The 1,029,323-nt window shown below is 39.4% G+C and overlaps 3 protein-coding genes and 1 long non-coding RNA gene across 17 annotated transcripts; 3 read left to right on the plus strand and 1 right to left on the minus strand.

Annotated features, from left to right (window-relative positions):
- The first annotated feature begins 62,041 nt into the window (after positions 1-62,041).
- Positions 62,042-220,979, plus strand: ENAH (ENAH actin regulator). 11 transcript variants are annotated; one of them, XM_073011479.1, is made up of 16 exons: positions 62,042-62,533; positions 148,475-148,640; positions 158,934-159,111; positions 178,898-178,954; positions 183,791-183,875; positions 194,709-195,040; positions 196,257-197,051; positions 199,069-199,373; positions 200,951-201,096; positions 201,253-201,310; positions 202,083-202,131; positions 205,928-205,994; positions 208,884-208,946; positions 212,875-212,953; positions 215,428-215,485; positions 216,020-220,979. In XM_073011479.1, the coding sequence occupies exons 1-16, from the start codon at positions 62,529-62,531 to the stop codon at positions 216,055-216,057; spliced, it is 2,481 nt and encodes an 826-aa protein (XP_072867580.1). In that variant the 5' UTR covers positions 62,042-62,528; the 3' UTR covers positions 216,058-220,979. The 11 variants fall into 11 exon arrangements, with proteins under 11 accessions (XP_072867580.1, XP_072867581.1, XP_072867582.1 ...); XM_073011482.1 differs by having other exon boundaries at positions 62,068-62,533; positions 196,941-197,051; XM_073011480.1 differs by lacking the exon at positions 178,898-178,954 and having other exon boundaries at positions 62,047-62,533.
- LOC140710231 (uncharacterized) lies at positions 62,540-77,110 on the plus strand. Its single transcript, XR_012091175.1, has 2 exons — positions 62,540-62,901; positions 63,436-77,110. It is a non-coding gene; the product is annotated as an uncharacterized lncRNA (long non-coding RNA).
- Positions 220,980-283,836: 62,857 nt separating the features above from the next.
- Positions 283,837-310,924, plus strand: LBR (lamin B receptor). The gene is made up of 14 exons (XM_037985506.2): positions 283,837-283,964; positions 287,809-287,987; positions 289,624-289,824; positions 291,802-291,885; positions 292,139-292,328; positions 293,680-293,876; positions 296,541-296,595; positions 299,543-299,734; positions 300,743-300,846; positions 301,726-301,851; positions 305,605-305,773; positions 307,716-307,796; positions 307,890-308,012; positions 308,959-310,924. Exons 2-14 carry the CDS (start codon positions 287,823-287,825, stop codon positions 309,117-309,119), a joined length of 1,848 nt encoding a protein of 615 aa, XP_037841434.2. The 5' UTR covers positions 283,837-283,964; positions 287,809-287,822; the 3' UTR covers positions 309,120-310,924.
- Positions 310,925-312,579: 1,655 nt separating this feature from the next.
- Positions 312,580-841,541, minus strand: DNAH14 (dynein axonemal heavy chain 14). 4 transcript variants are annotated; one of them, XM_073011492.1, is made up of 86 exons: positions 841,307-841,541; positions 820,653-820,762; positions 818,051-818,190; positions 806,640-806,789; positions 802,344-802,474; positions 799,365-799,517; positions 797,936-798,051; positions 793,979-794,041; positions 773,502-773,646; positions 768,862-768,993; positions 747,030-747,280; positions 732,791-732,920; positions 729,195-729,474; positions 728,535-728,580; positions 728,341-728,438; positions 715,630-715,796; positions 714,214-714,558; positions 700,607-700,948; positions 699,071-699,440; positions 697,081-697,271; positions 693,752-693,997; positions 675,585-675,706; positions 671,530-671,701; positions 653,183-653,287; positions 652,972-653,090; positions 651,679-651,753; positions 647,448-647,535; positions 634,275-634,528; positions 630,687-630,918; positions 629,935-629,988; positions 628,057-628,202; positions 623,182-623,250; positions 622,363-622,549; positions 621,411-621,487; positions 616,075-616,246; positions 607,297-607,386; positions 587,111-587,245; positions 579,700-579,915; positions 545,305-545,395; positions 543,535-543,743; positions 542,600-542,852; positions 518,743-518,821; positions 509,384-509,613; positions 501,698-501,814; positions 490,347-490,505; positions 489,211-489,343; positions 472,054-472,118; positions 470,946-471,133; positions 469,481-469,609; positions 464,771-464,902; positions 463,571-463,738; positions 462,522-462,692; positions 459,914-460,081; positions 458,442-458,534; positions 443,717-443,914; positions 432,750-432,911; positions 430,515-430,706; positions 428,442-428,623; positions 425,957-426,065; positions 425,121-425,246; positions 414,971-415,065; positions 411,751-411,910; positions 410,206-410,337; positions 409,722-409,817; positions 395,996-396,136; positions 394,083-394,298; positions 389,684-389,914; positions 389,001-389,122; positions 386,430-386,674; positions 373,966-374,384; positions 373,692-373,890; positions 368,468-368,704; positions 366,472-366,557; positions 360,959-361,115; positions 351,920-352,130; positions 347,749-347,851; positions 344,614-344,841; positions 337,335-337,532; positions 334,794-334,993; positions 331,918-332,081; positions 330,649-330,845; positions 323,707-323,819; positions 322,278-322,417; positions 319,697-319,857; positions 313,761-313,907; positions 312,580-313,370 (listed from the first exon to the last, which is right to left on the minus strand). In XM_073011492.1, exons 2-86 carry the CDS (start codon positions 820,727-820,729, stop codon positions 313,155-313,157), a joined length of 13,854 nt encoding a protein of 4,617 aa, XP_072867593.1. In that variant the 5' UTR covers positions 820,730-820,762; positions 841,307-841,541; the 3' UTR covers positions 312,580-313,154. The 4 variants fall into 4 exon arrangements, with proteins under 4 accessions (XP_072867593.1, XP_072867590.1, XP_072867592.1 ...); XM_073011489.1 differs by lacking the exons at positions 312,580-313,370; positions 313,761-313,907; positions 319,697-319,857; ... (65 more) ...; positions 714,214-714,558; positions 715,630-715,796 and having other exon boundaries at positions 700,809-700,948; positions 841,307-841,536; XM_073011490.1 differs by lacking the exons at positions 312,580-313,370; positions 313,761-313,907; positions 319,697-319,857; ... (70 more) ...; positions 729,195-729,474; positions 732,791-732,920 and having other exon boundaries at positions 747,036-747,139; positions 747,255-747,280; positions 841,307-841,530.
- Between the last annotated feature and the right edge of the window lie 187,782 nt (positions 841,542-1,029,323).

Consider the following 1,029,323-nt stretch of genomic DNA (forward strand, 5'->3'; position numbering starts at 1 on the left):
CATGAGTTCAAGATCAGTCTGGCCAATATGGTGAAACCCTGTATCTACTAAAAATACAAAAATTAGCCTGGTGTGGTAGCGCACGCCTATTCTCCCAGTTACTCGGAAGGCTGAGCCAGGAGAATGGCTTGAACCAGGAATGCGGAGGTTGCAGTGAGCCGAGATTGCACCACTGCATTCCAGCCTGGGGGATAGATCAGGTCTCCATCTCAAAAGAAAAAAAAAAAGTGTTGGGGAGGATATAGAGAAATCAGAAACCTCATACATTGCTGGTGGGAACGTAAAACAGGGCAACTGCTTTGGAACACAATTTGGTAGTTCCTCAAAAAATTAAATAAAATTACCATATGACCCAGAAATTTCACTCCTATATATATCCAAGGGAATTAAAAACCTATGTTGATGCAGAACCTTGTACACAAATGTTCGTAGCAGTGTTATCCCTAACAGCCAAAAGGTAGAAACAACCAAAATATCTATCAACTGATGGATGAATAAACCAAATCCATACAATGGAGGATTATTGAGCCACCAAAAGGAATGAAGTACTGATGCATATGACATGGTTGAACTTCGAAAACATGCTAATAAGTAAAAGAAGCCAGATGGCTGGGCACGGTGGCTCACGCCTGTAATCCCAGCACTTTGGGAGGCCGAGGCGGGCGGATCACGAGGTCGGGAGATCAAGACCATTCTGGCTAACATGGTGAAACTCTGTCTCACTAAAAATACAAAAAATTAGACAGGCATGGTGGCGGGTGCCTGTAGTCGCAGCTACTCGGGAGGGTGAGGCAGGAGAATGGCTTGAACCCAGGAGGCAGAGGTTGCAGTGAGTCAAGATTGCTCCACTGCACTCCAACCTGGGCTACAGAGCAAGACCCTGTCTCAAAAAAAAAAAAAAAAAAAAAAAAAAAAAAAAAAAAAGGAGGGGCTATATATTGTATCATTCTATTTACATGAAATATCCAGAATAGTCAAATTTATAGAGATAGAAAGAAGATTGGTGGTTGCTAGGGGATGGGGATGAGGTGGGGAAATGAAAAGTGACTTGATAGGTGCCGGTTTCTTTTTGCAGTGATGAAATGTTCTAAAATTAAATAGTAGTTATGGTTGCACAATTCTGTGAATATACTAAAAATCACTTAATTGTATGCTTTAAAAGGGTGAATTTTATGGCACGTAAAGTACATCTAAGTAAAGCTGTTATTAGAAAAAGAAAAGGGGCCGGATGTGTTGGTCTGTGCCTGCAATCCCAGCTACTTGGGAAGCTGAGGCAGGAGGATTGCTTGAGCCCAGAAGTTGGGAGACCAGCCTGGGCAACATAATGAGACACCATCTCTAAAAAATAAAAAAAGGAAAGGAAAAGAAAATAAAAAGATAGGGGGCAAGGGGACGGACAGCATCCGAACAAATACCTAATGCATGCGGGGCTTAAAACCTAGATGACGGTTTGATAGGTGCAGCAAACCACCATGGCACATGTATAACTATGTAACAAACCTGCAGGTTCTGCACCTGTATCCCAGAACTTAAAGTATTGGAAAAGAAAAAAGACAAAAAGGCTGGGTGTGGCGGCTCATGCCTATAATCCCAGCACTTTGGGAGGCCAAGACAGGAAGATTGCTTGAGCTCAGGAGTTTGAGACCAGCCTGGGCTACACGGTAAAAACCCGTATCTACAAAAAAATGCAAAAATGTGTGGTGGTGCATGCTTGTGGTCCCGGCTACTCGAGAGGTTGAGGTGGGAGGATAGCTTGAGCCTGGGAGGTCAAGGCTGCAGTGAACTGTGATCACACCCTGCTCTACAGCCTGGGCAACAGTGCAAGACCATCTCAAAAAAAAAAAAAAAAAAAAAAAAAAGAAAGAAAGAAAAGGCAAATGACACAAGGAGGTCTCTTAAATCAGAGCATTGGAAGTTGGACTAGTGCAAAGCTTTCAGGGGACCAAAGTCCCTGCAAGGTCACAGGGGCAGCCTGAACCTTTTCCTTCCTGCCCTACAGTGCAGGCATTCTTGCCCCTTTCCCCAATGTGAAACACAGCCAGCTCTGTGGTCTCTATGAGGTTGCTAAATGATTTCTAGAACCCGAGTTAGCCAGTGGCCCTGTGAGCTGCCAGTCATGCTAAGTGACTGTCCTAAAAAGGCCTGACCTCCTTCAAACAGCCCATCTAGAAGGTTCTTGCTCCCCTTGCCTGGAAGGTCTCCTCTGCCCACCTGTGCCTTAGCCCCTCCTTACTCTGCCTCTTCCATAGGGCATTCTGCAGCCCCCTGTGGGCTTTTTAAATCTACCCCTTCCTGCCTTGGGCCCTCTCCCCAAAATCACAAGTCATTCACTTCACCAAATTTGGTGGCTCAAAAACCCACCAGGCATGCTTTTCTTTTTTAAGAGACAGATTCCTGAAATTCACCCCACTGAAATTCTGAGTCAGTAGGTTGGGGACAGGCCTGGGACTCTCAAAGCTCCCCCAGGTGATTCTGATGCTCAGCCAGGTTTGGGAACTTTTGATCCAGTTCACCCTCCCACCCAGTGCTCCAGCATTCCTGCCAAGAGGTTGACTCAGCTTTTCCAAGAAGCATTCCCTGACTTGCCTTGCCGAGGTGGGAGCTCCACCCAAGTGCTTCGAAAATGCTGTGCTTATCGTCACCCCCAATCTTAATGTGAATCATGGATTGTCATCGCCTGTTTAAATGTCTCACTCCCCCACTAGACTCTTTGAAGAAGGGGACTGTGTCTTAGTTAATGTATTACCCCCAATACCTGACTTGTAGTAAGAACTTCGTGTATTTATCAAATGAGTGAATGAATGAATGAACACCACTAGAAATCTACTAGTATAATACAGTCATTAGCTAAGGTATAATGATTTTGCTTGTACAGCATTTGGTGTGAATAATTTGCCAGTGAAAATATTTATTTAGTTATTCTGTAAAAGGAATTAGATTTTGATATATCAGCTCTGAAAATCTGGCTGGAAGCTAGCTGTCCTTTAGACAGGTAGGTCCAGCTGTTCTCACAAGTGTGTCATTTAGGAAGATATACCATTCACTGGAAGGATTTGACACATTATTAGGCTCTGTAGTGTGTAAATGTGAGAGAAAATAAAGTATGAGCTGATTTAGATTTATCCATATCTAGTCAAGGGCAGATTCACATTTTGGGGGGCTTGAAGCTTGGACAATTTTGGAGGCCTTCTTTTTAAAAAACTCTTGTTTCTCTACCACCCCCAAACTTCTATTGCCAGGAGCCCAGGACAGGCTCATTTTGTGACATCACATCTGACCCTGTACCTTTATGATATGCCACGTGGGTCTTTACAGTGAGTAAAGGAGTATTCCTGGATGTCATCCCTGTACTGATATAGCTAGCAATAACTTCATATCTACTTAAGTGACAGCATACCACATATGTCTCCCACATCCCATAAATATGTCTCCAACATCCCATACTAAATGTAGTCCCAATGCAACTTCCTCTTAGCTGGATCTCCAGGATGCCCATGGCCTCTCCAATGTCATTGACATCAGCAGAAAGTGGTGGAGGGGAAGTTAGGGTAGAGACAGAGAACTAGTTAACTTATCTTAACTTTGAAATTTTTATAAAAACAGATTACCATGAGAGCACACAGTAGTCCCCTCCCAGAGCCATGAAAGAGGACAGTGCAGTTGAGGGGCCATGAAGCTTAAACTCCGTTTAGTTTCATGATAAATGCACCTTTGCAAACGAACATTTATTGAGCATCCCTTACATGCCAAGCACTGTTTCAGGCACTCAGAATGAAGCGGTGAATAAAATAATCAAAGCCCATGACCTCATGGGACGCACATCTAGACTAGTTAAAATAGGTGTGTTTTCTTCGTTTGTGAGGACAGGAACATTGGATGTATTGACCACTATGGCCTGACTCTCAATAAATATTTGTGCAATGAATAAATGAAAGATGGAATGAATGAAACATTTCAGAGCTAAAAAGTATTGTGCTGTTGAGATTTGGTATGTCAATGAAATTCTGCACAAATTACAAAGTTGCTACAAAGCCTGTGAAAAATTATAAGGACGATAATGACATGGGTGTTGTACCACAGTTTTCCAGGACCCAAGCAGGACTATTGTTCTGACATGTATTAACATTGGCAGGTAACCAGAGATTCCTCTTCCTTTCTGGAACTAAATTGGCACTCCAGTTAGTACACCTCCAAGGCAGGCCCTCCCTCAGGTTTGGAAGGTTAAAAACAGGGAGAGACAAGTGAGAACCAGTCCTAGTCCTGTGTCACCGACTCCTCCTGCTTCTGCCCGCTGGCTGCAGGAGCTACTGGAGATATGGCTCTCACAGCTGCTCATCTGTCACAGCATTCACTACAGCTGATTGGGTAACCTCTCCCTCCCATTGGCCCCTCCCACCACCACCACCACCACCACCACCACCTTCTACTTCAAAGGAGATAGAGGTAATCAGAGGACAATGCCCACTGTCACCAAACCTGCAACGTTACTGCACCTGAGTCCATCTTCCCCTTTATTCCTCTGTTAAGGATGGAACGAGCCCCAGCTGCATCATTTATTAGCTCTGTGACATGGAGCAATTGTGAGGGCTTCAGTTAAAGATTGCCCCCACCTCTTTTTTTTTTTTTTTTTTTTTTTTTTTGAGACGGAGTCTCGCTCTGTCTCTAGGATGGAGTGCAGTGGCACGATCTCGGCTCACTGCAACCTCTGCCTCCCAGGTTCAAGCAATTCTCCTGCCTCAGCCTCCCGAGTAGCTGGGACTACAGGCATGTACCACCATGCCCAGCTAATTTTTTATATTTTAGTGGAGACAGGGTTTCACCATGTGGGTCAGGATGGTCTCGATCTCCTGACCTCGTAATCTGCCCGCCTCAGCCTTCCAAAGTGCTGGCATGGTCCCCACTTTTTTTATTTTTTATTTTTTATTTTTTTGAGATGGAGTCTCGCTCTGTCTCCCAGGCTGGAGTGCAGTGGCGCGATCTCGGCTCACTGCAAGCTCTGCCTCCTGGGTTCACGCCATTCTCCTGCCTCAGCTTCCCAACTAGCTGGGACTACAGGCGCCCGCTACCATGCCTGGCTAATTTTTTTGTGTTTTTAGTAGAGACAGGTTTCACCATGTTAGTCAGGATGGTCTCAATCTCCTGACCTTGTGATCCGCCCGCCTCGGCCTCCCAAAGTGCTAGGATTACAGATGGGAGTCACTGCGCCTGGCCAAGGATGGTACCCACTTTTAAATGAGAAGAATAGTACCTACTCTCTAGGGTGGTTGTGGTCATTAAATGAGATGATAGAGCCAAATGCAGTGGCTCATGCATGTAATCCCAGCACTTTGGGAGGTTGAGGCGGAAGGATTGCTTGAACCCAGGAGTCTGAGACCATCCTGGGTAACATGGTGAGACTTCATCTCTAAAAGAAATTTTAAAAATTAGCTGGGCATGGTGGCACATATCTGTAGTCTCCGCTACTTGGGAGACTAAGGTGGGAGGACTGCTTGAGCCCAGGAGGTCGAGGCTGCAGTGAGCCGTGATTGTACCACTGCACTCCAACCTGGACAACTGAGCAAGGCCTTGTCTCAAACAAACAAACAAACAAACAAAAAGACATAATGGAAAAGGTACATGGTGCCTGGCACGAGAAACTTTCTTTAATTATTAATATTGCTGTTACTATTCTTATCATTTCTGTCCAAGGCCAATGCCTTCCATGGTGTCTTGCCTTTTCAGAAACTCCGCTTCTATCAGTAATTCACTCTCCCTGTTCCTTTAGCCTTTCTTCTACAGCCTCCTACCCATCACCATATAAACAAATACAATTTACTTCAATTTTTTAAAATGACAATGTAATTAAGAACTTTCCTTGACCTCACCTGCCCCTCCATCTGTCATTCTTTCTCAACTGCAATCTTTGAAGAGTAGCTCGCATTCATGGTCTCTGTGACGCTGTTTTCCTCCGTTCCTTTCTGCATCCACCCAGCACTTGTTGGAGTCAGACTTAGCAAGGTCACTAAAACCTTCCTGTGGCTTGATCCAGTGACTGCCTTGAGTCTTTTCTTCCTTGACCTCTCAGTAGCTTCCCAAGTTGCTTATTGTTCCTCCTTTGATGTGCTTTTCATCCCTTGACTTCAGGACGTCCTGCTCTTTAACTCCTTTCACTCCTACTTTCCCAGTGTCCTGTGTGGGCTCCTCTCCCTTTGTGAGTTCTTCAGCTTCTGCTCATCCCTAAGTGGCTGTATTCTCTCCTGGTCTAGCCCTCATTTTGTTCTCTTCTTACTCTTCCCTCTCCTCTGGTTCATCCCAATGATTCTGAGGCTTCCATTATCATCTAAAACTGGAAATCAATCATCCAGTGCCGCCAGTCCAGACCTCTCTCCCAGGCTCCAGACACATAAATCCAGCTGTCTGCTGCCATTCCCCATTTACATTCCCCATTGGCCCCTCAACATCCACATGCTCAAAATAAGCTCTTCATCTTCCCCCATAAACTAGTCCTTCCTCCTGTTTCCTATTTCAGTGAACGGCATCTCCCTTGACCCAGTTGCCCATGCTAGAAACTTGAGAGTCTCCCTTTACTTCTTCTTTATCCAATCAATTAACAAGGCCTGTCCATTATCCCGCCTATAAATCTCTCAACTCCATTTGCTTCTTTTCACTTACACAGTCACTACTCTCTTGTAACTGGCCTTCTTGTTTCCAACTCCCTCCCTTCTCCAGGATAAAACACAGAATCTAGGCAGGTTGGGTGAGACTGGAGGGGCAGGCTCTGCTCCCTGTGATCGGCCCTTGCTTACCTCTCCAACCTCAGGTCTTTTCTCTTCTTCGCCACCTCCCTTCGCTCCAGCCACACAGCTCCATTTTTACTTTCCAAAAAGCCAGGCTCCTTGTTGTCTTTGGGCCTTTGATTCTGCCACTCACTCTAAATAGATTAATCTTTGCAGCCTTAAGTTTTTGTTACCACTGGGGCCATCCCCCCGACAGCTCCCCTTATTTACCCTACTGTAACATTCCCCGCACTGTGCTCCAACTGCCCGTTTGCCTGTTTTCTCATCTAGTCTACAAACTCCTTGAGGAAGGGACTCAGCCTCTTTTGTTCACTGCTGAACAAGGCTCTAAGTAGCACCTGGCTCGAGGTAGGTGCTGGACATGTGACTGTTGGGTGAATGAATGGAGGACATGTGACTGCTGGGTGAATAAATGGAGGACATGTGATTGTTGGGTGAATAAACGGAGGACATGTGATTGCGGGGTGAATAAACGGAGGACAGGTGATTGTGGGGTGAATAAACGGAGGACAGGTGATTGTGGGGTGAATAAATGGAGGACAGGTGATTGTGGGGTGAATAAACGGAGGACAGGTGATTGCGGGGTGAATAAACGGAGGACACGTGATTGCGGGGTGAATAAACGGAGGACACGTGATTGTTGAGTGAATGAACGGAGGACACGTGATTGTTGAGTGAATGAACGGAGGACACGTGATTGCTGGGTGAATGAACGGAGGACACGTGATTGTTGAGTGAATGAACGGAGGACACGTGATTGTTGAGTGAATGAACGGAGGACACGTGATTGTTGGTGAATGAATGGAGGACACATGATTGTTGAGTGAATGAACGGAGGACACGTGATTGTTGAGTGAATGAACGGAGGACACGTGATTGTTGGTGAATGAATGGAGGACACGTGATTGCTGGGTGAATGAATGGGCCACTGGTTCTTCTACATATCCATGCAGCCAGTAGAAACCTGGTCCTCAGAGGTTACCGTGTAAGCTTTTTAAGCACCTCTTTTCTGACAGCTCAACACTGACCCACACATTCTTTCCACTGCCAAGCCTCAAACTCTGAGCCAGGGGGTGGAGGAGAAAAGAGGTGGGGTGACCTTCCTTTGGAACAGAACGTGGATTCTGTCTTTTCTGAGGTCAAGTCTACCAGCTCCCTCCGTCATTCATTTCTTCTCCACCCCTTAGCATCAATGTATCATCACTTACCCACCTCGCCTTCCTTTCTGTGTCAGAAGAGGAGGGGTCCCTCCTTCCAGCCAAGGTTAGCCCTTCTATGAGAGCCCTTGGTTCTATGCCTCTTAGGAATCATCATGAACCCATTGTCCCCTTGTCTTCCCATTTAACAGCATCCTCTCTGTGGTCTCCTTCCTTTCTACAGATACACAAACTGAATGAAGTTTCTTGTCTTGAAAACATCGTGACTTTTTCTTTTCTTTTTCTTTTGATACAGGGTCTTACTCCTGTCACCCAGGCTGGAGTGCAGCAGTGCGATCAAAGCTCACTGCAATCTCTACCTCCTGGGCCCAAGTGATCCTCCTGCTTCAGCCTCCCAAGTAGCTGGGACCACAGGGATGTGCCACCATGCCTGGATAATTTTTGTACTTTTTGTAGAGACAGGGTTTCACTATGTTGCCCAGTCTGGTCTCGAACTCCTGGGTTTGAGTGATCCGCCCACCCTCGCCTCCCCAAGTGCTGGGATTACAGGTGTGAGCCACTGCGCCTGGCCAACAAATTATTTTAAAAAGGATTTTCCACTATACTTTCTGCCTCCATTGTTTTCACCCTCTCGCTCTTTCCTCCCGGCTCCCTCTCCTTCCCATCTATATTGAACACGCTTTCTTTAAGGTCACAAATGACTTAGTCCAGCTCATGTTCGAGGCTTGCCCCTACTCTCTACTGACACATATGCCCCAGGTTTCTGCCTCACCTTCCCCATCGTCCAACAATGGTTTATTGAGCACCTGTTCTGTGTGCAGCCCGGTGGTGGGGAAGGAAGAGTTATCAAAAAGTGGCCTCTGAACTCAGAGGTGTGACTAAGACACACACATGGAACTCTACTGAACAGTGGATGGCAGAATATTAGGCCAAGTTATGTGGCACAGACTGTGCTTCCCGTCAGGGAAGAGAGAGAATAGCCAGGCTGGAACATGCAAAGAAATCTTGAAGCTTAAGGTACAAGCTAAGATAAACTCTATGATGGGTGGGATTTTAGGGAGTGGGAGTGGAGTTGGAAAGCAAGTGCCAGGTTACAGTAAGACAGGGGCAAGGCCTCTACCCTCTAAGATTCCTTCAGAGATTTTCTTCACATTAAAATGTAAATGACTGAGAAGGACTAAAAATGTAACCTATTTACACTGTACTTGCATTTTACATTAAAGACTTCAACTAAGAAGATGCGGTCTTTTTTTTTTTTTTTTTTGAGATGGAGTTTCGCTCTTGTTGCCCAGGCTGGAGTGTAGTGGAGTGATCCTGGCTCACTGCAACCTCCGCCTCCCGGGTTCAAGTGATTCTCCTGCCTCAGCCTCCCAAGTAGCTGGGATTACAGGCATGCACCACCATGCCCAGCTAATTTTGTATTTTCAGTAGAGACCACCATGTTGGCCTGGCTGGTTTCCAACTCCTGACCTCAGGTGATCCACCTGCCTCGGCCTCCCAAAAGTGCTGGGATGGTGTGAGCCACTGCACAGGGCCTGCAGTCTTAATGATAGAATTTCAGCCATTTCCTGAGTTAGAAAAGAATATAATAGTAACGAAAAACCAAAAGAAGAGTCATCCCTCTCTCTGTTCAGTTTGCAAGTTTTCCCCTATAAGAATCATGCATGAGGCTGGGCTCGGTGGCTTATGCCTGTAATCCCAGCACTTTGGGAGGGCAAGGAGGGTGGATCACCGGAGGTCAGGAGTTCGAAATCAGTCTGGCCAACAAGATGAAACCACGTCTCTACTGAAAACACAAAAAATTAGCCGGGCATGGTGGTGCGTGCCTGTAATCCCAGCTACTCCAGAGGCTAAGACAGGAGACTCACTTGAACCTGGGAGGCGGAGGTTGCAGTCAGCCAAGGTCGTGCCATTGCACTCCAGCCTGGGCAACAAAAGCGAAATTCCACCTCAAAAAAAAAAAAAAAAAGAAAGAAAAGAAAAGGAAAAAAGAATCATGCATGAATATAACAGCTCTGCCATGCAAATATTTTCCTTGATATGAGGTCAGAGCCAGGCCTCGGGCACACACAACCGCATATCCTCCCAGTAGGCACTTTGCTCTCAGTGTAGGCTTGATACCATCTCTGTTCAGTGTGCTGTTATATTTGAGGTGTTATTTTAATCAAAACTATGTTTTTTTAAAAAAAAGATCCTCTTTTATTTTTTGCAAAATGATTTGCAAGTAATAATAATAGCAGACGCTTAGCTAGTGTATACTGGAGACAGATTCTGCACTAAATGCTTTGCATATAGTTGCCCCCACGTAATCTTTCAAAATAACACTGTGAAGAAGGTTCTTTTATAATCCCCATTTACACATGAGGAAACTGAGGCAGCTGGGTTAAATAACTTGCTGGGAAGTTAAGGAGTTAGGATTCCACTCAGGAAGTGGGGGCGGGGGGGCAGTTATATGGCTTCCCTCTTGCAGGAAGTTCTCATTGACCTGCCGGCTTCCCATGCTACTGACAGTGGCTTCTGAGCTCCTGAAGCTTCAGAAATGTTTACATTCTATTAATGTAATGATAGTTTGTGGTATCTAACCCATAGCAGTGTTTCTCAAACTGTGCGAAGGACTGATTTGATTTTTTTTTTTTTTTTTGAGACAGAATCTCACTCTGTGACCCAGACTGGAGTGCAGTGGCGTGATCTCGGCTCACTGCAGGCTCTACCTCCTGGGTTCACGCCATTCTCCTGCCTCAGCCTCCCGAGTAACTGGGACCACAGGTGCCCGCCACCATGCCCTGCTAATTTTTTGTGTTTTTAGTAGAGACGGGGTTTCATCGTGTTAGTCAGGATGGTCTCAACCTCCTGACCTTGTGATCCGCCCACCTTGGCCTCCCAAAGTGCTGGGATTACAGGTATGAGCCACCGCGCCCAGCCAATTTGATTTTATTTTTAAAAATTTCTGGGGGCCGGGCACGGTTGTTCATGCCTGTAATCCCAGCACTTTGAGAGGCCTAAGTGGGTAAATCACCTGAGGTCAGGAGTCCAAGACCAGCCTGGCCAACATGGTGAAACTCCATCTCTACTAAAATACAAAAATTATCTGGGTGCGGTGGCAGGCGTCTGTAATCCCAGCTACTCAGGAGGCTGAGGCAGGAGAATTGCTTGAACCCAGGAGGTGGAGGTTGCAGTGAGCTCAGATCGTGCTATTGCACTCCAGCCTGGGCAACAAGGGCAAAACTCCGTCTAAAAAAAAAAAAATTTTTTTTGGCTAGGCATAAAGGCTTACACTTGTAAATCCAGCATTTTGGGAGGCTGAGATGGGAGGATCCCTTTAGCCCAGGAGTTCAAGACTAGCCTGGGAAACATGAGACCCCCATCTCTTAAAAAAAAGAAAAAAGAATTAGCTGGGTGTGGTGGCTCACACCTATAGTCCCAGCTGCTATTCAGAAGGCTGAGGCAAGAGGATCACTTGAGCCCAGGAATTCAAGGTTGCAGTGAGCTTTGATCGTGCCACTGCACCCCAGCCTGGGTGACAGAGCAGGACGCTGTCTAAAAAAAGAAAAAAAATGTCCTAATCATTGCATACAAACAATTTGATAATTGTTATGAGTTTCTAAATCCTTTCAATTTCTGTACTTATCTTGTTCCACATGAATAGTGAACAGTTTGCAGGCCAACACCAGTTCAAGGATAGTATTTTGATGGGCACCAATATGTGGTATCAACAAAGCAAATTCATACTTTTAAAATTTCATTTCATTCATTCAATATACATTTTTTAAGTGCTTACTACATAGCAGACACCCAACTAGGTGCTACAAATCAAGTAGGAAAAAAGAACAAAGGGGCCTTCATGAAGTTAACATTCTAGCAGGAAAAGCAGAGTTGAAACAATTAACTGAAAATTAATTAATTTTTATAATTAATTATAAAAACAAATACCACTGGGAGTGGTGGCTCACCCCTGTAATCCCAGCACTTTGGGAGGCCAAGGGAGGTGGATCACCTGACGTCAGGAGTTCAAGACCATACTGGCCAACATAGTGAACCCCATCTCTACTAAAAATACAAAAAAATTAGCCGGGCGTGGTGGTGGGTGCCTGTAATCCCAGCTACTGGGGAGGCTGAGGTAGAGAATTGCTTGAACCCAGGAGGCAGAGGTTGCAGTGAGCCGAGATCGTGCCACTGCACTCCAGCCTGGGCAACAAAAGCGAAACTCCATCTCAAAAATAAAATCAAATAAATAAAAAGTAAAAATTAATGCTAAGGAGAAGATCAGAATACTCAGCGCTCCTATTGGGGTCCCTAAAGCTAGGCTGATGGGTAAGGGAATGCTTCTCTAAGGAATCCTTCATCTTAGAGCTGAAGATTGAGCAGGGGCTGCAAGGCCCCAAATGGGGAAAGAGGGTTCTAGGGAGAAGGAGGGACAGAGAGAGAGCCCTGGAGCAGAGAGGCACCACAGGAGGCTGCTGAAATAGTGTCCTGCAGGTCTCTAGAGCCCATGCCAAGGACGGTGCATTTTATCTCAAGAGCCATGGAAATCTCCTGAAGGGTTTTAAGCTGGGGCTGGGCAAAATGGTCAGATTTGCCTTTTAAAAGTCACACTTACACTTTCCCAGTAATTTAAACACAACAGATTTTCATAATAATTGTAACAGGGAACTAACAATTCATTACAGAGATTTTCACATACGAACAAAAAGTTTGGGACTGCTATCCTATCGAAAGAGTTATTTGTGATTCCCATGGCTCTACAAACACATGATGTAGACAGTCACTTACGTCTCCAAAGAGGTCGCTATGCTTCTTCTGCCTCCTCCTCTCAGTCCCTACCATCCTCTAAGTAACATCTTAAGAAGAGTGGCTGTGTGAGGTATGTGACCAAACTCCACCCACTCCTCTTCTTTTGCACTAACAGAACCACAATTTAGTTCAAGCAGCAATATTCCCAGGAAAAACTCATTTTTAGCCCTATTAAAAATGACCATGTGACACAGTTCTGGCCAATGGGAAGACAACAGAAATCTGCTGAGGATTCAGGGAAACCTTTTGCTTTCCAGATGAAAGGAGGCCGTCTGACTAATACAGTTCTGTCCCCTTCTTCCTACCTTAAAAATCAATCGTGAGTCCCAGAGGTGCTGCAGCCATCTTACCACCATAAGGCAACAAGCACAAAGATGAAAATCCAACATGGTAAGGTTGATGGGACAGAAAGAAACTGAGTCCTTGAGGATTAGGCCTGGACTGTCCACTTCTGTTCTTCTTGTTACATGAGAAAAATGAACCCCTATAGGCTGAAGCTGCTGTAAGTCTGGTTTTCTGATGCTTCAAGTTGAAAGTAAGTGAGCTTCCCAATTGGAAATGGATGGTCCACAAAATCAGATCAACTTGCATAGCACAGTCTTCTCCCCGCTGTGGCCATTCCCATCTTTGAACATCTAGATATTTCAAAGAAAAAGACTTTTCTATTATTTCTGACATCGCTTCGCCCTTCTCACCAGGAGCTGTAATGGGATAAGCAGGCTCTGTCATGTGTCCTTTGTTTCCTAAAAGGGGAAGGCCGGCGACGAGCCTTCATGGAAAATGCTGATATACTACACCACATCAGAATGTGCTGTTCTCATTTATTTTTTAATACAAACCCATCTTTGCATGTGGGCACTGGCAAAGAGTTGATGGTTACGAAATGTTGGGCGACAGTGGTAATATGGGAGGTGACACACAGCAAAGGAATCTCATCTTCAAATTACACAGAACACAAAACCATTGTGGTTCATGACATATCTCCCACATTCTTTCCATATTTATCCAGTGGAGCTCCAGTGAATTGGATGGTGCCTTCTGTTTGTTTAGTGAGTGTGTAAAACTCCTGGACAGGGTTGTGTGAAGCAATGTGTAAAAGCCATGGTCGCCAGCCTGGTACTGCTACCTGATGTCCATTTTCCTCTGTGCCAGGAGCTCTGTGGAGAACCAATCCGCAGCTCTGTCACACAGGCTGGAGTGCAGTGGTGCGATCTCAGCTCACTGGAGGCTCCACTTCCCGGGTTCACGCCATTCTCCTGCCTTAGCCTCCCAAGTAAGTGGGACTACAGGCGTTCACCACCACACCCGGCTAATCTTTTGTACTTTTTAGTAGAGATGGGGTTTCACATTTCACACAACATTCAGGAAAGAAGTTCAGGAAGTAGCTGTCAGAAATGATGCACGCTACAGTTACTATATTCAGTGCCAAAGCAATTCATTTATTTTTACAGACACACACAAGCAGAAAGGGTGAATTCAAAGGTAGTCCTCTGGGCAGAGAAAACATTGCAATTCTAGACACACACTGTCAAGAAGCCCATATGTCTGCAATGTAAAGGGCTTTTTTAAGATTATAAGCTGTCTTTCAGACACAGCAGCTTCTTCTAAAAATAATTCCATTTGATCAGACAAAGTGGGAAGAATGCTACTGGTTGGTATCTCAGGGGCAAAGATAGAATCCAAACAGAGTATAATCTCTCATGCCTACAAAAGGGCCCTAGGAAGGACTATTCATCAAATAGGAGATGTTTTAAAGGAACACATACGCTATGAGAGTGGCCAAAGGAAAATAGAAAATACTGAAATATATGCAAAATGAAGCCTCTGTGGTGTATAATGGGGCTGAAATCTCACTGATGGGGTCTGGCTTAACTCTGAATTAAGAGAATGAAGCTGAAATCCCCCTGACCTTGAGGCAGCAGCTGAAGACTTGAATGTATGTACATTTTCAGTCACTCAACTTTTGTAACATCTGGAGCATGATTAATGCTGTAAGGGGTTTAAGAATTTTATTGGCACTAATAGTCATTGGTTGCCACTAAAAAGTGGTCCTGCTGCCAGCAAAACAAATGGTCAGGCATTTAACGCCCTTATCAGGGTGGAAAAGGGCATTTTGCCAATTTTAATTTCCTCTTGGAAACCGTGTGGTTAATTTTCCAAAGTATGTTTGAACTTCAAAAGTCCATACTTGCTTCACTGGGTTAGATGGGCTTTCTGGTATTTCAAAGAAGTTTAAAAAATCTTTGGAAAATCTAAAAGTTTTAAGATAACAATTTGGAGAAAAAAGAAATATTATCAATATATGTGCAGAAAAATACCTTAGGAAAATTTAAAATACTAACAGCAGTTACGTGTGGAGTAGTAGAATTACTACTTCTTTACACATTTTGCATTTTCCAAAATTTCTGTTATAAGCATACATTATTTTTATAATCAAAAGACTTTATAAAATACTTTTAAGAGAAAAAAAATATTTCAAGACTTCCTTCGAAAACCAGGCAGCTTTCTATAAAGAAAAAGGTGAGTTAGGCCAGGCACGGTGGCTCACACCTGTAATCCCAGAATTTTGAGAAGCTGAGGCAGGAGGATCCCTTGAGGTCAGTAGTTCAAGACCAGCCTGGCCAACATGGTGAAACCTCATCTCTACTAAAAATACAAAAATTAGCGGGGCCTGGTGGCACACACCTGTAATCCCAGCTACTCGGGAGGCTGAAGCAAGAGAGTCGCTTGAACCCAGGAGGCGAATGTTGCAGCGACCCAAACTCGTACCACTGCACTCCAGCCTGGGTGGCAGAGTGAGACCATCGCAAAAAAAAAAAAAAAAAAAAAAAAAAAAAGAAAGAAAAGAAAAGAAAAGAAAAAGGTGAGTTGGATTCCACCTTTGGCACTCACTAGTATGTAACCTTGGTATTAGAGATAAGCTTTATAAGATTAAATTAAATAGATATAAAGTGCCTGTAGGGGTGCAAGATATATTGTAAATGCTTAATAAATGTGAGTTAGCATCATTATTTCACCTCAAATGATGTTCAACATTCAAAGCAGTATTCAGAGGGCCCCAGGTATAGAATGCAATTCTGATGAGAAATTTATATGAATTTTTTTCTTTTTTTTGAGATGGAGTCTCGCTTTTTCACCCAGACTGGAGTGCAGTGGCGTGATCTCGGCTCACTGCAAGCTCTGCTTCCTGGGTTCAAGCAATTCTCTGCCTCAGCTGGGATTACAGGCGCCCACCACCATGCCCAGCTAATTTTTTTGTATTTTTAGTAGAGACAGGGTTTCTCCATCTTGGCCAGGTTGGCCCTGAACTCCTGACCTCATGATCCACCCGCCTCAGCCTCCCAGAGTGATGGGATTACAGGAGGAATTTTTTTTTTTTTTTTTTTTTTTTTTTGAGATGGAGTCTCACTCTGTCACCCAGGCAGTGGTACGATCTCAGCTCACTGCAGGCTGTGCTTCCCGGGTTCACACCATTCTTCTGCCTCAGCCTCCCGAGTAGCTGGGACTACAGGTGTTCACCACCATGCCCAGCTAATTTTTTGTATTTTTAAGTACAGATGGGGTTTCACAGTGTTAGCCAGTATGGTTTTGATCTCCTGACCTCGTGATCTGCCCACCTCGGCCTCCCAAAGTGCTGGGATTACAGGCGTGAGTTACCAACCTGAATTTTTAAAAGGAAGGAAAACTGTCCTGAAAATAGGATTACAGAATAGTCCTTTCATATTGCCAAAGTGTGGGAATTCTCCCTTTCTCTCCACTCCATGGTAAGGAGGAAGGGATCACGATGAGAAATTTACGCACATTGATTGGATGCCACTGTTTGGGATCAGAATCTGGCTTCCTTACACTTCTCATTGGCTTCCAGACAGATTAAAAACGTGAGACTCTCATGACCACTTGTCAGGGATCCCCATGCCTGGGTCAGGTGCAGTGACGTGGGTCACAGCAGCTGCCATTCCCACAGCTGTTGGCCGTCGGCCCTGGCAGGGGCTATTTCAGGTTTTACTGAGTATTTCTTGCCCCACTAGCAAAGCTTTGAGAAATTCTTTGAACCATCCAAAGACCAAAAGGCCCTCCCAGCTGCCATTCTTAAGAGACCAGCATTCTGCTAAGTTAGCCTCAGTGAGGGTAGGGTTTCTCTCCTGCTGGGCAGAGACTGTCCCCTGCTAGGCCATAGCTTTCAGGGAACAGAACCATAAACCTCCTTTCTCCAAGTCAAAACTTTTTGGAAAGATTTTCTGCTCAATTTTTCTAGTCGTTCCAGCTAAATATGGCTAAAATTAACTCTTTCCCTGCAGTGAGGGTCTGAAGAGTTGAGGAAGAATAATACTAGCTAGCATTGATTACCACTTACTCTGTGCCTGACATTATGCTAAGCAACTTCTGTATTGCTGTAGATATGTCTCACAACAACCTTATGAGGTAGTACAGTTATTATTACTATTTTATAGAGTACTGGCCCCAAATTACTGTGACTCCACAGCCAACTTGTTGTATGTACAGGCCTAGGAGCATCCTCTGCTTTCTCTCTCTCTCTCTCATAAAATTTCTCAAATGATTACCAGTTAAAAATGAGCAAGTTTGAGCCAGACAGGTGCAGTGGTTCAGGGTTATAATCCCAGTACTTTGGGAGGCCAAGATGGGGGGATCACTTGAGCTCAGGAGTTCAAGAGCAGCCCAAGCACCTATTGGGACCCTGCCTCTAAAAAAAAAATTTTTTTTTAATTAGCTAGGCCTGGTGGCACGCACTTGTAGTTCCAGCTATTTTAGAAGCTGAGGCAGGAAGATCTCTTGAGCCCAGGAATTTGAGGCTATCATTATCGTGCCACTGCACTCCAACCTGGGTAACAGTGAGACTCTTATCTCAAAAAATAAATAAGACAAAAAAGTAAGTTTGGGTCTTTACGTATTCAAGGGAGCAATCTTTGTTAAATTATTTTCCTTTATTTCCACTCTCCCAACCCATTGATCCTGGGTACTTTTCTAGATGATCTTGCATCCAGGTTTCACGTATGATTTCTTTATGTCATGTCCCTAAAGACTGATGCTCTGAATTGTTGACCTCAATTCTCTCTTAAAACCTATAATATTCTTTTTTATGGCCCAGGGAACAAATGTACTTCCAGAGTGACCGAAAGATAGGATGGATAGAAAACTGGCCAGAACCACATGTGCTGAATTTTTTAGTGTAAGGGGAGCCCTGTGGAGCCCATTATTCATTTATCACACAGGCATCCCTGGGCAACAGCTGACAAGTGCAAAACAATGCGCTGCACATTACCAGACTGTCAGGACACTTGATGCGGGCCAGCCATGGCAGCCCCTTCCTCCTTTCTCCCTTCCACCCCCATCCCTCGAAGCCTACTTGCGGCAAACATATGGGAGCCATTCAGGCTTACTCCCTCCTTCCCAGTGTCCGAATTATGTTGACAACAGGGGATTTACAACTCCCCAAAATGGAGCATTGTGTTTCTTTTGGATTATTCCAAGTTTGGGGCCCGTTAAAAGTTTTGTAACTACATAAATATTTATCCAGAGTTTTTGGTTACTATATAAACATAACAAACATGACATTGGACCTAAATGCTGTAAGTCACTTAAAAATCTTCCAGTTAAGAAAGGGGGCAAACTAATAAAGGGCTAATAAAAGAAATGATTATTTTTATTGTGAAATATTTGTACTGCTATTTTTATGCTGGGTTTTAAAAAAACCAAAATATGTTTATCCTTGACTCTATGTAACTCTTCAGACCATCAGCCAACTCGCTGAAGCATGCTCCTGGCCTGCAGAGACAGGGGAGAGAATGTGGATGGTGTAGTACGAGGCTTCACCTTTGTGAATATGCTCAGGCCAACAGCTGGAAGCTTAGGATGAGAAATGCTACTCTGAGTTTTGTCACCTTTGAAGGCCAGAGATATTACTTTATGTTCAAATGTTGTATGTTCACATTTGTTAGTAGGTTCTGGTTGACACTTACAGATGCTAGGTGGAAAGAGCTGAAACTTTTAATGCCCAGATATTAATTATTAAGGATAGACACTAAAGTACTCAGACCTAGGAAGACTCATGTTGTTAATGAAAAACTTGGGGGGAGATATTTTGGTGTGCTGTTTTTGTAACCCCTATGTTTGCCATGAAGTTAACCCTCCAGATCTAAGGGGTGAAATTCATGAAGAGTGTGTGTGTGTGTATGTGTGTGTGTGTTTGAAGTTTGTGTCCTTCAGAGTTATTGGGGTAGTCATTTTTTTTTCTTTCTTTTTTAAGACGGGATCTCGCTCTGTTACCCAGGCTGGAGTGCAGTGACACGGTCATGGCTCCCCACAGCGTCAAACTCCTGGGCTCAAGCAATCCTCCAACCTTAGCCTCCTGAGTAGCTGGGACTACAGGCACATGCCACCACACCTGGTGATATGGTTCGGCTGTGTCCCCACCCAAATCTCATCTTGAATTCCCATGTGTTGTAGGAGAGACCCGTTGGGAGGTAATTGAATCATGGGGGCAGGTCTTTCCCATGCTGTTCTCATGATACTGAGTCAGTCTCACGAGATCTGGTGGTTATTATCAGGGGGAGTTTTCCTTTGCAAGTTCTTTCTTTGCCTGCTGCCATCTATGTAAGATGTGACTTGCTTCTCCTTGCCTTCTGCCATGATTGTTAGACTTCCCTAGCCACATGGAACTGTAAGTCCAATTAAATGTCTTTATTTTGTAAATTGCCCAGTCTCAGGTATGTCTTTTATCAGCAGCGTGAAAATGAACTAATATACTGGCTTTTTTTTTTTTTTTTTTTTTTTTTTTGTAGTTATAAGGTCTCACTATGTCACCCAAGCAGGTCTTGAATTTCTGGCCTCAAGTGATCCTCATACCTTGGCGTTCCAAAGTACTGGACTTATAGGTGTGAGCTGCTGTGTCTGGCCTGTTTTTCTAATTAAGGAGGCACACACATAACCTTGGTCTTGGAGGAGGTTTCTGGCCGAACTCTCTGACCCTCTGTAGAAAGCAGTAGGTCCAGGGAGAAAGCAAATTCCTGGGTTCTGTCCTGTTTCCTCAACCCTGGCCTGGCATCGTCTCCTACATCATTTTTTGGCTCCCTGTTCCCTTTATCCAGTGGATAAAGGCGGGCCCTTCTTTGTTCTTTGCAGCAGATCAGACTGGAACCAGGAAACTGATTGTTTTTCTATGTATGCTGGTACTTGGTAAAAGGAAGCAAACCCTATAGTGTTGACTTAAGGTTAAATGGGGCGAGTGCTGACTTCATGTGCTCTGGCATGATCTTATCTGTTGGAGATAACAGAGGCAAGCCCTGGAGTCTAGTAGAACACAGCGGCGGCTGAAGCTCATACAGCTCTGCAGGGCCTTGACGCAACAAATGTTGGAGACTTCATTTCTTTAAAGGACTTAGCTAATGGTCAATTACTATTGTTAGAATATTATTAATCCCATTCTGTATATAAGTAAATGTTGACAAAAAATGGTTTAATGACTTGTTCCAAGTTTCATAGCACACCGAGATTATAGTTACAGGAAAAAATAACTAGAATTTCTCATTTTCTTTTCTTTTCTTTTTTTTTTTTTTTTTTTGAGATGGAATGTCACTCTTGTTGACTAGTTGGAATGCAGTGATGTAATCTCGGCTCACTGCAACCTCCGCCTCCTGGGTTCAAGCGATTCTCCTGCCTCAGCCTCCTGAGTAGCTGGGATTACAGGTGCCCACCACCACGCCCGGCTAATTTTGTATTTTTTTAGTAGAGACGGGGTTTCACCATGTTGGCCAGGCTGGTCTCAAATTCCTGACCTCAGATGATCCACCCACCTCAACCTCCCAAAGTGCTGGGATTACAGGTGTAAGCCACCACACCCAGCCTAGAATTTCTCATTTTCAAACCCATGCTTTAGCAGGGAGACTCAGCTGTAAATAAACATGCTTTACACACACGGTAGGAAAATCAGAGAAAATAACATTACAGAATCTAGCATCTTTTAGAACCTCTGGATGGAAGTTTCTTTTTTTCTCCCCACTCGTACTGTTTGACAGTTTCATTGCTAACATTTTAACTCCTCCACTTCTGTATGCACCCTCTAAGAGTTGATGAGTCATTGTTTTCTTTCCCTAAGGACCTGAGGGGCAGAGAGGTTAACATTTTAGCCCAAGACACATTTTTAGAGGTAGAACTATGACCAGAAGTCCTAGATATCCTGACTTTAGATCAGGACTTTTCTCACAATGCTGGAAACTGAATGAGCTCTGAGCAACTAGTACATACCTGCACGGATTTTGGACTGTGCTGGGTTGACTTGCTTTAACTGGAATGGTTTTCTCAAGTTCCTTTCTTTGTATGCCTCTGGGTGAGAGTTGGTCAAAAGAGAAATTTGTGCAAGATTAGGAAGGTGGAAGTAAAGCAACAGCCACTACTCTCTGAAGGTCATTGTGGTTTGATGCTACGGCTGGTAGGTGCAGGGGTGCTGGTGGGTTCCAGCTTGCTCAGTTTCCCGTTCCACATCCAGCAACTCTTCCTAAGACTATTAGTGGGGCCAGGCTCACCATCAGAAACACAGACTTTTCTACCAGCTCTACTTTCACGGTCCCACTTCAGCAACTGGATGTGCCTAGCTACCTATATTCCTTGGCAAACTTTGTTCCATCCACACCAGTGCTTCAGGAAGGCTGGCTTGTGACTGATCCTTTAACTCCTTGTCATGCACCCTTCCTCAGCTTCTCCCACCATTGCCTAATATATCCTTCAAAACTTACACATGGTTCTGCTTCCCTGGTTGGGTCCTGACAGAGAGAACAACAACATGGGCTGGGCATGGTGTCGCACGCCTGTACAACACTTTGGGAAGCCAAGGTGGGAGGATGTCTTGAGGCCAGGAGTTCGAGACCAGCTTGGGCAACATAGCAGGACCCCATCTCTAAAAATAAATAAATTTAAAAAGAATTTTAAAAAAATAATAAAAAAAAAAAGAATAAGCAACATGGTGCACCATGAGAGCTGCAGAAGAAATGTGAAAGAGTTCCTGCCTTCAAGGGACACATGGCTGTTGGGAAGATGGAGCATTTTAACACAGCCAGCTGGGGACTCATGCAGCTTATGGTAAAGTGACAAACACACAATGCAGTCATTGCAGCCCAAGGTGTCCAGTGTCTCTTAGTGCCAAGCATGAGAAGCTGATTGGGAATAGTCATAGTCAGCATTTTCCATGACTGATGATCACATTTAGACCAAAGTGGAGACCAACTTTTCCTTTCTTTGTTACAGGCTTTTAGGCTCCTTATCAACACAAGAATGGAAAGCAAGTTACTTACATATTGGGCCAAAATATTGAGTGCAGATGAAAATAAATGCTGACTTTAAAGATTTCCCATCCAGCCAGTAGAAATTCCCCTGGCCTGCCACACTTGGGTAACTTGAGTTCTGGAATTCCAGACTTGGTTAACCCTAATCCACAAATTTGCTGGAGTTATGAAGCTGAGTGAGAGTACGGTTTTTCTATTATGCATTCCCAATATGTTCTGTTCTGAGTTGATACCACAGAATTTATTTCCCCTACAAGTTTAACCCACTGCATGGAGTAATCATGGCAGTGATCATGGCAATACTGTTTTTTGGCAGTATTTACCAAAAAACAGATAAAAGTTTTTCACAGTACAAATTTTATATCTGACTTGGCTGGAAACTTCCCCAGTCACTCAGCCTAGTCACCTCATTTTGTTGGGCCTCAGTTTCCTTCAGTTTCCTACTAAAATTTACCTCTTTGGGGAGGTGTGAGTATCAATGCTTGGCTACCAATCCAGGTAAGACCTCTGAATGAAAGGTGATCTGGAAGGGCACAAACTATATGGATACCTATCCCCTGGGAAAGTCCAGGCCTCAGGCCACAGCAATGCAACAGCTTCTGGAAGTTGCCTAGGAACTGAGGTTTTATTCTCCTGTGTGTTTCTACATGCCTGGAGTGTTGACTCTGGAGACCTAAGAATACAGTAAATGACATCATAGGTAGCTCAGTACAATGAAGATTTATTTTTAGCTATGACCCTTGTCTGTTAAATGATCTGAATTTAAAAAAGAGGACAGGGAAGAAGGAAAAGAAATGTAGAAGGCAATGAAAGAATATAAGATTCCTGCTTGATCTTAAAAAGCACTAGAGCGAAAGTCAAGCGCAGCTTTCTTTTTTCTTTTCAATCAGAAAGGTATTATAGGAGAAATGTATGAAGAGCGGAGGTTATGCCCTCTTGTGAGAATTCTGTCTTTTCCCTGTAGTTACTCATTTTGAGAATGTGGCTCCCAGTGTCTACAGTGGAGGTGGGTTCATTTGTCCCTGGGCTTCTATTTTATTTTATTTTATTTTATTTTATTTTTTGAGATAGAGTCTCGCTCTGTTGCCCAGGCTAGAGTGCAGTGGCGCAATCTCGGCTCACTGAAACCTCCACTTCCCGGGTTCAAGTAATTCTCCTGCCTCAGCCTCCTGAGTAGCTGGGATTACAGACGCCTGCCACCACACCCAGATAATTTTTGTATTTTAGTAGAGATGGGGTTTCACCATGTTGGCCAGGCTGGTCTCAAACTCCCGACCTCAAGTGATCCACCTGGGATTACAGGTATGAGCCACCGCGATCCCAGTGATCCTGCTGGTATTACAGGCATGAGCCACCATGCCCGGCCTGGACTTCTTTAGATTGTACTTTTCAGTAATCTGTCCCTATTTGTCTTGGTGTCTTACGGGCTGACGTCTGAGGGATCCCTGGTCACTCCCCATTTTTATGCTGTACTGAGATAGGAGAAAGAGAGAAAAGAAGCGTGGAACTTTGGGAGGCCAACGCAGGAGGATTGCTTGAGCACAGGAGTGCAAGGCCAGCCTGGGCAACATAGTGAGACCCTGTCTCTACAAAAAAATTCTAAGCATTAGCCAGGCGTGGTGGTGTGTACCTGTAGTCCCAGTTACTCAGGGAACTAAGTGGGGAGGATTGCTTGAGCCTGGCAGATTGAGGCTGCCGTGAGCTGTGATCGCTCCACTGCACCCTGGCCTGAATGACAGTGAGACCCTGTCTCAAAAGAAAAAATATACATATAAAAAGCAAGAGGCCAGGGAGTAGGATCAATCAGAAAGCTGGGTCTGCTAAGTCAAGGGAGGGAATGCAGAGAGTGCCAAAAGATGGAGAAAGGGGCCACCCAGCTAAGGGCAGGGCTCTAGGGAAGAAACTCCAGAAGGATTACAAAATGTGATCAAACATTTTGTCGTGGCTTGTTGATATAGCTTATACTTCAGGGCTGGGGCCCAGAAGCATCAGCCTAGCTGTCTTGAAAGCAATGGGGAACTTCTGGGGCCAGTCAGGACAACTGCAAAAGTAGCATGCTGTCATAGCTTCAGATAGTCAGGATACCTGGGTTCTAGTCCCAATTTTGCCATTAAATCACCATGTGACCTTTGACAAGAAACTTGGGCTCAATTTCTTTCTCTATAAACAGAGAAGGTTGGACCAGGATAGGAGTCTCCAAAGGTCCCAAATGCTTGCCAGAGGACCAAAGCTAGTGGTGTTGCCGCAAGCCAAGCCTGGCCTGGGCCCCTCCTGCTGCCCTTCCTATACCCCGTACAGTCAGCTACATATCCAGGCAGGGAGGGAAGTACTCTTAGCAGCCCTCTGCCTTCCCAGGCTCTGGGTAAAACATGTTTCTACTTCAAACCCCAAATCTCAATGATCTCAAGACCTCAGAAATCCAAAAGTAGCTTATCAACCCAAAAAGGATGCAAATTCTAGAGCTCATTTCAATGACCCTGAGATTTCTCTCAGTTCTAAAGTTCTTGGACTTGCTAATTCCATTAGAAACTAGGGTTGCAGACCACTTATGTGGCAAATGACTACAGAACCTTATTACAATCTAGAGGCGAGCTGTTCCAGCTGTGTGGACCACCTGAGCTTCGCACAGCCTTCGGGACTCAGCCTTTTCTGTCTTGTTTCCCCACCATCCTCCAGGGTTGTCCTTGTCTGCGCGGCAGCGGGGTAAAGGTGTGTGTGTGCAGCATAAGCACCATGTCAATGCTCAACTTGTGGGAAGATGGAAAAGTGAAAGAAGAGTCCTAAATAAGCAGTTTTCTTTTTTTCTTTTTCTTCTCTTTTTTTTTTTTTTGAGATGGAGTCCTACTCTGTTGCCCAGGCTAGAGTGCGGTGGCACGATCTTGGTTCACTGCAACCTCAACCTCCCAGGTTCAAGCGATTCTCATGCCTCGGCCTCCCAAGTAGCTGGGATTACAGTCCGCCCATCATGCCTGATTAATTTTCATATTTTTAGTAGAGACAGGGTTTTGCCATGTTGGTCAGGCTGGTCTTGAACTCCTGACCTCAGGTGATCTGCCTGCCTCGGCCTTCCAAAGTGCTGGGATTATAGGCATGAGCCACAGCTCCTGGGCTCCTAGGTAAGCAATTTTCTTTTAAGCAAATGATGTGGGAATTATGCACATCCCTTGTGCTGGCCATTGGTGAGAACATAGTCACCTTGAACCATAAGGGAGGCTGGAAAATGAAGCTCCTGGCTGGGCAGTGATGTGTGGGCTGAAACTCTATTATTATGGAAGAAGGGAACATAGATTTTGGGAGACAGCCCAAAGTCAGCCACAGTAATGAACCAGAAGACTCTACCAACTGGGACAGGCGGAAGCATGTATGGACCCTTGACCAGGCATCAAAAATGTCGTGGGAGCAGGAAAGAAAAAACGGTCTAATTTTCAGAAACTGTATGTCTATTTGAAGGAAGACAACCCATCAGCAAACATCAGCCTGCTTTTCCTCTTCAGCTACAGCCCCAGCTATTTTAAAGACCTCGGCCTCAAGATGAGCTGCTCCAGGGATGTTCACACTTTCTAAACTGAAGGTGCATTTATAAAAATTAACTATTACATGGGATTCTCTGTGTTTGCGTGTGTGTTTGTGTGTGTGCACGCGTATGTGTGTATTTTTAAAGACTGCTCTGGTTGAAACAGAGAGGGCCCAAGGCTCTGGCCACCCATGTGTCCTCCTTGCTTTCATTGTCTTGGTGTCTTACGGAATGACACTGAGGGACTGGATGTCAACTCAAAAGTTTTCCTCCAGAAGAGTTGGGTTCCAATGAACCCAATCTGAGATATGGGAAGTAGGGCCCAATGCTAACACCAAGGATGATGTCATCAAAGCAAAACTAGGGCCACTATGAACGCTACAATGATGAAATAATGCTCCAGATCATACCAGTGTCAGATATGAACTGTACTCCTAATGTGGGTCATAATTATTACAGAGGTTTGTGTGTCACTTGATTTTTATTTTTATGATATTGGATTGGCTTTATATTATGATTGATTTAGTTAATAACACAAACCCTAATTATAACACGGCTACCCTGGAAAAATATCATCTGCTTTATGAAGCGGTTGCATGGAATGCGTTGCTACCAAAAGCACTGGTGGAAAAAGGCCCACCCTGGCCCAGAGACAACTACAGAACAGAACTGCAGGGACCTGGGCAAAAGGCATGAACAGGGACTCCCTGGTCAGAGCGTGGCTACCACCAGCACCCAGTGACCAGCATTTTTCTCTCTACTTATAGTGAAATATGCAGGAAGAATGAAGTGTGTGAACCAAAAGACCAAGAACTGTAGCTCAAGATTTAATTATGAATGACATTAAAAGGAGCTCTGGAGCATTCAGGAGCCCATAATCCCAGTGCTAGACGGCAAAGGAGTAAGATACTCAGTTGAGGTCAAAGAGAGACGAGGCAGGAAATGGGGAGCGGGGCTGCTGTCCATACTGAAGCAGCAACAGTGAAGAATGGTTGACACCCTCCTTGCTACTGTCTTCAGCAGCTATTATACCCTCAAAAAAGAGAAAAAAAGAGGTGCCAGGCCTAGCTAAGAGAGGGGAGTATTCCTGACACAGCTTGATTCCTGGCAAGAGGAAATACAAGGCTAAAACAAAAAACGCGGCCATAGTTTTCCTCCTACACCCTGTCAGACCAAATCAAGTTTCTTGACTCCTAATCCTTCCCCAAAGGAATAATCTTCCAATTTAAGCCTGGATTAAATACACAAAATGCCACAGAATGTGATGCAAATTCTCCAACAGGTGCCTTGTAAAAATTCCAACAAAGCCAGGCACGGTGGCTCATGCCTATAATCCCAGCACTTTGAAAGGCAGAGGTGGGCGGATAACTTGAGGTCAGGAGATTGAGACCAGCCTGGCCAACGTGGTGAAACCCGGTCTCTACTAAAAATACAAAAATTAGTCAGTTGTGGTAGTGGGTGTCTGTAATCCCAGCTACTCAGGAGGCTGAGGCAGGAGAATCGCTTGAACCTGGGAGGCGTAGGTCGCAGTAAGCCAAGATCGCACCACTGCACTCCAGCCTGGGCAACAGAATGAGACTCCATCTAAAAAAAAAAAAAAAATTCAAACAGAAAAAGTGAGCAAAAAACATGAATAGGCATTTCACAAAGGGGGTGAGTAGATCCAAAAGATATTCAAGCTGGCTGGGCATAGTGGTTCACACCTCTAATCCCAGCACTTTGAGAGGTCAAGACCAGAGGATTGCTTGAGGCCAGGAGTTTGACTCCAGCCAAGAAACACAGCAAGACCCTGTCTCTATAAAGAATTTTAAAAAATAGCCAGGTGCAGTGGCATGCACCTGTAGTCCCAGCTACTGGGGAAGCTGAAGTAGGAGGATCTCTTGGGCTCAGGAAGTCAAGGTTGCAGTGAGCTGAGAAGGAAGTCAAGGCTGAGTGAGCCACTGCACTCCAGCTGGGTGACAGAGTGAGACCTGTTTCAAACAGGGAAAAAAAAAAATCTCCCAGCTAATTATTCCTCAGGTAATTGCAAATGCAGATGCAGTGAGATATTCTTTTACATCTACCAGATTAGCAAAAATTAAGAACACTGATGATACCAAGTGTGGGAGAGGGTGTGAAACTACAGGAATTATTTCACATTCGTAATGGGCATGTATATTGTTACAAACGGTTTGGTATAAACGATGTGTCGTTTTGTTGTAAAGGCAAACATGCATATAACCAGGAGCTAGCAGTTTCACTGTTGGGTATAGTATTCCAGATCTGGATTTTTTCAAACATCTACAATTGGGTGGTCGAAACAACCTTTTTTTTTTTTTTTTTTCTCTTCAGAGACAAGGTCTTGCTCTATCACCCGGACTGGAGTACAGTGGTGCAATCATAGCTCACTGCAGCTTCCAACTCCTGGGCTCAAGCAATCCTCATACCTCAGCCTCCTGAGTAGCTGGAACTACAGGCACACACCATTAAGCTGAGCCTAGCTAACTTTTTTTATTTTTGTGGAGATGGGGGTCTCACTATGTTGCCCAGGCTGGTCTTGAACATCTGGCCTCAAGTGATCCTCCTGCCTCAGCCTCCCAAAGCACTAGGATTATAGATGTGAACTACTGCTTCTGGCCTCAACCAACTTTTTTTTTTTTAAACAAACAAAATAAAATTCAATAGAGTGGAAAAACTTAGTATAGTAAGAGTGAATTCTATCAGCCTGGGCAACGTGGTGAAACCTTGTCTCTACAAAAAATCCAAAAATTAGCTGGGCATGGTGGTGCATGCCTGTAGTTCCAGCTACTTGGGAAGCTGAGATGGGAGGATCACTTAAGTCTGGGAGGTGGAGGCTGCTGTGAGCCTTGTGATTGCACCACTGTGCTCCAACCTGAGTGCTAGAGTGAAAAAAAAAAAAAAGAGTAAGTTTTGTTTCATAAATTGTTGGTTTCACATATATGTGCACCAGGTGTGTACAATTTGTGATGTAAAGTATTTATGGTACTTGTAAAATATATGTGTATAAAACACATTACAATTTTTTAAAGTCTGGAAACCAATGCCCTATAATGTAACTCTTTGACACATGTACCTGGAGAAATGTAGAATGTTCATTATTCACAAGACCAGAAAACTGCAGACAACTCAAATGTCCATTGCCAGGAATATGGATAAATAAATTGTGGAACATTGACACAATTGTCTATTACACAACAATGAAAAGGAATGAACTATTGCTACGTGCAACAATGTGAGTGAATCCCAGAAACACAATGTTGAGAGAAAAGAGTTGGTCACAGAAGACTAAAATAGTATGTTATTTTTATAAAACCCCCAATCAGCAAAACAAAACAAAACAACATAAATCCATATGTGGCAAAACTTTTTTTTTTTTTTTTTTTTTGAGACAGAGTTTTGCTCTTGTTGCTCAGGCTGGAGTACAATGGTGTGGTCTCGGCTCTGCAACCTCCGCCTCCCAGGTACAAGCGATTCTCCTGCCTCAGCCTCCTGAGTAGCTGGAATTACAGGCACCTGCCACCACACCCAGCTAATTTTTTTTGTATTTTTAATAGAGATGGGGTTTCACCATGTTGGCCAGGCTGGCTTCGAACTCTTGACCTCAGGTGATCCGCCTGCCTCAGCCTCCCAAAGTGCTGGTATTACAGGCATTAGTCCCTGTGCCCGGCCAACTTTTTTATACCACATTTACTCCAAAAATATGTACAACTATGATATGTCGATTAAAAAAGATAAAGAAAACTTTTTAAAGGCAAAGAAGTCACAAATTTAGGAGAGTGATTACCCCTGGAGGAAAGAAGAAAGTTACTGGTTTTGTTTGAACATAGAACATAGAACATAGCTATGAGAGTTATATTCTGATTCTTAAGTTGTCGAAAGTGGTTTTCCCATATGTTTATTCTATTATTAGTTTATAATTTACAGATAGATTTCGTGTGTATATATACATTTATGTAATACTTAAATATATTCGATATTATATAAAACTAAAATTGATATAACCATAAAAACATCTAATGCACTGGCTCAAAAAACATCAGAGTACGGTAAGCAAATATATTTCTTTCCCTCAAAATAGAGATTTCCATCAAAATCAACAAAAAAGGACTAAAAAGGAGAGGAAGAAAAAGAACAGCCCGTCTAGGCTGTCATCACTGGTTTTTTTAAAGCGTTGACTAAATGGATCAGTACTTACTGTTATAGTTGGTAAATGAATCAGGCAAGACCCATGTCGAGGAGTAGAATGTTTTCTCCTGGGATCAACCTTTGAATGTTAAAGCAGAAAAGGTTTCAGAATAAATTCACCCAAGTTAGTAACAGACCATGTTCTCCATCTACTTTTGTAGACTAAAACAGATCATTTTCTTCAAGCTATATTTTTACACAAACCCATCTTTACCAGTAGGAGTGTAGCATGTAGCATGCACCAGACTGGACCAAGTTATTTTGTGGACACAATTTTTTTTTTGAGACAGGATCTTGTTCTGTTACCCAGGCTGGAGTGCAATGGTGCGATCTCAGCTCATTGCAGCCTTGACCTCTTGAGCTCAAGTGATCCTCCCATTTTGGCTTCCTGAATAGCTGGGACTACAGGTGTGTGCTGCCATACCCAGCTAATTTTTATATTTTTTGTAGAGATGGGATCTTGCTATATTACCCAGGCTGGTATAGAACTCCTGACCTCAAGTGATCCTCCTGCCTCAGCCTCCCAAAGTGCTGGGATTATAGGTATGAGCCACCAGTGGACACAATTTATTTACTGCTATCACTCAAAATTCAGTTCAAATGGACCTATTCTTTAAACTGAATACAAACAGTGGCTTTCAGACCTGCATTTTGCTCAATAATTCATGAAGTATTCATGATTACTTATTAGTGAGAATAAAATAAAATTAGCCACATAGCAGCCCAGGAAATCTATCTGCCTAAGGTAATAAGCATTACTGCACTAAAGCAAATTTCCCTGTCTTAAAAGCCATCCCTAGTCCCAAGGATTTACTGGAATACAAGGATCAATTATGAACTGCTGGGCTTGCAGAGGTGGACCAAACTTTCATTATCTTTGAGCTGTGGGTTGAATTGCATGTTCCCCCCCACTCCAGCTCACATGTTGAAGTCCTAAGCCCAGTACCTTAGATTTCCTTATTTGAAAATAGGGTCATTGTGTAATGCTTAGCATCTGGGCTCTGAAAATAGGGTCATTGCAGATGTAATTAGTTAAAGTATGATGAGGTCATACTAGTGTAGGCTGGGCCCTGAATCCAATATAACTGGTGTCTTTACATAAAGGGGAAATGTGGCTGAGTGCAGTGGCTCATGCGTATCATCCCAGCACTTTGAAAGGTGGAGGCAGGAGCATCACTTGAGCCTAAGAGTTTGAGACCACCCTGGGCAACAAAATGAGACCCTGCTTATAAAAAAAATAAGAAATTAGCCATGTATAGTGATGCATGCCTGTAGTCCCGGCTATTCAAGAGGCTGATGCAGGAGGATCACTTGAGTCTGGGGGGTCAAGCCTCCAGAGAGCTATCGTTGTGCCACTGCACTCCAACCTGGGTGACAGAGGGAGACGTAGTCTCAAAAAAAAATATATTGGGGGAACACAGACACACAAGCAGAATACCATGTGACAATGGAGGCAGAGACCGGGTGATGCAACAGAAGCCAAAGAGCACCAAAGATGGCCAGCAAACCAGCAAACCACCAGAAGTGAGAAGAGAGACCTGGAACAGATTCTCCTTCTCAGCCCTCAGAAAGACCCAACCCTGCCAACACCCTCATCTTAGACTTCTCGTCTCCAGAACTGTGAGACAACAAATTTTGGTTCTTCTAATGTCACCAGTCAGGTCCAGGTCCATTCTGACTGTGCACAGTAAATCAATCACTGTGACACGGGTTTTGCAAAAGAGAAAAGATCTGTGAGGCTGCCAAGCAAGGAGGTGGGAGAACAGTTCTCAGATCTGCCTCCCCGAAGATAAAGCTTAGGGATATTGATGGGTTAGGGGAGTGGGGTGGTCTAAGGTGCAGGGAGAGGTGATTGGCGGTGGAGAAAAATGAAGATATGGGTTCATGCTGTGCAAGCATAGTTGGGGTTTGTGGCATTTTATAGGACACATGCACAGAAAATGGTGCTGTTAGCATGATCAGGAGGGTGGAATTTTGGGCCCTCCAATATCAAAAGGCCACTTCCCAGGCACTTGTGCGGGCCCAGTGCCTGCATCCTTCAATCTGAATTGAAGACTCCTCAAAATAAAACAGCTCTATTTGGAGGCATGAGGAATCTGTGATGAGGAGGAAAAATGAGGTTTTAGATGAGGACAAGAGACAGTTTTGGCACAGAGAGCAAGTTAGAATGAGGAGAGGACTGGCCGGGTGCGGTGGCTCACGCCTGCAATCCCAGCACTTTCGGAGGCTGAGGTGGGTGGAAGGGTCAGTTGGTGGTCTCAACTAGTTTGAACTGAATAGGAGCTGGCCCGAGTTCCTGAAAAACAACCGAAGCAGCCATTACCATAGTAATGTATGAATGTTATATATAAAGTGGCCAGTGAAGGTTAAGTTTCAGAATTCAGTGGCAAGACCTTCAACTACCACGGCCTTCTACTTCATGGAAAAAGGAAAAAAGAAAAAAACTAGTGAGCAAAGGCAAGCAGGGCAGGCAGACCTGATCAAATTAACCCCTTGGTGCCAAAAAGTCACTCTGTTTGTGGGACTTTGTTCAGAAGCCCTAGCAAATGAATACACTGGCTCTTTAAGATTTAAGAAAATGCTTAATCTCTTAATGTAAATACTAAATATTGTCATTAGGACTTCTGTAGGTTAATAGTCAATATTTAAAATCGGGAGACCTAGAATAAAGATTCTACCCTGCCTTTTAATTGATCCATTCAGCCTCAGATAAGTCACGTCCCGTCTTTGGGCTGTGTTCTCATGTGTGACTTGGTCATGATACTAATATTTACCCCACTCACCTCTCACAGTGCACTGTAAATGAGCCCAGTGAAATCACCCATGGGAAAGCCTTCTGTAAATTGTAAAGCCCTATAATACTATGTTAAATATTCTATTTTTCATCTATTGAAGTGCCGGCAATGATTATCAATTAACCTTCTAATGTACTGTGCATATTTGGATGTCGAATGCTGGATCTGCAAATATCACCAGCACAGCCCGTTGATAAGACATAGCTGAGTTCATTGCTTACTGTGGGTAGGGAGAACACCTCGTCCATAGAGCTTTGATAGGGTCTTGGAGGGGAAAAGATAAGGTTGGAATTTGTCGAGAATTTGAAATTTGGTTTAGAGCAGGTCTTTCGATGTGGCTTTGGTAGGATTGGGTAAGAATTGCCCAATTCTTAATTTTTTGAAAGGATGGTTTAGTGTTGGTGGCAATAGTTGGCTGAGGATTTTGAGACAAGGTTTCAAAGAATCTTAGGATACAAACTGTTGATGCTTTCTATGAAAACAGTTGGAAGTTTCTGTAATGAACAATAAAGTTATTTGCCCGGGAAATCTCCTGAAATAGAAAAGCAATTCTGATAAACACAATTTAATCATAAAGTTGGGCCGGGCACAGTGGCTCACGCCTGTAATCCCAGCACTTTGGGAGTCCAAGGCAGGTGGATCACCTGAGGTCGGGAGTTCAAGACCAGCCTGACCAACATGGAGAAACCCCTTCTCTACTAAAAATTCAAAATTAGCTGGGCGTGGTGGCACATGCCTATAATCCCAGCTACTAGGGAGGCTGAGGCAGGAGAATTGCTTGAACCTGGGAGGCGGAGGTTGCGGTGAACCGAGATCGTGCCATTGCACTCCAGCCTGGGCAACAAGAGTGAAACTCCGTCTCAAAAAAAACAAAAACAAAAACAAAAACAAAAAACTGGGTTAATGTAGATAGCATGAGGTTTCGGTCCTCATGTCCAAACTGTATGGGTGGGAATGGAGGGAGATGGTTTCTGTTCTCATGTATAAAATGTGGGTACAGTGCTTGAGTTATTGGCTGGTGCCTGCCCATTCCTTCTCTTGTGAGCAGGCTCAGCTTGAGATGGAGTCTCACTCTGTTACCCAGGCTTGAGCGCAGTGTCACAATCTTGGCTCACTGCAACCTCTGCCTCTTGGGCTCAACCGATTCTCCTGTTTCAGCTTCTCGAGTAGCTGGGATTACAGGTGCAGGCCACCATACCAAGCTAATTTTTGTATTTTTAGTAGAGATGGGGTTTCACCATGTTGGCCAAGCTGGTCTCGAACTCCTGACCTCAAGAGATCCGCCTGCCTCGGCCCCCCAAAATGCTGGGATTACAGGTGTGAGCCATCGCACCCAGCCAGTCCTCTCCTCATTCTAACTGGCTCTCTGTGCCAGAACTGTCTCTTGTCCTCATCCAAAACCTCATTTTTCGTCATCATTACAAATTCCTCATGCCCCCAAATACAGACGTTTTACTTTGAGGAGTCTTCAGTTCAGATGAAGGACGCTATGTAGACAATTCTGGAGGAACAACGGTCCTCTGAAGAGGATGAGAAAGTGTTCTCCTTCTTTCATCACCTCCACGCCTGTCCCCACCATGGCTTCGAGACAGAGGGGCAGAATGTTACTTGGCCCCCTTAGCTTTTGCTTCTTCTGCTGGGGAGACCAGCTAAAGTGTTCATGAGTGTCAGTTGTGTTCAGTGTGATAGAGGTTTATTTACATTAAAAACAGGAATAGGTCTGGGTGCAGTGGTATACGCCTGTAATCCTAGTGCTTTTGGAGGCTGAAGTGGGAGGATTGCTTGAGCCCAGAAGGTCAAGGCTGCAATGAGTCATGATCATGCCTGTCTGGGTGACAGAGTGAGAAAACAACAACAACAGTGAAACACAGGAATAGGGTCCCTAGTTTAGAATTCAGATAATTTGAGTTTGGGAACTGGCTTCCAAGTCCCAGGTGGCCTAGATCCGATTTCCTAACCCTTACCTGTTTCTAGCCTTCCTCACTCCAAAAGGTTAATTTCTTGCTTTAAAAAGAGATTTTAAAGAACCAATAATTCTCTCCTTCTGGTGCTATCACAAGAGAATGAATGGCTCATTGTTAAAGAAGTCATTCCACTGAAAAAGGCAATCTCTCCTTTAAACCAGGCTAGGAGTATTGGACCAAACATTATAATTAAATCAAGTATTTGTCTGCATTCCTTGTTATACAGCCCAGTGTATTCAGACCTTTAAAGTACTGAATTTTGGGGATTCCATCAACATTATTTGCCTTTAATACAAATGAATTTATAAATGAGCAGGTAGTAAAGTACCACAATACTATCTTAATTTTTTGAAAGGGTACAAAGACACCTGAGATTTTTGAAAACATTTTACAGGGAAAAGTAGCTAGCAGTTCCTGTATTGCTAAGAGTATTTGCTAGAGTTTAGGTTACCAGCGCAATTATACTTTCAGTATATGCCTAAATCCTACTTATCCACTTATAATTCCTGCTGATTGGTGAATGAGAAATAAAGATATAATTTACTGGCTAAGCCAGTCCTATAATAAGTGGAACAAAGCAAGATATTCTAGAGAAGTAATAGGCACTTAACTTTGATTTCTAACACTTTGATCAGGGAACTTGAACTGGTCCTGAGTTTATCTTTTGGTGGGAGAAAAAAGGCACGTCACTAGGTGTCCTTAAATTTTCTGTTAGGAGATGTTACGTTAAAAAAAACTATGGTAAAATATACCTAACATAAAATTTACCATATTAACCATTTTTAAGTGTACAATTCAGTGGCATTAAGTTTATTCATATGGTCATGCAACCATCACTACCATTCATCTTGCGAAAACTGCAACTGTACTCCTTAGACAGTAACTTCCCATCCCCCTCTCCCCCAGCTTCTAGCAAAAATCACTCTACTTTCTGTCTCTATGAATTTGACTAAGTGGAAAGTGGAATCATGCAATATTGTTCTTTTGTATCTGGCTGATTTCACTTAGCATAGTGTCTTCACGGTTCATCTGTGTGGTGACGTGTGTCAGAATTTAGTTCCTTTTTAAGACTGAAGAATATTCCATTGCATGTGTAGATCACATTGTGTTTATCCGTTAATCCATTAATAGACACAGGTTGTTTCCACCTAAGATGTTACTTTCTATACCTTTCCATTTTCTGACGTCTCCCATCTCCAGATCACTAGACAGAGCTGGACACAACTGGGGAGTCGGAGTAGGGGGCGGGTTGGAGGTGAGGAGGGTGAGGAGAGAAAGAGGAGGCAGTGTGCGCAACCACATGTCTATGCTATGCAGAGTGAGGCAGAGAGGACCAAGCTCGATTCAGGCTCCGCTCCCCTGAGAAGCCAGGTAGGCAGCAGCAAGATCTGCCAGAAAAGTTCTACCAGCAGCAGTTTATCATAGGTATCCTTTACCCCCATGTTTAGAACCCACGGTTTAAAGAGATTCAGGGCCAGACATGGTGGCTTACATCTGTATTCCCAGCACTTTGGGAGACTGAGGCTAGAGGTTGCTTGAGCCCAGGAGTTCAAGATTAGCCTGGGCAACATAGTGAGACCCTGTATCTTAAAAAAAAAAAAAAAAAAAATAGCTGAGCATGAGTACTTGTAGTCCCAGCTACTCAAAAGGCTGAAGTAGGAGGATTGCTTGAGGCTGCAATGGGTGGCGATTGCATCACCACACTCCAGCCTCAGCAACAGAGTGATACACTGTCAAAATAAATAAACAAATAAATAAATAAATAAAGAGAGAGATTTAGGTATCTTTAGAATTACATTAATATTTCTGGCTGGACACAGTGGCTCATACCTGTAATCTTAGCACTTTGGGAGGCTGAGGCGGGCAGATCAGCTGTGGTAGGAGTTCGAGACCAGCCTGACCAACATGGAGAAACCTCATCTCTACTAAAAATACAAAATTAGCCAGGCATGGTGGCGTATGCCTGTAATCCCAGCTACTCGGGAGGCTGAGGCAAGAGAATCACTTGAAACCAGGAGGCACAGGTTGCAGTGAGCCGAGATCATGCCACTGCACTCCAGCCTGGGCAACAAGAGCGAAACTCCATCTCAAAAAAAAAAAAGAATTATGTTAATATTTCTAACTAATAAAATTCCACTGAAGCCTACCAGAAAAACCTTTAACAGAAATAATAAAGCCAGTGTGACCATTTTAAAGTGAAAGATTTATATGATTTGAAGAGAAACCAGAGTATAGTGTGACCATTTTAATCCTGTCCAGATGAGCAATTAGGGAATACAAGTTCCAATCCCCCATTACCTCTGAACAGCAATGTTTTAAACCTGAGTTTTCAATTTGACTGAAATAGGATTATGTTACAAGTTCTTCATGAATTAAAAAGAAAAAAGGAGGCAGTTCATAACATCAGGCCTTGGGCAAATTACGCTGTAAGACATTTTGTAAGTAAAAATGTTGACAATTTCAGTACATTAACACATTCAACATGAATATTTTTACATCAATTTAAACATGAAAGCTTAAGTGTTGCTTTATTTGGTTTTCACAATAAACCTATGGGGAGGATAAGGCAGGTATTAACAAACATTTTACAAGTGAGGAAACTACATTTAAGAAGAGCTAGATGACACGTCTAAGATTATGTATCTAATATATGGCAGCATTGGGGCTGGGCGTGGTGGCTCTTGCCTGTAATCCCAGCACTTTGGGAGGCTGAGGCAGGCGGATCACTTGAGGTCAGGAGTTGGAGACCAGCAAGGCTGGTTGTTTTTAATCCTGGGAGAAGTGACAGAGGTAGGCTGAATAGCACTATGGACTGGGTGAAATATTACTAACTTGCAAGCTGTTTTCATGTTACCTCATGTGAGACAAATAGCATGATTTCCACCTCTCATCCTTGGAAACTAGGGCTCAAGCAGTTGACTTGCCTGGGGACTAGTGAGCATAGAATGTAACCCAAACTTCCAACTGAAGTGTCCTCAACCTTTACCTGCATTCTAGAAGCAGAAACTTTTTTTTTTAAGTTTTGTTTATGGGTTTTTTTTTCTTCTTTTTTGAGATGGAGTCTCGCTCTGTAGCCCAGACTGGAGTGCAGTGGCCCGATCTTGGCTCACTGCAAGCTCCGCCTCCCGGGTTCACACGATTCTCCTGCCTCTGTCTCCCGAATAGCTGGGACTACAGGCACCCGCCACCACCACGCCTGGCTAATTTGTTGTATTTTTAGTAGAGACGGGGTTTCACCGTGTTAGCCAGGATGTTCTCGATCTCCTGACCTCGTGATCCGCCCGCATCGGCCTCCCAAAGTGCTGGGATTACAGGCGTGAGCCACTGCGCCCGGCCTGTTTATGGTTTTTCGAAGGCAAGTGTATTCAGAATTTAAAACTAACAAAGGCAAAGCTGCTCTGATCCAAGGGGCTAACGACTCCTGAAACTTCCCCTAGTGGGGTGCTTTCCACAGCTTGACCTAAGGGATCCTAGGTGGAATCAACTGCTTGTTAGTTTGACTGGAACTTCCCAAGCCTTTATGAGCCTTATGGAAGCTCACTTTGGCGCCCTCTCTCCCCTCAAGCCATCAGGGTGGTATTTACCTGTTGTGTGGCAAAGCTGGTTATTTCCCACCTCCCGGCTCCACGACCCCCCGCAAATCCTTCAAAACTGCTTTCTCTAAGAAAGTCACCCAACTCCAAATGGGGTTGTAGCTCTCTGTTTCTGGTGATTGCCCTGGGACCAGCCTTAAGTGGTCGTCGAGCACTTAAAATGCTACGCGCTACACATATTAAACGGTCTGTGACCTAGAGGGAAAGAAAGGAGAAACAGGGGATTCCCTTTCGATGAGCGGATGGAGTGGCAAGTAACGTGTGCAACACGTGATTTCAACGTGTCCATCAATTCTCTCCCTAAGCCAGGGCTGGCGGCGGCTCCCGGGAAGGCCGCAGAGTCCGAGGAACCAACCCTTGGAGCGCGGCTGTGGCTGCGCCTGCCCCTTCAGCCTTCCGGAGAGGCTGGGCTGCTGCGGGGATCAGTCCTGGGCGGAGTCTGGAGGGCCGAAGCACCCGCTCGGGAGAAGGCAGCGCCCCCCGACCCGGCGCCACTGAATGAAGCCTTGCGGGAAGGGCTGTAACCGAGGCGCTTGCGAGGCTCGCCTCCGTGTGGGGTGGCTCAAACGGCTGCGAGCGAAGGACAAATCACACCTCCTTTGTCTAGCACTGGGGGAGGAGAAAAACTCCTCGGTATTGATGAATTTTGGTGAATCTTCCGGGTACAGCAACTTCTTTCTTTAAGAACCCAAGCTGCAAATTTTTAAAACATTTTTGTTTTTGAAGCATGTATTCGTTTCATTGACCCTGATGTGGCAGGCTCTTGGTCCTCGTTGCTGAGGCTCTTTCGCTGTTTCAGCTCAGGACCTCTAAGGTGTGCGGGACTCCTCGGCTACCCTCATCTGCCCGCCTCTCCGCCCCACCCCACCACCTGTTTGTCAGCTCAGGCTCGCTCTGCTATCGCACCCATCGCTATCTCTTGAGGCCTTTTTCTCTATTTTACTGTCTTTAATTGTATAGGGCCAGGGAGCCAGTGTCAAACTTCTCAGAATTGATTAGAAATAACACTAATAAATAGCCCAAGAAGGCCGGGAACGGTGGCTTACACCTGTAATCCCAGCTCTTTGGGAGGCTAAGGCGAGTGGATCACCTGAGGTCAGGAGTTCAAGACCAGCCTGGCCAACATGGTGAAACCCCGTCTCTACTAAAAATACAAAAATTAGCGGGGCATGGTGGCAGGTGCCTGTAATCCCAGCTACTCGGGAGGCTGAGGCAGGAGAATCGCTTGAACCTGGGAGGCGGAGGTAGCAGTGAGCGGAGATCGTACCACTGCGCTCCAGCCTGGGTGACAAAGTGTGACTCTATCTCAAATAAATAAATAGCCCAAGAAATCCTCATATGAATATGTCAAGGCTGAGCTCTTGTACATTGATTTTTAAAACCATTCAAATACCTTTTTAAAATTATCATTCTTTAAATTGTGGCAAAATACACATAACATAAAATTTACCACCTTGATTTTTTTTTTTTTTTTTTTTTTTTTTTTTTTTTTTTTTTTGAGACAGAGTGCCTCCTGGGCTGGAGTACAGTGGCATGATCTCTGCAATCTTGGTTCACTGCAACCTCCACCTCCCAGGTTCAAGTGATTCTCCTGCCTCAGCCTCCCAAGTAGCTGGGACTACAGGTGCATGCTACCACAGCCAGCTAATTTTTGTATTTTTTTAGTAGAGACAGGGTTTCACCATGTTGACCAGGCTGGTCTCGAACTCCTGACCTCAAGTGGTCCACCCACCTCGGCCTCCCAAAGTGCTGGGATTACAGTCATGAGCCACCGCACCTGGACAATCTTGACCATTTTTAACTATACAGTTCAGAGGCATTAAGACAGTTCACATTGTTGTGCAATCGTCACCACCATCCATCTCTGGAACTTTCATCTTGCAAAACTGAAACCCCATGCCCATCAAACACTTTTCTATTCTCTTCTCCCCACAGTCCCTGCCAACCACCATTCTGCTTTATGTCTCTATGAATATGACAACTGTATGTACCTCATGCAGGTAGAATCATACAGTTTTTGACTTTTCGTGACTGGCTTACTTCATTTAACATACTGTTCTAATATGCTACATGCATATTGTAGCACATGTCAGTATTTCCTTCTGTTTTAAGACTGAAGAATATTCCATTATATTCTGTATTCTGTGTTAAGACTGAAGAATGTTCTGTTGTATTAATAGACCACATTTACTTTGTCCATTCATCCATCAACGGACACTTGGGTTTTAGCTTTTGTGAATAATGCTGCTATGAAAATGAGTGTGCAGATATCTCTTTAAGACCCTGCTTTCATTCCTTTTGGGTATACACTCAGAAGTGGAATTGCAGAATCACATGGTAATTCTATTTATACTTTTTTTTTGGAGCGGCCATACTGTTTTCTGTAGTGGCTGCGCTGTTTTATACTCCCACCAACAGTGCACAAAGTCTCCAATTTCTCCAAATCCTCACCCACACTTGTTATTTTTCTGACAGATGCCTTTTTTGCTAATTTATTGGTTCTCAGTTGTCTTTTAGAGAGTGAAAATTACTGGCTTTCAGATCTCTAGATTGGTGGGGGTGTTTCCAACATGAATCAATAAGTTATGTAGACATGTCTAGCTTTGCATATTAGTTGTAATAATAAAAATCATATATATGATATATATGAGAGAGAGAGATATATATATATATAGAGAGAGAGACTTGCTCTGTCGCCCAGTCTGGAGTGCAGTGGTGCCATCTTGGCTCACTGCAACCCCCGCCTCCCGAGTAGCTGGGATTACAGCCACCCACCATCGTGCCCAGCTAATTTTTGTATTTTTTGTAGAGACAGGGTTTCACCATGTTGGCCAGGCTGGTCTTGAACTCCTGACCTCAGATCATCCACCCGCCTCGGCCTCCCAAAGAGCTGGAATTACAGGTGTGAGCCACCACGCCTGGCCAAAAATCATATTTTAAATGTACAGAGTAGCTATTTAAAAGAAGCCTATAATGGACTCTTTAAAAATATATTTTGAAAATTAACTTATTACAAACAATAGGTGTTCATTGTAGAAAATTTGGGAATTATAGAAAAGTAAATAAAAGAAGAGTCACCAATAATCCCACTGTTCAGAGATCATTTTAATGAACATGTTGGTGCATCCCCTCCGTTCTATATATGTATATATACACACATACATTCACACACACATCCATCTACGTGTGCACACACCGTGGTTTCTAAAAATTGTCATCATTCCATTCTTACAGTTTGGTAGTCTGGTTTTCTCATTTCATAATACGTTAAGAGCATTTCCCATGTCATCATATCTTCACATAATCTTTAGATACATACCATTTAATAGCTGTCTAGTAAGAATCCTTAAAAATATAATCACTCATCATCTTTTGGGAGGTTTTCACGTACTTGACTTTCTTGGGGATACTACAGGGTTAAAAAAAATTAAGACAGGTGCTGTGGCTCCTGCCTATAATCCAGGTAGGAGGCTGAGATGGGAGGATCGCTTGAGGTCAAGAGTTTGAGACCAGCTTAGACAACATAATAAGACCACCTGGCTCAAAAAAAAAAAAAAAAGTAAATTAATAAACCTGTTTTTAGTTTTTACAGGAGCGTGGCCAGGTAGACTCTTTTTCAAGAGTGTTACCCCCATTTCACAGATGTGAAAGACACCTACAGAGGATCTCTAGATCCTGGATTGTAAATGGCAGGACTATTGGGCAACAATATTCATATGGGAAAGAGACATGCAGAATAGGTTAATTCAATGCAGCATTCAAACTGTCAGAGGAGGAAGAAAATCCATAATTTGGACAAAAACTCTTTAAATATATGAAGGAGACATGGAGGTTTATTAATTGTTCTACAATTCCATGAACAGCTTTTGCTTCAGAATTAAATGACAGTTAACAGTAATCCCAGTGACGTTTTGACATTGTCAGACCTTTTGGGGCTCATGCCTTCATGTGTGTCTTTTTATAGAGCAATTAATAAATGCTGGCAGTGTGCTTGTGATCCTTCTGAAATGCTTGGGGAGGATATTGTCACTGCTGCAGCTTTGTGTGTCTTGGGTCTTACAAATGATTTACCACTTACTGAATCTGAAATCCAAATTGTGGATTTGGCTCTGGTTGTTGCCAGCTAATGAAAGCTGTAATACTGGAAAGAAGTTAAGACGCTATCATAGACTGCCTCAATGTCTACAGGATAATCATGTAGAAAATATAATATTTCTACAGGATAATATTTCTACAGATAATATTTCTACAAGATAATCATGTAGAAAAGAAACTCCTGGGTTTATAGGACAAAAAATATGATGGAATATTTGCATTATTTAAAAATAAAATGCAATATTTGTTATATTCTATATGAAAACAAGTCTTCATCATATATTTTATTTTTTATTTTTTTTGAGATGGAGTCTCGCTCTGTCACCTAGGCTGGAGTGCAGTGGTGAGATTTCAGCCCACTACAACCTCCGCTTCCTGGGTTCAAGTGATTCTCCTGCCTCATCCTCCTGAGTAGTTGGGACTACAGGTGCCCACCACCACACCTGGCTAATCTTTGCATTTTTAATAGAGACGGGGTTTCACCATGTTGGCCAGGCTGGTCTTGAACTTCTGACCTCATGTGATCCATCTGCCTTGGCCTCCCAAAATGCTGGGATTACAGGCGTGAGCCACCGTGCCCAGCCTTCATAATATATTTTAAACTTGATATACTTGTGTAAACAACTTTTTTCCATTATAAATACTATAAATTACAATTTAAGTAATAATTCCTAATAAAACTAAATGGTAGATTACAGCTTCCTAAGTATTATCATTCTTCTTCCTTTTGTCTTTCCCCAGACCATAAAAGAAGAAAAAACCCACAATATGTAGACATACATAAAGGCATAAATTTATAGGAATGTGCAAGAATGTACTGTTGCTGCTGCATTGTAGATTCAGACTAAATATAGTGACAAATCATAATTCTTCATGATCACATCTGCCAGCAAAGTTAACCGAGGAAGGTCCCACTATTTTCATCTTATAATTCACAGGGAATAGGATGTGGCCCCTCAAAGTGTCACTGATAATCCAGCATTATCTAATTAGCACATCTGATCCATCATCCAGTTTTGGGATATATTCAAATATACTATTTTACTGGATTTGAAAATATTAACATAGAATTTAAAATACATTAGAAACAAAATAAAATAAATCAAATATATTAGAAGTGGAAAGAGGCTGGGTATGGTGGCTCACACCCATAATCCCAGCACTTTGAGTGGCTGAGGCAGGAGAATCACTTGAGGCTAAGAGTTCAAGTCCAGGGTAGTCAACAAAGCAGAGACCCTGTCTCTACCAAAAAAAAAAAAAAAAATTAAAAATTAGCTGGATGTGGTGGTGCACACTTGTAGTCCCAGCTACTTGGAGGCTGAGGTGGGAAGATTGCTTGAGCCAGGCTGAGCTGAAGTCTGCAGAGCTATGATCACAGCCTGGGTGACAGAGCAAGATCCTGTCTCAAAAAAAGAAAAGAAAAGAACTGGAAAGGTATTATAAATCAATGATTTTAGCTCTCTCAATTTACGGATAAGGGAATGGAGGTCTAGAGAGGGTAAACAACTTGCTTAAAGGCAGAGTTTGTTCGTTCTTTCTTTCTTTCTTTCTTTTTTTTTTTTTGAGATGGAGTCTTGCTCTGCCGCCCAAGCTGGAGTGCAGTGGGAAAATCTCGGCTCACTGCAACCTCTGCCTCCCAGGTTCCAGCAATTCTCCTGCCTCAACCTCCCAAGTAGCTAGGATCACAAGCATATGCCACCACACCCAGCTAATTTTGCATTTTTAGTAGAGATGGGGTTTTACCATGTTGGCCAGGCTGGTCTCGAACTACTGACCTCAGGTGACCCACCCGCCATGGCCTCCCAAAGTGTTGTGATTATAGGCATGAGCCACCATACCCAGCCAAGGCAGATTTCTTTTCATTTATTTCCTCAGTTATTCATCCGCACATTCAGTCAACCATGTTACCAAGCAGGAGTTAATATGAGGCCCTCAGGATGTAAAAAGAGTAAGATACCACCGCTGTTCTTAAGGAGTTAAGCTCCAGCAAAGAGATAGGAGTCCCTCAACCGACTAATACAGTAAGTAGTCTGTGGTGAGGAGCTTGTGAGAATTATGGACTAAGAGCTACCAAAGAGCACAAATAGCTGTCGATTCTACTTCATGAGGCTGAGACGGCTTCACAGAAGAGCAGACTTTTGAGCTGGGCCTTAAAGTATCAACATGCCTTCATGTAGAAAAGAGCAAGCTGGGCGCGGTGGCTCACGCCTGTAATCCCAGCACTTTGGGAGGCCGAGGCAGGCAGATCACGAGGTCAGGAGATCGAGACCATCCTGGCCAACATAGTGAAACCCTGTCTCTACTAAAAATACAAAAAATTAGCCAGGCGTGGTGGTGGGCGCCTGTAGTCCCAGCTACTTGGGAGGCTGAGGCAGGAGAATGGCGTGAACCCAGGAGGCAAAGCCTACAGTGAGCCGAGATCGGGCCACTGCACTCCAGCCTGGGCAACAGAGCCAGACTCCGTCTCAAAAAAAAAAAAAAAAAGAAAAGAAAAGAAAAGAAAAGAGCAAAGGGCAACCAGGTAGGATAAACAGCATGAGCAAAGCCACAACCCCATGATCATGTGTGAGAAAATTAGGGAATAGTCAACAGTCCAATGTGCAAGTGTGGAGGGTGTGGGGTCAAGCAGAAAAGGTGGGGAAGAAAAATTACCCTACACAAATTACCCCAGTTAAAGGAAATTGGTCTTTTAGTCTTTTGTGGCTAATTTGGTAAAAGCCTTAAATGTCATTCTAAGAAGTGTGGACTTTATTCTGAGAAAATAGGGCTCCAGGGAAGGCTTATAAATAGGGTTAGGACACAATCAAACCTTGATTTATGCTGGAGATGAATTAGAATTTTATATTTTAGAAAGGAGATGATGAGAGCCTTGTATTAGTCAGGGTTCTCTAAAGGGACAGAACTAATAGGATAGATGAATGTATGAATGGGGAGTTTATTAGGAGAATTGACTCACAGGATCACAAGGTGAAGTCCCACAATAGGCTGTCTGCAAGCTAAAGAGCCAGGAAGCCAGTCCAAGTCCCAAAACCTCAAAAGTAGGGAAGCTGATAGCGCAGCTTTCAGTCTTTGGCGGAAGGCCCAATAGCCCCTGGCAAATCACTGGTGTAAGTCCAAGAGTCTAAAAGCTGGAGAACTTGGAGTCTGATGTTAGAGGGCAGGAAGCATCCAGCACGGGAGAAAGATGGAGTCCAGAAGACTCAGGAAATCTGCTCTTTCCATGCCTGCTTTTATGCTGGCAGCTGATCAGATGGTGCCCACTCAGACTGAGGGTGGGTCTGCCTCTCCCAGTCCACTGACTCAAATGTTTATCTCCTTTGGCAACATCCTCACAGGAACACCCAGGAACAATACTTTACATCCTTCAATCCAATCAAGTTGACACCCGATATTAACCATCACAAGCCTAAATGTGGAAGAGTGGCAATAATGAGGAACAGAAAAGGTATATGGATGGCCAGTAAGCACATCAAAAGATGTTCAACACAATACCATTAGTCATCAGAAAAATGCAAATTAAAACCACAATAAGGGCTGGCATGGTGGCTCACACCTGTAATCCCAGCACTTTGGGAGGCCAAGACGGGTGGATCACATGAAGTTAGGAGTTTGAAACCAGCCTGACCAACATGGTAAAACCCCATCTCGACTAAAAATAGAAAAATTAGCCAGCCATGATGGCGTGCACCTGTTATTCCAGCTACTTGGTTGGCTGAGACATGAGAATTGCTTGAGCCTGGGAGGTGGAGGTTGTAGTGAGCTGAGACAGTACCACTGAACTCCAGCCTGGGTGACAGAAGGAGACTCTGTTTCAAAAAAAAAAAAAAAAAACCAAAACAAATAAACAAACAAAAAACCAAATAAATACAAATAAATAAACAGGCCAGGCACCGTGGCTCACGCCTGTGATCCCAGCACTTTGGGAGGCTGAGGCAGGTGGATCAGGAGATCAAGAGATGGAGATCATCTTGGCAAACACGGTGAAATCTCATCTCTACTAAAAATACACAAATCAGCTGGGCATGGTGGCATGCACCTGTAGTCCCAGCTACTTGGGAGGCTGAGGCAGGAGAATCACTTGAACCCAGGAGGTGGAGGTTGCAGTGAGCCGAGATCGCACCACTGCACTCCAGCCTGGTGACAGAGTGAGATTCTATCTCAAAACAATAAATAAATAAATAAATAAATAAATAAATAAATAAATAAAAAATAAACCACAATGAGATACCACTACATATCCACTAGAATGGTCAAAATTTTAAAAACTGATCATACCAAGTGTTGGCCAGGATGTGATGCAAATGAAACTCATATATTGCTGGTGGGAATGTAAAATGACACAACAATTTTGGAAAACAACTTGGCAGTTTTCTTTAAATATACACTTACCACGTGATCTGGCCATTCCAATCCTAATTATTTACCCAAGATAAATGAAAATATATGCCCAAAGACTTGTATATGTATGTACATACCAACTGTATACATAATAGTCCCCAAACTGGAAACAAGCCAAATGTCCAATAATACATAAATGGATCAACAAATTTAAACAAATTGTGGTATATCCATACAATGGAATATTACTTAGCAGTAAAGAGGAATGATCTGCTGATACCATAAATCCATTATGCTGTGAGAAAGAAACTGACACAAGAGTACATACTACATGATTACATTTGTATGGAACTCTAGAAAAGACAAATCTAATCTATAGTAACAGAGAGCAGACCAGGCTGAGGTTGAGAGCAAGATTAACTTGGAAGGATTACAGGAAATTTTGGGGGGTAACAGGGTTGTTCTCTACCTTGATTGTGATGGTGGTCACATGATCATATACATTTGTCAAAACTGATAATATAGATTTAACAGGAGCCTTTTATAAGTTATATCACAATATATTTCATTAAAAATAATTGAATTTAGATGGTTAATGGAATAAACTAACAACACGATAGTTGATCTGATTTTATAGGCTTTTCCCTTGGTTCGATGTAATCATGAATTGATGTCTTAATGCAGTCCAGACAGAAACAAACTTAGAAAGGATTCTCACTCCCTTCAGCTAATCGAGGGGAGGGATTTATGCAGTAAAACTCAGTAGCCAATACAATACAGAGCTCCAGTTCCAATGTTAGCAAAAAACAACTCAACTAAATGTTAATGTGATATTAATAAACTCCCCTGAAACTGGAAAGAATTTATTTTAAGGGCTTCTTGTAACCCCTTCCATTCCTTAGAAGAATTTTTTAAAAATATTTTTCTACATTTATTTATTTTTTCCCTCAATGTTGATGATGTCATTTTTTCTACATTCAAGTGCATCTCTGCTGCTTTATTTATGTATTTAGGCCTAATACGATGACTGGGTTATCTTTAATACTGCTGGTTTCAAAAAATTATTTATTCCTTTTTATTTTCATTCTTCTTTTCACAATTTTTATTACACACCTAGGGAAAAAGTAAAATACAGAGGGTGATAAAGTGAAAAAAAAGAGAAAGACATTGCTCAGAGCTTGTTATTATGCCATTATTTTAGGTTTTTCTCTATTATTTTCCATCTTACTCCTTAAATGTGTGATCCATTGGAAAGCAGCAGAACTTGGTAAGAAAATCAGAACTTAGCATTGTTTCATGTCTGTCTTCAGGGAGTAATCCCTCCCTTCTTTGAAGGACAGTCTCTCTTCCCTGCCTCCAAGGATTTTAGGAGGGCTCTGAAGCTGGGCATGTGATCTGAGAAGAATCAATGAAAGTACTTTACCTCCTGACCAGTGTTTGGGTGGGATATGGGCACATGACCCAAGTAAGTCAATCAGAGCCTTTCCCCAGTTTCCCCCCACCTATAGTTTATTGGGGGAAGAGTCCGTCCTTCTCTGGTGTCCAAGGAAGAGGCGAGCCAGGAGCTGCTGGCTGTTGTGGTTACAGCTTTGTGAAGAAGCCAACCTGAAAGAAAGAAGCTAATACTCACAGAGAAGTAAAAAATGGAAGACAGAAAGAGTTCTGACCTGTTTGAGATGCTGTTCATCCCTGCCTTTCCTGAGATTTCATTACATGAGAAACAATTCTCTTAGTTCAAGCTAGATGTCTTTGAAATCTTTTGTAAAAGGAGTAATTAATATAGGTTTCTTGGGCTGGGTACAGTTGCTCATGCCTGTAATCCCAGCACTTTGGGAAGCTGAGGTGGACAAGATATATATATATGTCCTCTGGCATCGATCATAATATAGTTAATCTTTCCAAAGCAGCAGGGACTGGCTTGGGTCCCTAGTGAAAAAAACTGAGGGTTCCTCCTGTGAGGCCGGGTTTATATTGATATGCAATATAGTTGGTTCCCAGGACCCCTTCCAGACGGCTACATTGCAGGTATTTGTAAAGAATTTCCCTCCCCCTCCTATTAGCCTTGATTCTTTCCTCTTCCTGACCCAGATGTCAGCTTCTATTGAGATCTAAGTGTCTTGAGCTCTCCGTTCCCTTATTACAGCCTTCTTGGACCTCATATAATCTAACTTCACTGCAGTTACTCCACTGGACTGCTGCCTAGTAAGTCTGGAGGCCACGATCTAAAATACTGTTCTGAGACCTCCAGGAATATCAGCTTCCTTCCTTCTTCCCCCGTTCGACAGAAATGGCCTCACTGAACTCTTCTGAGGGATGACCTCAGTGTCTTTTTCAAATTGGAAAGAAACATGAGTTTTATCCCAACTCATGCCCACCTCCTTAGCCATGACATATGGACAATGGCCTCTCACTGAGAACTCTGCCAAGCGTATCTGAGTAGAAGCTGATTCCTAAGTGTTTATTCCTAAGGAATTTATTAGGTGGACTAAAGAGAGTATCTTCCTCTGCCATCAACCTGATAGCATGAGAGGGGTGCTGTTCTCCTTAGAAACTTGAACTTGAGCATGGACAAAGACTCTTCCTTTACTAACTTGTGGATCAGCTGAGAGCAATTTGGAACATTCCAACAAGACTTTTCCAACAAGACTTTACCCCAAGATTTCTGGAAAACAAAAGGAAAATAAGCAGAGGGGGAAATAAGAATCTAGATCATCTGACATCAAGTTACAGCTCTTGTCATGGCCTCAAGAACGCCTGCCTTCAACCTGGGCAACAGAGTGAGACCCTGTCTCAAAAATAAATAAATAGGGCCAGGCGTGGTGGCTCAGTCCTGTAATCCCAGCATTTTGGGAGGCTGAGGCGGGCGGATCACGAGGTCAGGAATTCAAGACCAGCCTGGCCAAGGTGGTGAAACCCTGTCTCTACTGAAAATGCAAAAATTAGCTGGGCATGGTAGAGCACCTGTAATTTCAGCTACTTGGGAGGCTAAGGCATGAGAATCTCTTGAACCAGGGAGATGGAGGTTGTGTTGAGCTGAGATCGCACCACTGCACTCCAGCCTGGGTGACTGAGTGGGACTCTGTCTCGACAAAAATAAAATAATAAATAAATAAATAAATAAATAGGGCCAGGCACAGTGGCTCCCGCCTGTAATCCCAGCAATTTGGGAGGCGGAGGGGGTGGATCACCTGAGGTCAGGCGTTCGAGACCATCCTGGCCAACGTGGTGAAACCCTGTCTCTACTGAAAATACAAAAATTAGCTGGGCGTGGTGGCGCATGCCTGTAGTCCCAGCAACTCAGGAGGCTGAAGCAGGAGAATCGCCTGAACCCAGGAGGCAGAGGTTGCAGTGGCCTGAGATCGCACCACTGAATGATGCCTGGGTGACAGAGTGAGATTCTGTCTCAAAATAAATAAAATAAAGGCCAGGCACTGTGACTCATGCCTGTAATCCCAGCACTTTGGGAGGCCGAGGCGGGCAGATCTCGAGGTCAGTAGATCGAGACCATCCTGACTAACACGGTGAAACCCCATCTCTACTAAAAATACAAAAAATTAGCCGGGTGTGGTGGCGGGCACCTGTAGTCCCAGCTACTGGGGAGGCTGAGGCAGGAGAATGGCGTGAACCCGGGAGGCGGAGCTTGCAGTGAGCTGAGATCGCACCACTGCACTCCAGCCTGGGCAACAGAGCAAGACTCTGTGTCAAAAAAAATTAATTAAATAAATAAATAAATACATACATACATACATAAATACATAAAATAAATAAATAATAACTCCTGCCTTAACTGTATGTAATCTGGTGCCCTCAGAGTTTCCACCTTTTTATTATTCTCATCCTTCCCATCTTGGATTTTCTGCTCCCTTCTGGAGGAAGAACTCCAAAGAATATCAGTCAACGAACCAGTGGTGAGTAGTTGTGGTACATCAAGGCTCATGGTCTCTGCAAAGTCTTAAGAATATGCCTGGATATGAGATCTTGAGCAAAAGTGAACATCTTTCTTTTTTTCTTTTCTTTTTGAGACAGAGTTTCGTTCCTGTTGCCCAGGCTGGAGTACAATGGAGTGATCTTGGCTCACTGCAACCTCCGCCTCCCAGGTTCAAGCGATTCTCCTGCCTCAGCCTCCCAAGTAGCTGGGATTACAGGCATGCGCCACCACACCCAGCTAATTTTGTATTTTTGTAGAGACGGTGTTTCTTCATGTTGGTCAGGCTAGTCTCGAACTCCTGACCTCAGGTGATCTGCCTGCCTTAGCCTCCCAAAGTGCTGTGATTACAGGTGTGAGCCACTGCGCCCGGCTGAAAGTGAACATCTTTCAGCTGGAGCAAGAGCTTCAACCACGAATACTCTTTTCGGTGCAGGAGTCATTATTCTATTAAAGGACTTATGGGAAGTTGTTGAAGAAAAGAATGGATCTATCAGTTAGCTTCTATTTTATTTTATTTTTTTTTTTTTTGAGATGGAGTCTCGCTCTGTTGCCCAGGCTGGAGTGCAGTGTCACGATCTCGGCTCACTGAAAGCTCTGCCTCCCGGGCCCACACCATTCTCCTGCCTTAGCCTCCCGAGTAGCTGGGACTATAGGCATGTGCCACTACACTCAGCTAATTTTAGTATTTTTAGTAGAGACGGGGTTTCACCATGTTGGCTATGCTGGTCTTGAACTCCTGACCTCAGGAGATCTGCCCGCCTTGGCCTCCCAAAAAGTTGGGATTACACAGGCGTGAGCCACCTGGTCTGTTCTTTGTAAATTGACTCCCACCACCAAAGAAAAATTATTCCCTTACCCATTCCTCCTACCTCACTCAAGAATGTTGTTCTTGTTTACTTAAACCCATGCTCCCTAGCTGGAGGCCCTTTGAGTAGTTTTGGATTTGGTTGCCCAGTATATTATTTTATGACCCATCCCTTCCGGTAAGAGAGCTGTCTTCCTGACCAAGGGTGGGCCCATGATTTGGTTCTGGCCAATAAGAGAACCTCTTCACTCAGGTTGCAAACAGTGGTTCAGGATGACCATGTGACTCCTGCTGGTCCAATCAGAGAGACCTTGCTACTTGGACAGATTATCTAGCTTTGGGATCACAGAACTGGTAGAAAGTGCGGTTGGGACTATATATAGGAGGAGAAAATAGGTCAAAACACAAAGAAAGGCAAAGATAGGCAGAACTAAAAGATGGAGAGGATGCCATTGTTTGAGCCCCTGATCTAGCTAGCCGGAAGAGCATACTGAAAATATGCAGTAACATTAAGCTACTTTGAATTGGATTTCTATCACCGGCAACCAGAATCCTAACAAAAAGACCAGATAGAAGGTAAAAGCAGAAAAGCTCCTTTTCTTTAATGGGGGTGATGGTAATGGTGGGAGTAGTTAAGGGCATCAGGACCCCTCGTTATTATACTCCATTGACTGTTCTCTCTTGGAGCCCCATCATTGAGAGCCAGTTAAGGGCCTTATATTCTTTTTTTTTTTTTTTTTTGAGACAGAGTCTAGCTCTGTCACCCAGACTGGAGTGTAGCGGCTGATCTCGGCTCACTGCAACCTCTGCTTCCCGGGTTCAAGCAATTCTTCTGCCTCAGCCTCCTGGGTAGCTGGCATTACAGGTACCTGCTACCACGAAGGGCCTTATATTCTGTTGGTTGATGCCAAGTGGATAGGACTTAACCAAGAGAGCAAACTGCCTCACTAACTTTATTTATTTATTTATTGAGACAGGATCTGGCTCTGTGGCTCAGGTTGGAGTACAGTGGCATGATATCAGCTCACTGAAACCTCTGCCTCCTGGGCTCAAGCCATCCTCCCACCTCAGCCTCCTAAGTAGCTGGATCTACAAGGCATGCATCACCAAGCCCGGCTAATTTTTGTATTTTTGGTAGAGACAAAGTTTTTCCATGTTGCCCAGGCTGGTCTTGAACTCTTGGACTCAAGCAATTGCCCGCCTTGGCCTCCCAAAGTGCTGGGATTACAGGTGTGAGCCACCTCTACCTAGACTGCTTTAATTCTTTCTTCCCTACTCTATCTCCTCATCTCGTTTTGGAACAGAGTTACTCTGGAAAGCAACTCTTGAATCAAACCTGACATAAACTATTAACTTAGCTAGTTACATCAACTTTCAAAATTAAACAGACTGTCCAGTGCTTGGGATACCAGAAGACCATGAAGAATCACAGGCCAGCTTTCTTAGGAATTGGTTCTTAACTTAATTTGGGCATCATTCAGTAGGAAAAGAATGCCAAGCCAGACTTGATATTAAACAGAGGCCGGGAGATATAAATAACTCAAATAAAGCAAATCAAGAATCACCATCTCACTAGGAGGAGGAGAGAAAATAAAATGAAAAATTAGAAGGAAAAGACCAGACTGTGAACTTTTGAAGGGAAATATTATTTGCAAGTGAGACACACTGAAAAAAATCAAGTACAATGAGATGCTCAGTGAACATTACAAAAAACCACACAAAACAGGAGCTATTCAAAGACTAATTGTGAGATGTTGACAGATATAAAATGCCACCTGAGTTAGACAAGAAAACCTCAATGGGAAGCTAGGATAGCAGTTTTCTATTCAGGACCTTTCCCTGAAATATAAGCACCCTCACTGGTGATAAATTTTAAATGAGCAAGTCCTAAAAAAAAGTTTTTCACAAGAATATAAATGAAGAGGCCGGGCGCGGTGGCTCAAGCCTGTAATCCCAGCACTTTGGGAGGCCGAGACGGGCGGATCACGAGCTCAGGAGATCGAGACCATCCTGGCTAACCTGGTGAAACCCCGTCTCTACTAAAAAAATACAAAAAACTAGCCGGGCGAGGTGGCGGGCGCCTGTAGTCCCAGCTACTCGGGAGGCTGAGGCAGGAGAATGGCGTGAATCCGGCAGGCGGAGCTTGCAGTGAGCAGAGATCCGGCCACTGCACTCCAGCCTGGGTAACAGAGCGAGACTCCGTCTCAAAAAAAAAAAAAAAAAAAAAAAAAAGAATATAAATGAAGAAATAGATGAGTTATTGTGAAAGATTTTGGTACATCTCATCCTAGAGTAAGACTTTTACGCCAAATTGCTTTGCAGACAACCAAAGCTAAATATAGCGTGAGGTTACTTTTGGGGTTCAGTATCCCTTAGTTACTCTCTGATTCTAATTAGAACGTTAATAAAGAGAATGTTAGACATTCTCAGAACACCTTTAAAAACACACTGGCTTACAGATATATGCATATATCCAAACTCAGCAAATTCTATACATTAAATATAGGCAGTCATTTTTTTAAAAAACTACAAAAACACAAGAGACAACACACACACATTCACTGGCTTGGCTTTATTTTGTTTATCACTCTGTGTTCAACAAAAAATGTTAGCATTTCTATGAGTTTTTTGTTTACTGAGTTGGTTTAAGTAACTCTACCCCTATAAGCTTTATAAAACCTCCACTAGTTGTATGCCTGAAGTATCCAAGTTGAAGGAGTGCTGAATGAATGAATGGCTATGGGCTACTTCTCAGTAGCATTACTGTTTTGGAAATGAAGTCCTAACGTTAATTTGGAGGCTCATTTAACTCATCTATTGAGCCCCTAAAGTGCACAAAGCCACAAGCCTAGGCACTGGGAATCAAATCTGTGCTTAAGGGAAGACCTTATTTATTGCTTGGGAGATAGAAGTGTCATGATTTACCAGATGGGATATCTCTGTAGTTTCTAGCAGCAGAATGAGCAAGTTAAGGAATTGAGAGTATTTTGTTTGTTTTATTTTTACCTTCCATTTCCTAAGTGGGATTTGAGGCTTTTTTTTCTTTCTTTTCTTTTCTTTTTTCTCTCTTTTTTTAATCAGAGGAAGTAAAGTGAAATAGAAGAGATCCTGTGGTGCAGAGGTTAGGAGTATGGGCTATGAAACTGGCCTTTCTTTCTCATTTACTAGCTATGTGACTTTGGGCAAATCTCTTAACCTTTCTGTGCCTCACTTTCATGAGTTGTATAGCAGGCATGACTATAATGATATCCACTTCACAGGAATATTGTGATGATTAATGGAGTTAACATAAGTAAGTGCCTAGCAGGTGAGTAAATATCACTATTGGTCAACCAATCACTTAGCTACATTCATCTCTTACATTCCTGCCACTCAAATAACATTATTTTTCTCAAATAGAAAGCTTGTTCGTGTCAGATTCCATCTAAGGTAGGTATTCCCACAGAGAGGTACAGAGGGGCCTGAAATAAGAGGTTAAATTTAAATTCTTCCCTCAATGGCTTTAATTTTTGATTTGCAGTTCAATTCATTTACTACCAAATAGAGTATTCAATCACTGCCTACTTTGATCAAAGAACCCAACAGCTTCATATACAAAATGAGTACAATATCAACATTTTACTTCATTAAAAGTTGGTACTCATGATAAATGAGTTAAGGGTATTAGAATATTTGGAGGCCAAATGAAAGTATTATAAGAAATGACACATAATGACATTATTTTTTTGAATATTTCCTTCCTTTCAATTTTAGAAAGACTTGACTAGAGGTTGAATTTGGACATTAAACCCAAGAAAATGAACATTTGAAGATAATTTCTCAAAGTAGAATTTGGCTAGGTCATTATGCTTAGCAATAGTTTCAAAGAGAAAGAGAATTGAGATTTTTAATAAGCTTTGAAACTTACCTGAAAGGTAGGATAAAAGTGTGGTGTTAAGCAGTGTGAATTAATTTTTTTTTTTTTTTTTTGAGGCAGAGTCTCACTCTGTTGCCCAGGCTGGAGTGCAATGGCACAATCTCGGCTCACTGCAACCTCTGCCACCCACGTTTAAGTGATTCTCCTGCCTCAGCCTCCCAAGTAGCTGGGACTACAGGCGTACACCACTATGCTCAGCTAATTTTTGTATTTTTAGTAGAGATGGGGTTTCACCACTTTGGCCAGGATGGTCTCGATCTCCTGACCTCGTGATTTGCCCACCTCAGCCTCCCAAAGTCCTGGGATTACAAGTGTGAGCCACAGCGCCCGGCCTGTGAATTAATTTTAGACAGCTTGCTTAGGACACATCCTAGTGGTAATATTTTTCTTCTGTACTGTGATTAGTCAGAAAATAATCTTTAATAACTTTTTTTCTGATCTCCTTTGAGGAAATACTCTAAGGTTAGTTGTCACCTGATTGTATTGTCTGTGAAAATTAAGTGGTATTCTCTAGTTTTGTTACAATGAATCACTTCAATGCAAGAAAGAGGGTACTAATCTTTTTTTTTTCCTAGCTACCAGCTAGATTTTATAACATAGGAGCTAAGAGTTCAGAATTATATTATGATGATAGTTCATTTCTCCCTCTCTTTCTGTCTTTCTTTCTTGACGGACTTTTGCTCTTGTTGCCCAGGCTGGATTGCAATGGCGCGATCTTGGCTCACCGCAACCTCCATCTCCTGGGTTAAAGAGATTCTCCTGCCTCAGCCTCCTGAGTAGCTGGGATTACAGGCATGCGCCACCACTCCCAGCTAATATTTTTGTATTTTTAGTAGATATGGGGTTTCTCCATGTTGGTCAGGCTGGTCTCGAACTCCCGACGTCAGGTGGTCCGACTGCCTCGGCCTCCTAAAGTGCTGGGATTATAGGCGTGAGCTACCGCGTCTGGCTGATGATAGTTCTTTTCTATTTTCTTTTTATTTTTTAGGACAGGGTTTTGCTCTGTCACCCAGGCTGGAGTGCAGTGGTGTGATTATGGCTCACTGCAGCCTTAACCTCCTGGCTCGAGCCATCCTCTACCCTCAGCCTCCTATGTAGTTGGGTCTACAGCTGCATGTCACCATGCCTAGCTAGAACTTTATTTTTTATAGAGATGGAGTCTCACTATATTACCCAGCCTGGTCTCGAACTTCTGGGCTCAAGTGATTCTCCTGCCTCACCCTTCCAAAGGGTCAAGATTACAAGCATGAGACACTGCACCAGGCTTGATACATTTTTTCAATCCAATTTCTTTTTTTTTTTTTTGATACGGAGTCTTGCTCTGTCGCCCGGGCTGGAGTGCAGTGGCTGGATCTCAGCTCACTGCAAGCTCCGCCTCCCAGGTTTACACCATTCTCCTGCCTCAGCCTCCCGAGTAGCTGGGACTACAGGCGGTTGCCACCTCACCTGGCTAGTTTTTTGTATTTTTTAGTAGAGACAGGGTTTCACCGTGTTAGCCAGGATGGTCTCGATCTCCTGACCTTGTGATCCGCCCGTCTCGGCCTCCCAAAGTGCTGGGATTACAGGCTTGAGCCACCGCGCCCGGCCATCAATCCAATTTCTAACGCACTATGATTTGACTGTTATCTAGATATGGGGCCCACTTGCCATATTCTTTAAATCGCAGCCATAGCTGAATTTTGTGGGGAAAAAATGCATTGCATTTTATAGAATATGGCCTCTATAGACTAATGTTACTCCAAAACCATTCAGACTATGGGAATCTTCTGCCAAATCTAAACACTGTAGAGCTAAGAAAAGAAAGAGACTCTGGGGAAGATGAAATGAAAGTAACTGAATAAATCCTAATTTGGAAGGCAGAAAAATGACAAATGGAAGAAAAATGCAAAAGGCAGAGAGGCAAATAGTTTCCTCTAATGTCTGTGTCTCCTGATAATATTTTAGAGCCAAGATTATATATGGGCAGCTAAAGCTGAAAGATGAGAAATAAAAATATCTTGAATCCTACCAGAATATCATGTTCTACCTTATTTTTTTTTCCATTCTTGGGGACACAAACAAAAATTACACTGTGAACTAACTGCCACAAAAGAAAACACAATACTGTTAGGTGTAAGCAGAAAGTGTACAATCAAATTCACTTCAAACTACCTTCTCTTCCTCACCCATCCGTAAAGTAACTCTTAATTTTTCGAGGGAGAGCCTTTTTTTCTGGGTGATGGGGAGACTGTGCCTACAATCCTTAGCATTGATTTCCTGACTGCTGAGTAGCATTAGTCATGCATCCTCCTCATGCCCATACATGGAGGACAAGCCTACACTGATGCTATCAGATGAATTTAAACAAGGCATGTTCCAAGTGAACCCTCAGAGCCAGACTGACAACACTCCTGCAGCAAACTCATCTTCAACAGAAGCAAGTTTTATTTCCTTTTCTGAGTACGCACTGCTAACAAATATATAGGCCAATGTGATGGCTCTGTACTGTACACCTAGGGCTTGGAGCAGGCCTCCTACTGTGACATTAGGCAGGGGTGGCTGGGCGCGGTGGCCCATGCCTGTAATTCCAGCACTTTGGGAGGCTGTAGTGGGTAGATCACCTGAGGTAAGGAGTTAGAGACCTGCCTGGCCAACATGGTAAAACCTGTCTCTACTAAAAATATGAAAATTAGCTGGGTGTGGTGGCAGGCGCCTGTAATCCCAGTTACTGGGGAGGCTGAGGCAGGAGAATCGCTCGAACCTGGGAGGCAGAGGCTACAGTTAGCAGAGCTCTCACTACTGCCCTCCAGCCTGGGCAACAGAGCAAGAGTCCATCTAAAAAAACAAAACAAAAAAAAGCATGGGTGAAAGTTTATCTGAGGGAAAGTTGAGGTCTATATACTTGATGTTAAGAACAGAGTATATTTCTTTTGATGAATAGTTTTCTCTTTAATTAGAGAAGTCATTCACTCATTTATTCATTCACCTTTTAAATACCTAGGTGCCTACATGATGGGCCAGCCACTGGGCCTTGGGCTGGCAACCCTTATGAGAGAAGAGTTCAAATGATTTCCACGATTCAGCCAAGCCAACACAACCTCAGCTAATTTTTGGTTTTTGATTTTAATCGTTTAGAGACAGAGTCTGTCTCTCAGGCTGGAGTGCAGTGGCCAGATCATAGCTCACTGCAGCCTTGAAGCCTCGAATCCCTGGGCTCAAACAATCTTCTTGCCTCAGCCTCCTGAGTAGCTGGGACCATAGGAGTGTGCTGCGATACCTGGCTCTTTGGCTTTTTTTTTTTTTTTTCCTGAGATGGAGTCTTGCTCTGTCGCCCAGGCTGGAGTACAGTGGCACAATCTTGGCTCACTGCAACCTCTGCCTCCCGGGTTCAAGTGATTCTCCTGCCTCAGCCTCCCGAGTAGCTGGGATTACAGGCTCCCACCACCATACTTGGCTAATTTTTTGTATTTTTAATAGAGACTGGGTTTCACCATGTTGGCTAGGCTGGTCTCCAACTCCTGACCTAGTGATCCACCCGCCTCGGCCTCCCAAAGTGCTGGGATTACAGGTATGAGCCACCGTGCCCAGCTACCTGGCTTATCTGTAAAAAATTTTGTAGAAACGGTGTCTTGTCATGTTGATCAGGCTGGTGTCGAACTCCTATGATCTGCCTGCCTCAGCCTCCCAAAGTTCTGGGTTTACCAGCATGAGCCATCATGCCAGGCCCAGACCTAATTTTTAAGCAGAGTTTATGAGAAGATAATTAGCTTTAATTTTTATTGCCTTAATGCACTCTCATCCCATAGGAAGGTAGTTTGATGCAGTAGAAGGAACAGTGGACCAAGAATTGGAAATCCTGAATTTAAGTTGTGGGCAAGTTACTTAACCTCTCTGGGTCTCACATTTCTTTTCTGAAAAATGAGTGGGCTGGACTGAAGATTCCTTCCATCTCTAAAATTCTTTTATTCTATATGGTAACACATTCCACAGCATTTCCTTTGTGACCAGAATTAGCCTGTGACTTCCTACCTCAAGTATCCCTTTTGCCCTCTTTGAATGTTAAACCAAATATGAACAAGAAGCAATAACATTTTGTCACAGCCAACAAATTGCCCTTCCACAGAATGACCTTTGGAGGTCAGGCCACCCATTGCAATATCTAAATCCAAAAGGCAATGCTATGACCAATTTGTGAACTGGCAGGCTGCCATCCAAAAGGATGGAAATGGTTGTAGGCAGCCAAAATTCTTGGCTGGTACATTTTTAATAAACATAGAAAATAAGAACAGCATTTTCCACTTGGATTGCTTAATTTGGTGCCCATACCATTGGAACATTTGCTGTTAGAATAAAGATGATGTGATATATCACTTATTTAGCGCAGGATGGATTAACTTTCACAAATGAGAAGTAGGTTATGGAGTCATCTGTAAGGAATTTTTATCCTTGTTTCTTGTGTCTGGCAGGAGATAGCTTGAGTCATTACAGCACTCTCTCCACCCCTTTTGGCCCTTTGTAAGTTTTCCCTGAAACATAAGCTCTGTCGGATTTACTGTATTGCTATGAATGGACTAAGGCAAATTGGTGTGACTTCTTTTTGGTCAAATATGTTTTATTAATACTTTTCCAAGATGGTTCAATATGTCTTAATTTTTCCAAGAAAAAAGTCTCTACAGCACATGTTCAAATACTTGAGGTATGTGTTTCAAACTACAGGGAGAAACTTTTGTAAGACAATGACCCTCATAGTTGGTAGCTATGATTTTTAATCATGCCTGTTGCACTGATTGATTCAGTTACTTGAGCTCTGTGTTTCCCTGTCTCTACTTGCAATATGGCAACTAGGACATTTGACTGGCAAGTTTGTTTTCTCTCCAGTGCTTGGAGATCCTTGAATAAAATGTCCTCTGTAATGGTAAGCTGTAATTAGATACGTGGGTGGAAATTAGCGTTCTTCAAGTACACCATGTTTAAGGCAGAGGCATCATGCTTTCTGCTACCTGAGGCCACCCTGATCCTGTGCCATAGCTCTAGGTCACTGCTTCTATAGGACTGTTGGTCTAAGGCTGCCAGTTCCAAAAAGAAAGAAACTCGGTATTGAGCTCTGAAACCAGGAAGCTTTTTTTATTTTTTATTTTTGAGATGGAGTCTTGCTCTGTCACCTAGGCTGCAGTGCAGTGGTGTGATCTGAGCTCACTACAACCTCCTTTTCCCGGGTTCAAGTGATTCTCTTGACTCAGCCTCCCCAGTAGCTGGGATTACAGGCGTGCACCACCACACTCAGCTATTTCTTTTTTTTTTTTTTTTGTATTTTTAGTAGAGACAGGGTTTTGCCATGTTGGTCAGGGTGGTCTGGAACTCCTGACCTCAGATGATTCGCCTGCCTCAGCCTCCCAAAGTGCTGGGATTACAGGTGTGAGCCACCGCACCCGACTGAAACCAGGAAGCTTTTTTATGGTTAAAAATGGGCTACACAGTTCTATTACAGGCAAGTCAGGCATTGACCGTGGATCACTATAACTTGTCTTTTCATTTGGAAGTGTACATTATCCCAACCTTTATAACTATCTTTTGAATGGTACCTGCATCTTAAAACAAAACACCAAAACTTTTGAACGGATTCCTGGAGTCATGGCAGGTCCTCCATTTTGGATGAGATCCTTCAGCAATAGGATCCCTGTAGCAACAATCCTTTCTCATCCTCATCTTTTATACAGAAAGTACATTCCTGTCTTCGGGACTAAAAGGGGGCTGTAATTCGTACAGTTAAAATTTTTATTATTGGATTTTTTAGATTTAAAAAAAAAAACCAAAAACAAAACCTCAACAACAACTATCAATTTTGGCTTCCTGGATGCCCTCCTCCCCGACTTGACTTGAAATTGCCTTGCTAGTATTTTATATCTACTTTTTAAGGGAGGTGACTTCAAGACCATTGGGAATGACGGAAGATTTAAAATTATCATTAGTTCCTCTCTCTCCCCGCCCCTGCCCGGGATTCCCTCTACTAATGACGCTGGAAAGCGGTTCCACTGGCTGCGTTTCTCTTCTTCCACTCTTACGGCAACACACGGTTCCGCGCGCGTCTCCGGCGACTGCGTTTCCCCCAGAGTCGGCTGCGTTCGTTTGGGGATGAAGTCATCCCTATACCTAGTGTGCACATCAGCTTGTTCCATCGGCGCAGCACGCTGGGATTCCTCGGGAAGGAGCGAAGGGAACAATGATGACCATATTTTCCATTTATATGCCCCTCCTCAACTCCGCAGGAATCGCTGGGCGCAGCAGCGGCGGGGTCGGGCGGTTGGGCTGACCGGGATGCCCTCCGATTCCCTCGTCCCAGTCCTGAGACCGCAACAGGGCGGGCTGAGCACTCGCCCCGCACGAGGCACTCGGCCGCGAGCCGACCCGGAGTCTCCTGGCCCGGCCCTGTACCCAGTCAGTCACGCGTCCCAGCTCCCCACGCCAGTGCCTGCGGGTCCGGCGCCCAGGAGGTCTCGGCGCCTAGGTCTCCGCACCGCGGCCGTGGGGGAGGCCCCGGAGCTCCCCCAGCCTCTGGGGAGCGGGAGGCGACGGGGAGGGGGCCGACAGTCAAGGACAACCCCGGGCAAGGAACCCCCCGGCGAGGAACCCCGGCCGATAGCGGACGGGACGTTTTGGGTGGGGGGGGGGGGGGCCGGCCCGAATCCCAGGGGGTTGCAGGGGGCGGGGTAGGGAGGCAACAAAGAGCCTCTCTTCGCCGCCGCCGCCGCCGCCGCCGCCGCGCTCGCTCCCGCCCAGTCAGCTCTCCGCAGTCCGGCGGGGGCCCGGCCGCCGGCGCGGGGGAGCGCGCCCGGCCCCCCGCCTCCCCTTCCCTCCCCTCCCCCCGCACCGCCCCCTCGCCCCCGGGGGAAGGAGGCGAGGAGGGCGGCGCCTGCGTGTTCCTCCGCCGCGCGCCCCGCCTCCTCCCGGGCTCCTCGCGGCGATCCCGACTCTCCTCCCGCGGCTGCAGCAGCTGCCGGTTGCACACGGCCTCGGCGGCGGCGCGGCGGGCGCGGGCCTGTGGAGCGGCGGCCGGGCGCGCGGCCCCGGCGGGCACCCCTCCGAGGGCGGCCGAGGAAGCTCCGGGAGGAGGAGCAGGACCACGAGGAGGTGGGAGGCGGCGGCCGCCTGGGGACCCGCTCCGCGCCTCGTCCTCTCCGCCCCCTCCCCAGCCTTTCTCTCACCCTCTTCTCCCACACTCCGGGCCGGCGCCTCGGCTTTGTGCGAGGAGATGGTGTAGCCCCCTGGCTGCCGAAGGAGGAGCCGAACACTTGTCTCCCGTCTCCGAGCTGCTCCCCACCCCTGGAGGAGAGACCCCCTCGGCTCGGCGCCTTCCGCGTCTCCCAGCTGGTGGGGAAGCCTCTACGCCGCCGGCACCATGAGGTGAGGGGCGCGCGGGGCGGGGGCCGGGCGGGCCATTGTGCCGCGGGAGCCGCGACCCTCGTTCTCCTTGGACCCCGCCTTCCCTCTCCCGGCCCGGCGCGTCTCCCCTGGTCTCCGGTCTGTTTCTCCCCCCTCCCCCTTTTGTCCCTTCCAATTTCTCTTTCTTTCTTGGAAACCTCCCCAACCCCTGTGGTTTGGGGGTCTCCCTTCATCGTTCTCTCATTTTTCCTCAAATGCTCTTCTTTCACCCAGGATTTCCCTTCCTAAATTTAATTTGCGCCTGGCTCCCTCCCCCCAGCCTTTGCAAGCGAAACCCGGGAGATGGGGAGGGGTTCGAGAATCGAAGCGTGCATGTTGCTGGGAAACAGGTATTTTTTCGTATATATGTAAAAATTTCATGCACTTTTGCCTCCGAACTCTCGTGTTTAATTAAAAAAGGAGGAAAAGTTTGAAAGGTCTGAAATCTCTGCGGGTAATAAAGTGCCTCTGGTAGGGGTAGGTAAAGGAGCTGTAAAAGGTGAAATTTCACGATGGTGGGGGAAGGGAAAGAATTGATTAGGTTCACGTGGTGGGGGCAGTAAAAGACTGGGATAAGTTGGTAGGGGTGTGTAAGCGGGGGCGGGGAACGGATCTGTTTGGAAAAGCCTTTTCTCCCCTTCCTCTGTAGCAGCCTGTGTTGCATTGCAGCAGCTGCTTTTGCCCTTTGCTCTGTAATCAGTAAAACAGGAGCTAAATTATTTTTGCGGCCCCGAAGAAGAGAATTGAATGTACTGTCGTAAAATATTTTTTTAATTGATACGTTGAAACATATGGTGTGATATTTTTCTTTATTGTTTCTCAAATTGTGTAGGAGAATAAACCATGATGTGGTGTGTCATTCATTGGAGATTTTTTTCTTCCAGCCTTTCCTAAGCCTGTTTTGTGTCCATAACCTTCTCTTTTCGGATTGGTGCAAGACTTCGTGAGAAATGGGACTTGGTAGACTGAAGGCTGATCCATTCTGCGTTATCATCCTTAAAGGCCTTCCTTTTGGGTTAAACAATTGTGGATAAAGTAAATTACTCCATTTCTCTCTCCTGGAAGAGATAGTCTTACAGTTCATTTGGATTTGAATCTCCTTTGTGTTAAAGATTAATGGTCAACCGTTGCCAAGACCTTTATAATGTAATACAATGAGATTTGAATGATATAATCTACAAATTCCTTCGCTTTGGCAAGAAAATGTCATGTCATTGGAATTCTTTCTCAATTTCGGTGGTCTCCATTTTAAACTTTGCTTTTCATTTTTTTTCTATCAAGGTTGAGCGTGTTTCCATTTGGCTTTTGTATGTATATATTTTGTGATATATCTGTGTTGAATTTTCACTTTCGCTTACTGTGAATTTGAATTTTTTTTCTCTGATTCCAAGTTACCTGTATTTATGATAGCCTTAAAGAGTGAGTTTAATGTTGTGTCTCTAGGTGACTGACCCCTTTTCCCTTGATGATTTCGCACAAGTTATTTTCAAATATAAGCGATCAGTTTAAATAGTAGTTATAGCATACAAACCAAAAAACACAGTCTTTGTAAAATATGGCTTGAAAACTTTCAGTCATATGTTTGAGCATGACTTTTTTTACTGATGTCCTTGAAAACTCAGGAACTATAATATACATATTGTTGTATCTTGTAATATTATATGTTGTTGGTTTCTGTTTTAGAGATCTAATGCCGTAGGGATCTTACAGACCAGAAGTTATCAGTTGTTTCAGACTTTGGGTAAACTTAGCTTAACATTGAGAAATATAAAACAGTGGAAGTTTTTTTTTTTTTTTTTTTTTTTTTTTTTTTTTTTTTTTAAGATGTAGTCTTGCTCTGTCGCCCATGGAGTGCAGTGGTGCGATCTTGGCTCATTGCAACCTCCGCCTCCGGGTTCAAGCGATTCTCCTGCCTCAGCCTCCCAAGTAGCTGGGATTACAGGCGCGTATCACCATGCCCGGCTGATTTTTTGTATTTTTAGTAGAGACAGGGTTTCACCTTGTTAGCCAGGATGGTCTCCATCTCCGGACCTCGTGATCCACCCGCTTCGGCCTCCCAAAGTGCTGGGATTACAGGCGTGAGCCACGGTGCCTGGCCAAAAGTGGGTTATTTTTAAATAAAAACAGGCATAGTTGTGTAATTCAAAGATTGTGAACTAAAAAAAGTTGCCGTTTTGGGTATTCGGTAAAGTTTAATCACTGTCATGTATAGATGTCAGTCTGTCACAGGTAAATTATGTCTTCACTTGAAAATTCCTTTTCTAATAAAAAGTAACTTCTGTTTTTTAAGCTCTTTTCTTGCTCTGTTCCTTGTGAAGTGTAGAGAGAGAGGAACCACACTGATGTTTTCCAGTAACGTAAATATAGAACTTGGTACACAGGTCTGAAAAGTTTATTTAAGCAGTCTACAGTAATTCTTTATACACTAATTTTGAATAAGAGCAGGAAAGAGGGTCAGCTTTTCACTTTGGAAGGAACTGGATTATTTGGTAGGTGGTGAGGTAGTGCTTAGAATGCTTAGATACCTGTAAAAGTGAGATTGGTATGAGATAGAACGTTCTTGTGCTGCTTGCAAAAAAATCTTTGAAATATTCTTTGGATTATTTTGGTGCTTAAGAAAGTGCTTTTCAGGTTGTATTAATATATGCTTAGTCTTCATGTTTTCAAGGCCTGTGGGACATAAATGTTAGTCTTTTAAGTTGAGTCCTTTTTGGTTATATTAAGTATTTCTGATGTTTCAAAGGCCACCTAGAAATAGGAATGCGTGAAAAGGAATTTCCAATTAAGTCAGTCAGAATCTCGAACAGAGGATATGATAAATACATTACGGTATAAATATTAGTGATATCTCTCAGATGACTTTAATTTTAGGAATAGCATGCTCACTGTGTATAATGTAATCTTACACAGAAGAGAACTGAATAATAGTTTATGTTCCTGAAACAGTCATAGGCATTTTACATTAGTAAAATGCAGTATGTAGATTTACTTGTTAATAATTTGTTTAAAGATGAATATTTAAAAAATGAAAAAGCATATTACTTATACAGGACAGTGGATAGGTTGAGACCAAAAAGCTGGTACTTTTAGTGTCCTATCTGACTGTTTAGTTCTATTCTTATTTTTCATTTATGCAATGTTTCAAAAGTGTAAGATGCTTTGTGATTGAAGTGTGTGTGTATGTATGTGAATGCGTGTGTATGCATGTACATTGTGTGCCTTTTAAGTGCATTTTTAAAATTAGTTGGTTCGTTACTTAAGATATATATATATATTTTTTACTGAAAGAGGAGCTTGTCTCATCTAAAATAGTTGCATGTAGCCTAGTGGCTAAGGAGAGCTCAGAAGATTTTGTATTTACATTCTTGGATCCGTATTAAATAGTCCAGGCTTCCACTAGCTACTCTGACTTTCTCATATAAAAAGGTGTAATAGGGTTATGAGGATTTGTCCAAGCCATTTACTAACTGGGTGACCTTGAACTAATTACATTATTCCACTGATGCATTTTTTAAAAATATGTAAAAATAGAGATAATTCTTAACTGAGTAGTGAGGATCAAATGATAATAGAAGATGCTTTATATACTGGTAAACCTTAAATTTATGTTACTCCTCCAGTTTCCAGGCCTATTTCTATGTTAGACTAGTTGGGTAAAACTTCTGGGCAGTGGGCTCCACCTTGCGACCTTATTTAGCTCAAAGATGTCAAAAAGGCCACATTTTGCTTATTTTATAGGTGAGGAAGCTGTTTCCTTCTTGTGTGTTTCCTTCCTTAGGGTTTTTGAAGTATCTTCATTTGTGGTAACGATAAATTTTATATACATTTTAGAGTGTGGTACAATCAAGGGTCAGAAGATCCAGGTTTTATATGCTGACCTGTTAATTGAGCAAACTGGTTTAAAAAAAAAAAAAAAGATAATCTTATATTTCACAGGATTGTTTTGTGAAGTGTCAAGTGAGATATCCATGAAAGGATACAAATAGTAGTCTCTTTGTTCCCATGGGTCTTCATTTATACTCTAGCTGTTGGATGTGTGACTTTCCCACAGAGGTTTATTTTAGGAGCAAGAGCCAAATCTTCATTTTTTGAATGTCAGTATTGTATTGTAGGAATTTACTAATTGAATAAATCTTGAATAAGAGTGTGGATTAATGGAGAAAATTTACTAAAGTTTATTCAGTATTCAAGGTGTTAGATACCTTGTTGGCCCAGTTGGATTAAGCAAAATAACTATGGAGGCACCATTTGGCTTGTATAGAAGAAATTACATACTGAATAGGTTTTGGTGATTTATCTTACAGAAGGCTTAAAACAGGGGTGATTGTATAACTTGTAAAACATCTAGTCTTTATCGTGAGTGTAAGAAAGATTTGAAAAAATGTGATTTCAATTTTTACCTGGTTGTCAGGGAGTAAAAGGGTACTTAAACCCTACTTGTGCCAACTTAAAGTTGTCTTTTCCTCTCTTCTCACCCTTGTTTGAAATTGATGAATGGAATTGAGCGGAAGTAAAAGTTAGAGAATATGAGCTGAGGCTGTACTTCAGTGGATACTTCTTCAGATGAGGGTTTATGAAATTATCCCGACTAGAAACAAGAAGGGGATTCCTTGTCAGACTTGGAGTATAGTCCTTGACTTGCTCCTAACATGCTCCCCCAACCCCCTTGTCCCCCACTATTCCTGTGTGTTCCAGTGCACTTTCCATGTTTTTTCCTATTGCATTTATTCTGTTGTTTTATAATTATGTGGTTTGTTTTGTCCCTCTTCCTTTTAAGTTCCTTGAAGACAGGGACTGCATTTTTATATTTATGGTACTAGCAAAATACTTGGCAAATAGTGGGTGGCCTGTGTAAGTGTTTGACTTTGACTTCGTTGTCCTTTTATAGAATCTATTCACTAACAATCCCGTTTTTGGAATACCTGTAGTGTTCTAGAAGCTATACTGGATATTGTAGGGTGTAGTGTAGTGTTTGGTGGATACTAAATGTTAATATTTAATTAAGCAAGCAAAAACTCACATCCTGACTACAGGAATAGGTGTAGAATTTGGTTTTCTTTCTTTCTTTTTTAAATTTTAATTTAATTTTTATTTTGTAGAGGCGAGGTCTTGCCGTGTTGACCAGGCAGGTTTTGAATTCACCTGGCCAGAATTTATTTCTTACTCTTAACATAGAGCTCAGAAGTGGCTACAAGTGTCAGGATTGTCTAAATCCTAAGCCCTTTGGAGGATACCATATTTCCTTGACTTCATGATTAAGTTCTCAATTACTAAAAGGGCCATCAATCTGTTTTTAAGTCTCATTGACCAAAGAACTTGTAAGTATTTTCGAGTTACAAGCATATGCATCTCTTAATTTATTTTTACCCCATTTAGTACTTGCTTTGTTTTGATTCTTATCAGTGCTTCAAATACTAATCATTGGGTAGTGCATGATACTCTTGAAGTATTAGTGTGGGCTGCCATAACAAAATACCATAGGCTGGGTGGCTTAAACAACAGAAATTTATTTTTTATTTTTATTTTTATATATTTTTTGAGACAGAGTCTCTCTCTGTCGCCCGGGTGATCTCGGCTCATTGTAAGCTCTGCCTCCCGGGTTCACGCCATTCTCCTGCCTCAGCCTTCTGAGCAGCTGGGACCACAGGCATCTGCCGGCATGCCCGGCTAATTTTTTTTTTTTTTGAGATGAGTCTCTCTCTGTCTCCCAGGCTGAAGTGCAATGGCGCGATCTCGGCTCACTGCAAGCTCCACCTCCTGGGTTCACGCCATTCTCCTGCCTCAGCCTCCCTAGTAGCTGGTACTACAGGCGCCCGCTGCCACGTCCGGCCAAATTTTTGTATTGTTTAGTAGAGACGGGGTTTCACAGTGTTAGCCAGGATGGTCTCGATCTCCTGACCTTGTGATCCGCTCGCCTTGACCTCCCAAAGTGCTGGGATTACAGGCGTGAGCCACCACGCCCGGCCATTTTTTTGTACTTTTTACTAGAGATGGGGTTTCGCTGTGTTAGCCAGGATGGTCTCGATTTCCTGACCTCGTGGGATTAGAGGCGGGAGCCACGGCGCCCGGCCTAGAAATTTATTTTATGGTTCTGGAGGCTGGAGGTCAGAGAACAGATTGCCAGTGTGGATGGGTTTTGGTGAGGGTTCTCTTCCTGGCTTGCAGAGGATATCCTCCTCTCTGTGTCCTCGCTTGGTAGGGCGGGTATGGGAATCCTGGGGTTGGGGAGATGGGGGGGAATTTCTCTTCTCATTTCATAAGGCCACTAATCCTATTGAATTAGGGCCCTACCCTTATAACTTAATTTAACATTAGTTACCTCCTAAAAGCCCTTTTTCCAAATATTGAGGGTTAGGGTATTAACATATAAATTTTAGGGGAACACAGTTCATTCTATAGCAGAAGATAACTACATTTTTTTTTTTTTTTTGTCAGCGCATACAACTTTGGAAGAAAATAATTTGTTTAATATTTAGATGAATTTTAGATAAGTTTTGTTTTAAGTAACCAGAAATTGTTTGCTAAAGAAGATAAATTGGGGGGGGGGTTAATTGATTTATGCAAGGTTATCTGTTAAATTTTCTAGAAATATCTTTACATTGGGAACCTTCTATTTTACAATTATTTAAGTTAAAGTTTTATTAACAGGCAACTTTTCCAAAGACTCCTTTGGGTATGAGGCACTGTACATATATCTAAGTGTAGAGATTGAATGGTGTAGGATAAAGCGGACAGGCTTTGAAGTCAACTCTGGGTTTGACTCTAGTTTGACATTTACTAAATAATTTATTTTTGAGTGGGTTATAAACATTTTTTGGGATCGAATTTCTTACGTAAAATAGAGATACTTTGTGAATTATAGAGTTGTTGGGAAAATTAAATAAAATTCTGGCATAACACTTGGCACACAAAATGAGCTTGATAAGAGTAAATCCCCTATTTCTATGAAAGTCTGACATCTCTTAAGTTTATGTTAAGAATGTGAAAAACCATGTAAAATGGTGCAGCTGCTTTAGAAAACAGTTTGGCAGTTCCTCAAAAAGTTAAACATAGAGTTGTCATATGACCCAGCAATTCCATTCCTAGAAATGAAAACATTTGTCCACAGGAAAACTTGTACACAAATGTTTATAGTATCATTATTTGTAACAGCCAAAAAGCAGAAATAATCCAGATGTGTCTCAGTTCATGAATAGATCATCAAAATGTGGTATGTCCATACAACAGAATAATATTTGGCCATCAAAAGGAATGGAGTTCTGATACATGCCACAGCATAGATGGAAGCATTATGCTAAGTGAAAGAAGCCAGACACAAAAGGCGATATATGCCATGATTCCATTTATATGAAATGTCCAGAATAGGCAGATCTATATAATAACACGAGAAGAAGATCTCATTAAGTTGTTTCTGACATATTTATTACTTTGGATTAATATTTTAAATTGTCATCTTCATCCTTTTTAAAGAAGAGAGATTGAAGATAGAACCACTGGACATTTCTCTGTAGGGAAACAAGCAGGTGGGAGTGCTGAGGTGGAAACCTTGATAGTGGCGCCATTGAAAGGCCTGAACAAATTTTGGAGCTGTATATTCGTGCTGAGGAGACAGCCATCTCTTTGGTAGGCCTGTTGTAAGTAAGATGACTAAGGTCACCAGTAAAATGTGATGAAGCAAATCCATCAGAATCTTCAGCAAACTTAAATCTGGGTGGTGATTTTCTGGGGTTTGTTTACAGTAGTCTCAAATACCAAAAGTTTTGTCTTTGGGGAATGAGGTAATCATGATATTTTTAAATAAACTGAGCCCTTTTCCAGTGGTAAAGGCCTTAAGGAACATCTGGTCTTGGTAAGAATACATCTGATGATATGAAATCAAATGACTACCTTTGACTGTGCTTTAGAGGTCCTCAGTCTTCTGTCCTTTTTGGTATCTGTTATATTTGCAATTTGGCAGGAGGGGAACTTTATAAAGAACCAAGAACATAAGTAAAATAAAATGAGTGGCTCTTTAGGTCAGATCTCAAGGGAGTCCAAATTGTTCCTTTACAGTTCAGTGAAGGGATCTTTCTATGCAGGTTTAATAATTATTAAATACTGGTTATTTGAATATCTGCTTTGTTCTGCAGTCTTTCTTCTCCTCCCCCGAATTCTCATGTTAGACTGATATTGCAAGCAAAATTGTGACTGTTCAGTTTTTAACAATTTAAGAGTTATGTGTCTTGAGTTTTCATTTAAAACTTTTACTTACAGTCTACTTAATTGTGGTCTTTGCAGTATTTTTAGAAAAATAAATCAATGACTGTTGTCCATATGTCTGGTATTTTTTAAAATTACGTTTTCCCTTCTATTATAAAGTAGTACAGATTTTGAACAGATTTTAGAAGGCATGGGAAGTATAAAACATTTATGAAATGTTAAATGCAAGCCATCTAGAATTTTAATATTTTAATGTGTAGATTTCTGAACTTTTTGTAGTGCATTTGCAGCCATCATTGTGCGTGTGCATATGATTATATATAAAAGTAAGATACTATTTGAAAATGGACTTATACTATATTTGTATTGTGTATTCTGTAGCTGGTCCCTTTCCATATATATAATATCTATATTTCTTTACATTTTATTATTTTTGTTTTTTAAATAGGGTCTTGAACCATCACCCAGGCTGGAGTGCAGTGGTGCAATCATAGCTTACTGCAGCCTTGAACTCCTGGGCTCCAGCGATCCTCCCATCTCAGCCTCCTGAGTAGCTGAGACTACAGATGTGTGCCACCACACACTCTAATTTTTAGTTTTTTTTTGTAGAGACAAGGTCTTGCTATGTTGCCCAGGCTGGTCTTGAACTCCTGGCCTCAAGTCATCCTCCCATTTCAGCCTCCCAAAGCACTAGGATTACAGGCATGAGCTGCTGTGCCCAGCTAGTAATTCTTGTTCCTAACTATATAGCTACATAACTTTAAGTGACCGCATAATATTCCATTGCTTTGGCTGGATGACTGTCTACTTAAATCTTAAAGATGGACTTTTAGATTTGTTCCATTGTTTTTATTATTATAAAAAACACTGCTATGAACATCTTTGGTTATATGTCTTTGAGTACATATCTGATTTGGTTTTAGGATACATTCCTAGAATTAAAATCAAGAAGTAGTGCTTTTTTAAAAAATTTTTTATTGCTCTACTTTTCTGTATCCAGTCTATCATTGTCCTACCAGGTTACCTTCACTTACTTCTGTCCATCTCACTGCCTCAAGTTCAGGCCACTGTTATCTCTTACCTGAACTATTAGTGTTTCCTCATTTCCATTCATGTCCCCTGTTCTCCATGCATCACTCGGAATACTCTTAAAGTGGAAATCAGATATTGTTATTTCCCACCTAAAGCCTTCAGTGGCATCTTAGACTAAAACCCAAATTAGTCATAAAACCAAAATTATTAAGGTCTTGCATGACCTGGCTCTGCATTCCAGGTTCCCCATACAGGCCTGTGTGAGTATGCAGTAAGTATTTGAGTGAATAATAAAATGACTGAAAGGAATTGTATCAGTTTTTGATACACATTACCAAATAAGCAAGAGTAGATGAGAGTTCTGGTTATCCCACATTCTGGCCAGCTCAGGCCATTATCAGTCTTTTAATCTTTGCCAATGTGATAGGCCAAAGGTGTTATCGTTTTAATTTGTATTTCTTTGATTACTTGTAGGGTCTCTTTGTTTATTGGACATCTTTATTTTTGTGTGGATGTCTATTCATGTGCTTTTTCTATTTTCCCAATGAGATGTTTAGTTTTTCTTCTAATGATTTATAATAATGAGGATATTAACTCTTCATAGTGCATATACATTTATCGTATCCGATATCTACCGCTGTTTAACAAAGCATCTCAAATCCTAGTAAAACTGTCACCCAGGCTGGATCGCAGTGGTTCAGTCATAGCTTACTGCAGCCTTGAACTCCTGGGCACAAGTGATCCTCCCACCTCAACCTCCTGAGTAACTGAGACTACAGATGTGCTATATGGGTCGGCTGGGCAGCTCTTCTTACCTGGACTCATTCGTGTGTTTTCATTCACTTAGGTTCATCTGGTGTGTGTGTCCCATCCCTCTGCCTCATCGCTCACTTAACAGTAGCAGCCTCCTCATGACAGCATGCCCTAGTATGAAAGCTCTTATCAAACTTCAGCTTGCATCCTGTTTGCTTATGTTTCTTTGGCCAAAACAAGTCATATGGTCAAGCCCAAAGCCAGTGGGGGAGGCGATTACACAAGGACAGATCAAGAGGTGTGATTCATTGGTGGTCATAATATAAAATTTACTATATGTATCTTCTTTTTTTTTTTTTTTTTTTGAGATGAAGTCTCGCTGTCTGTCACCCAGGCTGGAGTGTGTGCAGTCGTGCAATCACAGCTCACTGCAACCTCTGCCTCCTGGGTTCAAACAGTCCTACCACCTCAGTCTCCTGAGTAGGATTACAGGCGTGCATCACCATGCCTGGCTAATTTTTTTTGTATTTATTTTTATTTTTATTTTTGAGATGGTGTTTCGCTGTGTCGCCCAGGCCGGAGTGCAGTGCTGCAGTCTCAGCTTACTGCAACCTCTGCTTCCCAGGTTCAAGTGATTCTCCTGCCTCAGCCTCTGAGTAGATGGACGAGACCACGCCCAGGTGATTTTCGTATTTTTAGTAGAGACAGGGTTTCACCATGTTGGCCAGGCTGGTCTTGAACTCCTGACCTTAAGTGATCTGCCTGCCTCGGCCTCCCAAAGTGCTGGGATTACAGATGTGAGCCACGCCGCCCAGCTTTTTTTGTGTTTTTAGTACAGACGGGGTTTCATGTTGGCCAGGTTGGTTTCAAACTCCTGACCTCACGTGATCTGCCTGCCTCGGCCTCCCGAAGTGCTGGGATTACAAATGTGAGCCACTGCGCTCAGCCTTGTATCTTCTGTAATACCAAGTTTTCCATTCTTTTTTTCCTCCATATATTAAGATTTAAAATTTTGTCTTAAGTGTGCAGCAACTCATTTGTTTCTTTTTTTAAATTAAAGATGGGGTCTTGCTGTGTTGCTCAAGTTAGTCTTCAACTCTTGGCCTACAGTGGTCTGCTTGCCTTCACCTCCGAAAGTGCTGGAATTACTGAACCACAGTGCTTGGCTTAGTTTCTAGTTTAATAGGTTTAACATGGTACCTTTAAAAACAATTCGTACATGTTTAGTAGTAAAATGCATAATTTTTTACTATATAGACATAAAAGCATATATGATATACTTTTAGCTTTTTTTTTTTTTTAGAAGTACATTTGTTCTCACTTTTCTTTGTCTTAATTTTATCTAAAATGTATGTACTTGTATTTGGCCGGACGCGGTGGCTCATGCCTGTAATCCCAGCACTTTGGGAGGCTGAGGCGGGTGGATCACGAGGTTAGGAGATCGAGACCATCCTGGCTAACATGGTGAAACTCCGTCTGTACTAAAAATACAAAAATTAGTCAGGCGTGGTGGCCGGTGCCTATAGTCCCAGCTACTTGGGAGGCTGAGGCAGGAGAATGGTGTGAACCCAGGAGGCGGAGCTTGCAGTGAGCCCAGATGGTGCCACTGTACTCCAGCCTGGGCGACAGAGCGAGAGACTGTCTCAAAAAAAAAAAAAAAAAAAAAAAGTTTGTACTTGTATTTAAACAGTAAAGCTTGTGTTTTTAAGAAATGTTTTTTCTTTGCTAATTAACTTAATTTCATTGTTGGCATTTATATTCTTCAGTTTTCTTAGAGTTTAAAAAAATGTAATAGCTAACTGTTATTGAGTACTTACTGTTTGAAACCTTTATGTATTAACTCATTTAACACTGATGGAACTGTTGTCTCCATTTTATAGATGAGGAAATCGAGCCACAGAGAGTTAAGTGATTTGTCCAGGGTCACCCAGTTAGTAGACAGTGGAACTGGGATTCCATCTCAGGCAGTCTGGTTCCAGAGCCCATGGTTTTTAACCAGTAAGCTCTTTTTAACCACATAACTCTTTGTAATGGTTACCTTTTGAACTGAAGCATATATTTGAATTTTCCAAATGTTAATGTGTGAGTGAGTAATTTATTTCTCCTTGTGATTTCATTGTTTAGGGGGTCTTTATTCTCTGAAAATAATTGGCATAAGAACAAGATCTTGTAGGATGAATTGACCTAGAACATTTCAGAGATAATAGTACATAGTTGGGGTGGGGAGAAAAGCCTTTATTTGGGTTTAATCTTGAAAAATGAAACAAAATTATGAAAACATTCATGTTACAGTTGCAATTATGTGTTAAATTCTTAAAATGAAAGAAGAATGGATCAAGTGTTGGTTGCTTAAAAAGTTTTACATAATTTTTCTGAGAAAATTGCAAGATCACGTGAAACTATCCATGTTATGATGGACTTTTGCAGTATGATCATAAAGACAGTCCTTTTTGCCAAAATATTCAAGGGCTTCATTAGTTTTCCTGACTTTACTTTGATTTTCAGATTTTCTTTTGACCTCCTGGTAATCTCATCTTTGTTAGTTCTGCAGTTATTAACTACAATCTGTTAAAATGCTTTCAGCTGCAAGTAACTGTTTACAACTTAAAGTGCTTAAATATTGAGAAAATTTATCTCTCATAATTGAGGTCCAGAGGTAGCGTAGGCTCCACACATACTACAGTCAGTGGGTCACTGATATCTTTGAGGACACAGGTCCATTTTGCCATCTTTGGTATTCACTCATCTTTATATTGGTAACAAGTAGACCATAGGGCTTCCAGGATTCAAATTCAGACCCAGTAATTCTTGGAGGAAGTAGGACCATCCTTCTTGTGTGTCTTTTAGTCCCGCCATAGTCCATTTTATGCTGCTATAATAGATACCACAGACTGGGTAATTTATGAAGGAAAGAGATTTATGTGGTTCACAGTTCTGGAGGCTGAGAAGTCCAAGATCAAGGGGCTGCATCTGGTGAGGGCCTTCTTGCTGTCTCATAACATGGTGGAAGGCGTCACACAGTGAGATGGTATATGCTCAAAACAGAAGAAAAGGGTTGAATTCCTGTGGTAACTAACCCACTCCCATCATAACGGTATTAATCGATTGATGGGTGTGGATGCCCATGGCTGAATCATTTCTTAGTACTGTTACAGTTAAATTTCAAAATGAGTTTCAAGATTCAAACCATAGCAACTCTAAGGTATCATTTATATACAGCTAAATGCATAAATCATGTATACATATAGCTTGGTACATTTTTACTATGTATACATACCTATGTAGCCACCAACCAGGTCTGGATACAGAAGACACTTAGGCCATTAAGTTCCCTAATGCCCCTTTCCAGTCAGTATCTTTCCAAATACTCATTTTTTTCATTTGCTTTGTAAAGAGTTTTCATCATTTTCATTGACTTCATAAAGGCCTACATATTTTGGAATGTTTGCAGTTTCACTTTGTAGATGGTATGCATTGTGTTGCTTTGTAATTGAAATAACCTGTCAGTCCTTGAGAGCCTGACAGGGCAAAGGTGAAATGGCCTGACATAGAGGCTAATGCTGCTTTGGGAGGGATATTTAATGGGGACTGATATTATAAATGTTTAGTTCATTAGTGGATATTTTTGTGTTAAGGCTGATTTTGCTTCCCTGGCAACTTCTGTGAATCTGATAATGAACTTTCATTGTAAGACCCTTGTACCTATTTTGTTCTGTATTACATTTTTACATATATGTTGTTCTAGATTTTCTAATTTATTGCATTGGTCTATTACTCCCATGCAGTCTGTTAGCTGTGAGCTGTTAGATCTTTATGAAATTTAGATTTGATCAGCTCAACCTTGAGTCTGAACTACTTCAGTGCCTTCCCATTGCTCTTGGAATTAAGACCAAGCTCCACCAGGCTCCTCCTCATTGTGGCTTGAGTCCTGCATGATTTTCCTTTCTCAGTGATTCCGAAGTAAGTAAAATGACTCAATAAGAAAAATCCTCAACAATAACTTACAAAAAAGTAAAAGTGTGCCTAGGTATGACCCATTGCCTTAGGCTTACAGTTTGGTGGGGGAGGAGGCATTAATTTTCAAGAGCTGGCAGAGCACAGTGTCTAATGGCCATAATCCCGGCAGTCTGGGAGGCCGAGGTGGGTGGATTCAGTTGAAGTTCAAGACCAGCTTCGGCAACATGGCAAAACCCTATCTCTACGAAAAATAGTATTAGCTGGGTGTGGTGGCACACACCTGTAGTCCCAGCTATGCAGGAGGTTGAGGTAGGAGAATCACTTGAGCCTGGAAGGTTGAGGCAGTTTTTTTTCCAAGGTTTTTGCATTTTGGGGTTAGTCAAGTTTAATAGAATCAGCATTGACTTCAAAGCCATTCTGCTATTTACTGGCTGTGAGACCTTGACTTTCCCAAACCTTAATTTCTTTTTCTGTAAAATGGAATTAATAATTCATTGCCTTGTTTTAAGATTTGCCATAATGTAGTTAGAGGTTTTATGGATTGGGCATATTCTATTTATTGTTTTCTTTGTGTTGTACCATGAGATTAAAACAAAAAATAAAGTTCAAGCTTCTGAATGTTGTTTTGCCTTTTTTCTTGCTTGCTTGCTTTTTCTTGTTTTGAGACAGGGCCTCACTTTGTTACACAGGCTGGAATGCAGTGGCGCGATCATAGCTCACTGCAACCTGTAACTCCTGGGCTCAAGCCATCCTTGCATCTCGGCTTCCTGAGGAGCTGGGACTATAGGCACCTGCTACCATACCCAGTGTGCCTTTTTTAACTTTTAATATGAAAGTTTCTGTTTTTTAGGCACTTTGAAAGCAAATGGCCAGTTAAATTCTTAGAGTTCCTGTATTTTAAAATGATGTTTATAATTTAAGATGAGTATTTAAATTAAAAACCAGCACCCAGACATGGAATGGTTATTTGCATTACTTAGAACAAGTTCTTCCCCTAGATCTGTCACCCTCCCTTCCCTTCATAATGTGTGGTTCCCGTGTGGTCAGCCATCCTATTTAAACTTTCCTCTGAAAAAAAGGCCATGCACGGTGACTCATGTCTGTAATCCTAGCACTTTGGGAGGCTGAGGTGGGTGGATCATTTGAGGCCAGGAGTTCTAGACCAGCCTGGCTAACTGGTGAAACCCCGTCTCTACTAAAAATACAAAAATTAGCTGGGCATGATGGCGCATGCCTATAATCCCAGCTACTCGGGAGGCTGAGGCATGAGAATAGTTAGAACCCTGGAGACAGAGGTTGCAGTGAGCAGAGACCGCACCACTTCACTCCAGCCTGGGTGACAGAGTGAGATCCTGTTTCACAACAAAACTACAACAATAACAGAAAACAAAAAACAACAATTTACTGAAAAAACCTTCCCCTGCACCTTGAGGCACATGGAAGAGATGTCTTAACCTGGCCTTCAGGGCCCTCGAAAAACAGTTCAGTGGTGCCTTTCAGAACTCCCTATGTGAATTCACTTCCTAACGGTCGTTTATTGTTTTCCAAAGGTACCAGTGAAGTTTTGGTTTCATTACTTTTATTCTCTCTGTCTTCTGGAAAGCTGCCTTCTCTGTGCTCACCTCAATCTCATTCTTGCTTTAGTTTCCTCTTCTGGTTTGTCTTTAGTGATTGTTACAGGCTGAGTCTCTCTCTTTTCATAGTTTCTGTTGACTAGCTCTTTTCGTATGTCATACATACATTTTTCCCTTAAAAAAATGGAGTAAGAGCTCATGACACATTTCTCTGAACACTTTATATCATGCTGGGTTCATTGAGATACTTTTAATAACCTTTTTGAACAAATTAAAAAACTAAACTCATGACTATTGATTGTTTTAGGCCTTCTCATTTTTTTTTTTTTTTTTTTTTGAGATGGAGTCTCGCTCTGTCGCCCGGCTGGAGTGCAGTGGCACAATCTCAGCTAACTGCAAGCTCCGCCTCCCAGGTTCATGCCATTCTCCTGCCTCAGCCTCCTGAGTAGCTGGGACTACAGGCGCCCGCCACCATGCCTGGCTAATTTTTTTTGTATTTTTAGTAGAGACAGGGTTTCACCGTGTTAGCCAGGATGATCTCCATCTCCTGACTTTGTGATCCACCCGTCTCGGCCTCCCAAAGTGCTGTGATTACAGGCGTGAGCCACTGCGCCCGGCCTATTCTTTATTTCTTATAGAGATGAGAGTTTTGCTTTGTTGCCCAGGTTGGTCTCAAATTCCTGGCTTCTAGTGATCCTCCCACCTCAGTCTTCCAAAGTGCTGGAATTATGGCTGTGAGCCACTGCACCCTCATTTTATTCTTTAGCTAAATCATCTGATTTTTAATAAAGGTATTGGGACAGTCCTTTAAACAATTTTATATTGTACATAGTATGTTTTGGTAAGTGACAAAGTGAAGATGTCATGGTATAACATTTTAACAAAAATTTTCAATATGCACTTGAAAATGTAAAGACAAGACATCAAATATATTTGGTTTTATTTTTCCTGCCTGGAAATGTTATACAAAATAAGAATCTTGTCACCCAATCAGCAATTGTTTCCCTGTAGCATATTGACTGTTAGTTTTTTCTGAGTTTGTAAAAAGTTACTAAAATTAAAAACTAATAAAGTAAGGACTTTATAAAAACTTTATAAGTACATAAATTTATGCAGATCTTGGGTACACTTCCAAGGTAGCAGTTTATTTTTGTGACCTCCACATCTACTCTTCCCCTGTTTCCATAAATGCTCCCATCATTATCAGCCAGGGTTCTCCAGAGAAACAGAACCAGTATTTGTTTATTTAAAGGAATTGGCTTACATGATTATGGGAGTCTGAAATTTGTAAGGCCAACAGGCAGGCTGGAAACTCAGGCAAGATAATTGACGGTGCATCTTGAGTCTGAAATTTGCAGAGCAGGTCAGTAACTGGAAACTGAAACAGGAGGATTTCTGTGTTAGTTTTGAGGCAGAATTGCTTTCTCTGGCTTGAGTTTGCTGGCAGTCTTTGGCATTCCTGGGCTTGTAGGTCCAACCATCACTTCAGTCTCATGCTTCTACAGTCACATGGCTGTCTTTTCCGTGTCTGTCTTCAGTTGACGTTTTCCTCCTCTTATAAAGGCACCAGCCATATTGGATTAAGAGGTCCACTCTACTCTGGTATGACCTCATCTTAACTAATTACACAAAGACCCTGCTTGTAAATGAGGTCACATTGTGATGTACTGAGGTTTAGGACTTCAACATCAACCTCTTGTCTGAGTTTCCTCTTTGGGTATGGACCACAATGATCTCATTCATCTCTCTCATTAGTCAGATGAACTAATTGTCTCAGATGACAGATACAGAGGGAGACATGCATGCACACATTAAAAATCTATGCAGAGATTCCACAGTAAAGCAGCTAGAGCTAATGAACAAATTCAGCAAAGTGGAAGGGTACAAAATTGTTACACAAAAATCAGTTATTTCTATACACCTGCAATGAACAATTAAAAAAAAAACAATTTCAGGCTTGTGTCTGTAATTCCCAGCACTTTGGGAGGCTATGATGGGAGGATCACTTGAGGCCAGGAATTTGAGACCAGCCTGGGCAACATAGACTATCTCTTTAAAAATAAGTTTTATATAAAAACAATTTCATTTACAGTAGCATCTAAAGAAATAAACACCTAGGAATAAATTTAACCAAGAAAGTAAAAGACTTGTACACTGAAACTATAAAATATTACTGAAAGAAAATACGTCAATAAATGAAAAGACTTTGTCTTCATGAATTTAAAGACTTGATATTGTTAAGGTGACAGTACTACCCAAATTGATATGCAGACACAATGTAATCCCTATCAAAATCCCAATGGCGTTTTTTGCAAAAATAATTCATACAGAATTTCAAGGGACCCCGAATAGCCAAAATAATTTTGAGAAAGAACAAAGTTGGAGGAGACACTTCCCGATTTCAAAACTTAACTTTGTAGTTAACAGTAATCAAAACAGATAAAGGTATAGTAAGGACAGATCTATAGACCATTGAATAGAATAACCCAATAAACCCTCACATTCGATAGATTTTTGATGACTGTGACAAGAACTTTCTCCTGGGAGAAAGGATAATCTTTTCAAATGATGCTAGGGAAATTATATTCCCAGGTCTTTTCAAAGAGAGTTTGGTGTTTTTTTTCTTAAAACATCAGTACCTACTTTCAGAGTTTCTCAGCCTCAACACTATTGATGTTTGGGGCCAGATAATTCCCTGTTACAGGGTTGTACTGTGAATTGTGGGATGTTTAGCAGTATCCCTAGTTTGTACCCACCATATACCAGTAGCACACACCCCTTAACCTTTCTCCCCCGAGAAGAGACAACCAGAATGTCTCTGCACACTGCCAGATGTTTATGAGGGCTAAAATCACTCTTGGAGAAACTCTTTAAATTCCGTAAAATGTCAGCAACTACTATATAAGTTACACATTTTAAAAATATGTTCAACATATTTTAAACTCAAATGCTTTATGTTTAAGTGAAATGAGGGGGCATTCATGCCGTTTCTTACTTTCATTACAAAATGGACATATCTGTTTGGTTGCCTCGACTTTAATAGGCTATCTTAGTACCCCAGCCACAATTATAAGCAGTTTCAAGTTTGTATCCTAAAAATCAGTTTGTATCCTAAAAATCATAAGCTCATTTATAAATTGGAACTGCCTGAAGAAAAAAAATCAGCTTTTGAATTTTAATGTAAGTGAAATGGAAAAAATAAAACACTTTCAAAGAAGTTTAGGTACTTCATTGTTAATTTATTGCAAATACTTAAACTTATTTTTAAAGATTAGCTTTTGAGTTCCAAAGACCTGATATTAAATGTCCTTACTGATCCAGAGGCCTGATAGCTGAATATCCAAAACATGCCTGCCACAGGGTATAAGTCCTTTGCCACAAGCCAGAGCATCTCTGAGGCTAACCTTTGGGTAATGTTTGTTCACCTCTAGTGCAAATTAAGTGGTCTAACCAATTACATATGATAACTTTGATAAGTAATATTAATAGGTATTATTTGTTGAATATTTAAAGATAGGCCAGGCAACTTCACATAGATAATTTCATTCAATGGATTCAAATAAGCCACGAGATTCATGTCTTCATTGCTGTTTTACAGTGTAGGAAACCAAGGCTTAGTATACTTAACTGACTTGGCTGAAGTCATACAGTAGATAAATGACAGCTGAAATTCAGATCTAAGTCCTGCATAACTCCAAAGCCCTTGCTCTTAATACCTTCTATAGCCTCTTATTATTTTTCAATGCTGTTTCTCAGGTTTCATTTTTCATCTTTAAGATCACATCCAATGCTGTCTCAAGTCTCATGTTGGAGTTTGTGTTGGAAGCAGTAGAAAATATGGCAGTTGGGCTGGGTTGTTTAAGACTTTTGAGTGATAGTTGGCTGGGTGCGGTGGCTCGTGCCTGTAATCCCAGCACTTTGGGAGGCTGAGGCGGGCGGATCACGAGGTCAGGAGATCAAGACCATCCTGGCTAACACGTTGAAACCCCGTCTCTACTAAAAATACATGAAAAAAAAAATTAGCCCAGCATGGTGGCGGGTACCTGTAGTCCCAGCTACTCGGGAGACTGAGGCAGGAGAATGGCGTGAACCCGAGAGGCGGAGCTTGCAGTGAGCCGAGATTGCGCCACTGCACTCCAGCCTGGGCGCTGGGTGACAGAGAGAGACTCTGTCTAAAAACAGACTTTGAATGACAGTTTAAGGAACAAAACATGCCGCGTACTTCCTGTACATTATGTCTTCCAGTCCATAAGCCACCATGCAGGGAACATTTCATTAATGCCAAACCTGCATGGGTAGTAAGTAGTGGCACCGAGACCTGAACCCACCTTTGTCTCATTTCCAAGCTTATATGCTTCTTACCCTAAGTGTTTTATTCAAAATAATTTGAACTTTTCCAGTGGATTAATGACTTCCAGTTTGTGAGCGCTGGGGGGCATCTGCGCCATTCCTTTAAAGAATAGTTGAACCCCTAGGTATAGCGAGATTTGTCTGTAATCCAAAGATGCCAGCCATTGTATTTCAAGTATATGTGCTTTTCTGATAATGTTCTGATTCATTTAAAATCTTGCAAATTTAATGTGCTTTTAAATCACATTTTTTCAGTCAACATATGCAGTATTAAAAGTAGAACAATTATTCATGAAGTTAAAGGGTCTTTTCATCTTTGGAAATGTTGAGAACTATTTTTTTTTTGAAACGGAGTCTTGCTCTGTCACCCAGGTTGGAGTGCAGTGGCTCAATCTCGGCCCTCTGCTGCCTCTGCCTCCTGGGTTCAAGCGATTCTCCTGCCTCAATCTCCCGAGTAGCTGGGATTATAGGCGCCCGCCACCACGCCCAACTAATTTTTGTATTTTCAGTAGAGATGGGGTTTCTCCACTTGGCCAGACTGGTCTTGAATTCCAGACCTCAGGTGATCTGCCCACTTCGGCCTCCCAAAGTGCTGGGATTACAGGTGTGAGCCACTCACTGCACCCAACTGAGAACCACTGTTTTACATAGATTTTTTCTATATTTAATCTGTCTCTTGATTGGCAGCCATTTAACATTCTCAAAATAGAGGAGGAAACTCTAAACAATGAAAGTATTTAAACTACGGCAAGAATAAATGCAATCTTGTTTTTTGTTGTCTAGGTGAAGTAGAATTTTGGGAAAAAAACAAAACTTTTTGTCGATTGTTACTGAGTTACCTACAAAGGCAATCCATAAAAATAGTACAAACAAATTATGAGTAGGAGAAAAACTTAAACTGTTAGGACATTATAGTCCTTTTTTATAAATTATAATTTTTAGAAAATAAACTGAAAGGGTCAAATGATGTCTTTAAAATTATGAAACAAAATCTGTGGGTATGCTGTTACCTAGGATTAAAAAAATAAAACCGCTAACTCTTGCAGATGATGCTTTCAAAAGAAATGTAGTCCAAAAATGAGCATTGGCACTTTTTGCTGGTACATGGAGAAGTTTTCAGAGTGAAGGCATATTAATACTTTCAAGTTGTAAATAGGCTGGAATTTGGGCTTGTAATTTTATAGGTTTAGAATTTATATCATTAGACTTTTAATATTGGTAGTAGTTTATGCAAAATTTTTTTGAGAGACGGCGTCTTGCTCTGTCACCCAGATTGGAGTGTAGTGGTACGATCTCGACTCACTGCAACCTCCGTCTCCCAAGTTCAAGTGATTCTCCTGCCTCAGCTTCCCAAGTAGCTGGGACTACAGGCGTGTGTCACTACGCCCAGCTACTTTTTTTTTTTTTTTTTCCCAGTAGAGACAGAGTTTCACTATGTGTTGTTGGTCAGGCTGGTCTCAAACTCCTGACCTCAGGTGATCCACACGCCTCCCAAAGTGCTGGGAACAGGCATGAGCCACAGTGCCTGGCCCTTATACAAATTTGTTTTGAATACTTCTCAGCATTGATGGGGTTAATTGTGGCTTGGCAAATCAAGAAAAGGAGTTCTGTGCTGTTTTCAGACTGCAGAATCTTGTTGCTATGCAACAAAAATTGTCAGTCAGTATAGGGTATAGTAAATTGGTATTCTCTGTCCCTTTTCACCACATGCTCATTTTGTAATCTGAGAGAAGTGGTTTGGGGCTAGTTTGCAAGGTTTTATTTTAAAACAAGCACTTAAAAATTTTTGTTGCTATCTGTAATTGGTTATATTTAAGGTCTGTGAAGCCTCTCTGTACTTATTAGAAGATACAATAAAATGCTAGTGTTCAAAGGGTTTATAGATCTGTTTCCAAGTTGTTTCAGGTTAGAGCAGTGTATTTTTGTTTTGTTACTGTAACAGGGGTAATATTGCCAACTTCCAAAGAGTAAATTTTAGCTTGAGAATTCAAGTTGTGTAATTTGAACATCAGAAGTTTGTTGTAAGCACATCATATTATTTTTAAATTTAGTTTTGAAAAACAACCCAAAAAAACCCTTTTATTGATAAAATTTTAAAAATACGAGCCCTAAACTTGTATGGAGTCTCATGTATGATAATTTATTTTCTGCCAGGAGAAATTAAAATGCCTTTATAGCAAATGGGTGATGGCTAATAGCCTTTTAAAAATTGCGATAAAATATATATAACACAAAATTTACCGTTTTAACCATTTCGAGTGTTTCACATAGTTGTGCAAACATCACCTCTTCATCTCCTGGAACAACCTTTTGCATCCCATTTAGTAACTTAGTCCAGGCTGTCTTCTAAATCCTTTAATTCATTTAATCTTCATAAGAGCCCTGTATGATAAGTACTTTTGTTCCAAATGAGAAAAGTGAGGCCCAAAAAGGAACACAAAAGTAGTAATTAGTGGAGCCGGAATTCAGTCACCAACAGTCCAACTCTTCTGTGCTCTCAACTATTATGCTATGTTACCCTCTTTTGGAATTACTTTCTTTTTTGTTTAGTGGTAAGATCTTTGATTAAAAAAAAAAAAATACTTTCTGTAGCTTTTCCAAGTAAAGTTAATGCAGTTTAACAGCATTTTGGACTGTTAATGAATTTAGTTTGGCTATAAATCCCTGCAATCTTCTAGACTTTTTTTCTAAATACTTCAAAAGGATGCAGTTTATGTTATTATATATTATGTTATTTGTATATGAAATTATACATATTATGGTTAATTATATAGAAAGGATATACTTTCCTTTTTCAGTTTGTTTCTGGACCATTTTTCATGCCATTCCTTCCAATATAGAATGCAAATTATTTTCTGGTCATTTAATATAAATAGGAAGGTACACTGTTGTTAGAGAATTTTAATATGATGCCATCCAAAGACTAAAGCCAGTTGGCATTGGATCATCCACTTAGTGTTCTCTAAATTTATGATCTTTTTTTTTTCATGAATAATCTGGAGTTAATTGTAGTATTGGCAGTTTAGAATAAAGAGCAATAGGGAGGAGTAAAAAGGGAGAAAAGCATTGCAAGGAGTCATTTAACTTCCAGCTGATGAACAGGGATGAGTTTTTGCAGACTGCTTTTTTTTCTGCCATGTAATATCTCTACTACCATTCTTTAAGGAGCTTACCTTTCCTTCTTTGATTTTTTTTCCCCACCTTCTACTTTTTTTTTGGAACAGGGTCTCACTCTGTTGCCCAGACTGGAGTGCAGTGGCGTGATCTCGGCTCACTGCAACCTCCGCTTTCCGGATTCAAGTGATTCTCCTGGCTCAGCCTCCTGAGTAGCTGAGATTACAGGCACACTCCACTACCACCTGGCTAATTTTTGCGTTTTTAGTAGAGACGGAGTTTCACCATGTTGGCCAGGCTGGTTACGAATTCCCAACCTCAAATGATCCACCTGCCTCAGCCTCCCAAAGTATTGGGGTTACAGGCGTGAGCCACAGTGCCCGGCCTTTCCCTGCCATCTTTTTTTTTCTTCCGAGACGGAGTCTCGCTCTGTCACCCAGGCTGAAGTGCAGTGGCATGATCTCGGCTCACTGCAACCTCTGCCTCCTGGATTCAAGTGATTCTCCTGCCTCAGCCTCCTGAGTAGGTGGTATTACAGGCACGGTCCACCATGCCCGTCTAATTTTTGTATTCTTAGTAGAGATGGGGTTTCACCATGTTGACCAGGCTGGTCTCGAACTCTTGACCTCGTTATCTGCCCACCTTGGCTTCCTAAAGTCTTAGGATTACAGTGGTGAGCCACTGCGCCTGGCCCATATTTCTGTCTTGCTCAACCAGACTTACTCTATAGTCAGTTTGCTTTTCATATCTGTTCATAGTTGCACCATCTTTTAAAAAAGTTTTCTTCTTTTATTTTTGTGCATTTATATATGTATGATTATACTTGATATATTTTTTTGCCTTGTTCATTTGATATGTTTTGCATTTTCTATGTTTTTTAAAAACTTAGAATTTTATTAGTTACATATTTCACTGTAATTTACCTATTTCCTTTAAAACGGCTATTTATGTGGTTTACAGTGATTTTGTATAATGAATAATGCTTTCATAAACCCAAAGGTTTTTTTTCCCCTCCTAATTGCAGACTAATTTCTTAAGATGGATTTCCAGAAATAGTATTAGATCCCTGAAGGAATAGAAACGGTTTTAAAAGCTCTTGAATCCTGTTGCCAAAATGCTTTCCAAAAGTGTACCAGTTTTCATGCCAGCCAGCAAATATATGGAGTGTCCATTTCACCTCAGCCAGCAATAGGAGGGAATGTTTTGATGCTGACCTTTAAATCTAAGAAGAATTGATTTACAGCTCTGCTAGGCTTCTATCCTGAATTACACCCAGAATTATAATCGTGGTTGAGATTGGATTAGAAAGAAGGAAAGCCAGGTTTACCAGTTTCTCCTCCTTCAACTGCTTATATTCTGTTTTGCCCAGTTAAGGTGCATCCTTTTGGAAACATGAAGTAACTGCCTTTTTCTGCTTTTCAGCCCCCTTAATTATTTTGATAAGTTGGTAGGGGACAAAACAGTGTATGTTTATAAGTTGATAGGGGACAAAACAGTGTATGTTTCACATGACATTTCCCTTGAGAGCTGGGATAGGTTTGGCTCTCTTCTCCACTCCACCACTGGACTTGGTGTGTCTGGAGGCGTCTAAAAGTCACATTCAGTAGCCACCTTGTCCAGGGGTGCTACTTAGATGTAGCCTGAGTCACTGCTACTTCTTTAGCTAGAAAATCATTAACAACTCTGGAGGTAAAGTAGCTTTTCCCTAAGAACTTGTTAGATAATTTAGTGTTAAGTATGGATGGAAATTTTTCTCCCTGAATAGAAGGAGGATCAGGGGACACCATTCCTACTGAAAGTTGATAACAGGGAGGTCTTATCTGGTCCCCTCTGGCCTCATAACATTCAGCACAGTTGACCATTCTGGCCTCGAGCCACTTTGCAGTGATTTTAAGCTCCCTTGGTTCTCTCCTTATCTCATTGGCTGTATCTCTTGTTCCTTTCCTCCTCTTTCATTTTCTTCTCATCAGACTTCCCCTCCTCCACAGTGTTACTCACTCCGTGGGCTTTTACAACCTGTGTGCTGCTGATTCCCAGATTTATTTTTTACCTAGCTCTTGCTCCTGAGCCCTGCTGGCACCTTAATTCTCTTTGTGTAACTAATAGGCACCTTAAATACCATGTGTCCAAATCAGAGTGTTGTGATAGTTTCATACAAGTTTATACTTAGGTGTTTCGGTAACGTTTTTCCCAAAGTTTCAACCATAAAAATAACGTAGGGGGCTACATTATAAATAATATCAGTTTAAGACATATTGTATTAAAACCGTCTTTCTCATTTTATAAACTGTAGAGCCCATAATTTTCCTTCTGATAGGCCAGAAGAAAGTTTACCTATTTCCTTCCCAATGACTAAGAACAAAAATTCTCACTAGAGGATTTTATTTTTGTGGTTTTTCATATGATATGACTTGTGTTATGAAAAACCATTCCTATTTCTCAGTTTAGCATTTCATATGTCAGCTGACAATGATTTGAACTGTATTGCATGGTGATGGTGATACAACTTGCCCACTCAGCTCATTTTCACTAGTATCAATGCCTTTGTAGTGTATTTATTTAAACGTTATTGTGGTTTTGCCTTTATAAAAATGAGTAGAGAATAGAAGAAAGGAAATGTTAATGCTAACACAATTGAGATAAAGATGGAAGTCACTTGGTTTTCCGAAAGTGGTAATTCTTTGGTGTTTTAGTCTGTTCTTGGTGCTGTAACAAAACATCTTAGACTGGGTAATTTATAAACACAAATTTATTTCTCACAGTTTTGGAGCCTGGGAAGCCCAATATTAAGGTGCCAGGAGATTCGGTGTTTGGTTGAATGCTGCTCTCTGCTTCATAGATGGCGCCTTGTTGCTGCATTCTCACATGGTAGAAGGCGCTTAGGCAGGAGGGCCTAGCTCTTTTTTAAGGGCATAAATGCCATTCACGAGATTGGAGGCCTTGTGACCTATTCACCTCCCAAAGGCCCCACCTTGTAGTGTCATCACCTTGGTGATTAGTTTCAATGTAGGGATTTTGGAGAGACACATACATTCAAACCATAGCTTTTAACCTCAGTAGAACGATAACCCAGTTTGTACTTAAGCTGACTGTTTATCAGACAAGATTTTTTTGTTGGCACTGATAGAAACTCAAGTTAGCTCTCCTGGTAGAGTCAAAGTGAGAGTTGCTGGAGCTAGGGGCAGCTTGAGGACCTCAAGGATGAGAACAGAGCTGACCATTTTGGTTAAATGGGAGTTACTCTCTTATATTTGCTTAGCTTTGTTTTTTTTCCCTGAAGTCTTTCTTCATGGTTTTTCTAGATTCCCATTCTTCCAGCTTTCATAAATGGAGAGTCAAAGGATGTTTCCTGTAATCTTCAGGGAGGAAAATCCTGAAAAAGACTGGTAAAGTCCGACTTGGATCTTTGTCCCTTTTTTATTGGGGGATGAGGTACTGTGGTGGGCACTAGTAGGTAGAAGGAACAGAGTTCTAAAATGGAAGAAGGAATGCTGGCAATGGATATCTACTATGATATTCAACTAAAGCGGACAATAGCAAAATTAAGTTATATTTAAAAAATACAGGAGGCTAGGTGTGGTGGATCATGCCTGTAATCCCAGCACTTTGGGAGGCTGAGGTGGGTGGATCACCTGGGGTCAGGAGTTTGAGACTAGCCTGACCAACATGGTGAAACTGTGTCTCTACTAAAAATACAAACAATTAGCCGGGCATGTTGGCACATGCCTATAATCCTAGCTAATTGGGAGGCTGAGAATTGCTTGAACCCAGGAGGTGGAGGTTGGGGTGAGCTAAGATCATGCCATTACACTGCAGCCTGGGCAACAATAGCGAAATTCCGTCTCAAAAAATAAACAAAAATACAGGAAACGTGTTGTTTTAGTAATCTGTTATATTGACAGGACCATAGAGTTTGTGGAGGAATGTAACTTGCAAGACTTCTTTTTTAAAAAAAGAAGAAAAGACAGGAGTTCAACGGTATCTTAAGATATTTTTTAAAGAAAATTGGTAAGACATCTCATTTCTTGCAAAGTCTCTGAGCAGTTTTTTTTTTAAAATTACTTTTGTCTACTAAATATTGCTTTAGGTGTGCCAAGAAGACTAGAATTTGAGCTAAGAATTTAAGAAAATTAATTTTATCTGCATTTCATATTTACTTTATCTTGTTTTAAGTGATTGCTTATACCCTTTTAAAACTAAACATTCATAGCCTAACTAAGGATTTTTCGTATCTTTTGACTCCTGGAATGAAAACCCATTTTGAAATTTAGCCGATCGCTCAGCTCTTCTGCTTTCACACGCTTTTCAGGAACGGGTTATGTGTGAGAATAGGGACACTGGAATTCCGAACATCCAACATCCCCATTGTTGACCACAATTCTCCACCATCAGCTATGAGTCACATCGAGGGGTGAGTCATTTCACATCCCACCAGGTTAGATGAGCACTTAGTTCCTTAGCTTTCCCACTTATTTGGTGATGCAGTGATGTAGAAACCATGTTAGATTGTGACCTGGGAAGAATCAACCCTGTGACAAATAACACAAGCCAAATCCTGGGGTATTTTCCTTTTAGGGGACCTTAATTTCGGCTTCTTCATCCATGGTAGATAGAGTCCAGTGTTGAGATCAGAGCATCTTTTCATTGTCTAGGACAGGTTGTAGCTAAGATTACAGACCTGCACCACCACACCCGGGGAATTTTTATTTATTTTTAAAATATTGATTTATTTATTTGTTAATTGATTTAGTGGCAGGGTCTTATTCTGTCGCCCAGGCTGGAGTGCAGTGGTGCGATCTCGGCTCACTGCAACTTCTACCTCCCAGGTTCAAGCGATTCTCCTTTCTCAGCCTCCCAAGTATATGGTATTACAGGCGCCCACCACCTGCCCAGCTAATTTTTGTATTTTTAGTAGAGACGGGGTTTCACCATGTTGGCCAGGCTGGTCTCAAACTTCTGACCTCAAGTGATCTGCCTGCCTCAGCCTCCCAAAATGCTGGGATTAGAGGTGTGAGGCACCATGCCTGGACATATTTATTTTTTAAATATTTCTTTGTCCTTTTCTTCCTCTACCAGCTAATCTTAATTTTTTTTTTCTAAAGACAGGGTCTTGCTGTGTTCCCCAGGCTGGTCTCGAACTCCTGGACTTAAGCAATCCTCCTGCCTTGGCCTCCCAAAGTGGTGGAATTATAGGTATGAGCCACAGTGCTCAGCCTATGAAGCTTTTAGTATTTAAAGTTTTTATGTTTTTCAAGAGATTTGTTGCAGCCATAAAAAAGAACAAAATCATGTTCTTTGCAGCTGGAGGCCATTAGCCTAAGCAAATTAATATAGAAACAAAAAACCAAATACCGCATGTTCTCACTTATAAGTAGGAGCTAAACACTGGGTACACACAGACACAAAGATGGGAACAATAAACACTGGGGATTCCAAAAGCAGGGGAGGAAGTCAAGAGTGAAAAACTACTTATCGGGTACTATGTTCACAACTTGGGGAGCAGGAAACCCAAACCTCAGCATCATGCAGTGTACCTGTGTAACAAACCTGCATACCCCTGAATCTAAAAAAAAAGAAATATTTGTTAATGGAAGTTATTATCGTATTTTTGAATATACAGGTGAAATTATGAGTCTTTGCTGATAAAGACTTAATTTCCTTTTTTCTTTTCTCAGTCACCAGGTTAATACTGGTGAGCTCAACAACATAAATGAGATAACCTATAATCTAACAGCCTTAGGGGAAGCATTTTTACCAATATTAAGCCAAACAGAAAAATTGGGAAATGTAATTTAGAAAAACAAAGAAATGAATTTACTTTGCTAATTATAGACAAAACCACCTTTGTTTTATTTTTCTCAAGCTTATTTTTTCAGAGATCTCTTAAATCCATGGTAAGAACTCTAGTGTCTTGAAAAATTCTAACTGCCTTTCTTTTGCATTTTAGCATAATCCAGAACCTTTTCTGTAAGAAAAAAAGTTCCCCTACTTTTAAAACCTTAACTTGCAAGTTTTTGTGCTTCAAGTTGAGAAGGTTCTGTAAACTGGGCCATGGTGGGGGTGGTGGGGTGGAGGATTTCTCTTTATGTCTTACCCTGTGCCCCTCACTGTTGCTAGTTTTTTCCTTTTGAAATCCATCCTTTGAGTTACTTTCTGGAGCAAATTACTCTCTGTGATCCTCTATCTCCCAGCTCTTATAAGCTGCGCTTACATGCTTAAGGCTTGTGGTTATGTCATTCTGCCATAGTGCTATGGTCTGAATATGTGTATCCTCCCAAGATTCTTAGGTTGAAACCTAAACGCCAAGGTGATGGTATTAAGAGGGTGGGGACTTTGGGAGGTGATTAGGTCGGGGGAGCTTGCCCCTTTTGCCCTTCTGCCATGTGAGGACAAATAGAAGGTGCCATCCCTGAACAGCATGCCCTCACCAAACACCATATCTGTTGGCAATTTGATCTTGGACTTCCCCAGCCTCCAGAGCTGTGAGCAATACATTGATGTTGTTTATAAATTACTCAGTCTAAGGTATTTTGTTGTAGCAGCAGGAACAACTAAGACACATGGCTTATCAAATATTTGATACAATTTATAACATTTAACAGCTTTAAAAAAATAGAGATGGAGTCTTGTCATGTTGCCCAGACTGATCTCGAACTCCTGCACTCAAGGGATCCTCCTGCCTCAGCCTCCCAAAGTGCTGGATTATAGGCTTGAGTCACAGTACCTGGCCAACAGCTTTATTGAGGTATAATTGACATACAATAAATGTCACATATTTAAGTACAATCAAGATAGCAAACATATCCACTCCTAATATGTAAACATATGAACACAAATTTGAAGGGACATCACCCCATAAGCTCTAACACTCAATATGTATAATAACCTTTGGTGTCCTTTTTCAGTGAACGTGACCATGAACGCTTTTCCATGTCGTTACATGATCTTAATAGTATGACTTTTTAAAGAGTTGAGCAATGGCATGTTAAAAACACGTTCTTTACACATCTAACATGATAGTACATAGATTGTTTCATGTTATAAGTAGAAACATTTTTAGCTTCTTTTAAAGTGAGAGATACGAAGAGGGAGGCTATGAGAGAATCAAAGAGAGCACAGGTAGTTCTGAATGGTCTCCCCTCTTCCAAGGCAAATACTCCTGTCTCCAAGGACTGAATAGAGCTTTGAGAAGGAGGATAGGTATGTCACAGAGAACAGCTAATTTCTGATTAGGTGAAACTGAAGCTGCGTGCTAAGGTAAATGGTAAATTTAAGAGTGACTGCTTGGGATTTATTCAGTTAGAGGTCCATGTAGCATGTGGGAGATATTTATATTTGATGATGTATGCAGTTAAAGAAAAGCCAGTGAAGGATTTGGAAGATTGAGTGACTGGGCCCTTATGGTGTATGTGTAAAATAATCTTTGTGGTTGATTAACAGATAGGTTTAAGGAAGTAATTCCCATGGCCATACTGAGTCAAAAGGGTGATAAGTATAATGAGAATGGTTGGTGTGAAAGGTCACACCAGGGTTCTGGTATTTGGTAATAGGATGATAGCATTGTCACTCCTAAAAAGATGATTTTAGGCAAGTGGACATGGGCAAGGATTTTCCCAAGATTTATTTTAATTCAGGACACATTTTATCAAACGATAATATATCACTATGGAAGGAGGCTTTCAAAGAGTACAAAGGACTATCTCCACAATTTTTTTTTTTTTTTGAGATGGAGTCTTGCTGTGTCACCCAGGCTGGAGTGCAGTGACGAGATGACAGCTCACTGCAATCTCTGCCTCTGAGGTTCGAGCAATTCTCCTGCCTCAGCCTCCTGAGTAGCTAGGACTACAGGTACCCGCCACCACGCCCGGCTAATTTTTGTGTTTTTAGTAGAGACGGGGTTTCACCATGTTGGCCAGGCTGGTCTTGAACTCTTGACCTCAGGTGATCTGCCCACCTTGGCATCCCAAAGTGCTGAGATTACAGGTGTGAGCCACTGCGCCTGGCCCTATCTCCACATTAAGGAGCTTATGATCTGATTGAAGTGAACATACTTTCAGAAAATAAGATAGATCTGATAGAAAGTAGCAGGCTGAGATTGAGGCTCCAGATTTAGTAATTGTGTGAAAACAAGAATGAATCAAGTATCCCAAGTTTCATGGAAAAGTAGTGGGTTCACATTAGAGGCCTGGGACTTTTTTTTTCTTTCTGAGACAGAGTTTCACTCTTGTCACCCACCTAGGCTGGAGTGCGGTGACTGATCTTGGCTCACTGCAACTTCTGGCCCCCGGTACAAGCGATTCTCCTGCCTCAGCTTCCTAAGTAGCTGGGACTGCAGGCACGTGGCACCACGCCCGGCTAATTTTTGTATTTTTGGTAGAGACGGGGTTTCACCATGTTGTCCAGGCTGGTCTTGATCTCCTGACCTCGTGATCTACCTGCCTCAGCCTCCGACAGTGCTGGGATTACAGATGTGAACCACTGCGCAAGGCCTGGGACTCTTCTGGTGATCAAGTGTTGAAACCAGTAGTGGTCACACTGAAAAGCATTCAGAGATACTAGATCATATTACGTCTTAGTTGCAGATAGTTCCAGCTTTCAAATCAGATTTTTGGTAGGAGCTTAGCACGTATCTTTCTGTGGGAACTATGTTATAATGAGGGATAGTAGGTTCTCAGGTGGTACACACAAGACCATTTAATGCATCGTATCTTTGAAGTATGTGTTACACTATTAGGCTAAACTATAAGAAATTACTGTTTTTGGAAATCAGAAATCACCAGATGTTGGCAATTTCATATGGTTCAATCCAGTACATTTAATTATCACCAGACATTTTTTTAGGTTAGTGAATTTTTTAAATTTATTATCATTTATGTACTTTTTATTTCAGTACTTTTAGGGTACAAGTAGTTTTTGGTATCACCAGACATTTGATGTCTATAATTCGTTTATTTGACAAAACACTGAGACTGCAGAATTGACCTGATAGCTGTGTTTTAAAAGCATTTCTCTGAGACCATTCAGGGTTTTACATTGGGATGTCTGAGATTGAAGGCCCTTCTGCCCCAGGGATTCTCCTTTATCCCAAGGTTCTGATGGTTTTTTTCTCTATAGTCATCCTCCTTTCCCCCATCCCCAAAATAAGACTAGGGAGGTGGGAGTATTTTAGGGTGGTGGTTTTCTTTTTTTCTTTTTTTGAGATGGGGTCTCACTCTGTTGCCCAGGCAGGAGTGCAGTGGCAGGATCTCGGCTCACTGCAACCTCTGCCTCACGGGTTCAAGTGATTCTCCTGCCTCAGCCTCCTGAGTACCTGGGACTACAGGTGCTTGCCACCATGCCCAGCTAATTTTAGTATTTTTTAGTAGAGACAGGGTTTTACCATGTTGGCCAGGCTGGTCTCGAACTCCTAATCTCAAGTGATCTGCCCACCTTGGCCTCTCAAAGTGCTGGGATTACAGGCGTCAGCCACTGCGCCTGGCAAGGATGGTGTTTTTCTAACTGTGGGTTATTAGCAGGAGTTATCACAAATGAGAATAGAAAATATTCAAGAAACATTGCACATGGTAATGGCAAGTGTTGTTTCATGAAACATTTAGTCTCTGTGCATTTGTGTGTGTGTGTGTGTGTTTGTACTGGGTTGTATATGCAGTGTATTTATCACAGGCCTTAAAAATTTGAGTAATACTGATTTGGGAGATGAATTGATGTAGGTTGGGCATCTTGGGGATTGAAGGTAAGCCATTGTAGGGGTCCTGGGACCTTCCTATCGTGGGCCAGAAAGTAGACCTTCTCTCTCTCCACTGGTGCCATCAAACTCCTCTGAACTCTGCCTCATGTCTTTCCTTTACTACCTGCATGTAATGTAATGTAGTTTAGTATAGAGTAGAATCCTTTGGAATTTTTTTAAAGGTGATTCCTGGTAGTTGCTGGTATAGGTGGTTAAAAACAGCCTGAAGCACAGAGATAGTGTTCTCATTTCACTTTGTAAGTAGAACGTGAAACTTTATAAGTTTTTGTAGAGTGATCACTGAGAATTCATCTGTATTTCAGGGGAAAACAAGAAAGACTAATTCCTGGTAGGTAGGCACTTGATAGATTTGTGGAGTGGGTGGAGACAGTCCTGAGCACCTGTCTAGGGTCAGTGAACTACTTATTAGTGAATGATGAAGCAGAAGTGATAGTAGGAACAGAGAGGTGATTATCTTCCCCCCCTTTTTTTTTCTGTGCTGTGCTGTTTTGGAGAGGTGAGGAGAAAAAGGTTCCAAATTGGCCGCTGGATGATTGAAAGAAGTCCCTGTGTCCAATTTTGTATCTGGATGACCATTCTTTTTTAAGAGACATGGATAAGCCTTTCATATAAAGAGCTGCTGGCAGGATATTGTTTTATTAGGTTTTAGGGATATTGGCCCATGGTTCACTTTTTCTTTCTCCCCAGTTATTGGAAAAGTTGATTGCTAGTAAGGCTGATTGCTTTCAGGGAATTGTCATTTTCCTCCAGGGAAATGTTTGGATGAGAATGGAGACCACTTTGGCAAGGGCAACAGCTGCTGAACAATCTGTTTGGGATTAGGTGCAAGTTGGTATGTAGTGGAAATCTGCCTCCTGGTTCCTGAAATTATGTTCTTTTGCCTCAAGGATAAATGTTTTTCTGCTCATTCCAGTTACATTCACTTAGCTTTGGCTGGTAATGCTTCTAACTGATAAAACCTTTCTCTTTTAAGAGAGCTTCCTTGAAAGAATAATTGATAGCTACGATGAGCAATTAAAAATGTTATGCCTTCCCTTAAGATTTTGCTCAGGATTTAATCATAGGTTGGTGGTAACAGAACGTTTCAGTTCAAAATTAACTGTATATTATCTAACCATTTTGGTAATGGGAGAGACTTAAGGTGCTTTCTGATCATTTAGATGGCAGTATCACACGAGATTTATTCATATTGTGTGTTGGAATGTAAATTCTAATAACCTTTGGAAGCATTAGTAGTAAAATTTACTTAGCTGGCTGTTCGTAAGCTTACTAGTGGGTTGGAGTTGCATGTGTGAATCATACCTCTGACCTATTGTGATGATACAAATTAAGTCGAGTTTAAGGAAGCTACTAAATTAATTGCCATCCTGTGACCACACTGTCCACTTGGCACTGTACAGCTAAGATCCTTTCAGTTTTTTAAGTTTTAAGTTTTTAAAAAAATACTTTTTTAATACCACAGATATAAGAACCTTCAATGGGTGCTTTTAATTTGGGTCTATGCTGACCTTTATATATCAGATAATGTATCTAAAATCCTGAGCCAGGATCCTAATAACCCCAATCTCTATCTAAGCATAACCTTTTAAAAGCTGTCATTCAGTACTAGAACATCTTTTGTGGTATGGAAGGATAACGTACAGGGCCTGGAAGTACATTTACATGTTTGCTTATTTGGTTTGGTTGTTACTTTGTGAGTAGAATTTAAATTCACTTTTAGAAATGATGTCATAGTTGTCAGTGGACATGTGTATTTCAACTAACTACAAGAATGACAGATGGAAATGTTCCTTTCTTTTTCATGTCTGATAATGCATTTGCATTTGTTGGTCTGAGGTCAGCATTTAAGTTGGACATCTTCAAATCTTTTTTTTATTTTTATTCTTTATTTTTATTATTGAGATGGAGCCCTGCTCTGTTGCCCAGGCTGGAGTGCAGTGACACGATCTCAGCTCACTGCAACCTCCGCCTCCCGGGTTCAAGCAATTCTCCTGCCTCAGCCTCCCAAGTAGCTGGAATTATAGGTGCCTGCCACCGTGTCTAGCTAATTTTTGTATTTTTAGTAGAGATGGGATTTCTCCACCTGGCTAGGCTGGTCTTGAACTCCTGACTCCAGGTGATCTGCCTGCCTCGGCCTCCCAAAGTGTTGGGATTACAGGCCTGAGCCACCATGCCTGGCTTCAAATCTTAATTTAATGGATGGAGTCAGTTTTCCAATCACTAGTAGAAACTCAGTAACCATAAATTTTGAATGCTTGTATTTTATTGGAGTCTGGAATTACCACCTCCAGAGATGCTTAGATTGACTTTGGAGTTCTGATTGGTGGTATCACTTTTGATTTTTGAGCATCTCAATTAGCTTATCTTTTCATAGAAGGATATTTTCTCTTCAATTTTTATATATAGATGCAATATATAATTATAAATACTATATATAACATGTACTTGTGAATCTGCATTTCAACCATACATCAACATAGAAGATTAGTTGTAGTTAGGCTCCTTTTTAAATGTATTTTAATTTGAAATTTACTTGTATGAATAAACTCAAATTCATTAAAATTTTTTCTCAACATTATTTAATATTGGCATATTGTCACCAATGAGTCTGAAATAATTCTCATGCCTTAAGTGTGACTATTTTAAAGTATTACTCTTAAGGATTTATTTGTGTAGGGGGAAGGGTATTGGGGTTGTGGAATAGAAGTAGGATTGGTGTTGGGAGAAGGGTTACTAAGTACCTTATGGAATAGGAAATTTGAGACAGGTTTCTGAGTGCTGAAAATAGGTAAATGTGGAATTGTAATATAATAAGAAATATATATTTGGTTTCTGTTCCTGGTTCCTGGCACACAGCTCTTAAAACCCTCAGACTGACCAAAGTACTGTAATAAATGGCTTTTTGTATGCTAATGAGATGACTGGTGGCTGGGGCTCCTGAATAGCTTCAGGGTAGGGGAGCTGGTTGCTAGGGAAACCAACCAACCAATCTCATGGGAGGGGAAAGAGGAGGAGCCTGAAGGATGAGTTCATAACCAGTGGCCAGTGATGTCTACCTAATGAAGCCTCTATACAAACCCAAAGGATAGAGTCTGGAGAGCTTCCAGATGGATGAGCAAGAACACATCCAAGTGCAGGGATTGGGGGTACATCCCAACTACAGGAGGTCAGAAGTTCTTGCTCTTAGGACCCTTCCAGACCTTACCCCATGTATCTCTTCGTCTGGCTATTCATTTGTATCCTTTTAAATAATTAGTATTGGCTGGGCACAGTGGCTCACACCTGTAATCCCAGCACTTTGGGAGGCCGAGGTGGGTGGATCACCTGAAGTTAGGAGTTCGAGATCATCCTCCCCAACATGGTGAAACCCCATCTCTACTAAAAATACAAAAATTAACCATGCATGGTGGTGGGCGCCTGTAATCCCAGCTACTTAGGAGGCTGAGGCAGGAGAATCGCTTGAACCCAGGAGGTGGAGGTTCCAGTGAGCAGAGATCGCGCCATTGCACTCCATCCTGGGCGACAGAATGAGACTACGTCTCAAAAAAAAAAAAAAAAAAAAAAAAAAAAAATCTTTGTAGTAAATGCATAAACATAAGTAAAGTGTTTTCCTGAGTTCTGTGAGCTGCGCTAGCAAATTAAACTCTGGGGAGAGCTTATGGGAACCCTGATTTAGAGCTATTGGGCCAGAAGCACAGGACACAACCCGGGGCATGAGATTGGCATTAGAAGTTGGCGTGGTCTTCTGGAACTGATCCCTTAACCTATGGGATGTGATGCTATTTCCACATAGTGTCAGAATTGAATTAAATCATAAGTCACTTGGTGTCTGCCAGAGAATCTGGTGTCAGAAGTATGTTGTGTCAGAGTAGAAAAAACAGTTTTTTTCCACCCATCTTTATAATAAAATATGCTATAAGGTGTAGTAGAGCATTATCCCTTATTAGGAAGGGTTTATAATTAGTTATTTTTGTTGTTATGACTGAACCAGACCTTTGCTTTGTTCTTAGAAAATATCTAGCAAAGTTACACATTTTCTTTGGTTCAGTAAGTGGTGTTTGTTGACCTAGTTGTATATTTAAAAAATAGTATTAAAAAAGAAAACGTGTTTATTACACACAAAATTGACAAACTGAAAAAGTAGAAGGAACAAGTTAATCAACAAATATTTATTATCTTGACAGATACTTATTATTACCGCCAGGCACTGTTCTCTGCCCTGGGGAAATGGAGTTAAGTCATGTACCCAGGGGGCTTACATTCTGGTAGCTGAATGGAGAAGGATGTACCAATAAGTCAGTTATTCTCAGTAAGTGTGAAGAAGATAAAATGTGTAGTGAGAAAAGATGGGTGGTGAAGGCAAGGCCTAACTTGGTTGGGGTGGTCATGGAAGGCTTCTTAGGGAGGGACATTTGAGTTGATCTGAAAGATGAGGAGGCAGTCATTGGAGAGCAGGAGAAGAGTACTCTAAAGCAGAAGAGGTCCAAAGGCCTTGCATTGAAAATGAGCTTGCTTTGTTCAAGGGACAGAAAGTAGGAAGAAAATGGTGTCCATAGGGAACATACTTTTTGAGTCTTTGTAGATGCATACTTTGGCTTGTATTTATAGAATTTGTATTCTGTTTTAATATTTGCTTTATAATATGAATATTCTTCATTTCATACCTTAGTAAACATTTTTAGTGTCGACACAATTAATTTTGTAAATGTATCGTGGTTGACTTATCCATTCCCCAATAGTTTGGCATTTAGATCCCTCCCCATTTTGTGTATTATTATAAGTGTTACAGTGAGCACTTTGGATATAAAACTTTTTTGCTTCTTGGCCGGGCGCGGTGGCTCAAGCCTGTAATCCCAGCACTTTGGGAGGCCGAGACGGGTGGATCACAAGGTCAGGAGATCGAGACCATCCTGGCTAACCTGGTGAAACCTCGTCTCTACTAAAAAATACAAAAAACTAGCCGGGCGAGGTGGCGGGCGCCTGTAGTCCCAGCTACTCAGGAGGCTGAGGCAGGAGAATAGCATAAACCCGGGAGGCGGAGGTTGCAGTGAGCTGAGATCTGGCCACTGCACTCCAGTCTGGGCGACAGAGCGAGACTCCGTCTCAAAAAAACCAAAACAAAACAAAACAAAACAACAACAAAAAAAACTTTTTTGCTTCTTATGGTTGGTCCTCAGAAGGCAAAATATAAACTGGGGCAAAGATATGAATTATTTAGTATTTATTACCAGAATATTTGGCAAAAGCTTTAGTTTATGTTCCAATTACCAAAGTGTAGAGAGTGTTTACTGTATCCTGGCCAGCATAAGTATTATTTTTGTTTTGAATTTTTTTTTTTTTTTTTGCTGTGGAAAAATACAGATAACATAAAATTTACCATGGTAACCATTTAAAGTGTACAATTCTGTGGCATTAAATAAATCCACAGTGTTGTGCAACCATTGCCACTGTCTACTTCCAGAACTTTTTCATCGCCCTAAGTGGAAAACCCTGTACCCGTTAAGCAGTCATTTCCCAATCCCTGTTCCCCACCAACCCCTGGCAGCCATGAATCTGCTTTCTGTCTCCTTTGCCTATTCTGGACGTTCCATGTAAATGGAATTATATAGTACATGGCCTTTTGTGTCTGCCTTCTGTGACTAAGCATAAAGTTTTCAGGGTTCATCCATGTCATAGCAGTGTCAGTACATCTTCCCTTTTTATGACTAATATTCCATTGTTTGGATATACCACATTTTTATCATTCATCTCTTGATGGACATTGGGCCATTTCCACTATTTGGCTATTGTGAATAGAGCTGCTATGAAGATTTATGTACAGGTATTTGAATACCTGGTTTCAGTTTTTTTGGACATATATCTAGGAATGGAATTGGCCGGGTCACATGACAGGTAATTTTCCATTTAGCTCATTGAGGACTGGCCAAACTGGTTTCCCCCTTGGCTGCCTGATTTTACATTCTCACCAGCAGTGTATGAGGGTTCTCATTTCTCCATATCCTCATGATACGTTATTTTTAATTTTTTGTGTGTTTTGTTTTTTATCATGGCCATCCTAGTGACTGTGAAGTAGTACCTCATTGTGGTTTTTTATTTTCATTTCCCTAATGACTAAAAATATTCAGCATCTCTTCATGTGCTTGTTGGCCATTGAGTACTATCTTTTTGTCACTCTGTCACCTGTGCTGGAGTGCAGTGGTGTGAACATAGCTCACTGCAGCCTTGACCTCCTGAGCTCAACTGATCCTCCCACCTCAGCCTCCTGAGTAGCTAGGACCAAAGGTATGTGCCACCACACCTGGCTAATTAAAACATTTTTTTTTGTCTGGGCATGGTAGCTCACGCCTATAATCCCAGCACTTTGGGAGGCTCGAGGCAGGTGGATCACCCGAGGTCAGGAGTTCAAGACCAGCCTGGCTAACATAGTGAAACCCCATCTCTACAAATTATATAAAAATGACACGTGCTTGTAGTCCCAGCTACTTGGGAGGCTGAGGGAGGAGAATCACTTGAATCTGGGAGGCAGAGGTTGCAGTGACCCGAGATTACGCCACTGCACCCCAGCCTGGGCAACAGAGCAAGACTCTGTCTCAATAAATAAATAAATACAATGTTTTTTTTTTTTTTTTTTAATAGAGACAAGGTTGCTTAGGCTGGTCTAGAACTCCTAGGCTCATGCAGTCCTTCCACCTTTGGCTCCCAAAGTGCTGGGATTACAGGGACTATTATCTTTTTTCAACTTGAAATTTTTATTGAAGTATAAGATGTACAAAAAAGGGCACATAGCACCAATTCAATACACCCGTGTAACTGTCACTTTATGCCCTCTTCCAGTTACAGTTACTCTTTCACCAAAGAGTAACCCCATCTGACCCAGAACAGCGTAGATTAGTTTTGCCTGCTTTTGTATTCATGTGAATAGAATCACATGGTACATATTCTGTATCTGGTTTTTACGTTTTATTGCATTGTGTGAAATACTAGTTTATTCATTCTAAGGCTGATGGACATTTGGATTGGTTGCAGTTTTTGGATCTTATAATGTCTAAGTTATAAGACATTATAATTTATTGTTATATTCTGCATTTGTTTTTTCTTGAGCTATTTCTGCTATTTGTTTTTTCTGGAGCGTGTGTGTGGGCCAAATACAGCTTTTGGAGTGGTTGTACTAGCGTTAAAATGTCGCCATTGGTATAAATAATTCCTCTACTTTGTTGGCTGTTTCTTTTTTTTTTTCTTTTAATTTTAGTTCTGTTTAGGCATGGAGAAGTTGTAAGTGGTTTTCTTTTGTTCATTTATTTGGTTAGTTTTAAGTTTGGATTGTAACCTCTTCATCCAGAGTTTTAAAATTGGAAGTCAGCTCTCTGAGTCTCATAATCTTGGTATGAAGTTTAAGATGAATGAAATGCAAGCATACTTGAAAAAAAGAGAATATTTTCTTACTGGGGACCTATCATTCTTTTCTTTTTTACCAAATGTTGAGTATCCCCCAATATTTTTATAGTAATTATAAAATCACAAATTTATTATAACCCCACAGTAGGTCCTAGAGACTAATTGGAACAGAAAGCAATATTGTTTTAATTGTTTGGTTTTTGAGCTCTAGTAACCTTCTATATCTTTTCTTACTTTCTTTTAAAATTACAAAATAATGCATATACATTATAACAAATTTGAAAATTACATAAGAAAATCAAAAAAATGCCACTACTTGAGAGAAAACCACTTTAGTATGTACACTTACTGTTTGTTTTTAGGCAATACTAGTTTTTTTTTAATTGAACATAATGTTCTTTAATGTGATTTCCCCTAAATATACTGTGAATACTTTCCTCTGTAATTAAATATTATTCTAAAGCATGGTTTAAAAAAATTTGGGCATGATTTAAAAATTTAATTTTTATCAAAATGGTGTACATGTACATATTAATAATTTATAAAGTCATGTAGTTTTACAAGGCTAATAATAATAAAAGTAGGCTGGGCGAGGTGGCTCATGCCTGTAATCCCAGCACTTTGGGAGGCCGAGGCAGGCAGATCACTTGAGGCAAGGAGTTCAAGACCAGCCTGGCCAACATAGCAGAACCTTGTCTCTACTAAAAATATAAAAAATTAGCTGGGCCTGGTGGCGCATGGCTATACTGCCAGATACTCGGGAGGCTGAGGCAGGAGGATCACTTGAACCTGGGAGGTGGAGCTTGCAGTGAGCCGAGATCGCGCCACTGCACTCCAGCCTCGGCGACAGAGAGACTCCATCTTAAAAGAAAAAAAAAAAGTCCATTCCCTTTCCTGCTAGAATCCAGCTCTCAAGAGGAAACACTATCAACATTGACTTGTTTCTTTGGTAGTTTTTTATTTCCAGATAACATGTTTAAACTAACCTTTTCTGACTCTTTCAATTTTAGGTTTATCTTTTGACTTGCCATGATGGAAGATAGTGGTTTAGCTGTTTTACATTTTCTTCTCCCCACGATGCGTACTTTCCGTCTTCTATATGTGGTTATATAACCAATTTTGGTTAATAAAAGTTTATATAACTATTCACATTGGAGCCATGCTGTGTACTATTTTAATATGGTTACTTTTTTTTTTTTTTTGAAACAGCTTTTTGGTTTAGCTGGATTTAATGAATCTTTGTGTTTATTTGTTTTCCATGCGTTCATCACTTACTCAGCTCAGACTGTCCTACTAAAGTTTAACTCCTTTTAGTACAATAAACACATCAGGTAATCTTTCAGTTTCTTTTTATTTTTTATTTTGGATACTTCTAACTTTCTGTTCCAGTTGAACTGATTGCCTTCTTGGCTTGCTTCCTGTAGTGAGATTTTTACCATCTTCATGGGAATTCTTCCAGCCTTATTCTGTTGCTTTTCGTTGTAGCTCCCTTAGAAATGAAGCATGGGAAGCAAATTCTTTGAGACCTAGAATATTTAAGAATATCTGTTAGAGCCTACTCTTGATAGATAACTTGGCTATATTTACAAGTCAAGGTTGGAAATTATTTTTCTTCAAAATTTTGAAGGCATAACTCAAGTGACTTGTTTCTAGAGTTGCTCTGAAAAGTCTGAAAAGTCTGATGTCATTTTGATTCCAAGACTCGCTGCGCCCGACTTTTTTTTTTTTTTTGTTTTGAGATGGAGTCTCACTCTGATATCCAGGCTGGAGTGCAATGGCATGCTCTCAGTTCACTGCAACCTCCACCTCCGGGGTTCAAGCAATTTTCCTGCCTCAGCCTCCGGAGTAGTTGGGATTACAGGCGCCTGCCACCACACCAGGCTAATTTTTGTATTTTTAGTAGAGACAGAGTTTCGCCATGTTGGTCAGGCTGTTCTCGAGCTCCTGACCTCAGTTAATCCATCCGCCTCTGCCTCCCAAAGTGCTGGGATTACAGGCGTGAGCCAGGGCGCCCGGCCTCCAAGACCTTTATAAGAAACCTGTTTTTTTCTTTCTGGAAACCTTTAGGATCTTCTCTTATTCCTGGTGTTCTGAAATTTTACAGTGATATTTCTTAATGTGAGTCTTTGTTTAAAAAAAAAAAAAAAGTCCATTGTGCTGTGCCTTTGATGGATCTTTTTATATGCCCTTCAATGCTTAGAAAGTTGTTTCTTTGGTAATGGACTCTGAAAAGGGAGAACTCCTTATTAGGGGGTTTTTGGGTCTTCTGAATTCTTTTATCTTCTCTTTGCTGTCTGATTTTGTCTCTTTTTTTTTGCTGTTCTTTATATTCCAACTCCTTTATTGGATTTAAAGTTTCTACTGTCTTTAATTTCAAAAGCTTTTCTTTCATGAATGTTTCTTTTAATCATTCTTATTTCACGGATACGTGTCTTTTTTTTTGACCCTTTGAGGATATTATGATTCTGTTCTTTGCGTTTTTTTTTTTTTTTTGCTCTGTTTTGATTCCTACCTTTCAAATTAAAGGTTTTCTTAAATGGTCAATGTTCCTTGCCTATCTGTTCAGACTTAAGCATGAAGCTTTAAAAAATTTTTTTTATTTTTAAAGCAAATTGGGAAGTCTTTCCATGGCATGGGCCTGTGACATGATCTTCCTCTCTTAGGGATGAACTGGTGAGTCTGGCTTTCCGTGGGACCCTCAGCTGTCAGTATCTCCAGGCCTCTCTTTTTTAGGCTGTTTTGTTTTCCTGTCTAAGCTTGACTGCCAGAATTCTGTGGTGAATTGGGGAAAAGTAGGGTGGTGGGTGGGTGGTTAGTTATCATTCAGTATTTAGACTTGCATTTAATTCCCCTAATACCTCCCTCAGAATGCCTTTGTTTAGAGTCTCTCCTGTGTAAACTTCCCAGAGTAATGGGCTGAGTGTCTGATGGCATTGTTTGGGTTGTGGTATCTGGGATTTTGATGAATGGCTCCTTATCTAGAGTGTCAACCAGTTCCCCTCAACCCCGCCACGGCCCCACCCAGCCCTGCTCTGGATTCCTGAACTTTTCTAGGCTTTATTCTTGGTGCATTCCCTCAGTAATTCTGCTAGACAGTTTCTGTTGTCTTCAGTCTAAGTCAGTTACCTCTAATCTAACTGCTTTCCAGCTTTCAAAATTATGCTTATATCTAGAGCAAGCTTGTCCAACCCACGGCCTCTGGGCCACATATGACCCAGGATGGCTTTGAATGTGGCCCAGCACAAATTCATAAACTTTCTTAAAACATGAGATTTTTGTTGAACGATTTTTTTTTTTTTTTAAGCTCATCAGCTGTCGTTGGTGTTAGTGTATTTTATGTGTGGCCCAAGACACTTCTTCCAGTATGGTCCAGGGAAGCCAAAAGATGGCACACTCCTGATCTAGAGTCTGCTGTAGTGTCCTCTTTTTTTTTTGTTTGTGGTCTCTGCATTTATAAATTATTTATTATTTAGTGTTGGACTTGTAAGAAACACTCTTCTCCACTCTGCCGAGGAAAGGGTGAGCTGTTATGGTGAGGCCTTCCCAGGTCTGTGTGCCTGGCACTCTCAGCTACATTATTTAGGACCTTGGGGTGTGTGTAGTTATTTTATTGGATTTATGTGAGAAGGGCTAGTTTTGTGATTGGTTAAGTTTATTGAAAATTGACCTTGTTTTTTTTTGAGACAGAGTCTTGTTCTGTCGCCCAGGATGGAGTGCAGTGGTGCTATGGTGGCTCACTGCAATCCCTGCCTCCTGGGTTGAAGGGATTCTGCTGCCTCAGCCTCCCTAGTAGCTGGGACTACAGGTGAGCACCACCACGTCCATCTAGTTTTTGTATTTTTAGTAGAGACGAGGTTTTGCCATGTTGGCTAGGCTGGTCTCCTGGCCTCAACTAATTCGCCTGCCTTGGCCTCCCAAAGTGTTAGAATTACAGGCGTGAGCCACTGCATCTGGCCAAAAGTTGACTGACTTTGAATGGGCTACATTATAGCTTACTACGAGTGCTTATCAACTAATACATTAAAATATGGTAATTCTTTTTTTTTTTTTGAGATAGAGTCTTGCTCTGGGTTGCCCAGGCTGGAGTGCAGTGGTGTGTTCTCAGCTCGCTGCAACCTGTGCCTCCTGGGTTCAGGCAGTTCTCCTGCCTCAGCGTCCCGAGTACCTGGGTTTAGAGGTGCCTGCCACCACTCATGGCTAATTTTTATGTTTTTAGTAGAGATGGGGTTTTGTTGTGTTCGCCATACTGGTCTCGAACTCCTGAACCCAGATGATCCACCTGCCTTGGCCTTCCAAAGTGCTGGGATTACAAGCATGAGCCACTGCATCTGGCCAAAATATGATAATTCTAATAGGTCACATTCAGGTATATTTTTTAAATGGTCTAATATAACATTAAAAGTATTTGTGAAAAATTCCATTTTGGTATTTTAAGCATAATCTATCCAAAAGGAACATTAAAAAATAATAATAAAAGGGGAATGTGAGGTTTAGGTTTTTAAGATGTTCAATATTTTTAGGTAAGAGTGTTGTAGTAGTTTGTTAGGGCTACCATAACAAAATACCACAGACCGGGTGGCTTAAACAATACTTTCCTCACAATTCTGGAGGCTAGAACGTCAAGGTGTTGGCAGGGTTGGTTCCTTCTGAGGCCTCTTTCTTGGCTTGCAGATGGCTCTCCTCTCTGTCCAGTGATCTGTCCTAATCTTGTCTTCTTATAAGGGCACCATTCGTATTGGATTAGGGCCCACCTGTTATACTCAGTTTGCCTCAGTTATCTCTTTAAGGCCCTGTCTTCAAATACAGTCACATTCTGAGGTAATGGGGGTTAGGATTTTAACATGTGAATTTGGTGGATGTTGGAGGGGCGCAGTTCAGCACATAACAAATATTTTTATTATCTCATGTATTTAAAGGAGTATCATTTCCGATACACTTCAGAAAGGAATGTATTAGTGTGATGAAGTGGAAATAGCTCGGACATTGTAGTCAGATAGGTAGGCCTGGTTTGAACTCCAGCCTTGCCTCTTAATAGTTCCTTAAATTTTTGTAACTTCTCTGAGACTTCTTTCTGAATCTATGAACTGGGAGTAACTGTACATCACAGAGTGATGGTAAGAAATCTAAGGACAATGTATGTTAAAAGTGCCTGACATTGAGTTGACTTCTAAATATTACATTCTTACTTGTCTTTTCTCTCCTCCACTCCCCAAAGTAGTGTTTTGTATCTTTCACCCTTATTTAATATCAGAAGGTGTCAATTTCAAATGTACATATGTATCATTTTAAAATTGCTTAGTCTTTCTATTCACAAGTGGTTGAGTATCAGCAGTTTCTTAAGATTCAATCTACAAATGTATTTACCCAGTGGCTTGTCAGAATTTCCAACCATCATGTAGTTCAGTTTAACATTTTACATACTTTAAGTGAAACCTACAGAAGTGTAATCTGCTGAGTCAGTGGATATTTACATTTCAAAGGCTCTTGATGCATAAGGACAAGAGCCTTTGCTTTTTTATCAGCAATATATGAGGATGCCTTTTTCCCACTCTACTGTTTTCTCCTAATTATCAAAGTCTAAAAGGATATCTTGTTTTATTTAACTTGCATTTCTTTACTAGCCAACATTAATGTTTTTCATATCTTTATCAGCCCTCTCTAAATCTTTTATCAATTGTCCTTTTTTTGTTTGTTTGTTTTTGTTTTTGTTGAGCAAGACCCAACACAGGGTCTTGCTGTGTTGCCCAGGCTGGAGTGCAGTGGTGCAGTCTCAGCTTACTGCTTAAGCGATTCTCCGCCTCAGCTCCCAAGTAGATGGGACTACAGGTGCCCAACACCATGCCTGGCTAATTTTTTTTTTTTTTTTTTTTTTGTATTTTTAGTAGAGATGGGGTTTTATCATGTTGGCCAGGCTGGTCTTGAACTCCTGACCTCAAGTGATCTGCCCGCCTCGGCCTCCCAAAGTGCTGGGATTATAGGTGTGAGCCACTGTCCCTGGCCGCCCTTGTACAATTTTAAAATATTGTTGTTTTTGTAGTGGATAAGGCACACAATATGTAGTCTCCCTTTTTATAATAGCTGTCTGGGGCATATTTTCCCACCTATTTACCCCCCCCCATTTATATTAAACCCTTATTTTCCTCCTTTAGCTCTGCCTGCCTGTTCTTCCTCAGCAAGTCTTTGACATTTTCCAAAGTTAAGAGAACAGTAATAACTTCACTGAATAAAAATGGTGAGAGAGCCTGGACTTTAATTATGCCTAGAATACCTCCTAAGAGTGTTATTTTCAAAATCAATGTGGAATTTTGGTTTTTATGTCTGCCACTGAAAGTAGCTTGTTTAAATTTGAGTTTAATTAGTAGAATGACAGGGTTATTACTCATAGTGTGTACTGTTATTAAAGATTCTTTGGCATACATGCAAGTTTTTGCTTATTAGAAGTTTCTAGTTGAAATTATAGCACTCACAAAAAGTTTTGAATAAGTAAGATTTAGAATGAGTGACCTCCTGAAAACCTGGTATGCAAAAGGCTACTGGCTAATAATTTCATTAATTTTATATAACACATGTGTGATTTCACCATATTCTTTTTGTTCCTTATGGTTGATTCTAAGTGATCAGCAATTTTTATTTTGACCATTTAAACCCATAGCTATTAGCTACTTAAATTTGTGAAATTCTGTGTAGTGATTTCAGTTTTACAAGTTTGTATCTTGGCCGATGCTGTAATTTTGAAAACTTTACATTTGGTAAATACCAATGTTTTTCTTAATGTACTTTTTCACAGTCCTTCTGATTGATTTCAAAGTGTTGTCTTTGAAAATAAACATGACTCATAGCACTTGGGTAGCCAGAGCATGCCTGTAATAAATGCCTTTGTACATTTTGAGGCTGTGGTAGAATAAACATAGCAGTTCCTTTCCTTTTGAAATGGAAGTTTGATACTAGTGCTGAATTTAAAGATGAACAGAGCTGTAGGTTTGGAGAAAGAGAAAAGCACGGTTATATTTGCAGGTACATTTTTTTCTAACTTTCATTGACTATTTTTGAGTGTTAATGTGTAATTATTAATAAAAGTAATTTTATAGAAGCTGCAAATTACCATATTTCAATGTATTTCGGGGTTATTCCTTTAATAATTTAGGAGCTTTAAAATATGTATCTCAGATTCTATATAATAAAGAGCCATCTGTGTAGTTAAACTTTTGAGCTTTTAAGAAGTTATAATTCTAAATATTTGCTTAATTATTTATTTTTACTTAGGGAGAATGACTGTTTAAAGGTTGAGTCTTCACTTTTTGGATAGCCAAGAACCATTAACTAATTTCTGTTGTTTTTGCCATTGATTTGTGGGGACCTTTTAATCTTTTATTATCATTTAGTTCTTTGTGTCCCAGAGTAAGTTTTCATTTGGTTCTATTTGGGCATTTGTTTTTGTGCTTATATCTCTCACTGTTGGCTATACTTCATAGTATGTTTTAATATCTGGTCAAGCAAGTTTATTATTATTATTATTTTTTGAGGTTGATTTAGCTGTTGGTTAACCTTTATTTTAGCATGAACATTTTAGGCTGCTTATTGAATTCCTTAAAGAATCAAACTGGCAATTTGAGATTGCATTACATTTATAGATTAATTTTGGTGGAGAAATGTTATTCTATTTGTGGATTGTTTTGGTACTTCTAGATAGATGATGATGTCATTGGCAGCAGTGACAGTTTTCTCTCTTTCTTTTCAAATGTTACACTCTTTATTTTTTACAGCGTTGGCCAGTCTGGCACTGTGCTAGACAGCATGGTCATATTTGTCGACTTAGGGAAAGGCTTCTGAAGTTTCTGTGTTATTTTATATTTGTTACAGGTTTATATATGTGTGTGTGTGTGTGTGTGTGTGTATTTTATATATATATCCTTTGCTAAATTAAGGAAACTCCTTTCTATTCCAGGTTTGCATAGATTAAAAAACTTATTAATTAGGTACTTATTTTGTCCAGTTATTTTCCTGCTTCTATCAAGATAACCACCTGAGTTTTTCTTTGAGCCTTTAATAATTGACAACAAAAAAACACTGTTGGATTTGATTAGTCAGTATTTTATTTAGGCTCTAACTTTATAGTGTTGTTATTTGATTTTAGATTCAATTTACTAGCCTGATAGAAACGACCTAGGTAGTTTTTGTTCTTTTTAACTTTCTGAAAAAACTTGTATAAGATAAGAATAGAATGTTTCTTAAAAGCTTAGTAGAATCCACCTATTAAAAAAAGTCTCATCGCGGAGTTGGTTTTGTTTTACTTTGTTTGGGGAGGTGCATTGCCATTTCAATTCCTTTAATCTTTTGATCTATTTTTCAACCTATTTTCTTTCAATCCATTCAAATCCTCTTTATTTCTTGTGATAATTTTGTTATTCCTCTTCTTTTGGATCTTCTTTGTCTTTTTCTTGATGAATCTTACTAGAATTTTATCTAGGCTATTAATATTTACCAAGATACAGCTTTTGGTTTTGTTACCTTCCTAATTGTTCATTTGGACTAGATTTTCATTGATTTCTGTCCTTCATTATTTCTTTCCTTTTTATTTCTTTGGCTTTTCTCTGTTAGGTTTTTCTTCTCTTTTTTTTTCATCTTTTTATTTCTGGTAAATGTTTAAAGCTATATGTTTTCCTCTTAAGTTCTTCGTTGGCTCTAACATATATTTTCTAAATGTTTCCTGATTTTTATTGATTTCCTTTTTAACATAAAGGTTATTAAGTTATATTTTTTTAGTTTCCAAATTTGAAGATTTAAAAATATTACTGATTCCTGAGTTCATTGTATTATATTAGAACATAATCTGTATGCCCTTATGCCTTCTACATGGTTTAGTAATATAAATGTTTAGGGTCTGTGAGAAAAAGAATATATCCCCTGCCCATTGGAATGTAATATTTCTTTGACCTAAGGAAGCGTAGGTCATTGCTATTAGACCTTCCTTTTTTAATATAAGTATTTTGTAATTGAAACTTTTTTTTTTTTTTTTTTTTTTTTTTTTTTTTTTTTTTTAAGGAGACGGAGTCTCGCTCTGTCGCCCAGGCTGGAGTGCAGTGGCAGCATCTTGGCTCACAGCAAGCTCTGCCTCCCAGGTTCACGCCATTCTCCTGCCTCAGCCTCCCAAGTAGCTGGGACTACAGGCGTCCGCCACCATGCCCGGCTAATTTTTTGTACTTTCAGTAGAGACGGGGTTTCACTGTGTTAGCCAGGATGGTCTTGATCATGTTAGCCAGGATGGTCCCAATCTCCTGACCTCCATGATCCGCCCACTTCGGCCTCCCAAAGTGCTGGGATTACAGTCGTGAGCCACCGCGCCTGGCCATAATTGGAACCTTCTGTTAGTACTGTTGAGGACTTGAATTTTTTTGCTTATATTTTGTCTGCTTAATCTGTCAGTAGTTCTGAACAGAGTTGATTAAGAGTAATTGTTGATTTTTCTCTGACAGTTCTGTTAATTGTTGAATATATTTTAAGGCCTGTTGTTTGAAGTGAGTGTGTTTGTGGTGGGTAGATATATTCTCTTGTCATTTTCACCAGTATATAGCCTCTTCTTTATGTATTTTTAAATCCCTTTTAATTTGCTGTTTTTGGGAGAAATTTCAGACTTTTAAGAATATTGTAAGAATGTTACAAAGAAAATTATTTTGCTCATCATATAGATTTACCAATTAATATTCTTTCTTTTTCTTTTTTTTTTTTTTTTAGCCTTTTTTATTTCCTAGTAAATGTTTAAAGCTATTTATTTTCCTCTTAAGTCTCCCAGGTTGCAGTGCAGTGTTGTGATCATAGCTTACTGCAGTCTTGAGCCCAAATGATCCTCCCACCTCATTTCCCCCAGTAGCTGGGACTACAGGCACACACCACATGCCTGGCTAATTTTTAAATTTTTTTGTAGAAATAGAGTCTTACCTTGTTGCCCAGGCTGGTCTTGAACCCTTGGGCTCAAGCAGCCCTCCCACCTCAGCTTCTCAGAGTGCTCAGATCACAGGCATGAGCGACTATGCTCAGCCTTTTCTAACTTAAGAAGGACGCTTACTTAAGTCGTTGCTTTTAGGCCTGTTAGGTTGGTGCAAAAGTAATTGTGGTTTTGCCACTTTTAATGGCAAAATGCACAATTACTTTTGCACCAACCTAACATAAGGATTTAAAACTATAAATTTCCCATTAAACACTACTGTACTTGCATCTAATTTTTTTTTCTTATTTATTATTTTTTAGACAGGGTCTGTCACCCAGGCTAGAGTGCGGTGGCACCAACATGGCTCACTGCAGCCTTGACCTCCTGGGCTCAAGTGATCCTCCCGCCTCAGTCTCCTGAATAGCAGTCTTACTCATTTTCTACGTGTGTGTTGACTGCACCATTTGAGTTAGTCACAGTGTTAGTCCATTTTGTGTTGCTCTAAAGAAATAGCTGAGACTGGGTAATTTATAAAGAGAAGAGGTTTAATTGGCTCATGGTTCTGCAGGCTTTACAGGAAGTGTGGTGCCTGTATCTGGTTGGTTTCTTGTGAGGCCTCAGGGAGCTTTTACTCATGGCAGAAAGTGAAGTGGCATGTCACATGGGGAGAGAGAAGAGGAGAACCCAGACTCTGTTAAATAACCAGCATTCCCGCTGGGCGCGGTGGCTCACACCTGTAATCCCAGCACTCTGGGAGGCCGAGGTGGGCGGATCACGAGGTCAGGAGATTGAGATCATCCTGGGCTAATACAGTGAAACCCCGTCTCTACCAAAAACTACAAAAAATAAGCCGGGCGTAGTGGCGGGCGCCTGTAGTCCCAGCTACTCAGGAGGCTGAGGCAGGAGAATGGCATGAGCCTGGGAGGCAGAGCTTGCAGTGAGCCGAGATCGCGTCACTGCACTCCAGCCTGCCTGGGGGGCAAAGCAAGACTCTGTCTCAACAAAAAACAAAAACAAAAAACAGCATTCCCAGCTCTCAAGTGAGCTGACAGAACAAGAACTTACTTTATTACTACAAGGAGGGCACCAAGCCATTCCTAGGGATCCTCCCCCATGATCCAGACAGCTTCCTCCACGCCCCACCTCCAATAACGGGGGTCACTGTTTTTTTTTTGTTTGTTTTTTTTTTTTGAGACGGAGTCTCGACCCTGTTGCCCAGATTAGAGTATAGTGGTGCAATCTGGGCTCACCGCAACCTCTGCCTCCAGGGTTCAAACGATTCTCTTGCCTCAGCCATCCGAGTAGCTGGGATTACAGGTGCGTGGCTAATTGTTTTGTATTTTTAGTAGAGGTGGGGTTTCACCATGTTGGTCAGGCTAGTCTCAAACTCCCGACCTCAGGTGATCTCCCCGCCGCGGCCTCCCAAAGTGCAAGGATTCCGGGCGTGAGCCACCAAGCCCAGCCGGGAATCACATTTTAACTTGAAAGTTGGAGGGTACAAACATCCAAACCATTTAAGTCACTTACAGCACTTTTCTCCGCAGTGTAAATAACACAGGCATGCTCCTACATAATCACAATACAGTTATCATACTCTGGAAATTTAATATCATCTAATATACCTTCCATACCCAGATTTTCTTGGATTTCCCAATGATATTTCTTACTGCCCTTCTCCCTTTAGCCTTCCTCCTTCTCCATTCAGGATTCTACTATGACATTTCATTTTCATGTCTCTTCAGTCTCTCTTTAGCTTTGTTTTTCTTTCTTGATGTTGCCACTTTCAGGAGGCCAGGCCAGTTGTTTTGTAAAGATCTATTCTCTTTGATATGTTTCATTTTGGATTTGTTTCATTGTTTTTTTCATGAATGGATTCAGGCTAAACATGTTTGGGCAGGACTATTTATTGTATTACCTAGTGATGTGTTCTTTTCAGTCCATCATCTGGAGGCCCCTGATGGCAGTTTTCCCATTATTGGGAAATCAAGTTTTGCCCTTAAAACATAGACATGTTTATTCCTGTTGATTTTAAAAATTTAATAATGTTACTATCTTTTCTTTAATAAGATAGGTACTTTATTTCATTCTGTGTTCTTGGGCAAGGTCTCTCCTCACCCAGCCAAGTTGATGTTAATCTAGAATTTTTAGTTTTTTAAATTATGGATATACTTTTTGTCTTTTCCCTTTTCTTTCACTCTGTCTGTATTTGTGCCTCCCCCCTTTACTCTCTTTCCCTTCTTTCTTTCTTTCTCACTGTCCTGTTCTATTTTTCACTCTTGTGTAGATTCTCTTTTAGAAAACAGCAGGATATTATATAATTTACTTTATATTCTCTGTCCAAATGAGAATAATTAAAAATTTTTGATATATATGTGTGCAAGGATAGGAATCCTCTTGTAAGTGGAAGAACTCTACCACATACATGAGTCATTAGTGTGTTAAACACTGGGAAGTGGCTTTAGGTCCAGCCGGGTGCTCTGAAGAAGGTAGGTTTCTTCAGTTCTTTACATTAACTGTCTCCTTATCTTAAGAAAGGAGTGAAGAATACTGACCTTGCAGAGGTTTTGTGAGGATTCAGGTAGCATAGAAGCATGGAACTAGAAAAGAATATTAATATTTGCAAAAAAAAGTTAAGCAGAGAGAAACTCTTAAAATGTCATTGATTAGAAAGTAAGGATTTAAATAAAAAGTTAAACAGGTTGATTTCAGATCTAGCTCTCAGTAGAATATGATCTTAGAATGGACCTTCGATAAGCCTTATGCATCATCTGTTAATATTTTGTTCAGTTTCAGTGTAGCAAAAGAAGAAAAATACTATTTTTTGTTTTTCTGGCCCAGGATTCAATTCACATGGCACATTGGGTTTCACTGTCACATCTCTTTAGTGCCTTTTTTTTTTTTTTTTTTTTTGAGATGCTCTCGCACTGTCGCCCAGGCTGGAGGGCAGTGGCACAGTCATGGCTCACTGCAGCCTGTACCTCCCAGGGGTCAAGTGATCCTCCTGTCTCGGGCTCCTGAGTAGCTGGGACTACAGGTGTGCACCACCATGCCCAGCTAACTTTTAAATTTGTAGAAACAGGGTCTTTCTATATTACCCAAGCTGGTCTTGAACTCCTGGGCTCAAGAGATCCTCTTGCCTCAGCCTTTCAAGGTGTTGAGATTATAGGTGTGAGCCACCGTGCCTGGCCTTCTTTAGTGTCTTTTGATATAAAACAGTTCCTCAGTCTTTCTTAACATAGATATTTTTGATGAATAACAACTATTTATTTTGTCTAACATCTCCCACTTTGGGTTATATTTTATTTCAGTATTGACCTTGTTCCAAGGCACTACTATTATGAAACATGGAGACTCATGATTTAATATGGTGTTAATGTTTAAATTCTTATATTTTACCATGGGTAGAATACTTGGTTCATGGCGGAATGGAAACATAAATAATCGGCTATTTTGGGTATATGTCCTACATGTAGGATTGATGTTCAGTATTTGAATTGAAGGCTTTTATTAAGAAGGGGAGAGGTGGGAAGGAGATTTAGAAGTCTTCTAGATCTCATCAGAATGACAGAAACAGTACTCCTCACAGCTGTGGCCACATGTTCAATTTATTTGCCATTTTTATCCCACCGGTCAGATGTTTTAATTTTCATTTGAATATTTAAAGAAAGGTTGAAGTCTTAAGATGTCAGTTGTGTGTAAGGAGTAGACTGTCCAACTGCAGATAAACAGTAATTTTTAACCCTTCACTGCCCAAGTTGTACCTGTATCACCTGATTATGATGTTTTTATTTTGTGACTATCTGTAAAATCAAGTTTTCAAAGTGTATTTCTGGAATAAATGAAACTTCATAGAAACATTACAACGGATTTAGAGCAATGTATATAAATCTGAACTTGAGCATTTTTTCTTATTATTATTTCCCTACTATTAAAGAGGATACCCTTTTGGTTAAAAATTGAGAAACTATAGTTTTCTCAGCATTTTCTAGTCTTTTATTGTTGTCGCATAATTTAAATGCTATTTGAGGAGTATAGTTAAACTTGTTGAGCAAGAGTACTTTGGAAGCCAGTTTTTTTAGCTTCCTCCTTCTTAATCTGAAGCTGTTTAGTTTTACTATGGCTATATGTGGTCCTCCTGGTTTTGTAATAAGGCCGGTGTGATTTCAGGAACCTTTTGTTTTAGAGATCAGGACATTAAAAACCAGAGAGGGCTAAACTCAACTTGAGTCCTGACTCTTTGCTGATTAAGTGTTAGTTCTGACTTGTAGAGGGATCAGTCAGGTGGGTTTGCCTGGCAGGCTTACCCTAAGTAAAATATAAGTTCCTGGTTATCACTAAGGGGGGAAAATATCTGAAAATTGGGTTTTTCAATGAAGAGTACTTTCTGTTAGACATAGCTGTCTGTCTCACTAGCAATGGGATTTCCAGGGTAGAGTATTAAAAGATATCATGAGTCTTTTGCAGCTAAGCGGCTTATGAGGTCAGTCAAGGAACAAAAAAGTAAGCCAGCTTCAGAAGAGTCTTTCTTATAAGAAAAATTGTGGGAGGGCGTAGAATTATGTCAAGACGCTGAGAAAACTATAGTTTCTATAAATTTTTAACCAGGGTATCCTCTTTAGTAGTAGGGAAATAATAATGAGAAAAAATGCTTAAGTTCAGTTGCAGACATTGCGTATCTTGAGGAAAAAAGAGGACACTTCTAAAATTAAAATATAGCCCATAACATTTTTATTTTTTATGAATTGGATTACTCATCATTTTGAATGTTGCCTTCTGCTAAATTACTCCTTTAGCATGAATTAACTGTATTCTTTTTCAGTCATATTCCTAAATGTTAGATGAAATTCATTTAATGTTTTGAACTTTGTATTTTTAGCCGTACTATAAAGATTACACAGCTGTTGCTTGGAGATGTATGTGAATTACTTGGAGCAGTAGGATCATGATTTGGGTCCTATGCCAGCTGATATAAATGAAGAGATCCTAACACATGGGAATAAAAATTCTTAAAGGGTGTGAATATCATATTTTAAAATGTTCTGGGTAGTGCCTGCCCTTGTTTTAGGCACCTAACTATTTGTCATGACATACCACATTTCATGATTAGGAGACTGACTTTAGGTTTTCTGCTGGAGAGCTGAGAGTATTCTCCCCTCATTTTGACAGCAATTAGAGTAACTGTGACCAGCTACTCCTGTCAAAATAAATTGCATTACCAACTTCAGCTTTTGTATTTCATTTGATAATTTTTTTTCTTTTTTGAGACGGAGTCTCGCTCTGTTGCCCAGGCTAGAGTGCAATGGCATGATCTTAGCTCACTGCAACCTCCGCCTCCCGGGTTCTCTTGCCTCAACCTCCTGAGTAGCCGGGATTACAGGTGTGTGCCACCACGCCTGGCTAATTTTTGTATTTTTAGTAGAGACGAGGTTTCACCATGTTGGTCAGGCTGGTCTCGAACTCCTAACCTCGTGAACCACCTGCCTTGGCCTCCCAAAGTGCTGGGATTACAGGCTTGAGCCACCGTGCCTGGCCTGATTAAAATTTACCTAAATACTTAGTTTGATTCTTTGTGCTATGGTTGATTTAGTAGTTTTAAGATTGAGTTGCTCCCAAGCTACAATTAAATAGCTCTGATACTGTATGTGTTTTCTGTATACCTATTTTTTCTTGACTGTATTAATTCTCTGTTTATTGAGAGCATATGTAGTTTCTAACCTTCATTGATTGTGCTCTTAGCAAAGCTGTCTATGAAATATTTTGTGCTTATAGCAAAGATGTCTATAAAGAGAAACTTCAGATACAGAATTGCGTATTATTTTCATTGAAAGTGATCTCTAATAAAGCTTAAAAAGATTAAAATAGTGGTTATCCATGGTTCCTGCTGGGCATTGTGTTCCATTTATTAATTTGACATTTAGCAAATGCTTGAATATGCTTCAGATATTAATATTGTAGATAGAGGTGATGCAGTTCTCTACACTGGGAAGTGTATAATCAACAAATCATCATAATAGAGTGAGGATCATGCTGTGATAGGAGTATCCCTGCAGTTCTGTGGTGCTTGGAGACCTGCCTCCCAGAGGGATGTTTTTGGAAGAGGGCAGTCTGAGTAGACTACTTGGATGTGAACTGGGAGATACAATTGAGTAGTAACAATTAAGAAGGTGGTGGAGGAAAGGAAGGATTTTCTTATTTGACAATCAGGAATAGCATGATTGAACGAGTAGAGAGAAGTGAGACTGTTGTCCCAGTGGGAATGATAGGATTTAATAGATTGTTGTAATGATGTAATTTCATTGAAATTTCCCCAAAACGGAGACTTTGAGCAGTGTTTGAAGATGTCCTCACTCAAATTAGAAGTAAAATATATTGCATGTGCCTGTTACTTTCACATCCATTTAAGAACAGTTTGGCCTTAAACTTTGAATCTAGCAGTATGCCAGAGAAGCAATGTGATTGGTTCTCAAGATAACAAGATCATCTCTGAATTTCTAGCTTCACGCCAATATTTATGGCAGGCTCACTCATTTTACCTTCTGCCTAAGGAGACTGAAAAGGGAATTTTTATAACTGAAAACCATGTAAGAATACTAAGTGTAATCTCAAGGCACATCAATTTGGTGACTTCTTCAGTAGGTTCCAGTAGTCTTTGCAAGCAACTGTTGATTGTTAATAACTACACCTTATTGATATTATCAGAAAAGCACAACATTAAGGCCTTCTTCTAGTCAAGCAGCTTAAAAAAAATTGTAATAATTACTATTCTACCTTGTTTTAACCTTTTGTGGAAGCACAGAACAAGAAATTCCAGAATCTTTTGAATGTCATGCAGTTCGTAATGAGCTGAAGACGAATGATAAAAGTGGGCTGCTGTTTTTTCAGATTACGGCCAGTAATTCTCTTTGATTATGCCTGTGCTAAAATTACTTTCTGAACACACTGCCAAAGTGTGTGAACAAAACATCATACGCTAGTGATTCCCAAATCACTCTTAGCTTTCATATTTGTTCTGTTGGTAGTGTCAACTGTGTGACACTGCATTCTATACTTACTCTTCCACCTCTCAAAGCATGCATAAAGTTTTGGTATTTGCCTTAACATTCAGTCTTCCTCTTGTCACAAACATTCTTTGGTACTTCTGGGTTCTCATACTAGGGTACTTGGACCTGCCCCACAGGGGCATGCTGCGGTGTGCAAGCATATGGAGCACACTGTAGATGACAAAAGTGACATATCTACCTGGAAGATCAATTCTACTGAAAGATTTATGGAGAGAACATTATACTGAGATAGGCAGTGTAATGGGGTGAATTATAAAATACTCATTCAATTTTAATATGAACTACAAAACTCCTGAGAAATCTGTTTGCTCTTCAGGCTGACTAGACATCTTTAGTCTGTGTGTGTGTGGAAGTTCTACTATGTGCCATCTCTTATCAAATAATCTTTTCTGGCATTTTTGTTATATGGTAGTTACAGCTAGTCTAGTCCTTGGAACTAAAGTATTTTGAACTTCGTTTGATATAGCAAATTTGTGCTGGGGTGATCTGGCATGTCATGTTTAGGGGCTGTATTCCTCGTCTATGTGGAAGAACTAGATGTGGAGAGAGCAAGAGATATGCTTCCCCAGCTGTAGTGGACAGGCTGTTTTTCAGGACGGAATTTTACAACTTTTATAAAGTAGTTGTGAGCAGGAGTTGGCAGCTGGCAAATGTTGTATGTATTTGCCAAACTATAAATATCTAGTCTGCGGCCACAAATGTCCAAGAAAGGCTCTTGGAAAATTAAGGGTTTCCTTAGGATAATAGTAAAACCAGGCTTTCCTCAAGTGATTATATTTAAGCATAAGAAGCAGCAGTTCATAATTGATTTAGTTGTATTCATTTATGTTTTATTTCAAGTTGACTTTTAATCCAAATATTAAAACACAAAAAAAGACAATTTCTTAGGACTTGAAAAGTACATAAACCTTAAGTCACATACAGTAGCAGTTAACTTAAACTGAAACAAGAAGTTAGAATTGTATTTCAGTCCATAGAGATGTGCTAAACATCGCGAATTCCCATATTGACAGATAACCACTGTAGCTTAGAATACCCACCACATAAAATGAGTGTCCAGGGAAGAGTAAAAATGAATAGAGCCTCATTGGGATGCACTTCATAGGAAGTTCACCAAGCTCACTTGCTGCATAGGGAATTGGTCACGTTCACTCCCCACATATCAGACTGGCAGAATGGGAAGTTTAGATTCTTGTATTGGTCAGAGGATGGCTGGAGGCATGTGGGTCTTTGGGTTTGTTTGTCAACACATCGTATCTTAAAGGTGTACTGTTTGGTAGTGTTGAGCTCACTTGCGGTTCTAGCAAATAGCAGAATCACAAGTGAGCTCAACACTACCATTTATTTGTGATCTCCATTTACCAAAATACTGTTGCTGCTGATAGTAATAGTAATGAGTAACATCACTGAGTACCTAACATGTGCCAGATACTTGAAGCGCTTCATGTACGTGGTTTTATTCTCACAACAGATGCATGAGGTATTACTATTACTATTATACTTTAGAAATCAGGGAACAGAGGCTTAAGGAGGCTAAATAAAAACTTGTTTAAGGTCACGCAACTAGGAAATGACAGAGCTGGAATTTAAATTCACTTAGGTTTAACTCCGATTGCCTCCTCTTAATCCCCATGCTCTGATGCTTCTAAAGAGACCAACACTCTGCCCTGAAGAATTTAGTACTGATGTTAAACATTTCAGAAAGACGTTTAAAGCCTTTTTTTTTTTTTTTTTGAGATGGAGTCTTGCTCTGTCGCCCAGGCTGGAGTGCAGTGACGCGATCTCAGCTCACCGCAGCCTTCACCTCCTGGGTTCAGGCAGTTCTCCTGCCTCAGCCTCCCGAGTAGCTGGGACTAGGGACTACAGATGCCTGCCACCATGCCGGCTAATTTTTGTGTTTTTAGTAGAGACAGTGTTTCACCATGTTGGCCAGGCTGGTCTTGATCTCCTGACTTCCTGATCGGTCCACCTCGGCCTCCCAAAGTGCTGAGATTACAGGTGTGAGCCACTGTACCCACCTTTTTTTTTTTTTTTTTTTTTTAAACGGGGTTTCACTCTTGTCACCCAGGCTGGAGTGCAATGGCACAGTCTCAGTTCACTGCAACCTCCACCTCCAGGGTTTAAGTGATTCTCCTGCCTCAGCCTCCTAAGTAGCTGGGATTATAGGCATCACCACCACAACCTTCTAATTTTTTGTATTTTTAGTAAAGAGACAGGGTTTCACCATGTTAGCCAGACTGGTCTCGAACTCCTGACCTCAGGTGATCCACCAGCCTTGGCCTCCCAAAGGGCTGGGATTATAGGCATGAGCCACCGCACCTGGTCTGAAGCTTTGTTGAGGTATAGAATGTGTGAGAAAAAAACGTATAGTCCATGTGCCAGTGATTCCGATAACACAAAATATGCTTAGCAACAATTCTATAATAAAATCATCATTGTCGTCTGGTCTTAACTTAAAAAGTGGTAGAGCGTTAATAAACTGTCTTTAATAGTTTACCTGAAAATAAGACCAGTGAAACCAACGGAAATGTAAATGTATTTTGTAAAAGGTCCTAACTGAACTATTCTTAACCAGATTCTCGTATGTAGAAATTGTAGGATGTTATTTTCTAGGTAATATTTAGAGGCTTATTCTTGCTCAGGAAGTAGATTATGGGGCTTCTAGCAGGAGAGGCTGACGGTAGAAAGGCTGTTTTGGAGGCTGTTGTAATCTAGGAAAGAAAGAATGCTTTAATATAGTGGTGTAGTGGAACAGAGTGGAGGAGGTGTTAGTAGAGATGTTTGGGTGGTAGAATTGACAGGCCTGGAGACTGACATAGGGATGTTGGCAGAGGAGTCATCTAGGGCATTCCAGTTTCTAGCTCTGGCCAGACAGTAGGGTTTTGGTATCCTTCATCTGGGAAAGGGAATAGGGAGGAAGAAAAATAGGTTGTATTTTGCAGTATGTATGATATCTAAGTAGAAACACATAATAGGCAGCTGTTTATGTGAGTTTGTTGCTCTGGAGAGAAGTATGGACTGTAAATACCTATTTGGCTTTCTTTTATTTTCTTTCCCTTCTCCTTCCCCTTCCCCTTCCCCTTCCCCTCCTCTTCCCCTCCTCTTCCCCTCCTCTTCCCCTTCCCCCTCCTCTTCCCCTTCCCCTTCCCCCTCCCCTTCCCCTTCCCCTTCTCCTTCCCCTCCTCTTCCCCTCCTCTTCCCCTCCTCTTCCCCTCCTCTTCCCCTTCCCCCTCCTCTTCTCCTTCCCCCTCCTCTTCCCCTTCCCCTTCCCCTTCCCCTACCCTTCCCCTTCCCCTCCTCTTCCCCTTTCCCTTCCCCTCCTCTTCCCCTTCCCCTTCCCCCTCCTCTTCCCCTTCCCCTTCCCCTACCCTTCCCCTTCCCCTCCTCTTCCCCTTCCCCTTCCCCTACCCTTCCCCTACCCTTCCCCTTCCCCTTCCCCTTCCCCTCCTCTTCCCCTTCCCCTTCCCCTTCCCCTCCTCTTCCCCTTCCCCTTCCCCTTCCCCTCCTCTTCCCCTTCCCCCCCCCTTCCCCTTCTCCTTCCTCTTCCCCTTCCCTTCCCTTCCCTTCTCAGGCTACAGTGCAGTGGTGAGATCTCAGCTCACTGGAACTCCACCTCCCAGGCTCAAGTGATTCTTGAGCCTCAGCCTCCTGAGTAGGTGTGCGCCACCATACCCGGGTAATTTTTGTATTTTTTAGTTGAGACAGTGTCTCACCATGTTGGCCAAGCAGGTCTCGAACTCCTGGCCTCAAGTGATTTGGCATTCTAAAGTGCTGGGATTACAGGTGTGAACCACCACGCCTGGCCCCTGTTTGGCACTTTTTAACAGGTATTAGTTGAAATGGTGAGTATGGACTCTGTTTAAACCTTGGCACTGTGTGTGTGTTTGTGTGTGTGTGTATGTGTTGAGTGATGAGGGGAGGAGATTAGTCACCACAGCATCTACCAAATTTTATTTTCGTTTATATGTTGTTTCTCAACCCATTTGATTTAAAATTCTTAGAGTACTTAGTTGAATGAATATGGAGAAATAAAACATGCCACTCTTTTCCCCTCTAATGAAGTCTGTGCATAATTAGTTCTTTTATTAGAAAAAGCTGCATGGGAAGTGCACACATGGTTAATTTTCCCCTCAACATTTTATTATGAAAAGTTTCAAGAATACAGAATGGTTGACTTTTTCTGTTAACATATGTATACCCACAATCTAGAGCCTACTGTTAATATTAACATTTTACTATATTTGCTTTATCACACATGTGTCTCTCCATCCTTCTCCCTATACAGTTGGCCCTCTATGGGTTTCATATCCACGAATCAAAAATATTAAAAAACAATGCAACAATAATACACATAAAAATACAATGCAGTATAACAACTATTTACAGTGTATTAAGTATTATAAGTAATCCAGAGATTTAAAGTATACCAGAGGATGTGTATAGGTTATATGTAAATATTATACCATTTTATATAAGGGACTTGAGTATTTGCAGATTTTAGTATCTGCGGGAGTCCTGCAGCCAATTCCTCCGAGGATACTGAGGGCTGACTGTAATTTATTTATTTATTTAGATGCATTTCTAAATACAAAGTAAGTTGTAGTCATCAGCACACTATTGCCTAAGTATGTCAGTATTTATATCATTACCTAGGGTTCAATAATGCTTATTTTTTTTCCTTTTGTAATAAAAATACATATATATCGCGGAATGCAAGATTATTGAGCAAGTTTTGACAGATGCAAACGTGTAACTCAAACTCCTTTCAAGATTACAGAATGTTCTGGGGGTGATGCCAAAATTCACTGAAGCCCCTTCCCATGTCACTCCTCGCTTTACCTCCCTTGCTGCCCATAGAGTTTTATTCTACTATAGATTAGCTTTTTTATCCCGTTCCAGAATTTCATCTAGGAACCGTAAAATATATACTCTTGTGTAAGGCTTTCTTCACAGTGTGATGTTTTTGCAGTTTATCATGTCATATATCAGTTGTTTGTTTTTCTTGTTTTCTGATGAATCTTTGTGTGAATACACCACAGTTTATCCATCAAGATCTTGTTGATGGATACCTGGGCTGTTTCCAGTTTTGGGCAATACTTAACATTGAAATTGACTTGTCAGAGGGTAGGTGTTTGTTTAATTCTGTAAGAAACTGCCAACTTTTTTTTTTTTCATATGGACTCTTGCTCTGTCGCCAGGCTGGAGTGCAGTGTCGCGATCTCGGCTCACTGCAATCTCTGCCTCCCGTGTTCAGGTGATTCTGCCTCAGCCTCCTGAGTAGCTGGGACTACAGGCATGCACTGCCAAGCCCGGCTAATTTTTCTATTTTTAGTAGAGACAGGGTTTCAGCATGTTGGTCAGGATGGTCTCGGTCTCCTGACTTCATGATCTGCCCACCTTGGCCTCCCAAAGTGTTGGGATTATAGGCGTGAGCCACTATGTCTGGCCCCAACTTTTCTTTCAAAGTTTGTTGAACCATTTTATACTCTCACCATTGCTGTGTGGGAGTTAAGGTTAAACCATGTTTTAGCCATCCTGCTGGTTATGTAGTGGCATCTTATTATGACTTTAACTGGCGTGTCTCTGATGATTAATGATTTAACACAAATTTACTGAGCATTTATATATCGTGTTTTGTGATATCTGTTCGACTTATTTGCCCAATGTTTTATTGGTTGGTGGAGTTTCAGAAATGTTGGATTCATATCAGATTTATGTTTTTTAGATTTTTTCCTCATCTGTGCCTTGCCTAGGTATGCATTCTCTCCCTTTTTCCCTCTTCCCTCTCTTTCTTCCTGTAACAACTTTATTGAGAGAAAATTTTTATACTCTATGCATTTTCTTAAAGGTGTCTTTTTATGGGAGAAAATTTTAATTTGCCTTTTTTTCCTATGATGATTGAGAAGAACTTTTGCCTACCCACGATGATTTTTCTCCTAGGTTTCCTTCTCCAAGTTTATTGGTCTAGCTTTTAGGTTTAAATCAATATATCTTGAATAATTTTTTTGTATGGTGTGATGTATGCATTGAGATTTTTTTTCTGCATATATATCCACTTGTTCCAGCATCACTTACTGAAAAGACTATCTTTTCTCCACTGATGTCTTTTTAAAAAATTAGTTGTCTCTATATGTGTTGATTTCTGGACTCTGTCCTGCTTCATTGATATATTTGTCTATTTTTGAGGCCACTACCATACCCTCTTAATTGCTGTAGCTTTGTAATCTTGAAATCAGATACTGTTAGACTTCTATCATTATTCTTTTTTTTAAAGTTGTTTTAGATATTCATTTCCATATGAATTTTATAATTAGTCAATTTCTACAAAAATGTCTTGATGGGATTTTTCATTGTGATTGCATTCAACCTATAGATTAATTTAGGAGAGACTTGACATCTTAACAATATTGAGCCTTCCAATCCATGAACATTGTGTCTGTTTTTTTTTTTTTTTTTTTTTTTTTTTTTTGAGACGGAGTCTCGCTCTGTCACCCAGGCTGGAGTGCAGTGGCGCGATCTCGGCTCACTGCAAGCTTCGCCTCCCGGGTTCACGCCATTCTCCTGCCTCAGCCTCCCAAGTAGCTGGGACTACAGGCGCCCGCCACCTCGCCCGGCTAATTTTTTGTATTTTTAGTAGAGACGGGGTTTCACCGTGTTAGCCAGGATGGTCTCGATCTCCCGACCTCGTGATCCACCCGCCTCGGCCTCCCAAAGTGCTGGGATTACAGGCGTGAGCCACCGCGCCCGGCCTCATTGTGTCTGTTTATATTTAAGTTTTTAAAAATTTCTCTTACCAGTGTGTTTTAGTTTTTAGCATAGAGATTTTACACATGATATTATTAAGATTTTCTTTTTTGGGTGCTATTGCAAATGTAGTTTTTAAAACTTTATTTTTCTAGTTTGTTGTTGCTACTATATAAAAAATGCAACTGATTTTTTAAATTAAACTTGAATCTTGTGACCGTGCTAAATTCACTTACTAATTTGCTGCTTTGTAGATTCCTTAGGATTTTCTATAACCAACAATTCGTCATCTGCAAGTGGAGGCTATTTTCCCTTTCTGTCTTTCTGTCCTTTTTTTTTTTTTTTTCTTTGCTTTAGTGCAAAGGCTAGGACCACCAATACAATGTTGAACAGAAGTGGTTAGAAAGAACATTCTTGCCTTCTACCTGATCTTAGGGGGAAAGGAGTTCAGTATTTCAAAATTAAGTATGATGTTCTAGATATTTTTGCATATGATCTTTATCACATTAGGGAAAATCACTTCTCTTCCTACTTTTCTGAGAGTTTTTGTCAAGACAGACGTTGCATTTTATCCTGCTTTTTCTGCCCCCCACCCCGCCCTTTTTGAGATTTTCAGCCTCCCGAGTAGCTGGGTCTACAGGCATGTGCCACCATGCCCGGCTAATTTTTGTATTTTTAGTAGAGACAGGGTTTCACCATGTTGGCCAGGCTGGTCTTGAACTCCTGACCTCAAGTGGTCCGCCTGCCTCGACTTCCCAAAGTGCTGGGATAACAGGTGAGCCACTGGGCCTGGCCTTTTTCTGCCTCTTTTGCATTACATTGTTTTTCTCCTTTATTCTGTTATGGTGAATTACCTTGATTTTCAGCTGTTAAACCAATCTTGCCTTCCTGGAATAAACCCTACGTTGTCATGATGTGTTAGTATTTTAATATTGCCAACTTTGATACTATTTTGTTAAGAAATTTCGTATATTATTGAAGGATAATATAATTTTCTTTATTTGTGATATCTTTGTGTGGCTTTGATGTTGGGATCACACTGGTCTCATAAATCAAGCTGGAAATATTTTCTTTATTTTTTTGAGAGTTTATGTAATATCAGGGCTGTTTTTTCCTAAGCTATTTCACACAATTCAGTAGTGAAACCATGTGCCTGGAGTTTTATTTGTGAGGAGCTCAATATATCAATTTATTTCTTCCTTTTCCCTCTCCTCTTCCTTCTTTTCTTCCCCCTCCTTCCCTCCCTCCCTCCCTCCCTCCCTCCCTCCCTTCCTCCCTGCCTCCTTTCTTTCTCTCTCTCTCTCTTTCTCTTTCTTTTCTTTTCTTTTCTTTTCTTTTCTTTTCTTTCTTTCTTTCTTTCTTTCTTTCTTTCTTTCTTTCTTTCTTTCTTTCTTTCTTTCTTTCTTTTTCTTTCTTTCTCTCTCTCTCTTTTTCTTTCTGTCTTTCTGTCTTTCGTCTTTCTTTCATCTTTCTTTCTTTCTTTTTCTTTTTCTTTCTTTCTCTTTCTTTCTCTCTTTCTTTCTGTCTTTCTTTCTGTCTTTCTGTATTTCTGTCTTTTTCTTTCTGTCTTTGTCTCTCTCTTTCTTTCTTTCTTTCTTTCTTTCTTTCTTTCTTTCTTTCTTTCTTTCTTTCTTTCTTTCTTTCTTTTCTGTCTTTCTTTCTGTCTTTCTTTCTGTCTTTCTTTCTGTCTTTCTTTCGTCTGTCTGTCTTTTGAGATGGTCTCACTCTGTCTCCCAGGCTGGAGTGCAGTGGTGCGACCTCGGCTCACTGCAGCCTCCGCCTTCCGGGTTCAAGCAATTCTTATGCCTCAACCTTGAGTTCCTTGGCTCAGGTGATCCTCCCGCCTCATCCTCCCAAGTAGCTGGGACTGCAGGTGCACACAACCATGCCTGGACAATTCTTAATTTTTTTGATAGAGATAGAGTCTGACCTTGTTGCCCGGGCTGGTCTCAAGCTCCTGGGCTCAGTTCTTCCACCTTGACCTCCTTTGACCTCCCAAGGTGCTGAGATTTACAGGCATGAGCCACCATGCCCATTCCTTTCTAACTTAAGAACGAAGCTTAAATCTTTGCCTTTAGGTCTTTCTTTTCTCATATATGCATTTACAACTATAAATTTCCCATTCGTCACTGCTTTAGCTGCATCTCATGATTTTTTTTCTTATTTATTTATTATTATTTCTTACACAGGGTCTCACTCTGTCTCCCAGGCTAGAGTGCAGTGGTACAGACATGCCTCACTGCAGCCTCAGCCTCCTGGGCTCAAGCAATTCTTCCACCTCAGCTTTCTGGGTAGCAGGGACTACAGGTGCACGTCACCATACCCAGCTAGTTTTTAAATTTTTTTGTAGAGACGGCATCTCACTGTGTTGCCCAGGCTGGTCTTGAACTCTTGGCCTCAAGTGATGCTCACACCTTGTCCTCCCAAAGTATTGGGATTACAGGCATGAGCCACTGCACCTGGATGTAGCTCATGATTTTTATTTGCCGAATTTTCTTAATGATTTAGTTAGAAATATTTCCTAATTTCCCAATTTATGTATGTATAAGTGAATGAATGAATGAATGAATGACAGGGTCTCACTCTGTCACCCAGGCTGAAGTGCTCATAGCTCACTGCAGCCTCCATCTCCTGGGTTCAAATGATTCCCCCACCTCAGCCTCCAAAGTTGTTGGGACTGCAGGCATGCATCCCCATGCCTGGCTAATTTTTACTTTTTTTTGGTGCTGATAGGCTCTCATATGATACTCAGGCTGGTCTTGAACTCCCCAGCTCAAGTGATCCACCTTGACCTCTCAAAGTGCTGAGACTGCAGGCATGAACTACTATGCTTGGTCCTAATTTTCTTTGTTTTCTTCTTTCACCCATGGATTTCTTAGGCATGCATTTAAAATTTTCCAAATATCATACATGTATTCTGAGGTATCTTATGATTAATTTTGATTTTGAATTTAATTCCTATTTGGTCAGAGAGCATACTCTCTATGCTTGCAGTTATTTAAAATTTGTTGAATTTTTTTTTTTTTTTTTTTTTTTTTTAGACAGAGTTTCACTCTTGTTGCCCAGGCTGGAGTGCAGTGGCGTGATCCTAGCTCACTGCAACCTCTGCCTCCCGGGTTCAAGCAATTCTCCTGCCTCGGCCTCCCGAGTAGCTGGGATTACAGGCACCCGCCACCACACCCGACTAATTTTGTATTTTTTTTAGTAGAGATGGGATTTCTCCATGTTGGTCAGGTTGGTCTCGAACTCCCGACCTGAGGTGATTCACCTGCCTCGGCCTCCCAAAGTGCTGGGATTATAGGCATGAGCCCCTGCACCTGGCCAATTTATTGAATATTTTTTTATGGCCCAGCATATCATCTATCTTGGTGATTATAGGTGTACTCGAAATGATTGTGTGTTCTGTAGTTGTTATGTATAGTGTCTTTAAAATATCAAATGAGTCAAAGTGATTAATAACCTTCATTTATGTGCTTGCAAATTTTTTGTGTACTTCTGTTGTCTAGTTTCATCAGTTTAAGGGGGTGTTAAAATTTGCAACTAATACTGTGAAAATGTCTTTTTCTCTTTCTCGCTCTCTTTTTTTTTTTTTTTTTTTTTTTTTTTTTTGTGACAGGGTATCACTCTGTCGCCCGGACTGGAGTGCAGTGGCGTGATCTCAGCTCACTGCAACCTCTGCCTCTCGGGCTCAAGTGATTCTCCTGCCTCAGCCTCCCAAGTAGCTGGGATTATAGGCGCACGCCACTACTGCCTGGATAATTTTTGTATTTTTAGTACAGGTATGATTTCACCATGTTGGCCGGGATGGTCTTGAACTCCTGACCTCAGATGTCAGGAACTCCGCCTCAGCCTCTCAAAGTACTGAGATTTTTCCCTTTAATGCTGTCAATTTTTGCTTTATGTATTTAGAGTCGGTGATTAGGTGGCTGCACATTCAGGATTGTTACTTATTTCTGATGAATTGACTGTTTTATAATTTTGAAAAGTTCCTCTGCTTAAAAGTCTACTTTATCTGATACTCATGTATCAATTCTGATATTACTATATGCATACTGTTTTCATGGCATATAATGTTTTATTTACTTTTTTCCTTTTTTTAATGTTACTTTGAAGATTCTGTTGCTTACCAATGTTTATTTACTTTGAACCTACCTGCTTTCTGTATATTTAAAGTACATCTCTGTGGGCAGCATGTAATTGATTCTTTATTATCTAACGTCTGCCTTTTAATTAGAGTGTTTAGTCATTAACATTTAATGTAATTATGAAGAGGTTGGACTTCAGTCTACCATTTTAATATTTGTATTCTGTTTGTCCCTTCTGTTTTCACTCCTTTGTTACTCCTTTTCTGCCTTTTTGGGGGATAAATTAAAAACCTTTAGAATTCTATTTTAATTTTTCTACTGACTTTTTTGCTATACCTCTTTGCATTTTCTTTCCCCTGTTAGCTGTTGCTTTCACTTTTACCATTTACTTAGAGTTAATGTTGTAGCACTTCACATAAAACGTATAAACCTTGCAACTCTCTAGGTTTGTTCCCCCCCGTTTATTTTGCTGTATTTGTCTGATATATCCTGTCTGCATAATTTGAAACTTCTTAAGATAACATTACAAGTTTTGCCTTAAAAGAACACAGTCTAATTTTATATTTACCCTGTATTTACCTTTTTTGTTTTTGAAACACGGTCTTGCCCTGTCACCCAGGCTTGTGTGCAGTGGCACAATCTTGGCTCACTGCAACCCCCACCTCCCGGGTTCAAGCGATACTTGTGTCTCAGCCTCCCAAATAGCTGGGATTATAGGTATGCACCACCATGCCTCACTAATTTTTGTATTTTTAGTAGAGATGGGGTTTTGCCTTGTTTGCCAGGCTGGTCTTGAACCCCTGGCCTGAAGTGATCTCTGCCTGCCTCAGCCTCCCAAAGTGCTGGGATTACAGGTGTGAGCCACTGTGCCCGGCCTATATTTACCATTTTTGATGCTCTTCATTTATTTTCTTTTCTTTTTTCTTTTTTTTTTTTTTGAGATGGAGTTTCACTCTTGTTGCCCAGGCTGGAGTGCAATGGCGCAATCTCAGCTCATTGCAGCCTCCACCTCCCAGGTACAAGTGTTTCTCCTATTTCAGCCTCCCAGGTAGCTCAGATTACAGGCATGCGCCACCATGCCTGGCTAATTTTTTTGTATTTAGTAGAGACAGGGTTTCACCATGTAAAGCTGGCCTGCCTCTGCCTCCCAAAGTGCTGGGATTACAGGTGTGTGCCACCGCACCCAGACTAATGCTCTTCATTTCTTACAGATTATTCGAGTGTCTGTCTGATACCATTTTCTTTCAGCCTGAATAATTCACTTTTCTTTTTTCTCTTTTCTTTTTCTTTTCTTTTCTTTTCTTTTTTTTTTTTGAGACAGGGTCTTGCTCTGTTGCCCAGGCTGGAGTACAATGGCACGATCTTGGCTCACTGCAGCTCCACCTCCTGGGTTCAAGCGATATATCCACCTCAGCCTCCCAAGTAGCTGGGATTACAGGCACCCACCATCATGCCAGGCTAATTTTTGTATTTTTGTAGAGACGAGGTTTCACCATGTTGGCCAGGCTAGTCTTGAATTCCTGACCTCAGGTGATCTGCCCGCTGCAGCCTCCCAGAGTGCTGAGATTACAGGCATGAGCCACCTCGCCTGGCGTCTTTTTTTCTTAATATATCTTTATTTGCCTTCATTTTTAAAGAATATTTTCTCTGGATGTAGAATTCTGGATTGGCAGCTTTGTATTTGAGCTCTTTAAAGACGTCGTTTTACTGTGTCCACTCTCTTTTGTTTCTGCAGTACAATATGAAGATGTCTGTGGTCATCCAATTTAATGTTCTTTTGTATGTAAAGTTTCATTTTTCTCTAGCCATTTCAAGTATCTTCATCTTCAACTGTGATATACCTACTTGTGGTTGTTTTTAGATGCTTTTTAGATGTTTTAGATGGTTTGCTCTTTTTTGTGGAGAGTGGGGAGTTGTCCCAGAGTCTTGCACATATTAATATGTTAGCCCCGACGATACTGTCCCACAGATCTGTATAACTTGGTTGGACTCAAACAGCAAATTCTGTCTTTTAGGCAGTGGGTCATATTTTGGTTCAGCTCTTTGAGTTACTTGGAAACGGCCCACACATGAGTAGATCAGGGATCGTCCAGAAATTTAGGCAGAGTTTATATACAGAATTTGGGGTTCCTTCCTGCCCACTAGGTCATTTTCCACCCAGGAATATCCTCTCATTTTGCAGCAGCTATAGATTGCCCTGAATTCTATCCTTTTATCTTTAAGCTAGAAAGTCTATGGGGGTTTCTGTTGGAGTTTTAGCTCTCCCATGTAGCACAGACCAGGAGTTGTCAGGCTAAAAGCTGTAAACATCAGAGAACTCTCCCCATATTATTCCTTTCTGAAAAGAGTTGACTCCCTTCTTCTCGTTCTCCAGTGCTTTCCTGCATTAGTCCATTCTTTCATTGCTATAAATAAATACCTGAGCCTGGGTAATTTATAAAGAACAGATGTTTAATTGGCTTATGGTTTTACAGGAATCATGATGCTTTACAGGAATCATGATGCTGGCTTCTGAGGAGGCCTCAGGAAACTTACAATCATGGCAGAAGGCAAAGGGGGAGCTGGCACGTCCTGTGGCTGGAACAGGAGCAAGAGAGAGAGGAGGAAGACAACCAGATCTCATGAGAACTTACTATCAAAGGAATAGCACCAAGGGGATGTTGCTAAACCATTCATGAAAGGACCACCCTCATTATCCTATCACCTCGCACCAGGCCCCATCTCTAACATTGGGGATTACAATGACATGACATTTGGGCAGGGACACAGATCCAAATCATATCATTTCATGTAGTTGTTCTATAAATTTTATGCAGAGGTGAGGATTGCTTGAGCTCAGGAGTTTGAGACCAGCCTGGGCAAGATAGGGAGATCCCATCTCTACTAAAAATTAAAAAAAACCCCAAAAACTGGGTGTGGTGGTGCGTGCCTGTGGTCCCAGCTGCTTGGGAGGCTGAGGTGGGAGGATTGCTTGGGCCTGGGAGGTAGAGGCTGCAGTGAGCGCCACTGCACTCTAGCCTGGGTGACAGAGTGAAACCGTGTCTCAAAAAAAAAATTGTTTTTAAATTTTAATCCAGAGTTTATAGTTTTATCTATGGGAGGGTCATTTGGAAGGGTGGCCGTTACTTGGCCAGAAGCAGAACCCTCCCTGCTTACATTTTGAGAAAAACAGATTGAGATTCTATAGTATTCTGCTTCAGGTTTTCTTTCTTGGTCTCATACGGTACTTGTTTTTTGCTGACACCATTCATTGAAAGTAATAACTTTGCAAAGTAAAAATATAAAAACAATGTGGCTCACCCTCCACCCTCCACCCCCACCCCATCTTTCATCCCCCATTTTTATTTCCACATCTGTCCTAACTTGGCTCTGTCTGGTGCCTTTATTATAGCTAAAATTAGCCACACTTGGTATTTTTAACTCTATGGTGCTTGGAAAGTATTTTGAGAGGCTTTGCCATATAACTTCATGAAAATAATGTGAGGAAAAGAAGAACTACAGGAAACAGGTGAAATAATCTATTCAGTTACTGAGAAAAGTTTCTTGTTAATGGGAGAATTTGCTAAGATAGGGAAGTATGTGTTGCCAAGTGAAGTGTTTTCCCACATTTTTTTTTTTTTTTTCTGTGACTATTTCTAGGTGTCTATACTTTTTGTGAACTCTAATGCTGTGAATGATGGTTTAGGTTTGCTGATGCACTGGGAATTGATCTTTGAAAATTACAAGTCCAATTAAAAAAAGATGGGTGGCCAGACAAAGAATCTGAGCCCTGTGTGCCTATATGTGTGCTAAAAGTCATGGAGCTTATGAAATCTCAGGTAGTCTTGGCTCTTTTTTTTTTTTTTGAGAAGGAGTCTCGCTCTGTTGCCCAGGCTGGAGTATAGTGAAGCCATCTTGGCTCACTGCAACTTCCACCTCCCAGGCTTAAGCAGTTCTCCTGCTTCAGCCTCCCAAGTAGCTGGGATTACAGGCACAAGACACCATGCCTGGCTAATTTTTGTATTTTTAGTAGAGACAGGGTTTCACCATGTTGACCAGGCTGGTCTCGAAGTCCTGACCTCAAATGATCCACCCACCTTGGCCTCCCAAAGTGCTGGGATTACAGGAGTGAACCGCACCCGGCCCAACCTTGGCTTTTAAGTAGTTTAAAGTCTTGGGTTCAGGCAAGAGGGAGTGAAGAGGTGGTGTATTATTTATAGCTACACAATAAATTACACCAAAAGTTTTAGTGGCTGAAAACGTCACATATGTATTACACGGTTTCTGAGGGTCAGGATTCTGGGTTTGGCTTAGGTAGATCCTCTAACTCAGGGTCTTTCACAAATGCAGTCAAGATGTTGGCGAGGGCTGCAGTCTCAACTGAAGTCATCACGGGGGGAGGAGGATCTGCTTCTAAGCTCATTCACATTAATGGGTTGGATTTAGTTGCATGCCAGCTGTTAGACTGAGGGCTTCATTTTATTCCTGATAATTGTCTTTGTTGTGTGGGCCTCTTCATAAGGTGGCAATCTAGATGGAAGCCAGAGTCATTTTGTAAATTAACCTTGGAAGTGACATTCCTTATATGTATGTACACACATACATATATGTATGTGTATGTATTATTATTATTATTTATTATTTATTATTTTGCCATACTCTGTTCAGTAGGGGCAAGTCTCTGGGCATGAATACCAGGAGGTGTGCAGATCATTAATAGCTGTTTTTTTTTGTTGGTGAGTTGAGGGTGTGTGGAAGAAGAAGGTATAAATTTTTATTTCTTACAGTGTATACTTAGAGTAGGAGCCAGAATCACACAGCAGGGTGAGAAATTTTAAAAGCAAAGTTTATCATTAGGAAGCTATGTGATGTCTTACATAAGAACAGCAAAGCATCTCAAAGGAACATAACAAAACTTTAAACATTGAAAGGGTCTTTTTCTGTAGTTTTAGGTTGAAGTTTTATCTTAATTTTCTAGTCAATATTTTTCTACACTGACTTGGATGAAAATATTTATAACTGAAAGTATATTATTTCTTTTTACCTATTCTTTTTGAAAGATGGAAAGAAATATTCTTCTAATTGTCTAATAGATTTCAAAGTTCATGTGCTTCCTGTAATGTGCTAAACTCATACATTGTGCAGTAACAAAATTGGAGTAGTTTAAAATCATGGAACAGTAGCTGCTATTTTATTCTTCATGTTTCTGTGTGCATGCCTGTGTGAATCTCTATCTGTATCTATAGTTTGATGTCTAAAATGTTTCCCACAGATTTTGTCTTTCATGTAATTCTTGAAGAAAGTTGAGATTCTATTTGAAGGAAACTTTCCCTGGAGTATTAATTTTATAAATAAGTTTCTTCTTTCTACCTTGAAAAATCTGATATTCTAGACATGTTTTTGTTATAGGTTGATATTATATCTTCAGTAATGAAATCTTTAAAAATAAACCTGGGTTATTTCTGAAAAGAACATAAATTTCAGCAAATAAATTCTTTCCTCTTAGCTTCAAATTAAATATAACATGAAGTACAATGTGGAAATAATAGAAAATATATGAAGAAGTAATTTTGTGGAACTAATATAGTTGATAGAATCTTTCTTTCTTTTTTTTTTTTTTGAGACAGAGTCTCGCTCTGTCGCCCAGGCTGGAGTGCAGTGGTGCAATCTCAGCTCACTGCAAGCTCTGCTGCCTCCCGGGTTCACGCCATTCTTCTGCCTCAGCCTCCCTGGAAGCTGGGACTACAGGTGCCTGCCACCACGCCCGGCTAATTTTTTTGTATTTTCAGTAGAGACGGGGTTTCACTGTGTTCACCAGAATGGTCTCCATCTCCTGACCTCATGATCCTCCTGCCTCAGCCTTCCAAAGTGCTGGGGTTACAGGCCTGAGCCACCGCACCCGGCCAGAATCTTTCTTTTTTCAGTAGAGTGGTTGCAAGTCCAGTCCTAGAAGCAGACTGGCTGCTTTGAGTCCCATTTCTGCCTCTCCCTACAGTATGTCTTTAGTCAAGTTAATTCACTTCTTGGGTCTCAATTTCCTATCTGTAAAATGGGGATATTAACGTTACCTACTAAATAAGGTTGTTGAAGAGATAAGTGAATTAATAAAGGCAAAGCACATAGAACCATATATAGCACTTAGTAAGTACTATATAAATATCCTTATTTTTTACTATTATTATTAGTATTATTAGTATCAACACTGGCTCAGTAATTATTTATGTCACTTAATTGTCTCTGGGGTTTAGGTCTTTCATAATGTAAACCAAGAGATTTAGATTCTTTATGACTGACTAACTGGGGAGCAGTTAGTCTCTATTAGACAGTAATTAACTGATACATTTTTCCTAATTGATAGGATTTTTTGTGCCTACAGTTAATACTCTGAAATATAGCCTCTGAAGTATTTATAGACAGTTGTAGAATGCATTCTTCTGAAACAGTTGGTTTTATTTTATTTTGTTTTGTTTTGAGACGGTGTCTCGCTCTGTCGCCCAGGCTGGAGTGCAGTGGCCGGATCTCAGCTTACTGCAAGCTCTGCCTTCCAGGTTCATGCCATTCTCCTGCCTCAGCCTCCTGAGTAGCTGGGACTACAGGCACCTGCCACCACACCCGGCTGATTTTTTTGTATTTTTTAGTAGAGACGGGGTTTCACCATGTTAGCCAGGATGGTCTTGATCTCCTGACCTCGTGATCCGTCTGCCTCGGCCTCCCAAAGTGCTAGGATTACAGACATGAGCCACCGCGCCCAGCGGGTTTTAATTTTTACATTTGCTTTATCTTTGTTAATTAGTCTTTCATATTACAAGAAAGAGAGGATTGTTTGAATTTTTTCTGTGCTGCTTAGCAGCAGGCCAAGTCTTCATCATTATGTAGATGTGCAGCTAGAGTTGCACACACAAAGCAGGTTCCCATCCTAGATACTCAATCTTACTAGTTTGTTAATATTTCTTTCTTTTCTTCTTTTTTTAGGAGATAGTGTCTCACTCAGTTGTCCAAGCTAAAATTTAGTGGCTCAATAATAGCTCACTGTAACCTTGAACTCCTGGGCTGAAGTGATCCTTCTACCTCAGCCTCCCAAGTAGCTGGGACTACAGGTGCACACCATTGTGCTGGCTAATTTATTTTATTTTTTATTTCTTGTGGAGACAGAGTCTCACTTTATTTTGTCCAGGCTGTTCGCTAACTCCTGGGCTCAAGTGATCTTCCTGCCTTGGCTTCTCAAAGTGCTGGGATTATAGGCCTGAGCCACTGTACCCAGCCTGTTAATGTTTCTTTTTATTTTTTTCTGTCTCCAGAGCTTTTATAAGTTTTACAAGTTTCTCTGTCTCTCTTGTGGTTCTAAGAATATGGAAATTGTGCATTCTCATTGTCTTTATTATTCTCTGTCTCCAGGTATGTTGCAGATAGGGACAGGTTCTTTTTATCGCCTGAGTCACTTAAGTAAGAGGAACTCATGATTGAAGTCAAATAGTACCATAAAAATTATTGAGAAAAGATTACTCCCTGAAAGATTACTCCCTATTGAAAAAAGATTACTCCTAAGCACACATGACTACATGTGGTAGGTACATTCTCTAAAGTACTTTTTCTACATATTATTGTATTTAACCTTAACATTTTTCCCAACTTTAAGAGATTTTTTTTCATCCTGCAGAATGATCCAATAGATTTGCTGAAATGTTTTCTTTTAAATCACGCCATCTTGCTTTCGATGATCATTTAGACTGATCATTTTCTTTGGTGAATCTGGATCCATTATACTAGACTGCATTTGTACTTTGCACATGTTGTAGGACAAAGAGTTTAATAGTGCCATATTGATATTTTTACCTTTTATTTATTCTGTTTCTCAGAAAGATGAGTGAAATATTAATGTGGTCTTTAAGGAAGTTTTGCCTTTCTGCATATTTGGTACTGCTGCATTCCAGATGGTTTTCTTGCCTTGCAGAAAATAACTTTGTAGGCTGCTGTTATTTGCATGTGCTGATTGTCAGTGGCATTCACAGTGTTTTTGTTGTATTCCTCAATCTCTCAGCCATTGTGGCAGAACCTAATTGTAACTAGCAAGCAGATTTTTTCCCCTGATTCTTAGCAAGATTTTTTTTCTTTCTTTTTTTAATGGAATGGCAAAGGAGATAAGTCTCTAATTTGGTCTAATAGTGATAGTGGTTGGTTAATTGAAATAAAGTTTGGTATCCTTAAAAATGACATATAACTTTAAATATTTATTTTTCATTTATTTTTGGAAGCTTAAGCAGATTTTTAAATTTTTAAAAAAATTTTTTTGAGATAGGGTCTTAATGCTGTCATCCAGGTTGGAGTACAGTGGCACAATCTTGGCTCAAGGCTTCAGTGATCCTCCCACCTCAGCCTCCATAGCTGGGACCACAGGTGCCTGCCACCCTGCTCGGCTAAGTTTTGTATTTTTTGTAGAGAATGGGGTTTTGCTATGTTGCCCAGCCTGGTCTTGAACTCCTGGGCTTAAGCAGTCCACCTGCCTTAGCCTCCCAAAGTGCTGGGATTACAGGCGTGAGGCACTGCACCTGGCCCGGAAATTTATTTTCTCACAACTCTGAAGGCTGGAAGTCTGAGATTGATGTGCTGGTAGGGCTGGTTTCCTCTGAGGCCTCTCTCTTTGGCTTGCAGATGGCCGCCTTCTTGCTGCCTCTTCGTATGGCTGTCCCTCTGTGTGCTTGCTCCTGTTGTGTCTCTCATTTTTTAAGTACTCTAGTCTCTGTTATATCGTATGTATTAATTAATTCTTTAGTCTTTTGCTGTAAAGCTTTTTCTTTAGTGTTAGTCTGGTGATGAGAACTCTATATTGTTTTTCTTCCTAAAACATGTCCCAGCAGATAATGATGTTTCAGCTTTGGTTTCTTTGAAGTAGAGAGACAACTTAGACATATGCAAAGCATTCTGAATACAGAATTCTGCTAGACTTGTATGATCCTTTTAGTGACCTACCTTGATAAAGACTTTTCAAAACATTTAACTTAATTTTTATAGTATTTCTGTATACTCACATCATATCAATTTATATAATATTTAGATTGCAGACTTACAAGTATAATTACAATGAATACATTTGGTCACAAACACAGCTGATTCTTTTTGTTTGTTTTTTGGGTTTTTTTGTTTTGTTTTGTTTTGTTTTGTTTTGAGACAGTCTCGCTCTGTCACCCAGGCTAGAGTGCAGTGACATGATCATGACTCACTGTGGTCTTGAACTCCTGGCTCAAGTGATCTTCCCACCTCAACCTCCCAAGTAGCTAAAACTACAGGCATGTGCCACTGTGCCCAGCTGATGTTTTAAATTTTTCATTTCTGTAGAGGTGGGAGTCTTGCTGTGTTGCCCAGGCTGCACAGCTGATTCTCAAGCACAGTTTAACCTCTGGGAGCAGAACAGTGCAGAGTGATGAGTTGAGCTCTGAGCATTTAGAGTGCTAGTGGTATGGTTTGTGGATGGGAAGGGGAGGAGTGGAGAGATTGTCCATTTGGGCATTGGAGGTCAGAAAAGGAAACTTTCACTGTCGTATTTCAGGGCTCTTACTCCAAGTTTACAGATTTTTGCTTTTTATACTTAGTATCTCTCACCACTTTTCAGGCCACTTCTCTCACAAATCTTTAATTAGGAGAAATACAGTGCTAGTCCTTCATGGGTTTAACATCTGATACTAGTAGAGATGATGTGCACAATATATTGTGAGAGCACAGGAAATAAGTTCTTGTTTTGGGGGAGTGTAAAAGCTTTCAAGAAGAGGTGATTTTCTGAATTCTCAAGGACAAGTCAGAATTAGAAGGTATCTGGGAAGATGAAAATGGGGCAGATAGGTCAGGAAGAGGGGAAGGCGTGTTACTGCTGTAGGGTTGAACTATTTTGAACACCAATGTGCTCCCAGCACTAGGATGGTAGAATAATGTCTGGCACACATTACATGCTTAATAAGTATTTTAAAGAAAGAATAAATGTTGAGGAAGACAGAGGCCCAATTATAGTGGACCCTGTATGTGATGCTGTGAAGCCAGAGTTTATCCTGAAATGAATCTTTGAGGTATCTTAATCAGAAGAGTGGCATGATCAGATTTTATTTGTAAAAATTTCCCTCTGGAAGCATTGGGAGGGGAGAATAAGATTGCAGTGAGAGATACAGGTAAGGAGATTACTGAAATAATCTAGTTGAGGAACTAGGGAGGGCCCAAATTAAAGCTTTTGAGCATTGTGAACAAAGGATACTGATGCATTGTAGGAGTCTTTTGGAAATATAATTGACAGGCCTTGGTGACTGTGTGTGTGGAGCAGTGAGGGTCATGGAGGATTCTGGAGTGATCCCTCCATTTATTTGTAGGATGGTGAGTTCAGAGTGGTGGTGTTGGTGCTATGGACTAGGAAAAGGCTAATCTAGTGCTTAACACAATATATAGCACATGCTATTTATTGTTCACTTTCCTATTTGGGGAAACTGTTTTTTATTCCTATCTGAATGCACAATCTTTATTTTTTTATTTATTTTTATTTATTATTTTTTTTTTGAGACTGAGTCTTGCTCTGTCGCCCAGCCTGGAGTGCAGTGGCCGGATCTCAGCTCACTGCAAGCTCCGCCTCCCGGGTTTACGCCATTCTCCTGCCTCAGCCTCCCGAGTAGCTGGGATTACAGGCGCCGCCACCACGCCCGGCTAGTTTTTTGTATTTTTAGTAGAGACAGGGTTTCACCGTATTAGCCAGGATGATCTCGATCTCCTGACCTCGTGATCCACCCGTCTCGGCCTCCCAAAGTGCTGGGATTACAGGCTTGAGCCACCGCGCCCGGCCTATTTATTTATTTATTTATTTATTTATTTGGAGACAGAGTCTCACTCTGTCACCCAGGCTGGAGTGCAGTGGCGCACTGTCGGCTCACTGCAGCCTCTGCCTCCCGGGTTCAAGCAAATCTCATGTCTCAGCCTCCCATGTAGCTGGGACTGCAGGCACAAGGCACCACGCCTGGCTAATTTTTTATGTTTTTAGTAGAGACGGGGTTTTGCCATGTTGGCCAGGCTGGTCTGGAAATCTTGACCTCAGGTGATCCACCCGCCTCAGCCTCCCAATGTGCTGGGATTACAGGTGTGAGCCACTGCACCCGGCCCACAATCTTTTCTAACTGAGATGGTCTTACTCGCTTTTCCTGTATGCCAGGACCTGTGTTATAAATGTGAACAATATTTGTGGAATTGAGTTGAAACCTAACACAGTTGTGTTTACTCTGAGCCTCTTTAATGTTTGAAATGTCCTAATATTGTAGACTTACCCCAATAAATTGACATCAGATAATAAGATGGAAATCCTGTCTTTAAAATTCCAAAGTTTTTAGTGTCATTTCTTAGTATTTTATTTTCTGAATAAATGACATCTTAGTTCATAGAATGACTCAGTATCATAACAGACGTGATGCTAGTTCTCTTTCTTTAGGATACATTCTTTTAAGAGGCTGATAGAGCTTATTGTGCACATGTTGATAACTCACTACAGACTAGACTCTGTGCTGCACATAGGGGATTCAAGAAAGAATGACATTTTCCATTTTCAAAGGTGATGAAGACATGTTTCTAAATAAATGAGTTGGGTCATGACTTTCAGTGGTGGTACATTTTAATACTTTACAGCTTATCACATACTAACTGGGAGTATCATTCAAATACTAGGTGCATCCATAATTTTTTTCCTCCTTTTGATTGCCTCCTCCTTTGCATCCTATCTATCTACAGATCCTTTCTGTTGTACCTACAACATACATCCCCGGTGCTTTCCTGTTCCTCCTTTTTTTCTAGTCTGGTATTTGTGCTTCTGTTTTGATTTTGCTGCCACTTTCTTGAATTCTTTCTCTACATAGTAGGTACAGTTATCTTTAAAATGTAGGTCATGTTCTGCTTAAAGCCCTTCAGTGGCTTCCCAGTATACACTTGGAGTAAAACTCAAGTCCTTTCCATGGCTTAAATATTGCCTCCTCAGAGAGTCTTGGTTGTTGAGAGATTAATGAATATTCTGATAACTCAGAGGAAGGAGCAGTTAGTTCTGGCTTTGGGAACCCCAGAAAGAATTAATAAGAGGAATAGTATTTGATCTAGGTCTTGATGAGTCGGATTTTGTTAGATTACAGTATGTGCTGAAAAAGCATTTGAAGAGTGCCTACTATGTGCTACGTACTGTCATATTCATGCTTTCTTTGACAAGTAATGATTAATAAGTGATATCTTTGAAAATTGATATTTGTTAACAGCTTGTTTTTACTGTGATCTCAGTAAATAGTATATACAAGACTAGCCTAGCAATCCTTAGTCTGCTTAAGTACCAGGAACTGTTTCATTCACTGGTACCTATGAGAATAGAACTTGGCAAGCATTCTCATCACATATACCTGCTCAGTCAACTTAACTATATTCAGAAATGAACCACCTGACAAAATCACAGAATTGTAATTTGGTGTCTTGGTTTTTAGACCTTTTTTCCCCCTCTGTTAAACGAGCTGTTTCTAGCCTTTTAATGCCATATTTTATTTTAAAATACCAAAATTAACATCAGAAGATGAAGTATAATTAACTATATATACCAATTGCATTGGGTCACAAAAGTGAAGTTTTTGTTTATAACTAATTTAGTGCCTAATCTTCACAAAAGTACTGCTTGGTAATTTACTAATTTAATCTTTTGCGTAGTTGCTTCACTGACTCAGAATCTTGAAGACTTTGACCGGGTATTCATTTTGAGGCTTGTCATGATGCAGATAGGATGGTAGTACAATGATGCATTGCTCTATTATTTGTTCACCAGTGTCCATGCAGCAATACTGTCCCTTGTGGCTAAGGCCAGCCATATTTTAAAGCAGGCCCTTGGCTAAGCATTTCACTGGTCCAGGGAGAAATGGGGGGAAAAAAATCTACAGATAATAGAGGGAATTGTCTAGAAAGCTCATGTTATTGCATTTAATGATTTGTCTTTGTTTTGAAATATTCCTATTTTTAGATTCCAAAAATATCATTTTAAATAAGTTATGTTGGTCCCCACCACTGCCCCATCGCATACCTGGCAAGTAGGGCAAAATATTGGCAGCCAGTTCTGTATTGATTTATCTACTCTGCTTTTGATGTTCATGGCTCCATGAAGTCTAAAACTGCTTACCGCTAATTTTGTGCATCACACCTATAATCGGAGTTAGTATGTGAGTGGCTTTTTTCCTTACTTCAACAGTCTCTTCTCCTTCACCAGCTGGGTGTCCAACAATTCAGTTCACTCTGACACTATGCAGAGTTAACATAGACCCCACAGGTTAAGGGCTTAGTTCCATAAGGCTGCTCCTGCTTCAGATACCAGCTGCAAATGGAGTGCCCAGGCTACCCACATCTGCTTAGCCAACTGCAAATACTGAGGTTCCTGAAACCACCCAACCCACATTTGGTAATTTGCTAGAATGATTCCCAGAACTCAGGAAAGCACTTCACTATTACCATTTATTATAAAGGATATAATTTAGGAGTAGCCAAATGGAAGAGAGGCATAGGGCAAGGTGTGAGGGTGTGGGGGTTGAGTCTTTTCCTACCCTTTCCAAGTGTGACTCTCACAGCACCGTCATATGTTGATCAACCCGGAAGCCCTCTGACCCTGTCATTCAGGGTTTTTATGGAAGTTTCATTACATAGACATGATCGATGAAATCATTGTCCATTGTGATTGAACTCCATCTCTAGTCCATCTCCCTTCCCCAGTTGTTGGCAGGGGGAGGTAATGGGGTGGGAAGTGTGGGCCTGAGTTCCAGCTTTCCAATCATGCCATGATATTTCTGGCTACTTGGCCCCATCTGAGGCCACCTAGAAGCCCCTCAGCCAAGAATCATCTCATTAGTATACCAAAGGCACTTTAAGGAGCCCTGTACTAGGAACTGAGGACCCCAGACCAAATACAGTTGACCTTGAACAGTAGAGTTAAAAAAGGCGAGTAGAGGGGTGGAGGAGGTTAGGGACTCTGGCACCCAAGTGCAACCTTTTTTTTTTTTTTTTTTTTTTTTGAGACAGAGTCTCACTCTGTCACCCAGGCTGGAGTTTAGCAGCGCTATCTTGGCTCATTGCAACCTCCCCCTCCCAGGTTCAAGCGATTCTTATGCTTCAGCCACCCGAGTAGCTGGGACCACAGATGCATGCCACCATGCCAGGCTAATTTTTGTATTTTTAGTAGAGATGCAGTTACACCATGTTGGCCAGGCTGGTCTCCTGACTTCAAATGATCTGCCCGCCTTGGCCTCCCAAAGTGCTGGGATTACAGGCATGAGCCACTGTGCCCGGCCCAAGTGCAACTTTTGAATCCTCAAAAACTTAACTACCAATAGCTTACTGTTGAGTAGAAGCTTTATAGATATCCATAAACAGTTGATCAACACATATTTTGTTATGTTATATGTGTTTTATACCATATTCTTTTTGAGACAGAGTTTCACTCTTGTTGCCTAGGCTGGAGTGCAATGGCGTGATCTTAGCTCACCGTAACCTCTGCCTCCCAGGTTCAAGCGATTCTCCTGCCTCAGCCTCCCGAGTAGCTGGGGTTACAGGCTCCTGCCACCACACCTGACTAATGTTGTTTTTTTGCATTTTTAGTAGAGACGGGGTTTCTCCATGTTGGTCAGGCTGGTCTCCAACTCCTCACTTCAGGTGGTCTGCCCGCCTCGGACTCCCAAAGTGCTAGGATTACAGGCGTGAGCCTGTAAAGTAATCTCTAGATTACTTTTCTCTGGTGATCTAGAGAAAAGAACATGTTATTTAAAAAAAGATTAAAAAATCACAAGAAGGAGAAAATATATGTACTTTTCATGAGGTGGACATGAATCATTATAGAGATCTTCATCCTTGTCTTCATGTTGAGCAGGCTGAGGAGGGGCAGGAAGAGGAGGGCTTGGCCTTGCTGTCTTGGGAAGGGTAAGTGGGAGAGGTGAAGGAGCTGGAAGGGAAGGCAGGCACGGGTTTTCCAGTGTAACACTGGAAAAAATACTGAAAAACACACTGGAAAAAAAAGTCTGCGTATAAGTGGACCTGTGCAGTTCCCATGTTGTTCAATGGTCAGCTGTATTTTTATTACACGACAGGATGTCTCTAGTGAGAAGAGGTCCTCAGATGTTGTGGAAAGGAATAAGAGGACTGAGTTGCATTTGTCACTAAACCCCAGCAGGCAGTGCCATCTCTTCCTGGCTGGGCCTTGATGTGGCTTCTCTGAGTGCCTAATGTCTTTTTTTTTGAAATGGAGACTTGCTCTGTCGCCCAGGCTAGAGTGCAGTGGTGTGATCATGATTCTCCTGCTTCAGCCTCCCAAGTAACTGGGATTACAGGTGCCTGCCACCACACCCAGCTAATTTTTGTATTTTTAGTAGAGACGGGGTTTCCCCATGTTGGCCAGGCTGGTCTCAAATTCCTGAACTCAGATGATCCACCTGCCTTGGCCTCCCAGAGTGCTGGGATTACAGGTGTGAACCACTGTGCCCTGCCAGTGCCTGATATCTTCTAGGACTACACAGTTATTTGGGTTTAGCCAATCCCTTCACAGTGTGCCACATACCCACATGGCTATTACTACCTCTCCAGTAACACCTCGGCTCTTACCCATAGCTTATTTTTTCTTCTCTTATTCTCAGCTTTGTTCAGAATTGGAAATGTTTAACATTTCATTTTGAAGACTTCTTTTCATCTTCATCGGAAAACCAATTACTTTTTTGCATTTTTGACTTTTCTTTGCTACTTGGATAGGTTCATTTGGAGAAAAAAAGTAGAGGAAAACTTTGGGCCATTAAAGCTAACTTTTCTTGTTTTAGATTTCTTATACTTAAAAATGTTTTTTGAAGCATGAAGTGACCTATTTACAAAACGAGGTATTCCTTTAGCTTATGTGATCTTACTGACACTTCTTAAAGAGACATTTTATTTTACTTTTTTTTATTATTATACTTTAAGTTCTAGGGTACATGTGCACAACGTGCAGGTTTGTTACATAGGTATACATGTGCCATGTTGGTTTGCTGCACCCATCAGCTCGTCATTTACATTAGGTATTTCTCCTAATGCTGTCCCTCCCCCAGCCCCCCACACCCCAAGACATTATTTCTTGGGAATCTTGGGAATCTTGGAAACAATGTAACTGCAAAAATATTATTTGAAAACTGGAAAATAGTATCCTGTATTATTCTAGATTTGTTTATTGAATTGTTATTTACATTTAGCAGTAAATTTGGTGCTTGAATTGTAAGGTATAAGAGGCACTTTGCCTTAGCTTGTTTCATGTAATCTTTCCATAGGATTATGTAAATGTCATCACATAAAAAATATTTCTGTTGTGAATGATGGGAAAGATTTTTCAACTGCTACTGACAAATGCCCTTTAATCCATCTTTTAAAAATAATTCAAGTTTTAGTCATTGGCTTGTTTTTATTCCCATAAGTATTTTACCAAAAATGTCAGTGCAGCATAAAAATTTAGACATTACTGTGGGTTTGCTGCACAAATACTGTTACAAGTTAGTTTTTGTAAACATTTTTCTAATGGAAAATTACAAATAATTATAACTCTGTTGTTCTGAAGCAATTTTATTACTCGGTGCTGTGACCTCTTTAGGCCTTCAGTGATCTTCTGTCACCAAGGACAAGAATAAAACACATGCTATCTCCTGCAAAGTTGCATTTCATTATCTCTCTTGGATGGGTTAACAGGTGGGGCAGATGCATGAGTAAGAGGGGAGAGTGTGAGGAAGACTTTCTGTTTCTGACAATTTTTAGGAAAGAACTCACATGATTTATTGTTTAAAATTTTTGAGATAAAATTGGTAGAATAAGCAGTGCTTTTGTGAAGGATATGGTTGCATGAGCTGCTTCAGAGGATTTCCATTAACGACTGTTAAGTCATCAGGAGTTATCAGAAGGTTTGTCTGTATTGAGGTTGAGTTATTTTAATTGGGTTAATAGCATAGAGTTGATGTACCTATTCTAATACCCTAGAATATTTGAAAGATGAACCCATTGCTTAAGATCAAATTGAGATTATCTTTATATTTTATTTTAAATATAGATATGGGGTCTTGATATATTGCCCAGGCTGGTTTTGAACTCCTAGCCTCAGGTTATTCTCCCACCTTGACTTCCCAAAGTGCTGGGATTACAGGCATTGAGCCACCGTGCCCGGCGTCTCTGTTTTATTTATTTGTGCATCTCAGTCTCACTTGGTAACAAATAATTGAGATAGATGAAGCTAATGTTTAAGAATTGACCTTTTCCCCTTTAATATTTATCCATGGAGGCTAGAATTTAAAATATAGTGGGGTCTTTAGAAATTATCTCATTTTACATTTTCATTTTTAAATGAAGAAATTGGAAGCATAGGATGTTATCTTGCCCAAGGGGAATGAGGAATTTAGTTACACTGCCATCCATTGGTTGTTAATGGCCACTCTGTGTCTCAAGGGGCAGATGGTTGATTATCAGACTTTTTGTTACAGACTTTAAAGCAAGCCCGGAATAAAAATAATTTTCTTAGTAAAGAAGGTGTTATCACAGACAGGTCATCAATATACTAAACATGTATGCAATTAAGCAGATGATTAATTTACACTTGTATTAGGTTGATGCAAAAGTAATTGCAGTTTTTGCCATTAAAATAGCAAAAAGTGCAATTATTTTTGAACCAACATAATAGTTGTATTCAGTTTAGTGAATGAATTAGATACTCAAATTTAGAAGAAACCATTTGTTGTGTTGCTTATCTAAGTGTTCTTCATGGATCCTACTCTCCTTTTGGTCTTTTAATCATACTTTTTTTTTTTTTTGGTTTGTCTTCACCATTAGACTCTACGCATAAAGGTAGGAAGCCTCTGTCTTGTCCATTGTTGTTTCTAGCACCCAGTAACAGCACGGATTGTTGACTGCCTTCTAGGTTTATGTGGCTATGTGGAACACTTAGCATATTTAATATTGTAAGTTTGAATATTTTATTTTATTTTTACAGTGAACAGAGTATCTGTCAGGCAAGAGCTGCTGTGATGGTTTATGATGATGCCAATAAGAAGTGGGTGCCAGCTGGTGGCTCAACTGGGTTCAGCAGAGTTCATATCTATCACCATACAGGCAACAACACATTCAGAGTGGTGGGCAGGAAGATTCAGGACCATCAGGTAAGGCTTTACTACAATTCTTGTTAAAAATGATTTAGTATTACAAAAGGACTTGGTATATTCCGTAAAATAAAGTAGTTTTAAAACTCTAAGCAAAATAGTCTCTCTGGGAAAAACTGAATAAAAAATTGTCTCTCCACCCTTTCTACCTTTTATGAAGCCTGAACTTAAACAACGATTTAGAAAAAATTGTACAAAAGTAGAAGTATAAGTTCTTTTATGATGAATTTTCATTAGATTTTCTGGCCTTCAATTAGTTAGTTTTTGAAATCTAAAGCAAAATAAGGACAAACAGAAACAAAACTCTACTTAAGTGGCAGATTGTATGTTGATGGAATTCGTTTCCTGCAAAGTTTGGGGCATGGGGTTAGAGGAGGGAGTTGAAAGTATAAATAGTTTCAGAAAATACTGTTAAATTCACATATGATAGAAAAATAGTAGGTATTGAGGTTGCTGGAATAGTTCGACTTTTGCAGTTCATGTCTGGGGCGACAGCTAAGCTTTTACTAATTCCTTGCTTCGAATTTCCTAGAAAGTAGCTGGATTATCTGATTACTTGATTTCTTGGGCCTTAACAGATCAAGAGCAGTAGATAGAGGAAAAGGCGGATAAGGTCTTACTAGCATTAACTATATAATAATAGTAAGAACTTTTATAAAGAGTAGATTTACAAAATACTTTGGGAAAAAATATTTACCAAAGAAGTTGGAATCAACTGACTTTAAAAATCATCCTGCTACACATGCAGAAAGAATGTAACAAATTTTCTTCTTCATTGCCCAGCTGAGCTCTTATAAAGAAAGGTAGGTTCCTAGGTTTCCCCTACATTGCGTGGTAGCATGGTGTAAACAGATGCTGCATTAGCCTTGGGTTTTAGGATGGTGATTATGGATTGGTAAGATTTGTCATGTATGCATATAGGGACTGTGGGCCTATGAGAGTTTGGGCTGTGAAACTGGTATTTTGGCAAAAACAAACAAACAAATAAACAAAAATATGGCAGTCTTAGAGGGACTACACCCCATAGAAAGAGGGCTAAGAGAAATCCTCCTATCAGCACAGGGAAGCAAAGGAGTTTGTTGCTTTCTTAGCTGACTTAGAAGCTCCCCCGAGAAATGAGAAACTCCTTCACTTAAGCAACTTCAGCCAAGACATTAGGAAAACACTGGTTGTAGAGCACTGAAACTGTTGGGGCACATGGTAAAAACAAATGCAGTGCCGGCGTGGAGATGAACTTTCACAGTTCTGAGTCAGTCTGTAGAAAGAGCAATTCACTGAATTTACCACATTTATCCATTTATACAAATGGTTTCGGCCTGCCCCTCTTTCTGCCCTCTCTGGCTGCCTTCTCCCTATCTCTCCCCTGTGCCCTGCCCTCTTACTCTCTTCTTTCCCCTCCTTAGTCTTCCTGCCTTTTCCCTTGGGCTCCAGTTTCCTTGTTGTGTTGCACAGCCTTTTTCTGGTCTCCCAGGCTTTTTACCAAGAGCCCCCTCTGTCCCATTTGTAGTCCAGGTTCTGCTGAGCACTCTTTCATCTTTGTCTTTGTTCCAGCAGTGACTTAGGCCAGAGATAAATCAAATATGCCCCAAGATGTTAATTATGGGGGGAAAAAAAGAAAACTGGACAATTAAGATTTTGTAGAAATTGTTGAACCTTCTTAATACAACATTGCAAACTAATAGCTGTAAAGTAACTACATTTTTGGTAAATTTAGTGAATTGGTTATTTGAAAATTACTGATGAATAATCCTATATTTACAAAAATGAAAAAGAATATTTGAAGATAATCAGAAAGAAATTTTTTTTTTTTTTTTTTTTTTCCTGAGACGGAGGTTTGCTCTTGTTGCCCAGGCTGGGTTACAGTGGCGTGATCTTGGCTCACTGCAGCCTCCATCTCCCGGGTTCAAGCGAGTCTCCTGCCTCAGCCTCCTGAATAGCTGGGATTACAGGCATGTACCACCACGCCTGGCTAATTTTGTATTTTTAGTAGAGATGGGATTTCTCCATGTTGGTCAGGCTCGTCTCGAACTCCCGGCCTCAGGTGATCCGCCTGCCTCAGCCTCCCAAAGTGCTGGAATTACAGGCGTGAGCCATTGTGCCCGGCCTGGAAAGAAGATTAAGCTAGGAAATTTGCATATGAAATACTAAAATTTTTATTTCTAGGAGAAGTAAACTATCTTATGACTCTTAGATTTTGGCAAGTAGAATGTTTCTTAAAACATTACAAAATTAAGCCGGGCGCGGTGGCTCACGCCTGTAATCCCAGCACTTTGGGAGGCCGAGGCGGGCGGATCACGAGGTCAGGAGATCGAGACCATCCTGGCTAACACGGTGAAACCCCGTCTCTACTGAAAATGCAAAAAATTAGCCGGGCGAGGTGGCGGGCGCCTGTAGTCCCGGCTACCCGGGAGGCTGAGGCAGGAGAATGGCGTGAACCCGGGAGGCGGAGCTTGCAGTGAGCCGAGATCGCGCCACTGCACTCCAGCCTGGGCGACTGAGCCAGACTCCGTCTCAAAAAAAAAAAAAAAAAAAAAAAACATTACAAAATTAAAACTGTGCTAAATTGTGACATTAAGAGGAAATTATTATGAATATTAGAAAATAAGAAAACACAGGCCTGAGTGATATTACATATAGAAACCTGTAGGACATCTAATTGTGTCCTTAGATGTGCAAGTCTTAATTGTATGTAGTAGGAAAAAAAGGGAAACTAAAAAACAATGAGCTTAACCCAAAGAAAGCAGAATAAAATATTAGAAAGATATTAATTAAATAAAAATAAATAGTATTTGTTAATACAAAAGCTGCTTCATTGAAAAGACAAACTAGCTGGCATGGTGGCTCACACCTATAATCCCAGCTGTTTGAGAGGCCAAGGCAGAAAGATTGCCTGCCCAAGAGTTCAAGACCAGTCTGGTCAACATAATGAGACACTGTCTCTACAAAACTATTTTTTAAAACCCAAACAGGCCAGGCGCGGTGGCGCATGTCTGTAATCCCAGCACTTTGGAGACCAAGGCGGGTGGATCACCTGAGGTCAGGAGTTCGCAACCAGCCTGACTAACATGGTGAAACCCTGTCTCTACTAGAAAAAGAAATTAGCTGGGTGTGGTGGCGCCTGTAATTTGAGCTACTTGGGAGGCTGAGATAGGAGAATCACTTGTACCTGGGAGGCAGAGGTTGCAATGAGCTGAGATTGTGCCATTGCACTCCAGCCTGGGCAACAAGAGTGAAACTCCATCTCAAAGAGAAAACAAAAACAAAAAACAAACAAACAAAAAACCCAAACAACTAGCCAGGTGCAATGTGTGTGCCTGTAGTCCCAGCTACTTGAGAGGCTGACATGGAAGAATCACTTAAGCCTGGAAGGTGGAGACTGTAGTGAGTGTGATTGTGCCACTGCACTCCAACCTGGGAGACAGAACAAGACCATGTCAAAAAAAAAAACAAAACAAAAACAAAAACTTGCAGAATCAAACGAAAAAAAGGAACAGTACAAATAACCAATTTTAGGAATGAAATAAAGAATACCACTATAGTTACCTAAGGAAATAAAATATTATGAAAAACTTTATGCCAATAAATGGGCCATTTTGTAGAAAAACATAACTTTCTAAAACTGAAGAGTAGGAAAACATGATAGACCTACAATCATGAAATAAATCAGTAGTAAATAATCTGCCCCCCAAATTTTAAAAAGCTGCAGGAGAGTACAGAGCATTTACAAATGAGATCTAAAATGTCACTGTGTTTTCTGTTTTATGTAACCATTGTAGAGAATGATATTTTATAAGGCTTGTATAATTTTGATATCCAAAACATAGAACAAGTTTGGGAGAGGAGCCAGTCTTCAGTTATGAATGTATACCTAGATATAATAGTCCTCAATAAGATATTAGCAGACCAAATGTAGTAATGAGTAAAAAACAAAACAAAACCACTTCTGGATCAAATAGGGCTTATCGCTGTTTGCCTCAGTAATATAAGGATGGTTAACATTAGATAACTTACTAATGTTATTTCCCAGGAGAAAACCTACAAAAGCAAGAGGTTCTGGAAAAAGCATTTGATAAAATTTGAATCAATACATAACAGTTCTCATCACATTAGGCATAAAATTAATGTTCTTAAGCTGATATGGGTGGATAATAGAAGCATACAGCAGGTATCTTACAGGATTGTACAGTGTCGAGAGCCTTTCCATTAACCTTGTGAATAAATTGAGCATTTCAGCTCTAACTGTTTTCATTTAGTGTTAAAGATGAGGTACTAGATAACCTAGCCATACAAAGTTTAAGAAATAGAAGCTGTAAGAATTGATAAGAAAGAAACAGCTGGTTACTCACCAATGATGTAATTGTCTGCATAAAAATCTCCCAGGAGTATCTGCAGATAAACTATTAGAACCAACAAGATTGTTCAGTGAGGTTGCTGGTTACATGATCAGTATATAAAAAACACTCGCATTTTTGTATAAGTAGTAAACAATTAGAAAATATAATTTTATTAATATAATGATACTTAAAAAAACACCATCCCTAAGAATAAATCTGATTAATAATTGGTTTTCTTTCTTCCATTCTTGCATTTCTTTTTTTTTTTTTTTTTTTTTTTTTTTGAGACGGAGTCTTGCCCAGTCATCCAGACGGAGTGCAGTGGCACGATCTCGGCTCACTGCAAGCTCCACCTCCCGGGTTCACACCATTGTCCTGCCTCAGCCTCCTGAGTAGCTGGGACTACAGGTGCCCACCACCACACCCAGCTAATTTTGTGTGTATTTTTAGTAGAGATGGGGTTTCACCGTGTTAGCCAGGATGGTCTTGATCTCCTGACCTTGTGATTCACTCGCCTTGGGCTCCCAAAATGCTGGAATTACAGGCGTGAGCCACTGTGCCCGGCCTCTTTTGAGACAGAGTCTTGCTCTGTTGCCAAGGCTGAAGTGCAGTGGTTTGACCATAGCTCACTGCAGCTTTGACCTCCTGGGATCAAGTGATCCTTCTGCCTCAGTCTCCCGAGTAGCTGGGATTATAGGCATGAGCCACTGTGGCTGGCCATCATTCTTACATATCTTAATGGTTATCAGTCTGTTGTAAGTGGGCACATGTTGTTATAATTTACTAAACATCTAAACTTTCTATAGTAAGAGCTGTTAAAACCACCCACCATTTACTTGTAAAATTGAATATGTACAATTATATAAATATATTATATAAGCATATTAAAATACTTCATTTTCCAACCTAACATTTATTAAGTGCTTATGGCTACTATGCTTGGGTTTTATATTAGAATATCGTTCCTGACCTTGAATGAAAGATGCAGTAAAGAATGGGGATGTTGTCTGGGTGCCGTGGCTTATGCCTATAATCCCAGCACTTTGGGAGGCCAAGACAAGCGGATCACGAGGTCAGTAGTTTGAGAAGAGCCTGACCAACATGGTGAAACCCTGTCTCTACTAAAATACAAAAATTAGCCAGGCGTGGTGGCGCGCGCCTGTAATCCCCAGCTACTCAGGAGGCTGAGGCAGGATAGGGATGTTAAGCACATAAGCAAAGAACCCCAGTTAAATGTTTCAGTTATGATAAGTACAGTGAGTAGAGCACAGTGAGGGCATAAAAGCATCATCAGTTTGTTGAGAAGATAGAAGAAAGGGTCATGGATGACCTCACAGACAGGATAAGATGTTGAGCCAGGTCACAAGGAAGTGTGGGTGTTTACTGCAGTGTTTACTCTGTTATGGTCAGGCTAAAAATGGATAGGCATGTGTAAGATGGAACATCACCTCCAGGCTAGACTCAAGCTCACTGGATCTGAAGCACAGAATTTAGGATTATGATGTAGTCCAAACCTGACAGTATGCTCAGTGGACAGCCAATAAGTAGTTATTAAGTGAAAATACTTACTTATTTAATTTTTTTTTTTGAGACGGAATCTCACTCTGTTGCCAGGCTGGAGTGCAGTGGCGCCATCTCAGCTCACTGCAACCTCCACCTTCCTGGTTCAAGCGATTCTCCTGCCTCAGCCTCCCGAGCAGCTGGGATTACAGGAATGTGCCACCACACCTGGCTAATTTTTATATTTTTAGTAGAGACAGGGTTTTACCATGTTGGCCGGGTTGGTTTTGATCTCCTGACCTCACGATCCACTCGCCTCCGCCTCCCAGAGTGCTGGGGTTACAGGCGTAAGCCCTTGCGCCCAGCCTGAAAGTATTTAATTTTAATACTTTTAAAGATTATTTGTAGTACTGTCTATCCACTCCCATTTAAGTTGTGGGATATTGCTGGTGATAATTTTGGTGCTGTGTACTTGATTTTGTTTTGTTGGTGGGGGGCGGGGAGAGTAGAGAACTGTTAGGTTGATGCAAAAGTAATTGTGATTTTTGCCATAGCTTGCTTCTGCGCTGCCATTTTGGAACCAGAGGTGTCAAAGTTTCTCTTGTTCTGGTTACAAATTTACGAATCACAGCAGGAGACTTTAACTTACTTCTGTTAGTAACTGATGGAACAGGCAGTCAGAAAAAAAGGCCTGTAAGAATATATAGAAGATTTGAACAATACAATTACTTCCCTACCCTAATTGGCATATATACCACATACCTTTCAAATGTACATGTCACAATTTCAAAATTGTATGTATGCTTGGCCCTAAAGAAAGTGTCAACAAATTTCAAAGGATTAAAATCATACAAAGTGTGTGGTCACGGCAGAATTAATCTAGAAGTAAGATAATAGAGAATCCCATAGGTGTAGGTGTTAAGAAATACCTTTCTGAATAGTCCATGAGTCAGAGAAGAAATCACAATGAAATAAGAAAAATTAGTTGAGCTAAATAATGATGAAAAATTAGTTGAGCTAAATAATGATGAAACTTCTGATTAAAGTGAAATTTAGAGGCTGAAATGTTATCTTGGAAAATAAGTATTGTTGACTTTTCAGCCAGACTCAGGATGCGTTTCAAGAAATTAAAGAATAGACCATTAAAGCCATATAAAATATTAATAGAAAGAGGGTAACAATAAAGATAAGAGCCAAAATTAATGCAGTAGAAAGGAAACACACTAAGGAGAGGTTTGTCTCTAAAGTCCTTGTGAGGGACAGCTCTTGAAAAAAAAAGAGAATGGTTTAAATAGCCATTATGAAGAGAGAAGTGACATCACTATGACTCTTAGAGACATTTAAGTGATTAAGGGGGGTATTTTGAGCAACTTTATTTTAGTAATTTTGAAAATGTAGATGTAGAAATTCTTAGGAAAACACTTTAAAGAAATTAAGACTATGATTAAAAGAAGTAAAAGGAAGAAAAACTTCATTTAGCTGGCTCTACTGGTGGTGTCCTTTTCAACCAAACCTTTAACAACTAAAGAACACCAATATTACATACTTTTTTCCAGAGAATACACAAAGAGGATGCCTATCTTTTTGCCAACTCTACAGTGCCAGTTCATTTTAAGTCTAGCATTACTTTGCTGTCAAAACCTGGCATTAATACAATGAATACATGAATACAATAGTGAGGTTAATCTCATTCATAAAAGTAGATGTAAAAATTTCAAACAGAGCACTATCAAACAAATCTAGAGATTTATAAAAATTGATATGTGAGGACCAATGTTGTTTATCCTAGGAATGTAAGGTTGGTTGGTTGAGTACTAGAAAATAATCAGTGTAATTAACTGCATAAAAAACAGAAGAGCCAGTCACCTCAAGGTATGTTGGGGAGCACTCGATAAAATGCAGTATTCAATCATGATGGAAACCCTTAGCTGTCAAGTAATAGGAGGGTTTCTCCCCAGATAAAAGGTATCAATAAGATTATTACATGAAAGGTCATTTATTTATGTATTTATTTATTTTTTGAGACAGAGTGTCACTCTGTTGCCCAGATTGGAGTGCAGTGGCAGACTCTCAGCTCACTGCAACCTCTGTTTCCCAGGTTCAAGTGATTCTTCTGCCTCAGCCTCCCAAGTAGCTGGGATTACAGGCACATGCCACCACGCCTGGCTAATTTTTGTATTTTTAGTAGAGACTGGAGTTTCACCATGTTGGCCAGGCCGGTCTTGAATTCTTGACGTCAAGTGATCCACCTGCCTCGGCCTCCCAAAATGCTGGAATTACAGGCGTGATCCACCTTGCCTGGTGTGAAAGATCATACTTTTAACAGTTTAATTGAGAAATCTTTCCTTCTAAAATCAGGAAATAAAGATACTTGTTATGAACACTTTTTTCCAGCATTGTAGTGTAATTTCTAGTAGGTGTATGAAGATAAATACATCGTGCATGGATTGGAAAGGAAGAAATAAAGCTGTCAGTTGCAGATTACATGGTTGTGTATTTAGAGGAAAAAACCTTAATATAAATTATTAGGAATAATAGAAGATTCTAATACTTAGAACTCAATTAATAATAGAAAATAATAAATCTAATGAAGGATACTCAAGACCCCCATAAAGATACTTAAGAACCTCCTCAGATTGATATGTTCGCTGTCATGCAACCTCAATGTCCCCAAAATTTCTTTGATAGAAACTGATAATCAGAATGTAAAACTAGCTGCACACAAAGGACTAAGAAGAGCCAAAGCAATTTGGAAGAATGAAACAGGAAGACACACTCTAATGGTCGTCTAGATTTTGTATAAAGCTACAACAATTAAGACATTGTAGAGTTGGCAAAAAGGCATATTGATCTGTAGGAGAAAATAGAGCCACATAGACACTTGATTTATGTTCTGCAGGCAAACCTGTAGCACATTGATAGTGCTGGATCATTTTTACAGCCATATTGAAACAAATAGCAAACTTGATCCCTACCTCACACCATAGGCACATACCAATTCCAGCTGGATTGGGGATAGAAATGTGAAAAGTAAAATAATAAAGCTTTTGCAAGATAATATAGGACAATATTTTCATGACCTTGTGATTGAGAAACATTTCTTAAACAGCACTAAAGCAGTAACTATAAAGAAAAAGATTGCTAATTTGAACAGAATCAAAGTGAAGAACTTATATCCATCAAGAAACCGTTAAGAGTGAAAAGGTGATTCATAGAATAGCATAAGATATATGCAACATAGATAACCAACAATGATATCATATCTAGAATATATAAAGGGCTTAGAAATCAAAGAAGAAAAAAATTGACAACTCGGGAGAAAAATGGGCAAGAGACTTAATTCAAGCAGATATTCACAAAAAGAGACATCTAGATAGCTAATAAAAATCAGAGAAATGCAAACTAAAACTGCAGTGATAAAGCATTCATACCCACCAGAATTGCTAAAATAAAGACTGATAGTACCAGTTGTTATGTTGCATAGTTATGTGGAAGTAGCACAAGCTCTTGTATACTCTTGTGGAAGTGTAAATTACTAGAACCAATTTGGAAAGCTACTTGGAATTTTCTACTAAAGCTGAACATACACATGTCCTGTGATATTTCCACTCCTGGATATATGCCCAACAAAAATGAATGCTTGTTTGTACCAAAAGACATGCAGTAGAAAGTTCATAACATCACAATTTTTAATAACCTAAACTGCAAATAATCTAAATGTTCATTAGGGAGAATGCTTAAATAAGCATGATTTATACAAAGGACTACCATACAGCAATGAAAATGAACAAACCACAGCTGCATGCAACAAGTGGATGGCTCTTACAAACAATTTTGAGGATAAGAGAGCAGATACGTTATAATACATGTTGTATAACTCCATTTTTATAAAATCTAAAAACCTACAAAACTTGATTAATAATAGAAAATAAATCTAATTAAAGATACTTAAGACCCCTATAGATACTCAAGACCCTCCTCAGATTGATACATTGGTTTTGGATTTCATATAAATGTAGTAATTTATGATGTTAGAAGTGTGGCTAGTACCTTTTGGGAGGTGGGAGGAATTAAGAAGATGGGCTTCTGGTGTTGCTGTTTGATTTCTTAATTAGGGTACTGACTTCATGTGAACATTCACAGATACACTTTTATGTTGTGTATACTTTTTTGTATTTGTAAAACTTCAGCAAACAAGTTAAAATATATTTAATGAGGAAAATAGATTTTGTTTTGTTTTGCCAATTTACTGTTTCATGGCAGACCTTTGTAATCAGCAAAAAGCTTAACTTCTATCAGACTGATATTTCTGTAGATTTTACCCTGGATAATTGTTTAAACCATTTTTGTCAAGGTCTATTAGGAACACATTTGAATGAATATATACAGTCAGCAATTGTTGACATCCTTGACTTTGCCAATTACTGGTTTGACTTTATAAAGACTTACTATTTTTTAGGTTGTGATAAATTGTGCCATTCCTAAAGGATTGAAGTACAATCAAGCTACACAGACCTTCCACCAGTGGCGAGATGCTAGACAGGTGTATGGTCTCAACTTTGGCAGCAAAGAGGATGCCAATGTCTTCGCAAGTGCCATGATGCATGCCTTAGAAGTGTTAAATTCACAGGAAACAGGTAAGGTGCCCATGGTTTACTTGTATTTTCTTTCTTTTTCCAGAGACAAAGCAAAACTGAAGGTTTACTTGTATTCTTGATCTGAAGTGCCATGTATATGTTAAAGAGCAAATCTTTTTGTTAACTTTTAGATCTTGTATATATTTGAAGTAGTTCTTGAATTTTTGTTTTCTATAGAAATATCAACTTTTTACTGATGATAAAAGTATAATCTAGAAAGACAGTCCTGTGAGTTTAGTTCTCTTTAATTTGTAACTCTTTTATTTGAAGTATTTAGATGTGTTTCATCCTGCTTTAGAAACACTTTTGTTGAGAGTACATGAAGCCCAGAGACTATGCAGTGGATAGGAATTATGCTTATTTATCATCTTTGTGTAAAGAAACACATGTTTTCTGAAAGTTGTTTTTCAAACCATGAACTTGAAGTAGGACTGGGTCTTTTTCCTAGTAGGTAAAAATGTGATTCTTGGTTTTTTTAAAGATTTTAGGAGTGCCCTCAGGTGGTACAAGTCATGAATTGCATCTCCCCTGATAGTGCATATTGGTTAGAAAGATATGTAGAAATCACTTTTTTAGAAAATCCCAGTTTTTAAAAACTATATATATGTCAAGGATAAGCTTAGTTTTATCTTGGTTTAAAAAAATAGAAAAATGTACCAGTGTGTGGTTATTTCTTTGAAGAGATAGATTTTATAATCAGAAAATAATTGTTACATATAAAAACACAAATATGATTACTCTTGCCTATATTGTATATTTAGTAATGATTTTAATGATATAAATGTACTGTAATCAATATATATTTTAAGAGGAAGGAGTTGCAGTCAGATGAAAATTTGATACTTTGTTGAAAGTATAGAATATCAAAATCTGTTATAAATACATTAAAATTTATATGTTGCCTTATACTAAAAAGGATTCAAGCATCTAGCTCATGTGTTAGTCTGTCAAATACTAGTTTCAGAGCAAGAAGACATTTTGGGATCTTGCAAAAACTTAAAGTTGTTATGGCTTTAGATGTTTTGTATCAGATCTTCTTTTGAGGAAATTAATATCAATACATAACTTATACGTAGTTTGCATATTGTGTCTAGTTTGAGAAAAACCACTAGAACTTGGCCTGGTTTTTCTCTAAGCCCAGAAAATAGCATAGGAAAGTCTGTACGGTCTTGTATGTAGGTCATTTCTCTAAGTCTCTGTACTTCTTTTGCAGGTGTCAGTATTTTATTGGCATACTATCATAGGTATAGAATTGCTTTTCATTTACCGTAGTTTTACCATAGAGAAGAAACTAGAATTGTGATTCTTAATATCTTGTTGGATGGGTCAGTTACATGATAAATAATTAAGGTACCAAAGTTTGGAGAGTAGATGTATGACATTTGAATTTCCCATGTTTTAGAACAAACTAGCATTGTTTTTATTTCTGAACTTTCAAAAGAGTATCCATTGATATTAGGAACTAAATGTTACTGATATTAGGAACTTATGTTAAGAACTAAATGTTCCTTTTTTAAAAGTAGTTAACATTATTATTATTGTCATTGACTTTTGATTTTTAGTTTTTAGCCAAATGGAAAGGATTGTTTCTATCAATGAGTATTCATATGGTTTGATTTCAAAATGCAAATGCCAGTTAATGTAGGTTTTTTTTTTTTTTTTTTTCCTGATTTTTGTTTGTTTTGTTTTTTTTGAGACAAGAGCCTAGCTCTGTTGCCCAGGCTGGAGTGCAGTGGCGCGATCTTGGCTCACTGCAACCTCTGTCTCCCGGGTTCAAGTGATTCTCCCTCCTTAACCTCCTAAGTAGCCGGGATTGCAGGCACTCACCACCGCGCACAGCTAATTTTTGTATTTTTAATAGAGATGGCGTTTCACCATATTGGCCAGGCTGGTTTCAAACTTATGACCTCAAGTGATCTGCCCACCTTGGCCTCCCCAGGTGCTGGGATTACAGGCGTGAGCCACCCTGCACAGCCTTTTTTTTTTTTTATCTTGATCTTTTCAAATTAATGAATCAATGTGGAGAGACGCAATTACATTCTCTATTGTAAAGTAATAAGCTTTAAGAAACAATGTTCCACATTATAGAAAGTTTGGCAAATAGGAAAATCGACCATCATTTCATAAGCTACACAAGCATTTTAGTGTGGGAAAAAAATAGGATTATTTTTAGATGATTTTGGTACTTTATTCTCTTCTCAGTCACAATCTCAACCACTCATACTAGGGGCTGAGGAAAGAGAGATAATGGAAGAAATGAGTCTGTCACAGCTTCCTCCTGGTATTGTGGATCAGGTCACTGGCAAGGAAGCTTTTCTGCAGTTTTTTCATCATGGAAAACAAAGCATATAGAATGGCTGAGTTCTAAATAGTCTGATTTACTTAGAAAATGACTTTTCATAAATTACTGTAGTTAAGTACTATTTCTTATTTTTGATGGCCTTAATTAGCATGGAAGTAGAAGCATAGGAGAGAGTAAGATGTTAAGAATCAGGAGTGTTCTTGGGAATAGATATTTCTTATGCAGATTCTCCAATGTAGAAAAGGTATGTACCCTACCCCAACATTATATGGGCCACCTCCCCTTTATCTAAACAAACATACCCACTAATGTCGCCTCTCAGCTTGGTCATACCCTGCCAAAAATCTTTGCTTTGGGTTCACAGCCAGTTCGCTGCTGAAATCATCTACTGTCTTTCTTCCACAAGCAAGTTGAAAAAGCTTAACTTACATGTCCCTTCCCTTTACAAACTGTAGCCTGATAAAACTGATGAGAAGCAGAATAAACTTATTGATAAAGTAAATACAAATACTAGTCTTGCCTGTTTCTTAATGTTTTTACCACTTTGTAAAACATTTTTCCATATAAAACATTTCTGTTTGTATTTTTATTTATTAGGTGCTAATATCAATATTATCCACGGTTGTCATCGGCTAATCCTTCTCAGTGATTTTTCAGACTTTTTAAAGTTATGGAGATTTTTGTGCAAATGAGATATTTGGTAGTTCAGTCTATAAATGGACAAAAAATATGGAGCTTCTCTAATTGATGTGGGGTTCAGGATCTGCAACCTCTGAGACACCTCCATGGTTCTCTAGAACTGAATTTGAAAATTACTAGCTCACGTTTTGTGTTAAAACCAATAATCACATAATTCTCATTTCCTCTTCTCCCATGTCCCCTAAATCCTCAAATTTTTAAAATTTATAAACAACAGTTTTCTGGGGGGCTAGTCATACCAACCTTTACGAGGTGCTCTGTGTGTTTGTGTAATACTTCCATTTTTTTAATGAAAATGGTGGGTGGCAGAAATGTTTTCCTTTATTTTGTTTTTAACTTGGTATGCAATTATCTAATATACTGGAAAGTACAGAAGGTGCTAAATACAGTGAGTTATATTTGGAAGTTAAAAAAACACAAATCACATGTTCTAACATTTTTGAAAAAGAGCTGAATTAGTGCTCTTCCTTTTATACCAAATGCTACTGTGTATTTTTTCCTTTCTCCATGGAAATGGATTCAATTTTAAATGGGTGTATTACCTAAAGTCATATTTTTGATTTCTCTATTACTCAGTATTTATAGATTTTTGTAGGTAATAGTTATGGATTATATAAACTACAAAGTTAATTTTTGTGATAGTTGGTGGAGGCAAATTTGCCCAACTGTTTTATTTTTGTAAAAGGTTTAAATCATTTGAAAATAGGAAATAATTTTTTAAATCCAAAAAAAAGAAAATTATATGCATATCCCGTAAGATAATCCCACTGCTTTTGTTCTCAGCCAAGATGAAACATGCCTTTTCAAAAAGAACACCCCAAAATAAGTATTTTACCATTATCTAAAAGACTACTTTTGCTGGGTTTTATTTTTTAATCTATTGAACATGAGAACATAGTCAAAAGTCATACCTTCCTTATGGTTGAAATTTTCTTCAGGTTTTATAATACTGAGATTTCATTTTTTAATGATAATTTGGCCTGACGTACCTTCCAATATGTACATTTGTATGAGTTTTATCACAGCATTTAAAAATCTCTTTATGTTTGGAATTAATAGGATTAAAAAAAATCTCAATAGTTTCTAGAAATACTTTATAGTGACAGTTTTGTTTTTTAGTCTTTCAGATTGTTGATATTAATGCAAACAATATTAAACTTATCACAAAAATATTTTCAATAAAATGTATTTTTTACAAACTGTGTTAGGCACTGGGAATAATACGAAAATGATAGATAACGCCTGTCCCTTGCCTGATGTCACAGTTGGGCTAGAGCTGCCCGAAACAAGGCCAGCAAAATTAGGATACGGCTTGCGAATGTAGTATGAAGAAAGGCCTTCGGAATACCAAAGAAAATTCTAGGGTCAGGGAAAGCTTTGAAGAGAAGGTGATGTTTCAGCTATGTTTTTAAGAATGGAGAGGGCTCATCAGTGATAGAACATTCTAGATAGGTTTGGAAGCATGAGAGCATGGAGCGATTGGGAAATAACAAATACACTATGATGTGGCTTGGACATGAGAATTTATGTGGTGGGGGTCAGGAGTAGGGCATCCCAAGAGATAAGGTTGGGAAGGGCCTGGTGCTGATGAGTATGCATTTTATCATGGAGGTGGTGAAGAGTCATCGAAGGATGCTAAATAAAGGATTGATATGATCAAGTTTGTGCTTTAGGACAAGTGTGGTGAGCATGCAAGTTACATGCATGAAGATCACTTCAGGACACTGTTGTGATAATACCGGTGAGAAAGATGAGGCCTGAACTGACAAAGTAGAGGAGAGGAGCAGAATGAAGAGGAGGCGACCAGCTTTCATTTAGTGCTGGCTACACCTGCCATGGCAGTGTTCTAGCTTTCTACCTTTGTCCTCACATAGAAATTAAAGCCATTCTGAGGCAGGAATAGTGATCTATTTATTGGTCACCTTCTGTGTGCCTGGTCTTAATCTGGCATATACATAACCAATCATCTTTATAACAACCCTACAAGGTTGGTGGTATTATCCTTGTTTTAGAAATGAGATTGGCACTTACAGAAGGTCACTGTAGTGGTGCAAGGACCCACAGCTAGATAGTGGCATTAGTGGCTTTTGTACCGAGATCTTAGAACTCAACCTCTTTTCTCTTTGTCAGTAAGATGTAATGGGCGGCCAGGAAGGAGAGAACGGTGTTTTAAAATGATGACCAGGTGTGTCAGTTTGGGACCCCGGTAAAGATGGTACTGTTAACCAGAGACAGAGTGGAAGAGGGTAGAAGAGGAAATACTGTGCTGTAGATAACACATTTGGTTCTGGATATACTGCATTTGGGGTTCTTTATTAATGCTTTCATGAAATCTTAAAAATTTGGACATGAAAAGAATCCCAAAGATAATCTTGGACAAAGTTTTTTAGTTTAGCTTTGTGAAACAACTAATCTTATTGGAGGATTAACATTTTGAACCCTATAAAACCTATCTGTATGACCGGGTATGACATTTTGAACCCTATAAAATCTATCTGTTTGGCCGGGTTCAGCATGCTCACGCCTGTAATCCCAGCACTATCGGAGGCCAAGGCAGGCGGATCACCTGAGACCCGGAGTTCGAGACCAGCCTGGCCAATATGGTGAAACCCCATCTCTACTAAAAATACAAAAATTAGCTGGGCGTGGTGGCGGGCGCCTGTAGTCCCAGTTACTCGGGAGGCTGAGGCAGGAGAATTGCTTGAATCCGGGAGGTGGAGGTTGCAGTGAGCTGAGATCGCACCACTGCACTCCAGCCTGGGTGACAAGAGCAAAAACTCTGTCTCAAAAAAAAAAAAAAAAAAAATCTGTTCATTAAGTATTAAATGACTAACAGGTTTGGGGATTGGGTAGATGGAGACAGTCTTTTTGTATGTCTGCCTGCTCTCCTTTATTCTCATACTTACCTCTCATAGTTGTCCCCTTTTGTGAATCACAGTAATGTGAGGTTAATATGTCTGTTGTTACTCCCAATTTCCAATTAGGAGGATTGACCTGGAGAGATGGGATTTCCCCAGGCTGTCCATACCTAGAAAGGGAGGCACAAAGAGGATTGGGTTTTCGAGCCTTTAGGCCATTTCTTTTTATTGAGTTTGGCCTTCAATTCAAGATCTTTGAAGCATTTTTAAAAATGCCTTTGAGGGAAGTTAGTTTAGAATGAGAAATTAGGAAAGAGAAAACTTGAATTTACTTTTAGTTTTGTGTTTTTAAGTAAAATGTTACTTTATTGTGATTTAGTAGAAAGAACTTGAGTTTAGAGTCAAAAGACTAGTTCTGTCTCTTCCTCCGGTGGCAGGTTGCCTTCTCTAAAGCTATTTCCTAATTTATAAAATGTGAATCATGAGAATATTTATGTCAGGATATCATGGGAATTAAACAAGGCAATGGCATAGTATTAAACTATAAAATGTTATTTTGAATGCTAATGTCCAAAAAAAAATTGAAAATTCTATGTGGATTAACTTAGAGGGGGATAAAAAAAAGGTAGACTTACAAATTTTCTCCAACATCTGCTTTGTCTTAACTGTCCAGTAAAGACATATCTTTTGGGTGTTTTTTTTTTTTTTTTCCCTATAGAAAAATTAATTCATCCATCATTTGAGTGCATCTGTATACCAGGGCAAACTAGACATAAGTCTTGTCCTCGTGGATCTTCTTTCTCCTCTCACAGGGGAGATAAGACACAACCGTAACATACAAGAGAAACCCAGTCTGAGGACAGATAACATACTGTATTGGGTGTGTGAAGGGGATGAGCCTTCTTTTCACTGGAGCAGCTGGGAACATGTTAGTGACGAGCTGACTTTCAGGTCTGGATTTTGAAAGTTGGGCATACTGTAGGCATGGGAAGACAAGGGGGAAAGCCATATCAGGCCTGAGGAATAGCATACATGTACAAAAAGTGGGAAGAATAAGCTGTGTTTGTAGAGCAGGGAATTCTTTGGCCTGGTGGGAATAAATTCAGAAAGGTAGGTGATCAAGGAGGGCCTTTGGGTGATAGAGATTCAGTGTAAGTTGTCAAGCAAGAGTGATAATGTGAGCAAAGCTACACTCCAGAAAGCTAGCTGTGGTTTGAAAAGGGAGCTGCTGAAGGCTGTAAGTTAAGCATTCAGTTCCTGAGTAGAGGCAGAAATAGAGAAGAAAATTCAAACAATGGTAGAATGAGGTGAATTTAAACAGGAAACCAATGTGGTTCTGATTGTACTTCACTTACGTAACTTTTTCATTAAGAAAGAATTCTGGCTACCCATTCTCACATGTTAATAATAGAGGTCTCGGCCAGGTGCAATGGCTCACGTCTGTAATCCCAGCATTTTGGGAGGCTGAGGCCGTTGGATCATGAGGTCAGGAGTTCGAGACCAGCCTGACCAACATGGTGAAACCCTGTCTCTACTAAAAATAAGAAAATTAGCTGGGCATGGTCGTGAATGCCTGTAATCCCAGCTACTCAGGAGGCTGAGGCAGGAGAATCACTTGAACCCAGGAGGTGGAGGTTACAGTGAGCTGAGATCGCGCCACTGCACTCTAGCCTGGGCGGCAGAGCAAGAGTCCATCTTAAAAAAAAAAAAAAAGAGACCTCTGGGAGAGTATCATATATGTTTGAATGTAATGTGTGTGACACCTAAAATTATTTCTACTATATGAAGAAAATCAGTACTTTGGGAGAAACAGGTGAAAATGAAAATGTAATTCAGCTTGAGTTTTTCTGTGAGCCTTAGTCCAGGTTTTAGAAAGAAAGGTACATAGACACAATTCTGGCTTTAAATAGTTCACAATGTGACAAAAGAAACTTCATTAATTTCTTAAGATTAATGGTAAATATACTTTATTTGGGCAGATTCACTCTTAATATTGAGTTCAAGGGGGTTAATTACAGTATAAAAGGGTTTCTAGCTGTTGAAAAGGTTGGGAGCTACTGAATTAGGCCTCCAGATCCTGTAGCCTACCTGTTATACCTCAAAGCCTCAATTTTCAGCCCCTTCCTTAGCCTTTCTCAACCAGGGTTGTGAAACAGTTAAACTCTAAGGAAAATTGTTTGAGTAACTAATATCAGTTCTCCCAAGGACTGTATTTAGGTATTCTTTACCTACCGTGGATGTGTTAGGGCCAGACTCTCTTGGAAGGATGTTTCTCTTCTGTTCTCTTTCGTTGCCCTCCCCTTATGCTTCTGTTTTCTGATCCTCCATTTACATACAAGAACAACCTTGAAGTTCTGGGTTGGAATTGGGACCAGAAAATGACTATAGCTTTATCTTCTAATATTTTTGTTGATTAATGCTTGAAATTATATCTAATAATTCATATTCACTATAAGGAAAGTTTGAGTGAATATTTGATAGTAGCTTATCCTCTTAAAGTTTACAGACCTCAGGCCAGGCTGATTCTCTTCTCCCTGGGGTCAGGCATGGTGGCTCAGGCCTGTAACCTCAGTGTTTTGAAAAGATCTCTTGAGGCCAGGAGTTTCAGACCAACCTGGGCAACACAGTGAGATCCTGTCTTTAAATATATATATATATTAAAAATTATGGCCGGGCACAGTGGCTCACTCTTGTAATCCCAGCACTTTGGGAGGCCGAGATGGGCGGATCACGAGGTCAGGAGATGGAGACCATCCTGGCTAACATGGTGAAACTCCGTCCCTACTAAAAAATAAAAAAAAAAAAAACTAGCCAGGCGAGGTGGCGGGTGCCTGTAGTCCCAGCTACTCGGGAGGCTGAGGCAGGAGAATGGCAGGAACCCGGGAGGCGGAGCTTGCAGTGAGCTGAGATCTGGCCACTGCACTCCAGCCTGGGAGATAGAGCGAGACTCCTTCTCAAAAAAAATAAAATGAAATAAAAATAAAAAAATAAAAAAAATTAGCCAGGTGTGGTGGCCGGGCGTGGTGGTCCCAAGCTACTCGGGAGGCTGAGGTAGGAGAATGGGTGAACCCAGGAGGCAGAGCTTGCAGTGAGGCGAGATTGCGCCACTGCACTCCAGCCTGGGCGACAGAGCAAGACTCCGTCAAAAAAATAAATAAATAGGCCGGGCGCGGTGGCTCAAGCCTGTAATCCCAGCACTTTGGGAGGCCGAGACGGGCGGATCACGAGGTCAGGAGATCGAGACCATCCTGACTAACACGGTGAAACCCCATCTCTACTAAAAAATACAAAAAACTAGCCGGGCGCGGTGGCGGGCGCCTGTAGTCCCAGCTACTCGGGAGGCTGAGGCAGGAGAATGGCGGGAACCCGGGAGGCGGAGCTTGCAGTGAGCCGAGAGAGCGCCACTGCACTCCAGCCTGGGGCACAGAGCCGAGACTCCGTCTCAAAAAAAAAAAAAAAAAAATTAAAATAAATAAATAAATAAATAAAAAATAGGTGGGCATGATGGTGTACACCTATAGCCCTAGCTTCTTGGGAGGCTGAGGCAGGAGGATCACTTGAGCCTGGGAGTTTGAGGTTACAGTGAGCTATGATTGTGCCACTGCACTCCAACCTGGGCTACAGTGAGGCCCTATGTCTTTAAAAAAAAAAAAAAAAAAAAAAAAGTTTACAGATGTCCTAATCATTAGAGCTAATAAGGCCTAGATTATTTTGTTCTTGGTGGTTCTCCATGTTTTAAATTCCTTTGGGTTAAATCAGGTGTAAAATTGGGAATCTTGAATTTAAACCTCTAACTCAGGGATTCAAAAAGTGTGGTCCATGGCAACTCTTGAGGGTCCCCCTCTGGACCCTTTCAAGAGATCTTCTTCATTATACTTCAGCCAGAACATCATGCCACAGCATACTGAATACAAAAGCAAATGAAAAAATCTAGCTGTCTGGATTATTATTTAATATTTAGTATTAAATGCTAAAGAGATTTGTAAAACCATGGCATTCTAATCACTTAATATTTTTTGTTCTGGGAAATAGTTATTTTTCATTAAAATGTTATTTTTTTATGTAACTGCTTTTTAGTTATTTAAAAACTGAATTCCTAAAAGTTGAAACATGTAATTTAGTTATTTAATATAGTAAATAATGATAGCTACAACCCACATAAGCAAAAGCTCTTTAGTGTCTTTAATAATTGTTAGGAGTATAAGTGGATCCTAGGAATAAGACCTTTGAAAACTACAGTCACAACTTAGCAGGGACAGCTATTGACTAAGAATGGAATTTTTATAGTCTTTTTATCTTTTGCAAACAGCCTAGCAAAGCAAAGAAATCTTAGAGGTTGTCTGTCAGATGGGCTTGATTATTCCATATTTTCTGTCCCTTCAGTGTTGGTGGACATGCCTAGCTTTGACTGTAACAGAGAAGTCTTTCTTCCTGTCTTTTTCCTTTCTGTATTTCATCTTCTCTCCTCCTCCACGAAGACATCATGGAGGGCTGGCCAGAAGTGGGACTTTACAAGTCACAGAAGTGGCAAAAATTATTCCTAATTGCTCTCATCATCTGTCAACGAAAGGGAAAATGTAGGTCTGATGGCCTTTTTGATGCTTAATATATAAAAATTGCCCAGCAATTAGCTTTGTAACCACCATCTATTTAATAGCACTAACTGTTGTTACTAGCTGTTTCTAGCTCTTAGTACATTTGTGATTTTTATTTTTGTGATTTTTTGGTGATTTTTCATAATTATATATGAATTACATATTCATATATGTGGATTTGTAAATTGTTTATAATAAATTACAGTAAATGCATTTTAATATATTAACTTCTGTGACCTTTAAGTTCTTGTTCACTAACTGTCTGGGAAAGCTGCTTTAGCGTAATCATACCTGAAGCCTCATTTTTCATGAGCACAGCATTTAGTCTTATGTGGAACTTAAGATATCTTGTCCTGCTTCAAGGTGGGAATGATTAAATGGCTAAAAAGAGGCAGATACTATTTTTGTGATAAATATGGGTTTCATGTCTTATAGAAAGTTATTTTAGCCTGGAGTTTGTTGTCATACAGACACTATATTCTGTCTGCCTTTCATTCCCTTTTCTTTGCGTCCTTGTGTCTCTGGCAGTTAGTCACCTTATAATCTATTGTCTGATGCATATCCAGCTAGTGACTTCAGTTCTTCCAGGCTTATTTTACAATAGGCTTGATCTTTATTCAGTGGTGCTACAATGACCTGAGGATGTCATCTCTGGTTATTTGCATGCTTTCCTACATGAGGATAGTAATTTGCATGTAATTACTTTATCTTTATTCATGAATTTTTATCCTTTATTGCTCATAAATTGAAGAAGCATTTGCTGGATGTTAAATAGTCAAAAATTTTGATACCTCTGTGTGGAACATTTTCCTCCTAAAACAAAAATAAAGAGAAGCTTTAATAATCTGTCTTGTTTTCCATTGATGATAAGAGATGAATTGCAGGAACCACTTCCAGTCTGATGAGACCATTCACAACACACAGCAGCAGCAGCCAAACCTGTTCCACGATTTTTACAGCTTAATCTTGGCTGTGCTTTTGTGCATTTGGAAGCGTGATAGTGTCCTATCAGGTTGCCCATGTACATATTTTGGGGCATTGCCTCTCAGTTAACATTGGGCATTCCTGCTTTCATAATCTAGGCAAGGTAGAAAAATTCTAAGGAGTCTTTTGAAGATGGTGTCAAATAGCAGTATTTTTGAAGTCAGTTGGTATTTCATATATGAAAAATATTGTGGCATTATTTCATTAATACATGAATTTCTAAGAGGTAGATGCTGTTCTAAGAGAAGAAATGCTATAGTTAACTGGAATTATCTGTACTCCTGTTAAGGTACTATGTTACGTGATATGAGAGAAACAAATAATTAAAAATTTTTGGTCTTAATGGGGCTGTTAATTGTGTAGAGAGGATAAGTCATGGTCAAAAATATCCACAAGGCAGTGTAAGTACTATGAATGGTGCAGAATGGTAGTTAGGAAACAAATATAGAATGCTACTCATGTAAAGGTACCAAAAATAATTCTTACAAGGTAGACCTGATATTTCTGTGAGCTTTTGTAATTTCTGAAATGATTCACATGAGAAAACAAATGACTTCTATTTTCTGGAAAATTTCAAGAGTATTTGGTTATGACATTGTCATTCATGTAGGAAGAAATACATTTTTTATGAAGGAGTTTATTTTGCAAACACTATCCTGCTCTTTGCTGTGGTAATATTGTAACAGAGAATTACTTTTTCTTATTCAGAAATAGTCTCTGGTTTCCTATTGATTTAAAGTTTTCCTCAAGCCTTTCCAGTCTCTTTTGCAGGTAACTAATTTAATTGGCCTTATATTGCTAGGAAGATGGTAGAGTGAGTTTTTGCTTAACTATTGTAGTATGCTCTGATAACCCTGCCATGGCTTCCTGTCAATCTTGAATAAAGTACAGAATATTTTTTTTTTAAGAGAGAGTCTTGCTTTGTTGCCCAATCTGGAGTGCAGTGGTGCGATCATAACTCACTGTAACCTCGAATTCCTGGGCTTAAAGGATCCTTCTGCCTCAACCTCCTAAGTAGCTGGGACTACAGGTGCATGCCACCGCACCCAGCTAATTTTTAATTTTTTTGTAGAGATGAGGCCTCGCTACGTTGCTCAGGCTGCGCTTGAACTCCTGGCCTCAATGTCCTGCCTCAGTCTCCCAAAGTGTTGGGATTACAGACATGAGCCACCGCTCCTGGCCATCTTTAATTCTATTTAGTAAATCCCATGTGAGACAAACCCAGTTTATTTGATTTTTATGTATTCAAACTATTTTAATAGAATTTTACATATTTTTGAATTTCAAAAAGTAAATGTGGACAATTTTGTCATTTAAATATTAGCTGTCCTGTGTTGTTTTAGATAGAGATTGCTTCTTGGTAAGCAGCTTGTTGAAATACCAGAAATTATTGTGCAGAGAGATAGAGAAGGGCAAGGGCAATATGATTCCATGGAAAAGGAGATAGCTGTCTTTGTTTAACTAGGACAGTCCTGGTTTTTGATGAACCATCCTGAATGGATATGTACTGAGAGAGTCATGACCTAAAAAATGCCTTTGGGTTTAATTCCTCCTGGAAAGTAGTGTTGTGGCAGAACAGCCACTGTATGCCCTCTCTCAACCAGCTCTGGTGTTTGGAAAGGGTATTCAGGTCCTGGCTTTGCAGTCTTTCTAAACATTTGGGGTCATGTTGGCGTTATTCATAGAGTCACTTCATTCTTTATGTCCAGTTCTCTTGTTAGAAACTAGAGCTAGGCCAGGTGCAGTGACTCATCCTGTAATCCCAGCAGTTTGGGAGGCCAAGGTGTAAGGATCACTTGAGGCCAAGATTTTAAGACCAGCTTGGGCAACATAGTGAGGCCTTGTCTCTTCAAAAAAATTAAAAAATTAGCTGGTTGTGGTGGCATGCACCTATAGTCCCAACTACTCAAGAGATTGAGGTGGGAGGGTCATTTAAGCCTGGGAGTTTGAGGTTCCACTGCACTGGAACTCACCACTTCACTTCAGTCTGGGCAATTGAAGTAAGACCCTGCCTCAAAACAAAATAAAAAACAAACTAGAGCCAGTTAGAGCTCCGTCCATCTAGAACCACTCTTGTTAACAGAACTGTAATTTCCATAGCATTTTGTTTTTCAAATGAGAATAAGTTCTTTTTTTCTGATGATAAAGTCATGTGCTATTTATAAAAATTTAAGCAGTATAGAAAAGCATGAAGAAGAAAATAAAAATACCGAAAATTCCACCAATCACCTCTTAATATTTTTCAAAATGGAAAAAGCAGTAGGCATTGGCATATTTTTAAACTTTGTGTTATAAACAATTGTGAGATGAAGAACAGATGCACAGCATGGCACTTGTTATTTTCCGTAACAGCTTTATTGAGCTTTACTTCACATACCATACGGTTTACCCGTTTAAAGGGTACCATTCAGTGGTTTTAGTATATTCACAGGGTTGTGCAACCTTTGCCACAATTTTAGAACATTTTGTGTTTTTTTGAGACTGAGTCTCACTCTGTCGCCCAGGCTGGAGTGCAGTGGCACTATCTCGGCTCACTGCAACCTCTGGCTCCCGGGTTTAAGCAGTTCTCCTGCCTCAGCCTCCAGTAGCTGGGACTACAGGTGCCCGCCACCACACCTGGCTACTTTTTGTATTTTTAGTAGAGATGGGGTTTCACCATGTTAGTCAGGATGCTCTCGATCTCCTGACCTCGTGATCGGCACGCGTTGGCCTCCCAAAGTGCTGGGATTACAGGCCTGAGCTACCGTGCCTGGCCAATTTTAGAACGTTTTTAATCACAGCAGAAAGAAACCCTCTACCCTTAAGTCATTGTCCCTTTACCCCCAATTCCTCCATACCTCCCAGCATCTGGCAACTACTAATATAATTTCTGTCACTGAAGATTCGCCAGTTCTGGATGTTTGATATAAATGGAATCATAAAATATGTGAGTTTTTTTGTGACTGGCTTTCAATTAGTGTACTGTTTTCAGGGCTCATACATCTTGTAGCATTTATCATGCATGGCATTTTGAAAAGCAAATCTTAGTTAAAAAGCATGTATTCATGTATCTAGACATGCTTTCTTAGTTTTAGTTATTGGCTCATTTTAATTGTGTGAGTGTGGTGTATAGTGAAAAGTAATGGCTAAATCTTAAGAATTTTTAAAGTGATTAAAATCAAAGCAAGAAGCCTTCTTCAGATTCTTTAGTTGTTTTCTTTTTAATAAACATTTTAAAACTTGGTAAATTATGTAAAGGAGAATTGTGTAGCATTTTCAGTACCAGATTGAATGTAAACAGGGATGAATTCTTGACCAAATTGTAGAAATGTCTGAGGTTTATTCTCTTGGTCCAGGCTCAGTTTTCTTGCCCAAAATTGCCCTACCTCCACTGCCTTCATTTTTTCCCACCCCTAAGTATGTTAGTTGAGTTATCAGAAACCTCGTGCCTTTGTATTTCTCTTAATTCTTTTTTTCTCCTATAAAAGTGGGAGAAAACAGACATGGTCTTTGAAAGTCTTTTAAAATACTTTTAAAGAATAAAAACCCCTATCTTGGTTAAAGGAGATTCAGTTTTTTACATGTGGATAAACACATGTGGATACATGTGTTTCCTTAAAATGATGTGAGGTGTTGTCTTACCTTGAATGTCCCCACCTTTACCTATGGAATTGGGCGCCTTTATCATTTTCCCCTGAAACTTCAGCCTTTTAGGCTATTCCAGGTTTATTTTCTCTCTGTTGCCCACATCCAGAGTGAAAGAAACCAAAACAAACCCTCTTTCTTTTGTACCCAAATATAAGTTTGAAGCTTTTTGCATAGTTTTAATATCATTCTAAAATTTTTCTCCTGAGAGTCTTTAGACAGATTCCTCATATTTCTTAGGAAATTGGATATTATCTAATTTTATATTTATGCTTCTCTCCTTTCAAATCTCTTGAAGTGGCTAATCAGAAAAAAACATGTACAGTAAAACCTGAATTAGGAAGTGAGATTCCTAATGAAAGAAGAACTAATTATTTTAGTTTTCTGAGGGCTAATAGTAACTCTGAGTGTTAACTGCCAGAAAGTTCTAGTTGGTACAAAAAGAGGCGTACCAGTTGACCAAGAAAAGAATATCAGAAGTAGAAGGCACAGCATGTATCAGGAAGGCTCTGCAGAAGAAAGGTGATACAGCATGTTTGAGAAATTGAGAGAACAGTGTACCTAGAGCCTAGAGAGCAATACAGTAGGAATTGAATGAGATATGTGGCAATCACATGGGGGACAAGCACTGGATTTTGGTATTTATCTTAAGAGCAGTGGGCAGCAGTTGAAGAGTTTTTACTAAGAGCGATGATTTGATCTGGTTAATTATTAAAGTATCACTGGCTACTGTGGGGAGGGGGACAGATACCAAGATTGGAATGGGCAACTTAATTAGATGATGCTAATGTAATTGTCTAGGTCAGTGGTCTCTCAGTTTTTGAGCTTATCCCCTGGTAAATATCATTTATATGTATGTACTTATCATTTATATGTATGTACTTTGTTGTTGACATGTTGAGTACATTATAAGACTTTCAAAACAGTAAAATGGATGAGAAAAATTATTGAAGTGCTACTATTTTCTTCCCTGCCCCAACTGATGTATGTTAAGCTTCTGGGATACAAGTTGCCCCACCCTGAACATGACTAAGCAAGGGATCGTCAAACAAGAACAGTGGCAATGGAGATAATTTGGAGAGAGAAATTACGAGGTTGCATTAACAGGACTTGAAAATTGGTTAAATAGGAGTAAAAGAAAAGGTAGTGGATTTCTGGTTTGTGTAAGTGAATAGATAAGAGCACTGATTAAAGAGTCAACAAACACTCTGATAGAAGCTAATTGTGTTAAAGTAGCATTCTACCAGAATGTGGTGGTTTTTCTGAGCACGTGCTTAATAATGCCCTTAGTAACAAATGGTAGGAGGGCATTTGATGGGCAAGTCTTGATCTGTGTTCAGGAAGAGGAAGCAGAGCAGTGAACCTGAGGACACAGGTTACTCTTGCCTTTGGAGGCATTAGGATATGACAGGATTGGTAAATGATAGGCCTTTCAACTTCTTGTTGCCTCTTCAAGTGTCTTTAGCTAGAGGCAGGGCCATTCATTTCACAACTAAAAATAAATGGCTTACGAAACGTGGTGGACTGAGGAACATATTAAGACTATTGCCAGTGCAGATGAATAATTTGTCAGCAAGTTATCAACTGTTAGCAGTCATTTTCATATTGGCTTAAAAGGGAATAAAATACATTTGAGTCATAATTTGAGAGAGGATTACAAGAAATAAAGGATGGGAAAAAACTCAATCATATATACAGTTTTGCCTTAAGGTTGAGTTAAAAAAAAAAAAAAAGGGGGAAGATGTTTATGATGGTACATTTTCTTGTATAGCCATATATGCACGATGCTCCATTTCCTGATATATATAAAAGTTTATCAAATTTTAAAACTTGAAATAATATTTTTGAAAATGTTTCAAAATGCCACTTTAAAAATACATTGCTTTGAATAAAATTTACTGTTGGTAATCCTTATGCCTCCTAGCACAGTGCCCTGCAATGTGGTAACTTTTTTTTTTTTAGTGCAGCAACTATACCACAGCAGTATCTACCTCCCTTCTATTCTAGATACCTTTGAGCAAACATAAACACATTTGCTTTCACTGTCTCAAAAATGTATTGCATAGAACTTTGTAATCATGTGAGAAATACCTGGGGGCATTATTGATGGTCTGAAGTGTGAACACCACTAATTTAGATGCTGATGTTGTGCTCACTCACCCACTCAACTGACCAGCCTTCCAGAGAATGCAAGTCAGATTCAAGCCAGTCTTTAAGCAAACATTATCTCAGTTAATCGTAAGAAACAATGCTAGGATGGGTCATATCCCCATTATCAATTGCCTTGGGACTAATTGCTAATAGGAGAAACTGCTGGTTGTAAAAATCATGAATGCAGAGTTTACTATAGTAATTATATATAACAAAATACAGTCATGCCAATCAAATCTAAACAGCCTGTCATTTTCCACTACTGGTAACTCACCCAACCATTTCTGCATTTCCCGGCTCATACAAAACACCTAATGGTAAAGTATGTTAAAGTTAGGGGTAAGCCTGAAGGATGGCTGTTTGAAAACTGCATTAGCGATAAAGGGACAGCCATGCAAAAAAAAAAAAAAAAAAAGTTAATATGGCTAACTTAAAGATAAATGTCCTTTCATAGGTAAAATGTAAGGTCTATGTAACATCAGTGCTAGTGTTAAAAACTATGTTGAAAACATCGTATTACTGAATTTACTCAACCTGGACAATAAGTGTTCTTTCCCTTATTCTGCTCTGCTCCCCTGACTGAATGAAGAAAGAGTTAATGGCATCAGTATTAAGCAGGAAGTTCTGTTAGGCTTATGCATATAATGGAATGAATAATTTAGTATCTTCAGGAAATGCAAATGCAGTAGAATTTAAGCAACCTATCAGAATTTAGATCAATATTGTACATGATAGTATGAAATTAAAGTCTGGAAAGAAGATACTTAAAGATACGAAGTGCAAGAATGTTAATAGTTTAAACTGTGAGAAAGACTGGGAATTCTTGGTTGGAAATATTTTGTCTTACGCAACAATAATGATTTACCTGCATTCTGACACTTGTCAGACGACTTTTTGCCAACATGATTGGTAATGGGATGTGGCAGCTTCTTTGCTGTCAAAGAAGAGATAATTTCTCAGGTTTTTCTTGTAAGTTTTTAAAATTGTCCTTATGGGGCTTTTTTTCCTCTTTAAATATGGAATAAAGGAACTGAAGGGTAAAACCTGAAGACTAGGCATGTTTCTTTAATAAAGGTTTTATAGAAGTAGCCATTTGCAAACATCGGTAAGACAGATCTTTAAAAAACAGTTTAAACTTAAAATATAGTGACTGAAAATATTCTAAATTGTTTATCTCCTGTGGAATGATCTCATTAGCTTGGTAGACATTTTATATGTACGCCTGTGGTCTTTCTATATCTTATGTCATTACTGTAAATAAATATTGTGCATGCAACTTTAATAATAGATTGGGTGGTTGGAAGTACTTAGCAAAGGTGACATTTATCAATCTTATTTTGTGTTTGCAAAAAAAATATACAGTATATGTAATATTTTCAAAGCAAGACTTAATTGGATTATGTTAAATCTAATTTCTAAAAATGATGAAAAATTATCTTATTTAAGACATTACAATTTTTAGATGTGTGTTATTTAAATTATATTGGTTTGGTTCTGATTTTTCTAAAACTTTTAGTTAGCACGAGTTGTATGTTTTAAATAATACAGTCTTAGAGGAGATCTAAAGCACTGTCTTGTTTGCCTTTATGTGGGCTTTCTTAAGCCCCAGTGCATTTTAACCACTAATTGTTTCTTGGTGAATACCAACGGAAAAAGAAAATCTTGCTCATGCTGAAAAGAATTTCTTTAAGATTTTACAGAAAATTATTGATGTAAAGTTTTGGATGTCACTAAAGTAACAGTTAAAAAAAGTATTGTTTTTCTCATCCCAATTTTGAGTGTCACTTTGATTTTAGATAAATCCTTCCCCTTTTCATAGATTATCACCTTCTCATTGAGTTTTTTCTCCTAAAAAGAATTTACTTCATTGACACTTAAGCTAAAATTTAATGTAAATAGCCTAAATAAATGGCTGTTTGATCTGGCCACACTTTTTTAATAAGACATTTTGTCAAGTATGTATATATATTGAGAAAAAAATAGTAAATTGTGGCTTGGTAAAAAATGAATAGCTGATTTTTAGCAAACCAAAGATACTCTTATTTTGTATCAATGAATATAAAACTCTTTATTGCAGTGGGCCGCTTATAATGGCTTTGGTCTTTTTCCAGCTAGTAGGAATGAGTTAATCTTAAGCACTTCCAAGCCTAAATTTTTTTCGGATTCAGTTCTCCTAAATGAGAGGATAGATCTTGTGAAATTAACACTAATGGCCATAGATCTTGACTTCCTCTACCTTATCTTCATTGACTTAAAAAATATATAACCCTAAAATGCTGGTTGTGCTCTTTGACCATATAACTTAGGAAATAACTAAGTTGTACGTGCATCATTTGATCTATGGCTGCTTATAGGGTTTTTCCACGAAAAAAAGATTGCATAAATTTTTTTTAAGAGCCTATGTTAAAGAGGATGCGTTTTTATTAAATTACAGAGCTTCCAGGATGAGGATCTAGATAGGACGTATGTATAAATACATTTTGAACATTTCAAAGCACCTTTTAGTTTATGTGAAGTTCTTCAGATGGCCCCGTTGTCCTTCGAAGCTTCTAACACCAAGGTGTCTGTTGCAGCCCAGAGCAAGGTTACTGCTACCCAGGACAGCACTAATTTGCGATGTATTTTCTGTGGTAAGCAACATTATGTTTACATTACTTTTTCAAGCTGTGGTACATGCTACTTGCGCATTTCCATAACTTTTGTTTTTTTAGGCCATAGTCTGGTTTGTGACATTTGGGATATATAGCAAGCTATTGTTTTTATGTTGTGATATTTGTTGTGGTTCATGTAGGTGATTTGGTCAGCTCTGAGTTGGCTTGTTAGTGAGGATTAGAATTAGTTAGAATTAGGTTCTTAAAACTATTCTTGTCCACCTTTTCCAACACAAATGAGAGGGGTTTTTGTTTGTTTGTACATTTTTGTTTTTAGTTATTTTGTTTGGGAGCAAATTTTTGATTTATAATTTAAAGAAAAAATTTATGTCCATCTTAATATGTTTTGAGGAATGTAAATGTGCCTTAGCAAAGGGAACTTTTGCTTAACTTGAATTAATTTTAGATATGCATGTTGTGAGGCAGATGTAAGCTATTACTTGCTTTAATAGGTTGATTTCTGATTGACAGCCTCCTTTATTCAGTAGGTTAGAGATCTGTGACTTAAGAGTGAATTTAGGCTTACTGATTGTTTTCTTTCACTCTCATGCACACGTGTGCACATATTTGTATTGTTTGCATGGACAAACCAGGTATGTCACTTAGCCACCCCAAATTAGAGATAAGAAGATACATGCCTAAGGATACGTATCTATCTGTGTATACACAGATAGATACATATCCTTGTCTAAATTCTTTTTATTTCCATTTGTTTCTGAAACTTTGTTTTAAAAACCCAAGTTCCAAAGAGTTATTTTTAATTACTTGAGCTTTGAAAAGAAACCTCATATATACCTTTTTGACTCATGTGTACCTTGCTAGCCAGATTATTTTATGAGAGATAGTTATTAAATGATATACAGTATTGCTCCAATTTTACATAAAGTGTTCAGCTCTGTGTATGTACTTTATGTGACTCAGAATTTTTAATGTGACTCCTCAATACTAATGATACTTTTTTTTTAACCTATGAAGAGAATTATTTTAAAATGTATGTACTTTCTGGTTTAGGCAAAGAAGTACGTGTTGCAAATTTCTTAAAAAAAAAAAAAAAAGGAAAGAAAAGAAAAGGCTAATGTATTTGTTAGTCACTTAAAGTTATATTTTAGGATTGTTCCAGAGGTCACAGTTACAGTAGTGAACCTATTGTGTGGCTGTTCGTAAATCCCTCCTCTCTCTCCGAGATCCCACAATTAAACACTGCAGATTAAGTGTGTAATCAGTAACTTTTTCTCCTCATTTTTCTGCCTCCTCCTGGGGGTTTTTCCGGGCTATCTTTTGAACTGGCCATGAGTGATTATTGATATTTGTGTTATTAGAACTCTCTTTAGCTCATTTTGAAAACCCACCCAGTGTTGTATACCTTTCTACTTAATATGTTGAGGTCCATACGCAGAATAATGGATACTTTACCCAATTGCAGAGAAAGTATTGATTTGACCTAAGTGAAGGTGAATCTTTAAAGTTGTAAAATAATGTGTTAAAAAGCAGATTCCCCCCATTATTACCTTTAATTTAACTGTGTGCAAACAATATAATTACCACGTTGCTAAGTTTAAACTTGATTGTATTGTGTATATAATAACACCGATTTGTCTTTTAGTCCTGTGTTTTTAAATAGTCTGTGGCTAATTGTGAAAATTAAAATGTGACATTAAGTGAAATGTGTTTTAACCAAAATTCAATATTGAAGGCAAGACTGACATGTAGCTCCTATTACAGAGTCTCCTGATCTGATTTTCATCATTTATAGGATACTGTATCAGTGACATTGCCACATTTCTCTGTTACAAACAGTAACTCACAAACTTTGCTATATATCTTCTTCTTGTAGTGAGGACAAATTACGATCAGCCACTATCTTTGGCTGTGAGGGAGAGAACAAACTCTCAAACAGCTGCTATTCTTTATGATAACATAGAAAGAGCAAAGCAGGTTCACTGATTTCTTAACCTTGGTTGTTCTTCCCTCTTTTTCCCCTCCCCAAAGGGCTGTTAACCACCACATGATGCTCATAAAATATTGTCATTTGCCCACTGAAATGGTTATGAAAGTCCTATTTTGCATTTTATGAGAACACAGATACTCATTTAGGAATGTGACCTGTGTAAAGTAATGTTTATATTCCTGAACATACAGCAGCAGCTGACAGACTTTGCCTTATCCTAGTTGCTGCTTCATGTCATGTGGGGTGCCTTTGGTATTACTTAACAATTTTATAGCCCATTAGAATGTTTGACAAGAAGGAAAAATGTAATTGTGTACCTTAAGTTTATATTTACCTGGAACTTCTAATGTTTATGGTATGTTTGTATTAATTTTTAAATGCACATAAATTTCAATGTGCTAGTTACTGCAACCTGACGATTTGAAGAAGAAACAAACAGAACAACCAGATTAAATGTACATGTGAAAAGGTGCCAAGGGGAGTGATTCCGTGCACACACACACACACACACCCCATTTAAAGGATATCTGGAAAGACAAAAAGCCCAAAAATCCATTATCATCACAAAGAACCATGTAGAAAAGAATTGTTAAAGAGTTGTTCTAGGATCAGAATTCTCCCCACTTTAAAAGGATCTTCCTTGAAGCTTTTCATCGCAGCTGCAGTAATAAACTGTAGTAAATTTTTTTTATATGATAACAGCCACAAAATACTACCCACATCTAAAATATCTCCTTTCTGAACAGATTTGCTTAGTAACCTTTTAAAAAGCTTAAAAAGAAATATTCCAAAGCAGGTTCTGTAAATTGCTAAAAGATGTTCTTTTCTCAGCTTTTGTGAGTTACATTAAACTTGTGTTAGTTTTTTAAAAACCTGTTAAATAAAATAAATAGGATTGAGTTGAAATTTTGACGTTTTTTGAATCTATAAGTTTGAATTAAAGCTGAGATTTTAATTGGCAAATTTAATTCATTAATACTACTTTTGATATATAACACCTGTCCTAGATGTGAATCGTACAATTGCATTCTTCTTTGAGGTAGATGCTAAACAAGTCTAACCTACTCACATTCAGCTGTTTCATTATTTAAGCAGCCTGAGGCTTTCAACCTAAATACTCAAGTAAACATTATTTTTAAAAATAGTTAAAACATAATAGTCATGTGTGTTGCCCATGCTAAATGCTCACATTTAGTACTTTGGATATATAAAGTACATTCCCCAAATAATTTCATGCTACCTCAGATTTACCCCCCACCTCCTGCACTTTGTATGTCCCCAGAAGAGAGGTCTTTTCCCTGTAAAGTATTAAACATTCGTGTATAGCCTAATGGGAGAGTCTGTTTTTACATCATTATTTTAATTTCCCAAGAAAAGAACTCTAGTCTGTTTGCTAGACAGCAATCATGTATTTTCATTTATACAAACATTTACGTGTGTATTTAATTTCAAAAGTTTTGGATTTTTTTTTTTTTTTGGTTATTGATTACATAGGATTAATTTTTTTTATATTTCCTTTATTTGGTTCTCAAAATAGCAGAGTCTTAGGAAATCTAATATATCACTGCAGTTGTCATCAGTTTGTCTTTAGAGGACAAATGAAATGATTAATCTAAAAACATTTGTAAAGAGGTGAGAAAAAAAGTTAGGTAAGTTCAGATCAAGTTAATTCTGTTTTTCCACACTTGTGATACACCAGTACTGCATTACATCCTAGTAAATCTTCTGGTTGTGAAATCTACTCCACTACTATAAAATACTTTGCATGATTAGCCCATAGATTACAAGAATTTAGTACACAGAAGCATTTATTTCGTAACTTTTAAATACCAGTTGTCTACAAATCTTTCAAAATATCTGTTAGGAGCATTTGCTGGTACACTAGAATTCACAAATACATGTAGTATGGCATTACTCATATATTCTTCTCCAAGAGTGGAAGATAACTACTGTTTCTTTACTTTCTTGTTTACTGGATTAGACTTTAAGATTGTTCTATTTTAACGCTAGGTATTATATATTAGCTCTAGTATTTATCTCATTTTGTGACAGATTTAATTTTTATATCCAATGACATTAAGATGTCCCATAATTCAGTGGCATTCTATCTAAGATGCAAAAAGCAGGTCTGCATTGTACATGGTATGTGGGAATGGATGGTCATTAGTGTCTCATGACAGAACCATGTTGTATGAATGCAAGTTTTTTTTTTTCCTTCTTACCCTAAATGAAAACTTGAAATTACCTGTTACATTAAAAAATTCAGTTTAGTAGGTTAATTACTATATGGAAGTTTAGCAAATGTTTGTTTTCACCAGTGCTGGAAATGCTAGGCCATTAGACAAAAATGGCAGCTTAAATTGGGCAAATTTGATAAATGCTTTAGCATACTGGAGTCTAGTAATAAGGTTCTCATGCTCTCTCTCTCTCCTGTTTTTCATTTCCAGTGTTCTATTTAGGTGAGTTTTTGAATTCTGATTTTTCATTTAAGTTTTCCCTCTCCACTTCATGAATAATTACCCCAAAGAGAATGTCTCATTGTCTTAGAAAATGTCAAGCTTAGGTGCCTCTTCAGATGCTCATCGAACACTTGTTTTACTCAAGCTCTTCATATATAAATGTTTCTTTTTCCTTATTGTTGATGTTTTCCATTTGTTTCAAGTAAGCCTTCTGGAGATGATGACAGTATTATGTTGCAGTCTTTCATTTGCTCTGTGTTATGTAAAGCTTATATTTTATTTTGCTAGACAAAAAGAAGACACGTTTGTAAATATGTGATGATTTTATGTTATTCTTATGATTTTATCTCCTCTATCCAGCTAGATATGAAGATAATGTTCATCTGTAATGTTTTTTTCCCTCTGTAGGGCCAACATTGCCTAGACAAAACTCACAACTACCTGCTCAAGTTCAAAATGGCCCATCCCAAGAAGAATTGGAAATTCAAAGAAGGTAAATTTGCAAGTTATTGTTTGTTCTTTTTCTTCATGCTTCAGAAGACAAAACTGAATATCCTGTGTTTAAGTCTTGTCAGCTGTTTAAGAGTCACAACTTTTATTCTTATATTAGTAAGTTTTGCAACTATCATTAATAAGTTACCAGATACTTGTTATGCTGGACATGAGATGTTATAAAATTTCATACCTGTTTTGTTTTTTTTTGTTTTTTGTTTTTTGTAAAAATTCTACTCAAGGTACGTTGAAAATATTGTAAATACACTTAACAGAATTCAAAATGTTTTATGGTTCAAGAAGTCTTACTTTTGTAATTATAAAGTGATCTGTGACTACTGTGGTTTTCATGTGACGAATTTAACTAAAAAGTTGAGAATAGTGTTGGCTGTTTCTGTAACACATTTATCTTCAGATATTACTATAGGGTTTTGTAGTAGAATACAAAATCATTCTCTGCTGGGCAGCATTCTTCCATGACTGGGAGTTCTCTGAAAGTGGGCAGAGTAGGTAGGCTGACAGGCTAACCTTTGGAGTACCAGGATGGGGAGCAGGCAGGCCTCAGAACCGCACAAATGCTGAGCTACTTAAAGCTGCACCGGAAGCCCCAATTCATCTGAGGCATCTTCTTCAGTTTCTTTAAAGAATAGTCTTCTGTGGTAAATGCCATTCCATCCATTGAGCTGGGGTTGGGGAGGACAGGGGAGGAGCTGGTACATACAGCTGTTCTGCGGACAGTGTATATACTTATTAATCAGCTTGATTATTGTGGCACTGCTCATTCCCGTTCTCTCTACTTGTTAATCTCAAGTTAGGTCTTCCCCAGGTTCCTCTTCTCATGTCTGCTTTGACCGTCTTCAGTATGTGTTCTGGGTTATGGATGCCTCCACTGCTCCATTTATTTATGTCACAGGCATTGTTTGTTCTAAGTGCTTAAGTTATATTGGGAAGGGGGAGGGAGTGGAGGGAACAAAAAGCCTTAAACTCATCAGACAATAAACATGACATGATATGCTAGAAGATGGTAAATGCTATGGGGAAAAATGGAACAGAGTAAAGAGGATTGTATGTTGTGGAGGGGCAGAGGGAAGTGCTGGTTGTAATTTTATTTTATTTTTCCATCCATTACTTATTAGTCTCAGTACTTGTGAGTTTAAATAGATTGGTCAGGGTAGTAGATCTCATTGAGATGAAAAGAAGGAATTAACCAAGCAGATATCTATGTAAATGCATTCTATGCAGAGGCCTTAAGGAAGGATGGCGCTTGTGTGTACAAGGGAAAACAAGGAGGCCGTGGAGGCTGGAGCAGAAGAGAGTATTAGGAGATGAGGTCAAAGGCGTAATAGAGGTCAGGTCATGCAGGACCTTGCAGGCTACTGTGAAGAATTTAACCTTTACTCTGAGAGAAAGGAGACTCACCATACAGTTTTGAACATAGGCATGATCTGACTTAAAATTTTAGCAGAATCAGTCAGGCTGCTCTGTTGAGCCTACACTATTGAGAGACGACTTGAGGCAGGTACAGGGTTGTGACAGCAGCTCAACAAGAAAGCCAGTTAAGAGACTTTTGCGGTGAACTAGGCAGGAGATAATGGTGGCTTCCACCAGGTAATAGAAGTGGGTGTTGAGAAGTCAGATCCTTATATGTCTTGGTGGATTGTATGGTGGGGTATGAGGGAAGGAAAGGGGTTGAGGTTTTTAGGCTAAACTAGTGGGAAGGATGGAGTTGCCATTAATAGTTGAGAAAGACTGTGGAGCAGGCCTTGTTGGGGGATGTCAGAGATGAATTTTGAGGATGTTAGGTTCAGGTTTTTACTGGACATATTCAAGTAGAGATGTTGAATATTAATCTCTAGGAGACTAGGGAAGAATTCTAAACATATAACTCTTTCCTACCCTTTCTGTCTTCCAGAAATCTCATGAGAAATTTGTCCTACTAATGACCACCACCTTCAGTTTTCTACTTGGTCATGGGTTTATTTAAATGCATTTTAATGATGTTTCTGGAATTTTAGTAGAATTTTGGGGAAGATTACAGGACTGCTCAATCTACCAACCTGAATAAGAGTCCAGACACTCCTGTCTTCTCATCTCCCTGCTCAGCATTCCTTATGGCCGCCTCTCCTCGCATCCAGTTTACTTCTTTGGCCTGGCATTTAGGAACTCACCCCGTGTTTGTGTTTCACCCCTCATGACTGTCTCTGTGTACACCATACTCATCTTTCCCTCTGTATTTGTGTGTGGCATTCACCTCTTCTGATATGTTCTTCTCATATCCTTTCTACATTGTCATTTTCTGTAAACTCTTTTCCAGGCACACTGATGTTCTTCTTTTCTGAATTCCTGTAACTTAATCACACAATATTTTGTATTTTCTTCCTAATTGTTTATTTTACATTTGAGTATTACCTCTGCAGTGAACATTATGGGCTAATTTGAGAGTTGAAATCTCAATAAAATTTCTAATAAAAAGTCAAGAAATTTCTGGTACTGAATTAATTCATATGCAGGTTTTGGGGTATAAGACAGAAAATATATGTTTGACCTTTAATGTAGTAATTTTCTTCACTTTTGCCTAATTTTTCCCCCACTCTAAACCATAGTTTGGAGGAGAAATTATTGACATTTAGCTGGTAAACGGCCTTTTAGAGACTTCCCAGGTGCTAGGGAAGGCATTACCTAGGAAGGTTGTTGAGTTGATTAAGATAACATACTCTTTTCTTGCTGCCTAGGATTTTCTGTGTTTTTTGGGAGTTGGTGGGAGGTTCATGGAGGAGGTGCTCTTTGAGCTGTGCCTAAAGAGGCAATAAAGTAGGAGTTTCCAGTCATAGAAGGGAAAAGCATTCCAGGAAGAAAGAGTAGGCGTGTAAAGACAAGGAGATGCAAACACACATGCAATGTGAGTACGCTTCCTCCTTTCCCTTCCAGGACCAATGGTATGGTTAGATGAGGTTGTGTCCACCTTGTAAGGGCCTTATATACTGTGCTAAGAAATTGCTTTTTAAAACTCTTTTCCTGAATTTGTGATATACTAAAAAAGCATCTTGCTTTCTATCACTTTAGTAAATTTCAAATTATAAGAAAGGTATTTGTCATTTTTCTTTGACATATATCCCATACAATCTGTTTTTGCCTGTGGTTAAACTATACTTGAAAAAAGATACTACAAAACTCTAAAATATATACTAAATATTTATATAGACGCTTAGTACTGGTTTTCATTTTCTTTCAGCTGATAGTAGTGCATGACTGGATCCGGTTGTGTAGACTAGCAAATGGGAAGGATGTATAGCACAATCTAGTGTGAAGTTTGGTTCCCAGTAGAAATTATATTTCCAAAATTTATTTCATGTGGTTATTTATATAAAAATCATTTTTTAAAACTTGATTTATCTTCAGAGGCACAATAAAATACCCTCAGGCCAACTTTATACTTCATAAACTGAGTGAAATTGTCCGTTAACTTTGGCTGTTTAACTGGCCTTTTTCTATACTATTACTGGAATGTGTAATGAGAAACATCAGTTTGCATTATAAATTCACAGCTGTGAGGATGTGGGTGAGGTGCCAAATGAAAAGAGGAATTAGGTGAAAGTTGGCCAACTTGGTTTCTTTCCCTTGCTCAGCTCCTAGATACTGGCAGCCAGACTTGTAGAGCCCAGCAAGAAACTAAGATTCCTCTTTGGGAAAATTGCCATGGCCAAGAGAAGACAGAGATGTTGACACTCATCCTTGCCAGTGGAGCTCATTTACTTAAGGGCCTCTGATAATTTTGGTGCTACTTATAAATATGAACAGATAGTCAAGGATCATCAAACCTTTCAGGCCAACTTCTATAAAAGAAAGACCAAAACAAAGAGTTGAAATTGTATGAAACAGATGCAATTCAGGGAGCAGAAGAAAACCTAAAAATATACTGCATGCAATAGCTTCAGAGAACCAGGAGAGTATATTTCATTGATGAAATAAAAATTGATAGTTATTTTAAATGGATCACTCAGAGAACAAGAAAGTAAACCTGGAAACATTTTTTAAAAACTATCTTACCTTTTTTTTTTTTTTTTTTTTTTTTTTTTTGAGAAATAGAAGAGCCGGCGCACTGTGGCTCACGCCTATAATCCCAGCACTTTGGGAGGCTGAGGCGGGCAGATAATGAGGTCAGGAGTTCCAAAGACCAACCTGGCCAATATGGTCAAACCCGGTCTCTACTAAAAATGCAAAAATTAGCCAGGCCTGGTGGCACGCGCCTATAGTTCCAGCCACTTGAGAGGCTGAGACAGAAGAATTGCTTGAACCTGGGAGGTGGAAGTTGAATTTAGCTGAGTTCGTGCCATTGCACCTTAGCCTGGCGACAGAGTGAAATTCCGTCTCAAAAAAAAAAAAAAAGAAAGAAATGTAAGTTTTGAGAACTAAGGTTGAGGAATTTATTCTCTGAAAATAGTCCTAAAACTAAGAGGTGGCATATGAGAAAGAAAGTAAAGTAAGAAGAACAGATTAGAAGGTTCAGCATCCAAATAATAGAAGTTCTGTTATTATTTGGGGAGTGGGGAGGAGAACAAAAACATGAAGAAATTGAATTTGCAAATAAATAACAAGAAAATTTGCTGGAACTCATTGATCGTCTAGATCAAAGGTCCGCAAACTTTTTCTGGGAAGGGCCAGGTAGTAAACATTTTAGGCTTTGTGGCCCATCTGTGTCATTTCCTAGACTCTTCCTTTGTAGCTCACCATAGACAACATGGAAATAAATGAGTGTAGCCAGATTTGACCCTAGGGCTGTATACAGTTTGCTAGCTTCTGGTCTAGGTCAAAAAAGCCTGCCAAAAATCCAGCCCAGTAACTGGGAAAAATACAAAGACCTCCCACCAAGGCTGGTCTCCCAGCTGTGAAATTTTAGAATGTCCTGGAATAAGTAAGATTTCAAATGCTTGGTAAGGGGTGGTGGGAGTGACTAAGGTGTGGGGGAGCTTCAAAATCCTGAGAGAATCTCTATCCTGAGAGGAGATCTCTTCTGCACAACTTCCTAAGAAGCTATTGGAAGATGTGTTTTGTTAAGATGAAAGAGTGAAGCAAGAATGATGAACCCATGACAGCATCGAGGAGATAAGAAATCCACCTTAGGAAAGAGATGGGCAATTCCCAGCTCGACTAAGGTGAAATCAAAACCTAGGGAGCAGTTGCCGGTTGGTGCCAGGAGGGCTGAAGGCTCCGGACGGGGTGTTTCTGAGGGAAAGCAAAACAAAAGAATACAAAAACCTGACTATGGTTCTGCTATGTTGGACTATGTTGATTGGGATTACAGTTCTAATGGAGAGTCTGGGGTGAAGTAGGGATAGGTATATAGAAAAAGAATGAAATAAAAAAAGTACTACTTGGTAGCACTAGAGTAAGAAAGAAATTGTTCTAGAAAGTAAGTGTGATCAGCAGCGAATTATGTGATACGTGAATATTGGTGTATCCAAAGTGGTGTTATGAGTTTATTGGAAAAATGGAGAAGAAAAAGTTTTGGGGGGCTAGGGATGTAGGAATTAAATCATTTGTATAGTAGGAAGTCAGTAGATAACATCTAAATATGAAAAATCTGGAAATAATAGTTCTAAATGAATTACTGTATTTAGAAACGAGGTAAGTACCAGAGTATTGAAAATAATTGCTTCTGGGAAGCAAAATTAGAAGTGGTGAGCGTTAGTAAGATTACTGTTTTGTTGTAAGTCTTATAATTTGGCTCTGTAAGTTATATATTACTATTGTTATGTTTAAGTTTTATTTTTAATAGAGTCAGTAGAGTAAATGTCTAAGTGTTAATTCTTTTTAGTCCAATACCCTTTATTATTATATCATTATTAAATAGTTTTTGGTTCCTGCTCATATAATTAATATTTGACTTGGCCATGATGAGAAAACATATTCTAAGAAACATGAGTCAGTCCTATGTTAGTCTCCACATAGAACCTTAATATAGTTAATATCTATAAATAGTTCACAAATCACCAGTACTACCTGAAAGTTATAAAAGGGGAATAATAATTGTGGCACAGAACTGAGCAGTGGGAGCAATGAGAGTGTATAGCCCTCCTATTGGCCTTCAGAGGCAGGATGGACCGAAAGTTGACCGCCTTCTCTTGTGAGTATCAGCTCTTGCCTCAGCAGCTTTGTAATTTTAAAACTTAGCTATCTGATTACATTTTATCCATTTTTTATTTGTTTACTGATAGTGAAGTGAAATGCCCATGTTATACAATCAAACCATATCTGTGTAATTTTATTTTCTGAGAAATGTCAATAATAACAGTGTTACTAAATGTTAACAACTCAGAACATTTTTCCTAGACTGTTCCTACTTCATTTTGTTAAAATTGAAATCACTCTTATTTACCTAGTAACACTATTCATTACAGGTAAAGCTAGGTGAAATGTATTTTGAACTGATGTTACTTGCATTTTACTTATTTCAAGAAATGTCTTTGAGTCAACATAAACGAAATAATGAATATATATTTAAATCTCAGTGTGGGCTGGTGCTTTGTGCATCTATTTACATTTGGGGATAGCTGTTTTGGAGAGAAATAGGTATTTGGGTGGTGGGAGGAACTGTGATATTTTTTAAATGCTTAAAAATAATACTGGTCATTTGCACTATAATTGTTTCTGAATAAAATTTGTATTCTCAGAAACTTTCAAATTGTAGAATATACAGGCCTAGCTTAAAAGAAAAATTAAAGTAGTCTGTCAGGATTTTTCCTTGGTTCAGAATTAAGGCACTCGTTCTTTGAAAAAAGTCCTCAGACGATTCTATTAATGACTGAAGAAAACAGTTGGAGAGAGGACTCTAGGAAGAGGAGCCATGAGCATTTCCAGTGTGTGAATTGGCAGCAGTAATTCTGAGGAAAAGCAAAGTTTATAAATTTGGAAACTCCTCCTAGAAAGCTACACAAATGTCTTGCTTTAGAGGTCAAAACATGAGAGTCAAATTTATAAACCATCCAATTTAGGTGGGAATTATTCATGCCACACAAGATTGGGAAGCCAGAGATATTCTGCTTGAATCACTATTTTGGGAAATCCATTTAGATGGGCATCTTTTCAGCAAGCAGGCTAAAAATTAGCTTAAAGTGTTCAACACTTTCTTTTCTTACCTTCAGAACAAGAAAATAGTAAGAATCTCCTGCAGCTATGTGAATTGCCTGCTTGAATCATCTGTCTGTGAACTTAGAAATATTCTCCAGCATTGTGCCCTTTTCCTGTATCAGTAGACACTCCTTATCTTTTATAGCCTGAAAACCCTGGAATATGATGACATGTGGAACAAACTTCTTAAGTCAATACACCCTAGCTGGAAACACTGTTATTCAATAATTCTTTCAGATTCATCTCACTCATGCCTGGCCTTCTGCCTGTGACTTAAGCTTACTTTTTGTATGTGTTGAAAGCATTGTGTTGCTTAGAGAAACAGCCATTAACTTGGTAGTTAAAACCTACAACTAAGAACTTGAATGAGAAATGAAATGTAGTCATAGACTACTGTTTGGTTCAGCTGGGAGCAGTATTTACATTATCATGTTAATAAGCCCTAAATATTGATTTTCCATACTGGGAGAAGCATGAGTGTAGTGAGGGAGTTGTAGAAGGCCTCTTCCTGTTAGAAAGTAGATAGCGAAAGCTAAAATGTAAGAAACAGCTACAAAAGTAGGAAATGGGTGGGAGGGTTGGGGCAGTGAACTACTGATTTTTGTTATAAATTTTAAAAACTATGTATTTGTGTTATTTTGGTAAAATAGAAGAAGTAACAAATGTTCAAAGATCTAAATCTTAGATTTTTTCATCATAGATTTCTTGGGACAGCTACTGTGCTCTTATTTTTCTTTAGCTTCTTTATTTAAATTTGTTCTAATTAGAATAATACATGTATATCTTTTGCCCTTTGGACCCAACAGATTGCTTAGAGCATTATATTTAAAATGGCCAATCGTTTTTGATACGTGTCGAATGTTTGAAATTTAATACAAGCTCCAGCTGAGTTTATTAGCTGCAGGTTACTGGAAAAACAACAACAACCAACCCTGACTTTTCTCTGTTTATTATTAAAAACATTCTTTTGAATACATCTGATTTCTTCCCCTCATCCCCTGCAGGAATATTGTTATCCCTCAAAAACTTTGGCAGCTAGTGATTTATCAAATAGCATAATGAAGTCAGTACTAGATCCTGAAAATCTCATTTTATTGGTAGCCAATATCTCAAACAACTACTCATAAATACATAACTACTCATAAACTCAGTTTCCTGTGTTTTTCTCTTGCAGTCATTGTTAAGTGTGGTGGTATGTCCAGGAGAGGCTCTGTGTTTTGTGAGAGCAGTGGGGTTGATGCATTTGTCAAATGGGCCTTTTCTTTTGTTCTGTAGCCAGCTTAGGAAACATGAAGGAGAGAGCTTTTTGGAAAGATCTTACTGGTGTGTTGGTACCTCTGGAAGGAACAAAGGATAGCATGTATGTGCTGTCATTTAGCTCTGTCTCTAACTAGAACCCACACAGTTTCTTAGCCAGTCCAGAAAGTCCCAATTTGAAATTTCCAAATAATAATTATTGTTGTAGCCCACATTGAGCGTTCTTATGTTCCAAGTACTTAAAGAGCTTTTTAGGTATTCATTTAATCTTCCCCACAGTGCTATGAAATATATATGTGTAAGATGAAGATACCTTTTTGGGGGTGAGGGGAGACAGGGTCTTACTCTGTCACCCAGGCTGGGGTACAGGGGCACACTGTTAGCTCTTGACACTGTCACAGCCACCTCCATCCCCAGGGTTCAAGTGATCCTCCTGCCTCAGCCTCCCAAGTAGCTGGGATTACAGGCACATACCACCAGGCCTGGCTAATTTTTGTAATTTTAGTAGAGACAGAGTTCCACCATGTTGGCCAGGCTAGTCTCGAACTCCTGACCTCAGGTGATCCGCTGGCCTCGGCCTCCCAAAGTGCTGGGATTATAGGCATGAGCCACCATGCCTGGCAAAGATAACTTTTTTTTAGGGAAAGTTAATAGACACTTTTCCTAAAGACAATTTGGAACCATGTGTCAAAAATCTTAAATTCATACCTTTTCACCTAGCAAAATTTGTGTCCTTAATGATCCTATAGAAACAGAAAAAGATTCAAAGATGAAGACAGATGTTGTTGCAGTATTGCCAGTAGGATAACTTAATATCCTACTGTAGGAGATTGCTTAGACTCTGGACAGCTAAACAATCGAATATTATTATGCACTCATGGCAAATAAAGATGCTGAACTAAGTGCCTTAGGATCTCTCTCTCTCTCTCTCTCTCTCTCTCTCTGTGTGTGTGTGTGTGTGTGTGTGTGTGTGTGTGTGTGTGAGTGTGAGTGAGATTCCAGTCAAGAGTTGTACACACAGGCACGTCCTCATCCTAGATAGCCTCAATTTTACTAGCTTATGTCTCCTTCCTTCCTTCCCTTCTTTTTTTCCTTCTTCCCTTCCTCCTTTTCTTTCATTGTTTTTTGAGACAAGGTCTCGTTCTGTTGCCTGGGGCTGATGAGTGGTGATGCAATCTTAGCTTACTATAGCCTCAGACTCCTAGGCCCAAGCAATCCTTCTCCCTCAGCTTCCCAAGTAGCTGGGAACACAGGTGCATGCCACCATGCCTGTCTGATTTTAAATTTTTTTGTAGAGATGGGTCTTGCTTCATTGCCCAGGCCCATCTTGAACTCTTGGCCTCAAACAGTCCTCCCACCTCAGCCTCCCAAAGTGCTAGGATTACTGGCCTGAGCCACTTCACCCAGACCAACTTTCACAATATATTAAGTGAGAGAAAGGAAAGCAGATTTCACAGTAGCGGGAAATGATCACATTTTATTACGTTTTTAAAGTTTATGTGTGTATTTTTTCACGAGGGAAAGTCTATCGGGGGAGGGTATGTGTGTGTGTGTGTATGTATATGTGTATATATAGACGTGTGTATCTTTATATACATATGTTGATGATAGTTGCCTCTGGATATGAGATTTTAATCATTTAAAGTTTATTTCTTCTTTCTTGACTCTTTTTCATTCAGTAAACTTTATTTTTTTTTTTTTGAGATGGAGTCTCACTCTGTCACCCAGGCGGGAGTGCAGTGGCACAATCTCAGCTCACTGCAGCCTCTGCCTCCTAGGTTCAAGCGATTCTTCTACCTCAGCCTCCCAAGTAGCTGGGATTATAGGTGCACGCCACCACGCCTGGCTAATTTTTTATATTTTTGGTAGAGATGGGGTTTCCCCATATTGGCCAGGACATCCTGATCTTGAACTCCTGACCTCAGGTCATCCACCCGTCTCGGCCTCCCAAAGTGCTGGGATTAGAGGTGTGAGTCACCGCACCCGACCCATTCAGTAAATATTTATTGAGCTACTGCTGTGGCCAACCATTGTATTTTCTGAAATGATAATTATTATTTGTACAGTTAAATTTGATGTTAAGAAGGATATTACAATTTTACAAAGTTTTTCATTAAATAATTAAAATAATGACTTGGTTATTAAAGTGGTATGTTATTTGGAAAATTAATTTACTTGCAACAGTACTCATGAAAAGTACAGAATAAAATGAAATGTTAGTGTAATGTGCTGAAGCATTCAGCCAGTATGATGCTAATAGGAGAAATGATTTTTATTTGTATGCAACAGTCTGTATCCAAGATAGTCTTCATGTGGGAGGAGAGATGTTTGCATGCTCTACATTGCTTTTATTTGACTCAGAAATAAAGTTTACATAGGTGAAAAGAATCACTTTTTCATGATGAGTAGCTGTAGATGCATGTTTTTACCTTTTTTTTTTTTTTCCCAGACAACTGCAAGAACAGCAACGGCAAAAGGAGCTGGAGCGGGAAAGGCTGGAGCGAGAAAGAATGGAAAGAGAAAGGTTGGAGAGAGAGAGGTTAGAAAGGGAAAGGCTGGAGAGGGAGCGACTGGAACAAGAACAGCTGGAGAGAGAGAGACAAGAACGGGAACGGCAGGAACGCCTGGAGCGGCAGGAACGCCTAGATCGGGAGAGGCAAGAAAGACAAGAACGAGAGAGGTTGGAGAGACTGGAACGGGAGCGGCAAGAAAGGGAGCGACAAGAACAGTTAGAAAGGGAACAGCTGGAATGGGAGAGAGAGCGCAGAATATCAAGTGCTGGTAAGAAGTTTACAAACTCTTCTGTGTTCTTGTATCTGAGCTTGGATGATGTCTCTTGTGCAGTCATGTGTTAAAATATTTCACATTTGAGATGTTTGGGATTAAGCCATACAATTTGAAATTATGAAAAATATGCAGCAATTACTACTTTAACATTTTCTTTTTATTTCTCTCTGTATTGCTTTTATTGCTTGGAGACTTAAAGAAAGCTCTTGGAAATTTTTATTCTGCCATTCTAATTCTTCTGACTCCCTATAAATTGGCTATAAAGTGTAAGTGTGTTTTTATGGGAAATTTTTTATACTGGATGAACTTCAAATATATTTCCCTCATGAGATCACTTAAATTGTCTCAAATACTATAGTACTATAGTACCATTCAGCAAGAAATTTGCTTGGTTACATTCTAAAGATTTTGGAGGAAGAATTATTTTAGAGAAATATTCTCTAAAACTGACTAGTTATTTAAATATACTTTCTAGTATTATGAAAAATTAGTGAAAATTATGAAATCTGATGGAATTTACTGAAAGACATAAGGGTTAATATATGGCTGAAAGTTTGAGATATTTTAACATTTATTAAAATTAACATTCATTATAGGATTTAAGAATACTCCTTATGGCCTATATAAAAACTCTCAGTGTGGTTTGATTAAATAGTGGTTGGTTGGTTGGTTGGTTTATTAAGTTAATTTATGTATTTTTAGCTACCTAATTATTTTCTGGAGTTATGACCAACAAAACAAAACTTTTCCACAAGTAAGCATTGAGTAGTAGGAGGTTTCTCACCCTTCATATTAAATGTTTTACCAACTTTACTAGTTTTGCTATTTGTTGTTTTTTTAAAAAACACTAAATTTATTCTTCTGTTTATGGTCCTATTGTGATTTTAATGTCCTTTTTCTTGTCTAAATAAAAATTAAGACTAATACTAGCTTTTTCTTGTAAAAGAAATTAGTCAATTAAATTTGTTAATCCACTTATTAGATAAAAAGGAAACTTATTTCATCCCCTTCTGAATCTCAAAATGTATTTACAAGTTAAAATACTCTTGGGTGAAAATAGTTATTTGCATTTGTGCCTAATTCTCTGATACTAACTGTAGTCTACATTTATACATTGTGTCTGAATGCTGGTTTTGTGGCTTCACTAGCTCCCTTTTTCTCTCTCCTTTTTTATCCTGTCTTTTGCTGCTGCTTTCCACCTTCTGTCCAGCTCCATCTTCAGACAGCTCCCTGTATAACGCTCCACTTCCTGAGTATTCCAGTTGCCAGCCTCCTTCAGCACCTCCTCCATCATACGCTAAAGTCATCTCAGCTCCAGTGTCAGATGCCACTCCTGATTATGCTGTAGTGACTGCTTTGCCACCTACTTCCACACCCCCTACACCACCACTGCGACACTCAGCGACACGTTTTGCAACATCTTTAGGTTCAGCCTTCCACCCTGTTCTTCCCCATTACGCTACAGTTCCTCGTCCTCTGAACAAAAACTCTCGACCTTCTTCTCCTGTGAACACACCCTCTTCTCAGCCTCCAGCTACGAAGCCCTGTGCCTGGTCTACTTCCAATTTTTCGCCCCTCCCTCCATCTCCTCCAATAATGATTAGCAGCCCCCCAGGCAAAGCTACTGGTCCAAGGCCTGTCCTCCCTGTTTGTGTTTCTTCTCCTGTGCCCCAAATGCCTCCATCACCGACAGCACCCAATGGGCTGGTTGACTCTGTAACATATCCAGTGTCTCCACCGCCTACCTCAGGGCCAGCAGCTCCTCCGCCGCCGCCTCCACTGCCTTCCCTCGCTTCACTCTCACACTGTGGATCTCAAGCTTCTCCTCCTCCAAGCACCCCTATTGCCTCAACTCCCTCATCCAAGCCTAGTGTTCTCCCTTCTCCCTCTGCAGCTGCCCCTGCCTCTGTTGAGACTCCTCTAAACTCTGTGCTGGGAGACTCTTCTGCTTCTGAGCCAGGCTTGCAGGCAGCCTCTCAGCCGGCCGAGACTCCAGCCCAACAGGGTAAGGCTTTCGTTATTGCTACTAACAGCTAATCACTTGAAAATGTTATATAGCAGCAACTTTAATTACCTGAATGGATGGGTAGGATGGTTTTGATCCTTGAACATTTATATGCCAATGCCATGTTGTTTTTTTTTTTATTAAAAAAATTAAAGTAGAAAAATGTTTTTCCTGTTGGATTAATTGCATTTGGATGAACTTCCATATTGAATTAGGTTTTGATATCTTTTATAGTATCACAGTTAAAGATGTTTTCTGGTATTTTAAGAGCCCTCATAATACATTTCTTTATTTTTTTCTTTTTTCTATTCTTTTTTTTTTTCTTTGAGACACAGTCTTGTGTTGCCCAGGCTGGGGTAGAGTGGCATGATCTCAGCTCACTGCAACCTCTGCCTCCTGGGTTGCAGCAATTCTCCTGCCTCAGCCAACTGAGTAGCTGGGGTTACAGGCACATGCCACCACGCCCAGGTGATTTTTGTATTTTTAGTAGAGACAGGGTTTTGTCATGTTGGCCAGGCTGGTCTTGAACTCCTGACCTCATGTGATATGCCCCCTTTGGCCTCCCAAAGTTGCTGGCATTATGGGTGTGAGCCACCGCACCCAGCCAATACATTCTTTCACTGGGAAAACTTTGCTTGACACATTGATCTACCACACAATAAATACATGATCAAAATTTTTTTCCTTTATTTTCTGGGACACTTAGAGATATATATTTAGTGCCCAACTGTAGTCGTTAGGTACATCATCCCAGAGTTTCCTTTGGAGCATTTCTGATCTTGGGCCCTGTTTCCTTCTTGCCTTTCCTATATTAGATGCTCCATGTTGGACTTTCAGGATAGGTGTCACCCTAACCCTTGCAACATTATGACTTTGCAGGAGGAGTAGAGAGGATGGCAGGCTTGGCATATGCCCTAAAGAGTTCCAAGGTCCAAAATTACAATAAGTAGTGGCTTGAAGGGGTAATTGTTGACTTATCAAATTTGTTTACAAGGTTAGTCAGAATTCTAAGATGTTCAGTTTGGTTTCACCGTGACAAAAAGTGGGCACAGCCAGCCTGACAAAGTGACCTGCTGTACCCTCAGAACTCTTAACAACCCCTACAGAAGGGACAGACTATTTCTAGATGCTTCTTTCAACAATTTATGTTTTCTGCTTGTGTAACGGCTCAAGCTGAAAAAGTTAGCAATTATCACCCAGTGTGCAAAATAGCATTTTATTCATTCTGAAAACACCCCTCTTAAACCTTAACTAAAGAAGCATCTACTATTTCAGTATTCTGTTATTAAATAAATTTTTGTTCACTCCTTTTGTGATTTTATAACATTTGAATATTTCTCTTCTTGGCCCCCATTTTGTGGGATAAAACAGCTCTGCTTCAAATCCTATGGTATTTATTTCCGAGCGTTATTTTGAGGTTTTACTTTGTACTAGTAAATTCCTTTACTTCAGTGAATCTTAACCTTGGCTATCCATTGAATTTAAAAGTTAAGTATTTTTAAAATACTGAAGCCTGGGACTTACTCCTCCTTCATGTTTTTAATTCAGCCACTTTGACTGTAAACAACTAAATATATGTGTTCACTGTTACTGAATTTACTGTCTCAACACTTAAGGTTAATGTGGATTATTTTGGGTCTGTTATTTCAAGTAGTACTAACTGCTATTGTATATACTAGTTAGTGTTTTCAGGGATGCTTACCTCTCTTCCAAATTTTATAAGTATTTATTTTGCTTATTTACCAAATCCCCATGAACAAAAAATCTTAATTAGATGATCTGTTGCATAGTTCTATTACTAAAGCTCTAACATAAAGTAAGTAGTTATATATACTTGGACCTTACATTTCAGTATCTTTCAAAACTGACTGGAATTTTACAAGTATGATAAATTGAACTCATTAAGTAAATACATGAGTCAGTGTAATTTAGCATGGCATTCTGCGTACCTTCCCACATAAAATAATATCACTCAGCTCTATTGTTGATGGTCTTACTTAACATTTCTCTCTCTCAGGCATTGTCTTGGGACCACTTGCACCTCCGCCTCCTCCACCACTCCCACCAGGGCCTGCACAGGCTTCAGTAGCACTCCCTCCTCCCCCAGGGCCCCCTCCACCTCCTCCACTCCCATCCACTGGGCCTCCACCGCCCCCTCCTCCCCCTCCTCTCCCTAATCAAGTACCCCCTCCTCCTCCACCACCTCCTGCCCCACCCCTCCCTGCATCTGGATTCTTTTTGGCATCTGTGTCAGAAGACAATCGCCCTTTAACTGGACTTGCAGCTGCAATTGCTGGAGCAAAACTTAGGAAAGTGTCACGGGTAAGTAGCTTTCTGAATTTTTTTTTTTAATATGTCTTATTCTTCCTAAATATCTAAAATGTTGAATTTATTGTATTCTAATTTTATAACTGTTACGAACCTCATTTTTTTAACAAACTGAAATAATTTAACTGGGTGCAATGGCTTACACCTGTATAATCCCTGCATTTTCAGAGGCTGAGGTGGGTGGATCACCTGAGGTCAGGAGTTAGAGACCAGGCTGGCCAACATGGTTGAAACCCTATCTCACTAAAAATACAAAACTTAGCCAGGTGCGTGACATGTGCCTATAATCCCAGCTGTTCAGGAGGCTGAGGCAGGAGAATCACTGGAACCCAGGAGGTAGAGGTTGCAGTGAACCGAGATCGTGCCACTGCACTCCAGCCTGGGTGACAGAGTGAGACTTCATTTCAAAAAATAAAATAAATAAAAAATTAAGAATTGATATAATTAAAATTTTTATAGTATAGTTGTAAAAATAGTATAATTTCTATAAATTAATCACGTAGGTTCACCCATTAACATTTTACCAGTATTTGCTTTTTTATTCCTTCTTCGGGTATGTTTCCTTCTTTACACATGCATTTTTTTTTCTTTCTTTTGAGACAGAGTTTCACTCTTGTTATCCAGACTGGAGTGCAGTGGCACGATCTCAGCTCACTGCAATCTCCACCTCCCAGGTTCAAGCGATTCTGCCTCAGCCTCCTGAGTAGCTGGGATTACAGGTGCCAACCACCATGCCCAGCTAATTTTTGTATTCTTAGTAGAGATAGGGTTTGGTGATGTTGACCAGGCTGGTCTTGAAATCCTGACCTCAGGTGATCCACCTGCCTCAGCCTCCCAAAATGCTGGGATTACAGTTGTGAGCCATCGCACCTGGCCTACACATGCACTTTTGTTTGAATGATTTGAGAGTAACTCAGAGACACAAGCTTCTATTTTCCTAAGTACCTCAGTGTGAATTTTATAAGAACAAGGACATTTACCTGCATAACCAGTAATATAATTATCAAATTCAGGAAAGTTAACATTGATAGAATACTGTAATCTACAAATGTATTAATATTCAAATTTCATCTATAGTCCAATGACATCTTTAGTGACAGTTTTTTTCATAGTGCAAGATCATTATTGCATTTAGTTCTAATGTCTCTTTGATCTACTTTATGATAATTCCTCAATCTTTCACAATACTAGCATTTTTGAAGACTGTAGGCAGTTATTTTGCCTGGTATCCTTCAGTTTGGCTTATCTGATTTTTCCTCAAGATTAGATTCAAGTTATGCAGAGGTTGTTTTAGCAGGAATATTATCAAAGCAAAGTTATGCCCTTCTCAGGGCCACACAGGAAGAGACACATGATACTGTTTCATTGCATTCTTGTTGATAGTAGTTTTGATAAACTCTTGTTGGTATATAAAATCAATGCTAAGAATCTATTGGTTCTTAAAGCTTACAAATAATATTTAGGTTTTTAAAAATTAATGCTGATGTTTCCTTCTGTTTTAGATGTAATATATTAATAAAAATATGGTTGTCTAACATAGGAGTTGATTTTGTCTGTGTATTCTCATTAAGATGGAGGATGCCTCTTTCCCAAGTGGAGGGAATGCTATTGGTGTGAACTCGGCCTCATCTAAAGCAGATACAGGCCGTGGAAATGGACCCCTTCCTTTAGGGGGTAGTGGTTTAATGGAAGAAATGAGTGCCCTGCTGGCCAGGAGGTAAGGAATTTCATTATAATGGACATGCCCAGAATTGAGAGGATTTTAATTTTATTCCGAATACAACTAACTAGATGCACTTCTTTCCTCATAGAGAAGTGGTTTTTATACTGAATCAGATAATATTTTTAAAAACTGGATTTGCCTTCTTTGTAGGAGAAGAATTGCTGAAAAGGGATCAACAGTAGAAACAGAACAGAAAGAGGACAAAGGTGTAAGTTAATAAAGATAGTCTATCTTAAAATATGGTATTCAAGCACAGCCCATTCAGGAAATAGTGTCAGCATTTATTTAATTTGAACTTAATTAGCTTGAACTTATATTTGCTAATTTTTAACTATTTATGCATGTGAAGTGGCTTGTTTTGACTGTTATTTATAAATTTTAAATGGCAGTCTTAGTAAAATGAGTTGAGTATTTGGAGTTGTGGGAAAAGCATTGAAGTTCAAACCTGTGGAGTTTAATTCTGTTCCTTAAATGAGTGAATGACATTTTATTTCCCTTGCATTAATTTAAAAGGAAGGAATTAGCCTAAATTCGTATGTTTCCCCTAGGAGCTCGATGGTTATTGGCTGTGCCCCTTAAGAGTGTATCCTTCATGCCCTCCTCCCTGATTCAGCTGGGCACACTCTGCTTTGTCTATGCTATATATTGGTGTGCAACAAATTATATGTTTCCTTTGCTCCATTTGGCTGCCTTTGATACCATTCCTCAAATCTGTCTCTTGTGTCTGGCTTTGTAGCATCGGCTAGTGAAAGTTCTCAGGGAGAACACATGAGGAAAGGAACTGTGGGGAGGATTGAAGGGGAGGTGATTGAAAACAGGAGAAGAAAGAAGTCTAAGCTGAAATGAAAGGGAGAGAAGACCAATGAAAGAGAAAGTGGGGAGTGGCAGAAAGAATATTAGAAGTACACGTGTAAAACACTAAATGTATATAGCAGCAGGGGACTGGTAGATGTGATATTAATATGTATCTGTACATTTAGGAAGATTCAGAGCCTGTAACTTCTAAGGCCTCTTCAACAAGTACACCTGGTAAGTTCGAGATAAATATTTTAACCTTTATAAACTTTCTCTGAAAGTATTAATACTCCCCAGTTAAAAATTCCGCCTTTCCCCATGTTTGGACCAAGTGACTAGACACCAAAATGCCAGTGTTCTTTGTTCACACCTGAAAGCATTAATTAACTTTTTTCCTCCTGGAAGCTGCTGTTACTTTCTTGAGGTTACTTACTAAAACAAGGAAAATATTAATGTACTATTAGATGACGAGAAGTATTTTTCATAATTGTTTTCCTAAAGGTAAAAATAAAGTAAGCATGTTAGTTAGTACTGCAGTCTCCCTCAGAACATTCTCAAATTGAGAAGGGTATCCTACCCATTCATTTGGGTGATATTGATAATTAAGGGAATAAAGTTTCTGATTTGTAAACTTAAAAAGTCTCCTTAAAATTTTGGGGAAGTGTTCTTGAATTCAGTGAAATTTCTGACATTGAGAATTCTTGAGCATCCAGTAAATCACCTAGATTATTAACAAAGTATATTTCACTAGAGGTACTTGATGAGTGCTGTATCCAAGATGAGAATATGAACTCATTACATATTCACAAGTTATTTCTTCATATTTGATTAAAGACTAAGGGCTGGACTATCCAACTTCTTATCTATTCTGGAATGAAACAACATAAATAAACTTGATGAGTTAATATCTAGAGTGGTCCATAGGAAACCAGTATAGAGAAATGCTTATATTCCTACAGTTTTGGTTTAAAGACAACCAACTGCATCTACAGTTACCTTTTTAATTTTCATTGTTTTATTTTTTCGAGATGGGATCTCACTGTGTTGCCCAGGCTGGAGTGCAATGGTGCGATCTTGGCTCACTGCATCCTCCACTTCCTAGGCTCAAGTGATCCTCCCACCTTAGCCCCCCAACCCCCCAAGTAGCTGAGGCCCCAGGCGCATAGCACCACTCCTGGCTAATTGTTTGCATTTTTGATAGAGACAGGGTTTCACCATGTTGCCCAGGCTGGTCTCAAACTCCTGAACTCAAGTGATCCAGCTGTTTCAGTCTCCCAAAGTGCTGGGATTACAGGCATGAGCCACAATGTGCCACCTAGAATTCCCTTTTTTTTTTTTTTAAAGTACTTCTGTTTTTGTTTTTTGTGATTGTAATCCATCTTTTCACACCCCCATCCCCCATTCCTCATTCTCATTATTAAATAGTGACTCTTCAGTAGACTGATTGCTGTACCATAATTAACATCATGGCTTTGTTTTCCCTCTGAATAGGACTCAATTTATGTTACTTTAATTAAAAATTCACTGCTTTGTGACCCACTTATTTTAGCTTTATCCTTCTTTCTGTAAGCCAAAATTAATTATATATGCTGTCATTAGTACCGCATAGATGTTGTAAATCTGAACCATACTTCAGGGTCACAGAACCTTTAGAATATGATGAGAACTATAGATCCTTTTTCCAGGGGGGAAAATTGTATTTTTATTCAGATTTGTTCATAATTTCAGAATGTTCATGAATTTCTTGAAGGTTATCCGTGGACTCCAAGTTAAAAATTCCTTATAATGTATAACCCCTTATATAAAATATGAAAAACTAATGTGCAGGTTTTGTGTGTGTGTCATATATATATATATATGCAAAAAGGGCAGGGCCTCTTTTGTCACTTGTTTCATTCCGTTTTTAAATTGACATTGTGTCAGGCACCTGAAGTGAAAGGTACAGGTTCTAAGCACGAAAAAACTCTTGGTCCAGCTGGGAAGATGAGACACACAGGTGTAAAGTTAACCTTTTACAACCACATGTTGAATACTAAGTAATGTCTGTCAAAGAGGGAGGAGATGACACATACGAGTCACCTGAGTCACCTTTGTAGAGAAAAGTGATATCTTAGTATGCCTTGAAGAGTATTTAGTTTGGCTGAAAGTGAGGGAAGGTGTGATATTTCAGAATGTAAGTATAGCTTGAGCAAAGGTATGGAGTTGGAGATGAGCAAGAAGAGATTAAGAAATAGGAAATAGACTAGAACAGGGAATTCTTTTTGAGGAGTATTGTGGGGGAAAGTTTGGAAATACGAGTTAGAAGCAAAAATGTTGAGAGCCTTTTATAAAATTATCAAGAGTTTAGACTTTATCCTGCAAGTACTGAGTTCAGTGGACATTTAATCCACTGAAACTGAGGCCCATTAAAATGGCACTTGTGGTTTTCCCATTAAAACTAGGGAGGATTAAGATAGACAGACCAATTAGGAAGCTCTATACGCATGCCAGTAAAGATCCTCTGAAGGGAACCCAGCCCTTGCCCCTCCTGAAACACAGCTGAGCTCCTTAGAGAGAAGAGGTCCTTGCTTCTCAGCTTCCGCAGAGCCAGCTGAACAGCTCTTTCTCACAACCAGATGACCTTTAAGACTAAAAGATGGTTCTGGTTTGGCTGACTGGGAAAGGACCTCAGCCAGCTGTTAAAAGGTAGCACTTGCTATTTCTTATCCACTTTGGAATTACTCCCTCATCCTTCCACCTGCCACCTCTTTAGTGACAGTGTCCGATGACCGTTCCCCTCCCTGTCCAGGTGTCCCTCAGTTTCATTCAGGACTTCCCTCTTTTCACCTGCTTGGACTGGTGTCAGTTGGATATGTTTCTGATTCTGCCTGTCCCAAACCCCATCCAATTTGATCTTCCTGGTCATGTGTGGAACTTGCTACCACTGTGGCAGTCGTTGAGAGACTGTGTTAGCTGTTAGAATACAAAAGAAGGAATATAAAAAAGAAGGAATTTGGTTGATGAGGAGTAAAGCAAGATCAATAATGACTTTAAGGTTTCACACCTAATGCCTGCATGCAACAGAAATCCAGAACCAAAAGCAGGGCTTCATGGAAGAGTGTGAGTTTATTTTTGCGTAAGTGTACTTTGAAGAGACCATAAGCTACCTGAGAATGTGCAGAAGCCAGTTGAGGAGCTGAATTGGAACTCAGAGCAGTTTTAGTTAAAACTACACAATGAGATCACAACTCATGAATAGACTTCATTCTCATGTGGCCCAAATTCTTTCCTCCATGACAAGATTCCACTTCTGATTTTACCCAGTCATGTAGTGAGGCCAGTGACAGCATCAGTGAGTCAGCCCAGATTAGAAAAACAATTCAAGCACAATAGACAGCCAGCTAGTGAGTCACTGACTACATAGTGTCTTTTGTAATAAGAGCTTAGAGCGAACTTGTTTATATTTAACTGGAATTATCGGCTAAGTCCCAATAATTCATTGTTTAAGAATCAAGGAAGTATAGTAGAATTTCAGGATTCTGGAATTTAATTTGAGTTGCTTCTGTTTTTTTTTTCCTAAGAGGGACTATTTGGATTTAGATTAATTGTTGAAATACATGAACATATTATAAGTTATACTTATTGTTTTTATCATTGGCGCTAAAAGTAATTTAAAACAATGTCAATAATACTACTCCATTTTAATTAATTGAACTATCCTAATTTTAAAATTATCCTACTTTATTCTTACTATCCTTTCTTTATTAGAGAAACTCCTTACCATCCAGTTTATAGAATTATAATATTTTAGACTTAACAATGTAAGTTTTTCCTTGGAAACTTCCCGTACTGGTTTATAATTTCTTCTCATTTTGAGGTCTGGCATTGTGCAAATTAGAATCCTTACAGATTTCAACTAAAGTTTAGAATTTAAATTTTTATTTATATTACTGCTATGTAAACAGGTATAATGAAATTTAGTATTTTGTTTTTTGTTTTATAATAACTCTGGAAACGTATATTTAATAACTTCTGTTCTTTGTTTTTAAAGAACCAACAAGAAAACCTTGGGAAAGAACAAATACAATGAATGGCAGCAAGTCACCTGTTATCTCCAGGTATCAACTTTTTTCTCTTAAGTTTTATATTTTATTCGTATAAAAAAAGAAATTAGTGCATTCTTAGTGTAGAAAAAAATTGAATGGTAAGAAATTATACAAGGAGTCCATAAAACTCTCATGATCCTCCTAGTATTGGACAACCACCAAGCCTCATTATATATTACTCATCTACATTACTAGTGATTGATAAATTCTACCCTACATTTATTAACCAGATGATCTGAGATTTTAAGATAGCTTTGTCTTTCCCTGTTTGTATTTTGAAAAATTCAAAACTACAGAAAAATTAAAAGGATAGTACAGTGAATATGTGTATACCCATTTCCTAGGTTTAACAGTTGTCAACATTTTGCCCCACTTGTCTTAACTATCTACATATCCACACTTTTTTCCTCTCTGATTAGTTTGAAAGCAGTTCACAAATAAGAAGTGTTTCACCCTAAATACTTCAGTGTTTTTTGGAAGAACCAGGACATCTGCTTTGTAACCAGAACACCATTATTACTCTCAAGAAATTTAACATTGAACAATTATATTATCTAATATAGTATATAGTCACATTTCCCCATTAGTCCCAATGACATAGTGTATATATATATAACTTTTGGAGCCTTTTTTAAACCTGAAAATCAGCTGGAGAGAAAAGAGCAAAATGAAACCTACATCTTTGAATTTGTAAAATAGAAACATGTGTTTCCCTATCTCATTTGAAACGTGTAAGTGTAATCAAGTTAGAAAAGATAGTGTCCAGAAACAAGGCTAGCTAATACTTGTTTCTACAAGTACATGTGGGCATGTTTAGGCAAATTTGTTCTTCCTTTAGCTAGGCATACTTTATTTTCATGACTAAATTTATATCACAGCTCCTGAACACAGATGAAACCTTTTCTTGGTTTATGAGACTTGTATAAAGTTTAAAGGACTTGTATTTTTCCCAGAAAAAAAAAAAAAAAGTATGTATTTAGAAACTAAAAGGTATTTTGTCTTTTCTTTCTGAGCTATTTGCCTTATTTTTGTCTTGTAAAAAGCAACTTGACTCTAATTATAGAAATCTAATAAAGAGAAGTACAAGGATAGACTTGTAGACCTGTTCTGTGTTAGTCTAAGTCTGAATTTGGATTTGGCTTTCTATGTGGTGCTTTCTGCTAGTCGGAAAGAAGATTTGGTAATGACACAATTGTTTAAGCTCCACAAAGAAACTAGACTTTTTGGAATGTATAAAAGCTTTTAGTTTCTAAGTGATTGAAAGATGATCATATTTTACTTCAGAAGAAAGAGGGGAATTGCGTTTGGTGTACATATGTTTTCAGTAGAGTAGAAAAATTGCACATTTGTGTTTCTCAGACTCCTAACTGAGATGGCCTTCTAACATATCTCTACCGGTTATGGATTTTCTTCAGTACCACATTATGAAGTGCTGATTTATCAAGCCCATAACAAGGGGCTGGCCAGGCGTGGTGGCTCATGCCTGTAATCCCAGCACTTTGGGAGGCTGAGGTGGGTGGATCACTTGAGGTCACGAATTCGAGACCAGCTTGGCTAACATGATAAAACCCCATCTCTACTAAAAATACCAAAATTAACTGGGCGTGGTGGCACACGCCTGCAATCCCAGCTACTTGGGAGGCTGAGACACGAGAATCACTTGAACCTGGGAGACGGAGGTTGCAGTGAGCTGATATCGCGCTATTGCACTCCAGTCTGCAGACCTGTCACGTGTCATTTGTCCTTTCTCTTCATCTTGCTTCGTTGATCTGCATTCCATAGTGAACTAAATAAAGCTAAGCCTATGTTGATGGCAGAAGTCATGTCTTAGAATGGACATGGATGAGGTTCTCCAAATGGAATACGTTCTTTGATGTATTTGGTCCATTTAGTAAAGGAAAAGTTGTTCTTTGAAAGATTTTTTTATTTTTCCTAATTCCAGAGTAGGGAAAAAAAAGACTTTTTTTTTTTTTTCCAGACTTGGAAATTTAGTAAGTGCTCTAAAGGTCACCATTTTGAGAATAATTTTATATAAATGAGTTGAATCTTGATTCTTAGTATCTATTGGTGCACCATAATCATGTTCCAATTCTGTTAGGTGGTTTTCCTCCCGTTTCCCAAAATAGAAATTCTGAAACCCTGATTATTTCCTGACCACTCATATATCTTTTGATAGATTTGATCCAACTACTGGTATGTAGGTTTTAAAATTTCACAAAAGCTGTTTTAAACCATAAAGGATTTTAAAAATACGTTGAAAAGAGTAAGAACTATATTGCTTTTCTTCCTAAGTTATCTCCCCATTTCTTCGGAAAGCAGGTATATTAGCTGCTTTAAGTATGTCTTATCCTTGCATTGTAGTGAAGGTGCCCATTTATCTTTGGAATAACTTTGTCAAAATTATGTTAGTGGTAAGATGGATTAATATCCCATAATATACATGAGATATTGCATATTGCTGTATTTGTTAAGAGTAAAAGCAAGAATGTTTGGTTAAAAATGCTTCAAACTATGACTGGATTATAACATTTGGAAGGTTGGTGCATTCATCTGTGATTATTAAGACCTGACAGATCTTGTATTCAAGATGGGAAAACTAGTCCTTTACATGCCTCCTGAGAAGAGTTAGTTTTTTATACTTTTATATACTTACTGTGCCTAACAACCTATAAAAAGTAGCCATTGTGTAATGATTTTTAAAATTTTCTGTAACTGGTATCTTCACATAACTAAAAGTAGTTTTAAAATATCTTTTTTATTGGGGAAAAATTGGTTATTTTAAGGTTAATAGACTCAATTATTGTTTGGTTTGCTATTAACAACCTATAAAACAGTAACATAATGAGAATTATTTTTTAAAGTTCTATTGTGTATCCCTTTCAATGGTTTTCCCCTTCATAGACGGGATTCTCCAAGGAAAAATCAGATTGTTTTTGACAACAGGTCCTATGATTCATTACACAGGTATCATCCTGCTGTGACGTTGTGATTTGAGACTTTTAAATAACATGTTCAGGATAGGGCTGAGCTTTTTCTACCTGGATTGGTAATCACCACAAGGGAGATTTTTTTTTCTTTATTTTGAATACCTTTTAAAAATTCTGCCATCACTTCACAGTTGGATTAGGATAAATACAAATGGTAAACATATTCAAAATACTAGACTGGGAATCTAAGGCCACATATATTATCTAGGCCATTTGTAGCTTAAGCATTTTCTTTTAAAGGCTGTTTGCCTTATGATTATAAGACAAGGTTTCAAAAAAGTAGATAGAAGATCCTTTTCCATCTGTTACTAGAACATGGGCTAATATTAAAGCCACGGTTGTGGTTTCTTTGAGGAAAATCTCTGTTTCCTAGATACTTTGTAGTAAATTATCTTGGACAATTTAACATCTAACACCCTGAGTAGATTGTTTTCTAGATGAGCCCTATTATACCATTTTTTAATTAAGAACACTTAAGATATGAACTAGTTTTTTCTTAATTAAAAAAATTGACAGCTAAAAAAAAATCCTCAAATGCTTTTCAGTTACTTACACAATTAATGTGGCAGAATAGGGACTTAAATATAGTAGTACATTTTATAGGCAGATGTTTAAAGGCAACACTCTCATCATAAAATAATAAAAACTGGCCCAGCACGGTGGTTCACACCTATAGTTTTGGCACCTTGGGAAGCCAAGGCTGGATGATCATTTGGGGCCAGGAGTTCAAGACCAGCCTGGGAAACTTAGCGAGACCCCATCTTTACAAAAAATGAAAAAACTAGCTGGGCCTGGTGGCTTGTGCCTATAGTCCCAGCTACTCAGGAGGCTAAGACAGGAAGATATCTTGTGCATAGGAGTTAAGAGGCTGCAGTGAGGCATGATCACAGCACTGCACCCTAGCCTGGGTGACAAAATGAGACCCTCTCTTTAAAAAAAAAAAAAAAAAAGGTAAAATAAAAACCTGAGAAACCCTCATTTTGTGATCAATTATGATGAAAACCCATAGGTTAGAAATAACTGAAATATATTTATGTTATTTTATACATCTTTTTTTTTTTTTTTAAATATACATCAGGTCCACTGGGAATATTAATTAAATGCTGTTCATAGTGGATGTGTATCACAGTGAGTTGGGAGTTCAGTAAGCAGACTCTGGCCAAATTCTTACTTGCTAAAATTATTTTTATGCTATTAATGATCGAACTACTTAACAAGTTAATTTTGTCAGCCTGTTAAATCTTCACAAAATGTTTATATTCCACTAGTGAAATAGTTTTTTCTGCTTTTTTTTTTTTTTTTTTTTTTGCGGTGGTTTGTTTTGGCCAAAAGATTTCTTTAGAAAATTTGCTAGTACATAGAAAAATAGCATTTAACAATGAAATTTTTAAGGCTGGGTACCATAGCTCATGCCTATAATCCCAGCTCTTTGGGAGGCCTAGGCAGGAGGATCACTTGAGTCCAGGAGCTTGAGACTAGCCTAGGCAATGTGGTTAAACCCTGTCTCTATAAAACATACAAAAATTAGCTGGGCATGGTTGCATGTGCCTGTGGGAGGCTGAGGTGGGAAGAAGGCTTGAGCCCAGGAGGTCAAGGCTGCAGTGAGCTGAGATCATGCCACTGCACTGCAGCCTGGTGACAGAATGAGACCCTGTGTTCAAAAATATATATATTTTTTTAATGTAGTAAATCTGCTCAGTTATCTTGCCGCTTTCACACATAGTACCCCCTGGGATAATGTTACTGATAAACTTTTTTGGTAAAAGTTAAGAAAAAAAGTGGTGATTACATCTTTCCTTCAGTATGAAAAGTTCCCCCCTTTAGTTAATTATCATGGTGGTGGTGGTGATGGATTGCATGTTAGCATGAATTAAATTTTTAAAAATTTGCATGTCTCCACAATTGTTTTTATTACATGACAATAATTTTTTACATTGCCTAGTAAATATGGATATATTCGTAACATACTTGCCCGATTAAATAGCAGACTGTAGTTGTTCATGTGAATTTCAGAGGTATTCATTATATAACTTGAGAAAATAACTAGCTAAATGGACCACTTAAATGAGAAATGTAAAAGAAAAGCAGAGTATGAATTATAGTTTAATTCTAGAGAACAGGAATAGGTAGCATGAGTGAGTATATGAAATGATGGTGTCCTAAACTGTAAGACTGTTTGTCACACGTGACTCTGCATAGGGCACCATGACTTGCATTTTATGGATCTCAGTAAATCTTAAGTGACCTTGGAATTTAGTAGTCTTCCCTAGCAAAGTAAGAAGGTGTAGCCTCACAAGGGGAAAGGAAATATTTCATATAAATCTTATTCCCTACAGTGCCTAGCTCAGTGCGTATTGAATGAAGTTTTCTGAAAGTTATTATTTCCCCCCATTCATATAAGCAGATACCTAATAAGGTAAAATTGGACGACTTGCTTCCTAACAGTCTTTTAAGCAGTAATATATTTTGATAGTAGAGCAGATTAATAGGCCGGGCATGGTGGCTCACACCTACACCCAGCAATTTGGGAGGCTGAAGCAGACAAATTATGAAGTCAGGAGTTCGAGACCAGCCTGGCCAACATGGTGAAACCCCGTCTCTACTCAAAATACAAAAAAAAATTAGCCAGTCCTTGTGGCGCACCTGTAATCCCAGCTACTCCGGAGGCTGAGGCAGGAGAATCACTTGAACCCAGGAGGCAGAGGCTGCAGTGAGCCGAGATCGCACCACTGCACTCCAGCCTGGGAGACAGAGCAAGACTGCATCTCATAAACAGCAGCAACAACAACAACAAAAAGATTAACTCAGTGTTTAATCTTCAGGAACCATGCCTATGGGTTTAAAGTATTTTATGTCTTATAAGAGTTATAAAATTATAACTTGGAAAAATTTGTTACGCCTTTTGGGTCTTGCTTCAGATTGCTAACGTTGGTACTCTGCAAAATTGGGAATATATGATTTGCCTGATGGTTTTAAGTTGCATTTATTCGTGGCTCGTACTAGACTAAACCAGAACCCAGAGGCGTGCCCAATTAAAACTCTAGGTTTTCCGCTGAGGATTCTTTTATTGCCACAATTGGAGAGGGCACCATGACTGGTTTATTTGGTGCTGAAACTTGTTTAAAATATACCTAATCATTGACTTATTAAGAATTATAATAGAAACTAAACTTTTGAAAGTGCAGTAATAATTGACAATCTGCTTGTGTTTGGCATTTCCTTTTTATTTAATAAAATAAATGTGTGGAAGTAGTTAGCCTGAAACACAACATTCAAATGACGTCTCCATAAAATTTTCACAAGGAAATAGTCACATAGTCTAATCTAATAAACATTTTTAAAACATTTTTTTGATGCTTGAAATGGAATAATATGTGTAAAGCAAATCATGCTCACTAAAAATGTTTTCTTCCTGCAATCCAAGGCATCAACTTTGTAAGCTGATTTATGTTAGTGTAAAACATTCAAGTCTTTATGTTTCTCCTTTCACTGGTTTGCCCAGGTATTTAAGTAGATAATGTAAAAGTTCAAAAGAAAGACAAAACAAGATTGTGTTATTTGAGCCTCAGATGTTCCAGCTGGCCTCTTCATCACTGTCTTGGTCAACATGCCACGTTATCTGGTTACCTCATGCCCAAAGAATACCATCGTCTACTCTTTTCTGAAGAAGTCTTACCATCTTGTCACCTTTTTTAGTTCCTTTATAAATAAGAAATACTGAGAAAAGTGAAAAAATTTTGTTTTATGTCCTAATCAGCCCTACAATTTTGATAATTTTTAACAAAATGGCTATTTTAAAGAAATGTATTTAAATCTGGTGTTGGGTTGGCAAATTTGCAATTATTTATGAACTCATTAAGTGTTAAGAATGTTGTTTACCTGTCCTGGAAATTTCATTTATGCAGACCAAAATCCACACCCTTATCACAGCCCAGTGCCAATGGAGTCCAGACGGAAGGACTTGACTATGACAGGCTGAAGCAGGTGGGCGCTCAGTGGCAGCTTTATTTGTACTTGTTTCTTTTTAAAAAATATCTCATATGCATATCTTTGACATGGATCCTGAATGTACTTAGAAAAACCATAGAGCTATTGTTATACAAATTAAACAATGGCATTAGTAGTACTGTATTTTTTCAAATCTACACTTCCAGTTCATTGAGTTTGCATGAAGTTCCAGAGGTAGTGGAGGGTGGGGCTGTGGTTCAGTGATAACAGCATAAGGTTTAAATGTAAGTGCATGGTATGCAGTTGTAAAGAAAACAATGGGGCTTTTGCTTTTCAGTTACTGTATTGGCAAAATCGAACGCAACAAATCTGATTTTGGCAAGAGTGCGAGGAAATAGGCACTCTTCTATACGTCAGCTTTCTAAAAAGCAGTTTGGAAAAACAAAATCAAAAGCCTGAAAAATAAATGTCTTACCTTGAACTCAGTGATATGAATTCCAGGAATTTATTCAAAGAAAATATTGTGGAAGTATGCAAAGCTATAGTGGGTAGAGTAGAGGCTCTGTAGGCTTCAAGGGATCATAATTTAGTATGCTTAATAGTAAATTGTGAATACTTGCCTATGTTAGGTAACAAAACAGATGTGTACAGTTATCTCAATTTTATATAAAAAAAGATACTGTCCACATTTGGGTACATATGCATTATATTTAATACCTGTGTACTCAGGAAGAAGTAGTAAGTGATAGGCTTGTGATTTAAAATACCTTAGTCACAGAAGAGGTGAAATACATTTTTTAGATAAACTGAATTTTCATACTGCAAAGCTATTTGAAAAGTTAAATTCAGTTATATGATCTTAAAGGGGAACGTGTGGTCATTGAAAATCAAGCCCTTGTTTTGCTCTGTATTGAATGTGGCTTTCTTGAAAAATATTTTAAAATAGAGCACTTCCACACACTTCAAAACATGGTCAATTCTTGGTTTTCTGAAGAATTGGAGGATAACAGAGGAATAGATTTGATTTGGGGGATGAGATGTAAAGAGTAATTTGGATCAGGATATCTGTGAGTTTATTTAATAACTTCTGTGTCTCCAGTCTTTTCCATTGTTAAAATGAAGACTTTAATTGATAGTTTTATTTTAAACATGAGAAGCTTTTCAAAAGGTAAACTTTAACAGAGCAATTTAATTTTTCCTGGGGTATTCAGTGTTAAAGTCACACAATTCAAAACTAATCCTTCCAAAGGACAGCTGTTACTTTTCACCCACTAAAATTGTGTCACTTTGTCATAGGACCTCTAGTCTTGAATCTGCAGGGGGGGTTTTGTTTGTTTTTTGTTTTTGAGACAGAGTCCCACTCTACCGCCCAGGCTGAAGTGCAGTGGTGCGATCCTGGCTCACTGCAGCCTCTGCCTCCCGGGTTCAAGCGATTCTCCTGCCTCAGCCTCCCAAGTAGCTGGGATTACAGGTGTGCACCACCACGCCCGGCTAACTTTTGTAGTTTTTGTAGAGACAGGGTTTTACCATGTTGGCCAGGCTGGTCTCAAATTTCCCAGCCTCAAGTGATCCGTCTGCCTCAGCCTCCCAAAGTGCTGGGATTACAGGCGTGAGCCACCGCACCCGGCCAAATCTGCAGTTCTTGAAGGAGGGCCCAGAGCACCACAGTTAATAGAAGTATAATGTGGGCTATGTATATATTTTAAATTTTTTCTAGTAGCCGCATTTTAAAAATACAAAACAAAAGGACAACATTAATTTAAAAACGTAATAATGTATTTAAAGTATGTTTTAATATGTAGTCAATTTTTATAAATTACTAACGAGTTATTTTACATTATTTTCATCATATTAAATCTGAGAAATCTGGTGTGTGTTTTACACTTACAGCACATCTCATTTCACATTAGCCTCATTTCAGCAGCTGCACATGGCTGGTGCCTGCCGTATTGAACAGCATGGGTCAACCAGGGCCTCGCCCACCTTCCTGCCTACCCATTAGGGCAATCTCTGAGTTCCCTTCAGAGAAATCCTAGACTCCTTGAAATATGGTTTGGCAGCTATGGTGATTCCTAAGAAATCTCCATACTTCAAACAAAAGAACAGATTTGCCAAGAGCCGATTGTCCAGTTTATTGTGATATCTTCATCCTCTAAACTTCCTTTGCATCACCTCTGAGATTGTTCCCAGAGGACTAGATTGAAAGCACAGCTGTTATCATTTCTAGAAACTATCTGAATCATACCTTTCACTGGATGACAGAGTAATTATCTTAATTTTAGGAAGCATTCTATTTCACATATTGCTAGGCTAGAATAAGCCAGGATTGGGAAGGGAAGAATATTAAAACAAAATTTACCAAGGCTTCCAAGAAATAGAATTGTGGCTCTGGAAACAAAAAAAAAACTACACATCATACTTCATGACATTCTTAAAATTTTATATGAGTAAGAATCTTTTTAGCAGTATTTTTTTTCCTGTATTTCTGATATTTTTCTCTAATATTTTAGGACATTTTAGATGAAATGAGAAAGGAGTTAACAAAGCTAAAAGAAGAGCTCATTGATGGTAAGTATCTGGACAAATTTACTATTCCTATTCCTATAAACAATGTTTAAGATTCACCATTTTTAAGTAAATGCAAATAAGGAAATGCCCAGTTGATTACTTGAGGGCAATGACTTCCATAGTCCTGCCCTTTTAGGATTAGGGTTTTGGGGAGGAGGTTTCTCCTTCATATAATGGAAATTATTTTTATAAATAGGGATTAAACAAAATCCCTCAATTCAGATGTTGTCTTGTCTTAGATGGAAATCCACATGAACAGATCTTTCTCTAGGTTACCCCTGCTCACCTATCCCAGTGCCCTCTTCTTTTTGAGCCCACATACTCAGTGTTTTCATTTTGTATACAAAAGGAGAAAATATATAGAAATTAGTATCATCTTTCTAATATTAAAGATGTGTGCAATGAAAGATGCAAAGTTAATCTTTTTATTACTGTGAGTTTGAGCACAATCCTTAAAGTTTCTTAAGAATGAGCCACTCATTTATCTTACTTTACCATTATATTTATTTTCAATACTTCTTCTTTTCCATCCAGCAATCAGGCAGGAACTGAGCAAGTCAAATACTGCATAGAGGAACAGACTAAGGAGAGATAGGACTTTAATCTGAAGGAAAAAAAATCCTACAAACAACAACTGTTCACAACAGCAAACCCCTACATTTTATGAGCTGTAAGAAGAAAATGGAGACAAACAGAAGGAGGGAAAAACCAACCTACTCTGAAAGCCTTCAAACATTATGACTCTGGCGATAAGCTCTTTCCCTCTCCGTTTGCTGCTTTTTTCTGGCCTTTACAACAGAATGGAAGAGAATCATATAAGAGTTCCTGTAACAGTTATGCAGAAAATACTAAAACCCATCAGGCAAAATCACCGTGCATTGAAATATTTTCATGTCAAGATAAAATTGCACATTTTCCACAATACATTGCTAAAATAAAGAGGAGAAAGGCTTAGGAAGTTTTTTTGCAGAGAGTGCTGGTAAAGAATTGAGCAAGTTTGCTATTGTATTGTAATGTTTCTCTCAGGTTTGTTCTTCCTATCATGTTTGATATTCCATGAATAATTGAGATCAGGCCTATGTAAGTTAAGATCATAATAAGTGGAACAAATGGAATTGTAAGTGCTTTCAAAGGGTAATATTTATAAGAAAGTGTCCGAAAAATGATATCTTCAGCTTGAGGAATTTTAGAATGATAGGAAGTCTCTCAAGTTAGCCTTCATGCAATTTTGTAGATTAAAACATAAAATTTGTCCAGAATTTAAAGATTTAGATGCCTTCCTAAATTGTTACAATGCTTTACCAAATCTATGACTTCTACATAACACAAACCAGTGGTCAAATGTAAACACTATATTGTAGATTTACTGTAGGTTTTCAACCTTTTTTAGATTTATGCATGTGGACATTTTTATAATGTAATTACAATCACCACAAAGTTAGCTTTTTTAATTGCAGACAGTAATGCATGTCACACTAATATGTAGTGGCCTTTTCAAGGCCTAGTCCCAGGGAAAACATTTTGTAGAGTATAGGGGAGTGGGAGGAAGGGGAGGAATAATTTTTTATTTGAACTTGATTTCTGCACTATCTTTTTCTCAGTTACCTGCATGAATAATAATGAGGAATATTTTGTGACTTTAATTGGTAAATATGTTACAAAACCAAGTACTTAATCTTTTACATCATGTCTTCAGCTATTTGTATTTTAACCAGTAATTTCAATGGTCTGAAACATGATTCAGAGCTTCACATAATATCTTACTGTGGAACTCAAAAGTTTGATCACTGAATTTGGCAGTTATTATTACCTAGGTCCCCTGCTGTTACACAGGTGTTTAGATACATGCTCCTGAATGAAGCTGCTTTTGAATTTTGTTATGTTGAAATGCAAGAAATAACAATGATGGCAGCAATTAAGGTCACAGAAATCATTAGGTAAAGGAAAACCAACAAGGAGTTCTGCAGTTTTCTTTTAATAAGTAAAGTGAGACTTGAGGGTGGTGGGAAGAAGGAATTAGACTCTCTGCCTGCCACCCTGTGTGTGTGTGCCCTCGCGCACATGCTGTCCATATGGAAGCCACTTTTCTTTCCTTTGAAACTGGCAAGGTTAAAATAAGGGAGAAATCCTGTATGTTGCAATGATAGCTTTTTGGAAAATTTAAGAAATCAAACTCTCCAGGCTCTCCATCTTGATTTATGCTTGAGTTGTTATGTGCCATATTTGCTTTGAACTCTGATTATCAGAAGTTTTACTAAAATTTTGAAATAATTCACTTTCATCTGCTTTCTAGATTTTGTACATCTCTGTCCATAAAGCAGAGCTTGTTGATAGTGTAGTTTTCTAAATGCTGCAAATTTGCAGCATTTACCACTACAAAGAAGTTTGGATGAGGGGTTTTTTTTCTTTGTTAAAATAGTTCCTATTTCTGTAGAAATTTCACTTTTAGATTAAACTGTGATGGATGAGCTATCATAATTCAAGTATACATTTCTTTTTTCTATCAGATATTCATTGTCATGCAGTAGTAGTAAAAACATCAAAGATGCAGCAAGCTTATGACGTATTTTCTAAAAGAAATAGGAGGCATTTTCATCTTTATTATTGTACTTTTGGTTATGCAAACACTTTGATAATATAAACAGTTATGTCCCCTATAAATCTGGTCAGAAACCTCTTTTGATTTTGTTGGGTAAGTTAAATAGTCTATAGTAGGTAGAGTACTGGGTACAAGTGGTCCAAACTAAGATAAGAGACTAAAATAAAATGCTAAATCTTAAAAGAAACTGGGTTTATGCACTAAACGTTTTGTGCCTTGGTCTAATATTAACATGATGTCTGTGTAAAATGACAAAAGAAAAAAAAAACCAGTGTTGAATCACACTATATTTTCCATCATCCCAGATTGCTAAATGTGTTCTTTCCAAGAAGTCTGAATGAATTATTATATAATTTGCTGTCACATACATGACAGTTGTGTCATTATTAGAGATTTCAGTAATTACAGTGGGAAACAGAAGCCTAAGTTCTTTACCTTATCAAAACTATGTTCCTGGAACCACATTATTATGATGGTTTTTGTGCTCTTGTACATTGGATGTCTTAAGCTGAGTACAGTTTAGGGGATCCTTTCTCATGACAGGAAGGTACTGCTTTCCTCAACACTGTGATCTGACCTGTGACAAATCTGTACTATCCACTATGTAAATGGCTCACAAGTCAATTGCAAACAAACTGAATGTACAAATCTTAGTGCTGGTGCTGAAATCTCTTCAGAATAGTCATCATGATTTAAAAGTTTGTTTAAAAATTTGCAAGCATCAAGTGTCAATCAAAACTGAAGATGAAACACTAATGAATGTTGAATTCTCATGCTTTTTAGGTGTACTTCCTGCTTAGAATTTTCAGTTTTCTATTTTTACCGTAACTATTTCGTTTAAATTTGTTTCACTTCAATTTCCTACACGCTAACTTCGTTTGTGCGATTGAAATAAAATTGCAGTATATATGTGTTGCTTGTTTGTGACACTTAGATAATCTTCTGAAATAATTTGTTTTAAAGTAAGTTACATTGGATGTGAAAAACACCTTTTAAAGTCCAAGACTTTACTACTTAAAAGTTTACATGTCACGTTACTACTCTTTAAAGATTTCATAGAAGTCGTGAATACTAAGTAATGTATACAAAAGAAATACGTGATGATGTGTCTACTTTTTGTTTGAAATGACTGTTGGGCATTCCCTGTTCTTATTTTCTCTTTGCCCACCTTGACACAGTAACTTCTTCTTACAGTCAAGTTGATAGTAAGTGTTTAATTTTTATTCCATTTTGTTCTGCAACACATTCAGATACTTAAAACTCATTCGTGCAGTTAGAATTTTCCTTTATATAGTTTGCATGGTAAAGGACATTGTGTGGTAAAGGGCATTATCGAGTATTGAACTTTATAGCAAAATGTGTATGATGTTTATACATGATGCTGATTTCTTAAAACCTACATATAAACAGTAGTACTTTTTCTCTATTATAAAGTATTAATTTTGAGTTCCATTTTATAATTCTGATGTCTTCTTTAGAAATACAAAATTACAGTCCTTGTATTATTTTCTTTGACCAGACCCAAATTTTCCCCCTTTCAGCCGCCTCCATTCTCTTCTCCACTTATCATGGACCACATGTTCCCAACATTCATTAACATTTGCAGCCATTACAGAGTTGACAGTTGTTAAATTTTCAGCTGATTTTTTTTTTCTTTTTTGCTCTATCCTGTCTCATGTTCTTGTTCTCTTCGTATGTAAGTCAGAATTTTTGTCTACAAATTAAAAGTCACTTCTCATTCAAAAATGAGTTAAGTAACATGCTGACCTTTTAGATTTGCCTAGCTACAACTTTTATGTCTCTTGTAAATTTATATATACTTTCAGTGCCATTATGAAGAATTGGCCTTTTAATTCTAAGAAGTGTTACCCTATGAAGCACAGTGTGCAAAGGTATGCTACAGGGTCTCTTTAATTCCTGTGTAGCCATTGTAACTTTTTAACACCATTACCCTTTAAATTATACCGATTATAAGCAGCGTAAAAGTAACTGTATAAAGCAAACATCGCAAAGGAACTCTGTAGGAGCTCTTAATTCCTCTATGTAGCCATCATAAAATTCACTTTCCTGAAGACATTATCATTCACTTCCAAACTCCAAACATTTTTCTGGTAGCACCACTTTTGTTTTTAATAGAAAGGTGAGTTCATATCTGTACATCTCTCCAAAGCTCTAAGGAATGAGAAAAGCATCCTAGTATATTGAAATTACTGATGTTTAATACCTCTGTCTTTTCACTGAAAGCCATTTAATATTTATAAGTTAGATGCTTTTTAAAGTCAAAACTTGACATACAGGTATTTATAAGGAACCTCCATGACGCTGAAAGAATGAAATTGACGTAGATAGCTTTGGCTATGTAAAGACATGGTAGAGGACATTTACTTTTAAGAAGAGTTTTCTTCTGAGGATGTGTAGATTTAACTAAGCAGCTGAAGTCAGTAATCCCTCAAGAAAGGCCGTTTATAGGAGCCAAGAACTGCTGGAAGTCTGTGATGCAGGTTTTTCTGTTCCCAACATCAAAAGCTGTAGATTATTAGGTGTGTTCCCCTTTATGTTATGTCTAGGTAATTTTTGAGTCATCAAAACTTTTTAAAATATCAATACTGGAAAGATGAAACCTTCAAATTAAAGCCTAAAAGTGATTAGAAAGTAAAATATTAATGCAGTAAATTTAGGATGGTTACAGATATTCACCATCAACATAAATGAGTTCCAGGATAAATTGTTTGTGGAATGCTAATGGTCAAGTCACATAAGAGGAAAATTAAATCTTCTGGTGAAGAGACATTTGAAAACTAAAGAATTAACTATATAAATTTGTCTTTCTAAATAGTTTTCTTTATAAAGTAACAGAAGCATTGTAAAAGGGTAAATAAACGACCGTCATAATGACTTAGGGTGTTGTGAGAATGTCTGCCACATTTATTGGTTATCTCTGTTGAAATCTGAAGGAATCAATACATGTGAAGATTGAGAAAGGGGAAAAGGACTGTCTCCGTTACAGATATTCTGTAATGCACAGAACCTTCTAAACGGAAATGTTAGTATCATTTAAAGCACATAGTAGACCTTGAGTATTTGCTGACTAGTTTAACATACAGAAAAAATCAAGGATGAAGCACCAATTAAGTGTTTGAACCAAAGAATCACAGTCACTGAGCTGCACCCCAGTTCCGTAAAGCATGTTAAATACTCAAAAGAGCAGAGAGCAGGGCCCGTAGACGCTTCTAGTGCAGGACGCAGGAATTCTAGGCAGTGGGAGAAAAGGACCCTGATTGGTGGCTGAGAGTAAAAAGAATACACCATTTGAATAGTGCTGTTCTTTTTCCTCACTTTATTTAAAGGTATATAATTCCTAGTAGTTAGGACATCTAAATAGCTCAGTAAACTGGTCAGAGGCGGAAGGATCGCTTGAGGCCACAGTTTTGAGATCAACCTGGGTAATGAAGACTCGTCTCTACAAAAAAAAAAATTTAAAAATTTGGGCCAGGCGTGGTGGTGCACACCTGTAATCCCAGCTACTCAGGAGACTGAGGCAGGAGGATCACCTGAGCCCAGGGAGGACAAGGCTGCAGTGAGCTGTGATCACACCACTGTACTCCAGCCTGGGTGACAGAGCGAGAACCTGTCTCTCAAAAAAAAAAAAAAATTCTAAGAGAATATAGCTTTTCATTTTAATAGAAATTATTAGAAAAGCTTACATATTTCATTAGAGCCCAGTTAGACTACATTTATTCTGTAAAAGATCTATATAAAAATGGCAACCTCATAGTTTATCATGTTGTAAATCTGATTTAACTGTTTCCCTTCAATTCCAATAAAGATTTCTTCAGCAGTAGATGACAATTCTAAGAGCATATTATAAAGAAATAACTAATAAAGGAGATGGATGATGTTATAGGTTGGTTGGGTTTTAGTAAATAGTTGTTCTATGAAGGCTTAGAAAATAGGGAAAATTGAATAGTTGGTACTTTGAATTCGATAGGAAAAAGCACTCAGAAGAAAAGAAAGTCTACATTCACTGGTGTTTAGATTGAGAGAGATTTAATTTTCCCATCAAGTCCAAAAGTTTCCAAGTCTACAGAAACAGAAAGAAAGGGTCTTGGCTTACACTTAAAATATGCATTGTTGTAACCATACAAGTGAAATACATTATAGAAAGCTTTTAAAAATTTGGTCTTGAAGCACCTAACATTCCATGCTTTAGTCACATCTGTGAAACCTCTTTTTCTTTTTTTTAAGATTAAAGGCATTTTAAAAATAAATGTTTTACAGCCGGGCGTGGTGGCTCACACCTGTAATCCCAGCACTTTGGGAGGCTAAGGTGGGCAGATCACCTGAGGGCAGGAGTTCGAGACCAGCCTGGCCAACATGATGAAACCCCATCTCTACTAAAAATACAAAAAAAATTGGCCGGGCATAGTGGCGGGCACCTGTAATCCCAGCTATTCGGGAGACTGAGACAGAAGAGTCACTTGAATCTGGGAGGTGGAGGTTGCAGTGAGCTGAGACCATGCCACCGTACTACAGCCAGGGTGACAGAGTGAGATTCCATCTCTAAATAAATAAATGTTTTTCAACTTGTTGTATGTGAGAAATACCAGCTTTTCATTGTTACCACCAGTTTATCTCAGGTGTCACTCAGGTGGTTCTGCTGACCGAGGCACTGGGCATTTTAAATATGGAGTTTCCCTCCACCCTTTGATCAAGTCTGAAGTTTGTCCATCCTTGGCGGTGGGCTAACTTAAGTATGGATTCACAAACTTCATTTGATATCGTAAGTCATGAGGCCACCCCAGTGCCAGTGGTTGGGCATCACAGTGAGTCTGAGGTGATAGAATTCGAGTTAGCTGTAGGCTAGTTCTGCACCTCAACAACAGCCCATGGATGGGGTAATAGCCATTGACTTTGCCACTTAAATTTCCAGGGAGAAGAATAGCTTATAATTTATCTGAGGAAAGTAATTGGGAAGGCTTAGATACTGAGAAGAAAGCCCTGTTAAAATCTAGGTAGCATTTCCTTTCTACTTATTTATTACTAGAGGGATGGGAGGTTCAGGCCTGAGTCAGGACTTTACAATTTGGTGTCCTTCCCCAGAGGTACTTTAGGCCTCATCATTTTAAGTTTCAATTACAAAAAAAAATTTTTGATGGAGTCTTGCTCTGTCACTCAGGTCGGAGTGCAGTGATGCAATCTCGGCTCACTGCAACCTCCGCCCCTTGAGTTCAAAGGGATTTTCCTGCCTCAGCCTCCCGAGTAGCTGGGACTACAGGCGCGTGCTACCACGTCTGACTAGTTTTTGTATTTTTAGTAGAGACGGGATTTCACCATGTTGGCCAGGCTGTTCTTGAACTCCTGAGCTCGGGTGATCTGCCTGCCTCGGCCTCCCAAAGTGCTGGGATTACAGGCATGAGCCACAGCACCCAGCCTTCAATTGCAGAAATTTTTGAAGGGAGAATATTTGATCCTCACATAAAATGTCCTTGTTTCTGAAAGAAAACATGGTAGAAAGATTGTCATTGAGTCCGTGTCTTTGCCACCTTGTTGGACTTGATTTCCCTTTCTCTGTGTTCCTCGTGCCCTCAGTCTCTCTCATTCTGTCCTTTTTGCGTGTGGAGTTGTGGGCAGGTCATTGGACTGGGACTGACTTTACCAGTTTTGAGGCTGCGGGGCTAATCAGTCATTCTCTCTGAGCCTTCTACCTCTAAAGTTTAGTTCTTTTTAAAAATTCTTCTTCTTTTGTTTTAATTTTTCCTCACCACTATACAAGCGAGGGTAGATAAAGCTTGTTATTATTATTGTTGTTATTATTTTGAGACAGTCTCGCTCTGTCATCCAGGCTAGAATGCAGTGGCACGATTTCAGCTTACTGCAACCTCTGCCTCCTGAGTTCAAGCGATTCTTCTACCTCAGCCTCCTTAGTAGCTGGGACTACAGGCACGCGCCACCACACCCGGCTAATTTTTGTATTTTTAGTAGAGACAGGTTTTCACCATGTTGGCCAGGCTGGTCTCGAACTCCTGACGTCAGGTGATCCACCCACCTTGGCCTCCCAAAGTGTTGGGATTACAGACGTGAGCCACCGTGCCCGTCCCCGATAAAGCTTAGTTCTGAATTTCCTCTTTCAGTGTATCCTCAGCAGCTACTGGTTGGTTTATTCTTTTTTAATCTTTTTTGGTTTGTTCTTTTGATTTTTGAAGAGAAAGAGAAAAAATATCTGAGTTTGGCTCTCCCATCTTAAGTGCAGCTTTTAGTTGTTTTATAGTCATAGACGCTATTGCACTGGACAATATGCATCCTGGATGTAAACAATGTGGAAAAATCAATGGCGTGACCATTTTGAGGTCAGTGGTGTTGCATAAAGCACCAGTGCTATGCTGTTCTGTGCCAGTTTCCTCTGCGTCACGTGCTTTCACAGTTTGAATTTCAGGCATCTGTGTGGTGGCTTCAGTGCATTCTCCACTGTGCTTCAACCTGGAAGCACATTCTGCCATTCAGAAAGACCGATTCCAATCATGTAATGGGACCACATGAGATCCATGCTCGAATTATATGAATAACAGAAAATCCATTTAACTCTTCTCATTCAAGAACTTTTTTAAGTAAACAGACTTTCCAGAGCTCGACGAAGTGAAGAAGCCCTTCTTTCAATTCCTGGGCAGATTTCAGTGGTTTTCATATCATCTGAACCTGCTGTGCTGCTGTTTATTCTATCACTGTCATCCTTGAAAGGAAAAAAGGAATAATCTTACCCTCCTGCCCTTCTTATTTTATATCTTCCATCTTACCCATCTATATCCATGTAGTCATTCCTTCCGAGTTCCCCGGTTTTAATCCAAAAGACTCTGTTAACAGCAATGTCTTGGCAGACCGGGTACCGCTTCCGTGCCATTTGAGGGCTCTGAGTCTTTGCTTCATCTTAGGAAGATAAAGATAATTTGGCAGAAAGTCAGAGATGGAAATAGAAGGTTTGGGATGATAAAAGATGGGTCCTGTTTTGCTGACATTCTTTTACTCTGGTTCTTGGTGCGTGTCTTTTGGGATTCATTTCTTGTTAGCATGAATAGCACATGCTTTTTGTTAGGTGCTTTTCTTTTTTGGAGAACATGAAGTGTTTCTAACAAAACTGAATGAACTAGAAAGAATTCTATTTTGAGACATCTGTAGTTGATGCGAAGGATTTCTGTAATCCTCAATTACAGTACTTACATATTTGCACAGAATTTTTTTTAATTTTTGAGGAAGCCTCTCTGGAGTCTGTATTTACAGGAGCATCCTGAAAGCCCCTATTATGTAGCTAGTTGGGAGAGAGAGGGACAGCCACGCCCATCCTGTGAGCAGAGCACTTCAGGCAGAGTGAACCCCTTCTGAGTTCTCATTGGAAGCTTTCTGTTGCTCAGCCTCTGGCAGATTTCAAAATCTTCTGCTTAAGCCAGGTGTGGGGGCGTGAGCTCCTAGACACTGACTCGCGGGGCTGAGGCAGGAGGATCACTTGAGCCCAAAGTTGGAGACCAGCCTGGGCAACATAGCTAGGCCTGTCTCCTTTAAATAAATAAATAAATAAATACCCTTTTCCTTGACCATTGTGCTTTCTGCTGCCCCTTTGTAGGGATGGGGTGGGGTCAGAATAAGCATGTGCATGAATGGCGGAAAGCTTTGGTGGTGTTTTTTTGTTTCTTCCTTTGTGTTTTGAGGGGTGGGGGAGTCAGCAGTGAACCTTTCTGGCTAAAGAACAACACATAATTTCTATTATGAGATTTAGAAGGTTAAATACATTTTTTTTTCAGGCCTACTAAGTTGATAGACCAAAAGTATATAGTAGAACAGCACAGTAGAAAAAATTTAAAGGTGAATTTCTTATGGTCCAAAAGGATGGATAGTCACAGTCCACAGCCTTTCGTAGTGTACGCTGGAATTGGAATCTCTTGCTTTGCTCTGAATTTTAGAACTAGAAGTGTGCATGTATGTCAAAAGATTATGCAGAGCTATTTTCTTTGCTAATGATGTAAACATTTGCACCCCATGAATGGGACTTTATAATCTGGAAGTGAGCCTAAGGTTGCATATACTGAAATCATGTTTTAAAAGTTAAGGTTGACTTAAGCATATACAAGGCTGTATTTTAATTGTAACTAGAAATCATTTAATATGCATACAGAACCTCAAGTATCTTATCATGGAATTTGTGAAGTATGGGCCTTGCTGAATTCAAGGGTAAGGGAAACTGGTAACAACTTGTTTTAAATCAACATAAGTTCCTGCTTGCTTGACTAAAGTTGTTTGAAAATCTGAATTAAACAGGATCTCACTGTCAGGAAACATCTTCTAAGCTTGACATCTACATTTAAGAAGGGAATGTGGAAGAGAGGGCGAGACATGAAACTAAAATAACTGGCAGGGTAGGATCAGACTGCACCTGATTTTTGCACCAAAGTTTCATATAGGAATAAATAAAAAGGAGGACCACTTGTGAGCCAACCTAGGAAGGACTTGCCAGAAAGTAGCAGCTCCTGCTGCAAAATACAGTGCCTTCAAAATGATTCTCTGTGTGAATTGCATGCAATTTCATGTAACCATAAAGTGTAACCTGTATGTGCATGACATGTGTCTAGAATGTGTAAAGTTAGGATTCAGCAGGAAGGGGCCTAGCCTTGTCACTGTGGTGGATCAGTGGACCTGCTGAAGTCACTGGAGTTATGTGACTTAGGTTTGCAGCATCAGACCCCTGTGTTTGCATTAAGTGGCCATATCGTTGAAATTGGATCCATCTCTCCCTCAGCTTTCTTTCCTACTTTGCAGCTTTGCTGGTTTTAACTGCATTCTTCTGCTTCTTGGTATCCTTTATTCTTTTGAAATAAAAAGATGAAATACTTAATTCAAAGAAGACTTGTATTTATTTTACCAGTTGCTCTTAATTTACTAAAGGTATATGACATGAAAAGACTTGCATTCCGTTGCCTTGGTTGTGACTCTGACCTTAAAATATGCTCAGTTCTGAAAGCTTGAGGAGCATTCTATACTGGTCCTTCTGCATTTCAACCTGTCACCAAGGGGAGTGTTTTGCAATCCGCCATCCTTTCCCTGAATGCTGCTGCTGCTCTATGACGGAAAGCTTGGCGACCTCTTCACTGGACGCATCCAAGGCCAGTGAAAAAAGCAGCCTATTGGTAAATGAACAAGCTGTATGCACATGCTATTTTCCTTCAGGACCAAATGCCCTGTGCATTTTAATATTAAGCATACTTACTGCAGGAACCAGTACTGGTACCACTGCCAAATTACACAATGATGCGAGTGCTTTGGGGTTTGGAAGAGCTGAAGGCATACATAAGATTTAGTGTTCTCAGGCCGGGCACGGTGGCTCACGTCTGTAATCCCAGCATTTTGAGAGGGGTGAGTGGATTGCTTGAGTCCAGGAGTTCAAGACCAGCCTGGGTGACATGATGAAATCCTGTCTCTACAAAACAAAACAAAAAAAAGGACTTAGTGTTCTCACTTTGTGACCATCCTGCTCCCCACTGGAGGTCCCTAGAGGAGGTGCCTTTCAGCTAAGAACATCTGGGAGTCTGTGGTTTGTGAGGAGCTTGCTGGCACATTAATGTAAAGGGTGTGATCTTTTTAATGGCCACACTTTTCGGTATAATGTCTTTGTTTTCATTCTCTGATGTCAGGGAGGTGAAAAGAAGGCTCAGGCACTTTTATCAACTGAACCAGAGCAACTTGTCACCTCCTTTTTTGCTAGCCTCATTTCTAAATAGACTGAATGTCTGTTTCCTCTCCTTTTCAACTGAGAAGCCCTTGGCGTACAGCGGAAAGGGGCTGTGTGGGAATGCGTTTTGCCACTGCAGTCATGAGCTGACCCAGCCTTCTGTATTCTTGGATGTTTTCATTCTAGGCTGAATCCCATTGTGTTAATAGCAAACAGGCCAGACCCTAAGAGACTATGTGCTGAAAAGATTTGTGAAGCCCCTCAGTTCCCAGTGACTTTTAGAGCTTATTGTCATGAGATTCCTACCCTAGCCCTGGGCAGTGTGGGCAAGGACACCGTAGCGCCTGGGCACTGAGTCCGGGAGTTGTATTTTAGCCTTCTCTCCTCTCAGCTGTAGAGTGAGGTGTTTGGGTCTTCAAAAGTCATTTCAGCTCCAGCTTCTGTGGTTTCAATATGCTGGGGGTACCTGGCTGAGGCTCCCCACCCAGGTGGCCTGGCTGACAGTGACAGTATCATAGAGTGCAAGATAGCCTCTGTCACCGCACTGCCAGCTGCAGACACCAGTATGGAGGGGTTATGTGGGTGAAGTTCAAGGCTTCTCTCTGTGAACCAGCTAAAAAGAACCACTCATTTGTCATTTCTCCTTGGCCACAGGCTATCATGGCAAAGGCCTCTTGCTGAGGAGTAACACAGCATTGAACCGATTTTAATATTGTAAAGCCACTCCTGTGGATAAAGGCATTGAAGATGTATGCTTCAAAGCAGCATTTTTAAAAGTCACCTGGGATATGACAGTGATGTCTATCCTTCTTGGATGATTATAGCTCTAAATCATCACTCCCAACCCCCAAGACAAAAACGAGCCTGAGAAACCAGGAAGCTGGTTTGCAATGTGTTGCATTGAGTTGGGCCTTTCCTGCCGCAGTTCCTGCCGCTGGGTGAAGTGTTGGAACCCTGCATACGGGTCCTGTCGCAGCCAGCTGGGAAGCCGAAGTGAGCAGACCTCCTGGGACAGATGGAGCCCCAATGATGAGGCCACTCAGACCCACAAAAGGGCACTGTCAGGGGCCTCCACAGCTGGGATTGCCCCCCATGTTTTGGCTTTTTAAAAAAAAAAATACCTTTTTTTAATTTTAGAGATGGGGTCTGGCCATGTTCCCCAGGCTGATCTCGAACTCTTGGGCTCAGTCCTCCCACCTCAGCCTCCCGAAATGCAGGGATTACAGGTATGAGCCACCATGCTCGGCCTTAAGAAAAAAACTTTATTGAAGTAAAACATATGGACAGAAAAGTGTACGTATGCATACAGCTCACTGTCTTAACAAACTACACCCATTTGCACAGCACCCAAAGTGAGAAACGACATTGTCAGGACCCCAGAAGCCCCCTCGTGTTTCCTTCCAGACATTCCCTCCCAGCATCACCCCTCTCCTCACTTCTGACCCCCAGGGTTGCTGTGTCTGTGCTTGATGTAAAGGAATCCTGCTATTTTGTGCTTGATTCCTTTCTCCCAACATTGCATGTGAGATCATCCGTAGTGTGTATAGTGGTGGATCGTCTGTCCTCGTGATATCGTAGTTCCCAGCTTAGGGCTATTATGGGTAGTCCTGCTATGAATATTCTACCATGTGTCTTTGGTGAACATATGGACGTGTTTCTTCTGGGTGTGTGACTAGGAATAGCGTTGGTGGGTCACAGCGTATGCCTGTGTTCAGCTTCAGTAGATCCTGACCCACTTCTAAACGTGCCTAGCAGTGCTGGAGCCATTTATGGGCATGTCAGCTGGCAGGGCTGCGAGCCTCCCTCCATCGTAGCTCGCTTCTGTGAATGGCCCCACCGGCAGCACAGGGAACAATCCAATGAAAGAACTGAACCTGCCTTGGACGGCTAACTAACTGTGGTCTCATTCTGTTTCCCTGAAACATGGAATTAAGTTTCTAATACAACGTTCTTTCCCTCTTAACAACAATACTATTCATGTCTACATTTATTGTAAGCATTTACTTAGAAGATAAGGCCTATTTTCCTCCAATAAGGTGAATTTATACTCAATGAAATTAATTTATTTAGTTCATTTAAAATTGCTACCTAACAAGTTGCAGATTTATGGATTTATTTCTTCCTGACCTGCAGATTATAAAATGGTCTCACTCTCAGGGCACAAGAAGCAAGAGCACGTACCCAAAGGCCAAGGAAGTGGCTGCCTTTTTTGTTTTTCCTTAAAAGATGTCCTCTAGAGAAATTCCCACAGCCCCATTATGAGATGGGAATTTGCTTGATTTAAGGAGATGATTCCACTTTCTTTCTAGTAATCTAGGGCATGAAGTGGATGGTTAGATACAAATCTCCAGTGTTAAGTGCCAATAATTTTTGGCAGTATGAAAAAGTGGCCGGGTTCAGTGGCTCACACCTATAATCCCAGCACTTTGGGAGGCCGAGGTGGATGGATCACCTGAGCTCAGGAGTTTGAGACCAGCCTGGCCAACATGGTGAAACCCCATCTCTGCTAAAAATACAAAAATTAGCAGGGCGTGGTGATGGGCACCTGTAATCCCAGCTACTCAGGAGGCTGAGGCAGGAGAATCACTTGAGCCCGGGAGGCAGAGGTTCCAATGAGCTGAGATCACGCCACTGCACTCCAACCTGGTCAACAGAGCGAGATTCCATCTCAAAAAAAAAAAAAAAAAAAAAAAAGGTGCTTTTCTTTTTAAAAATGTAATTAGAGACATAGTCTTGCTATGTTGTCCAGGCTGGTCTCAAGCAATCCTCTTGTTCTGGCTTCCCAAAGTGTTGGGATTACAGGCATGAGCCACTGCCAAAGATTATTCATTACTATTATTACTTTACTGGGAGCTGGTCAAGTCCCAAAGCCCTCTAGCTCTCCTAAGTTTTCAAAAAAAGGGAAAAGAGTTTTTCCACATAATGTCAATCCCATGTGTCAGATTCTCTTGTGAACACTGAGACGTGTTGGTCAGGAAGGGTCCAGAAGCTGTGAGTGCACAGCGGGTGGAACCAGAAGGGGAATTCGTTTTTGCCTTGCAGATCTCCTGTCCTGACTCAACATTTAATGGCACAGTGTCGCGGGTGCTTTCTTGAAACCTGGTGATGTGAACAAAGAATAAAAATAGCTGCTTGAAATGCCTCCAAATGAGCAAATGCAGGCATTGTTGGAATTCCAAATTTCAGAGCTGCTTTCCGGAGTCCTCGTGGATTAACGTAGCAGGAGTGGGTACTGAACAGCAAGGATGGGGCTGGAACTGTAAATGCAAAAAGCACGGTTATAAAAGGGGCATGTCAAAGGGCCAAGGATTGGAGAACGATCAGAGTTCCTAATTTGGGGTAACCATAGAAATCGTTAGCTTCAGCCCTGCTAGACAGCGATGGCTCAAAGAGGCAGCTTGTCAGAGTTGGTGCCTCAGTCCCCCGCCAGTGCCCCCGCCCTGCCAAATCTCACTTAGAGGAAGCTCTAAGTGTGGGGAGGAGGGAGGGTAATTGGAATTCAGACAGGAGCCAGTTCCAAGTGATATGTAAAGTATGTGAATGAGCTTGAAAAGATGATTTTATCCAAGATGGTAGCTCAGCTTAACGTTTTCTTCCCATAATAACCCCCATCACAAATACACAAGGGCCTCAACACCCAGATACGAATGGAATGATACACTTCCTTCCCTAGAATTCTAAGGCAAGGGAGAGGGAGAAGCATTTACTTGCCTCTAAAATATAGCCCTGGTCCCTAAGTCCATGTGTATTTAGGGGGAGGCAGACAAGGAGATCAGTGAACAATTTGGCTTAAATTGGTTTACAAAACAAAAATTACAATGTGAGCGTAATCAATTATACAGAATGATATAGAAACAGATGGAGAGATAATGTCAGCTGCTTGGTGGAGAAGTCAATTCATCTGGAATTAACAGATGAACTGTTAAGAATGAGCAGGTGTCCTTGGGCATCAAAGGAGCAAGGGTATTTCTGGCAGAGCAACCAGCAGTGTTTGCAGGTGTGAGAGTGCATGGGCTGTTCTGCAACAGGCCCTGTAAATGGGCGAGGGTGGAGATAAGCTGTGGGGTGGAGGCAAGGCGGGAGGTGAGCTGGAGAGGTTGGGAAAGAATTGGAAACATTTTGCTCTGTCCTCTGAAATCCCGACACATCCCACATTAGATTGCATGGTTTCTAGGGAGCTTCAGAGGTCCTAATGAGCATTTTAGTCTGATTTTTAAAAGAAAACGATTTTAAGGTTCTGACACAGAAGATATAAAAATGTGTGACATACCCCCTGTCTGCCAGAAAGCACGTTCTTCTGCACATTTAGAATGTATGTAGAAAATATAACTCTTTAAAAAAATCACAAATACAAATTGTCTTCAAGTATTCCAGAGGGAAAATAAAAATAATATATTGGCCCCTTTAGGAAACAGACCGGCCTCTCATTTCCTGGACAGTGGTTGAGAGCAGCCATGCCAGTGCTACCTGGATTCATGGATGTGCCACACGGTGATCAGGTTCTGTGATCTGTCACGCTATGGGCACAGGAAATAAACCCACTGGCTTGATGCTTTCCTGAGTCTGTGTCAAGCAAGGGCAAGTGGGAGACATTCAGAGTAGGAGTAATTGGTATTATGGGAGCACCTGGGCTTAGATGACAGGTTGCGTCCAGCTATAAATAACACCTGACTTAAAGCAGCTTATGTAAATAACAGTTTTAATTTCCTCCTTTTCACCTGTTAATGAGGGAGGGATTCCTGCCCTGGGATTGTAGCAATGGCCAAACACACAGCACCTGATACTGGACAGGTAAGCTTGACAGCAGGTTATTAGTAACCTGAACTCACAGCTCAGGGGAGGAGGACACTGCCCCACACAGGGCTCCATGGGAACTGCACTCAGGAACAGAGGGAACCAGCCGGGGCTGTGGGAGGCAGGCTTTGTGGTAGCAAGAGGGTGTGGTGACCCCTGGTTTCCACCTGAGAATATGATTGACTTGTTTAAGTAATTCCACAGGCTGGTAAGGAAGTGAAACCCACAACTCGTGGGTGAGCAGGAGCCCTGCCTGGTCTCCTGGGTAAGGAGGGATGTTTGCTGGGGGGCCTCATCTTCCAGAACGGAGTGAGGAGGGGAACTTGCAGCTCGGTCACACCGGGCCCTTCCAATTGGAGCAGAGATCAAGGCAGCACATAGTGTTGGGTTTCAATTTTAGGTCTTACCCTACAGGTTTATGAGCACACGTGACACTCAACCCTGAGGTAGGAGGGCTTAATTCCACAGCTTTGGATGCCACGGCTAGGTTCCTGCCTTTCCTCAGTGCCGCTGTCACTGCCTCAGCCCCCAGCAGGTGGTTTCCTCCTTGTGCATCCCTTCCATTTTTCTCAGGCAGGAAACTTTTCTGTGGCCCCTGTGACTTTCAGATCTCAGGCAGAGCTGGTCCCATCCCACTACTCTCCATCTGCAGAGAGGAGAGATCCCCTTAATCCGTTCAGATGAATTACCATGCATCTCTCAGGACCCAATCTGCTTTCCTGAGCTCCTCGCTGCCCAGCAAGGAGCAGTGGACGTGGCCATCAGACAGGCACCCCAGGGCCTCATCTTCACCCCAAAGCCAGCCTAGGGAAAGTGGAGTTCTGGAAAGTCACACTGATGTGTGTCACACCTCTGTGCTAAAAATTGGATCCATGGTCTGGTAGGCAGTAATATATCTATTATATAGATATATTAATATAAATCTAATATATTATATGATTTATATTTATATATCTAACATATTATATGATTTATATTTATATATAATTAAATATAATATATATTTATGCCCCCCCTTTTTTTTTTTGACAGAGGAGTTTTGCTCTTGTTGCCCAGGCTGGAGTGCAATGGAGCGATCTCAGCTCACCACAACCTCCGCCTCCCGGGTTCAAGTGATTCTCCCGCCTCAGCCTCCCGAGTACCTGGGATTACAGGCATGCGCTACCATGCCCAGCTAATTTTGTATTTTTAGTAGAGATGTGGTTTCTCCATGTTGGCCAGGGTGGTCTCGAACTCCCGACCTCAGGTGATCCGCCTGCCTCAGCCTCCCAAAGTGCTGGGATTACAGGCATGAGCCACCACACCCGGCCACCTTTCTTTTTTTTTTTTTTTTTTTTTTTGAGACAGAGTCTTACTCTGTCACCCAGGCTGGAGTGCAGTGGCACAATCCTGGCTCACTGCAACCCCCACCTCCCAGGTTCAAGCGATTCTCCTGCCTCACCCTCCTGAGTAGCTGGGATTATAGGCACACACCACCACACTTGGTTAATTTTTGTATGTGTAGAGACAGGGTTTCACCATGTTGGCCAGGCTGGTCTTGAACTCTTGACCTCAAGTGATCTGCCCTCCTCAGCCTCCCAAAGTGCTGGGATTACAGGCATGAACCATCACGCCCAGCTATACATTTATACTTCTGAGACAGGGTCTTGCTCTGTCTCCCAGGCTGGCGTACAGTGGTGCAATCTCAGATCACTGCAGCCTCAACCTCCCAGGCTCAAGCGATCCTCCTGCCTTAGCCTTTTGAATAGCTGGGACTCCAGGTGCACGCCACCATGCCTGGCTAATTTATCTTTACTTTGTAGAAATGGGTTCTCACTCTGTTGTCCCAGCTAGTCTCAAACTCCTGGGCTCAAGCGATCCTCGTCTTAGCCTCCCAGAGTGCTGGGATTACAGGCGTGCGCCAACACGCCTGGCTGGCAGAATATATTAATATTTGCATGTACCACAAATCAAAATGTTTTAATACAAAAACTGATTAGCTGTGTCTGTTGGCTTGTGCATATAAAAGATTTGTGAAATAGTCTCAGGTGAGGAACCTAAGGAACTGAGGATGTTTCTTACAACACTGAAAGAAGGTAGATATCGAGATTAGTTGCTTCTCTCCAAAGACTGACAGTTTGTTTAAAAGTTTCAAGCGTGCACCACACTGACTACTGTGGTTCAGCAGAGAAACAGCTGAAATATATCCTTTTAGAGCTAAGTTCTATCCATAGGGCTGAACTTACAGTGAAGTTCAGTAAATTTTGGATTTACTCTAGGTTCTTGGAGACCAGAATTAGAGGAATGAGAACCCTATGAGTTATAAAGTCCAAGCTGTGTCGCTGTGTCAGCCCTTTTCCTGGGAGCTGTCCTGCCCTGTCCTGCCGTCTCCTCTCTTTTTTGGGGGGCCTCCTTCTTAGTCTCCTATTGGTGCCCCCCCCCCTCTTTTTTGTTTTTTGAGATGGAGTCTCACTCTGTCGCCCAGGCTGGAGTGCAGTGGCACGATCTCAGCTCACTGCAGCCTCCACCTCCTGGGTTCAAGTGATTCTCTTGCCTCAGCCACCCAAGTAGCTGGGATTACAGGTGCCCACCACCATGCCCAAATAATTTTTGTATTTTTAGTACATACGGGGGTTTCACCATGTTGGCCAGACTGGTCTCGAACTCCTGACCTCAATGATCCACCTGCCTTGGCCTCCCAAAGTGCTGGGATTACAGGCGTGAGCCACTGCGCCCAGCTGCTATTGGTGCTTTTGAAGGCTTTGTTCCTTATCCACCTCTCAGCCTCCGGAGAAGAGCCCGTTCTCTCCCGTGTCTTCTCTTGCCTTTTCTCCATCAACACACCAGTAACTCCAAGGAGTGTCTCAGCCCTGTCCTATCTCTTGAGGACCAGAGCCACTGTCCTACCCACTGGGGACAAGACCCCAGGACAGCCCTGCAGCATCTCAAATCCAAGATGACCCAAACCAAACTCTTCACACTCCTCCTCCCTTCTGATCCCCAAGCAGTTTTTACTTTCTCCTGGGCTCCCCTGCCCATAAGTGAGTGGGCCCCATGGATCTGCCTCCCGCATGATCCTCCTGGAGCTCCACTTGTTTCCAGCCTTGCTGCCAAGTCCTGTCAACCTCCCTCCACCTCTCACTGGACCTCCACAGCAGCCTCCCGCTTCCTCCTCTCTCGCCCTGCACACAGCCCACTGTGGCTGGAGGGAGCCGTATGAACTGCATGTCAGAACACGCCTCTTCCTGCTCAAGGCCTTTTGAGGCTCCCTGACTGTAATCAAAATGAAGTCTGAATGTTTTAAGTGCCTTTTATGGTCAGCCCTGTGATCTACAGCAGGAGGTAGGAAAGGGACAGCTGGCAATGTGGGAGAAGCTGCCTCCTCAAAAGCTTCCCCCTCCCTTTTTCCCTGCTGCCAGAACCCCGTTTTGTGTAGGCCTCAGTGGAGCTCCCTTGATCTCAGGAATGCAGGTCCATCCTCAGTCTGTGAAGGGGGCCTTGTGGCCTAGTTCTGGACACATCTGTTGGAAGCTCCTGGGAAGGTTTTTTTTTCTCCCAAATAAAAGGAAGGCAAATGAAAAAGCTCTCCCCTGCTCTACCCCCTCACTTCTCTTCCTTGAACTTGATGGGAGTGTATGATGCTCTGGGCAACTGCAGCCATCTTGTAATCATGAGGGGAAGGTCAAGAATCTCAGAGAGCCAGACTGGGCATCTCTGAGCCACCACACTCATGTCGGCAACCACCTACCCCTATACTTATTTAAGGAAAAATAAACCACTCTTTGTTTAAGTCACTGCTAGTCAGAGGATCTGTTGCGTGCAGCCGAAAGGATTCCTAATAGACACAAGCAGCGTGTGTGGGAGTGCAGAGGAAGACTTCATGCGGGAGGTGGCATCAGAGTGCAACCTTGGGGGTGAACCGTGAAGGGTGCCCCAGGCAGAGAGTACTATAGGAGTACAGAAATTAGGGAATGGGAATGGAAAATTCCCGTTTAGTTGGAACATAGGAGGGATAGAGAACAATACAAGACATTTTGCCATAAACACTTCGACACAGTCATTTCAACCTCAGGGATAATTTTAAGTAGCCTTCCTTCCTTCCTTCCTTCCTTCCTTCCTTCCTTCCTTCCTTCCTTCCTTCCTTCCTTCCTCCTTCCTTCCTTCCTTCCATCCCTCCCTGCCTCCCTCCCTCTTTCTCTTTCTTTCTTTTTCTTTTTTCAGGGTCTCACTCTGTCACCTAGGCTGGAGTGCACTGGTGCAATCTCAGCTCACTGCAACCTCTGCCTCTCGGGTTCAAGCAATTCTTGTGCCTCAGCCTCCAGAGTAGCTGGGATTACAGGTGCAAGCCACCATGCCCAGTTAATTTTTTGTATTTTGGTAGAAACAGGGTTTCATTATGTTGCCCAGGCTGGTCTTCAACTCCCAGGCTCAAGCAATCCACCTGGCTCAGCTGCCCGAGGTGCTGGGATTACAGGCATGAGCCACCACACCTGACACTCGTGTTGCTCTTTTGGTTTGGATGTTTAGTCCGGGCTTTCCAGAGAAGCAGAATGAAGAGGATGTGGTGTGCATATGTCTTTTGTAACAGCACTAATCCCATTCATGTGAGCTTTACCCTCACCACCTCACCTCCTAGAGGCCCCACTTCCGGATACCATCACCTTGGGAGTTAGGATTTCAACATGTGAACTTTGGGGGAAAATAAACATTCAGACATATACATACAAGTATATTCACACACACACACACACACACACTCTTGTGAAAAGGAATTGACTCACTTGATGATGGAGGCTGCAGTGCAAGTTGCCAAGCTGGAGACCTAGACAGCCAATGGTGTAGCTCCATTCCAAAACCGAGCAGGCTCAAGATGTAAGATGAGCTGAGGTCTCAGTGCAAGTCTGAAGGCAAGAAAAAAATGATGTCCCAGCGCAAGTAGTCAGGCAGGTAATGTCCTTTTACCTGTGGGAGCCTCAGCCTTTTTGCTCTAGCAAGCCTTCAACTGATTGGATGAGGCCTACCCACACTAGGGAGGAGGATCTGCTGTACTCTGTCTGCCCATTCAAATGCAAATTGCATCCAGAAACACCCTCACAGCCACAACAGAATCATGTCTGACCAAATGCCTGGGCATCCCATGGTCAAGTCGACACTGAAAATGAATCTTCATGGACATGTGATGGTCTTCCCTTGGCTGACAAGGACCCAGCAAGCCGTTTGGAAACAGGAGTTTTCTCGACTTTAGGCCCAATTAAAATGCTTCCTTGGCCACCAAGAGGAAGGGGAACTGTGACCATTCACTGCCATTTCCCATCTGGCCAGAAAGAGGTGTCATCTCCATTTCCTCACCAAGTGGAAGGAGAATTATTTTTGTTTTTATTTTTTAAGATGGAGTTTTGCTCTTGTCACCCAGGCTGACAATGAGTGCAATGACCCGATCTCAGTTCACTGCAACCTCTGCCTCCAGAGTTCAAGCGATTCTCCTACCTCATCTCCTGAATAGCTGGGATTACAGGTGTGCACCACCATGCCTGGCTAATTTTTGTATTTTTAGTAGAGATGAGATTTCGCCATGTTGGCCAGACTGGTCTCGAACTCCTGACCCCAAGTGATTCTCCCGCCTCGGCCTCCCCAAGTGCTGGGATTACAGGCGTGAGCCACTGTGCCGGCCGGGAAGGAGAATTCTAACATCAGCTCTGGATCCCGTCTGTTGTTCTGCAGTACCCGCTAAAGCCAGCCTGCTTCCTTGGCCCTGGGGACCTCCACGGAGGAGCAGTCCTGGGAGTTCGCAGGCTCTCAGGCGGGGCATCTAATGGAGCAGAGGGCACCCCGGGCAAGGGTGGATGGTACAGGCACCTGGCCAGGAGGAGCACATGAGGTCCTGGGCCAGGACAGGCCTCAGGAGCAGGTGACGAAAAGACACTGCTAGGGAGAGGAGCTGGCCTCGACCTCATCGAGTCCTTGGAGGTGGTGGGTCTGCTGTACTCCGTGCGGTGTCATTTCCATCCTTTCCAAGGCTGGCATCACTGCCTACACCATCCCGCCAATCTCACCCAGCCTGCCCACCTGCCCTCGGCCACCGCATCCGGGCTGGTGTGGGGATTTGCAGGGAACCACTAGGAGCCTATCAGGGGCGCGGGGAGAGTGAGGAGCAGGGAAGGGCGGCACGTACCAAGGCCCCAGGGGTGCAGGTCCGCTGGGCGCCGAAGGCCAGCCAGGCTCTGCCGGAGCCCGGGGCCTGGACGGCAGCGCTCGGGCGACCCCTGGCGGTCATGCTCGGCAGCTAGCTCCGTCCAACACGGGTGCGCAGCGCCCTCTGCCGGCCGATAGGCGTCCTTGCCTTTTCCCAGCCTCTCGGTTTGCGATTGGAGGGTACTGGTAGGATCCTACTTCACAGCTGAGAGACGGAGGCACAGACATGAAGTAATGCATCCGAGGTGAAGCTGACTGAGAAGATATATGAACGCAGGTATTCGGACTGAAGAGTCTGCATGAAGTCCAAGGTAACGAATATGACCTTTGGTTATGTCAACAAATGTGTCCACAGAGCCTTTTTTCTCCGCTCAGCCGATCGGCTCGTTCCAGGGAGCTGTGTTGAGCCCTGGGTATCCCACTTTTGAAGTTCATCAGCAAACTACAACATGTTCAGGTTGCGTGGGCACAGTGGTGGGGGACTGGATTTGGAAATCCAGTCGTGTGAGGAATAATGGGAAGAATGGGGTGGTAGGTTTCTACAATCCAGAACATTCCACTGGCCAGGGCTGTCCTCCGGAGGAGGGAGCATCCTCATGAAGTGGACATCCCACTCACCGGGGGCCTAGAGAGTGCCGGGCTGGCCACTTGCTGACTGGTCTGGAAGAATTAGAATAAATATGGGAAGGCCCTTTAAGGTGCTCATAGCATCTTTAGGAGACACAGATACTAATCATTAGGAACGATGCAGGAGGCATGGCCAGTGCTGTGGGGTGGGCACGAGGCTGTCTCGTTTCTTCACTGGGCAGTAGGGGAATCATGAGGTCAGAGTGCTTCGGGAAGGTGGGCACAGCACAGGGTTCTGGCTCAGTCCTGCTGCAGTGTTGGGTTAGAGCCATGGATACCACCTGTGAGGTGGAAACGGAGGCATAGGAATATAGAAGAGGGTGCCACAGGTGGGATTCTCCAGGAGGCCAACCCTGAGTCAGAGTTAGGGGAGCAAAAGATTTATTAGGAGCCGGGCACAGTGGCTCACACCTGTAATCCCAACACTTGGGGAGGCCAAGGTGAGTGGATTGCTTAAGACCAGGAGTTTGAGACCAGACTGGGCAATATGGCAAGACCTTGTCGCTACAAAAAATACAAAAATTAGCCAGGCGTGGTGGCACATGCCCATTGTCCCAGTTACTCAGGAGGCTGGAGTAGGAGAATCACATGAGCCCGGGAGGTGGAGGCTGCAGCGAGATGTGATTGTGCCACTGAACTCCAGCCTGGGTGACAGAGCAAGACCCAGGCTCAAAAAAAAAAAAAAAAAAAAAAAAAAAAAAGAGAGAGAGAGAGATTTATGAGGGAGCAACACCCATGAAGAAAAGAGAGAGTGTGCAGGAGGGGTCAGTAGGCTGCAGTGTGGATCTGTCACACTCACTTCTGGCAGCCCAGTGGGCATGCAGAGCCAGTGCTGCCCATCAGAGGAGCCCTTGAGGCGCGGAATAGTCAGGCCCTTGTATCCTCACCTAGCTCAGACTCCTCCAGAGCAGAGAAGATGCCGACCCTGAGGAAGCCAACAGCTGGAGGCCAACCACCCTCCTCACAGCTGGGCAGTGCGCCTTCCTTGGAAAGCCAGTGGTGGCCTGGTCTGCCTCCACCTGGAGTGGAGCCTCAGGAAGTTGGATCTCATGCTCCAAGTCCTGGGACTGCCCTGCTAGGTCTGCCCATGCTGGGAGGGGTGGTCCCCTGCTTGACTGTCTTAGGGTGGCCCTCCCAGTGACTCCATAACAAGGGGTGGTCCCCCAACTATCTGGGCCCCTGGACCCCTGCTGAAGACAGGGGATGTTTTTAGGGGAGTCCTGCCCCTCAAGGCTCAGCTCTATCAGGGATGGTTTGGATAGGGCCTCAGGCGGTGGCAGTGCGGGGCGGGGGTTCCCCTTGCAGTTTGGTGTGATCAGCAGGCAAAGCTCAGAGTGGAAGTGGCTGGAACAAGGCCACCTGCATCTTTCTGGGTGACAGTGTCAAACCTGAGCTTCTTGCTCACCTCCAGACCGGGTTCTTGGCCCCCACCTGGGCCCAGCGTGCTGTTGCCTGTGGGTTGGAAGGTCCCTTCCCCTTCTGGTGGCGGTCCACACGTCTCCCTTCACACCCATGACACCCAGCAGTAGGGGCCAACTGGAGGCGCTGGCTCCCAGGCTCTGCCTCCTGTGGAGATGTTCACCCCTGCCACCTGCTCTCATTCCCATCTGCCTCAGGCCCAGGGGTCTTGTCCTGCCCAGGGAGGGGCCCGCCCACTTACTGGTGTTGACAGGAGGACTGGGTGCGGGATGACCACCTGTGCACTCTCAGTTCAGTCAGGGGTTACCCTGGAGCCCCCTTTTGTCTCCACGCCTTCCTCCTACCGCTCACTACGGTCTCCTGAGGCAGGTGCAAGGCAGTCACTCAATCTATTCATCTCCTCTTAACACTAAAGAGAAGCCTGGGCGGTCCACGTGTGATCTGCACCCGCAGGAACCCTGATGGGGTTGGTGGGGGCGTCATCCTTGTCACTCTTCCCTGCAGCCTCTGAGAGCTCGGACCTCCCACAGTGGGGCTCTGAGCAACGGAGATGGCTAGAAGGTCTTGGGGGAGTGCCCCGCAGTGGCTGGCAGGTGGGAGCCAAGGGGCTTCCTTCTAGCTTCGCACCAGGCTCCGTTCACCAAGCCCGAAACCGGGAAGGACTCTGCCCCCTTAGGGATGGAGGCTCTTGCATTTCACAGAGAACAAGAGACACAGAGTACGGGACGAAACGTCGTCCGAGGTCAGCCGGCATGGTTGTCTGCTCCAGAATCTGGGTCCCTGATGCCTGGTCTGGGTCCTGAAGACAGCGGCTCAAATTTCCCACCACCAGAGGACAGCTCATGAGTGCCCAGTGATCTCCGTTCCCTGCTGCATGGGTTAGGATGTGTATGTTTGAATTTAAGAAGTCCTTAGCACTTTCTGAGCACCTACCATGTGCCAGGTGCTGGGAACATGAAAAGAAAGAAAAACACTGCCCCACTGGTTCACATGCTGCCCCACCAAGGCCTGTCCTGAGAGCACAGGCAGGCTCTGGAGAGCAGAAACTCTGTCTTCCTTACCTTGCTGGTCTGAGTTTCTTTCATTCAGCCACAAGATCTGACAATTCTATTTTTGACTTCCAGTGAGGTTTTGGCAGCCAGTGGGGGCCAAATTTCCCCAGCAAGGCTGTTACAAAAGTGTGTGTGTTCTCTGCGGGGTGGTCTGCCTCCGGGAGCTAGGCTCTCAAGCTGGTTGGCACCGAGTGGCTTTCCTGAGCCAAGCCTGTTGCTCAGATGAGAGTTTATAGATCCAGGAAGCCAGGTGACCTGAGGCTTCATCTCAAACTTGTCCTTGTGGAGACCCCCACCTGGGAATGGCTGCAGGTCCCCACCCGATGGGAGGTGCCGGGAGAGAGAGGGTGGAGCCAGCCTGAGCACGGAGGCTAAGTACAGTGAATCAGATTTCTAGGGCAGCTGTCACAAAGTTCCCCAAACTGGGCAGCTTCAACAACCCCCATTTATGATCTCGAAATTCTGGACGCTGGAGTCCAAAACCAATGCATTTGTGTCCAAGTTTCTTTCTTTTTTCTTTTCCTTTCCTTTTTTTTTTTTTTTTTTTTTTGAGATGGAGTCTCGCTCTGTTGCCCAGGCTGGAGTGCAGTGGCACAATCTCAGCTCACTGCAAGCTCCACCTCCCGGGTTCAAGCGATTCTCCTGCCTCAGCCTCCTGAGTAGCTGGGATTACAAGTGCACACCACCATGCCTGGTGAATTTTTTGTATTTAGTGGAGACGGGGTTTTGCCATATTGGTCAGACTGGTCTTGAACTCCTGACCTCAGGTGATCCACCCACTTAGCCTCCCAAAGTGCTGGGATTACAGGTGTGAGCCACCGTGCCTGGCCCCAGGTTTCTTTGTGTAAAAGAACACCAGTCATATTGGATTAGGGCCCACTCTAATGACCTCATGTCCTCTTGATTTACCTTTGTAAAGACCCTATCTCCCAACAGGGTTACATTTTGAGGTCCTGGGGGTTAGGACTTCAGCATATGAATTTTCGGGGAACACACCATTTAACCTATAACACACCCCAATTCCAGGTTGCCATGCTTACTGGCAGGAGCCTCACCTTCTATTTCTATGTCCGGCCCATGGTGCCTGTTGCCTATGGCAGGGGCTCTCACATGCAGCAGTTGCCTAATTGTAGTGTGTCTGTACTGATATGTACAGCTGGCTAGAGTGTGTGATCGTCTGGGGACTCAAGGCACCTTAAACATGTGGGGTAGGAGGTAGGGAGGGGAGAACGGGAGGAGAAAGCCCTTAGGTCTTGTTCTTGGCCCAGAAACTCCTGTGCACACCTCTGCAGGTACACTCCTCTGCAGGTACACACCTCTGCAGGTACACTCCTCTGCAGGTGCACTCCTCTGCAGGTGCACACCTCTGCAGGTGCACACCTCTGCAGGTACACTCCTCTGCAGGTACACACCTCTGCAGGTACACTCCTCTGCAGGTACACACCTCTGCAGGTACACTCCTCTGCAGGTACACTCCTCTGCAGGTACACTCCTCTGCAGGTGCACACCTCTGCAGGTACACTCCTCTGCAGGTACACACCTCTGCAGGTACACTCCTCTGCAGGTGCACTCCTCTGCAGGTACACTCCTCTGCAGGTGCACTCCTCTGCAGGTACACACCTCTGCAGGTACACTCCTCTGCAGGTACACACCTCTGCAGGTACACTCCTCTGCAGGTGCACTCCTCTGCAGGTACACTCCTCTGCAGGTACACACCTCTGCAGGTACACTCCTCTGCAGGTACACACCTCTGCAGGTGCACTCCTCTGCAGGTACACACCTCTGCAGGTACACTCCTCTGCAGGTACACTCCTCTGCAGGTGCACACCTCTGCAGGTACACTCCTCTGCAGGTACACTCCTCTGCAGGTACACTCCTCTGCAGGTACACTCCTCTGCAGGTATGCAGGACTGCCCAGAAGACAATTTGCCTTAATTGCCTAGGCCATCCTGGGCATTTATGCATCTTTCTTGGAGGGGAGCAGAGGGGAAGGGCTGGGCAGGGGTAGCAGCTGCAGCCCTGTCTGCTGCCCCTGGAGACTCAAGCTCACAAATGGCCTATAGTCTGGGGGCTGGGGTGCAGAGTCCTTGTTGCTTAGGGTTGCTGGATGTAGCAAATAAAAATACCAGATGTCCAGTTACATTTCAATTTCAGATCAATTACAAATAATTTTTTTAGTATCGGTATTTTCCAAACATTGTGTGGGACATACCTACGTTAAAAAATTACTTGTTTATCTGTTAGAGGAGGCAGTCGAGAAAGACCTCTCTGAAGAGGACAATGGGCAGTGATCTGAGTGAAATCAGGGACACAGTAGTGCAGATCTAGGGGAAATAATGGAGACAGAACAGCAGATGCAAAAACATGGCTGAGGAGCCCCACAAAGGCCAGCGTGGCACGGTCTCGCATTTTAGCATGAGCTTGTTGAAGTGTGGATTCCGGGCCCTGCTTCTAGTACAGTAGCTATGGGGCAGGTACGGGACCCCATCAAGAATAGGACATTTCACATCTGTCCTATTCCCTACTCCTTCTCAAGTTTTCGCACACAGTCCGGGGGTGAAATGCACCATCATGGGCTCAGAGCTGGGGAGCCCCTCAAGGACCACCTGGTGCAAACCTCTCCAGTTACTGATGAGAAAACTGAGCTCCAGGGGGTCTTTAAGGACCTCATCCAAGGGATCTGGTCTGAGGACAGCATGGTGTTTTGTGTACAGCCAGGTCCTGGTCTTCTGGGGCGCTTCTAAAAGGAGTTTGGGGAGCAGTGTGTGGTTTTTGGGGAGCCCCACCCACTCCCTGGTGCCTGTGGCTTTGAAGTTAGGGCTTCCTGCGTGGCCCTGTCAGGCTCTGCTGATCCTAGAGGTCTCACAGCTCATGGCCCAGGGTCCCTAAGATTGTGTCCACCTTCTGGCTTTCTGGCCCCTTAACCTTTGGCAAATACCTGCAGGTCTAACTTGAGTCCCTTGCTAGAGCTTGTTTCTTTCTTTATGTTTGAAAGAACATGAAAGAGAGAGAAGGAACAGTTAGAGCTATTTATGGAGCCACAGCCCTAGAAAAGTCCTCCTCTGTTCCTTCTCCAAGCAGCAAAACCAATTGTAGGCCTCTGACCTCCTCGCTCTCCAGCTCCCAGTGGCCTCCGAGAGCCCCTTGAGCTGCGGAGAGATGCGGACTCTGCAAGTCCCTCACTGCTGGCACCTTCATCACCGAGAGTCTCCACCCGGGCCAGTGGTGGGGGTGGGGAGAATCGAGGAGCAGGAAGAGAGGTGAAGGGACACTGCCGAGGAGTCCCCTGCTGTGTTCTTTGTCCTAGACCCGGGGAGCGCCGGCTTCTTCGCAGCCTTGCCTGGCGCTGCCCTGCAGCCGCCCACCCCGCTTCTGAAGGATGCACCCGGTACAGAGAGACGGAAGTGAGACAGGAAGTGACCTCAATTTCCCCAGCCACAGAAAGGGCGGCTCCCCCTGCCTCTGCAGCTGGGTGTGAGTCCCCGGAGCTGAGAGCCTTGCCCGCTGCTCCATCCTCCTCTGTTGGGGGTCTCCTCAGTGTCAGGACTTGGAGAGCCTGGGCACAGGACTTTATCAGACAGGCCTTGAGTGCAGTGGGTACTTATCTGGTGTCTGCGGCCCTGAGGTCTGGGACAGACACTGCCAGTCTTTCTGGGCCACACCCACGGGGCCTGCCAGCTCCCCCTGGGCTTGGCACAGTGGAGGGGAGCCTGTACCACAGTGGAGGAGAGACACACCCAAGGCCCTGGATGTGCCCGGCTCCCTGCAGCTACGGGTGCCTCAGGCCGGCCGCTGGTGGGTCTCAGTTTCTGAGGGGGTGGCAGTCACGTTGAAGAGAAGAAACCTACGAAGGTGCCCTGTCAACTGCCACACACCCACATGCACATCGACAGCCCATCACTGCCTCTTGCCTGTCCTCCCTGGGGACGGGCAGATCATGGGAGGTGACTTGTCAAGGGGAGACACGTTTGGGTGACACCAAGCTGAGCTTCCTGTCTTGAGGCTCTTTCTGCTTTCTCATCTTCCTGCGAATGAGTTGCCTTTTGTGTGTGTAAGTTCAAAGGGCCTCTGTCACTGGTGTAACCACCCCATCGCACTTGAACATGAAACAAACATCATTTCCCTAAATTAAATTAAATCCCAGCCGCACCTCCTGAGAGGAATCATCCACTGGGTTCCTGGCCGGGGAGGGGTCCTCACTGCATGTGTCAGAGGCGTGTGAACCAGAGCAACTCCATCTTGTATAGGGGCTGGGGAAAATGAGGCTGAGAACTACTGGGCTGCATTCCCAGGTGGTTAAGGAAGTTACAGGATGAGATAGGAGGTCAGCACAAGATACAGGTCATAAAGACCTTGCTGATAAAACAGGTTGCAGTAAAGAAACCAGCCAAAGCCCTCCAAAACCAGGATGGCCATGAGAGTGACCTCTAGTCGTGCTCGCTGCTACACTCCCACCGGCGCCATGACTTCTGGTCATCCTCACTGCTGCACTCCCACTGCGGCTCCTCTGTTCCCTGAACAGTCTCCCTACCTCCAGGGGCTCAGAGATGTCCCCACGGGGTCCTCCTGGGTGCCCAGGGACCCCTTCAGGGCTCTTGAGACTGGGGAGCTCTGTGGCTCTTCCAGGGCCCATGCCACAGCCCATGGACAGTCTGGCCGCCTGGGCAGGAGGCAGGCCTTTCCTACCGGAGGACCCCAAGCCCAAGGCCCTCTTCTTGCTGGGCCTCAGGCAACTCAAGTGATTCCTCTCTGGTCTGGCTATGGGAGGTGGTTCCTTCTTGCCTGGGCAGCCCCTGAAGCACAGATAATCAGCTCCCAAGCCCATCCTTCCTTCCCACTCTGGGAGCCTGGAGGAGGGGCATGAAGTCCTGTTTGTCCTTCCAGGGTGGGCGAAGGTGCATTCCTGTCACCTCGTTTCTTGTGCACATACAGCTCATTTCATAGCCGTCTGGCAGGCGCTCAACCGAAGACGTCTCATGGCACTGTGGTTCAGGTAAAGATATCTGATGCTGGAGTCCTGCGTTGTTCATAGCCCCAGGCCTCAGCCCATGGCCCTGCCTGCATCTCCAGGCTCTCAATGGGACAGGAGCACACTGCTGTGCCCATTTTGCTCACCCAGAAAAAACTTTGTAAAAGGCTTTGTATTTCCTTCCCTAGCTAACTGGGCATGGTCACACTGTTTTTTCAGATCCCACTTCCTGTCCCACCCAACCCCAAATGTCCATGGAACCAGCCCCACTAAACTGCATCCGGCTGCCTCTTCCACCTGGGCCCTGCTCTCAGATGGAAGTGTCACCAAACACCCAGATCGCCCCGGGAGCCATGATCCTGCTTCTCTGGGTAAGCACTTCCAGAGCAGACGCAGGCACTCGCCAGGTTCCTTGGGCTTGTGCCTTCTTTCCCTGAGGCCCATGCACAGGCCTCTGGCCTGCTCTGCCCAGGTGGCAGCTCTCCTGGGGTCTGGCAAGCTTCCACTGCTCTGACTCTACCAGTCAAAGCCCAGCCCTGGCTCCTGGAGTCTGCAGCAGCACAAGTGGCCTGAAAACCCCAGCCTCCTTCTGCAGCTGAACGCTGCAGCCCTTGGGTGAGGTCGGACCCCGGCGCCCCTCATTTCCTTCTTTGGAATGCAGGACTGACTTGCAGGCAGAGGCTTTGGTCTGCGTATAAGCCCAGACAAGCCTCCCAGGTTCTGCCATTAAGAGTCTCAGGGAATTCTAGAGATTTCAAACGTGAGCACATCCCAAGATGAATTTTTAAAGTATCTTTCAGCAGAGGAGAAATCCCAGTGGCCAAGCTTTAGTTTTCAACACAACGGAAATAGATATTTTAAATTGGGGAAAAATTACGTGGTCCTGTGCTACCCCGTCCCGGCCCCTTTTCCTGTGATGTTAACAATGCTGTGAACTCTCGCTGAGCCAAGCTGCACGCTTGGGGTTTTTCTCAACCCAGCACTTCAGGTGGCCAGCGCTAACCAAAGTTTGCTTATTTATTTATTTATTTAGTTATTTATTGAGACAGAGTCTTGCTCTTGCCACCTAGGCTGGAGTGTAGTGGCGTGATCTTGGCTTACTGTAACCTCCGCCTCCTGGGTTCAAGCTGTTCGCCTGCCTCAGCCTCCTGAGTCGCTGGAATTACAGGTGTCCGCCACCGTGCCTGGCTGATTTTTGTATTTTTAGTAGAGACAGGGTTTCACCATGTTGAACAGGCTGGTCTCGAACTCCTGACCTCAGGTGATCCGCCTGCCTCGGCCTCCCAAAGTGCTGGGATTATAGGCATCAGCCTCCACACCTGGCCTAAACAAAGGATTTTATTTGCCCTCCCTGGAACGTCAAGTGCCCTCAATCCTGACTCCGTGAATTCAGATCGGCATCAGCTGTCACCAGGATGACAGCCATGCCAGGTCCCTGGCCCCCTGCCTCCAGCCTCCTGCCCTCCAGCGCTGCCTCCACTGCAGCCAGTGAGGCCTGATCCTCTCGATCATCTCTCAGAGTGGCTCAGTGGGGAAACGTCTACAGCAGGGGCGGGCAAACCTTCTCTTTAAAGGGCCACTTATAAATGTTTTCAGGCTGTAAGGTCATGTGGGGTGAAAAGAGTCACAGGCAGTATGCAAATGAACAGGCAGGTCTGTGTGTGTTCCGATAAAACTTTATTCACAAAAACAGGTATCAGGCCAGATTTGGCCCCAGGGCTACAGTTCCGTTCTACAGAATAAGGCGTGCTCGGCTCAGCAGTGCAGTGAGCATTTTGGGTGTGGTTCTTTTCTACTTCTGTTCAGTGTCTCACCTCCCACACCCACTACCACTCCCCACCACCACACCCTGTGTCAACTCCTTGTCCCTGGAAGTTGCCCAGAGGCATTCTGCTTCCTCGGGGTCTTTCCACAGGATGTATTCTCATCCTTCAGACCTGGCTGCCTGATTCTCCACCTGAGAATCTCCCACTCGCTTCTCCAGATTCAGCCCACCCCTCTCAGGGGCCCTTCCGAGAACCGCTCCTCCAGCCCTGTCCCCTCACAGGCTTTATCCTGCCTGGCCTCTGAGCAGCACCAGGCCCTGTGCACCTCTCCCCTCCCCTCCCTCCTCTTCCCTGGAAGACTGTTTTGCCTGTTTTCCTCCCGCCTCCCTAACTGCTCCTGCTCTGCCCCCTTCCACTGTGTTCTCAGCTGCTGATGCTTCTTTCTGCCTCTTCTTCAGCCCCTTCATCTCTCTTCCTGCACCCCCATGACCTCACTCCCCACCTGGTTACTGGAGGCTCCCAGATCTGTGCCTCCAAGTGGGCCTCTGCAGACCATGATCCCACCAGACTCTCCACGCGGTAGGGGCTGTTCAGACTCACCACTTTTCTCCCCACACCTGCGCCTCCTCCCGAAATCCCCCTCCGTAAGATGGCATTGCTCTAGGAACGACAGGTTTGCACGCCCGCTGTGCAGTAACAGGTCAATTACATCGAGACAGCAGGGAAATGATAGCAGGGCACCAAGCCAGGAGACGGGAGAAAGTCCTGAAATTCATCTCCTTCTGGGCTGGGATTTTTAAGGGGATCATGGAGGGTGAGGGGTTGGGAGACTGGGGTCTTTAATTGGTTGGAGTGAGGGGAATGAAGCCACCAGGAGGTGGAAACTCCATTCTTTGTAAGTCTGTTTCCATGGGGTCCTTGAGACTAGCTGACATCAGTAGTGTCACTGATATGCAAGGACCTGAAAGAATATCTCAAATGGAAAACTTACCATTTTATAGTGTTCAAGTTGTTATCTATAGAACAGTGACGGGGAACTTTACTCTTGTCACAGGGTCTACGTGATTCTGGGGCAATAGGCAAGCAAGCACCTCTGAGAAAGCGGGTCTGGGAGTGGGCTGGCCTCGTGCTGCATGTTGGATGTGCTGCCAGCTGGGTTTATTCTCCTTTTCCCCTTCCCTACTTCCCAGGTTCATTTCATAAAGCTTATAGGGATGGTTGCAGCATCTGAGGTGAACACATTTTGAGAGCATCTTTCTAGTCCACAGCAAACCCCTTAGCCAGAGCGGTCCTCCACCCTTGCCCAACGAGACCCTCCCTCACTGGTCTCTGTCACTGCCGCAGGTTCAGTGACATCCTCCAGCCTAAGCACGAGCCCAGCCAGGGTGGGCCGTTCAGTCTCTTCCCTGGGAATCTGGAGCTGGATTGAGCTGATCTGCAGGTAACTGGGCTTTTATTGCATCAGGGGGATATGGGAGAGGCCATTCCTACCGCCACGGAGCCTGGGGCAGCATTGGCTGTGGGTTGGAGAGAGCGGGGAAGGCGAGCTGTGCAGGCAGGGTCAGAAGAGAGGTGGCCCCTGGCTCCAGTTCCACTGAGGCGGGCCATGGGCGGCAGGGCAGGGCAGTGCTCCTGCTGTGCGGATGCTGAAGGAGGTCCTGGGAGACGAGGGATGTGGCTCCATGGCCAGCCATCCAGGATCTCCAGCCCCAGCCACCTTGACCTCCCTCAACACCTTCTCGTGCCCTTGAGCTGCTGCTCCCGACAAGTAGGTGGGTCCCCAAATCACCAGATATTCTGTCATGCTTTGGGTGACTGGACCCCTACATCCCAGCAGCTGTGCTCCTTGACTGCTCCTGAAGAGTTGCCACCCGCCTTCCTGGCCCACACCAGTCCTGACAAAGGGGCTGAGGGGAGAGGGGCAGGACTGGCCTGCTGGGTCCAGGGTGGCTTGGGGCCAGGCCATTCTGTATCCTGGTTTTATAAAATGAAGCTGTGTTGCTCCTTCAGGCAATGGGGTGGGGCAGAGGGGGCACAGACTCCTCCTGACATCTCTGGCTTTGGGACAAAACAATTTACCGGGTAGGTTCTTCTAGCCTGGTCTGAGAACCCAGCAGGCTCAAGGCACTGCAACCTGGCCTGGCCGTGGGCAGGCAGGGAGTGGAGATTGCTGCATCATCTGGGCAGAGGCGCTGGGGCGTTTGCCAGAAGTCTCCAACAGGCCATCTGGTCCCAGAGAGCAGAGCACACAGCCTCAAGAAATACGAGAAAGGCGGCAGGGGCAGGTGAGCTACAAAGAGGGCTCCCCTGGGCAGTTTCATTTTTAGGGGATTGTTTCATACATCTTCGAACCTTCAGGGTTTTAATGTGTTTGGAGCTGTGCAGCGAAGCCCAAGGTCCTCTATGTGACCTTGCAACCCCTTTGGGCCTTGGCCGGCTGCCGCTCTGCCCCTTGCCTGCCCTCCAGACTCCGGTAAACATCAGCAAACCTGGATGGAGAGGAACCTTTGATGATGATGAAGTGGGGAGTAGGTCCTCCAAGTCCTTCCAAAGCCACCTCATCCTTCTAGCTAGCTCCAGGCAAGAGCAGCAAGCTCCTGTGCTGTCCCGCATCAAACAGGCAAGGATAGCTGGACGCAGAGAAAAGAGGCTGCAGGAGAAGTGAAATCACCTCCACAGCCCAGGCAAGGCAGCAGCCAGGGGTGCCTGTATGTCAGCTGTGCAGGAAAGGCACCTCCCCGCCCCGCCCCGCCCCGCCCCGATCCGCTGGTCAGGGAGAGCCTCGCTCGCTTTTAACTTATACTCAGTAGGTGTGATTAGCAATGCGGGTCTGGGAGGTTTTGTTTCTTGAACTAGAAACCTTGGGTGGCACCCTTGTTGGGGTAACAGTGAGAGGTGTGGGTGACAGAGGGGAGGGGCCTTGCTGCCTCCTTGCTCTTGGCAGGGGGAGCTGGCTGGTGGATGATTCATTCATTCAGCAATTGTTTATCTTGAGGAAATGGCGGCAAAGGCCCTGTGGGGTGGGCAGTGTCATATGAGGTGTCGGGAGGTGGCTGCAAAGGAGAGGAGCTTGCAGGGGTTAAGGCAGCTGAGGGACCTTAACCCCAGGTGGCACCTGGCTTAGCTCTCATAGTTGTGGTTGCTGCTTTTACGGTAGATTAGATTTTCCTGAGGCATGGCAAGAAAGAATAATTGGAACAGGCTAGGTTTCTGAGCAGAATGCAACCTTTGGCAAAACTCTGTAAAATACTCTGTAGCTTAAAACATCCCCATACCTCAGCCAACTATAGTTTATGCTCCTAAACCAGTTCAACAGAAGCCGTCGACACGGCTGCTGCTCTGGGTGGCAGGTGGTGGCTGTCCGTACCCTAGGCTGCAGGGAGAATAGCCCTGGGAGCCCCCAGACCACAGACACAGACACGCCGGGAGTGGGGTGGGCGGTACTACCAGAGGCAGCTGCAAAGGACTTTTGGAGATGCTCCCTCTGTTCCTCCTTTCACCACCAGGGGCCTGAAAAGCGATTTCCTTCAGTGGGAAAATCCAGATCGGCCTCCCTGTCGCCTCTTCTTTACCCTCATTCATTCCTCCCCCGGGATAATCTGACTGTGCCTGTTTAGCTCTGTGGCTAAACAGAGTGGTTCCTGTCAGTCCTCATCTTACGGATCGCTGAGGTCCTGCACCCTTCCCTTGGCCATGCTCAGCTCCGGGGCTCCCTCCCGCCTTGCCTTTACCCTGGGACTGCTGTCCGCCTCTGCGGCTGGGTCCTCTCCTCGGCTCCCTTCTTCAGTAGCAAGAACCTTAGGTCCTCATCCTTGAGCCTCTTCTCTCCCAACCATACCCCTGTACCTGAGGTTGTCCACTCTGGAGGAGAACAGACATGTGCCCAGGCTTCGGAAATCTGTTGTTTCTAGGCTTCCTCTCTGTAAAGTTCCTGATTCAGATAACTCATTGTAGGAATCGCGACTGGACATCCAGAGGCATCTCAACTCCATTGTGTCCCAAACTGAACTGGTCCCCTTTCCCCCACATCCTTGCCCCTCCTTCAGTGTCCTCTACTCGGAGAGTTATGTCACCTCCTAAATACCCAGCCCAGAAGCCCTGGGGTCAGAGGAATGCAGGCTTTGGAGTCAACCACCATACTCAAATCCTGGCTCTACCACCTCCTGTGTGATCCTACCAAGTTCCTGAGCCTTTCTGTGCCTCAGTTTCCCAGATAGCATCAGTGCTCCTCTTATAGACTTCTAGTAAGGAAACAATGAGATATTCCATTAGAAGTAGCCATACAGATAGTGCTCAGTAAAAATGAGCTATTAATCCCCTTCCCCCAACACACACACACACACACACACACACACGCACACACACACACACACACTCAGCCAGTGACTCAGTCCTGTGGGCTCTGCCTCATTTCCAGATCCAGGTCCCATTCACTGCCACAGTGGTGGCTCCGACATTCCCCATTCCCACCCTCAGCAGCTGTAGTTGCCTCCTTACTGCCTTACTGGTATTTCTTCCTCCATGGTCTTCCTATTCCCATCTCAGTGAATAATTCCTTTATAACAATAACAAAAAAAGCTTTATTGAGATGTAATTCACATACCATACAAGTCACTGATTTAAAGTGTAGAATTCAATGGCTTTTAGCGCATTCATTGAGTTATGTGACCACCTCCACAACCGACTTTTTTTTTTTTTTTTTTTTTTTGAGACAGAGCCTCACTCTGTTCCCCAGGCTGGAGTGCAGTGGCGCAATCTTGGCTCACTGCAACCTCCGCCTTCTGGGTTCAAGCGATTCTCCTGCCTCAGCCTCCTGAGTAGCTGGGACGACAGGCGCGCACCATCATGTCCAGCTAATTTTTGTGTTTTTAGTAGAGACGGGGTTTCACCATGTTGGCCAGGATGGTCTCAATCTCTTGACCTCGTGATCCACCCGCTTCGACCTCCCAAAGTGCTGGGATTACAGGTGTGAGCCACCACCTTACAACCAATTTTATAGCACATTTTCATCACTCCAAAAAGAAACCCTGTGCGCATTACCACTCACTCCTTATTCCTGCCTCCTGACCCCCTCCCAGCCCTAGGCAGCCACTAATCTACTGTCTGCCTCTATAGATTTGCCTATTCTGGACATTTCATACTAAGGGAACCCTATTCTATGCAGTCTTTTGTGACTAGCTTCTTTCACTTAGCATGTTTCAAGGCTCATCCTTGTTGTAACAAGTAGCATTCCTTCTTATGGCCAGATAATATTCCATTGTGTGGATATACTAGACCACATTTTGTGTATCCATTCACCAGCTGGTCAACCAAATAATACATGGGTTGTTTTCATCTCTTGACTATTACACACAGTCCATACAAAATGCTGCTATGAAATTCCTATACAGGTTTCTGTGTGGACATATGTTTTTGTTGCTGTATATACCTAGCAGTCATATTATTCATATGGTAACTCTATGTCACTTTTGGAGGAACTGGCAAACTGTTTTACAAAGTGGCTGTGCTATTTCACAGTCCCCTCTGTAAAGTATGAGGGTTCCACTTCTCCACATCCTCACCCACACTCATTACTATCTGTCTTTTTGACTGTGGCCATCCTAATGCCTGTGAAGTGGTATCTCATGGTTTTGATTTGCATTTGCCTGATGGCTAATGGTGTTAAGCAGCTTTTCATGTACTCATTGACCATTTGTATATCTTCCTTGAGAAATGTCTATTCAGATCCTTTGCTTGTTTTAAATTAGAATGTTTATCTTTTTATAATTGGTTTGTGAGAATTCTTCATATATGCTAGAGACAAGTCTCTTAGGCATGTGATTTGCAAAACTTTTCTCCATTCTGTAGGTTGTTTTTTCACTGGCTTGATAGTGTCTTTTAAAACACAAAATTTTTAAATTTGAATGAAGCCCAGTTTATCCATGTTTTTCCTTTGGTTGCTTGTATTTTTGGTGTCATATTTTAAAAACCATTGCCTACTTTGGTGTCAAAATTTATGTCTATAATGTGGAGAAAGGAGAACTCTTAGATGTTATTGGTGGGAAAATAAATTATTTTAGCCATTCCGGAAAACAGTATGGGAGTTTCTCAACAACTAAAAATAGAATTACTGTACAATCCAGCAATCTCACTAATGGGTATTTTCAAAGGAAAGGAAATCAATATATTACAGGAATACCTGCACCACCCTTGTCTATTCACAATAGCCAAGATACGGAATCAAACTAAATGTCCATCAACAGATGAATGAATTAAAAACTGTGGTAGATATACACAATGGAATACTATTTAGCCATAAAAAAGAATAAAATTCTGTTATTTGCAGCAACATGGAGGGACCAAGAGGTCATTATGTTGGTGAAATAAACCAGACACAGAACCACAAATGTCCTGTCACTCATGTGGGAGCTAAAGAAGTTGATCTCATGTCTCATGGAGGTAGAGAGTAGAATGATAGTTACCAGAGGCTGGGAAAGGGAGTGGGATGAAGAGAGGTTGAACTACTGGGTACAGACGTACAGTTAGACAGAAGGAATAAGTTCTAGTGTTCTATAGCACAGCAGGGTGACTATAGTTAATAATTTATTGTACATTTCAAAACAGACAGGGATATGTGAAAAGTTCCCAACACAAAGAATCGATGAACCTTTGAGGTGATGGATATTCCAGTTACTGTGATTTGATCATTACACATTGTAGGCATGTGTGAAAATATCACATGTACTCCATAAATATGTACAATTATTATGTGTCAGTAAAAAATGTATGACTATAGACTATATTTTCTGCAAAGAAGTTGTATTCGTCAGAGTTCTCTAGAGGGACAGAACTAACAGGATATATGTGTGTGTGTGTGTGTACGTGTGTGTGTGTGTGTATATATATATATATATAGGAGTTTATTAAGTATTAATTCACATGATCGCAAGCTCCCACAATAGGCCATCTGCAAGCTGAGGAGCAAGGAGAACTGGTCCATGTCCCAAAAGTGAAGAACTTGGAGTTCGATGTTCAAGGGCAGGAAGCATCCAGCATGGGAGAAAGATGTAGGCTGGGAGGCTAGGCCTGTCTAGTCTTTTCACGTTTTTCTGCCTCCTTTTTATCCTAGCCACACTGGCAGCTGACTAGATGGTGCCCACTCAGATTAAGGGTGGGTCTGCCTCTCCCAGTCCACTGACTCAAATGTTAATCTCCTTTGGCAACACCCTCACAGACACACCCAAGAGCAATACTTTGCATCCTTTAATCCAATCAAATTGACAATCAGTATTAACCATCACAGAAGTGTATAATTTTACTTCTTATATTTAAGTCTTTGATCCATTTTAGGCTAATTTTTGTGTGTAAGGTGAGGCAGTGTTCCAACTTCATTCTTTTACATGTGGATGTCTAAGTTGTCCCAGCACCATTTATTGAAAATTGTCTTGGCATCCTTGTCAAGAATTAATTGGCTGTAAATGTGAGAATGTGAATGTGAGAATGGAACTGAACTCTCAGTTCCATTCCATTGATCTATATCTCTATCCTAATGCTAGTATCACACAGTCTTGATTACTGTAGCTTTGTAGTAAGTTTTGAAATCAGAAAATGTGAGTTCTCCAACTTCGTTCTTTTTCAGGATTGTTCTGGCTATCCTGTTGCCTTGAACATCTACATGAATGGGCAATTCCTTTTAAGATGCTTTATTTATTTATTATTTATTTATTTATTTAAGATAGAGTCTTGCTCTGTCTCCTAGGCTGGAGTGCAGTGATGTGACCATGACTCCCTGCAGCCTCAACCTTCCAGGCTCAAGTGTTCCTCCCACCTCAGCCTTCTGAGTAGCTAGGACTCTAGATGTGCTAATTTTTATTTTTCTATTTTTTTGTACATACGAGGTCTCATTATGTTACCTAGGCTGGTCTTGAACTCCTGGGCTTAAGCCATCCTCCCGTCTTAGCCTCCCAAAGTGCTGGGATTTATGGTTTTTTTTTTTGAGACGGAGTCTCACTCTTGTTGCCTAGGCTGGAGCGCAATGGCGCAATCTCAGCTCACCACCTCTGTCTCCTGGGTTCAAGTGATTCTCCTGCCTCAGCCTCCCAAGTGGCTGGGATTACAGGCATGCACCATGATGCCTGGCCAATTTTGTATTTTTAGTAGAGACGGGGTTTCTCCATGTTGGTCAGGCTGGTCTTGAACTCCCAACCTCAGGTGACCCGCCCGCCTCAGCCTCCCAAAATGCTTGGATTACAGGCGTGAGCCACAGTGCCCAGCCTCCAAAGTGCTGGGATTACAGGTGTGGGCCACTGCTCCTGACCCTTTTAAGATACTTTAACTCCTCCTCCCTTCCCCTGTCATCAATCTATCTACAAATGGATTGATTACCTTTAATGGGAAACATATATCTTCCCTTTCTTGTGTTTTAGAACAACACTCAAAATTAACAATCATTCTGAGTCATTCTTTTGTTTAAAGAGCTATTCTGATTCCCTGTGGACTCTGGGGGCAATTGTCACCCTGGTTCTGGTTTTCTGAGACTAGATGTAAGGGGTGGGTGGCGTGGGAGAGGTGACAGGAGCAGCCAGCCTGTGTTGAACAACAGTCCTGGCATTTCTCTGACTTCTCCATCACCCTGACCGAATGGGCGGCTGAGTCACCAGTGTGTGAATCACAAGTGGAGAAATGTCAGGTAGTTGACTGGTCTTTGAAGGCAATGGAACCTGAATGCAAGCGCCTTTCTGAATCTCTGTGCACACTTATTAAATGCAGATTCCTGGAGCTCATCATTCAGGCACCTTGAGCTCCTATGAGAGGCTAAGTCCTCTCTCTGTAGAGTTTTCACTCTAGTGGGGAAAAGGCCATTAATAAACAAACAAACGTCAGATATCAATGTTAATAGCAGAAAACAACGGTAATGTCCAGAGAGTACCAGGAGGGCTACTTCAGGTCAGGTGCCAAGGGAAGACCTCTTAGGAGATAACATTTCAGCTCAGATCTGAATGACCAGAGGGAGCTTCCACTGAGAAGGCTTTTGTGGCCATGAGAGTTCCCTGCCTGGCCAACCTCAGGATGGCCTGCAGCAAAGGTATCTGTGCTAAGCTGACTTGAGCCACATTCTCTTCCAGGAATGACCGTCTTTATGTTTTAGTTGTGTTCTTGTCACATTCTCTCCTGTTTGTGGATATTTTTGTGATGCAACCTTGTTTTCTTATTACTCACTAATGGGAGGGGGTGAAGAGTTGTTCACTTTTTGTTTGATCTCTGTTCTCTCCCACGAGAACACACGTTCCTGGAGGGCAGGGGTGCTCTGTCTTTTTCCATCTGTGTTCTCATACCCAGCACAGGTTCCCAGTAAATATATGTTGAATCAACTAATGGCACAGCATCAACTGCTACCATATTTAGCTACTGACTGATTCCTGGCACCTGTTATAACAAATAAACATGACTGTGTGTGATGGAGCATTGCCAGCTTCTGATGGATGTTCTGTTTAATCCAAATGTTAGACTGTGAGGCACATTTGCAAGAGTGCAGGTTTTAGTAACTGCTCTTCCTGTAGAGTGCTATGTTCTTTTGTGCATAATATATAATAGTTAGTTAGCATTAAAATATGCTGAGAGATTTGCTACATGTCAGAAGTCATGCCCAGTGCTTAATGCATTATTCCTATTTACCTCTAACAAGTCATATTCATGAAGGTGCTATCATTATTCTCATTTCATGGATGAGGACACTGTGGCAGGTAGAAGCACTCACTTGCCCAAAGTTGCACCGCTGCCGGATGAGAATCTGGGATTCTCAATCCAGGAAATATGTCTCTGATATGGTTTGGCTGTGTCCCTACCCGAATCTCACCTTGAATTGTAATAATCCCCACGTGTCAAGGGCAGGGCCAGGTGGAGATAATCGAATCATAGGGGCAATTTCCCCCATGCTGTTCTCATGGTAGTGAACAAGGCTTATGAGATCTGATGGTTTTATAAATGGGAGTTCCCCTACACAAGCTCTCTCTTGCCTGCCACCATGTAAGACGTGACTTTGCTCCTCATTCACCTTCCACCGTGATTGTGAGGGCTCCCTTGCCATGTGGAACTGTGAGTCAATTAAACCCTCTTCCTTTATAAATTATCCAGTCTCAGGTATGTCTTTATTAGCAGCATGAGAACAGATTCATACAGTCTCTAAAACTGATGCTTTTGACCATGATGCTATGCCCCTTCCTCCAAATGAATATCTAGAAGTGTCCAGCCCAAAGGATTATTCTGCAGATGAGATGCACCCAAACACATATTTTCCTAAGCACCTGAAATTAGTTTTTTTCATTTTTATTGTGGTAAACATACACAAAATTGATCATTTTAACAATTTTTAAGTGTACAGTTCAGTGGCATTAAGTACCTTCACACTGTTGTGTAACCATCGTCACCGTCCTTCTCCAGAACATTTTCATCTTCACAAACAGAAACTCTATGTCTGTTAAATAGTAACGCCCCATTCCCTTCCCCTAGGCCCTGGCAACTCCCATTTTACTTTCTGTCTTGCTGATTTTGACCAGTCTAGGAACCTCGTTTAAGTGGAATTCTACAATATTTGTCTTTTGTGCCTGATTTCTTTTACTTAATTATGCTCTCGAAGTTCGTGCATGTTGTGGCAGGTGGGGGCATGGTCTTCCTTTAATGGCTGAGTGATACTACGTTGCATGAAAATACAACGTTTTATTCATCCATTCATCCACTGAGGGACGCGTGGGTGGCTTCCCCCTTTTGGCTATTGCCAATAACGCTGCTATGAACATGGGTGTAAGACGCATGTTCTGTGTACTGATTAAGGAAATCAAAGCCTCACCCAGAATGTGTCCTGGGGCTCGAAGGGCAGTTGGGGTCCTGAGGGTGACGTGTCTCCCCGAGCTGGTGGGGAGAAGGTGCCATAATTTTCATGTCCTGCGCTCTCCTCACCCACCACCGCCCTTAGCCATAGTTACACCGCTGCCTTTCCCATCAGACGGTGAGGCCCCGAGGACAGACTGGGTTTTTTTTTGTTGTTGTTGCTGCTTCACCGCCCCCGCTGCTGGCCCCTGCAAGCTCCAGTTCCTGTGGTGCACGAGTTCGGCAGGAGAGGGGCCGCCGCACCACTGCCGAACGGAGCCCAGCCCAGGTACACAGCGCCAAGATTTGGGGAGAGCACCCTGAAGCGGGGACCTGGAGGTGCGCGCGGGCATGGGCAGCCGGCAGACACTTGCAGCCCGCTTGGCACTGGGAAGCACCCACTCCCAGTCTGCTTTAGGGGGCGCTGCTGCTCTTGGACACCAGAATGGCTGGACTGAGCGTCCCTAACCCAGCTGGGTGCCAGTCTCAGAAGGCGCTATGGCGCTGACACGCAGGAATCCAGGTAGGCCCCCGCGCTGCCCCCGCAGCCTGACCTTGTTTCCTTTCGCAGCGTCTTTTTTTGTCTTCTTCCCAAACCATCTCTGACACGTGGGGACAAAGTGAGGATCAGTCTGAAGGTCGGAAGACCTTCAGTCGGAAGGCCTGGTTCTTCGAAACTTTTTTTTTTTTTAATTTAAATAAAGGTTCCAGGAGATCCTGTTCTGTCCTAACAAAGGAGTCTCTCAAGGTGTGTCTCCAAAAGGCCACCAGGTCAAAGACTCAGTCCTCCAGAGCAGGGAGCTGAACCACAGGGGCTTGCGGATGGCTATCACCAAACACAGGGAGATGCTGTTTACCCACATTTGCTGTTCAGAGGGTATCTTACCAAACCACAACCGCCTCTGTCTGTGTGGAGGAAGGACAGCAAGCTGCCCAGGGCCACTCTGTGGCATAGCCTATGAGTCAACTCCACTCTCGGCCAGTCCATGAGCACTTAGTGAGAACCTGCTAGGCCCCACAAGCTTTGTTCTAGGACTGGGCATGCAGTTGCGAACAAAACAGACACAAACCCCTGTCCTGCAGGAGCTGTTCTTCCAGCACAGACAGACGGATGGGCGTACAAGGAGTGACATATGTGTGTGGTGGAAAGTGCTCTGCGGGGAAGGAAAGGGACTGGGTCTGGTAATGGGTTGCAATTTTCAGCAGAGTGGTCAGGAAAGGCCTCACTGAAAAGGTAAGACCTGAAGAAGAGAGGGAGAGAGCCTCAGGAGTGTTGGGGAAGTGTTCCAGTCATGAGGGCAGCATGTGCAAAGGCCCTGAGGTGGAATCCAACAGCACAGAGGCCACTGTGACTAGAGCTGAGTGAGCAGAAGGAAGAGCGTCAGAGGAGGCCAGAGAAGGGAAGGAGGATTCTGAAGGGCTGTGTGCACGTTGGTAAAAGATGGTGATATAGTTTGGCTGTGTCCCCACCCAAATCTCACCTTGAATTGTAATAATCCCCATGTGTCAAGGGCGGGGCCAGGTGGAGCTAATTGAATCATAGGGGCAGTTTCCCCCATACTGTTTCCGTTGTAGTGAATAAGTCTCACGAGATCTGATGGTTTTATAAATGGGAGTTCCCCTGCACAAGCTCTCTCTTGCCTGCTGCCATTTAAGATGTTACTTGCTGCTCCTTGTCTTCCGCCATGATTGTGAGGCCTCCCCAGCCATGTGGAACTGTGAGTCAATTAAAATTCTTTCCTTTACAAATTACCCAGTCTCAGGTATGTCTTTATTAGCAATGTGAGAACAGGCTAATACAGACAGGAAGCCACTGGAATATTTTAAGTGGACAAATGTCATGACCTTTAACAAGAGAAAGAATCTGTTAAGAAAAAGAATCCCAGGCTGGCATGGTGGCTCACACCTGTAATCCCAGGAATTTGGGAGGTGGAGGTGGGAGGATCACTTGAAACCAGGAGTTCAAGACCCCATTTGGTGGGCTTTGCCTCGCAGGGCAAGAGCAGAGCAGGGGACCAGTAGAGAGCTGTTGCAATAATTCAGGCAAGGGATGGTGGCCGTGGGATTGAGAAGTGGTCACGTTCTTCATATGTAGCATTTTGGAGGTACAGCCAACACAATTTCCTGATAGTTAGATATTTCTTTTCTAACACAGAGTGTGGAAGAATAAAAACTGGACCAGGTGTCAGCAAGCCTGGCTCTGGCTCTGGCTCTGGCTCTGGCTCTGGCTCTGCCTCCTACTAGCCCTGAGACATGAATAAGCAAATCAACCTCTCAGAGCCCGTTTTCCTTATTTATAAAAAGGAGGTGAAAATTATCTGCCCCTTTATTCCTTAGGTAGTTTGTGAGGATAAAAGGAGAAACTGCTGGTGAATGTTCATTGAAAGCCACAGAGTACTGTGAAAACAGGGATTATCCATTCACCCACAGCTGAGCTTTCATCAAATAAAGAAACCAGATGAGGCTGGGAGCGGTGGCTCACACTTGTAATCCCAGCACTTTGGGAGGCCGAGGCAGGTGGATCACTTGAGGTCAGGAGTTCAAGACCAGCCTGGCCAACATGGTGCAACCCTGTCTCCACTAAAAATACAAAAATGTGCTGGGTGTGGTAGTAGGCACCTGTAATCCCAGCTACTTGGGAGGCTGAGACAGGAGAATTGTTAGAACCCGGGAGGTGGAGGTTGCAGTGAGCCGAGACTGTGCCACTGCACGCCAGCCTGGCCAACAGAGTAAGATTCCATCTCAAAAGAAAAAAAAAAGAAAAGAAAGAAATCAGATGATTTGGTTCAGCGACAATTGTATTTTTGCCCACCAGTGGGCGAAAACCTTGGGGAGGAGTTGCTGGGGGTATTGGCCCCTTTCTTTCTGCCTGCCCTACAGGGTGCTGGTGTGCTGGGGTGGGGACTCACCTCTTGCTTCCCCATAGTCCTGCCAGAGGCATCAGGAACGACTGTGCCGGTTATGCCCACTCAGGGCACCTGGGTGAGAGGCCATGGGATGCTGAGATTCAGCCTCGTGCCCCACTTCAGGCCGTGTGCCCCGGTGTGGGCTGCTTCTGCCCCAGGAAGGGTTTGGTTTTGTTTGATTTTGTTTTTCTCCCTAATTTGCATAAGACAGAGGCTTAGGCAGCCCCAGTCGTTTGGGCAGAGAAGGAAAGATGTAGGTAGGGAATGATGTAGTGACCACATCTCTCTCCCTTGAGTGTTTGCTTTAGCCATAGTTTGACAGGGAAAAAAATTATCAGGAGAAATCTTTTCAACCTGGATGGATGAGGGTGGGAAATGTAAAGGTGGGGCTCCAGGACCATTTGATGCTAGAGAAGGGGCAGGCATGAGCTCCTCCCCCAGCCCCTTTGGAAGCGGCAGCACTTCAGGGAGAGGCGTTTTGGGCTGAGGTGTCACCCTGGGTTCCACCCAGGAGAGGGCTGAGGACTGGCCTCCACCTTGGCCTGAACTCCTGCCTTCTTCCTCCATTGCCCGGCTCCTTCCTGACCCTTTGACCTCTCATCTCCTGACTCCATACGTCTTGGGTGGTGCCTATGGTTTCACTTGTCCCCTGACTCTCCTTCAGTGGTGGTGTGTGGTCTGTGCCCACCCCCTGGCTTGGTCAGAGGCCGGCAGGTAGGCCTGGTAACCTGGTTCTGGCCACAGGCCACCCCCACTGGCCTCAAACTACAGTGAGGGGGCTGCACGTTTCCAAAGTCACCATCTCTCCCCCATGTTCCTGAGCCAGGTGGCAGCCAGCTTTGGTACAGTGGGTTCAGCCCTGAGTTTGGTGTGGTACGAGCCCGTTTGTTGCCCTCTCACATCTGTGAAACCCTCCACTTTACCCACCAGGGAAGCAGGGAATCACCCCTCCCTCACCCCTAGCTCCTGAACCTCTGATGGGGTCAAATCCAGCTCAGCAACAGTCTGGCGCACGAGTCACGGGCTTCTCTCTTATCCTTTGTCCCTGGCTGGGACAAGGGGCAAATGTCCTAGCCAGAGTAGCACAGTGAGATGAGACTCTGAAGGGTCTCTGAGTCTGAGGATTTCCCCGGGCCTGGCAGCAGGAAGGATGCAGGGCGTCTCAAGCTGCTGCGGCCTGACAATGAAACCAATCTTCCAGCAGAAGTAGAGGCAAGGGCTGGGAGACTCTGGCTCCAGTGATACCATATGAGTCCCTGGGTCAAGCTGAGCCGGAAGCACCAGATCTCTCCCTAGACTTTTTGGTTACGTGCCAATAAAGCAGTTTCCTTTTTTCCTTTTTCTCTTTGCAGTTTACTGATTGTTATATACATTGCAGTTCGGAGAGTGCCCCTGCTCACAGCTGTGAGCACAGGCTTTGCACAGGCTGTCTGGAAACCGGCACAGCTACGTTCATCAGAAGAAACAGTTGCAGCCGGACGCGGTGGCTCATGCCTGTAATCCCAGCCCTTTGGGAGGCTGAGGTGGGCAGATCACTTAAGGTCAGGACTTCAAGACCAGCCTGGCCAACATGGTGAAACCCCATCTTTACTAAAAATACAAAAAAATTAGCTGGGTGTGGTAGTGCTCGCCTGTAGTCCCAGCTACTTGGGAGGCCAAGGCAGGAGGATTGCTTGAACCTGGGAGGCGGAGGTTGCAGTGAGCTGAGATCGTGCAATTGCACTCCAGCCTGGGCGAAAGAGTGAGACTCCGTCTCAAAAAAAAAAAAAAAAAAAAAAAAAAAGAAGAAACAGTGGCTTATGCTTGTACATATTTTATTTATCTCACAGTGTGGTACAATGTCATAGCCCTAGATAACTGGAAAAGACGCCCCCTGGAATTCTGGAGAATCATGAGAAATGTGTCAGGAGCTTGTTCTGCCTTGGAGGGGGCCTGGAGGTGTGAGGCATCATAGATGATCCTGAGTAACCTGGATCATCAGCTTCTGCAGGGCATGGCCTGCACTGTCCTGCCTCCCCGACTTGGTTCTCTCTGTGCCCCCTGCCAGGTCAACCTTCCCATCTTTTCTACTGTCTTCTAAAATCCTGCCCAAACTCCAAGGCCCTTCTGGAATGCCACCTCCTCCTGTCACCCTTGCTTGCTAGTCCCTGACATGTGAACTCTCTTGCTCCTTTGCCATAAGAGCTTGGCAGTGGTTGAGGGAGGCAGTGCTGCCCAGTGAGCAGAGCACAGTCTTCCCTTCCAGGCGACAGAGACCTAGCTCTGCCACCTTCCCACTGTGTGACTATGGGCATGTCACCTAACCTATTTGAGTCTGATTGTCCGCATCTGTAAAATGGGAATAACACTCTCTACCTTGACGTTGCAGGGTTCAGAGAGAAGCAGGGGCCAGGTAGAGTAGACCAAATCAACTGCTTGCAGACTCCTGTGCTGTGTCATGGAAGGTTTCTAGGGGATCCTCCTCTGCCCCAGGTGCTCCTCAGGGGCCAGGAGGACAGGGCGGAGGCAGGTCTGGGTGAGAAGGGTGTGCCTGTGCACTGAGATATGCACCCCTATGGTTGGCGGTCGGTGCCTGCCTTTCCTTGTTCCCAATCCACTCTAGAGTTCAGGCTCCAAGAGAGCAAGGATGAGTTCTGACTCATCCTTAAGCTCAACGGGTGAATGCCCAGCCTAGGAGGTGGCATACAGGATACAGGTGGTCCTATGATTGAATTGAGGTAGTGAAGAGTGGGTTTTTTTTTTTTTTTAAATAACAAATTGTGGCTGGGTGTGGTGGCTCATGCCTGTAATACCAGAACTTTGGGAGGCTGAGGTGGGCGGATCACTTGAGGTCAGGAGTTTGAGGCCAGCCTGACCAACACGGCAAAACCCCATCTCTACTAAAAATACAAAAAGTAGCCAGGTGTGGTGGTGCACGTCTGTAGTCCCAGCTACTTGGGAGGCTGAGGCAGGAGAATCGCCTGAACTCGGAAGGCAGAGGTTGCAGTGAACCGAGATGGCACCACTGCCCTTCAGCCTGGGCAGCAGAGCAAGACTCCATCTCAGAAACAAACAAACAAACAAACAAAAACTCCAAAAAGTTATGTTGAGTTAAGCTGAGATCCAAGCAAACAGAGAGGCTGAAAAGAACAAAGTTATGTGGAGTTTTCCCCAAGCACAGCTCCTCAGTCTCAGCTTTCCACCCTTTGCTGGGTCCTTCCCTCATTCAGCTTTATGGGAAAGTCTTTATAGAATTCCCACTCTGAAGGTGGCACCTGGGTCACCAAGTAAGACAGAATTTGCCCTTGGGGTACAGAAAGAGTGGGCACCCAAGGCAGGATGCCCCAGGCACCATGAGGATATCCAGACAGGGGGGTCAGCAGCCTGGGACTCAATTAGAGGGAGGCGCTGGAACCAAGAGGCCATCCCAGGTTCAGACCCTGAGAGGGTTAACCCTTGCCCACTCCCACCAAGCCTGACTCTTTTCCCACCAGAGTGGACACAACTTGAAAACCAACTGGACTGATCATCCTTCTCCTAAAATCTCAGCCAGAAGCCAGGATGGAGGGTCCTGGGAAGGGAAGAGATGAGATTTCTGTGATTTTTTTTTTTTTTTTTTTTTTTTTGAGACAGAGTCTCGCTCTGTCGCCCAGGCTGGAGTGCAGTGGCCGGATCTCGGCTCACTGCAAGCTCCGCCTCCCGGGTTTACGCCATTCTCCTGCCTGAGCCTCCCGAGTAGCTGGGACTACAGGCGCCCGCCACCTCGCCTGGCTAGTTTTTTTGTATTTTTTAGTAGAGACGGGGTTTCACCTTGTTAGCCAGGATGGTCTGGATCTCCTGACCTCGTGATCCGCCCGTCTCGGCCTCCCAAAGTGCTGGGATTACAGATTTCTGTGATTCTAAAACCTTGGGTCTGCCTGCAAACTTCTCTCTGACCCCAGCCGAGAGCTGTGCACATGCTAGCTAGCCCTGTCAGACAATAGCCCAGTGTTCCCGTCACAGCGCCTGGGAATGAGAGGCTTCTGAGGCCACAGAATGATGACAAGTCCCCGGGTTGAATTTACTCTGGGAGGACAAAATTCTGAGAGATTCACAGGTCCTTATCCAGGACAACCTCACAAAGAGCCCTGAAGCTTAGCTTCCTCTGCTTCGTGTGTAGTTTGAGGCATAAACTTTCCTTGTATGTCAGTCAGATGAAGCGAAGGATGAATATTATCCCAGGCTAAAGTAACGAAAAGTCCAGAAGCCAGCGATGACAGAGATGTGTGTGGAAGAAGGCTGTGAGCATTTCCATCAAACCCTGTGGGTTTCCGAAGATCTTATCCCGAAGATATGTGTTTGGCCAATAAAACAGTGAGTAAAAATCCATCATATTTCCAGAGCCAAGTCGAATTCTGTGGGGCTGGGGTGAGGCAGAGGCAGAATCAGACCTTATAAAGATGTTTTGAATAGCTGCTGTTCTGGGATCGCAGCCCGGTGACAGTGAATGCTTTCCGAGTCCTCGGATGAGAAGGAACAGAGGGACAGACTGACCATAACTGGCCACTGTGGTGTGTGCTCAGTTCCAGACCAGCACCTAATTTGGGGAGGGAGAGGGTTCAAGGCTCCAGTGAGACAGTGAGTCCTGGGAGGGAAGGAACTCTGGCCAAGCTGAAGGCAGTGCAGTGGAGTGGGTTAGGAGGGACCCTCGGGGAGGGAAGAACAAGGAGAGAGGGAAGTGAGAGGAAAGGAGGTTTCTTCCTCGTCTAAATCCCAAGTATATATCCTTCTAAGGTCTGTTCTGGCCCTTCCCTAGGGAGTGCCTTCCCCTCTACCTGCCGGTCCCATAGAAAAGGACGTCCTCCCCTGCAGACCCTGGCCTCCGTCACAGCACGCCCACTCTGTGCCCGCTGCAACCTCCTCTGACTCTCCCACTAGACCAGTGCCTGGCACACATGCTCCTGAATGCATGAATGTCAGTCAGCTCTGGGTCCTCGAGATGGCAAAACCCCCTGCTCCTGCGTCCTTATGGGGATCTGCACCAGCACTGGGCTGAACCTCTCCCTGCAATCCCTCAGTCACGTCTCCTGTAGCATTTTCTTTCTGGCAACAACATTTGGGGTCATTAAAAGTGTTTCTGAAACGCAACCTTTTAATTACAGGAGGAATACTGCCGCTGGGAAGGGGCCTTTCCTCAAATGCTCCAAGAATTCCTTGGCCAGATATGCTCCAGGGGGAACACAGCCCAAAACGGGCCTGTGGCTGTGATCAGACTCAAGCATCCTGTCAAAACAGGAGCCTGGGAAGGGGGAGCTCAGGGAAGGAAGGGGGGCCCCTCTTGGGAAGAGCAGGGGTGCTGGAGGAAGAAACCCGCCCAGTCCCCTTTGGGCCTAACTTAATGATAGGCTCACTGGCTCTCTAGCATTCACTTTTCCCTAGGAGGTCCCTTGGCCATGACCCAGAGTTAGGAACTAAGGGTCTGTGGACGCCTTCCTCTCCTCCCATATCAGAATATGCTCTCTACCGCAATACATGGTGGCATTGTCTTCCCGGAGCTTTAAGGGCAGCAGGGGCAGCAACTGCCTTCCCACGTGTCTCAGGCTGACTGCATACAGCTCCTCTCTTTGTTTTCAGAAGCCAAAAAGAGCCAGGCAGGCCAAAGTGGGGAAAGGGGGGTTCTAGGAAACACCTGGGGTGGCTGGGCAGAGGTGAGGTGTGACCCTGGCTAGCCTAAGGGCTCCCTGTGGCCTTCGATGGTCAGCCTGTGATAAAGCCCTGAGAACTCCATCTCCTGTGATTTTCCTGGGGTACTGATTTCCCCTGCCCTGGGAGTCTAGGTGTTTATTTTTAAAATCCCAAGAATGCTAATTGAGATCAAAGTGACTCTGAAGTTCACCCTGGGGGTGCTGCAATCTGAAAAGGTGTTTTGCAAAGACAGTCTTGGTTAGCCCTTCCCTGGCGCTAGGCTGCAGGAAACTTCTCACAGGGAATAACCCACATTGTAATCTACCTCGGGCAGGTGTGCTGCTGGGAAACTCAGTTAATGATGTCTAATCTTTAAGAGCCATGAGAAACTCAGGAGGACCTAGCTGAGATACTTCTCAGACATTTTCTCAAATAAGTGTGGCAGAGCCACTCCTCATCTTGTTCTTCCCAGTCTTAGTTACCTGCTGAGCCAGCTGTGGCAGGTGGCAGGGATCTGGGAGCTCAGAGAGCTGTAGCAGGACCTTTAGGCTTCAGTTTTTTTCTCCCACTTGATGGCCCCAGACGCCTTGAATAAATTCTCCCTGCCTGGGGCCCCAGGATGCCTTCGATGTGACTGTCTTAAGGTTATTATTGTGTCTTCTTGTGGCTATGCCAGGATGTTCTGCTTCACCAAGCATTTCTATCCTCAACTGCCATGTCCCTACTGAAACTCTGTGTTCTCTTCTCAAGCAATTTTCTGGTAAAAACATTTTCCTAGCTAACCTGTAAGCATTGCTGTCTAGCTTTTGTGTGAGCACTGATTCAGATGGCCACTACCCACTCTGTGCAGCAGGCTTTCAAGAACAAGCAGACTGATAGGCAGGCAGGAGAGCAGAGCTCTCTACCTGCTGGAATGCCCTGAGGTCCAGAGAAAGGACGGACAGGGCATCAGTGTCTCTCCCGTGTCTCTCTTGCCTTCAACCACTGACTCACCCATGTTGTTCCTCACTCAGGTTAAAACACATAGAGGGGCTGTTCTTAGAGAAAGTCTAACTCGGCTGGGCATGGTGGCTCACGCTTGTAATCCCAGCACTTTGGGAGGCCGAGGCAGGCAGGTCACCTGTGTTAGCACTGATTCAGATGGCCACTACACACTCTGTGCAGCAGACTTTGAGGTCAGGAGTTCGAGACCAGCCTGGCCAACATGGTGAAACCCGGTCTCTACTAAAAATACAAAAATTAGCCGGGCATGGTGGCGCACACCTGTAGTCCCAGCTATTTGGGACGCTGAGGCAGAGAATCGCTTGAACCTGGCAGGCGGAGGTTGCAGTGAGCAGAGATCACCGTTGTACTCTAGCTTGGGTAACAAGATCGAAACTCCATCTCAAAAAAAAAAAAAGTCTAAGTCTACTTTTGATCAAATTGTATTCTTGCAAACAATTTTTCAAGAAATTGGCTGTCTCACTTTGATGGCATGATGACATTTTGGGAAATATTTCCAAGATGTTATAGTTTTCTAGCTGCCAGGACCTGGGTGCTTCCTGTGGCAGACAAAGGGTGACTCCCTGCCCTGGGTGCCAAGAGGGAGGGCTCCACTCTGTTCTGAACTTTTACACATCAGCCTCCTGCAAGATAAGCTTCCTGGTTTTCATATTACAACATAAACCAAACCACAGAGGTTATGACTTTTCTGTGTTTCTTCTTTCATGAACCACCAGGCAGTGCAGCAAGCCCTGCCCACTTCCTGCTCACGTGCCTAGTCTGCAACGACCATTTACTTCAGGATGTGAAGTCAACAGCAGAGCCCAAACAATAGTGAAGTGGCTCCCAGAGCCAAGCTCGCTGGCCTGCTTATCCACTCAGAATTGCCCCATCTTCAACACGAACAAGTGCTTCTGGAACAAATACCAGCCAATTGCACACAGTCCAGGGCTTTGACATGAAATATGAATCAACTCTACATTTATACACGACAGTGTCAATTTTTTATCTATTGGAGTTACTATATTCCTTTGGTGGCAGAACGGAGGTTCCCAGGGGAGCTATTAAGAAAAAGCTTTTCTGGCCCAGGTGCAGTGGCTCACGCCTGTAATCCCAGCACTTTGGGAGGCCAAGGCTGGTAGATCACCTGAGGAGTTTAAGACCAGCCTGGCCAACGTGGTGAAACCCCATCTCTACTAAAAGTACAAAGATTAGTCGGGCATGATGGTGCATGCCTGTAATCCCAGCTACTTGGGAGGGTAAGGCAGGAGAATCGCTTGAATCTGAGAGGCAGAGGTTACAGTGAGCCAAGATTGTGCCACTGCACTCCGGACTGGGTGACAGAGCAAGACTCTGTCTCAAAAAAAAAAAAAAAAAAGAAAAAAAGAAAGAAAGAAAAGAAAGAAAGAAAGAAAGAAAGAGCTTTTCTGGCTGGGTATGGTGGCTTATGCCTGTAGTCTCAGCTACTTGGGAGGCTGAGGTGGAAGGATTGCTTGAGCTGTGAAGTTTGAGGCTGCGGTGAGCTGAGATCACACCATTGCACTCCAGCATGGGTGACAGAGCAAGACCCTGTAATTAGGGGGAAAAAAAAAGGAAAAAAAAGCAATTGCTTTCCTGATAGAACTAAGAGAGTTTGGAACTAGGATTCTATAAAGTCAGCCCTGGAGTGGAACTTCTGTTATTACAGAGAGTACAGAAAGTGTCCTAAAAGGACAGCTGGGTGGCTGGGCACGGTGGCTCACACCTGTAATCCCAGCACTTTGGGAGGCAGAGGCGGGTGGATCACCTGAGGTCAGGAGTTCGAGATCAGCTTGGCCAACATGGTGAAACCCAATCTCTACTAAAAATATAAAATTAGCCTGGCATGGTGGTGCATGCCTGTAATCCCAGCTACTTGGGAGGCTGAGGCAGGAGAATCATTTGAACCCAGGAGGCGGAGGTTGCAGTGAGCTGAGATCATGCCATGGCACTCCAACCTGGTCAACAAGAGCGAAACTCCGTCTCAAACAAACAAACAAACAAAAGACAGCTGGCCAAACAGCAATATGTGTATTTAGCACACATGGGCATAGCCCATGGCGCCAAGGTGGACATCCAGGTCACAGATGACGAGACTTGCTCTCATAGTGCTTACAGTTTATGAGCCAACAGCCATGTTAAGCAACCACCATCACTGGGTATATAATTAGGGATGGGGTAGATACTTTCCACACCAAAGACAACTCTTTGGGCTCCAGATGGGATTCCAGCTGCTCCTGGCTGGTCTCTCTTAGTCCTTCATACATCACACACAGTGGGCTCGCAGTTCCATGCCCTTTGATTTCTCTTCCCAGCTCAGCCACTCACTCCCTGTGTCAACCGGAGCAGGTCATTCAACCATTCTTTCAGTTTCTTCACCTGCAGAATGGCGATGAATGGCTCAGAGGAACGTCAGGATAAAGTGCCTCCTGATCCTGTCATGCCTGGAATGATTCCCATACAAATCAGTATTTTTGTTGTTGCTGTTCTTTCTGTTTAGCAATTTGAAACAGAAAAAAAAAAATGGCCCAGATATTGTTTTATTCTCTCTGAACTCCTTCAGGTGCAGAACAAACGGAAAGGGTTCCAGCCCCTTTGCTTTCGGTTTTATCTGCACACAGTAATGACATTTTAGAAGGGTTCCTGAGCTGTGCACCATCTGCCCAGGCCAAGAGCAGGACACACAACCCAGGTTTCTGCCTCGGAAGTGTAAATCCTGTCTGGGAGTGTCCACCAACTTCCAGCTACTTAAAAAAATCCTCCATTCTTTATGTCTTTGCCTTATCATCCCTGCTTGTGGATTATAAATCACTCTTTTCTTGAAAGAAATGTAAACAGAAATACCCCCTGCTGTAGCTGGCTGAGGCAGAGCCAGTAGAGGGAGCTCAGGGACATTATCAATTATTAATTCACGGTATTCAGAGTTTCTAACGTTTGCAAACGTTTAAAAACGACCCAGGTCTTACCAACAGGGAGCGAAATTGTCATGAAACATGCCTGAGCCAATGGCCTGACAAAGCAAGATGATTTCAACATGGGCATGGGTGGCAATGTGACCCTTAGGAGCCATAAGTCCAATTGCTGAACGTGGATGCACCCATCTCCCATTCCCTCACCATCTGAAGTGAGCACTTTCTTCCCACAGCCTCGGATCCATCCTTAGTTGTTACTGACCTGTGGGTGAGGTCTTAGAGGCCCTGGTGTGAATTCGGTGAGTTCTTACTGCAAACTGTATTTAAAAGCTGGGACAGAGAGGAGGCCACGGTGTGTTCATGGAGGGGCAAAGAGCATGTTCATGTAGTCTAAGAGACTTCCTGCCAACTGGTCCCTTGTATTTTACAGTAACATGTGGCTCCAGCACTAGAAATAGATTTAGGGAAAATGGTTGTTTTGGTTTTGAGCTACTTCCGAACTCTAGCAAAGACATTTTTCCAATTTAGGGATGTCAAAGAACTCATCTAGTTATGACTATATACTCAGTCCATTGCTCCAGGGATCCGGCATAGTGTGGTGATTTTCCAGCCAAAGTACCAATTCAGAGAACTGGGAAATGGTCTCCTGCTGTGGGAGGCCGTGTTCTGAGCAACACTCAGCTGGCTTACTGGACTGGCCTTTCCAGGCATCTAAATGTCCTACGGCCACATGGATCCTCTTGGAAAAGCCTTTTAAGTAATTCCTCAAAAGCAGTGCACTTCATTTCTTCACTCTCCCTCATTAACCTGAATGCCATTTGATAGACATCAAAATCCCAGGCACTCCTGGAATTTGTTTTACATTTCTTCCACTGTAAGAGTTTGACACACATGTTTGCTGAATGAATGAATGGTTAAAGCAATGAATCAGAGCTATTCATTGATTGCTTATTGTTAAATTTAAGTCCCACAATAGCCCTGTGAAAGGCAGGTATTATTAGTTTTCTCATTTTACAGATAAGGAAACAGTCTGAAAATAAAATGTAAGTACCTTGCCTAAGATTTCAAGTGCAGACGCAGAAGCCAGGATTCAAAGACAGCCGTTTCTGACTCCAAAGTCCACGTGCTTTCTGTTACTCAGTTCTGCTGGTTAGGATTCCTCCAACTCTTTCAATCATGGGCTCTCCGAATTGGAAAACAGCCATCCTCCACCTGAGTTATTTTCCTGGCAGATGTAGCATTATACTTTTAAAAATGCAGTTCCAGTTACTCCAGAGGCTGAGGCGGGACCATCCCCTGAGCCCAGGAGTTCAAGGCTGCAGTGAGCTATAACTGCCACTGCACTCCAGCCTGAGTAACAGAGCAAGACCCTTAAAAAAAAAAAAAAAAAAGCTTATGTGTCCAAAATACTTGCCCTGAAAAGCTGTGTACAGTAAACATGGTTTGAAACTTCACTTTCCTTCTTGGAAACCCAGATTACTTAACTATAGCTTCACTGGCATTTACTAACACGTTCACCATTGGAAAAATGTTTTCTTGCTTTGCAAAGGACAATCCACGTAAGAGAAAAGATTCTGAAGTTCAATTCTCTTCCACCTTAAAATTATGCTGAGATGAAAGCAACTTGAGGGAACAGCTTGCTTCTATGTTAATTAACTCCCATTAATATTTTATGTTTAAGCCATCCTCAAGCCATATTTTCCCTAGGAAATCGCCAGAGTTCTTCATTTGCTTGCATGTTTCTTGGCCTGAAGAAATTAACAACATTTTGAACTATATTATATATGAAGCCATTTTATGTTGTACTGAAAAAAATGCATGATGCAAATACCACTTAGACTCCTAGAGCAATAATTCTTAATCTAATGGACACATGCTAAATCAAAATTTCAGTGGGGTTCTACATGCTTTGGCTAAGCATATCTGATATAACTCAGTTGATTAAAAAATGTAGAAATCATAGTATTTATTTTAGTAAAAGAAGATTGGTAGTATCAAAGATAAACAAGGCTGGATACTCAGTAAAGTGGAAGGACAGACTTTAGTCAGTAATATACTATTGCTATTGCAATAGGGAAAAAAGTGCAAACTCAACTTCAATGTGTACAGAGGTGATGGCATTTTAAAGGGAGGATGGGCCAGGTGCAGTGGCTCACACCTGTAATCTCAGCACTTTGGGAGGACGAGGCAGGCAGATCATGAGGTCATGAGGTCACTATGGCCAACATAGTGAAACCCTGTCTCTACTAAAAATACAAAAATCAGCCGGGTGTGGTGGCATGCACCTGTAGTCCTAGCTACTTGGGAGGCTGAGGCAGGAGAATTGCTTGAACCCTGGAGGCAGAAGTTGCAGTGAGCTGAGATGGCGCTATTGCACCCCAGCCTGGGTGACAGAGTAAGATTCTGTCTCAGAAAAAAAAAAAAAAAAAAAGGGAGAATGAGGGAATAGGGAGTGGGTAAGCAAGGGCTCAAGAGGGTCTGTGAAAAAAATTACAAAATGCAGGAAGTGGGGGTTGGTCCATGTGCAACCCATCTGTGTTTATGGAAGTTAGGCTCCTACCCTCCCACAGAAGCAGGGAGATGGGGGCCTTGTCTTTAGGTGTTGGCTGGAACCAACAGTAAATTCCCTGGGCAGCCTCAAGTTTTCTCAGGCAGGCAATCTAAGAGGGGCTAGGGCCATCCTAAGGAAGGGTCCTTGAGCTGTTAGAAACTATGCTAACATTTAATCAAGTCCTTTTTCTGAGACAGAGTCTCACTGTGGTAGTCATCCAGGCTGGAGTGCAGTGGCATGATCTCAGCTCACTACAACCTCTGCCTCCCAGGTTCAAGCAATTCTTCTGCCTTAGCCTCCAAGTAGCCAGGAATACAGGCATGCTCCACAACGCCTGGCTCATTTTTGTATTTTTAGTAGAGACAATATTTCACCATGTTGACCAGGCTGGTCTCGAACTCCGGACTTCAGGTGATCCACCTACCTCAGCCTCCCAAAGTACTGGGAATTATAGGCGTGAGCCACTGCACTCAGCCTGATCAAGTCTTTATAGACCAAGGATAACACTTAGTTGAGAAGAGGGCTGAGAGGAGGCTGGGTGGAGTTTGGTTAAGGAAAGAATTTTTGTCAGTAGTAGTTATCATTGGGTTGAGTAGATATTAATGAGCAAAGTATTTTCAAAGTAACTGACAGGAATTTATGTTGTCCTTTTGAATGTAATAAAGACATAATGTAATAATTGTTAATGGGAATCCCTAATCTGAATTATGATTTGAAAACCTTAAGAAGGGAGCGATATCCTGTTAAATTCACGGTCAGTGCTACAGATTCTTTTTCCAGAAGCTCATACATTATCCAGCAGGCACAAGGACAGCCGAAGTGTGTTTAAGGATATGGCACTTCTTTTTAAAAATGAACACAAATGGATCTGAGTAGCCTGCCTTGGCCAGGGAGAGGAGCCCCCTTCTGGCAGGCCTAGCAAAAGGAGATGTGGGAACTGGGCATCTTTCCTTCTGGTCAGGATGGGAGTTCTGGCCTTGACTTATGGAGCAATAGGAGTTCTCTATAGGATGAGGAAGATGAACACACAAAACATCAGAAAAAGTAAAATAGAAAAAAGTAGAACTTTTTTTTTTTTTTAAAAGGGGAGGAATTATATATTTGCAGAAATGACATTTTTGAATAACAGACTAACACAGACCAGGTAATTTATAATGAACAGCACTAAACTGGCTTACAGTTCTGGAGGCTGGGAAGTTCAATATCTAGGTGCCTGCCTCCAGTGAGGGCCTTCTTGCTGTGTCACTCCATGGCCAGAAAGTGGAAGGACCAAGAGATGAAAGGGGGCTGACCTTGTGCTTTTATAATGGCAGTAATCCCACCCACGAGGGTGCAGCCCTCGTGGCCCAATCACATCTTTAAGGTCCCACCTCTCAACACTGTTATGATGCCAACTAAATTTCAAATGAATTTTGGCGAAGACAAATATTCAAACCATAGGACTAAGTGTATAAAAAACAGACCCGTAGAGTCAAATAGGATTAAAGTAGACCTAAAAATGGCATTGTGTTTGGCAATATGACTTACCCTGGAGAATGGGAACTGCCAATTCAGAGTAACATGACTTGCTTTGCGATAGCAGTGAAATTTCTGGGATCCTAGCCTTTTGTATTTAAAGTAAGCAAGCAAAATATCTTCAGCAACTTAGTATGAATATATAGTTTTTTTCTGCTGAAATACTCATGCCAGTTAATCGTTAGAGTTGTTGAATAATTATCAAGCCAACTCTGTACAACTTTCAAATAAATCTACATTGCAATTATATGTCGTCTGTTTAAAAGGATATAATATTGATATTTTTAGTCATTTATGTAGGTGTGTGTTATGACTAAAATGATTCAATACACTACTGTGCTCCAAATAGGTTTTATGTTGTACCATCAATTAGGATCCTCTTGCTCAAGTAAAATGAAAAAAAATTAAAACAATTATGCAAATTTGGTTTAAAATATTCATCTCAAATATTTTATGTTTTATCCCCCTTAAATGTGTTTTAAACAGATTTAATTGCATTGGGTACTGTGCTAAGTGTAGCACAAAGATTACAGTGATCCTCCCTTGATATAATACGTACAAGTGAATATTCTAAGACAGTCCCTGGAAAGGAAGACACATAGACAGTCCTACAGAATCCAGAATAGGTATCAGGATTAAAATAGACCAGCCATGGAAGAAAGAATCAAAGGGTGAGAGACAATGGTAAGTTCACATGCATGGTGCTTTTAGAGAGAGCAGGGATGGGTGTTCTTTGCCCCAGAAATGTAGACAAAACTTCCACAAGCTATATTCTCATCAGCCTGGGATGTCTCCAGCTGACAATGACAGTGGGATTACATAATATGAATTGTGTGTGGTGACCAGAAGTCAATGGCTAAGAGAACCAAGAGGCTGCTTGGGGACCCTAATGGGTTTGGAGGGTGGAAAGAACATATGCTTTGGAATCCAGAGACCTGGGTTAGAATTTCTGTTCCAGCCCCTGTTTGGTGGGTGTGTCATACTGCAAGTTTGCTGACACAAGTCTCAGTTTCCTCATCCTGAAAGAGGGGGTGATGCCTATTTTGTTGAGTTGATTTGAGCCATAAATAAGGTAAGGACTGGTAAGTGACATATAACAGGGCCTCATTAGAAATGAGTCCCCTGCCCTCTCCTTCTTCTTCTCCACCTCTATGATGCCAACCGTAGTTGCTACACACTTTTCCTAAAGGGTAGGGTGTAGTTTTGTTGATAGAGTGGGAGCAATTGCTGGACAGACATGAAGTGCTAAACATTAACACTGATGGGCTGAGCCTTGTCTTATCCAGAAGGGAAGCAACATGGTAATTACATATTACCTAGATGGTACTTTCTGTTCCACAATTGAGCCCCCTGTCTGCCTCTGAGTGTAGACTTTGGGTGGGAGGTGGGGAAGAAGGCTGCCCTCTGGGACTGGCAGTTTTAGCAACCATGCCAAAATAAGCCACGCACCTGTGTTCCCTGCGGGCTTTAAAAAGAAACATTTAGTTACATATTCTGAATTAAGAGAGATGGTGGCAACCCAGGTGGAGAGAAGGGTATTTAAGTACAGTAGAGTCCCCACCATGGGGCTGTGAGCCTGCGGCAGACAGCAAGAGAGACACGGAAGATAGGCTTCCGCACCCCTCCAGCCGATGGGAACAGTCAGTGCCAGCAGAGGCCTCAGTCCGGCCTGTGGCAATTCAGTAACTGGAACAAGAGAGTTTACTACCTTCTGACCTTTAGGAGAATATATACGACACAGTTTCATGATTAACACATTCATTTACTTAATGGGGAGAGATACAAGGAGAAGTTAAATACATTTCCTGCCTTCAGGAGTGCAGATGCCCGTAACATGGGAACACAATGACAGATGTATGTGGGGACTGCCCTAGGAAGTTTTGCTGGGGATGAGCAAGAACAGGCCACTCTCAAAAGAAGGGGGAGGCATTCCAAGCAACAGGAGAGGAAAAGGCTTATCTGAGGACTCATCAGAAATTTAGTAGAACTGAGGGTGGAGGGGGTGGGAAAGAGAATGCAGGTGCAGGAAAGAGAAAAGGGCGTTGAGCCTACCAGAAATCCCTTAGGGTGAGTTTTTGAAGGCCTTGTCTGTGACATGTTACGAAGTTTGGTTTTTTTCCTGTAGATAAATATTTCAGGACTCCCTACATATCCAAACGCATTTTAGGCTAATTTTTAAAGACAGTTATTCATTAGCAAACATTAAAATAAATGTGAATAATCATCACGTCCTGAATAGTCCAAGGACCTTTAAGTTTTAGGGTTAATCCAGCAGGTTAGATTTTTCAGTTAGAATAGCATGGATGAAAAGACGGAGATACGTCTTTTATGTTTAAATGTGCACTATAGGATGATTCAAAGGATTTAGGTGGTTAGAGAAAAAACAACAAATGCATTAAAAAATTATTGACACATCTACTACTGAAAACACTCTTTCATCTATTTATAGTTGACTAAAAATGGTGACTTAATGAACTTGAAATAAAATGATTACACTAAGGGTTATGATTGCCTGATATGTTCTAACATGTATTTAATCCTCATAATTAATTAATGTACCTTGTGCGGAATGGGTACACTTTTTTTTTTTTTTTTTTTTTTTGAGACAGAGTTTCACTCTTGTTGCCCAGGCTGGAGTGCAGTGGCAGGATCTTGGTTCACTGCAACCTCTGCTTCCTGGGTTCAAGCAATTCTTCTGCCTCAGTCTCCCGAGTAGCTGGGATTACACGCACATGCCACCATGCCTGGCTAATTTTTGTATTTTTAGTAGAGATGGGTTTCGCCATGTTAGCCAGGCTGGCCAAACTCCTGACCTCAAGTGATCTGCCTGCTTTGGCCTCCCAAAGTGCTGGGATTACAGGTGTGAGCCACCGCGCCTGGCCAGAATGGGTACTTTTTATCCCCATTTTACAGATGAGGAAATCAGGATCTAGAGAACTTGCTGGATAAGGGCTGAGTGGCAGCACTGGAGCTTCAGACCCTGCATTCCTGGCCCATTGTCACTTCCATGGTCACTTTATGCCCTTTAGTTAAAGCAGGAGGATCTTTTGATAGATCAAATGATATTAACACCATTCTGATAGTTTTTTCCTATTATGAGCTGTTACTCCACCCCAGCCGGGCTGGTCTTCTCACTAATTTCTCGTTTTACTGAGTGTTGGAACAATCTTAGAATTGTCTCCCTCCCTCTCTCCACCTAATCAATCAATCACCAAATCAATCAATTAATTCAACAAATAATCACCTGTTATGTGCCAAGAACTATCAACAAAAGCAACATAGACCTGGTTTTGCTAGAATTATAACCTAGTAAATTCTAGTACTGAATTCTGTTCCTCTTTCCGGCTGGCAATAAGTACTGTAAATCAAGGTTGCATGTGCTTATGCATCTGACCTTGCTAATGCAGGTGCCTGCTCTAGAACCTATGATGGGAACATATGCTTTGGAGTCCAGAAGAACTTGGTTTGAAGCACAGCTTGCCACACACTGTGTGACCTTTCTGATTCTCAGTGTCCTCATTCAGTTTAAATGTCCTTTACCTTTAGTTTTCTTTATTATTATGTTTTAAAAAGTAAATTTCCGTAGAAGTTTTCAGAATACATTAATTCTACAGCCAGTAAAGGAATAGTTTTCCAAAACAAGAAAACAGTTAATCTCATGATGCTCTGGCCCGAGTGGAGGAGAGGGCTGCATGGTAGCAGCCACTCCCATGCCTGACAGCCCCCTTTCCCTACCCTCCTGCCTCTTGGCAAGTATCTTCAGCCTGGCCAGCAGGTATGAACCGTTAATCTAAGGCTCAACGTATTGTCGGTCCTTTGGGAAGACAGTCGGGTGCTGCACAAGCTTCAAAACAGCTTTCTAGTAATTCTCTCTATAAATCAAGTAAGTGGTTTAAAGCCTCAGATAGGAAACCGTGAAGGAAAAGAAATCATTAAGGTCACCATGACCTGTCTTTTTGCCAGAGGTTCTCCAACTGGAGCCTGCTTCTATCAGAATCCTCTGGATAGCTGGATGGCTGAGCCCACTCCAAGCTTCAAGCTTCAGGAGCGGACCTGAGAAGCTGCATTCATTTCTTTCTCTCTCTCTTTCTCTCTTTCTTTCTTTTGTTTTGGTGGAGTTTTGCTCTATCGCCCAGGCTGGAGTGCAGTGGGACAATCTCGGCTCACTGCAACCTCTGCCTCCTAGGTTTAAGCGATTCTTCTGTCTCAGCCTCCTGAGTAGTTGGGATTACAGGCGTGCACTACCATGCCCGGCTAATTTTTGTATTTTTATTAGAGATAGGGTTTTGTCATGTTGGTCAGGCTGGTCTCGAACTCCTGACCTTAAGTGATCTGCCCGCCTCGGCCTCCCAAAGTACTGGGATTACAGGCGTGAGCCACTGTGCCCAGCCAGAAGCTGCATTTCTAAGAAGCTCCCAGGGGAAGCCGTGCTGCTGAGCAAGGACCATACCTTGAGAACTCCTGCACTTTGCTAATTGGTTTGGGAGGCAATGGAACCAGACTGCCTTGGGTAACTCTGGGGAAGTATTAACCTCCTCAGTTTCTTCAACTATAAGATCACCTACCTGGGACAGTTTTTATGAGGGTAAATCAGTTAGAACACAGGGAGCACTTTGAGCAGCAACTGGGTGAGGTAAAAACTGAATAAATAAAGGTTATTTATCATTTTTATTACATCGTATCCTACTGCTGCTTTTTTCCCTCTATCATCGTCATTAAAGCACACATATCCCACGTCTTCTAAGTTCCTCCACTGAAGCAGTATACTTAGCTTCATCTATTCAAATAGTTTCCCCTTCTAATTTACGTATTAAATAAATAAATATTTAATATTGAAAATGTTTAACTAGGCTGGATGTGGTGGTGCATACCTGTAATCCCAGCTACTTGCGACTGAGGTGAGAGGATTGCTTGAATCCCGGAGGTGGAGGCTGTAGTGAGCCAAGATCGTGCCACTGTGCACCAGCCTGGGTGACAGAGGGAGACACCATCTCAAGAAAAAAAAAAAAAAAAAAAAGAAAAAGAAAAGAAGAAGAGAGGATAAGTGCTGCAAATATACATACAGTATGCAGAAGTTTCAAATAATGTTAAAATTGCTATTGAGATGGACATAATTAATGCATCATGTTAATTGCGAGCTCCATTTCTGTGTGAATAGAAACCATACCAAACACCATCAATCGAAATGTGTTTTTATCAGACAACTTTTGAGGTACCTCTACCTTGTGAATAAAGGCTTTCTGCAGTTTGCAGCATACAGAAGTTTGTTCCTTATGTAACAGTACCAAAGGAATCCAGCTGGATCTCATGCCACGTGAAATTTTACCTACACCTCTTTCCTGAAAGAGATGTTTTAATCCTGGGAGCCAAGATCCTCTGGAGACCAGGGCCAAATAACTGCCACATTGGAATGCATTCCACTGGGGGTTCTTGTATTTCATATATGAAAGCTTCCTGGCCGCATGTGTGTTTTGGTTGGCTTTAGTCGCAGTACTGAAGGGTTTTGCTTTGCTTTCATCATGTAAATGACGAAAGGGAAAGGGACTTTGCCACTCATGGCCTCATTAACAACCATGGTGCCAAGATGTGGACCTTTAAGTGACTTTTAGTTTATAGATTCTGAAAACCCACAACTTGCTAGTTGTGAGTGACAAGCATCTTTCTGAGAACTTTCTGAGAATTCCCCACTTCCAAGTTTACACAGCCTTTCGTAGTCTTAAAAAAGAAGAGAAAAATACCAAACAGTTCCTTTGTTGAGAAAGCAGCCTACACATAGATCTGATTTTTCATGGTATGTTTGAGTCCACGAAGTAGAAATGAACAAAAATTATTGCTTAGTTTGCCTGATGTCAAATCAGTTTTGTTTTAAAAATGTCTTTAGTAATTAGGTAAAATGTTAGCTAAGCTGACTTTAGTTAATTTACAAAGTTTTGACTTCATTTTGTTATGATGAGACTTTATAAACCTGATCTTTAAAATAAGCCTTTTACAATTTTTAAAAATTTATTTTTTGAGACAGTTTCACTCTTCTTGCCCAGGCTGGGTGGAAGTGGCGTGATCTCAGCTCATTGCAACCTTCGCCTCCCTGGTTCAAGCAATTCTTCTGCTTCAGCCTCCCGAGTAGCTGGGACTACAGGTGCTCGCCACCATGCCCAGCTAATTTTTGTATTTTTAGTAGAGACGGGATTTCACCATGTTGGCCAAGTTGGTCTCGAACTCCTGACCTCAGGTGATCCAACCACCTCGGCCTCCCAAAGTGCTGGGATTATAGGCATGAGCCACCACGCCTGGCCAGGTGTTTTTTTTTGTTTTTTGGAAACGAATCTTCTTTTATTTCACAAGTGGAAATCTTCCAGGAAATGTCTACCTCAAGGGAAATCCAATGACACCTTGACTCTGGGTAGAACATATGAGAAACGAATAGTGTAGCACTGCTTGGCTATTTGGGATAGGATCTGTCTTAGGTCCCCATAAGCGCTTTTATTTCTGTGTAATTTACTGCAAAACTCTATGAGGTAGGACCAATATTATCTTACGTTAAGAGTTAAGACAACTGAGACTTGAGGATTTGTCAAAAATAAGATTTTCTGACTTTGGAGTGCAATGTGCATTTCTGTTGCACAGATCTCCACCAAGGGCAAATTCGATGACAATGACAATTCGATGTCAGAACTTGTTCTCAGGAAAGGCTCTTATGAACTCATTCACACTGCATGTGAATGACTGAGAAAACTCGATGTATTAATTTTTTTTTTTTTTTTTAATTTAAAGAAGTAAACCTGGGTGTTTTGTAGTTCTGAGTATGAGAGAACGAAAGTTGAAGCTTGGCTATAGATGAAAACTTCTATTCATTATTCCAATTTAACAGACAGTGCTTCCAAAATAGCAATTCACCTAAATATACCTAGTTAGGGTGTTAAGAAATACTTTGATTAAAACCACACTGCAAAATAGGGAACTTCAATGGACTGCTTTAAACTCTAGACCTCAGAGGAAGGAAATCAACTAACTGATAATGAAAACTAGCAGGAAAAAAAAAAAGTTTAGGATCCGTAACAGATTCGGAGTCAACAATGACATGATTCAGCATTTTGGGGTTCAATTAAAACCAGGCTTGTGGGTTGCCAGTCAAGTTGTGTTTCAGTGTGTAACGCATAAAACTTCTTGTTCCACGCTCCGCGGTGTTGGGGATTTTCTACTGCATCTCGACAGCACCTCGGGTAACAACCGAGCCCCTCCTCGCAGCGCGGGTCGTAGGAGTCCTCGGCCATTCTTCCTCCTCCCTCCCGCCGCCGGCCCCAGCATCGGTCCGGGTCCGCTTCTACGCAGGTTCAGCGGCCGCGGAGACAAAAGCGCCCCTGCTCGTTTTCGGTGCCGCTGCTTGGTCCAGGGGCTTCTGTGGGATTTTAAAACGCTGAGGAGGACACTCACAGTGTTTTACCGAGAAACGCTTTCGAGCTCGGATCTTTGGTGATCACTTTAAGAACGTATTAGTTTTCTTTGTAGCTTAAAAAGAAAAAATCTCGTTCGCCAAGCCACCTGGCACCCCAAACACTCTGCTGCGAGCGCCGGGAGGGAAAGGGCGGGAGCGCGCAGGCTCCGTGGGCCGCGAAGGCGCCTGGGCAGCCTAGATAAGGCAGCAGCAAACGCCGGGCTCCGTACCGCCCCACCAGGCTGAGTTTCCCGGCTTACAGGCCTCCGCGCGGGGCGGGGCGGGGCGGGGCGGACGGGCCACTGCGCGCGACCAATCGACAGCGCCAGGGATGATTCAAAAGGCCGAGGAGCCAATGGGAGCCCCGGGCGGCCTCGCCGGAGGGAAGGGAAGGCGAGGGGAGGGGAGAAGCGAGGCGAGGCGGGGCCGGTGAAGCGCGCGCCCGGCTTGCGGGACCGCGGGGCGCGAGAGCGCGGCCGGGCAGCGTCGCGCGCGCGGAACTGCAGCCGGGTTGCTGTGCGACTGTTCTCCCGGAGCCGTCCGTGTTGCCGCCGGAGCCTGGCGCAGGTGAGCGCTTCCACCCCCGTCCTGCTCCCAGCTCCCCGCGGCACGGCTTTCGAGGGGCCCCTGCGGGAGGAGGCCTGAGGCGGGCGCAGCGGCAGGGCCGGGGTCCCTGGGCGCGGGGCCTGGCGCGGCGGCCTTCCCGTCCTCTCCTCGCTCCCTCGCCTCTCCTGGCCCAGGCGGGTGGTCAGGGCGGCGGCGGGCAAGGCTGGAACTCGCCCAAGCCGGGCGCACTGCGGAAATGCAGCTGCGGGTTTTAAACTGCGGACGTTTCCCTCCATGTTGGCGGCGCGGCGCGGCGGCGGTGGGGAGGGTTCGTGGGCGCCTTTGTCCCGCCCCGCCGCAGCCTGGTTCCCGGCCCCTCCGAGCGCCCGTCTGACAGATGAGCGGGCGGCCCCGCGGTCCTGCAGTAGCGAGGCTGACGGGGCACGGCGGCCTGGCAGGACGAGGAAGGGGCAGCGGCCGAGGTGGGCTTAGATTCGCGCTGCTTGTCACTGGTTTTGAGGGTCGTGGTCTTCGCGGTTTGGTGGTTCTCCAGGCGCACTGCAGGGCTGCTCGCTCTAATGCGTTGAATTCTTTCGCCCGGACAGTCTCAGAAAAACGGGTATTTAGGCGGGTGTGCGTGCTCCTGCTAAAGCACGGTCCTGCTTTTTCACCTTTTTGAAGGTTCAGAAAAATGTTCTCCTAATGACAGCCAGCCTCGCACTGCCAGCAGCCTCAAGGGGCACTTGCTTGCGGAGGGCTTTGTTGCAGGCGCTTTCCCCGAGTGATTACGGGGCCCGGTCGGGTGTTCGGACGAGGGCGCGGTAGATACCGTGGGGCGCGCGTGGACACCTGCAGCAAGAGGCGCGGCGCCTGGGCAGTGCCCGGATGGACAGACCCCCGGGGACCTTGCACATAAACACGTGTAGATCTGTAGTTATGCATTGTAGTAACTGCTGTGTAGGAGAAGATGGAGCTACGGAGAAGAGCAGAGGGATCCTAATTTAGACTAGGCAACAAGTCTAGTTTAAGTTTAGTTTCTCAGGGCTGCCTGGGAAGAGGGAGAACAGCGAGCAGGAGGGGAATGATGAGCTGCCCAAGGGTGTTTATAGGGAAGAAGGCGCTTCTGCCTTTACAGCCAGGAAGGTGGCCTTTCTATTGCTTCATGAAGCAAAGGGCGTGGAACAAGGCCCAGGGTTCCTGTTTGCCTTTTGCCTAGTAGGGCTACCGGTGCTCAGGTGTGAAAAGGAAGCTGTCAAACTTCATTCAAGCGTCTTGCTCTATGTCTCGTTTATATGAATTTGGAGAAGTGAAGGAAAGATAGCCGGAGACCTCTGTAATGCTAATGAGTAGAGAACAGCAGCAAAAAATGGTTGTGTTCATAAACAGTAACATACCGGAGCTAGAATATGTGAGGATTGCAGTGCCAGTTGACTCTGAAGTTAGCGGGCATCTGGTTTAATAGAGTAAAGCCTGAGGGTCTCCGTGTTTTTCCTGTTTATCGCAATGAGGACATTGTGTTCAGTGAACAAGATTTTTCTTTACAAACACACTTGTCTAAAACATCTCTTGTAAGAAAAGCCTGTGTGTATCTTGACTCCTGTAGGTGAGTGCATAGTGACATGCACAAATGTGGGACTTTTGTGTGCCATCTTGGCTATTTCAGTCCTGTGGGGGAGTATATTAGGATGTGATTGCACTGTATCCTCACGTTTGACAATGGTGTGTGGATCTTGTGTAAAGTGGGGGTGCACATCATATTGCTGGCTTCATCTTTTGGAACATTTACGTTTAAGATAATGATCTTCTAAGAAGAATGCTGGTTCATTTTGTTTTTCAAGCAAATCCTAATTCTTCTTTTAAAAAATTAAGCTTTAGAGACCTAGCAGGTATCCACCATATGCGTTAATTTGTTTAACCCAAAATATTTAATTGATAACAAGAATCTTTTTGGCACTGGCCTGCGTTTATATTACGCAGACACTGTGTATGTGGTGGGTAAGTGCAATGGAAAGATGCCTGTAAATAAGTTTTTAAGAACACGCAAAAACTGTTCAAGGGTCTTTTAAAACCTCAAGTAGCCCCTGCGTCCTGAAGGGCTTGTATTTCAAAAGTTTATAAAGCGTTGTTTGCAACTTGAGCATCTTCCTGTAGGAAGACATAATTGCCTTCTTTTAACCCTGGCTGACCAGTGTAGGAGAGCTAGTAGTAAGAGTGGTTTGATTTTGGGGGGTCTAAGGAGGGGAAGGGGGCTCAAGAGAAGAGAGAGGGAGGGTACATTTCCTTCCTCTTTCTTTGTACTTGAAGGCTCTGAGTTAAATGTTGAAATAGGCAAAGTTGGATGTTGTCACCTTCCGTTTTTATGCCCCTCCTCATGCAGAGGTGTTCACTGCCCCCCTGCTCCCTAAGTGCCCCTCAGGTGACTCAGCCAGGCCTGACTTCATCCAGAAAACTTGTGGGCTCCGCCCCACTACTCCAAGCCCAAACCCATTCATTACCCCAGTGATGCCGTCTCTGGTAGGTGTAGGGAAGAAAGCTGGCCCTCTTACCTGAGGTGTTAATTGACTGATATCCTCTAATCACCGGATAACTACTTGTGTTTTCTTTCATCTACCAACCTAGCGGCCATCTCTGTAAACTAGTAGAGCTTGTTAAGTTTTTTCTCAGACGATTAACAGTGAAAAAAGGTGATGCTTAGGAAAGGCCTCCCCCACCCTGCCTTCCCCACCACCCTCCCACTACTCCCTTGGAGTAGGTAATTCAACTTTCTCCTTAATTCCAGAGTCTTCAAAGGTTCATAAATGTTGCTTTTATTGTATCATCAGCTCTTACCAGGAGCTAGTGAGGAATGTACATTGATATGCTCAGACAATACATCAGGAAGTGCTTAGTTGGTGAAATGAAGGTGCTTTGGGGGAGAGCTCCTATCTGTGCTACTGGCTGCCCCTTGAACTTGGCCCCAGCTAGTTTATGCGGTACTGGGGAAGGTCGGCAGCCCTGGTTTTGTTGTGTGGAAATATGAATCCGCTGGTCAGCGGATGGAGTGCATTACTGTCTGGCAGCTGGAAGTACCCAGCTATCAATTGATATTTCAAAAAGGGTGGCAGACAGGCCTCACGTAAGTGGCAGTTCTTGCAGATAGATTGTGGATTCTTGGAGTATTGTGGGACTTTGTGGGCCATGTTTTGAATCAGAGGAAAAGAATCTTATAATTGGGGGTTGATGTCTGCTGTAGACTTGAGAGAGGTGAGCTTGGATGAAGGCAAGGTACACCCTGACTTAGGTGGGTGGTTGGCAGAGTTACTTGGTATGCATTTGTACTTTAGCTGCAAGAGATGAAAGCGAAATAACCCCCAAATTTATTCATTACAGACTTGGAATTATTTTTCTTACTGTTGGTGGGTTATAGTCATGTTAATTGTACATCCTTGATTTTCCCAGTCTGTTTTATAGTTTACTGTTTTTAATAAAGTCAATTTGTTAAAAATACAATTAAATGCATTTTTAAAGCCATTGTAAGTTGTTATGCAAATTTGCAAATGAGAAAATGTGTCCTTTGTGAGATTGTGCCTCATTTTTTGATTAACAAGAACTATGATCATGTAGGTGGGTAACATTTTACGTAGTGCAAACTTATGGCGCCTATATACATTGTTATAATTAATCTTTAGTGTCACTTACATAGATACCGCGGTGGCTAAATCATCTTCTAAAATGATTCCAAATGAGATTGAATGTAGCCTTTCTGGCCCTAAATCCTGACCAGTCAATTCTGGAAACTTGCATTTTAGTCATCAGCCTATGGAAAAAGACAAATACATAAATGTATATGTATTGACTCAAATTTTTTTTCTTTAAAACTATTCAGGCTAATTATAGAAAATGCCAAGTAGGAAATTTGCCGATGGTGAAGTGGTAAGAGGTCGATGGCCTGGGAGTTCACTTTATTATGAAGTAGAAATTCTGAGCCACGACAGCACCTCCCAGCTTTACACTGTAAAGTATAAAGATGGAACAGAGCTTGAATTGAAAGAGAATGATATTAAGGTAAGTGTTCCTTTGGCTTGTCAGAGTATGTTTACCATAAGTGGGAAATAACTCTTAAGTATAGTTTCTAAGCTTAGGATAGTCAGTTCAGCTTGGTTTGGAGGCAGAGGGTTGAGCTCTTGCTTTGGGTCACATACTGTTTTTGACTCTTGGAATGTATGAATGAGGCATAGTGCCTTGTTCTCAAGAAGCTCACACTTATTGGGAAAGACAGCCATTTGCATCTGTTGGTCCCCTGGGTTTACTGCTTTCTGTGCCTGGAGTTTGTTGTGGGTGGTGTTGAGTATATCAAGGGTTAGAGAAGATCCCTGGGCTTCAGGGGAGGCTTTCAGAGGCAGTGACACCTGAGCCAAGTGCTGAGAACAAATAGGAGAAACTCAGCTGATAATGGGGCTGCTTCTGCAGAGAGTGCAGTATGCCAAAGTTGGGGGTCTGGGGACACAGTCAGCTAAGTGCTGGAAGGGAGTGGTAGGGGAGGGCTAAGCAGGAGCCAGGCTGGAGAGGCTTTTATATTCCATGCCCAAGGGTTTGGGCTTCATCCTGAACACCAAGGATTTAATCAGGAGAGTGACATTAATTAGATTCGAGTCTAGCCCAGGGCTTTTCAACTTGTCAGGTGAGTGTCTGGGTTTTAAGATATCTGATCCATAGTATACAAGCATTTATGTAAAATGCCATAAAAATGAATTACTAGAAAAATAAAGACATGCAAAATAAAAGCCTCACAGTTTTACTGTCAGATTCGATAGATGTGAGATTACTTTGTCAAAATGCCGTAAACATTTCCATATGCCTATTTCTTGATTTTGGTACTTGCGCAGATTAGTAACAAGCATTTCTAGGACCCTTGGCCGAGGACGACACTTTGCGTGCTCTACACCAGGAATAAAGCGACAGATAGTAAATATTTTAGGCTTTATGGGAGTAACTCCAGGCAGTATGGAAGGGAGCAGACATTGCAGTGTTCCAATACAACTATGGATACTGAAATTAGAATTTTGGATAATTTTCACGTCAGGAAATACTATTCTTTTGATTTTGTTTGTAATTATTTAAGGATGTAAAAGCCATTCTTAGTAGGAAGGCCACACAAAAATTGGGGTGAGGGACTTAGCCTGGGGCATAATTTGTCTACATCCCTAGAAGCAACATAAGGAGATTTAGAGTAGGTGGGGACACGGTGAAACAGTTCCCAATCATCCAAGCTCATGTTTTATTTTCAAGATCTGCTTATGTGTTTTGTTCAGAGTGAAACTGTGGTACTATTTTTTTTTTTTTTTATCTGTGTGCTAATTTCTTTTGTCTTATCCTCTTAGTTTTAATCCATGTTAATTATTACCCTTTTTGCATATGGTGTTGGAAATAAGTACAGCTAATTGGTTTAGATTCATTCATTTCATGGAAATACCTTCAAAGAACAAGAATGGAAAGGCTGCATTTGTCTCATGAAAGGTGGATCATTATGAAAGCATTTTCTGCTGGCTTCATCTGATCCATTCTTAGATCCTAAGATTTCCCATGATGATTTTAGAGTTAATGGTAGCAGTTCTTGCCTTTGTTATCCTCTTCTAGTTTGGGTCTGTCTGTATGTGTTATGATTTGTGGTAAAACTCTTTGCCTTCTTCTCGCTTTCTAGCCTTTAACTTCCTTTAGGCAAAGGAAAGGTGGCTCAACTTCCAGTTCCCCTTCCAGACGCCGAGGGAGTCGATCAAGGTCACGCTCCAGATCCCCTGGTCGACCACCTAAAAGTGCCCGCCGATCTGCTTCTGCTTCCCACCAGGCCAACATTAAGGAAGCAAGGAGGGAAGTGGAAGTTAAATTGACTCCGCTGATTCTGGTAGTTGTGTTTATCCTTATACAGCCTTTTGTCTTCCCCTTTATGTATGTATTTACTCGAATTACTTGCAGTTAATAATATTAAAATGTCAGTGAAATATCAAATCTAAGGCGATGACTTTGGAAGATTTCATAAAAAATAAATGTTTGGAATAGAAAGTTTTAAATATCAGTGGAAAAGAATGTCCTTGAGTTACCAGAAATGCTGTTTAATATTTTAGTTTTTAAAAAAGCAGTGTTCAAATTTGAAATAGATGGAGCTTGTAGATTGAACTGAGTAAGGTTTTTACAATGTATGAAAGTTCATATCATGTATGAAGTGGTGAGACAAAACCCGTATTACAGAAACATTCTTACTCTCAGCATCATTATACTTGATCACTTTACCTAGTCAAAGATGATGATTTTAGTGGAATTACTTTCAAGGTGTAAGCTTTGAAATATCAGGGTGCATGGAGCCTGTAAATCTTGTCCAAAGAGTATTTAGATAGTAGACGAAAGAGAAAGTATTTTAAGTAAAAAGAATAAAAGTAATCTTCTATTCACTTAATGTTAACCTCTTTTCTGGATAGAATGCACACAGACTTTTAATAAACTTTAAAAGCTGGATTATGTACATACTGTTCTGTAGTCAACTTTAAGAGATTTTAAAATATTGGGGATAACCTTTCAGAGCGTATTTTTCTACATCATTTTTGTTGTTGTATTCTATAGTTATGGATATATGGTAAATTGTATAGATGTAACTTAATCGTTAAAGTCAGCTCCCTCATTGATAGACATTTAGTGTTTTTCCTTCCATATTTTCACTATTACAAACAAGTATTTTTATATAACATCTGATTATTTCCTCAGGTACAAGTGGAACTGCTAGGTCAGCTATATGGTGCAGATCTGAGGCTTTTAATACATATTGCCAGATTGCATCAAGAACATTTATAGTAGTATCAGTGTATGAATGCCCAGTTTCTCATTCTGAGTATTATAATTTTTTTTTTTTTTTTTGAGCGAATGTGGCTATCAGACATTTTCAACTTACTGTTCTAACTTACATTTTGAATTTGAACATTTTAACTATTAGTGGCTCTCTTTACTACCCAGGGACTCCAGGAACAGATGCTGTTAATATTTAAAATATTAAAATGACTGCTGTATTTTTATAGTGTAATCTTATGGTCCTGGTGTCACAAGAACAACAGACTGGCTTTGCTTCTTACTAGTAGAGCCTTGAGCCTACTGTGTATTGCACAAGTACCCACTATTTCTTAATTTTCCATTGTTGGCTGTTTTGGAGCAGTGAATGTCTTTTTGAATGTCTTTTGTTTTTTATCCAGTTAATGAACTAATTTGCCAATTTTTACATTATCTGCCTTTCGTAGTAAATACCCATATAGTCTATCAATGAAATTATAACATTCAGTCTAATTACATGAAAGATGAAAGATTCTTTTATTTTTTTGAGGCAAAGTTTCATTCTTGTTGCCCAGGCTGGAGTGCAATGGTGCAGTCTTGGCTCACTGCAACCTCTGTCTCTGGGTTCCAGAGATTTTCCTGCCTCAGCCTCCCTAGTAGCTGGAATTATAGGTGCCTGCCACCATGCGTGGCTAATGTTTTTATATTTTTATTAGAGACGGTTTCACCATGTTGGCCAGGTTGGTCTTGAACTCCTGACCTCAGGTGATCTACCCGCCTGGGCCTCCCAAAGTGCTTGGGATTACAGGTGTGAGCCACTGTGCCGGCCAGATAAAATATTTTATGTAGAAATCTACATTATAAGATCCAGTATTTCAGAGACTGGGGAATTCTAGTCAGTTTTATTCCTCTTCATTTTTAACAAAATGAAGGTTAAATTCTTCAGAATTAAGGCTGTGAAAAATCAGTTTTATTGCTTGATTTCAAAATAGTAAGTTTTTACCATCATGTTTCTTTTTAATAAGTTACAGTTCTTTTGATTAAATGTTTATATTCTTCAATTTAGAAGCCATTTGGAAATAGTATCAGCAGATATAATGGGGAGCCCGAGCACACTGAAAGAAATGACGTACCTCATAAAAATACACAGGTGGGAAAGTGTTCACTTTCATCTTGGTTGATTTTTTTTTGGGTTAAAAGTTACTCTCCCTCGAGAAGCACATTGAAAATTATAATATTTTATAACTTGTTCTAAAATTCTGTCCTTAAATTAAGACTGAATATAATTTCACAAATTTATTCTAATTAGTATACAGCTGTACTGAGATGCTGAAATAGTTAATGCAGTAGCATTAGTGGTAATTGTTCACTACAGATATTTAATTTTGAAATTTTTCATTTAGGAAAAATTCAATTTGTCACAAGAAAGCAGTTACATATCTACACAGTATAGCCTTCGTCCAAGAAGAGAAGAAGTCAAATTAAAAGAAATAGATTCTAAGGAAGAAAAATTCATTGCAAAAGAACTGGCAGTGAGAACTTTTGAAGTGACCCCCATCCGGGCAAAGGATTTGGAGTTTGGAGGAGTACCTGGTAGGCCTCAGAGCTGGGCCCAGAGAGGGCAGGTGGGGTGGGCTAGGGGTGGTTGCCACAAGGTGAATTGGAAAGGCCTCTCTGAAGACATCTGAGGCAGGCAAGGTGGGAATTTGTGGAAGAGTCTTCCAGAGAAGGAGCAGTGGGTGCAAAGGCCTGAGGTGGGGGTATTTTGGGGGGATTATGGAGTAGAAAGGATGCCACTGTAGCTGTGTTTAAAAGTTTTAGCAGTCTGTTCAGAGGATTTGGGCACAGAAGTACAAAGAAGTGATGAAGGTTGATCTGGGAGTTTGTATAGCATAGATGGTTACCTATCAGGGACTGAGAGCTCTGCTGATAATCAGACCTGAGGCGGCAGGGCCTAGCAGCCTGGAAGTCAGCTGCCTGCATAAAATGGGATCCCAAGGCTGCCCTACCTGCTAGGCAGGTTGATTGTAAGGGTCAAAGATCTGAAGTGTGCAGAGTTTTGGAGTTATTAAGTGGGTGGAACTGATGAAATTTTATGAGCTAGTAAAAGAAAAGACTTCTTGTCTGAATGGCTCAAAATCCTGCATGGCTTAATTGCTTTGTATTTTGTTATAACCTTTGGCTAGCTGGTCTATTACAGATGCTGTCCAGCATCACTTAAAATCTGCACACATTACATGAACGTGACACTATTTTAATTGTTAGAAACTTAGGAATATAAAGCTTTTTGTTACGATTAGGCTGATAATTTTTAGATATTCTGATCTTCAGTTTGCTGGAGTTTCAACACATTTGCTCCTTAGTGGTTGGAGGTCAAATGTTTTAGAGTTTGGTTTCTGAGGTGGGTGTAGCTATTCAGTGTTGGACCCCCGTTTGTTTGTTTGTTCTTTTCTTTTCTTTTTTTAAACTACTTTGATGCCCATGGTTGCCTGGCCACCAGAGCTGACAGGTAGAGATGGGAGTTTTTGATGGTACATTAGAAATTGGTTTCAGACAGCTAGCCATATATGAGTTCTGATCTTAAAAAAACTAACATGACAGCACTTTGGGAGGCCAAGATGGGCGGATCACGAGGTCAGGAGATTGAGACCATCCTGGCTAACACGGTGAAACCCTGTCTCTACTAAAAAAAAATACAAAAAACTAGCCGAGCGAGGTGGCAGGCACCTGTAGTCCCAGCTACTCGGGAGCTGAGGCAGGAGAATGGCGTAAACCCAGGAGGTGGAGCTTGCAGTGAGCTGAGATCGGCCACTGCACTCCAGCCTGGGCAACAGAGCGAGATTCCGTCTCAAAAAAAAAAAAAACAACCAAAAAACTAACATGATTCTTAAATGAATAAACCAGATTGAAATTTGAGCCTCAAATGTTCATGAATTGTTTGCAGGTGTGTTTCTCATCATGTTTGGCCTGCCTGTGTTCCTCTTCCTGTTGCTGTTGATATGTAAACAGAAAGATCCCAGTCTTCTGAATTTCCCTCCTCCTTTGCCAGCTTTGTATGAGTTATGGGAAACCAGAGTATTTGGGGTCTACCTCCTGTGGTTTTTGATTCAAGTCCTGTTCTACCTACTGCCAATTGGAAAGGTACGTTTATGGTAATTCTGTTTTGTTTTAATAGGATGAGGTCTCGCTATATTGCCCAGGTGGGTCTCCAACTTCTGGGCTCAAGTGATCCTCTTGCCACAGCCTCCTGAGTCACTGGGACCACAGGCGTGTGCCATGCTGCCCAGCCTTACAGTAGTTCAGAGGTTAGAGGCTGTTGTTGGTCAAAACTCCCAAAACTTAGTTCATGAAGCCATTTCTCTTGTGCTGTCTATATAACACTTGCTTATTAAGAGGAGCTTAAAAAAAATCTGATTGAGATTTCTTGTGTAACTTTTCAAACCAAATAGAAAAGAATAGGCTGTTTTGCAAAGCAGCCTGACTCTCAGTGGAGATCGCTATGGAAAAAAAATTCACTCTCAGTATGCGTTATTTCAGATGCAGCCTTTTAAATGGTTAATTGATAGGCTGCTGGGCTCGATGGACTTTAGTCTACATCTTTTACTTTAAAAAAGTAAGAAAAGTTTCTAATTTTCATTTCTTGTCAAATGTTTCAAATGGTTTCAAATGTTGTCAAATGGTTTCAAATGTTTTTGTTGTCAAGAACATTTTATGTTGTTTTCAGATTCCTGCAATATCTTTAAAATTTGTCTCTCCATTGCTAAGTGTAGTTTTTTCTTCTTTCAGTAGAATCCTTTACTTGGATATATTTAAAGAAACATGAGATTACCTAAGTAATAAATCATTTATTTAAAGATCTTATTCTTAGGGCTTTGCAAGTTTGCCAATTGTCTGTAAACCAAAGGATCACTTTTACTGGTGAATGCCAGTAATAGGAGGGTAGAGCTGCAGGCTTAATACTGTGGAGTGAGACCATAACTTTAGTGGCCCTAGCAAGGGTTTTTGTGATAAAGACCTTCAGTCATTTTTACGTTAAGGCTCTACAGTTAATTTCAGATTCATTCAGGGTAAGGTGATTTCAGAGTATCAAGGAAAGCAGTTTTGTGTTTAAAGTCATATATCTATATACTCATAGACTAAAGTGACTAAAAGCATGTATATTAAAATATATTAGTATTATACTGTCATCCCTTGATATCCTTGGGGAGTGGTTCCAGGACCTCCTGTACATACCAAAATCTGAGGATGCTCAAGTCCCTGATAAGAAATAGTGTAGTATTTGCATATAACCTGTGTACATCCTCCTTGTATACTTTCTTACCTCTAGGTTACTTACAATACCTAATACAACGTAGGTGCCACGTAAATAGTTACTATACTGTATTAGGGAATAATGACAAGAAAAAGAAGTCTGTACATATTCAGTGCAGATGCAATTTTTTCCCAAATATTTTGGATCTGTGGTTGGTTGAATCCATAGATGTGGATCTCACGGATACGGAGGGCTGACTGTATATTTGGATCTGTATATTCACAGATTAAAGCCCAACACAGCATTTACTAGACACCTTTAATAGATAAGGATCATCTGAAATTAGCATGTGGGATTTTACTAATCCTGCGATCTCAAACAGCTTTTACATTTCTCCTGGGAGAGGAGGAATACTAGCTAGTGAAATCTGTAGCTAATGATAGGATAAAGTAGGTTAGCCCAGAGCAAATGATACTATATTTATATTTTACAGTTTGAAATGAATTGCTACATTTCTGAATAGTTATTTTGTGGGGTAAAATGTGACTACATTGAGCAAGTGGACTTTTTACTCAGCCAGTTCAGTTGGGTACCATGCTGAATGCTGTGGGTGATGCCGAATGAAGAGAGGAGATGGTTCTGATGCATGATGCATGCTCACAGTCTCTCTCTCTCTTTTTTTTTTCTTGAGACAGTGTCTTGCTCTATCGCCCAGGCTGGCATGCAGTGGCACAATCTGCAACCTCCTCCTCCTGGGCTGAAGTCATCTTCCCACCTCAGACTCCCAAGTGGCTGGGACCACAGGCGCGTGCCACCAGGCTGGGCTCATTTTTGTATTTTGTATTTTGGTAGAGAGAGGATTTCACCATGTTGCCCAGGCTTGTCTTCAACTCCTGGACTCAAGTGATCCTCCCACCTTGACCTCTGAAAGTGCTGGGATTACAGGCACGAGTCACCACACCTGGCCTCTCACAATCTCTTATTGCAGATAAAAGAATCACATGAAATGGTTAAATAACTGGCTGGGCAATATATGTATAATATATAGCAGAGCAAGTAAGCATATGAGTACGTGCCATCAAATAGCACTTGGGTCAGAGTAGAGTGGGTCAACAGGGTAGAGCCCAGTTGAAAAGGACCCCACGAATGGAAGACAGTGGAATCGTACTGTTACTTTGTAAGTGTTGGGCAGCCTTGGTAGGTGTTTGAGCTAGGGGTCCACTAGATACAAAGGTATTTAAGCCCATTTAGTCTTGAGGTGGTACACAGGAGTGTTGCGGGGAGCGTGGCTGTTGCAGTTGCTGGGTCCTACACTAGGAAGTCATTACTGAATTTGTATTTAAGATAAATTCCTGAAGGTGGAATTGCATCATTAAAAGGCTTGCCACTGGGGTTTTTGAAATGTATTACAAAATTTCCCTATTACAAGATATCTTCCTTCTTGGGCGTGTTGAAAATTAAGTGATATTAGAAGATATATATGTATGTGTGTATATATATGTATATATGATGGTGATGTGCTTTGTAAATTTGTAAATTTTTTTTCTTTTAAGGTTGTAGAAGGAACGCCTCTTATTGATGGAAGAAGACTCAAGTATAGATTAAATGGTGATTTTCTTTTTTTAAGACTCAAATTGATAATTTGATAGCTTAAACTTCTAAGTGTTAAACTGTTAAAGCTGATTAGACCAGAGTAGTAAGTGGTAAATTATCTCTTAGTAGTCGGAAGGGCAACTGTTTATACCTGTAGCCAACATGTATAAATTATGCCATGTAAAGTAACATAGCCTCTTAGTCACTCTTGTCCACTCTCCAGTTTTATTTTCTTAATAGTGTTCATCACTGTTAGAAATCATTGCACTTGTCTAGGATTTTATCACCCGGAGGTGTTACACGGATGCGGGCATCCAGGCCACTCCTGCTGTGTGAGCTGCTCTTGCCCTTGCTCATATCCTCTGGGCTGTCCCTTGAATATTCGTCACACACTCTTCCTGGGCCTTTGCCTGGAAAACTTATCCCCAAATGTCTGACACCTGCATCTTCACCTCCATCTCGTCTCTGCTGAGAGAAACCTTCAGGTCCCTTTCTCTCCCCTTCTCTGTTTTATTTTTCTGTCTGACATTTGTGCCTCCACATATCAGTGTATTTGTCTCTTCATTAGGATCTCTCCACTAGAATGTGGCTTCATGGGCTAGGACTTGGCTGTGTTCATTGTGACGTGCTTCGTGCCAGGAAAATGGGCACGTAGTGGGTGCTCATTCATATGTGAGGGCTGGATGGATGAGTTGTGAGCTCACTGAGCAGCTCAATAAATTGATAGACCTTGCTCCCTCTGGGTCCAGCACCTGGCACTATAAGAGCATATGCTGAGTGCATCAGTCCAGCTTTGCCGTTTGAAGACTTTGGCAAAGTACAGATCTATTTTGTAGTCATCCTTGAATGATTTTCCATTTGATGAGATGGAGTAGAGTGTTTTCCTTTTCTTGAGAAGTACATTATATATTTTAATGGTTGAACTTTTTATCCTTTCAATTCTTCATTTTCTAACTTTGGATCTTTGTTTAGAGACTTACCCAGCATCTACTCTGTCTGCAATCACTCTCCTGGGTTCTAAAAGGGAAGCCAAAGATAGTTTAGACACCTTCTGCCGTTTAGTGCCAGTCACGTGACAAGGCATCTGACCTAGCTCCAGCATCTGACCCCTGGTGGATGCTTAATACTTGTCATTGGTATTAGACTTTTTGTTGCTTTTACCAAATTCTTTGCTGATGGAGCGATATTTAGAAACTTTGGCACCCTCCCTCCCTCTGGTGGTTCACTTGCCACACCAGGGAAGGTGAGTCTGGGGCGAGGTGGGTTGCTGACTTTGCTGCCAGGTCCTTTGATTTCAGTGTTTTGTGTGTTTCTCTGCAGGCACCGATTCTTTTCTGAGTAGTCTTGTGTTACATATTCACTTCCCTCTGAGGGGTGTGGTACATACAGAGACTGAGCACAGTGCTTGGACATGGAGCTCTTGTAGCCAGTGGGAGAGTGGCTGGCCAAGTTGCTTGATCCTTTTTAAAAATGTCCTCATCTAATTACTCGGGTTCAAGTATTGAGGTTTCTTTTCATGAATTTTACCATTATTAACTAAGGAGATTTCTAAGACATTTTGGATGATTATTTTTAATCCACGTGGACTAGAGAGCAAAAGACTGCTTCATCTAACCATTCTTTTTTAAAATACACATTTTATGAAAGGTAAATGAATATCTTTAAAAGTCAGAATTTAAAATTAGAAGTTATTATTTGGAGTATTTGTGGAAAATGTGGATTCAGATCAGCTGAGACAACCATTTTATTTTACAAAAGGTTTGGTTTTAGAATTCTCAAATAAATAACAGCTGCTACTTTTTTGCGTTTGACCATTTATCCTAATGTGATTTGATGACTTTTTAGGAGCACAGCTCTTTCAGGCACTCAGCTCCCTTGAAAGCAAAACTATTTCTTTCTTTTTTTTTTTTTTTTGAGACAGAGTCTTGCTCTGTTGCCCAGGCTGGAGTGCAGTGGTGTGATCTCGGCTCACTGCAACCTCTTCCTCCTGGGTTCATGCCATTCTCATGATCAGCCTCCCGAGTAGCTGGGACTACAGGCGCCTGCCACCATGCCTGGCTAATTTTTTTTGTATTTTTAGTAAAGACGGGGTTTGACCGTGTTAGCTAGGATGGTCTCGATCTCCTGACCTCGTGATCCGCCTGCCTCGGCCTCCCAAAGTGCTGGGATTACAGGCGTGAGCCACCGCGCCCAGCCACAAAACTGTTTCTTTAGCCAAAAGGAAAAATTGGATCTCCCAGTGAGCCTTTCTGCGTGGCAGCAGGACTAGCCTGGAACGAGAGTTCTTTGGAGCCTCACAGGGTGGGTGCTTTTTAACTTCGCATTGCCCGTGAATGTGCCCACCTGCTGTCCCTACCCCATGGGTACTCACAGTCCCCTGCCTGGCCTTCAGCATTTGTGTTGTGGCGTCTTCTCTGCAGGTGGCATCTTAAGAACTCTGTTCTGGATGATAGAGTTTTACTAGAATCTTTTGAAACCATTATTGACAAGTTGGTTAAGTATAAATATTTATAATTTTGTAACTACTAACCTAGCTCAGTGCCTGGCCCCTGGTGAGTGCATAATACCCTCCCCTTAGGTAATGGCATTAGACTTTAAAATGTGTGTTTGGCTCAGCTGTGTTAATAATTAGCCATTTGACTTTGTGCCTGAGAGTTTGGATTGTGAGAATTTTCAGGTTGCACTTCTTGTCAGTTTTCCCTTAATTAAAAGCAAATAATGACCATTTGAACTGAAGAAGAATCAATATGTTAAACTATTTGGAAAGTTCTACAAGAGATAATGGTATGTATATTGAAGATTATACCTCAGGACATTGCTTATTTGCATATTTGTGTGTATTTAGTCTGAATAATGATATTAAGACTTTAAAAATGAACATTGTATTGTTTCATAATGGCGTACGTCTCATGTGAGCCTTGGGTTAACATAAATTTTCCCCTTCCTTTTTTTTTTTTTAAAGGATTCTATGCTTTTATCCTGACATCTGCAGTCATCGGAGCATCTCTCTTCCAGGGCGTAGAGTTTCATTATGTGTACAGTCATTTTCTTCAGTTTGCACTTGGGGCCACTGTTTTTTGTGTGGTCTTGAGTGTGTATCTCTACATGCGCTCTTTGAAAGCACCCCGGAATGACCTGTCGCCTGCCAGCTCTGGTGAGCAGTGATGAATCGCGTGTTGGATGAATGCGTCCCAGAGCCCTCTAGCAGCCATTTCCAGATTTGAGTAGATTGCTTTTTTTCTAACTTCATTTTTTGGGAAATGAAGAGAAGAAAAAATGAAAAGATGAAGAAAAAAGTTAAAGAGATATGAATTTAAAAGAAGAAAATGTTTTTGTTTTTCCTTCATACTTTCTTATTCATTTCTTTTTTTTGCAATTGCTTGATGACAGTAAGACGTTAAGTAAACTTACAGGCGTTTTGACTTATGACAAATATTATTTCTTTGTCCAAAATAGTAAATACTCTTTAAAAAGCAAAAACAAAACAACAGAGGTTGCTGGCTGGGCGAGGTGGCTCACACCTGTAATCCCAGCACTTTGGGAGGCCAAGGCAGGCAGGTCACTTGAGATCAGGAGTTTGAGACCAGCCTGGCCAATATGGTGAAACCGCGTCTCTACTAAAAATACAAAAATCAGCTGGGCGTGGTGGCACATGCCTGTAATGCCAGCTACTTGGGAGGCTTAGGCAGGAGAATCTCTTGAGCGTGGGAGGCGGACGTTGCAGTGAGCTGAGACTGTGGCACTGCACTCTAGCCTGGGCCACAGAGCGAGGCTCCATCTCAAAACAAAAACAAGACAAAAGAAACGAGAGGTTACAAATTGGTTGATGCTGAGCTAAAGTATTTAAATGTAAAAAAATGTCGCCTATCTAAAAAAATTGTGAGTGTAAAGTCCTTTGGGGGGCCCCCATGATTTTGGTTGTTTTTAAAGAAACCTGGGGTATCTGGGTCCCCGGCTCCCCAAAGGCTGTAGTAACTGCCCTTTCAGTTGGGCAGGCGTTTCCCCTAGTCTGTGCTGTCCTATCTACCTGTCATCACCAGAGCTCTGCTCAGGCACTTGCAGGCAGTTGAATTGTGAGCCTGGATAGTGGGCAGCAGTGCAGTTTTAAAGCCTCCTGACTGGGTTTGGAACACTGTTTGGGTAAACACTTTTCCCTTCTCAGGAAATGCTGTCTATGATTTCTTCATTGGCCGTGAATTAAACCCTCGAATTGGTACTTTTGATCTCAAATACTTTTGTGAATTGCGCCCCGGATTGATTGGATGGGTATGTCTTTTTTTTTTTTCTTTCTGAATTTCAATTCAATAGGTCTAATTAATTGCTAGAAAGAAATGTAGACCATTTAAAAATAAGCAGTGGGTGGTATATTTTTAGGGATAATTATGGCTTTCCATAATCTATCAAAATATTTTCTTGTAAATATTTTCCAGAAGTTTAAGATATGACAAGTATCTTTTCTTTGCTTTATTATCAGTTGATATTTATATAGGAAAATGATAGTGTGGATGCATTTTCCTCTTTTTTAAAACCTTATTTTTACCTAGTTTTAGGCTTGGAGTTGCAGATATATAGCAAAGAGTTCCCTTCCACCCTTCACTCTATTTCTCACAACGTTAACCTCGGAGGAAACCAGTGTGTAATGGTGAAGAACTGCAGATTAACATAGCGACAGCAATAGTTACCGAGTCCACAGGCCTCAGTCGAGTTCAACAGTCTTTCCCCTGTTGTCCTTTTTCTGTTCCAGGAACCTCGACAGGACTCCACGATGCATTTGGTTGTTATTTCTTCTTAGTCTTCTCTAGTCTAATAGTTGTTTAGGCTTTCCTTGTCTCTCATGACCTTGATACTTTTTGGAAAGTACTGGTTGGTTATTTTGTAAGAGTGTCCCTCAGTTTGGGTCATTCCAGTGTTCTCTTTGTTTGGGGTGAAGTTATGCACTGTGACAGGAACACAGAAATGATAACTGTGTCCTCAGTGCATTGGGTCCAGGGGCCCATGGTGCTGAGATGTCTTATTCCCGGTGGCGGGTAGGTGTTAAGGTGGCGTCTGCCAGGTTTCTCAGCTGTGAAGCTCACTCATGCCTTTGTAGTGCTAAGATCCCTGGGGAGGTGCTTTGAGGCTATATACTTTCCCCTTTTATTTCAGGTGGTTATTAACTTGGTGATGCTTTTGGCTGAAATGAAAATACAAGACCGTGCTATTCCATCCTTGGCCATGATTTTGGTTAATAGTTTCCAGCTTCTCTATGTGGTGGACGCTCTCTGGAATGAGGTAATTAATTTTAAGAGCCGAGGCCTTGGAGTCAGATGGCTTTGAGTGGGTGAGTGACCTGTCAGAGCCTCGGCTTCTTGCACACAAAGTGAGGGGAGCACGGCCTGCCTCCAAGGCTGCTTGTGAGGACGGTGAGGCCATCCATGCGAAGCTGAGGAGGGAGCACTGACAGGTGGGAAGTTTCTAGGCATTTGGGAGTGCTTTGGTGTTTATCAGCTGATCTTGTGTTTAAAAGTAATATTCTCAATATAAGATTGGTGGATCTTGGGTTTGTTTTTGTGGGCGGTGGTAATTATGGTATCACGTGAAAATGGATGGATTATTACCAAATTAGAATGGTGTTTCTTGGATTGTCAAGAGTCACCTAGTTTTTAAATAATGGGGGAGGTGTTTTATTGTTAGTATTTTAAAATACAAAGACTAGCTCTAATTAGATGAAAGTAAAATCAGAAATCAAGATGCATTGAGGAAACCAGTTGAAATAAGGCTAAGTTTTCATCTCGTGTCTTTTTTCGTACATTGATTAGTCTTTCTGCTAGTTGAAGACTGGTAAATGTTTTGTTTGTTTTCTCTGTCTCAACCAGCATATTCCTTTAAAAAATTTTTTCTTCCTCAGGCTTATTTTACAAGTATTTTATCATATTTACTGTTACCTTTGTAATCATCTCCAAATTCCACGTCTAGTTTTCTTTCCATATTAAAAACAAATCTGGCAGCTGTACATCATAAAGTTCCAAAACAAGTTTTAATGACAATGTGTTGAGACAGTCTGCTGACATTTTGAGAGAAGACCTTTTCTCTTTGAGCCTGGAACATTAAAAAAAAGTGTATTATTTGGCCATCATTACTATATATCTCCCCCACCCCTGCCGGCTGGTCTTTAATTGAGGCCTTCTAAGCAAAATTGCAGAGAATATTGAGTCAGAACAACTTTGCAAGTTTGATATTGGTGTTTGATGATCTTCTTGTTATTTAGGAAGATTAGGGCCACTTTGAGGTAAACCTCAATTACAAGTTGTGGGATTAGTGCTATCCGCTAATTACGGGTTCCTGTTGCCCTCCTACCACTTCACAGACCCTGGCTCAGAGCCTGGGAAGCTGTGAAGGTGGTGATAGCACTTCAAATTGACTTTAAAAATTCCAAGTCAATCCAAAATTAAACATGTTTTTGAAATTAAAAAACAACTCTTTTGTAAATGCACTTACTATTACCAGTGTAGCTTTGTTTGCTGTTATAGAATGAATCGCCAAAAGCGTATAGGTAACAGTTTGCAAATCAAATGATATTTCACTGTTTTGCTCACCTCAGGCTTCTTTAAACCTTCCTTTCTAGTAGTTTTCCATTGATAAGTGATCATTTCGTCTGGTTTCGTCTGTTAATAACTTTCTGCCATGTTGTGGTCTTCACTTTTTAATTGGCTTAGAAGTTCATATTTTCTATAGATTTAGCCAAACACTGACCTCTGTTAAAAGAAATTTTTTTGCATTTTAAGACAAAATTAACATAGCCTAGGGGTAGAAAACTAGAGTTAGGAAATTGTTTTCTGTCTGTTCTCAGTATCTCAGCCAGATGATGATAATCTTCTTGAGGAAGTATTGTATTTTATGATTTCTGTAGCATTCTGGCATGCCACTGGGCAATTAGCAGATGCTTAATAACTTTTTTGTTAGGTCACTTGATAGAAATCCCTCGTATTCATGAATGTGCTATACCTTAAGAAAATGGAGACTACCAGTTTAAATATGTATGACCCTTCCTCTGAGTCCAGCCTGTGAAAACCTTGGGGCTTAGGAGCTGGTGGGGCTAAGGTCCTCCCCCCGACCTGGCACTGGGTGCTTACCCTTTGCCCTCTCACTGCTACTCACCACACCTGCTTTTATCTGCTCCCTCCATTTTGTCACCTTTATCCTCTTTTGGACCAGGAATCAGATCACAGGCCTTGAGAGATATATAAGACACACTCGGGGACAGAAAGTTAAAACACCATGTGTCCTCACTTATATGTGGGAGCTAAAAAAGTTGATGTCACAGAAGTACAAAGTAGAACAGAGGATGTGGGAAGGTGGGAAGGGTAGGGAGAAGGGAAAGATAGGGAGAGGTTTGTTAAAGGATATAAAATTATCACTTGATAAGAGGAGTAAGTTCTAAGTTCTGGTATTCTGTACTGCTGTAGGATGACTATAGTTAACAGTGATACATAGTTGCAAATAGCTAGAAGGATATTGAATATTCCTAACACAAAGAAATAGTGTGTTTGAGATGATGGATATGCTAATTATCCGGATTGGATTACTATATATTACATGTGTGGCAGCATCACTGTGTACCCCATAAATATGTACAATTATTACATGTCAATTTTTTTTTAAAGAGAATAAAGAACTCCGGTAACTAAAGAGTATAAGCCTAAGGAGCTAGATTTTGTGAGATTGGTTTTTCTGTTCCATATGACATCTGTTTTTCTGTTCCATGGCCTATTTGCTTTGTTTTCTGGAAAAAATCCTATTTGGAGGTACCACTCTTTTTCTTTAACCTAGAACTTTGATTCTCCAACAGAGCTTATACTGGCTAATTTTTCTTTTTCTTTTCTTTCTTTTTTTTTTTTTTGAGACAGAGTCTTGCTCTGTTGTCCAGGCTGAAGTGCAGTGATGTAATCTCAGCTCACCACAACCTCCGCCTCCTGGGTTCAAGTGATTCTCCTGCCTCAGCCTCCTGAGCTGGGACTACATGCGCCCGCCACCATGCTTGGCTAATTTTTTTTTTTTTTGTATTTTTAGTAGAGACAGGGTTTCACTATGTTGGCCAGTTTGGTCTCGAACTCTTGACCTTGTGATCCACCCGCCTCAGCCTCCCAAAGTGCTGGGATAACAGGTGTGAGCCACCGTGCCCGGCCTATACTGGCTAATTTTTCAACATCAGTGGTGTGTACTGAGGTTCCAGGTAGTTTGGAGATTCCCTCAGGCCAGACCTTCGGAGTGTTGACCTTGGCGGTATGTCTCTATTCTAGAGTCTGGCCTGCCCCTTATCCTGGTCCAGAGGCGAACTGGCTCATGCCAAGCAAATCACCAGGGAGTAATGCACTTTTATTAATTTGCATGAGAAGTGAAGCTGTCAGTTCACCATGTTGCCAGGCAGCTTAATTTCTTCTGTGGAAAATCTACATGAAAAGCCAGATTATGATCAGAAATTAGATTGGTGCATGTGGAATTGAAACAAAAAGAGTTGGTGATCATATTCCTTCAGCAAACATATTTTGAACACTTCTCTCCATGGCGGACACTGTGCTAGTTACTGGGGTGGCAAAGGTAAAAACACACAGCCTCTGTCTTTTAGAGGCTTTTAGTATAGTGGAGAGTGACTAGACAAGTACAGTAACCCAATTGCTGTAGGCTACTGGTGGGTGGTGACATCTGAGAAATGCCCAGGTCTGAGCCCTACTGGTGGGTGGTGACATCTGAGAAGTGCCCAGGTTGGAGGAGGGGTTGCCAGCAGAGGGGAGGGCCTGGGCATGGGAAATGCTTTAGAGATCTGTTATCTCGGGAACATGAGCGAGAGGCTAGCGTGACAGGAGAATGTGACGGCAGAAAGACCTAGCGGGCCAGGGGAACCAAATCTCTCTCCCCTTTAACAAAAAAATGTTGGCTGTGGACCTGCCCATAGCACTTTATACATTTGCCTGTAAACTAGTACTTTATTTGAATACTTTAAACATAGAAGCTCTTTCTCCCTTTCCTCTGTCTGTATCCTTATAGGAAGCGTTGTTGACGACCATGGACATCATCCATGATGGATTTGGATTCATGCTGGCTTTTGGAGATTTGGTGTGGGTTCCGTTTATTTACAGCTTCCAAGCCTTTTACTTAGTCAGTCATCCAAATGAAGTGTCTTGGCCAATGGCTTCTCTAATTATTGTTCTGAAACGTGAGTATTAATTTTAGTCTCAGTTTAGTTTATTAAATATTATGTACTGAGGCTTTTATGCTCTGATGTCTACATATTTGAAACATGCCATTTTGAATGGTCAGCATTAGCTCAATTCAAAGCCATTTATGATGAGTAATAAAAAGTCTGCATTTTGCAAAGAGAATGGATGGTTCGTACCTGGGTTCTCAGTAGTACTTGAAACAGATTATTTTAAACGAACCACCTTGCTTTTAGATTTAATAAATTAAGTTGGTTAAATTTGTTTTTAGTAACCTTACGTTTTTTCTCTTGAGTGCCTGCTTTTTCTGGTAGGCATCTTATAAAGAAGATTCATCTTGCCTTCATAGAGCTCGCGTTCTAGCAGGAGAAATAAGACATGAGTGAGCACCAAGAGGGGCTTAGATGACGGGTGTTTAAGGTAGAGAACTTCTCTCTGGGGAGCTTTAGTGTGAACTTATTGGAGGATATGGTGTTTGATTTGAGTTTTAGAGGGTAAAATGGGATGGAGAGATCCAAAAGTCAGGCACTGGAACAGCTCAGCAAGGGTGTATGGTGGGGAAGTGTGAGATGAGGTTGGGAAAGACGGAGAAGTCCAGTTTGGCTGCAGCTGCAGTTCACCAGGGTCAGTCATGTATTTTACTTCAGGATGAATTTTCTTTGTCCTTACCCTGTTCATTAAACCCTTAAACACTTCTACTAGAGGTTGGGCAGGGAAAATTAGCAGTGAACTTCAAATATAGATAGTTTTGCTACACTAGTTAGTATCTGTGGTAGAAGAAGAAATTCCAACCATTGGTTAAAATTAAGATTTATTTTCACCAGTGATTTGGTTGTCCATGTCCATTTTATGATTCAAGACAGTATATTTTATAGTTCAGCTAAAAATGGGGGATGTCTTAGTCTGTTTTGTGCTGCTCAAACAGAATTGCTGAGACTGGGTAATTTGTCATGAAATTTATTTGGCTCATGGTTCTGGAGGCCAGGAAGTCAGAGAGCATGGTGCTGGAATCTGGCAAGACCCCTTCTGCTGCAGCATCCCAGGGTGGAAGGTGGAAGGACAAGAGAGAGGGAGGGAGGGCAGGAGAGAGTGAGGAAGAGCAAGAGAGGCTGAACATACTTTTATAACAAACCCACTCGAGATACTGAGCCCACTCCTGTGATAGCAACATTAATCTGTCCATAAGGGCAGAACCCTCATGACCTAACCATCTCTTGAAGGTGCTACTGTCAACTCTGTTGCATTGAGGATTAAGTTTCCAACACGTGTACTTTGGAGGACGCATTCAAACCAAAGCAGGAAGTGAGGTTATTCTCTTACTAGTTTATTGAGGATCGACTAGATAATAGTTAAATGTCATTGATACATTGATTTTTGACATTCTGAAATTTGGATAAAATTAGGAACTTGTAGACTTAATATGGGTTTCAGCATGTATTTAAAGTTCAGAATGTTCTGGTGCTGATTCTAAGCTAGTGTTTGATTAATAAAATGTTTGTGCCATGGCCAGTAGGTATCATAACTAACAGATGATATAGCCTGTAATTTTGATTATACCGAACTCTAGTATTGATTTTATTGTAATGTAGGCTGTCTTAGATTTTATCTCTTTCATGGATATAACTATATTTGTTTTGACTTCAGAGTGTTCCCTAGGTGGATGATTAAAGTAGTGTGATAGATTTCGGAAGGGTTACCATCTTTTTACATAGTGAGATTTAGAGTTTTTGAGTTGTTCTTAAGAATCAGGCCAGGTGTGGTGGCTCATGCCTGTAATCCCAGCATTTTGGAAGGCTGAAGCAGGAGGATCTCTTGAGCCTAGGAGTCTGCTTTGGAAATTTCCTCAGAGCATAGAAATAATTTTTAAGAGAAATTACAGATGCTATTAAGCATTAGAGTATAACTAAGTTATTAACATAGGAAAATATTTTAAAATTGCAGTTTGTGGTTATGTAATCTTCCGTGGTGCAAATTCTCAGAAAAATGCATTCCGGAAAAATCCCAGTGATCCAAAGCTTGCACGTAAGTATTGATTTATGTTTATATTATATATATTACGTGAAGGTTTTCTTTTTGTCTCGACATCATTAAAAATGTACTTTTGTTTTTATATAGATTTAAAAACCATTCATACTTCAACGGGAAAAAATCTTCTAGTTTCTGGATGGTGGGGCTTTGTTCGCCACCCCAATTACTTGGGTGATCTCATCATGGCCTTGGCGTGGTCCCTCCCATGTGGTAAGCATTTCAGAAGAGTGCTAGTTTGACCCTTCTTTTAGCTGCTGGAAAGATGTGTGTGTGTGTCCTTTGTGTGGGACAGTGTGGCCAAGGTGGGTGTGAGTCTTTTTGTCGCCCTTTTCTACTGTGAGGTTGGCCTCTGTAGAAGCTCTTCTGGCTTCTGAGGGGAATTGGGAATTCACAGAGCCTGAAGTTTTACTTTAAGCCTAAAAGCAACATTTTAAGTTTTCAATTGTGCCTGATAGCTTTCTTCTAAGTAGAATATGTAGAAATTAATTCAGCTTCTTAGTTCATGATTCAGTGTACATAGATTGGGAAAAACTGGTTTTTAAGAAGAGAAGGAGATTCTGTTTTTCTTTTTGTGTGTCTGGCCGCATGGGGAGCTGGGGGAGCTGGAGGTGCTTGGGGAGCTGGGGCATCAGGGGGAGCTGGAGGTACTGGTGGAGCCAGGGGATTTGGGGGAACTGAGGGAACAGGGGGATCTTGGGAAGCTGGGGGACCTCGGGGAGTTGGTGGAGCTGGGGGAGTTGGTGGAGCTGGGGGAGCTCGGGGAGCAGGGGAATCCAGGGGAGCTGGTGGAGGTTGGGGAGCTGGCCCATGCCTGCTACCTGTTCGGTGGCCTGGTCTGTAGTGGAGGACAGCAGTTTTTCTCTTCGCTGGGGGAAGAAGGGTGAGAAATGGAGAGATTTGTATTAACTATGAGGACAGATGTTTTGATTGTGATGGATTGTTAGAATGGATTCACGAGTCTTTGAGTAGCTTCTAATTTAGATACGACCTTCTGCCACTTCCCAGGGGGATTTTATAGACTGGTTTAATTGTTCTCATTATTAGAGAAAATGAAGTACCTTGTGGTTCATTTTTAGAGAATTTGGGGAAAAGCAGGAAAAAATACGTTGTAGTGATAATAAAAATATCTAATACTATGTACCGTTATTATCCACAGGTTTTAACCACATTCTGCCTTATTTCTATGTGATTTATTTCACCATGTTGCTTGTCCACCGAGAAGCTCGTGACGAGTACCACTGTAAAAAGAAATACGGCGTGGCTTGGGAAAAGTACTGTCAGCGTGTGCCCTACCGTATATTTCCATATATCTACTAATGCCCTTCTGGCTTATCTACAAAATACTCCTGCAATTCCAGCTGCCATTTGCAAAAACGAGGAAAAAATCCCAAACTTTCTTTTGTTGCACTGACAGGATCTGTAAATTTTTTTTTTCTTTTTGAACCAGGACTATAGAGCCAAGTAGTTGATCTTTTAATATAGCTGTGTTTACTTTTATTAAATTATAATTAACATAGGAAAAATACAAGTAAGGATGTGAGAATTTGCATTTTAATGGGAAATTTTCAACCCTTAAAAATCTGAAAACAGAAGACAGTCTTAATATAAATGTACTGTGAAGAATACTATTGATGTTTATGGTTTCTGATTACTTTTCAAATTTGGATGTTTTTTGGCCAGTTGGCTTTTCTTAAATGAAAACACTGTTCCATTTAAAGTACATTTATGTTTTATTCAGTAAGCAAATAGAATTTTCATTTGTTTTTCTTTAAATCCTTTACTAGTTATATAATTTGAAAGCAAAAAGAAGGGCCTATATTAAATGCTGAAAGTGCAGAGCAATGAGATTATTAGCAGACACTGTTTAAGGGAGACCATTTGTAGCAGTTGGCTTAACCTCAGCTTCTAAAACTACATTTGAAAATGTAAATACATAGCTTAGTTTTGTGTAATATATGGTGACTTCAGATTTTTTTGTACAGTATTTTGAATGTGAGATGATTGTCAGGACTGTCTTTTTAACAAAACATTTTCAGTATTTTAAATAAAGTTTTGTAAAGTAATGTGAATTAAAAATTTTGGAACAATTAGAATTCATTCACTATTGTGTAGAAGATGCTGTTAAAACATAGGAAGGGTATTTTTCTTGATCCAAAGTTTGTGAATTTGGCTTTGCTACCTCAATTGCAGGTGTTTGTTTGCCTTTATAAACTGTTGCAAATAGAAAAAAAAAATAGAATAAGTATATATTTTTGGAGTAACATCAATATTTAAACATTTTTACACAGATTGGTGTTTGAAAATTTGCCATGTCAGGCTAATATTTTTATATATTTTTGACTTTTTAAAAGTTCATCAGTGTTTTTGCTACTGTTAAGCTCATGCAGTTTATACTGTATTTTTTATATATCCTTTATATTTACAAAACTTTACTCCCTGTAAAGGAGTGCTATCTTAAAAACAACTTAAGGGGTTAAAGTCGTTTCTTTTAGTTTAACAGATGTGCATAAGGTAGCTTTAGCAATTAAATTCTAGTGAAGTTGATATAGTCTCATTTTTAATTGTCCTATAATGGAACAGGAGCAAATTCACTCAACTTTTGTGTTCAAAGTTAAATTGTTCTTAGTACTTTAAATGTAGGGGAATGTAATAAACATAGTGTGTATGTTTGGGTTTTAATTACACATTTTATATATGAGCCATTTAGATATGCAGTGTTAATTCTACACTGCATTTGAAGTGTATGTAACTTAGCTTATGTTAATGCAATCATGAAGTTGGTTTGCTCTAGCATCCTGTAGTCTTTAAACATTCTTTTAGCGAAATTGTCATTGTTTTATCAGTGCTAATGTGTGCAAGCAGTTTTTTTATTTTGCTTTTATCCTGGCATCAGAAAGTGGTGTCCCAGCGTTTTCTGTACTAGATTGCACCAAGGAAGCTTTTGGGGAGGAAGGAAGGACATTAAATTCTTTCCCTGGTAATGAAAAGAGTCCATTATCAATACAGTGCTGCAATTTCTGGATATCAGCTACAATTTGTTTTTAATTTTGTTTTTAACATGTTTATTTGGCAAATTTTATAATGAAGTTTTAAGTTGAAAATAAAATGTAGCAACATTTTGATCACTTTGGAGCCTTTTTTCCCGCCCCCCCTTCTTGCTTGAAACTCTGGGATTTTTGGGACCAAGATAGGAGCCCTTAGATTCCCACCCCCACCCAGCCTTCTGTTTTCCTAGGATCATCTGTTTGGGACCCTGGCCAACTGCTGTTTATTTTAAGACTCAGAATGTTGGAACTCAAAGGGGTTAGTTGGGAGTCCTAACTCCCAGAAAATGGTCATCTATTTAGTATTTGCTGTTTGAGAAAATACAGAAATGCTAAAACTATTGTAGATTCAGTCATACTTTCAAATGCATTTGTATGAATCACAGAAGCATCTGTGCATCTGAAAGACAGTACATGTGTGAGAGACACGCACATGTACTATGCCTGCTGACCATGCTTTAGTGCTCGTTTGGATTTCCAGTTGACTCTAAGCCTGAATTGTGAGATGAGATCAGACAGCTTCGTGTCTCCGTTCTTCCTGCTGGGACATTACATTGCGACATTACATTGCAAAATGTAGGTATGTCAGAATATGCACCAATACCAAGCATATGATATATATTTTGGTCTTTAGTTTTGCACTGTTTGGAGCAAATGATGAAGTATAGGATTTTAACAAAAGATACAAGGTGGAGTGTTTCTAGGTGCAATTTACTTAAAGGTAGATGGTACAGTTTCCTGGACACAATTAAATACATGTTTTGTTCATGGCTGTTAAAGAGTCTAGTGCTGGGGACAAGTCCCACCTTTTCTACTCCCCTTACTATGGAGAGAAGGATCTTCATTTGTGTACACGTGGGTTATGCTTTCTGCCCATGGACCATTGCCATGATAAAGTGACAGTGAGATGTGGCTTCAAATGCTAGCTCTGCCCCCTCTTAGCAATGTGTGTGTGGGCAATTAATCTCTGAGCACTGGTTTCCTCATGTATAAAATCTGGCTGATACGTCCACATAGTATAGAGCGGCCTGAGGATGGTACAGGAATTATTAGTGCTCAACATAGTGCTCAGTTATGATAGCCATTATTAGTAGAGTAACATTCTTCCTATAGAAACGTTGAACTTACAAAATTCTCAGGATTTGGCTTTTAGTAGGCAAAGAGGTCTAGTGAAGTCAGAACCATATTGCACTTTTTTTTTTTTTTTTTTTTTTTTTTAAAAGAGGCGGGGTCTGGCTCTGTTTCCCAGGCTGGAGTACAGTGGCATGATCATAGCTCAATGCAGCCTCAACCTCCTGGGCTCAAGCCATCCTCCTACCTCAGACTCTGAGTAGCTGGGACTAAAGGTGCCTCATCATGCCTGGCTAATTTTTTAAACAGTTTTTGTAAAGAGGGTCTCATGTTGTCAAGGTTGGTCTTGAATTCCTGGCCTTAAGTGATCATCTTGCCTTGGCCTCCCAAAGTGCTGGGATTACAGACACGAGCCACTGTACCCAGCCAGACTGCAATTTTTTTTTCCTTTTTTTTTTGAGACAAGTCTTGCTCTGTCACCTAGGCTGGAGTGCACAGTCTCAGCTCACAGCAACCTCTGTCTCCCAGGCTCAAGTGATTCTCATGCCTCGGCCTCCTGAGCTGGGATTGCAGACCTGCACCACCATGTCTGGCCAATTTGTGTATCTTTAGTAGAGATGGGTTTCGTCGTGGTGGTGTAGGCTGGTTTTGAAGTACTGACCTCAGGTGATCCACCCGCCTTGGCCTCCCAAAGTGCTGGGATTACAGGTGTGAGTCACCATGCCTGGCCCAGACTGCATTTCTTTAAAGAAGAAGGCCCTTCTCTAGTTTCAGAAGTCTGCAGCTAGGTCAGCAGTGGAGTATTCTGTGTTTACTTAGAGAAGCCAGGGGAAGCATTCCAAAGATCTCTTCTACATGTGTGTATTTATTTTATTGTATATAATTTTATAAATCATTTTTGCCAAAAAGTTCATAAAGGCATGCCCTGATATCCTGTCAGGTGCTGTGCTTTTTACTGTTAGGAGAGTCAAATTTGCTGTATTGCGGGTTGTGCTGACCTGTACTAGAGCCCAACCACAGGGACATTGCACGGTCAGGTCTTAGGTACTTAGGATAAAACGCAGCTGCAAGATTCCCCTCTGGGTTGAAGTTTTCATGTACAAATGAAATAAAGACTGCACCTGTTCAGTCTGGCTAAACACACAAATACTTTATAAAGGGTGTTGACTACACGTGAATGTCTTGAAACATGTAAGTCTGGTTAGAGTCAAAAATTAAAATGGTTTGGTATGGACATTTATTTTTCATTCTTCTCACAAAGCAATGCAACCCGCATTGTGATCCAGTGACTAGGAGGTTTCTTCGTTGATAAATACACTGATGTTAAAAAGTTTGTTGGTAAACCAGTAGTTGCTAAAATTCTTGACCTCTCAGGTGTCTGGTAAACTGGGCATTCAAAAGTATAGCATTCTGAATCTGTCTGGTTGGAAGCATTTGGTGTTTCGGTAGAAATCTTAAAAAAAAAAAAAAAATCCAGTAGTCAAATTGCGTAGTTCAAGTGAATCAGTAGCTCACATTTTTGTATGCTCTAGGCTTGGGGGATTTGTTATGAATTAGATACATTTAAGGTTAAATGGTTAATGTAACAGCCTGTGGAAATTATACCTGGAGAATTTAAAGAGTATTATGACTTTATAGTACATATTATTGAGAACATGGGATGTAAGTATAGCATCTACTTTAGATTTTAGTAACATTTTGGGGGATTTAAAAATCTTTGTTGTCTGAGTATATTATCACATCTCCCTTGTGAAATTGTAGGGAATGGGAATAAGAGTAGTTTGTGTATTACTGAAGGAACGCTCAGAGGTTTAGGATTTCAGGATAATAGCAGGATGGTTACCTTTGTTGGCAAAAAGTGTATGTCGGGAAAATCACAGCACATCTCCAGAGGCAGCGAGTCTTCCAGTATCTTTTGTTCGCGATTCCATCTTGCCCCCTCGATGAATAAACCAAAAATGTAAACTCCAGTGTGAAAGGAATCCAAGCCCTAAGATGGAAGAGAGGTGGTGTCAGGGGTCCCCAGGAGAAGCAGCGACCAACCAGAGGCTCCGTCCAGAACTGAGCCGGTGCATCCAGAGGGGCTCGTCCTGCCTAAGGCATGTTGCCCCAAGTTCTAAGGTGAATGCTTCATTTTTTTTCCTATTCTGAGTGCTTTAAAAACGTTATAGGCTTAGGTGTATCTATATAATCATCCTGAACTGAAATATATGTATTTTTTCCATGACGCCCTTCTTCAGCATGAAGACAAATACCTTCAAACACAATAAAGATGCAAATTCCTACAGCTGTAATTGTGTAGCCTAGCTTTTTAGGAGACAGCAAGAACAGTTACAAAAGGTGACAGAGTACACTGTGTTCAAACGTCACTTACCTTTACCATAGTGGCCACAACTACTGTCAAGGCTCTAGAAATGTAAAAAAGGCAGAAGAGGGTTTTTTTTTTTTTTTTTTTTTTTTTTTTTTTTTTGATATGGAGTCTCGCTCTGTTGCCCAGGCGGGAGTGCAATGGTGCGATCTTGGCTCACTGCAACCTCTGCCTCCCTGGTTTTGGTGGTTCTCCTCAGCCTCCCGAGTAGCTGGGATTACAGGAGCACACCACCAAACCCACCTAATTTTTTGTATTTTTAGTAGAGATGGGTTTCACCATGTTGGCCAGGCTGGTCTCGAACTCCTGACCTCAAGTGATCCGTCCCCCTTGGCCTCCCAAAGTGCTGGGATTACAGGTGTGAGCCACCATGCCTGGCCAGGTTCCATATATTTTTGAATGATACAGGTTAAATAGATGATTACATTTTAATGATAAAGGGTTAAGTAAAATGAGTTTCTGATGAGGTCTGCGAAGTAGAAAATTTAGTTGCCTGCAGCTCCAATTCCAGGTGACTCCAGGTGTGCCTAAGGTGGGCCTGTGAAGCCACATGCTCTCCTACAGGTGTGCTGGAGGGATGCCCAGCCTGGAGGAGCTGGCGGCCAAGTACCTGGCCACCCTGGAGGGCTCTGCCATCTCCTCTGATGGGGCAGGTCTCTGAAGAGAAGGGGTGGGCACTGCTGTCCTGAGCTCCCCCTTGATGCAGCCTGGGCCAGCTTGTTGACACAGGGGCGGTAGTGTGGAAGAGCCTGTGCTGTGCCTGGTGACACCTTCTGTGTTGTTCACTCTGGAATGTGACTACCTGGAGGTGCAAGCTGAACTCATATTAAGCACTTCCTATTTTGGCTTATTCTATAAAAGAATTTTGGCTGGGCGCGGTGGCTCATGCCTGTAATCCCAGCACTTTGGGAGGCTGAGGCGGGCAGATCACGAGGTCAGGAGATCGCGACCATCCTGGCTAACACAGTGAAACACCGTCTCTACTAAAAATACAAAAAATTGGCCAGGCATGGTGGTGGACACCTGTAGTCCCAGCTACTCGGGAGGCTGAAGCAGGAGAATGGTGTGAACCCGGGAGGTGGAGGTTGCAGTGAGCTGAGATCACACCACTGCACTCCAGCCTGGGCAACAGAGCGAGACTCCGTCTCAAAGGAAAAAAAAAAGAATTTTACTGGGAATTGCTTTGTATAATGATTTTTACTTCTCTTCCCCTTAACTTATATAAATGCAGATTTTCCTGTGCTGCACTTGTTCTAGTGTTGTCCTTTCCTAACAATCTTGGAAGAAGTTAATCTAACGCATTTGACAACGTCACTTCCATTTATACTTGGCGTAACTTGGTCATAGCTTACATGGGTTTTTCCTCTGAAAAACCTAAAACTGTAGGTAATTTGTAAATAGCCCCTTTTGGAGTGATTTAACTCTTCAAAGAGCCACTCAGAATAAATGGAAGTAATCTTACTTCAACTCAGTGGAAGCTGGTTCTTTGTATAAAGCAGAGATAACTGAGAACATCTGATTAGATGGATAGAGGCAAAAAGTAAAGTTAGGCGGGCAGTCCATACTCCTGCACTCCCCCTGTGAGTCAAGTAAAGGCCCTGGTGCACATCTGCCTCTTGTAGCCTTTTCATGTCTAATGGGTTATGTAGGAAGAGGTTAGGCTATGGGTGTAGAGTCAGCTAGACTTGGGTTCAAAGCTTACGATCTGCCTCTTGGAACCTTAGTTTCCTGACCTACAGAATGAGGATAATTTGTGAGGATTAAATAATGCAGGTAAAGAACTTAGCACATAGTACTCAGTCATTGTGGGCTAGTAAGCATCAGTGCCATCATTATCAGGCAGATTGGGATCTTCTGGAGGGCAGGAGCTTTCTTTTGTTCATCTCAGTATTTCCAACAGTCAGAGCAGTTTTGGACCCATACTTTCAAGTGAGTGAATTAATAAACAGTTGGGTAAACCTCAAGTCGAAAATACATCTGAACCTGAGCTTTCTTCCACGTCAGTACTCTTGCCAAGCGGTCACCTGATTTCTCCTAAAGCTCCAGTGACAGGCCACTCCCTGTCTATAAAAGGACACTCCACCATCATCATCAATTTAGATCAACTGCATGTGTCTTCTCCTTGGGGCTCCCCCTGGTTGGAGTTCTAGCAGAATTAGAGTCTAGTTCTTCATGTATCACCCTTTTCAATATTTCTTTTTCTCCTCAATCTTTTGCCTTGTAGGACAAACTCTCCCAGTTCCATCCTTCTTCTGACATGTTTCTAACATTCACTAATTCTGGGTAGTCTCAGAATCATCTTCAGTGCAGTCTGATGAGTGCTGAGGAGAGGAAGACCAGGACTGGACCAAGAGGCCAAACAGCATGAGTGTCCACCACCTCCTCCCACCCCAAATCCCGGAATGCATCTATAAAAGCACTGGAAAACAAGAAGTATCCCCAGTGGACCAGAAACTGTGAGATCCCTAAAGACAGAAGGCAGACAGGATTAGAATAAGGAAACCACCATTAATAATATGCACAATAAAAACTAAAAACATCACCCTCTTCAAGCCCCCCCACCCCAATCCTATAGAATAATATCACATAAAATATTGATACAAAAATCTTGAAAAAATATTACAATTAAGATGATTCAACCTTAGGATCTTCCAATAAATCATATTGATAAAAGTGATAAATTATGTGATAATCTCCATAAACCCTGAAAAGCTCTCTCATCACATTTAGCTTCCATTCTTCATTAAAAAAATTCCTAATATAGGAATCATAGCTTATAACAAAGTACACTCCAGATAGTTCTATGTAATCCGCTATGTTAATGAGATAAAGGATAAAAATGATCTGATTATTTCAATAGAAACAGGCCCAGGCATATAGAATTATTTGATCTATGACAAAGTTGAAGTAGGGAAAGGGCCATTTCAATGAAAAATAAATGGTGCTGAGTCAGTTGGGTACCCATATGGAACCAAAAGAACTTTGATCTCACCTCACACCATACACAACTCAATTCTACTTTTTTTTTTTTTTTTTTTTTTTTTGAGACAGAGTCTCACTCTGTCACCCACGCTGGAGTACAGTGGCACAATCTTGGCTCACTGCAACATCCGCCTCCCAAGTTCAAGTGATACTCCTGCGTCAGCCTCCCAAGTAGCTGGGATTACACGTGCATACCACCAAACCCGGCTAATGTTTTGTATTTTTAGTAGAGATGAGGTTTCGCCATGTTGGCCAGGCTGGTCTCGAACTCCTGACCTCAGGTGATCTGCCTGCCTCGACCTCCCAAAGTGCTGTGATTACAGGTGTGAGCCACCATGCCTGGCCTTCAATTATACATAGATCATAGAAAATAAGAGGTAAAGCAATATAGTATCTAGAAGGTAACAGGAGAATATTTTCATGAACTTAGTTTAGGGTAGGCAAAGATTTCTTAAACAGAACATAAAAAAGCATTAATCCTAAATAAAAGATGGAGACACTGGACTTCGTTACAACACAAAAGTTTTGTTAATCAAAAGACACCATTAAGAAAGTGATTTGGACAGTCACATAGTGGGAGAAGATGCTTTCAACACATTCAACACATGTATCTGATAGCATATGTTCAGAATATACAAGAATTTCTATAAATCAATAAGACAAAAGCAGTTCACAGTCTTGAACAGAAACTTCACAAAAGAGGAGATCCAAATATCAATAGTCATTTTAAAAGGTGCCCAACTTCATTAATCATCAAGGAAATGCAAATTAAAATCATAAAGATACATCACTGCAGCTGGGCGCGGTGACTCACGCCTGTAATCCCAGCACTTTGGGAGGCTGAGGTGGGCGGATCATGAGGTCAGGAGATCGAGACCATCTTGGCTAACACGGTGAAACCCCGTCTCCACTAAAAATACAAAAAAATTAGCCGGGTTTGGTGGTGGGCACCTGTAGTACCAGCTCCGCAGGAGGCTGAGGCAGGAGAATGGCATGAACCCAGGAGGTGGAGCTCGCCAGCCTGGGCAACAGAGCGAGACTCCATCTCAAAAAAAAAAAAGATATATCACCACACGTCCACTAAAAATACCAAGTAAATGTTGGCAGGGCTGTGGAGCAATCTTTTGCATTACTGGTGGGCTTGTGGATTGGTACAACCACGTTGAAAAACCATTTGGCAGTATCTACACCAAAGCTAAACATAAACATACGGCTATGTATGACCCTCAATTTATTTAATCATGAGCTCCATAACAACATTTGTGTCAGTGACAGACCACATATACCAAGCTGGTCCTATAAGATTATGATGGAGCTGAAAAATTCCTATTGCCTAGTGATGATGTAGAGCATTGCATCTATGAATTTCCATGTGTAGAAGTGTTTGGGTACACAAATTACTTACCATTGTGTTACACTGCCTGTAGTGTTCAATACAGTAACATGCTGTACAGGTCTGTAGCCTGGCAGCAACAGGCTATCCCATCTAGCCTAGGTAAGCAGTAGGCTATGCCATGTAGGTTTGTGGAAATACATTCTTAACAATGCATTTCTCAGAACATATCCCCATCGTTAAGTGGTACATGATTGTATTTATTTATTTATTTATTATTATTTTTTTCAATTCTTTTGGTTATAGCCAACCTACTGGGTGTAAAATGGTATTTCATCATTATTTTGATTTGCATTTCTCTGACTAAAAATATTGAGCATTCTTTCACATTCTTTTTTTTTTTTTTTTTTTTTTTTTTAAATCTTTAAACCAACCTCTCCCAACCCTGTCCCCTCTTCCTCTCCAGCATTAGTCCTGGAGCAGAAAAATAGATGCCCAGAATAAATTGGAATTTAGAAAATGACAACCGTGGCCCTTCAAATCAGTGGGGACAGTGGCATGAGTGGCAGGGCTGGGATGTGTGGTGCACCTGGCTCACTGGTGCTGTGTACTCTGCTCCAGCCCAAGCCGCCTCCATGGGTCCCACTTGCTGCACTGCTGAGGGCCGGGTAGGTGCAGGTTTCCACTTGGCACCTGCCTGAGCTCTGGAATAAGCCAGCTGGTGGGGGCATGCATTTCAGCCAAGAGCAGCTAGGACAGGTTTGCCCCCTGATTTAAAATATCACCTTTTAATCCTGACCTCAGCAGCATTCTGTCTTCATTTATAATAGGGGATACTTAGAAAGTCTGTTGATTATATTAACTTAAATCTTTTATTCACGATTTATCATCTTTTTTTCCTCCCGCCTCAAGGAAGAGAGTGGGAGACATGAAGTCTGAGGGCATTTGGACTTGAAGCAGGGCTGTACCTTGTCGATCTGCCTCTCTTGTGCCTGGAACATGGTAAGTGCTGAATAAAGGTTTGTAGAGGGCATAATTGATTGAATAAATGAATGAATGAATGATTACCCTTTCTAATCTTTGAATATTTCAGTACCTTAAATGCTCTCCTGACTATATTGAGTTTCTTTGGCATAAATACGGAGAACTTCTCATCCTTATCCGTGGTGTCGGAAATCACATGGTGGGTGAAGGTGAGGGTATCCACAGAGATTCCTCGGGACCTCCCATAGTCTTGAAGCACAGCAGCAAGAAAGGCTTTGGAGAAGAACACACACCATCAAGTTCCTTGTGAGTCTCAGGGCCTCCTGCTGGGGTTAGCAACAATGATGTCTCAAGGCGAAGGAAGGGAAGAGTGGAGGAAAAAGAGAGAACAAAAGAGATGGGCTGGGCGGGAGCAGAGGGCCAGTTCACCCACCCTCTTAGGCCTTGTTGACTTTGGTCTGGCCAGCTGCAGGAGCCTCCTGGTGAACGGGGGCTGTTTTTCAAGGCCAGCACCCCTCCTGTATTCATTGTGGGGATAGACAGGCTGTAAATTCTGAGACCCTCTCCATTTCTGAGCCAATCTTGGCTGATGATCCAACCTCATCCTCTCAGCAACAAAGATGGGACCCGGGGCAACTACAAGACCAAGTGTGTCAGAGTCTTCCTCAAGAAATGACATACGAACACTGGGAAAAGGGAGGTTCTGTTGCCTCTAGGGTTGCTGAGGTGCTTGTGGCCATGATTCCCCCTGGGTGCATGGAGAAAGGCTACCTGCAGTAGGAAAAAAATGAGAACATCTCGAACTCACCATGCCTGTCACTACAATCCCCATCAGCCTGCTGCTCTCCCTGTGCTCTGTATTTCAGTGAATGATGCCAGCAGCCACCCAGCTTTCCAAGCCAGAGACTTACGAGTCATGCTTAACCTCCTTCTCCCCCCTACCCCTGTCCTTCCAAACACAGAGTCCAGTTGGTTCTGCTTCCTAAATGCCCCCTACTCCCCGCTTCTGCTCACTACCACTACCCTACTCTGATCACCACCAGCTCTTGCCTGGAGAATAAAGCAGACTCCTTATTTTATTTATTTTTTGACGAGACAGGGTCTTGCACTGTTGCCCAGGCTGGAGTACAGTGGCAGGATCATGGCTCACTGCAGCCTCGACCTCCTGAGCTCAAGCAATCCTCCTGTCTCAGCCTCCTGAGTAGCCGGGATTACAGGTGTGCACTACCACACCTGGCTAATTTGCAGACTCCTTAAATGACCAGGACCCAGTCTTGTTCTTCTCCAAAGTACCCCTGCCCTTCTTCCTTTCTGTAGCTGCTGGATCATAACCTCTCTGGCCTGAAACACTTCAGGCCATCCTGTGGATGGAGTCAACTCTCTCAGTGTGTCTTACACAGCCCTGGGGGCCAGCCGTGCCCAACTTTGCAGCTGCACCATTCTCCCTTTTGTGGTCTTTTGCTTTGGCCATAATGAACATTTGGTTTCTCCTAGTGCAAATGGTGTTTTCTCTAGTAAGAATGCTGTCCCTGCTTAGTCCAGTCATTGAAAGACTCAACTTTTTAAGTCAGGCTGAGTTCAAATCTTGACTCTTAGTTTCCCCCCTTCCCCTCCAGAATCATTCCACTCAGTAGTGGAGTGACCTTGGATGAGACTCTCAACTTTTTGCTAGTGATATGACTTGGGGCAAATTTCTTAACTTCTCTGTGCTAAGGTTTTCTCTCTGAAAACAGGGATAGTTACAGTAACAACCTCATAAGATTGCCATGAGAATTAAATGTCTTATCCCTTTTATACAAAATCCTCAGAACAGTGCATGGCACCCAGTAAATACCATGTAAGCTCCACGAATTATTCTCTTCTTCCTCTGTTCGCACCTGGATAATACTTAATTGGTAGCAAGCTTCAAGACTCATCCTAGACGTTATTTCCTTAGTGGGCTTCCCTGGTTCTTAGTGAAGGTTCCCCTGTTTTATGCTCCACAAGTACTGATCCATTCATATATTCTATTCAGAATGCCATTCATTCATTCTTCAAATATTTATTGAGAGCTTTGTGTGTGTGTGTGTGCGCGCACTGGGGACTGTATCAGGTGCTAGGGACACCACAGAACTGAAAACAGACCTGGTTTTGCCTTCCTGGAGCTCACAGCCCAGTGTTGCCCCTTTACAACTCTCTTTCCATCCCCCAACCACACATCGTTGGAATGCACTCCGGTTCATGTCTGCCTTCCCTGCTGGACGTTTGTGCTGAGCAGGTAGGGCCTAGGTCCCAGCAAACATTCAGTCATCAAATCTTGTTACAGAAATAAATAAATGAATGGCTGAAGCTCAGAGTCAATCTTGTGAAGCTGCCCATCTCCGCCCCTTTGTCATGGCCTTTGGAGGGGCTGAGTGCTAGTGTTGACCTTTGACATCACAGGAGCAGTGGCCAAGAATGAGACAGTGACCTGTCAAGGCGCAGGTGAAATCTGATAGGGGTGGGTGGATTTGGCATGTGAGGAGGTTGGGGTGAGGGAAGGAAGTGGGTGGGGAGGGAGAAGAGACTGCTCTAGTCCACACTAGAGACCCAGACACCTGTGGAGGCGCAGGTGTTGTCATCCTAAAGGGGAGGGTGAAAGGGTGAGTGACAGAGGGGCTGAGTGCAGACTTGTCTGGGCCAGGTGTGGAGCTGACCTTGGTTCTAATGCTCACCTTGTGGAAAGAAGAAAGCTGGGAGCCAGTATCTTGAAGGAAATCCCTCAAGGAAATTGTTCTCTGACTCCTCAGGGTGTTTGCGTTTTTGGCTAGATGATGGAATAGACTGCTTCCAAATTGTGACAAATCTCATATACCTAGTGGAAGGCAGACCACAGGTTGTGGGGTTAAGGTCATAATAATTGCACAGCTTTGGGTGATGTGGGCCATTTCCTCCAGTCCCTCCCCTCCCAGGGCCCTTCTTTTACTTTTCATTTCAACTCCCCCAATGCAGGACTTTTATCAGGTCCTTGAATGGAAGCCAGCTATGATTTTAAGCTCATGAGGGAAAAGGGGGACCACAAAGGCTGCAAGGCCACAGATTTGGGTAACAAGAGATGTCATTATTATAGTGGGAATCCTGCCTGTGCCTTGCAGAATCTCGTTCGTTGTTTTTGAGGCACAGACTTCTCTCAAAGGATATAAAGAAATGTGGGTCAGATGTCTGCAGTGCTGCTGCTACACTTATAGTTAAACGGTATAGGAGGCAGCCTGGTACAGACTTTGGAACCAGTTCTAGGTTTGAATCTCAATACTTTCATGTTCTAGTTGTGAAGCCTTGGGCATTTCATGTCCTTGGACTCAGTTTCCTCATCTCTAAAATGGGGATGATGATAATGATAGCACCTACTTCACATCACAGGGCTGCTGTGAGAACTGAGTGGGCTGCTGTGAGTAAAGCTCCTAGAGAAATGCTCCATATCCTGTGAGGCACTTGCTAGATGTCACTACTCTAATGCTTCTCCAGCTATTTTTATTGTAACTACAAACACATTTAAAAATTACATGTGGCTAGGCGTGGTGGCTCATGCCCGTAATCCCTGCACTTTGGGAGGCCAAGGCAGATGGATCACTTGAGGTCAGGAGTTCAAAACCAGCCTGGCCAACATGGTGAAACCCCGTCACTACTAAAAATACAAAAAATGAGCTGGGCATGGTGGCAGGTGCCTGTAATCCCAGCTACTAGGGAGGCTGAGGTAGGAGAATCGTTTGAACCCAGGAGGCGGAGGTTGCAGTGAGCCGAGATTGTGCCACTGCATTCCAGCCTGGGTGATAGAGTGAGACTCTTGTCTCAAAAAAAAAAAGAAAAAAAATTACATGTAACTAATTATTTCCTTTCACATTTCACCCTGTGCATTTCTTAGGAAAGAGAAATGTACTATGTTGTAGTCATAACTCTGTCTCTTGGAGTGGAGGCAGTTTACTCAAGACTCAACATTATTAGGTCCCCACTTTCTCAGCTCAAACAGAAGACAAGAATCCCGCCCTTGCTTAATTCACATGTAACTGTGACAACCCAAGGAGACCAGGCACGGGAAATGATGTTATAAACCTTTGGGCTTTAAGCAAAAATGAGGAAGAAATGTAAAGCAGCTTTCATCCATACCGACGCTGTATTGCAGTATAAGCCACTTTAGCCCAAGTATTGAAGAAATTCAGTCGCTGGATGAGATCATCAATCCAGGAACTCAGTGGCTTACATGATCTGTAGGCGTGTTTCTGTTGGGATGTAAAGACAGTCACATCATTTTTTTTCTTTGTCTTTGGGGTCATTAGGAACATTTCTGCAAACCTTGGTAATAGACTCAAGTGCCAGGCAGAAATAACTTCGCAGGAGAATGTCATTTTCCAACTGAAAGCACATAATGAAAAGTCTAAACCTTATCACCAGGGCAAAACAACATTATCTTAACAGTGTTTTGGATAAAACGCTTGGAAGCTTCCATCCTGGCTGAAGGCTTTTATCACTCTTCTCAAATCTTTTCATTTTCTCACCTTCTTTCCTCCTCTCTGGGGAGATGACCTTCACATGCTATTAGGTATGAGCAATTTCAGCTTCCTGGCCTTCCCCTATACAAAGTTCTATAAATCCCACCCACCGTCTACTCCCTTACCTACCTTTGCCTTCCAGTTCTGAGCCTAGCTGCCCCTGCCCTTGCCCCTGCGGATTCAGCTTTCCATTCTCTAGCCCTGTTTATTAACGCTCCCTTCCATCTTAACTACACAAACCACCCAACACTCAATCCTACCTGTTTGTTGCAAGTGGGGAGGAGGAGACCCTTGCAGCCCTCTAGCCTATTTCTCCCTTTGTTTACTGTCCCCTCTTCTGGAGTCTTCATTAGAAATCACAAGCGACCTTCATTTTCCATCTTCAAGCCTCACTCCCCGCACTATATCCTCTGCAGCTTTTGACGGACCTCATTGCTTCCTCCTGCTCTCTCCCCTAGGCTTCTGTGACTAGACTCCATCCTGGCTTTCTCTTGAATTCTCCAACTACTTCTTTTTAGGTCCCATTCATTGGCACCTCTTCTTCCCTCCCTCGAGGCTGGTGTTGCCTGGAATCCTTTCGGCCCTCTTCTCTTGCTACTTTATTTTCCCTCTCCCAGATTGAATCCATGGCTCTGTCTAGGTTAGCGACACCAAGCGCTCGCTTTGCAGCCCGTGCTCTTGTACCATTGCTTTTCTTATTTATTTATTTATTACTATACTTTGAGTTCTAGGGTACATGTGCACAACGTGCAGGTTTGTTACATATGTATACATGTGCCATGTTGGTGTGCTGCACCCGTTAACTCGTCATTTACATTAGGTATGTTTTCTAATGCTATCCCTCCCCGCTCCGGTCTCCCGACAATAGGCCCCAGTGTGTGATGTTCCCCTTCCTGTGTCCAAGTGTTCTCATCGCTCAATTCCTGCCTATGAGTGAGAACATGCGGTGTTTGGTTTTCTGTCCTTGTGATAGTTTGCTCAGAATGATGGTTTCCAGCTTCATCCATGTCCCTACAAAGGACATGAACTCATCCTTTTTTTTATGGCTGCATAGTATTCCATGGTGAATGTGTGCCACATTTTTAAATCCAGTCTATCACTGATGGACATTTGGGTTGGTTCTAAGACTTTGCTATTGTGAATAGTGCCACAATAAACATATGTGTGCATGTGTCTTTGTATTACAGCAGCATGCTTTATAATCCTTTGGGTATATGCCCAGTAATGGGATGGCTGGGTCAAATGGTATTTCCAGTTCTAGATCCTTGAGGAATCACCATACTGTCTTCCACAATGGTTGAACTAGTTTACAGTCCCACCAACAGTGTAAAAGCGTTCCTATTTCTCCACATCCTCTCCAGCACCTGCTGTTTCCTGACTTTTTAATGATTGCCATTCTAACTGGTGTGAGATGGTATCTCATTGTGGTTTTGATTTGCATTTCTCTGATGGCCAGTGATGATGAGCATTTTTTCATGTGTCTGTTGGCTGCATAAATGTCTTCTTTTGAGAAGCGTCTGTTCATATCCTTTGCTCACTGTTTGATGGGGTTTTTGATTTTTTCTTGTAAATTTGTTTAAGTTCTTCGTAGATTCTGGATATTAGCCCTTTGTCAGATGGGTAGATTGTAAAAATTTTCTCCCACTCTGTAGGTTGCCTGTTCACTCTGATGGTAGTTTCTTTTGCTGTGCAGAAGCTCTTTAGTTTAATTAGATCCCATTTGTCAATTTTGGCTTCTGTTGCCATTGCATTTGGTGTTTTAGTCATGAAGTCCTTGCCATGCCTATGTCCTGAATGGTATTGCCTAGGTTTTCTTCTAGGGTTTTTATGGTTTTAGGTCTAACATTTAAGTCTTTAATCGATCTTGAATTAATTTTTATATAAGGTGTAAGGAAGGGATCCAGTTTCAGCTTTCTACATATGGCTAGCCAGTTTTCCCAGCACCATTTATTAAATAGGGAATCCTTTCCCCATTTCTTGTTTTTGTCAGGTTTGTCAAAGATCAGATGGTTGTGGATGTGTGGTATTACTTCTGGGGGCTCTATACTGTTCCATTGGTCTATATCTCTGTTTTGGTTCCCGTACCATGCTGTTTTGGTTACTGTAGCCTTGTAGTATACTTTGAAGTTAGGTAGCATAATGCTTCCAGCTTTGTTCTTTTGGCTATGATTGTCTTGGCAATGCGTGTTCTTTTTTGGTTCCATGTGAACTTTAAAGTGGTTTTTTCCAGTTCTGTGAAGAAAGTCATTGGTAGCTTGATGGGGATGGCATTGAATCTGTAAATTACCTTGGGCAGTATGGTCATTTTCACAATATTGATTCTTTCTATCCATGAGCATGGAATGTTCTTCCATTTGTGTCCTCTTTTATTTCATTGAGCAGTGGTTTGTAGTTCTCCTTGAAGAGGTCCTTCACATTCCTTGTAAGTTGGATTCCTAGGTATTTTATTCTCTTTGAAGCAATTGTGAATGGGAGTTCACTCATGATTTGGCTCTCTGTTTGTCTGTTATTGGTGTATAAGAATGCTTGTGATTTTTGCACATTGATTTTGTATGCTGAGACTTTGCTGAAGTTGCTTACGAGCTTAAGAAAATTTTGGGCTGAGATGATGGGGTTTTCTAAATATACAATTGTGTCATCTGCAAACAGGGACAATTTGACTTGCTCTTTTCCTAACTGAATACCCTTTATTTCTTTCTCTTGCTTGATTGCCCTGGCCAGAACTTCCAAGACTATGTTGAATAGTAGTGGTGAGAGGGGGCATCCCTGTCTTGTGCCAGTTTTCAAAAGGAATGCTTCCAGTTTTTGCCCATTCAGTATGATATTGGCTGTGGGTTTGTCATAAATAGCTCTTATTATTTTGAGATACGTCCCATCAATACCAAGTTTATTGAGTGTTTTTAGCATGAAGGGCTGTTGAATTTTTTGAAGGACTTTTCTGCATATATTGAGATAATCATGTGGTTTTTGTCTTTGGTTCTGTTTACATGATGGATTACATTTATTGATTTGTGTATGTTGAACCAGTCTTTCATCCCAGGGATGAAGCCAACTTGATCATGGTAGGTAAGCTTTTTGATGTGCTACTGGATTCGGTTTGCCAGTATTTTACTGAGGATTTTTGCATCGATGTTCATCGGGGATATTGGTCTAAAATTCTCTTTTTTCGTTGTATCTCTGCCAGGCTTCAGTATTAGGATGATGTTGGCCTCATAAAATGAATTAGGGAGCATTCCCTCTTTTTCTATTGATTGGAATAGTTTCAGAAGGAATGGTACCAGCTCCTCCTTGTACCTCTGGTAGGATTCGGCTGTGAATCTGTCTGGTCCTGGACTTTTTTTGGTTGGAAGGCTATTAATTATTGACTCAATTTCAGAACCAGTTATTGGTCTATTCAGGGATTCAACTTCTTCTTGGTTTAGTCTTGGGAGGGTATATGTGTCCAGGAATTTATCCGTTTCTTCTAGATTTTCTAGTTTATTTGCATAGAGGTGTTTATAGTATTCTCTGATGGTAGTTTGTATTTCTGTGGGATCAGTGGTGATGTCCCCTTTATTATTTTTTATTGTGTGTATTTGATTCTTCTCTCTTTTCTTCTTTATTAGTCTTGCTAGTAGTCTATCGATTTGTTGATCTTTTCAAAAAACCAGCTCCTGGATTCATTGATTTTTTGAAGGGTTTTTTGTGTCTCTATCTCCTTCAGTTCTGCTCTGATCTTAGTTCCCACACAATAGTAATAGGAGACTTTAACACCCCACTGTCCACATTAGACAGGTCAATGAGACAGAAAGTTAACAAGGACACCCAGGAGTTGACCTCAGCGCTGCACCAAGCAGACCTAATAGACATCTACAGAACTCTCCACCCCAAATCAACAGAATATACATTCTTCTCGGCACCACATCGCACTTATTCCAAAATTGACCACGTAGTTGGAAGTAAAGCACTCCTCAGCAAATGTAAAAGAACAGAAATTTTAACAAACTGTCTCTCAGACCACAGTGCAATCAAACTAGAACTCAGGATTAAGAAACTCACTCAAAACAGCTCAACTATATGGAAACTGAACAACCTGCTCCTGAATGACTACTGGGTACATAACGAAATGAAGGCAGAAATAAAGATGTTCTTCGAAACCAATGAGAACAAAGACACAACATACCAGAATCTCTGGGACACATTTAAAGCAGTGTGTAGAGGGAAATTTATAGCACTAAATGTCCGCAAGAGAAAACAGGAAAGATCTAAAATTGGCACCCTAACATCACAATTAAAAGAACTAGAGAAGCAAGAGCAAACACATTCAAAAGCTAGCAGAAGGCAAGAAATAACTAAGATCAGTCCTGTTGCTTTTCAATAGCTCCACTTGAGAGCCCCTCTAGCTCCTCACACTTTCCGTGTCCAAAATAGGATTTCTTCATCTGTTCCTTACATAGCACATCTTTCTGCTTACCCTGTTTCTGAATGCACTAGTTCCTACCCATTTATCCAAGCCGGACATTTCTAACTGACTCATCTTATCTCTTGTCACTCTGTCAAGTGAGCAATGGTCTCAGCCACATGTGACTGTACTTACAGTGTACCAACTCAGCCGTGTTCTTTCAGCCTTACTTTGCACTTGTAGAGTCCTAGCTGTTTCACCATGGGGCTTGCTAAGAATGTAATAAGGCCTCTCTGCTTTTTAGTTTCCATATCTGTAAAATAAGGTCATTGGAGTGGGCGTTCCCTAAGAGCCTTTCAAGCTCTGAAGTCCTATGATTCTGGATGTGTTTCTACATCTCAATTTTTCATCACAGCTTATATTCAGTTTTAAGGAGTTATAATTGTTATTATTTCCTCTTGTCTGTCTTCAAGTTTTCTCATAGGTTTTAAAATAACTTCATTGAGACGTAACTCATATGCCATACAACTTACTTATTTAAAGGGTACAACAGTGTACAAGTTAATGGTTTTTCATATAGTCACTGAGTTGTGCAACTACCACTGTAGTCAATTGTAGAACGTTTTCATGACTCCAAAAGAAAACCCTCTCAGCATCCATTCTCCAATTCTCTGTCACCTGCAAACCAAGGCAACCAATAATCTACTTTCTGTCACTATGGATTTGTCTACTCTGGACATTTCCTGTAAATGAAATAATATAATATATGGTTTTTTTGTGATGGTCTTCTTACACTTAGCACAGAAGAACTACTGTTTTCAAGGTTTATCCATATGGTAGCCTGTGTCAGTACTTCATTCGTTTTGCTGGCTGAATAATATTTCATTATAGGGACATATCACATTTTATCCATTCATCAGACAATGGACATTTGAATTGTCTTCACCTTTTGGGTATTATAAATAATGCTGCCATGAACATTCATGTGCAAGTTTTTGTGTGGACTTTATTTATTTATTTATTTATTTTTTGAGACGGAGTCTCCCTCTGTTGCCCAGGCTGGAGTGCAACCTGGAGAAGTTGGTTCACTCCAACCTCTGCCTTCTGGGTTCAAGCTATTCTCCTCCCTTAGCCTCACAAGTAGCTGAGATTACAGGCACCCACCACCATGCCTGGCCATTTATTATTATTATTATTATTATTATTATTATTTTTAGTAGAGACAGGTTTCACCATGTTGGCCAGGCTGGTCTCGAACTCTTGACCTCAGGTGATCCACTGCCTTGGCCTTCCAGAGTGCTGGGATTACAAGCATGAGGCCCCATGCCCGACCTGGATTTATATTTTAATTTTTCTTGAGTATATTCCTAGGAGTGAAATTGCTGGGCTAAATGGTAAATCTGCTTAACTTTTTGAGGAACTACTGGACTATTTCCAAAGTAGCTGCACCATTTTTCATTCCCATGAGTGATGCAAGAGGGTTCCAATTTCTCTCAATGCTTGTTTTTGTGTATTTTTAATTATCTCCATCTTAGTAGGTGTGAAGTCGTATCTCATTGCGGCTTTGATTTGCATTTCCCCAAAAGCAAATGATGTTGAACATCTTTTCACATGTCTACACAGGTTTTTAATCTGGTATAGGATTCAGGGTTCTGGAAAAGGCCAGTGCTAATCCTAAGGGGAGAAGTTCATTTCTGGAGAAAGAGTGTTTGTGTCCAACATCAAGCTTGTTAATTTCCTACTCTGTGCTGCCAGATCTTCTATGGCTTATAATTCCTGGTCTAATAAATTTTGTGTTTTTACAATTTGGTCTTCTGTTTAAGACCACAACCCAGCAATTTCTTCATCATTTTGTTTAGCTTTGTTTCTATTTTAAAAGCAATGAAACCTAACACTTATAGTAATACCAAGAGTGCACCTACTTCGACATGAACTGCCATGATACATAGTTCACACACATAGAGAGTGAGAACTACATGACGGTGTCACCTGTGGCTAACGGTGACTGTTAAGAGGCACTCCAACTTCAGAGATGTGAAAATATGATAAAGTATGTCAGCATCTTTTAAGAGTTACATATTTCATCACATAGATGCACCATTTACCTTCACCATTCCCTTGAGCTTGGACATTTATTTTAAGCAAGCAAGAAAATAGGAAATAATAATAATTGCTTACCTGCCACAATGTAGGTACTCTCATATTAAGTAAAGAGTTAAATATTTCCTCCAATTCTTGGGTGAGGATGATCTCTCCTTTTATAGCAAGTTGAAGATCTTTTAAGGATTTATGTATGACAAATAATAACTTATCAAATCGTTTAATTTCTTGCTTCAAAAAGGTTAGCAAGACACAATGGATAAGGGGGTCATGATCTGGATTTTAAAAAGAGATAAAATTTTGATATTTTATAGATTAAAAAGAGGCTTTACATGGAGAGACTTAGGCTTTGAAAGTTAAGGGAATTTCATGTATCTTGACCAGGGGTTGATAAACGTTTTCTGTAGAAGGTCAGATAGCAAACATTTTAGGGTATGGGGACCATACCACCTCTGAAAGCTACTCGCCTCTCCCCTTGCGGTGTGGGTGCAGCCACACTATATACTGGTATAACAACGCTATCTACTATGTGTGGATGCATAGACAATATGTCATGAGTAAGTGTGGCTGTGTTCCAGTAAGTTTTATTTATGGGCACTCAAATTTGAATTTCACATAACATTTATGTGTCACAAACTATATTTCTTCTTTTGATTTTTTTCAACCATTAAAAAAAATGCAAAAGCCATTTTAGTTCACAGGCTGTACAAAAACAAATGCTGGGCTGGACTTGGCCTGTGAGTCCTAATTTGCCGACCTTTGATTGAGACTCAACAATAATACTGTTTTGATAGACTATTGCTCAATATTTGGTTCCCAAATAAACTTCTGCAAAGGGATAAAATACGGGTATTAAAATTTAACTGGGAAAATTATCATAGTCCAGCAATTTAGCCCCTTAGAACTGGGTTTGGAGCCATCTCTTTGCAACCAGGCTTCCTCTGTCTTCCTGGGCCTGCCCTGATTCCCCTTAGCTTCTGAGTCAAGTGGTCTTTCAGCAGAAGGTCCATCTAAACCTCTGCTGTTCCAGAAGGCAGATAGGCAGAGAGACCAGGCACCTAAGAGCTCTTGAGAATCTCCCAAGCAGAGTTGCTGCTTTCTGGTTTGCTACACTTATTATTTCTTCACTTTTGATTTCAGTGCCACACGCTACCCACCCCCAAACTAAAGCATGATTTTCTTCTGTGCTCTCTGTTTTTCAACTTGGAGAGAGGAGGCAGAGACTGAATTTTCCATCTTATCTCAGTCTTTTCATTTCTATGGAATTTTTGTCCTATCTTTACCTTACTCCTGATGCCAGAGTAAGTTTACCTTACTCCTGATGCCTTACTCCTGTCCCATGCTCACCTTCGAGATTTTTAGAGAGAGACTCCCAAATGGAGCTTGACATCATGCTTTTCAATGTGCTTGGAGTTCCAACAGCACTTTCTTCTTTCTCCACTGTCAGTGGCAGCCGCTTTAGCAAGTCGGATAGAATTTCCATCACCAGTTCATCCTTACTCTGCTCAGGTCTGCAAAAGAAACCAAGAAAAGAATGAGACACAGAACAGGAAGGGGGAGATGGGGAGAGATTTGTTAAAGGATTCAAGATTACTGGTAGACAGGAGGGATAAGTTTAGTGTTCTATACCACTGTAGGATGACTATAGTTAACAAAAATAGATTATACATCTTCAACTAGCTAGAAGAGAGGATACTGAAAGTTCCCAACACAAAGGATAAATGTTTGAGATGATGGACATGTGGATTGCCCTGATCTGATCACTATACATTGTATGTATTGAAACATCACTATGTACCCCAGAAATATGTATAATTATTATGTCAATTAAAAAAATAAAAATTGGCCGGGCGCAGTGGCTCATGCCTGTAATACCTGCATTTTGGGAGGCCGAGGCAGGCAGATCACTTGAGGTCAGGAGTTTGAGACCAGCCTGGCCAACATGGTAAAACCCTGTCTGTACTAAAAATACAAAAATTAGCCAGGCAGGGTGGGCACCTGTAGTCCGAGCTACTCAGGATGCTGAGGCGTAAGAATCACTTGAACCCAGGAGGCGGAGGTTGCAATGAGCCGAGGTCGTGCCACTGCACTCCAGCCTGCGTGACAGAGCAAGACTCTATCTCAAAAAAAAAAAAAAAAAAAAAAAAGAAAAGGAAAGAAAAATAAAAGAAATCAAGAGAATGACAAGCTACAGATCTATCTAATGTTAGAGGGCCCTCTGCTTAAATTCCATCTGAAGATAAACGTATCTTCACAGAACCGCAAAACTATACTATGGTATAGTTACAGAGACCATGGAATTCATTTTACAGATGAGAAACTGTCCAATGTATTTTAGACATTTGCAAGGAAATATGTATTATAAAAGCTTTTTTAGGATTTCTTTGTAAAATAATCATCTGAATGCATCTGCAAGACAATGAAAAAGAGGAGGCAACTAAACAGAGCATGCTGAAGCAACTGCATGGAGGATTCCACTGCTTGCCTCATTCCTGTGTTGACATGAAGGGCTTCTTAATCACACAGTCCGTGGGTGGTGACAGGTGGAGTGTGTGTCCAGGCCTAGGTGAGGCTGCAATGCTACACAAAACCACTAAACACTAGAGCTGGAAGAGCTCTTTGGAATCCTTTTAAAGATGATGAAACCAGGGCCCAGGAAAGAGGGGGGACCTCCTTAGTGTATGAGTAGGAAATGGGACACATCTCTTTTGAGTTCCCTCTCTCTGTTGTTCTGTTTACTAGTAGGGACTGATTTTTCTTTTTCTTTTCTTTTTTTTTGAGATGGAGTTTTGCTCTATCGCCCCGGCTGGAGTGCAGTGGTTCAATCTCGGCTCACAGCAACCTCTGCCTCCCGGGTTCAAGCAATTCTCTGCCTCAGCCCCCGAGTAGCTGGGATTATAGGTGGCCACCACCATGCCGGCTAATTTTTTGTATTTTTAGTAGGGACGGGGTTTCACCATCTTGGCCAGGCTTATCTTGAACTCCTGACCTCATGATCCACCTGTCTCGGCCTCGCAATGTGCTGGCATTACAGGTGTGAGCTACCGTGCCCGGCCAGGACTAATTTTTTAACAAACACTCCAGGTTTTAGAGTCAAATGAATGTCATCCTTCAAGATAAGCAATAACTTTAAAGCTGCCATGAAGTATTTAGTCTAACAGTGCTGCTTTGGTACCAGTTTACGGAACACCTGAGGTCACATGGCTCCTTACTTTGTCATCATACTGTTTTGACTTTAAAGTTGATTTTCTCCATAGAATTCAATCCAGGAGGCTTCAAATAATTCAAAAGGTCAAAAGGTGTCAAAAATCAAACTTACCTTCAGAAGGCAAAGATTTGCTACCACTAAGGAAATTACATTGAATATCATAGATTTTTGAATTAAGTCCCACAGACAAGTCTCTAATAAGCAAAGGCAGCAAGATTGGGATAATTGTAGCCTCTCAAAGTGACCAAAGGAACATTAATAAACATATCTAGTATGTTTATTAAAAGCATTTCCTTATAATATGTTGGTATCTTAAATATTTGTAATGTTTAAGAGAATTGGGCCTCGTAATACCTTGTGTTAGATTGGGGTCAGTCTTGTGACCCCGATTAAAAGAGATAATTGAGAAACTGATTTATGATTTTAGGTTGAAACCTCATTAGATTGATATATAATATTAGGGAATAAGAGAATTTAAGATTCACCACATTTATTTGATTATTAGATTTATAAAAGTTACTCAAAGATTTGAGAAGGTCTGGCAGACAAATTGAAGTACATTAACTTTATAATGAATATTAATATATTTGAAAATGTTTGATTAAGTTTATAAATGGGAGCAAACATTCAAATATCTTTTAAAAGTGTTAAAATTTGTTAGACGTACAAATTGAAAAATTAGAACTTAAATACATAAGGAACTAATTGAAGTAGAATTCAGTTTCTTTACCATGTAGACTATACTTTTCTACATATCTCTTCAAATGAATTTTTTTTTTTGAGACAGGGTCTCAGCCTCCCAAGTTCTGGCACTACAGGTGCTCACCACTACACTCGGCTAATTTTTGTATTATTTGTAGAGACGGGGTTTCACCATGTTGCTCAGGCTGGTCTGGAACTCCTGAGCTCAAGCAATCTTTCCCCCTCAGCCTCCCAAGGTGCTGGGATATAGGCGTGAACCGCCAGACCCAGCCTGATAATTTTTGACCAACAGTTTTTCTTAGCGAGTTCTTACCTGATCCTGAGGTTGGCAGTGGTAGTTTTCGGTTGCATGGCAATCAGATTTTCAATAAACTCTTCACCTTGGGTCTCCCAGCAGCTCCTGATGGCCTCTGGGTGTATTCCTAAGACCTCGGGAGGGTCGTCATCAGGTAAGGACTGGATAATGTGTATGTAGTCCTTTATGCTTGCAGATCCTGGAACTGGCTGACATATCTGAAAATTTAACCATTTTGCTAGCTTTTTCCTTCAATCCTGCTACTTCTGAACACTTTGTTAGTTTTTGCCAGAATAAGATATCTACTTTCAGTAATGCTTGAAGACAATATTTTCCCGTGAAATTTTATACCGAAGGCTTTTTTATTGCATGTTGTATATTCTAGACACTGTAAACAGCAACATCTGGGACTACTGTATTGTAATGAGCATATGATATGCATGTATAACTTTCTTGTTGGGAAAAGAGAGAAAGAAAAAGAAAAACACTTTAAAGGTGAGGGTGATTCTGACCACTCATAGATAATGAATGCATTAAGGCTTGAACAAATCATTTTACTTTAGTAAAACCTGTAGAAGGAATGTGAGAATGCTCTTAAGAATAACTGATCACTGACCAAGAAGAGAAATGCATTGTTCATATAGTCAGGAAAGTGGGTGATGGTGGCTTTCTTGATATCATTAAGGAAAATGTTGAAGAATTAATAAAGGTCAGAGGGAAAAATCAAATAACAGTCACTGATAAAAAAAATTACCTGCAGAAGAAGCAAGATTATGGCAAAAAACAGGAAGAGTTGGCAAGCTGAAACTGTCATAAAATTCCCAATGTTTTAAAGCAACTGAACAGTTGAAATATAAATTTCAGAATACATTTCTATCATGTGATATAATTCTGCCAATGCAATTGTATACTGTATGTTACAGTATACTTTATTCTCTTAGTGCATACTTAATGTAATAGTGTGTATGAAACCATGCACATTGTATTCTTTGGGCAATTTAAAGAACCCTAAACTTTTTTTTTTTTTTTTTGAGATGGAGTCTTACTCTATCACCCAGGCTGGAGTGCAGTGGCATGATCTCGGTTCTCTTCAACCTCTGCTTCACAAATTCAAGTGATTCTCATGCCTCAGCCTCCCGAGTAGCTGGGATTACAGGCATGAGTCACCATGCCTGGCTAATTTTTGTATTTTTAGTATAGATGGGGTCTCGCCATGTTGGCCAGGCTGGTCTCGAATTCCTGACTTCAAGTGATCTACTCTCCTCGGCCTCCCAAAGTGCTAGGATTATAGGTATGAGCCACCACACTTGGCCAAAGAACCCTAAATTTAACTAAAATGTTATTTGAAACAGTTTTTTTTTCTTTTTTTTCAGACAGGATCTTGCTCTGTTGCCCAGGATGGAATGCAGTGGTGTGATCATGGCTCACTGCAATCTCCACCTCCTGGGTTCAGGTGATTCTCAGGCCTCAGTCTCTTAAGTAGCTGGGACTACAGGTGCACACCATCACACCTGGCTAATTTTTGTATTTTTAGTAGAGATGAGGGTTTCACCATGTTGACCAGGCTGCTCTCGAACTCTTGGCTTCAAGTGGTCCACCTGCCTCAGCTTCCCAAAGTGCTGGGATTACAGGCATGAGCCACCGCACCCGGCCTTAAGACGTTTGTTTGTTTGTTTAGATGGAAATCTTAAAAAAAAAAAAGCTCTCATAGATTTTTCTTCCTTAGCAAATAGTGCATAAACGACCTAATTTAATGCCTTCTTGTTGACTCAGGGTCATCAACATAGACCATTGCTATCCATTCTATAGATGCCTTACGAATGAATCTCCCTAAAATATTTTTACTATTTTCTTTATCTGTCCATATCCTCAAGACCCCAGACAGACAACCTGGATATGACCTCTCTTTCTCTTGATTATACCAGCTCACAATGATCACCCACAGCTGTCGTCTTCCTTTTCATCTTCCATTCACCTCTCTTATCCAAATTCCCACCCATCAAAGTTTATGTCAAGTCCCACCCTCCACAGTCTAAGGTCAGAGGTCTGTAGGATTCTTTCCTCTGCTAGCAGCCACTCAACAGGCACACACAGTTGCTGGTGTCTAATATGGAGTTTTCTGCTCCACAAATGTGAAGGTTTGGATAGAGGATAAAAACTGAGGGGGAGAAGACGGGATAAAGAACAAGAGATGTGGGATTTCTGTAAACTGACAACAGCATCTATTCCCTATGGTTATTTTGAGCATTAAATGGGAAACATATATCAAGTGACTGGCATGGAATCGTTGATTTATAAATGTTAGCTCTCTTGTGCTTTGTATCTTACACTTCGGGTTCTCAGAGGACATGAACTATTTTTAAATCATTCTTTTTGTTTACTGCCCTGCACAATGTTATATTTAATACAGTCATGGGTAAATTACTTTTATAATACTGAAAGCTAATAAAAACCTTTAAAAATGAACATCAAAATTCATTTAAATATGTATTTTAAATAATGCAACAATGTTTACTTTAAAATTATTGAGAAATGCAAGAAGATTAATTCTTTTCCTACCCCATCACTGGAGAAACTGAAGTCATCTTTCAGCACTTCAGGATTACAAAATTTGTAGAGCAGGGTCTTCAAGCATCGCTTGTCCCAATTATCAATTACCCGGCCACCATAAATCACTTCTCCAATCAGGTAGCGCAGTGCTTGCCATGAAATACTGGGCTGTCCTCTCAGGGAATTTTCCAACACCTTAATGGCAACCTTTAGAAAACCCATGAGTCTTTATTATTTCGATATGTGTTTCCAGCTTACTCACTCTGACTTTTTAACATAAAATCAACTCTCAAACAGCTACATATATTTTCTTTTTAAAAAATTTATAGAAATAGGCTAGGCACAGTGGCTCACGCCTGTAATCCCAGCACTTTGGGAGGCCAAGGCAGGCGCATCATTTGAGGTCAGGAGTTTGAGACCAGCCTGACCAACATGGTGAAACCCCATCTCTACTAAAAATACAAAAATTAGCTGGGTGTGGTGGCGGGTGCCTGTAATCCTAGCTACTTGGGAGGCTGAGGCAGGAGAATAACTTGAACCCAGGACATAGGGGGTCACAGTCAGCTGAGATCATGCTACTGCACTCCAGCCTGGGTGACAGAGCGAGACTCCATCTCAGAAGAAGAAGAAGAAGAAGAAGAAGAAGAAGAAGAAGAAGAAGAAGAAGAAGAAGAAGAAGAAAAAAAAATATATAGACAAATATTATATTTTATTATATATATTTCATTTGTCTTACTAGAATAGTTTATACTTACTAGAATAGTGTGTGTGTGTATATATATATAAATATATATATATAGTAAGACACAAATATTGAGACATACACCTTTTTTTTGAGACAGGGTCTCACTTTGTTGCCCAGGCTGGAGGGCAGTGGCCTGATCTTGGCTCACTGCATCCTTGACCTCTCCAGCTAAAGCGAACCTCCCACCTCAGATTTTTTCCTCAGCCTCCCTGCCTGGCTAATTTTTGTATTTTTTTGTAGAGACGGGCTTTCGCCATGTTGCCCAGGCTGGTCTTGAATTCCTGGGCTCAAGCGATCCGTCTGCCTTGGCCTCCCAAAGTGCTGAGATTACAGGCCTGAGGCACGTGCCTGCGCTGGTACATTCACATTTATCCACTAGTTCTTTTTGGTTATTGTTGAATAGGCATTGAGCTATTTAATTGCTGTTATTTGTTTGAATAGGCAAAGCAGGCAGGTGGTACTGAATTCAAAAAGCGCAAAAAGGTAAACAAGATAAAGTAAGATTTCTTCCACTCCCGACTTTAGCCGTCAGATCCTCTCCCTTGAGGGCACCATTGACAGAATTCTTGTGTATTCTTACAGAGACGTTCTATTTGCACATAGGTTGACTTCTCTTCTCTCTCCGTCCTTCGCTTCCCCTCTCCCTTCTTTCTATCCTCCTTGTGCTCTTCAACTAGTTCTCATCTCCGCCTCCCTTTCCTCTCCCCTTTCCTTCCTTTCCTCCGTCCCTCCCTCCCTTCCTTCCTCCCTTCCTTTTTCCCTTCCTCCCTCCCTTCTTTTCTTTCTTGACGGAGTCTCGCTCTGTCGCCCAGGTTGGAGTACAGTGGCGCGATCTCAGCTCACGGCAACCTCCACCTCCCGGGTTCAAGCGGTTCTCCTGCCTCAGCCTCCCGAGTAGCTGGGACTACAGGCGCCCGCCACCTCGCCCGGACGGGGTTTCGCCGTGTTAGCCAGGATGGTCTCGATCTCCTGAACTTGTGATCCGGCGGCCTTGGCCTCCCAAAGTGCTGGGATTACAGGCGTGAGCCACTGCGCCCGGCCCTCCTCTCCCCCTTTCTTTCTGTTTTCCTGTCTTTTCCCCGCCACAAATACTAGTTTAGCATACACACTGTGCCGCAATTGGACAATATATTTCGGTTATCAATGTTCAGTGGCTGTAACAATTCATATTTACACTAACAGTGTGTGAAGGAATTTCTTTGTCACTGTTTTCTCATCCCTGCCACTAACAGGAAATGCTGATTTATTTAATTTTTGCCAGTCTCATGGGCGGTACATTTGCTGTTAGTTTAATTTGTATTTCACCTAGTACTGGTTATTTTGAGCATCTTATGTCCGTTGGTCATTTAAATACAATTCTCTGTACACTGCCTATTTTTCCTTTGGCTTGTTTGTCTTTTTCTTGTTAATAGATAAGAGCTCTTTGTATATCACAGATATTAACTCTCTGTCAGTCATTTTCGTTATCCTAAATCTGGCGTTTGTCCATTGACTTTATTTTGCCACCATTTGCCATATAAAAGTTTTTTGTAATTAAGTATGCCTCTCTCTTCTTTTATGGTTCTGGGTTTTCAATTAGGGTTACTTGTTCCCAACTCCAAGATTGTACATGTAATCTCCTAGATTTATTTTGGTTATTTATATTGTTATACATTTAAATTTTATTCCATTCTGGAATTTATTTTTATATAGGATATAAGATAAAGGAACCAGTAATTTTCTTCCAGCTAGATGGCCAGTCATGCCAGTATCATTTACTTTTTGAAAATTCCTTTTTCCTGAGCTGAAATATTACCTGTGTCAAATGTTAAAATCTCATGAAAACCGATTTCTGCACTCTCAACTATGTCTCACCGATTTATTGTCTACTTCTCTGCCAAACAATCTTGATTTTAGTATAGTGGATTTTTACCATGTTTTCTTATCTGGTGAAGGAAAACCCCTTCAGGATTTTTCTTTTTTGTACATTTCTAGCTTATTCTTCAGCATCTGTTCTTCCATATGAATTTTATTAATTCCAAAACTTCTCTAATAGGATTTTAATTGGAACTGCAGTATATTTGATTATTAATTTTGGAAGAATTGATAGTTAGGATATGGGAAGTCTTCCCACAAAGAACATTGATGCATTTATTTAGGGGAGGCAGGATTAAAAAATGAACTGTGGAATCAGACTTCCAGTTATTACCTATGTAACTTGGGCAGGTTTCTTAGGTGGTCTGTGCCTCTATATCCCTATCTGTAAAATGAGGATAATTAGTGTTCTTACCTCATAATGTTGTTGTGGGAATTAAATAATTCGGATAAAGCAATCCAAATATTTTAAGCTCTCAACAAATGTTATGCCTCTCTTTTCTCTTTAATTTATGCTATTCCTTATTTAGGACCCATACGTTTCATGTTAAATTTATTCCTCAGTATTTAAATATTTTCATCACTGCTGTGAAAGTAACGTTTTGCCTACTTCCATTCCTGGGTGTTTATTACCAGGGAGGCTGTACTGATCTTTACATCTTTACATTTTTATCCAGTTACTTTACAAAATTCTCTAATTACTAGATTTTGTTTTACTAGTATCTTAGGTTTTCCAGATGTACAATTATATAATCAATAAAAAGATAGTTTTTTCTCTTTTTACAATGTTAATATGAATTATTATAATTTTCTTATCTCATTGCATTTACTAGAAATTCTAAGACACTGTTGAATTACAGTGGTAATAACGGGCATCCTTATCTAATTCTTGATTTTATTTGAAACAATTTCAGTGTTTGACTATGTGGAACATGTGGACATTGTTGTTTTCAGATAGTCTTTTTCATATTTAAGTGGCTTCTTTTAATCCTATTACTTTAGGTTTTTACTGGAAATGGCTCCAAAATTCATAACAAATGCCTCTTCTACATCTATTGAGATGATCATATAAATTAGGATTATAAATTTCCAGTTACTGGGTCATTCTTGCATTAGTGGAATAAAACCAACTTGGTTATAGTGTATTACTCTTTTGTTTCATTGCTGAAATCAACTTATATTTTATGTAGAATCTTTACATCTCAAGTCCTGAGTGAAATTAATCTACAGTTCTTATGTATATTATTAATATCTTTATCAGGTATTCATATTAACATTATGTTGTTTCATAAAATAAACTGGGGAGATTGTGATCTTTTACTAAGATCTAGAATATATAATATTAATACTATCTATTTCTTAACGTTCAGAGTGAATTCAGCTGTAAAACCATCTCATTCTGGTGTCATTTGCAATGTCTTTTGTGGCAATTGGCCTAACCAAAATTTCAGTTTCTCTTTGAGTCAATTTTGATGAATCGTATTTTCTAGGAAATCATTGGCTTCATCTAGATTTTCAAATTTTATGTCTTATCAAAATCCAATTTTTTATAGCTGTAAGCTTTAAAAAATATATGAAAAGAATTTAAAAAATCCAATTTCAAAATTTATAAAGAATTCTTTATTAGCTTTTATTTTCTTTTGTTTTCTAATTTCTTAAGATGGATATTTATTTCCTGTATGTTTTCTTTAATAGTGGAGACATTTAAGGCCGAACATTTTTTTCCCCTAACTACAGCTTTTGTTCTGTCATGTAATTTTTGGTCTGAAGTAGTCTCATTTCCATTGTGTTTGAGATACTTGTGATTTTATTTATTTTTATTTTTTGAGACAGGGTGTCGCTCTGTCACCCAGGCTGGAGTGCAGTGGCCCAAACACGGCTTACTGCAGCCTCAACCTCCTGGGCTCAAGTGGTCCTCCTGCCTCAGCCTCCCAAGTAGCTGGGAGTACAGGCGTGCCACCGGGCTTTTTTTTTTTTTTTTTTTTCCAGACGGGGCTTTCTATGTTGCACAGCCTGTGATTTCCCTTGTTTTTGTTTGTTTGTTTGTTTTTTGTTTTTGAGACAGAGTTTCATTCTGTCGCCCAGGCTGGAGTGCAGTGCTGCGATCTCAGCTCACCGCAACCTCCACCTCCTGGGTTCAAGCGATTCTCCTGCCTCCTGAGTAGCTGGGATTACAGGCATGTGCCACCATGCCCGGCTAATTTTTATTTTTAGTAGAGATGGGGTTACTCTACGTTGGTCAGGCTGGTTTTGAACTCCCAACCTTAGGTGATCCAACCGCCTCGGCCTCCCAAAGCTCTGGGATTACAGGCATGAGCCACCGCGCAGGTTTCATCATGTTGACCAGGCTGGTCTTGAACTCCTGACCTCAGGTGATCCACCCACCTTACCCTCCCAAAGTGCTGAGATTACAGCTGTGAGCCACCGAGCCTGGCTGATTTCTCTTTTAATATCCTATTTGATAAAAGGTTATCTGGAGTTATGTTTCTTAATATCTAAGTTGTTAAGATTTTTAGGGGTCAAATTTTTATTGTATTAAATTGTGTTCAGATAATGTGGCCCATAAAATCATTAAAGGTTTTTCTTCGTGGCCATGCTCATGATTGAGTTGTGTAACAGTTCCTTGGATACCTGAAAAAATATGTACTCTTTATTAGAGGGATGGTAGTCTCTTGATCCATCTGTTAATCAAATTTATTGACTACATTATTCTATTCTTTGTCCTATTTTTGTTTATTAGAGCTGTACAATCCTGATGGTGGTTTTTTGAAATTTCCCACAATAATTGCATATACATATATACATATATATGTACATGTATACCTGTGTATATATATGTATGTGTGTGTATATATATATGCTACAATATGCTGTTGTCTGAAGAATATAGCACTCTCAGTCATTACATTCTGACTGATATTAATATTGCCATTTCTGCTTTCTTCTGTTATTTTCTTGATAGTTTCAAAATTTCATTAATTTCACTTTTTCTTATAAATTGCATATTCCTGGGTTTTGTTTTGTAACCCGATTTAATAGTCTTGCCTTTTATTGAGAGAATGCAGTCCATTTACACTCAATATAATGACGGATAACATTCCTTCCATATTGCTTTATGTTATTATTTATTTTGCTTTGTTTTTCACTCCCTTTTATTTTGATATCTTGATCAAATTGTTATTTATTTTCCTTTTTTTCTTTGTTAATTTAGACATTATACTGTTTCTATTAAAGGTGACTTTTCTTTTCTTTGAATTCATTTTCTTATTTAAATAAAAATATCAATTATTTACAGTAGACACCAACATGTCTAATATATGGTTCAAATATTTCCCCCTAATATATTATTTGCCTTTTGATTGAGCTTTGAATAAGGCCTTGACAGAAGGGTGCTTGAGCTTATACTTTTAAATCAATATCCCAAATGCAGTGTTTTATGTTGTATTCCTGGTTAGGTACAGAAGTATTATGTCTGACAGGCAGTTGAACTTGCAGTAAATATGAAAGCTTCTTTTCAAAACTGAAAAGCCTAATAGAAACATATAGAAGACAAAGAAGGCTACCCATCTAGAGTGGGTTTAGGTTCTAAATATCCAGAGGCAGAATCAAGATTTTCCTCAGAAAGTTTTTTTTTTTTTAAATTGTTGTAATATATAAATGAATGGGTAATCAAGGGTGTAATGTAGTACGCTGGAAGCACAATTACAAGAAAGTTAACCTGGGAAAAATTCAAGCAGATGCTACCACGTGTTTATTTTAGCAATAAAGAAAACACCCTGCAATAAACAACAAACAGAAGGTTCTATATAGAGAATAGTAAAGAAAGACGATCGAGCTAAATTTTTCCCCAAACAATGGGTCAATGGAATCTCTCTTGCTTTAAATGAGTAAGTCATACTAACAAACAAACATTTTTATAGTAAATTATGTCTGTCAGGCACTCTTCTATGTGCCTGACATGTCTAATATATGGTTCAAATGTTTCCCTCTAATATATTATTTGCCTTTTGATTGAGCTTTGTACTTACATTAACAAGTTTGCCTATAATTATATAATGATCCCCTGGAGTCAGTACTGACATTTGGTCTCCCCCAGTTTGCTTTCTTTGGCCAAGGAAACTAAGACTCTGAGAGGTTAGTTTGCCCAATAGATTACATACTTGTACAGCTGTAAGTTGTGGAGCTGCAATTTAATTCAGAAAAACTGGCATCAAAGACCGTGTTTCTTTTTTTTTTTTTTTTTTTTGAGGTGGAGTCTCGCTCTGTCGCCCAGGCTGGAGTGCAGTGGCGCGATCTCGGCTCACTGCAAGTTCCACCTCCCAGGTTCAGGCCATTCTCCTGCCTCAGCCTCCCGAGTAGCTGGGACTACAGGTGCCCGCCACCACGTCCGGCTAATTTTTTGTATTTTTAGTAGAGACGGGGTTTCACCATGTTAGCCAGGATGGTCTCGATCTCCTGACCTCGTGATCTGCCCGCCTCGGCCTCCCAAAGTGTTGGGATTACAGGCGTGAGTCACCGCGCCCGGCCCACAGACCATGTTTCTAAACGTTAGCCCTTATTGCCTACTTATAGAGTTCATTTTCTTACCACCATGTAAAACACTTAGTATTTGTGTAGGCACATAGTAGGCTCTCAATTTGTATCTTATTGTTATTTTTTTGTTGTTTGTTTTGAAGAGACTACACTTACCCCCAAGTCTGAAGAATTAAATTTATAAGCAATATTCCAGCCCAATATTCCATAACTTTTTCTTTCATTGATCACAGCATTGAAAAAACATAGGCTAAATAAAAGTTTTTTCCACCATTGTCCACAGTCAGGATTTTCAAATATCTCTTCTGTTACTTCTCCACTCCCAGTACATCCAAATGTCTGAAGTAAATTACTTTTCAATCCCTGGGGAGATTCCATGGCAATCTTGAAAACAGATGTGAGTAAAATGGCATGTGAGGACAGATGCAGGCACTGGTCTATAGGGCACTTGTCTTTCTACAACACTGGTAAAAGAACTGGGCAAGAATGTAACTATTTTCAAGACTCACTGGCAAATCCAAAATCTCGTGTTATTCTTTTGCCATGTAAAAACGTCTCTAAAAGGATTGTCCCAGATTTTCTATTGCTCCAATTCGTATTTTGAAATGGGAAGTATAATGTTGTGATTAAAAGCACTCTTATTTGCTCAGAGCATAGGGCTTGGGATTTTAGGAACTTTGACAATGAAGAGTTATGGGAGCCTAAACTTATGTGTCAATGGCAGTTATGAGGCTGTAACAGGACGCAGGCTGCATGGCCTATGCAAGGCAGCAGATACAGGGGGTCCCAAATCATGGGAAACAACACGAACTGAATCACAGCAGCATCAGCACTAACTGAACCATCAGGACAACAATTAACTGGGTATGTTACTAATTTCTTTGGTTGCACTGAAAGTCCATTTGGTTGACTTCTTAACTAGAATAATGGAAATGATGCGAGACTGAGGGTGAGGTGGGGAGGGAATCAATTGGAGGGCTTTTTTGAGAGTGTGGCTGTTAAGTCTGAAATTGTGAAGGGTCTGAAATGTTACCCTCCTTGCACAGTTTATATATAAACACACACATACACACATAAGTTGTATGGATATTTATATATGATATATAAATGTATGTATATATGGCATAGAGCTGTGTGTGTGTGTGTGTGTGTGTGTGTGTGTGTGAGAACATGAGATTTCTGGATCAGGGATCAGATTCCCATGTCCTATGTGTGCATAGTGGGATTTGTACCATAAAAGGGGGACTCAAATTATGAAACTTGGAGCTTACAGAATGGCTGGCAAAGCAGCCTTTCCTCTTCTCAGAGATAGAGAAAGAGAGACAGACTTTTGCTTTGGAATGTAAACAAATCTTCTCCGGGAAAGAGGAGGTCTCTAGGTTTTTATAACCCCTGGAGTGTAAGCAAATGGCTCTGTTTTATCACCCTGAGAGGGTAAGTGGCTCCAGGAGGCAGAAGACAAGCTTCTCTGACTCTGTCACCCTTAGAATGAGAGCAAATGGCTCTGTGCACAGTAGAGGAGATATTCTCTATTTTCCAAGGCATGTCTGCCTTTCAAACATCCTTTAATTCAGGTTGCCAGCAATTGTTGCTTAGAAAGCCCTAATTGTGCAGAAATGAGAAAATATTTATAGAGCACCGTTTCCCGATTGCTATGATTGATTCTTTAAAGAACTCATTCTCATATATCTAAAAGTAGGTGTCTGTCCACTCCCTTAAGGAACTATATCTGAAGGGGAAAGTGAGTGGAAGGAGGGCAGAGAGAGAGAGCAGAGAGAGAGAGAGAGAGAGAGAGAGAGAACGAGAGTTAGTTTTGATTTTTAGTGACAGCATACTATTTTATCACACAAATGCATCATAATTTATTTGGCCTTTTCCTAGAAGTGGGGTATGATTAAATTGTATGAAATTTATAAACACTATCTATATACTGTGAAATTACCATCCTTTCTGGATTAATATCTCCTAGATATTACCTTGTCAGCATTATGTGAGAGTAGTTATTTCATCATATCCTTAATAACACTAACTATATCATAGTTATAATCTTAGCCAATTTAATGCAATTTTTGATTTGTATTTTTCTGATACCTAGGGGCTGAACTTTTATTTTTAAAATATGTTTATTGACCTTTTGTGTCCTTTGCCCATTTTGTATGGAATGTTAATGTTTTTCTGACTTATTTGTAGGTGCTTTTTTAATATATCAAGAAAATTATCATCTCGTATAAATAATGGCATATGAAAAACTCCCATAAAGTTTTATGTATGCACTAATTATAGCCACATTTGAAATGCTGATGGAAACTTAAAGTGGAAGTGGACCGATGGACTACTTGGGATGAAATATTCCCTGAAGCGCTATCTCTGTTCCTCTCTGACACCCTTCATTCCCCTACCTCCACCCCCTAATCCCCCTCTCCTGACCAAAGATACAAGGCTGTCTGAGAGCTCGATCTGCTGGTCTCTGGGAGATAAGTGGAATCTTTCGAGTCTCAGACTAAGAGCTGTGGGTTTCTCCAGTCCCTGTTCTGTCTGCCCCGGGAACTGGGTTGTTGGGAAGTGGTTCAGTACTGTCAGTTTGGGTAGGTACATACAGGAGATGGGCAGAGCTGGGAAGCAGTGTGGCAGGAAGTTTCTTAGGCTGGATTGGGGCTGTATCTGGAAAGTGCCTCATCCACCGGACTTTCTCCATGCCTACCCACTTCTGTGAAAGCTGGTAGTGTGCACGTGCCCGGGAGTCTGGGTATCCCCTTCTGCCTATGCCATCGGTCAGTTTTCTCTGCTATTAGGACTCCGCCTGCTGGTCAACTGGACCCTGGTCTAACAGAAATGACTTTCTTACTATTTATTCAACCTCAATAGTGGATATGAGAAGTCCCAGATAATCTTTAATAAGGACTTTTTAGTAAACAGTTTTAGCCTGCTTTCTGTCAGACCCTTTCTAGAGAATTAATGATAATATGGTTAAGGAGGGCAGAAATAAGAAATGCTAGAGAAGTGAAGGGCAGGAAGGCAACGCAAATTGTAAATTTCGCTTTATAGTAATTGGAGGTCTAACATCCTTGTTTGAGAAAATAACATACAAATTGTGAATTCCTTGCAAGCAGGAATCTACTTTAGTGTTCTTCCTGATCCCCAGTATGGGGCTGAGCACAAAGCAGAAATTTAGCATTTCAGAATTTATCATAATTAGCTCTCTCTTTTAAACTCAGAGTTCTGAATGTAAGATAACTTACATTCAAACAGGGCTCCTCAGTCAATATTAAATCTGTTATACTTTGTTCTTACCTTTAAACCCTTTTTAAGAATAGGAATTGGAAAAGAACTGTATGATTTTGAGCTTAACCATAGCCGAAACTCAGGATCTATTGTCATGTCTGGACTATTAAAGCTGCAAAATAAAAAATTATAAATATTTAATGTGAAAAATGTAAACCAACATGTTTTTAGAATCATAGCATTTCATTGTTTGAAGTGGCCTTATGAATCATTTTAATAATGAAGATCTTACTATATTACCAAAAGAGCTTCCATGTTGTGCAAGAATTTACACGCGACTCATCAGTTAACATTTTAAGAGTAGCTTTCTTTCCCCTAAGTACAAAAAGTGATCATATACTCATTGCCAAAAATCTAGAAACAATTACAAATTAAGAACACAATGAAGAGTTCCACTGATCTAATTTGGGACAACTGAATGTCAAAATAAATGATGATGGTAACCAATTATAATCCTTGAATAAAATAGAAATCCATGAGGCCATACTGATATAAATAAACAAAGGGAAGAGAAAGAAAAGCTCTTCCTTTATAGGATAACATCATTAAATAAATTTAGAAGAAGTTGTGGAGTTAGTAAGCTACCTTTTGGTAAACAGTATAGTAGTAATTCAGTCAAAAATTATCAATGAACTTTAGAAACCAGTAGGTGAAAGTTTAATGTATGTATATGGTCTGAAAGTTCCCACAAGTGGCAGAAACCACTTTAACCAAGTGACCAAAGTTAATATCACCACTAATGAGACAGATTGATATCACAGGCCTCTTGATATGAGGTATCAAGAATGATGTAACATTACTTCTGTGATACTACTACAATACTGCATAGCCTTAATCTAACCATAAGAAAATATCAGCTAAATCCCAACTGAGGGACACTTTACAAAATACAGTCAGCTCTCTATATCCATGGGTTCCACATCCATGGATTCAACCAGACTCACATTGAAAATATTCAGGAAAAAAAATTTCAGAAAATGTTAAGGTATTGCTGACCTGTACCATGTAGTTAGGCCTACAATGTCTGCATCTGTACTGAAACTATACAGACTTTTTTTCCTTGTCATTATTTCCTAAACAATACAGATTAATAACTATTTATACAGCATTTACTGTGTATTAGGTACTATAAGTAATCTAGACATGATTTAAATTATACAGCAGGATGTGTGTAGATTATAGGCAAATACTACATCATTTGATATAAGGGACTTGAATATCCAAGAATTCCAGTATCCACAGGGGCTCCTGAAACCAATTCCCTGTGGATAGTCAGTGACCACTATAACTAGCTTGTACTTATACTTTTCAAAAACATCAAAGTTATGAAAGACAAAGGCAGACTGAGGAACTATTATAGATTAAAGGAGATTTAGGGTATGGTGGCACGCACCCATAGTTCCAGCTACCTGGGTGGTTAGGGCAAGGGCATCACTTGAGCCCAGGAATTCAGGTTCAGCTGGGGCAACATAGCGAGACCTCACCTCTAAATAAACAGACAAACAAACAAATAAAATACTTATTAGGAGACTTAAGAGACATGAAAACTTAATACAATGAGAAATCATGAATTGAAATTTTGACCAAAACTTATATTCTATTTTGCAGTAAAAGATATTATTGGGACAATAAACTAAACATGAGTAAATAATGAACAATGCACACTGAACTATTTAGAGGTCAAGTGGCAACATGTCTGCAATTTACTTCCAAATGATTCAGAAAAACATTATATATATATATGAGAGAAATGAGAGGGTAAATTTTAAGAATTTGGAAATAGAGATGAAGGGTATAAGGGAGTTTTTGTATTGTTCTTGCAACTTCCCTGCAAGTGTGAAATTATTTTTAAAAAATTTGCAAAGCAAACCAAATCATTACAAGGAAAAAAAAAAAACACACACACAACACAAAATGAAACAGAAAACAAATATGGCCTGTAATCTCACTAAATGAGTTTAGGTACACTTTTCTCCTTTTTTTCCTCCTTTTGCCTCTCTCTGTCTCTCATTTTAAGGCCGGGCGCGGTGGCTCAAGCCTGTAATCCCAGCACTTTGGGAGGCCGAGGCGGGTGGATCACGAGGTCAGGAGATCGAGACCATCCTGGCTAACATGGTGAAACCCCGTCTCTACTAAAAATACAAAAAACTAGCCGGGCGTGGTGGCGGGCGCCTGCAGTCCCAGCTACTCGGAGGCTGAGGCAGGAGAATGGCGTAAACCCGGGAGGCGGAGCTTGCAGTGAGCCGAGATCGCCCCACTGCACTCCAGCCTGGGTGACACAGCGAGACTCCGTCTCAAAAAAAAAAAAAAAAAAAATTGGAATAGTGCATATTTTGTTTGTAGCTTTTTATTTTTTCTCCTACCAATATGTTGTCAACGTATTTCTCTAACTCTGAAATTTAAGAAATATTTTTTTCTTCACATTTTTCCTCTCCTACTGTGGGCTGGTAGAGTGATCATCTTAAATATCTAAAGGCTTGATTTAATAAAGAAGTATGAATTTCTTTTTCTTTTTTTATTTTTTTCCGAGATGGAGTCTCACTCTGTCGCCCAGGCTGGAGTGCACTGGCGTGATCTCAGCTCACTGCAACCTCTGCCCCCTGGGCTCAAGCGATTCTCCTGCCTCAGCCTCCCGAGTAGCTGGGACTACAGGCTTGTGCCACCACAGCCGGCTAATTTTTGTATTTTTAGTAGAGATGGGGTTTCACCATGTTGGCTAGGCTGGTTTCAGACTCTTGACTTCAGGTGATCTGCCTACCTTGGCCTCCCAAAGTACTGGGATTACAGGCATGAGCCATTGTGCCTGGCCTGGAAGTATGAATTTCTTTTAATAATACTCTGATTATGTTGAATATGTTTAATGTATCATTAATTACTCTTATTAAGATAGAAATTCTGTTCTGAGGAACGTTTCTCTAATTTCCTTTTTTTTTTTTTTATTAGCACAGTGCTACCTGCCATACTATTGTACTATTGTCTCTTTGCACCTTAGTATCCTCTTGAAAGCTGCTACAGTGTTTGCCTGGTCCATGCTGTGTCCTTGTGCCTAGCACAATACTTGACAAATAGCAGATGCCCTATAAATAGTTTTTGGATGAATAATGAATGAAAGACATGGTAGAAAGTAATTTCAAAGTTTATATCTATTAAAGTCATGTAACTAAGCAATCTTTGCCTTCTGATTCTCTTAAGTCATGAAATAAATGTGAAAAAGAGAAATTATTTAATAGTATTTATTTATTTATCTATTTATTGTTGTACAGATGGGGTTCGCTATGTTGCCCAGGCTGGTCTTGAACTCCTGGCCCCAAACAATGATCTTGCCTCGGCTTCCCAAAGCATTGGAAGTATAGGCGTGAGCCACCGTGCCCCACTGATACAGTTTTGAAACTGCTAAAAGAATTAACAATCTGGTAACTCATGAATGATATTAGGAAAGTTTTTAGAAATTTAAGTCATGCAGTTGCATTTTGGTTTTATAGTTTCCTCGTGCATGCTCAAAGCATACAAATAAAAATAACAATAGGATATTGGCCATGCAAAAAAAGGGGAAAGAAAACCAAGGCTGGATAAAAACTATAGAATGTAATTAGTTGAAATATTACTGATTCAAAACATTGCTAATTCTTCACTCAAAGTTATAGCAATAAACTTTCAAATACTTCCACTGCAAACAAGAAGGCTGAACGTATAAAAATTTCTGTATGAGTGACTAAGTGCTTTGGGAGGTACAGCCTAGAAAAGTATTTTGAGCTAGAGAAAGTCAGAATAGATACTAAGTAAAGGCTATAAAAATGAATCATCACCGAAAGGATAGATACAAGGTATTATGCTCTGCTATTTGGAACATCACATAGAATATTAAAAACTATGTATCCATCAGTACATATAATGTGTGTGTATGCTTGTGTATCTATTGAGAGTAAGAATTTGAGGAAAGAAACTGATATACAAGACTGAGAACAAAAACTAAAGAGGCCTTAAAAAAATTTAAAAACTGATGTATTCTTAGTGTAGTTTTCAAGTTCCTGGAGAAAAGAAAACCAATAGCTTAAATTTCATCTGAGTGGCTCAACACATTTTGTTATTGTTTACACACAGTATACATTGCCATTTCCAGTTTTACTTTATAGTTTTGGTAACCAATCTGATCCCTTACAAACAAATGTAAAACTCTTACGATTCTACAATTGTGCAAAGCCTTGGCATAAATGAGGCTGCAAGATGGCAGTTCTGGAGGAAGACCCATTGTTGTGTTTTCGTTAGTGCCTTTAAAATGAGGTCTTCCGCTTTTGCTGCCTGGTCACGGCCCAGAGAAATTATGGTCACATGATGTGTTGTTCCTTTTAACTCTTGTGCAAATCTCAGGAGGATATTGGTAAGGTCGATCCCTGTATAATGAACTGGAGAGGTATATACAACTGTAAGCTCATTTAATTCCCTCTTAAAAATCACAATCCAGCATTTATTGAGTAGTGGTGGGAAAAGGTATAGCCATAGCGGAAAGACTACAGGTTTTGAAATTAGAGCCCAGAGTTTAAATTTTGGCCCTGCCAATTACTAGCTTAACACACGAGGATGATAATAATATCTAACGACAGCAGCACCTGCTGGTTGTCTTCTCCGGCATTTACCTGTCCTTTCCTCCTCGGTAGCTGTACCCCAGTGTTGTTTGAGATGGCCGTGTGCCCAGCTAAAATACTACATTTTTAACTTCTGTGGGCATCTAGGTTTTGTGATAGATTTTGGCAGGAAATTTTGTTAGCAAAAGTGTTGTGTAATACTCAATAGCAAAGACATGGAATCAACCCAAATGCCCATCAATGATAGACTGGATAAAGAAAATATGGTGCATATATACCATTGAATACTATGCAGTCATAGAAAGGAACAAGATAATTTCCTTTGCAGAGACATGGATGGAGATGGAAGCCATTATCTCAGCAAACTAACGAACACAGGAACAGAAAACCAAACACTACGTGTTCTCACCCATAAGTGGGAACTGAGCAATGAGAACACATGGACAAATGTGGGGGGAACAACACATACTAGGACCTGTTGGAGGTTGTAGGGAGGAAGAACATCAGGATAAATGCTAAGGTATGTGAGGCTTAATACCTCGGTGATGGGTGGATAGGTGCAGCGAATCACCATGACATACGTTTACCTATGTAACAAACCTGCACGTCCTGCACATGTATCCCGGAACTTAAAATGAAACAAAATTAAATTAAAATAAAAGTGTTGTGTAATACTTTGGGTATCTCCTTAAAGGGAGGATGTGTGCCTTTCTTCCTTGCTTCCATTCTGTTGTTTGGAACATGAATATCAGGTGTCTAGAGCCCTAGCCACCATCATGGGCTAAGTCTTTAAGAAACGGATAGTACCTCCTATGAGTGTGTCAAGTGTCTAGCCAAGTGCTTTACATGGAAACGTTCCAGGTGAGAACCTGGAATGATGGAGGCACTCCAGACAAGGTTTTATGTAATAAAATCAAAGTTTGAAATGATGAATTCTAAAGACACATTTAATTTTTGGAACAGAAGATAAATGAAGAAAATATTTTGCTAGTTTATTTCTCATAGTTTATTTTGTAACACATATTTTTGCACATGTCAATATTTATTAAACACACGCATAGACATAAGGGCGATTCCAACCTCCAGAGCAACAGTATGTGTTTGCAAGGTATTTTCTTTTTCTTTTTTGCAATATATCATTTAAATGTTTTATTACATTTATTTAAAAGGATGTAATTAAATGATTAAATGTAATATTTGAGATGCTGATCAATAGTTGCTTCTTTTTTCAATTTGTAATGTTTTATTTCATTCTTTTCTTTTTTTTTATTATACTTTATGTTCTAGGGTACATGTGAACAACATGCAGTTTTGTTACATATGTATACATGTGTCATGTTGGTGTGCTGTACCCATCAACTCATCATTTACATTAGGTATATCTCCTAATGCTATCCCCTCCCCACTACTCCCACCTCCCCCCCCCCCAGTGTGTGATGTTCCCCTTTCCATGTCCAAGTGATCTCAATGTTCAATTCCCACCTATGAGTGAGAACATGCGGTGTTTGGTTTTCTGTTCTTGTAATAGTTTGCTGAGAATGATGGTTTCTAGCTGCATCCATGTCCCTACAAAGGACACGAACTCGTCCTTTTTTATGGCTGCATAGTATTCCATGGTGTATATGTGCCACATTTTCTTAATCCAGTCTGTCACTGATGGACATTTGGGTTGATTCCAAGTCTTTGTTATTGTGAATAGTGCCGCATGTGTCTTTATAGCAGCATGATTTCTAATCCTTTGGGTATATCCCCAGTAATGGGATGGCTGGGTTGTATGGTATTTCTAGTTCTAGATCCTTGAGGAATCGCCATACTGTTTTCCATAATGGTTGAACTAGTTTACAATCCCACCAACAGTGTAAAAGTGTTCCTATTTCTCCACAAACTCTCCAGCACCTGTTGTTTCCTGACTTTTTAATGATTGCAATTCTAACTGGTGTGAGATGGTATCTCATTGTGGTTTTGATTGGCATTTCTCTGATGGCCAGTGATGATGAGCATTTTTTCATGTGTCTGTTGGCTGTATGCATGTCTTCTTTTGAGAAATGTCTGTTCATATACTTTGCCCATTTTTTTGATGGGGTTGTTTGTTTTTTTCTTGTAAATTTGTTTGGGTTCTTTGTAGGTTCTGGATATTAGCCCTTTGTCAGATGAGTAGATTGCAAAAATTTTCCCCCATTCTGTAGGTTGCCTGTTCACTCTGATGGTAGTTTCTTTTGCTGTGGAGAAGCTCTTTAGTTTAATTAAATCCCATTTGTCAATTTTGGCTTTTGTTGCCATTGCTTTTGGTGTTTTAGACATGAAGTCCTTGCCCATGCCTATGTTCTGAATGGTATTACTTAGGTTTTCTTCTAGGGTTGTTATGGTATTAGGTCTAACATTTAAGTCTCTAATCCATCTTGAATTAATTTTTGTATAAGGAGTAAGGAAGGGATCCAGTTTCAGCTTTCTACTTATGGCTAGTCAATTTTCCCAGCACCATTTATTAAATAGGGAATCCTTTCCCCATTTCTTGTTTTTGTCAGGTTTGTCAAAGATCAGATGGTTGTAGATGTGTGGTACTATTTCTGAGGGCTCTGTTCTGTTCCATTGGTCGATATCTCTGTTTTGGTACCAGTACCACACTGTTTTGGTTACTGTAGCCTTGTAGTATAGTTTGAAGTCAGGTAGCGTGATGCCTCCAGCTTTGTTCTTTTGACTTAGGATTGTCTTGGCAATGCGGGCTCTTTTTTGGTTCCATATGAACTTTAAAGCAGTTTTTTCCAATCCTGTGAAGAAAGTCATTGGAAGCTTGATGGGGATGGCATTGAATCTATAAATTACCTTGGGCAGTATGGCCATTTTCACAATATTGATTCTTCCTATCCATGAGCATGGTATGTTCTTCCATTTGTTTGTGTCCTCTTTTACTTCACTGAGCAGTGGTTTGTAGTTCTCCTTGAAGAGGTCCTTTACATCCCTTGTAAGTTGGATTCCTAGGTATTGTGCCACATTTTCTTAATCCAGTCTGTCACTGATGGACATTTGGGTTGGTTCCAAGTCTTTGCTATTGTGAATAGTGCTGCAGTAAACATATGTGTGCATAAGTCTTTATAGCAGCATGATTTATAATCCTTGAGGTATATACCCAGTAATGGAATGGCTGAGTCAAATGGTACTTCTAGTTGTAGATCCTTGAGGAATCACCATACTGTCTTCCACAATGGTTGAACTAGTATACAGTCCCACCAACAGTGTAGAAGTGTTCCTATTTCTCCACATCCTCTCCAGCACCTGTTGTTTCCTGACTTTTTAATGATTGCAATCCTAACTGGTGTGAGATGGTATCTCATTGTGGTTTTGATTGGCATTTCTCTGATGGCCAGTGATGATGAGCATTTTTTCATGTGTCTATTGGCTGCATAAATGTCTTCTTTTGAGAAGTGTCTGTTCATATCCTTTGCTCACTTTTTGATGGGGTTGTTTGTTTTTTTCTTGTAAATTTGTTTGAGTTCTTTGTAGATTCTGGATATTAGCCTTTGTCAGATGAGTAGATTCTAAAAATTTTCTCCCATTCTGTAGGTTGCCTGTTCACTCTGATGGTAGCTTCTTTTGCTGTGCAGAAGCTCTTTAGTTTAATGAGATCCCATTTGTCAATTTTGGCTTTTGTTGCCATTGTTTTTGGTGTTTTAGACATGAAGTCCTTGCCCGTGCCTATGTCCTGAATGGTATTGCCTAGGTTTTCTTCTAGGGTTTTTATGGTTTTAGATGTAATGTTTAAGTCTCTAATCCATCTTGAATTAATTTTTGTATAAGGAGTAAGGAAGGGATCCAGTTTCAGCTTTCTACTTATGGCTAGCCAATTTTCCCAGCACCATTTATTAAATAGGGAATCCTTTCCCCATTTCTTGTTTTCGTCAGGTTTGTCAAAGATCAGATGGTTGTAGATGTGTGGTACTATTTCTGAGGGCTCCGTTCTGTTCCATTGGTCTATATATCTGTTTTGGTACCAGTACCACACTGTTTTGGTTACTGTAGCCTTGTAGTATAGTTTGAAGTCAGGTAGCGTGATGCCTCCAGCTTTGTTCTTTTGACTTGGGATTGTCTTGGCAATGAGGGCTCTTTTTTGGTTCCATATGAACTTTAAAGCAGTTTTTTCCAATCCTGTGAAGAAAGTCATTGGTAGCTTAATGAGGATGGCATTGAATCTATAAATTACCTTAGGCAGCATGGCCATTTTCATGATATTGATTCTTCCTATCCATGAGCATGGTATGTTCTTCCATTTGTTTGTGTCCTCTTTTATTTCACTGAGCAGTGGTTTGTAGTTCTCCTTGAAGAGGTCCTTCACATCCCTTGTAAGTTGGATTCCTAGGTATTTTATTCTCTTTGAAGCAATTGTGAATGGGAGTTCATTCATGATTTGGCTCTCTGTTTGTCTGTTATTGCTATGTATAAGAATGCTTGTGATTTTTGCACATTGATTTTTTATCCTGAGACTTTGCTGAGGTTGCTTATCAGCTTAAGGAGATTTTGAGCTGAGATGATGGGGTTTTCTAAATATACAATCATGTCATCTGCAAACAGGGACAATTTGACTTCCTCTTTTCCTAATTGAATACCCTTTATTTCTTTCTCTTGCCTGATCGCCCTGGCCAGAACTTCCAACACTGTGTTGAATAGGAGTGGTGAGAGAGGGCATCCCTATCTTGTGCCAGTTTTTAAGGGGAATGCTTCCAGTTTTTGCCCATTCAGTATGATATTGGCTGTGGGTTTGTCATAAATATCTTTTTTATTTTGAGATACGTTCCCTCAATACTGACTTTATTGAGAGTTTTTAGCATGAAGGGCTGTTGAATTTTGTTGAAGGCCTTATCTGCATCGATTGAGATAATCATGTGGTTTTTGTCTTTGATTCTGTTTATATGCTGGATTACATTTATTGATTTGCATATGTTGAACCAGTCTTGCATCCCAGGGATGAAGCCCACTTGATCATGGTGGATAAGCTTTTTGATGTGCTGCTGGATTCGGTTTGCCAGTATTTTATTGAGGATTTTTGCATCGATGTTCATCAGGGATATTGTTCTAAAATTCTTTTTTTTTGTTGTGTCTCTGCCAGGCTTTAGTATTAGGATGATGTTGGCCTCATAAAATGAGTTAGGGAGGATTCCCTCTTTTTCTATTGATTGAAATAGTTTCAGAAGGAATGGTACCAGCTCCTCCTTGTACCTCTGGTAGAATTCGGCCATGAATCCGTCTGGTCCTGGACTTGTTTTGGTTGGTAGGCTATTAATTATTGCCTCAATTTCAGAGCCTGCTATTGGTCTATTCAGGGATTCAACTTCTTCCTGGTTTAGTTTTGGGAGAGTGTATGTGTCCAGGAATTTATCCATTTCATCTAGGTTTTCTAGTTTATTTGCGTAGAGGAGTTTGTAGTATTCTCTGATGGTAGTTTGTATTTCTGTGGGGTTGGTGGTGATATCCCCTTTATCATTTTTTATTGCATCTATTTGATTCTTCTCTCTTTTCTTCTTTATTAGTCTTGCTAGCAGTCTATCAATTTTGTTGATCTCTTCAAAAAACCAGCTCCTGGAATCATTGATTTTTTGAAGGGTTTTTGTGTCTCTATCTCCTTCAGTTTTGCTCTGATCTTAGTTATTTCTTGCCTTCTGCTAGCTTTTGAATGTGTTTGCTCTTGCTTCTCTAGTTCTTTTAATTGTTATGTAAGGGTGTCAATTTTAGATCTTTCCTGCTTTCTCTTGTGGGCATTTAGTGCTATAAATTTCCCTCTACACACTTCTTTAAATGTGTCCCAGAGATTCTGGTATGTTGTATCTTTGTTCTCATTGGTTTCAAAGAACATCTTTATTTCTGCCTTCATTTCGTTATGTTCCCAGTAGTCATTCAGGAGCAGGTTGTTCAGTTTCCATGTAGTTGAGCAGTTTTGATTGAGTGTCTTAGTCCTGAGTTCTAGTTTGAGTGCACTGTGGTCTGAGAGACAGTTTGTTATAATTTCTGTTCTTTTACATTTGTTGAGGAATGCTTTACTTCCAAGTATGTGGTCAATTTTGGAATAAGTGCGATGTGGTGTTGAGAAGAATGTATATTCTGTTGATTTGGGGTGGAGAGTTCTGTAGATGTCTATTAGGTTTGCTTGGTGCAGAGTTGAGTTCAATTCCTGGATATCCTTGTTAACTTTTTGTCTTGTTGATCTGTCTAATGTTGACAGTGGGATGTTAAAGTCTCTCATTATTATTGTGTGGGAGTCTAAGTCTCTTTGTAAGTCTCTAAGGACTTGCTTTAAGAATCTGGGTGCTCCTGTATTGGGTGCATATAGATTTAAGACAGTTAGCTCCTCTTGTTGAACTGATCCCTTTACCATTATGTAATGGCCTTGTGTCTTTTGATCTTTGATGGTTTAAAGTCTGTTTTATCAGAGACTAGGATTGCAACCCCTGCCTTTTTTTGTTTTCCATTTGCTTGGTAGATCTTCCTCCATCCCTTTATTTTGAGCCTATGTGTGTCTCTACACGTGAGATGGGTCTCCTGAATACAGCAAACTGATAGGTCTTGACTCTTTATCCAATTTGCCAGTCTGTGTCTTTTAATTGGACCATTTGTCAATTTACATTTAAGATTAATATTGTTGTGTGTGTGCTTGATCCTGTCTTTATGATGTTAGCTGGTTATTTTGCTCGTTAGTTGATGCAGTTTCTTCCTAGCATCGATGGTCTTTATATTTTGGCATGTTTTTGCAATGGCTGGTACCAGTTGTTCCTTTCCATGTTTAGTTCTTCCTTCAGGAGCTCTTGTAGGGCAGGCCTGATGGTGACAAAATCTCTCAGCATTTGCTTGTCTGTAAAGGATTTTATTTCTCCTTCACTTATGAAACTTAGTTTGGCTGGATATGAAATTCTGGGTTGAAAATTCTCTTCTTAAAGAATGTTGAATATTGGTCCCCACTCTCTTCTTGCTTGTAGAGTTTCTGCCGAGAGATCTGCTGTTAGTCTGATGGGCTTCCCTTTGTGGGTAACCCGACCTTTCTCTCTGGCTGCCCTTAACATTTTTTCCTTCATTTCAACTTTGGTGAATCTGACAATTATGTGTCTTGGAGTTGCTATTCTCGAGGAGTATCTTTGTGGTGTTCTCTTATTTCCTGAATTTGAATGTTGGCCTGCCTTGCTAGGTTGGGGAAGTTCTCCTGGATAATATCCTGCAGAGTGTTTTCCAACTTGGTTCCATTCTCCCTGTCACTTTCAGGTACACCAATCAGATGTAGATTTGGTCTTTTCACATAATCCCATATTTCTTGGAGGCTTTGTTCATTTTTTTTACTCTTTTTTCTCTAAACTTCTCTTCTCACTTCATTTCATTCATTTGATCTTCAGTCACTGATACTCTCTCTTCCAGTTGATTGAGTTTGTTACTGAAACTTGTGCATTTGTCACATAGTTCTCGTGTCATGGTTTTCATATCTATCAGGTCATTTATGGACTTCTCTGCATTGGTTATTCTAGTTATCCATTTGTCAAATCTTTTTTCAAGGTTTTTAGTTTCTTTGCACTGGGTTCGTAGTTCCTCCTTTAGTTCTAAGAAGTTTGATCAACTGAAGCCTTCTTCTCTCAACTTGTCATTCTCCATCCAGCTTTGTTCTGTTGCTGGGGAGGAGCTGTGTTCCTTTGGAGGGAGAGATGCGCTCTGATTTTTTGAATTTTCAGCTTTTCTGCACTGCTTTTCCCCATCTTTGTGGTTTTATCTACTTTTGGTCTTTGATGATGGTGATGTACAGATGGAGTTTTGGTGTGGACGTCCTTTCTCTTTGTCAGTTTTCCTTCTAACAGTCAGGACCCTCAGCTGCAAGTCTGTTGGAGTTTGCTTGAGGTCCACTCCAGACCCTGTTTGCCTGGGTATCAGCAGCGGAGGCTCAGTTGGAAATGCAGAAATCACCTGTCTTCTGTGTCTCTCACGTTGGGAGCTGGAGGCTGGAGCTGTTCCTATTTGGCCATCTTGGTGACCAGTAAGGTATTTTCTGTGCAGAAAATCACCATTGATAAATTTTTCCATATTTGTGAATCTGAGAGGTTTTATTCCTCTGTTATATTTTTAGAGAGATTTATTCTTAGTCAAAACTTGTAATTAACTCCTTTCCCAAAAATTTTAAATAGGGCTAGGAAAATATTGTAAACACAGAATAATCTGACACAGAACCTACTTCTCCATATCTCTTGGGTGATATTGTATCATCATTGTATTAGTCTGTTCTGACACTGCTATGAAGAATTACCTGAGACTGAGTAATTTATAAAGTAAGTAGGTTTAATTCACTCACAGTTCTGCATGGCTGGGGAGGCCTTAGGAAACTTACAATTATGGCAGAAGGCAAAGGAGAAGCAGGCACCTTCTTCACAGGGTGGCCAGACGGAATGAGTGCCAGGAGGGGAAATACCAGGTTCTTATAAAACCATTGGATCTCAAGAGACTCACTTACTATCACGAGAACAGCATGGGGGGAACCACCCCCATGATCCAATTACCTCCACCTGCTCTTGCCCTTGACACATGAGGATTATGGGGATTACAATTAAAGGTGAGATTTGGGTGAGGACACACAGCCAAACCATATTGATCATCTTAACTATTCACAAATAGCTTACCATGAGACTGAATAAGTATCAGCGGAGTTCTGGCATTGGATTCTTTATATGCATCTTTCAAATTAACTCCAGTTCTTTGAAGATATTCATTTCCCATTTTTTCAGTTATAAACTTTCTCACTGAATTATTTAAACTTTCTGGTCTAAGAATTTTTATCTAAAAAAGAAAATATGGAAGATAAGGTAAAATTAAAAACCGCCAGGGAGATATTCCCTATGGTAAAATGAAATAAAAATAAGAAGTATTCATTTTTTAGCTTTACAGTTAGAGTTTTCCTGTTGGGGAAGCTTAATGGGAGAGTCTATGCATGGAGGGGAAGCTGACACCATGTTCCTGTGGCCATAATGCGGCCCTTCTTAGATACCATGGCTACCTTGTGTCCTTGTGTCTCTATCTCTTTCATGCTCTGAGTGAGCTCTTGCTTTGTTTGTAAAGATCCAAGTTATACTCCCTAATTCTGCAAAAAGGAATTTTTTTCCCCTCGGTTTTCTTCCTGTTCTGCTATACATGTCTAGAGCAAGAAAACCCCATGGTGTTGGAGGGAAGAAAATCCAGGATAACACAACTGGAAGAGTATTAATTCTTCCATTAATAAAATGAAAACATAACATGAAGGGCTGTTGAATTTTGTCAAAAGCCTTTTCTGCATCTATTGAGATAATGATGTGGTTCTTGTCTTTGGTTCTGTTTATATGCTGGATTATGTTTATTGATTTGTGAATGTTGAACCAGCCTTGCATCCCAGGGATGAAGCCCACTTGATCATGGTGGATAAGCTTTTTGATGTGTTGCTGAATCCGGTTTGCCAGTATTTTATTGAGGATTTTTGCATCGATGTTCATCAGGGATATTGGTCTAAAATTCTCTTTTTTTGTTGTGTCTCTGCCAGGCTTTGGTATCAGGATGATGTTGGCCTCATAAAATGAGTTAGGGAGGATTCTATGCAGCCATAAAAAAGGATGAGTTTGTGTCCTTTGTAGGGACTTGGATGCAGCTGGAAACCATCATTCTTAGCAAACTATCACAAGAACAGAAAACCAAACACCGCATGTTCTCACTCATAGGCGGGAACTGAACAATGAGATCACTTGGACTCGGGAAGGGGAACATCACACACCGGGGCCTATCATGGGGAGGGGGGAGGGGGGAGGGATTGCATTGGGAGTTATACCTGATGTAAATGACGAGTTGATGGGTGCAGCACACCAACATGGCACAAGTATACATATGTAACAAACCTGCACGTTATGCACATGTACCCTACAACTTAAAGTATAATAATAATAAATAAATAAATAAAAATGAAAACAAATGGCACAATCTTTATATGTTTAAGCAATTAGAATACAAATCTGAGAAGAATGCTAGGTGGACTAAAAGATTTTGGAAACTGTAAATGTGTAGTAAACAGAGGTTCAGGGTATACTGGAAATCATTGCAAACTTCAGAGGAAAGACCTTTCTCATAAAAACTGTCTTACACAAATCACTTACATGATATTTCTCTACATAATGACCATAAAATATGTCCTGAACATGTTCAACATCTGGGACTCCATCATTTAAAGCAAAACTGAAGCTACACATGTCTGTGTGTCTGTGTGATGTACCAGGTTGGACCATGGGAAGTTGCCATTTTTACCTTTCAATAACTGTCAAATATTGGCAATTTTATATGTTTAACACAGCACATTTAATCATTATGCTGAATTCTGCTCTTTTCTGTTATGTTTTGGAAAAATTATTCTTAAAATTTTCTTTTAATTATATGTATCATATATTTTAAAAAATGAAAATAGGCAGCACACAAAGACTCTAGGTCTAATAGCAGAGTTCACTCAGAATATCCAGTTAGTGAGACCGTGTTAGAATCATTGAGTGAAACAAATGATTAGGTGTTTCACCGATATCATCACTGTCGAGAATCTATGCTCCCAAATGGTCATCATAATTTTTTGTCACCAACATGCCACTAGCTCCTCTTTTTATTCTATTGATTAATCAAGATTTTGTTACATTTCTCCACTGTTGTAAATTTTAACCTTGAGGCTTTTTTTTTTTTTTTTTTTTTTTTTTTTTTAGAGGTAGGCGAGAAAGGGAAGGTAGAAGAAACAGAGTTCTGTTGAATTCAATTTCACTAGCTCCTAAGCAACCACAAATCGTTCTGAAAATTTTCTACATGTCTATATCCCCTCATTGTCCTCTTTCACACCCTCTTTTCAGTCCAACAGGCTATAGCAGTGGCGAGGGGTGAAAAGCTAGGCAAAGTCCTTGTCCTCATGGAACTCTGAGAAATTCTCCTTCTCCAGGGCAAGCTTCTTTCTAATATATTTTAACTTAATCTTTTATGTGACAATCTCAATTTCTAACTCTTACAGGTCAGGCTCAGTTTTAAATATCTAACTTAGTTTTCCTATGCATACACTCAACACTTGATCAGACCATGACTTCTAACTTCTGGTTTGGAAGATAGGATCACTATACTCATAAAATTTCTAGTTCATAAACTAAAATCACTGGGAACTTACTGGGAGAAGGTAACGTGGCACAGGTTTAAAATCTAGTTATTTTTGTTGTTCAGGTAATTCATCCTTGCTACATAAAATTCAAGCAATGCAAAAAGGTAAAAATGAAAAAGTGAAGGTCTTACTCCCCAGATACATTGTTTCTTGTATTGTTACTCCCCAGATATATCCCCAGATATGTTGTTTCTTATGGCTCCTCCTAGATATTTTCAACACATATACAGGCATCTCTCCACCTCCCTCCCTTTCTCCACAAATGAAGTTGTTCTGTACAGATTGTTCAATATTTTGTATTTGTCAATTAATATAGCTTAAATATATTTTCATGTCACAACTATGTCAATAATCCACATGTAGAGTAGAGGTATCAATCTGTCTAAAGTAGTCAGGTAGATAACAAAAATTAGAGAAGTGGGTTGGATAGAAGAAGAAAATCCTCTTCTAAAAGAAAAATAAACATGCAAATATCATCATATTTGCAAATGGCAACTAACATTCAACTGCAGTGTCAGGAAGTAGCAGGGAGCAGTGAAGACTGTAGTGCACTGGGCCAAAGGGACAGACACTACTCAGCTCTAGCTATTGCTGCCATTGAGGAATGTGGGCTCAGTGTTGCCTAAGGCCAGAAATCTGGATTTTTATTTGAAATCTCTCAACTTTCAAATTTTGACTCAAAAATAAAAACAATCCAAACTCAAACCAAAACAAAAAACAAATGTGTGTATCAATGTTCATAGCAGCATTGTTCACAATAGCCAAAAGGCAGAAACAAACCTTTGTTGTCTATCAATGGATTAATGGCTAAATGAAACATGATATGTACACACAATGGGATATTACTCAGCCTTAAAATGGGAGGAAATTCTGACACATGGTACAACATGGATGAACTCTGAAAACATCATGCTATGTGAAATAAGCCAGACATAAGCATGATGGGAGGCAGAAGGCAGAATGGTGGTTGCCAGCCACTGTCAGGAGGAGAGACTGGGGAGTTATTATTTAACAGGTACAGAATTTCTATTTAAGACGATGACAAAGTTTTGGAAAGGTATGAGGATGATAGTTATGCAACATTGTAGATATACTAAATGTCACCGAATTGCATGCTTAAAGGGTTAAAATGGATTATTACGAAGATTAAATGAAATAATGTGTCTATATTTTATCACAATAAACCCAGAAAACAACTCACTTCAAGATATGTATACATATAATTAAAAAAAATATATGATATTTATTTTAGTTATTTTTGCTTAAAAACTTGGAAGTTGCTATGGTCTGAATGCTGGTGTCTCCTCCAAATTTATATGGTGAAACCTAATCTCCAATATGTCAGTATTAAGAGGTGGAAACTTATGAGAGGATTAGGTCATGAGGGTGAGATTAGTTCCCTTATAAAGATAGCTCCCTTATAAATAAGTCTTGAGGAACCTGGGCAACATAGTGAGATCTCATCTCTTAAAAAATTAGCCTGTCATGGTGATGCACACCTGTAGTCTCAGCTACTCAGGTGGCTGAGGCAGGAGTTTCAGGCTGCAGTGAGCTATGATCACATCACTGCACTACAGCCCTACAGCCTGGATGACAGAGTGAGACCTAATTTAAAAAAAGAAAAGAAAAGAAAAAGACTTTCTTGTTGTGAGGACACAGCAAGATGATGCCACCCATGAAGCAAGCCCTCACCAGACACTGAATCTGCTGGGTCCTTGATGTTGGACTCCCAGCCTCCAGCGTGGTGAGCAGTACATTTCCGTTGTTTATAAATTACCCAATCTATTGGGTTTTAGCAATCTATTTTGTTACAGCAACCCAAATGAATTAAGACAGAAATCTTCTAAGTAAGATCACAGGTTCAAATCCATTTGATTAGTAATAAATTGCACCTGAAAAGTTACAAAAAATCAAACAAAACTTCAGGCCAAATAAAACATGTTTATAAGCCAGATGCAGTCATATTTTGCAATCTTTACATAGAGAGAATTTTTAAAGTGTTGCAAAAATAAAGTTTAAGGCAGAAATCAAAAGGATTACTCGTTGTCCAGGTTAGCATTTTCAAGAATTTCAGGAAATTAAGAATTTAAGGAATTTAAATGAGGTGAGAGATTTTCCCTTCACTAAATTAGGGAATAAATGTCAAAATAAAGATTTTTTTAAGGCAATAAGGATGAATTTAGGATAATCCACCCTGGAAAGTATAATATAGTATGACTACCAAGAACACAGATATGAGAGCCAAGCTGTCTGAGATTCAACCTGGCTCTATTAGGCAATTTATAAACCTTGGTTTCCTAATCTGTAAAATGAGGGAAATAATTGTGCCTACCTTCCAAGACTATTACAAGTATTAACTGGAATAATATATGTAAAGTGCTTAACACATACTAAATTCTTAATGTGTTAGGGGTGCTAATAAATGACACCCATGCATACCCATAATCCACCCACCTCTACCCTCAGCCAGGTTCTGAAACAATTGAGAAATAGAGGCGTTGGGCAAAAATATCATTTTATTAATAATAAAGGTCATGCTGGTGGATGTGGCTTAGGTATGAGGCAACAATGTGCTTCCTGATACAGAATCTAGAATTAGACAGACTTACCTGTCACAAGTAGTGCTGGTCAGCCACTGGCCTCTCCCTACAGGACCAAGGTCTGTTCCTGTACGGTTTATAGCATGGAGAAGCAGCCAGAAAGTATGCTCATTATAGGCAGACAAATCCCAAAAGGGACAGGGCTATGAGTCCTCCTCTCTAGGGAAGAACAAATGAGGGGACAGAGGGACTCCAGGAATGTTCCTCACATTGGACTCTCCATATGAAAGAAGCATTAAGGGGAGGTGTAGGTGTTTCCCTCTCACATTAACGTTCACAAAATGTACTTTAAAAATACATTTTACTTGTAAAATTTTAATTTTGAAGGGCTTAAGTTACTAATAAAGCACTCAAAATATTTAGAATATTAATATTTCCTCATAAGATATCTTACCAAAATAAGTCTTTGAAATGAAGTGAGTTTCTCCCAGGGAAAATTTATAGGATTACATGTTTCTTTATTTTCATTCAAAAGTTCAGCTAGATATAATTTAGAGAAAGAAACTGGGATTAACAGTCAAATACTTTTTATCATTAAAAGATATCACAATGAACATTTCTGTCATAAAATTATGAAGTTTTTTTTTTTTTTTCTCAACATGGCTGACTTAAAGTGCGCTTTATTTCCGTAAGCTTTACGGCATCACTAGCTGCGCTTCACACCTCAAAAGAGGGAGACATTAAGACAGATTTAAGTTTCAACTTGGACCAACTAAAGTGGTGAATGAATAGTAATATAAGAAGATGATGGACAGATGAAGAAATAAAATGAGAAGCCAAAGGCACACCCAGTCAACACATTATAACCTGTTCCTGTATATGTGGTGTTTTTCTGATGAATATAAACTAATAGGAGTAGAGGTTGGAGATTTCTATTCATCCAGCTATAACAGATATGGGAAATGAGAATCAAATGGAAATGCAACCAGATTATCAAATTTTTGAAAAATTAAATATTATATCTATCTACATATATTTAATACTGACCCCTCTTACCACCACAATAGAGTCCTACTGGATTACAATTTTTTGCAAGGTGGGAAGTCTTCTAGTCTTCATTTCCAGCTGTCCTGGATACGGTTATCATTTCTACTTACCTCTTATTTCTGTGGTATTTTCCCAATGTCTAACTTTAAATACAAATTAGGTTATAGAAATGGCTTTTTTGAATGCAGATAATATTGATGTATTGATCTTAAGAAAAGTTCATGATACATGAAGGTATAGTTATAAATGGATAATTTGGGGTTATTTGCAAAATAAAAAGATCTTCACTTTACAAAAAGGGTCAATAAAGAATTCTTTTAAATAAAAGTTACTGACTCTTACAGTATAATAAATTACGGGTCCCACATATATTAGAGATAAATGCAACAAAATAAAATGATAACAACTCAAAGAGAAAACTCTACAGGAGGAGGAGACCTTAATAAGAACTTGAAATCAAGAATGTATAAAAGAAAAAAATAGACATAATTGACTATACAAACATTTAAACACATATAGCATAGGTACTATAAAAACAAATTCAATAGACAATAAAAAATTCAGAAAAATATTTGAATATAGATGTTAATACATATAATAAGACAAAAGCGAATTATCTATAACACTAATGGGAGTTTAAGATTTTCAGATGGGCAAAATTAAAAAAAATCAATACTCCTATGGAAAATGGGCATTCATATTGCTGGTGGAAATATAAATTATCATAGACTTTTAAAGAAAGCAACTTGGCAGCAACTGTTAACATAAAAATAATTTCCTTTTGTTCCAGCAATTCCACTTCTGATTATTTATCTTATAGAAATAAAAGCAAAGGAAAAATGTATAAGGATGTTTATGTTATTGCATAATATAATTGTTTATTTTGGCAAAAATCAGGAAGTGAAATAGAGAAAAATGTGGAAGGAAACAAATTAGGTTGTATTCTGAGTGGGGGTGTTATGAGTGAAGGTAGTAGGGAAAAACGAAGGAGAGTTCGAAGTCGAAAAAGAAAAAGAAAAAGATGTGCTAAAAATAGTAAGTCATTTGAATTTAAGGTAAGATCCTTTCCCATGTAATTTTAAAAATACACATTTGTTAAAATGAACAATATATGTAGGTTTGTTCAGATTCAAGATTCCAAACTAGCATGGTGTAATGAAACTAGTGTAGTATATTTAATCTCTCTGAAATTCTGATTTCTAATCAGATTTTCTCATGAAGTTCTTTATAATCCTTTCATGGATGGTTATGAGGATTATATTGAATAACATGTGCATGCTTAAAATGTAGTTATATTCCTCCCTTCAATTTTTTCATAATGTAAGATATTGTATGACATTTACAAATTGAAAATCCATACACATACACACGTACTTAGGTTAAAACATTGAATGCTTTCTTACTCTCTTCTGGTGGTTTTGTATTTTCCTCCAATGAAGCATTTTCTGAAGAGAAAGGTGTGCTGATCAGAGAATAAACTGCTTTACTGTTCTTAAAAGTATCCCATTGTGATACATTTGATAAAAGGGATTTGCACAGAAGTGAAAATGGTTCCAAGTGAGCGCTGACATATTGGCACTGCCTCCACCTAGAATCTGACAGCCACTGAAGATGCTGACTTTCATCTATTTCAAATGTGCCTAATAAAAAAAGAAAAATGATCACATTAGAAGAGATAAGCCCTTTACCTTTTAGTTATTTATTACAAAGTAGATACTTGACAAAGATGTGCTGCTAGGCTATTTCATATAAAAACTATTTTATAGAAATAAAAATATATTTTACATAAATAAAACAGAAAGCTACTTTATATAAAAATTACATAAGAGGTAATTGTTTTTATTGTGGTAAAAATATAACTAAATTTATCATCTAAACCTTTTTTTGTTTTTGTTTTTTGAGACAGAGTCTCATTCTCACCCAGGCTGGAGTGCAGTGGTGTGATCTCTGCTCACTGCAACCTTTGCTTCCTGGTTTCAAGCGATTATTGTGCCTCAGCCTCACAAGTAGCTGGGATTACAGGTGTGTGCCACAATGCCTGGCTAATTTTTGTATTTTTTGCCATGTTGGCCAGGCTGATCTCAAACTCCTGGCCTAAAGTGATCTACCTCCCACCTTGACCTCCCAAAGTGTTGGGACTACAGGCATGAGCCACTGCACCCAGTCCATCTTAACCATTCTGAAGTGTACACTTTGGTAGTGTTAAAGATATTAATACTGTTGTGAAACTGAGAATAAATCCCAGTTGGTTATGGTGTACAATCTTCTTAATATGCTGTTGAATTTGGTTTGTTAGTATTTTGCTGAGGATTTTTGCATCAATGTTATTCAGAAATATTGGTCTGTAGTTTACTTGTAGTATGTTTGTCTGGCTTTGGTATCAGAATAATACTGGCCTCACAGAATGAGTTAGGAAGTGTTTCTGTCTCTTCAATTTTTGAAAGAGCTTCAGGAAAATTTATGTTAATTTTTAAATGTTTGGTAGAATTCAATGAAGCCAACTGGTCCTAAAATTTGCTTTTTTTTTTTTGGCGGTTTTTGATTACCTCTTCAATCTCCTTGTTATTGGTGTGTTCAGATTTTCTGTTTCTTCATGATTCAGTCTCAGTAGACTACAAGGAATTTATCCACTACTTCTAGGTTATCCAGTTCATTGGCATACAATCGTTCATGGTAGTCTCTTAGAAATCTTTTTATTTCTCTGCATCTACTTTAATGTTGTCCCTTTCTTTCCTGATTTTTATTATTTGCATCTTCCCTCTTTTTTTCTTAGTTAACTGAGCTCAAGGTTTGCAAATTTTGTTGATCTTTTCAAAACACCAACCGTTAGTTTTGTTTATTTTTTTTCTGTTCTCTATTTTGTTTATCACTGCTTTAGTCTTTATTATTTCATTCCTTTTGCTAGCTTTGGGTTTAATATGTTGTTTTTCTAGTTTCTTGAGGTAAGTTATGTACACTTTCTTCTTTTTTAATGTAGGTATTTACAGTTATAAACTTTCATCTTAGCACTGCTTTCAATGTATCCCCTAAGTTTTAATATGTTGCATTTTCATTTGTCCCTAAGTATTTTCTAATTTTCCTTGTGATTTAGTCTTTGACCTACTGGGTGTTTAAGAGTGTGTTAATTTCTACATCTTTGTGGATTTTTCAGTTTTCATTCTGTTGATTTCTAGTATCATTTCATTGTGTTTGGCAAATACACTTGATATGACTTCTTGAATTTGTTAAGATTTGTTTTATGGTCTAACATGTGGTCTATCCTGGGGAATGTTTATGTGCACTTAATAAGAATGTACATCCTGCTGTTATTGGGAAGACAGTTCTGTGTATGTCTGTTTGATCCAGTTGATCTACTATGTTGTTCAATTTTCTTATGACCTTCTGTTTCATTGTTTTATTCAGTACTGAAAATGGAGTACTGAAGTCTCCTACTATTATTGGGTCGCTGTCTTATTTCTCCCTTTAATTTGTCACATGTATTTGGGAGCTCTGAGGTTTAGTGCATAAGCATTTATTACTACATATCTTCTTGGTGAATTGACCCTTTTATCATTATCTCACATCTGTCTTTGTCTTTTGTAACAGTTTTGATTTCAAGTCTACTTCATCTGATATTAGTATAACCACTCCTACTCTCTTTGGTTACCATTTGCATGGAATATTTTTCTCCATTCTTTCATTTTCAGCCTATGTGTTTCTTTAGATATGAGTCTCCTGTAGACAGCATATAGTTAGATACTGTTTTTTAAATTAATTCAGCCAATCTGTGCCTTTTTATTGGAGAGTTAAATCCATTTAAATTTAAAGTAATTATTCATAGGGAAGGAATTACTATTGCCATTTGTTGTTTTCTGTATGTCTTGTAACTTTCTTCCTTCCTGTCCTCTTTTATTGCCTTTTTCGGTATTTTGTTGATTTTTGTAGTGATATACTTTGATTCCCTTCTCATTTTGTTTTGTGCATATTCTATAGATATTTTCTTTGTGGTTACTATTGCAATTACATAGTTTAATCTTAATTTTATAGCATTCTATTTTAAACTGACAACAACTTAACCTCAGTCTCATACAAAAATTCTACTCCCATCCTGGCAACATAATGAGATCTCATCTCTACAAAAAATTTTTAAAAATTAGCTGGGTATGGTGGCATGTGCCTGCAGTCCCAGCTACTTGGGAGGTGAGGTGAGGTGAGAGGACCACTTGAGCCCAGAAGTTGGAGGCTACAGTGAGCTATGATCCCATCACTGTATTCTAGCCTGGGTGACAGTGAAACTATGCCTTCAAAAAAACCAAAATCTACTAATTTAGGGCTTTAGCACCCCCCCTCATGTTATTGATGTCACAAGTTACATTTTTATATATTGCATCCCCATTAACATAATTATAGATCAAAAATGTTTTTGTAACTTGTTACATTTACCAACATTACAATAGTACAGGTTACTATCTTTCTCCACATATTTACCTTTACTGAAGAACCTTATATTTTTCATATAGTTTCATGTTGCTGTGTATTATCCTTTTGCTTCAACTTAAAGGAGTTTCTTTAGCATTTCTTGGAGAGCATTTCTAGTGGTAATAAACTCCCTCGATGTTTGTTTATCTGAGAAATCTTAATTTTTCTTTCATTTTTGAAGGACAGTTTTGACACATACAGTATTATTGGTTGAGAGTTTTTTTTCTTTTAGCACTTTGAATATATATCTCACTCCCTCTAGTTTGCAAAGGTTTTCCTGAGAAATCACTGGTAATCATATAGAAGCTCCCTTGTATATACAAATAACTTTTTCTCTTGCTGCTTTCAAGATTCTGTCATTGTCTTTGACTTCAGACAGTTTGATAATAATGTGTCTGCTGTGTTTCTTTTTGAATTCATCCTAGTGGAGTTCTTTGAATTTTTTGAACCTGTATGTTTTTTTCTTTCCTTAGATTTGGGAAGTTTTTAGCGACTGTTTCTTCAGAGAATTTCTCTACCCCTTTCTCTCTTTTTTTCTTCTTCTGGGAGTGCCATAATGCATATATTGGTCAACTTAATAGCATCCTATAGGTCCCTTAGGCTCTTTTTGCTTTTTAAATTTTTAGCTTTTTTTTTTTTTTGCTTTTCTGACTTGATAATTTCAAATGATCTGTCTTCAAGTTTGTTGATTCTTTGTTCTGTCTGATTAAGTCTGCTGTTTAATCCCTGTAATAATTTTTCAGTTCAGTTTTCGCATTTTTCACCTTCAGAATTTGTTTCATTCTTTTTTATAGTTTTTATGTCTTTGCTGATATTCTCATTTTGTTCATGCATCATTTAACTGACTTTATTTAGTTCTCTGTTATTTATTTATTTATTTTAGCTCATTGAGCAACTTTATGACAGTTATTTTAAATTCCTTGTCAGGCAGCTCATAGATCTGCATTTCTGTGGGACTGGTTTCTGGAGCTTCATTTTGTTCCTTTGATTGGACCATTTCCCCTTGTTTCTTTGTTTGCCTTAATATCTTTTTTTCCGGGGTTGGCATCTGAAAAAACAACCACCTTTCCCAGTCTTTGGTACTGGCTTTGTGCAGGGGAAAACCCTCACCAACCAGCCTAGTTGGAGGTTCTAAGACCTTTTTAACCTTTTCTAATCCCTTGCTCCCCCTAATTTCTCCCTGTGAAACTGTAGGTCTAATGTGCTGCTTGCATCTGGATTTTAGTGGCTTCCAAACTCCAGTGCCAGTCTTGCCAATATTCTGAGTCAGGCAAGACAAAAACCAGTCCCTTGGGAGGCCCCTAGACAAGCCAGAACACTGGATGCACTGTCTACTCTTTTGTTTCTATCTGAGGGAAGAGCTCTGATATGGGGTATTTCCTGTCAGTTTTTCCACATTATACCACAAAGAGGGAGGGGCATGAATAGGCATGTGTCAAATGATGCAAAATTTCCTACCCCTTTCACTGGAGTCTCTTCTTGGTTTTACAATAGCCTGGATGCTGTAGCTTCTCAACTGATCTCTAGAGTTCTCGCAGAGGTATTCTGATCTGTATATTGTTGTTACCTTGGTATCTCTGTGAAGGAAGGGAGCCTATAGCATCCTACTCTGCCATTTTGCAGACTTAAAATTTACAAATTACAGCACAACAACGTGAATGTATTTAATATCACTTAAAAATTGAGATGATAAATTCTATGTTATATGTATTTGACCACAGCTTAGATAATAAACATAATAAAAATACAACATAGAAACATTTAAAAGATTCAATAATTAAATAATTGTGTCTAACGTTTTTGGATAAACATGACTTTTGCGTTTCAAATTTTCAACCAGGTTTTCATAAGAAAGTGAGGGCAACTGTAATTAGGGGTGGGGGAAGTTTTAACTCCTGAAGGTATCCAATCAGTGTTTATGTTTGGGTGTGCTCCTGTTGACTACCATCAGATATTCTGCTTTGTAGATTAGGATTATAATAATCATAGCAATTATCATTTATGTATTCATTTATTCATTAAAAAATTATTGAGTAACAGTGGAGGTGCTTGACCTCAAGCTACTTTTACTTTAATCAATTATAGAGGCATTGACTTGGAGCACCTTAGTGGAAGGAAACACACTTTTAATGGACTTTTACGGAATCCAGAATAATAACTTTTACTTACTAGTAAGTCTAGACTGGGATAATGCAGTTTTAATATTTATCAATATGCCAGAATATAAAAAGATGTTCCATTCTTCTTCTGGTAGGAATCCAATGTCATCCTGTATTAGATTTCCATTAGCATTATTTTGCATGATTGCAGTGCAAAGCCGAAAAGAGAAGCAAAGTTTATCTTCATTAAATAGAGCTGAAGAAACCACCTATAGGGAAAATATAACATATTAATCCAGTGAGATTAAATAAACAAGTAAAATCCACACTAAAGAATGTCTCACCTTAAAAATACTTTTTGTCAACACATCTATTGCACTTTTAATATGCTTATCTAAGAGATTTTTCTCATTTTCCAAGTTGGGTTCTTTTGAAATATTTATAATCTCATGAACTTCTTTTGGAGACACTTTCTCCCTTTTAAAACTATGTTCTTGTTCTTTGCTTTTGGAAACTACTGACAAAACAAAAACCTGATGAAACCAGTCTAGGGAGAACTGGTACATGTAGTTGATTTGCGTGAGACCAGCTACTAGAAAGTAGAGCAGGGCACCTCGGGTTGCAATAGGGAGATAGTTTTTACGTATTGCTTCGATTTCACTTTCAGCTTTTTTTGTTGCTTCGATGCGCTTTGAAATTTCATTTGATGTCATTTTGGATTTTCTTAAGGTATCTATAATTTCTTCATCATCTAATGCGTATCCTAAAGATAAACAAAAAGTGAAGTTAAATAAAGACTACTGTAACAGTAAATGGCTATTTCCTCACTCTGCACTCTTTGTGTAAGGGTTTTTACTGTTGGCTTCTTACGGGCTTTATGTCGGACATGTGCTCTTAAATGAAGTTAGGTAATATTTCTAATAAGAATTTGAGGTGGGGCGCGGTGGCTCAAGCCTGTAATCCCAGTACTTTGGGAGGCCGAGACAGGCGGATCACGAGGTCAGGAGATTGAGACCATCTTGGCTAACACGGTGAAACCCCGTTTCTAGTAAAAAAATACAAAAAACTAGCCGGGCGTGGTGGCGGGCGCCTGTAGTCCCAGCTACTCGGGAGGCTGAGGCAGGAGAATGGCGTGAACCCGGGAGGCGGAGCTTGCAGTGAGCTGAGATCCGGCCACTGCACTCCAGCCTGGGCGACAGTGTGAGACTCCATCTCAAAAAAAATAAAAAAGAATTTGATTAATAGTATGTACACCTCACTTCCCACTCCCTCATCTCTTCTTTATATTACTTTAGTATTGGTGGATCCTATTTTTATTACAGGCATATAATAAGTAACCATTCCATGATAAGGAATACATTTACAGTATGACCCACTATACACACAGAATATTAAAATCAATTTTCAAAAAATAACAAGTATGCCATTATTTCACGTGATGTGTTCTGATATTTTGTATTCTATTTTATTAAACATATGAAACTGATCATGGCCAATGACATTTATTTCTCAACCCACTAACAGATTGCAACTCACCTTTTGAAAAAGCACTTCTCTAGAAAGTACAAATAATAAATCTATTCCCTTCACATATTTAAGGGAGCTCTCAGGTTTTCATTATAAACTCTTTTGTTTCATGGGCTAAACATCCACATTTTCCTCAACTGCTTTTTTCTTTTTTTTTTTTTTTGAGGCGGAGTCTTGCTCTGTCACCCAGGCTGGAGTGCAGTGGCACTATCTCGGCTCACTGCAAGCTCCGCCTCCTGGGTTCACGCCATTCTCCTGCCTCAGCCTCCCGAGTAGCTGGGACTACAGGCGCCCGCCACCACGCCCGGCTAATTTTTTTGTATTTTTAGTAGAGATGGGGTTTCACCGTGTTAGCCAGGATGGTCTCGATCTCCTGACCTCGTGATCCACCCATCTCGGCCTCCCAAAGGGCTGGAATTACAGGCTTGAGCCACCGCGCCCGGCCCTGCTTTTTTCTTATGATATGATTTTTAGAGCCCTCTTTGATTCTTGCCCTTGGACATATTTTAGTTTGAAATGAGCCTTTTAAAAATGTGGCATCCAGAACTAAACACAGTATTTCAGCTTGATATGACTATTGCTGGGAATAATGAAATTAGTATATTCCACAATCTGTGTACCATATTCTTATTGATGCAGGTGAAGCTTTTACAGGAATGTCTGGACCTAAGTCATGGACCACCTCTCACAGTACTCACCCTATCACACCATTTCCCACAGAGTTTGGGCAGTCACACCAAAGAGAAAATAAGAGGCAATAAGAATGGCTAGTTTTCCGCCAGGCGCAGTGGGTAGCTTACAACTGTAATCTCAGCACTTTGGGAAGCTGAGAAGGGCGGATCACGAGGTGAAGAGATCGAGACCATCCTGGCCAACATGGTGAAACCCCTTCTCTACTAAAAATACCAAAATTAGCTGGGTGTGGTGGTGCGTGCCTGTAGTCCCAGCTACTTGGGAGGCTGAGGCAGGAGAATCGCTGGAACCTGGGAGGTGGAGGTTGCAGTGAGCCGAGATTGTGCCACTGTACTCCAGCCTGGCAATGGAGCGAAACACTGTCTCAATAAATAAATAAATAAACATAAGAATGGCTAGTTTTCACTATTCACAATAGCAAAGGCATGTAATCAACCTAAATGCCCATCAGTGATAGACTGGATGAAGAAAATGTGGTACATACGATGCAGCCATGAAAAAGAACAAGATCATGTCCTTGGCAGGGACATGGATGGAACTGGAGGCCATTATCCTCAGCAAACTAACACAGAAACAGAAAACTAAACACTCCATGTTTTCACTTGTAAGTGGGAGCTAAATGATGAGAACACATGGACACATACAGGGGAACAACATATACAGGAACCTATTAGAGGGTGATGAGTAGTAGGAGGGAGAGAATCAGGAAAAATAACTAATGGGTCCTAGGCTTAATACCTGAGTGATGAAATAATCTGTACAACAAACCCCCATGACACAAGTTTACCTATGTAACAAACCTGCACTTGTAGCCCTGAACTTAAAAGTTAAAAAACAAACAAACAAAAAGCCTAGTTTTACTAAATCCTAGAAAGGAGGAGGAAAAATTATGCATATAATCAAGGTGTCTCTTAATTTAGTTTTCTTCCAGAACAATTTTTACTGAAACCACTATTACTCAAAGATCACAGTCTTTAAAAAATACCCAGACTCTACTACAAGGAACAAACGGTAGAGAATAAACAGCAAAGGCACAATAAAAGCATATAGTGCCCTAATGAGTGTTATCTTAAACACCTTTTCACTTAGCTCATGAAATCCATCTTTTGTTCAATTCTGGTGAAGTTTATAGCAAAATATGACTTGTTATATGAGTGGTTCATAAAATGGGAGTGGCTGTGCTTCTGAATCTTGATGGTCACCTTCTATATATATTATATAATACTTAGATGTTTTGCTCCCTAAGGAGTTACCAGCCAATGGCTCCAGTCTTACAAGAAAACCAAAAACCAAAAACCAAAGAACAAAACAAAAAAAACCAGATACAGAAGCCTTGTCCATGTAGTTAGCCTTATTACTAGAAGCACAATTTATTCATGTGTTATAAAGAAACATCTTATTAGGTATAATTAACATTGAAAAGGAATAAAGTCAGGTCCTCCAGGCATAAATGTGTATTTAACATTTCATAATAAAAATATGCTTCTATGCACATGTACCCTAGAACTCAAAGTATAATAATAATAATAATTAAAAAAAAATGCTTCTAAATGAGGATTTGCCTGTATTTCTAATATAAGATATAATTAAATTTGAGCTCTTTTTTGTAAACATGGTTGCAAAAATTGAGTTACAGACTTTATTTGTCTTAAAAATTCTCTATTTAACACATATCTCTTTTTGGAATTGGGTTAAGACAATGGCATGCTAAGGCAGCAACACTCAGGAGGATCCTAGGAGGAAAGGCATGCCCTCCCCACTACTCTCCCTACTGAAGCTTTTGTTTGTTTGAGGTTTTAAACAAAATGTAAAGTCTCCTAAGGTCTTTTTTTTAATTTTAATTTTTAATTAATTAATTATTATTATTATACTTTAAGTTCTAGGGTACATGTGCATAACGTGCAGGTTTGTTACATATGTATACTTGTGACATGTTGGTGTGCTGCACCCATCAACTCGTCATTTACATCAGGTATAACTCCCAATGCAATCCCTCCCCCCCTCCCCCCTCCCCATGATAGGCCCCAGTGTGTGATGTTCCCCTTCCCAAGTCCAAGTGATCTCATTGTTCAGTTCCCACCTATGAGTGAGAACATGCGCTGCTTGGTTTTCTGTTCTTGTGATAGTTTGCTAAGAATGATGGTTTCCAGCTGCATCCATGTCCCTACAAAGGACACAAACTCATCCTTTTTTATGGCTGCATAGTATTCCATGGTGTATATGTGCCACATTTTCTTAATCCAGTCTGTCACTGATGGACATTTGGGTTGATTCCAAGTCTTTGCTATTGTGAATAGTGCTGCAATAAACATACGTGTGCATGTGTCTTTATAGCAGCATGATTATAATGCTTTGGGTATATACCCAGTAATGGGATGGCTGGGTCATATGGTACATCTAGTTCTAGATCCCTGAGGAATCGCCATACTGTTTTCCATAATGGTTGAACTAGTTTACAATCCCACCAACAGTGTAAAAGTGTTCCTATTTCTCCACATCCTCTCCAGCACCTGTTGTTTCCTGACTTTTTAATGATTGCCATTCTAACTGGTGTGAGATGGTATCTCATTGTGGTTTTGATTGGCATTTCTCTGATGGCCAGTGATGATGAGCATTTTTTCATGTGTCTGTTGGCTGTATGCATGTCTTCTTTTGAGAAATGTCTGTTCATATACTTTGCCCATTTTTTGATGGGGTTGTTTGTTTTTTTCTTGTAAATTTGTTTGAGTTCTTTATAGGTTCTGGATATTAGCCCTTTGTCAGATGAGTAGATTGCAAAAATTTTCTCCCATTCTGTAAGTTGCCTGTTCACTCTGATGGTAGCTCTTTTGCTGTGCAGAAGCTCTTTAGTTTAATTAGATCCCATTTGTCAATTTTGGCTTTTGTTGCTGTTGCTTTTGGTGTTTAGACATGAAGTCTTTGCCCATGCCTATGTCCTAAATGGTACTACCTAGGTTTTCTTCTAGGGTTTTTATGGTATTAGGTCTAACATTTAAGTCTCTAATCCATCTTGAATTAATTTTCGTATAAGGAGTAAGGAAAGGATCCAGTTTCAGCTTTCTACTTATGGCTAGCCAATTTTCCCAGCACCATTTATTAAATAGGGAATCCTTTCCCCATTTCTTGTTTCTCTCAGGTTTGTCAAAGATCAGATGGCTGTAGATGTGTGGTATTATTTCTGAGGACTCTGTTCTGTTCCATTGGTCTATATCTCTGTTTTGGTACCAGTACCATGCTGTTTTGGTTACTGTAGCCTTGTAGTATAGTTTGAAGTCAGGTAGTGTGATGCCTCCAGCTTTGTTCTTTTGACTTAGGATTGTCTTGGCAATGCGGGGTCTTTTTTGCTTCCATATGAACTTTAAAGCAGTTTTTTCCAATTCTGTGAAGAAACTCATTGGTAGCTTGATGGGGATGGCGTTGAATCTATAAATAACCTTAGGCAGTATGGCCATTTTCACGATATTGATTCTTCCTATCCATGAGCATGGTATGGTCTTCCATTTGTTTGTGTCCTCTTTGATTTCACTGAGCAGTGGTTTGTAGTTCTCCTTGAAGAGGTCCTTTACATCCCTTGTAAATTGGATTCCTAGTATTTTATTCTCTTTGAAGCAATTGTGAATGGAAGTTCATTCATGATTTGGCTGTCTGTCTGTCTGTTACTGGTATATAAGAATGCTTGTGATTTTTGCGCATTAATTTTGTATCCTGAGACTTTGCTGAAGTTGCTGATCAGCTTAAGGAGATTTTGGGCTGAGACAATGGGGTTTTCTAAATATACAATCATGTCATCTGCAAACAGGGACAATTTGACTTCTTCTTTTCCTAACTGAATCCCCTTGATTTCTTTCTCTTGCCTGATTGCCCTAGCCAGAACTTCCAACACTATGTTGAATAGGAGTGGTGAGAGAGGGCATCCCTGTCTTGTGCCAGTTTTCAAAGGGAATTTTTCCAGTTTTTGCCCATTCAGTATGATATTGGCTGTGGGTTTGTCATAAATAGCTCTTATTATTTTGAAGTACGTTCCATCAATACCGAATTTATTGAGTGTTTTTAGCATGAAGGGCTGTTGAATTTTGTCAAAAGCCTTATCTGCATCTATTGAGATAATCATGTGGTTCTTGTCTTTGGTTCTGTTTATATGCTGGATTATGTTTATTGATTTGCGAATGTTGAACCAGCCTTGCATCCCAGGGATGAAGCCCACTTGATCATGGTGGATAAGCTTTTCGATGTGTTGCTGAATCTGGTTTGCCAGTATTTTATTGAGGATTTTTGCATCGATGTTCATCAAGGATATTGGTCTAAAATTCTCTTTTTTAGTTGTGTCTCTGCCAGGCTTTGGTATCAGGATGATGTTGGCCTCATAAAATGAGTTAGGGAGGATTCCCTCTTTTTCTATTGATTGGAATAGTTTCAGAAGGAATGGTACCAGCTCCTCCTTGTACCTCTGGTAGAATTCAGCTGTGAATCCATCTGGTCCTGGACTTTTTTTGGTTGGTAGGCTATTAATTATTGCCTCAATTTCAGAGCCTGTTATTGGTCTACTCAGGGATTCAACTTCTTCCTGGTTTAGTCTTGGAAGACTGTAAGTGTCCAGGAAATTATCCATTTCTTCTAGATTTTCTAGTTTATTTGTGTAGAGGTGTTTATAGAATTCTCTGATGGTAGTTTGTATTTCTGTGGGGTCGGTGGTGATATCCCCTTTATCATTTTTAATTGCGTCTATTTGATTCTTCTCTCTTTTCTTCTTTATTAGTCTTGCTAGCGGTCTGTCAATTTTGTTGATCTTTTCAAAAAACCAACTCCTGGAATCATTGATTTTTTGGAGGGTTTTTTTGCGTCTCTTATCTCCTTCAGTTCTGCTCTGATCTTAGTTACTTCTTGCCTTCTGCTAGCTTTTGAATGTGTTTGCTCTTGCTTCTCTAGTTCTTTTAATTGTGATGTTAGAGTGTCAATTTTAGATCTTTCCTGTTTTCTCTTGTGGGCATTTAGTGCTATAAATTTCCCTCTACACACTTCTTTAAATGTGTCCCAGAGATTCTGGTATGTTGTATCTTTGTTCTCATTGGTTTCAAAGAACATCTTTATTTCTGCCTTCATTTCATTATGTTCCCAGTAGTCATTCAGGAGCAGGTTGTTCAGTTTCCATGTAGTTGAGCAGTTTGGATTGAGTTTCTTAGTCCTGAGTTCCAGTTTGAGTGCACTGTGGTCTGAGAGACAGTTTGTTATAATTTCTGTTCTTGTACATTTGCTGAGGAGTGCTTTACTTCCAATTATGTGGTCAATTTTGGAATAAGTGTGATGTGGTGCTGAGAAGAATGTATATTCTGTTGATTTGGGGTGGAGAGTTCTATAGATGTCTATTAGGTCTGCTTGCTGTAGAGATGAGTTCAATTCCTGGATATCCTTATTAACTTTCTGTCTCGTTGATCTGTCTAATGTTGACAGTGGAGTGTTGAAGTCTCCCACTATTATTGTATGGGAGTCTAAGTCTCTTTGTAAGTCTCTAAGGACTTGCTTTATGAATATGGGTGTTCCTGTATTGGGTGCATATATATTTAGGATAGTTAGCTCTTCTTGGTGAATCGATCCCTTTACCATTATGTAATGGCCTTCTTTGTCTCTTTTGATCTTTGATGGTTTAAAGTCTGTTTTATCAGAGACTAGTATTGCAACCCCTGCGTTTTTTTGTTCTCCATTTGCTTGGTAGATCTTCCTCCATCCCTTTATTTTGAGCCTATGTATGTCTCTGCATGTGAGATGGGTCTCCTGAATACAGCAGACTGATGGGTCTTGACTCTTTATCCAGTTTGCCAGTCTGTGTCTTTTAATTGGAGCATTTAGTCCATTTACATTAAGGCTAATATTGTTATGTGTGAACTTGATCCTGCCATTATGATATTAAGTGGTTATTTTGCTCGTTAGTTGATGCAGTTTCTTCCTAGCCTCGATGGTCTTTACATTTTGGCATGTTTTTGCAACGGCTGGTACCGGTTGTTTCTTTCTATGTTTAGTGCTTCCTTCAGGGTCTCTTGTAAGGCAGGCCTGGTGGTGACAAAATCTCTAAGCATTTGCTTATCTGTAAAGGATTTTATTTCTCCTTCACTTATGAAACTTAGTTTGGCTGGATATGAAATTCTGGGTTTAAAATTCTTTTCTTTAAGAATGTTGAATATTGGCCCCCACTCTCTTCTGGCTTGTAGAGTTTCTGCCGAGAGATCTGCTGTTAGTCTGATGGGCTTCCCTTTGTGGGTAACCCGACCTTTCTCTCTGGCTGCCGTTAGGATTTTTTCCTTCATTTCAACTCTGGTGAATCTGGCAATTATGTGTCTTGGAGTTGCTCTTCTCGAGGAGTATTTGTGGCATTCTCTGTATTTCCTGAATTTGAATGTTGGCCTGCCCTACTAGGTTGGGGAAGTTCTCCTGGATGATATCCTGCAGAGTTTTTCCAACTTGGTTCCATTTTCCCCCTCACTTTCAGGCACCCCAATCAGACGTAGATTTGGTCTTTTTACATAATCCCATACTTCTTGCAGGCTTTGTTCATTTATTTTTCTTCTTTTTTCTTTTGGTTTCTCTTCTTGCTTCATTTCATTCATTTGATCCTCAATCGCTGATACTCTTTCTTCCAGTTGATCGAGTCGGTTACTGAAGCTTGTTCATTTGTCACGTATTTCTCATGTCATGGTTTTCATCTCTGTCATTTCGTTTATGACCTTCTCTCCATTAATTACTCTAGCCATCAATTCTTCCACTCTTTTTTCAAGATTTTTAGTTTCTTTGTGCTGGGTATGTAATTCCTCCTTAAGCTCTGAGAAGTTTGATGGACTGAAGCCTTCTTCTCTCCTCTCGTCAAAGTCATTCTCCGTCCAGCTTTGATCCGTTGCTGGCGATGAGCTGCGCTCCTTTGCAGGGGGAGATGCACTCTTATTTTTTGAATTTCCAGCTTTTCTGCCCTGCTTTTTCCCCATCTTTGTGGTTTTATCTGCCTCTGGTCTTTGATGATGGTGACGTACTGATGGGGTTTTGGTGTAGGTGTCCTTCCTGTTTGACAGTTTTCCTTCTACCAGTCAGGACCCTCAGCTGTAGGTCTGTTGGAGATTGCTTGAGGTCCACTCCAGACCCTGTTTGCCTGGGTATCAGCAGCAGAGGCTGCAGAAGACAGAATATTGCTGAACAGCGAGTCTACCTGTCTGATTCTTGCTTTGGAAGCTTCCTCTCAGAGGTGTACTCCACCCTGTGAGTTGTGGGGTGTCAGACTGCCCCTAGTGGGGGATGTCTCCCAGTTAGGCTACTCTGGGGTCAGGGACCCACTTGAGCAGGCAGTCTGTCCCTTCTCAGATCTCAACCTCCCAGTGTTGGGAGATCCACTGCTCTCTTCAAAGCTGTCAGACAGAGTTGTTTGCGTCTGCAGAGGTTTCTGCTGCTTTTTGTTGTTGTTGTTTAGCTGTGCCCTGTCCCCATAGGTGGAGTCTACAGAGACAGGCAGGTTTCCTTGAGGTGCTGTGAGCTCCACCCAGTTCGAGCTTCCCAGTGGCTTTGTTTACCTACTTAAGCCTCAGCAATGGCGGGCGCCCCTCCCCCAGCCTCGTTGCTGCCTTGCCGTTAGATCGCAGACTGCTGTGCTAGCAATGAGGGAGGCTCCGTGGGCATGGGACCCTCCCGGCCAGGTGTGGGATACAATCTCTTGGTGTGCCTGTTTGCTTAAAGCGCAGTATTGGGGTGGGAGTTACCCGATTTTTCAGGTGTTGTGTGTCTCAGTTCCCCTGGCTAGGAAAAGGGATTCCCTTCCCCCTTGCACTTCCCAGGTGAGGAGATGCCTTGCCCTGCTTCAGCTCTAGCTGGTCAGGCTGCAGCAGTTGACCAGCACCGATTGTCCGGCACTCCCTAGTGAGATGAACCCAGTACCTCAGTTCAAAATGCAGAAATCACCGGTCTTCTGTGTCGCTGGCGCTGGGAGTTGGAGACTGGAGCTGTTCCTATTCGGCCATCTTGCTCCGCCCCTTAAGGTCTTAATCATTTCCCCAAACTAAGGCAGTTGTATGCCATAAAAATGTAAGTTCTTTGTTAAAGGTTAAGAACATGCTGAACAAGTCAGTGTTTTCTGAACATCTTAGCAGACCTTACGGAGGCCAACACTGGAACTCCTCATCAAAGTTGTTATTGTTTCGGCCACAGGTCTCAGCAAGGTGCTGTTACTTGCAGCAATTTGTTAGGGAAGAAATGTCAATATTAAGGTAAATGTCTAACAGTGGGGAGCCACATCCTTTCAGTGAAGAAAGGTTTGTAACCACAATGTGGGAACCGCTCAAATTCATCACTGCACTGATACAAGGCATTGCACTGACACAAGACAGGCAGCTCTGTCTTGCTTCCGGGAAGTCCAAGGCAGCACGGTGAATGTGGTTCCAGCTCTGGATGATAAAGCATGGGCTACCATGTAGTAGCACCTGTGAGCGCTGGCCAAGAGGAGGGGCAAGTGGGCAAATGTGGACCCAGGCTGTGAGGGGTGGGGGTGGGACCCATGGCATCACTGCCCCCAAAAGTTCCAGTGTTAACACATAGGTAAGATCATCCAAAGTATCTCTCTCTATACATATGTGCAGATAGAAGGGTAAATAAATGGATTGATAAACAGACAGAATATGCGTGTGTGTGTGTGTTTATGAGAAATGGATCCTACTATAAATACTGTGTTTTAAGTAACTAGTAAATTTACCTTTACTGGAATTAAGAAAAAGAATAAATAGAATTGCTGAATCTCAGGTAAACATTTCTTGAATATAATATATATTAGTTTCTAAAACATTATTCTAAGATTATAAGAAAAGATGATGAAAGCAATGAAAGAATTCAATCTCTATTTAAAAAAATAAAAATACATTTTGAATTTCAAACAGGATGGATTGGCTTCTCTGCATGAACGGTGAGGTGACTGCACTCAGGTTTCCTTCCACTTTCTGATTCTGATTGCTCAGTCGGTGAGACTTCATCATCAAGTAGTTTTTGTTTGTTTTGTTTTTAATTCCCTGGGTTCTTTTATGTTTGAAATAGTCAATATTGCTTCCAAGGTATGGGTGCTTCATGCCCTATCAAACTTGGTTTCCTCATCTTTCAAAAATTATATTCTTAATTATTACTATTGGTAAAATTTTGCCTTTAAAAAAAAAACCTAGCTTTTAATTTGTTTTAGTACAGTATCTGGTAACAATGGACTTGCATTTCAGACCATGGGCTTTAGATTAGACAAATAATATGCAATCAGAAGCAGACATAATAATTGTGTAGAGAGCTTCAAAAATAAACATAAGCCAGGGCCCAATGTGTGGAAGTTCAGATTCAGTAAGTCTGTGGTGGTAGCCACTGGCCATTTGTATTTTTCAAAAAGAAAGAAAAGTAATAAATTCTACAGATGATTTCTATACATACTCTTGAGGACTAAAGTGTTTGAGAAACCTTCAAGTTCCAATGAGTCACAGGTTAAAACAGAAAGGCAGTCCATTGTTAGATAAACTGTATTTTATCACAGTTGAGTTAGGGGCCTACATCAGTGTGACTCAGGAATTTATGTTTCTTTAAGTTTAGATGCAGTAAAGATTTTTTTGTGCTGGAGAGGAAAATAATTTCTACTGCTACTTTAATTAACAGTCTCTTTTTTTTTTTTCTTTTTTTCCTTTTTTTTTTTTAGACGGAGTTTCGTTCTTCTTAACCCAGGCTGGAATGCATTGGCGCCATCTTGACTCACCACAGCCTCCACCTCCTGGGTTCAAGCGATTCTCCTGTCTCAGCCTCCTGAGTAGCTGGGATTACAGGCATGCACCACCAAGCCCAGCTAATTTTGCATTTTTAGTAGAGATGGGGTTTCTCCACGTTGGTCAGGCTGGTCTCCAACTCCTGACCTCAGGTGATCTGCCTGCTTCAGCCTCCCAAAGTGTTGGGATTACAGGTGTGAGCCACCGTGCCCGGCCAACAGCATGTTTTAATGGGATATATAAAAGTCACTGGATTATTTGCTTTTAAAATATCTTTTAGTTATTAAGTCGGGTGTGGTGGCATGCGCTGGTAATCCCAGGTACTCAGGAAGTTGAGGCAGGAGAATCGCTGGAACCCAGGAGGCGGAGGTTGCAGTGAACCGAGATTGCGCCACTGCACTCCAGCCTGGGTGATGGAGTGAGACTGTCTGAAAAAAAAATAATAAAAAATAAAATATCTTTTCATTATTAATACTTGGGGAAAGTTCAATCATTCAGTCTCTGTAATCTAACTTGAGACCTATAACAGATGTCTGTACCTGAAGTACAGACATGGGGGGAACTAACTAGACTCTGTAAAATTTGTCTTACAACTTATACCAGTTACAGGGTGGCAAACGTTCTACAACACAATGAGCTAAAGTAAAAGTGGAACTGAGGGACACCAAAATTCACAATGTTTAAGTTTAGAAATGGGGTGATTCACCTACCTTTATCAATTATCTGGTGGAAATGGAGATTTGGTATTTTTGGCTCAAATTCAAAATTTGGTTCTCATAACTTTTTATTCTATCCGTTGCAAAGATCTCTTACTATCACTAAATATCTTGACTTACCTTGTGCTTTCTGCAGTAAACTTAATGTTTTTTCCTCTAGTTCTTCAAGAGTTACGGCATCAAGGGAAATACTCTCCAGTAACTTGGAACGTTGATCTTCTAAATGAGGAACTTCATGAGTTACCACAGTAGACAAGAGTTGATCTTGCAAACCTTGGAATGTTACAGTGAAGTTGATCATAGTAACAAAGTTATAAACTGATGGAAGAAAATGGGGGTTGTCTATTTCTGTAGATAAGTATAACCTAAACATGAGAAAGGCACCAGTTATTCAAAGAACATATAGAAAAAAAAATGAACAATTTATTTAAAAATACATAAAGCATTTTTCCAGGAACTACACAAGATTTTTAGTGTTTTTCAGTTTTTTATACAAAGTACACTTTCAATGTATACTATGTGAATACATTTGCATTGAAGTCTTAAAAAAATACAACCACAGACTGTGTACATGCTATGTTTAGTTTACACATAAGGACAGAGTATAGAAAATGTTAAACAGTAGAAGTTTTGACTTGCCACTAGATCATTGTGAAAACCATGGTTTTTACCCTTAGTGAGTTGAGAAGCCAATGGAGGGATTGGAGGAGTGACAAGGTCTTTTTAAATCAGACTTCTCTAGCAGCTATCATTTAAAAAAAAAAAATTTCAATAGCTTTAGGGGTAAAGCTACATGGATGAATTGTATGGTGGTGAAGTCTGAAATTTCGGTGCATCCATCACCTGAGCAGTGTACCTTGTACCCAAGATGTAGCAGCCATCTTGAGAATAGCCTGGGAGGAGAAGCAGAGGAGCAAGAGGGAAGCTGGGAGACTGGGTAACATGTGAGAAATGATGGTGGCGTGGAGCAGGGTGGTGTCAGTGGCAGTCATACTGAAGAGTGGGCAGATTAATAAAGCAGAGACAATTCTTCATTCCACTTTATGAAGAGTGAAATTGAAGCTTAATGATATTAAATAAATTGCCCATATCACATGGCCAGAAAGTGACAGAGTGAGGTCCATCACTGAAGCCTGCCCTCTACAACAGTGCCCTCCAGCACCTTCTCAACACACATTCCTAACACAGGGACCGGGTTATCTACTCAGGAAAATTAGCATTTTTAGCACTGTTACTTCATTAGCATTTTTAGTGCTGTTACTTAATCAAACAAATTATATCCAGTAAGAAAAAACAATGGGTTAATGCAGTGTTTTCCAAAGTGTAGTCTATACAACACTATTTTCTGGAGAGGGTTTGGTGAATAAAGGGGTTTTAAGTCCTGTAGGACTGTTACCTTTAGCCCACTTTAAGAAGCCTTGGGATCTCTTTTTTGAGTGACACCTATTACAGCATGGAAATGTTTTGAGGAACGTACTTTGGAAACTGTTTTATTAACAGAAGAGAGAATTATTATTATCATTATTATTATTTCAGACAGAGTTTTGCTCTTGTTGCCCAGGCTGGAGTGCAATGGTGCGATCTTGGCTCTCAGGTGCAACCTTCGCCTCCCAGGTTCAAGCGATTCTCCTGCCTCAGCCTCCCAAGTAGCTGGGATTACAGGCATGCGCCACCACATCTGAGTAATTTTTTTTTTTTTTTTGTATTTAGTAGAGACAGGGGTTTCACCATATTGGTCAGGCTGGTCTTGAACTCCTGACCTCAAGTGATCCACCTGCCTCAGCTTCCCAAAGTGCTGGGATTACAGGCATGCACCACCACGCCTGGCCACAGAAGAGAGAATTCCAAGGAGTAATAATTTCATGAGAGACTGCAGCCCTGCACAGGGGAGAGGACACACTGACCAATAGGTTTGAGTCAGCACCGCTTGGTAAGGAGTCAGTACGTCAGAATTCCTGGGAATAAGTTAAAAGCACCAGGCTGATGATGGCTAAAGTCTTCTAGTTTCCTTTGCCAATTACTTGCTTACCCAGCAAGGCTCTTATTATAAATGGCCTTTCCTGTGGCTTTGCCTACAAGGAGAGAATGCCCATGAACAATTCAAACATCTTATTTCTTGGGAGTCACATTTTTATGGTAATCAAATCTATGTAACAGTGCTGTGTGAAATTGGCTAGTGCGAGTCCATTTCCTGGAGTCCCTTTACTGCTGGGAACATGGATATAATGCTTTTTATCTTCCTAGGCAAAAATCTCTTTTTGCTCTAGATATTAAATATAGATTTTGTGTGTGTGTGTGTGTGTGTGTGTGTGTGTGTTTTAAAAAGGCAGAAACTTTTCTCGCCCAAATAAAATGTTAGGCAAACAGAACAAACAGAGCTTCTTCAGATGAAGCAGAGCCAGGCTTCTCGCTTGCTCCTCTCTGCATAGCTTCTGAAGACTCCTCATAAAACCCACAGGTTTCATCATGCACAGTTTGAAAAGTGTTAGTTTGGAGTGACTTGATACAAATCGGTTATCTTTTCTGTATACTGATGAATACTTCTGCCAACACAAAAACAAAAAGAATATTCCAAAGACAATCTTACTTTTTCCTCCATGTAGAAGCTTAACAGGACTGAATACAAGGCATTCAATATTATTTATCTTAAAAAGCATACACATTTGACTCAATTTAGCGGTGGCACATTACCTAAAATTTGAATTGTATTCGATCTCAGCGTCACCAACCCTTATGAAATAGTGTCCTTTTTTCTGATAGATATCCTTTTTCAGAATTGCCTTTAAGCCTGGAGCTAATGTCTCAAGGAGATTCTGAAAAACCCAATAGACAAAAATAAGAAAAATCATCTTAAAACAAATTGGTTGAAAAAAAAAAAAGCAGCATTAAAACATTTAAATGTTGAGTTAGAAAGAATGAATAAGACCTAGTATTTCATAGCACAACAGGGTGACTACAGTCAATAATAATTTAATTGTACATTTAAAAATAACTAAGAGTATAATTGGATTGTTTGTAACAAAAGATAATGCTCAAGGGAATGGATACTCCGTTCTGCATGATGTGATTACACATTGTATGCCTGTTTCAAAAACATCTCATATACCCCATAACTATATACACCTACTATGTACCCACAAAAATGAAAATTAAAAAATTTAAGTTTTATTAAATATCTGGACTCCAGTGAAAGACAGCTGTAAGAGAACTGAGCATTGAAAACTCACTCTCTGTCTCTAAGTATATATGTGTGTATGTCTGTTGTTATTTTTTCCCTGACAGTTATGTGTCACTGAAAACTTTTAGCCTTTATGCTCAGTGCATACAACATATGTATCAGCTGCAAGGGAAATTGGGCCATACTGCCCACTTACCTGCAGGAGGACACTCCCTCCTGTCTTCATAGCATTTTCAATTTTTTTGGTGTAATTGTTGTCTTCAATGGAGAGCTTCTGCAGCCTGGATCCTTCCATCTGACGGATCCAGTTGTGAGCTTGCCTATGTGGGTCAATCAGCAGTGGCCACTGCTGGCCATTCTTGATCAAGATGGCATTCTCTACTGAATACTGACCATGAGGTAGTCCCTGATTATGCCATCGGCTGATCTGCAACGAAATAATTAGTTCTTTCACTATTTTGTAAATGTCTTCACATCTTTAGTATCCTACAGGGTACTAAAAGATCCTACAGAATCACTGCCTTTAGAAAAAGAAATACTGTTTAAGAATGCTATGGAAATGAACAGTTTAAAGAAACAGATATGAAATTTTTGGGAAGCTGAGTAATTATGCACTAAATTACATTTTTGTGTTCAACAATAAGGACATTATAATGCCCATCACAACAAAGATGCCATGGGGGACACAAAGGAAATAAGATACAGCACCTGCTTCTAAGGCTCTTAGACTCTAATGCATATATGAAATATGCAATAATAGAATTATACAAATATAATAATAGCTACTCTATTTTGCCCCTACCAACTGCCAACCACACATACATATATACTAGGTAGTGAAATTACTATAATAACCCTTATTTCTAAGATGGAGGTACTGAGGCTAAAAGACGTTAGATACTTGTCTAAGGTTATACTGTCAGAATAAGAAGCAGAGCTACCATTTGACTCAGAAGCTGACTTCAAGCCGGGTGAGCTTTGACTCTTTACATGGCCTCTCTTTTTCTGCCACTCCAATTTCATGGCAGTATCAGCAGGTTGGGAGAAAAAGGCCAAGAAGCCTATGGAGGTAAGAGTAGAAACAGGACACCAAGGAAACCCTCCAGCAAAAGGTAGCAGGGGTCTCCCCAGGAGAAGCCTAACATACTTTTTAGTTTGGGAACAGAGGAAAGTTTTTTCATTTATGCCTGTGAAGAACTGCATGCTCTCAAATTCTATGTAAAAGGAAATAGGACAGATGATGAAGAATCCTGAAAAATACAAGTATTGCTATTGATTGGAGTGTAGATTGCATCTGAATACAGGCAAAGAAGACAGGAGTAAACATGATTGTGGTGAGAGAAACATGCCCTGAGCCCAATAGCAAAGAAGAGTTTCTATTTTCAAAAATGAATCGTTCTCCAGACTTTTATGCTTTTCTTTATTAAACACGATAGTTTAGTTTTGCTTATTTTTGAACTGTAGATAAGTGAAATCTTCCATCTTTTTCTGTGTCTGGCTTTAATTCATGTTGTTGTGTTGCTTGAGGTCTCTCTACATATATACATATATATGTATAGTCTTATACATATAAGTATATGTGTGTATATATAAGTATATATGTGTGTATATATATGAGATTACACTGAATCTATAGGTCAGTCTAGTAACTTTAGAATATTGAGTTTTCCAATTCATGAACTTGGTATAACTCTTCATTTATTTAAGTTTCTTAAAACGCATCTTAGTATTTTATAGTTTTCTTTCTATAAATTTTTCACATTTTTGAGATTCATTCTGATGTGCAAAAGATGTGTTTTAGATACCATTTTAGGTCACATTGGTATCTAAAAACATTGTACACTACTGTTGCTGAAGAGAAATGCAATTTGACTTTGTTAATTTCAGAAAGTTTGCTAAATGTTTATTAATTATCATGATATATCTATAGGTTCTCTTGGATTTTATAAGTACATAATATATCACCTCCAAAAATTTATGTTTTTATTCAATGCTAATATCTTTTTTCCCCTTGCCTTACTTCACTGCCCAGACTCTCCAGTAAACACAAGTGGAGATAGTGAACATCCCTTTGTCATCTTCCCAATCTCAAAAGAAAATCTTTCACCAGTGTATCATTTTAAAGTTTCTGATTTCAATTTTGTTCTGCGGTTATCTTAGGAGTATATTTCCTAATTTCAAAAATATGGGGATTTTCAAAGTATCTTTTAATTATTGACTTCTAGCTTAACTGCACTTTGATCAGATGCCATATTCTGTAGGAGTTCAGTCCTCTGACATTTGGTCAAACTTGATTTGTGGCCTGTTATATGGTCAATTTGGCAGTTCTATATGTGTTTGCATATAATGTGTCAGCTGCAGGTATAGGCTACGGTGCTCTATTCCCATTCAGTCCATTTGCTGATCATGTTGTTCAAAGCTTCTCTATTCTTACCGATTTTGTGTGCTTGTTCTGAGTTACAGAAAGAAGGGTATTAAAATCCTTCACTATGATTGTAGATTTGTCTATTTTTTCCCTATAGTTCTTTTAATATTTGCTTTATATTATTTGAGATCATGCTATTAGGTTAACAATTTAGAATTGTTAACATTTGCTTGGAGAATTAAACCAATTCCTATTGTAAAGTGAGCTTAAGTCTAGTAATCCTTTTATGCCTTAACATCTATTTTGTCCTTTTGTTTTTGTAATCTATGGTAAACGCTCTCCTATTTCTGACTCTCAACTTTTCTTTATGTTTTAGATGTGTCTTTTATAAATAATGTATGTTTTATTTTATAAATAATGTATGTTTTCTATTTTGTGCTTTGGTTTATACTGTTACATAGTCTTATAACTTTATATATGAGGATTGCTTGAGGTCTCTGTACATATATACATATATAGTCATATACATATATGTATAAGTATGAATATATGTATGTATATATGTATGTATACATATAGGTATACGCATATATGTATGTACACACATAACACATACATACATGTACATATGTATATATGTGTATATATGTATATACATTATGTATGTACATATGTATATATGTATGCACATATGTATATATGTGTATATACATATAAGTGTATATATACATATAAGTATGTATGTGTGTGTGTATATATAAGTTTATATGTGTATATATAGTATATATGTATAGTCATAACTTTATGAGGATTTCTTGAGGTCTCTCTACATATGTAGTATACACATATGCTATATGTATACATATATATATAATATATACACACACACACACATATATATGTAGAGAGAGAGAGACAGAGACTTGGGCTGTCTCCCATGCTGGAGTGCAATGGCATGATCATGCCTCACTGCAGCGTTGACCTCCTGTACTCAAGTGATCCTTCCACCTCAGCCTCATAAGTAGTTAGGACTATAGGCATGTGCCAACATTGTGCACGTGCAATCATTGCAATGATTGTGATCTATCATTACAATTACTACTGCCGTTCTCAAGCTGTGGTTGTACAAAAGTTAATAATGGATAATATTGAAAAATGTTTTCTGAGAGGAAAATTAATCTTATTCTTGGGTTTGCTAATAGTGTCATATTTGCTAAGATAAATAAAATCCTTTGTGTAACAAAGCAAGACAATTGTTTTTTCTTTTAGAGACAGGGTCTTCTCTCAGTAGCCTAGGCTGGAATGCAAGGGCACCATCATAGCTCACTGCAGCCTTGATCTCTTGGGCTCATGTGATCCTCCCACCTCAGCCTTCCAAGTGGCTTAGGCTTAGGATGACAGGCATGTGGCACCATGCTCAGTAATTTTTTTTTTAGACAGGGTCTTGCTACATTGCCCAGGTTGGCTATTTTTTAATTTTTTTGTAGAGACAGGCTGGTCTTGAATTCCTACACTCAAGAGTTCCTCCTATCTGGGCGTCCCAAAGTTCTGGCATAACAGGCATGAGCCACCGCACCTGGCCACAATCTTAGACTTGTTACTGGAACATTTAGTCCATTTACACCTAATGTAATAACTGTTATATTTGAGTTTAAATTGGTTATTAGCATTATAAAAAAGTGAAGACAGTATTTGTTTCTAAGATTTTGTAGGTTGCATGGTCAATTTAAGGGAAATTATCAGTGGGGATCCAATCTAAAATTATTCTTGGAGGATTAACAAAAGGTAGGTGCATTTCTCTTTTATCCTTTAAACATCAGCATATGATTTACATAAACAGACAATAAGTATCTAAGTTAATAAATGTAGTTCTACATTTTTGGCTGTGTCTAAGAACACTCCCTGTGGTTCAATAAGTTCAATTGTATTAAATGAAAGAGGTTTCAGAGAGAGAAACTGCCTATATTGATTGAGACAGGGTAATAGGATTACGGTGGGAAAAGAGATATTTTGTGACTTTTGCTCAGTATGAGAAACAGGAGAGATACAACTTATTGAGGCATTAGGGCTATAAATAAAAAAAATTAAGACCTGAAACAAACTATTAACAAAATATTTTCATTTATCAAAATAATTTTGGGACAACATCCACGCCCAAAACTACACATACAGCTAAAACCCAAATCAACAATAATAGCCACTTAACTGGATAATAGAAATATGTTATTACCTCATATTTTTGTGCCATAACTTTAATTAAAGAGAAGTTGGAAGACAAAGAAATGCCATTTTCGGTGCAGAAAGTCTCCCATTTATTCACAATCAACTGGCGAAATTCTGGTGTTAAAATTCCACTGTATACAATGCATGCTGCTGAAAGAAGTATGTCACCCAAAATTCCTTCTAATTTGTTATCTATTTGATTGATTATTTCTTGCCATCGAGTCTAAATGTTAAAATAGAAATGAGTTATTCTATATAAAATATATTATCATAAGGTATTTTAAAATTAATCTCCAAGTTGGATCTATCATTGCAATTACTACTGCTGTTCTCAAGCTGTGGCTGTATCAAAGTTAACAATGGATAATATTGAAAAATAAACTGTTTTCTGAGGGAAAAATCAGTCTTATTCTTGAGTTTGCTAATAGTGTCTTATTTGCTAAGATAGATACACAGCCATTTAAAATCCTTTGTGTAATAAAACAGGACAATTTTTTTTTTTCTTTTAGAGACAAAGTCTGCTCTTAGTAGCCTAGGCTGGACAGCCTTGATCTCTTGGGCTCATGTGATCCTCCTCCCACCTCAGCCTTCCGAGTGGCTTAGGATGACAGGCATGTGCCACCAGGCTCAGTTATTTATTTATTTATTTTTTTTTAGAGACAGGGTCTTGCTACATTGCCCAGGTTGGTCTTAAACTCTTGATCTCAAGCAATCCTCCAGCCCTGGCCTCCCAAAGAGCTGGGATTACAGACATGAGCCACCATGCCCAGCCAAAGCAGGACAGTTTATAAAGTATCAATTTATTATAATATACTATTAATAGTATTCAACAACAACAATAATAATAACAACAACAACCCATATTTACTGAATCTTTACTTATCTACCAGGCATTTTACTTTGAAAACTTCATTTGATACCGCATTTGAAGTTGAGTTTAGAGAAGTTAAACTACTTGGTCAAGATCACTAAGCTTCTAAGGGGTGCAGCTGGGCTCTGAACCCATATTCTCTGGCTGTATATGGCTTCTTTGATCATGCATGTGCTTGACTGGTTGATAAATAAAGCATGTTAAGCAAGAGCCCTCTTTTCTGGTGCTCACCATCTGGGACATGCTGATGTTCCACTGCCTCTCAATCTATACACTTGACTCTCAGGGACATCCAACTGCTTCTGAGAGCTATCATCTCCCTTTGATTGGTCTGTTTTCATAAAATCCTTCCTCTTGACCTTCTATGATATGTATTTATTTAAAAAATTAAACTAAATTAAAATTATCTTGAGAATTTTATAGCATCCATCCCTTAAGATAGCTGAGGTGTAACTAAACTGAGATTCTAGTTGGCTTACTAGAGATTCAACCATAGAGAAGCCAGATGAGCTAGAGGAGAAGTAAAAAGATGAGCTAAAATGGGTTCAGAAGGCTGACAGAACAAAAGAAAATTTTCTTTTTCGGCTGCTCTGCCTATGGAGTAACCATTCTTTATTCCTTTACTTTCTTAATAAACCTACTTTCACTTAAAAAAAAAAAAGAATTTTCTTTTTCTTTCCTAATGACATCTTCTCCTTTGTGGTTCCACCATGTTTTATATGTTCAGCTTGGGTTGTCCCAGTGCTAGAAAAGGAAAACTAATGACATTTTCATTGAAAGGTTTACTTTGGGCCTCATCAGACAAAAGTGTGCTGATGTCTTCAGATCAGGAAATAACGTCAGATACTTGTAGTCTGTTACTTCTGTTTTGAGACGACTCAAACAGGATTTCTTTATGTGAATAGGATGTCTACTGATCCCAATGAGAAACTGGATAGTAAGATAGCTTTAGAAGGTATATGATACAGCCTGCAGTGAAAATAACATCTTGGGGGTTGTTGGGCCCAGTAGAAATTATGGAGGAGATATAAGACCAAAGAAAGTCCTGCCTTCTCATCTTCCAGGACAGTTAGTAAGACTGACGCGCACTGAAAGCGCCTGCTGGCCATTTTTTTCCGATTTGCTAATAGTTGTTTTTCAGCAACGGTATCTTTGTAAGCTGCCTGTAAAAACAGCAAATGTTCTTCAACCTGAAAGATAATTAATTCACTATTGAGAAAAATATCTTACTCTCATTTTGCTTCAAGACTTTATCTGTCATTTATATAAATATAGTGTTACCATTTCATTTTCACATCGTGGAAAATCTTTCTGGAGGGATTATATTACCAATGAAAATGGACATTGTAGAAATGAAATGATTCATTGATATTGAAATTTGTATATTTTTAAATGCCATCTTGCTTCTTTAATAGGCTTTTTTTTTTTTTTTTTTTTTTTTTTTTTTTACAATTCTAGCATTTGTAGATTCATCAATCTCTGATTTATTTTTCACGAATAAAAATTTGTATCTTATTTAGATTCTTTTTCTAAGAAAATGGTTGAACTTTTTTTCACCTCAGATGTACTGAACAGACCAGGGGATCGAATGAATTTTTTAATTTAAGCTGTATGATGAATCAACTGTTAAACCATCCTTACAGTGTTAGTGGAAAACATATTTTCATGAATAGCTGACAAAATAATTTTTATTTTTATTTGTGGGTACATAGTATGTATATATATATTTAGAGGGTACATGAGATGTTTTGATACAGGCATGCAATGTGTAATCATCACATCATGGAGAAGGAGGTATCTATCCCCTCGAGCATTTATCCTTTGTGTTACAAACAATCCAATTATACTCTTTAAGTTATTTTAAGTGTACAATTAAATTATTATTGACTACAACCACCCTGTTGCTCTATCACACACTAGGTCTTATTCATTCTTTCTATTTTTCGTATCCATTAACCATCCTTACCTCCCTCATACCTTCCCAGCCTCTGGTAATCATCTTTCTGCCCTCTATCTCCATGAGTTCAATTGTTTTGATTTTTAGATCTCACAAGTAAGTGAGAACATGCCATGTTTGTCTTTCTGCGCCTGGCTTATTTCACTTGCATAATGACCTCCAGTTCCACCAATGTTGTTGCAAATGACAGGATCTCATTCTTTTTAATGGTTGAATAATACTCCATTGTGTATAAGCACAATATTTTCATTATCCATTCATCTGTTGATGGACACTTGGGTTACTTCCAAATTTTGACTACTGTGAACAGTGCTGCAACAAACATGGAAGTGCAATTATCTCTTCAATATACTGAGTTCCTTTCTTTTGGGTATATACCTAGTAGCAGAATTGCTGGTTCATATGATAGCTCTAATTTTAGTTTTTTGAGGAACCTCCAAACCGTTCTCCATAGTGGTTGTCCTAATTTACGTTCCCACCAGCAGTGTATAAGGGTTCCCTTTTCTCCACATCCTTATCAGCATTTGGTTATTGCCTGTCTTTTGGATAAAAGCCATTTTAATTAGGGTGAGATGATATCTCGTTGTAGTTTTTATTTGCATTTCTCTGATGATCAGTGATATGAGCACCTTTTTATATGCCTGTTTGCCATTGGTATGTCTTGAATCAACCCAAATGTCCATCAGTGACAGACTGGATTAAGAAAATGTGGCACATATACACCATGGAATACTATGCAGCCATAAAAAAGGACGAGTTTGTGTCCTTTGTAGGGACATGGATGCAGCTGGAAACCATCATTCTCAGCAAACTATCGCAAGAACAGAAAACCAAACACTGCATGTTCTCACTCATAGGTGGGAACTGAACAATGAGATCACTTGGATGCTGGAAGGGGAACATCACACACCAGGGCCTATCATGGGGAGGGGGGAGGGGGGGAGGGGGGAGGGATTGCATTGGGAGTTATACCTGATGTAAATGACGAGTTGATGGGTGCTGACGAGTTGATGGGTGCAGCACACCAACATGGCACAAGTATATATATGTAACAAACCTGCACGTTATGCACATGTACCCTAGAACTTAAAGTATAATGAAAAAAAAAAAAAAAAGAGAAGTATCCATTCAAGCCTTTTACTCATTTTCAAATTGGATTATTTGATTTTTTTCTAGAGATGTTTGAGCTCCTTGTATATTCTGGTTTTTCACCCCTTGTCAGATGGGTAGTTTGCAAATAATTTCTCCTATTCTGTGGGCTGTCTCTTCACTTTGTTGAGTGTTTCCTTTACTGTGCAAAAGCTTTTTAACTCAATGTGATCCCATTAGCCCGTGTTTGCTTTGGTTACCTGTGCTTGTGGGGTGTTACTCAAGAAATTTTTGCCCAGACCAATGTCCTGGAGATTTTCCCCAATGTTTTATCATAGAAGTTTCATAGTTTGAGGTATTAGATTTAAATATGTAATTCATTTTGATGTAATTTTTGTGTACGGTGAGAGATAGGGGTCTAGTTTCATTCTTCTGGATATAGATATCCAGCACCATTTATTGAAGAGATGGTCTTTTCCCCAAAATAATTTTCTTAAATTATCACTTACCTTGATTACACCACTGCTCAAAAGCGTTTGGTGAATTCTTATGGAAATAATGGATTAAGAATATAGTCCAGAGTTTTGACTGTCAACCAAATGCTTCCACAACCTGACCCCAACCTTCCTTCCCGATTTCATTTCCTTTATTACTCCTTTCCAATTATATTACTCTTTATCCAAATTGGTTTATTCCTTATCTCCCCAACATTCCTTAAGCTTCTTGTCTCTGGGATTTGGCTCACATCCTTTATAACCTGGCCCATCCCTTAAAGGGGTATAAATCCTAGGCAAATATTCTGTAATATCCTGATCAACTTCCAGCTGTCATGAAGTCTCAACCTTGTCAAATCTACACTGATGTTTGTTTATAACAGTAGTTTGAGAAGTAATTTTAAGTTTCCTGATATCATCTCTTGGATTGTGGTCTTACAGTCTTACCTTTATGCTGAGGGTTTAGCGTGGAGACTTGAACATGGTATGTACAACACAATTATAAAGACAAAATTGTGCTTATTATGATTTGTAATTTCTCTTTAAGACGCTATCCTGGTGAAAATATATACCTAATTTATGTGTGTGTGTGTGTGTATTTTATATATATATATTATATATATATAATATATATATACACACACACACACATATATATGCTACTTTTGGCATGTTTAATGATTTAGAATTTATTTCTGGCTCACCCATAACAATTATGGGTTGTTTGCGCTTTCATATGTCATGTTTTTTTTTTTTTTTTTTTTTTTTTAAATTTATTTATTATTATTAAACTTCAAGTTGTAGGGTACATGTGCACAACGTGCAGGTTTGCTACATATGTATACTTGTGCCATGTTGGTGTGCTGCACCCATCAACTCGTCATTTACATCAGGTATAACTCCCAGTGCAATCCCTCCCCCCTCCCCCCTCCCCATGATAGGCCGCGGTGTGTGATGTTCCCCTTCCCGAGTCCAAGTGATCTCATTGTTCAGTTCCCGCCTATGAGTGAGAACATGCGGTGTTTGGTTTTCTGTTCTTGTGATAGTTTGCTGAGAATGATGGTTTCCAGCTGCATCCATGTCCCTACAAAGGACACAAACTCATCCTTTTTTATGGCTGCATAGTATTCCATGGTGTATATGTGCCACATTTTCTTAATCCAATCTGTCACTGATGGACATTTGGGTTGATTCCAAGTCTTTGCTATTGTGAATAGTGCTGCAATAAACATACGTGTGTATGTGTCTTTATAGCAGCATAATTTATAATCCTTTGGGTATATACCCAGTAATGGGATGGCTGGGTCATATGGTACATCTAGTTCCAGATCCTTGAGGAATCACCATACTGTTTTCCATAATGGTTGAACTAGTTTACACTCCCACCAACAGTGTAAAAGTGTTCCTGTTTCTCCACATCCTCTCCAGCACCTGTTGTTTCCTGACTTTTGAATGATTGCCATTCTAACTGGTGTGAGATGGTATCTCATTGTGGTTTTGATTTGCATTTCTCTGATGGCCAGTGATGATGAGCATTTTTTCATGTGTCTGTTGGCTGTATGAATGTCTTCTTTTGAGAAATGTCTGTTCATATCCTTTGCCCACTTTTTGATGGGGTTGTTTGTTTTTTTCTTGTAAATTTGTTTGAGTTCTTTGTAGGTTCTGGATATTAGCCCTTTGTCAGATGAGTAGATTGCAAAAATTTTCTCCCATTCTGTAGGTTGCCTGTTCACTCTGATGGTAGTTTCTTTTGCTGTGCAGAAGCTCTTTAGTTTAATGAGATCCCATTTGTCAATTTTGGCTTTTGCTGCCGTTGCTTTTGGTGTTTAGACATGAAGTCTTTGCCCATGCCTATGTCCTGAATGGTACTACCTAGGTTTTCCTCTAGGATTTTTATGGTATTAGGTCTAACATTTAAGTCTCTAATCCATCTTGAATTAATTTTCGTATAAGGAGTAAGGAAAGGATCCAGTTTCAGCTTTCTACTTATGGCTAGCCAATTTTCCCAGCACCATTTATTAAATAGGGAATCCTTTCCCCATTTCTTGTTTCTCTCAGGTTTGTCAAAGATCAGATGGCTGTAGATGTGTGGTATTATTTCTGAGGACTCTGTTCTGTTCCATTGGTCTATATCTCTGTTTTGGTACCAGTACCATGCTGTTTTGGTTACTGTAGCCTTGTAGTATAGTTTGAAGTCAGGTAGCGTGATGCCTCCAGCTTTGTTCTTTTGACTTAGGATTGTCTTGGAGATGCGGGCTCTTTTTTGGTTCCATATGAACTTTAAAGCAGTTTTTTCCAATTCTGTGAAGAAGCTCATTGGTAGCTTGATGGGGATGGCATTGAATCTATAAATTACCTTGGGCAGTATGGCCATTTTCACGATATTGATTCTTCCTATCCATGAGCATGGTATGTTCTTCCATTTGTTTGTGTCCTCTTTGATTTCACTGAGCAGTGGTTTGTAGTTCTCCTTGAAGAGGTCCTTGACATCCCTTGTAAGTTGGATTCCTAGGTATTTTATTCTCTTTGAAGCAATTGTGAATGGAAGTTCATTCCTGATTTGGCTCTCTGTTTGACTGTCACTGGTGTATAAGAATGCTTGTGATTTTTGCACATTAATTTTGTATCCTGAGACTTTGCTGAAGTTGCTGATCAGCTTAAGGAGATTTTGGGCTGAGACAATGGGGTTTTCTAAATATACAATCATGTCGTCTGCAAACAGGGACAATTTGACTTCTTCTTTTCCTAACTGAATCCCCTTGATTTCTTTCTCTTGCCTGATTGCCCTAGCCAGAACTTCCAACACTATGTTGAATAGGAGTGGTGAGAGAGGGCATCCCTGTCTTGTGCCAGTTTTCAAAGGGAATTTTTCCAGTTTTTGCCCATTCAGTATGATATTGGCTGTGGGTTTGTCATAAATAGCTCTTATTATTTTGAGGTACGTTCCATCAATACCGAATTTATTGAGCATTTTTAGCATGAAGGGCTGTTGAATTTTGTCAAAAGCCTTTTCTGCATCTATTGAGATAATGATGTGGTTCTTGTCTTTGGTTCTGTTTATATACTGGATTATGTTTATTGATTTGCGAATGTTGAACCAGCCTTGCATCCCAGGGATGAAGCCCACTTGATCATGGTGGATAAGCTTTTTGATGTGCTGCTGAATCCGGTTTGCCAGTATTTTATTGAGGATTTTTGCATCGATGTTCATCAGGGATATTGGTCTAAAATTCTCTTTTTTTGTTGTGTCTCTGCCAGGCTTTGGTATCAGGATGATGTTGGCCTCATAAAATGAGTTAGGGAGGATTCCCTCTTTTTGTATTGATTGGAATAGTTTCAGAAGGAATGGTACCAGCTCCTCCTTGTACCTCTGGTAGAATTCAGCTGTGAATCCATCTGGTCCTGGACTTGTTTTGGTTGGTAGGCTATTAATTATTGCCTCAATTTCAGAGCCTACTATTGGTCTATTCAGGGATTCAACATCTTCCTGGTTTAGTCTTGGAAGAGTGTAAGTGTCCAGGAAATTATCCATTTCTTCTAGATTTTCCAGTTTATTTGCGTAGAGGTGTTTATAGTATTCTCTGATGGTAGTTTGTATTTCTGTGGGGTCGGTGGTGATATCCCCTTTATCATTTTTTATTGCGTCGATTTGATTCTTCTCTCTTTTCTTCTTTATTAGTCTTGCTAGTGGTCTGTCAATTTTGTTGATCTTTTCAAAAAACCAACTCCTGGATTCATTGATTTTTTGGAGGGTTTGTTGTGTCTCTATCTCCTTCAGTTCTGCTCTGATCTTAGTTATTTCTTGCCTTCTGCTAGCTTTCGACTGTGTTTGCTCTTGCTTCTCTAGTTCTTTTAATTGCGATGTTAGAGTGTCAATTTTAGATCTTTCCTGCTTTCTCTTGTGGGCATTTAGTGCTAAATTTCCCTCTACACACTTCTTTAAATGTGTCCCAGAGATTCTGGTATGTTGTATCTTTGTTCTCATTGGTTTCAAAGAACATCTTTATTTCTGCCTTCATTTCGTTATGTACCCAGTAGTCATTCAGGAGCAGGTTGTTCAGTTTCCATGTAGTTGAGCAGTTTTGATTGAGTTTCTTAGTACTGAGTTCTAATTTGATTGCACTGTGGTCTGAGAGACAGTTTGTTATAATTTCTGTTCTTGTACATTTGCTGAGGAGTGCTTTACTTCCAATTACGTGGTCAATTTTGGAGTAAGTACGATGTGGTGCTGGGAAGAATGTATATTCTGTTGATTTGGGGTGGAGAGTTCTATAGATGTCTATTAGGTCTGCTTGCTGCAGAGATGAGTTCAATTCCTGGATATCCTTGCTAACTTTCTGTCTCGTTGATCTGTCTAATATTGACAGTGGAGTGTTGAAGTCTCCCATTATTATTGTATGGGAGTCTAAGTCTCTTTGTAAGTCTCTAAGGACTTGCTTTATGAATCTGGGTGCTCCTGTATTGGGTGCATATATATTTAGGATAGTTAGCTCTTCCTGTTGAATTGATCCCTTTACCATTATGTAATGGCCTTCTTTGTCTCTTTTGATCTTTGATGGTTTAAAGTCTGTTTTATCAGAGACTAGGATTGCAACCCCCACTTTTTTTTGTTCTGCATTTGCTTGGTAAATCTTCCTCCATCCCTTTATTTTGAGCCTATGTATGTCTCTGCATGTGAGATGGGTCTCCTGAATACAGCAGACTGATGGGTCTTGACTCTTTATCCAGTTTGCCAGTCTGTGTCTTTTAATTGGAGCATTTAGTCCATTTACATTTAAGGTTAAGATTGTTATGTGTGAACTTGATCCTGCCATTATGATATTAACTGGTTATTTTGCTCGTTAGTTGATGCAGTTTCTTCCTAGCATCAATGGTCTTTACATTTTGGCATGTTTTTGCAATGGCTGGTACCGCTTTTTCCTTTCCATGTTTAGTGCTTCCTTCAGGGTCTCTTGTAAGGCAGGCCTAGTGGTGACAAAATCTCTAAGCATTTGCTTATCTGTAAAGGATTTTATTTCTCCTTCACTTATGAAACTTAGTTTGGCTGGATATGAAATTCTGGGTTTAAAATTCTTTTCTTTAAGAATGTTGAATATTGGCCCCCACTCTCTTCTGGCTTGAAGAGTTTCTGCCGAGAGATCTGCTGTTAGTCTGATGGGCTTCCCTTTGTGGGTAACCCGACCTTTCTCTCTGGCTGCCCTTAAGATTTTTTCCTTCATTTCAACTTTGGTGAATCTGGCAATTATGTGTCTTGGAGTTGCTCTTCTCGAGGAGTATCTTTGTGGCATTCTCTGTATTTCCTGGATTTGAATGTTGGCCTGCCCTACTAGGTTGGGGAAGTTCTCCTGGATGATATCCTGAAGAGTGTTTTCCAACTTGTTTCCATTTTCCCCCTCACTTTCAGGTACCCCAATCAGACGTAGATTTGGTCTTTTTACATAATCCCATACTTCTTGCAGGCTTTGTTCATTTCTTTTTCTTCTTTTTTCTTTTGGTTTCTCTTCTCGCTTCATTTCATTCATTTGATCTTCCATCGCTGACATTCTTTCTTCCAGTTGATCGAGTCGGTTACTGAAGCTTGTGCATTTGTCACGTATTTCTTGTGCCATGGTTTTCGTCTCTTTCATTTCGTTTGTGAGCTTCTCTGCATTAATTACTCTAGCCATCAATTCTTCCACTTTTTTTTCAAGATTTTTAGTTTCTTTGCGCTGGGTACGTAATTCCTCCTTTAGCTCTGAGAAATTTGATGGACTGAAGCCTTCTTCTCTCATCTCGTTGAAGTCATTCTCCGTCCAGCTTTGATCCGTTGCTGGCGATGAGCTGCGCTCCTTTGCCGGGGGAGATGCGCTCTTATTTTTTGAATTTCCAGCTTTTCTGCCCTGCTTTTTCCCCATCTTTGTGGTTTTATCTGCCTCTGGTCTTTGATGATGGTGATGTACTGATGGGGTTTTGGTGTAGGTGTCCTTCCTGTTTGATAGCTTTCCTTCTAACAGTCAGGATCCTCAGCTGTAGGTTGTAGCTGTAGGAGATTGCTTGAGGTCCACTCCAGACCCTGTTTGCCTGGGTATCAGCAGCAGAGGCTGCAGAAGATAGTATATTTCTGAACAGCGAGTGTACCTGTCTGATTCTTGCTTTGGAAGCTTCCTCTCGGGGTGTACTCCACCCTGTGAGGTGTGGGGTGTCAGACTGCCCCTAGTGGGGGATGTCTCCCAGTTAGGCTACTCAGGGGTCAGGGACCCACTTGAGCAGGGAGTCTGTCCCTTCTCAGATCTCAACCTCCGTGTTGGGAGATCCACTGCTCTCTTCAAAGCTGTCAGACAGAGTCGTTTGCGTCTGCAGAGCTGCTGCGTTTGTTATTGTTTACTGTGCCCTGTCCCCAGAGGTGGAGTCTACAGAGACAGGCAGGTTTCCTTGAGGTGCTGTGAGCTCCACCCAGTTCGAGCTTCCCAGCAGCTTTGTTTACCTACTTAAGCCTCAGCAATGGCGGGCGCCCCTCCCCCAGCCTCGCTGCTGCCTTGCTGGTAGATCACAGACTGCTGTGCTAGCAATGAGGGAGGCTCCTTGGGTGTGGGACCCTTCTGGCCAGGTGTGGGATATGATCTCCTGGTGTGCCGGTTTGCTTAAAGCGCAGTATTGGGGTGGGAGTTACCCAATTTTCCAGGTATTGTGTGTCTCAGTTCCCCTGGCTAGGAAAAGGGATTCCCTTCCCCCTTGCACTTTCCAGGTGAGGCAATGCCTCGCCCTGCTTCAGCTCTGGCTGGTCGGGCTGCAGCAGCTGACCAGCACCGATCGTCTGGCACTCCCCAGTGAGATGAACCCAGTACCTCAGTTGAAAATGCAGAAATCACAGGTCTTCTGTGTCGCTGGCGCTGGGAGTTGGAGACTGGAGCTGTTCCTATTTGGCCATGTTGCTCCGCCCCTCCGTCATGTTGTTTTTGTCTGCTTGCTCAATCACCCATTTCGATTCCTTTGAGAAAACTCCTCTCATGTTACTTACAACCCAGTGAGTTATTTAAATATTAACGTATGGGGCCTATTGATTAACTTAAACATATGAAATATTCTATTATATGATGAGCATTGCAGTCCCCAAAGGTAATGTTTTTGATGAATGCTCATGTGATTTAATAAGTTCTGGCATTGTTTTTTTCCCCAAAGTTCCTTAGATTTTCCCGAAATATTTTTTTTATATTAGGATCCAGGGAAACAAAAGACCTATTTTTAAGTGGAAGAAAGTATGCACCTGAGTGAGGAGAAAATTTCCGTGAAGGGCTTAAAACTGATGGAGGTAACTACTAAGCTAAATTTTAAAATATTAAGTGTAAAACATTTTAAGTATATTGATTGGATTTTAATGAGTTCAAATACTAGAAACTTCTCATGAAGGTGTGGTTGAGAGATGGAAAGTAATGTGGCTCTGGCTGGAATGTACAGTTTGTCTTTTTCTCCCTACGATTTAAAAATATTGCAATTAAAAACAAATGACAGTGTTATAAATACGCATTCTCCACTGGCCTTTTGTTTCTGCTAAGAAATCTGCTGTTGTTCTGATGGAGGTTCCCTTACGTGTAACATGATGCTTTTGTTGTTTTTGGAATTTTCTCTTTGCCTTTGCCTTTTGACAGTTTGACTATAATGTATCTCAGAGAGAAACTGTTTGGGCTAAATCTCTTTGGAGATTTACGAGCTTCCTGATCTGAATGTCTATATGTCTCTGAAGACTTGGGAAGTTTTCAGAAATTATTTTATTAAATAGGTTTCGATGCCGTTTCTCATCTCTTCTCTTGGAACTCCCAAAATCTGAATATTTTTTCACTTGATAGTGTCCCATATGTGAGGAAGCCTTTTTTCGTTCTTTTAAATTATTTCTTCTTTCTCTTTTTTATCTGACTGGGTCATTTAAAAAGACCTGTCTTGAAGTCTAGAAATTCTTTCTTCTTTCTCTCTCTCTCTTTTTGTTTCCCCTAGAGATTTGTTCATTTTGATGATCTTTTCAAAGAACCAACTTTTGGTTTCATTGATTTTTGCTTTTTTTTTCTATTCTCTGTTTTGTTTATCTCTGCTCTAATCTTTATTATTTCTTTTCTTTTGCCAGCTTTGGGTTTGGTTCGTTCTTCTTTGTTTAGTTCCTTCCGGTGTGAAGTTAGGTTACTGATTTTATATTTTTCTTTTTAAATGCAGGCATTTACAACTATAAATTTCTCTCTGAGCATTTCTTTTGCTGTATCCCATTTGTTTTGGTTGTTGCATTTGATTTGTCTCCAAGTATTTTCTAATTTCCCTTGTGATTTCTTCTGTGAGTCACTGGTTGTTTAAAAATGAGTTAGTCAACTACTTGTAAATTTTCCATTTTTCCTCTGTTACTAATTTCCACCTTCATGTTATTATTGCCAGACAAGGTGCTTTTGTGGCATATGTCTTTTAAAATCTCTTGAGACTTATTTTGTGGCCTAACATATGGTCTACCCTGGAGAATATCTCAGGTGCAATTGAGAAGAATGTGTATTCTGTTGTTGTTGGGTGGAGTATTCTGAAAATGTCTGTTAGGTCTAGTTGGTTTACTGAGTTGTCCAGGTTCTCTATTTCCTTGTCTTCATTCTGGTTGTTCTATCTATGATTTCTTTTATAATCCATGCTTTTTGGATTGTTTAAGCTTTCAAGTTTTTTTTTTTTTTTTTTTTTTTTTTTTTTTTTTAATGGACTCTCAGTGACTAAAAATGTCCCAGAAAACAGGGCATATCATTCAGGTTTTTAAATCTATTTACATAGAGTTTCTAGTAATTGTTGCAAAAAAGGAACAAATACTTTCATTAAACTAAAAATTATTTCTTCTTGAATGCTCTTTTTTCCAAATTGTATAATGTTTAAATATATTATTCTTAAAGTTTTGAAGAAAAATTTTTTTCCTTTCTTGGGTTTCTTCCATTCTGAGACAGAAATGGGGCTGATATTCAGTGGTATAAACTACACAGGCATCAACAACTGCGAAAATGTTGACATATTTCTGTAGTGATTGCTAACGGGTCCTGCTGCATATCCCAGGGAGCACCTCTATGGCCACACATTGCCTATCCTGGCCCCATACCTTCTCTTCAAACTCAGCTGTAGGCTCCAAGACTCTGCTTCTACCTGCACGACAAATGTCCATTCTGATCAGTTGGTGCCTATGCCACACTGGTTGCTAAATATTTTGGATATCACTTCTGGATATAAATATTTTAAAATGTAGCAGTTTAAAAGGCCAATAAGTGCATGGGCTTTAGAGTTAGAGAGACCTAGGTTAGAACATGGGCACCATCACTTATTAGCTTAAGATCTTGAACAAATTTACTAAATCTTTAAAATTTAGTTTTATCATTTATAAACATCTACTTTGAAATGTTGTGGTGAGGATTAAATGAAGATTAAATGAGCACAGTGCTTGGAACACAGTAAGTGCTAAATAAACATTAACTGTTATCAGCACCCATCAAAACAAAACTCTATAGACTATAAGCTACAATAAAATATTAGCAAGAAATGATATATCTATATAAAGTAAATTCAGTTCAAATTTGTTTATTTCCTTCAAAAATATCCAATCCTTTTTTCTTGTAAATATTTTATTTATTTATTTATTTATTTATTTATTTATTATTATACTTTAAGTTCTAGGGTACATGTGCATAACGTGCAGGTTTGTTACATATATATACTTGTGCCATGTTGGTGTGCTGCACCCATCAACTCATCAGCACCCATCAACTCGTCATTTACATCAGGTATAACTCCCAATGCAATCCCTCCCCCTTCCCCCCCTCCCCATGATAGGCCCCGGTGTGTGATGTTCCCCTTCCCGAGTCCAAGTGACCTCTTCAAGGAGAACTACAAACCACTGCTCAGTGAAATAAAAGAGGACACAAACAAATGGAAGAACATACCATGCTCATGGATAGGAAGAATCAATATTGTGAAAATGGCCATACTGCCCAAGGTAATTTATAGATTCAATGCCATCCCCATCAATCTACCAATGAATTTCTTCACAGAATTGGAAAAAACTGCTTTAAAGTTCATATGGAACCAAAAAAGAGCCTGCATTTCCAAGACAATCCTAAGCCAATCCTTTTTAATATATCTCAGTTTGCCCGAAATGCCTATGGGACCAAGCAGGTAGCAGAAATGCTTGAAGTGAGTGGGGGCTGCCTACAGCCAAGTGGGAATGCTAGCCCAGAGTTGCCAGCTATCTGAGTTTTCAGGAAAAGACAGAAAATCAGATATTAAGTAAAATTCCCAGATTTCAAAATGTGGATTATATCAAAATGAGGTGAGGGGTGGGAAGACTGTAATAGGTTGAAAGATGTCAATGGACTGAATTTGCCTGTTTGCCATCTCTGAAATGTATTACTTTGCCTACTCTCAAAACGTATGTGAGCTAAATAGGTAACAGGGATAGCAATTCTAGTTCCAGTTCTCATAATGATAATGATACTGTATTTTAATTTAAAATCAAGACATTTAAGGAATGATCATGCCTTTACAAAGCAACAGGGTAATGATATAAACAGGTTGAGCACAGTTGGATTTTTTTTTTTTTTTTGAGATGGAATTTTGCTCTTGTTGCCCAGGCTGGAGTGTAATGGTGCAGTCTTGGCTCACTGCAACCTCCTTCTCCCGGGTTCAAGAGATTCTCCTGCCTCAGCCTCTGAAGTAGCTGGGATTACAGGTGCCTGCCACCACGCCTGGCTAATTTTTGTATTTTTAGTAGAGATGGGGTTTCACCATATTGGCCAGGCTGGTCTTGAACTCCTGACCTCAGGTGATCCACCTGCCTCAGCCTCCCAAAGTGCTGGGATTACAGGCGTAAGCCACGGCGCCCTGCAAAGTACAGTTTTTCAAAGAACACAGATTGAAAATAAAAAAACCCCACAGATTGATACTGTTTAAGGCTTTGGTAAACTGAAGTTGTAGAGATCTCTTGAGAGAAATTTGGTGAAATAGTAAATTAAAATATTATAAAGACAATAATAATGAACTCTATAGAGTGTTTTATTATGTGGTAGGCACTAAAAGTTTTATATATATTATTAATATTATTACCAATAATATTATTTACTTAATCCTCACAATTAATCTTTTCACTACGTATATTATTATTTCCATTTTATCTGAAACTGATAAGCTCTCCTGAGATAATTACATTGTCCTGGTGTTTTGTCTTATTTTGAGAACTGAACAAGTAAAAGTATTTCTTACCAGCTGTAAACCTCTTTGTTTCTCAGCCAGTCTTTGTCGCGCAATTTTAAGGACGTTTTGAGCTTCAGCTACTTGGATTTGTTTAGGGCCCACAACCTTAAAGAGAATGTCAGAACATTTAAGTGTCAAAAAAAAGTCATGCGTACCATTAAAAATGTCATTTATATTTGAAAGACATTTACAGATGTCCATTGTTACAATTAAACTTTCCTAGAACTATGTGTATATGTGGTGTACAAAGTAGCCTATTATGGTGAAACAATAAAATGAAATAAACAAATACTAGCATAGTTGTCAATAAATAACAAATTTAATGGGAGCACTTGACATCTGTGTGAGTTAGAATAATATATTTGATTAAAGTGTTTCTCCTCAGGTATCCTTTCCACTCAAGTTCACTTGAGTATTGTTAAATAAAAACTATTTCTGGGACATTGACATGCCACTTTCAAATCATGACAGATGTTTAGGAGGAAAAGCATACCTTTTGTACTTCATGGTAGTTATTCAAAGCTATAACCCACTGGCACAGGGAGCAACAAGCAACAGAAACCAGCGCAATCTTGTTTGGGTTGAAATCAGGTAAGGTTAAAATGTTTTTTAGCTTCATGAAAACCTAGAGAGTACACAGTTAATGTATTACATTAGAAAGAAATATTATTCACCTGAAGTTTTCCCCAGTCTATACTAGATTGAAATTTTATTTCATATTAAAATATTCAGGTGGGGCACGGTGGCTCATGCCTGTAAACCGAGCACTTTGGGAGGCCAAGGTGGGTGGGTCACCAGAGGTCAGGAGTTTGAGACCAGCCTGGCCAACATGGTGAAATCCTGTCTCTACTAAAAATACAAAAATTAGCTGGGCATGATGGCACAAGCCTGTAATCCTAGCTACTGGGGAACCTGAGGCACGAGAATCACTTGAACCCGGGAGGCAGAGGTTGCAGTGAGCCAAGATCATACCACTGTACTCCAGCGAGTGCATAGAGTGAGACTCTGTCTAAAAAAAAAAAAACAAAAAAACTTATCTTTAATAGTAGAATCAAAGACACATGCCTGGCTACAAAAATGACCCTAGTGGCTGGGCAAGGTGGTTCCCGCCTGTAATCCCAGCACTTTGGGAGGCCAAGGGGAGCAGATCACAAGCTCAGGAGTTCAAGACCAGCCTGGCCAACGTGGTGAAACCCTGTCTCCACTAAAAATACAAAATTAGCTGGGCATAGTGGCGGGCACCTGTAGTCTCAGCTACTCAGGAGGCTAAGGCAGGAGAATTGCTTGAACCCCGGGGGGTGGAGGTTGCAGTGAGCTGAGATCTCCAGCCTGGGCAACAGAGCGAGACTCCGTCTCAAAACAAAAAACAAAAAACAAACAAAAAACAAAACAAAGCAACAACAACAAAACCTAGTACCAGGAGAGAAAAAGTCTTTGTTATAAATATCCTGCTATTGCTACTGTTGTTGCAGTAGCTTTGCTATACTTTTTAAAAAGAAACTTTTAAAACAAAAACAAAACAGATTAACTTTCTCCAGCTTTAGGAATTTGATGTCTAAAAATTCTGAAGTCTCCTTGTGCACTTCAGGTGTGAGGTGACTAGGAATACCATCCTCTTCCTTCTGTCCCTCAGGCGGCATAATGGCAAGGCACAGTCCCTATTCAAAGGTCTGTCCGGTCAGTAATGGTGATGTGACCTGGGGCACACTGGGGCTCTCTGAGGATGTTCTCTACCTTAGCTGTGTCACATACCCACAGGTCCACCTCTATTTCTAAATGGTATCACACATAGTTTGGAGTCAGATATACTGTATTTCTCATCTACTTTTGGGAGCCATAATCAGAATGAAATTTTTCTCAGACTGGGATTTCTTTTCCCTATCCAACTAGGCATCTCCTCTCTTGCCTGGAAGAATAGAGCTATTTTCCTAGAGAATAGTTTCTCCATCTAAGAATAGAACAATTTAGATGGCAGGTGGTCTGTTTGATCCTACAGACTGTAAATATGAGATGCATCAATTACAGATCAACTTTTTACCTTATCAGGTATGCTGTCCTTGTCAAGGTTAATCAATTTTTTCAGGAAACCAGTTTCTGAAAGAAGTAACTTTGCCGTTGCCCAGTTAGGTTTCTTTTGCAGAAGTATACACACTGCATTCATGACAGTCAGTACGAGGAAGGGAGGCCGTGTGTATACTCTGTAATAGATGATGAAAATCTCATCAACTTCACAATTAAAAATGAAATGCACCCTGTAAATATCTCAGAAGACAATATACACAGATTTTTTAACACACATTTGGACAAGGAAAACTATTTGTCAACATACAGCTATTTAATTATTTAGGTATTTTTTAAAGATTGGGTGTCTTAAATATAAGGATATCATAGTTTTAGGAAGATGAAATGCATAAAACTTAAATAAGTACTACATCTGAGTTAGAGGCTAATTTTATTATAAAAAGTCTTGGGCTGGGCATGGTGGCTCATGCCTGTAATCCCTGCACTTTGGGAGGCCGAGGTGGGCAGATCACTTGAGGTCAGGAGTTTGAGACCAGCCTGGCCAACTTGGCGAAACCCTGTCTGTACAAAAATAAAAAAATTAGCTAGGTATGGTGGCGGGTGCCTATAGTCCCAGCTACTTGGTGACTGAAGCAGGAGAATCGCTGGAACCCAGGAGGCGGAGGCTGGAGTGAGCCAAGATCATGCCACTGTTCTTCAGCCTGGGTGACAAAGCTAGACACACTGTCTCAAAAAAAAAAAAAAAAAAAAAAAGAAAAGTCTTCACTGCAGAGTTATTTAAAAATAGAAACTCCTCTCTTATTTCATTCAGCCCAGGGTTGATTTACTGATGCCTACTTCACAGAGACACTGTACATGTGTATGTGCTCGGAGTCAGCCCTATTCTCGTGACTTAAGAAGTAGTGTAACAGCCAACTCCCCTTAAACACATGCTGTCGTTTCTTCTTCCTGATCTAAAATTCCCACTGTAAAAATCACAGATAAAACAGTCAGGGGAGGAAGGGTGGATGCAAATTTGTCCTTCAAGTCATTAATAATGTATTTATTATTGGAACATTGGAAGCTGCCTCTTCACTATGTCTTAATCAGTTGACAGGCCACTGGACTGTTAGGTAAGATGTTGATGCTTTGGAAAGTCAGGGTCAGAATAACATTTATAAGAAGCAAGTTTCAAAGAGAAATCACAAGGGGGTGATGGTTGCTGTGCACCAGCATTTGGAACTTGGAACAAGGCAGGGTAGGTCCACACAGGGTAATGAGCCTCCCCAAGTGAAAATCGCACAGACTTCCCAAAGAAGGAAGAAAACCAAGCCAACTTTACATGCATGACATTATCCAAAGGGCTTACCAAGAAGGTCCCCTGCCTTGAATTTCACAACTAGAATTTTTTTTCAACTTTTATTTTAGTTTCAGGAGTACATGTGCAGATTGGTTATACAGGTAAACTTGTGTCATGGGAGTTTGTTGTACAGGTTATTTCATCACCCTGGTACTAAGCCCAGTACGTAATAGTTACATTTTCTGACTGTCTCCCTCCTTCCATCCCTCAGCCTTAGGTAGGTCCCAGTGTCTGTACAACTAGAAATTCTAACATATGTGTTCATTTGATTTAATGTTTAGTCTCTTTAACAGTCTAATTTTAAAATGAAGATCATTTTCAAGTGGATTGAATAACTCAGTCATTAGCACCTTATTCTGAAATAATTTTTCAGGTTGCTTTTCTGAGATTATCAGCTTGGCCTTTTTGAAATAATGAGAAAGATAACCAAGGAACTAGGAAAAGAGAAAAGGTCCACAAAGGAGAAGTGAGTGCTCCAATAAGGAACCTTTCCTCAATTTTACCCAGGTTTGATGCTATTTAAAACAAATACCATGTGAATATAATACTAGGATAAAATGTATTACCTAGGAAATTTAATTTAAATTAAAGGGGAAATAGGCTTAAATTGACTGTAGTTCAATCTTTGTGCCACTTTCCAGGAATAAATATTTGATTCAAAGTGAGACTTGTCTACTGGAAATTTGCTTTGAAATTCTTTATTACTTCACAGAAGTAGTCTGTCTTGGATCTTTCCTGATTTTCTCCAATCTGCATTTTCTACTGTCTATTTCCTGCTTCTAGTGGTTCATGTTGCAAAGTGGCAAAGGATGAAACTATCATGGGGCAATCATTGGCATTTTGATGATAGAAATAGCAGCTTGGAAAGAGAATGGACTAAGCTGTGCATCTGCTAGATGCCTCTGCTGCATGTCCAAGAATAGCAATGGAGATCACGTTATAAGGCATCCTCATTTGTGTGGCATTTTGGAGTGAGCAAAGTAAAATACACATTAGCAATATAACAAAAGAGGATCTTTAAAAACAAACAACAAACAAACAAGACATACTCAAGGAGTTCAAAGACAAGGCTAGTTTTCTTAGCTTTTGTAGTACTACTAGGGCAGGGAAAAGTGCCTACTTCATCAGAGGAAACCTCTTATCATGAAAGTAGCCTTTATTGAGCAGTTGTCTTATTCCAGCCTCTGTTACAAGTACTTTACCTGTATTAACTCATTCAGTCCTTTCAACATCTGCAATCACTGTTGCACAAAAGGAAAGCTCAGGCACAGAGAGCTTATATAGCTAGAAAGTGGCAGTGCCAGGATTCCAAGCCAGGAAGCTTGGTATCAGAGCCCATGTGCTTAACCACTATGACACACTGGCCCTCAGAAATTAGGCTAAAGGGAATTTGAACTGATCACTCTCTATGGAATATCTGCTAGAAAAAAAAGCTAAGAGAATAGAACTTTCTGGAACAAAGTCATGAGGTACATGAGGGGCTGTGCTGGGGAAGAACTGGCCCCTGTTACTTCTCTAATGTCATCTCCTGATACTCCCTCTTGCTCACTGTATATTGTATTTTGTCAATTTTAAGATGCACATTTTTACATCAAAGAGATTGAGATTCAGTTTATAACAAACAGCACGTCATAGTTTAATTGGCAGCATTTTTTCTTAAGGATACAAAAAATACTGATAAGCTTTACAATTGAAGGCATCATAAAATTGACAAGATACAGTATATACCATACAGAATGAACACTTAACCAAGATGGGTAAAAAATCTTAAACCAAGATTAAAAAATGGAATATAGGCTTAGTATATAAGCTAAAAATGGAATATAGGCTTAGTAAACATGAATTTATGTTTTTTTTTCTGAGCTTTTCCAATTCAAAAGAAACTTAGGAGAGTTACCTTAATTCAGCGACATCAGCTTTATCCAGGGCATTCAGAGCCACAATTGCCTTGTCTAAGGCTGGCAGCACACTTTTTAGTTCATTGGCAGTTTTCTGCAATAAAAATATAGGTCCCCAAATATATATGAATCAATATAGTTGCATATTTAAAATTTTTGTATGCTGAACTTGGAAAATATAATTTGAAATTTTTACAATGCCCATAAGTTATGCATCTTGTATGACTTAGATATGCACACACATGCTTGTACTGTTGGAAAGGTGTATCATAGTCCTAAAATGTATATGATTCAGTCCTTGATGAGAAGGTATACATGGGAAGCAAAAATACAGTGATTTCTGCCTTACCTCTTAGACTCAGTGTAGAGTTAACAATGCCCTTTTGAGGAATGGTCTGGTTAAGAGTAGAATTAGTGTGAAGCTACGAAGCTTAAACTTCAGCCTCTCACTTGCACACATTCCTTCCAAGGTTGTGCAAGCTGCCCTACTATTATGTTTGCAGGGTCATATGTTTTCATTTTGCAAAAGTAAGACATTTGAACTGCAATCAATTAGGAACGATTTCTCTTTGCATTTTGTCTCACTCTTTGTCAGGTTTCCTGTCACATCAGGTGCTGGAGTGGCTGTGGACATTTTGGGATCTGGCTAAAATGTTGAGTTGGGAATTATATTTATATTGCGCACAGTTACTTCCCTATATAATAAAGCTATGTAAGCTGTCTGAAATAGAAATGACTTCCAGAAATACTTCTGTTTTCTGCTGGTCTAACTTTCCCAGTGGGGTGACATTAAGTCCAGAGGTCATATTGTAATAGAAACTTGTCCTATAGGGTCTGGCGCCAGAAGTAACCCACAGGTTAGTATAGGAGAGACGAGATTTACAATGTCTGGGTCTAGAAGCTACTCTGTGGAAATAGTTCCACTTATTAGATGTATAAAATTGTAAGTGGAGGGTTAGATTTTCATTGACACCTTTGCAAAATGAAGCTTCATTTTGAGTATACTTGATAAGCCATATATACTATTCTAAATCTGCTGTACTTCTTTTCCCCTTTTTTAGTGGGAATTGTATAATATCAAATTCATCAGAATTCCTGGGTTTTGAAGAAATACTGCATTTGGCAAGATGTTTTGGAGTGTTTCAATGACGTAAGTGAGAAATTACAGATTTCTTATATAGATATGTGAGAGGTGCCTTATTTTAGAATTAAAAAATTTTAGTTACATGTATATAATTAAGATAAAAACATGTGAAATATGAAATAAAGGTGAGTGGTAAAATCAGTAGACATTATTCTGATATTGAGGAGCAAATCATAATGAAAAATTTCAGGTCATACCAAAAGCAAAAATTTATTAAAATGAAAAAATAAATTTAGAACGTAAGTAATGAAGTGGCTCTTGTATTGTCTAATTATCCAAGTAATGAAGAAGAATGAATCATATGATCACATTGGAATAATTTAAAGTTCTTGCTGCGTTTTCAAGAAATATTGACATTAATGATATTTATTGACATAAATATCAGAAAACACTGCTATAATGGGAGCATTGATGGAAAACTGGTTAATGAATGTCATTGATTCAAACAGTATTTGAAATTAATCACTGCACAAGAACTCTTGAAAAGTCATTGCTGCTTACACCAAATGCAATAGCAGTCCTATAAATATTCATGTCATCGTCAATAATAACTTATAAAGTTAGAAGAAACTTCTAAACTATCAAAAATGAAAAATACATTTGATCAATTATGCTAAAGATTTTTTATGAAATGATATTACAAAATCACTATAATATGAAGAAATGATCACAGAGTATGTGGTGAGAAAATGTACAAAATTATAGGAGTATGGCATGATTAGGCCAAGATGGCCAAATAGGAACAGCTCCGGTCTGCAGCTCCCAGTGAGACCAACGCAGAAGGTGGGTGATTTCTGCATTTCCAACTGAGGTACCTAGTTCATCTCATTGGGACTGGTTAGACAGTAGGTGCAGCCCACGGAGGGAGAACTGAAGCAGGGTGGGGCATCACCTCACCCGGAAAGCACAAGGGGTCAGGGAACTCCCTCCCATAGCCAAGGGAAGCCATGAGGGACTGTGCCATGAAGGACAGTGCATTCTGGCCCAGATACTATACTTTTCCCAGCCTTCACAACCCACAGACCAGGAGATTCCTTTGGGTGCCTATATCACAAGGGCCCCGGTTTCAAGCACAAAACTGGGCGGCTGTTTGGGCAGACACCAAGCTAGCTGCAGGAGTTTTTTTTCATACCCCAGTGGTGCCTGGAATGCCAGCAAGACAGAACCATTCACTCCCCTGGAAATGGAACTGAAGCCAGAAATCCAAGTGGTCTTGCTCAGTGGATCCCACCCCAATGGAGCCCAGCAAGCTAAGATCCACTCGCTTGAAATTCTCGCTGCCAGCACAGCAGTCTGAAGATGACCTGGGACTCAAGCTTGGTGGGGGGAGGGGCATCCACCATTTCTGAGGCTTGAGTAGGCAGTTTTCCCCTTACAGTGTAAACAAAGCTGCCCTGAAGTTTGGATTGGGCAGAGCCAACCTCAGTGCTGCAAAGCCGCTGTGGCCAGACTCTCTCTCCAGATACCTCCTGTCTGGGCAGGACATCTCTGAAAGAAAGGCAGCAGCCCCATCAGGGGCTTATAGATAAAACTCCCATCTCCCTGGGACAGAGCACTTGAAGGAAGGGGTGGCTGTGGCCACAGCTTCAGCAGACTTGAATGTTCCTGCCTACCAGCTCTGAAGAGAGCAGTGGATCTCCCAGCACAGCATTCGAGCTCTGCTAAGAGACAGGCTGCCTCAAGTGGGTCCCTGAGCTGCATGCCTCCTGATGGGGAGACACTTCCCAGCAGGGGCCGACAGACAGGAGAGCTCCAGCTGTCATCTGGTGGGTGCCCCTCTGGGATGAAGCTTCCAGAGGAAGGAGCATGCAGCAATCTTTACTGTTCTGCAGCCTCCATTGGTGATACCCAGGCAAACAGGGTCTGGAGTGGACCCCCAGCAAATTCCAGCAGACCTGCAGAAGAGGGGCCTGACTGTTAAAAGAAAAACCAACAAACAGAAAGCAATAGCATCAACATCAACAAAAAGGACAACCACACAAAAACTCCATCTGAAGGTCATCAAGAACAAAGACTATAGGTAGATAAATCCATAAAGATGAGGAAAAACCAGCACAAAAATGCTGAAAATTCCAAAACCCAGAATGCCTCTTCTCCTCCGAAGGATCACAACTCCTTGCCAGCAAGGGAACAAAACTGGATGGAGAATGAGTTTGACAAATTGACAAAAGTAGGCTTCTGAAGGTGGGTAATAACAAACTCCTCTGAGCTAAAGGAGCATGTTCTAACCCAATGCAAGGAAGCTAAGAACCTTGATAAAAGATTAGAGTAATTGCTAACTAAAATAACTAGTTTAGAGAAGAACATAAATGACCTGATGGAGCTGAAAAACACAGCATGAGAACTTCGTGAAGCATACCCAAGTATCAATAGCTGCACCAATCAAGCGGAAGAAAGGCTATTAGATATTGAAAATCAGCTTAATGAAATAAAGCATGAAGGCAATTTAAGAGAAAAAAGAATGAAAAAGAATGAACAAAGCCTCCAAGAAATATGGGACTATGTGAAAAGATTAAACCAACATTTGATTGGCGTACTTGAAAGTGATGGAGAGAATGGAACCAAGCTGGAAAACGCACTTCAGGATATCATCCAGGAGAACTCACCCAACCTAGCAAGACAGGCCAACATTCAAATTCAGGAAATACAGAGCAAACCATAAAGATACTCCTCAAGAAGAGCAACCCCAAGACACGTAATCCTCAGATTCACCAAGGTTGAAATGAAGGAAAAAATGTTAAAGGCAGCCAGAGAGAAAGGTCGGGTTACCCACAAAGGGAAGCCCATCAGACCAACAGTGGATCTCTCTGCAGAAATCCTACAAACTAGAAGAGAGTAGGGGCCAATATTCAACCTTCTTAAAGAAAAAATTTTCAACCAAGAATTTCATATCCAGCCGAACTAATCTTCATAACTTAAGGAGAAATAAAATCCTTTACAGACAAGCAAATGCTGAGGGATTCTGTCACCATCAGGCCTACCTTATAAGAGCTCCTGAAGGAAGCACTAAATATGGAAAGGAAAAACTGGTACCAGCCACTGCAAAAACATACCAAAATGTAAAGATCATCAACACTATGAAAAAACTGCATCAACTATTGGGCAAAATAACCAGCTAGCATCATAATGACAGGATCAAATTCACACACAACTATATTAACCTTAAATGTAAATAGGCTAAATGCCCCAATTAAAAGACACAGACTGGCAAATTGGATAAAGAATCAAGATCCATCAGTGTGCTGTATTCAAGAGACCCATCTCACGTGCAAAGACACACACAGGGTCAAGATAAAGGGCTGGAGGAAGATTTACCAAGCAAATGGAAAGCAAAAAAGCAGGGACTGCAATCCTAGTCTCTGATAAAACAGACTTTAAACCAATAAAGATCAAAAGAGATAAAGAAGGGCATTACATAATGGCAAAGGAATCAATGCAACAAGAAGAGTTAACTATCCTAAATACATATGCACCCAATACAGGAGCACCCAGATTCATAAAGCAAGTTCTTAGAGATCTACAAAGAGACTTAGACTCCCATATAATAATAGTGGAAGATTTTAACATCCCACTGTCAATATTAGACAGATCAATGGGACAGAAAATTAACAAGAATATTCAGGACTTGAACTCAGCTCAGGACCAAGCAGACCTAATAGACATCTACAGAACTCTCCACCTCAAATCAACAGAAAATACATTCTTCTCAGCAACACATAGCACTTATTCTAAAATTGATCACATAATTGGAAGTAAAACACTTGTCAGCAAATGCAAAAGAATGGAAATCATAACAAACAGTCTCTCAGACCACAGTGCCATCAAATTAGAACTCAAGATTAAGAAACTCACTCAAAACCACACAACTACATGGAAACTGAACAACTTGCTCCTGAATGACTACTGGGTAAATAATGAAATTAAGGCAGAAATAAATAAGTTATTTGAAACCAATGAGAACAAAGACACAACATACCAGAATCTCTGGGACACAGCTATAGCAGTGTTTAGAGGGAAATTTATGGCACTGAATGCCCACAGGAGAAAGTGAGAAAGATCTAAAATGACACCCTGACATCACAATTAAAAGAAGTAGAGAAGCAAGAGCAAACACATTCAAAAGCTAGCAGAAGGCAAGAAATAACAAAGATCAGAGCAGAACTGAAGGATACAGAGACAGGAAAAACCCTTCAAAACATCTATGAATCCATGAGCTGGGTTATTGAAAAGATTAACAAAATAGACCACTAGCCAGACTAATAAAGAAGAAAAGACAGAAGAATCAAAGAGACACAATAAAAAATGATAAAGGGGAGATCACCATTCATCCCACAGAAATACAAACTACCATCAGAGAATACTATAAACACCTCTACGCAAATAAACTAGAAAATCTAGAAGAAATGGATAAATTCCTGGACACGTACATCTTCCCAAGACTAAACCAGGAAGAAGTTGAATCCCTGAATAGACAAATAGCAAGTTCTGAAATTGAGGGAGTAATTAATAGCTTACCAACCAAAAAAAATAGCCCAGGACCAGACAGATTAACAGCCGAATTCTACAGAGGTACAAAGAGGAGCTAGTACCATTCTTTCTGAAACTACTTCAAACAATAGAAACAGAAGGATTCCTCCCTAACTCATTTTTATGAGGCCAGCATCATCCTGATACCAAAACCTGGCAAAGACACCACAAAAAAAGAAAATCTCAGGCCAATATCCCTGATGAACATTGATGTGAAAATCCTCAAAAAAATACTGGCAAACCAAATCCAGCAGCACATTAAAAAGCTTATCCACCATGATGAAGTCGGCTTCATCCCTGGATGCAAGGTTGGTTGAACACATGCAAATCAATAAACGTAATCCATCACATTAACAGAACCAATAACAAAAACCATATGATTATCTCATTATACGCAGAAAAGGCCTTTGATAAAATTCAACACCCCTTCATGTTAAAAACACTGAATAAACTAGGTATTGATGGAACATACCTCAAAATAATAAGAGATATTTATGAAAAACCTACAGCCAATATCATACTGAATGGGCAAAAGCTGGAAGCATTCCCTTTGAAAACCAGCACAAGACAAGGATGCCCTCGCTCACCACTCCTATTCGATATAATATTGGAAGTTCTGCCCAGCATAATCAGGCGAGAGAAATAAATAAAAGCTATTCAAATAGGAAGAGAGGAAGTCAAATTGTATCTGTTTGCAGATGACATTTAGAATACCCCGTCGTCTCAGCCCCAGAACTCCTTAAGCTGATAAGCAATTTCAGCAAAGTCTCAGGATACAAAATTGATGTGCAAAAATCACAAGCATTCGTATATACCAATAATAGACAAACAGAGAGCCAAATCATGAGCAAATTCCCATTCACAATTGCTACAAAGAGAATAAAATACCTAGGAATACAACTTACAAGGGATGTGAAGGACCTCTTCAAGGAGAACTACTAATCACAGCTCAAGGAAATAAGAGAGGACACAAACAAATGGAAAAACATTCCATGCTCATGGATAGGAGGAATCACTGTCATGAAAATGGCCATACTGCTCAAAGTAATTTATAGATTCAATGCTATTCCCATTAAGTTACTATTGACTTGTTTTTCACAGAATTAGAAAAAACTACTTTAAATTTCATATGGAACCAAAAAGAGCCTGTATATACAAGACAATCCTAAGCAAAAAGAACAAAGCTAGAGGCATCATGCTACCTGACTTCAAAGTATACTACAAGGCTACAGTAACCAAAACAGCATGATACTGGTACCAAAAGAGATATACAGACCAATGGAACAGAACAGAGGCCTCAGAAATAACCCTACACGTCTACAACTATCTGATCTTTGACAAACTGGACAAAACCAGCAATGGGGAAAGGTTTCCCTATTTAATAATGTTGGGAAAATTGGCTAGCTATATGCAGAAAACTGAAACTGGATCCCTTCCTTACACTTTATATAAAAATTAACTCAAGATGGATTAAAGATTTAAATATAAGACCCAAAACCATAAAAACCCTAGAAGAAAACCTAGGCAATACCATTCAGGACATAGGCATGGGCAAAGACTTCATGACTAAAACACCAAAAGCGATTGTAACAAAAGCCAAAATTGACAAATGGATCTAATTAAAGAGCTTCTGCACAGCAAAAGAAACAATCATCAGAGTGAACAGGCAACCTACAGAATGGGGAAAATTTTTGCAATCTATCCATTTGACAAAGAGCTAATATCCAGAATCTGGAAGGAACTTAAAGAAATGTACAAGAAAAAAACAAATGACCTCATCAAAAAGTGGGCAAAGGATATGAACAGACACTTTTCAAAAGAAGACATTTATGTGGTCAACAAACATATAAAAAAAAGCTCATCATCACCGGTCATTAGAGAAATGCAAATCAAAACCACAATGAGATACCATCTCAAGCCAGTTAGAATGGTGATCATTAATAAGTCAGGAAATAATAGATGCTGGAGAGGATGTGGAGAAATAGGAACACTTTCACACTGTTGGTGGGAATGTAAATTAGTTCAACCATTGTGGAAGACAGTGTGGCGATTTCTCAAAGATCTAGAACCAGAAATACCATTTGACTCAGCAATCCCATTACTGGGTATATATGGAAAGGATTATAAATCATTCTACTATAAAGACACATGCACACGTATGTTTATTGCGGGAGTATTCACAATAGCAAAGACTTGGAACCAACCCAAATGTCCATCACTGATAGACTGGATAAAGAAAATGTGGCACATATACACCGTGGAATACCATGCAGCCATAAAAAGGATGAGTTCATGTCCTTTGCAGGGACATGGATAAAGCTGGAAACCATCACTCTCTGCAAACTAACACAAGAACAGAAAACCAAACACCACATATTCTTACTCATAAGTGGGAGCTGAACAATGAGAACATATGGGCACAGGGAGGAGACATCACACACTGGGGCCTGTTGTGGGGTGAGGGGCGAGGGGAGGGATAGCATTAGGAGAAATGCCTAATATGGATGACATGTTAATGGGTGCAGCAAACCATGGCACACATATACCTAGGTAACAAACTTGCACATTCTGCACATGTATCCCAGAACTTAAAGTATAATAAAAAATTTAAACGAAGTATTATAGGAGTGTGTGAGGTAATTTTCTAGATTTTGTGATGTTTGTGATAATTGTCAGCTTTAAAAATTTTATTATCTTGTTGTAATTTCTTTACTTATTCTAAGTACATATTTACTTTCATACCTAATTGTGTACTAGTAATTTTGTATTCTTTTTAAAAATATGGCCCCAGGCCCTAATGTATCTGGCTTTGTGCCGAAGCCAGGGAGAAAAAAAGATTACCCTTTGTGGTATGGCAAAAAACAAAACAAAACAAAGCAAAACAAAAACCAACAACGAACCCCATGAATTTCTCTATACTAATTTTTATTTGGTATAAAATATTAAATACCAAAATTAAGCCATACTCTTATTTATTTATTTATTTATTTAGACAGAGTCTTGCTCTCACCAGGCTGGAGTGCAGTGGTGTGATCTTGGCTCACTGCAATCTCTGCTTTCTAGGTTCAAGCGATTCTCCTGCCTCAGCCTTCCGAGTAGCTGGGATTACAGGCATGCACCACCACACTCAGCTGATTTTTGTATTTTTAGTAGAGACGGGGTTTCACCATGTTGGCCAGGATGGTCTTGATCTCCTGACCTCGTGATCTGCCTGCCTTGGCCTCCCAAAGTGCTGAGATTACAGGCATGAGCCACCCCGCTTGGCCCCATACTCATATTTAATATATTGATCAACAGTGGCACCTTCAGATGGTTGGCATCACAGAAGTTCTGGATCACCCAGTGAGACAGGTGGCATCTTAATGGAAGAGGGGAAGCTCCCCATCTGAGAAGGCTCAGGAGTGGGGCCTCCCCTATTTGCTTAATACTCAGGATGCTAGGAAGCCTTGCAGCTTACTTGTATCCAAGTGAGGGATTTGTCTATTCTGTAATCTAGTTTGCCTATTCTGTAACCTAGCTCCTAAAACATGGGCAGGTAGCTTAAAAAGATGTCTGAAAGAAACACTGGATTGAAGGCAATGCTAAAAGTGGAAGCACAAATGAAAAACAAGCAAAAGGCAGGCTGACACTTCTTTTATTCTTGATATAAATTTTTCTTCAACCACGTTACAAGGTAAAAAGCAATGATGAGCTAATCAGGTATGACAAGAGACCAAAAAGAAAATTTTGAAATGACCGAAAGGACTATTTGCAATCTGTATTTATATTCACTGTTATTCATAATAAACCTTGCCCTAGATATTTGTTGAGCTTTTGGCTATTAGCTAATGGTGGTAGCCCATGGATATAATTTATCTATAAATAATTTACACACATACTAGAGTATAGGCTCACATATGTATTTTAATTGATGGAATTGCTTGATTAAAAGCCTTTGTACATGGAAGACAAGCTCTACTCTCGACTTGCTCTGAGCAGGAACAGCTACTGATCAGACCAGAGTTGAGCATTCAGTGATTTGCTAAACCACACTGGCTCCTGCTGAGATCCCGACTGGAGTGTATGGAGGAGAATGATCAATTTAAAAAGAGAGAATTATTCAGTCAGCAACACAAGAGACACACACCAAATACCCAGTCTCTTGAGCTGCCTTGTTTCTTGCAGATGTTACACTTGAAGGCCAAATGTACTTTTGGTATGGCCTGCATGAGTTTCTTTTCATTGTAATCAGAAAAGCGTCCTAAGATTGTGGGTTCCTCAAGGACAGGGAACACGCATGTTTGGACTTCATATTTTCATTTAATGCTATCCTGTGTGTAGTAGGGACTCAATAAATAGTTGTTGGAATTACAGTGAAAAGTAACCACAGTTGAGGCACTATATATTTAAGACCAGTCAGTCTGACTTTTAAACTTGAAGGTTAGGGAATACTTTTTCAAATCTCCAAATTATTTGTATTGACTATATTTTAATTTTACCTGAGCATAATCTTCCACAATTCTTACTTCTTCTGCCACAATTTCTTCATCCTGTTTAACAAGCATCTGAACTTTCTCAACTACTTGTGAATCTTTCCGTAGTTTTTCCATTAGAGTTTCTGTTTCCTAATGAAGCACATAATTGTTCTTAGAATGAATTTTAAGAGACGTGATCTCTTTTCTAAAAGAGTAATTCAAATATCTCATTTCACTATGGTAAAGTTTATTAAAATCAGCCTGAAATATATTTAATAGATGCATAAAATGAGAGAGAGAGCAAGAGACAAATAAAATGGAGAGAGCAAGAGCTCTCACCATTTGGCCAGCTCTCAGCTGTGCCCCCTCTTAGAAGCTCTGTCATCCACCATGCTTGATGGTAGCTCTCTGCCATTAGTGCTCTCTTCCATTGGTCTGCCATTGGGATATTGCCTAGGATGACTACAGTAAATATTTCATGCATTACACACAAAGAGTGATGATGAATGATGGTTTTTAGAATAGTTGATAGACTGCAAGTTATCACAGCATATTTCAGATGGATTTAACTAACTGACTAGGGAATCTTTCTACATAAGCTTCTACAGTTAGCTATATACCTATTACCCTTAATTATCAAAATGTAATAATGTTACTATTTTGCTGTTATTGCTTTTTTGTTCTCATTTTACAGATAAACTGAGACAAAAAAACAAGTTATTTCTTTCATATGTACACAACTATAGGGTAACAAAGCTGGAATTCTAGCCTATCTTTGTCAGGTATCAGAGCCTTTGCTTTCAAACACTGTTCTATATTAGACTATAAAATCTTTAAAAGAGATTTCAAAGCAAACATACCTTTGTTTTTTGTTCTACTTGAGGGCCAAGAATCAAGAGCTCTTCTTGCATTTCTGTAACTAGTGTGGTTGCTTCCAGGATTGTGGATAGACCCATATGGAAGCGATCCCTGAAGAAGAAAAAGTATTAAGAAGGTGTAAGATATAACACAATTTGGCAAATACAATTTGATAATACATAAAAAGAACTACTCAAATTATGGCCAAATGGAGTTTATTCTAGAGATGCAAGACTGGCTCACTATTTGAAAGTCAATCAATATAATCCACTATATTAACAAGCTATAAAGAAGAAAATTCACTGCTGCATCAGCATCCATTGATGCAGAAAAAAATTTTTTATAAAATTAATGATGACTAGGAAGAGAGGGGAAATTTCTCAACTTGATGAAGAACAGATGTTGTTAAAAATAAAATGGACTCAAAGGAAAAACTAATAATGAGAACTGGGCATCTGAGGCTCAGCTCCCACTGGAGCACACTTAAGACAGGCAAATTGGGCTTTAAATGTACTAATTCTCCATAAGGGTACCTTTCATTTAAACAGAATATTTAATTGTAAGTTTTGGGGTGGGAAAGAGGACCAGATAGGCTGTAAGAGACCCAAACCATATAATTAACTCTTCTCGCTTTTTCTCCCCCAACATCTACCCCTGGGAAACTGGACTACTGAAATTTCCAAGTAGCAAAGAAGAGTTGAGCAATGGGAGACTATAACCTGTCTTTTGCCACTGAGATATGCTTGCTGGATATAACCAGTTATGGATGTTGATAATAATGATTATGCATATAAGGTGATAGCTCTTAAGACTGTCCTTGCATGGCCCACGCATTAGGGGGTGGAAGATGTCCTAGGATAGTACAAGGTACATACGGAAGAAACTGCTGAGTGATCTAGAGTTGTGTTGTGGGTAAGACATGAGGAGGACTGGAAAAGGGTGAATGACTGTGATAGGGACTGGTTATACTGATTACACAGCTGTGAATGGAGAGCTACAACCCTGGGTGATAGGGAGGGGGACACCTTAGATCCCAGGAGGTTAGGAGTGAGAGGAAGGTTCATTAAACTCTCTTGACTCTTGCCTGTAGGGCATCTGGCCAATTTTCTCAGACCGTTGACATTATCCTTAATTTAACTGCTGACCAACAAAAATCTTAATCTAAGGACTCTCAGAAACCTCTTAGGATCTGCTGATCCCAGGAGTGAACAACTTTTCCTTGAAACAGAACAAGATTAGCTTTCTGAGCACTGATGTGATTCTCTTTAGCCTCATTATTATATTCACAGACTACCTCAACTGCTCTAAAATGAACTGTTATTGGATCTATCATGCCCTACCTGACCTTGTTAACAAAAACTTAATAAAATTAGACCCCGACCCCACATTAGCAAAAAGCTGCTATTGAGGTTGCTACTTCTTATGTAAATATCAGGCCTATACTTACCTGCGGCACACAAATTAGTTCACACTCTCCAGCACGAGCGCTGATGAAAAATCACATTGCACTGGACTTCCTGCTGGCTAGTTGAGACAGAGAATGTGCAATGGCCAATACCTCTTGATGCACTTGGATTAATAACATTTTTAACTGGCTTAGCTCCAGACAGGGAGCTTGGCTGTGGTCTATCCTCCAAGTGGGAGTCACAGTCATAACCACTCTCATACAGTGCTCCCTATGGCAAATGGAATGAATCTGGCCCAGGCCCCAATCAGAGTAATTAGTTAGGGTATCTGATGGAGTGGGCTATTTTAAAAAAAGAATTATTAGCTAGATACATGAAAGGTTTAGGAGATGGACTTGGAGGGGAATAGTTCCACCATGGTGCCTCGGCAGCCTTTCATGTCTCCGTATAGGTTATATAGACAAGGCTTGGCTGCAGTTGATCTAAGTGTTGGCAGGACACCCCTGATCTTTCTGGAACACAAAAATGTGGGGCGCTTGTGAGTAGATGCTACAAGGCCATTTCCTACTAATTTCCCCATCTTCCTGGAAGATTGTCATAAGACAGTTTTCCAATGTCTCCTGTATTCTGATTAGCAGTGAGGTCTGCTGCTTCATGTTTCTTCCCATGCCTCCTCAGGTACCAATGCTGGCTATAAAACTGCTTAGCAGGTGTTCCACTATCAGTGTTGTAGTCATCTGAAGCCTTTTATTTTGCTGTCATCCCATGAGACAAAGGACATGGGGACTGGTACTGTTAGTTACTCTTGCTTTCATTGCCCATGTAAGAAATAAACTGTCGGAATGCAACAGGGGCTAATTGTTTATTTACTGGCCAAGTCTGTCAGCCTTGCCTTGACAGGGGCAGCCTTTGAAGCACACAGGGGGAATATCAACCTTATCTCCTTTAAGATCTTCTGCAGCTTCTGGCTTTTTGTCCCACCAAAAAGGCAGGTTTGGCTCACCATTTTGCATTTGTGTCTCTTTTTGCAAACAAAAACACCAATATAAAATATATTTCTGATTTGTTCTCAAAGTCTTACCTCTTTGTTTGCATCTCTTCCTCTCGTGCCCTCAAAATGTGTGCAAATGTTTCCATAAATTGCAAGTAGCTACTGGGAGTGGTATAATAAAATCTTCCAGTTTCTTCAAAGTATTTTCTGTTCAAGTCTTTCATGCTTTTGTGGATTTGGACACAGGTTGGGGCAAGTTTTTCTTTCAAGTTCTGAAGAATAATAATTTTTAAGAATTAAGAGAAAGCAATCCAAATATACATAAAAAGAGAAAGTTGAACACTTGGAATTAATTAAAATAGCTTATTATTTCTGAGATCTGGAGATGTAGAGAGAGCTCCTGGATGAGCAGGACAAAGAAAATATGAATTTTTGTTGTTGTTGTTGAGACAGAGTCTCGCTTTGTCGCCCAGGCTGGAGTGCAGTGGCCAGATCTCAGCTCACTGCAAGCTCTGCCTCCCGGGTTTACGCCATTCTCCTGCCTCAGCCTCCCGAGTAGCTGGGACTACAGGCACCTGCCACCTCCCCCGGCTAGGTTTTTGTATTTTTTTTTTTTTTTAGTAGAGACGGGGTTTCACTGTGTTAGCCAGGATGGTCTCGATCTCCTGACCTCATGATCCTCCCATCTTGGCCTCCCAAAGTGCTGGGATTACAGGCTTGAGCCACCATGCCCGGCCGAAAATATGAGTTTTAATGGTTGGGATGGTGGTGGGGCAACAGTAGAGCTAACTATGAATGGCATGCCACACTCATCCTTCTAGGCTTTACCCGTACGTTACTCTCACTTTTACTATAGTCATCCAAAGATTTAGGGCATTGGTATCAATGGCCAAGGGTTATAATGTTTTCTTTGTCTTAACATTTTTAATTTATTTTTTATTTTGAGACTAGGTCTTGCTTTTTTGCCCAGGCCAAAGTACAGTGTTGTAATAATAGCTCACTATAGTCTCAAACTCTTGGGCTCAAGAGATCCTCCTGCCTCATCCTCCCACCTCATCCTCCCATGTAACTAGGACTACAGATGTGTGCCACCACAACTGGCTAATTTTCTAAATTTTTTGTAGAAACAGAGTTTCACCATGTTGCCCAGGCTGGTCTTGAACTCCTGACCTCAAGCAATCCTCCTGCCTTGCCTCCCAAAATGCTGGGATTATAGGTGTGAGTCACCATGCCCAGCCTTCTTTATCTTTTATATTTCTTTCTTAAAGTGGTTTTCAATAGCAGGATACTCAAGGAAATTTCCTTGAGTAAAATAAAGCTACAAAAATGCAAAGACCCAAAGGATGTGCCGATGAGCAAAACCAGACTGCGAAGAATATTCTCTTTGCCTGGATTGGGAGATAATTCTGATTTAGAAATAAGCTAGTCCTGGTGACTCATCTCCAGTCCAAGTCTAACCAGTCACTGGTCACTTTTAACTCAGCTGCATTTTTTTTTTTTCTTCTGGTTCTACCCTGTCTCTGTCCTCCTTGGCCTTTGCTTTCCTTGATCACTTAGACAAGTAAGGATGCAATCCCATTGGTCCCATAGGACCTAGAAATGTCCTGCGTTGAATTTCAGTTCTCTATGCATTTACAGCTCCTTTGGTCAACACTTCTTACCCCCTTTGCTGTCAGCTAGGTCCTATGGGATCTTCAGTTTAGTCACTCCAGAATAGGTTCTTTCTTACTGTTGGCTCATAAATTCTGAGTTAATTTTGTGTTGTGGCTTGTGCTGTCACTGCTTTGCTGACTTGCTGTTGTAGCCAAGCCAGAACAATTTACAAGGAAGGTTGCAGTATCCTTACCATAGAATCTGGTATGCAGAATGGAGACTGTTTTCCTTCATGGAAATCTGCTGTTCCACCATGTGGACAGCATAGTGAAGAGACCCAGGCATTGCAGAATCTGAATCTGGGCATCTTCGAAATAGGGTGAATTCAGGGGTACAAGAGATGGGGAATTAATAGGGAATCAATGTAAACACTTGATCCATTTTATTATAAACTGGCTTAGAACTGCCTGTTTTTGTCCTTCTAGGGTTCCTTGCTCTATTATGCTCAGAGGCATAATACTATCAGATGCTGTCAATAAACTGAAACCTTCACTTGTATTAAATATTTACCTCTCTGTTCTCAAAATTGACTTTTTCTTTTAAGAATGAGTTAGCTACAATAAGGAGAGCTTCTTCTGGCCACCTCTCGTACCAATCGATCGTGCAGGAGCTAATCATAGAAGGATATACTCTACAATTTTGGCGGAAGCTAGGTCCTTCAGGACTCATGATCACAAAAATATGAAGATTTTTATATATTCTCTGAAAATTAATGAAAATATAAATTGTTAAAATGTAATCCACTGTTTTGAAAAAATATTACATTAAAAATTTCATGGAAAACATATTTCAGATCTTTCCTTCGTGGATAGACCAGAGACTGATCATTTGTGCATGGAGTGCCTGCCATAAACAGAGCCCTTCCAAGGGAAACTAACAGTAGGGGAGGCACTGGACCCAGAACACCCCTTGCATAAACCAACTCTTATGACAGGGGCTGGTGCTAGAGTTCTGTTCAGTACGGGACTTTATATCACATGGTGCTGGGTCTGACTATTTAACTCTTTCCTCTGGGGTGGTGTGCATTTAAGACCCACAGAAACTCAAAGTGAGAAAATTGTCAGATGAATTAGAGCTGAAAGAAACAACCTGACAATAAGAGTAGAGCACCAGAGGTAGTAATAAAACTCCTATAGCTAAAGGATTACAGCTAAGCAATATGAGACCTACACAGTTTTACAGGCCCTAGGCTAAGTGCTAGTTTCTTTGCAATTTGCCTTCAGCCCTTTTCCTTATAAGACCTGGCTGTGCTGCTGCTGTTGCTGGATTCTTGGCAAGACTGGCAACAGGGCACAGATTCCTTCTTCCTTATTTCCAGATACCACTTTGCAATAAGTCCGCATTACTGAAAACAGCCTCAGTGAGTTAGTGTTCCTTTTAACTCAGAGTCTAACTGTACAAAATGATATTAAGTATTAAGCAACTTATTTTGTCAAATAAATATGGTAAAGCTGAAAGAAGACTAAAAGGTAAGTTTTTTTTCCTCTTTTTTGTCTTTAACAAATTTATAAAGGCAAATAAAACTGCTCAGTGCAAAATTCATACAATGTGGAAATGTTTAAAGTAAAAATGAAAATACCTCTCTTTGTTTTATACATTCCCAAAACTTCTACCTAGAGATATCAAATGTTAGCAGTTTAAAGTGTGCCTTTATTATTTGTTATTATTGTAGGACATGTCAAATTAGTTTTGGAAGCATAGTATTATATATATTATACATATATCATGTATATAATTAAAATTGATTTCTAACTGAGATTCTTTATTTATTCATTTTCTGGAGTACTATTCTCTGCACTCCAAACTGAAATTTCTTTTTTCTTCCTTATTATTTAAATCTAATGAATAAACCAAATATAGTAACAAGGCACAAGAGTGCCACAAATGTCAGGATAAATGCTATCCTTCTTTCTATGATGTTATTAAAAAATCTAACTAAATCTAAGGATATCCACTCATATTACCTTGTTCTCTATCAACTGTGGAGTCATTTTTGGAATTTTTAAAACATCTTCTTGTGACAGATTATTAAGTATCTGTTTGATACTTAGCAATGTTGTTACTAAGGTGAGAAATGGTGGATGGCCAGATTCAATTTTTAAATTGCCCTATGATAGACAAAAACTAGCACCAGAAATAAATCCACCTGTGGTCCTTCCCTAGTGAGTATTCTAGTTTGAGTAATCATGTCCATATATTCGCTAAGCCACTGGTCAGTCATCATGTCTCAGAGACACAGAAAGTTGAGTTCATTTTGACTAATCTATATCTCTCATCAAACCAGTTTGTTCACAGCTCCTCTGCTGCTGAGTTCATTCTGAATAGCACCTGCTGTATCCAGTCAATTTCTTTTTGTATCCATCACCTCCTGGTCAATTACAGGACTATTCCAAAGGATGAAATGTTTCTTGTTTCTTGCCTTTCCAGACTTGTTACCAAAAAGATGAAATAAGAACATCATTATCTGAGAAAGAATCTTTGTGTGGGATTTTATTTTTCATTTTATTGCCTCCTGCTGGTATTATTTTTTAAAATCGTTGATAGCCAGACAGGCTCAGATTCATGTAAGTTTTTGACCTACCTAAGGATATGGTTTGTCTGTGGGTAGGGTACTCATTATTTTACCTTAAAAACTCATATAAAGATCTAAAGAAATTATATCCAACTTAAAAATCATGTACAGAATTATAAACATGGTCTACTTTTAACATGACAATTTGATAAAGCCAAGTCACAAAAAAGTACCTTTTGAAAGAGTGAAAGTAAAGATTGCCTATTATCCATATGACCAGACTGTTCAGTAAGAGATCTGATTTTCATCGCAATAGAATCCAGCTCATCATTTTCAAACAGGTCAGGTATTCTTCCTGAATTGATGATGTAGTTCAAATCTTCTAAAAATAAATCCTTAGGCAAAACACATATTTAATCAGGAATGAGTAAATTATTCATATATTCTACCCTAACGACATCAATTTGAGAAAGGAAGAAAGCAATAGTGATTAAGGAGAACTGAGGCTAAGTGTTTTTTTTTTTTAAAGCTAATATCCCCCACCTGCCACCTTTTTTTTTTTTTTTTTTTTGAGACAAAAGTCTCACCCTGTTGCTCAGTCTGGAGTACTGTGGCATAGTCATGACTCACTGCAGCCTTGAACTACTGGGCTTAAGCCATCCTCCCACCTCAGCCTCCCAAATAGGTAGGATGAAAGGTGCATGTCACCATGCTTGGCTAATTTTTAAAATATTCTTGTAGTGACTCGGTCTCTCTATGATGTCCAGGCTGGTCCATCTTCCCACCTTGGCCTCCCAAAGTGCTGGGATTACAGGCATGAGCCACTGTGCCTGTCCTAAGACTAACGTTTTCATTCAAACCCATCAGAATATTTTTTCTGAGTCAAAATAAGCTTCATTCATCCATTCATTCATTCAAACATTAGAGAAACATATACTTGGTATGGAGAGTATGCCAAATAGCTGTGACAGGCACTGAGAAAAGAGGTATGGAGGAGTGGGTACAATAATGAATTAGGCAGGAACCCGGTTCAGGCAGTTCACAGAAGCCCTCAATACATCTACATTTGCGATTGAATAGTAGTAGACAAACTAGAAATAACACTGCGGAAGGATTATTTTAATTTAACTGAATTCATATCTATATAGGACCTCAAACACAATGGAAAAGGTAACAGATGAGAAAAAGTAGGAAAACAAACTCTGCCAGAAGAGTTATTATAAACATAAGGACATTTTGCTTTTGAGAATAAATCCAAGATTTCTTTAAAAAAAAAAGCATTTAAAAAAGTAGGTAGCATTAGTGACTCTCTTCAGGAGACTCAGACACTCATAGGTTCATGGTATTTCAGTTCAGGTGGGGAAGGGCAGAGAGCTTGTGGGGAGCTCTCCAGTAGAGGCCAACAGAGGTAACACAGGGCTAACTTATTTCCTGTCTCACCTCATATGTGATGGAGAACTGCCAAAGCTTGTTACACACTGATAGTTACGCACTCTTTTTGGGTCACATGAAAAGCAATGATATGGCCAGAAGAAGCCTGGAAAGTGTGGGAAACAGATCCAATGATCTCGAAGTCCTGAGTAACATGAGAGTAGAGGAGCCATGTTCATTTCAGCTTTAGCCTGAAATGATTTTCTGAAACTGATCTATTAAATTAGAACAATGGGCTCCTGGCATGGGAGAAACTACATCTAAAATCCAGAAAGAAATTGTGTGGCAGAAACCTCAACTGGATCAACAGAGCTGGATATTTAAGTTTGGTGAAGGGAGAGTATATAGATATAGCAGAAATCCTGGAGTAGTATAGTAGATATGATATGGCACTTGGATTTGCTCTCAAAAATATGACATGAAAAAAATAACTCAATGGAGAAAGGCCCAGCACTAAGAGAAAAAACAGGATGAGGGGTTGAAACAATACTCAATAACTACATATGTCTGGATCAAAAACAATAAACAATGTTCCCTTGAAATTTTGTCACAAGAGTAAATACAATCTGAGGTGGCATTCCTAATTTTGTCTTGGACATGGAAGAGTATAGTTTGTGAAAAATAACAGAACTGAAAAAAAGTGAGTGATTAGCAATTTTTGCTTGTACATAAATATAGTATATTCTGGGCCTTGCGACTGGCCAGATGGCTGGCTAGAAGTACTTGGAAGTAGTCTTCCCCATAAGAATGGACCAGTGTAACAAATAAACAGTTAAGATTTGACTAGAATGTCAGTGGGAGAGTGCATGAGTACAGTGAGAGGATGGAGAGGTACCTGTGGTGACTGGAAGCCCAGGAGGACAATGTGGAGGCATCCTGCCTCTGCAGCCCTGTCTCCCCTGTCCAGATCAGCTGGGAGTCAAGAGGGACTTCTCCTGGTGAAGACAAGGTAAGCAGAAGAACCCCACCAGCCCCATTGCCATTGAAACACCTACAGTCATTATACAGGACAATCTCAGAGTCCTTCCTAGTCCTGGGCCCATTTTAGGGAGCTGCTGGAAATTCTTGCAGCTGCATTGCTCTGGATCGGGAGCACAAGGTGTGTACTTCCCACCCACCCTCACTCCCCCTGTGAGCCAAGCTACAGCAGCATGGCACCATCTTGAGACCAGAGCTACCTCTGGAGTGGGCCCTGCTCTAGGGGCCAGTAGCCATGCAACTCTCCAGCACTGGGACTTCATCTTCATTCTTCCACCAAGTCCCCATGGGTGGCTCTATGCCACAACCCGAGCTGTGCAGAGCCTGGGCCCAGGATTGGCTTTGATTGTGGTCCTGCCAGCAGAGAAACCAATCCCCAATGCCTGCACTTTTAGCCAGAGGAACAATCTGGCAGTCCCACTTAGGATGACCATACCCTTGAGCTGGCCAAACTGCTGTGTACTCTTCTTGAAGTAGGAGGGGTCCCAGAGCCACTGAACAGCTGACACATTCTTGGGCTGGCAGAGTGCTACATGCCCATGCCCAGGACCTGAGAAATAGCCCCACAAGTGCCTCCACCAAGGACATGTCCTTGGCCTGCCCAACAGCTCTGTGCCCACAATCAGGTCCTGAGAAACAGCCTTACAGGTTACCCCTGAAACACACACCCCCAGGCTAGCCAAGCAAACCTTTGCCTGCATCCTAGGCCTGAAAAATAGCTCCGTGGGTTGCCCCTGGCAGACACAACCCCTTCAGGCCAGCTGAACAGCCATGCACCCATATCTCAGGCTTGAGAAACAGCCTTATGGGTCACTGCTGGTGGGCACACTCCCAGGCTGGCCAAGAAGCATTGTGCTTACCTCATGGACCTAAGAAACTGCCCTGTGGTGCATCCCCCATGCTGCAGACATGCCCCAGGCCTGCCTAATGACTCTGTGCCTGTGCTAAGGGCCTAAGAAACAATCTCATGGGCAACCCTGGCAGACACACAACCAGGCCAGCCAAGTAACTGTATGCCTATGCCCCCAGCTAGAGTAGTAGCCCTATGGCTCCAAATCAAGTGAGCCAGATCCCAAGTTGGCTGATTCACTGCATGCATGCACATGCCCCTGACATGAGAAACAGCCTGGTGAGCCCACCTCCAGCAAAGTTGCACCATTGCCTTCACAAACTCTCACAGCCTAGGCTGCTGAGACATTTGCAAATGTCACCAGCACGGATTACAACTGAAGAAACTACATGGAGACTACACTACTGTATCCATCTAGAATCAAGTCCATGCACCCAATGACTGACACTGTAAAACCCATACCTATGAATAAGTCTTTCCTTATAAAAGCTACTCCATAAAGTTGGAAAGGTGATTGTTTTTCGAGATGCATATAAATCAATGAAGGGACACATCAAACATGAAAAAGTAAGCAAACATGAAACCTCCAAAGGAACACAGTAACTCACCAGTAACAGGTCGCAATCATAAGAAAATATATAAAATGCCAGAAAAAGAATGTAAAATAATAATCTTAAAGAAATGCAGTAAGATACAAGATAAAGATTGACAATTCAACAAAATCAGGAAGACAGTTCATGGTTTGAATGAGAAATTCAATAGGGAGATATATATCATAAAAAAGGATCAAAAACACATCCCAGAGCTACAGATTTCAATGAAAAATATATATAATTGAGAGCTTCTATGACAGATAAGACCAAGCAGAAGAAAGAATTTCTGAACTTAAGGGCATTCCAGAAGAAGAAGAGAAGGGGAAAGGTGTAGAGAGCATTTAATTAAATAATAACTGAAAACAATCCCAAGTCTTCAGATAGAGTTAGTCATACAGATCCAGAAAGCTCCAATATCCCCAAATAGATTCAACCCCAAAAAAGTCTATCTGAGGAACATTACAGTCAAACTGTCAAAATTCAAAGACTAAGAGAAATTTCCAAAAATGGCAAGAGAAAAATGTCATCATATAAATGGGAAACCCCAGCAGAAGAACATCAGAATTCTCAGCAGAAACCTTATAGGATAGGAGAGAACAGGATGAGATATTCAAAGAACTGAAGGAAAGAAACTGCCAGCCAAGAAAATTATATCCAAATGCTATCCTTCAGAAATGAATGAGAAATAAAATCTTCCCAAGACAAGCAAAAACCTGAGGGAATTCATCATGCCTAGCATAGCCTTACAAGAAATGCTCAAGGGAGTCTTACAAGTGGAAGTGAAAAGATGATAACCACCATTATGAAAACATGCAAAACTATAACACTCACTGGTAGAGCCAATACACAAAGGGGAAAAAAGAAAGGAATCGAACCCTATCACTCAAAAAAAAAAAAAAACAAAAAAAAAAAAAACACCAAAAAAACAAACCAAAAAACAACAACAACAAAAAACCACCCACCACAAAAATCAATGATAAGAAAGGAAGGATATACAAAACAACCAGAAAACAATCAACAAAATGAGATAAATAGGTCCTCATCAATCTATTATAACCTTGAATTTAAATGGATTAAATTCCCCATACTATTAGAACCTTCATACTATTTGCTATAATGGCTGTACTAGATTACATTCCCATGTACTAGATATACATGTAGCCAACAATTATACTTTAAAATGCTCAACATCACTGATAGTTAGAGAAATGCAAATCAAAACCACAATGAGATACCATCTAACACCAGTCAGAATGGCAACTATTAAAAAGTCAAAAAATAGCAAATGCTGATGAGGTTGTGGAGAAAAAGGAATGCTTATACACGGTTGGTGGGTGTGTAAATTGGTTCAGCCATTGTGGAAGACAGTGTGTCAGTTCCTGAAAGACCTAAAGACAGAAATATCATTCAACCCAGCAATCCCATTAGTGGGTATATACCAAGCGGAATATAAATAATTCTATTATAAAGACACATGCATGTGTATGTCACTGCAGCACTATTCACAATAGCAAATACATGAAATCAACCTAAATGTTCATCAGTGATAGGCTGGATAAAGAATATGTGGACATATACACCATAGAATACTATGCAGCCATAAAAAAAAAAAAGAAAACAAGACCATATCTTTTGCTGGGACATGGATGGAGCCGAAGGTCATTATCCTTAGCAAACTAGCACAGGAACAGAAAACCACATACTGCATGTTTTCACTTATAAGTGGGAGTTAAATGATGAGAACATATGGACACAGAGGAGAACCATACATACTGGGGCCTTTCAGAGTGTGAAGGATGGGAGGAGGGAGAGAATCAGGAAAAAAACTAATGAGTACTAGGCTTTATACCTGGCTGATGAAATAATCTGTACAACAAACCCCCATGACACGTTTACCTATGTAAAAAATTCACACTTGTACTTCTGAACTTAAAATAAAAGTTTTTTAAAAAAAGAGGTTTTGGTAGAATCTTTACATATTTATAAGACCATGTCATCTGGAAACAGGCAATTTTACTTCCTCCTTTTAAACTTGGATACCCTTAATTTCTTTCCTTTATCTAATTGCTCTGGCTAGAATTTCCAGTGCTATGTTGAATAAGAGTGATGAGAATGGGCACTCTTTTCTTGTTTTAGCTCACAGAGGAAAAGCTTTGAGCTTTTCCCTATTCACTATGATGTTAGCTGTGGGTTTGTCACATATGGCCTTTATTGTGTTGAGGTACTTTCCTTCTATAGCTAATTTATTGAGAGGTTTTTTTTTTTTTTATCATGAAGGGATGTTGGATTTTATTTAATGCCTTTTCAGCATCTATTGAGATGATCGTGGTTTTTTCTCTGTATTCTGTTTATGCAGTGTATCATGTTTATTGATTTGCATATGTTGAACCATCCTTGCATTCCTGACATAAATCCCAGTTGATAATGGTGTATTATCTTTTTGATGTGTTGTTTGATTCAGTTTGCTAGTATTTTGTTGAGGATTTTTATATCTAGATTCATCAGGAATATTGGCTGGTAGTTTTCCTTTTTCATCATGTCCTTGTCTGGTTTTGGTAACAGTGTTAAGCTGACCTCATAGAACGAGTAAGGAATAATTTCCTCTTTAATATTCTGGAATAGCTTGAGAATAATTAATATTAATTTGTCTTTAATAGTTTGGTAGAGACCGGGAGCAGTGGCTAATGCCTGTAATCCCAGCACTTTGGGAGGCCAAGGCAGGCAGGTTACCTGAGGTCAAAAGTTCAAGACCAGCCTGGCCAACATAGTGAAACCCAATCTCTACTAAAAGTACAAAAAAAATTAGCCAGGTGTGGTAGCAGGTGCCTGTAATCCCAGCTACTTAGAATACTGAGGCAGGAGAATTGCTTGAACCCAGGAGTCAGAGGTTGCCATGAGCTGAGATGGCACCACTGCACTCCAGCCTGACTCCATCTTAAAAAAAAATAGTTGGTAGAATTTAGCAGTGAGGCCATCCAGTAGTGGAATTTTTGTTGTTGTTTGTTTGTTTGTTTTTGGGAGAGCTTTTATTACTGATCAATCTTGTTACTTATTATAAGTCTGCTCAGGTTTTCTATTTCTTCTTGACTCAATCTTGATAGATTATATATGAATTTATTCATTCCCTCTAGGTTTTTAAATTTATTGATGTGTAGTTATTCATAATAGTCTCTAATAATCCTGTGTATTTCTATGGTATCCATTGTAATGTATTCTTTCTCACTTCTGTTTTTATTTATTTGGATCTTTTCTGTTGTTAGTTTGTCTAACTAATAGTTGTTCGGTTTTGTTTTTCTTTGCAAAAAAAACTTTTGGTTGTGTTGATCTTTGGTATTGTTTTTTATTATCAATTTCATTTATTTTTGCTGTGATTTTTATTATTTATTTCCCTCTACTAATTTTGGGTTCATTTGTTCTTGCTTTTTCTAGTTCCCTGAGATGCATTGTTGGGTTATTTATTTGAAATCTTTCTTTTTTTATGTAGGCATTTATTATTATAAACTTGCCTCTTAATACTGCTTTTCCTGGACCCCTAGGTTTTGTTATGTTGTGTTTCCATTATCATTTGTTTTGAGGAATTCTTAAATTTCATTCTTAATTTCTTCCTTCATCCATTTGTTATTCAGGAGCATACTGTCTAATGTCCATGAATGTTACAGTTTTGAATGTTGCTCTTGTTATTGATTTCTAGTCATATTCTATTGTATTCAGATAAGATACTTGATATGATTTTGATTTTTAAAAATTTATTGAGACTTGTTTGTGTTCTAACATATAATCAGTCGTGCAGAATGTTCCATGTGCTAATGAAAAGAATGTGTATTCTGTGGCTGTTGAGTGAAATGTTCATTAAGTGTCTGTTAGGTCCACTTGGTCTATGGTGCAGTTTAAATCTGATGCTTGCTGATTTTCTGTCTAGATGAACTATTTAATGCTGAGAGTGCGGTGTTGAAATCCCCAACTATTATTGTATTGGGGTCCATCTCTTCCTTTAGCTATAATATTTGATTTATATATCTGGGTGCTCCAGTGTTGGGTACACATACATTTACAATAGTTATATTCTCTTGCTGAATTGATTACTTTATTATTATATAATGTCCTTTGTCTCTTTTTACAATTTGACTAGAAATCTGTTTTATCTGATAGAAATATAGCTACTCCTGCTTGTGTTTGGTTTCTGTTTGCATGGAATATCTTTTTCTATCCCTTTACTGTCACTCTATGTCTGTCTTTACAAGTGTGTTGAATTTCTTGTAGGCAGCATATAGTTGGGTCTTGTTTTTCATCCATTCAGCCAGTCTATATCTTTTCTTAAAAATAGAGACAAGGTTTCACTATGTTGCCCAGGCTGGTCTGGAACTCCCGGGCTCAAGAGATCCTCCTGCCTTGGCTTCCCAAAGTGCTGGGATTATAGGGGTTAAACACTGCACCTGGCCAAATGTCTTCTTTTGAAAAGTATCTGTTCATGTCCTTTGCCCACTTTTTTATGGGGTTGACAAAAATCTCTTAGAACTGATAAATGAATTCAGCAAAGTTGCAGGATACAAAAATCAGTAATGTTTCTATATACAAACAGCAAACTAGGTGAAAAAGAAATTAAAAAGGCAATCCCATTTAGAATAGTTAAAATAAATAAAATCAAATACCTGGAAATAAGTTTGAACCAAGGAGATGAAAGAACTCTACAAGGAAAGCTGCAAAACACTGATAGAAGAAACTGAAAAGGGTACAAACAAATGGAAAGACACCCCATGTTCATGAATCAAAAAAACTAATATTTTTAAGATGACCATACTACCCAAAGCAATCTACAGATTTGTTGCAATCTCTGAAAAAATGCCAATGATATTCTTCACAGAAATAGGAAAAATTTCTAAAATTCAAATGGAACCACAAAATATCTCAGAAATCCAAAGCAATTCTGAGCACAAAGAACAAAGTTGGAGGCATCACACTACCAGACTTCAAAACACATTATAAAGCTATAGTAACCAAAACAGCATGGTATGGGAACAAAAACAGACACATAGACCAATGGAATAGAATAGAGAACCCAGAAATTAATTCATGTATCAATGGCCAACTCATTTTTGACAAATGCACTGAGAACATACAATGGAAAAAAGTCAGTCTTCAATAAATGGTGCTGGGAAAGTTGAATATCCATATACAGAAGAATGAAAGTAGACCCCCACCTCTCACCCTATACAAGAGTCAACTCAAAATTAATTAAAGAGCTAAATGTAAGACCTGAAACTAAAACTACTGGAAGAAAACAAGGGAAATGCTTCAGGACATTGGTCTTGGAAAAGAATTTATAAATAAGACCTCAAAAGCACAGGCAACAAAAGCAAAAATAAACAAATGGAATTATATCAAACTCAAAAGGATGGTAAATTTCCTTCTGTACAGCAAAGGAAACAATAGAATGAAAAGACAAACTACAGAATAGGAGAAAATATTTGCAAATGATTCATCCAATAGAGGATTCATATCCAGAACTCAAACTTAACAGCAAAAACAAAAAATAAAGAACAAAAAACAAACAAAACATGATTAAAAAATGGGCAAATGATATGAACAGATATTTCTCAAAAGAAGACATACAAATGGCCAAAAAAATGAATAAATGCGGAAAAAAAAAAAGAATAAATGCTCAATATCACTAATTGTTAGGGAAATGCAAATCAGAACCACAATGAGTTATCATCTCTCCCCAGTCAGGATGGCTATCATCAAATAGACAAAAAATAGCAAATGATGGTGAAGATGTGGAGAAAGGGAACTCTTATACACTGTTGGTGGGAATGTAATCTAGTACAGCCATTATCGCAAATAGTACGGAGGTTCCTCAAATAACTACACATGAGTCTGGGCAACACAGTGAGACCCCACCTCAATAAAAAAAATTAGCTGGGTGTGGTGGTGCAGTCTTGTAGTCTCAGCTACTTGGGAGGCTAAGGTGGGAGGATCACTTGAGCCTTGGAGGTTGGGGCTTCAGTGAACCATGATCGCACCACTGCACTCCAGCCTGGGTGACAGAGGAAGACCTTGTCTCAAAACAAAACAAAACAAAAATGATGATGATGATGATGATGATACAAATACAATGATCATAAGATCCAGCAATCCCACTTCTGGGCATTTATCCAAAGAAAAGGAAATCAGTGTATCGAGGAAACATCTGCACCCTCATGTTTATAACAGCTCTTTTCACAATAGCCAAGATACAGAATCTACCTAAGTGTCCACCAATGAATGAATGACTAAAGAAAATATGGTACATAAAATTCATAGAATATGATTCAGCCATAAAAGAGAATGAAATCCTGTCACTTTGGCAACATGATTATGTTAAGTGTAGTAAGCCAGGAACAGAAAGTTAAACACCACATCCTCTCACTCGTATATAAAAGTTAAAAACAAGTGGATCTCATGGGAGTAAAAAGTGGAACAGAAGATACTAGAGGCTGAGAAAGGTAGGGGAAAGGGAGAGAAGGATAGTGAGGGATTTTTTTAAGGGATACAAAATTACAGCTGGAGAAGAGGAATAAGTTCTACTATCCTACAGCATTGTAGGATGACTATACATAATGATAATATATTATATAATGTCAAAGGGCTAGAAGGAGGATATTGAATGCTCCTAACACAAAAACGATAAGCGTTTGAGATGAATATACTAATTATGGTAATATGCTCTTACATATATTGAAACATCACTCTACCCCATAAACACATGTACAATTATCATGTCAATTTAAAACATTTAATTGAATTTAATCTGAAAAGAAAATAAACAGACGAGCCACAGACTTGGAGGAAATATATATATACATGCCAAAAATAACATATTCTGTAAGGAAAGTCCTACATCTGACAGTGAAATTAGAGCAGAAAAAGAGTAATGGAGAGAAACAGAAGCTTGGATGCTGTAAGAGCAGATTGTAGATTACATACCTAACTGTAGATTACAGATACTGGATATAGATGAAAGGGTTTTAAAATACAGATCATAAAGCTAGTTCTGATATAAGACAGATGACTTTAGCTACATAGATAAATTACTTCCAATCTGTCAATTAAAATGAACAAGATAATGACATAGAAAATACCTTTATTGAAATGTTTATTCATAACTACCTGTGGCATCATTACAAATATATAAACTCTGTGGGCTATAACTGGATAAGAACAGAGAATACTGCAAGCAAACTGATATTGTAGGCTAATAGAACCATTGACAAATATTTTCTTGTTTTCTTTTCAAATATTAAATTTCTGGGGAGGGGGTAGCCACGAAGATATCAAACTTCAGCAAATAACAAAGACAAAAAGTACTTACTTGCTTTGTGTTTAAATTGGGAACCATCAGAACAGTGGGTTTCCCTTTTAATCCTGCGTGAATAAACACCTTTTTAAAAACTTCTTTGAATTCGATGTAGGCACATTTGTGAGATATAGGCACTCGGTATAGTTTGTTATCTGTCAGATAACAGGCCAAGGTTGCACATGTTTTTTTCCCACATCCATCTATTCCAATCTTTGGGAGAAAAGAAATCCAACATATGACATATATTTTCTGGGAATCTTTCAATGTATAGTTTTCTGTTTATTATTTGTGCTAGAAATTTTGACAGTAAAAATACCCCAGACTATTTTTATTTGTAACCTTTTGGAAGGCATATTAAACGTAATTTAAATATTTTATCAAAATTTTTATAACGCACTCATCCACATTCAATATTTTCATCTTTCCATAGCCTCTTGAATATACGAGAAAATTTCACTGGAAAGAGAACATGACCTTGAAAAATAGCACAGACAGGCTTATAAACCATCTTTATATCACTGTCAATATTTGATTCTTCATTTATAAGTAACTAGATAGATCTTTTCCTTTTTATTTTGAGCAATAGGTACTTAATAAATGCTTTTGGGGAATAATGGCAAAGTAATTATTGTTTTAAAAACAGCTTTATTTAGGTGTAATTTACAGATTATACCAGTTTTAAGTGTATAATTCAATGTTTTTTAGTACATTTACAGACTTATGCAACCCTTGTCACAATTCAGTTTTGGAACAATTTCCTTCACCCCAGAAAGATCTTTCAAGCCCACTGACAGTCAATCCCCATCCAGCTCTCAGGCCCAATCACTAATACGTTTTCATCTCTATTGATTTACCTATTTTTGGCATTTCATATAAGTGAAATTATATACCATGAAGTCTAATGTATTCGATTTATTTTACTTAGCACAATAAGTTCCTTCGTGTTGTATGTGCATCAGTAGTTTGTTCCTTTTTATTGCTGAATGGTATTCTATTGTATGGACATATCACATTTTATTTATCCATTGATGAACATTTGGATTGTTTCTGCTTCTTGATTATGAATAATGCTGCTATGAACATTTCCATACAAGTCTTTGAGTGGACACTGGTTTTATTTTCCCTTGTGTAGAGATAGAGAAATGGAATTGCTCAATTATGTGGTAAATCTATGTTAAACTTTATAATAAATAGCCAAACCATTTTCCAAAGTAGTTGTACTATTTTAGATTCCCACAAGCCGTGTATGAAAGTTCAGTTTATACACAGTCTTGTCAATGCTTGTTATTAGCTATCTTTTTAATTATAGACAGTCAAGTGGGTGTTTAGTGTTATTGTGGTTTTAATTTGTATTTCCCTAATGACTAATGAAGCTGAACATCTTTTCATGGGCTGATTAACCATTCATGTATTGTCTTTGGTGAAACACCTATTCAAATCTTGTGTCTATTTTAAAAAATAAACTTATTTTAGAAGAGTTTTAGACTTACAGAAAAATTGCCAAGATAGTATGGGGAACTGTCATATATCCCACATCCAATTTCCCCTATTAGCATCTAACATTAGTATATTACATTTGTTACCATTAATGAACCAATATTGATATGTTATTATTAACTGAAGTCCATACTTTTTTCAGATCTCCTTAGTTTTTAACCTAATGTTTTTTTTTTTTTCTCCTCCTTCGGAATTTCTTCCAGGATACTATATCACATTTAGTAGCCAAATCTCCTTAAGCTACTCTTGGCTGTGACAGTTTTTCACACTTTCCTTATTTTTGATGGCCTTAAAGAGCTTCAAGGAGTTCTGATCAGGTATTTTATGGAATGTCACTCAACTGGGATTTTCCTGCGTGTTTCTCATGATTATACTCACTGCGACTTATCTTGATGGTGAACTTGATCACCTAGATAAGATGGTGTTTGTCAGGTTTCTCCACTGTGAAGTTACTCTTTTCTCCCCCTTTCTGTACTGTACTCTTTGGGAGAAAGTCAATATGTGCAGTCCTTAGTGAATGAGTGAGGAGTTATGCTCCAGTTTCTTGAGGGTAGACTACCTACGTACATTACGTGGATTTCTTCTGAATGGCAGATTTGTCTATGCTCCCTTATTTACTTATTTATTTAGTCATTTATTTATATAAGTATGGGCCCATGGATATTTATTACACAATTTGGATTTTAATTTAATACCACTTTATTTCTTTGTTTTCTTGCTCCAGCTTTGGGTACTGTGAACTCTTTTAGTCGGCTCTCGTGTCCCTCTGGCATAACCCCATGATTATTGTAGCACTTCACTTGTAGCACTGCAGGATTCTCCAGGCTCATATTGTTTATTTCCTGTCCCAGTCCTATAATCAACAATTTTTCCAAGGAGTCCTGGTTCCTTTTATTGGAGAATAGTATTAGAAACCAAGATCTGGGAGCTAGGTGTACTCATTGCTACTGGAGATCACTGCCCGTAAGCCCTCCCAGCTGACACAGCAAATAAACAAATATTTGTATATTAACCCTTATAGACACACATTCCTATAAAATTTCTATATCCAATCACCTATATTAAGCTAAACATAAGTTCAACTTATGTCTCCAACTCTGTTACTACATGATCATTCTAGCCTCTTTCCCTTGTTTAGCTCTGCCCTCCAATAGTGAGAAAACTGGTTTCCAACATCTGCCATCCATTTACTTCATTATTCAATTCCAGTATATGTGTATTGTGGTATTAGAATGGTTAACTTTACCCACAAACCACTTTTTATATTGGCTCCTTTTCCCCTAATTCTCTTCAGTGAGTTTGTGTCACACACTTGCAACATGGTTTGATTGTTCTTTCATTCTGAATGCCATCCTGGGATTACCAGAATTCCAAAGTGATTTTTTTCTAAATTTGTATATGTTAAGGCTCATTCTTTGTGTTGTCAAGTTCTATGGGCTTTGACAAATATATAGTGTCATGTGTTCACCATTATAGTATACAGAACTTTTACCATCCTAAAAAATCTTGTGTTTCACTTTCCTTTCTTTCCACCAAACCCTTAGGCAACAAATATTTTTACCATTTCCATAGTTTTGCCTTTTCCAGAATGTCATATAATTGGAATCTATAATATGTTGCCTTTCCAGACTGACTTCTTTCACTTAGCAATATACCTTTGAAATTCACTCATGTCTTTTTGTGGCTTGAGAGCTCATTTCTTTTTATTTCTGAATAGTATTCCATTGTATCAATGTACTACTACAGTGTGTTTATTCATATGCTTTATTGAAGGAATCTTGGTTGCTTCCAGTTTTTGGTGATTATGAATAAAGTTGCTATAATCATTCCTGTGCAGGTTTTTATGTGGGCGTAAGTTTTCAAATCAGTTAGGTAGGAGCATGGTTACTGGCTCATATGGGAAGACTATGTTTAGCTTTGTAGGGAACTGCTAAACTGTCTTCCAAAGTAGCTGTGCTATTTTCATTTCCCATCGGCTATGAATGAGAGTTCCTATTGCTTTGTATTCTTGTCAGTAATTGCTATTATCAGTTCTTTGGATTTTGGTCATTTTAATAGGGATGTTGTGGTATCTCATTATTGTTTCCCCTAATGACAATTGATATTGAGCACCTTTTCATATGCTTTTGTAAGGTATTTATTTTTTCCTTTTATTTTTTAGTTGACATGTGATAATTGTACATATTTATGGGATACAGAGTGATAGTTCCGTATGAACATATAATGTATAATGATCAAATTGGAGAAAATACATTCATCACCTCAAACATTGTCCTTTGTGTTGTGAATATTCAAAATCCTCTCCTCTAGCATTTTGAAAACATTCAATAAATTATAGTAAACCATATTCAGCCTACACTGCTGCAAAACACCGGAACTCATTCCTCCTATGTAGTAATAATTTTGTATTAATTAACTAAACTCTCCCATTCTCCCCTCTTGTCCCCTTCCTGGCCTCTAATACCCATAATTCTACTCTCTACTTCTACGAGTTTGAAATTTTTTTTCTCAGTTTTCACACGAGTGAGAACATGCAGTAGTTCTCTTTCTTTGCCTAACTTATTTTGCTTAACATGAGGCCTTCCAGGCTCTCCCATGTTGCCACTTTTTGCAGCACTATTCACAAGAGCTAATAAGCCAAATGTCCATCAACAGAAGAACGGATAGACAAAATGTGGTATACATGTACAATAAAATGCCATTCAGCCATAACAAGGTATCTGTTTCTTCATTTATTTACTTAATTTATTTTTTTGAGATAGGGTCTCACTTTGTCACCCAGGCTGGAGTGCAGTGGTGCGATCACAGCTTACAGAAGCCTTGAACTCCTGGGCTTAAGTATCCCCCTGCCTCAGCCTCCTCAGTAGCTGGGACTACAGGTACATGCCACCATATCTGGCTAACTTTTTATTTTTATTTATTTATTTTGTAAGAAGGGGTCTTATTATTTGGCCCAGGCTGGTCTTGAACTCCTGACCTCAAGCAATCCCCCTGTGTTGCCCTTCCAAAGTGCCCTTCCAAAGTGCATGAGCTACCACATTGGGCCAGCATCTGTTTATTTTTATTTTTTGAGACAGAGTCTCGCTCTATCACCCAGGCTGGAGTGCAGTGGCACGATCTTGGCTCATTATAACCTCTGCCTCCTGGGTTCAAGCGATTCTCCTGTGTCATAGCTGAGATAACAGGTGCGCCACCATGCCCAGCTAATTTTTGTATTTTTATAGAGATGGAGTCTTACCCTGTTGGCCAGGCTGGTCTCAAACTCCTGGCCTCAAGTTATCCACCCACCTAGGGCTCCAAAACTTCTGGGATTACAGGTGTGAGCCACTGCACCTGGCCTGTTTATTTTTAATTGGGTTGTTTGTCCTTAGGATTTTCCACAAACAGGATCATGTGGAATGTGAATAAGGATGGGTTTGCTCCCTTTGTTTTTTCCAATCTGGATGCCCCTTCCCCACTTTTTCTTATTTAATTGCACTAGCTAGAACCTATAGTATAGTGTTGAATAGAAATTGTAAGGCAAAACATTTTTTTTTTCTTTTTTTAACAGTGAGTTTTTTTTTTGTTTTTTCTTTTTTAATACTTTAAGTTCTAGGGTACATGTGCACAATGTGCAGGTTTGTTACATATGTATACATGTGCCATGTTGGTGTGCTGCACCCATTAACTCATCATTTACATTAGGTATATCTCCTAATGCTATCCCTCCCCCTGACCCCCTCCTCACAATAGGACCTGGTGTGTGATGTTCCCCTTCCTGTGTCCAAGTGATCTCATTGTTCAGTTCCCACCTATGAGTGAGAATATGCAGTGTTTGGTTTTCTGTTCTTGCGACAGTTTGCTGAGAATGATGGTTTCCAGCTGCATCCATGTCCCTACAAAGGACATGAACTCATCCTTTCTTATGGCTGCATAGTATTCCACGGTATGTATGTGCCACATTTTCTTAATCCAGTCTGTCACTGATGGACATTTGAGTTGTTTCCAAGTCTTGCTATTGTGAATAGTGCTGCAATAAACATATGTGCACATGTGTCTTCGTAGTAGCATGATTTATAATCCTTTGGGTATATCCCCAGTAATGGGATGGCTGGGTCAAATGGTACTTCTAGCTCTAGATCCTTGAGGAATCGCCACACTGTTTTCCACAATGGTTGAACTAGTTTCCAGTCCCACCAACAGTGTAAAAGCATTCCTATTTCTCCACATCCTCTCCAGCACCTGTTGTTTCCTGACTTTTTAATGATTGCCATTCTAACTGGTGTGAGATGGTATCTCATTGTGGTTTTGATTTGCATTTCTCTGATGGTGAGTGATGATGAGCACTTTTTTCATGTGTTTGTTGGCTGCATAAATGTCTTCTTTTGAGAAATGACTGTTCATATTCTTTGCCCACTTTTTGATGGGGTTGTTTGTTTTTTTTTTGTAAATTCATTTGAGTTCTTTGTAGGTTCTGGATATTAGCTCTTTGTCAGATGAGTAGATTGCAAAAATTTTCTCCCATTCTGTAGGTTGCCTGCTCACTCTGATGGTAGTTTCATTTGCTGTGCAGAAGCTCGTTAGTTTAATTACATCCCATTTGTCAATTTTGGCTTTTGTGGCCATTGCTTTTGGTGTTTTAGACATGAAGTCCTTGCCCATGCCTATGTCCTGAATGGTATTACCTAGGTTTTCTTCTAGGATTTTTATGGCTTTAGGTCTAACATTTAAGTCTCTAATCCATCTTGAATTAATTTTCGTATAAGGAGTAAGGAAAGGACCCGGTTTCAGCTTTCTACTTATGGCTAGCCAATTTTCCCAGCACCATTTATTAAATAGGGAATCCTTTCCCATTTCTTGTTTTTGTCAGGTTTGTCAAAGATCAGATGGCTGTAGATGTGTGGTATTATTTCTGAGGACTCTGTTCTGTTCCATTGGTCTATATCTCTTTTGGTACCAGTATCATGCTGTTTTGGTTACTATAGGCTTGTAGTATAGTTTGAAGTCAGGTAGCATGATGCCTCCAGCTTTATTCTTTTGGCTTAGGATTGCCTTGGCAATGCGGGCTCTTTTTTTGGTTCCATATGAACTTTAAAGCAGTTTTTTCCAATTCTGTGAAGAAACTCATTGGTATCTTAATGGGGATGGCATTGAATCTATAAATAACTTTGGGTAGTATGGCCATTTTCATAATACTGATTCTTCCTATCCATGAGCATGGAATGTTCTTCCATTTGTTTGTGTCCTCTTTTATTTCACTGAGCAGTGGTTTGTAGTTCTCCTTGAAGAGGTCCTTTACATCCCTTGTAAGCTGGATTCCTAGGTATTTTATTCTCTTTGAAGCAATTGTGAATGGGAGTTCAGTCATGACTTGGCTCTCTGTTTGTCTGTTATTGGTGTATAGGAATGCTTGTGATTTTTGCACATTGATTTTGTATCCTGAGACTTTGTTGAAGTTGCTTATCAGCTTAAGGAGATTTTGGGCTGAGACGATGGGGTTTTCTAAGTATACAATCATGTCATCTGCAAACAGGGACAAACTGACTTCTTCTTTTCCTAACTGATTACCCTTTATTTCTTTCTCTTGCCTGATTGCCCTAGCTGGAAGGAACTTCCAACACTATGTTGAATAGGAGTGGTGAGAGAGGGCATCCCTGTCCTGTGTCAGTTTTCAAAGGGAATGCTTCCAGTTTTTAAGGCAAAACATTCTTTCTTTGCTCTCGATCTTAGGGGAAAAGCATTTCGTCTTTCACTGTTAAGCATAAGGTTAGCTGTAAGTTTTTCATAGAAGCTCTTTATTGGGTTGATGAAGCATCCTTCTTTTCCTTTTGGCTGAGAGTAAAAAAATGGTTTTGGATTTTGTTGTGCTTTTCTGCATCTCCTGAGATTATTGTGTGGTTTTTACTTTTAATTCCATTAATAGGTATATTGCATTATTGATTTTTAGAAAACATGAAACCAAATATGCATTCCTGCAATAAATCTCACTTGCTTATGGTGCATACTACTTGCTATATGTTGCTGGTTTTGGTTTGTTAAGATTTTGTTCAGATTTTTTTCCACTATATTCATAGGGGATATTAGTCTGTAATTTTCTCGTGATGACTTTGTCTAGTTTTGGTATTAGGATGTTACTGACCTTATAGATGAATTGGGAAGTATTCCCTCTTCTATTTTCTGGAAGAGTTTGGGAAGGAATGGTGTTAATTCTTCCTTAGATGTTTGGTAGAAATCTCTGGTGAATCCATTTGGCTCTGGGCTTTTCTTGTGGGAAGTTTTAAAATTTTTAATTAAATCTCCTTATTTGCTATTGGTCCATTAGATTTTCTAATTCTTCAGTTTCAGTAAGTTATGTATTTCTGGGAAAGATATTTTATCCAAGTGATCTAATATGTTGGCATACAATTGTTCATAGTATTCTCTGATAATCTTTTTTTATTTCTGTAATACTGATATTCCCTCTTTAATTCCTGATTTTAATATATTTAATATTCCCTCTTTAATTCCTGATTTTAATAATTTGAGTTTTTTCTTCCTTTTTTCTTGGTCAGTCTAGCAAAAAACTTGTCAATTTTGTTGATCTTTTCAAAGAACCAACTTTTGGTTTTATTGATATTTCCTACTGGTTTTATATTCTCTACTTTCTTCTCTAATCTTTATTATTTTCTTCCATCTGCTTGCTTTGGGTTTGGTTTTCTTTCCTTTTGGTATTTTCCTAAGGTGGAAGGTTAGGCTATTGATTTCAGGTTGTTCTTTTTAAATATAAGTATTTATAGCTATAGATTTCTCTTAAAGAACAGCTTTATATTATGTTTTTGTTTGTTTTCATGTATCTCAAAGTATTTTCTAATTTCTCTGCAATTTCTTCTTTCACCCATTTAGGAGTATGTTGTAAAAGTTCCACATAGTTGTTAATATCCCAACTTTCCTTTTGTTGGAAACTTTCTAATTTAGTTCTACTGTGGTCAAAGAACATACTTCGTATGATTTCAATCCTTTGAAATTTACTGAGGCTTGTTTTATGGCTTGGCATTTGGTCTCTCCTCAAGAATGTTATATGTTTGCTTCAAAAGAATATGTATTTTGCTGTTGTTGGATGAAGTCTTCTATCATGTCGATTAGTTCAAGTTGTTTTACAATACTGTTGAAGTCTTTGTATCCTTGCTGATTTTATGTCTAGTTTCTCTATCAATTATTAAGAGTGAAGGTATTGAAGTATCCAACTATTATTGTTAAATCGATTATTTCTCCCCTAAATTCTGTCAGGTTTGGTTCCAGGTATTTGGCACTAAGTTTTTAGGTGTGTATTTGTTTATAACTCTTATGATCCTTTCATCATTATAGCATGTCTTTTTTTTTTTTTTTTTTTTTTTTTGGTCTCAGAACACTTAATTTTTTCCTGAAAGTCTACTTTGTCAGATATTAGTATACTCACCCCAACTTTCTTGTGGTAATTGTTTGCATGGATTATTTTTCTCCATCCTTTCATTTTCAGCCATTTTGGATCTTTGAATCTAAAGTGTGACTTTTGTTGATAGCATATAGTTGGATTTTGTTCTTTAAAAAAATCTAGTTTTATAATCTCTGTATTTTTACTGGAGTTTTTAATGCATTTATATTTATGTTATTATCAGTGTGGGGCTTGTCTGCCACACTGTTATTTTCCATATGTCTCATGTACTTTTTCCCTTTGTTTCTCCATTCTTTTGTGTTAAATATTTTCCAGAGCTCTATCTTCGTTTTCTTGGCTTTTTTATTATATATATTTTTAGTTCTCTTCTTTTTTTACATTAAAAATAACTATTTATTGAATGATACCATAAGGTAAAAAGATGAACCATAATCTGGAAAATTATATTTGCCACACATATAATGAAGAAAATATTAGTATCTGAATATATTACTCCCACAAATCAATAAGAAAAAGATAACCTAATAGAAAAATGGGCAAAGCACATGAATGGACGATTCACTGAAGATCCAAATGACCAATAAACAAATGAAAAGTTGATCAACCAGTATCTGCATCTCTATGTTTGCCCCTGCAGTAACTATCACTCTCCCTTAGCAACCCTCAATAATGACTGAATGAAATTGCTGCATAGATATGCCAAATACTTCAGCCCTCTCACCTTTCTGAGGCACATTTCCTACAGCATTTCCTAGAGATTCCCTTACGTAATTAACTTCCAGTTGCTAACAATTAACTGGTCTGATAATGTACACTGAAAAGAGATTACCATCTCTTTTGTGTTTCACTTTCTCACTCCTCTACCTAATTTCTGGGACCATGTCTCAAGTTAACATTGAATACTTGCCTCAGGGTCTTCTTCTGGGGGAACTTAAACTAAGATAAAATTGTTCAAGCTTCCTTGCCAGCACTGGACAGGTTCTAAGCTCTGACCACTCTATGGGAACTTTACACAGAAAAGAAGCTAAAGATTCCCTTAAAATGCATATAGGAGAAGGGGCCCGATGGCTTTGAATCAGGCCTGATGGCTGGGGGGCCCAGACCACAGCCTGGCACAAAACTTCATAGCTGTCCCAAGCCTGGAACTCTGGCTCATGGACCTCCTGCAGGTCTGCTTTCCTTCTGTTCTTTATGAAACTTGTCTGCCATCAGTGTGTTTGGCCCTGACTTGCTTGGGTTCACAGTTAAACTATCCCTTTTCCTTGAGCATTTTTAGCAATTTTATTGAGATGATAGTGACATAAAAACTATACATATATTTCGGGTGTATAGCTTGATGTTTTGATATATGTGTACATTGTTAAATGATCATCACAATCACACTATTTAAAATATCCACTACCTCTACATAGTTACCATTGTGTGTGTGTATGAATATTAAGACCTACCCTTTTAACAAATTTCAAGTATATAATACAGTGTTGTTAACTATGATTACCATACTGTACATTAGTTCTCCAGAACTTGTTCATCTTGCATAACTGAATTACATTATGTATCTTATCACAATCTATTTTATTTTTATTTTTAATCATAATCTATTTTAGATTAATACTAATAATTCCAGTAAATTATAGACAGTTTTCTTCAACATAACCCCATTTCCCCCTCCTCTTCTGTGCTATTCATTGTTATATATATTACATCTTTATATATAATAAACCTGACAATAGTTTTAGAATTATCATTCCATCTGATTATCTTTTAAAGTAGTTAAGAGTAAAGAAGAAAATATATTTACATAGTCTGTGGTAGGCAGAATAATGCATTTGCCACCCCTATTCTCCACAAATATGTCCCCATCATGATCTCTGGAACCTATGAATATGTTATATTACATGGCAAGAGACTTTGCAGACATGATTAAGATTAAAGACCTTAAAATGGTGAGATCATCCTAGATTATCTGGCTGGGCCCAGTCTAAATCACATGAGTCCTTGAAAGCAGAGAACACTTCCTGGCTTTGATCAGAGAGAGAGAGAGATGTTATGACTGATGAAGGGTCAAAGAGATGTGATGTTGCTGGTTTTACAGATGGATAAACGCAGTTATGAGCCAAGGGATAAAGAAAGCCTCTGGAAGCTAGTAAAAGAAAAGGAACAGATTCTCCCTTAGAGCCTCCGGAAAGTAATGCAGTCATACCTATACCTTAATTTTGGCCCACTGTGTTCCATGTCATACTTCTGACCTGCAAAACTGTAAGATAATAAATTTGTTTAAGCTGCCAAATTTGCTATAATGTGTTTCTTAGTCAGTAAAAAACTAACACACGGCCCTATATTTACCTATATAATTGCTCTTACTAGTGCTTATTATTCTTCACATGGATTTAAGTTACCATTTGGTGTCTTTCACCCTCACCCTAAAAATTTACTTTAGTATTTTCTGTAACAAATTATCAGAGCTGTTTATCTGGAAATGTCTTTATTTCATTTTTAAAATAGTTTTATTAACATAAAAATTTTGAGGTTTTTCCTCCTTTTATCTTTGAATATGCTGCTCCAATGTCTTCTGGTCTCCATTGTGTCTGATAAGAAGTCAGCTGTAAATCTTATTGAGAATTCCTAGTACACAAGAAGTTGTTTTTCTCTTGCTGCCTTCATGATTTTCTCTTTGTCTTTGAATAGTAGACTATGATGTGTCTAGGTGTTAACCTATTTTAATCTACTTGTGCTTACTCTTCTTAGACTTTCCTGAGCTGTGATTGAACTTTTTCTTTTTTTTTTTTTTTGAGATGGAGTCTCACTCTGTCACCCAGGCTGGAGTGCTGTGGTGCGATCTTGGTTCACTGCAAGCTCCACCTTCCAGGTTCACGCCATTCTCCTGACTCAGCCTCCCGAGTAACTGGGACTACAGGCACCCGCCACCACGCCTGGCTAATTTTTTACATTTTTAGTAGAGATGGGGTTTCACCATGTTAGCCAGGATGGTCTCGATTTCCTGACCTCATGATCCACCTGCCTCAGCCTCCCAAAGTGCTGAGATTACAGGGGTAAGCCACCATGCCTGGCTGTGATTGAACTTAGATGTGAAGATTAATGTATTGGGGCATTATTTCTATGAAATCTTTTCTGCCCCTTCTGTTTCTTCTCTTTCTGGGAGTCCCATTAAGCATATTTTGATACACTTGGTAGTGTCTCTTAGGTCTTTGATGTTCTTTTTTTTTCTTCATTTTTTTTCTTTCTCTTCTTCAGTGTGGATACATTTTATAGATCTATTTTTAAGTTTATAGATTCTCTTTTCTGCCATGTTAAATCTGCTGTTGAGTCTCTCTAGTGCAGTTTTCATGTCACTTATTTTAATTTTCAACCCCAGACATTCCAATTTGTAAAATAATTTATATCCCTTTATTGGTATTCTCTATTTGAAGAGTCATTTTTGTATGCTTTCCTTTAATTAAAAAAAATATATATATTTTTCCTTTAGGCTTTTTGAGTATATTTACAAGAGCTATATTTCAGATATCTGTCAAGTCCAACATCTGGATCCTCTTCAAGACAGTTCGTATTACCTATTTTTTCTCTCCATGCATAGCTCACACTTTCCTATCTGTTTCATGTCTTTTAATTTTTGTTGAAAACCAAACATTTATGTGATAGATTGTATGCAATAATCTTTTAAACCAATGCCTTAAATTGAAATACTAATTAATAATAGTTTTCTTGTTTTTCTTTGGTAGTTCTGGTAGTTCAACAATGTAATCCAGTTGAACTATGTAATATTTACTTTTAAAATTCATGTATGATTTCTTCTTTTACTTGTTTACCAAATTAAACTGATCTCATTTGAACTGTCCAATCTAGGTAACCATTATTTTATTATTTATTCTCTGTCTTAAATATTCTTAACAAAGTTGTTACACTCCCTCCAGTTGCTTCTCCCTGCAGAAGCCCACATGCTAGACTAGCATTCAGTTAAATTACTGTTTTGCAAAATTGAACCCTAGTGTCAGCTTGACCCATGAAAAAGATCTATTTATAATGTTTAATTGGGCAAACATAGTAATAGGGGGCCGGGTGCGGTGGTTCATGCCTGTAATTCCAGCACTTTGGGAGGCCAACGTGGGAGGATCACCTGAGGTCAGGAATTCAAGACCAGTCTGCCCAACATGGTGAAACCCCGTCTCTACTAAAAATACAAATTATTAGTTGTGCGTGGTGGCAGGCACCTGTAATCCTTATTCAGGAGGCTACTCAGGAGGCTGAGGTAGGAGAATTGCTTGAACCCGAGAGGTGGAGGTTGCAGTGAGCTGAGATGGTGCCATTGTACTCTAGCCTGAGTAACAAGAGTGAAACTTCATCTCAAAAAACAAACAAACAAACAACAACAAAAAACACCAAAAAACCAACAGTAATAGGATCAGAGGAATCAGGAATTTGCCATGTTTTACCTTGTATTTTTAATAGGGGCTCTGAAAGGGAAGATAGGTTCATGAGAACACATCTATAGAGAAACTATTAAGGCCAGGTTCCAATTGAGTGTAGGCTTTTGAAAACTGCTCTGAATACATTCTCAGGCATTTTAGAATTGAGAACTTGTAAATGTACCTATTGCTAGAAAAAACACGCTAAAGAAAAGAGTCACTTTGTGATAAAATAATTAAACTGAGAGCATATACACTTTAGGAATATAAAAATAATCTGTTAATAATTGAAATAAGACAAAAATTATAGCCCTTGTACAGCTTATGTTCTAAATGTGGAGACGGATGATTATAAATGAAAAATTAATGTGTAATATGATATAAGATAATGCTAAGGACCAGGAAGAAAAGTAAAGCAGAATAAGGAGACAGAGTAATAGGGACTGAGGGGAAGAAAAGAGGTGCATTAGGGAACACAGAAAACCACAGTGGTCCAGGTGAAGATAACGGCGGCTTAAATAGGGTGGTGGCTGTGTAGATGCAGAGAAGTATGCAGGTTTGAAATACATTTTGCAAGTTGTATCACTGGGACTTCTTGATGAATTGAATGTGACAAGTGATGAAAAAGTGACAAAACTGAGTGACTAGGAGGTTCTGGCTAGACGAGTGGATATATGGTGATACCGTTTATGAGTTGGACAGGTTAGTAAAAGAATAGTTTTGGTGGTAGAAAGATTTGCTTCATAATTTTTTCTTAATTCTATTTTCCAATTTTTAATTCCTTTTAATTAATCTTGTTGCAGATGTCTGTTTAAATAAAAGAGTGTTTAAATAAAGCTCTAGCTGTTCTGGGTATAAAAAAGTTATTTTTGAGAAAAGGGCACAAATTAAATAACCAAACAGTTATAAATAAAGTATAAAATAAATAACTAGTCATAAATAATAAATTAAATAAAAGTCATTAATATGTTTTATGTAATTGGCTAAATATGTTAAATTTTAGTTAGTTTTCCAAAAGATTTTCTCTATTCAAAGGATATTTGGGAATTTTTCAAGATTTTAACTCCCACTTGTTCTCATGAGAAGCAAAACATTGTGCAAAAACTCACATTTCTAAATCAACAATCAAGTAAGTGCACTATTTTTGAAGTCAGGATCCACCTGCACAGCTACTGTATTAATGCTGCGAACACTAGAAATGGTGCAGTTTTATTCACATCAAATGCCTTCTAAAAACAAATACCATTTTTATTTCTGACAAATTTCATATACAAAGGTAGAGAGGACAAGAGTCCTGTCCTAAGACTCAGTTATTGTGATTTTTCACAAAGTGTGACTAAATAAAACTTCTGTAAGTAAAGTAGATTTTATTGGGATTTATTTTATTTTGCAAACTTAAAACCACTTGAAAACTTTAAATTCCTACCAGTAACATGTGGCTCCCTGGTTGTCGAAGAACCCTTGTTGCTCTTGTGATGTGTTCTATGGCTTCCCTGAAGAACACCATGGAATGAGAAAGCTAGCAGAGGAAATGTGACAAATAAACGGATTATAGGTACAGAAAAATCAAATGTGCACTGTGGTTTTACATACAATTTATTTACAGAAAGGAGAATAACTAGTAATCCAGAGATCTAGATCAGTAAGCTGGTTTTCATTAACATTCAGGGAAAGTAAATTTGTGCAATAAGGATTGTCCCTGTGCTAATATTCTTGTGAGTGGATTAGAAGGGTGGTGGTAGAATTGAGAGAAGAGAATGAAGAGGTGAACAATAGTATTTAGACTTCCTACCCACATTCCCTACCCCTCCCCATTCCCCTGCCCCCTTCTCTCTTCCTCCTACTTCCTTTCCCTTCCCCCTTCGCTTCCTTCTTTCCTTCCTTTCCTTCCTCTGTACCCTTCCCTTCCCTTCCCTTCCCTTCCTTCCTTCCTTCCTTCCTTCCTTCCTTCCTTCCTTCCTTCCTTCCTTCCTTCCTTCCTTCCTTCCTTCCTTCCTTCCTTCCTTCCTTCCTCCTCTCCTCTCCTCTCCTTTCCTTTCCCTTCCTTTTTCTTTTTTTTTTTAGACAAGGTCTTGCTCTGTCATCCAGGTGCAGTGCAGTGGCACAATCATGGCTTACTGCAGCCTCGACCTCCTGGGATCAAGCGATCCTCTTGCATCAGCCCTGTGTAGCTGGGACTTACAAGCAGGCACTGGCACCACAATGCCAGATTAATTAAATTTGTGTGTGTGTGTGTGTGTCTGTGTGTGTGTGTGTGTGTAGACAGGGTTTCATTATGTTGACCAGGCTGGTCTCAAACTCTGGGGTTCAATTGATCCTCCTGCCTCAGCCTCCCAAAGTGCTAGGATTACAGGCACAAGCCACCACACCTGGCCTAGGCTGCTTTTCTATTGTTCTATCTTGGCAAGTAGGATAAGTGGTAGGAGGAGGAGATGCAGAAAGTTGGTTTACAGTGTGTGTGATTTTGTTGGTATCTCTGTTCCAACACATCATTGCCCACAACAATGGGAAAGATGTAAAGAGCCACAACCACTTTGCTGTCCTTTGTTGCTACTTTGGACCCTGTTGCCACACTCTGGTTTGCATTTATCTTCATGAACTCTATTCATTCAACTTCCTATAGCCTCAGTTGTGTACCTTGTCTTTAAAATTATACCCTTTCAAATGAGACAAAATAAGATGAAATAACATAAAACTGTACTTCTAATGGTCTGGTTTAAAATACAAAGGTAAACATTTTTCCCTGATCTCTTCCCCTCTCTCTCTTTTTCTCTCTCGCTTTCTCTCTCACACATACACCCCTCTTAAAAATACTGATTTGACATACGTATTTGTTTGTATATAAAAATAAATACATATATAGCACTCCTCAGATTTTTATATAGTATATGTGTTTACCTCCAAAGAAATTGAACCCAACTTCATTTGGAATTCATTAAGTACACTGGCAAGTTTATTATAGTCATTGGTATTCTGATAGATCTTTCTTCTATGAGTCTTGTTTATATCCAAGAAGTCCAAAAATACAGTTGAGTGATTCATCAGGTTTTCTTGGGTCCACTGAATCTATTGCAAGATAAGAATTTAACACTATCATTAATAGCACAATTCTATTTGTTATCAACACTAATAGTATATATCTGTGTTGAAGAAGCTCCTGGCACAGTGGATCTAGGACTAACCTGTTCTTAACTTATTTGTGTGCTATAAACTCCTTTTGGCAGTGAAGCCTGCGGATCCTTTCTCAGAATAATATTTTAAAATGTATATAGCAAAATATAAGGGTTATAAAAAAACCCAAATATATTATATTAGAATATAGTTTTATTTAAGAACCCTTTGAGGGTCTGTGGATCCCAGGTTAAGAACTCCTGTTCCTAGAAATATCTTGTGGTTCCAGCAACAATCTGAGAAAAAGAATCTTCCCTTAGTTTACCACTACCGTTCTGCAAGTTTCTACATGTCCTTTCTTTGTTTATTTGGCAAATTCTTGCTGATCTTTCACACCAAGGTCATGGGTTACTTCTTATTTGAAGTCTGACCATCTCCCTCTCTCCTAAAATCAGGCGGAATAAATTACTGTTTCCTCCTTTGTTCCACCACTATATTGTGTGCATAGGTCTGTCATAGCACTTACAGAAATGTATTGCACTTTTTAGGTTGTAATGTGCGTGGAGGCAGGGTCCGTGCTAGTCCTAGGTAGTCCTCAGCACTTATCCCACTTGCTATCTGGCACTGAGAATTCTTGATAGGCATTCAGAAGATGTTTGTTTGGCAAATGGCTAACTGAAGATTGCGGGGTGGTATGGTATGATAATTTGAAAATATATGTCATTAGATATCCTAGGTTTGAATAATGACTCTGCCACTTAACTAGCAGGGTAACCTTAGGTGAGATCTTAATCTTACTCTGCTCAGTTTCTTCATCTGTAAAATGAGCGTAATAACGGGACCTATATCATAGGGTGTTATGAATTAAGATTAAAGTGAGTAATGATATGTAAAGCTCTTAACACCATGCTTGGCACATTGTATTAATTATTAGAGTTTTATTTTTTTTTAAGTCAACCAACTGACCAATTAAGTGATACTGTATAAACTGAAATTCTCACAGGAATAATTTACATCCTTACATCCTTAAGAAAGATTTGGTCAATATGGTCTTGAATTTGGGGTACTGTAGTCGCTTTTGCTGTCCACAGGACTGACCCCTGCTAGGGCAGGATCCAATTCCCTAACTATTTGCATGCTCATTTTCTACTGCCTCTGTATCTATTCCTTAGTCTGGTAAAGTCTCAAAACTGAATTATGGTTGGCATTTATAGGGAGTTTAGGAACTTCTCCCAAGATAGTAATAAGCTGTCTTTAAGAAATGCAAATCAAAACCACAATTAGATACCATCAAACACCAGTCAGAATGGCTAATATTAAACAGTCAAAAATAACAGATGCTAGTGAGGATGCAGAGAAAAAGGAATACTTATACACTGTTGGTGGGAACTGAAATTAGTTTAACCATTGTGGAAGACAGTGTGGTGATTCCTAAAAGTTCTAGAAACAGAACTACCATTTGACCCAGCAATCCCATTAGTGGGTATATCTCCAAAGGAATATAAATTGTTTTATCATAAAGACACACTCACACATATGTTCATATTTCCTGGGCTTTGTTAATGAGAAGAATGAAGCTGGCACCACCAGAGAAGACAGAAAAAGAAAAGAGTCCACCTTTGGGAAGGAAATGTTCTCCTTAATTCTCTTGAAAGGAGATGGCAAAAAATTCTAGTAATGGAGCCTAGATCACTGCTCCATTGAGTCACATTCTTTTAGTGTGATCAGTTTATTGAAACACATTCCTTTGTGACCTAGATTAAAAGACAGGCAGTAAGAAAACTAAAGTTCAAAGGGATGGAGGAGGATGAGGAATCTTGCTGAGGTATCAAGAGAGTGGAGAGTTCTGTGAGTCCTGGAGAAAAATGAATAGTTTTGAGGTTGCTAAGGGGCCAAAAGCATGCGCAAAGGCATCAATGATTTTATCCTCTCCAGCATATCTATAGTTTTAGACATTTTCAAGTGGAAATGGAATTGTTAATACAATTACATTTCTTTCAGTATTATATAAATTTTTGAGGACTTTCATGAAGCAACATATTTTGCCCAATAATCCACTTAAAACAATTTTTGTTGTTGTTGTTTTGAGATGGAGTTGCTCTGTTGCCCAGGATGGAGTGCAGTGCCCTGATGTTGGCTCACTGCAAGCTCCTCCTCCCGGGTTCACGCCGTTCTGCCTCAGCCTCCCGAGTAGCGGGGACTACAGATGCCCGCCACCACGCCCGGCTAATTTTTTGTGTTTTTAGTAGAGACGGGGTTTCACGTGTTAGCCAGGATGGTCTCAATCTCCTGACTTCATGATCCGCCCGCCTCGGCCTCCCAAAGTGCTGGGATTACAGGCATGAGCCACTTCGCCCGGCCAGTAATTTTTAAAATTTTTAAAATGTAAATTTACCTGAAAATAGTTCTCAAGTTCCTTTGAAAGCAACCGATAGAAAAGGCTTTTATCAGTGAAATCAATTAAGCGATCATGAAATACTCGGGTGACTTCATGAACAAAGAGCAGAGCAGCCATCTCTTTGGAGTTAATAACAGTCCTGTCAGCTTGCAGCAATCCCAGGAGAAGCTGTTAGGGATTTAAAAATAACATTAAAAAAAATTAGCAGGGTAGTATGTGAAGCGAAGGCTCAATTTTTGCAGGTTTATGATCCATAAAAATAGAAGCAATTATCCAAGGTAAGAATTGTGAATTTCTGCAAGTGATAATCTGAAGTTTTGATGAGATGGGAAAGTGATAAGATAGGGAAAATTGGTTTGGAATCACTCTTAGAGGGAGGGGGACTCGGGGACTCCTCAGCGACATCTAATGGAGGCCTTGCTAGGATGGGAGTCTCCACTACAGTGCTGACATGGAGGCAGGGTGTTGCAGGTGATATCGAGGTACTTCCTAATGTTAATATGTTTTAGCATTCTAAATGTGGATTAAAAATGTTACAGCCCATTTGACAGATTATGTGTGCTATTTAGGGCTAAAGTCCCACAGTCAGGGGAGAAAGATATCAAATTCAAGAATTGATTTTCTTAACATTTCAATTTTGAAAATTCTTTGGCCATGGCTGATAACTAAGTCAGCACTGTTGGCAAAATCTGTGAAAATTCAAGCATGTTTATGAAATGCATACATGCTTTCGTTTTCTGACAGCCACAATAAAATCTCAGAAATAAAGCAAACCCCAAATCTGTGTTATAACCTTGTCACTTCTTTCTCTGCTGAGGATCTTAGCCAATATTCTAACACTCTTAGGGATTTCATCATTGAATTATTTGCTCGGAATTGTTTTAACAATTTTCTTCAACAAACTCATGGGATAAGCTACTAATAAATAGCAAAACTAACCAACATTCATTTCCCTTTTTTCCCCTTCTAACAATCTAATGTTGACAGTATGAGAGAGAGCAACTTATATTTAAAAAACAAACTAGAGAATGAACATTAAAACAAACCTTAAACATATCTCGAAGATTAAACATGTAGTGACATTTTGTTGGAGTTGGTAACATATTCTGACGTACTTGATGGTATATAGCTAGGGAACAAGATATTATCTGATCCTTACTTTTCTGAACTTCAGGTATGAAGTTATTGATGGAGAAATAAATTCCCAAATGAGCCTTTAAAAAGAAATGTTATAATTTAGTTTGCCAAAAATTTTAGGTATTGACTACTTCCACTAAAAAGCAGACTTGTGTACTATAATGGAGGATTAATTTCATTAAATGTTAAAATTAAAATCCATTTAACATAGCACAGTAGATTAGTGAAAACAAAACAAAACACTCTAGGGGTTGCAAACTAGAGAAAATTCCAATTGGTTCTAGTATGTTGAATGGTCTGAAAGGATGTGATACGTTTTCTCTGGGGACAATTTATGCTTCCCCTCCATATACACCAGGTGTGCTGGGAATTCTTCCATCTCCTTGCTCTCCATGAGATGTTACGGGACGTGTAAACTGACAAAACTATTACCTCAGTCTGGATTGATTATACAGGTATACATTCTTCGAAAAATTCTGAAATATCTTACTGGAAAGATGACTCAACTTGAAATCTAGTGTAACTAGAAAAATAAATTTTAAGCAAGATTATGAAATTCTTCAACACGAATCTTTCTTTCTTCTTTAATATAAAATTTAAAGATTCATTTTTAAATTCAAGTTTTCAAAAAGCACTTGGTAATTCTGATACAGTTGGTAAATAGTTCACACCTGAGAAAAATCCTGTTTTAGAAGAAAGTCTACCTGTATGCCAATTCAGACCGAGGTAATAGTTTGTGTAGCATTTTTTTATTCCATAAGAAAATGAAAAGAGCAAATCAATTCTGGCAAAAACCAGGGTATGTGTGTTAAAAATGCAGATTTCTGCATGCCATGCCAGATATACTGGATCAGAATCTCTGAGGATAAAGTCCTAAAATCTACATTTTAACGTGCATTGCACATACACCACAAGTGTTTATTTTACACATAATAATTTATGCTTTTGATATGTAGAACCAAATTATAATAGTACAGAAAACATAGGGGGAAATAAAATCTGTCCCCTTAAAGTAATTTTCTTTCAATATTAGTGGATTTAAGTTCTCGTATTTTTCCTTATTCTGGGAAATTAATTTTTTTCAGTAGAAAATGAACTAGATGTGTTACCTGGAAAATAGTACATAAGATGTCTTGTGAAGGATGAGGTAATACCAGCATGGAAAAGTGTTTGAGAAGACGTGGGCTGATATCATTCACAACTGGAACACAAGCTGCAACTATAGACAGATCTTGAATATTCTGTGATAAGGATAACAAGGAAGAGTAACTGAATGCATCTATAGGAAGTGAAGTATGTACCTACGTCATTGTTCCAAATTAAACAAAACATTTAAAAACATTTAGACAAAAATATTTAATTACTATTTATTGCAAAAACAAAGATTACAGTGGTAATAGAAATCTATCTTAGAAATAACACAACCTAAAATATAATTTCAAGATATGTTATTTCTTGAAGGCTTTCTAAATGTCATCAGGAAATGGTCCTTTCTAAAAAAATTATTATACTTTAAGTTCTAGGGTACATGTGCACAAGGTGCAGGTTTGTTACCTACGTATACATGTGCCATTTTGGTGTGCTGCACCCACGGTTACTGTAGCCTTGTAGTATACTTTGAAGTCAGGTAGCGTGATGCCTCCAGCTTTGTTCTTTTGGCTTAGGATTCTCTTGGCAATGCGGGCTCTTTTTTGGCTCTGTATAAACTTTAAAGTAGTTTTTTCCAATTCTATGAAGAAAGTCATTGGTAGCTTGATGGGGATGGCATTGAATCTATAAATTACCTTGGGTAGTATGGCCATTTTCATGACATTGATTCTTTCTAACCATGAGCATGGGATGTCCTTCCATTTGTTTATGTCCTCTTTTATTTTAAAGAGCAGTGGTTTGTAATTCTCCTTGAAGAGGTCCTTCACATCCCTTGTAAGTTGGATTTCTAGGTATTTTATTCTCTTTGAAGCAATTGTGAATGGGATTTCACTCATGATTTGGCTCTCTGTTTGTTATTGGTGTATAGGAATGCTTGTGATTTTTGCACATTGATTTTGTATCCTGAGACTTTGCTGAAGTTACTTATCAGTTTAAGGAGATTTTGGGCTGAGACAATGGGTTTTTTTTTTCCTCTTGTAAATTATGCTTTTTATTATTTTTTTAAAATTATACTTTGTGTTCTAGGATACATGTGTACAACGTGCAGGTTTGTTACATATGTATACATGTGCCGTGTTGGTGTGCTGCACCCATTAACTCGTGATTTGCATTAGGTGTATCTCCTAATGCTATCCCTTCCCCCTATGCCTACTCAACAACAGGCCCCGGTGTGTGATGATCCCCTTCCTGTGTCCAAGTGATCTCATTGTTCAATTCCCCCCTATGAGTGAGAACACGCGGTGTTTGGTTTTCTGTTCTTGCGATAAGTTTGCTCAGAATGATGGTTTCCAGCTGCATCCATGTCCCTACAAAGGACATGAACTCATCCTTCTATATGGCTGCATAGTATTCCATAGTGTATATGTGCCACATTTTCTTAATCCAGTCTTTGATGGACATTTGGGTTGGTTCCAAGTCTTTGCTATTGTGAATAGTGCCACAATAAACATACATGTGCCTGTGTCTTTATAGCAGCATGACTTATAATCCTTTGGGTATATACCCAGTAATGGGATGACTGGGTCAAATGGTATTTCTAGTTCTAGATCCTTGAAGAATTGCCACACTGTCTTCCACAATGGTTGAACAAGTTTACAATCCCACCAACAGTGTAAAAGTGTTCCTATTTTTCCACATTAAATGATTGCCATTCTAACTGGTGTGAGATGGTATCTCATTGTGGTTTTGATTTGCATTTCTCTGATGGCTAGTGATTATGAGCATTTTTTCATGTGTCTATTGGCTGCATAAATGTCTTCTTTTGAGAAGCGTCTGTTCATATCCTTTGCCCGCATTTTGATGGGGTTGCTTTTTTCTCATAAATTTGTTTAAGTTATTTGTAGGTTCTGGATATTAGCCCTTTGTCAGATGAGTAGATTGCAAAAATTTTTTCCCATTCTGTAGGTTGCCTGTTCACTCTGATGGTAGTTTCTTTTGCTGTGGAGAAGCTCTTTAGTTTAATTAGATCCTATTTGTCAATTTTGGCTTTTGTTGCCATGGCTTTTGGTGTTTTAGACATGAAGTCCCTGTCCATGCCTATGTCCTGAATGGTATTACCTAGGTTTTCTTCTAGGGTTTTTATGGCTTTAGGTCTAACATTTAAGTCTCTAATCCATCTTGAATTAATTTTTGTATAAGGAGTAAGGAAGGGATCCAGTTTCAACTTTCTACTTATGGCTACCCAGTTTTCCCAGCACCATTTATTAAATAGGGACTCCTTTCCCCATTTCTTGTTTTTGTCAGGTTTGTCAAAGATCAGATGGTTGTAGATGTGTGGTATTATTTCTGAGGGCTCTGTTCTGTTCCATTGGTCTATATCTCTGTTTTGGTAACAATATCATGCTGTTTTGGTTACTGTAGCCTTGTAGTATAGTTTGAAGTCAGGTAGCGTGATGCCTCCAGCTTTGTTCTTTTGGCATAGGATTGTCTTGGCAATGCGGCCTCTTTTTTGGTTCCATATGAACTTTAAAGTAGTTTTTTCCAATTCTGTGAAGAAAGTCCTTGGTAGCTTAATGGGGATGGCATTGAATCTATAAATTACCTTGGGCAGTATGGCCATTTTCACAATATTGATTCTTCCTATCCATGAGCATGGAATGTTCTTCCATTTGTTTGTGTCCTCTTTTATTTCATTGAGCAGTGGTTTGTAGTTCTCCTTGAAGAGGTCCTTCACATCCCTTGTAAGTTGGATTCCTGGGTATTTTATTCTCTTTGAAGCAATTGTGAATGGGAGTTCAGTCATGACTTGGCTCTCTGTTTGTCTGTTATTGGTATATAGGAATGCTTGTGATTTTTGCACACTGATTTTGTATCCTGAGACTTTGTTGAAGTTGCTTATCAGCTTAAGGAGATTTTGGGCTGAGACAATGGGGTTTTCTAAATATATAATCATGTCATCTCCAAACAGGGACAATTTGACTTGCTCTTTTCCTAATTGAATACCCTTTATTTATTTCTCTTGCCTGATTGCCCTGGCCAGAACTTCCAACACTATGTTGAATATGAGTGGTGAGAGAGGGCATCCCTGTCTTGTGCCAGTTTTCAAGGGGAATGTTTCCAGTTTTTGCCCATTTAGTATGATATTGGCTGTGGGTCTGTCATAAATAACTCTTATTATTTTGAGATATGTCCCATCGACACCTAATTTATTGAGAGTTTTTAGCATGAAGGGCTGTTGAATTTTGTCAAAGGCCTTTTCCGCATCTATTGAGATAATCATGTGGTTTTTGTGTTTCGTTGTGTTTATATCATGGATTTCGCTTATTGATTTAAAACAAAACAAAACAAAACACAAAAATAGCAATATGTTATTGAGGTTAGCAAAGAGGCTTCTGGTGATAAGTGAGAAATCAGAAGAGCCAATTGAGTGTGCCTCTAGAATGGCCAGGCTTTTTTCCTGCTTATATCCAGGCTCAAGGCCACAGCAATCCCATAAAAGGCCTGCTGTGACTATTTTTGGTCAGTTCAGGGAACTTGTTCTGGCTGGGCATTCTAGACCCTATTTCTTGCCTTCTCTTTTTTCTAGTCTCCTGGATTCTCCCTGGTGGGCTGCACCTGGATTCTTCCCCTCTGCCTTGGCTTGTGGGTTGTTTCAGTCTGACTGACATCTGACCTGATAGCCCTCACATGCTAGATTGCCTTATTCAGGATCCTGGGCCCAAGTTTGTCTGAGACATGAAACCATTTGTAATGCAACTGCTGTATTTTATAGATGAGGAATCTGAGGCCTAGAAAGTTTAAGTAAAGTTAAAGAGGTCTGAAATATAGGGCTTATGATTTCCAGATAAAGACCCAAACAGGGAGAAAAGTGCATTTGAATTTCTATATTTTTTTTAAAAAGTAAGCCACTCTGGCCAGGTGTGGTGGCTTACGCCTATAATCTCAGCATTTTGGGAGGCCAAGGCAGGTGGATCACGAGGTCAGGAGATCGAGACCATGCTGGCTAACACGGTGAAACCCCCTCTCCACTAAAATTACAAAAAATTAGCTGGGCGTGGTGGCGGGTGCCTGTAGTCCCAGCCACTCGGGAGGCTGAGGCAGGAGAATGGCATGAACCTGGGAGGTGGAGTTTGCAGTGAGTGGAGATAGCGCCACCTCACTCCAACCTGGTGACAGAGCAAGACATTATCTCGGAAAAAAAAAAAAAAAAAGCCATTCTGATTTAGTTTGAATGTAACAAAAATAATTGCACAGAAATATCTCGTTGGGAATTTTTTTTTGACTGTGATATTTCTGAAAATGCTGTATCTGTGGTCTTAAGATAAAGATATAGACTAGCCTTATACAGACATTACGGATGTATATGGTGGGCCACATTTTTACTGGCTTTTCTCACAACTAACTAAAATTTGATGCCTTGAAAAATTTGATTAACTACTGATACAGTTAACAATAATGAGCATTATTTGACTCAGAAACCAAATCTCGAGGACATACATGCAATTTTTACTAAGATTTAAACCTATTAAAATTAAGATTTCTATAAACCCATGGACCTAATTGCAAATATATGATTAATATAGTTAGTTTAGGGTCTCAACTTTGCTTAACATGTCCATATGGCCAGAATTTCTAACTTTCTCAAGTAATTCACTCAACATTGTTATAAACGTTTAATTTAGTGTAAGAAACAATATTTAATGTGAACAAAATCTTAGTATATACTATACCTTCCATGTATTTTTTGCAGTATCATAAACCCCTCCCAAATCTAACAATTGTCTTATCAATTCCAGGGGTGGTTGTGCTCCATACGTATCCGATACTGGCATATTCATATCATCAATAAATACTATAATCTTAAGAAAGACAAAAAGTTTTAAAATATACATTAGTATACCTTTCTTTAAATTATGAATTTGGAATATTACGGTTGGGGTAAGCACAAATTAGGAATATTATGCTATAGAGTAAACACAAAATCAGGTGTAATAACATGTCTAATTTTCTATTTAAAAACAGCAGACCTAATTCTATTTGGAAGATATGATTTTTAAAAACAATAGGTTTTCAAAATAGCAAACATTTTATTCACCTTCTATAGATCTATAAAAATAAAAATTATATCTGACAATAGTTATAAATATATTTGATAATGGATAAAGCAATATAATTATGGTTATTACACAGGAACATGACTATTATTCATTCAAGATTTACTTACTGAGTGCCTACTATTGGCCAGGCACTATCGTAGTATTTAGCTATTTATTCCATATGCACCCTGGTTTAGGAGGAATAAGGCTATCATCTGGAACCAGACTTAAAAAATTCTGCTGCAAGTGCTGTTGTCATGATCAATAAGCAGAAAATTCAGATACATTTCCAAATTTTAAACCTGTGTTAATGTCTACCTTTGAAAATATTGTGCACTGAGGTGTACTGATTGTAATCTCTGTGTGCACTAGTTCCTTTAGACTGTATTTATTTTTGCAAAACAAGCAAGGTAAAAAACCCACAAATAGACATATGATTGGAATTACCTAATTACCTAATTCGTAACTGTAAAATATAAGATTGGAATTACCTAATTACCTAATTTGTAACTGTAAAATATAATTTTATATATAAAATATATATTTTTTAGTAAGACACTCAGTTTTTCCCCTTTTGTATCACAAACTGACTGAAATTTCTCTTGCTTGCATTTTCTATTGGTGAGATTAGGTTGCTCAGTTATTCACCTTTTCAAAATCCCTAAAGTTTACCCATGTAGGCAAAGACCAAGTTTATCTGTATCTTCATTTAAAATCAAGGAAATCTGAAGCAAATCCTTAAGCTCCTGAAATTGAATTGAAACTCTTAGAGTCCCAACCCATGGTCACAGGAAGAAAGTGTGGTAGAATATATAGTAACAAAGCAGTTGGCATCTAACACATTTTCCAGTCTACTTATCTTTAGCAAGATTTCAGTAGCTTCTTTTGACCTTAATAATTCTAAATCAGTGTAATTCAATATACTGGAAATCAAATAATATTGATTTGAAAATCAAAGTTTCTGTTATACATTGCATCTTCTAGGATGCTCAAAAGTGTGTGTTATACAAATATTTTCCTTCTGATTAGTATTAATTAAAATAAACTATCACTTGAATAGCCTAAGCAGATTATTGAACAGGTATGAGACATATTTTACCCTGTTGTTTTTTGGTGCTCCAAGAGTATCTTTAGTTCTTCTTATTAACTTCTTAAGAATCATCTCCTTGGTTTTGGCGGCTGTCATATTGGTGCTAAAATTTATTGTAGAGACTACAACTCCTTTATGACCATGATTTTTAAGTAACTTTTTATCAGTTCTAACGTCTGACTTTTTAGTGGGATTACCTGTGATGCCAAATATGGAAAGAAAACAAATTCAAGACACTTTAAGAATATTTTTGCTTTATTTTAATGTGTCATGAAATTTGAAAATTACATAATTTTACTATTTTGTTGTCATTTTCAAGAAATTACTCCAGTAGAACTTTGGAATATTTCTTTGCTGTTTTATGGTAAATAGCGTCTCTTTGCAACCAAATGCAACAGTACAAAAGCTCAAAAGTCCTCCATACATTTATGCATGATAGACACATATAACTTTTTAAGATCTAAAAGCAGCATGCAGTTGTCTGCACCAATGGCATTAAAATTAGGGTATATTCCCTGAGTGAGGATCATCCAGAGGGTAGGCTATAGCTATAGCAACTTAAAAGTGAAAACAAAACCAAAACCTCTTCTGGCAAGATTTGGTGGTCTGGCATCCTTCCCCTTTCTAGTTATCTCTAGGCCATCCCGTCTTTTCCACTTGAGAATTGGAGTTGCTGTTCCCAAAACTACTGAGTCAGAATTTTCAAGAATGAGGCTCCTGAAACTCCACATGCATTTATTGCATGGCCTGACTTGAGAAGTCCTACAGAATCATACCTTTTCTATTGCAGTGTATGTAAAAGCATCAAAGAGTAGAATAGACAGATATTGCCTTTAGTTACTTCTAGACTTAGTCTACTGTTCCACTGATATATCCACCAGGTATCAGGTAATATATCTATTATATCAGCAGATGTAATACTCCTCTACCAGAACCATTCTAACTTTTGAGTAGGACAGAACAGTTTGAGAGGGTGTGGGATATTTTTTGAGACTTTTTATTTTAAATTACCAATTGAAACTATTATTGCAAGATTCATGAATGTAAGAAATAATATACACATGGTTGTGAAGTTTTGAAACATAGCATAGCTTTGAAACTGTACTACAATACATACTTGAACTTCCAGTTGCTGTCTTATGAGTTTCAGGAATCAAGATGCTGATATTCTGTTTCAGGCTACTGGAATGAAATATTTTAAGGATTCAAAATTAGTTTATTTACCATAATAGGTGTATTAAACAACAACAAAAAAGTAACAGCATATTGTGAATTTTACTTCTCTCACAAGAAATTTTTTTTCTGTTTCCACTTTTACAGATGAAATTAGTGTCACCATTAGAACTTATACCAAACTGAACAAAAAATAAGCTAACTTTATAAAACAAACTGGGCAAATTCCTAGGATGCCAGATGGTTGGATATGTTCTCTGAATAGTAAGCCATTATCTCACATGTCCCTTTATAAATGTGTTTTGACTTATGGATCACTCAGCAAAGACCCATTCATCTTATTTTGGTCTTGTTTCTATGTGTTTGTTTTTCTTAAGTTTGATAGAAAATAGTTGTCTTTCTTTATTGTTAAAACTCACTTCAGCTTAAATATTGGGTATACAGTAAAACTTACTTTTTTCCAGTCTCCATTATTTATGATACTTAAAGAAAGATTGTTATGGTATTAAATATTTCAAAATTATTTCTCAGATGTTTAAGGCCTTATTTAAGTGTAGTAGGATTCTATTCCAAAATCATTAGTGTAAGACATAGATGATGGTGGCTGGGACTAAAAGAGGCATTGGAAAAGAAATAGAGGAAATAAAGATATATGTGAAGATAGAACAGACATTACTAGTAGAATATTAGATGTAGTGCAGGGCAAAAATGGGGACCTAGGGATAATCAGATGGGCTATAAGAGATAGGTTGGTGAGAGGAAAGGGGGAAATTAAAAGATGATTCCCAGGTCTCAGGCTTGAATAACTGGGTCCCATTTATTGAGATAAGTAGTACTAGAGGAAGGATAGGTTTGGAAGAGAAATCAATAGTTATGTTTTGGTTATGTTAACGTTGACATGTTTCTATATACATATATCTTGCATAGGAGGATATATGCAAGGCTTCTCTAATATTTTAACAGACTTAGGTACTCAAAAATTTTTTCATTTTATTTGCATAAGGTAGATTTATTTTTTGTTCTTTTTTTTCTTCAGGAAGAAACAAATAGAATGACAGAGACAAAGTTATTTGTCAAGAGCATTTTAACATTTGATGACCATACTGCCCAAAGCAATCTACAGATTTAATGCAATTCTTACAAAAAGATCAGTGTCATTTTTCACAGGATTAAAAAAATACTAAGATTTATATGGAATCAAAGACACACTGAATAGCAAAAGCAATCCTAAGCAAAAAGAAAAAACTTAGAGTCATCACATTACCCAACTTCAGATTATACTACAAGGCTATAGTAATCAAAACAGGATGTACTGGTATAAAAGTAGACACATAGATTGATGGAACAAAACAGAGAACCCAGAAATAAAGCCAAATACTTACAACCAACTGATTTTTGACAAATCAGACAAAAACATACACTGGGGAAATACACTCTATTCAAAAATGGTGCTGGGAAAATTGGATAGCCACATATAGAAGAATGAAACTGGATTCCTGTCTCTTACTGTGTGCAGAAATTATCTCAAGATGGATTAAAGACTTGAAAGTAAGACCTGAAACCATAGAATTCTAGAAAAAAACCTAGCAAAAACTCTTCTGGACATTGGTCTACACAAAGAATTTATGACTAAGACACTAAATGCAAATGCAACAAAAACTAAAATAAATAAATGGAACCTAATTAAACTAAGAAGCTTCTGCACCGCAAAAGAAATAATAAACAGAGTACACAGACAACCTGTGAAAACAGAACGGGAGAAAACATTTGCAAACTATGCATCTGACAAAGGACTAATATCCATAATCTACAAGGAACTCAAATAAATTAGCAAGAAAAAACCAAAACCAAAACATTAAAAGGTGGGCAAGTGACATCAACAGCCACTTCACAAAAGAAGAATAGAGTATTTTTACATTTGATAAGGACACATATTTCTAAGGCAACAAAAATCAATATTATGCAAAGCTTTATTTGTATGTTTTAGGTGCATTTTTCAAGAAGAAAATAGTTTATAGCTGCCCTTTATATCAAGAAAAGACTTAAAATTTGATTATTTTAAAAATAAATATAAGAATTTCTCATTTAGACAAGATTGGGCACTTTCAGGGTGGTATGGCCATGGGCAGAATTTCTCATTTAAAAAAATGAATCTAGTTGTCAATACTTTTGAAAAGTAAATATTTTCTTCTAAATAGAAAATAGGAATGGCTGATCATAGTAAAGAGATTGAATCAGTAATAAAGTGTCCCATTAAAGAAAAGCCCAAAATTGGAAGGTTTATGCTGAATTCTACCAATCATTTAAAAGAGAACTAACACCCCTCCTTCTCAAACTCTTCCAAAACATTGAAACGGAGGGAATACTGCCAAACTCATTTCACAAGGCCAGCATTATCCTAATACCAAAGCCAGAAAAGAACATTACAAGAACAGACAATTACACACCAATATCCATGATGAACATAGATGCAAAAATCCTCAAAAGACTAATAAAACCAAATTAAATAGTACATTAAAAGGATTATTCATGTCGGGAGCAAGATGGCTGAATAGGAACAGCTCCAGCCTCCAGCTCTCAGAGCAAGTGACACAGAAGGCGGGTGATTTCTGCATTTTCAACTGAGGTACCGGGTTCATCTCACTGGGGAGTGCCAGACAATCGGTGCTGGTCAGCTGGTGCAGCCCGACCAGCGAGAGCTGAAGCAGGGCGAGGCACTGCTTCACCTGGGAAGTGCAAGGGGGAAAGGAATCCCTTTTCCTAGCCAAGGGAAACTGAGAAACACAACACCTGGACAATCGAGGAACTCCCACCCTACTACTGTGCTTTACCAAGGGTCTTAGCAAACGGCACAACAGGAGATTACATCCCACACCTGGCCCGGAGGGTCCCATACCCACGGAGCCTCCCTCATTGCCAGCACAGCAGTCTGAGATCTAACTGCAAGGCGGCAGTGAGGCTGGGGGAGGGGCACCCACCATTGCTGAGGCTTAAGTAGGTAAACAAAACCTCCTGGAAGCTCGAACTGGGTGGAGACCACCACAGCTCAAGGAGGCCTGCTTGACTCTGTAGACTCCACCTCCAGGTGGAGTCTGACAGCTGTCTGACAGCTTTGAAGAGAGCAGTGGATCTCCCAGCACCGAGGTTGAGATCTGAGAATGCACAGACTGCCTGCTCAAGTGGGTCCCTGACCCCTGAGTAGCCTAACTGTGAGACATCGCCCACTAGGTGCAGACCGACACCACACACCTCACATGGCAGGGTACACCCCTGAGAGGAAGCTTCTGGAGCAAGTATCAGACAGCAGCACTCGCTGTTCAGCAATATTTATCTTCTGCAGCCTCTGCTGCTGATACCCAGGCAAACAGGGTCTGGAGTGGACCTCAAGCAATCTCCAACAGACCTACAGCTGAGGGTCCTGACTGTTAGAAGGAAAACTGACAAACAGAAAGGACACCCACACCAAAACCCCATCAGCACATCACCAGCATCAAAGACTAAAGGCAGATAAAACCACAAAGATGGGGAAAAAGCAGGGCAGAAAAGCTGGAAATTTAAAAAATCAGAGTGCATCTTCCCCTCCAAAGGAACACAGCTCATCGCCAGCAATGGATCAAAGCTGGACAGAGAATGACTTTGACAAGTTGAGAGGAGGAGGCTTCAGTCAATCAAACTTCTCAGAGCTAAAGAAGGAACTACGTAACCAGCGCAAAGAAACTAAAAATCTTGAAAAAAGAATGGAAGAATGAATAACTAGAATAATCAATGCAGAGAAGGCCATAAACGACCTACAGAGATAAAAATCATGACACGAGAAATACATGACAAATGCACAAGCTTCAGTAACAGACTCAATCAACTGGAAGAGTATCAATGATTGATGATCAAATGAATGAAATGAAGTGAGAAGAGAAGTCTAGAGAAAAAAAATGGAAAAAGAAATGAACAAAGCCTCTAAGAAATATGGGATTATGTGAAAAGACCAAATCTAAGTCTGATTGGGGTGCCTGAAAGTGAGGGGGAAAATGGAACCAAGTTGGAAAACACTCTTCAGGATATCATCCAGGAGAACTTCCCCAACCTAGTAAGGCAGGCCAACATTCAAATTCAGGAAATACATACACCACAAAGATACTCCTCGAGAAGAGCAACTCCAAGACACATAATTGTCAGATTCACCAAAGTTGAAATGAAGGAAAAAATGTTAAGGGCAGCCAGAGAGAAAGCTCGGGTTACCCACAAAGGGAAGCCCATCAGACTAATAGCAGATCTCTTGGCAGAAACTCTACAAGCCAGAAGACAGTGGGGGCCAACATTCAACATTCTTAAAAGAATTTTCAACCCAGAATTTCATATCCAGCCAAACTAAGTTTCATAAGTGAAGGAGAAATAAAACCCTTTACAGAGAAGCATATGCTTAGAGATTTTGCCACCACCAGGCCTGCCCTACAAGAGATCCTGAAGGAAGCACTAAACATGGAAAGGAACAATCGGTACCAGCCATTGCAAAAACATGCCAAAATGTAAAGACCATCAATGCTAGGAAGAAACTGCATCAACTAATGAGCAAAATAACCAGCTAATATCACAATGACAGGATCAAGTTCACACATAACAATATTAACCTTAAATGTAAATGCACTAAATGCTCCAATTAAAAGACACAGACTGGCAAATTGGATAAAGAGTCAAGACCCATCAGTTTGCTGTATTCAGAAGACCCATCTCACATGCAGAGACACACATAGGCTCAAAATAAAGGGATGGAGGAAGATTTACCAAGCAAATGGAAAACAAAACAAAACAAAACAAAAAGCAGGGGTTGCAATCCTAGTATCTGATAAAACAGACTTTAAACCATCAAAGATCAAAAGAGAAAAGGCCATTACATAATGGTAAAGGGATCAATTCATCAGGAAGAGCTAACTATCCTAAATATATATGCACCCAATACAGGAGCACCCAGATTCATAAAGCATGTCCTTAGAGACTTACAAAGAGACTTAGACTCCCACACAATAATAATAGGAGACTTTAAAACCCCACTGTCAACATTAGACAGATCAACGAGACGAAAGTTAACAATGATATCCAGGAATTGAACTCAACTCTGTACCAACAGAACCTAATAGAAATCTACAGAACTCTCCACCCCAAATCAACAGAATATACATTCTTCTCAGCACCACATCACACGTATTCCAAAATTGACCACATAGTTGGAAGTAAAGCACTCCTCAGCAAATGTAAAAGAACAGAAATTATAACAAACTGTCTCTCAGACCACAGTGCAATCAAACCATAACTCAGGACTAAGAAAATCAATCAAAACCGCTCAATGACATGGAAACTGAACAACCTGCTCCTTAATGACTACTGGGTATATAATGAAATGAAGACAGAAATAAAGATGTTCTTTGAAACCAATGAGAACAAAGATACAACATACCAGAAACTCTGGGACACATTTAAAGCAATGTGTAGAGGGAAATTTATAGCACTAAATGCCCACAAGAGAAAGCTGGAAAGATCTAAAATTGACAACCTAATATCACAATTAAAAGAACTAGAGAAGCAAGAGCAAACATGTTCAAAAGCTAGCAGAAGGCAAGAAATAACTAAGATCAGAGCAGACCTGAAGGAGATAAGAGACACAAAAAACCCTCCAAAAAATCAATGAATCCAGGAGTTGTTTTTTTGAAGAGATCAACAAAATTGATAGACCACTAGCAAGAATAATAAAGAAGAAAAGAGAGAAGAATCAAATAGACATAATAAACAATGATAAAGGGGATATCACCACTGACCCCACAGAAATACAAACTACCATCAGAGAATACTATAAACGGCTCTATGCAAATAAACTAGAAAACTTAGAAGAAATGGATAATTTCCTGGACAAATACACCCTCCAAGACTAAACCAGGAAGAAGTTGAATCCCTGAATAGACCAATAGTAGGCTCTGAAATTGAGGCAATAATTAATAGCCTACCAACCAAAACAAGTCCAGGACCAGATGGATTCACAGCCGAATTCTACCGGAGGTACAAGGAAGAGCTGGTACCATTCCTTCTGAAACTATTCCAATCAATAGAAAAAGAGGGAATCCTCCCTAACTCATTTTACGAGGCCAACATCATATTGACACCAAAGCCTGGCAGAGACACAACAAAAAAAGAGAATTTTAGACCAATATCCTTGATGAACATCGATGCAAAAATCCTCAATAAAATACGGGCAAACCGAATCCAGCAGCACATCAAAAAGCTTATCCACCATGATCAAGTGGGCTTCATCCCTGGGATGCAAGGCTGGTTCAACATATGCAAATCAATAAACATAATCCAGCATATAAACAGAACCAACGACAAAAACCACATCATTATCTCAATAGATGCAGAAAAGGCCTTTGACAAAATTCAACAGCCCTTCATGCTAAAAACTCTCAATAAATTCGGTATTGATGGAACATATCTCAAAATAATAAGAGCTATTTATGACAAACCCACAGCCAATATCATACTGAATGGGCAAAAACTGGAAGCATTCCCTTTGAAAACTGGCACAGGACAGGGATGCCCTCTCTCACCACTCCTATTCAACATAGTGTTGGAAGTTCTGGCTAGGGCAATCAGGCAAGAGAAAGAAATCAAGGGGATTCAGTAAGGAAAAGAAGAAGTCAAATTGTCCCTGTTTGCAGATGACATGATTCTATATTTAGAAAACCCCATTGTCTCAGCCCCAAATGTCCTTAAGCTGATAAGCAACTTCAGCAAAGTCTCAGGATACAAAATTAATGTGCAAAAATCACAAGCATTCTTATACACCAGTAACAGACAAACAGAGAGTCAAATCATGAATGAACTTCCATTCATAATAGCTTCAAAGAGAATAAAATACCTAGGAATCCAACTTAAAAGGGATGTAAAGGACCTCTTCAAGGAGAACTACAAACCACTGCACAGTGAAATAAAAGAGGACACGATCAAATAAAAGATCCATGCTCATGGATAGGAAGAATCAAAATCGTGAAAATGGTCATACTGCCCAAGGTAATTTATAGATTCAATGCCATTCCCATTAAGCTACCAATGACTTTCTTCACAGAATTGGAAAAAACTACTTTAAAGTTCATATGGAACCAAAAAAGAGGCCGCATTGCCAAGACAATCCTATGCCAAAAGAACAAAGCTGGAGGCATCACGCTACCTGACTTCAAACTATACTACAAGGCTACAGTAACCAAAACAGCATGATATTGTTACCAAAACAGAGATATAGACCAATAGGACAGAACAGAGTCCTCAGAAATAATACCACACATCTACAGCCATCTGATCTTTGACAAACCTGAGAGAAACAAGAAATGGGGAAAGGATTCCCTATTTAATAAATGGTGCTGGGAAAATTGGCTAGCCATAAGTAGAAAGCTGAAACTGGATCCTTTCCTTACTCCTTATATGAAAATTAATTCAAGATGGATTGGAGACTTAAATGTTAGACCTAATACCATAAAAACCCTAGAAGAAAACCTAGGTAATACCATGCAGGACATAGGCATGTGCAAGGACTTCATGTCTAAAACACCAAAAGCAACAGCAACAAAAGCCAAAATTGACAAATGGGATCTAATTAAACTAACGAGCTTCTGCACAGCAAATGAAACTACCATCAGAGTGAACAGGCAACCTACAGAATGGGAGAAAGTTTTTGCAATCTACTCATCTGACAAAGGGCTAATATCCAGAACCTACATAGTACTCATACAAATTTATGAGAAAAATACAAACTACCCCATCAAAAAGTGGGCAAAGAATATGAACAGACATTTCTCAAAAGAAGACATGCATACAGCCAACAGATACATGAGAAAATGCTCATCATCACTGGCCATCAGAGAAATGCAAATCAAAACCACAATGAGATACCATCTCACACCAGTTAGAATGGCAATCATTCAAAAGTCAGGAAACAACAGGTGCTGGAGAGGATGTGGAGAAATAGGAACACTTTTACACTGTTGATGGGATTGTAAACTGGTTCAACCATTGTGGAAAACAGTGTGGCGATTCTTCAAGGATCTAGAACTAGAAATACCATTTGACTCAGCCATCCCATTACTGGGTATATACCCAAACGATTATAAATCATGCTGCTATAAAGACACATGCACACGTATGTTTATTGCAGCACTATTCACAATAGCAAAGACTTGGAATCAACCCAAATGTTCATCAGTGACAGATTGGATTAAGAAAATGTGGCACATATACACCATGGAATACTATGCAGCCATAAAAAAGGATGAGTTTGTGTCCTTTGTAGGGACATGGATGCAGCTGGAAACCATCATTCTCAGGAAACTATTGCAAGAACAGAAAACCAAATACCACATGTTCTCACTCATAGGTGGGAATTGAACAATGAGATTAGTTGGACTCCTGAAGGGTAACATCACACACTATTATGGGGAGGGGGTAGGGGGTAGGGATGGCATTGGGAGTTATACGTGATGTAAATGACGAGTTGATGGTACTGATGAGTTGATGGGTGCAGCACACCAACATGACACATGTATACATATGTAACAAATCTGCACATTGTGCACATGTACCCTAGAACTTAAAGTATAATAATAAAAAAAAGGGATTATTCATCATGATCCAGCGGGTTTTATCCCTAAGATAATTTCATGTATGATTCAACATGCACAAATCAATAAATGTGATATTCCATATTAACAGAATGAAAGACAAAAACTATAAGGTCATCTTAATAAATACAGATGAAGCATTTGACAAAATTGAATACCTTTTCATAAAAAATTCTCAACAGCTTAGGTAAGTATAGAAGGAATGTACTTAAACACAATAAAGGGCCAAGTATGATATATCACAGCTAACATCATACTCAGTGGTCCAAAGCTGAAATCTATTCCTCTATGATCAGGAACGAGACAAGGATACCCACTCTCACTACTTCTTTTCAACATAGAACTGGAAGTCCCAGCCAAAGCGATTAGGCAAGGAAAGAAATAAAAGGCATCAGAATAGGAAAAGAAGAAGTGAAATTGTCTATTTGCTGATGACATGATCTTATTAATAGAGACCCTAAAGATGCCACCAAAAGACTGTTAGAACTAATGACTGAATGCAATAAAGTTGTAAGATACAAACTCAATATACAAAAATTAGTCACATTTCTATAAGCCAACAATGAACTACCTCAAAAAGAAAGAAACAAAACAATACCATTTACAATACTGCTAAAAAAGACCATTAAAAGAGTACTTAAGGGTAAATATGGGGGCGGAGCAAGATGGCCAAATAGGAACAGCTCCAGTCTCCAACTCCCAGCGCCAGCGACACAGAAGACTGGTGATTTCTGCATTTTCAACTGAGGTACTGGGTTCATCTCACTGGGGAGTGCCAGACGATCAGTGCTGGTCAGCTGCTGCAGCCCGACCAGCGAGAGCTGAAGCAGGGCGAGGCATTGCCTCACCTGGAAAGCGCAAGGGGGAAGGGAATCCCTTTTCCTAGCCAGGGGAACTGAGACACACAACACCTGGAAAATCCGGTAACTCCCACCCCAATACTGCGCTTTAAGCAAACAGGCACACCAGGAGATCATATCCCATGCCTGGCCAGGAGGGTCCCACACCCACAGAGCCTCCCTCATTGCTAGCACAGCAGTCTGTGATCTACCAGCAAGGCAGCAGTGAGGCTGGGGGAGGGGTGCCCGCCATTGCTGAGGCTTAAGTAGGTAAACAAAGCTGCTGGGAAGCTCGAACTGGGTGGAGCTCACAGCAGCTCAAGGAAACCTGCCTGTCTCTGTAGACTCCACCTCTGGGGACAGGGCACAGTAAACAATAACAAACGCAGCAGCTCTGCAGACGCAAACGACTCTGTCTGACAGCTTTGAAGAGAGCAGTGGATCTCCCAACACGGAGGTTGAGATCTGAGAAGGGACAGACTCCCTGCTCAAGTGGGTCCCTGACCCCTGAGTAGCCTAACTGGGAGACATCCCCCACTAGGGGCAGTCTGACACCCCACACCTCACAGGGTGGAGTACACCCCTGAGAGGAAGCTTCCAAAGCAAGAATCAGACAGGTACAATCGCTGTTCAGAAATATTCTATCTTCTGCAGCCTCTGCTGCTGATACCCAGGCAAACAGGGTCTGGAGTGGACCTCAAGCAATCTCCAACAGACCTACAGCTGAGGGTCCTGACTGGTAGAAGGAAAACTATCAAACAGGAAGGACACCTACACCAAAACCCCATCAGTACATCACCATCATCAAAGACCAGAGGCAGATAAAACCACAAAGATGGGGAAAAAGCAGGGCAGAAAAGCTGGAAATTCAAAAAATAAGAGCGCATCTCCCCCGGCAAAGGAGCGCAGCTCATCGCCAGCAACGGATCAAAGCTGGACGGAGAATGACTTTGACAAGAGGAGAGAAGAAGGCTTCAGTCCATCAAATTTCTCAGAGCTAAAGGAGGAATTACGTACCCAGTGCAAAGAAACTAAAAATCTTGAAAAAAAAGTGGAAGAATTGATGGCTAGAGTAATTAATGCAGAGAAGGTCATAAACAAAATGAAAGAGACGAAAACCATGACACGAGAAATACGTGACAAATGCACAAGCTTCAGTAACCGACTCGATCAACTGGAAGAAAGAATGTCAGCAATTGAGGATCAAATGAATGAAATGAAGCGAGAAGAGAAACCAAAAGAAAAAAGAAGAAAAAGAAATGAACAAAGCCTGCAAGAAGTATGGGATTATGTAAAAAGACCAAATCTACGTCTGATTGGGGTGCCTGAAAGTGAGGGGGAAAATGGAAACAAGTTGGAAAACACTCTTCAGGATATCATCCAGGAGAACTTCCCCAACCTAGTAGGGCAGGCCAACATTCAGATCCAGGAAATACAGAGAACGCCACAAAGATACTCCTCGAGAAGAGCAACTCCAAGACACATAATTGCCAGATTCACCAAAGTTGAAATGAAGGAAAAAATCTTAAGGGCAGCCAGAGAGAAAGGTCGGGTTACCCACAAAGGGAAGCCCATCAGACTAACAGCAGATCTCTCGGCAGAAACTCTTCAAGCCAGAAGAGAGTGGGGGCCAATATTCAACATTCTTAAAGAAAAGAATTTTAAACCCAGAATTTCATATCCAGCCAAACTAAGTTTCATAAGTGAAGGAGAAATAAAATCCTTTACAGATAAGCAAATGCTTAGAGATTTTGTCACCACTAGGCCTGCCTTACAAGAGACCCTGAAGGAAGCACTAAACATGGAAAGGAAAAACCGGTACCAGCCATTGCAAAAACATGCCAAAATGTAAAGACCATCAAGGCTAGGAAGAAACTGCATCAACTAACGAGCAAAATAACCAGTTAATATCATAATGGCAGGATCAAGTTCACACATAACAATCTTAACCTTAAATGTAAATGGACTAAATGCTCCAATTAAAAGACACAGACTGGCAAACTGGATAAAGAGTCAAGACCCATCAGTCTGCTGTATTCAGGAGACCCATCTCACACGCAGAGACATACATAGGCTCAAAATAAAGGGATGGAGGAAGATTTACCAAGCAAATGGAGAACAAAAAAAAGCAGGGGTTGCAATACTAGTCTCTGATAAAACAGACTTTAAACCATCAAAGATCAAAAGAGACAAAGAAGGCCATTACATAATGGTAAAGGGATCAATTCAACAGGAAGAGCTAACTATCCTAGATATATATGCACCCAATACAGGATCACCCAGATTCATAAAGCAAGTCCTTAGAGACTTACAAAGAGACTTAGACTCCCATACAATAATAATGGGAGACTTCAACACTCCACTGTCAACATTAGACAGATCAACGAGACAGAAAGTTAACAAGGATATCCAGGAATTGAACTCATCTCTGCAGCAAGCAGACCTAATAGACAGCTATAGAACTCTCCACCCCAAATCAACAGAATATACATTCTTCTCAGCACCACATCATTCTTACTCCAAAATTGACCACGTAATTGGAAGTAAAGCACTCCTCAGCAAATGTACAAGAACAGAAATTAGAACAAACTGTCTCTCAGACCACAGTGCAATCAAACTAGAACTCAGGACTAAGAAACTCAATCCAAACCGCTCAACTACATGGAAACTGAACAACCTGCTCCTGAATGACTACTGGGTACATAACGAAATGAAGGCAGAAATAAAGATGTTCTTTGAAACCAATGAGAACAAAGATACAACATACCAGAATCTCTGGGACACATTTAAAGCAGTGTGTAGAGGGAAATTTATAGCACTAAATGCCCACAAGAGAAAGCAGGAAAGATCTAAAATTGACACTCTAACATCGCAATTAAAAGAACTAGAGAAGCAAGAGCAAACACATTCGAAAGCTAGCAGAAGGCAAGAAATAACTAAGATCAGAGCAGAACTGAAGGAGATAGAGACACAAAAAACCCTCCAAAAAATCAATGAATCCAGGAGTTGGTTTTTTGAAAAGATCAACAAAATTGATAGACCACTAGCAAGAATAATAAAGAAGAAAAGAGAGAAGAATCAAATCGATGCAATTAAAAATGATAAAGGGGATATCACCACCGACCCCACAGAAATACAAACTACCATCAGAGAATACTATAAACACCTCTATGCAAAAAAACTGGAAAATCTAGAAGAAATGGATAATTTCCTGGACACTTACACTCTTCCAAGACTAAACCAGGAAGAAGTTGAATCCCTGAATAGACCAATAGCAGGCTCTGAAATTGAGGCAATAATTAATAGCCTACCAACCAAAAAGAGTCCAGGACCAGATGGATTCACAGCTGAATTCTACCAGAGGTACAAGGAGGAGCTGGTACCATTCCTTCTGAAACTATTCCAATCAATAGAAAAAGAGGGAATCCTCCCTAACTCATTTTATGAGGCCAACATCATCCTGATACCAAAGCCTGGCAGAGACACAACAAAAAAAGAGAATTTTAGACCAATATCCCTGATGAACATCGATGCAAAAATCCTCAATAAAATACTGGCAAACTGGATTCAGCAACACATCAAAAAGCTTATCCACCATGATCAAGTGGGCTTCATCCCTGGGATGCAAGGCTGGTTCAACATTCGCAAATCAATAAACATAATCCAGCATATAAACAGAACCAAAGAGAAGAACCACATCATTATCTCAATAGATGCAGAAAAGGCTTTTGACAAAATTCAACAGCCCTTCATGCTAAAAACGCTCAATAAATTCGGTATTGATGGAACGTACCTCAAAATAATAAGAGCTATTTATGACAAACCCACAGCCAATATGATACTGAATGGGCAAAAACTGGAAAAATTCCCTTTGAAAACTGGCACAAGACAGGGATGCCCTCTCTCACCACTCCTATTCAACATAGTGTTGGAAGTTCTGGCTAGGGCAATCAGGCAAGAGAAAGAAATCAAGGGGATTCAGTTAGGAAAAGAAGAAGTCAAATTGTCCCTGTTTGCAGATGACATGATTCTATATTTAGAAAACCCCATTGTCTCAGCCCAAAATCTCCTTAAGCTGATAAGCAACTTCAGCAAAGTCTCAGGATACAAAATTAATGTGCAAAAATCACAAGCATTCTTATACACCAGTAACAGTCAAATAGAGAGCCAAATCAGGAATGAACTTCCATTCACAATTGCTTCAAAGAGAATAAAATACCTAGGAATCCAACTTACAAGGGATGTAAAGGACCTCTTCGAGGAGAACTACAAACCACTGCTCAGTGAAATAAAAGAGGACACAAACAAATGGAAGAACATACCATGCTCATGGATAGGAAGAATCAATATCGTGAAAATGGCCATACTGCCCAAGGTAATTTATAGATTCAATGCCATCCCCATCAAGCTACCAATGAGCTTCTTCACAGAATTGGAAAAAACTGCTTTAAAGTTCATATGGAACCAAAAAAGAGCCCGCATCTCCAAGACAATCCTAAGTCAAAAGAACAAAGCTGGAGGCATCACGCTACCTGACTTCAAACTATACTACAAGGCTACAGTAACCAAAACAGCATGGTACTGGTACCAAAACAGAGATATAGACCAATGGAACAGAACAGAGTCCTCAGAAATAATACCACACATCTACAACCATCTGATCTTTGACAAACCTGAGAGAAACAAGAAATGGGGAAAGGATTCCCTATTTAATAAATGGTGCTGGGAAAATTGGCTAGCCATAAGTAGAAAGCTGAAACTGGATCCTTTCCTTACTCCTCATACGAAAATTAATTCAAGATGGATTAGAGGCTTAAATGTTAGACCTAATACCATAAAAATCCTAGAGGAAAACCTAGGTAGCACCATTCAGGACATAGGCATTGGCAAAGACTTCATGTCTAAAACACCAAAACAACGGCAGCAAAAGCCAAAATTGACAAATGGGATCTCATTAAACTAAAGAGCTTCTGCACAGCAAAACAAACTACCATCACAGTGAAGAGGCAGCCTACAGAATGGGAGAAAATTTTTGCAATCTACTCATCTGACAAAGGGCTAATATCCAGAACCTTCAAAGAACTCAAACAAATTTACAAGAAAAAAACAAACAACCCCATCAAAAAGTGGGCAAAGGATATGAACAGACATTTCTCAAAAGAAGACATTCATACAGCCAACAGACACATGAAAAAATGCTCATCATCACTGGCCATCAGAGAAATGCAAATCAAAACCACAATGAGATACCATCTCACACCAGTTAGAATGGCAATCATTCAAACGTCAGGAAACAACAGGTGCTGGAGAGGATGTGGAGAAATAGGAACACTTTTACACTGTTGGTGGGATTGTAAACTAGTTCAACCATTATGGAAAACAGTATGGCGATTCCTCAAGGATCTAGAACTAGATGTACCATATGACCCAGCCATCCCATTACTGGGTATATACCCAAAGGATTATAAATTATGCTGCTATAAAGACACATGCACACGTATGTTTATTGCAGCACTATTCACAATAGCAAAGACTTGGAATCAACCCAAATGTCCATCAGTGACAGATTGGATTAAGAAAATGTGGCACATATACACCATGGAATACTATGCAGCCATAAAAAAGGATGAGTTTGTGTCCTTTGTGGGGACATGGATGCAGCTGGAAACCATCATTCTTAGCAAACTATCACAAGAACAGAAAACCAAACACCGCATGTTCTCACTCATAGGCGGGAACTGAACAATGAGATCACTTGGACTCGGGAAGGGGAACATCACACACCGGGGCCTATCATGGGGAGGGGGGAGGGGGGAGGGATTGCATTGGGAGTTATACCTGATGTAAATGACGAGTTGATGGGTGCAGCACACCAACATGGCACAAGTATACATATGTAGCAAACCTGCATGTTGTGCACATGTACCCTACAACTTAAAGTTTAATAATAATAAATAAATTAAAAAAAAAAGAGTAAATACAACCAAAAGGTGATAATTTTGTATATTGAAAACTATAAAACATTGAGGAAATAAATTTAACAAAACACAAATAAGTGGAAAGATATCCTGTGTTCATGGATTGAAAGAATTAGTATTGTTAAAATGTCCATACTACCCAAAGTGAGCTACAGATTCAATGTAATCTCTACCAAAATTCCAACATATTTTTCATTTTGCCAGTGGAACCACAAAAGATCCTGAATAGCTAAAGCAATCTTGAGGGAAAAAAATAAAAGAAGCTGTGGCATCACACTACCTGATTTCAAAATATACTACAAAGCTATAGTAATCAAAACAACATGGCATTGGCATAATAACCAACACACTGACCAATGAAACAGGATAGAGGTCCCAGAAATAAACCCATACATTTACAATAAATTGCTTTGGCTATTCTGCAGTCCTGTGTTCATTGCAGGATTATTCACAACAGACAAGATATGGGCTCACCCTGTGTTCAGTGACTGAACGGAATTTTTTTTTTTTTTTGAGATGGAGTCTTGCTCTGTTGCCCAGGCTGGAGTGCAATGGTGCAGTCTTGGCTCACGGCAACCTCCACCTCCTGGGTTCAAGTGATTCTCCTGCCTCAGCCTCCCTAGTAGCTGGGATTACAGGTGCCCGCCACCACGCCCAGTTAATCTTTTGTATTTTTAGTGGAGATGGAGTTTCGCCATGTTGGCCAGGCTGGTCTCAAACTCCTGACCTCAGGTGATCCACCTGCCTTTGCCTCCTAAAGTGCTGGGATTACCGGCGTGAAACACTGTGCCCAGCCTGAATGGATTTTTAAAATGTGGTGTGTATGTGTGTGTGTGTGTATATATATATATAGAATGGAACACTATTCAGTCTTTTCAAAGAAGGAAATCCTGTCATTTAAATGGATTTTTAAAAATGTGGTGCATATATATACATATTCCATTATATATAGAATGAAATACTATTCAGTGTCTAAAAAGAAGGAAATTCTGTCATTTGTAACAACGTGGATGAACCTGAAGGACATTATGCTAGTGAAATAAGCCAGGCACAGAAAGACAAATACTATATAATCTCACTTATATGTGGATTCTAAACAAGTCTAACTCTTAGAAGCAGAGAGTAGACTAGTGGTTGCCAGGGGCTACAGGTGAGGTGGGAAGGAATGGGGAGATGTTGGTCAAAGGGTACAAAATTTCAGTTAGACAGGCGGAATAAGAATTTGACATTTATTGCACAGCATGGTGACCATAGTTAATAATGTGTTGGATATTTCAAAATTCCTAAAAAAATAGATTTGAATTGTTCTCACTAAAAAACCGTAAGTATGTGAGGTAATGGTATGCTAATTACATGATATAATCATTCCTCAATATGTATACACATCAAAACATCACATTGTACCCCCTAAATACATACAATTATCATTTGTCAATGAAAAATAAAAGTTTAAACTGAAAAAATAAAAGATAAATCAGGAAAAAAAGGATTTTCTTCTTATCTCCTCTTTTGAATGATTTCACGTTGTTACATAACAGATTTGCTTTTTTTGTAAAAATAGGCACATTTATATATTAAAGCACGCTTTTTAAAATCAGACAAATCAAATTTAGAAGTTAATATATACAACCTTGATTTTTTAATTTCACTATACAATAGGGTATCTCCTAAAATTGAACCATGTTTTATGTCAAATGCTCCTGGACCCTCTAACTTTTCAAGCATTTGATTAATGGCAGCAGTTTTCCCAACACCAGATTCTCCTAAGGGAAAAAATACATAAGGTTAGACGTATATGCAAGAAAATGATACATGTTAACACATTAAAATGAACCAATAACATTCTCCCTCAATTGAAAATTACATAAAAACTGTGTTTTTGTTCTTGCTTTTTAAAAAAATGTGGTTGAGTGGTTAAATGAGGAAGCTAATATAAAACCTTCTCAAATTGTTTGAATTATTTACATTTCTTACAAAGAATAGACTGAGTTAATTATTATTTTTATCTAATGTTCACACTAATCCTTTTGCACAGAACTACAACATGAAACATAATTCTTTAAAAATTTCTGCCAACACAATTTGAGGAAGAAATTTGATGATAAACTTTTTGTTGAATCAGAGTAGGGACTGTAATGATTTTACAATTCATTAAGTATTAAAGTAAAGATAAGTATTTTCTTAGACAAAATTAGAGGCAAGGTATGTGTTATCTGAGAGTTACATCGCCTGAATTCTTTGAATACGGAACTGGGAAAATGATACTATTGCCTCTGGTGCTATGCAACACAAGTTAGAGAACTAGAGAATTGGAAAAGGTAATTGATGGGTTGGCATACGCATTAAAAGAGAGTAGGAGCTGTATTGAATTACTCTCTTGATAATGGTAAAAGATAGAAAAATCTTAATATTGGATTGGGGAATCCCATTGAGTGAGTACATGTAAGTGTACCAATCAATGTTACCAATAAGAACCTCAGCCCACAGGCTACAGAGGCCAAACATATATTATTAATACAATAGCTGTACTTCTGGAATTTCTCCTGCAGGTAATGAAAAGATGAAAAAGATTTATAATGTCCTATTTTGGAAAATATGTGGAAAAATGGGTGCTCATACACTGCTGGTAAGAATATAAATTAATATAGTAACCAGAACTTTTCAGGGTATATATTTTTCCCACTTACAAAATAAGATAGTTAGACCAAATATCTGTAAACCTTTTTCTAACTCTGAAATTCTCTTTCTATTAAATATTTGTAATACCTGTGAGAAGTACAGGGCAGGAATTCTTTAAAAGAAGGCTCATGAGAAAAGAAAGGCATGTTGTGTCTCTGGTAGCAGTATAATTAATCCATTCTCCACATTCTGTTATCTTCAAGAAGTTTTCGCCAGATCTTTGAAGATTAGTTAGTAATGAAGTACCTAAGTTAAAATTTAAAAAAAAGTTTCAAATGACCTAGAAAGCACTATTCACCTAATCTTTTTTTTTAAATCGTTAGAATTATTTTATTTTCATTAATTGTACATATGAAAAGTACATGGCTGGCTGGATGCGGTGGCTCACGCCTGTAATCCCAACACTTTGGGAGGCGAAGGCTGGCGGATCACGAGGTCAGGAGAAACCCCGGGGGTCAGGTGAAACCCTGTCTCTACTAAAAATACAAAAAATTAGAGGGGCGAGGTGGCGGGCGCCTGTAGTTAGTCCCAGCTACTCGGGAGGCTGAGGCAGGTGAATGGCCTGAGCCCAGGAGGCGGAGCTTGCAGTGAGCCGAGATTGTGCCACTGCACTCCAGCCTGGACGACAGAGTGAGACTCTGTCTGAAAAAAAAAAAAAAAAAAAGAAAGAAAGGAAGAAAGAAAAGTACATGGCTATGCAGAAATAAAATATGTTAAGATTTGTTTCAGGAAAATGTAATCATGTCACAATATAGTCAATCATAAAAATTCATTAGTTCATTACTCTTAAAGGTCTTCTTATTCTGAGAAAACTCCAATGATTATGTCCAGGAGTTCCAAAATATCATATGTATTGAAGAAACAGTCATTTCCACTAAGTTAAAGTCATTCTGCAAGTCACTTTCATCACCACTTTCATCACCACAGAGGACACTAGAGGCAATTTTAGCTGCTCGACAGAAATTCATGGATTTCCACATTATGGCAGTTTTCCAGTGGTGGATGCCCTAACCCTGGAGAGGTCAAAGCAGTGACACAGTCTATGGTGGACTGGATGTATTCACCTAATCTTTCAGGTCCTCAAAACATAATAATTTCTGGAAAAGTCTGCACATTACAAAACAATTTAAACATACACAAATAAGCCAAAATTTTACAAGTGCCTGGGGATCTCTGCTGATCTCAGAAATTATCCCTCACTCATACTCTTTCTGACTTTTTGATGTGGACAGTTATTGCTATCAACTTTCCTCTGAAAATGCGCTAGTTGTGTCCCAGAGATTCTGTCTTTACCTATTTTTTTTTTTTTTTTAATAGCAAATGGGCTCCTTTACTTTGATTTGTAAAGGCCCTTTATATATCAAGGAAATTAGCTCTTGTAATTTGCTTGGTGTTTTATGTAAGTACTCTATTATATTTGACTGAGCTATTCTGTCCTCATTATTTCCTGGCTACTGTTATTCTCTTACTTAATATTTCTGTATGGAATTTGGAATCAGCTTCTTTAGTCCTCACCACACCTATAGTGTGGTATGTTTATTGGAATTATCTTTACTTCATGGATTAATTTAGGAAGAATTAACTCATTTAGGATGATAGCTTTTGTCCAAGAACATGGCATGCTTTTTTATTTCTATGTCTCAGGAATGTTTCCAAGTTTACTTCATACTGATTTTGCATTTTTCTCATTAAACTTAGTTTTCTGTATTTCATCTTTCAAAAAATTTTGTTTTTGCCATTTTATTTTATTTTTTTATGCTTTTAAAATTTTCTTATTTTATTTATTTATTTTCTTACCCAATCCTGCTGCAGTTGAGCCCAAATCCATCCCACAGAAGCAATGCCAATCTTGTAATGTTCACTTCAGGCTGTCTACCTTACTCCAGCAGCCACTGCGGTAACTTCTGGATTACCAACACATGCGCACTAATTCTCTCTGTTTTTGACACTTTAAATAAGATCTTTTCTTTAATTGTTTACTTTGTAACTGGTTGTTGTTTGTATATATGTGGAATCATTATTTTTATGTATTGTTTTGTAATTAGACTAAAACTAAATTCTCTTATTGCTTATAGTAGTTTTAAGTTGATCCTTTGGTTTTCCAGATATTTTATTATAACTTCTGCAAATAATTAAAATTTAACCACTTATTTTCCAAATTTCTATCTCTAATTCCTCTTTTTAATTGCATTGGCTCATATATACAAAACAGCATTGAGTTAAAAATTGGATTTTAATGGTAATGCTTCAAGTATTTCCCCTTAAGTAGACTCTGCTGTTGTTATCAAACTTTTAACTTCTGTTGTATTTTTCATTTCTAGAAGGTCTCCTTGGTTCTTTTTCAAATTGTGTCAGTTTTTAATAGTTTCTCATGCATTTCTGGTATTTTCTATCTTTCTTTTTAATTCTTTAAAAATGGTAAGCGTGGCTGTCTGAGAATATATACCTTTGTTCTAGTCATCCAAGTCTCATTAATTTGTGGCTGCAATCTTGTTTCTGCTAATTATCCTTAAAGGGGCATTACATTTGAAAATATTATTTGTAGGAATAATATAAATTGTAGTATAATAGTTCCACTCTATAGAAAGTATGTTCATTGGCTTCTAACTGGATGCTGGGAGACTACTCAGGGATTCCCTTAATCCCAATTCAAGACTGGAGGTTCCTTAGATGTAGGATAACATATCTGGCCTCAGATTATGGGTACCTGGATATGTAAGGGCTGGTTTAATCCAGTTCACCTTCACATAGAGAGTCTAGCTCTTCATTAACCCATATTAAATTATATGTGTTTGTGTACGTGAGAAAGAGTGGAGGGAAGGAAGCTTTGATTTCTGTCATGTTTAATCCTTGAATAGCAAACCTAATGGCACAATGACTTGATTGATTCAATCAAAATCACATGTAATTCTTTAAATGGATATTGTAGCCTCAATAATTTCTATAAAGGACAATTTTCAGCACTCCTAGTTGTGGATTGAACGTTACTACAAAATTCACATTTAAACTCCTCAAACATTAGTAGAAATCAAAATAAAACACACAAATCTTAATCTGCAAGCAAATGTTTCCTTCCAATAACTACCACCCCATGATAGCAAGAAAGAGAATTCTGTGTCATGGTCTGTCACGTCAGTACTCAATACTGGTATTTATATATCAACATCCTATAAACCCTTAGAGTACAGATTCCAGAAGAGAGAGCCTGAATTTTTTCCCCTTTCAGTTAGTTCCCAGGGCAAACAACTACACCAAAAGATCTTGTCTAAACATAGTTCTGACCACTTTATTCTTTGTTTTCTATACTCAGTAGTCGTTACCACGAGGCCATTTGAAATGATAGGTTTGGGTGGGTAGGCAATACCTCAATTTGCCCTTTGTTGTTGAGTTGGCTACCTAGTAGACAGCATCCAATGTGAGGCTCTGGAGAAAAACTTAGGTCCACAGTCTTCCTTTTGATGTTTGGGGGATAGAAACAGTTAACATTTTTGAAACTATGAGAGCTCAGTATGCCAGACTCTCAGTTTTAGATTGTAGGCTTCAGGTAGAGAGAGTCTCCCTTGCCTGAGCTCTATTATCTTTCATTTTTGCTTAAAAACTAGTTAGCTTTTATCTAAATTCATCCCTCTCTTATTGAAATTCAGTAAAAGTGACAAAAAGTAGCCAATTCACACCAACATTTTGATCTTCCAGCCATTTTCCCTAGAGTTACAGCACATGGTCTGTCTCCCAGATATCACAGCTAACAATGTTGCCAATTTTTTGGCCATGGCATATAAAGGATCACCTGTATTCATCTGCAACACTGTGTCTTCATTGCCCAGCATCTGACTTTTAAGTCAATGTCAGGTATTTCAGGATTTTTTATGTGATTGTGTCATTTCTAGCTACTGAAATGTGTGTGTGTGTGTGTGTGTGTGTATATATATTATACTTTAAGTTCGAGGGTACATGTGCCCAACGTGCAGGTTTGTTAAATATGTATACATGTGCCATGTTGGTGTGCTGCACCCATTAACTCATCACTTACATTAGGTATATCTCCTAATGCTATCCCTTCCCCCTACCCTCTCCCCACAATAGGACCCAGTGTGTGATGCTCCTCTTCTGTATCCAAGTGATCTCATTGTTCAATTCGCACCTATGAGTGAGAACATGCGGTATTTGGTTTTCTGTTCTTGCGATAGTTTCCTGAGAATGATGGTTTCCAGCTGCATCCATGTCCCTACAAAGAACACAAACGCATCCTTTTTTATGGCTGCATAGTATTCCATGGTGTATATGTGCCACATTTTCTTAATCCAGTCTGTCACTGATGGACATTTGGGTTGATTCCAAGTCTTTGCTATTGTGACTAGTGCCGCAATAAACATACGTGTGCATGTGTCTTTATAGCAGCATGACTTACAATCCTTTGGGTATATCCACAGTAATGGGATGGCTGAGTCAAATGGTATTTCTAGTTCAAGATCCTTGAGGAATCGTCACACTGTTTTCCACAATGGTTGACCTAGTTTACAGTTCCACCAACAGTGTAAAAGTGTTCCTATTTCTCCACGTCCTCTCCAGCACCTGTTGTTTCCTGATTTTTTAATGATTGCCATTCTAACTGGTGTTAGATGGTATCTCATTGTGGTTTTGATTTGCATTTCTCTGATGGCCAGTGACGATGAGCATTTTTTCATGTGTCTGTTGGCTGTATGAATGTCTTCTTTTGAGAAATGTCTGTTCATATACTTTGCCCACTTTTTGATGGGGTTGTTTGTTTTTTTCTTGTAAATTTGATTGAGTTCCTTATAGGTTCTGATATTAGCCCTTTGTCAGATGAGTAGATTGCAAAAATTTTCTCCCATTCTGTAGGTTGCCTGTTCACTCTGATGGTAGTTTCTTTTGCTGTGTGGAAGCTCGTTAGTTTAATTAGATCCCATTTGTCAATTTTGGCTTTTGTTGCTGTTGCTTTTGGTGTTTTAGACATGAAGTCCTTGCCCATGCCTATGTCCTGCATGGTATTACCTAGGTTTTCTTCTAGGATTTTTATGGTTTTAGGTCTAACATTTAAGTCTCTGATTCATCTTGAACTAATTTTCGTATAAGGAGTAAGGAAAGGATCCAGTTTCAGCTTTCTACTTATGGATAGCCATTTTCCCAGCACCATTTATTAAATAGGGAATCCTTTCCCCATTTCTTGTTTTTTGTCAGGTTTGTCAAAGATCAGATGGCTGTAGATGTGTGGTATTATTTCTGAGGGCTCTGTTCTGTTCCATTGGTCTGTATCTCTGTTTTGGTACCAGTACCATGCTGTTTTGGTTACTGTAGCCTTGTAGTATAGTTTGAAGTCAGGTAGCGTGATGCCACCAGCTTTGTTCTTTTGGCTTAGGATTGTCTTGGCAATGCAGCCTCTTTTTTGGTTCCATATGAACTTTAAAGCAGTTTTTTCCAATTCTGTGAAGAAAGTCATTGGTAGCTTAATGGGAATGGCATTGAATCTATAAATTACCTTGGGCAGTATGGCCATTTTCACAGTATTGATTCTTCCTATCCATGAGCATGGTATGTTCTTCCATTTGATCGTGTCCTCTTTTATTTCACTGAGCAGTGGTTTGTAGTTCTCCTTGAAGAGGTCCTTTACATCCCTTTTAAGTTGGATTCCTAGGTGTTTTATTCTCTTTGGAGCTATTGTGAATGGCAGTTCATTCATGATTGGCTCTCTGTTTGTCTATTACTGGTGTATAAGAATGCTTGTGATATTCGCACATTGATTTTTGTATCCTGAGACTTTGCTGAAGTTGCTTATCAGCTTAAGGAGATTTTGGGCTGAGACAATGGGGTTTTCTAAATATACAATCTTGTAATCTGTAAACAGGGACAATTTGACTTCTTCTTTTCCTAACTGAATCCCCTTGATTTCTTTCTCTTGCCTGATTGCCCTAGCCAGAACTTCCAACACTATGTTGAATAGGAGTGGTGAGGGCACCCAAGCTTGTGCCAGTTTTCAAAGGGAATGCTTCCAGTTTTTGCCCATTCAGTATGATATTGGCTGTGGGTTTGTCATAAATAGCACTTATTATTTTGAGATATGTTCCATCAATACCGAATTTATTGAGAGTTTTTAGCATGAAGGGCTTTTGAATTTTGTCAAAGGCCTTTTCTGCATCTATTGAGATAATCATGTGGTTTTTGTCTTTGGTTCTGTTTATATGTTGGATTGCATTTATTGATTTGCGTATGTTGAACCAGCCTTGTATCCCAGGGATGAAGCCCACTTGATCATGGTGGATAAGCTTTTTGATGTGCTGCTGGAATCGGTTTGCCAGGATTTTATGGAGAATTTTTGCATTGATGTTCATCACGGATATTGGTCTAAAATTCTCTTTTATGGTTGTATCCTTGTCAGGCTTTGGTATCAGGATGATGTTGGCCTCATAAAATGAGTTAGGGAGGATTCCCTCTTTTTCTCTTGATTGGAATAGTTTCAGAAGGAATGGTACCAACTCCACCTTGTACCTCCGGTAGAATTCGGCTGTGAATCTGTCTGGTCCTGGACTTTTTTTGGTTGGTAGGCTATTAATTATTGCCTCAATTTCAGAGCCTGCTATTGGTCTATTCAGGGATTCAACTTCTTCCTGGTTTAGTCTTGGGAGAGTGTAAGTGTCCAGGAAATTATCCATTTCTTCTAGGTTTTCTAGTTTATTTGGGTAGAGGTGTTTATAGTATTCTCTGATGGTAGTTTGTATTTCTGTGGGGTTGGTGATGATATCCCCTTTATCATTTTTTTTTTGCATCTATTGGATTCATCTCTCTTTTCTTCTTTATTAGTCTTGCCAGCGGTCTATCAATTTTATTGATCTTTTCAAAAAACCAGCTCCTGGATTCATTGATTTTTTGGAGGGTTTTTTGTGTCTCTATCTCCTTCAGTTCTGCTCTGATCTTAGTTATTTCTTGCCTTCTGCTAGCTTTTGAATGTGTTTGCTCTTGCTTCTCTAGTTCTTTTAATTGTGATGTTAGAGTGTCAATTTTAGATCTTCCCAGCTTTCTCTTGTGGACATTTAGTGCTATAAATTTCCCTCTACACACTGCTTTAAATGTGTCCCAGAGATTCTGGTATGTTGTATCTTTGTTCTCATTGGTTTCAAAGAACATCTTTATTTCTGCCTTCATTTCATTATGTACCCAGTAGTCATTCAGGAGCAGGTTGTTCAGTTTTCGTGTAGTTGAGCAGTTTTGATTGAGTTTCTTCGTCCTGAGTTCTAGTTTAATTGCACTGTGGTCTGAGAGACAGTTTGTTCTAATTTCTGTTCTTTTACATTTGCTGAGGAGTGCTTTACTTCCAACTATGTGGTCAATTTTGGAATACGTGTGATGCGGTGCTCAGAAGAATGTATATTCTGTTGATTTGGGGTGGAGAGTTCTAATAGTTCTCTATTAGAACCTAATAGAGATGTCTATTAGGTTCACTTGGTGCAGAGTTGAGTTCAATTCCTGGATGTCCTTGCTAACTTTCTGTCTCACTGATCTGTCTAATGTTGACAGTGGGGTGTTAAAGTCTCCCATTATTATTGTATGGGAGTCTAAGTCTCTTTGTAAGCCTCTAAGGACTTGCTTTATGAATCTGGGTGCTACTGTATTGGGTGCATATATATTTAGGATAGTTAGCTCTTGCTGATGAATTGATCCCGTTACCATTGTGTAATGGCCTTCTTTGTCTCTTTTGATCTTTGATGGTTTAAAGTCTGTTTTATCAGATACTAGGATTGCAACCCCTGCTTTTTTTTGGTTTCTATTTGCTTGGTAGATATTCCTCCATCCCTTTATTTTGAGTCTATGTGTGTCTCTGCATGTGAGATGAGTCTCCTGAATACAGCAGACTAATGGGTCTTAACTCTTTATCCAATTTACCATTCTGTGTCTTTTAATTGGAGCATTTAGTGCATTTACATTTAAGGTTAATATTGTTATGTGTGAACTTGATCCTGTCATTATGATATTAGTTGGTTATTTTGCTCACTAGTTGATGCAGTTTCTTGCTAGCAACAGTGGACTTTACATTTGACATGTTTTTGCAATGGCTGGTACTGGTTGTTCCTTTCCATGTTTAGTGCTTCCTTCAGGATCTCTTGTAGGGCAGGTCTGGTGGTGACAAAATCTCTAAGCATATGCTTGTCTGTAAAGGATTTTATTTCTCCTTCACTTATGAAACTTAGTTTGGCTGGATATGAAATTCTGGGTTAAAATTCTTTTCTTTAAGAATGTTGAATGTTGGCCCCCACTCTCTTCTGGCTTGTAGAGTTTCTGCCGAGAGATCTGCTGTTAGTCTGATGGGCTTCCCTTTGTGGGTAACCCGACCTTTCTCTCTGGCTGCCCTTAACATTTTTTCTTTCATTTCAACTTTGGTGAATCTGACAATTATGTGTCTTGGAGTTGCTCTTCTTGAGGAGTATCTTTGTGGCGTTCTCTGTGTTTCCTGAATTTGGATGTTGGCCTGCCTTACTAGGTTGGAGAAGTTCTCCTGGATAATATCCTGCAGAGTGTTTTCCAACTTGGTTCCATTTTCCCCATCACTTTCAGGCACACCAATCAGACCTAGATTTGGATTTTTTCACATAATCCCATACTTCTTGGAGGCTTTGTTAATTTCTTTTTACTCTTTTTTCTCCACACTTCTCTTCTCACTTCATTTCATTCATTTGATCTTCAACCATTGACACTCTTTCTTCCAGTTGATTGAGTTGGTTACTGAAGCTTGTGCATTTGTCACGTATTTCTCGTGTTATGGTTTTTATCTCTATCAGTTCTTTTGAGGTCTTCTCTGCATTGATTATTCTAGTTATCCATCCATCCATTCTTTTTTCAAGGTTTTTAGTTTCTTTGCGCTGGTTACATAGTTCCTCTTTAGCTCTGAGAAGTTTGATTGATTGAAGCCTTCTCCTCTCAACTCATCAAAGTCATTCTGCGTCCAGTTTTGTTCCGTTGCTGGTGATGAGCTGCATTCCTTTGGAGGGAGAGATGCACTCTGATTTTTTGAATTTCCAGCTTTTCTGCACTGCTTTTTCCCCATCTTTTTGGTTTTATCTGCCTTTGGTTTTTGATGATGGTGACGTTCTGATGGGGTTTTGGTGTGGGTGTCCTTTCTATTTGTTAGTTTTCCTTCTAACAGCCAGGACCCTCAGCTGTAGGTCTGTTGCAGTTTGCTTGAGGTCCACTCCAGACCCTGTTTGCCTGGGTATCAGGAGTGGAGGCTGCAGAATATAGAGTATTGCTGCATGGCGAGTGTTGCTGTCTGATTCTTGCTCTGGAAGCTTCGTCTCAGGGGTGTACCCCACCGTGTGAGGTGTGAGGTGTGAGGTGTGAGGTGTCGGTCTGCACCTAGTGGGGGATGTCTCCCAGTTAGGCTACTCAGGGGTCAGGGACCCAGTTGAGCAGGCAGTCTGTCCATTCTCAGATCTCAACCTCAGTGCTGGGAGATCCACTGCTCTCTTCAAAGCTGTCAGACAGGAGCATTTACCTCTACTGAGGTTTCTGCTGCTTTTTGTTTAGGTATGCCCTGTCCCCAGAGCTGAAATGTATATTAATTATGATATAAGTTCTGTCTGCTTTAACAAATATCCAAATATAACCATAGCTTTTAAAGGTGGAATTTGATTCCTCTCTTATGTAACAGCCCATGGTCTATATGTCAGCTCCACAGTGTTAGAAATCCAGGATTCTTTTATCTTTTTTTCCTGCCATCCTTAGCCTGCACTTTCCATATCTAGGTTCTTGGTGGTTGCTTTAGGTCTCACCACCACATCTCAGGAGCAAGAAGGGGGAGAAAAAATTGGATAATATGTGTACATTCCTTTCTTTTTGATTGTACAATCTGGAATTTGCATGATTCACCTCTAGTCACATCCTGCTGTCTACAATCTGGTCACATAACCACACCTCTCTACAAGGGAGGTTTAGCTGAATGATGAAGTGGCTAGATGAATCTTCCAATGATAGAGAAACAGGAAAGAATAGAGATGGGAGTGACAAGCAGCAGTGAATGCCACACAGGGTATTGATGCAAGAGGTAACATTAATATTTAACTTTTTCATCATTTTCCTTTATATTTTCCTACCTTGCTATTAAAGAAAGAACCACTTACATGTTTCTCTATAATCCCACACAACAAACAGGGTAAGCACATTAGAAAATAGATTGATTAATATGTCTGGAATGAATAAAGAAATTAATGAATGTTGGGTGACCTTCAAAACACATCTTCTGATAATAATAGATTAGGATTACTCTTTATAAGTAAAGAAGTATAAGAAAAAAAATCCTACTCAACCAGAAAAGGAGACTTTTGAAGCACATCAAGGATGTGCAAACAATTTATCATATTGTGGTTTACCATTAAAAAAATTACATGGTGACATTTAAATTCTTGTTACACGTTTGGGTTTGAAAGCCAGGGAATGTTTTAGCTGCTTTTAAGCTCTTTGCCTGCAATTAAAGTAAGTGGCAACCAGAGGAAGTAATGTTTTAGATTTGGAGAAAACAGCTCTGGTTTCCCATGTGAGTGGTATACAAAGATGTGGAGTCACATGCTAATGATATTCAGTTATACTTTTCTATATAGTGGTAAAAAGCTAACGCTCTGAGTCAGTATCAGCACTAACATATGAAATACAATTCACAGCTTGTAAACAAATATGATTGCCCATGAATATTTATTGTAACAAAATATTGAATAAAATAGTCTTGGCATTTCCAACGAAAATAAATATAGAGTTAAAACTCTCTGGATGCTTTAGCATTCTGATAGCTCTGGTTGTTTGTTGTCAAAAGTTCTTATAACCAACTCTGAAATTCTTTTATGAGAGAAATCTGACTTCAATGCAATTTGATTTGTATTTATTAAATTTCTGATATTTGCAAGAACTCTAAAGAGGCTTGATTATTAGATTCCTGCCTCTGCTTCAAATGTCTACCAAACTCTAAAAGTGCAACAAGTTTCTTTTTTCTGACATCTGTAGATGCAGAAGATTGGGAATAAAAACAATTTAGCATATATGGATATTTGTGAAACTATGATTATTCTTTTCTAATTAGCATTTTCATTTATAATGAAGTGTAAGTTTTCACATAAATGTTTTTCACATTTTACAAGTAGTCCTTTCCATTTTCTTGTCTCAATAATTACAGCTAATTGAAATAGATAGTGCTCCTAGGAAGACTTTCAATGTGCTACAGTTTTACAATGTGCATTTGATTCAATAAAATATATTCTAAATTTCTCAGAAAGTAATATTGAAAGGTTATATTTTTAAAGATGTATTTTATAAACATAGATCTAAACTAGTCTCTACACAAACTTATATTAATCCTCAAAGTTGCTGATATAATTACTTTTATAAATAGAGTATTCCCTATTTTCTAAAGTTACAAGTATGATTCTTGTAATTATTCTTACCTCTTTGAATTAGTGTCTGATCATTAGGAACTAACTCTGACCAAGGTATGAATTCACATTGCTCTATATCCACAAAATATCCAAAGATAGAACATTCACCAGTTGGTAGGTTGATGCCTACAACCGAAAATGATAAATTCAACTAAGAAAGGGGTTCAGTTATGGAATGTTTCACTAATGATGAAAACTCTCTCTGAAAGATTTGATTATTGAACCAGAAATAATAATCATTCATGAAGGTTATATCCAACTATATAAAATAGGCCTGTTTCCCCCCAATCTTCAATGTATAAAAGTGAAGTTTTATTAACTTCTTGTCCTCTTTATACCCAGAAAGCAAGGTGAAATATGATCTGATATTCCTTGAAATCTTACCCCAAAGTTTTGATTATTACCATGTGTTTGGATGCAGTTAAATGCCAGTAACATACTGATTGTGGTCAAACCAATATATCAGAGAACTTTGTTATTTGTAAATCACACTTATCTTTCTATTATAAAAGTAATACATTTTCTTAGAAAATTCTTAAAATATAGAATAATAAAAGTAAACTAATTTAGCCATGGATTCACTATAAGGTAATAACAATATTAATATTTCACATATTCTTACTTACCACTTGAATGGTAAATAAATCTTTGAAAAAGTGTGTCTGTAAATTTTTTTACCATTCTAAAAATAAATTGTGTTTTCTTATTATTGTGCTTTAAGAGTTCTTTATCTATTCTGGATATATCTTTGTTTGATATGTAATTTATATATGTTCTGTGAATCTGTGGCTTATCTTTCTATTACTTATTGTTATTCTCTTAATGGTATGTTCTTCAGAGCAAATGTTTTAATTAAATTTTTTTCTCTTATGGATTATGCTTTCAGTGTTGTACATAAGAACTCCTTGTCTACCTGAAGGACATAAAGGATTTTTTCTTGTCCTTCTTAAGAATTTTATAATTTAGACCAGGCATGGTGGCTTATGCCTGTAATCCCTGCCCTTTGGTAGGCCGAGGTGGGCAGATCATTTGAGGTCAGGAGTTTGAGACCAGCCTGGCCAACATGGTGGAACCCTGTCTCTACTGAAAATACAAAAATTAGCCAGGTGTGGTAACAGTTGCCTGTAATCCCAGCTACTTGGGAAGCTAAGGCAGGAAAATCACTTGAACCTGGGAGGTGGAAGTTGCAGTGAGCTGAGATCACTATAGCCTGGGCAACAAGAGTAAGACTCCATCTCAAAAAAAAGTTTATATTTTTACAATTTATATTTAGGCCTATCATCCATTTTAGTGTATAATATTAGTCTGTCAAATTCCTTTTTTTAAACATATAAATGTTCAGTTGATCCAGTACTATTTACTGAAAAGACTATTCTATTAGTTAGCCTGGCCTGCCATAACAAAATACCATAGACTGGGTGGCTTGAACAACAGAAATATATCACCCCAAGGCAAGGTATCAGATAGCCAGGGATGGTCCTGTTCCAGAACTTGCTGAAATTATTCAAACTAGGCAATCCCAAGCCCATTTACACTGCCTCATTCCTTCCTGCAGAAATCACAATAAAGGTACTTCCCCACAGTTCCCCTTTCTCCCTCTGCCTTGGGACTGACCCCAGTGCTTCCTTCCTGAGTTGCCCAATGTGTCATGTTCTTTCTCTTCAGGAACCTGTGAGTATAACAAAACTGTAAAACCCTTTCCAGTTCCCTTTTCTTGAACTGAGTCTGGCCTCACCATACCTCACCCAAAGGAATATGGTAAAAACAGCATGCCACATACAATCTCTGTTGTACATTCTCCTTTATTTTCCTTTACAAATCCCTTAAAAATATAAAAATCATTCTTAGCTTACAGGCTGTACAGAAGTAGGCTGCAAGCTGGAATTGCCTTACAGACTGTAGTATGCTAATCCCTGGTTTAACTAAGTGTCCATGCCTTTATTATATATCATTAGTCATTAGAGAAATGCAGATTAAAGACACAGTGAGATACATTTCATACCCACTGGAATGGCTATACTAAATGAGAAAGACAATGACAAATTGCCTCCAAATGTTGGGGAAGATTTGGAGAACAGGAACCCTAATATATTGTTGGTGGGTATGTAGACTAGTGCTGTCATTTTGGAAAAAAGTTTGGTTAAAAAATTAAACCTAAAACTACCACAGTATGACCCAGCAATTCTTGTCTTAGGCATCTATCCAAGAGAAATGAAAACATATGTCCATAGAAGGACTTGCATATGATGCATAAAAGCATTATCCATAATAGCTCAAAACTTTAAACAATCTAAATGTTCACCAACTCGTAAATGGATAGACAAGATGTGATATATTCACAGAATGGAATACTATTCAGCAAATTAACTACTGATAAATGATACATCATGGATGAGCCTCAAAAACATTAGGATATATGAAATAAACCAGACCCAAGAGACCATATATTGTAGGAGTTGATTTCTTAAAATGCTTATTAGGGCTTAATTTACTAAGACAGCAAATTCATTGCCTACAGATGGGGACGGGAATAAGGATTAACTGTAAATGGGCATGGAGATCATAATGGAAAGATGAAAATATGCTAAAACTGATGTTTGGAGATGGGTGCATTACTCAGTAAACTTACTAAAAAATCACTGATATATATACTTGAAGTGGGTGAATTTGATGGTATGTAAAATATACCTCAATCAAGCTCTGTCTTCTCAGTTCAGTAAGGCCATTATGCTCTGCTTAGGTTCCCTTCCCTGGGCCATCATTTGGAATGCTCCTCCAGGTAGACAGCTGGGGCAATCATAGGGCTCATTTCATTTACTACCTGGGGCAAGGCCATGATTTATTACTGCCCATCCCAAATAAATGAGGATACTTCTTGTTTTCCTTCTTGATAGGGACTGAAAATGTATTCACCAGGTCAAGAACACATACCAAATGCCAGAGATTGAGATGACCTGCTCTGGTAAAAATAGTTGCCAACGTGACTGGGATTACTATTTGTTTAAGATTATTATAGTCCACCATCACCCACCTTGATCCATCTTTTTTATTTCAAAAGATCAGGTTAGTGAATTAATTAGGAATATAATGGATAACTCACACCTGCATCTTTGAAGACCTGAGGATGTCATTGATATCTGCCATTTCTTCCAGGATGAAGTATTGGTTTGAGGTCTGTGGACTGAGAATTGACTGTGGGAGGGGCTTTCATTTGGCTTCTCATGTCATTATAAATCTTATTCCACAGGTCATGAAATTAAGGTGAAGCTGTTTGCCAGTGCTAAGTATATCTATTCTGATTACACACCCAGGTGCGTAATTACAGACCACAGTGCCATCAAATTAGAACTCAAGATTAAGAAACTCACTCAAAACCACACAACTACATGGAAACTGAACAACCTGCTCTGGAATGACTACTGGGTAAATAATAAAATTAACGCAGAAATAAATAAATTTTTTGAAACTAATGAGAACAAAGGCACACGTACCAGAATCTCTGGGTCAGAGCTAAAGCAGTGTTAAGAGGGAAATTTATAGCACTAAATGCCCACATCAGAAAGCAGGAAATATCTAAAATCGACACCCTAACATCACAATTAAAAGAACTAGAGAGGCAAGAGCAAACAAATTGAAAAGCTAGCAGAAGACAAGAAATAACTAAGATCAGAGGAGGACTGAAGGAGACAGAGACACGAAAAACCCTTCATAAGATCAACCATCCAGGAGCTGATTTTTGGAAAAGATTAACAAAATAGATAGACCACTAGCCAGACTAATAAAGAAGAAAATAAATGAATCAAATAGATACAATAAAAAATGATAAAGGGGATATCATCACTGGTCCCACAGAAATACAAACTACCATCAGAGATTACTATAAAAACCTCTATGCAAATAAACTAGAAAACCTATAGGAAATGGATAAATTCCTAGACACATATACTCTCCCAAGACTAAACCAGGAAGAAGATGAATCCCTGAATAAACCAGTAACAAGTTCTGAAATGGAGGCAGTAATTAATAACCTACCAACCAAAAAAAGCCTAGGACCAGACAGATTCACATCTGAATTCTACCAGAGGTACAAAGAGGAGATGGTACTATTCCTTCTGAAATTATTCCAAACACTAGAAAAAGAGGGACTCCTCCCTAGCTCATTTTATGAAGCCAGCATCATCCTAATGCCAAAACCTGGCAGAGACACAACAGAAAAAGAAAATTTCAGGCCAGTATCCCTGATGAACATCGATGAAAAATCCTCAATAAAATACTGGCAAAATGAATTCAGCAGCACATTAAAAAGCTTATCCACGACAATCAAGTTGGCTTCATCCCTGGGATGCAAGGCTGGTTCAACATACGCAAATCAATAAACGTGATCCATCACATAAACAGAACCAGTAACAAAAACCATATGATTATCTCAATAGATGCAGAAAAGGCCTTTGATGAATTCAACACTCCTTCATGCTAAAAAACACTCAATAAACTAGGTATTGATTGAACACATCTCGAAATAGTAAGAGCTATTTATGACAAACCCATAGCCAATATCATACTGAATGGGCAAAAGCTGGAAACATTCCCTTTGAAAACCAGCACAAGGCAAGAATATCCTCTTCACCACTCTTATTTCACATAATATTGGAAATTCTGGCCAGGGCAATCAGGCAAGAGAAAGAAATAAAGGGTATGCAGATAGGAAGAGAGGATGTCAAATTGTCTCTGTTTGCAGATAACATGATTGTATATTTAGAAAACCCCATTGTCTCAGCCCCAAAACTCCTTAAGCTGATAAGACTTTCTCTTTGTAAATGACTAAAATTTTCATTTCCAGATGTCTATTTCATTCTTTTTCATAGCTATATGTTCTTTTAAAATTTCTACTTGTTGTTCCATAATTCCTCATTTATTAAAATGGATGCCATTCATTTATCTTTTTAGAACCCTAAACACTTACATTAAAATCTGTGTTAGGTCATAATAATTTTCCCCGAGATGAATTAATATGAGGGGCCATTTTGGTGGTATACTTCCTTAATAGATTAGGTTTTCTTTATGTGTTTTACAATTTTTTCTTGCAGTGTAATTATAATTTTTTTTTTTGCTCTCCCTCCTTTTTTTCTTTTTCCTTATTTCTACTTTGGTGGTTTTATAGTTCTATAATTGCCTCTGCTTGTCTTTCCTTCCCTTTTTACCCTCCTATTCTAACCTAGTTTTATACTGATGTTTCAGATGATAGAGCAAAATTTCATATTCATTGTTTTAAGAAGCATTCAAATATAATGAATAATTTATTAAGTTGCCTTTTAGTTTACAGGGAGAGCAAACAGAGTTTTAGGTATTTCTGCCTAACAAATAAATTAAGGCAATTTATTTATCTATAGGAGTTAGAGGCATGAAGTTGAATCATTCATTTCAACAAGTTAACATGCAATGCTTTTGGATTAAAGGTTAATTTCCACAGGAAATAACATAGAATATTTGCCTTCCAGATGTCTTAAACAGAACTTTTAACAAATACAGTAATGTGCCACATAATGATGTTTTAGTCAATCGTGGACTGGATATATAATGATGTTACCATAAGATTACAATGGAGCTGAAAAATTCCTATCACCTAGTGACATCATAGTCATCATAACATTATAGCTGTCATAATGTCATAGCACAATGCACTAATTATGTTTGTGGTGATGCTGGTTCCAGTTGCATATACAATTATCTACAGTACATAACATGTGATAATGATTATAAATGACTATGTTACTGGTTTATGTATTTACAATACACTTTTTATCATTATTTTAGAGTGTACTCCTTTTATTTATATATAAAGTTAACTGTAAAACAGCTTCAGGCAGGTCCTTCATGCAGTATTCCAGAAGAAGGCATTGTTATCATAGGAGATGACAGCTCTGTGTGTATTATTGCCCTGAAGACCTTCCAGTGGGACAATATATGGAGGTGGAAGACAGCGATATTGATGAACTTGACCCCACGTAGGCCTAGGCTAATGTGTGTGTTTGTGTCTTAGCTTTTAACAAAAAAGTTCAAAAAGTAAAGAAATAAAATGAAACATAAAAACAGAATAAAGATATCAAGAAAATATTTTTACACAATGTGTTTTTGCTTTAAGCTAAGTGTTGTTTCAAAGGAGTCAAAAGTGAAAAAAGGTTAAAATCTTATAGAGTGAAAAAAATTATAGTAAGCTAAGGTTATTATTGAAGCAAGTTCTTTTTTGTGTTTGTTTTTGTTTTTGTTTTTTTTTTTTTGAGGCTGTCTTAATCTGTTGCCCAGGCTGGAGTACAGGAGCATGATCATGGCTCACTGCAGCCTCCAACTCTTGGGCTCAAGCGATCCTCTCACCACAGCCTTCCAAGTAGCTGAAACTATGGGAGAATACCACTACGTCTGGCTTTTTATTTATTCACTTATTTGCTTTTAGAGATGGGTGGGTCTTACTATGTTGCCCAAGCTAGTCTTGAACTCCTGGCTCAAGCAATCCTCCTGCCTTGGCCTCCCAAAATGCTGGGATTACAGGCATGGGCTACTGCACCCAGCCTGAAGAAAGAAAAAATTTACAAATAAATTTAGTGTAGCCTAAGTGTACAGAGTTTATAACGTCTACAGTAGTGTACAGTAATGTCTGAGGCCTTCACAGTCACTCACCAGTCACTCACTAACTCAGAACAACTTCCAGTCCCACAAGTTCCATTCATGCTAAGTGCCCTATTCAGGTGTACCATATTTTAAATTTTTTATACTAAATATTTACTGTACCTTTTCTATGGTTAGATATGTTTAGATGCACAAATACTAGGTTGTTACAATTGTCTACAGTATTCAAATATGTACAGTAACATGCTGTACATATTTGTAGCCTTAGAGCAATAGGTTATGCCATATAGCCTAGGTGTGTAGTAGGCTACACTATCTAGGTTTGTGTAAGTTCACTCTTTGACATTCACACAATGAAAAAAGTCCCCCAACAGCACATTTCTCAGAACATATCACAGTTGTTCAGCAATGTATGACTGTAACCTCAAACAGATACATCAGACAAATCAGTAGGATTTGTATTTTTGGTATAATGTTGTTAGCATTCATCTTTAACAAAGTTCTTCTAAATATATTTATGCTTAACATTTTGTCTCTTTTTGGTACCTGCATCAACAATCACTTTATCTACTCAAAGTTCCTTTAGTCAACAACAGCTAATTGCAAAGGTTTACTGTTTCAAAGTAATAGGATAGATTCCATTTGTTAGAACTGATTAAAAAACACAAGTACTAAAGAAATCTAAGGCTTTATAAAATAACTTGCTTTTTTTTAAAAAAAGAAATATAAGACTATAATATTATGATCCTACAGAATTTCTTGCTACATGGTGGTATGGATAATACAGATCCAGATACACAGCAGATGAGCTCAGAGTAACTGAGTTCATAGTTTTACAGCTTTATCTTCTGCCTTACTAGCATTATAGGTTTTTGTAGCATCGAAAATCAAACAGGAATGTAATTTTCTTCAGCTTATTTCACTACAAGGAGGGTATTGGGTGTATTGTAAACCTTCTTTTTCCTTTAATCTTAACATTTTAAAAGATGAACCTAATCATTATAAACCAAGCATTGCTTTAAATTAATATTTTAAAATAAGTATAGTTATGATTATCCCCCCAGAACTTACCTACTTGTGAATTGCTTCCAAATAATTCATGAATAAGTTTGTCAAAATCGTATGTTACTTTTGCAAGAGAATCAGGTTCAAAACTGGGACAAAATGGTATATTTTCTCTGTGTTCATCTTCACGGTTTAAAGCTCCTCCAAATGCCCAAGTAAAGGCAAACACAAAAAGCTTTTGAATAATTTTTGTTAATTTATCAGGATATTTCTCTGGATACCATGTATTTTCATCCCTGGGGTAGACAGGTATGGAAGGATGAAGGTTAACATTTTTAGAAAGCAGTTTAGGAATAGAAATTTATTTTAATATAATGTTAAAGTTTCATTATTAAAAATTGTAAGGCAGTTAGGTGTTAATATAAAAGTTTCAGTTTCCTTTGATAACTGTCATGTAAATTATATAATTACTATTTTTATTTTTAAAGTACCATATGTATAAAACTTGTATAGTCAAACTTTATTTCAAATATACATTTAATATGTTTTTATTTAACATATGTATATATACTTTTATTTATAATATACTTTATTTAATATACCTTTAGTATGTTATTTAATATACATATGTTTAAAATATGTATATATTTTAATTTATGTAAAAATGTTTCATTTTTATTTTAGGTCAGTTTATTACTGACAGTTTGTCTGTATTTTGGAAGAGGAAATTATAATTCTTAATTTTATGTGGAAAGACATAAGTGAATAGTCATTCACCCTGTATTCCTCTCAGCCAAGTCCTAGAGGCTGATTTAGTTCAACCTGGCTAAAGCCAGGCAGTCTGAATCTGGAAAGAGTCTTCTCCACTCTGGATTAACCCAGATCATCCATGGTTGGTGGGATCATGAAATTCTATGGTGATGGTGATGGGGCTGAACATGACACTTGAGCCTGATTTAAAGACATTTCATATAGTTCAGAATTTAGTACTATCATAAAACTATTTATAAATTGTGAAAAACCTAAAATATGTCACTAAACTGGAATTTATTAGCAATCATTAATGTACAGGTCATTTGTACAATTCCATCTGAAATTTCTAGCCATATGTAATAGTTCACTTAGCAAATATTTGAGTAATTATTATGTATTGGTTTTTCTGAACAAAACAGATACAATCCCTTTTTTACAGAACAGGAGAATTAATGCTAAACCATGATAAGTGTAAAGAAAAAAGTTGGTCAAGGAGCCAAGATGGCCGATTAGAAGCAGCGGCTGCCCTTGGCACTCATGAGCAGGAATGAAAGTAGCGAGAGAATTCAGCACCTTCAACTGAAATATCCAGGTTCTCTCACTGGGACTGACTAGGCAAACAACTCAACCCATGGAGAATGAAGAAAAGCAGAGTGGGGTAATGGTCCACCTGTGAGCGTCACATAGCCAAAGGAATCCCCTTCTACCCCCAGCCAAGGGAAGCAGTGAGAGAGTGTGCAACACCACCAAGGAAACCATGCTTCTCCCATGGATCTTCGCAACCCACAGATCAGGAGATCCCCTGTGAGCCAATGCCACCAGGGGCTTGGGTCCCATACACGGAGCTGTGGGGAATCTTGGCAGAGCAGCCACTCAGGTACACACAGAGACCTAAGAGTTTTATGTACTCTGGCCCCAGGAATCCCAGAAAGGCAGGAAATCTATCCATAATTTCTGATAGGAAAAGGGCTGGATCCAGGGAGTCAAGCAGCATCGTTCTCTGGGCCCCACTTCCAAGGCACCTCACGAGTTAAGACCCACTGCCTTGGAATTCCAGCCACCCAATGGCAGTAGGCTGGAGGCTGAGTGAGATGGGACCAAATTCCCAGGGGGCAGGGAAGCTGCCATCTCTTGGTTGACTCAGCTGTTCCAGCCTGATGGCTCTGGAGAGTCCAGGTGGTCAGGAGAAGAAGGGGTTCCCCACAACACAGTACAGCTACTTTGCCAAATTGTGGCCAGACTGCTTCTTTTGGAAGGACCCCAATCTATTCCTCCTCACTGGGTGGGGCCTCCCTGCAGAGGTTTCAGCCACTCCACCCAGGGTTATATGGACAGAACTCTGATCTCTCCCTGGGATGGAGCTCCTGGAGGTAGGGTTGGCTGCTGTCTCTGCGGTTTGGTTGACTCAGCTGTTTCAGCCTTCCAGCTATGGAGAGTCTGGGTGGTCTGGGCAAGGAGGGGCCACCCCCCACGCAGCACACCTGCTCTACCAAGAAGCAGCCAGACTGCTTCTTTAAGGGAGTTTCTGATCCTGTTCCTCTTGACTGGGTGAGACCTCCCAACAGGGGTTTCCAGACACTTCCTATAGTAGCGTTCAGGCCAGAAACAGGTCAGCACCCCTTGGGACACAGTTTCCAGAGGAAGGAATAGGCTGCCATCTTTGCTGTTTCAAAGCCTTCACTGGTAATACCTCCAGGTAAGGAAAAACCTGAGGCAAGTAGGGGCTGAAGTGGACCTCCAATAAGCTGCAGCTGCCCTATGGAAAAGTGGTCTGACTCCAAGAAAAACAGACAGAAGACGACAATAACAACATCAACAAAAATATCTCACAAAAACCCCACTCGAAGGTCAGCAAGATCAAAGATTTAAGGTAGATAAGCACACAAAGATGAGAAAGAATCAATGCAAAATCGCTGAAAACTCAAAAAGCCAGAGTGCCTATTCTCCAAATGACTGAAACATCTCTCCAGCAAAGGCGCAAAACTAGGCTGAGGATGAGATGGCTGAATTAACAGAAGTAAGCTTCAGAATGTGGGTAATAGTGACTTAAAGGAGCATGTTGTAACCCCAGAAAACACAATACTAGAATTTCACAATAAAATTACAAGTATCAATAGCAGAATAGACCAAGTGGAGGAGACAATCTCAGAGCTTGAAGACTATCTTTCTGAAATAAGACAGGCAGACAAGAATAGAGAAAAAACAATAAAAAGAAATGAAATGAAATGAACAAAAACCACTGAGATTTATGGGATTATGTAAAGATACCAAAGCTATGACTGATTGGGGTTCTTGAAAGAGATGGGGAGAATGGAACCAAATTGGAAAATATATTTCAGGATATCATCCAGGAGAAGTTCCCCAACCTAGCAAGACAGGCCAACCTTCAGATTCAGGAAATGCAGAGAAACCCAGTAAGGTGCTCCATGAAAAAAAATCAACCCCAAGACATATAAACATCAGATTCTCCAAGGTTGAAATGAAAGAAAAAATGTTAAGGGCAGCCAGAGAGAAAGGCCAGGTCACCTACAAAGTGAAGCACATCAGACTAACAGTGGACTTCTCAGAGAAAGCCCTATAAGCCAGAAGACATTGGGTGGCCAATATCCAACATTCCTAGACTTTACAACCTAGACTTTCATATCCAGTCAAACTAAGATTCATAGGGAAAGGAGAAATAATATCGTTTTCAGATACACAAATGCTGAGGGTATTCATCACCACCAGGCCTGCCTTGCAAGAGCTCCTGAAGGAAGCACTAAATATGGGGAAAAAAATCCATTATGAGCCACCACAAAAATGCAGTGAAGTACACAGACCAGTGACACTATGAAGCAACCACATAAAGAAGTCTGCAAAATAACCAGATAGCATCATGATGACAGGATTAATTTCACACAAGACCCATTGGTATGCTGTCTTCAAGAAACTCATCTCATGTGCAAAGACATACATGGGCAGAAAATAAAGGGATGGGGGAAAATTTACCAACCAAATGGAAAGGAAACAAACACAAAAAGCAGGGTAGCAATCCTAGTTTCTGACAAAACAGTTTTTAAACCAACAAAGATAAAGAAAGACAAGGGCATTACATATGATTATGTATATGATTACATATGATTATGAAATCACAAAAGGGAAGTGAAGGACCTCTTCAACAGGAACTACAAAACACTGCTCAAGGAAATCAGAGCGGACACAAACAAATGAAAAAACATTCTATGCTCATGGATAAGAAGAATCAATATCATGAAAATGACCATGCTGCCCAAAGCAATTTATAGATTCAATGCTATTCCTATTAAACTACCATTGACATTCTTCACAGGTATAGCGTTCAATTTGACAAGAAGAACTAACTGTCCTAAATATATGTGCACCCAATACAGGAGCACCCAGATAACACCCCCACTGACAATACTAGACAGATCATTGAGACAGAAAATTAACGCAGATATTCAGGACCTGAACTCAGCTCTGGATTAAGTGGACCTGGTAGATATCTTCAGAACTCTTCACCCAAAAACAACACAATATACGTTCTTCTCATTGCCACATGGTGCTTACTCTAAAATTGATCACATAATCAGAAGTAAAACACTCCTCAGCAAATGTGAGAGAACTGAAATCATAACATCTCTCAGATGACAGCACAAACAAATTAGAGCTCAAGATTAAGAAATTCATTCAAAACCACACAACTACCTGTAAATTGAACAACCTGCTCCTGAATGACTCTTGGGTAAATAATGAAATTAAGGCAGAAATCAAGGTCTTTGAAACTAATGCGAACAAACAGATAATGTACAGAATCTCTGGGATGCAGCTAAAGTGGTGTTAAGAGGGATGTTTATAGCACTAAATGCCCACATCAAAAAGCTAGAAAGATCTCAACACACTACCATCACTACTAAAAGAACTGGAGAATCAAGAGCAAACAAACTCTAAAGCTAGAAGAAAAGAAATAACCAAGATCAGACCTGAACTGAAGGAGATAGAGACATGAAAAATCCTTCAAAAATCAATGAACGCAGTAACTGATTTTTTGAAAAAATTAATAAAATCGACTGCTTAGACTAATAAAGAAGAAAAGATAAGAATCAAATAACCACAATCAGAAATGATAAGGGGAGTATCACCAATGACTCCATAGAAATACAACCAACCATTGGAGAATACTATAAACACCTCTATGAATATAAACTAGAAAATCTAAAAGAAATGGAGAAATTCCTGGACACATACAGCCTCCCAAGACTGAACCAGGAAGAAATCAAATCCTTGAATAGGCCAATAATGAGTTCTGAAATTGAGGCATTAATAAATAACCTACCAACCAAAAAAAGCCCAGGATCAGGTGGATTCACAGCTGAATTCTACTAGAGGTACAAAGAAGATCATGTCTAATGAAACTATTACAAACAATTGAAAATGAGGGATTCCTCCCTAACGCCTTTCCTGAGGCCATCATTATCCTGATACCAAAACTTGGCAAAGATGCAACAAAAAAGAAAACTTCAGGCCATTCCTAATGAACATCAGTGCAAAAATCCCTTAAAAAAAAAAAAAAAAAAAGTACTGGCAAACGAAATCCAGCAGTACTTCGAAAAGCTTATCCACGACAATCAAGTTGGCTACATCCCCGGGATGTAAGGTTGGTTCAAAATATGCAAATCAATAAACGTAATTCATCACATAAACAGAACTAAAGACAAAAACCACATGATTATCTCAATAGATGCAGAAAAGGCTTTTGATATAATTCAACACCCTTTCATGTTTAAAACTCTCAATAAATTAGGTATTGAAGGAGCATACCTCAAAAATAATAAAAGCCATATATAACATACCTACAGCCAATATCATACTGAATGGGCAAAAGCTGGAGGGATTCTTCTTGAAAACTGGCACAAGACAAGGATGCCCTCTTTCACCACTCCTATTCAACATAGTATTGGAAATTCAGGCCAGGGCAATTAGGCAAGAGAAAGAAATAAAGTGTATTCATGTAGGAAGAGAAGAAGTCAACTTATCTTTTTTGTAGATGACATGATCCTGTATCTAGAAAACCCCATCATCTCAGCCCCAAAGCTTCTTAAGCTGATAAGTAACTTCAGCAAGGTCTGAGAATACAAAATCAATGTGCAAAAGTCACTAGCATTCTTGTACACCAACAACAGGCAAGCAGAGAGTCAAATCATGAATAAACTCCCATTCACAATAGCTACAAAAAGAACAAAATACCTAGGAATACAGCTAACAAGGGAAGCAAAGGACCTCTTCAAAGGGAACTACAAACCTCTGCTCAAGGAAATCAGAGAGGATACAAACAAATGGAAAAGCATTCTACGCTCATGGATAAGAAGAACCAATATCATGAAAATGACCATATTGCCCAAAGCAATTTATAGATTCAATACTATTCCTATTAAACTACCACTGACATTCTTCACAGAACTAGAAAAAAATTACTTTAAAATTCATATGGAACCAAAAAAGAGCCTGAATAGCCAAACCAATCCTATGCAAAAAGAACAAAGCTGGAGGCATCACACTACCCAACTTCAAACTATACTACAAGGCTAGAGTAACCAAAACAACTGGCACAAAAACAGACACAGAGAACAATGGAATAGAATAGAGAACTCAGAAACAGGATTATACATCTACAACCATCTGATCTTTGACCAATGTGACAAAAACAAGCAATGGGGAAAGGATTCTCTATTTAATAAATGGTGCTGGAAGAACTGGCTAGCCATATACAGAAAACCGAAACTGGACCCCTTCCTTAAACCTTATACAAAACTTAACGCAAGATAGATTAAAGACTTAAATGTAAAACCCAAAACTCCAAAAACCCTAGAAGAAAATCTAGGCAAATACCATTTAGAATATAGGCACCGGCAAAAATTTTATGACAAAACTTCGAAAAGCAATTGCAACAAAAGCAAAAATTGACAAATGAGATCTAATCAAACTAAAAAGCATCTGCACAGCAAAAGAAACTATCATCAGAGTGAACAGACAACTTACAGAATGGGAGAAAATTTCTGCAGTCTATCCATCCAGAGGTCTAATATCCAGACAAAGGTCTAATATCCAGAATCTATAAGGAAGTTAGGCTGATTTATGAGAAAAATAGACCATTAAAAAATGGGCAAAAGACATGGACAGATACTTCTTAAAAGAGACATACATGTGGCCAACAAACATGAAAGCTCAACATCACTGATCATTAGGGAAATATAAATCAAAACCACAATGAGATACCATCTCATGCCAGTCAGAATGGTGATAATTAAAAAGTCAAAAACAAGAGATGCTGACAAGGTTGCAAAGAAAAAGGAATGCTTTTACACTTGTTGGTGGGAGTGTAAATGAGTTCAACCATTGTGGAAGACAGTATAGTGATTCCTCAAAGACCTAGAGGCAGAAATACCATTTGACCCAGCAATCCCATTACTGGGTATATACCCAAAGGAATATAAATCATTCTGTTATAAAGATACATGCACACATATGTTCATTGCAGCATAATTCACAGTAGCAAAGCTATGGAATCAAACTAAATGCCCATCAATGATAGACTGGATAGAGAAAACGTGGTACATATACACCATGGAAGACTATGCAGCCATAAAAAGGAATGAGATCATGTCCTTTGCAGGGACATGGTTGGAGCTGGATGCCATTATCCTCAGCAAACTAATGCAGGAACAGAAAACCAAACACTATATGCTCTCACGTATAAGTTGGAGCTGAAGGATGAGAACACATGGACACATAGGCAGGGGAACAACACACTCTGGGGCCTGTTGGGATGGTGGTCAGGGGAGGAAGGGCATCAGGAAAAATAGCTAATGAATACCTAGGTGATGGTATGATTTGTGCAGCAAACCACCACGGCACACATTTACCTATGTAACAAACCTGCATGTCCTGGACATGTACCCCTGAACTTAAAATAAGAGTCAAGCACTGCATGAATAATAACAGTAGGGATAACTAGTTTAGATGTGGGAGTCAGGGAAGGTCTCTTTGAAGAAGTAACTATTCAATTGAGACCAAAGAATGGGTGATATTTGGCAAAATATAGGAGGAAGAACATCTTGGACAGAAGGAATACATGTGCCAAGACTGTAAGGTCAAAGGATCATGGCTCGACAAACTGAAGAAAAAGCAAGTGTCACTGAAGCACAATCAGAGCAAGAGATTAGGAGATGAATCTGGAAAGGTAGGCAGAACCTTTTTAGGCTGTGCCAAGATTTTTTTTCTTCCACTTTGAAAGTAACGGGAAATCTTAAATCCCTACAAAAGAGAAAAGAAATATTTTAAATTATGTTTTAAAAAGATCAACTCTTGCATATAAGAGACATGTACTCTTATATGAGGCATAAGACTCTTCTTCTATAAGAGACATATACAAGCATATTAATCATAATACTATTGCTAATAACAAAAATTGAAAATCTAAATGCTTACCAATGGATAAATAACCTGTGATACATATGTGTGTGTGTGTATACATATATGTATATCATAGTTTATATATATAATGACAATGGACTAGTTGGTAGCAGTGAAAAGAAATAAGAATAGCTATATGCACAATGGACTAAACAGATGTAATGTTGAACAAAAGATGCAAGTGACAGAAGATCATACAGGATGATTTCATCTATTTAAAGTTAAAAACACACAAAGCTAAAATATACTATTTTGAAATACATTAATAAGTACAAAATCCAGAATAGTAGTTATCTCAGATGATGGGATACCCTGAGATCTAGGAGAGAATACAGAGGACTTCAAAAATAAAATAATATGCTTTTTCTATGGCTGAGTGGTATATATATGGGTGATTACGGTATTGTTATTTATATCTTATATATGTTTTATAAATGCCCTTTTTGGCTACTCACTATTTAATAAAAATTTAATTCCTTGTTGTTACACTGAGAATGAGCAGGAAAAATTGGGGAAACCAATTAGGAAGCTATTGCAAACAGTATAGGCAAGAAATGATGGAGGTTTGGGTTAGAATGCCATAATCAAGATGTAGATAAGTGAGTGGATTTTAAGGCAGAACTGACAGGCAGAGTAGAAATCACAAGTGAATGTTTTATCATTCAAAAGCAAATGTGACATGAATGTCTTAAGGACTCATAATAAGATGCCCAACAGTGACTCTTTTATCCTACAAAATGGCTGAAGAAATGTAGAACTAATAATTTACATTGCTATAATTTATTGAGCTCTTACTATGTACTAGGTTCTATTCTGGATACATAACATATCACATTATTATTCCAGTTTAATAAATGAAAAAAAATTAAAGCTTAAAAACATTTAGCAACTAATTCAACATTTCATAGCTCATAAATGGCAGATTCATGAAATAAATTCATGTCAATTTTATTCCTTTCTCAAATATGTATAGAGGCTGGACAAATGCATTCCTATAAGGCATATTACTTCAAAATGTAGCATAAAATCTGGTATCTTATATTAGCTATACAAAGAACTTTAAGTTGGAATAAAATGAATTTAAGTGGATTCTGATACTATGAAAACACAGAAGTATTGGTTTATCAAGTAATCCTGTGCATATTTGAGGGTTTGGCACCTAATGGTTATTAAAACATGTTTTCTGAAGGAATGTAACTGACCTCTTTTCTATATCCTTGAATGTGACAGAATCTCTTCGAGAATTTGCCTCCTTAGATGACGTGTCACTCAAATCACTACCTTAAAAAGAAAACAGTATTTTTCCATAATTAACAACTGACGTAAAATTTATCTGGTAAACTAATGAGGTTTAACCTTTAACATTGTTTAATTAGTGAATTATCATAGAAGAACATCTTTATTTCACATACGGTATCTGAGAATTAACTTATCAGAACAAAGTGGGAATTACAAGAGCAGAGAATGTTCTTACATTGTCAGAACTGATTTTTATTTGAAGCATAAAGCTGCACACATTTGTTCTTTATTCTATTCTATCCTTTTTTTATAAGATTGATTGTTGCAAAATGTAAACTTTGAAACAATGAAGTGACTACGACCAAATATGGTACACAATACAAGCTAAACAATAAATGGGCCCTGATAAAGTAGGGCAATAAAAAAAGAAGCTGCATATTTTCAAGTAACAAATTTATTAAAACAAACATTCAACTGGGGCATGTTAGGCAGATTGTAGTCATCCCCCTCTCATTCCCATTACCCACCTTTTTTGTCCAACTAATCCATTCCACAGAGAAACACAAAGAGCAATTATTCATTCTTCCTTGTAACTTATTTTTATTTTATAATATTTGTTTTCTTAATATTAAAAAATGCTTCTTTTGGGACATTTACAAAATACACAAAAGTGTACAGAAGGAAAAAATCACCCATAATTCCACCACCTAAAGATAACAACTAGTAATATATTGATGCATTTCTTTATGGGATTTTATATAAAGACATAAATTATATAAAAACATAATATTTTAAAATGTAAACCTAAATAGAAAACTAAAAACAGAGTTGGGTGCTTATCCTGCTTTTTAGACCTGTCTTGATTTTGTTGCATCATAATTTATTGTCATTCATCCATTGTTGGAATTCAAATAATTGTTTTATGATTATAAATAATTCTGCTATGAATAAATCTCCTTGTGCATAAATCTTTCTATGCTTCCCTGATTATTTATTTATAATAATTTCCTAGAATAAAAGATAGTAGAGCAGAGTATATGGATATTTTTAGCATATAGTGTCAAATAGTTCACCAAGAAAAGTTCAATCAATTTTTTATCACCCACTTCAGCATCCCTTATTCCACAGATCCTTTAAGTGTTCTTCCCCTTCTGCTACTACCAAAGATGAAAAAATATATATATTTATTATACTTTAAGTCCTGGGATACATGTGCAGAACGTGCAGGTTTGTTACACAGGCATACATGTGCCATGGTGGTTTGCTGCATTAATCAACCCATCATTGACAGGTATTTCTCCTAATGCTATCTCTCCCCTTGCCCCCACCCCTGACAGGCCCCAGTGTATGATGTTCCCTGCTTGTGCCCATATGTTCTCATTGTTCAACTCCAACTTATGAGTGAGAATATGTGGTATTTGGTTTTCTGTTCTTGTGTTAGTTTGCTGAGAATGGTTTCCAGCTTCATCCATGTCACTGCAAAGGACATGAACTCATTCTTTTTTATGGCCGCATAGTATTCCATGGTGTATATGTGCCACATTTTCCTTATCCAGTCTATCATTGATGGGCATTTGGGTTGGTTCCAAGTCTTTGCTATTGTGATTAGTGCTACAATAAACATACATGTGCATGTTTGTTTATAGTAGAATGGTTTATAATCCTTTGGGTATATACCCAGTAATGGGATTGCTGAGTCAAATGGTATTTCTGGTTTCAGATCCTTGAGGAATCACCACACTGTCTTCCACAGTGGTTGAACTGATTTACACTCCCACCAACAGTGTAAAAGCATTCCTATTTCTCCACATCCTCTCCAGCATTGCTGAGTCTGTCCTACAGACTCTGACTGAGCAACGGATGAAAGAAGTATGTGGACACAGGTATTTTGCCTGACGGCACAGCTAGGGAACCACATGGCTCAGCACTGCTGACCAGAATCCAGCAGCCAAGAGAGTGCAGCCCCAATAAGCTGGCAATGCTCACATTTATTTAGTACAGATTTAATGACAAAGGCTTGGAGCAAACATGGTCTGTGGCAATAAACTTTGTCAACCCCCTGAGTAGACAGAAGTCCCTGCATGCGAATGATTAAAGGCTGGTTTTAGGACAACATGAATAAAATACTGTTTAGATAAACTCCTCTACATTCCTTTGTACCTACGCCCTCTGCCCCTGGGTAAGAACAGCTGCCTTCAGCTCATTCTTCCCTGAAGCTTTGCAAACCCCCCTGACCTTCCAAGAAGGTTTGAATCTTTCCCTATAATTTCTCCCACCACCATGACCAATCTCCTACATCTCCCCCTTTTCTGTTTTTTGCATCAGGTTTTGTGCAGAAACAGGTTTGTCAGGCACAGCAGTTATAATTTGCATTACGGCTTTGCATCCTAGAATTAGTAAATAACATAAGACAAAAATGAATATAATCAGTATCATTCTTTTCCAATCAAGGAGTGACCCCTAGGAGTTGGGGTCTATCCAGAAGAGATGTCCTTGCACATCCTTCCATATGGCTGTTTGTTGGGCATGTAGATCTATGGCGTTTAGGGATTCTAGAATTTTAAATTGCCTTATGTGTGCTATTAAATTATCATGTAAGTTTCCCCAGAGGTGTTGTTTCACCTCATCCCAACTATTTATTGTTTGATTCCAAGATAGAGAGGTGACACAGATATGCTAATGCTCCCAGTCACAGTTTAATTGCTGTCAGAATGCCAGTGCATCTTGTCGCTCCTCTACATATTCCAAGGCAGCCTCAAGGCTTGCAGGCGTGCAAGAATCTTTTGATCTATACCCTGCTGTAAGAGAAGTTCATTAGACACATTTTTTGCCAAGTTATCTACAGAGGTAGCTGTTTGTACTGATTCAGTAATAGAGGCCACAACAACAATAGCAGTTGCCAAGATGACTATGGCTGAGATTTTAAAGGCTATAAGTGTGCCTATGAGTCTTTTGGGTCTGACCTGGGACAGGGTATGTTCTAAGGTGGCAAGGGCAGAGGAACCTTGTCAATCACGTGTCAAATTGACTGGTAGGAATGCCTCAGATTTTCTCCTTAATACCATGACACTAGTAATATTTTAATTAGATATATTGTAATTAGTGATACATGAGGTGAACCAAGCCTGTCCCTGCACTCAGGTCACAAACTTGGAGTTTTGGGGTGTAATGGAAATATTAGTTCCCATAAGGAAAACATATGGATGGGTAGTGCAAATCAGGCACTGATCTGTGTGATTATGAATAACAGTCATAGTATAATTGTTACTGGAATTATGATATGTCCCATGCCAGATATTAAGGGAGGTGCTAAGATGTCCCAAGTGCCATAAAGTGACTTGGGGTAGCATCTACTTTACTTGGAGTCTGGGATATCTCATCTCCCCATTGGCCCAAATCATAGGGGAATGGGATGTGACTACAAAACTGTGATTGATGCCACAATGGATGTGGACATCAGTATGGTCACCCTGCAAATGTGTGGGGGAAAGAGAGATCAGACTGTTACTGTGTCTATGTAGAAAAAGGAAGACATAAGAAACTCCATTTTGACCTGTACTAAGAAAAATTCTGCCTTGGGATGCTGTTAATCTGTAACCCTAGCCCCAACCCTGTGCTTGCAGAAACATGCGCTGTATTGACTCAAGGTTTAATGGATTTAGGGCTGTGCAGGATGTGCTTTGTCAAAATCATGTTTGCAGGCAGTATGCTTGGAAAAACTCATCGCCATTCTCCATTCTCGAGTACCCAGGGACACAATGCACTGTGGAAGGCCGCAGGGACCTTTACTCAAGAAAGCCTGGGTATTGTCCAAAGTTTCCCCCTACTGAGACAGCCTAATATATGGCCTTGTGAGAAGGGAAAGACCTGACCATACCCCAGCCCAACACCCGTAAAGGGTCGGTGCTGAGGAGGATTAGTGAAAGTGGAAGGCCGCTTTGCAGTTGAGATAAGAGGAAGGCATCTGTCTCCTGCTCATCCCTGGGAATGGAATGTCTCAGTGTAAAACCTGATCATACATTCTGTTTACTGAGATAGGAGAAAACTGCCTTATGGCTGGAGGTGAGACATGCTGGGAGCAATACTGCTCTTTACTGCATTGAGATGTTCGTGTAAAGTCAAACATAAATCTGGCCTACATGCACGAGGGACAGCACCTTTCCTTAAACTTATTTATGACACAGGGTCCTTTGCTCATATGTTTTCCTGCTGACCCTCTCCCCGTCAATACCCTATAGTTCTGCCACATCCCCCTTGCCAGAATAGTAGAGATAGTGATCAATAAATACTGAGGGAACTCAGAGACCGGTGCCGGTGCAGGTCCTCACTTTCTGAGCACCGGTCCCCTGGGCCCACTTTTCTTCCTCTATACTTTGTCTCTCTGTCTTATTTCTTTTCTCAGTCTCTTGTCTCCACCTTGTGAGAAATACCCACAGGTGTGGAGGGGCAGGCCCCCTTCAAAATGGCCATGGGAGCTCCAGTCTAAGATGTTATAATTGCCTAACTGGAAGCTACGGGCTTGACCCCTGTGACAGACCTCCCAGCTAAAGTGGAATCCATTACTTTTCCGGCTTTGTTCTTCAGCACAGGGAGGAATGTTTGGGAAAGTGGCATTGGTTGTGTTGCATGGTTTGAGATTACCTGCAACCAACAATGTTAAGGCATTTCCTTTGCCATGATGTAGTCATAATTGTGTTTGGGCAGGTACACAGTAAGGGTTAGATCTTTTATAACTTACACACAGTGGGAAGATAGTGGAGTGATATATAGTGTTAACTGGCACCTTAGTCCAATGTGTGCCATTAATAAGAGACCCCACTGGAGGTAAGTCAATCCCTCCTAGCCAAGCAGTTATGTTATTAGAGACTGGGAAGGAGGTGTCTGCCCAAGTAACAGAGCAGAAGAAAGGTGGATCTAAGAGATGAGCCCAATAGAGAGTAGCAGGTGCAGATTGCAGGCAGAGTGAGAGAACAAGAAGGGTTAATACCCTATGAGAGTTGCAAGGTACAATAGAAAGCATATCAAGGAATAAATTATCTGGAGTGAATTGTGTCTGTGTCTGGAGCAGGATTCACTCAGCCTCCCGAGTTGTCTTCTTCAGCATCCCCCAGGTAATGTCGGGGGCTTGTGTTGTCCGAGGAAGCCACATCGTCTGGGACTGCGGGTCCTGCAGGGACATTTCCTCCATTTCTGGTACCTGGTTGGGTCCTAGCACGCCATGGTATGGTTTGATGCATTGTGCTGGAATCCAAAGAGGACCTGAGGGGGTGTGAACACAAGCATAACCTCTTCCCCATGTTAGCAATTCATCTGGACCACACCATACATTAATATTTACATCTTTCCACAAAACCACAAGTTTTAATGTTTTGAGGGGATTTAGTAAAATGTTTTCTTGTGGCTGATTGAAATTTATCATCTGAATTTTAAAAATTAAGGATAAATAAGGTTTGTGCTAGCAGTATTGAAGGGTTTTTACTCATACTCCCCCCCTTTTTTTTCTGAGCATATTTTTTAGGAGTGGAATGGACATGTTCTACTATGGCCTGTCCTTGGGGATTATATGGGATGCATGTGGAGTGTTGGATGTTCTACGTGGGACACAATTGTTGAAATTGTGAGCTGGCATAAGCTGGACCATTATCAGTTTTAATTTTTGTGGGACACCCCATAAACACAAAAGTTAAAAGAAGATGTTTAATAACATATTGGGTGGACTCTCCAGGAAGAGCATGAGCACTCATTGAGAACTGGTATCAACAGATACATGTACATGTACATGTACATGTACATGTACATCTTAGTTTTCCAAATTCAGGGATGTGTTTAATATCTGTTTGCCATAACTGATTAGGTTCTATTCCTCTAGGGTTAACACCTGTTGAAGGAGGGGACATGTCTGTGAGCTGGCAAACTGGGAATTGCAGGATAATTTGGTTAGCGAGTCTCTGGGTAAGTTGAAATTGTTTAGATAAGTTTCTCCAATTTTGGTGGAAAAATAGATGCATTTGGGTGGTTTGGTCAAGCAGTGACGTCATAACTTGCAGGTCTCCTTGATCATTGCCATAAGCCAATGGAGCAAACAGTGAGCTGTGGGGTCGAATATGTGTGATAAAAATAGGATGTGTACGTTGATCCAGCAATTGCTGAAGTCGAATAAAAAGTGCATACAGGGTGGGCTTGAGTGTGGACTTAATGAGGGCTGTTTCAAGGTTCTGCAATAAATAGAGTAAGCAGAGTCACTAACAATACTGATGGGCTAAGCAGACTAGGTCTCCAGGGACGATATTAAGGCTCCAACCTCAGCTTTCTGAGTGCCAGTAAATCCAAGATGAATGAGGAAATCATGCAATCTCCACCAAATAGCTCCTTTTCTATATTTACCAGAGCCATAAGTAAAAAGCCTTAAAGCATTAGGTATGGGGGAGTGAACTACTTTTGTAGGCACAACTAAAGGAGTATGAGATAAGAACTGAATTAGTTTCTCAGCAGGAAAGGCATGCCCTATATGGCCTACATAATCAGAGAGTGCTATCTAAAGATCTAGAGACAGGGGAAATAAGATTTGAATTGCCTTTTACTCAAAGGAATTCTGATGACATCAGGGTTATAACCTAGCAACTGACTGCATCATCTGTGGCCTGTATAGATGACTTTACTAACTAGCTGGATATAGGGGGATAATGTTTTAGTCATGGTATGTGAGTTAAAAAACCCATTCTAGAAAGTGCAGCCCTGGGGCTATCTGTCCTACTAATCCTGTTGGGGAATGTTTAGTAGGGAAAACAAACAATTGAATTGAATATTGTGGGTCTATGCAATCTAGTTGCCTCTGAGAAATAGCTTGCTCTATTTCCTCAATTTCTCATTTTGCTGCAGGAGTTAAATACGTGGGAAAGTCTAGGGCTGTATTGCCCTTTAGGATACGAAATAGGATTTGTAACTTATCAGTAGTTATGCCCAAGGTGGGGTAAAGCCAATTAATATCACCCAGTAATTTTTTATAATCATTTAACGTGTGTAAGTTGCTAGTATTTAATTTAACCTTTTGAGGTCTCACTGACTGGGAAGTTAGTATGTATCCAAGATATTTCCAAGGAGAGGAAAATTTTACTTTTTCAGGTGCTATGATTAAACCTCTTAACTGTGTATTCTTTATGATGGAGGCATATAAACTTAAAACTATTGGCTCTATTGGGGCTGCTAGTAAAATATCATCCATAAAATGAATAATCTTGCAATTAGGAAATTCTTTTCTACTGGGGAGCAAAGCCTGATTTACATGATACTGACACATAGTAGGACTGTTCAATATCCCTTGAGGAGCACTTTCCAATGAAGTTGGTGAGCTGGTCTTTCATTATTGATAGCTGGTATGGTAAAGGCAAATTTTTCTCTGTCCTGTTCTGCAAGGGGGATAGTATAGAAGTCTTCCTTTAAGTCAGTAACAACTAGAGGCCAATCTTCAGGAATTGCCACGAGGGAAGGAAGGCCCTGTTGAAGAGGCCCCATAGATTGCAAATTAGCATTGATATCCTGTAAATCATGCAAAAGTCTCCATTTGCCAGATCTTTTGGGAATGATGAAAATGGGTGAATTCCACGGGGTGTTTGATGGTTCTATATGGCCAACTTTTAATTGCTCCTCAACTAATCCATGGGCTCTTTGTAACTTCTCTTCCTTTAAAGGTCACTGTTCTACCCAAATAAGATTTTGAGAGAGCTACATCAGGGGTAGAGGAGGAATAACAATGGCCATTACTAGAAAGAGGTCTGCTTAAGTGATCTCAATTAACCCTTTTGTAAATGGACTGGTGGTTCCATTTTCTTAAATGCTTTTTCTTATCTCTTTATAACTGTCAAAAGAAATGGGTTCATATGCCTGATTGTCTTGTTGATCTTGCATTACCGGGCAGGCTAAGAGCTCCCCTTCTAATGCTGCTTGCCTAAGACAGGGTACCAAAGCTGTAGTGTATCCCTTGTCTTTTTTTCCAATTTACAGGAGGGGGCTCAGGCAAAACCTCTGCTTTCTTTTTGTTATTTTTGCCTGGTAATGGCTGGGCTGAACGAGAAGGAGGAGGTGGTAAGGTAGGTGATGGTTCCTCCCCCCTTCCCTTTTTAGGCTCTTCTGTGTAGAGTGGACCAAAGCAGCCCTAACTAAAGCCCATAATATTAGAGATGTTACTGGGATCCATTGCCCTTGTGCATGATGTTTTTTAAAATTTCTCCCCACTTGTTCCCAGAGCTCTATGTCTAGCTTACCCTCTTCCAGGAACCATGGGTTATGGGACACAACAGTTTGCATTAGGTTCCTTAATTGAGCCTGTGAAACCGAGGCTCTGCCAGCTTTAAGCAGCTGTGAGAGGCAAAGCCAGCTGGACTTCTGGGTCGGGTGGGGACTTGAAGAACTTTTCTGTGGCTAGCTAGAGGTTTGTAAAATGCACCAGTGTTCTGTAAAAATACACCCATCAGTGCTCTGTGGTCAGCTACAGGTATGTAAAGTGGACCAATCAGCACTCTGTAAAAATGCACCAATCAGTGCTCTGTGGCTAGCTAGAGGTTTGTAAAATGGACCAATCAGCATACTGTAAAATGGACCAACCAGTGCTCTGTAAAATGGACCAATCAGCACTCTGTAAAATGGATCAATCCGCAGGACATGCACAGGGACAAATAAGGGAACAAAAGCTGGCCACCCCAGCCAGCAGCAGCAACCCGCTTGGGTCCCCTTCCATGTTGTGGAAGCTTTGTTCTTTCACTCTTCACAATAAATCTTGGTGGTGTTCACTCTTTGGGTCTGTGCCACCTTTAAGGGCTGTAACACTCACTGCGAAGGTCTGTGGCTTCATTCTTGAAGTCAGCGAGACCACGAACCCACCAGAAGGAACCAACTCCAGGCACAGCTGTTTCAATACTTTTATATATTTTTGCTGTTGAGCTGATAACTGTTGTCCCATGATGAAACCCTAGCCTGAACAATTCCCTCAAACTTGGAAATCCCGAGCAGGCAGCAATGACTTACTGATTTACTGACAGCACAGTCTCTTTACGTTCATTTTTGAGGGTTCCAATGTGATCCATTGCAGCACTCCTCGCACAAGGCACCACCCACTGAATCTGTCCTGCAGACTCTGGCTGACTGACAGATGAAAGAAGTATGCTGACACAGGTTGCCTGACAGTGTGGCTAGGGGACCACACAGCAAGAGTCCAGTAGCCGAGAGAGTGCAGCCCTGATAAGCTGGCAATAATCGCATTTATTTAGTACAGATTTAATGACAAAGGCTTGGAACAAACACAATTTGTGGGTAATGAACGTTGTTGACCCCCTGAATTGAGAGCAGTCCTGTGTGTGAATGATCAAAGGTCTGTTTTAGGACAACATGAGTAAACAAGATATTTAGATAAACTCCTCTACGTTCCTTTGTACCTATGCCCTTTGACCCTGGGTAAGAAAAGCTGCCTTCAGTTCATTCTTCCCGGAAGCTTTGCAAAACCTCCTGGCTTCAAGAAACACAGTACCTGTTGTTTCCTGACTTTTTAATGGTAACCATTCTAACTGGCATGAGATGGTAGGTATCTCTTTGTGGCTTTGATTTGCATTTCTCTGATGACCAGTGATGATGAGCTTTTTTTCATGTTTGATGGCTGTATAAATGTCTTCTTTTAAGAAGTGTCTGTTCATATCTTTTACCCAGTTTTTGATGGGGTTTTTTGTTCTTGTAAATTTAAGTTCCTTGTGGATTCTGGATATTAGCCCTTTGTCAGAAGCACAGATTGCAAATTTTTTCTCCCAATCTGTAGGTTGTTTGTTCACTCTGATGATAGCTTCTTTTGCTGTGCAGAAACTCTTTGGTTTGATTAGATACTACTTGTCAATTTTGGCTTTTGTTGCCACTGCTTTTGGTGTCTTAGTTGTGAAGTCTTTGCCCATGCCTGTGTCCTGAACGGTATTGCCTAGGTTTTCTTCTAGGGTTTTTATGGTTTTTAGGTCTGACATTTAAGTTTTTAATCCACCTTGAGTTAATTTTTGTATACAGTGTAAGGAAGGAGTCCAGTTTCTGTTTTCTGCATATGGGTAGCCAGTTTTTGTGACATCATTTATTAAATAGAGAATCCCTTCCCAATTGCTTGTTTTTGTCAGGTTTGCCAAAGATCTGTTGGTTGTAGATGTATGGTGTTATTTCTGAGGCTTCTGTTCTGTTCCACTGGTCTATATATCTATTTCGGTACCAGTACCATGCTGTTTTGGTTACTGTAAGCCTTGTAGTACAGTTTGAAGTCAGGTAGTGTGATGCCTCCAGCTTTTTCTTTTTGCTTAGGACTGTCTTAGCTATAAAGGTTCTTTTTTGGTTTCACATGAAATTTAAAAAGTAGTTTTTTTCTAATTCTGTGAAGAAAGTCAATGGTAGCTTGATAGGAATAGCATTGAATCTATAAATTACTTTGGGCAGTATGGTCATTTTCAAGATATTGATTCTTCCTATCCATGAGCAGGGAATATTTTTCCATTTGCTTATGTCCTCTCTTATTTCCTTGAACAGTGGTTTGTAGTTTTCCTTGAAGAGGTCCATCACATCCCATGTAAGTTGTATTCCTAGATATTTTATTTTCTTTGTAGCAATTGTCAATGAGAGTTCACTCATGATTTGGCTGTTTGTCTATTATTGGTGTATAAGAATGTTTGTGATATTTTGCACATTGTTTTGTATCCTGAGACTTTGCTGAAGTTCCTTATCAGCTTAAGGAGTTTTAGAGCTGAGACAATGGGTTTTCTAAGTGTACAATCCTGTCATTTGCAAACAGAGGCAATTCGACATCCTTTCTTCCTATTTGAATAGAGTTTATTTCTTTCTCTTGACTGATTGCCCTGGCCAGAACTTCCAATACTATGTTGAATAGGAGTGGTGAGAGAGGGCATTCTTGTCTTGTGCCAGTTTTCAAGGGGAATACTTCCAGCTTTTGCTCATTCAGTATGACATTGGCTGTGGGTTTGTCATAAATAGCTCTTATTATTTTGAGATATGTTCCATCAATACCTAGTTTATTGAGTGTTTTTAGCATGAAGGTGTGTTGAATTATACTGAAGGCCTTTTCTGCATCTATTGAGATAATCACATGATTTTTGACATTGATTCTGTTTATGTGATGGGTTATGTTTATTCATTTGCATATGTTGGACCAGCCTTGCATTGTAGGGATGAAGCTGACTTGATCATTGTGGATAAGCTTTCTGGTGTGCTGCTGGATTCAGTTTGCCAGTATTTTATCGAGGATTTTTGCATTGATGTTCATCAGGGATATTGGCCTGAAACTTTCTTTTTTTGTTGCATCTCTGCCAGATTTTGGTATCAGGATGATGTTGGCTTCATAAAATGAGTTAAAGAAGAGTCTCTATTTTCTATTGTTTGGAACAATTTCAGAAAAAGTGGTACCAGCTCCTCTTTGTACCTCTGGTAGAATTCAGATGTCAATCTGTCTGGTCCTGGGCTTTTTTTGGTTAATAGGTTATTGATTACTGTCTCAATTTCAGAACTTTTATTGGTCTATTCAGGGATTCAACTTCTTCCTGGTTTAGTCTTGGGAGAGTGTATGTCTCCAGGAATGTATTCATTTCTTTTAGATTTTCTAGTTTATTTTCATAGAGATGTTTATAGTGTTCTCTGATGGTAGTTTGTATTCCTGTGGGATCAGTGATGATATCCCCTTTTTAATTTTTTTGTTGCATCTATTTGATTCTTCTCTCTTTTCTTCTATCAGAATATAGCTGTCTACCTATTTTGCTTTTTTTTTTTTTTTTGAAAGACCAGCTCCTGGATTCACTGATTTTTTGAAGGGTTTTCATGTCTCTATTTCCTTCAGTTTGGCTCTGATTTTAGTTACTTCTTGATTTCTGCTAGCTTTTGAATGTGTTTGTTTGCTCTTGCTTCTCTAGTTCTTTTAATTGTGATGTTAGGGTGTTGATTTTAGATCTTTCCTGCTTTCTGTCTTGGGCATTTAGTGCTACACATTTTCCTCTAAACACTGCTTTAGCTGTGTCCCAGTGATTCTGGAAGGTTGTGTCTTTGTTCTCATTCATTTTAAAAAACTTAGTCATTTCTGTATTTACCCAGCTAACAATTTCATTATTTACCCAGTAGTCATTCAGAGGCAGGTTGGTCAGTTTCCATGTAGTTGTGTGGATTTGAGTCAGTTTGTTAATGCTGAGTTCTACCTTGATTGCACTGTGGTCCGAGAGACTGTTACAATTTCCATTATTTTGCATTTGCTGAGGAGTGTTTTACTTCCAATTATGTGGTCGATTTTAGAATAAGTGTGATATGGTGCTGAGAAGAATGCATAATTTGTTGATTTGGGATGGAGAGTTCTGCAGATGTGTACTAGGCCCACTTGGTCCAGAGCTGAGTTCAAGCCCTGAATATCCTTGTGAATTTTCTGTCTTGTTGATCTAATATGGACTGTGGGGTGTTAAAGTCACCCACTATTATTGTGTGGGAGTCTAAGTCTCTTTGTAGGTCTCTAAGAACTTGCTTTATGAATCTGCATGCTCCTGTATTGGATGCATATATATTTAGGATAGTTAGCTCTTCTTGTTGCATTGATCCCTTTAACATGATGTAATGCCCTTTTTTGTCTCTTTTGATCTTTGTTGGTTTAAAGTCTGTTTTATCAGAGACGAGGGTTAAAACCACCGCTTTTCTTTCTTTTTTTTTTTTCCTTTCCATTTGCTTTGTAGATCTCCCTCCATTCCTTTATTTTGAGCCTATGTGTGTCTTTGCACATGAGATGGGTCTCCTGAATACAGCACACCAATGGGTCTTGGCTCTTTATCCAATGTTCCAGTCTGTATCTTTTAATTGGGGCATTTAGCCCATTTATATTTAAGATTAATATTGTTATGTGTGAATTTGATCATATCAATATAATGCTAGCTGGTTATTTTGCCCACTAGTTGGTGTAGTTTCTTCATAGTGTCGACAGTCTTTATAATTTGGTATGTTTTTGGAGCGACTGGTACTAGTTTTCCCTTTCCACATTTAGCGCTTCCTTCAGGAGCTCTTGTAAGGCAGGCCTGGTGGTGACCAAATCTCTCAGTATATGCTTATCTGTAAAGGATTTTATTTCTCCTTCGCTTATGAAGCTTAGTTTGGCTGGATATTAAATTCTGTGTTGGGACTAGGAGGTTCCAAGATGGCCGAATAGGAACAGCTCCAGTCTGCAGCTCCCAGCATAAGCAATGCAGAAGATGGGTGATTTCTGCATATCCAACTGAGGTACTGGGTTCATCTCACTGGGGCTTGTCAGACAGTGGGTGCAGCCCAAGGAGCAGGGTGGGGCATTGCCTCACCCAGGAAGCACAAGGGGTCAGGGAATTCCCTTTCCTAGCAAAGGGAGGCCGTGACAGATGGTAGCTGGAAAATCGGGACACTCCCACCCTAATACTGCACTTTTCCAATAGCCTTAGCAAACGGCACACCAGGAGATTATATCCTGTGCCTGGCTCGGAGGGTCCCACACCCATGGGACTCATTCACTGCTAGCACAGCAGTCTGAGATCGAACTGCAAGGTAGCAGCGAGGCTGAGAGAGGGGTGTCCACCATTGCTAAGGCTTGAGTAGGTAAATAAAGTGGCCAGGAAGCTCAAATTGGTTGGAGCCCAACGCAGTTCAAGGAGGCCTGCCTGCCTCTGTAGACTCCACCTCTGTCAGCAGGGCATAGCTGAAAAAAAGGCAGTAGAAACTTCTGCAGACTTAAACGTCCCTGTCTGACAGCTTTGAAGAGACTAGTGCTTCTCCCAGCATGGAGTTTGAGATCTGAGAACGGACAGACTGCCTCCTCAACTGAGTCCCTGACCCCTGAGAAGCCTAACTGGGAGACACTTCCCAGTAGGGGCTGACTGACACTTCATAGGGCCAGGTGCCCCTCTGAGACAAAGCTTCCAGAAGAAGGATCAGACAGCAACATTTGCTGTTCTGCATTATTTGCTGTTCTGCAGCCTCCACTGGTTATATCCAGGCAAACAGGGTCTGCAGTGGACCTCTAGCAAATTTCAACAGACCTGCAGCTGAGGGTCCTGACTGTTCAAAGGAAAACTAACAAACAGAAAGGACATCCACACCAAAACCCCATCTGTAAATCACCATCATCAAAGACCAAAGGTAGATAAAACCACAAAGATGGGGAGAAACCAGAGCAGAAAAGCTGAAAATTCTAAAAATGAGAGTGCCTCTTCTCCTTCAAAGGAATGCAGCTCCTCGCCAGCAACAGAAAAAAGCTGGACAGAGAATGACTTTGATGAGTTGATAGAAGAAGGCTTCAGAAGATTGGTCATAACAAACTTCTCCAAGCTAAAGGAGGATGTTTGAACCCATTGCAAAGAAGCTAAAAACCTTGAAAAAAGATTAGACAAATGGCTAACTAGAATAAATAGTGTAGAGAAGTCCTTAAATGACCTGACGGAACTGCAAACAATGGCACAATAACTATGTGATGCATGCACAAGCTTCAGTAGCCAATTTGATCAAGTGGAAGAAAGGGTATCAGTGACTGAAGATCAAATGAATGAAATGAAGTGAGAAGTTTAGAGAAAAGAGTAAAAAGAAATGAATAAAGCCTCCAAGAAATATGGGACTATGTGAAAACACCAAATCCACATCTGATTGGTGCACCTGAAAGTGACAGGGAGAATGGAACCAAGTCGGAAAACACTCTTTGGGATATTATCCAGGAGAACTTCCCCAACCTAGTGAAGCAGGCCAACATTCAAATTAAGAATATACAGAGAACGTCACAAAGATACTCCTCGAGAGGAGCAATTCCAAGACACATAATTGTCAGATTCATCAAAGTTGAAATGAAGGAAAAATTGTAAAGGGCAGCCAGAGAGAAAGGTCGGGCTACACACAAAGGGAAGCCCATCAGACTAACAGTGGACCTCTTGACAGAAACTCTACAAGCCAGAAGAGAGTGGGGGCCAATATTCAACATTCTTAAAGAATTTTCAACCCAGAATTTCATATCCAGCCAAACTAAGCTTCCTAAGTGAAGGAGAAATAAAATCCTTTACAGACAAGCATATGCTGAGAGATTTGGTCACCATCAGGCCTGCCTTACAAGAGCTGCTGAAAGAAGCATTAAACATGGAAAGGAACAACTGGTACCAGCCACTGCAAAAACATGCCAAATTGTAAAGACCGTCAATGCTACGAAGAAACTACATCAACTAAGTAGCAAAATAACCAGCTAAATTCATAATGACATGATCAAATTCACACATAGGCTAAATGCTCCAATTAAAAGACACAACTGGCAAACTGGATAAAGAGTCAAGACCCATCAGTGTGCTGTATTCAGGAGACCTATCCCACATGCAGAGACACACAGAGGCTCAAAATAGAGGGATGGAGGAAGATCTACCAAGCAAATGGAAAACAAAAAAAAGGCAAGGGTTGCAATCCTAGTCTCTGATAAAACAGACATTAAACAAACAAAGATCAAAAGAGACAAGGACATTACATAATGATAAAGGGATCAATTCAACCAGAAGAGCTAACTATCCTAAATATATATGCACCCATTACAACAGAGCCCAGATTCATCAAGCAAGTCCTTAGAGACCTACAAAGGGACTCAGACTCCCACACAATAATAATGGGAGACTTTAACACCCCACTGTCAACATTAGACAGATCACTGAGACAGAAAGTGAACAAGGATATCCAGGAATTGAACTCAGCTCTGCACCAAGCAGACCTGACAGACATCTACAGAACTCTTCACCCTAAATCAACAGAATATACATTCTTCTCAGCACCACATTGCACTCATTCCAAAATTGACCACATAGTTGGAAGTAAAGCACTCCTCAGCAAATATAAAAGAACAGAAATTATAACAAACTGTCTCTCAGACCACAATGCAATCAAACTAGAACTCAAGATTAAGAAACTCACTCAAAACCGCTCAACTACATGGAAACTCAACAATCTGCTCCTGAATGACTACTGGGTACATAACGAAATGAAGGCAGAAATGAAGACATTCTTTGAAACCAGAAAGATACAACACATCAGAATCTCTGGGATACATTTAAAGCAGTGTGTAGAGGGAAATTTATAGCACTAAATGTCCACAAGAGAAAGCAGAAAAGATCTAAAACTGACACCCTAACATCACAATTAAAAGAACTAGAGAAGCAAGAGCAAACACATTCAAAAGCTAGCAGAAGGCAAGAAATAACTAAGATCAGAGCAGAACTGAAGGAGATAAAGACACAAAGAACTCTTCAAAAAATGAATCCAGGAGCTAGTTTATTGAAAACATCAACAAAATTGATAGACTGCTAGCAATACTTATAAAGAAGAAAAGAGAGGACAATCAAGTAGATGCAATAAAAAATGGTAAAGGGGATATCACCACCAATCCTGTAGAAATAAAACTACCATCAGAGAATACTATAAACACCCCTATGCAAATGAACTAGAAAATCTAGAAGAAATGGATAAATTCCTGGACACATACACCCTCCCATGACTAAACCAGGAAGAAGTTGAATCCCTGAATAGACCAATAACAGGTTCTGAAATTGAGGCAATAATTAATAGTCTACCAACAAAAAAAAGTCTGGGACCAGATGGATAAACAGCCAAATTCTCCCAGAGATATACAGAGGATCTGGTACCATCCCTTCTGAAACTATTCCAATCAATAGAAAAAGAGGGAGTTCTCCCCAATTCATTTTATGAGGCCAACATCATCCTGATACCAAAGCCTGGCAGAGACACAACAAAAAAGGAGAATTTTAGACCAATATCCCTGATGAACATCGATGCAAAAATCCTCAATAAAATACAGGCAAACCGAATCCAGCAGCACATCAATAAACTTATTCACTATAATCAGGTTGGTTTCATCCCCGGGATGCAAGGTTCGTTCAACATATGCAAATCAATAAATATAATCCATCATATAAACAGAACCAAAGACAAAAGCAACATGATTATCTCAATAGATGCGGAAAAGGCCTTTGACAAAATTCAGCAGTACTTCATGCTAAAAACTCTCAATAAACTAGGTATTGATGGGACAGAACTCAAAATAGTAAGAGCTATTTATGACAAACTCAGTCAATATCATACTGAATGGGCAAAAACTGGAAGCATTCCCTTTGAAAACTGGCACAAGACAGGAATGCCCTCTCTCACCACTCCTATTCAACATAGTGTTGGAAGTTCTGGCCAGGGCAATCAGGAAAGAGAAAGAAATAAAGTGTACTCAATTAGAAAAAGAGGAAGTCAAATTGTCCCTGTTTGCAGATGACCTGACTGTATGTTTAGAAAACCCCATCATCTCAGTCCAAAATCTCCTTAAACTGATAAGCAACTTCAGCAATGTCTCAGGGAACAAAATCAGTGTGCAAAAATCACAAGCATTCCTATACACCGATAACAGACAAACAGAGAGCCAAGTCATGAATGAACTCCCATTCACAATTGCTTCAAAGAGAATAAAATACCTAGGAATCCAACCTACAAGGGATGTGAAGGACCTCTTCAAGGAGAACTACAAACCACTGCTCAATGAAATAAAAGAGAACACAAACAAATGGAAGAACATTCCATGCTCATGGATAGGAAGAATCAATATTGTGAAAATGGCCATACTACTCAAGGTAATTTACAGATTCAATGCCATCCTCATCAAGCTACCAGTGACTTTCTTCACAGAATTGGAAAAAACTACTTTAAGGTTCACATGAAACCAAAAAAGGGCCCGTATTGTGAAGACAATCCTAAGCCAAAAGAACAAAGCTGGAGGCATCAGGCAATCTGACTTCAAACTACACTACAAGGCTACAGTAACCCAAACAGCATGGTACTGGTACTGAAACAGAGATATGGGCAAATGGAACAGAATAGAGCCTGGAAATAATACCACACATCTACAACCATCTTTGAGAAACCTGACAAAAATAAGATATGGGGAAAGGATTTCCTATTTAATAAATGGTGCTGGGAAAACTGGCTAGCCATATGTAGGAAGCTGAAACTGGATCCCTTCCTTACATCTTATACAAAAGCTAATTCAAGATGCATTAAATACTTAAATGTTAGACCTAAAACCTTAAAAACCCTAGAAGAAAACCTAGGCAAATACCATTCAGGACATAGGCATGGGCAAGGACTTCATGTCTAAAACACCTAAAGCAATGGCAACAGAAGCCAAAATTGACAAATGGGATCTAATTAAACTAAAGAGCTTCTGCACAGCAAAAGAAACTACCATCAGAGTGAACAGGCAACCTACAGAATGGGAGAAAATTTTTGCAATCTACCCATCTGACAAAGGTGTAATATCCAGAATCTACAAATAACTTAAACAAATTTACAAGAAAAAAAGCAAACAACCCCATCAAAAAGTGGGCGAAGGATATGAACAAACACTTCTCAAAAGAAGACATTTATGCAGCCAACAGACACATGAAAAAATGCTTATCATCACTGGCCATCAGAGAAATGCAAATCAAACCCACAATGAGATACTATCTCACACCAGTTAGAAGGATGATCATTAAAAAGTCAGGAAACAACAGTTGCTGCAGAGGATGTGGAGAAACAGGAACACTTTTACACTGTTGGTGGGACTTTAAACTAGTTCAACCATTGTGGAAGACAGCATATACCCAAAGGATTATAAATCATGCTGCTATAAAGACACATGCACACGTATGTTTATTGGGGCAGTATTCACAATAGCAAAGATTTGGAACCAACCCAAATGTCTATCAATGACAGACTTGGTTAAGAAAATGTGGCACATATACACCGTGGAATACTATGCAGCCATAAAAAAGGATGAGTTCATCTTCTTTGTAGGGACATGGATGAAGTTGGAAACCATCATTCTGAGCAAACTATTGCAAGGACAGTAAACTAAACACCACATGTTCTCACTTATAGGTGGGAATTGAACAATGAAAACACTTGGACACAGGAAGGGGAACATCACACACTGGGGCCTGTCGTGGGGTCGGGGGGAGGGAGGAGGGATAGCATTAGGAGATATACCTAATGTAAATGACGAGTTAATGGGTGCAGCACACCAACACGGCACAGGTATACATATTTAACAAACCTGCACGTTGTGCACATGTACCCTGGAACTTAAAGTATAATAAAAATAAATAAATAAATTCTGGGTTGAAAATTATTTTCTTTAAGAAGGTTGAATATTGGCCCCCACTCTCTTCTGGCTTGTAGGGTTTCTGCAGAGAGATCCACTGTTAGTCTGATGGGCTTCCCTTTGTGGATAACCCAACCTTTCTCTCTGGTTGCCCTTAACATTTTTTTCTTCATTTCAACCTTGGTGAATCTGACAATTATGTGTCTTGGGGTTTCTCTTCTCGAGGAATATCTTTTTATTGTTCTCTGTATTTCCTGAATTTGAATTTTGGCCTGTGTTGCTAGGTTGGGGAAGTTCTTCTGGATAATATCTTGAAGACTGTTTTCCAACTTGGTTCCATTCTCCCCCCCACTTTCAGGTACACCAATCAAACCTAGGTTTGGTCTTTTCACATAGTTCCATATTTCTTGGAGGCTTTGTTTGTTCCTTTTCATTCTTTTTTCTCTAATCTTAATGCATTATTTCATCAAATTGTTCTTTAATCTCTGATATCCTTTCTTCCATTTGATCTATTCAGTTATTGATACTTGTGTATGCTTCATGAAGTTCTCTTGCTGTGTTTTTTAGCCCATGAGGTCATTTATGTCCTCCTCTAAACTGGTTAGTCTACTTATCAATTCCTCTAACCATTTTTCAAGGTTCTTAGCTTACTTTCATTGGGTTGGAACATGCTCCTTTAGCTCAGAGGAGTTTGTTATTACCCACCTTCTGAAGCCTACTTCTGTCAGTTCAAACTCATTCTCCTTCCAGTTTTGTTGCCTTCCTGGCAAGGAATTGTAATCTTTTGGAGGAGAAGAGGTATTCTGGTTTTTGGAATTTTCAGCCTTGGTGTGCTGGTTTTTCCTCATCTTCATGGACTTATCTACCTTTGGTCTTTGATGCTGGTGACCTTCAGACGAGGTTTCTGTGTGGACTTCCTTTTGTTGACGTTGAGGCTCTTCCTTTCTGTTTGTTAGTTTTCCGTCTAACAGTCAGGACTCTTGGCTGCAGGTCTGTTAGAGTTTGCTGGAGGTCCACTCCAGACCCTGTTTGCCAGGGTATCAGCAGCGGAGGTTGCAGAACAGTGAAGATTGCTGCCTGCTGCTTCCTCTGTAAGCTTCATCCCAGAGGGGCACCCACCAGATGCCAGCTGGGGCTCTCTTCTATAAGGTGTTTGTTGGCCCCTGCTGGGAAGTTTATCCCAGTCAGGATGCTTGGGGGTCAGACACCCACTTGAGGAGGCAGTCTGTCCTTTAGTAGAGCTCGAGCATTGTGCTGGGAGATCTACTGCTCTCTTCTGAGCCAGGAGGAAGGAATGTTTAAGTCTGCTGAAGCAGCAGCCACCCCTTCCCCCAGCTGCTCTGTCCCAGGCAGATGGGAGTTTTATCTATAAGCCCCTCACTTGGGGTGCTGTCTTTCTTTCAGAAATGCACTGCCCAGAGAGGAGGAATCTTGAGAGGCAGTCTGGCTACAGCGGCTTTGCGGTGCTGTGGTGGGCTCCGCCTAGTTTGAACTTCCCAGTTCCTTTGTTTACACAGCAAGGGGAAAACCACCTATTCAAGCCTCTGTAATGGTGGATGCTCCTTCCCATACCAAGCTCGAGAGTCCCAGGTCAACTTCAGACTGATGTGCTGGCAGCAAGAATTTCAAGTCAGTGAATCTTAACCTGCTGGGCTCCCTGGGGGTGGGATCTGCTGAACTAGATCATGTGGCTTTCTGGTTTCAGCCTCCTTTCCAGGGGAGTGAATGATTCTGTCTTACTGGCGTTCCAGGCTAGTAAGTACCCTACTGGGGTATGAAGAAAAACTGCAGCTAGCTCGGTGTCTCCTGTAACAGCCACCCAGTTTCGTGCTTGAAACCCAAGGTCCTTGTAGTGTAGGCACCCAAGGGAATCTCCTGGTCTGCAGGTTGCAAAGACCATGGGAAAAGTGTAGTATCTGGGCCAGAATGCACTGTTCCTCATGGCACTGTCCCTCACAACTTCCCTTGGCTAGGGGAGGGAGTTCCCTGACCCTTTGTACTTCCCTTGTGAGGTGATGCCCCACCCTGCTTCTGCTCACCCTTTGTGGGCTGTACTCACTGTCTAACCAGTCCCAATGAGATGAGCTGGGTACCTCAGTTGGAAATGCAGAAATCACCCACCTTCTGTGTTGATCTCACTGGGACCTGCAGACTGGCACTTTTCATGCTTAAATCATATGTTACCTAAACATAAAACACTTTAAAAACACTACTTCATTTCTTCTTGAACTATATTGATATTAACAAATCTTGTGTTCATCTCCTCTTGTTATTGTCTTTCTCACTCTGAAATTTCTGAGAATTTTTCTTTAATCTTAGGTATTATTCATAAATTGATATTGAACTTAGATATTCACAATAAATTGTTTCTTTGCTGAGAAATGCCACGCCTGAGGCTCAGGTGCACAGACCCTGCCTTAAAATGAGGCTATAACATGAGAATCTGTAAATCTCCCCTGTTTCCACCATGAGCCTTGAACCAAGTAACAAACAGCAATCTATTGCCAGGAAAGGTACAGGAGCATGGAAAATTTAAAGTCTGTGTTGCACTGAAGGTAACTATAGTAACACTAAAAGCCAAAGCTAGGTCAGTATTGACTCAACCCACCATGCCACTACCTGAACAATGTGGCAGAAGAAAAAGTATGTCCATTTCCAGGTATAACTACTGTATACCTCAGTCTCTAATTTCTTTTATACACAATATCTGGTATTCAATTAAAAATTATGAGACATAAAAATAAGCAAGATTAAGAAAAGTCATGTTGCCAAGAGAAAAAGCAGTCAAGGGAACAGACCCAGAGATGGCCCAGATGTTGAAATTATCAGACAGGAATTATTTTTTTAAAAACATGCTTAAAATGTAAAAGATCTAATGTTGAAGGAAAAAATCATTCATGAATAGAGAGGGAATTCCAGCAGAGAGATGAAAACTATAGGAAAGGTCAAGGGAAATGCTGGAAATAAAATCCATAATATCAAATATGAGAATTGTTTCAACGGGCTTATAGCAGACTCCATGCAGCAGAGCAAGGAATCAGTAAACTGGAAGACAAGTCAACAGAAATCAACCAAACACAAACACAAAGAGAAAAAAGAAAACAAACAAAAAAGAACAGAACATCCAAGAGGTGTAGGAAAATATATCTATATAACATTTCTAGGTGTGGGATTTTACATGTTGTCATGTTTAATACTCCAGGATCCTATTCAATCTTAGGTCTCACATTTTCTCTAATTCTCTGAACTCCTAGGCAATTATTCCCTGAAACATTTCTTCCCTTCTACTTATTTTACTATATCTTTCTGGAGGTTCTGTTATATGAATAATATAACAGAATAACCTTTCAATTTTTATTAATCTTTCAACTATATACACATTATTTCTGTATTATAGAAACATATTTGTTGTATATTTAAAATACATAATATTTAACCTCTTTAGCTCTTCCTGATGCATTCTGAGAGTTCCTTGGCTGTTGTTATAGCCCTCACTAATCTGCTATACAGCTAACCAATCCAGCATTCAACTCATTTATTATGTTATTTTAACTAATACATATCCTCCAGTTGCTGTTTTTTTTTTTAACTGATTCTTTTTGCTTTGTTTCCAGTACTGTAACTTTCCTGGGTTGTACTTCTGATGAATTTAGAAGTGTGAATCTAGGGAGGGAGTGGTCACTCTTCAAAGCAGGTCACTTGTGTGTTAACAATCTGTATCTACTCTGGCACTGTTCTTTTTCTAAGTGTGGTTTCTCTTTTTTAATAATCTTGGCTTTAAGATTTGAAGAGGGGTGGCAGTAGGAGAAAATATGTTTTTACCTACTCCCTAAACCTAGGTAGGCTTCCCTGCCAATGAGATATTTTGTTGCTGCCCCTAGCTGTGCTGTGGTATGCTAACTGGCAAACAATGGACAATAGCCCATTCAGAGTTGAGTTGATGGGGAAAGTACACACCTAAATATTTTCTTCCACTTTATCTCCTATTCATGGCATCCATGGTTGTTCAGGGTTGCCACTTCCTCTTGTTGGGATCTAACCATATTACATCATCTCAGGGATTTATAATGATTTATATATTGGTTTGATGAATCCAAAATTGGTTTGGGAGAAAGAATTGGGAGCCTGTGCTAATCTGCCATCTTACCAAAAACTGCATAAAACCAGCATTTAGATTTAGGGATTCTGACTTCAAAGACAATACCAATACCTTATCTATAATACTATATGATTTTCTGAATCTGTTTATCCTTCCTTACATATGTTTTACTACTTTTCATGATTATGCCTTTGTGTGATTACAACTTACACCTGGAATTCTGAACAGGTTTTTTTCACTATTTCTAACTCTAAAAATCTTTAAAATCCAGTGAAAACATTCTCCTTTAACAGAGACCCTCTAGTGGTTCTTTACAATCATTTTTCCTGTGATCCTTCAACACTTGTATGATACTAATTTACTTTTGATATGTTCCTCCATAAATGGTTTTTAGTTTGCTCCATGTGCATATCTGCTGTTGGTCCAAATAGACTAAAAATGCTTGCTCTTTGAGAAATTTTCTAAAATCTAATATAAGGTGATAAATTGGCATTGACTAGTTAAGATGTATCATTGACATGACTTAGAGAGAAAAACTCACTTTGTTCAAATCTTCCATTTTTACCCATGAAGTCAAAGAAAGCATCAAGAATTCTGCAGAGGGTTATGATGATTGTTATGTCCTCCATAGGATATGGCTGAAATTTCTGATGATTCTTTATAAATTGTAGTCCGTCTGTGACACTATTTTTAATCATGAATTCAAGACAATCCACTCCTGATTGACTTATAATTTTAGAAGTTTTCAGAAGCCATGACTTAACATAAGGCTCCCATCCCAGATCAACAGGATCCTAATAATAAAAAGCAAAATATAATCTTACGTAAATAAATAAAAATATGGTACATCCTCTGGAATGATTTGTGATTTCTAACTATGGTCTTACAAGAAAACAAGCAATTGGGGGATTATGTATAGGAAGGTGTATTGAGGCTCTGTGTATGTGGTGAGGGGAACTGCTTACCCAGAAGTCAGCCCTATATTTAGATTTATTTATAACATTCAGTTAAGTAGATTAGAGCATAGGGCTACTTATAGCTAATAACTTCATGTATAGAGAATAGAGAATATAGCTAATAACTTCACGTTATATTTTGTACTTCCTTCCCACTGTCTTCATAATGTGTTTTCCAAGTTCTTAGAGTCAGAGTGGGTATGAAAAGGTCTCAGGAACATCTTCCTCTATTAAAAAAATAATTCATATCAGCAGCCTAATTTGTCTATTTGTTTACTCATAGTTGTGGAAAATACTGACACTCCAATTACTAAGAGTAGTATTAGAACAGTAATAATTAAATTCACATTCAATTCTGGATTATGAGGCTTTGGGAGACACAAAGATTTGGAACTATGGGGTTCATGCTGCTGGATACAAAGGCAAAAATAAAATAAACATAAAATACTGTAAATAATAAATAGTTACTATCATAAACAACATTTTTGCTTTGTTAAAACATTTGTTTTTGAAAGCTTACCATATAGACCATGGCACATCGGCTGACAGTAGCAGGACTGGCCTGAGAGAGACTGTCCACTTCAAAAATCACTCTTATTTTATTAGTTAAAGCTATTCTCTCACTGTTTGCTAGGCATAATGTTCTAGTATCATCTAGCACAGAGTTCAGATTTTCTACCCAAAAGGTGTCCACTGGGCCATCTAAGATAATCCACTGCCAATCAAAATCTGGAGAGAAAAATATTTTTAATGTAACTGAGAATAATGTCAGTCTTCTTTCATTACAATCTTGCAAATTTTCTATTTTACTTAGAAAATATTAGATAATTAACCCTTACAATTTGCTTAGGAGAAACAGCAATAATTTAACTTCTGCATAATAATATGATTTGTAAGTTTGCCCTCCTACCCCAGAATATTTTTTAGATATGTTGCCCCTGGGGAATAGCAAAGGGAACTAGATGTTCTTTGAAGAAAGAATCAAACAGAGTTTAAAATATACCACACTTGGAACCCATTTACTCCTCTTTCCACAGGGTGTTAGTCCATTTGGGCTGCTGTAACAAAAAGCCTTAGACTGGATAGCTTATAAACTATAGACATTTATTTCTCACAGTTCTGGAGATTTGGAAGTCCAAGATCACGACACTAGCAGATTCCTTATCTGGGGGGGCTATCTTAATGGTTCACAGAAGGGCACATTCTTTGTCCTCAGATGGTGGAAGGGGTGAGGAATTTCTCTTGAGCTCCTTTTTCAGGGCACTAATGCCTCAATGAGGGCTCTACCCTCATGATCTAATCAACTGCCCAAGGCCCCCTGCCTTCTAATACCATCACCTTAGGAGTTGGAATTTCAACACATGGATTTTGGAGGGACACAAACCTTTAGACCATAGCACACATGCTATACCCACCACTGTGCTCCACAGTTTTAGAAAATCCATTGGTCAGGATAGGGGAGGTATGAATAGGTCGCTATGCAGACAGAAAACAGATAACCACCAAAAAGATATTAAAATATCCCAGAGGAATCCAAGAGCAGAGCTGGGATCCATATAGCCACCACTGCTAAGAGGGGCTCTAATACCTGCCCTAGGAACTGCCTTAAAGTCCCATGAAGGAAACTAATGGTGCCTAATCACTGTACTCTCCCAAAAATAACACACAAAAATTCAGTAAAATAGAAGCAGAAGCAGAAATCTCTTTTAAAGTCTGGATTATATATGTACTAATGGTGGATGTGTTGATAAGAAGTTCAACCTGGGTGGGGAAAGCAATGGTCAGTGCTCCTCCAGTAGACTGACAAGGTCATATACATATTTTGTCCCACTGGCACATAGTAAAGTGTCTGGCATATTACAGGTATGTAGTTCATTTTAGATAAATCTACTTGGGTTGTATGCTTTGGCCTGGAAATGTACAAATTATTTGGGGTCCCATTTCAGAGGCAATACCAGTGGCAAATTGTAGATTGCTGCTGCTGCTTATCACATCATAATTTATTTCTATCTTTAATATCCACTTGGTTCTTTTGTAAACTGAAGGACTATTGAAGCCATAGTGCTTATATAATGTAATTACATACACACACACACACACACACACAAAGAGTAATATAATATGTGGTAATACTACACAAATTTTAAATAAACATATGAACAAATAAATGGTACAGGAACAAAATATTACCAGTCAAAAACATGTTTAAACATATAAATATAGCTCATACTGGTTCAGAGTTTGTCTTCTATATCAGTTAACCATCTTTCTTGAATTTAGTAACACTTACTGTGATTTTCTGGAATTTTAACAACTTTCTCTATCTCCTCAAAAATATTATCATCAGTATCTGTCATATCAGAGGCATCAAGTTTGAAAACCTAAAATGTGTAATCAATAATGTTTAAATTTTTATTTAATAACACTTTTCAACCACAATGGATTTATATGTCAATATGCTTTCTTGAGTGATAAAAATATAAAAGGCAGAGAGTTCTGTAACTGTAAAGACCAACATATAACCAGTATAGCCTAATGTAACTGACTTGTGACTATAGCTTATTTATTTTGGAAAAAAGCTTATTTATTTTACTTTGGTTTCTTTTTTCCCCCTGCAAAGACAGTACATGCTTATTGTAGGATGTCAAATAAAACAGAAAAACACAAAGAAGAAAGCAAAAGTTCTTTGAATTTCCATTACCCACAGACAATCACCATATATATTTTGGTGTATTTTTTTTCTAGACTTTCCGTCATATCAGTTCTCAAGTTTTAGAATATGTAGAATTACCTGCAGTTTGTTAAATTACAGATTGTAACACCTCATCCTTGGAGATTCTAATTGAATAGGTTTGGGATGAAGCCCAGAATTTTTCACTTTTAATGAACATTAAATCATCTCGAGTTATTCTAATACATGTTATTTTTACACCAACCTTTGATACATTCTGATGTATGTATATTAACATATTAACTCCTTATTATGTTGAGATGGGGAGGTTTAATTATTCATCTCTCTAAAAGAGCTGAGTAATATATCATCAGCTTATTGGCACTGGTTTCCTTAACCATCAACAGTAGTCGGAGAGAAAACCAAACAATACAGTTATGCTGGGGGCACAGTGTAGGTTCTAATGAGAGACAAAGGTGCTCGTGTTTCAACCCGGTCCTAGGAATACAGCAAATAGTAATCAGTTCCTACTAATTTCCAGCCTCATCACAAAGTAAGCAAGTCCTAGACTATTTCCAATTATTATTCCTATTACAAAAGTAATTATTATGCTTGGATATACATCATTATGCTCTAGTGCATTTCTTTCTCTAAATAGATTGTTTTGACTTGCAGAGATCATGGCAGATGGAGGCAGGACTAGATTGCAGCTCCTGCTTGGATGGACAAAGAAGTATGTGGAGGCTCACATCATGAACTTTTGCTCCAGAATGACTGCAAGAATAAATCAGGAAAGCCGAGAGAACCCACAGACCCTCAAAAGAAAGTGGATTGCTCCTGCAGGACTGGGGAGACAGCCAAAATACTGAGAGTACCCAAACTGTGGAAGTGTTGCAAAGGGGGATTGTCCACCCCCAAACACACACCCTCACTAGGGAACCTGAAGGTCTAGATCATGAAAAAAGATCTGCATGAGTTGTGTGAACCTTACCTGGAACTTAGTCAACTTAGAGAGCTGAGCAAAATACAGGGGTAGAGGAAGCAGCAGGAAAAGCCCTGTGGGCTCACTGGGTTCCCTAGCAAGCAATTTCTGCCTTGCCTCACAGGGGTCCTTGTGGGGGGGCTGACAGAGGCATTGGGAAAAGGCCACAGGGAGAACACCTCTAGCTGAACTCTGTAACAATTTGAACTGATCGAGAAGTCTCTGGGTCAGAACTCAGGGAAAGGCGTGAATCCAGTGTGCAGACTCCATAGGCGGAGGAAGCGTGAAAACCCTACTTGCCTTTGCAGCTGGGAGATGGGCAGCCAGGACAAGTTCTCAGTCCTGCTCACCCACTGCCTGGAAACAGACCCGGTGCTATTGGGGGGACACAGTGGGAGTGAGACTAGCCTTTTGGGTTGTGTGGGAGCTGGGTGAGGCCTGTGACTGCTGGCTTTCCCCTACTTCCCTGACAACCTGCATGACACAGTAGAGGCAGCCACAATCCTCCTAGGAACATAACTCCATTGACCTGGGAACCATACCCCTATCCCCCACAGAAGCCACAGCGAGACCTGCCCAAGGAGAGTCTGAGCTCAGACACGCCTAGCCTTGTCCCCACCTAATGGTCCTTCCCTACCCACCCTGGTAGCTGAAGATGAAGGGTATATACTCTCGGGAGTTCTAGGGCCTGCCCACTGCCTGTTCCTCCCCATACTACCACAATTGATGCTTTCTTGAAAGTGCCACCCCCTAGGCCAGGCACAGTGGCTCACACCTATAATCCCAGCACTTTGGGAGGCCGAGGCAGGCGGATCACCTGAGGCCAGGAGTTTGAGACCAGCTTGGCCAACATGGTGAAACCCCATCTCTACTAAAAATACAAAAATTAGCCAAGGGTCGTGGCAGGCACCTGTAATCCCAGCTACTCGGGAGGCCGAGGCAGGAGAATCGCTTGAACCTGGGAGGCGGAGGTTGCAGTGAGCCAAGATTGCACCATTGCACTCCAGCCTGGGGGATGAGAGCAAGACTTAGTCTGAAAAACAAGAAAGAAAAGAAAAGAAAAGGAAGGAAGGAAGGAAGGGAGAAAGAAAGAAAGAAAGAAAGAGAGATAGAGAGGGAAAGAAAGAAAAGAAAGAAAGAAAGAAAGGAACGAAGGAAGGGCAGGCCACCTCCTGGCAGGAGGCCAACAAGCACAAAAATAATGCATTAAATAGACTCCATTTTATCCCCCTGCCACTTCCACTGAAGCAGGTGCTGGTATGCATGGCTGAGAGACCCATAGATGGTTCACATCACAGGACTCTATGCAGACAACCCCCAGTACCAGCCTGGACCCTGGTAGACTTGCTGGGTGTCTAGACTCAGAAAAGAGATAACAATCTCTGCAGCTCGGCTTTCAGCAAGCCACATACCTAGGAAAAGGGGGAGAGTCCTACATCAAGGGAACACCCTGTGGAACAAAAGAATATGAATAACAGGCTTGAGTCCTAGACCTTCCCTCTGACAGAGCCTACCCAAACTAGAAGGAACCACAAAACCAACTCTGTTAGTATGAGAAAACAAGGTTCTTTAGCAGCCCCCAAAAACCACACTAGCTCACCAGCAATGAATCTAAACCAAGAAGAAATCCCTGATTTACCTGAAAAAGAATTCAGCAGGTTAGTTGTTAAGCTAATCAGGGAGGTACCAGAGAAAGGTGAAGCCCAATTTAAGGAAGTCAAATAATAATATAAGAAATGAGGGGATACATTTTTAATGAAATAGATAGCATAAATAAAAAACAATCAAAACTTCAGGAAACAGTGGATGCCCTTATAGAAATGCAAAATTCTCTAAAAAGTCTCAGCAACAGAATTGAACAAGCAGAAGGGAGAATTTCAGACCTCGAAGACAAGGTTTTCAAATTAACCCAATCCAACAAAGACAAAATTATAATAATAATAAGAAAATATAAACAAAGCCTGCAAGAAGTCTGAGATTATGTTAAATGACCAAACCTAAGAATAATTGGCATTCTTGAGGAAGAAGAGAAATCTTAAAGTTTGGATATTTGGGGGAATAACTGAGAAAAACTTCACCAGCCTTGCTAGAGACCTAGACATCTAAATACAAGAAGCTCAATGAACACCTGGGAAATTCATTGCAAAAAGATCATCGCCTAGGCACACTGTCATCAGGATATCTAAAGTTAAGACAAAGGAAAGGATCTTAAGAGCTGTGAGGCAAAAGAATCAGGTAACCTATAAAGGAAAACCTATCAGATTAACAGCAGATTTCTCAGCAGAAACCCTGCAAGCTAGAAGGAATTGGGGCCCTATTTTCAGACTCCTTAAACAAAACAATTATCAGCCAAGAATTTTGTATCCAGTGAAACTAAGCTTCATAAATGAAGGAAACATACAGTCTTTTTCAGACAAACAAATACTGAGAGAATTCACCACTACCAAGCCAGCACTACAAGAACTGCTAAAAGGAGCTCTAAATCTTGAAACAAATCCTGGAAACACATCAAAACAGAACCTCTTTAAAGCATAAATCTCACAGAACCTATTAAAAAATACAATTGAAAAAACCAAAAAAATGAAAAACCAAGTATACAGGCAACAAATAGCATGATGACTGGAATGGTACCTCATAACTCAATACTAACATTGAATGTAAATGGCCTAAATGCTCCACTTAAAAGATACAGAATTGCAGAATGGGTAAGAATTCACCAACAATCTGCTGCCTTCCAGAGACTCACCTAACACACAATGACTCACATAAACTTAAGGTAAAGGGATGGAAAAAGACATTCCATGGAAATGGACATACAAAATGAGCAGGAGTAGCTATTCTTATATCAGACAAAACAAACTTTAAAGCAACAGCAGTTAAAAAAGACAGAGAGACATTATATAACGATAAAAGGCCTTGTCCAACAGGAAAATATTACAATCCTAAGTATATATGTGCCTAAAAGTGGAGCTCCCAAATTTATAAAATAATTACTAATAGACCTAAGAAATGAGATAGACAACAACACAATGATAGTGGGGGACTTCAATACTCCACTGACAGCACTAGAGAGGTCATCAGACAGAAAGTCAACAAAGAAACAATGAACTTAAACTATACCCTGTAATAAATGGACTTAACAGATATTTACAGCACATTCTACTCAACAACCACAGAACATACATTCTATTCATCAGTGCATGGAAATTTCTGCAAGATAGGCGATATGATAGGCCACAAAACAAGTCTCAACAAATTTAAGAAAATGAAATTATATCAAGCACTCTCTCAGACCACAGTGGAATAAAACTGGAAATCAACTCCAAAAGGAACCTCCAAAACTATGCAAATATATGGAAACTAACCTGTTCCTGAATGATAACTGGGTCAAAATGAAACCAAGATGGAAATTTAAAAATTCTTTGAACTGAACGACAATAGTGACACAACCTATCAGAACCTCTGGGATACAGCAAAGGCAGTGCTAAGAGGAAAGTTCATGCCCTAAACACTTACATCATAAAGACTGAAAGAGCACAAACTGACATTCTAAGGTCACACTTCAAAAACTAGAGAAACAAGTACAAACCAAACCCAAACCTAGCAGAAGAAAGAAAATAACCAAGATCAGAGCAGAACTAAATGAAATTGAAACAAAAAAATATACAAAAGATAAGTAAAACAAAAAGCTGGCTCTCTGAAAAAATAAAATTGATAGACCATTAGAAAGATTAACCCAGAAAAGAAGACAGAAAATCCAAATAAGCTCAATTGGAAATGTAACAGTAGATATTAAAACTGACACCACAGAAACACAAAAGATCATTTAAGGCTACTATGAACACTTTTATGTGCATAAACTAGAAAACCTAGAGGAGATGGATAAATTCCTGGAAAGATACAACCCTCTTAGCTTAAATAAGGAAGAATTAGATACCCTGTACAGACCAATAACAAATAGTGAGAATAAAATGGTAATAGAAAAAATAACCAACAAAAAAAGTCCAGGACCAGACAGATTCATGGCAGAATTCTACCAGATGTTCAAAGAAGAGTTGGTACCAATTTTATTGACACTATTCCACAAGATAGAGAAAGAGGGAATCCTCCCTAAATCATTCTATGAAGCCAGTATCACCCTAATACCAAAACCAGGAAAGGACATAACCAAAAAAGAAAACTACAGACCAATATCCCTGATGAACATAGATGCAAAAATCATTAACAAAATACTAGCTAACTGAATCCAAACATATCCAAAAGGTAATCTACCATGATCAGTGGGTTTCAGGGATGCAGGGATGATTTAACATATGCAAGTCAATAAATATGATACACCACATAAACAGAATTTTTAAAAAAATCACACGATCATCTCAATAGATGCAGAAAAAGCATTAAACAAAATCCAGCATTGCTTTATGGTTAAAACTCTCAGCAAAATTGGCATACAGAGGGCCGGCCACAGTGGCTCATGTCTGTAATCCCAGCACTTTGGGAGGCTGAGGCAGGTGGATCATGAGGTCAGGAGATTGAGACCATCCTGGCTAACATAGTGAAAACTTGTCACTATTAAAAAATACAAAAAATTAGCCAGGCATGGTGGTGGGTGCCTGTAGTCCTAGCTACTCAGAAGGCTGAGGCAGGAGAATGGTGTGAACCTGGGAGGTGGAGCTTGCAGTGAGCCAAGATCGCACCACTGCACTCCAGCCTGGGCAACAGAGTGAGACTCCATCTCAAAAAAAAAAAAAAAAAAAAAAAAAAAAAAAAAAAAGGCACACAAGGGACATATCTCAATGTAATAAAAGTCATCTAAGAAAAACCCACAGCCAATATAATACTGAATGGGAAAAAGTTGAAAGCATTCCTTCTGAGAACTGCAACTAGACAAGGATGCCCACTGTCACCACTTCTCTTCAATATAGTACTGGAAATCCTAGCCAGAGCAATCAGACAAGAGAAAGAAATAGAAGGCATCCAAATCAGTAAAGTGTAAGTCAAACTGTCACTGTTCGCTGATGACAGGATTGTTTACCTAGAAAACCCTAAAGACTCCTCCAGAATGCTCCTAGAAATGATAAAAGTATTCAGCAAAGTTTCTAAATACAGAATTAATGCACACAAATCAGTAGATCTTCTATACACCAACAGTGACCAAGCTGAGACTCAAATCAAGAACTCAACACCTTTTACAATAGCTGCAAAAAAAATAAAATACTTAGGAATATACCTAACCAAGGAGGTGAAAGACAAGGAAAACTACAAAACACTGCAGAAAGAAATCACAGACAACACAAACAAATGGAAACACATTCCATGCTCATGGATGGGAAGAATCAATATTGTAAAAATGACCATACTGCCAAAAAAAGCAATCTACAAATTCAACACCATTTCCATCAAAATGCCACCATCATTCTTCACAGAACTAGAAAGAACAATCCTCAAATTCATAAGGAACCAAAAAAGAGCCTGCATAGCCAAAGTAAGACTAAGCAAAAAGAACAAATCTGGAGGCATCATATTACTTGATTTCAGACTATACTATAAGGCCATAGTCACCAAAACAGCATGGTACTGGTATAAAACTATGCACATAGACCAATAGAAAAGAATAGAGAACCCAGAAATAAAGCCAAATACTTAGAGTCAACTGATATTTGACAAAACAAATAGAAACATAAAGTGGGAAACCTTACTCAACAAATGGTGCTGGGACAATTGGCAAGCCACATGTAGGAGAATTAAACTGGATTCTCATATCTCAACTTATATAAAAATCAACTCAAGATGAATCAAGGACTTCAATCTAAGACCTGAAACTATAAAAATTCTAGAAAATATCATTGGAAAAACCCTTCTAGACATTGGCTTAGGCAAGGATTTCATGACCAAGAACCCCAAAGCAAATGCAACAAAAACAAAGATAAATAGCTGGGACTTAATTAAACTAAAGAACTTTGCACAGAAAAAGGAACAGTCAGCACATTAAACAGACAACACACAGAGTGGGAGAAAATCTTCACGCTCTATACATTTGATGAAGGACCAATATCCAGAATCTACAACAAATTCAAGTGAATTAGCAAGAAAAAACAAACAATACTGTTAAATTAGCAAGAAGAAAACAAGCAATCCCATCAAAAAGTGGGCTAAAGACATGAATAGACAATTCTCAAAAGAAGATATACAAACAGCCAACAAACATGAAAAAATGCTGAACATCACTAATTATCAGGGAAATGCAAATAAAAACCACAATACAATATCACTGTACTCCTGCAAGAATGGCCATCATCAAAAAATCAAAAAATCAAAAAATAGACGTTGGTGTGGATGTGGTGAACAGGGAACATTTCTACACCGCTGGTGGGAATGTAAACTAGTACAACCACTATGGAAAACACTGTGGAGATTTCTTAGAGAACTAAAAGTAGAACTACCATTTGATCCAACAATCCCACTACTGGGTATTTACCCAGAGGAAAAGAAGTCATTACATGAAAAAGGTACTTGCACACATATGTTCATGGCAGCCCAATTCACAACTGCAAAAACATGAAACCAACCCAAATGCCCATCAATCAACGAGTGGATAACTAAACTGTTGTATATGTATACTATGGAATACTACAGCCATAAAAATGAATTAATGGCATTCGCAGAGGTCTGCATGAGATTGGAGACTATTATTCTAAGTGAAGTAACTCAGTAATGGAAAACCAAACATCATATGCTCTCACTTATAAGGGGAGCTAAGCTATGAGGTTGCAAAGGTATAAGAGTGACACAATGGACTTTGGGGACCCAGGGGAAAGGGTAGGAAGGGGGTGAGGGGTAAAACACTACAAATTGTGTGCAGTGTACACTGCTCAGGTGATGGGTTCAGCAAAATCTCACAAATCACCACTAAGGAACTTACTCATGTAACCAAACACCACCTGTTCCCCAATAACCTATGGAAATAAAAATAAATAAATAAATAAATAAATAAATAAATAAATAAATAAGTTTTAAAAAAATGTTAGACTGTGGGTCAAAAGTTATACATATTTTATTTTTTAATAAATTCCATTAGATTACTTTACAAAAGTGTGTGGCAATAACACTCCCACCAACAAGGTGTAAGAATGCATCATTCTCCATATCCTTGCTAACACTGAAAGTATTCATTATTAATATTATTAAGGCTTGAAAACCTGATGAGAAGAAAAAGTGCCTATCATTGTTATAATTTTTTTTTGAATAATAGCTGGGTTGAGCATCTTTTCACATATTCACATATTTAATGACAACTGTAATTTTTCTATCAATTTTCTATTTATAGCTTTTCCTTATTTACTTAGTTGATAGCTCCTTATTGATTTTTACTAACTTTTATTTTAGATTCAGGGGTACATGTGCAGGTTCGTTATATAGATAAATTGTGTGCCTCGGGGGTTTGGTATACAGATTTTTACCCAGATAATAAGCATAGTATCCAATAGGTAGTTTTTTGATCCTCTCCATCCTGCCATCCTCCACCCTCAAGTAAGCCCCAGTGTCTATTGTTCCCATCTTTGTGTCCATGTGTAGTCAATGTTTAACTTTCACTTATTAGCAATAACATGTAGAATTTGATTTTCTGTTCCTCAGTTAGTTCGCTTAGGATAATGGCCTCCAGCTCCATCCATATAGCTGCAAAGATCATGATCTCATTCTTACAACTTTATAGTATTCTATGCTGTATATGTACCACATTTTCTTTATCCAGTCTACCATTGATGGGCATCTAGGTTAATTCAATGTCTTTGCTATTCTGTATAGTGCTGTAATGAACATATGTATGCACGTGTCTTTATGGTAGAATAATTTATGTTAATTTGGGTATATATGCCCAAAAATAGGATTGCTGGGTTGAATGGTAGTTCTAAGTTCTTTGAGAAATCACCAAATCACTGTGCTTTCCACAGTGGCTGAACTAATTTACATTCCCACCAGCAGTGTATAAATGTTCCCTTTTCTCCATAACCTCGCTAGCATTATTTTTTAACTTCTTGTAATAGCCATTCTGACTGGTGTGAGATGGTATCTCATTGTGATTTTCATTTGCATTTTTCTAATCATTAGTGATGATGAGCATTTTTTCATATGCTTATTGGCTCAATGTATATCTTCTTTGGAGAATTGTCTGTTCATATCCTTTGCCCACTTGTTAGTGGGGATGTTTTCTTCTTGCCAATTTGTTTAAGTTTCTTATGGATTCCAGATATTAGACCTTTATCAGATACACAGTTTGCAAATATTTTCTCACATTCTATAGGTTATCTGTTTACTCTATTGATAGCCCTTTTCTTTCTGTGCAGAAGCTCTTTAATTAGGTTGCATTTGTCAATTTTTCACTGCAATTACTTTTGGTGTCTTCATCATGAAATCTTTGCCCAGGCACATGCACAGAATGGTTTTCCTAGGTTTCTTCTATAGTTTCAGGTTTTACATGTAAATCATTAATCTATCTTGAGTTGATTTTTGTATATCGTGAAAGGAAGGGGTCCAGTTTCAATCTTCTGCATACGTCTAGCCAGGTATTCCAACATCATGTATTGAACAGGAAGTCCTTACCCCACTACTTATTTTTTCAAACATTGGCAACTTTTTGTCAACTTGTCAAAGATCAGAGATTGTAGGTGTGCATTATTTCTGGGCTATTCTGCTCTATTTGTCTATGTGTCTGCATTTGTATAAGTATCATGTTGTTTTAGTTACTGTAGCCTTGTAGTATAGTTTGAAATTGGGTAACATGATGCCTTCAGCTTCATTCTTTTTGCTTAGGATTGCTATGGCTATTCAGCTCTTTTTTGTTTCCTAAGCGTTTTATAATAAGTTTTTCTAATTCTGTGGAAAATGTCACTGGTAATTGATAGGAATAGCATTAAGTCTGTAATTGCTTTGGGCAGTATGGCCATTTTAACAATATCGAATCTTCCAATACACGACCATGGAATGTTTTTCCATTTGTTTGTGTCATCTCTGATATCTTTCAGTACTGTTTTGTTATTCTCATTATAGACATCTTTCACCTTCTTGGTTAGATGTATTCCTGGGTATTTTACTTTTTTGTGGCTATAGTGAATGAGACTGTGTTCTTGATTTGGCTCTCAGCTTGGACATTATTGGTGTATACAAATGCTACTAATTTTTGTACCTTGATTTTATACCCTGAAACTTTGCTGAAGTTGTTTATGAGATTTAGGAGCTTTTGGGCAGAGACTATGGGGTTTTCTAGGTATAGAATCATACTATCTGCAAATAGAGATAGTTTAACTTCCTCTCTTCTTATCTGGATGTCATTTATTTCCTTCTATTGCCTGATTGCTCTGGATAGGAATTGCAATACTATGCTGAATAGGCATGGTGATAGTGGGCATCATTATGTTCTTCTAGTTCCGAAGAGGAATGCTTCCAACTTTTCCCCATTCAGTATGATGTTGGCTGTGGGTATGTCATAGATGGCTCTTATTATTTTAAGGTACGTTCCTTCAGTGCCTAGCTTGTTAAAGGTGTTTAGCATGAAGGGATATTGAATTTTCTCAAAAGCCTTTTCTGCATTTATTGAAATAATCATGTGGTATTTGTTTTAAATTTGGTTTATGCGATAAATCACATTTTTTAATTTGTGTATTTTGAACAAGCCTTGCATGCCAGGGATAAAGCCTACTTGATCAAGGTGGATTAGCTTTCTGATGTGCTGCTGAATTTAATTTGCTATTATTTTATTGATAATTTCTGCATCTATGGTCATCAAGAATATTGGCCTTAAGTTTTCCATCTTCTGTGCTTCTGCTAGATTTTGATATTGGAATGATGCTGGCCTCACGGAATGAGTTAGGAAGGAGTCTCTCTTCCTCAAATTTCTGAAATAGTTTCAGTAGTATTGGTACCAGCTCATCTTCATACAGCTAATAGAATTCAACTGTGAATCCATCTGGTCCACAGCCTTTTCTGGTTGGTAGGCTTTTTATTACTGATTCAATTTTGGTACTCATTATTGGTCTCTTGAGGGATTCAGTTTCTTCCTGGGTCAGTCTTGGGAGGTTGTATGTTTCCAGGATGTATTCATTTCTTTTTTTTCTTTTTATTTTATTTTATTTTTATTTTTTATTTTTTATTATTATTCTTTTATTTATTTTCTATTATTATTATACTTTAAGTTCTAGGGTACATGTGCATAATGTGCAGGTTTGTTACATATGTATACTTGTGCTACGTTGGTGTGCTGCACCCATCAACTCGTCAGCACCCATCAACTCGTCATTTACATCAGGTATAATTCCCAATGCAATCCCTCCCCCCTCCCCCCTTCCCATGATAGGCCCCAGTGTGTGATGTTCCCCTTCCCGAGTCCAAGTGATCTCATTGTTCAGTTGCCGCCTATGAGTGAGAACATGCGGTGTTTGGTTTTCTGTTCTTGTGATAGTTTGCTGAGAATGATGGTTTCCAGCTGCATCCATGTCCCTACAAAGGACACAAACTCATCCTTTTTTATGGCTGCATAGTATTCCATGGTGTATATGTGCCACATTTTCTTAATCCAGTATGTCACTGATGGACATTTGGGTTGATTCCAAGTCTTTGCTATTGTGAATAGTGCTGCAATAAACATACGTGTGCATGTGTCTTTATAGCAGCATGATTTATAATCCTTTGGGTATATACCCAGTAATGGGATGGCTGGGTCATATGGTACATCTAGTTCTAGATCCTTGAGGAATCGCCATACTGTTTTCCATAATGGTTGAACTAGTTTACGATCCCACCAACAGTGTAAAAGCGTTCCTATTTCTCCACATCCTCTCCAGCACCTGTTGTTTCCTGACTTTTGAATGATTGCCATTCTAACTGGTGTAAGACAGTATCTCATTGTGGTTTTGATTTGCATTTCTCTGATGGCCAGTGATGATGAGCATTTTTTCATGTGTCTGTCAGCTGTATGAATGTCTTCTTTTGAGAAATGTCTGTTCATGTCCTTTGCCCACTTTTTGATGAGGTTGTTTGCTTTTTTCTTGTAAATTTGTTTCAGTCCTTTGTAGGTTCTGGATATTAGCCCTTTGTCAGATGAATAGATTGCAAAAATTTTCTCCCATTCTGTAGGTTGCCTGTTCACTCTGATGGTAGTTTCTTTTGCTGTGCAGAAGCTCTTTAGTTTAATGAGATCCCATTTGTCAATTTTGGCTTTCACTGCTGTTGCTTTTGGTGTTTTAGACATGAAGTCCTTGCCCATGCCTATATCCTGAATGGTACTACCTAGGTTTTCTTCCAGGGTTTTTATGGTATTAGGTCTAACATTTAAGTCTCTAATCCATCTTGAATTAATTTTCGTATAAGGAGTAAGGAAAGGATCCAGTTTCAGCTTTCTACTTATGGCTAGCCAATTTTCCCAGCACCATTTATTAAATAGGGAATCCTTTCCCCATTTCTTGTTTTTCTCAGGTTTGTCAAAGATCAGATGGCTGTAGATGTGTGGTATTATTTCTGAGGACTCTGTACTGTTCCATTGGTCTATATCTCTGTTTTGGTACCAGTACCATGCTGTTTTGGTTACTGTAGCTTGGTAGTATAGTTTGAAGTCAGGTAGCGTGATGCCTCCAGCTTTGGCCTTTTGACTTAGGATTGTCTTGGAGATGCAGGCTCTTTTTTGGTTCCATATGAACTTTAAAGCAGTTTTTTCCAATTCTGTGAAGAAACTCATTGGTAGCTTGATGGGGATGGCATTGAATCTATAAATAACCTTGGGCAGTATGGCCATTTTCACAATATTGATTCTTCCTATCCATGAGCATGGAATGTTCTTCCATTTGTTTGTGTCATCTTTCATTTCACTGAGCAGTGGTTTGTAGTTCTCCTTGAAGAAGTCCTTTACATCCCTTGTAAGTTGGATTCCTAGGTATTTTATTCTCTTTGAAGCAATTGTGAATGGAAGTTCATTCATGATTTGGCTCTCTGTTTGTCTGTTACTGGTGTATAAGAATGCTTGTGATTTTTGCACATTAATTTTGTATCCTGAGACTTTGCTGAAGTTGCTTATCAGCTTAAGGAGATTTTGGGCTGAGACAATGGGGTTTTCTAAATATACAATCATGTCATCTGCAAAGAGGGACAATTTGACTTCTTCTTTTCCTAACTGAATCCCCTTGATTTCTTTCTCTTGCCTGATTGTCCTAGCCAGAACTTCCAACACTATGTTGAATAGGAGCAGTGAGAGAGGGCATCCCTGTCTTGTGCCAGTTTTCAAAGGGAATTTTTCCAGTTTTTGCCCATTCAGTATGATATTGACTGTGGGTGTGACATAAATAGCTCTTATTACTTTGAGGTACGTTCCATCAATACCGAATTTATTGAGCGTTTTTAGCATGAAGGGCTGTTGAATTTTGTCAAAAGCCTTTTCTGCATCTATTGAGATAATCGTGTGGTTCTTGTCTTTGGTTCTGTTTATATGCTGGATTATGTTTATTGATTTGCAAATGTTGAACCAGGCTTGCATCCCAGGGATGAAGCCCACTTGATCATGGTGGATAAGCTTTTTGATGTGCTGCTGAATCCGGTTTGCCAGTATTTTATTGAGGATTTTTGCATCAATGTTCATCAGGGATATTGGTCTAAAATTCTCTTTTTTTGTTGTGTCTCTGTCAGGCTTTGGTATCAGGATGATATTGGCCTCATAAAATGAGTTAGGGAGGATTCCCTCTTTTTCTATTGATTGGAATAGTTTCAGAGGGAATGGTACCAGCTCCTCCTTGTACCTCTGGTAGAATTCAGCTGTGAATCCATCTCTTCCTGGACTTGTTTTGGTTGGTAGGCTATTAATTATTGCCTCAATTTCAGAGCCTGCTATTGGTCTATTCAGGGATTCAACTTCTTCCTGGTTTAGTCTTGGAAGAGTGTAAGTGTCCAGGAAATTATCCATTTCTTCTAGATTTTCTAGTTTATTTGTGTAGAAGTGTTTATAGTATTCTCTGATGGTAGTTTGTATTTCTGTGGGGTCGGTGGTGATATCCCCTTTATCATTTTTTATTGCGTCGATTTGATTCTTCTCTCTTTTCTTCTTTATTAGTCTTGCTAGCGGTCTGTCAATTTTGTTGATCTTTTCAAAAAACCAACTCCTGGATTCATTGATTTTTTGGAGGTTTTTTTGTGTCTCTATCTCCTTCAGTTCTGCTCTGATCTTAGTTAATTTTTGCCTTCTGCTAGCTTTCGAATGTATTTGCTCTTGCTTCTCCAGTTCTTTTAATTGTGATGTCAGAGTGTCAATTTTAGATCTTTCCTGCTTTATCTTGTGGGCATTTAGTGCTATAAATTTCTCTCTACACACTGCTTTAAATGTGTCCCAGAGATTCTGGTATGTTGTATCTTTGTTCCTATTGGTTTCAAAGAACATCTTTATTTCTGCCTTCATTTTGTTATGTACCCAGTAGTCATTCAGGAGCAAGTTGTTCAGTTTCCATGTAGTTGAGCGGTTTGGATTGAGTTTCTTAGTCCTGAGTTCTAGTTTGATTGCACTGTGGTCTGAGAGACAGTTTGTTCTAATTTCTGTTCTTGTACATTTGCTGAGGAGTGCTTTACTTCCAATTACGTGGTCAATTTTGGAATAAGTGCGATGTGGTGCTGACAAGAATGTATATTCTGTTGATTTGGGGTGGAGAGTTCTATAGATGTCTATTAGGTCTGCTTGGTGCAGAGATGAGTTCAATTCCTGGATATCCTTGTTAACTTTCTGTCTCGTTGATCTGTCTAATGTTGACAGTGGAGTGTTGAAGTCTCCCACTATTATTGTCTGGGAGTCTAAGTCTCTTTGTAAGTCTCTAAGGACTTGCTTTATGAATCTGGGTGCTCCTGTATTTGATGCATATATTTTTATGATAGTTAGTTCTTCCTGTTGAATTGATCCCTTTACCATTATGTAATGGCCTTCTTTGTCTCTTTTGATCTTTGATGGTTTAAAGTCTGTTTTATCAGAGACTAGGATTGCAACCCCTGCTTTTTATTGTTCTCCATTTGCTTGGTAGATCTTCCTCCATCCCTTTATTTTGAGCCTATGTATGTCTCTGCATGTGAGATGGGTCTCCTGAATACAGCAGACTGATGGGTCTTGACTCTTTATCCAGTTTGCCAGTCTGTGTCTTTTAATCGGAGCATTTAGTCCATTTACATTTAAGGTTAATATTGTTATGTGTGAACTTGATCCTGCCATTATGATATTAAGTGGCTATTTTGCTCGTTAGTTGATGCAGTTTCTTCCTAGCCTCGATGGTCTTTACATTTTGGCATGTTTTTGCAATGGCTGGTACCAGTTGTTCCTTTCCATGCTTAGTGCTTCCTTCAGGGTCTCTTGTAAGGCAGGCCTGGTGGTGACAAAATCTCTAAGCATTTGCTTATCTGTAAAGGATTTTATTTCTCCTTCACTGATGAAAGTTAGTTTGGCTGGATATGAAATTCTGGGTTGAAAATTCTTTTCTTTAAGAATATTGAATATTGGCCCCCACTCTCTTCTGGCTTGTAGAGTTTCTGCTGAGAGATCTGCTGTTAGTCTGATGGGCTTCCCTTTGTGGGTAACCCGACCTTTCTCTCTGGCTGCCCTTAAGATCTTTTCCTTCATTTCAACTTTGGTGAATCTGGCAATTATGTGTCTTGGAGTTGCTCTTCTCGAGGAGTATCTTTGTGGCGTTCTCTGTATTTCCTGGATTTGAATGTTGGCCTGCCCTACTAGGTTGGGGAAGTTCTCCTGGATGATATCCTGAAGAGTGTTTTCCAACTTGGTTCCATTTTCCCCCTCACTTTCAGGCACCCCAATCAGACTTAGATTTGGTCTTTTTACATAATCCCATACTTCTTGCAGGCTTTGTTCATTTCTTTTTCTTCTTTTTTCTTTTGGTTTCTCTTCTCGCTTCATTTCATTCATTTGATCCTGAATCGCTGATACTCTTTCTTCCAGTTGATCGAGTCGGTTACTGAAGCTTGTGCATTTGTCACGTATTTCTCGTGTCATGGTTTTCATCTCTGTCATTTCGTTTATGACCTTCTCTGCATTAATTACTCTAGCCATCAATTCTTCCACTCTTTTTTCAAGATTTTTAGTTTCTTTTTGCTGGGTATGTAATTCCTCCTTTAGCTCTGAGAAGTTTGATGGACTGAAGCCTTCTTCTCTCATCTCGTCAAAGTCATTCTCCGTCCAGCTTTGATCCGTTGCTGGCGATGAGCTGCGCTCCTTTGCAGGGGGAGATGTGCTCTTATTTTTTGAATTTCCAGCTTTTCTGCCCTGCTTTTCCCCCATCTTTGTGGTTTTATCTGCCTCTGGTCTTTGATGATGGTGACGTACTGATGGGGTTTTGGTGTAGGTGTCCTTCCTGTTTGATAGTTTTCCTTCTAACAGTCAGGAACCTCAGCTGTAGGTCTGTTGGAGATTGCTTGAGGTCCACTCCAGACCCTGTTTGCCTGGGTATCATCGGCAGAGGCTGCAGAAGATGGAATATTGCTGAACAGTGAGTGTACCTGTCTGATTCTTGCTTTGGAAGCTTCCTCTCAGGGGTGTACTCCACCGTGTGAGGTGTGGGGTGTCAGACTGCCCCTAGTGGGGGATGTCTCCCATTTGGCTACTCAGGGGTCAGGGACCCACTTGAGCAGGCAGTCTGTCCCTTCTCAGATCTCAACCTCCGTGTTGGGAGATCCACTGCTCTCTTCAAAGCTGTGAGACAGAGTCGTTTGCGTCTGCAGAGGTTTCTGCTGCTTTTGTTGTTGTTTAGCTGTGTCCTGTCCCCAGAGGTGGAGTCTACAGAGACAGGCAGGTTTCCTTGAGCTGCTGTGAGCTCTACCCTGTTTGAGCTTCCCATTGGCTTTGTTTAGCTACTTAAGCCTCAGCAATGGCGGGCGCCCCTCCCCCAGCCTCGTTGCTGCTTTGCGGTTAGATTGCAGACTGCTGTGCTAGCAATGAGGGAGGCTCCGTGGGCATGGGACCCTCCTGGCCAGGTGTGGGATATAATCTCCTGGTGTGCCCATTTGCTTAAAGCGCAGTATTGGGGTTGGAGTTACCCAATTTTCCAGGTGTTGTGTGTCCCAGTTCCCCTGGCTAGGAAAAGGGATTCCCTTTCCCCTTGCGCTTCCCAGGTGAGGTGATGCCTCGCCCTCCTTCAGCTCTCGCTGGTCGGGCTGCAGCAGCTGACCAGCACCGATTGTCCAGCACTCCCTAATGAGATGAACCCAGTACCTCAGTTGAAAATGCAGAAATCACTGGTCTTCTGTGTTGCTTGCGCTGGGAGTTGGAGACTGGAGCTGTTCCTATTTGGCCATCTTTCTCTGCCCCCCTTCAGATGTAGTCATTTCTTCTAGGTTTTCTAGTTTGTGTGCATAGAAGTGTTCATAATAGTCTCTGATGGCTTTTTGCATTTCTGAGTGGTGAGGTATAATGTCTCTGTTGTCATTTCTGATTGTGTTTACTTGGATCTACTCTCTTTCTTCTTTATTAGTCTAGCTAGTGGTCTATCAATCTTATTTATTGTTTCAAAGAATCAGCTCCTGGTTTTATTGCTTTTTTTTTTTTTTCTTCTCATCTCTATTTCCTTCAGCTCAGCTCTGATGTTGGTTATCTCTTTTCTTCTGCTGGCCTTGGGGTTGGTTTGTTCTTGTGTTTCTAGTTCCTCTAGGAATGATGTTAGTTTGTTAATTTGAGAGCTTTCTGACTTTTTATGTTGGTGTTCAGTGCTATAAACTTTCCTCTTAACATGCTTTATCTGTGTTTCAGAGATTTTGGTGTGTCTTATCTTTGTTCTCATTAGTTTAAAAAATGTATTGATTTCTGCCTTAGTTTAATTGTCATTTTGGAGCAGGTTGTTTAATTTCCATGTAATTGTATAGTTTGGAGGAATCCTTTTAGTATTGGTTTCTGTTTTTATTGTGCTGTGGTCCAAGAGTGTGGTTATTATTTCAGTTTTGTTGAATTTGCAGAGAATAATTTTATGGTTGATTTTGTGTTTGATTTTAGCTTTTTGTGGCACAAGCATATGAGAATAATGTACACTCTGTTCTGAGTGGAGAGTTCTGCAGATATCCATTAGATGTATTTGGTCAAGTGTCAAGTTCCAGCTCCAAATATCTTTGTTAGTTTTCTGCATGAATAATCTAATACTGTCAGTGCGTTGTTGAAGTCTCCCACTATTATTGTGTGGTTATCTAACTCTCCTCATAGGTCTCTAAGAACTTGTTTTAGAAATCTGGGTGCTCCTGTGTTAGGGGCATATGTATTTAGGATACTTAAGTCTTCTTGTTGAATTGAACCCTTTACCATTATGTAATATTTTTCTTTCTTTTTTTGATCATTGTTGTTTTAAAGTTGGTTTTGTCTGAAATTAGAATAGCAATCGCTGGTTTTTCTTGTTTTCCATTTCTTGGTAGACTTCTCTCCACCTCTTTACTTTCGCCATATGGGTGTCATTGCTTGTGAGATGGGTCTCTTGAAGACAGCCTGTTCAACTCACCCCTTACACAGTGGACACTAAGGCCAGTCTCAGTGCTCAGCTGCCCCATGCAGGGTTTCCAGCTTCCTCTCCCTTCAGCCCGCAGTCTGTGCCCTTCCCCTGTCCACCCTCAATGTCTTCTCTCTGAAGAGCTGCTCAGAGTGTACTCTATGTTCTCTTCTCTCAGTGGGAGATGTTCTTCCTTGCTGCATCTAGTCATCCATCTTGGCTCTCTCCCCCTTATTGATTTTTGAAGTTCTTTTTTCATGTTAGGGACATTAACTCATGGTCTGCCAGTTTTGTAAATATTTTATTCTTGATTGTGGTTTGCTTTAACTTTGTTTGTTGTAACTATTGCAAAAAAATTCATATATATTTATAGTCAAATACTTTTATTTTTTATTTATGATTTCTGGGTGTCCAGTCTTAGATAAGGACTTCCTAACTGAGAACATGCCCTTAAATATTATGGTATGTCTATAATTTTATTTGTACATTTAGATTGTTCACTAATCTGGAATTTTATTTCTGCCTAAGGAAGAGATAGGAGTCTATGTTTTCACATAGGAAAATAGCAAACTTTACAGAGGATTAAATATGCAAAGTTTTCCTTACTGATTAGAAATATTACTTTAGTTGTATTATCAAATTTCTTTTTATATTTGCATATGTTTCTGGACTCTATTCTGTGGCAGTGCTTGTTGTGATTACAATTTAGATTTGTTCTAAAGTTTACTTACAATATTTTAGAACTCTAAAGCACTATGATTTTCTGCCCAGATTCTCTCAAACCCTTGGACACTTACACTTACAAATAAATCTTAAAATAAAATCACCCAATTAAAAAGAAAAAAAAAACCCCTTTATTTGGCCGGGCGCGGTGGCTCACGCCTGTAATCCCAGCACTTTGGGAGGCCGAGGCGGGCGGATCACGAGGTCAGGAGATTGAGACCATCCTGGCTAACACGGTGAAACCCCGTCTCTACTAAAAATGCAAAAAATTAGCCGGGCGAGGTGGCGGGCGCCTGTAGTCCCGGCTACCCGGGAGGCTGAGGCAGGAGAATGGCGTGAACCCGGGAGGCAGAGCTTGCAGTGAGCCGAGATCGCGCCACTGCACTCCAGCCTGGGCGACTGAGCCAGACTCCGTCTCAAAAAAAAAAAAAAAAAAAAAAAACAAAAAAAACAAACCCACACATTAATAGTCAATTGGTCTTCAACAAAGGTGCCAAGAATACACAATGGGGAAAGGATAGCAACTTCAATAAATGACATGGGAAAACTGTATACATGCAGAATAATGAAATTGAATTCAATTTTCATCTACACAAAAACCATCTGAAAAGAGATTAAAGACTTAAATGTAATTCCTGACTCTATAAAACTGCCAGAAGAAAACATACAGGAAAAGCTCCATGACATTTGTCTGGGCAATTTTTTCGATGTGACCTCAAAAGCATAGGCAACAAAACCAAAAATAGACAAATGGGATTACATAATTAAAAAGCTTCTGCATAGCAAACATCAGAGTGAAGAGGCAACCCATGAAATGGGAAAAAGTATTTCCAAACCATATGTCTAATAAGGAGTTAGTATTCAAAATCTATAAGGAACCCAAACAACTTGACAGCAAGAAAACAAATACCCCAATTAAAAATTGGACAAAGGGGCCGGGTGCAGTGGCTCACGCCTGTAATCCCAGCACTTTGGGAGGCTGAGGTGGGTGGTCCGAGGTCAGGAGATCGAGACCGTCCTGGCTAACACAGTGAAACCCCATCTCTACTAAAAAGACAAAAAATTAGCCAGGCGTGGTGGCGGGCGTCTGTGGTCCCAGCTACTTGGGAGGCTGAGGCAGGAGAATGGCATGAACCCGGGAGGTGGAGCTTGCAGTGAGCTGAGATTGTGCCACTGCAAACCAGCCTGGGTGACAGAGCCAGACTCTGTCTCGAAAAAAAAAAAAATTTTGGACAAAAGATCTGAATAAATATTTCTCATAGAATACATATAGATAGCCAACAGGTACATGATAAAATGCTCATTAAGGAAACTAAATTAAAACTACAATGAGCTACCATCTCACAGCTTTCAGAATGGCTATTATCAAAAAGACAAAAGATAACAAATGTTGGTGAGAATGTGGCGACAGGGAACGTTTGTTATGATGTTGGTGGGAATGTAAATTAGATGTTATAAAAAACAATTTGGAAGTTCCATGAGAAATTAAAAATAGAAATGCCAAATACCTGGTAATCCATTTACTGGCTATATACCCAAAGGAATAAAAATAGTACGTCAAAGAAAACTCTATACTCCCATGTTCATTGAAGCACTTTTCACAATAGCCAAGATGTGGAATCAACCTACACGTCCATCCGTGGATGAATGGATAGGAAATGTGGCATAGATATATGAAAATCCTGTGAATTGTGACAGCATGGATGAATCTGGAGGTCATTACGTTAAGTGAAATAAGCCAAGCACAGAAAGACAAACAGTGCATAATTTTGCTTATATGTGGAATCTAAGAAAATTGAATTAATTGAAGCAGACAGTAGAATGGTGGTTGCCAGGAGCTGGGGGTAAGGTGAGAGGAAATGGGGGATGTTGGTCAAAGAATATAAATTTTCATTTAGACAGCCTAAATAAGTTCTGGAAATCTAGAGCATAGTGACTACAGTTAACAATAAAGTATTACATACTTGAAAATTGCTAAGAGTAGATCTTAAATATTCTCACTAAAAAAGGTAACTATGTAAGGTGATGGATATGTTAATTTTGCAAATGTGGTAATCACTCCACAATGTAAACATACATCAAAACATCATGTTGTATACTGTAAATATATACTTTTTTATTATACTTTATGTTCTAGGGTACATGTGCACAACATACAGGTTTGTTACATATGTATATATGTGCCATATTGGTATGCTGCACCCATTAACTCGTCATTTACATTAGGTATATCTTCTAATGCTATCCCTCCCACTACCCCCACCCCACAACAGGCCCCAGTGTGTGATGTTCTCCTTCCTGTGTCCAAGTGTTCTCACTGTTCAATTACCACCTATGAGTGAAAACATGCAGTGTTTGGTTTTCTGTTCTTGGGATAGTTTGCTCAGAATGATGGTTTCCAGCTGCATCCACGTCCCTACAAAGGACATGAACTCATCCTTTTTTATGGCTGCATAGTATTCCATGGTGTATATGTGCCACACTTTTTTAATCCAGTCTGGCATTGACTGACATTTGGGTTGGTTCCAAGTCTTTGCTATTGTGAATAGTGCTGCAATAAACATACATGTGCATGTGTCTTTACAGCAGCATGATTTATAATCCTTTGGGTATATACCCAGTAATGGGATGGATGGGTCAAATGGTATTTCTAGTTCTAGATCCTTGAGGAATCGTCACACTGTCTTCCACAATGGTTGAACGAGTTTAAAGTCCCACAAACAGTGTAGAAATGTTCCTGCTTCTCCGCATCCTCTCCAGCACCTGTTGTTTCCTGACTTTTTAATGATTGCCATTCTAACTGGTGTGAGATGGTATCTCATTGTGGTTTTGATTTGCATTTCTCTGATGGCCAGTGATGATGAGCATTTTTTCATGTGCCTGTTGGCTGCATAAATGTCTTCTTTTGAGAAGTGTCTGTTCATATCCTTTGCCCACTTTTTGACGGTTTTTTTTTTTCTTGTAAATTTGTTTGAGTTCTTTGTAGGTTCTGGATATTAGCCCTTTGTCAGATGAGTAGATTGCAAAAATTTTCTCCCATTCTATAGGTTGCCTGTTCACTCCGATGGTAGTTTCTTTTGCTGTGCAGAAGCTCTTTAGTTTAATTAGATCCCATTCATCAATTTTGGCTTTTGTTGCCATTGCTTTTGGTGTTTTAGACATGAAGTCCTTGCCCATGCCTATGTCCTGAATGGTGTTTGCCTAGGTTTTCTTCTAGGGTTATTATGGTTTTAGGTCTAACATTCAAGTCTCTAATCCATCTTGAATTAATTTTTGTATCAGGTGTAAGGAAGGGATCCAGTTTCAGCTTTCTACTTATGGCTAGCCAATTTTTCCAGCACCATTTATAAAATAGGGACTCTTTTCTCCATTTCTTGTTTTTGTCAGGTTTGTCAAAGATCAGATGGTTGTAGATGTGTGGTAGTATTTCTGAGGGCTCTGTTCTGTTCCATTGGTCTATATCTCCATTTTGGTACCAGGATCATGCTGTTTTGGTTACTGTAGCCTTGTAGTATAGTTTGAAGTCAGGTAGCGTGATGCCTCCAGTTTTGTTCTTTTGGCTTAGGATTGTCTTCGCAATGCGGGGTCTTTTTTGGTTCCATATGAACTTTAAAGCAGTTTTTTCCAATTCTGTGAAGAAACTCATTGGTAGCTTAATGGGGATGGCACTGAATCTATAAATTACCTTGGGCAGTATGGCCATTGCCATGATATTGATTCTTCCTATCCATGAGCATGGAACGTTCTTCCATTTGTTTGTGTCCTTTTTTATTTCACTGAGCAGTGGTTTGTAGTTCTCCTTGAAGAGGTACTTCACATCCCTTGTAAGTTGGATTCCTAGGTATTTTATTCTCTTTGAAGCAATTGTGAATGGGAGTTCATTCATGATTTGGCTCTCTGTTTGTTATTGCTGTGTAAGAATGCTTGTGATTTTTGCACACTGATTTTGTATCCTGAGACTTTGCTGAAGTTGCGTATCAGCTTAAGGAGATTTGGGGCTGAGATGATAGGGTTTTTCATGTCATCTGCAAACAGGAAAAATTTGACTTCCTCTTTTCCTAATTGAATATCCTTTATTTCTTTCTCTTGCCCGATTGCCCTAGCCAGAACTTCCAATACTATGTTGAATAGGAGTGGTAAGAGAGGGCATCCCTGTCTTGTGCCAGTTTTCAAGGGGGAACGCTTCCAGTTTTTGCCCATTCAGTATGATATTGGCTGTGAGTTTGTCATAAATAGCTCTTATTATTTTGAGATACATTCCATCAATACCAAATTTATTGAGAGTTTTTAGCATGAAGGGCTGTTGAATTTCATCAAAGGCCTTTGTGCATCTACTGAGATAATCGTGTGGTTTTTGTCTTTGGTTCTGTTTATATGCTGGATTACATTTATTGATTTGCGTATGTTGAACCAGCCTTGCATCCCAGGGATGATCATGGTGGATAAGCTTTTTGATGTGCTGCTGGATTTGGTTTCCCCGTATTTTATTGAGGATTTTTGCGTCAATGTTCATCAGGGATATTGGTCTAAAATTCTCTTTTTTTGTTGTGTCTCTGTCAGGCTTTGGTATCAGGATGATGTTGGCTTCATAAAATGAGTTAGGGAGGATTCCGTCTTTTTCTATTGATTGGAAAAGTTTCAGAAGGAATGGTACCAGCTCCTCCTTGTACCTCTGGTAGAATTCAGCTGTGAAACAGTCTGGTCGTGGACTTTTTTTTGGTTGGAAGGCTATTAATTATTGCCTCAATTTCAGAGCCTGTTATTGGTCTATTCAGGGATTCAACTTCTTCCTGGTTTAGACTTGGGAGAGTGTATATGTCCAGGAATTCATCCATTTTTTCTAGGTTTTCTAGTTTATTTTCACAGAGGTGTTTGTAGTATTCTCTGATGGTAGTTTGTATTTCTGTGAGGTCGGTGGTGATATCCCCTTTATCATTTTTTATTGCATCCATTTGATCCTTCTCTCTTTTCTTCTTTATTAGTCTTGCTAGCAGTCTATCAATTTTGTTGATCTTTTCAAAAAAAACCAACTCCTAGATTCATTGATTTTTTTGGAGGGTTTTTGTGTCTCTATTTCCTTCAGTTCTGCTGTGATCTTAGTTATTTCTTGCCTTCTGCTAGCTTTTGAATGTGTTTGCTCTTGCTTCTCTAGTTCTTTTAATTGTGATATTAGGGTGTCAGTTTTAGATCTTTCCTGCTTTCTCTTGTGGGCATTTAGTGCTATAAATTTCCCTCTACACACTGCTTTCAATGTGTCCCAGAGATTCTGGTGTGTTGTGTCTTTCTGGTTTCAAAGAATGTCTTCATTTCTGCCTTCATTTCGTTATGTACCCAGTAGTCATTAAGGAGCAGATTGTTCAGTTTCCATGTAATTGAGCGCTTTTGAGTGAGTTTCTTAATCCTGAGTTCTAGTTTGATTGCATTGTGGTCTGAGAGACAGTTTGTTATAATTTCTGTTCTTTTATATTTGCTGAGGAGTGCTTTACTTCCAACTATGTGGTCAATTTTGGAATGAGTGCAATGTGGTGTTGAGAAGAATGTATATTCTATTGATTTGTGGTGGGGAGTTCTGTAGATGTCTGTCAGGTCTGCTTGGTGCAGAGCTGAGTTCAATTCCTGGATATCGTTGTTCACTCTCTGTCTCAGTGATCTGTCTAATGTTGACAGTGGGGTGTTAAAGTCTCCCATTACTATTGTGTGGGAGTCTAAGTCTCTTTGTAGGTCTCTAAGGACTTGCTTGATGAATCTGGGCTCTGCTGTAATGGGTGCATATATATTTAGGATAGTTAGCTCTTCTGGTTGAATTGATCCCTTTATCATTATGTAATGTCCTTGTCTCTTTTGATCTTTGTTTGTTTAAAGTCTGTTTTATCAGAGACTAGGATTGCAACCCCTGCCTTTTTTTGTTTTCCATTTGCTTGGTAGATCTTCCTCCATCCCTCTATTTTGAGCCTTTGTATGTCTCTGCATGTGAGATGGGTCTCCTGAATACAGCACACTGATGGGTTTTGACTCTTTATCCAATTTGCCAGTTGTGTATTTTAATTGGAGCATTTAGCCCATTTACATTTAAGGTTAGTATTGTTATATGTGAATTTGATCATGCCATTATGAATTTAGCTGGTTATTTTACTACTTAGTTGATGTAGTTTCTTCCTAGCATTGACGGTCTTTACAATTTGGCATGTTTTTGCAGTGGCTGGTACCAGTTGTTCCTTTCCATGTTTAATGCTTCTTTCAGCAGCTCTTGTAAGGCAGGCCTGATGGTGACCAAATCTCTCAGCATATGCTTGTCTGTAAAGGATTTTATTTCTCCTTCACTTATGAAACTTAGTTTGGCTGGATATGAAATTCTGGGTTGAAAATTCTTTAAGAATGTTGAATATTGGCCCCCACTCTCTTCTGGCTTGTAGAGTTTCTGCCAAGAGATCTGGTGTTAGTCTGATAGTAGTAGGTGTATATATTTATCAGATGCATGAGATATTTGGATACAGGTATACAATGTGTAATAATCACATCAAGGTAAATGGGACTTCCATCACCTCATGGATTTATCCCTTGTGTTACAAACAATGCAATTATACTCTTAGTTACTAAAAATGTACAATTAATTATTATCAACTATAGTAACCCTACCATGCTAGTAAATAGTGGGTCTTATTCATTGTATCCCACTATATTTTTGTATGCACTAGCCAATTCCCCAGCCCACCACACTACCCTTCCCAGCCTGCGGTAACCCTCATTCTACTCCCTACCTCCATGAATTCAATTTCTTGATTTTTAGTTCCTACAAATAATTGAGAACATACAAAGTTTGTCTTTCTGTGCCTGGCTTTTTTAACCTAACGTAATGACCTCCAGTTCCATCCATGTCGTTGGAAAGGACAGGATCTCATTTCTGTTTTGGCTGGTTGGTATGCCCTTGCGTATGAGTACCATATTGTCTTTATCCATTCATCTGTTGATGGATACTTAGGTTGTTTCAATTCATGGCTATTGTGAATAGTGCTGCAATAAACATAAAAGTTCAGATATCTCTTGATTATACTGATTTCCTTTCTTTTGTGTATATACCCAGCAGTGGGATTGCTGGGTCATATTGTAGCTCTATTTGTAGTTTTTTAGGGAACCTCCACAATGTTTTCCATAGTGGTTGTACTAATTTACATTCCCAGCACCAATATACAAGCCTTCCTCTTTCTCCACATCCTCACCAGCATTTGTTATTGCCTCTCTAGATAAACACCATTTTAACTGCAGTGAGATCATCTCTCATTGTAGTTTTGATTTGTATTTCTCTGATGATCAACGATGTTGAGCACCTTTTAAAATACCTATTTGCCGTTTGTATGTCTTCTTTTGAGAAACATCTATTCAGATCGTTTGCCCATTTTTAAATTAGATAATTAGATTTTTTTCCTACAGAGTTGTTTGAGCTCCTTATATATCTTGGTTACTAATTCCATGTCAGATGGATAGTTTGCAAATATTTTCTCCCATTCAGTGGGTTGTTTCTTTACTTTGTTAATTGTTTCCTTTGCTGTGCAAAAGCTTTTTAACTTGATGTGATCTAATTTTTTTCTTTGGTTTTCTGTGCTTGTGGAATATTCAAGAAATCTTTGCCAGTCCAATGTTCTGGAGAGTTTCCCAATGTTTTATTTTACTAGTTTCATAGGTTGAGAGCTTAGATTTAAGTCTTTAATCCCTTTTTATTTGATTTTTGTGTATGGCAAGTATACAAATGTATAGTTTCATTTTTCTGCATATAGATATCTAGTTTTCTCAGCAAAATTTATGGAAGTGAATGTCTATTCCCAAGTATGCTGTTGGTGCCTTTATCAAAATGAGTTCACTATAGATCTATATGAATTTGTTTTTAGGTTTTCTATTCTATTGCACTAGTCAATGTCTGTTTCTATGCCAGTACCATGCTGTTTCGGCTACTATAGCTCTGTGGTATAATTTAAGTGAGGTAATGTGACTCTTCCAGTTTTGTTCTTTTTGCTCAGGATAGCTTTGGCTATTCTGGGTCTTTTGTAGTTCCATATAAATTTTAGAATTGTTTTTTCTATTTCTGTATATAATGTCATTGCTATTTTAATAGAGACTGCAATGAATGTGTAGATTGCTTTGGGTAGTACTGACATTGTAAGAATATTGGTTCCTGCAATCCATAAACATGGAATATCTTTCCATTTTTGTGTCCTATTTGACTCTTTCATCAATGTTTCATTGGCTTCATTGTAAAAATCTTTCACTCCTTTGGTTAAATTAATTCCTAGGTATTTAATTTCATGTGTGGCTATTACAAATGGTATTAACTTTTGAATTTTTTTTCAGATTATTCACTGTTGGCATGTAGAGATGCTACTGATTTTAGTGTACTGATCTTATTCCACAACTTTCGTGAGATTGTTTATCAGTTTTCATAGTTTTTGATGGAGTCTTTAAGTTTTTCCAAGTATAAGATAATATCATCTACAAACAAAAATAACTTCTTTCTTTCCAAGTTGGAGGGGCTTTATTTCCTTCATTTGTCTGATTGCTCTAGATAGGAGCTGAATAACAGTGAATAACAGTGGTTGAATAACAGTGGTAGAAAAGGGCATCTTTTTCTTATTCCAGATCTTAGAGAAAAAGCTTTCAGTTTTTCCCCATTCAGTGTGATACTAGCTGTGGGTCTGTCATATGTGGCTTTTATTGTGTTGGAGTATGTTCCAGTATTTAGACAGTTTTTATGATAAAGTGATATTGAATGGTATCAAATCCTTTTTCAGCATCAATTGAAATGATCATATGTTTTTTGTCTTTCATTCTGTTGATGTGATGTATCAGAATCAATCAGTATCACACTGATTGATTTGCATATGTAGAACCGTTCTTGCATCCCTGGGATAAATTCCACTTGGTCATGATGAGTGATCTTCTTTATGTGTTGTTGAGTTAGTTTTGCAAATATTTTATTGAGGGTTTTTGCATCAATTTTCACGAGGGATATGGGCCTGTACTCTTCTTTTTTGATGTGTCTTTGTCTGCTTTTAGTATTAGGGTGATACTGGCCTTAGAGTTTGGAAGCATTCCTTCTTCCTTTATTTTTTGGAATAGTTTGAGTAGGACTGGTATTAGTTCTTTAAATGTTTGATAAAACTCAGCAGTGAAGTAATCAGTTCTTGGGGTTCTCTTTGCTAGGAGACTTTATATTATGGCGTTGATAATTTTACTTGTTTTTGGTCTGTTCAGGTTTTGTCATGATCCAGTTTTGGTAGATTGTCTGTGTATAGGAATTTATCCATTTCTTCTAGGGTTTCCAACTGACTGGCATATAGTTGCACATGGTAGCCTCTAATGGTCCTTTGAATTTCTGCAGTATTGATTGTTGTGTCTTCTTTTTCATCTCTGATTTTAAATATTTGGGTCTTCTTTTTTTCTTAGAGTAAATGTCCATTCTCTTTTCAAAAAATCAACTTTTCATTTTGTTGATCTTTTTTATAGTTTCCTTCAGTCCAATTTTATTTATTTCTGCTCTGATCTTTATTATTTCTATCAATTTTGGGTTTGGTTCACTCTTGCCTTACTAGTTCTTTAAGATGTATCACTAGGTTATTTATTTGGTATTTTAATATATTTTTAAAAAATTTTTAGCTTCTTTTTTCTACTGCTGTTCTTTATTTAGGGTCCAAGGGATCTTTAGTCAGTAAGTAATGAATCCTGCCAGGACTGGGTCTTGCCTTCAAGGCAGTGGGTTCTCTTCTGTCCCAGGGTGTGCCTACATATGTCATCCAGGAGTTAGGGCCTCACAACTCTGCCTGGTGCCCTATCCTACTGTGACTGAGCTGGTATACAAGTTGCAAGACCAAGCTCTCCTTACTCTTCCCACTCTTCTCAAGCACGATGAAGGAATCACATTTGGAGCTGTGAGTTTCACAGCCTGGGGTTGGGGAAGGTGTGGTGCAGGCACTCCCTTTGCCACCCCAGTTGGTGTCTCACTAGGTTTCATGCCCCCCAAGTCCACTGGCTCTAAGCCCATCATAGCACTAGGTCTTGCCTAGGAGTTGCAGTCCTTTACGGCCTACACTGCCTGTCGAGTTAATTTAGGACATCAGAGTCCTTTAGCCTACAGTGACAAGGCTTGCTGAAATTCAAGTCCTGACCACTGGGATGGGCTATTCCCCTCTGGCTAGGACAAGTCTCAGTACTCCTTTCATGGGCATTGGCTGAATTCTGTCTGGTGCTGGCAGCACTGAGTTCCAATGCAAAATCCCATAGTCAGTATGCTCTCCCTCTCCCAAGTGCACAGATTTTTTTCTCCATACCACACGGCTGCTGCCAGGGGATGGCAGACCAATGACACTGGCAATTCAAGACTGTCTCTCTTACCCTCTTCAGTGCCTTTTTCAGTGATACGAAATTAAAGCCAGGTACTACAATCACATACCTCATTTTTGGTTCTTATGAAGGTGAATTTTTGTGTAGATATTTCTTAAATTTTGTGTTCCTGTGGGCAAGTAGGGATGATCTATGGAGGCTTCTATTTGGCCATGTTGCTCTGCCTCCCTTATTTGTCAGTTTTTTTTTTTAAAAAAAAACACTGAGATTTTGGTTAGAAAGATATTATTGTATACATTAATTTGGTAGGGATTGGTATTTTTATGATGGAAGTCTTCCATATGGGAACGTGATGCATCTTTCATTTATTCAAGTTTTCTCAATTATATAGGTTTCCCTGCCCCACTCTCCATAGGACAAGCTCCTTTCTTCTACATTTATCGAACTGTATTTTATAGATTTGTACCACTTTTAGTATAATTTTTTCTATTTCAATTTCTAACTCAAAATTATTAGTACAAAGAATTTTATCACAGCCACTGTGCCATATTGCTTCTCAGTTGCTGAGAAAGATGTAATAAAATCTATGATTGCACAGTTGTCAATTTCTCCATTAAATTCTGTCAACTTTTTCTCTGCATATTTTCACATTATGTCATAGGCACATATTATTTTATAATTGCCATCTTTTTCTACAACAATATCACATTGCTTTATTCTAATTTTATAATACTTTTTGATATGTGGTATGTCTTAGCACCCTAATCCTTTCTCTTATTCAGGAGTGTCATGGACCATGTATGTTCCACATAAATTTTGGAAACAGTTTGTCAAGGTCTTAAAAAAAAATCATCTCACTTCCCTATTTCAAAACTTACCACAAAGCTATAGCAATCAAGCGTAGTATTTACAGAAACACAGACATAGATCAATGGTACAGAACAGAAAATCCAGAAATAAATCCTTACATTTATGATCAACTGATTTTTTTACAGAACAGAAAATCCAGAAATAAATCCTTACATTTATGGTCAACTGATTTTTTTTACAAGGGTGTCAAGATAATTTGATGGAGGGAAAGAACAGTCTTTTCAACAAATATTGCTGGAACACCTGGATATCCACATACAAAAGAATGAGGGGGTCCCTGATTTACACCCCACAGAAAAATTGACTCAAAATGGACCAAAGACCTACATATTAGTTGAAACAATAAAACTCCTAAAATAAAACATAGAAATAAATTTTTGTGACGGTCAGTTATGCAAGCTTTTTAATGATATGATATTAAGACAAATGATAAAAAAAGAAAAAAGTTAAAGACTTTTGTCCTGTAAAAAATTCCATCAAAGAAAGTAATGATGACCTACAAAATGAGAGAAAATATTTGCAAATCATATATCTGAATAGGGATGTGTATTGAAAAATAACTCTTAAAACTCAATAATTAAGGGGTAAGTAAGCAATTGAAAATAGGCAAGGCTCTGAACAGACATTCTCCAAAGGAAATATACAAATGGCCAACAGCAACATAAAAATACACTCAACATCATTAGCCATCAGGAAAATGCAAATCAAACACACACTAAAGGATATGACTTACCACTGCACAACCACTAACTGGCTATAATTAAAAAGTAGACAGTCACAATTGTTTTGAGGCTGTAGAGAAATGGGAGAAGGCAGCCTCTATAAAAAATAGTTTGGCAATTCCTCAAAATGTTAAGCATAAGGTGACCATGTGACCCAGTAATTCTACTCTAATCTGTATATATATAAGAAATGAAAGCCTACATTCACACAAGAACTGGTATGCAAATGATCATAACAACACTATTTATAATGGCAAAAAATAAAAACCACTCATGTGTCCATCAACTGAAGGATAAACAAAATGTTAGTTGTATCAGCACAATGGAATATTATTCGGCAATAAAAAGGAATGAAGCACTGTTATATGATGTACCATAGACCCACCCTGAAAACACTTGCTATGTCAAAGAAGCTAATCGCAAAGACTACATATTATATAACTTAATTTATATGAAATGTCCAGAATAAAAAATCTATACAGATAGAAAGTATATTAATGGTTTCCTAAGGCTGGTGTTGGGGAGGCGGGAGAAGATGGTGATTTGGGAATGGGCAGAGAATGTCAGTGATTAGAATGTTTACTTTTGAGTTAATGAGAATGTTCTAAAATTAGGTCATGGTGATGGTTGTTCAGCTCTGGGAATATACTAAAAATCTGTTGAATGTGTATTTTGAATGTGTGAATTTTGTAACATGTGAATTGTATCTTAACAAGGCTGTTTTGACAAAACCTGAAAATTTTGATTAAAACTGCATTGCATTTATAGCTCAATACATGAAGAATTATCATTTCTATATTAATGAGTCTTTATTTCCAAAAACATGGCTATTGTGAAGAATGCAGATATAATCTGTCACAATGATACAACAGTGTAACTAGTAAAAGTCAGATGTGAAAAAAAGGTGAGAAGTCATTTGCTTATGTCAATATTTTCATCTAAAAGCAGGGTGCTGGTGATTTCAAGTAATTATTTAAAACTGAAAAGTGAAATAATATAATCATAAGCCAATTTATAGTTAAAACAATGAGCAAAAGTAAGAATAAAGTAATAACAATATAATTTGCCCAAATCATGTGGTAGAAAAATCAAAAAGGAAGTGGGAACAAGGAAAAGTATACTAATTTCATGATTACATACATGATAAAAGTGTCATAGATACCATCTAAATGGAAAATTAATGGTATTATAAAACCATAGCTATAAAAGTAACACCAAGGAGAATAAAATAGACTATGGATCTTCCAAATTATCAGAGGGAATAAAGAAATCAAAGCAAAGAAAATACACACTGGATAATTAAAAAGAATCATAATATAAAACAAATGACAACAATAAGCCCAAACATATGTTACAACCAATAATGTAAATGGAATAAACCTGCCTATAAAAATGCAAATATTATTTCATATTATTAAGCAAATGCTAAACTATCCTAAAAATAAGACAAATATCAGAGACAATATTCTCTAATTACAATGCAATAAAAGACAATAAAATAATAAAATCAGCAACAACATAAAGATTTCACTACCTGAGAACTTAAAAAAAACTCAAGCATTTCTTGCAAAGGGGAAACAAACATAAGTTGCAGAACAACTATGAAATAAATCTTGAAAAAGAAGACTGATAAAGACAGACTATTATTCTAGATAGTAAAACCTATAATAAAGTCAGTATAATTAAAATTGTTTTTTTTTTTTGCTGGCCACAGACAGGTAGAGTAAAGAATGCAGACACAGACCCAAATATAAGTATCTAGTATCATTTTATGTTAGTGGGAAAAAGATGAGTTACTCAATTGTGTCAGAAAAATTTTCCATTTGGGAAAAAATCACTTACACTAAAATAAATTACACACAGATCAAAGGTTTAAATAGGTTTACTATATGTTTGTTATTATGCAACTATCAATTTACCATAATAATCTTAGACTAAGAATAACCTTTTCAGGGTGTGATTGAAAAGTTATAATCTATCAAAGAATATACTGATAAACATTTTCATAGATTGGAGAAAATATGTGTAGCACATATGACAGATAAATGATTACTTTTTAATGTAGAAAGGATTCTCATACCAATATAAAAATAGCAACAACCCAATACAATTTTATTTCCTTCATATTAAGGAATGTCTGTTTTTAAATCTCAATACATATTCCCAATATTATCTCCAGACACATATGAATTTCTACTTCACAATCTAGTAAATGTGAAATATTGTTTTCCCATTTTAAAAATCTTTATTAATCTATTTAGTTTTAATATTTATTCTTATTCTTTGAGATGGAGTCTTGTGATATCGACCAGGCTGGTCTTGAACTGCCAGGCTTAAGTGACCCTACTGCCTCAGCCTCCAGAGGAACTGGGATTACAGGTTTATGCCACCACACCTGGCTTCTCTGTTTGGTTTTAAACATCATCTCTTTGTTAATGTGTTTTATCTAATGAAATTGACCAGTAATCTCTAGTTAATGCTAATGAGAATAAAAATTTTCCTTTTTGCCATTTGTATTTATTCTGTGATGAATTTTCTATCAAATACTTCATTCGCTTTTCTAACAAAGGGTTTTTTAGTCTCGTTAGTTTGTAAGGTATTTTGGAGGTGCTGGAATCACTAGATCATTTTCCATTCAAACTTAATTCACTTTGTGCTCCTTTAAAAGAAAATTTCTTTAACTTCATTCTTTCATTTACTGACCATTTTAAAATTCAATGGGAGATTTTCCATTTTTTAATAACTTACAATTTTTCTCTTTATAAAAACTATTCATAACATTTTAAAATTTACTTTTACACTACTAGATATCTAACGTTTTAACATCAGTCTTTGGATAAGCAATTAAATAATCCACATTCGTTAAATAAAAATATTAATTCAACACTAAACTTACATTGGATAAATCTGAGATTCTTGACTTTAGTCTGAGATCAATGTCTTTCTTTGAGTTCATTGGTGTGTTAAAATATACATAACTTCGAATTGTTGCTGATAATAATCCATCAGTCCATTCCATAGTATTAGGATCCAGTTGTCCATATAGTTCACTGAGAGTGATACACTTTGGATTTAAAACACAAATGTCTACTTTTCCTTTTCTTCCTGAAATCTGAGAAAAATCCAGTGTAGTTTTTAAAGACACTACCTATAGAACACTTATTTAGTTTATTTGCATTCTAATAAGAATTAAAAGGTTACAGGAGAAATCCTTCACACCAAAAAAAAAAAAAAAAAAAAAAAAAAAGACTTTATATAAAGGTAGCAATTTGCAAGGAACAGTAAATATTGACTTGTTAAAATTAGCCATAATATACAAATCATTCTTTTAAAAAAAACTAATACTACAAACAGTACCCCCAGAAAAAATGGGAAAAAATCTGTGTCTAATCCAGGAACACAGTATATAAACTGGCATGTAACGTGCCTGGGAACTGGGTTGAGTATAGAAGTGAAAGACAGTAGAAAACACTTTTAAGCTTAAGGTCAGAATTGGCCCTGAAATAAACCTTATTTGCAATATTTTAACCTGTCTTGCCAGAATATCTGGTCTCGTTTTCTGTATCTCAGATGTCAGGCAGAAAAATTGGCAGGCACTTCTTCAGAGAGATTACAGACTTGTGGAAGCTTAGGGCAAGAGATGACAGCTAGAAACATATGACAGACCATATAAGGCCTCAGGGAGAAGCCTGGGTAAAATCTTTGGGAAATTTAGATATTCATATAGGGGAATTCTGAAAGCCATATGCATCAAGATGTATGCAGAAAGACCTGAGATGAATTGAAACTTTCATCTTAGCTTGATCACTAGGCTCAGAGCAGGCACAGCTAATCAGTCAAAAACTACCCCAGCACAGAGCAAGTGTGAGGAAACTGGAAAGCAGTGTAAGAACAAGTAGGAACTACCATTAAGGAGATAGAAATAATAAAAGGGAACCAAATAGAGTTTATAGAGCTGAAAAATAAAATAGTTGAAATAAAAAATCAACAGTGGCATTCAATAGCAGATTTGAGCAGATAGAAAAAAGAATGAGCAAACCTGAAGATAAGGAAGCTGAAATTACCCATTTCAAGAGAAGAAAAATAAATAAAATAGAGTCCAAGAGACCTATGGAAAACCATAAAACATATCAATCTATACATTATGGGAATTCCAGAAGAAGAAAAGAGAGAAAAAGTAGAAAAAATGTTGGTAGAAATACTGGCCCAAAATTTTTCAATTAATGAAAGATATAAAATACAAATCCAAGAACTCATGAAACACCAAGAAAAATAAACACAAAGATATCCACACATTATAATCAAACTATTAATGTCCAAAGGCAAAATTTTTCAAGTAGCAGGAGAGAGGCAATACAAGGGATCCTCAGCAAAATTAAAAGTCAATTCTCATCAGAAAGTACAAAGGCCAGAAGGCATGGGATGATATAAAGTGCTAAAACAAACAAACCAAAAACCAAAACTGTCAACCAAGAATTCTGTATGCAGCTAAACCATCCTATGAAAGTGAGGGACAAACTAAGGCATTCTCAGATAAACAGAAGCTAAATAAATAATCCCTGGGAAACCTGCCCTACTGAAAATGCTGAAGGAATGGATAAAGGGATAAATGCTCCAGGCTCAAATGAAAAAAACAATAAACAAAAACTCAGACTCACAGGAAGAAATAAAAATCTATGGTTAAGGTAAATATAAAAACCACTATTATTTAATTTTTAATTTGTAACTCCTCTTTTTTCCTATATAATTAAAAAATGCATAAATAATAATGATGAATCTATATTAATGGGTACACAATATATAAAGATACAGTTTGTAACAACATAAAGCAGGGAACAGAGCTGGGAAGGAGCAGAATTAATGTCTGCTATTGAAGTTAAGTTGGTATCAGTTCTACCAGATTGGTAGTTAAGTGTTTCCTAGGGCTGCCACAACAAAATACCACAGCCTGGGTAACTTAAACAACAAATTTATTTTCTCACAATTCTGAAGAGTAAAAGTCTAAGATCAAGTTGACAGCAGGTTTGATTTCTTCAAAGGCCTCACTCCTTGACTTGCCGATAACTGCCTTCTCACTGTGTCTTCATGTGGTCTTTTCTCTGTGCATACACACACCTCTGATGTCTCTTTGTGTTTGTAAATTTCCTTTTCTTATAAGTACACAAGTCAAATTGGATTAGGGCCTGCTGTAATAACCTCATTTTAACTTAATCACCTCCTCCCTTTTCTATAGTTTCACATTCTGCAGTTGCATTTACCTGTGGTTAACTGCAGTCCAAAAATATTAAATGCAAAATTCTAGAAATAAACAATTTGTAAGTTTTAAATTTCATGCTATTTTGAGTAGTTTCATGAAATCTTGCATCATCTTGCTCTGTCCCACCTGGGACTTAAATCTACCTGCTAATTAGTCACTCAGTAACAACTCAGTTATCAGATTGACAGAATACAAGAAGGGTGAGTACAGTACAATAAGATATTTTGAGAGATAGAGACCACATTCACATAATTTTTATTACATCATATTTTAAAATATTCTTCTATTATTAGTATTCATTGTTCATCTTTTACTGTGTCAAATTTATAAATTAAACTTCGTCATAGATATTTATGGGAAAAAACAAAGTATATATAGGGTTCAGTACTATCTGGTCCCAGGCATCCACTGGGGGTCATGAAATGTATTCCCCATGAATAAGGGAGACACAAACTGAGGTACTGTGGGTTGGAGATTTAACACATGAATTTTGGGTAGGGGAACACAATTCAGACCCTAACAGATGTTAACTGCAATCTCCCAGGTAACTATTTAAAAATGAGTAAGAAATGAAAAGGAAATGAAGAAGGAATCCAAATGTTACATTAGAAAAAAATCAAACACAAAAGGCAATTTTGGAGGAATTGAGAAACAAAAAAGATACAAGACATAGAACAAAATCACAAAAAGGCAAAAGTCCATCATCAATAATCAAAATAAAATAGATTAACTTTGCCAATTAAAAGAAGAAATTGGCATAATGGAGAGACAAAAACATGACCCAAATGTATGTTGCATACAAGAGACTGACTTTAGACCCAAAGACAATAGTTCAAATATACAGTTCGAAAGTAAAACAAAGTTTTTTCAAGCAAGATGAAATGGAAAAATTCCTAAAAACACACAAATTACCAAAACTGACTGAAGAAATAGAAAATCTCAAAAGACCCATAACAAATAGTTTGATTCAATAATCGAAAGCTTCCAACAAAGAATAGTCCAACTACAAATGGTAGGTAAATTCCACCAAACACTTAAAGAAGAATTAACACCAATCCTACTCAAACTCTTGCAAAAAGAAAAGAAAACTAGGAAACACTAATACATTCTATGAGGTCAGCATTACTATGATACCATATCCAAAGATGGCACAAGAAAAGGAAACTACAGACCAATAGCCCTTAAGAATATATATGCAAAAATCCTCAAAAAGATGCTAGCAAACTGAATCCAACAGCACATTTAAAGGATTATGCACCCTGACCAAGTGGGATTCATCCCAGGAATGCAAGGGTAGTTCAACACAAGAAAATCAATCAATGTAACCCACTATCATAGTAAAACGAAGGAAAGAAACCACACGATCATATCAAAAGGCAAAGAAAATGCATTTGACAAAATTTCACACCTTTTCATGGTAAAAAAAACACTCAGAAAACTGGGAAGAGAAGTAAACTTCCTTAACATGATAAGGGGTATTTATGAAACTCAACAGTTAGCACTGTACTCAATTGGTGAAAGACTGAAATCAGGAATAAGACAAGGATTCCAAAAAATAAAATGCCTAGGAATAAACTTAATGATAGGAGAAAGATTCATATACTGAAAACTAGAAAACTTTGCAGAAGAAATCAAAGATACAAAAATGGAAAGACATCTGTGTTCATCAATTGGAAAACTTTATTGTTAAGATGGTAGTGTTCACCAAAATGATCTGCAGGATCAACACAATTCGTATCAAAATTCCAATGGCCTTTTCTGCAGAAATGGAAAAGCCAATCCTTAAATTCATATGGAATTGCACAGAACCCCAAATAACCAAATAGCCAAAAAAACAAAAAACAAAGTTGGAGAACTTGCACTTCTCAGTTTCAAAACTTACTACAGTAATCCCTCTTTATCCACAGGGGATACATTCCAAGGCACCTAGTGGATGCCTGAAACCACAGATATTACAGAACCATTTATATATTATGTTTTTCCCTATAGATACATACTTGTGATAAAGTTTTATAAATTAGGCACAGTAAGATGTTAACAATAATTAATAGAACAATTAAAACAATATGATGTAATAACTTAAAACTGATATGAATGTCATCTTTGTTTCCCTCAAAATGTCTTATTGTACTGTACTCACTCTTCTTGTGACAATGATATGATAAAATGCCAGTATAAAGAGATGAACTAAGGTGAATGATGTGGGCATTGTAATGTAGTGTTTAAAGCTTATTAATTGTTTATTTCTGAAATTTTCCATTTAATGCTTTTGGACCACAGTTGACCATGAGTAACTGAAACTGTGCAAAGTAAAACCATGGATACAGGGAGACTACTATATAAAACCATATAGCAATCACAACATATATATTCAGGTATAAGGAAAGACATACAGAAAAATGTAATAGAACTGTGAGACCAGAAACAAACCCAAACATCTGTGGCCAACTGACTTTCAACAAAAAATGCCAAGACCATTTAGTGGGGGAAAATAATAGACTTTAACAAATGGTACAGGAAGAGCTGGATATCCCTACATAAAAGAATGAAGTTGGACCCCTACACTTCACATCAAGAAAGGGAAAAGACATCTCACAAAACAGGAAAAAAATATTTGCAGATCACAATCTGATAAGAGTTTTGTGTCCAGAACATATAAAGAACTCTCACAACTGAACAACAAAAAGACAACGATATAATCTAAAAATGGACAAAGACATGAACAGACATGTCTCCAGAGAAGATATACAAATGGCCAATAAGCATATGAAAAGGTATTCAACACCAAAACTACGATGAGATAGTGCTTCACATCCACTAGAATGGAAAATAACATGGGAAATAATAAATGTTGGTGAGGATATGGAGAAATAAAAAGCCTCACACATTGCTAATGGCAATTTAAAATGATGTAGTTACCGTGGAAAACACTTTGGTGGTTCCTCAAAAAGCTAAACACAGAATTACCATATGACCCAACAATTCTACTCCAAGGTATACATCCAAGGGAAATCAAAGCATACGTCTACTCAACTTGTACACAAATGTTTACAACAGTAATATTCATTACAACCAAAAGACAGAAACAACCTAGATATATATATCTATACATACACCTCTGCCAAAATAGGCAAACCTATAGAAACAGAAAACCAATTAGTGGCTTCCAGGGAATGGGAAGATAGGAGAATAGGGGGTGATTTCTTAATGAGAAAGGGATGTTTTCCTGGGGTGATAAAAATATTTGGAAATTAGAGAGAGGTAGTAATTGCATAACACTGTGAATGCATTAAATGTCACCAAAATGTACACTTTAAAATGGTTTATCTAATGTGTGTGAATTTTACCTGGCAGTACATGGTGAAGTTATACCCTGCCAACCAGCAATTACATTACTGGGTATCAAATTTTTAAGGACACACACATATCTAAAGGCATATAGCAAGGAGGGTTCCTATGATAAGGAGGAAAAAGAAAGATAAGGAAATAAGGTAAATAAATTAAACAAAACTACACTAAAATAAAGAGAAGGTCTTGAACAGACCAATAAGAAGAAAGTCATAAAGTAAGGATGACCAAAATAATTCCATTACCTCAGGTCCTACCACCATTCTTAAGTATGTTTATTACAATTATATCTTTAAAAAACAAAAATTTAAAACTATTAAACGTGAGAATCATTAAATAAATTATAGTATAGTCATATATACAGAATACAGTAATTGGGATACTTGTCAGAAATGTTTAATGTCATGAGGTTAATTCTCAGCATATAACATTAGGTGAAAATTCCAAGGTTGGAAAAACTAAGATTTATTATACATGGTACTATCTCAGTTATTTCAAAATACATTTAGTGTAGAATAAATAATCAAAGCTAATACAGTAATATGTTTTCACGTTACCGTTTTCACATTTTACTGTATTATTATTCTAGGTGATTATTCCTTCACATTTTATATTCCAAATTTCTTACAATAATACATACTACTTTTGGAATTAAAAAACTGTTTTAAATAAAGCGAATTACTGTCTTCACTGTTGTGAGAATTAAAGATAATTCAAGCAAAAGTGTTTTAGCACTCTGCTTGGACCTTTTTAGGTAGTCCATACGTATTAGTTATCATTATTATTGCTGTGATAATTCGCCTCTTATTAGTTATAACTGTGTAAGAACTAATTGAGATCTTTCAGGAAGGAAAATTTGCATGAAGGGAAAAGAGAAAAGAGTATGAACTACTACGTGTATCATATTGAAGCAGGGTATTTCCCACTAACTGAAAAAAAACCCACATAACCAATCATCTGAATTTCTAAATTTTTGGAATATGTTACCAACAATAAATCACTAACTAAGTAATTGAAGTACATACTATTTAGTGGAGTCTGACTTTATATTGAATAAAAATATATCATGACTAAGTAGGCACTATGCAAGGAATTCAAAGACAAGTTAACATTAATAAATCAACATAGTTTATTACATTAATCAGTTAAAAGATTTAAGAAATAGATGCTGAAAATAATTTAATAAATTGTAACAGCCAAATAAACCAAAGTGTAATGGGAAAAGAAAGTTCCCAAGTGTGAAAAGGAATATTTATCAGTGACCAAGGTCAAATATCATATTAAATACACAAATATTAAATATATTCCAGATAAAGTAAGGAACAAATATTATAGTTAACATTGTCTTGGAAAGTTAATTCATTAAGATGAGAATAGAAGTTATATAAATATTCAAGAAGAGACAAAATTATTTTCATTTGGAGATAATTCAATTGATACCTAAACACAATAAGAAATTAAAAGTTCATTTATTAAGGTGCCTAGATACAAAATAAATATACAATAATTTCTTTAAACTAGTAACGATCAGTTTGAGATTTAAGTTAAAAACCCCACTCACTATGGTTCTTAACTACAAAATTCCTAGCAATAAGTTTAATAAGTAATGAAAATACCAATATAAAGAGAACATAAAATATTAATTAAAGGTAAAATAAGATATGAACAAATACAGAAACATTTTATTTAACAGAACATTTACCTTTGAAGCAGATTTGCTTTCTGCAACTGATAAGAAGTCTGCAATTGGTAATAGTGTTAATGCTTTTTCCAAAATTCTTCTGACTGTTGTCTTTCCTCCACCTGTTGGGCCCACTAACATCACACCAACACAAACCTAAAACAAAATTTACAGATTTATTCATTCATTAATGATTTTAAGTTTATTTACAAATATATCTCTACATCCAATACCTATTTTATTTTTTTGTGGCTATAATAAATGAATCTGTATTCTTTATTTGGCTCTCAGCATGAATGTTATTTGTGTATAGAAATGCTACTTTTACATTGATTTTGTGTCCTGAAACTTTGCTGAAGTTGTTCACCAGATTTAGGAGTCTCTTGGCTATGTTTATTTTTATTTTTATTTTATTTTAATAATAGGTACAGAGTCATACCATCAGCGAAGAGGCATAATTTAACTTCCTCTTTTCCTATTTGGGTGTTTTTTATTTCTTTCTTTTATCTGGTTGTTCCGCCTAGGACTTCCCATACTGTGTTGCATAAGAGTGGTGTGAGTGGGCATTCTTGTCGTATTCTAATTCTTAAGGGGAATGCTTTTAGTTTCCACCTATTCAATATGGCTCTGTTTTTATTTTTTTAAGGTATGTTCCTTTGATGCCTAGTTTGTTGAGAGTTTTTATCAAAAAAGGGATGTTGGATTTTATCAAATGCTTTTTCTGCATCTACTGAGACAATCATATGTTTTGCTTTTTTTTTTTTTCTTTGAGACAGAGTCTTGCTCTGTTGCCCAAGCTGGTGTGCAGTGGTATGATCTGGGTTCACTGCTACCTCTGCTTTCCAGGTTCAAGCGATTCTCATGCCTCAGCTTCCTGAGTATGTGGAACTACAGGTGCATGCCACCACAGCTGGCTAATTATAGTATTTTTAGTAGAGATGGGGTTTCCCCATGTTGGCCAGGTTAGTCTTGAACTCCTAGGCTCCAGCGATCCACTCAACTCTGCCTCCCAAAGTCTTGGAATTGCAGGTGTGAGCCACTGTGCCCAGTCAATCATATGGTTTTTAATTCTGTTTATGTGGTGAATCACATTCATTGATTTGCATATGTTGAACCAACTTTGCATCCCAGGAATCAAGGCTCCTTGATCATGGTGAATTCACGTTTTTTGATGTCCTGCTGGATTTAGTTTGCTAGTATTTTGTTGAGGATTTTTGCATCTATGTTCATCAAAGATATTGGTCTGTAGTTTTCTTTTGTCATTGTCATATTATACTGATTTTATATAATGACTTTGGGAGTAATCCCTACTTGATTTTTTATTTGAATAATTTCATTAAGATTGGTATTAGCTCTTCTTTGCACATCTGGTAGAATTTGACTGTGAATCTTTCTGGTCCAGGGCTTTTTTTGGTTAGTAGGTTATTTATTACAGACTCAATTTTGGAACGTGTTGTTGACCTTTTCACGTTTCAGTTTCTTCCTGATTGAATCTTGGGAGGTTGTTTGTTTCTAGAAATTCAACCATTTCCTCTAGATTTTCTATTTTGTGTAAATAGAAGTGTTCATAATAGTCTTTGAGGATCTTTTGTATTTCTGTAGGGTAGCTTATAACATCACTTTTGTTATTTCTGATTGTACTTACTTGGATCTTCCTATTTTTTTTTGTTAATCTAGCTAGTGGTCTATTGATCTTGTTTGTCCTTTCAAAAAACCAACTTTTGGTTTCATTGATCCTTTGTGTAGATGTTTGGGTTTCAATCTCTCAATTTTCTTCAGTTCTGCTCTGATTTTAGTTATTTCTTTTCTTCTTCTAGCTTTGGGATTAGTTTGTTCTTGTTTTTATAGTTCAATTGGATGCAATGCTAGATTGGGAATTTGAGATCTTTCTAACTTCTTAATGTAGGCATTCAGCGCTATAAATTTCCTCTTAATACCTTTTTTGTCACATCCTAGAGCTGGTACCACACTACCCGTGGCTTCTAGACCTTTGCAGCACTGGGGCTTGCCCAAGGCCTGCAGCCACCACTGCCTACCTGCCACTGATATTTATTCATTGCCTGAGGCCACTTTAGTTAGCCAGTAATGATGCTGGCCAGGACTTTGATCCATCCTACCAAGGCAGGTGATTCCCTTCTGGCCTAGATTGGGTCTAGAAATACTGTTCAGGAGTATCTGCCTGGAATCAGGGTCCACAAGGCTCTTCTGGTACTCTAGTTTACAGTGGCAGAGCTAGTACTAGGTTCCAAGGCAAAGTCCCCTGCATCCTTTCCTCTCCTTCTAAGTGGAAGGAGTCTCCCTTCACACTGTACTGCCTGGAGCTGGGAAAAGAGTGACATGGGCTCTGCATAGCTGCTGCAGTTGATATCATGCAGGGCCACACCCAAAGCCCCCAGCCTCACAGATCAGCACAGCATTGACATCACCCAAGGACTGTTGTACTATGGCCTGCCTATGATAGAATTTTATTCGGGACCTGAGCCCACTTCAGTCAGCCAAGGGTGAATTGGGTCAGGACTTGAGTTTCTCCCACTGGGATGACAGATTCCTTTCTGGTCCACAGTGAGTCTAAATACTCTCTTCGTGGTCACCAGCCTGGAATCAGGGGTCATGGTGTTATGCCTAGTGTTGTCTTTTATTGTGGCAGGGCCAGTACTAAATGCAAAGTCTCACACACTTTCCTCTCTCTCTCTCTCAAGTGGACAGAATCTTTCCCTGGGCTCTGTGCTGCCTAGGGTTGGGGTAGGGCTGGTGTAGGCAGTGTGAGACTGTTCTTTCTACTTTTTTCAATGTGTCTTTTCTGTTTTTATGGTAAAATTAGGTACTCTGATCTCTTACCTAATTACTTAGCTCTTGTGAAGGCATTTTCTTGTGTGGATAGTTGTTCAATTTGATGTTATTTCAAGGGTATGAGTCCTTGAAGGTTCTATTCTACCATCTGGCTCTACCTTATCCTCCCTAAAAGTTTTAGATATTCACATTTCCCATTTTTAAATTGTCTGGAATTTTTTTTAAATTTATTTATTATTATTAAACTTCAAGTTGTAGGGTACATGTGCACAACGTGCAGGTTTGCTACATATGTATACTTGTGCCATGTTGGTGTGCTGCACCCATCAACTCGTCATTTACATCAGGTATAACTCCCAATGCAATCCCTCCCCCCTCCCCCCTCCCCATGATAGGCCCCGGTGTGTGATGTTCCCCTTCCCGAGTCCAAGTGATCTCATTGTTCAGTTCCCGCCTATGAGTGAGAACATGCGGTGTTTGGTTTTCTGTTCTTGTGATAGTTTGCTGAGAATGATGGTTTCCAGCTGCATCCATGTCCCTACAAAGGACACAAACTCATCCTTTTTTATGGCTGCATAGTATTCCATGGTGTATATGTGCCACATTTTCTTAATCCAGTCTGTCACTGATGGACATTTGGGTTGATTCCAAGTCTTTGCTATTGTGAATAGTGCTGCAATAAACATACGTGTGCATGTGTCTTTATAGCAGCATAATTTATAATCCTTTGGGTATATACCTAGTAATGGGATGGCTGGGTCATATGGTACATCTAGTTCTAGATCCTTGAGGAATCGCCATACTGTTTTCCATAATGGTTGAACTAGTTTACAATCCCACCAACAGTGTAAAAGTGTTCCTATTTCTCCACATCCTCTCCAGCATCTGTTGTTTCCTGACTTTTGAATGATCGCCATTCTAACTGGTGTGAGACGGTATCTCATTGTGGTTTTGATTTGCATTTCTCTGATGGCCAGTGATGATGAGCATTTTTTCATGTGTCTGTTGGCTGTATGAATGTCTTCTTTTGAGAAATGTCTGTTCATATCCTTTGCCCACTTTTTGATGGGGTTGTTTGTTTTTTTCTTGTAAATTTGTTTGAGTTCTTTGTAGGTTCTGGATATTAGCCCTTTGTCAGATGAGTAGATTGCAAAAATTTTCTCCCATTCTGTAGGTTGCCTGTTCACTCTGATGGTAGTTTCTTTTGCTGTGCAGAAGCTCTTTAGTTTAATGAGATCCCATTTGTCAATTTTGGCTTTTGCTGCCGTTGCTTTTGGTGTTTTAGACATGAAGTCTTTGCCCATGCCTATGTCCTGAATGGTACTACCTAGGTTTTCCTCTAGGATTTTTATGGTATTAGGTCTAACATTTAAGTCTCTAATCCATCTTGAATTAATTTTCGTATAAGGAGTAAGGAAAGGATCCAGTTTCAGCTTTCTACTTATGGCTAGCCAATTTTCCCAGCACCATTTATTAAATAGGGAATCCTTTCCCCATTTCTTGTTTCTCTCAGGTTTGTCAAAGATCAGATGGCTGTAGATGTGTGGTATTATTTCTGAGGACTCTGTTCTGTTCCATTGGTCTATATCTCTGTTTTGGTACCAGTACCATGCTGTTTTGGTTAAATTGTCTGGAATTTTTTTAAGATGCCAGTTGATGATCTATTTTTCCCCATGTGAATAACCATTTTTCCAAGACTCTTCCTTACTGGTTTGCTACTTCTATCATGTATGAAGTGTCCACATTTAATAAGGTTAATTTCTTAATTAATTTCTTTTTATTTTATTTTATGAGATGAAATCTCACCCTGTTGCCCAGGCTGGAGTGCAATGGTGCGATCTTGGTTGACTGCAACCTCTGCCTCCAGGGTTCAAGCGATTCTCCTACCTCAGCTCTCAGATAGCTGGGATTACAGGCATATGCTGTCATTCCTAGCTAATTCTTTTTGTATTTTTATCTTTTTTTAGTAGAGACAGGGTTTCACCATGTTGGCCAGGGTGGTCTCAAACCACTGACCTCAAGTCATCCACCTGCCTCGGCCTCCCAAAGTGCTGGAGTTTCAGGCATGCGCCACCACACCCAGCGATTTCTTCTATATTTTGTTCTTTTGGTTTATTTATCTGAATGACAGGACAGAATAGAAAATCGAGAAATAAAGCCACGTATCTACAACCATCTGATCTTCAACAAAACTGACAAAAATAAGCAGTGGGAGGAGATAACTGTAAACTATGCATCTGACAAAGGTCCAGTATCCAAAATCTATAAGCAACTTAAAGAATTCAACAAGCAAACAAACAAACAAATAAATAAATAAATAACTCCATTAAAAAGTGGGCAACGGAGATGAACAGACACTTCTCAAAAGAAGACATGTAAGAGGCTAATAAACATATGAAAAAATGCTCATATCACTAATTATCAGAGAAAGGAAATCAAAACCACAATGAATTGGTTTCACATTAATTAGAATGGCTGCTACTGCTACTAAAAAGCAAAATAAAAACATATGCTGGTGATGCTGTAGAGAAAAGGGTATACTTATACACTGTTGGAGAGAATGTAAATTAGTTCAGTCACTGTGGAAAGCAGTTTGGAGATGTCTCAAAGAACTAACAATAGAACTACCATTTGCCCCAGCAATCTTATTACAGGGTATGTACCCAAAGAAAAATTAATCATTATTCCAAAAAGGTATCTACATTCATATGTTCACTGCAGCACGATTCATAGTAGCAAAGACACGAAATCAACCTAGGTGCCCATTACCAGTGGATTGGATCAAGAAAATGTCACAAATATACACCATAAAATACTATGCATCCATAAAAAAGAATGAAATCAAGTCCTTTGTAGCAACATGGATGCAGTTGGAGGCTACTATCTTATACAAATTAGCACTGAAATGGAAAACCAAATATCACAAGTTCTCACTTATAAGTAACAGGTAAATCTTAAGTACACATGGGCAGAAAGTTGGTAACAACAGACATTAGGGACTCCAGAAGGAGGGAGGAAGGGAAGGGAGCAAGGGTTGAAAAAATTCCTATTGTGTACTATGTTCACTATCTGGATAATGGAATAAATAGAAGCCCAAACCTCAGCATCACACAATATAACCATGTAACAAACCTGTATATGTACCCTGTAGGTCTAGAATAAAAACTTAATTTAAAATAATGCATTAGAGGGTTCTTAACAGTAGAACAGATCCATCAGAACAAACAGTGAGCTCAAAGACAGGCTATTTGAAAGTACTCAGTGGTACAGTTTGAATATTTGTCACCTTCATAACTCATGTTGAAATTTGATGTCTGATGGAGATGGGGCCTAATAAGAAGTATTTATATCTTGTAGGGGATCCTTTATGAATAGATTAATGCCTTCCCTATTACAGTTCCTTCAAGAGTTGGTTATTTAAAAAAGCCTGGCATCTTGCCCATCTCTCTCTTGTTTCCTGTCTTACCATGTTATATCTACACATGGCAGCTCCCTTTCACTTTCTGCCATGCGTGGAAGCAGCCAGAGGCCCTCACCAGGTACCAAATCTTGAACTTTTCAGTCATCAGAATTATGAACCAAATGAACCTCTTTTCTTTATAATTTACTCAGCCTCAGATATTTCTTTACAGCAACACAAAACAGACTAAGACACACAGTGAGAGTAGAGTAACAGACAAGAATGAAATTGAAGGATGCTCATGACATCTGTGGAATAGCATCAAAAGAGCATATATAAAAGTCACTAGCCTTTGAGAGAGAGAGTGAGAAAGAAAAAGGGGTAGAATGCTTATATCAAGAAATAATAACAGAAAACTTTACAAATGTAGAGAATGATATAAATATCCAGATACAGAAAGATCAAAGATCACCAAGCAGATTTAACTCAAATAAGACTACTCCAAGGCATATAATAAACTCTGAAAGATCAAGGACAGGAGAGGATCCTAAAAGCAGAAAGAGAAAGAAGCAAATAACACTTAAAGGGGTCCTGATACATCTGGCAGCAGACTTTTCATTTGAAACCTTAGAGGTCAGAGATAGTGGGATCATATATTTGAAGTCTTGACAGAAAAAAACTGCCAACTGAGAATACTTTAGCCAGAAAACCCATTCTTCTAACATGAAGGAGAGTTAGAAAACTTTCTCAGACATGCAACAGCTGAGGGGATTCATCACCATAAGACCTGTCTCACAAGAAATGCTAAAAGGAGCTCTTCAATCTGAAGGAAAATTATGATAACATGTAACAAGAGAAACTTGAAAGTGTAAAGCTCACTGATAAAAGCAGGTATGCCAAAATTCACATTACCTAATACTGTAATTGTGGTGTGTAAAATATTCATGTCTTTAATATGAAGACTAAAAGAGAAAAATGCCAAAAACAATAACTAAAACAATTTATTGTGAGATAGACAGTATAAAAAGATGTAAATGGAGATATCCACAAGTTGAAAGGTGGGGAAGATGGAATTATAATATGGAGATTTTTAGTTTAGTTTGTTTCTTTTCATTGTAAGAAAAGAAGAAAGGAAAAGAGGAGTTACAAAAACAACGAGAAAATAAGTAACAAAATGGCAGTAGCAAGTTCTTACACATCAATAATAACCCTGAATGTAAATGAACTAAATTCTCCAATTAAAAGACAGAGGGGCTAAATAGATTAAATAAAACAAGACTCAACTATAAGCTGCCTGCAGGAAACTCATGTCCCTTATAAAGACACATATAGACTGAAAGTCAATGCATAGAAAAAGATATTCCATGCAAATGGAAACCAAAAACAGCAGGAATAGCAATACTTATACAGATAAAATAGATTTTAAGTCAAAAACTGTAAAAAGAGAAAAAGGACATTATATAATGATAAAAGTGTCAACACAACAAGATAATATAATAATTGTAAATATCTATGCACTCAACACTGGATCATCTAATTATATAAAGCAAATATTAACAGATCTAAAGGGAGAGATTGACTGCAATATGATGTATTAGTCTGTTATCACACTGTTAATTAGGACATATCCAAGACTGGATAATTTACAAAAGGAAGAGGTTCAATTGGACTTTACAGTTCCATGTGGCTGGGGAAGCCTCACAATCATGGCAGAAGGCAAGGAGAAGCAAGTCACACCTTATATGGATGGCAGCAAGCAAAAAGAGCTTGAGCAGGAAAACTTCCCCTTGTAATAACCATCAGATCTCACGAGACTTACTATAATAAGAACAGCATGGGAAAGACTTGATCCATAATTCAATTACCTCCTACTGGGTCCCTCCCACAACACATGGGAATTCAAGATGAGATATGGGTGGGGACACAGCCAAACCACATCATTCCACCCCTGGTCCCTCCCAAATCTCATGTCCTCAAATTTCAAAACCAATCGTGCCTTCCCAAAGGTCCCCAAAGTCTTAACTCATTTCAGCATTAACTCAAAAGTTCACAGTCCAAAGTCTCATCTGAGACAAGGCAAGTCTCTTCTTCCTCTTCCTATGGGCTTGTAAAATCAAAAGCAAGTTAGTTACTCCCTAGATACAAACGGGGGTACAGGCATTGGATAAACATAGCCTGATATAATTTGGCTGTGTCCCACCCAAATCTCAACTTGAATTATATCTCCCAGAAATCCCATGTGTTGTGGGAGGGACCCAGAGGAGGCAATTGAATCATGGGGGCTGGTCTTTCCCCTGCTATTCCTGTGATAGTGAATTAAGTCTCATGAGATCTGATGGGTTTATCAGGTGTTTCCGCTTTTTCTTCCTCATTTTGCTCTTGCCACCACCATGTAAGAAGTGCCTTTTGCCTTCCCCCATGGTTCTGAGGCCACCCCAGCCATGTGGAACTGTAAATCCAATGAAACCTCTTTTTCTTCCCAGTCTTGGGTCTGTCTTTATCAGCAGCATGAAAACAGACTAATACACAGCCATTCCAAATGAGAGACATTGGCCAAAACAAAGGAGCTACAGGCCTCATGTAAGTACAAAATGCAGCAGGGCAATCAAATCTTAAAGCTCCAAAATGATCTCCTTTGACTTCACATCTCACATCCAGATCATGTTGATGCAAGAGGTGGGTTCTGCTCGTCTTAGACAGCTCTGCCCCTGTGGCTTTGCAGGGTACAGCCTCTTTCCTGGCTGTTTTCATTGGCTGACATTGAGCATCTATGGCTTTTCCAGGTGCACAGTGCAAGCTGTCAGTGGATCTATCATTCTGGGTTCTGGAGGATGGTGGCCCTTTTCTAACAGCTCCACTAGATGGTGCCCCAGTAGACTCTGTGTGGGGGCTTTGACACCACATTTCCCTTCTGTACCACCCTAGCAGAGGTTCTCCATGAGAGCCCCACCACTGCAGAAAACTTCTGCCTGGACATCCAGGCATTTCCATACATCCTCTGAAATCTAAGCAGAGGTTCCCAAACCCCAGTTCTGGACTCAACACCTCATGGAAGCTGCTAAGGCTTGAGGCTTGCACCCTCTGAAGCCATGGCTGGAGCTCTACGTTTTCCTCTTTCAGGCTGCACACAGCACAGGGACCCCGGGTCTGGCCCATGAAACCATTTTTTCTTCCTAGGCCTCCAGGACTGTGATGGGAAGTGCTGCCGTGAAGACCTCTGACATGCCCTGGAGACATTTTCCCCAGTGTCTTGGGGATTAACATGTGGATCCCCATACTTATGCAAATTTCTGCAGCTGGCTTGGATTTCTCCTCAGAAAATGAGATTTTCTTTTCTATTGTATTGTCAGGCTGTAAATTTTCCAAACTTTTATGCTCTGCTTCCCTTATGAAATGGAATACCTTTAAACAGCACCCAAATCAGCTCTTGAATGCTTTGCTGCTTAGAAATTTCTTCCGCCAGATACCCTAAATAATTTTTCTCAAGTTCAAAGTTCCACAAATCTCAAGGGCAGGGGCATATGCTGCCAGTCTCTTTGTTAAAACATAACAAGAGTCATCTTTACTCCAGTTCCCAACAAGTTCCTCATCTCTATTTGAAACCACCTCAGTTTGGACCTTATTTTTCATATTGCTATCAGGCTTTTGGTCAAAGCCATTCAACAAGTCTCTAGGAAGTTCCAAACTTTCCCACATTTTCCTGTCTTCTTCTGAGCCCTCCAAACTGTTCCAATCTCTGCCTGTTACCCAGTTCCAAAGTCGCTTCCGCATTTTCAGGTATCTTTTCAACAACACCCCACTCTACTGGTACCAATTTACTGCATTAGCTGTTTTCATGCTGCTGTTAAAGACACACCCAAGACTGGGCAATTTATAAAAGAAAGAGGTTTAATTGAACTTACAGTTCCACATGGCTGGGGAAGCCTCACAACAATGGCAGATGGCAAGGAAGAGCAAGTTACCTCTTACATGGGATGGCAGTAAGCAAAAAGAGCTTGTGCAAGAAAACTCCCCATTATAATAACCATCAGATCCCGTGAGACTTACTAACTATCATGAGAACAGCACGGGAAAGACCTGCCCCCATAATTCATTTACCTCCCACAACACGTGGGAATTCAAGATGAGATTTGGGTTGGGACACAGCCAAACCATATTATACAATAATAGTAGGAGATTTCAACACCCAACTGTCATCAATGGATAACTCATATAGACAGAAAATAAATAAACATAGGAGTTAAACTGCACTCTAGATCAAATGAACCTAATAGAATATTTCACCCAACAGATATAACATAGACATTATTTTTAACAGCACATGGAACATTTTCAAAGACAAACCATATATTAAGCCACAAAACAAGTCTTCACAATTTTTAAAAAATGGAGATCCTATCAAGTATCTTTTCTGAGAACAATGAATTAAAACTAACAATCAGTAACAGGACGAACTTTGGAAACTACAAATATGTGGAAATTAACGTGCTCATGTACAACCAATGGGTCAATGAAAAAAATTAAAAAATAATTTAAAAAATTCCTTGAGACAAATGAAAATGGAAACACCACATACCCAAACCAACAGGATATAGCAAAAGCAGGGAAGGAAGGAAGTTGGATAAACATAGTGCATCCCTTCCTTTCAGAAGGAAGTTTGGTTGGGTGTGGTGGCTCACATCTGTAATCCCAGCACTTCAGGAGTCTGAGGTGGGTGGATCACGAAGTCAGGAGTTCAAGACCAGTCTAGGCAACATAATAAAGCCCTGTCTGTACTAAAAATACAAAAATTAGCTGGGCACGGTGGGTGCCTGTAGTTCCAGCTACTCAGGAGGCTGAGGCAGGAGAATCGCTTGAACCCTGGAGGTACACAGCTTGTGCAGGAAAATAATAACCATCACATCCTGTGAGTCTTACTAACTAAGTCTCAGAAGTGAGCTGAGATTGCACCACTGCACTCTAGCTTGGGGGACAGAGCAAGACTTCATCTCAAAAAAAAAAAAAAAAAAAAAAAAAAAAAGAAGAAGGAAGTTTATAGCAATAAACATCTACATCAAAAAAGTAAAAAGATCCAAAATCAACACTTACACCTCAAGAAACTAGAAAAATAAGAACAATCAAAACCCAAATGAGAAGGAAAAAAAATAAAGATGAGAGAATAGGGAGGAAAAAATACAAAAGATCAATAAAACAAACACCTTGTTTATTGAAAAGATTTTAAAAAATCAACAAATCTTTCACTAGACTAACAATAAAAGACTCAAATAAATAAAATCAGAGAAGAAAAAGGAGACATTATAGCTGATAACACAGAAATACAAAGGATCATAAAAGACTACTATGAACAACTACATCCCAACAAATTAGAAAACCTAGAAGAAATGGATATATTCCTGGACACATATAACTTATCAAGATTGAATTATGAAGGAAAGAAAATCTACGCAGGTCAATAATGAGTAATAAAGAGTTTTCCATCAAAGAAAAGCCCAGGATGTGATGGCTTCACTGCTGAATTCTACCAAACATTTAAAGAAGAACTAATACCAATTCTACTCAGACTCTTCAAGAAAGTGATTCCCAATGTGTTCTATGAAGCTGGCATTACTCTGATATCAACACCAGACAAGAACACAACAAAAAAGGAAACCACTGACTAATATCCTCGATGAACATAGATGTAAAAATTCTGAATGTAATACTAGCAAACTGAATTTAACAAGACATTAAAAAGATCATTCATCATGATCAAGTGGGATTCATCCCAGCAATGCAAGTATTGTTCAACATATGCAAAACAGTAAACATGATATATCTCATTAACAAAATCAGGGACAAATACTACATTATCATTACTACAGATGCTTAAAAAGCATTTGTAAAAATCAGCATACCTTTATAATAAAAAAAAAAACCTTAAACAAACCGGGCATAGAAGGAACATACATCAACACAATAAAGCCAATATATGACAAACCCACAGCTAACATCATACTGAACAGGGAAACGTTGAAAGCCTTTCTTCTAAGATCTGGGACAAGATGAGGATGCTCACTTTCACCGCTTTTCCTCAAAATATTACCTGAAGTTCTAGCCAGAGCAATTAGGCACGAGAAAGGATAAAAAGGATCCAAATTAGAAAGGAGGAATTTAAGCTGTCCTATTTACAGATGACATGATCATCTATACAGAAAGTACTACAGACTCCACCAAAGAGCGTTTAAAACTAATAAATGAATTTAATAAAGTTGCAGAATACAAAATCAACATACAAAAATCAGTAGCATTTCTATATGCCAGTAGCAACACTGACTGAGAAAGAAACCAAGAGAGCATTCTATTTATAATAGCTACAAAAATATGCAATACCTACAACATGAAAGATCTCTACAAAACATCTATCATTATCTATAAAACACTTATTAAAGAAAGTAAAGAGGACACAAATAAATGGAAAGGTATCCTGTGTTCATGGATTGGAAGAATTAATATTGTTAAAATGTCCACATCCACATTGCCCAAAGTGATCTTTAGGTTCAGTGCAATCAATCCCTGTCAAAATAACAATAACTTTATTCACAGAAATAGAAAAAAATCCTAAAATTCATCTGTAAGTGCAAAGTACCCCAAACTCATGCAATCTTGAACAAAAAGAACATGGCTGAAAGCATCACATCACCTGACTTCAAAATATAATACTAAGCTATAATAACACAAATGGCAAAGTATGGGCAGAAAAACAGACATCTGCATCTATAAGTGCATTGAATAAGCAATTCTGGGAAAATTGGATAGCCACAAAGAAAAGAAAAAAACTAGACCCCTATCTCTCACCATATTAAACAAAAATCAACTCTAAACAGATTGAAGACTTACAACTCTAAACAGACTGAAGACTTCTAGTAGTGCAACTACTAGAAGAAAACATAGGAGAAATGCTTCCTGAAATTGGAGTGGGCAAGAATTTTAAAAATAAGGCCTCAGAAGCACATGCAACAAAAGCGAAAATAGACAAATGGGATTACATGAAACCAAAAAGCTTATGCACAGCTAAGAAAACAATGAATTGAAAAGACAAGTTACTGAATGGAAAAAAGTATTTGCAAACTATGTATCTTATAAAGGGTTAATATCCATAATATATAAGGAACTCAACTCAGTAGCAAAAAAACTAATCTGATTTTAAAATGGGCAAAAAACCTGAATAGACATTTCTCAAACGAAGCCACACAAATGATGAACAGATATATGAAAAAATATTCACAACACTAATCATCAGGGAAATGCAAATCAAAACCACAATGAGATATCACCTCACTCTAGTAGAATGACTACTATCAGAAAAACAAAAAATAACATGTTGGTGAAGATGTGGAGAAAAGGGAACTCTTATACAATGTTGGTGAAAATGTAATTTAGTACAAACATTATGAAAAACAGTATGAAGGTTCCTCACAAAAGCAAAAATAGAACTACCATATGATCCAGCAGTCCTATTACTGTGTATATATCCAAAAGAAATGGGATCAGTATGTTGAAGAGACATCTGCATTCCCATGTTTACTGCAACACTATTTATAATAGACAAGATATGGAATCAGCCTAAATGTTCTTCTACAGATGAATAAAGAAAAAATATATATACACACAAACATACACACATATATATGTGTACATATATGTAACATATACATACATAAATACACACACAGGAATATTGTTTAGCCATAAAAATGAAATCCTGACATCTGCAGCAACATGGATGATTATGTTAAGTGAAATCAGCCAGGCACAGAAGAACAAACACTGCATGATCTCATCGTATGTAGAATCTTATAAAGTTCATTTCATAGAAGAAGAAATAATAGTGGTTATTAGAGGCTGAGGAGGGTTGGGGTTGGGTACCAGGAGACATTTGTCAATATGCACATATTTAGGAATAATATGTTCTGGTGTTTTACCACACAGTAAGATGACTATAGAAAACAACAAAGTAGTGTATATTTCACAATAGCTAGAAGATAAGATTTTGGATGTTGTCACCACAAATAGATAATAAGCATTTAAAGCAATCGATATGGGTAATTACCCTGATTTAACCATTATACAAAGTATGCATGCATTGAGACATTACACTGTACCCCGTAAATATGTAAAATTATTATATATCAATTATAAATGAAAAACTAAAAAAACTTTTAGAAAAAATATATGGGAAATATCTTTTCAAAGATAGAGTTAAAATATTTCTAAAAATAGGACTAAAAATACAAATCATAAATTAAAAGACTGATAGTTCTTACTGCATTAAAAATGTCTTCTGCATTAAAAATGTCTTCTTAAAGTCCATTGATGCTAGGAAGAAACTGTATCAACTAGCGAGCAAAATAACCAGCTAATATCATAATGACAGGATCAAGTTCACACATAACAATATTAACCTTAAATGTAAATGGACAAAACGATCAAATTAAAAGACAGACTGGCAAATTGGATAAAGAGTCAAGACCTATCAGTTTGCTGTATTCACAAGACCCATCTCACATGCAGAGACACACACAGGCTCAAAATAAAGGGATGGAGGAAGATCTACTAAGCAAATGGAAAACAAAAACAAAAGCAGGGGTTGCAATACTAGTCTCTGATAAAACAGACTTTAAACCATCAAAGATCAAAAGAGACAAAGAAGGCCATAATGGTAAAGGGATCAATTCATCAAGAAGAGTTAACTATCCTAAATATATATGCACCCAATACAGGAGCACCCAGATTCATAAAGCAAGTCCTTAGAGACTTACAAAGAGACTTAGATTCCCACACAATAATAATGGGAGACTGGAACACCCCACTGTCAATATTAGACAGATCAACGAGACAGAAAGTTAACAATGATATCCAGGAATTGAACTCAACTCTGCACCAAGTGGACCTAATAGACATCTACAGAACTCTCCACCCCAAATCAACAGAATATACATTCTTCTCAGGACCACATCACACTTATTCCAAAATTGACCACATAGTTGGAAGTAAAGCACTCCTCAGCAAATGTACAAGAACAGAAATTATAACAAACTGTCTCTCAGACCACAGTGCAATTAAACTAGAACTCAGGACTAAGAAACTCAATCAAAACCACTCAACTACATGGAAACTGAACAACCTGCTCCTGAATGACTACTGGGTACATAATGAAATGAAGGCAGAAATAAAGATGTTCTTTGAAACCAATGAGAACAAAGATACAACATACCAGAATCTCTGGGACACATTTAAAGCAGTGTGTAGAGGGAAATTTATAGCACTAAATGCCCACAAGAGAAAGATGGGAAGATCTAAAACTGACACCCTAACATCACAATTAAAAGAACTAGAGAAGCAAGAGCAAACATGTTCAAAAGCTAGCAGAAGGCAAGAAATAACTAAGATCAGAGCAGAACTGAAGGAGATAGAGACACAAAAAACCCTCCAAAAAATCAATGAATCCAGGAGTTGGTTTTTTGAAAAGATCAACAAAATTGATAGACTGCTAGCAAGACTAATAAAGAAGAAAAGAAAGAATCAAATAGACGCAATAAAAAATGATGAAGGGGATATTACCACCGACCCCACAGAAATGCAATCTACCATCAGAGAATACGATAAACATCTCTACGCAAATAAACTAGAAAACCTAAAAGAAATGGATAATTTCATGGACACTTACACTCTTCCAAGACTAAACCAGGAAGAAGTTGAATCCCTGAATAGACCAATAGCAGGCTCTGAAATTGAGGCAATAATTAATAGCCTACCAACCAAAACAAGTCCAGGACCAGATGGATTCACAGCCGAATTCTACCAGAGGTACAAGGAGGAGTTGGTACCATTCCCTCTGAAACTATTCCAATCAATAGAAAAAGAGGGAATCCTCCCTAACTCATTTTATGAGGCCAACATCATCCTGATACCAAAGCCTGACAGAGATACAACAAAAAAAGAGAATTTTAGACCAATATCCCTGATGAACATTGATGCAAAAATCCTCAATAAAATACTGGGAAACCAAATCCAGCAGCACATCAAAAAGCTTATCCACCATGATCAAGTGGGCTTCATCCCTGGGATGCAAGGCTGGTTCAACATATGCAAATTAATAAATGTAATCCAGCATATAAACAGAACCAAAAACAAAAACCACATGATTATCTCAATAGATGTAGAAAAGGCCTTTCACAAAATTCAACAGCCCTTCATGCTAAAAACTCTCAATAAATTTGGTATTGATGGAACGTATCTCAAAATCATAAGACCTATTTATGACAAACCCACAGCCAATATCATACTGAATGGGCAAAAACTGGAAAAATTCCCTTTGAAAACTGGCACAAGACAGGGATGCCCTCTCTCACCACTCCTATTCAACATAGTGTTGGAAGCTCTGGCTAGGGCAATCAGGCAAGAGAAAGAAATCAAGGGTATTCAGTTAGGAAAAGAAGAAGTCAAATTGTCCCTGTTTGCAAATGACATGATTATATATTTAGAAAACCCCATTGTCTCAGCCCAAAATCTACTTAAGCTGATAAGCAACTTCAGCAAAGTCTCAGGATACAAAATCAATGTGCAAAAATCACAAGCATTCTTATACACCAGTAACAGACAAACAGAGAGTCAAATCATGAATGAACTTCCATTCACAATAGCTTCAAAGAGAATAAAATACCTAGGAATCCAACTTACAAGGGATGTAAAGGACTTCTTCAAGGAGAACTACAAACCACTGCTCAGTGAAATAAAAGAGGACACAAACAAATGGAAGAACATACCATGCTCATGGATAGGAAGAATCAAGATTGTGAAAATGGCCACACTGCCCAAGGTTATTTATAGATTCAATGCCATCCCCATTAAGCTACCAATGACTTTATTCACAGAATTGGAAAAAACTGCTTTAAAGTTCATACGGAACCAAAAAAGAGCCCGCATTGTCAAGACAATCCTAAGCCAAAAGAACAAAGCTGGTGGCATCATCCTATCTGACTTCAAACTATAGTACAAGGCTACAGTAACCAAAACAGCATGGTACTGGTACCAAAACAGAGATATAGACCAATGGAACAGTACAGAGTCCTCAGAAATAATACCACACATCTACAGCCATCTGATCTTTGACAAACCTGACAAAAACAAGAAATGGGGAAAGGATTCCCTATTTAATGAATCGTGCTGGGAAAATTGGCTAGCCATAAGTAGAAAGCTGAAACTGGATCCGTTCCTTACTCCTAATACGAAAATTAATTCAAGATGGATTAGAGACTTAAGTGTTAGACCTAAAACCATAAAATCCCTACAAGAAAACCTAGGTAATATCATTCAGGACATAGGCATGGGCAAGGACTTCACGTCTAAAACACCAAAAGCAATGGCAACAGAAGCCAAAATTGACAAATGGGATCTAATTAAACTAACGGGCTTCTGCACAGCAAAATAAACTACCATCAGAGTGAACAGGCAACCTACAGAATGGGAGAAAATTTTTGCAATCTACTCATCTGACAAAGGGCTAATATCCAGAACCTATAAAAGACTCAAACAAATTTACAAGACAAAAACAAACAACCCCATCAAAAAGTGGGCAAAAGATATGAACAGACACTTCTCAAAAGAAGACATTCATATGGCCAACAGACACATGAAAAAACGCTCATCATCACTCGCCATCAGAGAAATGCAAATCAAAACCACAATGAGATACCATCTCACACTAGTTAGAATGTCAATCATTAAAAAATCCGGAAACAAAAGGTGCAGGAGAGGATGTGGAGAAATAGGAACACTTTTACAGTGTTGCTTGGACTGTAAACTAGTTCAACCATTATGGAAAACAGTGTGGCGATTCCTCAAGGCTCTACAACTAGAAGTACCATTTGAACCAGGCATCCCATTACTGGGTATACACCCAAAGGATTATAAGTCATGCAGCTATAAAGACACATGCACATGTATGTTTATTGCGGCACTATTCACAATAGCAAAGTCTTGGAATCAACCCAAATGTCCATCAGCGACAGACTGGATTAAGAAAATGTGGCACATATACACCATGGAATACTATGCAGCCATAACAAAGGATGAGTTCGTGTCCTTTGTAGGGACGTGGATGCAGCTGGAAACCATCATTCTCAGCAAACTATTGCAAGAACAGAAAACCAAATACCACATGTGGTATAATACTCATAGGTGGGAATTGAGCAATGAGATCACTTGGACACAGGAAGGGGAACATCACACACTGGGTCCTATTGTGGGGAGCGGGGCGGGGAGGGATAGCATTAGGAAATATACCTAATGTAAATGACGAGTTAATGGGTGCAGCAAACCAACATGGCACATGTATACATATGTAACAAACCTGCACGTTGTGTACATGTACCCTAGAACTTACTGGGTATATACCCAAAGGATTATAAATCATGCTGCTATAAAGACACATGCACACGTATGTTTATTGTGGCACTATTCACAATAGCAAAGACCTGGAATCAACCCAAATGTCCATCAGTGACAGACTGGATTAAGAAAATGTGGCACATATACACCATGGAATACTATGCAGCCATAAAAAAGGATGAGTTTGTGTCCTTTGTAGGGACATGGATGCAGCTGGAAACCATCATTCTTAGCAAACTATCACAAGAACAGAAAACCAAACACCGCATGTTCTCACTCATAGGTGAGAGCTGAACAATGAGATCACTTGGACTCGGGAAGGGGAACATCACACACCGGGGCCTATCATGGGGAGGGGGGAGGGGGGAGGGATTGCATTGGGAGTTATACCTGATGTAAATGACGAGTTGATGGGTGCTGACGAGTTGATGAGTGCAGCACACCAACATGGCACAAGTATACATATGTAACAAACCTGCACGTTATGCACATGTACCCTAGAACTTAAAGTATAAAAAAAAAAAAAAAGTCTTCTGTAAAACTGAGCACCATAGACATTTCTAAAAAGCAAAGACTCAGAGAATTTACTTGCAATGCACATAACCAATAAATAATTATGATATAGGCTGGACATGGTGGTTCATGCCTGTGATCCCAGCACTTTGAGAAGTCGAGGCAGGAAGGTTGCTCAAGGCCAGGAATTTGAGACCAGCCTGGGCAACACAGCAAGACCCTGCCTCTACAAAAACTAAAGGAATTAGTCGTGCATAGTGTCATGTGCCTGCACCCCTAGATATTCAGATCACTTGAGCCCAGGAGTTGGAGGCTGCAGTGAGCTATGATTGTATCACTCCACTCCAGACTGGGTGACAGAGTGAGACTCTATTGAAGGACAAGAAAGAAGAATGAAGAAAAAAGAAAGAAGAAAGAAGAAGAAAAAGAAGAAGAAGAAGAAGAAGAAGAAGAAGAAGAAGAAGAAGAAGAAGAAGAAGAAGAAGAAGAAGAAGAAGAAGAAGAAGAAGAACAAGAGGAGGAGGAGGAGGGACAAAGAGAAGAAGAAGAAAGGAGAAAGGAGGAGGAGGAGAAGAAAAAAAAGAAAAATTATGATATATAAATGCATAATGAAAAATCTATACGTTTGCTAAGAAAAAGACAAACAACCCAATTAAAAAATGAGTACATAACATAATCTGGCAATTCACAGAAAACTCAAATGGCTAATAAGTATAAAAAAGGATATACAATCTTACTAGCAGTCAGGGAAATGCATATTCTGATGTTTATCCAAATGGTTCAGTCATGGAAAATAGGAAATTCAAAGAAGGTATAGCAATGGAATGCAGGATATTTTACATTACATTTGCAGGGTTTTTATGTATATGTATTAAGGAGATGAAGGTGAAAAGATCCATTTGTTGAGTTATGTGAAAGTCAAATAATAAAGTCTTGACTAACAATTAATAAATCACTGAATTCAAAAAATATTATACCTGTAACATCTCTCTTTTATTATTATTTTTGCCCTTTATTTTGTTAATTCCTATTGAAACACAGGCAAAGGATTGCTAACATGTCATTTTATACTTACCTGAAGTTGATTATAAAACTGTATAATCTTCTCTTTCTGAGATGACCAGTTTTGTAAACCCAATTGCTGAGTTGCAATACATATTACTTTCTAAAAGGAAATAAACACATAAATTTAAAATGCATTGCAAATTGAACCCTTAAATTTTTGTCTTCCAAAATCTCTCTTAACTAGGTACCAATTACTGCTCTTTAAGACAGTAGTTCTTGATTTTTTAGTTCACCAACCTCTGTCTCTGAGAATAATGAAAACTATTACTACTGTCTCCAGAAAAATACAGGGAACACAAAATTTTATGTTCACAGACACCTGATAGCAAATTCATAGATCCTCTCCCAGATTAAGAATCCATGGTTTAACATTGAAAAACCAGAGGTTACCAGAGGTTACCAGTGTATAACCATCTAATTATCCTACACTAAAAGAAAACATAAAAGGTTCTAGACCTTTTTGTAATTCTAATCACTATTAAGAGAGGTTTTCAATTTTGTAATGACTATTTTAGTGTTTCAATATTAAGAATATTTTAAGACAGTAAATAAAATTTACAAGATTAAAGACATGATGTTATAAATTAAAATATTCCAAAGAGCAGCTGCAGCTTGGAAAGATACTTAATATTTTAACTAAGGTATTATAAGGGAAACCCTTCTAAAGGAGGGTTTATTTCACTGTAGATAGAATGGTAACTATGTCTACAGAAAAAAGTGGGATTTATCTTTTCTTTTGCACCGATCTCTTCCATTCCAGTTTTCATTCCTTGCATCCCTACAATGAGACAAAGCAGGTGAAGGAAATACCCAGTAGGACTGTACAATGGAGAAAAAGGCAGCTTCTATGGCAAGAACTGCAGGTAGGCAATCAGCTGGCAGAATTTTTTAAAAGATTAAATGGAATTGATCTCTTAAGTGGAATTTATGAGACTGCCCACTTCAGGCCGGAACTTATGAATCCTCTGCAGTTAATAACATAAGCCTAGACACCTACCTGAATATAAGCAAGAAGTCACACAGGTATAGAATAAGAATAGCATTGTATGCACAGATCATAGGGTGGGGATAATTAAAGAGATACTCAGATAGGTTATCCCACCTGGCTAATGAGTTTCACAAATTTCTTACTTTGGAATGTTTTGAAATAAAATCATAATCCTACTATAAAATATTCATGACTATATATGATGTTCCTTAGAATCAGCTGGATGGCAAACTATATGTAGTTCTTATTCAATGATGTGGTTTCAATAATTCTCAGTGAATCTTTTAGTTACTTGGAGATAATGACTCACTTCGGATATGTAAGAGACAGATATGTAAATAAGTCAGACAGATCACAATTGCCTATTAAATGTGATTCAGATTCTTGTACCTCAAGTGAGCAAATAGTATAAAGAGCACAACTACAGAATATTTTTAAATAAGATATATTACTATGTGGATGTGTTACACATGGCTGGTCACTGTGTAAGCCATCAAAAATACAACATTAAATAAAAAACTGAATTACTCCAAATTTAATATTAAAATCATTATAATTTTAAATTTTGATCTTTGTGACATTTCTATATTTCTATGAATCACATAATTTGGTGAGTAACAATTTATTAAACAGTTGACAGCTTGCATAGTTATTAATGTAAAAATTATACAAATGTGGGTATAATACAAATGGGGTAGCTGAATAAACTGGTGTGTTTATATAGAAAACTTTTCCATAAGCTCAGACTGCCACATATACTGACCTGTAAAGCTGATGAAAAGATGAATATATAATAAGGCTCAAAAGTAAAACCATTGATGTGCATGTGGAAATTCTTGAAAAATGTTAAAACTAACACAAGAGGCACCCAAAACTTATAACTGGAGAAGAGTGGAAAGTTTGTAGGCCCTGCTAGAGGGAGATGAAAGAATGCTTATAAAAGGGAGAGAGAGCAAAACCTGCCAACTGATATTTTTATTTTCTTAAAAAAAAAAAACTAAATGAAAATTCTCAAAATATAAATATAAATCAAAATCTTCAAAATCTTGGCACCAGTTTAAAGACAGGTATCTATTGTACTTCTGAAAATCTCACAGAGCAACAAGGAAAAAAAATATCAAATTGTATTTTCATTAAAATAAAAAAAAAACGAGGCCATGCGTAGTGTCTCACTACCGTAACCCCAGCACTTTGGGAGGCTGAGGCAAATGGACGGCTTGAACCTAGGAGTTCAAGACCAGCCTGAGCAACATGGCAAAACCTTGTCTCTACAAAAAATATAAAAAACTAGCTGGCATGGTGGTGGGTGCCTGTAGTCCTAGCTACTTGGGGGGCTGAGGCAGGAGGATTGCTTTAGCCTAAGAGGTCGAGGCTGCAGTGAGCTGAGATCAGGACACTGCACTCAAGTCTAGGTGACAGACTGAAACCCTGTCTCAAAAACCAACCAAACAAACAAATAAACATTAAAAATACCAAAGAAAATCTATAAAATCCAGAACACATGTAAGTACTAAGAAAATAGCTTAGTTTTATTAGAGCTTGGATGCTGCAAACTCTTGAACCAGAAAAGTCCAACTCATTCAATCATGTGAAACAAAGAATCTCACAGTTTAAGACTCCTGTTAATTTAGAGTACTAAAAATAAGAGTATATATTAAAAGGGCTAATAGAGTACCAAAACTCATAACTAGAGAATTTATAGTGATATTATGAACATAAAGGTAAAGTGAAAATTTTAAGAGCATACGAAGAGAAAAAGTAGATACACTATAAAAGAATAAATATTGAAGTGACATTGACCTTCTTCAGAGTGACCCTGGAGCAACAGGAAAATGGAATAATATTTTTAAGGAATTAGAGATTTTAATATATTAAAGGAAAATAACTTTGAAGTTAGACTTTTATAACGAATTTGCCATTCAGATATGAGGGCATATCAAACACAGTCTTGAATATTAAAGTTCTCAGAAGGTTTGCTACACAAAAACCTACTCTGAAAACTCTCTTGGAAGAAGTACTCTAAAAGAGGAATAAATTGAAGATAAGCCTATAACAGATATAAAAAGTAAGTTTGAAACAATTTCTTATTAGCTTACTATTTTCTAAAAGAGAGAGAGCACAAGCATGAGTATGCAGAAGTCCAAGGAAAAAAGAGAGAGAAAACATTTCTGTAATAACCAGAAATTATAATTCTACATAGCATTAACATAATGAGAGTGGAAGTGTGGGGAAGACCAAAGAGTGTACTAAAGTACTTATCTTGAAAGGGACAAATATAGATATGAAAACATTTTGATCATAGGGGAAAATAATGATGAATGTCAGTCTTTAGCTAAAAGAGGCATGAATGTCAGTCTTCAGCTAAAAGAGAATAAACGTAACAAACAAAGAAGAAAACTCGATCTACCCCATAGTGAGCAGGAAAAGAGAGAAAATACTGAAGCAAAAATAAATTCAATAATAACAGTAATGTATCTTAAGACAACAGGATACACTGTACAAAAAAAGTTAAAAATCAGTAAATACAGGACAGATAATCACAGATTTGATTATAAGAAAACAAAGGCCACCAATATATGTCCTATAAGACAGACAGTTCAGGCCGGGCGCGGTGGCTCAAGCCTGTAATCCCAGCACTTTGGGAGGCCGAGACGGGCGGATCATGAGGTCAGGAGATCGAGACCATCCTGGCTAACACGGCGAAACCCCGTCTCTACTAAAAAAAAATACAAAAAACTAGCGGGGCGAGGTGGCGGGCGCCTGTAGTCCCAGCTACTCGGGAGGCTGAGGCAGGAGAATGGCGTAAACCCGGGAGGCGGAGCTTGCAGTGAGCTGAGATCCGGCCACTGCACTCCAGCCTGGGCGACAGAGCGAGACTCCATCTCAAAAAAAAAAAAAGAAAGTTTGAAAAACAAAAGGATGGAAAAAGAACTTCTAAAGATAAACCTTGCATCAAAAAGTTGGATAAAATTTTAATATCTGACTGAATATATATTAAAGCAAGAAATCACCAGTGGGCCAAAGAGGGATATAGGATGCTGGTAAAAGAGAATATAGGAATACATATACAACTTACAACTTTAAAGTATATACAACAACAATTGACAGATGTGCAAAAGAAATAGCTATCTCAGTGATTTAAAATCTTAATATACCTCCTGCAGAAACAGATGGATAAATAAAGAATTAGAGACATCAAAACTCTGAAAAATACAATTAATAGGCTATATATACTTGTTTATAACTTTATAGCCCATAGGCACAGAACATATAATTTTTTAGCATAAACACTAAAAAAAGATCATTTATTAGATAATGTAGGAAACACTGATACATGCAAAAGGCTAAATATATAAACTGCAGGATATAGAGGAGGAGGTAATACTTCCAAACTAATTCCACAAGGCCAGTGTTACCCTGATACCCAAACCAGACAAAGACACATCAAAAAAAGAAGACTATAGGCCAATATCCCAGATGGGCATTGACATGAAAATTCTCAATGAAATACTAGCAAACCAAATTCAACAACACATTTAAAAATCATTCATTACGACCAAGTCAGATTTATCCCAGGGATACAAAAATGGTTCAACATATTACAAATCAATCAATGGGATACATCATGTCAAAAGAATGAAGGACAAAAACCATGTAATGATTTCAATCGATGCTGAAAATGCACTTGATAAAATCCAACATCCTTCTGGATAAAAACTCTCAAATAACTGTGTATAGAAGGAACATACCTCAACACAATAAAACCACATATGACAGACCCACAGCTAGTATCACACTAAATTGGGAAAAACAGAAAGCCTTTTCTCTGAGATCTGGCACACAACAAGTGTGCCCATTTTCAGCACTGTTATTCAACATAGCATTGGAAGTCCTAGCTGCAGCAAAGCAGACAAGAGAAAGAAATAAACAGCATCCAAACTGGAAAGGAAGAAATCAAATTATCATTGTTTGCAGATGATATGACCTTATATTTGGAAAAACCTAAAGATTCTACCAAAAAACAATTGGAACTGATAAATTCAGTAAAGTTGCAGGATACAAAAGCAACACAAATAAATAAAAAATCAGTAGCATTTCTTTTCCTTTTTTTTTTTTTTTTTTTTTTTTTTTTTTTGAGATAGGGTCTCATTCTGTCTCCCAGGCTGGAGTGCAGTGGCACAATCTCAACTCACTGCAACCTCTGACCCCGGGTTCAAGTGATTCTCCTGCCTCATCCTCCCCAGTACCTGGGATTACAGGCATGTGCCACCATGCCCCACTAATTTTTTGTATTTTTAGTATAGATAAGGTTTCACCATGTTGACCAGGCTTGTCTCAAACTCCTGACCTCAAGTGATCCATTAGGCTCGGCCTCCCAAAGTGCTGGGATTACAGGCATGAGCCACCGCACCTGGCCAATCAGTAGCATTTTTATATGCAAACAGAGAATAACCTGAAAAAGAAATAAAAGTAATCCCATTTATAGTGGCTACACATAAAATTAAATACCTAGGAATTAACTCAAGAAGTGAAACATCTCTATAACGAAAACTATAAAACAGTTTGAAGAAGACAACAAAAAATGGAAAGATATTCTATGTTCATGGACTGCAAGAATCAATATTGTTAAAATGTTCATACTACCCAAAACAATCTACAGATTCAATGCAGTCCTATCAAAATACCAATGACATTCTTCACAGAAATAGAAAAAACAATTCTAAAATTTACATGGAATCACAAACAACCCAGAATAGCCAAAGCTATCCTGAACAAAAAGAACAAACTGGAGGAGTCACATTACCTGACTTCAAATTATACCTCAGAGCTATAGCAACCCAAATAGCATGGTCTTGGCAGAGAAAGAGACACACAGACCAATGGAAAAGACCAGAAAATAGACACAAAGACCAATATCCACATAGACCAATGGAACAAAACAGAAAACCCAGGAACAAATACACACACCTGTGGTGAACTCATTTTCAACAAAGGTGTCAGGAACGTACTTCAATAAATGGTGCTGGGAAAACTGGATATCCATATGCAGAAGAATGAAACTAGATCCCTATCCCTTGTCATATATAAAAATCAAATAAAAATGGATTAAAGTCTTAAATCTAAGACCTCAAATTATGAAACTATTAACAAGAAAACATTGGGGAAAATGTCTAGGACATTGGTCTGGGCAAAAATTTCTTGAGTAATACCCCACAAGCACAGGCAACCAAAGCAAAAATGGGTAAATGGAAACACATCAAGTTAAAAAGCTTCTGCACAGCAAAGGATGCAATCAACAAAGTGAAGAGACAACCCACAGAATGGGAGAAAATATTTACAAACTACCCATCTGACATGGAATTGGTAACCAGAATATATAAGGAGCTCAAACAACTCTATAGGAGCAAATCTAATAATCCAATAAAAAGTAGATAAAAGATTTGAATAGACATTCCTCAAAAGAAGACAGAAGACTTAGAAATGGCAAATGGGTAATGAAAAGATGCTCAAAATTATTGATCATCAGAGAAATACAATGAGATATCCTCTCACCCCAGTTAAGACGGCTTATATCCAAAAGAGAGGCAATATCAAATGCTGGTGAGGACGTGGAGAAAAGGGAACCCTCATACATTGTGGTTGGAAATGTAAATTAATACAATCACTACGGAGAACAGTTTGGAGGTTGGTCAAAAAAACTAAAAATAAGGCTACCATATTATCCAGCAATCCCACTGCTGGGTATATACCCCAAAGAAAGAAAATCAGATATCAAAGACATATCCGCATTCCATGTTTTTTGCAGTACTGTTCACAATAGCCAAGATTTGGGGGCAACCTAAGTGTTCATCAACAAATGACTGGATAAAGAAAATGTGGTACTTACACACAAAAACACTATTCACCCACACAAAACAATGAGATCCTGTCATTTGCAACAACATGGATGGAATTGGTCATTATGTTAACTGAAATAAGCCAGGCACAGAAAGACAAACATTGCATGTTCTCACTTACCTGTGCAACTTAAAAATAAAAACAATTAAACTTATGGAGATACGGAGTAGAAGGACGGTTACCAGAGGCTGGGCAGGGTAGTGGGGAAGTGGGAGGAAAGTGGGGATGGTTAATGTGCACGAAAAAAAATAGAATGAATAAGACCTAGTATTTGATATCACAACAGGATGAATATGAATATGAAAAATGACTATGAAATTCCTACATATCTGAACTTATGGTATATATAACTAAAGCAGCACTTAGAGGGAATTTGAAAATCTTACAAGCTTATATTAGTAAAAAGAAGAAGAAAACAAATGAATTAGACTTCTTACTAAAAAAGCTGGAAACAGAATAAAAACACAAAACCCAGAAGAATAAGGATATTTTAAAAGTTTAAAACAGATACCAAAGAGTTTGGAAACAGAAAAAAGATATATTAAATGAATAGAAAGAAGGCTAGTTTTTTGAGAAAAAATAATATATCAGATAAACTGTTAGATGATATAATCAAGGAAGAAAACACAAATTAGGAAAATAAGAAATGATTGAGCAAATAATCTCAGAAACATGAAACTGAAAGAATCTTAAGATAGTGGTTTGTTCAACTCTATATTCATATTTTAAAACTTGAATGAAATGGGAGTATCTGTCTTATTTAACAAAATTGATACTAGAAGAGACATAAATTTTGAATTCATAAATTTTAGATTTAATTTTACAGATTAGAACCATGAAAGAGCTTTCCTCTCATAACTCCTGGTCCAGATGGTTTTCAAGGGAGTCTTTCAAACTTTCCTACATCACCTAATGAATGGTCTTTGTGTGTGTGTAAGTTTTTCATGTGTGCTCAGAAATAATATGAATTCTGTGCTTGTTGTGTATAAAGTTACGTACATGCCCTATTAGTTACATTTAAAGAACAAATAATTATGAAGTGGTTTATTTTCTAAATAAATTTTAAAAATATTTTTTTGAAGACAGGTTGGGTTTCAGGGAAAGGAATCAACATGTTTAATGGCCTGAGACCTGATAAAATCCTGGAAAAGTTAGAGAACAGAAGCTCAAGGTAGAAAGAACAGGGAAGAAAGGAAGAGATGGAGGAAGGAAGAACAGGATATACTGAAAAGACAACCTGGTCCAGCAGATTGTGAAGGGCATTATATGCCAAAATACTTAATTTAAATTTTGTACTGCAGGCAACATTAATCCAACAGTTGCTTTGCTAACGTGATCAAATGTATATTTTAGGAAAACAACTCTGGTGGCCATATGGGAAAATATTGGAATGCAGGGTGTGGCAGGAAGCTATGTAAAAATATTAACAAGAGACATTGAGTTCTCACCTAGACTAAGGCAATGACTGTGAGGCTATAGACATAAAAGAAACAACAAAGGTCTTTATCATTATAATATGTAATTTTAATAATTACAAAATATTTACAATTTAAGTTTTTTCATAACGCTGATCTAATTTGATTCTCTAGGCACCCTTTCAAAGTGGGAAGAACAGAAACTATTATCCTCATTTCAAAAGATGAAAAAATTGAGAAACAAAATATATAATGATCATCCTTGCCTAAAGGTACACAGTTCATTCTTATTTCCATTAGGACATAATATACTGAAAGCTTTTTTTTCCCCCAAGGGGCACTATATATCTCCAAGTGTTTTTATCCCCTCAATTACCACATGAATACGTAATTTAGGAAGAACTGTAATATTTTTAATCCACATCTAGTTTCGTAATTGATATTCCACATCCAAATAAGCGGTGATGATTTTCAAAGGTCTTTTTACCTCCAAGGCAAGTTGATTTACTTTTAAAACTGTCACTTCTGGAAAAATATCTCCTATAATATTTTCAAAAAGTGGGACATCTTCAGGAGGACATTTTGGCAAACTAGCTTCTCTTATAGCCTCGATAACAATCAAGGTTTCATCTGCTTCAGAAAGATTGTCACTGGTATCACTTTAATGGCAGAAGAAAACAAACATAGAGAACAAATTAGCGAGTCTGCTTTGCAGACATTAAAGACCACTAACATTCTTTTTTAGGGGTGGCTATTCCAATGTCCTTCCCTCCTCTCTCTCACTGGATAGCAGCCATATGGTTTGGGTGGAATTAATAAGATACCCAGCTCCAGAAATAGGCTCTGACTGGTCTAGAACAATAAGAGCAACACCAATCCCCAGACACCGAATCAGGGAAAGTTACTATATCAGTAAGGGTTTTTAGTTGCAAATAACAGAAACGAATTTAGGCTAATGTAAAATAAAAAAATAACACACTGATTTATTTAAAAATCTCTAGGAGAGCCAGAACTAGGCTTGCAAGCTATCCAGCTGAGAACAATGGCCAAAATCATCTACGGAACTGGTCTTATGAAAACATGTCTGTCATCATCAATGGATCCCGATAGCAGTGACTGTCATACCAATACATGACTGATGCTGGCACTAGAACTGTTCACTGCCTCTGCTATTTCTGGTAAATGGCTATAGCTACTGCCACTGCTGTCACCATCAACAGAATGGACTCTGTGTGTATCCATTTCTTTTTTCACTAGCTTCAGGTTCAGATTCTAATGCAGCTGTGTCTGACTTGCCAAGGTTGTATGTCAAAGCCACAGTTACAAGAGAGTTTGGAAAATCAAGTATATGGCATAACAAATATTCACTAAAGTAACATAACCTCAGCTCTAGTCAATCAGTCTATCGCAGTCACTTGGACACAGTGACTCAAGGGTAGACAAGTGACGAGTCCACTCAGAGTAAATTTCAGGCCTTTAGTTCAGTAATATGGACAGCCCCAGTTATTATTAGAAGGTATCATGCCACCAAAAACGAAGCCAGCCTGAAAGCAAGCCAGTGTATGGAGGACTGCAGTACTGAGAATATCTCAGACAAATTAAACTGAAACCTTAGTCAAAGTGATCATACCCTGCTCCATCTCTGGATTTTCTGATTGGATAAAAACAACAGTTCCCTCTACTATTTAAGCCAGATTGAGTTTTCTGTTAATCATAACAAAAGCTTACTGATATAAGTTATACTATATATGTTACTCTATAATAACAATATTTCACATACTAAACACTTCAGCATATATTGTATAAACATGTAATCAGAAGAAAAATAACTATACATGCTATGATACCATACTAGAGATAGAAAGGAAGAGATAGAAACTGCTCCCTGCAAAGGTGTCCAAACATTTATCATTTCTTTGTGAGAACATTCAAAATCTTCTTTTCAGGTTATTTTGAAATACATAATACTGTTAACTACATATAGTCACCTTACACTGCAATATAACTGAAAACATTCCTCCTATCTGTAATTTTGTACTCATTGTATTCCTATAACCACTCCATTATTACAATGGGAGAGTTATATTGGGTTGGAATTGACTTTAGTCATTTACATTTCCCTGAGAATACCTCACTGAGTCTTCTGAATGTATTTTGGCAAAGAGAGGGCAAGAGTCCACTTGAAGTCAAAGGGAGGGGGCCACATCAGAATGGAAAAGGGTTCCAGACTTTATTGCTGGGGTCCTAGGGAATGACAATGGCCTTTTAATATTTGTTTTCAAGACAGATCTTGCTTTATCTTAAAGGAAAATGAAAAAAAAAGGGAAGACCAATATGTCTGGCAGTAGGGCAAGTGTTAAATATACATATGGAGAGAAAATAGCTTAAATAAAATATTATAATATTGTTACAATATTCTGTTACTGGACAAAGGTAGCACCTCATTAAAATATTACAAAAAAGAGTAATTTTGGAAACGGCATGTGAAATTACCAATGGGTCTATCTGTCATAGCTTAAGAATAAATAATGAAAGCTTTAGATTAATGTTAACATCTAACTAAAATTTAAGAATAAGATACCTAACGTAACTTTGTTGCACCCATTATGATTGTCTTCATGATACCACTTTTTTGGAATTAGTTGAGGCCCACTTTGTGGCCCAATATTGTGGTAAGGACCATAAATCTTTTAAGTGGATACTTGAAGAGATGTTAATTCTCTAGATGTTGCCAAGAAAATCTTTCCTACCACAAGGGTCTTGGATTTAAGCTGTTGTATAATTAGTTTGTTTTCTAAACAAAAAGATTTGGAAAATTATTTTAAAGGAAAGAGGGAGAAAACTGCTTCTTTCCCTTAAAAGAAAAAAAATGCCCCCTACAAAGGCACATTCACTTTTTAATCCCCAGAATCTGAATATTATTTAATATGGCAAAAGAGGTGATTGAGAATTTTAAGAGGAGCTTATCCTAGAGTATCCAGATGTAAATAAAATCACATGTATCCTAACAAGAGACAAAGAGATGCAGGGACACACAGAGGAGTGGGTGATGTGACGATGTGTTTACCTTTGAGTCACTGTGTCCAAGTAACTGCCATACACTGATTGACTAGAGCTAAGGTTATGTAACTTTAGTGACTATTGGAAAACGTTAGGTTTCCTGTAATTTGAAGGAACAATAACAGATTAGAGTGCTGTGGTCATAAGCCAGGAAATGCAGGCAACCACCAGAAGCTGGAAGAGGCAAGAAATGGAATCTGCCCAAGAGTCTCTGGAGAGAAAGCAGCCCTACCCACAACCTGGATATCAGACTTCTGGCCGCAGGTCTTGTGAGGAAATACTTTTCTGTTATTTTAAGACACAACTTTGTCATAATTTTATAAGGCAGCCCAAGGATATTAATATACTGCTTTCTGTTTTAATTTAAACACCCTGAAAGTATATTTGAGAATTAACATTAAGTTCTTCCAACATGATCTAGAAAGAAAAAGTAGAAATAAAAGGGAGGGATGAATTACTATGCTAGGGAAATGAGACAAATTTGTAGTATTCTTGGGTGGCTAAGAAATATGGTCAGAGGCCTTAGGAAGAATAGGGTGGGACAGAAGGAAAGGAAGGGACAGGGAAGGGAAGAGGAAACAGGTAAGAACAATACTTATTATTTTGGTGTCCAGAAGGGCGAAGAAACTTTCAAAAAGTAAAATTGTCTAATATTAATTTTTTGGTTGTTCACTGTGCTTTACTCTGATAACAAAAAATTCATCAACCCTCTTAAAATATAGTCATCTTCATACAATCACATGGCTTCTGTGGTGCTTTAAAGGAATCAAAGAAATGGAGCTGTCACATTTAGGGCAGCACAGACTAGAGAGAAGGGAGCTGCTTTCAGTGGCAGGAGACAGTTTCCTGTATACTGGAAATGGAAACTCTAATTGAAGGGTGCCCATGAGAACTTTAGATTTCCTGTCATTTGAAGACAATCAAGTGCTTTGAATGGAGAGCAGTACTACTTTCACTGGAATACTTATGTAAAGAACTAGGTGACTACAGGACTATAAAATCCAGAGGACTTGAGGACATTAGGGAGCTATACTTGAGTTTCATATATGAGTGCTATTTATCTTTATTAAAAAATCATAAAACATTTAACAACAGACACCTATTTACATGCCATCAATATTATACAGGCCATTTTGCAGTATATGCCTCAGTTCTTTTATTTTTAAGAAATAAATTATTACAGCTTTATCCCCTATCCTTTGCTCTCTTTTTTTTTTTTATTATATGTGTATGTATCTGTAAGCAATCCATATTATTATGTTTTAAAAGGGAAACAGTTAACATGTTGATATATCCTTTTGCAACGTATTTATCTTTTTATTTCATTTTAAATAGGCAGTACAAGAATATAGCCCCAATCATACCAATATGAAAAGGTATATCTTGTCCCTTTCTACCCAGAAAGGAAAAAGCATGTCCGCTTCCCTATAGTTTCACCAAGGTTTTGCCCAACTTTGTATTTTTGCCCATCTGTTAAGGGAAAAACAGAATTTCAGTGTCATTTTAATTTGCATTCTTTCATTATGAGTGGGGTTGAGTGTACTTTCATATACTTAAGGCACTTTTATATTTCTTTTTCCAAGAACTATCTGTTGATGTCCTTTGCCCATTTTCCTATTGATTTTTTCCCCAAATGTTTAGAAAATCTTTATATATTAAGAGGATAAGCTATGTGTAATATGAGTTACAATTTTTTCACTAGTTTATCAATTGTCTTTTGACTTCAAAAAACGTACTTTTGACCATTTATAAATATTTTCTGTTGTGGATTCTAGATTTAGAGTCTTAGTTTTAAAGATCTTCCATACTCCAAGAACAAAGGACATTTGTTTCTTCAAATACATTTAAATTTTTTACATTTAAATTATTTTATCCTTTTAGAGTTTATCCTAGTAAATGATGTGGACAATTGTTCCAACTTGATCTTTATCCTGATGGCTGTGTAGTTTTCCCAAAAGCATTCATTAAAAAGTCTATTCTTCCCCATGGATTTATGATATAATAAATGCCCAAAGCATATAGTTCTATTTTTGGACTTTCTATACTGTTCCAATGGTTTGCTTTTCTACTCATGAGCCAGTACCACAGTGTTTTAATTACTGAAGCTTTGTTATATGTCTTAATACATAAAGGGATATCTCCCCTTCATTGCTCTTGCTTTTTAATATTTTTCTAACTAGTCTCATTTTTCCATGTGAACTTTAGGACCAGCTTGCCTAAAAACAAGCAAATTAACAAACTAAATATCCTTTTAATATTTTACTGAGATTGCATTTCCATTTGTAAATTAATGTTTAGAGTATTTAAATCATTATGATGTTAAGTCCTTTAAGATGTTATGATTTTATTAATGTGGTATATTATTTCATTTAAATACATTTTCATTTTTTTTCAATCCTGTTTTAAAGTTTTCCTCATTTGGGTTTTACACATTTGTCACATAGGTATATTCATATAGGCTTTACATTTCTCATTGAGTTATTGTTCTTCTAAATGAGGTCTTTTGTTCTAGTGTATCTTTTATTATGTAAAACACTTTTTTTTTTTTTTTAAAGAATAGGCTCTCTATTGGGAAAAAGTACTCTGATTTTGTGCATTTTTTCTTACTCTTCTTTCATATTCTTAAATAATCTCTGCCTTACTTTACTATGACAGTCTGGGGGCTCCTTGTTTTAACTTGGCATCATCACCTGTAATTCTACAAATTATTTTCCCAGCAATATATAACTGCCCTTTGACCTAACAATTCAAAATTCAACTGACCATTTAAACTCCCGTTTCTTCGTTCCAGCCATTATTAAAACTATCTTCAGAGATCTCAAGCCAAAATTATAATGATCCTATCAAACATTAAAATATTTGAATTATTAAAGTTTCTAAAGAAAAAATGTGAAAACAAATGCATACAGTATATAGGTAAATTATAGGTAATCTATGCTTTGCAGGGAAACAGTGATATAAATCCAAAAAACCCTTGGTTATATTGCTAATGCTCTCATTTATCTCCCAGAGTGATGCTCCTAAAGTCTCACTCTTAAAGATTAACAAATATTAAAGGTGTTAAGAAATGTCAGTATCTGAATTAAGTTTTCTTTGAACTAGAATGAGATAAATTGAAAGAAAATTAAAAGAGGAGGACTTTTGGAGAAAATGTGGTTAGCTGTCCAAACCATTTTGCATTAGCAACAAATACTCTGGCATATGCTAGAACAATAATTGTCAAAGTGTAGAACCTAGATCAGCAGCATCAGTAACAGTTTAGAACTTGTCTGAAATACAAATTCTTGAATCCCACACCAGATGTACAGAATTAGAAACTCAGGAGTAAGGCCCAGCATTTTGTGTTTTAACAAATCCTCCAAATGATTCTGGTATAGAATAAAGTTTGAGAATAATTGCTCTAGATATTAACTTCCTTGTATGGAGAAAAATAGTCCATAATTTAAAAATAACAAATGCTCAATTACTCTTTCCGGATCTTGGAGGAAAGACTTAGAATCTTGAATGATTTTACAGTTTGCCTTATACAAAGCTCATACATGGACTTTACATGTTGACGGAAATTCTAGTTCCATTATTTTGATGTGTTGATAGGAATTCTAGCTCCCTTCTTTGGTATAGTCCCAGGTCATCCCTGGACCGATACCAGAAAGTATTACTTAAAGTTATTTTTATATAATCACCTTTAAATATTTTGAGAAAAGTAGCTATTTACCTGTTGTGAGAGCTGTTTGCACGCTAATTCATAAAGGTTAGTTAACTTTTCAGAGAGTGACTTTGCAGATTTGAAACCAAATGAAAACAATATTATTTCAGCAATCATTTGATAATGGGGCACCATCATTGCCACTGGGCGAAACAGAGATTTTAAGTTATCTGGGAGCTCTACTCCACCTTTGTATCTGAAGAGGAAAAGAAAAACAAACAATAAAAACACCACTTTTCAATTTTTCAAATGAGGAATCACATACTTTTCCCCAAAATAATCATATTGGTGTTCTATGTGACCTTTATCTGAAAATTAGTTTATAAGATAGTTTTTATTGTAACCTTTCATCTTACAGAGCTTCTTGGTTTATCATATTTTCTTCCTGTTCCTCCTCCTACAATTTACCTCATATTAGTTCCCTCTGATTCTCTGGACTATTACAGCATTCAATCAGATATTTACTGAATCTGCCCAACCTCCACTCCCTGCAACCACTATTGTCTTATTCCTCCTGCCACTCTCATCAGTTTTTCTGCCTGTGTCCTCTTTGTGAAAAACTGCTGACCCTTTTTCCTTTCTCTCTGGGTATGCATGAAGTAAAAATATGTCTTCATCTGTAGCTTAATGAATGTGAGATTATCCTTATCCATATGAACAGGTGCAGAGAACAGCTGTTCATAAATGGTGTGGGGAATGGAAGTGTTCAGAGGATGATGGAGGCAGATGCATGGACAGATGCAAATGTCAAGCAACTCCATCTGTAGATAAGATTTAAGAAAATGATTTTTGTCTGTGTCTGTTCCCACTATATTCAATGATACTCACCTGGGATTCATGGTGATAAATACTGCACAAGACATATTGATACGAATTTCTTTTCCTTCCAGTACAAATCTAAAAGATATTATAGTATTCATCACTAGCACTGTTTTCTCTAGTCCAAAGTATGTTAAAACTATAAGTGAGTTTGGAAACTTTATTAAGGCTGTGTTACATTTAAATGCAAACAGAGCACACTGGAAAAAACAATGGTGAGAGAAAAAAGAAGAAATAGGAGGCTCATGCTGAGCCAAAGTTGTCACCCCTGCTGGGATTCAGATGTATTTGATCATGTCCAAAGATGTTTCTGGGACCTGAGGCTGGAAAATACCTAGCTGAATGAGTTGACTTACATAGTAAAAGGAACCTGGGGAGACTCTTAGGGAAGAAAAGAGCTCTGCCTGGAAGATATAGTAGAACACAGAATGGGGCACAGCACAGACATCCTGCTTCAGCATGGAACACAGCCTGTCTCCCAAGTGTCCCTAGCCTGTTTAAAAACCCTGGGACCACTATGAGATAGAATGCTTGGCATGAACATCAGTGTCCTACAATCAGCACCAGTGGTAGAGACAATAGGAGAAATCCTATAGTGATTTCTTGGACAGCTGATACCAAAGAGGGTGGTCAAAACAGGAAAACAATTGGGACAAAACATAGGGGAACTCACTGGACATAAATGGGGGAAACTTTGCAGAGGCTGAGGTGTAGCAAAGAGTCTGTGAAATGTTACTGTGACTGCCCCCCGGCAACTGTATCCACAGATTTATGAGTCCTGTAATACTAGCTTTAACAGTTTGAACAAAATCCATGAGAGAAAAGCCACAAGTTAGTATCCATTAGCTTGTATTAGAAATATTAGATTATAATACAATTTTATATGTTCATAAATCATATGAGTACTAAAATTACCTAAAGAGAAAAATTTTTTGCTTTTATTACTGAACATTAGCATTACTAACAAATACTGTTATTACAGAGCTTTTCAATAAAAGCACATTAATTCAGAGTAATAAGACAAGAGGGCTCTTCAGGTGTGTGGCCAGTATACCCACTTTGATTTTTTTCTCGCTGGGCATGGTGGCTCATGCCTGTAATTCCAGCACTTCGGGAGGCCGAAGTGGGTAGATCACACTGAGGTCAAGAATTCGAGACCAGCCTGGCCAACATGGTAAAACCCCACCTCTACTAAAAATACAAAAATTAGCCGGGCATGGTGGTGCCACCTGTAATACCAGCATAAGAATTGTTTGAACCTGGGAGGCAGAGGTTGCAGTAAGCCGAGATCATGCCACTGGACTCCAGCTTGGGCAACAGAGTGAGACGTCTGCCTTAAAAAAAAAAAATGTATGTGGAAACAAATACAAATAACCATGAGGTAATATTAGGAACACCTCTAGGCACACAAACTAGAAAATCTGGAAGAAATGGATATGTTCCTAAACATACATACTCTCCCAAGGCTGAACCAGAAAGAAGTTGAAGCCCTGAACAGACCAATAATGGACTCCAAAATGTAATCAGTAATAAATAGCCTACCAACCAAAAAAAGCCCAGGACCGAACACATTCACAGCCAAATTCTATCAGATATACAAAGAAAAGCTGACTGGTACCATTCCTACTGAAAATATTCTAAAAAATCAAGGAGGAGGGATTCCTCTGTAACTCATTCTATGGGAAGAGCATCACCCTAACACTAAAACCTGGCAAAGACACAACAACAACAAAAAACTTCAGGCCAATATCCTTCATGAACACCAATGAAAGAATCTTCAACAAAATACTGGCAAATCGAATCCAGCAGCATATCAAAAAGCTTATCCACCACTATTAACTAGGCTTTATGCCTGGGGTGCAAGGTTGGTTCAATATATGCAAATCAATAAATATATTCATTACATAAACAAAACTAAAGACAAAAAAACCACATGATAATCTCAATAGATGCAGAAAAGGCTTTTGATATAATTCAACATCCTTCATGTTAAAAACTCTCAATAAACTAGGTATTGAAGGAACATACCTCAAAATAATGAGTCATTTATGACAAACTCACAGCCAACACCAGTAATGAGTCATTTATGACAAACTCACAGCCAACACCATACTGAATGGGTAAAAACTGGAAGCATTTCCCTTGAAAACTGACACAAGACAAGTATGCCCTCTCTCACCACTCCTATTCAACATAGTCTTGGAAGTCCTGGCCAGAGCAATCAGGCAAGAGAAAGAAAGGGCATCCAAATAGGAAGACAGGAAGTCAAACTATCCCTGTTTGCAGGTGCCATGATTCTATATCTAGAAAAACCCATCGTCATGGCCCAAAAACTTCTTTCAGTGAAGTCTCAGGATACAAAATCAATGCAAAAAAATCACTAGCATTCCTACACACCAACAACAGCCATGCCAAGAGCCAAATCAGGAACACAATCCCATTCACTGTTGCCACAAAAACAATAAAATACCTAGGAATACAGCTAACCAGGGAGGTGAAAGATCTCCTCCAAGGAAAACTACAAAACACTGATCAAATGGAAAATGGAAAAACATTCCATTCTTATGGACAAGAAGAATCAATATTGCTAAAATGACCATAATGTCCGGTGTAATTTATAGATTCAATGCTATTCCTATCAAACTACCAATGACATTTTAATTCATAGAATTAGAAAAAACTATTTTACAATTCATATGAAACCAAAATGAGTCTGAAAAGCCAAGGCAATCCTAACCAAAAAGAATAAGGCTGGAAGCATCACATTACCCAACTTCAAACTATATTACAAGGCTACAGTTACCAAAAGAGCATGGTACTGGTACAAAAAACAGGCACATAGACCAATGGAACAGAGTTGAGAGCCCCAAAATAAGGCTGCACACATACAACCATCTGATCTTTGACAAACATGACAAAAGCAATGGAGAAAAGACTCCCTATTCAACAAATGATGCAGAAGATTGAAACTGGGCCCCTTCCTTTCACCATATACAAAAATCAACTCAAGATGGATTAATAAATGTAAAACCCAAAACTATAAAAACCCTGGAAGACAACCTAGGCAGTACCATTTTGGACATAGGAACAGGCAAAGATTTCATGATGAACTCTTTCAATTGACAAAAGCAATTGCAACAAAAGCAAAGATTGACAAATGGGATCCAGTTAAACTAAGGAGCTTCTGCAAAGCAAAAGAAACTATCAACAGAGTAAACAGACAACCCATAGAATGGAAGAAAATTTTTGCAAACTATGCATCTGACAAAGGCCTAATATCTAGAATCTATAAGCAACTTTAACAAATTTACAAGCAAAAAACAAACAACTCTCTTAAAAAGTGGGCAAAGGACATGAAGGGAGACTTTTCAAAAGAAGACATATATGCAGGCAACAAATATACGAAAAGAAAGCTCAGGCTGGGTGCAGTGGCTCACGCCTGTAATCCCAGCACTTTGGGAGGCCAAAGAGGGTGGATCACAAGGTCAGGAGTTTGAGACCAGCCTGACCAACATGGTAAAACCCCATCTCTACTAAAAATACAAAAATTAGCCAGGCATGGTGGCGCATGCCTATAATCCCAGCCACTCAGGAGGCTGAGGCAGGAGAATTGCTTGAACCCGGGAGGCGGATGCTGCAGTGAGTTGAGATTGTGCCATTGCACTCCAGCCTGGGCAACAGAGTGAGACTCCGTTTAAAAAAAAAAAAAAAAAAAAAAGCTCAATGTCACTGATCATTAGAGAAAAGCAAACCAAAACCAAAATGAGACACCATCTCACATGAGTCAGAATGGCTATCACTAAAAAGTCAAAAAATAACAGGTGCTCGCAAGGTTGTGGAGAAAAAGGAACACTTATACACTGTTGGTGGGAGTATAAATTAGTTCAATTATTGTGAGAGACAGTGGGGCGATTCCTCAAAGACCTAAAAACAGAACTACCATTTGACCCAGCAATCCCATTACTGGCTATATACCCAAAGGAATAGAAATTGTTCCATCATAATGACACATGCCCGAGTATGTTCATTGCAGCATTATTCACAATAGCAAAGACATGGATTCAACACAAATGCCCATCCATGGTAGACTGGATAAAGAAAATGTGGTATATATATACCACGGAATACTATGCAGCCATAAAAAAGAATGAGATCATGTCCTTTGCAGGAACATGGATGGAACTGGAGGCCATTATCAAAAGCAAATTAATGCAGGAGTAGAAAACCAAATACCTCATGTTCTCACTTGTATGTGGGAGCTAAGTGATGAGAACACATGGACTTACAGTGAGCAACAACTGATACTGGGGCCTACTGGAGGGTGGAAGGTAGGAGGAGGGAGACAATCAGAAAACTTTACTAGTGGGTACTAGTTCATACCTGGGTGATGAAATAATCTGTATAACAAATCCCCATGATACCAGTTTACCTATATAACAAATCTGCACATGTGGCCCTGAACTTAAAATAAAGGTTTAACAAATGTGGAAATTTAAAAAAGCAGCATTTGTTTGGGTTCTTCAAATGCAATATTCTAAGATAAAAAGATAATATGAGAATTTAAGCTGAAAATATAATTAAAATATAGTTGCATCAGTGTCCTGGTAGCTCAGGAGACTGTTCCAAAGCTTGGGCAAGAATTTGGAAACCTCTAAGTTGGCCTGAAAATTAGAGTTATAAATATATTCACATTATTTGCCAAGTAATGGAAACATTCAAGATAACTGCCATTCCCTTTGATGTGTGCTTTAAAAACACACACACACACACACACCCCTGAAAGACCTAAACACTTATTGGGGAAAAATATTTAACAATAATTAACTAAACAGTAAGTGTGGATCAGATTTCAATTCAAAAGGCATAAACACATTCAACAAGTACCTGGCAGAATAGTTGTCTTTTGCAGCCTTAATTGTTAAGATCTGTGAAGCAATGACAGAGAGAACTTCCAAATCAATTAGATTGAATTCATCGAAACAACTCCAAGCTCCTGACTGAACTAGTCCAAAGAAGAATTTTCTCACTATCTTTAAAAAAAAAAAAAAAGATTGATTAGTAAAATTATTATAATGGTGAGAAAATTTACTGAGATGTTAATTTGTACATGTTCTTCCCATGCTATCCAAACCAAGCAAAGGCCTTTTGCGTTTCCCCCTTCTAGGCATTTTTATAGGGTTGAAAGCAGTAGCTGCTTAGATGCTAGACAAGTCAACTACTCTGCTTTTCCCTTCTAAAAGCCCAAACACTCAGCAGAGCAAACTCTGATGCTCACAGGAACCGTGAAGACAGGGCCACAGCTTCTTACGGATTGTAGAGAGATGCACTAGACCCCTCCCTGGACAGCCATTTCCCTCACAGAGCTGCACCCTGGGGCAGAGTCTTCAGAACAACTTTCTGGCAGATGGGCGTAAAGTGTGTGAATCTGGGGCTGCCGTTTCTGGATCAGGCAAAGATGCTTTATGGCTTAGTGGCAGGCAGCCGGTGGGCAATGCAAAACACTGAACCACAGGCCCAGATAAGGCAAGACTGCAGGGGGCCCAGCTAAAGCACGCAGCTGCTGCTGGGCTTCTGCCACTTGCCAGAGTGCAGGCCCAGGCTGACCAGGTGCACCCAGTGCTCTGTGAGAGGCTGAAAGTCTGGGATTGAAATCTATTGGTTTGTAAATGTTAGCAACTAAAACAAAGCAACAAAACAAACAAAAATATTGACAGGTCTAACTTCTGTGGGCTGTATGCAAGTTGAGGGATGCCTGAACTCTATTGCTAGGTATGGCAAAGAGGAAAGGAAGTGGGAATGGGAACGAGTAAGAGAGAGCCTCATACCGAGAAGGATATAGAAGATGGTTCCTTCCACTGAGCAGCAGGAATCAGATCTTGTCTTAATTTAAAATTTTGGTATTTTGTTCATGGGACGTTTGGGGGCATTAATTTTGACTTTTAAAATATTGCATTAAATATTATTTATCTTAATTAGCAGGCTTTTTGGGCTCACTCATGTGGAGCCCTCATAGGCCCCACTGCTAGTTTCCAGGAAGGAGGCAAGAGTCTATTTGGTAAGTATCTTAAAAATAATAATTGATCAGCTTATTTATGTTGATATTTTTCATGTACTAAATGAGCACAAATTGGAAATGCAGGATCTCAGAGGTAACGTGCTTCGAACACAAATAAAATGACAGCAATAAAATGTATAATGTTTGAACTTAACATGCAAAACAAATTGCGGTATTTTGAAACTTTGAGTAGACTTGTAAGAGACATATTTCAGAATGTTATGAGATATGTCAGATAATGTGCAAACAAAACAAGACTGACAGGAACTTGTAATCATCATCTATATAAACTCTCAAATATTTGTGTTAATCATAATCTTGTCTTAATTACCTTTTCAGTAAATAAATGTATGGGGTTAGGACTTAAAATAAATGTATGTTAATAAAGCAGTACTCTTAATTGTTTTATATATTCATGTTCCATGTAAGATTTTTTTATTGAAAAGAATCCAACTGTTGAAAAGTTTGAAAACCACTGTCTTAAGGAGTAGTTCACCTGAATAAAAGCAACGTATATAATGTTTTAAATTTCTATTATATTCTAGGTTTCTAGTCCATTAGTTTAAAAAGAAATAATAGCATTTAAAATTCTGTTAATACTTGATGTTTGTCTCAGATAAATATTTTTCTTGTTCTTTTATTCTTCAATGAATTGTTTTACGTTTTATGTGTACAATATTTCTTCCTGACACATGTTTAAGCTTTACCTTATAATCCAGATCCTCAAAACAGTTGAAGACCACACAATGTTTGCCTAAGGACTGGGAAACAAAAATATTTTAATATCTTTCTTGAATTATGACACAAAGTACTAATGTTAAAACTGCAAGAGTAATAAAATGTCTATGTTTTTGAGAAAACTTTTGCAAGATGGAGATGAATTAAAAATCAAATTTAGAGATTCACAAAACTCAGTATAATAGTATAAATGTACATATACTGTTACAGTTCAGTTGATTAGTTTATAGAGCATTAAGGTCTTGTTTTTACATAAATCTATGAATTAAAAACTATGAAAAAATTCTAGGTTACAAACTATATCCTTTGCTTTCATCAGTAACTACTACTGCTTTTATCTCTCTGTCTCTCTCTCTCTCTCTCTCTTTCTGTCTCTGTCCCTCTCAGTCTCACTTTCTCTCTCTCTCTCTCTCTCTCTCTCACACACACACACACACACACACACACACACACACAACAATATTAATCATTCACATGTTAGTAAAGTAGTATTCCAGCTAAATAAAAAGCATATGTTGGCTTATTGAGATTCTAAGCTGCAGCACACAACAGGCATTCAAAACGTCATTGATGAATTAATTATATGTGAATTAATGAATGTGCTTGTTAATGCAATGAACATCTTAATAGCAGGAATGGTGTAAATTTAAGATACCATCAAAATTTGTGTGACAGAAAAAGAAAAAAGGAAGTTTTTATTCTGGATAGAGAAACCACTTACTTTTGCCAGATCTTTGACAGTCTCAGTTTTTCCTGTACCAGCTGGACCAGCAGGACAGCCTCCTAGATTCAAGTGTAGTGCTTCCATGAGAGTTAGCCAGCATCGGTCTGTGAGAGGTGTAATAACCAATCTTGAGGTACAGCCCAAGTACTCATAGCCATAAGTAAAGCTGGCATTTCCTTGAGATACATAGCACAATTTTTGTTTTTCATTCCATTTATATTGCAAATGTCTGAAAACAAAATTTTAAATGTTCATATTATTTGGTTAAATTATTTTTATTTTTTTCACATGCAGAAACAGAATCAGGATTTAAAATGGAGCATTGATTAAAAAAACAAATAGAAGTAAAAAAATTAAAATCAAATGAGAAGTGTGATATAAAACTCATCAATGACTGATCATATTAGGTATGAAATAGAACTGAGGAATACAAACATGTGAACACACTTCCCTCTGAGACTAATGGCCTTGCTGATTATGCTGCTTTGGTGTGATGTCAACCCAAATGGGGGATTTATATAAGAATCATCCCTCTGAAGTTTATTATGGTTTTCAATAAGACTGTGATTGAAGATGATGTTTATCATAATCTGGATCCTTATTATGAGGGTACTTAAGAGAAATGCTATTTGTTCTACATATCAAAACAAATTGAACTTTGTAGAAAATGATTTGCATTTATATCATGAGCACTGTGAATTGTGAATTGTGTAGCTAACCATAAATGTTCACCTCTAGAAGGTTTTGAGTTACAAAACCTTTGTGGTATGAAACCTTTGTGGTATGAATTCTTGACTCTATTTTATATCCCAATTAGTGCTAACTCGATTCTCAAAATAAACACATTTGGGCACTATCAATGAAAAACTATCAAACAACATTTTGTATATAATTTTACTTTTTTTAATATTAAAACATTGTCAGTGAAAACTCATTCCTACACATTTTTAATTGTTTAGTGCTGTTTTGATTTTGAATTACAAGTGGAGGCAGGTACAATATCTTCGCAGAATTTATTCATTAAAGCTCTTACACAGGCACTAGTTTTTGCCTTTGTTTGCCTTTCTTCACTCATTCCACTCACTCTCAACGTATGCTATCATGTAGTAGTGTGCATATCCTTGTAAGCCCTTTTAAATCTTTTCTGGAACAACAGGGAATATTATAAAGAAATCTGGAAAAGTGAGTAAATTTTAAAAATAAATTTAAATTTAAAAGAAAAGAAAAATTTAAAATTATAAGCAACTACCTTGTAAAGTCTCAGATGGGAGAGCATATATCCATAAGAAAGAGAAAAGTATAATACTTGTGGAAGAAAATGTTTTTTAAAGAAGAAATTCTGTTATCCTAAGGACGAGTATTTGTTTTATGATTCAAGTAAAGTGCTAAATCATTATTTTGATAGCAAATCAATTTCCAGAGCCTTTGCCTTTCTATTAGTATTCCCTTAGAACAGAGCTTCTCAAACTTTCTCAGTTCACTGCACTCTTAGTAACCCAGTAATATTTTCATGATGACCCTAGACCAAAAGGAATATCTAACAGTTTCTTTTATAATTTTAGGTCCAAAACAGTTTAATAAGTATTTTTGTCTTAATGATTTAGTAGGTTGCTTGAAACAAGGTACACAAATGAATTGACAAAAAAATTATTTCATTAAATGTTTTAAAAATTAAATTAATTAATTTATTTGAGATGGAGTCTCGCTCTGTCACCCAGGTTGGAGTGCAGTGGCACGATCTCAGCTCACTGGAATCTCCACCTCCTGGGTTCAAGTGATTCTCCTGCCTTAGCCTTTTAGTAGCTGGGATTACAGATGTGCACCATCACGCTCAGCTAATTTTTATTTTTAGTAGAGACAGGGTTTCACCATGTTGGCCAGACTGGTCTCCAACTCTGGACTTCAAGTGATCCACCGGCCTCAGCCTCCCAAAGTGCTGGGATTACAGGTGTGAGCCACCATGCCTGGCCTTATTTCATTTTTAAATAACCAGTTACTTAGATATGCCTATTGTGTACTGCACCACTTATCAAACCTTGGGATCAGACTGGATACTGCCAATCTCGTTTGCTACACTGATTTTCATGGGATACTTGCTTTTTATGAGAGCAACTGCCAAAACCTAGCTTTGCAGGGATAAGAAGTCACTGAAAGGTATGTAGCATGATCTGATGTTAAAACAGAACTATTTTGAGCTGCTAGTATGTTTGGTGTCTGATAGATGTTGTACATTGCTGTGATTCCCTCAAAAGGTTAAAATATCTTGCAGTGCCCTTGTGAATTGTCTATGGTGGCTTGGGATACCTTGACACACAGTTTGGGAACTGTAGCCCTAAACTCAGACACTTACAAAGTCTTATCAGGATCTTCTCTTTTCCAGTTTACCTTTCTATATATGCTCTTCCTCTTTTCATTTTCATTTTTAAAAAGAGTTAATAAAAAGTAATAATGACACACTAGACTTTTTTTCCAGAGTAATGGTTCATTAACACAGTATATCCTCTTTGGCAATTAAGAAAGTATACATTTATGCTTTAATGAACATGTAAATATATATCAGATATAATGTATTCAGATAAAATATAGTCAACAGTGGCCTCAGTTATATACTTAAGCCTCTGTCTACTTCTTTTTCTAAAGTTTAAACGAAACTGTCATACCTAAAATCAGGACTTTTATGCTAACTGCAGAATTTATGCTAACCGTACATTTATTATCGGAGCTTGATGCTCAATCTCTTCCCACCAAAAGTGAGAATGGCTCTATTTTTCTGTACTTTCATATTTTATTAATTGACTCCAGGTAGGAAGAAGGCAGTTTTGAGTTAGGGAGCTGGCTGGAAATGTTCTTCAGTTTGTTTCTCCTCATCTGTTCCAGAATTAACAGCACAGTGGAAAGAAGAGGCTTGAAGTAGAGCTCTGACTGCCCATGGAAAGATACTGCCCTCTGTCTAGATGGAAATGGGAGAATGTAACTATCAAAAGGGCCTAATCAGGTCGGGAAGACAAAGAAGAAAGAAGTAAAAATTAGGTGGAGGGACAGTAGAAAAGAGAAAGAAGGAAAAGCAGTAGTAGGGTACAGTAATCTCCCCTTATCTGCATGGGATACATTTCAGGACCCCCCTCCTGCTGCTGCCCAAACAGAGGATACCTATAGTTCAAACCACATATAGTTCCAGACCCTCTATATACCATACTATGACTTTTCCTATACATAAATAACTATAATAAAGCTTAATTTATAAATGAGGCACAGTAAGAGATGAACAACGATGACATAATAAAATAGAACAGTAGAAAAATATACTCACATTCACATGTCATGTGAATGTGATCTGCCTCTCTAAATATCTTATTGTAAAATACTCACTTATTTTTGGGCCACAATTGACCACAGTAACTGAAACTGGAAAGTGAAACTGCAGATAAAGGGGGACTAATGTACTCAGATTGGTTTGCTTAGAATTTTGGTAAAGTTCCCAAAATTAAAACTCGAGTTTGACAAAGTGTGAGGTAGAGAATCAATTTACCTAAAGATATATTTGTGAGAAGTTATTGTATGTAGTTATAATTTAGATCCACCTACCTTGTCCACTCAAAATCCTCTGCATTGAAGATATTTTTAAGTAGTAAATTTATCACTATATCTCTGCAGTGAACATAAAGGGTAAGCAGTGCCCCTAGTACAGCTTTTGTTCGAGAGTTACTAGTATCCAGCACTACCAGCTCTGCAACCTCTTCTAGATGACATATCAGACCAGCGTGGACTTTTTCCAATTTTTCTCTTGAATAAGAACTCACAAAACTTTTAATACAATCATTATAAAACATGATCTGGCTCTGAAAAAGTAAGATAATGTTATATATATATATGTATATATAATTGAAGCATACATTTTATTTGAAATTAAAATGGATGTTTTCATAAAGTTCATGTGGTGTGCATGTGAGTGTTTGTGTAAGAGACCTTACACATTTGTATGTATTTGAGGGCTAAAGATTGAATTCTGATTGATGCTTATGGGGGCCTTATCAATTTGTACTTCCTAAATCTTATATTCTGAAATCTTCCTAAATCTTATACCAGCAACCTTAAGTAATAACGTGGGGACAGTAAAAATGGTGGAAAACTCCAAGATGAAATTAGTGCTGCTTTTCTCTGTTGAACTCAGAAGTAATATACCTAGAACACAGTAAGTATGTAGTCATAGTTTTCAGAAAGTTTATAGACCTCTCTTATTCAGCCCATCTTTTGACACTCACTCTTGTCATACATAATGGAGCTGTTTTAAGAAGTCTACTGGATTAAGGTCAGATTGACTCTGGAAGTTAAAAGAGGGGGCTACATCAGGACAGCTTATAGGTTTCTGGGCTTTACATTGGGTAAATTGTGATTCCAGTAACTCACTACAACAGTACCTATTGCAGGAAAAGTATGCTGTGGGCAAGGTGGCACAGTGAATTCATTCACGGATATATTAAATTTGAAGTGTTCAAGAAACATAAGAAGAGCTATCAAGATATGAATATGGGAATAATTAGCATAAAGTTAATAGAGTGAGATTTTTCCAGATTGAGATAGCAGCATTCAGGATGAGAAACTTGTTATATCAACAGCATTATTGGTTACATGCAACAGAAATGAACTGGCTTTCTTAAAGGATGTTGCAAGCTCATAATGAGCAGATCAAAAGGAGGCTAGAGACTGAGGGTTAGAAAGTGGGCAGGACCAAGAGTCTGGGAAGACAAGAGGAATCACAGTCAAGGCCATGTCATGGCAGAGTCTGGTCAGATGCCAGTACTGCTGTCCTTGAGACATTTATTCAAGATTTGTAGCCTCAGGAGAGAACATCCAACAGGTGGAGACCCCTCCCTAGGCTGCATCAGTGTAGGGTAAAGGAGGACTTGGTTCTGGTGAGGGAGATTGTGAACCAGTTTTTAATTCTTATTTGTTATTTATTTATAAAGGAATTTTAATTACTATATCTTGTTTGTTATTTATTCATAAAGGAATTTTAATTACTATATCTTCAAATTCTCTCAGTGGCCAGTGCATGCAGACATCTAATTATTCCCATTCCCCCATAGGTGTCTTTTTACATCCATTCAGAAGCAACTCCTAGTCATGTGACATATGTAGAAGTGCAAGAGAAAGGGCAGTTGTAAATTACATCCTGCAATGGAAAAGGAGCAGTAGGTAAGGCAGACATGGAAAAAATTTGGCAAAAGAACATTCAATGATTGAAGTTGAAGTCTATCATAAAGTATTTCTAGAAATAGGATACAGGCTGCTTATCAATGTTAAGCATGTTTGGAAGACGAGGGATCCAAGAAACATCTTTTCTTAGGAGAGTAGATTTGATTATTTGAATTTCTGTTAAACTACAGAAGTGTGCACATTGATTCATTATAATTTTGTCACCTTTGTAAAGAACAGTTTAGGTAAGTTCCTCAGCTTAAGATCTGTGAATATTTTCTTTTTTTTTTTTTTTTTTTTTTTGAGACGGAGTCTCGCTGTGTCGCCCAGGCTGGAGTGCAGTGGCCGGATCTCAGCTCACTGCAAGCTCCGCCTCCCAGGTTCACACCATTCTCCTGCCTCAGCCTCCCAAGTAGCTGGGACTACAGGCGCCTGCCACCTCGCCCGGCTAGTTTTTTGTATTTTTAGTAGAGACGGGGTTTCACCATGTTAGCCAGGATGGTCTCGATCTCCTGACCTCGTGATCCTCCCGTCTCGGCCTCCCAAAGTGCTGGGATTACAGGCTTGAGCCACCGCGCCCGGCCGAATATTTTCAATATTCAGTCAAGTGGAGAACAAAAGGGACAAAGAAGATTTGATAATAATAACTTGCGTACACAATCCAAAGTTATTTTAACAAAGACTTGAAAATTGTGAGTCAAGGCAAAGTAAAAGGATATGATGTTAATTTTAAATTGAATAGAGAACTACAAGTCAAGTACGCTTTAAAAATACTTGATTATGGAGGGCTAAGATGATCGATTAGAAGTAGCTGCAGTCCACGACACTCCTGGAGAAGAATGAAAAGGGGCGAGTGAATTCAACACCTTTAACTGAAATATCCGGGTTCTCGCATTGGGAATGAATAGGCAAGCAGCTCGGATTCTAGGAGAGTGAGGAGAAACAGTGGGGTTGGGGAGAGGGGGACAACAGCCCAACAGTAAACAGCATGGAGCCAAAGGAATCCCCCAGCCCCAGCCAGGGAAGGCAGTGAATGACTGCGAAACCCCACCTGGGAAACCATGCTTCTCCCACGAATCTTTGCAACCTGTGGAGCAGGAGATCCCCTCCTAAGCCCACGCCACCAGGGCTGTGGGTCCAGTACACAGAGCTGTGTGGAGTCTGCAAAACAGCCACTCAGGTGCACACAGAGACCCAGGAGTTTTGCATGCTCCAGCCCCAGGATCCCCACCAAGGTGGAAAATCTGCCCATACACATCCATAGGAAGGGGGCTGAATATAGGGCACCAAGCAGCGTCCTTCTGTAGGCCTCACTTCCACAGCATCTCACAGGTTAAGACCCATTGGCTTGGAATCCCAGCCAGCCAATGGCAGAGGGCTGAAGTCCACCAGGGACAGGACGGAGATCCGTTGGGGAGAGTGGCTGCCATCTCTGCGGTTTGGGGGAAACAGCTGTTCCAGTTTGCAGACTGTGAAGAGTGCAGATGGTCCAGACAAGGAGGGGACCCCCACAGTGCAATGCTGTGGCCTTGCCAGATTGGGGCCAGACTGCTTCTTTAACCAGGGCCCTGACATAGTACTCCTCAATGGGCAGGTCCTTGGGTCCACGGACAGAGCTCTGATCTCTGCCTAGCAGAGAACTCCCAGGGGAGGGGCGGCTGCCCTATCCGCAGTTCCCTAGTCTCAGCTGTGGAGATGAAGAGGGGCCCTCCCACAGTGCAGTGCAGCTGCCTTGCCAGATTATGGCCAGACTGCATCTTTAACTGGGGCCCGACTCACTCCTCCTCACTGGGGGGGGGTCTTCGGTTCTGTGGACAGAGATCTCTTCCTGGGAGGGAGATCCCTGGGTGAGGGGCAGAGCTATCTCTGAGGTTCCCTAAACTCAGCCATTCTACCTGGCTGGCTAAGGAAAATACAGACGGTCTACAAAGAAGGGTCACCCCCCAGTGAAACATGCCTGCTCTACCAAGAAGCAACCAGACTGCTTCACTGGGTGGGTTCCTGATCCTCTTTCTCCTGACTGGGTGACATCTTCCACTGGGGGGCCCTAGCCTCTACAGCAGCCCTATGGTAGAGTGGCCTGTTAAAAGAAAGACAAACAGAGGCTAGGCAGTGGCTCATGCCTGTAATCCCAGCACTCTGGGAGGCTGAGGTGGGAGGATCGCCTGAGGTCAGGAGTTCAAGACCAGCCTGGCCAACATGGTGAAATGCTGTCTCTACTAAAAATATAAAAATTAGCTGGGTGTAGTGGTGCATGCCTGTAACCTCAGCTACTCAGGAGGCTGAGGCAGGAGAATGACTTCCACCTGAGAGATGGAGGTTGCAGTGAGCTGAGATTGTGCCACTGCACTCCAGCCTGGGTGTCAGAGGAAGACTCTGTCTTAAAACAAAACAAAACAAACAAAAAACAAACAGAAAACAACAACATCAACAAAAAAGACCCCACAAAAACCCCACTCAAAGGTCAGCAACCTCAAAGATCAAAGGCAGATAAACCCACAAAGATGAGAAGGAATAAATGCAAAAACACTGAAAACTCAAAAAGCCAGCATGCCTCTCCTTCAAACGATTTCAACAGAACTAGGCTGAGGCTGAGATGGATGAATTGGCAGAAATAAGGCTTCAGAAGGTGGGTAATAACTAACTTTGCTGAGTTAAAGGAGTATGTGCTAACCCAATATAAAGAAGCTAAAATAATAATAACACAATGCAGGAGCTGATAGCCAGAATAACCAATTTAGAGAGGAACATAACTGACCTAATGGAGCTGAAAAATACAACAAGAGAAATTCACAATGCAATCACAAGTATCAACAGCAGAATAGACCAAGTGGAGGAAAGAATCTCAGAGCCTGAAGACTATCTTTCTGAAATAAGAGAGGTAGAAAATAATGAAAAAAGAATAAGGAATGAACAAAACCTCTGAGAATTATGGGATTATGGAAAGAGAACAAACCTACAACTGAATGGGGTACCTGAAACAGATGGGAAGAATGGAACCAAGTTGGAAAACATACTTCAGTATATCATCCAGGAGAACTTCCCCAACCTAGCAAGACAGGCTAACATTCAAATTCAGAAAACACAGAGAACCCCAGTAAGATATTCCATGAGAAGATCAACTCTGAGATACATAATCATGAGATTCTCCATGGTCAAAATGAAAGAAAAAATGTTAAAGGCAACCAGAGAGAAAAGCTAGGTCACCTACAAGGTAAAACCCATTAGACTAATAGTGAACCTCTCATTGGAAACCCTGCAAGCCAGAAGAGATTGGGGGCCAATATTCAACTTCTTAAAGAAAAGAATTTCCAGTCCAGAATTTCATATCTGGCCAAACTAAGCTTATCATAAGCAAAGGAGAAAGAAGATCTTTTTCAGAAAAGCAAATGCTCAGGGAATTCATCCTCACCAGATCTGCCTTGCAAGAGCTCCTGAAGGAAGCACTAAATATTAAAAGAAGAAACCATCATCAGCCACTACAAAACACACTGATGTACACAGACTAGTGACACTATGAAGTAACCACAAAAACAAGTCTGCAAAATAACTAGCTAGCATCATGATGTCAGGATACAATTTACACATAACAATACTAACCTTAAATATAAACGGGCTAAATGCCCGAATTAAAAGACACAGAATGACAAGCTGGATAAAGAGTCAAGTCTCATCAGTATACTGTCTTCAAGAGCCCCATCTCACGTGCAAAGACACACATAGGCTCAAAATAAAGGGATAAGGGAAAATTTACCAAGGAAATGGAAAACAGTAAAAAGCAGGAGTAGCAACCCTAGTTTCTAAAAAGCAGACTTTAAACCAACAAAGATAAAAAAAGACAAAGAAGAGCATTACATAATGGGGAAGGGCTCAATTCAACAAGTGATAACTACCCTAAATATATATGCACCCGATACAGGAGCACCCAGCTTCAGAAAGCAAGTTCTTACAGACCTACAAAGAGATTTAGTCACCCACACAATAATAGTGGGAGACTTTAACACCCCTCTGACAATATTAGACAGATCATTGAGACAGAAAATAAACAAAGATGTTTAGAACCTGAACTTGACCAAATGGACCTAATAGACATATACAGAACTCTTTACCCCAAAACAACAGAATATAGACTCTTCTCACAGCCACACAACACTTACTTTAAAATTGGTCACATCATAGGATCACATAGTAGAAAGTGATCACACTCCTCTGCAAATGCAGAAGACCTGAAATCATAATGGTCTCTCAGACCACAGTACAATCAAATTAGAACTCAAGATTAAGAAATCCACTCAAAACCATACAACTACATAGAAATTGAACAACCTGCTCCTGAATGACTCTTGGGTAAATAAAATAAAGGCAAACATTAAGAAGTTCTTTGAAACTAATGAGAATGAAGAGACAACATACCAGAATCTCTGGGACACAGCTAAAGCAGTGTTAAGAGGGAAATTTATAGCACTAAATGCCCACATCAAAAAGCTAGAAAGACCTCAAGTTAACAGCCTAACATCTCAACTAAAAGGACTAGAGAACCAAGAGCAAACAAACCCCAAACCTAGCAGAAGACAAGAAATAACCAAGATCAGAGTTGAGTTGAAAGAGATAGAGACACAGGAAACCTTTTAAAAAATTAACAAATCCAGTAGCTTTTAAAAAAGAAATAGATACACCATTTGCTAGGCTAATAAAGATGAAAAAAGAGAACAATTAAATAAACACAATAAGAAATGATTAGGGGGATATCGTCACTGATCCGACAGAAATAAAACAGGAAATAGATAATTTCCTGGACAAATACACCCTCCCAAGACTGAACCAGGAAAAAATCAAGTCCCTGAATAGACCAATAACGAGTTGTGAAATTGAAGCAGTAATAAATAGGCTACCAACCAAAAAAATCCCAAGACCAGATGGATTCACATCTGAATACTATCAGAAGTATGAAGAGAAGCTGGTACTATTTCTACTGAAACTATTCCAAAAAATTGAAGAGGAAGGACTCTTTCCTAACTCATTCTATGATACTAGCATCATCCTGATACCAAAATCTGGCAGAGATACAACAAAAAAAGAAAACTTCAGGTCAAAATCCCTGATGAACATTGATGCAAAAATCCTCAATAAAATATTGGCAAATCCAAATCCAGCAGCACATCAAAAAGCTTATTCACCAAGAACAAGTTGGCTTTATACCCAGAATGCAAGGTTGGTTCAACATATGCAAATCAATAAATGTCATTCATTACATAAAGAGAACTAAAGACAAAAACCACATGATTATCTCAATAGATACAGAAAAGGCCTTTGAAAAAATTCAACATCTCTTCATGTTAAAAACTCTCAATACACTAGGTATTGGAGGAACATTCCTCAAAATAATAAGAGCTATATATGACAAACCCACAGCCAATATCATACTAAATGGGCAAAAGCTGGAAGCATTCCCTTTGAAAACTGGCACAAAACAAGGATGCCCTCTCTCACCATTCCTATTCAACATTGTATTGGAAGTTCCAGCCAGGGCAATCAGGCAAGAGGAAGAAATAAAGGGTATTCAAATAGGAAGAGAGGAGGTTAAATGATCTTTGTTTGCAGATGACATGATCCTGTATCTAGAAAACCCCATCATCTCAGCCCAAAAGCTTCTTAAGCTGATAAGCAACTTCAGCAAAGTCTCAGGACATAAAATCAATGTGCCAAAATTGCTAGCATTCCTATATATACCATCAAGCAAGCAGAGAGCCAAATCATGAATAAACTCCCATTCACAATTGCTACAAAAAGAATAAAATGCCTAGGAATTACAACTAACAAGGGAAATGAAGTACCTCTTCAAGAAGAACTACAAACCACTGCTCAGGGAAATCGGAGAGGATACAAACAAATGGAGAACCATTCCATGTTCATGGATAGGAAGAATCAGTATCACAAAAATAGCCATACTACCCAAAGTAATTTATAGATTCAATGCTATTCCCATTAAACTACCACTGACATTCTTCATAGAATTAGAAAAACTATTTTAAAATTCATATGGAACCAAAAAAGAGCCCAAATAGCCAAGTCAATACTAAGCAAAAAGAACACATATGGAGGCATTACACTACCTGACTTCAAACTGTACTACAAGGTTACAGTGACCAAAACAGCATGGTACTGGTACAAAAACAGACACATAGACCAATGTAACAGAATAGAGAACCCAGAAATAGAACCTCACACCTACAGCCATTTGATCTTCCACAAACATGATCAAAACAAGCAATGGGGAAAGGATTTCCTATTTAATAAATGGTGCTGGGAGAATGGCTAGCCATATGTAGAAAATTGAAAGTGGAACCCTTCCTTACACCATATACAAAAATTAACTCAAGGTGGAATAAAGGCTTAAATCTAAAAACCAAAACTATCAACATCCTAGAAAAAAATCTAGGCAATGCCAGTCAGGATATAGGCATAGGCAAAGACTTCATGACAAAAATTCCAAAAGCAATTGCAACAAAAGCGAAAACTGGCAAATGAGATTGAACTCACCTAAAGAGCTTCTGCACAGGACAGCAAAAGAAACTATCATCAGAGTGAACAGACAACCTACAGAATGGGAGAAAATTTTTGCAATCTCTCCATCTGACAAAGGGCTAATCTCCAGAATTTACAAGGAACTTAAACACATTTACCAGAGAAAGAAAACTCCATTAAAAAGTGGGCAAAGGACATGAACAGATACTTCTAAAAAAAAAGACATACGTGTGCCCAACAAACATTTGAAAAAAACCTCAACATTACTAATCATTAGAGAAATGCAAATCAAAACTACAATGAGATACCATCTCACACTAATCAGAATGGCTATTGTTAAAAAGTCAAAAAATAGATGCTGGTGAGGTTGTGGAGAAAAGGGAACATTTATGCACTGCTACACTGCTGGTGGGAGTGTAAATCAGTTTAACATTGTGGAAGATAGTGTGGTGATTCCTCAAAGACCTAGAGGCAGAAATACCATTTGATCCAGCAATCCCATTGCTGGGTACATACTCAAAAAATATAAATCATTCTATTATAAAGATACATGCACACATGTATATTCATTGCAGTACTATTCATAATAGCAAAGACATGAAATCAACACAAATGCCCATCAATAATAGAGTGGATAAAGAAAATGTGGTATGCATACATCATGGAATACTATGAAGCCATAAAAAGAATGAGATCATGTCCTTTGCAGGGACACAGATGGATCTGGAAGCCGTCACCCTCAGCAAACTAATGCAGGAACAAAAAACCAAACACCACATGTTCTCACTTATAAATGGGAGCTGAATGATGAGAACACACACACACATGGGATGGAAGGGTGGCAGGAACAACAAACACTGGGGCCTGTTGCATGGGTGGAGGCAGGGAGAGCATCAGGAAGAATAGCTAATGGGTTCTGGGCTTAATACCTAGGTGATGGGATGATCTGTGCAGCAAAGCAGCATGGCACACCTTTACCTATGTAACAAACCTGCACATCCTGCACATGTACCCTTGAACTTAAAATAAAAGCTGATGAAAAAAAAAAAAAACTTGATAATGATACCTCCTGGCAATATGACTTCTATCTTCATCACTCCAGAAAATGACTGTTGACAGATATAATATAGTTTACAGATCTTTTAAAATGATGGCCACTCACTTTTAAAAATGATTACTCAGTTTTTCTAGAGAAAAATCAAAGAAATAAACAAAAACACACCTTTCTTCCTCTTTAGCTTCCATGACAACTCTAATTTTTTTTTTCTTTTTTGGCCACTCTTTTTCAGTCCTTTTCTTTTGCCTATTTCTTAGCTGTTCATGTTGCTTGAGGTCTTTTCTTGTCCCTCTTCTCTTATTCTACACATGCTGATAGGGGAAATTTTATCACTCCCCTGGCTCCAACCACACTTCTCAAAATAACTGCCAATTTTTGTTTTATTGACATCACAACTTCCTAGTTTTCCCTCTCTCTTATGAGACCCAGAAAAACAATAATTAGCTCTAGCAAATATACATGTAGTAGGCAGAATAATGGTTCTCTACAAAGTCATTTCCTAATTCCCAGAACCTGTGAATATGTCACCTTAAATGGCAAAAGGGACTTTTCAGATAGAATTGAATTAAGAAAATTGAGCTAGAGAGATTATTCTGGATTATCTGGGTGGGTCAAATGTGTATCCATAAAACACAGGTAATCATAAAACTGGGTAACTTTTTCTACCTGTGAACAGAGGGAGCTAGGACTACTGAAGAAAAGTCAGAGAGATGCACATTGCTGACTTTGAAAATGGAGGAATGGGCTGTCAGCCAAGGAATGCCAGTGGCCTCTGGAAGCTGAAAAGGCAAAGAAACAGATTTTCCCCAAGAGCCTCTAGAAAGGAACACAGCTTTGTTGACACCTTGATCTTAGCCCACGGAGACCTGTCAGTTGGCCTTCTAACCGATTGAACTATAAGATAATAAAGCTGTGTTGTTTTAAGCCACCAAGTTTTTTGTAACTTTTTAATAACAACAGTAGAAAACTAATGCAATACAATATAGTGGCATCCTTAAGAAAATAGTTCTACTTTCATTTAAAATTATAAAGATTTTCAAAACTATAGTGAAGTTGAAGGAATTATACAATGAATACTTATATATTCACCACCTACATTCTACAATTAACTTTTTGCTATATTTGTCATGAATCTACTCATCTTATGCATTTCAAAGCAAGCTACAGATACCAGTACGCTTTATAATGATTTATTTTCCAAATCGTTGCTTTCTTGGCAATGTAGCCACAAACTAAATACTTATACAGGCATACCTTTTTGTATTGTGCTTCATTTTATTGCACTTTACACATGCTGCATTTTTTTTTCAAATTGAAGATTTCTGGCAACCCTGCATTGAGCAAGTCTATCAGTGTCATTTTTCCAATAGTATGTGTTCACTTCATGTCTCTGCATCACATTTTGGTAATTCTCAGAATATTTCCAACCTTTTCATTATTATATCTGTTATGGTGATCTGTGATTAATGATCTTGGATGTTACTATTGTAATTGTTTGGAAGGACCACAAATGATGCCCATATAAGACAGCAAACTTAATCGATAAATGCTCTTTGTGTCTTATCTTCTTCACCAAATAGCCATTCCCCCATCTCTCTCCTTCTTCTTGGGTTTCCCTAATCCCTGAGACACAATAATATTGAATTTAGGCCAACTAATAATCTTACAACGGCCTCTAAGTGTTCAAGTAAAAAGAAGTGTCACACATCCTTCTCTTCTCTTAAAATTAAGAGTTAGAGATGATTAAGCTTAATGAGGAAGGCATGCCAAAAGCCAAAACAGGCTGAAAGCTAGACCTCTTCCGTCAAACAGTCAAGTTGTGGATGCAAAGGAAAAAATTCTTGAAGAAAATTAAAAGTGCTACTCCTGTGAACACACTAATGATAAGAAAGCAAAACAGCCTTATTGCTGATATGGAGAAAATTTTAGTTGTCTGAATAGAAGATCAAACCAGCCATAATATTTCCTTAAGACAAAGCCTAATCCAGAGCAAGGCTCTAACTCTTTTGAATTCTGTGAAGACTGAGAGAGATAAGGAACACTGCAGAAGAAAAGTTTGAAGCTAGCAGAAGTTGGCTCATGAAGTTTACAGAAAGAAGCTGTCTCAGTAACATAAAAGTGCAAAGGTAAGTAGCAAGTGCTGATGTGGAAGCTGCAGTAAGTTATCCAGAAGACCTAGGTTAACATAACTGATGAAAGTGGATACACTGAACAACAGATTTTCAAGGTAGATGAGATAGCCTTCTGTTGGAAGAAGAGGCCATCCAAGACTTTTGTAGTTGGAGAGCAGTCTATACCTGGCTTCAAAGCTTCAAATGACAGGCTGATTCTCTTGTTAGAGGCTAATGCAGCCTGTGACTCTAAATTGAAGCCAACGCTCATTTACTGTTTTGAAAATCCTAGGCCCCTTAAGAATTATGCTCAATCTACTCTGCCCGTGCTCTATAAATGGAACAACAAGGCCTGTACGATGGCATATCTGTTTTCAGCATGGTTTATTGAATATTTTAAGCTCACTGTTGGGACCTACTTTTCAAAAAAAAAAGATTTCTTTCAAAATATTACTGCTCACTAACAACACATCCAGTCGCCCAAGAGTTCTGATGGAGATGTACAAGGAGATTAATGTTGTTTTCATGCCTGATAACAAAATATCCATTCTATAGCCCATGGGTCAAGTAGTACTTTTGACTTTCAAGTCATTATTTAAGAAATACATTTAATAAGGCTATAGCTTCCATAGATAGTGATTCCTCGATGGGTCTAGGCAAAGTAAATAGAAAACCTTCTGGAAAGCATTCACTATCCTAGATGCCATTAAGAACATTCATGATTCATAGAAGGTCAAAATAGCCACATTAGTGGGACTTTGAAAGAAGTTGATTCCCACTCTCATGGATGACTTTAAGGGGTTCAACACTTCAGCGGAAGTAACTGTAGATGTGGTGGAAATAGCAAGAGAACTAGAATTAAAAGTGGAGACTGAAGATAATGATGGAATTGCTGCAATCTCATGACAAAACTTGAATGGAAGACAAGTTGCCTCTTATGGATAAGCAAAGAAAGTTGTTTCTTGAGACAGAATCTACTCCTAATGAAGTTGCTGTGAACATTATTGAAATGACAAAAAAGGATTTAGTATAGTATGTAAACTTAGTTGATAAAGCAGTGGCAGAGTCTGAGAGAACTGACTCCAATTTCGAAAGAATTTCCATTGTGGGTAAAGTGCTAGCAGAAAGCATCACACGCTACAAAGAAATCTTTTGGGAAAGGAAGAGTCAAGCCATGTGGCAAACTTCATTATTATCTAATTTTAAGAAATTGCCACAGTCATCCTAACCTTTAGCAACCACCACCCTGATCAGTCAGCAACCATCAAAATCTAGGTAATACCCTCCAACAGCAAAAAAATTATGACTTGTTGAAGGCTCAGATGATTGTTAGCATCTTTTAGTAACAAAGCATTTTTAATTAAGGCATGCACATTTTTTAGACATAACGTTATTGTACAGTTAACAGACTACAGGAGGCCAGGCATGGTGGCTCACTCCTGTAATCCTAGCACTTTGGGAGGCTGAGGTGGGCAAGTCATCTGAGGTCAGGAGTTCAAGACCAGCCTGGCCACCATTGTAAAACCCCATCTCTACTAAAAATACAAAAATTAGCTAGGCATGGCGGTGCACACCTGTAGTCCCAGCTAATCAGGAGGCTGAGGCAGCAGAATCACTTGAACCTGGGAGGCGGAGGTTGCAGTGAGCTGAGATTGTACCACTGCATTCCAGCCTGGGTGACAGGAGAAAAAAAAAACAAAAAAACACAGACTACAAGATAGTGTAAACATAACTTTTATATGCCCTAGGGAAAAAAAATCATGTGACTCACTTTATTGGAATAGCCTCTTTATTACAATGGTCTGAAATTGAACCTGCAATATCTCCAAGGTGTCCCTGTATACATACATCAAGGCAGCATTAACTTACCACAGTAAGTACCACTTGTCCTGGATGAGATAACACCCATTGGGAAAACGTCCGGCAGTTCCAGTCTTCAATCCCTTGACTTAAAAATCTATAAATTAAAAAATTTATTTATGTTATTTATACCTAACCATTGATCGTGGTCATTTAATGACCAAGCATAACAAGGTCACAGGGGAGTTTTCCTTTAAGATCTTTGATTTCTTTGTTCTAATGTAGAAATCAGACCAAATAAAGGTAACAGAGACTTAATTCAAGCATAATCCATATTCCTTAAATTCCTTTTTGAGTTTATCTGCACTTTTCTAATAAGGCCACTGAGTTTCTGAGATGGTAAAAATGTACACAAAGAGATGACACATATTAGCTCTGAATTGCTAGTAGTATTTATGACAAAATCTATATTTGAAATAATTTCTACAAAATGGAATACTTGGCTGAAACTACCAGATGAGTTTTAACAGTAAAGCCCTGTATTTAGTTTTTAAAATTAATTATAATGGACAGAATAGGATTCATGAAAAATATCCAGACAATTTTATTTAAGACAACAGTATATGCACCAACAGTATATAGGTTTCAATGTTGTCATTTTTTTCCATGTGGAGTTTTAAGTTTCCTTATAGTCAAATCGGTCAATGATATATATATATATTTAAATCATTGATACTATATCTCTTAGAAATTCTCAACACTAAATTTCATTTTATTTTCTTCTAATTTGGCTTTCTTTTTTATGTATCACTCTAAAATTCATTTAGAATATATATGAATATTTGAAATGAGGTACTGAACCTTTTAATTTTTGTTATGCTTGCAAATGCTATTTTTGTTTTCTTATTTATCATTACTGATGAGGAGAAATATGTCTATAACAACTTTTTATACATTTCAAAGCAGTATCAGTGGGAAATGTCTCTTCCATCAATTACAAATGATTTTTTATTTTATTTAATACCTTTGGCACTTAATTTTATTTTTAAACACTTTTTGTTGGCAGTTCCATGAAAAATCCTTATGACTTTTATTCATAACTTTTTTTGTCACACCGTTATATATATCTCAAACAACATATAGTTACATTTCTCTTTTGACAAAATATTTTAATGAAGATCTTACTACACACTTGCACTGATATAAGTATATGGAATATTTAAAACGTGCTGACCTAGAGGCACAGTACAGTGTCACAAGTAGTTTGTGACCTCGAGGAGAAATGGGAAGGAACTTCATGCACTGAAAGGCAAGTTACTCACAGACTAGGTCCTTCCACATGCCCTGCTTGTCATCTGCAACCACAGCATATAGGTTGTTGTAGACAGAAACTAGTATTTGCTTTTAGAAGAGGGACTCACCAGTACAAATATGAAAAGATAACTAAGAATGACCAGATATTTTAGAAAAACTAGTACCATCAAAAAGAACACAAGTCCCTAGCCCCAAACTAAAGTAAAGCAGTACTAACTTTAAAATAAAAGGAGAGGGAAGAAAACTTTAAAATAATTACTTCATCAATTCTAAGACAGAAATTTTTTTCTACATTTTAATCTTTATGAAATCAGAAAACATCTTACAGTTAATGTCTGACAATCACTCAGCCAGGTGAGAACTATGACTTAGGAGTATAAAAATCTTCTATTGATGTTTTCTGGTAAGATAAAGTACTGCTAGTGATCTGTTACATTTGATGAATGTACCTGTACATTCTCTTTAGAAAAAAAATATTTATTTATTATTTATTTATTTATTTGAGATGGAGTCTTGCTCTGTCACCCAGGCTGGAGTGCAGTGGCACAATCTCAGCTCACTGCAACCTCCACCTCCTGAGTTTAAGGGATTCTCCTGCCTCAGCCTCCTAAGTAGCTGGGACTACAGGTGTGCATCACCGTGCCAGGCTAAATTTTGTATTTTTAGTAGAGACAGGGTTTCACCATGTTGGCCAGACTCATCTCAAACTCCTGACCTCAGGGGATCCACCCATCTCGGCCTCCCAAAGAAAGAGGTAAATTCTATCACTTGTGACAACATAGATAACCCTGGAGGACATTATGCATGCTAAGTGAAATAAGCCAGGCCAAGAAAGATGAATATTGTATGATCTCATTTACATGTAGAATCTAAAAAACATTCTCTATTCACAGAAGTAGAGAGTAGAATGGTGTTAATCAGAGGGTTAAAGTGGGGAGGGGTGAAGAAAGGGGAGAAGTTAGTCTAAGGATACAAAGTTTCAGTTAGACTAGGAATAAATTTTAGTGATCTACTGCACAGCAGGTCACTATAGTTAATAATAATGTATGTTTTGCAATAGCTAAAAGTAAACTTGAAATGTTTTCATCACAAAAAATAAGGATGTGAGGTGATGAGTATATTAATTAGCTTGAATCAATCATTTTACATTGTATATATGTATCAAAACAACATGTATCAAAACAGCACAATGTATGCCATAATAGATACAATTGTTATTTCTCAATACAAATTAAAAGTACATTAAATCTCTTTAAAACTCCGCAAACTATGAATAGAATGAAATATCTTTAGTTTGATGAGGTGTACATTCCAGAAACCTATGCATTATGGTCAAACACTAGAAGCTTTTCCAATAAATTAAGGAAAAAAAAAAGGAATATGTCAGTTGTACTTTTCCAATGTTAAATAAAATTTGCATCTAAAATAACATGAAAAATGGCATTTTAAAAAGAATTGCAAAGGAAGAGATAGGACTATCATTATCAGGAAATGATGTAATTGTCTAACCAGAAAAATCCTAGGACAATTGAAAAACTGCTTGTCTTTTTTACTTAAATGCCTAGATTCATTTTTTCAGGGTTTCTTGCCTACAGAAGTCTCTCTTTACATACAAGATAACTCTGGTTGTTATCACATCACCCCAGGGATAAGTTTGAAACTGCATATGCAAAAATTGTAACTTAGGAAATTATGACAGTGAAAGAGATCAGACGCAACTAACTTCATCTTGCTGCTAACCCTTAAACTGTCCTTGTTCATTCCTGGGTGTAGGCCGAACCAATCTTGGGAAGGAATTTAGTTGACAATTTGACTCAAACAAAACCGGCAATAGCCCTTTCCTGAAGACTCCTGTCTTGCCTAGGGACCAGTCTGCCTTCGTAGGACTAACAAATTATCTACAAGATTAGAAATTATGGTTTAGGGGTCATGCAGCCTCGTGCTGCAAGAGTCTGAACCTCCCAAAATTGTTCCCGAGAATAATATCACTATTGTAAAACCTAAGATCAGTGCTTGAGATATTTTGCAGACCTTGCACTTGATGGATCAGCTGACACTACCCAGTCCAGTAATCTGGCTCAACCAGTTCTGGGCTCCCATCCAGGAACAGAAGACAGCAAGAAAAGCTCACTTTGACCCCCCTAGGACTCCATCTTCAACCTGACCAATCAGCACTCCCCACTTCCGGAGCCCCTACCTGCCAAATTATCCTTAAAAACTCTGATCCCCGAATTCTCTGGAAGACTGATTTGATTAATAATAAGACTCCGGTCTCCTACACAGCTGGCTCTGTGTGAATTACTCTTTCTCCATTGCAGTTCCCCTGACTTGATAAATTGGCTCCGTCCAGGCAGCAAGCAAGGTGAACCCACTGGGTGGTTACAAGAGTTGAGGAAAAGGAGAGCCAGAATGGTTATTTATGTAAGTAAATAATAATCTTCTCTGCTTCTAGAAACCTTGTATTGGCCTTCAGAATAATATTAACAACTATAGATATGAAAACCTAAAAGTCAATAGCCTTTCTACAACCAACAATGAATAATTAGAAATACAATATAACAGTTCTAGTCAAGTTAGTTTTAAAAGTTCACACTCTGAGGTTTTTTCCTTCATTCTAAACAGATGCAATGATAGACTTAAATATGAAAAGGAAAATGTTAGAAAGACTAAACCAAGTAAACAAAGGAAAATGTTAGAAAGACTAAACCAAGCAAACAATCCTAGGAAGTAAAAGTAGAACCAAAATGCAAAGTGGAGAGGTGTGCTGAAATGGGAGCCCTACTGAACAGAGTTCAGATCCTGAACAGTTTCCTGATACAGCTGAATCACAATGTACACAACAGCCATCTGAAGGATGTCCATGTAAACACTCTCAAACTGACAGTTACACTGTAAAAGCGATTATTTTCCATTTAGTCATCATGTGCCATCATCATTATATAGATATATATAATATATAATTTTAGGATTTGAAAATTGTACTTACTTTTTTAGCACATCAAACATGCTTTTTTCTACATTTACCAGCCACTGTTCTACAGCGCTTCTTACACGAATTTTCCTAAAATTAGTTTCAAAAGTAATATCATGAAGAATTATTTTTTAATTCATGTTTCAGTCCTTTGACAAGCCTATAGACTAAATTTTGTATATACTTTAATAATATTCATGGGCCAAAGGACTACTACTGCCTTTTGGTTTTTCTAGATCTTAATTTAGAAAACTATGCAGAAAACATATGAACGTGCTTTAGGAAATTCTGATATCAAAATCATGAATTTACACAATAAATAAGTTTCATGTAAAATGGTATTTACAAGATAAACAAACTGTGTTATAAAACAGTTTTGGATTCCTCACTGGAATTTGTTTTTGTTTTTGTTTTTTTTTTTTGAGAGAGAGAGTCTTGTTCTGTCGCCCAGGCTGGAGTGCAATGGTGCCATCTTGGGTCACTGTAACCTCCGCCTCCTGGGTTCAAATGATTCTCCTGCCTCATCCCCCCAAGTAGCTGGGATTACAGGCTCCTGCCACCATGCTCAGCTAATTTTTGTATTTTTAGTAGAGATGGGGTTTCACCATGTTAGTCAGGCTGGTCTCAAATTCCTGACCTCAGGTAATTCACCTGCCTCAGCCTCCCAAAGTGTTGGGATTACAGGCGTGAGCCACCGCACCCGGCCTTCCTCACTGGATCTTTTAAACAGCAGGGTTGGAATAGGGATTTTGGTAGATCAGAAGGGTTGGGCACAGCATTTTTTAAAAAAATCAACTTACATCAGGACCACTTGCCAAAGGTTAGAGAGCCCTTGCTGGGGCTGGCAAATTGAATTAGTGTAATGGATGGACCTAGTTTGTCTTTATTGCCTGGGAGCAGACCATAATGAAACCAGAGATCAGCAGAAGCAGTAGTGGGAGTTGCATCAACAACTCCAAATAGCAAATTTTCTTCATATCTATATTCATATAATAAAACCAAAAAGGGGGAAAGCACTAAAAAGAGAGTAGGAAACTTAAGGCAGAATTTAATGATAGAATCAAACGTAAGCACAAATTAGAATGCACCCGGGAGTTTGAAGACTACTTTCTCAACCTTTAATTAGAGCAAAGGTGAGATTATGTATTGTAGGGAATATGGAAAGGCAAAAGTATATTTACATAAGGATATAATCCTTGAAGAAATAGTTTGCTTAGCGAACTTTTATAATATATCAAAAATTTCAAAGCAGAGATTTTAAATAATGAGGTTGTATAGAATCTAAACAGTTTGTAACATTTATCATACTTTGGCAGCACGAGACCTTCCCCTTCAGCAGATATTAGCATTTTTACAGCAGGAGGGCCAATGTCTTGTTTCCATATCAATAATTGTTTTACATTTCCAAAACATTTCACAAGATGAGGCTGTGAACCAGAAACAAATGTCAGTAATATTATTGAATTGTGATCTGAATATTGCTAATATAATATTGCTGAGCAGAGAAATACATTATTACCTGTACAGACTCAGGATTTCTGCTATCAGCTAGAATATCAAGAAGTTCAGCATTGCTAAGAAAGTAAAATCTTGGGAAAATTAATCTTTTAACTTCAAGGTAATCCTGTCCAGAATCAAAAGAAATGCAATTCAGAATATATATTTAATCATGATATGAATTACATCCTCATTTTGACCTATACTTATAAACAAAAGTCACAATATTAGTTATAGTATATATGGTAGTATCAGTCAAAGTAACATTCCATGCTTAACGAAAGTGATACTTAAATTGCTAAAAAAAAAAAAAAGTTTAATAAAGCTAAACTAAAACAAATGAAGCTACAACCCAAATAAACAAGAAAACCCCACCCTTAGACACACATATACCATTTTATTCTTGATCAATAATAAAGTATTGTATTTTGGTTTTATCAACATTGCTTTCCCATACTTCTGACTTTCTGCTCTTATTTCCCTATAGGTGGAGTTATCACTTTATAGACTAAGTTACCATATCACAGATTACATTCACTGTACAGAGAATTTCTACATTTCTCACTCCTTTCTACAACTCAGAGGCATTAACACCAGTCTCAATCTTTCCCTTCTTTTCAGAGGAAGAGATACCCATTAACTTATGCCAGACTAAGATACTCTTGATTTATTTATTACTCTCTTGTAACTTCAATCTCTCCCTTGCAATAGGCCTCCCCCTAAATTTCTCTCATTATAACAATATAAGAAACCCTCCATCTCCTTTTGTTCTCCTATAGCTACTGTCTACTTGCTTGTCTTCTCTCCACGAAGTTCTTGAAAAGAACTTGTGAAGTCAGATTGTTTGTATCTCTGAGTCATCTTGTGTTCTGCCACCTGGCCCTGACTATTACCAAATTTACTGGGAACTTTTCAGTCTTTGTGTTACGTGGTATTTCCATAGCATTTGATTCTGTTGACTCTGTCCTTCATTTTGACTTCTGAAATTTCACTCTCTTTCACCCCTCAGCTACATCTTATTATTTTCCATCAAAAGTCCCTCTTTGACCCATACATCTTAATGCTGACATCTGTTGAGTTCCAACCCCATCACTTTTCCTACTCATTATGCTCTTCTTGAGCTATTTGATACAGACATACTTGCTCTTCAGCTCAGATTACTTCTCTCTGCCCTGGATCTACATACCCAATTGCTAATTGAAGATGTTCACTTGAATGTTCCATAAGTAATAGATTTTCAATATGAACCAAACATATCTAGGCATAACCCGGGACCTTTTTCTTTTATTCTCTACTTCCTATCTGATGTTCCAAACTCTACCTTCTTTCATCTTCCTCATTGCCTTACTTTAGCCTCCAGTATTTCTAGTCTTTTAACTGATTTTTAAACATCTATTCTCATTGTCCCCAATCCACTCTATGCTTCTTTCCAGAGAGATATTTCTGATTTAATTATTTCACTCTCTTATTTAAAATTCTTCAGTGGCTATCATAAAAGTAAAAACTCATTGTGATATTCAAGGCCCTTCACCCTCTGTCCTCTGCTTGACTGGAGAATCTCATCTTTCACCACTTTCCCATTTGCAACCTGTTTTATCTGTACCATTCTGCTTACAAATCCAGAATGTGCCATACCTGCTCATGGCTCCATGTCTTTGTACTTTTTACCTTTGCCTAAAATACTCTTCCCAGCTACCCATCCTCCTCTAATCTAACTCTTTTACCTATCTAACACCTACATTTCTTTCAAGACCAAGGCCAGTTATCATTGCTCCCAGGCTGGGTTAATTTGTACTCTTTGATATGGCTATACCATCCAACCCATCATAGCATACATCACATTGTAATATCTCCTTACTTTTTTTGTCTCCTAAAATAGATTTTGAGTTCTATAATAGTAGGGAATACTTCTTTCATCTTTGTAGTACCAGCACATAGCAGCAGTGCCTGATACAAAATGGTGCTCAATACATGAATAAATGGAAAGCTATTGGTTTGTAATGATCCTCAGTAATAGTCTAAAGATGTGCTAGAAATATCTGGAAGGCTTATCTCAATGATGATTTGGTAAACCGGCTTTTATTAACCAGAATCAATCTGGCTGCAGCCCCTTATGCTTGTTCCAGAGTGCAGATTTCAATAAAAGAGGGCCTATATGGGCAGAAAATTTTGTATAGGCTGTGATTGCCTATAGTTGTTTAAGAGGGCTCATCACAACCAGTGTTACTTGTGTTCAGTAAGCAAAACCAATTAATGCCTGAATAAAAATCTTGGCTCATGAAGTAAAGTGAATATACACACCACAAATCTCAAAAATTAAAATCTAGTATTTTAGGATACACGTCTAGCTTATACTTTAATGTTCTGACAATGTATAAATATATGGAATCAGTAATTTAATTTATAGACTCATAAAAACATTCTGTTTCAACTTTTGCAGAATTTATCAACTTAATAGTGCTAATAAAAATAGTTAACCTACACAAGACTCAGTGCTGTGCTGGCTTCAGGTCTGACCCACCACAGTTCCAGCGATGGTGGCCACAGGGGGCTTGTGTCACCCCTCCGCCAGCGCTAGGCAGCTTAGCACACAGAGAGAGACTCCATTGTTAGGGAAAAAGCAATTATTTTTGCCAGCACTTGTGCTTTAAATGCATCATCTCAGTGAGCACAAAACCCTTCAAGGTAGCACTATCATTATTCTCAACTTAAAGATAAGGAAGGCAAGACGGCTGAATAGACTCCTCCACTGATTGTGCTCCCCACAGATACACCACATTTAACAACTATCTCTATGAAAAAAGCATCTTCATAAAAAGGTGAGCATTCATAGTTCCCGGTTTTAACTTTATATTGCTGAAAGAGACACTTAAGAGAGTAGGAAAAACAGTCTTGAATTGCTGAAGCCACCCTTCCCCCACTCCCTGTGGTGGACACGTAGCAGAGAGAGAGAATGTGTGTGCTTGGGGGAGAGAGAGCACAATGACTGTTGAATTTTGCATTGAAACTCAGTGCTGCCAACACTGCACATAACTCAGCTGAAGCCCACAGAGGGAACATTCAGACCAGCCCTAGCCAGAGGGTAATCACCCATTCTAGCAGTCAGAACTTGAGTTTTGGTAAGCCTTGCTTCTGTGGGCTAAAGTACTCTGGGGTTCTAAACAAACTTGAAAGGCAGCAGAGGCCATAAAGACTGCAAGTCCTAGGCAAGTCCTAGGGCCATGTTGGGCTCAGAGCCAGGGGACTAGGGGGACACATGACCTATTGAGACTCCAGCTGAAGCAGCTAAAGGAGAGCTTACATCACCTCTCCCTCAACCCCAGGCAGCACAGCTCCCAGCTCCAAAAGAGACTCCTTACCTCCACTTTAGGACAGGAGAGGGAAGACTAAAGAGGACTTTTCTTACAACTTGGATACTGGCTCAGCCATAGTAGGATAGGGCACCTGGCAGAGTCATGAGTCCCCCATTCTAGGCCCTAGATCCTGGATGACATTTCTAGACACACTCTCGGTCAGAAGGGAACCTGCTGCCTTGAAGAGAAGGATCCAGTCCTAGCAGGATTCATCACCTGCTAACTAAACAGCTCTTGGGCTCTGAATAATCAGCAACAGTAGCCAGGTAGTACATGCCATGGGCCTTGGGTGAGACTCTGAGAGTCTTGGCTTCACATGTGACCCAACATGTTCCCAGCTGTTTTGGCTAGGAGGGAAGACTTCTGCTTGAGAAAAGCACAGGAAAGAGTAAAGTGGACTTTGCCTTACAGCTTGTACCAGCTTGGCTACAAGCAGGCGCTTGGGGTCTTTGATTTTAGGCCTTGCCTCTTGGATGGCATTTCTGGACCTGCCCTGGGCTAGAATGGAGTCCACTACCCTGAAGGGTGAGTCCAAAGCCTGGCAGCATTTACTATAAGCTACCTAAAGAGTCCTTGGGCTTAACTGAACATCAGCTGTACCCTTGCAGTACTCCCTATGGACCTGTGGTGGTGACGGCCATGGAGAAAGACTCCTCTGCCTGTGGAAAGGGAAAGGAACAGTGGGAAGGACTGTGTCTTGTGGTTTGAGTGCCAGCTCAGGTGTAGTAGAATAGAGAAGTATATTTCTAAGGTTTCTGACTATAGGTACTAGTTCCCAGATGGCATCTCTGGACCACCCAGGGCCCAGGGGGAACTCATTACTCTTAAGGGAACAACACAAGCGTGGCTGGCTTCACCACCTGCTGATTATAGAGTTCTAGGGCCTTGAGCAAACATAGGCAGTAGCCAAGCAGTGATTACAGTGGGCCTTGCATAAGACTTAAGTGCAGTGCTGGCTTCAGGTCTGACCCACCACAGCTCCAGTGATGGTGGCCGCGTGCATGCCTGTGTCACCCCTCCACCAGTTCCAGGCAGCTCAGCACACAGAGAGTGACTCCATTGTTTGGGAAAAAGTAAGGGAAGAGAATAAGAATCTCTGCTTGGTAATCTGGAGAATTCTTCTGAATCTTTTCCAAGACCACGAAGGTGGCGCCTCTATATGTCTGCAAGAATCACAGCATTACTGAGCTTTGGGTACCCCCTAATGAAAATACAGCTGCAGTGAGCAATAACATAGAAAGTAACAACCAAGTTTCTTAAAATACCTGGAAGACCTGCCCAAGAACAGTAAGTTCAAACAAGCCCAGACTGTAAAACTATGATAACTACATAACTCTTCAATGCCAACACCGACAAAGCTGCAAGACCACCCAGGAAAACAAAATCTTACCAAATAAACTAAATAAGGCTCCAGGGACCAACCCCAAAGTGACAGAGATATGTGACTTTTCAGGTAGAGAATTCAAAATACCTATGTTAAGGAAACTCAAAGAAATTAAAGATAACAAAGAAAAGGAATTCAGAATCCTTCCAGATAAATTTAACAAAGAAGTTGATATAACTGAAAAGAATAAAGCAGAAATTCTGGATTAGAAAAATGCAACTGACATACTGAAGACTGCATCAGAGTCTCTTAGCAGCAGAATTGATCAAGCAGAAGAGAATTAGTGAGCTTGAAGACAGGCTATTTGAAAAATACAGATGAGGCATCAGAAAAAAGAATAAAAAAGAATAAAGCATGCCTACAAGATCTAGAAAATAGCAGCTAGAAAAATAAAACATAGTCTAAAAATAGGAAAGCTAACAGCTACTGGCCTTAAAGAGAAGGTAGAGATGAAGATAGGGGTTGAAATGGATAATAACAGAAAACTTCTCAAACCTAGAGAAAGATATCAGTATTGAAGTACAAGAAGGTTATAGAACACCAAACAGATGTAACCCAAAGAAGAGGGGTTCTTCTCAAGGCATTTGATATGCAAACTTCCAAAATTCAAGGATAAAGAAAGGACCCTAAAAGCAGCAAGAGGAAAGAAACAAATAAAACACAATGGAACTCCAATATATCCGGCAGTAGACTTTTCAGTGGAAACCTTACAGGCCAAGAGAGAGTGGCATGAATTATTTGATCTGCAGAAGGAAAAAAAGCTTTTACCCTAGTATAGTATATCTGTCCAAAATATCTTTCAAACAGAAAGGGGACATTTTCAAAACAAACAAAAGCTGAGGGATTTCAACAAGATGACACCTGTTATACAAGAACTGTTGAAGAGAGTCCATCAATCAGAAAAACATAAAATATTATAATGCTGTAATTGTGGTGTGTAAACTACTATATCTTAAGTAGAAAGGCTAAAAGACAAAGTAATAAAAAATAACTAGAACAACCTTTCAAGACATAGATCATACAATATGGTATAAATGGAAAGAAACAAAAAGTTAAAAAGGGGGACAAAGTTAAAGTGTAGAGTTTTTATTAGCTTTGTTTTTGCTCATTTGTTTGTTTATGCAATCAGTGTTATGTTGTCACCAATTTAAAATAACAGTTAAATGATATTATTTGCAATCCTCGTGGTAACCTCAAATCCAAAAAGATAAAATGGATATATAAAAAAGAAAAAGCAATAAATTACAAAATGTCACCAAAGAAAGTCACCTTCACTAAAAAGAAGCCAAGAGGGAAGGAAAGAAGGAAGAGAAGACCACAAAACAACCAGAAAACAAATTTAAAAAATGACAAGTGTAAGTTCTTACTTATCAATGATAACACTGAATGTAAGTGGAACAAACTCTCCAATAGGACATAGAGTGGCGGAATAGATTTTAAAAAAGACTCAATAATCTCCTCCCTATAAGAAACACACTTCACCTATAAAGGCACACATAGACTGAAAAGGGTGGAAAAAGATAGTCCATGCAAATAGAAACCAAAAAAGAGCAATAATAGCTTTATTTATATCGCACGAATTAGATTTCATGACAAAACCATAAAAAGACAAAGAAAGTCATTATATAGTGATAAAAGGGTCAATTCAGCAAGAGGATATAACAATAATAAATATAAATGCACCCAACCCTGAAGGGTCCAGATATATAAAGCAAATATTATTCAAGCTAAAGAGAGAGAGACACCACATTCCATTAGCTGGAGACTTCAGTACTCTACTTTCAGCATTGGACAGATCATCCAGACAGAAAATCAACAAAGAAACATTGGAATTAATCTGCACAAGAGACCAAATGGACCTAATAGATATTTACAGAACATTTCATCCAATGGTTGCAGGAGGCACATTCTACTCAGTCCATGGATCATTTTCAAGGAATGATATGTTAGGCCATAAAATAAGTCTTAAAACATTCAAAAACATTGAAATAATACCAAGTATCTTTTCTGACCACAATGGAATAAAACTAGAATTCAATTAAAAGAATAATTAAGGAAATTTTACAAACACATGGAATTTAAACCATATGCTCCTGAATGATTATGTCAGTGTCAATGAAGACATTAAGTAGAAAATTGGAAAATTTATTGAAACAAATAATAACAGAAACACAACATACCAAAACCTATGGGATATACCAAAAGGGGAGTTTATAGATGTGTTTATGTCAAAAAAGTAGAAAAACTTCAAATAACCTAACATCGCATCTTAAAGAATTAGAAAACAGCAAACTAAACTCAAAATTAGTAGAAGAAAATAAATAAAGATCAGAACTGAAATAAATGAAATTAAACTATAGAAAAGATGAATAAAATGAAAAGTTGTTTTTTAAAAAAAATAAAGAAAACTGACAAACCTTTAGCCAGACTAAGAAAAAAAAAAAGAAAGAAGATCCAAATAAATACAATCAGAGATTTAAAAAAGGAGATATGACAACCAGTACCACAGAAATTCAAAGGACCACTAGAGACTACAATGAGCAACTATATGCCAACAAATTGGTAGATCTAGGAGGAATGGATAAATTCCTAAACACATACGACCTACCAAGATTGAATCATGAAGAAATATAAAACCTGAACAGACTAATAACAGGTAATGAAATTAAAGCTGTAATAAAAAGTCTCCCAGCAAAGAAAAGCTCAGGACCTGATGCTTCACTGCTGAATTTTGCCAAATATTTAGAGAAGAACTAATACCAATCCTCACAAAGTCTTCCAAAAAAAAGAGAAGGGAATACTTCCAAACTCATTCTGTGATATCAGTATTACCCTGATACTAAAAGCAGACAAAGACATATTAAAAAAGAAAACTACAGGCCCACATCCCTGGTGGAAATTGATGCAAAAATCCTCAACAAAATGCATGCAAACCAAAGTCAACAACACATTTAAAAGGTCATTTATCATGACCAAGTGGGATTCATCCCAGTTATGCAATGATGGTTCAAAATATGCAAATAAATCAGTGTGAAACATCATATCAACAGAATAAAGAACAAAAACCATATCATTTCAATTGATGCTGAAAAAGCATTTGATTAAATTCAACACTGAATATAGAAGAAACATATCCAACATAATAAAAGCCACATATAACAGACTCACAGCTAGTGTCACACTAAATGGGGAGAAAATGAAAGACTTTTCTCTAAATCTGGAAGGTCATAGAGGACAAGGCGGCCCAGTTTCCCCACCGTTATTCAAAGTAATACTGGAAGTCCTAGCTAGAGCAATCAGAAAAAAGAAAGAAACAAAGGGCATCCAAGTTGGAAAAGAAGTCAAACTCTCCTTGTTTGCAGATTATATGATCTTATATTAGGAAAAACCTAAAGACTCCACCAAAAAACTATTAGAACTGATAAACAAGTAAAGTTACAGGATACAAAAATCAACATACAAAAATCAGTACCTTTTCTATATGCCAAGAGTGAATAATTTGAAAAAAAAATCAAGAAAGTAATCTCATTTACAATAGCTACACATAAAATTAAGTACCTAGGAATCAACATAAGAAGTGAAAGATCTCTATAATAAAAAATATAAAACATTGGGGGACAGAGCAAGATGGCCGAATAGGAACAGCTCCAGTCTCCAACTCCCAGCGCCAGCGACACAGAAGACCGGTGATTTCTGCATTTTCAACTGAGGTACTGGGGTCATCTCACTAGGGAGTGCCGGACAATTGGTGCTGGTCAGCTGCTGCAGCCCGACCAGCGAGAGTTGAAGCAGGGCGAGGCATCACTTCACCTGGGAAGCACAAGGGGAAACGGAATCCCTTTTCCTAGCCAGGGGAACTGAGACACACAACACCTGGAAAATCGGGTAACTCCCACCCCAATACTGAGCGTTAAGCAAACGGGCGCACCAGGAGATTATACCCCACACCTGGTCGGGAGGGTCCCATGCCCACGGATCCTCCCTCCTTGCTAGCACAGCAGTCTGCGATCTAACCGCAAGGCAGCAGCAAGGCTGGGGGAGGGGTCCCCGCCATTGATGAGGCTTAAGTAGGTAAACAAAGCCACTAGGAAGCTCGAACTGGGTGGAGCTCACAGCAGCTCAAGGAAACCTGCCTGTCTCTGTAGACTCCACCTCTGGGGACAGGGCACAGCTAAACAACAATAACAATGAAAAAAGCAGCAGAAACCTCTGCAGATGCAAACGACTCTGTCTGACAGCTTTGAAGAGAGCAGTGGATCTCCCATCATGGAGGTTGAGATCTGAGAAGGGACAGACTGCCTGCTCAAGTGGGTTCCTGACCCCTGAGTAGCCTAACTGGGAGACATCCCCCACTAGGGGCAGTCTGACACCCCACACCTCACGGGGTGGAGTACACCCCTGAGAGGAAGCTTCCAAAGCAAGAATCAGACAGGTACACTCGCTGTTCAGCAATATTCTATCTTCTGCAGCCTCTGCTGCTGATACCCAGGCAAACAGGGTCTGGAGTGGACCTCAAGCAATCTCCAACAGACCTACAGCTGAGGGTCCTGACTGTTAGAAGGAAAACTATCAAACAGGAAGGACACCTACACCAAAACCCCATCAAAACCCCATCAGTACGTCACCATCATCAAAGACCAGAGGAAGATAAAACCACAAAGATGGGGAAAAAGCAGGGCAGAAAAGCTGGAAATTCAAAAAATAAGAGCACATCTCCCCCGACAAGGAGCGCAGCTCATCACCAGCAACAGATCAAAGCTGGACAGAGAATGACTTTGACGAGATGACAGAAGAAGGCTTCAGTCCATCAGACTTCTCAGAGCTAAAGGAGGAATTACGTACCCAGCGCAAAGAAACTAAAAATCTTGAAAAAAGAGTGGAAGAATTGATAGCTAGAGTAATTAATGCAGAGAAGTTCATAAACAAAATGAAAGAGATGAAAACCATGACACGAGAAATACGTGACAAATGCACAAGCTTCAGTAACCGACTCGATCAACTGGAAGAAAGAGTATCAGCGATTCAGGATCAAATGAATGAAATGAAGTGAGAAGAGAAACCAAAAGAAAAAAGAAGAAAAAGAAATGAACAAAGCCTGCAAGAAGTATGGGATTATGTAAAAAGAGCAAACCTAAGTCTGATTGGGGTGCCTGAAAGTGAGGGGGAAAATGGAACCAAGTTGGAAAACACTTTTCATGATATCATCCAGGAGAACTTCCCCAACCTAGTAGGGCAGGCCAACATTCAAATCCAGGAAATACAGAAAACGCCACAAAGATACTCCTCGAGAAGAGCAACTCCAAGACACATAATTGCCAGATTCACCAAAGTTGAAATGAAGGAAAAGATCTTAAGGGAAGCCAGAGAAAAAGGTCGGGTTACCCACAAAGGGAAGCCCATCAGACTAACAGCAGATCTCTCGGCAGAAACTCTACAAGCCAGAAGAGAGTGGGGGCCAATATTCAACATTCTTAAAGAAAAGAATTTTAAACCCAGAATTTCATATCCAGCCAAACTAAGTTTCATAAGTGAAGGAGAAATAAAATCCTTTACAGATAAGCAAATGCTTAGAGATTTTGTCACCACCAGGCCTGCCTTACAAGAGACCCTGAAGGAAGCACTAAACATGGAAAGGAACAACCGGTACCAGCCATTGCAAAAACATGCCAAAATGTAAAGACCATCGAGGCTAGGAAGAAACTGCATCAACTAACGAGCAAAATAACCACTTAATATCATAATGGCAGGATCAAGTTCACACATAACAATCTTAACCTTAAATGTAAATGGACTAAATGCTCCGATTAAAAGACACAGACTGGCAAACTGGATAAAGAGTCAAGACCCATCAGTCTGCTGTATTCAGGAGACCCATCTCACATGCAGAGACATACGTAGGCTCAATATAAAGGGATGGAGGAAGATTTACCAAGCAAATGGAGAACAAAAAAAAGCGGGGGTTGCAATCCTAGTCTCTGATAAAACAGACTTTAAACCATCAAAGATCAAAAGAGACAAAGAAGGCCATTACATAATGGTAAAGGGATCAATTCAACAGGAAGAGCTAACTATCCTAAATATATATGCACCCAATACAGGAGCACCCAGATTCATAAAGCAAGTCCTTAGAGACTTACAAAGAGACTTAGACTCCCACACAATAATAATGGGAGACTTCAACGCTCCACTGTCAACATTAGACAGATCAACGAGACAGAAAGTTAACAAGGATATCCAGGAATTGAACTCATCTCTGCAGCAAGCAGACCTAATAGACATCTATAGAACTCTCCACCCCAAATCAACAGAATATACATTCTTCTCAGAAACACATCGCACTTATTCCAAAATTGACCACGTAATTGGAAGTAAAGCACTCCTCAGCAAATGTACAAGAACAGAAATTAGAACAAACTGTCTCTCAGACCACAGTGCAATCAAACTAGAACTCAGGACTAACAAACTCAATCAAAACCCGCTCAACTACATGGAAACTGAACAACCTGCTCCTGAATGACTACTGGGTACATAACGAAATGAAGGCAGAAATAAAGATGTTCTTTGAAACCAATGAGAACAAAGATACAACATACCAGAATCTCTGGGACACATTTAAAGCAGTGTGTAGAGGGAAATCTATAGCACTAAATGCCCACAAGAGAAAGCAGGAAAGATCTAAAATTGACACTCTAACATCGCAATTAAAAGAACTAGAGAAGCAAGAGCAAACACATTCGAAAGCTAGCAGAAGGCAAGAAATAACTAAGATCAGAGCAGAACTGAAGGAGATAGAGACACAAAAAACCCTCCAAAAAATCAATGAATCCAGGCGTTGGTTTTTTGAAAAGATCAACAAAATTGACAGACCACTAGCAAGACTAATAAAGAAGAAAAGAGAGAAGAATCAAATTGACGCAATTAAAAATGATAAAGGGGATATCACCACCAACCCCACAGAAATACAAACTACCATCAGAGAATACTATAAACACCTCTACGCAAATAAACTGGAAAATCTAGAAGAAATGGATAATTTCCTGGACACTTACACTCTTCCAAGACTAAACCAGGAAGAACTTGAATCCCTGAATAGACCAATAGCGGGCTCTGAAATTGAGGCAATAATTAATAGCCTGCCAACCAAAACAAGTCCAGGAAGAGATGGATTCACAGCTGAATTCTACCAGAGGTACAAGGAGGAGCTGGTACCATTCCTTCTGAAACTATTCCAATCAATAGAAAAAGAGGGAATCCTCCCTAATTCATTTTATGAGGCCAACATCATCCTGATACCAAAGCCTGGCAGAGACACAACAAAAAAAGAGAATTTTAGACCAATATCCCTGATGAACATCGATGCAAAAATCCTCAATAAAATACTGGCAAACCGGATTCAGCAACACATCAAAAAGCTTATCCACCATGATCAAGTGGGCTTCATCCCTGGGATGCAAGGCTGGTTCAACATTCGCAAATCAATAAACGTAATCCAGCATATAAACAGAACCAAAGACAAGAACCACATCATTATCTCAATAGATGCAGAAAAGGATTTTGACAAAATTCAACAGGCCTTCATGCTAAAAACGCTCAATAAATTCGGTATTGATGGAACGTACCTCAAAATAATAAGAGCTATTTATGACAAACCCACAGCCAATATCATACTGAATGGGCAAAAACTGGAAAAATTCCCTTTGAAAACTGGCACAAGACAGGGATGCCCTCTCTCACCACTCCTATTCAACATAGTGTTGGAAGTTCTGGCTAGGGCAATCAGGCAAGAGAAAGAAATCAAAGGGATTCAGTTAGGAAAAGAAGAAGTCAAATTGTCCCTGTTTGCAGATGACATGATTGTATATTTAGAAAACCCCATTGTCTCAGCCCAAAATCTCCTTAAGCTGATAAGCATCTTCAGCAAAGTCTCAGGATACAAAATTAATGTGCAAAAATCACAAGCATTCTTATACACCAGTAACAGTCAAACAGAGAGCCAAATCAGGAATGAACTTCCATTCACAATTGCTTCAAAGAGAATAAAATACCTAGGAATCCAACTTACAAGGGATGTAAAGGACTTCTTCAAGGAGAACTACAAACCACTGCTCAGTGAAATAAAAGAGGACACAAACAAATGGAAGAACATACCATGCTGATGGATAGGAAGAATGAATATCGTGAAAATGGCCATACTGCCCAAGGTAATTTATAGATTCAATGCCATCCCCATCAAGCTACCAATGAGCTTCTTCACAGAATTGGAAAAAACTGCTTTAAAGTTCATATGGAACCAAAAAAGAGCCTACATCTCCAAGACAATCCTAAGTCAAAAGAACAAAGCTGGAGGCATCACGCTACCTGACTTCAAACTATACTACAAGGCTACAGTAACCAAAACAGCATGGTACTGGTACCAAAACAGAGATATAGACCAATGGAACAGAACAGAGTCCTCAGAAATAATAACACACATCTACAGCCATCTGATCTTTGACAAACCTGAGAGAAACAAGAAATGGGGAAAGGGTTCCCTATTTAATAAATGGTGCTGGGAAAATTGGCTAGCCATAAGTAGAAAGCTGAAAACTGGATCCTTTCCTTACTCCTTATACGAAAATTAACTCAAGATGGATTAGAGACTTAAATGTTATACCTAATACCATAAAAATCCTAGAGGAAAACCTAGGTAGTACCATTCAGGACATAGGCATGGGCAAAGATTTCATGTCTAAAACACCAAAAGCAACAGCAGCAAAAGCAAAAATTGACAAATGGGATCTCATTAAACTAAAGAGCTTCTGCACAGCAAAAGAAACTACCGTCAGAGTGAACAGGCAACCTACAGAATGGGAGAAAATTTTTGCAATCTACTCATCTGACAAAGGGCTAATATCCAGAACCTACAAAGAACTCAAACAAATTTACAAGAAAAAAACAAACAACCCCATCAAAAAGTGGGCAAAGGATATGAACAGACATTTCTCAAAAGAAGACATTCATACAGCCAACAGACACATGAAAAAATGCTCATCATCACTGGCCATCAGAGAAATGCAAATCAAAACCACAATGAGATACCATCTCACAACAGTTAGAATGGCAATCATTCAAAAGTCAGGAAACAACAGGTGCTGGAGAGGATGTGGAGAAATAGGAACACTTTTACACTGTTGGTGGGATTGTAAACTAGTTCAACCATTATGGAAAACAGTATGGCGATTCCTCAAGGATCTAGAACTAGATGTACCATATGACCCAGCCATCCCATTACTGGGTATATACCCAAAGGATTATAAATTATGCTGCTATAAAGACACATGCACACGTATGTTTATTGCAGCACTATTCACAATAGCAAAGACTTGGAATCAACCCAAATGTCCATCAGTGACAGATTGGATTAAGAAAATGTGGCACATATACACCATGGATTACTATGCAGCCATAAAAAAGGATGAGTTTTTGTTCTTTGTAGGGACATGGATGCAGCTGGAAACCATCATTCTTAGCAAACTATCACAAGAACAGAAAACCAAACACCGCATGTTCTCACTTATAGGCGGGAACTGAACAATAAGATCACTTGGACTCGGGAAGGGGAACATCACACACCGGGGCCTATCATGGGGAGGGGGGACGGGGGAGGGATTGCACTGGGAGTTATACCTGATGTAAATGATGAGTTGATGGGTGCAGCACACCAACATGGCACAAGTATACATATGTAGCAAACCTGCACGTTGTGCACATGTACCCTACAACTTAAAGTTTAATAATAATAAATAAATTAAAAAAAAAAAAAAGAAAAGAAAATGTGGCACATATACACCATGGAATACTATGCAGCCATAAAAAAAGGATGAGTTTGTGTCCTTTGTAGGGACATGGATGCAGCTGGAAACCATCATTCTTAGCAAACTATTGCAAGATCAGAAAACCAAACACCGCATGTTCTCACTCATAGGTGGGAACTGAACAATGAGATCACTTGGACTCGGGAAGGGGAACATCACACACTGGGGCCTATCATGGGGAGGGGGGAGGGATGCGGGATTGCATTGGGAGTTACAGCTGATGTAAATGACGAGTTGATGGGTGCTGACGAGTTGATGGGTGCAGCACACCAACATGGCACAAGTATACATATGTAACAAACCTGCACATTATGCACATGTACCCTAGAACTTAAAGTATAATAATAATTAAAAATATATATATATATAAAACATTGATGCAAGAAATTGATGAGGTCACCAAAAAATGGAAAGATATTCTATATTCTTAAATTGCAAGAACCAATATTGTTAAAATGTCCCCACTACTCAAAGCAATGTACAGATTCAATGCACTCCCTATCAGAGTATCAATTACATTTTCACAGAAATAGAAAAACTATCGTAAAATTTATATCAAGCCACAAAAGACCCAGAATATCCAAAGCTATCCTGGGCAAAAAGAACAAAGCTGGAAGAATCACATTACCTGACTTTAAACTGTATCACAGAACTACAGTAACCAAAATAGCACAGTAGTCACATAAAAAAAGACACATAGACCAGTGGAACAGAATGAGAAATCCAGAAACAAATCCATACGTCTACAGTGAACTCATTTTTGACCAAGGTGCCAAGAACATACATTGGAAAAAGGGCAGTTTCGTCAACAAAAGGTGCAGGAAAAATTGGATATCCATATGCAGAAGAATAAAACTAGACTCCTGTCTTTTGTCATATACAAAAATCAAATTAAAATGGATTTACCACTTAAATCTGAGACCTCAAATTATTAAACTACTAAAAGAAAATGCTGTGGAAATTCTGCAGGATATTAGACTGGGCAAAGATTTCTTGAGTAGTACCTCATGAGCAGAGACCACCACAGGAAAAATGGACAAATGGGATCATATCAAGTTAAAAAGCTTTTGCACAACAAAGGAAACAATCAACAAAATAATGAAGAGGCAATCCACAGAATGGGAGAAAATACTTTTAAACTATCCATCTGACAAGGGATTAATAACTATTAATAGAATATACATGGAGTTCAAACAGCTCTATAGGAAAAAAAAGTAATAGTAATTTAATAATCTCATTTTAAAATGGGCAAAATATCTGAACAGACATTTCTCAAAAGAAGACATACAAATGCCTACCAGGGTTGTATTAGGGTTCTCTAGAGGGAAGGGACTAATAGGATAGAAGTATATATGAAAGGGAGTTTATTAAGGAGTATTGACTTACACAAATCACAAGGTGAAGTCCCACAATAGGTTGTCTGCAAGCTGAGAAGCAAGAAAGTCAGTTAGAGTCCCAAAACCTCAAAGGTAGGGAAGCCAACCTTCTCAGGCCTTCAGTCTGTGACTGAAGGCCTGAGAGCCCCTGGCAAACCACTGGTGTAAATCCAATAGTCCAAAAGCTGAAGAACTTGGAGTCTGATGTTCAAGGACAGGAAGCATCCAGCAAGGGAAAAAGATAAAGGCCAGAAGACTTAGCCAGTCTAGTCCTTCCACATTCCTCTCCCTGTTTTTATCCTAGCTGCACTGGCAGCTGATTAGATGGTGTCCACCCAGACTGAGGGTGGGTCTGGCTCTCCCAGTCCACTGACTCAAATGTTAATCTCCTTTGACAACACCCTCACAGACACACCCAGGAACAATACTTTGCATCCTTTAATACAGTAAAGTTGACACAAAACTAACCATCACACAGGTATACGAAAAAGTGTTTATTATCACTGATCATCAGGGAAATGCAAATCAAAGTGACAATGAGATATCATCTCACTTTAGTTAAAATGGCTTTTATCTAAAAGACAGGCAATAACAAATGTTGGCAAGGATACGGAGAAAAGGGAACCCTTGTACACTGTGGGAATGTAAATTAGTACAACCACTATGGAGAATAGTTTGGAGGTTCCTCAAAAAACCAAAAATAGAGCTACCATAAGATTCAGCAACTCCACTGTTAGGTATATACCCAAAAGGAAGGAAATCAGTATATTGAAGATGTATCTGCACTCTGTGTTTACTGCAGCACTATTCACAATAACCAAAATTTGGAAGCAACCCAAGTGTCTGTCAACAGATGAATGGATAAAGAAAATGTGGTATATATACAAAATGGAGTATTATTCGGCCATAAAAAAGAATGAGATCTTGTCATCTGCAACAACATGGATGGAACTGGAGGTCATTATGTTAAGCAAAAAAAAGCCAGGCACAAAAACACAAACTTCATATGTTCTCATTTATTTGTGGGAACTGAAATTCCCACAAATAAATTTCAAACTGAAATTTGAAGCTACTGAAATCATGGAGACAGACAGTAGAAGGATAATTACCAGAGGATAGGAGGAGTAGTGGAGAGAATGGGAGAGAGAGAAGAAGAAATAGTTAATGGGTACAAAAAACAGAATGAATAAGGTCTAGTATTTGATAGCTGAACGGGGTGACCATACTCAACAATAATTTAATTTTACATTTAAAAATAACTAAAAGATTATCATTGGATTATTTTTAACACAAAGGGTAAGTGCTTGAGGCTATGGATACCCCATTTACCTTGATGTGATTATTTTATATTGTATGCCTACATTAAAATATCTCATGTACCCCATAAATATATACACCTACTATGTATCTACAAAAATTAAAAACTAACAATATTTTTTAAAAGCATTAACCTTCTGAAGGAAGTCATGTCTTATATTTAAAAAAAGATAGGATATCTCTCTTGAAAAATAAAACGTGGCCGGGTGCGGTGGCTCAAGCCTGTAATCCCAGCACTTTGGGAGGCCGAGACGGGAGGATCACGAGGTCAGGAGATGGAGACCATCCTGGCTAACATGGTGAAATGCCGTCTCTACTAAAAATACAAAAAACTAGCCAGGCGAGGTGGCGGGCACCTGTAGTCCCAGCTACGTGGGAGGCTGAGGCAGGAGAATGGCGTAAACCTGGGAGGTGGAGCTTGCAGTGAGCTGAGATCCGGCCACTGCACTCTAGCCTGGGTGACAAAGCGAGACTCCGTCTCAAAAAAAAAAAAAAAAAAGAAAAAGAAAAAAAGAGAAATAAAACGTAAGGCCGGGCGCGGTGGCTCATGCCTGTAATCCCAGCACTTTGGGAGGCCGAGACAGGCGGATCACGAGGTCAGGAGATCGAGACCATCCGGGCCAACACAGTGAAACCCTGTCTCTACTAAAAATACAAAAAATTAGCTGGGTGTGGTGGCGGGGTCCAGCTGCTCAGGAGGCTGAGGCAGGAGAATGGTGTGAACCTGGCAGGCGGAGCTTGCAGTAAGCCGAGTCTGCGCCACTGTACTCTAGCCTGGGCAACAGAGCAAGACTCCATGTCAAAAATAAATAAATAAATAAATAAATAAATAAATAATAAAAGGTAAGGGAACCTGGGCATTCAAAAGTTTGATAATTTCCCAATGGTCATTTAGATTAGTCCATACACTTTTCCTTTTGATAATATTTTTATTAACTCTATAGGTACTGAGAGTTTAAAAAATTGTTGGCAGCTAAAATAAAGAAAATCTGCACTGGAATTAGCTTCTGCAGTAGATTACATTATATAACTTTTACTTTACTTTTGTTAAATGATTCAGTGCTTTAGAATTGCTATAGTTTTACCTCAAGGCTTTTCTTTATATGTTCAAGATGTATATTACAATTTTGCAGAATTTCAAGGACTCCTGCAGAAGTGGTTATTTGCAAAGCATTCTGTTTGTTTTGTATTTTTGACATTATTTTTTTCCACATGGAAATCACTTGAGAGAAAAGTTCTGTTTCTGCTGGGAGTTGCCTTTAGAAACAAAATTAGATGTCATTTTATTTTTTTGAAGGCACTATAATTAAAATCTATAATGTAATGCATTACCATGGAATACTGTTTGTTACAAAACATTTGATGTTAAATTTTATTGACAAATCATCAAAGATAGGTTTTAAGTGCCTATTATGTACAAGTGATGTACATGGTAAGAAATGGATAAATTAGACACAACAACCATCATTTAACAAGATTATACTTAGTATACAGTGGAAGACAGATATATAGAAATTCTACATAAGGTAAGTAGAAATAATTTGTGTCCTAAGAAATGTAATAAAACAAAGGGTTACTGACATTCTGGAGCAGAAATGGTATCTGCCAAGAGCTTCTTGGAGAAGACACTATTTAATCCGTGTTTTAAAGAAGTAGAGCTTTGATGTGAATAGAAGACACAGACGGCATTCAGCTTAGAAGCAAGAGTATAGAGGTATGTATAAAAACACTGAAGTTCTATTAATGGTTATCTCATCTTAGAGGATAAGAAAATGTAAGGGCCATGTCAGCCTTGGTATATAAATTTTCCTTTACAGAATATTATCATTATTTTCTCCCTTTGGAAAAGGGAAGCAAAACACACATGTGAGGTGATAAACCATTAATATATTTAGTTTTGTTTCTGCTGTTATTGGAATTGAATGAGGGAGATATTTTCTACAGTTATATAGTTGCATTCTTTCACTTTTTTTCTCTTCACCTATATTTCCTACCCCTCTCCCACCCTAGCCTCAACCTGATTCAAACTCCTCTTGGCTCTGAAGTTGAAGAGGGGAGGAATTTAGAGGGACTTTTTTTTTCTTAACTCAGCTAGTGTTACTGTGAATCCTCTTTTGCCTCTTGCATGCCCTCTGTCATGGCAGATATCCATAAGCTACATTGCTGGAGATTTCAGAGCACCCCAACAGGAACCTCTATATCGCAACCTCTTGGCGCTTGCCAGCTGACCTCTTACAACCATTCCTCAAGCTCCTGCTCTAAGTAATACACTTCTGGGACTCCCTTGTTCTGCCATTTTGGGGTGGAGATCTTCCAAGGTGGCTCTAGCTTGGAAACTCCTACTATGTCTGTCAGGATTTCTCAGTTTCTGCACTGTTGACATTTTGGACTACATAATTCTTTGTTTGGTGTGGGGGGTTGGGGGTAGGGAGAGGTTCTGGTGCATTGTAGAATGTTCAACAATATCCTGACCTATACCCATGAGATGCCAGTAGTATCCCCTCAGTTGTGACAAGTAAAAATGTTTCCAGACTGTGAAATGTCCCCTAGAGGTCAAAAAATCACCTCTGGTTGAAAACCACTGGTCTAAGATAACCATGTATTCTTGTACTTCTTCCTTGCCCTGTTATTAAAGGCTGCTTTAAAATTCAGAGAAGAGGCAAGCGCTAGTTTCTAATGTCCCTACACTCTAGGGAAATACATGTCAAAATCTCCCAAGAACCCTTCCACTATTATCCCATTCCCTATCTTGCATGATGGACCTAGAAGTTTTCTGTAGCTCAGCAAAAATCCTATCAAGGAGGAGACTTCAGTCTCACCTTCTCTTAAGTATCCTTCCAATGTCTCTGGGATGTCCTAGCACAGCCCTCATAGTTAGTTTGGAGCTCTGGTAAATGGCACTGCATTCTATACTCTCATATATTCCCTTTAGATAGTCTGCCCCTGTAATGCATCTCTTGTCCCATTCTTCTTCTTCATGCTTTTTCCCTGGTATCAGGGCTCATCATCCTGCTCCATTACTCAAAGGCAGATCCATTATAGACCCACTTTTTCTTTTCTTTAGATCTATTATATAGATGCCTTAAGAATCCTATAGTTGAAAATATCTTTTTCAACTTCAGAAAATCCTATAAAGGAACCATTTAGTGACACTTTAAACGCTCTTGCCAAGGATTCTGATCTTTAGTAAAAGGTAGTATTAAAGTTTAAACTTAAGGCTCAACGTTGTTGCATCCATAAGGACATACACCTTAGATACGTGGTTTCACCTTTGAGAACTTTCAGAACTACAGATCAATCAAATAAAAGAATCCCAAGCATTCATATAAGAAATATACATGTGTAACACATATAAGAAATATACATGTGTAACACAAATGGATATTGTTCCCCACAAAGCAAACTTATATTTAAACTGTTCCCTTTTGTAATCTAATGGCTTCACTTTGCCTCCAAAATAAAATACAAAATACTTGACATAATATTTTGCATTTATGTAAGCCTTATTACTTGACTTATTTTCTAAGCCTTATTACTTGACTATTGGTATAAAAATATAAAGAGCTAAGAAAGAATTGCTAATACATCATTATTGGCTGGGCACATTCACTCATGCCTGTAATCCCAGCACTTTGGGAGGCCGAGGCAGGTGGATCACTTGAGGTCAGGAGTTCAAGACCAGCCTGACCAACATGGTGAAACCCTGTCTCTACTAAACATACAAAAATTAGGTGGGCATGGTGGTGGGCACCTGCAATCCCAGCTAAAATGATATAATATTTTACACTTGTGTATTTATGTAGCAACTCTGGCTGTATTTTTTTTAAGATGTGGGGTTTCCCTACGTTGCCCAGGATGGCCTCAATATTATGACATAAGATTTTCCAGATTTTCCATTGCTATAATAGGCCTTTCAAATACACACCCAATGTTTTCCTACCTTATTTCAGAATGGCTGCTAAACTAGCTTGTATGATTTGCTATCAATAGTTTAAATTCTGCCTAATTTATTTGTCTCAACTTGGGCACCCTTAAGACCAATCACTTTAAAAAGTCAGAGGTCAATTAATTGGAATGGTATGGTGTTTTTTAAAGGTAGAATTTTTAACAATTGCCCAGGCCCTCTATTCTTCCATCTGGCACAAAGTAATAGTAATAAATTTATTTATTTATTATTTTTTTTTTCTTGAAACAGTGTCTCTCTGTGGTATGGATCAGGCTGGGGTGCCATCGTGCAGTCACAGCTCATTGCAGCCATGGCCTTCTGGGTCCAAGCCATCCTCTCACCTCAACCTCCCAAGTTGCTGGGTGGGACCACAGGCATGTGATACCAACCCTGGCTGGGTTTTTTTGTGTTTTTTTTAGACACGGGGTTTCCCTATGTTGCCCAGGATGATCTCAAACTCCTGTGCTCAGGTGATCTTGGCCTCTCAAAGTGTTGAGATTACAGGCATGAGCCATCACACTCAGCCTAAGAAATTCTTATTAATGTATGAATGCTACTAATAACATGTTTATGATTCACATCAAAACCACACTAGTATTCCAGAATGAAAGAGACACATAATATTGTAGTTTTGGGATTATAATGATGTATCTGATACTTTTTTTAAAATACAGAGCAATGCTCTGTCGCCCAGGCTGGAGCAGTGGCACAATCTTGGCTCACTGCAACCTCCACTTCCCAGGTTCAAGTGATTCTCCTGCCTCAGCCCCCCGAGTAGCTGGGATTGCAGGTGCCCACCACCATGCCCACCTAATTTTTGTATGTTTCGTAGAGACAGGGTTTCACCATGTTGGTCAGGCTGGTCTTGAACTCCTGACCTCAAGTGATCCACCTGCCTCGGCCTCCCAAAGTGCTGGGATTACAGGCGTGAGTGAATGTGCCCAGCCAATAATGATGTATTAACACTTCTTTCTTAGTTCTTTATATTTTTATACCAATAGTCAAGTAATAAGGTTTACAAAAATGTGCTTATAATCTTTTATGAAAGAAAAATAATAATGATTCAGCAAATTATACTCCTGTGTCTATAAGTAGGATAGGATAGCTTGACTGTTCATTGAAGAAATGATTTCTCAAGAATTAAAGAAAATAAATTACTCACAATGCATTTTTAACCCGTATATGGTATTTTACCTTCTTATTTCTGAAGAATGAAAGATTGGTTCAAGATAAAGCCAATTTCTTTGACAATTCATCCATTCCTCAAGGGTGTAAGAGAAGAGAGTCAAGTTTTGATCCCATTCATTCACAAGATCCTACAATGATAGAAACATATATACAAACACATCTAAATATATAAAATTCTTCTTTAAGAGTTACATAACAGAAACAGATCAAAGGTGATTATCAGTCATTGACATACAGAAAATAATTAATAGAAGGTCACATAAATGAATACAGATCTAATTATATTTAGTTGTAGGAGAGGTTTAAGATGTCCTGTTCATCCATTTGCTGTCATATTTATTATACAACAAGCAAATATTTTTGTAAAAGATTTGAGTAACACACATATACATGTAGAAATTAACATGTATGTCTAGCACTCAACACTTATTTCCTACTTCTTATCACAGAGGAAACATAACCAGAAATGTTATATGCATATTATTTCAGTCCTTTCTTTAAGCATAATTTCACATATAGATACACACACAATATCCCTAATGTATTATATAAATATAAATACAACCATATTATATATATTGTTTTATAACTTGCATTTCATAACAAATAATGTCTTCTAGAGAGGTTTTATGTCAGTACTTACACGTTTTCTTCACTATTTTAATGATTTCAGAAAATTCCATTGTATGGCTATAGTGTCTTTTTTCCAACTGCTATGTTTATTAAAATAATAGGAAAATAGTTAAAAATAAATTAATACTAAAAGGCTTATTTGGAAACCAGTGGACTTGCCCATCGCCTAACTCTCTGGCTCCTCATGGGGAACCATTTATAACTCATTTATATTTGACTTCTGGTACTTACCTCCATATTTCTTACTTTTTAACTTTATTTTATATTTCAATAGCTTTATTAAGGTATCACTGATACACAAGAAAGTGCACATACTTAAAGTATACAATTTTGTCCGTGCACGGTGGCTCACACCTGTAATCCCAGCACTTTGGGAAGATGAGGCGCGCAGATCACTTGAGGTCGGGAGTTTCAGACCAGCCTGGCCAACATGGTGAAACCCCATCTTCACTAAAAATACAACAACAACAACAACAACAACAACAACAACAAATTAGCCAGGCATGGTGGCAGGTGCCGGTAATCCCAGATACTCAGTAGGCAGAGACTGTGCCACTGCACTCCAGCCTGGGTGACAAAGCAAGACTCCATATCAAAAATAAATACATTAATTATACAATTCTATGAATTTTAACATGTTCTTCTACCTGTCAAATGATCACTACAATCAAGATAACAAACATATCCGTTACCCTGAAAGCGTTCTTTGTGTCCTGTTGGAATTCCTTCCTCCTATCCCTTCCTACCCCTACCACCAGGCAACCACTGATCTACTTTCTGAAACTATAGTTTGTATTTTCCAGAATTTTATATAAACAGAATCATACAACATGTATTCCCTTTGCTCTGACTTCTTTCACTTAGCATAATTATTTTGAGACTGATCCATATTGTTACCTATATCAATAGTTCATTCCCTTTTTCTGTATAACTTTTAGGTTCACGAGTATATGTGCAGATTATACAAGTAAATTGCACATCACAGGGATTTGGTATACAGGTTATTTTGTTACCCAGGTAATAACATAGCACACAGTAGGTAGCTTTTTTATCCTCACCCTTCTCCAACCCTCCACCCTCAAGTAGGCCCCAGTCTCTGTTGTTCCATTCTTTGTGTCCATGTGTACTCAATGTTTAGCTCCCATTTATGAGTGAGAACATGCAGTATTTGGTTTACTGTTCCTGTCTTAGTTTGCTTAGGAAAATGACCTCCATCTCCATCCAAGATGCTACAAAGAACATGATCTCATTCTTCTGGCTGCATAGTATCCCTTGGGGTATATATACCACATTTTCTTTATCCAGTTTACTGTTGATGGGCATTTAGGTTGATTCCACATCTTTGCTATTGTGAATAGTACTGTGATGAACATAAGTGTGCATGTGTCTTTATGATAGAACAATTTTATATTCCTTTGGGTATATACCCAATAATGGGATTACTAGGTTGAATGGTAGTTCTGTTTTAGGTACTTTGAGAAATCACCACACTAATTTACATTCCCATCAGCAATGTATAAGCATTCCCTTTTCTCTGCAACCTCACCAGCATCTGTTATTTTTTGACCTTTTAATAATAGCCATTCTGACTGGTGTGAGATGGTATCTTATTGTGGTTTTGATTGGTATTTCTCTCATGATTAGTGATGAGAAATGTTTCATATGCTTGTTGGCCATGTGTATGTCTTCTTTTGAAAAGTGTCTGTTCATGTCCTTTACCCACTTTTTAATGGAGTTGTTTGTTTTTTACCTGTAAATGTGTTTAAGTTCCTTATAGATTCCGGATATTATACCTTCATCAGATGCATAGTTTGCAAAAATTTTCTCCCATGCTATAGGTTGTCTGTTTACTCTGTTGATAGGTTTTTTGTTTTTTTTTTTTTTTCCTGTGCAGAAGCTCTCTAGTTTAATTAGGTCCCATTTGTCAATTTTTGTTTGTATTGCAGTGGCTTTTGGTGACTTTGTTATGAAATCTTTGCCTTGGCTCCTAGAATGGTATTTCCTAGGTTATTTTCCAGGGCTTTTACAGATTTAGGTTTTACAGTTAAGTATTTAATCCATGTTTAATTGATTTTTGTATATGTTGAAAGGAAGGGTTCCAGTTTCAATCTTCTGCATATGGCTAGCCAGTTATTCCATAGAATATAAAATTTTTCCCTGTGTCTTGTTTTCATCAACTTTGTCAAAGATCAGATTGTCATAGGTGTGTGGCTTTATTTCTGGGTTCTCTATTCTGTTCCACTGTTCTATGTGTCTGCTTTTGTACCAGTACCATGCTGTTTTGGTTACTGTAGCCTTGAAGTATAGTTTGAAGTTAGGTGATGTAATGCCTCCAGCTTTATTCTTTTGCTTAGTATTGACTTGGCTATTTGAGCTCTTTTTGGTTTCATATGAATTTTAAAACATTTTTCTAATTCTGTGAAGAATCTCATTGGTAGCATGATAAGAACAGCACTGAATCTGTAAAATGCTTTGGGCAGTATGGCCATTTTAGTAATATTGATTCTTCCTATCCATGAGCGTGGGATGGTTTTTTCTTTTGTTTGTGTCATCTCTGATTTCTTTGAGCAAGCTTTGTAATTCTTGTAAAGATGTTTCACTTTCCTGGTTTGCTGTATTCCTAGTATCATATTCTTTTTGTGGCTATTGTGAATGGGACTGATTCTTGATTTGGCTCTCAGGCTGGATGTTGTTGGTGTACAGAAATGCTACTGATTTTTGTACATTAACTTTGTATCCTGAAACTTTGCTGAAGTTGTTTATCAGATCTAGGAGCTTTTGTGCAGAAATATGTGGCATTTTCTAGGTAGAGAATCATATGGTCTACAAACTGAGACAGTTAGACTTCCTTTCTTCCTATTTGGATGCCTTTCATTTCTTTCTCTTCCCTAATTGCTCTGGCTAGAACTTCTAGCACTATGGTGAATAGGAGTGATGAGAGATAGAATCTTGGCTTCTTCTGATCTTCAAGGGGAATGCTTCCAGCTTTTGCTTATACAGTATGATGTTGGCTGTGGGTATGTCATATATGGCTTTTATTATTTTGAAGTATGTTCCTTGAAAGCCTAGTTTGTTGAGGGTTTTTAACATAAAGGAACATTGAATTTTATCAAAAGCTTTTTCTGCATCTATTGAGATAATCATGTGATTTTTGTTTTTAGTTCTGTCTATATGATAAATCACATTTATTCATTTGTGTATGTTGAGCCAGCTTTACATCCTAGGATAAAGTCTGCTTCATCAGAATGGCTTAGATTTTTTGATGTGCTGCTGGATTCAGTTTGCTAGTATTTTTATGTCCATGTTCGTCAAGGATATTGGCCTGAAGTTTTTTTTCATTGTGTTCTGCCAGGTTTTGGTATCAGGATGATTCTGGCATCACAGAATGAGTCACGGAGGAGTCCCTCCTCCTGAACTTTATGGAATCATTTCAGTAGGAATGGTACCAGCTCCTTTATACATCTGGTGGAATTTGGCTGTGATCTATTCTTGAGCTTTTTATTACATATTCAATTTTTGAACTCATTACTGGTCTGTTCAATGATTCAATTTCTTCCTGGTTCAGTCTTTGGAGGTTGTATGTGCCCAGAAATTCATCTCTTTCTTCTAGTGTTTCTAGTTTGTGTGCACAGTGGTGTTCATAGTAGTCACTGAAGGTTTCTTGTATTTCTGTCAGATCAGTGGTAATGTCCCCTTTGTCATTTATAATTGCGTTTATTTGGATCTTCTCTATTTTTTTCTTATGATTGTAGCTAGAAGTCTGTGTATCCTAATTTTTTCAAATTACCAACTCCTCAACTCAGTCTTTTGGATGGCTTTCCACACCTCAATTTCTTTCAGTTCAGCTCTGATTTGGATTATTTATTATCTTCTCCTAGCTTTGGGGTTGGTTTGCTCTTGTTTCTCTAATTCCTCTGGTTGTATTGTTAGGTTGTTAATTTGAGCTCTTTCTTTTTCATGTGGGAGTTTTAGATTGTTAATTTGAGCTCTTTCTTTTTCATGCGGGAGTTTAGTGCTATAAATTTCCCTGTTAACACTGCATTAGCTGTACCCCAGAGATCTGGTATGTTGTATATTTGTTCTCATTAGTTTCAAAGAATTTCTTAATTTCTCTCTGAATTTCATTATTTACCCAATAGTCATTCAGGATCAGGTTATTCAATTTCCATGTAATTGTATGGTTTTGAGAAATTTTCTTAGTATTGATTTCTATTTTTATTGCACTGTGGACTGAGAGTGTGGTTGGTATAATTTAACTATTTTAAGTTTGCTGAGAATTGTTTTCTGTGCCATGTACATAGGAGAAGAATGTACATTCTGTTGTTTTGGGGTGAAGAGTTCTGTAGATTTCTATTAGGTCCATTTGATCAAGTGCAAAGTTCAGGTCCTGAATATCTTTGTTAATTTTCTGCCTCAATAATCTGTCTAATACTGTTAGCAGGGCATTGAATTCTCTCACTATTATTGTGTCATTATCTAAGTCTCTTCCTAGGTCTTTAAGAACTTGCTTTATATATCTGTGTGCTCCTGTGTTGGGTGCATATATATTTAGAAGAGTTAGGTCTTCTTGTTGAATTGAACCTTTTACCATTATGTAAAGCCCTTCTTTGTCTTTTTTGATCTTTGTTGGTTTCTAAAGTCGCTTTTGTCTGAAATTAGAATAGCAACTCCTGCTTTTTTCTGTTTACTGTTTTCTTGGTAGATTTTTCTCCATGCTTTTCTTTGACCCTATGATGTCATTGCAGTTAAGATGGGTCTCTTGAAGACAGTACGTTATTGGGTCTTATTTATCCCACTTGCCACTCTTTGCCTTTTAATAGGGGTACACTGTTTACATTCAGGGTTAGTAGTGATATGTGTATATTTTATTCTGTCACTGTGTTGTTCGCTGGGTATTATTCAGACTTGATTGTGTAGTTGCTTTATAGTGTCAATTGTCTATGTATTTAAATGTGTATTTTAATGACCAGTAGCAGTCTTTCCTTTTCTTATTTAGTGCTCCCTTCAGGACCTCTTTTAAGGCAGGTTTGGTGGTAACAAATTCCCTCAGCATTTGCTTGTCCGAAAAGGATCTTATTTCTCCTTTGCTTATGAAATCTAATTTGGCTGGATATGAAAATCTTGGTCGGAATTTCTATTTTGTAAGAATTCTGAATGTAGGCCCCAATCTCTTTTGGTTTGTAGGGTTTCTACGGAGACGTCTGCTCTTAACCTCATAGGGTTTTCTTTGTAGAGCTGCCCCTTCTCTCTAGCTGACTTTAACATTTTTTCTCTTATTTCCAACTTGGAGAATCTGACGACTATGTGTCTTGGGGATGGTCATCTTGTACTGTATCTCACAGGGGTTCTCTGTGTTTCCTGAATTTGCGTGTTGGCCTCTAGTAAAGCTGAAGAAATTTTCATAAACAATATCCTGAAATATGTTTTCTAAGTTGTTTTCTTTCTCTGCCTCTCTTTCAGGAACACCAATGAGTCATAGATTTGATCTCTTTACATAATCCTATATTTCTTGAAGGTTTTGTTCACTCTTAATCTTTTTCCTTTATTTTTAATTTCCTTTTTAATGCCAAGTAGTATTCCAAAGTATATGTATACATGTATGATAATGCTTATCACTTACCTGTTGTACACTTGGGCTGTTTCCAGTTTTTACTGTTACAAATAAATCTGCTATGAACATTCCATTTACAAGTCTTTATATAAACCTAGCTTTCCTTTCTCTTGGGTAAATACCTAGGAGTGAAATAGCTGGATCATATGATAGATGTATTTTTAACTTTTTAAGTGCTTGTAACATTTTACATTCTGCACAGCAGTGTGTGAGAGTTCTAATTCCTGAATATCCACACCAACACTTGGGATGATCTTTTATTAGTCATTTCTTAAGGTGTGTAGTGGTATCTCATGATAGTACCATCTCCCTAAAGTAGTTAAACATCTTTTAATGTGTTCTTTTCCATTCATATATCCACTTTGGTAAAGTCTCTATTTTAATATTTTGCCCATTTCTTTACAGGATTATTTTGTTTTCTTATCATTGAATTTTGATAGTTCTTTATATATTCTGGATACAAGTCCTTTATCAGATGTATGCTTTACAAATATTTTCTCCCAGTCTCTGGTTTGTATTTTTGTTCACTTAAAAGTGTCTTTCTAGGAGCAAACATTTTTAATTTTGATGAAATCTAATACACAAATTTTCCTTCTACGGATAGTGTTTTGGTGCCATATTGAAGAAATCTGCATAAAGCAAGGTCACAAAAATATCTCTTATGTTTTTTTCTCATAGTTTCATAGTTTTAGGTTTTGCATTTAAGTCCATAATCCTTTTTTTGTGTTAAATGTTGTGTATGTTGTAAGATGTGGCTTAAGGGTTTTTTGTTTGTTTTGCATATGATTGTTTGATTATGTTAGCCCCATTTCTTTAAAAATTGGCTGGTTTAAGATGGCCGAATAGGAACAGCTCCAGTCTCCAAGTCCCAGCGCAAGCGACACAGAAGACCAGTGATTTCTGCATTTTCAACTGAGGTACTGGGTTCATCTCACTAGGGAGTGCCGGACAATCGGTGCTGGTCAGCTGCTGCAGCCCGACCAGTGAGAGCTGAAGCAGGGCGAGGCATCACTTCACCTGGGAAGTGCAAGGGGAAACGGAATCCCTTTTCCTAGCCAGGGGAACTGAGACACACAACACCTGGAAAATTGGGTAACTCCCACCCCAATACTGCGCTTTAAGCAAACAGGCACACCAGGAGATTATATCCAACACCTGGCAGGGAGGGTCCGACGCCCACGGAGCCTCCCTCCTTGCTAGCACAGCAGTCTGCGATCTAACTGCAAGGCAGCAGCGAGGCTGGGGGAGGGGTGCCCGCCATTGCTGAGGCTTAAGTAGGTAAACTAAGCCACTGGGAAGCTCGATCTGGGTGGGGCTCACAGCAGCTCAAGGAAACCTGCCTGTCTCTGTAGACTCCACCTCTGGGGACAGGGCACAGCTAAACAACCACCACCAAAAAAAAAAAAAAAGCAGTAGAAACCTCTGCAGACACAAAGGACTCTGTCTGACAGCTTTGAAGAGAGCAGTGGATCTCCCAACACGGAGGTTGAGATCTGAGAAGGGACAGACTGCCTGCTCAAGTGGGTCCCTGACCCCTGAGTAGCCTAACTGGGAGACATACCCCACTAGGGGCAGTCTGACACCCCACACCTCACAGGGCGGAGTACACCCCTGAGAGGAAGGCTCCAAAGAAGAATCAGACAAGTACACTCGCTCTTCAGCAATTTTCTATCTTCTGCAGCCTCTGCTGCTGACACCCAGGCAAACAGGGTCTGGAGTGGACCTCAAGCAATCTCCAACAGACCTACAGCTGAGGGTCCTGACTGTTAGAAGGAAAACTATCAAACAGGAAGGACACCTACACCAAAACCCCATCAGTACGTAACCATCATCATCAAAGACCAGAGGCAGATAAAACCACAAAGATGGGGAAAAAGCAGGGCAGAAAAGCTGGAAATTCAAAAAATAAGAGCACATCTCCCCCGACAAGGAGCGCAGCTCATCGCCAGCAACGGATCAAAGCTTGACGGAGAATGACTTTGACGAGATGAGAGAAGAAGGCTTCAGTCCATCAAACTTCTCAGAGCTAAAGGAGGAATTACGTACCCAGCACAAAGAAACTAAAAATCTTGAAAAAAAAGTGGAAGAATTGATGGCTAGAGTAATTAATGCAGAGAAGGTCATAAACAAAATGAAAGAGATGAAAACCATGACACGAGAAATACGTGACAAATGCACAAGCTTCAGTAATCGACTCGATCAACTGGAAGAAAAAGTATCAGCGATTCAGGATCAAATGAACGAAATTAAGCAAGAAGAGAAACCAAAAGAAAAAAGAAGAAAAAGAAATGAACAAAGCCTGCAAGAAGTATGGGATTATGTAAAAAGACCAAATCTACATATGATTGGGGTGCCTGAAAGTGAGGGGGAAAATGGAACCAAGTTGGAAAACACTCTTCAGGATATCATCCAGGAGAACTTCCCCAACCTAGTAGGGCAGGCCGACATTCAAATCCAGGAAATACAGAGAATGCCACAAAGATACTCCTCGAGAAGAGCAACTCCAAGACACATAATTGCCAGATTCACCAAAGTTGAAATGAAGGAAAAGATCTTAAGGGCAGCCAGAGAGAAAGGTCGGGTTACCCACAAAAGGAAGCCCATCAGACTAACAGCAGATCTCTCGGTAGAAACTCTACAAGCCAGAAGAGAGTGGGGGCCAATATTCAACATTCTTAAAGAAAAGAATTTTCAACCCAGAATTTCATATCCAACCAAACTAAGTTTCATAAGTGAAGGAGAAATAAAATCCTTTACAGATAAGCAAATGCTTAGAGATTTTGTCACCACTAGGCCTGCCTTACAAGAGACCCTGAAGGAAGCACTAAACATGGAAAGGAACAACCGGTACCAGCCATTGCAAAAACATGCCAAAATGTAAAGACCATCGAGGCTAGGAAGAAACTGCATCAACTAACGAGCAAAATAACCAGTTAATATCATAATGGCAGGATCAAGTTCACACATAACAATATTAACCTTAAATGTAAATGGACTAAATGCTCCCATTAAAAGACACAGACTGGCAAACTGGATAAAGAGTCAAGACCCATCAGTCTGCTGTATTCAGGAGACCCATCTCACACGCAGAGACATACATAGGCTCAAAATAAAGGGATGGAGGAAGATTTACCAAGCAAATGGAGAACAAAAAAAAAGCAGGGGTTGCAATCCTAGTCTCTGATAAAACAGACTTTAAACCATCAAAGATCAAAAGAGACAAAGAAGGCCATTACATAATGGTAAAGGGATCAATTCAACAGGAAGAGATAACTATCCTAAATATATATGCACCCAATACAGGAGCACCCAGATTCATAAAGCAAGTCCTTAGAGAATTACAAAGAGACTTAGACTCCCAGACAATAATAATGGGAGACTTCAACACTCCACTGTCAACATTAGACAGATCAACGAGACAGAAAGTTAACAAGGATATCCAGGAATTGAACTCATCTCTGCAGCAAGCAGACCTAATAGACATCTATAGAACTCTCCACCCCAAATCAACAGAATATACATTCTTCTCAGCACCACATCACACTTATTACAAAATTGACCACATAATTGGAAGTAAAGCACTTCTCAGCAAATGTACAAGAACAGAAATTAGAACAAACTGTCTCTCAGACCACAGTGCAATCAAACTAGAACTCAGGACTAAGAAACTCAATCAAATCCGCTCAACTACATGGAAACTGAACAACCTGCTCCTGAATGACTACTGGGTACATAATGAAATGAACGCAGAAATAAAGATGTTCTTTGAAACCAATGAGAACAAAGATACAACATACCAGAATCTCTGGGACACATTTAAAGCAGGTAGTAGAGGGAAATTTATAGCACTAAATGCCCACAAGAGAAAGCTGGAAAGATCTAAAATTGACACTCTAACATCACAATTAAAAGAACTAGAGAAGAAAGAGCAAACACATTCAAAAGCTAGCAGAAGGCAAGAAATAACTAAGATCAGAGCAGAACTGAAGGAGATAGAGACACAAAAAACCCTCCAAAAAATCAATGAATCCAGGAGTTGGTTTTTTGAAAAGATCAACAAAATTGACAGACCGCTAGCAAGACTAATAAAGAAGAAAAGAGAGAAGAATCAAATAGATGCAATAAAAAATGATAAAGGGGATATCACCACCGACCCCACAGAAATACAAACTACCATCAGAGAATACTATAAACACCTCTACACAAATAAACTAGAAAATCTAGAAGAAATGGATAATTTCCTGGACACTTACACTCTTCCAAGACTAAACCAGGAAGAACTTGAATCCCTGAATAGACCAATAGCAGGCTCTGAAATTGAGGCAATAATTAATAGCCTACCAACGATAAAAAGTCCAGGACCAGATGGATTCACAGCCGAATTCTACCAGAGGTACAAGGAGGAGTTGGTAGCATTCCTTCTGAAACTATTCCAATCAATAGAAAAAGAGGGAATCCTCCCTAACTCATTTTATGAGGCCAACATCATCCTGATACCAAAGCCTGGCAGAGACACAACAAAAAAAGAGAATTTTAGACCAATATCCCTGATGAACATCGATGCAAAAATCCTCAATAAAATACTTGCAAACCGGATTCAGCAACACATCAAAAAGCTTATCCACCATGATCAAGTGGGCTTCATCCCTGGGATGCAAGGCTGGTTCAACATTCACAAATCAATAAACATAATCCGGCATATAAACAGAACCAAAGACAAGAACCACATCATTATCTCAATAGATGCAGAAAAGGCTTTTGACTAAATTCAACGGGCCTTCATGCTAAAAACGCTCAATAAATTCGGTATTGATGAAACATACTTCAAAATAATAAGAGCTATTTATGACAAACCCATAGCCAATATTATACTGAATGGGCAAAAACTGGAAAAATTCCCTTTGAAAACTGGCACAAGACAGGGATGCCCTCTCTCACCACTCCTATCCAACATAGTGTTGGAAGCTCTGGCTAGGGCAATCAGGCAAGAGAAAGAAATCAAGGGGATTCAGTTAGGAAAAGAAGAAGTCAAATTGTCCCTGTTTGCAGATAACATGATTGTATATTTAGAAAACCCCATTATCTTAGCCCAAAATCTCCTTAAGCTGGTAGGCAACTTCAGCAAAGTCTCAGGATACAAAATTAATGTGCAAAAATCACAGGCATTCTTATACACCAGTAACAGACAAACAGAGAGCCAAATCAGGAATGAACTTCCATTCACAATTGCTTCAAAGAGAATAAAATACCTAGGAATCCAACTTACAAGGGATGTAAAGGACCTCTTCAAGGAGAACTACAAACCACTGCTCAGTGAAATAAAAGAGGACACAAACAAATGGAAGAACATACCATGCTCATGGATAGGAAGAATCAATATCGTGAAAATGGCCATACTGCCCAAGGTTATTTATAGATTCAATGCCATCCCCATCAAGCTACCAATGAGTTTCTTCACAGAATTGGAAAAAACTGCTTTAAAGTTCATATGGAACCAAAAAAGAGCTCGCATCTCCAAGACAATCCTAAGTCAAAAGAACAAAGCTAGAGGCATCACGCTACCTGACTTCAAACTATACTACAAGGCTACAGTAACCAAAACAGCATGGTACTGGTACCAAAACAGAGATCTAGACCAATGGAACAGAACAGAGTCCTCAGAAATAATACCACACATCTACAGCCATCCGATCTTTGACAAACCTGAGAGAAACAAGAAATGGGGAAAGGATTCTCTATTTAATAAATGGTGCTGGGAAAATTGGCTAGCCATAAGTAGAAAGCTGAAACTGGATCCTTTCCTTACTCCTTATACGAAAATTAATTCAAGATGGATTAGAGACTTAAATGTTAGACCTAATACCATAAAAACCCTAGAGGAAAACCTAGGTAGTACCATTCAGGACATAGGCATGGGCAAAGACTTCATGTCTAAAACACCAAAAGCAACGGCAACCAAAGCCAAAATTGACAAATGGGATCTAATTAAACTAAAGAGCTTCTGCACAGCAAAAGAAACTACCATCAGAGTGAACAGGCAACCTACAGAATGGGAGAAAATTTTTGCAATCTACTCATCTAACAAAGGGCTAATATCCAGAACTTACAAAGAACTCAAACAAATTTACAAGAAAAAAACAAACAACCCCATCAAAAAGTGGGCAAAGGATAGAAACAGACATTTCTCAAAAGAAGACATTCATACAGCCAACAGACACATGAAAAAATGCTCATCATCACTGGCCATCAGAGAAATGCAAATCAAAACCACAATGAGATACCATCTCACACCAGTTAGAATGGCGATCATTAAAAAGTCAGGAAACAACAGGTGCTGGAGAGGATGCGGAGAAATAGGAACACTTTTACACTGTTGGTGGGATTGTAAACTAGTTCAACCATTATGGAAAACAGTATGGCGATTCCTCAAGGATCTAGAACTAGATGTACCATATGACCCAGCCATCCCATTACTAGGTATATACCCAAAGGATTACAAATTATGCTGCTATAAAGACACATGCACACGTATGTTTATTGCGGCACTATTCACAATAGCAAAGACTTGGAATCAACCCCAATGTCCTTCAGTGACAGATTGGATTAAGAAAATGTGGCACATATACACCATGGAATACTATGCAGCCATAAAAAAGGATGAGTTTGTGTCCTTTGTAGGGACATGGATGCAGCTGGAAACCATCACTCTTAGCAAACTATCACAAGAACAGAAAACCAAACACCGCATGTTCTCACTCATAGGTGGGAACTGAACAATGAGATCACTTGGACTCGGGAAGGGGAACATCACACACGGGGGCCTATCATGCAGAGGGGGAAGGGGGGAGGGATTGCATTGGGAGTTATACCTGATGTAAATGATGAGTTGATGGGTGCAGCACACCAACATGGCACAAGTATACATATGTAACAAACCTGCACGTTATGCACAGGTACCCTACAACTTAAAGTATAATAATAAGAAGTAAATTAAAAAAAAAAAAAAAGAAAAAAAAAGAAAATGTGGCACATATACACCATGGAATACTATGCAACCATAAAAAAGGATGAGTTTGTGTCCTTTGTAGGGACATGGATGCAGCTGGAAACCATCATTCTTAGCAAACTATCACAAGAACAGAAAACCAAACACTGCATGTTCTCACTCATAGGTGGGAACTGAACAATGAGATCACTTGGACTCGGGAAGGGGGACATCACACACTGGGGCCTATCATGGGGAGGGGGGAGGTGGGAGGGATTGCACTGGGAGTTATACCTGATGTAAATGACGAGTTGATGGGTGCTGACGAGTTGATGGGTGCAGCACACCAACATGGCAGAAGTATATATATGTAACAAACCTGCACATTATGCACATGTACCCTAGAACTTAAAGTATAATAATAAAAAAATAAAAAATAAAAAATAAATAAATATTCTCATATAAAAAAAATTGGCTAGTTTTTCTCTGAATTATCTTTGCATATTTGTTGAAAATCAGTTGTCCATATATATGTGGGTCTATTTCTGTATTCTGTCTTTCTTGTCTATTTTTAAACCAAAAAAAAAAAAACTGTTTGGATATCTGGCCTTATAATGAGCCTCTGAATAAGTAGTTTTAATACTCCAACTTTGTTCTTCTTTTGTAAAATTGTTTATACTATTTTAGGACCTTTAGATTTCCATAAGAATTGTAGAATCAGCTTGTCAATTTCTACAAGTAGTCTACTAGGATTCTGATTAGGATTGTATTGAATCTAGAGATTCATTTGGTGATATTTGACATGTTTATTAGGTCTTTCAATGGATGAACACAATGTATGTTCCATTTTTTAAGCCTTCTTTAATTTTTCTCTGCAGGGTTTTGAAGTTTTTTGTGTACAGATCTTATATATTTTTCTCGGGTTTATATATCTTATTTTAATGCTATTTCTCAATGCCAGTATATATAATGAATTTGACTTTGTATACTAATCATGTATCCTGCAAACTTGCTAAAATAAGTTTAGTTTGTTTGTAAATTTTGTTTGATTTTGTTACATAGGTAATCATGGCATCTGAATATAAATAATATTTTACTTCTTCTTTTTCAATCGGATATCTTTTATTTCTCTTTCTTACTTCAGTATACTGGCTGGAAACTCCAGTAAAACACTGAATAGAATTGGTAAGGGAGAACATCCTTATTCTTGATCTTAGGGGAAAAGTGTTCAGTCTTTCACCATTAAGGACAATATGTTTTTCATGATATTCTTTATTCAGAATGTTATCTTCTATTCTTAATTTGTTGAGAGATATTTTAATCAGGAATGAATGTTGAAATTCTGTAAAATTTTTTAACATGTACTGAGCATATCATCTGGTTTTTCTTTTTATGTTTAATATGGCAAATTATAGATTGATTTTTGAATGTTAAACCAACCTTGCATTTCTCAAGTTAATCTCTCTTGGTAATAATACAACATTCTCTATATATTGATGGACTTGATTTGGACATTTTTCTTTACAATGTTTGCATCTATATTTAAGAGGGCTATTGATTTCTAGGTTTTTTTTATTTTATTAATATCTCCTTTCTAAATCTGTTGTTTTCTTTCTTTTTTCTTCTTTTCTTTTTTTTTTTGATTCGCTCTTGTTGCCCAGGCTGGAGTGCAATGGTACAGTTTTGGCTCACTGCAACCTCTGCCTTCCAGGTTCAAGCGATTCTCCCGCCTCAGCCTCCCTAGTAGCTAGGATTACAGGCACCCGCTGCCACACCCAGCTAATTTTTGTATTTTTAGTAGAGACGAGGTTTCACCATGTTGGCCAGGTTGGTCTCAAACTCCTGACCTCAGGTGATCCACCTGCCTCGGCCTCCCAAAGTGCTGGGATTATAGGCGTGAGTCACCACACCCAGCCTGTTTTCTTATAATATCTTGGTCTTGCTTTAGTGTCAGGGTAATACTGGCCTCACAGAATGTGTTATGGAGGATTCCTTTTTCCACACTTTTCTGAAAAAGTTGGTGCGTAACTGATATTATTTTTTCCATAAAAGTTTTGCACAAGCCATCTGGGTCAAGACTATTCCTTGTAGGAAAGTTTTAAACCATTTTTAACTATCAATTCTATATCTTTAGTACGTATTATAGTTATTCCAGTTATCCATTTCTCCTTGAACAAGCTTTATTAATTTGCATATTTTAAGGAATTTGCCCATTTAAGTACTTAAATTTATTAACTTAAAGTTGTTTGTAATATTTCAGTTTACCTTTTAATATCTACAGAATCTGTAGTAATGTCACCTCTTCTATTCCTAGTATTGGTCATTTGTCTATTTTCCCCACTGGTTTTGAGAAATGATGATGTTTCTTGTGCTTAAGAATGTAATGAGTGTAAATCTATGGCTTTATGGTTTTCAATACACTTGGAAAATTTCTGGTCATTATTTTCTCAGTAATTTTTTCTGTTTCTCCGTCTCACTCCTCCTCTTGGGGAATGTCAACTATTTATCTAGTAGGTTGCCTGAAGCTTTCCCACAGCTCACTGATGCTCTTTTCATTTTTAATGTTTCTCTTTCTCCCTATGTTTCATGTGGAATCATTTCCAATGTTATATTTTTAAATTCACCAACCTTTTCTTCTGCACTGTTTAATCTGTGTTAATTTCCTCCAATGTATTTTTCACTTTAGACATTGTAAATGTTTTCATCTCTAGAGGTTTAATTTTGGTATTTTTTATATTTGTACCTCTCTCTACTTAACTTTTTTAACATATGGAATAAATGTATAATCATTTTAATGTCCTTTTCTCTAATTTTAATAACTGTGTCACTTCAGATTCAATTTCCATTGGTTAAGTTTTCATCATGAGTTCTATTTTTGGTTCTTTTTTGCATGTCTACTAATCTTTGATGGCATTCTAGAAATTGTACATTTTATCTTATTGGGTACTGGATATTATTATATTTCTATAGTCTTGAGCTTTGATCTGGGTGCAGTTAAATTACTTACAGTTTCATCATTTTAGGTCTTGCTTTTAAGATCTATTAGGGAGGACAAGAGCAACATTTAATTCAGGACTAGTTATTCCATATTACTGTGGCAAGACTCTTTGAGTGCTTATGAATTATGAGGTTTTCTGTTCTGACCATGCATGCAGGCACTATTCCCAGCCCTATGTGAGCACCAGGCATTGTTCCCTCTAATTTTCTCAAGTAGTTGCTTCCCTGACCTCTGGCAGTTTCACGTGTCATTGATTGGGTCTACTGAATGCTTGTGTAGGGACCCGCCACAAATCTATGAAGATCTCTGTCTCTGCAGCTTTATCTTCCCTGGTAGTTTATCCTAAATACTGTAGCCTACCTTGGTTCTCCAGACCTTCAACAGCATCTCCTCATATCAGAAGTCTGCCAGGCTCTGCCTATATTCCTCCCTATCTCTCCTCTCCAAGGTCTGGAAACTCAAGAAGATAAGTTGGTAGAATCGTAGGGCTTACTTTGTGTGTTTCTCATCTCTCAGGGATCCTTGTCTTTCATTGCCTGATGTCCAGTGTCCCAAAAACCATTGTTCCATATATTTTGTCTAGTCTGATTCGGCTATTTCAGGCAAGCTGGTGCTATGGCTTGAATGTCCCCTCCAAAACCCATATTGAAATTCAATTGCCATTGTAACAGTGGTGACATCTGGAGTCTTTAAGAGGTTATTAGATAATGAGGGCTCTGCCCTAATGAATAGATTACTGCCATTATCACAGGGATGGATTAGTTATTGTGGGAATTCAGCCCCTTTTCTCTCTCCATCTTGTGCTTTCACTTGCTCTTCTGCCTCCACCATAGGATAATAATGCAGCACAAAGGCCCTGGCAAGATGCCAGCCCCATGATCTTGGACGTCCCAGCCTCCAGAACCGTAAGCCAAATAAATTTCTTTTTGTTATAAATCATCTAGTGTGTGGTATTGTTAAGGCCACACTAAGTAGACTAAGACAGATGGTAAATCTCGTCCCTATACTCCATCTTGCTTAGAAGTAGAAGGCTGTGTGTGTGCGTGTATGTGTGTGTGTGTGTTGTTGTTCTTTTCAGTTTCTTGAATGTGCTTATTTATCATTTATTAAATTCACTTTTCATTTTTAATTGAGGCATTTAATGCTTAAACATTCATTTTCGTAGGGCTCTAGCCAATTGTGACAGGTTTGAAACGTGATTTTCTCCTGTTCCTTACTTTTAAATTTAAAAAAATTAGATTACATTTCCTGTATATTCTTATGGTTGCTTTTAAATTTCTATTGTTTTGGGTGTTTTGTTTTGTCTGCCGTTTTTGCTGTTTTTCTGCTTTTCATTTTTTTTGTACTGCATGTGATTAAAGAATAAAGTGTATTGGGTTTATTTTATTCTGTAATTTATTGAGTTTTTTCCCTCAAAGTTTCAGTTAACTGACATTTTCACTAAATCCTACAAATAATGTGAGTTCCCTTTGTTGTGTATATACTTTCTCTCTCTCCCCATCTATTTATATAGATGCACATACATATATGTGTGTATATGATTATGTTAATTTTGCTACTTACTATCTCTATTTTATTACATGTCATGTTGAGTTTCTTTACATCTGAAAATAATTATTAGGTATATTACCAGATGTGGGGTTGCACAGTGAGGGACTATCAGGGAACACTGTACACTGGTGATAAAAGTCACGGTAATAAGGTCATATTTTTCTATGATCTAAATTTATCTTTTCTGCCAAAATTAAACTTTGACATTTCCTCATGAACAATTAAGGCTTCCACAAAAAGTTATTTTTGGCATTCAAACTAGTAAATATTCAATGTAATTTTTATATAAGTACATGAATGATTTATACAATTCAAAGGCAAACTGTAGACTGCAAAAGGTTAAAATAATAAAACTATGGAAAAAGAAAACATTTTTCCTTTGCCATAATACTTACCTTAATGGGCCCAATGTGGGGAGATCCTTTAATTGTTGCAAGTATGACTTGAGACTCTTCTAACTGAGCTGCTATATCATCTATAGATGGTATTATGAAGATAGAGTAAATCTCTGTGTGGTGAAGAACTAAATGCAAAGGAGTAATGTTCCAAAAATCAATAATCTTAAATAGCATTTTTTCAAGAGCAGCTTCATTAGTTGCTGAAGTTGACATATCATTTATTTCATTTTCATACTGAAACATCTAAAATGAACAAATTATTCTTTAGTATCCAGTATAGCAAATAATTCCTGATATGTCTAAAATGGAAATTTTAAATGCATGTTTTGAAAGACACATCAAAAATATTGAAGATCTAATTCCAGTTAGGTTTACATCCTTACCAGCAACTTTATGGTCTAACCTTCACGACATATCCCTTTGCACTTTAAAATCATCCTATTTCACGTTTTTCATCATCAGTAAAAATTTCCAACTTTCCTCTGATTCTAGCCAGTTATAAAGAGTATATACCTTCTGTATATGTGTAGGTGGTATTATTTCCTTCAGCATTCTTTCCTCTGCCCTAATGCCAACTGCTGAATTACTTTGTGACATGCTTTTACTCTCTACAATATTCTTGGGATATATTCATGTAAGAGAATGCAACTCTGATGGATCCCAATTTCCATGGCTTCCATTTCTTTGCCTCATTTCTTTCAGGATACATGTTTCTTAAAATACATTAGTGGAGTATATACAGACCTTCTTACCATGTGCACTGACCTGCAATTCCTATAGGACAAGATCCTGATATAAGATCTCCAGAGTCACTCACTATAATAGAGATACTCAGAGACCTTCTCATCTACACATCTTAGAATTAACTAGTTGGGCTTATTGTTTTATAGCTGGTAGGTAAGACTCTGCCACCATTCCTGTATGTCATCTCTATGGTGTTAAAGAATGATGCCCAATCCCAATGTTTTAGTAACGCAACTCAGTGGGGATTATGAATAGATATGACTAGTTTTCATCATTTCTCTTATATGCTTGCCAAAGATGAATTATAAGGATGGTGGGATCAGTTACTTCTTATGGTCTTAAGTAACAGTTTTGGAAAAGAAGCCTACCTTTTGACATAGATTATTCAGTCAAAGGCAGATAAAGAACTATAGAACCATCAAAGTTCGTGCCTAATGCTAACATTCTGAGATTGTTAAAAACTAAATCCAGACACTGATAATGTGTAAAGCAAAATTTCAGTGAAGTGAATCTAGCCTTGTCAAGTCTTTATGGTCAAAGTATGGGACCTGACTGACAAATAGTCAGATCTTCCAACTGACTTGATATAGCAGGGTGGTTTCAGCTGAATCTTGACGGTTGTAATTAATTATCTAACTTCATTATAAAGCATATGGCTTTCCAAAGTGAAAATTATCAACCATAAAATGATTGATAAGTGTTCATCACATGCATACCATTGAGCTCTTGCTCTTAATTTACTTCATGAAATGCTTTTCATGTGGTAGGTTTTTCAGAGCCTGCACAACATCTTGGACAAAATGGTTGTCATATAACTGCAAGCCATCATACTTTATTCATTTAATAGAACTTCAAATATGACCTATCTTGGAAGGTCTTGCAGCATGACCACCACTTCTGGGTCAATCCTCCAAAATGCAAGTTTTAATAAATGAAGACTGAGTTTCTGGGCCAAATCCTGTCCATTTTGGCATCTACATTATACTGGATACATTGTCAAATTTCTACAGGATGACCAAAATCATCCAGGAACTCTTAGAGTTCACTTGAAATTACCAGCTGATTGCCTTCTTATCCCTTCTATTATTACAATTATCTTCAAGAAGAAGAAGGAGTTCCTCTAACTCCTCACTGCAGTATTTCAAAGGCTGAAGACCTCGCTCACTTTTGTTCACATGTCAAACTGTCCTAATTGGGGCCCTCTAAAAAATGCATGGGACTTCCTTTTTAAACTATCTATTAATGTTAGACATGTAATAGCTGATTGGAGGCCTTTGAGTTATTACAGGCCACCATCCCCATGTAGGCCACCAGTTGCTATCATATGTACCTATCTACCCTAACTTTTATAGCTTGCTGCTACATTTAGTCTGAAAAATTCTCACCCTTTATCTAACTTTACCCAAGAATAGTTCCAATAACCCAAGACTGGAAATAAAAATACCACTAAAATTGTGCTAGATTTTATGCACGCTGATTTGAAATAAATTCATCTGTTGGTATTTGCTCTTATGCTCTGACATCATCTAGCTATCTTGCTGAATTCCACTTGGCATGTATATCAGTTGGGCATGTATATCAGTTAGGAGGCTCTAAAATGAGATATTTAGATACGATGAATATTATGAAGAAGATTCAGAATTATTTCATGATTTTTAGTGTAAACAATTGGAAGAATGGAGCTACCATCAACTGAGATAAGAAACACAGAGGAAGAGTAGAATTTGGAGATGGAGAATGAAAGGTGAATGTTTTTGACATGTTTTGATATGTTTTTGACATATCTCAACTTAGACATATAAGTTAAGATATTGAATAGGAAATTGCATATGTGAATTTGGAGTTCAGGAGAAAGTCGAGACTAGGGCTGGTGATAAAAAATAATCTAATTTTTAAAAATGAAAGTTGTTTTTAAAAAAATTCTTCTTTTTAAATTCTTAAAAAAAGTGCCCATGTTCCTCATTACAACAGATTATTTAGTAGAGAATTACAGGAATAAAATACGTGTTTTGATTACATTATATGTTGTCAGCCATGAAACATTAAACATAAATGAAGCTTATTGCAAATTAGGCATGAAAATAGAAAATTTTTAATCATGGAAAAATTGAAAAAAGTATTTTTTATAATAAAACTTACATGGAAAGTCAAATAGTTGTTTATTATGCATTTTAAATATAATGTCAAGTTATATACATGTTAAGGTAGGACAATTCTTACATATCTTAACATATTTTCATTTTACATATAATGAATACAGTGGTTTTGATATTTCCATTCCTATAAAATGTGGTCTGTATTAGTAGTACTGTTAAATAAAGCAGCACTAATTTCATTTGTCATACATGAAAACCAGTATTACTGTTTTTTAATCACCTAAATAATGGAATAATTAATAGCTTACACAATATCTCCAATTAAATAATTTCCTATCACCTATTATTCTACAAACGTACTATTATTTTCCCAGGCACTCATAAACTTCCTTTCCTAATTCCTATTCGTTGTATATTTACTTGCCTATTTAAAATTGGCCCATCTGGTATTTCAACCTATTTTTTTAAAAAACCATTTTTATTTACCTTGAGAGCTAGAAGATTCTCTACTTTACAGTTTTTATCAAGGGGAACTGACTTCCCAATAGTCTCCTGGAGAGCCTCCCAATGCCTTGGCTTGAGACAGGGATTTCCCAGAGCTATAATGATAGGCAGCTCTTGTTTAAACTCTGTTACCACTTGCTTAAGATGTGTCAGCATATCACTTTTAGGTAAACCTATAAATGACAATGGGTCAGTAGGCTTACAATATGTTCATTATATTTTTTAAACAAAAAAATTGAGAAAAGATTTTTTTTTCTTTAAAATTTGTTAAACACTACTTTATCAATTATTAAACTACATTAAAATAACATGAAGCAGTGAGCTTTATTAACATCACCCTTCCATGAGAATCAACTATGCATTAAAATAAAGAGAAATAGTTATAAGGACTGGTGACTAAAGCCCAACTATCACAACCAAATTATCTTAGAAAATTTGATACCAGGAGTGGCCAGCTACCACAGGTTTCCCAGATTTTCCCTGACATGATAAATATACAGACGAATGGGTACACATGCACATGCACACACACGTGAGCACACACACACACACACACAGCACAAACATTCAGAAGACTGTCATAGATTCTGGGTATTTATTTATTTAAATAACAACTTAACATAGCAAGATGAGGTCTTGCTATGTTGCCCAGACTGGTCTCAAACTCCTGGCCTTGAATGATCCGCCCACCTCAGCCTCCCCAAGTGCTGTGATTACAGGCATGAGCCACTGTACTCAGCTGGTTTGGGTTTTTTAAAGTTTTGGTAAGTAGGGAAGAACATCAAGGGAAAAAATATACCATCACTATGATTTCATTAAAAAACACTTTAACACCAAAATGTAGGAAATGTAGGTGACAGCTTTGCCACAGACTAGCACTAGTCTGTCCTCTGCCACTGACAAACCACTGAAGTACAGGATTCAAAACCTATGGAGTGGAAGATTCAACTCTTACAACCTTTTTACTCAACTTGTAAAAGAAAGAGGAGGGGGCCAAAGTTAGAGACTCAGGAGAACTGAAAACTTCACTCATACACTCAAAAAACCAATTTGTATACATGCGGCTTCTTTTATAAAGCCATATTAACTAGTAATATGTTTTTAAGACCTGATTAAATAGAAGATCAAGAGTGTAACTTTAGTTTTGCCAGTCTAGACTTTGGCAAACAGCAAGATTTTGTCTGGGGAACCATGGGTAAAAGAAGGTATCATCTAGTTGTTATTTTACTGTTCTCCGAAGCATGTATATAACAAAATATTAAGAGGGGATGCATGCAATGAGTGTTATGTTAAAGAGACTGCGATTTGCCCCCAATTGTTCTCTTTTCTAAACTTCTGTGCTATTGTTATATTTCTTACATAATTTTAAAACAACTGAAATAAAGTGTTTTTCTGGCTTTTCTGGAGAAGAAATTTTAGTTTAAGGTATAGCTGAGTGATAGGGGAGAAGTCTTTAAAAAAAATACAAAGATATTCTCTTGGCCAGGTGAAACAACATCTCCCTTTTGGAAAGGGATATGATCTTACAGAAATGCTCTCACAAAAAGCAGTATCTTTGCATTGGCAAGATTTCAAATTTGATAATTAAAATAAAATAAGCCTCTAAAAATTACACTGTTTACCCACTGCCCTAAAGATAATGATTATGCAGATGGTCCTTTATCATCAAAACATCTCTGACTAGTGCCCTAAGAAGGGCCATACTCAGGGTGAGGTAGCTGGGGTTCTATGCAGGGAACCAACTTTTAAAGGACATAAAAATTGTTAATTACTTAATAAAACTTTATTGACAAGACTTAATCTCTTTTTTGCTTCAATAAAATTCCTACCTATACTCTTGTACTGTAGCTCTAGCCATAATGGTCAACCCCTGAGAACAGGTAAAGAAACAAGCCAAGGACAATGCTCTTGATGTCCAAAGGCCATTTGGTACATAGATCTAGGTGGGAAAATTTGAGAAACACATTTTTACCTTTTTCTAATACCGAGATTATGTGCATCAGTTTTGAAACATTTTTCTGTACTGATTCAACATCAATACTTTGAAGAGAACAATTCCTCCATTCCCAAGAGGCTTGCCTCCACTCCTCTTGTGCTTCCCATAATTTTTTCCTCAAAGTCAAGTCACATTCAATGTCAGAGATCTCTGAAAGCACAATCTGTGTAATTTCTTCCACATTAATAGAATGCATATGAGATTGAGAATCACTGAAACAATCCTGATAGCTTGAATATGCTTTAGCTTTGTTAGTTAAACTTGCAGCTTCCCCTGAGAGAGTCTGGATCATTTCCATTGCCGTTGACACTTGAGTACCAGCACATAACAAAAGAGGAGTTCTTATCTAAAAAATAAGAGTAGGACTTTCTAAGAGAAATCAGTATGTCTAGAACATACCTGTTTTACTGGCAGTGAAAGCATTTTAGTACATAATCTAGGCTTTTACCTGATAAGTGAGTGAAATTGGAACTATCATTACCATTTTGCCTAGACAAAGATAAAGACTGGCCCAGAAAGATTTCGGGGGGTTTTAGTCCTTTTTTTTTTTTTTAAGCTTAGTTCAATTTAATAACATTTTTTGATGTTTTTGTAATTATAATTTGAAAGCTACAAATTCTATTTCATTATAATTATCTGTATATATTAACACAATATTTACATCATTAGAATTCAATTGAATTTAAACATGTTTATTAACACATATAGTATAGGCTTTTCAATACAACTTCTAGTGCAATGTTTCCTAGAAAGGATTACAACTGTCTTTAGATTATTATTTATACATATGCTGAGTACAAATAGCTGACTGAAACATGAGTGTTATGCATCTAATTTTGAACATGTCAACTTAAATTTCCTCATAATTTATCCTTTTATGTTATCCTAAAGCATGTTTTATTCATGGATTCACATAGCACTGTATTAGTTCACAATAATTAATAGAATATTTATAACAATCTGGAAAACTTACAAAATGTAATGTGCTTGCAAATTCTGTTTCTGCATGAAAAATGTTAATAATGCTATCAGGAAAATAAATCATGGAAGCAAAAACACTGCATTTGTTATCTGATAAAGACTCAAGTTATTAGTATAGAGATATTGTTTCGGAGTGACTCTCATCAACCAGTTAAGAGACGGTCCTGAGGTTGTATTTGTAAATATGATAATAACTTGAGTTTTAGTCCTTTTTATGCCATGAGCCCATTTGGCAGTCTCTTGAAGCCTATGGTAAAAGTCACCAGCCATGCTGCTGTTTGTTCCCTACATTCACTCATAGTTGAGAAAATGCTAAGTTCCAGTTAGAAATGAGTGAAAATGGAGATGTAATTTTACTTCCCATTCAAATTCACAAATCACCAAAATTCTGTCTGTGAATCCCAGTTTAAGAATACTTGTATTAAATTGTTTAGCCAAAATTCCACTGAAAGCAAATACCCAAATGCCTGGACTTATGAGACTAAGGTCAAGTTTTTAATTAAAAAAATCCGAAAAAACCTAAAAACTTACCTTGGCTTTCAAATTGCTAACATCAACACGTAGACCACTGATACATGCTTCCAAGTTATCTCTGAATTTAGTTAAAGCAGTGTCTTTATTTACTATACTTAACTTCATAGATGATTTTAGTTGACTAAACTTAATATGAAGAACTTGGAATATGGCAATTTGCTCTTCTGAAATATGGATCTGGTGATGGGTTACAACAGAATATAGCTGAGAAATTGTTAAGTACTCTTTTTCTAATTTAGATATTTTTGAGGAAATTGTATTCAAAAAAATAAAATGCTCCACGAATTCTTCTATTTCAGTGGGATCACATTCCAGCTGCTGCAATGATGATTCCACAACCTGAAATCAACATGTCAATTATAATTGTGTAATGACTTTTCACCATTTTGGAAGAGTAATTATTCTTTTTAATTTCTCTTACTTATATAAGTCTAATTTCAAACAATAATAAAAACATCATATATTAGTCTGTTCTCACACTGCTATAAAGAACTGCTTGAGACTGGGTAATTTGTGAAGAAAAGAGGTTTAATTGACTCACAGTTCCATAAGCAATACAAGAAGCATGGCTGGGAGGCCTCAGGAAATCTACAATCATGGCAGAAGGTGAAGGGGAAGCAAGCACATCTTACCAAGGAAGAAAAGAGGAGAGAAAGAGAGAGACAGAGAGAGAGAGAGAGAGAGAGAGAGAGACAGAGAGAGAATGAATGTGGGAGTGCTACACACTCTCAAACAACCAGACCTCCTGAGAGCTCCATTGCAAGAACAGCAAACAACCAGACCTCCTGAGAACTCCACTGCGAGAACAGCAAACAACCAGACCTCCTGAGAACTCCATTGCGAGAACAGCAAGGGGGAAGTCCACCCCCATGATTCAACCACCTCTCACCAGTGCCCCCATTTCAACATGTGGGGATTACAATTTGACATGAGATTTGGTTGGGGACACAGAGCCAAACCATATCACATAATCTAGACATAAATCTAAGTATTATTTAAGTACTGGGGTATTAATATGACCAAATCCTTCTACTGTTAACAAAAGGCACTTGAATGTATCCCACATATAAAATAAATGCTATTAAGACATAAAATAAGTAAATTGTGAATAACAATTTTTAAGAAATGTAATATAAATGGCAAATTATGACTGAAATGTGAACGGTGCATAATAATTGCTACAACTTTTTGAGCATGTATGTGATAGGTTCTTTAGGTACATGATCATACTTTATTCAGATAGCATATTTCCTAATTAAGTATTTTTTTCTAATTTGCACAGGAGGAAACTCAGTCTTAGAGGGATTTATTGTACCAAGATCAGAAATGTAGTAAGTTACAGAACTGTGATTCAAACCCAAATTGATTCCAGATCTCATTATTTTCCACCATACTTATATCTATTATATTTATAACCTCCATACTTTTCAAAGGTGTATATAAATTACTCCATAAAATGCCTGAAGTAATTGCATTTCTGTGCTGGAATTACAATTTTGTCATATTTTTTCATGTTTCAAGAGCTCTTAAGGAGTATGCCTGCATAATTTTATATAATTTTGGTATGAAAGTCAGTTCAATTTATCTTCACAGCCTTGAATTAATTTCATATATGTGTGTGTCTAATGTGATATTAAAATAAATGTTCATGCAAAAATCACAATACACAAAAGTTTATAAGATGGAAAAGTTTATCAGATGGTCAACTATTATTCCATTACCGAGAGATTACCATTGTTAATCCATCAGAAATTTTATTATGGGGCATGTGTGTATCTCTTTGCCACAGAGTTTATATTAAGAGGCCTTAAAATCAGAGAAACTTATTTTTGATCCCAGCCTCAGTATTTACTAACTGCATGAACCTCAGCAAATAGTTTTATTCTAATAAACTTATTGTCCTCATCTGTACTTTGGAGATCAAATAAAATAATTTAGTAATGGACTTATAATGTACCTGGCACATGGAAGGTGCACCAAGAATGATCATGTCAGTAGACTGAGTAAACATAACTATTTAGACTCGAATACAGATACTAATCAAATGCCCCCCAAATTTTAAAATACATATTTATATCACAAACAACGAAATAATTCCAATCTCATATAAACCAAGAGAATATAAAAAGGTAAAATATACCCAAATTTCATTTATGACACTAGCAACATATTGATACCAAAACCAGATAAGGATGGTAAAAGAAAATTATAGATAACTTTCACTTATAAATACAAAAACCTTAAAAATAATATGTATGAATGTGTATGCACATGCTGGTAAGGTAAATGTATCAATTTGGATGTGAGATTACCCTTAGAAAGTCAATTAATATAACTCCCCACAGAAAAAGGTTAAAGGAAAACTGCAAGATTATCTCAATAGATGTAATGAATAAGCATTTGATAAAATTCACTTACAATAAAAACTCTTACAAACTAAAAATAGAAAGTACTTTCTTATTGTTCAATTCCCACCTATGAGTGAGAACATGTGGTGTTTGGTTTTCTGTCCTTGTGACAGTTTGCTGAGAATGATGATTTCCAACTTGGACACAGGGCGGGGAACATCACACACTGGGGCCTTTGTGGGGGTGAGGGGCTGGGGGAGGGATAGCATTAGGAAAAATACTTAATGTAAGTGATGAGTTGATGGGTACAGCAAACCAACATGGCACATGTATACCTATGTATCAAACCTGCACGTTGTGCACACGTACCCTAGAACTTAAAGCACAATAATTTAAAAAAAGTATTTTATTTAACCATATAAAGGGAAGCTACCAAAACCCTCAGGAAATATAAATACACCCAGGATAAGCAGCAGCCAGAAAGAGGATGAATAAACAGAACTTTCAGAACACATTCTTTGAAAAATAGCTCAGAAACAACCTTCTGGTACTGGTACAAGAAAAGGCACGTAGACCAAGGGAACAGAATGGAAAACCCAGAAATAGGACCACACACCTACAACTATCTGATCTTCGACAAACCTGACAAAGAGAAGCAATGGGGAAAGGATTCCCTCTTCAATAAATGGTGCTGGGATAACTGGTTAGCCACATGCTGAAGATTGAAATTGAACCCCTTCCTTATGCCATATACAAAATTTAACTCAAGATGAATTAAAGACTTAAATGTAAAACCCCAAACTACAAAAACCCTGGAAGATGACCTAGGCAATACCATTCATGACAGAGGCACGGGCAAAGATTTCATGATGACGATGCCAAAAGCAATTGCAATAAAAGCAAAAATTGACAAATGGAATCTAATTAAACTAAAGAGCTTCTGCACAGCAAGAGACTATGAACAGAGTAAACAGCCCACAGAATGGGAGACAATTTTTGCAAACTAGTCATCCAACAGAGATCTAATATCCAGCCTCTATAAGGAATGTAAACAAATTTACAAGAAAAAATCAAACAACTCAATAAAAAAGTGGGTAAAGGACATGAACAGTCACTACATGCAGCCAACAATTACATGAAAAAAAAGCTCAACATAACTGATCATTAGAGAAATGCAAATCAAAACCACAATGAGCTACCATCTAATACCAGTCAGAATGGCGATTACTAAAAAGTCAAAAAATAACTGATGGCTGTGAGGTTGTGGAGAAAAAGGAATACTTACACACTTGATGAGAGTGTAAATTAGTTCAGCCATTGTGGAAGACAGTGTGGCGATTCCTCAAGGACCTAAAGATGGAACTACCATTTAACCCAGCAATGCCATTACTGGGTATATACGCAAAGGAATATAAATCATTCTGTTATAAAGACACATGCATGCATATATCCATTGCAGCACTGTTCACAATAGTAAAGACATGGAATCAACCTAAATGCCCATCAATGATAGACTAGCTGAAGAAAACATGGTATGTATACACTAATATTATGCAGCCATAAAAAGAATGAGATCATATTCTGTGCAGGGACATGGATGAAACTGGAGGCCATTATCCTTAGCAAACTAATGCAGGAATAGAAAACCAAATACCACATGTTCTCACTTATAAGTAGGAGCTAAATGATGACAGCACATGGACACATAGAGGGGAACAACACACACTGGGGCCTATTGGAGGGTGGAAAGTGGGAGGAGGGAGAGAGTAAGGAAAAATAAGTAATGGATTAATACATGGCTGATTAAATAATCTGTATAACAAACTCCTTTGACACATGTTTACCTATGTAACAAATCTGCACGTTCTGCACATTCCCCTGAACTTAAAAGTTAAAAAAAGACACATGTACACACGTTTATAGCACCACATTTTACAATTGCAGAAATACGGAAACAATCTAAGTGCCCATCAACCAATAAGTGGGTAAATTAAATGCGGTATATACACATCATGGAATACTACTCAACTATAAAAAAGGAACAAAACAATGTCTTTTGCAGAAACTTGGATGGAGCTGGAGGCCATTATTCTAAGTGAAGTAACCCAGGAATGGAAAACCAAGTATCATATGTTCTTACTTATACGTGGGAGCTAAGCTATAAGGATGCAAAGGCATAACAACAATATAATAAACTTTGGGGACTCAGGTGGGAAGGGTGGGAGGGGGGTGTGAGATAAAAGACTACATATTGGGTACAGTGTATACTGCTCAGTTGATAGGTGCACCAAAATTTCAGAAATCGCCACTAAAGAACTTATCCATGTAACCAATAATCACTTGTACCCCAAAACTATTGAAATAAAAATATATAATAAAAATAAATTAAAAATTAAAAAATGAAGACTGAAAACTGTAAAACTTCTAGAAGAAGACAGGGGCAAAGCTCCATGATGTTGGTCTAAGCAATGATTTCTTGGATATGATCCTGAAAGCACAAGCAACAAAAGCAAAATGAGATGAATAGGATTACATCAAACTAAAAATCTTCTGCAAACCAAAGGAAACAATTCATAGACTGAAGGGACAGCCTATGAATTTGGAGAAAATATTTTGCAAGCTATACATCTGATAAGGGGATAATTTATAAGCAACTCAAATACCTTTACAGAAAGAAAATAAACAATCCAATAAAAAGTAGATATGTCTCAAGACATACAAATGGCCAACAGATATATGAAAAAAAAAATGCTCAATACCACTAATCACTAGGGAAATTCAAGTTAAAATCACAATGAGTCATCACCTTACACCTATCAGAATAGCTATTATCAAAATGATGAAAGTACATGTGGCAAGGATTTGGAGAAAAGAGGACAGTTGAACACTGTTGTTTGGAATATAATTTCATACTGCCCTTTTGGAAAACTGTATGGAGGTTCCTCAAAAAACTAAAAATAGAATTACCACATGATCCAACAATCTCACTTCTGGGTATTTACCCAAAAGATCTGAAACAAGTATGTCAGAGATGTCTGCACTTGCATGTTCCTTTTAGCACTATTCACTTATGGACACTTATGGACACTACCTGTCTATCAAGAGATGAATGGACAAATAAAATGTATTATATGTACACAATAAAATATTATTCAGCTTTAAAGAAGAAATTCAATCTGTCATTTGTGTCAATATGGATGGAACTGGAAGACACACTAAATAAAATAAGCTAGGCACAGCAAGGCACTGAAAGACAAATATCACATGTTCTCAATTATATGTGGAATCTCAAACAGTGGAACTCATAAAAGAAGAGAGGAGAATGGTGTTTACTAAAGGCTATGAGTGGGGGAAATGGAATGATGGTCAAAGGGTACAAAGCCTCAGATGGAAGGAGTAAGATTTGTGTGTGTGTGTGTGTGTGTTTTTTTTTTGAGATGCATTGCACAGCAAGGTGAATATATTTAATAATAGTGTATTGCACATTTCAAAATCACCAAGAGAATAAATTTCAAATGTCTTTATCATAAAAATGATAAGTATTTGAGATGATGGTTATGTTAATTAGCTTAATTATTCCTTATGTTCATAAATCATTATATCACTTTGTACCCTATAAATATATACAACAATATAAATATACACAACAATGTAAAATCCTAAACTGTAAAAACTCTGGAAGATAACCTAGGTAATACCATTCAGGATATAGGCATGGGCAAAGATTTCATGATGCATTTGTTCATTTGCAATAAAACTTTTCAAAAAGACAAAAAATAAAATTAAGAAACAGCTTTGCAATGATTAACTTAATTCCACAACCATTCTAGGTAGGGTAATAATATTATCCCTAATTTACCTTTGAGGAAACTATGGTACAGACAGGATATCTCTATTAATACCTTCCTTCAAATAGTAAACAGAACAGCTAGGTTTTTAAAAAAATCATTTGCATTGAAACATAATTTTTATATAGAAAAATGCTAATTGTTCATTTTGATGAGTTTTAAACACTCATATATATTTGTAACTACCTCCATAAACAAAATATAGAAAACTTCACCGTCCTAGAAAGATGCCTTGTGACCCATCCCAATCTCCTCCCATCCCTGGCTTCAGAAAATAATCTGTCTAGTTATTGTTGCTATAGATCAAATTTGTCTTGTCAAGTTTCATATATGAGTACATGGAATCACATAGTAGGTACTCCTTTGTGTCTGGCTTCTTTTGTTCAACATGTTTTTGATATTTATCCAAGTTGTTGCATGTAGTAGTGTTTTGTTGTTGTTGTTTTTGTTTTTTTACTGCTGCATGCTATTCTAATACATGAATATATCAAATATATATCAAATTTTTCTTATCTGTTCACCTATTTATATACACTTGGATTGTTTTCAGGTTTTGGCCATTGCAAATAAAGCTTCTCTGACCACTTGGGTGCAAGTCTTTGTATGGACTTGTTTTCATTTTTCATGGGTGAACAATGTGGAATGGAACTGATGGATTAAATGGTGAGTATTTAACTTTAAAAGTAATTGCCAGTTTTCCAAAGTGACTGTACCATTTTGCATTATCACCTGCAATGTATGAAACTTCTAGTTTCTCCATGCCTTTTTTAACATCTGATATTGTCAGTATTTTAATTTTAGCCATTCCAATGGCTATATAGTGAATTGCCATTGGAGTTTTAATGTACATTTCCCTGAAGACTGTGATGTTTAGCACAGATTGTATCTATTTGTCATCTTCTTTCATTAAATGTCTGATCAAATACTTTGCACACTTTTTATTGGGTTGTCTTGTATTTTTATTGGTACTTTGTCTTGTAAGAGGTCTTCCTTATGTATGATGGATACAAGTCCTTTGTTAGATACACAAAATTCAAAGAGATTTTTCTCTCTCTAAAAATGTTACTCCATTGCCTTCTTTCTTACATAATTTCTCACCAGAAGTCTGTGAAATTTCTTATTTTTCTGTTTCTCATTCTTTATCTTTTTTTGGGGAGGAGGTCTTGCTGCATTTACAATTTTCTCCTTTTCACTGGTTTTCAGTAATTTTATTATGTTTTGGGCATTGTTTTCTTTTTTGTTTTCATTGAATTTCATTGAGCTCCTCAAATCTATTGGTTTATACTTTTCATCAAATTTGGAAACTATTTCATCATTTTTCAGATATCTTTTGTCCATCCACCTTCTCTTTTCCCATAGAACTATAATTACACATATGATAGGTCACTTGGTATTATCCCACAGGCAACTGAGGCTCTGCTTTTGTTTGATTTCTTAGTCTTCTTTCCTCTCTGTGCTTCCTTTGTAATTGATTCTATTTCTATTTTTTCAAGTTCAGATTTTTTTCTGCAGTGTCTAATCTCCTATTAATCTCATCAAGTTAAATTTTCATTTAGGATACAGTCAGCCATCCATGTCTGTGGGTTTCGCACCCATGGATTCAACCAACCACAAATGGAAAGTGTTTTTAAAAAACAATTAAAAAATTAAAACAATAAAAAATATGCAATACCATATAAAAATTACATAGCATTTACATTGTATTTGGCATTAAAAGTAATCTAGAGGTGATTTAAAGTATACAGGAGGATGTGGGTAGGTTATATGTAAATACATGATTTACATAAGGGACTTGAGTATCTGTGGGTTATGGTATCCTTGGAGCCCTGAAACCAATCCTCCACAAATACAAAGGGATGACTGTATTGTATTTTTCATCTCTTTAAGTTTTGCTATTTTGCTCTTTTTAAATATCTTTCATTTGTCTATTTGTTATGTTCATGTTTTCATTTAAATACTTGTACATAAATATATAATCTGTTTTAGTGTTCTTTTCTGATAGCCCCATTTTGTCATTTCTGTTTCCATTGATTTTTTTTCTCTTAGTTGTAGGTCACATTTTACTGCTTCTGGGCATGTTTAATAATTTCTGGTTGAAAATCAGGCATTGTCAATGTTGCATGTTATATATCTGATTTTTGCTGTTTTCATTTAAAGAGTGTTGTCTTTCATTTTTTCAGGTAATTAAATGCAGATCAATTTGATCTCTTTGAGGTCTATCTTTAATCTTTGGAAAGGTAGGTATAAAACAGACTTTCCTTTAGGGATAGTTGGCTCTATTGCTAAGGTTTACCTATTCGGGGTCCACACTGAATGCCCTGTACAATCACTGAGATCCTCCACTCTGGGCAGTCAGAACTTGGTGATTTCTAAAGATTGTTCTGCTTACAAGTACTGGTTCCAATTCATCTTTGTGAACTTTCACCCTACGAACATTCTGCCTACTGAGCAGAGTCACAGGACCCCAGGGCAGATTTCTGGGGCTTTTTATTTTCTTATAGCTTCCTTCTTTATAGGACTCTGCCCTAAAAATTTCAGCCATTTCCTCAACTTATTGAGGCCAGTTCCCCCTCCCTGTACATATTTGTAGTCCAAAAACTATCCCCAGGCAGAAATCCTCTCTCTCACTTGTTTCCCTTATTTCCAGAATCATAATCCTGTACTACCTGTTAATCAGTGTCTGAAGGTATTTCTTTCTTTCTCTCTCTCTCTCTCTCTCTCTCTCTCTCTCTCTCTCTCTTTTTGAGAAATAGTCTTACTCTGTTGACCATGCTAGAGTGCAGTGGCATGATCAACTCACTGCAGCCTCAACTTCCTGGGATCAAGCCATCCTCCCACCTCAGCCTCCTGAGTAGCTGGGACCACAGGTGTGCACCACCATGCCTGACTAGTTTTCTTGCACTTTTTGTAGAGATGGGTTTTCACTACATTGTCCAGGCTAGTCTTGAACTCTTCAGCTGAAGCACTCCACCCGCCTTGGCCTCCCAAATTGCTGGCATTACAGAGGCATGAACCAATGTACCCCACCAGTATTTCTTTCCTTTATTTTATTTAGTTGTTTATGGAAGGAGGTTAAGTTCAGTCTTTGTTTCTCCAGCATGGCTAGATCACAGATTTTGAACTTAGGCAGTCTCACATCATAATCAATGTTGTAAACATTATATTCTCATTCCTGTCTACATAGCTAAATGGATGAAGATGAACTTTCTGGGAGTATGTAATTTATGTGCTATATAAGGACTTTCAAAACAGAAAATACAACCAGGTGTGGTGGCTTATGCCTATAATCCCAGCTATTCAGGAGGCTGAAAGGATCACTTGAGGCCAGGAGTTAGAGATCAGCCTGGGCAACATAACAAGATCCCATCTTAAAAAAAAAAAAATCTAGCTATAGTGGCACATGCCCATAGTCCCAGCTACTCTGGAGGCCCAGGTGGGAGGATCACTTGAGTTTGAGGTTGCAGTAAGCTATGATCACCATTGCACTATAGCCCCCAACACTGAAAATAAAGAAAAGACATACTTCTATTTCAGTAATAGTCTAGAACTGAAAGTACTAAGCTATCTCAGTGAAGACTAACTGTTGAGTAGGGAGTGGGAGTTCGGTTGTTCCAACATCTCATTTCTGGAGAAGGGGAGAATTAGAAAGCAACACCATTCTTGAGATCTCATTTTATTGGCCTGAGGAAATGCTATGGAGGAATATGGCATCTTAGAGGATAAACATTTTGTTTTCTCTTAATAGCAGATAAATACATTTTATTGTGAGAATCAGGAGAGGGAAGATTATCATTAAAGAAATTTAAGAGTAGAATAAAACTCCCAAAATCAACATAGTGAAAAAAAAAAAAGAGGGAGGTCACTGAAGATCAGCCAATCAATAGAGCAAAAATAAGGACAAAAACTTTAAGGAAAAAGTAAAATATAAGGTGAAATGGAAAAAAAGTGCATTAATTGTTATAAGTTAACAACTGATTTTTCTTTTTAGAAGATAATTATTAACCGAGTTATAAAACAAAATTCAGAATTACGCTATTTATAAGAAGCACACTTGAAGAGAATATAAAAAATAAAGCAATGGGCAAAAATTAACTTGGCAAATATACATACACAAAAGAAACAGAAGTAATTTTTATCAGGCAAGTTAAAAGTACTTTAAAGATTTTTATAACATTTTGATAAACGACATGCTTTGTGAAGATGATTTAACAGTCATAAACTGGCTGGGTGTGGTGACTCATGCCTGTAATCTCAGCACTTTGGGAGGTAGAGGTGGGTGGATCACGAGGTCAGGAGTTCAAGACCAGCCTGGCCAAGATGGTAAAACCCTGTCTCTACTAAAAATACAAAAAAATTAGCCGGGCCGGTGGCACGCGCCTGTAATCCCAGTTACTCTGGAGGCTGAGGTAGAGAATTGCTTAAACCTGGAGGGGCAGAGGTTGCAGATCGTGCCACTGCACTCCAGCCTAGGCGACAGAGTGAGACTCTGTCTCAAAAATAAATAAATAAATAAACAAACAAATAAATAGTCATAAACCATACAGTATAGAAGCTACTATATATAGGAAAAACCACCAAAAATGCAAGAAGAAATTTATTTAAAGCATAATTATAATTAAAAGTTTTAAACAGATTTTCAGGATTTGTATATGTCTGATACACAAAAAATAAATAAGGATATAGAAGAAATATGCAATATCCTAAAAGTATTAATTTGTAAGAGTAGAACTTTATAGACAGTATTATAATGACATAACTTAATTTTTCCTCCCACTTTTTGGGGTTTAAATGAAGAAAAGACCTTCGGATAAAATATACATCAATACCCAAGACTTTTCTGGTCACAAAGAGATAATAAAGTCCTCTGGTCACTTTTAATTTTAAAAATCCATAAATTAAAAATCAAGTCCCTATGTATTAATAGTCAAGGCTCCAAAATTTATTTAAAATTAATGTCTGTAGTAGAGAAGGTGGGTGTGTAATTAGCTGCTTTTGTATTTCTATGCCTTTTATTTATTCAATTACTTCCAGTTCCTAGCCACATCTTCTGACCCCTCCAGGGGTATAGTAGGAGACAGGAGGAGAGAGAAGAGGCAGAAAATGTCTTTACTGCCTGCCACTGTCTGACCTGGCATTAACGTCTCTGAGCTGGGCAGATGTTTAGAGCTGACTCTGTCTCATGGGGAGCACTCACAGATTCCTCAGTGATTCTCCACCGGGAACCCTACAACTGTAATTTCCTGGTTCTTTAGGTTTTTGTTGTAGGTTCTCTTCTAGTCTCCCTATACACATAAACAAGGGCATTGTCATTCACTCTGTTGATTTCAACAACCACTTGTTTCTGATCATTTAAATATATATATTTCCAGTGTAGATACTTTCTTGATACCCAGATATGTATATCTGGTTATCCCTACTTGAATATTATTATGCAATTTAACAAGTACTATGTTCCTCCTCCCAATAATCTGCATCACTGCCCACCCTGTTGCCCAACCTAAAACCTGAAAACATAATTAATCTTATTCCTTATATTCAGTCAATACCATATCCTCTTGATTCATCTCCTAGATGTATCTCATATCTATATATTGCTCAGAGTTCTCATTGTTACTACACTCAATCAGGCTATCGTCACCTCTCCCCTAGATTATGGAAACAGCTTTCCTCCTGTTTTGCCCAACTTCAATCTATTCTTCACACTGCACACCAGAGGGTCCACACAAAAATGCAAATTACATCATGTCACTTCTCGGCTTAAAACCTCTCAATAATTCCCACAGTCTTAAGAATAATGTTCCAAGTCCCTGACATGGCTTACAAGGTCCTCTTCTACATTTCTTAGCTACACCTCTTGCCAGTCCCTTTTCACAGACTATATTCCCACCTAACTGGCTTCATTCAGGTCTTCTTTAGGTATGCCTTGTTCTCTTTTGACATTTCACTTGCTGTCCCCATTTTCTGATGTCAGTTTCTGCTTGACGCCTACCCCAAACTTCATTTTCCTTCACCACTTTAGTAACAAATCCTGAGTTTGTTTGGGGTACCATGCTCCCAGTTAAAAGACTACCATTCTCAGTCAGTCCTGCAGCTAGGCGAGGGCACATAACTAAGTTCTAGTAAATAAAATAAAAGTAAAAGTGTGGGGGAACCTCTGGGAAATATCAAGTGGAATTGAGAGATTTTCTTTGCTGCCTTCTTCCATCCTGCTGCCTGGAATGAAGATATGACAACCAGTGCATGAGTATTAAGCTAGGCAGAGTGGTAAGCTAGAAGCATCCTATGTCCCTGATGGCTTCGTGAAGCCAGCCATACTAGCCCTATGTGGTCTGTTTCTCCACTAATTTTACCTGAGAGATAAATTCATTTCATACTTGTGTAACCCACTGTTATCTTTTGTTTTCTGTCATATGCAACTGAATCTAAATTAAATCAACCTACTCCTGCAATATTCTGACCTTTCTTTCCAGTGTTTCCACACCAGCTCCCATTGACTAGGCAACTCCCACTCCTCCTTTAGATGGTAAGACTTTTTCTAGCAAATTGTCTATGATTGTTCACCTGGGTTATGTTAGGTATTTCAGCTAGCATATTCTAGATTAGACTCTATTGAATCTATCCCTCTCACCATTATATTTCAGGGGCTTAGCACAATGCCTGGCACACGATCAATGCTCAACAAGTATTTGTGGTCTGACTTAACAAATGAACAAATAGTAGGTATTATTATAAATTCATATCCTTAAACAGGTCTGAAGTACAGCTGTGGTTGCTCGTATGGACAATGGCTGGTCTATTAGGATCTAAGCTGTCCTACAAACTTATATGGATGATAGGTAGGAATAATTAATGAAGGGGCAGGTTATTTTGCTCCCAGATCTTCATACTTTCTCAGCTTGGGAATCTCCATAGAGTCTCCAAACTACTGTGGTCCCACAGGAGATCTGCCCACCCAGAATACTTCCTTAAAGAGGTCAGCCCTAATATACAGTGAAACTCCAATATTCATCTGTATTCAAAGATTTATCTTAGATACTCCATAGTATGATGATGCTTACATTCTAATGGAATAGATGATCAACAAACAAACAAATACATAACATAATCAGGTAGTAATGTATGTCATAAAGATAAAACAGGGAAAGAAGCAGGAAAGTGATATGGAATGCAATAGAAGTGGTGATCAGAGGTTTTTTGAGGAAGTGATATTTTATCAAAGACACAAACAAATGTAATACACATTAAAATTTTCTGAGGATAATATTTATCATGCATATCTTCATTTTTTCAATTTTATCATACTCTGCATGTGACATCTGATATCATATATTCTCTAAGTATATATTTTAAATTTAAAATTTACTAATCTGAAACATTATTACACAATAAGAATTTTCAAAATACTTACTTCCAATAAATTTTTGTTCTTTTTTTCAATTACAGATCGCATGAGGGTGTGACTCATATGGATGACGTTGTCAATATATGGTAAGCATTCTGATTGATAATCAAGACTTACAACCTTGAAAATACCAATACGCTTCTCAATGGCCATATTCACAATATGTCTAAAATAATTTCTGAATCTATTTAGAATAGCTTCAAATTCTTTTGAAGTTAATTCTCCCATAGATGATATTTTCATACTCATGATTTTGGCCTTTTCTACCATGGTACAATACTTTATAAACTTGCAGCTGTAAGCATTAACTAGGCCCATTGAATTACCAACAATAGTCAGGAGATTCACAATCTGTAAATAAGAATGTTAAGATGTTAGAATTTTTATTTTTAGAGTGAAAAATGGTTTGACATGCTAATAGTTTCTGAGAAAATAAAATAATAGTGCCATGTGGAGTTTAAGAACTGCTACTAAAAATCTAAATATATTGGAAACATAAGACTTTAAGAAATTTAGATGGCTTTCTAATATTTGGCTTTTACCTAAAGGCTTATTAGGCTACTTAACTTTATAATTAACATGTTATTTTGAGCCATGTACTAGAGACACCAATCATTTATCCCCTTGCTTGTTACCCCGTTTTAGAGTACACTATGCTTAGCCCGAGAAAAGGCCAGGCCCCAACCCCCAGGCCGGAGAGCAGTGCCAGTCCATGATCCGTTAGGAACTATGCCACACAGCAGGAGGTGAGCAGTGGGTGAGCGAGCACTACTGCCTCAGGTCCACCTCCTGCCAGATCAGCCGTGGCATTAGATTCTCATAGGAGCTCGAACCCTATTGTGAACTGCACATGTGAGGGATCTAGGTTGTGCGTCCTTTATGACAATCTAACTAATCCCTGGTGATCTGAGGTGGAACAGTTTCATCCTGAAACCACCCCTCAGCTGCTGTCCATGGACAAACTGTATTCCACAAAACCAGCCCCTGGTGCCAAAAAGGTTAAGGGCAGCTGGTATATAGTATGTGACCTCACCCAATTCACCAAAGACATAACTATTTAGATAGGGTAGAATCCTAAATCAAGCTAAGCCAATTAGATTCTCTTGTAAATTTGGACAAAAATACCCAGTTGATGCTAATGGAAAGAGTTAAGGCATGGCAAGTCAACAACTGATGAGTCTACATTATGAGGGAGCCATAAAAGAGAAAGCTTATTTTCACAGAAGTTGGAAAAATCACACAGAGGTGAGCAGTGATGACAGATCATGGGGAAAACAAATGGGGAGATAAGCTGGGAATGATTTTCCAATTGCTATGAATAGGATACCCTAATTTTTCAATAAATTCATTTCATGTAAGAATTCAGTGGGTCTCTGCTCCTTAAAGTAAATATTCCCTAAAATGAACTGTTTTAAAACTTACTATATTTTGGTAGGCAGGATCCATTTCAAAAAGGATGTGACAATCTGGCCATCTGGTCTGCTCTGTATAATGTATTATGCTTCCCATCTTATTAGGTAAATCCATTGTTGAAACCAAATCAATGAAGATAGACAGGTGAGGATCTTGGCAAAGAGGAGTAATTGTGGCTAAAATACATAATTTAAAAGTCAGTACTTCAGATATGCCATTGAAAGCAACACCTCAAAATTATCCATGACATCTAGAACTATTGAAATTGGGGGCTGATTTATTATGAGGGCTAGACAACATTCTATACTTATAACTGGAATTTAAAAACAGGTGTAAAGATTTAGATTTAATATTATAGAAACAAAAGAGCCACTCACACATAACTGAGTGGAGGTGATGGGAGGCATGATTGAAACACAAACCGAAAATAAGTCATTCAGTTTACAAATATTTGACATGTATCTATTATGTGGAGAGTATTATACCATTACAAGGATACAAAAATCAGGAGACACGGCCTGAAGAGTTCACAGTCTAGATGAACAACGGGATGTCCATAGGCCTAGATAGACAGACAGACAGACAGATAGATAGATAAACAAACCTCAACCTATACCTCACACTTTATAAACAATTTCAACTCAAGATGAGTCATATACCTAAATATAAAACACAAATCCATAAATCATCAAGGAGAAAATATAGGAGAGAAAATCTATGTGATTTGAGTAAGGCAAAAAGTTTTTAGAAACAAAACCAAAAGTATAACCCATAAAAGAAAAAAACCGGTGAGCTGTACTTTATCAAAAGTAAGTAGTTAAGCTCTGTGAAAGATAATGAACTAATAAGACACAGATTGGGAGAAAATCTCACACAGATTGTTTGCAAGTCATATATATGATAAAAGAATTATATTCAGAGTATGTATAAAGACCTCTCACAAACCAACAATAAGAAAACAAAAATCTCAATTAAAAAAAAATAGGTGCTGGGTGTGGTGGCTCATGCCTGTAATCCCAGCACTTTGGGAGGCTGAGGCGGGTAGATCACAAGGTCAGGAGTTTAAGACCAACCTGGCCAAGATGGTGAAATCCTGTCTCTACTAAAAATACAAAAAAAAATTAGCTGGGCATGATGGTAGGCACCTGTAATCTCAGCTGCTCAAGAGGTTGAGGCAGAGAATTGTTTGAACCTGGGAGGCGGAGGATGCAGTGAGCTGAGATTGTGCCACTGCACTCCAGCCTGGGTGACAGAGCGAGACTCCATCTCAAAAGAAAAAAAAAAAAAAAAAAAGCAGGGGAAGTTCCAAGATGGCCAAATAGGAACAGCTCCAGTTTACAGTCCCCAGCGTGAGTGATGCAGACGATGGGTGATTTCTGCATTTCCAACTGAGGTACTGGGTTCATCTCACTGGGGCTTGTCGGACAGTGGGTGCAGCCCATGGAGCATGAGCTGAAGCAGGGCGGGGCATTGTCTCACCTGGGAAGCGCAAGGGGTAAGGGAATTCCCTTTCCTAGCCAAGGGAAGCTGTAACAGATGGTACCCGGAAAATCAGGGCACTCCTACCCTAATACTGCGCTTTTCCAATGGTCTTAGCAAATGGAACACCAGGAGACTATATCCCACTCCTGGCTCGGAGGGTCCCATGCCCACAAAGCCTTGCTCACTGCTAGCACAGCAGTCTGAAATCGAACTGCAAGGTGGCAGCGAGGCTGGGGGAGGGGCGTCCGCCCTTGCTGAGGCTTGAGTAGGTAAACAAAGCAGTCTGGAGACTCAAACTGGGTAGAGCCCATGACAGCTCAAGGAGGCCTGACTGTCTCTGTAGACTTCACCTCTGGGGGCAGGGCATAGCTGAACAAAAGGCAGTAGAAACTTCTGCAGACTTAAACGTCCCTGTCTGACAACTTTGAAGACAGTAGTGGTTCTCCCAAGGAGTTTGAGATCTGAGAACGGACAGACTGCCTCCTCAAGTGGGTCCCTGACCCCCAAGTAGCCTAACTGGGAGGCATCTCCCAGTAGCAGCTGACTGAAACCTCATACGGCCGGGTGACTCTCTGAGATGAAGCTTCCAGAGGAAGGATCAGGTAGCAACATTTGCCATTCTGCCTTATTTGCTGTTCTGCAGATTTCGCTGGTGATACCCAGGCAAACAGGGTCTAGAGTGGACCTCCAACAAACTCCAACAGACCTGCAGCTGAGGGTCCTGACTGTTAGAAGGAAAACTAACAAAGAGAAAGGACATCCACACCAAAATCCCATCTGTATGTCACCATCATCAAAGACCAAAGGTAGATAAAACCACAAAGATGGGGAGAAACCAGAGCAGAAAAGCTGAAAATTCTAAAAGTCAGAGCGCCTCTTCTCCTCCAAAGGAACACAGCTCGCCAGCAGTGGAACAAACCTGGACAGAGAATGACTTTGACGAGTTGATAGAAGAAGGCTTCAGACAATTGGTAATAACAAACTTCTCTGAACCAAGGGAAGATGTTCGAACCCATCACAAAGAAGCTAAAAACCTTGACAAAAGATTAGACGAATGGCTAACTGGAATAAACAGCATAGAGAAGACCTTAAATGACCTAATGGAGCTGAAAACCATAGCATGAGAACTACGTGACACATGAACAAACTTCAGAAGTCGATTCAATCAAGTGGAAGAAAGGGTATCAGTAATTGCAGATCAAATGAATGAAATGAAATGAGAAGAGAAGTTTAGAGAAAAAACAACAAAAAGAAATGAACAAAGCCTCCAGGAAATATGGGACTATGTGAAAAGACCAAATCTACGTCTGATTGGTGTACCTGAAAGTGACGGGGAGAATGGAACCAAGTTGGAAAACACTCTTCAGGATATTATCTAGCAGAACTTCCCCAACCTAGCAAGGCAGGCCAACATTCAAATTCAGGAAATACAGAGAATGCCACAAAGATACTCCTCGAGAAGAGCAACTCCAAGACACATAGTTGTCAGATTCACCAAAGTTGAAATGAAGGAAAAATTGTTAAGGGCAGCCAGAGAGAAAGGTCGGGTTACCCACAAAGGGAAGCCCATCAGACTAACAGCGGATCTCCTGGCAGAAACTCTATAAGCCAAAAGAGAGTGGGGACCAATATTCAACATTCTTAAAGAAAAGAATTTTCAACCCAGAATTTCATATCCAGCCAAACTAAGCTTCCTAAGTGAAGGAGAAATAAAAGCTACAGACAAGTAAATGCTGAGAGATTTTGTCACCACCAGGCCTGCCTTATGAGAGCTGCTGAAGGAAGTACTAAACATGGAAAGGAACAACCGGTACCAGCCATTGCAAAAGCATGCCAAATTGTAAAGACCATTGATGCTAGGAAGAAACTGCATCAACTAACGAGCAAAATAACCAGCTAACATCATAATGACAGGATCAAATTCATACATACCAATATTAACATTAAACGTAAATGGGCTAAATGCTCCAACTAAAAGACACAGACTGGCAAATTGGATAAAAAGTCAAGACCCATCAGTGTGCTGTATTCAGGAGACCCATCTCACATGCAGAGACACACATAGGCTCAAAATAAAGGGATGGAGGAAGATCTACCAAGCAAATGGAAAACAAAAAATGCAGGGGTTGCACTCCTAGTCCCTGATAAAACAGACTTTAAACCATCAAAGATCAAAAGAGACAAAGAAGGCCATTACATAATGATAAAGGGATCAATTCAACAAGGAGAGCTAATGATGTTAAATATATATGGACCCAACACAGGAGCACGCAGATTCATAAAGCAAGTCCTGAGAGACCTACAAAGAGACTTAAGACTTCCACACAATAATAATGGGAGACTTCAACACCCCACTATCAATATTAGACAGATCAACGAGATAGAAAGTTAACAACGATATCCAGGAATTGAACTCAACTCTGCACCAAGCAGACCTAATAGACATCTACAGAACTCTGCACCCCAAATCAACAGAATATATATTCTTCTCAGCAGCACATCACACTTTTTCCAAAATTGACCACATAGTTGGAAGTAAAGCACTCTTCAGCAAATGTAAAAGAATGGAAATTATAACAAACTGTCTCTCAGACCACAGTGCAATCAAACTAGAACTCAGGATTAAGAAACTCACTCAAAACCACTCAACTACATGGCAATTGAACAACCTGCTCCTAAATGACTATGGGGTACATAAGAAAATGAGGCAGAAATAAAGATGTCCTTGGAAACCAGTGAGAACAAAGACACAACATACCAGAATCTCTGGGACACATTTAAAGCAGTATGTAGAGGGAAATTTATAGCACTAAATGCCCACAAGAGAAAGCAGGAAAGATCTAAAATTGACACCCTAACATCACAATTAAAGAACTAGAGAATCAAGAGCAAACACATTCAAAACCTAGCAGAAAGCAAGAAGTAACTAAGATTAGAGCAGAAGTAAGGAGATAGAGACACAAAAAACCCGTCAAAAAAATCAATGAATCCAGGAGTTGGGTTTTTGAAAAGATCAACAAAATTGATAGACCGCTAGCAAGACTAATAAAGAAGAAAAGAGAGAAGAATCAAATAGATGCAATAAAAATTGATAAAGGGGATATCACCACCAATACCACAGAAATACAAACTACCATCAGAGAATACTATAAACACCTCTACACAAATAAACTAGAAAATCTAGAAGAAATGGATAAATTCCTGGACACATACACCCTCCCAAGACTAAACCAGGAAGAAGTTGAATCCCTGAATAGACTAATAACAGTTTCTGAAATTGAGGTAATAATTAATAGCCTACCAACCAAAAAAAGTTCAGGACCAGATAGATTCACAGCCAAATTCTACCAGAGGTACAAAGAGGAGATGGTACCATTCCTTCTGAAACTATTCCAATCAAGAGAAAAAGAGGGAATCTTTCCTAACTCATTTTATGAGGCCAACATCATCCTGATACCAAAGCCTGGCAGAGACACAACAAAAAAAGAGAATTTTAGACCAATATCCCTGATGAACATCGATGCCAAAATTCTCAATAAAATACTGGCAAACCGAATCCAACAGCACATCAAAAAGCTTATCCACCATGATCAAGTTGGCTTCATCCCTGGGATGCAAGGCTGGTTCAACATATGCAAATCAATAAATGTAATCCAGCATATAAACAGAACCAAAGAAAAGAACCACATCATTATCTCAATAGATGCAGAAAAGGCTTTTGACAAAATTCAACAGCCCTTCATGCTAAAAACACTCAATAAATTCGGTATTGATGGAACGTATCTCAAAATAATAAGAGCTATTTATGACAAACTCACAGTCAGCATCATACTGAACAGGCAAAAACTGGAAGCATTCCCTTTGAAAACTGGCACAAGACAGGGATGCCCTCTCTCACCACTCCTATTCAACATAGTGTTGGAAGTTCTGGCTAGGGCAATCAGGCAAGAGAAAGAAATAAAAGGTATTCAGTTAGGAAAAGAAGAAGTCGAATTGTCCCTGTTTGCAGATGACATAATTGTATATTTAGAAAATCCCATCGTCTCAGTCCAAAATCTCCTTAAGTTGATAAGCAACTTCAGTAAAGTCTTAGGATACAATATCAAAGTGCAAAAATCACAAGCATTCCTATACACCAATAACAGACAAAGAGAGAGCCAAATCATGAGTGAACTCCCATTCACAATTGCTTCAAACAGAATAAAATACCTAGGAATCCAACTTACAAGGGATGTGAGGAAACTCTTCAAGGAGAACTACAAACCACTGCTCAGCGAAATAAAAGAGGATGCAAACAAATGGAAGAACATTTCATGCTCATGGATAGGAAGAATCAATATTGTGAAAATGGCCATACTGCCCAAGGTAATTTATAGATTCAACGCCATCCCCATCAAGCTACCAATGAGTTTCTTCACAGAATTGGAAAAAACTACTTTAAACTTCATATGGAACCAAAAAAGAGTCTGCATTGCCAAGACAATCGTAAGCCAAAAAAACAAAGCTGGAGGCATCATGCTACCTGACTTCAAACTATACTACCAGGTTACTGTAACCAAAACAGCACGGTACTGGTACCAAAACAGAGATATAGACCAATGGAACAGAACAGAGCCCTCAGAAATAATACCACACATCTACAGCCATCTGACCTTTGACAAACCTGACAAAAACAAGAAATGGGGAAAGGATTCCCTATTTAATAAATGGTGCTGGGAAAACTGGCTAGCCATATGTAGAAAGCCGAAGCTGGATCCCTTTCTTACTCCTTATACAAAAATTAATTCAAGATGGATTAAAGACTTAAATGTTAGACCTAATACCATAAAAACCCTAGAAGAAAACCTAAGCAATACCATTCAGGATATAGGCATGGTCAAGGACTTCATGACTAAAACACCAAAAGCAATGGCAACAAAAGCCAAAATTGACAAAGAGGATTTAATTAAACTAAACAGCTTCTGCACAGCAAAAGAAACTACCATCAGAATGAATAGCCAACCTACAGAATGGGAGAAAATTTTTACAATCTACCCATCTGACAAAGGGCTAATATCCAGAATCTATAAAGAACTTAAACAAATTTAGAAGAAAAAATCAAACCACCCCATCAAAAAGTGGGCAAAGGATATGAATAGACACTTCTCAAAAGAAGACATTTATGAGCCAACAGACACATGAAAAACTGCTCATTGTCACTGGCCATCAGAGAAAAGCAAATCAAAACCACAATGAGATACCATCTCATGCCAGTTAGAATGGCGATCATTAAAAAGTCAGGAAACAACAGGTGCTGCAGAGGATGTGGAGAAATAGGAACACTTTTATACTGTTGGTGGGACTGTAAACTAGTTCAACCATTGTGGAAGACAGTGTGGCGATTCCTCAAGGATCTAGAACTAGAAATACCATATGACCCAGCCATCCCATTACTGGGTATATACCCAAAGGATTATAAATCATGCTGCTATAAAGACACGTGCACACGTAAGTTTATTGCGGCACTATTCACAATAGCAAAGACTTGGAACCAACCCAAATGTCCATCAATGACAGACTGGATTAAGAAAATATGGCACATATACACACCATGGAATACTATGCAGCCATAAAACAGATGAGTTCATGTCCTTTGTAGGGACATGGATGAAACTGGAAACCATCATTCTGAGCAAACTATCAGAAGGACAGAAAACCAAACACCACATGTTCTCACTCAGAGGTGGGAATTGAACAATGAGAACACTTGGACACAGGGTGGGGAACATCACACACTGGGGCCTGTCATGGGGTGGGGGGAGAGGGGAGGGACAGCATTAGGAGATGTACCTAATGTAAATGAGAAGTTAATGGGTGCAGCACCCAACATGGCACATGTATATGTATGTAACAAACCTGCGCGTTGTGCACATGTACCCTAGAACTTAAAGTATAATAAAAAAAATAGGCAAAAGATCTAAAAAGACATATGGCAAAATAAGATATGCAGATGGAAAACTAGCATAATAAAAGATGAAAAATATCATTTGTTACTAGTGATGAAAATTAGCACAAAGAGATATCACTACACAGGTATTAGAAGGCTAAAAGTTTTTTGTTTTTGTTTTTACTCTGGCAATACCAAGTGCTGGCAAAGATATGGAGCAACTGTAACTCATACAACCACTTTGCAAAACAGTTTGGCCATTCTCATAAAGTTAAATATATAACTACCATATGACCCAGCAATCCTACCCCTAGATATTTGTCCAAGAAAAAGGAAAGCTTGTATTAATCCAAAAGCCTATATGTGAATGTGTATAGCAATTTTGCTTATAATTTCCCCAAACTGGAGACAACCCAGATGTGAATGGATAAGCAATCTGTGATACATCCAGACAATTGAATATAGCACAGCAATTTTTAAAAAGACTATTGAATCATGTAACAACATGGATACTTTTTTTATTTTTTATTTTTTGAGACAGGGTCTTGCACTGTCACTCAGGCTGGAGTACAGTGGTACAATTTTGGCTCACTGCACCTTGACCTCCTGGGATCAGGCCATCCTCCTGCCTCACCCTCCCAAGTAGCTGGGATTACAGGTGCGTGTCGCAATGCCTGGCTAATTTTTTGTATATTTTGTAGAGACAGGGTTTCACCATCTTGCCTAGGCTGGTCTTGAACTCCTGGGCTCAAGTGATCCACCCACCTGGGCCTCCCAAAGTGCTGGGTTTACAGGTGTGAACCACTGTACATGGCCAACAAAGCTGAATTTTAAATGCCTTTTTCTATGTGAAAGAAGCCAGATCCAAAAAGCTACATATGCATTTATATGACGTTCTGGAAATGACATAACAATAGGGACAGAAAACAGATAAGTGGTTGCCACAGATAAGGGAATGGGGAGAGTGTGACTACAAAAGGGCTGCACAAGGGAACTGGGGGATGATGAAACTGTTTTATATGGATCTGTGATGGTGGACATGTACCTGTGCACTTGTCAAAACCCTTAACACCACCCACGAAGAGAAAACTGTACTTTATATAAGTTATAAAAAGTTAACCAGGTTACTGAGAGAATCCAAGTTGGAATGCAGCCTGAAACAAATTAATGTAACTGTATTACAAACAAACTACATAACCTCACTGAAAAGGGTGGGAAAGAAAGGAGTTAACATGAGCAACTTCAGAAAACAAGTTTGGACTGGAAACTCTAAGGTTATATTTTTTTAAAACTGTACATAAACACACTGTATTTTAGTTGATACATTTGTTTTTCACAGAAGTATGGAGTAGCAATTCTGAAATTACATGTACAGCCATGCAATTAATGACAGGGATACATTCTGAGAAGTGTGTCCTTAGGCAATTTCATCATTGTGTGACTATCACAGAGTACTTACACAAACCTACTGCACACCTAGGCTATATGGCATACCCTGTTGCCCTAGCTACAAACTTGTACCGCATATTACTATACAGAATATTGTAGGCAATTGTAAAAGGGTAGTAAGGATTAAATATTGAAACATAGAAAAGACACAGCAAAAGCATGTTATTATAATCTTATGGGACTACCATGTGGTCTGTCATTGATTGAACCATCTTTATGCAGTGCATGACTGCATAACAAACAAGTTATTAGTTGATTAGTTGATTATGTCACCCGGATTTCTCATAGCCAGAGAAAAAAGTTACATAAAAAGAAAAGGCTAGAATGAATCCTGAGGAGTTGGATTGGGGTCTGAGGTATCAGTATGAATTCATACTTTAAAATGGACAAACAAAAAGATCTAGGAATAAGTATAGTTGTGTGTGTATGCCTGAGCTAGTATACACACATACATTTTCTAGGTATTTTCTCTGATAGGCTAGGAAGTAGTGACACTCCTGTAGCAATGAGTACATCTAGTGTGTAGTTCTTAATTCCTAAATTTCCTTCTTTAATCCAGGGTTCCTTGGAGAAACAGTTGATTCCAGGGCTGGGCAGAGAAAACACAAGATGAGCCTGAAGCATCTTGAGGTGACAGAAACTAAGGAAGTAGTCACAAGAAAAGGATAGAGGTACACTGAAGGGCACAGGAGCCAACTGGGGAGAATCACTCTTTCAAAACCAAGCCAGAACAACTTGAGCAAGAAAATAGATAACAGTAATACTGTATTATAGTCTAAAGACTAAAATAAATATCAATGAACCCAGGAAATTTCCAGGGGGAAAAAAGTGAAAAAGGAGACGGCTAATAGATGCTAGACATAGTACAACACTACATAATAACTAAAACAGTATAATACTGGTACATAAGTTACAGACATGTCATCTGCATAGCCCAGAAATAAAATGGAAAACATTTGCGAATATAAAAAATTATAAATGTGGCATTTCAAATCAGTGGGGATAAGGAATGGATTAGTCAATACATGATGTTGGGACAGGCAGATTAGTCATGCGAGAAAAAATTAAAAGTAAAGTCCTACTTCACAACATATGCCAAATAAATCTCAGAGTGAACAAATATTTAAATATAAAAATGAAATCATAATAGAATTAGAAAATAAGTGAGAGAATGATTTTATAATATGATCATTTTGAAGGCCTCTCTAACTATGATACCATACACTGAAGCCTTCTAGAAGAGGTTCTAAATGCCTTTGTAATATCTGTGATATAACACTAAGTGATCATATAACATTTAAAATATACATTTGACTAATGTATGAATATAAATGTAAATTGCAAAACAAAATAGTTATCATATATGCGTAGTTGAAATGGGGTGATTTAAATGATTATTTCTAAGGTAAATATATATACACACACATATACATACATATATACATGTATATACATATATGCATATTATCATATGTATATATGTATGTATATGCAATTATCATATATGTATGTATATATGCAAATATTAGTGAGTCCATATTCATATAAATAAATGACTGAAAAATTAAATAAATGGAAAAGGAACAGCTACTCCTTACAGAAGAATTCTAATTTATGAACGTATATGGGATAAAATCAACAGAAAATCACCATTAAGAACACCACAGTAATAACTGCCACAGGCAAGGAAAGGTCCACTGATAAATGTTAGAATTAGTAGGTAAAATTTTCAGGAGAAATAAGATATGCGTATAATCTCAAAACTTTTCCTCCCACCCCAAGTTTACTAATTACAGGAGGAAATGTGGTAACTTCACCATGGAGAAACCTGGCAGACATGATTTTAACCAAGTCGTCAGGGTGAGCATCACCAGTAAAAAGGTTCATCAATGTCATGTACTACCAGGTTGATATATACTTAAAAGGGCACACACTCAGTATGGTATTGTCCCCCAAGATGTGTATCTCAAACTCATCATGAAACAACATCAGACAATCCAAAATTGATGGACAATCTGTAGAGTAAGTTACCAGTACTCTTCAAAGATCTCAAAGTCATAAAAGACAAGGAAAGACTGAGCAACTGGTACAGATTGGAAAGATTTAACAGACATAACAACTATTAATATATGCAACATGTGATCTGGGATTAGATCCTGGCACAGAAAATGAACATTAAGGAAACAACTGGGAAAATCCAAATAAAATCTATCATTTCATTAATACTATTATACTAATAGTAATTTCTTCACTTTCATAACTATACTGTCGTTAGATTAAAACATATAAAGAGTATACAGAAGCTCTGTAGTATGTTTGCAACTTACAGAAGTCTCAAATTATCTCATAATAGAAACTTAAATAAAATAGTAGAAACATTTCATAACAAAGAAAAAAGAAATAGAAATAATCGGATGTTTAGACCCAGGAAATCTAAAGATGAAAAACAAAAAATCCAAATGGAAAAAAGGAACATATGGAAAGACCGATAAAAACTTAGTTCTTCAGACTGAAGAGCCTCACTGGATTTTAAGAAAGTTTAACATAGAATTATATATATGACTTTATTATAGAAAAGTTCCTAACTTCAAATGATAAATTACTAGACAGAAATCACAAGTATACAAAGGAAGGAAAATCACAGTAGCATCAGACTTCTTATTTACATTATTAAAAGCTAGAAGGCAGTAAAACAAATTTTGGGCTACTGAAGAAAATGAGTATGGGAGGGGTCATCCTATCAAGACAGCACAGTTGTTTATAATGTCCATAAGTGTATAATGTTGCAAAATACTAACATCTCTGGATTTTACTCAGCAAGAAACCCTTACCAAGCTGATTCAAAATGGACTGGGTAAAAAATTATAACAACTTTGTGATAATTCTTGATTTTAGAACAAGCCCATGTTCTTATGCACATTTCATCTTCATAATACAATGCAAACTTTAAAATAAATATGAGATGTCAAGGGACATACTGACTATATTTTGGCCAGTTTGGGGAAATGGAGTAACTTAATATGTGGTGGTAGTTACAAAGCATAGTGAAAAAGACTGAATTATTGAGACTTGCATAAACAAAATCAAACAATGCATGAGATACCAGATACCAGCTTAGCTTGGAAATAGGAGCCCTCTGAACTCAGCAAACTATGGTGACATGACTGGAGAATGATGCAACATTTAAGAAGTTGCCAAAAGTCCTGCTGTTTAAAGATCTTTGTAAAACTTACTGTGAGAAAAGAATAAATTCTTTGGTCAGGCTAGTAATTGCCTGCAATTTCAGATTGTGTACACATAGCTGCAAAATAATTAAAAGCTCTTTAAGGTAGAAACAGTATCTTTGTTACACTATGACATAAAAGATCTTGCTCATTTGTATTAAGTGTCATAACATTCTATAGAACATAACTGAAAAAATCCAAACCTTGAATATTTTCCTAATTCCCATCTTTTATGCTCTCTAAGGCTACGTGTAAAATTCACACATCATCAAATAATTCGAAATTCACAGTGCCTGATCCCAAGGACTGTGAATTTATGATAGACTAACATTCTGTAACATCTGTCACATCCCTGGGTAAAAGCATCAGATGCCTAAATTTAAGAAAATATTGCCAAAGAAGACAATGCACTTCACTAAGCTTTAAAAACACTTACTCATCATTTACATCAATGACGAGTTGATGGGTGCTGACGAGTTGATGGGTGCAGCACACCAACATGGCACAAGTATACATATGTAACAAACCTGCACGTTATGCACATGTACCCTAGAACTCAAAGTATAATAATAATAAAAAAAAAAGCTAAAAAATTTTTAAAAAAAATAAATAAATAAAAATTAAAAAAAAAACACTTACTTATACATTTTTCCATATTAGTCAACATATTTTGAATTTTTACTGAAAACTCCAATCTGCTGGGATCTATAAAGAGATTTGTAGAAAATTCTGGAAATCTAACAGAGAAAACAATAAAAGCATGTTTCAGAGAAATATAGTAACTACTATATAAAATATAATGACTTGTAATTTTTAAAATGTCTAATACTTACTCATAATACATGTATTTATTCTCAAACTCAGTCTCACTTTCTGTGCCTATTAGAATCCATTGAAAGAAAGAGAGAATACAAAATTGATTGATATTTATGTCAGGTAAATGACAAATTAATATATGCCAGTGCTTTACACATATCCTAAGAATAAACTCAAGAGGTCATTTGAAAGGCAATACTGAAGCAATACACCCCATCCCAAGGCTCTGATTAAAGAGATCTGAGAACAAACATCCTAGATGTTGTTCCTCTTGATGAACGGGGCCCTCAGCTCTGCTTCAGTGAGAAACTGTGTTTGGGTTTTGAGATGAAAATGAATAATGGTGTCATTACTTACATGCACAATAATGATCTGTAAGTTTATCCTTACTTTTAGCAGTATTTACCTTAAGATTTATAAAATCATAATCTACAAATTATAATACACAGACTAGTAAAATGATCTCTCATTTGTTTTTTTCCAGTTGTTAAGATATTTCCCTTCATTCCTTTTTTTTTTTTCCTCCAAGACACAAGGACTCACTGTGTTGCCCAGGCTGGTCTCAAACTTCTGGCCTCAAGTGATCCTCCCACCTTAGCCTCCCAGAGTGCCAGGATTGCAGGCATGAGCCACCACACCTGGCAACCCTTCATTGTTTATAGTCTCAATTGTCTTACCTGAAAGAATATCTTCAAGATTGTAACTAATTTCTTTTGGTTTCTTGGCTTTTGGGAGCAATTCTTCACTTGAGTGTTTTTTGACACATTTGTCTTTGTTTTCTGACATTTCATCTTCAAACATTACACACTCTTCAGGGCACAGGTCAGATTCGTGAAAGTTCTCTTTAGGATTTTCTGAAGAATCACTCTCAGCAGGAATTCTCAAGCATAGATTTACTTCAAATATTGGTGCATATGTTTTTCTCAAATCCTTCCCCACTTCAACACTATTCAAAATCTAATTTAACAGATAATGTGAGGGTGCCAGTGACAACATATAAATTACAGAACATTTAATTTAGACTAATACAGACCAAAATTTTAAATGAGAAATCATAACTCCAGTATAACTGAGTAACACTGTATTATCAAATACCTGAAACTTGCATGTTAGAATAAGTCAATTACATGCGAAATAAATGACATTGTAATGAAGGAGTTCCCCCCAAAATACTGTAAATTGATGACAGAGTTAGTATATCATAGTCCTAGTCACTGAGCGCTTATTTAAAATACAAATTCTTAGGTCCTATCCCCAGAGATTTTGAGTTAAAAAGTCAGAGGCAGGGCCCAGGACTCTTAATCATCTACAAGCTGAACAGGTGACTCTATTGTGAACCTGGGTTTAAGAACTACAAATCAAGAAAACACACTTTAAACTCACTACACTAAGTCCTAGCTCTTCACTTTAATATATATATATATATATACTAATATGGACATCTCCAGTGAAAAACACTAGGGGATAAATATCTCATTTATGTAACATAATTGTTCTTAGGCTCTGTCTGGGCTTGGGTTCTCAATCTACTGCTCCTTCCTACCTTATAAATAATCAGTTATGCTTAAGTTACCTACTGCATATGACTCCTCTGTGTTTCTCAGGGTGATCACTTGAATAATCTGCTGAAACCTTAACCTCTGATTCCAGTCATTAACAAATTAAGGCAGTTAACATTATAAATAAACCTCATAGCACCTTGTTAAGCTGCCGGGGAAAGAGCATGAGTAGATATTGAAGGTGACTTGTAAATCTTAAATGTTCACACAAATGGGTATAGTGTTTGTTCAGGATGATGAAAAAGCTGTAGAAATGGAAAGTGGTGATGGTTGCCTAACACTGAATGTACCTAATACCACCAAACTGTACACCTAAAAGTGGTTAAATGGAAAATTTTATGTTATGTATGTTTTATCACAATAAAAGAAAGTCTACCCAGACAATTCTTAATAAATATATAATGTGCTGCTTAGCTTATTCTGGAAAATAACCTCTAATTAACTCTGGGAATACTGGACCTTAAGCTATATACACCTTCTAATACTACTGCATATAAATATTGTGCATTAAATCATTCTTTAAGTGTAATTATGGTTACAGTGAATCACTATAGTAAACAAGTTACTACCTTCACCTAATCCTCATAAAAACCCCGAGAGACAGAAATTATTAATTTCATTGCACATACCAAAAATTCTGGAAGCTTAATTTGTCAAAGGCTATATTGCTAGCATGTGGTAAGGCTGAAGCTCACTCATGGGTCTGTGTGATCATTATAATATGAACTACCTGGGGCCTGAAAATATTTTTGTAGTGAAGAAATCTCTTAGCTGTTACACTTTTTGCGCCAAGAAGAATCAACCAATAAATAGTTTTATTCCTCTAGATTGTAAACTACAAGAGAAGAATAGCCACAGCTAAATCAAACTATAAATTGTACAGATTACAATGGGGATTAGGAAAGGAAGGAGGAGACAGCACCAATGATTACCAGATCCACAACTTTAGCTCTTATCTCTCGCTTGAGATTCACACCTATGTTTTCAACATTTTGAGTTCTGTACAGAAAAAAAGAGGAGCAAACCAAGGTCAGATACTAGAGGGCAAAGTAGGTGCAAGATGCCCAAACTTGGGCTACGGGACAAAAGTGGACATAAATTTAGGCCACCTTAGTGGCAGTCTGCTCGTTCATGCAGCCTGTGTCCAAATCTCCACTCTGTCAGCCTGCATTGAACACATACATGTGTGTGTGTGTGTGTGTATATATATATATATAAAATAGATGTGTGAATCTTATTGGTTCTGTCCCTCAGGAGAACCCTGACTAATACAAGTTACATGAAAAAATGCTCAACCAAACCAGTAATAAGGGAAATTCAAATTAAAACTTTGGCAAAATGCCATTTCACACCTATTTGATTGACATTAAATATTGATGAGGATTAGTAAGCTTATGGAGCAATAAAAATTTATGAATTGCTAAAGGTCACTGAAACTGGTACAAGCATTTTAGAAAAACAATTTTATGTCACTCAACACAGTTGAAAATAACATGTTTTTACCCAGAAATTTCACACCTTAGCAATAAAGAAAGAAATAGTAACTCTTGTTCATGTATACCAAAGGAGAAATATACAGGAATGTGCAAGGTAGAATTATATGTAATAGCAAAAACAAAAACTGAATATAACCCAGATGTCTATCAACAGTAGAATGGCAAGTGAACTGTTTCATCAGTAAAGGATGAATAGGAGACATGAATACTTTTAAGTTGGGTGAAGCCTACATGAGTGTTTGCTTGTATTTGCAGGTATCATACACTTAATACAAAACATTATAAACATAATACATATGCATTGTACAAAATTTAGACTACCTAGAAATATATATATATGTAAAATTATTCAAGGTTCCTACCACCCACAGATAACTATTGTTAATATTTCGATGCAAATATTTTCAGACTTCAAACTACATAGTGTGTATATGTGTATGTTTGTTTTACTAATACATGTGAATATTTTCCCTTGTCATCAAATTTACCTAAATAGTTTAAAAAGAAAAGATATATATAAAGGCCATATTATAGAAGGCTACTTTTACCAAATAGGATAAGCACGTAACATATAAACTTTAAATCTCAACAAAGTAATAACAACGGAGAGGAAAACAATTCTGGCAAGAAAAGATTTCTTAATGAAAGTTTTTCTAGGATTCTTTCAAGGTTTGCTATTTTGCTTCTCCCATTTTTAAGATAAGAACACAACAAAAATCCATTGAACAAAAGCACAGACAGAGTAGTGTAGCAGTGGGAGGAGGGGGTAGATGCTACTTTAGATAGGGTGGCCTTTCCTTATCATTCCTATGTAAAATAGCATACAACATCACTCCTGCATTCCCTTCTTTTCCATCGTTTTTCTTCACAGTACTCATCACTTTGTTTATCTGTCTCCTCTGGTAAAATATAAGCTCCAAGAGGTCAGAGAATTTGTTATGCCCACTGCTGTTATTTCAGTGCCTACCTAGTTCAGTGCCTCGGACATAGTAAGTACTCAATAAACCACATGGTGAATGAATGAACGAATGAACTAAATGAGATAAGTGCCATTATGGCTTTTTACAGTGGGAACAGGTAAGAGTGTGTATGTGTGTTGGGGAGGGTATGTTGGGCAAGGGGTTGTGGGTATTAACCATAAATCACATTTTAAATTTCAAAATGTATTCATTTTATAGCAAAAAAATCTATGTTTATATTTTTCAAAGATCATTTTACCTCACTAATATCAGAGTCTGTTTTTACTTCTGACTTTTGAACAGAAATAGCATGTGTCTTTGAATTATCAACAAGTTCTTCACAATCATTTGTTGTCTTTCCAGTAGGAAAAGAGTTGTCCTTGAATGTTCTGGATTAAGAAATGGGAAGAAAAAAATCATTTAAAAATCACTTATATCTACATATATAAAGAACATGTACAACTCAACAACAAAAAGCAACCAAATTAAAAAGCAGGCAAAGGACCTGACTAGACCTTTCTCCAAAGAAGATACACAAATGGACAATAAGCACAAGAAAAGATGCTTAATATTACTAATCATTAGGGAAATGCAATCCATAACACACTGAGATATTGTATCACCTCATACCCATTAGGATGGCTATTAAAAAAAAAAAAAACAGAAAATAATAAATATTGGCTAGGCTTGGAAGTACAAGGAGAGTATAGACCACCAAGAAGATTTAACCTAAAGAAGACTACCCCAAAGCATTTAATAATCAAACTCCCAAATATCAAGACAGAGTGATACCCTGTCTCAAATACATAAATAAATAAATAAAGTACAGAGGACAAAAAACAAAACAAAACATTCAACCCTAGAATGGTACACCTGGCAAAAATATCTTTCAAACACAAAGGAAAAATAAAAATCTTCCCAAACAAAACCTAAGGGTTTTGCCAGACACTTATCATCAATACCAGATCTATCCTATAAGAAATGCTAAAGGAAGTGCTTCAATCTGAAAGAAAAGGACACTAATGAGCAATAAGAAATCATCTGAAGGCACAAAACTCACTGGTAACAGTAAGTACACATAAAAACACAGAATATTGGCCTGGTACGGTGGCTCATGCCTGTAATCCCAGCACTTTGGGAGGCCGAGGTGGGCAGATCACCTGAGGTTGGGAGTTCAAGACCAGCCTGACCAACATAGAGAAACCCTGTCTCTACTAAAAATACAAAATCAGCCAGGCATGGTGGCACATGCCTGTGATCTCAGCTGCTCGGGAGGCTGAGGCAGGAGAATTCTTGAACCCAGGAGGCGGAGGTTGTGGTGAGCCAAGATTGTGTCATTGCACTCCAGCCTGGGCAATAAGAGCGAAACTCTGTCTCAAAAAACAAACAAACAAACACAGAATATTATAACTCTGTAACTGTGATGTGTAAACTACTCATATTTTAAGTACAAAGATAAAGAACTGATCAAAATAACTATAAGTTTTCAAGACACAGATTATACAATAAGATATAAAAAGAAACAATAAAAGTTAAGAAGCAAGGAGATTACATATAGAGATTTTATAACTCTCCTTATCTTGTTTGTATGTTCATTTATACAATCAACATTAAGTTGTCATGAGGTTAAAATAATGGGTTATATTAATTGCAAGACTCATGGTAACCTAAAATCTATAAACATACAACAGATACACAAAAAAGAAGCAAGAAATTAAAACATATCACCAGGGAAAATCACCTTCACTAAAAGGAAGGCAGGAAGGAAGAAAAGAAGGAAGGGGACACCACAAAAGAACCAAAAAAACAAATGACAAACTGGCAGGAGTAAGTCCTTACTTAATAATAAGAATAGATGTAAATGGACTCAATTCTCTAATCAAAAGATACAGAGTAGCAGAATGAATGAAAAACCAAGAATCAACCTTCTGCTGCCTACAAGAAACACTCTCCACCTTGACAAACATAGACTGAAAATAAAGCTGCGAAAAAAGATATTCCACACAAATGGAAACCATAAAAGAGGAGTAGTTATACATTCATCAGACAACATAGATTATACAACAAAAAGTGTAAAAAGACACAAAGAGGGTCATTATATAATGATAAAGTGGTCAATTCAGCAAGAAGATAGAACACTTGTAAATATACATGTACCCAACACTGGAGCACACAGATACAAAAAGCAAGTATTATTGACAGAGCAGGAGCACTGTCATCTTCGACAAACACTGCCACTTTAAGTTCCAGCTCCCTTTCTAGCCTTACGCATTTCAAGGAAATCACTTCTCTTCTAATTACATGCAGCCAGAAAGAGCAGATAGTAGAACACAGATAAGACAGCTCAGGCACAGAGGGAGCTGAGGGGAAGGTCTCTTGGGTAACTGCCAAACTTCACCCTCGGACCCCAATAAAACAGTAGGCCTTAATAAGCATATTCCTTTCCCTTCATGCGCACTAAGATAGGGAAGATAAAAGCAGACTCGGGGGGTATGCTTGCAGCTTCTGAAAGATGTATGGGAACAGACAAATGACTCTCTCTCCCAGATAAGCACAACAAAGAGACACAGAAGCAGTCCAAGCCTCTGATAAACTCTCCCACCCTGAATCCTTAAAAACTGTTAGTCTGGGCGGGGCACAGTGGCTCAGGCCTATAATCCCAGCACTTTGGGAGGCTGAGGTGGGTGGATCATAAGGTCAGGAGTTTGAGACCAGTCTGGCCAACAAAGTGAAACCCTGTGCCTAGTAAAAATATAAAAAATTAGCTGGGTGTGGTGGTGTGCACCTGTAATCCCAGCTACTTGGGAGACTGAGGCAGGAGAATCACGTGAACCTGGGAGGCAGAGGTTGCAGTAAGCCAAGATCTCACCATTGCACTCCAGCCTGGGTGGCAGTGTAGGACTCTGTCTCAAAAACACAAAAAAAACCTCTTAGTCTTTAAGAGAGTGGGTCTCTGACCTAACTTAGCCAGAAGGCTCCTCTCAGGTTCGTTTTCCTTGAAATAAATCTGTCTTGACTGGCAAGCCACCCTTCATGTTTCTTTCCTCTTTCTTTAATTCTTACAATTATTAGACCTAAAGGGAAAGATAAACCCAATACAATAATAGCTAGAGACTTCAACACCACACTTTCAGCCTTGGACAGATCATCCAGACAGAAAATCAACAAAGAAACATCAGACTTAAAATGCAGGAAAAACCAAATGGACCTAATAGATATTTACAGAACATTTCATCCAATGACTACAGAATACACATTCTTCTCAGCACACAGATAATTCTCAAGGATAGACCATATGTCAGGTCAAAACACAAGTCTTAAAACATTCAATAACATCAAAATAATACCAAGCATCTTCTCTGACCACAAACAAAACAAAACAAAAACCCTACAAATCAATCAGAGGAGGAATTCTGGGAACTACACAAACACATGGAATTTAACCAACATAACATACCCAAACCTATGGGATACAGCAAAAGCAGTACTAAGAGGGAAGTATATAGGCATAAGTTTCTACCTCAAAAAAACAAAACAAAAAAACTTTCAAATAAACAGCCTAAAGAGAAAAGCAAGAGGAAACCAAATCCAAAGTTAGTAGAAGAAAAGAAACAATAAAGATCAAAGCAAGAAAACTACAGAAAAGATCAATGAAACAAAAAGCTGGTTTTTGAAAAGATAAAGGAAACTGACAAACCTTTAGTCACACTAACTAAAAAAACAAAGAGAGCAAAGACCCAAATAAATAAAATCAGAGATTAAAAAGGAGACATTACAACTTATACTGCAGAAATTCAAAGGATCACTAGAGGCTACTATGAGCAACTACATGCCACAAATTGGAAACCCTAAAAAAAAGGGATCAATTGTTAGACACATACAACCTACCTGCCACTAAGCTAGCAGAAGACAAGAAATAACCAAAATCAGAGCCAAACAGAAGGAAATTGAGACACACACACACAAAAAAAAAACATTTAAAAGATCAAAGAATCCAGGAGCTGTTTTTGAAAAAATTAATAAAAGAGAGGCCACTAGCTACACTAATTAAGAAGAAAAGAGAGAAGATGCAAATAAACACAATTAGAAACAATGAAGGGAATGTTACTACTGACCCCACAGAAATAAAAAAAAAAAAAATCACAAACTACTAGAAACACCTCTGTACACAAACTAGAAAATCTAGAAGAGATGGATAAATTCTTGGACACATACACCCTCACAAGACTGAGCTGGGAAGAAATTGATTCCCTGAACAGACCTTTAATGAGCTCTAAAATTGAATCAGTAATAACAGCCTACCAAGCAAAAAAGCCCAGGACCTGATGCCCACTCTCACCACTCCTATTCAACATAGTGCTGGAAGTCCTGGCCAGAGCAATCAGGCAAGAGAAAGAAATAAAGTGCATCAAAATAGGAAGACAGAAGTCAAACTATCTGTTTGCATACAACTTGATTCTTGATCTATAGTTTCAGCCCCAAAGCTGCTCCTTCAGCTGATAAACAGCTTCAGCAAAGGATACAAAATCAACATACAAAAATCGCTAGCATTCCTATATACTAACAACAATCAAGCCAAGAGCCACATTGTGAATGAATTCGCATTCACAATTACCACAAAAAGAATAAAATACTTGGAAATACAGCTAACCAGGGAGGTGAAAGATCTCTACAATGAGAATTACAAAACACCGCTCAAAAAATCAGAGAAGACACAGAAATAGAAAAACATCCCATGTTCATAGGTAGAATCAATATCATTAAAATGGCTATACTGACCAAAGCAATTTACAGATTCAATGCTATTCCTATCAAACTATCAATGACATTCTTCACAGAATTAGAAAAAATTATTTTAAAATTTATGTGGATCCAAAAAAGAGCCCAAATAGCCAATGCAATCCTAAGCAAAAAGAACAAAGCTGGAAGAATCACATTACCCAACTTCAAACTACACTACAAGGCTACAGTGACCAAAAGAGAATGGTACTGCTGCAAAAACAGGCACATAGAACGATGCAACAGAATAGAGAGCCCAGAAATAAGGCCCCATATCTATGACCATCTGATCTTTGACAAAGCTGACAAAAACAAGCAATGAAGGAAACACTCCCTATTCAATAAACGGTGCTGAGATAACTGGCTAGCCATATGCAGAAGATTGAAGCTGGACTCCTTTACACCGTATGTAAACATCAATTCAAGATGGATTAAAGACTTAAATGTAAAACCCAAAACTATAAAAACCCTGGAAGAAAACCTAAGCAGTACCATTTTGGACATAGGAATGGACAAAGATTTAATGACGAAGACACAAAAATCCATTGCAACAAAAGCAAAAATTGACAAACAGGATCTAATTAAACTTAAGAGCATCTGCACAGGAAAAGAAACTATCGACAGAGTAAACAGACAACCTACATAATGGGGGAAAATATTTGCAAACTTTGTATCTGACAAAGGTCTAATATCCAGCATCTATAAGGAACTTAAATTTACAAGAAAAACACAACCCCACTAAAAAGTGGGCAAAGGACATGAACAAACACTTCTCAAAAGAATACATACAGCAGCCAATAAGCATATGAAAAAGAGCACAATATCACTTATCATTAGAAAAATGCAAATCAAAACCACAATAAGATACCATCTCACACCAGTCAGAATGGTTATTATTAAAAAGTAAAAAAATAACGGATGCTGGTGAGGTTGCAGAGAAAAGGAACCCTTATATGCTGCTGGTGGGAGTGTAAATTAGTTCAACCATTGTGAAAAACTATGGCGATTACTCAAAGAGCTAAAAGGAAAATTACTATTCGACCCAGCAGTCCCGTTAGTGGGTACATACCCAAAGGTATACAAAGCATTCTACCATAAAGACACATGAACACCAATGTTCACTGCAGCACTGTTCACAATAGCAAAGAAATGGAATCAACCTATATGCCTATCAATGACACACTGGATAAAGAAAATGTGGTATATATACACCACGGAATATGATGCAGCCATATAAAACAACGAGATCATGTGTTTTACAGGAACATGGATGGAGCTAGAGGTGACCATCCTTAGCAAACTAATGCAATAATACAACCAAATACTGTATGTTCTCACTTATAAGGGGGAGCTAAATGATAAGAACTTATGAACACAAAGAAGGAAACACAACAGACACTAGGGTCTACTTGAGCCAGGAAGGTGGAAGGAGGGAGAGGGGCAGAAAAGATCATTATTGGGTATTGAGCTTAATACCTGAGTAATGTAATAATATGTACAACAAACCCCCACGACACGTTTATTTATGTAAAAACCTTCACATGTACCCCCAAACCTAAAATAAAAATTAAAAAAAAATTAAACTGAGAAGTCTTTCAAAAGAGTCTCACATTACCTAGAACTCTACACCCAGTGAAAATATCCTTTATAAATGATGGTGACATAAAGTTCTTTTTCAACAATTAAAAACCAAGGGAACTCTTTCCCAGCATTACCGCACTGGAAGAAATACTAGATTGTTTTTCAGGAAGAAGGAAAATGACCCCACTCAAACAGACACAAGCAAAAGGAAAAAACACAAGAAATGGTAATTACATGGATAAACATAAATGGATATTGACCATTCAAAACAATACTTTTAATGTCTTCTGGAGTTAAAATATATGAACAACTAAAAATGTATTTATAATATAGTAAAAGAATGCTGTAAAAGGCAAGAGGAAAATAAATGGAGTTGAAGAGTTCTAAAGTTTTAGCAGTATCATGGAAGTGATAAAAGTAACAAAAATAATTTGTATTAGCCTGTAAGAAGAGCTGCTTTTAATCAGTTTTTTCATTCTTTTAATATTTTTCCTTCTCTTAGCTTTTTAGACATCCTATCACTATCTTTTAGTGGTTACTCGAGAGCATGGGTCAGCAAAGCTTTTCTGTAAGGGACCAGATAGAAAATATTTTACGTTTTGTGGACCATATGTGGTGGTCTGTCACAACAACTGAATTTTGCCTTTGTAGTGCAAAAGTAGCTGCAGACAATGGGTAAACAAATGGGCGTGGCTATAGTCCAACAAAACTAATTTATAAAAACTGACTGCCACAGGATTTGGTCTATGGGCTATATTTTGTTGACACTTGGTCTAAGTAGAAATTCTTAAATTGTCTACCAAAGAAAAGTTATTACAACTGATAAGTGAGTTTAGTAAGGTTACAGATATAAGGTCAATATGCAAAATCAATTGTATTTCTTTATACTAGCAATGAATAATTAGAAACCGTATTTAAAATAGGGTACCATTTTTAATACTATCAAAATATGAAACAGGTAGTTTAAAACAAAAATGTGCAATATTTGCACACTGAGTTCTATAAAACACTGATGAGATAAATCAAAGAATATCTAAATAAAGGAAAAAGTATACCATATTCAGGGCTTAAAAGACTGAATATTGTCGATTCTCCCCAAATTGATCTATATATTCAATGCAATCTCAATCAAAATCTCAGTAGGCCTTTTGAATAAATCTGCTAGTTAATTATAAGACACATATGAAAAAGTCAATGAATTAAATAGTTAAAACAATTTTGAAAAAGAAGAACAAAGCTGAAGAATACACACTACCTGATTTCAAGACTTAATATAAAATTATAGTTATGAAGACTGTGAGATATTGGTGAAAGGACAGATTCACAGATCACTGGACTAGAAAAAAGCATTCAGAAATAGACTCACGAATATATTTAATTAATCAATTTTCTACAGTATGTTAAGGTAATTGTCTGGAGGAAGACTAGTCTTTTCAACAAACTACTGGAGGGATTAAATACCTACATATAACAATATATACCTCAAACCACACCTGACACTATTTGCAAAAATTAACCAAAAAAGGATCACAGATACAATATAATATTCAGAAGTATAAAATTTCTAAAAGAAAATATTGGAAAAATTCATCCTGCTGTTGCATTAGGAAACAATGCTTTAGATCAGATATCAAAAGCCCAAACCTTTGAAAGAAAAAATAGTTAAACTGGACTTCATAAAAATTAAAAACTCTTGTTTATCAAAAGACACTTAAGAAAATTAAGACAATTTATGAACTGGGATAAAACATTTGTAGAACACAGATATCATGTAATTTTTACATGTATAAATTCCCTCTAAGCACTGCCTTTGCTGCCTATAGTAAGGTTTGGTATGTTGTGCTTTCATTTTCATTCATTTATAAAACCGGATTTTATTCTAATTTGCCTTGTGATTTCTGCTTTGACTCACTGGTTATTTAGGAGTATGTTATTTAATTTCCATGTATTTGTGATCTTTCTCAAACTTTCTTCTGTTATTGATCTCTAATTCTAATTTATGTTCTAATTTATGTTGGTCAGAGAACATACTTTGTATGATTTTAATCATTTTAAGTTTATTTTGTTTTATCACCTAACATATGAAGACTTTTACTTTTTGAAACACTCTCCACTTGGTATCCACGGGTTGCAATGATGATTTAGGATTAGTTTATTTTATAACAAATTCTTCAGAAACTTTTAGGATGGTAGAAAAGACATTTATTATTTATAGGTTTGATCAATCACATTATGTCTTATGCTATTTTCTTATCATTTTACTGTTGTCATACTCTCCTCACTTTTTCAAATATGTTTCTTGTTCTGTAGGGTATATGATATACTTTTTAGGGATCACTTGACCACCCTTTCTTCTTGATTTCCTCATTAACTCCTATCAATGAATCTTCTCCCAGACCAGATTCAGTCTCACAATACCCCAAACATCTTCTTTGTGGCATTTATTGCAATGTTAAATATATTTGTGTTGTCAGTAGATTAAGCTCTCTCCCTTCCTCTAGACTGTAAACTACATTAGAGCAAAAACCGTCTATTTTGCTCAGCATTGTGTGTCCAGGATCTAACAAAGTATCTGACAAGTGATATGTGCTAAATAAATAATACTTTATTTTTAATGTCAGGTTTATTGAGGTATAATTTATATCCAGTAAAATTCATGCTTCTCAGATATGCAGTTCTAATGAATTTTGTCAATCATACACAGTTAACCACTACAATCACAATGACTAAATGTAGTACATTTCTGTCATCTAAAAAGTTGTATCAGGCACCCTTATAGAAGGTACCTCTCACCCCCACCTAGCCCATGGCAATCACTGATTTGATTTCTGCCCTTCCAGTTTTGGTTTGTCGAAATTTTATATAAATGGAATCATCTAATATATAGTGTTTTGAGTCTGGCTTCCTTCACTTAACATTAGAGATTCATTCGTGTTGCATAAGTATAATATTTCACTCATTTTTATTGCTGAGAAGTACTCCACTTCATGACTATCCACTCACAGATATTTAGATTATTTCCAGATTTGAACAATTATGAATAAAGCCATTATAAATATTTACATATGTTTTTTTTCCGTAGAAAAGTGTTTTCTGTTTTTTAGGGTAAATGGCTAGGAGGAGGCTTGCTAGATTATAGGGTAAACTTATGTTTATAAGAAATTGCCCAACTGTTTTCCAGAGCATCTGTATCCTTTTGCATTCCCAGCAGCCATGTATTAGAGTTCCAGTTGCTCCTCATCCTCATGAGCACTTTGTATTGTTGGTATTGTTTTAGCCATTCTAGCAGGTATGTGAAAGTGTCTCATTGTGATTTTAATTTGCATTTCTCTAATGTCTAATGATTTACAGCATCTTTAAAACACAAAAAGTTTGCAATCTGTTTCTTCTTAGATGAAATGTCTGCTTACATCTTTCACCCATTTTAAAATTAACTTGTTTGGGATTTTTTTTTAATTGACAAGAAAATCAATAAAACCAAAAGTTGGTTTTTAAAAAGATCAACAAAATAAACAAACGTTTAACTAGACTGACTAAAAAAATAAGAGAAAAGCCTCAAATTACTAAAATCTGTAATGAAAGAGAAGATATCACTATTGACCTTACAGAAATCAAAACAATTATAAGTGAATACTATAAACAACTGTATACCAACAGTTTAAATAAGTTAGATAAAATGGACAAAATCCTAGAAAGACATAAATTACCAAAATTTTATCAAGAATAGAAAACCTAAACAAATCTATAACAAGTAAAGAGATTTAATTAGTAATTTTAATACATCCCACACACACAAAAGCTGAGGCCCAGACTTCACAGATGAATCTTTTAAGTATTTCAGGAAGAATTAACACCAATCCTTCATAAAATTTTCAGAAGACAAGTGGTAATAACGCTACCCAATTCACTCTATGAGGTGAGTCTTATCCTGAATCCAAAACCAGACAAACACATCACAAGAAAACTACCGACCAATGTCCTCTACGAATATAGATGTGAACATTTTCAACAAAATAATAAACTGAATCCAGCAGCATATACGAAGGATAATAAACTAAAATTAAGTGGGATTTATCCCAAGAATGCAAGATTGGTTCCATTTATGAAAATGTATGTATGTAATATAATATGCTATATTAATAGAATAAAGTAAAAGACACATGGTCATCTCAACAGACACAGAAAACAAAAAGCATTTGACAAAATCCAACACTATTTCATGACAAAAACATTCAAGTAAGACAGGTGGTGATATGGTTTGGATTGCGTCCTCAACCAAATCTCATGCCAAATTGTAATCCCCAGTGTTGAAGGAAGGGTCTGGTGGAAGGTGACTGGATTAAGGGGAAAGATTTCCTCTGTGCTGTTTTCATGATAATAAGTTCTCAAGAGACCTGGTTGTTTTAAGGAGTGTGTCGCACTTCCCCCTACATCTCTTCCTCCTGATCCAGCCATGTAAAACATGCCTGCTTCCCCCTTCACCTTCTGCCATGATTATAAGTTTCCTGAGGCCTCCCAGACATGTTTCCTGTACAGACTGTGGAACCATGAGCCAATTAGACTTCTTCTAATTACAAATTACCTAGTCTCAGGTAGTTTTTTATAACAATGTGACAACAAACTAATACAGATGAGAAATTCCTCAACCTGATAGGAAGTATCTGTGAAAAACCCCCGGGCACATCACACTTAATGATGAAAGACTGTATGTTTTCCTCCTGAGCTCTGGAACAAGATAGGGATGTTCGCTTTCACCATTTCTATTCAACACTGTAAAGTACTTACTAGACAGGGGAATTAGGCAATAAAAAGAAATAAAAGGTATCAGATCGGTAAAGAAGTAAAATTATCTCTATTTGCAGATGACATGATTTTGCATATAGAAAACTCTAAACAATTAATTTTAAAAACCTATCAGGGATAATAAAAAAAGTTCAACAAAGTAGCAGGATATGAGATCAATATACAAAAATCATTTGCATTTCAATATGCTGGCAATGAACAACCAAAAAAGAAAATTTAAAAATAACTCCATTCACAACAGCATACAAAATGATAAAATATTTACAAATAATTTTAACAAAAAAATGCATGACTCATACACTGAAAACCACAAAATATTGAAAGAAATTAAAGAATGCCTACATAAATGGAAAGACAGCCCATGTTCATGGATTAGAAGACTATACTATTAGAATGAAAATACTCCCCATATTTATCTCCAGTTTTGATGCTGTCTCTATCAAAATTCTAGCTGAATATTTGCAGAAATTGTCAAGGTGATTCTAAAATTCATATGAAAATGCAAGGGACCCAGAACAGCCAAAACAATGTTGAAAAAGAAGAGCAATGTCAGAAAATTCCCAATTCCCAATTTCAAAACTTACTACAAAGCTATAGTAATCAAGACAGTATGGTACTGACATAAGGACAGACATGGAGCAATGAAATGAAATAGAGTGTCTGAAAATAAACCCATACACTTTTAGTCAGCTGATTGTCAACTCAGGTGCCAAGACAATTCAATAGAGAAAGAAATAGTGTTATTCTTTTCAACAAATAGTACTGGGACAACTGGATATTCATATACAAAAGAATAAATTTGGACCCCATCTCAAACCATATACAAAAATTAACTCAAAATGCATCAAAGCCTAAATGCAAGAGCTAAAGTTATAAGATCTTAGATAAAAACAAGAGTAAATCTTCAAGACTTTGGATTATGCAATGATTTCTTAGATACACTTAAAGCACAATCAAAGTTAAATTAAATAAAAATAAAATTAAAAATTAAATAAAAATTAAAAATTAAAAACTTTTTTACTCCAAAGGATACTATTAAGAAAAGATGACCCGCAGAATCTAATAAAGAAAGAACTCTTAGAACTCAGCAATCAAAAGACAAATAACTCAGCTGGGCATGATGGCATGAACCTGTAGTCCCGGCTATGAGGGAGGCTGAGGTGAGAGTATCACTTGAGCCCAGGAGTTCAAGACAAGTCTGAGAAACACAAGACCCCAACTAAATAAATTAATTAATTAACTAATACAATTTTAAAATGAACAAAGATTTTGAACAGATATTTCCTCAAAGAATGTATATAAATGGCCAAAAAGCACATGCAAAGATGTTCAACATCATTAGTCATTATGGAACTATTATACCAACCAATATTGTTAAGAGGTCAATGGAAACAGATTCAACAATGATTGATGCTTTTTATCAGACATTTACTGTGTTTATTCTCAAACAACATTATGGCATAGGTATTACTGTTACCTTCATTTTATAGATTAGAAAATTGAAGTCTAAATTATTTATTTATTTATTTATTTATTTAGTGATCATGGCTCACTGCAGTCTCAACCTCCTGGGCTCAAGCGATCCTCCCACCTCAGTCTCCCGAGTAGCTGGGACTACAGGCATGCAGTATCACGCCTGGCTAATTTTCTTAGGTTTTTTTTTGTTGTTGTTGTTGTTGTTGTTTTTTGTAGAGACAGGGTTTCACTTTGTTGCCCAGACTGGTCTTGAACTCCTGGACTCAAGTGATCCTCTCACCTCAGCCTCCCAAAGTGTTGGGATTACAGGTGTGAACCACTATGCCCAGCCAAATTTATTCAATCTCTGTTGGGTTAATAGCTCAACTAAGTAAAACTAGCAAGAGTCAAATCAGAGATTAAAACCGAGGTGGTCTGACTCCACAAAAAGATGTGCTTAAACCTATATATATATATTTGAGATAAGATCTCTGTTGCCCAGGCTGGAGTAGAGTGGCATGATTACAGCTCACTGAAGTCTCAACCTCCCAGGCTGAAGTGATCCTCCCACATCAGCCTCCCAAGTAGCTGGGACCACAGGTGTGTGCCAGTGCCACTGTGCACAGCTAATTTTTGTATTTTTTGTGGAGACAGGGTCTCGCCATGTTGCCTAGGCTGATCTTGAACTCCTGAACTCAAGTAATTCATCCTCATTGGTCTCCCAAAGTGTTGTGATTACAGGCGTGAGCCACTGGGCCTGACCTATATATATTCTTCCTGTAACATAAAAAATGCATACAGGAGACACTGTGTTTGAAAAACGCGCTATAAAATAGTACACTAGGATTACAACAATGGAAAACCATATAGGAAAAGACTATAAAAATAATATAAAATGATAAGATGTTGTAATTAAGTGATAGAATGAAGGGTGATACTTGTTTTCTAAATTTGCTATAATATGATGAATTAATTATAATAATATCTTTCAAAAACTATGTTAAGAATATAAAGACCTCTCCTAAACACACACACATATTGTTTTAAAGGAAATAAAATTATAATGCACTAAATAGTTGTGTTCTTACATAAGTTAAAATCCTGGCACTGACTCAAACCAGTTAGAAGTCCTTAGATAAGTGATGTTAGCTCTGTAGATTCAGTAATAATTAGAAAAACAAAATATTATCTTGAATAATCTTTAAAATTTTTTGAATTGATATATTTTCAGCTATCTAGTTATAAAACTTTAATTAGCCTAAAATGACATTATTAAATTTTGATAAATAAAAATTAAAGCATGCCATCATTTCAATTCATAGTCCTGTTTCACCAGCTACAAAGTATGCCATCATTTCAATTAATATTCCTGTTTCACCAGTTATGGTAGATATATCTAGTTGTTGAAAATAAGAAAATACTTTGTTTTTAACAGTAGTGTTTAGTTCCAATTGGACTTTGTAGCTCCTTCCAGAATTCTCACATTATCTTTAAAAACTAACTCTGACCTTGGAAGACAGAGTATACTTAGATGCAGAATTGCCAGATATAACAAATAAAACATATATTTGCTAAATTATCAGAGAAATCTGAATTCCAGATAAAAAATAATTTTTAACATAGGTAATACTTAAAGTATACTAAAAATTATGTATCGTTTATGTGAAATTAAAATTCTACTGGGCATCCTATAGCACCAATATTAAGTAAGGTATTACTAAATAATAATTTCTGTTAATAGCAAAAATGAGTACACGTACTCTGCCACCAGGAGAATTTTCAAACTCTAGCTTAAATTATTGAATATTTCCTCCATATGTGGCAATATGTTAAAATATTATAATTGTAAGTTACTTTTTGAGTTCAAAAAAATAATTTACCTGATGAGATTTTCATTCTTTTTTTCCACTGAAAATGGCATTCCAGCAGAACCATTAAATAATTCCAAAAGTAGTGTGACTGCAGTGTTCATAAGTTGACGAATGAGTTCCTGAAATATGTAGTCAATCAGCATTACAAACTTGAAAAATGTTTCTAATAAACGTCTATATTTAGGCAACTTGAAATGTGTTGTGTCATCTTCAGAGAGTTTTGACTCAAAATACCTTTTGATTTCATTCTTTTCTGCAACCTACAATTAAAAAAACAATTGAGAAACAAGTATTGATTTTCTTTGTTTATATGATTTCTAGTTTACAACAATTTTTACCAATATTAACTTTAATTAGATGTAAATGTTAAGAATTGATAGTTTAATACCTCAAGCAAAAAATGATTTAAAGGGTAGGCCCAAAAAAGCAACATATGAATTAAAATAGAATTCTAAAAATTCTTTAAATAATACTAAAGAAGCCAAAAGAGGAAGGACAGTGGAAAAAAAAAAAAAAGACAGAGGAGACTAACCAAAAACAAATAATAAAATAGCAAATCTAAATTTAACAACATGAAAATCACATCGTGTTTTTACTTGTTTGTTTTGTTTTTATTTGTTTCTTTGTTTTTTCTTCTACTTTTATTTTGGGTTCTGAGGGTACATATGTATGTTTGTTACATGGTTAAATTGTGTATTGCTGAGGCTTGGGGTATGAATTATCCCATCACATGGGTAGTGAGCATAGTCAACAATAGTTTGCCTTCTAACCCATACCTTCCCCTCACCCTCCTCCCTCAAGCAGTCACCAGTGTCTATTATTCCCATCTTCCTGCCCATGTGTAACAAAGTGTATCTCCCACTAATATGTGAAGATATATGGTATTTGGTTTCTGTTCCTGTGTCAGTTTGCTTAAAATAATATCCTCCAGCTGTACCATGCTGCTGCAAAGGACATGATATCATTCTTTTCACGGCTGGGTGGTATTCCATAGTGTATATGTACCACATTTTCTTTATCCAGTCCACCAATGATGGGCGTCTAGGTTGATTCCATGTCTTTGCTATTGTGAATAGTGCTGAAACAAACATAAGCATGCATGTGTCTTATTGGTAGAACGATTTATTTTCCATTGGGTATACACCCAGTAGAGGGATTGCTGGGTTGAATGGTAGTTCTCTCTTAAGTTCTTTAAGAAATCTCCACACTGCTTTCCACAGGGGCTGAACTAATTAACACTGCTACCAGCAGGGTGTTTCCTTTTTGCCACATTCTCACCAGCAGCTATTGTTTTTTGACTTTTTAATAATGGCCATTCTCATTGGTGTAAGATGTTATCTCATTGTCGTTTTAATTTGGATTTCTCTAGTGATCGGCGATCATGAGTATATTTTTAATATATTTGTTGGTTACATGTATGTCTTCTTTTGAGAAGTATCTGTTCATATCCTTTGCCCATGTTTTAGTGGAGTTACTTCGTTTTTTGTTTGTTGGGGTGTTTAAGATCCTTATAGACTCTGGATGTTAGAACTTTGTCAGATGCACAGATTGTGAATATTTTCTCTCACTCTGTAAGTTATCTGTTTACTCTGTTGATAATTTCGCTTGCTATGCAGAAGCTCTTTAGTTTCATTAGGTCCCACTTGTCACTTTTGTTTTTGTTGCAATTGCATTTAGGGACTAGGTCATAAATTCTTTGTCAAGGCTGATGTCCAGAATGGTATTTCCTAGGTTTTCTTCTAGGGTTTCTATTGTTTAAGGTCTTACATTTAAGTCTTTAATCCATCTGGTGTTAATTTTTGTATATAGTGACAGAAGGGGGTCCAGTTTCAATCTTCTGAATATGGATAGCCAGTTATCCCAGAACCATTTACTGAAAAGGGAGTTCTTTCCCCATTGTTGTCATTGTAGACAGTGTGGCTTTATTTCTGGGTTCTCTACTTTGTTCCATTGGTCTACCTGTCTGTTTTTGTACCCTTACCATGCTGTTTGGTTACTGTAGCCTTGTATAGTTTGAAGTTGGGTAGCGTGATGCCTCCAGCTTTGCTCTTTTTGCTTTGGATTGCTTTAGCAATTCAGGTTCTTCGGTTCAACATGAATTTTAGAATAGTTTTTTTTTTTTGAATTGTGAAAAATGATGTTGGTAATTTGATAGGAATAAGATTAAATCTGTAAATTGTTTTGGGCAGTATGGCCATTCTAACAATATTGATTCTTTCTATTCACGAGCATGGAATGTTTTTCCATTTGTTTGTGTCATCTCTAATTTCTATCAACAGTGCTTTGTAATTCTCATTGTAGATATCTATCATCACCTTGGTTAAATGTTAGATATTTTATTCTTATTGTGGCTATTGTGAATGGCATTTATTTGGCTCTCAGTTTGGATGTTTTTGGTGTATAGAAATGCTACTGATTTTTGTACATTGATTTTATATCCTGAAACTTTCCTAAAGTTGTTTTATCAGATGTAGGAGCTCTTGGACAGAAACTATGTAAGATTTCCTAGATAGAGAATCATATAGTCTACAAACAGATAGTTTGACCTCTTCCTATCTGAATGTGTTATGTTTCTTTCTCTTGCATAATTGCTCTGGCTAGAATTTCCAATACTGTGTTTAACAGGAGTGGTAAGAATTGGCATCCTTTTCTTGTTCCAGTTATCAGTGGGAATGGTTCCAGTTTTTGCCTGTTCAGTATGGTGTTCACTGTGTGCTTGCCATATATGGCTCTGATTATTCTGAGGTTTGTGGCTTCAATGCCTAGCTTGTTGAGAGTTTTTAACATGCAGGGATGTTGAATTTTATCAAAAGTATTTCCTGCATCTGTTGAGATGATCATGTGGCATTTGTTTTTAATTCTGATTACATAATAAATCACACTTATTGATTTGCATATGTTAAACCAACCTTGCATTCCAGGAATAAAGACTGCTTCTCCATGGTGAATTAACTTTTTGAGGTGCTGCTCGCTCAATTCAGTTTGCTGTACTAAGTTGATAATTTGTGCATCTATGTTCATTAGGGATATTGGCCTGAATTTTTCTTTTCTTGTTGTGTCTCTGCCAGGTTTTGGTATCAGAATGATGCCAGCCTTATAAAATAAGTAACAGAGGAGTCCTTCCTCCTTGATTTTTGGAAATAATTTCAGTAGGATTGGTACTAGCTCTTATTTGCACCTTTGGTAGAATCAAATCTATCTGGTACAGGGCTGTTATGGTTTTCAGGTGTTTTATTACTGATTCAATTGGTCTATTATTACTCTTTATTGGTCTGTTCAGGATTTCAATTTCTTCCTGGTTTAACCTCAGGAGACTATGTGTTTCCAGGAATTTACTCATTTCTTCTAGGTTTTCTAGTTTGTATGTAGAGAGGTGTTCATAGCAGTCTTTGAGAATTTTTTTTTTTTTTTGAGACAGAGCCTTGCTCACGCAGGCTGGATTCCAGGGGTGTGATCTTGGCTCACGGCAATCTCCACCTCCTGGTTTCAAGCGATTCTCCTGCCTCAGCCTCCTGAGCAGCTGAAACTACAGACACGTGCCACCACACCTGGCTAATTTTTGTATTTTTACTAGAGATGAGGTTTCACCATGTTGGCCAGTCTGGTCTCAAACCCCTGACCTCAGGTGATCTGCCTGCCTCGCCCTCCCAAAGTGTTGGGATTACAGGCATGAGCCAACTTGCCCAGTTGAAATTTTTTTTGTATTTCTCTGGGGTCAGTTATGATGCCACCTTTGTCATTTCTGATTGGGTGTATTCGGGTCTTCTCTATTTTTTTCTTTATAAATCTAGCCACCAGGCTATCAAACTTGTTTAATCTTCTGAAGAACCAACTTTCGGTTTTGTTGATCTTTTGTATGGATTTTCATGCCTCAATTTTGTTCAGTTCTGCTCTGATTTTTGTAATTTCTTTTCTTCTCCTAGCTTTGGCGTTGGTTTTCTCTTGTTTTTCTGGTTCCTTGAGGTGCAATCATTAGAGTCGTAATTTGAGATCTTTCTAACTTTTTGATGTAGGTGTACAGCACTATAAACTTTCCTCTTAATCCTTCTTTAGTTGTTTCCTGAGTATTCTGGTATGTTGTGTCTGTTTTTAGTTTCAAAGAATTTTTTAAAATTTTTACCTTAATTTCATTCTTTAACCAAAAGTCACACAGAAGCTTGTGCTTGAGCTGTGGTCCAACAGTGTGGTTGTTATGGTTTTGATTTTTGTGATTTTGTTGTGACTTGCTTTATGGACAAATATGTGGTCAGTCTTAGACTATGTGCCATGTGCTGATGAGAAGAATGTATATTCTGTTGTTAGGCGTAGTGTTCTGTAGGTGACTGTTAGATCTAATTGGTCAACTACCAAGTTTAAGTCCTGAATAGTTTTGTAGTTTGCTGCCTCAACAATCTGTCTAACGCTGTCATTGGGGTGTCGAAGTCCTCCACTATTATTATGTGGTTGTCTAAAACTCTTCGTAGGACTCTCAGTACTTGTTTAATGAATCTAGGTGCTCCAATATTGGGTGTGCATATATTTAGAATAGTTAGGTCTTTTAGTACTGAACTTTTTATTGTTATGTAATGGCCTTCTTTGTCCTTCTTGATCATTGTTTGTTTAAAGTCTGTTTTAGCTGATATAAGAATAGCAACCTCTGCTCTTTTTTTGTTTTCCATTTGCCTGATAGGTCTTTCTCTAACCCTCTACTTTGAGTCTATGGGTGTCGTTACTTGTGAGATAGGTCTCTTGAAGACAGCAGACAGTTGGGTCTTGCTTCTTTATCCAATTTGCCACAGTCGGCCTTTAAAGTGGGGCATTTAGCCCATTTACATTCAAGGTCAATATTAACATGTGAGGATTAGATCTTGTTACTGTATTATTAGCTGGTTGTTATGCAGACCTAATTATACAGTTGTGTTATAATGTCAATGGCCTATGTACTTAAGTGTGTTTTTGTGGTTGCAGGGAATGTTCTTTCATTTCCATGTTTAGCACTCCCTTTAGGACCTCTTGTAAGGTAGGTCTAGTGGCAACACATTTCCTTACCATTTGCTTCTCTGACAAGGATTTCACTTCTCCTTTGCTTATGAAGCTTAGTTTCATGGGATATGACATTTTTGGTTGGAATTTCTTTTCTTTAAGGATGTTGAAAATAGGCCTCCAATCTCTGTAGACTTGTAAGGTTTCTGCTAAAAGGACTGCTGTTAGCCTGAAGGGGTTCACTTTGCAAGTGATCTGCCCCTTCTCTCTAACTGCCTTTAAGATTTTTTCTTTCATGCTGACTTTGGGGAATCTGATGATTATGTGTCTTGGGGATGATGAACTTGGGGATGATCAACTCCTTCATACAGTAGTTCTCTGAATTTCTTGAATTTGCATCTTGACCTCTCTAGCAAGATTTCTAAATTGTCATGGACTATATCCTCAAATATGTTTTCCAAGTGGCTTGCTCTCCTCTTTCAGGAAAGTCAATCTGGTTAAGAACCTTTGCTGTTTGAGCTCTTTACAGAATCCCATATTTCTCAAATGTTTTGTTCATTTTTAAACTTCTTTTTTCTTTATTTTTCATTGCTTCAAGTGAGCAATCTTCCAGTTCTGAGATTCTTTCTATTTTTAATTTTTTTTTTTTTTTTGAGACGGAGTCTGGCTCTGTCGCCCAGGCTGGAGTGCAGTGGCCGGATCTCAGCTCACTGCACGCTCCGCCTCCCGGGTTTACGCCATTCTCCTGCCTCAGCCTCCCGAGTAGCTGGGACTACAGGCGCCCGCCACCTCGCCTGGCTAGTTTTTTGTATTTTTTAGTAGAGACGAGGTTTCACCATGTTAGCCAGGATGGTCTCGATCTCCTGACCTCGTGATTCGCCCGTCTCGGCCTCCCAAAGTGCTGGGATTACAGGCTTGAGCCACCGCACCCGGCCCCAGTTCTGAGATTCTTTCTTCAGCTTGGTCTAATGCCTCCAATTATATTTTGAAATTCTTGTAGTGAATTTTTCATATCCCTAAGTTCATTTTGGTTCTTTCTTAAAATGGTTAGGTTGTCCTTCAACTCTTGGATTGTTTTACTGTTTTCCTTGGATGCGGTTTTGACCTTCTCTTGTACCTCGATGAGCTTCCTTGCCATCCAGATTCTGAATTAAACACGTGACATTTCAGCAATTTCAACGTGTTTAAGAACCTTTCTTGGAGAGCCAGTGTGATTGTTTGGAGGTAAGAAGACACTCTGGCTTTTAGAGTTGCAGATTCCTTACACTGTCTGTTTCTGATCTGTGAAGGCTGATATTCCTTTTTCCTTTGAAGTTGTTCTTTGGACTGGGCTTTGTTTTTGTGTTCTTTATTGCTCTCAAGGATTTGGCTGTGGTGCAAGTTGGGTAAAGTTGAAAGGCTTTGTTTCTGAATGCGTTCAGCAGGTCAACTCTCATTTCGACACTCCTGGGCAGCACACTTTAACCCTGGGTGGCTGGGACTGGGCCCATAGCTTTGTGCTCTGATCACTCAAGGGCAAGCCCCAGCTGGGCTGGAGAGGCCAAGGTGCTCCCAGACTGCAGGCAATAGCACTACACTAGGGGTTTCAGGGTAGCCATGGGTGGGAAACACTCCAATGTGGCAGTGGTGGAGTCATTAGTAACCATGCTCTGGTGGGAGGCAGTCAGCAAAAGTGTTCCAGTGGGGGAAGGATGGGCAACCCAGGTGGGAAGTTCTCTGGTAGGGGCACCAGGGGTGCCATGAGTGAACACATTCTGGCAGGAGGCTGCCAGCAAAAGTGCACCAGTGGGGTAGCAGGGACCTCATGAGAGCACAATGGCAGTGGCTGCTGGCAACAGCAGCCCAGCAAAGTCTACAGTATTTTTATTAGCCTGATGAACATATATTGGAATTTAACTTTATCAACAACTTTCATTACAACTTTTACTACATGCTCACACTGTATTTAAACATTAGACAAAAATAAGACTATTTACATGTGCTGAAGCCTGTAAAGTTTGGTGTCTCACTTATAAGCACATGACTTAAGTTTTAGAAATCAAACAAGGAAGTATATACTAATAAATATCTGTGTGTTCCTCCATAAAAGGATCATCCTCCAACATAGTGAATGTCATCTTGAAAAACAAGAACTATGTCACCTCAAAATGAAAACAATAATACTCTAGTAACAGGCCCCAGTCATAAAGAAATGTATAAGATGCCAGAAAAATAATTCAAAATAATAATCTTAGGAAAATTCAGTGAAATACATGAGAATACAGATAGACAATTCAATGAGAACAGGAAAACAATTCATAAATTGAATGAAAAATTAAATAAAGACATCATAGAAAAGAACCAAACAGAAATCCTAGAGCTGAAGAATTTAATGAAGGAAATTTAAAAATGCAACTGAAACCTTCAGCAACAAACTAGACCAAGCAGAAGAAAATTTCTGAACCTGAAGACCAGGTGTTTGAAATAACATAGGCAGACAAAAAAGAAAAGAAAAAGAAAAAAGAATGAAGAAAACTCACAGGATTTAGGGAACACCATTAAGTGACAAATATTCAGATTATGGTTGTTGCAGAAAGAGAAGAGAGGAGAAAAGCAAGGAAAATATGTTTAATGAAATAATAGCTGAAAATTTCCCATGTCTTGGAAGACAAATGAACATACAGGTCTAAAAAGCTAAACAAACCCAAAGAGATTAAACTTAAACATGTCCTCTCTGGGGCACATTATAGTCAAATTGACAAAGTCAAAGAGAAAGAAAGAATTTTAAAAGCATCAAGAATGTCAAGTCACATATAAGGGAATTTCCATTAGATAAGCAGATTTCTCAGCAGAAAGTTTACAGGCCAGGAGATATTGCAATGATATATACAAAATATTGAAAGAAATAAACTATCAGCCAAGAATATTACTCCCAGTAGAGAAATTCTTCTGAAATGAAGAATAAATAGAATCTTTTACAGACAAGCAAAAACTGAGGGAATTCTGAGGAGGAAAAGTTAAATACTAAAGTTGAACTCAATTGAACATGGACACCAAGGGACAATGGTCACCAAGTCCCAGAAGAGGTTGTGTGAGCTGCTTGAGGCGTTCATCCAGCAGTTTCAGAGCCTATACATTAGCTATTGAAAAACAATAGACAATCACAAAAAAAAGTGGACCTTTTTGTGTTCCTTGAGCCCAGTCATAAAAAGCCCTCCTGACTGGACCTCATGCCAAAAAACTTGTTACAATAAGAGCTACAGTCCCAGACTGCACCAAAGCTACATGAGACCTCTCCTTGCCTGTGCACAGATGAGTGGCCAACTCTAGAGCCCAGGCTGTTGCTTCCCACTCTGGTGGTAAATACTCCATTGTATGGTGAGTACAGTATCCAACTCTGGAGGCCAGGTTGTTGCTTCCCAGTCTGGTGGTAAATTCTCCATAGTCTGGTGAGTGTAAATATCTTTTCCTTCTCCTTTTCCCATTGCAATTTGCTAATTATACCAATCTGCTTATTATATCATTTGCTTATTATTATATCACTTGCTTACTATATAATTTGTTTATTACATCTACATTGCCATTTACATGGGGTAAAGGTTGTTTACCCTTAAAGGTATTGTGTGTGTGTCTTTTGTTCTCCCCTCACACATTTCCCAAACAGAATAAATTCTTCATCTCTAAAATGGACTTACAAGAAATGCTCAGGAGAGTCTTAAAAGTAGAAGTGAAAAGATTATAACCACCATTGTGCAGACATGCGAAACTATAAAACTCACTAGTAGAGCTGATACACAAAGGAGAGAGGCAAATGAATCAAACCTTATCACTATAGAAAACCACCTAACTGCAAAAATAACAGTAAGAGGGGAAGAAACAAAGGATATTAAAAAACAACCAGAAAACAATCTAAAATTACAGGAGTAAGTCCTCATCTATCAAGAATAACCTTACAAGTAAATGGATTACATTTCTCATTTAAAAGATATGGACTGGTTGAGTGATTAAAAAACAAGACTCAACTATACACTGCCTACAGGAAACCTACCACACCTGTAAAGATATGCATAGACTGAAAGTGAAGGGATAAAAAAGATAGTCCATGCAAACGAAAACCAAAATCAAGCAGAAGTGTCTATGGTTATATCAACAAAACAGATTTAAAGTGAAAACCTATAATAATAGACAATGGGGGGGGGCGGAGCAAGATGGCTGAATAGGAACAGCTCCAGTCTCCAACTCCCAGCGCGAGCGGTGATTTCTGCATTTTCAACTGAAGTACTGGGTTCATCTCACTAGGGAGTGCCGGACAATCAGTGCTGGTCAGCTGCTGCAGCCTGACCAGCGAGAGCTGAAGCAGGGCAAGGCATCGCCTCACCTGGGAAGCGCAAGGGGAAAGGGAATCCCTTTTCCTAGCCAGGGGAACTGAGACACACAACACCTGGAAAATCGGGTAACTCCCACCCCAATACTGCGCTTTAAGCAAACAGGCACACCAGGAGATTATATCCCACACCTGGTCGGGAGAGTCCCATACCCACGGAGCCTCCCTCATTGCTAGCACAGCAGTTTGCTATCTCGCGGCAAGGCAGCAGCCAGGCTGGGGGAGGGGCGCCCGCCATTCCTGAGGCTTAAGTAGGTAAACAAAGCCACTGGGAAGCTCGAACTGGGTGGAGCTAACAGCAGCTCAAGGAAACCTGCCTGTCTCTGTAGACTCCACCTCTGGGGACAGGGCACAGTAAACAAAAGCAGCAGAAACCTCTGCAGACGCAAACAACTCTGTCTGACAGCTTTGAAGAGAGCAGTGGATCTCCCAACACTGGGAGGTTGAGATCTGAGAAGGGACAGACTGCCTGCTCAAGTGGGTCCCTGACCCCAGAGTAGCCTAACTGGGAGACATCCGCCACTAGGGGCAGTCTGACACTCCACACCTCACAGGGTGGAGTATACCCCTGAGAGGAAGCCCCCAAAGCAAGAATCAGACAGGTACACTCGCTGTTCAGCAATATTCTATCTTCTGCAGCCTCTGCTGCTGACACCCAGGCAAACAGGGTCTGGAGTGGACCTCAAGCAATCTCCAACAGACCTACAGCTGAGGGTCCTGACTGTTAGAAAGAAAACTATCAAACAGGAAGGACACCTACACCAAAACCCCATCAGTACGTCACCATCATCATCAAAGACCAGAGGCAGATAAACCACAAAGATGGGGAAAAAGCAGGGCAGAAAAGCTGGAAATTCAAAAACTAAGAGCGCATCACCCCCGGCAAAGGAGCGCAGCTCATCGCCAGCAACGGATCAAAGCTTGACGGATAATGACTTTGATGAGATGGGAGAAGACGACTTCAGTCCATCAAACTTTTCAGAGCTAAAGGAGGAATTACGTACCCAGCACAAAGAAACTAAAAATCTTGAAAAAAAGTGGAAGAATTGATGGCTAGAGTAATTAATGCAGAGAAGGTCATAAACGAAATGAAAGAGATGAAAACCATGACACGAGAAATACGTGACAAATGCACAAGCTTCAGTAACCCACTCGATCAACTGGAAGAAAGAGTATCAGCGATTGAGGATCAAATGAATGAAATGAAGCGAGAAGAGAAACCAAAAGAAAAAAGAAGAAAAAGAAATAAACAAAGCCTGCAAGAAGTATGGGATTATGTAAAAAGACCAAATCTACGTCTGATTGGGGTGCCCGAAAGTGACGGGTAAATGGAACCAAGTTGGAAAACACTCTTCAGGATATCATCCAGGATAACTTCCCCAACCTAGCAGGGCAGGCCAACATTCAAATCCAGGAAATACAGAGAACGCCACAAAGATACTCCTCGAGAAGAGCAACTCCAAGACACATAATTGCCAGATTCACCAAAGTTGAAATGAAGGAAAAAATCTTAAGGGCAGCCGGAGAGAAAGGTGGGGTTACCCACAAAGGGAAGCCCATCAGACTAACAGCAGATCTCTCGGCAGAAACTCTACAAGCCTGAAGAGAGTGGGGACCAATATTCAACATTCTTAAAGAAAAGAATTTTCAACCCAGAATTTCATATCCAGCCAAACTAAGTTTCATCAGTGAAGGAGAAATAAAATCCTTTACAGATAAGCGAATGCTTAGAGATTTTGTCACCACTAGGCCTGACTTACAAGAGACCCTGAAGGAAGCACTAAACATGGAAAGGAACAACCGGTACCAGCCATTGCAAAAGCATGCCAAAATGTAAAGACCATTTAGGCTAGGAAGAAACTGCATCAACTAATGAGCAAAATAACCAGTTAATATCAAAATGGCAGGATCAAGTTCACACATAACAATATTAACCTTAAATGTAAATGGACTAAATGCTCCAGTTAAAAGACACAGACTGGCAAACTGGATAAAGAGTCAAGACCCATCAGTCTGCTGTATTCAGGAGACCCATCTCACATGCAGAGACATACATAGGCTCAAAATAAAGGGATGGAGGAAGATCTACCAAGCAAATGGAGAACAAAAAAAAGCAGGGGTTGCAATCCTAGTCTCTGATAAAACAGACTTTAAACCATCAAAGATCAAAAGAGACAAAGAAGGCCATTACATAATGGTAAAAGGATCAATTCAACAGGAAGAGCTAACTATCCTAAATATATATGCACCCAATACAGGAGCACCCAGATTCATAAAGCAAGTCCTTAGAGACTTACAAAGAGACTTAGACTCCCATACAATAATAATGGGAGACTTCAACACTCCACTGTCAACATTAGACAGATCAACGAGACAGAAAGTTAACAAGGATATCCAGGAATTGAACTCATCTCTGCACCAAGCAGACCTAATAGACATCTACAGAACTATCCACCCCAAATCAACAGAATATACATTCTTCTCAGCACCACATCGCACTTATTCCAAAATTGACCACATAATTAGAAGTAAAGTACTCCTCAGCAAATGTACAAGAACAGAAATTAGAACAAACTGTCTCTCAGACCACAGTGCAATCAAACTAGAACTCAGGACTAAGAAAATCAATCAAAACTGCTCAACTACATGGAAACTGAACAACCTGCTCCTGAATGACTACTGGGTACATAACGAAATGAAGGCAGAAATAAAGATGTTCTTTGAAACCAATGAGAACAAAGATACAACATACCAGAATCTCTGGGACACATTTAAAGCAGTGTGTAGAGGGAAATTTATAGCACTAAATGCCCACAAGACAAAGCAGGAAAGATCTAAAATTGACACTCTAACATCACAATTAAAAGAACTAGAGAAGCAAGAGCAAACGCATTCAAAAGCTAGCAGAAGGCAAGAAATAACTAAGATCAAGCAGAACTGAAGGAGATAGAGACACAAAAAACCCTCCAAAAAATCAATGAATCCAGGAGTTGGTTTTTTGAAAACATCAACAAAATTGACAGACCACTAGCAAGACTAATAAAGAAGAAAAGAGAGAAGAATCAAATAGACGCAATAAAAAATGATAAAGGGGATACCACCACCGACCCCACAGAAATATAAACTACCATCAGAGAATACTATAAACACCTCTACGCAAATAAACTAGAAAATCTAGAAGAAATGGATAATTTCCTGGACACTTACACTCTCCCAAGACTAAACCAGGAAGAAGCTGAATCCCTGAATAGACCAATAGCAGGCTCTGAAATTGAGGCAATAATTAATAGCCTACCAACCAAATAAAGTCCAGGAAGAGATGGATTCACAGCTGAATTCTACCAGAGGTACAAGGAGGAGCTGGTACCATTCCTTCTGAAACTATTCCAATCAATAGAAAAAGAGGGAATCCTCCCTAACTCATTTTATGAGGCCAACATCATCCTGATACCAAAGCCTGGCAGAGACACAACAAAAAAAGAGAATTTTAGACCTATATCCCTGATGAACATCATGCAAAAATCCTCAATAAAATATTGGCAAACCAGATTCAGCAGCACATCAAAAAGCTTATCCACCATGATCAAGTGCGCTTCATACCTAGGATGCAAGGCTGGTTCAACATACGCAAATCAATAAACATAATCCAGCATATAAACAGAACCAAAGACAAAAACCACATGATTATCTCAATAGATGCAGAAAAGGCTTTTGACAAAATTCAACAGGCCTTCATGCTAAAAACGCTCAATAAATTCGGTATTGATGGAATGTACCTCAAAATAATAAGAGCTATTTATGACAAACCCACAGCCAATATCATACTGAATGGGCAAAAACTGGAAAAATTCCCTTTGAAAACTGGCACAAGACAGGGATGCCCTCTCTCACCACTCCTATTCAACATAGTGTTGGAAGTTCTGGCTAGGGCAATCAGGCAAGAGAAAGAAATCAAGGGTATTCAGTTAGGAAAAGAAGAAGTCAAATTGTCCCTCTTTGCAGATGACATGACTGTATATTTAGAAAATCCCGTTGTCTCAGCCCAAAATCTCCTTAAGGTGATAAGCAACTTCAGCAAAGTCTCAGGATACAAAATTAATGTGCAAAAATCATAAGCATTCTTATACACCAGTAACAGACAAACAGAGAGCCAAATCATGAATGAACTTCCATTCACAATTGTTTCAAAGAGAATAAAATACCTAGGAATCCAACTTACAAGGGATGTAAAGGACCTCTTCAAGGAGAACTACAAACCACTGCTCAGTGAAATAAAAGAGGACATAAACAAATGGAAGAACATACCATGCTCATGGATAGGAAGAATCAATATCGTGAAAATGGCCATACTGCCCAAGGTTATTTATAGATGCAATGCCATCCCCATCAAGGTACCAACGACTTTCTTCACAGAATTGGAAAAAACTGCTTTAAAGTTCATATGGAACCAAAAAAGAGCCCGCATCTCCAAGACAATCCTAAGTCAAAAGAACAAAGCTGGAGACATCACGCTACCTGACTTCAAACTATACTACAAGGCTACAGTAACCAAAACAGCATGGTACTGGTACCAAAACAGAGATATAGACCAATGGAACAGAACAGAGTCCTCAGAAATAATACCACACATCTACAGCCATCTGATCTTTGACAAACCTGAGAGAAACAAGAAATGGGGAAAGGATTCCCTATTTAATAAATGGTGCTGGGAAAATTGGCTAGCCATAAGTAGAAAGCTGAAACTGGATCCTTTCCTTACTCCTTATATGAAAATTAATTCAAGATGGATTAGAGACTTAAATGTTAGACCTAATACCATAAAAACCCTAGAGGAAAACCTAGGTAGTACCATTCAGGACATAGGCATGGGCAAAGACTTCATGTCTAAAACACCTAAAGCAACGGCAGCAAAAGCCAAAATTGACAAACAGGATCTCATTAAACTAAAGAGCTTCTGCACAGCAAAAGAAACTACCATCAGAGTGAGCAGGCAACCTACAGAATGGGAGAAAATTTTTGCAATCTACTCATCTGACAAAGGGCTACTGTCCAGAACCTACAAAGAACTCAAACAAATTTACAAGAAAAAAAACAAACAACCCCATCAAAAAGTGGGCAAATGATATGAACAGACATTTCTCAAAAGAAGATATTCACACAGCCAACAGACACATGAAAAAATGCTCATCATCACTGGCCATCAGAGAAATGCAAATCAAAACCACAATGAGATACCATCTCACACCAGTTAGAATGGCAATCATTAAAAAGTCAGGAAACAACTGGTGCTGGAGAGGATGTGGAGAAATAGGAACACTTTTACACTGTTGGTGGGATTGTAAACTAGTTCAACCATTATGGAAAACAGTATGGCGATTCCTCAAGGATCTAGAACTGGATGTACCATATGACCCAGCCATCCCATTACTGGGTATATACCCAAAGGATTATAAATCATGCTGCTATAAAGACACATGCACACGTATGTTTATTGCAGCACTATTCACAATAGCAAAGACTTGGAATCAACCCAAATGTCCATCAGTGACAGATTGGATTAAGAAAATGTGGCACATATACACCATGGAATACTATGCAGCCATAAAAAAGGATGAGTTTGTGTCCTTTGTAGGGACATGGATGCAGCTGGAAACCATCATTCTTAGCAAACTATCACAAGAACAGAAAACCAAACACTGCATGTTCTCACTCATAGGTGGGAACTGAACAATGAGATCACTTGGACTCAGGAAGAGGAACATCACACACTGGGGCCTATCATGGGGAGGGGGGAGGGGGGAGGGATTGCATTGGGAGTTATACCTGATGTAAATGACGAGTTGATGGGTGCTGACGAGTTGATGGGTGCAGCACAGAAACATGGCACAAGTATACATATGTAACAAACATGCACATTATGCACATATATCCTAGAACTTAAAGTATAATAATAATAAAAAATAAAAATAAAAAATAATAGACAATGGAGGACATTATATAATAATAAAGGGATCAGCTCAGCAAGAGAATATTACAATTGTAAATATATATGCACCCAGCACTGGACTATCCAGATATTCAATCTTTTAATATCCAGATATTAAAAAGGAAATATTGTCAGATCTAAAGGAAGAGATAGACCCTAATATAATAATACTTTGGGACTTCAACATTCCACTCTCAGCATCAAATAGATAATCTAGACCGAAAACCAACAAGGAAACATCAGATTTGAACTGAACAATAGGCTAAATGGACCTCACAAACATTTACAGAACATTTTGCCCAACAGCTGCAGAACACTCATTATTTTCACCAGCACATGGAACATTCTCCATGATTGATCATATTTTAGAATACAAATCTCAACACATTTCAGAAATTAAAATCATATCAAGTGTCTTATCTGAGCACAAGGGAATGGAGCTAGACATCAATAACAAGAGAAACAGTTGAAGCTATACAAATACATGAAAATTAAACAGTTCCTGAACAACAAATGGGTGAAGAAACTAAGAATGAAATTTTAAAATTCTTTCACCAAATGAAAATTGAAACATAATATATCAAAACCTATAAGACACAGCAAAAGCAATAATGACAGGCAAATTTATAGCAATAAGTGCCTACTTAAAAAAAAAAAAAAAAAAAACTAGGGAGGCAAGATGGCCAAATAGAAACAGCTCCAGTCTGCAGCTCCCAGTGAGACCAACGCAGGAAGTGAGTGATTTCTGCACTTCCAACTGAGGTACCTGGTTCATCTCACTGGGACTGGTTAGACAGTGGATGCAGCCCACAGAGGGCAAGCCAAAGCAGGGTGAGGCGTTGTCTCACCAAGGAAGTGCAAGGGGTCAAGGAACTCCCTCCCCTAGCCAAGGGAAGCCATGAGAGACTGTGCCATGAAGGACAAGGCTATCCAGCCCAGATACTACATTTTTCCCACGGTCTTGGCAACACACAGACCAGGAAATTCTCTCAGATGCCTACACCACAAGGGCTGTGGGTTTCAAACACAAAACTGGATGGCTGGTACAGCAAACACCAAGCTAGCTGCAGGAGTTTTTTTCATACTTCAGTGGCACCTGGAACACCAGTGAGACAGAACCATTCACTCCCCTAGAAAGGTGGATGAAGCCAAGGAGCCAAGTGGTCTTGCTCAACAGATCCTACCCCCAAGGAGCCCAGCAAGCTAAGATCCACTGGCTTGAAATTCTCACTACCAGCACGGCAGTCTGGAGTCGATCTGGGATGCTCAAGCTTGGTGGGGTAAGGGGTATCTGCCATTACTGAGGCTTGAGTAGGCAATTTTCCCCTCACAGTGTAAACAAAGCCCCTGGGAAGTTTGGACTGGGCAGAGCCCACCACAGCACCTGAAAGCCACTGTAGCTAGACTGCCTCTCTAGATTCCTCCTCTCTGGGTATGGCATCTCTGAAAGAAAGGCAGCAACCCCAGTCAGGGGCTTATAGATAAAACTCCCATCTCCTTGGCACAGAGCATCGGGGGGACAGGGTGGCTGTGGGCAAGCTTCAGCAGACTTAAACGTCCCTGCCCGCCAGGTCTGAAGAGAGCAACGGATGTTCCAGTATAGTGCTCAAGCTCCGCTAAGGGACAGACTGCCTCCTCAAGTGGGTCCCTGATCCCTGTGCCTCCTGACTGGGATACATTTCCCAGCAGGGGTTGAAAGACACCTCATACAGGAGAGCTCCAGCTGGTATCTGGTGGGTGACCCCTGAGACAAAGCTTCCAGAGGAAGGAGGAGGAAGCAATCTTTGCTGTTCTGCAGCCTCCATTAGTGACACCCAGGCAAACAGGGTCTGGAGTGGACCCCCAGCAAACTCCAGCAGACCTACAGATGAGGGGCCTGACTGGTAGAAGAAAAACTAACAAACAGAAAGCAATAGCATCAACATCAACAACAAAAAAATGATCATGCAAAAACTCCATCTGAAGGTCACCAACAGCAAAGACCAAAGGTAGATAAATCCACGAAGATGAGGAAAAGCCAGTGCACCAAAGCTGAAAACTCCAAAAACTAGAATGCCTCTCCTCCAAAGGATCACAACTCCTCACCAGCAATGGAACAAAACTGGATGAAGAATGAGTTTGACGAACTGACAGAAGTAGGCTTCAGAAAGTGGGTAACAACAAACTCCTCCAAGCTGAAGGAGCATGTTCTAACCCAATGCAAGGAAGGTAAGTACCTTGATAAAAGGTTAGAAGAACTGCTAATGAGAATAACCAGTTTACAGAAGAACATAAATGACCTGATGGAGCTGAAAAACTCAGCACAACAACTTTGTGAAGCATACACAAGCATCAATAGCCAAAGCAATCAAGTGGAAAAAGGATATCAGAGATTGAAGATCAACTTAATGAAATAAAGCTTGAAGACAAGCCTAGAGAAAAAACAATGAAAAGGAATGAACAAAGCCTCAAAGAAATATGAGACCATGTGAAAAGACCAAAGCTACGTTTGACTGGTGTACCTGAAAGTGATGGGGAGAATGGAACCCAGTGAGAAAACACTCTTCAGGATATTATCTAGGAGAACTTCCCCAACCTAGCAAGACAGGCCAATATTCAAATTCAGGAAATACAGAGAATACCACAAAGATACTCCTTGAGAAGAGCAACTGCAAGACATATAATCATCAGACTCACTAAGGCTGAAATGAAAGAAAAAATGTAAAGGTCAGGCAGAGAGAAAGGTTGAGTTACCTACAAAGGGAAGTCCATCAGACTAACAGCAGATCTCACTGCAGAAACTCTACATGACAGAATAGACTGGGGGCCAATATTCAACATTCTTAAAGAAAAGAATTTTCAACCAAGAATTTCATATCCAGCCAAATTAAGCTTCACAAGTGAAGGAGAAATAATATCCTTTAAAGACAAGCAAATGCTGAGGGATTTTGTCACCACCAGGCCAGCCTTACAAGAGGTCCTGAAAGAACCACTAAATACGGAAAGGAAAAACCAGTACCAGCCACTGCAAAAACATGCCAAATTGTAAAGGCCATCGATACTATGAAGAAACTGCATCAACTAATGGGCAAAATAATCAGCTAGCATCATAATGACAGGATCAGATTCACACGTAACAATATTAACCTTAAATGTACACAGGCTAAATGCACCAATTAAAAGACACAGATTGGCAAATTGGATAAAGAGTCAAGATCCATCAGGTGCTGTATTCAGGAGACACATCTCATGTGGAAAGACACACATAGGCTCAAAATAAAGAGATGCAGGAAGATTTACCAAGCAAATGGAAAGAAAAAAACAAATAAACAAACAAACAAAAAAACAAAAAAAAAAAGGCAGAGGTTGCATTCCTAGCATCTGATAAAACAGATCTTAAACCAACAAAGATTAAAAAAAGACAAAGAAGGGTATTACATAATGGTAAAGGGATCAATGCAACAAGAAGGGCTAACTATCCTAAATATACATGCACCTAATACAGGAGCACCCAGATTCATAAAGCAAGTTCTTAGAGACCTACAAAGAGGCTTAGACTCACACACAATAATAGTGGGAGACTTAAACATCCCACTGTCAATATTAGATAGATCAATGAGACAGAAAATTAACAAGGATATTAAGGACTTGAACTCAGCTCTGGACCAAGCAAACCTAATAGACATCTACACAACACTCCACCCCAAATCAACAAAATACACATTCTTCTCACCACCATATAGTACTTGCTTCTGAATGACTACTGGGTAAATGACAAAGTTAAGGCAGAAATGATTAAGTTCTTTGAAACCAATAAGAACAAAGACAGAGAACAAACACATAACGTACCAGAATTACTGAGACACAGCTAAAGCAGTGTTTAGAGGGAAACTTATAGCAATCAATGCCCACAGGAGAAAGCAGGAAATATCTAAAATCGACACCCTAACATCAAAATTAAAAGAACTAGAGAAGCAAAAGCAAATAAATTCAAAAGTTAGCAGAAGACAAGAAATAACTAAGATCAGAGCAAAACTGAAGGAGATAGAGACAAAAAAATCTTCGGCACAAGACAAGGTTGCCTTCTCTCACCACTCCTATTCAACATAATATTGGAAGTTCTGGCCAGGGCAATCAGGCAAGAGAAAGAAAGAAAGGGTATTCAAACAGGAAGAGAGGAAGTCAAAGTATCTCTCTTTGCAGATGATATGATCGTATATTAAGAAAACCCCATCGTCTCAGCCCAAAAACTCCTTACGCTGGTAAGAAATTTCAGCAAAGCCTCAGGATACAAAATCAATATGCAAAAATCACAAGCATTCCTATACACCAGTAATAGAGAGCCTAATCATGAGCAAACTCCCATTCACAATTGCTTCAAAGAAAATAAAATACAACTTACAAGAGATGTGAAGGACCTCTTCAAGGAGAACTACAAACAACTGTTCAAGGAAATAAGAGAGGACACGAACAAATGGAAAAACATTCCATGCTCATGGATAGGAAGAATCAATATTGTGAAAATGGTCATATTTCCCAAAGTAATTTACAGATTCAATGCTATTCCCATCAAGCTACCATTGACTTTCTTCACATAATTAGAAAAAAACTACTTTAAATTTAATATGGAACCAAACAAGAGCCTTTATAGCCAAGACAATCCTAAGCAAAAAGAACAGAGCTGGAGGCATCATGCTACCTGACTTCAATATATTACAAGGCTACAGTAACCAAAACAGCATGGTACTGGTACCAAAACAGAGATATAGACCAATAAAATAGAACAGAGGCCTCAGAAATAACACCACACATCTACAACCATCTGATCTTTGAAAAACCTGACAAAACAAGCAATGGGCAAAGGATTCCCTATTTAATTAAAAGTGTTGGGAAAACTGGCTAGCCATATGCAGAAAACTGAAACTGGACCCCTTCTTTATACTTTATACAAAAATTAACTCAAGACAGATTAAAGACTTAAATGTAAGACCTAAAACCATAAAAACCCTAGAAGAAAACCTAGGCAATACCATTCAGAATAGAGGCATGGGCAAAGACTTCATGACTAAAACACGAAAAGCAATTGCAACAAAAGCCAAAATTGACAAATGGGATCTAATTAAACTAAAGAGCTTCTGTAGAGCAAAAGAAATTATCATCAGAGTGAACAGACAACCTACAGAATGGGAGAAAACTTTTGCAATCTATCCATCTGACAAAGGGCTAATCTCCAGAACCTACAAAGAACTCAAACAAATTTACAAGAAAAAATCAAAAACCTTTGTCAGATGGAATCTACAAAGAACTTGAACAAATATAAAAGAAAAAAATAACCCCATTAAAAGATGGGCAAAGGATATGAACAGACACTTTTCAAAAGAAGACATTCATGCAGCAAACAAACATATGAAAAAAAAAGCTCATCATCACTGGTCATTAAAGAAATGCAAATAAAAACAACAAGATACCATCTCACGCCAGTTAGAATGGCGATCATTAAAAAGTCAGGAAACAACAGATGCTGTGGAGAAATAGGAATGCTTCTACACTGTTGGTGGGGGTGTAAGTTAGTTTGACCATTGTGGAAGACAGTGATTCCTCAAGGATCTAGAACTAGAAATACCATTTGACCCAACAATCTCATTACTGTGTATATACTCAAAGGATTATAAATCATTCTATTCTAGACACATGCACACGTATGTTTACTGCAGCACTACTCACAATAGCAAAGACTTGGAAGCAACCCAAATGCCCATCAATGTTAGCATGGATAAAGGAAAATATGGCACATATACACCATGGAAAACTACACAACCATAAAAAAGAATGAGTTCACGTCCTTTGCAGGGATGCCGATGAAGCTGGAAACCATCATTCTCAGTAAACTAACACAGGAACAGAAAAACAAACACTGCATGTTCTCACTCATAAGTTGGAGTTGAACAATGAGAACATATAGGCACAGGGAGGGGAACATCATACACTGGGGCTGTCGGGGAGTAGGGGGTAAGGGGAGGGATAGCATTAGGAGAAATAACTAATGTAGATGATAGGTTGATGGGTGCAGCAAACCACCATGGCACATGTATACCTATGTAACAAATCTGCACATTCTGCACATGTATCCCAGAACTTAAAGTATTAAAATAAAAAAAAAAGAAAGAAAGAAAGAAAAGAAATGTATATCCTCAGACTGTGCCTACCAAAACAGAAATCTCTTGTTTTATGAAGCCTTTGAGGTGATTCTCTTGGCCACTAAAGTTTGAGAATCATCATCCTTTTCATTTAAATATATTAAATTTCATAAGTTGTATATAGATATACACATATATGCATTCATATATATAAAAATATATATTTCTTTGCATTTTACATCATACCTGGAAAAATTATGGTATATAGTAAATACACAGTACCAGTTAGTTGTTAATTAACCACCTTTGTTCCTTACTTTCCCATTTCAGATACTTTTTCCAGGGACAATTTGGATCAATTGCTATAGCCAGTAAATTGCAACTTTGATAAATATGATATAATTAAAGAATTACCTTTAGAAAAGTACTTTTCATCTCTGAAATTGCCTTATCCCTGATGTCCTCAAGTTGTTTCAATGCCTGGGTAGCTTGCTGTAACTGCTCTTCACAAAATTCATCTAGAGAATATGTTCGAGAACTATCCAGCTAATTAGATGATAGTATATGTTCAGTGTTAGAAAGTCAAAATTCATATTTAAAAAAGATAAAACATTTGGTCTTTTCATGTCATAAGGAAGACCCCATATTTTACATTTTGTTCTGTATATCCCATATGACTTACACATTTCTCAAATTTAAACACTTGTTAAATCTAACTAAATCTTGATTAAAATACAGAAAAATATATTATTGTTTTAAATAATAACTAAGATTAAACCGAAGCAGAAAATTCAAGAGTTGATGTGTTTTTGAAACATTTATGCATGCAGAAAATCCACCAATCCCAGAAACTACTTTTACTTTTGAAGCCACAATTATCTGTAACAATTTAAAACACAAAGATAAAATACAGCATTATCAGGGGAACCAGTCCCCAGTATTTCAATGTAGGTTCTTTTCTATTTTCCCTAAGTGTTGGTCGGTCTGAGAAATAAAGATAAAGAGTACAAAGAGAGAAATTTTACAGCTGGGCCTCTGCGGGTGACATCACATATTGGCAGGTTCCATGATGCCCCCTGAGCTGCAAAACCAGCAAGTTTTTATTAGGGATTTCAAAAGCGGAAGGAGTGTATGAATAGGAAGTCGGTCACAGAAATCACATGCTTCAAAAGGCAATAAAATATCACAAGACAAATGGCAGAGCAAGATCACAAGGCCAGGGCAAAATTAGAATTACTGATGAGGCTCCGTGTCCCGCTGGACATGCATTCTCATTGATAAACATCTTAACAGGAAACAGGGTTTGAAAGCAGACAACCGGTCTGACTAGAATTCGCCAGGCTGGAATTTCCTAATCCTAGCAAGCCTGAGGGCGCTGCAGGAGACCAGGGCATATTTCATCCCTTATCTTGAATTGCATAAGACAGACACTCCCAGAGCGGCCATTTTAGAGACCTCCCCCTGGAAATGCATTCCCTTCCCAGGATTATTCCTTGCTGGGAAAAAAATTCAGTAATATTTCTCCTATTTGCTTTCTGCAAGAAGAGAAATATGACCCTATTCTGCCAGGCCCCGCAGGCAGTCAGACCTTATGGTTATCTCCCTTGTTCCCTCTGTTATCCTGTGCTTTTTCAAGGTGACCAGATTTCATATTGTTCAAACACACATGTTTTACAAACAATTTGTACAGATAATGCAATCACCACAGGGTCCTGAGGCGACATACATCCTTAGCTTACGAAGATGATAGGATTAAGAGATTAAAGTAAAGACAGGCATAGGAAATTATAAGAGTATTGATTGGGGAAGTGATAAATGCCCATGAAAGCTTCACAATTTATGTTCAGAGACTGCAGTAAAGACAGGCATAATAAATTATAAAAGTATTAATTTGGGGAACTAATAAATGTCCATGAAATCTTCACAATTCATGTTTTTCTGCTGTGGCTTCAACCGGTCCCTTCATTCGGGGTCCCTGACTTCCCACAACACAGCAAAAAGAGGGTAAAATTACATGATTCAAACAAAGTTAATTTTATTCACAATTCAGTCAGAATCTATATGGAGGAAATCACCATCAACTATGCTATGAATTAATCTCTGATAATACAAAAACATAATGTTCCATCCATGCATGTATATTCCATCATTCTTCCTTCTTTCAGTATTATTTTTCCACTACTGTGTTAATTCTCTGAACAAAATATATTTTCATTAATAAATATGCAGATATCTTTATTTTTTATCATATAGTTATACTATAAAAATTAATAAATGTATCTTCCCACAACAAAAAAGATTGAAAAGTACTGCTCTGGCTTAAAATTTTGGATTTACTCTTTAAGTTTCCATTCTCCTGGTTCCATATCTGACTACCAGGTCTGAATTTTTCAAAACCTCCCTGCCATTCTGGTCTTACTGACAACATCCTAATTAAAGTCTTTATTGCTTATACCTGCATTTATCCAGTACCATAATAACTGATCTCTATCACCCAAGTATCTCTCCACTTCCAATTTTTCCCAAAGACCAATATTACAATAATTTCCTAAAATACTATGTTCAAAAACTTTGAATAGTTGTTCTTTAAGAGTAGTTCTCAAAATTTATCCTGCATAAGAGTTAACTGAGGAACCTATTTAAAATGTAGATTACCAGTACCACTCACTGCCCTCTCTTGCAAAAGGAATGGGACACAAATATTTACATTTTTATTAAGCACCCAAATACAGCACAATAAAACAAATTTCATTCGAATGTGAAACATGATCCAAAGTCTCAACTCTACACGATTCTGTCAACTTGGATAAGTGACAATCTCTCTAGAACTAAGTTTTGTTCAAATAGGTGAATTTTATTCAAAATTCATTCAGAATCTAGCCAGGAGAAATCTCCATCAACTAAGCTAAGAATTCATCTCTGGTAATACAAAAACATAATGTTCCATCCATTTGAAAGTAAAGATTTGAACAAACAACATATGTTCTTTACCTTCTGGTTCAAGAAATTCCGAATTCCGCCCTCTTTAAAGGTATGCTTTCATCCCAGCAGAGTACACGTATGACCACCATTAATGGCATTAACTTCTGAACAATCCCATTCCTCACATTCATAACCTTGCTTCATACTCCTTACGTCCTCATTGTCAGTCTTCATTGGTGTCTGCATCCCTGGGCTATGCATAACCTTCCGATTCTAATGCACAACTGGCCACCTTTGACTCCTGACCCCAGCTTGGTTCTCCAGGATATGAATCTCTGCTCTTCCTCCATCGAAACCTGGCTTTTCCACATACAGTATCAGAAATTCCCATTCTTGTAAATTGCCCTCGTAACAATCACCACTAGGAGTTCCCCTGCCCTATGGGCAGGTTGAAATCCTACTTTTCCCTTACTGTGTTATTCTTGGCCTGACATTCATGAGCCAATCTAATTTTCAAATCAAATATATATTGAATGCCTTACTCACATTAATATTCTTTATTTAAAAGCCTCATCTCCTCCCCTATGGCTATTCAAATCCAGTACAGCCTAGCTCAAAATATGAGGCATGACCTAACTTTAATTCCAAATAAGGCTAATCTCTGCCTTCTCTGGATTTCTGTAACATGACTGTTTTACAAGTATTGTTTGCACGTAAACATTTCTTACCTTATACTTTGCTAATGATTAGGTAGAATGATTAGCACAACAAAGAAACTATCTCTCAAATTAGTTTTCATTTTTATATGTAAAGAATTATTTCTTCCCATGAACTGTAAGCAGATTGAAAACAGCAAAGCTTTGCTTTTCACTTTGTATTCATTTCCTTTGCACAGCACTTTGCATATAATAGATAATAAATACTTACATATTGTCTGGAAAAGTTTGTTCTCTTCCTCCTGATGTTCCATATTAAAGCTGACATGGCCTAAGGTCTCTAGGAAAGAGTCCTAACATTTCTTCTCTATCACTGGTCATGTTCTCTATCATTTGTTAGCATTTAAGGTGCAGACTTCAAAGGTATTTTAAAGTGTTTTATGCCTTCCCACCCATCACTAAAAATTAATAAATGTTGTCACTCAGCCATTTACAAAACAATCTAATATCACAGAGTATTTTATTTCCTTCTATATGAAAACCATATCCTATTTCCTTCTACATAAAAACCAAATCAAAAAGATTCCTCTGTGAAACGTCTCCCACTTAAGGTGAATTTAATCCTTTTGAAACATAAACATTCTCAATATACGTATAAAAAATAAAACAATACAGGTATAAAAATACATCTATGTAATAATTCCTCTTCCTTCATTAATTTATTCTTTTATTCAAAGACTAGTGTTGAGCACCTACTATGTATCAATCACTACACATAATCAATTCTAAACATCAGATGTTGATTTACAAGTATTGATCCTGTTACATGTAGTCAATACAACTGATTTTCGAGCTAATTATCAAATATTTAACTTGTCCAAGCCCCTTAAGAATTCCTCTTTCTTAGTCTAGATAACTCTACCAATTTTGCTTTTCTCCCTCATACATTGACTGAGTGAAGTAAAAACTGCTAGAATCTTGTTCAATTGTAGACTAGTTCTAGATACTTAACCACTCAAAAGAGCTATCTTATAGAAATTAAATTATTCCATTAAGAGGCTCACTTTTTCTAGAATATTGAAATAGGAGAATTCATAAATTTAACCAAAACTTCTGAGTTGAAGCTTATGATAATATCTTGACAGCTATACAGGAGGAAGAATAGTTGCTAACTATCAATTATGTATAAGAAGTAACTGATTATTTTAAATAATATTACACATTTGGAAATACATTTGAAAATAAAGGGTCTTATGGACTTAGGTTACTCATAAGGAAGAAACTACAAGAAATGTTAACTATTAAAATTTATTGCAAGGAACTCATGTTCTTTGCAGATATTTTAGAACAGTAGTAATCGAAAGAGATGGTTTATTTATGAATTTAGAAATCTGTATATTTTTTAATTCAAATGCTATATGTTCTTCCTAGTTTCTATATACCAATATTAGCTTATAGTAGTATACTTCTACTCACCTTTACAAGGCATATGGCAGATAGATTATTTTCATGGTCATTATAATTTTTGAGATTAATTGCATCTTCACAAAGTCCTCTTATATAAAGCAAACAGGCTTGAAATAAGTCATCAGCCAAAAAAAGATGGTGGTACAAAAATGACCTGAAAGTTAAAAAATTTCTAAAGATTTATCTCTCATTCAAAATGAATAAAATTAGTTTAGAGGTAAGTAGTATGTTTAGTTAATATCCTTATAGTCAAAATGTTTTACATCTACCCCATTTTAAATGATAATGATTAGTAAGCATTAGGGGTTGTGTTTGGATGATAATGTTGTAGGCAAGGCTTTGGGGACTAGGTGTGTTGAATAAGAACAAAATAGGAGGGGGAACAAGTAATGACATTCTATTATGCCACTGTGTTCTAATTTTGAAATATGAGGAAGTATTATCTAAAATGAATTATATGTCCTCAATGTATTAAATTCACTAAATCAAAATAAATTCCTTCAATGTACTTTTCTCCCAATTATAGGAAAAAATACCAACTGGATTACAGACCATTGGGAGAATGTTTCTTAAAATTTCCAACTACTTATATCCTAAAATAAAGAAGATGAGCCCTTTTCTTTTCTGTCTTTTTCTACTAGTCTAAATAATGATCACAAAGGTGAGACAAATCACTACTAACTACACTGGAAATAATAGAAAGACAGAACTTGGGGAGAAAAGGGCAGAGTAGAAGAGATGAGGTTCCTTAAAAACTGGATCAAGTAAAGCAAACTTCCCTGTGCAACAGTGTGTGGAGAAGAGGGGTCTGCCCTGAATCATCCCTTTGGAGTGGCTGATTTTTAAGGGTTATCAAGCTCATAATATACAGAAAATATAATAATCAGAAATTATCTCTTCCCTCTTTCTATTTTATAGTTGAGGGCTTTATATATTATAAAGCTAGTGAATTTTAAGCTTCATGGGTTCATCATTTACACTGCCTATTCCAAAGTCCTGTACTATTTATCTTAAAGAACCCTCCCAATTAGATAAGCCTCACATAACATAAAACTACTCCTAGACACAGAAGAACTTGATGACATCCCTTTAAGTATCTGATACAGAAAAGGAGATTATGCTAAAGACATGTGGCACATCATGGAAAGTAAAATATCACAAAAAGCAAACACAATCTCAGTATTTATTAACAAGAGGTTGACTATCAAAATTTAGGTAATAATAGACTCACATTATTCAGTGTTTGTTTAAAGTTTTCTTTTTTTCCTTTAAAAATGTACTAAATTTTGGTTTGCATATTTCAACATAGATATGAAATTAGGGAGGGTGCACATAAAAGTAATTATAAGAATGGAAAACACGAAAAAATTTATAGCTGTAATGCATTATCTGACAGGAGAAAAATAGCACATCGACTAATGACTGTCTTCAAGCATAAGTATTATAAGGAACTCACCATAAATTTCTATTTTATTACCAAAGAAAACAAAATACATTCTACACAACATAACTCACAAACAAACTAGAACTGCTTAGTATTAGGGAACATACCACAAAAGACTATTACTACTCAGGTACTGGATTCCAGGAAAAATGAAATAGACACACTTTTCACTGTTCTTCCTGCTCAGCACAACTAAAAACTCTGGATATTAAATTAAAGCCGACATAACAAAACATTGAAGGGTGGGGAAGAAAAGGCAAAGGTGTCTAGAAATGACATGGCGGTAAGTTCCCTGGGTTTTCTTTTTGCCCAATATATCCCAGACTTGAAGCTGAAGAAACCAGTAACCTAGAAATGCCAATGGGTGCAGATTAAGAAAAAAAAAGTCCATTGTCTAGGTAAAGGACCAGGACAGGGGCAGCCTACCATGACAGAAACTTTTATTCAGTAACTATTCTATTCCAGCCAAATACCATAGGGAAAAAAGGGTGAGTGGGAAGCCTAGAGTTCCACTCTTGAAGAATTGTTATAAAGCACCCTTAATGCCTCCACGGAGGGTGTTCAGGGAAAGCGAAGTAGGGAGCTTGGACACTTGTCCCCAGTGGGTGGTAATATATAAAGAAATAGAAGACATAAAGAAGAACTAAATGGAAATTTTAGAATTAAAAAATACAATGACAGAAATACAAAAAACTCAATGGATGAACTCAATGATAGAATGAAGTAGACAGAGAAACAAATCAGTGAACTGACAGAAAAACAGAAATTATCCAATTCAAACAACAGCAAAAAAAAATGAGGGAAGTGAATCGCTTGAACCCAGGAGGTAGAGGTTGCAGTGAGCTGAGATCATGCCACTGCACTCCATCCAGCCTGGGCAACAGAGTGACCATCTCAGAAAAAAGAAAAAAAAAAAAAAAAAAAAAAGAACAAATCTTCATTCACCTGTGGAATTACAAAACTGATCTAGCATTTGTGTCTGAAGTCCCAGAAGGAGAGGTTAAAGAAGACAGGGCTTAAAAAAAATAAAAAATACTTGAAATAATGGCTGAAACATTCTAAATTTGTCAAAAGAAACACAAACCTAGAGATTCAAGAAGCTAAGGGAACTCAAAACAGGATAAAGACAAAGAAATCCACAACCAAGGCACATCAAAGTCAAACTTCTGAAAACTAAACACAAAGAAAAAAACCTTGAAATCAGCAAGAGGAAAAACACTTTATCTATAGGAGAAAAACAATTCAAATGACCATGGAGGTTAGAAGAAAGTGACACAATGTTTTTCAAGTGCTGAAAGAAAGGAACTGTCAACCCAGAATCCTATATCTAGCAAAAATGTTCATGAATTAAGAGGAAATTAAGACATTCTAAGACAAAGGAAAAGTAAAAGAACTTGTGTACTAACAGACCTACACAAAAAATATGTCTACAGAAAGTTCTTTAAACAGAAATCAAACAACCAAACAATAAAAGAAGGAACACTACAACATTAAAAAGGAAGAAAAAACATGATAAACAAAAATATAAGCAAACAGAATATTCCTCTCATGAGTTCTCTAAATTCTATTTGATGATAGAAGCAAAAATAATAACATTGTTTGATAAAGTTTCAAATGTATGCATAAAAGCTAAGACAATATATTACAAACAGGAAGGTAAAGAAACATGAAGGTTGCTACATGTTCAAACTGATAAAATTATAACACCACTAGACTGTAATGTATGTATAATCTTATACTACAGCAGCCATTAAAAAAGCTACACAAAGAGATACATTGAAAAATACTATAGATAAATCGAAATGGAATTCTTAAAAATGTTCAAGGCAGGAAACATAAAACATAGAAACAAACAGCAGAGAGAACTAACAGAATAAAAAAAAAATGGCTTATAACTTAAAGCCCATATAAATAATCAGATTAAATTTAAATAGTCTAAATATGGCAATTAAAAGACAGAGATTGGTAGAATGGGTTTTAAAATATGGCATAGGTTAGGCACAGTGGCTCACGCCTGTAATCTCAGCATTCTGGGAGGCCGAGGCAGGCAGATCACCTGAGGTTGGGAGTTCGAGACCAGCCTGACCAACATGGAGAAACCCTGTCTCTACTAAAAATACAAAATTAGCTGGGCATGGTGGTGGGCGCCTGTGATGCCAGCTACTTGGGAAGCTGAGGCAGGAGAATGGCTTGAACCCAGGAGACCAAAGTTGTGGTGAGTTGAGATCTTGCCATTGCACTCTAGCCTGGGCAACAAGAGTAAAACTCCATCTCAAAAAAAAAAAAAAAAAAAATGCATGGCACAACTCTATGCTGTCTATAAGAAACTCACTTCAAATATAGGCATATCAAAAGTAAAAGGATGGAAAAGATATATTGTGTAAACACTAATCAAAAGAAAACATAGTAGCTATATTAAAACCAAATAAAGAAAACTACCAGTACAAAGAACAAATAAAACTACCAGAAATACTGAGCGACACTATACAATGTTAAAAGCATCAATCCACCAAGAAGATAGAGTAATTCTAAGCATGTATGCACCAAACAATAGGGTTGCAAAATGTCCAACAAAAACTGAACTGAAAGGAAAAGGAGACAAATCCACAATTATAGCTGGAGACTTCAGCACTCTCTCAACAACTGACAGAACAACTAGGCAGAAGACCAGCAAAGATATAGAAAGCTAAACAACTTTATCAACCAAGTGGGTCTAAGCAGTGTTCTACAGAATACTCTATCCAACAACAGAAGAATACACAATCTTTTCAAGTTCCCATGGAACATATATCAATAAAGACCATATCCTGGAAACAACAAAAACAACTCAACAAATTTTTAAAAAATCATACAGACTGATTTCTCACCACAATGAAATCAAACTAGAAATTAGTAATAGGAAAAAAAATCTCTAAACACTGGAAATTGAACAAAACACTGCTAAATGAGTCAAAGAGAAAGACTTGAGGAAAATTAAAAATTCAGTGAACTGAATGAAAATACAACATATCAAAATATGTGGTATACAGCTAAACCAGTGCTGACAGAAATTTATAGCACTGAATGCTTACATTAAAGAGGTATTGCAAAATCAATAATCTAGGCTCTCACTTTAAGAACTTACAAAACGCCGGGCGCGGTGGCTCAAGCCTGTAATCCCAGCACTTTGGGAGGCCGAGACGGGCGGATCACGAGGTCAGGAGATCGAGACCATCCTGGCAAACACGGTGAAACCCTGTCTCTACTAAAAAAATACAAAAAACTAGCCGGGCGAGGTGGCGGGCGCCTGTAGTCCCAGCTACTCGGGAGGCTGAGGCGGGAGAATGGCGTAAACCCGGGAGGCGGAGCTTGCAGTGAGCTGAGATCCGGCCACTGCACTCCAGCCTGGGAGACAGAGCCAGACTCCATCTCAAAAAAAAAAAAAAAAAAAAAAAAAAAAAAAAAAAGAACTTACAAAACAAAGAACAAATGAAACTCAAAGCAAACAGAGGAAAGAAATTATAATGATAGGAGCAGAAATCAATGAAATGGAGAAAAGAAAAACAATCGAGAAAAATTAATGAAACAAAGAGCTGATTCTTTGAAAGCATCATAAAGCAAACCAAATAAAATTGAAAAAAAGTGAAAAGACACAAAGTATCAGGAACAGGAATGAAACAGGATATCAAGATTGATTCTGTAGACATCAAAGGTATCATAAGGGAATATTATGAATAGTTCTATACATAAAACTGACAACTTAGATGAAATGTACCAATTCCTCAAAAAACACAAACTACAACTCACCCAATGTAAAACAGATAATCTCAGTAGCCCTATACCTACCAAGAAACCTGAATTCATAATTTAAAAACTTCCAAAGAAGCAATCTCCAGGCCCAGTTTACTTCACCGGACATTTCTACCAAATGCTTAAAGAAGAATTAACACAGGTCAAAATACAGGGTCTCAGGACTTTATTACCTCCCACAGAAAGTTAAACTAGCAACTATTCACAAACAAGAACACCTTTGTGTTCCCAAAACTTGGGAAGGCCTGAGAAAGCTGCATGGACCACAGAACACAGAACCAAAAAAAGAAAAAGAAAAAGAACTGCCTTTGAAGGATAAGAGAACTTATCTCACTTTGATCCCACTGCCCTTCCTTTCCCCAAGATGGCTCACTGCAACAAAGAAAAAATTTCCCAGGGCCCACAGTTTCTACAGCAGGAAAACAGAAAGCAGACATCTCATTTCCCTGGCATTCTGATATGCTTCCCAAGAAGTCTACTTCAGTCTCACTTCTTAAGGAACACAGAGGTTAACAGCATGGCTAGACCACCTGGGGTCAGGTAGAGATAAAGCAAGGAGACAGAGCCCATGGTAATTAGCCTGCAGATCTTGATGGCAGCTCTGTGTACCTGCCAGAGGTAATACGCAATCTGAGATACCAGCTAACAGCGTAGCTCCCTCACAAATCCTAGCTGGTCACTCTCAGAAGTGTTGGGAAATTCTACCTGGCTTATATCCCTAGATGGCTCAGCCTCCAGTCCAGCCTCAGACCCTGCCCCAACGCCCCATACAGGGAGAGAAATACCCACCACAGTGCAATGTAACAAAGCACAGAAGCTAGTTCTTCCACACCCAGAAGGTTAAATAGCACTCAGTTCAGGCTCAAAGCCCACCCCAAGGCCCTGCATAAGCCGGAAGGCAAACCTTGTCTGTGTATTATGTACTAGGCATAGCAGCTGGTCCCCTCCATCCTAAGCAGTGACTCCACCTAACGGTTGGAGTTCCTCTCACAACTCCACCCAACTGCAGTGGTACCATCAGGCCAGGGAATATATGTTGTGGCTCAGCCAGATAAAAGACAATTGCAGTGTCCAGCCAGCACTTCTGCTTGATTGCAGAGGTCAGTCGGGGTCTCACCAGAGAGTAGAGTCCAGCCAGCTTCCCTACCCTAATCAAAGACAGCAGCTCAGCCGGGTGTGGTGGCACATGCCTGTAGTCCCTGCTACTCAGGAGGCTGAGGCAGGAGAACTGCTTGAACCTGAGAGGCAGAGGTCGCAGAGAGCTGAAATCGCGCCAGTGCACTCCAGCCTGGGCAACAGAGGAAGACTCCGTTTCAAAAAACAAAAAAAAAAACACAATGAAGTATCACCTCCGAAAGGCTACTATCAAAAAAATGAAAAATAAACGAGTGTTGGCAAGGATTTGGAGAAAAGGGAAGGTTAATACAATGTTATGAGAATATAAATTAGTACAGCCATATGGAAAACTGTATGGAGGTTCCTCAAAAAACTAAAAATAAAGTCACCATACGATTCAACAATCCTACTTCTAAATATTTACCCAAAAGATTTGAAATAAGTATGTCAAAGAGATATCTGCACTTCCACATTCACTGCAGCACTATTCACAGTAGCCAGGTTATGGAATCAACCCAAGTGCCCATTAACAGATGGACAGATAAAGAAAATGTGGTATCTATATGCAACGGAATACTATTCAGAAAGAAATTCTGTCATATGACACAACATGGATAGAATCGAAGAACATTATGTTAAGTTAAATAAGCCAGGCACAAAAAAACAAATGACGCATGTTCTCATAAGCAGAATCTCAGGCAATCAAACTGAAAAAAGCAGGGAGTAGGATGGTGTTTACCACAGGCTGAGGGTAGGGGAAATGGGGGAGATTATGGTCAAAAGATACAAAGCCTCAGATGGGAAGAATAAGTTGTTGTTTTGAGATCTATAGCACGGTGTGGTGAATATAGTTAATAATGGTGTGTACTGTATATTTTGAAAGTGCTAAGAGTAAATTTCAAATGTTTTCACCACAAAAATATAAGAGTTTGAGGTGATAAATATGTTAACTAGCTTGATTTAATTATTCCACATTGTATTCATAAACTTTAACATCATTTTGTACCCTAAATATATACAACTATAATCTGTCAATGTAAAATAAAAGTAAATAAATATATAATACCATTTAAGACAGAAAAAAAGAAAAATTAATACCAATTCTGCACAATCTCTCCTGGAAAACAGGAGGAAGAAGAAACACTTCCTAGTTCATTTTATGAAGCTAGTAACATCCTGGTATCAAAACCAGGCAAAGTTAAAAAAAAAAAAAAAAACACTACAGACCATCAGTCCTCATGCAAAGATCCGTAGCAAAATATTATCCAAGAAAATTCTCTAAAATATGTAAAAAGAATTATGCATCATGACCAATAGGGATTTATTCCAGGGATGCAAAGTTGGTTTTGTATCCAAAAATCTATCAATGTACTTTACCATATTAATAGACAAAAGAAAAAAATCACATGATCAAATAAATTTATACAGAAAAAAGCATGTGACAAAATTTAGCACACTTTTAGGATAAAAACTCTCAGAAAAATAGGAATAGAGAGAAACCGCCTCAACTTGACAAAGAGCATTTATTAAAAATCTATAGCTAACATTTTAATAGTGAAAGACTCAATCCTTTCCTTTAAGATAGGGAAAAAGTCAACAATGTCTATTCTTCACCACTCTTATTCGACATAATGCTGGAAGTTCCATCCATTATATAAGGCAAGAAGAGAAAATAAAGCCGTATAGATCAGAAAGGAAGAAATAAATTGTTCCAATTTACAGATAACCAATATTCTATATAGAATATCCCAAAAAAAATACAAAAAACTCCTAGAACTATTAAGTGACTTCAACAAGGTTATAGCATATAAGATCAATATATGAAAATCAATTTGTTTCTACATACTAGCAATGAATGCATGAACATGTAAATTAAATACTCAATCCCATTTATAATTACTTGACATAAAATGATATAGTTACAAATCTAACAAAACATTTCTGGTGACTAAATTTATGTGTGAACTTGAGTGAGCCAGCAGTTGCCCAGATTTTTATTTAAACATTATTTTGGGTCTTTCTCTGAGGTATTTCTGGATGAGATTAGTATTTGAGTAGGTAAACTGAGTAAAACAGATTGCCCTCTCCAGAGGGGTTGGGCCTTGCTATGGTTTGAATGTTCCCTCTAAAATTCATGTTGTAATTTAATTACCACCGTGATGATATTAAAAGGTAGGACTATGAAGAGTGATAAGGTCATTAGGGCTCTGCACTCATGAATGGATTAATGCCATTATTGAGGGAATGCATTATTACTGCTGGAGTAGGCTCCTGATAAAAAAGAAGAGTTCAGGCTGGGCACAGTGGATCACATCTCTAATCCCAATAATGGAAGACTGAGGCAGAAGGATAAGGAATTTCAGACCAGCCTGTGAAACATAGTGAGACTGTATCTCTAAAAATGCTTTTAAAAATCAGCCAGGCATGGTGGTACAGGCATGGTGGCACTCCAGCCTGGCTGACAGGCTAAAAATATGTATTTGTAATAGAATGATTTATATTCCTTTGGGTATATACCCAATAATGGAATTGCTGGGTCGAATGGTATTTCTGGTTCTAGAGCTTTGAGGACTCACCACACCATCTCCCACAATGGTTGAACTAATTCACATTCCCACCAACAGTATAAAAGTGTTCTTATTTCCCCACAGCCTTTCCAGCATCCATCGTTTCTTGACTTTTTAATAATCGCCATTCTAACTGGCGTGAGATGTGGTTTTGATTTGCATTTCTCTAATGTTCAGTGATGTTGAGCTTTTTCATGTATGTTCACTGCAGCACTATTCACAATAGCAAAGACCCAAATATCCCTTAATGATAGACTGGATAAAGGAAATGTGGTACATATATACCATGGAATACTTTGCAGCCATTAAAAGGAACAAGATCATATCTTTTGCAGGGATATAGATGGAGCTGGAAACCATTATCCTCAGCAAACTAACGCAGGAAAAACAACCAAACACCGCATGTCCTCACTTATAAGTGGGAGTTGAACAATGAGAACGCATGGACACAGAGAGGGAAACAACACACACTGGGGCCTGCTTAGAGGTGGAGTTGGGGGAGGGAGAGCATTAGGAAAAATAGCTAATGCATGCTGGGCTTAATACCTAGGTGGTGGGTTCATAGGTGCAGCAAACCACCATGGCACACATTTACCTATGTAACAAACCTGCACATCCTGCACATGTACCCCAGAACTTAGCTCACATCTGTAATCCTACCACTTTGGGAAGCTGAGGGAGGTGGATCACAAGGTCGGGAGTTCAAGACCAGCCTGGCCAACATAGTGAAACCCCATCTCTACTAAAAATACAAAAAATTAGCTGAGTGTAGTGGTGGAAGCCTGTAATCCTAGCTATTCAGGAAGCTGAGGCAGGAGAATCACTTAATCCCAGGAGGCGGGGGTTGCAGCAAGCCAAGATTGCACCACTACATACCAGCCTGGGTGACAGTGCAAGACTCCATCTCAAAAAAAAAAAAAAATTTAAATAACTAAAATAAAATAAAATAATTCAACATGATTTCCTCTGTCTCACAAGCTTGCTTGCTTGCCCTTCTGCCTTCCACCTTCTTCCATGGAATGACCCAGTACAAAGGCCCTAACCAGATGCCAGTTGTCAAGTTCTTGAACTTCCCAGCCCTCCAGACCCATAAGACAAATACGCTTCTTTTTCTCCACAAATGATCCAGTCTGTAGTATTTGCTATAGCAATACAAAATGAACTGAGACAGGCCTCATCCAATTCATTGAGGCCTGAATAAAACAAAAATACTGAGTAAGAGACAATTCTGTCTCTCTCTTCCTGTCCTCAAGCTGACACAATGGCTTTCTCCTGTTGTTGGATTTGAACCTGGACTGGAACTTAAATCACTGTCTCTGTTGGGTTTTAGGCCTTTGGAGTCAGACTAGAAGGGGAATTATACTATACCATCAGATCTCCTGGGACTCTAGTTTACCAACTACAGGTCTCAGGTCTCTCTCTCTCTCTCCCCCACTCCCCACCCACCGCCTTTTCTCTCTCTCCCTCTCCTCATATATTTGTAGCTATTGTAAATGGGACTACTTTCTTGATTTCTTTTTCAGATTATTTGCTGTTGGCATATAGAAATACTACTGATTTTTGTATGTTCATTTTGTATCCCGTAACATTACTGAATTTGTTTATCAATTCAAATAGATTTTTAGTGGAGTCCTTAGGTTTTTCCAAATACAAGATCCTATCATCTGCAAACAAGGATCATTTGATTTTTTACTTTCCAATTTGGATGGCCTTTATTTCTTTCTCTTGTCTGAGTACTCCAGCTAGGACTTCCAGTACTAGTTTGATGGGCATCTTTGTTGTACTCCATATCTTAGAGGAAAGAATTCCAATTTTTCCACATTCAGTACAACAATGCTAGCTGTGAATCTGTCATATATGGCTTTTATTATGTTGAGGTATGTTCCCTTTTATAGCCAGTTTTTAGGAATTTTTGTCATGAAAGGATGTTGGATTTTATCAAATGCTTTTTCAGCATCAATTGAAATGATCATATGGTTTTTGTCCTTCATTCTGCTGATATAATGTTTCACATTGATTGCATATCAATCAATATGCAAATGTTGCAAATGCAAATGTTGATATGTTCAACTATCCTTGCATCCCTGGGATAAATTCCATTTGGTCATGATGAACAAACTTTTTAACATGCTGTTGAATTTAGTTTGCTAGTACTTTGTTGACGATTTTTGCATCTTTTTTTTAGGGATATTGGTCTGTAGTTTTCTCTCTCTCTCTTTTTTTTTTTTTTAATAAGCCTTTGTCTGGTTTTGGTATGAGGATAATACTGTCCTCATACAATGAGTCTGGAAATATTCCCAACTACTCTTTTTCAGAACAGTTTGAGTAGGATTGCTATAGTTCTTCTTTAAATGTTTGCAAAATTCAGAAGCCACCAGGTCCTAAGGTTTTCTTTGCCGGAAGACTTTTTTTGTTACAGCTTTGATCTTGTTACTTGTTACTGGTATTTTCAGGTGTGCTTTGGGTTATATCTCCTTGGTGTTCTATAACCTTCTTGTACTTGAATATTAATATCCTTCCCTAGGTTTGGGAAGTTCTCTGTTATTATTCCTTTGAATAAACTTTATACCCCTAACTCTTTTTTAACCTCTTTTTTAAGGTCAATAACTCTCAGATTCACCCTTTTGAGGCTATTTTCTAGATTTTGTAGGCAAGCTTCATTCTTTTTTGTCGTCTCTGTGTATTTTCAAATAGCCTGTCTTCAAGCTCACCAACTCTTTCTTCTGCCTGATTAATTCTGCTATTAAGAGACTCATGCATTCTTCAGTAGATCAACTGCATTTTTCATCTCCAGAATTTCTGCTTCTTTTTGATTATTTCAATTTGTTGATTATCTGATTGCTTAATTCCTTCTCTGTGTTATCTTGAATTTCTTTGAGCTTACTCAATACAGCTATTTTTTTTAATTCTATTTTTCGATGTTATTGGGGTACAGGTGGTATCTGGTTAAACGAGTAAATTATTTAGTGGAGATCTGTGAGAACCTGGTGCACCCATTGCCTGAGCAGTATACACTGCACCATATTTGTTGTCTTTTACCCCTCACCCCCACCCAGCTGTTCCCCCCAAGTCCCCAAAGTCCACTGTATCATTCTTATGCTTTTGTGTCCTCATAGCTTAGCTTCCACATATCAGTGAGAACATACCATGTTTAGTTTTCCATTCCTGAGTTACTTCACTTAGAATAATAGTCTCTAATCTCATCCAGGTCATTGCAAATGCTGTTAATTCATTCCTTTCTATGGCTGAGTAGTATTCCATCATATATATACCAGAGTTTCTTTATATACTTACTGTTTGATGGGCATTTGGGTTGGTTCCACGATTTTGCTATTATGAATTGTGCTGCTATAAATGTGCATGTGAAAGTATCTTTTTTGAACAATAACTTCTTCTCCTCTGGGTAGATACCCAATAGTGGGATTGCTGGATCAAATTGATAGTTCTACTTTTAGTTCTTTAAGGAATCTCCACACTGCTTTCTATAGCAGCCGTACTAGTTTACATTCCCACCAGCAGTGTAGAAGTGTTCCCTGATTGGTGCATCCACACCAACATCTATTATTTTTCGAATTTTTGATTGTGGCCATTCTTACAGGAGTAAGGTGGTATTGCATTGTGGTTTTGATTCGCATTTCCCTGATCATTAGTGATATTGAGCATTTTTTCATATATTTGTTAGCCATTTGTATATCTTATTTTGAGAATTTTCTATGTATGTCCTTAGCCCACTTTTTGATGGGATTGTTTTTTCTCTTACTGATTTGTTGGAATTCATTGTAGATTCTGGATATTAGTCCTTTGTCAGCCCACTTTTTGATGGGACTGTTTTTTTCTTACTGATTAGTTTGAGTTCATTGTAGATTCTGGATATTAGTTCTTTGTCAGATGTATATATTGTAAAGATTTTCTCCCACTCTGTGGATTGTCTGTTTGCTGACTATTCCTTTTGCTGTGCAAAAGCTCTTTAGTTTAATTAAGTCCCACCTATTTATCTTTGTTTTTATTGCAGTTGCTTTTGTGTTTTTGGTCATGAAATCCTTGCCTAAGCCAGTAGCTAGAAAGGTTTTTCCAGTGTTATCTTCTAGAATTTTTATAGTTTCAGGTATTAGGTTTAAGTCCTTAATCCATCTTGAGCCAATTTTTGTATAAGGTAAGAGATGAGGAACCAGTTTCATTCTCCTACATGTGGCTAGCCAATTATCCCAGCACCATTTGTTGAAAAGGGAGTCCTTTCCCCATTTTATGTTTTTGTTTGCTTTGTCAAAGATCAGTTGGTGTAAGTATTTGGGTTTATTTCTAGGTTCTCTTTTCTGTTTCATTGGTCTATGTGCCTATTTTTTTTTTACCAGTACCATGCTGTTTTGGCCTTATGGTATAGTTTGAAATCAGGTAGTGTGATGCCTCCAGATTTGTTCTTTTTGCTTAGTCTTGCTTTGGCTATGCAGGCTCTTTTTTGGTTCCATATGAATTTTAGAATTGTTTTTCCTAACTCTGTGAAGAATGATGGTGGTGATATTTTGATGGGTATTGTGTTGAATTTGTAGATTGCTTTCGGCAGTATGGTCATTTTCACAATATTGATTCTACCCATCCATAAGCATGGGATGTGTTTCCAATTGTTTGTGTCATCTGTGACTTCTTTTAGCAGTGTTTTGTAGTTTTCCTTGTAGGGGTCTTTCTACTCCTTTGTTAGGTATATTCATAAGTTTTTTTTTTTTCAGCTATTGTAAAAGGGGTTGAGATCTCCATTTGATTCTTTGCTTGGTCACTGCTAGTGTACAGAAGAGCTACTGATTTGTGTATATTAATATTGTATCTGGAAACTTTGCTGAATACTTTTATCAGTTCTAGGAGCTTTCTGGAGGAGTACTCAGAGTTTTCAAGGTAAACAGTCATACTGTCAGCAAATAGGGACAGTTTGACTTCCTCTTTACAAATTTGGATGCGCTTTATCTCTTTCTCTTGTTGGACTGCTCTGGCTAAGACCTCCAGTACTAAGTTGGAGAGGAGTGATGAGAGTGGGCATCCTTGTCTTGTTCTCGTTCTCAGGGGGAATGCTTTCAACTTTTCCCCATTCAGTATTATGTTGGCTGCAAGTTTGTCATAGATGGCTTTTATTACACTAAGGTATATCCCTGTATGCCAATTTTGCTGATGGTTTTGATCATAACCTCACCTAACACATAAGGAATCACATAAACTTAAAGGGGTGGAAAAAGGCATTTCATGCAAATTGTCACCAAAAGTGAGCAGGGGTAGTTATTCTTATACCAGACAAAACAAACTTAAAAGCAACAGCAGTTAAAAGAGACAAAGAGGGACATTATATAATGGTAAAAGGCCTCATCTAACAGGAAAACATCACAATCCTAAACATACATGTGCCTAACACTAGAGCTTGCAAGTTTATAAAACAATTACTAATAGACCTAAGAAATGAGATAGACAGCAACACAATAATAGTGGAGGACTTCAATATCCCACTGACAGCACTAGACAGGCAATCAAAACAGAAAGTCAACAAAGAAATAATGGATTTAAACTATACCTTGGAACAAACAGACTTAACAGATATATACAGAATATTTCATTCAACAACCACAGAAAACACATTCTATTCAACAGCCCATGAAACTTTCTCCAAGATAGACCACATGATAGGCCATAAAACAAGACTCAATAAATTTAGGAAAACTGAAATTCTATCAACCACTTTCTCAGACCACGGTGTAATAAAACTGGAAATCAACTCCAAAAGGAACCCTCAAAATCATGCGAATACATGGAAATTAAATAACCTGGTCTTGAATGAGCATTGGGTCAAAAATGAAATCAAAATGGAAATTTAAAAATTCTTCAAACTGAATGACAATAATAACACAACCTATCAAAACCTCTGTGATATAGCTAAGGTGGTGCTAAGAGGAACATTTGTAGCTCTAAACGACTACATGAAAAAGTATGAAAGAGCACAAATAGACCATCTAAGGTCACGCCACAAAGAACTAGAGAAACAAGAACAAACCAAACCCAAACCCAGCATGTTGTATTTTTCCTTACACGGGGCACCAGTTGGGTATTGCTCCTCACAAGAGTGCATTAGCAGACCCTGACCCAAATGCCAGATGGACAAAACGTACACTGACACACAGATATTCTGCTTTGCCAGTCCAGTTGAGTGTCCGATCGCCTGCACACCAAGAGAGGTTTATCACTAAGCAGCTTGCACTCCAGGCATTTATTTAGTATACAATTAACAATAGAAGCACTGAGTCAACACACTTGTGGATAATTAACATGATTAACAGAGTAGTTCTACAAATGATTAAAGCTCAGGTACTGGCGGTCTAAAGTAAATACCATTAGGGGGCAATACCCCTAGTTGACCTCACTCCTGAGAGGGCCATTTGGCTCAAAGGTTAGTTAATGGAGGTAGGGTAAACAGACTTAACTGGGGAAGCCTCTATTGTCCCTAGTATTTACCCTATGACCTAATGCTCTAAGGTAAAAACTGGCTGCCTTCAGCCTGTTCAATAATTACAAGCTATGTAAGCTTTCAGCCTTCCAAAAGGTTTGTGACTATTTCCTATAACTTTCCCTAATATTTCCCTTTAATATTTCTGCCACAATCCTGCGTGAATCCCAACACCAGCAGAACAAAGGAAAAACCAAGATCAGAGCAGAACTAAATGACACTGAAACAAACAAACCAAAAATACAAATGATAAATGAAACAAAAAGCTGGTTCTTCGAAAAGATAAATAAGATTGATAGACCATTAGCAAGTTTAACCAAGAAAAGAAGAGAGAAAATCCTTTATCCATATAATCTAGAAAACCTAGAAGAGATGGGTAAATTCCTGGAAAAATACAACCCCCCTAGCTTAAAACAGGAAGAATTAGATACCCTAAACAGACCAATAACAAGCAGCGAGACTGAAACGGTAATTTAAAAATTACCAACAAAAAAAAGTCCAGGACCAGAGAGATTCACAGCAGAATGCTACCAGACATTCAAAGAAGAATTGATACCAATCCTTTTGACACTATTCCACAAGATAGGGAAAGAAGGAACCCTCCCTAATTCATGCTATGAAGCCAGCATCACCCTAATTCCAAAACCAAGAAAAGACACAACCAAAAGAGAAAACTACAGACAGATATCCTTGATGAACATAGATGCTAACATCCTTAACAATATACTAGCTAACTGAATCCAACAATATATCAAACAGATGATCCACCATGATCAAGTGGGTTTCATACCAGGGATGCAAGGAAAGTTTAACATACACAAGTCAATAAATGCGATTCACCACATAAATGGAATTAAAAACAAAAATCACATGATCATCTCAATAGATGCAGAAAAAGCATTCAACAATATCCAATACAGCTATTTTATTTTTTAATTTATACTTTTAAGTTCTGGGATACATGTGCAGAACATGTAGGTTTGTTACATAGGTATACACGTGCCATGGTGGTTTGCTGCACCCATTAACCTGTCATCTACATGAGGCATTTCTCCTAATGCTATCCCTCCCCTAGCCCTCCACATGGAGCTGGGGGTGGGGTGACACAAGCCCCACTGTGGCCACCACCACTGGGATTGCACTGGGTCAGATGTATGTTCACTCAAGGACCTAAGACTCTTTAATCAGTAGCTGGCAAATCCAGCCAGGCTTGTGTCCTTCTGGTTAAACCTGAAGCCAACAGTCCTGGGTCTCACCAAAGCCTTGTAACCACTACCTGGCTACTGCCTATGTTTACACAAGAACCTAGGGCTCTACAATCAGCAGGTGTCAAAGCCCACCAGGCTTGCGTCCTTCCCTTAATGGCAGTGAGTTCCCCCAAGCCCTGGATAGGTCCAGAGATGCTGTCTGGGAGCCAAGGACTGGAGTCCAAACCCTTAGAAATTGACGTGATGCTCTATACTACCGCAACTGAGCTGGCTCTCAAACCACAAGACAAAGTCCTTCCTATTCTTCCCTCCTCTTTCCACAAGCAGAGGAAATCTCCGTGGCCACCACCACCATAGGCCCATAGGGAGTACTTCCAGGCTACCACTCATGTTTCTCAAGGGCTTTTCAGTCAGCTTGTGGTGAACGTGCCAGGCTTGGGACTCACCCTTCAGGGCAGTGTGCTCTCCTCTGCCCCACTACAGGTCCAGAAATGCCATCCAAGAATCAAGGCCTGGAATCGGGGACACCAAGAGTCCACTTGGTATTCCATCCCACTGTGGCCAAGATAGTACTTAAGGTACAAGAAAAAATCCCCTTTACTTTTCCCTCTGCTTTTCTTAAGAAAGAGTCTCACTATAGCCACCACAGCTGTGAATGTGCTAGGTCTCACCTGAAGCCAGCATGCCACAGAGTCTCACCCAAGGCCACTGTGTACTACCTGGTTAACACTGCTGGTCATTCAGGGGCCGAGGGCTCTTTAGTCAGCAGATTATGAATCTTGCCAGAACTGGGTTCTTCCCTTCACAGCAGTGGGTTCACTTCTAGCCCAGGGTATGTCTATAAATGTGTGGGATCTAGGACCTGGAATGGGGACCTGATGACTGCCTGGTACCCTCTCCTACTGTGGCTGAGCTGGTCTCCAAGATGCAAGACAAAGTCAAAGTCCTCTTTAGTCTTACCTCTCCTCTCCTCAACAAAAGAAAGGAGTGACTTTCTTTGCTGTGAGGTGTGCTGCCTGGGGTTAGGGGACGTAAGTGCAAGCACTCCTTAGTCTTTCCAGCTGATGTCTCACTAGGTTGGGGCCCCCCACATCCATTGGCTCAAAGTCCAAAACAGCAGTAGGACTTGTTCAAGAATTGTGGTCCTTGTGGCCTACACTGCCTCTCAAGTTTATTGAGGACCACATAGCACTTTGGTCTGCAATGGCGAGGCTTGGTGGAACTCAAGTTCCAACCACTGGGATGGGCGATTCCAATCTGGCTAGAACTGGTCTAAATTCTCCCTCTGTGGGTGGCTGTCAGTTGAGTTCAGCTGGGTTTTGATTTCTGCTGTGACAGGGCAGCAATGAGTTCAATTAACAGTTTCACAAGCATTGCACTCTCCCTCCTCTAAGTGCTCAGATTATCTCTCCCCACCACACAGCCACTGCCATGGGTTGGGGGAAGGATGCAATCAGTGATTCAAGACTGTTCCCTTCCCTCTTGAGTGCCTCTTTCAGCAATATGAAGTTAAAACCAGGTATTGTGGTTGCTCACCTGAGTTTTGGTTATGAAGATGGTTTTTTTGTGTAGATAGCCGTCACATTTGGTGTTCCTGCATGAGATATAATCAGTGGAGGATTCTATTCTGCCATCTTGCCCCACCCTTAATCCAAATAATTGTGATATTTTAATAAATATACACAATGTGTTAGTAAATCAGGATAATTAGCATATTCATCACCTCAAACCTTTGTCATTTCTTTGACTTGATAACATTCAATATCCTCTTTTTTAAGGGCCAGCCACAGTGACTAATGCCTGTAATCCCAGTACTTCGGGAGGTCAAAGTGGGAGGACTACTTGAAGCCAGGAGTTGGTGACCAGCCTGGGCAACATAGTGAGTCCCCATCTCTACAAAATAAAAATAAAAAATAGCTGGGCATGGTGGTGCATGCCTGTAGCCCCAGGTATTCGGGAGGCTGAGGTAAGAGGACTGCTTGAGCCCAGGAGTTTGAGGCTGTAGTGAGCTATGATCACATGACTGTACTGCAGCCTGGGCAAGAGTTGAGACTCTGTCTCTAAAAAAAGGAAATAACAATAAAATGCAAAATCTTCTAACTATTTGAAAAAATTTAATGAATTATTGTTTGCCATAGTTACCCTACAAAGCTATAGAACACTAGAACTTATTCTTCCCATCTAGCTGTTAACCAACCTCTCTCTATCCTCCCCTCCACAACACCCTTCTCATCATCTAATAACCACAATTCTACTCTCTACTTCTATGAGCTCAAATATTTTAGCTCCCACATATGAGTGAGAACAAGAGATATTTATCCTTCCATGTCTGACTTATTTAACTTAACATAATGTCCTCCAAGCTCATCCATGTTGCCATAAATGACATAAATGACAGAATTTTATTCTTTTTTTTCTGGCTGGTTTTCTATTTTGTGTATATATACATTGTCTTCATTCATCTGTTGATGGACTTTTAGATTGATTCCTATCTTGGCTGTTGTGAACAGTGCTGCAGTAAACATGGGGATGTAGGTGTCTCTTCAATATACGTACGGATTTCCCTCCTTCACATAAATACCCAGTAGTGGGATTGTTGGCTTGTATGGTAGTTCTATTTTCAGTTTTCTGAGAAACCTCCATACTGTTTTTTCATTTGGTTGTGCTAATTTACGTTCCCACCAATACTGTATAAGAGCTAACTTTTCTCCATATCCTCATCAGCATTTATTTTTTGTCTTTTTGATGACAGTCATTCTATCTGGGGTGAGGTGATATCTCATTGTGGTTTTGATTTGCATTGCCCTGATGATTGGGGATGTTGAGCATCTTTTCATATACCTATTGGCCATTTGTATTCCTTCTTTTGAGAAATGTCTATTCTGATCCTTTGCCCATTTTTAAATCAGATGATTTATTTTTTACTGCTGACTTCCCTGTATATTCTGCATATTAATCCCTTAGAGAATGAACAGTTGCCAAATATGTTCGCCCATTCTGCAGGCTGTCTCTTCACCCTGTGGATTATCTCCTTTGCTGTGCAGATACAGCATTCTTTTCTTGAAAACCATTTAATTGAGGTATGATTGACATGCAAAAAGCTGTACCTATTTAATATATACAATTGGTGCATGTGGAGATAAGTATACATCTGTGAACAATCTATGCCATAAACTGTCACCTCCAAAAGTTTCCTTCCCTCCTCTTGATTTATTGTTATTTACCATAAGAACATTCTTGAAAAGATAAAATTACAGAAATAGCTAACAGATTAGTGGTTGCCACAGGTCAAGGAGGGAGCAGGAATAGGAGGGAGGGGGGTATAGCTATAAAAGGCCAACACAGGGGATCCTGTGGTGATAGAAGTGTTCTATATATTGATTATACATCATTGTCAATGCCCTGGCTGTCAAAATAGACTGTAGTTTTGCAACATTTGGGAGGGAAACTGGGTAAAAGGTACATGGGATATCTCTATTATTTCTTATAACTGCATCTCAATCCACAACTATCTCAAAATAAAAAGTTTAATAAAAGCAATTTTAAAAAACATTTGGCTGTTGGAGATCTCACAAAGTAAGATTACTGTTGTCTACTTTAAATGACTTAATTATTCTTCTTCCTGGAAACAAGAAGTTAGATAAAGTGACCAAGGGAACTCATCAAGATTTTCCATAGCTCTATGACCATAGAATGGTATACTGCAAAATACAGTGTTTAATAGTCTTTAAAAAACAAAAATGGGTTAAGTTTCATCATAAAGCAATGGAATGTGACTTTCTAATCACTGAATGAAAATGAAATTATATCTGCTTCCACACTACATGTAAAACATATAGCTTCCTTTTGAAATTTTTATAAACATATTGCATATCAAAACTTACCTGCTCTTCTCTGTCTTAATTCTTTTAACATTCAATTTCCAGGTGACAAATGCTTTATTCATTCTGAAAGGAAAAATGCTTCTTATATTCCATATCCATAAACCATTTATATGGAATAAATTTAGTAAAAGCTTAGTAATATCAGAATATTCTCTAGAACATGTTTCATTCATCCTGAGTTACCTAAAGTAAATGCTAAACCATATAAATTTTCTCCCAAACTATCAGCAGAATATAGAGCAAAAGGTAAATGTAAATGAAAGTCCTTATAATTCTCACAGATGCAGGATTCACTTAGCTGCAGCATTCCAATAAATATTAAAAATGATTTTTAAAATATTGTTTTCCTTTATATGTTTATTGGCTTACTTTGAAAAGAGACTTCATACTTCAAGAAAAGTCAAGATTCAATTTTCAGTAATAATGAAAAGGTACATTGATAAAAAGTCTCTATAGTGGTAAGTAGAAAATTAAGGTAATATATGTCATTTTGATATTATTTAATACTTATATAAAAAATGCACTTGTAATTTTTAAAACTCAAAGAACCTACATGAGAAGGAATTGGAAAGTTTCCCTGGTTATGATTCATCATCAATAATTGTCATGCATTCTGAAAAAGACATGCCAACTGTTTCTGCAAATCTCTTTCTCACGCCTGTAATCCCAGCACTTTGGGAGGCCGAGGCGGGCGGACCACAAGGTCAGGAGATCGAGACCATGGTGAAACACCGTCTCTACTAAAAAATAGAAAAAAAATAGCCGGGCGCAGTGGCGGGCGCCTGTAGTCCCAGCTCCTCGCGGGAGGCTGAGGCAGGAGAATGGCGTGAACCTGGGAGGCGGAGCTTGCAGTGAGCCGAGATTGCGCCACTGCACTCCAGCCTGGGCGACAGAGCGAGACTCCGTCTCAAAAAAAAAAAAAAAAAAAAAATCTCTTTCAATTCTAAATGACTATTGCCACCTACATTATGCACGTGTGGGACTAGTCTAATGCAGTATCACAATTGCTTCCTTGGTAGCCTTTGCATCTAGAGGAAAACAACCACCTTTAAATAAACACTGAGATGTGATACTTGTTTGCCAATGTGAGATTACTTATGTAGCTGGTAAGAGCTAGTGGGTAGCAGAAAATCGTGGGGATAGGGGTGTGTCTGAGAAGCCAAACAGCCAATGTTAGTGATGACGTTGGCTAATTTTGAATCAAAGAAGGCTGAAAGGGGCCTGGAGCCATCCAAGCAGTTCAAAGAGAATCCCATGATATCCTTCAAACAGGCTCACCTGAGGCCTTGAAAATCAGGACTGCCTCAATCAAAATCTAGTACCTTGACCTTAAATCCAGTTCCAAAGAAGCACTCCACATAAGTTACTATTTCACTTTAATCCAAATCCATAGAGTCATGGTATCTCAGAACCCTAGAAGATCCCTGAAAATCCTTAGGAATCAGGGGGGAACCCAACGGTGTAAGGCGTATCTGCACCAGGTCACAAAAACTAATATACCAGAAAAGTTTCATGAGGTAAAACAATGATGCTGATGGTCTAATCACCCCTGTACTGGCATCACCAGCTTAAGTTGTTAACACTTCATCTTATCTCATTTTTCTATTTGAAATATTACCTTTTACAATATCGTGATCTAAGAAAAACTATGAAAATATTAAAAATAAAATTTAAAATTAAGTATATTAAGTATATATAAAATTAAGTACAAATTAAGTAAATATAAATTTTAATTTATTTTTTTCTTTACATGAATAAAGAAAATGAATCATTTTGACTATAGACTTTGATACCAAATGTCATGTAAAAAGATGATTCTTGTCCCAGTTGCAGTTGAATTTAAAAAGTTTAATAAATGATAACTATTTAGAGCAGAGCAGACCCTGAGGATGTATCAGAAGGCAAGCATAACAGTGGAAAGTCTGACACTGACAGAGTTTCAAATAAAAAGATACAGAAAATATTACTTTGGATAATATCTTAAATTGATAACCCAGAATCAAAAACCTATCTAGCCCCAATTCTAGCTCCTAAATTACAGGGATGCAACTATCACCTCTCTTTGACGAGAAACTTAGAACTGTTACTCAGTCACCTACACTACATGTGACAGGTCCCAGAAAATAACAGAACCAGCTTCATTTCCTACCAACTTCATTCCAGGAACACCACTTCTACTGTCAAATCCATACTAAACTAGTTCCTGCTTCATAACTTTGAAACTTGCATCTTCTGGAGCTCCCACAGGGCAGCCTAGTTTTAATCATTTAGGTCTCTGCTTCAATGCCACATCTCTGACCATCCTATCTAAAGAACCAATGCACACACACATCTCTAATTCTCTGTTTTATTATATTTCTAGGCCTCATCACGATCTGAAATTATTTATTTACCTATTATTATCTATCTCCTTCCATTAGAATATAAGTTCTATAGGAACAGAAACCTTGTATATTTTTTCGTAGTTCTGTCTCCAGTTCTTAACACAGGTGAAACAAAATAGGTACACAATAACATTTATTCAATAATTAATTTCTCTGTCACAAAATCCTTCTTCTCTTACCAAAAAAAAAAATTTCTCAGGTCCTTAGTTATTCAAGCTATTTACATATTAAATAAACAATTTAAAATATTATTTACCTGTTTTCCTAGTCCCCAGCAGACAAGAACATATCACAAGAAAAAGCAGACATTAGAGAAGAAACAAGAAAATTATAGAACTAGATATAAACACTAAAAGAACAATAACCTGGAACTACTCTGTGAAGAATCAGTCTTGGGAATCCTAATGTGATGTGATATAACATAATGTAACATAATGTACCTTAAAACTAGATAAATTTTTAATCATGAACTTGAATCAACAAGCTGCCTCCAGCTCCCTTACTCTGTTTTATTTTCCTTCAACCACATTTAGTCTCCACTCAATATTTCACATATTTGCATGTTTTCTATTATCTCTCACCCACTATGATATACATATTTGAGTGCAGGACAATTGTTTGGTTTGTTCAATACAATATCCTTGGCATCTAGAATATGCCTGGTTCTTAACAGACTCTCAATAAATATTCATATAAATAAATATATGCACGGAAAAAAAGGCAAACCCAAGTCAACATAGCTGACTCTTGAACAACATGGGTTTGAATGGCACAAGTCCATTTACATGTACATTTTCTTCCACATCTGCCACCCCTGAGACAGCAAAACCAATCTCTACTTTTCCTCCTCCTCCTCAGCCTACTCAATGTGACAATGACAAGGATGAAGAACTTTATTATGATCTACTTCCATTTAATGAGTAGTAAATTTATTTTCTCTCCCTTATGATTTTCCTTTTTCTTTCTTCTAACTTACTTTATTGTAAGAATACAGTATACATGTACCAGACAAAATATGTTAATGATTGTTTATGTTACTGATAAAGCTTCTTGTCAACAGTAGACTATTAGTATTAATAGCAAAGTTTGGGTAGAGTCAAAAGTTATACTCAAATTTTGAACTGTGTAGGGGGTCAGGGCCCCTAACCCTTGCATTGTGGCAGAGTCAACTGTAGGGTGTATTTAAGTTTGCTTGACTATAAAATATTTTTACAATATTTATCCAAAAAGACTAAAATTAAGAGTTGTAATACTGAAAAGGGTAAACTTCCTTCACCTAAAAAATTTTTATGGAACATCCCATTCCTCTATAACTTATGGCATTTCCTCATAAGTTACAGGTAACAAATGCTTTATTAATTCTGAAAGGAAAAATGCTTCTTAAATGCCAAAATTATTGGCATTTCTTCATAAGTTACAGAGGAAATGGGGTGTTCCATAAAAATTTTTAGATAAAGGAATTAGTACTATTTTCTACTGGTATTACTGTAGTAGAACCCAGATGTCAATCGGGCAACTGCTCCTTCAACAGGATCAAACTACAAAGAACTGGTTTCATTTTTTTTCACCTCACCGGAAATCAGAAAATATCTTGAATTGACGTAATAAATAGTAATGTTTTCTTTCTGATAGCCATTCCAAAGTAGGTATGAGTTCTACTTCCTCCATACTACCAACGATATTAGTGACCTACAAAATAAAGCACAAAAGCATTATTTTATTTATTTTAAAAATATGTACCATTTTCAAGAAATTAAGAAAGCCTGTATTTGGCTGATAACTTCTTGCCTTTATAACTAAGTTTTTTCCATGTATGAATCCTCAGCTATTTTATCTATACCCAAATTTGATTTCCCTCAACACACTGCTTCTACACTTGCTATTTTCTTTTTTTTTTTTTGTATTCTTTTTATTTTTTATTTTTTTATTTTTATTTATTTATTTATTATTATTATTATACTTTAAGTTCTAGGGTACATGTGCATAACGTGCAGGTTTGTTACATATGTATACTTGTGCCACTTGCTATTTTCTAACGCTATTTCTCGTGCTCCGACAGAGAGAAACTTCCTCCTCACCCTGAGATACTTTTCACAAATAGCTGTTCAAATTTGAGTCTCACAATTTTTACATTTTCTATAAAAGTAGTATTTATGAACTTAATTTTAGCTACAGAGATGCGGTAGTCCAAAGTGGCTTATAATCTCACTACCCACATATCCTATATTGACATTCAAAAACTACATGCCCTTCATCAAGGAGTTCTCTCTCCTCCCATGAGTGGCCCTCCCCTATCTGAATGTCACCATTTAAAAAATAATTTTATTCCAGAGATAAAAGTATGCATATTTTTATCAGCACATATGTATCTATGTGTATATTCATATATATGTAGAAGTTTTTCCTCCATTCTCACTTGATACTATTAGAGGTATTTCTGTATCTGCACATACAGATCTACCTCATACAAAGATGTGGTCTTGCCCATGCATAAAGTTCATTTTAGTTGGGAGGCTGGGAGGGCAGAAAAAGGCAGACAGACATTAAACAAATCATTAAAACAAGTAATTGTATATTTTCAACTTGTGATAAATATCAAAATGCTATATAAGAGTGTAAAAGGGGGATTTCTACACCTGGCAATAAAGTTTCTGACAAAAGTGCCAATAAAGAATATTCTTTTCTTTATTATTATAGTTCCCATTATGTTAGCAAATGCTTGTTCTGTAGTCCTTCCTTTAAAAATTTACTCCAAGTATTAACAAAGTATTTGATAGATGAAAAAATTTATTAAAGTTGAATCTCCAAACCTAAATCTCTACACAAAAGGAAAAACTTCACTATTAAATAACATTCTCCCAAGGAGATTCTTATATACAAACTGCTCCACAAATGACCAAGTATCTCTGAAACAGAAAGATAAATGTACGCAATTAAATTCTACATTGGATAATATTTTTGTATTGTAATTCCGAAAGCTTAAAACATCCATTAAACATTACCTTTGAGATAAATGAAGCAGTAATAACCCAAAATTCTTTGCAATGTTTAGCGGTATGAGCCGATACTGCCTGAAGATCATACGGATTGTAAAGGGCTTTAGGACTTTTCCGAGGAAGGCAATATACAAATTCTCCATCATCTTCCAAAGGTTTCTGAGATTTAAAAAAAATAAAAATAAAGAAATTTAATTATTTTGACTAAATTAACAAAATTAATACAATGGCTGAACTGATTATCCACTAAATTGAAACAATTTAAACACAGATTAAAAATAAGAATACTATATCTGGAGAAAGTTAACATCAAATTGTGTCTAAACAATGTTCAACAAGATCACTCTTATGAAAGATTTAACATATTTAATTTTCATCCTTAAAAAAGGATCCTTAATTCAGAAAAAAATATCTATATGCTTAATAATACATGCTTACTAATCCAAAGAACTCGACGACATACCTTTTACATAATACGCCATCTTCCAGTATTTGTCTGCCAACACCAGAAATCTTTGGGCATATTAAATTTGTCATTTATTTTGATAATGATAGCGATTTAGTATAAGATAAAAATAGCTATTATTTGTTAAGTAATAAATAATGAGTAATAACTCTTTCATATACATTATCTTTACAACCATAAGAGTTTAATCTATTAACATTCACCTCTCAAATTTAAAAAAACTAAGGCTTGATATTTTTAATCGCACTAAACAATTGCAGAAATTAATACTTTGAGGGAACTGAGTGAGGTGGCTCACGTCTGTAATCCCAGCTACTCAGGAGGCTGAGGTGAGATCACTTGAGCCCAAGAGTTTGAAGCTGCAGGGAGCTTTACTCACACCATTGTGGCTTCAGCCTAGGTGACAGAGAAAGACCCTGTTTTTCAAATTTAAAAAAATGAATATTTTGATAAGTTAGATAATTTGAGAAAAGTCACAAATTCAGGAAATGGTGAACTAGGGATGTGAATCCAAGTCTGACTCTAAACCCATATTCTAAGCTATTGCAATAAATTATAATGCCTCTCCCATACTTGGCATTGAAAAATCAGCCATTACACATTAAGGAAAATTTTAAGTAAAATGTATTTATTTTAGCTTTAAAATAAAAGTTTCCTGAAACTTTTAACTTTTATTGACAAAAAATTCTAAAATCATAAGAAAACTTTAGTCTTTTCTGGATAAATTTTACCATAAAAAAGCATTTAGTATTTAGTGATGTCCTTAGAAGCTATTTAATTGTGTAACTAAACGGTTTCCAATCATTGTAGTTTTAAATTTTGGATCCAGTTTTACACTTTTTAAAATTCTGTCTTCCTTGAAGATTACTTGTTTCTTCTCAATTATTTTAGCTGTTTCACTTTCTTACTTCAGCTTCTAATATAATCAATATTAAACCCTCAAAAACAAGTTTAAAAACTGCAAATAACAGGAAATAAATGAGCTCTAAATGATGACTCGTATAATGTATGACCTTTTTAATTGTTATTTGGTTATTTGAGTCATTTATGTTCTAAATTAGGTTTCAAAACATTACTAAGAAACAAGATAGATACAAATCTTCCAAATGGATTATATATATAATTAAAAAATCAAATCATAAAAGCATAAAAATATGTTCCAATTAAATTATTTTTTCAATTAAAAACAAGTGTTTAATCATATTCTCAATCCTTTCTTCACACACAAATGAAATTCACTTTATTTGAGAGTCCAAGGAACCCATGTACAGCTATGGTTTTGTTTTGTTTTTAAACTACTGTGCCCACCACCTGCCAGGAACCATGGCATATATTTAATTTTCACAGTCCTCCATGGTAACTATTATTATCTCCATTTCAAGGTCAAAAAACTAAAGCTCAAGAGGTTAGGAACTTGATAACATGGTGAGTGTACAGGTTCAAAACTAGATAAAACTGATTCAATTATACATGTACTTTTCTTCACATTGTTGCCTCTGAAAAATGATCAAAAGATGATGATTTATCTTCATGGTACAGTGTAGAGCAGGGCAAGGTGCCTGCTTTTGTAAATAAAGTTTTATTGGAACACAGTCACATCCATTTATGTATGTATTATCTATCAATGCTTTGGTACTACAGTGACAGAGTTGAGTAGTTGCAAAATCTAAAGTATTTATTACCTGGTCCTCTTCAGAAAAAAATCTGCTGATCCTTGGTTGGGAGCAGTAGTTCTTAATTGTGCATTAGAATCGTGGAGAACTGAATAAAATACAGATTGCAAAGCTCTGCCTCCAAAGGTTTCTGATTCAGTGGGTCTAGGGTGCAGATAAGAATATGTATGTCTAATAAGTTCTAAGGTGATTCCAGTGTTGCTTGTCTGGGGACCACATTTTGAGAGTCCCCTTTCTAACAGTAGGGAGAGATGATCCTGTTCAATCTTAGAGCACCTGTAATAAATGAGGTCTCAGGACACAAACCTTAGTTCTTACCACAGCTTCTACCCTCTGGTCATGTGACCTTGGACAAGCTAAAATTTCTCTGAAGACAGAGGCTAATGGGTAAGAAAAAAATGAACAGCATAAGGAAACACAGACCAGATGAGATAGAAAATCAGGTACCAGGGAGTTAGAGTGTGAGAAGAATAGAATGTTACATTACCTAACAATTTCTTCTTAAATCACAGAAAAAGTGATATCCAGAAACCAAACAGTAGATTCAAGTTTCAGGCAGATGATACACCTTTGCTGGGGACTCACTCAAAGAAAGTGATAAGAGGGGACAAACACAAATATTTTGATGTGTCATAGACTTAAAGTTTATATGCTTGATCTATTCTCCATTTCTTAAATAAGTAAAATGAAATGATGTCAAATACTTTTGCATTTACCATGAAATAATTGTAACTTGATATTAATGTAATGTTTGACTTTGACATAATATTTGAAATGAAATAAAAATAAAAATATAATTTCAACATTGATTTTTAAAGATCAAAATTAAATAAAATAGAATAATACCTTTAAAGTAATCTTCTGAACTGCAATTTTGGAACTTCCATATTTCAAACTGTGCTGCGGTAATACAGTTTGCCAACCAAGCTTTTCTCGTAACCTAATAATATTTCTTATCACATCATCATCTTTTGGTTCTGGTATAGAACAATTTAAAAATCCAATATAAGTGCAAATGTGGGCATCACTTAAGGATAATGCAAAATATTCCAAATATTTCTATATAGAGAAAAAAATCTAAATGGTAACTTAAACGATTATATTATTAGAGGAGAAAATATAGCTTAAAATTTAGTTTTAACAGAAGTTGGAAAGAGGGAATAATATTTATCAATTTAAGAAAGACGTCACGAAAGACCTAATTCATAATTACACAGGTAGTAATAAGAGAAGAGACTAGGAACAGGAACCGGTTATAAGGCTTTTCTTAATAAATGCCTAAGCTGGGGGAGGGGCAGTTGGATCAGAAAAGCAGGGATGACAGGGTGGGATGGAAATATTTTTCCTAAGGATACTCATCCCACAGACACCTTTCAGATCATCTCTCACTTAATCTCTTAGCCAACAGTTGACAATCCTCTCGTTCTTGAAAGAGTCTCTTTTCTTGGCTTTTATTCACTATGCTATACAGGTTGTCCTGTTGGCCCTTAAACTTATTTTCTTGATAGAACAAATCTTGGAAAGAGAAGCATACAGAAAGCCATGCTAAGAAGTTATATTTCTGGCCCTCTAGAAATTACAAACAACATTGGACTAAAACAACTTCTTTTCTAAGGATTAAATGAGACTTGAGCTCTTGTATAAGACAGTATGATAACTAGGATGAGGCACTTGCATGACTCTAAGAGTGAGTCCCTCTTTACATTTTGTGCCCTAGGTGAGGTATTGAAAATTAGTATTAAGGATATGGTACAACTGTGTATGTCTGACAAGAGGATAATTAACATTATAGACCCAGATATAAAAATATATACCTTCTAGAAATCAAAATAGTGTGGTATTGACAGAAAAGCAAAGAAGTAGAACAAATTAGAGTTTTGAAATATAACTACGTATACAAGCCAATCTAATAAGTGAAAAAGATAATTCAAATCAACAGAAGAACGATTAACTATTCAATAAATCATAATGCAAAAGTGGTTAGTCATTTGAAATAAATATGCAGTTATATGCAAGCATAAATTATAGATGGATTACAGCTGTAAATGTCAAAAAACAAATTATAGAAATACTAGAAGAAAATATGGCAGAATATGTTTATAAAACTGGGGTAGTAAAGGCTTCTTGAAAAAGAGTCAAAGCATGTTAAAAGGAAAACAATCATACATTTGACTTGCTCAAACTTAGCAACTTATATACAAGAAAAACCACCATACACAAAGTTAAAATGTAATTAACACATTTTAAAAAGATGTTTATAATCTATATAACAGGCTAGAGATTACTATACCAAATATCTCAAGAATTCTTAACGATTAAAAAATAAACATTTTGATAAAAAGATGAACAAAAAATTTACAGGAAAAGATAAACAGCCCATAAACATATGGAAAAGTATTCAACCTCATTAGTAATCAGGGAATTGCAAATAAAATAAAAATTAAAACACATATCTCACTCAGACTGGCAAAAAATTTAAAATTGGAAAATATCAGCTATTGGCAAGGGTATTCCCCTTGTGTAATATCATGAAAGTATCATAAATTAGCATTTTCATTTTTGAGTGTGATTTGGCAGATTCAACAGATCTGACAAAGACTGTTCAAAAATGGAGGCAGTTTCAGCAAATAAAGAACCCTTTTTCAGAATAAATAGTAAAATATAAGGAAGGCATAACTTTCAAAAAGCTGGAAAGAAAACATCTTTCTAAAAAAGAGTTAGGTTAGTTCATGACAGAATCAAGAATGCTTACTAAAAAGAAACAAGGTCAGGAGTCTGGCAAATTTTGGCTGGGTCCTCTGCTCAGGGTCTTACAGGGCTGAAACCAAAGTGTCAGCTGACCATGCCCTTATCTGGAGGCTGGGCTAGCGAAAGACTTGCCTCTAAGCTCCTCAGGTTTGAGGTGGAATTCGTTTCCTTATGGCTGTATTACTAAGGTCCCCATTTCCTTGGTAGTTGGCTGGGTACAGTTCTCAGCGAACTTTAGGGTTCTTGCCATGTGGCCCTCTCTACAACATGGCAGTTTGCTCCTTCAAAGGCAGTGGCAGGGCCTCTGCTACTACTTGCGGTCTCTTAAGGGTTTATCTGATTAGGTCAGGCTTGCCTCTAATAGTCTCCTTTGATAAATTTAAAGTCAACTGATTAAGGGTCTTAAATACATCTGAAAATCCCTTTGCCATATAAATAATATAAAAGCATGGGAGTGACAGTCTATCATATTCACAGGTTCTGTTTCCACTTAGGAGTAGGCAATTATACAAAGCATGTACACCAGAGGGTAGGAATACTGGAGGGCATATTAGAATTCTGTCTACAACTTCCTTTTTAAAAAAAATGACTAAATGTTGTTAAATCCTGGTAATGAGTACATGAATACTAAATTATTTTCTCTATATTGTATATTTGAAATATTTAATAATTGTTTTAAAATCTAAACAAAATGCTACTTAGGTCTTTACCAGTTTACGTATTCATGAATTTATAGAAGCTAAATGAGGGAAGCAAATTAAAGAAATGCAATCAGTAAAGAATTAGAATTTTATTTATCTGGCAACCATTAAATCTAAATTACTGGCCTTTCTTACACTAGATACCAATTTCAAAACACTAAAGGACAATGCAACTAAATACTAAGAATTCTTAATGTACAGCAACATTTGTGGCAATAAAGCCACTGTATCAGTTTCCTGGATGCATGATATGGTGTGGCTCTGTGTCCTCACCCAAATCTCTCACCTTGAATTGTAATCCCCATAATCCCCATGTGTCAAGCGTGGGACTAGGTGGAGTAAGTGGATCATGGGGGTGGTTTCCCCCATTTTGTTCTCATGATAATGAGTGAGTTTCACGAGATCTGATTGTTTTATAAGCATCTGGCATTTCCCCTGTTTGCACTCACTCCATCCTGCCACACTGTGAAAAAGGTGCCTGCTTCTCCTTTACCTTCCACTATGATTCTAAGTTTTCTGAGGCCTCCCCAGGAATGCAGAACTGTGAGTGAATTAAACCCCTTCCCTTTATAAAATACCCTGTCTCAGGTATTTCTGCATAGCAGTGTGAGAATGGACTAAAACAATGCATAACAAATTACTGCAAATTTAGTGGCTTCAAACAACATGTATTTACTATCTCACAGTTTCTGTGCGTCAGGAGTCTAGATACAGCTTAACTGCATCCTCTGCTTAAAGTCTCAAAGGCTGTAATCATGGTGTTGGTTGGTAACGGATTCTCATTTGGAGGCTCTATTGGGAAAAGATCTGCTTCCAAGCTCCCTGAGGTTGTAAGAACTCGTTTCCTTGTGATTTGAGTCATAGTAGCTTGCTTCTTCAAAGCCAGCAAAGGGGAGAGACTCTAGAACAAGTCCACCAGCAAGGTGGAGTCTTGGATAATGTAATATAATCACAGCATTGACAGTCCATCACCTATTAGTTAGAAGCATTCACAGGTCCTTTCCACATTTAAGGGGAGAGAATTATACGAGGGCATGAACAACACCACGTCTGTGCAAGTTTTGTGCTGTATGAGGTACTTATAATTTTGAGGATATTTATTTAAAGAAAGGGCGAAGCCTGTGTGAGTCAGGGGCCCTGAAGCTTAGGCTTCAATAGCTTTATAATAAATCCACCTCTGTATCATGGTGTTTCTATGAAAATAGAAAAGTTTTCTTTCTCTTATAAAATTTAAAATATTAATACTAAGAAGAATTTCAGGCATAGAGAAAACACAAACTAGAAGATGTTAGTGGAAGAAAATCTATTTAAATAAACTATTTATTTGGAGATTTAAACTCTTTATCAGACAAAGGTATAAAATTGTTAAATAAAATGAAATCATCAAGTTTTACTACAGTTATATGTAAAACACTATACAGTTTATATTATAGTTCTAAAATCATAGCCTTCAGAGATTGTTCTTAATTAAGAACAGTGATTAAACAATCTCTGTCAATTATTCAATGTAATATTTTAGATTTTCAAAAAGAACTTAAAAAGCATTTTAATAATCCTTTAAGCAACCAAACACATAAAATTAGGTAATACTGTTTTTTTCTAAAGTCAGTGTCCAATATAAGCAAACAAACCACAGAATAATTTGAAAAAGTATAGTGATTTCTAAGCAATCTGGTTCAATGATACCACATACCTGTTCTATCATATGACACAGGCCTGGCTTTCCTAACTTTTGGACAAGCATGAGTTTGATCCTTTTTTCTCCATGACTTCCCTTTCTCCCTAAGCGAAGCTGGTTCTGGAGAAACCATATGTTGTTGAGTTATATTTTCTTTAAGGTAATCTGAAAATAAAACCATTATTAACTGAATAACTAGTGTGAGATATAAATAATACCATAGTAATTCCACATACCCAGCAATACAGTTAATGATTATATAAGGCAGTATAGCATAGTAGTTAAGAGCACAGGCTGCCTGGGTTCTAAGCTCATATACAAGCTTTAACACTCATAGTCATGTGATTTACTTTGTAAGTTACCTATCTGCCTTGCTTTCCTCACCTTTGAAATGAGAATTATCATAGTAAGAACCTCATAGGTTGTTACAAGAATTAAATTAGATAATACATTTAAAGCACACAGTAAGTGCTTACTAAGGTAAATGTTAGTTAACTTTATTATTAGGTTGACACAAAAGTAATTGTGATTTTTGAATATTATACTAAATCTTTAAAGTGTGAATCCTCACATGAAATAAATACAGAAATGACCCTTTTTATTAACTGTAATTTGATAACTAAGCAGAGAAAATATTTAGATACAAATACAGAAAAGTAACAAAAGGTCTATTTCTTATTTTGTCTATGGCTTGCCTAATTGGTAGACTTAACACATAGAAGAATGGGGAAAATAGTAAAAACAGAGCTTTGAAGAAAGAAATACATTGTCTTGTTCTCATTCATTTAACAAATACTTCTGTAGTGCAAGGCACTGTGCTACAATTTAGTAAGGCAAAAGACAGGATAATTACAAACAAAACAAAGGGGTACAAATGAAATAAACAATAAGTTTTATTTCAACAAATAGTCCTAATTCAGAAGAGAGAGAGATAATTTCCCACTTGTATAATCAGAGGAAACCACAGACCTCTCCTGTTCCAAAGACCAAATGTTGAATGATGGTAAGGCTTTCAATTGTGGGGTAGAGGAGAAGGGTAGCTGGGGATGAGAGAAAGATAAGAAAACAAGAGAATTGTTCAGGAGATCACAATGAAAAAAAAAATGTGGCATTAGTGGAAAGATTCATGAGGTAGTTGTGAAAACTTTCTTCTATCTTTAAACTGTATTCCTCTCTACCTTAGTTGAAATCTAGTTATTCCCTATGGCACTACTGACATGCGACCCTCTGGTTAGTGGCTGTATATTCCCACACTCCATTTACCTCAAGATTGGAAAGTGAGCTTGTTTCAACACTCCTCACTCTCCATTCACCACTTCCAAATCATTACAACTTGCCCTCTTTCTTTAATAAATAACATAAAAATCTATTCCTTTGAAGCTCATGCTTTTTGATTACACTATATTCTTCCACTGTTTATTGATAAGTACCAATTGCCTGGTCACTCAATCTGGAACTCTGGGTAAAGGGAGAGCCAACTTTCAACATACTAAATCTGCCATCACATGGATGACTTCAGTGTTCATGAATTAAGACCTGTCTAAAGCTGTGCTCTACTCCCCTCTTTTCTGGATGTCCTCCTATCACTAACTCTACATCAACCAACCACATTGCCAATTACATAATAGTGCTTGTCATCACTTGCCCTCCATCGTCTCAGCTTGTTTAATTCTCCCAACATGACCATTCTTTAAGCTCATCAGGAACTCCAGTCCATTGCTCTATTGCTTTCTTACAATCCATCATCCCTCTATTTTATTTCATCTTTCTCTTTATCCAGCTTAGATTATGTCTTTCTGCAGCACTCTTGCCAATATCCTAAACTCCCTCTTTCTGTTGGCCTCACCTGTATGGCAAAACACTGACCCTGGATAAAACCAACTCTAGGGGGCGGAGCAAGATGGCCAAATAGGAATAGCTCCAGTCTCCATCTCCCAGCACGAGCGACACAGAAGACAGGTGATTTCTGCATTTTCAACTGAGGTACTGGGTTCATCTCACTAGGGATTGCCGGACAATCGGTGCTGGTCAGCTGCTGCAGCCCGACCAGCGAGAGCTGAAGCAGGGCGAGGCATCGCCTCACCTAGGAAGCACAAGGGGGAAGGGAATCCCTTTTCCTAGCCAGGGGAACTGAGCCACACAACACCTGGAAAATCGGGTAACTCCCACCCCAATACTGCGCTTTACCAAGGGTCTTAGCAAACCGGCACACCAGGAGACTATATACCACACCTGGCCGAGAGGGTCCCATGCCCAGGGAGCCTCCCTCATTGCCAGTACAGCAGTCTGCCATCTAACTGCAAGGCAGCAGCGAGGCTGGGGGAGGGATGCCCACCATTGCTGAGGCTTAAGTAGGTAAACAAAGCCGCTGGGAAGCTCGAACTGGGTGGAGCTCACAGCAGCTCAAGGAAACCTGCCTGTCTTTGTAGACTCCACCTCTGGGGACAGGGCACAGCTAAACAACAACAACAACAACAAAAGCAGCAGAAACCACTGCAGACGCAAACGACTCTGTCTGACAGCTTTGAAGAGAGCAGTGGATCTCCCAACACAGAGGCTGAGATCTGAGAACGGACAGACTGCCTGCTCAAGTGGGTCCCTGACCCCTGAGTAGCCTAACTGGGAGACATCCCCCACTAGGGGCAGACCGACACCCCACACCTCACACAGTGGAGTACACCCCTGAGAGGAAGCTTCCAAAGCAAGAATCAGACAGGTACACTCGCTGTTCAGCAATACACAAGAATCAGACAGGTACACTCTTCTGCAGCCTCTGCTGCTGATACCCAGGTAAACAGGGTCTGAAGTGGACCTCAAGCAACCTCCAACAGACCTACAGCTGAGGGTCCTGACTGTTAGAAGGAAAACTAACAAACAGGAAGGATACACACACCAAAACCCAATCAGTATGTCACCATCATCAAAGACCAGAGGCAGATAAAACCACAAAGATGGGGGAAAAGCTGGGCAGAAAAGCTGGAAATTCAAAAAATAAGAGCGCATCTCCCCCTGCAAAGGAACGCAGCTCATCGCCAGCAACGGATCAAAGCTGGACAGAGAATGACTTTGACGAGAGGAGAGAAGAAGGCTTCAGTCCATCAAACTTCTCAGAGCTAAAGGAAGAATTACGTATCCAGTGCAAAGAAACTAGAAATCTTGAAAAAAGAGTGGAAGAACTGATAATTAGAATAATTAATGCAGAGAAGGCCATAAACGAACTGACAGAGATGAAAACCATGACACGAGAAATACGTGACAAATGCACAAGCTTCAGTAACCGACTTGATCAACTGGAGGAAAGAGTATCAGCAATTGAGGGTCAAATGAATGAAATGAAGCGAGAAGAGAAACCAAAAGAAAAAAGAAGAAAAAGAAATGAACAAAGCCTGCAAGAAGTATGGGATTATGTAAAAAGACCAAATCTACATCTGATTGGGGTGCCTGAAAGTGAGGGGGAAAAATGGAACCAAGTTGGAAAACACTCTTCAGGATATCATCCAGGAGAACTTCCCCAACCTAGTAGGGCAGGCCGACATTCAAATTCAGGAAATATAGAGAATGCCACAAAGATACTCCTCGAGAAGAGCAACTCCAAGACACATAATTGCCAGATTCACCAAAGTTGAAATGAAGGAAAAAATCTGAACAGCAGCCAGAGAGAAAGGTCAGGTTACCCACAAAGGGAAGCCCATCAGACTAACAGCAGATCTCTCGGCAGAAACTACAAGCCAGAAGAGAGTGGGGGCCAATATTCAACATTCTTAAAGAAAAGAATTTTAAACCCAGAATTTCATATCCAGCCAAACTAAGTTTCATAAGTGAAGGAGAAATAAAATCCTTTACAGATAAGCAAATGCTTAGAGATTTCGTCACCACCAGGCCTGCCTTACAAGAGACCCTGAAGGAAGCACTAAACATGGAAAGGAACAACCGGTACCAGCCATTGCAAAAACATGCCAAAATGTAAAGACCATCGAGGCTAGGAAGAAACTGCATCAACTAACGAGCAAAATAACCAGTTAATATCATAATGGCAGGATCAAGTTCACACATAACAATATTAACCTTAAATGTAAATGGACTAAATGCTCCAATTAAAAGACACAGACTGGCAAACTGGATAAAGAGTCAAGACCCATCAGTTTACTGTATTCAGGAGACCCATCTCACATGCAGAGACACACATAGGCTCAAAATAAAGGGATGGAGGAAGATCTACCAAGCAAATGGAGAACAAAAAAAAGCAGGGGTTGCAATCCTAGTCTCTGATAAAACAGACTTTAAACCATCAAAGATCAAAAGAGACAAAGAAGGCCATTACATAATGGTAAAGGGATCAATTCAACAGGAAGAGCTAACTATTCTAAATATATATGCACCTAATACTGGAGCACCAAGATTCATAAAGCATGTCCTTAGAGACTTACAAAGAGACTTAGACTCCCACACAATAATAATGGGAGACTTCAACACTCCACTGTCAACATTAGACAGATCAACGAGACAGAAAGTTAACAAGGATATCCAGGAATTGAACTCATCTCTGCAGCAAGCAGACCTAATAGATATCTACAGAACTATCCACCCCAAATCAACAGAATATACATTCTTCTCAGCACCACATCATACTTATTCCAAAATAGACCACATAATTGGAAGTAAAGCACTCCTCAGCAAATGTACAAGAACGGAAATTATAACAAACTGTCTTTCAGACCACATTGCAATCAAACTAGAACTCAGGACTAAGAAACTGAATCAAAACTGCTCAACTACATGGAAACTGAATAACCTGCTCCTGAGTGACTACTGGGTACATAACGAAATGAAGGCAGAAATAAAGATGTTCTTTGAAACCAATGAGAACAAAGATACAACATACCAGAATCCCTGGAACACATTAAAAGCAGTGTGTAGAGGGAAATTTATAGCACTAAATGCCCACAAGAGAAAGCAGGAAAGATCTAAAATTGACACTCTAACATCACAATTAAAAGAACTAGAGAAGCAAGAGCAAACACATTCAAAAGCTAGCAGAAGGCAAGAAATAACTAAGATCAGAGCCGAACTGAAGGAGATAGAGACACAAAAAACCCTCCAAAAAATCAATGAATCCAGGAGTTGGTTTTTTGAAAAGATCAACAAAATTGATAGACTGCTAGCAAGACTAATAAAGAAGAAAAGAGAGAAGAATCAAATAGACGCAATAAAAAATGATAAAGGGGATATTACCACCGACCCCACAGAAATACAAACTACCATCAGAGAATACTATAAACACCCCTACACAAATAAACTAGAAATTCTAGAAGAAATGGATAATTTCCTGGACACTTACACTCTCCCAAGACTAAACCAGGAAGAAGCTGGATCCCTGAATAGACCAATAGCAGGCTCTGAAATTGAGGCAATAATTACTAGCCTACCAACCAAAAAAAGTCCAGGACCAGATGGATTCACAGCTGAATTCTACCGGAGGTACAAGGAGGAGCTGGTATCATTCCTTCTGAAACTATTCCAATCAAGAGAAAAAGAGGGAATCTTTCCTAACTCATTTTACGAGGCCAACATCATCCTGATACCAAAGCCTGGCAGAGACACAATAAAAAAAGAGAATTTTAGACCAATATCCCTGATGAATAACGATGCAAAAATCCTCAATAAAATACTGGCAAACCGGATCCAGCAGCACATCAAAAAGCTTATCCACCATGATCAAGTGGGCTTCATCCCTGGGATCCAAAGCTGGTTCAACATACACAAATCAATAAACGTAATCCAGCATATAAAGAGAACCAAAGAGAAAAATCACATGATTATCTCAATAGATGCAGAAACGGCCTTCGACAAAATTCAACAGGCCTTCATGCTAAAAACTCTTAATAAATTCAGTATTGATGGAACGTATCTCAAAATCATAAGGCCTATTTATGACAAAACCACAGCCAATATCATACTGAATGGGCAAAAACTGGAAAAATTCCCTTTGAAAACTGGCACAAGACAGGGATGCCCTCTCTCACCACTCCTATTCAACATAGTGTTGGAAGTTCTGGCAAGGGCAATCAGGCAAGAGAAAGAAATCAAGGGGATTCAGTTAGGAAAAGAAGAAGTGAAATTGTCCCTGTTTGCAGATGACATGACTGTATATTTAGAAAACCCCATTGTCTCAGCCCAAAATCTCCTTAAGCTGATAAGAAACTTCAGCAAAGTCTCAGGATACAAAATTAATGCGCAAAAATCACAAGCATTCTTATACACCAGTAACAGACAAACAGAGAGTCAAATCATGAATGAACTTCCATTCACAATTGCTTCAAAGAGAATAAAATACCTAGGAATCCAACTTACAAGGGATGTAAAGGACCTCTTCAAGGAGAACTACAAACCACTGCTCAGTGAAATAAAAGAGGACACAAACAAATGGAAGAACATACCATGCTCATGGATAGGGAGAATCAATATCGTGAAAATGGCCATACTGCCCAAGGTAATTTATAGATTCAATGCCATCCCCATCAAGCTACCAACGACTTTCTTCACAGAATTGGAAAAAACTGCTTTAAAGTTCATATGGAACCAAAAAAGAGCCCGCATCTCCAAGACAATCCTAAGTCAAAAGAACAAAGCTGGAGGCATCACGCTACCTGACTTCAAACTATACTACAAGGCTACAGTAACCAAAATAGCATGGTACTGGTACCAAAACAGATATACACCAATGGAACAGAACAGAGCCCTCAGAAATAATACCACACATCTACAGCCATCTGATCTTTGACAAACCTGAGAGAAACAAGAAATGGGGAAAGGATTCCCTATTTAATAAATGGTGCTGGGAAAATTGGCTAGCCATAAGTAGAAAGCTGAAACTGGATCCTTTCCTTACTCCTTATACGAAAATTAATTCAAGATGGATTAGAGACTTAAATGTTAGACCTAATACCATAAAAACCCTAGAAGAAAACTTAGGTAATACCATTCAGGACATAGGCATAGGCAAGGACTTCATGTCTAAAACACCAAAAGCAACGGCAACAAAAGCCAAAATTGACAAATGGGATCTAATTAAACTAAAGAGCTTCTGCACAGCAAAACAAACTACCATCAGAGTGAACAGGCAACCTACAGAATGGGAGAAAATTTTTGCAATCTACTCATCTGACAAAGGGCCGATATCCAGAATCTACAAAGAACTCAAACAAATTTACAAGAAAAACAAACAACCCCATCAAAAAGTGGGCAAAGGATATGAACAGACATTTCTCAAAAGAAGACATTCATACAGCCAACAGACACATGAAAAAATGCTCATCATCACTGGCCATCAGAGAAATGCAAATCAAAACCACAATGAGATATCATCTCACACCAGTTAGAATGGCAATCATTAAAAAGTCAGGAAACAACAGGTGCTGCAGAGGATGTGGAGAAATAGGAACACTTTTACACTGTTGGTGGGATTGTAAACTAGTTCAACCATTATGGAAAACAGTATAGCGATTCCTCAAGGATCTAGATCTAGAAGTACCATATGACCCAGCCATCCCATTACTGGGTATATACCCAAAGGATTATAAATCATGCTGCTATAAAGACACATGCACACGTATGTTTACTGCAGCACTATTCACAATAGCAAAGACTTGGAATCAACCCAAATCCAGTGACAGACTGGATTAAGAAAATGTGGCACATATACACTACGGAATACTATGCAGCCATAAAAAAGGATGAGTTTGTGTCCTTTGTAGGGACATGGATGCAGCTGGAAACCATCATTCTCAGCAAACCATCACAAGTAGAGAAAACCAAACACCACATGTTCTCACTCATAGGTGGGAACTGAACAATGAGATCACTTGGACTCGGGAAGGGGAACATCATACACCTGGGCCTATCATGGCGGGGGGGAGGGATTGCATTGGGAGTTATACCTGATGTAAATGACGAGTTGATGGGTGCAGCACACCAACATGGCACAAGTATATATATGTAACAAACCTGCACGTTATGCACATATACCCTAGAACTTAAAGTATAATAATAGTAAAGAAAAAAAAACAACTCTATGTGCTCTTTGCATACATTTGTACATTCCAGTGCTCTTAGAAAGAGGCCCTATGTGGATTGGTAACCCCCAAAATTTATTTTAATTAACCACAAATGGACCCTGAATGCAAACCAAAAATCCTATTGTCTAACTTGCTCTTCTTCCTTTTCAATGACTATTTCAGATTTTCTCCATGCTCCTCAAATCTCTAAACCTTTACCTTTCAGTCTTTCTCCTCCAAATGATCTCAATGCCTACTTCCCAGGGAACAAAAAAGCATCAGTGGGAATTCCTTCAACTTGCCATTTTCAAGCAAATGAAGCAACCCACTTGTGCACCCATCTTTCCCTCCTGTCCTCCTGACTTAGTAAAAAGGTATCTGGTTTTCCTCTCATCCAAGACCAATCCTTTCCACATTTTGTTTAGATCCTGTCTCTTCATGCCTACATTATTAACTACTCCTTTTTTCTTTTGCATATCCAAGCAGCTCCTATCTCAAATAAAATCACAGCTCCCTCTGGTTATCAGTCTATATTCTGCCTTTCTTCACAGCTAAACTTCTCTGAAGAGTTGCATATAGTCACTAACTCTATTTTCTCATTTACTATCCATTTCTTAATCCAATCTGGTCTGGCTTTGGAACGTCACAAAAACAGCACTCGAGTCCCATATTCTCGAGGTCAGTAAATTCAATGGACATTTTCTAGTCCTCATTTTACTTACCAGTGTTATTTGATACTTTAGACCACTTCTCCTTTTGGATACAATTGTTTCCTTTGACTGCTGTGACACTTCCCACTCTCTCTTTCTTGTCATCCTATTCAGCTTAACTCTGACCAATCCCATGTTCTTTGCCACTGTCCTTTACCTGGCTCGTAACTGCTACATTTCCTTGGCCCTGTTTTAGTCTCACTTTATACATTCTCCCTGGTCAATCTCATCAATGGCTATGGCTTAAACATCCACACACATGATTACTCCCAAATACATCACCTCACCCCTAACTTCTCTGAGCTCCTGACACATATATTCAACTGCCTCCTAGACATCACTGGCATGTGTCAAAGGTACTCCAAATTCAACATGTCCAAAATTGAACTCATGATCCTTCCTCTAAACTCCTGACCTTTTTTTAAGGACTTCCAGTCTTAGTGAATGGGACCACTATTGGTTATTTTAAGCAAGCCCAAGGTGTAGGTATCATCTTCGACACCTCCTTCTCTCTCACCAACCCATCACCATAACTGATAACTGTACCTTCAGAATATCTACAGCCTCCTAAATAGTCCCCCTGTATCGATTCTTGTTCTCTTTCAATCTGTTCTTCAATATACAGCCAGAGTGATCTTTGCAAAACAGAAATCCTCATATTAACTCCTTGCTTAAAACCTTTCCATGGCTCTTATCTTCAAAGCATAATGACAAAATTCCTTAACGTGGCCAAATCCTTGCTTTACCCAACATTTGTATCCCTATCTAGCCTTATATTTCTTTCCTCTTTTCTAAGAAAAATAGCAAAAGTCTCAGAGTACTCCTTCTACTTTTCACTCTGTTGGAGGGAAAGCTTTGACAAGCCTGCAAACACAGCTATCTGTAAGGTCTAGGCACTCCACAGATTAAAACATTCTGGTCCAATGAAGGCCAGAATTCTGGAAGCTCAGGCCCCTTCCAGAAATCAAATACACCCATCTTCAGGCAGAGGATGAAGAAAACTAAAAGTATACCTAAATATTGTTTGTGGTATGCATTTATTAGGTAAAATAGGAAGAAATACAGTCATGTATTGCTTAATGACAGGGATACATTCTGAAAAATGCATCATTAGGCAATTTTGTCACACAAACATCAAAGGGTGCACTTACACAAACCTAGGTGGTACAGCCTAGTACACACCAAGGCTATATGGAATAAACTATTACTCCTAGGCTACAAATCTGTACAGCACATTTCTGTACTGAATACTGTTGGCAACTGTAACACTATACTATGTATTTGTGTATCTAAACACATCTCAATGTAGAAAAGGTACAGTGAAAATACAGTATTATTATCTTATGGGACCATCATCATATATTCAGTCCATCATTGACCAAAATGTCATATGCAGAACATGACTATATATTATTACTAAAAACAAAGTATGGTCTAGTCCATAGAGAAGAGGAAACACTAATTTTGGCAGACCCTAAAACACCTGAGAAACAATAACATTTAAAGGCAACACAGAGAAGTAAAAAATCCATAAAAGAGACTGAAAATGAGCAGATAGACAAGTATAAAGAAAGCCAGGTGAGTATTTCCTTAAAAGTCAAGGGGGAAATAATGGAAATAAGTGGTCAAATAATAAAATATTGCAGAATGATGCAGTGAAATACAAATTATTTTATTTACAAATTAATTATTTTATAAAGATTAGCAACGAGGAGGTATCTGGTGACCTTGAAAGAGTCTTACCAATAGAAGGAAAGAGGTGGAATCCAGGTTGAGGAATGAATTAGAGGTAAGGAAGTCTAGGCTACTCTTTCAAGAATCCTGATAACTGTGAGAAGCCAATACAGAACCAAAGATGTTTCTGGGTTGTTTTGTTTAAGGTGTTTAAGCATGTAGCTTGTTTATATGCTGACAGAAAAAGAGCCAGGAGAAAAAAAGACATCAGAGAACATATCTGATGGACCCCAATTTCCTGAGGAAATGGCAGAAGCAGAGCTCCAAAATGAGCTGGTGGGATTTACTTCAAAGGAGAGGAGGTACAGTTTTCCCCACACAAGCACCATAAATGGGGCTGAAAGCTTATAAAAGTGAGGACATAAAAGTGTTGGATGAGAAAGGAAGTTGTGGTAAAAAATAAAATCAAATCCTGGAAATGGTAGAATTTGAGTGAAGAATGAAAGAAGACTTAAAAAATGGAAATATGTGAGGGAGTAATTAGATACTAGTAGGTAAGAGCAATAAAGGAGGTCACAACACAGTCAGAGGCACTGGGGACTTAGGAGAACCGTGACCCACCTGTAAGGTCTGTACCTCAAAAAAATGACATGATATGCATGAAAAAGTGATGGAAACTGTAAAGTGCTATAGACATATCAGATATTCTGACATTTCACTGGTATTAGTAATATTCCTGTTACTTTTATTACTATTATGAATAGTTAGATTATGTTCCCGTTGAAGAGCAAGCTTTGTATTTGAAGACACTGCTAACTGCTATGACTAATGAAGTGAGTAAAATACCCAACTTTATATTTTGAAAGTAGACACTAATATTTCAATATGTTTCACTTGTTTCCTTAATTTAATGCTATGAAAAATTTATTTCAATTTCCATAAACTAAAATATAAACCAACATGCCTAAATAGTAATCTTGATAAATACCTTCTGTTTTCTCTGACTTCAAAGATTCAGTGAATGCTTTAACTGTTTTATATTCCAATGTTTCCTTTTCTGCTATTTCAGTTGGTTGAGTCTCTAATGGTTTTATATCTTCGTATTTTTTCTCTTCATATTTTAAAAGTCTAAATGACAAAGAAAACAATTCTAAGAAAATAAATGGAAAAATCACACCAACAAAATACTGAGCTATTAGCATATTACCTACAATTTCACATTTATAATTAAAACAGCTTCTTAGGTTTAATAAATACTATGATTAACATTCTCCATAACTGAAAGATTAAATATTTATTCTGACTTTACAATACAATATAATATCTATTCACTCAAATATTTTTGATAGGCACTTTGAAAAAGATCTGTAACATTTACATGGAGAGTCTAGTTAGATTTTAAATAGGTCTAACTGGTGTTAGGGCCTTGTGAATCTTGATCTCACTTTAGAAGATAAGAACTGCTACCCAATTAAACAGAGTGAAGTCAGAACACAATTTTCTGAAATTTCATACCCATATATTGCCTTCCTTTTTTTTCACAGGACATTGGCCAACTCTCTACTGTTGGAAAAACCTTTTCATAAGAACAGAATCCAAAATTACTGCCTACAATCGACTTATATTATAGATCACAGTTTTATAAAGCAGAGAAAATTCTAGGTTCTGTAAAGGCTTATATGTACTGTTAAGGAAAAAAAGTACTTTATCTATTGGTATATTAAAGAAAAATACTTAATCAAATCATTAGGAAGGTAATATTTCTTTTCTATGACAAAGAAAGCACAATGTCTTTGAACTTATTTATAGATCGCTTATTAGGTATTATTCTTAACTTAAATCCTTTTCCTTTGAGCGTTTTGAGTTCCCACTTTGTTTATAAACATCTTGAAAATTTTCCTCTTCATTAAAATGTCTATCTGTATCTGTTGTCCTCCCCACCTTTTTTTTTTTTTTTTTTGGTACTGAATTTTTTGCCATTTTGTAAACAATGTGTAGTAGTTATTTACACATTTTGAGCAGCAATCTTTTGTCACTTTATATCTCTCATTTGGAATTATCTTTTCACTTTCTTGATGTCTTTATAAACAGAAGTTACTAATTTTAATATAATTTATCTGCATTTTCCTTTATGGTTTGTATTGTTTATGACTTCTTAAGAAATCTTTCAGGCCGGGAGCGGTGGCTCAAGCCTGTAATCCCAGCACTTTGGGAGGCCGAGACGGGCGGATCACGAGGTCAGGAGATCGAGACCATCCTGGCTAACACGGTGAAACCCCATCTCTACTAAAAAATACAAAAAACTAGCCGGGTGAGGTGGCGGGCGCCTGTAATCCCAGCTACTGGGGAGGCTAAGGCAGGAGAATGGCGTAAACCAGGGAGGCAGAGCTTGCAGTGAGCTGAGATCTGGCCACTGAACTCCAGCCTGGGCGACAGAATGAGACTCCATCTCAAAAAAAAAGAAAGCAAAAAAAAAAAGAAATCTTTCCTCAGTCCAAGGTAATGACAAAATGAGCTTATATGTTTTCCTAACATAAAGTTTTACCTTTTACAAGTCTTTTAATTAACACATAAGTCCTTAAATCCTTGACTTTTGGGTATATTGTAAGAGGCTCCATTTCTTCCCTTGTCCCCAGCCAATAAGGTTATACAATTGTCACAGCACCATTATTGAACATGCCCGCTTAATCTTCACTAACCTATAACGCCAAGTCTATGTTCACTTAAAATGAATACAATGGTCTGTTCTTGGGTTCTTTATTCTTTATTTGTGTATCCTTGTTTCTACAGCACACTCCTTAATTATGATAGCTTTATAATAAGTTTTAAGAGTTGTAGGTCAAGACTATCAGATTTTCTTTTAAGGAGTGTTTTACATATTCTTGACCCTTTGCTTTTCTATATAAATTTTGTTGAATTCTCAATTAAAGTTTATAATTTTTTCATAAAGGGCATAATTACATCATTTAAAAAAATAGTATTTATTTGGGAGGCCGAGGTGGGTGGATCATGAGGTCAGCAGTTCAAGACCAGCCTGGTCAAAATGGTGAAACCCCTTCTCTACTAAAACTACAAAAAAAGTTAGCCAGGTGTGGTGGTGGGTGCCTGTAATCCTAGCTACTAGGGAGGCTGAGGTTGGAGAATCGCTTGAACCTGGGAGGCAGAGGTTACAGTGAGCCAAGATCATGCCACTGCATTCCAGTCTAGGTGACAGAGCAAGACTCTGTCTCAAAAAACAAAAAAGTATTTATGTATCCAATGTACCTATTTTTCAATACTGTTACAAATGATGCCTTTTGCTTTCCTAGGATTTCTCAGTTGTTGGTTAATTTGTCATATCCAACAACCTCCTTCTCACTGTTTTGGCATATCCAAGGTTGGTCTGGGGGAAGGAGCCAACAACCAGTGTTAACTTGCCTATCTTGTTAGAAAATACTCCCTGAGAAACTAAGATTTTTCTAAACTCTAGAATCATCAGTAAATTCTGATATATTTTAAGTCCTTCACTGTCAGAATGACTTAACACCAGCCATATACTGCTGAAATCTTACTTTAGAAAAAACTCTCATTTTATTTTATCTTATTTTTACCTTGGTTTTGTGTTGGTTTCCTCCTTGTCCATCTCTTGATTTTCAGTTGTAAAATCAATGGGTATAAATGTTTCCATATGTTTTTCTGAGTGAAACTACAAAGTAACTGGCTGTAAAAAAAATTCACATTATTATCTTTAATATACAATACAATCTGACAACTATGACTATTGGTATTCAAAATGGCATATATAGTTCCCAGCTTCTCAATAGGCTTAATATAATATCCTGACTGCTTTTGTTTCTTACAGTATAATTTCCAAACCCTTCACAAAGCTAGTTAGCTTTCTCAGGGCAATCTCTATATTGTCTAACTTCCTTTCTACGGCAATTTTTTTCCATCTTACATGCATTGGTTTATGTACATACAATTTTAGTTTACATTAAATAGCATGTTAAAGATAATGGTAAGTTTTAAGATTATTTTCCTAGGGGAAATTATCAAAAAGAACTTACGAAAGTCATCAGAAGTGGTAGCTGAAGTTGATAAACTAATTTCACCATTCACTAAGCACTAAAAGGCCACATCCATATATTACCACCATTCTTCAGATAGAATAGAACAAAAGGGAGTCAGTAATGAAATATAAAAAGGTGAGTTTCTTTCTGATTACCGAGGGAAATCTAACAAGATACAGAAAGTCTTTAAATAAAGTTGATGTGCTACATGGCCATGCACCATAACAGAAGAATTAAAGGTAAAAATTTAAGACTGGAAAAAAATTCAACAGCCCTTCATGCTAAAAACTCTCAATAAATTTGGTATTGACGGAACATATCTCAAAATCATAAAAGCCATTTATGACAAACCCACAGCCAATATCATACTGAATGGGCAAAAACTGGAAAAATTCCCTTTGAAAACTGGCACAAGACAGGGATGCCCTCTCTCACCACTCCTACTCAATATAGTGTTGGAAGTACTGGCTAGGGCAATCAGGCAAGAGAAAGAAATCAAGGGGATTCAGTTAGGAAAACAAGAAGTCAAATTGTCCCTGTTTGCAGATGACATGATTGTATATTTAGAAAACCCCATTGTCTCAGCCCAAAATCTCCTTAAGCTGGTAAGAAACTTCAGCAAAGTCTCAGGATACAAAATTAATGCGCAAAAATCACAAGCATTCTTATACACCAGTAACAGACAAACAGAGAGCCAAATCATGAATGAACTTCCATTCACAATTGCGTCAAAGAGAATAAAATACCTAGGAATCCAACTTAAAAGGGATGTAAAGGACCTCTTCAAGGAGAACTACAAATCACTGCTCAGTGAAATAAAAGAGGACATAAACAAATGGAAGAACATACCGTGCTCATGGATAGGAAGAATCAATATTGTGAAAATGGCCATACTGCCCAAGGTAATTTATAGATTCAATGCCATCCCCATCAAGCTACCAATGACTTTCTTCACAGAATTAGAAAAAACTGCTTTAAAGTTCATATGGAACCAAAAAAGAGCCCGCATCTCCAAGACAATCCTAAGTCAAAAGAACAAAGCTGGAGGCATCACGCTACCTGACTTCAAACTATACTACAAGGCTACAGTAACCAAAACAGCATGGTACTGGTACCAAAACAGAGATATAGACCAATGGAACAGAACAGAGTCCTCAGAAATAATACCACACATCTACAGCTATCTGATCTTTGACAAACCTGAGAAAAACAAGAAATGGGGAAAGGATTCCCTATTTAATAAATGGTGCTGGGAAAATTGGCTAGCCATAAGTAGAAAGCTGAAACTGGATCCTTTCCTTATTCCTTATACGAAAATTAATTCAAGATGGATTAGAGACTTAAATGTTAGACCTAATACCATAAAAACCCTAGAAGAAAACTTAGGTAATACCATTCAGGGCATAGGCATGGGCAAGGACTTCATGTCTAAAACACCAAAAGCAACGGCAACAAAAGCCAAAATTGACAAAGGGGATCTAATTAAACTAAAGAGCTTCTGCACAGCAAAAGAAACTACCATCAGAGTGAACAGGCAACCTATAGAATGGGAGAAAATTTTTGCAATCTACTCATCTGACAAAGGGCTAATATCCAGAACCTACAAAGAACTCAAACAAATTTACAAGAAAAAAACAAACAACCTCATCAAAAAGTGGGCAAAGGATATGACAGACATTTCTCAAAAGAGGACATTCATACAGCCAACAGACACATGAAAAAATGCTCATCATCACTGGCCATCAGAGAAATGCAAATCAAAACCACAATGAGATACCATCTCACACCAGTTAGAATGGCAATCATTAAAAAGTCAGGAAACAACAGGTGCTGCAGAGGATGTGGAGAAATAGGAACACTTTTACACTGTTGGTGGGATTGTAAACTAGTTCAACCATTATGGAAAACAGTATGGCGATTCCTCAAGGACCTAGAACTAGAAGTACCACATGACCCAGCCATCCCATTACTGGGTATATACCCAAAGGATTATAAATCATGCTGCTATAAAGACACAAGCACATGTATGTTTATTGTGGCACTATTCACAATAACAAAGACTTGGAATCAACTCAGATGTCCATCAGTGACAGACTGGATTAAGAAAATGTGGCACATATACACCAGGGAATACTATGCAGCCATAAAAAAGGATGAGTTTGTGTCCTTTGTGGGGACATGGATGCAGCTGGAAACCATCATTCTCAGCAAACTATGGCAAGAACAGAAAACCAAACACCGCATGTTCTCACTCATAGGTGGGAACTGAACAATGAGATCACTTGGACTCGGGAAGGGGAACATCACACACTGGGGCCTATCACGGGGAGGGGGGTGGCGGGAGGGATTGCACTGGGAGTTATACCTGATGTAAATGACGAGTTGATGGGTGCAGCACACCAACATGGCACAAGTATACATATGTAACAAATCTGCACGTTATGCACATGTACCCTAGATCTTAAAGAATAATTTTTTTAAAAATGTATAGTAAAGTAATAATAAAGAGCTGACATTAAAAAAAAAAAAAAAGACTGGAATCAATGGAGAATAGAAAACGTTTTAGCTGGCAAATGAATATGCTTCAGATAGATCAACTAAGATAGACTGAAATAAGCCAGGGGTAAGAGTCGTTCTTACTAGCCGGGCACGGTGGCTCAAGCCTGTAATCCCAGCACTTTGGGAGGCCGAGACAGGCGGATCACGAGGTCAGGAAATCGAGACCATCCTGGCTAACACGGTGAAACCCCGTCTCTACTAAAAATACAAAAAACTAGCCGGGCGAGGTGGCTGGCGCCTGTAGTCCCAGCTACTCGGGAGGCTGAGGCAGAATGGCGTGAACCCGGTAGGCGGAGCTTGCAGTGAGCTGAGATCCGGCCACTGTACTCCAGCCTGGGCGGCAGAGCGAGACTCCGTCATTTAAAAAAAAAAAAAAAAAAAAAAAAAAAAAAAAAAAAAAAAGGCCGGGCGCGGTGGCTCAAGCCTGTAATCCGAGCACTTTGGGAGGCCGAGACGGGCGGATCACGAGGTCAGGAGATCAAGACCATCCTGGCTAACACGGTGAAACCCCGTCTCTACTAAAAATACAAAAAACTAGCCGGGCGAGGTGGCGGGCGCCTGTAGTCCCAGCTACTCCGGAGGCTGAGGCAGGAGAATGGCGTAAACCCGGGAGGCGGAGCTTGCAGTGCGCTGAGATCCGGCCACTGCAGTCCAGCCAGGGATACAGAGCGAGACTCGTCTCAAAAAAAAAAAAAAAAAAAAAAAAAGAATAGTCTTACTAGAATAGAAATGCGGCCGGGCGCGGTGGCTCACGCCTGTAATCCCAGCATTTTGGGAGGCCGAGGTGGGTGGATCAGGAGTCAGGAGATTGAGCCCACGGTGAAACCCCGTCTCTACTAAAAATACAAAATATTAGCCAGGCCTGGTGGCAGGCACCCGTAGTCCCAGCTACTCGGGAGGCTGAGGCAGGAGAATGTCGTGAACATGGGAGGCGGAGCTTGCAGTGAGCGGACATTGCGCCACTGCACTCCAGCCTGGGTGACAGAGGGAGACTCTGTCTCATAAAAAAAAAAAAAAAAAAAAAAAAAAATCTACACAGTAGGTATGAAGCTGACAACTATAACATCAATGTAGGACAGTCTACCTATTGACAAGACTCAAGGTGCACAAAGAGTCCTACTCATGACCCAAAGAATATCAAGAAAGGCCACAGAAGGATCATTCACTGCAGCCAACAACTGAAGGATACAACTGTGACCATAACTGGAGATAAGACGAAGAAACATATCCTAAGGGAAGTAGATTGCACTGGATTTAAAAAAAAAAAAAAAAAAAAAAATCCCTAAATCAAATCCATTCTGAACTTGCAATAAAGCAAGAGTCAATAAACTTTTTTTGAAAAAGAACCAAAGTGGCCAGGTGCAGTGGCTAAGGTCTGTAATCCCAGCACTTTGGGAGGCCAAGGTGGGCGGATCATATGATGCCAGGAGTTCGAGACCAGCTTGGGCAACATGGCAAAACCCCGCCTCTACTAAAAATACAAAAATTAGCCAGGAGTGGTGGTGCATGCCTGTAATCCCAGCTATTTGAGAGGCTGAGGCAGGCGAATCGCTGGAACCTGGGAGGCAGAGGTTGCCATGAGCTGAGATCGCACCATTGCACTCCAGCCTGGGCAACTGAGTGAGACTCTGTCTCAAAAAAATAAAATAAAATAAAAAGAGCCAAAGAATAAATATTTTAGACTTTGTGAGTCAAAAGGCAAAATTGAGGCTATTACATAGGTACCATATAACAAAAGAGAAAACAAATTGCCACAAATGTTTTATTGATGAAATTCAATAAGTGATAACAATAATTATGTATGTTTTTTTGTAATACAGGCCTATAAGAAAAATAGTGTTCTTTGGGGAAGATAACATCTCACTTAACTGGGATTCGAAGTTAGTGTTACCTATCACTAAAGTGGTTGTGAATTTTCATGTGTAAAAACCATTCTTAGCTTATAAACATACAAAAACAGGTGGCAGGCCAGATTTGGCTGACAGGCCATCATTTGCCAACTCCTTCAAGAGAGTATATGCTAACCCCAACCTCAGCATTGACTTTGGAGTGACTTACATATTCATGCTCTAATCATTACCAACAAATATCCAACAAACAAGAAAGATTGCTCAAACTCATTACTAACCAAACTGTAAAAAAAATTAAATGAGCTACTTTTTTCATATCAGACAAGTAAAAAACATCAAGTTAACCTCATACTTCTCCACGGCAACATTCAAATGCCAGAATATTTCCTAAGAGAAATAAAAAGAATAGCTTAAGAATTTTATACAGAGCCAAGTTTTCATTTAAGCATGAAGATAACAACCATTTCAAAACATGAAAAATTCAATAAAAATATCACCCATAATACTTTCTTGTAAAAGGCACATGACAATAGATCCCACCAACACAGACATTTAAAAAGGACAACTTATAAATAAAGAAAATAATAATAACAGCATTAAACTCATTTAAATACAGAACTAAGTCAAAACAATGAAGGGACTTATGAACACAGAACAAAATTTTATTTCTATACTTATATTTAGATAGTAAATAAAATCTAAACATGAGTATTGAAGTAATAGTACAAGTAAAACAAAATCAAGATGGGAGGAAAGGGAGGTAGATGGAATGTAGGTAGCATAAGTGATTTGTTTTCCTCATCTTTCAGAAACAGAGGTCAACAGACACTGACTGGTTAAGGCTGATAAATAAAATAACGGAAGTTTAAATATGTTATTAAAAAGTGTAAAATTATCCATAAGAAGAACAAAAATTATAACATAAACAATGGAAATGTGGGAGTAGGAGACATTGGATAAAAGGTAAATTCATGAATTACATTCTAATATCTTCATTTTGCAGTGGGCAGTCAATAGATGCTATCTAAAATACATAGCTCACAAAATACAGGTTGAAATATAATGTATTATATTACAAGTCTTGATAAAAAATAATAATGCATGAACCTTCCAAAGTATCAGAGGCAAAACAAACTATGTGTTTATATAAGAGAGGGATTAAAAACATGAGAAAAAGTTTAAAATAAAGGATAGTTGTGGTTGACTTTAATCGGTTGCCCATACAATATTCATTTCCTCCTTCACTTTCCCAAACAGTAATCTTATTTTTGTTCAGGTAGATCTAAAAAAATAAAAGACAGGTTAACTACTACAGAGAATAAAGTAATAAATCAGACAAAACGAATCAAGAGTCTGGAAGGAGACAGAAATGGGGACCATAATGACTGAGAATAATCTTCCAGACATAAATCTTCAGTTTCATAAAGTCCAACAAATTCTAAGCAGAATGAACATATGTTCATACATATATACACATGAGCACCCACATGTGGATACACACACACACACACACACACTCCCCCAACATAGTGAAACTGCAGAATGCCAAAGACAAGGAGGAGATCCTAATGGTACTAGAGATAGATTACTTAAGCTGGAAAATCACTGGACTAAGAATGGGCTTCTTGACGGTAAAATCTAAACCAAGAAAATGATACAATATTTTCAATGTGCTAAGGAAAAATAACCATCAACTTGGAATTCTATAACTGGTAAAAATATGTTTCAAGAATAAAGGCAAGATAAAGACATTTCTAGGCAAATAAAATAAACATACATAAAAATTATCCTAAAGGACTTCAAAAAAGAAGTACTATGATCCCAAGTGGAAGGACTCAGATGAAAGAAAAAATTATGAGCAAAAAAAGTAATACATCAGTAAAGCTAAACAAATACTGCATAAAACAATAATTATTATGGGATTAAAAGTGAGATAGAACGAAATTATCCAACAATAACAGTGCAGAGGTCAGGAGGGGGAATGATCAGAACTAAAATGTTTTCAGATACTTGCATTTTCTGGGGGAAGAAAAACAGATGGATTAAACTTATGCTTTGATAAGTATGCATCTTAAAATTTTTATGGTAATGACTAAAGGATATATAGAATGCATAAATTTCAAGCTAACAGTTGGGGGTGGGGGGTGAAATAAAAATAAATATATAAGCAACCAGTCTAAGAGGAGACAGAAAGATAAACAGAAAAGTCAGAACAAAAGAGAAACTACAAAATAAAGTGGCAGAAATAAATAGAAACATATTACTAATTATAATCAATATAAATGAACTAAATTATCTAAAAGGACAATGATATCAAAATTGAGAAGAAAGTTCAGTTATACCCTATTCAAAAGACAAATTTCTGAAACATAAGGATACAACAAGGATGCAAGTACAGGAAAGAGATATACCAGGCAACTATTAAAGAAAATAAAAATATTATAGCTATATTTATATCAGAAAAAAAGATATTCAAGCAGAAAGAGTCACTAGATAGAAAGAGGATCACTACATAGTGACTAAATGTTCATTTTGCCCGGAAAATAAAACAGAAGAGTTTGGAACTTGGACTTAACAACATGGCTTCTAAATATGGAATGCAAATGTGTAAACATATAATACATATTGCAAAAACTGAAAGAACCATAGGGAGAAAAAATAAATCTAGTATGATAATGAGGCATTTTAACAAACTTATTTCAGTTAATCAGGCCAACCTTTTCCTGCCAAAACTAACAAACAAACAAAAACATTAAGGATACAGATTTTAACAACCCAATTTAAAAGTTTGATTTAACATATATATTATATAAAACTCAAGAAGTGAGGAATACATATAATTTTAAGCGCATATGGCATAGTTTGAAAATCAACCACCTACTGGATCATAATGTAAGTCAACACATTTGAAATGATTTATCATCATATAGCCCAAATTCTATGACTACGATACAATTAGAGTAGAAATAGATGAATCATGAAACCCCATAAATGTGGAAATCAATAAACACATGTCTAAATAACTCACATTTCAAAAAAAGAAATGATAGAAAATTTAAAATATTAAGAAATAAATGCTACAATATTAAAATTAAAACTTGTGAGATGCAGCTAAAGAGGTACTCATAGGTAAATATACAGCCATAAAATGCTTATACTAGAAAACAAGAAATATTATCTAAATTAAGTATCCAAATTAAGAAGTTAGAAAAAGTAAAACTTTATAAATCCAAAGTAGAATAATACTAAAGATTAGAGCAGAAATGTTTAAAAATAGAAAATAAACCTACAATCGAGAGGATCAAAAGAGCAAATTACTGAGTAGAAAAACTTACAAAGACATCAATTCTTTACAGTCAATATAACTCCAATCAGAATCTCAACAGTTTTTTTGTTTGTTTGTTTGATAGACCTTGTCAAGATGATTAAATGTATATAGAAGAATAAAAGCTCAGGAATAGCCAAGACATTTCTGGGAAAAAAATAACATGAAGGAGAGTCTAATAGTAGAATAATAATAAATCTTTAGTAACTGAGGCAGCATAGTACTGGAACACAGAAATTTACAGATAACATTATGGAAATCACAGAAACAGTACCAAATGCAGATGAGGCTGGGAGCGGTGGCTCACGCCTGTAATCCCAGCACTTTGGGAAGCCAAAGAGAACAAATCACCTGAGGTCAGGAGTTCAAGACCAGCCTGACTAACATGGTAAAATCCCATCTCTACTCAAAATACAAAAATTAGTCAGGTGTAGTGGTGCATGCCTGTAATCCTAGTCACTCAGGAGGCTGAGGCAGGACAATCACTTGTACCCGGGAGGCGGAGGGTGCAGTGAGTCGAGATCGTGCCACTACACTCCAGCCTGGGCAACAGAGCAAGACTCTGTCGCAAAAAAAAAAAAAAAAAAAAAAAAAAAAAGTAGATGAAACATTGATATATAACAAGTGACATATCAAATAAGGTGGAAAAATAATCCAGCTAGAAAAAAAAAAGCCATAAGGGGAAAGAAATAAAATTAGATTCGTTTCCTGACTCACACCAAATATACAAACAAAACAAGGACAAAAAAGGTTTTTCAGAGTGACTGAAATGTGAGAAGTAAAACTTGAAAACTGAACAATTTTCTGATCTAGGGATAGTGAATAACTTACAAACAAGAATATAATATAAAATTCCAAAAACTAAATTGTATTAAAATTAGGAATTTATTTATTAAACCTCACTCTAAAGAAAATAAAAAGACAAGCTGCACACTGTGGGATGTTTACAAAAGATATGTAACACAGTCTCCAAAGATAACCACCATTTATTGATTGATATACATGGATGCTACTCCACTCATCAAAAAGTGGGGTCTATTTCTCCTCTTTTTGAATCTGGGCTGGTCTTAGTGAATTCCTTTGACCAACAGAATACTGTGAAAATAATATTAGCCAGTTCTAGGCCCAGCCCTTAAGAAACCTGCCAGCTTTCACTTTCCCTTTTAAAGCTATCCACTATGTGGGAAGTCTGACTACCCTGAGATGACCATGACCACCCAAGTCAGCCACATGGAATAGTATGTGAGAAAGCACTAAAGCACCATGTAAGTGAAGCTTTCTTCGCTTCAGCCCAGATCAACCATCAAATGAATGCAGCCAGCTGAATGAGTGCAACGCCACATGGAGCAGCAAAACTACTCAGCTCAGTCTAGAATCAAGAGAAACTGTTGTTGATTGAAGCTACAAGAGTTTAAGGTGGTTTGTCACACAGTAATAGACAACTGAAATAACATTTAACATTTATTTGACAAAGGATTCATCTGCCTCCATGATTTAGTCACCTCCCACCAGGCCCCTCCTCCAACACAAAGAAATACAATACAACAAGAGATGTGGGTGGGGACACTGAGCCAAACCATATAAAAGAAGTTCATAGATTAAAAAATATTGTTCAATATTCTGTCTTGTGTTATACAGTGGGTTTGCAGATGTTTATTACTTCAACATGTTTTCTGATTAGTTGTTTTTTGTTTTTTTTTTTTTGAGACAGAGTCTTGCTCTGTCACCCAGGCTGGAGTGCAGTGGCGCGATCTCAGTTCACTACAAGCTCCACCTCCCAGGTTCACGCCATTGTCCTGCCTCAGCCTCCCGAGCAGCTGGGACAACAGGCACCCACCACCAAACCCAGCTAATTTTTTTTTTTTTTTTTTGTATTTTTAGTAGAGACGGGGTTTCACCATGTTAGCCAGGATGGTCTCAATCTCCTGACCTTGTGATCCACCCGGCTAGGCCTCCCAAAGTGCTGGAATTACAGGCGTGAACCACCACGCCCGGCCGTTTTTTGATTAGTTCAAAAGGGCCATGCCAAGATTAATGACGACAAGGTATAGGGGAAAAGGATTAGAGTATAATCCAGTGAATCTGAGGGTTCTACTTACTCTGTCAAAATAAAAAGACTAAAAGTGTATTGTTTAACTGGCTTGTTAGACAACAGATGCCAGAAGACAATAAATTAATATCCTCAAAATGCTGAGAAGAAAATAACTGTCAGTCAAGTATTTTATTTTTAAAATTGTTATTTCTTTTTTAACGAGGTAAAATATACATATATAATTTACCATCTTTAGCATTTTTACATGTATAGTTCAGTGGTAATAAATATATTTATTCCTCTTTTTCAATTCATCCCCCTCCCCTTCCTGGCCTTTGGTAACTACCATTCTACTCTATTTGCATGAGAGTCATTTTTCTTGCTCCCACATATGAGTGAGAGCATGTGATATCTGTCTTTCTGTGCTTGGCTTATTTCTCTTAGCATAATAGCCACTAGTTCCATTCACGTTGCTGTAAACAACAGGGTTCTTTTTTATGGCTGAATAGTATTCCATTTTGTATACATACCACATTTTCCTTTTTTTTTTTTTAATATTATACTTTAAGTTTTAGGGTACATGTGCCCGTGTAGGTTTGTTACATATGTATACATGTGCCATGTTGGTGTGCTGCACCCATTAACTTGTCATTTACATTAGGTATATCTCCTAATGCTATCCCTTTCCACCCCCCCACAATAGGACCTGGTGTGTGATGATCCCCTTCCTGTGTCCAAGTGATCTCATTGTTCATTTCTGACCTATGAGTGAGAACATGCGGTGTTTGGTTTTCTATTCTTGTGACCATTTGCTGAGAATGATGGTTTCCAGCTGCATCCATGTCCCTACAAAGAACATGAACTCATCCTTTCTTATGGCTGCATAGTATTCCATAGTGTATATGTGCCACATTTTCTTAATCCAGTCTGTCACTGATGGATATTTGGGTTGATTCCAAGTCTTTGCTATTGTGAATAGTGCCACAATAAACATACATGTGCATGTGTCTTTATAGCAGCATGATTTATAATCCTTTGGGTATATCCTCAGTAATGGGATGGGATGGCTGGGTCATATGGTATTTCTAGTTCTAGATCCTTGAGGAATTGCCACACTGTTTTCCACAATGGTTGAATTAGTTTACAGTCCCACCAACAGTGTAAAAGTGTTCCTATTTCTCCACATCCTCTCCAGCACCTGTTGTTTCCTAATTTTTTAATGATTGCCATTCTAACTGGTATGAGATGGTATCTCATTGCGGTTTTGATTTACATTTCTCTGATGGCCAGTAATGATGCGCATTTTTTCATGTGTCTGTTGGCTGTATGAATGTCTTCTTTTGAGAAGTGTCTGTTCACATCCTTTGCCCACTTTTTGATGGGGTTGTTTGTTTTCTTCTTGTAAATTTGATTGAGTTCTTTATAGGTTCTGGATATCAGCCCTTTGTCAGATGAGTAGATTGCAAAAATTTTCTCCCATTCTATAGGTTGCCTGTTCACTGTGATGGTAGTTTCTTTTGCTGTGCAGAAGCTCTTTAGTTTAATTAGATCCCATTCGGCAATTTTGGCTTTTGCTGCTGTTGCTTTTGGTATTTTAGACATGCCTATGTCCTATGCCCATGCCTATGTCCTGAATAGTATTACCTAGGTTTTCTTCCAGGGTTTTTATGGTTTTAGGTCTAACATTTAAGTCTCTAATCCATCTTGAATTAATTTTCATATAAGGAATAAGGAAAGGATCCAGTTTCAGCTTTCTACTTATGGCTAGCCAATTTTCCCAGCACCATTTATTAAATAGGGAATCCTTTCCCCATTTTTTGTTTTTCTCAGGTTTGTCAAAGATCAGATGGCTGTAGATGTGTGGTATTATTTCTGAGGGCTCTGTTCTGTTCCATTGGTCTATATCTCTGTTTTGGTACCAGTACCATGCTGTTTTGGTTACTATAGCCTTGTAGTATAGTTTGAAGTCAGGTAGCATGATGCCTCCAGCTTTGTTCTTTTGACTTAGGATTGTCTTGGCAATGCGGGCTCTTTTTTGGTTCCATATGAACTTTAAAGCAGTTTTTTCCAATTCTGTGATGAAAGTCCTTAGTAGCTTAATGGGGATGGCATTGAATCTATAAATTACCTTGGGCAGTATGGCCATTTTCACAATATTGATTCTTCCTATCCATGAGCATGGTATGTTCTGCCATTTGTTTGTGTCCTCTATTTCACTGAGCAGTGGTTTGTAGTTCTCCTTGAAGAGGTCCTTTACATCCCTTTTAAGTTGGATTCCTAGGTATTTTATTCTCTTTGAAGCTATTGTGAATGGGAATTCATTCATGATTTGGTTTGTCTGTTACTGGTGTATAAGAATACTTACGATTTTTGCACATTGATTTTGTATCCTGAGACTATGCTGAAGTTGCTTAGCTTAAGGAGATATTGGGCTAAGACGATGGGGTTTTCTAAATAAATAATCATGTTATCTGCAAACAGGGACAATTTGACTTCTTCTTTTCCTAACTGAATACCCTTGATTTCTTTCTCTTGCCTGATTGCCCTAGCCAGAACTTCCAACACTATGTTGAATAGGAGTAGTGAGAGAGGGCATCCCTGTCTTGTGCCAGTTTTCAAAGGGAATTTTTCCAGTTTTTGCCCATTCAGTATGATATTGGCTGTGGGTTTGTCATAAATAGCTCTTATTATTTTTAGGTACGTTCCATCAATACCGAATTTATTGAGCATTTTTAGCATGAAGGGCTGTTGAATTTTGTCAAAAGCCTTTTCTGCATCTATTGAGATAATCATGTGGTTCTTGTCTGTGGTTCTGTTTATATGCTGGATTACATTTATTGATTTGCAGATGTTGAACCAGCCTTGCATCCCAGGGATGAAGCCCACTTGATCATGGTGGATAAGCTTTTTGATGTGCTGCTGAATCCGGTTTGCCAGTATTTTATCGAGGATTTTTGCGTCAATGTTCATCAGGGATATTGGTCTAAAATTCTCTTTTTTTGTTGTGTCTCTGCCAGGCTTTGGTATCAGGATGATGTTGGCCTCATACAATGAGTTAGGGAGGATTCCCTCTTTTTCTATTGATTGGAATAGTTTCAGAAGGAATGGTACCAGCTCCTCCTTGTACCTCTGGTAGAATTCGGCTGCGAATCTGTCTGGTCCTGGACTTTTTTTGGTTGGTAGGATATTAATTATTGCCTCAATTTCAAGGCCTGCTATTGGTCTATTCAGGGATTCAACTTCTTCCTGGTTTAGTCTTGGGAGAGTGTAAGTGTGGTATGTTCCTTCTATACCCATTTTGATGAAGATGTTTATCATAAAAGGATGTTTAATTTTATAAAATGCTTTTTGACAACTAATCAAATAATCATGTGATTTTTGTTCCTGGTTCTGTTAATGTGATGTATCACATTTACTGATTTGTGTATGTTGAACCATCTTTACATCCCTGGCAAGAATCTCAGTTGAACATGGTGAATAATTTTTTTTATGTGTTGTTGAATTCGTTTTGCTAGAATTTTGTTGAGAATTTCTGCATTTATCTTCATCAGTGATACTTGCGTACAGTTTTCCTTTTTTGTGTGTCCTTCTCTGGTTTGGGCTTCAGGGTAAATCCAGCCTTGTAGAATGAAGTTGGAAGTATTCGCTCCTCTTTACTTTTCTTGAAGGATTGGAGTAGGATTAGTATTAGTTATTCTTTAAATGTTTGGTAGAATTCAGCAGTGAAGGCATCAGGTCCCAGGCTTTTCTTTGACGGGGGACTTTTTATTACAGCTTTGAACTTGTTACTATTAGTTCGTTGATGTTCTCTCTTTCTTCATGGTTCAATCTTAATAGGTTGTATATGTCCAGGGATGTATCCATTTCTTCTAGGTTTTCCTTTTTTTTTTTTTTTTTGGCATGCAGTTGTTCATAATAATCTCTAATGATTCTTTATGTTTCTTTGGTATCAGTTGTAGTGTCTCCTTTTCATTTATGATTTTGTTTATTTAGGTCTTTTCTCTCTCCTTTTCTGGTTTGTCTTGCTGGTGGCTGTGGTTTATCAATTATCAATTTTATTTCTTTTCAAATGATCAACTTTTCATTTCATTGATCCTCTTTATGTTTTTTAGTCACTATTTCATTTAGATCTGATCTTCATTATTTCTTTTCTTCTACTAATTTAGGGTTTGATTTGTCTTTGCTTTTCTAATTCCTTGCGGTACATCATTAGATTGTTAATTAGTAATCTTTCTACTTTTTTTCATGTAGGTATTCATTGCTATAAAATTCCCCATTAGCACTTATTTTGATATATTCCACAGGTTTTGGTATGTTATGTTTCCATTTTCATTTGTTTCAAAATTTTTTTTTGTTTCTGTCTTAATTTCTTCATTGACTCACTGGTCATTCAGGAGCAAGTTGTTAGATTTCCATGTATTTTTATAGTTTCCATAGTTGTTCTTATTACTTTCTAGTTTTATTCCAATGTGGTCAAAAAAAGATACTTGATTTTTAGTTTTAAAAATGTGTTGAGACTTGTTTTGTGGCCTAATAATCTAGTCTGTCCTAGAGAATATTCCATGTGCTAATGAGAATATATATTCTGCAGTTGTTGGGCAGAACATTCTGTAAATGTTTGTTAAGTTCATTTGGTCTCAAGTCCAGTTCAAATCTAATGTTTCTTTTTTGATTTTCTGTCTAGATAATCTGTCTAATACTGAGAGTGGGGTATTGAAGTCCCCTACTATTATCGTATGGCAGTCTTTATAGCTAGTAATATTTGCTTTATTAATATGGGTGCTCCAGTGTTGGTTGCATATATTTAGAACTGTTGTATCTTCCTGCTGGATTAATTCCTTTATCATTATATAATGACCTTGTCTTTTCTACTATTCTTGACTTAAAGTCTGTTTTATCTAAGTATGGCTACTCCTACTCCCTTTTGGTTTCCATTTGCATGGAATATCCTTATCTATCCCTTTACTTTCAATCTATATGTGTTGTTACTGATAAGGTGAGTTTCTTGTAAGCAGCATATAGCTGAATCTTTTTAAAAATCCATTCAGCTATTCTGTATCTTTTAAGTGAATAATTTAATCCACTTATGTTGAAGGTTATTATTGACATTTGAGGCTTTGTTCCTGTCATATTGTGAATTGTTTTTTGGTTGTTTTATATATTCTTTGTTCCTTTATTTTTCTCTTTTTGTTGTTGTGGTTTGGCGGATTTCTGCCATGGTATCATTTGCGTCCTTTCCCTTCCTCCTTTGTGTGATTGCTTTACCACTGAGTTTTATACTTTCATGTGTGTTCATGATGATAAATGTCATCCTTTTACTTTCAGGTTTAAGACTCCCTTGAGCACTTCTTAGGGGACCAATTTTGTGATCCTGAATTCCTTCAGCATTTATCTAGGAATGACTACCACTTCTCCTTCACTTCACTTTAGCTGATATAATATTCTCAGTTGGCATTATTTTTTCTTTTAGCACTTTGAATATATCATTCATTCTTTTCTAGCCTGTAAGGTTTCTGCAGAGAAATCTATAGTAATCTAATGGGGTTTCCTTTATAGGTGACAAGGCTCTTTTCTCCTGGTGTTTTTAAGATTCTTTCTTTATCTTTGACTTTAGACGGTCTGATCATAATGTGCCATAGGGATCTTTCCACATTGTTTCTGCCTGAGGATCACAGAGCCTCTAGTATCTGAATGTCTAAATCTCTTGCTAGACTTGGGAAATTTTTATCTAGTATTTTGCAAAACAGGTTTTCTAATCCTTTCTCTCTTTGCCCTTGGGGATACCAATAATTCATAACTTTTGTCACTTTATGTTGTCCCAAACGTTATGAAGTCTTTGCTTATTCTTTTTTATACTTCTTTATTTTTTCTGACTGAATTATTTCAAAACACTTATCTTTAAGTTCTGAGATTCTTTTTTCTACCTGATTTAATCAATTGTTGAAGCTTTCAAATGTATTTTGTATTTCCTTCAGTAAATTCTTCAGTTCCAGAATTTTTATTTGTTTCTTTTCAAAAGAATCTTATCTCTTTAGGAAATTTCTCAATCATGCCCTAAATTATTCTTCTGATTTATTTGTATTTTTTTAACAATCCTCTTGTATGTCACTGAGATACTTTAAAATCAATATTGAGTTCCATGTCTGAGATTTTGACAATTTTTTTATTAAGATCTACTGATGGAGGATTACTGTGTTCCTTCAGAGGTGTCATATGTCCTTGCTTTTGCATGTTTTTTATGTTTTTATGCTAATATCTGTGCATCTGGTATAACAGTCACTTCTTCCTATTTTTGAATTTACTTTCATAGGGAAGGACTTTTTCCTGAAGATGTATCTATGGTACTGGCTGGTACGGTACTTTGGCTTTGAGTCTGCGTGTGGGTATTAGTGTAGTCTCCGCATGATTTCTTTGGCTGTAAACAATTTTATTGGTATCTGTAATACACAAGAACACAACAACAACAAAAAAGAAAACAAGAGGTCAATATCCCTGATGAACACAGATGCAAAACTCCTCAGCAAAATACTAGGAAACCAAATCCAACAGCACATCAAAAAAAAAAAAAAAAATACACCATGATCAAGTGGGATTTATGCCAGGAGAGCAAGGATGGTTTAATATATGCAAATCAATAAACATGATACATCACATCAACAGAATGAAGGACAAAAGTCATTTGATAATCTCAATAAATGCAGAACAAGCATTTGACAAAATTAATCGTTTCATGATAAAAACTCTCAACAAACCAGGCATAAAAGGAACATACCTCAAAGTAACAAAGGCCACATAGGATAGACCCACAGCTAACATCATACTGAATGGATTAAAGTTGAAAACCTTTCCTATAACAACTGAAACAAGATAAGGATGTCCCCTTTCACCACTCTCATTCAACCTCATACTGGAAGTCCTAGCTAGAACATTCAGGCCAGAGCAAGATATAAAAGGCATCCAAATTGGTAAAAAAGAAAATCAAATGGTCCCTCTCTGTTGATCATATGATTTTATATCTAGAAATACCTAAAAACTCCACCAAACAACGCTTAGATTTTATAGATGAATTCAGTAAAGTTGCAGGATACAAAATCAATGTACAAAAATCAGTAGCATTTCTATACACTAATAATGACCTAGCCAAGAAATAAATCAAGACGGCAATCTAATTTTCAATAGCCACAAAAGAAAAATACCTAAAAATAAATTTAACCAAAGAGGTAAAAGATCTCTACATAAAAAACTATAAAACACTAACGAAAGAAATTGAATATGACACAAACTAATGAAAAAGCATCCCATGCTGATGGATAGGAAGAATTAATATCATTTAAATGACCATATTGCCAAAAGCAATTTACAGATTCAATGCAATTCCCATCAAAATACCAATATCATTCTTAACAGAATTAGAAAAAAAAATCCCCCAAATTCATATGGAATCAAAAAAGAGCCTGAACAGTCAAAGAAATCCTGAGTAAAAAGAACAAAGCTGGAGGCATCACATTACCTGACTCCAAAATATACTGCAAAGCTATAATAACCCAAACTGTATGGCATTGGTATAAAAAGAGACACACAGACCAATTGTACCAAATAAAGAACCAAGAATTAAAGCCACATATTTATAGCCAACTGACTTGCAACAAAACTGACAAGAACCTACATTGGGAAAAGCATACCCTTTTCAATAAATGATGCCTGGAAAACTGGACAGCCACATGCAGAAGAATGAAAGTGGACCATTATCTCTTATTACATACAAATATCATCTCAAAATGGATTAAGGACTTAAATGTAAGATCCAAAACTAGGGAAAACTCTCCTGGACATTGGTCTAGGCAAATAATTTGTGACTAAGATCTCAAAAGCACAGGCAATAAAAATAAAAATAGATAAATGGGACTTAAACTAGAAAGTTTCTACACAGCAAAACAAATAATCAACAGACTGAAAAAACAGCCTGTTGAATGGGAGAAAAAAATTGCAAACTATTCATTTGACAGGGAACTAAGATCCATAATATACAAGGAACTGAAACAATTCAACAGGAAAAGCACAAACAATCCCATTAAAAAGTATGCAAAGGACATGCATAGACATTTCTCAAAATAAGACATGTAACCAGCCAATAGGTATATGAAAAACATGCTCAACACCACTAATCAGAGAAATGCAAATCAAAAACCAGAATGAGATACCATCCTATCCCAGTCAGAATGGCTATTAATAAAAAGTCAAAGTCAAAAAATAACAGATGTTGGTAAGGATGTGGAGAAAAGGGAACTCTTATACACTGTTACTGGGTATGTAAACTAGTACAGCCACTACGGAAAGCAGTAGGGAGAGTTCTCAAAAAACTAAAAATACAATTACCATTCAATTCAGCAATTCACTACTGAGTATCTACCCAAAGTAAAAGAAATTAATATATAAAAGGAATACCTGCATTCACACATTTATTGCAGCAGTATTCACAAAAGCAAAGATACAGAATTAACCTAAGTGTCCATTGATGGATGAATGGATAAAAAATGTGGTACATATATACAAAATGAAATACTATTCAGCCATAAAAAAGAATGAAATCATATCATTTGCAGTAACATAGACGGAACTGGAAGTTATTAAGTGAATTAAGTCAGACACAAAAAGACAAATGCCATGTTCTCATTTATATGTGGGAGCTACAAAATTTGAATAAAATTTAAGTTTAAAATTTGATTAATATATGAAGGTAGAGAGTGGAAAAATAGATAACAGAGACTAAGAAGAGTGAATGGCAAGAAGGGGGAGGATGAACGGAAGTGGGCTTAAGGATACGAAGACTCAGTAAGATATAAGGAATAAATTCAGTGTTTGATAGTGGAGTAAAATGACTATACTTAATACAAATATATTGTACTCAGGTCATGGACAACCTAAGTACGGTAATTTGGTCACTACACATTAGATACATGTACCAAAATTTCTCATGTACCTCATAATTTGGTACAAATAAAAACATTTAAATGCAAAAATATTTTTAAATAATAAATCATAACTTCTTGTAACATTTTTACTTTATAAACTTTATTTCTTACTCTTGTAGTAATACTTAGCTTATTGTACAGCTAAGTATTATTGTACAGCTGTACAGAAATATTTCTTTTCTTTATATCCTTATTCTACTAGTATAGGCATTGTTCTATTTTAAAATTTTATTTTACTTTTTAAACTTTTTAATTATAAACTAAGATACAAACACACACATTAGCCTAGGCCTAGACAGGATCAGTATCACCAATATCACTGTCTTTCAACTCGGCATCTTGTCCCACTAGGTCTCTGGGGTAATAACACCTGGAACTGTCATCTCCTATGATAACAATGCCTTCTTCTGGAATATGCAATCCAGCACTTTGGGAGGCCAAGGCAGGCAGGTCACGAGGTCAGGAGACCGAGATCATCCCGGCCAACACGGTGAAACCCCGTCTCTACTAAAACTACAAAAAATTAACCGGGCGTCGTGGCGGACGCCTGTAGTCCCAGCCACTCTGGAGGCTGAGGCAGGAGAATGGCGTGAAACTGAGAGGCGGAGCTTGCAGTGAGCCCAGATGCTGCCACACTGCACTCCAGCCTGGGTGACAGAGCGAGACTCCATCTCAAAAAAACAAAAAAGTATGGTATAGTAAATACATAAGTAACATACTCATCTATTATTATCAAGTACTATACACTGTACGTAATTGTATGTGCTACATAACTTTTACGACTGGCAGCACAGTTTACAACAGCATCACCACAAACACATAATGCCTTGACTATGACATCACTAGGCAAGAGGAATTTTTCAACTCCATTATAATCTTACGGGACTACCGCTGTTATGAGGCACATGACTGTATATGTACACATATTTCCTAGCTTAGTCTATCCCACAAATGCAAGTAAAATATCCATTAGTGTCCTTAATGTAATTCATCAACTTCTTAGAAAAGTTATATCTCTACATAAAAAAATCACTTATAATCATCCGTATATATTTGTGTTGAGTGTGTATATATACACATTATACAGTAAGTGATGGCAAGGTTTTTCAAAGAGCTCATTATTCGTTTATAAATGGAAAAGAAAAAAAAAACCTCAGAAATACAGGAATAGAAGAGAACGCGGCCCGCCTGAGGGAGAGCAACTAAGGAGACCCTCGCGTTGAGAGCTCCTGCGGTCGGGACCCCCTGCGTGGCCGGCGCCGGGCGCTGGGTGGATGGGCCAGCATCTGCCTGGTGAGGGTTCCGCGCGGGGACTCGGAGGCGCTCCCACAGCAGCTGGGGAGCGCCCAGGCCCTCCGCGCCCACGCAGCCCTCGCAGTACGACACCGAGGGCCCCACGCGCTGCCCGCCCGCCGAGCCTCCGCCGACCGCCGGCAGGAAGACGCGGACGACCTTACCCGCCTCGCTGGGGTACCACGGCCGTTTTGGCCCTTCCTGGAAGCGGCGGAGGTCCGGCCCGCCCACGCCGGAGAGCGCCAGGCGAGGGTGAATGGGACTGACCGCGCAGCACAGCCCTACGACGCCAGGTTCCGACGCCTCCTGGTCGTAACCGCCTGACCGAGCGCCCGGCCTGAGCCCCGGCTAAGAGGCCAGAATGGGGGTGGGGTCCCGAACGCGGCGCAAGGGATCCTGGGTGCCGGGCAGGTGAGGGGGCGCCCCGGCTCTTGAGAGATTCCACCGCGGTTACGCGGCGGCTCCCGACGTGAAACCGACGGTGCTGGGGGCAAGGGGGTTGTTGAGAGTGCAGAGAGTGGCCCAGAAGTGTGCGCTGAAAGCAGATCAGATATGGTGCCCAAGTTAAAGACTGTAGTCTGACCTGCACACCTACCTGAGTATGGCCTAAAGGCGGGAGAAACGTGTGCCTTTACAGAACAGGTGGCTCTGAGACCTCTGAAAGAGGTGACTCACACTTAAGATTTTCACAACTCGTGGGCGTGAACTTTCATTAAAAAGCCTCACTTACTAGTGAAGGATCGTATATATGCGATAAAACAGGTCTAAGAGGTATTCTAAGATAAAAATAATTACATATAAAAATACCCCATTTCTTTTTAAACGTCTTATAAAAATTTAATAAGTTAATGTTCTATATTTCACTCACTCAACAGCTACAATATTTATTGAGCGCTTACTATGTGCCAGGCACTGAGCTAGGCACAAAAAACACCTGGGTGACTTCATATTTCTTGGTGGGATCCACAGAAAAAAAAACAGTGTAGAGATTTGTTGGGGTCTATTATATCTAAGGCTGTGATTAATATTTTAAAAATCAGCTTCCCATTTTTATTATAATATTTAATAAGTTTGAAAGTGTAACCATTCCGCATATTACAATAAAATCTATGTCTGAATTTGAATCTTTGAGAAGCTGTTTGGTAAGAGGATTTAGGTGTTGGGGTGGGTAAGGAAATATGTCACTTTTAAAAGGACATAATGTTTTTTATGCCAATAATCATTTGCATTTGAATAAAACTGGCCAAAAAGTTGAGAGTCGTAACTTAATAAAATATCAGTCAATAGACTGTCTAAAACAAAATAAGATCAACAAAAAAGACAGACTATGAAGGGCCGCCGAAGCCACCTTCACATCCAGTGCTCTTCATCTCAGCAAATAGCAGTTCTACTTGCTTAAACCAAATTCTACTTGCTTAAACCAAAATTCGCTGGCATCATCCTTGACATTTCCCGCTCTCTTACCTACCCCAATTCAATCTGTTGCCAGGTCCTGTGGATTCCATCCACAAACTATAGGTTTAGTCTGCCACTTTGTTCCATTTCTACTATTTCCACTGTAGGCAAAGCAGTGGTCTTCCAACCAGGGTGCAGTACTCAGTACCTCTGGAGAGAGCCCAGACTTTCATGGATTTGAGGGTACTGATGGTTTTAAAGGAATCAGAATCCAATTACAGATCCAGGTCTTCATATATATTCTTTCCTAACATCATGAAGATTTGCCTTTCCTCACCCCCATTTCAAAATCTTCCTTCACTCACTTTACAAGAGAAAGACAAGCTCTCACCCCTCTGGAATCCTACCATTGTGCTTTGCCCGGGTATAAAAACCTGCAAGAATGCCAAAGAGCCAATGCAAAAATAATTATAACCAGGATATAAGGCACCTCTTATAATAATTAATTAAAGCATCTATAGCACATTGTAGGGCTCCATCTTTGTCTTTATTTCTGTGAAGAGTGAAGAGTGGTGCTAGAAAAAGCAGCTATTGAAATGTCATGGAATCAGATATATTGTACAGTGTGGGCAGTGGAGTTAACGAGTACTTTCTTTTAATGGGCTTGTCTCTTCTGTACCCTGACTAGTGTCAAAAAATTATTTGCTCTTAATGGAGTGTTTAATGAATGCAAAACAGAGAAGATCAGTAAGAAATATTAATCACTAAATAAAGCTTCTTTCATGCCTTAAAATGCAAGCGATGTTTTTCAGCTGTTCATAATACTCATTTCTACCAGATTTCATTAGCTAGAAATCAAAGCACCTTCAAACAGTAGAGCAGTACTGGTTAGTGACACTAAGTATTTTAAATGTAACCAGACCACCAGGTTCTTGAAAACACACTGGATAAGACCTGAAGGACTAAAATGTTATGTGATTTCTTTAAAATTCATGTGTTACATGAATATGAAGTTAGTTAAAATATATTTATCTAATTATATTATCAACTATATATCCCCCTTACATTCAACCTTCATCTTATTTCATTTCATACATTGTGTTATATTTTCCATCTACTGTTAACAAAATTTATTTCCTGTGCTGTATCAAATAGGGGTTTTTTGCCTTCATATACTTTTCTTTTTCAGTAAGTGCATATGCATATTTTCATCATGATGCATATGACATTCATGGAGTGTTTCTGAGGTGGTCACTATGATTCTCACTTTATAACAAGGGCCAGTGATCACCTGACACCCATATTTACCAAAGAAATACCGTATTTTTAATCACACCCCTGCCTTTATAATTTATATTTTATATTGCATTGCATTATTATAATTTAAGTAATGAGAAATGTTATATAAGCTTATTCTTTTTTTATAACTTACTATAAAAGTGAATAAAGTATATCTTAACTTGATTGGTTTTAGTAATCTATTTTTTAAATGCATTTATAAGTTCTTTCCCAGTGCTTTCTGTAATCATTTTTGAAATGTTTATTAATGAAATCATTTCAATGGAAAAATGAAGTCAGATTTTATGATAAAAAGCCAGCCTGATTTGGCTAATTGATTTGACAATGCTAATTATACAGCAGACATTTTCCATAAATTAAATGAGCTAAATCCACAAATTCACAGTTTTGACACACACACAAAAAATGAAAATATTGTCTTTAAAATTGTATTGGCAAAAGTGTACTAAACTGTTTTCTAAAATTTTACTTTAAGTTCTGGGATACAAGTGCAGAACGTGTAGGTTTGTTTCATAGGCATACATGTGCCGTGGTGGTTTGCTGCACCCATCAACCCATCATCTGGGTTTTAAGTCTCACATGCATTAACTATTTGTCCTAATGTTCTCCCTCTCCTTACTCCCCAATCCTTGACTGGCCCTGGTGTGTGTTGTTCCCATTCCCATGTCCATGTGTTCTCATTGTTCAACTCCCACTTATGAGTGAGAACATAAAATGTTTGGCTTTCTGTTCCTGTGTTAGTTTGCTGATGATGATGTCTTCCAGCTTCATCCATGTCCCTGCAAAGGACATGATCTTGTTCCTTTTTATGGCTGCATAGTATTCCATGGTGTATACATACTACATTATCTTTATCCAGTCTATCATTGATGGGCATTTGGGTTGGTTCCATGTCTTCGCTATTGTAAATAGTGCTGCAGTAAACATATGTGTGCATGCGTCTTTATAGTAGAATGATTTATATTCCTTTGGGTATATAATTACCCAGTAATGTGATTGCTGGGTCAAATATTATTTCTGGCTCTAGATCCTTGAGGAATCACCACACTGTCTTCCACAATGGTTGAACTAATTCACATTCTTACCCATAGTGTTAACGTGTTCCTATTTCTCCACAGCCTCACCAGCATCTGTTGTTTCTTGACTTTTTAATAATCACCATTCTGACAGGCGTGAGGTAGTATCTCATTGTGGTTTGGCTGACTGGGGACAGTGTTGCAGCGAAGACTGGAATTGTTGAACCTCTCAAACACTCACCTTCATTATACTCGGGATATTAGCTTATTTTCTACCTAATGCTTCAGTGTTAATGGGGCTTTTTTCTATGAGCCTCGTGTAGCCCTTTTACAGTCATAAATATCACTGAAAAATATTACCCTTTTTTCTACTTCAAGAAAACTAACAGATATTTTAATTCTATAATAAAAAGTGAACTTCTAAGAATTTATTCACTCATTTTCTTTTTCTGACAAGCTCATTAGGCCACTGGATTCCTTGAATAAGTATAAAGGGACTTAAATTTTATAAAACAACTTTATATATGAGCAAATTCAAATAGCACTTTCAAGTATGAACTGCATAAATGGATAAAGAGTATGACATTGATATGGTATTATTTGGATTTTTAGCAAGACATTTGGTAAAGATTCTCATGATATCCTTATGGATACAAAAGTGATACTGTGCTTAGGAATTTTGTAATTCATGGGAAAAGGTTTCTAATGCTATATTGCTAGGCTCTCCTTGGCCTAATTCCATTCAAAGTTTTTATTAAAGAGTTTGATATTGACATCATGGCATGCTGGTTTAGGTGCATACATGAAACTAGGATGGGTACATAAATGACTGAGCCAGGATCAAAGAGAATCTTTACAAACTGGAACAATGTACCAAGTCTAACATGGTCTAGTTTCATAGGGGTAGAATATAGTTGGGTCCAAAAAGCTAATTTTGCCAAAACATATGGGGGTAGATGTGGTTTAACAATAGTAATCATGAACAAAATCTTAAGGGTTTTAGTTGATTGTGAATTTCTTGAGTTCATATTATGATTTGGGTGAAGGTAAACTTCATCAACTATCCTGAGGAAGTGGGAATAGACATATTCTTTGATGCTCCAGGGTATATAACCAGAGCCCATGCATGAAAACTATAAGAGGACAGATTGACGTTAAATATCAGGGGAAAAATGTCTGATTAGTCAAGCTCTCTAAGTATAGATCCCACACCTTGAAAAGTAGTGAAATCTCTGCCAGTGGGAGGACTTGTTTGAAGCAGAGTGGGGGGACTTGTCTAAGTTGTTTAAGCAGAGACCTGACAATCATGTGAATATAATGTTGAAGGGGAAGTTGATACATTGGATGAGATACAGTCAATAAGTTATAATATCCCTTCTAACTGACAAGTATTAATGGATGGAATACTGTGGAGCTAATGAACCATGCCCACAGCAGATACTCCACCACCTCCTCTACCACTGAGCTAGTATGTATACTGTGGAAATCACCAACAGTTTGGAGTTGACACTCTAGAAACCAGCTAGCATTCTCTGTGGCTGTTGTAATAAATGTGTTGTTTTGTTTTGTTTTGTTTTGTTTTGAGATGGAGTTTCACTCTTCTTGCCTGGGCTGGAATGCAATGGTGTGATCTTGGCTCACTGCAACCTCCGCCTCCCAGGTTCAAGCGATTCTCCTGCCTCACACTCTCAAGTAACTGGGATTGCAGGTGCCCACCACCATACCCAGCTAATTTTTGCATTTTTATTAGAGACAGAGTTTCACCCTGTTGGCCAGACTGGTTTCGAATTCCTGACTTCTGGTGATCCGCCTGCCTCAGCCTCCCAAAGTGCTGGGATTACAGGTGTGAGTCATGGCACCTGGCCACAGATTTGTTCTTAAAACAAGAAAATGTTATGCTTGCAGTTCTGTAGACCAGAAGTCTAAAACTAGTTCCACTAAGCTGAAATCAGGCACCTGCAGGACTGCGCTGTCTGCAGAGGCTCCATGGGAGAATCTATTCCTTGCCTCTTCCAGCTTTTGGTGGCTGCTGGCATTCTTTGGCTTGTGGCTGTTTCACTCCAGTCCCTACGTCTGTCTGTAGTCACGTTACCTTATCCTCCCCTATATGCCAGGTCTCTTCCGGCCTCCCTCTTATAAGGAAGTGTGATTACAATGTCATCCAGACAATCCAGGATAATCCCAATTCAAGAACCTTAACTCAATCACACCGACAAAGCTGCCACCCCCCAGTTTTTTGTTTTGTTTTTTTTTGTCATGTAAAGTAACAGTCACAGGTTTCAGGGATTATGTTTATCTTTTGGGGTGGTGATTATTCTGCCTATCACAAAGCCTATGCACTTTTCCTAGGAAAAAATAAAGTAAAAATGTATGGAATGAAAATGTAAAATAGAGATTGGGCCTGTAATAGATTATAGGTGGTGGCTCACACCTGTGTAATCCCAGCACTTTGGGAGGCTGAGGTGGGTGGATCGCTTGGGGCCAGGAGTTTGAGACCAGCTTGGCCAACATGGTGAAACCCTGTCTCTACTAAAAATACAAAAATTATCTGGGCGCGGTGGTGTGCACCTGTAATCCCAGCTGTGCGGGAGGCTGAGGCAGGAGAATTGCAGTAAGCCAGGATGGAGTGGCTGCACTCCAGCCTGGGCGACTGAGCAAGACTCTGTCTCCAAAAAAAAGAAAAGAAAATGTAAAATAGTATAGCCGTACAGCCTAACATAGAACATGGACTTTGTAGTTACAGTAATCTGAATTTGAGTTCCAGCATGGTATCACATTAAAGGTAAATGAGAAAAGGTGGCAGCTGCTACATGGCAAACACTTAATAAATGGTAGCTATTATTACTATTTATACTTTGAAAAATTCATGATTTAACAGAAGATGTTATTGGAAAGGGGTCCCGATCCAGACTCCAAGAGAGGGTTCTTGGGTTTCGTGCAAGAAAGAATTCAGGGCAAGTTCACAGTGCAAAGCAAAAGCAAGTTTATTAAGAAAATAGGGGAATTAAAGAATGGCTACTCCATAGACAGAGCAGCCCCAAAGACTGCTGGTTGCCCATTTTTGTGGTGGTTTATTGATTATATGCTAAACAAAGGATGGATTATTCAAACCTCCCCTTTTTTAGACCATATAGAGTAACTTCCTGACATTTCCATGACATTTGTAAACAGTCATGGAGCTGGTGGGAGTGTAGCAGGGAGGATGATCAGAGGTCACTCTTGCCACCATCTTGTTTTTGGTGGGTTTTGGCCAGCTTCTTTACTGCAACTGTTTTATCAGCAAGGTCTTTATGACCTGTATCTTGTGCTGACCTCCTGTCTCATTCTGTGACCTAGAATGCCTAACCGTCTGGGAATGCAGCCCAGTAAGTCTTAGCCTTATTTTACCCACCCCCTATTTAAGTTGGAGTTGCTCTGGTTCAAACTCCTCTGACAAAATGGCATGGGAGGCTGCAGCAGGAGAATCACTTGAGCCCAGGAGTTCAAGGCCAGCCTGAGCAATGTAGTGAGTGAGACCTCATCTCTAAAAGAAAAGAAAAAAAGGCATGCTAATGTTTCCTAATATCCTTTTTCTCACCTTCTCAAAAAAATATTTGAAATGATACATAAAATGGCAAACAGTGGCTGCAACTCTGGAAACCAGAGTCCATTGGGATGGTCTATCAATAGTGGAATGTATGGCAGTTGGCTGAGATATATGTTCCTGAACTCTGCTACCCACCTTCTAAAACAGAAGAGCAAATATAATGCCACAAGGAAGGTAGGTAAAGGTTTGGTCTTTAGAATGGCCTAACTAGAAAATCGTACGGTTTTGTCTTTACTGCACCAGAATAATTTAATGCTTCAGGCAGACTGATGACCTCCTTCCCTGTTCCCACATACCCAGTCAGAGACTGCAACTCCTGTAATGCCACAGAACCAACAGCATCCAGCAGAGGAAAGGGTGCATTACATGTTATAAGGCATTCTATCTTGGAAGCACTGTGGACAGGGCCAAAAAACAGGCCCTGGGAGCAGGGCAGGTGAAGGAGTTGTATCTTTGACTTACATTTGTACAAAGAAAAATTACAAACTACATTAGCCTCTGATAATCAGGAAAATCAGCTAGAAGGGCAAGGGACAGCTCATCAGATCAATGCCTATAAGAGTGACTAAGGGTTGTTTACATCAACCTTGAGGCTCATTCTAGATATGAGAGAGAGAAGCTACTAGCTCTCAAATTAGTACCGAGAAGAACTAAAGGCACTCAGTATACCTGGCCTCTTGGCCCACACCAAGCTGGATAGATGTCTCTTTGTTCAAAGATTATTAAACAAAGAAAAGAATGCAATAATAATAGCAAAATGTTATCTCTAGCAATGTGATATTTACCATGTGCCAGGCATGATTTTAAGTTCTGTGTCAGTTATCGATATAGGATTGCTCAGCTCTGAATACACATTTCAGTTTATAGCTCTGTGATAATGAAACTCCCAAGTGCTTTAAGGTGAATGCAATGTTATGTTTTTTCCAGTAGATGGTAGTAGAGGAACATTGTCAAAGGAAGAGGCTCTCCTGCCCTTTCCAGCATGACCTGGAGTTAGCAGTATAGGAGTGAGGCCATTTTGGCAGAGCCTGCCCCGGGTACAGACCTCAAACTGGTCTCTCTGTGACCTTGAAGACTTGGCCTGACAATAGCCTTTCTGCAGCCCTCGGGACACAGACCCACACAGCCCGTGTACTCTGAAGGGTTCCTATCCCTGAAGATGACCCGGCTCTCACTGCAGGACCACACCCCTGGCGCTGGTTGCAAGCCTGCCATCCAGAGGGTGGCCTATTGTTTGCCCAGCAGCCCCAGGTCAGCTCCAGCCTGGCCAAACCAACAAAATTCACTGTTATCCAATGGGCTGAATCACATCTTCTCCAACAAGGTCTGAGCCCCTTCCAAGTTTTTTTTTCCCTGCCTCCCTCAACCATAGGGTACCATGTAGAGTTTCCTTATATTCTATATTATTACCCTTTTGTTGATACATTTATACATCAACCGTTCCCAGTTTAGCCTACTCTCTGGTTTCTGTATCCTGACTGGACCCAGACTACTGCAAGTACTTTACATGTATTAATTCATTTACTTCCCATGCTAATTGTATGAGGTGAGTACCATTACTGACATCATTTTTCTAGTGAAGAAGTTGTGTGAAGCTAGGTAACTCACAGCACCTTGTCTTTATTTGGAAAATTTTTAATCTAAAGACTCAGTAGAAAAACATCCTCTAAACAAATTTTTTTGTAAGATGTAGAAGAAAATTTTAGAAAACATCTGCTTGGTTTTCCCAAGGAACCAAGAAAATACAGCCTTCCTGTAGGAACAGAGACATAAGAAGAGAATAGACTAGGATGCAGGCAGAATTTTAAAAAGAAGCTAGCAAAATAAAATTTAAGAGAAACCAAAAATGTTGTGGAAGAATTTGAATCTGTACTAGAGGCAGTTATGAGGAAAACTATTACTGCAGAAAAGTGAGTAAGTGATGTGGTAGTTTAACCACAACAGCTCTCCCAGAATACGAAGGAAAAAGAGGCAAAAAGAATGAGAGACCATAAGAGAGAAGCAGGTCAAAGAAGTGAAGGCATACCTACCAAAGTTATCTCTTCTAAGAGAAATAACTAGAATAATGGGGTCAGAAGTCCTCAGCCAAGAGGCTATTAAGAGGAAAGTAAAGCCCACATGGGGAAATTATTATCCCTTATGGGAAAATTTTTAGAAGTTTCTGTGTGACCTCCCCCAAACTCCCATAGCATTTTCTGTGCACTGTGTCACTCACCCTGTTCTGCCTTGAATTTTGCTGAAAGTGTAAGACTAGCACTGAAAAGAACATATTTCAGATCCGGGTCTTTTCACATACTGTGTGACATTAACAAGTCAACTCTTAGGCCTTAGTTTTCTATCTACCTTATAATGTATATCTACCTAAAGTAGTTTATCTACCTTGAGAGGTTGTCTGGTGACACAAATGAAGATATATGGAAATCCCTAGACAATAGTTTCTGAACCTGAATCTTTATGTCTATGTGAGTCTCAATATTTAAGGACAAAAAAGCAGGTCTATTTCCTTTATGTCCCCTGCAGTACATAGCAACCGTAGGCCCTGTATAAATATTTATCAGGCATGTTTAATTTAAGATAAAAATGAGCATAATAGTCTAAACCTATCCCACTATCACAAAAGGAACAATGGGTTTCATAAAGATCACAAAGTATAGATCAATAGAATTAATTGTGTTTATAAACAGATATAAATTCATAAATATTGCTATTTGTTTTGGGGTGTTTTTGTTTCTATTTTTGTTTTTTTTGAGATGGAGTCTCACTCTGTTGCCCAGGCTGGAGTGTAGTGGCACGATCTCAGCTCACTGCAACCTCTGCCTCCTGGGTTCAAGCAATTCTCCTACCTCAGCCTCCCAGGGAGCTGGGATTACAGGCATGTGCCAACACACCTGGTTAATTTTGTATTTTTAGTAGAGGCAGGGTTTCTCCATGCTGGTCAGGCTGGTCTTGAACTCCTGACCTCAGGTGGTCCGCCCACCTCGGCCTTCCAAAGTGCGGGGATTACGGTGTGAGCCACCACGCCCAGCTATTTGTTTTAATTTCAGTGTTTACAAAAGACAATGAGCATTGAGCTATTTTAGTATAGATGTAAATTTTGATAATTTTCTCCATCCTTTGTTACAACTGAAACATTTTAGTTCAATACACTGTAATTTACAACTTAATAGTACAAAATGGTGATTTGTAACATTTTGTTTTCACAAAGAAGAAATTGATTTAAAATGACAGAAGAAAATTATAGCAATTAACATAGCCATCCAAAGGAATATTTTCTAAGCATATAAGATGACTACTATCATCAGTAGAACTATGCAATAATTTGGATTCACAAATGTGTCAACCTTCATTAAGAACCTTAAATTCCTAAATGTAAATCAAGTTACAAAAATCATTATCCATCTGGAGAGAAACCTAATGATTTCCCTATGCCAGCTATGGAAATAATAGATTTGAGCCATGTTAAAAATCAGTGTCATCCAAATAAAGAGTTTTCTCAGATTCCTCTGTGGTAACATGTTGTTGATGTTGGTAACAGAGGCCACAGTAAGAGTATTTGCCCAAGTCCAGAATACTTCCCAAGGATAGTAGGATAGAGGATATCTCTACACAAGTAGGGGCTAATTCAAGCCACTGTGTGGAGATATCCTCTATCCTACTATCTTTGAGAATTGAGAGAGAGAATACCTGTGTAGAGATATCCTATTATCTAGTGAATTTGAGGCAGAAGAATAGGATGTGGAGACAAGGAACCTAAGGCCAGTTCACGCTGACTTCCTAGAACTAAATCAAAAGGAAAACCCTAGCTTTCCACACCTAAGTAACAAAAGGACCAAAGGCGGCTACTCCCTTTGCAACACCCCCGCTCCCCACACTTTCTACATGGCAGATGGAAAATTGAAAGTACCTCTGATTGGTTGCAGAAAGCAACCAAGCAGACATTTGCATAGAAGTATAACTTTTTATCTTCACTTTGGCCTCTGATTGTGGGCCACTGCTTCATTTGCATGGGGTGTACATCAAGTGACCAATAGGAAACCTCTAGAGGGGGTATTTGGACCCCGGAAGATTGTGTAACCAGGGCCCTTGAGCCGCTGCTCTGGTCACTCCCACCCTGTGAAGTGTACTTTCTTTTTCAATAAATCTCTGCTTTCGTTGCTTCATTCTTTCCCTTATTGCGCGTTTTGTCCAATTCTTTGTTCAAAACACCAAGAACCTGGACAACTTGCAGTCAAGACCCTTTACCGGTAACATATATGGAGACAGGGTATCTCTCTCAATTCACTAGATAGAGTCTACTATGCTATTTAATATTAGTGTCTTAGATATGGCAGTCTTTTGGAAACTATTGGATTTCCTATTGAATTGATGGACAGTTCCCAGATTAACCTACTCAAACATGAATCCTACAGACTTGCAGATTATGTCAGGAAAAGCCTTTTGGCAAACCACACCCTGAGATCCCTCCTGGGGTTTGCATCTCATAGTGCATGAGAAAGCTGATCTCTATCCAGTTTTGCAACTTCTGTATTGTTTTTACACAGGATTAAATGTTAAAACTCTTGCAGTGCTCAAATCCATCTAGATTAGTTCTTTCTCTGCTTCCATACAATTCACTTACACAGTTTAGTTTCATTGGGAACTAAACTCTTGACAGTACACAAGTAGGAAGTATACTCGAAATTCAGAAGAAGGCAGGAAAAGAGATAGAGTTTGAACAAGTCCCTTCTCAGAGACTCATTACACCAAACTTACCTTACAGAATCATTGATTTGAATGGTTTCTCTCTCTCTGATCTATTCTTTATGTTTCAGCTGAAATAATCAGTTTACCATCCCACTAGAAAAAGGTAGGCAGGAATCTATGTGACTTGAGTTTGTGAAAAACCCTACAGCAATCTATTTCCAATTAGAGAGAATTTCCTCTCCATCTGATTCATTTATGCTGCTTAATTTTCTGTTCTTTAAACCCAGCATTGTTCATTTGCATCAAATGTTTAAAACAACAGATTAATCTTCTTGCTTTCTATAACTTTCACAGCTTGGTCCCTGACTGTAATTTTAAATTCTTACTTTGACTCTTTTTTCCTATGGATAGAACAGAAGTGGATTTCAAAGAACATATACAATTTAACTTGAATTATGCGTTAGTTTATCTGATTACAATTCTCCCTGGAAACTAAGTGATTTTGATTATGGGTTTGGGTTCATGTGAATGGAGCAGGTTGTAGAAAATGAAGGGCAATCTTCCTGGGGTTTGGGCTACTATCTTGGGAAGGTAGCTGTGAGGTCCTAAGATAATATGTGAATAAAGAAAATAATATAGAAAAGGAATGTGGGAGAATCTAGAAGGTTAAATTCACTTACTCCAAAGGATTTGGAACCTGTCCCAGTCAACAGAACCATCTATTGCCCTTTATACCTTTCAGAACCATCTATTGTCCTGTATACCGTTAGCATGCCAAGTACTACCCCCCTGTTCAGCCATCATGGACTGCTGACTACCATAAATCCATCTGCGAGCTGCTGCTAGAATCTCTCTCCTATGTCAGTTAAAGATGGTGTCCACCACCAAGCCTCTGACTCTATTCTTAATGATCATCACAGAGCAGAAAACATGTAGCTTTACATTAAGATTAGAGCCAACCTTACTATGCTTTTCTTGTTAAGATCATGAAAACAGAATAGTGACTGTATTTGCTGCTGTGTAGTAAGAAATTTGGCCACGTACAGAGAGATCTGGCCTTTGTCTTCAGCTCCTTAGAGGAAATCTCTAAATACTTGGAATTTCCTCATAAGAGCGTCTTTTTTTATTGATGGTGGGTCCCTCTGCCTACAGCGAATAGTTTATGCTAGCAAGATGACTAAGGGTAGGGTGGGTCACACCCAATAGTTTTAGGGTGCCATGCCAGAAAAACCAACTGTGTGTGCTTAGAAGGTTGGGGTTTGGGGCCACTGATACTAGTCTGGCCTTGGGGGAAGGGAGCTGGAGATTGAGTTCAAACATGTGAGCAATCAATTGGACATACCTAGGTAATGAAACTTCAGTGAAATCTGTGGACACGGAAACTGGAGTGAGCTTCTCAGCTTGGCAATGTTCTATGCGTATTGACACTCACTCATGTCAAGAAGGTAACCTGTAAGGATGATGAAAGTTTTCCATTTGGAACCTTCCCTAGATTCTGCCCTGTGTCATCCTTTGGCTAGTTCTAAGTCATGCCCTTTCCCTGTAATAAATGTGACTATGAGTATAATATATTTCAGTGAGTTCTGTGAGTCTTTCTAGTGAATTATCAAACCTGAGGGTAGTCTGGGGAAACCTGTGACCTTGAAGTTTGTGTCAGAAGTTTTGGATCGACTTGGCAGCCTGGAGGACTCTGCCTTCAAACTCAAATTTGGCTAACTTCAGTTAGCTGCCTTTTCTGGACTTGAACTTGAACATGCCCAGATTTAGTGTTGTTGCCCTTTTAAATCTCTCAGGGATTATTCTTTCTTTAGGAATGGCTGACTCATATGTCATGCTCTTGCATTCCTAACCATAGTTGGCTGGATGCTTGACCCATACTGGCCATTCAGATTCTCCCCCACCTCCTGCAGAATTTGGAATTGGGATTGAGAGACAGCCAATCTCTGTGTGGGGCCATATGCTACAATGGAGACTGAATTGACAAGAAAGCCAGTCTGCAGATAAAGAAGAATAAAACAGACACACAGAAGCAGATGTCTTTCCAGTTCTTATTTTCCAGTTCCTTTATGAATTCCAGATGCTACTTGATAGCTTGAATTGCTTTTTTCACTTATACACAAATGTCCTATCTGACACCTGATAGTTCCCCTTCATTCTAGTTTAATTCTTGGAACTAGCTCCCCCTCTCCTATTCTGTCTATGGTCATCTCAGTCTGGCCATGACATACACTATGAAAAGGACTTTTGGAGCAGTAATATTTTTGATGTAGATCAATTTTTAGTATATAAAATAATTACTCTAGAAGGGCAAGAGTTTCTAAGGATAAGATGACTTTAAAGTGTTGACCAAAAGAAAAAAAAAAAACTGAGGCAATGTTGATACGGAGAGTTTATTTGGGTCAAGGTTGAGGATAGCTCATAAGTTGGTTGAATTCCTATCTTCCAAAGGTCCCAAAATATCCTGTCTTCCAATGGTCCCCCAATATCTTGAGGTTTCTGTGCCTATCAGAAAGTGACATTACTTACCCCAAGGTCAGGATCCTGCAAAGGAACCATATAGACAAGGTACCAAGTTATTTTTTCCAAGTCTTGGTTTTATAAAGTCAATATTAATCCCTCAAAGCAGTCTGCTAAAACTTGAAAATATGACATTCCAGTCAAAGCCTTTGTAAAATAACCAGTGTTTCCAATGTGTCCTGTTGCAAAAGGAAAAGAGATTCTTATTGAACTTACACAAATAGCTACATTGCAATAAAATGAGAATACAGTTTTCAAATTCTAGAGCTATCAGGTAGAGAGAAAGGTAAATGTTTCAATTTTTCTCACAAAAGTATGCTTTACTCAATTGCTGTAAACTACAAATAGCTTAAAAGAAAAAAATATATTGACTCTAGAAAGCAAAATATAAAGGCAATCAGCAATATTTCAAACAAAATGAAGTCATAACAAATTATTTCAGTCCTCTATCAGTTCAGTCCTATATAATTAACTTTTGCTCTGTTTGAAGCTGGGTTAGCAATTTTTATAAACCCATCAGTTTTTTATTAGAGTTCTGAATGTTTTTACCTAGTCCAATGGTATAATCTCCAAAGTTATCAGAAACCTGTATTCAAGAGTACTTGTCATAGTCCTTTCCATTAATTTCCTTGAAGACACAATGCTTTAGAATTTGCAAAAAAGGTTTTAGGATAAAAAGTGATTTACTGCATATATCAAGAGATATCAGATTTTTTAAAAACCTCATACAAAATTTTGGAGCATACATTAATAACATCCACACAAAGATAATTCAAAGAAAGTCAAACACCATTTCTTATTTGATAATACTTCCCATATGATTTTAACATCCCTTTAACATCCCAGTAAGCCTAATATGTCCTTCTTGGATTTTCAAGAGCCCTCCATGTTTTTGAATGTCCAAGAGTTAGTTTGAGGCAAAAAAACTGAATTTTAGAATTTGAAATTTGTTTTTGGGAGGTATGTCAAATACCAAAGGTTTAAGACACTTGATACTAAAATAAATCACAGGTCACTCTAAAATAATAGTCATCTATTTAGCTAAAGTGACAATTCAAAGATTTCAGAAAGCAAAAACTTTTACTCAATAGAGCAGCAACTCAGTTTCCAATCAAAAGACCTAATAAAGGCAGCATCAGATTATCTCTCCCACTCTCTTCTTCTTTTAAAAATTTTGCAATTTACTGAAAAGGTGAACAAAAATATTTTACTGTATCTTATTAATACTATATGAAGACATTGTTCAGAAGAAAAAAACAAATGTAACTCTTGTATCAATGTATTCTTATTAAATCTAATTTTAATAAAACCTTATATACAGATACATCCAATCTTGATCAGCTTTGATCACACAGCTTAAGATTTTCATTTTTTTTTTCTTTTTTCTTTTTTTTTTTTTAATTATATTTTAAGTTCTAGGGTACATGTTCATAGCGTGCAGGTTTGTTACATATGTATACTTGTGCTATGTTGGTGTGCTGCACCCATCAACTCGTCAGCACCCATCAACTCGTCATTTACATGAGGTATAACTCCCAATGCAATCCCTCCCGCCGCCCCCCTCCCCATGATAGGCCCCTGTGTGTGATGTTCCCCTTCCCGAGTCCAAGTGATCTCATTGTTCAGTTCCCACCTATGAGTGAGAACATGCGGTGCTTGGTTTTCTGTTCTTGTGATAGTTTGCTAAGAATGATGGTTTCCACAATGAGATACCATCTCACACCAGTTAGAATGGCAATCATTCAAAAGTCAGGAAACAACAGGTGCTGGAGAGGATGTGGAGAAATAGGAACACTTTTACACTGTTGGTGGGATTGTAAACTAGTTCAACCATTATGGAAAACAGTATGGCGATTCCTCAAGGATCTAGAACTAGATGTACCATATGACCCAGCCATCCCATTACTGGGTATATACCCAAAGGATTATAAATTATGCTGCTATAAAGACACATGCACACATATGTTTATTGCAGCACTATTCACAATAGCAAAGACTTGGAATCAACCCAAATGTCCATCAGTGACAGATTGGATTAAGAAAATGTGGCACATATACACCATGGAATACTATGCAGCCATAAAAAAGGATGAGTTTGTGTCCTTTGTAGGGACATGGATGCAGCTGGAAACCATCATTCTTAGCAAACTATCACAAGAACAGAAAACCAAACACCGCATGTTCTCACTCATAGGAGGGAACTGAACAATGAGATCACTTGGACTCGGGAAGGGGAACATCACACACCGGGGCCTATCATGGGGAGGGGGGAGGGGGGAGGGATTGCATTGGGAGTTATACCTGATGTAAATGACGAGTTGATGGGTGCAGCACACCAACATAGCACAAGTATACATATGTAACAAACCTGCACGTTGTGCACATGTACCCTACAACTTAAAGTATAATAATAATAAATAAATTTATAAAAAAAAAAAAAAAAAAAAAGAATGATGGTTTCCAGCTGCATCCATGTCCCTACAAAGGACACAAACTCATCCTTTTTTATGGCTGCATAGTATTCCATGGTGTATATGTGCCACATTTTCTTAATCCAGTATGTCACTGATGGACATTTGGGTTGATTCCAAGTCTTTGCTATTATGAATAGTGCTGCAATAAACATACGTGTGCATGTGTCTTTATAGCAGCATGATTTATAATCCTTTGGGTATATACCCAGTAATGGGATGGCTGGGTCATATGGTACATCTAGATCTAGATCCTTGAGGAATCGCCATACTGTTTTCCATAATGGATGAAATAGTTTACAATCCCACCAATAGTGTAAAAGTGTTCCTATTTCTCCACATCCTCTGCATCACCTGTTGTTTCCTGACTTTTTAATGATCGCCATTCTAACTGGTGTGAGATGGTATCTCATTGTGGTTTTGATTTGCATTTCTCTGATGGCCAGTGATGATGAGCATTTTTTCATGTGTCTGTTGGCTGTATGAATGTCTTCTTTTGAGAAATGTCTGTTCATATCCTTTGCCCACTTTTTGATAGGATTGTTTGTTTTTTTCTTGTAAATTTGTTTGAGTTCTTTGTAGGTTCTGGATATTAGCCCTTTGTCAGATGAGTAGATTGCAAAAATTTTCTCCCATTCTGTAGGTTGCCTGTTCACTCTGATGGTAGTTTCTTTTGCTGTGCAGAAGCTCTTTAGTTTAATGAGATCCCGTTTGTCAATTTTGGCTTTTGCTGCTGTTGCTTTTGGTGTTTTAGACATGAAGTCTTTGCCCATGCCTATGTCCTGAATGGTACTACCTAGGTTTTCCTCTAGGGTTTTTATGGTATTAGGTCTAACATTTAAGTCTCTAATCCATCTTGAATTAATTTTCGTATAAGGAGTAAGGAAAGGATCCAGTTTCAGCTTTCTACTTATGGCTAGCCAATTTTCGGAGCACCATTTATTAAATAGGGAATCTTTCCCCATTTCTTCTTTCTCTCAGGTTTGTCAAAGATCAGATGGCTGTAGATGTGTGGTATTATTTCTGAGGACTCTGTTCTGTTCCATTGGTCTATATCTCTGTTTTGGTACCAGTACCATGCTGTTTTGGTTACTGTAGCCTTGTAGTATAGTTTGAAGTCAGGTAGCGTGATGTCTCCAGCTTTGTTCTTTTGACTTAGGATTGTCTTGGAGATGCGGGCTCTTTTTTGGTTCCATATGAACTTTAAAGCAGTTTTTTCCAATTCTGTGAAGAAGCTCATTGGTAGCTTGATGGGGATGGCATTGAATCTATAAATAACCTTGGGCAGTAGACCATTTTCACGATATTGATTCTTCCTATCCATGAGCATGGTATGTTCTGCCATTTGTTTGTGTCCTCTTTTATTTCACTGAGCAGTGGTTTGTAGTTCTCCTTGAAGAGGTCTTTTACATCCCTTGTAAGTTGGATTCCTAGGTATTTTATTCTCTTTGAAGCAATTGTGAATGGAAGTTCATTCATGATTTGGCTCTGTTTGTCTGTTACTGGTGTATAAGAATGCTTGTGATTTTTGCACATTAATTTTGTATCCTGAGACTTTGCCGAAGTTGCTTATCAGCTTAAGGAGATTTTGGGCTGAGACAATGGGGTTTTGTAAATATACAATCATGTCATCTGCAAACAGGGACAATTTGACTTCTTCTTTTCCTAACTGAATACCCTTGATTTCTTTCTCTTGCCTGATTGCCCTAGCCAGAACTTCCAACATTATGTTGAATAGGAGTGGTGAGAGAGGGCATCCCTGTCTTGTGCCAGTTTTCAAAGGGAATTTTTCCAGTTTTTGCCCATTCAGTATGATATTGGCTGTGGGCTTGTCATAAATAGCTCTTATTATTTTGAGGGACGTTCCATCAATACCGAATTTATTGAGCGTTTTTAGCATGAAGGCCTGTTGAATTTTGTCAAAAGCCTTTTCTGCATCTATTGAGATAATCATGTGGTTCTTGTCTTTGGTTCTGTTTATATGCTGGATTACGTTTATTGATTTGCGAATGTTGAACCAGCCTTGCATCCCAGGGATGAAGCCCACTTGATCATGGTGGATAAGCTTTTTGATGTGCTGCTGAATCCGGTTTGCCAGTATTTTATTGAGGATTTTTGCATCGATGTTCATCAGGGATATTGGTCTAAAATTCTCTTTTTTTGTTGTGTCTCTGCCAGGCTTTGGTATCAGGATGATGTTGGCCTCATAAAATGAGTTAGGGAGGATTCCCTCTTTTTCTCTTGATTGGAATAGTTTCAGAAGGAATGGTACCAGCTCCTCCTTGTACCTCTGGTAGAATTCAGCTGTGAATCCATCTGGTCCTGGACTTTTTTTGGTTGGTAGGCTATTAATTATTGCCTCAATTTCAGAGCCTACTATTGGTCTATTCAGGGATTCAACTTCTTCCTGGTTTAGTCTTGGAAGAGTGTAAGTGTCCAGGAAATTATCCATTTCTTCTAGATTTTCCAGTTTATTTGCGTAGAGGTGTTTATAGTATTCTCTGATGGTAGTTTGTATTTCTGTGGGGTCGGTGGTGATATCCCCTTTATCATTTTTTATTGCGTCTATTTGATTCTTCTCTCTTTTCTTCTTTATTAGTCTTGCTAGTGGTCTGTCAATTTTGTTGATCTTTTCAAAAAACCAACTCCTGGATTCATTGATTTTTTGGAGGGTTTTTTGTGTCTCTATCTCCTTCAGTTCTGCTCTGATCTTAGTTATTTCTTGCCTTCTGCTAGCTTTCGAATGTGTTTGCTCTTGCTTCTCTAGTTCTTTTAATTGCGATGTTAGAGTGTCAATTTTAGATCTTTCCTGCTTTCTCTTGTGGGCATTTAGTGCTATAAATTTCCCTCTACACACTGCTTTAAATGTGTCCCAGAGATTCTGGTATGTTGTATCTTTGTTCTCATTGGTTTCAAAGAACATCTTTATTTCTGCCTTCATTTCGTTATGTACCCAGTAGTCATTCAGGAGCAGGTTGTTCAGTTTCCATGTAGTTGAGCAGTTTGGATTGAGTTTCTTTGTCCTGAGTTCTAGTTTGATTGCACTGTGGTCTGAGAGACAGTTTGTTATAATTTCCGTTCTTGTACATTTGCTGAGGAGTGCTTTACTTCCAATTATGTGGTCAATTTTGGAGTAAGTGCGATGTGGTGCTGAGAAGAATGTATATTCTGTTGATTTGGGGTGGAGAGTTCTATAGATGTCTATTAGGTCTGCTTGCTGCAGAGATGAGTTCAATTCCTGGATATCCTTGTTAACTTTCTGTCTCGTTGATCTGTCTAATGTTGACAGTGGAGTGTTGAAGTCTCCCATTATTATTGTATGGGAGTCTAAGTCTCTTTGTAAGTCTCTAAGGACTTGTTTTATGAATCTGGGTGCTCCTGTATTGGGTGCATATATATTTAGAATAGTTAGTTCTTCCTGTTGAATTGATCCCTTTTCCATTATGTAATGGCCTTCTTTGTCTCTTTTGATCTTTGATGGTTTAAAGTCTGTTTTATCAGAGACTAGTATTGCAACCCCCGCTTTTTTTTGTTCTCCATTTGCTTGGTAAATCTTCCTCCATCCCTTTATTTTGAGCCTATGTGTGTCTCTGCATGTGAGATGGGTCTCCTGAATACAGCAGACTGATGGGTCTTGACTCTTTATCCAGTTTGCCAATCTGTGTCTTTTAATTGGAGCATTTAGTCCATTTACATTTAAGGTTAATATTGTTATGTGTGAACTTGATCCTGCCATTATGATATTAACTGGTTATTTTGCTCGTTAGTTGATGCAGTTTCTTCCTAGCCTCGATGGTCTTTACATTTTGGCATGGTTTTGCAATGGCTGGTACCGGTTCTTCCTTTCCATGTTTAGCGCTTCCTTCAGGGTCTCTTGTAAGGCAGGCCTGGTGGTGACAAAATCTCTAAGCATTTGCTTATCTGTAAAGGATTTTATTTCTCCTTCACTTATGAAACTTAGTTTGGCTGGATATGAAATTCTAGGTTGAAAATTCTTTTCTTTAAGAATGTTGAATATTGGCCCCCACTCTCTTCTGGCTTGTAGAGTTTCTGCCGAGAGATCTGCTGTTAGTCTGATGGGCTTCCCTTTGTGGGTAACCCGACCTTTCTCTCTGGCTGCCCTTAAGATCTTTTCCTTCATTTCAACTTTGGTGCATCTGGCAATTATGTGTCTTGGAGTTGCTCTTCTCGAGGAGTATCTTTGTGGCGTTCTCTGTATTTCCTGGATTTGAATGTCGGCCTGCCCTACTAGGTTGGGGAAGTTCTCCTGGATGATATCCTGAAGAGTGTTTTCCAACTTGGTTCCATTTTCCCCCTCACTTTCAGGCACCCCAATCAGACGTAGATTTGGTCTTTTTACATAATCCCATACTTCTTGCAGGCTTTGTTCATTTCTTTTTCTTCTTTTTTGTTTTGGTTTCTCTTCTCGCTTCATTTCATTCATTTGATCCTCAATCGCTGATACTCTTTCTTCCAGTTGATCGAGTCGGTTACTGAAGCTTGTGCATTTGTCACGTATTTCTCGTGTCATGGTTTTCATGTCTTTCATTTCGTTTATAGCTTCTCTGCATTAATTACTCTAGCCATCAATTCTTCCACTTTTTTTTCAAGATTTTTAGTTTCTTTGCGCTGGGTACGTAATTCCTCCTTTAGCTCTGAGAAGTTTGATGGACTGAAGCCTTCTTCTCTCATCTCGTCAAAGTCATTCTCTGTCCAGCTTTGATCTGTAGCTGGCGATGAGCTGCGCTCCTTTGCCGGGGGAGATGCACTCTTATTTTTTGAATTTCCAGCTTTTCTGCCCTGCTTTTTCCCCATCTTTGTGGTTTTATCTGCCTCTGGTCTTTGATGATGGTGACGTACTGATGGGGTTTTGGTGTAGGTGTCCTTCCTGTTTGATAGTTTTCCTTCTAACAGTCAGGACCCTCAGCTGTAGGTCTGTTGGAGATTGCTTGAGGTCCACTCCAGACCCTGTTTGCCTGGGTATCTGCAGCAGAGGCTGCAGAAGATAGAATATTTCTGAACAGCGAGTGTACCTGTCTGATTCTTGCTTTGGAAGCTTCCTCTCAGGGGTGTACTCCACCCTGTGAGGTGTGGGGTGTCAGACTGCCCCTAGTGGGGGATGTCTCCCAGTTAGGCTACTCAGGGTTCAGGGACCCACTTGAGCAGGCAGTCTGTCCCTTCTCAGATCTCAGCCTCCGTGTTGGGAGATCCACTGCTCTCTTCAAAGCTGTCAGACAGAGTCGTTTGCGTCTGCAGAGGTTTCTGCTGCTTTTGTTTATCTGTGCCCTGTCCCCAGAGGTGGAGTCTACAGAGACAGGCAGGTTTCCTTGAGCTGCTGTGAGCTCCACCCAGTTGGAGCTTCCCAGCGGCTTTGTTTACCTACTTAAGCCTCAGCAATGGCGGGCACCCCTCCCCCAGCCTCGCTGCTGCCTTGCAGTTAGATTGCAGACTGCTGTGCTAGCAATGAGGGAGGCTCCGTGGGCGTGGGACCCTCCTGGACAGGTGTGGGATATAATCTCCTGGTGTGCCCACGTGTGCAGTATTGGGGTGGGAGTTACCCGATTTTCCAGGTGTTGTGTGTCTCAGTTTCCCTGGCTAGGAAAAGGGATTCCCTTCCCCCTTGCGCTTCCCAGGTGAGGGGATGCCTCGCCCTGCTTCAGCTCTCGCTGGTTGGGCTGCAGCAGCTGACCATCACCGATTGTCCGGCACTCCCTAATGAGATGAACCCAGTACCTCAGTTGAAAATGCAGAAATCACCGGTCTTCTGTGTTGCTGGCACTGGGAGTTGGAGACTGAAGCTGTTCCTATTCGGCCATCTTGCTCCGCCCAAGATTTTTATAAGCCTTTTATACCTATTACAATTTTTCCCATTTTCTTTTTCCCCAATTTTTTATATCTACTTAGTTTATCTTTTTTAATTTAAATAACTTTTAAATCACCTTTAAGCCAGGCAAACTTACTTATCTATTAAACATTTTAACACCTTTTTAAAAAACTTTCTTTACCAAAACACATCCTATTTTTCTTTTACACTTTATATACAGAATTGTTTCTCTTACAGTAGTTTTAATCACAAATATTAATTACAATGTTAACTCTTAGTAACCCTAATTCTTAGTGAAAAACCTAGGAAGTAAGCAATTTTAATTGTTATGTACCAGGTGTAGAACCCAGGACAGAGAAGGCCATGAAGACAAGTCCTGGAGGATCTGATTCCTCCCATCTTGGCTAGGAGACACAACTGAGTCAGGGAGGACATCCTGGGTTTGGCTCAGCACCAAAGCTGGGGTGGCCTAAGTCACCAGACCTCATTATGGGCACTTGTCTAGACCTTACAATCTGAAGTCTCAAAACCAAACACATAAGATCATAGATAAACCAAACAACTAACAAAAATATCACAGAAAACAAGAGTTTTATGACCTGAAAACTTCTGTCAGTGACAGTCTAAACCTTTCTGACCAGTAGTCCCAGGCAAAATGTCTGAATTGTATTTAATACTGACTGTTCTGAAGACATTCAAGTTTTATTTTATCAGCAATTTTAAAACTAGCTTTATTTATCAAAGATTACTAAAGTCATGTGACCTTGAAAAGCTTTTGCACTTATTCTTTATGAGTACTCATTTATTTACAAGTCAATTTGGTACCAGGTAGGCAACATAGAAACACAGACGTGCATATATGTATAGTAAAAATACAAATATAAATATTTTGTGGTATACATTTTATAATTTCTGCCATAAGACAAGTAAAACTCACTAATTTAAAAGAACACTTGGATTAAATTGTACTTCTGTAAGTGGAACAAGTTATGTCCAAAGCTCTTACTGAAATTGAGAGAAAACAGTACAGAACATTTACATTTCAAAGTAGAGGGAGAATTTAAGCTTTCCAAAAGGTCAAGGAAATTTTACATTATCTTTGGCAAAAATTATGTCATCAAAAGAGAAGCAGAACAAAGGAGTGCCTAAAATTAAAGGTTAAAGAAGAAATGAATTCAGTTGACTGATGAGCTTCTATAGAGACAACAGAAGTCTACATACACACACACACACACACAGACACACACATATATCTACTAAATGCCAGCTTTTATCAACTTTTTTTTTGAGTCAGGGTCTTACTCTATCACCCAGGCTGGAGTGCAGTGGTGTGATCATGGATCAGCCCCAACTTCCCAGGTTCAAGCAATCCTCTTACCTCAGCCTCCCAAGCAGCTGGGACTACAGGCAGGCACCACCACAACCACCTAATTAAAAAAAATTTTTTTTTGTAGAGACGGGGTCTCACTATGTTTCCCAGGCTGGTCTCAAACTCCTGGCCTGAAGTGATCCTCCAGCCTCAGCTTCCCAAAGTGCTGGGATTATAGGCATGAGCCACTGCACCTAGCCTAAATCATCTTTTGACTATAGAGCTCTTTAAAAAAAATTTCAAAACTCTTATCAGATTTCAGCCAGAACAAACAGCCTTATTCCTGCTTCTTTTTTTCTCCTTTTTAAACCAAAGATATCTTTTCAAGTGAGTCATCCAAACCAAATCGCCTTAACTGAGGTTATGACTTAATTAAGGACTCACCAGGCATCTCCAAAGATGTGCAACGCAATCCTCAAAATATCCAGAACCACCCCAAACACAGCTCAAAGAAAAGAAAGTTTCCCTAGCTGCAAGTGAGGTACAACCCACAGCTGTCTGACTATACTCTCTGGGGTCTCAGCTTCTCAGGTGACCATCTACTCACAAAGTCCAGTTGGAATATTTAGAGAGAGTTGGGAAACTAGGGGGAAAATGGTGCCTGTGGGGTAGTGCCAAAAGGCAGGAAAATATAGGATGGTACATTTGTGGGAAGAGTTAAGTCTGCTCCTAGATTCCCTGGTATTGCTGTCTCCTAGCTGATGAGCAAGCATTGTAAAGGGACCCATCTTTATGCGGGAATAAGCAGGCAGGAAACCCTTTCTCTTTGTAAATTGCTGTCCTGCCATCAGATAAGCAGAGTAAGAAATAGCCTGTCTCCCAGCATTTTAACTTTTCGCAGCCCAACAATCCTCAGTACTTTAGAAAGAAATATTCTAGTTTCCTTCAGTAGAAAGGATTACAAACATGTATCTTAAAAGGTCAAGATTCATACAAGTAAATTAAAACAAACTAATTTTTATACACGTTTCTCTCCTGAACTAAAGATATCCTTTAGGAAAAGAAATTTCATGATGGGTTTTAAGAACTTTAACTTTGTTTCAAATCTGACCTCAGGTGGAACACTGCTTAGCTTATTCTCTGGATGTTAATATTTCAATGACGTGGCGAGATTTACGTCTCCAACGGACTGAGAAAAGCCTGCAGGCAGTTTGGGAATTTAAAGGGTTTTTCTGGGGAGTTAAAGGAGAGCTCTCTAAAAAAGTATTTTTCAAATTCCTTAACGTCAGTGCAAAAGAACTCATCTTTATTCACCTTTCAGTTTAGAACTAAGGGATTGGTCATAAATGAATATCCAAGTCTATATTTTAAAGAACAGGAAACAGCTTCAATTTTAAAAGTGTGCCATGCAAAGGAAAAAAAAATCTATGCTAAACTTCCAGTACCTTTTCATCCAGACCTTCGGGCACTAAGGCAGAGGTGGAAAAGGCAGTTTTCCTTTTTGTTTTCCCTGAAATCCTAATCTTTTGTCCACAAGACAAAGATGGAACCTTCATTCTAGAAAGGGAGGATTAGAAAGGACAGCCCAAATAAAGTCTAGATTTCACCTGAAAAGAAAGGGAGGTTCCAGAATCAGGAGGTCTCACCCTTTTCACCCAATAATCCTCTGGAATTAGAGGGACACAATGAGTTCATGCTGGTGCCAAGCTCCCAAGTCCAACAGGAAATGCTGAGTGGTCATGAGTGGAAGGATCACTGAATCCTGCTGACTTACAATAGATGTGTCAACCTAAAGAAAGAAACTGAGGCAAAATTAATATGTAAAATTTATGTGAGCCAAGGTTGAGGACTGGGATACACTTCCAAATTGCTGTAGGGAGTGAGTTCTCCCTTTGGCCTTTGATACAACAAATAGGATTTTAAAGGCAAAGGGGACAAAGAATGGGCTTGTACAACATTGTTTCACAGAAATCCTCACTGATTTATAGAAATAACATTGGTTAGTGATATGATTTGGTTCTGTGTCCCCACTCAAATCTCATCTCAAATTGTAATCCCCATATGCGAAGGAAGAGACCTGGTAGGAAGTGATTGGATCATGGGGGTAGTTTCCCCATGCTGTTCTCATGATAATGAGTGAGTTCTCATGAGATCTGATGGGTTTAAAAGTGTTTGGCAGTGTACCCCGTGTCCTCCTGCTGCTGTGTAAGACATGCCTGACTTCCCCTTCACCTTCTGCCATGATTGTAAGTTTCCTAAGACCTCCCCAGTCACACAGAACTGTGAGTCAATTAAACCCCCTTTCTTTATAAATTACCCAGTCTCAGGTTGTATCTTTATAGCAGTGTGGGAATGGACTAATACAAAAAATTGGTACCAGGAGTGGGGTATTGCTATAAAGGTAACCTGAAAATGTGGAAATAACTTTAGAACTGAATAACAGGCAGAAGTTGGAACTGTTTGGAAGGCTCTGAAGACAGGAAGCTATTGGAAAATTTGAAACTTCCTAGAGACTTGTTGAATAGTTTTGAACAAAATGCTGTTAGTGATATGGACCATGAAGTCCAGGCTGAGGTGGTCTCAGATGGAGATTAGGAACTTATTGGGAACTGGAGCAAAGGTCACTCTTGCTATGCTTTAGTGAAGAGACTGGTGGCATTTTACCCCTGCCCTAAAGATTTGTGGAACTTTGAACTTGAGAGAGATGATTTGAAATTAGAACTTATGATTACAATGGGAGCAGAGCATAAAGGTTTGGAAAATTTGCAGCCTGACCATGTGGTAGAAAAGAAAAACCCATTTTCTGAGGAGGAATTAAAGCTGGCTGCCGAAATTTGCATAAGTAACAAGGAGCCGACTGTTAATCACCAGGACAAAGGGGAAAATGACTCCAGGGCATGTCAGAGATCTTGGCAACAGCCCCTTCCATCACAGTCTGGAGGGCTAGGAGGGAAAAATTATTTCATGGGCTGGGCCAGAGGCCCCACTCCTCCTTGCATCCTTGAGACATGGTGCCCTGCATCCTGGCTGCTCAGCTCTAGCTGTGGCTAAAAGTGGCCAATGTATAGCTCAGGCCATTGCTTCAGAGGATGCAAGCCCATACTTTGGTGGCCTCCACATGGTGTTGGGTTTGCAAATGAGCAAAAGACAATAGTTGAGTTTGGGAACCTCTGCCAGAATTTCAGAGGATGTAAGAAAATGCCAGGATGCCCAGGCAAAAGTCTGCTGCAGGGGTGAGCCCTCATAGAGAACCTCTGCTAGGGCAGTGGAGAAGGGAAATGTGGGATTGCAGCCCCCACACAGAGTCCCCACTGGGGCACTGCCTAGTGGAGCTGTGAGAAGAGGGCCACCATCCTCCAAATCCCTGAATGGTAGATCCAAAACCAGCTTGCATCATGAGCCTAGAAAAGCCACAGGCACTCAACACCAGCCTATGAAACCAGCCAAAGGGGCTATGCCCTGCATCACTGCAAGGGCAGAGCTTCCCAAGGGCTTGGGAGCCCACCTCTTGCATCACCGTGCCCTGGATGTGAGAGATGGAGTCAAAGGAAATCATTTTGAAGCTTTTAAGATTTAATGACTGCCCTTTTGGATTTCAGACTTGCATGGGATCTGTGGTCCCTTTGTTTTAGACACTGTCTCCCATTTGGAATGGAATCATTTACCCAATGCCTGTAACCCCATTGTATCTTGGAAGTAGCTAACTTGCTTTTGATTTTACAGGCTATAGGCAGAAGGGACTTGCCTTGTCTCAGAAAAAACTTTGGACCTGGACTTTTTAGTTAATGTTAGAATGAGTTAAGACTTTGGGAGACTGTTGAGAAGGCATGATTGGTTCTGAAATGTGGAAAGGACATGAGATTTGGGAGGGGTCAGGGGCAGAATGATGTGGTTTGGCTCTGTATCCCCTTTCAAATCTCATCTCAAATTTTAATTCCCATGTGTGCAGGGAGGGAGCCAGTGGAAAGTGATCAGATCATGGGGGTGGTTTCCCCCATGCTGTTCTCATGACAGGGAGTGAGGTCTCATGAGATCTGATGGTTTAAAAGTGTTTGGCAGCCAGGGACAGTGGCTGACAACTGTAATCTCAGTACTTTGGGAGGCTGAGGCAGGTGGATTACTTGAGGTCAGGAGTTCCAGACTAGCCCGGCCAACATGGTGAAACTGCATCTCTACTAAAAATACAAAAAAATAGCCGGGCATGGTGACACCTGTAATCCTAGTTACTTGGGAGGCTGGGGCAGAAGAATCACTTGAATCCAGGAGGTGGTAGAAGTTGCAGTGAGCCAAGATTGTGTCACTGCACTCCAGCCTGGGTGACAGAGTGAGACTCCATCTCCAAAAAATGAAAGTGTTTGGCAGTGTCCTCCCCGCCCCCCACTCCCGCCACCATGTAAGACGTACCTGAGTTTCCCTTCACCTTCTGCTGTGATTGTGAGTTTCCTGAGGCCTCCCCAGCCATGCAGAACTGTGAGTCAATTAAAACTCCTTTCTTTCTGAATTACCCAATCTCAGGTAGTATTTTTATAGCAGTACGAGAATGGACCAATACAGTTAGTGACTAGTTATGCATTGCTGAACTATAAGGTATGAGTTATGGTGTCCAGCATATGGCATTCTATGACTATTTGGTGTCAGTTAACCTAGAGCACACTCAAGGGGAGAAGTGAGATGCCAATGCCTCTTTGGGCCTAATCATTAAAGGTGGCTTTCATTCTTCAGATAGCAAGTTTCTTTTCTTTCTCAAAAGTAGAATACTTTATTCAGAAATGAAGGACAGATAGCTATCAAAAAGGGGAAAAGGAGAGGTATCTAATAGGATTTAAAACAGGGAATAGAAAAAGGCAAGTTACTGAGAAGCAGGAGACTGACCTGAAAGAGTAGGAAAAAACAATACAGAGAAATCCATATGGCTGTCACATGATAACTATTTGTTAGACGAATTCATAAGGAGTAAAAAAAGATAGGAAAAGGGAGCATCCTATTTACTCCAAATGATTAGAAAATAAAACCCACATTTAATTTGAAATTCAGATAGCATAATATATTTCACCTCCTGTGACCAAACCTCCCAGGAGCTTTTGTTTCCCTTACCCACTTCCCAAGATGATATTTAAAAGACATTTCTAAGGTTATCGACACATCACCAGGGTCTGAATTTAGAAGTTTGAAACTGATTTAGCAATTCTGTGATAACACACAGAATTTCACTCACCTCTTCTCATTCCCTCCATTCAGTTTTCTATATTGTGTACATGTTTAAGTCTGTGGTAGATCTAAAGTTTTCTTGAGTGTAAAAGCATTTCAGATCCAACTTCATATACTCCATGTTACACTGGAAGGATGTTTTTATACATAACATCATGTTCATGTGAACTAAATATTTGACAAACATATAATGAGAACTCATCTTCCTTTTAAGCTAAAAGAAAATACATGAATCACTAGTTGTGTTAGTGCATTTGTGCTACTACAAACAAAATGCCTGAGACTGATAATCTATAAGTAACAGAAATTTATTTCTCACAGTTCTGGAAGCTGGAAAGTCGAAGATCAAGCCACCAGCAAATGTAGTGTCTGACAAGGGTTTTCTGCTTCAAAGACAGTGCCTTCTTGCTGTGTCCTTAATGGCGGAAGGGGTGAATAATCTCCCTTGAGCCCCTTTTACAAGGACACTAATCCTATTCATAAGGGTTATACCCTGATAACCTAATCACCCCCTAAACGCCCCACTTCTTAATACTATTGCATTGTGCTCCTCATAGCTGCCTCTTCTTTTTCCTTGGATATAACTATGCACACTTCCAGGACATGAAGGCATTGTTTTTTTAGAAGAAACAGAGATGCTGATATATGAGAAATGTGGTATGGCAGGCCAAATAATGGCTTTCGAAAGATGTTCGTGTCTAAATTCCTAGAAACTATGACTGTGTGTTACATTATATGGCAAAGGGGAATTAAGGTAGTAAATGGAATTAAGTTTGCTAATCAGTTGACCTTAAAATATGGAGATAATTCTGGACTATCTTAGTGGGACTAAAGAAATCAAAGGGTCTTTAAATGTGGAAGAGGGAAGCAGAAAAATAGATCAGAAAGGTGTCATGTAATGAAGACTCAACCAGCCATTGTTGGCTTTGCAAATGTAAGGAGCAATGAGGACAGCCTTTAGAAGCTAGAAAAGGCAAGAAAACACATTCTCTCCTAGAGCTTCTAGAAAGAAATGTAGCCCTACCAACCTCTCAATTTCAGCCCAGTGAGAGTCACTTTGGCATTCTGAGCTCCAGAACTATAAAGTAAGGTAGAGAATGGGGTTCCAGAGCCCAGAGTGTGGGGCTTTCCAGTAGGAGCTAGATTTCTGGCCAGGGTTGCCTGGTGGGAGCTGAGACCAGGAGAATGAGGCTGTCCTGTGGGAACAGGAATTGCAGAGAAAATAGAGGAACTGCTGGAGACAGCCCTCAAAGAAGGGAAAAATGGGAAAAAATGCTCTGACATTCCCTTCCTCCTGCCCTTCAATCTTTGGCAACACGAAACCTATCTAGAAAGCCAGAAAGCAAATGTGCCTGGAAAATGTATTCCTTGACATACAGCACATGGGAAAGACAGGATCTGAGAGCAGACAGTCCAATAATAGAACACCATTCATTATCTCCTACCTAGGACTAAGTGACACTTTCTATGGCTGTAGTGAAGGGAACTGTCTCTGTCTTGGTTCTCCCCTGTCTTCTCTTTCCTGCTGACCATGTTCCAAATCAGTCTGTACTGGCAGAATCACTTCTGTACACGTGGGCCTTTGAGATTAAACACCATACACCATATCCAGTTGGAAATGTCTCAAAATGAAGGCTTTAGATGTTGTCACAGGTGTTAGACACCCTGCCCCATATTCCCCCAGCCCACTCTGAAGTCAACTGCAGCAGTGGAGGACAGTTTATGTACATGGACAATTTCCACACTCAAGGACCCACACCTCTGCCTCTCTGCTCAAGGCTTCTTTGGGCACTGTAGATACATGCCTAGTTCATGACAGGGCATCCCCCAAGAATAGGGGACTGGGATTTAATGCCACCAGGGGCAATCATCAATCAGCCTGAGACTGCTGCTGTTGGATAAATACTCTAGCTTTTTCAGTTTCTGATGAGGAACTCATGGGGTGTGGCAACAGTGTTCCCTGGAGATCCCCCAGCCAGGGTGACTGAGCCCCTGTTACCTACAGAGGCAGCCTGCTCAATGATGCACCCTTTATTGGCTTTTCTCCCTTCCCTGTCTCACTTTCCCTACTCTCTCGCTTGCATCTAAGTCCTTGTCTTGGGGTCTGAGGGAACCTGAGCTAAGAAAAATGTAAAATAAAACACAAAATCTTTCTGAAATGGAGGTTGCCTCTTTTACTAAGGAAATGATGTCTTTTACATTGTGTACAGCTGCCTCTATTATCCTCTGGTGCTATAGTCAGTGGTAGTTAGGGGCAGGGAAGATGTAGAGAGATACTTATACCCCAAAATGACTTAGAGAGAAATCATTTGCTTGTAGCATGAGCCCAACTGAAAACAAAAATGGCTACCTTATTTTTTTAAAAGTCCTTAGATGCTGGAACACTATTTGTGTATACTATTAAACCCCTGCTTTGGTGCAACTTTTACATAATTTGCTTCACTGTTAACTAAGCCATTATTTTACACTCCTGGCTTGCCTCAAAAGCACCTGAGAAGCTTTCTAAAATACAATTCCTGGGCCACAACTTAGATTTACAGAATTATTCTGTCTCTCTGTCTCTGTCTGTCTCTCTTTCTTTCTCTCTCTCTCTCTCTCTCTGTGTCTGTGTGTGTGTGTAAACCCCTCAGGTGATTCTGATGCACAGCTCACTTTGGGAACTGCACAAAAGTTTGTTGTAATTCCTCCACTTTTGTGCTCTTAATTGAGTGGAGGATTACAAAAGACAGAGTAGAAAGACAGAAAGTGTGGGAAGGGAGGCTTGTAATTGAGACATTAGGATTTTATAGCTATTCAATGAAGATAATTTCATGACAGTGTCAAAAAGCCTGTATCCAGGATGACTGAGATGTCTGTCAGATTAGTCCTTCTCATTACACTTAGTAATTTAAATGTTAAGGACAGAAACCACTTTGATGATAAAGTGTTATCCTTGAATATCCTTTATGTAAATGTAACCTTTAGGTAAGGAAAGAGGAGAGACAATATAATTAGTGAATCGCATGCAGATAATCAGCAGCTCATGTAGTATTGGTATATAATTACAAGGCTGAGATTCCCAACTTGATATTTGGGCAAGGAAATAAGGAAAAACACCTGCAACTCATTCTGCAAGGTTAAAATGGGGTTCTTTTAAGTGTATTTTCAACACAGCATTGAAGAGCAGATACTAAACCAACCAAAAAATCTTGTGAAACTGTGTATCTAGAAAGTAGGTGCAAAAAAATTCTTCTTACATGGTATCTGCTTCATGAAATCGTTAGAGATGAGATTTTACAACGCTTCATCACACTGTGAAGAATATATTAAACTTTCTAATGCCATAAGTCACTTGCAATTAAATCTGTGACCCTACTCGGTTTCCATCAGTCCTTCCACACTCAGCAATGTCTGGACAAAGTGCTGTGGTGGGAACAGTTTGTTTCTAAGAGTTTTCCATCTTCCCATTTGTGGAACTTCTGTAAATCATGAAACTCCATAAGAGCCATCACACACTGCAGCACCTGGGGCATGATTATTAAATGAATAAATGAATGAGTGAATGAATGCATGCATGCTGCACAGAACCCCCCTCCCTGATATTCCCAAATTGGTCCTGCCCTCACATTCAACAGTATAGGTGTCAAATATTTCTTGAACACTGCCTATGCTAGGGACTGTGAAACAAACAATGAGGAGTGAGACCAATTACATTTCTTCAAAGTCTTTACTTTTGAAGAACAGATAGGTAGACCAAAAAGTTAACATAGAACAAAATATGATACATGTAGGAGAAACAGTTAAAAATGCAATGGAGAAAGCCGGGCACAGTTGCTCACACCTGGAATCCCAGCACTTTGGGAGGCTGAGGCAGGTGGATCACCTGAGGTCAGGAGTTCAACACCAGCCTGGCCAACATGGAGAAACCTTGTCTCTAATAAAAATACAAAATTAGCCAGGCATGGTGGTGCATGCCTGTAATCCCAGCTACTCAGGAGGCAGAGGCAAGAAAATCTCTTGAACCCGAGAGGCAGAGGTTGCAGTGAGCCGAGATCGCCTCATTACACTCCAGCCTGGGCAACAAGAGTGAAACTCTGTCTCAAAAAAAAAAAAAAAAAAAAAAAAAAAAGGCAATGGAGAGGAATCATGGATGTTTTGATGGAAAATAAATAAAAGAAAAAGGGAAATGCTATAAAATAAACCAGAAACCAATGAGAGAATTTCTAAGCAGAGGCTTGGGTGCATTGGCAGTTAGTTGATTTTTTTTTTTTTTTTTTTTTTTTCTGAGCTATTCTGCTACCCAGAATGAGAAAGAAAAAGTAGACAAGATTGAAGATTCTTAGCTGAGACCATGCTCAGCAGAAAGGGAAACTTGGGAGAGGCTCTAGGGCAGTAAGGGCAATCAGTGCTAAGTTTCATTTTAACACTGACAGATTGGTCATGGTGACCCAGAGCATACTTGGAGAATTCTTAGGCTAAGTCTGCAGGGTTGCCAGGGGCTGAGAAAAGGGAAAGGTGACCACATAGGAGCCACAGGTGTACTATCTGTGAACCCCAAAGGCTACTGTCTGAGTCTAAGCTCTGCAAGGAGTAAAGCAAATGTGTTGAGTAAACTGAGTGATGGAAAAGAGGTTGAAAATCAAGTGTTTGATAATACAAGATGATATCAGCCTCATCACAGGGGGGCCAACCAGCATGTAAAGATATTTCACTGTCAACAATGTCTCACATTAAGCTTTCAGGTTCCATGAAAAAATTAATATGCTACATTCTATTTGATCAATCCCTTAAGATTGAATTAAATAAAGTAAGTGTGGCCAGGTGCGGTGGCTTTTAGTGCCTCTCACCTGTAATCCTGGCTATTCGGGAGGCTGAAGCAGGAAAATCACTTGAGGCCAGGACCACCCTAGGCTGAACTCTAAAAATAAATAAATAAAACAAAACAACGTACTTTGGAAAGGAACCCTGTTTTTATAGTTATAAGCTAATTTTAATATGTGGTTTTTCAGTTTATCTCTTAGATTATGAGCACTTGCCCACACCTGACCTTTCCTTATATTGTATCACATTTCCACAGTTTCTGCAAAAGAAAGTTCCAGTGAGTGCTTAATGAACCAGATAATGATAGGGAAAGATAAAACCAGGAGTCTTTGGCAAGTTGAATGAACCTCTGAGTGATTAGAAACTATTTGGTTAGTTTTTACCTTGCTAAATTAATTGATGCTAGAGATGCTCTAAAGGCAAAAAACAAAAAACAAAAAAACAAAAAACCTGTACTCAAATAAAAATTTAGTCATTAAAATTTAAATGAGATAATTTACATGTGCAATTCTACCAAATATTCTTTATTAGGTAGACCATTACTTAATAACTCAGGTACAAAACATACCACATTTTTCCTTCTTCTTTTTTCTTTTAATTTGAGGTCAATAAAATTTTCTCCTCATTAGTTCTATGAATAATTGATTAGCCAATACCTTAACAATTTCCTATATGTGAACCAATAGATCCTCTAGTATTTTTTAAAACTCATACATTTTATAACTCAAATTATATTTGCCCATTTGAATTCACCACAGAGACAAGGGATGTGATTAACAGAATAAAATTTCTAACTAAGATCCAAGAATTGCATATTATTACTTTAGATAACTCTAAGTACTATAAGCAAAAAAAACAAAACGAAACAAAACTAATTAGTTTATTGAGTCAAGATAGCAAGGGTTTTCATTCTTATTGAAAAACAACAAGGTTATTAATTTTTTTCTTACAAAAACAACCTAAGAATAATGAAATTATAGTTATATAGAGTACAGATTAAATTAGCTTCAGATTTTATTAAATCACATCCAAATGTAGCTGCTAAAAACCAGCAGCCAAGAGAGAGAAAAACTGGGGATACTAACCTTTGGCTGTTTTAGCTGTAATACATTTTCCCCCACATTATTATCCTGTAATTGGGATATATAAATGTAGGTTTTTAGAGGCTATCAAGTATTCAAAATGGTAGGTAGCATTATTAGATAACAAGCACATTTCTTTCCCTTGAGTTGATTCAATAAAGTATAACATCACTAGATAGGCAGATGAAGTAAAACAAAATTGGCAGCAAGCTCCTTTAAGCTTATAACTTTGCAATGAATTTTTGTGTGGTTTAATATTGCTTAAGAGAAAGACATCTTCCTTGGCTGTTAATCCCAGATTCATATAATGGTATCTGAGATCTTTTTAGCCAGTGACTTTTCCAGTTTCAGAAGGAGATGTGCATAAAAACCACTGAATGCTCATTTGCTGCAAAGACTGTGAGCACAAGCCCTGGCGTTAGACCTTCTGGGTTTAAATCCAGACTATCATCTCTAAGAAACAATCCAGGAAGCCAAACAATAACTCCTGCAACCCCTGCAAAATAACCAGTACTTAATAGCTGACAGCTTCCCTAATTAGGACCAGCCAGAGAAATCCAAATACACACCCCTAAGCAATGACATAGGATGCCCCGCTTCCAGTTAGCCTGCCTACAGCTTCTCATTTTTCCAGTATCGTGCCTCTGTGTCTTACACAGTATGTAACTGGGCAAGCTATTTTTTTCTTCACCTCAGCATTTCCTCTATAAATTGGAGATAATAATAGTATATACTTTATAGGGTTGTTAGGAGGATTAAATTACCTAATTTATGTATAGTGTTTAGAATACTGCCAAGTGCCTAATGAATGTTAAATAAATTTTAATTTCCATTATGTTATATATCAATCCAATGTTCAGCTTATTAATATGTTATGGAGAAACTAAAACATTCCACCTCCCATTGTGAGAACTTACATGTCAGAAAATATCCATGTCAGTTTCACTCATTCCTCTCCCAGCTCTTCAAAATATAGTTGCAATGAGCTTTCAATCTGGTTGTCTTTGAAGAAATTGCTTTCAAGTTAGGAAGCAAAGGCTGCCGGGCAAGTACATGAACATAGGGGTTGCTGAGGAATTTGTGTGAAATGATCAAAGAACCCTTCTGTGCGGTCCCCATTTGTTACAGCAACTCTTCTACTACTAATGCTTCACACGTAGGCGCTTTCTGCTTCATACCTCCTACGCTATGCTTCACACATAGGTGCTTATTGCTGGAGTGGTGTGGCAGACACTGTTGAGTGCCTACCCAACTCCCATTCTCCCCTCATTCCTTGCTCATAGAGCCCAGTTCTGTTAAGAGAATAGGAGGCCAGGTGCTTCTAGGGAAGTTAAGCACCTCCCCAGATCCAGGGGGTGAATCTTGATCAGTCTGTCAATCACGAGAATTCAATTCCTTTACTAGTGGCTACATTAGGAACAGGTGTGTAACACAATATGGTCAGTGATATGTGAGGGGAAATCTGCTGAGGGGACACTGGGAAGATTCTTCTCCCACTTAAAAAGGTATCCAAAGAATAAATACCTTTTCCTCCAGCTATAGGACGTTGTTATGCATGGATGGGAAGCTTGGAAAGGCTGCAAACTTCTTAAGAACTGAGAGGAAAACAACAGAGTAGAAGGATGCTGTTGGTCGTCACTGGTCCTGATGACACAGTTGAGCCTCTGAATCAACCAGTCTGGAACCACCATTCTTGGGCCTTCCCGTTAAATAAGAAAATAAATCTTTTAAATTGATTAACCCAGCTCTTAAACTTTAATGTTCATTCAAATCCCTTGGAGGTCCTGTGAAAGCAGAGAGCCTGATTTCATAGGTCTGGAGTAGTACCTCAGATTCTGCTTTTCTTGCAAGCCCATTGATGATGCTGATGATGCTGGTCCACAGACTTGGAGTAGCAAAGACTAAAGTCACTCTTTCCTGGGTTTTCTGTTAGTTACAGTGGAAAGAATGTCACTTAATTTGCTTTCGGTTATAGAAGGAATTTAAAATTGAAGATGCTGAGAGAGAGGAAAAAGAGAAAATAGATTGTCTCTGTGGCTGGACATATAAACTGAGAGACCATACTCTTTCTTGTGGATAAATTAGCAGAAGCCTGTAAAGAGCAGCAGCAGGAAGAGAGATACCGAATCAAGAGCAGGAAGAAAACACTATGGGCAGTGGCAGGGGTGGTGATGAAGGTTTTCTGGTTTCCAGTTCCATTCCTTCCTGAGACCCAGCTGCATTACTGCCCTTAGAAAAACCCTTTGGCTTACAATTGCTCAGATCAATTTATGCAACCTGCTACTAAATAATCCTAATTAGTACAGGTGCTCAACCAGTAGGGTCATGTGACTGTTTTTTCCTCAAATGGGAAACTCTCTTTGAGAGCAAGTAGCTTTTACTTTCACATGTCCTATAGCATTGGCTCACTTTATTTATTTATTTATTTATTTATTTATTTATTTATAAGACAAGGTATCTGTGTCACCCAGAATGGAGTGCAATATTGCAGTCATAGCTCACTGCAGCCTCCAACTGCTGGGCTCAAGCTATCCTCCCACCTCAGCCTCCCAAGTACCTGGGACCACAGGTGCACGCCACCACACCCAGCTAAGATTTTTTTTTTTTTTTTTTTTTTTTTTTTTTACTTTTTCTAGAGACAGGATCTCACTTTGCTGCCCAGGCTGTTCTCGAATTCCTGGCTTCAAGCAATCCTCCCCGCTAGGCCTTCCAAAGTGCATATTTTTAAACTTATAATTTTTTCCATTTGCTTACTTATTCCCCAGCACCAAACTTAGTATCTGATAGAAAATTGATGATCTCAACATTCTGACTCCGTTAATAAAATGATGGACACACACATAAGAACTTTACAGGAAATATGTATGTAGTTCAATCAACTCTTATTCCATGTAAATCTCCCTCATATACTTTGTTTTCACCAAATCTGTTAGTACTGTGCTCCTTTGTGCATATGACTATGATAATGGTGAAGTAAGACGCATGTTCTTCTTAAAGCCCTAAAGTTTTGTGTAATGTTCCTTAATAGAAGTGTTGTTCACTACTTATGTTCACTACATAAGATAGTGCTACAATATGTTGTCTTTTTAAAAATAAGTTTTATTGAGATATAATTCACATACCATATAATGTATTCATTTAAAATGTGCTAGTCAGTTGTTTTTAGTACTCATATAGGCACCAAATTGTACAACCATCACCATAATCAATATTAAAATACTTTTATCATACATAAAAGAAATCCCATACTATTTAGCAGTCATTCTCAATTTCTTCCCAGCCCACAGTCATGAAGCAACTACTAATGTACTTTCTATTTCTGTAGATCTACCCATTCTGGACATTTCATATCAATGGAATCATAAAATATGTGGTCTTTTATGACTGATTTATTTACTTAGCCTGATATATTCAAGATTCAAAGATTCATCCATGTTGTAGTGTGTATTAGTACTTCATTTCTTTTCATGTGTGAATTATATAACATTGTATGGATACACCATTCTGTTTATCTATTCATCTGTTGATAGATGTTTGGGTGATTTCTACTTTGGGGCTATTACAAATAATGCTGTTATGAACATTCATGTACAAGTTATGGTATGGATGTATGTTTTTATTTCTCTTGGGTAGATACCTAGGAGTGGAATTGCTGGGTTTTATGGTAACTGACTCTATGCTTCATCTTTTGAGTTGCCAAACTCTTTTTCCAAAGTAGCTGCACCATTGTACTTTCTCACCAGGAGTATATGAAGGTTCTGATTTCTTCAGCACTTGTTACTATCTCTCTTTTTATTACAGCCATCCTAGTGGGTGTAAAGTGGTATGTCATTGTGATTTTGATTTGCATTTCCCTGATGGCTAAGGAATGCATCATCTTTTGTCTGATAAAATTGAGAGGAAATGAATTTTTCTGGATAATCAACCATGTCTTATTTGTTTAGGATGTTTCTTCCAATAAGCTTTTTTTCCCAATAAAACAGTTTTCATGCTTTCCAATTTACTTAAAAATCAGAACAATCCACTATCATTATTTTTATCCAGGTGTTTCACATATGTATGCCCTGTGAAGGGCACACATATTTATAACCCTATAGTCCCTGTTGCAATAGTTCTTGTGTGATGTAGGTATTTTACAAAGACATAATGAATAAAGTAATAATAGTCCAAAGAAAAGCTGTATTTTATCTTAGCAACTGTTCTCATGAGAACAGCAAGCAGCAGTTCTCAGACAGTGAAGCTTTTCAGAGCTGGAAATTTTTGTGATTCAATCTTTGCTTGCCCATTAAAACATTCATTGCATTGTGAATAAGAAAATCCAAACAATCTCCCACCCACTGCAACTTTGCAAACCACAAGTACATAAATCAGAAAATGTAGTGCATGACAAAAATACTGGATTATGAGAGAATGGGGATGGTAAATGGATTGAGACAAGTGAGAGACTGAATAGACAAATGGACAATGGCCAGAACTTATATAAAAATAGAACTCTGATCCACAACCTACAGCAATCAGGCCAAGAAACAACCCTATTATCTACAATAACCAGCCCAGGAAGCCAGTCTATGATCCACAAGTCAGACTTGCAGGAGATTTGACTACTATCTCTAAGAAACAGTCCAGGAACCCAAACAATAACTCCTGTAACAATTGGCCTCAAATGGCCAGCACTTGCTTCAATAATTGACAGCTTCTTTAAATTTCCTACTTCCAATCTAGGAACTACCAGAAAAAGTCAAATATGTACCCCTAAACATTACATAGCATGCCTCATTTATAGTTAGTCTGTCTGCAACTTCCCCATGCCAACAGCTTCCAATCAGAGTACACATGAATTCTCTTTTTTCCTAATATAAAGCTTTCCCACTCCTCTGCCTGCCTTTGAATCTCTGCCAAAATGCAAGGGATGACTCCCTCACTATTGTAATCTCTGAATGCATATCTACTCCCTGTTCTCATGTAGTTGGTCTTTATTTCTACACAGGCTGTTTGGATTTAATATTGTAGCCTGATTTAGAATCTGCTTAACTATTTGCTGAATCCAATTGAAAGAAGTAGGATTCCTATGACAGTCAGGTTACTATGAGTCAGTCCTGTGGCATGAAAAGCGCATGAGGCTTGGAGCTAAGAGATGATTATTGTGGTCCCAGCACACTGCTAATCACTTTGTGACTCTGGACATGTGACTTCTGGAGACCTAGGTTTCTCTAGTTATAAAGTGGGAATAGTGGAGGCATAAACTATATCTCTAAAATAGCTTCTGTTTCTTAATCACAGAATACTAGAAATGGTTTCAAATAATTTGTGATCAACTGCCTCCTCTAACCTTCTAACCTCATTCTCATCTGTTATGGACTGAATGTTTGTGTCCCCTCCAAATTCATATGTTTAAATCCTACCGCGCAATATGATGATATTAGGAAGTGGAGCCTTTGGGAAGTAATTTGGTCATGAGGGTTGTCTTAGTCTGTTCAGGTTGCTATAACAGAAGACCATAAAATGGGTAGCATACAAACAAGAGAAATTTATTTCTCACAGTCCTAGAGGCTGGGAAGTGCAACATCAAGCCACCACAGATTGGATGTCTGGTGAGGGCCTGTTTCCTAGTTCATAGAAACTGCATCTTCTTGCTGTATCTCCACATTGTGGAAAGGGCAAGGCAGCTCTCTGGGGCCTCTTTTGTAACACTTCTGCTGAAACTTTGAGAAAACAGGAAAAAGTCTTAATATTGTGGAATAGTAAAGATTGAAAACAATTGTTCTATTCCATTTGGATACAACAAATATGCTCCACTGGTCTGCAGTGTGTAAATACTTGATCTTTCTCATCAACCATAGTAAGAGGGGAAATCTAAAAATCCAGGCTACCCTAACAAGACTCTCACACCTCTCTCCCTGATGTGCCTGGGATGCCTAGTCCATTTAAGTCATTAGTGGAACCTGTATGGTGTGGCCCCATCTGGATTTATGTCTACTGAAGAGGTGTACTACTTCTATTAAAAAGCTGCCTTGCATGCCATGTGGCTATGTGTCCTTGCTCCTAAGTAGACAAATGCAAACCTTCAGCTGTAAGCTGCCTGTTTGGTTCCTTCCCTGAACATGGTCACAGAAGCTGGGGACATCTGGCTGCAGAGGCTGGCTGGGGCTGCTCAGAAGTGCTGGGTATGTGGATGGTAGTACCCAAGGCCAACTTGGAAGTCAGGTCTCTCCAACCTGACATGTGGGTTATGGAGATGCAAGGTAGTGCTCACTCTTATAAAGCAGTAACCTGCAGCTCTGCCAGCTACTACAGAAGCAGTTATTCCAAAGAAGGCCAATCCCCACTAGTCCTTAGGTCCTGCAGGCTTGGATCCAGTGTCTGTCAAGAACTGTAGTGGTCAATTTGTCCAATGTACACATGCAGTCACATCCCAGAGCACGAGCCAGCCCTATGTGCAGACTTAAGACTGGTACCAGCATCTGACACCTCATAGCCCAGATCCACCATGATTGCCTCCCCGTTATCCCGCTCTGTCCAGGATATTATCTGGAGCTACCGTCAGAGAGTTTCTGAAACCCACCTGCAATGTGCTATCATTCACTGGTTCTTCAACTTGACTGCAAGTTGGAATCATCTAGGGACTGACAAAGATTCTTTGCATGATCAAACTGTAGTCAGACTCCTGGACCTCTTCCTAAGCCTATCTGTGCACTTTCTTATACAATTCAGCTTTAGCAAAGATTCCTGCTAGGTCATCCCTTCACCCTTGATGTCTGATCAAACCTCATCATTGGATTGGGTTCCTCATCCTCCAACCATCCCACTGGTTGAAGACATCCAGGCCTGTCTTCAGCAAGAATCCTGTTAGGCTGGTTTAGCTAGAATCTCCTTTATTCCTGATATTTCCTCTTAGTAACTTTGTATCCATGAGCCCCACCCTGCTCCTTGGCTTTAAATTTCCACTTGTCCATGCTGTATTCAAAATTGAGCCCAATCTCTCTTCCATACTGCAAAATTCAATTGCACCGGTCCTTACACCTGTCATGATGGTCCTGAATGAGGTCTTCTTTAGAATACTTAAAAAAATATCATTGAATAACATTTTCTTTAACAGGAGCTTTAGAAGCTACTAATGCCTGACCCACCCACAGAGCTGCTTTTTTTTTTTTTTTAAGATGGAATTTCACTCTTGTTGCCCAGGCTGGAGTGCAGTGGCGCACGATCTCGGCTCACTGCAACCTCTGCCTCCTGGGTTCAAGCAATTCTCCTGCCTCAGCCTCCCAAGTAGCAGGGATTACAGGCATGTACCACCACACCTGGCTAATTTTGTAGTTTTAGTAGAGACAGGGTTTCTCCATGTTGGTCAGGCTGGTCTCGAATTCCTGACCTCAGGTGATCGGTCCACCTTGGCTTCCCAAAGTGCTGGGATTACAGGTGTGAGCCAGCGCACCCGCACCCCCCCCACCCCACCTCCGCGGAGCTTCTGATTTAATTGGTCGGGAGTACAGCCTGGGCATCAGAAATTTTCAAATCTCCGTAGGTGATCCCAATGTACGGCCAGGTTTGGGTGCAACTGAGAAAGTTGATAACCTCTCAGTGAAGACGAAAAGAAAATTACAAGTGTGGTCTCTAGGGGGACTCCCTCTAACTTCCTCAAATGTGATATTCTTCCTGAGGTTTTTCTTACCCAATGTTTCAGAGTTTAGCTCAGCTGAAGGCAACATGGAGTCCACTCTGGCAGCCTAACATGGCTGCATTCCCAGCATTTCATGTTGATGAACTGAAGACCGGATCATTGCATTCTCCTGCCATGGCTAAGAAAGTAATAACAATACTAATTATAATTGTAATTGTTTTTAAAAGATAAAATGATGTTCTGTGGAGAGTATACCAGCTAAGTAAAATTGCCAGCAGCATAGACTACAAACTGTGAAGACTGTAAATCTAGGCACAGCCTGAAGTTTTATTTCCATTGTTCTTAAAAACTGCATAGTACTTGCAAAATCTGAAATGATTCCCAAGAATTACATACTTTTAATTATTTGAAGTTAAATCTAGCTACTTTTACCAATTGCTCTTAATTAAATAAAAGAAAGCATGTATTAAGAAGATATATGTTACAGTTCAGTAGCTAAAAGGGCCTTCTATTACAACAGAGAATATTTGAAATGAAGGGCTAATACAAGTTTAAATATTGAGCTCACTCCCAAAAAAACTCAGAAAAAAAATCCCTAAATTCAGAAAGTATTTATTTTGTGGCACACCAAGGTCCATCTCACTATTTTTCTTTCCCCAAAAAACATACATATTAATATACACTTTCACACACATGCACAGCAATGAAAAGGTGATTTGAGTAATATTTAAATTTATGTACGGTAGCAGGATGGTATTCTGGAAAGAGCATGGGGCTTTGGAGTCCTGCAGAATTGGGCTTGAATTCTGACTTTGCTACAATTCAAATGTGACGTTGGACAACTTATTTAAGCTCTGACTCTTCATTTACATAAAACATAGGAATATTCCCACCTTTCTTACAGCATCATGCACAGCTGAGTGGAAGCGAAGAGGAAGTAACATTGAGGAATATCTGCTAAACTAGACAGATGCTTGTTCCCATGCTTTCAATTCACTCAATTGAAAACCAAACTGCCTATCTTTCTGCCTCTGTCCCCTACCATACTATCTACATTAACATAACTTTACTATTTTATTATCCTTACTAGTACAACTTTACCATTTCAGGATAGTCTCACTGAAGCTCATTCTAGGAACTTTGCAAAGGATTCATCAATTCTTCAATAGTGAACAGCAGCAGACAGCTTATGTCCTAAAACTTCCTTGCTTTAAAATCTTTGCCTTGTTATTTCCCCAACTCTAAACTGTGAGAGACTGAATAGGAAAATAGACAATGGCCAGACTATACACAAAAATTGAACTCTGATCTACAATCTGTAGCAGCCAGCTGAGGAAATCAACTTATTAATGACATTAAGCAGCCTAGAAATCCAACCTGCCATCTACAAGTTAGATGTTGACATGGTTTGGCTGTGTCCAATGAGCTATAATTCATATCTCATTTTGAATTATAGTTCCCATAATCTCCACATGTCATGGGAAGGACCCGGTGGGAGGTAATTGAATCATGGAGGTGGGTTTTCCCATGCTGTTCTCATGATAGTGAATAATTCTCACCAGATCTGATGGTTTTAAAAGGGTAGTTCCCCTGTGTTACATGCATCCGTACAAGAGACCACCTGAGCAGGCTTAGTGTAACCAACATGGCTGTTTATTCACTTGGGTGCAAGTGGGCTGAGTCTGAGAAAGGAGTCAGGAGAGGGTGGTGGGATTATCATTCATTCTTATAGGTTTGGGGTAGGTGGTGGAGCTAGGAGCAATTTTTTGTGGGCAAGGGATGGATGTTACAAAGTACATTCTCAAGGGTGGGGAGGATGTTACAAAGTACATTCACAAGGATGGCGAGTATCACAAAGTACATTATCACAAGGGTAGGGGAATGTCACGATGGCTTGACCATGGTATGGCCAGCTCAGAGAACCTTACATTCTTGTCTTTTTATATTAATAATGAAGAAATAAAATGAGAAAGAGTAGTGAAAACTCAGCGTGAAAATTTTGGGGGCAGCATGAAGGGGTGAGGGTGATGTTTCTCAGGGCGGTTTCAAGCAGGATGGGGGCAGTGGTGTGGGAACCTAAAGTGGGACAGATGAGACTGAAGTAAGATTTTGGGGTAAGGGGTGATATTGTAGGGTTGTCAAAAGCAGTATTTGTCATATAGAGTGATTAGTGATAGTCTGGATGTGGTTTCGTAGGAATTGAGAGATTAATCAGAAGACACAAGGCCCGAATAAGAGAAGGAGGAAGATAGGTATTAGAGGACTAACGATTGAAAATAGCCAGGATACCAAGTTAGAGAGTGGCCAGGTGGGTCCAGCATAATTAGTTGCCTGATTAGCGAGTTTTTGAGCTCTGTCTTTGAGTTTTTTGATGTTATCATATACCAGGCCAGATTGATTTAAGTAAAAACAACAGTCTTCATTAAGAAGTATACAGAGTCATCCTTTTTCACCAGTGAGTAAATCGAGGCCTTGGCAGTTCTGGAGGACAACTGCAGCTAAAGCATCAATCTGGGCTTGGAGGACAGATAAAGTTTGTGATATATCTGTAATGCTAGCAGAGAAGTCATTAGAGAGGCTGCGGAATGTTGTGACAGAGGTTGAGACACCTGCTATTCCAGTTCCAAGTGCAATAGTGGAGGCAGAAAGTCTGAGACCCACAAGTAAAGGGATTAGTGGGGTGACTCTTTTTTGTCATGTTGGTGTCATGAGGGGGACAGGCAGTTGTTCATTCCCATCTGCAAACTAGATTTTGGGGGTAAGGAAGACTAGACTACATGTGCCCATCCAGTTGGCAGGTAGGCGCATGTAGGTGAAAGAGCCACATAAAAAGAAGAGACCTTGTGTCAGGCAGAACTGGAAATGTAAAGTGAAAAGGTGAGAGGGTGTACTGAAAGAGGAGTCCTGCACTCAAAATCCTAGAGCTCCAGCAAGGGCAGCAGCCGTTAGAGGTTGTAATGGGGATGGATGGTGCAACTGCGCAGAGGGAGAGGTTTGGTTCTCATGGTGTATGAGAAAGTGCATAGTGTCTACAGGTAACCTTTCACTGCTATTCATGGGGCTGGGGATAAGCAAGCAAGAGGAGGGGCCAGGAGGAGAGTCAGACGAGCAGGCGGAGGGTAGCCAAGGATGGAGTGAGATGCAGGGTAGGTGTCTTCCTAAACAATAATGACTGCTGATGTTTTTTAGTTTGTCAGTAATGTGAAGTTGGAATGCTCCCATCTGTTTGGTAATGTGTGTGGCTGGGTTCTGGAGATAAAGAGTAAAGGAAGGTTTGGATGGTGGAAGGTTGCCTAAAGTGATCCCAGCGGCTGTTGTTGGGAGATGCATAAAGGAGTGGCAACAGGGATAGTTGTTTTTATGGTGAGGGGTCCAAATATGGCAGGGAGGGGGTGGAATTGACATAAGCAGAAGGGTGCTGTAAGTAGATATGGAGAAGTGTGGCAGCTTGTTGGTGTGAAATGTCTGGGGAGTTCTCACCAAATCTGTCTACAAAGTAAAGAAGTTCCTCAGGCAGGTAAAGATGAGGGCTATTAAAGGAGGTTTGGAGGTGCAGGGAGAAAGGAGAGGTAGCCCAGTCAGTCTGTACAGCAGGGATGGCTGTGTAAGAGCAGGAAGAAAGGGAAATGCATAGCCAACAATTCTTTGCTAGAGAAGGATTGGAGGCAGTGAGGAGAGAGTGGGTGAGACTGACAGTATGCTGGAGGTAACTAGGGAGAGGTAGAGAGTGACTGGACAATGGAGGCAAGGATAAGAGTGAGTAGAAAAGTAAAAAAAAGAAAAAAAGTACTTCATCAGGTTAGAAGAATTGGAGTGTACCTTGCCCCCTTGCCCCTGAAGATCTTCTATCCACTCCAAGAGAGAGTTAAGGGTGGTGGTTTGAGGTAAAACCAGGAGATATCAATTATGATGGTCTGGAGGAAAAGTGTAAACCAGCAGTGTAAACAAGGGAAAGGCATTTACAAGTGGTTGAGAATGGTGAATAGGAGTATGACTAGACAGAAGATAGTAGGGATGACAAGTTTTGGGGGCACAGTCCAAGTAGTGGAGGTGACTACATAAAGCCCTATTGCAAAAAGTAAGAGTAAGGACGAATCGACCTAATAGAACGAAGGGATGTATTAGGCTCATAAGGGTTATTACTGTTATTCAGAAATGCAAGTGAGTTTAAGGGAAGTAGGGGTGGGTACCTGCCACTTTCAGGAGGAAGAGGAGAGATCAGGCTGGCTGTCCAACGGACACAACTTTATTCTGGAACAGTGAACCCAATGGGGAGGGTCCTGCAGGCAGACAGCAGTTGGGGTACTATAGATGACTAAGTACAGTCTGGTCCATCAAGGTTGTAGAGTTTAAGGGGTCAGATTCTTAACAAGAACTGATTGTCCAGCTGGAGTGTCTTCATATGGCTGGGAATCTGGAGTAGGCAAGAGAAGATTAGCAGCCTGGCAAATTTCCTGTCTAGCCTGCTGGAGGACTGGCAGATAGTCACCTAGAGGGCTAGTGTCTGGCACAAGGTTGGGACCCAACAAGAAGGTATATCCATATAAAAGTTCAAATGGACTATACCTTGTAGCTTCTCAAGGACAGGCTCTAATTCTAAGGAGGTCAAATGGTAAAAGTACTATCCAGTCTTTTTTAAGGCTGAGCTTGGTGAGGTGTGTTTTTTAAAAGACCATTAGTTCTTTCTACCTTTCCTGAAGATCGAGGACTGTAAGGGGCATGAGGGTTCCACTGGATTCCAAGGGCCTGGGAGACTGCTTGAGTGACCTGACTAATGAAGGCCGGTCTGTTATTGCACTGTATAGAGGTGGGAAGGCCAAACCGAGGAATTATGTCTGACAGAAGGGAAGAAATGACTGCAGTGGCCTTCTCAGACCCTGTGGGAAAGGCCTCTACCCATCCAGTGAATGTATCTACCCAGACCAAAAAGTATCTTAGTTTTTTGACTCAGTGCATATGGGCAAAGTCAACCTGCCAGTCTTGGGTGGGGGCAAATCCTCGAGCTTGATGTATAGGAAAGGGAGGGGGCCTGAGATATCCCTGAGGGGTGGCAGAGTAGCAGATGGAACGCTGAGAAGTAATTTCCTTGAGGATGGATTTCCATAATGGAACAGAAATGAAAGGTTCTAAGAGATGGGCCATTGGCTTATAACCCACATGAAAGAGGTTATGGAAGGACGATAAGATAGAATGAGCCTGTGAGGCAGGAAGGAGGAATTTTCCTGGATCCAAGAACCATTTGCCTTGAGTAGGAAAGGACTGATAGATAATAGTTTCAGTGGGAGAACAGGTGGGAGTGATAGACGAGAAGGAAAAAAACTGGCTCTGAGGGACAGATGTGGGAATACTAGCTGCTGCTTTTGCTGCATTATCAGCATAAGCATTGCCTCGAGCAGTGGGATTTGGTGACCTCTGATGCCCCTTGCAGTGAATGACTCCTGCTTCCCTCAGCACTAGAGCAGCCTTAAGGAGGATTTTTATTAAGGAAGCATTGAAGATGGAGGAGCCTTGCGTAGTGACAAGGCTCTTTCTGCCCATATAACAGCATGGTGATGTAGGGAGTTTCAATGAATAGTGAGTAAAGTTGGAGGAGTCAGGGGGGCAGAAAGTATATGCACCAAGTGTGAGAAGGAAAATAGATTTTGAAAGTTATGAGAGATATAGAGAGTAAGTGGGGCATGGTTGGTGATCTTGAGGGCCTCTAGAAGTATTGAAGCGGTGGCTGCCACCTCACGTAGACATGAGGGCCAGCCTAGAACTGTGAAGTTAACTTGTTTGGATAGGAAGGCTACAGGTCGTGGACCTGGTTCCTGTGTAAGAACTCCGACTGCACAGCCTTGTATTTCAGCCGTATGTAAGAAGAAGGATTGGGACAAGTTAGGGAGTGTTAATGTGGGAGCTGTTTCTAGGGCTGTCTTTAAGGAACAAAAAGAGTGGGGAAAGGACTTAGGGTCTATGGGGTCAGTCAGGTTTTCCTTTGTGAGTTTATATAGTGGTTTAGTTAGGATGGCAAAACCTAGTATCCAAAGGTGAAAGTATCCAATCATGCCTAGGAAGGAAAGGAGTTGTTGCTTTGTAGAAGGGGCTAGGGTTTTGGAGATTAGCTGGACATGGTTAGCAGGGAGAGCACGTGTGTTTTGATGAAGGACTATGCCAAGATAGGTAATGGATGGGGAAGAAATTTGGATTTTAGAAGGGGATACGTGATACCCCTTTGAGAATAGATGTTGAAGGAGCAGGAGAGTATCCTGTTGGGAAAATTCGTAAGAGGGGCTGCAGAGGAGAAGGTCGTCCGTATACTGAATAAGGCGAGAAACGAATGGAAAGAAAGTAGATAATGAGAAAGAGCTTGACTAAAGTAATGGGGGCTGTCTCTGAAGCCTTGCGGCAGTACAGTCCAGGTGAGTTGCTGAGATTGGTGAGTGTCAGGGTCAGTCCATGTGAAAGCAAAAGGAGGTTGGGATGACAGGTGCAAAGGAATAGTGAAGAAAGCGTCTTTGAGATCGAGGATGGAATAATGGGTTGTGGAGGGAGGTATTGAGGATAGGAGAGCATATGGGTTTGGCACCACAGGATGGATAGGTAGGACAATTTTGTTAATAAAGTAAAGATCCTGAACCAACCTGTAAGATTTGTCCAGTTTCTGGACAGGTAGGAGAGGGGAGTTGTAAGGAGAATTTGTAGGCTTTAAAAGGCCATGCTCTAACAGGCGAGTGATAACAGGCTTTAGTCCTCTTAAAGCCTGTTGTGGGATGGGGTACTGGTGTTGAGCAAGGTAAGGGCGATTAGGTTTTAATGGGATGGTAAGGGGTGCCTCATCAGTCACCAAGGAGGGAGTAAAGGTGTCCTATACTTGTGGATTAAGGTAGGGAGACACAAGAGGAGGATTCAAAAGAGGCCTTGGATTGGGCAAAAGGGCAGCAATGAGGTGTGGCTACAGTCCAGGAACAGTCAGGGAGCAGATAATTTAGTTAAAATGGCTCAGCCTAATAAGGGAACTGGGCAGGTGGGAATAACTAAAAAGCAGTGCATAAAAGAATGTTGTCCAAGTTGGCACCAGAGTTGGGGAGTTTTAAGAGGTCTAGAAGCCTGGCCATCAATACCCACAACAGTTACGGGGGCAAGGGAAACAGGCCCTTGAAAAGAAGGTAATGTGGAGTGGGTAGCCCCCATATCGATTAAACATGGGATGGACTTACCCTCCACTGTAAGAGTTACCTGAAGCTCAACATCTGTGATGATCCAGGGGGCTTCTGAAGGGATCGGGCAGTTTCAGTCTTCATCCAACAAGCTGAGGAGATCTGGGAAGGAGTTGACCAAGGAACATTGGATTTGAGCTCCAAGAGCTTCAGGAGTGGCAGCGATGTGAGTCAGATGTCCAACTTCCAGTGGGGACCTGCACAGACAGAGCGTGACTTAGGAGGAATCCCTGGCTGCAGGCATTCCGAGGCCCAGTGGCCAGGCTTTTGGCATTTGAAGCAAGGTCCATGAGGAGGTTTTGAAGGAGCCCCTGGGAGCTATGGCTTGGATGTTCTGAAGGTTTTGTATGCTGGAGATGTAGTTGTGGGTTGTCTTACAGCAGAGGCAAGTGGTTGTAACTCAGAGATATGTTGCCACTTGGTGGCTTCTACTCTGTTATCGAACACTTGGAAGGCAAGTTTGATTAAGTCCTGTTGTGTGGTTTAAGGGCCAGAATCCAACTTTTGGAGTTTTTTCTAATGTCAGGAGTGGATTGGGTGATAAAATGCATATTAAGAATGAGGCAGTCTTCTGGCCCCTGTGGGTCTAGGGCTGTAAAGCATCTAAGGGTTGCTGCTAAGTGGGACATGAATTGGGCTGGGTTTTCATCTTTACCTTGGGTACTTTCCTTTAGCTTGTCATAATTAACAGCTTTGTATGCTGCCTTTTTGAGCCCCTTGACTAGGCAGGAGACCATGTAATCTTACCTAGCTGTACCTGGGGAATCTGTCTGGTAGTGTCAATAGGGATCCTCTCAGGGAACTGCCCTGGTGCCCTCTTGGAGGCCTGGCTCATGAAGCCAGCAGGTGTCTGCATAGGATTGGGCTAGAAAGTAAGCTCTTTCTCATTCATCTGGGGAGAGGGGAGAGGTCAGGGTAACATTTAAATCACTCCAGGTTAAATTGTAGGACTGAGTTAGATATTGGAATTCCTGTATATATTTAGTGGGGTCTGATGAGAAAGAGCCTAAACACTGGCAGATTTGGGAAAGGTCTGATAGAGAAAAAGGCACATGGACCCGGAGTATGCCTTCAGCTCTAGCCACCTCTCTAAAAGGAAATTGTTGGGCACATGGGGGAGAGCTAGTCACGGAACGAAACTGTAAGCCAGACCAGGTATGAAGAGGGGAGGTAATAGAAGGGTTATAAAGTGGGGGAGCAGAGGCTGTGGAAGAATTGGGGCCCAATTCAGCCTGGCGAGGAGCCGCCAGGGGAGGATGAGAGAGGTCAGAAGGGTCAGTGGAAAAAGAGGATTCAGAGGACTCTGAGCTTGAGGTAGAGACTGAAGGAGCAGACGGGAGAGAAAGAAGGAAAATCTGGGACAATTCGCATTGGGAGCAGAGACTAGACTAGGGAGGGAGTGAAGTGTAAAAAATGCCTGGACGTAAGGCACCTCAGACCATTTGCCCAATTTTCGACAAAAATTATCTAGGTCTTTAGGATAGACAAATCGAAAGTGCCATTCTCTGGCCACCTGGAACTATTGTCGAACTTGTATTGGGACCAAGCGGTATTACAGAAGAAAATAAGACATTTAGGTTTTAGGTCAGGTGTTAGTTGAAAGGGTTTTAGGTTTTTAAGAATGCAGGCTAAGGGGGAAGAGGGAGGAATGGATGGCAGAAGGTTGCCCATAGTGTCTGCCTGCCCTTTAAGTTTAAAGAGGAAGGCAGAGACACGGAGAAATGGAGGTGGGCAGCTACCAGGCTTCCAGTAGGGGTCCCTGACTGAGTCCTGGGCTGTAATGTGGGTGAGCAGCCAAAGCAGGTATCCCTGCAGTTGACCTGCCACTAAGGGAATATGGATGAATGATCAAGGCAGGCATCCCCACAGTGATCAGACACCAAGAGAAGACTGTCTTCCCAAGTCCGTGATTGACATCGGAGTGTTTGAATGCATAGATAAAGTGTGTCTGCTTTTTGTCTCTGTTATGCCCAGACCGTTTGTTCCCCAAAGAAGACCACCAGAGTCCAGAGTCAAAGCCAAGCGGCAAGGATCTTTACTACAAGTTCGAACCTGGTCCCTCCATTCCACAGCATACAAGAGGGCCCCGAACAATGCGAGTGTTTGCTTTTTATAGCCCGAAAGTTACAGGGGAACAAAGGAATTCTTTTGGTTCCCGCGCTTTCAGTAAAACTTTGAAACGGCTGCCTCCTTATCGGAGACTTTCCAGGTGGTGTTTGTACTGGGCTCAGGAAGTTTGAGAGATATATGGCGATATGTGGTGGGATGGGAGGATGGGATGTGTTTGTACTGGACTCAGGAAGTTTGAGAGATATATGGCGATATGTGGTGAGATGGGAGGATGGGATGTGTTTGTACTGGGCTCGTTTGTTTTGAGCCCGGGGCTGAGGAATGTGCCTGATTTCTTTTCATCTCTATTAGGAAGGGAGAGAAACTGAAATTGAAAGGAGAGACATTGAAGGGAAGTGAGAGAGGTCAGGCAGAGAGTGAAAAAACGGCTTACCTGAGTGCGAAAAACAGCTTACCAATTTGAAATTGGTGAGATGGTCCTTGGTCTGATGACCAGAGGTTGTAGGTAGATCTCTTCATGGAGGGAGCATGAGGACAGGAGACCACTCTCCTGAAGGAGTTCCCCTGTCCGGGGTTTCAGCACCAAATGTTATGCACGTCCGTATAAGAGACCACCTAGCAGGCTTACTGTGAGCAACAAGACTGTTTATTCATTTGGGTGCAAGTGGGCTGAGTCTGAGAAAGGAGTCAGTGAAGGGTGGTGGGATTATCATTGGTTCTTATAGGTTTGGGGTAGATGGTGGAGTTAGGAGCAATTTTTTGCAGGCAGGTGATGAATGTTACAAAGTACATTCTCAAGGGTGGGGAGGATGTTACAAAGTACATTCACAAGGGCAGGGGAGGGTGTGTGTCACAAGGGTGGGGAAGATGTTAGAAAGTACATTCACAAGGACTGGGAACATCACAAAGTACATTATCACAAAGGTGGGGGAATGTCACGATGGCTTGACCATGGTGCAGCCAGCTCAGAGGGCCTTACACCCTGCACATGCTCTCTTGCCTGCCACCATGTAAGACATGCCTTTGCCCCTCTTTCACCTTCTGCCATGATTGTGAGTCCATTAAACCTCTTTTATAAATTACCCAGTCCCAGATGTGTCTTTATTAGCAGTATGAGAACAGACTAATACATATGTATAAGAAATCAGACCACTATCTCTACAAATAGTCCAAGGAGCCAAAAAATAACCCTGTCACAATTGACCCCAAACAGCCAGGACTTATTAATAACTGCCAACTTACCTCATTTTTGTCCCTGCTTTCAATGTAGGACCAACTGTAGAAAGCTAAACATGCACCCCTAACCAATCAATAGAATGCCCCAATTTTGATCAATCTGCCTTTAACCTCCCATTACCAACAACCTCCAACCAGGGCATGCGTGAATGCCCTCTTTCCCAGTATAAAGCGTTCCCACTCCTCTGCCTTCCTTTGAGTCAATGCCAACTGCGAGTGATGGTGGCTGATTTCCTTGCTATAGTAAGCTCCAAATAAATAGCCTTTGCCTCTTCTCCCTGGAGTGGTCTTCATTTATTTCCATAACTGTTAGATCATGATCTTTATCCAGTCCTAATCAAGGTCATGTCAGGAAGTAAACATTTTCATGTTTCTGCATTGTTAGGGCTTCTTCCTGGGTAAATTTTACGGAATCTGGGTTAAAGGACAAATCTTGGAAGTTAAAGGGTAATTGGATCTCCAGAGAACTGAAAGATTTATCTCCCTGGAGGTACTTCCATGGAGGTATGTGTTTACATTTCAAAGGAGAGTAAGAAGCAGATTCAAAGGAGAATAAAACCCAGACATGGAACCATTCCAAGGTTGTAAACTCTGCCAAGCTTGTCTTATCTTTCCCCAGAGACATTTATTTACATTCCAAAGGGCTCTTCTCCTTCTCTTTTCAAGGAGAGTTTCTTTATAGCAGAGATTTTTTTTCTCTCTCAGAAAAGCTGTTGGGCAAGCTGTCCTATGTAAACTGCCAGATGGATAATTTCAGGGTTCCCCTCTTGTAGTACAAGAAGACCCCTTTATACACAGAGCCCAGCCATCTGGCCCTCCTCACATCACCTCAGAAGAGGGAAGAACTGGGGTGTGGGGAACTGAGGCAGTTATGGCTACAATAAGTAATAATAATTTTCCTTGATCCAGTGTGGGAGACCAGAAATATGCCATAGGAAAATATGAAGGATTGTAGAGCTGAAGGCAGTTAAGAAGCAGCAGATGCAAGAAAGGTCTCTGCCCTCCCTCTATTTGCCTAAAAGCGGACATAGATTTACAAAAACAAAAGGTATCCTGCCCCACCTTCTACTGGGAAGAACAAAAATATTAACTACCAAAGACAACCAGAGATGGTACCAGAAGAATCTACATTAACAAGCTTTACTTACTGGTCTTTATTGCCACTTATCTCCTTCCTCCAAGTTGCTGCCCTTAGAGACTCAAAGTCCTTTTCCTTTGTCTTGTCACATGCTAAAAATTTACTGTTTGAACTGGAATTCTAATTCACCTCTTTGAGAACGACTCATTCTCTGGGTGTCTCCCATGTATATATGAAATATACATGTTAATACACTTCTGTTTGTTTTCCTCTTATTTAATCTGTCTTTTGTAACAGGGGTCCATTCCAATTTAGAACCTAGGCAAGTTATTTTTTCCTGTATCAGAATCCTTATGTTTTCATGCAGGATAATAGAAATAGATAAAGATATTAAAACCTTATTGACAGCTTTCCTCCCTCAATTGAAAGACTTGCCTTAAACCAAACTTAAAGTTCTCAATACATTTGTCTTTCTTTCTCCCTTCAAGACCCTATGCAAGCTCAGTCAGGGTGCTCTCCCTCAGTGCAGTGAGCAATAAAGTCAGCTTTGCCTTATTAGTAGCTAATATTGGCGATTGCTGGGGACCTGGCAGTTGATATAATTATTCAACAAATTTATGGGAGGTCACTGTTTTGTCATAGCCTCTGACATGAGGCCTCAGCAGACCAGACCAAATCAGAATGGAGTCATTTTTGCTAAGTGTCATATAATCTAACTAAACTTTGAAAGGGGCCAGTATTCCAAAAATATAGGAGATTTCAGTCAACACCAGGCAGTGTGATAAAGAAATCCCCTCTGTTTTAACCTTTTAAAGAAAGTAACTCTGAAACAACCAATCTGCTCTTTGTTCAATATTTCTGCTTTCTTCAGCCCTTTTCTGTCTATTATAAAGTCACATTCATATGCTCAGCTCCTTGAACTCACTCTATTTTCTAAAACGAGGTGTTGCCCAATTCTAGAATCACAAATAAAAGCCAGCCAGGCACAGTGGCTCACAACTATAATCCCAGAACTTTGGGAGGCCGAGGCAGGTAAATCACTTGAGGTCAGGAGTTCAAGATCACCCTGACCAACATGGTGAAAGCCCATCTCTACTAAAAACACAAAAGTTAGCCAGGCTTGGTGGTGCATGCCTGTAGTCCCAGCTACTAGGGAGACTAATGCAGGAGAATCACTTGAACCTGGGAGGCAGAGGTTGCAGTGAGCCGAGATTGTGCCACTGCATCAGCCTGGGCAACAGAGTGAGACTCTATCTCAAAAAAAATTAAAAAGTAAATTATATCTTTAAATTTGTTATAATTGTCTTTTGACCGTTTTGGGCAACCACAAAAGAAGCCAAGGGAGACTGCTGCTGATTTCTGAGCCCCCTTGGGGAGTGCAGGAGAGGCACTGCTGACCCCTTTCAGGTCCCATGCCTTTCTCACTGAGCCCCAAGGGTTGTAAATAAGTTTTTCTAGGATTGGACTTGCTTTCTTCTTCTTTTTTTTTTTTTTTGCATTGCCTCCCTCCCCACAAATTCTCCAATCTTTTTGGCTTTCAAATCCAGGGTTAGTTTGTACTGAGAGAGCACATGACAATTTGGGATTTGTGGTGACTGATGAGTCACTGGCAAGAGCTGCAGTTTTAAAGGTAACTGACAGCAGTTGCAGAAAGTGTCTGTTACTACAGGAGGTATGCAACTCCGGCTCTCAGAAATTATGAGCGATTTCACTTCTTTCCTCTTCATTAATTTTTTTGTTTACCCATGTAGGAAGAAATCATTGGCTATGTTGCTCAAGGGATCTCAGAGCCAAAGCCACAACTTGACTGCTGGGCAAGTGTTAGGCACCTACACACTGATTAGAGCACTTGCCACCTAAAAATAAATCTCCTGTGTTAGGATAAGCTGAGTCACAGCAAGGGTTAGTTCTGACACTAAGGTACATGCCAGCCTCAAGAAAATTTTTGTGTATTAAAGAAACATTGTGAAAACATTACACTACCCAACCCTGTGGCTTTTCCCTCTTAGATATTTATCTTTGCTCTGAGAAAACTCCAAGAAAGTATGTTAATGAGGACACTATAACCTATAAGAATGTTTTCAGACCAGAAATCCAAAATGATGGTAACTGAGAATAGCACTAATGGTCTAGGTGAGAGTGACCAAAAAAGAGAATTGTTAAACAAAATTTATGGGAGGTGATATGGTTTGTGTCTGTGTCTCCACCCAAATCTCGTGTTGAATTGGAATCCCCAGTGTTGTGACAGGGACCTGGTGGGTGGTGACTGGATCATGGGAGTGGATTTCCCCTTTGCTGTTCTTATGGTAGTGAGTGACTTCTCATGAGATCTGGTTGTTTAAAAGTGTGTAGCACTGGCCAGGCGCAGTGGCTCATGCTCATGATCCCAACACTTTGGGAGACCAAGGCAGGCAAATAACTTTGAGCTCAGGAATTCAAGACCAGCCTAGGCAACATGGCAAAACCTCGTCCCTACAAAAAAAATACAAAAATTAGCTGGTGTGGTAGCACGTACCTGTAGTCTCAGCTACTTGGGAGGGTGAGGCTGGAGAATAGCTTGAACCCAGGAAGCAGAGGTTGCAGTGAGCCAAGATCATGCCACTACACTCCAGCCTGCACAACAGAGTGAGACCCTGTCTCAAAAAAAAAAAAGAAAAAAAGAGTAGGTAGCACTTCCCCCTTCTCTTTCTCCAGCTCCACCATGTGAAGATTGTGCCTGCTTCCCCTTCCCCTTCCACCATTATTGTAAGTTTCCCGAGGCCTCCCCAGCTATGACTACTGCACAGCCTGCAGAACTGTGAGTCAGCTAAACTTCTTTTCTCCATAAATTACGCAGTCTCAGGTATGTCTTTATAGTAGTGTGAGAACATACTAATACCGTAGGCCATTTAGATTACCTCCTGCACTAGGCACCAGCAGACCAAACCAAACCAGAATGGAGTCACTTGTGCTGTGTCATTTAGTCAAACTGAACTTTGAAACATGCCAGTTTCCCAAAGAAAATCAGGAGATTCAGGTCAATATGTGTCAGTATAATAAAGTCCCCTCTGTTTTAATTCTAAATGGAAAGTAACTTTCAAATGACCAATCTGCTTTCTTCTGCCCTTCTCTATAAAGCCAACATCCTCTGCTCAGCTCCTTGGAAATTCACTCTATTTTACAGAATTGTTGTAGGAAAAACTGTGTTCTTGTCACATGACCAGGAAAGGTTAGGTTCGCAGACACTTTGAAGGGTGAGAAGGGCAGGGTTTATTGGGTGAAAAGGAAAAAAAGGGAAACAAGGAATCTCAGCAATGTGAGAATCCTGCTAGCAGACTTCCTGCCTCACAGATTGAATCCTTGGTTACCACCCAGAAACAGCAGAGGCCAGGCTCCTCACCCTGCAAACTGCATAAACTTCCCGAGGCTCCACCCCATCTTCCCAGTGTGCAAACTGGTTGGAGATTCTCCGGGGAGCCCTTTTAACCTGGCTGTCTCAGAATGAGGTGTGACCTGATTCTGAAATTGTAAATAAAAGCCAATTTGATCTTTAAATTAAATTTGTTATAAGTTTTTCTTTTGATACAACCAATGTTTATTGGGCACCTAGTGTATACCAGAAAATGCTCTAGGCACTTGGGCTACATCCTGAAACAAAACAAAAAGTCCTAGCCCTCATGAGCTTACATTCTCGTGGGGTGAGACAGATAATAAACATAAGGAAATAAATTATATAGACTATAGAAGGTAATAAAATGGTTTGGAAAAAAGAAAAAGTAGAAAGCATAAGGGGGGTAGTCAGGAGTGCCTAAGGAGGATGAAATACTGTTAGATTTGAGCAAAGACCTATAAGGAGTGAAGGCATTAGCCAGGTGGACACCAGAGAGAGGGAACAGCTAAGGCCCTGGAGAGCTAAAATTATCCTGTGCATCAGATCTCATATTCACTAAAGTTGCAAGTGATTCCAAGCCACTTCCTCTACCTCTACCTTGAAAGCAATTGGTCTATTTCAATATCCGTATTGTATTTGCAGCCCATTCCCAATCAGAGCTGCAGAATGTGCAGTACTTTCACAATCAACATGCAAAAAACAGGAGTTAATAAATTATGCCTGACATTTCCAGATGGAAATTTCTTTATGAGGATTCAATTTCAAGGTGTTGAGGAAACTAAATATTTTATAGGATTTGCAGCAAGAAAATGCCACAAGTAAGGCCAAAGTTTTAATGGAAAAAAAATGAAGTACTTAAATGTCTTTGCCTTTCTAAGCCCTTTGTCAACATATGAAAGAATCAGATCTTAGTCTTTAAAATACAATGAAAGATTGTTGTTGATTGCTAACAATGTTACTTGACCACAAACACCCCAAGACTGTGACAGTCAATCTGGTAACTGAGACAGCTACTAAGTGATTAATGGTAGAGAGTAGAGACAGCTGGATACACTGGACAAAGGAATGATTCATGTCTCAGGCAGGACAGAGTGAGATGCCCAGGACAGAGCAGGACAGCATGAGATTTCATCATACTGCTCAGAATGATGTGCAATTTAAAATTTATGAATTGTTCATTTCTGGAATTTTCCACTTAATATTTTCAGACTGTGGTTGACTGCAGGTAACTGAAACTGCAGAAAGCAAAGCTGTGGATAGAGGAACTACTATAGACAAATAATTTCTATACAAATGGTAAGAGATAACAGAGGGCCATTCATCCCAGGGCACTGATGAACCTCACAGAGGAAGGGGCTTCACAGAGGGATTGGAAATGACAATAACAAACACATATTACCGGTTCTGTATTGGGCATTACCCTAAGTGCTTTATGATTAGGAGCTCAGTTTGTCTTAACCACATTGCCATGAGATAAAAATTGTTGGTTTGTTTTTTGTTTTTTGTTTGTTTTTTGTTTTTGAGATGGAGTCTTGCTCTGTCACCCAGGCTGGAGTACAGTTTTGTGATCTCAGCTCACTGCAACCTCTGCCTCCTGGGTTCAAGAGATTTTCCTCACTCAGCCTCCTGAGTAGCTGGGACTACAGGTGCCTGCTGCCATGCCTGGCTAATTTTTGTATTTTTAGTAGAGACAGCGTTTGGCCGTGTTGGCCAGGCTGGTCTCGAACTCCTGACCTCAAGTGATCTGCCCACCTTGGCCTCCCAAAGTGCTGGGATTATAGGCGTGAGCCACTGTGCCCCACCAATTGTTGGGTTTTTTAAAAATCACATTTGTAGGTGAGAAACCAGAGGCACAGAGAAGTTAAGAAACTTGCCCAAAGTTAACACAGCTAATAAGTGACCCAGCCAGAAATAGAATCCATGCAGCAGTAGCTCAAATGTGTGCCCTTAACTCCTAAGCTTCTTCTCTAATGAGTCAGTTTCTCTGCCCAGTCAGAGAAAGCAAGAAGGACATTCCAGGGAACTGGACCAGTGTTTGTATATGTGTCGAGGGTTGGGAAGGGTGTGGCCACCAGGAGGCCCAGTGATGTCCATCCCCATTCTTGTGGTCCTGCTTCAACCTCAAACTGGGGAACACTGCTGCTAGAGCATATAGGGGAACAAAACCCCTGGAGTCACAGGAGTAGTGGTTGGGTCATTCACATTCCGGTGTTGGGTGGAGCAGGTTGCTTTGGCAAAATAAAACAACAAAACAAACAATAAACTGAGATCTCACAAAAGTATGAACAAAGGTACTCAAAATTTCTGCTATCAGAATCATTTCTTTGGGCCATGGCCACCTCTCCAAACCCACTGCACACAAATGGGCTCTGAAAGCAAGCGGCACAGATTATCATTTCCTTGGGAATAAGGAGGAAGAGGGACAGGTCTGGAAGAGAAACTGCATTGGGAGGAAGCCTGCCTGGGGGTCGGGGGCAGTTCCCTAGGGATGCTCCAGATTTTGAAAAGAAGAATGTGTGGAGTCCTCTCCATCCCTTGTGTCTCCCATCAGGGAAAGAGTATGAGCACTGCTAACTGGGGATAATAATTCCTCCCGTCTGTGCACCTCTTTCCTATGCCGTGTCACCTGGAAGACTGTAACAGGGTGCTCTGCCTTCAGTTTGCACTCCCTTTCTAGAGTCAGAACAAGCTTCCTAGCATGTAAATATATATATATATATATAAAATCTAAATATATATAATAGAAATATAAATGTATTTAATATAAATATATATTTACTATAAATATATATTTGCTATAAATATACAATGTATATAATGTATATATAATGTAAATGCATATATAATGTAATATATGTAGTATATATTACATTATATAATAAATATACATAATGTAAATAAATATATATATTTAATATAAACTTTTAAAATTCTTTATTTCAGTAGTTTTGGGGGTACAAGTGGTGTTTGGTTACATGGATAAGTTCTTATACACTCAAGCAGTGTATACTGTATCCAATATGTAGTCTTTTATCCTTCACCCTACTTCTACCTTCCCCCAGAGTGCCCAAAGTCCATTATATCATTCTTATGCTTTTGCATCCTCATAGCTTAACTCCCACTTACAAGTGAGAACATAACAATATTTGATTTTCCATTCCTGAGTTACTTCACTTAGAATAATGGCCTCTAGCTCCATCCAAGTTGCTGCAAAGGCCATTATTTCATTCCATTTCATGGCTGAGTAGTATTTCATGGTGTGTGTGTGTGTATGTATATATATATATATATATATATATACACACACACTACATTTTCTTTATACACTGGGTTGGTTGATAGGCACTTAGGTTGGTTCCATATCTTTGCAATTGCGAATTGTGCAATAAACATGCATATGCATGTGTCTTTTTCATAAAATGAGTTCTTTTTCTTTTGGAGATACCCAATAGTTGGATTGCCGGATCAAATGGTAGTTCTACTGTTAGTTCTTTCAGGAATCTCCGTACTTTTTTTTTTTTTTTTTTTTTTTTTGAGATGGAGTCTCGCCGTCTCGCCCAGGCTAGAGTACAGTGGCAGAATCTTGGCTCGCTGCAACCTCTGCCTCCCAGGTTCAAGTGATTCTCCTGCCTCAGCCACCCAAGTAACTGGGACTACAGGCACGAGCCACCATGTCTGGCTAATTTTTGTATTTTTAGCAGAGATGGGGTTTCTCCATGTTGGCCAGGCTGGTCTCAAATTCCTGACCTCAGGTGATCCACCCACCTCAGCCTCCCAAAGTGCTGGGATTACAGACGTGAGCAACTGTGCCTGATTTACATACTGTTTTCCATAGTGGTTGTACTAGTTTACATTCACACCAGCAGTGTAGAAGTGTTCCCTTTTCACCACATCTATGCCAATATCTGTTTTTTGATTGTTTTATTATGGCCATTCTTGCAGGAGTAAGGTGGTATCTTATTGTAGTTTTAATTTGTGTTTCCCTGATTAGTAATGTTGAGCATCTTTTTCATGTTTGTTGCCTGTTTGCACATCTTCTTTTGAGAATTATCTATTCTTATCCTTTGCCCAATTTTTGATGGGATTGCTTGCTGATGTGAGTTCCTTGTAGATTCTGGGTATTTGTCCTTTTTTGGATGCATAGATTGTGAAGATTTTCACCCACTCTGTGGGTTGTCTGTTTACTCTACTGATTATTTCTTTTGCTGTGTAGAAGCTTTTTAGTTTAACTGGGTCACATCTATTTATTTTTGTTTTTGTTGCATTGGCTTTTGGGGTCTTAGTCATGAATTCTTTGCCTAAGCCAATGTCTAGAAGAGTTTTTCCAATGCTTTCTTCTGAAATTTTTATGGCTTCAGGTCTTAGACTTAAGCCTTTGATCCATCTTGATTTTTTTATAAGCTGAGAGATGAGGATATAGTTTCCTTCTTCTACATGTGTCTTGCCAGTTTCCCCAGCATCATTTATTGACTAGGGCATCCTATTTCCCCACTTTCCTAGCATATCAATATTAAAACTTGGAGGGACTTCCATTGCCTTTGTGAGAGCCCACCACTCCTTTGCTGCCCAAGCATTATGCCTTCACTGATACCTCAAACTCATCTCCCAAGCCTGAGTAAATGCACCCCAGGCTTCAGCCACTCTGAACTACCAGATCAAATGCATGCTGCCTTTGTTCACTGGGTTCCCTCTGCTGGCAAACTGTCACACCTTCTTCAAGACTTAGCTCACTGAAGCCTCTCTTGACTTCCATTTACTTAATGTTACCTCCATTGGGATACTTACCACTATTACCTACACTAGTAATCTTTAGCCCTGAGCTCACCTGGGGATCTTGTAAAAAACACTAGTGCCAGCCTGAGCCATATGGTGAAAACTGTCTCTAAAAATTTTTTAAAATTAGCTGAGCATGGTGGTGCATGCCTGTGGTCCCAGCTACTTGAGAGGCTGAGGCAGGAGGATTGCTTGAGTCCAGGAGGTCAAAGCTACAGTGAGCCACAAACACACCACTGAACTCCAGCCTGAGCGACAGAGCGAGACTGTCTCAAAAACAAAAACCAAAAAACCAATGCTTGGGCCCTACTCCCAAAGATTCAGACCCTGCTGGTCTAGGGTGAGCCCTGGAGGGAAGTACTTTGAATTCTGGGGCACTGGATTCATCCTCAGCACCTTTCCCAGGACGTGGAATAAAATAGGACTTCAATTACAAATCATGTATTTGTTGAGTGAATAAAACAAGCAGCTTTAAACTCCGCTGTCAGACAGGTGCTGTTATCTCATTTGCAATTGAAGAACTGAGGCTCAAGGACATTAAGTGATTTGTCTAAGATTACAGGGAGTAACTTGAATTTAATTCCTCTGATTCCAAGTGTGGTGTTCTGCTTGTGCCTACGGAAGAAGGACGACACCCAGGAATGTGCCCACTGCAGATGGGAGCTGGAAGAAACTGCCCCATGTGGAAGTCAATGTCTCCTTTGGGTTATTCTGATGCATGTTTGGGGAAGGACTTGTGCTGTCCCGGTGCATGGTCTTGAATTTTAAAGGTTATCCTTAAAACTCATGCTTCCTTAAAACTTTTTCCATCCTCTTGTTTTTAATGAATTATGAGCCATTACTTATTTATAACCCATCTACCGCTGTCTTTATGGGGCAGAAAATGAACTACTTTCCAAAGTAATTACCCTTTTTATAGACTTAGAACAAATGCCCATAGCCCCTTGCTGGTGTGCTAGGTTTCTACTGTCTTGTTTGACATGCCTGAGTCTCTATGCTTGTAATAGATCCATTTAGAATATTTTTCTAACTCACCCTAGAAGCCAGACAGACTTGTTCAGAAAGCTGGCTTGTTCCTCAGTAAATCAAGCATTTTGAGCAAAAGGCTGTTCCTCTCCCAACAGCGAACAGGTGCCTTAATACTAACACAGCCCTCTCGGAGCCTTAAGACGAATACAGCCTTGTCCAGAACAGATGCCACAAGACTAACATGGCTCATAACCTGCTTTTCACAGGTGATAGCACTGAAGTGTGCAGTCTGGTCACCCAGCCAGCAGCCAGAGGGGAAGCCTTGCCCTTTATTCAGCTTAGGGCAGAAACCATTCAGGCATTCATGTCAAAAGAAAAGTCACTGCAAAAGAAAAAGAAAAACCCTACTAGTTGTTAATTCGACTCAATATTTTATATTTAATAGTTACATTTAATATTACCATTTATAAATGCCATTTGACCACTTTTGATGGGACTTTATATATAAATGTATATACACAGAGCAACATATTCATTTAATAATCATTCATATTGTTTCTAAAATGAACTGAACACTGTGGAAGTTGCTGTCACCAGCTATTTCATTATCACATCTCCTCTGTATTTCAATTTTTACTGAATATTATTATATTAGAAGTCTAAACTCCTCCAAGCCCCAAATGTAACTTTTAAAGGCAATATCAAATCAATATTTAAAAGAGTGAGGGTAGGAAATCCAGTAGAATTGCAAACCCATTACAGATAGATTTCAATGGTCTGGATTCGTTAAGAAAAAGGATTTTAAAATAAAAATGCATTAGGTCTACAGTCAACATGATCCTCACATTTTGCTCTCTGACCATGGCTCAGAAATTACCAGGTCTGGCCTCTCATTTCTTCTTTCCCAAGATTACAAGGAAGACTTTGAACTCAGCTCTGGAGTTCGCCTAAAGATTAACCTGTAAATTGACTGTAGCTGTTAAAAAAAAAAGAAAAAATTATGAGTCCATTAGGCTGAGATGACTCTTGCGCCTCAGATTCCTGCAAAAGCAAACCTAAGCTCAATATAAACAAAAAAAATGAAACTTAAGCTTAACCAATCAGAAACCACCAGTTAACCTCTAACTAGGAACTTTCCACTTTAGCCAATCAAATATATTTTTTCTCTTACTTCCACAAACACCTTATAAAATTTTCCTCTCTCTGCCTTCTAGGCACCCCATGGTGGAGTGCTGAACTGTGAGTGGTCTAGTGTTATTGATTCATGAATTCCTGTCTGCTCAAATAAACTCTTTAAAATTTTAATGTGCCTATCTTTTAAAATAGCCCATGATGTGGTGGCTTTTAAACTTCATTTGGGGATGATAATCAGAGGTGCCATAAGCAGCAGTGAGATTTTAAATGAGTCACTAAAACCCGTCTTGGCTCAGTTTTCCTCATTGTGAAATGAGGCATCTGTGGATTTATGACAAGAGATAGGAAGCATGGAGTAATCTGTAGGTGGGAAAAAGGAATTGCCAATCTGAAAGATTTAGCAGCAGACTTCTACAGTTGTCATGTAGAAAATGTCAGATGCATGTTTCTTTATGCCCAGCCCACACCTGGGTGTCTGATCTTGCCTGCCTCCTCAGTGAAGGAGAGGAGAGAGTTGGTGAGTGGAGAGGGAGAAAATAGGAGAGGAGACAGGGAGGGAGAAGAGAAAGGAAACAGAATGAATGAATGAGTAATGAATGAGTGATGCAAGGAGGTCAACGAGTGAAGGTGATGGGTTACTCACACTCATCAAGCCTGGTGACAAGTGGACCTGGACAGAAGCCATACCTGGATGAGTCCCTAAAGCCTCTAGCCTTTCCCTAGCCTTTCAAGGTGCTCTAACCACTTCTCTGGAGAAGGAGGTGGAACCACACTGCCTCAGCTCTGCAGCCCCACAGCCCTTTGGAGGCTAGAGAAAATGTTCCCAACTGCAGAAGCCTGGCCAGGGTGCTCAACACTGCAACATTTTTTACAGTTGCTGCTTTTCTCGAAGACTTTTAAATGATGGTTGTAATACTGGAAAATGAGTGTTTAAATTATGCTTTAGACAGGAGGGAACCCAAAACTTATTCAATTCCACCTTTGAACTTTATGGATAAAGAAAACAAAGACCATATTTTATTGCAGCATACTCTAATGAATAATGGCACACTTTGTAGAAAACTTCCAATAAAAGATGACCTATTGATGGCAGTGCTATTTCACAGCTGCTTCTATATTGAATCTCCCCAACTGGATTGAAAATATATCAAAACCAGAGATGATGATGAGCCACTTCTTAGTTTTGCATCAAACAGAGGCCCATGAACACTGCACATGCTTATAAATATTCAACAATGCACATAAAGCACACATATGTGCACACACATACAGAATACCCTCAGCCATCATATGCACACATGTATATATGCACACACATATATGCCACATGCATGTACCCTACACGTGCACATAGAAACATTCACTCACATCCCTACACCAGGACTGTAATACACATACACGTACCTGTGCATCTGCACACACATGCACACTTATGCACATAAACAAGCATGCACAATATACATATGTACCCATCCTCTAAATTCTGCTTTCTGGACCAATCCACAAGTGCTGCTTGACTAATAAGGCCATGAGTGATTTTACTGAACACACTGATTGTTGTTTAAAATCTGTACCAATAGCTCTTTGAGAAAATAATCTAAACATATTGTTCTCAAGTTCCTCAACCAGAATCTAAAAAATTATAATAGGCTCTGAAGAGAAGTTAGCTTTGTAAGAAAATAAGGCAGCCCCAAAATACTGCTCTGTACCATATGATAGCACCTCTGGGGGATTTATTCACATTTTTATGCCTGTTCTGAGAGAACAGCTTGGTTCTCTCAGAGAAGAAAGATACAAAAAATACTAGTAATAATAATAAAAACAACAATCAACCTGTATTCCATCCACCTGCTCTGACAAAGTAATTCTTTTAAAACATAAGTCTGACGATATCACTGGTCTACCTTAAACCTTCCAATAGCTTCCTCTCACTCAGAGTCAAATGTGAACTCTCAACAATGGTCTTCAAGGCCCTGCAGAATCTGGCTCCCATGACTTCTCTGCCCTCATCTCTCTCTGCTCTGGCCCCAACTCCTTCCTATTCTAAACATACTAAACAAGACCCCACCCCAGGACCTTAGCAGTTGTGGTTGCCTCTGCCTAGAGCACCTTTCCCCAAAGCAGGCAGAGGTTCACTCCCTCAATTCCTTCAGTCTCCACCCAAATGTGACCATCCTCTATAAACTCACACACTCCATCCCCTTCCCCTGTTGGACTTTTTCTTCACAAACCTTATTGCTACCCGTACCATAATATCTGTTTCCCCTCGCCAGACTGTAAGCTCAAACTGAGCAAGGACTTTTTTCACTCACTACAGGATCCCCAGAGCCTAGAATGGCATCAGGCATGTATTATTGACTACTAAATGCCCAAGAAGTCTACATTGAATGAATAAATGAATTGCTTGAACACATATTCTATGCTGGGCACTTCCTAAGTGCTTCATATGCTTTATCTCATTTAGTACTTTATGAGGTAGGCATGGGTATTGTCCCCATTTTACAGAAAAAGAAACTGAGACTCAGAGAGTTCAAGTAGCATGCCCAGGATGATACCATGAAATAAAGATACTTACATATTTCATTCACAAATCCCTTCTCCATAATGTATAATGAATATTTTGAGGTAAAAGCAGGAGTAAGTCAAAAGTAAGGTAATTTAAAATAGATATTTTTTACCTTACCCATGCTGAGTAAAGATAGGAAAGCTATAGACTTCCTAAAGTTGACTGAACGTAACATATTCTAATGAGACTATAAGAGTGAGTTCAGGTTGTCTGGGTTCAAGCCTGACTCTGACACTTACCAGATGTGAAATTTTGTCTATGCTGCTTTAACCCCTCTGTGCTTCAGTTTTCTCAACTAAGAAAGGAAAATAATTATGGGATCTACCACACATATGGATTAAATAAAATAATACATGTAAAGTACTTCGAATTCAGCAACTTAAAACAACAAACTAATATCTTACGCAGTTTCTGTGGGTCAGGATTTAGAAGCAGCTTAGCCAGGTGGCTCAGGAGTTTGTAGTCAGGCTATCAGCCAGGGCTGCAGTCATGTGAAGGCTTCAGTAGAGCTGGAGGAGTCCCTTCCAGTCTCCCTAGCATGGCTATTGTGGGGCCTCAGAAGATTTGCTTCTAAGGTCACTCACATGGTTGTTAACAGGCCTCTGTTCCTTGGGATGTGGGCCTCTCCCTAAGCTGCCTGAGTGTCCCCCATACATGGAAACTGCTGATGAGAGACAGAGAGAGAGAGAGAGAGAGAGAGAGAGAGCGCCAGAGAATGCCGAAGATGAGAACTATGATCTTTTTATAACCTAAGCTTGGTGATGACATCCAATTACTTTTGCCATGTTTTATGCATTATAACTGAATTGGTAAGTCCAGACACACTGCAGAGAAGGGAACTGCTGACACAGTGCATGAATACCAGGAGATGAGGACCATCTTAGAGAATAAGGTCTACCACATTTCCTTCTGTCCATCAAACTAGCTCCCTGGCAAATCAGGAATAAAGTGCTCACTATTGGGAGATGTAAAGATATATAATTCTGCCTCTGCAAGGGTGATATTTTTATCGATACATAATTTTGTACATATTTATGGGGTACAGGTAATATTTTGTTATGTGCAAGAATGAGTAATAATCAAGTCAGGGTAATACTCCATTACCTCGAGTATTTATCATTCCTATGTGTTGGGAACATTTCAAGTGTTCTCTTTCAGTTATTTTCAAATATACAATACTTTGTTGCTAACTATAGTCACTCTTCTTTGCTATCAAACATGAGAACTTATTCCTTCTATCTCACTGTCTGTTTGTACCCATTAACCAGCTTCTCTGTATTCCCCCATCCCATCCACACATCTTTCCCAGCCTTCAGTATCTATCATTCTACTCCCCATCTCAATGAGATCAACTTTTTGGCTCTCACATATGAGTGAGAACATGCAATATCTGTCTGTGTCTGGCTTATTTCACTTAACATAACAACCTTCAGTTCCATCCATGGTGCTGCAAATAACATGATTTTTCATTCTTTTTTGGTGGCTGAATAGTTTACACTGTGTATATATGCCACATTTTCATTATCCGCTCATCTATCGATGAACACTTAGGTTGATTCCATATCTTTACTATTGTGAATACTGCTGCAATAAATATGGGAGTGCAGATATATCTTTGAAATGTTGATTTTTCTTCCTTTGGATAAATACCCAGTAGTGGGATTGCTAGATCGTATGGTAGTTCTATTTTTAGTTTTTGAGAAATCTCCATACTGTTTTCCATAGTGGCTGTACTAATTTACATTCCCACCGACAGTGTATAAGAGTTCTCTTTTCTCCACATTCTCATCAGTTTCTGTTAATTTTAATAACAGATTTTAATGGACCTTTGAAATAAGACAATAGTGATTCTTAATCTGATTTCATAATACTCATATATATGTCTTTTTAATCATCATCTAATGCAATTCTTAAAATTACAAACACAAAAACTACCTTGATTTCTTTCAATATTTTATCATGAAAAATTACAAGCAAATAACAATGTTAAAAGAATGTTACAGTAAACGTTGGTATACTCACCACTTAAATACTATTATTAATATTTACTATGCCTGCTTTATTACATGTCTGTCTAGTCATCCTTTTATTCAGGCATGAATCCATCTTGTTGCTTCATGCATTTCAAAGTAAAGTGAAGACATCAGTAGACTTCCTCTAAAATACTTCAATGTGCATATAATTAATATAGTTCATAATAAAGTTTGATTTTTTGCAGCATTTTATGTAAATTTTACAGACATTAAATGTATATACATTGAAAGAGTACATTCACTGCATTTGGAACAATGCATTAACCTTTGTACCTTTGTAACCCAAACCTCTGTTGAGATACAGAGGTTACCATAAACCCCAGAAAGTTCCCTCATGCCCCTTGCCAGTCAATCCCTGCCCCACCTCTCAGATGCAATCACCAACCTGGCATCGGAGTGGGCTTCCCTTCATTTGAACCTCATCACTTTATCACTTTATTTTTAAAGCAAATATTTCAATGTTGTTTGTTTCAGATTATAAAAGTGTTACATCCACAGTAGATTTGTTTGGACTGCTCTATAATCACAACAGGATCATATAATATGTACTGTTTTTTTAAGGCTTCTTTCACTTAGCACAATGTTTTAAAATTCATCTATGTTGTATGTATCAATAGTTCATTCCTTGTTATTGCTAAGTAGTATTCCATTGTAAGATTACAGCACACTTTGTTTATTCAGTCTCCTGTTGATGGACACCTGGTCCATTTCCAATCATTATAAATAAAGCAGCTGCAGACATTTTTGTATTAGTCTTTTTGTGAACATATTCTTTTGCTTGGATAAATATACCTCTGACTTTTAAAAAGATATGCCTTCTTGTCCTTTTATTCAGGGTAATCCAGCAAGGTAAACAGTGAAAAGAAATAAGATTGGGGTGTTTTAGACCCTGAAGATTTGCAGGTTACTGATCTAGCATAGCAAAATCATAGACTAGAAAAACTGATTCACTAAATAGTAAAATCATTGTTTATGGCTTGGAAGAAACTTAGAAGTCAAACGGTTCAACCCCTTCATTTTTGTAGAGATCGCTGACTTGCTGAGAGACACAGCTTATCAATAGGGACCTACACCTAGGTCTTCTGACTTCCGGTCTGGTTCTCTTGACACTACCATTCATCCACAATAACCTTGTGGCATGAAAAAGTGAGAAACAAGTTTAGACTAAAACAATGTGTACCTAAGCCAGTGCATCTTTTGCATCTGAGGGGCAGGCCCATAATCTATCACTGGCATCCCAGGGTTGAGAGTGCTGGATAAGCCACCACGCCTGTAATCCCAGCACTTTGGGAGGTCGAGATGGGTGGATCACAAGGTCAGGAGTTGGAGACCAGCCTGGCTAACAGGGTGAAACCCCGTCTCCACCAAAAAAATACAAAAATTAGCCAGGTGTGGTGGCAGGTAGTCCCAGCTACTCGGGAGGCTGAGGCACTTCTACTAAAAAAAAAAAAAAAAAAAAATACAAAATTACCACCAATAGTTGCTCTGCTATCATGTGAGGACACAGTGTTTATTACTTCTGGAGGACACAGCAATAAGGCATCATCTTGGAAGCAGAGACTGAGTCTTGCAGCAGACACTGAACCTACTAGCAGTTTGATCTTGGACTTTCACCTCCAGAACTGTGAGAAATAAATTACTACTGTTTATAAACTGTTTATACTCAGTCTCTGGCATTTTGTTATCATAGCACAAATGAACTAAGACAATGGGCAAAGATATGAGCACACACTTCACCAAAAACATATATGGTTGACAAATAAGCACATGAAAAGATGTTCAACATGATTTGAACATTGGTCATTAGGGAAATGCAAACTTAAATCACAATGAGATACAACTACTTAGCTACTGGAATGGCTAAAATTGAAAAGACTAATAACAACAAGTGTTGGCAAGAATGCAGAGCAACTATTGATGGTAATGTACAATGTACAACCACTTTGGAAACAGCTTGGCCGTTTCTTATAAAGTTAAACATATACTTATCTCATGACCCAGCAATCTCACTCATATATTTATAAAGGGAAATAAAAACTTAAGTTCACATACACACAAAAAATCAGTATGAAAATATTTATGGTGGCTTAATTTTTAAAAGCCTCAAACTGGAAAGAACTCAAATATCCTTCAACAAGTGAATAAATCAAGGTACACCTATACAATAAAATAATACTCAGAAATAAAAAGGACCAGATTCTTGATACATGCAACAACATGGATGCATTTCAAATGCATTGTGCTAAATGAAAGAGTCCAGGCTCAAAGGCTACATACCGTGTGATTCCATTTATAGGACATTCTGGAAAATTCTAAATTATAGAGAGAAAACAAATTAGTAGTTCTAGGGGCTGGGGCTGGGCCAGGGGGCTGACTCCAAAGGGAATCTGAGGATTCTTTAGTATGATAGAATGGTTCTGTATCCTGAGTTTGGTGATAGTCACATGATTGTATGCATTTGTCAAAACTCACAGACTGTACACTAAAAAGGATGGCTTTTACTGTAACAAATTCTACCTTAAAACAAATAGTCTGTTACTAACATGGAGAAATCCCATCTCTACTAAAAATATATATATATAAAATTAGCCAGGCATAGTGGCGCATGCCTATAATCCCAGCTACTTGGGAGGCTGAGGCAGGAGAATTGCTTGAACCCAGGAGGGAGAGGTTGCGGTCTGCCAAGATCGTGCCATTGCACAGCAGCCTGGGCAACAAGAGCGAAACTCTGTCACCAAAAAGCAAACAAACAAACAAAAAAACACAAGAAAACAAATAGGCTGGCAGCTGGGCATGGTGACTCATGCCTGTAATCCCAGCACTTTGGGAGGCTGAGGGAAGTGGATCACCTGAGGTCGGGAGTTTGAGACCAGCCTGGCTAACGTGACAAAACCCCGTCTCTACTGAAAATACAAAAATTACCGGGCATGGTGGTGCGCACCTGCAATCTCAGCTACTCGGGAGGCTGAGGCAGGAGAATCACTTGAACCCAGGAGGCGGAGATTGCAGTGAACCAAGATTGTGCCACTGCACTCCAACCTGGATGACGGAGTGAGACTCTATCTAAAATAAAATAAATAAAATAAATAAAAAATTTAAAACCCAAAACAAATAGGCTGGTTATTTTATGAATATCCCTTTCTTTTAGTACCTTATCTAATATGGCTAATAATGACCAACTCATAATTCTGACCTTTCTACCTTGAAATCTCCTTTCCCAAACCCAGAAGTTCATTAGGTACATTTTTTATGGTTTTACCATATGAACTGCATAATATAGATTGTTATGCATCGTAGTGTCCTGAAGCCAAAGCCACATATTTTAGGTTTTATTATGATGTCAGCTTACTCTTAGGGACCTATTTCTGTAGCAATCAGCTTTTGCTGCAGCAACTAACAATCCTCAAATTCCAATGGATTACAACAAACATTTCTCTCTTCCTTGTGTAGCACGAGGGTTACAGGTTGGTTGTGGTTCCCCTGGGCGTTGCTGGGCTCAGCTGGGCTTGACCAGGGTAGGCTGGGCTCATTTTGGCAACCATTTGGGATGTGGTCCATGCAAGGAAGGTCTTTGTCAGAGAAGTCCAATCTTGACCTGTGTTCTTTTTGGGCGCTCACATCACTAGTTAAGAAGAACTTATATAAATGGATGCATGTATCCTCTCATACTGCCTCTCAGGCTAAAGGCACACAGCTAGTATTTGGGTTTTGATGTTCTTATAACAGAGAACAGACCCTCGATGGAAGCAGAGCCAAACCACCCTAAATACATGGAAATATTTTTCTTAGACAGGCATAAGCTCCATTGGCCAAAGCAGGTCATACAGCCAAGCCCAAAGTCAATGCAGAAGGGAAGGATATTCCACCCATAGAGAAGTTTAGCGAGGGTGTAACTGCAGAACCAGTTCCAACTGATTCAACTTTGTCAATAACAGAATAAGTTGTTTTTCAGTTGCAATGGACCCCTAGGCTGCAAGTCATATAACCTGAGCGTGTGCACATGAACCAGGCATGTCTGATTAGTGACCCTGGAGGTGGCTGCAACAAAAAGGTTAACCACATAGAGAACCTAAGTACCTGGACTCCAGAGCACAGACCAAATTAAGAAGCAAGGGGAGCACTGTTTTGTTGCAGTGTGAACTTAAGAGCCAAGGGTCAGGCACCACCTCTCTGCAAAACCCAAACAAATCATAATTTTTTGCATTTTCCTTTCTTCCTCATAGTTACTGTCTCCCTATAAAATCTTCCACAAGACCCCTGCTTGGGGAGACACATTTTAACATTGCCTCTTGTCTCCTTGCCAGTCAACTTTGCAATAAAGCTTTTTTTCCCCCAAGGCTGGTACCATAGTATTAGTTTCTATGTTCATTGGACAATAAACCCATTGCTCAGTGACAAGGACTAAGAAAATAAGTAATTGTGAATAAATCCTACAACCATTCTCAGGAAACTGGTATGAGGATATGGACAGCTACATTGCTTGCATTAGGAAAAAAAACTAGAAACAATCTAAATGTCCATCATACAGAAATGAATAAATAAAATCTGGTAGAGTCATTTATAGAGCAGTTAAAAGGGGACGGACTACATGTATATCTATCATTCTATGTCATGGATAGATCTCAAAAACCTAATGTTGGGTAAAGAAACTAAGTTGCTAATTTGGCTGGTTACTGCGACATTTCAGTGACCTATAAATGAATAGGGAGTGGGAAGAGAGAGGGAGAGAAAGATTAGACCAAGTTCGCAATGTATTTTTAAAAGGACACAACAAGGCAGCTGATATGCAGAGGTCCCACACAACAGAAGCAGAGGAAACCTGTCTTGATAACACTTCCCTGGGTCCCCAAAGTCCCTAGCAGGTGTCTAGTTGTTTGTGCTGCATCTCATGCAAGGAAGGTCTTGCTAGGTCAGAGAAGCCTATCTCCAGCTATGTCTTTTTTTTTCTTTTTTCTTTTTCTTTTTCTTTTTCCTTTTTTTTTTTTTTTTTTGAGACAGAGCCTTGCTCTGTCGCCCAGGCTGGAGTGCAGCGGCGCCATCTCGGTTCACTGCAAGCTCCACTTCCCGGGTTCACGCCATTCTCCTGCCTCAGCCTCCCAAGTAGCTGGGACTACAGGTGACCACCACCACGCCTGGCTAATTTTTTGTATTTTTAGTAGAGATAGGGTTTCACCATGTTAGCCAGGATGGTCTCGATCTCCTGACCTCGTGATCCGCCCGCCTCAGCATCCAAAAGTGCTGGGATTACAAGTGTGAGCCACCACACCTGGCCTTCTTTTTTTTTAACTGGGGGCTCACATCACTGGTGAAGAGGAAGTTATACAAATGAATGCATTTCCACTGAAGGAAATGCTGAACTCCTCTGGTTCTTGAACCTAATTCAGCATTCACCAGGCCATCTCCACATGCAGGGACAAGCAGAGCCAATCAACAAGCATCCTTGAACTGCGTGTCTCTGCTTTTCTTTCTAGGGAAACTGAAGGTCATTTTTGCAGAAAGGCTTTGATAGCTGAGGTCCCCTGCACTATATGATTATGTATTCATTGTGTGGAAAGAATAGCAAATTCAAGGAAAATAAGATCTATAGAATGGAACTAGAAGGAGTAAGTGATTAGCTGGGTCTTAAAAGATGACTCAGGTTTTAAAAGGAAAAAAAAACCTTAATTATGGAATTACAGATGAAAGAGAACTGTTTGAGACACGCCTAATGGGTCACGTAACCCTTAAGTCAAATTGCGTTAAAAGTTGTGTCCAAGTAAGGGTTAATTTGGTTAAATGGGAATGGTAGTAACTGCTCAGGCACTGTTCTGTGAGGATGATATTGTAGTTATAAATGTCACTAGGGCCCACCTAATTCACTTATCTCCTAAGAATATCTGGACATTGTTCTCAAAGGCAACAAAAGTATGAATTGTGACGACATTGTTCTCAAAGGCAACAAAAGTATGAATTGTGACGACATTGTTCTCAAAGGCAACAAAAGTATGAATTGTGACGACATTGTTCTCAAATGCAACAAAAGTATGAATTGTGACGAAATCAAAATTACTCTTTGGAAATGAGCCATACGCAGTTCTAAGAGTTAGCACAATATATTTGGCAAAGGAACTTATGAAGCCCTTAAAAAAGAGGCTGGAACAGTGTTTCTGTCATCCATCTGGAGTCTCCTAGTTTGTTAACCTGCTCTCCAATCGGGGTCCTCTGTCTGGATCTCCGTTTGGCTTCCATGCTGATCCGCCATGCTAACTTGTCTGTGACTTTTCCATGTCCTCTCCTTAAACAGATATTCTACTTCAACTACTGAGCGTTCAGCAACTGCATTGCCATTGTCCTTGCTATTTTTATTTCTGCCCCAAATTGCTATTGAAAAAGTGCCATGCTGGCACTGCAGGAGTTGTGAATTAAATTCCCATAGCTTTTGAGCCACTGCAGTGATAGAAAAGGGTTTGAAGTTTTCTGCCACACAAAGTGAGATGTTGAATATATTCTGGTCTGAGTGTTACCTAGCAGACCCTCCCCATTGTTAAAACTCTTCTTTCATGGTGATGTTGTAGTCTAGCAGAAGAATATGTTTAAAAGCAAGGAGAACAAATATTAAATTTAAGTTCTGGCTCACATCTATTAACAGTGTGACCACAAGAACCTTATTAACCTTTTTGATATTCCAGTTCATTAATCTAAAAATGGAGAAGATAATGTCTGCCTCAAAAGCATGAGGATTAAATGAGGTAATGCATCAAAGTATCAAGTGTCCAGCTTCAAGAAGGCAAACTTATTCCTCCCTCTTCCTCTCACTGTACCTGTCCTCACAGCAAGGGAACCACCCCCCACTCCCAGTGCAGCAGTCAGTGGGCTAACCAACAGGGACTTTACTAATTTAATCTCTCTTTGCTAGTATAAGTGTGATGGTTAATCCTGAGTGTCAACTTGATTGGATTGAAGGATGCAAAGTACTGTTCTTAGGTGAGTCTGTGAGGGTGCAGCCAAAGGAGATTAACATTTGAATCAGTGGGCTGGGAGAGGCAGACCCACCCTCAATCTGGGTGGGTACAATCTAATCAGCTGCCAGCACAGCCAGAATAAAAGTAGGCAAAAAAATGTGGAAAGACTAGATTGGTTTAGTCTTCTGGCCTATATCTTTCTCCTGTGCTGGATGCTTCCTGCCCTCAAACATCAGACTCCAAGTTCTTCAGCTTCAGGACTTAGACTGGCTTCTTTGCTCCTCAGCTTGCAGACAGCCTATTGTGGGACCTCACCTTGTGATCACGTGAGTCAATTCTCCTTAATAAGTTCTGCTTTATATATACATCTATCCTATTAGTTCTGTCCCTCTGAAGAACCCTAATATAATAAGAGAAATTCATGTGGGATAAAATGACAAAAAATAAATAAAATTTAAAAGGAAAAAACCAACTTCATCCTAAATTCAATAGTACTTTCCACTCTGCGTTTGACTAATTTGTAACCACCCAGACCCCACCAAATCAATCACCATCATGGCAGGTGACCACAGCCTGAGCAGGAGACTGGCATGTGTCCCTTCATCAGGATAGAGTTTATCTTACCACGCATATCCACTACACACACCCACTGCACATTTACGTAGCCCTTTCACAAGCTCTTAGGCGGAAAGCAAGTATCTCCCTCTGCAGTTACTCATGTGCTACTGTCTGGGCACAAGGCATGTTATTAACATGCCCTACATCTTATTCATCAAACCCTGAACAAGTGTGGTTTTTGTCTTCCAAGAAATATTTTGTGGCACTAACACCTGTTATGCTAAAGAGTCTTCATTCTCAATGGTAAATATGAAAATAAACTTGCTGTTTTAATTGGTTAGGGTGGGCATGTAGAGGGGAGGAAGTCAGTGATGAGGGTGGAGGAGGTGAGATGATAGGGTGAGAAAAGAGTCATGGGTAGTTTGCAGCTTTCCTTGCCTCTCCTTCCATTTCATCCTTCAGACTTAAGACATCATAGGAAATATCATTCAAAACTGGAATTCCCAGGGATGTTTACAACCTACCACAGTTCCTTGACAATTAGAAGGGCAGTTTTCTCCTGAGCGATGAAGATAAATTCAAATGAGGAAATAGTTTTAGAAACATGAACTCCACTTCCCTCCACCCCCAAGAAAATGAGCACATACTTTTCAGTAGTGATTTTGACAATGTTATTTATTACTCTACAGTTGAAGAAAATGAAGCATATGGTGTGCAAACACCTTTCAGGTCCATGGATGTGGATACAAGAAGTTTTTTGTGAAAAACGTCTCAGTTCTATACTTAAATGCCTGCAAAACAGCTGCTGCCACTGTACAATATGCAATTCTTGGTGGCATTTGGTAGCTTGAAAAAAAAATTGGTACTGGATGTACTAATGATGTCATAGGAATAATTATACTACCAAACAGTTGCTGAAATCTATTTTTAACATAAATCTCAATAATAGATAAAAATGAAAGGTTTTGTAAGCCTGTTACAGAGAGAGAAAAAAAAAGACTCAGGTTTAAAGAATTAAAGTAAGCCAGGAAGATTCTCTACTAAAATTTTCTTGAAGGTCACTAATGTCCACTCTCCAAATCCTATCACCCGTTATTGGTCCTCACTTTCCTTCTCTTCACCTCTCTCTTTCTTGTAATTCTTCTCCTCCTTTTCTTCTAAAGTGTGCACTCTCCTGGTTCTCCTTCCTATTTCTCTGAGTGTATTCCTGTCTTTCTCCCATCTCCTGCCATTGAACAAGTTGAGAGAAGTGGTTACAAAAGTGAGGTTGGAGCCAACACACTTGGGTCTGAATCAGTCTGATCACTCTTTGAGTAACCTGGGGAAATAATATCTGTAAATCTCAATGTTCTTATCTATGTAATCAAGATTATAAGTGCTCACACCTGTAGTCCCAGCACTTTGGGAAGCCAAGGAGGGTGGCTCATGAGGTCAGAAGTTCAAGACCAGCCTGGCCAACATAGTGAAACCCCGTCTCTACTAAAAATACAAAAAATTAGCCAGGCATGGTGGCAGACACCTGTAATCCCAGCCACTCAGGAAGTCAAGGCAGGAGAATCGCTTGAACCTGGGAGGTGGAGGTTGCAGTGAGCCGATATCGTGCCATTGCACTCCAGCCTGGGCAACAGTGCGAGATTCTGTCTCAATAAACAAACAAACAAACAAACAAACAAACAAACAAACTACTATGAGGAAAGCTCCCCTCAGGACCACTCTTTGCATAACTTCAGAGGCCATCATTCCATTCTAGGATAATGCTCCCTGTCTCCAGAGTTTGAATAATGCAGCAAGAGCCTTGTCTTCCTCACAAGCGTAAGGTCTGTGAAAGCAGACACTGTTTTGTTCACCAAGTGCCTAGAACACCTCTTGGAAAACAGTAAATAGTGCCCAAAATATGTGCAGAATGGCAGCTCTATCATCATTAGATACTCAGCTTCTTTTCATCTTTCTGTTCATGGGTAGTTTGCAGCTACCATCCTGAACATGGTTTCTATCCTCACAGTTACATCATGGTCCAAGATGGCTGCTGGTACACCAGCCATTACATCCATACTCTAAGCATATTATAAAAGAGGAAGGGCAAAAAAGTGTACTTCCCTGCTAATCCCTCTTTAATGAGCCTTCCCACAAAACCCTTCCATTGATAACTGTTTGTCCTGAACTTAGATATGTGGCCACACCTAGCAATAAGGCACTGGTTTTTGGCCAGGTGCATTGATGCCTACATAAAATGAGGATTCTATACTGAAGAAGGGCAGAATGTACATTGGGTTGGTGACTTACACTCTCCATTTTGGTACAGCTCAGGGACCTCTCCAGACTCTCTCTTGTGATGGCCATCCCCCAGGCTCAGCACTAAGGAGGGCACTTCTCTGTGAATCAGCTTGTCACATTTTTGGAGCAACAAATGTCTACAAGCTTTTGTTTTGTTTTGGTTTTGGCTCTGGTGATTGTTTTCCTATGACTTTTATCAATTTGTACTTGTTCTGTTCCATGAAACCATACTGAGAAAAAATCTACATTTTTCCTTCAGTGTGACAGTGGATTTTTTATTGAGCAATTGAATAACAGCCCTTGAAATATTTTAAGAAAGCTGTTCAGTGATAGTGAAGTTTTGCCTTTTTCAAGCTAAGTTTCTCCAGCTCTGTAAATCTTTCCCCATAAAACCCTACAACATTCTTCTTGCACTCCACGGAGTGTTGTTGAGGTTGTCACTGGTTCCAGATCTGACCCAGCCAGTGGAGAACTTGGGGGAACTAACTCTGTCTGTCTTCTTTCCATCACTGGAGGCTGAAATAGTTTCTTTGTCAACCAGATAATATTATTGGTTCATATGGAACCTGGCTTTACTAAACTTTCAGATATTTTTCATAAGAATTGCTATTAAGTTCTTATATTAGTCCATTTTCGTGCTGCTTTGAAGACATAACTGAGACTGGGTAATTTATAAAGAAAAGAAGTGTAATTGACTCACAGTTGGGCTTGGCTAGGGAGGCCTCAGGAAACTTACAGTCATGGCGAAAGACAAAACAGGCACATCTTACATGGTAGCAGATGAGAACTGAGAGCTAAGTGAAGGGGGAAGCCCCTTATAAAACCATCAAATCCTGTGAGAACTCACTCACTAGCATGAGAACAATATGGGGGAATTGCCCCCATGATTCAATTGTCTCCACCTGGTCTCACTCTTGACACATAGGGATTATTACAATTCAAGGTGAGATTTGGGTGGGCACACAGAGCCAAATCATACCACCCATTTTGTGCTTTATAATGTTTTTAACCCAAATTAATTTACATTTGATCTTGTGGTATTTTCTCTTTAATATATGGGCCCAGCATTTTAAAAAGATCTTATTGAAGTCTTTTAGTATCTTGACTTGGTCCTCCAGGGTTTTCTCTATTCACACTGTCCTAGCTTCATATCGCCTACAGATCTGAGCAGCTTGCCTTCCAAATCTTTATCCGAGCCGAATCACTTAGCAGAGCATTGTGATGGACAATTGTGATGGGTAGGCTGTAAGAAATTGCCTCTCCAGTTAAAACTAACACATTTTCATCTGAGGCAGATTCCTTCAGAGTCATGTACTAAGACTTGGTTGAATTTTACAACATAATCGACTGGGGAAGAAATGGACTTTATTAGAAAATGAAGCAAACTTACAAAATGAGAGTCAACAAGAAAAGGGAAGGCAGGGCTCCCTGTCTCTCATGGTCATCATGAGAGGTAGATGGGGCCAGGGCATTACAGTTGACCTCACCATGGAGGTTGTTCCAGGAGAGGGACCTGGCCCCCAGCTGCTTTCTATTTTTTTGGGGCAAGTCTGAGAACAAACTTATTGGGCATTGGGCAGTCTGGATTTGGCTGCCAGCTGTTCTCAGGAGCTTCCTAGGGAAAGCAAACTGCCAGTGCCTGGAGACCCTAAGGCCCATGGGATGCTGCAGTCCCATCTGCTCCAGGGAGGATGCCATGGTTACACCCTACTAGAGAAAGGGATGTCCCAAATCCCAGCGGCTTGTTGTTCAGACAACTTAGGGTAAGTTACCAGGATCATTTTTGTTTAATTCTGCCTCTTGTGTCACACCCAATAATTAAAGATTATTTGGGTTTAGTCTTTTATTCAGCTACAAATTTGCCTGAGAAAATGGACACCCATTGCTAATTATCCACTTTTTTTTTTTTTTTTTTTTGAGATGGAATCTTGCTCTGTCACCCAAGCTGGAGTGCAGTGGTGCGATCTCAGCTCACTGCAACCTCCACCTCCTGGGTTCAAGTGATTCTCCTGCCTCAGCGTCCCAAGTGGCTGAGACTACAGGTGCTTGCCACCACGCCCAGCTAATTTTTTGTATTTATAGTAGAGACAGGGTTTCCCCATGTTAGCCAAGATAGTCATCTCCTGACCTCATGACCCGCCCACCTTGGCCTCCTAAAGTGCTGGGAGTACAGGTGTGAGCCACCACACCCAGCCAATTATCCACTTTGTCTACAAAGAAATCAATAAAGCCTTGGTAAATAAATAGCCTACATCAAAAACTGACAGCATAAGTTATACATGTACATATTTCATTTACCTTTCCCCAGAATGTAAACTCTTTGAACAGAGAGACTGTGCATTATTCTGTAACCCATAGGGCTTGACCCTCTGCCCTATACAATAATAGCAGCCACATTTATTCACTGACTAGGTTAGGCACTGTACTTGTTTCAGCCATCATTCTGGGTCTCTGACATGCATTATTTCATCAAATCCTTGCAAGTCTTTAAGGGTAACCCATGGGTAATACCCACTGTACAGGTGATAAAACTGAGGGCACGTAAGTACACAGATAGGAAGTAATGGGGCTGGATTTGAGCCGAGCTCTATATGCCCCAAAGCCCTTCTTCTGTTGTACTAATTGTCTGATTACAGTGCAGGTTAACAATAAATATCAATGAATAATCAAGTCTACTTCATCTTTGTGTTTCCAGGCATGATTATGCATAATAATCCCTGAGACATGAAGATTTATGTTATGATGATACAGTCATGTCAACATAGTCCTCCCAGGATAAAAGCCAACTCCTAAACTTACAGCGAAGCTAACAATCATAGGATAAATACACCTGTTACCAGTTTATTAAATAAGTTGGACTCTGAGGCTACAATCACCCTTTAAACCCACCCCTCCTGAAGAATTCATTATCCCTACCACTCCACCCTTGGATAGAACCTTGGATTTGTATCATAGCTTTTCTAATTACTCTTTAGTAATAACAGTTCCTCTGACTACTTTCAGTTAATAAAATGTAATCTAATAAAATTAGATTTCCGGCTATTATTATCAAAACCCTAGACTCCCATTCAATCTAAATTTTCCCTCCTGCTCCATCATGGACCTCCCTCAGGGGTTAGACTCCTCTTTTTCTCACTCTCTACCTCCCTGGGGGCCTGTCTAGGGTGGTTCAGGGGTTTGGAGGGGAGGCAAGGCACAGAAAAGGCCTTCTGGGTGTGGCTGAGAGCTTTCATGGGTTTCGGAGAACCCTCTTCCTGGGAACCCCCTTCCTTGGTGTAGCTGGTCCTCCAGCTGACAGTGTACAAGCTTCTCGTACCCCACCCCAACCCAGTCACTGCTTCCAACAGTGTCCCCAGCTTCTCTCTTCTGTAGGCGCCTGACCCTGGCAGAAAGGCTTTTGGGACAGAGTTGTTTTCAGTTGTTTTCAGGTTGATTCCTCAAATGCCAGAGAACCCATGTCAGTGTCCCTAGGTGAGTTTTCTCTTGGTGGTTTCTTTCTCTTGGGCTTACAGAGAAGGAAAAGGCCCTCCTTCCTCAGCCCCTATGAGTGGGGCAGGGGGTGGTGCACTGCACACTGGCAGCTCTCTCCTGGCCTCTTGAACCCCTTGATGAAACCTTTGCCTTTTCTTACATATCTGCCAGGTGGCTGATAGGATAGGGGTCAAGGCTGGTTTCATAGTTGTTGCATTTATAGTGCAGCACCTGTTGTTCTTGGCCCCCAGTGCTTTTGCTAAAGCATTAAGAGAATAGAAAAAGTTGTGTTTAACATCCTGTTACACAAACATGACACAAAAGAGACCTTTATAAAAATTAGCAACTCAAAGGAAGGGGAAAATGAAGTGATCCATAAGAGGGAAAAAAAAGCATTAATAATGCTGTTTATTGGGCTATTACTTTGTGCCAGGCTGTATATTAGGTTCCATGCTCTAGACCACATCACTTAATCCTCACATCAACCTGTATCATCCTGCAGTTTTACAGATGAGAAAAACGAAGTTAATACTTTTCTCAAGAACACAAGGTGACTTTCTGAGTCCAAAACCCACACACTTAACAGAAGATGAGAGGGAGAGTAACAGCTCTATAAGCGCCACTAAGAAGAGAGCTGTAGACCCACAGTGAAGGGCATGGCCACACTGCTTTTGAGAGTGTGATCTGGAACCCCACTGACAGGTTGCTGATTCTGTAACAGACCAATTTGGCATCTTAGAAAACTCTCACATCAAGTCTAAACTCTTCTGCCTGGTTACATCATTCTCGTCATTCCCAACTGACCAACCTGGGCCCTCCACTGTTGGTTGCTTTCTTGGCTAAGAATGCCAAACTCCCCTTCTTCTCAAGGCAGAGCTTTAGTGAGTGACTTACCTCCAACCAGGAAAGTTCACAATGCTTCTTTGGCAATCTATGTTATTTGATTTCAAGACCCAACTCAGAGCTCACATCTTGAGTTGGTTTTACCTCATCTGTCCTATTCTCAGCATTCATTCATTCATTCATTCATTCATACCGTCCCACTTTTCCTAAGGACCAGGAATGCAGATAGGCAAAGGGGATTTACGGACTTGCAATTTTCTTTTACTACCACTAGATGGAGACTTTATAAGATGAAATGCTGCCTCAGTTGTCCAAGAGAAATCAGGAAACAAATCAGGCTGAAGCTTGGTTTCTAAACCAGTCAAGTAAGGCAGCAGGCAGTTATATATATATATATGTGTGTGTGTGTGTGTGTGTGTGTGTGTGTGTGTGTGTGTGTGTGTGTGTAAGAACTGAATAACTGAGTAGGTGAGAAGGTGAAATGCACCTTTGCAAGAAACTGGGACCGCCTAGATTAGGTTTGTATTATACGATCTCATGTGCAGGATCCCAGCATGATTACTATACGTAGCATATGATTACAGAATCATATACTACATCATTTTCCTCATGAAGAAACCAAGACCCAAAGATGTGAAGCAATTTATCAAAGGGTAAAAGCTAAAATATTAATGTCATCTTGAAATTGTTCAATTCCATTTCATGGTGTCTATGATGTATTGCAGGTAACTGTAGGTAACAGCAGGCTGGAATTTAAATTTTTGATTTGAATCTCCCACATCTCTACAACGTTCCTAGGAATAGCCATATCACCAGCCATGGCAACCGGGTTTGAGCCCCTACTATGTGTTAAGCATCATTTTAGGTGACACATTACATAGCTAAATTCATGTAGTCCTCAGAAAGGGTCTGTATTATCATCATTTCTATTTTTAGATGAGAAAACAGAAACTCAGAGATGTTAGCAGGCACAGAGCCGGCATACGAAAACACAGGGATTCAAACCCAGATCCAATGGAGCCAAAGTGTGCTACTGTTCACTCGCCCCACTGTCTGTCAGTACCATGCTGGGCAACCAGGACACTGCAGAAAGCCTTCTTCATGGGCTTCTGGGCTCCCAGGGATGAGCGGGGTGTGGGTTGCCTTCTGTGCCCCTCACTGAATTGAGAGAAACCCCCTCTGCTCCTTTGCCTTCAGTGCCCTAGGCTGGACCGTTTCCTGTTTAGGCAACAGAGCAGTGGGAGTGGCCCTGCTGTGCGAGCCTCTGGAGAGCAGTCTGCATTCAGTCATTTGTCATGGAAACAGTGTGAAACGGAACAGGTGATGAGCCCTTCCATCAAAGGTGTACTCAGTACCTACTGTGGCCTCCAGATGCAGAAAGTCAAAGTAGTGCCTGCCCTCGGATCCCCCAGCCCCGTGGAGGAAACATACAAGACCTCATGGCAGTGAGCTGAGAGGACTCAGGAGGAGGTGCTGAAAGGCCAGGGCAGGGACGGGCTGAGCTGCTGCTCAGAGGCTGTCCCGTGCCGCTACTGCCCTAGCTCCTCTCCGCTCCTTTGCTTTTGTCCCCAGCTGAGGGCCAGAGTGCACTTCTATCAACTTAGAATATAACAATAATCATTAAACACCATGTGGTGGTCTGAGAAGGAGTCTCAAAAGTGTCTTGACCTGCCTTTTTTCCCAGGCTTGCTGAATATGGATCCACATTACCAGCAGAGGGCACTATACCTGAGCTGGCTCTGTTGAGGGCATCAGCAGAAAGCACTCCAAGCTGACACCTTGTGTTTATGCCCATTATAAAACACTGGACTTTGAGGCTCTTGTCCACAGCTCACTTTGGGACATTTAAACTAATCGTGCTTTACAGAATTAGGCTGGCCTATCTTGGAAGGCACAGCCCCCACCCCCTTGTTTATTGGCAGCTGTCACTGACTAGCATGGGTCAGTACTGAGCGCTCTGAGCAAGTTACTTTTTCTCTTGCTCTCAGCCACCCTGGAGCAGATGCTCTGACTGTGGACACCTTGGAACGACCCCCATTCCAAGCCTGCACTAGATGGGCAGGGCTTAGGGCCTCACTTCTGTAACTGCTGAAGGCTCAAAGAACATTTCTTTTGGTTACCAACCCTTGTAGTACGGTCAGGAGGAGAGATGCTGCAACCACCCCAGAGGAACGGCCAAGGTCTGAGCTCTGAGAGGCACTCCATGTCTCTACTCGGCCGCTCCTCCAACAGCCACCTCAGGAGAGCATATCTTGGCAGGACAACCACAGTGACCTCTACCCTTGGTGCTGGGACCCAAGAGCTTCCCTTGCAGGAGCTGACATTAGACAGCACAAGGATGGTGCTTGCAGTCAACTTCTCAGCACGCACTCCTCCAAACACTGGGCTGCATGCTGGGGTGCAGAGGTGAAATGGCCTGGTTCCCATTCTGCAGCTCAGTCCGAGATGGAAAAGGGTGACAACCCGATGAATTGAACATTTATTTGTGTGAATATTTGCTCACCAATCTAAAAGCCAGAAACACTATTTATTGTGCTCTGCCCCAAATTTGCTCTCAGCTTAACATGGTGTCTGCATGTAGATACCTCTCAATAAATGGTCCCTGAACAAATGAATATCAAAACAAGGCAAAGGAGGTAGCACCCTCTGCCTAAAACATATTCATACCACAGATTTATAACCAAAGAAAATATGTTTTCTCTACCTTTAAGGCGCTCGGGGCATTTAGTAGCAGAGTGTGAGGGTGGATGTGTGTGGTCTGATGGTCCCATGATGATGAAAGCTCCTGGCTCATTGCCCTTCACACCAATGGGACGCCTGTGGTCAGGGGGGTGTCTTCCCCACTGGGAAAACCTACTACCCTTATGGCCAGATTATTGTTTCCAGTTCACCAAAGTGATCCAAATACAATATAGAAACTCCATGTGTGCGTTTGAGCTTCAGTGATAAAGTAGGCAAAGATCCTCATCACCTGGGCCCCATCTCAACCGTGTGTGTGGGTGCAATAACATGGTGACCCCTCAGTCATCAGACACAGACTTCAAAAAGGCAGCCATCAGGTAAAATCTGTAGATAAATGCTTCAGAGGAGAGCACCTTCAATCTAGCACCGGGTGATAAGTGTAAAGATGGTATGATTCATTTTGGAAAATGATGATGTCAACAAGGAATATGCTTTTTTTTTTTGAGACAGAGTCTCACTCTGTCACCCAGGCTGGAGTGTAGTGGCCCTATCTCAGCTCACTGTAACCTCCACCTGCCAGGTTCAAGTGATTCTCCTGCCTCAGCCTCCTGAGTAGCTGGGATTACAGGTGCGCACCACCACGCACGTCTGCTAATTTTTGTATTTTTAGTAGAGATGGGGTTTCACCATGTTGGTCAGGCTGGTCTCGAACTCCTGACCTCATGATCTGCCTGCTTTTGAATTATGATCACTGACTCATTCTCTCATTCTCTTCTAAAAATGTTTTAAATTGACAAGTAAAAATTGTATGTATTTATGGTGTACAACTGTTACTGGGAAGGAGTCCTAATCCCAAGAGAGGATTCTTGGATCTCGTGAAAGAAGGAATTTGAGGTGAATCCATAGAGTAAAGTGAAAGCAAGTTTATTAAAAAAGTAAAGGAATAAAGAATGGCTACTCCATAGGCAGAACAGCCTCAAGGGCTGTTGGTTGGCCATTTTTATGGTTGTTTCTTGATTATATGCTAAACAAGAAGCGGATTATTCATAAGTTTTCCGGGAAAACAGTGGGCAATTTCCAGAACTCAGGGTTTCTCCCCTTTTTAGACCATATAGGGTAACTTCCTGACATTGCCATTGCACTTGTAAACTGTCATGGCGCTAGTGGGTGTGTCTTTTTAGCATGCTAATGCATTATAATTAGCGTATCATGAGCAGTGAGGGCAACCAGAGGTCACTTTTGTCACCGTCTTAATTTTGGTGGGTTTTGGCCGATTTCTTCACCACAAACTGTTTTATCAGCAAGGTCTGTATGACCTGATCTTGTGCTGACCTCCTATCTCATTTCATGATGTAGAATGCCTAACCACCTGTAAATGCAGCCAGTAGGTCTGTGCCTTATTTTACCTAGCCCCTATTCAAGATGGAATAGCTCTGGTTCAAAGCCTCTGACACAACATGATGTTCTGATACATGTATACAATGTGGAGTGGCTAAATCAAGAATTTAACATATGTATCACCTCACATACTTATCATTTTTTGTGGTGAGAACACTTAAAATCTACTCTCTTAGCAATTTTCTTTTTTTTTTCTTTTTTTTTTTTTTTTTGAGGCGGAGTTTCGCTCTGTCGCCCAGGCTGGAGTGCAGTGGCCGGATCTCAGCTCACTGCAAGCTCCGCCTCCCGGGTTTACGCCATTCTCCTGCCTCCAGACTCCCGAGTAGCTGGGACTACAGGCGCCCGCCACCTCGCCCAGATAGATTTTTGTATTTTTTAGTAGAGACGGGGTTTCACCGGGTTAGCCAGGATGGTCTTGATCTCCTGACCTCGTGATCCGCCCGTCTCGGCCTCCCAAAGTGCTGGGATTACAGGCTTGAGCCACCGCGCCCGGCCTCTCTTAGCAATTTTCAATTATATATTATTATCATTGTGACAGGATCTCCCTTTGTAGCCCAGGCTGGAGTGCAGTGGCATGACCACAACTCACTGTAGCCTCAATCTCACCAAGCTCAGGTGATCCTGTTACCTCAGCCTCTTGGGTAGCTAGGTCTACAAGTGCATCCCACCATGCCTGGCTCATTTTTGTATTTTTTTGTAGAGACAGTGTTTTACCACGTTGCTCAGGCTGGTCTTGAACTCCTAGGCTCAAGCGATCCTCCTGGTTCAACCTCTCAAAATGTTGGGATTACAGGCATGAGCCACCACATCTGACCCAATGTATTATTATTAACTGTGGTCACCATGATGCACAATTGATCTTTTGAACTTATTCCCCCTAACTGAAACTTTGTACCTTTTCATCCATTATCTCCCCTTTCTCTATCTCTGCCAATCCCTGCCTCATCCCCTAGTAATCAACATTGTACTCTCTGCTTCCGTGAGTTCAACTTTTTTAGGTTCCACATAAAAGTGAGATCATGTAGTATTTGTCTTTCTGTGCCTGGTTTATTTCACTTAACATGATGTCCTTCAGGTTCAGCTATGTTGTCACAAATGACAAGATTTCCTTCTATTTTAAGACTGAATTTTCTTTATCCATTCATCTGTTGATGGACACTTAGGTAGATCCCATATCTTAGCTATTGTGAATAGTGCTGCAATAAACACGACAGTGCAAATATCTCTTTGACACACTGACTTCATTTTCTTTGGATATATATATCCAGCAGTGGGATTGCTGGATCATAGGGTACTTCTATTTTTAGCTTTTGGAGGAAACTCCATACTGTTTTCCATAACAGCTGTACTAATTTACACACTCTCTTTTTTTGAAACCCCATTTGCAAGACAGTTAAGCAGATTGTGACAAAAGCCTACATGTGCAAAGGTCTCACCTAAGGTAAAAGTCTCTGATTGTGATAGTTCTCCCCTGAAACCATCTTCAGAACTAGAACCATGGCATTAAGCAACATTATCATAATGTGACATCTGTGTGAAGGCTAAAGGAAATTCCACTCTCATGTAAAATTAATTATTCCATCTAATCAGTCATTGGACACTGTTTAGGGGTCTTGCATAACATTTAATTCAGATATGAAGAAAGGACCAACTCATATTTTGAAAACTCCAGCCACCCTGAAGCATGAATGAGCCTGGATGAATGCTTTCTCCAGTTTCCTGGCCCCCAGACCCCCAGCTGTCCGCCCTGCACAAAGAGGAGGCCCATCAACATCATCCCAGGTGAGCACTCAAGGAGAAAACCGATTACAATGTGTGCTGAAAGACACTGAGGAATGTTATATAGAGAAAGATGCAACCACGGTCACACGATCTTTAAAAACTGGGCACCATCATGAGAACTACATAAAAAATTAAGTTTTGCGGCCTGGCATGGTGGCTCACGTCTGTAATCCCAGCACTTTGGGAGGCCGAGGTGGGCAGATTACCCAAGGTCAGAAGTTCGAGATCAGCCTAACCAACATGGAGAAACCCCGTCTCTACTAAAAATACAAAGATTAGCCAGGCATGGTGACACACGCCTGTAATCCCAGCTACTTGGGAGGCTGAGGCAGGAGAATCGCTTGAACCCAGGAGGCAGAGGTTGCAGTGAGCTGAGATTCTGCCATTGCACTCCAACCTGGGCAACAAGAGCAAAAACTCTGAATCAAAATAATAATAATATTAATAAGTTTTGTAACAACAAATTCTGTTTGTAAAATAGTTATGTATGTAGTCATCCAAATACTAATTATCAATTAATGATTAATTAGCAACTGAATGCTATAGAGAAAAAGTCCTTAGATGTTAGCAAACAGAGTCACTATAAATCAGACTAGCTGGCTTGGCCTCACAGCCCTTAAGGGTGCACAGGTTGGGAAATAAACAGCATCACATCTTTTATCCTACATATTATTAACAAAAAACTTGAACTCTGCAAAATATTTAAAGAGGCTTACTGTGAGCCAATATGAGTGACCACAGCCTGTGTTACAGTCTCAAGAGGTCCTGAGAAAATGTGCCTGAGGCAGTCAGGTTACAGTTTGGTTTTATACATTTTAGGGAGACAAAAGTTACAGGCAAAGACATAAATCAATACATGTAAAGGATACATTGGTTTACCCGAAAGGCAGGACATCTCAAAGATGGTGGGTAAGCAGGCATTTGGGGGAGGAAGTAGACAGGTCATTGGTGGATTCAAAGATTTTCTGATAGGTTGGCTGGGTGCGGTGGCTCACGCCTGTAATCCCAGCACTTTGGGAGATGGAGGCGGGCAGATTATCCCGGCTAACATGGTGAAACCCTGTTTCTACTAAAAATACAAAAAAATAGCCAGGCATGGTGGTGGGCGACTGTAGTCCCAGCTACTCAGGAGGCTGAGGCAGGAGAATGGCCTGAACCCAGGAGGCAGAACTTGCAGTGGGCCGAGATCGTGCCACTGCACTCCAGCCTGGGCGACAGAGTGAGACTCCGTCTCAAAAAAAAAAAAAAAAAAAGAAAAGAAGAAAAAGATTTTCTGACAGGCAATTATTTGAAATGGTTAAGCTTGTCTAAAGACTTAAGTCAATAGCAAGGAATATTTGAGCTAAGATAAGAGGGTGGTGGAAGCCAAGGCCCTTGTTATATAGATGAAGTCTCTTAGCTGGCAGCCCTCAGACGGCTATACCAGAGTCAGGTTGGAATTTGGTATCTTATTGCCACAAAGAGCCTGTTTTGTCAGTCTTCTGTCTCTATTTTAATGTTAATGCTGGTCATTTGTGCCTAAACTCCAAAAGGGAAAGGCATGTCCAACTTCCCTTCCATCAGTGACCTGTAATTTAGTGTTTCAGATTTCTCTGGGATCTCCTTGGCCAGGAGGGGGAGGGTCTGTTCAAGTGGTTGGGGGAGCTTAGGATTTTATTTTTGGTTTGCAATACAAAGACTGATTTTTTTGATACTTGGAGTATGACACCCTGACACATCTGGTACTGCATGCATTGTGACCATGGCCAATTTCCAAGGAGAACAGCTAAGCTCCATCTGACAATAATTTATTTCCTGGATTCATTAGTGCCCCCAGCAATTTCAGTAGGGCTGTCCTGAACTAAGCATCACACAGGGCTCTGGCTAGTTGAGACTTTACTCTGCTGGCTGTCTCCTAAGGGCTTGGCTCCTACTGCAGTGTCTCAGCCAGGGATCTTCTGCCAAACAGCACCCAGAGCTATTCTCAGTCAGTCCTGGGCAGCAAGGATGTAGGCTGGCATGGGGGCTACAGAGATGACTGACATAGCCTTGGTAGCCTGGAGGGGCACGTAAGTCTTTATATAAATTCAGTTCAATGTGCTGAGTACTACAATAGTGGCAAACAAAGGGAGCTAAGGGAACAGGGAGGGAGTTAGAAAAGCCTTCCCAGAAGAGCTGGTAGAGGAAATACACCTTGAAAAGGTATCCAAGCCAAGGGAGAAAGCTGATGAGAAGGGCATTAGGAGGAGAGAGAACCCGATGACCCAAGACAAGGAAGCCAGAAACCTTGGGGCAGTGCAGTGGCAGCAGCTGGTGCTGGCTCTTAGTTTTTGTTTTTTGAAGAGCTCATTTACTAGCCCACTATATGCAAGGAACCAAAGCAATTTCTTAATTTTAAAGGTAACAACACTCTTGGTTAGTGTGGGGAAAAGAGAGAGATCAGCCTGTTTCTGTGTCTATATAGAAAGAAGTAGACATAAGAGACTCCATTTTGTTCTGTATTTGAGATGCTGTAAATCTGTGACCCTACCCCCAACCTTGTCCTTGCAAGAGACATGTGCTGCGGTGACTCAAGGTTTAATGGATTTTGGGCTGTGCAGGATGTGTCTTTGTTAAACAAGTGCCTGAAGGCAGTTTGCTTGTTAAAAGTCATCACCATTCTCTTAATTTCAACTACCCAGGGACACGTACATGGCCAAAGGTCGCAGGGACCTCTGCCTAGGAAAGCTAGGTATTGTCCAAGGTTTCTCCCCATGTGATAGGCTGAAATAATGCTAAAAGGTTTATGGAGATGTTTGCATATGCATTTCAAGGCACAGCATTTTCCTTTAAACTTATTCATGTCACAGAGGTTTTTGTTCATATGTCTTACTGCCGATTTCCTCCCTACAATGATCCTATTGTCCTGCCACTCCCTTATCTTTAAGATGGTAAAGATAATTATCAATAAATACTAAGAGAACTCAGAGACCGGTGCTGGCGTGGGTCCTCTGTAAGCTGAGCGCCGGTCCCCTGGGCCCCGCTTTTCTTTCTCTATACTTTGTCTCTGTGTCTTATTTCTTTTCTCAAGTCTCTCGTTCCACCTAACGAGAAACACCCACAGGTGTGGAGGGGCAGGCCACCCCTTCAGGTTAGAAGTAACAGAAGGTTATACTCAGGATACTGGGCTTTCTTGTGGACTCTAAGGAAGCCACAGGCCTTCAGAAAGGGATATAACCAAGAACTTGAACACTCTCAGGCCCTTTCGACCTTCAGCTTGGCTTTCTTCTGATATCTCTCTTTCTCTCTCATTTTTCTCTCTTTCCTTTCTAACTTCTCTTTCTCCTAATGATGTCCCTGTTCCAGATGTCAGGACACATGGCTGCCAAGGTTCTTAAAATTTTAACACGATAGCTTTAACTTCTGAAAAAGACTTATTTCTCCTTCTCCATTCTAGTTCCAAAACATCCTGGAGAAGCACTGTAATTCACTTACTTCAACGAAGTTCTGACTTCTGGACCAACCAACTGTAGTAGGGGAGATGTGATGTGGAGAAGGGACTGTAATTGGTCCCTATTTGGTCAAGTGCCCATCCCAGAACCAACCAACTGTGGCCAAGGGTTACATAGACACCACAGCTCGAATGGCAACCATGTGGATGTGTGTGGGGTAGCAATTCCCAGAAGAAAGGAGGTCCTGGCAATAGGTTCCAAGATGGAGGAGAGTGGCAAAAGGCAAGCCTGCAAGGTAGGGAGGCTGTGTGGCAGATTTGGGCTTTGCCCAGTGGATGACTCAGCATACAAGATGGGGACACAAGGGCACAGGAGGAGTCGGGTTGTGATCACAGATTGCCATGGTCTTGTGTGGAGGATATGTGACTGCTTAGACTTGTGGCAGGGAGAGCGATTAGAAGGCAGTTGCTCTCATCCAGGCAAGAACTTTTTATTTCATCTTACCTTATGCTTATAATGTTGTGTTTCCTTTTTCTTTTTCTTTTTTTTTTTTTTTTGCTTCATCCTATTACTATTCATCCATTTCTTCCCCTGGTTAATTTGCAAGTGCTTACTATATTAGTCAGGGTTCTCCAGAGACAGAACCAATAGCATATGTAGAGAGAACATGAGTGGGGATTTATTAGGGGATTTGGCTCACGTGATTATGGAAGTGGAGAAGCTCTACAACAGGCTGTCTGCAAGCTGGGGAACTTGGGATGTTGATATCGTGGCTCAGCTTAAGTCTGAAAGCCTGAGAACTAGGGAAGCCAATGATGTAATGCTCAGTCCAAGGCCAGAGACCTGAGAACCCAATCCAGGGCACCACTGGTGTAAGTCCTAGAATCCAAAGCCCAGAGAGGCTAGAGTTCTGATGTCCAAGTTCCAGGAGAGAGAGAGTTAGGGGTGGAGACAGTTGCCTTTTCTCTGCCTTTTTTGTTCTATTGGGATGCCCAGCTGATTGGATGGTGCTTGCTCACATTGAGGGAGGACTTCCCCACTCAGTCCACTGTCTCTCACATCAGTCTCCTCTGGAAACCCTAACAGACACACCCAGAAGGAATGCTTTGTCAGTGCTCTAGGTGTTTCTTAATTGAGTCCTTGGGTTCTAAGCTAAACTTAACCATCATATTTACTATACTAGCAGTTGACTTCCTTCATCCAAAGTTCATAAGCAAATTCTTCTCTATATCAAACAAGATGCAAACTATCTCTGCACAGTAAGGCCTTTTAATCCCTTATGGTTATCTCCCTGGATGAGACCTTTAAAATATCTTTCCTTGCTAACTTGTCCCTTAGACTTTCAGAATGCTCTACTCCAGAGGTTTATTGTAATGGTTTCGTGTACCTTATTTTAATAAAGAAGCAGCATAGAGAAGTGTTAAGAATATCAAATAAGAGAGAGAATGCATTGAAACAGACAGGACGGGGAAATCAGGAGAGAGGCAGAGGAGCAGCCATGAGGGCCACATGGCTTAGAACTCAAGGATGGGCCAGGGAGAAGAGGAGATTGGGCTTAAGTGAACAGGAGGCTCCAGAGCAGAGCAGTGAGAGAGGGAAAAGGAGAGGACAGGAGAGGAAAGACCAGAATTGCATTTTAATTATTTTTAGTTGTTTACCTTTACTTGTTGGTGGCACTACGTTTGTACCAAGACCGATCCATCCTGGGTCCCAGATGAACACACGTTATAATTTGCTAAATCTCTTTGTGAAAGACACCATTTAAAATTCCACCCAGTGAAGTCTTTTGGTTTTTAATTGGAATATAGATACAGAAAAGGACACTGAAGTGAACGGTTCAATGAATTTTCACAAACTGAATACACCTGACTAACCAGCACCCAAATCCAGAAATAAAATATTATCTGCACCTAGGAAGCCCCTGTTGTGCTCTTTTGGTCACTGCTGACCTGCAAGGATAAGTACAACCCATGCTTCTACAACAGGAGAGGTTCAGTTCACCCATTTTTGTTTTCCATGTCTATCAACAGACTCCCATGGTGGATTCTCTTTGGGGCCCAGCTCCTTCAATTCAACATTGGGTATGTGACATTCATCCATATTGTAGCAACAAGTTGTAGATCATTTGTTCTCACTGGAACATAGCATTCCATTGGATGAATACACTCGAATTTATCTATTCTTCTCTTGATAAGCATTTGGGTCATTTCCAGTTTGGAGTTACTGTGAATAGTGCTGCTATGACACATCCAGTTAGCTGTTAATATGAAAACTAGTGTTCTACCATTTCTTATTTCCTAAACTATTAATGTATTTGGCATTGAGGAATAGGTCAAAGTTTGTTTTGTTTTGTTTTGTTGGTTTGTTTGTTTTTGAGACAGAGTCTCATACTGTCACCCCGGTCTGGAGTGCAATGGCACGATCTTGGCTCACTGCAACCTCCGCCTCCCAGATTCATGCAATTCTCCTGCCTCAGTCCCCCAAGTAGCTGGGATTACAGGTGCACACCATCACACCCAGCTAATTTTTCATACTTTTAGTAGAGACAGGGTTTCATTATGTTGGTCGGACTGGTCTCGAACTCCTGACTTTGTGATCCGCCCACCGTGGCCTCCCAAAGTGGTAGGATTACAGGTGTGAGCCCCTGCACCTGGCCTAGGTCAAAGTTTTTAAACCAGGCCTGAATTTAGCCAATCTAATCTTAAACACAGAGGGCTGGGCCAGACGCGGTGGCTCACACCTGTAATCCCAGCACTTTGGGAGGCCGAGGTGGGCAGATCACGATGTCAAGAGATTGAGACCATCCTGGCCGGCATGGTGAAACCCATCTCTACTAGAAATACAGAAATCGGCTGGGTGTAGTGGCGTGCGCCTCTAGTCCCAGCTACTTGGAGGCTGAGGCGGGAGAATCACTTGAACCCAGGAGGGGAGACTGCAGTTAGCTGAGATCACGCCACTGCACTCCATCCTGGGTGACAGAGCTAGACTTTGTCTCAAAACACACACACACACACACACACACACACACACACACACACACGAGAGAGAGAGAGGGCTGTGCAGGGCTATGGAAAGAGTGAGAGAGAAAGGAACAATAATAATAAAACCCGAATAAAATTTTTCCTTAGTCCAAATGGAACTCAAGGGCAAGGTAAGATCACAAACCTATAGTGCACCTTCATCTCCTGGGACACTCTGCTTCCATAAGCTGGTCCTCTTCTCTTACACCTAGCTTCCCATAGTAATAATAGAATGATATAATGTTTCATTTCATCCATCATTAACATGCCATGGCCACACTTCCCTCAATCTCTACCCATATTACCATTTTTGATAGAAGACAAATCTGAAATTTAATTATTCATTTTGCTGAGAGAGATACTGTTGGGTTTTAAATTGCTTCTCCCTCTCACCCCTTTTATTCTTTGTATCTTCATATGCATTTGCCTTTGAGATTGGAATCGAGCCTCTTCATTATGCAAGAACAAAATAAAAATGATCTCTAAATAAGGCAATGCACAGTGGGCCCTCAGAGTTTGTAGTCAGAAACACGCACACACTGAGTTTTCCACTGTAAGAATTTTCTACCTTATTAGAGTTGACATTTAGCCTGTCATCTAAACTGTAGAAAATGACTCTTCTAAAATACACTGGCAGAGCCCTGATGACCTTGCCATCTACATGAATTATTTTAACTTTGGAGTCTAATGAAAGATGTAGTAGCAAATGTTGCATTCCCATCTCCTCCTTTACCCAATAAGAACATTTCCGGTTTCCTACATGAAACAAAAGGAAAGGAGGGGTGGGGAAACAGGGAGAGAAGAGCTGGACAGGAGTAGGCATCACATTGGTTGGTAACTGAATCATGACAGTGGTGTCTTGTAGATTTCACAGGTGCACTTAGGAAGCAGGTGGAAACATTTCTAGTTTGCAGGAAATACTGTCAGCCTGGCAATTGACTATAAATACTGTGTTTAGGATGAGAATTTGGGAGGAAAGTTCTGCCAACAAGCTTAAACCATTTTTCTACATCATTGATTGGTTCTTCCTTTGGAAAGGAAAATGTTTGATTTGAATAGTTTTGTATTTTAAAGTAGCTTTGAGCCCAGGAAAGCACACTAGATCAAGAGCCCAAAGACATGGATGCCAGTCCTATCTTTGCCATGTATGAGCTCTGTGACCCTGGGCAAGTCACAACCTCTCTGGGCATCATGTCTTCATGGATGAGTCTCAAATAGATAATCAGTGTGAAAGTGCTCTCTGTAAATGGCAGAATGCTGCAATTATTATTGCCTGTTACAGCCCTGCTCCCTGCCAATGAGATAAACTGGAGAGAAGACATTTCCCTTATGAAAATGAGTCTGACAGAAATCATCGGCCAGCTAATAATAGAAATGTTTGCATTCTATCCTTCTGTTAATTTTTCTATTCTGCCTGTGGATTCGGATTCCATGTGGAAGGGATAGGTAAGCCATCTGGACACTATAAGCAGTGTTGGGTTTGTCCCCACCTTGGCCATGGTTTTCTTGCTCTATAACTAGAGTGTGTACGTGGGCGTGTTGGCCAGGGGCACAGGAGGGGGAAGGTGGGAGGCCTGAGTTTCCAAATTATCAATAAACAACGTTTTTACTGTAAAGATAAATTGGAAGAGAAAGAAAAATGAAATTAATGTCTTTTCTCATTGTAGGCTATGATCCTCTGGGGGGAAGGCCACTGCAGTAGAATTTGAAGGAAGACTCCTCACCCGCTGCCACCAGCTCTAAAAGATCCTGCAGTCATTAAGTACCCAAAGTTCCAACCTCAGGCCTTTTTGATCAAATGGAACCCAATGGGATGAGGACTTGTAACATGCAGATAAGATAGGTAGGTAGGCATCAAATGATATTTCCAGCATCATAGATGGCCTTGGATAGCATAACAGGCTTGAGGATTGGGATGGGGGTGGGGCAAATGGAGAGAACAGAAAAGGTGTCACATTTGCAGAAAGCCAGCCCAGCACACGGTTCTAGGGATAAAAGATCCAGTCTCTGTCCTCAAAGGAGTCAGTCTAGTGATGGCCCTGAAACATAAGAGATAATAATGGAAAGCTGAAAGTGGAAAGATATAGAAACTCATAAATCACAGGCTCAATATTCTTATTTCGTAGGTAAGAAAACTGAGGCCCAGAGGGAGAGTGAGTTGTCCAAGGTCCCAGGCTGGTGACATAGTCACACTGAAGATCCAGGCCTCACACCTTAAAGACAATTCCTCCTTTCATCAACCTCCTTCCCAGCATTCCTGCTTCTCCCCTCTCCCTAGGAGGCTGAGGCTTATTTAGCATCTTGAATGTCCCAGGACTGGGCCAAGTGTCTACATGGATATTCTACTTTTAATACTCCAAATATATCTCATGGATAAGGCATTATTACTTAAAATTTTATAATCTCCTCACATTCAATGTGAGGAGATCACATTCAATTTATTCCCTTGTAAAATTATAATAATTTATAGGGAGATAATAATTTATAAGGAGGAGATCAAATCTATCCTTCCCTACTTCCATAATTATAGAACTGTGGCCAGGCATAGAAAGCTAGACTACATTTTCCAGCATCCCTTGCAGCTAGGCATATAACTAATAGAGGTGATGGGTGCCACTTCCTAAGCAGAGCTTTTAAGAGAGGGTGCATCCTCAACCCTCTGTTTCTTCTTCCACTGACTAGATGCATGTAATGTAAAGACCTTTAGGGGAGAGTAGAGACCCAAAAGAAAAGGAACCAGTTCCCTGAGTCACAGCATGGAGGAAAGCCTCCAGCCTAGCCAAACAGCTGCTTAGACTGTTAACTGAGCACAATGTAAGCATCTATAGTTTTTCAGTCAGTATGTAATGGCATCAATTTGTACAGTGCTTAGTTATCCTATTATAATGAGATGCAACCTAGAATGGTTAAGTAACGCAAAACCATACAGAAATGTGGTGTCCTGATCATGATTATTACTAAGGTCTAAGTCTAAAATCTAAACTCTTAATCCATTAGTCTCCAAAGTGGGACACAAGATAACTCAATATTGAGGAAGACATTGTTAACTAAAAAATTCTATTAATATTTATATCTTTATTTTTTATACATTTTTAAATGTACATACCATATCAGTAGAGTTTATATGAATATAATTTACAAATAACATACATATATTGATGGTATATGTTTGAAATATTTTTACTGATGGGGTGAAGTATCTAAACTTGCCTAAGCTGTCCTGGGTGTGAAATGGAGGTGAACATGAAGTGATGGTTTTGTCCCACCATTTGTCACCTATTACATTCACATTCCACACCAGAGGGGCCTTTGTGGATGTCATGTTTTCATTGATTACTGATAATCTTTCCCATCAAGTGTCTATCCTTTGCAATTTAGACGGAGAACAGAAAAAGCTTCTTTTGCTTTTCCTACTTTGTTTATCCTCCCTGGAGCCTTTAGGTAATGTTCTTTTCAGGATCTATGACTAAGGCCTCTTGGAAAATGGATATTTGTCACCAGGTGCCTCTATCCTTTCAGGCATTTGTGACCCTTGCTGCCCTGCATTCTCTTTTACTCATGCACATGCTTCCGTTAGGAGGTTTCACCTGAAGCCCACAAGTATCCCTTTCTTGCCAGACTATAGGTTTCTTGTGGCCTGGAATGCTGCGTGTCTTCTCTGTAACTATTCTAAGTTTCTCACCTGCTGCCTGGCCTCTTTATGATCAAGAATTTCAGCCCAACACATACCACTTACTGGCACCCTTTTAGCATGCCCTTCCTCTTAGGCATTAAACAACTTTTCCAGTTCCTATTTCTGTATAACAAATTACCCCAAAACTCAGCTTCTTAAAATAGCAACATTTATTTTGCTCATGAATCTGCAATTTTGGCAGGGCTGGGTGGAGAAGGCTTGCCTCTGTTCCACTTGGCTTCAGCTGGGATGATTTGGAGCTGGGAACTGGAATCGGCTGCAGGCTAACTTACTCATGTGTCTGGTGGTTGAGGCTGGCTGTCAACTTGTCTAATGCTGTTGGCTAAAACAACTACCCGTGGCTTCCCCGTGCAGCCTGGGCTTATTCACCACATGGTGGCTGGGTCTCAAAGGTGAGTGTCATGAGAGAGAGAGAGAGAGCCAAATGGAAGTCATATCACCTTTTATGACCTAGCTTTAGAAGTCCCAGAGTGTCACATCCACTACATTCTACTGACTGAGGCAATTGCAATGTTCCCCTAGCCCTAGCTTCAAGAAGAAGAAAAATGGATTCCATCTCTTCATGGAGGAGTGGCAATTTCTGGGAGCACATGTGGAAGAAGAAATATTGCTGTTCAATTTAGGGAAAATACAGTCAGCCATAGGGATTCTTGTGATGATGTTGTATGCTCTCCTGATCAAGATATTTTATTTCTTTACATTTTAATTATCATAAGGGTATTTAGGTCAACCTCAAATTGCAAACTTCAAATGTCCTGCTCTTTGACTTACATGTTCAAAATTAAAATAAAAATTATCAATAATTTATAGGAAAACCAACACACATTTATATGCTTTCTTAAAAAACCAGTTTGTCAGGAATAAAATAAGATTCTTATTTTTCATGCCAGCACAGAGCATGATCTTACATTGATGCTTGTTCTGACGTTGTAGGTGACATGATTTTTCAAGAGCTTTCAAAACAAATTTTTCTCTTGCTGTCTGCACATAAATTTCCATCTGTTCACGGTTGACATGGGCAGTGCTCCAATTCTCTTCAAGGTCATTTGCAGCAAACTTGTTACATCACAGTAAACACTTGATAAAACTACTTGCAGAATTACCGGATGAATGCATGTCAGTGCACTTCAACCAATGGTGCTCTTGGATCTGTCTAAAGCTTCCCACTGAGAATGAGGCAGTGATTCAGCATAGTCCACGGCTATGTGTGTAAAAATAAAAACTTTGGAAAGCAAGGAAACCTAAACTAATTAACCGACAAGACATACTCAAGATTGACCAACCCCAGTGAATTCGCCTCAAAAGTAAAGCAAGCTCTGCTCTGTGCTTCAAAGGCACACCATGAAATTGGAAGTGGGCTGTTTATCTCATGCAGATATACTCTGGCTTGCTAACTCATCTTATTGAACACACCTGCTCATTAATCTTCCTGAAATAGAGCCTGTTACCAATTTCGACTGTCTCCATCCTGCTAGAGTTATCTCATTATCTCATGCCTCATGCAATCACTTGACTGGGCTTTCTGTGTCCCCTCTCCAGTCCATGCTCTGGCAGGGATGGTCCCCGGTTCAAGAGCCTTCAGTAGCTATAAATTAAAACTTGCATTCATTCATCCAGCAGTAGAGGCCCTTGACATCTGGCCCGAGACTGTGTTCCAACTTCATCTCCTGTTTTTTATTTTCATGCACACTCTCCTCCAAAATGAACCACTGAGATCTCCTAACAGAGCCCACTTAAAAAAAAAAAAAAATCATTATACCTTGGTTGCTGATGTTCCCTCAGCCTAGAGCACTATTCTCTTGACCTGTTCAAATCCTACCTATAAAATGCTTCCAGGCAGCCTTCCCAAATCCCTGCAGCTGAAAGGGATGCCTGCCTCCCTGTCTCCCTCCCTCCTGTAGACTCTTTATCATCTGTACCTCTCTAGTTACTCACAATTACCTTTTCTACCTTGTGTTATAGTAATTTAAGAACAGGTATTAATTTTCTTATTAGACTAGACATTTCTTCCGGATACAGTGTATGTCTATGTTTCAGCTTTGAAATTACCAAAGCATCTAACAAAGCATTTGACACGAGGCTTCAATACAATGTTTATCACTCCAAACTCATCTGCTTCCCCTCCAAATCTGTCCCTTCTTATGACTTCTTTATTCTGCTAATGATGCCGTCCATTTCCCACACTGATAGTACCACTTCCCCCACAAAACCAAACCCCTTTCCTGCTGAGTTTTATTTTTCATTGCATTCTCCTCGACTGCTACCTCCATACTCTACTTTCTTATGACCTGAGCGTTTTTAATAACCTAATAAGGTGTTCTGGCCTTCATCTCTACCCTCAAGTTTATCTGATAAAAAGCTACCAGCTTAGTGTTCCAACAGTACTGTTCCAAGTGAGTACCTCTCTTTCTCAGCTTTAGGCTATTCCCGATTGCCTGCCACACAAGTCCCAATGCCTTAATCTGGCATTTGAGAGTCTTCCCTGAAGAGGTGGCCTGCCCCTCCACACCTGTGGGCATTTCTTGTTAGGTGGAACAAGAGACTTGAGAAAAGAAATGAGACACAGAGACAAAGTATAGAGAAAGAAAAAGTGGGCCGGGGGACCAGCTCTCAGCTTACAGAGGACACACGCTGGCACGGGTCTCTGAGTTCCCTTAGTATTTATTGATAATTATCTTTACCATCTTAAAGATAAGGGAGTGGCAGGACAATAGGATCATTTTAGGTCAAAAATTAGCAGTAAGACATATGGATAAAGATCTATGTGACATCAGTAAGTTCAAAGGAAAATGCCGTGCCTTGATACGCATATGCAAACATCTCCATAAACCTTTTAGCAGCATTGCGCCAGCAAGTCCCGCCAGCAAGTCCCGCCTTATGCCGTAAGTTGGTTTTCTCCAATCTCAGTAAACAGAGCATACAATCGGGTTTTACACCGAGATGTTCCATTGCCCAGGGACGGGCAGGATTTTTAATCAGCAAGCTGCCTTCAGGCACTTGTTTAACAAAGACACATCCTGCACAGTCCAAAATCCATTAAACCTTGAGTCACCACAGCACATGTCTCTTGCAAGGACAAGGTTGGGGGTAGGGTCACAGATTAACAGCATCTCAAATACAGAACCAAATGGAGTCTCTTATGTCTACTTCTTTCTATATAGACACAATAACAGGCTGATCTCTCTTTCTTTTCCCCACACTTCCCTAGTCTCACCCTGACCTTTCTAGGTTTATCTCCCAGTTTTCCTACACCAGACCCTTCCCCTAACAAACTGAAGACTCCATCCCCACTTGACCTCACTCCCATCATTTGGGCTGTTGCAGTCTGGATTCCACCCTTGCCTCTTAGAATCCTAACCGTCCTAGATCCTGGGCCAAATTCCACATCCTTCATGAGACCTTCTCAGATCCTCTCATCTAAAAGTTCTCTCTGGATATACCAGATTGCCCCATTCTGGTGATTCTTACCACATTACGTCTCTCAGAGCCCGTCTTCTCCTTTGTTCAGGTCTTATACAAAATAGGGATTACCCTGCAAGACAGCCCTTTACACCTTGTTTTACAATCTGTGACTAACAAGTTAAACTTTTACAGGTAGAATTATTAAAATAGTTCATTTTAATATGCAATTTTGAAATATTTTAGATCCATATTCTTAAATCTTATTTCACTCAACACAGCATATTTGCTAGATTAGCCATCCTGTGGTTAGCAGGTCTAGAACATTTCTTTGGGCATCTACCATTTTGGTGAACTCCTGCCAACTTCCTAGGGTGGACATGTGCATCTCTCTGCCTGAAGGCTTTCCCTGTAGCCCAAGGGACCTGGGGAAGGAGCAGTCCATTTCCCTGGAGCAGCTCTCAACCAATGACCAACAGGAGCTGGTGTATACATACTCCAAGTCCCTCATCCCTTAGGTGGGATAAATCTGAGGAATATGTTTTACATAATTATCCAATGTTCTCTTGCGATTAAGTTCCGGGCACCCACAAAGGTAGCTGGCTTGACAATGTACTATTTCTGGGCTGCCTTCTCTTCCCTGTGCCACCCACTCTTTCCTCCTGGTGTCTCCTGACCCTCTTAAATAAACCATTTGCCTTGTAGTCCTTGCCTCTGGGTCTACTTCTGAGGGAACCCAAACCAGGACACCATGTAACAGAGCTAACAGCTACCTTATGAGAAAGCTAATGCACTTCCCATCAGGTTTCTGTGAGGGCGTTATATTCAGAGTTCTGGCTTAATATGAAGTTGGTTCCTTCTCTCTCCTCCTCCTCCTCCCTGCAGACAACTATAACAAGTGTCCATTTCAGACTGAGTGGTTTTCATTTCTGGCCTCCTCTAGTCCTATGATGTATCAATCACTCACATTTAGGCTTGTAATCTAGGCAAATAGGATTTTTCAGGCCCACCCCTCAGATCTGTCTTCCATTCTGTGGACAGAGAGAACTTTATAAAACTCTCCTGCTTCAGATCTCTCCCCTGCAGGGTTCAGTTCAAGTTCTTCACATGGCATTCAAGGCCCTTTCGTATCTATCCAACAGTCATGCCTGCCTTTCTGGACTCATCCCCTGTTTCTCTTCCACCACCCCGGGCCCTACTTGTGGCCAACCTTGTGGGGCACATGATTGCTTTCCCTTCCTTCTACACTTTCGTGCTGTTTTCTCCTCGTGGGAGGTCCTTCTCCCTTTGCCTTATTCTCTTACGAGGCAAACACCTCATCTGAAGATAATGAGCTCAGTTGTCTGTTCTGAGAAGCTTTTGCTATAGACAGTCCTTGACTAATGATGGTTTGACTTGCCATTTTTCAGTTATATGATGGTGCAAAAGCAATACACATTTGGTAGAAACCATACTTCCAGTGCCCATATAATCATTCTGTTTTTCACTTTCAGTATAGTATTCAATAAATTACACTAGATATTCAATGCTCTATTATAAAACAGGCTTTGTTTTAGATGATTTTGCCCATCTATATGCTAATAAAAGTGTTCTGACCACATCTAAGGTAGGCTAGGTTAAACTGTGATGTTCAGTAGGCTAAGTATACTAAATATATGTTTTACTTACAGTATTTTTAACTTATAATGGGTTTATTGGACTGTAAGTCAAGAAATGTAAGCTCCATCATAAGTCGAGGAGCATTTGTAGTTTCTCCAGGGCAGAGATATGAGCTCCTTTGTAAATATAATTCTGTCACAGCAGGGCTACAATTATTTATGGTTCATATCTTGTCTACCACACTACAGAACTTTGAAGTTTGCATTCTAGAAAAGACCATTTCCCACCAGAGGAAGCATATACTGCAGCAGTTAAGATCTTGTATAACTTCTGAGCCAGATTGGTTGTGCTCAAGTCCCATCTCTAACACTAAGCAACTATGTAACCTGGGACAAGTTACTTAAAGTTTTCTGTTTCCTCTTCTGAAAGACTTGTATAATAGTGCCTAATTAAGGGTTGTAGTGAGATTTAAGTGGGTGGAAAATACAACACAATTAAACAGTGTCTGGCACATAAAAATCACTTAATATTAACTATTATTAGAAGTAGCAATGTTAGTAGTATTAATATTAGTATTATTTATCTTTATATGCCAGAGCAGAGATTTTCTACTGGGGAGCATGCGTTCGTGAAGCTTTTGAAAAATAGACCTTCCTAGGACTCACCACAAACCTATTAAATAAGGATGTCTTAGGACACATATATTAGTCCATTCTCAGTTGCTATGAAGAAATACCCAAGACTGGGTAATTTATAAAGAAAGGAGGTTTAATTGACTCACAGTTCTACAGGACTACAGAGGCCTCAGGAAATTTACAATCATGGTGGAATGCACCTCTTCACAGGGCAGAAGAGAGAATGTGTGCCAAGCTAAGGGGGAAGCCCCTTATAAAATCACCAGATCTGTGAGAACTCAGTCCCTCTCAAGAGAACAGTGTGGGGGAAACTGCCCCCATCATTCAGTTATCTCCACCTGGTCCCACCCTTCCTTGACACATGGGGGTTATTACAATTCAAGGTAAGATTTGAGTGGGGACACAGAGCCAAACCATATCAACACCAATTAGAGGAAACTAAGGAGACATTATAACTTAATGCATTATAAGTTCTTAGACCAAAAAAAAAAAAAAAAAAAAAAGGACATTTATGGGCTAATTTGCAAAAATTTAAATAAGTCTATATACTAATAGTATTATGTCAATGTTAATCTCCTGGTTTCAATAAATGTGCAATAAACACAATAAACAGAATTAAAAACAAAAACCATATGATCATCTTGACAGATGCAGAAAAAGCATTTGATAAAATCCAGCAACCCTTTATGATAAAAGCCCTTAACAAAATAGGCACAGAAGGAACTTATCTTAAAGTAATAACAGCCATCTATGACAAACCCACGGCCAACATAATACTGAATGGGGAAGAGTTAAAAGCATTCCCCCTGATAACTGGAATAAGACAAGGATGCCCACTTTCACCACTTCTATTTAACATGGTACCGAAAGTCCTAGCCAGAGCAATCAGGCAAGAGAAAGAAATAAAGGGCATCCAAATTGGAAAAGAGCAAGTCAAACTTTGCTGTTTGCTGATGACATATACACCTAGAAAACTCTAAACACTCATCCCAAAGTCTCCCAGATGTGATAAGTGAATTCAGTAAAGTCTCAGGTTACAAAATCAATGTACACAAATCAGTTGCACAGCTATACATCAACAATGACCAAGCTGAAAATCAAATCAAGAACTCCATCCCTTTTATAACAACTGCAAATAAATAAATAAATAAAATATCTAGGAATATACTAACCAAGCAGGTGAAAGTTATCTGCAAGGAAAACTACAAACCTCTGCTGAAAGAAATCATAGATGACACAAACAAATGGAAAAACAAACATAACATGCTCATGGATAGGAAGAACAGATATTGTGAAACTGACCATACTGCCCAAAGCAATCTACAGATCTAACGCAATTCCCATAAAAATACCATCATCATTTTTCACAGTACTAGAAAAAACAATCTGAAAAGTCATATGGATCAAAAACAACGTGCATAGCCAAAGCAATACTAAGCAAAAAGAACGAATCTGGAGGCATCCCATTACCTGATTTCAAACTATGCTGCAAGACTATGGTTACCAAAACAGCATAGTACTGGTATAAAAATAGGCACTTAGACCAACAGAGCAGAATAGAGAACCCAGAAATAAAGCCAAATACTTACCAACTGATCTTCAACAAAGCATACAAAAACACAAATTGGGGAATGGACCCTCTATTCAATAAATAGTCCTGGGAAAACTGGCAAGACACATGTAGAAGAATGAAATTGAATCCCCATCTCTCGCCTTATACAAAAATCAACTCAAGATGGATCAAAGACTTAAATCTGAGACTTGTAACCATAAACATTCTAGAAGATAATGTCAGAAAAACTTCTGGACATTGGCTTAGGCAAGGAGTTCATGACTAAAACCCCAAAAGCAAATTCAACAAAAGTAAATAAATGGGACCTAATTAAACTAAAAAGCTTCTGCACAGCAAAAGAAATAATCAGCAGAGTAAACAGACAATCCAGAGATTGGGAGAAAATATTCACAAACTTTGTATCCAACAAAGGACTAGTATCCAGAATCTATAAGGAACTAAAACAAGTCAGCAAGAAAAAACAAATAATCCCATCAAAAAGTGGGCAAAGGACATGAATAGGCATTTCTCGAAAGAAGATACACAAACAGCCAACAAACATATGAAAACATGCTCAACATCACCAAGCATCAGGGAAATGCAAATTAAAACCACAGTGAAATACTAACTTACTCCTGCAAGAATGGCCATAATTAAAAAGTCAAAAAATAGATGTTGTGGATATGGTAAAAGGGGAAACAATTTTACACTGCTGCTGGGAATGTAAATTAGTACAACCAGTGTGGAAAATAGCGTGAAGATTCCTTAAAGACTAATGATCTACCATTCAATCCAGCAATCCCATTACTGGGTATCTACCCAAAGGAAGAGAGTCATTATATGAAAAAGACACATGCACGTGCATGTTTAAAGCAGCACAATTCACAATTGCAAGGATATGGAACCAATCTAAGTGCCCATTGACCCAAATGAGTGGATAAAGAAAATGTGTATATACACTATGGAATACTACTCAGCCATAAAAAGGAATGAAATGATGTCTTTTGCAGCAACTTGAATGGAACTGGAGGCCATTGCTCTAAGTAATTCAGGAATGAAAAAACCAAATACCATATGTTCTCATGTATAAGTGGGAGCTAAGCTATGAGGACGCAAAAATATACTATACAGAGTGATGTCATGGACTGTGAGGACTTGGTGGGGGGAGGTCGGGAGAGAGATGAGGGATAAAAGACAACATATTGGATCCAGTGTACACTGCTCTAGTGAAAATTGCACCAAAATCTCAGAATTCACTACTAAAGAACTCATCCATGTAACCGAAAACCACTCATACTCCAATATCTATTGAAATAAAAAATATATATAATGTGCAATGGGAAGTTATTTGGGGAAAACTGAGTGAACAATATATAGAAACTCTATATGTTATGTTTGCAATCTTTTGTAAGTCTAAAATTCATTTAAAATAAGAAGCTTTTAAAATCTTCTAAGATGGAGCATGTGTATTATCAAAGGCTCCATTGGTGAGTGATGTCGATATGCACCCTTAACTACTGCCTAGAGCACCACTAGGCACCTGCTTCAGTCAGATGGGTTAAATGACTCATTCAAGGTGCCTTGGGTGATCATTTAATGCCTTGTGTTCCCTTGGTGATCTCTCCAATAAAACCATAAGCACCCAATAGACAGGGCCATTTAATTTTTTTTGTTGCCCTCACAAGACCTAGCATAATACACAATAAATTTAGACAATAGACAGCATTTGTTTAATTGAATTTAATCAGCACTTCCGTGCATTCCCAAGAGAGTGTTTAGTAGATTTCTTAGGAATACTCTCCTCTATCCCAAGATATAAGTTTCTTTAAATTCATTATTGTACCTCAGAACACAGATGAATAGTTTTGAACTTATCTGTTTCCAAACTTACATGTCTTACCTGGAGAAAGTTTAGAAGAAAACAGAAAAGTAGAGTTTTCAATTTAACCATTTCTCTTAAGTCCTGAAAGTCATTGTAATCATAATTTAATAAGGAAAAGCTCTTTTAAAAAACACTACTCCTTTAATATCCTAGGAGGCAAGAAAATCCTGAAATCAACACCACCTATCAATCAGGGAGGCTAAGTCAAAAACCTTGGGTGAACAACATATAATAAAGGCACACAGAGAAAGCATCCCTAAGAAGTGATTTGCCCCCTAAAAGAAAGCTCTGCGGTGCTGAAGGAGAAATAACTATTTCAGCAGTGTCATATTTCAACAATGTCATTCAAAGTATGTTAGATAGGGGCCGGGCACAGTGGCTCACACCTGTAATTCCAGCACTTTGGGAGGCTGAGGCAGGCAGATCACTTAAGGCCAGGAGATCGATACCAGCCTGGCCGACATGGCAAAACCCCATCTCTACTAAAAATAGAAAAATTAGCCAGTCATGGTGGTGCATGCCTGTAATCCCAACTACTCAGGAGGCTGAGGGATGAGAATCACTTGAACCTGGGAGGCGGAGGCTGCAGGGAGGTGAAGTTGCACCAGTGCACTCCTGCCTGGGCGGCAGAGTGAGACTGTGTCTCAAAAATAAAATAAAATGAAAAAAAAGTATGTTAGATAGGAATAAGTGATACAGGATTTTATCCTAAAAATACAATAATGGCTCAAATTATTATTTAGTTAGCAACTGTGGGTCAGGGTCAAAACTAAAGCAGCTCACTCACTGACCTTGCCACATTCAACCACACACCTGATTCATCTGTATCAGGGGAGCTCTCTGTGTTTCAAATGGGAGATCTCTCATGGGCCTTCCCTCCTGATCAAGACTTCAACCTCTTTCCAGGTTTCCATCTAATAATCTGCTCCGTGGGACTTTTATTAAGGGAGTCAGTGTCTACTTTTGCTCATGCCTGTTCCAGGGATCCTACTCATGTGGCCAGAGACTGATGTGGGATGAACTAGGGCCTATTATTTTTGGTTTGAAGGAGTAGACTAAATAATTCCTTGCTTGGCTTTCTTTTAGAATCAAGAGCTGCAGAAGGAAAGTAATAAACTGCCTCCATCTGCATAGTTTTTAGCTATTACCGAGTGTCTTGTATAGAACCTCAGGCCTGGATTCTGAGAAGCCAGATGAGCAATACGACTAAAGCAGGCTGAGCCAAGTTCCTTGAGATCAGGCCACCAGGAGATAACTAGCCACAGACCACCTGCTGGTGCCTCCATCCCCAGCTCTCAGCATAACATTACAACCACGCACCTAACAGGTGTTTCCAAAGCTGTCACCAGCCCTGTGTTTACCAGCTCACTTATTTGTGCAGTAGTTTTGAATGTTTGGGGATACTTTTCATTTCAGGAAAAAAGCAACAAAACATAACTAATTTCATGTGATGGAAAATAACCCACTTCACAGACACAGCAATGTGCTAAAAGGCAAGTTGTGTTTCTTTCTTGTATCTAAGGAAGTGGTTCCACTGAGGCCCAAGTCTTGACAGTGGAAGTCTTGCTAATTTAAAGTGTAATGAAGATTGTGAATTATTGACTGGTAAGATTCATTTTTATAGCTCATGTACAAGACTGTTAAAATTGTAAATTCATGTTTAGGGGTTTAATCCAGAAACATCATTGGAATGCCAAGAGCCTGTGGTCCCATTATCTGGCCATTACACACTTGCCACATCCATGGAAGTTTCAAAACGTGTCTGCAAGTTCTTTGGCCATTTGTCATAAAGCTTTGGAGTCTATGTCCTCTTCCCTTGAGTCAGGGCACAACCTGTGACTGCCTCGACAAATAGAAGGTAGCAGAGTGATGCTGTCACTTCCAATGCTAGCTCAGGAAAGGCCCTGCAGCTTCAGCTGATCTTCTGAGACATTTGCTCTGGGAACCTTCAGTTCAACTGGCATGTGAGAAGGTTCAACTACCCCAAAGCCACCACGTGTGGAAACCAGAGAGACAGAGATCCTGAGGAACCCCAGACACATGAATGCAGACACCACCATCTGTCTGCAAAATCTGCATAGCTGAGCCCAGTCAAACCCCAGACACATGAGCAAAAATAAATATTAATTATTTTAAATCACTGTTCTGTGGTGGTCTGTTAAGCAGATAACCAGAACACCAACTCTCTTGAAAGCTGTTTGGTTGATATAAAATATTGCAAGGGCTGTATCATAATGCTATCTCCAGAGCTACCACGGCTTCTACCCCCAAGTAAATAGAATTATATTGGCTGCCATTTGTTGCATGCTTTCTAAGGAGGCAGACCCTGGTCTGAGCACTTTCTATACATTCTTAGCCTGAATCCTCACAATGCTCCTATGTGGTAGATAATATTATCATCCCATCTTACACGTAAGATAACATAATTGAGGTTGCAAGACATTAAATAACTTTTCCAGTGTTGTTAATCTGCAGATGTTCATGGAAGGCCTCCTTGTGCTCCACCCTGAGTTAGGAACTGAAAACAATGAGGCTGAGCAGACATGTCCTCAGTCTCATGGAACTTGCCAGCTAACCGGGCAGGCAGATATTACTGAATTTTGCATTAATTAACGCTGTGATAAGAACAAAAATGGGCACATGGTACTGCGAGGGCGTATACCAGGGAGATGGTTTGGGAATCAAGGAAAGCAGGAGACAGTGCTGGGCTGAGGCTTGTGGGGAGAGGGCACAAGAGTGTATTCAAGGGGCTGAAGGAAAGTCTGGGGGAGGGAACACCCAGGATGACATGGCCAGGGAGAAAGAGGCAGGGGCCAGACACGTAGGGCCTGGTAGGTCACATTAAAGGTTTGAGTCTTTATCTTAAGGCCCCAGGAAGTGATTGAAGAGTGAAAGGACACAATTCGAATGGTACTTTTGAGAAGATAATTTTGGTCTTTGAGGGCAGCACATGCATTCGGGGAGAAAAATCAGCTTCCTACTTCCCCTCCCATGGAACCACCTGTCTCCACCCCTTCCACCTCCACAACTATGGTAAACTAGGCTGCTAGGAGGAAGCTCTGATTATGTGTCATTTCCTTCCTTCTGGCTATATCCAGCCCCTTCCACAAGGTACAAAAGGCAAAAGAATACAACAAGCTGGTTAGGCATTTGGGTTTTGAAAGGTTAAGGTCCACGCATTCCGAAGTGGAGCTCATACAGAAATGCTAAGATGGTGCTGCCCTTTACTGCCTGTTTCTCATGCCAATGACTTTCTGCCTCTCTAGGCACAGGTAGAGCTTCCTGCACTCAACGATGGACAACTGAGGGTCTGTGCTAGCACTCTGTTTGGTACTTCGGAGAGGTAGGTGCCTTGCTGCACTTGTAAACTACTTAGGGAGACAACTGGGACATGTATGCAATGCCCAGCTAAATGAGGGTCCTGGCGCAGTCTGCGCTGTGCCTGCACCTGGGATCCAGACCTTTCTGGGTATATCTGAGGAGTATAGAGTGGGGCAATCTGTAGGCATCTATTTGCCTGAGTGATCTAGCAAGGGAGGAAACAGCTTGCGTGGCCCGTGATTGTGGACAGGGCTTGGGGAAGAGAAAGGGATGGAAAGAGGCTGGGTCTCATGGACTCCAGTCATGGAGAGTTGCTGCATGGAGAAGCTAAGGGCGCAGTTTCAGGGGGCTTCTGCGCAATACAGGAGAATGCACACTGACCAGAATGTGGAAAGGGCATGTCCTCTCTTCTGCTTGGGACTTGGGTAACTTCAGCCCAGGGAAGACTGCAGGGAAGCAGAGATGCTGCTCTTCATGGGCAGTGTGTCCTCCCTGTGGGTGGGTCCTTCCTGGAGTGGCAGCTGTGAGCCTCATGGGCTAACAAGGGGTACATGGGCTAACAAGGGGTACATGACATGACTTTCAAGGGTTCTCATGAGAGAAGCCCTAGGAACCTCCAGGAATCACTGGCAAGATTTTAAATTAGACCTGAGGATCCTTCCTTGTGCTGCTTGGGACACAAATCAGGGTAATGTTATTATTCCTGTTAATTTCCTTCATGGGGCATGAGGTCTGGGGAATACTGGGCTACTTAGGGAAGAGCTGAGAGCTTAACAATGTTTTTCTGACTACATGTACAAAAGGCAGAAAACACAAGAACCCTCCCCGTTCCCCTAATGGGGGAGAAGACTACAGCAGTGGCAACACACTTGTCCTTTGTTTTAGGCAGAGTTCTCCAGAGAAACAGAACCAATAGGATGTGTGTGCATATATATAGAAAGAGAGAAAGAGACTTATTATAAAAAATTGGCTCACACAGTTGTGGAGGTTGCAAGTCCAAAATCTGATGGAGGATTCTGGCAGATTGGAGAGTCAGGAAGGAGTTGCAGTTTGAGTCCAAAGGCAGTCTGTTATAGAACCAGGAAGAGCTAATGTCACAGATGAAACCCGAAGGCTGTCTGCTAGTTTCCTCTTGCTCGAGGGAGGTCAGTATTTTGTTCTATTTAAGCCTTCAACTGATTAATGAGGCCCACCCACATTAGGGAAGGCAATCCTCTTTACTCAAAGTCTGTTAATTTTAATGTTAATCTCATCCAAAAACACCCTCACGGAAACTTATGTTTGATCAAAATAATGTTTGATTTGGCCCAGCCCAATTGACACATACATTAATCATCACATCCCTGTTCTCAAGAATCCCAAGTCACCCATCACCCCAAGAGACTCAGCTGATGAAGACTTACCTATAGCACCTGCACATAGTGTCTGATGGGCAGGAGAGTGCAAGGGAAGGGAGCTGGATGGGGACCCTGGGCTAATGGAATTCAAGGACAAACTTTACATGCAATGTAGGGATTCAATATTGGGGGAAATTTAAAGACACACTGTTAGTTCTGCATATTCACACTGTTTCAAAGCAATGCAAATCACAAGTACTGAGTGGAAGAGCATTTGGTTTCAATTTTTGAATAAATTATCATGACTCAATCCATCCTTCCAGGGAGTCATATCTAAATAAAAATCATGGATATGAAAACGAAGGCAACTATTCCTAACCTCAATTTCAAGGGTTGGAAGGAAATACATTTTGCCCTTCTTTGAGTTCACACTTGCCAGTTTCCAGGAACTCCAAATGGCTACTGATGTCTCTGGTAATGAGACCATTCTGTAGAAGGATCTTGGGGAAGTCCTTTTTTCTAGCAGAAAATTGAGTGTGTCACCCAAGAGAGCAGCTGAGGTTGGAATGAGAGGGAAGGGGGAATGCCATTTGTGGACAAGATACTCAGGAAGTCCGTCTTGACATCCCTTGAGTTATCAAAGACCACAGTCTCCCAGGCAGGGAGCCACAGTCATAGGGGAAAGACAGACCCTCAGGGAGCAGAGGGGTGGGCCTGTAGTTGGAGCCTGAGTCCTGGTCTTGGCTCTTCTATTAACTATTAATGTGACTCTGGGCAGTTGCTACACGGGATTCTCTGGATCTCTGCTCCATGATTTTTTAAATGAGAGGATCACAAATTTGAGTGCAGTTATTACCATACAGAGGCAGCAAAACATGGGGAAGTGGCACTGAGCACCAGGCTGATCTGTATACCAGCCCACTGCTTTGCCTTCCACATCTTGCCTTCCCATTCATATTAACAACTTGGTAATACACATGAAACACAAAGACCTGTTCCTGCCACAGAGTAAGGAGCCCAGTAGATTTTAAGTGCATAAACATAAAACTCAGCTGGGGGAAACTTATTAAATGTGCATATTCCCAGGCTCACCTCACAGACTCCAAGCAGGCAGACCCTGGAATCTGCATTTTTAACAAGCTTTCCCTAATGCAATTTTGAATAATCTTGAGAACAGTTTGAAAAATAATGAAATAGAATCAGTGAGTTTCAAACTTTTCTCAGGATAATCTCAGTAAGAAACTGATTTTATATCATGATCCAATGATCAAATATATAAAGATATTCACACATACACAATCAAAACAGATATATTAAAAGCAATATATAGGGTTCATCTTGTATGAAGCATTCAATTTATTTTATACTTTTTATTACGGTAAAAAACACATAACATTAGATGTGCCATCTTAACCATTTTAAGTGTATAGTTCAGTGGTGTTAAATATAGCCACATTGTTGTGTCACAGATCTCCAGAGCTTTTTCTTCTTGCAAAACTGAAACTCTATATCCGTTAAACACTAACTTCTCCTCCTCTCCCCACAGCCCTTGGAAACCACCTGCTCTTGTTTGGATGTGTTCCCTCCAAAATTCAGATGTTTGAAACTTAATGGCCAATGTGATAGTAGTAAGAGGTGGGGCCTTTAAAGGGTGATTAGACCATAAGGGCTCCTCCCTCATGAGTGAGATTAAGGCCCCTATAAAGAAAGCTTCTTGCAGCATTCAGGCATCTTGCCCTTCTGCCTTCTACCATGTGAAGACACAGCATCCCTCCCCTCTGGAGGACACAGAGCAAGGCACCATCTTGGAAGCAGAGAGCAGCCCTCATAAGACACCGAACCTGCCAGTGCCTTGATCTTAGACTTCTCAGCCTCCAGAACTGGGTAATAAATTTCTGTTGTTTAAGCCACCAGTCTGTGGTATTCTGTTATAGCAGCCTGAATTGACTAAGACATCACCATTCTAGTTTCTGCTTCTGAGTTTGATGACTTCAGATAATTCATGAGTGAAATAATATAGTATTCGTCCTTAAGACTGGCTTATTTCACTTAGTGTAATATCCTCAAGATTCATCTATGTTCTAACATGTGACAGGGTTTTCTTCTTTAAGGCTGCATAATATTTCATTGTATGTATTTATGTACCACATTTTGTTTATCCGTTCATCTGTTGATGGGCATTTGGGTTGCTCTACCTGTTGGTTATTGTGAATAATGCCATGATGAACATTGCCATGCAAAAATCTCTTTGGTGTCCTCCTTTGTGTTTTTTTGAATATATGCCCAGAGGTGGAATTGCTGGATCAATTGGTAGTTCCAGTTTGTTTTCCAAAGAAAAAGACCATATTGTTTTCCATAATGGCTGCACCATTTCATATTCCCAGCAGTGTACAAGGGCTCTAATTTCACGACATCCTTGTTAACAAGAATGTTCTTTTAATAGTGGCCATCCTTATGGGTAAGAAGTATCTCATGGTGGTTTTGATTTGCACTTTCCTAATAATTAGTGATACTAAGCATCTTTGCATATACTTATTGGCCATTCAGATACTTTCTTTAAAGAACTGTCTATTCAAATCCTTTGCCCGTTTCTTAATCAGCTTGTTTTGTTTTTGTTGTTGAGTTGAAGTTCCCTATGTAGTCTAGATATCAAGATATATGATATGCAATTATTTTCTCCCATTCCATAGGTTGCCTTGTCACTGCTGTTTCTTTTGATGTGCAGAAGTTTTCAAGCTTGATCTAGTCCTATTTGTGTAATTATTTTGTTGTCTGTGCTTTTGGTGTCATATCCAAGAAATTGTCAAATCCAGTGCCCTGAAGATTTCCCCTATGTCTTCTCCTAGGAGTTTAATAGTTTTGGCCCTTAGATTTAGGTTTTTAATCCATTTTGAGTTAATTTGTGTGTATTATATAAAGTAAGAATCCAACTTCATTCTTTTGTATGTGGATATTCAGTTTTCCCAGTATCATTTGTTGAAGAGACTGTATTTTTCCAATTGTGTAGTTTTGCTACTCTTGTCAAAAATCATTTGACCATATATGCAAAGGTTTATTTCTGGATTCTTTATTCTGTTTCATTCATCTATATCTATCTTAATACCACTACTACATCATCTTAATTATTTTTGCTTTGTAGTGTGTTTTAAAGCCAGAGAATGTGAAGCCTCAAACTTTGTTTTTCTTCAAAATTGTTTTGACTATTCAGGGTCCCTTGAGGTTCCATACAAGTTTTAGGATTTTTTTTTAATTCTATAAAAAATGTCATTGGAGTGATTATTTAAAAGTCAAGAAACATCAGATGCTGGTGAGGCTGTGGAGAAACAGGAAAGGTTTTACACTGTTGGTGGGAATGTAAATTAGGTCAACCATTGTGGAAGACAGTGTGGTGATTCCTCAAAGACCTAGAACCAGAAACACCATTTGACTCAGCAATCCCATTACTGGGTATATACCCAAAGGAATATAAATCATTCTATTATAAAGATACATGTACATGTATGTTCACTGCAGCACTATTCACAATAACAAAGACATAGAATCAACCCAAATGCCCATCAACGATAGACTGGATAACAAAAATGTGGTACATATACACTATGCAGCCATAAAAAGGAATGAGATTACATCCTTTGCAGAGACATGGATGAAACAGGAATCCATTATTCTCAGCAAACTAACTCAGGAACTAACCAAATACTGCATGTTCTCACTTATAAGTGGAAGCTGAACAATGAGAACACATGGACACAGGGAGGGGAACAACACACACTGGGGCTTGTTGGTAGGGGTGGGGGTAGGGAGAGCATCAGGATAGACAGCTAATGTATGCAGGGCTTAATACTTAGGTGCAGCAAACCACCATGGCACACGTTTACCTATGTAACAAACCTGCCCATCCTGCACATGTATCCCAGAACTTAGAACAAAATATTTTTTAATGCCATTAGAATTTTATAGGGGTTGCATTGAATCTGTAGATTGCTTTTGCATAGTATGGACATTTTAACATTATTAAGTCTTCCAATCCATTAGCACAGCATGTCTTTCCGTTTAGTTGTATCTTCTTTGATTTCTTCTAGCAATGTTTTATAGTTTTCAGTGTCTTAGTCTGTTTGAGATGCTATAACAAAACTCCATAAACTGGGTAGCTTATAAATAACAGAAACCTATTTCTCACAGTTCTGGAGGCCAGAAAGCCCAAGATCAAGGTGCTAGTAGATATGGTATCTGGGGGAGGGGCAGTTTCTCATTTGCTGTGTCCTCACATGGTGGAGGAGAAAACAAACTCCCTCGGTCCTCTTTTACAAGGGCACAGATCCCATTTCTGAGGGCTCCACCACGATGACCTAATCACCTCCCCGAAGGCCTGACCTCCTACTATCATCACATTGATGATTAGGTTTTGACATATGAATTTGGGGGTGGGAAGGGAACAAACATTCAGAACATAGCACAGTGTTATTTTGTATTGTTTTTATTCCATTTTACTTCACTTTTTAAAATGTTGTCCTTGACCCACTAGTTGCTTTTGCAAACCACAAACTGAAAAAAGCATAGAAACAAATGATTTCTAGTTTCTTCTCAACTCTTCGTAATAAAATCAGTAAGCCATCTTGACACAGGATTGCTACAAACCCTCTGTGTTTGAACTTGAAATGCACAGTGAATAACTCCCTCAATTAGGTTTTGTTTCTGCTGTGTGATATTTGATTTGACCTTGAAGAATAAATGGCCCCTCGCATTGAACAAAACCAAACAGACAAGCTTCAGTAAAGCTCAAAGTAGTTGATATCTGTAGAGAGAAACAGCTTCATGTACTTAGGAAGGAAAATCTTGACAAATAAGCTCTGAGCAGGGGCAGAGGCTCTGAACAGCATTGATAGTGGTGGTGCCCAGATGCTGAGAAGATGGGTAATCTGCCCTACCGTGTGGGGTATAGATCTTCCCTTCTCCATGGAAGGCCATGAAAGAGGGATGTTTGTGCTCTGGGGCACCTCATCCTGGGCCCTGAAATCTTCATGAAAGTAAATGCACTCACCCAGTGCTTGAAGTGAGTGGCTTTTTTTGTACCAGTAAAGGAGCTAGGTTTATATCTGTTTTGATGAAGGGCAAAGCTGTCCTGGAACAGAATGCCGGGGCAGAGTTGGGGTTGGGAGACAGGGATGCTGCAGCGACCTGTTGGTTACTTTTTTTTCCCTTTTTTGGAGAGAGTCTTGCACTATCACCCAGGCTGCAGTGCAGTGGTGCGATCTCCACTCACTGCAACCTCCACCACCCAAGTTCAAGCGATTCTCCTGCCTCAGCCTCCTGAGTAGCTGGGATTACAGGTGTGCGCCACTATGCCCAGCTAATTTTTGTATTTTTAGTAGAGACAGGATTTCACCATGTTGGCTAGGTTGGTTTCAAATGCCTGACCTCAAGTGATCCACCCATCTCGGCCTCCCAAATTGCTGGGATTACAAGCAGGAGCCACCGCACCTGGCTGGGTTATTTTCTATTTCTCAGCTAACCTGAATAAATTCCCATTTTACAGGTAGAAAGTCAGGACACCTTATAATTTAGAAGCTAAATTTGGAGAGAACAGAGACATTCAGATCTTCCTGATGTGTTCCCGGCACTTTGCTGGGAGGAACAGCCCAGGGTGGAAGATGAGCCAACTACTGAGGTGCAAGGGAGCCAAGGGCCCAGCCTGGGCCTCCTCTGCCTGCTTTTTGTTCCTCTTTCATCAAGGCTGAGTTTCCCTAGGTGAGAGGAGCTGTGTGAGGCATCAGAACTGCCCCGCCTGCTTCACGCAAGGTTGGCTTTTGTAGCTCCTGACCGGTAAGACATCACACTTCTTTCAAAGAGCACGTGTGACAATGCTGCTCGGTCTTGCCTCCATGTGAAGTTGTTCTCCTGCTACCACGCGTCTGAGACATCACCATCCTGTCATTCAGGTTGAACCAGGAGAAACCCGCAAGATGAATTGCCGGAGTCCCTGTGCATGCTGGACCAAGGCAGCTACCACATCCTCCCTAGTCAGGCATGAGGGCAAGAGGGCAAATAGACGGACCCCCTCCAGGTTTGTGTCTCATTTCGGGTTCACTTTCTGAAATGCGAAACACACTAAAATGAAATACACTGAAATCAAAGAGGCAACAGTCAACCAAAGGACATGGAGGGCAACGGCATCAAGCCACGTGAAGTCACATTTATAATTACCTCTCCCTCTCCACCACCCAGCAGCGCTGATTGAAACCTGACAAACGTCCCCCGGTATCTACCTGACGTGGTTATTTTGGTTCTTCGCAGCAAATAATTACTTATTCTTCAGGCTACATTTTCTATTGTCAAGTCCTGTTGTGTTCAGGACTGCATGTTTCAGTAACAAACTGTTGGGGTAAATGCAAGTGACTTGAAAAAAATTTAAATAATTCTTCCATTTATAATCTAAAATGAATCCAGTGGAGTGTTCTCACATTCCACTTGTCACAGGTACAACAGAAGGCAATAAGAACTTCAGCACAGATAGCTTCAGGCAGCCAAAGACAGGGGATGGGGAGAGGGAAGAATGGGGAGAGTGAGGGAGAGAGACACTGACCCCCGTGCCCAGTCTGTGGCAAGCACACAGGAGGGAGGAAAAGAGCTAACTTCACCTGCTGTGTAGAAGAGCGCTCAGGACTTGGCCCACTTTACTTCATTTCATCCTCTGAACTATTATGTGAGGGAAATTGTATTAGTCCATTTCCACGCTGCTGATAAAGACATACCTGAGACTGGGTAGTTTATAAAGAAAAAGAGGTTTAATAAACTCATAGTTCCATGTGGCTTGGGAGGCCTCACAATCATGGTGGGAGGCAAGGAAGAACAAGTCGTGTCTTACATGGATGGCAGCAGGCAAAGAGAGAGAACTTGTGCAGGGAAACTCTTTATAAAACCATCAGATCTTGTGAGACTTAATTCACTATCATGAGAACAGCACAGGAAAGACCCACTCCCATGATTCAATTATCTCCCACTGGGTCCCTCCCACAATACTTGGGAATTATGGGAGCTACAATTCAAAATGAAATTTGGGTGAGAACACAGCCAAACCATATAATTATTATTATCTCTGTTTTACAGATTAAAAATCTTCCAAAGGCTAATAGCAAGTAAGAGTAACTGGATGTATGTACATTTCAGTATATGGTCAATATATACTCAAAACACATGCTGGGGCCACATAGCCACTGGGGTGACCTGTCCTCCCCTCCCACATGCACTCCTGACCTGGGGCCTGAGGCTCCTGGCAATACCGTAGGGGATGCGAATGAAGACCTCTGCTAGGGGAGGGGAAGTTTCCTCTCCTCGTCCCTGTGTGACTCTGATGGACACTGCCCTCAGATTCCTGTTTTTAAAGACCCAAGAAGTAGTGACCCTCACTGGTTAAGGCCAAAGAACACTGCATGCAGAACGGGGAACTTTCTAGTCCCCACTCTGCCACTACAGGGCCACGCTATGACTTTCAGGGACTCTAGTCACTTCTGTCCCTTTGCAATTCTCTTCCTCCATTCAAAAGTATTAATGATTGTATTTTACAACTGTGTTGGTATAGAGATGAATATAATCCAGGCTGAATTCATTATCACATGTTCTTTATGATTAGAATTATATTCTTTTCTTCCTTTTGATTTAAAAAAAATGAAAATGAAAACGTTTTCGCAGACCTCTGAAAGTGTCACGGGTCTTAGTCACTGCACCTACTATACCTAATGGAGAGGTTGATTCTGTGTCACAAAGTAGCTGGGTGACCTTGAGCAAGTCAAATGACCTTTACAAGTTCCCATCTTCTTATTTGCAAAGTTGGCTTGCCTGTTCCACAGAGAGTGGTACTGATCATGGAAGGGAACTGCACTGCTCAGAATTCCACCAAGCAGAGCCTAGTGCTTATGGCCTCACCTGGGAAACAGCGAATGGAAATAGGCCAGTTCTCTGGGGTGGGACAGAAGCCAGCAGGGCACTTCTTGTTCCAGAATGGGTCCAGACTGGCCAAGCTGGTGTGCACAGACACACGACACAGCAAGTCATGGTCACCAGGAGCCAGTGGACTGCAGGATCCCTATAGTTACACCGAGCACAGCTGTGGGTATCTGGTAGAGTTCAGATGCTTCGGCCCAGAAAATCTCATAGTATAGTTCTTGATCAAAACTTCAATACCCAGACTCATTTCTCCCTGACTCATTTCAACTAGTACTTGTTTCTCTGGTTTCTGATCCTTTTACCTTCCAGTTTGGCCACCCGCTTTTTCACCTCTCCCAACTCTCAACCCTCCTCCTTTAGGTCCTGTTTATGTTTTGCACTTCGTACTCTTGGCCAGGTACTTTGTCAAGCCAGTGAACCCTGCTGCTGCCAGTCCTGGACTCACTCAAAGTTAAGGGGTGCCCATAGGCAGCTCTGGTGGAGCAAGGCCTCACTCCTGGCCTCTACTGAGGCCTTGGAGGGCTGGACCAGACAGTGAGGAATCCCGGGAAAGTGACACTCAAGGGTAGACAGCAGGAAGGCCAGGAGCTCTGGCAGTGAGCAGCGGGTTCTAGGTGGCAGAGCAGTAACCATCTAAATGCCCATATGTTGGAGAATTGTTGAATGAGCAGAAGTGCAATGGAGTAGCCTGCAGCTGTACAAACTGAAGTGGAGCACTTCCCAGGACACTGTGCTAAGTGAGAAAAGCAAAGCACAAAAGAGTATTCATAGTATGCTGTCTTTTGTGTAAGAAAGAAGGGACTGGAAATTATATGTGTATCTGCTAATTTGGCAAGAAGAGAATCACAGGGAGGATAACCAGAAAAAAAATGAGATTGGTTAACCGCAGAAGTGGTAGGAAGAGATTGGAAAGGGTGGGAAGATGGGAATGGGGTAGAAAAGATTGGGGGAAGAGGGGTAAACACTTTTCTCAGTATTTTGTATAGTTCTGACTTTCAGTTAATTTAATTAATTTGTTTATTTATTTTGGAGACAGGGTCTCGCTCTGTTGTCCAGGCTGGAGTACAGTGGCACGATCTCAGCTCACTGCAACCTCTGCCTCCCAGGATTCAAGCAATTCTCATGCCTCAGCCTCCTGAGTAGCTGGGACGACAGGAGCATGCCACCACACCTGACTGACTTTTGTATTTTTAGTAGAGATGAGGTTTTGCCATGTTGGCCTGACTGGTCTCAGACTCCTGGCCTCAAGTGCCTGGCCACCTGCATTGGCCTCCCAAAGTGCTGGGATGATGGGGATGAGCCACACCTGGCCTAGTTCTGACTTTCATAATATTTTGCATACTCAAAAAAATAAGCAAAATTATCAAGGACTGGGGCAAGGTGAGGGAATTCAAAATGGAATACAAACAGAAACAAACAACTCCAACTATATTCCAAATGAGTAAAATAACCAAACTTAGAAAGGGGATCTGAGGGTGCAGAACAAATATAAGGAACACATTTTGAAGCACTGTAATGTACTCAAGTTAGATTTGTTTTCAGAGTGGTATACGTTACCAATTCCAAAACTCCCCTAAGTGTATTGTAAGACTGAGCAAATAATTAAATATAGTCAGGCGCAGTGGCTCAAGCCTATAATCCCAGCACTTTGAGAGGCCGAGATGGGCGGATCACGAGGTCAGGAGATCGAGACCATCCTGGCGAACACGGTGAAACCCCATCTCTACTAAAAATACAAAAAACTAGCCAGGCAAGGTGGCGGGCACCTGTAGTCCCAGCTACTTGGGAGGCTGAGGCAGGAGAATGGCATGAACCCGGGAGGTGGAGCTTGCAGTGAGCTAAGATCCAGCCACTGTACTCCAGCCTTATATTTATATAATTAAATTTATATAATTTTATTTTATAAATTTATATAATATATATTTAATTTATATAATTAAAAATAATTTATTATTTATAATATTATGTAATTATTATTTGATTTATTTAATTATTTAATTATTTAATAATTATTTAAATATTATAATATTATTTAATAATTAATTATTATTAAATAAATAATTATTTAATTATAAATAATAATATATTATTTTTATTATTATAAATAAAATAATAACAATAACAGCAATTAAATATAGTGCAGATAATGAGAGAACCACCTTTCTCACTGTTGGCAAAGAGTTACAGATAAATACAGTGAGGAAGCTAGAATGAACCCTATGGCTTTGGAAGGGGAATTAGGGAGATATCAGTATGACCTTAGACTCATAGTGCTCATTCTGTCTTTCTCACCCCACACACAGACACACATGCACAAATGTAGAAATGAATATGTGTGTGTACATTGATAAATACGTAAGAAATATTTTTCTAGTTCTGATTGCTTAGGGGGTCTAGAAACAATGACACCAAGGAAAGGGAAAACCAATTAGCATACTTAGTGTCTAGAACTTGATTTTTTCTTTTTCTTTTTCTTTCTTTTTTTTGAGACAGTCTTGCTCTGTTGGTGGCGTGAACTCAGCTCACTGTAACCTCCGTCTCCTGGGTTCAAGCAATTCTCATGCCTCAGCCTCCCCAGTAGCTAAGATTAATGGTGTGTGCCACAATACCCAACTAATTTTTGTATTTTTAATAGAGACAGGGTTTCACTGTGTTGGCCAGGCTGGTCTTGAACTCCTGGCCTCAAGTGATCCACCAGCGTCGGCCTTCCAAAATGCTGGAATTATAGGCATGAGCCACTGCGCCCCAGCCTAGAACTTGATTTCTTAAGACCATTTTCCATTCAGAAGAACCAGGGCTTCTTTGCGAAATAGCTAATTCCAGGGGTGGGGAATTGAAAATACAAGATAAGCCTGGAACATCTTGTAATGTCAGAAGCTAAGGAAAGCTTAAAACAGGATGAGGGCATGCCAAAACAACAGGGGAGGAGCTTAAAGGGGTTCCCACTGGCCCAATATGGGGCAATTTGAACACCACCACCACCACCACCAATGGACTATATCCAATAAAACAAAGGAATTCATAAATCTGTATTGATATAAATGTGTAAATAGATGGAAAGAAGGAACAGCTCTTCTAATATATATAGCAGAAATAATAGAATTAGACAATCACCACTGTAAGCCACCACAGTAATAATTGCTTCAGGCTAGATTCATTCACAAATAAGTGTAGTGGGAGAAAGCATGAGAAACAGGATTTTTACTAGTTTCAAAGTATTTACCCCTAAACTACTTATTAATTGGAAAGGGAAAAACATTAACTTTACAATTTAGAAATCTGGCTGACAGCACCTTTTTTTTTTTTTTTCCTTTAATTTATTTATTATTATTATACGTTAAGTTGTAGGGTACATGTGCACAACGTGCAGGTTTGTTACATATGTATACTTGTGCCATGTTGGTGTGCTGCACCCATCAACTCGTCATTTACATCAGGTATAACTCCCAATGCAATCCCTCCCCCCTACCCCCTCCCCATGATAGGCCCCGGTGTGTGATGTTCCCCTTCCCGAGTCCAAGTGATCTCATTGTTCAGTTCCCACCTATGAGTGAGAACATGCGGTGTTTGGTTTTCTGTTCTTGGGATAGTTTGCTAAGAATGATGGTTTCCAGCTGCATCCATGTCCCTACAAAGGACACAAACTCATCCTTTTTTATGGCTGCATAGTATTCCATGGTGTATATGTGCCACATTTTCTTAATCCAATCTGTCACTGATGGACATTTGGGTTGATTCCAAGTCTTTGCTATTGTGAATAGTGCTGCAATAAACATACGTGTGCATGAGTCTTTATAGCAGCATAATTTATAATCCTTTGGGTATATACCCAGAAATGGGATGGCTGGGTCATATGGTACATCTAGTTCTAGATCCTTGAGGAATCGCCATACTGTTTTCCATAATGGTTGAACTAGTTTACAATCCCACCAACAGTGTAAAAGTGTTCCTATTTCTCCACATCCTCTCCAGCACCTGTTGTTTCCTGACTTTTGAATGATCACCATTCTAACTGGTGTGAGATGGTATCTCATTGTGGTTTTGATTTGCATTTCTCTGATGGCCAGTGATGATGAGCATTTTTTCATGTGTCTGTTGGCTGTATGAATGTCTTCTTTTGAGAAATGTCTGTTCATATCCTTTGCCCACTTTTTGATGGGGTTGTTTGTTTTTTTCTTGTAAATTTGTTTGAGTTCTTTGTAGGTTCTGGATATTAGCCCTTTGTCAGATGAGTAGATTGCAAAAATTTTCTCCCATTCTGTAGGTTGCCTGTTCACTCTGACGGTAGTTTCTTTTGCTGTGCAGAAGCTCTTTAGTTTAATGAGATCCCATTTGTCAATTTTGGCTTTTGCTGCCGTTGCTTTTGGTGTTTTAGACATGAAGTCTTTGCCCATGCCTATGTCCTGAATGGTACTACCTAGGTTTTCCTCTAGGATTTTTATGGTATTAGGTCTAACATTTAAGTCTCTAATCCATCTTGAATTAATTTTCGTATAAGGAGTAAGGAAGGGATCCAGTTTCAGCTTTCTACTTATGGCTAGCCAATTTTCCCAGCACCATTTATTAAATAGGGAATCCTTTCCCCATTTCTTGTTTCTCTCAGGTTTGTCAAAGATCAGATGGCTGTAGATGTGTGGTATTATTTCTGAGGACTCTGTTCTGTTCCATTGGTCTATATCTCTGTTTTGGTACCAGTACCATGCTGTTTTGGTTACTGTAGCCTTGTAGTATAGTTTGAAGTCAGGTAGCGTGATGCCTCCAGCTTTGTTCTTTTGACTTAGGATTGTCTTGGAGATGCGGGCTCTTTTTTGGTTCCATATGAACTTTAAAGCAGTTTTTTCCAATTCTGTGAAGAAGCTCATTGGTAGCTTGATGGGGATGGCATTGAATCTATAAATTACCTTGGGCAGTATGGCCATTTTCACGATATTGATTCTTCCTATCCATGAGCATGGTATGTTCTTCCATTTGTTTGTGTCCTCTTTGATTTCACTGAGCAGTGGTTTGTAGTTCTCCTTGAAGAGGTCCTTTACATCCCTTGTAAGTTGGATTCCTAGGTATTTTATTCTCTTTGAAGCAATTGTGAATGGAAGTTCATTCCTGATTTGGCTCTCTGTTTGACTGTTACTGGTGTATAAGAATGCTTGTGATTTTTGCACATTAATTTTGTATCCTGAGACTTTGCTGAAGTTGCTTATCAGCTTAAGGAGATTTTGGGCTGAGACAATGGGGTTTTCTAAATATACAATCATGTCATCTGCAAACAGGGACAATTTGACTTCTTCTTTTCCTAACTGAATCCCCTTGATTTCTTTCTCTTGCCTGATTGCCCTAGCCAGAACTTCCAACACTATGTTGAATAGGAGTGGTGAGAGAGGGCATCCCTCTCTTGTGCCAGTTTTCAAAGGGAATTTTTCCAGTTTTTGCCCATTCAGTATGATATTGGCTGTGGGTTTGTCATAAATAGCTCTTATTATTTTGAGGTACGTTCCATCAATACCGAATTTATTGAGCATTTTTAGCATGAAGGGCTGTTGAATTTTGTCAAAAGCCTTTTCTGCATCTATTGAGATAATGATGTGGTTCTTGTGTTTGGTTCTGTTTATATGCTGGATTATGTTTATTGATTTGCGAATGTTGAACCAGCCTTGCATCCCAGGGATGAAGCCCACTTGATCATGGTGGATAAGCTTTTTGATGTGCTGCTGAATCCGGTTTGCCAGTATTTTATTGAGGATTTTTGCATCGATGTTCATCAGGGATATTGGTCTAAAATTCTCTTTTTTTGTTGTGTCTCTGCCAGGCTTTGGTATCAGGATGATGTTGGCCTCATAAAATGAGTTAGGGAGGATTCCCTCTTTTTCTATTGATTGGAATAGTTTCAGAAGGAATGGTACCAACTCCTCCTTGTACCTCTGGTAGAATTCAGCTGTGAATCCATCTGGTCCTGGACTTTTTTTGGTTGGTAGGCTATTAATTATTGCCTCAATTTCAGAGCCTGCTATTGGTCTATTCAGGGATTCAACTTCTTCCTGGTTTAGTCTTGGAAGAGTGTAAGTGTCCAGGAAATTATCCATTTCTTCTAGATTTTCCAGTTTATTTGCGTAGAGGTGTTTATAGTATTCTCTGATGGTAGTTTGTATTTCTGTGGGGTCGGTGGTGATATCCCCTTTATCATTTTTAATTGCGTCGATTTGATTCTTCTCTCTTTTCTTCTTTATTAGTCTTGCTAGTGGTCTGTCAATTTTGTTGATCTTTTCAAAAAACCAACTCCTGGATTCATTGATTTTTTGGAGGGTTTTTTGTGTCTCTATCTCCTTCAGTTTTGCTCTGATCTTAATTATTTCTTGCCTTCTGCTAGCTTTCGAATGTGTTTGCTCTTGCTTCTCTAGTTCTTTTAATTGCAATGTTAGAGTGTCAATTTTAGATCTTTCCTGCTTTCTCTTGTGGGCATTTAGTGCTATAAATTTCCCTCTACACACTGCTTTAAGTGTGTCCCAGAGATTCTGGTATGTTGTATCTTTGTTCTCATTGGTTTCAAAGAACATCTTTATTTCTGCCTTCATTTCGTTATGCACCCAGTAGTCATTCAGGAGCAGGTTGTTCAGTTTCCATGTAGTTGAGCGGTTTTGATTGAGTTTCTTAGTCCTGAGTTCTAATTTGATTGCACTGTGGTCTGAGAGACAGTTTGTTATAATTTCTGTTCTTGTACATTTGCTGAGGAGTGCTTTACTTCCAATTACGTGGTCAATTTTGGAGTAAGTACGATGTGGTGCTGAGAAGAATGTATATTCTGTTGATTTGGGGTGGAGAGTTCTATAGATGTCTATTAGGTCTGCTTGCTGCAGAGATGAGTTCAATTCCTGGATATCCTTGTTAACTTTCTGTCTCGTTGATCTGTCTAATGTTGACAGTGGAGTGTTGAAGTCTCCCATTATTATTGTATGGGAGTCTAAGTCTCTTTGTAAGTCTCTAAGGACTTGCTTTATGAATCTGGGTGCTCCTGTATTGGGTGCATATATATTTAGGATAGTTAGCTCTTCCTGTTGAATTGATCCCTTTACCATTATGTAATGGCCTTCTTTGTCTCTTTTGATCTTTGATGGTTTAAAGTCTGTTTTATCAGAGACTAGTATTGCAACCCCCGCTTTTTTGTGTTCTCCATTTGCTTGGTAAATCTTCCTCCATCCCTTTATTTTGAGCCTATGTATGTCTCTGCATGTGAGATGGGTCTCCTGAATACAGCAGACTGATGGGTCTTGACTCTTTATCCAGTTTGCCAGTCTGTGTCTTTTAATTGGAGCATTTAGTCCATTTACATTTAAGGTTAAGATTGTTATGTGTGAACTTGATCCTGCCATTATGATATTAACTGGTTATTTTGCTCGTTAGTTGATGCAGTTTCTTCCTAGCCTTGATGGTCTTTACATTTTGGCATGTTTTTGCAATGGCTGGTACCGGTTGTTCCTTTCCATGTTTAGTGCTTCCTTCAGGGTCTCTTGTAAGGCAGGCCTAGTGGTGACAAAATCTCTAAGCATTTGCTTATCTGTAAAGGATTTTATTTCTCCTTCACTTATGAAACTTAGTTTGGCTGGATATAAAATTCTGGGTTTAAAATTCTTTTCTTTAAGAATGTTGAATATTGGCCCCCACTCTCTTCTGGCTTGAAGAGTTTCTGCCGAGAGATCTGCTGTTAGTCTGATGGGCTTCCCTTTGTGGGTAACCTGACCTTTCTCTCTGGCTGCCCTTAAGATTTTTTCCTTCATTTCAACTTTGGTGAATCTGGCAATTATGTGTCTTGGAGTTGCTCTTCTCGAGGAGTATCTTTGTGGCGTTCTCTGTATTTCCTGGATCTGAATGTTGGCCTGCCCTACTAGGTTGGGGAAGTTCTCCTGGATGATATCCTGAAGAGTGTTTTCCAACTTGGTTCCATTTTCCCCCTCACTTTCAGGCACCCCAATCAGACGTAGATTTGGTCTTTTTACATAATCCCATACTTCTTGCAGGCTTTGTTCATTTCTTTTTCTTCTTTTTTCTTTTGGTTTCTCTTCTCACTTCATTTCATTCATTTGATCCTCAATCGCTGACATTCTTTCTTCCAGTTGATCGAGTCGGTTACTGAAGCTTGTGCATTTGTCACGTATTTCTCGTGTCATGGTTTTCGTCTCTTTCATTTCGTTTATGACCTTCTCTGCATTAATTACTCTAGCCATCAATTCTTCCACTTTTTTTTCAAGATTTTTAGTTTCTTTGCGCTGGGTACGTAATTCCTCCTTTAGCTCTGAGAAATTTGATGGACTGAAGCCTTCTTCTCTCATCTCGTCAAAGTCATTCTCCGTCCAGCTTTGATCCGTTGCTGGCGATGAGCTGCGCTCCTTTGCCGGGGGAGATGTGCTCTTATTTTTTGAATTACCAGCTTTTCTGCCCTGCTTTTTCCCCATCTTTGTGGTTTTATCTGCCTCTGGTCTTTGATGATGGTGATGTACTGATGGGGTTTTGGTGTAGGTGTCCTTCCTGTTTGATAGTTTTCCTTCTGACAGTCAGGACCCTCAGCTGTAGGTCTGTTGGAGATTGCTTGAGGTCCACTCCAGACCCTGTTTGCCTGGGTATCAGCAGCAGAGGTTGCAGAAGATAGAATATTTCTGAACAGCAAGTGTACCTGTCTGATTCTTGCTTTGGAAGCTTCCTCTCAGGGGTGTACTCCACCCTGTGAGGTGTGGGGTGTCAGACTGCCCCTAGTGGGGGATGTCTCCCAGTGAGGCTACTCAGGGGTCAGGGACCCACTTGAGCAGGGAGTCTGTCCCTTCTCAGATCTCAACCTCCGTGTTGGGAGATCCACTGCTCTCTTCAAAGCTGTCAGACAGAGTCGTTTGCGTCTGCAGAGCTTTCTGTTGTTATTGTTTACTTTGCCCTGTCCCCAGAGGTGGAGTCTACAGAGACAGGCAGGTTTCCTTGAGCTGCTGTGAGCTCCACCCAGTTCGAGCTTCCCAGCAGCTTTGTTTGCCTACTTAAGCCTCAGCAATGGTGGGCGCCCCTCCCCCAGCCTGGCTGCTGCCTTGCTGGTAGATCACAGACTGCTGTGCTAGCAATGAGGGAGGCTCCGTGGGTGTGGGATCCTCCCGGCCAGGTGTGGGATATGATCTCCTGGTGTGCCTGTTTGCTTAAAGCGCAGTATTGGGGTGGGAGTTACCTGATTTTCCAGGTGTTGTGTGTCTCAGTTCCCCTGGCTAGGAAAAGGGATTCCCTTCCCCCTTGCGCTTTCCAGGTGAGGCAATGCCTCGCCCTTCTTCAGCTCTCGCTGGTCGGGCTGCAGCAGCTGACCAGGACCGATCGTCTGGCACTCCCCAGTGAGAAGAACCCAGTACCTCAGTTGAAAATGCAGAAATCACCGGTTTTCTGTGTCGCTCGCGCTGGGAGTTGGAGACTGGAGCTGTTCCTATTTGGCCATCTTGCTCCGCCCGCCCAGCTGACAGCACCTTAATCACATGATCAAAGTCAACATCACTGGTAATCAAAATAATTGACAGGATATGACTCCTGACATGCGCTGAGAAGAACAAAGCATCAATTCTTTGGTATTCTTGCCAAAAATGCATAACATGAATCTAAGCCTAAAGAAACATCAGACAAATCCAACTTGAGGGCTATGCTGTAGATAACTATTGGCCAGTACTGTTTCAAAGTTTCAAGGTCAGGAAGGACAAAGACAGACCAAGGAACTCTTCTGTATTAAGAAGACTAAGAAGACAAGACAAGTCAATGCAGCATGTGATCAGGGACCAAGGAAAGGATGCTAGTAGGACAATTGGCAAACCTTAAGCAAGGTCCTCCATTAGAATTGTGACAATGTTAATTCTGTGATTTTGATAATTACACTGTGGTTTGGTGAGAGAATGTCCATGTTTTTAGGGAAGTACTGACCTCTCTACACTCAAATATATAGAGGTCAATGCTTACTCTCAAACATCTTAGAAAAATAACTGTGTGTGTGTGTGTGTGTTTCTGTGGACAGAGAACAAATGATTGAGCAATTGTGCTAAAATGTTAATTTAGGAGAAATCTGAGTGAAGGGTATCTGGGAATTCTTTGTGCTGTGTTTTTTAAGCCTGAAATTATTTCAAAATAAAGTTAAAAAATATAATACAGATGCTAGTTGCTCACATTACCAAAAATGCATCTTTTTGAGGTATTACAATTCACATTGATTAGAATGTAAGTTTTAAACTGACAACAGCACATGAAATGGTTTTAAAGCTGAGGTATAATATAGTTCCTCCCCAACACTTACCATTTGATATATTAAGTTAAAAAAACCACAAAGTGTTCCTGTCAAGAAATCAAAGAAACAAACTCATTGCTGAAAGTGACGCAGAAGAACAATTAGTCCAACCTCTCACTTTAACAAGGAAACAGAAGCTCAAAGAAGGAAAGTCCTTTGCCCAAGATCTAACAGAACTGAAAGATCACTACCATCATCCTAATTTAACAGTGAAAGAAGCAGACCCATAGATGTTGACCCAAGCCCATGCAGAAGAAATGCACGCTAGAGCACAAGACTAGAACCCAACTGACAGCTGGATTCCCTAAGTGAGGATGGAGAACCAGCTCAGCTGCTGAGATCTCGGCCCTGGGGCCTGTGGCATGACCTATGCTTTACTACAGTGATGTGAAATGAGCCACTTAAGCCACTCAGTCTGGGTTCTGAGCCTGTCCTACCCCTAAATCTCTTGGACTAGCTGCCAGCTAGGCCCACACATCACATTTCTCTGTTAATTTACAAGTGTGCCCCTATCAGTTAGCTACTGCTACATAACAAACTAGCCCCAGATTTAGTGACTTAAGTGATTTACTATTTTTCACAATTCTGTGAATTGACTGGGTGGTTCTTCTGCCAGTCTTGCCTGGACTAGCTCAGGCTGCCACATAAAAGCAATGGGATGGCATGGGGCTGGGCTGAATTGGGTGGCTGGACCATGTGGTCTTTAATCCCAGTCCTCTTCACAGTTTGACAATTTCAGGGTGGCAACATTACAAGTGAGTAAGAACAGAAACTGCAAAGCCTCTCGAGGCCAAGCCTTATACGTTATAGTATGCCACATCTGACACACTCGAATGGTCAAAACAAGTTACAAGGTCAAACCAGACTCAAAGGAATAGAGAAATAAGACTCCCCCTTTGGATGGGAATTGTTGCAAAGAATGTGTGGCCATATTTAATCTAATTAGCTTTGTAGGTTGTCACTAGAGGTACTGATGAACTAGAAGTCATCCATTGGATTACCATATCATTCAGAGAGCGCCCTGTTTCCTGATGGTGGTCAACAGCCGTCTCCCCAGGGCAGGCCTCTCACTCCCCAAAACCATCTTCCTAGCAGTGAGTATCTGGATGTGAAGAACGCATGACTGCCTCCAGACCAGCATCAGTGTGGCCACCCAAGACCAAGCTCCTTAGCCCCACCTCGCCTACGATGGATGGCAGCTGTTTGCTTGGGGTATGTGTGGCTCTCCTTCTGTGGGTCCCTCTTCTTTACATGTATCCTCCCACAAAACAGATTAGAGCCCCTTTGGGCCCCTCAGTAGTTCATCCCCTGCAAAAGAGCTTTAAATACGTAGCACTCATACCTGTGTAGGGCTGGGTGGGATTTAATTAAGAAAGGCAAGGATGAAGTCAGTTTTCCAGGCTCACAGGCAGGGCTGGAGAAGCACCTGAGGCAGGAAGAAGCAATTCCCAAGGGTGGGATAGGTAATGGTGTGGAGGTGGGAGTTTAGTTTATTAGGAGAGACAGTGAGGCAAGCAGAGTAGTGCAGGGCAGGAGGATACAAGGACATTGAAAGCAGATATATCCAGGGTGGCATTACACATACAGTATTATTCTGGGAAAAGTACAAGCTGACTATACCCACTTTGTGTCACCAAAAATAAAATTGTTCACTGTACTCTCTTTGCATCTCCCTCACCTCTGTCACCCTCCAGGAGTTCCTGGAAGGCGTTGTTATCCTCCCTTTATTGATGAGGAAATTGGACCTCAAAATGGTTTCTGTGACTTGCCAAGGATCACAGAGTTCATGAAGTGGAAAAATCAGAGCTTAAACCCATTGTTGTTTTGTTCTCTTTTCAGTGTGGCTCAATTTTTCCACTTTCTTTAAGATGTGAAACTTCAGCGCAACCTCTTTGTGCCAGATTCCCTCCATCTTGACAACAATTTCTGCTGCCTCCTACCTTCTCTGCTACAGGATGACTAATGTCCGTGCAGGGCTGCAGGACTTTTGAGAGAACCACATGCTTTTGGGGCCAGAGGAAGCCAGGCACCTGGCTGTGTTTTCCCCTTCTTTCATCTCCTACTGCTAAGGGCCTTGGCCCTTGAAGGGCAGCAACAAGAGCACCAGTTAACTTTCTTGAAAATTCACTCTGCCGGAAGGCCTGCTGAGAGCTCTACACATCTTCGTCTATTTAATCATCCCAAAGACACTGTTGGGAGGTACAGTTACCAGCCCCATTTAGCAGGTTGGGAGACTCCGAGGTTGTCATCTGCCAAAGGCCACAGACCTAGAAAGTGTTAGAACTGGGACAAACCCACATCAGAATGATTCCAAAGCCCTTTCTCTTAGCAGTAAGACCTCGATGTCTCCCTGGCATTGTTAGGAGTCCTCAAATCCATTGTCTACAGACTAAGTATGAAATATATACACATTCTATAGAGAATAATAACATATAGATTCATCTAATCATTAATATATTCCTTGGAGCTTTCTTATTATATTCTCAGTCAATTGTGTACTAAAATTGCATCAACTCAAAAATGCTGGCATTCTCTGTCCTCCAGTCTTTATCCCTATGTGCTCTGTGTACAGTACTGATTAGCTTGTCTGGTGCCATTACTCATCTCCTAGTGTTTTTTGTGTCACTTCTTCAACCAGGTAAACTCCTAGTAAGTGGGACTACAGAAAATAGGGTTTCTTTTGATTCCTGCCTGGTCCTGCTCCAAGGTCTTATGCTTGATAGATACAGATTTAGCTAACTGGTTGATTACAACAACCTCTGTAATACTGCTCCTCATATTGGCCCACAGAATGATAAGTCTCAAATCTCCTGCCCTGTATCCCACTACAGATGCCCTAATGTGGTCTGCATGCTTCCAACAGCCTGGACTTTAGTGAAAACAGCTACCACATATTGAGCACTTTCTGTTCACTAGGTTCTATGCTCAGTGCAGGGGATACTGTTGTGAAAAAAAAGCACAGAGCTCAGCTATTGCATTAATGCAATGCAGGGTGGCATTTCATTAACGTAACCACCTAGAGGAGGGCATCATCTTTTCCCTTTTACTGATGGAAAAGTTGTAGAGGAGCAGAACTTGAACTAGGGTTTATCTCAATATGTTTTGATTTGTGGGTCACTACCCATTATTGGATTAATGGGTGCTAAATGTATTTAGTGAGTCATAACTAACATTTATCTTAATGGATTGGTTTGGAATGGAATGATCAGAATACATAGCATGTAATAAAATTATTATTTGCTGAAACTTGTTTGATTTACATATACATATAGAGAGCTGCAATATATTTCTTACTGTGAGTCATGTCAGAAAACATATGAAAGCCACTGGTTTGTTCAAATCCCAATCTGTTCTTCTATTTTCTATACTGTCTCCTCAAAAAAATAAATTTCCCAAATTATTTCAAGATTCTTTGGAAACTTCCTTGAACATGTTTGGCCCTGATTCTGCTTTAGAATATGCTGCCAGGCTCAGGCAGTGTGGCTATGCCCCATGCTCCCTCCCACTGGAAAGCATCATTTAGTGGGCTTGCTGAGAGCTCTTTCTGTTGGCAATTGCAGGCAGCTCCCCCTCACCCAACTACTGTCTCAATTGGTTTTACCAGCCTAAAGAGATACACAGTCAAACTCCATGGCAACCACAAGATAGGTTGGAGATCACTTAATTTTTGATATTGCTTAATAATAAGAGGGCAGCTAATGGCACAAGAAAAAGGACAGGTAATGTCACCTAATCTCTTGAGGACCAAAACCAGGGTGATATACTCAGTATGTTGCCCTCAAACTTTTTAGCATGGAGCCACTAAGACAGGAGACTGAAGACACAAAATGATGTCTGAAGTGTTGTATTAGTCTGTTTTGTGTTGCTATAAAGGAACACTTGAGGTTGGGTAATTTATAAAGAAAAAAAGTTTATTTGGCTCATGATTCTGTAGGCTGTACAAGCATGCGCCAGCATCTGCTTCTGGTCAGGACCTTTTACTTATGGTGGAGAGTGAAGGCAGCAGGCGTGTCACATAGCAAGGGAGGGGGCAAGTAGCAGGGGAAGTCCCAGGCTCTTTTTAACAACGAGGTCTTGCATGAACATATTATCATGGGAAGGGCACCAAGGTATTCATGAGGGTCTGACCCCATGACTTAAACACCTCCCACCAGGACCTACCTCCAACACTGGGGATCACATTTCAACACGAGATTTGGAGACAATAAAAATCCAAACTATATCAAGTGTCAAAGGCTTTATGTAGCCCTTACATCTGAAACTACACTCCTCATCTTGTATTTGTGATCCACCTCTGAGGAGCACTAGGCATTCAGCAGCTCCTCCCATGGCTGTAGGAGAGGATGGGACAAAGAAGCAGTGGGTAGTTCTATGGAAACAGCATTACACTCCAAGTGAGCAGACTGGGTCTAGTCCCAGCTCTCTCTCAATACACATGGACTTGAGCAAGTCATTTGGTTTCTGTAAGCACCAGTTTCTTCTTCTCAAAATGCGAACAAAAAAGATTCACCTTATTTACGGAATGATGAAGATGAGTTAAGATCATATAAGAAAGCTTTTTATAAATATAAGGCACATTTCCATACATTTATATAAGGAAATAAAGAATACATAAAATAAGTAAAAAATAAGAATAAATAAAACATAAATAAATAAATGTGCCTTATAAATATAAGGTACCTTACCAAATTGAGACAGTAGTAGTAGCAGTAAGAATACTAGTAGCAATAGCAGTAGAAAAAATAGTAGCAACAGTAATAGCCAATGCTTCCTACAATCTCAAAGTTCTGTTGCACTCAGGAACTTGGTAAAGTACAATTATAATTACAGGATGGTCCCAATGACAAGAGATAAAATGAAATACAAAATGTCCTAAACTGCACAGTAAAATCTGTTAAGAAGGAAATATATCTAAATGTTAGTAGTGATTGATTTGGGATAATGGGATGGTGGCTTTTCTTCCTATTTCCCCATTTTTCAAATTTTGTATGATGAACATATAAATATATTTTCATACAAAATAAGTAGTTATTAAAGTTAGTAGAGATAAAAGGCAACATTAATTTTAAAATAAGGAGAGAAGATAAGTGATTTTTGACAGAAAAGAGTTGAAAAGTTCTTGGGACGAGCCAGAGATTCCAGGAGGTTTGCACTCACATTGCCCAAAAGGAGGCAATATGAATACCTGAGTCACTACAAAGTTATTGTTATAATAAAAATAGTATTCATCAAAGTTTATCAGAACATCACTATAATGTTCTCCTTCTTAGCTATGTAGCTTGAGAAGGTTTTTAGCCATTCTGAGACTCCATTTCCTCAGTTGTAAAATGGCAGGAATTTGGTGAAGATTAAATGAGAAAGGGTGCAGGAAAGCCCCCACTTGCTCTCCTTTCTCTTCCAGCAAGGATCTTGTCATGTCTTTTTATTGTAACTCATTTTATTGGGGACTCTTTTACTTGCAAATGGCATAACCAAATCCACCCCCAAACTCTCAAAAAAGGAATCAAATGGTACTGGAAAGACACAGGGGCAACACACAGATGGCAAGACAGGGGCAGAGTCAGACTTCAGGGCATCGCGTGGCACCTGAACCAAGAGCTGGCAAGCTGTCTCAACTCAGAGAGCAGCTCTCACCATCTGTCTCCGGGGCCACATGTCCTTATGTCTTCACTCTGTGACATCCGTTCTGCCTTTCTCCCCCGCAGATGGGCAGTGTCGTGTCTGCTTTCCCCCATCACAACAGCTCACACCCCGTGTCTACTCTCCTCAGTTCCAGCCTCTCAGAAACTGACAGGAAGTTGCTCACTCTCAAGTCTTAATGCACAAGAAGAGGTGGCTAATTGGCCAACGTGGTCAGGTGTTCATCCCAGGTCCAAGCAACTGTCTTTTTTTCTACCTTTTGGAGAATTGGGCCCTCTCAGAAAAATGCACATATGTGCAATTTTCACACCTACTTAAGGGGGTTCATAGATCCTCTAAAGCATAAACATAAAGCCATGAACCCCAGATGAAGAATCCCTGGCCAAGAGAGTTTTATTGTTATAATGCACCTCCTCTACCTCTCCCATATGTGACAGATGCAGGAAAGTGAGTCATGAAAATAATTTGCACAAAGCAAACATTCAAATTGCAGAGGCACTTCTTACAACCCGATCATAAAAGAAGGCTCCTTGGATACAGACACAGCAACAGCAATTCTATATTGCCTCTAATTTCTAATTGACAATGCCAACCACATGTCTTTACAAACCATTCCCATACACCCCTTTAGCATTGTGCCCATCTGCAGCACCAGCCAATAACGTTGCCATGTGATTGTTTAGCTGTATCACTCGCTTCTGCCTCTGCATTTATACACACCCACACTATCCTCTTAAGATGCATAAGAATTCTAATCCCCCTTCCTTTCCTATTTTCTACCTAGATGCTGTGAGATAGGAAATCCAGGATGAACAACTTCCTGTTTCATGTGACCCTCTCACTACATCACTGCAAGATGCATGCTCTGGTCAGGATTCTGAATAGCAAAAGTACACAAACAAAACAGAAATATAAAAATCAGTTATAAAGTATTAGCGTATGTAACTGAAAAGTCCAAAGTTAGGTATAACTGCATCAAAAAAGTCATTGAGACCATGCCCATCTCTCTCTTCTCAGCTCTCAGTTGTCTTCGTCTTAGTCAGGACCTATCCAGAGTGACCCCCAGCCAGCTCCGGGTTTATAGTCTCCTTTTAGTTAGCATCTTCAGGAAGAGAGCCTCTTTGTTCTAATAGTTCCAACAAAGCCTCAGAACTGAATCTCGGTAGAGAAACTTGAACCATGTGCACAACCCTGAGCCAATCAATGTGGCTAGGGAGGTGGAAGACGCTCATTGGCTAGGGAGGTAGAAGACGCTCATTGGCCAGGTTGAAGTCACATGGTTGCTCCTGGAGCTAGTCCACCCCAACTACCCACTTACCAGGGAATCTGCCCCACCAAAACTATACGAGGCAAACAGTGTTTCTTCAAAGAAAATTAGTTAGTGTCAGAAGAAGGAATGAAAAATAGGCACAAAAAAGCACAAAAGTCCATTACCTTAGTTAATTGCCGTTTTCTTTTTTCTCAATGCTCTCTTTGGAATCTTGATTTTATAGCATATTCTCACAACTCAGAGCAAAGACAGCTATATTAAAGTTCACCACTGGGCCAGGTCATGGCTCACACCTCTAATCCCAGCACTTTGGGAGGCCAAGGTGGGCAGATCATTTGAGGTCAGGAGTTCAAGACCAGCCTGGCCAACATGGTGAAACCCTCTCTCTACTAAAAATACAAAAATTAGCCAGGCATGGTAGAACGCACCTGTAATTCTAGCTACTCAGGAGGTTGAGGCAGGAGAATCACTTGAACCCAGGAGGCAGAGGTTGCAGTGAGCCGAGATTGTGTCATTGCACTCTACCCTGCCTGGGTGACACAGTAAGACTCCGTCTCAAAAAATAAGTACATAAAAAATAAAGTTCAGCATCGATCCCAAGGATCCCTCCACTGTAATAGTAGCTTTCTTTGGAGTCAAGTAGGACATAACGTGTGGTCCACAAACTCTCGTGTGCCCAGAGGGATGAATGAAGAAATGGGAGTATAACCTAGTGCTCTCCATAGCTCCCACCCCAGATAAGAACACAGATTTTTTCTTTTTTTTAAGTCTTGAACCATTACTACTGGTTTTATAATTTCTATATGTGTGTGCCTAGGCTTCACAGATCGTGACTCAGGAAGCAGGGCCATGTGCTCATAATTAAAGATAGAAGGAATATAGACGTGACCTAGACTTTTTTTGAAGAATCCCACAAAAGGGAATCTGATCAAGCATATAGTGTTCCCAGTTTTTTCTCATTGTACAATAACCAATATAAGTTGGGCTATATCACATTTCTTCTCTAAAAGTTTAAGAGAGTGATTGAATTTGTTTTCTCTCCTATTTAATACTAACACTTGCCTTGCCTACTTCACAGTAGGCTCGAAAAAGCAAATGAGATAGTGTGTGTGAATATACTTTGAAAATTATAAAGTGCAATTAGAAAGCAAGTTATTATTATTAAATAACAAGTCATTTATTAAATCATTCAATAATTATGTGCTAAGTAGGTACTGTTTTTCAAGTATGATAGCATTTGCTAGGGCCATAAAAATGAATACGATGATCTCACAGGTAGCACACTGCTAGCAGAAAGCAGACATATGAACAGTGACAGCACAGTGAGATCAGAGGTGGGTACAGACATTGCAGCAGCTCCCAAGTCACCTTATGAGGATTCTCCAGGAGAGAGGCCATTTGAGAGGAGGTGGGGCAGGAGGTCCAAATAGAACCCTCCATCAATTGTCCTGTCCACAGGAACACCAAATTTGATGTCTACACAGAAAAAGTACCTTCATAAGACCCCCAAAATCAGGTGAGTGACCACAGTACATGGTTTTAACTTCATATCACTGAAAGATGCACTGAAGACGGTAGGAAAGACAGTCTTGAATTGCCAACACCACCCCTTCTCTACCCTCCCAGGCAGTGGCAATGTGACATGGAGAGAGAATTTGTGCAGTTGGTGAAGGGAGAGCATGGCAATTGTGGGACTTTGCATTGGAACTCAGTGCTGCCGACACTGGACAGAACTCAGCTGATGCCAATGGAGGGAGCATTTAGATTCTGCCCTAGCCAGAGGGGAATCAACCATCCCAGCAGTCAGAATTTGAGTTTTGGCAAGCCTCACTCCCACGGGCTAAAGTGCTCTGAGGCTCTAAACAAACTTGAAAGGCAGTCTAGGTGGCAAGGACTGCAACTCTTAGGCAAATCCTAGTACTGTACTGGGCTTGAAGACAATAGACGTTGGGGGCATAAAACGTAGTGAGACACCAGCTGGAGTGGCTAAGGGAGTGCTGGTACCAACTTCCCCTAACCCCAGGCAGTGCAGCTTGCAGCTCTGAAAAAGACTCCTCCTTCCACTTTTTTTCTCCTGAGAGGAGAGGGAAGAGTAAAGAGGACTTTGTCTTGCAACTTGAATATCAGCTCAGCCACAGTAGGATAGGGCACCAAGCAGAGTCATGAGGCCCCCATTCCAGGCCCTAGCTCCCAGACATTTCTTGACACAACCTTGGCCAGAAGGGAATCTACTGCCTTGAAAGGAATGACCCATTTCTGACAGGATTTATCACCTCCTGATTAAACAGCCCTTGGGCCCTGAATAATCAGCAGTGGTACCCAGGTAGTGCATGCCATGGGCCTTGGGTGAGACTGAGACATGCTGGCTTCAGGTGTGACCCAGCATATTCACAGCTGTGGCGGCTGAGAGGAGAAACTCCTTCTGCTTAAGAAAAGCAGAGGGAACAGTAAAGGGGACTTTGTCTTGCAGCTTAGGTACCAACTTGGCCACAATGGGGAAGAGCACCAAGCATGCTCTTGGGGTCCTCGATTTCAGACCTTGGCCGATGGCATCTCTGGACCTAACATGGGCCAGAGGGGAGTCCACTGCCCTGAAGGGTGAGTCCCAGGCATAGCAGCATTTGCCACAAGCTGACAAAGAGCCCTTGGGACTTAAGTGAACATTGATGGTACCCTTGCAGTATTCCCCATGGGCCCGTGGTGGTGGTGGACATGGGGAGAGACTCCTCTGCCTAAGGAAAGGGCAGGAAAGAGTGGGAAGAAGTTTTTCTTGTGGTTTTGGTGCCTGCTCAGCTACAGTGGAATAGAGTACCAGGTTGATTCCTAAGTTTTCTAATGCCAGGCCCTGGCTCCAGGGCAGCATCTCCAGACCTGCCCAGGGCCTGGAGGAACTTGTAGTTCTTAAGGGGAGGACACAACTTGGCTGGCTTCACCACCTGCTGCTTAAGGAGCCCTAGGGCCTTGAGCAGACATAGATAGTAGCCAGACAGTCGTTACAGCAGGCCTTGGGCAAGACCCAGCGCTTTGCTGGCATTAAGTCATCCAGTGCAGTCCCAGTGATGGTGGCCACAGGGTTGCTTGTGTCACCCTTCTTTCCAAACTCCAGGCAGCTCAACATAGAAAGAGAGAGAGATCTATTTGTTCGGGAAAATATAAGGGAAGAAAATAATTCTCTGCCTGGTAATCCAGATAATTTTTTTTTTTTTTTTTTGTGAGATGAAATCTCACTCTGTAGGCCAGGCTGGAGTACAGTGGTATGATCTCGGCTCACTGCAACCTCCACCTCCTAGGTTCAAGCAATTCTCTTGCCTCAGCTTCCCGAGTACCTGGGATTACAGGCACGCGCCACTGCACCCAGCTAAGTTTTTGTATTTTTAGTAGATATGGGGTTTCACCATGTTGGCCAGGCTAGTCTTGAACTCCCAACCTCAGGTGATCCGCCCGCCTAGGCCTCCCAAAGTGCTGGGATTACATGTGTGAGCCACTGCACCCGGACTTCTTCCTGATCTTATCCAAGACCACCAAGGCAGTGCCTCTGCAAGAACCACAGTTACACTGGGCTTGGAGTTCCCCTTAATGCAGACATGGCTGCAGTAACCAAAAACTTAGATCACAACACCCAAATCCCTTTGAATACTTGGAAAGCCTTCCCAAGAAGAAGAGGAACAAACAAGTTCTATTTATTATACCCTGCAAAGTGCATAATAAATGCACTGATACTTATTATAGTCTGCAAAGACTATAATAAGTACCTAACTCTTTAATGCCCAGACACCAACAAACATCCACAAGCATCAAGACCATCCAGAAAAAGAAGACCTCACCAAACAAACTAAATAAGGTAGCAGGGACCCATCCCAGAGAGGCAGAGATGTGTGACCTTTCAGACAGAAAATTCAAAATCATTGTTCTGAGGAAACTCAAAGAGAATTAAGATAACATAGAAAGGGAATTCAGAATCCTATCAGATAAATTTAACAAAGAAATTGATGTACAAAGAGTCAAGCAGAAATTCTGGAGTTGAGAGAATATTTGAAATAGGCCTCTAAGAATGAGTGTCATCCTGCTAGCTGGAGCAAGGCAAGAAAGGTGCACCAGACCAAAGACACAGTGGGAGCAAAGACAGTGGAAAAGCCCATCTAGACAGATTAGTCCCAGATTTGCTGGTGGTTTGATGGCTTATCTATCTCTACTTACATCCATGAGTCTCAATTTCCTGGTCTTTATTGGATTTGTTGTCATTTTAAATAATACTGTGGCTAAATATTCTGTCATTCAACATTTGCTGTCATCTATGTTTCATTCTTTATCTTTTTCCTTCTTTTGCTTTTAAAAACTTGCCTTCCTCTTTCCTCAGATAGTATCTGTGCCATTTTGTCTAGTTGGCCTTAGGGAAAGACTCAGCATTTCTAACTGGCTGCAGAACTAAAAAGTACTTTTTCTAAAAACTATTGTCTTTATGTTTGGGACTTTATTATTAACAACTGAAGGCAACTAGAACTTTCCTGATTGCTTTTTTAATAAAAGTAATTTCATGCAGATACTTTCCTCCAAGAACAATATTCCACACAAGCAGGTGTATTAGTGATTTTCCCCTAAATAGATGGAAATTCACAATGTTCATCATTGTACATGGTTTCTAAGTTGCACAATCTTAGCCATCAGCAGGGCTCTATGTTTCATTCTAACTATGTTGTTCTAGAGGAAATTTTCTGTGCTTCTTCTCAATGCAGATGTGAATTCTCTGCCTCTGTCTCTTCAATCCACAAAACTGGCTTCTGTTCAATCCACAAAACTGGCTGGCCTAGCCCTTGCTCGACTGTGGGAGTCCAGAATAAAAATTTGTTTGGATTCCTATTGTCTTTTATGACCAATGTGTCAATTCCAGGTAAGAAAGTCCCTTCTACTCTTTAAAAAAAAAAAAATGAACAAGATCAAATTTTGATCTATGTGGATAGCATGGACCATAAAACATCTTCACTGCAGTCATGGAGCCAAGCCATATTATTTTTATTAGCTAGACAAATGTAGCCGACAGTGCTGGTCAGACCAGGTGATGTTGGGGTCACATCTCTGGCATACTGAAAGAGGGAAGTATTCAGATTCTCATTCTGCATGATGTTTATTCTATTGGGGGAGGAAAAGTGAATGAATGAAAATCGAGAGTTTCAATCAGAAAAGGAAAACATTGTCAAGCTACGATTTGGAGATAAACTAATCTATCCCCTTTACAACAATCCACACTCAATTGGAAGAGAGGCAAACTGTTAAGAGAGGCCATTAAATTGCTAGGCCTTTAATCAATTACTAGTGAATTACTAGTGAAGAAGGAAAAAAAAATAGAAAGTGTCCTTCTACCTCCATTATTCATCACTCTTAGTGTAATTTCATCACTTAGTGCCCACTGCTTCTAATGACATTTTAATGACTCTTTGTTCAGACTGTTTTGTTTGAAATAGTGGGAGTCAGTCAAGATTTGGGCAGTGAAGGGGTGAGATTCTACTCAGGCTCAGGAAGAATTGAGAATCTGGGCATCCCTCAGCAGTGCCCAACTCAGCAAAGCATTCAGGCATCCTGCCTGCAACTTGGGGTCCTCTTATCAATTAACTCATTAGTACTGTTTGCCCTGATGTTTCATATGGAAAATGAAGACATCCTAACTTGATACTTCCTTCTGGGGAAGAATGAGGGTGATGGTGATGAGAGCAGAAAGGTAGGATCTAGGGCATGTCTTAGATACTACAACGTGTTCAAAGCAAGATGAAGGGCTCTATAGCAACTTTTAAGGGACTGCAGTCCTCATCACACATGGATGGTTTTTGTTAACTCATGCACTCTTTCTTCAAGTAGTTATTGAGGACTTATTAGAAGATGTTCTATGTCAAGATACGGGAATGATTCAAGAAATAGGAGACACTGATTGCCTCCAGGGCATAGGTGATCCAGTACAAGAAGCAAAGGGAATATCCCCATTGGTAATGAATAATTCTAGGATGAGGCTATGCAGCTGAACAAGAAAGCAACCAATTCAAATTGGAGGAGGTAAGCAGGGGGTGGGACTTCTTCAAGAAGATAAAATTGATAGGATACCTAATGTGCTTTGAATATATTAGGAGATTTATACAACTAGGAGAGAGTTTGGGGCCAAGCTAGTGATCAGTACCTTTAAAACTCAGCAAAGCAAGGTAATTATTGACTCTAAAAAAAAAAAAGATAAAGAAAAGAAAAAGTTACGCCACAAAGGAAATGTAAATGGCTCAGCTATGAATAGGACATATGTGGTCATAATAATGTAAACCCTGCATATTGAACAGATTAAAATTACCATCCAACTATATCGGGAAGTTGTGGAGAAGGGAAGTAAGCTTGAGGAGGGGGTGGCACGAGTTTAAATTCTCATTTCTCATAGAAGGAAGTCAAGATGTCGCAATACAAGCATGGCATTTAGAGAAATGGAGCTGAAACTCCATTGCCAGAAAAAAAAAAATCAGTTAGGGGAGCTGAAAAGGTTGTTTTGGACTGTGGGGAATGAAGGAAGGGAATAATGGAGGAAGTGGGGTTTTACAGCAAGCCATATGGAACTATATGACTTCCTGAACTTTGCATATACATAGCATGGATAATAAAATGTTAAACAAAATAAAAGCAGCCTCATGAGCCTCAGTGTTTTTCTGTCATGAGTTGCTAGATAAAATACAGAAACCCCAGTTAAATTTGAATTTCAGATAAACATCAAATAATGTTTGGTATCAATTTTGTCGTAAGTATTCCATGGGATATACTTATAATAAAATGTCATTTATTGCCTATCTGAAATTCAAATTTAACTGCTGTCTTGTATCTTTATTTGCTAAATCTGGCAAACCTAATCATGAGAATACTATATCACTAGATATCTTGTTCACTGTTCTACAGAGGCTACTTTGTAAAGAGCTGTAGAATAAATTCCTTTAAAGTCTCAGATCCAGAAAGAGTAATGTTAACTCCTGAGCAGCTAATGCGCCTTTTCTTTCTTTCTTTCTTTCTTTCTTTTTTTCTTGAGACGGAGTCTCGCTCTGTCACCCAGGCTGGAGTACAGTGGCGCGATCTCTGCTCACTGCAAACTCCACCTCCCGGGTTCAAGCCATTCTCCTGCTTCAGCCTTCTGAGTAGCTGGGATTACAGGTGTATGCCACCATGCCCAGCTAATTTTTGTATTTTTAGTAGAGGTAGGGCTTCACTGTGTTGGCCAGGCTGGTCTCAAACTCCTGACCTCAAGTGATCCACCTGCCTCAGCCTCCCAAAGTGCTGGGATTACAGGTGTGAGCCACTGCGCCCGGCCAACTAATGCACTTTTTTTTTTCCTTGTGAACACTAGGAGCCATGTAGAGGAATCAACCTGGACAAGAGAATTTTTAACAAAAAGTTGTTACTCTGATGAAGTCTACCCATTGGTTTGAATCTGATAGAGTCACCACAAATTTAGTTGTACTGACTGGCTATAGACAATGAGGAAAACGGCTACCTAAACTGAACAGACAAATTCTGTTATCAAACTTAGAAAAAAAAGCAAGCAAACAAACAAACAAAAATTCTCTTGTTTTCCAAGCCAATGCTTTTTCAATGGTTTCAGAGAAGAATTCAGTGCTGGCTGGGCTAGAGACCTCTTCAGCTGTCTGACTGGACAGTTGGGTCTGTGCTCCTGGTGGTCCCAGGAGCCAGCCCTTAGGCCTCAGAAGTCAACATCTTTCAGACAGCATGGAAACGTATCTTGGAATAAAACCTTCCCTTCCCTTTTCGACACAATGAGTATTAGTCAGGAAACCCTGGCTGACCACTCATTAGAATGCCAGATTTTGCTCTTTCTCCCTGTAGAAAGAGAGTGTCTGTCATCAGGGAGGTGATGTCCTCAACTGCTGCAGAAGGGGAATAAATTATCCCTTTCTTGACATCCCCTGCTAGCTTGTTAGTGTCACTGACAACTGCTCAAAAGCAGCAGAGCAAGAGAGGTGGAAATCTAAAGTAGGGGGGAAAAGTTGCTGCTTTCAAGCTTACATTGGGCAGAGTCTTATTTAGAGCAATTAGCCAGCATCAGTTTTGCTCAAAAATCCCCCACATGGACTCGTATATGGCAATGCAGAATGAAGCCTGACACTACCACAACACTCACAGCCATGCAGTTTTTCCGCGGTGGCTGCATCGAATTGTCAACAGCATCAGGAAGTTTGTTTCCTGCCTCATGGGTTTCTAAGATGCCCCTTAGGATGCTGGAAGGCATAATGTAGGGATGAAGGGCTCTCTCTGGTGTCAGAGGCACACGAGGCTTAAAATCTGACTACATCACTTATTCACTTTGAGCAAGTAGTTTCGTTAAGCCTCGTTTCCTCATCTGTAAAATGGGCGTGGTGAGTTCATCTTCTCCCCAATATTATTATGAGAACTAAATAGAAAATGCTGAGTGATGCTTGGCATAGAGTAAGTGCTCACTGGATGTTTTTATTAACCTGAAAACTCAACTCTTTGAGCTGTGCAACCCTCTTCCTACAACCGCCTCATCATATTACCTTCTTAGCCCCATTGAGGGCAGCTAAGTGACCAATCCTTGCACTCTGGGCCAGAGAAAACAGGTGGGCCAATGTCTGCCACAGAGGCAGGGTGAGTTCCAGATCTCAGGCCAACTGGGTTGGCAGCAGGCATCCTAGTGAGAAGAACAAGTGGTATAATTACCAAGGGGGTTGCCAGTCAGTGCACCAGAGTAGCACCTGTTGTCTGAATGCACCTGGCAGTGCACAGGTGAGACTTTCCTTTCTGAATCAGTAATTTGCTAATATGATACAGGTGAAACCAACAGGTAGTGATAGGCTTATACTCAGGTCCCTGTAGTTGCCTGGCCTGTACCTCCCGTAGTCTCACCATAACATGATCACCTCAAACATGATCACCACAGTAACATGATCACCTCAAACCTGTTTCTTTGTGGCTTGAACATTACATTTTGTTGCAAAAGCTACAATTTGCCTACTTTACTATCCATTAACCCTTGTGCCTTAGTGATAGCATCCCTAATTTTCAGCTATGCAAATGAGTGCCCAAAAACCAATTTCCCATTTTCCTTGCCATGTGGCTCAGTGCTGGCCAATTAGATGAAATCAGAAGTGCCAGGTTGCAAGTTCCAGGAAAATTATTTACAGCTGGGTGCAGTGGTTCACTGCTAGCACTCTGGGAGGCTGAGGTGCAAGGATCACTTGAGGCCAGAAGTTCCAGGCCAGCCTGGCAACAAAGCAAGACCACACACCCACCTCGCCATGTATTTAAAAAAAAAAAAAAAAAAGGTTTTTTTTTAATTAACCAGGACTGCAGTCCCAGCTACTTGGGAGGCTGAGGTAGGAGGATCTCTTGTGCCACAGAGGTTGAGGTTGCAGTAAGCCATAATCACACCAGTCACCACTGTACTCTAGCCTAAGTGTATTAGTCTGTTTTCCTACTGCTGTAAAGAACTGCCCAAGACTGGGTAATTCATAAAGAAAAGAGGTTTAGTTGATTCACAGTTGAGCATGGCTAGGGAGGCCTTAGGAAACTCACAATCATGGTATAAGGCGAAGAGAAAGCAGAACACCTTCTTCATAAGGCAACTGGAAGGAGAAGTGCTCAGTGAAGGGGGAAGAGCCCCTTATAAAACCATTAGATCTCGTGAGAACTCACTCACTATCGTGAGAACAGCATGGGAGAAACAACTGCCGCCATGATTCAATTACCTCCTCCTGGTCTCTCCCTTGACCTGTGGGGATTACAATGCAAGATGAGATTTGGGTGGGGACACAAAGCCTAACCATATCACTGGGTGACAGAGCAAGACCCTTTCTCAATAAAATAAAATAAAAATAAATAGAGCTAACTTATGTCCTTTGCCACGTTCTCTCTCTCATTATTGTGGACTAGAATGTGGACATGATGGTTGGGTCTTAGGTAGCCTTCCTGGGGTAGAAGCCACATTCTAATGGAAGAACAGTTGAGTAGAAGGAGCCTGCGAGCCCGAGTTTTTGAGGCCACGAATGGTCACTGTAGCCCTGGACTCTCCCTCCAAACTTCTTTTATGAGAGAGAAAACTACACTATCTTGTTTAAGCCAGTTTTGCTTACCTGTTTATTTTCATCATACACATTTGTACCTAAATCTAACAGATACATCTTCTAACTCAGAATTAAACACCAATAGAGAAGACTATCTGGATGGTTGTAGGACCAAACATTTTTATTCTGGATAATTGAGGAAGAAAATCTCTGTTTTTGCATACCACTTCAGAACATGAGATAAAATTTCCTTTGGTTCCACCCCCCCTTTTCTGCTATTTTATTTTTGAAAGGCCTGTATCTGCCTGGAGATAAACACTGTGATTTTGTTTTAATCCTTATAATTGCCTCCACATGAAAGACTTCTCAAAAGTTTGCATTTAAAGGCATTTCTGAATCTATTCTCTCAGTGCTCTCCATTGATGGAATAGCATCCTGTAGAATGTCAACTTCTCTGCAGCTTCATCATCTCAGCAATCTACAACCAACCACAGAGTGCACAATGTTCATACAGCCGAGAAGTCTGCTTGTCTCAGTCATTCGAAGGCTTTGCTGAGTTTATTTTGGCTGGTTTTCACAGCTGGCATCTGCTAAAGCCAGTCCACAACAACTAATTTAGCAGTTATCTCACCTGCAAGCCCAGAGGAAATGGAACTGTTGTCACACATAGGCTTCTTTATCTCCTTATGTTCAAAGTTTATAGGGATGGTGTGTTAGTCTGTTCTCACACTGCTATAAAGAGCTGCCTGAGACTGGGTAATTTATAAAGAAAAGAGGTTTAATTGACTCACAGTTCCCCATGGCTGGGGAGGCCTCAGGAAAGTTACAGTCAGGGCGGAAGGGGAAGCAGACACATCTTACATGGCGACAAGTGAGGAAGTGTGAGCCTCTGAGGAAGGAACTGTCAAAAACTTATAAAACCATCAGATCTGAGAGAACTCATTCACTGTCATGAGAACAGCATGGGGGAAACCACAATGACCTCGCACCGGGTCCCTCCCTTGACAAGTGGGGATTATAATTCAAGATGAGATTTGGATGGGGACAAAGCCAAACCATATCAGATGGTGTCTTGGGAAGCCTGTTTGCTTCATGTCTCAAACACAGGTCTACACTTTGGTCTCAGGATGAGTCACAGTTTGGAGCTGTGGGAGGAGGGGAGTGGTGACTATCAGTGTTTTTCAAGCTCCCTGATGACAAGAACCACCTATTACACCCCAAATTCCCTCAATCAGACTCTCCTGCAGAGGAACCTGGGAAACCGTGCCTGCCACAATGGTCAGAGCAGTTAGGGCATTGCTAGACCTCTGTGAGCAAAGCTAAAACAGCTTAGGCAAGGAAGCCGGGGAGAGTGGCTTTGAGGTTAAACAGATCTGACTACCTGTTGACTCAGGTGAGTAATTTAATAAATTTAATGTCTTAGAGCCTCAGTTTCTTCCTCTCTAAAATGGGGATAACAAATCCAAACTTTCAGGCTGGGTGAAGTGTGGAAATAATAGCTGTGTAAAATGCCTGGTGCATACCTACCATGAGCTCAGCCAATGGTAGCTATCAGTACTGTAATCATGACAATGATGTTTATTAGGCCAAAGAGGTCTTAATTTGTATTCAGGAATGAAGAGACTTGGATTTCACACAAGATATTGCATTTCCTTTAACTTCAGCACTATTGGGAGCTGGTTTGACAAAAAAAAAAAAAAAAAAAAAAAAAAGGGGCCCTGAGGTGGCAGAGCACTTTCCTATCTCACAGAGTTAGGGTGGAGGGCATGGAAGTTTCATGACATAGTCAATTCCAAGAGGCCAGACTTTTTAGCCACATTAGTATCTATGGTATTTGTTCACTTTCATCTGTGAAGTGCTTTCCAAGCATTAGGCTGGTAATTTCTCTGTAGGGGATAATTTGGGGTACAGCCTTGCTCAAGCAGAAATCTTACATTGATTTTGGGTCTCTGGGATCTTAAACCTGGTCCACAAATTGAGAGGGAAGTTCTTTGTCCTAAATAATCTTAAATACTCTGTCTGGAGTTTTCTGATGCCAGGACACTAATGCTTCTACAGACCTGGCCCCAAACCCTTCTTGACCGTGACCTCCTCCTCTCCAGGTTCACACTGAGGCCCCAAGTTGGAAATCCAGGCTTAGTAGGTTAAAGAACTCCCAGAGAGCCAGGCAGGTCTGATTTCTCATTCCTCCTTAGAATAACATGAAGATTCCAAATGGGTAAACATTATTCCCTCAGCCTCTCCCAATTTTCTTGCTGGCACAAATCCAAACAATTGACAGTATGAGTGTTTAGTAGCAAAAAGATGACCATGAGGACACCAGCTGAGTACAAAGCCCTCCATTGCATGCGCAAAGTACAACAAAGAACCAGGTGTAGGGTGGGGAGGGGTGTGAGTAATATAAGTTGAGAATCTTCAAAATTCTAGACCCCCGATGAACATTGTCTTTACCATCTTTACAACTGCCCTATGAAATGAGCACTATGCTGACCAATTCACAGATGAGAAAACGGGTATAGCTCTCAATTAGGAAAGTTGTTCAAGGTCACACAAGCAATACATGGAGAAGCTAGCTTGCATATGTGTAACTATTTAATCCCAAACCCATGCCCTTGACTCTCTACCGTGCTGCTTTTAATAGCAGAAAAGGGAAGAAGAGAGTTAAGAAATCCATAGACAAAAGTTAAAATAAAATTTGTAAAAAGCATTTCTGTACTTGGTTTCTGATTTTATCTGATTTCTCTTGAAATAAACAGTGGGATCTCACCTCAGGTTTATAGACCAAATATGTAGCACCTTTAAACCTTGAGCCAGCGGTACATTGTTTAAGTTGTCCAACTTGTAGAACAAGGCTAACCTATTCCTTCCTGTAAGGCCTCATTTGGCCTCTAAAGCAGAAGTAAGCAAATTTTTCCTTAAAGGACTGGAGAGTAAATATTTTAGGTGTTGTGGTCCATAAGGTCTCTGTGGCAAATCGATGCAAAGGAATGAACAGGCTATGTTCCAGAAAAACTTTATTTACACCAATTGCCAGTAGTTTGCCAACCCCTTCTCTAGAGGAATAAGATTCTTTCCTACTTGTTTTCCAAGTTCTTCTCCAGAGCATCAAAGTGTACATGTATTGATTGTGAATATATAATCATGTGAACCAGATGTTAGCTAAAGTACTGTGCCCTATGAGATTAAAATGAAACCACATGTAGAGGCAAGCCTGTGTGCTTCTCAGTCTCTCCAGGGGGAATGAAGTCACCCATTCTGCTAAAGTGGTTTAGTTTATGAATCATCTTGCCTTCCTCTGCTTTTCCATCCCCATTCCGCAACACATCATGCCAGACATAGATTCTAGCCCCCTTTCCCCCAATGCACACATACAAAACACACATGACACAGGCACGCACACACAGAGTTGATCATACACAAAGTTGTGTACAACAGACATTCCCCAGAAGGAAATGGATGTTGGATTGACACTGAAACAATTCAAACTACTTAACTTTAAATATGTTATCCTCCTTCTCAAAATTCCTTTGGCCACTTTCTCCTTAAGTTCTAGTCTCCTGCCATATGGCTTGGCCTACTGTCTTCCAGCAACTTTTCCCACTCTGTTAGGCAGAGCAATCGAGCCCTTATCTCAACCCATCCCCACACCTCTTTTTGCACGGCTGTGCTCTGAGATGCACCATCTTCCCTTTCTCACCCTCCCACCAGCCTCTGCCAGAGGAAAGGGACAGCTTAGAAATATGTTACCATCATCTTGAAACCACCCTCCCCTTTAAACTCAAAAGCTGCTTTATAGTTTTAGTTTTAAATAGCATTTCTTTCTCCATGACGTAAAGTAAAAATCAATCTATCTGTTAAGATATTTTTGGGTTTGAGCAGCACAAGTAAACTCTAACATAAACAGGAAGAGGGAGTTATCCAAAGTATTACATAAAAAGGAAAAGCTAACAAATGGTTACAGAAATACAGAAACGATGGCGACAGTGTGGACAGCAGTGGGCAGGAGTTTGTGGTCTCTGTTTCTCTGAGGTATTGCCGTTGTATGTGGCACCAATGGCCTTTAGCCCTGAGTGTCTCTATTCCAGATTAGATTCCAGAGAAAGTGACATTCTCTGCTTAGGTTAAATGCCATTTGTTGTGGTCGGGACCCTGGAATACTGACATTGTCAGCTTCATCAGAACCACATGGATTTGTGGAGGCAGTTTCCCTAAATAAGGGATGCTGTGCCTCCTCAAAAAGAAACAACAATTGAAAAAAAACAAAAACAAAAACAGGTATCCACTCTACTGTGTTTCCAACCAAAGGCTTCTCAGTGGAAAAGGACAGGATTCCTGGTTAAAATGCTCTAAACATGTGTGGATCATGTTTAGAGGCAAACATAAGGAGAGTAAAGTTTTACCACGTGATGCCTCTCACTTTCCTAGTACTAGCTAAGGCAGGAAATGTTTTCTAAGGTATAGATATAATTGGTACCTGGTCCCCTCCTCCCCCAAAGTCTTGCTCTTTAACTTAGAGACTCTCATTTATTTATAATTGCTCTGCAAACTGTAAAACTAGCCCGATTTTCCAACCAGCCAGACGGCCATAGAACCGAAGCTTGAGAAACTTACTTTTGTACAATGAAACGCACCTGCTGCCTGCTGACCACTTCCTCTTCCTTACCCCTCCCTAATTCCTGTCTTCCCACATGCAATTACAGTGAGACACCAGAACCCTCATTTGACCACCTGCTGCCTGCTGACCAACTCCTCTTCCTTGCCCCTTCTGTTTTCCTTCCCAGCTATATCAACCCATAATTTTAGATGGGAGGAGATATAGACTTGAGGCTTTTCTCCATCTCTTCAATTGACATCACCCAAATAAAGCCTCCCTGGCAATAATCATTGCCTCAGTGATTAACTTTCCATGCAGCAAGCAACAGGACCTAGACTAAATCCTTCGACAACGTTCGATAACAACTGGATAAACATTCATTATTATGTCCATTTCACAGATTCAGACACTGTGACTTCACTCTGTGATGTGTCACCAACACACCTTATTTGTGTTGGAGGTGGGCTGTGAAATCAGTGTTTACATCTTCAAGCCCACACTCTTTGATGGGATTGCTAGAAGAGATCTATTCATTGTACAGGTCACCTGAATATCCCAGACCTCATTTGTCCTAATGCACATGGCCCTTAGCCCACTCACCTACACAGAAACAAGCCCTTTGAGATCTCCCTTGGTTCTCTCTGGACCTCCCTGGCAGAGTGTCTTGCATGTAATCAGAAACAAGTCTGCCCATGTCCCTTCCTCCAGTTTCCTCATCAAAGCTCCTGGCCCCTCCACTGCTGGTGGCCTCCAGGAGGATATGAAGACACTCTCCCTCCAAAACTCAGGCCTCTTTCCCCTGCTGAACCCAGGGTCCTCAGGGTACCAGAGGTACCATGGCCATAGCCAAGTGGGCTCGGGAAGCAGAGTAGAGGGACAGTCCCCTCTCCATCTATGGGTGATACTATGTTTCTTAGCCTCAGATTGATGCAGATGGTTCCTAGACACTGACAAAGTCTGTCGGCAACACTTATCTTTCAGTCGCTGGCCCTAACCTCCTCCTGCTCACTACTTCCCAATTCAGAGTCCTTGCAGGGGTTGCCTGATTGCCCAAGCCTTGGTCAGTTGCCATACCCAGGCTGCAGGAGGGCTGAGGGAGCAGTTGTCTGGACTTCTCTTGAGGTCACAAAAGTGATCTCAGCTCACACAGTGGAACGTCCCAAATATACAAAGTAGATTCAGGAGTTGGGTGGTCAAAAAAAAAGCAATGGCAAATGTCCACCAGGATGCCATGTGGCCCACTCATTATCACTCTTCCCCCCAGCTCTTTTGCTGGATCCTCTCTTCTCTTTTAGCAAAAACAAGCAAACAAATAAATATTAAGCTTCTTTTTGCATATTAAGTTGTGCGATTCTGTACTTGAAGGGAGGTAGAATTCACCATACTAAAGGGCTCAAAGTTCCAGTTTTAGTTATACCAGGAAACACTGCCATTTTGAGGACACAGGGAACTCAGTGCTAATTCATTTATGATTGCAGCAAGAGGCATGAAAGGGGGCAGGGAATTAGGGGCAGAGGATGAGAAACTCAGAGGAAACACTTTCTGCAGTTGGGTTCCAAGTACTTGTAAAAGAGAGAGTTCATGTTTTAAAGTCAAATAGACTCAAGGTTCAAGTTTTGATTTCACTACTCTGTGATCTCATACAAATTTTACTTGATATGTCTAAGCCTCTGTTTCTTCATTTGCAAAATAATAACAAAGAATATTCCTAAAAGTTTTAAGTAACATCATGCATGTAAAGTGGCTGGAAAATTGCTGCTTAATAAATATTCCCCTTTCTCTTCCCTCTGGGAAAATAAGATAAATAAGATTCCTATTTGTACAATAAGCTAGTTTGTATATTTCTGTATACTTTTACATATTTACAACTGCTTTATGAAAGTATTTTTAATATCGTTGTGTAAATTTAATATCTGTGATTGCTTTTAATAAGAATTTTAAGAAAAAATGTAATATAATTATTTTATTTTAAATGGAAATTATGGATTAAAAGTTATCAAAGAGTATTCTACAGTAGCAAATTAAGTAAATTGTAATCTATGATTTCTGGACTTATAGGAAAGAGGGTAAATTAGCTTTTGTAGGGTGCTGTACTAATGTGGGCCTGCCATTGTGCTGGGCACTTTATAGTTAATCTTGACAACAAACTCATAGCAAAGTCATTTTACAGGTGTAGAAACTGAGACTAAGAAATGTAAAGTCATTTCCCCAACATCATATAGTAGAAGTTCATCTAAATATGAGGCCCATAGAAAAGGTAATTCCATAGCTCGCTTGGATCATGATACCAAGCAAAAACATGGTAGGCATGTCCCATGGTCAGGTAGGCACTGAGCAGCAGAACAGTGAGAACTGATAGGTTGCCTGATCACAGCTCCATAGTCTCTGCCAGTAAGGACACAATGAGCCCACGTGGATGGATTTAGATACTTTATTACTCACAGCACAGCAATGGTAGAAGCTCCCTGTTTGTATTAGTTCTCTTTACCCCCCAGATCTCACAAGGGTGATGCAAAGGTTGGCACTGGTGAATACCATGCATGGAGTGCAGGGCCGCGTCACAGCTGAGGAATCCTGAGCTTAGGAACCCTAGCTGTGTCACAATGGGGCTTCTGGAAAACTGCCCATCCTTCCCTCAGGGAGAGATGTTATCTTACTACCCTGCAATGTAAACAAATCTTTCTCAAGAAGAGCAGAGAGGTCTTTATCTTTATTATCCTAGACCATCTCCAGGGAGGGAGACATGCTCACTATCTTTACAGTTCTGGAAAGTAAATAAATCTGAGGAAAGTGGCTGTTAATGCCTAGATGTGAAGAAATATGAGAGATTCATAGAAACTTGCCTCCCATTCCGACAACGTAATGAGATATTAATAGACCACCCTTTTTTTTTGTTTTGTTTTTTCTTCCTTTGTTAAACAAATATCTACTCTTGTATTCACTCACTCAAAGTCAATTCACATATTATTAAGTGACCCCTGTGTGTGTAGGTAGATGAGCTGGTTGCTGTGCATAAAGCCATAAGTTAGGCAAACACAGTCCTTACGTTGGTGGAGCTAACATTGTGATTTTAGCTCCAGATAGTCAGCAGCTGTCTTTCTCAGCGACCTGCAATGGGGCTGACTCCAGACAATCCAGTTGTTTCTGTGCATCCTCTAAAAGCCGGAATGGAGAATTCAACAATTCACAAAATCTCTTCAGGGAGTCGCTTAACTATTAAAGGAGCCTATACTTAGGCTGTGAACCCAAAAGTATCTGGGACAGGTCTCAATCAATTTAGAAAGTTTATTTTGCCAAGGTTAAGGACACACCCATGGCACAGCCTCAGGACGTCCTGATGACATATGTCCAAGGTGATTGGGGTACAGATTGCTTTTATACATTTTAGGGAGACATAATACATCAACCAATACATGAAAGATTTACACTGGTTTGATCTGGAAGAGCAACACAACTCGAGGAGGGGGACTTCCAGATCATTGGTAAATTTAAACATTTTCTGATTGGCAATTGGTTGAAAGAGTTATTATCAGTAGAAAGTTATCTTCAGTCGAAAGGAATGTCTGGAGTTGGCCGGGCGCGGTGGCTCAAGCCTGTAACCCCAGCACTTTGGGAGGCCGAGATGGGCGGATCACGAGGTCAGGAGATCAAAACCATCCTGGCTAACACGGTGAAACCCCGTCTCTACTAAAAAATACAAAAAACTAGCCGGGCGAGGTGGCGGGCGCCTGTAGTCCCAGCTACTCGGGAGGCTGAGGCAGGAGAATGGCGTGAACCCGGGAGGTGGAGCTTGCAGTGAGCTGAGATCCGGCCACTGCACCCCAGCCTGGATGACAGAGCAAGATTCTGTCTCGGAAAAAAAAAAAAAAAAATTCAAGGAATGTCTGGAGTTATGGAGACCAAGGTTTTATCATGCAGATAAAGCCTCCAAGTAGCAAGCTTCAGAGACAATAGATTGTAAATGTTTCTTATCAGACTTAAGGTCCGTATTGATGTTAATGCTGCAGAGGAATGAGTCGTCATGCCCAATCCCCTCTTCATCCAGCCTGAACTACTTTTTCAGATTAATTCTGGACTGCTCTTGGCCGAGAGGAAGGGTCCATTCAGATGGTAATATGGTTTGACTCTGAGTCCCCATTCCAAATCTCAAGTTGAATTGTAATCCCCAGTGTTGGAAGTGGGGCCTGGTGGGAGGTGATTGGCTCATGTGGGTGGTTTCTAATGGCTTAGCACCATCTCCCAAGTGCTGTCTTGTGATAGAGTTCTCATGAAATCTGGTTGTTTAAAAGTGTGTGGCACCTCCCCCACCTTCTGTCTCCTGCTCCTGCCATGTAAGACATGCTTGCTTCCCCTTCACCTTCCACTATGATTGTAAGTTTCCTGAGGCCACCCCAGAAGCAGAGGCCTGTACACCTCTCAGAACCGTGAGTCAATTAAACCTCTTTTCTTTATAAATTACCCAGTCTCAGGTAGTTCTTTATAGCAGCTCAGGAATGGACTAATGCAGATGGTTAGGGGGCCTTCCAGTTTTATTGTTGATTTACAAGTCTCATCAGTAAGTCAGGGTATTGAAAGTTAAATCCTCAGGAGGCTCCACCACACATTCATGAAGTCCAGTGAGTGAGTTGATGGTGTTACTGTTAATGCTGAGGATATCCAGGTGCAGAAAGGACTGAAAAGACAAGGAGATGGACAACGGTTTTCTCCTTAGAATATAAATCATCTTAGAAACAAATATTCTTCCATTTCCACAATAATTACTATCTTTGTTTCTTTGTTAGATAATACCTTTTTGGTGCATGTGAAAATAATGTATCTTACTGTAAGAACAATTTTTGAAAACATGTAAAAAATATAAAGAAAATAATAATCTCTCATCATGAAGCCACCTAGACAGAACTATTGTTAACTTTCTGGGGTATTCCTTCTGGTCAACTTATACTCACATAGGTACACATCTATAGGGATTTTGTGTGTTTTTCTTTTACTCAATTGGAGTCCTATCGTATCTGGAATTTAGTTTACTGCATTTCCCATTTAACATATAAAATAATATAAAAACCATTTTAATGGTTACACACTGGTTCATCAAATATATAAACATTAATTTATTTAACCAATGCTCCCCCAGCAATGTTGGCCCTTATCTTGTGTTTTGCTTTCTGCTATGATAAACAGCTTGATGAACAGTATCTTTTTTTATACCTTTTCCCCTACACCTCTCTGTTTATTTCACTGGGATTGATTGATAACAGTGAAATTATTAAAGGATGTAGGGGCTGGGCACAATGGATCACACCTATGATCTCAACACTTTGGGAAGATCTCTTGAGTCCAGGGGTTCAAGACCAGCCTGAGCAACATAGTGAGACCCCATCTCTACAATAACTATAAATACATAAATTAAAATTTAAAAATTAAAGGGTAAAAATATATATTGCTGAGCTGCCCTCTGGAAATTCTGTACTATTTTACATTCTCCCCTAGACTATGTAGGGGTGGAGGATGATAGAGAGAGGGGTGAGAAGAAGGTGAGAAAAAGGAAGCAGGGAAAAGACAGAATTGCAATGCAGACAGCACTATTGAGTTACTCTTTATGAATCCTGGAAGCTTGTCCCTCCCCAAGCACACCTTAAAGATGCCAATCAATTTTCTTGAATTTGGCTCCTAGAAAATAGGCTCCTACTGACCAGTGCTTCCAATCCTTCTGAATTCCCCAGGAATTCACATTCCCATCTGAATTCTCAGAGATTCTAATGATGTATGAAGTCACTTACAAGTCTTCAGTTTTAGAACTTAAGAGATTTTTTTCTCTCTTTTCAGAATGTTTCAGATGGTGAGAGGTGTCATATTGAGCCTCAGTCATACTGCTCAAGACTGACTCTTTAAATAATATCCAGATTACCAAAGCAATTTTTTTTAGTGTCTTTGTTTTTCCTTCTCTCAATGTATATATTTTTATTTCAAAAAATATGCTGTACTCAGTCTTTAAACTGGAAATGCAGAAAATACTATTAGAAATAAACCATCCATAGTCTTCATAAACACAGTCATTGTTAACATTTTATTATGTTTCCTTCCAGGCTTTTATTTATGTATACATATATATTTTACAGCATTGTAAACCTACTACAAATGCAGTTTCTTACTCAGCTTTTTCCCACTAAAGAGCCATAAGCATTTTCCCATGATGTTACATAACCCTCATAAACATTCATTTTTATGGCTGGATGATATTCCAGTGAGAAGATGAATCTTAATTTATGTAGCTGTTCCCCTTAGGAGATCATTTAGGATATTTCTTGCTATAAAATAATTCATGTCAACTCTTTTTGCATAAAGCTAATCTCATAGTTAGCTTTGTTCTAAAACGGAGTTTTAGATACAAAATAGTAATATAGCTAATGATAATGATCACTTTTTGAGCATTTACTATAGGAATTTAACTTGCATTATCCCTACTCACAACTTTTCAAGGTAAATAATAATATCCCCATCTTGTAGATGAAGAAACTGAAACTCAGACATTAATTTGCTTTAAGATGCAAAGCTAAGCAATAATTAAACCCAGAACTTTATTGTTCCAAGATCCCTTCCCTTTGGTCCAGATGATACAGGTACTTTATTATATCAGAGGATGCAAATATTTTTTAAGGATCTTGACATACATTGTGTTTTACTATTTTTGCCATCTTTTCCTCAATTTAGAGATTTTAAATATGGGGCATTTGTTTATGTTTGTGTGCAGGCTTGTTGGACCTAGAAAAGTTTTTAAAGTTTATATTATATTTATATTATCTTTTCCCTCTATTCTTTTTTTTTTTTTTTTTTTTTTTTTTTTTTTTGAGATGGAGTCTCGCTCTGTCGCCCAGGCGGGAGTGCAGTGGCCGGATCTCCTCTATTCTAAGCTTGGAGGGTTAGTGAATATCCACTATTTTTTTCTATAGTTTGCATTTGTTAATATTTAACTTTTTATTCCATCAAGAATTCAGTCTACTGTATGGAAGGTATGGAATTTAGTATGTGGAATGAGAATAAACTAATTTATCTCTCGATTTTCTAACCATAGAACCTAAATTCATTTATTACAGATATTCTCTTTCCCATTGACAAATACTAGATTCTTATATGTAGTAGAATATGTTTCTTTGCTTTCTTCTATTTATCCACTCACTCAGTTAGTAAATATTCAGTGCCTACACATGCCAGATACTGGTCTAAGTGTCTGGATACAGTGGAGGATGATAGCAGACTTATTAAACAAATAATAAATCAATAATTACTTAATTATAGTATTTCTAATAGCTTTGAAGAAAATACATGAAGAATGCCATGGTGGCTCATAGCAAGAGTACCTGATTTATTCTTGCACAAATATCACACTTTCAATTTCTGAAGTTTTCTGAATTTTAATACCTAATAATTTAATATTCCCTTCCTAACTCACTGCTGTTCTTGCTTGCTTATTCTGTCAGGTGAAAGTAGGAATGATTTTTTTCAACTTATGAAAATATCACATTGAACTACTGAATTAAATATATATTAAATACTGCAATTAAATTTTAAAGAATTGACATATTTCACATATTCCAAAATTCTACCCAAGTTTTCTTTTACAATTCTCAATAAAATTTTGTAATTTTTTAGTTTTCTCCAAATACATCATTCAATTTTATCATTAAGTTTGCTTATAGGCATTTTGTACTTTTTCTGCTATTATAATCAGGATCCCAGTTTTTATTATATTTTATAACTTATATTTAATACTGTAGAAGCAAGCTATTGATTTTATGTATTTATTACACAATCAGCCACCTTACTGAGCTCGTTAATTCTCATATGTTTTTCTCAGTTTTACTCCTTTGGATTTTCAATAGATGCATTTCTACCTTCAATTAATAATAGCCTTTTTCTCCTCTTTAACAATATTTAGGCCTCTTTCTTTTTTATTCTGTTTATATCAAATTGGCCAGAACACCCCAAACAATAAACAATGGTGGTTATAAACATCCTTACTTTGTGCCTAGTTCTTCACTATTTCACTGTTTCATATGATGCTGGCTGATGATTAAATGTCATACTTTTTAATTAGTTGAAAAAAACGTCCATCTATTCTTAATTTTTAAGAGGTTTTATTAGTAACAGATGTTCAATTTTATCATATCCATTTTGATGTCTTTTCTTAATGAGCTCTTATGTAAGATAACTATTTCTTCAGATTATTAGCTACTGCATCAGTCACATTTGGTTGAGATATTTGGTGATTTTCTTTCTAAATAATGCTGCAACATTCTTGAGTACCATGGTAACACCCTGGAACCTCGGAAGAGGCTTGGGCCTGGAGTCAGCCCACCTTGAAAGTGCAGAAACAGCCCTGTGAATTCAAGTAGAAGATGCCCGAAGCTCCTGAAGAAGAGATCCAAGGGCAAAATGTTCTGTAATTTTGGGGGTAGAGGGGAATCTCTATTCCTCTAAGGGAACAATGAATTGATTTGATAATGGTAGGAGTATTTCAGTGTTGTTGAGTATAAGCAAATTTTGGACATGTCTTGCTCCTGGCATGCTGTGGGTGCCAGAGCTTTCCATGCATACTTGTACCTTCATATAGTTTGGTCTGGTAAGCTTGGTTGAAGGACATGGCCAAACGTAATTTAAGATGTGAAATAAACCTTGGCCATAAGTTTTGGGTCTGGTATTTAGTCAACTTGGAGTAGAGCTTATTTGAAATAATTTCCTGATCACTTTCAGAGTCTCCTAACAGCTACATTCGAGAGCCTTGATTTGCTGAGTTGCTTATCTCATTGGCCATTGATTCAATGAACATGTATTGAGCACCACTTATGTGTCCAGCATTAGACTGGGGTGTTTCAAAATGCAAGCTTTATTATTATATGGGCATGGTGAGTTTATTATGATTTGGGATCAGGAGTTGACTGCCACTGAAAAGATAGTATATCACCCACAGTTCCTCAGAGGAGGGTGCATGCCACACCACACGGGGCCACATGGGGAAGCACCAGGGTCAGTCAGCAGGCAGAGTGAGGGAGGAAGTGTGGAAGGGCCTTTACTGTGGTGTCTGCTGGAAGGAACAGGAAGGGCAGCATAAGTGGACACGCTGTGAGGTTTAAGAGTTGTGAATAAGTCTGACACGCTGTGAGGTTTAGGAGCTGTCCGGAGTTGCCTAGGACCTGGTCCTGGGATGGTTAGGACAGCAGAATTCCAGCCCAGAGTGTGAGAGCCCTGTGAGCATCTGATAAAGCCAGTGGTTGGGGAATATGGGCCTGGGGTTGGTTAGTGGCCAGATGAGAAGTATACTTGCAGACCCATCCTTTTCTATCTCTAAGAACTAGTTAGCCCTGGGAGTAAACATCTCCTTGGGATCAGCAAAGCCACCGATATCAAAACATCAGAAAATACAGAAGATTAAAATGCATGATTAATACATAGAGCTTTCAATGAGAAAGGTGATACCACAAGCCATGAGAAGGGTCAGAGGAAGAGTTTCATGAAAATACTGGGAAAAAATTTCCTGATATTCCATTTATATCTCTTAACTGTGGCATCAACAGTCCAGGCTATTAAGAAGTCCTTGAGTCAATAGAAGAAAAAAATATAGGGAGAAAAGTTGACTAACCTCAGGAGAAGTGAGGCTTTTGCTCCCTGATTTTACTCTTCGCTGAAATGGGTCAAAACCAGAGACAGTTTCAAGGACAGAGCTGAGGGGCTATGACTGGAGGAGGAGCCTCTAGTGGGAGCAGGTGAAGAGGGCTGGATGGTATAGGCACTCTCTTGACAAATGGCCCTTCTTCAAGTGGCTTCGGGACCCCTCCAACCCTTCTTTCCTATGCAGCTTGGGATGGGAATGGTGGTGGAAATCTACTGCTCAGGATGACTTCTTTACCTCCCCAGGATGTACAGAGAGATCAGCTCAGTCCCATTCTCTCCCAGGTTTATGAAAATTATTCTTTCTGTGAGCCCGTCAGTTAATCACAGAGGCCAGCCTCTGCTCAGCATCATATTCCAGGAAACATGGTTCAGCAAATACAAGTGTCTGATAACAGAGAATGAGACCCAGATACCCAAACATTTTGTTCAAAATAAGAAACCTAACAAATTCTTAGGTTTTACCTATCTTTATGTCCATTCCTGTGGAAGAAGAAAGTATCAGTGAAAACTTACAACACTGACACCTTTCAGAAAACAGAGATACCGACTTAAACATTATTCCCTCACCAGGACAACTAATTATTAAGTAAGACAACCATTAAGAATTGCAAAAACATTTTTTACAAGTCTTTTATTTTTAGAGGTACCACCCGCAATGAATTTTATGATGCAGGATAGTTTCAGGAAAATGGAGAAATTTTCATCTTGCTGAGGTTGTTTTCATCAGCAGTTGAAAGGTTGCACAGTTTCAAGGCTAAGCAATGTAATTTCATTTTTTAGCACCTAAGAAAACAGAACAGACTGACAATCTGAGGACTTACAATTTCGAAAAAAGAAGGGTAGCACAGGAGGATTAACAAATGAGTTATAGGGCGTAAGATGTTTTTCATCTATATACTTAAAAGCAATGCCAATGTTTACCGATGTTCTCAAAGAATGTCACAGAAGATACAGTTCCAATCCATGACAACATAGCTTAAAACCCTCTCTCCCTTTCTTCCCTTTCAATCTTGCTCATAGACCTTGTGGATCAAAGAGTCTCTCTCCATTTCATTTCCAGCTTGCTGTCAACACTTCTCCAGTAAACCATCCAGGTGGCTCTCAACTCCTCAACTCAAGTCAAGTCTAGAAATTATCCATGTAAGTATTTAACATACCATATGCCTGGCACATGGTGTGGATTCAAAGAGCTTTAGCTATGAATATTATTATGAGTGTTATTGGGAATATAAGGTTACTGTCAGAAACATGAAAACAATGTTGAGAAACACACCAGTATCCTCACTGTTTGCATTGTCACCATCCATCTTCCTTTCAGTCCTTGTAGGGGCAGAGAAGGCATGGCAAAAGCCAGTGGTCTCCCCAGCTCCCCGTCTTGGAACTACTTTTTTCTCTCACTAGATATTTGCCTCCTCTTTGATGGAAATGTTCTGGCCTCTCCCAGTAGATGTTCCTGCCCAGGCATTGAGCTAACAAATTCAAAGTTTCCCTTGGAAAGAAAGGGAGGAGGGAAGTTCAAGGATTCTCTTTCTTTCACAGTCAGGAGGATAGGAAAGATGCTGTAAATCTCATAATTCAATAACTTGTTTCTTGATCATTCTTTTCATCAAGGTGACAATATCTTAAAGGCCAACCTTTGGGGGTAGGTCTAGAAAAATGGTCCACAAAACCCATTTGGCATGGTTTCAGTCTAGATCACTGGTCTTTGGGTGTGATGAGGGGTAGGGCTGGAAGGGGGAAGAAGAAAGTGCTCAGTCTCTTAGGGGCACTTTTTCACATTCTACTGCCTCTTTACAGAAACTCGAAGTCTCCTCTCCACTGAGACTCACATTGACTTCTCGTTCTCTCAAACCCAATCAAATACCTTGTTTGTTGGTAAATCTCATTGACTTCACTTCAGACCATGTACAGAATCCAACCACTTCCTGGCACTTTCTCTGCCACCATTCCAATCCAAGCTGCTGCCAACTCCCTCTTGGGTTATTGCAGTAGTCAACCTGTGTTAGTAGCCTATTGCCACTGCAACAAACTCCTCAAACTGAGTGACTTAAAGCAACACAGATTTATGTTCTCACAGTTCTGGAGGTCAGAAGTCTGAAGTGGATTTCACTGGGCTAAAATCAAGGTGTCAGCAGGGCTGCTTTCCATCTGGAGACTCCAAGCAGAAGTCATTTTCTTGCCTTATTGAGCTTCTACAGATGACTCGCATTGTATAGCTCATGGCCCCTTCCATCTCAAAGCCAACAATAGTTGGTCAAGTCTTTCTCACACTGCATCACCCTGCCTGCCTCTCTCCTGCCTTCCTGTCACTTATAAGGACCCTTGTGATTTCATTATGCACCTGGATAATCCAAGATCGTCTCCCCACCTCACAGTCAGCTGATTAGCAACCATAGTTCCATCTGTAACTTTAATTGCTCCTTGTCATGTAAAATAACATTTTCACAGGTTCCAAGGATTTGGATGTGGACATCTTTGTGGGCCGTTACTCTGCTCACCACACCTCCTAACTCACTCCCAGTTTCTTACCTCCCTTAAATCACTTCTTCACACGGTAGCCAAAGTCGTCCACTTAAACCACGTATCACATTACCTCACTGTGCTCAAGACCTTGCGAGGGCTCCCACTTTGTAGTCCCGACAGCCCTCAACACCAGTAAGGTCCTTCTTATGAGTTCTATGAATGTATTCACTGAATTCGAATACTCCTATCATTCCTGGCATCCACCCCACTGCATTATGGGAAATAAGACTGCATTCTATTTGCTACTGTTTTATTTAGAATGTCTTCGTCTATATTCAGAAGCGAAGCTGGTCATTTGCTTTCTGTGTTTTCTTTTGTTTTGCTTTGTAGAACAGATTGGGGGCTTTGCATCTTCTATAAATGAAATTAGCATGGAAGTCATTTGTTTCCTAAAAGCTTGAAAAAATTCCATGCCTTAAAACATTTTTTTAAACTTTACCGAGCCTTAAATTGACTAAGCATAATGAACAATAGGTAACAATGTTGAAGAAGCCCCCTAAGATTTTTAAAAACACCTGTTTTTAGTTGCCATTCTCCAGAATCTTTTCCATTCTATTCCATTCACTTACTCTAACCCAAATTGAATATAAAAATTTTGACTAAGGCACTCCTTTCTAACCCATTCTCAGTCCTACCTAAGAATTTAACTCCTGAGGTGCTCACACTACTGGGGTTTCAAATTAGCTTGCTGTCCAGATGTCTGGCCCTATGTACCAGAGGGCTGGGCCAGTGCACAGGTGGCCTGTCATGCTGGTTAGACTGAATGAATGAGCTGAAGAAAAGATCTGTGATCTTTTTCTAGGACTCTGGATTAATTAGGAGACCCACTGTAGGGGAATTCCATCCCTGGATCCCCCTACATGTACCCTCTGATGTGATAGAATAAAAATGAAAATAGAATCGGCTACAATTGTTTCCACACATGTTAAGACTGGTACTCCCTAGCCAGAAGAAAGTCATTTCCATGTTATTCTAACAGAGGAATCAAATGTTGCCCCCCAACATAATTTGTAAAATTTTAATTAAAACCTACTAACTTGAAATTTATGTGCAGTTATTCTCCTTAATGTCACTTTAGCCAATTTTATAAACTATCCCTCCTTGAAAGCCCTTCAGATACTTCAGATATCACTCTCAGAAATAGCCCGAATCCATTACAAGGGTGAGTCACATGTCAAATAATGTAAACACAACTTTAGAGTGGAGACTGGACATTCACCCTGTGCCTTAGGACAAGCCTTTGCTGTCCTGAGAGTTGATGGGAGCAACTCCAGAACCTTTGACTACCAAATAATCTGAGGGTCTTTGCCTATTGGCTAAACCACACAATTGCTATCAATATCGGGCTTTCTTGATGTTTCAGATGTCCCAAGATGAAGAGAGATGTAGTTATAGATGTCACTTTATGCATGCCATCAGTGTTTACTGCAGAAGGTAGTGGATCCTTAATAGAGTGTGAAGGGAAGTATTCCAGTCCACCTTGCGACTAACCCTGTGTTCAGCACAGCAGCCTCAGCAGTGTATCCACTACACAAGAAGACAGGAAGTCAACAACATGCTCCCAGCTGGTGGGATTAGCATGAACATTCACAGCAATGTCCAGTGGCAAATGACTGCCGTGTTACATAGCTTCGTATTTTCCTCTCTCTTTAAACTTCTCAAGTCAATCAGAGAAGTACTACATATTATAAAGTGAGGGGGCTAACTAAATGACACACAAGACCATCAGCTCCACTACATTACAGCGGCAACCTGTGAATTACATAATCCTTGGCCTCAGGTGACTTATAGTAAAGTTGGGCAAACAAGAAAACAGAAAGGGAAATTATCCATGTAAGTATTTAGCATACCATATGCCTGGCACATAGTGTGGATTCAAAGAGCTTTAGCTATCAGTATTATTACGATTGTTGTTGGGAATATAAGATAACTGACAGAAACATGAGAACAATGTTGAGAAACACACTGGTATCCTCACTGTTTGCATTGTCACCATCCATCTTCCTTTCAGCCCTTGTAGGGGCAAAGGAGGCATGGCAACTGAGCCAGTGCTGGAGGGTTGCCCCAGGGACAGCAGCTTGGGATAGGAATCCATTCTTTTTTTGTTGTTGTTTTGTTTTGTTTTTGAGACAGAGTTTCCCTCTTGTTGCCCAGGCTGGAGTGCAATGATGTAATCTCAGCTCACTGCAACCTCCGCCTCCTGGGTTCAAGTGATTCTCCTGTCTCAGCCTCCCAAGTAGCTGGGATTACAGGCATGCACCACCACGCCCAGCTAATTTTGTATTTTTCTCAGAGATGGAGTTTCTCCATGTTGTTCAGGTTGGTCTCGATCTCCTGACCTCAGGTGATCTGCCTGCCTCAGCCTTCCAAAATGCTGGGATTATAGGCAGGAGCCACAGCGCCTGGCCAGGAATCCTTTCTTAGCCATCCAGGAGCACAGTCAGAGGGGAAAGACCAAGGCAAGACCTGAAGAAGTGCTGAGAGAGTCTGAGCCAGTGAAGCCAAGCCAAAAGCCAAATGCTGCTGGTTAATGGGGAAGGATGCCATGGGTCAGGAGCCAGGTAGAACTCAGAGGAGAAAAGAAGCCAATTGCCAATTTGGAGCAACTCAGGGAGGATCCAAAATGGTGCTGGAACCATAGCCATAGTTCACCTTTGCAGGTCACTGGGCATGGCCACGTTTAACCATCAGAAAGCTGAAGGGCCAGGGTCCATACACAATACTATAGGACAGTAGTTCTCAAAGAGAAGTCCTTAGGTCCAGCAGCATCACCACAACCCTGGAACTTGTTAGAAATGCAGATTCTCAGGCCCACCCTAAACCTACTAAATATCAACGTCTAAGAGTGGGCCCTGCCTCTGAAATAAGGAACTGCAGTCAGGTGAACTCTGTAAGTCAGCATTTCCCTACTTTAGCTGTATACGAAACCACCTGGGCAGATTAACAAATACCCAAGCTCGCAACCCACCCTACATCAATTAAATCAAAATCTTAAGGAGTGGAGCTGTGGGGGCATTTGGCCTTTTTTTTTTTTTTTTTTTTTTTTAGCTCTCTGGGTGATTCTAATGGTGGAAACCACTAGCTCTAAACATCTTCCTAAGGATAAATCCCTTTATAATTTAAGGTATTACTAAGGCATCATTGTTATCCATGCTGGACACACTGTAAAGACCGTATGTTCCAATTTTATCAGCCCTTTTCTTCAGGTTTCATGTAGCCTTAAATGAGACGGCTTATTGGAAGGACTTTTAACAACATTATCTGATTGTAGTCAGCAAGGCTTTCTCTTCACCCTGCTGAACGGATTACTCTTCGAGTGTCAGAGTAGAAACTATAATCCTTTGAAGTGAGTAAGGACAAGCTTTCCAGAAACCTGGGATCAACACAACCCAAATGAAGGCAACTGTGTGTGTCATCTCCGGATAGCTGGTAAAGAACAAGTGCTTCTTCAACTGAGATGAAAATTAATTCAGAGGTCAATACAGGTTCATTGTGTTCATTGTGATGGAAGATCCACTCACTAATTTCATTTGGGGATTAAATCTTTATTGTCTACTCTGCATTTCCATCTGTTTTCACAGTTTCTTTGCTTCTCTACTGAATTTCAATCAGCAGAGGAAAGGACATTGTTATGCCCTGTTTCTTCATTTTTTTCTCTTGCATCCTTGTTCAATTCCTCCTGCTCTTCCCCTCCGCCTTCTCCCAACCCCACCGGGTCTGAAATGCCCTGTATTTTTGATGTGAATTACACATCCTTGAGACTGTGACTTGCTTGTGTTAAGACCACTTGCAGCTACCTCCAGTCATAATTGCAATTATAATTGGATGCAATTATTTGCTAAGTGTGCTTACAAATTTACCAGAGATGCTAGATTAAATGTGGTTCATAATATCATAAAGCCTCCCATCATGTTAAGATGCCACTTGATTCCTTCCTTCTTCTAAACTAATTAATCCACAAGCAACACGCACTTAATAGTCTCTGAATAATTACCAAGCTGGTCCAGTCTTTGCTAAAGTCAGCCCAGGTGGGCAGTCTTGTGGGGTCCTTGGGACTTACAGCACCCACCTGGATCCCTCCATGTAGAGCTGCCTTCTCTAGTGCCTTCCTCTCACTGCCTCATTGTCAGCAGGTGAACCAAGCCCCTCTCCTCAAAATAATGTTTCTGGAAATTTTTCTATTCTTTTCTTAATGATAAGAGACAAGGTAGCAGAAATAACTTCTGCTGCTGCAAAACGGCCCTTTTAATGCCTAAACTCAACTTCTCCATCAGCTGCAGGGGTGATGGAAGGAGGGGTTGGAGGCAGGGAACTGTCATGCAGGTTGCATTAAATCCCATGCTGTGTGCAATTAGACAGCCATGTACAGATTTCTGGAAAGGCCACCTGCCCCTTCCTTACACAGCCTGCTTTTAACGCTGCAGATTACTCTGCTTCCGCAGCTCTCCTCCCACCAGCACCCTCTTGCCTCCCCCGGCCTTGCACTTCACAGCCGTTGCCAGTCAGCATCCCCACACTGTAAGAAAAGCATGCATTTTGGTTCACAAAGCAGCTTTCCATTTCATTTTTATCTGGGAACAAGTCGGTCACTTGACATCATAGGAGGTGTCTTCTCCATTTTACAAATAGCAGAAATGAGGGTCTGGGAGTTGTAGCGACTTGCCCCAGGAGAGAACCCAGACTCAAGCTTCCTGATTGCACACACGCAGGCACTTGGTGGACCACTCAGCCTCTTGGGGCATTTGAAAGGCTTCTGGAAAAACCTACTGAGATCTGGTGCACCCTGACCCAGCAGGCCCATTGTTGAAAATTCCAGATTAGAGATCTTTCATTTGGTTGGGGCATTGGGTCTGAGTTAAAATGCACTGCCCTTGGAAGGGGTGGCACGTTAGGCTTCCATTGGACACAGAATATCTTGATTAGCCTCCATGCTCAGAATGCCCCTTACAAAGTGGAGACAGGGGGCCTAGGAAAAGAAGTCAGTTTTCTTGAGGATGAGGAAGGGAAAGGTGGAGTGGGGCAGGAAACCCCCGAACTGGGGCATTGAGAACACCATGGCATCTGGGATGGGTGAGTGACATGAAAGTGATCAGAGAAAGGAGACGCAGGCAACATCAACTCCAGACCTCATTAGCTTTAAGACAGGGCCTATTCCATAGACTGTACAGGCACCATCTGACTTGAAATCTCCCCTCTGCCTAAGTCTGAAAGGCCAGGGACACAACTTGCTCCCAAAGAGAGACAATCAAGCAGGAGCCCCCAGTTTGTCCTGCCCTCAGATCCTGCCTCTGCTTTTGCCCAACACTGACTGACACCTTTCCCCATGCAATGACCTAACACAGCCGAAACCTTGCATCTGTGTGGTCAAGGCGAGGAGTGAAGTCAGAAGCAATCTTATTGTCATTAAGCTCGTGCAGAAGAACTTGGAATCCCAGAAGACTGGAATCCAGTCTTAGCTTCTACATCCTAATATGTCTACATCCTATTATGTCTCATTCCCCCTATTCAAGCATTAACTTGTTAGGAGAAAAGACTGTTTCTCTTTTCATCCTTTTCTTACCACCTCCCTACCCAGCACAGATTCCCCTCAAAGCTAACAAAGTCTGCCTTATGTGCTTCGAAAATAAAAATTTTTTAAAAACTTAAATATATGAAAGAAAGGAACACAAGGAAGTTGTCTTCCCTAACTCTACACTTTGGTAGTGTCTTATGGAGAGTGGGAACAGAGTCTTAGTCCTCCCTGCATCGTAAGTACTGACTCGATGCCTGACGCGCAATACACGCTTGTCGAACATGCACTGGATGCTGCTGCTCCATTGTCCCTTTTTTGGTCTTCACGGTTTCTCAGGCTCTCTGTGGATGTTTCACGTTCTTCTGGGGCTGAGGCTCATGCTTTCCACAATGAGAAGGCTGACACCCCCGTGCTACTGTGCACCTGCTTACTGCCGACATAATCCCATGTGTCTCTGCTTCTACTTCTTCCCATATCACATCTGTTCTTACGGTTCCCCACGTCTAACCTCCTTCCCTTAGACGTATTCTCCAAGTAGCTCCTCCCTGTCCTACTCCTACGTGCTGTATCCCCTTCACCAGCCCAGCTTGCCTACTAACTCCTTTGCTGACCACTCAGGTCCCACTAAAGTGGAGGCTCTGTTTTCTAAATTCTTAGTGTGTTTCCAGTCTGAGTCACATGGTTTAGCCCCTCCACCTATGGTGTGCTGCATTATCTTTGGTGATCCGTGCTCCATAAAAGCAAGGTGAACCTGCCTATCCTCACATTGTGCTCCTCCAACCCATCTGCCCCTCCCTCCAGCAGTGGAAACAGAAAAGATGCCCAATTATTGGGTAGCATTTATTCATTTTCATGCCTGGGCTTACACGTGAGAAGAAAGTATAGTATCATGAAGTATTTCTCAAAGGATGGGGGTCATGTCACTTAAATCATATTCTCCTGGCGGGGGGTAAAGAAGAACCTGTTAAAAATTCAGATTCCTAGAGAAATAGGAATGCTTTTACATTGTTGGTGGAAATGTAAATTAGGTCAACCATTGTGGAAGACAGTGTGGTGATTCCTCAAAGAGCTAGAACCAGAAATACCATTTGACCCAGCAATCCCATTACTGGGTATATACCCAAAGGAATATAAACAATTCTATTATGAAGATGCATGCATTCATATGTTCATTCCAGCCCTGTTCATGATAGCAAAGACATAGAATCAACTCAAATGCCCATCAATGATAGACTGGATAAAGAAAATGTGGTACATATACACCATGGAATACTGTGCAGCCATAAAAAGGAACAAGATCATGTCCTTTGCAGGGACATGAATGAAGCTAGAAGCCATTATCCTCAGCACACTAACACAGGAACAGAAAACCAAACACCGCATGTTCTCACTTATAAGTGGGAGCTGAACAATGAGAACACATGGACACAGGGAGAGGAACAACACACACTAGGACCTCTCATTGAGGGTGCAAGGAAAGGGAGAGCATCAAGATAAATAGCTAATGCACGTGGGGCTTAATACCTAGGTGATGGGTTGATAGATGCAGCAAACCACCATGGCACACAAACCTGCACGTCCTGCACATGTATCCCAGAACTTAACATTAAATTAAATTATTTTAAAAATTCAGATTCCTGGACCTTGCCTCAAGCCCATCAGAATCTTTGAAGGTGGGTCCAGGATCTGAGTTGTCACAGACTACCCCAGATGACTCCTAAGCAAACCAGCCAAAGAGCTACTAAATTAGTGGTTCGGAGCCTGGGCTATGGGGCCTGACTGGGTTCGACTCTCAGTCAATTTATTTGCAGGGATGTACTTTATTTAATCATCAATAAACTGGAGGCAAAAATAGTCCCCACTTCAAAGGATTGTTGTGAAAATAACTGAAGAAAAGTACTGAGCAGGGAGCTTGGCAAAGAGTAAGTGCTCAATAAACAACACTTTGGAGCTTTTGAAGAAAGAAAATTCTTCACAGTCCTTGCTGTTTCCTTCCAAGTGGAGGGAGCCCCATTGGCATAACACTGTCAGCATCTCTCCACCGCTGCACTCACTCTGCCACGGGGAAAGTCGCATGATACCTCATCGATTAACTTGGGAAGAGCAAATTGGACATGCTTGGTTCAGTTGCTCCCTTTGCCTCTTAAGAATAAAACTGCTGGCCAGCGCGGTGGCTCATGCCTGTAATCCCAGCACTTTGGGAGGTCGAGGCAGGAGGATCACCTGAGGTTGGGAGTTCTAGACCAGCCTGACCAACATGGAGAAACTCCATCTCTACGAAAAATACAAAATTAGCTGAGCATGGTGGCGCATGCCTGTAATCCCAGCTACTCAGGAGGCTGAGGCAGGAGAATTGCTTGAAGCCGGGAGGCAGAGGCTGCAGTGAGCTGAGATCGTGCCATTGCACTCCAGCCTGGGCAACAAGAGTGAAATTCTGTCTCAAAAAAATAAAAAAAATGGAACTGTCCCCAAAGAGTACACATCCTCCATTGTTCTTGCAGGAGCCAAGTCTGTCCTTGTATGAGAATGAAGTCAGGGGTAAGGGAGGAGGAGGAAGCTGATGTAACTCTGATCCCCCCTGCTTCACCATTCCCAGGCCCAACTGGGCTGTGATTGGGTGAGTTACCGAACCTAATTCCAGGGTTCAGTAGTAGGAAACTATAGTGGCATGGCCCCATTTACTGTCACTGCTTGTAACCCACTGGGGACTTTGTGCTTCCTATCCCTTCTATTCTGGGCTTTTCAGGTTTAGAGGTCCAGGTTCCAGAGGAGGAACATTCCTACCAAAGAATGTAGCACATGCTGCCAGGACACTTGGGGCCTGTGCCAAGGAACCTCACAAGAAGTGGTGTCACCACCGTGGCAGAGGAAATTGGCCCTGACCAGCAGGAGGAGAGAGAGCTGCTGTGCCCAGTAGGGACACAAGGAAATCCGGCACCCAGATGATCCACTGTGCACCTCTTGGCACTTCCTCTAACCAGTTTTGATGATCAATGTGCAAGTTCATCAACCAGAGCCTGAGGAAGGCATAGTGTCCAGGGACTTGAGTCATTAGAGATGAGGGTCTAAGTCACACCAACTGGCAAGAAGTGTGACTCAACCAGCAGAGGTATTTCCTGAGGATGAGAGAGAATGAATATCAGTTGCGATGGAAGCTGTAGTTTGTCCCACTAATCTTTATTTTGTAATCCCCTGCCAGGGAACAAGGCTGTGGGAATGCTGGAGACACTGCTTCTGGAAATGTATGAAATATAGGTCCATGCTGAATGCTGTCATGAGCCTCCAAGATCCATCTTGGGGACTGAAGGTCTTCTCTCCTTGTATGGTGAGCGCTGCCGGCTGACAGCCCTCAGCGAATAGCCCTCTCTGGGAATTGCCTTTGACTGAAGATTGCTGCCTCCCCAGGTCGCACCCACTTTTCAGAAGCAGCCTAAACCCAATGACCAGCCCATGTAGAAGTACAGATTCAAGAGAACAATTGTACAACATAGTGATTATCATTAATAACAATCTATTAGAGTCTTGAAAATTGCTAAGAAAGTAGATTTTAAGTGTTCTTACCACAAAAAATTATAAGTACGTGAGGTAATGCATATGTTAAATAGCTCGATTTAGCCCTTCCACAATGTATACATATTTCAAAATATCATGTACACAAGAAATGTATAAAATTTTTATTTGTCAATGAAAAAAGTAATAAATACAACTATGAGAGCTGCAAATAAAGAAGAGGATACAACTAATGTGGGAGGGTTTCAGAGACTCATCTTCCAAAGTAAAATATGAACAGATATTATTTCAAACTAAAATATTCACAGATAGCAGTATTAGCATTTTTTTTAGTTAATAATTTTTTTAAAGCCAGAAGGGTTGTAAGTCATTGCCTCATAGTAGCTGGCAGTTGGTACAGTGGTCATAGCCAGGATCTGCTGTTTGTAGTAACCCTAGGATAACGATTGAGAGTTTTTCATCATAGATAACTTCAGTAAAAATGAAGGCCAGATTAAAACAAAAAAAAAAGTATAAAGACCCAACATGCTCCACAGGATCGGTGAGACCTTTGATAAGACTGCAGTACTGCTTGACTTTTCCCTCTGCCAATCCTGCTTCCATTCCTTCCCCTCCTATGGGTGTAGATCCCAAAAGAACTAATAAACTTCTGCAAGCCAACCTTCATCTTGGATTTTGTTTCTTACTCCCCTGCAACAGAAATTCATTTTGCTCCTGCAGTAAACTACTTTCTCCAATCTAGCCCTTATTTATAACTAAGATGAGATTTGGCCTACAGCTTCCTTACTCTTTGCCTCATTTCTGATTCAGAATCTGGACAGGGAATACGGGCACTATTTATCAGACTGCTTCAAAATCTGAATGGCCATTCTCATTAGGAAATCCAGGAAAGATCAGTGCATAGAGGCAGGTAGGGTACAACAGTGTCATTATCACGTGGGTCATCAGTCAGGGTACAGGAGCCCTGCCAATGGGCTGAGATCCAGGGAAGCGAGGGATGGACATGACCATGGCAAGAGGGAATTTAATTTCAAGCTTTATTCTCCATATAAGCAGCCTCACTGCAGAACACCTTTCAGTCAAGGCTCAGACCAAGAGTCATTTGACAATAATAAGAGACCAGGTCTCTAAATGCACCTGATAACCTAATCATCCTGGCCAATCCCTAGCAGTGAGGTTCAGTGAGAAGAACGCTGGGCTTTGTCCCAACAAGAGTGACCAATATTTGATTGCCAATTTCACTATCACTATCTGTATGACCCTGAGCAAGCTTAACCTAACTTTGCTGAGCCTACTTTCCTCATCTGTAAAATAGAATAAGGAGAACCTTGCAGAGTCGGTGGAAGGATTAAATAAGATAATGTATGTAAAGCTCCTAGCACACAGCCTGGCTTTCAGCAACTCACAGCATTAGTATATTTCACATAAAGAGTTTTTAAGCTTCTCAATGTGATGAGTTATGACTGGTTTCTCCTAGCCAATTCATTTACCTCCCACTGTGCCATTTCTAAATAGGGAAACTATTTACACTTTGGCAGAACAAGACGTAGGTTTTTGAGCAGCTATATAGGGCAGGGAGCCATCTAATGAGCACGGCTTATTTTTATCCACCACTTTTGCATTTTAGACATGGCTATTTGGATACAGGTCAGCCCTTCCGGTAAAATATTGTTCCTGCTCACCTGCAATGGGTGATTTATATAACTCCACTTGGCCTCAAAGGACAGAAAAGCAATCAACTCCAAGTGGAGAGAGGTGTTACGACACAACTCAAGGCTGTGTGAGAATGAAAGACCAGAAGGTCAGGACTGGGAATTGACAGAGATAGTGACATGGCTAGGACCAGGATCTTCACTGGGACACTGCCACCCTAGAAATGAGGTCTTCTTGGTTCAGTTGCAATTCATGAGTCACTGGCCAATACCCTAGAGTCCATTGCAGGGAAGCAATGCCAGTGATTCAGGGAAATGTTTTACCCTAAGAGGGGGAAATACTGGAAGAAAATGTCAAAGAAATCAGATAAATCAATGCCCAAGGCTGCCATCAGGAAAAACCCAAACCCCTGCCCAGCCCTTTGGTATCATATTCTTCAGGCTTCTGCTGGCAACAGAATCTTTGGTTGAAGGAGCCACTATCTGACCAGTCTGTCCCCACATCGCTGGACTCCAGCTTTGGAAAAATGAGGAAATGGGCCTGGTGAAGGGGAGCAAGATAAGCAATGGAGCATCCCAAGGAGCCCAGACTCCCAGCCCCCACTGAGCTGGCCACTTGCTCAGGCTGCAGGGTCCCAGGATGAGACCTGACTGATAGCCAGGAGCACAAGTCCACCCAAACCATGCAGGGAGTGACCCTGCCAGCTCCCCATCTGTTTTCCTCCCAAGCACGCTACTACCAAGCATATACCTGGACAAATCCAGGGGAATTTTGATTCTGTGTCCCCCAACTTTCTTTCTCCTCATTCTTTTCCTGTCTTTCTGCCTTCCACCATGACCCATGTGGTAGTAACACTGTTTGTGCAGAAACTACTTTGAGGAAAAAAAGCCTGGAGCAGATTCATCCTCTGAAATTGCCTTCTCCTGGATGGCTTCCTGGTTAATGCTCATGGGATTACAAAATGGAAGGCTTTGTCTTGTGTCAATAGCATTCTAACATTAAGAGAGGATAAAGGAGGGGCTTAGCGGCTCCAGAGGGATCTGGTGACCCTGACTCTTCTGAAATTACACCCCTGGTTGCCCACACAAGAGACTGAGCTCCTGCCCAGCAGCCATCACATGGTGAAACCATCCCTATAAATTTTATAAAGTTAATCAGGGAAGAAGAGGGGGAGAGAAATGAAAATAAATCCAGCTTGCAGCACACTCAGCATTCATTGTGAGGCCAGCCTGCTCTCTAGCCCATTCCTCAGAGCTGTTTGATGCCTATTGCCTCAGAGTCACATGGACCCTAGATTAGAGTTCCCCATAACTGTTCTATAGATAACAACTTGAGCATTATGAAATGTTAATTTTTGTGTTTGAGATATTCTTTCAGGTCCTGCACACCAGTGACACTACTGACATCAGCTGGTCTGAAGGGCCCCATGAGAAACTGACTTTGCAAAGAATGCAGTTTCCACATTCTGATAATTTCATCCTCCTCACTGCAACCAATCCACAACCCAGTTTTCCAGCCCCTTGCCCTCTGCAATTATCTTGTAAACCTTAGCCCAAAACTCCTTCAGAAGATGAATTTGATGGTCTACTCCCGTCTCCTTTCTTGACTGCCTTGCAATTGTTAAACTCTTTGTCTGCTGGAAACCCTGCTGTCTCAGTGTATTGGTCTATTATTGCACAGACAGCACATGAACCTGTTGGTCCTATAACAATGGGACTCTTAGACAAACATATAACAACAATAACATTGCCATCAATTGAGCACTGTGAAGCTAAGAGCTTCACGTACATTATTTGATTCATCACAATACCCCCATGAAAGTTGGTGTTATCATCTTCCTATTTTATAGATCAGAAAACCGAGACTTGGAGAGGGCAAGTAACTCACCTAAGTCACATAGCTAATAACTGGCAGAGCCAAGATTCAGCCTCAGTTCCAGCTGACATCAGGGCCCAAGCTCTTCACTACTCTTAACTCTGGGTAGCTACAGATGCTCCAAGATGGGCCAAGTGCATATTTCAGCTCAGGCCCCCTTCCTCCAGAATACTCTCCCTAATCCCAAGCCTTCTCACCCCTGAGCTGGTTTAGGAGGCCCTCCCATCTACTCCCCTAGGGCCAGGCCAAATCTTGGTCACAGCTGCATTGTTTCATGTGTTCATGTGCATGCTACCCTCAGAGGAAACAAGTTATTGTATGGTTCTTGGAAACAGGGACTATGTCTTATTTGGCTTTATATCCTTGTCCCTTGTGTAGGACCTGACGCATAGTCACGCCAAATCTTAAAACTTTAAGAGAGTTAAAGTTTGGTCTCGCTTTCCCAGAGACCAGACTGTTTCAGACAATCCAGTTAAGTTTTATCACTGGGATGTAACCTGGGGTGCTTGGTTTGGCTCAAACCACTGAAAATTTTTCAAACTAAAGGCCTGCACAGGCTGAATTCCTTCTCCTGCATCCTGTCTGGGGACTTGAAGTCTAAGCATGGAGGATGTAGCTGTGAGTTTCCTGAAGTGAGCACTCAGGTCCCAAATCACTCTTTCATCTCCTCTGACTGCCTAAACTTGGTTCCTTTCCATTACATGCATGAAAAATAGCATGTAAACTAGTAAACTCTCATCCCCAGTGTGGTCTTGGGATGAGATTTGCATAAATAGTAATGATCCTTTAAATAGAATCATAGCTTTGCCTCTCTTTGCCCCTTTAAAAATGAGAATCAACAGCCAGGCATGGTGGCTCACCCCTGTAATCCCAGCACTTTGGGAGGCCAATGCAGGCGAATCACTTGAGGTCAAGAGGTCAAGACCAGCCTGACCAATATAGTGAAACCTTGTCTCTACTAAAAAAAAAAAAAAATTAGCCGGGCATGGTGGTGCACACCTGTAGTCCTAGCTACTCAGGAGACTGAGGCAGGAGAATTGCTTGAACCCAGGAGGCAGAGGTTGCAGTGAGCCAAGATTGCGCCACTGTACTTCTGGGCAACAGAGTGAGATTCTGCCTTGGGGGGGAAAAGAAAAAGAAAAAGAAAAAGAATCAACATGATAACCAACAGAGACTATTCTTAGGATTATTGATAGTTTCTAATAAAATCAGCTAAATATAAGTGTTATTGGTTATTAACTTGATTACTGAAGCCAACTATAAATAGAGGGTATCTCTTGGACAGCAAAGTAAAATCCAGAATCTCTAAAACTCATTTCAGCCGACAGGTTAACCCAGGCCCATGGCACAGTTCAAAACATGGGCTCTGGAGCCAGACTCACTGGCTGATTCCCAGCTTGCTGGCCTTGTGATCTCTTCCCTGACCTCAGTTTTTTCACCTGTAGATAGGCCTCCACAGGAAATATAAAGGCACTTTACCCATAGGATTATTGTGAGAGTTTAGTAAAATAATTCAAATGAAGTACTCAGCATGTTGCCAAGCATTTAGAAATGCTTAAGTGTAATTAAAATTACTCAATTAAAATAAAATCAGGCCAGGCGCAGTGGCTCATGCCTGTAATTCCAACACTTTGGGAGGCTAAGGCCGGTGGATCACTTGAGGTCAGGAGTTCGAGGCCAGCCTGGCCAACATGGTAAAAACCCATCTCAACTGAAAATATGAAAATTAGCCAGACATGGTGGCAGGTGCTTATAATCCCAGCTGCCTCAGAGGCTGAGGCAGGAGAAACGTTTGAACCCTGGGAGGCAGAGGTTGCAGTGAGCTGAGATCACGCCACTGCACTCCAGCCTGGATGACAGAGTAAGACTCTGTCTAAAAATAAATAAGTAAATAACATTTAAAAACTTATTTCTGTTTAAGATAAAATTAAAACTATTCCAAAGAAATGTGGTCCCTTGAAAAGTAAGTTCAGTCAGCAGAAAGTCAGTCTTGTTAACTGTCAGAAACTGTGCCTGACAAGTCTTGCAGGAGCCGCGAGATTCGTGACTAAGTTCACTCGTGCGAGAATGAAAAAGATGGAGTCTGCGGATCTGCCCGTTTTGTCAGGGGCTGTTTTCCCGCCCTGGGGTAACTGGGCACAAGAATAGATTCATTTTCAGTGGAGCGTGGTGGCTCACACCTGTAATCCCAGCACTTTGGGAGGCCAACGCGGGTGGATCACAAGGTCACGAGATTGAGACCATCCTGGCCAACATGGTGAAACCCCATCTCTACTAAAAATACAAAAATTAGCTAGGTGTGGTGGCTCATGCCTGTAATCCCAGCTACTTGGGAGGCGGAGGTAGGAGAATCCCTTGAACCAGGGAGTTGGAGGTTGCAGTAAGCTGAGATGGCGCCACAGCAGTAGTCTGGCGACAGAGCGAGATTCCGTCTCAAAAACAACAAACAAACAAAAAAAAACCCGAACAAACAAAAAAGAATAGATTCATTTTCTGCAGTGCCATCTTCCTTGTGCCCGACACCCCTGGCGTCAGACCTTGCTCATGATTCCAGTTTTATTCTCTCGGTGCCCTCCAGGTCTTCTGCAAGGCACAGTGGGTTGCAGCTATGACCAGGAACCTGTCCTGATCCATCATTATGTGCTCTTGGGCAAATTCCCGCTCAGCTCAATTTGGGACTATCCTCTTCCATCTGGAGGGGTCACAATTCCCTTATTTGGGCAGTGCTGGAGGGGACCACACCTGAGCCAGGGCCAGGAGGAGAAGCAGAACTGAGCAGGTAAGTACAAGAGAGGTGTTCTTGGTACCTGGTTTGCCCAGGACCATCCCAGTTTTAGCACTGAAAGTCCTGGGCAAACTGGGATGGCTGGCCACCCTAGGAAAATCCTAAAGGTCCCCTTGTAGGTGGATTGTGCCAAGGTGTCAGGTCATGTCAAAGGTGGTGGGGGGGAAGCCTAACAGTGCTAACCCCAAACTTTCTGTTTTATAATGGCCCTTTTGATTTCTTCAAATGCCGTCAGAGAAAACAGCACAGTTCACCAGCCTCTCACTGGTGATACAAGAGCTTTGATGTACTTAAGAATCATTTTTATTTCATCTTCCTGTGTTCTCCGGATTGAATAATACCAGTCCCTTCTAGCTGTGCTGTCATGCCATCATCCCTGGTTACTCTCCTCTGACCCCATCCCATCCTGGCCCCTGGCCCCTCAGTTAGAACCAGAGAAAGACCAAAGGCTCCAGGGGATTGTCCCTACCTCTGGGTGGAATTCTCATCTTTGGAGTCCAGTGGGGAATGTGGGCTGCAGTGTCAGGGCTCACAAGGTTCTAACCTGGCCTCGTCTGAACTTGAGTGTTCAGCACAAGCACCCAGTTTAGCTCTGGACTTTCAGAGGGGAGTGGGAAGAGGAGGAGATGTACAGAGGAAAATGTCTGACTTAGGGTGAAACCAAGTCAGAGTGGTGGGACTTTCTCCAGAATGTCCCTTTCCTTACTTATGACCCCACCTCTCTCTCCTGGCTCCTTGAAGCAGCCCCCTATGAGAACAGCAGCATGGTCTGCATGTCATCAGAGCCCCACTGCAGTGACACCTCCACCAAGAAGTCTCCCCAGCTCTCCTGTCTTCCTCATCAGCCTCCTCTAAAAACTCCTGGTACTCCCAGAGATTGTACCACAAAAATTTGCACTTAATGACTACTTTGTTTCATTCCTCAATTGGTTCATGTTGATTCTCTTGTCCCAATGATGTTTCAAGATATTTTTGGAACAAGAAGCTTGTCTCACTTAACTTACTCACTCACTTTTTTTCCCTAAACTTTCACAGCACCGAACAGGGTGTCAGGGAGCTAAAAAGTACTCAATAAATACTATCGGAAGATGGTGAATGAATTCTGAACACACCATCCCCCAGCACAATACCTTGAACACTAAAGCTCAACACGTGTTTGTTGAATGAATGAATGAATAAATGAATGAATGAATGAATGAAATAAACACTCCTGTCTCCTACTTATCCACATTCCTGATATTCGCCACCCTGGTTTTCTGAAAAACAAAATAAAAATATAAAAAGATGGAATGAGACAAAAATATAGTAGAGTTGGATGAAGTGCTTGGCATTTAAGTTATTTCTTTACTTCTTATGGGGATATCCTGGCTTCTTATCTGCTCTATTGGTGGGGGAGCTAGAGGTATATTTGAAAAACACACCCACCATAGACCCATCCTCTAGAGTTTTTGCTTGTATCTCATTTCAAAACTCCCTGCTTCTTCAGGAGCTGTAAAGCAAGCCACAGGATGGCAAAAAATCAACATGAAAAAAAGGTAGCATACATTTAAACTGCTGATATTCTGAGAGAAAATCTTTCAGAGTACTTTTAATGCTTTTAGCTGCTATCTGCACACTCTACAAGCAGATTTCTATTTACTAATGGTGGCAATTAAGGCAAGGTCCTAGGCTTAACACAAAGTGATTTTTTACTGAAGCAAATATGCTAATCAACTTTCCTGCCATGCTCCATTTTCTCATCTAGCTTAGTATGTTGTGCCCACAGCCTCAGAATCGGGAAGCCTCTCTGCTATGACATGCATCTTTCTGGCCACATACGGAAACTGGATTGGCAATGACCAGTGATATTCTACGTAAAAAAACTTGAAATGCATGGCACAGAAACCTTAGCACTGTAACCTTTGATATCACTTATTCTCAGTTTCCTCATTTGTAATATAGGCATATGATTTTGGAATTAAATGTAATCACTTTGGCAATGCAGTTAACACACTGCATAGACAAACAACCACTCAAGAAATGTTAGCCACTGCAAACATAAAAATTGTAAAATACATTAGTGAAGCCAGGCACAATGGCTCATGCCTCCTGAGTAGCTGGGACTACAGGCATTTGCCACCAGGCCTGAGGTGGGAGGATTACTTGAGCCCAGGAGGTTGAGGCTACAGCGAGTCAAGACTGCAACACTGTACTGGGTGACAGAGTGAGACCCTGTCTCAAAAAACAATTATAGCAAAATACATTGTTATTATGGTTGTTGCTAATGCTGAACTGAAAAGTATATGAAGTTGGATCCTGAAATGATCATATTAAGCTATGAGCACTAGGAGAAGAAAAAGAACTAAAAAGAAGCAGGGATGGAAGAGACCACAAGTTCTTGTCTTCCCAGTCCACCTATAAAACTGGTTTTGTGCTCTCAGATGTTCATAAAATTGATTCTGATGCGCGTAAGTAAATGCCCGGTGGTAGCCAGCATCCAAGATGGCCCTTGATCCTCACTTCCTAGCCACCATGCCCATGTGCAGTGCCCTCCCAAGCTAGGTCATAAAACACATTGACTTTTCCCTCTCTCCAATCACTCTGGTAGAAGTCACGTACCATGTTGTGAAAAGGGGCCAACATTATGAGGAACTGAGGCCTCCTGCTAACAGCCCTATGAGGGAGCCACTTCAGAAGCAAATCCTCCACCCTGATCAACCCTTTGGATGGCTGCAGTCCTGGCCAACATCTGGACTCCACCCTCAACAGGGGTTCTGAGCCAGAACCATCAGCAACACATCTCCCAGTTTCTTGGTCCTCAGAAACTATGAGATAATGAATGCTTGTTGTTTTATGCAACAAGGTTTTGTAGTAATTTATTACATAGAAATAAATAACTAATACATGCTCTTTTGTTTAAACAGAATTGAATGCATTTCTGTACCTTGCTGTCTATGATTTCAGGCCAAGATACTTACTTTAAAAACATTAGTTTAATAAGAAATGCAAACAGAACTATAATTGTTAAAGTTTTTCATTGTCTTTTTCTGAGATATGCAGAAGCTGACACTAGTTTCAAAGCTTATTGCTTATTCACCTGCCTGTCAACCACCTATTTTCCTTCACATTCACTCATCTATCCATGCTATGTCTTAAGACTGGGGTTTTAAGACAGAAGTACACAGATAAATAATATACAGTACTGGTGGGAAGAAATTTTCTTTTCTAGAAATCCTTTTAGGGAAAAGTTCTTCAGAAAATGGTTTTTTGATCAACTGACTTGGGGTAAAAGTTGAGCCTCCAGGGCATGATTTACTTTGGTATAAGATTATAGGATATAGACCTGGCACAGTGGCTCACGCCTCGGATCACGAGGTCAGGAGTTTGAGACCAGCCTGACCAACATGGTGAAACTCCGTCTCTAATAAAAATACAAAAATTAGCCAGGTGTGGTGGTGCATGCCTGTAATCCCAGCTACTCTGGAGGCTGAGGCAGGAGAATTGCTTGAACCTGGCAGGCAGAGGTTGCAGTGAGCCAAGATCGTGCCACTGCACTCCAGCGTGGGCAACAGAGCAAGACTCCATCTCAAAAAAAAAAAAAAAAAAAAAAAAAAAAAAAAAGATTATAGGATATATAGAGGGAGGGGGTTTGGGAGTCATATTTATTGGTGCATCTGGAGAAGAAACACAAGAATGAGATAAACAGAGAAGAAAGGGGTGAAGAGCAAAGGCTCCATGATACGACTCTTCCCTTTGCCCCTCCCTATCATCTTGAGTAAAATTATTAAACTCACAAAATAGTTGAGACACAACAATTGGAGAAGTGGAAACTAGTGAAGGGGCAAGCCTTTGTGTCCATGCTGATGTATTGGAATAAAGACCACCCAGGAAGCCCTAAAGCACAAAGGCAGAGAGCAGGAAAAGGAGTAAGCCTCAGGGACACAGAGAAACCATAAGGAGGACTTTGGAGTTTCACAGAGCTATGATAGTGAGGATTTGAAGTTTGGTTAAATCACTAAGGGCCACTGAGGTCCCAGTGGGCATAGTAGGTGGATGAATGGATGGATGGAGACAGAAGTAGAGAAATGGACAGGTGTGAACTCCTGGAGGACTGACAGAAGAAGCCTCATCTTATTAATCTTTATGCATTTTATGTTGTACGTGGCAGAGGTTTTATAAACTTGTATGGAATAAATGAATGAATGAATGAGTGGATAAATAATACATGAATGAATAAACAGATGAATAACTTGCAGGTACTAATTATCTAATATATGCACTCTATCCAATACCTGTATGGTCATCTTGAAACTTAAACTTACATAAACTGTGTTTTTTTCATAAGGTTACACATATTTCAGGTCGTAGAAGATATTCTATCTGCTTAGGTATCCTTACCATAAAGCAATACTTTATTGTTTATAAAAGGCCATCTTTCCTCTGGTCCATCAGACAAATATTTATGTTGTCTTCACTTTCTGCTATCCATAGGGGAGCGATGGAGAGGGGAGAGATTGCAGAATGAATGTAACCAACTAATGTATCAATATGTCTCCAGCCTGAGCAAAGCGGGACCTACTACAAATGAGCTTGCTAGTGCAATAAATGTATTCGGATTCCCTTTCTAAGGCTGCTCCAGGATTCTGGAACTGAACATGCCATTCTTCTCTGCATATCTGAACTGCTCTTGTCATCAGTAAAATGTGAGAGTCTTCTGTGTATGACGTTCTAAATCAACCACAAAGACTGCCATCTCCACACACATCAGCTCTGCTTGTCTGCACTGAAGCAATTCAGGTCTACTGGCTGCTTCAGATTAACTGAATTAAACTGTCTTTTTTCCTAATCACACTGAGGATTTCAATAAAAAGGAGATCATTCCAATACTAGCTGTCAGTTCCAGTGCAGTCCTGGTAATTATCACCTTGTCAGACTTTGAAATCCTCCTACATTCTAAGCCAGAGTTCCGAGTTCATCTGAATTTATGAATTATTTGCAGAAATAACAAAACCTATCAGATTACCTTTCAACCTCATTTGAAATGAAATTAACTGGCAAGGAGACCATAATGGCTTATGGGAAGACTTTCATATCCTTAAAATAGCAAACTGATTTCCTCTCTCTTTTACCAACTCTGCCTTCCCCTCACAGTTCTCTCCAATTAGCCTGCTACTTCCTTTTTCTTCTCGCTGGAGGCTTAAAAGAGCAGGAAACTGGAAGGGCCAAATCATGTTTTAAAGTGCGTGCGTGTGTTCCTCTGTGTGTGTGTGTGTGTGTGTGTGTGTAAATGCTGCTCATTCTGAAATGGTTTCAACATCTTCCTACTCAATCCCCACCGCCCACCCCCCAACACCAACTACTGCTAGTGAGGTTCTGGAAAGCAATCTTTGAACATGAAAATTAAACAAAAAGGACATTAGGAACAGAATAATTCTTTTTCCTTTTCTTTCCTTTTTCTCCTTTCATCAACTAGAAGGTGATTTATAAATGTACAGCTCCAGCTCAAAACTCTTTCCTCAGACCCTTCTATTCTACTATCTTCGAAACATCTTATCTCAATGACCAACTGACACTGCAACTCAGTATATCCGTGGTGGCGACAGCTACATGCTCACCAAAACCCACCTAGACCACATTTCCCAATCCGCTGTGTGGGATGAAGGTTGTACCAACTTCTGACCCAAAATTTGGTTTGGATGTTGAAAACTGACTAATGCCACACATGCACCAAGAAGGGATGAACAGTCTCATCACTCACATAATGAGGCTTTCAGGGAGAGCAGGGCAGGCTCCCACGCATGTCCAAAAATGGCTTGACAGAGCAAGGACGGGTGACTGGCTCTGGCTTTTGGTGTTGCTAGGGGTTGGGTCCAAGGTGAGGGTTCCCAATGTAGGCCGGGTTTTGAACTTCCTTGGTGTCAAGGGAGGGAGCATAAAACTTTCTTACTGGTTTGCTCACATGGGAGACAGAAGGAAGAGGGGGAGCTATAGGGCTTGAAAGATGTTGGTAGTCAAACATCAAAAACAGAGTAAGGCTCTTTAGTACGCTATAGCTAGAATTCTCTTATTCAGCTTCAAAACTGAACACATTATCTTTCCCCTAAACAACTTCCCTTTCTCAAAGAATAGCCCTACCACCTACCACACACAAAGCCAGAAACATACCCTTTTCACCAAGTCCCATCATTTCCATTTTCTCGTAGCATTTCTCAAAAACCTCCTCCTTGCCATGCTTTTCTTTCTTGGATGAGAAAACCACTGGAGAGGTCAAGGGCTCAGTCCCTGAAGTCCTCCTACCCAGGTTTGAATTCTAGATCCACCCCTACCCCCTTGCTAGTTTGTAATCTTGGACATATATTGCATCTTTCTGTACTTCAGTTTCTTCGTTTGTAAAACGGAAATAGTTATAATGCTTACCTCCTCAGAGTTGTCATCAAGATAGAATGAGTTAAAACTTACAAAATCCTTAAACTAATGCTTGTTACACATAGGAAGTGCTATATAAATGTTTGCAATTTGTCTCTCACCTGCGTTTCTGCAGTAGTTTCTAACCATCTCCCAACCATTTTTGTTTTCTCCAATTCAGTCTCCACTCAAAAGCCAGAATGGACTTTCTAAAGTCAAATCTGACCATGTTTCTCATCTTCTTTTAAAGCTCCAATCAAATTTGGACATTCCAACCCTCCCTTACACTGAATCTGACCTCTCCGCTTTCTCTTCCAGAAAGGGCACAACAGAACTGGATTATTGGACAAAGACACAGCCAATCCCAGCCAAAGGAGCAGCCAAGAAATGTCCAAAGACAACTGCTAATAACAGTAACACATATGAGTTAGGAAGTAAAAATGAAATAGCATTCCTGAATCCAATGATATTTCTGGTAGAAATAATCAAAATAAAATAAATTTGACAATGTTTAAAGTAGCCCATGCAAAAATGTGCGACAGATGAATGTACTGAAGAACTGCTTCTAATTGATGACAATGGAAACTGCACAATTTGATATGGAGGAGAGAATAGAATTAGTAAAACTTTCAAATAAGAGTTCCAGTGGCTAAAACATCCCATCATAAAATGTGTTCATGACTAGACATTGATAAAGAATGTAGTGTTGCAAAATTTGACTTGGGGGATTTGAACTTGGTAAATTGGTGGTTTCATAGAAAACTCACAATGGCAGAAGCTATAACTTTCAAAAACTAATAAATTTAATCTTTGTCATAAAATTTACACAGAAAATAATCGATATCAGGGAAAATAATTTTAGAAAAAATGAAAATGGAAAAATTTGGAAATAGTTTATTAATTCTATATTAAAAATTATCCAAGGAATTAAACTGGCCCAATGGCATTCACTCTAGAAATATCTTTCTCAGTGAAAAGCTATCAAGCCTGCTAAGGTTCTTATTTTAAAATCTGTATTTTCAGATACAGAGTAAAAAATTGACCTGGGGGTTCAAAATTGTAGTGTCAAAGATGCCCTGTACTCCAACTAGACAACAACCTTTACAGAGGTCTAGGACCCTCTAACAAGCCAAGAATGGCCTCTAAAATAAAATTAAAAAGATAAAAGAAAAGAAAAAACAAGAGCTGGGCAGCAATTTCTTTCCCTCTTGTCCCAAGGCCAACTCCTAAAGCACTTTCATCCAATATTCTCAGATACAGCCATATTTTAAGCATACTCTTAAAGCAGAAGAAAAGTCAACTCCTTCTGTGACTGTAATAGTAACAACCCCTTATATCGGTGTTGCATTTTCTATACTGTAAATTGATTTCATGTAAATAAGCTTATTTAGTGTTCACATCATCCTCACAGAATTATGCATTAGTGCTCCCATATTGTAGCTGAGTAAACTGGGACTCAGGAA

Source organism: Chlorocebus sabaeus, chromosome 25, assembly GCF_047675955.1.
Source record: "Chlorocebus sabaeus isolate Y175 chromosome 25, mChlSab1.0.hap1, whole genome shotgun sequence".
Classification (NCBI taxonomy): Eukaryota; Metazoa; Chordata; class Mammalia; order Primates; family Cercopithecidae; genus Chlorocebus; species Chlorocebus sabaeus.

What these genes read in the sequence shown, in the direction of transcription:
- ENAH (XM_073011479.1), top strand. An exon ending in AACTTAGGAAAGTGTCACGG is followed by an intron (nt 199,374 to 200,950) that starts GTAAGTAGCTTT and finishes ATTCTCATTAAG; the next exon opens with ATGGAGGATGCCTCTTTCCC. An exon ending in AAAAGAAGAGCTCATTGATG is followed by an intron (nt 215,486 to 216,019) that starts GTAAGTATCTGG and finishes TTTTCCATCCAG; the next exon opens with CAATCAGGCAGGAACTGAGC.
- LBR (XM_037985506.2), top strand. Translation starts at nt 287,823, where the DNA reads ATGCCAAGTAGGAAATTTGCCGATGGTGAAGTGGTAAGAGGTCGATGG. An exon ending in ACTCAAGTATAGATTAAATG is followed by an intron (nt 296,596 to 299,542) that starts GTGATTTTCTTT and finishes TTTTTTTTAAAG; the next exon opens with GATTCTATGCTTTTATCCTG. An exon ending in TGGACGCTCTCTGGAATGAG is followed by an intron (nt 301,852 to 305,604) that starts GTAATTAATTTT and finishes GTATCCTTATAG; the next exon opens with GAAGCGTTGTTGACGACCAT.
- DNAH14 (XM_073011492.1), bottom strand. Translation starts at nt 820,729, where the DNA reads ATGGAAACATTTATACCCATTGATTTTACAACTGAAAATCAAGAGATG. An exon ending in AGAATCTTCTAGCTCTCAAG is followed by an intron (nt 693,998 to 697,080) that starts GTAAATAAAAAT and finishes TGTTCATTTTAG; the next exon opens with ATGTTTCAGTATGAAAATGA. An exon ending in CTGTCAAAGATCTGGCAAAA is followed by an intron (nt 629,989 to 630,686) that starts GTAAGTGGTTTC and finishes TTTGTTTCCCAG; the next exon opens with TCCTTAGGCAAACATTGTGT.